Below are 1,032,625 nucleotides of genomic sequence, written 5' to 3'. Positions count from 1 at the left end.
GATGTTTACAAAAAGGCAAATTTTGGTTCAAGGGAAAAAAAGCCTTTCTAACAATTAAAGTTGTCCAAATATAGAGTGAGCCATGCGCTGACTGGCAAGGCATAGGTGCATGTCACTGGAGGTCTTCAAACAGAGGCTATAAATCCAATTGTTGGGGATGTCATAGATGGGGTTCATGAATAGGGTAGAATTTGGACTCTGACCTCTCAGCTCCATTTTGGTGTGGTCTGTGTTTCTAAATGGGTTTCAAAAAGGAGCTATCAGAGAATAATTGAGGAATTTTATCTAATCAATTTTATTTTGATAGATTATTTTTATTCTAAACAAAGACACTAAAACAAACATTTCCATAGAGATTGTAGAATAGGAGAGTATAGTACATATATTCCATTTATATGCAAGCAAAAAGCCTTTAAAGAGCTTACATCCTAATGGGGGAAAGACAGTACAGGAAAAGGAGGTAAAAGGGGGACTAAGAGAGACTCTACGTATCTGGGGGAATGGGGATGGACAAGTCCTAGAGTGAAAAACACAGCCAGAAGGAGAATGAAGCATGGCCAGCCTGTGCCTGTTCCAAAATGGAAGCAACAAAAGTAAAGTTCTTTACAAGTCATGTATGTGTGTGTGTGTGTGTGTGTGTGTGTGTGTATTACATAAAACATAGAAACACATAAATACATTCTTGTATGTGTATATTCACATATATACATGTAAATGTTAATGATCTAAAGCTTGCTTTATATTATATATAAATTAAACATACAATTTTAAAAGCTCTCCTTTCAGAAAATAATTTAAAACTTTTTAGCCTTGTATTACTTTTAGAAGCATTTTTTTAAATTTTTTTAGGATTTTGCAAGGCAAATGGGGTTAAGTGGCTTGCCCAAGGCCACACAGCTAGGTAATTATTAAGTGTCTGAAGCTGGATTTGAACTCAGGTACTCCTGACTCCAGGGCTGGTGCTCTATCCACTACACCACCTAGCTACCCCTATTACTTTTAAAAGTAGAAGAAAGAATTATAAATCTTTAGGATCTGGAGAGGTTCTGGTCTGAATGAGAGAGGGGAAGAGTGAGGAAAGGGAGGTGGGGTAAGCTGTTAAAGAAGAAATGAGTCAGTCTAGTTTTTAAATTCAGATTTTAGCAGCATTAAAATATCTGAGAGGTGAGTTGTGAGGGTGGATTGGGGTTAACTTATTGGGGTTAACTTGGAAAGTGCTCTTTCCAAGGAGGAACACATTGACAATAATGTTGACACAACATTGTCAGAGCTAGCTCAGTATTTGGGATATTCCAAAAGGAAGTGTGGGAGAGAAGGAGTTAATACTCCTACCAAACTGAAGATCTACAGAGCCACTATGCTGAACTCATTGCTATATGCCTGTGAAACTTGACAGTCTACCAGCACCATGTGAGGAAGCTGAATTTCTTTCATTTAAATTATCTTAGGAAGATTCTGAAGATTACCTAGCAGGAGAAGATAGCAGACACTGAGGTCCTTTCTCAAGCCAAGTTTCCTAGCATTACAACAATCCTACAGAGAGTGCAATTATGATGGGTTGGACATTTTGTTAGAATGCCAAAAGATTATTTTTTGGAAGAACTCACAAGGGGGTCAGAAGAAGCAATACCAAGACATCTGAAGGTCTCATTGAAGACCTTTAGAGTTGATTGAGCAGCATGGGAGACACTGGCACAGGACCGCCCAGCATGGTATGCCCTCTTCAGAGAGGGTGCTGCACTCTGTGAGGAAGATAGAATTGAAGCAGCTCAAAAGAAATGTGACATCTATAAGTTTAGAGTACCCCTCCCAGATGTTCACATGGATTATTTGTGCCCAATCTGTAGTAGAGCATTCTGAGCTCTCACTGATCTGATCAGCCACAGTAGGATACATTGTATTTTGTCTCAAACATAGTGATGTCATTTCATAATGAAGGACAAGAACAAGGATATGTTGGGAAATGAGTGGTCTAAAATTTTTTTTGTTTGTTAATAGTATTTTATTTTTTCCCAATTAAATGTAAAGACAATTTTTTGTAATCATTTTTACAAGATTATGAGTGGCAAATTTTTCTTTTTCTTCCTCTCCTTTCTCTTCCCAAAATGATAAACAAATCGATATAAGCTAAATATCTGCAATCATAAAAACAAATATTATTTAAAAGCTCTTAAAACAAGGAAAATGAGTGTCTTTCCTATATTTCTTCTTATCAAAGCACTGAGTGCTATTCTCTCCTTAGTATTTTTGTGATATCAACTAAATTCTGCAGATGGGAACAACATTAATTTACACCCTTTTAGCTTCACCTTTCCTTTATTTTTCTCCCTAATCATCTTTTTTCCTACTTCTTTATTGGCAGGATTTTTCTTTGATTTTCCTTTGAAAGCCTGTTAGGTTTCTGACACATAGCTCTGGGCTGAGATCCAGTGAGACCCCAAAAGGTCAGAAGACAAAATACTCTGCCAATGCATTCACCTCGAGGAGAATGACCCATCTCCCTACTCCCTCTTTACCCCAAGCATCCCAATCTCTGTTCCCTGGACTGCCTTCCTTTTCTTGTTTAGATTCTAAAATTCACTTGGCAGGGACTGTCTCCCTAGATGAGCATCTGTAGCATCACCAAAGGCACTGCTGGTGTTTCAATAGATGTTTATTGTTTTTATTATTGCTATTATTAGTAGGATTATTGTTATTATTATTATTACTACAGCAGTGTTGTTACAACATTACAACCCTGAACTCTTCCTCTTTTGCCTGAGGGCAGCTGCACTGTGCTTGTATAAATTCTCCCTTCATTTGCTATTTGAGTTCTTCTCCCCTGACTGGGTTGTAGTCTCCTTTCTTCCTTGAGAATGGCTGAATGGACTTCCTAGCATGCTGCTTCTGCCCATAGTCCAGGGCATTTTTATGAAGGAAGGGATGTCTCAGGACCGAAGATGTGAGCACTATGAGAATTATAGAGTTGATTTTCTTCTTTTTCATCTTGAAAAAGCTAGATTTCTCAGTGATTAATTTGTTAAGGATTTCAATAAGGCACCAGGAAATGAACAGAAATTGTAGAAAAGAAGACTGTAAGATACAACAGGAGCTCAGTGAGTGATATAAAAGATGTTTCCTGATTGTACTTCTGTATTGATCTGCAAGGGACTTTTATGAAAATATCTTAAAAATACAGAATATTAGAACTGGAAGAGCCTTTAAATCTTAACCCAAAGATAATCTTAACCCAAATTAAATTACTTATTCAGTGCCATACCAATCAAACTACCAAAAACCTATTTTACAGAACTAAAAATGTCAGTAACAAAATTCATCTGGAAAAACAAAAGGTCAAGAATATCAAGGGAATTGATGAAAATTGCAAAGGAAGTTGGCCTAACTGTACCAGATAGAAAACTATATTATAACATGGCAGTCTTCAAAATTGCCTTGTATTAGTTAAAAAATAGAGTGATGGACCAGTGTATTAGAGTTAGCACAAAAGAAACAGTAGTAAATGAATAGTAATCTATTCTTTGACAAACCCAAAGACATTAGTTTCTCTGATAAGAACTCACTACTTAACCAAAACTGCAGGGAAAACTGGAAAATAGTATGGTTAAAAATTAGGCATAGACCTGCATCTCATACCCTATACCAAGAATAGGTCAAAATAAGTACAAGATTTAGACCTAAAGGATGACACCATACGCAAAAATACCCCATCTGTCAGATCTATGGAGAGGGGAGGAATTTATAATGAAACAAGAGGGAGCAGAGGATAGAGTACTGGACCTGGATCAGGAGGGCCTGAGTTTAAATCAGGCCTCAGATGCTTAATAATTGCTTGGCTGTGTGACCTTGGGCAAGTCACTTAACCCAATTGCCCTAAATAAAACAAAATTATAATGAAAAAAGAAATAGAAAATGTTACAAATTGCAAAATGAATGATTTTGACTATCCTTTAAAAAGTTTTTGCATGAATAAAATCAATGCAGCCAAGATTAGAAGGAATGTAGAAAGCTGAGCAATTTTCACAGTTAATATTTTTGATATTTATCTAATTATCTAAATATGACTGTGAATGTTTCTAAAATATATATTGAGAACTGAACCAAATTTATAAAACTAGAAGACATTCTCCAATTGACAAATGGTCAAAGGATATGGACAGGCAATTTTCAGATGAAAAAATTAAAACTGGGGTAGCTAGATGGTGCAGTGGATAGAGCCCTGGAATCAGGATGAATTTTGAAAAATTACTTTTGCATGTAATTGGAAAAATAAAATAAAATTTCAATTGAAAAAAGATCATCTTAGTACAGGGGTTCTTAATCTTTTCTTGTAATATGAACTCTTTCAGTAGTCTAGAAAGGGTCTACAGACCTCTTTTCCAAATAGTAATTTTAAATACATACAATAAAACATACACAATTACAAAGGAAAGAATTTATCTGGAAATATATTTATTAACACATATTTTTGAAAAATTTTCAATCCCTAGATTAAGATCCCTTATCTAATATAGCCCTCTCATTTTTATAAAGGAAAGAAGTTAGCATTTATTAAGTGCTCTGCATGTGCTAATCAATTTGAAAGTATTATTTCATTTGATTCTCTCAACAGTCTTTTTTTTTTGAGGTTTTTTTTTTTTTGTAAGGCAAATGGGGTTAAGTGGCTTGCCCAAGGCCACACAGCTAGGTAATTATTAAGTGTCTAAAACCAGATTTGAACCCAGGTACTCCTGACTCCAAGGCCAGTGCTTTATCCACTATGCCACCTAGCCGCCCCTCAACAGTCTTTTAAAGGTAGCTACTATTATTAGCCCATTTTACAAATGAGGCAGACAGAAGTTAAGTACCTTCCTCAAGGTCATACAACTAATAAGGATCTGAGGTGGGATTTGAACTCAGGTCTTTGTGACTTCAGTGCTCTAGCCACTAAAATCATATATAGTAAGTAACTGCCTAGGTGGGACTCCAACCTAGATCTTTTAGTTAAATCTTTCTAGTTAAATCTTCTAAGTTTCAGTAAGTTAAGTCAACAATTATTTATTAAGTTCATACTGTGTTCCATACACAATACTTCCAGAAGAGTTTAAATACACTGTCATTACGACTCTAAGTCCAATATCCCATATGTAGGGAAGGCTTAACTTATAGCCTTATCCTATCCTATGAACAAAGAATCACAGAATTTGGGAGTTGTAAGAAACCTCAGCAGCCATCTACTCTTTAACAAATATCCAAAAGGAATGACCATTATAAGCATCCACAGCAAGTGGTCATCTTGTTTCTGTTTATTGATCTCCAAGGAAATAGGTAGAATTAATTCATATCTCAATGTATCTTTCCCTAACTTCAAGCATAAATCACCTTCTTTGTAACTTCTGTCCAATGTTCCTGGTTTCTGTCTACTAATACTAAACAGAATAAGCCCAATCTCTCATCCACGTGAAAATACTTCAGTGACTTAAAGATGACTTTCAAATCCCACCTGAGTCTTTTCTTCTCCAGACTAAATAAAGAGTACAGTAATATGGACCACCTCCTTAATTTTAGAAGTTAGGACTTTAAAAAAAAAGTATTAATTCATATTGTTTGTTTCTTATATTATTATAGTTATCCCATGTAATCTTGCCACTTCCCAGAAAGTCATTCCATATTAAAAAAAAAAAGTAGAGCTTTTTGTTTCTAGAGGTAGCTAGGTGGCACAGCAGATAGAGCACTGGATTTAGAACTCCAGAAGATGAGTTCAAATTCAGCTCAGCCATTTACTTGCTGTGTATCCCTGAGTAAGTCACTTAACTCTACTTCTGTTTCTCATCTCTAACATGATTTGGAGAAGGAAATGCAAAGCACTCTAGTCTCTTTGCCAAGAGAAGTTAGTTTCATAGACTTCTAAACTGCATCTAACTTAAATCTGGAAACTAATAACTCTATTAAAAGAATGTTGCTCAAAGTGTGTAGTTCGAGACAAAAGAATAGCATTAGCTAATGTTACAGAGGAAAGAGAAATTTAAGTTATATTCTCTCCAAATAGATAAAGTTGTGAATAGAGTGTTGGTCTTGGAGTCAAGAAGATATGAGTTAAAGTTCTTCTACCTTAGACATTAGTTAGCTATATCTAAGTCTGGACAAGTCACTTCTTTCTAAGCCTCAGCATCTGTAAAATGAGGATAATAAGATCCCTACCTCACAGAGTTCTGATGAGGATCAAATAAATTAAGGAATGCAAAATGCTGTGAAAATCTTAAAGGATTCTTTTAATATAATTTATTAATGTTGTTATATGAATATTAGCAAAGCTTATTTTCCAAATAAAGGCTTTTTACTCTATCAATAATGTTGAGCATGAAAGTATCTGTGGGTCTGGCTTCCTGGTATGAAATTCAACAACTCACTAAGTTCTCACTAAGGACCTATGCAGAATCTCTAACAATATTTGGATTGCTAATTTTTTTTTAGTTTTTGCAAGGCAAATGGGGCTAAGTGGCTTGCCCAAGACCACACAGCTAGGTAATTATTAAGTGTCTGAGGTCACATTTGAACTCAGGTACTCCTGACTCCAGGGCTGGTGCTCTATCCACTGTGCCACCTAGCTGCCCCTGAGTTGCTAATTTTTAAAGAAATATAAGCTAAAATTCAATTAGTTTACTAATTTTTTTCCTTCCTGCAATGTTTTATATTACCAGTATAGATCCATAACACTAAATGTCAGGGTAAGGAGTTTGGACATTTTTTTTGGTAGATAATAGGGATTGTTGAAACTTTTTGAGTAGGATATTAAGAGGTGGAAAAACCTGAGATATGCTAGGTAGTCTAGAATGACTGAAGTGGATATAAGCTGCAACATAATTGTTCTATACAGTATTGAATCAATGAATAAATTAGTATTTGTTGGTATTTATATATATATACATACATACATATATGTACATATATACTACAGGTCAATCCTGTAGAAAATGATAAAATGGGAATGAAGAAGTCCCTTGTTGATAGGTGGCAGTCAAAAGCAAAACAGTGAGTATTTACTCAACTCCTACTAGGTCTAGTCTAAGAAGAAAATGGAAATAACATAGTGTTTTAGGTTTGAAGAGGGCTTAATATCTAATATCTCCTTTGATATCTATAGGAAATAGTCCCCGACTGTCATTCCAATAGGAACAAGTGTGCCTGTAACTATAGGTAGACTATAAAAGGTGATTGAGAGGTATAAACTGAGGGCTATGAGAATTCAGATTAAAGAGAAATGACTATTGACAATGGGAACCAATAAAGATAAGGCACATGTTTAGGGAATAGAGAGTAGTTTGGAGTAATTAATTGGTCTACTTTCTTTCAATGTAGACATATAGTTTCTAGACTTAAGTTGGGCACTTAGAAAGGTAGGATATATGACAGAGTGCATTGAGCCAGTTGGAGAGATCATTGAATGCCAACCTCAGGAGTTTCGAATTTATCACACATGGTGAGTAGTCTTAGAAAGAGTTTGTATAGGTGTGATACAATCAGAATTATACCTTATGAAGACGATTATAGATAATCTGCGGAATGAATAAAAGAACATGAGACACATTCATGAAATAATTAGCAGAGAGTGCCAGTGAATACATAATTAAAAGCTAAATTGCTGTACTACCAACACAACTTTAGACTTAGGTCCCAATGCCACCTACTTTGCCAACAAGTAGGACTAAATAGGATTGACTTTTCTTCTAAGGCTAAAAACCATGGTGTAAATATTGACCATGAGTTATAATCAAGGGGAATATCTATCAAAGAGGAATTGGCCCTGGTCCTACAACTTACTGAATAGAGAACACCAAACTGCTTTTAGATAGGCATGACTTTGTTTGAATCCAAGATGAATGGATGTAGAAATTTTAAAAAATTAACATTATTAACAATTTGTCAGCCATCCAGCTAGATTGATCTGGTGTATCCCAGATGGATGAAAAGAAAGGTCCCTGTGCAATAAGTTGACTTTGAACATAGAGGCTCTGCTCATTCTGGCTATGGGATATCCTGAAGCTAGCTCAGCCCCATCTGGTCCTGCATGAAAATCCCTACCTCTCTCCTCCCCCTTCACATGTTAGACTGAGAAACTGCTAAAGCTGGGGCTGCCTAGACTCCAGCTGTTTGATATTGTGCTGCTGAAGGCAGTAAGGAGGGCAGGGGGGCGAGAGATTCCAGATGAAAGCAAAAACTCAAAGAAAACTGAACCTCAGAGCTTTGATAAGAAACTCAATGGGTAACAAGCTCAGTTAAATTTGCTCAGTCAGCCATTTAAGAAAGAAGTTTCTCACACATCCTGTAAAGTGTCTGTGTATGTATGTGAGTGTGTATGTTTGTGTGTGAGTATATTTTAAGCAATGGGATGCTTTCATGGAGAGGCATAAGCAAGTTGAAGAGTGGGCAGGAGAATTAAAATGCCCAAGCAGTCTTTCAACATTTGGAGATAGTTTGCTTATTTGCTTTGCCCTGGAGTTTATTTTGTTATAAAAATGAAAGGCCTTGTTTTGGAGGGTAGGAGAAATCATCATATTATTCAAACCTCCAGGGACAGATTATATTATAGTAGCAAAATCAAAATTACTTCATCTGATCCTACCTTACCTCTTTATGTTCTTAGGAGAAGTTGTACTTAGAAAGTCTAACAGCAAAGAATAATTAGGTAACTAAGTGAATAGAGTACCGACCTGGAGATAGAAATGTGACCTCAGGTGCATTACTAAATGTGTGAACCTGGGCAAGTTACTCAACCCTTTTTGCCTCGCTTTCCTCATCTGTAAAAATGAGCTAAAGAAGCAAATGGCAAATCACTCCAAGATCTCTGCTATAAAAATCCCCAATGGGGTCACAAAGAGTTGGACACTTGAAATGACTGAACAACAGAAGACAACAAAAACAAAGAAGCAAAAGTTACCCTAACCCTGAGTTCAAAAGAGAGACTTGTCAACCTTCACATAGGCTAGAAAGTTATTGTGGATGTCAATAGAGGGGGCAAAGAGAAGAGACCACTTTCACTAGACCAGAGAAATGTGTGAAGACAGTTAAGTTAGTTAATACCACTAAGTGGTGGGTAGTGTAGTAAGTAGATGGAGCATCCAAAGTCAGGAGAACTAGTTCAAATTTGGTCTCAGATACTTGACCTTGTATGTGTGACCTTGAGCAAGTCATCCAGGACTATCTCCAATCATCCTGATTCTTATCTGGCCACAGGTCCCAGACTCTGAGGAGAAAGTGAGTATGATGACTAAGTACAGCATCCCCCTCACTCAAATCTAATTCACATGTAGGCCATGGCATCATCTCCCTGAAGACATGGCCTTCTTCAAGAATGAAGAACCAATAGCAACAACATCCAAACACCAGGAACTGACTGGCAGTTAAGTCACACAGTGGAGTGAGTTTTAGACCTGGAATGAAGAAGGCACCCTCATACTCTAGGTATATGACCCTGGAGAAGTCTCTCAAGGTGCATCTGCTTCAATTTTGTCATTTGTAAAATGGGAATAATAACAGCACCTACCTCCCAGAATAGTTATGAGATAAAATGAGATGATATTTGTAAAGTGCTTAGCAGGCCTTTGAACTCTAGAATAACTCTATTATGATGATTTGGGGAGTCCTCACTACTTGAAATATACTCTGGGGGAGAGGAGGCTCCATGTTCTAATCACTACGACCATTCTCAAATAGTGAAGACAGACTAAGATCCTGAATTCAAGAGCCTGGAGTGTCCCCCTGGTTCATTATTACTTCCACCTGGTCCACTAATCATCAGGGAGAGGCATAAGCAAGTTGAAGAGTGGGCAGGAGAATTAGAATGCCCAAGCAGTCTATCAAGAATTGGAGATAGTTGGTTGACTTATTTGCTTTGCCTTATATTGTTATAAAAATGAAAGAGCAATCTCTGGAGAAGAGTCCACCAACTTCAGCACCAAGAAACACCAACTGCCACCGATGTCAAGTAAATCCAAGAGCATCTTCCAGATGATCCTTGGTGCTACTCTTGCAGCCATCATCCTGGGAAGCAACCTCTATGGAGATATAACTTGACAACAGCTTCTGTGGGTGCTGTGGCCATACACAGCTATTGAAGACCCAGAAAAGAAAGTTCATGCCACCAATATCTTTGGAATTATCAACTGGTTCAACATCAGACACTGTATTTTATCAGTGGAAATGACTTTAAAGAAAATACATTACTCTTTTCTTTGCAACTGTGCCCTAAGGACCGTGAGACTTTTCCATCTGACTTACAGTTGAAACTTTCTTTTTCCCACATCCATTTATTTTTATTTTGTGATAAAACAAGCATTGCTAAACATATAATAATAAAATATGATTATATGTGAAACTGTAAATCTATGTGAACTTGTATTCCTTTTAAATAAATTCTAAAGTTACCATGTAAATCTCTTTTTTTTCTTTCCCTTCCCTTCTAGAAAAGATTACAGTTTGACATACTTATCAATTCTTTCTTTCTGTGCAGATAACATCTTTCTTCATATTTCCTTTATAGTTAATTTGGATATTTATGATAGTCAAAATGACTTAATTTGCTCAATGTCATTCTTAAAACAATATTGCTACTACTGTATACAATGTTCTTTTGGTTCTGCTCATTTTACTTTTCATTATTTTGTGCAACTCTATCCAAGTTTTTCTAAAACCATTGAGCACATCATTTCTCATGTAAAATTCTATCACAATCAAATATCACAATTTGTTCAGTCATCATTCAATTGATATCAGGGCATCCCTGCAATGTCTAGTTTTCCATCTGACTTGCAGTTGAAACCTTCTAAATATGTTGTTTCTCTCATTACAATTACTTTCATATTTAATATTTGTATCCCTAACACAGTACTGTTCTTTGCCTAAGTTGGGAAGGACTTTATCTTCCAAACAGATATTTTAGGGGCAATTAAGACCCACTGGAACTTATATGATGCCCAGTATGTAGTTCAGTCAAGCTTATTAGACTTGAAGTACTAGAAAATCACTTAATACCTCTTGCTCTATGTTTCCTTTTCAGCAAAATGAAGACTTTAGACTAGATGAATGGATAGATAAATAAGTGAATGAATGAGTAGATAAATGAGTGAAGGAATGGAAAAGGATTCAAGAACTAAGCACATATATAAACAAGCAGGTCAGATCTTGACCTCATGGTTGTTGGTGAGTTGTTCAGTCACATTTGACTTTTTGTGACCCACTTTGGCAAAGATACTGGAATGACTGATTTGTTATTTCCTTCTCCAGCGTGTTTTATAGATGAGGAAACTGAAGCAAACAAGGTTAAGTGACTTGTCCAGGTTCACACAGCTAGTAAGTAGCTGTGGTCATATTTGAACTCAGGAAGATGATTCTCCATGAATCTAGGTCCAGTGTTCCATATGTGCACTGCTCCACCAAACTGCTCTGGTAGTTTCTAACCATTCCAAGAATCTTTCATTATAGCCTAAAGGACACAAACTGGTAAGGTGGACAGTATAATAGACTTGTAGTCAAAGGAGATGGATTCATATCTTGACTGAACTACATACTGGGCATCAATTGACTAAAATGACAAAAAAGGAAAATAATCAATGGTTAGAGGGGATGTAGGGGAAAATGGGACACTGTTGGTGGAGTTGTGAACTGATTCAATTATTCTGGAGAGAAATTTGGAGCTATACCCAAAGGACAGTAAAACTCTGCATGCCCTTTGATCCCATAATAACAAAGAGACCATAAAAAAGGGGAAAATACATGTACAAAATATATATAACAGAAATATTTATAGCAGCAAAGAGTTAGCATTTGAGGGGATGCCCATCAATTGGTAAAGGCTGAACAAATTGTGGTATATGAATATGATGGAGTATTATTATTGTTGGGTGAGAAATCAAGAGTGGGTAGAGTTCAGAAAAGCCTGGAAAGACTTTTATGAACTGATCCTAAGTAAGTAAGTAGATCCAAGAGAACACATAGAGAAACATTCTGTGATGATCCACTATGATCAACTTAGCTTTTCTCAGCAGTTCAGTGATCAAGGACAATTCTAATGATTTGTGGTGAAAAATGTCATCCCTATCCAGAGGAAAAAACTATGGAATCTGAATGCAGAACAAAGCAAACTATGTTCACTTTTTAAAACTTACTTTATGAGTTTTTTTGGTTAGTTTTCCCATTTTTTCCCCTTTTCCTTCTGATTCTTCTTTCATAGTATAGCTAATATAGAAATATGTTAAACATGACTGTACACATATATCAGCTTACTCTGTCATAGGAAGTGGGGAAGGGAGGGAGAAGGTAGAAAAATGTGGAACTCAAAACCTTACAAAAAAAGAAAGTTGAAAATTTTCTTTACATGTAATTGGAAAAAATAAAATAAAATAATGATTTAATAAAATGTCTTTAGGTATCTAGTGGCCACAAATCCCTCTTCTATAAAATGAGTGCATTGGCAAAATGATCTCCAAGTTCCATTTCAGTTCTAAATTTATGATCCTATGAATTTATATTTTATCATTCACCAAAGTATACACATCCATTTGAAAAAAGATATATAAGAGAAATATTATTTATTCAGAAGAGAGAGACAATTTCCCCTTTCTTGCTCCAAATTTATCTATCTTTCTATCTATCTATCTATCTATCTATCTATCTATCTATCTATCTATCTATCTATCTATATACACAATGATGAAATCACATGTTAGGACAAACATGTGCATATATATATATATGTTTGTGTGTGTGTGTGTGTGTATGTATAGATATAGTGTGACTTTGGACAAAATACTTAACCTCTCTGGGCCTTGGTTCTTCAATTCACACTTTTAGAGCTGGAAGAAACTTTAGAGGTGTAGCTCAACCCCTTCCCTTTACAAAAGAGGAATAAACACGCACACACATATATATGTATAGTTAGTAAATAATAGAAATATACACATACCTTTGATTTCAGATATACATATCATGCATGTGCTATTTATATATATAGTATATAATTTAAGTATATATGTTTTGTATGTATATTTGGATATGTATCTATATGTGTGTATGTTTCTGTGATATATATACATATATGAATGTGGATGCATATTTATAAATATCTATATATGGGGAGAGAGAGAGAGAGAGAGAGAGAGAGAGAGAGAGAGAGAGAGAGAGAGAGAGAGAGATTAGGGACCACAAATTGAGAATCATTCCATTAAATTTTTATAAGTTACCTCCTTAGGGACCTAGCACTCTGCGGGGGGGGGGGGGGGGGGGATCTGAAGAAAGAGACAATAACACCAGGAAGGAAAGGAGAGGGACTTGAATGGCATCACAATTTTACTTGCCTCACACTGACCCTGTGATGTGATTTGTACTTGTATTGTATACATTGTTTGAGATCTACCAAGGCCAAATTTGGTGACATTTCTTCCTCTCCACATTCACAGCTTGAAAGCCCAGGAGATCTAATTGCTGGGTTCTTAAAATGACTGAAAACAGATGATTTGACTCAATTTGACTAAGTGGCTATAATGTGGACTCAGTCTGTCTCATAGAGACCTTCCATGTGTAACTGGAAGATGATAACACCAATGTAACTCTAGAGGCAACTGGATGGAATGTTAAATGCATAACACTTTGAAAAAATTTCAAAGAGAAAGTAGTGCACAGCAAAGATAATTCAACTTTTATGGACATATCAAGTTAGCTTTAAAACATTCAGTTGTTTTTCAGTGGTATCTGACTCCTTGTGATCCATTTGGGGTTTTCTTGGCAAAGAGCTCTAGCTCATTTTACAGATGAGGAAATTGAGGCAAACAGTATTGTGACTTGTTCAGGGTCACACAGCTAGTAAGTATCAGAGATCACATTTGAACTCAGGAAGGTGAGTCTTTCAGATGACACTCTATCTACAGAGTCACTTAGCTGCCCTTAAACATATCTATCTTTATTTCAAATCTTTAATACTTTCCCCAAAGCATTAGAAACCCAAGATTGTGTGCTACTAGTGTGTTGGTTCTCAGATTTGAACATATGAAGAGTGTCATTCATATGTACTTTAGACTACAAGGTGATCTTCAAGATCACATAGTCTAATGCCCTTATTTTATAGAAGAGGCAACACAGTACAGTGGGAAAGAGCACTAAACTGGTAGTCAGAAGATCTGGGTTCAAATTCTGCATCTATCTCTTACTATCATGGGCAAGATACTCTCTTTCTCTCTCTGGATCTCTGTAAAATAAAGGGGTTGAACTATATGATATCTAACGTCCTTTGCAGCTACAAATCTAAAAACTCATGAACTAAGACCTAGAGAGGTTAAGGAACTTACCCATGGTTATACAGGTAGCAAGTAGCAGAGCAAGTATTGGAATGTCTTCCAGCAATGGTCATTTCTGATCCCTATCTCCACCCCTATTACATGCAAGCACAAATATATATATATATATATATATATATATATATATATATATATATATATTCATATGTGTAAATAGATATAGCTGCATCCATATATAGCAATATAGATAGCTGCATCCATAAGTCATTCATTATTCTTCTTCCACTAATTTCCCCCCCAGTCAAAAATTGGCAAATGGATATGTGAAAAAGTAAAGATCGAGACACAGTAAATGTCTAGACCTCTAATTGTGAAAGAACCAACTAGTTCTTAAGATTTCAAAACTGATCAACTTGGTTCTACTGTCCAAACATAATGAAATACATGATGGTTTTAAAGAAAGAAATATTTTTCAACTTCACAAAGACCGCAACTATTCAAAAACAAACCAGTTTCAAAAGTCGATCATATTCCAGTATTCCATTAGCAATTGGAAAAGAAAATACCTTTTGAAGAAATACATTTTTGCTATTTTGCTGGCCAGGATCATTTTCAATTAGTCATTTTTTTCAATGCAACTTAAAATGTGAGGTAAATGATATTTTTCTATAGTCTTGTGAAGACTCTGACCCCATTAGGGCTGCCAAAACTGTGAAAATAAAAAGTTGTTTATCATTGATTTGTGTCGAATCTAGTACTTGGGCATCTCACTTGGAACTTGCTCTACCTTTTTTATGTCTTTTTAAAGTGGCACTTAGAACTAAAAAAGACTATTGTATGTGTGTGAATGAGAGCACCAAAATACCAGACCAGGAATGGGGTGTAGACACCCTCTTATGTGGGCAACTGCCTTTTGCCTAATTAATCCTTTCCTTGCAAGCCTGAACTCAGCCTATGAATTTCACATACCCTTGAGGAGATCTCTAGCAACACTAAGAAACTCAAGAGTCTAATGGAAAGTTGTTAATAGCCTTTAACGCAGTGATATTTAATGGACTAGAAGGAAAGAGGAAAAGGCTCTGATTTTTTTTTCTTCATAAGAACAGTTGATTCAGCAAAATTATTCCATTAGGACATCTTCTGCAGGGAATGTCCAACTCTTAAAGTCTCTTGCAGGGATCAGATAAAAGCTTACACAAATAGGCTTTGGAGATTGTAAAATCTTTATGTATCCTATTTTATTTGATCCATATGATAATCCTCTGAGGTGGGTGCTATTTTGTTGTTGTTGAGTCATTTTAGTCAAGACTGACCCCTTGTGACCTCATTTGGGTTTTTCTTGGCAAAGGTACTAGGAGGATTTGCCATTTTTCTCTCTAGTTCATTTGACAGATGAGGAAACTGAGATAAATGGAGTTAAGTGACTTGCCCAGGGTCACACAGCTGACAAATATCTGAGGTTGAATTTGAATTCAAGCCTTCCTGTCCCAGGTCCCAGATTCTATCTACTTCTCCACCTAGGTGCCCCACAGGTGTTTAAAGACAAGATAATGGGAGGCCAGCTGGATTGTGGAGAAAGCATGATGGAAGCAGTATAATATGGGATTGGAAAGGTAGATCAAAACCATATTGTGGAGAATTTTTGATTTCAGGCTGTATTTTGTCACAGAAACTACAGAAAAGTACTAAAGATTTTTGAGAAGGAGGGTGCCATATTCAGATCTGAGTTTTAGGAATATCAGTTGAGTAACTGTGGCAAATGAACCTGAGGATCAAGACTTGACTCTCTTAGATCCTTCCAGTTCCATGCTATGATGCCCCAAAGAAATGATACCCTAGAAGATGCTGAGACCAAAAGGGTTATCTTGGGACCAGAGCTGGTGGGACCAGCCCAGGTCCCTAATGTTGCCACCTTCTCTCTCTTACATCAGTTTCCTTTAAAGTAAGTAGGAGAAGGGGGGCTTCTCTGGTTTAAAAAAACAAAAACAAAAACAAACACCAAAGAGATGATGATAGAGCAGGGGTTAGTGGGCAAACCTGCTCTGGCTTGTAGGGGGCCTCCAGGGAGGAAAAGGAGATAGAGAAGGAAGTGATGATGATTGGGGGCCAAACTACTGGGGAAATCTATGCAAGAATTTCTCTCAGCACATATACAGCAATAGCTGAACTTACCCTCAAGAATAAGAAAATGATATAGGCAGCCCACCTAAGGCAAAGCATATTTAAGCCCATCCTGTCTAGCAGGGGCCACATTTTAAGTGGGTCACGCTAAACCATGGGAACCTAATTTAATCAGCTTCTCATCCCTGTGGGCAGGATATTAGATATCTAGATACTTAATCCTTTGACTGGATGTTTCTAAGACCATGCTTCTGCCTCATGTCAGAAATAGAGGGCGGAGGAGAATGCTCAGGAATGAGGCTTGAAGGCAAAGTTGGGGGCTGATTTGCTACTTTTTCTTTAACTTCTGCTGCTAGACTCTGGCAAGTCACTCAAGGTCTGTGTACCTTCTTTTCTTTATTAAAGGGAGTAGGGGCAATAATCATTTATTCCACTCAGTCCATTTCTAAGTTCAAAATGGGCACATCAGTGGGAAGGCTTGGCATCCCATGGGTAGACTATCAGACTCAAATAGGAATACCTGAATTCAAATCCTAAATCAGATGGTAACTGTGTGACTTGGGCAAAATCTTTTAACTTCCCTCAGCCTCAATGACCTCATCTCTAAAATTCGGATACTGGTCGTCATTGAAAATGAAGGATGAACAACAACAGCAACAACCTCATAGAGTTGTGAGGGTCAAGTCAGTTAATATTTATAAAGCATTTTGAAGACTTTAAGTTACTATATAAATTCCAACTCTTATTGTTCTTATTGTATTATTATTTTTATTTTTATTACCAGAATATCTCTAACTATTTAACCTAGGGATGGCAGCAGCATGATGGAAGTCAATTTATTCCTATCAGAAATACCTTTCATTGAGTGATGTCAGAATGTTGTACTACTAACAATGTCTGCATTTGGTCATCAATTTTACAGGCAGTGAAGTTGAGACACTGATTGATTGGGGTGACTTTCTCCAGATCTCACATCAGTTTAATGACTGCTCCTAGAACACAACCTAGCCTTTCGGATGCTCAGCTCAGGTCACTACTGATGAGCCACCCTTCACTGAAGCTCCTTCCACACTTTTCCCTTTTGTCTCTAGGTCTAAGTTCACTCATTTTTTCCTACTTTGTTCTTCCCAAATTCCAGATTCTGACTGCCTTGTAACTGAACCTGGGCTCTTCTAGTTATACTTTTTCCTCTTTTACAAATGAATTTGTTTCTTGCTGTCTGTCTCAAATTCTGGATTTTTTTGTTTTGTTTTTGGGTTTCTTTTGCTTCCTCCCCCCACCTCCCTCCCTGTCCATTGCCCACATCCTGAGCTTGAATGCAGACTGGATTAATCCAGCCCAGAACACATTGTCTGTGAGCCATGAAAGACTCACTAAAGCGTGCAGTGGTGATAAAAGGCAGCCCTGATGGGCTCTGTCAGGAATCCCTCAGAAACACAGAGGGGAAAAAATGTGCTAACCCCTATCCTGGCTCCAGGCCCCTGGGCCCCACAAAAGGGACATACCTAGAAAAGCTAAAAGGAAAAAAGTGGTGAAACTTGTAAGTCTCCTTCTTCCTGTCCCCAGAGAGATGTCACCCCCACCTCTTCTCCCCCACCCCACCCCAGAAGCCAATTTTCTCTACCTGACAGGTCTTGGGTTAAAGGCTTGGGGCAGCTATAAACTTTGGTTTAAGCCTCTGTCTGCCAAAGGAATCTGGGCATCTGGGAAAAGGAGATTATTTTACATATTTCTGGCTTGCAGATAAAGAGAAAGATCAGAGATGGAAAAAATTCCTCTGGTACCACATCTAATCTTACTGCCCAGTCAGTGAAGAATTGTTCCTAGCATTTGTTGTTGTTGTCAGAGCCAGCTGAAAAGGAATCCAAATGCTATTTTGTGTTCACGTACCTGCTTTGGGAGGCTGAATTTAGATAGGACAAAGAGAAGTATAATTTTGATAATTATCTGGTACATCTGGCTCTCATCTACTACCACAAGAGAAAGCCCAGGAGGGTTCTTATGCCCCAGATTGACTCTCCATGCTGATCAAATTAATGCCAATTCATTATTTCCTTTTGTTCCATGTAGATACAGCTGTAGGTGGAGTAAAGATGTGCATGTAAATGAAATTATTCCCAAGGTGCATTCATTCTCAATTTTTAATTTGGTTCCATTACATTTATTCATATCCTTTGGTACAATCCCAAATCCCCTGGATGCCTATAGGTTGGAGAGGCCTTTTTGATTGTTATCTTTCTTCAAATTTCTTTCTCTTTATTCAGCTCTTAGTGCTACATCGTTAATTCTTTTCAACTTTCTGCATTAGTTACTCATTTTCTTATTTGTCTGATTAGGCTGGCCAAGGCTACCAGCTCAGCTGCTAATTGGGTCTTATTTAGATAACAAAGGTCTGGCCTGTTTAAAAAGGTCTTAAGGTACCTGGAAGCTTGTTCTCAAGCTCTCTACCATTATTAGCACATTAGCACAGATTCATTTATCAGGTTCAAGGGTTGATACCTGAAGGGATAAGTTGAAAGCCTAGAGAGTTCTGATAAGGGAAGCAAAGCTTAGATTTGGGGGGGTATTAGGGCATTATGACTGATGTGGGTCAAAAAAGGCACAACTAAGAGGAGGGTACTTGGGTTGGGAGTAGGGAGAAAGCACCATAGATCAGAGAGGGTAGTCTACTTTTGTCCAAGACATATTTTCTCCTTTCTGTTTTTAAAAATCTCAAATGGAGGAAGGAGTCTTTTTTGTTGTTCAATTGTATTTGAATTTGTGTGACCTCCTTTGAGGTTTTCTTGGCAAAGACTCTGGAGTGGTTTGCCATTTCCTTCTCCAGCTCATTTTATAGATGAAGAAGCTGAGGGAGACAGGGTTAAGTGACTTGCCCAGATTTATTCAGCTAGTAATTATCTGGGGTCAGATTTGAACTTGGGTCTTCCTGACTCCAGGTCCCATGCTTTAAGGACTGTTCCACCTAGTTGCTCCCAAGGGCTCCTACTAGCTCTAATTTTGGGGTTCTAAGGTTACTAGAGTGGATTTGCTAAACGGGCTTACTGGTTAATCTCTTAAGTGAGAAAATTCACTTTTTCCATGTACCCCAACAAGATAGAAAAACACAACAAAAAAATATGGCTATTAGGCCACTGGTATACTTCATGAGGAAAGGTGCAATGGGTGAAAGTCTTAATATACTGTATGAATAATATTAATAATAGTATCAATAAAATAATCATATTATTGTTAATATAATATCACTTAGCACTCACGTAGCAAGCTGATGTTTGCAAAGCACTTTACAAACATTATCTCATTTAATCTTCCCAATAACCCTAGGAAATAGGTGCTATTATGACAAAACTTCTCTCTCCTCCCTAATTTTACAGTTGGAGAAAGTGAGGCATACACATTAAATGACTTGCCCAGAGTAATACAACTAGTCAATGTCTGAAACCAAATTTGAACTCAGCATTCCATTCAGTTAACTTCTAAGGATTTAATATAAGGCAGAACTTTTAAAAAAACAAAACCAAAATATAGAATTGTATGAAAATGGAAGAGACTACCTTGTTTATTCTTGAACCTCCTATCACTGGAGGTCTTGGTGCAGAAGCAGGAAGATTACATCACTCATATGGGGGCATTGTAGAGTATTTTTGTATTGAGAAGGGAAATGAACTTTGAGATTCCTTTTTATTTGGAGATTCTTTTATTTTGTGTAAAAGACAGAGGGGAAAAACAGAAAAATAGAAAGTTTTTTCCTCTTACTCTTTTCAGAAGATATTACAAAATAATATAATAGGTCTTTTTTAGTATTATTGTTTATTATTTTGTAATGTTCTCATGCCTTTGAGGCTATCATCTCTTGGTACTTGAGCCATGGATACCATTGTCACCTAGTAGAAAGTGAAAAAATTCAGACTTCCTGACCAGGAACGACCAATCTGCCCATATTTTTTTTTTTAGAGTCAGTTGCACTGACTGTTTGGAAGTCCTGTGTAGCTTGAGGGAAATAAGGTTGGAGATGGAAGAGGGATAAGAAGAAGTAGCCCCTCTTTGTCACCCCATCCTAAGATGTTCTTAAAAAACCCACTTTGGGGAGGGTGCCATAGAAGCATAGATTTTTTAGGGCATTAAGAGATCCCATTCAACTTCCTCATTTTATTGAGGAAAAACTGATGTTCAGAGAAGTTGCCCAAAGACATGCAGAGAGTAAATGACAGAGTTTAGATGTGAACTCTGGTCCCTTGGCCCCAGTATTTGCTGTACTGTGCCAGACCTGTCTTTTGGAATGGAAGAATAGAATCAGGATAATTCCTTTCAGGCACTGAGTGTAAATTAGAGCCTGGGCATCTGTGGACACACTCTAAAATCAAATAGAAATGGGATCCACTCATCTATACATAGGAACTCCTCTTCACTGTAAATGATTTAGTTTTAAAATGTAATGTAGTTCATGTTTTACTATATTTAAATTTTTTTGTTAAATATTTCCCACTTATATTTTAATCTGATTTGGGTCTACTGTTGGTTTGATATCTCTGCTCTAGAATAGGAATTCTTAGCCTGGGATCTGTGAATTTAGCTTTTAAAAAATCATTTTTGATTACTTCATTTCAACATAATTGGTTTTCTTTGGAATCCTATTTTGATGCCTGCTCTTAAAAACATTATTCCGAGAAAGGATTCATGGACATCACAAGACAAAGGTATCCATGAGACAACCAAGGGTAATAAGTCCTGCTTTAGAGATGGGAAATGGTGATGCAGAAAGTCGATGATGGGTCAATGGATATTATGAGGAAGTGATACAAAGGCAGGGCTGTGAGAGGGGCAGGGATGAAGATATGGGGAATAGACTTCATTCTACTCTTTTTTGCTGAACAGCCTAAACAGTGTCCTCCTCTTCTCCTCCTCCTCCCCTCCCCCCCCCATAGTTTCCAAGGATCTCAAGGGTCCAGACTGTTATCATACTCTGCTTTAGTCATTGTTTAGCTATATTATACATATTTAGTTCTTTTAATCTCTTCTCATAAATCACTCCCTTTGGCCCCTTTAAAAAATTCTTTCCTAACTTGAATATGCCCTGGAAAAGGACAGTCCATGGAAAAGTCTAAGAGGCCTGGATCTATGGCCCTGGGGAGGGTGGGGCATCCAGAGGAGACTGTTGACCCATAGGCACAAGCCCCAAGTCTCTGGCTTCCTGTGGGCAGCAGAGCTAGTGTGCCGACTCCCCGACCAAGCCCGGAGAACATGGCAGCAGCCCCTGTTTATTTGAGGCTTGAAGATGACTGTTTGCAAGCCAAGTATAATCTTGCCTGATAAACATGTCAATTTTCTGTCTCAAATTCAGTGCAGACCGTTTGTCCACAGAACGAGAGTCAGTCTTTATGAATTTATGGTCCAAATTTTCCAGGGAACTCTAATAATATTTTGTGTTTCTACGGCGCCTTCCTCTGGGGGAGTTTGGACATTGTGGAGTTGTGGAACGGAGGCCAGCAAAGTCAAATGGGAAAAAACCAAGTGAACACTGTTGTGAAAACAAAAACTGAATTCTTTGGCTTCTGGGCAGTGACTATGCCACTGACTTTCCTAAACATTCATAAAGAACTTGGCATCTGCAAAGTGATTTATGACAACTTGATCCTGAACTTGTGGAAAGTATTTTACTCAACTCCAATCCCACCCCCGTTTTACTAGTAGACCCAAAGTCACAGAGAGGCTAAGTGGCTTACATATCTATCTGAAGGCTCAAAAGGACTTGGCAACAGATAGGTTTTAATATTTATCCATTCTCTCTCCACATTGTCCAGTGTATCTGCTTATGTTGGGTGATGTTATTTGCAACAACTGACAGAATGAGCCAATTATCCATTCTTTGTGACATCTTCATCAATAGGTAGGATGCCTCTTTGAGCTTCATTTGTTGTTATTCAGTCATTTTTCAGTCTGACTCTTTGTGAGTTGGGTCTGACACTTTTTGACCCCATTTGTGGCTTTCTTGACAAAGACACTGGAGCATTTTGTCATTTTCTTCTCCAAATCATTTTACAGGGAAGGAAACTGAGGCATAAGGGTTAAGTGACTTGCCTAGAGTCACAAGAACTCATGTCCTCCTTACTCCAGGTCTTGTATACTATCCACCTAGCTTTTAGCCTTACTTTTTTTTTCTTCTATAAAATGAGGATGATGGTAATTGCCCTACCTACTTTCCAGTGTTATTGTGAAGAGAGCACTTTGTATACCTTGAGTTAACTCTGTAACTCTATGAGCCTGTCAAAAGTTGAGAGCTTGGAAATATCTTTAGAGTCCATCATGTCCAAACACTTCAATTTACAAATGAGGAAACTGAGACTATCAAAACTAAGATTTAAACTCAGGTTCTCTGACTCTTAATCTGTATTCTTTTTGGTGTACAACATTATCTCCCCAATAAGTGTGAGTTGTTATTAGATCATAAACATCATTATCTATGGATAAAAATTGTGTTATGATTTTTGTTGTTCAGTCATGTCCAACATTTCATGACCGCATTTTGGGTTTTCTTGGCAAAGATGCTAGAATGATTTTCCATTTCCTTAGTTCATTTTATAAGTGCAGAAACTGAGGCAAACTATGTTAAATGATTTGCCTGGGGTCTGTGGTCAGATTTGAACTCAGCAAGATGAGTCTTTCAAATATGCAATCCACTGTGCCATCTCTTTGTCCTGTTATTATGATTAGCATAATTCTATTGATAAGGCTTAAGGCAGCTCAGACCTTAGGAACTGCTTAGTACAGGGCCTAGCAGAGAATAGGTACATAATAAAAACTTATTGGCAGGCTGATGTGAATTGATGGAAAACTCATTGAACTCAGACTCAGAAAATCTGATTCAAGTCCTAGAACTACTTATATTGGCTGTGTGATACTTGATACATCATTTAATCTCAGTTATGCCTCAGTTTTTCTCATCTGAAAAGTATCCCTAATTAAATCTGCTATCTCATCAAATCCAGACTCATTGATCTTGTGCTCACCATTTGCATTTTCATGACCACTGACTAATTCCATTGTAAGGAAATCAGAACACCTACAATATCCCAGAGCTGTAGTTAGAAGCAATCCAATAATCCAACAGATAATTATTAAGGTTCTATTATGTACTAAATCCTGGGGATACAATTTAGAACCCTAGCCCTCAAGGAGGTTACAATATAATGGAAGGAGACAATTAAAAAAAGGAGTCAGGAAAGAGGACAAGTTGTTCTGTGGAGTTGAAACCAGATAAGGCAACAGATGCAGAGCAGAATGAGGTCAAAAGTTTAATTTCTTCCCTCTAAAAAGGAAGGCATCGGAAGGAGTTGGTACTCAACCTCCTCAGCCTCCAAGAAGAGAGGAGAGAAGACTGAGGGAGATGATGTCAGTCAAAACTTGAGTTAGCAGCATGATGGCAAGATCAGAGGTGATAAGTTTAAGCTGGGAAGGACATTTTCCTCTTTGGAAATGAAACTGGACAGATCAGCAAGATTTAAAACTAAAATTTAGAAATCATTCAATCTAAATACCAATCTTTTAACCAATAAGAAAACTGAGGTCCCAAAAGATCTTCAATCATTTGTCCAAGGTCACACTGGTAGTAGAGAGGTAGAATTGTGTAGCTGGCCCAGAAGTAGTCTTGGGATCAAGTGCAGTCTCTGACACATATTGGCTCCATGACTCCAGGGAAATTAGTTCACTTCTCAGAGATACAATAATGATCTAAGACTAGAGAATTTCCCATATGTCTTGTAGAGAGCTTTCACTCATCTGTAATTCCTTACACCATCAATTTGACCAATGCCCTCTAGACTTTAAATATTTGGCTCTTTCCAGTATATGATAGTTGACTCACCATGGATAAAGCATTTAGTCTGAAGTCAGAAATACCTGAGTTCAAATCCATCTTTACTATATAACCTTGGGTATTTCATTGAATCTTTGCCTGCCTCAATTTCTTTATCCATAAAATGGGGATGATAATCATAGCACCTACCTTTCAAGGTTGTGAGGATCGAATGAGATAATATTTGTAAGAAATTATTATGATTGATATTATATTTGTATTTACAAAGTGTTCTGCTGCAGCAATATATCATATACAGTTATATCTTCCACATCTCTGCTTTCCCCATCATGGTTTTCATATTTTGTAGGTCAGCATAAGAAAATAAATGGAATATTTGCAGGAGTTTTGTGGAAACTACAGACAATATATAAAGACCAGCAGATGACACAGAAAAAGTTTAGAAACAGAAATATATAAAATATATGAGCTATTATATCTAATATTACATATGCAGTATATATGTATATATAATATATACTATTTAATAACATAAATGAATAGCTACACAATTTTTTCTTAGAAATAAATTTATAATAAAAGAACTGTGGTTCTATATACTGGTTTGAGAATGCTATGCAGGTTTATTACAATCTCTCACTTGACATCTTGCAGTGATCTTTTTCTCTCAAACTTCTCAACTCTTGTATCCTTTAAATTATAAAGAGAGGACCAAGATATTTTATGCTGATTTTCCAGACTGCAAGCCGGACCCCTAACTTCTGCAGTGTAGAAAGGATGACCATCATTTTAAATTATTGTTATTATTAAATCTTATCTTGAAAGACTCATCTCATATTGACATCCCAGCGATATAGCTGGATGTAGCTGGGGGAACATTCTTTACAGGGACCTGCAACCAAGTGAAAGGATTAACAAGGGGTCCACCTCTCTATTTCTGTTCATCTACATTGATTTCAGCCAGTGATTCAGCAACTAAAGAGTGACTTTTGTGGAAAATCAGAACCATATGTTGTTCCTCATATTTGGCACTAAGAATGGCTCAGAATAAAACAATTCAGTCACCTCTATGGCACTTTCAAGGGGTAATCAAATCTATCTTGGGTTCAGATTATAAGCAACATGTCTTTCACTTGCCAGAATTCTTAAGACCCCAAATCTGCTAAAGCATTCTAGTGAAATTCTCTGTCCATTACTCTTTTCTTTGATACCTACCTCCTGGCCCTCAAGTTCATTCAAATGCCAATACCTCATAGTGTTTGAGTATTTTCTGTGTAGTTATGTCTATCCAAACTCCTGCTAACCCTTCAAGTTGAATCATTCAGGTCAGACCCTGGCCCTTCCAATAAGACAAATGGACTCTTGGTCCTGGAGGTGAGATCACTGAAAATGTGAAAAACTCAAAGCTTCAAAATTGGCTGAGATGTCCCAAAGGGTTTGAAGGAGGGAATTATGCAACTACAGCTTCAAAGCTATGTGGTTAAAATGTGCCAAGATGGTAAGGGTACTACCTTCCATCCCTCTGCAAGGGTCTCCAGCATTCTACTTTTGAATTTCTTTGGTTGAATGTGGGAGAGAGAGAGAGAGAGAGAGAGAGAGAGAGAGAGAGAGAGAGAGAGAGAGAGAGATTGAATGTGGGTGTGAGGGTTTCCATTACATTCTTTTCCCTATAATCTCTCCCCCTTTTCTCCCTTACTACCTTAGGAATTTTTTTATTTTTTTATTTTTTTAATTTTTTTAGATTTTTCAAGGCAATGGGGTTAAGTGGCTTGCCCAAGGCCACACGGCTAGGTAATTATTGTCTGAGGTACCCAGGTACTCCTGACTCCAAAGCTGGTGCTCTATTCACTGCACCACCTAGCTGCCCCCACCTTAGGAATTATAGATGGCAGGTTACAAGGGGAAGTAGGTCCTTTAGTGGTATTTTCCATAGGTATTGATTCTTTACCTTTAAGAATGTTCTTCTTCCCCTTTTATTCATTTATCATACTTTCTCTAAGAATCTTTTTCTAGTTCCCCCCTTCCTACATCTGCTAGTGTTTACTTCTCTGAGATTCCCTTCCATCTATTCTCCAGTTCTTTTCATGTCATTCTCTCCCATTGGGTAGAGGGCTCCTAAGTTATAGGGACTATTTCTTCCTTTCTTTGTATCCTCATATCTTACTCTCTGGAACAACCCAAGAGTTTAATAAATGCTTCACCTTATTTCTCCTTCCCCCAAAATTGTTGAGTGTCTTTCCTGGTCTACTGTATGAAGAGATCCCCAAGCATTGCTGAAATTAAAACCTTATTCCTGGACCTGTCTTCTCTCCAGCCACCTTACTATGATCACCATTGCTCTTAGAAAGGTTATGTAAATCTACAACTTTATCACCCAATTCATCATTCCTGGAACTTTCCATTTCAAGGTACCCTTTCCAGGTCACCTCTCCTTATATGTTGTCTTCTCTTATTAGAGTGTCAGCTCCTTCAGCTCCTTCTTTCACATGTGTATTTGGTTTCCCAGAACTTAGCACAGTTCTTGATAGAGAATAAATGCTCAGAAAATGCTCTTTCATTCATTCATTTGTGTATTTAAGGGTTTTGTAACTACATATTTCTATTTAAAAGACTCCACAGGTTAGAATGTCAGAGTGGATTTAATAAGATGAAATTTAAAGATATAATTTCAAAGTCCTATATGCAGATTCAAAATAGTCAACTTCATAAGCACTATATACAAAGAGGAATGGCTAGATAGCAGTTTATCTGAAAAAAAAATTCTGGAGGTTTTAGTGGACTTTAAGCTCAGTATGAGTCAGTGGTGTGATATGATAGTAATCCTCTGCTCCCTTTCTCCAGCACCCTCCTCACAAAGTCCAGTAACAATAAATTAATGAAATCTTAGGCTGTTAATAGATATCTAATAATCAGGTATCAATAATTTGTACTTTTTTTCTGATTGTTACATATTATAGGATCATAGGTTTAGAACTGAGATCAAAAAGAGGAAGATTTGCCCAGGTTCGCATAGCCACTTAGTGTCAGAGATGAAACTTAAACTCAGATCTTCATGACTCCAAGTCTAGCATTCCACTCACCATACTCATTTTCTTTTCTAAGTTCTAAGTTCTGAAGTTAACTTTAATTTACTCTGGAAATCCCATAATTTCCAAACTCATAAAAATAATAAAATAAATTAAAGGTCTGTTTCCAGTCCCAAAGTATTCACAGACTCCTCTTGACCTGGATCAGTCTTAAATCAGTAAAATCATCTAGTTCATTCCTTTTATTTTATTGGTAAGGTCATAAAAAGTCCAGAGAGGCTAAATAACTGTGTGAACTCATCCTAGCAGCCTGGTTTCCAGAACAAAAGAGGTGATAGTACTGCTATACTCTGTCAAGCAACACTGTGAGAATCATATTGATTGCAGCATTTAGAAGATGTTTAGGATGGTGAAAGTCTTTCAGTTCATATCATATGAGAAACTGGGTCAGTTAGCCTCTCCAAAAGACTAGACCTGATACCTGCCTGTAAGTATTTAAAGGGTTGATACCAGGCAGGGAGATTAGACTGGTTCTACCTGTCTATAGAGAATAAAAGTAGGAGTGATGGTAAAGATGCAGGGAGGTAGATTTCATTCTGAGATAAGGAAAATCTGACAATGAGAGAAATCCTAAAGTGAAACAGGCACTCTGGAAGATCATGCTAACCTATGTCAGGTTGGTTATGAAGGAATGAATGGATTTTTTAAAAAAAACCATTTATTAAGTTCTTATTATGGGCCAAGTGGGTCAAGTGCTAGGGAGACAGTGAGAAAAATGGAAACATTTCCTACTCTCCAAAAACTCAGAGCCTCACTGGAGAAGATTATATATGAAAGACAGTATAGCTTCAGGACAGAAAGAGAGGTCAAGAAGTCCAAAAGTTGTAGCAGTGGAATAGAAGGCAAGGTTGGATAAGCTGGTCAGATGACTTTGGGAGAAGATTGCAGGTAGTAGAGGCAAAGAAGATGGCAAAACCTGGTGTTCTCCACCTCATTGGAAGGAATAGAGTTGGTGACTTTCATCACATCCAGGCTCTATGAGCAGTTAAGTAGCCTGAGCTTAATGGGAAACTAAAGGGGATAGGCATCTCTAGTAATGGCAAGTCTTCTTACCACTTAAAGAGCTGGACAGGTTCAGGGTCACTAGAAATAGGATTGAGTGGAGAAAGAAAATGGTAGGGCACTCCAGTAGGGAAAGATCCTTATTCAGGTAAAATTTGGAATTATGGTTGTGTGAGGCTCCTCTTGATGCACTTTTGATTCTATGAAATATGAAGTATTATTTTGATTGTTTTCTTGTTATAGAAGATTAGTGTTGAAGTTAAATAGAGCTGTGCTTGAATCTTACAGCAGATGCTTGCTGTGTTACTCTAGGCAAGTCACTTAACCTTTCTCACCTTAGTTTTCCTGATCAATAAAGCAAGGGAGTTAGATTTGAAGACTTCTAAGGTCCCTTCTAGCTTTGAATCTATGATCCAACAATCCATGACCTGCCCTTCTGCCAGGTGGCCAACCTACTACAAGAATAAGGAACTAACTCTTAAACTGTCTTTACTCACTCAAATTCTATTCACAAGCAAGTCTTCATGAACAAAGAATGAACAACGATATTAACAGTGAAGTTCAATGAATGTTATTTTAGTATGGATACTAGAAAAAGTAGATGCATATTATTTTATAATTCTTTTGTCTCATAGACCCAAGATTAAATGGGATAAATTCATTACTCTTGCTTCTTTGGGAGGTGGGGGTGAGTGATGGGGATTAGATTTATCCAACAGCCATAGTCATGCATCTAATAACGGTGTGTTCCCAAATTTGAGCCCACCATCCCAGTCTACCTTGCATGTGGAGGATTTTCAGAAGAGTCTGCTTTATACGTCCAATTCCTGATGGACTCAGCCTCTTGAAATCCCCTCTCCCACCCCACCCATCTTCCCATGTGGGATAGGTAGGGGGTCTCCCTTGTGGAGAGTTAATTGGAAATGTTACACTTGAAAAGGAAAAACAAAAGTAATAGAAAAGGCATCTGTGTGTGATGGAGGCCTTAACTGGAAACAGGTCCTAGCCTGGGAAAGAAGGGAAGATAGGCTGTCAAGGAGAAGGGATGGACATATACTCATCTGGATATGGAGTGATAGTTAAAGACTATGTATGTATGTTGTTGTTTGTCCTTCTTTCTCAAAGAAGACCATGACATCAGGGAAATGATGCCATAACATTCAATTGAATTGGATTTAAGTGAGGAAAGACCGCAAAGTTCTCAATTAAAATTTTTTTTTAGGTTTTTGCAAGGCAAATGGGGTTAAGTGGCTTGCCCAAGGCTACACAGCTAGGTAATTATTAAGTGTCTGAGGCTGTATTTGAACCCATGTGTTCCTGACTCCAGGGCCGGTGCTTTATCCACTGTATCACCAAGCCGCCCCTCAATTAAAAATTTTTAAAAAGTTTATCATGCATTCATTTTTTTCTCTTTACCTCTACTCTCCAGTCACTAGAAAAAAAAGACAAGCAAAACTCTTTTTAACAATAAGCCTTGGTCACATCCAAATTTGTGCATCTCATTCTACATATTAGTGCATTATCTTCCTTTATGGAGTTGGGGATCATGTTTAATCATTGGTCCTCTGGAGTCATGATTGACCATTGTTCATGGCTGACAATCAGAGTTTTCAAGTCCCTCAATTTTTGCAAATTTATATGTTGTTTTTCTGGTTCTACTCATTCTGTCAGTTCATATAAGTCTCCACAAATTCCTTTGAAATCATTTCTTCATTTATTATAGCACATCGATCTTGCATTATACTCCTATACTATAAATGTCTATTCCTCAATTGATAACATCCCTTTAATTTCCAATTTCTTGCCACCTTAGAAGAACTGCTATAAATATTTTTAACATATATATCCATTTTCTCTTTCTTTGATTTTCTTGAGGGAATAAGCTGAATAGTGGTAAGGTCTAAAGATTTGCACAATTTACCAATTTTGGGGGCAGAGTTCAAAATTCCCTTTCTAGCAAAGCCAGTCATTTTTAGTTCATTTTTTAGTTCAAGTGGAGAAATTCTTTCTTTTTTGATACCATCCCTGAAGATTCCTTTGTCTTGATTCTTGTGTAGATGACCCAGAGACATTTTGTTGGGAGGGTAGATAAATAGGTCAGTAGTTACTGATGGATGGTCACTTTGTCACCTTTTATTCACTATTTTTCACTATTCCATGAAATAATTTTTCACTATTAAGACCTTTTTCCGTGTCATTATTATCTTCTCATCTTGCAAATATCTTATATTTTGGCTCCTCAATGCCCTGAGAGCTTTTGTTAAATCTTTGTTTTCTTTAGTACCATATATAACTTCTTTATAAGCATCTCAGAGACTGGAATTTTAGGATTCTAGTGTTGATAGTTTCATTATCTTAATAAAGAAAAGTTTGTGAAAATGATTTTAGCAGTTTTTTCATTTTTCTTCTATCTGTGGTTGACCTTTATTCTGTTTTCATCATTAATGCTCATGCAGTGGTTTTGTTTTATCAGATATCATGCCAAATTTTTTTAAACTGTTTTTACCCTCCTCTCCTTCTCTTTGATTTTTGAGATAATACTGCTCATAATTGACTACCATTCTTTAAATTTGTATGCTAACTTAATTGCCTTTGGCAGGTACCTCACTTGGTTTGGAAAGTGTCAGATGTTTACTGATTAAAATACTTTTGATCTCCCTGTGGCCATTCTGTATAACATTATTAGAGTTGGTGTTCATGTCCTTTTTGTTTTCTATTTCTTGTTTTAAATTTTAAAAATTAACTTGTTTAAAGTATAAAATAATTTTCACTTTATACCTTATATTTTTAGACATGATTTTCTTTTTTCTTTTTCCAAATTCTAATCATAGTTTTAGCAAGTTGATGATACTACTATACAGATAACTGACCTGATAACTCCCACATCAGTAAAAAAAATTCCTTTATAACATAACATAACGTATTTCATTCTGTATGGTATCATTTGCTGCTTACCATATTTAGCATCCACCAATTCTTTTTTTTTTTGAAGAAATTATTCATGATAAGGAGACTTTGATATATGTAATTTATAATTCTATGGCCACTCTTCTTTTTTTCCCCTGAACTATGCTTTACCATATATTTTTCCTCATCCTCACCTTTGCATGAACTCAGCAACTATCAAAGTATATATACTTATATGCTTTGAGCATATACATATGCTAAGAGAGAAATAGGATAAAGGGAGAGAGGAGAGAGGGAGAGAAGGGAGAGAGAGAGACAGACAGAATGACAGAAAGAGAGAGAGGAGGGAAAGGGAGAGAGGAGAGATAGAGAAGAGATAGAGGAGAGAGAGAATTTATCTACCATTTTGTTTGTCCTCAACAGCTGATTTGGTGAATAAGTAGTATTTTCATGGTGATTTTTTTTGAAAACATCATAAATACTGTCAATACACAATGACCAAATATTCCATGAAATAATAAAAAGTAATTTCTGGGTGTGGAATAAAATTTATTCCTCCAACTTCTTTCTTAGACTCTCCAAAGATTGCCTATGAGTTTATACTTCCATTTAGGTGAAATTTTTTCTTAGATGAGTAGGTAGGTAGTTAGGTAGATAGATAGATAGATAGATAGATAGATAGATAGATAGATAGATAGATAGATAGATGATAGAATGAACATTTAAGCACTTACTTGGATGAGGCACTGTATTTATTACTAGAGATGCAAATACAACACCTACTTCCCTCTAAAAAACCCATCAACAAAACTTAGATAATCTCTACTCTAAAGACACAATCAAGTAGAGTAAGACAGTATAAAGAAAAGTTGGAAAGGAAGTGGAGGCTGGATATATTTTCTAATCTTTCCCCCAAGATCTACTGAGGATGTGGACCAGTTTGGAGAATGACTTGAACTGGGAATGAAATGAGTATGCCAGAAATATTGAGTCAGTCAAAGGACTCACCAAATAGAAAAGCAGGCTTTCTTTTTTTCTTTCTTCTGGTTCCATTTGCAGCAAGAATGACAGGATTGATATGATTCAGCTCTTCCAGAAATATGTCCACTGTGTGGTTATTGGACAGGAGCTCACACATAGCATGCCAACCATCAAACTAAAATTGCTGACAGTCTAAAGTGGTGTGATTCCTAGTCCCCTCAGCCTTCTTTTCTGCCACCACAAGTGCAAGGGACTGAAAGTGATTATTTTTGTTTTTTTTAATGGGTTGCTGTGGCCAGTCACTGCTAGAAGGTCAGCCATACTGGTCCTATGCCTTTCTGCAGTTACCTAAGTCAAGCCTTGGAAAACAGACTCAAGCTATTGCTGGGAACAAGCTAAAAGCTTTTTCAGCATGGTAGAACTTGCCACAATTTCCATTCTGCTGGTAGAGCCTTTGAGAAACCAAGAGTCACCTCCCCACTATAATGAGACTTTAGGGTAGATCACACTGGTGAAATAAGCAGATTTTTTAAAGGGATTCTCAATAATCAGGGCCTCCAGTGTACTAGGCACTATAATAAGAACAAGAGGCTGGAATATGAGGAATCCCTACTTACAAGAAGTTTACATCATCTAATGGGGAAGAAAACAAATATCTTTGAAAGTATATAAAATGGACAATGTAGCACATCTTTACTATATTATAATTAACTGAAAAATGTAGAGAATATAAGATTCCAGTGTGTTTATTATTTGTGGATTGTAAAAACAGGATTTGATTTAGCAGGACAAAATGTCATTCCTTCACAACATGGTATCTCCTATCCAGACATCAAAATCATTTAAGATTCCTGGGAAGATGTAACAACAGAAATAATGTAATTCAAGGACTCTCATAAACATTGAGTGAGGCATAGAACAAGAAGTATTCATCACTTAGAGATAAAGCTTAGAGATAAAGGAGATATCTACAGCATATTTAAATACAGCTTGATTCTCTGTGGATGATAAGGTCTTGCTCATAGCTAAACAAGTTCTGAGTAAATGATGCTTTGCTGAAAAAAAAAGGTGATCAATATAATGAATATAGAGAATTGGGAAAAGACTTATATGAATAAATTCAAGGTAAAATGAGCAGAGCCAGAAAAAAATAAAATATGTGAGTACAACCAAATAAATGTAAAGAACAAAGACAGGAACCAAATGTCATATAATTATGATAGGTAAGCTTGACCTCAAGGAAGAGTTGGAGAAAATCAGCTTTTGCAGAGATTGGGGAGTATGGATATAGAGCACTACAGAGAATGTCAGATGTTTTTGATACATTGACTAATTTTGATGAATTTTCTTCCTTTTTTTCTTCTTCCTGTAAAGGATGGTTCTGGAAGCAGATAAATAGAAGGATGTAAAATGATGTTGATAATATTTTACTTTAAAATGTCATCTGATCCAACCCCCTCATTTTATAGTGGAGAAACTGAGGCCCAGAGAAGTAAAAATTACTTCCTTAGTGCCATATAGTGAGTTACTGGCAGAACTGAACCTCAAATCTGCCTCACCTTATTCATCTGTAAAATGGAAGGATGAATTGGGTCATTTGTTGAATTCTACCAACCCATGATTCCTCCCCTATATTGATAAACTAAACCAATGAATCCTCTTTCCCTGGAAGTCCTTACCTCTGCAAAGTTACACCCAGTAGTTTGACATCATTAGAATTTGCCCATCGTACTAGAAAGCTTACCAGGTCAGAATCTTTAGAGGCTACAACTTTCCTATCCTTCTTATCCATCTACAGCACAATGGCCTACAATATCATTGTCAGATTCTCTCTTGCTTGTCATCCTTGCCATGCTAATCTTCTCTTTTCATTCCAATTTTAGTATATGTGCTGTCAAAGAGAGCACTAGAAGTGACTTTAAACAAGATCACCACCAGCAGGAAAAGAAGAGGAAAAACCAGTATCAAATGTCAACAGTTGGTACTGGATTATGGGTTAACAAATTACTGGCCACATTTTCTTTTTTTTCTTTTTTGAGCAGGGTTGGAGATGGTTCTGTCAAGGAGGAGTCTGAAAGGATCAATCTCTACTTAAGTTCTGCAAGAAGAAAGAAAGGCTAAGGGGTTTTCTAAAGCATATCTTAAAAGATCAGGAGTCTGGAGGGAAGGAGTTTTAAAACACAGAATGTGTTTAAGAGTATAAACAATCCCCTTGTTTGCCCTGAAAAATCATCTTCCTTATAAGGAGACAGCAGTTCCTGTTTAGATTTGCTTAGAATTTTTCTTCTCATCACAAACCCTTTTGGCACACATACAACACATGCACACACAAAATACACACACAAAATACACAACACACACTACACAAGCACTCTTCAGAAGCCTACAGTTTTTCCTGGTTCCTGCTTCTCATGCATCCTTCTTAGCAGCTTGGATCTCTGCCTAGTTTGGGCCCTATATGTGAAGGAGTAGAAGCTGTTACTCTGCAAATGAAGTAGATTAGAGAAGTTAAGGTAGGAGGGACCTCTGATTTTAAACATAAGGAGACTCAGATGAAGTGACAGAACCCAGTTTCACACTCAGGTCTTTTGATCCCAATACTTCACTTGTGTCCTCCTTCTAGCAACCTGTGGGTCTTGTTTAAGTCCCTAGTGGAATATTGTGGAAAATGTGAAATGTGAAAAATCCTCCCAGGACTGTTGTTGGTGAGTCATTTTTCAATCCTGTCGAACTCTTTATGACTTCCTTTGTGATTTTCTTGGCAAAAAAGTGCTTGCCATTTCCTTTTAGTTTATTTTACAGATGAGGAAACCGAGGCAAACAGGGCTTAGTGACTTGCCCAGGATCACACAGCTAGTAAGTGTCTGACTGGCTTTCCACACAAATCTTCCTGACTCCAGGCCCCACATTCTAATCACTGAGCCAGCCAGGATATAATATATAAGCAGATAAAGTATAAATAATGATTTAATAGCATAATGAAGAAGAGAGAAAGAGAGAGAGAGAGCACTAACAGAACAGGGGATCAGGAAAAGTTTACAGTAGATCAGGAGTCCTTTAACTACTTTAGGCTTTGACTTCCACAAAGATGAAGTAGAAGTTGATGCTGGACATGGTGGTGAATCCCTGTGATCTGAGTTTTGGGGGGAGATTAAGCCCAGTAGATCATTTGAGTTAGAAAGGTACAAGCTGCATAGGTTAAAGCTGATTGGGTGGCCACACAATATGGGTGAACCCTCGAGATCAGGCTGCCTCAGGAAGAGGGCAACCTAGCCCAGGTTGAAACAGAGAAGGCCAAAGTTCCACTGGTTTATAAGTGGCCACTGTGTTTCTGTCCTGGACAAGATGGTGAGGTGCAGTCTCTGAAAAGAAAAAACAAAACAAAACAACTAGAGATTTCCTAATATTTGATCCCTTGAAACATAAAGCATGAGTTTTAGTTCCAATTTTGCTACAAAGTAGCTCTGTAACCCTAAGCAAGTCATTTCACCTGGGCCTCAGTTTTTTGAGACTAGATGTTCTTTTAGGGACTTATTTGCTTTAAAATTATGGTTTTTTTTCAATTACATGCATCCTTTTACAAGCTTTTATGTTTTGTATTTTTCTCCTTCCCCCCTCCCCAAAGCAGTGAATAATCCAATATAGGTAGTACAAGTACAGATTCAATATGGTCTTCATATTTTGTCTGTCACATAAGTAGAGATCCAGTGAACTTGGACTAATTGACTGTCATTAACATTAGCATTTGTACAGATGCCAGGAGCCTGAATAAGGGCATAATTTTACATATGAAATAGACACATTCCTCCTGATGAGGGGAAATCATGTAAATCAAATCATGTTCCTCAGTTTTGTGTTACATGAGGGGGGATTTTGTTTTAAAACAGAAAAGTAGACAATGCTGTATAACAACAGTTGTTATACTCACAGAAAGAAGTCAGTGTTCTAAATTAGGAAAGAAAAACTTTCCTTCTTTAGGAATCTTCATAAAGCCTGGCTTTTAAAAAAATTAAGCCCATTAAAAGAATTATGAAAATCATATTTGTGTGTGTTTGTTGTTGTTAAGTCATTTCAGTTGTGTCTGACTCTTTGTAGCCCCATTTAGGGTTTTCTGGGCAAACATGCTAGAGTTATTTGCCACTTCCTTCTCCAGTTTATTTTACAGATGAGGAAAACTGAGGCAAACAGGGTTAAGTGGCTTATCCTTTCAGGTAGGTTCTGTTATGATCCCTAGGAAATTGAGCCTATGAGAGGTGAGGACCAAGTGAGATAGCACATGTAAAATGTTTTGCCAATCTTAAAGCACTATATAAACACAACTATTATCATTACCATTATTTCATTCTTGAGGAGAAACAACGTGAATACACATGCATAAACAAAATATATTCAAGATAATTTCAGAGTGTAGGAGGGGGGGGATAGGAGCAGTTAGGTGGGGGGAGGGAATTTCAGGAAAGACCTAATATGGGAGGAGGTGTCTTGGCTGGACTCTGGAAGCTGAGGAGCCCAGGCAGGCTAGATACAGAGATTAAGGATACGATGGACAGTAGCAACACCTTCTCAGTTCAGATCAGAGACACATTCTGAAAGACTTCTGAAAAGCAAAAATATGTTACAAAATCCATGCTCAGTGGTTCCTGCATTTTATTTATAGGAGTAACCTTCTTAGTCCTACTTAAAGTTTATTTATACTTGTATTTAGTATGCAACCTTGCTTTCTAAGTCCAAAGCAGGTTAAGGGGGAGAAGGGCTGCTCTAGGCAGATGGAATCACTGGAGGGATATGTGACAAATGGATAGTCTAATAATGGAGATGATGAGTAAAATATAAAAAAGCAAGCAAAAGAATTAAAATGAATAGCATACACACACATACATACACACAGACACAGACAGAAACACACACACACACACACACACACACATACACACACACACACACACACATCAGCCCTGAGTCATTTTCTACAGGTGCAAAACATGTTCTATATCTCAACAGGACCTGAAGGCAGGATTGTATTTATTATAGCTAGGTATTCCCCACCTAGTACCTGCTGATAGAGCAAAGGCATTATGTACCCCCCAAAATTATATTTTCCCTTAAATCTGATACTTGTTCTAAATTCTTTTTTTTTGTTTTTGAGGCAACATAACACTTTTGTCCCATCTTCCCAAGTTCCAAACCTCAATGTTATCTTTGACTTTTTCCTGTCCCTTATTCCTCATATCAATATGTCACAAAATATATAAAAAGTTGTTTCTGTAGAATTCTAATATGAAATTTGTTCATTATAAAATGGAGGTCCAGAGGGCCCAAACGATGGATTGGGTAGAATGGGAAAGGGACACAATTTGAAATGACATGAAAGCATATGAGGGAATAGGGAGTGGGTGACTAGAATTTCAGCAGTTTTAGGCAGCCCAGAATTCATAATCTAAGGGATCCAGGGATATGGAATCTAATTATGAGTGGAACTATAAGACAGTAAATAATCACTCTTCACAGTAGCATTAGTAATGTTACTTTAAGTAAGGAAGACCTGAATTCAAATACGACAACGGACATATAACTCTCTGCATGACCCTGGACTAGACTCTTAACTCTGATTGCCTCCAAAAAATATAGCAAGGTTGCTTTGAATCCCTGAACAGTAGGAGGAAGGGTGTGGATGATAAATCTTTGTTTCTGATGGATAACCAAGGAAAGATTGCTGAAGAGCTGGGCCCTGGAGTCCAAGGCTGAGCCAGGTCAACTCCAACCTAGGGGGTCTCTCTCCATGGTGGTGATGGTGGGCAAGTCAGTTCTTTGTTCTTACATTGGTGACAGGTGTGAAGGCAGAGGGATGTAAAGGCACATAATGAGGTGCTATCTAATGAAAAAGGCAGGGGGGATGCCTTTATCACTCATGGAAGCTTTTTTGTGCCTCTCAAGTACATTTATCGGTCTACCTTCATAGCACATTAGAATGCTTGGAATCAAAAAGGCCTAAATTCACAATCTGGCCTTAGACACAAGCTGTGTGATCCTGGGTAAATCACTTAACCCTGTTTGCCTCAGTTTCTTTATTTGTGAAATGAGCTAGAAAACTCAAAACCTTACAAAAAAAGATTGTTGAAAACTATCATAACATGTAGTTGGAAAAACAAATAAATTAATTAAAAAGAAAGGAAAAAATGAGCTGGAAAAGGAAATGGCAAACCATTCCAGTATCTTTGCCAAGAAAACCCCAAATGGGATTATGAGGAATCAGACACAACTGAAATGACTCAACAATAAGAAATGTATTTATTATGTTATATTGTATATTATTTTAATTTTTTTAAAAAAGCCACACCTGTGATTTCATAAGGAACTCCTGGTGAGGAAACTTCCTTTACCAATGCAAGTTATACCGCTCCTGCTGTACAGCTTAGACACATAGAGTTCTGGGACAGAGAGTTCAGCAGCTAGTATGTTTCAGAGTCAGGACTCGAACCCAGGTCTTTTGGACTCTGAAGCTGACTTTCTATCTACTATAAGAGGATTAGAAATCTACATACATGTATTCTACTTCAAGATCTAAGACAGCAGGAACTCTTTTCCAAACTTTGTGTCTCTTCTCCAAAGCCTACATAATGTTGCATACAGCAGGTGTTTGATACAAGCTTGCTGAATTGAATTAAAAGCATAATGCAATCATTTATGTACATTATGATGACTGTCATTGAAAATAAATCCAGTTCTGGATCAATAACCTTTACTGTAAGAAGGCTGAGAAGTGCCTAACATATTTTAGTGGAATTTCCATTCCAAAGGATTAAAATAAAATGCAAACTTTTGGTCCTTAAAGGATAACCTTCAACTCTCCAGAAGACCTCATATCCCCTTACCTCTCTTTTTGGATGAAAATAGGGTTTATGGTGTCAATACTGTTTAGCACTAAATAAGAAGGATGACTTTTTAAAGCAGATAAGAAATTGGCCTTCTGCCCAGGGGGTTTCAGGTTTAATTGTGGTTGTTGAGTGAGGGATGGAGAGGTTTTTCCTACCACTACCTAAGGGATGAAAACCAGTCTATTTCCCTTTTTTCTCCAGAATACTAACCTCAGCTGTACAATATTTCACAGTGTAGGTTGAACCTTTATTAATGGCTTGGCCCAGCCTTCAAATTCCTCTGTGTTTACTATGTGGCATTTAGCTTTAGTGCTGTCCATTTAAGTAGTTTTGCAATCATTTTCTCCATGGACAAATGTCTTTCCCTGAAATGCCTGGCATGCTAGGGAGGGCCAAGATTCATTTTTTCTCTTCATTTAGGCTTTTAGATTTTCAGGGTGACCATCCAGGGCAGAGTAACATTCTTGTTCTGATAGAAATACTTGTGAGAGTTTTAACATGCCGATACTTCTGATTTGTCTTAATTGTCAGAATCAAGGAATGGCAGAGCTGGAATGGAAAAGGGAGTTCATTGAGCAAAACATTGTCATTTTGCTGATAAGGAAACTGAGGCTCAGAGAGATAAAGAATTTTCTCAGGATCTTTTCTACTACTCTATGCCCCACTAAAAGTTTATTCCAAATACTATGTAAAACCATATACAAGTTCTTTGATTTTTCTTTAAAAATTTTTTTTTGCTGCATTTTAAGTTTCAAATTGTCTCCCTCTCTTCCTTCCCTAACCCACATTAAAGAGGACCACCATTTGATGAAGATTTACAAATATATGTAAAATCATACTATGCTTACTTCTATTTATCGGTTCTTTCTCTGGAGATGAATAGCATCTTCTTTCATAGGTCTTCTAGTATTTATGTTAGAATTGTATTCAGTGTTCATAATTATTCTTAGAATAATTGGTGGATTGGTTCTTGTCTTTCATTATCGAAGAAGACTAAAATGATATCACTATGTTAGAGACAAATTACAGTGTGTCTTACTGTGGCTGATAAGACCAACACGAGCTCAGAATGTTCTACCACAGTAGGGCACAAATAGTTGATATAATCACCTGGGGTGATTATATAAGTATCCTACATTTCCTTTGCGCTGTTTCAATTCTACCTTGCTCGTAGATCTTTTGAATAATATTATTGTTACTGTATACAGTATTCTCTTGGTTCTTCTCATTTCACACAAATTTTTATTTCTATAAGAGACTTCCATATCAGAAAACATTGTCTTGTATCTCTTCCCCTGAGCTGCTCTCAGACTGCCTAATGTAGTGGATAGAGTACAGACCTGGTTTCAAATCATGCCTCAGATGCTGGATTAGCTGTGGGAGTCTAGACAAGTCTGATGGTCTCTGAGCCTCAATTTCCTTATCTGTAAATTGAGGGTAATAATAGTGTCTACTTCATAGGGTTGATTTGAAGATCAAATAAAATGAACTTTATAGATCTTTAAAGTGTTATATTAATATATTGCTATTAGGGAGGTGACAGTTTCTGTGAAATGTTAGGGTTGGATGAGCTATCATTATCATCATCACCATCATCATCATCATAATTATAGAATGAGGGGTCACTTTTAATATGACTTTTTATAAATGAACACATATTAAATGCCAGAAAATTCTAGCTTGCAGGCAAACATGACAGAATATATTGTGTCAAGTACTAGCCTTGGAATCAGCAAGAACTAGGCTCAAATTCAAATAAACAGTTACTGGCTGTATAAACCCAGTCAAACTATTTATTTACTTTGAACCTCAGTTTCCTCAATTTCCCTATCTATAAAATGGAGATTTAAAAAACACCTACCTCACAAAATTATTGAATGCATTGACAAATGAAAAATTACCTGTGTTTACTGTGTCAGTTGGTCTGTCAATCGATAAGCATTTATTAAGCATTTACTATGTATCAGGCACATCATCCATCTACACATCCATTCATCCATCCATCCATCTATTCATCTATCCATCCATTCACCTATCCATCTATCCACTTATTTATCCATCCATCCATCCATCCATCCATCCATCCATCCATCCATCCATCCATTCATCTATCCATCCGCCCAACTATCTATCTATCTATCTATCTATCTATCTATCTATCTATCTATCTATCTATCTATCTATATCTGTATCTGTATCTGTATCTGTATCTGTATCTGTATCTGTATCTGTATCTGTATCTGTATCTGTATCTGTATCTGTATCTGTATCTGTATCTATCTTGTCTGTCTAAATTGCATTGTAGGATCTGAATTTTTGGTCCCTAGAGGCCAAATATTCTGGTCCTCAGGTCTCTAGAGTTAGCTCTGTTTTTCCAGTAATTTATGATTTATAAACTCCCATTTGTATGTCCCCCCAATACCTATACGTTGAATAGCAATAGATCCATCATATTTAATTAACTCTTTGAAAGAGGAATTGACTAAAGGTGTTTTAGTATGAATTGTTATTACAGTTGTTTGTAACTGTTGTTACAAAGTTGTTTCCCAAAGTCCATAACACACTATCTCATCAGGAAAAGTAGCTTCAAGCTTAGAGAGCCTATGTGGCAAAGGATAACATAGCTCCCAGTTGCTGGAATTCCTTTTCCCTCATCCCACCTCCCACTTTGTTGAGTGTTAAATAAGTTGCCCTTAGGTATGATATAGCTTTTTCCACTGGGATCATTTTAAAGACACCCATCTGTTCTTGGCTTCAGTTGCAGGCACTCCTACCAGCTTCTTCTTTCCTGGGGGATGATGCTGGAAAGCAGATGGGAATGTGGAAAATCCCAAATTCCCCATACAATCTGAAGCTTTCAAGGACCTCCTATGAACAAGGAAAGGGGAGAAAGGAGACCTAGACTGAGGCCAAAAGGAAAGTTTTTTTTTTCCTTTTTCCCTTCCCCCTGCTCCCAATAGTTCTTCTTTAGGGACTTACTGGAATGCTGTCTCTTGGCTCATACTTGATCCAATCTCTAAATCCAAAACTGATTTAATATTCGATAGACCACCCCTAGAGCTTTCTAATTTTTTTTCCTGGACTTTAATATCTCAGTGTTCCAAAAGAAGCCCTGATCTTTTCATCAGAAATGCTTGAGAGTCCTCGATTATATCAAAGATTCATTTTCACTCCTGTAAGAGTATACTCAGCTTTTTACTCAGAGTAAATTATTCTTGGTTATAAGCCTAACTCTTATGCCTTTTGAAATATATTCCAGGACCTTCTCTCATTTAACATAGAAGCTGCCAAGTCTTGTGTAATCATAACTGTGGTTTCTTGGTAATTGAACTGCATCTTTTTGGATACGTGCAACATTTTCCTTTTTATATAGTAGCTTTGGATTTTGGCTATGACATTTCGTTTCTTTTGGGGGCTTTTTTCAGTAGGTGATTGGTTCATTATTTATTTCTGCCTTACTTTGCCTTCTGTTTCTAATAGATCTATTCAGTTTTTATTTATGATTTCTTGAAATATAATGTCCAGATCTTTTTTAGGAAGAAGGGGGGGGGTGTATTGTGGGTTTCTAGGAGTCCAAAAATTCTTTTTATTTTTTTTAAGAGTCATTGGATTTGAATTGTCTGTCCTTGACTTGTTTTCTAGGTCAGTTCTTTGTGATATCAGATTATCTTAAATTTCCTTCTATTTTTTCAGTCTTTTGATTGAATATTATAATATTTTTTGTCTCATGAACTCATTGAAGAGTAAAATGGAGGAAACAATCAATTATTAAGTGCCTTCTATATGTCTGATACTGTGCTAAGCACTTCACATATATTAATCTCATTTCAACCTCACAATAGCTCCTGGAGGAAGGTACAATTATGCTCATTTTATAGCTGAGTAAACCGAGGCAAATGAAAATTAAATAACATGCCTAGCATCACAAAAATAGTGTTTGAGACCAGATTTTATCAGAGGTCTTCCTGATTCTGTTTAGAACTCAATCATTATGCTATTTAGTCTAGTTCTCAGGGAGTCCTTTTTTGAGTAAGGTTTGCTACTTTCTCTTCTAAGTTACATATTCTTCTAGTGCTTTCCTCCAGAGATTTTATTTCATTTTTTAAAAAAAAATCTCATTTCATTTCTTCTAAATATTCATATAGTCCTTGTGGAAAATTCATTTTTCCCTTTGAGATTCTTGTTGCAGTTCTTATGACATCCCTCATTCCTTCTTTTGAGAGATGTCTAGATTTGTAATGATTTTTTAAAAATTTACTTATCTCTCCAACTTTAGTTCCTGAATTTAGACTTTGTGCCAGGGGTAGTCCAGGGTTGAACTTTTGAATGGGGTGGTGGACCCTGCTTGGTCTTACTGTGCATCCCCTAGGCTTTTGTGCTGACCTACACTTCCTAGGGACTCAGCCTCCCCTGGATCTTTGAATTTCAGAATCACTTAATCTTTCAGTACCCTCAGGCAAGTCTAATGCTATAAATTATGATGTTGGCACAGATCTGTATTGGTAAAGAAATTTTCCTCATTGGGAATTCTTTGTACCAATGAAATAAGAGGTCTAGTTAAAAGAAAAAAAGTCATGTTATACATGTCACACTGAAGGTGTGAAGAGCCTCTAATCCAATAATCATAAAAGGTGCAACTTTTATTTTATTTTTTGCAAGGTAATGGGGTTAAGTGGCTTGCCCAAGGCCACACAGCTAGGTACTTATTAAGTGTCTGAGGTCGCATTTGAACTCAGGTACTCCTGACTCCAGGGCAGGTGCTCTATCCACTGCGCCACCTAGCTGCCCTGAGGTACAACTTTTGAACTGTGTATATATAACACAAAAATACTTTGCCTCAGATCTGTTTCGGGGTACAGATAAGCTAATTGTACATTGTAATTGTATCCCTTGCCAGTCAGCCTGGTGTTACATACCTACTATGCTGGGCTGACTACTTTATAAATATTATCTCATTTGATTTTCACAACTCTGAGAGGTAGATGCTATCATTAGTATCCTATTTTATAGATGAGGAAACTGAAGCAAATAGAGGTTAAGTGACTTACTCAGTGTCAAACAACTACTAAGTGTTTGGGACTGGTTCTGAACTCAGGTTTGCCTCACTCCAACTGAGGAAACAGAGGCAGACAGAGGATAAATGACTATATCCCTCCTAAAGTCTGCTCTTCAGGTCTGTGGCTCAGCAGTAATCATTTCCAGTTTTCTTGTCACACATTCTCAAAGCAGTGTATTTCTGTTGAAAGGGCTTCTATGAAATAATGTCCATGACATCTCACACTTACCCACTTTCTTATGTCAATTGTGATGATTTTTGAAAATGCATGTTTTTAAATATTTCCTCAAAACTCATTTAGCTGTTAGCTTGTGCTCTTTTCTCTTATGAACAAAGTAAAATATGACTAAATGGAGATTGTTTTTAGGCCACACAAGGTCATAACCTCCACTGGCTGTTTGCATGAAAAATTTCCCCTAGTGTGTATCCTTTCAAGATCAAGCACCTCTCAATAAGTTTTGCTGAGTCCAACTTGGAAAATCATATCTTTGAAATGCATTCTTGTGAATTGTGTTTGCCAGGTACTTCCTCTAAAACTTCAAAGGGGTTTTCTAACCCAAGGGGGATTTCTGTTTTATCTACTTAAGACAATAATCAGGCCACAGAAAGCCATTTTCCAAGAATACACATTGAACATGAATCTTGGATATTTATTGCAAAATATCTTTGGAGTCTCCAGGAAGATCAGCCTTTTGTTATGGTCAGATATGGAAGATTCATGGTTCCAAAAGCACTTGAGATAGCAAAGAACCATTAAAGCTACAACTTCCATCTATGGCTGCCTGGTGGAAATAAGGAGGAACTTGGTGTGGGTAGTGCCAGGTCCACGCCCCTTCTCTAAATCCATGAGATTAGGAGTTTTGAAAGGATCTCAAACCTTTTGGTGTGTTCAAGTCAGATTATTCTTGGAAGTACAAAACTTCCTGTTTTTTTTCCAGAAATAAAGTTTTTCTTTTCTTCCCCCATCTTTGAAACAGCATTCACAAGGCTTCTTGGACATCAAACAGGTCTTGCAAAACAATATTTTGATGATTTAAGTGTAAGTGAATCAGAAGCATATGGATTAAATTTCCCTTAAAATACACATGTGTTTTCAGATTAAGGGGAAAAAGTGCTTGAAAAAAATGCATGTTGTGTTTTAACCAGACCCAAGTGTTTAAAAAATAGTTTGGGACACTTGAAACTTAATTAAATTCCACAACCATTTGTTGAGTACCTACTGTGTTCCATTCACTGTGCAAGAGGTCAAATCTTCAACAAAACTAGGTTCTGTTGTCAGAAAACTAGGAACCTGGGTTTCTCTGTTCTAAGGGAAACCTAGGGAATTTTTTGGAAAATAAAATATCCCAAACATAAAATAATATCAGTCATAGTCTTAATTTTCATTTGAGCAAAAAAAAATGAGGTTAAGTTTCCAGCATCATAGTCAACATAATGGAAAGAGCCAGAAGGTCTGGGCTCAAGTCCAAGTTATGAGAATTCTAAGCTGCTTGACACTGGACAAGTCTATTCATTTCTTTTACCTCAGTTTCCTCCTTTTTCTTGGGGATAATAATTCTTCTACTCTTTCTGTAACAGGACTGTGGTGAGCACAGTGCTTTGCAAACCTTAGAATGAGTTATTCAGAAGAAGGTTTGAAGGGAAATAATGGACAAACAGGATATGTCTGGCATGAAAGTAATGAATTTATGATATACGTTTAAAAATATGCAATGGAGATATGTGGGACTATGCACAATTCTTTTTCTCTGTTTTTGCTTTGTATATAGGAAAGTCATATTTGTTGGTGTCTATCAAGTTCAGAATAACAACAACAAAAATTTTTTAATGTATTTAATAAAAAGTATGGTGAGTTACGACAATGCTGCTACTGCAACTACCACTGGTTCTACAATTATCACTGCTACTTTTACAGCTATAATTTAATAATGATAACAATAGCTAGCCTTTATATAGTGCTTAAAGGTTTGCAAAGTACTTTACTTATGTTATCTGATTTGGTTCTCATAACAACCCTTAAGGGTAAGTGATATTATTACCCTCATTTTACAGATAAGGAAATTTGAGGCTGAGAGATAATAAGTTCTCTCAGGGGGTCATAGAGCTAAATGCCTGAGGCAGGATTTGAATGCAGGTCTTTCTGACTGCAAATCCAACACTGTTCACTTGAAGTGTCTACTCTGTGTCTTTTAAAGAATGGAATAATCTTTATTAATGACTATTCTGGAGGCAGCTAGGTAGCCCAGTGGATAGAACACTGGGCCTAGAGTCAGGAAGACCTGAATTCAAATCCAGCCTCTGACACTTAACATATGATCCTGGGCAAGGCAATTAATCCTGTTTTGCCTCAGTTTTTCATCTTAAAATGAGTAGAAGAAGGAAATGGCAAATCAATATAGTATATCTTTTCTGAGAAAACCCCATATAGGATCATGAAGAATTAGACATGTCTAAAGGACTAAACAACAAAACTGTTATATCTAGCAGTAAAATGCAAGCTATAGGCAACTAGTTGGTGTGGTGAATAGAGTACCAGGCCTGGAATCAGAAATACCTGAGTTCAAATCCAACTTAGTTGTGCTACCTTGGGCAAGTCACTTAACCTCTATTTACCTTAAAATACTAGAGAAGGAAATGGCAAGCCACTCTAGTAACTTTGCTAAGAAAACCCCAAGGACAATACGATATATGGGGTCACAAAGAGTCAGACATGACTCAACAATAATTACAATAATTATTCTACTACTAATGGATAACCTAATTTGCAATCAATGTGAGAACATAATTTTAGACATTAGGACTCCTATGTTTTTTATTTTTATTATTCCATAAACATGTTTGTATTGATTTGCTTTTTGGTTTATTTTGCCTAACAAGATATTTAATATATTTGTATTTGCCCAAGACAGATTTCAGTCTTTTACTTTCTCTGCTCTGGTTCTTCTCTTGTTGAATTCCCTTTATGGCCCACTCAAATGCCATCTTCCATGAAGTCTAGTCTGAAACAACCTTCATACTTTTTCTTTGTATTTTCTTATAAACTTGTGTGTGTGTATGAGAGAGAGAGAGAGAGAGAAACAAAGAGAGAGAGAGAGAGAGAGAGAGAGAGAGAGAGAGAGAGAGAGAATGAAAGACAATGAGAGTCTCCTTATAGACTGTAAGTTACACCAACTTTGTGTTTCTCCCACCACCTAGCAGAGTGCAAAGTCACAGAAGAAACTGGGGTCAGGATCAGGCACTGGACCTGTGAATTCATTAGTATAGAGAACTCTCTGAATGAGGGAATTCCTTCTTCCAATGCTGGTGAGTGTGTTCTTGTGAACTGCCTAAAATCTCTGGGAGTTTGAATGACTTATCCAGGATCAATATGCATCAGAGGTACAAATTTGAACCCAGATCTTCCTCGTTCTTAGACCAGCTCTCTAGCCGCTATACAATAGTGCCTCTGCAAAGAGAAACATTAGACAAATATGCCTTTTGAACTGAATCACATTGAATTGAGGCTGTAAAGACATTTGCAGACCTTGATCTGCGTAACAGGAGACAAAGGTTCTGTGTTTTCTGGCTGGTATTTGCACACCTAAGCCACACTTTGGAGGCAGCCCAGGGCAAGCTAATAGGCCTCCTTAACTTTGCATCCTAAGGGGCATTATTCTATTTCTATTTGTGTCCCCATTATCTTCAGTAATGTCTGCTGGTTTGGGCTCCTTTAATACTTCAGAACCAGGAGATTTCTTCTGTTTGGCATGGCTGTGAAGCCCTCTGGTTTCTCCCTTCTCCTCCCAGCTCTGGTTAATGCCTTCCAGATGAGGTGCGAGCAGCTGCTAATTGCTCCCGGATCAGTCCTGATTCGTGCTTCAGTCAACGAGGCACCTCACTAATGGATCTGAAACTTGGCAGGAGGCCTGGGACCCGTGTCAAAAGAAACAGATCAGAAAGGCGCAAAGAGAAAGGGAAAGAGGCAGAGGCCCAACGAAGGACTTCCAATGAAGAAAGGAGATTCTAGAAAGGAGGGAGAAAAAGAAAGCAGTGTGGGGGAAAGAAGGGGGAAGCAGGCACAAGCTGGGGTCGGGAGGAAGCCTAGAAATTCAGAAAAGAAAGAAGAAAAAGAAAAAGAAAAAGGAAGGAGCCATTGTGTGTGTGTGGGGGGGGTGGGGGAGCGAGCGAGCGAGAGAGAGAGAGAGAGAGAGAGAGAGAGAGAGAGAGAGATGGAAGAAGGGGAGAGAAAAAGAGGCAAAGAGAAGAAGAGAGAGAAGGCAAATAGAGAAAGAGAAATGGGAGAGAGAGAAAAGAAAGAGGACAGAGACAGAGAGAGTCACAAGCAAGAAAAATGGCAACGGATCAGACTGAATTTGTGGGTGAGATTTCGAGCCCTGATAAACCTGTGGATCCCCACAGTGAAACTGTCCATGTGCCATGTCAGCTGGTGTCTCAAGGCAGAATGTGACCTGGGCTCTGACTGGCCCTTGACAGGACTTTGTGATTTCTTGGCAGGGAGCACAGTTCTTTGCTGGTTACTGAGGGAGGTTCATGTTCTAGGACTGACAGAGATGGGGGGCTCCTGCACACCTGGGCTTTATGAGCTCAGGCCCTAGGCAGGGCCTCTCCTGGCTTGAGCTCCAGAGACGGTTTTCCTGCAGCTTAGCTGGAAGGGGCCTTGTAAGGGGAAAGCTAAGGACTGGGGTCTGAGACCTTTCTTTCTCAATTGGATGCATTCATTGTGCTTATTTTAAAAAAATACTGCCTAAGAGGGAGGAAATTCAGTTGCCAATATGAATTCCAAACTGTTTGAGTTGCTAGAGAAAGAGAAATGTATGATTACACAGACCCAGGGAGTAAAAGAAATAGGAATGAGAAGAAAATGGGAAAAAGAAAAATAACAGCACTGGGAAAGGAGAAAGGAGAGGGAAATGTGTGCAGGAGTAGACAGGAAAGGCTTATCAAGTGAAAGACAGGAAAAGAAAGTCACTTCTTACTCTCGGCCTCAGTTTCTTCATCTGTAAAATAACAGCAAGTATAGACTACATCAAGGGCTCCTAATCTGAGGTCCATGATTTTGCTGTTGCTGTTTTTTAATTATCTTGATAACTATTTCACTATTACTTGCTTCTTCTGTATTCCTATGTTTTTCATCTTAAGCATTTAAAAATATTCTGGGAAGGGATCTATCAATAGGCTTCATAAAACTGTTAAGGGAGTCTATGACACAAAATTAGATTAAGAACCCCTGATTTCTAAGCTATCTTCCAGCTCTGTGATTCTATTCATTTTATCTTCCTCTTCTTTCCCTTTTATTTCTTGGTAGGAGGAGGCTTTAAAACCCTTAATGTGACCAGCACAAGTTGGTTAATTAGCATTGGCATTGGGGTTTGGGAACCATAGAAAACTCAGCCCTTGATAAGCAGTGGATAGAGTGAGGGGAAGGAGACAGGCCACAGGAGGTCCTCTGAGCTATGTCCCAAGTTGTTGAAATCTGTAGACTCCTTCCACATGAAAGGCTCATAGGATTAGAACTGGAAGGGACTTGAGACATCATCTGTTCTAACTCCCTCCTTTTGCAAATGGGGGGTGGGGGAAAAAGTGAAATCCAAAGATGAGGAGAGGGGCTGTTTTTTTTTTGAAGGGCACTATTTCCTCTAGCTTCTTAAAATGACACCTAACTTAGAAAAAACAAGTCCTTTGAGAGACTCAGCAGATAGATTTCAATTCTCTGGGTAAGCCTAAATCTAAAGGAAGTTATCAAGACCAAAAGTGTGACCTTTCAGAAGCTCTGAGGACATAAGGACATTAGGACTCCAGGAGAAATGGAAGTTCTTGTATGAAGAAGAGACCCCAAGAGGGCCACCAGATGGCATTTTACAGTTGGAGGCAAATGGACATAGCAGGTGCCCTCACAAACTTCTTAGTGGGGAGTCTGGAGTATTGGAGAAACTTTAGAGGGAGGTAATTAAGGGATCTAGAATCAGCCCTTACCTACTGTGAACTCCTCTTGTGAGCACAGCAACCATTTACAAGAGCATCTGTGATGAAAACTAGACTCAAACTCACCCAGAAACAGAAGGCTTCCTGGACAGTTTTCCCTTATAGCTTGGGCAAAATCCAGGGCAAAGGTAGAACTGGAGAGATTCTTTACCCAAAAGAATCAGAATGCATAGCCTTTCCCTTTTTATTTTATTATTTTTTTCATTAGTGGATAGAACTCTAGGTCTAGAGTCATGAAGACTCATGTTCAATTCCAGTTTCAGATTCTTACCAGCTGTGTGACCCTGGGCAAGCCACTTAACCTTATTTGCCTCAGTTTCCTCTACTATAAAATGAGCTAGAAAGGGAGATGGCAAACCACTGTAGTATTTTTTTCCAAGGAAACCTCAAATGGCATTGTGAAGAGTTGGACACAATTGACAGAAGCAACAAATCCTCCTCCAACATTGTCCATGACTATAAAGCATCATCAGTGGTTTACAGGGCACCCACTATTTTGCCACAGACCAAAGGAATACATACTTTTTTAAGAATGGGCTAATCACAGGACCACAGTCTTGTATTCTTAGTTCTCTGGTCCCAGAATTAGAGGGACCTTTAAGAGTTCAGAGATGATAATTTTCTCCATTTACAAATGGGGAAACTGAGACTCTTTTTTTCACATTAATGACAGGTTTTTATTTGTCTTTCCAGATCAAATAAGAATTGGTACCTATTTGTTAATGTAGACACAAGAAATTCATACACTATATACATAGGTAATCTAGAGATGCTGGTCTTATTTGCATATGGCATTACATATCAAATCACATAAAATTACATTTTTTAAACATTCATGAAGTACAATTATTCCCCAGAGCAGCAAAGATAGAAGCAGGTTATCCTAATGTTCTGGTATATTTAAAAACCAGCACCCAACCCCCTGGAAGTTCACCAGAACTCCCATGAAAGCTCCAGCTTCAAGCTAGTAAGATGCAAGGACCACATATATGCAAATTTCACTTTGTTTTACCCCTCTGGAGTATGATTCAGGGTGGGAGGTGCTAGAAGCTGGTAAAAACTACAGGTTGGCAAGGAAAACCTTAGGCACATGAAGAAATTAATACAAGAGGAGAGCAAAAATGAAAACAAAGGCAGATGTTTGGGCTTGCCTATTTGTCTTTATAGCTTGCCCACTTGTGTACACTAACTTTGAGACATTACTCTAGGTTGCCTATATGACTCCTTCCCTTGTACCTTTTTGACTCCCCACTCCTGAAACTCCATAGCTATTCAACAATAAAGACATCATATATGAAGGAAAGCAGTGGCTCTTGTCTGGTTTTTCAACTTCAATTGAATGGTCAAGTTCTCTATTCACTGCATACAAATGTTCTTCCTCATTTTTTCCTTTTCTTGGATTATTTTGATACAATGATAATTAGTCATGCTAGATTGTACAGTTTGACTAATTATAGATATTCTGACAAGTTTAACTGAAGAGGTTGAGTGACCTTCATGTAAGCTTATGATATAACAGTTGGCTCAGATGTCTTCTACTTCATGCAAATCACCAGCTTTAAACCAAGCATTTGATCGCTCTCAGCTCTACCCTATCATTAGGTCCCAGTTGGCAGGTATGTCTTACAGAAGTGGTATCAAAATCAAATAGAAATGGGATCACTAAACTATAATAAAGATCTCCGAGGGCTGTATGGTGACTTAGAAAAACCAAATATTAACACTATCTATGTTCTATTGTATCTTTTTATTCTTTTGTAATGCTTCCCAATTATGTTTTACTTTGGTTCAGGGTTGTGAAACTGAGACTTTTGAAGGAGTAAAGTAATATGTCCACATTTGCACAGTATAGAGTTGAATCAAGGTCTTCAAAGTCCATTTTTGTCATGAAATTCCTTCTGAGTTTTAGCTATTTAACTTCCAGGTCGGTCCATATAGAGTCCCTTTAGGTCACTCTTCTTTCTTATGAAATGACCTTTACCTGTACAAATTTATATCCAGGACCAGAGATATATTTCTGTCAGTTTCCCAAGTAGCTAAGGAAGCTGAATGATTTTGGTTGGGTCTCCTTATAAAGTATTTTGTAAACATTAAATGCTATATAAAGGCTGTAATTGTTATTGTTGCTATTCCCTCAGAAATTCTTCTGGATTCCCTTTCCCCAACTGGAAACAAAATGGGAGCCTATTGATCAGAGAATGGCTAAATAGACTGTGTTTTATTAATGCAATGGAATATTCTTGCCCTTGTTCCCAAATTTTCTTGTCTTCTCCTGATTCTAAGAAAGACCACCCCTATTTATTAAGCATTACTATGTTAGTTATGGGGTGGAGCTTTCCCAATGTTTAGCTTAGTACAGTGTCTGGAACATAGTAGGCACTTAATAAAATGCTTGTTGGCTTGTTAACTTGATTCATGGAGTTCACAGTCCAATAACAGGATATAACAGGGTCAGAAAGGACTAATGCACAACATTAACAAAGAAATATTTTGCAAACCTAGGCAAAATAAACTTGAAGAAATCAAAGGTCAAGGCTATCAAGGGATATAATGAAAAAAATAAAGGAAGGCACTGGATGCTACCAAATCAAATTGTATTTCAAGTTAGTCATTATCAAAACTACCTGAGATTGGGTGAAAAAATAGAAAAGTGGGTCAGTGGGTTGGACTAGATAAACATGACTTAGAAACAAATTTACAATTTTTTTGAGGGGGCAGACCAGTCATGTCAAAATATAAGAACTTGCAGTGAAGAAATTCTATTTACCAAGGCTGGGCATTGCCAGTCAGTCAATAAATAAATGTTAAGTATCTACCATGTTCCAAGATTGAAAAATTAAGTGGTCTTCCTGACTTTGATTCTTTTTCCACTGTGCCATGCCATCGTTTGAGTTCCTCAAAATCAAATATACAAATTTCGGGAAAATGAACCCTTTATTTCACAAGAAATTTCTGGGAAAACTGGAAAGCAATTTGGCAAAATGAGTTTGGATCAGCAACCTATATCTTATGCCATAAAAATATTCTAAAAGGGTAAATTCTAAATGTAAAGTATTACTCCATATAAAAGTAAAGGAGAATGGAAAATTATGTCTATCACAGCTTTATAGAGGAGAAAAATTTATGACCAGACAAAAGATAGAAAAGATCATAAATCAAAATAGACAATCCTATGATGTAAAATTTGAAAGCTGTCACAAAAATAAAAATTAATGTAGTATTAGAAGAAAAATATAGACTGGAAAGAAATCTTTGCATTAACTATCTCTTTCATTAACTATGAGATCCAAAATTCATAGAGAATTAACACTAATTTATAAAACTGGGTTCAAAGATATTAATGGCTTCCCCTGAAAAACTCTTGGAAATATTGAAGTGCAAATTAAAATAACCCTGAGGTATTCTCTCCCTTCAAAAAGTTGGGAAAACTCATTGTTAAAAAAATTTGTGAAGACAGGCACAATAATTCACTGATGGCAGAACTGTGAACTAGTTCAACTGCTCTGGAAAATAGCTTGGAATTATGCAAAATAAAGTTCTTAAATCAACCATACACTTTTATTAAGAAATCCCACAACTGGAACTATATTCCAAGAACTATTTCTTGACAGAAAGAAAAGATTCACATGAACAAAAATGTTTCTACCAATATGACCCTGCATTAACAAAGAAGCTGAAACAAAAATATACAAAGCGATTACAGAATAAACAAATTATTTGTATATATGAATATAATAGAATTTTCCTGTTCTTTAAAGAATGCTACTATAAAGAATCCAGAGAAAAATAGGAAGATTTGAATTAACTGATGCAGAGTGAGAACAGAACCCCAAATACACACAATATTGCAATAAAAAATACAAACAATAACCAGAGGGACAACAAGGAGTTCGTGATGGTCAGTGCCATTGATGAACTGCCTAAATTAAAGGATTCCAATTAATAATCAATAATCAAACTTTTTTTTTAGTTTTTTTGCAAGGCAAATGGGGTTAAGTGGCTTGCCCAAGGCCACACAGCTAGGTAATTATTAAGTGTCTTAGACTGGATTTGAACCCAGGTACTCCTGACTCCAGGGCCGGTGCTTTATCCACTGCGCCACCTAGCCATCCCAATAATCAAACATTTCTTAGGGAATGTACCTTACGAAGTATTTGCAAGAGCAATTATCTCAGAAGTACATGTGATATTAAAATTATAAATAAATCAATTTTTAAAAAAATAGTACAAAATAATAGTACAAAAATAGTACAAAAAAATAAAGTATTGTATAAAGTTGTATAAAGTTGAATTGGGGTGGGGGAACCATTATTGACTAGGATCAGAGCAGATAAGTAGAATTTAAAAGGTTGAAGGGGTGGGGAAGAGAAAAAAGACATTCTGTTCAGAAGATATGCCTGAAAACATGGAACCATAAAAGTCTAAGGTATGTATGGGAGATCTCAAGTAGTTCACTTTGGCTAAAATATAGCAAATATGGAGAGGAGTAAGTTTTAAGATGAGATTCCAAAAGATCTTGATAAACTATATCACATAGCTAAATCTTGCAAGAACACATTTTGTGTGAATAAATAAGGATTAAATAAATAAAACTGAGTTGAAAAAATCAAACTCAAGATTAAGAATAGAGGTATTAATGCAGTTAGGTGGCACAGAGAATGGAGCACCAACTCTGGAGTCAGAAAGATTCATCTTATTGAATTCAAATCTGGCCTCAGACACTTATTATCTGACTGACCTTAGGCAAGTCACTTAACCCTAATTGCCTCCAAAAAAACCCCCTCAAAATGAGAGGCAAACAATAATTTGTCTGAAAAAGATTTGGGGACTTTAATAGGTTATAAATACAAGATGAGTCTGAAGGGACCACCTTCCCCTCTGACCATTTCCTCTGACCTCTCTTCTGTCCCCATATTCAGGCATTTCTATCTTTCCCACTTTTGAATATATTCAAATATATTCAACACATACATTTCACCAGTTGGAGCTTCTTGACAAAGTTATTTTTTTTCTTTTTTTCCTTATCTCCTTTGAGAAGCAGATATACCATGAAGGGTTCATAGCATGATAGATTTAAAGCTGGAAGGGATCTAAGATTAGAGATTAACAAATCTAGCCACATCATTTTATAAATAAGAAAAATGAGGCAGAGAAAGGTTGGATGATTTGCCCAGATCCCACAGCTATTAGGTGTGAGAGGTAAAATTTCCAGGTCTTCTTGACTCTAAGGCCAGTGCTATTGATTATTCATATCAATTGTTTAACAAAACCCTGATTGGTTATCTCAAAACGGAAAAGAGTTCTGGAGTTAAATCAGAAACAAATGGATCTAGGTAGGTTGGAGGTTGCCAATTACCCACAGAGGGTCATGGTATGAGGCCATGACCAAGACATAGGTTTCACAGCAGTGGAGGGAGAACAAGGAAAGGCACTTATTGGGGAAGAACTTCCCTTACTTTTCAATTTCCCCAGGAATCTGGAGAGCCACTGAAATGCTGCTTAGGTAGAGACTGCCAATTCCATAGAAGGCCTATCAGGGTGTGCTTTTAAATCTTCTTCTTCTTCTTCTTCTTCTTCTTCTTCTTCTTTCTTCCTTCTCTTCCTACCCCTCTTCTTCCTCCTCCTCTTTTTTCTTGCTTTCCTCCTTCCTTTCTCTTTCTCTTTCTTTCTTGGTTTCTTGGTTTTTCTTTTTTTCTTTCTTTCCCTCTCTCTATTTCTCTCTTTCCTGTCTATCCAGTATAGTGTCATGACAAAGTAGTTATTGGCTATCTGAAGCAAAGGATATAATGATTAGTTCCCCAAAGATTTCTCCCACCAAAGATGATACAAGAGAGCATTCAGAGAACCTTAGTTCCTTAGTTCAAAAGGAATAAATTATCCTCATCCTGACCACTGTTCAGGATTTTCTAATTTAACACTTGTGGATAGTTTTTTTTAAAAACCCCAATAGGAAACCAAAGAAGAGTCTATTGATCAGAAAACCATCAATACAAAGACAAAGGAACAAGGAAAGACTTGTATGAACTGATACAGAAGAGAAGAAAGCAGAACCAAGTATATTCAATGACCTTAATAATATAGAAAAAAATGAATACAAGTGGAGAACAGGCACAGAATAGTGGAGTTAAATATAAATAACCTATTTGTCAGTACAATAGCTAGTGCAGAACAGTGGGTATAGTGAGTGCTGAGCCCAGAGTCAGGAGAAACTTACTTTCTTGAGTTTAAATCCAGCCTTAGCTACTTACTAGTTGTGTATCCCTAGGCAAGTCACTTAGCACTGTTTACCTCAGGTTCCTCATCTGTAAAGTGAGTCAGAGAAGGAAATGGCAAATCATTCCAGAATTTTTCTTTTTAGGTTTTTGCAAAGCAATGGGGTTAAGTGACTTGGCCAAGGTCACACAGCCAGGTATTTATTAAGTGTCTGAGGCTGGATTTGAACTCGGGTCCTCCTGACTCCAGGGCTGGTGCTCTATCCACTGCAACCCCAGAATTTTTTACCAAGAAAACCCCAAATGGAGTCACAAAGAGTCAAATAGGACTGAAAAATGACAAAAACAATATTTGCCAGTATAAATAGGTTGCTTGTATGTAACTATTTGTTAAAAGTTTTCCTCTATGGGAGGAAGGATATGTTGGGAAGTTACATTGCTATAAAAAACAAAAAGCATCAATAAACCCTTTCAAAAATTGATTTAGACACTTACCAGGGTATGATGGAGATGAATCCTGTAATTTTACCAAATGCATATGGAGAAAGCCTGTTGCAAACCATTCTTATTAAAATCAGATTGGAATCCATCAGAAACTATTGGAAAGATTTTTCATTATTAAACATGTGGGCTTGTTTAATACATGGTGCAATATGTTTTGTGCCTGTTTGAAAAAGAGGCTATAAATAAAAAAGCATAGAATTTTAAAAGTACACATGAAACCACCCAGAGCTCAGAACTGCTAATTCTTGCTAGCCAGTTCTTGCTAGGTAGGCATAGCTAAAAGGGAATTGGTTTCTAGCAAGGACCCAGTAATTGAATTCTCCCACTAACTACCCTGACTGACTTGGGGGAGAAAGTTTTGAATGCCAGAGCTTAGTCTTCCTTCTGTTGGACAACAGAACAATGACCTTCATAGGATTCCACTGTCCAGCTAAATGGCCTTCTTGCAATTCCTTGCACATGATATTCTTCTATCTTTCCACTTTGATGACTATTCCTCAGGCCTGAAAGATCCTTTTTCTTCTCTTTTGGCTCTTGGAATTCTTAGTTACCTCCAGACTTCAGTTCATATGCTACCCTCTTCATGAGACTTTTGGGCAGCTAGGTTTGCAATCCATTGCATAGAGCACTAGGCCCTGAGTTCAAATGTGGCTTCGGATATTTACTAGCTGTGTGTCACTTAATCCTGTTTGCCTCAGTTTCCTCATCTGTAAAACAGCAGGAGAAGGAAACAGCAAACTATTCCAGTACTTTTTCCAAGAAAACCCTAAATGGAATCACAAAGAGTCAGACACAAATAAACAACAATTCTGACTTCCAGTCTAACAGGTCTAACACCATATTGCTTCTCCTTAAGGAAAACTAATATTTTACATCTGTATCGAATATTAAGGTTACAAAGCAGTTTTGAAGTACTTACATTGACTTGGTTCACCTAGATCTGCAAACCCTTTTAACTTTTCAGTTTTCCTTGTTTTTCATCATTGATGGCAAGCTCCTAAAAGATGGGGATATCATGTCTCTTCAACTGGTTTTGTGGGTGGAGAATATCACAGTAAATGGCCTTTAAAATCATTTGTAAGCTTTCTCTAATTCAAGTGAAGTTGAGGGAGGAGATGGAATTTTTATTGAAAGAAAATTTACTACTTCAAAAGCATGGACCTTTTTATTTGGCCATAGTTATGTATAATAAATGGATATTTATGTAGCACTTTAAGGTTTGCAAAGCACTTTATTATATGGGGTGCTCAAAAAGTCAGTGCAATTTTAATCTTATTTGAACTTTTAATAAGCTGAAAGAAACTTGAATTGCACTGACTTTTGGAACATCCTGTATTATCTCATTTATTCCTTAAAACCTTTATGAGGTAGCCATTAATAATAATGATGCTAGCTAGCATTTATATGTGTTTTAAAATTTGAAAATGCTTTACAGATATTTTCTCATTTTATCCTTACAACAACATCAGAAACTAGGTACAATTATTAATTTTATAGATGAAGAGGTTAGCTGATAGTTCCTAAGTGACTGAGGCATATTTTGAATTCAGATCTTTCTAACCCAAAATTCATTGTTCTAGTCACTGTACCACAATACTGCCCATTAAGTAATTTTCCCATCTTCATATATTTGAACCTGGATTTTCCAGGCTAGCTTTTTTTTTTTCATTTTTCAGCTTTATCTTCTAAGGTCATATAATCACTTTTTCTTCAGAAAGTCTACCCAAGCAATTTGAGTAAAATGGTCTAATAAATGATGAGATTAAGAATTTTCAATTTTTTAATTCCAAGAGAATTCCTGAATGCATCATGCCAATTTCTAGTATAGTTCTCTCCCCCACTTTTCCTTATGATAAAAGTACTATTTAAAACTTGATCTATTTACAAATAGTGTCATCTCACCATCTTAACTTCAGTATTATATGCCATTGTATTGTTGATTTAAAAGCACTGCTATAACTTAGTATATAGAATCCAACTTGAAGCACTAATTTAGACCTTGAGAAGACATGACTTTAAATATTACCTTGTGAAAGTCCAACAAAATTCTCTCTGAACAAAGACCAGGACCTGGAAGGGTTAGATCTCATGTATTAAAAAGGCATTAAAGTGGGATAAAGGAAAATGTGTTTCTGTATATTCGTTGAATATACAGGGAAGGCTTTCTCCAAAGATTTCTAAGAACAGGTTAGACAAAGGGCTATCTGTCTGGAGACAGAAACGAGGTTGATAGCCTTTTTGATAACTTTTCCATTCCTAGGATTCTATGATTTCAGTTTTCAATATATGATTTCCTTAATAAAAACTATAATCTTGACAGGTCCTAGAAGAACAAACAATGTTGATTTCCAAGGACTGACTTTATGTTGGTTGTTCTGTCCTTCATTTCAAAGTTGACCAGTGACATTACAGGGTGATATTTTGACTTGCTTGTGAATTGGGTTTAAGTGGAAAGTCATCAACCTCACTCTTTCCTCCAGAGTCATCAAGTTGAGTGGTAAGGCAAAAGTCAGCACTATTTGCACAGATCAGGATGCAGTGGATGATTGATCAAGCTCTATGTATTCCACAGCATCTACTTCGGCCACTTTCATGGTTGTTGGGACAAATTATTCTCATCTGCCCATTCCATTAGGGAATGTCTTCTCATGCTTGGGATTGACATCCACCTAACTCAGTGATGGGATTTGAGATCTGTCTTACCCTCACCTAGCTGTAGCCCTTCTGTGGAGATGGCTTTTGCTGGATGTGGCCACTGTGCATGTCCTAGCTTCTTGAGTCATAGGAGAGGACCAAAGGTGGATAAGCAGCCCCCCAAAAGGGCTCAGCAGCCCTCACATCAGAGACGTTGTCCTGCCTGAACACCCCACACAGGCCTAGATATTAATAGAGCCATAGGTAGTAAAGGAAAGACCAAAAGGACTAAATGAAATCCTGACTCTGCTATTCATTGTCTGTCTATCTTTGGTCAGGTTCTACCTACATTTTAATTTCCCTTATCTATAAAAATAAGAGGAGATGACCTCTTCTGATAAATCCATGATTCTATAACCTGTAGATTAAATGAGACTTTTTTTTAGGTTTTTGCAAGGCAAATGGGATTAAGTGGCTTGCCACACAGCTAGGTAATTATTAAGTGTCTGAGGCTGGATTTGAACCCACGTACTCCTGACTCCAGGGCCAGTGCTTTATCCAACCTAGCTGCCCCAAATGAGACTATTTTTGAGCTCTGATGAGTCAATTGGAGAAGGGTAATTGCAGTGGAATGAACATTAATATCATCTGGATCTTTTCCAAATAAAGATTCTTTACTCATCTTTTTGGGGTCTTTGCTTTAATTTTTTTGCACTTAATAATGTTCCTTTCACTGGAGAAGATTTGCTTTTTTTATAGTTTTATACTTGAATTTTAAGCACAAAACTATTAATACAAAAGGGTTGTTGAACTAATAAAAAAGGATTCTACATTTTGATTGAGAAGACAGAAGGGATAAGATGAATATAATGCAGGACTGCATTACTTAGATAATGCTACTTGTGAACCATACAATAATCCAGAGCCAATAGAAATAAACTATGTCATTAATGAAAAGAGGGTCCACTTATTTAAGTCAGATGGGTTGGAATAAGTTGGAATAAGTTTCATCAAAATCAGAAAGGAACATATAGTTGTCAAGAGAGAATTCATATCCTCCAGGACTTCCTCTTATGAGTTTAACTGGATTTATGGGAGTGGAGGGTTATAGGAGGGTTAAGGTAGGATGCCTCTCCACCCTTTTCAGCTTTTAAATCTCTTGTGAACTTTCTAGATACACCCAGTAACCAGAACATGACAGCGATGAATCCCTCTCATCCAATCACTGAATCATTCATCTATCTACACTGAAATTCCCAGAAAAGGCAGAAAGGAAGGGCTAGATTTGGAATCAAAAGACTTAGATTTGAATCCTAAGTATTTGCTATCTGAGTGGCCATGTTACAGTCCAGGTCTCAGTTTTCTTATCCATAAAAAAGGGAATTGTTTTAGAGGATTTCTAAGGTCCCTTTCAATTTAAACTCAGTGTTCCTTGGAGTCTCTCTTTTATTTTCTGACTCACACTAGCCCTAGAGGTTCAGTTGTTATCTGGTGTTATCCAAAATGAAAGGAACAACTTCAAATTCAGTTATCCAATTTCCATACATAGTTATTGCTCCTATTTTTATTATTATTTTAGTTTTTTATAACAGTCCTTTCCCAGTATACCACCATACTACCTCCCGCTATCACTAAACAGAATATAACAGGAAAAAAAAAAACCAATCAAGTAGAACCAACCAACACAATGACTCAAACTGACAAGAATATTCAACATTTCTACCTCCATGCTACCTAGAAGAAGAAAATGAGTTTTTCTTCCTTTCCTCTCTAGGACCAAGAATGGTCATTACAATTAAGCTGAATTTAGATTCCTTTCAACATTATTTTCTTTTACATTATTATTTCCCTGGTCCCACTTATTCCACTCAGCATCAATTCAGACAAGTCTCATCTTTCTCTCAATTCTCATAATCAGTGTTTCCTACAGTGTAAGCGGTAAGGTGGCACAGGGGAAAGAATGCAGGCCCTGGAGTAAGAAGGACTCCTTTTCCTGAGTTCAAATCTGGCCTTAGACATTCATTTATCTTTGTGACCCTGGGCAAGTCACTTTGTTGGCTTCACTGTTCTCAAATGTAAAATGAGCTAGAAAAGGAAATGGTAAACCAGTCAAGTATCTTTGCCAAGAAATCCCAAATGGGGTCATGAAGAATCAGACAAGACTGAACAACAATGACAACATAATATTCCATTATGTCCACATACCACAATCTGTTCAGTCATTCTGTAATCAATGGACAACCCACTTTGTTTTCCAATTTCCAGTTTTTTGCCACCACAAAAAGTCACATTCCTACTTTAAAGGCTATTTTCATAAGTGATGCTAATGGTAGAAGATCTCAGAAAGCAAGAAAACACTGGTTTGGGAGGAGAGTAACTAAACTAAACTAAACACTAAACATACAGTTGAAGACCTCTGAATTAGAGGGAGGAGGGAAGAAACCAAACTCCCACAATGTCCTTCCTTTCTTTCATCTCTTTGACTGTTGCACTTTCTAAGTGGCACATTCATCTCTAATGTGCCCCTCATCATCTGTCTGTTCATTCATTCCATCTCCTCACAATTTTACTCAATTTGCTCATTCTTTCTGATTACCCTGCTCTCTCACATTTATGTTCGCTCCTGCATCCACTTTCCCTTTGTCAAAGCCCCCACTAACGGCCCCTTTCCAAGAGCAGCAGGTTTGAATCAGCTCCAGTTAAAAATGAAGGCAGGGGGTGGGGGTGGAGAGGGGCCAAGGGGAATATCATATCTCCTATTCCTAATGCATATTGAACACATCCCCTCCTCCAATCACCTCAGCAATCTGCACACACTCTTTCTGATCTGACATCCCCCCCTCCATAGGTAGATAGAAAGAGAAACCCTAAAAAATCTCCCAGCAGGCAAGAGTCTTTCACTTCTCCCCTCTCTGGCCCTGGCAGCTGGTTTCCATTAGATGTGCTTATTCTCTTTCTCAATTATCTCTATTATTATTTTCCCTTTCCCTTTCCCATTTTCTCCCTCTTTTTGATTCCCATGGGGAAGGGGCCCAAATTGTAGAAAGAGAGGTATGCCAAGTTTCTCACTAACCGTCTTGCTTCCCATCCTAAGAATCACACTCCTAGCTAGAGAGGGCCAAGAGATTCCTGATTTATTTGTTAAGTTTGCTGTTCCAGGGAGGTTGCACTTTTCCCAGGAGATCCATAGGGTGGAGCTCAAATTCATGGCAGTAGAATAGAGTCAGGGGTCATCTCATCTGGGTCTTCCAGCCTGCACCAAATTATTCTATTACAGTACAGAAGAGAAGTCAAGCAGGACCTTGGTCTTTTATGGTTTCTCTTGGTCTCTTATGTCAATGGTGTTTTCTATTATAACCACTTCTACCTCCAAACAAACAAAATGGATCCCTAACTTGTCCAGAAACCAATTAAACACTCTATAGTATATTCAAACAATATGCTTCTCATTCAATTTTTTTGCAAGTCACTGAGATCTAATGAATAGGGCACTAGACTTGGAATCAGGGGGATCTGGGTTCAGATATTGTCTCATTTGGTCATTTACCAGCTGTCCGACCCTAGGCAAGTCACTTAGCCTTTCTGTGCCTCAGTTTCCTCATCTATAAAATGAGAAAATTAGACCTGTTGGCCTCTAAGGTCATTCGCAGGGCTAAATTTGTGATCCTTTCCTTGGACTACAGACTCTGACTTTTTTTTTTACTGCTTATTGGTCCTCCATGTGAAGAAAAAAAGAGAGGTAATGAAAAGATTTTGATTTCTAAAACTGCCTATTGCTCTCATTTGGTAACTTATGATATATCTGGTAGTATAATCGCTCATATTTATATAGCACTTTTAGATTTACAAAGTTTTTGTGCAATCTCAATTGATCTTCAAAAAAACCCTGTAAAGTGGGGGGGGACTATTAAAATCCCTGTTTACAGGTGAGAAAGTTGAGTCTCAGAAAGTTTAATTGACTTGCTAAGGATTGCACAGTTAGTGTCTGATACAGAATTTGAACCTAGTTATTTCCGCTTCAAGTTCAGCCTTCTATCCACTGCATGCCCATGCTTCTCATATAATTCATGTAAAGCAGGCAAAAAAGAAATAGGACTGTGATGAGTCAGTGACCCAGAGGCAAGAGTACTTGAAAAAAATAATATGCTCTGTCTGTCTTTCACTTATAAAGATCTAGCATCAATTGACCACTTTGCATATTTTCTTTAGTGGTGGGTGTGAGTTTAAGTGAATTGAGCAATACATATACTCTTGACTCAGTCTCTCACTCAACAGTGCCAGTTTCTATACTTTTCTTCAAAAGAAGGATCCTATTTTATAGTGCTTTAATAATTTTCATTATTCTTTTTTTGGATTTTACCTAAATTATTCCTTACTCAACTTGTGAAGCCCAAACTTAGACAAGATGACCCAATAATGGTCTGACTTGTCTTGGTATAAGGAAGGTCATAATTCCTTCATGTTAATACATCCCAAGATAATTTTATTTGATTCACTTTTTAGCTTGTGGCTCACTAGGACCTCCATGTCTTTTTTCTTCCTCAGTTATACTTAACTTCTTAGTTGATTCTTGATATTGGAGTTGTCTGTTTTTCTCTCTATTGCTCTGAAACTACTTCACTAACCCATTTACTGTTTTTTCACTTTGATCCAACCTCATCATCTTTGAAAATTTCAGTTTCTATTACCATAACATGAAAGGATTAATCAAAAAGCATTTCTTAAGTGCCTACTATATGTCTGGTACTAGAGTACTAGAGATTGGTGATACAAAAACAAAGAGTAAAAAAAAAATCACTATTCATAAGAATTTTACCTTCTAGTAAAGACTGACAAATTGCTTTCTGTGGGGAGTGGGGTGAGGGGAAGGAAGTAAGATTGGGGGGAAAAAGTAAAAACTCAAAATAAATAAAATCTTTAATTTTAAAAAAGAATTTTACCTTCTAAAGGAAGAGAATCAACAAATACTTACATAAGTGTATACATGATAAATAGAGCAGCAAGGTGGTGTAATAGATAGAATGTCAACCCTGAAGTCAGGAAGACCTAAATTCAAATATGGCCTTACTAGCTCTGTAATCTTGGATAAATCACCTAACCCTGATTGCCTCACATCCAGGGGCCATCTCCAGTTGTTTGGGTTCATAACTGACCACTGGATCCAGATAGCTCTGGAGGAGAAAGTGAGGCTGGTGATTTAGCATAGCACCCCCTCACTCAAATCCAATTCACTTGCTTGTCATGATATCACCTCTCTGATGTCATGGTCTTCTTTGAAAATGAAGGACAATTCAATTGGGGATGGCTTAACAAACTGTGGTACATGTATGTCATGGAACACTATTGTTCTATTAGAAACCAGGAGGGATGGGAATTCAGGGAAGCCTGGAGGGATTTGCATGAACTGATGCTGAGTGAGATGAGCAGAACCAGAAAAACACTGTATACCCTAACAACAACATGGGGGTGATGATCAACCTTGATGAGCTTACTCATTCAATCAGTGCAACAATCAGGATCAATTTGGGGCTGCCTGTGACAGGCCTGTATCCAGAGAAAGAATTGTGGAGTTTAAACAAAGACCAAAGACTATTACCTTTAACTTAGAAAAAAACTTATCTTTTTATGTAATTTTGCTGTCTCTTATACTTTATTTTTCTTCCTTGAGGATATGATTCCTCTACCATCACATTCAACTTAGATCAGTGTTTACTATGGAAACAATGTAAAGACTAACAAGACTGCCTTCTGTGGAGATGGGGGGAGGGAAGTGAGGTTAGGGGGGGAAATTGTAAAATTCAAAGTAAATAAAATCTTTCTTGAATGACAAAAAAAGAAAAAGAAAATGAAGGACAAACAGTAACATGATAAATATAAAACTAATAAATATGAGATAGCTTGGGAAGGAAGGCACTAGTAAATGGGTCAGGGAGATTAATGTTTAAATTGCTTCTTGAAAGATGAGAGGAGGGGGGGCATTTCTGGTGTGGGGCACAGCCAATGCAAAAAAGCATGGAGACAGGAGATGAAGCATAGAGAAAACCACTTTGCTCAATGAGTCTGCAAGATAGTTTGAGGGCAGTTGTGAAGGGCTTTATGTTTTAATCCTGGAGGCAATGGGAAATCACTGGAGTTTAGTGAGTAGGGGAGTGATGTGGTCACAATAGCCAAATTGATGATTAGAGTTGTCATATCTCCAAAAGGCCAAGCAAAAACTACAAGAATAAGTATACTGTTTAGCCATCCCAAGATGGAAAGGGACTATATCAAATGGGGAACTGGATATATATATATATATATATATACAGAGAACTAGAGAACTACTTCAAATTGAAACCAAGATGGTGGATGAGTCCAAAAAAAAGGCGTCTGCTAAATGGGAGAAGATTGGGCGCCAAAGACTTAGCTCACCCATAGTGAGGCGATGGCGGGAGAAGAAAGAGTCAGTGAGCCAAGAAGACAATGAAAGAAATCGTTAGGGGGTGATGAGGGGGACAATCTTTTAAGAAAAGGTACATTTTCTGGCCCTCTGAACTTTCACGACTCTATTCAGTTCCCCCATGGTGACAGTGTAGCTAATATAAGTCTGAGTTCCACTATACTCCTGCTGGGGCAGGACAGGAAATCGCCACTCAGAAAATAAATGACCTGTCCCAGAGTCTTTTGTTAATGAGACCAGAGCATAATAAATCAAGGTGACCCAGTCTCAAGAAACACAAGACTGCTTTAAAAGAAAGAAAGAAAGAAAATGAAACCCCTAAGCCCCAGAGGTGAAGAGGAGGAGAAGGGAGAGAGAGGGGGACCTCAGGGAGTATTTATAAATCACATGCAACCAAAACCAGTGCAGATGTTTTCCAGTTCCAGACCCACTTAAGAAAAAGAGCCTGAGAGGATGAAGGCCATAAATGGAAGTAGCTGTCTCTTTGTGAGAGCAGAAAGGAGACTTCAAGCTCACAATTCTATCCTCAAGACACACCTCCTCTTCTCCTACTCATCCAAATCCCCAGTAGACTTTTAAGGGCGAAAACCTGTGAGCTTCACCACAAGGGCCTCATGTTGAATCTTCAGCATCATTTTATTTTTTTTTTAACAGAAAGTATCTTTTCCCACCTTTGAACAATGGTTGATTCCCTGCTTAAGATGGAAGTAGTATGGGACAATGGATTTGAAGGCAGAGTTTGAATCCAAACTTTTCAAACTCTGTCTTTTGTTACCTATATGATCTTAGCAAGTCATAGTTTCTCCTGACCTGTTAGACTAATTGCACTGCTAAGACTCCTTCCAACTTTAAATCTATTATGATCTATGATGAAGGCAGGGTCATGGAGCAAGCTGGATGACGAAAACAAATTTGTTTAAAAAAAAAGTCTGAATTCAAAACTCAGATACTCCCTAGAGGTAATGACCTTGGGTGAGTCATTTAACCTTTGCTTGCCTTGTTTTTTTTCCATTGAAGATAGGGATAATAAAGCAGCACCCCCCAGAATTAGTGTGAGGATCAAATGAAATAATATTTATAAAGTGCTTAGAACATAAAGGCTCTCTAGAAATGCTTCTTCCCTTCACTTGCCTTGCCTTTCTTTATTCCTTTCCCTCTTCCCTTCCTTTCCCTACCCTTTCCCAGGCAGGGTTTACTCTTTACATATTAGATTGGACTATCCTATATCATGATGACTGTGTTGTGATGGAAAGAAATCTGGATTTGAAGTCCTGGATTCAAGTACTAACTTTTTGTCTTTGGCAAATTACTTACTTCAGTTTCCTCATTAGAAAAATGGAGATAAGGGGCGGCTAGGTGGCACAGTGAATAGAGCACTGGCCTTGGAGTCAGGAGTACCTGGGTTCAAATCCCATCTCAGACACTTAATAATTACCTAGCCATGTGGCCTTGGGCAAGCCACTTAACCTCATTGCCTTGCAAAAAAAAAAAACCTAAAAAAAAAGAAAAATGGAGATAATAAGATCTGACCCATCTAATTTCTATAGGGTTATCAGGAAGATAGAATTAAGTAGTTTATATTATGTACTTTGTGAAACATAAAGCAATATATAAGTAAAAGGTATAGATATATGTATAATACATATGTGTGTTTTATTATATAAACACATATTATTTATTATTTAACATATTTGTATATAGTTATAATATAATCACATAATATTATTTATGATGATAATACATATTTAAATAATATAATTATTCTACAGTATATCATATAACATTCTTTTATTATATAATATGCAATTTTGTTGTATAATATAATATGCTTTTATTATATACTATATTACTATACTTTTATTATACTATTCCATTGTATAATATATTATTTTATTATATATCATTTATCGCATATTATTTTATTATATAACTTATCTATATGTGTATAAATTTAAAATATTTTAAGTGTTGCCTTTCTTCTTCTGGAAAGAACCAATTACAATCATGGTTTGGGATTGTTGAGTCTAGGTGTTTGTCTATACAGCTGTAAAGGAGAGAGATGGAGATGTTGCAGTGGATTGCCAAAAATAGACCAAAATAAACTCTTTAAATGAACCAAGATCCAGGTCAGTTGGATCACTGGACAGCAGACACACCCATGAAAATTAGAAGTGTCCCATGTATTTTCAGTGGAGCAGTAGCTCTTACCAAAAATGAGGCTACTTAGAGGTTTTCTTGTCTCACTCTTTCAGCCCTGAGGTATCCAAGTCTCTTCTTATTGCTGTCATACATCAGAAAAGTGAAAAAAGCTACCTGTCTTAGGATTCCCCAATATTGAATCCTTTACTCTTTGGTTCTGACACAGCTATCTTCTAAAATTATTAGTTGCCTGCGTGTCCAGAATTGAAAACATCACTTTGGAATGGGAAGGTGCTTGGACTTCTCAGCACCTAGCACATAGTAAGAAGAGCCTAAGGGAGCTGAGGCATCAGTGAGGGAACTGAAAGAAAGTCCAATTCCCTTGTGGTCTCTTTCTTGACTATGTGAACTGCTCCAATTCCAGACAAGGACTTGTTTTCTCTTAGTATTTTGATGAACAAGGGAGAAGTAGTTTTTTCCCCTAACAGTTTGATAGAGTTTATTATAGGTTCAATGAGTTCTGAAAATTGCTTCTTGGCTTTTTTGGATCCCTGTTATTGACAACATGTAGGAAGAGTCAATCGATTCATCATGACTTATTATTTTTCAAATTCCACCATCATGTCAGTCAACAACAGTCAGTCTAAACTTGATGTGAAGAATGTTAGCTAATCAATTTTATAGAGGGGATCGATAAGGGCAATATTCTTTTTTTGAAAGGAATGGTCCAAATTTGAATTCAGATCTTCCTGACTCCAGATCCAGCACTGTGTTTATTAAATGATCACTGATAGTTTGTACTATGGGAAATTTTCTTACTTAGTAGATATATAGATAACACTGCAAGTTATCTGTATCTTGCAGCCTGGGGCACCAAGAGGATACCTGACTTGCCCAGGGCCACCTACCTGATATGTAGCAGAGTGGTCACTTCTACTCATTGTTTTATTACTCAACTGGGGCTGCGGGTGAGCCGAAGACAAACTCCAAGAGGCACTCTGGAGTCTGGCAATAAGTCTAGGCAAAATGTCCATTGTAACAGGAAAAAAGTTCACAGTAATTTTTAATTATAATAATATAACATTAATGACTAGCATTTATGTAATGCTTTCAGGCAGATGTAGGTGATATCATTATTCCCATTTTACAGATCAGGATTTGAGGCAGAAAGAGGTTAAATGACTTGTCCAGTATTATATAGCTAGTAGGAGACTGAGGACAGATTTATATTCTCTCTATAGAGAGTTATATATGCATATAAATGTAATATGTATATATACAAATATATATATATATATGCATACAATATAACCTGTATTTAGAGAAGAAGCCAGGGCAGCTAGGTGGTACAATGGATAGCATACTGCACCTGGAGTTAGGAAGACTCATCTTCATAAATTCAAATCTAACCTCAGAAACTATCTGTCCTTGGGCAAGTCACTTAGCACTGTTTGATTCAGTTTCCTCATCTGTAAAATGAGGTGGAGAAGGAAATGGATTTAATCCCATATCTTTTCCAAGAAAATTCTCAAATAGAGTTACAAAGAGTCAGGCAGGACTGAAATGACTGAACAGCAGCAACAGAGAAGGAACAATGCCATGGTTGGTTGGTTAGTTGTTGTCCTTCATTCTCCAAGAAGACCAAGATGATATCACTATGAAACAAATTACAGCATGTCTGATTGTGGCTGATCAGATCAATATGAACTCAGAATGCTCTACACAGTTTGGGCACAAATAGTCCATATAAACACCTGGGGTGGGTTCTCTAAACTTATGGATGTCATGTTTCCTTTGAGCTGCTTCCATTCTGTCTTTCTCATAGAGTGCAGCACCCTCACTGATGGGGGCTCACCATGCTGGGCGGTCCTGTGCCATTCATTGAGCTATAAAGTTCTTCAGAGAGATCCTTAGGGTGTCTTGGTATTGCATGTTGTGACCTCCCCTTGTGAGCTCTTGCTCTGAGTTCTCCATAAAATAGGCTTTTTTTTTTGGCAAGCATACATTTGGCTTTCTAACAATGTGTCTAGACCATCATAGTTGCACTTTCTGAAGTAACGTTTGAATGCTTGGCAGTTTAGTTCAAGAAAGGACCTCAGTGTCTGGTATCTTCTCCTACTAGGTGATCTTCAAAATCTTCCTGCAATAATTCAAATGGAAGCAATTTAGTTTCTTGACATGGGACTGTTAGACTGTCCAGATTTCACAGACATATAGCAATGAGATCAGCACAATGGCTCCGTAGACCTTCAGATTAGTAGTCAGTTTAATATCTCTTCTCTCCCAAACTTGAGCTAGCTCTGACAATGCGTATGTGTCAGCTTCATTGTCAATATGTTCCTCCTTGGAAAGGACACTGTCAAGGTAAGTGAACTTGTCCACAGTACTCAAAACTTCTCCATTTGCTGTAATCAATGGTTCCACACAAGGATGGTGTGGTGATGGCTGATGGAGCACTTGTATTTTCTTGGTGTTAATTGTTAGATCAAAATTAATACAAACAGTAGGGAATTGATCCATACTTTGTTGCTTCTCTGTGCTTTGAGTCCACAATCATTTGCAAACAGAAGGTCATGCACTAACACTCCCTCTACTTTAGTCTTTTCAAATTGAAGAATTTGCCTTCAGTAGGTAGTTAACCTTGATGCCGTGTTCCTCCTCAGTGAAGGTATTTGATAACCTGACTGAAAAAAACATGCTAAAAAGTATGGGAACAAGAAACATCCTTGTTTCACTCCATTGGTGACTGGGAAATCTCGAGAGCATCATCCACTATCCAGAACCTGGGCATGCACACTGTCATGAAATCGATAAACAATACTGATGAACTTCTCTGAGCTACCAAATTTTGACCTAATTTTCCATAAGTCCTTTGACTGGCGGTATCAAAGGCCTTGGTCAGATCTACAAGCACTGTATACAGATTTCTGTTCTATCCTGGCATTTCTCTTGAAGTTATTGGGCAGAAATATCATATTAAACAGCCTTTTCTGAAGTCACATTGACTTTCAAGTAAATGATCATCTTCCAGGTAAAAAATCAGGCTATAAAGAAAGACTTTGGGAAGAATCTTGCCAGCAGTGACTAAGAGATTATTGTACTTGTCACAGGACAATCTATTCCCTTTATCTTTATAGAGATGGACAATGGAGAAGTCCTTGAAACTCTGGGGAATAACCTTCTCATGTCATATAACTAGGAAAATTTCAGTCAACTTTTGTATGAGCAATGGACCCCAAACACATACCTTGTAAATAATTGGAATAGAATCAGTATCAGGTGCTTTTCCACACAAAAGGAGCCTAATGACACTCAAAACCTCTTCTTCAGTTGGAACTTCAGCTAGGGCCCTCCCTATTGTCTCTAACCTGAGACAAACTGACAATGACCTCAGCATTGACTGATGAATCAATGGTATGACTGAAGTATATTGAGCATACTATGGAAGTGTCCAGTCCAGTTCTCTAGGATCATGTCACTATCACTAATCAAAGAGGCTCCATCAGTACTGAGTAGTTGAGACGCACCACAAGTCTTTGACCCATAATAAGCCTTCAAGGCACCATAAAAGTACTTTGGATTGCTACTATCAGCATAAATCTGAATTTTACCTCATTGTGGTAGAACAGAAATGAAGTCACCAGGGTCTGAAGAATGGATTTAGTTCTTATGTGTGCTTATTTTTGCCCACAAAAATCAAAATAATAGCAGGAGAGAATTCCACATTCTCACACAAATGTAATCAAAGGAATTATGGTACAATTGACACTGCTGGTGATAGGACATACATTTAAATGAAGACAAATCCTGATTGCTTAGAAAGGCCTACTTCAGTCTTCTCCAACAGAGATAAGCTAGGAGTTGGACTCTATGCCTGATTACTGGGAAATGTGCTGTAGCTTTAGAATGATGCTTGAAGCCATTAGCTAAGAGTTTTATAAGAGCAAAATGTTACCAATGTAGAATGTAAGCCCCTGAGAGACAACCTATGCTTGCTATTTTCAAGGTTTTAGAACCAGATAAGACTTTAGAAGTTCCCTAGACCAACTCCTTAATTCACAGATGGGGAAAATTGCTGAAAGGCACTAATAAGAAATCTAGGCTTTGACCCAGATGCTCTAATATCACAACCTTCATTCTTTCCAATGCTTAGCTTAAATTAGACAATGTATGTACAAGAACTTTATAGATTGTAAAGCGCTGGTTCGAATTTAAGGTCTTGGGGCAGCTAGGTGACTCAGTGGATAGAGCACTGGCCCTGGAGTCAGGAATACCTGAGTTCAAATCTGGCCTCAGACTCTTAATAATTACCTAGCTATATGACCTTGGGAAAGCCACTTAACCCTACTGCCTTGCAAAAAACCTAAAAAAACAAAAACAAATTTAAGGTCTTAGGGATTATCAGTAGTATTTTTCACAATGATCCAAGATGATTCCAAAGGATTCATGATGAAAAATACTGAAATGGAATTTGCATGTAATTCTGTCTATCTAGAGAGTGCCAAAGCCAGGATGGAACTGTGAAAAGAGCCCAAGGAGTCTGGGGATCATAGCCCAACTAGGTGTTTATTTTATTTATGCATATGAATGTCTTAGTGTGACAGGAACCTGGCCTTGCAAAGAGTAGAAGGAAAATAAAGAATCACTTCTGATCCACCTCCAGAGAAAAATATGTTGTCTGAATATAAACTAAAGTATTCTATTTTTTTGTTTTCTTCCTCCCATCCTTCCTTCCTTCCTTTCTTCCTTCCTTCCCTCCCTTCCTCCCTCCTTCCCTCCCTCCTCTCTCCCCTCCTCCCCCTTTCCTTCTTTCTTTCTTTCTTTCTTTCTTTCTTTCTGTATGTATGTATGTATGTATGTATGTATATCTGTCTGTCTTCCTTCCTTTCCTTTCTTCTTGCTCAAGATGACTTATATGAAAATCTTTTACATGATTACACACATATAGTCTATATCTAATTGTTTACCATCTTGGAGAGAGAAGAAAGAGGGATAGAATTTGGGACTCAAAACTTAAAAAAACTAAACCAACAAATGTTAAAAGTTGTTTTTACAAATAATTAGAGAAAATAAAATATTATTAAAAATTAATTAAATGGGAATGATAATGGCATCTTAAAAGAAGGAGAGAAAGAACATGGACTTCCTTGAAGTACTATGGAATTCCAAAAAAGGGCCTGATTATGATCTCTTTTCTCTCCAAATGTCTCTGGATCTTTGAGTAAGTTAGATGGGCTTCAAAATTTTGTTAAATTGTGATCCTACAAACAAAATAGTCCCAACAACTTAGGTCCAAACAGTAAAGCACTTGATATGGCCAACAGTGGGCAGATGCTTTCTCTCTTCATTCCTCATAGAAGCTGTATCCTGTAGCCTCAGAGTTTTTGAAAAGAGCTTCTCTCCTCCACCTTCTGCCTCAGGCTCTTGGATTCCTCCTGGGATGGGTTTATGCCAGCTGGGGGAGTCAAGTAAACAAATCTATTACTCTGGAAAGAGAACAGGCTACGTCTTATATTTCTAATATTTTGGCTTCCCTTGAGGAGTCAAACAAAAAAAGGTCTATTTTCTCCACCCATTGACTGTGCAATAACAACCTTCTCTAAGAGCATTCTTCCCCCAAACTGGGAAGTTAGTTCATTTGACAATCCACTAAGAATCCTGGGGTCTGGAGGACCATGGCTAGGCAGGGAAAGGGGACTGTTGCCAAATGTTTGTAATAAAAGCATTGATGGGGAAAATCTTGGGATATTGACTGAAGAGAATGATTCCATCTCTGTTGGGCAGAAAGGATATACTGAAAAGCAAAATGAAATGGAATTTGCATGTAATTCTGTCTGTTTAGAGAGTGCCAAAGCCAGGATGGAACTGTGAAAAGAGCTCAAGGAGTCTAGGGATCATAGTCCAGCTAGGTGTTTATTTTATTTATGCATATGAATGTCTTAGAGTGTGACAGGAACCTGGCCTTGCAAAGAGTAGAAGGAAAATAAAGACTCACCTCTGATGTTCTCCAACCCTCACCATGCTCTCTTGCTACACAACAAAAGCAGATGATAGATATACCATGCAATTAAAGAGAGATAGAGACAGAGACTTGGTGTTGGGAGAGAGACCTAAAGAGGTAGAGGGAAAAGTGAGGCAAGGAGGGGAGATGGAGAAAAATAACAGAGAAAGAGAATATCTTCTGGAGAGTTCAGCTTTGGAAGAATATTGTGTGCCTGTTAAAAGTCTATTCAGGGCAACTAGCTGAGCAGTGGTTAGAGTACCAGCCCTGGAGTCAGGAGGACCTGAGTTCAAATCCGACCTCAGACATTTAACAATTACCTAGCTGTGTGACCTTGAGCAAGTCACTTAACCCCACTGCCTTGCAAAAAGCAAAAAGAAAAGAAAAAAGAAAAAAGTTTATTCAGTGACACCAATCACAGAGGGTACTATTGGAGCAGCAGTAATATAGGATGGCACTACTTTGATATTATGTTGTCTATGGAACCTTTTGCATTACATTATAATTCTACCTTATTTATCTATATATCTACATAGAGCATATTGAAGAATACAGAAAGGATCTGTGATTTCCAAAATGTGGGAATGAATACTCTGTCTATGCTCCTAGTTAAGGAGTGTCTCAAGATACATGGAGATAAAGTAACTGACAGAAAATTTAGATACAGGCTTTAAACCCAGATTTTACAGACTCTTAAGCTTAGCATATTATCTACTATGACCACACTTGCACTGTCACTAGACAGATATTTTTAATGAAGAGGTGGTGTGACGTATCGGGAAAGAGTCTGAGACTTGGAGTCAAAAGATTTAGATTAAAATTTGACCTCATCCCTCAATGTATTACCCTGGGCAAGTCACCAAACCTCATTTCTTCCCCATTTGGAAAGCACCCAGGGATAATACATAGAGAGCTGACCTCAGAGTCCCTAACTATGTGAACCTGGGCAAATCACTAACCTTTCAGGGCCCTCAGATAATTCCCTTAAGACTAGAGTTCAGAGCAGGTGCCTTTCTGAATTGCTAGAAATATCCTCTCTGAGAGTTCCTTACATCAATAAAATTATAGATCTCATTCAAAATATTTACACCACTATGAAATAGGGGAAATCACAATGGAATCAATCAATAGACATTTTAGTGCCTACTATATAGAGGCATTGTGTGTGCTGAGCATACAAAGAGGCGAAAACATGGTTCCTGCCCTCAAGGAGCTTACAGTCTAATGGGCTTTTATCATTAATTTCTTTTTTTTTTGGAGAAAATATCTTTTGGACTCACTTTGTGATTTCATTATGTAGGCAACTCTTTGGGAAGGAAATCAGAAAGCGAATTGTCACCTGCAGTCTGAGAGAATTATCTGGACATGACTTTGCCTGGATCACACATTTAGCATTCCGTTGGGTGGTCCTGACTCTGAAGTCACTTCTCCATCCACTGACTCATGATGCCTCTATTATTAATATAATCCTTGTGAATTCTCAACCCACACAATAACCACAATTCAGACAAATCATGAATATTTGTCAGCTGATATAGATCTTCATTAATAGACACAGATTTACACCTAGCTGCCTTGATATTTTTGTTTGATATTTTTCAACTTCCATCATCTCAGAACTCTGATTATTAAATGATAGAATATAATCAGTAGGAAGAGAATCTGAAATCTGGACCTCGGTTTTTTTGCTTTCTAAAATGAGAGGATAGGCTAATCTCTAAAGACCCCTTGCAGGCCTGGCATTCAATAATCTTCTGATTTGTCACTAACCCCAGTCACTAATAAGGGAATCTCCCTCTGTGATTAGGGGTTGGTATTGGCTCTGTCATTAAAAGAACCTCAGTCTCCCTAGCTGTGGAATGGAAATAAGCCTTACTTGTAAAGTGCTTGTCCATTAGGCTAATTATATCTATTTAATTTGCCATCATACTTGGAGTTGCTGTAGCTAGCAATAGTAGATACTGTGCTGGAACACCAGGTGCTGTCCTAGCTACATAAAGCATTGTTATTGTTTATTTTGAAAGGGGGAAAAAGACTTTGGCACGAGAGGTGTTGCGAAATTCAGTATTGTTAAATAAACAGTAACATATGATGGGGACTGTTGGTCAGCCAACACACACACCCCTTGGGTGAATTGGGATCTGAGGATGAGCCAAATGTGCACATGTGTGTAAGCTTGCAGCTATCCCAAGCAAAAGTGAGGACTTATGATGAAAGATTTAGAGCAGGAAGAGTCCTTGTTTACCAGCTCCTATTTACTTCTCTCATTTTCCTCAGATGAGGAAACTGAGACAAGCAAAGTTAAATGACTTCTCTAAGACCACATAAGCAGTAAGTGATAAAGCTAATATTTGAATCGAGGTCTTCCGACCACATCAGTAACTGAATGATGCAGTGCATAGATCACTGGGCCTGGAATCAGAAAGACCTGAATTCAAATTTGATCCAAAGAAACTTATTAGCTTGTGACCCTGGATAAATCATTTAACCCTGTTTCCTCATATGTAAAAATGAAGTAAAGAAGAAAATGGCAAACCTCTCTAGAATATTTGCCCAGAAAACCCCAAATGGGGTCACAAAGAGTCAGAAAGGACTAAAACTACTGACCAACAGCATCTGACAACATCCAGCTTCTTTTCTGCTGATTGTCAGATTGTACTACTTTGACAGAAGACCTCTTATCAGTCTGAACCTTCTCCCTTAAATTTCACTAGGTCGTGATGGCATCTTCCTTGGTCCACCTCCCAATCTCTGGACCCTCCCAGTATTTCCTATCTAATTCTGTACCATTAGAGGAGCTTGCCTTGACATTCTAGTCAAATGCTGACTTGAATAACTATATTCTATTCTGATTGGCCTTTCCCCTTAAATTTCACTTGCTAGTGAAGTTTATCCCTTTGAGAACTGATTCCTCTTAGCTCAAGGACCACTCCTAGCTTCACCATTCTAAATATGATGAAACTACCCAGTACCCATAGTTTCTATAGAGTCTAAGGTCCAAAGGATGTCAATAGTAGTGGCCTCAATAAAATATCATCTTACATTATTATAGTGCTTTCTAATGTTGAAAAACAGTACAAAAGCTCCTTGGGTGGATACAACAGGTATTGTCACCCCCACTTCAGAGGAAGCTGGGCAAATGTTAGATTAGTGGGAGAGGTTCTAGGGGACCCCTGCTACTCTCACCATCTGACATTGTAAGTTACTTATGGGTAAGAGATGGTTCCATTTTGGCTTTGCATACCCAATGCCTAGACCAATAACCAAGCATGTAACAGATGCTTAATAAATACTTGTCAAGTTGAAATGAAAAATATCTAAGTTAGATCATAGACTTCTGAAGGAAATGTTCTGGAGCACCAGTAGTTCCTGTATAATTCTGTTCCTTTAGAAGAGTTTGGTTTGACATTCTAGTCAAATTCTGACTTGGATAACTCTATTCTATTTAAACTGGCTTCCCCTTAAATTTCACTTGGTTGTGATGCCATCTTCCTTTCCTCTCCCCAATCCATCATCCATATAGCAGTCAAGGTGATTTTTCATTTGATAATTTCAGGAATCTATTCAATAACTTTCAGAGGTAACATATATCTCAGGAATAAATTCCAAATCCTTCTGTTTGATTTTTAAAGAATTTCAAAAATGGATTCCAATTTATTTTAGCCTAAATAAAGTATTTCTTTTTTTCTTCAATGCAATGGGGTTAAGTGGCTTGCCCAAGGCTAGGAAATTATTAAATGTCTGAGGCTGGATTTGAACTCAGGTCCTCCTGACTCTAGGGTTGGTGCTCTATTCACTGCGCCACTTAGCTGTCCCTAATAAAGTAGTTCTTAATCTCTTACTATATGCCACACACAGGGGATACAAATTGACTATTAGCAAGACTATGCCCACCCTCAAAGAGCTTCCATTTTAATGGGGAAAACAATACATAGGGAGGATCTAGAAAGGGGTGAGAAGAATATGGGGTGAGTACACATGCCTTCGATGACTGGAGATGTCCAGTAAATGCTGTGTTAAATGTAAGACAAGGAGAGAACTAGCTTATCAAAACTCAGGATGTCCCAGAGGTGTTGTTCATCCTTTATTTCAGAGGATCAATGACCTCATGGGTGACATCCATGGGAATACATGAAATGCAGAGTTGCACATATTTATCAACCTCATTCTCTCTTCCTGAGTTATTGTAGTTCAACAAGATAAAAGCCAGGATGACTGGGAATGGGCTAGGATGCAGAGAATGGCTTTGGTGTCTTCCATGCCTTACCAAGGTCTAAGTATTCCTTAGCACTTACTTCTTCAGTCACCTTTGCAGCTTTTGGAACAAATTGTTGTCACCTGCCCATTTCACTGAAGAAGTCTTCACAAACTTAGGATAGATATACTTTTAACTCACCAACATGTTTGAAGTCTTGTAGTTACCCATAACCTGGTTTAACTTTGCTGTGGGGATAGCTTTATTGGGGTGTGACTGCTGTACCTTCTTGGAGTCACAGGTGATACCTTCCCTCCTTAGTTGGATATGTCCATTCCCTACCTGATTTCATATAAGTACTTTCTTTGGGTTTTTTATATTCTATAGGGAATTATGGTTATATATATATATATATATACATATATATATATATATATATATTAGTATTTTTCTCAATTACATGCAAAGACAATTTTCAACATTCATCTTTTAGAAGATTTTGAATTATAAACTTGTTTCCCTTCCTCAACCCTCCCTCCCTAAGATGTCAAACAATCTCATATAGGTCATACATGTGCAATCATGTAAAACAATTGGGAATTAGAGTTAATTGAGTGAGGGCTGAATGAATGTAATAGAATATTATTACTGCACTATGAGAAATAATGAATAGGAAGGATTTGGAGAAGAATGAAAAGGGAAGGGTCAGCTTAGGAAGAGTGAATAAAACAAAATTAAGAAAACAATATGTACAGGGACCATAAAACACAAAAGTGTTGTTAAGAATATTTTTGTGTATGTGAAATCTTTACTCCTTTCTTTGACTTACTTCCTTGTCATCCAGTATGTTTGCTATTCTTCTCATTTTTGTGTCTGCCACTCACAAATTTGATATGCATGCTATCTATTCAAGTCTCTGATAAATTTTTTTAGGGTTTTGCTAGGCAATGGGGTTAAGTGGCTTGCCCAAGGCCACACAGCTAGGTAATTATTAAGTGTCTGAGACCAGATTTGAACCCAGGTACTCCTGACTCCAGGGCTGGTGCTTTATCCACTGTGCCACCTAGCCACTCTGGTAAAAGTTTTAAACAATAGGTGGTCAAGAGTGGAGTCCAGGGGTATACCACTGGATACCAGTTTCCAGAGTGACTTTTGTTATTTCTGAAACGGGCAAGGGATTCCTGATTCCAACCTTAGAGTCACAGCAGTGATTAAAACACTGAGGCAGTTTGAGGCAGAATGAGAATGGAAGCATGGCAGAAGAGGTGGCATTGACCTTGACCCTCATTTCCCTCATGCCTAAAATGAGAAGGCTGAACTAGCTGGCAGTATGACTTTGGGCAAGTCACTTAATTTTTCTGAGCCATTGTTTCATCATCTATAAAATGAGAACCAAAAAATAAAAGTAAAAAGGATATGAATTGGACTTATAATTTCATTGGTATAGAGAACTTTCAGGTGGAGAAATACCATCTACCAAAGCAGGTTGACATTTCTGCCAACTTGGAGAAGTGCCAAGTGTGTACCCAGAGCTTAGTGCCCATGAAACTTCCAAGTGTGGCCTGAATCATATTAAAATGTAATTAGAAAATATTTAACAAAATAAATGAAAATACAATAAAACATAGATGATATTGATAAGTAGTTTTTTTCTAACTCAATACTATCCTCACAGGTTTCTTAATTACAGTTTACTGACCCTAAAGTACTGAGAGGTCAAAGGTCTTGCTCATGATCTTATAGCCTACACACTTTTGAGATGGGACTTGAACTGAGATTTATCTTGACTTTTAGAACAGTTCTCTATCCACTATATCATTATAATTTTTGTCCATTTAAGGAAAAAAGCTAAGGAGAAGAATGGAGACAGTGGGAAGTGAAGTAAGAAAGACAGAGACCAATAAGAGAAGAGAAAAGAGGGGTTGTAATTGAGGAAGAAAAGGAGTGAGGAAGAGGAGAGAAGGGGAAAGAAGGGTACATGGAAAGCTGAAGAACAAGTGAAGGAGATGGAAATGGTTGAGGCAGGAGAGGGTTTGCTATATTCTTGAAAAAATGTTAGTATTTAAATAAACTATTATTTTTTTATATATAGAATTTTCGTTTATTTTGTTAAACATTCCAGAATATGTTTTAATCTGGTTCAGTTCAAGCAACTTATGGTCATAAAAGTTTGATTAGATAAACTATTCTTGCCACACATTACTACATTACTATTTTCTTGGAACAGAACTATGGATTTTGGAGTAAGTGAACTCCTTTAACTATTGCTCTTTGAAATTCTACTTGTCTATCCCTGCCATTTAGAACATTCCTTTCTGCATTAAAAACAACTTACCTTGACCCTGTGTTTACTTTCCAACTTGAGAACTTATTTTTGAAATAAAGTTTTATTTACTCTAAAATTCTAAAGATTTTACATATGTATAAAATCCTAAATCCTAGAATGTTAGATCTTAGAGACCATCCAAGTCCAACTTCCTCTTTGTACAGGTGGAAAAACCAAAGTTTTTGAGATAGAAAATAAATTGAACAATGTAGTGAGTTAGGGTTAGAGATGGGACCAGAATCCAGGTGAATCTGACAGCTAGTCCAGTGCTTTCCTCTGTAAGACTTTAGATATTTATTTGATAACCTTACCTGGGTGGTCAATTTGCTAAGTTGAGTCAAAGTTCCTTTGGCACCAATTACCTAATTTTTGTTTTTCTTAAGAGTAGACTGGCCTCTTTTCAAAATTTGAATTAGCATTTATTTCAATGATTCTACCCTTCCCTCCATCCTTGATCAACTCTATAGGGGGAGAGGACTGACCAGGGTAATAAGGGATGATGGGACATAGATGGTTTAACCACATTCCCAGTTAACTACTTTTATTAGCATTTCAGAGTTTCTCTTTTTGTGGTGGGAAAAAAATAACTTTAAGGTATGTCCATTATGGTATAAATTGAGATGGGTTGCTTTTGTAATTATAAGTAATGATGAAGGGGATAGTTTCAGAAAAAAAACCTGGGAAAACTTTTATGAACTGATGCAAAGTGAGTGAGCAGAAACAGGAGAACATGTACATACTAACAGCAATATTACAATAACAATCAACTGTGAAAGATTTAGATATTCTGATCAATACAATGACCCACAACAATTCTAAAGAAATAATGATGAAAAATTCCATCTACATTCAAAGAGAGAACTGAGGCATTCTGAGTGCAGATTGGAGCAGATTTTTTCCACTTTATTTTTCTTTCCTTTTTTTGGTAATGTGGCTAATATGAAACTGTATTTTGCATAACCTCACAAGTATAATGAATATCATATTTCTTGCCTGCTCAAATGATAGGGGAGTGGTTGAAGGAAGGGAAAAAATTTGGAACTCAAACTTTAAAAAAAATGGAAGTTAAAAAAATAAGGAGGAGGAGAGAGAAGAAGGAGAAGAAGAGAAGAAGAAGAAGAAGAGGAAGAAGAAGAAGAAGAAGAAGAAGAAGAAGAAGAAGAAGAAGAAGAAGAAGAAGAAGAAGAAGAAGAAGAAGAAGAAGAAGAAAAAGAAGAAGGAGGAGGAGGAGGAGGAGAAGAAGAAGGAGAAGAAGAAGAAGAAGAAGGAAAAGAAGGGAGGAGAAGGAGAAGAAGGAGAAGAAGGAGAAAAGAAGGAAGGAGAAGAAGAAGGAGAGGCGGAGAGAGAGAGAGAGAGAGAGAGAGAGAGAGAGAGAGAGAGAGAGAGAGAGAGAGAGAGAGAGAGAGAAACTTAGAGGAAGATAATAGTAGAAGTAAGTAGTAGTAAGAAGAAAAAAGAAGTTCAGAGTTTTCATTAGGATTGGAAGCATAGTAATAGAAGAAAAATTATCCTCTGGATTGCAGTGCTGTGGTCAAAGGAAAAATCATTTCTTAAGATACTTGTTAAAGAAGAGATGGTGTTTGTCCTTAATTTTCTATGACAACCAATTACATTATGAGTGATGTCTTGATTCAAGCATGAATTGGATTTAGATGATTCAGAGTTGCACAAAATCCTTACTTTCCCTTCCAGTCATCAAAGTCCAGTGGCAAGACAAAGTCAAGATAATTGGTAATATAGTGGATAACCTTGCCATCTTTGATATATGACCAAGTTCTTTGTGCTCCACAATGTCTACTTCAGCTGCCAGAACAAATTGTTCTCACCTGCCCATTCCACAAGGGGAAGTCTTCACATGCTTGGGGCAGACATTCCCCCTACCTTATTGACAGATATTAAGCCAGGAACCCTAAATAGCATTGGAACTTCCCTGGATTCAGCTCTTGTTCCTGATAATTATTAGCTCTTTAATCATTTTGCTAGGCTTCAGTTTCTTATCTATAAAATGAAAATTAGTCTTGACGTTCAAAGTCCCTTATAAGTCTAAATCTATAATTTTATGATTATAGGGTTGCTCTGGACTATTCATTTCTGTAAACACTATTACCTCTGTTGCCACCTGCTGGTAAACCCATGTCCTTTCTAATTTAAGGGACTGTTCTGCTTTTGATAGTGAGTGGGAGCTGTGGAAATTGAAGATAGCTATATAGCAAAAGTCTAATTTTGACAGTCATCAGTTCACACAGACAGTGGCTGGTTTGGCTTTGTCCATGAGTCTCATAGACTTTCATAATGGTGTACCATAAAACATGGATTTTTTTAAAAAAAATAGTGGTTCTCAAGTTTCATTCATGATAGAGGATCTTTCTCTTCTGTGACAAAATAGGGAAGAATCAATAAACTTGAACAGACATAAGAGTATGTTCCTGGGGGCAGCTAGGTGGCACAGTAAATAGAGCACCAGCCCTGGAATCAGGAGGATCTGAGGTGAAATCCAGCCTCAGACACTTAGCTGTGTGACCTTGGGCAAGTCACTTAACCCCATTGCCTTGCAAAAGAAAAAACTAAAAAAAAGTATGTTCCATACAATTTCCAGCATATCTAGCTTCTGCAACAGAACATCTTTTGAGAGGGAGTGGAGGGAATTGGTATTTGTGCAGCACTTGCTTCCAGGCATTGTACTAAGTACTTTTTACAAATATTATCTTATTTGACCTTTATAACTACCTTGAGAAGTAGGTATTATTATTATCATTATCCCCATTTTGTAGATGAAGAAACTGAGGCACGCAGACTTACATGACTTGCCTGAGTTCACAAAGCTGCTGTCTTAAGTAGGACTTGAATTAATATCATCCTGACTCTTAGGTCTTTAATCTATATTATCATTACAGAGGCAAAATGCCATAGTGGTTAGTGTACTGGAAAGTCTAGATTTGGGTTGTGCCTTTGACATTTAAAGTCTGGGTACTAACTGGGTACTGTACCTTAACTATCCTGAATCTCAGTTTCCTCATCTGTAATATGGGAATAATAATTCACAATCCTATCTCATAGTGTTGTTATAAGACTCAAAGGTGATTATATATGGAAAATGCTTTGCAAACTTAGCACATGCCAATTGTTCATATCCTTGATTTGAATTTAATTTGCTTTCTTTGGATAGTCTAAATAAAGCTTTTCAGACCTTCTTCTGAATGAAATAGAGATTTCAACTTCTGATTCTAAGTGTGTTTTTGTTATTTTTTTTGCCTAATCACAAATTTTTTTTCATGTCTTTCAAGTTAAAAAAAAAAATCCTCCATCCTGTATGCAAAGCCAGTATTTGAGAGAACAGAGGCCCTTTCATTTATCTTTGCATACAAATTTTCTCTTGCCCCCTGTCATACATGTATTTAAATCTTTTGCTCCTCCATAAACCATGATTTGTTCTTTCTCTATCTGTTTTCCCTTCCCTTCCTTCTCCCTTTTCCCCTCCATTCTCCCCCCTTACACACACACACACACACACACACACACACACACACACACACACACACTCCACACTCTTAAACTCCCGTACAGGTAACAGTGCATAATCAAATACACATTCTTTAAGTCCTGATGCCCAGTGTTTCATGGAATTCATCTTAAAGAGTTAATGAGCATTACCCTGAATCCAAACTGAAGAATTTTTCCAAAATGTCATACCAAAGTGATGAATGAGCATGATAATGATCCTAAGGTATCATAAGATTCTTTTTAATTTAAAATTTTTGTTCAGTTTCTTTTTCTTTTATTTTTAATTAGTGGAATAAATCAAGCATTTCCATAATATAGTACAATATAAAGATGATTGCATATGAAACCTGTAAATCAACTATGTACAACTTTATATTCCTTTCAAATATACAACAAAATTAACACACATTTTTTCCTTTTTCTTTCCTCCTCCCTACCCTAAAGATGACTACCATTCGATATAATTGGGTGAATATATATATATATATATATACACATATATGTATATGAATAAATTATCCTATACATACTTCAATTTATCAGTTCTTTCTCTGAATGCAGATAGTCTTTCTTCATGTCCTTTATAGTTAATTTGAGTATTTATAATAGACAAAATAACTTATTTGCCCAAAGTCATTTTTTTTTTTGGCAAGGCAATGGGGTTAAGTGGCTTGGCCAAGGCCACACAGCTAGGTAATTATTAAGTGTCTGAGGCTGGATTTGAATTTAGGTACTCCTGACTCCAGGGCCGGTGCTCTATCTACTGCGCCACCTAGCTGCCCCCCCAAAGCCATTTTTAAAACAATATTGCTGTTACTGTATATAATGTTCTCTTGACTCTGCTCATTTCACTCTTTATTATTTCATACAAGTTTTTCCATGTTTTTATAAATTCAGAGTTCATCATTTCTAGCACAATAATATTCCATCACAGTCTTATACCACAACTTGTTCAGCCATTCTTTCATTAATGGGCATCCCTGCAATCTCCAGTTCTTTGCCACCACAAAGAGAGCTGCCTTAAATATCCCAAGGTCTCTTTTTCTTAATAATCAAAGATTAAAATATTTTTGATATAGTTTTAGCATTCAGTGTATTTTCTACCTGTTGAAAATAAATGTTAACTAGACTATCCAATTAATTAGAATAGCCCATTACTCAACCAGTCTGGATGTCCAAACTCCTTAGTTAAACCTTCCTACTTCTCTACACTAATTCTCCAAGACCCTCTTTCCTTGTCTACTTATCACTTCCCAAACATTTCTTGGACTCCCTTTCTTCTCCACCTTTATAGGAACTGTTTTGGGGTGCGTATAGCCCTTTCCCCTTCTTAGTCTATTCTACCCCCTCCATTAAGAACCAGTTCAAATGGTCTCTTTTGTTAAACCAAATTTCACTCAGCATTTCCAGTAAGCTTTCCCAGACCATCCAATCAGAAGCTTACCTGTTCCAGAGACACTTATCTGGGTTTTCCTTGGTCATTTGCTAAAAGTTATTTCCCACTTTTTTTCTTGGAATAGTTGGAGCCATGGGATAGAGTACAATGCAAAGATTAAGTTTTTTGTTTTCCCTTTTTTTTAAGGTGGAGAACCTGTGTTCAAATCTTAGTTCTATCACTAAATTCTTTTGTGGCCTTTGGCAAACCATTTTGTTTCTCTGGGCCTCAGTTTCCACATCTGAAAAATAAGAACTAGATGATGGTTAAAGTCTCTATTAGTACTAAATTCTAAGATTCTGTGAATGTCTCATTGCTGTATCTGGGTCAAAGATGTCAGGTCCTAAGACATCAGTTTATATTGATAAACCTTTCCTCTATTAGACTGTGAATTCCAAAGTCTGTGTTTTGCCTTTCTAGGTGGCACAGTGGATAGAGCACACACTTGGAATCAGGAAGATTCATCTTTTTGAGTTCAAATCTGACATCAGACACTTATTATCTATGTGACCTTGGACAAGTCATTTAATCCTGTTTGCCTCCGTTTCTTCATCTGTAAAATGAACTGAAAAAGAAAATGGCAAGCCACTTTAGAACCTTTGCCAAAAAAAGTCCCAAAATAGAATCACAAAGGGTCAGGTAGAGCTGAATAACAGTTATGTAAATGCAAAAATCAGCACAGTGTCTACATGTTTAAATAGATGTTTAATAAATGTTTGTTGACCTTGACTCAAAACTTGGTTATTGTTCTCTCTCACTCAAGATCAATGAAGATTGTGAAAGGTTCTGGTCAGTCTTTGTTATTGTATGTAGGATTTAAATAAGGCTTACATATTACTAGTCTAGATAGGGTATTTTGTGGGCAAGAAGGGAAGGGAAGAAGCTATGATTCAGATAGTATCCTAAGTGCTTTTAGAAATATTTCATTTGATTCTCAAAAAACTCTGCAAAGCAGTTATGATTATTCCCATGTTATAGTTAAGGAACCTAAGGCAAATAGCGGTCTAGTGATCTGACCTAGATTCAGATTTGAACTTAGGTCTCCCTGATTCCAGGCCCATTGCTCTATCCAGTGTGCTACCAGTTCCCTCTGGATATATTAGCTCATGTGAGTTCTTCATAATTTCTGATAAGAAGAACAATAATTAGCATTTTTAAATCTGTATAAACTTTTCCATTTTTCCTCTCTTAGATTCTCTTAGACCAGCTACAGGAGTTCCTAAATCCCTCTCTCCCTGTTTCCCTCCACTAGATCACTGTTCCAAAATTGTATCAAGAAGAGCTAACAGGGAAACTGATACAAAAACAAACAAACCTAAAACTGCATCTTCCAATAGTGTTTTACTGTCTCTATTTCATTTGATATTCAAATCAACTTTGCAGGTAAGGAAGGGGCTATTATTACCACCATTTTTACATCTGAGGAAAATGAGGTTCAGACAGATTGACTGTATAAGTTGCTTATACGGAGTTAAGGAGCTAATAAGTGTCTGAGGCAGGATTTGAATCCCAACTTTCTTGGCTTCTAGTCCAATATTCAATTCATGTTCTACTTAGCTTCTGCATTTTCTGGTTTCCTTAAATAGTGATAAATTTCTAGAAGACAGGGGCAGTAGAGAATTTTCAGATCTCTCAAGAAACACAGTATAATACCTTACAAATAATATGTGTTCAGTAATTATTTGCTGAATTAATGAATGAATGGATGAACACATAGGAGCTGACTGTGTTTCTAAACAATCCCACATAAGGTCATACTTTTAGCCATACTTGAACAACTCTTGGTGCTTCACAGAGAAACACTAACAGACTTCAATGCCTTTCCTACCCAACCACCCTAAATGCTTTCCCAAATGATTGATTTCCTGCTTACAATTCTTCTTCAGATTTGCAGGTTAAACATATCTGTAAATAGACATGGTAGAAAGACAATCTTGAGAAGGGGTTCCATAATTAATTAACTAGACTTTTCTTTTGACAAACCATAGATCTTATCCTTAAAAAAATAAAGGAGCTATCAAATTTCCACCCTTGGCCTTGACTATCCCTCCTCCCTCTGCTTTCTCCTAGCTCCTATCTCATGGAGCCATAAAAACCAGGTGGTTGTATTTAGATTTACTTTTGTCAGGGAGCCACTATGGCATAGGACCCAGTGATCTCTAAAAGAAAAGATTTCCCCCCCTACCTTCCCCTCTTAGATTTCCTTTCTCTTCAGCAAGAGCTCCTGGTTCCGATCCAGGACTAGCTGGCCACCCACCATTCCAACACTGAGTCAGGAAAGTCGGACAGAATAATTGAGAAATCAAGCCTGAAGTCTAGAATCTCAAAGCCAAAGGTGCTTTTGTAGAGCCAGAGAAAATGATCAGCTGGAAAACTACCCAGGTCTCCTCCGGGAAGTTGTGTGTTTCCTGCTTTATCCCCCAAGGTCCTTTGAGCCTGAATCAAAGAGGTTTGATACTTCCCCCCATGTAAATCAATCTAAAGTCCAATGGGTCTGAATTCCCAAAGTAGTCTATTATCCTTGGGATATCTGGAGCTCTGTGTTGATTGAGATTTGATGATGACTCAAGGGAGTCAGCTTCAGCAACTTCAAAGATCTTTCTGAATATTCAGAATCCTTTGACAGTTTCTGCTTTTTTCAAGGGAGAGAATCAAAACCAATGACTATTGATTGGTTGAGTATCACGAGAATTTGCCAGGGCTGCTTTTCTTAGTATGATCCCACTCTAGGAGAATTCAAGAAAATGGCATGGAGGCACAGTCTTTGAAGAGTCCAGAGGACTTGAAAGGTGAATACTCCTGAAGATTGGCTACTACTAGTCCTTTGGTCTCAAAGAGGATCACTTTAATCATACAAGTGATTGTTCGAATAAGTTGCACAATCATTTTTATTATAGTGAAGGGTATGATGTGGAAGATTTCCTTCTCATTTGTCTTCACATGCCTCCTATGGTCTGATTGGTAGAAAACAGAACTATTGGAAATGGTCTGGCTGCTGGAGGACTCTTCTGGTCTTAAATTGGTTTTGATTCCTTCCAGATCAGCAAAACACCAAGGCATACATCAAGACCAGGGAAGAACCAGTATGTGATATCTGGTGACAGTAGGCAACCATTTGATAAATCCTAAATTGTCTTTTGATGGACTAATCGTCAGTACAGTCTTTCAGGCTTTCCATCTTTGAGCTACTACTCATCAGGATACCCATATCAGCAAGGCTCCTCTATCAATGCCAGTCAAGCAACAGAATGTGATATCTGGCAAAAGAATGCAACAACTTGATAAATCTTAATCTCTCTCTCTCTCTCTCTCTCTCTCTCTCTTTGGTTTTTGCAAGTTAAATGGGGTTAAGTGGCTTGCCCAAGGCCACACAGCTAGGTGATTATTAAGTGTCTGAGACCAGATTTGAACCCAGGTACTCCTGACTCCAGGGCTGGTGCTTTATCCACTGTGCCACCTAGCCACCCCCTTAACTTGTCTCTTGATGGACTAATTGTCAGATTGGACTTTCCTCTCAGACTTATATAGACACAAGCCTACACATATGATAGTTTATGGGTCTGTATTCGATCTGGTTTTCAATTTCTGCTCCCAGTTATACCATCATTCTGTCTCTAAGGGATGGAGGTAGATGTTTTCCCTTGTAATATCAGTTTTAGATAGTAATTTAGGGGGATCATAGTTTTAGAACAAGAAAGGATTTTGGAGGTCTTTGAGTCTAACCTCCTCATTTTACAGATGGGGAAACTGAGGCAAGTAGCTTGAACTGGTCTTCCTGATGTCAAATCCAAAACCGTCTCCATGATGTCACACATTAAAGTATCAACTACTCAGAGAACAGTATGCTAGGTGTTGCATTTAAATTAGTTCTCTGCCCTCAGGGAAAGGCAAAACTGAATAGGACATTGTTCTTCACCTTCTCCTAGCCAAACTACATGACTACATGACTAGCCATCTTCCCAGTTGGTCATGTAGTCTCTTGCCACTCTTCATTCCTTCAGAATGTACTCTCTCTTTTTCTCTCTACCTGGTGAAATCCTTTTCCTTCAAGGCTCAGTTGAGATGCCACCCCCTTCATGAAGCTTTCCTTCATCTGCCCCCCCCCAGCTGAAAGGATTTTCTCTCTCTCACTTCAAATACCCTAAGCTCTCTGTCTGTAGCTCTCCTTTGTTCATACTCTAACTTGGATTATCTATTTTTTTTGTGCATGTGTATAAGGTTATAGGATGAAAGATATAAAGCTGGAACCACTTCATTTTACAGATGAGGAAACTGAGGCTTATGGAGGTGAAGTGACTTACCTAAGTTTTAGAAGTGGGATTTGAACCTGTGACTTCTGACTCAAGAGCCAGTGCTCTTTTTGATTTTATATCCCTATTAAATTGCTTTTGTATCCCCCATGTTCTATACATTGCTTTATATAGTAACTTGCAAGAGGTACTTAATGATTATTTGATTTGTTGAGTGAATGCTGGGGAAATTCAAAAAGTAAAATAAATAACACCAAATTTTCCAAACTAGGAGACTGAGTGAATGGAGGTATTATTGACAGAGATAAGGAAATCAGAAAGAAGTCTAGACTGGACTGAGGGGAGGAAGCTGGTAGAGAAAGCAGAAGGATCCTCCTGTATGAAAATTGTATGGGGAAGAGTAGGAGTGTCAGAGAAAACAAATTTTCTCTCACTAAAAAATTAGCCTAGGATCAGTTCTGCTTTGTACTCCAATGAAGGGAGAAGTAAAGGAGAAAGAAGTAACCTTGTTTATATAAAATAAAAGGGGGGAGAAAAGAGGGGAATCCTTAATCCCAGAAAGGACTAAATATCTCATGAATTTTAAAAAGTTAAAGGTTTAGAGGACAAAAAAAAATAGAGAGAAAAAATGAACAGGATAGCTTTCTGAATTTCATTTAACTGAGTTTGGGACTTTCAAACAGTTAAAAAAAACCACAGTTCCAGTTCACTTGGTGTGTGTGGTTGATTTGCTCAAATGACTGCATTGTTTTAATCAAGAACAATGGAAAATTTTTATAATTGCTTGTACACACACACACACACACAAATATATATATATATAAAGAAGGAGGTGGGGGGGGTGTGAGAGAGGGAGAAAGAGAGATTGAGGATAGCCTGCAGGATCTGAAGTCAGGAAGACTTGAATTTGAATCCTGCCTCACGCACTTACTAACTCTATTACCATGAACAAATCAATTAACCTGTCTGGGTCTCATCTTCCTCATTTATAAAAATGGGAATAATAATAGCTCATGGGGTTCTGAAGATCAAATGAATCCGCATGTAAAGTGCTTTACAAACCTTAAACAGTGATTATCATTATTGTTGTTGCTATTGCTATTGTCATATTTGAGTTTCCTTATTACTCTGTGAAGTATTTGCTATTACTATTACTATCTCCTTTCTACAGAAGAAGAAATCAAAGCCCAGTGAAACTTGCTTGTCTGGGGTCATACACCCATTAAATATCTGAGGCAAGATTCAAACCCAGGTCTTTCTGACACTATGTCAATCAATCTGTGAGCTAGATACACTATGCTACCTTTCATTTAAAGATTTTCTTCTGAGAATGTCCTGGGGAAGAGCACAAACACCCATTGGACAAAGTAACAAGAAAATTAGTTTTCATCCTAACTGACATTAACTGAGTTTCTATATGGACTTGGCAAAATGATTTCACGGCTCTGGACTCAAGTCTCCCCTGTAAACTGAGGCCATTGCACTAGCTGATCTCTAAGGACACTTCTTGACTTGAACATTCTAAGATTCCCTCCTCCCACCACCCCTCCAGCATCTCCACCCTATTCCCAATATTCCTTCATTTTAACCTCCCATCCCACTTTTGTTTAAAGAGCAGGATTAATCCATCAGGCCATTTTGGGGTGGAGGCTGGAGGTGAGGGTGGGCTGTGTTGAGGGAGGAGGAGCAATGATCCCCACTCCAGTGAGCACTGGAGAGGTTCCATTCATGGGTCAACAAAACTAGGGAGGACCCTCTGACTTAATCAGCCAAGAAGGCTCCTGCCTTGGAGACAATTAACATCAAAGCCTCCCAGGCAGGGAAAATTTTAAAAGGGAACTTAAATATCCAGACAAATCCTCCACCTCCATCCTCTCTCTGACCTCCAAAAAAAAAGTCAGGGAGGTTAACTTGAGATTATAACTTTTCAGAAAGATGAAAAAGGAGGCAGGAAGGGGAGTAAGAAAGGAAGGACTGGAACACTTGAGGAATGCAGGCTCTGCTGATGCTATCTTCTGGGTCCATGCCCTACTGAAAATATTGAGACTATTGTAATAGCGATGATGATGTTCCATTTACAAACTCTTTCGTTAGAGTTTGGGAAGCACAAGTCCTGGTCTCAGGAGGAACTGCCCAGAAATGGTGTTTAAGGGCAGAGATGTATGTGCAGGGAGATAAAATATAAACTCCCCAGACTGCCATAATACAGTTCCCATCTACCTTTCAAATATTAGTTTGTAATACTCTACTTCACATACCTTGTTCCAGTCAAACTGGACTTCCCATTGAACATGCTACATTCTACTTCCTTCCCATTGCCTGGGCTGTATCCCATGCCTAGATTTTTTTTCTCACTTTTTAGTCTCTTAGAATCCCTACCTTCCTTCCAAAGGAGTAACTCATTCCTTATTTGCACAAAATCTTCTCTGCTCTTCCTTAGGTTGTTAGTACTTAAAATTAGTGGCATTCCAAAGGTCAGTAAAACTGTGCATATATCCCAGGGAGATCATAAAAAAGGGGAAAAAACCCACATGTACAAAATAATTCATAGCAGCTCTTTTTGTAGTGGAAAAGAATTGGAAATTGAGGGGATATCCATAAATTAGAGAATGGCTGAACATTTAAAAATTGTAGTATATGAGTGTAGTAGAGTACTATTGTTTTGAAAGAACAGTGGATAAGTACTGGTCCTGGAGTCAGGAGAAACTGAGTTCAAATCTGGCCTCAGACACTTAATTACCTAGCTGTGTGACTTTGAGCAAGTCACTTAACCCCATTTCTTTGCAAAAACCAAAAAAAAAAGATTTTAGAAAAGCCTGGAAAGACATGCATGAACTGAAGCTGAGTGTAGTGAACAGAACCAGAACATTGTGCATATCAATGTCAATATTGTGAGATGCATCAAGTATGATAGATGCAGCTCCTCTCAACAGTTCAGTGATCAAAGATAATTCTGAAAGATCTGTCATGGACAATGATATCCACATTTAGAAAACAAAAACAAAAACAAAACTAAACAAAACTGAATGCAAAACAAAAAATACAATATTCACTTTTTTAAAACTTTTTTTTTTCTTTCTCATGGTTTCCCCCCCCTTAGTTCTAATTTCTTTTTTACAATATGACTAATATGGAAACATATTAAATATAATTGTACATGTGCAACTTATATCAAATTGCTAGCTGCCATAGGGAAGAGGGCAGAAGGGAGGATGACAGAGAAATGACAGGATGATAGAACTCATAAACTGGCAAATGGATGAATGTTGAAAAACTACCTTTGCATGTAATTGAAAAAATATTTTTAAAAATCGGTGGCATAGTAGCCAGGCCTATGAGTCAGGAAATCCTAAGTTCAAATCCAGTCTTATATACTTCCTAAGCTATGTGACCTGGGCAAGTCACTTAACCCTGTTTGCCTTAGTTTCCTCTTCTATAAAATGAGCTGGAGAAGGAAATGGCAAACCACTCCAATATCTCTGTCCAGAAAACCCCAAATGGGGGGCGGCTAGGTGGTGTACTGGGGCGGCTAGATGGCGTAGTGGATAAAGCACCAGTCTTGGAGTCAGGAGTACCTGGGTTCAAATCTGGTCTCAGACACTTAATAATTACCTAGCTGTGTGGCCTTGGGCAAGCCACTTTAACCTCATTTGCCTTGCAAAAAAAAACCCTAAAAAAGAAAGAAAGAAAGAAAGAAAGAAAGAAAGAAAGAAAGAAAGAAAGAAAACCCCAAATGGGATGGTGAAGACTCAAGCATGATTGGAAACAACTAAACAACAAATATTACATATTGTGTCTTTACTGCAGGAAACTCAGACATTTTCTTCACTTATCATCAGAACTTCTTTGTTGTGATGCTGATAAGTAAGAGGTGTTTGCACCCCTATTTTACAAATGAGAAAAATGAGTTTATGTCTTTATGAAACTGCTGATCAGAATTATAGGGTAAGATATTTTAACAATTTCTATTATCTTCATAATTGATAGTGATTTTTTGATTGAATTGATTCTGTAGGGAATCCTCATTAGAATTGTTCTTGTTTCATTCTCAAAGATGACCAATGACATACTTAGGGTGAGATCTTGACTTGAGAATGAATTGGATTTAACTTAGGTGAGGCAGAGTTGGCACAAATTTGTCAGCATTTTTCTCTCCTCTAGAATTATTGTAGTCCAGGGCAAGATGAAGACTACTAGTGAAGACTCAGGATACAGTGGGTAGCCTTAGCCTGTCTACATTCAGGTCTTTACCAGGTCTCAGTTTGTCTGAGACTGACACTCCATGGAACATAGATTCTAGTAGCACCATCATATATATTATTTCTGTTCAGTTATGTTCTCCTGGGCCTTATTTGGGGTTTTCTGGGCAAAGATACTAGAATGGTTTGCTATTTCCTTCTCCAACTCATTTTACAGATGAGAAACTGAGGGAAGCAATGTGTTAAGGGATTTGCCCAGGATTCATACAAGTATCTGAGACTGGATTTGAACTCCAGTCCTCCTGATTCCAGGCCCAGAATTTTATCCACTGTGTCACCTACTGACCTGTCTTCTGTTCCTCAAATACTAGGTTCTGTTACCCAACTAGGGACACACTGTATTCATATTTTTCTGATGGGAACTACAATGTATAAATAGTCAGATATATACAAGCTTTATGCAATGTAAATAGAAGACAATTTCAGAATGAAGCTATTGTGGGGAATTGGGGATTAGGAAAGACCTTTTAAAGAAGGTGAGTTTTGAGCTGGAAAGAAGTCAGGAGACAAAGATGAAGAGGGATGTATTCCAGTCATGGGAGAAAGCTGATGCAGATTGTTAGACATTCTCAAAGCTCATGATAAACAAGTTAAAAATTACTAAAATACTTTTGGCATAGGCAAATATCTTTTCACTGAGCCATAATAGAGACTGACAATAGGGACACATGATTAGATTTGTTGAATGCAACTGAAAGTGGTTTTCCTTCAGATGGAACCTATGGAATGACTAAGATATAAAAATGAAATCAAAAGCTATGACATGGACAACATTCACATGTATTCAACCCACAATGTCAACATATAAACACTGAACAGAAGGCAGAGTGAGAGGTTTTTGTAGATTTTGAATTGGATGGGTTCATAGTGATCAAGGTTTTTGATAGACATCATACTAAATATTCATAAACTTCAAGTTTTGTGGAATGAAAAGCTTTTAAACTATAGAGAGCTAGCAGGAGAAATAAAAATCTTTGAGGAAGAAGATAAGATACATATCTCCCTCATCATCCTGTCTGCTGCTAGAGTTGTCCCATACATGATTTCAGGAATCTTCAGTAGAATATGAGGGTAGCTAGGCAGCATAGTAGATAAACCACCTGGTCTGGAATCAGGAATGGGCAAGTGTGACTCTGGGCAAATCACTGTTAGTCTTAGTTTCCTCTTTTGTCATATGAACTAGAAAATGAATGGCAAACCACTCCATTATCTTTGCAAAGAAAACCCCAAATGAAGTCATAGAGAGTTGGACAAGACTAAGATGATTGAACAACAACATATTCTGAACTTATATCCAATATAATTACAGGAAAAAGCAGTTATTTCATCCACTTAAGCAATTCCACAAAACAATTAATATGAAAAAATATTAACAGAATAGTGACTTATCATAGAACCATCTCTATCAAAACCTTTGAAAAAAGATGAGAATTTGATGAATAATAATTTATTAAAAATAGTAAAAATAACAAAACAATAGTTGATGTTGAGAGAGAACTTTTAAAGTTTTCAAAGTTCTTTACTTACATTGTCTCATTTGATTCCACAACAAGCCTATGAGATAGTTACTATTATTATCTCTATTTTACAGATGAATAAACTGAGGCCAAGAGATGTAAGTGACTTTCCCCAAATGACAAAACTAGTAAATATATAAGAAAAAATTTGAACCCAAAGCTTTCCCAACTCCAGATTCCTTGACCTGTATTGGGTTTCTATGCTCATCTACAAGTTATGACATTTTATAGACCAAAGGAATCAATGAAGCAAAGAGGAGGGGGTATAAAGCCAGTAGGACTTAGCATTAGTGAGCTTAGATTTGAACCCTGGCTCTGCTACTTACTACATGTGTGACCTGGAGCAAATCACTCTGGACCTCAATTTTCTTATCTGTAAAAATGGAGGGTTGTCCTAGGTGACCTCTAAGGTACTTTCCAGTTTTGCCTCTTTCATTCTAAGATACTGAGAAAGCAATAAATGAAAAATAGTTTTACTACATCCTTTGGGGAGGGGGGAAGCTGTTATTTTCTCCTCTCCCCATCACCTTTCACTGTTGCTTTTTGAGATGGTTTCTGCTCATTTGGAACACTGAAGGTACACCAGGCTATGAACGAGCTGTTCTTGGAATAATTTATAGACTTATGATTGGCAAGAAGAGGGAATGAGCTCTTGGTCACACCTGGAGAGGCATTCAGCCCTGCAATCTGGCGTCTAAGCAGAGGCTGTTTTTCTGAGCTGGGCCTCCTCCTCCTCCTCTTCCTCCTCCTCCTCCTTCCTCCTGGCATGTGAAGTCTGGCTGTTCACCCTGTCTGATAGCTGTGGCGGCTGCTGTCTGGGGTGAGTCACCTCCACCCACCCACACATGGACGGCACCCAGCCTAGAACCGATACGGTTCTTCAGTTTAGGCTCGATTTGGGTCAAAGTATTTTTTTAAAGGCAGTCAAGGATGAAGATCCAAATTTTACATGGATATTACTGCTTTTAAATTTCACTTTTAAAAACTGAAGTTCTTAAATTAATAACAAAACAAAACTATATCCCTTTTCCTGTTGTACTTGAAACCGAGGGTCAGAAATCTTGGCCTAGTGAGTGGGAGGGGAAAAAGTACAAAATGAAACTAAGGAGTTGAAAAATGAACCAGGAAAAAAAAAGGTAGCCTGGTTTTAAGCTCAAGTGAACTGCAAGATCTAATAAACATTATAAAAGACAGATCTTCTTCTGACTTTGAATTATAGAAAAATACATGAAAATGCTCTGTTGTTTCCTCTCAGTAAATAAGCATCTTACCTACCCTAATGTTGTACAATAAAAATATTTCTAAATACAAGGAATTGTGAATGTTGAACATATCCATGAGCATATGTGTATGTAGAAAGGATGTTAGCAAGTTACAACAACTGGCCTCTAGTCACACCATATTGGGCATGCTGCAAATTGTTTAATTGTGATGACTGTCACAAGGCAGGCTGGGAAACTTTCCAAGATGCCAAAGCACTGAGGCATTTCAATATTATTCATTTCATAGGATTATAAGATTTTAGAGATGGAAGGGACCTTAGTGCTATCAATCAAGTAATCAATCAACAAGCATTTTATTAAGCACTTAATTGTACTATTCTAAAAGCTGCCCTTGAGAAGATTGAATTCTACAGAAGGTGATAACATATACAGAAGATGTATAAATAAAATATATACACATATATATTATATATTGCAAAATATATAAAATACAATCGGAGCAAATATGGGATGTTAGAAGGGGAAGTCACTGGTAGCTGAGAGGAGTAAAGACTTGCTTCAAGAAGTAGCAGGTGAACTGAGTCCTTCAGGCACCCCCGGAATTCTAAGTGATGCAGGTAAGGAAGGAGAACATTCCAGGAGCAGGGGTCACAGAACACAAAGACACATGGAAGATAAAAAAAAAGAAAAATGCAAGATTGGGTATTAGGAATGAATAGGCTGATTTGGCTGGATTGTAGAGATGGAAGAGAGGAATACAAAGATTGGAAAGACAGGGAGGGGATAGATGAGAGATCATCTAGTCCAATCTCTATTTTATGGATGAGATATTTGAGGTCCCAAGTCACTTGTCATGTAGCCTAGATTTAAATTCAGGTTTCCTGAATCCAAATCCAGTATTCTTCTTCTTCTTCTTCTTCTTCTTCTTCTTCTTCTTCTTCTTCTTCTTCTTCTCTCTTCTTCTTCTTCTCTTCTCTCTCTCTCTCTCTCTCTCTCTCTCTCTCTCTCTCTCTCTCTCTCTCTCTCTCTCTCTCTCTCTCTCTCCCTCCCTCTCCCTCATCTTTCTTTGTTCTCTGATTGACTCAGAGTGAATGTAAATAGTAATTATTCCTTTTTTGGGTCAGAAACCCTGAAGGTTTGCCCTTCCCCAGATTGATTTTTTTAAAGTCATTCTCTGCCTAGATCTAGCTAGCCTAGATCACCGAATGGATGTTGCCTGAATCAAAACTGAGACCTTTTAAGGACCCTACACTAAAAAAGGTCAAGGACTCCCCCACATGATGGTATGGATAGAGAGTTCAAATTCACATTAGCTATGTGACCCTGGGCAAGTCGCTTAACTCTGTTTTGCCTTAGTTTCTTCATCTGTAAAATGAACTAGAGAATAAAATGGCAAACCACTCTAGTATCTTTCCCAAGAAAACCCTAAATAGGGTCATGAAGAGTCAGACAGGACTGAAATGCCAAGCTAAGAACTGGGCATACAAAGAAAGGCAAAAACAGTCTGTCCTCAAGGAGCAAAAAATTCTTATGGTGGTGACAGCATGCAAAAAAAAATTATACCTATGAGATAATACATGGAAAGTAACAAGTATGGAAAGAAGTGTAAATGAAAGTAACAGAAATATACTTATTATATGAGCTAACAAAATTTTCTCCTCATATTTTAGCTTCTTAGCAGGTCATAAACTTCTTGTGGAAGGCAGGCACTATGCTTTTATCCCTGTTGTGTCATTCAGTACTATGAGCTGTACCAATCAGGTTCTTAATATTCATCCTTTGTTCTTGAAAAGGATCATGACATCGGGGAGGCAGATGATGCCATGACATACAAGTGAATTAGATTGGGGTGGGTGGGGCGGGAGGGCTGTTCAAAGCCACCAGTCTCACTTTCTCCTCCAGAGCTATCTTGGTCCAGTGATCAAGTTCAGTCCTGTATTCACTAAAGTAGAGTCTTCAAGGAGTAGAGGCACAAAGCTGGACAGGTGAATTCGAGGCAGATTTTGGATGCCCTTTATTGCCAGGTTAATGGCTTTGTCTTTTATCCTTTAAGCAAAAGGGAATCTTTGAACATGAAAATGATGTCATTATTGTGAAACTACTTTGGTCTGAGCACTCTCAAGTAGAGTATGACTATTCTATAAACATTCTATTGTAACCATAGCCTTGTCTTACATTTAAAAAATGTTTTATGGATGCTTTTTGTCTCCCAGTCATTTCTGGAAAATGACCCATCCTCTTTCCCTTCTTTTATAACAAAGAAATACAATGAACCTAGCACATAATACACCAAATTTAACAAGGTCCTTTTACTACTTTATCACAACTTTCCTGAACAAACAAAACAATACTGAAGGAGATCAGTGTAAATAATCTGATACTTAACTAGAGGAATTCTGCATCAGAAAGTTATTACTTCGGAAATCCCAACCTTGGAGCCTCAGTCTCTTGATCTGTAAAGGATAAAAACAGCCCCATCTCATAAGGTTGCTGTGGAAGATCAACTGAGATAACATAGAAAGTACTTTGTAAATCTCCAGGTTATAAATGCCATCTATTCTATTATTATTATTTGTTACCACTCCTCTTCATCTCTACCACCCCCTATATTATAGAGACTTAATTGATTATATATATATATATTATATATATAATATATATATATATATATATATATAATAAGGACTTAGTAAATTTTTGATGAATCCAGGGAAAAGTAAATGTAAATACACCTATATACTTAATGTTAGAAAGGTTTTCAGCATCAAGAATTGAAATAAGCAAACATACCTTTCTGGTAAATTCAGTAAATTAGAAAAATCACTAGCATATCCTCATTCTCTCAACATTCTGGTTGGTCAAAGTTCTGAAAAACCTAAACGGCTTGTCAAAAGAAGGACCTCTGAGCCCTTTCTAAGTGAATAATTTCACAGTCAAACTGGGTATTACTTAGTGCAGTGAATAGAATATGGGTTGTGGATTTGGGAAGACTAGATCAAAGTTTCAGATCTGGTCTCAGGTATTTACTGGGCAAGTCACTTCAGTTCTGTCTCCAATTTTCTCATCAGTAAAATAGTACCTATCTCAGAGTGTAAATGTAAGAATTAATTTGCTTTGCAATCTTAAATTGCTCCTTTCAGTGTGGGAATGGGGTAGGGTGAGGAGTCCTCCCTACCTTTGCCCAAAGGTTGCTTTATATTTTCCACTACCACCCTCTCCCATTAATTAAAAATCACTTGCCTTTGAAGAACAGGTCAGAGTTAAAGAAAATAATAATTCCTTTCTCTACCCCCATCTTTGTCCCTTTCTTTCTTTCTTCCTTCCTTCCTTCCTTCCTTCCTTCCTTCCTTCCTTCCTTCCTTCCTTCCTTCCTTCCTTCCTTCCTTTCTTTCTTTCTTTCTTTCTTTCTTTCTTTCTTTCTTTCTTTCTTTCTTTCTTTCTTTCTTTCTTTCTTTCTTTTGTCCTGAGATGGAAGAGTGGAGTGGAAGGAATGGGAGAGAGAGGTGAAAGTGTCTAATTAATGAAGGAATCGTGCTGTTATTTTTTTCCCCTCCAGCTTTTTTTCTTAACTCTTTTTCAAGCTCAGAATGCCACACAAAGCTTTCACCCCCTCTGCCCATTCCCTTCTCTCAACTCCCAACTCCATCTTCTCAGTTGCCAAATAACAAGTTTAATGTTACTGCAGCACTGTGCCGTCCTGGAAGCCCTCAAAGAACGCAGGGACAGCCTAATTAGGGAAACGCTGAGAGCCATCAGTAATGAGTGCTCCTGACTCCGAGCTTCAAAAATTGTGCTAATAAAAGCATTGGCTCCCTCTGCTCAGCCTTCTCTCTTCTTCTTTCCAATTCTTTTCTCCTCTTTCCTCACCTACCGCAGTTTGGATTCAAATTCTTGGCTTTTCCTCTTTTAAAAAAATGATCATCTGCTCATAGGAAAGTAATTTGATCTTCCTGGCTCTTCATCTATTTATTTTATTTTAATGTGCTTATGTGTACGTGTGGTTATACATATATGTGCTATAAAGCTGAGCTCTATTTTCTGGGCATGTTCCTGGGATGCTGTTGAATCTGTGCCCACAGCCATGTGGGGGTCTATGTGTTGCTAAACTGCACGTGCAAAGCTGTTGAGTTGATGCACGCAATTATGTATCTGTGCCTGGCTACATTTGTAAGAGCTAAGTGGGAGCCAACTCGAGCTGCCTCCCACAAACAGCATATGCTTTTTAATTTCAAGTTTCTGGGATGGTGTATTCCATTCATTCACCCACCCAGCAGGCATTCCTTAAGCCTTCCTACAAGAGCAGTTATTGTGCTAGGGACTATGGAGAGGGACAAAAATGAAGCCATCCCTGCCCTCAGGGAACTTACATTCTACTCTGCTAGGTGACAAGGAAGTAGGGAGAGAAGGACCAAATGTTCACAGATAAAGAAATATGTATGCATGCATACATATGCTTACATAGACATAGAAATGATTAAAAACAACACTAGTAGCTGGGGTGAGATGGCAGAGTGGAGGGAGAACTCAAATCAATATAGGAAGTGATGGTGAGTTAGGACTTGAAGGGAACCTTGACATGTTATTATTTTCTCTCATACCAAAAAAAGGAAAAGAAAAAAGAAAGTACAAAAAAAAAAAAGAAAAGAAAAGAAAAAAGAAAGTATATAACTAAGTTAGGAAAAAATAAGATTCAGGGAGTAACTAAAATTTTGTTGCTGTTCAGTCGTGTCTGACTTTTTGAGACCCCATTTGAGATTTTTCCAGCTCATTTGATATAGGTGAAGAACTGAGGGAAACAGTGTGAAGTGACTTGCCCAGGGTTACACAACTAGTATATGTCTGAGGCTAAATTTGAACTCAGGTCTTCCTGATTCTAAGACCTGGTACACTATTCACTATACCACCAAGCTGCCCAACTAAAATTAGATTTGAAACTGATTGCATAAGGAAAATGTAATATGGTGAATGGGGGTGGGGGTGATGGAAATGTTGTACAAGGCACCCCCAAAACAGAAGGCTTCCTGAACTTCTATGATTATTAGCCCATTAGCCCATCAAAAATTGTGCTAATAAAAGCATTGGCTCCCTCTGCTCAGCCTTCTCTCTTCTTCTTTCCAATTCTTTTCTCCTCTTTCTCCCAGTCCCTCATTCTGGCTTTCCAAGGTGTATCTTCAGCATTATGACAAGCTTGGTCAACTGGTTGAAATACAAAATCATTTTACTATAGAGTATATAGATTATATTCAAATAAGTAAATTATGGGCCCAGTTTTACGATTTAATCTAACTTTATGAAGTAACCTGGTTCTTGAGAGTTACAACCTGGATTTTCCACACAGGCTTGTACACCAGGGACATGTCATGGACACCTTTGCATCTTTGTTAGTCTAAGAACTCTTTAGAATGATATCTTTAAATGAATGAAACATACAGGATTATAAAAGAAATGGCACTGAAATGATTGTCAAAAATTTTTTTAAAAGTTCTTGTCCCAGGGCTAAGCAGTCCAGTTTTTTAGTAGAGATCCAAGGATCTACTAAGTCTCTTCTTGGTGTTGTGCCTTAGATTCAACTCCAAATACCAGATAGAATCTTCTTTCTCTTCAACCATTTGAATTCCAAATTGGTGGTTCTCTGATCTCTGCCCAGTCTCTCTCTCTCACTCTCTCTCTCTCTCTCTCTCTCTCTCTCTCTCTCTCTCTCTCTCTCTCTCTTTCCCTTTCTCTTTCTTTGACTCTTCCTCTGTCTCTTCTTTGTCTGTCTCCCTCCTTTCTATGTGCATTTCAAATCTTTTGTCCTTCCAAATCTTTTCTAACTTATTTGTTCCTGTTAAGCTAATGGTCACAGGATCACAGGGTGGAAACCATTTTAAGTAGGTCATTTTAGATAAATGCTTAAAGTTCATCTAAGGATGATGCCTGCTGGCATGCATCTTCCTGATGGCAAAGGGGAAAAAACCTAAAACAAAACTGAGATTTTCCCAAAATATATGAGTACTCAGAAGTTCTGGGAGGAACTGTTTCTGGTGATATAGGCTTATCAGCAGGGTTGAGTATCACTCAATAGATTAACAAGTAGTTGTTGCCTAAAATGTTAAATGTTTCAAGGCCTTTGCTAGAGACTGGGGATTCAAGGATTTGAATACTTTGCATATATATATATATATATATATATATATATATATATATATATATATATGCACATATGTGTACAATATGTTTTATTTACATATTTGTTTTATGTTTATATTTTAAATGACTCCCTTTGCTCAGCCTTCTCTCTTCATTGAAACCAGTCAAGATTTCATTCTTTGTGCTTATATCACAGATGCCTAGAAAGTACCTAACACATCAATTAATAAATACTTGTTGCAGGGGTGGCTAGGTGGTGCAGTGGATAAACCATTGCCCTTAAGAAACATATTCTACTGGAGTAAACATGAAAAACAAGAGTATAGGGATGGCTAGGTGGCATAGTGGATAAAGCACAGGCCTTGGAGTCAGGAGTACCTGGGTTCAAATCCGGTCTCAGACACTTAATAATTACCTGTGTGGTCTTGGGCAAGTCACTTAACCCCATTTGCCTTGCAAAAAAAAAAACCTAAAAAAATACTTGTTGGTTGACTGATTGATTGAATATAAATCCAAGCAGTCAAGCTATTTTTCATTTCATATTCTATAATGTTATAAGGAGGTATATAATTCAGACAGAGCCTTTCTACATGAATAGAGTTCCAAGACCTGTTAAATAAAATGTCTAAGGCTATTGAGTTATGAAACATTTATGTTGCTGTGATTGTTTCTGCCTTTCCTGTGGTTGCTGGTAGCTGCAAGGTCTTCTAGGAGAACCATGGAGCAAGCCAGGGAAGTAGAACTAATGGAAAGAATTTGTTTCATTCTCAGCCTTTATTCTGGATCATTGAATCATATCTTGTAGCCCCTCCCATAATCTTCCAGGGATTAGTGAAATAACAACCTGAGGGTAATAAACTTGAGTTCTTGACTGTGTGGGCTTTGGGATGAGAAAGGGTCTGTGGCGCCTCCCCTCAGGGAACTATCTCATTAGTCCTGGGAGCACTTGGGAAGGGCTATATCTGAAAAAGCATGAACTGCTTTTAGATATTTGAATAGTTAAGATAGTTATAGGTTTATGTGTTGCTGTGTCCATTTCAGTCATATCTGATTCTTCATGACCCCATTTGGGGATTTCTTGGCAAGGATACTGAAATGGTTTGCCGTTTTCTTCTCCAGCTCATTTTACAAATGAGTAAACTGAGACAAATAGGGTTAAGGGACTTGCCCAGGTCACATAGCTAGTAAGTATCTGAGGCCACTTTTGAATTCAGGTCCTTCTGATTCCAGGGCTAGTACTCTAACCACCCAACCACCTAGCAGCTCTGGAGATATAGAGTCATAAAGGACAAGAGTTAAATTTCCCAACCTTTCTATTTTCCCCTAGGTTAGTATAGCTCTGAGAACTAGAAGAGAGAGACTCTTTGATAAAAACTGTGGGGAAAATTGGAAGTTAGTATGGAAGAAACTTAGATTAGACTAACATCTCACACCCTTATACCAAGATAAGATCAAAATGGCTACAGGATTTAGACATAAAAAACAATATTATAAGCAAACTAGAAGATCAAGGAGTAGTTTACCTGGCAGATCTATGGAAAGCAAAGCAGCTTATGACCAAGGAAGAGATGAAAAACATCATTAAAAACAAACTAGAGGGGCGGCTAGGTGGCGCAGTGGATAAAGCACCGTCCCTGGAGTCAGGAGTACCTGAGTTCAAATCTGATCTCAGACACTTAATAATTACCTAGCTGTGTGGCCTTGGGCAAGCCACTTAACCCCATTTGCCTTGCAAAAACCTAAAAAAAAAACCTAGATAATTTTGATTACATTAAATTAAAAACCTTTTGCACAGACAAAACCACTGTAACCAAGATCAAAAGAAATGTAGTAAATTGGGAAACAATTTTTGCAACTAGTATTTCTGACAAAGGACTCATTTCTAAAATATACAGAGAACTGAGTCAAATTTTCAAAAAAACAAGCCATTCCCCAATTGACAAATGGTCAAAAGATATGCAAAGGCAATTTACAGATGAAGAAATCAAAGCAATCCATAGTCATATGAAAAATTGCTCCAAATCATTACTTATTAGAGAAATGCAAATTAAAGCACTCTGAGGTACCACCTTATACCTCTCAGACTGGCTAATTGACCAGAAAGGACAATGATCAATGTTGGAAGGGATGTGGGAAATCTGGGACACTAATACATTGTTGGTGGAGCTGTGAACTCATCCAACCTTTCTGGAGAGCAATTTGGAACTATGCCCAAAGGGCAACAAAAATGTGCATACCTTTTGACCCAGCAATACCTCTATTGGGTCTATACCCTGAAGAGATCATGCCAAAGGGTAAAAACATCACTTATGCAAAAAAGTATTCATGACATCTCTGTTTGTGGTAGCAAAGAATTGGAAATCAAGTGAATGCCCATCAGTTGGGGAATTGCTGAGCAAATTGTGGTTTATGTATGTTATGAAACATACATACATACATTTCTATTAGAAACGAAGAGAGATGGGATTTCAGAGGAGCCTGGAAAGACTTGCATGAACTGATGTTGAGCGAGATGAGCAAAACCAGAAGAACATTGTAAGGCAGCAACATGGGGGTGATGATCAGCCTAAAGGGACCTACTCATTCCATCAATGCAATAATCAGGGACAATTTTAGAGCACCTGTGCTGGAGAATACCATCTGTATCCAGAGGAAGAATTGTGGACTTTGAACAAAGACCAAAGACTATTACCTTCAATTTTTTTGGGAAAAATTATCTTATTATGTAATTTTACTATCTCATACTTTATTTTTCTTCCTTAAGGATGTGATTTCTCTCTCATCACATTCAACTGAGATCACAATGTAAAGACTAACAGCATACCTTCTGTGGGGGGTGAGGGGAGGGAAGCAAGAATGGGGGGAAAATTGTAAAACTCAAAATAAATAAAATCTTTCTAAAAAAGCTAGAAGAAAGAGAAATATCTAAGGGCATGATGGATCAGGAGCTAGATTTAGATTCAACAAAATGTGAGATGAAAATCTTATTTCTGGTAATTAACTCAGTGACTGTGGGCATGAATTTATCTTTCTGAGCTTTTATGGCTTCATCTGTCAATTGGAGATAATATCTGCCATACTTTCCTCATAAGATTGTTATAAGGCAAGGGGTGGCTAGGTGGTGCAATGGATAGAGCACCGGCCCTGGAATCAGGAGTACCTGAGTTCAAATCTGACCTCAGACACTTAATTATTACCTAGCTGTGTGGCCCTGGGCAAGCCACTTAACCCCATTTGCCTTGCAAAAACCTTAAAAAAAAAGATTGTTATAAGGCTCAAATTAGATGGTGTATCAAAGTGTATTGCATTATATGCATCAGCTCTTATTTTTTGTAAAGTAAGATCAAGGAGTCTGAGAGACTTCCCTTTGAAATTTTCTTCTAAAACTAATTTCATCTATTTCTTTCTGTGAAGATATGATTTAAATGAATTTTAGATTGTAGCATCACCCTTTTCTTTTTTATCACTAACAATTCTATCCAGGAACCTAGCCTGAGAGTTGGAAATATAATGAGAATCTGAAATGAGAAAAGGTCTATAGGTCTTATACATCAAGCCCTTTGTTTTTGAATGTGGAGGTTGCCTGTGGAAACAGATACCAAATTGTCATCCCTAAGGCCTAAAGGGGAGTTTTTGTGAGCCAGAAGAATCTGAAAAACTTATCTAATGGAAAGGAGTGGAGTGGAGAGGGAGCATTGCAGCCATAAAAGCTCTTCACTTACTCCCTAGCTTCATATATCAATCCTCCAATCTCAGCCAAAAGGAGGATTAGGCAGTTGGCTTCTCCCAGTGTGGATGATGTCATTTCCGAGTTTGGATTTTGCCTTAGGGAAATGATGTGATCCATCCCTCAACAGAACAGAAAAACACTGGGTAGTCTGGAATGGAGCCTAATATAGCATACCCCTGGGCTTCCCAAAAAGCACACTGAGTGGATTGTCTTTCATTTTCTGGAAGTTTCCTTGGTAACATAGGGGCTCCTACTTCAAGGAGTGGACCTAGCCATGGGCGTTTTGTTAATCTTGTTAGTTTCTTGTATCACTTAAAGTGAACAATACTGAGAAAAAGAAAAAAAAGGATTCAGTCATCCTCATTGTTTTCATGACCAATGAGTTTCTTTAGTTATCAGAGTTAGCTCCATGTGGAGATAGAGACTAGAGTGATGAAATGTCAGATTAAGTGTCATAGAATATGACGATATACTTTGTTTTCCTAGAAAACAATAGCATATAAACTCTTGGAGGGCCAGGGTTGTTTACTTTTTGTCTTTGAATCCCTACTACCCAGGACAATGCCTTACATATAGCATATACCATAAATATTTGATGAGTTGAATTAAATATTTGAAGATAGGATATAGAATTGAAAGTAGAATCACTGAATCTTATTTATATTAAAGCCCTCTAGATACTTGAGGATTGCTATCATGGCTCTCTTTCAATAAAGCCTTCTGTTTTCCAGAATAAACATCACAAGTTCAATTGACTTTCTTATGCCAGGAATTCATGACCCTTTATTATTCTATATTCCTTTATCTGGTTGTTTTTGGCCTTATCAATGTCCTTCCTAAATGTATACTCAGAACTCAGAGTGATAATTCAGATGTGTTCTGATCAGGCCAGAAGTTAGCGGTACTATTACCTCCCCAGGCTTGAACACTCTGAAACTCTTAATTTAGCCTGAGTGAATTTTCTTTTCATTATTTATATTGAGCTTTCCATCCATTGCAAACTAGCAGATCTTTTTAAAATTGTATTTTATTTTTTTTCAATTAAACAAAAATTTTCTGACCTGGAGAGCAATTTGGAACTATGCTCAAAGGGCAACAAAAATGTGCATATGAAAGTTTTTCAACATTTATCTGCATCCATATGTATTTATAACTTCCTTCCCCTCCACTTCCCATCTCCATCCCCTCAGCAAATAGTCTGATGAATATTGTACATAAACATTTGTGTTTAATGTTTAAAGATTAGTCATTTTTCTGTATGAGGAATTAGGATTAAGGGAAAATAAAGAAAATACGAGATAGGAACAAAAAAAATAAGAGATTTTTTAAAAAAGGAAATTAAATGTTCATCCAGGTACTGTAGGTTTCTTTTTGTTTTGTTGCTCTTCCTCTAGATAAGGGATAGCATTATCCATAGCCTATCTAACTAGGGTTGTCCTAGCTCTCTGAACTGCTGAAAGGAGCTGCATCCATCAAGGTTGATCAACTCACAATGTTGTTATTAATGTGTACAATGTTCTCTTAGTTCTGCTCCCTTTGCTCAGTAGTAGTTCCTGTAATCCGTTCCATGCTTCTTTAGAATCTGACCATTCACAATTTCTTATAGAACAATAATATTCCATAATATTCATATACGACAATTTGTTCAGTCATTCCTCAATTGATGGGCATCCCCCCCAATTTCTAATTCTTTACCACTACAAAAAGAGCTGCTATAAATTATTTGGAAAATGTGGAACTTTTCCCATTTTTTATGATTTCTTCTGGATACAGGCCTAGTTCTAGCATTGCTGGGTCAAAGGGTATGATTAGTTTTATTCTCTTTGGGCATAGTTCCATATTGCTCTCCAGGATGGTTGGATCAGTTCACAACTCCATCAACAATGCATTAATATCCCAATTCTATAGCTCTCCAACACTGATCATTTTCCTTTTTTGTCATCTTAGTCAATCTGATAGATGTAAGGTGGAACCTCATAGTTGTTTTAATTTGCATTTATCTAATCAGAAATGATTTGGAACATTTTTTCCTTATGATTATATATATATAACTTTAGTTTCTTTATTTGAAAACAGTCTGTTCATATCCTTTGACCATTTATCAATTGAGGAATGACTTGTAACCTTATACATTTTATGCAATTTTCTATACATTTTAAAATGAGACCTTTATCCAAACCCTCAGCTGTGAAAATTGTTTCCCAGCTTTCTGTCTTCCTTCTAATTTTGGCAGCATTGGTAATTAGTGCAAAACCTTTCCAATTTTAATATAGTTAAAATGATCCAATTTGCAATTTATAATGTATTCTATTTCTTTTTTGGTCATAAATTTCTCCTCTTTCCATAAATCTGACACATAGAGTATTTCTTGATCTTTTAATTGGTCTATGGTATTATCCTCTATGACATTTTTTTATAAAATTTTGAGTTTCAAATTTTTTGCTTCCCTCCTGTCCCCTTCCTAAGACAGTAAGCAATTTAATGTAGATTATATGTGCAATAATGTAAAATATATGTCCACATTAGTCATATTGTGAAAGAAGAAACAGAAAAAACCATGGGAAAAAAAGTGAAAATAGAATACTTCAATCTGCATTCAGACTCCATCAGTTCTTTTCTTGTATATGGATAGAATTTTTCATTATGAATTTTGGAATTGTCTTGGACCATTGTATTGCTGAGAAAAACAAAGTCTGTCATAGTTGATCATTGTACAATGTTGCTTTTACTGTGTACAATGTTCTCTTGGTTCTTCTCATTTCACTTGGCATCAGTTGATATGTCTTTCCAGATTTTTCAGAAATCTGCCTGCTCATCTTTTCTTATAGCACAATAGCAGCAGTTGTTTATTTTTTTTCAGAAAAACTTCTGTCTAACCAGTCTGATCCCATCTTGTGCTTGTTGATTTTTTTTGAATCTGAAGGTAAGAATTTAATTTTCAAAGACTAGAGGATTACTCATCAGATGAATGGATAAAGGGAATTTTTGTTTAATCCTAGGTCGGATTAGATGGCCCTTGATATCCTTGACATATATTGGAAGTATTTGCTCAAGTTTTCCCCTTAAAGGATGTATGATTACAAATGTTTAGAGACCACAGCTCTATATAATATATCCAGATGCCTTATCATAATGCAGAAGATAGCTATCATTTGCTTATTTACTATTTTGTATCAAGTAGCCTCAAAGAATTATGGGACCATGTCCACCTGCTTAATCATTAACAGTCAAGAAATTTTAGAGGACGATGATAAGATCTATACAAATGGGAATAATGATAATGATGAAATGAATGTTCAATGAATAGACAATTAAATTTGTTGTTGTTTGGTCATTTTTAAGTCATACCTGACTCTTGGAAGAGGGGTTTGCAATTTCTTTCTCCATTTTATAGATGAGAAAACTGAGATAAAGAGAATTAGGTGACCTAATAAGGGTAATAGCTAGTAAGCATCTGAAACTAGATTTAAACTTAGGAAGAGGAGTCTAAGCCAACACTAAATTTTTCAGTTAGTATTTACTAAGCACTCATTACAAGGAAAGCAGCATATCAGTTACTTCAGTGGGATTAAAGATAAATAAATAAGAACTCCAGAGCACATAAATAAATGTAATATTGAATTTTAAAATATATTTTTTATGAACATTGGAGGACTGTTAACATTTTGGACACTTGTCTTTTTAGTCATGTAGAATAAGATAAGCATGATGATAAGAATCACAACTGGAGAAAGTAGAGTAGGAAAGGTGGAAAAATTACAGGAAAATAAGATGCAGTGAAAAGGAAGCTGAACTTGTAGTCACAGAACCTCCCTATGGTCAATGACTTGTGTTCAGGATCCAAGCTCTACTGTAATATAGCCAATCCTTAACATGCTGTGTTTAACTTTCAGGCATTCCTGGGATTTTATTAGTAATCTCATTTTCACTTTCACATTAGTTATTGTGAGCAAATTATGGCTATGTGAAGTAGAGAAAAAAAAGCAGAGAGATGCAATATATACAAGATAGTGGAACCTGTGATATTCTACCAGGTTCTTCACTGGTTTATTCACCCAACAGTGGTAAAGATAGCTTCTTGGAGCCACAGGTGAGAGTTGGGTGACAGCTGGACACCAAAGGTGAGTGGTCTGCCCTAAAAATGGTCTTGGCAAGCCCACTTACTAGGCTCACTATTCCACCCTGAACCCCCCATATATCCTATGGATCTAAGAAGTACACATGAACAGAGAGCATGCCCTGGTAACTGTCTAAGAAGACAGGTTCACCACGTTGAGGGTAACTTACAGGTTTCAAATCTGTTGGTGAGTTAGGGGGCTGCCTACCCCAAACATGTGAAAGTTTCTCCCAATGGATTAGGCAGATGAGAACAATTTGCTCCAATGGATATAAAGGTGACTGAAGCAAGAGCTGTGGAACTTTTAGAGCTTGGCAAGACTTCAAAGATGCCAGGATCTTCCAGTGTACTCCAGGCTGTGCCAGTCACCCTGACTTTTTGTTTTGCCACTGAACTTTGATGACTCTGGAAGAGAGAGTGAGACAGATGACTTTGCACAACTCTGCCTTAAATCCAATTCACCCCCAAGTCAAGACATTACTTATCATGATGTCATTGATCTTCTTTGAAAACAAAGGGTAAAGAACTTTCGGGTATTAGTTGCATATTTCATTGTATGACTTTAAAAATCAAGTTTTATATTCCAATTGTACTTCCAAGGTACAGCGCAAGTCCTTTGGGCTCTAAACTCATGTGTGCAAAGTCAGTGATACCATTTTATGAGAAAATAAAGGTGTTAGAGAACCTTCAAGATGGAGTGGATGATGCCAGATTCCCTTAAAGATCTCGAACAGTTCAAATGTCACTGAAGTATTATTTTAAATTGGTACATCCTTTACAATCTCTAATTCCATCCACCAGCTGTGAAGGACAGAATGTCAGAGCTGATATTGAGACCTTACCAAGCCTAGATATCTTCGGAAAGCTTAAGTTAAAGTCCCAACAACCTCTACCTTGTTTTTTGGAGGGAGGTCAAGTTAGAAAGAAAGCAGTATAATATATTACAGTGTATGTATGTATATATATATATATATATATATATATATATATATATATATAGTATGGGGTGTGATGAGATAAAATATTGTATAATGTTCCTACACTGCCATCTGACAATGGAAGGTAAAAGTCAGGTTAAAAATGTTTTGGTTGTAAGAATAGTATTTATAGTACTGCAGATTTCATGTGTTATGAAAAGTGAATATTTCTGAAATCAATGGGTTTTTAAAATTGAGATGTTAGCATAAAAGGTCCCAGAATTCTAGGAAATTATCATTAAGAAAAAAATGTTCTACATGTTATCAATTTTATTTGTGTGCTGGGTGGCTAGGTGACGTAGTGGATAAAGCACTGGCCTTGGAGTCAGGAGTGCCTGGGTTCAAATCCAGTCTCAGACACTTAATAATTACCTAGCTGTGTGGCCTTGGGCAAGCCACTTAACCCCATTTGCCTTGCAAAAACCTAAAAAAAATTATTTGTGTGTTGCATTTTATTTTTATTTATTTTTTTACTTTTAAAATTCTTAGTCATATTTTTTCAATTACATGTAAAGACAATTTTAAACATTCATTCAAAAAATTTTCAGTTTCAATTTTTTCTGCCTCTTCCTTCTCCCCCTAAAATAGTAAGTAATTTGATAAAGTTATATGTGTGCAATCAAGTAAAGCATATTTTCATGTAAGTCATGCTGTGAATGAAGAAAGAGGGCAAAAAGAAAAAATACAAAGAAAATAAAGTGTAAATAATGTGCTTCAATCTGCATTCAGACTCCATAGTTCTTTCTCTGGATATGGATACCATTTTCTTTCATAAGTCCTTTGAAGTTACTGCAGTTTATGAGTTATTTCATGGTAACTGTGTTAATAAAAGTGTATATTATCAGAATTAATGTTTTGTTTTAAACAATTGTATTCCTGAAAGTGTATTTTCAGTAATCTCTAGTGAAAGATTAGAGTGTTTGGCTGCAGGAACCAAACCCTCTACTTTCCACAGGTTCAATGTATCAACATTGGTGTTTTTAACTTTCCTGCTATTTTCTAGGAACTTTAGACCCTTGAAAGCTGTATGATTTTGGACACATCACTTAATGTTCACTGGGTCTCAGATTCTTCTTACACGAAATGACAATTCTAAATGCTCTTAGGGTCTTTTAAAATTCAGTTTCATATCTATAATCTTATGCTTTTCAGATTTCTGCAGTTCTTCTTTAGGGTATTAGGGAGGAATTTTGTCTGTGCATAATTCCTGGATCCAAAGAGCCAGTGTGGATACTTGTAGCTTTATCACTTGATAACTGTCAAAGGGACCAATGCTGGTTAAAGAGGAGAGAGGTTGAAAGTTTGCCATAGGGAGAAGTGGAAGGAAGAGTGGTTGATAATGACTGAAGGGTAAATGGGGTAATGCTCAAGATGAACAAAGATGGTGAGATGTTGCCAGCTTTTCCACCCTCAAGTTTGTTGTTCATACATCCTTTGGAGTTCCCCAGGGGCTCCCTCTCCTATGAGGGGGACCACTAATATAAAGCATACTTCTGGGTTTAGTCACTTGTCTCCAGCCAATACTAAAGAGGTCCAAGACAAGCTCACATGAGGGGGTGAATTTCTGTCATAAATAAGGCAGGACCCTCTTGTTATGGTCCCCAGTGAATCAAATGGACTCAATTTAAATTTTCACCAATGGGGCAGGATGCCTTTGTCTTAGAACATCCTTTTTTGCTAACAGAGCTTAAAATTCAGATTATATGATTTGGAATTTAAATTGAATCCACTAAGGAGCAGCCTTAGATTCTGGCAAGGAGGACCATGATTAGGAGAATGAGACCCAACTTGGATAGCAGAGGTAGAAGGGAAGCTTCAAGACCCAGGGCTTCTGGAGTCTTTCTCTTTCCCTTTACTTTCTTGCCTTCTGACAACTCTCTCCTCTGGCAGTGAGGTGGTACAATGGAAAGAATGCTGCGCTTGGAATCAGAAAGACCTGAGTTCAAATTTGAACTCAGACCCTTGCTAGGTATATGACCTTGGGCAAGTCACTTAGCCTTTATCTGCTTCAGTTTCGTCTTCAGTAAAATGAGGTTAATAATAGTACCTACCTCATAGGGTTGTCATGAGGATCAAATGAGATAATGTTTGTAAAATGTTTACTTAGTACAGTATCTCACATCTCCTCTGGAGGTTTAAACAATAAAGAACAACTTGTCCTCAACTTCTGCTTTCCTTTTTGTTAGAATATTTCATTAGCCTCTTAGTGACTCTGCCTGCCTCAAGTTTTTCCACACTTCAATCATCAATCAATCAGCCCCTAAAGTGATTTTCCTAAAGCCCAAGTTTCACCATGTTATTTCCCCCATCCCCCTCCAAGTCCATACTCAATAATTTTCAGGAACCCCCTAACACCTCTAGGATCAAATATAAAAGGCTCTAGTGTTCAAAGTCCTTCATAACTCCCCTCCCACTGCCTTTCCAGGGTTCTTTCACCTTACTTTCCACCCCATACTCTTTGATCTAGTAAGTGAATGACTTCTCACTTGTTTCTAGAACAAAACATTTGACTCAAGTCATTTTCTTTGACTGCCCCATGTCTGGAATGCTCTACTAGTATCTCCACCTACTGGTTTCCTTTAAGTAAAATGCCATCCTTTACCAGAAGCTTTCCTCAACTATTCCTCATTCTAGTACCTTTCTTCTTTTAATATTTCCTATTTATCCTGTCACTTAAATACAATTCCCTTGCAAGTCAGGGTATCATGATAACATAGTCCTCTTTGAGAATGAAGGACAAACAACAATAAAAACCAACAGAACCAGTTATCCTGTACATAGTTTGTATATTTTGCTTTGCTTATTGTCTCCTACATTATTAATGGCTTGTGAGCGTCTTGAGGGTAGGGATTATCTTTTGCTTCATTTTGTATCCTCAATTCTTAACATAGTGGTGGGCACAAATAAATATATAAAAATGTTCATTGATTGACTTTTTAAAATTCTCTTTCCCAAGCAATTGCCCTTTGGATTTAATATAGCCATCAACTATTAACCCATTGCACTCATCTTCCCAGAAACAAAGGCTTATTTTATAACTTCAGGCTATATTTCATCATATGTTAATTGAATATATATTTTTTCATTCATTCATTTATATATGTGCTTGTTAAAGAAGACTATTGTTAGGGGAAAGAAAATAGAGTTGAATGTGGCATAAAAATAAAAAGCATCAATACAAATTTTGAAAGGCTTGTATGTTCTTTACAGACTTAATAATTTCTTCTATGGTCCATGATCTTCATGATGCCCGATGCCCAGAATTATACCTGGTTCACTACTAGATACTGTCATGGCTAGTGCCTAGAATATTCTAGGAAGGTTGGCCCTTCAACAGGATTATGGTACAAATAGATTGCATAACAAAACTGTATGGGCAAAAGCACAAAGCCAGGAAAGTTTGGCATGTATTTGCATAATAGGGTGTAGATGCATTTGGATAGAGTCTATGCATTTTGAAATGACATTTTCCCTGAAAAAGTTGTTTGAAGCCAGATTGGGGCAAATACTGAATGGTGACACAAAGGAAGCTAGGGTCATTGAGCTGGGAGGATAAGAAGCAATAATTCTAGAGAATTGCTCTGAGCATGACAATATTTCTTTCCCTTGTCTACTCTGCCCCACAAGCCCCTCTCCAACCCCAATTTCAAGTTCTGAAATCTTAACTAACTATCATTGCTCTTGGAAAGAAGCTGTCAAATTGCTCCTCTACAGTTCTAGTCATATCCCTGTAACTTTCCCAACAAAATATCCTGCCTTGACCAAAATCATTGTCTCTCTCTCTCTCTCTCTATTAAAATGTAAAGTTCTTGAGGTTAGAAACTCTTTGCATTTTTCATTTATTTTCCAAACACAGCACATATATTTGGAAAAAGGGAAGTTCTTAATGATGCATTTACCTTCATTTATTTGTACCCTGAAGTGGCTTGTAGATAGTATATAAAAGACAAAGAACGCTGGTATTTTAGGTTAACCCATTATATTGCAGACCTATTTGTCCATGAAGTGATAGAATTTAAAACAGAGATTATCAACCTGGGCTTTTAAAAAAAAACAAACTGCATAGATTTAAAAAACAAAATTGATTTCCTTTGTAACCAGACTGCCAGTACAGTCTATGGAATAAAAAAAATGTTAAGAGCTCCTAGTTCAAAGGGAGAGCAAATCATTCACCTGGGCAACTAGTTTGCACAGTGGAGAAAATGTTGGACCTAGAGTTTAAAAGACCTGAGTTCAGATTTCAGCTTTCAGGTACTTAATAGCTGTGTGACCCTGGGCAAACCATTTAATCTTGTCTGCCTCAGTTTCTTCATCTCTAAAGTGAGCTGGAGAAGGAAATGGCAAATCACTCCAGTATCTTTGCCAAGAAAACTCCAAATAAGTTCACAAAGAAGGGGATGCAATGAAAATGACTGAACAGCAGCAATCATTCTCCTAAGACTAGGGAGGTGGAGACACAAGTTATAATTATTCCCCAAGCTATTAAGAAAGGCTTAAAGACAGCAGGTGTGTGAAATGCAAAGGTGTTTAGAAGAAGAGAGAGAACTGAGTAGGTTAAAAAAAAAGAGGATGGTGTGAATTATAGAGAGAGAATAAATAGTTCAGCAAATGTGGGAAAGTAAGTAGCATAAGCCAGGAAGTGCCCCAGGAAACTTTCTAGTGTTCCTTCACATTACTCTTCTCCACATACTCATCGTATGGTCCAGCTACTTGAGTCAGCTTACACATGTTTCCAACACATGTTACTCTACCTTCTCTCTCCAAGACTTTTCACTGGTTACCCCAAGCATGGAATGCTCTCCTTCCTCAGCTCCATTGACTGACTTACCTGGCTTCCTTTAACTCTCAACTAAAATACTTTCTTTTATAAGAAGTTTTTCCTTACCCTTCTTAAGTCAAGGTCTTCCCCTGTGTTTAATTATTTCCTATTAAACTTGTATTAGCTTGCTTTGCATATATTTGTTTGCATGTTCTCTTCTCCATTTGACTGTAAACTTCTTTGCCAATGATTGTCTTTTTAAAATTTTTTTTATTAATTTAAAGAAATGGGGTTAAGTGACTTGCCCAAGGTCACAATGCTAGGTAATTGTTAAGTATCTGAGGTTGGATTTGAATTCAGGTCCTCCTGACTCCAAGGCAGTGCTCTATCCACTGCACCACCTAGCTGCTCCTAAGGATTGTCTTTTATCTCTTTTTGTATCCCCAATGGTCAGCATAGTAGCTGGCACCTAGTTGACAATTAATAAATGTTTGCTGATATTGATATTGAACTAGAGCATATTATGAAAGCTGTGCATGCTGCCTCTACATGAAGCCCTAAAGTCAGTAGACACCACTGTTTACCTCATGCAGTCATAGCAATGTGGATTCAAGATAAGATTCTGTGTATCTGAGCACCCTGTACTTTGTGCTAGGGAAAAAGTTAGGGCAAGCAGATACAGTGAAATCATTGACAATAGTGTGATACACAAGAGAGAAGAGAGATAGTCATTGGAGATCTTGTCACAGTAGAGCTAGACAATCACAGGGTTAAACTGTTTTTGGATGGTTTTCCCTGGGTGGGTGAATCTCTGGGAAAATCATTGCCATGAACTTCCTCAGATTTGGGGCATGGAGAAATCCAAAGACTTGAGTGTTGCCAGGTTAACAATAATTTCCGCCTTATCTTCTCAGCTTCATCTTTGAGTTTAAGGACTTATTAATCAAAAGTCATGAGGTCATAAATTTAGAGCTAGAAGAGCCTTTAAAAATTTTAATGTTTTTTATTATGAAATTGACAAACTTGAGGATTGTATCTGAAACTGTGGACTTATACTATATATATATATATATATATATATATATATATATATATATATGTATGTATTAGATGTTTATTAAATTTACCACTTTAATTACTAAATTGTCATGCTTATCTGTATCCCTTTTGAATTTTCTTCTGCTTTCTTCTGTGTATTTTAAAATATTCCTTGAATGTTCTTTCTGTTCTTTTCTTCTCCCCTTTCCCCATATCACTATGATATCATAGAACTCAACACCTTCATTTTATGGATGAGGAAATTGAGTTCCTGAGAATTTAAATGACTTGTTGGAGGTAAAACAAGAGCTAAGTGTCTAAACCTCATTTCAAATCTATGTTCTCTGACTTACAAATTCATAGATCATATAGGCATTTTGTAGGTCATTGAGATCAATTTTGTTGTTGTTCAGTTGTTTTAGTTGTGCCCAACTCTTCATGATCCAACTGCGGTTTCCTTGGCAAAGATACTGAAGTGATTTGTCATTTCTTTCTCCAATTCATTTTACAGATAAGGAAACTGAGGTAAACAGAGTAGTTACTTAAGTATCTGGGGTCAGATTTGAACTCATGAAGATGACCTTCCTGACTCCAGGTTTAGCTCTCTATTCACTATGCCCCCTGGCTTCCCACTGAGTCCAGTAACTATATCTCCACTTTCACTTTGTTTTTAATAGATGAGGAAACAATTACAGTTTATTGGTTCACCCAGGTCCACACAACTAATAAAGTGTCTAAGACTGGATTTGAATGGAGGTCTTCCTGACTCCCATATCTAACAGTTCATTTTCCCATCCTTCATACCAGAACTCTAGCACTGCATTATGTTTCCTCTGATTACCAAACTCCTAAGCAAGCTAAAGATTTGATTTTGTAGAAAATTGCTTTATTTTTAGAAATAATTTTTATTATAAATTTAAAACATCAAACATTCAAGAAAAGATTAAACATCAAAGAAACAAGCATTCAAATAAAGTAAAATCATACATAATACCATCAACTCCCAACTATTTAGTTTAAGTTTTAAAAGAATGCAATTATATAAACTTTTAAAATATAACAATAACAGACATATTTGCTTTAGAGTTCCCTTCAGATCTCTTTCTTATGTGTATCAAATTTTTTCCTGGTTATTATTTTTTTACATAAGACAAAGACAATATATGTATTTTTGTTCTAAATCTTTCTTTGCTCTACATCAGTTTATATGACTTCTCATTTTTGGTTCTTCATATTTGTCATTCTTTATGGTTCAGTAATATTCTGTTATGCTGTTACACTTCGAATACAGAAGGATATATAATAATTCTGTCCCAGAGGGCCCTCTTCATGGATGCAGATGACAAAAATTTCTCTGTAACTTAAGAAGGAGGGTCTTCAAGACAAAAAATTTCAACCTTGTGCTGTTGGGACTGTTCAAATGTGACCATGTTCATTCATGTCATAGTGTTTGACTTGTGGTTTCTATGACCCTCCCCCCCCCTTGTGAAATGTATAAGGATATGATTTTGCTTCTTAGAATTTTGAATTGATAAATCCTGTTTTTTCTCATCCAGGTCATGCATGTTTATTTCATCATGATCTGATGAACATGAATTTAAGTGTTCTTTATCTTTATCAGTCTGACAGTTATAAGATTGTATCTCAGGATTGTTTTAATTTTTAGTTTTTTATTATTACCAACTTGCATTGAAAAGTTTGCTTTTTAAGAGTTTTTGATGGTTCAGATTTATTTTGGAGAAGAGGTGATATGTAAACATAATGAATAAATAAATCCTTGACTTAAATCCTTTGTGGTATAGTGGAAGAGTGTGGGACCTGGAGTCAAGAAGATCTGGCTTTAAATTTTACCTCATGATATATGTGATCATGGCAAGTAACAACCTATCTCAGCCTCAGTTACCATGTCTGTAAAATGGGGATAATAAATCTTTTTGTCCTTAACACCCAGGGTTATTGTGAGAACATAAAGTATACAAAACTTTGCAAATTTCCAAGAACTCTATAAATGTTAACTATTATTACTGCCTCATAAGCACCTCCAAAGTGTCTGATACATAGGAAGTTTTTAATAAATTTTAGTTGACTGACTAATTGTATGGTAGAGGTTTCTCAAAAGCTATGCCAGTGGGACCTGAGTCTTAAAGGTCTTTACCAAGCTGGAAAAAAGAAAACTGCAAAGGTCTAGTGACAGACTTTTATGTGAGGACAAGCTTAGTTCAGTTCAGTTATGTGGGCAAGTAGTTGATCATGGGAGGATGAAGGAAGGGGCTACAGCTTGGTGGCGCAGTGGATAGAGCGCCAGGTCTAGACTCAGAAAGACATCTTCACGAGTTCAAATGTGATCTCAGACACTTACTAGATCTATAACACTTGGCAAGTTACTTAACCTGAACACTTAAACCCATTTTCCTCATCTGTCAGATGAGCTGGAGAAGGAAATGGCTCAAATGGAGTTAAGAAAAGTTAGACATGACTAAAAATGACTGAGCAACAAACAACAACAGTAGACGGAAGGGGAGAACCCATTAATTCATGAAACAAGATGTTTCATAATAGGTGTAGAGGGGTTCTGACCTGTATCAGTAGATTTGGAGTACTACCTAAGAAATCAAAAATCTTTTGAATTATTGAAAGGCAAGAACAGATAATCATTTACTGGCACAGAGTACTATGGGGGACATTTGGAGAAGGGATAACTTTGCTGAGAGAAGACAAACGAATTTCTGAATTAATAATGGAGTCCATTTTTAACCAAGTTTCTGAACATCACATGCATTAAGGAAAGGGAGTAGTGCTATATAGTGCTTTTAAGGGATGAATCTAAGATGAATTAGTTGAAATGAAAGTACACAAATTAAATCTATCAAAAAGAGCTTGTCATCAGATGCCAAGGGAAAATGAATTCTTTATTATTCCCCCAATGAACTGGGGAAAGTACCCAGGAGTCTATTTTTAGTGAGAGACCTGAAAAATTAGTTTTGGTGACTAGACTCCAGAAGACTATTTTTAGGGGAAAATAAATAAGCAAACAAGTTAGATAATGTAAGATTTTTTTTTTACATTTTTCATTTTTGGTTTTTGTAAGGCAATGGGGTTAAGTGATTTGCCCAAGGTCATACAGCTGGGTAATTATTAAGTGTCTTAGGTCAAATTTGCACTCAGGTCCTCCAGACTCCAGGGCTGGTACTCTATCCATTGCACCACCTAGCTGCTCTGATAATGTAAGAATTTTTATAATGTTGCCAAGGTAGCCTTATCTATTCTCTGATGACCAACTGAATCAAGTTCAGAAGGTCTCACTACCATTTTGGCTATATGATGATAAATTTTTCATCAGTTTTTTCACTGGCTCCTCTTATCTCAAAGAGAAAATATACAAGCTTCTGGTTGATATTCAAAACCTTCCATATTTTAGCTCCTTCTTGCTTCCCAGTATTCTTGTGCCTTACCCCTTGTTTAGTCTGTCATTTTTCAATCATATCCCATCCTTTGTTACTCCATTTGGGGCTTTCTTGGCAAAGATAAAGGAGTGGTTTGCCATTTCCTTTTCCATCTCATTTGGCTGATGAGGAAACTGAGGTAAACAGGGTTACATGGATTGCCCAGGGTCACATAGCTATTAACAGTCTGAGGTAAGCTTTGAACTCAGGAATATAAAATCATCTGGATTTCAGGTACAGCACTCTGTGATTAATGACATGGATATCATTCCTGTTCCTCACACAAGATTCTCCATCTCTTAACTCTGGGCATTTTCACTGTTCCTCATGGAATGCTCTCATCTCATTTCTTTTGGAGACAACATTGGGTATTCATTTCATAAATTTTTTTCTATGTTATTATGACCATTCATAGTTGACACATGCAGACTTTTTATTAAATCATAGAGGGGTTGTTATCTGCTTCAGTGAAAGAGGAAATCATACCTACTAAATTTGAGAACCTTGGAGTAGCTTTGAAGTATGACAAGTGAGTCATAATTCAAGTTTTTTGTCATCAGAGACATGGTTAATATGAGACTGATAGCAATGGCAAGCAGTTGACTTTTGTGAGTTTAATTTATTATTAATTTATTGTTGTTGTTGTTGTTAGCAGAATCAACTCTGAATTATTTGTACCAACAGAAATGTTGCAATAGGTAGGTAGGATGGGATGTTAATCATTCTTGTCCAGTATTCCAAAGTATCATGATCTAAGGTGTATGTGTATATGTGTTTGTGTGACAGACAGACAGACAGAAACAAAGAAACAGAGAGAGAGACAGAATGAGACCGAGACAGAGAGAAAGAGACATAGAGAGATAGAGAGCATGGGGAGGTGGGGGCTGTAATCCTAAAAGTCAACCCTTAGTATCATACTTTCAATTAAAAATTTAGAGTTGGAAAGAAGTCATCTAGTCAAATCATCATTTTACAGATCTGAGGCCCAGAAAGTTTGTGACTTGCCCAGAAAGTTTGTGATTTGCCCAAAGTCACTAAGGTCCTTAGACTCCAAATTTAGCAAACTTTCCCAGTTGCCACTTTTGCTTTCCCCCCTCTGGGGTAAATGCAAGTAAAAGGGAGAACTCTGAAAGTTATAGGTCATCTGGAAATTTTTCTTTTCTTTCTCCCTCTCTTGAAATGTCTTAAAAATGCTAGCTCTACTACCTTTTTTTCTATTTCCTGTAGAAGGGCAGGGATTCCCGCTAATGAGTTGGGAGAAGGCAATTACTGTTTTCCTAGTGTGCTTGAAGAGTAACTATGGAGGCATCTCACTGCAAACTTTTCAAATAATCAGATGCTTAGGCTTGTATGGGGACCTTAGACCTTTCATAATCTGGTCAACTCAGGTCTGCTCCATGTTTGCTTTCCACTGACTATAGAGCGGCATAGAGTAATGGGTTTCTCATCCAGGGATCTCCACTCTCTTGAGAATATATGGACAAGACACTGTCAGTCCTGGACTCAGATATAAATGGGTCAGTTCTGATGCAGACTAATATACATGGAACTCTGCTTTTCAGCCCAGTCTGGAACATTTTTGTATGAGACTTTCTTAATTGGGAAAGAGAATGATGATGCAACACTGCATACCTATGTGAGGGATAGAGATGGCACAAGAACTTTGGAGAGGACATACTTTTTTTTTAATTTTTAATTTTATTTTTCCAAATATATGAAAGAATTTTCAATCATAATTTCTTTTACAAGCTTTAGGGTTCCATATCCCCCCCCCCAACATGCCAGCAAACAATCCGATATAGGTTGCACATGTACAATGTGTTTAACATATTTTCATATTTGTCATGTTGTGAAAAAAAAAGAATTAGAACTAAGGAGAAAAAACCACAAGAAAGAAAGAAAATACATAAATTTTAAAAATCAAATATAGTATGCTTTGTTTTGCCTTCAGGCTCTATGGCTTTTTTTCCTCTGCATGTGGATGGCATTTTCCATAACAGATTTCTCGGTATTGTCCTTGATTACTGAATTGCTGAGAAGAGCTACATCCATTATAGTTGATCATCTCACAATGTTTCTGTCCATGTGTGCAATGTTCTCATGGTTCTGCTCACTTTACTCAACATCAGTTCATGCAAATCTTTCCTGGCTTTTCTTTTTTTTTTTAAGGTTTTATTTTTGCAAGGCATAGGGGTTAAAGTGACTTGCCCAAGGCCACACAGCTAGGTAATTATGAAGTGTCTGAGGCTGGAATTGAACTCAGGTACTCCTGACTCCAGGGCTGGTGCTCTATTCACTGTGCCACCTAGCCACCCCTTTCCTGGTTTTTCTAAAGGATTCCTTCCTTAAAAGAATTCATGTGGTTTCAGACACTATTCAAGACTGACTCCCTGGAGGAAAAAGAAAAAGAACAGACATGTAAACAAAAGTCAACTCCTCAACATACCCTCATTCCCATCTTCCTGATCTAGATACAAAGGAAATTCCCCCTTGGATGAAATTGGGGCCTCTCTTGGTTGAGCAAGAAATCATCTCATTCCCATTTACAGAGTTAATTCACTTTTTTGTACTTTCTGATTTATTCTAATCCGGGAAAAATTTCTAATTTCAGTCTGTTATCAACCTGGATTAAAAGGGTTTATTCTCTATTCATTATTTGTGCCAGTCTTTGTGTATTCAATGTTTGATTAGAAGAGTGGAACCTATAGGTATAAGTTTAAGGGACCTTCCCCACCAAGAGATAGCAGCCAGGAAAGCAGATTTTTTTTTTTATTCTGAACCAAACATGCCCCAGGTAAGAAATATTTAGGGGAGTAGATAGATAAAACTATCATTCTGTATTCCTCTCTAAGAGACACTAGACATGATCATGGTCACTTCTCTTCCTCTCTAGGCAGGAATTGATAATTCCTTGGAGAGGAACAGGCAGGATTCCAGAGATATCTATCAATACCTCCCCGCAAGTAGCCTGTCTATGCATTTAGACATTCTATTTGAACATAAACAACTTACATGAGAGGCATGTTCTTTACATAGGAATTGGACAACAGAGCACAGTATTCCAACATTGAAAACAAAAAGTTCACTTGGTCCTGTCACTGTTCCAATGGGAAAAAACTGTTAGTTTTTCCACGGCAATAACCTTCCTTTCCTAAGCTGAGGCAAGCGGCCAGAATCCACATGCCTACAACTGGTTTTATATGATAACTGAGGGACCAGAGAGGGAGGGTGTGGTGGGTCAGATGGTGAGAATCTGTCCTCAGGTCTAAGCCTATGAACTTGTCCTTTCTTTGTCTCATTATGTTTGATCTCTATCTCTAAGGAGTGTTGGGGGGTGCGGAGTGAGTGAGAGTGGGAGGGAGGAGGTAAAAGGCACTTCTGCTGAGCCCATGTGGCTTTGAAAAAGGTGATATATTATTTCTTCTCTTACAACATGACTAAGATGGAAATATATTTACATGATTGCACATATATAACCTATGTAAATTTCTGTTTTGAGGGGAAGGAAGACAGAAAACTTGGAGCTCAAAACAAAATATATGTGTGTGTGTGTGTGTGTGTGTTAAAATTGTCTTTAGTGTAATTGAAGAAAAATAAAATACTACCGAAAAAGGAAAAGTGTGATATAATTGGATAATTCTTTATACCTCTTAACTCATCCCTAAGTCATATCAAACTGGTAGGAGCATCTTGAAAAATCTGCTGAACTCATTGCCTGCAAGTCAAATTAATCAGGACTTCTAGTTATTTTTTTAGATTCCAGGTGAAATTAGTAACTTTTTAAGTTTCAATTTTTGAAAGTCTTCCATTTTTGCCCAAAATAAAAAGTTAAAGAGGGATCTTGAGATCTAAACTAAGTTCCTCTTTCTAACTCTCTGCCTTACACCCAGGCATAGACTTTAAATCTTTGAATACCTGTGAGAACACCAGGTTGACAACTTTGTGCAACTCTACCTTACTTCAAACTGATTTAAGTCAAGACATCACCCTGTGATGTCATTGGTCCGCTTCAAAAATGAAGACAAACAACAAAAATAACAACTTGTGAGCATGTGGAAATCAGACTTTTCCCTACACTGTGTTATCTGTATAGAATAGGATTAAAAGATTTAGAGCTGGAAGGGACATTCTTTATAGGTCAGTAAATCTATCCTTCTCATTTTACAAGAGGAATCTGGGCCTCTCAGATGGGATTTGAACCTAGATCTTTCTGCTTCCAAGTTTAACTCTTATCTATTACCCAGTGCTACCCTTCTCCTAGGACCAAGTCTTGGTTTGGTCTCTAAGACTCATTCCTATATTAAAGGAATCATTAAAACCACAGAGGACTCATTTATGATCATCATTAGAAAGCTGACTTGTAGTGAGCAGGGCTTCATCTCAGGATGCCAATGTCTGATGGGGTTGGGAGGTTGGGGTGGGCACATTTCCTCCCTGAGGCAGCTGCCTCTTGCTTGGTGATTTCTGGATGGCCTGTACTCCTGTTAAATGCTGCTACTATCCTAGAGGTCTCATTACTCACGTCCCTGTCATATCATTCTCCCCAGATATCTTTGTCCCAGGTGAAGAAATGTCTAGCTACAAATTTACACCATTTATTTTTTCAATATTGAAGTAAATGATTGTGCTAGGCTTCCACAGACATACAATGGTGAATTTTCCTAGTAGGTACATTCACTGGGTAAGAATTTTTACAGAAGAAAAGATTTTTCTTCAACTTTGACCTCTCATCTTGAATATAAAATATTATTTTTAATTTCTGTTTATTCCTGTTCACTTGGTTTTGGGGGGGGCCTCTGAAACAGGGGACTGAATACAGAAGACCTGGGGTTATTTTTAGTCTCAGTTTTTTTGTAAACTTTCTGTGTGATCTTTGACAAATCCTTCCTGTCTCCAGGCATCAGTTTCCTTTCTTGCAGATCAAGGAAATCATAATAAATAATTTCCTGGGTTTCTTTTAACTTTAAACATTCTGTGATTCCAAAGTTACATAAAATCTAGGTTAAAAGTAACCCTACTGCCTGCTTCCTAGAGGCCCATTTGATGATGGTGAAGATGAAAAGAAAATCAAGTAAGAAGTCTCAATAAAAACAAGAACTCTGTGTGGAGGAGTGATCAATCATGGAAAATTTCTATGGCCATTGGAAAGCAATTTGAAATGAGACATTTGTGGTAGTCTTGTTACTCTTCTCAGTTCCAACTTTTCCCTGGTCCCCAATTCTTGTTCTAGAATTATTACAAACACCAGAAAAACTTTGAAAGTACCCTTTACAAATGATACTTTTGTGTGTTATAGGAGTTAGAGAAGAGCTAGAACAACTACAACTATTGCTTTACCAAAGGGTTGTTTTTTTGGTTTGTTTATTGATTATGTCCCAGAATCTGTCAGGGAACTTGGAAGAGAGCATAATCCTCATGACAGAGGTGCTCTGTAGCTTGAAGGTCTCAGATCTCTTTTGAAATCAATCAGCTATGTAGCAAACACTGTGCCAGAGTCTGGGGATCACATTTCTAGAGTTACAATATTTTCTATGATATCAGATGAATATAGTGTTGGGGGTATAGGATATTTGGCAGTAATCAAGGACATAGTGTGAGTCTGGGCAGGCATCTGGAAGCTAGGTGGCACAGTGAATAGAGAGTCAGGCCAGAAGTGAGGAAAATTTAACATCCTGAGTTCATAGCTGGCCTCAGACACTTACTAGCTGTGTGACCCTGGGTAACTCACTTAACTCTGTTGTCTCAGTTTCCTCATCTGTAAAATGAGCTGGAGAGGAAATGGCAATCACTCCAATGTCTTTCTTAAACCCCTAATAATGGGATCACGAAGAATTGGACACAATGAAAGACGACTGAACAATAGCAAAAGTGGTTTTGAGGGAAAAAGCAAGGTGGAAGAAATGGTACTTTCAGATTCTACACTTTGAAGCAATTACAGTCACCATCCCTAAGTTTGTCTTCTAGCATGAAGGAACCATTAGCTTCTCAAAATAGTGTTTGCCAGCAAATCAACCCCTACAGATTTCCAGACTCCTAGGCCCCTTGGACATGTTTTCTGTTCTACAGATCTCCAGTTGCAAAGCCTCCCTAGGACTCTGAGAGTTTCCATATTCATTCTCTCCCAGCCTGATTCTTATCAGCTGCCTTTTCTAACAATTCTCCTTAGATTCTGTATTTTCTCACTGTTCTCTCTCCACCACTGAGTCCTAGTCTTTTTCCCTTCCTTTATTTTTTTTCAACTCAAACAACTATTTTTCTTCTTGTTGTTTTATTTGTTCTCACATTCTGAGTTAACAATAATAATTTTTTTTTAAACTGAACCTGTAATTTTGCTTGGACTTACAGTCTTGTAAACTTCCTCTAAATTGGCAGGTCAGCACCTGCTCTGAAAATGATAGTTTTAGAGAATTACTTCAGGCACTAAGAAATTTGTTGACTCGTCTAGGGTCCCCCAGCCAGAATGTATTAGAGATGGGACTTAAACCTCTCTAGACCTCAGTTTCCTTATCTGTAAAATTAGTGGTTTGGACTATGTAGCCTCTTTGGTCCGGACTCTTTCTAAATCTATGATTCTATGATCTTCCTTGACTCTGAAGATGATTCTTTATTGACTGTCATACAGCTTCTCATTAAATAAGCAAGAATAATAGCTGACAATCATATAAGACTTATAGATTTACTTAGATACTTGCACATATATTCATATTTCGGCCATTTTCTGTCGTGTCTGATTCTTTGTGATCCCATTTAAGGTTTTCTTGGCAAAAATACTAGAGTCTAGGTTTTCCATTTCCTTCTCCAGTTCATTTTACAGCTGAGGAGACTGAGGCATACAGGGTGATATGACTGGTCCAAGGTCACTCAGCTACTAAATGTCTGAGATTAGATTTGAACTCAGGAAGATGAGTTTTCTAACTCCAAATCTGGCACTCCTTAGCAGGCATAGATAGAGACACTAATATATTACCTAATTTGATCCGCACAATAACCCTATGAATTAGGTAGCACAGGGTATCTCAAGTCTTTGCATAGTTTTAAGCTTTACTAATTTAAAGTTGTACTAAGACTTGTAGGACATCTTGTACTACATTTTACAGGGAAGGAAACTGAGGCAAACTAAGGTTATGTAACTTATTCAGGGTCACACACCTAGTAAGTATTTAAGATAGGATTTGAATTTGTCTTTCTGACTCCAAATCCAGTACTCTTAGATATAGCTATGTGGAATAGCAGATAGCAATTCAGATCTGAATTCAGGTTTTCCTGAATTCAAATCTGGCTTCAGATATGGCTGGGTGTCCTAAATAAATCATGTAAGTGCTATCTGCCTCAGTTTCCTCATCTGTAAAATGTGGACAATAAAAAGCACCTGCCTCTCAGGATGGTTATGTTTATAAAATGTGGATGATATTTGTAAAACACTGCAAAATGTTAAAGTGCCACATAAATGCAAGTTAGCTAAATATCTAACACCATTATCTTTGCTAGTAAGGGTCAGTAAATTCCCAAGATTCCAGGTTATTGGATAAAGTTTCCAGGACCTTTAGATGGGGGAGCTTTTAGAGAGGGGTTCCCTGGGATTGTTGGCTCACAGAAGACTAGAGTGGTGAAATGAAAACCATATCCTACCCAATTCCCACCTGTGGAAATGTAGTGGCCATTTCCTCTGGTCATTTGTGGGATACTCTTTGGAGTAGATAAAATCCCTCCCTTTCTTATCCTTCTGCTAGATTTTCTTTCTATCTTTCTACTTTTTTCTTCAACCTTTTCCCTCCAACTTGCTGACTGCCTCCACTCTTCCTGAAGTAAACTCCTTCCAGCGGGATTGGCCATTTTCCAGCTACTAGGGAGCTTCAGGCTCCTGGGTATAATCAGTCGGTTTTGAGTTCCATTGGGTATTGTAAGTGCTGGTACTAAGGCTATAAAACCTTAACGGTCTCCAGAAAGGACTGCTGTAAATTCTTCTGAAGTCCCACTTGGAGTGTAAAGGTTCACGCCTCTCTACCTCCCTCCCCCCCCAACCTCATCCCCCTAGGTCTCCACCAAGCTCCCTCTGGTTTTATGAAAGGGGCCATGCATTAAAAACAAGAGACTCACAAATCCCAGCAGCCCCCAACTGCTGCCAGGGTTGTGTTTTGTTTAAAGAACTTAAAAAAAACCCAACCAACTTTAGAGTCAGACTTTGTTACAGAGACATGGATATCTAGCATGTACTTTCAGGGAGAATATGAAAGACTTCAGTAAGAATAGTTTTCAGAGAAAGAATGATGGGGAAGAGAAGGAACAATGGGGGGAATGCAGAAAAAGCAATCTTTAAATTGTAATGATGCCTAAAAAGTGATTTTTCTGAAAATGTCACCCAGGGGTCCTGTGTTTTTTCCTTCTCAATTGCTTCCATATTGCTACCTGGGATCTGAAAAGCCAGCTGTGTTCTCTCTAAAAAATACATTTGGCCATTTGGAACTGAACCAGGGAACAAACCTTCATAGGGGGATGGGCAGGAGCCTGAGAAAGAGTCAAAAATCATTTCTCCCCAAAAGACTCCAGACAGGTCTTTCAAGCACCTGGAGAGCTGATGCTTGGAGCAAGAAAGGGGCCCCTTTTAGAGAGAGAAACTTCTGCTTTGCATTTAAGAATTGATTATTCTGCTGGGAAATTGATTATTGAACCTGGCATCCTGGGAATCATGGGATATAATTCCTAGGCTGCACTCTACAACAACGCTTCTTTGACTTTTTCCCATTAAGGAGGAGAGAATACCTTGAAGATAGGGAAGGGGGTGGTGAGGAGTGGGAGCTCTTGGCAGGGAATGTATGTGTAAAGGGTGGGTTTGTGAAATATGTCAAATTATTTTTCAAATGCTTCAGGTCTGATAATATCCAAAAACGTGTTCTCTCTCCACCCCTGCCCCTCTTTTAGTTTTTAAAGACTCTGACATTTCATGGGAAATTAAATCTGTGTGTTTCAGATTCCTTTACACTTAACTCACCAGAAGAGGCTGTGTTTGGAGTTAGACAGAGGTACCATAAATGTTCTTTACTGTGTATCTTTATTAGTCATCCAGGGCCTCTCTGATTGGGATGGAGGTGCCGTTTCTGGACAGCTGCATTCAGTTCCACACTGGACAGACTGGGGAGGAGGGCTTCGGAGAAGCAGATTTTGAAGTCTTGAGGTGGGGTGGGAGAGTTAATATATGTTACACCTGCTTGCATTATATTTTCTTCTTTTTTGGTTAGTGAAAACCAAAAACCAAACCTCAAATTAGCTCCACGTGTTTAAATAGAATAGTGGTAGCTGAGTCGCTTCCCCCTCCTTCTACCGGAACCACAGTATTCTTACTTGAGGATTTGTGAGATATCCTTCTTTTGTTGTCCCAACAAACCAGGAGGAGGTGGCTTGGGAGTGAGTGGCTATAGAGGAGTTAACAGCTTGAAGAACCAGGAGGTAAGGCTTTTGTAGTCTTCGCCCTGGTCACTAGGACCTCTACTCCAAAGCCAAAATCTTCACTAGGCTTGTGTCCTTGGTCTAGTCTCATCCTTTCTTTGGAACTCAGTCTCATTATCTGGAAAATGAAGTGGTTGGACCGAATGATCTCAGAAGCATTGTTGTTGTTGTTGTTGTTACTCTAAATCTTATGAATCCGATTGAATCCAACTCCCTAAATCTGCTAGGTAGCACAGTGGATAGAATGCATGGTCTGGAGTCAGGAAGACCTGAGTTCAAATTCAACCTTAGATACTCAATAACTATGTAACCCTGGGCAAATCACTTAACCTGTTTGCCTCATTTTCCTCATCTGTAAAATGAACTGGAGAAGGAAATGGACCCAAAGGGGGTCATGGCACAACTGAACAATAGCCTTTCTCCATAGATTGCTTAAATGATAGTCTCCAGGGCTTATTAAAAGTTTAAATAATTTAGTAAAATTCTTAGTAAAATTTCATTTTCTAATCCAAACCAGTTAGAGCAGATCCCTGATCCAAATGATTTCAAAAGATTTTTGAAAGGCTCTCCTGATAACAGTGACCAGTCTTTAAAAGGAGAGTACTCTCTTTCCTTGAACAATTTATACCAGGAAAAGATAGTTGAGAGGAAGGATAGTCTTGTTGGCCATGATACCCTGAGACTGAGTGAGGAAGTGGGAAGGCTCTCTTCATTAGCAAAATAAATGAATTATGGATATTAGAAAACATAAATCTAGTTTTGGTACTTTCTAAAACAAATTCTACCACAATTGGCTAACAAAATATAAGAGAAGGGCAGCTAGGTGGTGCCATAGATAGAGCACTGGTCCTGGAATCAGGAGGACCTGAGTTCAAATCCAGCCTCAGACACTTAATAATCTAGCTGTGGGCAAGTCACTTAACCCCATTGCCTTAAATAAATAAATAAAATTTTGACAAAAAGAAATATAAGAGGAACACTATGGGGCTTGTTCAATAAGGAGAGAAGGTTCATTTTCATTAAAATCAATTAACATATCAAATAGTGCTTTCAAACAGTGTCTTATGGGTGCTAGTTGTCCCTTCCACATTCAGAGACTTTCCCCACTGAGGTTTTGTTGTAGCAAGGGATTGGCATAAGAAATTAAATGGGAATTTAATTAAAATGGAAATTAATGGAATGACCAAATACTTCACCCATATTTTACAATAAGGTGTTGTAAACACTCCTATAAAAGAAAAAGAAAACATTTAGATTTCGGTTCTGGTATGAAGGGAGGACCAAAAAATTTTATGTGGATTTTCCAGATAGATGGATGTGGAAGGGATAAACTGTACCTGTAATAAATGTATAGAATATTAGAGTTAGAAGGAACCCAAGTCCAGTTCTCTCATTTCTGGAGAGGGGAAGTGACATTATATCACAGTATAAGATGATCATAGTTTTAGAGCTGAAAAAAGGATTGAGACCATATAGCTGGTTCTATAATGATTTTGATAGTATCTGTAGGTGTTTTACTTTAAGTGACTTCTAGAAAACTATACCTTTAGGGGTTTCCTCATCTGAAGAAATTATTTCTCATTTTCTTGTTGAGTAGTTCTTTCTTTTTCTGTATTATAGATTCCTTAGAACAATACTTTTAAATGCATAAAATAAAATACATACGATTATAAAGGAAACCAATTAAGAATGCAATGCAGTTATTAAAATCTATTTTTTTAAAGCTCACAGATTCCAGTTTAAGAACCTTTCCCTGTTCCAGAAGCCTAGGTTTTAATCTACCTAGAACACTATCCAGAAATGAAGATTTGAAACTGTGTGAATTTATGACTATTAAATTTTAGGCTAAAAAGTGTTACATAGGTCAGGCTGAGATTTTATCTTTTTAGGATCTGTTGGATTTGGAGTTAAAAGAGGCTTTCCACCCCTTTCTTTTATGGAGAAAGAAAATGAGGTTGAGAAGTTTTAAGTGACTTTCAAGGGTCATAGAATTCCTCAGGGCTGATTTGAACCTACCTCCTGAATAGCTAAAAATCAATGTTCTCATTCCGGGACATTGGCTTCCCTTAAGTTATGGCATCTCTCAACACCTTGGTTCGTTATTCTGTCTAAGTGTGCCTGGGTTGGGGGTGGGAGTGGGGGGGGTGGGGGGAGGTGGAGAGTGAAGAGGAGAGTCAGAAAAACGTGGAGGTGCTGATGAGTTCTTACAGATGCTGGTCACCCTGTCTAAATATTCTAATTTGTTCACTTAGCCAGCAATTGAAAGGAAGAAGTAAGAGTTCAAGATGTTTAACTTTTGCTGAGTGTGTCTTGGGGAGCTTACAAAGGGCTTTGAAAGGAGAATTAACAGCTGCTGGGGGAAGGTAGCAAATGAGACCCGAACTCTTAGCTCACCCACAATACCAAGTCCACCCAAGGGGTGCTAGCTTTAGCCTCTTTGACACCCTCTTCCGGGCCTATTCTCCAGGTCTTACCTGGCTGACTGGGGTGGCAGGAGACTGGAGTGGGGGAGGATAGGAGGATGTAGGGGAGAGGGGAGAAACCTAGAGCAGGGGGTTCTTGGACTGGGATCTCTCAGTGAACACATTTCAGGAGGTCCATGAAACTTAGTTGGGGGAAAATACATCTTTTTTACCACTTAACCTTTAACTGAAATTTAGCGTTTTCTCTGATAATTTAAAAAATGTTATTTTGATTAGGCAGACTTTGGCAGCCTGCCGAAGAGGTCCAGCACACCCCAGTAATTTAGGACTCACTATACTGGATTATCCCTAAGGGGCAGCAGTGGAACCTGAATGAAGCACTCACTCCCTGAACCTCCAAATAGCTTTTAGGCTGTTGGCTCCCTGTCTGGGTCTGGGCAGAAATTGCTTTATTTCAGGGCACCCACAGCCTGGCATCCCAGTAACACAAGCTTCTGCAGCCAAAACCGGCTTTAAAGGACTTTAGTTTCCTTAGCCTTAGCTTTGGCCACCATTTGTGTTCTTCTTTCTTTTATTTAAGAAGCCCTGGGAGCCAAGCATTTCTAATCACCTAGAGGTGTCTCTGCAGGACCCAGGCCAGAAGAGGGGTTTGTTTGGGGTTTTAATCTTGCTGCAGATCATCCTTGGTATCTTCAAATGGCCTTTCCAACTCATACGCACCCAATTCCTTACCCCCACCCTACTCTACCTCCATCTTCCATAGGGAGGGGGGAAAAGGGGAGGAGGAGGAGAAAGAGGAGGAGACTAGGGGTGGTGGGGGGGAAGGGAAGAAGCCTGTCCGCCCCCATGCTGGGTCCACGGAGACTTTGTGAGAAAGCGCCTCTCCATCTGCAGTCCAGCCCGGTGGGAGTCAATTAATTCTGAATAACCTAAACCGACAGAGGTATTTGCATTCACAACCTGACTGATGACCGTATAAAATTGATTTATGAATTAAAGTGCTTCCCCTCCCTTTATCCTGATTCAAGCCATAATTGATTATACGTGCTGCAGCGAAATTAAATAAAAGAAAATTAAAAAGAAAAGAAAAAGGAAAAAGAAAAAAAGGGGAGGCCCTGGCGCTGCTGCCCAGCATTCTCAGGGCTTCCCGGGATTAGCCATTCTATTCATCACTTATCATTTTTTATTTAAAAAGTTACTTCCCTCTCTATCCTCCTCCCCACCCACCTCCATGGTCAACCTTCTTCCCTCCAATCAACCTTCTCTGCTCTGTCTTTTCCTATGTTTAACCAGGGTGATGCCCCCCAGCTCTTCTTAGACAGAAAAATGGATGGGATAATGCAATAGAGATCCCAAGAAGGGATGGGCCTTCTAGAAATGGTACGCCTTAAACACAGTCTGCTTTCTGGGAGTTGGCCTGGCTTTTCTGTGCCTTCCCCCAAGCTCTTCCACCCTCTCCCCCTCCTCAAGTGCCTAGGGGCCTCATTCAAACTCAAAGACCCTTTCTACCCTTCCCTTATCTAAACTCTCTTTCAGCAAAGGATAGAATATACTTATTCCCATTCAGCTATGAATGAAAGACATTTATTAAAGAATTACCTTTCTCAAGATGTTTTCTTCTTGTAGAATAAAGCTTTAAAGGAAGATTTTGTTTGGAGGCATTTCAGAGTGCCTGGATGATGATATACAATAAAAAGTCTTAAAATTGATATACAATAAAAAGTCAAATTAAATTTAAATGAGAAGGAGCATGATGTGGTGGATAGAAAGCTGATCTCCAATCAAGAAACCCTGCATTCAAGTACCCATACAGTCTATGTCACCATCAAGTCACTTAGAGGCAGCTGGTAGTGCAGGAAGATGGAAGTTCAAATTTAGCCTAAGACACTTACTAGCTGTGTGACCCTGGAAAGGTCACTTACCCTCTTTTTGCCTCAGTTTTCTCAACTTTAAAATGCAGATAATAAATACACCTACCTTGCAAGGTTGCTGTGAGGATTAAGTGAGATAGTATTGAGAAAGAGAGCTCAGCACAATGCTTGTATATAGTGGGTACAATATAAATGTTTATTCTCTTCTTTCTCTCTCTTCCCAGATCCTTCTTTCCCCATCCTCTGCCATTGCTCTAAACACCTCTGTAAGACTATAAATTGCAGAGGAAGTGCTGACCTAAATTGGTTGGGAGAATGCCTTCACATGGCAAATCTGTATAATAATGGGGGAAAAAGTCCAAAAAGAGAGATCATAAATTCTTGATTCTTACAGCAACCAACTATTTGAAGGATATAAATAATGTAGCTTTTATCATTTCCTGATGGCATATTGAATTTAAATGACGTTGTTCAGTTTCAAACAACTAAGTGTCAGAGGAAAGATTTGAACACAGGGGTTTTTCCCCTCCAAATTCAAAGTTCTTTCCACCACACTATGCTGTCTAGTTCTATAAGCCTCCAGTTGTCCTGATCATATCTGGCCATTGGACCCAGATGGCTCTGGAGGAGAAAATGAGGCTGGTGATTTAATACCACTCCTCACTCAAATCCAGTTCATGGACTTGTCATAGCATCACCTCTCTGATGTCATGGTCCTCTGTGAGAACAAAGGACATACCACAACAACAACTTTAGATACGATATATTCTCAATTGATTTCATATTAATTGTTCTTTTTCAAGTTATAATTTAAGATCTCTTTGAGAACACAGACTCTACTTTATATCCTTCCTTCCTACTTCCTTGAGAAACCACATATTTGGTTTATATACCATTTCATTCCCTTGGTTGTATTCTCTAATTGTGTCATGAATTTATGTCTTCCTTTTCTCCAACTAGATAGTTTTTGTCCTTCATTTAACTCCTCCAGAAGAGACCAATTGGCCTATTGTTTTGCATGCTCCATAGAACTAGGTACTTTGATAAACGGGTCCATTGCAAGCACATGGGACATGTTTCTGAATAAATGAATTTGCCAACATATTGGTGACTGAAAATTCATTACATTTTCATTTTTAATTGTATGGAAAAGTCCACACTAAGAAGGATTGTGGAAATAGTTTGGTGACCAATTAGACCAAGTAGAACTTTCTTTCTTTCTTTCTTTCTTTCTTTCTTTCTTTCTTTCTTTCTTTCTTTCTTTCTTTCTTTCTTTCTTTCTCTTTCTTTCTTTCTTTCTTTCTTTCTTTCTTTCTTTCTTTCTTTCTTTCTTTCTTTCTTTCTTTCTTTCTTTCTTTCTTTCTTTCTTTCTTTCTTGCAAGACAGTGGTGCTAAATAGCTTCCCAAGGCCACACAGCTAGGTAGTTATTAAGTGACTGAGGTCGGATTTGAACTCAGGTTTTCTATCCATTGTGCCATCTAGCCGCCCCAAGATACAACTTTCTTATAGAATTATTTCATGGAATATTTAAGGGCCTATGGAACTAGACCTTCAAATAACTATAAAATTTTTACGGATAAGGAAACAGAGATCATACAAAGTTCCATGACTTGTTCAATGTCACAAAAGTAGAAATCAGCTGAGTTGGGACTCAAATGCAAGCCTTACAATTTCAACTTCAATGCTTCTTCCTCTCCACTGATCCATATTGTTTCTTAAGACTACTGGACTTCTTTCTGGGAACAGAATACCAGGATTTGAGTTCCCAGGTAATATTCTTGAACCTTAGTTCTTCCTCCTTCCCCTTCTCCCACCCCCCCATAAAATAAGAGTACCAACAATTTTAGGTGATGATCAGAAAATCAAAGAATTGACTCCAGGTGGACTGCCTATACAGAATTCATCATTTCATAGACTGAGCCCAGAGGGAGGGCTGCCTTTTTATTCAGTGATGTCTTACTGGTTTTCCATTCCTTTCCCGGAGAGTTGAAATTTGGGAGCAGAATTATCACCAGTAGTTTGGTGCCTGTGGAATCCTAATTTTTCTTATCCTGGATGACTCTTGTTCATATATCAGGCTAGACCCAATATACTGAAGATCTTTCTCTATATTTCTGAACATTTTATAAATCCTAGTGAGAAGTGGGCTACCTTTGTATTGCCTTACTCTCCCAATGGGTCTGTTCTACCTACTTTTCTTATTATATGTCTCTTTGAAGATAGCCTTCATACTGCTTCTTTTGGTGTATTTATGACAGTCAATTCAGAACCACCATGCACCTTTCTATTGCCCCTTGGGAACTTTCTGTTTTTGCTGTGTTAGGATGGGAAGACCAGAGTAACTCTAAAGAATGTATGGAGAGGAGCTAGATTTCTCATTAGAAATTATAAATAAGGCAGTAGGTAGAGAGGTCTGCTGTTTCTGTTTCTATTCTTCAAGGGGCTAATCATTTTGATATTTATAATAATAATTGACATTTAAATAACACTTTAAAGTTTGCAAAGTACTTTATGACATCTCATTCAATTCTCACAAAAAGCCCTTGAAGTAGGTGCATATTTACCCTCCTTTTACAGAGAAGGAAACTGAGGTTTTGAGAGGTTAGGTGACTTGCCCAGGGTCACTCTGAATAAATGTTTGAAGTAGAATTTGAAATAAAATTTTCCTTGCCAACTCTAACATATACCTATCTACTCCACCATGATACTATTATCTCAAATCCTGTATTTAATATTAAGGTCAACATAGTGTTTACTCCAATGTGACCTACCTGAGAGCAGGGTCTGTTTTCACCATTCTTTGCCTAATGCTTAGTACAGAACCTGAAATTAGTAGTCACTTAATAAAGGCCTGTTGGTGATTGTGGGGGACACAAAGATAGATAAAAAATAATTGCAATATTGGATCTAAAAGACTAAGTAACTTAAGCAGTCCTAGACTGAGGCATAGCACTTCAGCCTACATATGGCATTTTCCCCTTTGGAACTGCTATATATATGTGTGTGTATATATATATATATATATATATATATATATATATTCTAGTTTAGAACCAAATATCCTTGTGCCTTTGACAGGATTATATTCCTTCAGCAAACCTCTTATTTCTGGACCTAGCCAGCCTCCTCTATCAACTGGAGACACTCAGTTCTGTTGGGTGCATTCTTTACACACACTAGCTAATCAGAAGAAAGATGGAGTGTGACTATTCCTTCCAATTTGCATATATATATATATATATGTATATATATATATATAAATTTATTTTGTTAACTGGCTCCTAGTTACATGTAAAATTTTTTTGACAATTATTTTTTAACATCTTGGATTCCAAATTCTCTCCTTCCCTCCTTGAGAGGACAAGCTATTTAATTTCATTTAAACATGTGAGATCATGCCAATCATTTTCCCTATTAGTTATGTTGTAAAAGAAAATACAAAATAAAACAATAAAAATAAAGCTTTCAAAAAGTATGCTTCAAAATGTGTTCAGAGTTCATCAGTTCTTTCTTGGGAAATTTTTAATCATGAGTACTTCGTGATTTTCTTGGATCACTATCTTGTTCAGAGTAGCTGAGTCTTTGACCTTATAATATTGTGTTTACAATATTCTCCTGGTGTTGCTTATTTCAGTATGCATCAGTTTATATAAATCTTTATAATTTTTCTGAAATCATCCTACTCATCATTTCTTATAGCGCAATAGTTTGATGAAATGCCTTTAAAAAATAATAGTCATGCTATGATAATGAAAGTCTCATGAGGTATATTTATTATCAATGTCAGCTCAGTATGTAAAGATATTATAGCTTTATTAGAGCTAATCCTTTTTAAAAGTTACATAATTTAATACTCTTTTTTCCTAGTTCCTCTTTAAAAGTTATATAGTTAAGTATCTTTTTAAAGGTCATATAATTTAATGTGATAATTACAATAACATTTTTAAAAAGTTACATTAGTATAATTACAATAAATATTTAATATTAATTTAATGTAATTATATATAATAGATTAAGTTACTCCTTCCCACAACAATTTGGTTTTCAGGGCTATCGATATAAAGAAGACATCCCCTTCTAATGGATTAACATTAATAATCTCAATCACTTTGCTCCTTTTCACACAGGAAGGATCTATGATTGCCTAATTTTAGGGTTCTCTCTAGGTGTAAGTTTTTTTATATCATTCATACAGTTTCCAACTCATTTTGATGACCTAAGAGCTTAGATTATAAGTCTTAGAGAATTTCATGATACACAGAGAAGATCCTGAATGATTTGGCCAGAGCCAAATAGTTTATGAGTGTCAGTGGTAGGATTTGAACCCAATTTTCTGATTCCATGCCTGGATAGAGTTATCTAAAAATCTTTATAGAATGGTAAATGATTTTGAACTTTTCCCATTCTTAGGTTCCCCATTCTCTTTTCATCACATTTTGGTTAAGCTTTACTTTAAGTGACATGTTTTAGTTAAAACTACAATCAGAAATCCAAGCAATGGTAAAGTTGAGTTTAAAACAAAACTGTTCTCAGAAATCTTGAAAGGACTGCCTGACGATGAAGGAAGAGGGATGGGAAATCAGTTCCACTATGTGCATTCCAACTGAATAACCTTGGAAACATCATAGATTTTTTTCTTTAAACACTTCACCTGCTTCAACCCCCTCTGTGTTTGGTTCCTAAGTTTGTCTTCCATTTCCAAATGGTTTCTTTTCAAACTGAACTCATATTCTCTGCAAAAAGCCCCAGAGATACTGCTTTTCCCACCCAAAGGAAATCCAGTCTTTTTAAATTTTATTTTAATACTTTCTAAAGCTCTATCTAGCCCATCTCCCTCCCACAGTCATATAGTAATAGAAGGGACTAGTTGCTCCCTTTTGCTACTGATAAGATATGTTTTTGCAAGGCAAATGGGTTAAGTGGCTTCCTCAAGGCCATACAGCTAGGTAATTATTAAGTGTCTGAGGCTGGATTTGAACTCAGGGACTCCTGACTCCAGGGCTGGTGCTCTATCCACTGTGCCACCTAGCCACCCCTCTACTGATAAGATATGCTGGGCAGCATTTCTACCTAGTCTTTCTCTCCCCCTCCCCCACCTGCCATAGGTGTCACAGGTCCACAGCCTAGTCTTCCCCGACCCAACTGAGTCTACTAACATAATAATAGTTAGATTTAGAGTATAAAGAAACCTTAGAGATGATTTAGTCCAAGCCCCTCATTTTAGAACTGAGGCTCAGAAGGGGTAAATAGATTTTCCAAGAGGTAAATGACAGAAACAAGATATGAATTCAGGTTCTTTCACCCTAAATCCAGTCTTCTTTCTGCTGTTTTCCTAACTACCAATTCCTAGACTAGTACTCTTACCTTTTCCATTGCTAAAGTCACCATTTTGCTGCTTTTCCAGAATCACTTTGATCTAGTGGTTCTGGTTAACTTGGAAGCCTTCTACCTACAGGAAGATCACACCTCAGGTGTGAAAGGGTCATGGTTCAACATTCACCTGAATTCTAATCCAAGGCAAAAGTATCTCTTAAGCACCTACTATACACTGTCCTAGGTGCTAGGGCTACAAAGATAAAATAGAAATCCCTTCCTGCCCTGAAAGAATTTACATTCAACTAAGGGGATACACAATGTGCATAGATAGCTAGAGACATGATAATTTGAGCAGGAATGGGGATTTATGAACAAGTAAGGGGGGGGGTCAGCTAGGTGAGGCAGCAAGGTGATGCAGTGGATAGAGCCATGGAATGAGCACTGAGGAGAACCTTAATTTTACCCCCATCTAGTTATTTTACCCCAATTACCTCCAAAAAAAGAAAAACAAAACAAAACTCACCCATACAAACAAGGGGATCAGGAAAGACTTGTCAGAGAAGGCACACGAGCTGATCCTCAAGGAAAACTAGGGATTCTAGGAGGTGGAAGGGTTTAGAAAAACTTAGCTCCAGAGCCAATTAGATGGCACAATGGACAGATAGGTCCCTGAACCTGGAGTTAGGAAGACTTGAGTTCAAATCCAACCTCAGAGACTTCTTAGCTATAGGATCATAGGCAAATCACTCCCTTACAACCTTTTATAAGGATTAAATGAGATAAAATTTAGAAAGCACTTTAGCAAGTTGCCCAGCAAATGGTAGGCTCTTAATAGATGTTAATTTCCTTTTTTTTTTTTTTAGCAATAAAAGCATTTACTGGATGCCTATGTTCAAAGAACATAGAATATCAGCATATGAGGACTACAAAGTAAGGAGCTTACAATCCAAAATGCATAAAAATGAAGTATATTGAAGATAATTCTGAGGAAAAGCTATGCTGGTATGGTATAGACTGTATGATTTGAGAGGCAGAGCTCAATCACTTGAGGGGATGACTACTTAGGGAAAATTTGAAATGAGCTGTGAGCTGTGCTATGGTCCCATTCTATGATCTATATAAAACTCTAGACCTAATTGTTCACCATTCCCTCCACTCTCTCCATCTGTCAAAGGAATAAAGAATAATGTTTGTAAAGTGCTCTGAATTTTTTCTTTAATTTATGTTATTTTATTTTTCCAAATACCTGTTAGGAAAATTTTTCAACATTCATCCACAAGCATATATGCATAGGTTTAAGTTACCTAATTTCTTTCCATCCTTCCTTCCCTCCTCCCTCCCCTCAGAGGCAATCAGGTGAATATTGTACAAAAACATTTGCCATATTTACAGATTAGTCATTTTTTGGTATGAGGAATTAGGATTAAGGGAAAAGAAAGAAAACCATTAGATAGGACAGAAATACATAAGAGAAATTTTTAAAAAGTGAATGTAGTGTTCATTCAGATTCTGTTAGGTTTTTTGTTTTGTTTTTATTCCTCTTAATGAAATTATCCATAGCCAGTCTTCCTAGGGTTGTCCTAGCTCTCTGAACTGCTGAGAGGAGTTGCTTCCATGAGGGTTGATGAACTCAGAATGTTGTTATTGTGTACAATTTTCTCTTGGTTCTGCTCCCTTTGCTCTGAGCTTCTTTTAGCAAAAACTCTATGATACAAATAGAAAATACTATGAAACCATCATGGAAGAAATGTTAAGATACAACAAAAAAATTTTTAAAAATTACAAAATGTTCCCCATATGTACAAATTTACTTTCCTTGAAAGTCTTTAATGATCACCCTGTCAACTTTCCTAGGTAATGTCATGGAGCCTACTGTTTCCCTACCTTCTCCTTTTATGATGTTCTCCTTTTATAGGTCAGGAGAGAATAGGTAGTAATCACAGAAGGAAGTCTGGATTTCAAGGAGCCCAAGTAGAGCAGAAGAAGCTGCAAAAAAAACCATTTCAGAGAAATATAAAGCTCAGGGGGATGCTGAGAAGTGACAATGAGGATGAAGGAAAAGGAAAAGACACAATAACAGTGCTTCATTCTCTCTCATGTGGAATGACACTTAACTGTGAAAGTGAGCACACTATTTGGGAACATGATGTCCTAGTGTGTGTTACTGAAGTTAGAAAAACAAATGTGTCCTTTGTATTTTTAAGTAACCGCAAATTTACTACTTCCAAAATAAATTATTTTGAAGATAGAGAAGGCACTGGCTACTTGGACACATGTCTGTGTCTGAAAGTTCAACAAAGAGCCATGTTTATTTAACCATGTGAGGAAGCAATGTCTGAGAAACTTTCTTGAGCAGCTAAAAATGACTCTTTCTTTGTTCCTTATGTTGGGTGATGTCAAAAGCAAATGAATGGATCTTTAAGGATGTTTTGAAAGTATCCTTTTCTAAGTGAGGAATGATCAAAGGAAAATGTCAACCTCATGTGTGAGAAAAGCATAATTACAGAATAAACAGAAAGAAGACTTTGGAATGGACAAGTCGTTTCTGTGCCATTAGAGGAACTGATTAAACTTTTGAACTGAGAGTCCAGAAAACTGAAGGAAAAATTAGCTGACTGGTTAAGTGCCATTCATTATCTTAATTTTCCTGATGTTTCTGCTACCTCTTTCTATTCTGCTTCTACTACTCACAGAGACAGTAAGCTCCTTGAACGCTCTCATTGGCTCCAGGGCTGGTAATATTCAATATAGGGTAGAATTGAGTGTCCATCTGAAGAGCCACACTGTTGGGTCTTATCCCAAGGAAGAAATAATATATTTGTAAGTCCTTGAGCTCTGTGTTTTTATGCTCTTCTTATTGACTGGGCTTCAAATAACTCAAGCTTGTTTCTATCTTAATACTTTAATGTATCTATGATTTTATTGATTTCCTCCTATAAAGCCTCCATAAAACATTTAACCAATGCCCTGAAGGACCTCCATTAGTCCTTGATCACTTCAAGGGTACAAAATAAGTACTTGGAGTTATCCATTGGTTGTTCCTTGCTTTTACATCATGATCAAACCTCCTCCTTTTCTGAACATGAAGTTCTTTGAAGATTTTTTTATGCTATTTTTTTTTATAATTTGGGAGAGTTGTGCATATGGAGTTAAGTGACTTGCCCAAGGTCACACTGCCAGGAAATATCTGGGTCAAAATTGAACTCAGATCTTCCTGACTCCAAGGCTGGGGTTCTATCCATTGTGCCACTTAGCTACTCCTTTTTAATGCTACTTTTTGTGCACTAGTCATCATCGATTCCTCATCTTTTAACATCATTATCTTCTCACCAATTCTATATATCTATATGACATGATCTTGGCAAAATCAAGATGGCAGATGACCTAGAGAAAAATAGAGATTTGCTTGGTCATTATAAGGAGGCTAAGGCAAACCCTAACCAAGTTCTTTAGAACATGACAAAAATGATCTTTATTCTTCACCACAAAGATGATTTTAAAGTATTTCTTCAGAGTGAAAGTTTGGTAGAAAGTGATCTTCAAAAATCACTTTCTAAGTAGGATGAGTCCTTTTCTTATGTTTCTCATCATTTATTCCCATTTTACTAATCTCCCTTCATCTTCCTCCATCCTCCAATCCTCCTAGAGGCAATTTTGGATTGAGAGGCAGCAGGTATACTGGAAGGACAATGCAGTAGGAAACAAGAGACCTTCTAGCCTCTTCAGCTGTAATTAGCTGTGTGCCTTTTGAGGAAGTCACAGGGTCATAGGGTTTACATCTGGTAGAGAGCTTAGAGATCACTTAGTCCAATCTCTTCATTTTATAGCTGAGGACATTTAGGCTCAGAAAGTTTAAGTGACTAAAGCCACATAGCTAATGACTAATAACAAAGATTCAAAGCCAACTTCCTGACTCCCCCAATGCAGGACACATGCTATTATTCCAGGCTACCTCCCTTCAGATGATCATAGTATTAGGTCCTTACTTGTTCAAAGGCTAAGTCAATTGAGCTAAGATCTTTTCAGGTCCCTTTCAGCACTCAGATCTATGAATCTAAGGATTTCCTGGTTTACTCAGATCTATTCATCTGAATCCCTGCATTTCTCCACAATTTTAGGAGGGAGATTCTATTTATTGTATATTTTCTTGTTCTCCGTTAGCCATGACTACATTTTCAGGGTTAGAATTCTATATCTGTAAGTACATAAAGATAGGGACTTTGCCTTAAACACTTTCTTAGAAACTCCAAGTACAAAATCATGATAAAATTATCCTATTGGATGTGTACTGTAATTTTATTTACAAGCAAAATCTACAACCCAGCCTGGGTGTTGATAGGTGTTATCTTTCAAAGGATGCTGAAGAATTTGAGCTGAAAGTTAGCTCAAGAAGAAAATAGTAGATTTTAAGGAAAAAAACTGACAAAATTTAATTCAAATGACAAACCAAAAATGTGATTTCTTTAGGTTCCTTAAAGGTGAGGATAGAAAAATATCGGACTTTAAATGTTGAATGCTGTATTAAGAACTAATGTCAAAGGGTCAAACTAAAAAGGTCCTAAAAGTTAAACCATGGACCACTTGAAAATTCTGCCAAGAGTAAAAAAAAAAAAATAAAAATAAACTCTTTTTAAGGTTTAGTAATCTCAAATGAGATTTGTAGCATGGGGAATCCTTTAAATAAATTGTGAGCCTAATTTTAAATGTCTTTATCATCAAAGACTGTGCAATGAAAATATCATGGCATAGTGAATATGCAAAGGACCATAAAACTTTTGAAAGAGGATTTCTGTGTATCTGTAGTAATTGTCCTTTAGCATATAATAATAATAGTTAGCTCATGCTAAGTTTGGAAAACCACTCTAGAGAGTAGAACCTATCATGAATGGGAAGATGAAGCAAATATGTTTATTTAAAAATAAAACAAAGCTTCTTAGTAACTTAAACTTTTGTAAGAAAATACATCCCCGATTTTCCTCCTTTGCCATTGAGAATGACTTTGTAAGGGCTGAGCCAAGTTTGAACCTGAAGTGGGCTTTTGTGGCTGATTCCTGGACCCCTGGAATAAAGAGGATTGATTTGCAGTGGAATCTCCAGAGTCTGCAGTCATATATTACAATATGTTGTAAATCCAGAGGGTACAATATAGTGAGACGGGATCTAGATTTCACAGGGGGCTGGGGGGTTAATTGAAATTCCATCTGTTTCTTCCCTGTGACAAGCATACTATCCTGGGACATAAGCACAAGACAAGATATGAGTTTCATTTTCAACTTTTAAAAATTTCATATTAAAGTAAGATTTTCCCCAAATCTCTTGTTCCCTCTTGCTCACCTCCTAACTCTGGGACCAAAAAAGAGGGGGTGAGTGGGGATACAACAACCAAAAAAAAAAACACAACAAAAACTTTAAAAGACATTCTTTATTTTCCCCACAGCTGCCCTGAGGCCCCCCCCCTCTTTTTTCCAGGGCACGCTGGGTAATGCCATGTATTCTTAGACTCCCAATGGCCCCCATTACTGTCAATTAGTTACGGAATGCTACAGGGATTCATGCCTGACAGCTCGGGTAAAGGCAGGAGAAATGGGCTCGGTAGGGAGCGAGGGGCCTGCTTCTTTTTTGTCCACAAGAAATACCTTTCTCAGCAAGGCTTTTTAACGGCTGGCCATTCCCTCTTTCTTTCCCTCTGCCTAAGCACTCCCCACCATTCCTATGCACACACACACATACAGAATCACATGTGTGTGAATATTGTATTGGCTTCTGAGAATTCTCAGGACAGGAGCCTCCAAAATTTAATGGTCTGGAGCCCTGAACATTCTAATCTCTATTTTTGCTATGATCAGCAGGGACCTTCCTCTCCTAAATTGGGGTTCTGGTCACTAATTGACTCCCCTTCATCTCTCCTAGGGCACTTAGGTTATCTTCATTGATCTTTTCTGTCATGCCCCTCTTTTCATCTACAATGCTATGAAGGTGAGGCTGGCATATGCTTCTACTTAGCTGCAGATCCAGGGGTAGGGAGGCAGCCTAGATGGCGTGAGTATCAGTAGAGCGTCATGGAGGAACAGGGTGTCAGTCCTAGGCTCTGCCACTTAGTTCCTGATATTGGATCAATGACTTCTTTTTCTTTATCTATAAATTGAAGAGGATGGTCTAAATGATCTCACTCAACACTAACATTATATTTGTCTATGCAAACTAATGCAACTGGCTGAATTCACCAGCCCCAATTATATGTACCTCTTTTCTTTTATTCTATCTCTTCTCCCTCTTTAATCTCAATTTGCTCCTTTTCACTCTTCTATTCACTTTTTAAAATTATTTTTCCTTTTCTCTTTCCTCTCTCCTCTGAATGTCTTTAGACTTTTTGGAGATAATAATGAGTAGTTGCCTTTTTGGCTTCATTAACAAGAAGTTTGCTAGTTTTTTTAAATTAAATTCTACTTAGTTCAATTAAAGATTGCTATCTATAGCCTGATACTACAAAGCACTGTGGTAAAACTAAACATACAACACAAAAAAAAGTCCCTGTCCTCAAGGAGCTTACAGTTTACTGGAAGAGAGACAGATAAAATATATAGGCAGAAAAGTAAGTACAAATAAATTTCAGGAAAGGGAGAATACTGAGAATAGAAGTGAGGAAGGCATATGGGAGAGGGGCTGGGGAGTCTATGCAAAAGCACAGAGGTAGGAGATGGCATTTCAAATTCATAGAACAGTGAAACATCTGAGAAAAGCAAGTTTGAAACATAACAGTATGTGAGGAAGAACTATGTGAAATGTGGAGCCAGATTAACAGAACTTTAAACTCCAAAAAAAAGAGGAATTTATATTTTATTTTAAAAGGCACCAAATATTTGGGGTCAGGGGACTGATATGGTCAGACTTCTGCTTTAGGATGATTATTTTTGTCAGCTATATAGAAGATGGACTGGAAAAAAGGAAACTAGAAGCAGGGAGACCAATCAGGAAGCTTTTGTAATACTCCAGAGAAGCAGAGATAAGATCCTGACCTGGGAGGGGTTTGGGAGTCATGGTTGGGTAAATGGAAAGGAGAGGATGGACCCAGGAGAAGTAGGAGTAGAAGGTCACCCAAGGAGAAAGATGGGGAGTTGGGAGGGGGGGTTACCTTAGACAAGTCACTTAATCTCTTTAAGACTAAATTTCTTCATGTGTAAAAAGAGTTTGTTCAAACTCTCATTCTATGATCTTATGATTTATACAGTGTCTTAAAGCTATAAAATACTTTACATACATTAAATCATTTAATCATTCCTGTTTTTGAAGAATTGAAGGTAAGAACACATTTATTTCTATCAGCGGAAGAAGATAGAAAGGGTGCCCTAGGAGAGATGAAGGGGAGTCAATTAGTGACCAGAACCCCAATTTAGGAGAGGAAGGTCCCTGCTGATCATAGCAAAAATAGAGATTAGAATGTTCAGGGCTCCAGACCATTAAAGACTTTTAAGGTATAGTTCCAAATTCATAAGGCTGTCCTTGAGGGGTGTGTGAGCGTGTGTGAGCATGTGTGTGTGTGTTTGTGTGTGTGTGTGTGTGTGTGTGTGTGTTTGTGTGTGTGTGTGTGTGTGTGTGTGTGTGTAACCAAAATTACCAGGTTGAATTAAGTTACTTTGCAACAAACCACAGTAGAAGTTGACAGAATAGAATAGAATAATTGTAGACTTTTAGAATGCTTAGGCAGTGAAGTTGCACAGGTGGCACAGTAGATAAAGCACCGGCCCTGGAGTCAGGAGTACCTGGGTTCAAATCCGGCCTCAGACACTTAATAATTACCTAGCTGTGTGGCCTTGGGCAAGCTACTTAACTCCATTTGCCTTGCAAAAATCTAAACAAAAGCAAAACAAGAAGTAGGAGTAGACTGGCGAGACTTGACAGTCAATGGATATTGAGGGGGCAATGAGACAGATTCCTTTTCTATGAATCTATGAAATTGTGAATCTGGATGCTAAAGGTAATGATCCCATCCTTGTTCCTTAAAGGTCAAATGGTTGTTTCCTATCCTTCAAAAACAAAAGCAAATTGAGGTTGTAATAAAGTTAGAAATATATAAATGATGTTCAGAAAATTGACAGGATGGAGCCCACAGGACAGTGCTTATGAGACATTTACAGTAGGAACAATATCAGAGTTGCCTGCCACACAGACTAGTCTAGGTTTCTCACCCCCTGCCAAAATACAGGGAAAGCTTGAAGCAGTGATGCTGCTTCTTGGTCACCTAAAATCAGTGAGTCCATAAATATTTATTAAGCTCTACTGGGTGCCATTACTGTGCTAAGGGTACAAAGAAAGGCAAAAGAGAGTCCTTGACCTCAAGGAGATTACAGAATATTGGAATAAAAAGTAAGGGCATGGAGATCCAGTGTCCTTCAGATTTGGCCAATCTCCCCTGCCCATGCACTCTACCATGTTGACCAGATAATGCTCTATGTGGAGACAAAGTGGGGAGTGGAGGAAGAGTTCAGTTTACTTGTTAAATATTCTTTCTCTGCTATGGCTAAGTAAACCTCTTGACAGTCTCTCAGACAATCAAGAGCCACATTCACTCAGTATCCATAGCACATAACATCAAGTGGGGATGTTTTTTTCCCTTTCTCACTTAAAAAAAATGAGCAAATATTTTTCTTTCTTCTACTCTGCCCCAACAGTAAAAAGTAAAAAAAAAAGTCACTTAATAAAGTGAAGGAAATTCTCTCATTGGTAATGTCTAAAAACTTATATTTCATTCTGCATTTTAAAAGCTAATTCTCTGGTGAGTAGAATGGTTCATCTTTAGTCCTCTAGAAAGTTCATTATTACATTGCTCAGAGTTCTTAAGTTGTTTGAAACTTTTTTTTGGTAATGTCATTACATAAATCATTTTCTTGGTTCTGCTCACTTCACTCTCCATTAGTTCAGAAAGGTCTCCCTAGTTTCCTCTGAAATTATTCATTTTGTAATTTTTTTTGGCATAGTAATATTCCATCATTTAACCATTTCCCCAGTTGGCAGGCCCTCTGTAAGTTTCCAGTTTTTTTCCTACCAAAATAATTGAACTTCTGTAAATATTTTGTACATATGACTCTTTGACATCTTTTGGTTCTATGCTTAGTCAGGTGAAAGAATATTCACAGTTTAGTGACTTTTAAGGTATAGTTCCAAATTCATAAGGCTGTCCTTGAGGGGTGTGTGAGCATGTGTGAACGTGTGTGTGTGTGTGTGTGTGTGTGTGTGTTTGTGTGTGTGTGTGTATGTATGTGTGTAACCAAAATTACCAGGTTGAATTAAGTTACTTTGCAACAAACCACAGTAGAAGTTGACAGAATAGAATAGAATAATTGTAGACTTTTAGAATGCTTAGGCATTGAAGTTGCACAGTGGTTGGAGCACTGGGTGTGGAATCATGAGGACTCATCTTCATATGTAAATCTGACTTCAGATATTTATTAGCTATGTGACCCTTGGCAAATCACTTGACTTTGTTTTCTCAGTTTCCTTATAAACTGGAGAAGGGATTGGAAAGCTATTCCAGTATCTTTGCCCAACAATGGGATCACGGAATTTTCAGTTTATGACTGAAGAACAACACAATAACTTAAAATGCTAGAACTGGGTGTGGGAGTCAGATGGACTATTCTGATACCCTCATTTTAAATGACAAGCCATCTGTCTAGCTTGTCATATAAAATATGCCAACCAGATAATCCAGATATTATTTAACCAGGGAGGAGGAGTCCACTTGACCTATCATTACTTTTGCTTTACTATCCCTTTCTCTGTAATTAATTTCTCTCTCACTTCTCTCTTCATTTTTAATTCTTCTCTTTCTATTGGCTAATTCCAATTTTTCTACAAATATTCTCAGGTCTTCCAAGAACAAACTCACAAACAAACAGCTCTTAGTCTTTCTATCCTATTTTCTTCCCAGATTCTCCAAACTTTTTGAAAAGTAGTTTACACATGTGCACCACACAGATTGTCTTTTCCTTTCCAGATGAATTATGATTTCCTTCTGCTTCTACAGTTATGATGGCAGAAGAGTAGAAAAATCAGAGAATTTAACAGTTCTTAAATCACATAAGAATAATATTAATTATTAGTACTATAAATGAGCTCCTAGGCCAACAAACTATGTGTCAGCATTCTAATAGCAGAATATAGGCAGATGAATCTTGACATGTTTCTCTATAAATTAAACTAGAAGACCAAACAAAGACAAGACTATGTGGAAGGATCACCAACAGACTCTCCTTGGAGAGGCAAGTAAAGAAACTGGCAAAGGTGGGTCCATTGTATGTCCAAAGGTAATAAGAAATATCAATTGATATCAATTGATCATTTCAATTTATAGTATTCATAAAGAGCACTAGTTAAAAGACCACCATGGGGATATCATGGAGTGAAACTTATACACTAACATATGCTATAGAAGAGGACAAGGTAAAGAAATTATTTGGAGAACTCAATGAAGTTCTCTAAACTAAGTCAAAAAGTAACTTAACAGAACAGTGATTTCATTGTAATAATGGACATTTGACCAAAACTATATTGGAAAATATAGTTCAGGATTAAGAAATTTAAAAAAGTCAAAGACTTGTTGATTATATTAAACACACATATATCAATGTCTATGTATAAATGTATATACATAATGCATGTTTCCTTCAATAATAATAATAATAATTAGCATTCCAATAATAAAAAAAGCATTTATATAGTGTATCTCAAAAATTTTAGTAGCTTAAAACTTCACAAAGACTCTTGGACACCTTGCACAGTGCTTTAAGGTTTGTAGAAAACTTTACATATATCATTTCATTTGATTCTAGCAAGAATTCTAGAAGGTGGGTGTTATTATCATCCTCATTTGACAAGCATGTGGGAGAGGGGTGAGGGAACCCATACAAAAGCATAGAAAATGGAGATGGAAATTGAGACTGAGACAGATTAAGTAATTTTTGACAGGACCCCAATTAATAAATATATGAGGCAGGATTTGACCACAGTACTTTCTGAGGTGTTCTATCTACACTTCCTGGAGGAGACTTGGATGACTCTGGCAATGGTATCTAGCTAGAACAGAATCTCAAATGAAATTCACTATAGTCAAATATGTAAGAAAAGAATCATATCTGTAAGTGCTCAGATCATCAAATTATAATTTTAACAATAAAATTCAAAACCAAATTAGAAGACAGGCTGCTGCTATATGCAATTATAACAGCTCCAACCTAATCTTTTCAAACAAGTCAATAACAATAAAATTGAGAACTGGAATAACAAAAAGACATTGGAACATGCTATCACCATTTTCTATGGAAAATTAACATATATATAAAATAATTCACATAATAAGGAAGCCAATAGACTAAGGAAATCACCTCAGCCAGCAGCCTTAGTGATGGCAGTTGAAAGCATCAAGTTAAAATAGAAACTAATTTCCAAGACCCTGAATGAAGGGATTTTGCCTCACAAAGTTTTAAAAAGTGGTGGAAGAGGAAAAAGAGTTAATAGAATGGTTGGCAGGACACTCAATTAAGCCAAATCATAGCAAGATAGTCTGATATAGTGAGTAGATCATCAAATTTAGAGTTAGGAGACCTAGATTCAAATATACTGCCTTAGACACTTACAAAGTTGTGAGCATTAAGATTGTAAGCTCTTTGAGAGAGGGACTGTCTTTAGCCTCTTGTATTCTTGTTGTATATACTTGGCACATAGTGAGCACTTGATAAATTATTGGTTATTTAAGTTAGCCTGGGCAAGTCACTTAGCCCCTTTGAGCTTGTTTTCTTACTTACAAAATGGGAATAATAATAATAATAATAATAATAATAATAATAATAATATCTACCTCCCTGGGTCAAGTGAATGACACATGGTAGATCAATGTGAGCTAGTATTATTATTCCAAGAACATTTGAAGATGAAACAGGAAAGAGGACAGCTAGCATACGGAATAGTCAGTTCTTCTACAATGAGCTGCCATCTTCATTAGTGACAATAGAGTTCCCATATTTGGATTCAAACATCTCAGTCCTGGATTAACTAAATAAGGAGGTGAAAATAGCAGTACATAAGCAAATTCAGGAATTACAGCTGGACCAGATCATTATATAACCATATATAAAAGAAAGATGAGCAGGAAATATCACAATATTGAAGAAATTAAGGGACTTGTTTCAAGGGATTATATGCATATATAATCGTATTATCTATTCTCAAAGGAGATTAGGGAAAAATCACAAAAGGTATTATTAGTACTCAGAAAAGATGATCAAGAAGAAATCATGAACAACTGGTTTATAATCCTATTCTTTCCTCTCTATAAAAATTTTGTGAGCATGATCCATACATGAACAAAGAATATCCCTGAGAAAAACCTGATGAGGAACAGTTAGATATTTGCAAATGACTTTCTAAAGAAGACCATGTCTTTACAGTCACACAATTAACTGAAAAACATAAAAATATTTAGAAACAAAATCCCATGTAGTTATTATTTGTTGATTGACATTAAAAGAAGAAAAACACATTTGAATTATAAAAGCTAAATGCAGCTATAAAGACTTTCTTCCAATGAAGCTTCTCCCATACAAATGTTAAGATCATATGGGTCTTCAACAGATATAACAATAGGTATAAATCTGCATAATGATTCTCTGATTATCAATATCAAGTGAGACATAAAACATGTGGAGGTGTTAGGTTTGCCTAGCATAGAGTCCAAATGGAAGAAGGATTTGCTATGCATGCATACCTCAGAGATATTTCAGGTTCGGTTTAAGATCACTGCAATAAAGAAAATATTGCAATAAAATGAGTCACAATTAAAAATACTTTTTGCTTAAAATTGCTTTCAGTGAGTTGTAATTCTTTTGCAGGTGAAGGGTCTTACCCAATGTTGATGGCTATTGATTGATCCAGAAGGTAGTTGATGAAGGGGAGGGATTTGTGATAATTTCTTAAAATAAGACAACAGTGAAGTTTGTTTGAAGACTGATTCTTTTACTTGAACACTTAGAAGCTATAGTAGGGTTGTTAAATGAACTAATCTCAATATCATTCATGTCTGGGGAATAGAGAGAATGAGGTGGGAGGGAGAGAGAGGCATAAGGGTTGGTAGGTGGAGCAATCAGAACACACACAACATTTGTTGATTAAGTTCATCATCTTCTAATGGGCATGGTTCATGACATCCCAAAACTATTAAAATAGTAAAATCAAAGAGTGCTTATCACAAATCACCATAGAGATATAGTTAAAAAAAAAGTTTGAAATTTGTGAGGCTATATGACATAGAGAAACAATATGAGCATATGCTGTTGGAAAAATAATACCAACAGACTTGTTCAATATAGAATTGCCACAAACTTTCTTGTTTTTGTTTTTGTTTTTTTAGCTTTTTGCAAGGCTATGGGGTTAATTGGCTTGTCCAAGGCCGCACAGCTAGGTAATTATTAAGTGTTTGAGGCTGGATTTGAACTCAATTATAAGGGACCACGTTGGGCAGAAATGCTGGATCTGATTTTTCAGAAAGGTTAATGATTCACAGTCATATAGTAGGAGAATGGTATTTGTTTTAGAAAGATGTATTTTTTGCTTCAAAGAGCAGCTCTTAATCATTGTGATTGCTATGCCATTTCCCCTGACTCCAGGGCCAGTGCTCTATCCACTGTGCCACTTAGTTGTCACCAGAAACTTTCAATCTGTAAAAAAAAAATGCAATATCTGTGAAGTGCAATAAAACAAAGTGCAATAAAATGAGATATGTCTGTAGATGGTAAGATACCCTGAATAATCCTGTTTCTGGATAAAAATACATTAAACCCCTAATAGCTTTAAAGCCCTCTCAATGAAATCCACAATTATTCAAACCTCAAAGGAAAAACCAAGTCAATGAAGAATAACTATTGGCCAAGCTATCTATATTACTAAATAGATATGTCTATAAATCAATATATGGCTATATCTATATTCACGTGTATATATGTATTTTGAGTACATATTGAACTAAATGCATTTACATATTTTATATCAATCTCTACTTATCTACTTGGATGGACATCCCACTAACTTGGTCAGTCATATATCTTGGACTAACTGTAAATGAACAGTGATCTGGGAGTAGAAAAGAACTGACTAATTGCTTGGGGAAATGGCATAGCAATCACAATGATTAAGAGCTGCTCTTTGAAGCAAAAAAATGCATCTTTCTAAAACAAATATTCTCCTACTATATGACTGTGAATCATTAACCTTTCTGAAAAATCAGATCCAGCATTTCTGCCCAACGTGGTCCCTTATAATTGAGTGATCACCCTGGAATTGCCATCTAGTGATGTCCCCTAGTAGCAACAAGAATTCGGTCACTCAGTAAGCACTAATGAAGTACCACTTAATTCCCAGGCTCTCTGCTTAGAGGTGGGTATACAGAGATAGGCAGACAATAATCTCAGCTCTTAAGGAATCACATTGCTAATGGGAATTCAAGTGAACAAGCTTTTAATAAATACCTACTATCTACCATCTAATACTGTGATGAGTGCTGGGACTACAAAGGCAAAAATAGACCCTATTCTCAAGGAGCTCAAATTCTAATGGAGGAGATAATATGCTAATAAGATATGCAAGGGATAAATTAGAGATAATTAATAGAGAGGAGGCATTAGAATTGAGAGGAACTATGAAATGCTTCTTAAAGAAGGTCCTTCTTTCTCAGAGATTTGTTTGAGACTGGAAGAAAGCAGGAAAGCAGATGAGGAGGGAAAGAATTTCAAGTATGGGAGATGACCTTGAAAATGCATGGGGTCAAGTAAGCCAAGATTAGGAGGAAAGCAAAAAGTTGAGAAACAGTCTTTGTAGGCAGGTTTCTGATAAAAATCCTTGTTTCTAAAATATATAGAGAACTGAGTCAAATTTGTCATTCCCAAATTGAAAAATGGTCAAACATATGAACAGGTAGTTTTCAAATGAAGAAATTACAGCTGTAAATAGTCACGAAAATTTCTTTAAGTCATTATTAATTAGAGAAATGCAAATTAAAAGGACTCTGAGGTACCACCCCACACCTATCAGATTGGCTAATGACAGAAGAGTGAAATGATAAATGTTGGAGGGAGTGTGTGAAGATAGTAATGCATCATTGGTGGAGTTGTGAACTGACCCAACCATTCTGGAAAGGAATTTGGAACTATACCTAAAGAGCAATAAAATTGTGCATACCCTTTGATCCAGCAATACCTATACTAGGTCTATGTCCCAAAGAGATCATGAAAAAGCAGAAAAGACCCATATGCACAAGAATATTCATAGCAGCTCTTTTTGTGGAGGTTAAAGAATTGGAAATTGAGGGGATGCCCATCAAATGGGGAATGGCAGAACAAGTTGTGGTATATGAATGTGATAGACTTTTATGCTTCTATAAAAAATCATGAGCAGTGGAATTCAGAAAAACCTGGAAAAACTTACACGAACTGACGCTAAGTGAATTGAGCAGAACCAGGAAAATATTGTACACTTTAAACAGCAACATTGTACCATGATAGATTTAATTTTTCCCAGGAATAAAGCCATCCAAGACAATTCTTTTTTTTTTTTTTTTTTTTAGGATTTTGCAGTGCAAATGGGGTTAAGTGGCTTGCCCAAGGCCACACAGCTAGGTAATTATTAAGTGTCTGAGGCCAGATTTGAAATCAGGTACTCCTGACTCCAGGGCCTGTGCTCTATCCCATCAAAGACAATTCTAAAAGACCTACAATGGAAAAACATCATCAACATCCAGAGAGCTGAGAATTCTGAATGCAGATCAAAGTATATTGTTTTCATCTTCTTAATAAAATTTTTCCTTCTCATGCTTTTTCCCTTTTGTTCTAATTCTTCTTTCAATAGTGTGACTAATGATTCTACATGTATAACTGATATCAGATTACTTGCTATCTTAGGATGGGGGATGGAAGGATGGGACAGAGAAAACTTTACAAAACTGAAGGTTGAAAATTATCTTTACATATAATTGGGAAAATGAAGAAATAAATAAAAGAAAATGCATGGGATCCTTTTCTCCTCATTGTTGCTATCTGGGGTTTCCTACCCCCCTTCTCCCATCTCTTGAAAAATCATCATTATGATAATTATATAAGTATATATATATATATATATATAAATATGTATAAATAAATTTATATTTGCAATAACCCAAGATAATTCCAAAGGACTAATAATTAAGCATTCTATCCATCTCTAGATTAAAAAAACTCCATATTGTTTGAAAACAGACTGAAGAATACCATTTTTCACTTTCATTTTTTTTATTTGCGCTTTCTGTTCAGAATGACTAATATGGAGATGTTTTACATGATTACCCAAGTCTAACCTATATCTCATTGCTTACTGTCTCAGGGAGGTGGGAGGGTGGCAGGGAGGGATAGAATTTCAAACTCAAAACTTAAAAAAAACAACCAAATATTAAAAAAATTACTTTAACATGTGAATGGGGAAAAATAAAATAATATATGTTAATATATAATTATATATGTATTTATATACACATTCCTGCAATAATACTGGTGAATACATATAAAGTGCTTACTAAGTACCAGACATTATGCTAAGCACTTTACAATTACTATCTCATTTTATATTCATAACCATCCTGGGAGATATTATTATCCCCATTTTATTGATAAGGAAACTGAAGCAATCAGAAATCATGAGTCTTTCCCAGGGTCAACATAGCTAGTAAGTGACTGAGGCCATGGAGATTTGAACTCAGGTTTTCCTGAATCCAGGCCTAGTGAGCCATTACTGAGCCTTATATGTGTGTGAGTATATGTATAGAGGGAGAGAGAGACAGAAATAAATTATTTTTATTACATTAAAAAACCAATTATTAAATTAGGTTTAAGGTCTTTTCCCCCTCTTTAACTCCTTCAAGAACTAGCCCCTGTGGGTCATCCAGTCAGTCTCTGAAGAACAAGGATGATAGTTGAGATTGCCTAATCCTCTCAGTAAATGCTCCAAATTGGGAGGACCCCACCCAATTAGGAGCCCTTACTTTTGTTTAAAGGGTAAACAGACTCCTGGTTCCCAGGTACCCAAGCTCATGTCAGAGAAAACCAATCAGAGAGGTTTGAGAAGAGATGGATTACTTTGTCAAGATTATTGGAGGCATTTAGTCTCATGATTAAATCATGTTCTCAGGAGGAGATGCTGAAGATTCATAATAATTTGCTATTGCTATTTTTATTATTAATTAGAAATTTTAAATAATTAAAAACAGATAGAAATAAAACTTAGCTTATAAAAATGACAAAACATACAGATGGAATGCCAGAAGGCAAAATGGGTAGCCTTAAAAATTAAATGTTGAATTTATTATATACTTAAAATGAGTAGAAAATAATTTGTAATAGAAACTTAGATTTCATGTGCCTACATTCTCATTAATATGCCTATTCCTTCATTAATTGTTAACCGATCAGGATTGATTATTCTCATCAGTGCACTCCCTTTTAAAAAAAATAGTCAAGGCATTCAGTATCTATTAGGGGGTCTTTGGTTACCAAGAGAAATCATTGACTATCAATTTATTGATTATCAGCTAGACTAATTAATTAATTGAGTATTAATTTCCCAGAAACTCCCCCCCCCCCCAAAGAAGGAGCTGTCAGTCTAAAGTGGGAGACGACCAGGCAAAAGAGATGTGGCCTGGAGAGAATGTTGGGAGGGAAGGTGACTTCAGGGAGGAAAGGCTTCTCCAGGTATACAGGCTCTAACTCCCAAGGTCCTATCAGTGTGTTTGCCCTAGTGAATGCTGGGTGACATTAATTAGACAACTAGGCTTAATTAGGTTTGAGAAATAGGGAAGAGAGTAAACATGTTTTTCATTTCTCTCTCTGTCTCTCTCTCTCAGACTCTGTCTCTGTGTCTCTCTTTGTCTGTCTCTGTTTCTACCTTTCTGTCTCTTTTTGTTTCTGACTCTGTCTCTGTCTCTCTCTCTCTCTCTCTGTCTCTCTCTCTCTCTCTCTCTCTCTTTCTGTCTGTCTCTCTCTGTCTCTCTCCCTACCTCCAAACCTGATTGCACAATACACATTCTAGTTATTATTATCTTTGTACTTTAGCAATGGCTATTGGTCCAGCTTGAAATTCTCTCTCCTTCATCTTAGACTCTTTAGTTTCCTTCAAGACTCAGTTTAAGTGACAGCTTCTTCATGCACTCCTACCAGATTCTCCCATCCCCAACCTCTGGGTTAATGCCTTCTGAAAGAATGTTAATTCATGGAGAGCAGGGATTATTTAACTGTTGGTTTTGCCAGGCATAGTAGTTGTTTAATAAATAATCATTGTTGAGCAATTATCTTTGAGACCCCAGTATTTAACACTCTGGGCTTCAGATTTCCTATCTGTAAAATGAAAGTGTTGGACTAGATAGTTTCTCTCTTCTAGGTCTCAGTGACTTTCCTCAAAGATGTTTGGAGTAAAATAATATAGAAAAGTTTTCTGAAATAAAGAAGAGTATTGAAGTTTTTTTCCAAATTCACAAAGGAATAAATTCTTTGTTAGATGGGATGGTTCTCTGGAAAAGAGAGGGAACAGCAGAAACATGGGGAAATTTAAATAATTTAAAAATAAGATAGAAATAAAATTTAGTTTATAAAAAAAGTGATAAAACACACAGAAGGAATGCCAGAAGGGAAACTGAACAGCCTTTCAAGTTATATGTTGAATTTATTAAAAATGAACAGAAAGTGGTTTGTAGTAGAAATAATTTCATATGCAAGCTTCTCTTTCTGTTCTATTTTGTTGGATCTAGCTATTTTATTCAGTGCTTTTTATGTTCAGGATAAAAAATAAAACTGAACAGAGAAAATCCACAATTGAGCTCAGACTCTCCCTTGTTTATTTATTTTTATAACCAAAGTGCAAAATGTAGCCTTTTTATAGAACCTCAATTTGACACCCATTCTGTAGCAGAGTTTTGTTTTGAATTTAGAAGAGTACAATGAACTCTATAAAATCATGCAACAACCATTTAAACTCAATCTGAGTGTAAACTCTGTACTCCCTTGTGAGGGGAATCTTCTAAAATTTGCTCCTTTCTAGATTTTTGAAAGGAAGAAAAGACATGGAGTGAGGTTTCTGTAGTGACTGAAATGTCCTTAATTTGGGTGAAAGAAATAAGGAATTCACTAGTACTTACTTGTTCTCTTTTTAATGTATATAATTCCCTTTTTTATGTATGTAATCCTTTCTTCTCTCTCTTTGGCAGACATTGGCAGAGAAAAAACTTACAGATGTTCTGATAATAAGCCTAAAAAGGCTGATGTCATTGTTGGGCTTCTTCAGGCTATGGATCACATCCCTTTACAAAGTGACAGTATTTTGGAGGGTCTTTCTAGTTATTTCAGCTGTGTAGGGAAAGAAACTACAAACTGAAATTATTTAGACATATATGGAATAAGAGCATTGGAACCCCCTGACTTGTACCTTGCACTCTGAATTGTGGGTCTCCATAATTCTCTTCAGTTACATCCGGGGTGTGCTTGTTAGAACATTTAACAACTGGCTCATAGGAGGAAAATAATGAATATACAACATAGCTCTTTAATTTATATTAATACTTTCTTTATTACTTTCTTAAACCTAGACAATCACCAAGCACACCTTTACAAAAATCAAGCCCCGGTTGTAGAGTTTGCTGATTTCTTAGATAGGAATACTCACTTTGAAAATTTCACAATCAGCTCTCAGGTGCTGGTTCAAGGAGACTCCTGCACACCTCTGGTTAGAGTAGATTTATTTGAAAGTACATTAAAGTTACATCAAAATATGAAGAAGTGTATGGCATTGAGAGCCAGTCAAGAGAGGAGTTTTTTCTCCCAGGAATTTCCTGTCAGTACAGTAAAATGTACTAATAGACCTGCAACATAATTTAGTTATGAGTACTATAGGAGAAGTTTCATAGGTCTGAGTTGAGAAACCAGGATTTACACTTGCATACAATTTATCCTGCAGAAAATATTTGTTGTTCCTTTGAAGGTACAGATTTAGGACTCAATAGATAGGGTTGAATCTACATTTATAAAAGTCACAGCTTAAGCAACAGATGTTTCCTTTGCACCTACTAATTAATCAATCAAGCCTTTATTAAATATCCTGCTATAGGTCAGACCCTGGGGGAGACAAAGAAAATAAAAAAATACAGTCTTTGTTCTCAAGGAGATCATAGACTAATGGGGGAGAAAGGATTTAAACTAAATCTCCAAAATGGGTAAAATAAAAATGAGGAGAGGGAGGGAGAGAGAAGATGAAAAGAGAAGAGAGGTGGGGAGGGGGAAGGGAGAGGAGGGAAAGAAGAAGAGAGAAGGGAAGTCTAGGTAGATGTAAGATCCAGACTACAGAAGTAGGGAAGTTTGAGGTGTGTTTGCTGGGGTCAGTGGGTGGCATTGCTTTAGGAAATGTTTTAGGAAGACTTGTAGTGGTGTTGTGCAGGCTGGAGCATAAGTTCAATTAGGTGGTTTTTGCAATAGTTTGGGTCAGAGGTGTCAAACACAAAGCTACTGGCTGAATGAGGCCCACAACATTATTGGATAATTATTTAGCAAAAAAATAAAAAGGCAATAAACATAGTTAATTTAATTTGTGATTTTTCTAAGTAAATGTGTAGCCTGAAGGGATCCTTAAGTATGGTGTCTATGAGACTTTTGATATTACTTACTGATCCAAGTGATAAGGCCTGAACTAGAACTGTAATTATGAAAATGGAAAGGAAGGGGAGGAGAGGAAAGGAGGTACAATGGAAGATGCTCATGTTAAGGGTATTCTGTAAGAAGAATTTTCAGGTTTTTGATTCTTTTTTGTTCTATTTTGAGTCTTTCGAGCACCTGTGTGTGTGTGTGTGTGTGTGTGTGTGTGTGTGTGTGTGTGTGTAAACTCACAAGCATTTTAGTACCCCTACTAGTTCCTTCCTTGAGGTCCTGTGTGTCATATACCCATGGCATACTTTTAGGTTAATCTGCATTATTAGCATTTATTCCATCATTTTCTTTGATCTAGACAATTAACAAAGCAATAAGACAATCTATATATCTGCATCTAATTATCTATCTCTATTGAGGAAATTCTGTCTTTTTATAGATATAGGTTCTAATATATAGTGTATCTATACCTATGTAGGTTTTGCTTATAGATATGAGTAGATATAGGTATCAATATTAGTATAGGTATAGATATTATAGATTTAGGTATAGAAATAGATACAAATCTAGATCTGGGTATAGATATAAATAGATATATAGTTACAGGCAGATAGAATGGCAAGAACCAAATCTGTTTTATTATTTTGATAATCTAGACTTAAAATATTAGAGAAAATATTAATAATGCAGATTATTATTATACATATAGACAAATATATAAATATCTGTATCTAAATCGTGAGGTATAACAAATGCATACATACATATATAAATACATACAAACATAAGAAAAGTTTTAAACTTTAAAACTGCATTAAGACTTCTGGAATATTCTGTATATCTTAGGTATTTATTAAATCTTGGTTGTGTATTATTACTGATGGATACAGACATAAAAGACAGGGAGAATCTGAAGTTAGCATCCCAAGAATCTTGGAAAACAGTAATAGTATTATAAATAGGGAAATAGGGAATTTTTTTTGGGGGGTGAGAAATTCGGACATTTAATTTGATGTGATTTATTTCATTAGGCAATTAAAGATGTGAGACAGAGCTCAGAGAGAGATAAGTTCAGAAGATAGAGATTAGGGAGGCTGCAGGAGGGAGTTAATGGCTGAAGCTTTGGAAAGTGCCAGAGGAGAACAGAGAGACTGAGTCCTGAATCTTGAGGGTATATCCATTATTTAAGGGTAAGAGAAAAAAGAGGAGCTAACAGAAGAGAAAGGAGTTGACAGACTGATGATAGACCTTGTAATAAGAAACAGTCTAAGAGTCAAAAGTAAGAAAAAAGTCTCAAGAAAAAAGTGAAGGTCAGTAGTCTCATGTAAAGATTTATCATCAGTTAAATACCAATATGAAAATCCTGAAAATCAAAGGCAGACCATAAGACAATAAAAATTACATTCAATAGAGGGCTATGAAAATACAGATTAAAAATGAATTGGACATTAAATTATCTAAATCTAAAGAATGAGTGGGTAAAATAACAAATCACAGAAATAATCAATTTCATTACAGAGAATGATAACAATGAAACAGCAAGCCAAGATTGATGAGATGCATCCTAGGCAGTATTTAGGGGAAAATTTATATCTTCAAACTTTTACATAGAAAAATAGAGAAAGAGCCAATTAATGAATCAGGCATGCAATTAAAAAATAGAAAAAGAAAATATTATACCAAGTAGCAAGGAGGGAGAAAAAAGGGGAAAGGGAGCAAATAGAGGCTGCATAGAATAAGAAAAAGAGGTCTGAGTTTGGCATTAGGAAACAATCAGCTCCCTTCACTTTTTTTCTCCCCAGCTTAGCTGCACAGTGCTCTGCAAATAGATCCTTAATGACCACTTCTTGTACTGTTATCCCAAAGCCCAGTTGGCTCTGCTACTTATAACTTTTACAACCTTGAGTGATCAATCAGCAAATATTTAATAAGTGCCTCTTCTATGCCAGACAGCATGCTATGGCTAGGGATAAAAGTACAAAGTTTGGGGTTTGGGGTTTTGCCAAGAAAACTCCAAGTGGGGTCACAAAGTCAGACACAATTGAAAATGACTGAACAAAAAGGTACAAAGAATGAAAGCATCTCTGCTAGGAAGGCACTTGCAGGACACTTAAACCCTCAGTTTCCTCATCTGCAAAATAAGATTGGAATAGATGATCTCAGAATACTCTCTCGCCCACAGCTATAAATCTTATGCTCATATAAAATTCAAATAGCAATATGGTAGAAAGGTGAGTTCCTGGAGGCAGTCATTTATATTCAAGTGAAATGTGTAAGTTTAGAACTATCTGCATAGTTTCTACATAATTAAAACAAATTATCCATTAACTGGAACCCAATTAGTCAGAACCTTGATGTTATAATTTTGTTTAAGCATATAGAGAAGATATTCAACTGTGAGAAAAAAAGATCAGATGATAAAAAAGGAAGGAAAAATTCCTAGTAGTGATTTAGTCTAAAAAGTGACTGAAAATTGGTACTGAAAACACTATAGGGACAATATGATTTTTGATATTTTTTTCTATAGGTCTACACAATGCTCAGGTCCTTAAACTCAAAGATAAAATACATTCTGACGTAGGAAAACACATTGAAATACCAATTTGAGAAATATTTCTAGCAGTAGGGGATTTTCAGATCAACCCTATGAAAATCTGGTTCAACAGAGAAAATCATTTCCTTGGGCATTCTCTTGAACCTTCTCAAGCTTAAGATTCTACAATAGGCTCTTAGAGTTCAAGAAAGCTTCATAGACATGAACATGTGATACCCACTTCACCTCTTGACTTCTGGAAGACCTAGTAGTCTCACAGTAGCTGTGATTTGCAGTTCTGTGACTTTATAGAAGATAATTGTTGAAAAGTCAGGTTCAAGTCATGCCTAAGACACTCATTAGTTATGTTACTTGGAGCAAACCATTTAATTTCCCTGTGCTTCATCTTCTTCAGCCATAAAATGGGATTGGGGGGACACTTGATATGCCTCAAAATTCATCTCTAAATCTGTGATCTTAAGAGCTAGAACTTGCTTCAATTTGTTTCTATAACTTATAAGATTTCTAGGAGGGAGATTTCTAAAGTACCTCTGGGAATTGTATAGATGATCTTAAATCTGGCTCATCAGAATGAAGCTACATGTAAAGGAAAAAACTTCTTAACCAGGAGAGCCACCCCAAATTAGACTAGGACGCCTTGGGATGAAACATTTCCCAAGAAGCAACATGGGTTAATGAAATGAGCATAGGATTCTAAAATCAAAATCATTATGTTGAATTCCTATATCTGATTTTTATCTGTGTCACCTCAGAAAGGTCACTTGATCTCTCTGAATCTCAGTTTCCCCATCTGTAAAAATGAGAGGGGTTAGATTAGATAACCTCCGAGTTCCCTTCCAGAACAAAATCTATGATGCTATGTTCCCATCCACTAAAAGTCTTCAGACAAATCTGGAAAATCCTTTGTCAGGGATGCTCCAGAAGGGATTATTTTTGTATGTTGTATTTAGGAAAGGAAATAGTAGGGTGAGACAGATTGAAGATGTTAGAGAGAATGGGAGGATGCTCCAGAAGGGATTTTTTTTGTTCAGGCACAAGTTGAGTTAATTGACTTTTGTGAATGATAAGAAATAAAGATTATCATTGGCAGACTATTCATTGCAATAACATGGGAGGGAAAGGAAAGAGAGAAATGGGGAAGTGGCTTTTGGACATAGGTAGAGAAGTGATTTGACTTTTGCTCTTTAAATAGTTGTATTTAGGGGAGGAAATAGTAGTGTGAGACAGATTGAAGATGTTAGAGAGAATGGGAGGGCATGGCAGAAGAAGTAAGTTCTTGGAAGAGGGAGAAAGAAAGAAAGAAAGACCACCTTTTCTTCTGATGAGAGACTAATAAATAATAATAATAAAAATAAAAATAGGATAGACAGAGAAGGAGAGAGGAGAACTATTTTTAATTAAAAATTTCTGAACTTCAAAAACATCAATAGAAAAAGAGAATTATATAAAAAACTGAAAATCTGTTATGTATATATAACTTAATTTTCTTTTTAAGAATATAATAAATTCAGGGGTGGCTAGGTGGCACAGTGGATAGAGTACCAGCCCTGGAGTCAGGAGTACCTGGGTTCAAATCCAGCCTCAGACACTTAATAATTACCTAGCTGTGTGGCCTTGGGCAAGCCACTTAACCTCATTGCCTTGCAAAAACCTAAAAAAACCCAAACAAGAATTTAATAAATTCAGCATGTAATTTTCAAAGTTGTCCTACTTGTCTATGATTCCTGCTTTCTTTTTTCTTTTCATTTTTTGGGGGTATGGAGGGGTAAAGGGAGAGTCTCCTATTCCTATTCCTATACTTTCTCTCTCTGACTTTTCCCTTCAGAAAAAAAAAAGAAAAGAAAAACAAAAGTAAGGAATTCATTTGGAATAAATTTAAAGAGAGAAGAGTGGTGGGATAAGGGGTTAGGTAAGATGAAAGTGACAAGAGAGTAGAAAATGTTTGAAAGGTGTGTGGCACTTTGAAAAACCAAGGGATTGAAAAAAAAAGAAATGAAAGGATTGTTTAACAGTGACTGAGGGCCTAATTGAATGAGTGGGGGGGGGGTATGTAAGACATAGGACCAAGGAAGAGACTCAGCTATATAGACAAACAAATAACACAATAATGGATGAACTGGTGAATTTAGCCTACTTCTCTAATTTTCTCTAGCAACATGATAGCCTGGGGACAGCAATAGGGAAAACCACAGAATAGGAATGATCCTAACACCAGGATTTTGGGGAGGGTATTATTACCATGACTGACCAAGGGCTGATGTGAAGAAAAATAGGAGCCTGAGTAAAATGAGGAAGGTTCAGTGCCTGAATAAGAAAAGATAGTCTAGAATTTGTTGTTGTTATGACCTCATTTGGGATTTCTTGACAAGCATACTGCAGTGGTTTGTCATATCCTTCTCCAGCACATTTTTAGATGAGAAAACTGAGGCAAACAGGGTTAAGTGAGTTGCCCAGGGTCAAAGAGTTAGTTGGAATTGAACTGAGATCCTCCTGACTCTGCCTGCTCTCTATCCACTACTCCACCTAGCTGCCTATTTAGAATACCTCTTAAAAAAATAAAATTTCCCAAATAGTTGAACTCTGTCTAGTTGTATATGTTTTTGTGTATTACATCTTTTGAGTTTTTATGAAATCTATAGAACCCATCTTGGAATAATGTCTTTTTTAAAAAATTCCTAATTGAAAGAAATGTTAAATTTCTTAGAGATTAGTGAAAATAAAGATGTTAAAGGATGGTTTTTCCTATCTAAGTTCAAAGACCCCCAGAACTTCTGATCTAGAGAATACCAGTGCAGGAGAAAATATTAGTACCACAGCAAGAAACATTTGTGAGAGAAAAGCAGCTGAGAGACTATTTTAAATAAAAGCATCCTAATTTAATTCAATAATGTTCATCAAGAACCTACTTTATGAAGTAGCATGTTAGATGCTTTGGAAAAGACAAAATAACATAAAAAGTGGTTCCTGTTCTTAAGGTGTAGGCATATTTGTGCCTTGTAAACACATTATTAATAATGCATCTAACATTGTACTATTACTATCAAAAGACTAAGTTGCTTAATTGCAGCTAGGAATGGATAGAGTGCAAGATAAATTTGAGTTAAAAATCAATCACTCACTTGCTGTGTTATCCTGGACAAATCATTTAACTACTATCTGCCTCAGTTTCCTCAACTGTAAAATGGGGATGATAAAAGCAGAGGTCTTGTTTTTTATTTTATAAATATTTTATTTTTTCCAATTACATGTAAAAACAATTTTTAACTTTCGTTTTTTTATCAAAAATTTGAGTTCCAAATTCTCTCTCTTCCCTTCCCCTCTTTGTGAAAGCAAACAATTTGTTATAGGTTTTACATGTGAAGCCGTGCAAACGTACTTCCAAATTAGTAATACTGTGAAAGAAAACACAGACAAGAGACACAAAAATAAAGAAAGTGAAAAATAGTATGCTTCAATCTGCATTCAGACTCCATCAACTTTTTCTCTGGGGGTAGATAGCATTTTTCATCATGATTCCTTTAAAATTTTCTTGTATCATTGTATTGCTGAAAATAGCTAGATCATTCACAGTCATTCATCATACAATATTGCTGTTACTATATACAGTGTTCTCCTGATTCTCTTTGCTTCACTATGTATCAATTCATATAAATCTTTACAGATTTTTCTTAAAGCATCCAATAGCAGGGTTCTTGTGATGGTAAAATGAAATATTTGCAAAGTATCTTGCAAACCTTAAAGTACTATATAAAAATCTAGCTATTATTGTTTTTTAAAGAATTACAGAACATTTGGAAGACTGAAGTGAGAGAAGAAAGAGGAAAAGTAAAAGGCAAATGGAAAGGATGGGGAAAGAGGACTGAAGAAAAAGAAAGAGAAAAGACATTCAAAGAGGATAACAGGATACAGAAGTAGTTCTGAGAATGGCTATTCCTACAGAAGTAACATTTGATTCTAGGGTAAAATTGTTTATGCACTGAAGAAAGTGATTATAAAAAGGAAATAGTTATGGTCATGGTTGGAGGGGACCCCAGTGATCTTGAAGTCATCATATAATGTGAAAAATGTTTTTATTTAAAGGCTCAAAAAGACTAATATATATATAAAATATATAAATATATAATATTTGTTGCCATTTTATAGGTTTGATATTTGCTATACTTATCATCTCCTGGGTCCTTTGCCAGCAGACTTAAGTGGAAAAGATTCCAGGAATGTTTTCTTTCCTCTGGCCAGTATCATTTCCCTCAGCAATCCTTTTTATCAGGGGAAATCTCTTTTAGCTGATCTATTTTGAGCTGATATAAATCCAAATTTACATCACATATTAAGATAGCAATTCATGTGGAAGGTTCTTGGAGCTAATATCCCAATCTAGAGCAGAGCTTAATTAAAAAAAATCATATATAAATATTCTTAAAAATCATATATAAATATTCTTGCTTGAGATACTCGCTCCCTAAGTATCCTAATTCACATTTGTTAATTGTAACTCAAGGAGACAGTCAAAGTTAAGGTATTAACAATGCTTTGAGAATCTACCAGATGCAATTCATTGGTTTGGATCTATTGTTTTGTATTCTTCTAACCTTTCTGAAGAGTTTTTTCTTTTCCGGTTCACCTTTTTTAGGTGTTTTCAAACACTTTCCAAGAAGGTACTGTTACATGGTCAATTAATAAAAAATTATTTATTGAGTAATTGTTTTGAGTTCAGTTTGGTACAATGAAAAGAATACTGAGTCTAGAGTCATGAGATCCTGAACTCAGGGTTAGACCATTAAACATTTACAATCAGTTTTCTGGAAAAAAAAAAGTACAGGACATACTTTTAAGTTCAATCTACATTATTAATATTTTTACTATCATTTTCCTTAAGACTAGACAACAAATAAAACAATAAATCAAGTCCTGATTTTGGGATTTGACAATTTCCAAGATGTAAAAATATTCAAATTGAAATTTTAACAATCAGCTGTTTTAGTATGAGCTGACTCTAACACAATTCTGGACTTGACCCTGACATGAGTTGTGTGACTTTAGGAAAGTCTCTTATCCTCTCTGAGTTTGTTTTCTACTCTATAATGTGAGGATTATAGCACTTAAGCTATCTTCCTCACAAAATTGTTATGGAAGAAGTGCTCTACAAAAACTTAAAAAAACCCCTAGGTAATATGAGTCATTATTGCATGTTCAGAACTATACTGAGTTCTATGAAGTATATACATGAAGCATATGACATTATCTTTGATTTATACAAATCATGGAGGCAAAACCCAACACATTTAACAAATTAAAGAAAAACATAACATGATATATAGTTAGGAATTAAAATAATCGAGTACAGATCTATTTTCAAAACTTCTGAAAAAAGTTAGTCAGATTAGATTGGATATAGAGGAAGTTATTCCCCTTCTTTCTTCCCCACATCTCCTGTTCTCACAAAATAATTAGTTGAGGCTACAAGTGTTTGAAAATGTGATAGAGCAGAAGATTCATCATGGTCTAATAAATAATACAAAGAGAAATTTTAAGAATGTCAATTTACTTTCCTGCTTCTGAGAATATTATTGCTATCTTAGCAATTTTATGAGGATCAAATAAGATGTGTATAAAGTGCCTTGGAAACCATAAAGTATCATATAAATAGTTATTATTATTATTATTATTATTATTATTATTTCTTGTTTTAATCTGGCATGAAATTCTCTGTTGAAATGATGGAGGCAAATTGGGAAGAGAAATATAAAAGGAGTAAAATGGAGATAGGGAAGAAGTAGAAAAGGAAGAATCAGTTTGCCAGAATACAATTTATATTAAGCATAAAGTAGAATTACAAAGGGCAAGTATATAATAAAAATGGAAGCAGGTGAATTATGGTCAAAGAATTCTTCTCTAGACCATTATCCCTTCATCACACACCAAGATTTTCTAAACTGTTCTTAATTTTCAAATTCAGAATGCAAAGGAGAATTTGAACTAGTTAAAAGAAAAACATAACATGATATGTAGTTAAGAATTAAAATAGTAGAGTACAGATCAATTTTCATACCTTCTGAAGAAAAGTTAGTAAGATTAGATTGGATATAGAGGAAGTTATTCCCCTTCTTTCTTCCTTCCTCAACATCTCCTACAAACAGAGAGAATTAAGATGCTATTATGCAGAATTATCCATTCCCCAACCTCAATGATTTGAGAATTGAAGAGATTTCTCATATCTGGTTTAAGATGAGTAGTCAATCAATAAGCATACACACAAATATACATATATATATATATACATATACATACACATATTCACAAACACACATATATGTTTTCCCAATTACATGTTAACAATTTTTAACATTTGATTTTTTAAAAAGTTTTGTGTTCTAAATTCTATCCCTCCTTATCCTTTATTTTCCTGCTTTTAAAATATTATATAACTATCTTGGTGTTTCTATGAGGACCAAATAAGATAATGTATATAAAGTGTCTCTAACTTCTTTGAGACAATACACAATCAGATATAGGCTATTTTTACATGTGTAACCATGTAAAACATTTCCACATGTCATTTTATACAAGAATACTCAAAAGAAAAAAGAATGAAAGTGAAAAATAGCATGTTCCAGTCCAAATTCAAACAATTATCAGTTCTTTCTCTGGAGGTGGATAGTATGTATCATTAGTCTTTTGGAATTGTCTTGGGTCCTTGTATTTCTGAGAATAACTAAGTCATTCACAGATGACCATTGTGTTTACTTCACTTTGTATCAGTTCATATAAATCTTTCCAGGTTTTTCTGAAACCATCCTATTGTCATTATTTATAGCACAGTAATATTCCATCACAACCATATACCATAGCTTGTTTAGCCATTCCTGAAATGACAGACATCCTTTTGATTTCCAACAAATATTTATTAAACACTTAGTAAATATGAGGCACTTTTCTAACTTCTGGGAATATAAAGAAAGGCAAAACCAAAAAATAGTCCTTACCTGCAAGGTCACATAAGGAAAATAACATGTAAATACCTAAAACTAGATGGAAAGTGATCCTAAGAGGAAAAGGCACTAGAAGCTATGTGAACTGGGAAAGATGTCATGCATGAGGCAGAATCTGAGCTGAGTTTTGAAGGAATCCAGAGAAATTAAGTGACAGAGGTGAAAAGGGAGAGCTCATTCCCAGCATAGGGGATTGTCAGTGTAAAAGTAAAAAAAAGAGAACTAGTGTTGTATATGCAAGAAAGACCCTTGTAGCTAAATTATAGAGAGAGTGGAGGGAAAAAAAAAGTATAGGATTAGCAAGATGGGAAAACATCAAGTTATTAAAAGCTTTAAATATCAAAAAGAAAACAATGTTTATTCTGGATGTAATAAGAAGGATAAATGAATGAACAAATGAATAACAATTATTAAGCAATTACAATATGTAAAGCAATATTTTTGCTTTTGCTTTGTCTGAGATCATAGGCTCTGCTCCAGTTCTTCATTTCAACTCTGTGTGTATCTTTCTGTTCCATATGTGACTCTTGCACACAACATAGTGTTGGATTGTGGTTTCTAATACATTCCACTATCTGCTTCTCTTCTGAGGGCTAGCTCATATGATTCACATTCACAGCACTAACTGCATACTCCTCTGTCTCATTTTTCTCTGTTTTTCTTTTTCTCTTTTTATCCTGTCCCTCTTCAAAGTCTGTCTTGCTTCATTCCCCCCCCATCCCACTTCACCCTCCCCCATAGAAGTTTCAACCCCATATTTCTTATCACCTTCACCTCCTGCCTCTCTGTTGGGTAAGATGGATTTCTATACTCAACTGAGCACGTACACACACACACACACACACACACACACACACACACACACAGACACACATTCTTCACTCTTTTAATCAATTCCATGATGGTAAGGTTCAACTATTGTCCACTAGCCTTGCCCCATTTCTCCCTTCACTACATATCCTTTATATAAGAAAATGTGTCCTATTCTACTTCTTGCTCCCCCCTTCTCCCAGTGAATCCCTCTTTCTGATCTTTACCATCCTTTTTTGGGAATCATCCCAACAGAATCTATTAATATCCATGCCTTCTGTCTATGCAGACTCCTTCTAATTGCTCTAATAATGATTAAGATATGAGAGTAATATGCCTCATCTTCCTATATGGAATGTAAAAAATTTAATTCCATGAATCTCTTAGGATTTCTCTTTCATGTTTACCATTTTTATGTTTCTCTTGAGTCTTCTGTTTGAATGTCAAATTTTCTTTTGAGCTCTGATCTTTTCATCAGGAATGTTTGAAATACTCTCATTAAATATCCATTATTATTCTGAAAGATTATACTCAGTTTTGTAGCGTAGATTATTCTTGGTCATATTCCTAGCTTCTTTGCCTTCAGATAACCAAATTCTAAGTTCTCTGCTTCTTTAATCTGGAAGCAGCTAAATCTTGTGTAATCATGGATGTGATTCTACAATATTTGAATTGTTTCTTTCTGGCTACTTGCAGTATTTCCTCTTTGACCTGGTAACATTTTTCTTTGTTTTTTCAATTTTTTTCTTTGTTTTTTTTTCTTATAGTTATTTTCACTTAATTGTCTTCATGTTTTAGTCTTTCTTGACACAATAAGAGCCTTTTTGGTCAAGTTCATTTTGTTGTTGTTTGATCACTTCCCAGCCTATTTCTTCACTTTGGGCTCTGCTCATCTGGAGTGGGAAATGTACTCTACAGGCTTAAGGCTTTTTCTGAACAATGCATAATTTTGCATATACAGTATAGTTATTGATAGTAGGAGGATTTATCCAAATCTCTGCTTCTGTTAGCCAACCAACTACATTTGCTGAGTATTTAAAGGCAGAATTTTGTGCTTTACATACTTTTAGTTGAGATTTCTCATTTTCAACAATTTTGTGCTTTACATACTTTTAGTTGAGATTTCTCATTTTCAACAATAGCTTATAAGAAAAAAGCAAGATGGTGTTCTCTTACAGAAAACTGGGGGGGGGGGAAGCATGAATACTAAATGTTATTTGCTGAGTTATCACAAGGTTGGTCTTTTGATAATCAGTTTAGGCTTAGTCACATGTGTTAATTTGACACTAGGTTTTCCTTTGGCCTGCACTTTGCCCATATTATAGGAAAGGAAAGAGAATTATATTAATAACTCTACAATGGAGAATACTACTCTTCTCCTATCTCTGATAAAATTTTACATCTGTAAAGTTCATTTCTTCCCAGAGTTTAATAATTTAAAGGTACAGAGGTAAAGCAACTCAGTCATGAATAAGTAGCAGCTCCAGATGCATGGATTGCCATTACTTCTTCCAGTCAATACTTTAGCCATTGGCTCATTCACCCTCTCCATCACAGCTGGAGACGATGGAGAGGACAACAGTAAACTTCTCATTAGTAACACCAGACAAAATTTCAAAATGGCATCTGAAAATGCCTGTGCTGCTAATTTAAACCACTGGACTAAGTGACCTTGGTAGACCCCTTCCAGTTTTAGGTACTTTATTCTTTCTGGACAAAAAGGTTCAATATGACCCTCTGACATAGTCTTCAGAGTGCCATGTCAAAACATCAGGGTTTTGTTATTCTGTAATAAATATTATTATGCAACTAATTAGAAGGTGGTTTAGTCCTTCCATGTGCTCATTTCTCAGCAATGGGGAAAGATCTTTTCCTTTTGTCTAAAAATGCTTTAATTTATCTTTTAACCTACCCCTGGCATGTAGTGGATACTTAATAAATGCTTATTGATTGACATATTTATTACATAGATTCAGAGCCCTAGTGCTGATGAAATCTTTTCTAGCCACAAAGTCCTTCCTTCCCTTTTATTTAACAACATTCATTAAGGTCATTGTGTTTTCTCCTCTGTCTCAGCACAATATGTCTGGTTTAATTAAATAATCAATATACAAATACTCATTAAGGTTCCTCTCTGTTTATATCCCTATCCTGGGTACTTTTTCTTGATTACTGATACCCGTTATTCCACTGAGGAAAGAATATCCTAGTCAAACTAGGATGGTTTCAAGAGTTAAAGATCAATAGTGAAAGAAAATAGTCACTTAGTTTCTTTGGGCCCCAGTTCCTCATTGGTAGAAGGAAGAATTTAGGTTAGATGGCCTCTGAAGTCCCTTTCCTCTCTATCTCTATAGACCTATGATTGGATCATCTGATTTGTGAATTAGAATGTAGAGAAGACCTGTATTACAATTTTTATTTCTTCAACATCTTCCTTCCTTTGCTCATACTTTAACTTATGTCAAATGGGATAATATTAACAAGTTGCCTGGCAATTTGACTGTGAAGAAGATACTTGATACATGCTTGTTCTCTTCCCCTATATCAAACTAATTTTTGTTCAGTCATTTATTCAGTAGTGTCCTACTCGACATGATCCCTGTTTGGAATTTTCTTGGCAAAGATACTGGAGTGTTTGTCATTTCCCTCTCCAGTTCATTTTACAGATGAGGAAACTGAGGCAAACAGGGTTAAATGACTTGCCCAGGGTCACTCAGTAACTTTCTCACATAAGATTTGTACTAATGAAGATGAATCTTTGTGACTCCAGGACCAACCCTTCATCCACTGCATCACCTACCTGCCCTATATCAAACTCAAGGCCAACGACTTATGTTGTCTTTTCCCACACTGTGGTTTTGCTCTTCCTGCTGAAAACCACTTCATTTTAGCAATCTTTAACAAGATCAATGACCTCTCCTTTAACCACAGAAGAGGTTGCAAGCAGCAAGTGTGACTAACATCTTTCTAAATCCAGTCAAGTGCCCCCTTGCCTCTGCAACCTCTCATGACCGTAGGAGGTATCCACTGAAGAATGGTGTTGGGGGAAGGGGGCATGATAGAGGAAGGAGGGATTAGGAGACAAGTGTTCATAGCTTTGGGGAGGGGAGGCAGGAGAAATGAGTGTTGATATGTGATATGAAGTGGACGACCCTTCCCAGAGTTAAAGGTAAGTAAATTTTAGGTTTACTTAAATACTGACTAAGGCAATAGCACCTCCTAAGATTTTTTTTAAGGTGTGTGTGTGTGTGTGTGTGTGTGTGTGTGTGTGTGTGTGTGTGTGTGGTGGGGGCAAGGGTGGGAGGGGGAGTTTGGTTGTATACTTAGAGTTGAAAATAAAAAAGCTCCCTCTATTGACTCCTGAATGGCTGAGATAAAGAGAACCACATGGGAATCATTGTTAGAATTGAGAGCTCCACAGCCTGGCCTCTTTTTTCCCATTATTGTGCTATTCTCCTCCTTTCCCCTACCCCTCCGTCAATCGTTGCAATGCCTCCCTAACCATCCCCCCCTTCCCTCTCCTAGCCCCAAAGATTCCTTTTTCTAGCTCGCACTCCCTCAGCCCCTTCACTGGGCTCAAGACCTCCATTCAGAATCACTGGTTTGGGTAAAATCCCTTATTCACCCCCCCTCCACCCTCCCTCATCAGCTGAGCTTCAGTTCAGCCCTCACAAAACAAAACAAAACCAGCCCCTATAATTGATGGTTGCTGCAGTGGGACCCCCCTACTCCACCCCCATAGTGGCTCCTGCTGTTGCCACATCTATTCGGAACTCCTTCCCTATCCCTACCCCCCACTCAGGGCTTTATTTTTGTAGTTAACAAGTGTACACTGTTATTATTATGCCCCCTATCACATCTATCCTCTTTCAGATACGAGCTGCACCTTTTTGAGAGGAGGCCAAGGTATCTTTTGACATTTTGGCCCCTCTGATGAGAGGTGAGGATGGTGAAGCAATGGTGGGGTTGCAGCGGTAGCAGCAGCAGTAATAGTCTGTGCTGAGATGGAGAGAAAAGCTTATAAAAAAAGACAAGGAAAACCTCCAAACCAATGGGAAACAAAATGAAGAGAGGAAAAGACATTGCAGTTATAATGGTGACCTAATAGCCAAAGGTCAAAGAGGAAAAAACAAAGGGCTTGATAAACCACAGTTCAATTTAAATTATTTTATTTCTATCTAAAGTTATGAGGTAGTGATCATGTCAAAATCATTTAACCTAAATTCTACATCCTGGAATTATAATAATATCACTACCGACTGGCAAAAATATTTGTTTTATTCCTTTAAGTGAAGAGAGTGGAAAGAAGAAAGGAAGGAAGGGAGGATAGAAAAAAAGGAAGGGAGGAATAGGAAAGCAAGAAAAGAAGGAAGAGAGGAAAGGGGAAGGAAGGAAAGGGGAGAGAGGAAATGAAGGAAGGATGAAAACTGTCTTATTCATAATATTTCATAATTGAATGTTATTAGTAGATTTGATAAAAATTTTCAGTTAAAACTTAGAAATTGCAACCAATCCAAACATGTCTTTTAGTGTTTCCATAATTTTTCAGATTTTTTGGTATAATTTTACATTAAGAATTCAGTATTTGTAACATGGTAGTATTTAAAAGTGTTTAATTTTAAAATAATGACAATTTTAAAAACTATAATTTCTAGTACCACGTGTTAAGAATACTGACAAGTTTGAATGTATTCTTCATGGGGCAACTGGGATGGTGAAGGGTTGGTTACCATGTCATATGGAGATAGGGTTATTTAACCTGAAGAAGAAAAGACTGGTGGGAGTGGATAGGATAGGGAAGTCATCATAGTTGTCTTCAAGTATTTGAAGAGCTTTCATAATAAGGAAGAGGGATTAGATTTTATTTTGCTTGTCTCAGAGTAGAATTAGGGGGCATATGGTGAAAGAAAAAATGTCCTAACTCTAAGTATTATCTGATAGACCTGGGAAGTGGTGGTCTCCTCTTCACTGAGTGTCTTCAAGTGGCAACTGTGGTACCACTTATTAGATAGGTCACACTTCCTTACAGGAGTAAGTTTCACTATATGGCCTCTAAGGACCCTTCCAATTAATTCTGAGATTCTGTTATGTCTTTGAATGCAGAGAATTATGAAAAACAAAAGGTTCATGACCTTAGTAAACACAGATAATTTCCACTTGACTTTTCAGAGATCATTATTGTCTTTATTTTACAGAAGGGAGGGGGGAAGATAAAGAAAAGTAAATTGATCTGTTCTGAGTCTGGGATAAAACAGTGAGATCAGAAACCAAGAACTTCTGACTGCCAAGCTTAAAGTTAACTCCTTAAACCACAGCTCTCAATTTTTCTTATCATATTTCTCACAGAGTTCATTTCCAGTGCTATGGGGCTTTGAGGTCTTCTTGCAAGGAGAGATGTATTCTAGAAAAAGGCAAGATTCCAAATGTTTCTATAGGGGCAGAAAGTGTGTCTAGATAAAATGAAATGAAGGGTAAGTTTCCTTCATTAAGGAAATTAGCCTGCAGGACATTTCATCTTGTTAATGAATTTTTCTTCCCTTGTAAGACAAAATGTAATGGGGAAAAAAATCTCATTAAAAGGTTACTCAAAATAACTTTCTGAGAGGCTTCTCTGATCATGTTCTTTCTTTTGTCTAAATAACACCTTGCATTTTCAAAAACCCCTTCTTTCCAAGTTGCTTAGAGCATTTCACAAACATTAATTAAGCCCCACAATATCTGTGGGAGGTAGGTAGGTGGCAAGTATTATGATTCCCATTTTACGGATGAGAAAAGAGGTATAGAGAGGTTAAATATCTATCTAAAGTCATTCAGCAGCTTGGTAGTGGAATCAAAGTTATTTTTTTTTTTGAGACTAGGTCTCTAGATCAGACTGGAAATGCTGCTGGTCACTTACCAGTCAATGCCATTCCTGATTGGCAAGGATGCTTTGATTTCCACCATTTCTGGCCCAGGCTTGTTTGTTCTTCCTTAGGCAATTCTCCCTTTACCCATACTGATGTCAGGTTTAGTGTACACATTTGTTCAATTTTATTCCTATTACTGCTCAGAACTCCCAAACTGAAGGGATTTACTACTCTCAGTTTCCTCAGTAGCAGAGATTACAAATTACCTTAGTCATCGCCTTATTCTTTTTTAATCTATCTATCATCTATCTATCTATCTATCTATCTATCTATCTATCTATCTATCTATCTATCTATCTATCATCTATCTATCGAATCTATCGTTTCTTCCTCCCCCCTGTACCCCTTGAGAATGAAAGAAAAACACTGTTAAAAACATGTACAGTAAAGTAAAACAAATTATTGCATTGTCCCTGTTCAAAAACATTTCTATCTGGAAGTAGCTTGCATGTTCCATCATTAATCCTCTGAAATTGAGGTTAGTCATTATGCTGACTAGATATCTTAATTCTTTCAAAGTTGTTTGTTTCGACCATTGTCATTGTATAACTTGTTCTCTGTTCACCTCATTCACTATCAGTTCATACAAGTCTTCCCGGGTTTCTTTGAAACTATTCCTTTTATTTTTTCTTTATAGTATAATAGTATTGTACCATATTTATATATAAATTTATAGAAACCCTCTTATTATGTGCCCTTGTACTTAAAGTTTGTTCTGCTTAGATGTTTTCCTTAATCTGCGGTTCTTCAAATTCCTTTTCTCCCTTCTCCCCTTTCCATCCTAGTTTCCTGATGAGTGAAATATATTCTGTACTCATCTATGTAGGATAGTTGTGGATAGAGTGCCAGGCCTGGAGTCAGGAGGATGAGTCTTCCTAAGTTCAAATTCAGGCTCAGATACTTACTGTATGACCCTGGGTGAGTCACTGAATCCTGTTTGCCTCAGTTTCTTCATCTGTAAAATGAGCTGGAGGGAGCAGTTAGGTGGTACAATGGATAGAGAGCACTGGTCTTGGGATCAAATCCAATCTCAGATTTACCTAGCTGAATGACCTTGGGCAAGTCATTTAACCCCATTGCTTTGCAAAAAACCAAAAACAAACGAATGAGCTGGAGAAGAAAATGAAAAACCACTCCAGTATCTTTGCCAAGAAAACCCCCAAAAAGGTCACAAAGAATTGGACAACTGAAAAGACAGAGAACAACATTAACTCAACTGTATTTGTATATTCTTCCTTTTTTTGATCAGTCCAAATGCAAGTGAGATTCAAATATCAGCTGTTCTTTCCAATCCCCTCCTTTTTTGCATAGATATGTCCTGATCATTAGAAATTTTTTCCCTAATTTTCTATTCACTCCCCTGACCCTAAGTGTATTCCGTGTATTCCTCTTCTCTCTTTCAATTCTTCTCATAAATAAATGACAGAATGACTTATAAGTCTTGTCTAATTAGATTCTCTCCATGAACTCTGAAGATGATAGTCTCCAGAGGTAACATCTTTCTCTCTCTCTCTCTCTCTCTCTCTCTATATATATCTATATATATATATATATATATATATATATATATCATCTCCCATATTTGAATGTAAGCATTTTAGAAGCTTAGTCCTTTAAAACAGTTCATTTAATTTTGCTTTTTTATTTTTCTCTTAACTCCTGTATTTAAATGCAGTTTTTATATAACTCTGTTCTTTTTTATCAGGAATTCTTGGGAATTCTCTATTTTCTAAGTTTCCTTGTAGAATTATATTCAATTTTGTTGGGTAAATTATTCTTGGTTGTAAACCTATATATCCTTTGCCTTCTGGAATATTGTATTCTAAGCCCTCTGCTCCTTTGTGATGGTGACTGGCTAATCATGTATAATACTGACTCTGTCTCCTAAATGCTTGAATTCTTTCTTTCTGGTTACTTGCAGTATTTTTTTCTTTGACCTAAAAGCTCTGGACTTTGGTTCTTGTGAGTTTTCATTTGGGGGTTTCATTCAGGAGATGACTGGTGAGTTCTATTTCTACTTTGCTTTCTGGTTCTAAGAGATAAGGAAAGTTTATTTTTTTTAAGATTTCTTGGAGTGTAATGTCTGGGTTCTTTTTTTTTGGTCATGGCATTTAGGTAATCAAATGATTCTTAATATTTTTTCTTCTCAATTTGTTTTCAAAGTCAGGTGACTTTTGCTATAAGGTAACATAGATTTTTTTAAAAATCTTATGACTTTATTTTAAAAAATGTTTCATAAAATCATTAGTTTCTATATGGTCCACTCTAAGGAGGTTTGTTGCTTGGGCCAGGTTTTATATCTCTTAAGTTGTCTTTCTTCCATAACTTTATTTTCTTTTCTAGTTTTTCCTCCAACATTCTCACTTCATTGATTAATTTTTTTTAACTCTTTGTTAGTCTTGTTTCATCTAGGAATTCCAGTTGAATTTGTGTTCTGCCTTTTTTAGTTGTGTTCAACTCTTTGTGACCTTTTTGGGGGGTTTTCTTGGCAAAGATACTGGGGTAGTTTGTCATTTTCTCCTCCAGGTCATTTGTTTGTTTTTGTTTTTTGCAAGGAAATGGGGTTAAGTGGGCATCCCTGTCACCTTACTAACTTTTTTTTGGTGAGATGGATGATCTTTTGTTTTTGGTTTTTGTTCATTCTTTCATACTACTGCTTAATTTCAGATCCCTGAGGTATCCTCTTGCCCAGTGCACAATTTTTTCTTGGGTATTGAGGCTTTCTGTGATGGTATGCTTTTCCTCAGCATTCATAGACTTCTTTGTCAGTTCCCTAATGTTGACCTAGTCTGGAGAAATGATTCACTATGACTTTTTTCCTTAATTTCTCCCTCAGGATTTGGTCTTGTGCATTTTCTAGATCTATTTGAAGTGTTTTAGGGCAAGCTAAGCTTCTCTGCTTCTTGCTACTTGGTCGTTTTGGCTCTACCTTGTCTTAATCTTAATATAATTGCAAGATCAGTGGTTCTTCATATTTTATTTTTTCCAGCAAATTACTTGCTGTGAAATTTAATTAAATTTCACTATTATAATTTTATTATCCATGAAATCTAATTAAATTTTATAATATTTTCCTTATTTTTCCTGAGCCTCAGTTTTCCCTTGCCTCACTTTCTATTCTTAGGATGTTAGTTTTTAAATATTGATAAATGACCAGACTGAGAGTCAGACTGTCATTATGGGGAAAACTCTGGTTTTGGATTCAGGATGGCATAGTTCCAAGTCCTGCCTCTGAAAAATACTAATTTTGTGACCCTGGGAAATCATCCGATGTCTCACTTCCCTAGGCAATTCTTCATGACCATAAATTATCAACAAGTCATTGATCTGGATACTGAAGGAAGGTTCCCACATAGCTGAAATCATAGTTTTAAACCAAAAACAGTGGGAAGGGAGGGACAGACTCACAGGTAGATTGGTTGGATAGTTGGTTGTTGTTCTTCGGACTTGAAGAGGACCAAAATGATATTACTATGTCAGGGTCAAGGTATGATGTGTCTAATTGTGGTGGATCAGAACAATATAAATTCAGGAGGTTCTTCTACAGGTCAGGCACAAACAGTCCATCAGAATATTTGGAGTGGAAATGTCTCTAAATCCATGCATCTCACATCCTTTAGAGCTACTGCAATTTTTCTTTGATCACAGAGGACAGCACCTTCTTTGCTGTAGACACACTATGCTGGGCAGTCCTGTGGCAGTGTCTCCCAGTTCCAAAGATGTTTCTACACATAGAAAATGAAAGCTAGTAGATGGAATTTGATATATTGAAAAAATCCCCAGTTCCATCTCCTCATATTCTTGAAAGGCAACAGGGTATGATGGAAAGAGAAGTATACTTGGAATTCAAGGACCTAGGTACAAATCCTGGGTCTTCCATTCACTAGTCATGTGATCTAAAGCTTGTTGCTTTACCTCTCTGGACTTCCTCATTTCCAAATAAAAGAGTTAGGTTACATGACCTCAAAATCCCTTTCAACCCTATGATTCCTCATTTTTTCATCTTCCCTTTGAGTACCTGTACACTTTCACCACTTTTCATCCAGTTTTAGGACATGCCCATGAAGTTACATTTCCAGGAAACACTAAAAGTACAATTCAAACCAGAATCTCTCCCTTCAGCCCCATCCCTAATTCCAAACTTGATGCTCATCTCACTTTGTCATATTGCTTCAGGATGACACTATAAATTAGATAAATCAAACAGTCCAAAGAAACACTTTCATCAGTGAAATGGCTTGTTTTTGTTTGTTTTTTGTTTTTTGCAAGGCAAAGGGATTGTGACTTGCCCAAGGTCATAAAGGAAATAGGCTAATTTTTGTGGAAAGTGAAGGTGTTGGGCGGTTAGGTGGCACAGTGGATAGAGCACCAACCCTGGAGTCAGGAGTACCTAGGTTCAAATCTGGTCTCAGACACTTAATAATTACCTAGCTGTGTGGCCTTGGGCAAGCCACTTAACCCCATTTGCCTCACAAAACAAAAAAACCTAAAAAATCCCCCCAAAAGTAAAGATGTCACAATATTTCCTTTTCATTTACCAAAACCGTGATGCCTTAATTTTACTCTGTAATACAATGTAAAACTATCCTGTGCCTCATATCCATTAGAAATTCATTTTAGAAGATTTGAAAGAAAATGACACCTTAATAGATGTGGGTTACCAAGGACTTTTCATCAGCTTCTACTAAGTTGCTCAGGATCATTCAAAATCACAGGGTGATCCTCTTCACCTCTTCATTTGAGAATGAAGGATAAAGAACAAACAATAAACAGCAATATGCTTTCCACCAGTTTAACAACTCTCTGTTCAAAACCTTCTTGCCAAAACCTACAAGAATAAGTCCAAACTCTTTAGGACCCTTGCCTATTTCTTCAACTTAGTTTTCCATTGCTCTCCTACAAAAATTTCCTGCTTTCCCTTAGCTTTACTCCCTAAAAAACTGCAAATGAACATTTATATATTATTCTTACATCATTTCCTTGGCCTGGAATTCCCTCCTTTTTCCAAATCATATTCCTTACTCAAGGTAAAGAAGTTTATTCATCTTCTACGCACTTTTTTCAGAAGCCTCCCTTTACTGCCAGCCCTCAGTGAAGTATTTCTTTCTTTTTTTCTGAACTCTTGAAACATTTATTGCCACTCATTTGAAGCTTAGCATATGCTTCCTGTTATTGCTGTTTCTTCTTTTTTTAAAAAAATTCATTTCTTGTCCCCACCCACCCAATCAATCAACACATATTAAGAAGTGCCATGATGCCATGTGCTGTGGTAGGTGGTAGGTGCTGTGGACAGAAGTTCGAAGAAAGAAATAATCTCCACATTATTTCAGTTCAACTAAATTATAGGTCCCTGCAAGGTTTACTTATACATATTTGTATCATATTGCCTAATACATAGTAAGTATTCAAAAAATAATTTGTTTTTGATGACCTTCCCTAAGCTAGGCTTAAGTTAAATACATCCCTATGTACAGATAAAGCTATTTTTTTTCCATTTTGAATTCTTAGAAAACATCACCAAGAGAGATCCACTCAGAAATGTGTGTTCATAACATTTTCTTTGGAAGACATGGACAACATTTCTCAATTAAGGAAGGGTTAACATTTGGGTAAGTTTAATAATATATTAGCCAATGGGTGGCGATCTTGTCCCATTCAAGACATAATAATTTGACAAGGACTTTCTTTTGATTATGGCTACTTAAAATCAATAAACCAATTCATTTCTTTTTTTTTTGATCTTTTAAGAATTTCTCTCTGATATTTTCTACTGTCTTCTTAACCTCTACTTTGTCATGGGTTTGATCTGACTTTCTTATTGCAGATCTTTTCCCTATCCTTTTATCTTCATTCTTTCTTTTTTTACAAAGAGCTTTTCTAAAATACTGCTCTTCAGAATCTTCAGTCTCCCTCTGAAGACTTCCAAATACTTGATAGCTACAAGGCCATGTCACTTAATCTCTACCTGACTCAGTTTCCTCAGATGTAAATTGTACATGAAAAAGTGCCTACCTCCCAGGGTTGTTTTAAAGATAAAACAAGATAATATTTGGAAAGTAACTTGCAAACCTTAAAGCCCTATGTATTATTATTTTACATTATTACTTTTATTTCAGTATTGATCCTCTCTTGGCATTCTTCTTTCCTTAATTCATTATTCTTTTTGGCCCTTTTTATCCTCCTGAAGTTTATTTGGCAACCTATTAGATGGGTATTCTGGATAGGCGCAACAAGTGACCCCATTCTAGTGAAACCTAGAACTGAAGAGAAGGGGGATCATGGGCATAATGAGAAAACTGGCTTCAGACCTGGGTTCCAGTCTCACCTTTGATATATATGGGTTGTGTGACCCCAGACAAATTTAAACTCTCTACTTTCTAAGTCATGAGGCAAGAATTTGAGACTAAAGATAGCCAGCTTAAAAGGCACATCGGTACCACCTGAAATACTAAAAATTCCAGATCTTTTATGAAGGAATTATTATGGGGGAAAAAATCATCAACTAAAAACACAGACAACAATTGCTCAGAATAAGAGGGCAAAAAGATACTATAATATACATCAAACCAAAGAAACCTTTTGGGCAACAAAAACCTTTCACTGAAGTCAGACAAGCATAAAACATGACTAACCAGTACAGTTATCTCTTCTGCATCACAGGAGTTAGGGGTGCAGTGCCCTGCAATCTGGAAAATCCATTTTTTTGCAAGGCAAATGGGGTTAAATGGCTTGCCCAAGGCCACACAGCTAGGTAATTATTAAGTGTCTGAGGTCAGATTTGAACTCAGGTCCTCCTGACTCCAGGGCCAATGCTCTACCCACTGTACCACCTAGCTGCCCCTGGAAAATCCTTACAAAAATTTTTAGCCCTCCCTTTGTACAAGAGAAGAAGTCTGATTGTTTTTCTTTTTGTTTTAATGGGTCATTTTACAGTATCTTATGGTAAAAATTGGGTGAAGTATTTGGTCATAGGGTAGATGTATGGAGATGTTAAGCATAGATACTGTATGAAAAAGAAATAAAAAAACTACAAAATAAATATGAAAATTAAGAGCGCTGGAGGAGGAGGCAGTGAACATTCAGAGTTGCAACCCTGGTAATAGGAGGTTGAGGTGGTAGAAGAGCTGTGTCCACCTGGTTGGTGGTAATTACTCATGCCTACATCTGTATATTGAAATCACAATGGGGAAAATAGCAATATGTAAGTGATAACTGTACAGTGAAATCACATCTTATGTTGGATTTAACTTCTTGTTGTTTTGTCCTTCATTCTCAAAGAAGACCCAATCAGGGAGGTGATGCCATGACAAGCACATGAATTGGATTTGCATGAGGAGATGCTGTGTTAAGCCTTATTTTCTCCTCCAGAACTATGTGGGTCCAGTGGTCAGATATAAATCAGAATGACTGGAGATGGCCCTGGATGCGAGGCAGTCAGGGTGAAGTGACTAACCCAAGGTCACACAGCTAGTGAGTATCAAGTTCTGAGGCTGGATTCAAGCTCCCATCCACCAGACTCCAAGGCTAGTGTTTCATCCACTGCACCATCTAACTGCCCTGGATAAATGTGGGATTTAGCTTCTAAAGTCAGTGTCAAAGTAAAAAAATCCAGACTAGTCAAAATTACTCTGGAAATTCCCTTAAATTGTCCCATTAAGTACAGTTCAATTTCTTTAATCAAGGGTTCTTAAACCAAGGTCTATGGACTTCCAAGTAATCTCAGTATATAGATTTCAAGGGTTCTGAGAAGTTGGACAGCAAAACCTACCCAAAAGAAAAACTAATCTTTAACTGGAATTTAGGGTTTTTTCTAAATATGATGTTTTAAAAATTATTTTGAGAAGGGGGAAAATGTATTTATATAGGACTTACTCATGCCAGACATTGCTAAGTACTTTACAATTATTATTTCACTTGAACGTCATATTATTATTATCTATATTTTATGGTTAAGGAGATTGAGGCAGGCAGAATTAAAAGACTTGCCCAGAGTCATGTAACTAGTAAATAGGCTATCTGAATTTAAATTCAGATATACCTTATTCCAGGCCCAGTGTTCTAACCACCTTACCACCAGCTGCTCAGTATAGAGACACACTGCCAAAGGAGTCCGTTACATAAAAGAAAATTAAGAACTCCTGCTTTAAATAATTATAGTTGGAAAAAAAGGTTAGGGAGTTTTTTTAAAAGAAGGTAAGTTTGCATCAGAGGGCAAATGATTCTGAGATGATTGCTATAGAAACAGATAAAAATTTCATTTTTTATACCTCCCTTCTTCCAACTAAATCATTTATGAAGAGATAGGGTGACAGAGGACTTCTACTCACATAGAAGGAAATAAAAACATAATAAATATATGGTAAGGAAATTTGTGATTCATAAAAAATGCTTACAAAAATTTCACACTTCTTCAAAAAACCATATTGGAGCAGCAGTTTTCAAAATGTATTCTGGGGATTCCCTAGGACTTCCTGAAATCCTTTCCAGGTCCACAAGGTAAAAACAATTTTCATAAAAATTCGATGTTTTAATCTCTAATACAATAAATTTCAATAGATATAACCCACATGCCGAAAGTCCTTTGAGGGGGATCATCAATATTTTTAAAGAATGTAAAGGAGGCCTAAGACCCAAGAAGTTTGAAAATCTCTATATTAGAGGGTAATTGTTCCCGCTTCACCATAAGGCAAGAGAGGACATTAATTTTTTTCATTGTTATTCTTTCCTTTTAGCCATCTCTGACTTTTCATGACCCATTTGGAATTTTCTTGGCAAATATACTGGAGTGGCTTGCCATTTCCTTCTCTGACTCATTTTACAGCTGAGAAAACTGAGGTAAGAAAGGGTGAGTGACTTGCCCAGGGTCACACAACTAGTAAGTGTCCAAAGACAAATTTGAACTCAGGAAGATGAATCTGCCAGGCTCCAGGCTTCACTCTTTATCCATTGTACCACCTAGCTACCCCAGAAGAAGGGATAAGGAAGTCAAAGGAAGCACTGCAAGGGGTTTTGAGTTGATCAGGAATTCTGGACAGGTTAACTAAAGGTGCCCCTATCATTCATTCTACACGTTGAAGTACAATGAATAAACTTTGGCTATAATGAAGAGGAGATTCTAGAATTACATTCAGCATGGTGAAATCACCTTGTGAAAGACACATGAGAACTGAGATGGTGGGAACAGCAGGTTCACCTACTCCCTTGTTTTTATCCACCTTCTGTCTTCCTCAGTTCCCTTGACTTTAAAATGGGAATTATAATAGCATTTCTCGCTCACAGTTGTATCAAAATATATTTTCACATATTGGTGTAAATAAACATTAGTATACAGTAGGTGCTCAATAAATAATGTTTCCTTCCTTTTTCTCCAATAAGAATGCTGCATCAGGAAAATCTCTTTTTTCTTTAGAAGGTCTTATCTTTGCCCCTGAACTCTCAAACTTTGAGGTCCTTGAATTTCAGAATTTCTGATTTGTGCAGATTCCTCTCTCCAAGTAATTACTGGTGATTTTTGGCAGAACCACATGGATATAGGTTCCCATATGAATTCAGATCCTTGTTGTTGTGTTGTCTCCTTTGTATTCTGAAGGTAGAAAGGAAGAGAAGAGAGCAACAGACCATAGAGAGGGGAAATGAATTCATCCTTAGTCAATGGATCATTAGTAGATTACTCTAGTTTCTGAAAACTAATCAATATGGCAGTAGTAGTAACTAGGCTCATACTCTATAGGAAGGTACCTCTAAACTATTCCACATAATATTATCAAGTTGGTCTAAATCAGTCAAATTGAATCATCCATATTTTAGTTGTGATGCAGAACTTTTGGGTGCCTGATTAGGAATAGTGTGAAAAAACGAGAGATGATTGCTAAATAACAATTTGGCATATCTTAGAAATTCATATTACCATTACCAGGGGGATAGGATGACTTGATTTCAGATAGCTAGCAAAAATGTTTTTTAAATGCATTTAATATTTTGTTTTTATATTTCCTTCATTTTTGAAAATGTGTTTTCTCTTCCCTACCCAATAAGCCATCCTTTGTTATAAAGAGGTTTTAAAAATACATGTCAACTAAGTCTTACAGTATGTGCAATATTCCATACCCCAAAGAATGAAAGAGGTTCCTTTTCTTGACCCTTCTTCAGATTCAAACTTCTTTGTTATTATTGTTCAGCCAGTCTCCAAGTGATGGGCATTCATTTTGTTTCCAGTTCTTTGCTAACACACACAAACACACACACACACACACACACACACACACACACACACACACACACACACATAAACACAGTGCTGGTATGAATATTATAGTACCTACAAGACTTTTCTTTCTCTCTCTTTAACATTCTTAGTGTTTATACCTAGGTAGCAGTTCTTTCAATATAAATATCCCCAGAATAGAGAAGAGAAACTTATTAAATTGCTGTGGCTTGACAGAAATATCCCTTAAGAACATGTAACTCATTTTTTCTCTAATTTTATGCTCACCAAGACACATTCTGAACTGAAATTTTGTCTCATGCCCACTAGTTGGGGGTGCCTACGCAAAGTTCTCAGGTCAAACATATCACTTATTCTAAACTGTTTAACATTTGAATTTTAAAGATAGATACCAATATGTTATTAGTATTAAATTGATTCTCTGGAACCTGACTTCTCCTAGGTGAATTGGTAAAGATAAGTTCCTGAATTTACAAACTTAAGATCAAATCCTAGATCTGGTATAACTTCACCCATCAAAATGCAGACATCTGAAGTCAAAGAATTTGGAAATGGAAAGTACTTTAGACAGTATCTAGCCTGATAGTCTCATTTTTTCTCTTTTTTTGGGGGGGGGAAGGTCTTATTGATGCTTTTTTTTTAAAGTAGCTATTATTTTTCAATTCTTTTCGGTCTCTGAATCTCTACCTCTTATACACACAGACACAGACACACAGACACACAGACACACAGACACACACACACACACACACACACACACACACACAGAAATCTTATCTTTTCACAAAGAAGTAAAGTTAAGCAAAACAAATTGACACAAATACATCATACTGATGACTAGGTTACATCCATAGTTAAAAAGTAGAAAAGTACACACTCTCTGGAGCTAGAGAATTCAGGTTCAAATCCTTCTTTTAATTTGTACTGCCTTTATGACCTTGTGTAAGTCACAAACCAGTTTGGGCCTCAATTTCCTTGTCAGTAAAATAAAGGGTTTGAAAGAGGGCCTTTTTAGCTCTCGACTTCAGATTCTGAGTCTGTGACTTCTCTGCTCAGAGAAAGGAGATAGTTCTTAGTCATTAGTCATAAGTCAAGATAATTCCTTGATTTTTGAGATGAGGAAACTTGGCTCTAGAAATCTGAAATAACTTGTCCAAGGGCACAATGGTAGTTATTAGGAGAGTCCAATCTGAGAAAGCTAGAAAACTCTTTTACTGACTCACCTATGCTTTTTAACCCTTTGCTCTCTTTGAAGGTCTTGTGCTACTGAATTTCATCTCTCATGTTCTATTTCAGAAGTAAAAAAAAAAAAATTAGTGTATGTCCTTGTGCCTTTTTTGCTAATAATTATAGCTTGTCTGTCTGCCATCCATCTCTGCTTTTAACTTCTTTACTGGGGAGGTATCAGTCAGTGCATTAGAAAGCATCTATTTTCATTTCCTCATTAGATTCCTTTACTCCTCCTGGGATTCTCTACTCAATGCTTCTTTGTTTTCTGTTTAACCCTTGGGATTTGGATCCTTTCTTGTGTGACTCTTGGAATGGCTCCCATTTTTCATGTGCTTCCCCTTTCCTCCTTCAAATCCCTCCATAAAACTCACTTCTTTCATTTTGCTTCCCAGCATTGACCTTCTCCCCAGTCACATCAACTCAACTCAATGTCTTACTGTTATTCAGTGTTTTGTTTATGTCTAACTCAGACAGTAAACGCCTTGGGGCTGGGTTTTCATTCTCAAAGTTCCCTGCTTTGCAAAATGCCATATGTACTTACCACACTCTATAAATAATAAATAATCAGACAGAGGAATTGGTAAACTGATGCCAGATCACTGATTAGCATAAGTACTCAACTCAGAAAGACTTGTGGCTGCTGCTGACACAAAACCTTTCTTTCCAAGAAAAATAGGGGAGTGAAATGGAGACTGGAAAAGATATCAGAGCTCCACAGTTGCATTTCAATTCAGGTTATGTAGCAGGCTTGCTGCTAACATAGGAGAAGACTCTCGGATTTCTTTTACACTATGTCTTGAAGAAACTTTCCTGTCAAGGAACAGAATAGCACTTGGGTTTACCATCTATAGTTATTTGACTATAATCAAATCATTCTTTTTTTCATTTCTGGATGCTCTGGAGGTAGTGGGCTATAGAGAAACTGATTGCTCCAGAGGAAGTTCCAAATTTTTCATTATCCACCCTTATCAGCTTTTTGGCTCCTATAAAAAAAAGTCATTTTGATTTAAATGTCCTGTATATAGGAATGTGAGGGTGGGGGAGGAGATGGGAGACATTACAGCTGAACATTTTAATATTGCTATATTTCCTGATATAGTGACCCTACAGGTCTATTTATTGAAAAATATTTAATGATTAAATGATGAAAATGAATCACTTTAACTAGAATTTATCTCTAGATAGTCTCATCTATCTAGAACAATGGGGGTCTCAAAGTTAGAGCTCTGGGCAACTGGAGGACCATGCTGTGTCTTGGAGATTTAATGAATCATTGGGTAAGAATAAAAATCTCATCCTACCCTTTCTTCCACAGCATGGAGTGGGACTTGACTCTAATACAACCATTCCTGTGTTCTACCAAACTCTTTACTCATAAGTGCCCAATTTTGCTTCTGAGCTGGATGACTCTATGGAAGTTAACCTTTAATCCACAGCAGCAGTTCTGTAAGTGTCACTGAGGAAATTCTCTCCCACCAAGCATACCCAGTCCTGGTAAATAAGATCGCTTCCTACTCCCCTACACACTATTTTTATTTTAGGTGGGTCAGAGTGGTACAAGATGAAGGAGCTATGCAATGTACTAAATCCTGGCAATACAAATATAAGCAAAAAAGAGAGAGACAGTCCTTGCTTTCAAGGAAAACAACACATACAAATGGGAATTGGGGGTGGGGTGGGGGTGGGGGAAGAAGAAGATACCAGGCATGGGACATGATAGAGAAGTCCAGAAGATCTAGCCTGTGAAGAGACAACTGGCCTGGTACTCTCCTTAAAAGGAGATTTTTTCCCTTAAATTCACCTTCCAACCAGAGCAATGGTTACCAGAAGCAGAGCATGCTTTTGAGATATAAGTCCCAGTGCTGAGATGATCTCCCAGGATAAAGAGATTTCTGGAACATGATGTACAAGTCAAGAAGAGTGCAACCTGATGGAAATGAAGAGATGGCTATTTATCACATTCCCATTACCTCTTACCCCTCTTCCAAAATTACTTAGTATTACTTACAAGAGAACTCCCATCTTACTACTCATCTAGGATCTTCATATTCAATATCCAACTCAGTGTTAAATCTTGTCATTTCTACCTCCACAAGGATTTTCATACCTATTCCTTTTCCTTTCACTCCAGTGATACTGTTATCACAGGTGCTCATCTCTTTTCACATGGACCATTACAAAAGTTTCTTCATTGGTCCCCCTATATCAGATATCTCCCCTCTCCAATCCAAATCTCACCTCTACACTGCTGCAAAAGTGATTCTTCTAAAGCATAGTTCTAACTATATCATTCTACTAGTCAAAAAAACTTTAAGAGTTCCCTAATTAACTACAGGATTAAATATTATTTAATGTTTTAACCTTTAACATTTTATTAGCATTTTATTTTTATAATGTAGATAATTAGGAATATATATACTCAAATTTATTTGTTGATTTTTTTTTTACTGAAAGGTATTCATGATCAAAAAAACTTGGAGAACCATTGATCTTAAATATGGCTGAAAAATTAGTAAATAAATAGGACTATTCAGTGACCAGAATAAACATCACAAACTTCACAAACTAAATTTAGTTCAACTACTTTTTTTACTTGAGCCCCTAAGGCCCCAACTAAGTATCTTTAGTTTTAAGAAATTTATATATTTGGTTTCTTTGCTCTTAGTACAGCAGAAGTTGCCAACTGAAGTAGGAAAAGGTCTTATAACAGGCAGACCTAATGATGTCAGTAAATCATGTGGAGTGGGAAGGACATCAGATTTGGAGTCAGAAAGTTTGGGTTTGAATCAGACTGCTATTTAGACCCTTTATAACCAGTGGTGTTTTTTTAGTCCTCAGTTTCTTCAGATTTAAAATGAAAAGAAAAGAGGGAGATTGGATTAGATGATTTCTACGGTCCTTTCCCACTCTAATAGATGACCACTGACAACCTGACAGGAAGGGAAATTAAACATATAAAGCAGATAAAAGAACTCAAAAAGCACAGCAATTTAGGAACAAGAGTCCCACTGGAGTTTGAGAAGATAGTTATGGACATATTTCCTACATCTATTCTATTCTCCCTTCAAAATAATTCCTAGATATATATATATATATATATATATATATATATATATATATATATATATATATATATAGTTAAGCTTATCCTGTGTTAGAAGGCAAAGCAATTAATTATTCTCTAAGAGTCCATATCCATGAATAGATATGTGGTAGGATGAGAGTCCAGGTTTGAATCTTGATTAAATTGTAGTCTGGGTGCTAGCTTATGACCTACTTCCAGGTATTTCCCTGGGATATCCCTATCCACCAAGGGATCATCTTTAATTGAGAAGACCTCTGGTCCTTCATTAAGCTATGGTCTTATTCAAAAATGGTAATTTCCCTCTGTCTATTTGTGGCTCATGGAAACCTGCCTCTTCCTTGAACATAGTTCCTGCTTTTCTGTGCCAAAGAGGAACCCTTTAAAATGGGTAGCATCTAAGTAACAATATTGTATCATTCCTATCTGGGTCTATTCCTAGCCATCTCTTCATTTCCCATCAAGTTGCTTGTCCATCATCATGTTCCAGAAATATCTTTATCCTGGAAGATCATCTCAGCACTGGGCTCATATCTCAGAAGTGTCCTCTGCTCCTGGGATCCTTTTCTCTTATTAGATGGTGAATTTAAGGGAAAAAAACCCTTTGAAGGAGCATATCAGGTCAACTGTCTCTTCATTTCCCATCAGGTTGGATCTTTTGGGCTTCCTGGTACCTTTTTTCTCCATTTTCCTCCTCCATTTCCATTTCTATAAATTGTTTTCCTTGAGAGCAAGGCTTGTATTTGTATTACTAGGGCTTAGCACAATGATTGTTAACTGACTAGCAATTTATTTTTTTATTTCCCTATAGACTGGTAGTGACATTGATCATGCTTTAGTCTCCACTTATAGCTAGTCATACTTCGATCAGTGATGACTTTGCACAGTACCCCTTCACTCAAATCCAATTCACCTCCATATCTTGGCATCTCCTTCCTTATACCATGATTCTCTTCAAGAATGAAGGAAAAACAACAACAACAACAAACCTAGATATGGGCACAGTGTCCAAGAGTCTGTAAGATCCCTAAAGGCTAAGACTATTTTTCTTTTATTTTTGTAAATATTTGTTTTCTTCTTTTTAACTTCCCTCACATGCTAGAAAGAAGGTAAAAAAGAGAAGGGAAAGGAAGGGGAAGGAAAAAGAGAGAGAGAGAAAAAGGTAGGAAAGGGAGAGAAAAGGAAAGAAAGAAGAAAGGAAAGATGGAAGGAAGGAATCCTGTATCAAATAAGCACAATCAAGCAAAAGAAAAATTCCCACATTAACCATGTCCAAAAATGCATTTCTAATTCTCCATATTTGTCCATCATCTCTCTGTCATGAGATAGGTAGTATTCTTCATCATGGTTAATCATCTAATTGATTGAAGTTCTTCAGTGTTGACTGATACAAATGTAATAGAATACTCTTGCACTGTATGAAATGATAGCTATAAGGAATTGAGAGCATAGACTCATAGATTGAGAGTGGAAATGATCTTAGAGACATATAGTCCAACCTCCTCATTTTATAGCTGAGGAAATTGAGACTCAGGAAGATTAAGTGACTTGAAAACAGTCACCTGGGTAACAGAAGGGCAGGATTTTGACTAAATCCTCTAACTCTTGAGCTGGTGTCTTCTCCATTTTGCCATGTGCTGCTGCCATGTCCTTAAATCTGCTCTGATGCTAAATCAAGAAACATATGTACTGACATAAAATGAAGTTAATGAAACCCAGAGAATATGATGCACAATAATTACAATAATATAAAGAAAAAATACTAAAGACAGATTAATCATGATAACTAGTCTTTGTCCCAGAGGACAAATAATGAAACATATTTAACTCCTCTCAATAAAGAAGTGGCTATGGGGACAATGGGGAAGGGGAAGGAAGAGTAGAATAATGTATATGCTGTTGGATATAAAAAAAAAACTAGAAGATAACCTTGAAGTCACTGGAAGATGGCAGAGCAGTTAGTGGCTGGAAGACCAAGAAAGATCTTCTGCCAAAGATGGTGGTGTATAAGTTGATCCTTGAAGGAAACTTATGTTTCTAAGAAGTTAAGAGGGGGGATAGTAAATGCAAAATCATGGAGTCAGGGGATGGAATGTCATATAGAAATTCATAAACTATAATTTGTTTTACAATTGCCCAATTAATGGATACCATATTTATTAGTTTTCTTGCTGCTAAAAATTACTGTAACTATCTGGAGTATATATAGAACTTTTCTGTGTGTGTGTGTGTGTGTGTGTGTGTGTGTGTGTGTGTGTCCTTTTTAATCTTCTAGTATATATCTAATAGCAGGATCACTGTGTTAGAAGGATATGAAGACTCTAGTGATTGTTCTTTCATGATTTTTCATTGTTATACAGAACAGTTGGATCAATATACTGCTCCATCAACAGTATATTAGTGTCTTATCTTCTTACAGTCTTTCCTACATTGACTATCTTTGATTATTTTTGCCAAATTGCCATGTATGAGGCAAGACCTCAGAGTTGTTTCAAAGTACATTTCTTCTACTATTTCATAAAATTTTATATTGCTTGGTTGATTACCCTTAGCATGAATGAGAAAAATTTAAAGATAACTGGAAACTTTAACCAATAGTTTTACTAATTTAACCAATAAGACTTTCGGGGATAGGAAGTACATGGAATCTTTCTTTCTTTATGCTAGCCTCCAAAGTCTCTTTAAAACATATCTTTGGTTTTCTTACATCTCTGATTTTAGGATGTAGGGGGGAAAAAAAGAGACAATGTTTTCCAAATTGCTCTTATTGGAATGTCAGCCAATATCAAGATGGAGAAGAATATCTTGGTGTAGCTTGGAAAGAGTACTTGGCATTAGAGAATGAGGATTTGAATCCCAGATGTGTTCCTTATGTAACCTTGGCCAGGTCGTTTTCCTTCTCCTCACCTCAATCATACATATATAAAATGAGAGGATTTGGACTGTACCAGGAGTTCTTAACTTGGCATTCTAAACTGCCTTCCCCCCCAAAAAAAAAAGGTTCATGGAAAAATTTCAGGGAACGTGGGTTGGAAAAAAATTACTTCTTTATTTTCACTAACCTCCAATTAAAATAGTTTTTTTCCTTCAATTATGAATTTAAAAAAAACAAGAAAAACAACAACAAATTATTCTTAGAAGGGGATCCATGGCATTGACCAACCTGTCCAAGGATTCCATGATACAAAGGTTAAGAACACCTGAACTAAATGATCTCTAACAACTCTTTCTGCCCTAAATCTATAATTCTCTCAAGGAGTTCATACACCTCCATAGGAAAAAATACAGACTTCTCTCACAAAGGCTTAACTCAATCTGGTTTATTAATAACCTCTTCCATTTAAATATGATGTGATTTTTAAACTGATGATAGGTGTTAGATGGAAATCTGGAACCAAAATACAATTTATTCACTGGAAAGGTATAGTTAAGATAGTTATGGCATAAACCTTTCTCATTGAAACTCAAAACACTCAGGCCTGGCACATGAGGAGTAGTTTCAAAGATGTCTGTTGGCCTTAACAACTCATTCCCATTTTGGCACTTCTATGTAACCTGCCCCCATGCCAACATAAATTCAGTTCTCATGATGAGATCAATATTTTTCCACTTGAAAATAAGTAAAATCATTCTAAATGGTCTCCTAAATGAAGAAAGAAAGATTGCTATTAAGAGACAGTGTGGTATAGAAGGAAAAATGATGTCTCTATTTTCCATGTCTAAAAACTATGCCAATTACATTAACTTTGACTCCTGGAAAATCTCTAGACCAAGTTATAGAAGGGAAATTTAATGGCTATTTAGAAAAAGAATAGATGGTCACAGAGAGCTAGGATAGTATGACTTCTTCAAGAACAAGTCATGCTAGACTAATCTCATTTTCATTTTTGAGGGGATGGTGAATCAGGATAATATAATAAATATAGTTTATATATATAATCTGTAAAGTCAGATGGAAGTTCAGATGGAATGATTAGAACCAAAGCATAGTTATTCATGGCTGAATATTAGCTTGGAAGGAAATTTATCATAAAGTATGCCCAAGGGATCTGTGATTTTTAACATTTTTTTTGTCAATAACTTGTATAAAGGGATAGATGACATCAACTGTGTGTTATATAAACCTATGAAGGATATAATACTAACATGTTGAATGATAGAATCAGGATCCAAAGAGATCTTGCCAAGATAGAATGTTGGGCTAAGATCAAATCATATGAAATTTATTAGGAATATAAATGTAAAATTTTATATCCAGGTTAAAATTAAAATCAACCTTACAAATAAAAGACAGAGGTAAAATGGCTAGACAGTTTGGAAAACAGATTAAATTAAAATCAACTTAACAAATATAAGATGGGGAGATATGATTAGACAGATATTTCACTGGAAAGTCTTTTTTTCTTCTTTTTTCCTCTTTCTCTTCTTTCTTTTTTCCTCCTTAAGCTCAACACAGATAACAATGTGATATGAAAATTAAAAAAAAAGTGAATGTGAACTCAGGCTGTATTAAGAGAGTATCCAAGTCTAGGGAAAGAACAGTTTCCTGGTGAGATAACATCTAGAATATTTTATCTAGTTCTAGGTAGAACATTATAGAAGCAGTATTGGTAATTAGAGGGCATGTAAAGGAGTGAACTAAGATCCTATATACCATTTGTGGATCAACCAGTTAATGGAACTGGAGATATCACCCTTGAGAAGATAAGATCTGGTTGTCATTTTGAAGTATTTGAAGAACTATCCCATCTAAGAGGGATTTAATTATTCTTCTGGCCTCAGAGGGCAGAACTGGGAGCAAAAACTAGGTGACTGCCTGTTGGGTATGTTGTAAAAGAAATTCTTATTCAGATTTTTTCAGTTCTCTATTTCTGTGATTCTTTGTTTTTGGGATAAAATCTTTGACTTTGGAGTCAGCAAAGTCTCAGATTTAACTCTTGTCTCTAATAACAGCTGTGTGACAGTAGCTATGTCATTTAATCTCCCTGATGTTCAATTTCTAACCTGTAGTATAATAATCCTTATGGTACCTATCTCTCAGGAATAATGTGAGAATGAAAGGAAATTATATATAATATTCAGGTTGTCCCAAAAGTCACAATGCAGATTTAAGCTTGAATAGTTTTAAAACTGTATTGAGACTTTTAGGACATCTGATATATCATATTTTTCATACATCAAAATATCATCATAAAATAATCTTGATTTAAAACACTGGTTTAGAGAAGATGGTTATTTATATATACCAGTTACACTACAATTCCTGGTCAGCATCTTCCATCACCTACCATTCACCCTTATTCTAATCGTGGCCCTCAAAAATCAATCAACCCAACAAAGCATTTATTCAGTGTTTGTTTTGTCCTGTGACAGGCACTGAGGATACAAAACTAGATATGAAACAATAACTACCCTCATGAAGCTTACGTTCTGTTGGGAAAAACAGCATGTACATGAATAATATGTACAAAGGCAAGATAATTTTAATGGAGGAGTGGCTGAAGGATTACGGTCTCCTGGAGGAATATATTTGCAAGGCAATGGGGTTAAGTGACTTGCCCAAGTCACACAGATAGATAATTATGTGTCTGAGACCAGATTTGAACTCTGGTCCTCCTGACTCCAGGGCCAGTGTTTGATCTACTGAGCCACCTAGCTGGCCCAAGGAATTGATATTTGTGCTTGAGCTTTAAGGAAAGCTAGGGATTCTAAGTTATGGAGTTCCTGGCATGTGGGAAAGCCCATGGAAAGACACAGACATTGGAAATCTTCCTGTCCTATGTGTCAAACAGCAAGTTGGTCACTTTGGCTAGATCTGGAAGTGTCTGAGCAGAAAATATATAGAAGAAGCCTAGAAAGGTAAGTTATACACTTACAATTATCCAGTGATTTCATCTGTGTGGTTACTTTTTGCATCATTGCTGATCACAACCCTTGTTGTGTTGTTATTTGAGTTGTGTGGAGATTTAAAAATAAAAATCATCAGTTTGCCCAAACTTCAGGCCACGAGTCTGCAATTAGCATAATCTGATCCTCAAATGACAAAGATAGTCTGTTGCTGGTCCTTAAACTAAATCTTTCCAATTTAGAGGCATCTTTCAGAACCTGAGCTCTGTGGTTATAGTTTTTAATTGATTTCACTAGCTATGTCTAATAATTTAAATTCTTCTCACATCAATATTCAATCAGTGTTTGAGGATAGAGAAGTAAATCATATTTTGGCTTTTCCTTTGGCTGTTTCTTCACTTCAGTGTGCCAGAAAGCTCTTTTAACCAGCCTTATTTCCATCTTCTTCCCAGGCTCACTACTCCTCTTCTTCATCTGCCTTTGCCTCTCCCCACAATGACAGGGTTGGATAGGTTGGTGATGGTGGTGGTGGTGAGGTTTTATGGAGAAAGTCATTCCTGTTTGTTTTTTCTCTATCTTGAGCCCTATAATTCAACATGTACACATATATTCATGATACTGCCTAACATTATTATACTCATCAAGAAACTGGTTTTGTTGGTATTAGACTGATTTCTACCATTAAATCTCTGTCATTCTTGCCCTCTATTTCTCTACATCCTAGTCCTTGTATTCTAAAACAGTACAGCAATATTAGTAATCACCATCATTGTCATCATATTTATATTTGACTTCTTTAAAGTTAAAGTAAAAATATTAAAGTATTTTTAATGTTTGCAAAGTACTTTCCAATCCAATTCAATAAACATTTATTAATTGCCTATTATATACTAGGGACTGTGCTAAACTCTGGGGATACAATTAATAAAAAGAAAGTCTCCACCTTCAAAGAGTTTTTACTCTAAAGGGAGAATCATCATACAGAAGGAGATAGGGAAGCAGGGGAAGGAGAAAGGGATGGGAATAGGCCACCAGGGGCATCTTGCTCTATGGAGATGGAACCAGGCAGGGCAGCAGATGCAAAGTAGAATGATCTGAAAGTCCAGTTTCTGGCCTTTATAAAAGAAGGCATTGGGACTCTCCACACACATTATCTTGTTTGATCTTGTTATTGTTGTTATTGTTACCATTGTACAAATGAGGAAACAGGTTTAAAGGAGTTACATGATTTACTTGGGGTCACGTAACTAGTAGAACTTGGATTTGAATCCCAGCTCTGTTTTTGCTTGTGTGGCCTTGAGGAATGCCCTTAGCCTCTCTAAAGCCTCAGTTTTTCCATCTGTAAAATGGGAGAATTGGACAATATGGCCTTAAAGTGCTTTTCTAGCTTTAAATCAAGTATGATCTGGAGATGATCATGTATAATGATAAAAATAAGTGTCAGAAGCAAGGTTCAAATTCATTTCTCACCTGATTCCAGGGCTACAATTCCATAACACTAAACTGGCTCTTATAATAGATACTTTACTATTGCTATCTTGGACTCCTTGCCCCAGGGAGCTCATTCCTTTCTGGATATCATATTGGACAAAAGCTAGTCCAAGAGTCTGAAAAGACCTGGGGGTTAGGATCCCACTTGTACTAGTCATATGACTTTGGCAAGTTTATAAACTTCTCTGAATCTCTTCCTTCATTTCTGAAACCACAATAACCTTATAAGCTTGCTTGCCTGGAATCCCTGTCCCCTACTTCTACTGTTACTCCATAGTACTTACGGAATGTTTTGTACATGGAGGGAATTCAATAAAAACTCTTAATCAAAAAAGACTCTCTCCTACTTGATTCAGCTATCTTTACTCCAGCACCTAGCTTATGGGAGTGAAACATTACTTTTCTAGCATAGTCTCATCTCTGTTACTAATTAATTCTTTTTCTGGAGGCACACTGTACTTGCTATAAATTGAGATGCCAGACAGGTTTTCACCTATGTGCTTTCCCTTCCCGGTCCTTTGATTAAAAAAATTAAACACACACACACACACACACATACACACACACACACGCGCACGCGCGCATGCTTCAGCAACTAAAACCTTTTTTTGTATAAAGCTTGGAAGTGGAGACAGGGCACTTAGGGCTCAATCTTAAGTGCCATGAACTCTGATTCAAATTAAAGTTCTCTTATGGTCCCTGTCAGACTGTGATTCACTGTATCATTCCTGTCAAGAAGTGCCATACAGGGAAACCTCTAGGGAGGTAGAGTAGGATTTAGAGGCAAACCAGTGATTACAAGCAAATCAGATGCAGATTTTTTTTCCCTGTTGCTTTTATAAGTTTAATAAGCATCCATCTGCTGGACTGTTTTGCCTTGTAGTTCTTCTCTTGTTCAAGTTCTAGGCCTGAATTCTATGGTTTAAGATTGCTTTTTCAAAGACTTTGCCCAGTTGTGGCTCTGGGACAAAGTGTTCTTTTTCCAGGCATGGTCTTTTTTTAATCCTGAGCCAGCCATGACATTCCCTTTTTTTCTTTTTTGGCCATAATGTAAGCATGAATCTGAAAATGATCTGTATAAATAGGGTTTTATGGCTTTTTTCGCCCTCCAACATCTTAGGAGGCCAGAAAAAAGAGAACAGAATTTCATCCTCCACCCTTTTTTCTTATTAACTTAATTTTAATTTCTTTTCCCAACAAAAATATTGAACAAATTCCCTCATTTTCTGTTTTTCAGATGTGCCTAGAGCTAAAGGGGAAAAAGTAAAACAAAACATGGCAGGCATATTTGGCTCAGGTAGGCAATACTTGTCTATGGAAGTTTGGTGTGGGATTTTCGTTTCCTACCAACCCATATGGCAATGACTGAAAAAAGGCATTGATGTCACTGTGGGAGGGCTCTGGGTTGGAACAGCCAAGAAAATGGCAGGTCAAGGTTGAGATACACTGGCAGAGACTTGCTTAAAGCAAAGTCATGTAGCTACTGGCGGGACTTAAGTAATTCTAACCAAATGTATTAGTCAATCCATTCCCAAGCACAAAAGTTGAAATTTCAAGTTGAAAAAAAAATTAAAAAGAAAGATTTTAGGGGTGGCTAGGTGGCGTAGTGGATAAAGCACCGGCCTTGGAGTCAGGAGTACCTGGGTTCAAATCTGGTCTCAGACACTTAATAATTATCTAGCTGTGTGGCCTTGGGCAAGCCACTTAACCCCATTTGCCTTGCAAAAACTAAAAAAAAAAAAGATTCTAGAAATAGAATAAAGCACCTTACAGCAAAATTCAAAGTAACTCTTGGTTATTCCTTGACTTCCATTTGGATGTCAGGAAAATAGGGAGCCAAAGCAAAAAAGGAATAAATAGCTTATTAATATATGGGGCAGCTAGGTGGTGCAGTGGATAGAGCATGGGCCCTGGAGTCAGGAGAATTTGAGTCAAATGTGACCTCAGACACTTAATAATTATCTAGCTGTGTGACCTTGGACAAGTCACTTAATCCCATTGCCTTGCAACCCCCCCCAATATATATATATATATATATATATATATATATATATATATATATGTATGTATGTATGTATGTATGTTTATATCTGAAAAGTTGAAAGATCAGGGGTTGGCAGTCCATGGCACAAATGCCAAATTTGGCACAGACAAGAATTTAAAATGTCATACTAGGACTGACTGTAGGATAAATTGTGAAGTAGATATAACTAAGAATAGTAGAAAGAGAATTGTAAGTAGAGACAGAAGGCATAGATTTGGGTCCTAACTCTGCCATTTACTTCAACTGTAGACATATCCCTTCATGTATCTGAGACTTCGAAGTAAAATGGAGATAATGATGCCTATAGTGCCTGTGTCACAGGGCCATTGTGCAAATCAAATGGGATGATGTTTAAATAACATCTTGTCACATAATGTGCTACTTTGGGCCTGGAGTAAGGAAGCCTTGAGTTCAAATTTGGCTTCAGATACTTACTAGTTCTATGGCCCTAGCCAAGTTGTTTGCCTCATCTATAAAATGAGGGTAACTACAATCCCTTTTTCCTAAGATTGTTATAAGGCCCAAATGAGAAAATAATTGTAAAGTGCTTAGCACAATGCAAAAGATTATTGACTATTATTATTGCTATATAAAAAGGAGTTATTAGCAGGGGACAGCTAGGTGGCACGGTGGATAGAGAACAGACTTTGGAGTCAGGAAGATCTGAGTTCAGATGTGACCTCAGACACTTAATAATTATCTAGCTGTGTGACCTTGGACAAGTCACTTTACCCCATTGCCATACAAAAATAAATAATTTTTTAAATGAGTTCTTAGCAGGCAAAATTTAACTTTGGGACTTTCCTGTTTCTCTATATATTATAATTCTTTAATGCTATAATAATATTTTACAATTCAATTATCTGAGTTTATCTTTTCTAGTAGACTGTAAGCTTCCATGAGGGCAGAGACCATGATTTATCTAAACTTTGTATTTTTCCAATATGCCTAATTCATCCTCTATACTCATCCTGTGTATTATAATACTGAGTGAATAAATGAATGCTCCTCTTTCCTTTCCAAAAGTCTATTCTGTGGTCAAGTTTTGCTTTCTCATGGTGGTCAGTGAGCTCGGTTAAGTTATTGCTTTCAGATGATTGAGCTGAGATCTACATTTTGGGGCCCAGGGACTAATCCTGTAAAGAGAACCTCAATACATGGAGTAGGAATGAGAGAAAAAAGAGAAGTTCACATCATTGTTCTTTTATTCCTTCTAGTCCTTGCCAAGAACCTGAGGTTTTAGTAAGTTATCCTTCACCCACCCCATTCCTCTATCCTTCCCCCTCTTCCATGTTGTTCTGGGCCAGGCCTCGGAGAGTTCAGCCAAACTGAGTTACAGACAATTGACATTTGAGAGGAGGGGGATGGGGGAATGACCTGAGGCCATTCTCCATCCCCAAGATGTAACTAAGTGAAGTCTTGGATGCTACCTCTGAAAAATTGCAATTCCTGATCCAGACCACAGACTACCAGACATTTGGTTTAGGTGGGAGTTGGTAGGGGGTTCTCCCAGAAGGGTTCAGTCAGATGTTTGCCCAGCTTGACAATTCTTCCCAAAGAAGATGGTCTCTTCAGAGATAAAGGTCTGAGAGTGAAGAACACAAGGGACAAAGTAAGTGGGGATTCTGCTCCTGATGCTTTGAAAGAGACAATATCAGTGAGAGGAAACTGAGTGATAGTAGAACTGAGTTCTATTGCTGACTGCCTTTAACTAGTATGGGCACAATTTCTTCATCTGGGGACAGCTAGGTAGCACAGTAAATGGAGCACCAGCCCTGAAGTCAGGAGGATCTGAGTCCAAAAGTATACTCAGACATTTAATAATTACCTAGCTGTGTGACCTTGTCCAGGTCACTTAACCCCATTGCCTTGCAAAAAAAAAACCAACAAAAAAGCACAAAAAAAAATTCTTCACCTGTAAAATAAAGGAGTTGGATTACATCAGGGACTGTTAATATGAGGGCAAGGAACTTGTTTTTAAAAAAGATTTTGATAACTTTGTTAACAAAATTGGTTTCCAAACAAATGTAATATATTCATTCATTCCTCTAATTAGTTTTGTTTTTTAATAGGTTTTGTTTGTAGTTGATTTTCTTTCTTTCTTTTTTTTGAAGACCATTAGAATCAAGTGACTTGACCAGGGTCATTGTAGTAAGTGCTGAAGGTGAGTTTGAGCTCAAGTCCCCCTGATTCTAGGGCTGCTTGCTTGCTCCATCTACTTTACAATCTAAGTTAAACCTAATTAGGAGTCTTAGGAAAATAAAGAGCCAAAGCAACTAAGTGATGAATAACTTACTAATATAAAACTAAAAGGTTCATTATAATGTGAACCAAAGGTTGAAAATCTTTCTCATACATGACAAGTGATGTTTTGGAATAGTAATGATAAACTAAGAAATAGGACCTCTGAACTATATTAGGGATTCCTGCAGGACACACATTGGCTTAATTTTAAAATGAAACATCTGTTTTATTATATTTTTATTGATTTTGATAAATATTTCTCAATTACAATTTAATCTGGTTTAGGCTGCCCTCAGGAGTGTTGTAAGCCTCATGAGGCTTGCAGGTTGTGTGTTTGACATCTCTGATTTAGAATCTGATGTATCAAGCCTTGGATCTAAATCACAGATAAGTCTCTGCCAGCATATCTTGACCCAGACCTGGTGTTTCCTTGGCTATTCCAATTCAGAGCCCTCCCATGATGACATCAATGCCTTTTTCAGCATTGCCATATGGGTTAGTAGAAAACACAAAACTCCTTGAGTAAGAGACTCCCATAAAACAGCACTGCTGAGAGCTGTCTAGTACCATCCACCTGAGCCAAATGTGCCTTCCATATATTCTCCCCCACCCCCACCCCAAGCACATCTGAAGAATAGAAAATGAGTGAAATTGTTAATATATTTGCTGGGAAAAGAAATTATAATCGAGTTAAAACAGAAACATTCCTAGGTCTACCTTAGGTAAATTTCTGAAAGAAGTAACTTTATAATCCTATGCATTTTATTTTATGTGCTTAAAAACATTCTAAAAAGCAAACTAGAGAAATTGTTGGAATCCCAATTGGAACCCTGTGACACAACAATAGATTTAGAACCACTGGATTAGTCTCTAATGTCCCTCTTACCTTTAGGATTCAGTGGGTTCTTTGATCCAGGTACAATGTCTTGGGTCACATACTTAAACTGTAGTTTTTGAAGCAATGTATCCTCATATTGTGCAATTTTTTCTCATCCCTGAAATGCAACATATTTAAGAACCAGATGAAACTTAATATAAAGAGATAATAGGTTCAGTGTCTTCCTTATAGGATATGAAACTGTTGTGAAAACAGGAAAAGAGTAAGGAGAAAGTTCTCCCAGGCTAAGAAAAAAAAATTTGAAGAAACTTCACTGCTCATAGGAAGCACATTTCATTTCAATTCCTTATTGGAATCAAACAATTGACCCCTTGCATCATCATCACTCTCATCATCTCATAGTTAGAATTATTCTAGTATTGTAAAGTATATAAAACATAATTATTATTTCAATTTATCCTCATAACCTTTGGGGGGAAGTTTTTCCTATTTTATAGATGAGAAAATTGAGGAGGACAGAGATTAAGTGACTTGCCTAGGGACAGACAACTATCAAGGGCTTGAAGTCAAATCTTCCTGACTCCAAAGTTCTATCCTCTCTGCCATATTTTTTTGGTCTAGACCAGTGATTCTATTGGGGAGTTATTGGTATGGGAAACTTTCAAGTAGCATATCTGTCACTTAGGGTATTGGAGAGTTACCTTGAGCTGGTTGGTTCTTATCCTTTGTTATTGAAGAAGACCAAAATGATATCACTATGTTAGAGACAAGTTACAGTGGGTTGGACTGGCTGATCATACCAATAAGAGCTCAAAACCAGGGGTGATTACTCTAAACTTACACATTTCACATTTCCTTTAAGCTGCTTCAGTTAAAAACCTTGCTCATGGAGCATAGCACCCTCTCTGATGAGGGCATACCATGTTGCATGGTCCTGTACAGTGTCTCCCATGCTGAACAATCAATTCGAGAGTTCTTAAGAGAGACCTTCAGAGAATTAGAATAGGGAAGGAGGAGACAAAACTCTCACTCTTTGCAGATGACATGATGGTATACCTAGAGAATCCCAAAAAGTAATCTAAAAAAACTACTAGAAATAATTAGCAACTTTAACAAAGTAGCAGGATATAAAATAAACCCTCATAAATCCTCAATATTTCTATATATGACTAGCAAGATACAGCAGAAAGAGATAGAAAGAGAAATCTCATTCAAAGTAACCTCAGACAAAATAAAAGACCTGGGAGTCTACCTGCCAAGGCAGACTAAAAAACTTTTTGAAAACAATTACAAAACTCTTGTCAAGCAAATAAAATCAGATTTAAATACCTGGGCAAATATCAACTGTTCATGGATAGGTCAAGCTACCATAATAAAAATGACAATTCTACCAAAACTAAACTATTTGTTTAGCACCCTACCTATCAAAATTCCAAAAAAAATACTTTAATGAGTTAGAAAAAGTTGTAAGTAAATTTATATGGAGAAATAAAAAGTCAAGAATTTCCAGAGATTCAATGAAAAAAGTGCAAAAGAAGGCGGCTTAGCCTTACCAGATCTAAAATTATATTATAAACCATCAGTCATCAAAACTTACTGGTATTGGCTAAGAAATAGAATGGTGGACCAGTGGAATAGACTAGGTGCAATAGCAGGAAATGATTATAGTAATCTGCTGTTTGATAAACCCAAAGAGTCCAGATATTGGGATAAAAACTCTCTCTGATAAAAACTGTTGGAAAAATTGGAAGTTAGTATGGAAGAAACTTAGATTAGACCAACATCTCACACCCTATACCAAGATAAGATACAAGTGGATGCAGGATTTAGACATAAAAAACAATATTATAAGCAAACTAGAAGATCAAGGAGTAGTCTACCTGTCAGATCTATGAAAAGGGGAAACAGTTTATGACCAAGGAAGAGATAGAGAACATCATTCAAAACAAACTAGATAATTTTGACTACATTAAATTAAAAAGCTTTTGCACAGACAAAACCAATGTGACAAGATCAACAGAAATGTAAATTGGGAAACAATTTTTGCAACTAATATTTCTGACAAAGGACTCATTTCTAAAATATACAGAGAAATGAGACAGATTTTAAAAAAAAAGCCATTCCCCAATTGACAAATGGTCAAAGGATACGCAAAGGCAATTTACAGCTGAGGAAATCAAAGCAATCCATAGTCATATGAAAAATTTCTCCAAATCATTATTAATTAGAGAAATGCAAATTAAATCATCTCTGAGATACCACCTCACACCTCTCAGACTGGCCAATATGACCAGAAAGGACAATGATCAATGTTGGAAAGGATGTGGGAAATCTGGGACACTAATACATTGTTGGTGGAGCTGTGAACTCATCCAACCTTTCTGGAGAGCAATTTGGGATTATGCCCAAAGGACAACAAAAATGTGCATACTCTTTGATCCAGCAATACCACTACTGTGTCTATACCTGAAGAAATGATGAAAAAGGGTAAAAATATCACTTGTACAAAAATATTTATAGCAGTCCTGTTTGTGGTGGCAAAAAGTTAGAAATTAAGTGAATGCTCTTCAATTGAGGAATGGCTAAACTTTGGTATATGTATGTCATGGAACACTGCTGTGAAGGTATGGGAATTCAGGGAAGCCTGGAGGGATTTGCATGAACTGATGCTGAGCAAGATAAGCAGAACCAGAAAAACATTGTACATCCTAACAGCAACATGGGGGTGATGATTAACCATGATGGACTTGCTTACCCCTTCAGTGCAACAACCAGGGACAATTCTGGTCTATCTGCAATGGAGACTACCATCTGTATTCAGAGAGAGAATTATGGACTTTGAGCAAAGACCAAAGACTATTACTGTCAAATTAGAAAAAAAGTTATATTATTATGTAATTTTACTATCTCACACTTTATTTTTCTTCCTTAAGGATATGATTTCTCTGTCATCACATTCACAGAGATCAATGTATAACATGGAACCAATGTAAAGACTAACACCCTGTGGGGGGTGGGGGGAGGGAAACAAGTATGAGGGAAAAATTGTAAAACTCAAAATAAATAAAATCTTTCATAAAAAAAGAGGAGCAGTTAGGTGGCACAGTGGAGGAGTACCTGAGTTCAAATCCAGTCTCAGGTAATAATTACCTAGCTGTGTGGCCTTGGGAAAGCCACTTAACCCCTGTTTGCCTTGCAAAAACCTAAAGAGAGAGAGAGAGAGAGAGAGAGAGAGAGAGAGAGAGAGAGAGAGAGAGACCTTCAAGGTGTCCCTGTATTGCTTCTTCTAACTCCACTGTAAATGTTTGCCCTGTGTGAGTTCTTCATAAAATAGTCTTTTTGGCAGGTGTACACCTGGCATTGGAACAACACGCTCAGTCCATTATGGTTATATTCTCTATTTGCATGCTTGGCAATTTAGCCAAAGGACCTCAATATTTGGTATCTTCTCCTGCCAGGTGATCTTCAGAATCTTCCAAGACAATTTAAATGGAAGAGATTCAGTTTCCTGGTTTGGCACTGGTAGATTGTCCAAGTTTCAGTCATACAGCAATGATGATCAGCCCAACAGTTCTGTAGACCTTTAGATTGGTAGTCAGTCTAATACCTCTTTTCTCCCACAATGCATATGTCAACTTTATTACCCATATGTACCTCCCTGGAAAGGACACTGCCAAGGTAAATTAACTTGTTCACAGTATTCTAAACTTCATTTGCTGTAATCAATGATCCCACATATGGATAGTGTGGTGCTGGCTGATGGAGCACCTGTGGTTTTTGGTGTTATTTGTTAGGCAAAAATTAACACAAGTAGCAGAGAATCAATCCATACTTTAATGCACCTCAGCTTCAGAGGCTGCTTTGAGTGTACAATCATCTGTAAACAGAAGATCATGCACCAACACTCCCTCCACTTTGGTCTTGGTTTGTAGCCTTTTCAAGTTGAAGAACATACATTTCCTTGCTTATAGAGTGCAGTACCCTTTCTGATAAGGTAGCTGACTTTGATATTGTGTTCAGCCTCAGTGAGGGTTTTTGATAACATGACTAAAAACATCATGCTCAAAAGCATGGGATCAAGGACATAGTCTTGTATCATTCCATTGGTGACTGAGAAATCACCAGATATCGTCCATTATCTAGAAACCAGGAAAGCATGTTATCTTGAAACTGAGGTACAAAACTGATAAATTTCTCCAGGCCATCAAATTTTGATATAATTTTCCATAAGCCCTCATGACTAAATATAAAGGCCTTGATCAGACCTATGAATGTTCTATACAGTCCTTTGATTTGCTCTTGGCATTTTTCTTGGAGTTGTTGGGCAGCAAATACTGTTCATTGACCTTTTCTGAGGTCACATCTTAGGTAGATGACCATCTTCCAGTCTATTGAAGAGAATTCTGGCAAGACTCTTGCCAGCAATGACTAAAAGAGAAATCTCCTATGATTGTCACAGGATAATCTATTTCCTTTACCTTTATAGAGATGGACAATGCAGGCATCCTTGAAATCTTGGGGGATAATTTCTTCATGCTATATAACCTACAAAATTTCAGTCGGTTTTTGCATATGCATTGGACCCCCCATCTTGTAGATCTCAGCTGGAATAGAATTAGCCACAGGAAAGGAGACTAATGATATTCAGAACCTCTTCTTCAGTTGGAGTTTCAGCTAGGGACAGATCGACTTCAATTTGAGGCAAACGATCAATGACTTCTGTTTTGATTGGTGATGTTCTGTTAAGAACATTACAGAATGGGGGCAGCTAGGTGGTACAGTGGCTAGAGCACTGATCCTGGAGTTAGGGGGAACTGATTTCAAATCCAGTCTCAATTACTTAATACTTACATTGTTGTGTGACCCTGGGCAAGTCACTTAACCTCATTGCCTTACCAAAAAAAGAAAAAGAAAATTACAAAAGTGTTCAGCCCATTTCTCTAGGATTTTGTCTCTTATACTAATCAGAGTGGCTCCATTAGCATTGAATAGTTGAGATGGATGAAATGTCTTTGGCCCATAAATATCCTTCAGGGCATCATAAAAACACTTTGGATTGTTACTATCTGCTTAATAAAACTGAATGTCATCTGTCTTCTTATTGAGTCAAGAATCCTGCATCTTGGGGCGGCTAGGTGGTGCAGTGGATAAAGCACCGGCCCTGGAGTCAGGAATACTTGGGTTCAAATCTGGTCTCAGACACTTAATAATTACCTAGCTGTGTGGCCTTGGGCAAGCCACTTAACCCCATTTGCCTTGCAAAAAAACCTAAAAATAAAAAAGAATTCTGCATCTCTCTAAGCTTCACTTATATGTTACTTTTTTCTGGCATTAAAGGCTGCCTTTTTAGAAATGAATTATCCTACTGGCAAATCCTATGGAGTTCTCTTTTTTTTTATTTAGCAGCTTCTGTATTTTTCCATCATTTTCATCAAACCAGTTTTGATATTTGCGAGTGTTTTGACCTAGATGAGCAAATGCAGTGCTGTACCAAATCTTTGAAAGTTGCCTGCTCCTTTTCTTCTCCGCTGTTGCCAACTGTGTGTTGCTTCAACTTTCCTTCCAAGTTAGCAACAAACTATTCCAGCTCAGAGAGACACTCTAATCTCTTTACATTCTTGTAGTAATTACTTTGCTTTGGGTTGCTGCTTTGATAGAATGTGAATATTCAGCTTGGAGAGGATGAGTCTGTGATCAATCCAGCACTATGTGCCACACATCTTATCTGCTCTCTTCTTCTTACAATTACATAATCTATTAGATACCAATGTTTCCTGTGAGGGTATATCTAGGAAGTTTTCTTGTGTTTAGGTAAATGGAAGACAAGTATTTGTGATGAGAAGGTCATGAGATGTGTAAGTCTTCAGTAGTAGGTGACCATTGTTATTTCCAACTCAGTTCCACCCAAGGACTCCCTGCCATGTCTAGTAGTCTGAGTCTGTTCTAGCACTAAAGTCATCCATAATTATTAGCTTGTCCTCTTTTGGTACATTGATAATAAAAGTGTCCAGGTCTTCATAAAGTTTTTCTTTGACTTCATCAGGGTTTGTCATAGTGAAAACATTAACATTGATGATGGTGGCATGACATTTTCCTAGAAGTGGCAATCTTATTATCATAAAGTTGTTGTTCACTCCTTTTGGTAGGCATACAAGCTTATTGACTAGATTAGTTTTGATTACAAAACCTACTCCAGCTTTATGGTATTCTCCTCTGCGGCCACTCAAGAAAAATATGTATCCATCTCCAATTTCAATAAACTGGCCTTCTTTGGCCAGCCTTGCTTCACTCAGGGTTGCTATTTGGAAATAATACCTGCTGCATTTTCTTGCAAGAAGAGCTGCTAGTCTTTCAGGTCTATTGGGTCTTGTATTGTCTGTGAGCGTATGTAAATTCCATGCACCGATGGTGAATGGAATCTTCTTTGAAGCAGTTTTTGTACCCACAGGGTGGGATCCTTACCTGTCATGGTAATTAGTCCAGTATTGGGTAAGCAGACAATTTTGGGGAGCATCTTTTCTAGACCCTTCCTTACACCAGGAAGTAAGCAGTGTGATCCTTAAAAGGCTACTCAGACACCAAGGGGACTGCTGAATGCCACTGCTTTTTCTAGGGAGGAAATGATCCTATGACTTGGGCTGCCTGTGTGCAAGATGGTGACTTACAGCTCCCACTATATACACACCTGCTGCTTTATCATTTGCCTATCTTTGAGATAAGCATGGTAGAATGGTATGAGTAATATCTTTGATTCATGTATAAACTGGATTTAAGTGAAAGAGATGCATGAAGTTGTCAGCCTCGTTCTCTCTTCCAAAGTCATCATTGTCCAGTGGCGAGGCAGAATCAAAACAACTGGTGATGGTTCTAGATGCAGTAGATGATCTTGGAATCTTCAATGTCTAACCAAGCTCTAAGCACTCCACAGCACCTGTTTCAGCAGTTTTCATGAGCCTTGAAACTAATTGTTCTCATCCACCCATTCCACCAGTGGAAGATTTCACATGCTTGGGGTAGACACCCTCTCTGCCCTCAAATCACCGATGGGTTTGAGACCCCTCAGTTACCCTTAGCTTGGTTTAGCCTATCTGCTGAAAAGGTTTACTGGGATGTGACTGCTGTGTATGTCACAGTTTCTTGAAACCACTGGTGAGAGTTAGGTGACTCAGATAAACATCAAAGGTGGAAAACAGCCCTAAAAAATACCAGTGCCTTGGGCACTGAAATGTTAAATATCTTGCCCTGGTTCTCACACTTGAACTCAGGTCTCCTTAACTTTGAGGTCAAATTTCTATGTACTCTGCACACTGCTTCTCTCATTAAGTTAAGCTGTTGTAAATGCCCCTATTGATTAATACATTAGATGGATCTCCCCTTCATGAATAGAAGCCTATGTGTAAAATTAATCTTCCCCAATATCTAGTTTTGTGCTGTTGACCCTCTTTCAGTGACTCAAGGTTGAGTTTAATTCATGGCATTGTATGATCTATTAATGATTTTTGGTAGCATTAAGTGTTTTGGAAACCACATGTGATATGATAATTACTTTCATCTTACCCCCCCATTACAGACTCAAACTATTAGAGTAGGATCCTTAATTAGATCTTATTATTAGATATTAGAGTCCCATTTTTATAAAGAATGTGATGGTATGGTGGGCTTCCATTTCTTCTTTTTGACAAAGGTATGTAGCTGCCACTTCAGATAACATAGAGAATACAGCAATGCCCAGAAATCCAGAAAATACTTAAACTTATCAGGTTTTCTTAGTCTTCTATAAGCTACATATTAACATTAATTGATGCATCTTCTTTCTTAGGCTGCTCTGGTCATATAGAATCCTAAAAACAATAAAATTGTTTCCAGCAAGCCCATGTGACTCTAGTTTAATGCTTTCTGAGCTCAGCAGTAACAGTCATATTCTGGTGTGTTTGAGGGCAAACAAACATTCTCTAAGTATCTGGGGAAACTCTTCTGTTAGAAATCAGAGAATTATTTCCTCATTACTGTAGATGCTAAGTATGTGAAAACAAAAGAAACTATTCCTCATCTCACAAATTCTATATTATTTATTCTGCTCTGACAACCCTTAATGTAACTTAAAAAAATCCAGAGGCTTTGCTAAGTTTAATGTTTTATAAATTTGGGAGAGGTTGAATATTGAATACTTCTGAGCTTCAGAAGGAGTTTGACAGCTTTATAAAATTAAATGCTCCCCTTCTCTTTGGGTCAGTTTTGGTATGAGGCCTAATCTCAGGCCTGACCTTACCCTGGCTGCTCTGTCAATGACCTCAGCCTGACTTTGTTTAAAACAAGTAAGAAATGTATGTTGGGGAGGCATGGGGTGGAGGAAGAAGGGAGCAGACAGTTGAGGAGCTTGGTAAGAATCAACTCAAGGTTGTTTTACCACAGCGGAGACATTGTGGTCGTACTTGAATCACATTCAGCTTTACATGCATTTTGGTTTTCTGATAAATGCTCTGCTATTTGCCTGGGGGGGTGAAATAAGTCTGCCTGGATCAGCCACAAACAGGGATCTGGCTGGAGATAAGTTTCCTGAGAAGAAAGTTTTAGTTTGCCCCTTCTCTAACTTTATAGGGTAGCCTCCTCACCCCTTTCTCTAGACTTCTCTGATTGCTCTGGGGTTGGGTTACATAACCTCTTAGTCAAATGAAACTGAGTCCAGGTTCAAATTGGACATTTTCTGGATTTATTTTTTTTTTTGCTGGGGAGGCAGATACTTTCAAAATAGACATTCATATAAATTATATTATAGGAAATCCATTTGCAATGCCTTAGGTCTATTAATTTATGACTTTAGTCTTGGTAATGACATTAGCCTCATGTTATTATCATATCTGATTGCTTTCTTTTGATTTTTCTTCACACATAGTTATAACCTTTCCCATGTTATAAGAGAAGATGACCACCTTCTTTTACCCTTAGTTCATATACTGTAGACATCATCATTCTCATAACTAACATTTACCCAGGACCTACTTTGTCAAATACCATACCAAATCCTTTAAAATTTTTTCTCATTAAGTCCTCATAATAAAACCCAATGTAATAAATGCTATTATTATTCCAAGAGTTGAGAAAACTGAGGCAAACAGAGGTTAATTGACTTGCTCAAGGCTAAATAAGTTGTGTCTCCTTGATGGGTAGCTAAGTGACAGTGGATACAGTACCAGCCCTGGAGTACCTGAGTTCAAATGCAGCCCCAGATACTTAATAATTACTTAGCTGTGACCTTAATCAAGTCATCTAACCCTATTGCCTTGAAAAGAAAAAAGACTCCCTTAATCCAGGTCCTTTTCTTTATCCACTGTGCCACTAAGAATATGAGTGAGATTATTCAGTAATTGTTAATCTTTGTCTCTATTACTCATAAATAATTTGAAAAATAGTTAGGAATTTCTAAGAGTAGTCAAAAAATGCTACTCAGTCAACAAGAAAACCTGACACAAAGAATAGCTTTACATGTTGGTCCTTTAAAATCAAACCTTCCAAAGTTGACATTAGAGGGATTCCCAAAATGCTATTTTGGGTAGAAATAGTGATAATAAATTCCTTAGGCAAACTTGCAAGGAAATTCTTAGATGAGTTTTCACAAGTCAAGGGTTTGGAAAGGGAAAAATGCAAAGTCTGGTTTTCTCATGGGCAATCACATAAATGTGGAAGGACAAAAACACAGCTTGGAAACTAATCAATTCTCTTTCTCATGGCTCCCTTCTCATGGCAGCATCTGCTATGGGGCTCTGGTCAGAGGGGCCCAGCTGGCAGATGATAGTTTTTGATGAAAGAAGAATTGGGTTTGTAAATAACCAGTCTCTGCAAGTAGTGGTTATGGTCAACAGTGCAAAAACCTTTTATTGCCTATTTGCTAAGAACTTGATTTTACAGTTAAGCTTATGGGGAAGTGGTATACTATAAGAATCTCTGTGAACAGTAGCTCCCCAATTCACGTAAGTGAAACTTCATTTATTTAGATGATATTAAAACAGAATTTGGCCATTCAGACATCTCACATACACAAATAATTCTTGGGCAGGGTCCAGATGTAGTTTATCTCTGTGGGGAACTCCTGTATGCAAACTCCCTCCACGTAATTTGTAGAGTTGCCCTGGGCAACTAAAAGGTTAATCTACTTACTGATGGTCACACAGCTAATTTGTGTCAAAGCCAGGACTTGAATAGGAGTCTTCCTGCTCCAAGGACAAGTCTCCATTCTCTGTACCTGTTATCTCATTAAGGTCAAAATAATGTATTGACCTCAAAGAAACCACATCACCATTTCAATCATAGTCCTTCTTCAGATTCAGATGGAGATACTCTAGGATCCTGGACCCTAGAACCTTGGCAAAGGCCATTTCCACTGCCTGGTGGTCCAATCCCAAGGCCTATGGGCCACATGCAGCTCTCAAAGTCCATTCCTGTAATATAGTTACCTTTTATTATTATTCTCACTGGTAATATGGTTTACATTGTAGTCATAAGTAAATTTTAAGTTCTAAATGCTACTCTTGACAAGTTTTTTGTTGGATGAAGAAGAGTTAAAATGTTGGATACCCTTCCTACTTCCAGATCTGCCTTTGAAGTTATGGGCATAAGATGGGCAAAGTGGAGAGAAGCAATTTCTGTGGAGGAGGACCCAGAGATCCACAAATAACTGCTGACCAACTGCTACCTTTGTGACATGTAAGCCAATTCAACTAAAGAACAACAGGTGCTCTCTCCAGACTATTAGTATTGCTTCTAGCTCAGGTCCTACAGCTATCACTGAGGGAAGAAATGCTGTCCTTCTTTTCTTACACCCACCAATATCAAATGCTGACCAGCTGCCACTGTTGGAATAAGTCCAAGAGCTCTGGAGTTTGTAGGATTTCCTGCATCACTGACTCTGCTTCTAGCCCAGGTCCTCTTAGCCATCATCTTGGGAAACAGTCCCTATGGAGATATGGCTTCATCATTGTTTCTGCAATTGTTGGAGCCATAGCTACTGAAGGCCCAGAAAAAAGAATTTCTTGTCTTTCATTCTGTCAAATGATTCAACATCAGAAACTAATATAATTTGATCAAAAGAAATTATATTAGGGGCAGCTAGGTGGCGCAATGAATAGAACACCACCCTGGAGTCAGGAAGACCTGAGTTCAAATCCAACCTCAGACACTTAATAATGGCCTAGTTGTGTGACCTTGGGCAAGTCTCAACCCCCATTGCCTTGCAACAAAAATTAAAAAAAAAAGAAAGAAAAAAGAAACTATATTAAAGAAAAAATATAACCATCTGCTTTGCCTCTATACCCTAAGGACTAAGGGAGCTTTCTACCTTTCTTATGGCTGAAACATCCTTCCCCCGTTTGAATATGAGTTCCTTGAAAGCAGGGACTCCCTTCCTTTTTTCTATTTGTATCTTTAATGTTCACCACAGTATTTTGCCCACAGTTGGGGCACATTCATTCATTCACTCACTCACTCAGGAGTTTCTGACTCCAGGCCTTGCCCTCTATACACTGCACTACACTACACTTACCTAGCTGCCTTAACTAGATTGTTAAAACACATGAGAGCAGGGAAGGCTTTTCTCATCTTGTGTCTTGAATATACAAAAATAGAAAATGAAAAAAATGAACCAGTTATTTCTATTACTTTCACTTTCTTTATCATCTTCAACTTTTCCTTTATTTTTAGTGTCTTTTCTTTTTCCAACTTGAATAAATTTTTGAGAGGATCTCAATCGATTGTGAAGCTTCTTTTAATTTTAAAGTTATATATAACTCTATGATCTTCCACAGTATACATGCATTCTGAAATTTAAATTTCCTTAGGACCATAGGATTTTATTAAAGATTTTATTTTGGGTTTTACAATTTTTCCCCTAATCTTACTTCCCTCCCCCCACCCCCCACAGAAAGCAATTTGTCAGTCTTTACATTGTTTCCATGTTGTACATTGATCTAAATTGAGTGTGAAGGACCATAGGATTTTAGAGATAGAAGAGGACCTTAGAGGTCAACTAGTCCTACCCCTCAATTGTAAAGATGAAGCAACTGATGCCTCAAAAGAACTGACTTATCCAGGATCACACAGATGATACCTGGCAGAGCCAGGATATAAACCTAGGTCCTCTGACAATAAATGTGGCACTCTTTACACTGGGCCACATTGATTTGAATTAGTTACTTACAACTTTTTGATTCAATAAAACTCACATCATCTTAAAAGTCAGGATGCAGTTGGCAGATGTTGAATTTTCATCATGAGCATTTACACTGGCAAATGTTGGCAAATGTTACAATTTAGGGCTTGATATATTGTTTTGTTGTTTGTCAAGATTTAATAAAGTGAGAGAAAAAAAGAGGGCCTGGTATACTTTTTTTTTTTTTGCAAAGCCAGTTAAATATTTACCAAGACATTCTTACTTAAAAGACCCATGGTATAGTAGGAAAAAAATCAAAAAACAACTGAATAGCAAATCAGAACATTTGGATTCTAAGTTAGGCCCTGTCACTAACCAACTAGTTGTGTGACCTTGGATAGATGGCTCAAACTTGTTTGGACTTGTTTCCTTATTTACTCATGCAAACATTCTGAATTCATTCCTTGGGAGGATGAGCTTCCAAAGAAAGGGATTCAGCTTTTTCTCTACCTCATAATCTTTGTGCCCCATCCTCAGAACACAAAGTTTAGATCTGACTCCTGGCTAAGGTCTCTCCAAAAAGAAGAGGTAGAAAAGTAATATACAATGGAAAAGGAGTATAAGACAACTGTTCGTTTCCTCCACACAAAAGAAACATAAGCCTACAACTGACAAATAATACTTACTAAGCAGCAGTTACTTAGAACTATTATTATACTGATACTTAGTACAGCATGAAACAGTATGCAGGACTACTAAAAAAGATATTTCACCTTTGTCTAAGTTTTGCACCATCTAAATTATTACTTCTAGACCCATATCTTGTGGTAAGCCAAGCTAGGACTTGAGCTCGTCCTCCTGTTGGAGGTCATATTCTCTAATGTGGAAACTCTTCCTCTTGCTAATCCTCTCCACGTGAGGGATCCACAAGCTCGATCCTCTTAAATTCACAGAATTGCCTCCTGGGTTAGAAATACCCATTTTAGGATCATGTTCAGTCACCTATGGTCAGGGAAGAAACAGAAATCAGAAAAGGCAGCCAAGGACCTAAGATCCATGGTTAGCTTCAGTTGCTATTTTCTTATAAGTACCTTACTGCTGTTCCTTTCTCAGCCTTCCAAGATGAAGCTTGATGAGTTCTGACACTCAACATTGTTGTCTTTGTTTTTCATTGTTTTCAAAAAGGACCAATGACATCATGGTGTTGGGGTCTGAGAACAGTATATTTAATCGCTAGTACAGTCTTTCCTCTCAGACTTGCAACCATAATCTCCCTGGGAACCCAAAGACTTTGGTTTCCTGGAGGTTGCCTGGCAGATCATGGGAATAGCATCACCCGATTACTAGCCAGCATTGTTAATGGCTAGAACTATGACAGTATCTGGTCATCTTCAAAGCTCTGACATGGTTGAAATATTGGGGTGTCTCTCAATTGCCAGATATCATATTCTAGTGCTTTGGCCAGAGGTCCTGTTTTCTATCAAATCAAATCATGGGGTGAAACAGTTCTGGAAAAAGCAAATGAGAAGGCTGTCTTCAGTGTCTTCTTTGCATTAAAGGACAACTAGTATTACAGAATATTAAAATAGGAAAACAATGAATGATGGGTAATGTCTTTTGAGTGAATTGGATTTAAGTGAGGCAGATTTATGCAAAGGTGTCAGTCTCACTCTTTTTTTTTTTTAGTTTTTTTTTTTGCAAGGCAATGGGGTTAAGTGGCTTGCCCAAGGCCACATGGCTCGGTACTTAGTAAGTGTCTGAGGTCGGATTTGAACCCAGGTACTCCTGACTCCAAGGCCGGTGCTCTATCCACTGCGCCACCTAGCCACCTAGCCGCCCCCAGTCTCACTCTTTCTTATGAGAAAGAAAAAAGAACAAGGACTAGTGTTATTCTCCTTTAAGGTCTATTGAGTAGATCATTTCTTCTGGCTTAGTAGACAGTTCTTACTGCCATCATGAGACAAATAGACCAAGAAGAAAATTACTTCATCATCTCAGAGTGCCCAAGTCCTTCATTGATGAACCACACATGTGTTTGGCCAGGAGGAAGGAGTCAAGACAGCTCAGTGTACACTCCCATAAGATAGGCCTGGCAAGTTTATTTTTATGCATGTCCTATAGAAAGTTTTCATAATAAGCAGATGTTTTTACAAGATGATTTCTAAGATTCCTTTTATCTCTAAAATTCTAAGAAAACTCCAATAATAAAGTAATATTTTTCATTAGGTTTTTTAAAATTTTCTATGTAATACGAAAAGCTTATTAAGAAAGGAAAAATGATGTAGTAGGGAGAAATCCAGTCTCAAACTCAAGAAGTTCTGGATTCAAGTTCTGCCTCTGACATACTGACTGTGATCCTGGCTTTTAGTGTCCCCATGCAACTCTCTGAGGCTGTAAGTCAGAGAACATGATGAGGAAGAAGGATGAACTCATCAGGAGTTTCTTCATATTAATGAAATTTCAGGGACAGCTAGATGGCACAATGGATAGAGCACCAGTCCTGGAGCCAGAAAGACCTGAGTTCAAATTTGACCCCAGACACTTAATTACTTGTGTGACCCTGGGCAAGTCACTTTAACTCCATTGCCTTGCAAAAAAAAGATCAATGAAATTCCAAGTCTAGTCCCCTCCTAATCAAAAGTTGTCTTGATTTTGTGAATGCATACTACTGTATACTTTAGAATTCATATCAACTTTTTAAAAATGTTCACTCATGTTTCATCTTCATACAATCTGTCATTTCATAAGCCTCTTATAAAATTTGCAGAGCCTCATATAACTGTCAAAAATCACAGCAGAGAGTCTTACTACATAGCCTATCTTCCTTTGTCCCCTTTAATTATGGAGTCACTTTTAGACAATGCTTTTATTTTTAGTTAAATTCCAACAAAGTATGATAACATATCTATGATCTCATTGCAGATGTATAGTAAAAAGAACATTGGCTTGAGACCTGGGTTCACATACCACCTCTGTTACTATCTGTGTGATCTTAGACAATTCACTTAACTCTGTGGGTCTGAATATCTTCATCTGTAAAGTGATTGGTTGGATTAGATATCAGGGGTATAAAACCCAGGCAACTATGGGCTGCAACAATCTCAGTGAATCAAATTAAAATGTAATTGGGAAATATTTAATAAAATAAGTAAAAATACAATAGAATATAGGTGATATTAATATTTGGTTTTCTAAGTCAATGTTCACCCTTCAGAAATCCTTATGAAAGGTTTAGAGGCCCTGTTTTCTATTTGATTTTGATATCATTTGAACATTGATACCATACTAGATAACCTCAGAGATCCCTTCTAGCATCAGATCTTTAATCCTATGTTCCATTCATGTATCCATCCATCCATCCATCCATCCAAACAACTCTCATCTACCCAATATGCTGAGGGTTTTGTGTTCTCTTGACACTGCTAGGATACCAGTGGAGCATATGGCCTGTCCTCTGATTATCAGTCACCATTGCTAAATAACTAGTCCACCTTTTTTGGTCATGCTTCCTTTTTTGGTTACAGTCTTTATACTACCACTCAATGGTTCCTTATTTATAATATGTCATGCTTTTCAATTTTACTGTATGTCATTCTCTATCATATTCCTTAGGGAAAATAATCATTTTTTTCAAGAAAATATAGTAAGTGATATAACTTGAGACTTTATCTTTAATATTCATTGCTATATAATGTAGGATCATTGAGAAATGGAATCTTTTGGTTGACTCCTTTTACTAATAATTCTCATATATATCATATTTCATAATTTATATTGTTATTCAGGCATTTCAGTTATGCACAATTCTTTGTGACCCTATTTGAGATTTTTTTGTGATTTGGTTTGCAATTTTCTCCTCCAGCTCATTTTACAGATGAAGAAACTGAGACAAATAGGGTAAAATGACTTGCCCAGGGTCACACAGCTAGTAAGTGCCTAAGGTTTGATTTGAACATAGGGAGATGAGTCTTTTTGACTTCAAGCCGGGCACTCTATCCCTATACTATCTAGTAGCCTCATTTTTTAAAACGAATCCATATTTTTGACTCCTTTTTAAATTTAGGTTTTACTTTAATTAGAAAATTCTTAACTTTCCTTCCCTGGTTATTTTGACTAAATCTGTTTGTCCTACCAGTGCTTCAAAAGCCATGTATTTAAATTTTCACATCAACTCACATGCATATTAACAGAACATCTGGACTAAGCGTGTGTTGTCCAGGTCTCTGGGTGACTCATCATCAACTCAATAATAGAAGTGGGAGTTGTTTCTCATGCAAAGCTGCCTCTGGTCCACACTGGTCCAAAAGAGATAGCTGTCAGCAGCAACTTGGTGGTTCTATTTTCCCAGTGAAGGAAAAGTTGAATTCATGCCACTAGCTGAACATCTTTGAGTCAAGGAGCAAAAACTCATTGACACAGGCATTTTTAGCACTCAAGCAAGGTTTATTGATTTGCTTTAATTTAATTCAGGGAATACAGGGATAGATTATTCTATTTCCACATATCTGCTATACTTTTCCAAAGTATAGGGGGTGAGTTAATTGGTATACCAGACCTTGCCCTTTGTCCAGAAAAAGACAAATACAAGAAATAGAGATTACTGAAGCCTGGAACACCTGGAATGCATTGTGGTAAATACAGATATGTGTCTATATTTATAAATACACTCATATCCACACAATATATGTATATATATACAGCTATATGATATAATAATACACAAATATTATTAAAATAGAGTGGTATAAGTGTAGGTATATAAAAAGAAAAAGGAGAACCTTTAGAATAATTCTCAAAGCTAAGTGTTTTGAATTGTGTACATGTATGTGTGCATATCTGTATGTGTTAGGAATGTGTATTAGTGTACTGGGGCAATGTGTATTTAGTGTATTAGGGTACTCTGGGAATGTGGGTATATTTGGGTTATTTCTTTTCTCCACAAATATAAACTCTCTTTTTTTGACACAAAACTTTCAAAATTTTAGTTCCTAATGCACACATTTAAATCTAGGTTCATCAATATATGTGGTAAAGTGTGAAATATATTGATTAAATCCATAAAGTTGGTCAGAGATGGGAGATAGGGGTAGGTAAAAGGATATGGAATAACCTAGGAATAAATAAATGCTGGGGAAATAATGGACCCAAATGACTTGAAATTAAGCTCATTTTCATACCAAAATCATTGCTATATGTAATAAATATTTCATATGCTTATGTATCTATGTGTAATTTTATGTTTGAGGGGCAGAAAATATTGCAAATAGTTATTTCCCAATTCCCATCATGTGGTATTTTGAAAACAGTTTGAAAAATGGTTTAATGATAACCCTTAAGGGTTTTAAGGGATAAGGGATTTAAGAAATAACTTCTTTGGCAGGGAAGAGGAACACCATTCTGCATTGAGATTACACAACAGATACTCAATTAAGGTCAGCCTCTGACCCTTGGTTTAACACATAGCTACCGTGTTCCATTCAAGTCTTTGATGACAGAAAGAAGAATATCTTTTTTCTGAAGCTTTTGCCATCTCAGGCACAGACTTGTTGGCTGCTGCAATAGGAGGATCTTGTTGATCCATGCCCAATTCTCAGGAAGTAACTTGTAAGATAGAAGTTAGTAAAAAAAGGTTATTCAGTTTTTGAAATATAAGTTTAAGCATGGAAATCTTGCCTCAGGATTATGAGAGTCAAATTGTGTTTTCTCTAAGGAAGGCCAGAAGTTGGAGTTTACTTTCCAACTCCCAGCAAATTGACACAATTATCTGATTCTAATTTCCTTTGAATTAAACACTCTCATTGTAGCCCTCTAAACCTCTTCCCTCCCACCCCTCAATAGTCAGGTGATTCTGCTTATTCTAAACTAGACCCATATAACATTGCTCATGATCAGAAAACAACTCTCCAAATCATGTGATTCTACTGTGTCTGGGAGATGTTTCTTTGATTATCAGCGTGTCTTTTCCCCAGGATAAGTCTATATGTCTCCATTCTGTCTGGGGTTGAAGAAAGTGGAATTACTTTGGTGGGATGGAATGCAGAAGATTAGTTTCCTTTGCTTGGTTCTAGTCTAAAGCCAAAAATGACTCTTGGAATTGAATTCATTTATAGCCTCTTGCTGTCCCCTAGTGGAATAACTATGGAATATAAAAATTATATATAAAACACTAAAGCAGTTTGGATTGAGTGCAAGTGTAGTATTAAGATAACTTGATATAATTGAGGGGGTAACCCCTGAGCACTGATTTACTGAAAAATTTGGTTTTATGTTTCAAAAATATTTCAAAACTATGTTGGGGACAGCTAGGTGGCACAGTAGATAGACCCTGGAGGCAGGAGGACCTGAATTCAAATTCAGCCTCAGACACTTAATAATTGCTTAGCTATGTGATCTTGAGCAAGTCACTCTTAACCCCATCATCATAAATAAAATTTAAAAAAAACTATGCTGGTAGTGATAATTAACACTCTTCTTTTAACTCTGTTTAATAGCCTTCCATAATAGCAGGGTGGACAACAGAATCAGAACTATCCAAAAGTGGAAGGCAATGACATCTTTGTCATTAGAAATCCAGTGACTGCCAAAGGTAGAACTAGCTTTCCCATTCTCTAGGATCCCTTAGTTGTAGCAGCCCTTTACTGTTATTCCCGCTTTCTCCCTCTGCTTCCCTCTCCTTTCCCTCCACCATCTATGAGGTTCTGGTACAGGGGAGGGAGTAGATATGCCTAGTGACTTTGTGGCTTTACAGCCTGAGGTTTTTCTGTGAACCTTTTATAGATACTCTGAAGTTCTGCTTCATTTGCTCTGGGGATGCATCCGTGTGGCAGAGCCCATTTCCTGTATGAAACAGGCATTCTGCTACCTGACCCTAGAAGGATGATCTCAGGCCAGGGGACTTCATCTAGTTAAATTAAACCAGGAAAAAAAAATCAAATGACCTTTTTTTTTTTTTTCCCTTTTGAAAACTTTGATTACATTCTTTGGTTTCCATAGTTCAGTTATATAATACACGGCCCTGGGGCTCTTGTTGATTTGGGTAAGAAAGACAAAAAATTAGCACATGTGTCAGCAATCTGTAAACTGTATTGCTGGCTCTTTACTTCTTTATATCCAGTTGGAATGATGATTCTTTAGTCAAGGTTGTTCTGTATTTTAGGGGAAGAGAAATGGTTTTTTTAAAAAGGATCACTTTGGAAAATTTGTATGTTTTAAGTAAACTTTTTAAAAAATTGTTTGGTTAAGTTTTAGTTTCTTTAGTTTGTTTCATAAGCCAAAAAATATCTTTTCTGGTTGAGTATTCAAAATGTGTTTGCCTTTAAAAAATAGTGCAAAATTTCCCATCCATTTATTCTAATGAAATGTACCACCCATCTATTTAATCGTGGATCTAGAAAGAAACTCAGAAGCCATTAAGTCCATTCCCTTTATTTGAAAGATGAGGAAACTGTGTCTTAGGGAGGATAACTTGATCACAGAGGTAGGATCCGAACTTCTTTTGTCTAGTGTTCTTTCCCCTGTATCACACAGAGGACCTTCCTGGATGCTAATTTTATGTCTCTTTAGGCTCTGAAAGTCAGAACACTGAAATTTGGGCTCCATTTTAAAACATTCCAACTCAGTCTCAAAAAAAACCCTGTCCTTCCTCATAGAGTCAGATCATGACACATGTATTTCCTAAGACAGATGAAAAAAGAAGAGACAAAGACAAAGGGGAGATCTTTGGAATCAATCAGGGCCATCCTTGTCAAGAAGCAGGTATTCCCTCAAACTTCCACATGGTTAGCTACACTCAAGGAAAGGCATTTGAACAAGAGTCGTAAAGGGGAGAGTCACTCACTTCACTATAATCCTATAAACACTTCTCCTGACTTCCAGGATGGATTTCTTTTAATCATTTTGCTGAACTTTGTTCTACCTTAGGGCACTGGGGGAGAGGGGCAGTTAAATAGTACAGTGTATAGAGTACTGAGCCTGGAGTTAGGAAAACTTGGATTTGAATTCAGCCTCAGACATTTAATAGCTCTGTGACCCTGGGACAGTCATTTATCCCTCTTTACCTGTTTCCTCAACTGTAAAATGAGCTGGATAAAGAAATGGCAAACCACTCTAGTATCCTTGTCAAGAAAAGCTCAGATGGGTTCATAAAGAGATAGACACAAATGTAATGACTGAAGAACAAGAAGAACAAGGGGCATAGTAGCACTAGTTCTTTCAAAAGAATGGTCCCTCAGTACCAACAGCTAAGCAAGGAGGAAAATAGCTCAGATTTTTCAAGAACACTCTGGTTCCAAATTCACCTCTCCCAATTCTCACATCCCAGCCCTAGGGAAAGTTTAAATATTCTGAGATAGTAAAGGTGTGTGTGTGTGTGTGGGGGGGGGTGGTCTAAGGGGAGGCAGAGGCATTCGTAGCAAAATATGACTCCTTCCCCTGATAAACTTCAGGAAATAATTTGGTATCTCTGAAGTATACATTGCCCTTTCCTCCACCACATATCCCTGTGTTCTTGAGCTCCTAAATTGGATTGTTCTGTTAATGGATTTGAGAAACCTGAGAAACAAATTGGTGACATACTAAATTATTTGGAACTGAATGTGTTGGAGAATTCTGGGAGAAAGAAAGAAGATAGTTCTTGCTCCATCTTATGCTGCAGAACTAAGAAAGGTCAAAGAAAATGCTAAGGACTAAGTGATGGAAAGAGAATTACAAGCAAATTTGTGAAGACATTTCCCCATCTCTGTCACCTTTCCAGTCAAGGGAGCAACTAACTGCTACTCATGTCAAACTCATGGAAGTTTTATCTCTCCTCTATTCCTGTGATAGGGAACACTTAGGAACTGATTCTGATCTGCAATTGGTTGCATGAGTAATGAGTTCATTACTACCATTTTATTCCCTTTTATATAAAAGAAAATTCACCACTAAATCCTTGTCTATTATGGCTAATGTGGTAATGAATAGAGATTAAGGGAAAGGTTTGCATCTCTATAGAGGGACCAGAGACACATCCCAGTTACAACAAGAAGGGAGGGTAGCTATGATTCCATTGGGAAGTTGAAATACAATGGATGCATACTCACTTATGAGCAAATGCAAGAAGAGAACCAATGATGGAACAACAAGGTGACAAGACAATTATGTCTAAGGTTGAACAAGTAAATGTTCAGCAACTGATCTAATATAGGAAAAATGTGCTCAGGATTCACTTTTACATATAATCTGCATTATTAACATTTTTCTCTATCACTTTCTTAAGTAAAGACAATTTGTATGCTCATTTCTTATTTTGGGGGGGTGTTTGATTAAGGAGTTTTGGTTTAGATTTGCTCCTACAAAATGACATGTTCACACCAACAAAACTAAAAAGTATATTTAATAAAGTGATTATAAACCAGGTAGAAATAAATCAGTTTTACAGCAAAAGTAATCAATAAGTCCTAATATAATGAAAAGAAGAGCAAAGTCTACAAAAACATAAATATTAAGAGAAAACATCACTGATTTAGGGGAGCTTCAATATCTGAATCAACAGTGGCTGGGGAGTCCTGGGGTACAGTCTCCAGAGTCCCAATCAGGAAGGTCCCAGGCAGAGCTTCCTCTCCATGGATGAGATCAATTAGGCTAAGGTCTAACTAGATTTTATATAGCTTGAGAACAAAGAAAGCTTCTTGCCAATTTTTTGTGGAGTAAAATCAAATTTTCCAGATTGTCTGAGGAGGGAGCCACTCCTCCCTGAACCCTAAGAATTATGGTGTTTACTTTCAGGAATGGCTAGTTCCTGAAGAGCTAGGCAATGTTAATCAAGTACAGCCTTGAGAGTGGCTAGGACCAGTCAAGGACATTCAGTGGTCTTTTAAACACTCAAGCTGTTTTAAATATGTGCATAAGATCAATCCTGCTCATCTCCCCTCCCCATACATTGGGGTAAATTGAGTGCCAGTAATTCTAATTATAAGGCCTTACCATGGAAAATCTTATATCTTATACATTAACCATACAGGAGAATTTGTGGGGCAATGGAGTTAAGTGACTTGTCCAAGGTCTGAGGCTGAATTTGAACTCAGGTCCTCCTGACTCCAGGAGCCAGTGCTCTATCTAAATGGAGATTCAGGAGAACTAAAGTGACTTGCCTGAAATTGAATAAGCAATAGATTCTAGATTTGAAACTAGATCTTACAAGTTAAAATTCAGTGCTCTTCCTATTATACTACATTGCTTCATCGTTTACCATCTCATTTGGAAAGATCATTTCTATACTATTGTACCTAAAAAGGTTTTTGTGTTCTTTTTTTTTGTCCCAATAGAATTTATAGAACATATCTTGGTATGATTGTCCTTTCTTTTATTGACTCTTTTTTTCTTTTCATTTAAGGAAAGAAAATGTTGCTTAGCTCAAGAAGCAAATTAGCCTTAGGAAATCAACTCATTCATCAGACATTAAGCTTTTTATTAAGTATTAATAAATATCAGGCATTGGGTATTTGGGATATACAAATATAAACAAAAAGAAAAACAGTCCTGGTCCTCAAAGAGCCTACATTCTAATGGGTAAGGTAACACATAAAAGGAAATTGAAGAGGGACAGATATTTAATGAGGACTGCAGCCTGGTAGGAATAAATAAATCCCTTTCTTAAATGGAGGTTTTGGGAAGAGCCCTTTACCTTCTGCACTTGGAGGTATGCTCTATACTTCCAGCTGGGACTTCCAGGGCTGATGGAATCTATGAGGATGAAGATGTTTGTGGGGTATGATGAACCTGGAAGGAAATAAATTCATGGCTCAAATCTGGTGCTGTCTGCCTTCTGCAATCTTGTCCTTTCCATTCTTATCTGGGGAGGTGCTTCTCATTCAGAGTGTTCTAGAGTCAGCTCTAACCTATTGATGGAGAAGGCATTGTTAAATTTTCAGGTGAGCATTTACACCTCAGAAATGAGTGTACAAATCAGGGCTTGATTTATTGTTTTATGGATTGTTGTTAGACTTGAAGTGTTAAATAAGGCAACTTAAGTATAATTGAGAAAAAAATAAAATTTAGATTATAAAGCAAAAAACAAAACAAAAAACAAAAGCTGAGTGCAGATTGATGGGAATGATATGTCTAAGATGTCAGCCTTCTTCCTCTCCTTAAATGGAGGAATTTATAACTCCAGCTTCCAATGAGAGGGTACTGATAAGACTTGAGTAATAAGGTTGATTGGATCTTTCAAGGAGATGAGATTTCCCAGTAATGACTTTACTGAGGACAGGGTAGAGAAGACAATGATCAAAATGAAGATTTGTTTGAGTTATTACTAGTTAAGGATTCTTCTCCCACCCCCAATACAAATGGGGCTAGGTGACTTGCTCAGGGTTACACAGTAAGTATAGGAAACTGGATTTGAACTCAGGACCTCCGGACTCCAGACTAGTGATTTATCCACTGCACCACCTAGCTACCCCCCTCGTTTTGGATTCTTAATTATTTTTTGTCATTGGATTCCGTTGGCATTTCTTTGAAGCCAATGGACCCCTTTTTAGAATGCTTTGAAATAACTGAAGGAAATGATAACTTTCAGTTTGAAGCTAATAAAAATAAAGATGTAATTTTTTTTCTCATCCAAACGCATAGGCTGAAATCTATCCATGGAGTCCTAGGGGGTTGATGGACCCCAATTTATGAACCTTGCTCTATATTCATGCTTTAGTTGGAAGTCTAGCTCAAGGTTCCTTTCAACTCAGAGATTCTATGATATTATCATACAATAGAATTAGATCTTAAAAGGGAGTTAACTATGATGAAAATGGATCATTTACAGTTTCTCTATGGGACTTCCCCTTTTTTGGTACTCTAGGCTAGGTGGCTCAGTGGATAGAGTAGATAGACCTGGTTCAGGAAGATCTGAGTTCAAAACCAATTCCAGACACTTATAAGTAGTGTGACCCTGGTCAAGTCTCTTAACTTTTGTCTGCCCTACTTTCTTCATCTGTAAAATAGAGATAAGTAAAGCACCAATTTCTCAGGGGGTTGGGGATCAAATGATATAATATCCATAAAATGCTTTGCAAACTTTAATATACCATATATATGAAAACTATCAGTAGATAGTAAACATGTGCATGAATGGGAGAAAACAATTCATAGAGTTTGTATTGCATCTGTTAGATACTTTGAAGAACTAATGAAATTGAAGCTGCAAGAAAAATTTAAAAATCACATAGTACACCCCCCCCCTTTTATTTTTTACAGACAAAGAAATTGAGATCCAGTAAGAGTTCACAAAGGAAGTCAATGGGAGAAACTGAGATTTTAAAACTAGTTCTCTTGCCCCCAAACTTGCATTTTTTCTCATTACCCTCCTCCATTTTTTTCTTCTGGAAACTGAAGACATAACACTTTCTTTAAATACATTGTTACTGTCATTTCTGTACTGTTAGAAATGCACCTTTGTACAAATGTTTTTCCATTCTTCCTGAGATGATTACAAGATAGACTTTTTTCAAACATTTCTCAAAAAATCAAGGTAGGGAATAATTCACAAATGACTGCATTTCTTCTGTGCTTGCAAATGGAAAGAGACACATAAATACAGATTAATCAAAATGAGAAACAATTCTTACTCCAAGCTTTCAAAACTGAGTCCTTTTTTTCTGAGTCCTTCAAAGTAGGTGAGTGGCTGTCCCCTTACCTTAGTAATTTTCACAAGTTACCAAAGGTCATGCTAAAGTATGCTAGGTTGGTTCTCTGATTCCATTGAAGTAGGTCCTCCATGGAGTGAGACCACAACTTGTCCAGTTTCATCTTATTTCATTCCATTTTTGTCTGTCTTTCCATCAAGTTTTAGCCAGACGTGATAAAAGTTTTAGTCATGGTCAACAATGAAATAAAGTGAAATTAACTTAAAAACATACATACATACACACATTCTAGACAGAAGTATACATTCTTATTAAGACCTGATGCTAGGATAATTTTTAGAAGCAAGAAGGATTTTAAGATGCCAAAGAGTGTTATGAGAAATTAACATATTAGCTCTCTCCCTGGTTATAACCAATGACAGCCTTTCCAAGCTTGTCTTTTGTGTTAACAGAGAGATATATTATTTATTATTTTTTTAAAAATTAGAAAAGTCAGTTTTGAAATAAGTTTATACATTTAGGTTTTTATATTGAGTCAGAAAAAATTCATCTTTGCCTTCCTCTTCTAAAGGTCCCCTCCAAAGAAGGGAAGATTCCAGGTTGTTCAATTATTATTGCTCATCCTCTCTATTTTTTCCTACTCCTCCCATTTCATAATAAGGAATTTCCTTGAAAAGCAAATTGTTCTTTTTAAGTTTATTATGATAATTGTATGGTGTTTTCTCTCAGAAAATCCCTGGTCCCATTGCCAGAAATAGAATACTGTGTTAGATATATATATATAAACCACTAGTCTGGTCTCATATGGTATTTTTACTTATCCATAGACTTAAAGCTAGATATCATAAACATTCCCAAAGTATTTTTTACTTTATATAATTCAGTTGAATATTTCAAGAGTCTCTGATTTCAAACGTGTGAACATTATTCTGATAGTACTGATTGGAACCCTTCCATGATTGAACTGAAGGTCTTCATGAGTTACAATGATCAAAAATGTTTATCACATGGTAGCCAGAATTCTGGTTCAAGTCTCTCTAAACTTGGATATGGTGCTTGATGTTTTTCAAAATTGGTAGATCCAGTCCACTAGCATAGCTTTCAAGAACCTGGTAGGGAACCTCTGGGTCATTATTAAATATCAAGAGAAGACTTCAGCTGAAACATTCAAATTTTGGAATTAGATTTGATATTGTGGCATTTTTTTTCAAAGTCTCATGAACATAGATTCAGGAAGACCTAGTTCCAAATCATACCTCTGACACTTGACACTATATGACTGTAGGCAAGTCACATACATTTACGCTTGTTTCCTTGACTGTATGAAGGGTATAATTCACCACAAAGGGCTGTTGTAAACATCAACAAAAAGTTATTTTTAAAATTTAAAGTGTCAGGTTATCATCATTCTTGCTGTATTAGAGAAGATCTAAATTCTCAGTACTGATGAAAATAATAATTTGAATATCAATTCAACAAACATGTGTTAAGTAACTACTACATATAATTCTTTTTGAAACTGCTAGATTATAGGAAGATTTGAGGGAAAAAGTTGGTCTAGACCTGTGATTTCACTGATGTGGAGAGCTCTTACTATGGGAGCTGCCTGAAATATATGGGTACTTTCCATAATTTATAATCTTAGAAAGTTGTCCATAACACTGAGTTGAAGTGACTTTTCCTATGTAGTATGTATGTATCAGTGGCAAACCTTGACCCCAGACCTTCTTGACTCCACCGTTGATCCTCTACCACAGGGCTGTTCAAACCATGCAGCCCGCCTGTGAGTTTTAATTTTCACGAGGGAAAAAATAAAACAATAATTTGTATGGAATGTGAATTGTATTTTTAAATTACATCACAAATAAATAGTCTTGTGAAGGTTTTCTTTTAAGCAGTATTATGAAGGGAATTTTCACTGATTTGTGGGGTAGGATGAATTCTGTCTATAGGATGCAGACTAGTCAGTACTACCTGTCTTTATACTGTTGTGTTGTCTCTGTTTTGTGTTTGTTTTCACACTTTGCGCCCTCCCACGCTCTCCCACTTTTTAAGAAGTTAGGAGGCAACTTTTTATATCTAAGAACCTTAGCCCTGGACTCTTTTATTCCAGGTGTGGCCCTCGAATAATTATTTATTTTAATATGGCCCTAGGATAACCTAAGGTTGGACAGCCTAGCTCTATCACAAGCAAAAAGCTGAAATAATATACGTAGTTCCTGCTTTTGTGAAATTTTATCTAGAACAAAAGCAATGGATCTGAAAAAACAAATTTGAATGGATAATAGGATTCATTCCAAGGAATTACTGGAAGAACTTCTTTCCCAAGCAAAAGAGCACTCTCACCAAAGAAACAGACTGCTCTTATAGAAAGAGCCCTCCCGGGTGGAGGAGGAGTCAAGATTTGGATTTTTGTTCTGGCTGTCTCTTGTTAGATAGATTGGGCATTGTCATCTTCAGTTGGCTTCCCTTTCCTGTAAGTTGAAGGGCATGGGGCCAAGGATAGCTAATGTCCTTTCTGGCCCTAGCATTAAGATATTGAGCAGCACTTATCATAGGTATCAACATCTCCAGGTCATTTCATCAGGTCTTCTCAGAGAAGAAACTCTTTTAGTCAGATGATATATTCCCAGCCTGTGCCTAAGGATGCTGTAGACAGTCAACAACAAATTAGTGAGCTAGTTTGTTATCTTGTACCATGAGCCTTACGCCTCCTCTGAGGGTGTATTTCCTTCTTTTTAAAAAAAAGAACCTGTCATTTGAGAGAGATTGTTAGAATCATCCCATGACTACCATCATTTATGCAAAATGATGTGGCAAGATGTATTTCTGAGTTAGATATTTATTTTTATGTGGGAAAATGAAATTAAAGATCCAATTTCACTCAATTAACCAAGGGAAAAAGTCCCAAGTTTTACTTAAAGATTGTTGCATCTATAGTTGGGCAGCTAGGTGGAACATGGACAGTGTGCTAGGCCTGGAGTCAGGAAGATTCATCTTCCTGAGTGCAAATGTGACTCAGACACTTATAAGCTGTGGGACCATAGGCAAGTCACTTAACCCTGTTTGTTTGAATTTCCTCATCTGTCAAAGGAACTGGAGAAGGGAACAGCAAACCATTCTAGGCTTTACTAGGAAAACCCTATATGAGGTTACAAAATCTGAAATGAATGAACAAATATATATATAATTGTCAAGTCTTACTGTTTCTACATCCATAACACTTCTTGTATCCATCTTACTCCCTCCATCTCCACTTACATGGTCAGCATCTTAGTTCAGGCCTTCATTACCTCCTGCCCCTGGACTACTGTCATAGCCTTGGGAATTGATCTCAAATTCAGCTTCGCTCACCGAGCTGCCAAAATCTTCTTGTAGGATATCTATTTTTTTGACTTTCTTGCTTAAAAGTCTTTTATTTTTCTATTGCCTTTAGGAGAGAATATAAATTTCTCAATCTGTTAAAAAAAAGTCCTTCTACAATCTAGTTCCATGCTCTTTCCAGTTTTAACTCATTTTACTTCCTTTTACATATTCCAGGCAAACTGTAATATAGGCCATTCCTTATATTTGAAATTTCTTTCTTCCTGTGAAGGAAGAATTGATCAGAACTTAAGAGAAGAGACATCTCTCTTCTGGTTTCAAGAAAGACACATTTAGTTCCAGGTTCTCTTTAGGGATAAACCACTAGAGAAAACTGGGAAGGAAAGGAAAAAGAATAAGATCTTATTAGTACTCTGGGAAGGTGGAAATATTTATGTAGTACTTTCTCTGTGACCAGATACTATGCTTATAACTTGAAATTTTTACAAATACTCATTTGATCTTCTCAAAAACTCTGTGAGGTTGGTGCTATTACCCTCATTTTACAGTTAAGGGAAATTAAAGGAAACAAGAAAAATGGCTCACTTAGCTTCTAGGCAAGATTTGAACTCAGGTCTATTCTGACTCTGGATCCTATGCTCTATCACTATATCATTGACTGCCTCTAAATTAAGACTGGAAGAAGAGATTTGGAAGTGCAAGTGCCTTAGACAAGTTCCTAAGCCCAATTTACCATTTTAGAGACTTTAGGGAATTTCCCTTGGTTTGGATGGGGTCTCTCCTAAAGGCAGTCAAAAACCTCCTTCTTTGATGAAGCTCTCACTAATTCCACCCCTCAGGCAGACAAAGATCACCAAGCAAACATTCTTCACCAAAGAGGAGTCTTATGCAAAAGACTAAGCCCCAGTTTATATTTCTATATAATTTTTTTAAAATTTTTATATTTTTTAGATTTTTCAAGGCAATGGGGTTAAGTGACTTGCCCAAGGCCACACGGCTAGGTAATTATTAAGTGTCTGAGGTTGGATTTCAACCCAGGTACTCCTGACTCCAAGGCCTGTGCTCTATTCATTGTGCCGCCTAGCTGTCTCTTCCATATAATTTAAAAAAAATTATTCTGAAAAAAGATTCCTATGCTTTTCTAGACTGATGGTCTATGGCACATATAAGGTGAAGAACTCCTGTCTACCTTCCAGACCTCTGAATATGGGACCAAGTTTGTCCTTGGTCCTGTGCTCCTTTCTTCACACTCTTTCCCATCTCCCCCAAGCTCCAGTCCCAACCTTTGAAGAGCCCAGTTCCTCTACCAGCCAACATCTGGCGTGGCCAGAACTCTTCCTGCCTTCCCCCATGACCCAGTTCAGGCTTTCCTTCTCCCTTTCCTTGTTGATTCTCTCTTTCTCTCATTCAGCTTCAAAATCACATTCCATGACTTACTCCTCTTTCCTTATCCATTCATCTGTTGACTCCTCCTGAATCAAATCTATCTTGATCTTTCCTTTCCCATGGATCTTCACCTCTGCCTTAACTATTTTAAAACTACTTTTATTAAACATTTATGAAATATCCAGAACCTGATGTTTAATGCTGAAGAAGATAGACAGTTGACCTGAGATATGGCCTCTGATCTTAAGAAGCTTCCCTCCAGCAAGGGAATAATAACTGTTTGCAGAAAAGGGTTATGTCTCAAAACTATTAAGAGAGGGACTTCATGTGGGTGATTTAAGAGGAAACGTCTTCTAGGTTTAGGGGAAGACCAAAACAAAGTCAGGAAGATGGAGAGAATAGCACGTAGCATTTCTATTGTGCTTTAAAGTGCAATAAAACACCTTGTTGTTTTGTCCTATGTATCTTATATAAATCTTTTGAGGTTTCACTGGTCAAAATTTACATTCCTTTTGGGGAAGGGCAGGGTAGGAAAATAAAGACAGAAGCTGTGTTGTCCAACTGGCCAGTGTCAGTTGGATCCCTAGTGGGGCAGCTCCTCCTCCTACTATCCACAGAGGGCCATGAGACTGATGTCATGACAAGCAAGTTCGTTGGATTTAAGTGTGTGTGGTGGGAAGGGAGTGTTGGGCAAAGTCACCAGCCTCACTTTCTGCTCCAGAGCCATCTGAGTCTAGCAGTAAGACAAGAGTTCAGGAGAACTGCAGATGATCTGGGTGCAGTGGGACACCTTGACCTTTTAAAATTAAGATCTTTAACAGATTTCACTTTGACTAAGGCAAGGTAAAGCTTGGGCAAGAAATGAGGCAGAGAATGGTTTCCTTTGCCTAGTTTTAAAAAAATTATCTATCCTGGAGGGTTGAAGACCCTCGGTGAAAACAAATGAATGTTTATACCCAAACAATGGGCTGGGACCTATTGTTGGCCAATCAAGGAGAGCCGGAGTGATTTGGGATTTAAGAAAGGTGTCCAGCCAGCGAATCCCAAGATTTAGGCCAACTCTTCTGGATCCTGACAACCCCTGAGGAAGGTAAGAACTATAGTTGCTGCCCTGTCCTAGTCTTTGTGGCCTCAGTAGGGGTTCTCTTGCCAGAGATATTGGAGCGGTGTGCTCTTTCCTGCTCCAGGTCATTCGACTAATGAAGAAACTGAGGCAGACAGGCCTAAGTGACTCACACAGCTAGCAAGTCAGGTGGACTTGAACTTGGGTCTTCCCTCCACTGCACAACCCAGCCTCCTTGGGAGGGGCTTTCATTGCCCCCATTTCACAGAGGACCAAGTTAAGGCCTGAGACTGGCTTGCTGGGGTCACCCAGTACAACTGCCAGGCTCACTGCCACCAGTGGAGTCTGCTGCCAGGGCTGGCACCCTCCTTGGGACTCTTGCCTGAGCTAGCTTAGCACAATCCAACACAACACCACAAACCCGCTCCATGCACAACAACAGGTCATCATGAAGGAGACTGGAACTCAGATCTTCTCATTTAAGGTCTATGGCTCTTCCCACTGTTTGATGGGAACAAGCTGCACTCTGCTTTAAGTTAAATACGTGAGTTTATGTTTTTAGGATAGAGATCACTGAAGATGGGTGAGTTGGGGATCCACGTGGTCTAATCAGACCTTAAGAAAAACGGATTCCCATTCTTCTGACCCCCCCCATTCTCGAATTTGGTCTCTCCTGGTCCCCCTCCCTGGCTTGAGTTGGTCTCGTCCTAGCGTTGCCCCTCCCCCTCCGTCTTTCTCTCTTCCAAGATGGCTTCGGCGGCCCCGTGCCTGGAGCGGGAGCCCTGGAACCGGCTGCAGATCCCGAGCCCGGGAAGCTTGAGCACCGTGGTCGTACGGGACAAAGATGGAGTCATAGGTAAGTGACGGACGCCAGACAAGAAGGATTAACACGGATCTCGCTGCGGCTGGGGGCGCTTGGGGCCCGGGAACAGGAAGGAGGTCGCGTGTTCCGAGGAGTTACACGCCTTTTCCTCACTTCCGGGATTCCTACCGGGGAGGCGGAGCCTATCCCTGGAAGGACCAATCCTCTCCTCGGAAGGGGTGAGGAGGCGGGGCTGCTCGCCCGTCTCCCCGCCTCTCCCTCCTCTGCATTTGCGTCCCGTGAGGATGACGCGTCGTCACCCTTGACCCCTGGAGAACCGAGATTCCTCTCTGAACAAAGACACCTTGCCCTGGGGTCACAGTGCAGGGGTCATAGTCCAGGGGTCAAATCCTGACTGATGTGCACAAGGGTTTGGATTAGATGACTCCTGGGGGACCTTTGTGGACCCAAACCGACTCCCCAGATGAATGATCATAATTATTAATGCACAAAAGAATAATAATAATAATAACTTTAGTGCATTGAGTTAAGTTTTAAAAGCAGTTTGTAAATATTATTTTATTTGATCCCACATCTGCCCTGGGAGGTAGGTGAAGTGATCACCTCCACTTTCAGATTAGGAGACCAAGAAAAAGTAGTCAGGTTAAGTGACATGGGCAGAGCCACACAGTATTAAGTCTGTGAATATTTGTGACTCCAAGTCCAGCACTGTCCAATGGCCTTCTAGTTGCCTTTTTTTAGAATTTCCGGTGACTCCGTGAACTGTCAAAATGAAAGTATAGAAGCATATATGATATATAACATTAATGTGCATGCAATATATAATTGCATTATATATATATATATATATATATATATATACATATATATGTATACCCACACATCCATACACATATATGAATCTGGGTGCATGCTGAACCTCTTCCTGAGTTCAAATTCGGTCTCAGACATTAGCTGTGTGATCCTGGGCATTTCACTTAACCGTTTTAGTCTGTTTCCTCATCTGTCCAATGAGCTGGAGTAGATGGCAAACTGCTCCTATATCTTTGCCAGTCAGATAGGACTGAAAATAATTGACTGTTATATGTTTATTCATTTTATTTATTATATATTTATTATTATATTTTATATATTATTTATTATGTAAAATTAAGTTTCAACGTATTGGTAACAATAACTTTAATATAATTAGTATCATAAGACATTAATAAGAGGAAGAGGATAAGTAGTGGGTCAGCTTTAAGGTTTACAAAGTACTTTCTCCACAATAACTTTGATTAAAGCAGTGTAACTAGAATCCATGCCTCAGTGAAGAAACTGAAATAAAGTGACTTGCTCAATCAACATCACAGGTATTAGAGCTGTGAAATTATCTGATTTCATGACCACTACTGCTACCCCTCTATCACACTATTAGGAAATAGAGTCTCAGCTGACTTTGCTAATTGGGCATTCTTATCCCACCTGCTCAGTGGGTCCTTTTTCTATTCTGCCTCTGTCATCTCTGTTACCTAGTCATCTCCCATGGCCTTTGTGATCCTGGCAAGTCACTTAGCACTTTCCCTCAGCCCCTTGTCTGTAAAATGAGCTGGGGAAGAAAGAGGCAAACTGCTCCAGTATCTTTGCCAAGAAAACTCCAAATGAAATCCTGAAGTCAGTCACACCTGAAACAACTGAACAGCAGCAAAAAATATACATATTAACTTTATGTTGTTTATGTTTACATATGTACTTGTCTCCATTATTAGAATGTAAGCTTATTGGGTGTAGATGTCTTTACATTCTTTGGTACTTACATCCTTTATATGTGGCACTTAGTAGATGTTTGATTGATTGACTTTCCCTGTGAGATATAAACTCTTTGAAGGCTTTTAATGTTAAATTTTTTGTTTTTGTATTCCCAGTACTTGGCATTTTATAAATGTTTGTTGATTGATATGAAAGTACCCTCAGTGAACTTATAATCTAAACATGGAGCAAGTATTCTGTTATTGTAATTCTACCTTTGATTCAAGCCCATAAATTTTACAAATATATGATATGCATCCATTCAGTATACCCAATCTAGTTTTAAAGCTCCCTGAAGGCACTTTCATATCAATCAACAATATGTGATAGATGAATGAAAAGGAGGCCTTTGAGCATAGATGAAAGCACAGGGTGACTGTATACCTTCTTGTAAAATAAGGCTTGGTTTCTCTCTTTTCAGGTACATACATTAAAGCTGTGATTAAGGAATGCCATAGCGTCAGAATGTCATTGATGAGAAAAGCTTTGGATACAGAAACGACTGTCTTACATGCTGTCCTATACAGTAATCACAACAGAATGCATACCCACAAGCCGTATTTGGCTCTCAAACAGGTCAGAAGGGAACAAGTGTCTTTTTGAGGTTCTCGCAAATTTACTTATCAGAGATATCCAGCATCTTTCTGTTTGCTTTCTTTAAATATGTTATCTCTTTGTTATATTTTTAGCAACTGTTGACCCATAGACCTATGTTCTCTTCTGAATAAAATCTATATAATAATTGGCAATGAAGGCATCTAGGGTATCATTGATAGAAACAGAATAAGAGGAAGGGTAGACTTTATGGTCAGTCACAGGACTGAAAAGTAGGGAACATAACTGATCCCTCCATTGTTTATTGATTTTTTTTTCCTTAAAAAGGATTTGATGTGATAGCCTCAAGGGCCATTTCTTTTGACATTTAATTTTTATTTTTTCTCAATTATTTGTAAAAAATGTTTTTTAAAAAAAAATTTTGAGCTCCAAATTCTCTTCCTTCCTGGATCCCTCTCTGAGAAGATAAGCATAAATTATACATGTGCAATCATATAAAACATCTCCACATTGTCCATGTTGCAAAAGAAAATGCACATCAATAAAGTAAAAAAAATATGCCTTAATTTGTATTCAAACTCCATTAGAGGAGGTAGATAGCGTTTTTTCATCTATCTTAATTGTTTTGGATCATTGTATTGTTTGCAAATAACTAAGTTATTTACTATCATCATCCAGTATTGCTGTTACTGTGTACAGTGTACTCCTAGGTCTGCTCATGTCATGCTGTATCAATTCAATTCTTCCCAGGTTTTTCTGAAAGAATCCTGGTTCATCATTTCTTAACAACATAATAGTATTCCATCATTATCACATATACTACAACTTGTTCATCCATCTCCCAACTGATGGACATCCTCTCAATTTCCAATTCTTTGACACTACAAAAATTTGCTATAAATATTTTTGTACTTTTCCTTTTTTCTTTTTTTCTTAAATCTATTTGGGATATAGTGGTATTGCTGGATCAAAGGATATGCAGTTTTATAACCGCCTTTTCTGAGGGAGAGAGCATTAGAATAAACAGCTAAGGATCAAAGATTAGACTTGGGGACTCTTCTGAAGCTATGAAATAAGTCAAAGAGAAAAATAGGAATTGATTTGATTTGGCTCTTTTGGGAGTTAGCTTATTGCCTAAGCATTTGTGTTTTTTTAAATGAAATTGCTAGATGTAAAACCTTCAATTCTTCCCTGTCCATCTTGGCCCAATTTGTGTCCCATCTCTTTTGTGGCAGTATCTCTGAGTATCCCTATCACATTTTATGCCATTTGTGAGGCATTGCATTAGTGTCTACTCACTGTTTCACAAATTTAGAGTGCTTTAATGTGAAAAATTGCATTTCCTAGATTGAAAAATTTAAAAAAGAATTAATAGATGAACTAATCTCTCCTTTCACCTGCTGTCATACTTAATTGCTTCTTACTGAATAATATAGCACTTGATTATATGCTGTCCTGTTCTTTAATCTGTAGTTTTTTTTTTTTTTTTTTAGATTTTTGCAAGGCAATGGTGGCTTGCCCAGGGCCACACAGCTAGGTAATTATTGAGTGTCTGAGGTCAAATTTGAACTCAGGGACTCCTGACTCCAGGGCTGGTGCTATATTCACTGCGCCGCCTAGCTGACCCAATTTGTATCATTTCTAGAAAAAGCCAGAATGCAAATTTGAGGGCAGTCTCACATAACTTCCATGATCTTCATAGCAACTGTTTATATAATGTCATTCTTACAGAAGCTACAGAGGAAATAATTGATAAATGTTTGGTTGGAGAAATTGCCAGATTGTTCCTTCAAACACTTTTGTTTTGCTAACATAATTTATTCTTTGCCTTTGATTTCTATATTTCAACAAATACAATACATTCTCCCTTCAGTTTGCTGTGTGTCTTTATCTGCAGGCATTTGCCAACTTTGCCTTGTTTGAGGTTAGCAATCTTACTTACCTATTGTAAATGCTAATCTTCATTGTTTCAGGTAGAGCAGTGTCTCAAGAGAATGAATTGTGTGAATTTGGAAGGATCCATTCAAGATCTTTCTGAGCTGTGCCCCAAGTAAGTATCCCAGGGTGGTTATTTCAAGATTTTACAGACTAGAGATTTAAAGTTTTGTGCTTTAGTTCAGCTCTGACATTCTATGGTTTTGCTGTATTAAGAATGAGAAAAAAAAAGGAAGTTAAGTTAACTAATAGTTAAGTTACTTAGCCTTAATGAATGAATTCTGAAGACTTAATGAATGTTTAGACTTAATGAATTCTTTGTATAGCAAAGCATTCTATTGGGATTAGATGAAATGAATTCTAAACTTAGCCTTGGTACTAACTAGCTTTGTGGCCTTGGATAATTATTTAATTGTTCAGAAGTTTTGTTTTCTCATCCATAAACAAGTTAATTAGATCACAGAATTCAGTATCTCCTTGTACACATTCTGTCACTTGCATTGTTTATTGTAGTAAATCCTTTCATTGGTGCTCAGTAGTTGATTAAGGTCAAGACTGCACTGGTATTATAATGAAATTTGTAACTATATTGAGAGACCACTATGATGATTATGAGATGCAGGATTCTTTTTTTTTTTATTTTTAGGGGGTTTTTTTTGCAAGGCAAATGGGGTTAAGTGGCTTGCCCAAGGCCACACAGCTAGGTAATTATTAAGTGTCTGAGACTGGATTTGAACCCAGGTACTCCTGACTCCAGGGCCTGTGCTCTATCCACTGCGCCACCTAGCCACCTGGAGTATAGTTGTTTTAAAATGATCTTAAAACAGTTCTCCACTTGAAAAGTGTTAGGTGGCAATACTCTGGAAGTATGTGACTAATAAATACACTTACATACATAGCTCCTTCTAATAATTCAGTCTTTATATTTCTGACAACTAGAAAAGATAAATTTGAAAATACAAAAAAGTACACCATTCCCAGCCAGCCAGTGGTGGAGTTTGTGTTAATGAAGATTTTGGGAACCAGCAAATTAATACTACGCTTATTAGACTGTTGCTGTAAGACATTTTGGTATCCTTCTACTGGTTTTAATATTTCCTTTTTAGCAGGAGATTGTTTCAGAGTGTTTATTATATTTTTTTACATAGTATAAAATTTAAGAGACAATTTTTTTTGCCTCTTTCTTGGGAACTATTTGATATTTTATTGCCAAATAAATTTTTATTCTTTACTTATAGTCTGCCAGTATTTGTGGGATACAGGTATTATAATAGAATTAGCATGAATATTAAATGCAATATTAACTTTTAGCACTTTTAAAATGAAATGAATTTAAACAATAATGTGAGGCAAATTTCCTTAGCTAGCAATATTATTCTCTTACATATATAAAGCAGAAATGAATCCCTTCCAGTACTTATTGACTTAGAAAACCACAAATTAATATTATCTTTGTTGTATTGTATTTTTTAATTTCAATAAACATTTCCTAATTGCATTTTCATCTGATTCTGGTGAACCTGGGGAGTTTTGAGGATCAAGATGGGAGTTTGACACCTCTGATGCAAATTATAAACAATCATTTTTATCTGGCTTTTGACCTTAATTCAATTTAACATCTAGCCTGTCTGTGAAACATCTTTGTTTGGAAGAATTCATCATTTTAAACACTGTTATTACAGGATTGGTGAGCAGGCTATGGTATGTACATTCTTTTGAAATATCTGAATATCTAATTTCATTGTTTGAATTTCATTTCCCATTCCCTCGGACAGATTACTTGCAGATTTTATTATTGAGAAATAGGATAGCCCATGAGTTGATTTTCTTTTTTATCAGAAAATGATAATACAGGGCAAGGCTTGTGTTTCTTTTTTTTTATTTGATTTTTCTTTTGGCCATAGTTGAATGATAATGAGCTGATTATCAATGTATAGCTCAAAAGAAAATCTTTGAATTTGAGGCACAGAAGTCAACCATAGAAAAGTTACCTGATTACTTCAAACAACATGGCCTCTAATAGGGTCTTGGCTTGTAGAGGACTATTATGGAAGTTATCCCATTCTCTACATTATTTCTTGTATATTTACGTTTTCCTCCAGTAGCTTCCATATTTTTGAATAGGTAATGAATGTTTAGCACATCCTTTTAACTCTTAGATGCTTGAGAGTGTTTCTGCTCACCCCAAATCCCTTTAGAAGCCATTTTTTTCCTAGTTATTTTGAAGCTATAGAGTATATTAGAGAAGAAAAGGAATTTCTTTTTATATCTTACTCAAAGTGGCAATAATAATTTTTAGAGGATGATATTTTGCACACTGAAGATTATATAGAAATTGCCATGGAAACACACATATATATCTATATATAATAGTTTAATGATATAGTCTTGCATTATTTTAATAAGTTTACAGTATTCTGATAGTTCATGAATTTCTTTCTTTTTTCCCCCCAGGGTCCTGTATAAAGATGCTTTAAGAAAACTTGTCTCTTTATATAAACCTTTATTTAGATTGCTGCAGGAGTTATCCAGGATTCAACCAATGCCTTACTTCAAAAATTTTACTTTTCCTGCTGATCTTAAAGAATTTTTAGGAGAAAACTATCTTGATGTCATTAAGAAAAAGATGGTAGCTAAGGGAGTAACAAAATTGCTTAACAAAATATTTCTTACAAAAGAGACATCAAATAAGCCTATTGAAGAAATGACCTTAGAAGTTCCTCCAAAAGCTAAACAAATGAAGCTGAAATTAAATGATGTGGATTTGGGGAAGGCAGTGAAAAAGAGGAAAACATACAGAGGTAACTCATTTTTATTTGCTTTTACTTCTGTCTTTGTCTGACCTGGGTTATAAATTTGCATTGCCTGGGATAGATTTTAGTGTACATTCTTCTTAAAGATGGAGTTAGTGTTGTTACTTTTAGTATACGACAGGTATCCCTAATGAGGCACAGTTATCTTTTTGTCTGTTTAGGGTAACAGGTAAATTTCTGAACTTGGACATTTAGACATTTTAGTTCACTTAATTAATAGTCTAATGATTCCTATCATAGTCACCTCTAATAGTTTGGCAAGAAAGAGATTTTTGAGAATGAATTAGATTTGTGAGGTTAGTATCTATTTGAAAAGGTCTGTGCTATCCTAAATCATCCTGTGTGATTTTTCTTTTTTCACAGAAACTTCATCAGGATTTGACCTGAAGGCCTTTTGCAAACGACAGAAGCATAAAACTACCTTGGTCTGTGTGTTTTTAAAATTATATATTAATAATATTGCTTAAATATAAATTTTAAATTATGAAAAAAATTCGAATTTTCTTTAAATATTTTGAGAAATATATATTTTAATCAGTTAATTCAGTTGAAAGGAACACTTTAAATCAAATTGGTATATAAATAAAATGTTATATATAATATAGAAATGTTTTATATAGCTTCACATGTACAATTAATGTTATATTGCTTGCCTTCTCAAGGGGTGGGCAAAGAAAGGGAAGAGGGAGATATTTTGAAACTCAGTTTTAAAAATGAATATTAAAAATTAAAACAGATATAGAGATAAATACTGTGGTTTTTCTTTTTTTTTAATTTATTTTTAGCACTTTTTAAATTTTGTGTTCCAGATTCTCTCCTTCCCAACCCTTCCACACCCACTGAGAACACATACAATATGATATAAATTATATATGTGAAATTATGCAAAACATTTTATGTTAGCCATATTGCAAAAAAAAAAAAATGAAGAAAGCTAGATTTACTTCAATTTCCATTCTGTTTTTTTAAGGAGTTCTTCAGTAAATTTTTATGGACCCCCTTTTCCATTAGGCCAATTCTGCTTTTAGGTGTCATTTTTTTCATTCTTTTTTTTTGTGCGCCATTTGTGTCTTAATTCTCTTTTCGTTATTTTCTTGCATCACTCTCTTTTTCTCCCCCCCCCCCCCATTTTTTCTTCTGCCACTCATCTCTTTCTTTAAAACTCTTCCAGAAATTCTTGCTGGCTTTAAGTTCAATTATCAGTTTTCTCTGAGATTTTACTTGTGGCTGTTTTCACATTGTTATCTTTTTCTAAGTTTCAGATTCCTTTTTATTGTTGTTGCTCATTTTCCCAGCCCATTTCTTCATTTTGAATCTTTTGTTTAAGTTGAGTTCTGCTCACCTGGGGGTGAGGAGACTCTATTCCAAACTTCGGGCTTTTTCTTGCTGCTATTTTTAGATCTAATTCTGGGAGTCTTCAAGTGTTCAGTGTTTCCAGGTTGGTGTGATCTGGGGAAAAGTGTGATCACTGTTCCCTGTCTGCCCTCTGGTGCTTTCTGCTCCCTCTGGTACTCCTCTTGGCCCTGGCCCTGTGACCTGATCCCGTTCTCCTATGGCAGCAAGTAGTAATGTTCCTCTTGGCCTTGTGACTGTGACCAGGTTCCCTATTCCTTTGTAACTGACCCCCAAGCATTCCTTTTTATTCCGGACTGTGACCTAGAATATCCCTGGACGAAGAGCTCTGGAAGCTGCTGCTACTGCTCTCACCCACAGTCACCTTTGTGATTCAGTTGCTGCTGCCCCTACTATGTTCTGGGCTCTCCTGGACCTCCAGAATTGTCTTAGGCTGGGAAAGTGTCTCACTCTGACCTTTTGTTGGCTTTGCTGCTCCAAAATTTGATTTGAGGCATAATTTTAAAGTGGTTTGGAGGGGAATGTTGGGAGAGTTCTGCTAGCTCCTGGCCTGTATGATACAGTGTTAAAGCTTTTAGGCTGTTTTTCTTATGGGCAGCTCCATATCTATTATGTCATGCTAGCTCTGAGTCAAAACTTAGTGAAATACAAATATGTTGTATTAGTTTTTTTTTAAAATACATTATATATTGTTATAATGTCTAAATTGTTTTCCCTTGCCTTGGGGCTTGTCACCCACTTTCTTAGTATTCTTGCTTTTCCACACTTAAAGGACCCCAACTTCAAATCTGTATGTTCTGAGAGGAGAGCACAAAAGCTCACTGGCTCGGCCCAGCCTCTGGTAGGATCCTCTCATACCAGAAACCTTGTATTGAGGATCCGAGAGGCTCGATCTTTTGCACAACTTTCAGAAGAAATCCAGATGGCTATTTTCTGGTGTAGAAGAAAAAAACTGAAGCGTAAAGTTACTTTTCTGGGTAACAAACTTCTAAAAAGTAACAGACTTAAACATGTGGAAGCCCAAGGTTGCAGGTAAGTCTCATTACTATACTTTTGGGTACAAGCTGTGAATGTTTTTTGCTTTTTTTGTGTTTTGCTACTTCTTGCATTCACTAATATTTAATAAAGAAACATACTCATTTTATCACTATTATTTTCAATGAATTATTGTTGATAACTTATGTGTTTCCTTTGCTTAAATTTCCCCTAAATCCCTTCTGGTCTGGCACAGTGAAGAGAGGTGCTAGACTCGGAATCAGAAAAACCTGTCAAAAATCTCTTCTCAGACATTTCCTAGCTGTGTGACTGGGGGGAGTCATTTAACTCCTGCTTAGCAGTTTCCTTCTCTGTAAAATGGGGATAACAGCAGCTGGTTCTCAGAGTTTTTGTGGGATCCAAAGAGATAATTATGAAATGCTTAGCATAGTGCTTGGCCCATAGTAAGCTCTATATAAATGTTTTTGCTGCTGTTTTTATTAGTCATGTAAATCACCACTCATCATAATCACTTTGATAAGTTTGGGAGGTTCTCATGTGTCATGGATAGCTTGCAGACAGCAGAACTCTGATGCTACATCAATTAACAGGCAGCTGCCTTAGTATGTTCAGAGGAGCTGGGAGTCATCACCTTTTATACTGAATTCTTCCTCTGACCCTTATTTGGTATTATCTCACCTGAAAGCTTCTGTAGCTCTGGTTTTGAAGAATAAGAAACATCTTCTTCCTCAGAGAATCCTCCTCCCTTTTCAGGGGGAGCTTGTTTTTAAACTGTCCAGTTATATTTGTGTTTGTATGACACTTTCAGAGGCAGTCTTTTTTTTTTAATTTAAATTTTCTTTTTAAATTGTGAAGGAAAGACAACTTTTATATAATTTATGAAGAATATGGGAGACCTTTTTTCTAGCTCCTATCCAAGAGCTGATATTTATAAAAAAAAACACATTTCTTTTTTTTTTTGCATTGCAAATCAGGGTTAAGTGACTTGGCCAGGGTCACACAGTTATTGTCAAGTGTTTGAGATTGAATTTGACCTCAGATTCTCCTGACTTGAGGGCTCATGCTCCTGTGCCACCTAGCTGCCCCTAATACACTGTATTTCAAAATATAAAAACCATTCTTAGTTCACCATAGTTTGAGAGTTGCCCTGTTTGAGACTATTGGCATTTTAAGAAGCCTTTATTAAACTTGGCAAGGTAATAATAACAAATTTATTTGTGTCCCCTTCCATGTTTCTGTTGGTGGATTTGTGAACTAGTTCAATTATATAAGACAACAATTTGGAACTACACCCTAAAACTCCCAAATTGTACATACCTTTTGACTTAAACAGTGCTGTTATTTAGGCATATATCTGAAGAAGATCCAAAACAGAGGCAAAGACCTACATGTTTCATAATATTTATAGTAGTACCTCTTATGCTAGAAAGAATTAGAAGTCAAAAAGGTGTCCATAAATCTGAGGATTAGCTAAATAAAATCATGGTATATGAATGTTAATGGAAAGAATACTACATCCTAAAAAGAAAGGAGTATGGTATGGAAGTAAGAGTTTGGAAACAGACATCTAGAGATCATATTGTAACATTTATTCAGGTCAGTAAAACAAAATGTTTTAATTGGGGTAGCTTAGCTAGCACCATGGATAGAGTGCTAGCCCTGGAGTCAGGAGGACCAGACTTCAAATTCTGCCTCAGACACTTAATATGTATGTGACCCTGGGCAATTCCTTAACCCCAATTGCTTCAAAAAAAAACCCCACCACTAAATAAAAATGTGTCTGTGTTGTCCTAAGTCCTAAACATATTAAGATAAAAAAAAAATTATAGTCCTTATGCTCAAGAAGCTTATGTTCTTCTGAACTATGTTGTTTCTTTTTGTTTTTATATTTTATTTCCTTCCCATCTTCCTTGCCTACCTAGAACCATCCATTGTAATGAAGAAAAAAGAGAGGGAAAAAAACAGTTCAGCAAAACAGGATAATACATCAGACCTGAACTCTCATTTTTGTCTTCATTTTATCTTGTACAGAGCCTGTCTAAATGCTTTGCACAGACTATGCACTCAGTGTTTGTTAAACTGAATTGTGTATTTTTATATTTTGTGGACAGAGATGGAAAGAAGGGAGAAAAGAGGTTTTTTTCTCTAGTTAATAGGTTTAAAAATGTTTCCTTTCTCTTTTAAAAGCTTGCCTAAGAAATTGAACTGCATAAAAACATCCATCTGTAATTTTCTTCTCCACGACTTGAGTAACATGTCTTCAAAGACCCACCTGAGAAGAATCAGTTCACAGAATAAATCTATAAAGCAGCAGAGGAAACCACAGAGAAAGTTGCAGCCCATTGTTCTAAAGGAAATTCAGCAGTTTCTTCATCAGAGTGAGAAGGCTGTCACAGAGGGTGATGCTAAAAGAACATTCTCAGACCTTACAATTCATAGACCCAAACTGACATCTAAAAAGAACCAACTGTTGCATGACAGAAACGCAAAACTTAGTGAAAATTGTAGTGGTGCAATGAAGTCACCAGCACTGGCTCAAGAAAAGGAGAATAACACTGTATCACAAACTGTCAGAAGCATGGATGACATTGATGATATTTTTTCTTCTTTGGGAGTTTAGATGTATGTGTATATATACATATATATATATGTATATATATATACATACAGCTCATAATTGTGGCTGCTAAAAGGATCTTCACATTGTGCCTCTGAGAGATCGGAGTTTTGCATTGTTCTCAGAAGCAATGGAGGTATCTGTCTTCTTGCAGAATTACTCCCCAAGTCCTGAAATGGACTTTGAGCCATCTCTGAGCCCCTCAAAGCTTGGACTGGTTTGATTTGTTTACCAAGGATTGGTTTACCAAAGAAAGATTGGCTTTGAATAAATGTGTGTTTTGAAATAAATTAGGTACCTAAAAAATTTATTTTTGTCAAGAGCCAATCCTAGGCTGGCTCCATTGGATTCAGAATGTGTGCTGTGAAACTGGAGGTTGGGGGTATCCAAAAGGTCACTGATTTATTGACAATTACAGTATAGTGATATTGTCATTTCATTTTTGTCCATGGGATATCAAGATTTCTAGTTTTGTATGACTGTATTGTCCAGCTTTTAAATGACATAAATAGAATTGATCACAAAGGAAAGATAGTAATAAGACACTGGTCTTATCACTGGGCCAAATTAAATTAGTTTCCATTTTCCCATTTACTCAAAGGGTAAGTGCTTTGAATGCTTAATCACTCCAGTACATGAGAGTTAGAAATGCTTTATTAATATTTCTATTTTTGAAATAGAAAAATAGAGTTTTTTTGGGGGGGAGCAGGGGGAAATGGAACATTTTATTCCTCTAAAGATGGCAGAAAATGTCAGGCTTCTATTCCATATAAAAATGTTTTGGATTTTTTTTTTTGAAATTTGGCTTTTTGGAATTAGAAGAGCTCCAATTCTTTTAGTAGTTTGCATCCCAGCCCAGTTTGGCTATGACTTTTGTCACTGGACTATGATAATTCTGAAAGAGAGTGAGGCAGACTTTTGTGAAGCTCTGCCTTGCTCAAGTCTAATTCACATGCAATTCAGGACATCACCTGTGACTAATGATAATCAGTCTTTGAAAACAAAGGACAAACAAAAAAAAACCCAGAATGAAGGGATCCCATTTGGTCACTGAGTCTGTCAGATGTCCCAGTAGACTTGAATTTGAATCCTGACTCACATCTCTAACTTGCCTTGTGAACCTGAGCAAGTAAATTGGTCTGATTTGGTTTCCTTCCTAATCTTTTAGAATGGGGATAATAACCACACCTACTTTGCAGAGTAGTTGAGGATCAAATGAAACAAAGTGAAAGATACCTTCAAAATTTGTCTGTTTCTGCCTTTTTACCCACTTTTGCTATTTCTCACTGTGTCCTAGGGTCCTGAATCTTCTTTGTGACATGACCACATTAGAACCCTTCCTTCTCAGAGGAATGTTTTTAAATGCACAAAGGATTATAAAGGCAACCAGTTATGTTGAAATATAGTTTTCCACAAATAATAAGATTTACAGATTCTCAGGTTAAAAACTACTGATATCCCTTTCACCTCCCTTTTCTGTCTCCTTTTCCATTTGCCTGGACCCTGTCTTCAATCTTTGTGAAAACATCAAAGCTTTGTCTATTAATTCTATGGGAAAAAAAAGTATTAACACCTTCCTTGTCTGGCATTTAATTACTATGGATTAATCCTCTATTAGGCAAGTCTAGTTGTTTACATTTGAGCTCTAAACTAAAGCTAGATGGTGAAGTGGAAAGAGCACCATCCCTGGAGTCAGGAGGACCTGAGTTCAAATTTGGTCTCAGACACTTGATGCTTATTTAGCTATGTGACCTTGGGCAAGTCACTTAATCCCACTGCCTTGCCATGCAAAAAAAAAAAATAAAAAAAAAACAGGTAAAGACCTTGAAATCTAATAAAAAAAAAGTTACTAATTGAGCATTACAGGGACTTATTTTAAATTATAATATTAAAAAATGCTACTTCTAAGTTACCAAGTCAGGAACTCAGGAAGCTAAACCTGTAGCAGTTGAAATTCAGGAATAATTTCTACTGTCATTACTTTATTTCTTCCCCCAGCCCCCGACCTCCCAATGTTTCAGACTTCACTTATTCGCATACTGGAAGTTAACAGCACATACCACAGGAACCACTGCCTGATTTGTATGTAGAGCATCAGGAGGGGGAGGGAGGCAGACTTCTTGCAGCTGCAGACACCAAGGCGGTGCCCCCATTCTCAACAGGGAGACCAGTCTTAACCACATCAAGGAATAAGCTGTTTTGCATAAGGGACTTTTCTAGATAAGTGAAGTGTTGGTCTTTTTTTCCATTTTCACTCTTTAATGAGTCTAAAATACACATATGCTTCCCTTCCTTAGTAAAAGCACCTGAAATATGACTTAACTTTCTCTTAGTGATTTGTAACCTTCCTTAGTCAGTTACTTAGGAATATTTGCTAAGGGAGATGATATAGCTGAGTACTTATAACCATGAGTTGCATCAGAAACTTTCGTTTTTGAAAACCCAATCAACCTACTTTTGCTAATTTTTTGTCTCATGATAAAGGCTATTTGGCTATGACCTATAGCAGTGTAATGTGGTTGCCTTCATGAAAAATTACTGGCTTAGATTAGAAGCAACCCATTTGCAAGCAGTTTCTTGATATATGGAAGAGACCTTGATGGCTTTGGCAGTAGCATCTCATCACCAAAATATTTCTCAGAGCTGTATTTTCACCTTCATTTTCCTTTACTGTCACAGGAATGGTGGAGTTTTTGGAGGATGCCCTTTACCCCTTGAATTTGTGGGAAGGTCCACCATTCCAAATCCAAATCTTCATTACTGGTGAATAACATATCAAGTTTCTTCACCGTTTAGACTTCAGAATTTTCTCATCTGGAAAATGAAGGCATTAAAAGCTAAATGACTTCAGTCCCTTCCAGCTCTAAGCCTGTGAAGCTATATCGATGAAAGGGACCTGATCATTTCAATTTAAGCTCTCATCTTGCAGATGAGGAAATTGAGACCCAGACAATTAGAGGTAGATTGCACAGTAGATAAAGCCCTGGGTCTGGGGTCAGGAAGAATGAAGTTGAGATCCATTCTCATATCCTTCCTGGCTTCATGATCTTGGGCAAGTTACTGATACATCTGCCTCAGTTTCCTCAACTGCAAAATGGAAATAATAGGGTTGTGAGGATCAAATGACATATATATGAAATGTTTATCACAATGTCATGCTTTAGCACATAATTCATAAAAATACACATTTGTTCCTTCAAAATATTGACACTGAATTACCAGTTACAGAGCTAGGACCAGTCTCATTAATTTTATGTTGAATAAGGTCCTGGCTCATGAACTTATTTAGTGGTAATATTGGCAGACAGAAGTATGGCAACTGTATTGAGACAGTGACCCAAACCTTTCTGAATATATACAGATAATTTTTATCAAATGAACTTTTATCTTGAAGGCAATCAACATTTCTTTTGAGAGGGAACAGAAAAAAGAAGCACTAAAGGAAACAATGATCTATGGCTTCAAAGAACAGGTAAAAGTGAAATTTGGAAGCTGCTGCTCCAGTCATGATTTAATTTGTAGTAATCTGCACTATTACTGTGTGTGTTATACACACACATGCGGATAATTCACTTTTTTAATCAGTTTTTTTCTAATGAAAAAAATCAGTTTGCTCTTGAAAAACCTTGTAAAAACCATGCATAGTTGAGCAAAACAAAATCCCTGTGTTTCTCCTATGTTCAAAAACATCTGTAACTTGCATCATCCATTTACCCTGTTAGAGATAAGCAGCAGGTTTCATTGTTTTATCAAATCATTGCTGGCAATTGTATTGTCAGAGTTTTAGGGGAATAGCTTTCAAATTTGTCAAGTTATTTTTGCTGTTTAAAACTGGTAGTATTTGACTCACCAACACCTCTAAAGTTGTCATTAATCAAGATTCATTAAAGTGGGCCCATTTCATTGATATAAGACATACTCTGCCTCCTTCTGGGGACTATTAAATGAGAAATGAATTCTGAAAAAGTTCTGTAACTTGTTTTATTTTCATCAATTACATCTAGTCTTTTAAGCTTTTTCACTTCGAAATGCTAAATATGATTCAGCCAACTGTATTTGATTATTTAAGAACAACAATAACTTATCTTTCTGGTAAGAGGTTTACTCTGAGCTTTTCAATGAGAACCAATTATACAAAACCCTGGGTGCCATAAAGATGTTTGTAGAATAGTGTCATCATACAACTTTTTGAGTGCTTGGACTGTGCATTACATTGATTCTCAACTCCAAACTTTCCTGTCACTGAGCAGAGAAATACAGGAATGTTGTTCTAATTCAGAAATCTATATTTGCTTTTGTCAAGCATATCAGATTTATCTTTTCCTTTTTAAAGTTAATGAGACTTTCTTAGCTTGTCTTTTTGCCTTTCACTAGAAAGTGGGCACTATAACATTAGTTTCTCTGATACCTTTCATTATGTTGTGTAATGGCTTACCTTGCTAGATTGTACTTCAATAAATACTTCCCAACAGTTTGTTGGAAGAACCCACATTTTATTGAAAATCTTATTGTATTAAAATATATTTAGCACAGATATGATAAAGTATAGTATATCAGTATACACACTTCCATGTATGCTGCTTACAAAGCAAACCCTATTAAATAACTGCTTTGAAGTATTTCTAAGTCTAGGCTATAATGGAATTGTTTTAAGTAGATAAGACTAATGAATCAATTGTGTTCCCAAAGGATGTGCCACAAAACTACACACTTTGAGACTTCCACATTCTCTAGTATCTTATCCACACCTTCAGTGGCAGGTTGAGTGCCTGTTCCTCTAGGTTTGGGATTGGGGTAGCAAAGCTGCTTTCTCTGTTCTAAGTTCTGGGGAAGTAAATGGGGGAAGTGATGAGAGGGGTGAAGGAATCAATGTCTAGCAGGAGACCCTACTATCTGGAAGCCCTTTGTTGTAAGCTTAATGTTCTATGATTTCTCATGACAAAGAATCCTAAACCATTAGCGTATGTAACAAGTTTAAGTTTCAGCTTGTTAAAAAAAAATAACTTTTCCAAATAATTATTCTGAATTGAACAACATGATTAGATCCATTATATCCATTTCTTAGGCATTAAAACTAAGGCAGAGATTACTTTGAGAAGATGCAAATGGTTCTCTTGCCATGTTCAAGATAGACAACATCTAAAACAATGTTGATGTTCCGGATGACACAGCCAGTCTTTGAGAGTTTAGCCAAGCTTTGAGCTATTCATATGAAGGTTTCCTGTTATATGAGATATAAAACACCTCAACAGATGGATTCCAGAATATGTCACAGAACTGTGAAAAGAAAAAAAAAGAACAAGGAGATTTTTTTTCTGAGTAATATCAATCTGAATTTAAACTTTTGAAATTACTTTTCTGGCCTGTATCACCTTTTTGGGAGTTCCATTTGTGAAATAGTGAATATTTTTAATAAATATCTCTCTAAAAATTTAAAGCATGCCCCTTAGTTGTACAATTCTGGGATTTGCTGAACAATCACCCAGTAAGTATTTATTACTACTAGGTACCTAGAACTGTGAATCAATGAGGATACAAATACAAGAAATGAAACCTCCCTACTGGAAAGCATCTTAAATTCTAATAGTGGAAACAAACAAATATCTATAAAAATGCAGGCAGGGGCAGCTAGGTGTTGCAATGGATAAAGCACTGGTCCTGGAGTCAGGAGTACCTGAGTTCAAATCTGACCTCAGATACTTAATAATTACCTAGCTGTGTGGCCTTGGGCAAGCCACTTAACCCCACTGCCTTGCAAAAAACAAAACAAAACAAAATCCAAAAGAAAAAAAATTCAGGCAGCATAAACTTAAAAGTGAATAAATATAAACACAAGGTAGTTTGGGAGAGAGAGTACTGGCAATTGGGAGTGGGGGGGATAGGACCATGAAAAGGCTTTGTGCCAAACATAGGACTTGAATGACTTATCTTAGCAGCATTTGGAAACACTTCATACCAGATTTTAAAATATTTTTAAGGCAGTTTTTCCATTCTGAACATCAAAATCTATCCTTGCTGATCATGAATTTATTCCTTCCCAACTTTCCTTTTTTCTACGCACTTCAACCTTTTATTTATTTTAGTCACCCAACAAGAATGGTACAATATTTCAAGAATATACTCCATGAATTTTTACAAAGCTATAAGGTGTTGATATCTTAAATCAGCCCATATTTGGAGTAATCACAATGATTTCCAGGTCATAACTAAGCTTGAATCCCATGATCTTATAACTACAAGCTTGGATTATTACATTTTTCCTTCTTCAATAGCATAACTTAACTTTGGCCATACTACTTTGCTGCTGACTCACAAGTTTCTGAGATCTTCCTGTCAACCTTTATTAATTTATCTTAACATCAGTAGTAAATATGGAATTCTAGGAGAACACTTAGACATAAAAATGTATATCTGACTTAGACTAATGTTGCTGAAGATGATATGTATGGAATTGTTTCTAAATTGATATCTTGCTGAATCTATTACCAATGAATCATTCTGAAAAGGTCATGTCTTTTTAGGGCTTAAAGGCTAATAAGATTATTCTTCTAAAAAAAAATCTCAATGACTAATAGTGTTCAGGGTAGGATGAAGAAGTATCAGAAAAGGGAAAACTGCCACCCCAGGGAAAGACAAGGGTATGGTGCCACCTCGAGACCTTAACACTTCCTCAGCCCCTCGGCTGTCTTTCCCTCTAATTGGAGGGCAAGAAGGCAGAGCAATGAACTCCATCCAAAGTCTTTGTTTATAGAGGACTCAAGATAAATTCTTTATTTTCCATCAGCAGTTTTGTTTGGTTTCAAATCTACATCATGCCTCTGATCTGGGGACTCTCTGGGTGGCCCCCCTCCAATCCCCCTTTTCTACTTCCTTTTTGATATCCTCTTCTCCCCATTAGACTGAAGTTCTTTGAAAGCCGAGACTGTCTTTTTCTTAGTCCCATCCCTGGCACTCAGCATAGTGCCTGAGACATAAGAGAACCCAAGTGGAGGGTGGCCCAGTGCCATCCTTGCAGGAGTGGCAGGTGAAATGAAGGTTTCTTTATTTAAGCTGATAAGGTAGGGAAGGAAGAATGAGTTCAAGGCCCATGTCTCTGCAAACATATCATTGAAGATGGTCCTGCATTGTCTCTAGACTCCATCCCCCTTCATTTAAACTCCATTAACAATCTGGTGTCAAGTGCTTATTTCCAGGTTGATGTTAACCCTCTCAGTTCTGCTTCTGACTCAGTTCACCTTCACACTTTTTTGGCTCCCTTTTCTAGGCAATCTTTCCCTGTTAGAATATAAGCTTCCAGTGGGAAGGGACTATTTCTCTTTTTTGCTTGTTTTGAAAACCCTAGACTTTAGCATAGCATTTAGCCATAGAATATATTTAATAAAAACTGATTATTGCTTGGTCTGCATTCCTCCCTCACTCTATGCTCCAGTTAAACTGGCCTGTACTTGCTGTTTTCCAAAGAGGACATTCCCCCTCTGGCTTTCCTCAGATCCTGTCCTATAAAGTCTTCCCTCCTCATCTCTAGCCTCAGGTCAAATGCCACTTCTTTGAGGATTTCCAGATTTGTTGCCTCCCTTCTTTGTTGTCCCCCCTTAAGATCACTTTGTACTTTGTATGTAGTCACCTATTGGAAACATGTTCTATTCCCCTCAGCTTAAAATGCAAGTTCTCTGAGGACAGGGAGTGTTCTTACTTTGTTTTTTGTAACTCTAGTACAGAGGTAGGATTGCCAGGGCAATTGCAAGTGATACTCAAAATTCAATAAATCTAGTAGCTTTTGGGGGTGAATTAATTAAATGTTTGACCAGCTGTACCCTCCAATGATGTTAAAAATATCCAATTAGACCTTGGCAGAAAAAAGGTTCCCTGCCCCTACTCTAATACCTAAATTAGTGTCTGCCACACACAGTAGTTCTTCAATAAATGCTCTATCAATAGAAATTATCAATCTGAGAAATAATAATCCTCTCTATCACAGGTCTCATTGGAATAACTAGTGGTTAAATTTTAGAAATTATCTTAGAATCTTAGAAATAAATAATACTTAAGTTTTTATTGCACCAAAAAAGTAGAACAGTATTTCCCTGCTGTTCAAAAAATACTTACTACATTAATCTTCTATTCCTTTCAGAAAATATGAGGTCTAACCTTAAAAGCTGACCTTTTGTTAGAAATGCCTAGAAAGGTGAGCTGGAAGGAACTGGGTTGGAATAAAGTGACAGTGAAGGACTCTTGTAACAAGCAGATAAAGAGAAAAGCGAAGGAAAAGTAAGAAGTAGGTAAGAAGAGGATGCTTAAGGTGTTCAAAATTATAAGCCTCTTCCAACTCACATGGATAATCCCTGTGTCTGCTAATATTTTCTTTTTTAATTTATTTTTAAAATATAACTTTTTAAGAAAAATTATTTATTTATTTTGAATTTCACAATTTTTCCCCTAATCTTGTTTCCCTCCCCCAACCCCCCACAGAAGGCAGTCTATTAGTCTTTACATTGTTTAACATTCAACTTAAAAAAAATTTTGAGTTCCAAATTCCTCTTCCTCTTTCCTGCCCTTTCTACCCACTGAGATGTCAAGTAATATTATATTAATGATACATACCATCAGAATTTCTTTAAAAAAAAAGGCAGTTAAGCTCACCTAACAGGAAACAGCTGAGGAAAGCATCCCTGGGTTTGGGTGTCAATAAATTCTTGGATCTGCAGAACTTGTTTTGCAAGATAACCTTTGGAAGCTTTGTCAATTTTTGTTAACACCATCTATAAAATTTATTTTAAAAAGGAGAGTGAATGGGGACTGGAAAAAATTTAAATGAATCAACGAGTGATTGAAAACAATACAGCCCTACTAATAACTCATGCTTACAGAGAACTTTACAAAAACCTCAAGGTAGATAGTGCAAATATTAGTTAATCATATTTTACAAACAAGAAAATCACTGCAAAAAGATCAATTGCCTAAGGTCCCATAGCTAATAAATGTCAGATTTTGAATATCATTATATCTATCTTTATTGAGAATTATTATGTGCATTAGATTGAGTCTCCTTTCCAAGTTTTTATGTCACAGGGCTAAACTAATACTGATTTGAATCCGAAATCTGTATTTGCTTTTTTGAAGCATGTCAGATATATCTTTTCTTTTTTTAAAGTTAACAAAAATTACTTAGCTTGTCTTTTTGCCTTTCCATGAATATTTTGTCCCCCAAAGAATATTATTACTGGCTTTCTCTCTCTCCTTCCCTGAGGGCTTATTCTTAAGGGGTGGGGGGGAAGGTTATACTGGAGTTCAAAATGAGATGCTATATAGAAGAACTCTTCAAATTCCATTCCCAGAGTAAAATGTTAGACCATCAATTGAAAATGAGGAAGAACCATGATTTATCTGTGCTTTTCCACACTAAGGATTTTAAATATTTTATAAAAGTCAAGTGCTTATCACATATGATTATTTTTTAAAAATTAAAGGATTATTCATTGACTGCTATGTGAGGCAAAAAATATTGAAACTATCTTACAAGGCTTTTTACATTCAGCAAAGTGGCATGTTTCGTTAAAAAAAAAAGGAAGGGGCTGGAATTCATATTTTTGGTGGCCAAAAATTAGAAACCAAAGAGATGCCCATTAGCTGAGGAGTGGGTGAACAAATACAAATATGATGGAATGCTATTGTGTTATAGATAATGATGAAAAGAATGGTTTCAGAAAAAGCTGGGAAAATTTATGAACTGATGAAGACTGAAGTGGGCAGAACCAGTAGAACATTGTACACAGTAATAGCAATATTATAAAGATAAATGTGCAAAAAGATTTATCTCCATATCCCCATTATTGCCCAGTAGGGACTACGCTGCCTCTCTTTACCTGAGGGAGGTTATTCTTTTAAAAAAAAACTTTGAAAAACAAGACAATCCTTTTAAAGTTGGTAACATTCGAGAAGGATTTTAATTTGTACAGGAATTCAATGTACATACTCAACAATTTGTTATACTATGTTTCAAGAATGTGATTCAGACAATCTGAATGTAGGCTGTGCAACCATAGATCTTTTGTTTTGCATGAAAAGGGTCAATCTTTTTTTTTAGACACATTCATTGTATATGTGTATGTGCTTATCAAAAGGAGATAAATAAGGGCTTCATCTTAATTGGGGTATGGTTTTTAATATCAGAAGATTCATAGGAGAAGGAGGGAAAAAGCACAAGTATATATTTTTAAAAGATTCAACGGAAATTTTACTTCCACTTCCAAAACTGAAAATCTGTACATTTAGCTAGAGACATAAACCTATCTGCCTCGAGACATCTTAACATTTGCGAATGCAAGCAGGATGCTTGGTTATCACTTACCACATAAGGTAATGCGAATTCTTCACACATTTCTACAGCAATAGTATCTGCTTTCTGAATTCCAACAACACCATCTACCAACAAAAATGTTCTGGTCAAACTGTAAGAATTAGAAATGAACAAAGATTACTGCAGTAACACTTTCAGTAGATTTATCTCTCATGTTCTCTTCACAATCTCCCACTTCTCAACTCAACAAGTACATTTCTTTCCTTGGGACATTCTATTTTTTTTAATTGGTTTTTGTAAGGCAGTGGGGTTAAGTGACTTGCCCAAAGCCACACAGCTAGGCAATTATTAAGTGTCTGAGGCTGGATTTGAACTCAGGTACTCCTGACTCCAGGGCCGGTTCTCTATCCACTGCGCCACCTAGCTGCCTCACTTAAGTCATAGTCATTTGAGAATTCTCAAAACCAAAAATACCATTTCACCAGGAAATCCAGTCTATGGCCTCAAAGGTGCCATTGCTTAGCACATGCATACTTTGGAATAATAACTCCAAATAAATAGAAAGCCATTGCATTGTAACACTGAGGATTAAAGACATTAACCTACCAAATCCTTACAGAAATATTGTTATATAGCTTACCATTTCAAGTAAACATGTGGTAACAGGAGCCACTAAATATATGAAATATGACCAATAACATTTTATAGTCTTATTTAACTCTGAAACATGGGTCTTACACATTACAATAGCTAACATTTCTATGGTATTTATCCATTTAACATTTCTACAGGTTCACATAGAGAGTTCTCCACATATTATTTGTTCTTCTCAGCCCTATGAGATAGATGCTGTTATTGTTTCCTTTTTACAGATGAGAAAATTGAGGCTAAAAGATTAAATTTATCATTTCATTATGACATATAAAATATATCTAAAGAAGAAAACTTAGCCAAAGAATTTCTAGATTCAAGAAAGTACATAAAAGGATTAATTATCCTCATCTACAAACTGAAATCAATAATGAAATATTTTGGTTCCAAATAGTATTTTAGAAAATTACAAAGCAGGGGAAAAAATTTTACAAAAATTAAGTTGGTGATATAACTCTCAGGGACTGACATGACAAATTTAAACTGTTACTGTATTACTAAAGAACTACGTATATTGTTAGGAAGTTTTTCCTTACTTTGGCCGTTCTTTCAGATAAGCTTCTACCATGTCAACAAAATCCTTGGGTGCTTTAAAACCATAGCCTGGCATGTCCACCAATGTAAAATATTTTCCAACTTGGAAAAAGTTCATTTTCTTTGTATGTCCCTATTGAAGTAAATGGGGAAAAAAGATGAATTAAAAAAAATTTTCAAATCAAAATAACTACCTGATCTAAATATTAAAAATGATATCATGTCAAGGATAATAGAAATAGAATACAACTCCAAAGCCCTTGATATCCACTTCAGTCATGTCTCCATTACAAAAAGGTGACTTTCACATATACTCTCTTTTATCCATTTCAATAACCAACACTGGGGCTAAGAGAGCTATGCCACAGACAAGGAAGGAACCAGGATCCCATACAATTTCCTACTTTCTGTATAGCTCTATAGGTGAACATAGGTAGGAGAAAGGAAGAAAGGTAGAAGGGTTCTTTGGGAGTAGTTGGGTAAGATTTTCTCTCTTACCATTCCTAGTAATGGTCACTGGAATGAGGTGCAAAGAAAATGGGTGTGGGGCTCAATTTTCATAGGAATAAGAGAAAAGTATTGTTGAAGGCAGGGTTATGGGCTTTGGTGAAGGGGAAAGAAACTTTCAGAAGTATCAGGAAGGTAAAGTTCATGTGTTTATTACTTCATTTGGTATTGTTAAATCATTTTAGTTGTGTCAGACTTTTCATGACTCCATTTGGAGTCTTCCTGGCAAAGACAGTGGGGAGGTTTGCCATTTCCTTCTCCACTGGATTGAAGCAAAAGGAAGTTAAATGACTTGTCCAGGGTCATGCATAGAACGTATACAAGGCTGGAATGGTCTCGGACGGTCTTCTTGAGCCCAGGTTCAGAACACTATCCACTGTATCATTTAGCTGCCATGTTAACATGAAAGTGGCCATTAACACTAGAGAGGTACATAATAGGATTGGGAATTTATATGTATATGCAAAGAAAAATTGGTAAGGTACAATTGAAGTTAAGAAGTGAAAAAAAATATATGACATTAGAGGCCCTGAAATAGGTGTGGAACCATAAGTGGGCTTTTTTTAGTTTTGTTTTTTTTTTGCAAGGCAAATGGGGTTAAGTGGCTTGCCCAAGGCCACACAGCTAGGTAATTATTAAGTGTCTGGGACCAGCTTTGAACCCAGGTACTCTTGACTCCAAGGCTGGTGCTTTATACACTACGCCACCTAGCCGCCCTGGACTTTTCTTAAAAAAGAAAATAAATTTTGTCCATGAGAGAAAAAAGTGAAAAAAAGGAAGAAAAATCACAGTTTTGAAAAGGCATTAAACTCTTAATAAACATACTAAAAAATAATCCTACTTTTCTTTCCAAGGTACACAAGTAATTAATTAAAGTGATTAAAGAATGAAGATGCCATTCTTTCCTTGCCTAACCTTGAGTGAGATAGCCCATGTCACAAATGGTGTCTATTATCAAAGACATAGCCCTTAGAAACTTAAGAGGAAAAAAAGGCTTTTTGCATCTTCCCACTCATCATCACTTAATTTATAAAATACATATATGTTCCATTCAGCTTCAAATATTTCAACATACCGGCTTTTTTGAAACTCTGACTTCAACCTCAGGGACCAGGGAAAATAAAGCCTTTATTAGGGATGATTTTCCAACATTGCTTCTTCCTATAAAGCAGACCTTATAGAAAAGAGAATCAATAAAATAACAATATGAGACCTTAGTATTTTTTTTCTCAATTATAAACCTCTGTAAAGATTATTATCTTTAAAGGTCTCCCAGACCCAGGATCTGAGAAACTTAAATTTTGCTGAAGCTATTGAAAAAGAAAAAAAATTACTAATACCCAAGAATATGAGTTCTGTACTACAGATAAAAGAAAAAAGTGGAAGTTAACTTTATGGCAATTCTGATGCATTTCAAGTGTTTTCCTTAATATACAAAATATAATATTTCACTTAAAACTATTTACTGAGCATTCCCTAGGTGTCAACTGCTGAAGATTTCAAGAAAAGTATCTTTTAAAAAAAGGAAACAACATCCTTTAAGCTCTATTTTTCTCACTTATTCCTTTGGTTGCCTTAGTGTTTAATAACCACTGCATATAAATTAGCATCTGAAACTCTTCAAAAAACCATTTCCTGCAGGGCACTATCATAGTTCTAAAACTAAAAAGCTATTCATTTTACAGACAAAAATACTCAGGGTCTTGGAGATTCAGGGAATTCCTCAAGGTCCTGAAGATAGTGTGGCTGTGATGCCTTCCCCATTGATGTTAAACCAGAAAGGCTTTGTCAGCTGAATCAGTTCAGGCATCATCAAATTAATCACTAAGTACAGTGTATACTGGTTTTTCTAGGCTTGGCATATCTGCTTAGTCTACCAACAAATCCTCAATCAAAAAGTGAAGCATTCGTGTAATTTTTTCAAAGAGCAAAATGTTTCATCATCGTTGACTTTTGATCAGAGAAGGGGCCAATTAATAGCTTTCAGTGGAGTTCTTTCAGTGTTCAAATTTAAAGGTAGGCCTGACTGATTTAATAAATGTATATAACCCAGAGCCCAGGGACCAAGGCATATTGTCTGCTTCTGTGCCTCCAACCCAGTTGTCTGGTTACAGTCAAGCTGGGCCCTATGTGGCAGGAGGTTGATCTGCTTCCCTCCCTACTCCTGCTGCAGGTAATGCAGAGCTCTCCCCTGGGTACACCAATCTTGTCCCGCCCCCCCAAAAAAAACAAACTGGTCAATGACATGGCCTTCTCTAGCTCCATGAAGTCCAATCAGATTCATGGTCTTCTGGGAAATGCTCTCCCATCTGCCACCACCTCCAAGGACTCTTCAGACTCCTCATCTGCCTGGGCCTCTGCGGTGTAAAGCCCTGCAGCTGAATCCCCTAATATGTATATGTGTCCCACCCCACCCCCCTCCTTAGACTGTGAGTTCCCTGAGAGCCAGTACTCTCTTTTCTAATTGTAGCACAGTGATAAACACATTGAAAGCATTTAATAAATGAATTCTTCCGTGAAAGAATTGTCTCCTGATTATCATCATTAATGTAGAAGTAGTGAATTAATTACTGGAGAATTATTAACAAATCCTAATGTAAGAACAATTTTTTTTTATTTAAAGAGTAAAATTACTTTATACAATATGATAAATTCAGATAAATTGTTAGGACATGTGTCCCAAAAATGATTTTTTTTTTCTAAGAGGGAAAGAGTGCTAGAGCTGGAATCAGAAGACCTGTGTTCAAATCCAGCCTTAGACATGTACAACCTATGACACTTTGACTGAGTCACGTAACATTTCTCTGCCTCAGTTTTCTTACCTGTAAAATGGGGATAGCAACTGCCCCTACCTCTGAGGCTTGTTGTGAGATCAAATGAGTTATTTGTACAACATTCAGCAGTGTCTGGCACCTTAAGGTGGTATATCAATACAATTTTATTTTAGTAGTAGTAGTAGTAGCAATTTAGTAGTCATCTGCTTAATTGAGCATAGTTAACCAGTTCCTGCTCTCCACATTAGTAGGTATTTTGAATGAAGAACATTGACTTAAACAATAAGGACTGGATCAAAAAGGAGAGTCAGAGTGTCAAATTGAGACAGGGGTTGAAGGCTTACTATTTATTAATTCCACTACTGGGCTTTTCTATCGACTGTTGATGTGACCTTTGGCAAGTTACTTCTCTAGGGTTTAGTTTCCTGAAGAGTGTCCAAGGTTTCTTCCAGTTTTCAATCTATGATCTCATGAAAAAATTGAAAACCAATACATAATTATATTAAAGGAAACAATGAAACAACAGATGAAAGTTTGTGAGACACAGTTCTCAGAGGAAGATTTCTATCTCTGAACCCTTAAATGAACAAAAGAGAGGAGAATCCTAATGAGTTGTGCATGAAGCTAAAAAAACAAATAGGAAAACAAGTTTAAAATCCCAAACAAGCACAAAAGTAGAATTTTGAGAATCAAAGAATAAATAAAATTGAAAACAGAAACTACTGAGCTGATACATGAAATATTTTCTGAACAGACTAATAAAACTGATTTAAAAAAATGAGATGAGGGGAGTGGAAGAAGCTTTGCTGTAGCTATGCTTTTTTTTTAAATTTTTTTTTTCTTTTTTTAGTTTTTGCAAGGCAATGGGGTTAAGCAGCTTGCTCAAGGTCACACAACTAAGTAAGTATTAAGTGTCTGAGGTCGGATTTGAACTCTGGTCATCCTGACTCCAGGGCTGGTGCTCTATCCACTGTACCACCTAGTTGCCAAAAAAGAATAATAGTGAATCATTTAAAAATATACAGAAGCTAGCAAAAAAAGACAAGTATGGTAGGTATTAGAATTCCCATGTAAATTTCAAAATACACAATAAAAAGGTACAAATAATAGAAATCCATAGTGTTCTATGAAGGCCTTTTTTGTCCTTTGTATGAGATGCTGGTATTTCTTGTTTTTTGTCAAATAATAATAAAAGGGAAAATTAAAACAAAACAAAAAAAATCAAAATGAAAATTCACCATGAAAAGGAAGTAAAAAAATAAAAAAAAACTACTAGAATCATCCGCCCCAACCTCCTGGCCAACAAATTTAAGAGATTCATATTTATGAAAGTTGCTACTTTTTCCTTTAGAGGTGCGGGAAGTGGCACCTAAGGAAATGGCAAATCCAACTTCAGACACTTAATAATGCCCTAGCTGCGTGGCCTTGGGCATAACCCCATTGCCTTGCCAAGAAATCTAAGACATAAATAAATAGTCCCGGGGGCTTCGTGGAGGGCCGCGGGCACCACGTCAGTGTGAGCCACGGGTGCCCCTTCTCTGTCAAGGGGGGTGTGCCGGCTGGCTGGGGGCGCGCTGCGGACCCGCGGGGCACTGGGGGGCACCATGTGCTCGCCGCCCCCTCCCATGCTGTCTGACCCGGGCCTCCCACCACCCATGGAGGGGCCGCCCGAGGGTGAGTTTGAGGGGCTCTGCCTCAGTCTCCGCACCCGTGGAAAGGGGCTGGTACGTTTAAATGCGTTGGCATCTATAGCTTTGGGGTTTTTTAAGTTTGTTTTGCTTTTTGCACGCCAGCTGCGTCACCAGGCGTGGGCGGTCACCCGCCGCGCCACCCGGCGGCCCCCTCCTGTAACTGCACCCCCCCCCCCCCCCCCTCATGCGTCCTCTCTGCGCAGTCTCCGCGCGAGGCGGCCCCTCCCCTCACCTCGGGCCGGGCGGGGGCGGGGGCGTGGTCGAGGCGCTCGGCGCTGCTGACGTAGTCAATCCGGTGGCGGGGCGCGGAGCGGAAGGCGGTCTCGGCTCTCGCGATGTCCTCCAGGCTGGGGTCGAAGGTCCTCACGTGGAGCTTGGCGCCGGCCCCCGGGGCCATGCGGCCCTCCAGCTCCTGCAGAGGGAACACCAGCCTCTTCCGCCGGCTCTCGGGCAGGCGCAGCACCTGCGCCACGGCCGCCGGCCCGACTTGCGCTCGCGCCCCCAGCGCCCGGCGCGGGGCCGACCCCGCCAGGGCCGCGGGCAACCCCGGCAGCCTCATCTGTCGCTTGGGCGGCTGGACTCCGGAGCGCCTGCGCGGCTTTCTCGCACTGCCTGCTGGGAGTTGTAGTCTTTCTACGCGGCCCTCTCCTTCAGCCCCACCTACACTCTCTAGTATCTGCCCACTTGCTCCTTCTGAGAGCTGAGCCAGCCTTACCCAACCTCCCATACCCAATCAGAAGCCAAATCCCGGGCTTTCTGCCTTTTGGGCACCTGCGGCGTATGCTCCCTTCTCTCTGAACAATGACTTTAACATCACCCTGCTGCAAGTCCCCCCCTCCCCTTGTGACAGGACTATTTATTTATGTTTTAGATTTCTTTGCAAGGCAATGGGGTTAAGTGGCTTGCCCAAGGCCACACAGCTAGGTCATTATTAAGTGTCTGAAGTTGGATTTGAACTCAGGCCCTCCTGACTCCAAGGCCTGTGCTCTCTCCACTGTGCCACCTAGCTGCCCGACAGGACTATTTCCTGCACTAGCCTGGTGGTAGTCCTGCCTCAGGTGTCTTCCTCCTTCCAATCCATGCTCCACACATTTGTCAAGTTGTTCTGCCTATAGTGTAGATCTGAGGAGGTCATCCCTTTATTCAGTAAACTCCAGTGATGCCCTCCTTCTTCCTCCTCTTCTTCCCCTCCACCTCACAACTACTAATGTGCAGTGGTGTCTAACTCTGATCCCATTTGGGATTTTTTTTGGCAAAGATATTGGAGTTGGATTGCCATTTCCTTCTCCAATTCGTTTTCCAGATGAGGAACCAAAGCAAACAAAATTAAGTAAGTGACATGCTCAGGGTGGCTGGGTCTGAGGCATGATTTGAACCCAGGAAAATTAATCCTCCTGACTCTAGGTCTGGCATTCTATCGACAGCACCTCCTAGCTTCTTCAGTAATAATGATAACAATTACATAACACTGTTCGCCAGGTACTATGCTAAGCATTTTACAATTAATTTATTTAGTCCTTGAAACATCCCTGGGAGGTAGGGGCTATCATTATCCCCATATTATGGTTTTTTTTTTAGGTTTTTGCAAAGTGGCTTGCCCAAGGCCACACAGCTACATAATTATTAAGTGTCTGAGACAGGATTTGAACCCAGGTACTCCTGACTCCAGGGCTGGTGCTCTATCCACTGTACCACCTAGCCACCCCCATATCCCCTATTATGGATGAAGAAACTGAGACAGACAGGTGAAGTGACTTGTCCAGGACCAGACAGCTAGTAAGTACTTGAACTGGGATTTCAACTTACTATCAGGATACAACATAAAATACTGTTAGGCATTCAAAGCTCTTCAGAACAGGATCTCTTTCTACCATCCTTTTTCTAGTTTCATCTGCTGTGCCTGGGATAAGATATAGTTCATCACCCAACTCCAGTCTTCTTCACTGCCTATTTCCCATGCCTAGAATTCTCTCCCTCTTCATCTTCAATTACTGGAATCTTTCAAATCTCAGCTAAAATCTCCACCCTCCACAAGCAGCTTTTCCTAGTCTTTAATTTTAGTGTTTTCCCTCTGAGATAATCTTTAAAGTGTCCTATGAATTGTTTGTATATGATTATTTGCATGCTGTCTCTTCCATTGGTAGTGAGCTCTTTAAAGGCTGCATCCCCCAGCACCTTAGCAAAGTGACTGACAGAGGATAAGTTTTGTTTTTTTTTTGACAAAGCAGTGGTTTAAGTGACAGGTTCAAGATCACACATCTAGGTAATTAAGTATCTGAGGTTGGATTTGAACTGAGCTCCTCCTGACTCCAGGACCAGGGCTCTATCCATTGCACGACCTAGCTGCCCACATTAAGTTCTTAAAAAAAAAATTAAAGACCTCTTCACTTGAGTCACAGTGAAGAGTGTAGTGAAAAGGTTCAATTCCCACGTTGCAAATCTACATGCTTTGTGAACTTGGGCAGAGCATTTAAGAGGCCTGACTCTCCTTTTTAAAATGAAGGGATCAACCAAATGATCTCAGAAGTTTTGCTCAGTTCTAAATTTTTTGATGCTGTGGATTGCGATCATTATCTACATCCCTGACCTTGTGAGAGGTAGGTTCCTAGCTACTTTTTTTTTTTAAAGGTTTTTGCAAGGCAATAGGGTTAAGTGGCTTGCCCAAGGCTACACAGCTAGGTAATTGTTAAGTGCCTGAGGTTGGATTTGAACTCAGGTACTCCTGACTCCAGGGCTGGTGCTCTATCCACTTTGCCACCTAGCTGTCTCTTGTTCTAGCTACTTTTGTGGCTTTTAGAAAACTGCTGAGTTCTGAAGGTATTCTCACAGGAAGATTTGCTCAAGAAATTAAGCTATTAGCTCAAGGCCTGCCTTCTGCTCACTATAGATAGGTTAATGGTTAACTTCCTAGCTATAAATATGCACTGGATGGAGGGAGCAAGACAACCTTGGGAAAAGAGCTAGATGAAATTGTCTAAATTTCTGTTAAGACTCCTCCCTGGCCTTCTGTAAAGAATTTAGAGATGGGGGCAGCTAGGTAGCTCAGTGGATAGAGCACCAGCCCTGGAGTCAGGAGGACATAAATTTAAATCCAGCCTCAGACACTTAATAAATACCTAGCTGTGTGACCTTGGGTAAGTCATTCAACCCCATTGCCTTGCAAAAACCAAAAGAAAAATTAGAGATGGCACAGGATGGCAAATTCAGGCTGTACTCAAGATCAAATCAAAAAACTGACTTGCCCAGATATTTGAGTATTTCATGACATCATAGGAGAACATTTTACTTTAAGAAGCAATGTTCTTACTGGTTAACTGACTGGTGCTCTAATTAGTCTATAGTACAATATGGAAATGGATATCTTTGAAATTTCCTTGTGTTAGGAAAAAGTCTAGTGTGCCAAATGCCAAACTTTGCCTACTTTTAAGGAAAATGAACCAGCACCTGGGTGCTGGGATTGGGGTCAAGAAGATCTGAATTCAAATGTGCCCTCAGCTACTTACTGGTTGCATGACCCCAATAAATCACCTAATCCTGTTTTCCTCAATTTCCTCATCTGTAAAATGAGCTAGGGAAGGAAATGTCAAACCACTCTAGTATCTTTTTTGTCAAGAAAATCCCAAATAGGGACAAGACTGAAAAACAACTAACCACAAAGAAAATGAGATTATAAACTTTTGCTAGGCTATCTTCTCAGTAATGAATAACTCATGATATCAGAGATGTATGCCTATGAGATTACAAAAACAACTTTGTGTTAACCAACCAAGTTATATACAATATAAATAAGAAATAATTAACAAAGGAAGGGGTTTGGAAAACCTTCCTAAAGATGATGGGATTTTAGCTGAAGGAAGCCAAAAAGTGGAGATGAGGAGAGAAGAGCATTCCCAGAATGGGGTACAGCCACACAAAATCCCTGGTGCCAAGAGATCAGGTGTTTGTTTTTGGAACAGTCAAGAGGCCATTTTCATTGGATCAGAGTATGTGACCCTTTAAAGAAGATTGGAAGGGAGATGGATCTTGATTAAGCAAGGGTGTAGGCACCAAATAGATGATTTTGTATTTGATCTTTGAGGATCAACTCTAGTGGGGAGCCACTAGAGTTTATTGAGAAAGGGGGTAATATGGTACTTTAGGACAATCATTTCAGTTGCTAAATAGAGGATTGATTGGAGTGGGGAGAGATTTGGCAGTGACAGATCTATCAGGCTAGAACATCAGGCTAAAATGTAGGACTTGAAGTCAGGAAAATCTGAGATCATATCCTATCTGCAGATAGTTGTGTGACCTTGGACGAGTTATTTGACCTCTGATTGCCTCAGTTTTCCTTCTTCATATAATGAGGCTATTAATAGCAGCTATTTCCCAGGATTGTTGTGAGGATAAAATGAGAAAATATTTGTAATGTATTTAAAAGTGCTATGTAATTGTTAGCTGTCATCATTGTTCTCCCAAGTTACAATACAAACTTCTTGAATGCAAGTACTACTTTTATTTTAGTTTTATATTAGTTTGCTTTTATTCCTATGTATTCCTTATACTTAAATTATAATATATGCTTAGTAAATATTGAATTGCTTTGATTTTTAAAAAATCCTTATATTTTCTGATTATCTTAATTCAGAATTTAATAATATTATAAATAAATAAGAAAGACTTGATTGCTTACTACTGCCAATTCGATATTTGAGAACAATATTTTAATGCACTAACTCAGCTGGTAAGCTACTTCACAATAATTTTTATCTTATATAAACCTGAATTTGGAGTAATCACTTAAACTAATGATATTTTTACTTAATATCAGGAGTTTTATTTTGAAGTTGGCTCATATATTAACTCCAGTGAATCAATATATCCAAAGTATTTTAGTGCCATACAAATACAAACTATTATTATAATACCTTTGAATTTTTTGTGATACTGAAAACATATATTTTTATTTTTAATTTGGGAGGATTTATTTCTAAGGATCAATATTATTAAACCTTTCTCTGGTGGAAATTTGGCAACTTTCTTATTCTTTAGATTTTCAGATTTGTTCAAATTATATACAGTAGATATATTTTTTTCTAAAATTTGTCTAGTGAAAATAATTGAGAATAAAGTTAGTTATAGAAGTGCTTCATCTGACCAGCTATGGACACTATGTCTTGAATTGATTCTTTTTCATAAAGTTTTGACTGAGCCAAAAAGAGCTAAAGGCTAGAGCAGAAATGATGATGGTGACAGAAATTCTTGAGAGAAAAAGGAATAGTGGCTGGAGAAGTCTCTCTGTTCTTAACCCAACCTTTCCTTCACTCCACTTTCTTCTAGTAATGAACAGGCAGTCTGGGTTGACTGTATTTATGTAAGCCCTCCTCAATGAGCCAACCATACTGAAAGCATATAGAGGATCAAAGGTTTCTATCAGTAACGGAAAAGTAAGTAGAAAAACAGTAACATTGGAAGTTAATTCTGGCTTCCCAGAACATGAACAGCTTCCAAAAGAAAATTTCCAACCTATTGATAATTGCTATCAAAATTTCTCTACCTTACAAATAAAAGAAATATAAATTAAAAGAACTCAGGCTTACTCTCATATTGATCAAAGAGGCAAAGATGAAAAAGATCAGTTCACTCAATATCAGAAAGACTACATGAGGACAGGTACACTGTGATGTGAAGGGCCAACCATTTTGGAAAAGTTTAAAGTAAGAAAATCTCTGACTTATACTCTTTGACCCAGTGAGTTGATTACTATTCCTTCCACATTATGGGGTTAGGGCACTACACTCCATTGATCTGGAAAATCCATTTAAATTTTTTTTGGCCCTCTGTATTAGAGAAGTCTGAATTTTTTTCTTTTTCTTTTATGAGATGTTTATAGTACTTTATTGTAAAATTTGGGGTAATTATTTGTTCATAGGTTCTGTGTCATCTGCTGGCCTTTGCATTTCATCTGAGACTTCCAAAAAACTCTCCTAAAATTCCCATTTAACTTCTTATGCCAATATATTAAATATATCAATATATTAAAACTGTGATGATGAAAATCGTGATGAGGAAAGGATAACTGTAATTCAGAGAAATCAAGGACAGGGTAGGGAGTGTATGAGGTTTGATGCTGGCCAAAATTTGAAAATCAGGGGTTTGTTGGCAGGTGTACAAAAAAAGGTAGAAATGTGAATTTACCTTTATTTCCTGTATGAAAAAAATGAATGCCTTTCCTTTTCATTCACCCTTTGTTTTTGCCCAACTTCACTAATCAGAGTATCTTAGGAATGAAATGATTTTGATTGTTCTAACTTGTATCTGGTTTTTCTGCTTTTTTTATCTTGATAGTTTTTCATTTGTTTACTTTTTCCCCCTGGAGTGGGGAGGGGTAGGTTGGGAGGGGGATGACCAGAAAAGTATCAACTAGAGATGTATAGGGCTTAAAAGGAATTTCTTAATCTTCAATTAGATATTTTTCTGAGACCTCGAACAAAACCCGGGTCTTTAAAGAAAAGACGTAATTTTTCCTTGGAGATTTTCCATGTGTTTAGCTAGCTATTCACAATTTATAGATGGTGCAGATCATAGCTCAGTGATGTTATCAAATAACCAGTGGAGAGCAGAGCTACTTAGGCAGAAGAGATTGGTGAGGGGATGCCTTTCGAAAGCAGCATGATCACATCGCTGTAGGATATCAGCACTTCTAAAGGTGTGAGTTCCCTCAGCTACCAGTGCATCCCAATCATTTTATCTGTTTCCTATGTGTGACTCATATGTGATATACTTCGATCACTATTGCCTTGCTTTGCTTCTATGGTACTTATACCTATATCCTCTATAATATTCTGTATACTTTTCCCATTGATAATGTGGGACTGAATACCTCATGTATCCATAAGGGAATATTTTCCTATCATTTTATTTGCTATGATGTTTAATTATATCTTTTGTTTTGAACAAATGGATTCTCTGGTTGACTGATAAAAATAAATACATTGTTGGTGATTTATCTATGATTTTGGTTGTAGCAGACCCAGCTGGAGAATCTTTGAGAGTGGAGTAGCTTTCTCACGGAACTGTGAGTGAGTGGTTGCCCCAAGTGTTACAATAATCATTCAATGGTCAAGAAGTATTTATTTAACTCCTATTTTGTGTCAGAAACATACTAAGTGGTAGTGTTCCAAAGAAAGGTAAAAGACAAGAGAAGCTTTATATGCTACAAAATATTTGAAGCTCACTTTTTATAGTAGCAAAATCAAACTACAAAAACAAACAAAAGAACCCAGACTAAAAATGTGGAAACACATAGATGCCCACCAGGAGAAGAATGCCCATTAATAGATGCCCTTTTATAGAAGATGTAGATACCCGTAGATTGAAGAGTGATTGACCAAATGAACAAAAATGGCATACAGATGTAATGGAATAATAGGATCACAGGATAACAGCTTTTCTGTACCTGAAAGGGTCTTAGAGATCTTCCAATTCACTTGCTCCCACATTCCCCCTATTTTATAGTCAAGGAAACCAAAGTCCAGAAAGACTAAACAACTTTCTCAAGATTATAAATAGTAATCATTTGAGCAAGGACTTTTATGTACAGTGATCTTCCCCACTATGCTACCCTGCAATTCAGAATAAATGATAAATATGAAGAATCCAGAAAACCTTGGTAAGGCATATAAATAGATACAATAACATGTAAAACAACCAAGAGAACAAGCAGCACAATGACCGCAAAAATGTAACACTAAATGACAACCAATCTGTGGATAATTGTTAATGATACAATATTCTTCACATTAGAGTGGGGGAATTATCCGATGTGAAATCTGATGTGAGCTGTAAGATACAATAACTGTATTTGTGCTTTGTGTATTTTGCAAGGGTGGGACCAGTTGTGTGTAGTGGTGGGATGAGGTGGAGACGGTGGTTTAAGGGGTGGTCTGTGTAGTAAAAACAAAAGGCAATGATGAGTTGCCAGCAATTTGAACTGATTTACTCAGTCTTGTATTTGAGACACTCTACTTGTATAGTGTTCAAGAAAAAATTGGTGGATTTGTTATCAGAAGGACCTCTGTTTGAATCTTGGCTCTGTCCTTTCCGCAACTTGGGGGACTTTGGGCAAATCACTTAATTTTTTTTAAACAAATATTTCTTTCTTAAAAATTAGTATTTTATTTTTCCCTGGTTGCATATTAGAACAATTTTAAATGTTTGTTTTAAAAACTTTGAGTTCCAAATTCTCTTCTTTCTTCCCTCCCCATCCTTATCCCCATTGGTAAGGCAAATAATTCCATATAGATTAATCATGTGTAGTCATATAAAAATCTCCACAAGACTCATGTTGTGAAAAAGCAAACTTTACTCCAAAAAAACCCCCCAAACCTCAAGAAAAATAAAATTTAAAAATGTTTGCTTCAATATGTATTCAGTCACCATCAGTTCTTTCTCTATGAATAATGGCATTTTTCATCATAAGTCCTTCAGAGCTGTGTTGGTTCATTATATTACTGAGAATAGCTGTCATTCACAGTTGACCATCCTACCCTATTGCTGTTATTTTGGGTCATTGGCATCTCATTTAAATCTTTCCAGGTTTTTCTGAGAGCATCCTGCTCATCAATTCTTCCAGAATAGCATTACATCATAATCATACAGAATTTGTTCAGTCATTGCCTAATTGATGGACAATCCCCTCAATTTCCAATTCTTTGCCACCAGAAAAGGGCTGCTATAAATATTTTTTGTACATAGAGATCATTTTTTCCTTTTTATTTTTTAGATCTCTTATGGGATACAGAACTAATAACAAATCACTTAAGCTTTCTGGGCCTCATTTTTTTCTCATCTAAAGAATGAGAGGATTGAACTAGATCTTTCAGTTCTGGGTCCTATGATCTAAGTTTCTCCCTTTCTTACTACCCTCCAACATACTCACTATGTTCCAGGAAAGCAGGCTATTTCCTGGATATTTTTTAGTAACTCCTGTCTGTAAACCTTTGCTCTTTCTATTTTTCCCACTTGGAATTCTCTCCCTTCCTCTACACCAGTTTTCATCTGTTGTTTCATTATTATCAGAATAAAAACTCACTGCCCACAGGAGGTAGGCATTTTGCTCTGATCTCATCTGTGCTTTAATTGTGCTTGTTCATATATTGCCTTGAATTTTTCTTCAATTATTTTCTGTCTCCATGGAGATTATAAACTCCTTAGGGAATAAACAACTTCCTCCTCCTCCTTCCTCTCTCTCTCTCTCTCCCCCCTTTCTTTCTTCTTCATATTCTTTTTTTTTTTTAGGTTTTTACAAGGCAATGGGGTTAAGTGGCTTGCCCAAGGCCACACAGCTAGGTAATTATTAAGTGTCTGGGGTGGGATTTGAACTCAGGTACTCCTGACTCCAGGGCCGGTGCTCTATCCACTGCACCACCTAGCTGCCCCTTCATATTCCTTTACATTAAAATGTAGCTTTAGCATAGGTACTGCTAAGATCTTAGAAAAATGTCTAGTATAAGTGAAGACAAAATATGTATCAAACAAATGGATGAAAAAAGTAAACATATAATTTTAAAAAATATTCTTCATAAAAAACTACACTCAGCTATCAAAAACAGTTGCAGTTTATACTAGGTGGGAATAAGTTAAAAATTTTATATATATATATAAAAACACATTGTCAGTTCGAGAGTTTCAGCTGAGTGGGAGTTTCCAGGAATAAACAACTTCTGACTAACCACAAACCTGAAGCTTTCTAAAATAGCTCCCTTTTGATTGCTCAATAAATTTTACTCTTGAGGCATCTTAACAGGATTCTTTGATCATTAATTCATTCATTTCTTTACTCCTTGTTTATACTTTATTCTTGAGGAAGACCATGATATCAGGGAGGTGATGCCATGAGTTGCAAGTAAATTAGATGGACTATGCAAAGTCACCAGCTTCCTTCTCTCTCTCTCTCTTCAGGAGTCATCTGGTTCCAGTGGCAAGATATAGATCAGGACAACTGGAAATGACCTGGTTGCAGTGAAAGACCTTGATCTTTTTAAATTAAGATCTTTAACAGGTCTCAGTTTGACTGAGGCAATATTCATTCAGTGATTAAGTTTAGATAAGAAAAGAGACAAAGAATGAACTCTTATATCTAGTCAAAAAAAGAAACAAGCAAAAGTCAGTCTGGGAGGGAGAGACCCTCAAGATTTCTGTCTAAAACAAACAATTGCTATTGAGTCATCATAGTCCAAACTATTACCAAGTAAGTCTTGGACCTATTGTTGGCCAATCAAGGAGAGAGAGCAAGAATGATTTGGATTTAAGACATGGTCCTTAAAAAAGAAATCTAAGAGACTTCCAGTACCCAAGATATCAGAATGAGGAAGGAGCCCTCTGAAACTCTCCCAAATTTTTTTTCAAACAACTAGAAAACCACTTCAGAATGGAAGCAGCTTACCAGCTTGGCAAGAAAGCTCTGTCTCACTGGGATGGGAGGGGAATGAGGTATAAGAGAAGCAGCAACAACAGCAGCTGCCAGTCTTACAGCACAGGAGCTGCACTAAGGCTCCAAGCTTGGAGCAATCCATCAGTGAGGTCTCTTGTTCCTGTAAGCCAACAGCCCCCTAGGTCAGTGAGCACAGCACTCTGTAGTATAGCAAGGCCCCAACCCAATGATTTCACAAGCCTTTAGTGAATCCTTGACTTCACTGCTGACCAGTAGTGAAGCCCTGCCCTGGGGTCAACCATGAGACCTCACCCCTGGGGCTTACCAGCAGAGACCCTGTTTCCACAGCAATCCAGCAGCAGGGTCACACCCCCAAGACAGACTAGCAACAAGATTCTTCCTCCAGGGCTAGCCATCAGAAAGACTTTATTACCATAGCAACTCAGTCCCTAAATCTCCAGGGGGGGGGATGCAACAGGGAGGCCCCATAACCTTAGTACCAGTCAGAAGGGAAGCCTACCCACCAGAGAAAGCAACAAAAGCTTCGAAGTCTAGTGAAAGCCAGCAGTAAGATCTAGAACCCCATCACAAAAAGTCTGAGACAATGCTGTATTAGAGCTCAGCTCTTACATAAAAACACTATGTTACAAAAAACTAAAACAAAAACCCAGAAAATGAGAAAGAAAAGAAAGCTTGACTATAGAAAATTGCTATAGCAAAGGGAGGGTCAAAGCATGAGCTTAGAAGAGGACAATGGTGTCAAAATAACTGCATGTGAAACCTCAAAGAAAAATGTAATTTTAACTGAGATCGCAAAAGAATTCTTAGAAGATCTTTAAAAGAATTTTACAAAGCAAATTAAGAAAGTAGAAGAAAAAATTGGGAAAAGAAATGAGAGTAATGTAAGAGGATTATGAAAAAAGTCAATAGCATGGGAATATATATATATATATATATCTATATATATATACACAAAAATTTATGGAAGAAAATAATTCCATAAAAAATAGAATTGGCTAAATGGAAAATGAAGTATAAAAACTCAATGAAGAAAATAATTTCTTAAAAGTTACAATTGATAAGCAAAAATAATCACTCTATGAAACATTAAGATATGATAAAATGAAATCGAAGAAGTTTTTTAAAAATAGGAAAACGTGAAAATTTCCACTGGAATTGACTTAGAAATAGATCCAGGACTGACAATATAAGAATTATTGAATGACTTGAAAATCACGATCAAAAAACAAAACAAAACAAAACAAAAATCCTGGACAATATCTTTCTTTTTCTTTTTGGTTAGGCATTCAGGGTTAAGTGACTTATCTAGGGTCACTTGTCTAGTAAATATCAAATGTCTGAGACCAGATTTGAATTCAGGTCCTCCTGACTCCAGGATGATACTCTATCCACTGTGTCACCTAGGTGACCCTGGACAATATATTTTTCTTTTTAGTTTTTTTTTTATTGCAAGGCAATGGGATTAAGTGACTTGCCCAAGGCCACACAGCTAGGTAATTATTAAGTGTCTGAGTGAGGTAGGATTGGAACTCAGGTTCTCCTGACCAGGGCCAGTGTTCTATCCACTGTGCCACCTAGCTGTCCTGGACAATATATATATATATATATATATATATATATATATATATATATATATATATATACACATATATATGTATATATACGTATATATACGTATATATACGTATATATATGTATATTAGGTTTTTGCAAGGCAAATGGGGTTAAGTGACTTGCCCAAGGCCACACAGCTAGGTAATTATTAAGTGTCTGAGACCGGATTTGAACCCAGGTACCCCTGACTCCAAGGCTGGTGCTTTATCCACTGCGCCACCTAGCCGCCCCTAATATATTTTTAAAAATTATCAAGGAAAACTGGTATATTAGAACCAGATGGCACAATAGAAATTGGAAGAATCCACAAATCTTTGCCTAAAATGAAAATTCCCACAAAATTCATAGCCAAATTCCAGGGCTCAAAGATCAAAGTATTGCAAGCAGCCAAAAAGAGATAAGGATAGTATCATAGAGCTATAGTCAGGATTACACAGGGGTTTGGTGGCTTCCACATTAAAGAACTGGAGGTTTTAAATTATGATATACTGGAAGACAAAGGAGTAAGGATTACAATGAAAAATCACTTGCCAAGAAAAATTGAATGCAATCTTTTAGGGAAAAAATGGATACTTAATGAAATAGAGGACTTTCAAGCATTTCTAATTAAAAGACCAAAGTTGAAAAAAAAATTTTTTACCTCTAAACACAATACTCAAGGGAAACATAAAAAGATAAGAAAGAAACATATTTCTATATAGCAAGATAATATTTGTAACTCAACATCTTTATTACCTTAAGAGCAATTAGAAGGAGGATGTGCCTACAAGATAACTTTGATGGGATGATATCCCAACAAGTAAAATAAGGGAAATTATACTAGAAGAAGATGGAAAAAGGAAGTTAAATGAAGTAAATTATTCCATATAAAAGGGCACAAAAGGGGCAGCTAGGTGGCTGGAGTCAGGAGGACCTGAGTTCAAATCTGGCCTCAGACACTTAATAATTACCTAGCTGTGTGATCTCGGGCAAATCATTGAACCCCATTGCCTTGCAAAAACTAAAAAAAACAAGGCATGAAAGAGCTATTATATGGAGGGAAGATAGTGCTGAGGTGGTGGGCAAAGCTTAAAGCTCATAAATATAGATGTGAATGGAATAAATTTACCCACAGAATGGAATCAAATAACAGAATGGATTAAAAATTAGAATTCTACAATATGTTGTTCACAGAAAACACATTCTATTTACTTATTTATTTTGTATCACTTTATTTTCACATTCCTACAATAGTCTTATTGTAAAAGTAAACATAATTCTCTGGCCCCCCCCAAAGATAGAGAAATCTCAAAGTAAAGTGAGAGAAAAAAAATGTACTTCAGTCTGTGTTCAGTTACCATCAGCTCTGTCTCTGGGATGGATCACATTCTTTATCATAAATCCATCAGAGAAGTTGCTTCAATATTTTTTCCCCCACAGTTGCTATTGCTTGCTATAGTTTCCTCCATCCTATTCCTCCCCACCCCATATTTATTCTACTCTTTCTCTTTTCACCCTGTCTCTCCTAAAAAATGTGCAGTATCTGACTATGCTCTCCCATGATCTTACCTCTCTTCTGTCCTTTCCCTTCCCCCTGTCCCCTTTCTCCTATCCCTTTCCTCTCCTTTTTCCTCTAGGGTAAGATAGAGTTCTATATCCTCTTGAGTATGTATGTTATTTCCTCTGATTCACTTCCAATGAGAATGAAGGCTCACTCCTTCCATGCCATTGCAAAAGCTTTTTCTTGCCTCTTTTACATGAATTATCTTAGCTCATTCCTTCCTTTTTCTTTGACTCCCTTTCCCTTTGGCCATTGACTCCATCTTTATAATATAATATAATATAATAAATATAACATAACATAACATAACATAATATAATATAATATAATATAATATAATATAATATAATATAATATAATATAATATAATATAATATAATACAATATAATATAATATAACCTTCATATTCCACTCCCTCCTGTGCCTTGTCTATATATGCTCCTTCTAACTGCTCTAACAAATGAGAAGATTTATATGAGTTATCAGTGTCATCTTCCCATGCAGGGATACAAGCAGTTCAGCATCATTAAATCCCTCATAATTTACTATTCCATTCACCCTCTCTATGCTTCATCTGAGTTTTGTTTTTGAAGATCAAACTTTCTGTTTAACTCTGATTGTTTCAACAGGAAAGTTTGAAAGTTCCCTATTTCATTGAATGTCCCATCTTTCTAACTGATGCCTCTCAGAACTTGATAGAAGAATTTATGATCAAATGAGATAGAGAGCATTATGAAATGTAAAATAGATAATTTAGATTATATTAGATTAAAAAGCTTTTGCACAAACAAAACCAATGCAACCAAGATTAGAAGGAAAGCAGAAAGCTGAGAAACAGTTTTTACAAGGATCTCTGATAATGGTTTCATTTCATAAACATATAAAGAACTGAATTAGACTTGTAAGAATATAAGCCATTCCCCAAGTGGTCAATTAAATGGTCAATGGATATGAATAGGCAGTTTGCAGATGAAGAAATAAAAACTATCCTTAGTCATAAGAAGAAATGCTCTAAATCACTTTTAGTTAGAGAAATGTAAATTAAAACAATTCTGAGGTACTCACATCTATCAGATTGGCTAATATATGCCCCCCCCAAAGAGGAAAATGATAAATATTGACAAGGATGTTGGAAAACTGGGACACTAATTCCCTGTTGGTGGAGCAGTGAATTGATCCAACCATTTTGGAGAGGAATTTGGAACTATGCTCAAAGGGCAACCAAACTGTATATGCCCTTTGATTCAGCAACATCACTACTAGATTTGTATCCCAAAGAGATCATAAAAAAGGGGAAAGGACCTACATGTGCAAAAATATTTACAGCAACCCTTTCATGATAGCAAATTACTGGAGACCGAGGAAATGCCCATAAATTGGGAAATGGCTGAATAAGTGGTGGTAAATTAATGTGATTGAACACTATTGTGTAATAAGAAATGGTGGACAGGCAGATTTCAGAAAGAACTAGAATGACTTGAATGAACTGATGCTATAAATAATTTCCTCCTACCCATTTCACTTACTATTTTTAATAGCAAAAACTACTCTATGTAAATGATCATATGATAATTCCTTCCCTAAAAATGAAAAGAGGAGAAAATTCACAGTAAAGATTTACTTATAGGGTTCATTAAAACTGGTTACCAAGGGGAAAGCAATGGTGGGCCCTCCAAATCTTTGTCTATATGGGGAGGAGGTGGGGTATGGCAGCTCTCAAGATAGCTTTTTCAGCTTTCCCCATTTGTAGAGGAAAAGTATCATTTTTTTTTTTTTAGGTTTTTGCAAGGCAATGGAGTTAAGTGGCTTGCCCAAGGCCACACAGCTAGGAAATTATTAAGTGTCTGAGACCGGATTTGAAGAACCCAGGTACTCCTGACTCCAGGGCCGGTGCTTTATCTACTGTGCCACCTAGCCAACCCCCAAAAATATCATTTTTGATGTATATTGGAGCTTGCTTCCTCACTTTTGAGAAATGGAATGGTAGAAGGTGGCTCCAGGGAATCAAAGAGTTATTTGTTTGTTCTGCTTCCAGATCTAGGTTTTGGGATTTTTGAGCATTTACTTAATGGAAGGGTAGCTAGGTAGCAGATTAGATTTGATGCAGGACCTGGAATTAAGAAGATTCATCTTCCTAAGTTCAAATTTGGCCTAAGATACTAGCTGTGTAATAGCTAACACCCAACAGACTGTTTGACTCAGTCTCTTCATCTGTAAAATGAACTAGAGAAGGAAATTGCAAACCTCTCCAGTGTCTTTGTCAAGAAAACCTCAAATGGAGTCATGAAGAATCAGATACAATTGGAAAATGACTGAAAAACATTAGTTTTTCAATATTAGTTGAAAGAATGAAAAAGGGAGAAAGGGAAGTGAGGAGAGAATTTGACTCAATATTATGCTTCAGCTGAAGTTATTTGAGTTTATTTTCAAAGAGTTAGAAATCTGTTCTTCATAGTCTTGACTGGACTTCTGAGAAACTTTTCTCTGAGGTGATTACGAACTCATACAAAGAAAACAATCATTAAAATTTGTTCATGGTGTGAATTTCTGATTTAACACTTAATTCTCCTGACTCTAGACTCTAGAGAAGAGTTCATTACTTGGGGATACATGTATAGATTTCAAGAGATATTTGAATTTGAATTGAAAAAATAATTTATATCTCTATTTTCACCAATCTCTGACATTAACTCTTAGTTGATATTTCCTTTTATTATAAATGTAGGCAACAAACATCATTCTGAGAAGAGGTACATAGTTTTTACCAAACTACTGAAAGGGTCTATGATACAAACAACAGAATAAGAACACTTATTCTAGAACATTCTAGAGCTTATTCTGAAGCATAAGTACAAAGAATGAACTACCATTTACTTAGGACCTTTTGTTGATCACTTCATATATTGGAATGTCTTGCATCTATAAGACAGGCCAACAGACACTTGCTCAGGGTGAAAAAGGCCCTAATAAACATTTACTCCTCCTCAGAGTTCTTTTACCTTGGTATCATTTTTCATTCAAGCTGCATCACTCTATTATACTTTTCTGGTCTTCATACTTCTCTCCTTAACATCCTCTCTTTTACATTCAGATTGTAACATTATTGTCTTTCCTTTATTAATGGTATTTTCTATGCTTGTAATATACTTCCTCATTTCTGTTGAACTATAATTATATTATTCTATGAAATTCTTCCCTTCTTTCAAGACTCAGTTCAAATACTATATGTTCATGAAAGTTATCTTCTGTCCTGACCTCCTAGATGAAAGTTATTTTTCTCATCTTCAAAATTTTCATAACTCATTGTCTGAATCTTTCTTTTGTTTATACATCACCTTCCCTTGTATATTCATCACTCTCTGTTCATAGATTGTGAGTAAGGTGTGCTGGCTTGCATTCTAGGGAATTTTTCCTTTTAAATTTTCCCAAGTGTTTATTGTTAATATTTAGACATACTTATGTATATCTATGCAAAAGTAATTTGTGTATTGTTTCCCTATATTAAATACATGTTCTTACATGTTCTAATTTTCAATTTTGTTCTATTTTTTGTTTCTAATTTTAAAAATTTTGTTCTAATGATTTTTGTTATCTCATTGAATCACCACATTCTTTTTGCTCTATTCTGTTTTTCAGAGTGTCTATCACTTGAGTAAGATATTCCACTTTATATTCCAGGATATTTATATTCATTCCATTTTTATTCCCCCTCAAAAGTTATAAATTAAATTCTAATTCCATTTTTAATCAATTGCTTCATTTCTTTCAGCCACTCTTGGAATCCTTGTGGCTGAACGATTCTTTCCTCTGAGGCTGTGCTTGCTATAGAACAAATAGGCTTTCCTGAGATTGCCTTTTGGTAATCTCATAACCCATAATATTTCTTTATTATTTCTTCTGACTGCTCCTATCTCAACCTTAGGTTCTGATTTGAGACTTTGTGCAACAGTGAATCTCTGACCCTTTGTACATTTTTGTTTAAGATGAGCATATCCTCTTTGGTCCTGAGTCCTTTGGTCCTTTTGGTCCTGGCTGTTGCTGCTGATGAGGTGATTAGAACCATGTCCTACCCCACTACTGCAATCCTTGCCTTCTGATACCTTTCCTGGTGATCCTATCAGGGTGTTGGCCATCTCTGCCTCCTTTACATTGCCTTATCTCAACTAGGAGTTAGTGCCATCCTCTCCTATGGCTCTGAAATACCCCAACTTGACTGGATATTAGGAGGTCTTGTCCTCCTGAATTAGAATCTGGCTTCTGATACTTAACTATCTGTATGATCCTGGGTAAATCATTTTTCTCATCTGTATTATAAGCTGGAGGAAGAAATGACAAAGCATTTAATATCTTGCTAAGAAAGCCTCAAATGGGATTACAAGACATGTGATGTGACTAAACAACAAAAATAATATTGCTGAATTCAAACTTCCTAAAAGGATTCCTATAAGTATACCCAGTTATTGATCAGTCCTTGTCTCTTAGTTTAGCTTTGATACTGCCTTGCCCTGTTTTCTTCCTTTCCTCTCACCCTTCACTGCTATGTTTTCAGTCTAAGATCTTGGTCCTATGAACTTTAGGACCCAGTTTTTAGAGCTCACTCTAGCTTCTAAGTATGTGCTTGCTCAGAGCTCTCCCATGTTGCAGGTCCTTTGAGATCAGGTCAGGTTCAGTTCCCCATACAAAAGAGGTTCCAAGCATTCCATTTGCAGTTCATGCTGGTTTCCAACCATCACTGTTGTACCTTTCTCTTATGTCCCTGGGTTTCTGATAATTTTTTTCCCAGGACTATACAGGAATAGCTTGCTGAAGCTTCTCTTTGGTTTTCTTGATCATTGCTTCATTATTTAGTACTTGATTAGATCTTTACTGCTGTCTGTGTGAGGAAAGCTAGATTCCTTGATAACTTTCCGCATTGTCATCTTAAGCAGCAGTTCCACAGAGCAGTGTGGGCACTATATATATATATATATATATATATATATTTGTATAACATATTTCTCGTGGCTAGTACACTGTCTTAATAAGAAATTGGTTAAAAAAGTTTAATTGAGTTCAGAAGGCAATATCTGTTTGACTTATTCACCTACAGATATGCTAAATTTACTTGTGTAGATATAAAACATTCTAGCTACCCTATCATCAAATGTCAAAACGGGCACCTTTGAAATCAATAATTTAATTGTAGGAATTGATAAAATATCAGGAACTATGTCACTTTCTAATGAGAGAGTTTATAGTCTTAGGTACTACTAAATACTCCAAAACTGACATGAGTAGGATTATAGAATCATAAATTAAAAGCTAGAAGGAACCCTAGATGCAATTCCATCGATTTATAGACAAGGAAACTTGAGAATAGAGTAGCTAAGTGAGTTTTTCAAACATGTAGCAAGTGGAAGAGCCTAGAGAATCCTTTCAATTAGAATATGTTGCCTGACTTGGTCATAGATGAGACTATTGAAGTCTAGAATATTGCTGAGCCAGTAAGAAAGATAGAACTTCTGACTACTGCTTCACCATGCAAAGAGGAAAAACCATAAGCCAGAAATGCTAGCTAGAGGTGTCTGTATTTAACCAAAGTTAAATATTTATTTTATTTTCACATGAATACAGTGATGTGTGAATCATCTGGAACAACCAATAATTTTGATTTGGGCTTATTTTGTGACAGGAAGGTCAGTGCTGTTGCACTGCAGATAGAGTGCTGGACCTGGAGTCAGGAACTCATTTTCCTGAATTTAAATCTGCCCTTAGATAACTGCTGTGTGACCCTGGGCAAGTCACTTAACTAACTCTATTTGCTTCAATTTTCTCATCTGTAAAATGAGCTGGAGAAGGAAATGGCAATTCACTATAAGAAAAGCCAAATAGAATCATGTAGAGTCAGGCACAACTGAATAACAACATTTTACAACAGCAAGGGTTTGGGATGTATTTTTGTCTGTGTGTGTGTGTGTGTGTGTGTGTGTGTGTGTGGTATGTGTGGCAAGTTTGTGCTTATATTAATATTTGGTTAATTTAGAACATCTAAATTTGAATAGATGCAACTAGACTGAAAATTGTTTCCCTACCCTAAGACAGATAAGATTGGCTTATTTTTTTTTGTCATGCACTTACATTTTCTTGCTTTTGTTATGTTTTTTAAATTCTATGTTTTTTTAAAGATTATTTATTTCTCCAATTAAACATGAAAAATTTGTGGCTCCTTAAGAGTATATTTTAATGACTCTTAGTTTACAGAATTCAAACTTTTCAAATATAATTACAGTTCACGATGAACTAGGAACAGTCAAACCAAGGGGTTGATGAAAATGAAAAACAATGCCAAGAATTGCCAGATGATTGCTGCCTAATGAGTCTTCAGATTAAATCTCAAACGAAGATCTTTAGAGGAAATCTGTATTACAGTAATTGTTATTGCTTTCCTTATGGCAGAGCATAGCTTTCTTGGAGTTAAAAACCAGAAGACCAGTAAAGAAATAGCTTCTAGCTATTGCTATGAAGGAGGGGGGGAGTTGCCATGGGCAAGCTAACAAAAGAATGGAATACTAAAGAAGAGAAAAATATAGTCTTTACTAATGAAATTCATTTTTTAAAAAAGTTATACTAGAATTGTTGTCAGAACAAGTTCTGGTGAGATCTAAGAATTTTCAACAGATTGTAAAATATGAAAACTAAAATATTTTTTAGGTTTAGAAGTCATATCATCATTAAGAGAATTATGAACTCAAACAGACAGATATACTTAGAAGCAAAATTGTCATTCAGTTATAGACCTCCTTAAGCAAAAAGAGATTAGTGCAACACAGTCTTTCACCAAGCCATATATCATGAAAGATTAAGAAATGTTCTCAGAGATAGAGATCAAAATGCTTTAATGGTCTAAGGACTTATCTTATTTAAACCCCCTAGAAATCTCTGATTATATAGAGGGCTAACTGGAAAATGGTCTTCTTCCTAAAGATGAACTTAATATCTATTGTGATGTGGTTTTATTTTTATATTTCTTTTGAAAGATTTTATTTCTTTTGAATTTTACAGTTTTTCCCCTAATCTTACTTCCCTCCCCCACCTTGCACAGAAGGCAGTTTGTTAGTCTTTACATTGTTTCCATGGTATGCATTGATCTGATTTGAATGTGATGAGAGAGAAATCATATCCTTAAGGAAGAAACATAAAGTATGAAATATAGCAGAATTACATAATAAGATAGCATTTTTTTTAAATTAAAGGTAATAGGCTTTGGTCAATGTTCAAACTCCACAATTCTTTCTCAGGATACAGATGGCCTTCTCTGTCACAGATATCCCAAAACTGTGCCTGATTGTTGTGCTGTTGGTATGAGTAAGTCCTTTAAGGTTGATCATCACTCCCATGTTGTTGTTAGGATGTACAATTTTTCTTCTGGTTCTGCTTATCTTGCTCAGCATTGGTACATGTAAATCCTTCCAGGCTTCCCTGAATTCTCATCTTTCCTGATTTCTAATTGAACAATAGTGTTCTGTGTGATGTGAATGAAGAAATAAAGAAGATATAACAAAATCCTGTGAGCTTAATACCAAATTATGTAAAATAAGTTATTGAATGCAGAAAGGACATATTAGCTGTTAAAAGTTATGTAAAGATGAAAAAAATTGCAAGATTTATTATATTTCAGTAAGTTTAATTAATTTACTTTGTCCTAGTTAAATTACATACTATTTTTAGAACTATTTTAAAAATCACTCATTTGTACAATTAAGTCTTAAAATTAAATTGCTGACAACGGAAATGAGTCATTTTCCAAAGAAACATCATGTGTAACAATGCAGTGAGATGATTTAGAGTTCTGAAATCTTCATGCCTTTTGCAGGTTTAGAGTCATCACAGAGAAATCTTTCTGGAGGTTCCTTTGAGAAAAAAAGCTAAGGACAGGGGAGAAGATGAGTCATCGTCATGATAACCAGGAAGTAGAGACAAAGGCATGAAACAAGTGTCATCTCCCTGTGTCATCTTTCCAGTGAATACTACGTCCAGTGGGGTTCAAATCAGATGACTTTTGTTTGTATATATGTATTTCTGTTAGGCTCATTTAGTTTCACTGGGGTACTCAAGTTCCTTAACAATGGAAAACATAGACTTGCTCCAGGAGAATGCAAAGACGTGGTAGGGGATAGCATATTACTAAATGGAACTTTGAATTTCCTGTTATTCTCTGCATTAGTACTTGTTATTCTGCTGAAAGGATAAAAAGAGTGTCTCACGAGGGTTTAGATAAAAACAGGATGATTTTGACTAAAAAGGACCAGAATCAGACAGGAGAGTGAATTAGCATATGACATAAGCTGACTGGGCCAGAAATCAAGGCTAAAGATATCAAGCACATCATGAAAGAGAAAGCAGGTCCAGGTCTGCAAAGGATGATTCAGTTTAAAAATGTTTAAGTCTGGATTAGAAATGCTACTAAAGACATGCTACCAATTCATTGAAATATCAAGTCTAGAACAACCAGATGAATCAAAGAAGAAAAGGTGGCTACTTTGAGTGTGGGTAGGGAAGATTCAGACTTTGGGGGAGCAGGATGACTTTGGAACTTAGGTGAACAGATTTAGAATCTGGGACATTGTCTCACCATTTCTGTTCATGTCTCCTCATCTTCCCCTAAAAGTATTGCAGTAACCTTCTAATTGTTCCCATCTTCTCACTACACTCTACCTTATTCAAGGCTGTGGAAACGATTTTTCTTAAACACAAGTCAGACAATGTTATTCCCTACTCAGTAAAGAATTTCTTTTCTTTTTCTTTTCGCAAAGTGATTGAGTGATTTGTCCAAGGTCACACAGCTAAGTGAGTATTTAAGTGTCTGAATCTGGATTTGAACTTAGGTCTTCCTGACTCCAGGGCTGGTACTATCCACTGCACCACCTGGCTGTCCCTCAGTAAAGAATTTCAATGGAACATCATTGCTGTTTGCATACAATATACATTTCTCTGTTTGCCATTGAAAGTCTTTTACAATCTAGGAGTCTTTCAGAAGAACCTGGAAAGACTTGCATGAGGTGATTCAAAATGAAGTGAACAGAATTAGGAAAATATTGTACACAGTAAGAACAATATTGTATGGTGAAGTATTGTGAATGATCTGGCTACTCTCAGCAGTACAATGATCCTAGACAATCCCAAAGGATTCATGAAGAAATATGCTGCCTTCCTCTGGAGAAAGAACTAACACTGTCTGAATAAGAGTGAAGCATGCCATTTTTCGCTTTCTTTCATTCTTTTTTTCCTTGAGTCTTCTTGTACAAAATGACTAATATAGAAATGTTGTGCATGGATTACACACTATACTGGATTGTTTATCATCTCATGGAGGAGAGGGGGGGAAGATATAATTTGGAATTCAAAACTTTAAAAAATGTTAAAAATTGTTTTAGCATGTAATTGAGGGAAAAATAAAATATTAGATATTAAAAAAGTCATTCACAAATTCACCCTATTCTGCATTTCTAAGTCTCTATTACATATTATTTTTGATCTAGCCTTCTTTTGCAAATTTTGCTGTAGTTTACATTCATTTCATTTCTCATATTCAACACTTTGCATTTGTTGTCCCTCATACCTCTAGTACATTGTCTTTTTTTCTACCTCTTAAACTCTCTTACTTCCCTCAAGATTCAACTGTATTTCCTTCTACATGAAGCCTTTGAGAATCCCTTCAGTTATTTACTTGTGAGCTCTCTTCTTAAACTACCTTGTATTTATTTTGTATTTGTTTTTCTGAATATGCTAATGTATGTGCCCATTGTCTATTTTTCATCTTTGTCTTTATTACCCCATATTGCCTGGAACTTTGTAGACACTTAGAAAATGCTTGTCAATTGACTGGGCAATAAGAGTTCAGAATCTAGGCAGAGGGTCTTGGCAATAGGCACCAAGATCCAGCACCAATCAAGACTGAAAGAATGAATCAAAGACTTTGTGACTCAGAGGTAACTTCTCTACTTCTGCATTAAATTCAGAATGTGAATTAGCTTGAGGGTACACCTGGTAGGCCTGGTAGGAGTGGAGGAGTAAAGAGGCATTAGGTGTCTGAATGATTATGATTGTCTTCCAAATGGCAGAATTCTAATGAAATAGATACTTGGCAAGGAGTGAGATCTTCCTAATAGATATCTTAGCTATTCCTTTTCTCCTTCTGCTTCTCTTCATTAGTATGGATAATAAAATAATTTCACATGAATAAATTTCAATCTGAGGCATAACTTGAAATGTTGGTTATTGCGGCAGTCTTTACAAAGCATACCTGAGGCAAGCAGAATAAAACACAATATCATATTACTTTATTTTGGGAGAATTCACTTAGGGCAAGCACTGATATATTGGTCAAAAAAAGGTCAAAAGGACACCCTCAAGGTCTCTCTTAAGAGCTTTGGAATTGACTATTATGTGACATGGGAGACACTGGCACAGCACTGGTCAGTATGACATGCCCTTATCAGAGAAGATGCTGTGGTCTATGAGCAAAGCAGAATTATAGTTGCACAAAAGAAATGTAAGATGGGGGTGTCTAGGTGGCACAGTGGATAAAGCACCGGCCCTGGAGTCAGGAGTACCTGGGTTCAAATCTGGTCTCAGACACTTAATAATTACCTAGCTATGTGGCCTTGGGCAAGCCACTTAACCCCATTGCCTTGCAAAAAACCTAAAAAACAAAGCAAAAAACAAAAAAAGAAGAAATGTAAGATGAACAAATTTAAAGAATGCATCCCAGATGTTTACAAATGGATAGTTTGTGCCCAACCTGTGGTAGAGCATTTTGAACTCATATGATCAGTCACAGTTGGAGATGCTAAAAAAGGACTGATGCCAGGAATGAAAGACAACAAGCATTTTACCCTAGGGATCTAAATTTCTAATTTTACCCTAGGGATTGACAATTTCTTGCAATATGATGTTTAGCCTCTTTTTTTGATTATGACTTTCAAGTAGTCCAAGAATTCTTAAATTATCCCTCCTCAATCTATTTTCCAGGGTAGTTGTTTTCCCCCATGAGATAGTTCACACTTTCTATTTCTTTGTTCTTTTGACTTTGTTTTATTGTTTTTTGATGTCCAATGTAGTTATTAGCTTCTACTTGCCCAATTCTAATTTTTAAGGAATTGTTTTCTTCAATGAACCATTGTACCTCTTTTTTTCCCATTTTTCCAATTTTGCGTTTCTTCAGTGTATTTCTGTACCTCCCTTTCCATTTGGCCTATTCTGCTTATTTATTTATTTATTTATTTATTTATTTATTTATTTATTTATTTATTTAGATTTTGCAAGGCAATGGGGTTAAGTGGCTTGCCCAAGGCCACACGGCTAGGTAATTATTAAATGTCTGAGGTCAGATTTGAACCCAGGTACTCCTGACTCCAAGGCCACTCTATCCACTACGCCACCTAGCTGCCCCCTATTCTGCTTATTAAGAAGTTTTTTTTAATCCAGGGAATTTTTGTGCCTCTTTTACCATCAGGCCAATTTTGTTTTTTAAGGTATTATTTTCAGAACTTTTTGCTCCTCTTTTCACCTTGTTGTTTAATTCTCTTTTTATAATTTTCTTACATCATTCTCATCTCTTTTCCTAATTTTTCCTCTCCTACTCTAATCTCTTTCTTTAATTCTTCCAGGAATTGTTGTTGGGCATGTGTCCAATGAGCATGTTTCTTTTGAGACTTTACTTATAGCTGTTTTATGTTGTTGTCTTTTTCTGAGTTCATATTATGGTTTGTTTCCTGCCCCCATAGTAGCCTTTTATGATCAAGTATTTTGTTGTTATTTGCTCATTTCTCTAGCTTATTTATCATCTTTGAACTTTATGTTAAAGGTGGACTCTGCTCATCTCAGGGTGGGGAGACCTTGTCTTAAACTTCAGGCTTTTTCATGTTACTGTTTTCAGAATGAGTTCTGGGAATGTTGAAGTTTTGGTGCTTCCAAGGTGTGATCTGGGAAGAGGTTTGCACACTGCTTTCCTGGTCAGGATGGATCTTCTGATTTTTATGCAAGAAATGCCCTGCTCCCCTGCAGCTACAAGTGCTAGTGCTGTTATTGGCCCTAGAATTATGAACAGGCCGTCTGCTCTCCCACAGCTAAGTGTCTAGTGATTCTTTCTGCCTTAGAATTGTGACCAGGTCCCTCCTCTATTGTGATGATACATGAGCTCATTTACACTTTGAAATTGCAACTTTGTTTGGGCAACAGAGTTGTCAATTAATGCCAACTGTACCCCGTGCCACCAAAGGGTCTCTTGAAATCTCTTTATGACCAGTTATCTGACCCTCTTACCATTTCTGGGATAAGAACTGCTGAAGAAGTTGCCCAGCCAAGGCCACCTTCAGCACCCACCCCTGGAGTTGCTGCCCTGTGTGCTCTGGGCTAGTGTTCACCCTAATATCAGAGCTCTCCTGCTGACCTAAATTGTCTTATGTTGAAAGAATATTTTACTCTGACCTAAATTTGATTTGAGGAGTTATTTTAAAGTTGTTTGGAAGGGAATGCTGAAAGAATTCAACCGGGTTGCTGGTTTTAATTTGTCAACCTTGTCTCTGTTACCACGTCCTTCTATTATCAAATTGATGAACACTGATAGACTTTTTAAATTTATAATCACCATGAAAAAGTATCAAGAAATCCTTTTGAGGATATGCAGAGGCAATTTACAGCTGAGGAAATCAAAGCAATCCATAGTCATATGAAATATTGCTCTAAATCTTTACTGATTAGAGAAATGCAAATTAAAGCATCTCTGAGGTACCACCTCACACCTCGCAGACTGTCCAATATGACTAGAAAGGACAATGATGAATGTTGGAAGGGATGTGGGAAATCTGGGACACTAATACCATTGGTAGAGCTGTGAACTCATCCAATCTTTCTGGAGAGCAATTTGGAATTATACCCAAAGGGCAATAAAAATACGCATACCCTTTGGATCCAGCAATAACACTACTGGGTTTATACCCTGAAGAGATCATGAAAGGGGTAAAAACATCATTTGTACAAAAATATTCATAGCAGCTCTGTTGGTGGCAAAGAAATGTAAATTGAGTGAAAGTCCATCAATTGGGGAATGGCTGAACAAATTGTGGTATATGTACAGTATGGAGCACTATTGTTCTATTAGAAACCAGGAGGGATGGGAATTCAGAGAAGCCTTGGAAGGATTTGCATGAACTGGTGATGAGTGAGATGAGCAGAACCAGAAGAACATTCTACACCATAAAAGCAACATGGGGGTGATGATCAATCTTAATAGACTTGCTCATTTCATCAGTGCAACAATCAAGGACAATTTTAGGGTATCTGCAATGGAGAATACTATCTGTATCCAAAGAAAGAATTGTGGAGTTTAAACAAAGTCCAAAGATTATTACCTTTAATTTAAAAAAGGTTATCTTATTATATAATTTTGCTATCTCTAATATTTTATTTTTTCCTTAAGGATATGATTTCTCTCTCAACACATTGAATTTTGATCAATGCATAGCATGGAAACTGTAAAGACTATCAGACTGCCTTCTGTGGGGGGGTGGGGGGAGGGAAGTGAGATTAGGGGAAAACTGTAAAATTCAAAAAATAAATAAAAAAGCAAAACAACAACAACAACAAAAGAAATCCTCTTAACCTAGAGAACTGCAAAAATTCATCCACCCAACTTTTTCTGGTCTATAGAGACAAATTTAACCATGTCTTTACTCATCAAGAATCTATGATATCCAGTCAGTTTAATCCAAGAGCAAATCAATTAAAAAGCCTATAGTTCCCTCTCATCCCAGAGACAGTAGCAGATAGTAATTGAAAAGCTTAATTTTTCTCTTGTAGAATAATTTTCTCTTGTAGATAATTTTTAATGAGAAGTAAATATTTTCTTGGTCAATCAGGAACTATCACCTGAAAATTTCTAGTCAGATAATTCTCTTCCTTCTACCATGTTCTTCATATAACCACTTTAACATGGTTTTCTCCACTCTGATTTCTCCAGACTTCTTGACCACTCCACTTAGATCCTTCACCACTTTCAATGATTCAAATCATTTTATCTTTGTACTCGTTTTACATTTTTCCTGAAATTAAAAAAAATCATGAACTCCTATACTCTGTTACTTCTAAAACCAACATACTTAAAATAATAAATATTTTATCTGGATTCCAATTATATACAATTGTAGTTTCTACGTATCAATTTTTTGGTAAGGCTTTGAATTTTATAAATCCTCCCTTCCCTCCCCCTTTCCCCCACAGAAGCCAATCTGATAATCTTTACATTGTTTCCGTGCTATGCATTGATGGAAATTGAATGTGTTGAGAGGAAAAAAAAAACATATTCTTGAGGAAGAAATAAAATAACAGAGACAGGAAAATTATGTAATACATAAGACAACTTTTTTTTTTTTAAATTGAAGGTCTTTGGTCTTTGTTTAAACTCCACAATTCTTTCTCTGGATACAGATGGTATTCTCTGTCACAGATACCCTAAATTGTCCCTGATTATTGCACTGATGGAATGAGCAAGTCCATCAAGTTTGATCATCACCGCCATGTTGCTGTTAGGGTATACAGTGTCCTGGTTCTGCTTATCTCTGCTCATCTTGTGTCATGCAAATTCTTCCAGGCTTCCCTGAATTCCCATCCCTCTTGATTTCTAATAGAACAATAGTGTTCCATAATATACATATTCCATAATTTGTTTAGCCATTCCCCAATTGATGGACATCCCCTCAGTTTCCAATTGTTTGCCACCACAAAAAGAGCTTCTAAGAATATTTTTGTACAAGTAATAAAACTAACATACTTTTAAAAAAAACCATACCATGGTCTTCAAATGATTATATAAAAGTCAATTTCCTCTTCCTTTTAGCAACAAAACAGCTCCTATTATGTCTGAAAACTTTATGTGTAAGTTTTTTAAATTGTCCTTTATTTTTTAATATAAAATTTATTTAGCATTTTATTTTTCCTCAATTACATAGAAAAACAAGTTTTAACATTCATTTTTAAAACATTGAATTCCAAATTCTTTCCTTTCTTTCCATCTCCCCCACCCCCTTCATTGAGAAAGCAATTTGATAGAGGTTAAATATATGTGATAATGAAAAACGTATCCATAATAGTCATGTTGTGAAAGAAAACAAAGACCACCTCCCCCAAAAAGAATCCTCAAGAAAAATTTTTTAAAAGTATTCAAACAGATTTTTTTTAAAAAACAATTTTTATTAAACATATTTTCTTGTACATTTCAGTCACTAAATTGTTCTTCTTTGAAAAGGTCACTATTTTATCATTTTCTAGGTTAATTTATTTCCACTTCTTATTGCAAAAATATGTTTTTTCTTCCTCTTTCAACAGCTGAATTACTCAAATCTTTAAGGGGAAGGAAGTACCTTACAGTAAGAAGGAAGAGCTTTAAATGTCAAACAGAAGACTTTCTTTATATTTGATCCTTATGGGTAATAGGGAACCAGCAGTTTACTGAATTGGGGGGAGGGACAGGGTGGTGAAATGATCAGACTTACACTTTTACAAAGTCATTTTAGTTGAATGAAAAGTATAGTAGAATAGGGCAAAACTTGGGGCAGGTTGACCAATTAGAAATAATAGGCTTGTTGATTGACTTTGAATGCTCATTGGAGTGGATTTATGGGTCCCATATCTTACTCTAGTCAAGGAGCATGCATACATTCTTGAACACTAAATTTTCTTACCATACAAGTAGAAAGCAGTTAAAAATGGAATTTTTTATTTTATGTCTGACTCATACTTATTTACAATGTAGGAAAATCACTGACAAATGTATTCAACATAGTTCTGAAATAGCAATTTTTGGTTACTTGTCAAAGATATCTACTTTTAAAATAGTAGTTCTGAAATTGAATACTATGCAGTGAGCCTATCATGCAAAAAGAATTGACAACTTTTTTTCTGTTTTCAGAGGTTAGCTTTGTTTTCTGTATTTCAATATTTTCAAAGCTCAGTGATTTCTTCTATGTGGGTTCTTCTCCCCTGATAAAAATTACAGCTCTCACAATCTTGAGGAGATGAGTTGATGACCCCTTTCCCACCCTCACCCCCCTTACTCCCAAATCATCTCCCTCTACTGATGGACCTCTTCAAATTTAATTTAATTGGTACTTGGTCAATAGACATTCAACCTGTCAATGAACTGATAATCAGATTAGGTTTGATAAGAAGAAAAAGAAATTTTAGTATAAGAGAAAAATATTTAAGTTGGTGATCATAAGAATAAGTGGATAGTCATTTCAGTAGTGACTGAATATAAAGGGCTCAACTTAGTTCATAAATTGCTTTTGTAAACTGCTCTCCCAACCTTGTTCACACCATTTCCCTTCTTTTCTATATCTTTTCCCTTTCTTTAAAGCTCATCCTTAAACTCCTGTTGAGAAGTCTTCCTAGTTTTCTGGAATCCACAGTCATTTCTTCCCTGAATCTAGATCTTTAGAATTTTAAAGGAAGTATAGTGATTATTTAGACCAACCCTGCCTAATTTTCCATATAGGACTACTGGAACTGAGAAGTTTTGTTTTACCTAGGTCCTACAGCTAGTTTTTCATAGAATTGGAACTAGCATTGAATTTTCTTGACTTCTAGTTCCCAAGTTTTTCCACAGCACTTGTCTATGCCATTTTTTTCTGAACATTATCATTTAACTTTAATGTATATACTTCTAAATTCTCTATTTAGATTAAATGCTTTTATAATTAGATTGTAAGAAAGTAAGGAACACATCCAATATTTTTTTTCAGCAACTCCAGCACATGCTTTGCTCATGGTACACAGTCTTGCTTTTTTGATTTTTCAAGGAACTTTTAAGGCTGAAGTGGAGAAGGTTCTATGGGAACAGCAGTTGAATATGGGTCAGTTGGTCCTGAGATAGGTGAGCACCCTTCTGAAGGAACAGGTGATGGAAGTTCAGATCCCTGAATCCAGTGTGCTAACATGGCTAATCCCAGAGAAGCCAGCCGGTACCCTGGGAAAGTTGTTTTCATTGTGAAGGGCAGGGTGACACTGGAAGGGGTTCGCCTTGAGAGAGGGGTGTGCACCTTGGAATGACTGGAGATTGCTTCTGATGAGATGGAACTCTAGGAAGTGTGCTAACAGTACAGTTGTACAGCTCCTTGAATGGCAAGCCGATATTGTCCTACTGTTAAAACTATTGCCAATTGTATCACACTGAGGAGCAGTTCACAGTACAAAGATGAAGGTCGAGAGGAAAGACTCTACTGATGATTAGCCCACTGAAAGCCAGGTGAGGATCCTATTACCATATAGTGCAGCTTGGTTAGTGGAAATACAGATGAACGCTTATCTCTATATGATAGAAATTGGGGTATTAGATTTTTTTTTAGATTTTTTTTTCAAGGCTATGGGGTTAAGTGGCTTGGCCAAGGCCACACGGCTAGGTAATTATTAAGTGTCTGAGGTTGGATTTGAACCCAGGTACTCCTGATTCCAAGGCCAGTGCTCTATTCACTGCGCCACCTAGCTGCCCCAGATTTTTCTATTAACATTTCTTGCCTACTAAAATTGGCATTTCAGATATTTGGCATTATACATACATTGGAGAGAGGTCATGTTCTTTTTTTGCCTTTTAAAAAATTATTTATCCGTAAAATGTCTTGTTAAATATTAATTTGGACCTATCAGTTATTGGCCTCAAAAAGTTCACTTTTTCCATTTATTACATTAATGTAATACATTATGTAATCATTTACATAATAATTATGTAATAAATCAATGTGCTTAAGGAAAGTATGCTAAGGGGATGAAGAGGAAGATTGAAAAAATTTGGAAAATGGAATTACACAACTGTAATCTCAAAGGCAAAAAATGCAAGATTATTTTTATCTTTCTTGGGAAAATTTCTTTGCCCTACTAGAGTTCTGTATAGGAGTTAAAGATTCCTAGCATATAAAGGTTCATGATTTCCCATATATGATCTGTCCTTTTAATGGGCAGAATTTAAATGGACTGCTTCTATTGAATTTATCAGAAGGATAGTACCGGGACAAGTTGAGATGCTTATGAAGAATTAAAATGAGATTTCTCATTTTATGTGTCATTTAATTTGTCATTTTCATTTTTTAATTTAAAATTAATGATTGACAAAGCTACAGGAGAATGACAATGATGTCCTTAGTCAAATGTGAAAATTCCCATAAAGGAATTTATTCATTTCTCATTCATTCATCTCTTATTCTCATTTCTAATTTATTCATTTGTCATAGGAAAAAGATGAAATTACTAGGTAAGAAAACCATTGTTTAAACTTTGTCATTAAGATCATGGGGTTTTTCAACTTTAAAAAGTTTCTGATAGTTATCCTGCTGGTAGTAATTCAATGATATCTATTGAGCATCAATAAATATCCTGCCTTACTGTCTAACCTAAGTCAGAGAAATCCGGTTTGGCTTCCTCTGCAAACACTTCTGAAAAATTAATCTGTTCACACCAGAGCCTAGTGGAGAACCAATGAGCATGCAGATAACCCTGTCAATCAGCTTCCTTGATTTGTCTTCTCAGCATTTCTTATAGGAAATCTGTTGCTGTGTCAAGTCATAGAGAACAACGCGACCCAAGTTACTAATCAGTCAGAAACACATATTGCTGAAGGAAGAGGAAAGGGTGCAGGAGGACTAATGGGCTGGGAACCACCATCAAGGAAAAGAGACATTCATATTAGAGAAGGACTCACCATGTCCATAGTTCTATCCCTAGCTAACAGGCCAGAAAGTACAGAGTGAAGGGCAAAAAAATTATGGGAATGAACTCCATTTGGAAGTCTTTTGAATTGTTGCTGCTGACTCTTCTCATTAGCTCCCTACTAGCCGGTAAGTCTGAATTCTCTTTGAAAGGATATTTAGGAAATGATCAGCAAATTTTGATCTTAAGGACTACTGAACTTTGCATTTGTCTGAGTACTGTGCCAGTTTTTTTTAATGTAGACATACTTATGTATAAAAACATATGCTTAGGTATGCTTTCTTTAAACTTTTTCATTTTTTCTAAAATAGTCCAATCATCTTTTGCTCTCGTTTTTTAATAAGTTGAAAACAAATTACTGTTTTCTGTTACATGTGCAATCTACATGGTCATTTCATTTAATTGAACAGCTATGGTTTCTTATCTGTGATAGAGATGTGTATTCATCATTGAAAACTGTGGGTTGGAAGAGATACTCTTCAACCTGTGGGTTTCTGTGGGAGTTCTGAGGGGGGTAAGAAGTTGTTCTTTGGGAGTCCTGGTTTCACTGTCAAGAGTTGGTAGGTGTTGCTGTAGGAGGTGATTTTGAAGTTTCACTTTGAGTAGAAAGAAGTGGGTACAAGGGAAATATATGTGTTTGTATCATTTAACAATCAAATGTGATTAAATTATAGTTATCCAAATGTCTAACTTGAAATCTTGTCCAGTCTCTAGAGGCACACTTTTATATTGTTTTTCTAATGGAGTAATTTTGTAGCCTGAAGTAGAAACCCAAAATAGTCAATGTGAATAAAATGCCTCCTATACCTGTACCTTAGTTCGCATTTTAATGGGGGGGGGGGGGGTTTCCTCTTATTTATACTCTGACTTTTATGTATTTTTTTTAAACAAAGAGTAGTACTATTCATTGTACCACTGTAACAGCAATCCCTAAGGTTGAGATAATGCAGCAGTTTAAACTTATATTGCATACTTTTAAAGTTATTACTCTATGATTTGATTCCTCCAATAGAGAATATTTTGTAAAGTTTTATTAACACTTGTTCAATGAAAAAACAAGTTTTAGGGGGAAATGATGATGGATTAGTGGGTATTGATAGAGATGCAAAGAAAGAAAGGAAAAAGCATCAATAAAAATATGTAGAAGAAAACAAGAAATTAAAAAGGAGGTGCAAACAGAATAGTTTTGTTACTACCCTGATAAATATAATATGGACTTTCAAAATTCAACCTGCCTATAATAGAAGCCCATGGTTTCATGTACAATACTCTTTTTATTGAAATAGTTTTGATAACTTCATAATTAAAATCATTTCAAAAATCATGTTCTTAAAAACTGTTGCCATAGCACTTTCAGGTTTACAAAATGCTTTTGTTACAATATTCCTGTGAAGAATTGTATTATTATTGTATTATTATTCCTATTTTATAGATGAGGAAACTGAGACTCAGATAAAATGATTTGCCCAATGTCCCCAGAAACACTGAGCAAGGAAAGGAAACTATTATAAGTAAGAGATTGTCCCATAAATTTTCTCCCCATAAGTTTTGGATCAAGGGAAAAAACCCAGCATGGCTTAGAAAAATTCAAGATGAATCTTTCATCTATAATTCAAGTGTATCTGTAATATAATCAATAAAATATTTTCTAGATTCTAATTATTAGATATTCTAAATAATCTAAACAAATACTATAGATACTAAAGAACAAAAGTCAATAAAAGCTACCTTTTGTCTTCTTACACCTCCTTTCTACTGTATTTTCTGAAATCCAATGACAGTGGCCTTGCCTTTGCACTTTATTTTTCTTTTCTTTTCTTTTTGGTTGTCTTCCATGTCTGAAATGCTTTCCCTTCCCATCTCTATCTTCTGACTTCTGAGCTTCTTTCAAGTTTCAGTTAAAATCTTATCTATATGAGGAAACTTTAAGAGTTTCCCTAATTCTAGTGTCTTCCCTCTGTTCATTATTTTCTAATTTGTCTTCTCTATAGCTTGTCTGTGCATAGTTGTTTGTATATTGTCTTTCCCTTTAGAGTTCCTTGAGATCAGTTATTGTCTTTTGCCTTTTTTTTGTAACCACAGTACTTTTTACAGTGCTTAACACTGTAATACAAGAGATGTTTAATAAACTCTTGCATTGCTGACTTGACTCATTATATTAGAGCTATTAAAGAAAGTTTAGGGGTGGCTAGGTGTTACAGTGGATAGAGTACCTGCCCTGGAGTCAGGAGTACCCTGAGTTCAAATTCGTCCTCAGACACTTAATAATTACCTAGCTGTGTGACCTTGGGCAAGCCACTTAATCCCATTGACTTGCAAAGTCAAAAAGAAGAAGAAGAAGAAGAAGAAGAAGAAGAAGAAGAAGAAGAAGTAGAAGAAGAAGAAGAAGAAGAAAGGAATTAGTTCTGTGCTTCCATTGATACAGGGAACTCCCGTATGAGGAAACTCCCTCTACCAATGTAGTCAGTACCTTCTCTGCAACTTAATAGTTTAGAGAGTTGTCTAGAGCACTGAGAGGAAAAATGACTTGCCCATGGTTACAAAACCAATATGTGTCAAAGATAGGACTCAAACTCAGGTCTTCTCTAATTATTATTAGTAAGAAATAAAAAATAGGCAGCTACTTAATTCAATAGCTTCTAGGATATGTTGTAAGATAATAGATTTTCAAGACTTGTCCAGAATAGACTGGAGGATAGTTTGGTACTGTTTAATGCTTAGAGTAACTCTGGGATATTTATTGGGATGAGTCTGTTTTTTAAGTCCCTGAGATTAATATTCTTGGTGAGGAATATATGGTAATTTAGTAGAATTTTATAAAAATAAGTATATGAAATGAGAAATAAATTATTGTAGAATTAGATTTTTTCAAGAATTGCATCACAATACTGAGCTATCATTGCCTATGAGCCAATACCTTTGATACAGATCATATTAGTTACTTATGACCAGGACTGAGGGAGAAATCTTATTACTGCAAGCAATAGAATTGGGTTTTCAACAGAGTGTCTTGAAAGAAAATATAGTCAAGCAGTTTTTTTTATTTCTGTCACATTTTTAAGATTTTAATTTAGTTTTAAACATCTAAGTTTGTGGTCTGACCATGAAGGAATTTTCACAAATTGTTTTAGATAAATTCTTTCTAGTATTAAGTATCCATTTTTCAATTAAATTTGCTATTGCCATCTATGAATCAGTAATTTTGAGGATGTTTGGGTAATCCTAGAAGATGCTTTTTTCCCTTTTCTTGTTGTTTTAGGTTAATTTTCATCTTCCACTAGAGGTCAGGCAAGTAGCAAGAAAGGGGATGAAATATAAATAAATACCACTGAAGTCCTCCCAAGTCTCTCCGTTAGTGAGGGCATTTTGAAAACTATGCTACAGGGCAAGCTTGGCATGTAGGAAGCAGGTGGGCTTGGGAGGATGAATCTGATAGTGTTATCCTTTGTTTGGGGCTCAGATTGAGGATCAATTTGTATTGATGCATCCCATCATTAGTTGTAAATTAAGGAACAGTTGGATTATGGTAACTCTTGAAAACTATTTATTTAGTTTTAGAGTAGAAGTTCTTAGTCTGGGATCCTCAGAGTCTGTGAAATTGAATATGAAAAAAATTGCATACTTATTTCAATGTAATTGGTTGCCTTTGTAGTGTTATGAATTTTACTTTTTTTATTTAAAAATTTTGCAATTAAAAATTTAAAAAATATTCTAAGAGTTCGAAAAGGTTAAAGCGTTAAAAGTCAATGACATAAGATATAAAGGACCTCTATTTTAAATGGATTGCTTGAAAGGAAATGGAAATGAGAATGGGATGAAATGGGGAATCATGTCTAAGGAAATAACAGGCTCTTAAAATATTGGAATAAAAAAGAAATTATCAGAAAGGTTGAAAGTCAAAAAATGTTGAAGCTGATTTTTGAAAATGAGGTGTTAATGTTATTCCAATCTTTGTTTCTATGGATAATTGAAATTAGTTGTATTGTAATTCCTCTCCATAATGCTACCCATTTTTGGTCCTCTTGTCCTTGTTTTTATTAGTACTATGTTTATTTCTATAATTCACAAATCAATCAATAATCATTTATTAGTCATCCATATGTAAAACATGGTGCTTAAGACTGAGGATTCAAAGAAAATTCCTGACCTCAAAGAGCTCCCAGTCTCATGAGGAAAATGGCACAATCATGCACAAATAAGCTATATATACAGGATAAATACAAGAAAAATGAGAGATAATCCCAGAGTGAGGATTAATTAAGGGGATTAGGAAAGGATCAAGTTAGATAATATATATAAATATATATATAAAATATATATAAAATGCATAAAAACCCCAAAGTCTTTTGTAAATTATTGTCATTATTATTATTATTTGAATATTCTAAAAAAGAAAATTCCCCATGGTCTTATATGATAGTAATCGCACTATTATCTCTCTGCTTAATGATGGAGAAAATACATAACAGCAAAAAAAGAATTTAAATGAATTGTTCAGTGACTTTTAGTTTTGTTCTCTTCTTTATGCATTCCCCTTTGGGGGATCATGGCAAGGATATTGGATACCTTTCCTTTTCCAGCTCATTTTACAAAGGAGGCAAACAGGGTTAAGGGATTTGGTTACAAAACTATTAAGTATCTGGGACTGGATTTGACTTTATGAAATTGAATCTTCCTAATTCCAATCCCATTTTTCTATCCACTGTATCATCTAAATGTCCTGTAGTTAAGTGCAATTAGTTGGATATCTACAATAGTATGAATTGTTATTTAAATAATGTCTGTACTAATATAGAGGGCAAACAAAATCTTTCTGTGATATTTCCTCCTTGGGATTTTAACTTCTTAAAACTGAATGGGGCAGGTCTTTGCTCTGACATTAATCATAGCATCAAAAATCTAGAGTTGGAAGGAATCTGAAAGGTCATTTTGTCTAATACCCTCTTACATGTGGTAAAATGGAAGATCCAGGATTCAAATTCAAATTATGTGACAAGTGCCATGTTCTTTTCACTCATCCCACTGATACTGCCTTATCAATGTGAGACCTGAGTACTCCTTGTCAATTGATAACACAGTAAGGATGAGTGAAGTTAAGGTTAGTCACAAGCTATGTTCTTGGGTTTAGCTTTTAAAAGGAGAGCTAGGAAAAAAATGAAGTTTGATTCTGTATCCAAACACCACCATCAACTTTGGTAGAGCCAGCATTTCAGTTGTTATTTTAAATATAGTAACATAAATTGAAAGTAAGAGAAATAAAATATTTGTCTTAACTATTCAGAGAAGGGGCATTCTTATTAACCAATTAAGTAGAAAAAATTGTTGGAAACCAAACTTAGGGGTTTGATTATTTAAAAGTACAAAAGAATTTGATAGACAGGCATAATGGATAGCACATTCCAAAGTCAGGATGGGTATGAGGCATATTGGTTTTGTGACTAGAGCAAGTTATTGACTTCTGTATTCTCTCAGAGTTGCAGAAATAATGTTTGTTTGTTTATTTTTGCAAGGTAATGGGGTTAAGTGGCTTGCCCAAGGCCACACAGCTAGGTAATTATTAAGTGTCTGAGGTCAAATTTGAACTCAGGTCCTCTTGATTCCAGGGCTGGTGCTCTATTCACTGTACCATCTAGCTGCCCCAGAAATAATGTTTTTAATGGATATCTGGGAAAAACTGAACATTCTAATGCATCCTTAGTGCAACTATAGTTTGGCATAGAAAGCAACAAGAGTCACAAAACAAATTATATCTTTTGCCCCAGTAATTCCATTTCTAGGATTTTCTTCTAAAATTATTTTTAAAAAGAGGAAAAGACTAATATTACCAAAAAAATTTCATAGCTGCTTTTGTTGCAGTAGCAAAAATTTAGAAATAACTTATAGTCAACTTACATGAAAAATTGATATGCCATTTGTGTTATATTAGTAGAATAAATGGCTCCATAAAATGATAACATAATAATAAATGTATACTCATGAAAACATATATTATATATTTGTTATGATTATAATGTATAATAACATATATGATGGCATATAATAATAAATACACAAGGAAATATGGAGAGATCTATATGAGGTCATGCATAGTAAAATCACCAGAATTAGTACTGTGTTCACATTCACTACCACTATATTAAAAAAAAAGAAAATAAGGAAAATAAGAGCAAAATTAAATTAATCACAAATAAATCTGGAAAGGGATATGGAACCAAATTCTTTTAGTTTTGTCTTGTTTAAGACTAGGGAGATTTGTCACTTACTTGGTTGAGAGTTAATAAAGTTACAATAATAAATAACTTGTCTATACACATATGAAAGGTAAAATAAAATGGAGAGAGCAAGGAATGAATTAGGCTGAAAAAAGCAGGTCTGACCTACATAGGTCTTGATTCTTTAGCACAGTCACTGTGCTACAAGGTGTAAAGACTTCAGTAAGGGAGACCAATGAAGGATTATTGCTGTTCCAGTGATGTAGTCATGATTGGGATAAAGCATTTAGAATTGCTGGATAGCATTGGGCATGGAGAAGAGAGGTGGAATTTTGGAAGAACAAAAATATTTGTTTAAAGATTGACTATAGATGAAAAAACTAGGTCAAAGATGATTCTAAAGTTCTAGGATAGTGGAACAAATGATAGCACTAAGTAAATCAGTTATTTGGAAAAGAGAGACTATGTGATGGGCAAAACAAAGAGCTTCATTTGGAAAATAGTAGAGATGTAATGGTAGAATACTCAAGTGGATTTGTCCTATCAATAATAGTGAATTCAAGCCCATAGGACACTTAAGAACACAGGTTAGGGACAGAATTATAGATTTGTGAATAAACCCCAAAGAAGCATGTAATAACTGGAATTAAAAGAGTAGTTAGAACAAATATGTCTAGGGGAAGAAAAGATATGGACACCATATGGGAATTACAGAAGAAGAAGATTCAAGAATCAATGCTGAAAAAATCCAAAAGAAAAGCAGATAGTATAACCAAAATTATATACAGGGGCAGCTAGATGGTGCAGTAGATAGAGTGCCCAGCCTGGGATCATGAAAATCCATCTTCCTGAGTTCAAATCTAGCTTCAGACACTAGCTATGTGACTCTGGGAAAGTCACTTAAACTTGTTTGCCTCAGTTTCCTTATCTGTAAAATGATTTGGAGGAGGAAATGGCAAACCACTATAATATCTTTGCCTAGAAAGCTCCAATTGCGATCACTGAAATGAGTGAACAAAAACAATTTTATCAGGAGAGAGAGAAAAGATTATTTTATTCATTAAGGTAATTGTTGGGGAGCAATAAGCAGTTTTAATAGAATAGTCTGGATAGGAGTAATGTAAAAAAAAAAGATTATCCCAGTCCCTAACACAAAGTAAATACTTAATAAAAATGCTTTTTCATTCAGTGAAAGGGTAATAGTTATTTGGAAAGTGAGGAAATAGGTAGATATCAGGGTTTACTACTTTAGCAATGAAAAAGGAGAGAAGGAGAGATTGCAGGTACTGGAGAGAGACAAGAAAATGGTAAAGGCATAGAAGGGGAAAAGATTGAGCCAGAGTATAAACAGAGTTTTAACTTGAGAGTAGAAGAGAAACGTCCCCCTCCCACCATATACAGGGGAAGAATAACAGAGTAGATCTTGGGGCAACGATGTATATGCAGTGAAATGCTAGAAGACAGTGTGGCTTAGACTTGAGGTCACACTTGGGTGTGAATCCCAAATCCACCATGTATAGGTTGTTGACCTTTTAACTTTTCAGAGTTTTGTCACATCCTTAAACAAAAGGAATAATATTTACATTTAGCTTACAGGGAAACACTTGGAAAACTTTAGAGGGCTATATAAATTTGAAGTATGGAGGTAAAAATCAGGAAATTCACAATTTGTTGATTTGGGGGAAAAACTTTATCTCCCCTGTATGCCTTAAGGGCTATCTGCTTAAATTAATTTTGGCAACTAAACTAAAAAAATCATCTTTCCACTTTCTGATTTCACTATAAAATCAACTGGAGTGTTGATGAGTTATATTAAGTCTAATCATTCCCCCCAGTGACCAATTAACACACATTTACAGTTTGTCTGACCCTAGTAAGGGTTAGAGTTGATAGTAATGAAACTGAGAATTTTGTCTTTGGGGTGCCACTAGCTATGCCAGAAAGGATTCAGATTCATAACTAACTGGGGTTTTACTGGTCCCAGGTAGCAATTAACTGAGCTACATTTTTACTCTTGGATCAAATACAATTTGTTTATGCTACAATTTATACTAACAGCCTGAATTTCACAACCCCCCCCAAAAGCAACAAAAGTTGCTTTTTTTCAATATAGATTAAGAAATGGATACATGCAAATAACATATTGTTATTTCTTTCAACCTCATTTTTTTTCAAACTTTTTATTTTCTAAAACCTAGTCACCAGAGTCCTCATTTGCTGATATCACTAATGCTGTAGGTTCACACATTGCTCAAGCAAGGAATCCTTTGAAACATTCTATTCCATACATTTTGCCAAGATCTGGGCCCAGATTTAAGTGCAGGTCCTAGTTTTATTTTCTTTTTTTGAAGGATCTGTCATTTATTTGGGGGCATATACCTTCACTCATGTATAATACAATCACTCCATACCTCTGGTATAGTTGATATCCATCTTTGTCTTTTGTTTTCTACTCTTTGATTATTATTTTTTTAAAGTCATGTTTCCTTAATGGTTAGTCCATTTATCCAACATACAAAAAGACTAGCTTGGGTCTACTATATATCTTGAGATTTTAAGAGTTTCAGGGGAAAAAATTTTAAAAGTTTTAAATTGATAGGTTTTATCAAATGATATTGTTATACCTACCTTCCATTAAAACACAATATTTGAATAACTAGTGACACATTTCTGAGTTTTTGATCCAATCATCCTTGTGGCCTATCAGAAAGAAACAAACATATATAATTGTGTCTGAGAACAGTCTAGTTCTAATGGCTTATTTAATTTTCCTCCATTGCAGCTGTCACCTGATCAAATGATACTTTAATAAACCTGAATTAATGGGATAAAAAAAGAATAGAAATAAAAATAATTTACCAAATTCTCACACTTAACAGCCCCTAGGTGAGATGAATTGTTTTTATATATCTTTTGAATTACTTTGTAAATCCTTAACCTTTTCTAACACTTTCTCTTTTCCCTAGGCATAATTCTTTCTGCTACCTTTGACAAATTCTATTTAGAAATAATTGTTGTGTGACTTAAAATAGGAAACTGTATACTTTGTAGTTAAGCTTCCTTCCTTTTTAGAAATAAGCACTTAGAACTAAAACATTCAGTAAATGAAGACTTGGCCACAAGATGTGCTGATGAAAATGGTTAGTTTTCAAGTTTCCTTCATTTGAGAAACTTCTCTGTATCCTGTCTCTAAAAGTATAAGCATTTATTTATATTATTTTTCTCCTGTAATAATTTAAAAGTTATTTTTAACTGCTGCACAAAGGTCATCTATGATGGAGCAAAATAAATAAATAAATTTTAAAATCCTTGGGGTGGGGCTTAAATAGTAGAGATAGTGGTTGGATTTTTTTGAACTGATTTAAATAACACTATTCATTGGCTCAATGGTTTGAATTACCTTTTTATCTTCATTATCTGACCATTTATTTTCTTAAAATCACAGGCTTAAAGTAGGATTTTATGTTCAAATTCTCAACTGGGAATTCCCTTCTAAAATAACATTCTACTTTATAATATTCTAAGATTTTTGTCCATCCTTTGTACACCTTAAAAATTGAGAAGTTAAAATCTTGTTTACCTTTTTTTAAATTTTAAAAATTTTTTAGGTTTTTGTAAGGCAAACAGGGTTAAGTGGCTTGCCCAAGGCCATACAGCTAGGTAATTATTAAGTATCTGAGACCGGATTTCAACCCAGGGCTAGTGCTTTATCCACTACACCACCTAGCTGCCCCAACTCTTTTTTTTTTAATCAAGTGACTAAGTGACTTGTTCAAGCCTATTAGAAAACAAGTTAAAGAAAACCTTGAATGTGAAGTTTAGTAGCAAAGCTGGGACTAAAATTTAGACCTTCTGTTTTTTTTTATCCACAGCTCTTTCTGCCCTAATTCATTGCCTTTTTGCAAAAATTAATTATAGACCGCAAGCATTGGAGAAAATTTCTTTCAGTGGTTATCAAACTTTTACAATCTGTGTATTACTTCAGCAAGGAAAAAGACCACCATGAACCATTCATCCACCCCAAACATTTGTTTACTAGTGGTATCTCAGCAGACTTATTGAGAATGGATTTATTTTTAATGAAGGACAACAATCCTCCTCATCTTCCTGCACTCTCAAGCAATTCAGTAACATTGGTTTCTTTGTTGTTTCTTTTTTTTTAGGTTGGTTTTTTTTTTTTTGCAAGGCAATGGGGTTAAGTGGCTTGCCCAAGGTCACACAGCTAGGTAATTATTAAGTGTCTGAGATCAGATTTGAACTCAGGTACTCCAGACTCCAGGGCCAGTGCTCTATCCACTGTACCACCTAGCCTCCCCTCTTTGTTGTTTCTTGAACAAAATGCCACATCTCCTGTTTCCTGGTCATTTTTATTGGCTGTCCCCCATGTCTGGAATTCTCTCTCTCTCTCTCTCTCTCTCTCTCTCTCTCCTCTTCCTCCTTTTTTCTTTAGGTTCCTTCAAGCTAAAATCTTACTTTCTACAGGAAGCCTTTCCCACTCTAATTTTATTCTAGTTCCTTCCCTCTGTTGATTACTTTCAACTTATCCTATATATAGCTTGTCTATCTGTAGTTATTTTCAGGTTCTTTCCCCATTACATTGTGAGTTCCTTGCAGGCAGGGACTGTATTTTGACTTTTTTTGTATCCCCTGCTCATAGCAGTATGTGGTATATAATAGGCAAAGTTAGTTAATTATGTGGTGCATTTGTGTGTTTGTGTGTGTGTGTGTGTGTGTGTGTGTGATTATCTTTTCTCTAGGATCACTGTTGTTTTTAATTATTCAGAATTCAGCTCCCTTTAGTTATCTTTTCATTTACTTTGTTGTAGTCATTGGGTACTCAATTCTTCTGGTTCTATTTACTTTTTACTGAATTAGTTCATACAAATCCTACCACGAATCTTTGAATTTATAATATTTATCATTTTCTATTTTATGATATTTGATTACATTCAATTTTATATGACATGTAAGTGTATTAACACTTGTTTGATTCATATTCCATAGATATTTAGGAATTTTCCAATTGATAGACACTCATCTTTTTTCTTTTTCTTTTCTTTTGTTATCACAAGGTATACTGCTATGAGTATTTTGGTATATAGGAGAAGTTTGTTTCTGACTTTGATCTCCAATGAAGGCACACAAAGAAATCTGAGCCTAAAATGCTGGATCACTTTTCTTGAGTGATTTCAAATTATTATCTTGATAAATAGATTAATTTACACTTACCAACAGTGTATTAGTTTGTCTTGCTTTTCATAGCACCTTTAAACAGTAATGGTTTCCATTTTTTGAGTCATTTTTTGCAACATTGCGGAGAGTGAGGTAAAACCTCAATAGTATTGAAATTTGCATTTCTTTTTATTAGTGATTTGCATCATGTATATCAAATAACTGTAGATAGCCTCTACTCTTCTGGAAAATGGTTTGTTCACATTTTTCAATAGGCCTTCGGGGCAATTTTAAGGCTGATATTTCAAATACTCAAATGCCAGGAAGTTTAGAGTACAGTTTCCCTAGCCACTGCCTTGAGTCAGAGTACATATTTGCACTGAAAAATTGTAAGAATGTCCAGAAAATATGTCACTGGTACATTGTACCAAAAGTAAGTTTGCTTTAGCATAGAATTTGAATTTCCTGTATTTTTTGAGGCCTATTAACATGTCAACCAAAATGTACTGGTAATTTGAGATAACATCTCAAAGCTTAGAGATCTCAGAAAAAAGTACTATACCGATCTGTGGCATCATTAGGCTTTGTGTAATGATTTGAAAGTTTCATATAATACCATTCATAACAATTGCATCCATGTATGTTGGTAGGCATTATTTTTCACTTAAAAATGAAGACACTATAATACATAGACTTATTTCATGTATGATGAACAGAATTAAGGTCTTTCCCTTCTTTTTCTACATGCATTAATCCTTTATCACTACATTTCAAATTCTTCTAAATATTAAACATCACTAAATGTGAAATTTTTGTTTAAAAGAATCTGTTTTTGTAGAACGGTTATCTATTTGGGAAAAATAAAGAGAAATTCAGTTAGGTCATATAGCAGATAGAGTGCTAAGCCCAAAGTTAGGATGGCTTCTTCATGAGTTCAGTTCTGACTTCAGATACTTACTGGTTGTATGAACTTGGAAAAGTTACTTATCTTTATTTGCCTAAGTTTGTTCATCTGTAAAATGAGCTGAAGAAGGAACTGGCAAACCACTCCAATATTTTTGTCAATAAAACACCAAATGGGATCTTGAAGAGTCAAACATGACTGAAACAGCTGAACAATTACAAAAGGAGGAGTAATAATTGGAAAAACCGATGAAAAAACCGAACAGTAATCAATAATCTATGACCCTGACTCATGAATTTGAAAATGTCTTGATGAAGATTGAAAAATTGTATTCACCCATTCATATATTTATTTTTAATGAAGACAAAAATAAATAAATCAATAAACACATATTAAGTACCTACCATGTGTCACACATTGGCTAAATGCTGTGGACATAAAAAGAAGAAAAAGATAGTCCCTAGCCCCAAGGTGATCACAATCTAGAAATTGTCAAAATTTATCTGAATGATTTAGAATCCATTTAATGTTTTTGTACCTGTTTTTCTGGGTCAAAAATAAATATTTAAAATAAAGAGGAGGGAATCATGCCTAATTCAATATTCTATGGTAACCAGAACATGGGAAAGTGATGCTTAGCTATTCCAGTAGATGCTTGACTCCCCATTAATATGGATGCCCATGTTCTGCTATTATGAGTAGGTGAATGCTGCCTTTAATTCTTAAATGTTAGTGTGGTAAACTCTCAGAAAGCAGGTGAAGTGTCTTGATCCAGTAAGTAAACTTAAAGACATAGTTCCTTGAATAATACGACATGCAAAAGAAAAGAGCATACAAAGGAAGCTGACCTCTGAATAAATAAAAAAAACCATTAATAGTACCAGAGAACAGAAATCCATGTATTTTACATCTATGGATGTAACTACAATCTATACAATAATCCTATGAAAGGAGAAGTCTCTTCAGGGTCAATGTCAGGGTATTTCTGGGAATTATTCACTGAAATTGCTTCACCTGGGGACCCAGAAATTAAGCTTATGCTATTTATATAAATCTAATGAATTATTTTTAACCCCAGACAATAAACAATAATAAATAATTAAAAGGGATAGGAATATGTAACATTTATTTCCTGATCAAATCCCTAACAGAATTATAAAGTTCTTGATACCTCTAAAAATCACTGGATTCAGTCCTCTGCCTTTCAAAAGATAAAATATTGTTATCTCCATTTTATGAATGAGGCAATTGAAACCCAAAGAAGTTAAGCAGTTTTTCCAAATCCACATAGTTGGCAGCATCAATTCTTATGCATCATACTTGGCATCAAATTACAAAGAAGTATTTATAACAATATCTTGCAAATTAGCAAATTAAAATTAAAATGCTAATCATGATTATTATCTTTTCTTGTCTAGAAAGAATAAAAAGAATGGATAGCCAAATAATTTTTACTAAATTTTTACAGAGAATAAAAAGATGGCAGATGTAATGAAACTTAATTCAATATTTAAAAGCATTTTAAATTGTAAACATAAAGATTAAAGACCTTGCTTCAAGTTTTCTTTTCTCCCAAGTGAAAAAAGAAATTTAATAAAACATTTTGAATACTTAATACTATTATGTTATTCTGGTTTTTTAAAATTCAATTCAATTGGAAACAAAATAGTTGTCCAACACTTAAGAAATATCTGGAAAAACTGTGGTCTAAAAGAATATTATTGAAACATAAGAAATGACAAATATGGGGAATTTAGAGATGGTAGAATTTATCTGAGGTGTAGTAGATTAAATTAAACAGAACCCAAAGTTCCTATAATGACTGCAATAATGTAAAGGAAAAGTTCTGAAAAGGAAATGATCTCTAAAAGGAAATGATCTCTGAGTAACTTAAAAAAAAGTCACTAGTCATCCCAGAGAATAGAAAATGTCTATCTCCCTTCTTTTATCAAGGAGGAAGGGGACTCCCAGAATTGAATGTTGTATAATATAACCTCAGATGTGGTCACTGTGTTGAGTATTTTCTTTTCTTTTGTTTTGTTTTTCTTAATTCTTTTTCTATGTTTTAAGAAAGAATTCAGTCTTGTGTAGGGAAGTCATACACACACACACACACACACACACACATATATATCTGTCCTGTTACAATAAAAAGTTTTTTAAAAAAGGCAATTCAGAATTTATAGAAAGGGAAAACAATAGGTTGACAAGTTTAAAGACAGAGGAGACATTAGAGGTTATTTAGTTCAATCAGCTTATTTTACAAATGAAGAAACTGAAAACTGAAAGCCAGAAGGGATGTGACTTATCCACTATAACAGAGGTAGCTAGTAAACTTTAGCCTAGAACCCAGGTCCTTTAATCAAAGGTTTTTCTACTAAATCACAAATTCTGAAGTATGAGACCACTGAACCAAGGAGCACTAAGAATAGATGTTCAAGCTTAGACCTTACTAGAAATGTAATTTATACTAAAATATACTAAGGTTATTTGAGGATGGACTTTGGGAGATCACAAGCAGGAGAAAAATAGAGACTCAATATTAGAAAAAAACAGCAACCTGATATTAGTAATACAGCATACAAAATTATGTGACACAGTGACTAGAGAGCCCAACCTGAGTTTAAATTCAGTTTTAGACTCTTACTATTTATGTGATCCTGTGAAAGTCACTTAATCCTGTTTGCCTCAGTTTCTTCATCTGTAAAATGAATTGGAAGAAAAAAAGTCAATCATTTTATATCTTTGCCAAGAAAACACCAAATTTGATCAACAAAGAATTGGACATGACTAAAATGACTGAACAGTAACAATACACAAAATTGGTGCTTATGAAGTTTGTTTCTTTTGAAATTTGTATATTTCATAGATTATAAGCAGAAAGTGATGATAATTTGAATTATTTTATAAAAATGGATGAACTCATATAAAAAGTAAGTCTAATTGCTCTCCTGCAACAATTTAATGAGATACCTATTATGCATCTCTGGTAGCAAGTAACTATTGTACATGACAGAGCATTTAAGATGCTTTTTTAAAATGTCACTCTAGGACTCAGCCTGAGGTTTTAACTTCCTTTAAGTGATGTAGATGTCAGGAAAGCAATAATAGTAACCATCATGGTAATTGAACCAAAAGAGGAGGCATCTTGAGATTATACCATAGCAATGCAATTTTATTGCTGGCAATTGGCAAATAATTGGATATAATGAACCTTATCAGAATACCACAATAAAGTGTAGAACAACTCAGTTTGATTAGAAAAGATGTGGCACTTTGACCATTGATGGAGGATAAGAAGGAGGGTAATGGTGAGATTTGGGTAGTGATAGTGATACCAATAAAAAGAACATCATTGAAACATCTGATTATCTTTTATCCTGTTTTATTGAAGAAGACATGGTGATGCCATGACAAACATGAGAATTGGATTTTAGTGGAGAGGGGCTGTGCTAAGTCAGCAGGCTCACTTTCTCCTCCAGAGTCATCTGGATCTAGTGGCCAGATAAGGATCAGAATGACTGGAGAAGGCCAGGGATGTGAGACAATAAGGGTTAAGTAACTTGCCTAAGGTCACACAGTAGTTATTGTTAATTGACTAAGATTGGATTCAAACTCCCAACCTCCTAAGTCCAGAGTCAGTGCTCTATCCACTGCAACTGCTGCCCTAGGTGAAACCTCTAAAAATACAGAAGACAGCAGAAGGAATGGTCTCAGACAAGTAGGATAGAGTTGGAAGTTTGTCCTAAATTTAAGTTTATATTTAAAAATGTCAAGTTATACATAGTAGAGATTAATGATCACATGTGATCTTTTCATTATGTATGGAAATGTTCATATTCTGATAATCAGCAAGTTCATCATCATCCATTTTAAAAAGACAATCATGTCCAAGTGTACTTGGGCAAAATGAAACCTAAGAAAGTTTCATAACCTATGGGTACCAGAAAGAATCTGTATTAGAGGAGAGTTTTCAAAGGAAGAATTGTAATTTCTCATATACTATGCTACTTTCTTCAGATAAAAACATTTTAGGAAAGAGTCAAAACCATTATTAAATTATTAAAATTAAAAGAAAAAGAAAGCATATTAGAAACTTATATTTGGATAATTTCCTATTATAAGTCAAGTAATCATAGACCTAAAAGAGGATTTAGAGAATATGTATGTAGCATCTGGCACACTTCCACTTTATACAATTCCCTTAGGATAGATGTTGTGGTTCAGTTTTTTTTAGTAGTACCTGACTCTCCTGGACCCCCTTTGGAGTTTTCTTGGCAAGGACACTAGAGTAGTTTTCCATTTCCTTCTCCAGCTCATTTTACAGATGAGGAAATGGAGGTAAACAAGGTTAAGTCACATGCTCAGGCAATACACTGGTAAGTGTCTGAGGCTAAATTTGAACTCAGGAAGATGAGTTTTCCTGACATTAGACTCAACACTTTATCCACCCTCACCACCCCAGTATATACCTGAGACTTAAGGTACACTGTGCATCTGCATCCCCTCAAAACTATAGATCAAAAGTCTCCACTGATGTGGTTTATTTTTTCCTCTAGTAGGCTAAAGGACACAAATAGTTCCAAGTAAAGCCATTTAATGAAATAGTATACTAAGAAAAGTCATAATAGAATGTTCTCCCACAATCTAAGGCCCCCTCTTCCATAAATACAGAGACCTTGGCTCCCCAGGACCACATATCCTGCCATTGTCCAGGTATACTTGTAGAATCTCTTCCTAAAACACAGTTTGGCAGCTCCTTATTCAACCATCTCACGCAACTAATCAAAACCAGGCAGATTAAATTTCCAGACTAGGCTTAAATCTTTGCTTTTCTTGTCCAAAATTTGGGGACAAGGAGAGGGATTCTGGGCAGTCAAAATTCTCATCTTAATTCATAATAGCCTAGGTGATCTCCCTTTTAGTACTCCCTATAAAACTCTCTCCATAAGCATCTTGGAATGAATCAGAAACAGTAAGGGTGATTATCATAAGTAGAAACCTCAGGAAATAGCTTGGTCTAGCTCCTACCTACTCTTTCCAGAAAAGAGAAAAAAATAGTAAGTAATAAAGCACTAGTCACATAATGTTAACCCAGAATAATCCATTATGTAATTTTAATTAGCACCAGTTACTGGACTGGGGACTGGTATTGAGAAAATGTTGAAAGTGTGGTTTTTCTGGAGCTTTCTGGTTGGTAATGATAAGTAAGATAACACAGCTTTTATTGTATTTAGCAGGATTAACCAGTGACTCAAGGAAGTGATGTGCTATTTCTGATAACGTTTTTTCCATGATGTGAAGCACCCCAATTGTGGAAGTCTCTGCAACAACAGGTTTTGCAGAGTCATGCCTGTTCAAGGTCTATATTGTGGGCAGCATGCTTTCATCTAGGCAAACAATAATGAAAATTTTGGAAAGGAAAATTTTAGTGCTTAAAGTGAGTAACAGGTTTCAATAGTACTAAAATAAGAAAGTGATTATACCTCTTATTATGACTTTGTCCTAGATAAAGAAACTATATATGTTTTTGAAATGTAGTTTTCAGTGTTGTGGTTTTGTTTTTTAAAATCCTATTTGTGAGGGTCTAATATTTCTGATATGGACTTTTAAATGCATGGGTTTTTATGTAATTTTCAAAGCATTGATTAGGAGAAAATTCTAGAGAATTAATGACATTATTAATATACCAATTAATAACATATAGACAAAAATATTGATGTATAAAATATAATAAAACATATAATATATTGATGGCAAATTGTTAGAAAAAATGGATCATACAATTAGACCTTGAAAGGATCCAAGTCCATCTTATTCAATCTCCTCATTTATTTATCTATTTATTTATTAGTTTTTCCAAGGCAATGGGGCTAAATGATTTACCCAATGTCATACAACTAGTTAGTAGTAAGTGTCTGCACTTGAATCCAACACCTCCTGACTCCAGGACCAATACTCTAGCCACTAAATCCTCTTAATTTCTTCAATTTACAGGAATTAAAGTCTAGAGAATTAAGTGATTTGCCCAAAGTCTCACTGTGAGTAATAGAACTAAAAATCAAACATCATTCTCTGACTCCAAGTTCAGTGTTTTTCCACTGTGCCACAACAGCTTCCATGATTATATGGCTAAAAGAATGGTTAAGTTTAAGCTAAAAAGGAATTCACAAGTTAGAGTGGAAAGAAAACTAGACTAGGAGTTCAGACTTATTTTTTTGTTCTAGGTCTGAACTTAAAGCTATGTAACTTGGGACAAGTCATTTAATGTCTCTGGGATACTTTTGCATCTGCAGAGAGTTAGATTATATTATTTAAAGATTTCTTTCAGCTCCAGAATTCTTTGATTCTTTTTTTTGGTTTTTGTTTTTGCAAGGCAATGGGGTTAAGTGACTTGCCCACATTCTTTGATTCTAAGTAAAGCACAAAGAAAACAATGTTATACAATATTTAAAGGAGCAAAGAAAGATGTTGACCAATAGAGAAATAGAATTTCTTCACAATTTTGGAAATTAATAATTCTAGCTCTTCCTAATATTTTCCTATAGATTTAGGAGGATTAACCCACAGGGTTAACCCCAGAATCAATGGTAGCAGCCTCCCTTCGGGGTACTCATCTAACACAAATTTAGAGGTTAGTAGTATAGGGTACATATGTATGAACATTTGACAAATACAATTCCTAACTCCAGAAAGTCCTTCCCCCCCGCTTTCCTTATCCAGTCCCTTCTGGGACTCAGCTCTTGATTGCCAGGATCAATCTTCCCTTGAGTCCTTAGCTGACTTTCTTCATTATCCCCCCTAGAAGCAATAGAGTATCTGAAGTCATAGCCTTATCTCTGTACCTTCTGGATGTGGTGTCTCCTATTGGTCAGGAACTTCCAAAGTAACATGGTTGATGGTGAGGGAGTGAAATTCTCTCCTCACTCTCAGTTTGTGGGTTCTTCCACTACCTGTTCCTGTTTTGGAATTCCTTCCAATTTTGAAGGGCTTAGCTGATTAAATTAAACCTTTAGGAGCATGGCTAGTTTGTTTTCACAACCATTTGTGTTTTTCCTTTTTCCTCAGAGGGGCATTTTCAGTACATGAAAGTTCACTGGTGTTGCTGCCTTTTTACCAGTGTAACATCTCATTAACCCCTCGTGATGAAATTTTAACCTGGGGGTAGGAAGTGTTACATATTATTACTGGTATTATTCTGAAGAACACTATTTTAAAATCATGCTTTTTAATAAGTATTTGATATTTCTATTTTAGATATACAAAGTCATAGATTCAGAGAGATAATCTTGTTTAGCATTCCAATATAACAGATGAAAAAATTGAGATACATATAATTTTGGTGATTTGCCTGAGGTCATAACAGCTACCTTAATACTTTCAATTTTCCTCAGCTAGTCTGTAACTTTCTTTCTTTTTTTTTCTTTTTCTTATTTTTAGTTTTTGCAAGGCAATGGCTTAAGTGGCTTGCCCAAGGCCACACAGCTAGGTAATTATTAAGTGTCTGAGGCTGGATTTGAACTCAGGTATTTCTGACTCCAGGGCTGGTGCTCTGTCCATTGTGTCACCTAGCTGCCCCAAGTCTGTAACTTTCTTAATTGATCTTTTCCCCTTTTATTATAATGGCCATAGTGCAATAATGGGGTCTGAGGGTTTAAGAAGATTATTTTGAATGTGTTGCCATATTACTTTCTAGAAAGATTCTCTCAATGTGCAATTTTATCAGTTCGCTAGAGTGTATCTTTTCCCTAGTTAGTTAGTCAGTCAACAAACATTTATTAAGCATTTACTAAATATTGGTGACTGTGAGGGGATACAAAGAAAGGCAAAAGCAGTTTCTGCTCTCAAAGGGCTTTCTAATGGGTGAGATTACACATAAAATATATGAGGGAATATACAAGATACACAGGATAGATGAGAGGTTATCTTAGGGAGGATGACCTTTGCATGGAGGGCATGGGGAGGAACTTCAAATAAAAAGTAGAATATGAATGGAATCTTAAAGGAAATCAGGAAAACTAAGAGGAAAAGATGAGGGAAAAGAGAATTTAGGCATGAGGGACAGCCAGTGAAAAGGCACAGTCCTTTATTTTAGAAAGATCACTTTGGCAGATTAATGGAGGATGGATTAGAATAGGGAGAGCCTTGAGGGAGAGAGAAGCTTATTGCAGGGGCAGATAGGTAGCACAGTGATACAGCACTATCCTGAAGTCAGGACTCCAGATGCTTGATACTGTGTGAACCTTGGGCAAGTCACTTAACACAGTTGTCAGAAAAAATAGGCTATTGCAATAGTCAGGTAGGATGTGGTGAGGTCCTAAACTAGGATGGTGGATATGTGAGCAGAAGAGACTCATACTAGACATGTTGAAGATCGAAAAATGCCAAGATTCTTAATGGATTAGATGGGAGAGAAGAGTGATATTGGTGTAGCCTTTGTGGTTGGGAGGATGATGGTAGACTTGACAGTAAGAGGAAAGTTTGGAAGAAGGGAAAGTTTTTTTGGAAGAGATAAGTTCATGCAGTTTGAGATGCCTGAATGTTATTGCTGATTTGAGATTGTGGCTCAGGAAATACTAAGGATAGATATCTGCATTTAGATAATACAGAAACCATGGGAACTGATAAGTAATAGAACTAATCCAAGCTAAGTAACAGAGAGTGAAAAGAGAGGAGGGCCAGGATATACTCAGAATTAGTTGGTATGAGTGAATAAAGAACCAGCAAAGAAAACTAAGGGGGGAAGTCAGACAGATAGGAGACCCAGAAAAAGGTCATGACACATAAATCTAAAGAGGAAAGAGTATCTACAAGAAGAAGGTGATCCACAGGAAAGATGAGGATTGGGAATAAGCTATTAGATTTGTTAATAGGTAATTATTGGTAACTTTGGAAAGAGTAGATTCAGTTAAATAATGAGGTAAGAAACAAGACTTTAGAAAAGAACAAATAGAGACATACACTGTGTGTGTATCTCAAGGAGTTTTGCTACTAAAGAATGGAGAGATAAAGGTCAACAGCTAACAGGGATGGTAGAATCAAGGGAAGGTTTTTGTTTTTTAAATAAACATATCAGAGTGTTTGTAAATAGAATGGAAGAGCAAATGCACAGGGAGAGGTTGAAAATAAGATGGAGATTGGGAATGACCACAATCTGTTGAAAGAAGACTGGAGGGATGGGAACAAGGGCACATGTCTAGGGTTTGCTTTGGCAAGGAGAAGGGTCACCTTTACATCTGAGAGCAGAATGAAGGAAAAAATAGTGGGAGAGGATATTTGAATGTGAGCTTGAAGAGTAGCAGAGGAAAGGGAGCATTGATGATAGCCTCAGTTTTTGGGGAAGTATGGATCAAAGTACTTTACTGAGGCTATGGGAGAGAGCTTTCGTATTCTTTCATCAGTACATTCATTTAATAAGTCAGATGGAGTATCCAGCAACATTTGTAGAAAAAAAAGAAAATGAAACAGTTGAGTCAGCATTTTTTTGTAGGCAATCTATTCTCATCAAAGATTAAAATGGAATCATCACTTTTATAGTCTTTTATATAAAGAATATCATTTGAGAATTTGTTGAGGAAAAATAGAAAATTTACTTACCCAAATAACTTTGTGCTGAAGGTAACAGTTTTAGACGTATTTATGGATTAATTTCTTAGATTCTTAAATTACAAAAGAATGAAATATTATATATGATATTGCAATAAAAATTATTGAGAAGAAATCACCTTTTGTTGATTGATACCTGGAATTATGCCTCCTCAACTTTACTGTTTTTGGAACTTCAAATGTAACTTTCTTTTAAAGGTCTCTGTCAATAATCAATGCATTTATTTTTGTTGTATATCTTTATATCTATTATTTACAGAGGGCAGCTAGATGGCAAGTTGGATAGAATATTGGGTGAGTCAAAAAGATTGATCTTCCTGAGTTCAAATCTGGTCTTGGGTACTTACTAGCTGTATGACCCTAGGCAAATAATTTAACTGACTCAATTTCCTCATTTGTAGGATGAGCTGCAGAAAGGAATGGCAAACTACTTCAGTATCTTTGTGAAGAAAATCCTCAGTGGGTTCATAAAGAGTCAGACAACTGAAGGATCAAACAATAACAAAAATCTTCCATATTTTTATCTTTCCTGTTTTCATCTGTGAATGTATTTTTATGAAGTAAAATATGAGTTTCCTGAGGCAAGGAATCTTGTTTTTATATCTATATCCTTAGCACCAAGCGCAGAACTTGTAGAAGCTTTATTGGTTGATTCATATGCCTACTTTCATAAAGTTTTCAGGAAACTGGTCTGTATAAAATCCAGGGCATATCTGTAGAAGGAACAGACAGATTGTTTACAGATTGTTTGCTGCAAAAGATACCATCTTCATATAGTCACCTGAGAGGAATAGGCAATGTAAGATCCATTGGTATCTTTTTGTTGATTATTTTAAAAAACAAAAACAAAATACCCAACCAAAAATAAAGATTTGACTTGGTAGAGCAAAATGCATCTTTTTCTATTTCAATTCTATTTCCATTTGGGTCAATTAATTTTATTTCAGATGAAGGATCATTTAAAAATATTTTCAGTTCTCAGTTCTCTCTTTCTTTCTACTCCTACTCCCTTTCACTGAGTAGGCAAGAAATATAATACCCAATATACATATGAAGTCATGAAGAAATATATTTCCACATTAATCATGCTGTAAAGGAAAAGACCAAGGAAAATAAAGTGAAATAAAATATTTCAATTTGCATTTAGAGTTAATCAATTCTCTCTCTGGAGGTAGATAGAATTTTTCATCAGTAGTTCTTTGAAATTGTTGTAAATTATTGTATCGTTCTGAGAGCTAAGTTTTTTTCACAGTTGATTATTGTTACAATATTGTTGTACAGTAGCAATCCATGCATTCATATACCAGAATTTCATCAAACACTCTACAACAGAGGACCACCCACTTCCTAGTTTTTTACACTGACAATGGCCAAATGCAATTTAATCTAGTCCATATTCTTCCTTCAATTTTGGGTTCATTTGCACAGTATGTCAAAGTTTTGGACAATAGGTACCTTTCAATTTGATTTTTCCATGTGAAATGTTAAGCTATGTGTATTTATGAATCTAATTTCATCATACAACTTTCATTTGGAAATGTAACCACTGAGATAACTTTATTCAATAACTTTCTGATTATACATCATTGCACTATTGGTAGCATTGCAAATTGATTCCATCTCTTTTGGAAAGCAATATGGCATTATCCAAAAAGGAACAAACTACAAAAATGTTCATAACTTTTATTCTAGTGATCCCACGACTAGGACTATATCCTTATATTCCAGACTTATGGACAAGAAATAAAGAGATCTATTTTTTATAAAAAAATATTAGCAGCAAAACAATAACAGACATAATCCATGTGTTTAATGATAAGGGAATATTTGAACAAATTGTGAGAAATACAAATATGGAAAATCAAAACGATATGAAGTTTATATTAAATAGTGTAGATTGCATAATAGTAACTGACATTTGTCATCCAGTTTCTCCATGTGTACAATGATGTGATTGACCTATGTGGCCTGTGAGATTCCTTCCATCTCTAGATATAGGATTCTAAAACTTTCACATTTTCAGTATTTTTTCTTACAGGTTCTTGGATGCTATGCTTGTTCTTTATTTTCCAGTCATAAAAAATGTAATCATCTTGATAATATACTTTAAATTTAAAGACTAGCTATTGAATATATATGGAAAATATTCATTAATATTAAATTTTTCTCCTACCAGGACCGCAGGGCAGCTAGGTGGTTCAGTGAATAGAGCACTGACCCTGCAGTCAGGAAGTCCAGAGTTTAAAACTGGTCTCAGGCACTTTCTAGTTGTGTGACCCTGGGCAAGTCACATAATCCTATTGGCCTTAGTTTCCTCATTTGTAAAATGAGCTAGGGAAGGAAGTGATAACTAGTATCTTTATCAAGGAAATCCCAAGGGGGTCACAAAGAGTTTGCCATAACTGAAATAATTGAACAAATATCAGAACATTGAGTCCCCTAGGTAAAAAAGTGGTATTTATTCATTCAAAATATATTTCACAAATATAATAAAATATTATTCAATAATTTAATATTCACCTACTCTATGTAAGTCACTATTCTAGAAATTAGGGATAGAAAGACAAAATGATAAATTTTTTCTGACTTGAAGGAACTGAATTCTGCTAAAATAATAGAAAGGCTTCTGTAAGAGAAACATAAATAAGTCAACAAATTAAACAAAATTAGTTGATTTCTGAGGGTCTTTCTGGGTCCAACATTATACAGTAGCATTTTATAGTTTTATGAAATTAATATTAGCTATTTTTGGGGAGAGGTCTTCTATACTCAGAGAAACTATTATAAAACATTGACACTTGTCATTAAGAGTCATTTGTCTCAGGTCTACTAAACTTTTTTTACGACTTTAGTAATTATTTGATTAATTACAAAGTCTCCCAAAAAAGAGAAATTCTGGGTTTTAGCATTATCAATTGGGATAGCTAAGTGGCACCATGGATCGAGCACCACATCTGGATTTAGGAAGACTTATCTTTTTGAGTTCAAATCTTGCCTCAGTCACTTACTAGCTGTATAACCCTGGGCAAGTCATTGAATCCTATTTACTCCAGTAAAATGAACTGGAGAAGGAAATGGCAAACCATTTTAATATCTTTTGCCAAGAAAACCCCAAATGGGATTACAAAGAATCAAACACAACTGAACAATATTAACACCATCACCACTGTTTATATACCCATTCACTAAGGTGGAAGAAATAACCTAGTTGTATTCATCAAGCTAGATTAATGGTTAGCAAGTTCATGTCACAAAAGCAGCTAGATACACAGCAGTGGACTTGGAGCCTGAAAGATTACAAAAAAATTCAAATTCCTCCTGAGACACTTATTTGGTCACTACAGTTTTTTTTTTTTAGTTTTTTTTGCAAGGCAAATGGGGTTAAGTGGCTTGCCCAAGGCCAAACAGCTAGGTAATTATTAAGTGTCTGAGAACGGATTTGAACCCAGGTATTCCTGACTCCAAGGCCAGTGCTTTATCCACTATAGTTTTTTAAAAAAATTTTTTTCAAGGCCATGGGGTTAAATGACATCTATCCACTGCACCACCTAGCTGCCCCCATCACTGAAATTTTGAATAAATTTGTTGAAATGTAATGAATTCAAAAGCAAAAAAGAGCAGTTGAGGGAACATTTTATGGACTCGAGATGTTTGTTAGACCTGTATCTCATGTTTCTGTTACCTCACTGGCAACTATGTTCCAAAATTAGTCTGAAGATGATGAAAATAAAAAATTTTTGTTTCATTCAAAGAAGACATATTAATGTGTATTTCCCCACTTTAGGATATAAAAGCACACGAACAGCAACTCAAGTTCCATCACATAACACATCAACTGGATCCCAATGCAGCATCAGTGGTAATATTCTTTCCTCACTAGTTATGGTTATGAGGTACACACAAGGGGGGTGCAGGTGTCCACCACTTCAAGGCAATTGTCCCTTCTTTTCTCAAGGAGTCCACTTGCTGCTGCTCTCTTAGGTACAGTGTTTCTGCTAGAGAATGGGTCACTCAGGTTGTCTTCCTATATCTATTCCCCTTCATACCTCAACTCTCAGCTAGCCAGGCTACTTTTCCTTGAGGCTGCTTCCTGCCTCTCTCTTTTTCATGACTGCATCTACTGGATATGGTGTCCCCTACTGGGCAGTTAGACCTGATGCAAGATTCCATGGTTTGGAAGATTGGTTTGGGAGGGGAATGTCCCACTCCTTCAGTTCCTTCTTCTTCCCTTTCCTCCTCTCTCACTGTCCTGGCATGGCTAATCTTCATCTAAGTCAGGCTGCCTGCCTATGATTTTTAATTTTCATGAATGAAAAAAATAAAATAATCATTTGCATGGAATACCTGTGAGATTTTTAAATTCCATCACTAATAAATAATCTTGTTGATGTTCATTTTCTTTGGTGTTTTTAATTAGTATTGCTATTGGAATTTATTGCACAGAATTATCAATTGATCTGTGGGAGTGCTTTGTGTGTTTGATGCAGACTAGTCAGTAAACTTTTATACTCTTGTGTTGTTGCTTTCTTGTTTTGTGTTTTCTTTCACACTTCATGCCTTCATCTCTCATATTGATGACAAGTGTTCCCCTACTTTTTAAGAAGTTAAAAGTACCATGACTTTTTGTTGCACTTGCTAAACCTAACAAAGGTAAGACTAAAATTAACTATTAGTGTACTATATTTTTTATTTTTTTTTAGGTTTTTTTGCAAGGCAAATGGTGTTAAGTGGCTTGCTCAAGGCCACACAGCTTGGTAATTATTAAGTGTCTGAGTCCAGATTTGAACCCAGGTACTCCTGACTCCAAGGCCTGTGCTTTATCCACTATGGCACCTAGCCGCCCCTACTAAATTTTTTATTCTAGGTGTCGCCCTCTAATAATTATTTTATTTTAATGTGGCCCTAGGATACCTAAGGTTGGACAACCCTAAACTGGCTAATGACCAGCTGACTTTCTTACTCTGTTAGGGAGCACTCCTTTAGAAGGAAGGTTAGCAGTACCTGGAAATATCTTTGTATTTCCTTGGATATCTTAAGACTTCATTTCAATGTGTATAAAAGGCTAGGAAGAAAAAATCAATTGGTAGAGTCCCAAGAGTCCTTCCTCTTCCCAAACTCACTTTGGAAATTTTTTTTGAATGTTCATTCCATGAATGTGTAAGTTCACAGAGCTGGATGTTAAGTAGGTTCAGCCTCAGTTGGGATGCTGTGGGAGGCGCTGCTCCAGAAAAGTCTTTATGATTCTCTTGTTTTTATGTCCAGTTACCAACTCATCGTCTGTACTTGTGAATACCAAGACTGTCTTACGCTGTTATGATCACTTAATAAAGAATATTGTAATGATATCATGGGAAATATCCCTCAGAGCCAAAACTCCCTGTATCCTAGCTTACAGAGCAGACACGCATGAAATCAATGGAAGAAACTGCTCTGTTGAAGGAAAAACCTGGGAATATAGACTTGATTACAACCACAATCTTCAAATAGACCCAGTGACCATTGATCACGATGGACATTACTGCTGTGTTTATGTAACGCCTGTTGGGAATTTCCAATCTTTCTATCACCTCAATGTGTTAGGTAAGGAACAGCTTCTGTTGAGCTACCAGATCCAGGATTGGGAAAAAGGTGACTTGCTCAAAAATACAACACATCTTTTTAACTCTCTATCTTCATCTCCTATAGTGCCTCCTCTAGTCATCCTGTCTGAGATGGGGAATGGGACTGTCATGTGCAAGGCTATTGCTGGGAAGCCGGCTGCCCAGATCTCCTGGGACCCAGAGGGAGACTGTGTCACTGAGAATGAATCTCATGTTAACAGGACAGTGACTGTGAAAAGCACGTGTACCTGGAATGCTTTCAATAAGTCTAGTGTCACCTGCATTGTTTCCCATTTGACTGGGAATAAGAGCCTGTCCATAGACCATAGTAAGTAGCATTTCTCTCTTATACTGTGTTTGATTCACTATTCACTCTTCCAGAGAAGTAATATCATAAAAGAAAACTGGTGTTTTAAGAGGTATAATGATTTTTTTTACATTTAAAACTCTCTCAAAATGACTAAATAGAAAACGATGCATATATATATATATATATATTTAAGAATGAATCTTTTCTTCTTTTTTCATTCCTCTGCAAATGATGATTAGTTTTATCTCCTGTCCATCCTCCTTTTGTAACTTAAAAGGAATTCATTTAATCAATGTGAGAGAAAAATATTTGCTTGGTTTGACTACGGAAATATTAAATTGAAAATTGAAGGGGACATGTAGAACTGTCTTCTTAAAACTACTAGACCAGATACCATAGAGAACAGCAGGAATAACCCAAGGAGAATCATGAAGGGTATACTGAATAATGCACAAGAGATGAAAACCAGGAGAATGAATTAAAACAGCATTTATATCTTCATGTCAATGTCTTGGATAATATAATCAATAGACACCTCAGTAAAGTGGGTAACAATGAACTTATTTTATCACTAAGATGTCATGACCTGTAACTCATGAAAGATTTAGACCAATAGAAGGTTCTATATATTTAAATTATGTATATATATATAATATATAATATAGTCTATATATTTTAAAATTTTCTTTTAAAAATAAATATGTATCAAACATGAAATAAACATGTATTAAATGTCTACTATATACCAGACAGTATACTAGGAACTTGAGACATAAGAACAAGTTAGTCATCCTCAAAGAGTTTATATTTTAATAGAAGAATCAACATGTACATATATCAGTATATTAAAAAAACTGTGTACAAAAAATATTAGAGAATTCCTGTGCAAAGGCATCAAAAGGGGAGATGAAGCCTCATGGATGAGGAGCAACAGCAAATAGCTAAGTATAGTTGGACTATGAGTGTAGGGAGGGGGTGTGTATATATATGAAAGTTAGATAAAATGGGGCTAAATTGTGAAAACTTTTAAAGGAGCTTACAAATGTAAAGAATTGTTAGATTTTATTGGAAAAGTTAATGTGGCCAGATCTTTGCTTTTGGAAAATTATTTTGTCAGTTATGTGGAGGATCAATTGAAGTAGGTAGAGACTTGAGTGAGATGACTTGGGAGGACTATTTTGATAGTCCAGATAAGAGATTAAGATGGTCTGAACCAGGGTGTGAGTGGAAATAAGGACAAGAAATGTTGTAGATAAAATCAAGAAATATTGTAAATAGAATCAAATTTTAGCAAGAGATTGGCTATGTGGAGTGAATGAAAGTAAGGAGCTGAGGATAAGAGATCAGATGGAAGGCACAGAAAAATTGCATTCTCAAATGAGAAAATGTAAATCTGTATGGGAATTTGCAGACATAATTAGAAAAAGCATAGTGAAAAGCATTTGGTGAAGATCAACAAGGAGGAATAAGCAAAATCAGTATCATGGAAGGAGTATACTACAGACCATTTAGCCAGATACAGGAAATGGATGATCAATTTCTTTTTTAGATCAACATCAGAGACAATATAATATAGGAATGGGAGTCTTCCATCTCTGTAGACCTCTTCTGGAAGGTTTTTCCCCTGTAAAAGCAAATGAGCCACTATATACTTAAATTGTTCTGCTGACAAGTTTATCATTTAAAAGATAGAGAAAGTAACAAAGAAAGTAATTACCTGGTTCAACTCAATGTGGTAAAAGTATTTGATACTGTAGAAATGACAAAAACCATTTGGAGGGGGATTAAAGTCATTTTATAATGTGGGATATATTACATTTGAATTTGTAAGAGATAAAGAAATACATAATTTGAGGCATAGTATGGTGTGCTAGAAAGCAACTAAACTAAATGCCTAGAGATCCAGGTTTTAATCTTCTCTAAGACACTCACTAATTGCAAGTAATTTAGCCTTTAGAAGTTCAAATTTCCTCAAATTTGGATAGTAATACTTTCCTGGCCTGTCTCTTAGTATTGTTTTAAGGAACATCTTACAAGTCTTTACAATGCTATATAAATGTTAACCATTGTTATTATTTGTTTTCTATGAAAAAATATTTCAAAAATTTTAGAGAAAATGTAGTATCATGACCTCAGTCCCAGAAAGAAAATTAGCTCAAAAATAAGCTCAAATTATAGTGATATTGAAGAAAAGGTACCCAAGGAAAACAACATCTTGGAATGGATTGCTGATGGATAAATTTAGTGAAAAAAGCAGCATTTGTTAAAAAGATGGAAGAATCAGGCAAATGAAAATGAATATAAGAATGACCTTATGAGTGACTTATGACTTGTGAAAAATGACAATATGAATGGCTTTTTATAAAGCCAAGGAAGAGGCATTAAAGAACCAACAAGGAGAATATTATATTAGTTAATATTAACTCTTTTGCTTCTATTATATCTACCCAAGAAAATAATCTTCAAATAGAATAGGATATGAAAAACCTGGTGTATGAGGGGATTGAAACTCAAGAGAATTTGTGAGATCAGAAGAATCAGAATTTTCACCTAAATCTTAATGAGTTCCATTATTTGTTCTAGATGAATGATATGCTAGGATAGAGAGAGAACACAGACATCACAATCAATGATTTCTTGGAGGGATAGTGGAGGACTCAGTTGATGATACAGAACTGGAAGTGGGTAATGTTTGCTTTCCTTGTCATTTTCAAAAAAAAGTAGAAAGTGACTTCTTCAAACTGTAGGTTGTTGAGTTAAGCTTTGATTCCTGGAAAAAATTCTAGAAAGCATCATTAAAGGATAGTTTATGAGGAAATAGAAAGGGAAGTAGCTATTATTATAACTCAGCTTGGGCTCATTAAGAAATGAGAGCAGATAGACTTCATTTTCTTTAAAAAAAAAGTTTTTTTGGTGAGCCCTCACAGACTTTTATTGAGTGTCTTCCACCAGGAAGAATAATGAGAAATAATTCTCACTCATACCTAAAGTGTAAGGAGATGAGGAAAGAGAGGAAACTAGGTGGATGAAATCTCAGTTATTGGATGATACTGAAAAAGAACTAGGCTCCAGAACTAGTTATGTAAAAAAAAATGTTGGCAGGTGATGTTTTGCTGTTGTTCAATGTTCAGTCATGTCAGACTTTTTGTGACCCCATAAACCTTAGCATGCCATAATCACCATGGTGTTTTCTTGGCAATACTGGAGTGTTTTGCTATTTTACCTTTTCCAGTGGATCATCTTTTGTTAGAACTCTCTACTACAACCTATCTGTCTTGGTTAACTCTATATGGCATAACCCTTAGCTTCATTATACAAGCCGCTCTATCATGATAAGGCAGTGGTTCAGGACCAGAATCCCTTAGTTTCATTATACAAGCCCCTCTACCACAATAAGGCAGTGATCCAGGACCAGAATCCAGCATATTCTTTAGGGCAGGATAACCAGTAAAGAACACTTCCCCTCATCCCACCTCTGGTTTTTGAACATGGGATGCAAAATTATTTCAAAGAAGAGCAAGGACTAAACTCACACTCAGAAGGATAAGGGATGGTACATTTCCCTCTAAAGGATTTTTCCTAATCTCAAGATCAGGAGGGCATGATTAGAAGACATGAAGCCTTGGATAAGAAGAGATCAATGACTAGCAATATGGAGTCCTGTGATGTGTAACTTTGGATGGGGGGTGGGGATTGAGTTCAGAGAGGGCAATCCTACTGCTATTGCTCCTTCAGACTTCCAGGCCAGCCAGCATGGCCAGCTCAAACATTTCTCAGATTCCCATCTTGATTCTGGAAGATCATTCAAAGTAGTCATAGGCAGAGATCCTGTTGGCCATGTCCTGGTCCTCCTGTAACCTCATGGTTTTTTTTTTAGATTTTTTTTATAGTTTTTGCAAGGCAATAGGGTTAAGTGGCTTGCCCAAGGCCACACAGCTAGGTAATTATTAATTGTCTGAGGCTGGATTTGAACTCAGGTACTCCTGACTCCAGGACCAGTGCTCTATCCACTGTGCTACCTAGCTGCCCCTAACCTCATGGGTTTTGAAATCATCTCGGTCAACTCTCCCTGAGAATGCTCATCCTGTCTATCTTTTTTTATTCCTCATGAAGATGATGGACATATTGGGACAGAAGGACTTTGCTTCCACTTTTGAGGGAGGTTCTCAAGGTTGTTTGGGGTATCAATGGAGAAGCATATCAGGGTAAGAAAGTATGCTGTCTTCTGGACCAATCATGTCCCATAGGTCCTAGTTCACCTGCTTTATTCCCACTTCAGTGTCAGCAATGCAGTTTTCAAAGGGACTGAGACCTCAGAGAACTGGTTCTTACTGAAGACAATGAGGATTCAAGATTTTCCACAGGCACCATCCTTTACAGTTGCCAGCTTCTTCCAAATTGTAACCATGACTAGTTCTCAGACTACACTGTGCTGCAAAGTCACCATACTAGTGAGACTTGGAGCAAGACAGGCCTGAGTTAGAATCTGATCTCTGATACTTACTAGCTGAGTGACCAAAGCAAGTGACTTAATCCTGTTTGCCTCAGTTCTTCATTTATAAAATAAGCTAGAGAAGAAAATGGCGAACCATTCCAATATCTTTGTTAAGGAAACACCAGATGGAGTCATGAAGAGTCAAAACCCACTGAGCAACAACACTGAGATTATTATATTGTAGGTCAGAGGACTACTGTAAGCCTAATGTAAGTGGATTTTAGAAAATCATATTTTTTGTATATGATGGGAAGACAGGGATTGAATCATAGCACAGTTAAATAAAACCAATGAATTGTTTCAAAGTATGGTAATTAATAGAATGAGAACAAGGCAAGAGGTCTGCAGTAGAGTGATGAAAGATTCTGTCCTTGTTCTTATTCTGTTCAGTATTTATGACTTGGATGGAGACATATTTATTAGTTGCATAAATGTCACAAAACTAGTGGACATAATGAATACATTGAATGTTTAAACTGGGATCTAAAAAAGTTGGAATGGACACACACAGGCACATGTAGAAACAAAAGCAAATTATAAAAGTACAGGGGAGATGTATATAGACAGCAGTTCTTGTGAAAACACTTATAAGATTTAGCAGAATGAAAGTTCATTATTAGTCCAGACAGAGTTTCAAAGTTCACCATCATTCTTCCTAATTGAACTCCTTTTCCCAAGCACTACTAAACAAACCCATTAATTAGCATAAGACCAAAACTACAACTCTGAAGCAAGCCACTAGATGGCCTCCTTGGGGCTAAAAAAAGGTCAATCTCTTTTCTATATCTCTAGATGTAGGGTGACATAGGATATTAATCAATAGAATCACAGAATCTCAAAGAGAAAGAACATAAGCCCTCTAATAGAATCTCAACCCAGAGAAGAATCTCTCTCTACCATATCTGACAAGTGGAAGACCAGGTAGGGGTGTTGGGGGTGGACCTTATAGTAAGACCCTGTTAGCTTAGGTTAGATTTGGTAATAAAATCAGAATAGTCATAAGTCATCAAACAGTTAACAAAAGGTGGCTTCCTTTGCCCTAATATGGAAAGAATATGCCACAAGGATATAGAGGTATGTAGTTTCAATTCATGTGGCCCCTCTTTTGTCCTCATATGGCAACATATCCAGTTAGCAAAATTATGATATTATAAAAAGAGAGGTCCATTGCAGTATAATATAACATACCTGGATTTAAGAAGGGCCCTTGACAATAGGGCAGGGTAGAGTGACTTTCATGGTACTCACTGAGCAGGATGGGCTACCTCTTTGTGAGTGGAACTTTCTATGCTCTTAGTTGATGAGGGAGTGTGGAGGAGGTTTTGGAAGCCAGAAGGCTTTGCATCCTTTGAAATATGCTTCAGAATTCTAGGATACATGTTTGATCATTACCACATGTCCTTCCTTGTGACAAGACATGAAAAGCATTTACCTGATGAGTTGCTACCTGCTTTAGGCATTCTTTTTTTTTTCCATGCAGAGATCACCAGGAAACAGAACTATGCTATTCTTGTCTGCCAGGCTTTTACTATCATAGTTCCCAAGTACCAGAAGTGCTTCACGTAGAGGAATTATTCTCTTCAGTATTAATGATTTGGATGGAGACATATTTATTAGTTGCATAAATATCACAAAACTAGTGGATATAATGAATACATTGAATGTTTAAACTGGGATCCAAAAAAGTTGGAATGGACACACACAGGCACATGTAGAAACAAAAGGAACCTCAATTTTACTTGCTAGATGTGAACTAGATGCACCTTTCTCCTAGCACTGCCTTAATTACAATAATCTCATATTCTCTAATAGAAATTTACTCAAGGGAACACCCCAAGACCTCTGTAGATCTGAACCTGAAGCTCTCCAATGAAACCACCAATTTTCCAAGGATACCTACCTAAAAACATATCATGAATTTCACATACTGATATAAATTCCTTCAGTTTCTGTATGAAATACTAATTCTCTCTCCTCACACACCACTACTTGATGAGATATTAACTTTCTGCCCTCCACATATTTAAAATGTGCTCTATACTACATTAGGAACACCTAGGGGGAAAAAACTTTCTACTCCACCAATTACTAGTAGAAGGAAAGAATCCTGACACTCCTTTACAAATCAGGGGATTATTCACAACTATAGGCTACCTCTTCACAGTCTATCTCTAAAGCCTCTTTCCTGTCATGGACTCCTTTGAAGACTATGAATGCCTTCTTAGAATATTGTTTTTAAAAGCTTAAATTTAAATTGCATAGGAAACTAATTATTTTGAGATATATTTATTATAATTAGGACCACAATTAATTAATTATTATTAAATTTCACAGTATTGTTTTGAAAAAGTTGATGGATCTCAAGTCAAGGACCCCTAACTTGGGCTATTATGAACTCCTAATATCATATGATCATTTTCTTATTTTGTTCTTATTGCTTTTGCTATCCATAAAATGGGTATGGTATTGGTATTTATACCACTACTTTACATGGTTATTGGACAAAAACACTTTGTTAACCACAAAGTATTATAACTGTGAGATGATGGTACTGACCTGAATTTGTAGAGTACTTTATGGTATTTCAAAACCATGATCAGGTCCAGCTTCCTATACCATACTCCCTTCTCTAATATTCCTGAAAGGTTGCTGAGACTCTCTGAATATTTTCAGGGATACAAAATTTTACACAGAATAAAGTAGTTCATTTTATTTTGTTCACCTCTAATTGTTAGGTAGGTTCCTCCCCTTCTCTCCACTTTTTTTGAGCTTCATATTGTTTCTAATATGAGGCAGTATAGTCTCACAGAAGTGCACTAGACTTGGAGTCAAAATGTTCTGGGATCCAATTCTATTGTTGATACTAGCTATGTGATCCTAGGCAAGTTATTTACTTTGTGTTTTAGTGACCTCTGTGGGTATTACATAGTAAATTATGTAAGTTCCACACTGAGAGTTCCCATGCTAGATGATGATCACAGATTTTTTTCCCAATTTTCCAGCAGACCCCTTTTATTTATGAATTGTTATTTTTGAACCAGGTAAATGGCACTTGGCTAATTTTGGGTAAGTTGTTAGTGCTATTAGTTGGCAGTGTTCCTGAAAACTCTCTAGTTGTTTCAGTCTTAGCATCAGTAATTCACCATTCATTCAATCCATCTGGGAAGTGCTGAGTGGCTCTGCATGAGCAGAGGTTCCAAATGCTGCCATTAGAAAATGGTAAGTCTAGAATCAATTAATCAACATGCATTTGTGAAACGTCTATTCTGTTTCAGGCTCTGTTCAAGGTTCTGGGGATACAGAAACAAAGAATGAAGCAATCTTTACTCATTAGGAATTTGCACTCTAATGGGGAAGACAAGAGTTCTAAAATAAAGAGAATAAATACAAATAAGTACAAAGTTATTAATTTAAAAGTAGCTGGAGAAGTGCTTAGTGTAGTATCTGACCCATAGCAGGTATTAATAAATGTTTACTGACGATAGAAGAAATGTGTTAGCCACGGAGGGGGTCAGGAAATGCTTCAAATAGAAGATGGGGCTTAAGCAACATCTTTTCTTTAAACATTAAGTATTTATTAGGTATCTTTTCTGTATAATGACCTGAGCTGGGACCCAGAGGTACAAATACAAATACATAACTTCTATTCTATCAGGGGAGTTCCAGTTCATATTCAGATATTTATAGAATAAGGTGGTTAGGGAGGGAAGATCTTAGAAGTTGGGGGAAGCAAAAAGATATTTATATAGAAAGTATTGCTTGGACTGAAACTGAAGGAAGTATGCAGTATTAAGAAATAAAATAAGGATGGTGAGCATTCCTGCCATGGAGGATGGCCATTTCAAAGGTCTAGAGATGAGAGATGGAGTGCCATTGAGGGAGTAAGTAAAAAGACAAACTTGATTTAGTCTACCACAAAACTTATAACCCATGAGTTAAAAATTTAAAACCCAAAATGAGACTGGTAAAAATAGCTATGTGACAGGGCGACTGGGTGGTGCAATGGATAGAGCACTGACCCTGGAGTCAGGAGTACCTGAGTTCAAATCCGGCCTCAGACACTTAATAATTACCTAGCTGTGTGGTCTTGGGGCAAGTCACTTAACCCCATTGCCTTGCAAAAACTAAAACAAAACAAAAAAATAGAATATGGCCACATTTTGAAGGACTTTAAATGTCAAATAGAGATTATATTTAATCTGTGAGGCAAGAGGGATTAACTGGAGTTTTGTTGAGTAGGGAAGTGACAGGGTCAGACCTGCCCTTAAGAAAAATCACTTTATCATCCTTCTTGAAATCTGCTCTCCATCAATCTATGGTACAAGTTTGATTCTTGGTGACTTTTATCTCCTTCCTTTGCTCTGATCATTCTCAATGCCTCTGATATTCTTCTTCCTTACCTTCAATTGCAATGACTGCATAGTCACTTCTCTTAGATTCCCATCATTTATAAGCTACATCTTGAAGATCTGATGTTGTAAAGGTAAAGAGAGACAATGCATTTTAGGCACTGAAAATGACTAGTTCAAAGGCATGGATATGGGAGATGAAGCATCATGTATAAGGGACATAGCTGTAAGGCTATTCTGGATTGAAAAATCTAAATGAGAATAAAAACACCAGGGTAATTATTGGTAAGTCAATTTCCTAATGAGATTCCTTAGAAATTTTAGACTGTAAAGATGTCACACACAAAAAATTTGACATTCTTAAAACATTATCTATGTCTTTATTTAAAGGTTCCAGAAATTCTAAAATGGCGCTTATAATTGTGACTGTTTCCTTGAGCATTCTGGTCATCGTGGTATTTGTTTTGTTAAAGATATCCAATGGCTGCAGGTATTGATTAATATTCTTAAATATGTTTTTAAAATTTTATTAGGGAAAAGACAGGAAAGTAGGGTTTAGGGAGGGCAGTCTATCTTGTTCCATCTAGTCATGAAAGGTTTTTTGGAAAAAAAAGTGAATTTGGAGGGGTAAATGTCAAGTGAAGGAAGGAATTTCATTAGCTGATGCAGAAATCAGAGGATTTTCCATGGATAGAGAATGCTATGGGAAGTGGGGCTAAAGCATGGTAAATTCAGCCATATAGTATTTTGGGGGGGCCTAGAAGAAAGGTATCTACCAATAATCTGTGCTGAGAAATTAATTTTAGCAATTGCCTTACAAGGTCCAGGAAAACATGCCTTCATGTACAGACTCCATTTAGTTCAAATAGCTGTTGCTTCCCTTTTTTCCTCTTTTGAAATAAAGTTTATGAAAATAAAGCTCATATGCCATTTTTACCTTTCCATATTCTAAGTGTGAGTATTCTGACTTTCCTGGTAGCTGAGGAAGAGGAATTAATTTCTTATTCATTATCATTTTTGTCTACTTATTACTATAAAGCAAGCAAAGGAAAATAGAACAAGATGATCAGTAATTCAGTGCTTCTTTTAATCCTGAAATCTAAGTAGAGATTTACTATAGTCATTCCTACTTAATTTTGGTTTTGTTTTTATTTTTTTAGGACTTGTAAATCCACAAAGCCAGAAGCTACTCCAGAGGCTAGACAGGTAAGATAAAGAGAGAAATTTCTGTGAATCTTTTTTTTTGTTCGTTTTGTTTTTGTTTTTTAATTTATTTTTTATTCTCATTTTGTACAAATGTTTTTCTTTACATTAATAAAATATACTTGTTTACAAGTAAACAAAATACCCCTCCCCCCATGAATATAGATAGAGTTGCTTGGGCAAAAAAGTAAAGGGGGGAGAAAAAAAATTAAAATAAAAAAAAGTTAATAGTAATAATTGTAGCTATGGCCAGGTGGTGCAATGGACGAAGCACCAGCCCTGGAGCCACGAGCACCCGAGTCCATATCCAGCCTCGTAAACCCAATAATCACCCAGCCATGTGACATGCAAGCCACCTGATCCCCACTGCCCTGCAAAAACCAAAAAGAAGAAAAAAAAAAGACCCACAATAAAATAAAATAAAATAGTAATAATAGTAGGGGTGGCTGGGTGGCAGACAGAGCATTGGCCCTTGAGCCAGGAGCACCTGGGTCCGAATCCGGCCCCAGACACCCAATGATAACCCTGCTATGTGGCCCCAGGCAGGCCACCCAGCCCCACTTGCCCTGCACCCTCCCCCAAGTAATAATAACAAAAAATGTGTTTCAGTCTTTGTTCCAACACCATCAACTCTGTCATGAGTGGATCACATTCTTTATGATAAGTCCATCACAAAAGTTACTTCCATATTTTTCCAACGTTGCCATTGCTGATCGCAACTCCCTCCTTTCTTATTTCTCCACTACTGTGTACTATATTTTCTCTCTCCTTTCACTCTGACTCTGCTGTAGGGTTGCTGAGTGGCGCAGCAGACAGATCCCTGGCCCTGGGGCCAAGAAGCCCTGAGACCCCATACCACCCCTTAGGCCCAGAATCCGCCTGGCCCTATGGTCCTGGGCAGGCCATCCAATCCCAGCCCCTTGCAAGAAGTAAAAAAAAAGAAAATGTGTCATATCTGACCACTCTCCCCCCATGGTCCATCCCCTCCTCCTTTTTTCACATCCCCACCCCTTCCCCCTGCTCCCCCCTCCTTCTTACTCCAGTTGTCTATACCCCATTGAGTATATTTGCTGTTTCCTCTCCTAGCCATCTCTGATGAGAGCAAAGGTTCCCTCATTCCCCCTGGCCTCTCCCCTTCCATATCATTGCAATAGCTCATTGTATTAATAAAAACATCTTATTATATGAAATATCTTGGCCTATTCCCCCTCTCCTTTTTCTTTCTCCCATTACATTTCCCTTTTTTCCATATTGACTCCATTTTTACACCATATTTTATCTTCGAATTCAGCTTTCTCCTGTGCTTCAACTATAAAAGCTCCCTCTACCTGCTCTATTAACTGAGATGGTTCATATGAATATTATCAGTATCATTTTTCTATACATGCAGTTCATCCTCATTAAGTCCCTCATAATTCCCCCCCTCTCCTCCAATCTCCATGCTTCACCTGAGTCCTGTATCTGATGATCAAACCTTCTCAGATCTGGCCATTCCAAAAGGAACCTTTGAAATTCTCCTGGTTCATTGAAAGTCCATCTTTTTCCCTGGAAGAGGACATTCAGCTTTGCTGGGTAGTTCGTTCTTGGCTGCATTCTAAGCTCTTTTGCCTTCCGGTATATTATATTCCAAGCCCTACGAGCTTCCAATGTAGCTGCTGCTAAGTCCTGTGTGATCCTGACTGCAGCTCCATATTTGAACTGTGTCCTTCTGGCTGCTTGTAATATTTTCTCTTTGACTTGGGAGTTCTGGAACTTGGCTATAATATTCCTGGGGGTTGGTTTTTTGGGATCTCTTTCTCAGGGGGATCGGTGGATTCTCTCCATTTCTATTTTGCCCTCTGCTTCTAGAATATCAGGGCAATTTTCCTGTAGTAATTCTTTGAAAATGATGTCAAGGCTCTTTTCCTGATCATGGCTTTCAGGTATTCCAATAATTTTTAAATTATCTTTCCTAAGTCTGTTTTCCATATCAGTTGTTTTTTCAATGAGATATTTCACATTTTCTTCTAATTTTTCATTTTTTTGGTTTTGAAGTATTGATTCCTGATTTCTGGTAAATTCATCAATCTCCCTGAATTCTATTCTTTGTCTGAAGGATTTATTCTCCTCAGAGAGTTTTCTTATCTCTTTTTCCATCTGGCCAATTTTGCTTTTTAAAGCATTCTTCTCCTCAATAACTTTTTGAACTGTTTTATCCATTTGACCTAAGCTGTTTTTTAGCATGCTATTTTCTTCAGCATTGTTTTGGATTTCCTTGATTAAGCTGCTGACTTCATTTTCATGTTTTTCCTGCATCTCTCTCCTTTCTTTTCCCAGTTTTTCTTCCAACTCCCTCATTTGATTTTCAAAGTCTTTTTTGAGCTCTATCATAGCCTGAGCCCAATTTCTGTTTTTCTTGGAGTCTTTAGATGCAGGAGCTTGTGCTTCCTCATCTTCAGACTGAGTATTTTGATCCTTCTTGGGCTCATTTGCAAAATATTTCTCAATGGTCTTCCCCTTGTTTCTTTGTTCATTTTCCCAGCCTAAGCCTGTTTTTTGGGGGGTGCTTCCTTAGCTTTTGGGACACTCCCACAAGGGTCTCAGTGTGTGAGGTTCTGTCCTCCCTCCTGGTCTGTGAATGACCATAAGCGCCCCCCCTCTGCCACGGGGCTGAGGTGGGGGGGGGCTGCTGTTCTATGGGGGGGCCTAGACTGTGATCAGGATCTGAATGTGGTCAGAACTCCAGAGTCCTGTTCCAGGGGCAGAGGACAGAGCTCTGCAGTCTTTCTTCACTCCCCTCCCTCAGCTCAATGGACTCATGCCCTGGGGGCTCCTGCTTACAGGTTCTGCCTGCTTCTGTTTCCCGGTCTGGGCTGTGGAAAGACCAGGCTGCTGGCTGTGTGACCTGAGGGCTGGGCTCCACGTGCTTGCTCTGGCAGAGGTCCCCCGCTGTTCCCCCACTGAAGTTCTTTGGCTCTGGTGGGCCACCCTTCTGGTGGGCCACCCCTGCAGCCCCGGGGAGCAGAGCCCTTCTGCTCTCTTCCAGGTTACCTTGAGTAGGAGAACCGCCTCCCTGGGTCCCTTTGTGGGTTCTGTTTCTCAAAAGTTTAGTTAGAGTCCTTAATTTATGAGTTTTTATCAGAGAGCTCCTAAGACTCCATCCCTTCATGTTGCCATCTTGGCTCCGCCCCCTGTGAATCTTTTTTTAAAAAACTTTCAGTCTGACTGTTTTGGCAAGATTAGTATTTTGTAAACAGCTTTTGTTTTTATCACTTGGATTGGTCCAATTTGTTTGAGGTCAGCTTTTAGGCCGACCTTTCCAAATCCAAATTGAACTGAAATTCATATTGCTCCATATCTAAGCATATAAGAGTTGAGAATTTTCCAAATTTTCAAAATTATTGGGAAAGGTGAGCTCATCCTTTGTTTTCCTCAAACCCATTCCCACTTCTAGTTTCCATTTTAGTTAATTAATAAGTTTTCTAATAGTCACTGAGACCTAAAACCTGAGAATTATTCCTTGTTTATAGACATCAAATTTCTATTGTTAGTATTCTTTTAAAATGTCACTTATTCAAAGCTTCATCTTCATTCACACTTTATCCATTCAAGCATAAGATTTCATTGCCTCAACTTGCAATATTAGAACAACTTTCTTTAAACATAATTTCCAATGATCATAGTTCTCTGTCTGTAACAGATAGCTAGATGCTCAGTAATTTCATACTGATTCATTGATTTATCTTCTTATATTCATTCAATCTCTTCATGTTCTGATCTGCTCTATACCTTTTTTACACTTTAATTTGCCTAACTACTCATTTCATCATGCCCCTACATGTCATTAATCTCCACATTGCCTACAGGATAAACTCCAAATTCCTCACTTGGCTTTCAAGATTCCCTACATTTTGACCCTGTCCATACTTATCCAGTTTTTTTGTTGCACTAACTCCAAATGCATCTTTACTGTAGCCAGGCTGTTTTCATTAGAACATCTTTCTCTGGGGCAGCTAGGTGACGCAGTGGATGGAGACCAGGCCTGGAGTCAGGAGAACCTGAGTTCAAATTCGGCCTCAGATACTTAATAATTATCTAGCTGTGTGGCCTTGGGCAAACCACTTGACCCCATTGCCTTGCAAAAACCTAAAAACAAAAGGAACATCTCTCTCTTAAAAACCTTTGATGAAGATCAAATAAACAGAGCACTATGTTTGCCTTTCCCTTTTTCCCCTAACTATTCAAATTTTAACTCTCTTTCAAGATCAAATTCTAGTCTGAGGCCTTTTCCACACAGATAGTGTTTTTAGAGATTGTAGATATTCAAGAACTCTTTGTCCAAATATCTCTTTGATTTATAACTACTGCTTATTTACCCATGAGATTGATGATTTGCAATGTATATGGACTTGAAGATAGTGAATATCTATAAGAAGTCTGGTGATTATAGAGCAATGGAATAAGTTTCTGCAAAAATTTTTTGGTTTCTATATTTAGGGTTTTAACTTGGGTTTCTTTATGAAATTAGGATGAATTGGAGCCATATGCCAGCTACACAGAGAAGAGCAATCCACTCTATGATAGGACTAATATGAAGATTTCTACAGCTTCACAAAGTAAAGGCTTTGGGTCGGAGTTCCAGGCTGGACTCACTAGTTAGCACAGGTTAATCCAGGTGCAATAGCAACACTGCTGCTTCTCAGCTCCTGAGTTTCTGGGGGAATGAAAGACATCTTCTGAAGCCTCGCAATGTCAAAAACTGAAAATAAGAGACACTTTCTAATAGTCAACAGAAGTGAGATTTTGGAAAACAGCAGCTACCAGCAGGAGCTTTTATGAATTGATGAATTATAGAGACATTTCAGAATTTGTTATTTCCTAATCCTGCTTTACTTGATTAACTGAATTCATATTCTTAGCTAATATAATAAACTATTGAATCATTTATTTAATAATTGTTTATTTAGCTATTAATTTAGTCATTCCTGGATTTTTACCTTTTGAGTAGTTATAAAGTATATGTGTACACATATCTATAAATACATATGTATATATATATTATGCAAGTATATATGTATATGTATGAGTATGGTTTTGATCTTCCATGGGACTGAAGTAATTCTCTATGGGCAGATTCTTCTTTTTCTGTTGTTTACTCATTTCCTCGGCCCAAGATCAATTTATAGCACTTCCAAGGCTTTGGAGTTGTTTTATTTTGGGGGGGGGGGCACCCCACTGGGACCTTTATTTCTCCAAGGTTTTATGCTCTGTTGCCTGTGCTTTGATATGTAGATGACCACAGCACTACCCTCTGCCCTGGGGCTATAAGGAGAGATCCAGCTTGGTTATTAGTGTGGAAGCCCAAACTGTAATACTTGAGTGTAGGCAAACAGCAGAGTCCTACCCCAGGGAGAGCAGAGAAATCTCTGCAGATTTCCCTTACCGTCTCTGGGGGTGCAGGCTGCTTTCTCCCTATTCTTGCTGCAGATTCTGCAGCTGTGATCCTCACTTCATACCCACCCAGGTGCAGCAGAGTTCTCTCACCTCCCCTTCAAGCTGTTGCTGGTGATCTCTGGGCTGCGCTGAGGTGGTGGCTTTTTTCCCATCACCCAGTCCTGGTGAAACACACCTTTCCTGTGGAATTTCTAAGTTATCTTGGACTGGGAAAATGTATTATTCATTCTTTCTGTGGGCTCTGCCCCTCCAAATTTTGGCTAGAGCCATCCTTTGTTTTTGGGGGGTTTGGGGGGGTTGGAGTTCCTGGGAAATGCTGCCTTCATGCTGTCCCAGAGATGGGTTTCTCTTTGCAAAAGAGAGGGCACCTCTACTGATAAGGGACACCAAGCCTGGATGTGCCACCCCAACCATGGGAAAGAAGGAACCAACATATATCTGATGACTGCAGAAGTAGTGGTATGGGATTAACACTGGCTGTGAACACTTACAGGAGAACTGAATTCACGGTCTTGGGTTCCAGGCCAGAAGGAAGAACTGTTTTTAACCTTTGGAGAGTTCTCAGAGAGTAAGATCATGTCCAGCACAATGTGTAGAAAGGCCCCAGTTTGAGAGGGAAAATGAGTGCAGAGGCTGGGCCCAGGACAAAATTCTTGAGGTCAGAGGCATCATCCTCACTCCCCAAGGACTAAAGGTGAATATTATAGTAAGTTGCTAAAAATTTATTTTTTAAAATGAGCAGGCAAAGAAGAAAGGACTCAACCATAGAAAGTTACTATGGGAATAGAGAAGAGCAGAATCTTCAAAGGAAGATATTTGGGGCGGCTAGGTGGCACAATGGATGGAGCACTGGCCTTGGAGTCAGGAGTACCTGGGTTCAAATCCAACCTGAGACACTTAATAATAAGTGGCCTTGGGTAAGCCACTTAACCCCATTGCTTTGAAAAATTCAAAGGAAGATATTGAAGTATAAAAAATCTTTTTCTATACATAGTAATGTCAAGTGACTATTTGCTTAAAAAGAATTCATAGAAGAACTTAAAAAAGACTTTATAAATCAAATAAGAGAGATTGAGGAAAAAACTAAAAAAGAAAATAAGAGCAATTTAAGAAAAACAAGAAGATTATGCAAAGAAAATACACCAACTAAAAAAAAGAAATTCAGAATCTTAAGGAATAAAACGACTCTTTGGAAATTAGAATTGGGCAAAATAAAAAGACTGGAAAAATAGAAAAGACTATAAAACAACTCATAAGAAAAAGAGCTGATCTAGAGATCAGATCAAGAAGAAAAAAGCAAAAATAATCATACTATTTGAAAGCTATGATCAAAAAAAGAATCTTGATACAATAATACAAGAAGCAATTAAAGAAAATTGACCTGAAATGTTAGATCAAGAGGGGAAAGTAGAAATAGAAAAAATGCACTGATTATTACTTGAAAGGGATCCTAGGAGGAAAATGGACAGGAATGTCACAACCAAATTCCAAAACCTCTAGGTTAAAGAGAAAATATTAACAACAACAAGGAAAAAACAATTCAAATACAGCAGAATTGCAATAAGAATTACAAATGATCTAGCAGCAGCTAAAGTACATGATGTATTGAAGAGCAAAAGAACTGGAGTTGCAGTGAACCAACAAAGTTAAGTATGATCCTGGATTTTAAAAAACAGACATTCAGTGAATTGCCATATTTGCTTTCAGGATTTTGTTGCAAAATGACCTGAACTTAATAGAAAATTTGATAGACAAAAATTAGGAGAAATATAAGTAAACATCAAAGACTAAAACAAAGGGCTCAATAAGGACAAATTGTTTATATGTGGAAATATAAATTGTATGTCTAAGACTGTTATTAATTGGATAATTTAAAGGAAAGACTAGAATAGAACTAAGTAGGATGAGATTCTTAAAAGTAAAATGTGCAGGAAATGATTAAAAAGTTATCTTATATAAATGAGAGATGATAGGAAGAATTGATATAGAGGAATTAGATGGGGAAGAAGAGCTGGCCGTTCTGGAAACATTCTCTCATTGAGAATGATTGAAACCATATATACAAACAGACACACACATATCTGTATGTACAAATATATGTCTCTCTCTCTCTCCATATATATATATATATATATATATATGTCTTCTAAATTCAGAAAGAATACAGAGGAGAGAATAGGGATGGTACCAAAAAAGAGGGTAAGGGAATAGGATAAGAACATATAAAGGGTGTGTAGAACAGTGGGAAGGGCGGTACAGGAGGGTGAGGAAAAAGTAGAAGTAAAGTAGTGGAGTGAAGAGAAGTTGTTGCTTTCAGGAAATGTTATAAAAATGAGAGATATAGTCATATCTATGATATACATGTATATGTGTATATTTATCTATTATTTATATGTATGTGTGTATGTGGGCATGTATCTTTTAAATACCCTAAATGTTTATATATATATATACATATATATATATATAATCAGCATTTATTTATATATGTGTATGTAGGTATGTATATGTGCATAAACATGTATATATAATATATATGCAAATATCCATGCTTAATTGTAGCCATCCTGAGGAGGGGGGGTGGAGGGTGGGAGGAAAAAAATTAAAAGTAAACAACAGAGAACAGAAGAAAATCTATAAGGAAGGAAAAGAGAAGATGGACAATTTTGAGCACAATATGCAAGATTTATTATATAGTTTTCTTGAAATGGAAATTTTTTTTTTATTTTGAATCCTCTCATGTTTTGCTGCACACATGATGGTGTTTTTCTTTTCATTTTGTATTTAAGTTTAAAATAAAAAAAATACACCCCCCCGAAAATAGAGATGAACAGAATTTAGAACAGTGAAGGGAAGAAAGGGAGACTGTTCCAAACAAGGGGAAACAACATAAAGGAATGAACAAGGACAAGAATGAGCATGACATGTTTTTGAAGTACTGAGAAACTAACTCAAAGTAGAAGTTATGTTTGGAGGAGTAATGAGGAAAGAGTTTAAACAATGATTATGCAGACCCTTTTTTATTTCCCCCTATTCCTGCCAGCAGGGCACCTTAGACCCTATCCATCCTGGTGGTCCCCAGATAGAACTGGTACCTAGAATGATCCAATTTCCTTCTCCTCTTACTCTGGAGCTGAATCATTTTCTATTTTTCTGCCAAAGTCACTTCTCCTTTTCCTCTCCTGACTAGACAATGGGTACCCTCTCTAAAATGTCTTCACATTGCATCATCCCTACCCCTGCCAAGATCTTCCCTTAATTCTGACCCATAGTTCCAATTCTCCATTCTCAATGGTGGCATTCCTCTCTTACATAAACACATTTATGAGTTGCAAGGACCCCTGAGGTTGCCACTTTCCCTTTCTAGGGTGTGCTCAAGCCAGTTCCAATGGATTTCAGACTGCCTATTGTTAAATATTCAATGCAAAGATTTACATCTTGGAAATTCACAAACACTACAAATCAGGACTTGGTTTATTGCTTATATGATTTGTTAAGAAAGTGATGGATAAAACATTAATAATGCAAAATAAAATTTAAAAATGTGACTTGGAAGATGGTGAAGCCAAAATGGGGGAGAAAAAACAACGACTCAGCTGAGTCCCCCCCTAAAAATTCTCTTTAAGTTATGTCATTAAACAATTTCTGAAGCAACAGAACTCACGATCACAAATGGACAGGGTGAAATACTTTTCTAGTCACACAACTTTGAAGGTTGACAGGAAAATTCTAAGATGGCTGGATAAGAATGCAGCAGAATCCAATATAGGACATGTCAGTATAGACTGGGCTCCAGGTTATAAGAGTCATTGAATGAGAAGCAGCAGTGGCTGCTTCCAGAGCTCTGGGTCCATACATGGCAAAGAGGTTGAACAACTGATCAGAAGGACATTACAGGGGACTCTTTGTTGGCATTGGGTGTAGGATTCTGTTGCTTTGCTAATATTTGGATCTGTGTTGCAGTCCTGGTTGGCAGTCTCAGGGTGAGGAGGAGTACTGGTATACTGGAGCTTACAGTCACAGGGGAACAGGGGCCCTTGTCACAGTTACAGGGCAAAAAAGAGTGCATGTGGTAACTCACACCAGACCACAGCCCTGGAGAGTAGTAAACACCTCTCCTTAAATCATACAACCTTGGAAGAACTGAAAACTTATAGTCTCCTAGAAGTATTTCTAAAAACAGTTGGACAAAATGCCTGAAGCTTGGGACAGTGCACCCTTTATCCTGGAAGCAGAGTCTCACTTTATTTTAATTTTTTCATTAATAAATTTATTGATTTATTTTTTCAACTACATGCAAAGATAGTTTTCAAAATTCATTTTTTGTAAGGTTTTGAGTTCCACATTTTTTCTCCTCTCTCCTTTCCCTTCCTTCTCCCTTGACAGTTAGTAATCTATGTTTAAGCATATTTCCATATTAATCTTGTTTTGAAAGAAGAATCAGAACAAAAGGGAAAAATCCATGAGAGGGGGAAAATCATAAAAAATTAAACAAATTTAAAAATTGAAAATAATATGCTTTGGTCAGAATTCAAACTTTATAGTTCCTTTTCTGGATGTGAATGGTATTTTCCATCATAAGTCTTTTAGAATTGTCTTTGCTCATTGTACTGTTGAGAAGAGCAAGTCCATCATAGTTGATCATCATACAATGTGTATAATGTTCTTATGATGCTGCTTTTTTCACACAGTATCTACTCATGCAAATCTTTCCAGGATTTAGTCCAGCTGCTTCTGATTTCTATTTCTTTTTTGCTCTTGATTTCTTACAGAATAATAGTACTCCATCACATTCATATGTAACAATTTGTTTAGACAATCCCCAATTGAAGGTCATCTCCTCAAATTCTGTAAATATTTTTTGCACATATGGATGGATTTTTCAGAGACCCATTTTAATAGAGAATTAAAAGTCAAGAAATAGACTGAACAATGAGCAAACAATAGAAATATTCTGACCACAGAAAATTATTATGGCAACACAAAATACCAAAGCACATTCAGAAGATAACAAAGTCAAAGATCCTATATCCAAAGCCTTAAGAAAAATATGCATTGGTCTCAGAATTTTGAAAATCAAGTAAGAAAAGTAGAAGACAAATTGGGAAAAGAAATGAGAGTGATGCAAGAAAATTTCAATATAAGGGTCAGTCATTTGGTAAAGGAGACACAAAAATACAGAAGAAAATAATATCTTATAAAACAAAATAGGTAAAATGGCAAAAAAGTAAAAAAGTTGCTGAGGAGAAGAATGCCTTGGAAAAGCAGAACTGGTCAAATGGAAAATGAGGTACAAAAACTTACTGAAGAGAATAATTTCTTAAAAATTAGAATTGAACAAATGGAGGTTATTGATGTTATGAGATATTAAGAAACAAACAAAACAAAAAGAATGAAAAAATAGAAGACAATGCAAAATATCTCACTGGAAAAATAATTGACCTGGAAAATAGATCCAAAAGAGATCATTTAAAAATTATTGTACTACCTGAAAGCCAAGATCAAAAAAAGAACCCAGATGTCATCTTTCCAGAAATTATCAAGGAAAACTGTCCTGCTATTCTAGAACCAGAGGGGAAAATAGAAATTGAAAGAATTCACTGATTACTTCCTGAAAGATCTCACAATGAAAACTCTAAGGAATATTATGGTCAAATTCCAGAGCTTCCAGGTCAACGAGTGAATATTATAAGTAGTCAGAAAGAAACAATTCAAGTACTGTGTAGCCACAATCAGGATAGCACAAGATTTAGCACTTTCTAATTTAAAGGATCAGAAAGTATGAATATGATATTCTGGAGGGTAAAGGAATTAGGATTACAAGAAAAAAAATCACCTACCTAGCAAAACTGTCTATAATTTTTCAGGAGAATAAAATGGATATTCAGTGAAATATAGAACTTTCAAATATTTTGAATGAATAGACCAGAACTGAATAGAAAATTTGACTTTCAAATACAAGACTCAGAAGAAATCATAAGGGATTTAATAAAGTCAAACTGTTTATAATCCTTCATAGGAAAAGGATAGTTATCACTTTTAGAGACTTTCTCATGATTGGGGCTGTTAGGAATCTATCTATATCTATATCTATATCTATGTCTATGTCTATGTCTATGTCTATGTCTATGTCTATGTCTATGTCTATGTCTATGTCTATGTCTATATCATTTCTATCTCTCTCTCTCTCTATATCTATCTATCTATCTCTATCTCTATCTATCTCTATCTCTTGCTATCTCTATCTCTATCTCTATGTATACACACACACACACACACACACACACACACACACACACTCATATATAGAATCAGGAGGACCTCAATTCAAATCCAGCCTCAAACATTTAATAATTACCTAGCTGTGTGACCTTGGGCAAGTCACTTAACTGCATTGTCTTGTAAAATAAAGGAACATGTGTGTGTGTGTGTGTGTGTGTGTGTGTGTGTGTGTGTGTGTGTGTGTGTGTGTAGGCAGAGGGTACAGATATGAGTTGAATATGAAGAGACAAATCAAAAATAATAAAGTGGTAGAGGAATGTACTGGGAGAAAGGAAGGGATAGAATGATGGTAAATTATCTCATGTAAAAAAAGCAAGAGAAAGTTTTTAAAGTGAAGGGAAAGATGGGGGAGCTTGGGGAGTGAGCTAACTTGACTTTCAGCAGAATTGGCTGAAAGAGGGAATAAACATACACACTCAGTTGAGTATAAAAATGAATCTGACCATACAGGAAAGTAGAAGGGGAAGGAAGTAAAAGAAGGTATGGGTGAGAGAAGGGAGGGCAGAGTGGGGGAGGGGATAGTCAGAAGTAAAACACTTTTGAGAAGGGACAGAATGAAAGGTAAGAGGGAATAGAATAAACAGGGAAGAATAGGGTGGAGGGAAATACTTTTAGTAACTATAACTGTGAAAAAATATTTGAAGCAAGTTTTTCTGATAAAGGTCTCATTTTTTAAGTATATGTAGAGAACTGAAGCAAATTTATAAAAATTGGAGCCATTTCCTAATTGATCAAGAGATATAAAGTTTTCAGATGAAGTAATTAAAGTCATTTATAGCCATATGAAAAGATGCGCTAAATTGCTATGGATTAGAGGAATGTAAATTGAAATAATTCTGAGGGTTAGTATTACTTCATAACCATTGGACTGGCAATTAGGACAGAAAAGGAAAATGACAAATGTTGAAGGGGATGTAGGAAAAGTGAGACATTAATGCTTTATTAGAGAAATTGTGAACTCATTCAACTATTTTTTTTATGTTTTTGCAAGGCAAATGGGGTTAAGTGACTTGCCCAAGGCCACACAGCTAGGTAATTATTAAGTGTCTGAGGCAGCATTTTGAACTCCGGTACTCCTGACTCCGGGGCCGGTGCTCTATCCACTGCGCCACCTAGCTGCCCCTGGTTCAACTATTTTTAAAAAATGCTTTTTATTTTGTTTTTTCGTTTATATACAAAGATAGTTTCCAACATTTATCTTTTTTATAAGCTTTTGAGTTCCACATTTTCTGCTTTCCTCCCTTCTCTACCCCATCCCCATGACAAAAAAGTAATCTGATATAGGTTATACATAAACAATCCTTTGACCATTCTTCAGAACAATTGGAATTATGCCCAAAGGACTGTCAAACCATACATATTCTTTGACTTAGCAGTGCCACTACTAGGTATATATCTAAAAAAAAGTTAAAAAGCAAAATGAAAGAGGACCTATATGTATGGAAATATTTTATAGCATCTCTTTTCTGAAGGTTAAGAGTTAGAAATTGGAAGGATTCTCAACAATTAGGGAATGGTTGAACAAATTATGTTTTGTGATTGTATTAGGATACCATGTATTATATAAGAAATGATGAGCAGGATACTGTCATAAAAACCTGGAAAACCTATCATGAACTGATGCAAAATGAAATGTACTATGTAAAAAGTTACATCAATATTTTAAGATAATCAACTGTGAATGCTTTAGCTATTCTCAGCAAAAAAAAAATAATTCAAGACTCCTCTGAAGGGCTTATGATGTAAAATACTATCTATTCCTAAACAGAGAACCTTCTCCAGTACATTTTACAGATAGAAAACTGAGGCAGTACAACTGGAGGTGTCTGAGGTCTGTTTTGAACTTGGGAAGATGAGTCTTTCTGACTCTAGGCCTAATGATCTATCCACTGGACCACCAAGCCACCTTATAATGCTACTAGCACAAATAGTGTTACAACCTTTTCTCTTTTTATCCTTGCTATGGTTCCTAAAGACAGCAGAGAGTTACCATGGAGAATAGAGACTGCAGGTCATTTTTATATTTGAACTGGATCAGTTTGTTATTTTCTTTCCCTAGGATGCTATAGGACATGTGAAATTGTTTACATAACCCCACCAGACCCAGTTCAATTCAGCAACTACTCAATAGATCTAATAAGAAATGCAACTGCTAAAACTTTGGGAGCCTGGTGACACCATCACGAAAGGTCAGTGGCTTCAAATCTTATAATGGATTCTATTTTAAGTGAAGGAGTTCTTTTCACTTTATATCCAAGCATTGGAATGCCCCAAGTAATCATATAAATCAGAAATATTGCTGCAGAAAATGAGAAACTATCTTAAGAAACAGCTCAGGCTATCTCTAACACTTCCAGTGCTTTCTCCTTTCTCCAAATAGGAGTTAATGCTTCAGCAGAAATATGCAAACCTTTTTATTATTGAATATTCTCACTGCTGCTCATGAGGGAGTCTCTTTCTTATTAAACAAACCTGTTGATCTTATATTAATAGATCATTTATCTATTTGTTACAAATATTCTCAAGCTTTTATGAATCATGAATGAAACCCCCAAAAAACTACATAGTTCAGTCACCTCCTGATTGGAATCTTTTTCTGGTTCTCTCTCAGGTTTTGCTGGCTAGCAGGAGAAGACATATTAGCTCTTCTGGTTATATAGATGCTCTTTATACTTTAAACCTTGTCATTGTTTCTGGCTAGATATACACTATTGTATTAATTGCTATACCACTTGCAATACCAAGATTGTCTTAATTATTGATCTTGAGAATTATTAAGTTTAGCAGAATGTAATCTCTTTGAGGAAAGAAACTAATCAGTCCTTCACATGGAACCTTGATACAGAATATTAAGTTTATTGAAATGAACACTTCAGTGATAACCTTAAAAATAAAAGAAAGAAAACTGTTAACATAAAAAAAAACTCAACCACATGAACAGAGCAGTTCACTTGCTTACAATATAAAAAAAAACTTTTGAAAATTCTGAAACATTTTTGTGACTAAAATAACTCAAAAGCCCATGCTGGGATAGGTACATAACCTTGTTTTGATATTGTTCTGAGTTAAATATTTTATATTTTCAAGTCTGAAATGGAAAATAAGTGAATGAATAGAAAGTACTAACCAGGAAATATCCTTTGTCAAGCATCAACCCAGGCAAATTACACACAGGATATGTTTCATTTAAGGCTTACCTATAAGCAAAAAACACAATAGAGAGAAGAGAAGAGGAACAAAAGAATTCATTAGTAATGATGGTCAAACTAGAGAAAATAGGGTCGAACAGGATAGACTCCATCTAATTTGGCACAGTTTGATCTCTAGTAGGCTAAAAAAGACAGTAGAGAGAAAAAGGGAGAGAGAAAAAAGCGATGGAAATGGGATCTCTTGGGAGGATAACTTCTGCATTGGGGCTGTGGATCATCATAACACTTCTACTTTTCGGTAAGTCTGACTTAAAAAAATATAAGCCATTACCATGGAAGATAAGAGAGCAGTAAGTCAGAATGTTCTTCCATGGGTTTTTTGGTTTGCATTATTCAGTGTTGTCTATTTCAGGCTCATAAATCTATTTTGTCTTTCTTTTTTGCTTTGTTCTTAGTATTTCACAGTTTAGTATCAGTAGCAGATGTTATTAATGTGACTTCTTTATTTCATAAAGATGAGTAAAAGCAATGTTAACTTTTCCCTCATCATGCTTTTCAAACCAGTCCTTAAATCATCATAGCAATTTTCTAACCTCATCATTTTCAATCAATATTACAAGTAAGGAGATACTTTTATTACTTGAAACTCCCTAACTAGGTCTTAAAAGACAACTATGCACATTCAAAGGGAAGTGAAGAATTAGAATAATCATACACATTTCCATTTTTTATATGCTTCTGGATCAAGAACTTTTTTGGCTTATATATTAATATTTTCAATTATCCACTTCATATGGCCCCTGTAATCGAAGCCTAAATATAATTAAAGGAACAGAAAAGTATTAATGAAGAGTTGTCGGTAATTTGGGGAAGAAATGCATTTGTATTCTTATAGGGAAAAAATATAAAGGTTGATTAGCAGATTAAAGTGAATAATACCTTTACTAGTGACCTTCCTTTTCTATTTAACAGATCTAGACTATATAAAATTAAATTCCAGACATTAACCAGTATTTTTGATGAAATGAATTAATTCTTTTAAAGCACTTTGGAAGTTTCAATAAACACTAAAAAAAATCTAGAAACATTGCACTTTTCTATCATTTCTTTCTTGCTTCTTAAACAGGAATATCTATTAGGTATCAATATTCTAGCTATGCTTTGTTATTACTCACTAATTTGTGCAGTGACTAAATAAGATTTCTAAAATTTAATTAAGTTAGATAAATTTAATTCTTCAAAAATATATAATAATTCTAATTTCTTACTATCAAAATGGTCTTTGAGTTATTTTGAATTATCAAAACTATATTGCATTTTAAAAATGCTTTAGAATAATTTTTACTAGTCTTTGTACCTGATTCTTCACATACATAGAGTTGGTTGGTTTGTGTATGTATGTGGTGAATTTTGTTTTCTTTCTTTGTTTACTTGTTTTTAGCATAAGCAATAGGATTGTTCTGGAAAGATTGAGGAAGTTGGAAATATGATTTCCAACTGTCCCCTACTGACAGATTGGATGAGTCATTTTTTAAAAACAGATTTATATATTTTGAGTTTTACAGTATTCCCCTCATTTTTGCTTCCCTCTCCCACCCCCCACAGAAGGCATTCTGTTAGTGTTTATATTGGTTCCATGTTATACATTGATCTCAGTTGAATGTGATGACAGAGAAATCATATTTTTTATTTTAATTTTTTAAATTTTAGTTGTTTTAGGTTTTTGCAAGGCAATGGGGTTAAGTGGCTTGCCTAAGGCCACACAGCTAGGTAATTATTAAGTGTCTGAGGTCGGATTTGAACCCAGGTACTCCTGACTCCAGGGCTGGTGCTCTATTCACTGCACCACCTAGCCACCCCAAGAAATCATGTTCTTAAGGAAGAAAAATTAAGTATGAAATAGTAAAATTACATAATAATATAATACTTTTTTTCTAATTTGACAGTAATAGTCTTTGGTCTTTGTTCAAAGTCCATAATTCTTTCTCTAGATACAAATGGTATTCTTCATTGCAGATAGCCCAAAATTATCCCTAGTTGTTGCAGTAAAGGGATGAGCAAGTCCATCAGGGTTGATCATCACCCCCATGTTGCTGTTAGGGTGTACAATGTTTTTCTGATTCTGCTCATCTCGCTCAGCATCAGTTCATGCAAATCTTTTCAGACTGCCCTGAATTCTCATCCCTCCTGGTTTCTAATACAATAATAGAGTTCCATGACATACATATACCACAGTTTGTTAAGCCATTCTCCAATTGAAGGACATTTACTTGATTTCCAATTCTTTGCCACCACAAACAGGGCTGCTATGAATATTTTTGTACAAGTGATGTTTTTACCCTTTTTCATCATCTCTTCAGGGTATAGACCCAGTAGTGGTATTGCTGGGTCAAAGGGTATGCATATTTTTGTTGCCCTTTGGGCATAAGATGACTCTTTTTCTATGTCAGTTTCCTTTGCCATAAAATGGGTCTATGGCTTGATTGATCTTTTGGGGATACTCTTAATCTTTTGTCTGTCCTGAATGATATCTGACCTACTATAGGTAGCTTTAGGGAAAAATGAGTAGTCAGGGTACATTTATATCACCACCATTTCATCATTTTTCCTTTAATTATTTTTCCACTTGGACCTTGGAACCTCATACAAGTCCCGGGTATTCTAGGGAGCCTCTTGTAAACTCTGGCTTGTGTTATCAGCAAGGAAAATCTTGGATTCCTCAATATCTAGCTTTGACTCTACCCAGATGGCATTTGGAAAGATCAGCAAACACACCTTCAAAAAATACCAAAGTTGTCATGGGGAAGGCTATATGATGTGACCAGTGCTAGGTCCTATTCAGGTGAGATCCTCAACATTTGATAGTGTGCTCCTGTCATCAATCTAGCATTAGGAGGGAGCTCTAGTGAAGGGGGAGGGGAATTTTCAAGCTCCCAGGACCTTTTTGAAGTACCCATTGAAGTTGCTTGCCTCTGTCATGCCTGCCTTGGCTATATCCCTTTATCTTTGTTTTCTCAGCTGTTTCAGGGAATGGACTGGTGTTTCCATCTATCTGATCAATGACGACCCTCATAGGAAAACACTCCTTTTTTTCCCTATACATACCATTTTTTTTTCATTCAAAGTCATTTACCAGAGACTGAGAATCAAAGTGCAAAAATGAAACAATCCTTGTTTCAAGGAGCCTACATTATATGAAATTGACCCCTCTTTCTTTCTTTGACTCTAATTGGTGTTTCATGACATGGTGAATCACAAATGTCTCTCTGGGGTACATGTCACAGCAGGCGTACACTTTGTCTTAGAGCAAGATTCCTAGGGGTTCTTAATATGGAATCCATAAAGCTAAAAAAATTTATAATATATTTTAATATGTAATATGTGTGTGTGTGTTGTATTACTCAAATAGATTATATGTGGTCATGTGGTCCTGCCTGTAAGTGGCTCACTGGGAAGCATGAACAGAGAACTCTAGAGTTTTCCCTGTACATTTTTCTTCAAGGGAGACTTTGATTTCTACCATGAGAAGAAGCAGGAACTCTTTTGAACCTAGAAGACACAGAATCACAATTGGTGAGGACCTCTAATGGCATCTAATAAAACACACACTTGAATAAGATTACTCTCTAGAACAGTGGTATCAAACTCAAATAGAAAAGAGGTCCCTACAAACTACATAAAAATTCCTGCCGCACCAAGCTAATGTAAAATACCACAGTTAACAAAATCTATGTTCTATTGTACTTTCATTTATTTCGTTAAATATTTTTAAATTACATTTTAAAGTTGTTTCTGCCCTACCAAAGCAATGGATGAGTTTGACATCTGTTCTAAAACATACTCAATAAATAATCATACAACTTTTACTTCAGTGAGAGAACCTATTACCTCTAAATGGTGTTTATTTTTTGTGTTTTGTTTTAATGGTTACTGAAGGTAGTGTGTAGAAAAAAAAAATCTTTATCAGACTGTGGTTTGGCCAAAGTAGCTTCCATTCTGTGATAGACTGAATAACAAAATATGACTCAACTACCTCCATCCTGCTGAGGTTAGATTTGCAATGATTCTTTACCTTCCCAAAACACATACACACACACCCATACAGAGACACCCACACGGAGACAAAAACACAGAGACTTACTTGAACTGGCTTTAACCCACAAATGTTGAACCCAATATTCATCATGTAATATTTCAAACCAACTTTCCTATATGGACAGAATATATCTCATTGGTTTATTCAAGTACTACAGAACGCTGCTATTAATTATATAATCTATATAGAAGTTGCGCCCTAGGAAGCTGAAGCTGCTATCAGCTTATAAAGACTTCTCTTTTCAACTTGACCCTCAAGTTATCTGATAACCAGTCACAGGATTCAGCTTGTGGGTGACATTTTCCCTGGGCTCTCCAAGAACCAGGCAGAGAAAAGTCCCACATAAGTAGCTTTTCCTTCTGGCCTGTATCAATCCAGTTTGCAAATAAATATGTGATGTATATTAGTTTGCACATTACTATTGTTTGCATGTTTTCTCCCTCAATATACTGAGTTACTTGAAATCAAGGACTTTTTCTTTTGAGGAGGAGGATTTTCTTTGTATCCTTGGCGTAGGTAAATGTCTAGCATCCATTAGACACTTCATAAATTCTCGTTAACTGACTCTGAACTAAAAAGGTTTATTAATAGCATAAAAAGCTACCAGTAGATACTTGTATAAAAAGAATGCAAGGGAACCTCAACTTCTCATCTACCTTTGGGTCTCAATGTTGGTCTGATTACAGGAAATGAGGCCTCATACAGACACAGGAAATTGCCAACCCATGCTATAAACTATTCAACCTGGACCTAAACTGTTAAAGTGCTGTATAGTTGGGTTTTTTAATTATATCAATAATAGTTTTTAAAATAATATCTTATTTTTCCCCAATTTCATGTAAAAACAATTTAAAATATTTGTTTCTTAAAATTTTGAGTCCCAAATTCTCTTCTTCTTTCCTTCTCTTTGCCCCTCCTTGAGATGATAAGCAATCTGATATAGGTATACATGTGCAATCATGTAAAACATTTCCATAATAGTCATTTTGTGTAAGAAAATTCAAACAAAAAAGAGAGGAAAAAAAGTATTTTTTGACCTTTATTAAGCAGCATCAGTTTTTTCTCTGGAGGTGTATAGCATTTTTCATCATGAGTCCTTGGGATTGCTGGGAATAACTAAGTCAATCACAATGGTTCATCATATAATATTGCTGTTACTGTGAATTTGATTACTTCACTTTGCATCAGTTTAATTTGTTCTTTCGAAATTTTTTTGGAATCATCTTGTTTGTAATTTCTCATAGAACAATAGTATTCATTCACCATTATATACTACAACTTGTTTGGTCATTCTTCAGTGGGCATCCCCTCAATTTCTCCTCCTCCTCCTTCTCCTCTTTACTCTCCTTCTCTTTCTTTTCCTTCCTTTTCTTCTTTTTAAGTTGAGGAAAACCCAGGTTAAATGATTTAGCCAATCACACAGCTAGTAGGTGATTGAGGTTGAATTTGAACTCAGATCCTCTTGCCACCAGGGCTGATACTCTATCCACTGTGTCACCTAATTGTCACTAACATCCCTTCAATTTCCAATTCTTTTCCACCATAAAAAGAGCTACTAAAATGTTTTTCTACAAATAGATCCTTTTAGTAAAAAATTTTAGAGCCTTTTAGCAAGATTGCCTGGTACCTAGAAGATGTTTAATAAATACTGATTGAATCAGAAAAGGAGACAAGTATTTATGATCACACTACCCTTGGATAAGCTATGTAAGGATAAACATCAGTAGATGGTAGAGTTCCTTTTTGTCAGGGAGTTTTTGTCAATAATTTTAGCTTAATCAGCTAGTGTCCTCTTCCTCCAACTAGGGCAAGAATTATTAAGGTGTGTGTGTGTGTGTGTGTGTGTGTGTGTGTGTGTGTGTGTGTGTGTGTTTAAGCTACCCTTTGGCAGTCTAGTGGAGCCTTTGGACCCATTCTCAGAAGATTATTTATGAATGGAAGGAAATGTTAAATTTCAGTTAGAGTTTAGTGAAAAATAAATTGAATTATAGGTTAGGAATACCTGCTTCAGGGGAAGGGATCTAATTTCACCAGACTATAGTTGCATTTTTATAATTTTTCCTCATTTTCCCTTCTTCTTCTCTTTGGGACCAACTAGAAACATAATTCTTCTTTCATATGAAAACCTTTCAAATACTGAAGACAGATATTAGGGTCCCTCTAAGTTTTCTCTTCTTTAAGCTAAATGTCTTTAGCTCTTGCAAGAAACCAAGATCATGGGAAGTCTAGGATTTAGAACTGGAAGGGACCAGAGAATATCTAGTGTAACCTCCAATTTTTTTTTTGATAAGGAAACAGACATAGTTAGATTAAATGATTACTCAAAGTTGCATAGCTAAACTAGGTTTCAGACCAACATTTTCCTACTTAAAATCCAGTGTTCCTATCATTGCACTATGAGTTTAATGAACTAACAGGTTTTTGAGAACTATATTATTTTCATAAAACTAGGTTAGAATCTTTAGCTTCTAAATTGAACTGTGTGATGAAAGGTAAAGGGGCAAGCACTAAAAGCTGTGATTTCCAAGTCTGATCACTAATTTCCTTATCTACTTTTCTTCCTTCAGTTAAATTTTCCTTTATGGGTTTTGATGTTTTTAGCTTGAACTTGTATTTCCCACAGGTGGAAGTATATTCATGGTAGATGACTTTCCTAAAACAACCATCTTTTTCTGTCTTTTGGTGGAAGCAACTGTTTCTTTGTGCACTGGTGTCAAACTTTTCTTCTCTCCCCTTTACCTCTAGGAAACACTGTTGAATCTTCTGCCCATGGACCTACCCGTTCAGCTCAGGCAGAAGAGCAGACTTATCTGCACTCCACTGGCTTAAAGATTGCTATAACTGGTAATGTAGTAGAGATTACTGAAGGATGGGAGCATAAGGTCATTGGAACAAAAAAAATGGCCAAACTCAATAAGAGAGACAGGTGATCTAATGACACAGTATTGGGTGCACGTGTAATAGATAGAAATATCAAAACATTTCTTTGCATGATGTTTTGTCTTGGATAGGCTCCATTCCTGAGGCACACACATACTGCTTTATGAGACAGGATGAAATTCAGGGCAGTAATGGTTCTTTGTTCTTGCATTTGTATCTTAAAGGGAGGACTAAGGCCATTAGTCTGTTTAGAAGATCAGGTCATGTAGGGCCAACACCTTCTTGCTGTAAAGCAGGTGTTTTTAACCATTTTTGTCTAAAGAGTCTGTCCATAGAACCTCTACCCCATTGTAATTAGTCCTTCTCTCATAATTATTGCTTTAATCTTCAAATCCCAGAGAGAAGATAGCAAGGAAAAGCCACAGGTAGATCAGAAAATTCAGTAATTGTCATTAACCCTTTTGGCAGTCAGGGGAGACCTATGGAGCCCTTCAAAAATATTTTTAAATGTATCAAATAAGATATATAGAATTACAAAGGAAATAATTTATTCTGATCAGTTATGGAATTAAAAAAATTCTCAAACCTCCCAGTTAAGCATTCCATTTGAGTCTAAAAAGAAGGATGCCACGAGTTAAACATATTTTCCAATGGAAATTCTCTTCTTAAAAGTAAAGATATTTTACTCTCTTTTTAACTAAGGATAAAGGGAAGGCTAAAGTCACCCTCTTAGTCTCTGCTACCAAGGGCCCCAATTTAGATTCCACATGCCACACTTCTTGGAAACCAATGTTAACACCTCACTCTAGAGATAGTAGATACTTGGGCCAATTTCTGAAGTTGGGTCTAAAGATTTTAGAATGATACATACTTTATACAAGATTTATTTCCACAAGAGGGAGAGGAACAGAGACCTGTGATTTCATTAGTATAAGCAAGTTCCAGGTGAGTGACTTCATAGTAGCGTGAGTAGTTTATAATCTAAGATTGCTGCTCAGAGTTCTGGGCAGAACTTGAACTGGAGCCTTCCTGACTTTGAGGTTGGTTCTTACCATGCCAAAGCACTGAGGTGGAATAGCTACTTCTTGTATTCAGTCTTAAGTTTCTCTATCTCAGAGTGTTAATATTTCTTGTTATAAATGGGAAATATTGAATATTGAAAATCATGAGTGTTAATTATTAGAGTCACCTTAAAATGAGGAAACTATGGATAAAATTGGTATGAGTGTATTTTAAAATGCTCTTATTATTTTTATATCTACTGGACTCCTCAGCATCTATACAGGTACATAGCAAGACTGTTTTCTCCTGCTATACTTACTCAATGAAGAAACTTATAATGGCATTTTGGGAAATATTTCCCAGAGACAGAATTCCCTGTATCATGGCCTACAGATCAGATAAGAATGAAACCTGGGGAAAAAACTGCTTTGATGAGAGGATAACATGGGAATCTAGACCTGATCAGAATCTTGCTCTTCAGATTGATCCAGTGAACATTGAACATGATGGGTATTACAATTGCACTATTGTAACCCCTGATGGGAATTTTCAATCTGTTCATCTTCTCAATGTGTTAGGTAAGGAACAATTTCTGTTACTCTGAAATAGATTCAATTTAAAAAAGACAAGTAGCCATTTCAATTGTATCACCTCTCTTTTATGCTAAGACAAAAAAATTCTATCTCATCTTCTGCAGTGCCTCCTGAAATAACCTTGTCTACAGGTGGGAATGGGACCACTATGTGTGAAGCTTCTGCTGGGAAGCCAGCTGCCCAGCTCTCCTGGGTCCCAGAGGGATATTGCTTCAGTATGAATGAAACTCATGGCAACAGGACGGTGACTGTGAAAAGTATTTGTCACTGGAATGGACTCAATGAAACTAAGGTGACTTGCTCCATTTTTCATTTGACTGGGAACAAGAGTCTGTCCATAGAACTTCTACCCCACTGTAAGTAGTTTTACTCTATTAAAGTTATCACTTTGATACTCAACAGTTTATCCTAGAGGGAAGACAAAAAGGAAAAGTATTAGACAGATTAGAATCATTCCATGATTATCCTAAAACCTATATAGAAAACCTAGTGCAGCACTGAGTAAATGTCTTATTTTCACATTTTTTCCTTCATGGAGATATTTATGATTGTGCTTTAAGAATAATTGCACCATAAGAACTTAAAAATTATGAATATCATTTATATAGCACTTACCACATGCCAGAAACTATGCTGAACACTTTATAAATATCATCTCATTTGACCCTCACCAACAACCCTGGAAGGGAGATACTATTATCTCTTCATATACTTCTTAGAGCTCTTATATGAATATGATCTAAAAAATAAGCAATATCCTCTATATTAGAATTATGAATGTCTTCTTTCTTGTGTTTATGTTTTAAGATCCCAAGCAATCCACAGCATTGTACCTCTACTTCTGCCTCTGTGTTCTCTTGCCCATCGGAGTCATTCTCATTTGGAAAGTTTGCCTCAGGTTGGTTGTTTAATATGGATTATGGGCCCCCAGATGATCTATTACTTTGAAAGGTGAATAGTTGCTAATTGTCATCTAGAGGAGGTTAGGATTTCCCAAGACCTGATGGAAACCACCAATCTGCTTTTCCAGATTGACCATTTTGTTCCTTTTCATAGTGAATCATAAATTGATTGGAATGCAAACAACTGAGTTTCTCAATTCTCTCCTCATTTTGAGATTCCATTGACTCTCCTTTCTTTTAGTTAAGAAAAGGAAAAGGACCCTTGGAGTTTTACATTAATTTTTGGTGTTGAGTTGTTCAGTTTTGTCTGACTTGGCAAAATTACTAGACTGGTTTGCCATTTTGCTCTCTAGTGTATTCCCATTTTACAGATAAGGAACTGAAGCAAATAGGGGTTAAATGGCTTGCCTTGGGCCATAGCCAATATATGTCTCAGGCATATTTTAATTCAGACTTTCCTAACTCAAAGCCCCATGCTCTCTCATTGTGAAGCCCTGCTGCCCTTTACAATAATATAACCTAACAATATGTAGAATTTAATGTCATGTGAACTTGTCTTGAAACTTGCCCAAAAGAATTTAAGGACAATAGTGATCAGAAAGATCTTTTTTTTAGGGACCATAGCTTTTTATTTACGATTAGGGATTGTAATCTTTCAGACAATTCTGAAGTAAAGTGGGAAGACACCTTCCTGGAAAAGGTCTTTTAATGAAGCACTATCCTATATTGTATCAAATTTTATTTTTAATGAAAAAAATAGTGTTCCTATATCCCAATAGTTAATTGTCAAGAACATTGCTTGCTCAAGAGATTTATTCTTAATTTTCTCTCACTGATGTCCTTATTTCTTGTATAGATGGTTTTTTGTGTGTAGTTAACTGGCTACACACCTACAGTGTGCACCTACAGTGCATCTCCTTCCAGTTCAATCTGTCTTTTCCCCCTTGTTGAGGTTTATAAGCACAACTGGGACTGATGTTCAGTCAGTATGGTGATTTTTTTCATTGTCCTAGGTCAGAGTTAAAATTTATTTTGCCTTTTTTCTACTTGGCCTTCCATTTCACATACATTCAAAAATGCTTGTAAAGCATTTAACAATATCTAGACTACGAGTCAGTACACTTTTATGACTGGTTCCTTCCTAAAGCACTTAGTAGGAATCCTGGAAAGTTCTTGTATTAAGAAAATTTCTACTAAGCTTTGAAAATAAGGGGGAGAAGTGTGTAAAAAGTATATAGAAATGCTTAGAAATGCAAGATGGCATGTTCTGTGAGAACATGGTGAATCTGACTGGATCATAGTAGGGAGTTTTAAGGCTAAAATGGAGTTTCAAATCTAGAGTAGTTTTTATTTGACCCTAGAGTTAAAAGGGAGCACAAAAGGAATGACATATTAAAATGCATCAGATCTCTTGGGTAGGTTGAGGGAAAAAGTGCCTAAAAGTAACTTCCAAGTTAGATCCATGATCCAATAATCCTACTGCAGAAGTGCAGCAAATATATAGTGATATAACTTGATAACTGTTGGTGATGAAGGATAGATAATTCTTAGGGAAATGTAGGCATTTTATCAACCCACAAATTCAATACAAACTAATTATATGAAAGCAGCAGAAAAAAAAAGCTACAAGTAGTAGCTAACATTAACAGTACCGGGCACTATGTCAAAGCATTTTACAAAAATCATCTCATTTGAAACTCATAGCAACCCTGGGAGGTTAGATACTGTTGTTATCCCCATTTTATAGATGAAGAAACAGGCAAAGTTAAATTGACTTTTCTAAAGTCTCACAGCTATAAAGTCGGAGATGAGATTTAAACTGGGGTTTTCTTGAATTCAGACCTTATGCTACATCAATAAGTATAGAATTTTAAGAGGGGTGGTAAAGTCTTGGATGTTCTTTGTCCTTGTTGCTGCTCAATCATGTCCAATTCTGACTCCATTTGGGATTTTCTTGGCAAAGATTGGTATTTCCTTTTTTTTTTTTTTTTTGCTATTTCCTTCTCCAGTTCATTTAACAGTCAAGGAAATTGAGGTAAACAGGGTTGGTAAGTGACTTCCCAGTCATACAACTGATAATGATCTGGGGTCAAATTTGAACTCAGATCTTCCTGGTTCCAGGCACCTAATTGCTTTCTCCAAATCACACCAAATCAAGTATGTAATGTTCAGTTTCTGGTATTCCATTCTATAAGGACCAAGAGGACAAAGTATTTCATGCTATATGACAAGACAACAATATATGTTAAGACTCAGGAGTCAGGATGACCAGAGTTAAAATCTACTTTGGATTTTTTAGGGCCCAAAGTGAACAATTTTAACTTCTCTCATCTCAATTTCCTCTCCAATATTAGACAGCAACATCTTACAAGATTGTTGTAAGGATCAAATAAGATAAATTGAAAAGTTCTTTGCAAACATTAAAATACCACATAAAATATTAACTATTTTATATTGAATGGTTGAAGCAAATGTTTAATTTGGAGGGGTCAGAGGGGAGGACCCAATAGAGATCTTTAAATACTTGAAGGGCTTTGATTCAATATGACTTGCTTAAGATTGTTTTATTTAAGAGTTGGGAGATAAAAGAGATGTGGAACTAATAAACAAATTTTCCAACTTTCCCCCCACCCATTCCCCCTCAAAAATCTGTTTGTGAATCTCTGAAATATTGATCTCATTCTTCCCTGTTCCTAAATACTCCCAGGATTTAGAGAACTTAATTGACCAACTTCCAGACCTCATAATATTTTTTGGGTTCCTCATCTCTATTCTCTCACCTCTGTCCAAGCATGGACTAGCCATTCAGCTTGAATGCATGTTAGAGCCCAAAGGGGTAACAGGGAGAGGGGAAAATGCATCCCCCTCTGTGAAAGGAACTGGGGAATAAAGAGTAGTGAAATGAGGGGCCCCGTAGCTGGGATGACTGAAAGGAGGGCCTGGAGGTAGGGGAAAAGCCATAGGTCCCCCAGGGAAGGAGCCAGTTCTCTCAAAATCCTCTCGGGGTGAATCGCCGTTGCTTGGCTTGCTCTTCTGGCACCGGTTACAAAACCAAACCCGGACAACACCTTTTCAAGGCCCAGCTGCTCAGCAATATTGCTAATCTGCTGAAGTGTGGGTTTGGGACACTGGAGAAACATGTTCTCCAAGCTTCCCCGAACTCCATTCTCAATGCTTGTGCGTTTCCTCTTTCTGGCTTGTTGAAGGACTGTCTCAGCCTTGCACATCTCCTGAAGGTGGTCAGTGTCATCAGCTGCTTCTAGCCACTTCTGTAGCAGAGGTCGGAGCTGACACATGTTCTTGAAGCTAAGCTGTAGGGCCTCAAAGCGACAGATGGTGGTCTGGCTAAAAACCTTCCCAAAGAGTGCCCCCAAGGGGATGCCCACATCAGCCTGGGTATAACCCAGAGTGATCCTCTTTCGCGTTAGCTCCTTGGCAAACTGCTCCAGTGGCTCTGGGGAAGGGTCTCCTGTGGCTGCTCGTCTCCACTCTCCGCCGGCTCCGTCTTGGAGACTCGGGCAGCGGCGGGGGGCTCTGGGGGGCTGCCCTCGGAAGGGCTCTCAACCCCGGCTCCGGCGTCGCCGTCGGCGGCAGCGATCTCCTGCGCAGGTGGACCCATCGCTCCCACGTTGGGCTGAGGCTCACAGTAGACACCCCCTCCCCACATATCGTACAAATGGCACGGGGCCATTCCCCACCCGTCGGGCCCCGCTCCGGTTCCAGTCCCTCCGGGTGGGCCTTGGAAGCCCGGCCAATTCCACGTAGGCTCTGACCCTCCGGCCCCGCCACCACCTGGGGGTGGAAAGAAATATTCAGGAGCTAGGTGTCGGGCCATGCAGAAGCGGGGTCCCCCGACCCGGGGATTTAAGGACTAGAAAGATCTTTTCTTAACATAATCTCATTGACAACATACTTCCATCCCATTGGAAAATGACATGAAAATTTTTTTTCCAGCTTGGTACTAGTATAGTTATGGGAAATCTCACCAAAAAGTACTAGAGAATAGAGTAAATAAAATAAGTATTTTCAAGGAAGGCATCAAATATCATTTTTATAGAGCAGAATATGATACCTTCAGAGATGGAAACAAGCAATAAAATTCAATTCTGAAGAAAAGCTAACTTCTTAAATGCTAATTTTTCTTTTCAGAGTGTACAATTTCTCTGAATGTATCAAATTACTATTATTTAAAGTAGAAGATGGTTTAGTGGATAGAGTTCATTTTGGAGTTAGTAAAACCTGAGTTCAAATTCTGATTCAAGTTTTTATTAGCTGTGGGACCCTGGGCAAATTATATAACCTCTCTCCATCTCAGTTTTCCCATTCATTAAGTCAGCACCTTCCTTATAGGCATTTTTGTGAAGATCAAATGAGATAATATATGTAAAGTGCTTTGCAAATACTTAAAGTACTGAATAATAATGATAATAGTGTTTATATGGTACTTAAAGGTTTGCTTGTTTTTTTGCAAGGCAATTTGGGCAAGGGTTAAGTGATGTGCTCAAGGTCAGACAGCTAGGTAATTATTAAGTGACTGAGGCTGAACTCAGGTCTGCCTGACTCCAGGATCAGTGCTCTATCTACTGTACCACCTAGCTGCCCCTTACTTTAAGGTTTGCAAATTTCTTTTATATTCTATCTCATTTGATCCTTATAACATTCCTAGAAGCTAGTTATTACTTTATGGATGAGAAAGCTGAGGCAGACAGAGGTTAAGCAACTTCTCCAGGGTCCCATAACTAGCAAGAGTCTGACCCAAGATTTGGGCTCCTGACTCTAGGTCCAGTACTTCCTACACTGCATTGCTTAACTGCCTACTAAAATCTAATTGTTTTTATTTACAGAAAGGCAATGTAGCTATTTGTATACCATCATTATTCATGGATACTGAAATTTTGAAGAGACATGAGTGCCTTGTTTCAGTGGCATAATCACTTTTTCTGCAGAGGGAGTATTTTTTTTTTCTTTTTCTTTTTTTTTAAGGTTTTTGCAAGGCAAACAGGGTTAAGTGGCTTGCCCAAGGCCACACAGCTAGGTAATTATTAAGTGTCTGAGGCTGAATATGAACTCAGGTCCCCCTGACTCCAGGGCTGGTGCTCTATCCACTGTGCCACCTAGCTGCACCCCCCCCCCCCAACCGGGAACATTTTAAAAAGATTTCTCCTGCAAAGACAATATACAATGACAATGAAAGGAAAGAGTAATCACATCTTGGGAGAGACATTTTTTAGAGGCCACCTAGATCAAACTTCCACAAGTCACAATCTTCTCGATAGCATCCCTGACAGATAATTATCTAGCCTTTTCTTGAACATTTCCAGTTATATGGAGCTCATTATTTTTGAAATTTAGCATGTTTGGGCCCTCCCCCTTAGAATGGCTACCCCAATTTCAACATATTCTGTGCATATTCAATTTGCTCAAAATGACAGCTTGTGAGCCTCTACTGATTTTTTTTTACTTTTTCTCTTTAATCAGAGGACACAATATTTTGAATCAAATGCAATTAATAAAACAGCATAGTAAGAAGATTTACAATACAGCCTTCTCTTCATAAGTCTTAGATACACTTTCCCCAAAATATATAGACCATCAGTGGGGAGAATGAGCATGCATAAGGATCATGTGGGAGAAATGAATTTCACTCTCTTATTATTTAATAGCTATTTTTGGTATTAGGACCAAGATCCCCGCCCCCCTTTTCTACTTCCTTATCCAGAAACCAACTAGTATGGGAAATCTCTCTCAGAGATTTACCCAGTCTAAGATCTAGTCAGATAGTAGAAGATACTCATGATTTTAGGCCAAAGGAGGTACCCCACCATTGGGTTTGCTTAGATATGTCTGGGAAAATGTTCTCTGGAGCCATTATCAAGATAGGTAATATGGAAATTGATGTCTCTTTGACAAAGATTTGTGTGACCTAAGACATGTACCCCAAGACTTTCATTTTAATAAAGTCCACATCTGTCTTGATGTAAACCAATTTAAGTTGTTTGCTACCCTTCAGGAACACTTCCTATTCTAAGGGCATATAAACCCTCTGCCATTAGGGGTCTTTGGTTTGAGAAAGATGGTCAAATTACTATCCTTTTTATTAATAACCTGCTGGACTTATTAATAAAATGACTAAATTGACCGAAAACTATGTCTCGCTATCATGAGGAATCTTCATGGAGGAACAACTCATATCCCTAATATGCTATAGGGCTATAGGACTCCTGAGTAATATCATCATTTTGCTTTTACTGAGCCTGCTCCCTGATATGGTCATTATCTCCACTGAGTATGTGGTTCTAGGATCATTGGCTTACTCTCACTGGACTTGGCATTTCTGCTCAGTTCATTGGCCCAGGGTAGTCTTGCTGTGTAGTCCTTCCTGGGCTCATGGCCATAATTTTGTACAGTATCTTTGCTGGTTGTAATGGTCTTCTGAAGGTCTTGGTTGTCTTATCTCTCTCTTTTTTGTCCTTGCCTCTACTTCTCATTTTTTTCAGGATCAGTCAAATCATCTTAGTTTCATTTTTCCTAGATCTTAATGTCTAGTATCCTGACATAAAAGCCAAAAGGCCCACCCTGTACAAGCTAGATTAGTTTTTTCTTAATTTAAAGGGGATTAATGCTGAAACCATGAATATAGCTTCTTGGTAGTTTAAGAACAAAAGCCAATACACAAGGAAGTCAGGAGCAACAACCCCAGGCTTTTGATCAGTAGGTTAGTATGGCAGATAGATTAAGGGAAGCTATGCTCAAGTGAATTAATGCTGTATCCATGTTGAATATCCATTCCCTTTTTAAAAAAAAATATATTTAATTTTATTTATTTAAGGCAATGGGGTTAAGTGATTTGCCCAAGGTCACACAACTAGGCAATTAAGTGTCTGAGGCTGGATTTAAACTCAGGTCCTCCTGACTCCAGGACCAGGGGCGCCACCTAGCTGCCCCCACCCTATTCTCTTCTTTAGTAAGGGAAAACTCCTTTTGCTAACTTTTATCATTTAGTTGATCTCAGGACTGCACCTGAAAGCTTCCAGTTGACCAGATTCAGGCTTAACCTACAATAGGTAGACTGACAGCTCTTCAGTGATGGACACCATGCCCACCTAACAAAAATTGGGCAGCATTTTGCCAGGTTAAACTATATCTTTTCACTTTTTAATCTCTGGGATCTTCAAACTCTCTGTTACATATAACTATATAGCCATATACTTAAAAATAACTATAGATAGTGACTAAAATGCTCAGATGTTCCCAAGGTCATCTCTGGTTTAGCATCTGAAGAAATTTTATTCAGAACAAAAAGTAAGCTACTAAATCCATATAGTCTATATAATCTATATTTCTATATTTATTAGGCATATCTGCCACTAGCAAAGCCCTATTACTTTAATGCTATTATTTTTGGTCAAAATAGTAGGAAACCTCAGGTTGCTCATTCCATATTTGAATGATAAAAAATTCTTACATTTATTTAACTGTCTTCCTGACTGTAAAGTATTACTCTCTATTATGATCATTATTTGTAATACTAGTGGAGAAAGAATTTTGTATCTCCCTTCTTTAATTTACTTTTCATTGTCTTTCTTTTTTTTTTATAACAGGAACTCTGGGTCAAGATTTATTCCAGATGTTAAAATGGTAAGATGAAGAGAGGGATGATTGTAGTCAAAATTGGACAGTATGCCTGCTAGTTCTGCAAATTTGTACTGTGATTTAATTTTTGTGTAATGGTATTTTCTGACTGGCATTGCCTAAAGGTCTCTAGAGGGTTCTCTAATACCCTCTTAAGGGGCACCTAGTCTTTCTGTTATTGGTTCTAGCAGCTTGTGTTCCTTCAATTTTAGGGGATTCCGTGCTTCCCAGTTTCATTTTTCTTGGCAGTTAGTGGAACAATGAATAGACCTGGACCTAGAGTCAGAAAGATCTGAGTTTATATGCAGCCTTAAGCACATAATAGCTATGTGACAACTGGGCAAATGTTTAAACCCATTTGCATCAATTTCCTCAATTGTTAAATAAGGATAATAAATAGGTGCTATATAAAAAAGCATGGTATTATTTAATCTCTTAATGTAAGCCAGACTGATGTTTACAATAGAATATTTACTTCGACAGTATAATGAGAACAAATATACAAACACCCCTCCAATACATGGGAGATATAATTCCCTCCCTATACTACCTCAATTTCTGGAGAGGGATGGGGGATTAGGTTCATAGCATAACTTGGTTCCAATGAAGCATTGTTTCACCAAATTCCAATTGGGTTTGATTCCTAGGATCTTTGGTTTCTTAGGACTGACTAGGCTAATAGCATTATCCAACCTGAAATTCTGTTTTCAATGTTGAGATGACTTGGATCTGGGATCTCTATGTCCTAGAACTGAACCCTAAAGATATTTTTCAGGGCTATATGGATTAAAAGGTTGGGGAAAAGGTAGGAAAAGGTGTATGTTTCTCACTCAGCTCAATTCATAGTGGTTATGTGATGAGGATTTTTCACCTCATCTTGGACACTGTCAGAAAGAGAGAGAGAGTGTGTCATAGTTTGGCAGTTTTAAAGATACAACTTATTCCAACTTTGTAATTAATAGAAAGAGGCTGCTCACACCCACATGGTACAAGAACGAATAAAGTCACCTTGTCAAAGTACATTCATAGTTTCTCCCAAGTGAGGACCTCAATATTAGGCAGAGGGTTGTGCAATCTGAATGAGGCACAACCCAAGTTTCTTATTTCTTATGGGATTCCATTGCATAAAGCTATTGTTTCGCCAGATGATAATGAGCCTGAGTCCCCTATTTAAGACTGAAGCTTTGGATCCATTATGTCCATAAGCAGGCAGCAAAATTGGTAGAACACTTCTCTCAGATAGAAATACATTTGCCTGAGATATAAGGCTCTCTTTGTACAAAATCACATCAACATAACTTTTGATTGACCTACCTTGCATTTCTCTAAGTAACAACTATTTGGAGAAAGGAAGACTTGATAGAGAGAGGTCACTGGAGAACTGATTAGAAAGAGGGTCGTTCAATATTGGATATTATATGATTTCTTGTTTGTAATGATCATACATTCTTTCTTTGATTTACCTGGATAGAAGGAAGAGGAATATTATGTAAATTACATGAAGAATGCAAACCATAAAAATGAAAGTAAAAATCGACTTTGAAGATTCCACATGAAGATACACATCCTTATCACTCTTCAGTCCTGTCAGTTAACTGAACAAGGATTTGGGGGAAGGGGGAAGAATGGAATTGGAATAAGTTTTCTAATCTGTTCAGAATTCTTCTTCTTCTCTCTTTTTTTCCCACCTTCCTAAACAGAGAAAGAAAATGATTTTAGATTCATTATATTATTTGTATATGGCCTCCTGAGTGAGTGTTAGAGAACTTGTAATAATTAGTTGGCATCTTCCTTGGTTATCTAAAGTGTACTCCTAAAACTTGCAGTATTGATTAGTGTTTGTTGTGAATTTATTCATTTCACATTCTGCTTGTGCTCTGGTTAACCAATTTGTACAATGATTAAATTTTGATAACTCTGGTCTTGGGGTTTGGGAGAATACTTTCTTTTTTCTTTCCTACTTACCTTTTCTTTCTATTTCTAATTGTATGTATTGGCAACCTCTGAAAGTTTGACCTTAAAGATATTAATTAAGTTAAACACGTGCTAGCTTTCAGAGTTGTCCTAACTTCCAGAGTTTGGACTCAAGAAAGAGTAAAATAGAATTAAGTTAACATACTTGTTTATTAATATTTCCCTAAGCTTGTGGACACTAAGGCATGCAAAGGGACCCACCTAGAAAACTAAACCCCACAAAGTGAAGTTTTGGAGAGGGATTTTTATACCCTGTAACTATCATAGGGCAGGATCTGAAAAAACTACTTTCTGACTTTTTCCATCAAGGGAGTGGTCCTCAACTCAGGATGGGGCAGAGGAGTGAATGACAGTACCTCTCAGTGAATATCGATAAAATGGAATTTAATATTAGAGGTTCACAATATATTGTTCAGTCTTTCTAGGGTTTTTATCTGCTATTCTGAGGAGTTTTTTCCCCCGAAAATGTTCTTCTTAAGGATTCTCTCAGATTTGATTACAATATTATCTCATTTGGGGATACCTTGTTACATACCTTTGTATTTTGAACTCTGGGCCATAATGAAGCTAGGGCAGCTGGAGTTTTTCCCAAGGACACCAAATTTTAGAGGGTGCCTGTTTTTCTCTCTGTTAGAGTGGAACTGGACTCAGCAGGCAACAACACCCCCTGTATGGCCCATTAGGGCCACTCTGCAGATCCTCACCTCTTGCAATTCATGGGGACCTTGAATTCCAAAAATTCCCCAATTCCCTCTGTGACCTGAACAATTTGTGTTAGAAGCAAAGCAAATGGGAACAATATCCCATGTCCAGCTGTTTTTTTGAACTAAGGCAGCTTCCTCTCTGCTCTGTTTCTAAAATTCTTCTCCTCCATCAACTTCACCCTCCCGAAATAATCTAAATGCTAGAATAATATCAGACCTCTCCTGCCATCTCTACCCCACTGGTTGGACAACTTCTGATTTCCCAGTATCTGGATTGTACCTTTGCTCTGACACACTCTTTGCTGAACTGCACCAGTCCTCAAAACCCTGGAATTATCTCCTAAAGAACTGGGCAAAATTTGCAGGACAGGTTTTGAGGAAGAAATGTATATATTTTATATTATATTATATGTATATGTATTATACCTCCTGGCCCCAATTCAATTTAGAAAACCAGGAGAAATGAATCTTGAACAAGTCAATAAATCAAAAATGTCATGGCGGATGGGAGAATCATTCATCCTTGACCAAAGTGACTTGGCACCAGCAGGTAGGATTTAGCTGGAAATTGCCACCTTTAAAGGGGGTAGTCTATCCTTCCATTCCCTGCTCTAGTTTGAACTCCTATTGTGGAAATTTTCTACATTTTATCCTTCCTAGTGGTTTTTTCCCAGAGAAAAATTGTTAGCAAATATAGTTCAACTCCAGTATAATTTAAGACTCACTCCATTCTGGGACTTATGACACCAAAAATCTCTCAAAAATAAACAATGCAGTCTCAGATTAACAATATACAGTCGACATATGGCTTTACTACATAGCTATATATATGTGAGGTTTTAAAGTAAAATTTTTAAGTTATTATAAGGACAAATTCTTTCATAAATCAGATCATTGGAAAATTTAGATTGTATTATTGAAAACAAGATGACTTGAAATTCATAAGATTGCTAATTGAGTTAAAAAGAGACTTTTAGATATATCTAGTCATAGATCAACAAAAGTCTTCAGTTTGGAGCTCTAATTTGGCTTTCTTCCTAGTAATAAAGGTAAAAGCAAATAGATTTGAAATTTGTTAATTTGGTAACTGTTATTATTTAAAGAACTAAAAGAAAAAATTAGTGAAGAAATGTTTTTAAATCAGCAATGCTATTTATCAGTCTTTGTTTAATAACTGTCTTGACTTTTGCTACCTTTGCATAAAGTTAGAAGTTATATCTATAATTATTTTTAGTTACTTTGAAAAAGTAAATTGTTTGAATTCATAAAGTTGAAACCTAAATGTCAAAGAGTATAACCCACTACAGGATAGATGGGTGGGCAGGCAGGGACCATTCTCTGAGGTTCCTGTTGATTCAGTGTGGGCAACTAGCCCTGGGAAATAACTTCAGTCATGTAGTTGCCAAACAGTAAATCTGACTAGTTGCGGACCTGCAAGTTTCTCTCTAATACAGAAATTATTTCTAATGATTTTTGTCTTTATACTAAGACAAATTTAAACTCAAGAAGAAAATAAAAACAAGTGATGAATTTTAAGTGAAATTTCTTATAGCAACTCATGTTTTCTCATGACTGTATCTAGTCTTAAGCTGTAACTGATGGAGCTTGCTATTTGGGATAAAAGACTTTGGGGCTATGATAAATTTATTCTAAGTTTTGTCTTTAGGTATTGTTACCTGATGGACCATTAAATCAGACTTTAGGTATTGTTGTCTGATGGATCACTAAGTCACAAGCTACTCAGAGGAAATATGATCCAAAGGCTCTTTAGGTCCTTCCTCACATGATATTATCACAAAATGATGTCTCACATCAAAATTCTAACTGCAGTTCCATATCCTATTTCCCTAGATCAAACTGTCACCCCCTTCCACTCCTGACCATCCTGTATACCGTACATCACCCCTCTTTAGCAGAAGCAGGCACAGAAGATTGAGCCATTGACTTGATTCCCATGAAGCATCCTTCCATCCTTTAAGCCCTCCCTCTCCTATCCCTTTTGTAACTAGAAACTCGTCCCCACCATGGTGTGTTGTTAGAAATAGTTGGTAGAAACCCTTTAAGCATGATGTGTGGTTAGCAGTACTTTGTCCCCTCAATGTCCAGAGATGACATTCTAAACAATCTCTCATAGTCTTTGCAGTCAAGGGACTTTCCCTTGACCAGAGCAAGCACAGTTGTTCGTCCATGTAACTGATAGATACCTTTGTGATCTTTCACACTTCATTGCAGAAGAACACCTCTGCAATTGTGACCCCCCCCTTTCATAAAAATTAAAGCAAAAAGGCTGGAATATTGAATTCAGACCTGAGTTTCTCTCTTGCCTGATTGTACATTGTTTCCCGAGAAAATCAATATCCTTGATCTTTTCCATTAGAGTTTAGGGCAACCCAGTTCATGAAGGAGAAATTCATTGAGGTTAGATCTCCATGGAAACTCCAAAGAACTCTCAACCTCCACAAAGATCCTAAATAATCCACAACCTCCATGGAGACCCTAAACTACATGGAAACTACAATACTCTGATTTCCTATAGCTTTCACTCTAAAAAATGACTTACTCTCCCAACTACCTGATGCTGGAATTCTGTTCTGACCCAGCCCACTGTTCCTTTCTTCAATATAGTTTTACACCTTCCTTCATTCCTCTCTTGTTTCTGAGCTATCCTCCTTTATATTGTGGGCTTTCCAACTTTACATTTGACCTTTCACTCAATTTCTTTTTAGAGTATAAATAAAACTCAGTCTGGGGGAACTTTTGCTTGGGGGAGGAAGTCCCATTAGAATTTAGTTCAAGAAGGAGAAAACCCTCCAGATGGAAAGGGCTTCTCCCCATCTAGATGCCTTGAGGTTCCTGAGTTTCATCATCAAGTCATGTTCTTAGCAGAAGGAGCTGAAGACTTTTAATTCACTTTGTTCATTAAATGTTCACCAATCAGGGTTGAGTTTCACTTATCAGTTCACTAATCAGAGTTCTCTGTCATAAGATACAGAAGTGGTTGAGGGGTGATTTAGAACCTCCTTTTGAACTTCTGGTGACTGAGAGAAGCCACTGACCATAAATTTATGGATTATTAATTAGTCTAATTAATAAATTATTAATTACCCAGAAACTGTCTCTTGGGGGATTTATTTGTCAAAATGATATACTGTTACTTCCTTCTTAGCCTGGATTTATACTATATTCTCCATCAGTAGCATCTTAGAATCATGATATCTCTGAAATATCTCCCATGCAATCTATGTCCAAGATCTCTCCTCTGATAGAATGTTAACTTGCTGAATGAAAGTGTGGGGATTATAATTGCCCAATCTATAAGAAAAACCACTGAGGTAGAGCTCTGAGTCAATGGTACTTTAGTAATAAGTTCATGATTCTCTCTAATAAAGTGAACCCCAGACTGTGTTCATAATCTGAGATACCTCTGATCCTCAGGACCCTGTTTTTTTAAGTATTTATTGCTCTCTTAATTTTATTTTTAATTCTCATTTTGTACAAATTTTTTTACATTAATAAAATATTCTTGTTTAAGAGTAAACAAAATACCCCTCCCCCCATGAATATAGACTTCCGTGGGCGATAAAGTAAAGGGGAGAGAAAAAAATTAAAATTAAAAAAAGAATAATAGTAATAATTGTAGGTATGGCCAGATGGCGCAACAGACGAAGCACCAGCCCTGGAGCCACGAGCACCCGAGTCCATATCCAGCCCCGTAGACCCAACAATCATCCAGCCGTGTGACGTGCAAGCCACCCGATCCCCACTGCCCTGCAAAAACCTAAAAGAAGAAAAAAAAGACCCAAAATAAAATAAAATAGTAATAATAGTAGGGGTGGCTGGGTGGCAGACAGAGCATTGGCCCTTGAGTTAGGAGCACCCAGGTCCAAATCCAGCCTCAGATACCCAAAGATCACCCTGCTATGTGGCCCCAGGCAGGCCACCCAGCCCCATTTGCCCTGCACCCTCCCCCAAATAATAATAATAAAAAATGTGCTTCAGTCTTCATTCCAACACCAACAACTCTGTCATGGGTGGATTGCATTCTTTATGGTAAGTCTATCGTAAAAGTTACTTCCATATTTTTCCAACGTTGCCATTGCTGATCGCAACTGCCTCCTTTCTTATTTCTCCACTGCCATGTACTATATTTTCTCTCTCCTTTCACTCTGACTCTGCTGTAGGGTCGCTGAGTGGCACAGCAGACAGATCCCTGGTCCTGGGAACAAGAGGCCCAGAACCCCCCCTACCACCCCTTAGGCCCAGTATGCACCTGGTCCTATGGTCCCGGACAGGCCATCCAATCCCAGCCCCTTGCAAGAAGTAAAAAAGAAAATGTGTTATATCTGACCACTCTCCCCCCATGGTCCATCCTCTCCTCCTTTATTCACATTCCCACCCCTTCCCCCTGCTCCCCCCTTCTTACTCCAGATATCTATACCCCATTGAGTATATATGCTATTTCCTCTCCTAGCCACCTCTGATGAGAGCAAAGTTTCCCTCATTCCCCCTGGCCTCCCCACTTCCATATCATTGCAATAGCTCATAGAAAAAAAAATCTTATTATATGAAATATCTTGACCTATTCCCCCTCTCCTTTTTCTTTCTCCCATTACATTTCCTTTTTTTTTTCTATTGACTCCATTTTTACTCCATATTTTATCTTCGAATTCAGCTTTCTCCTGTGCTTCAACTATAAAAGCTCCCTCTACCTGCTCTATTAACTGAGGAGGTTCATATGAGTATTATCAGTGTCATTTTTCTATGCAGGAATACATGCAGTTCATCATCATTAAGTCCCTCATATTTTCCCCTTCTCCTCCAATCTCCATGCTTCACCTGAGTTCTGTATCTGAAGATCAAACCTTCTGTTCAGCTCTGGCCATTCCAACAGGAATATTTGAAATTCCCCTGGTTCATTGAAAGTCCATCTTTTTCCCTTTCATTCAGCCTTGCTGGGTAGTTCATTCTTGGTTGCATTCTAAGCTCTTTTGCCTTCTGGTATATTATATTCCAAGCCCTATGAGCTTCCAATGTAGTTGCTGCTAAGTCCTGTGTGATCCTGACTGCAGCTCCATGATATTTGAATTGTGTCCTTCTGGCTGCTTGTAATATTTTCTCTTTGACTTGGGAGTTCTGGAACTTGGCTATAATATTCCTAGGGGTTGGTTTTTTTGGGATCTCTTTCTCAGGGGGATCAGTGGATTCTCTCCATTTCTATTTTGCCCTCTGCTTCTAGAATATCAGGGCAATTTTCCTGTAGTAATTCTTTGAAAATGATGTCAAGGCTCTTTTCCTGATCATGGCTTTCAGGTATTCCAATAATTTTTAAATTATCTTTCCTAAGTCTGTTTTCCATATCAGTTGTTTTTTTCAATGAGATATTTCACATTTTCTTCTAATTTTTCATTTTTTTGGTTTTGAAATATTGATTCCTCATTTCTGGTAAATTCCTCAATCTCCCTGAATTCTATTCTTTGTCTGAAGGATTTGTGATCTAGCTAATTTTGCTTTTTAAGGCATTCTTCTCCTCAATAACTTTTTTGAACTGTTTTATCCATTTGACCTAAGCTGGTTTTTAGCATGCTATTTTCTTCATCATTTTTTTGGATTTCCTTGACTAAGCTGCTGACTTCATTTTCATGTTTTTCCTGCATCTCTCTCCTTTCTTTTTCCAGTTTTTCTTCCAACTCCTTCATTTGATTTTCAAAGTCTTTTTTGAGCTCTGTCATAGCCTGAACCCAATTTCTGTTTTGCTTGGAGTCTTTAGATGCAGGAGCTTGTACCTCCTCATCTTCAGACTGAGTATTTTGATCCTTCTTGGGCTCATGAGCAAAATATTTCTCAATGGTCTTCCTCTTATTTCTCTGCTTGCTCATTTTCCCAGCCTGAGCCTGGTTTTGGGGTGCTTCCTGAGCTTTTGGGACACTCCCACAAGGGTCTCAGTGTGTGAGGCTCTGTCCTCCCTCCTGGTCTGTGAATGACCATATTCTACCCCTCTGCCACAGGACTGAGGTTGGGGGAGGGGCCCTGCTGTTCTATGGGGGGGCCTAGACTGCAATCAGGATCTGAATGTGTTCAGAGCCCCAGAGTCCTGTTCCAGAGGCAGAGGACAGAGCTCTGCAGTCTCTCTTCACTCCCCTCCCTCAGCTCAAAGGGCTCATGCCCTGGAGGCTCCTGCTTACTGGCTCTGCCTGCTTCTGTTTCCTGCATCAGGGCTGGGGAAAGACCACACTGCTGGCTGTGTGCCCTGAGGGCTGGGTTCCAAGTGCTCACTCTCGCAGAGGTCCCCTGCTGTTCCCCCACTTTGTGCCTGGTGCTCCCTGGGGTGCAGCTCAGGATACTCCCCTGCTGCTGTGAGCCTCGGCTCCCAGCACCCTGGGGCTGCCTCCAGGAGGCTGAAGTTCTTTCGCTCTGGCGGGCCACCCCTCTGGCAGGCCGCTCCTCCTACCCCTGGGAGCAGAGCCTTTCTGCTCTTTTCCAGGTTACCTTGAGTAGGAGAACTGCCTCAATTGGTCCCTTTGTGGGTTCTGTCTCTCGAAAGTTTAGTTAGAGTCCTTAGTTTCACATTTTATCAGAGAGCACCTAAGACTTGATCCCTTCTTGTCTCCATCTTCGACTCTACCCGGACTCTGTTTTTATAAGGCTTGATACTAGATTTAATACTTGAACATTCTGGAGGAGCTATACAAAATACAGACTCCCATTGGTTGTTAGACCTTGCTTTGTGGACCAAAAATGATGTATCAACTAGAAATGACATGTCAATAGGGGAATCTTAGGTTGGATAAAGTAAAGAGCATCTTCACATGATACAAAAATAAGTTGGGTAACTTTCCACGTAATTGAGTCATCTTTAGTCACTATTTAAAAAAAAGGAAAAACCAGGGTGGAGGGCCTCTAGTTAGCTACCTTTTGTGATAAATGAATATTTCTTTCTTATATTTAATAAATAGTATATTAGGACCAAGGTTTTTCTCTTTTTCTGCTTTCTCATTTAGAACCCAAGCAATGTGGGAAATCTGTCTCAGAGATTTTCTCAGGCCAAGACCTTATCAGACAGTAGAAGAAATTCTAAGTTTAAGATAATGGGTATATTCCTATTCATTATATTAGCTTAGACAGGTCTTGGGAAAAGTTGATTCTCCCTATTATCAAGATAGTTGATAGAGAAATTGATATCTTTTTGACCAAGAGATGAGTGACCTAAGTCACAATTTTAATATAGTACACATCAGGGTAGCAATATATATATATCTGGCAACCTATATAGACCCCTGGGAAAAATAAAGTTCACCTGAGAAGGAGAGAGAATTATCTTGACTGTTTATGAATTTGGGCATTTTTAGAAATTCTCTGTGGGTGATATATGCTCTTATTTTTTTGGTATACCATTAACTTGAATGCTTTCATATAATAAAGTAAAAAGAACTCTTAATTTGAAGTCAGAAGAACTGGATTTAAGTACTGCTTGGATATTTATTACCTAATTCAGCCTAGGCTAAATCACTTAACTTTGTGGTTCTCAGTTTCCTTGCTCATAAAATGATGGTCCCTTCTGGTCCAAACCCATGATGGCCCTATGAGCTAGAGATTCCTTTTACATTTTCTACAGAGTCTAGACAGGAACCATATTCAGATGTTCTCAGAGAGACTGTTAGGGGTAGGCCTACCACTAGTAATTCAGGCAAAATGAGACACTCACATGTCTTAGAACAGATTTTTTTCTAAAAGGAGTTTTTTCTTTGCTTTAGCTCAGCAAGAATATACAAGTATACAGTGAAGCATTAAAACTTTTCTAGATGATACTCTAATCTTCCACAAAAATCTCTAGTCAGTCTGAGAGAGTATGGTGATTCTTGTGGTCTTCAGACAGTCACCCAATTTTCCAATTCCATGTGAATGATCTTAGGTGGCCAAGAAACTGGTTTACCAGTGGAGTGGCCAATGAAGTCATAGGGACATCTTTTCTACTTTTTAAGGAAAACTAATTCCTCTTTCAGGGAAATCCTACCACTTATCACCCTAATGATTGCAAGGTCTTTAGGATCTTCTAGAGGATCCTCCATCATTTAAATAGTTTTAAGATGTTTCCTGAATGTCCTCCCGGCATAGGTAGTTCTAAGGGGAAAAGGAAAAAATTACAGATTTATGCTCTTTTTCTCCCCCAAGAATCACTATAAAGAAAAAGAAAGAAGAAAGATATGAGGAGGAGGACAAAAGCTAGAAATCCTAGGCCCTCTGATTCATAAAAACTGAATCTCAGATCTCATTGATCTGGTCCATATGATGAGTAATACCACATCTTTGTAGTTCTTATGATTGTTAAAAAAATTTTGCAAGGCAATGGTGTTAAGTGACTTGCCCAAGGTCATATCATCAGGTAATTATTAAGTTTCTGAGGCTGGATTTGAACTCAGGTCCTCCTGACTCCAGGGTCAATGTTCTATCCACTGCACCATCTAAAAGCCCCCTCATGGTCTCTTAATACAAGTTTCTTTATGGAAGTCAGTGGCAATTTTCAGGAGCAGAATTAGCAATATTTGGGCCATAGCAGATGATGGCATTTCTGGTACAGTCAACAATTCTTTCTCATTCATTGGGGTCATCTGAATGGGGACAGCAGTTAAAACAACATAAGCCTTTTGCATCAATCTGTCCTTGGGACTAAATTGATACTGCTACCTACTTGGTATTCCCTAGCCTGATGACCAAAATCTTTCCCTCTCTCAGAAATACACCAGGGGAATGATATGAACACCCCCCCCCCCCCGCCCCGAGAGACTTCTGTGGAAAGATTGCCATTTCTTTCATAGGACTCTAGACCATGTCCCCATTCAGGGCCATAAATAGCCAACAAGTAAGCTTAGGAAATCCCACTTCTTCCAAATAAATGCTGTGACCTGGGCAAGACCTAGGCCAAATATTCAGGGCCATCTCTAATTGTCCTAATCCATATCTGGCTACTGGACCCAGATGACTCCAGAGGAAAATAAGTTCCTTTTCCAGGAGAATGTATACCTCTAAAGGGGTATGATGTCAAAATTCAAACCTTGATGTCAAGGCCCTCATAAAGGCCCAAAGAGAGAGACTGTTGGATAGTCTGCTTTATATCTTCCAGGATTGTAGTCCATTTTTGGCCTCATTTTAAAAGGGACAGACAAATGTGTAACTTAGTAAATTGAGTATATCTGGATCCCCTAATAGGGAATGTGGATTCTCCAAAACTTGCAGCTCTATTTGATCTCAACTCCACAGAGCAAGATATCTCTCTCTCAGCATAAGCTTATCTCCAAAACTCAGAAACTTCTTGCCTCCATCAGCCTTCTCTCCTCTGTGATTGGGGGGAGGGGGAGCACTCAACCTCATCCAAAGCCTTCCTTTATAGATGGCAGAACCTGGACTTGGCAACCCACTTCATTTTCCATCGTAGCTTAACTCAATTGGTCTCAAATTCTCGGAATGAGATGCCCTCATGTTGGGCATTCCTTTGTGTCCCTTTCTCTTCCTCTCCAGTTTCCTCTGGCTTGTTGTCTTTTCCCAATAGAATGTAAACTCTTTGAGGGTAGGGATTGTCTTTCTTTTTTATATTGCATCCTAACATTTGTCACAGTATCTGGCACATGATAGGCATTTGATAAACATTAATTGTGTTGTGTTGTATTCTCTTGGGTTTCTTCTCAGATTATGAGGAATTAACTTGGACTATGCCTGGAATCCTCTAGTTCCAAATTTGACTGAGTGAGCAGTACATTGGATCTTCTTTGAATTAATTTCCAATCCCTTATCTTTCATATAGGCCTTCTTGTAGATTTTGAGAAAAATGATCACTTCTCTCTCATATTAATAATCAATTATTGTATTACGATCAAAATTTTTTCAAAATCTAGTAGGTTGTTTAGTTTCTGAATGACAATGTTGATTATGTCATTGGATTAATTTTCTTAACAATTTCCTTCAGATTCCACCGAGATGATAAAGTCCATTGTGCTCTACCTCAGGTCTGGATGAAGGCAAATTTTTTGATTAAATTGTCCAAAACTAAGGGTTATTTGGAAATAAGTAATTAGCCCCCTAACTTCTCATTAGAATAGGTCCATTTCTTAATATATTCATTCTTTGTCATTACTTGTTAACCACTCAGAATTGATTGCTACCCTAAGGAGCACCCTATTCCAAGTGCATGTAAGCATTGATTGGATTCCATGACAGGTCTTTGGTATTTGACAGTGCCACTGAATCTTATATTAGTGATATGCTATCATTATTAATAAAGAAATGATGTCTCCAACTTTTAAAATTTAAAAATTTTAGTACTTTGTCCTCATCTGACACAGTCAATATTATTTCATCAAAGTAGTGTCAGGAAGGAAGGCCTCTTCCCATGTTTGATGTGCAAAGCACTAAGAACTAGCTCTGAGTGTCACACTGTGATGTGGCAGTATGAGGAAGAGTTAAGGTTGGCCTTGGGTAAGGACAGTAAAGGTGAAAGTCCTTGAAGTTAGGGATCATCCCCTTCCCAGGTGAAAGAAAGCTGCTTTTGACTAGTCTTATCTAATACACTTATCTAATACATTATCTTATCTAATACATTAAACTGAGTGTTTTGCCCAGGTGTAGATATTTAATGTCAGAAACAAGATTCAAACTCAGGTATTTCCTGAATCAAGGATGGGAACTTTTGGTATCAAATTCAAATAGAAGGATCCTTGTGGGCTGCATATTAACTTAGAAAATCACAAATAAACCATATCTATGTTGTATTTTTACTTATTTAAAGTATTTTCCAATTACATTTAAATCTGGTTACAGTTGGATATGTTACAGGAATTCTGCTCACTTGAATAGTGGTCCAGATGATGAAGTAGGCAGTGACTTATCTGAGATCTCCTAAATTTCCCTTTAAATGATTTTGAAATAATACTTACAAATTCTGGAGTGCCAGGATTGCCAAAAGGACAAGGTGAAATAATGTCCTAATAAACTGGCAGTTTGGAGAAAACTGAATTGGCTCCTGTGGCTTCTAAAGTTTTCAACCCAAAGATGACAAAGGGGGTAGACAGCTGGCCAGAAGGAGATTCTGCTGGCACAGAGTGCAGGAATCTATTGCATTGCCCAGACATGGTTTTAGGTTGTATTTTCAGGGTGAAGAGGAGCACTACCAGGAGTAGGGATCTTGGTCACAGTTCCAGAGTAGAAAAGAGTGTTTGTGCTTTCTCCCAGACCAGTGTACAGGCTAGAAGAGCAGTGATCACACCCTTTATTAGATCATACTGCCTTGGAAAAACTAAAACTTACAGGTCCCGAGAACTAGCTCCAAATACAGTAGTATGGAAAACCTGACACTTGGTACAGAGTCCATCTTTAATATGAAATTAAAAATCAAGGTATTGGCTGGGGAAGAAAGCAAACAAAGAAACAAACAAAAAAAAAGAACTGACCATGGAAAGTTACTATGGTGACAGGGAAGATCAAATACAAACTTAGAACAGGACAATGAAATCAAAGCAGCCACATGCAAAGCCTCAAATAGATCTCAGGTTTCAACATGAATTCCTGGAAGAGCTCAAAAAGGATTATAAAAAGCAATTAAGAGATGTAAAGGAAAAACTGGGAGTGATACAAGAAAATCATGGGGAAAAAAGATAACTCTGCTCTACATAATTCTTCCTTTTAGTGCACATTTATTTACTTAACTTTTGAGGCAATATAAGAAAGATAAAGAGGATTGTCTTATGTTATTGTTGGTACTTCATTCTCGAAGAAGACCATGACATCAGGGAGGTGATGTCATGACATTCACATGACATGGATTTGAATGAGGGAATGCTGTGCAAATTCTCCAGTCTCATTTTCTCCTCCCGAGTCACCTGGGTCCAGTGACCAAATATGAATCAGGGTGACTGGGGATGGCTCTGGATGTGAGGCAATCAAGAAATAGCTAGTAAGTGTCAATTGTCTGAGGCTGGATTCGAATTCCCATCCTTCTGACTCCCACCTAGCTGCCCAGCAAAGATAATATGCGCCTTCTAGTTTCCCTTCCCATTTGGATGAATGCACCCTTTCTATACATTGTGAGATAAAGATACTAGGAGTCAGTTTAGTTCAATTAGAGAAAATAACTCATAAACTATATTTGATTATGTCAAAGAAAAGTGTGTGAAATAAAAAAATTTCAAGTTATGAATAATTAAATTTTCTAAGTTAATGATATATTCATTTCATTAAATACTTATCAACTTAAATTAAACTAAAACATATTAAATTAAATTAAATAAATACTTATTCAATTCATTAAATAGTTAACAACTACTAAAGGTAAGGTACCAGACAAAGATATAAAAACAAAAATAAAACCCTTCTTGCTGACAAGGAATTTATTTTCTTTTGATTGGACATAACATATAAACTGAAAAATAAATACAAAGTAATTTTAGGAAAGAGTACATGAAAAATGCTATTTTGAAGTTGCTTTTGTAAACTTTTATTATTTTAAAAATAATCAGTCCAGATATTTTTTCACAATTTAACTGATCACAGAAGAACAGACAGGAAATCAACAGGAAATCAACAGGAAGCCTACACCAATCCCCTTCTTCTGTCTTCACCACAGGATTTACTCCGGTATACTTATTATATTATTGAGTCACCAAATGAAATCTCTATCCCAAGTTGTTAGTCAACCAGAAAACAAAGAAAAGCAAAAGAAGAGGCTGTATTGATCCAGAGAAAAGGTCTAAAGAAATTCAGAAGTCAAGATTGGTCTTCTTTGAAAATGAAAGATGAAATAACAATCTAGGAAGAAGAGGTAACTGAGGAACTCACCTTTTATCTGTAACTAAATGAACTTAGAATGAAATATAGGTGTGGCTGGTTTGAATGGGAAATACAATCCAAATGGCCTCTTTTGGGAAGGCTTCTTTTGGGCTACTGACCATCATTGTAATCATAGCATCTGGTAAGTTCAATGTAAGGGAGTCAGTCCTAATATTCATCACAAAATCAGTTGTGATTTGTATATGAAATTGATGCTGCTTAATCATGTCAAATATATATACTTGGAATTATAATTCTAATAGTAGTGATGGACCTGAGTCAATGTTTTCATATCTCTCCAGGTCTCCCTTTTGACAAATGGTACTCCTTTATAACAAAACTTGCAGAATTAATGGCATGGTCTCTGGAACAGAGCAAAACTATGTAGCACTCTATTATTCTGTTTATTAGGATACAAACAAATAAATTAATGCTAAAGTAGCAAAAGAGATAAAAATGCTCTTCCTGCCCTGAAATTTCTTGGTTTTTTTCCAGCATTATTTTATACTTGGATGCATTTGAAGTGTTTTTGAAAAATGAATAAGATTTTCAAGAACATTCTGGTCATTAGGAATGTGGTGAGAAAAAGAAAGAAATGAAAAAAACTGAGGAAGAAAGGGAAAGAATAGTTTGTCTTATGAATAGTGCATTTGTAGAGTAGATTTATGATTAAAGAATGGAAAGGAAAAGAGATACCAGGTTGTAAAGAGGGAGTTTATTGTGAAAGCAAGAGATATTCTTAAAGGGGTTTTGAGCAGTGAAGTACCCTGACCAGTTGCAATTTTGTCTTTGTAGCACCAACAAAGTTAACATATTATCTTATGCACGGTAGGTGTTGAATAACTTTGTTCAAATGAACTGATTTGATAGAGTCCTAAGATTTGTCAGGATCATGTTCAGGAAAATCTCGGAAGGTCATATTTTGGTATATCTTTCTGTTTATCCCAACAGTCATTGCATTTCTGCCAAGTGCAATGATATCTCCTGTTTCCTTCATGCCCATGCAATTCAGGTGTGTTGGCTTTTTCCAATTGATTCTCTTGTTTCAGACTTTTTGTCATTCTACAATTCCCTAGGAAGTAACCTGGTCTTGTTTAGTTTATACTTGCTCTTCTCTCAACTTAGACCCCCCCCCTCTTTCTATGAACCTGGGGGATTAACTGATAATGTGCTGGTTCTGTATCAGTTGAGATGCAACAGTGCAGAAAAGTAAAGAGGATTTTGGGGGATATGAGGTACAATAGGAAGGAGATGGTGGCTTTTCCTTCTCCCTCAATCTTTTTCTTTCTTTGCTTTCATTATCTTCTCCCCTCATTTACTACAACTATTTGAATGTAAGGGGCATACATCAATAAATAAAGTGTTTATCACTCATAAAGAGCTTTTACATGAAGAGCCTAATCTCTTTGCTTAGTTCTAGTTCCACATTTTCAATTACCTAGTTGTACCACCATTAACTTCAAACTCAACATGTCAAGAAATGGACTTATCATTTTCCATCCCAAACTCACTTCAATTCTTTACTTCTCTTTTTGCAAATAATTCTTATTCTTATTAATCACTCAGGTTCAATATTTTTATTAATTTCTCTGACCCTCTATATCCAGTCTGTTAGTACAGTTAACTTTTTAAAATAAAATTTTAAAAATGCATTTTTATAGGGGCAGTTAGGTGGTGCAGTGGATAGAGCACCAGCCCTAGAGTCAGGAGGACCTGAGTTCAAATTCGAGCTCAGACATTTAATAATTACCTAGCTGTATGACCTTGAGGAAGTCACTTAACACCATTGCCTTGCCAAAAAAACAAAAGAATCCAAGAGAAGTAAGTTTTTATTGATGTCTTCTATATTTTACATCATAATAGTTATGCCTAAAATCCTCACCCTCCCCACTCAGAAAGTCATTCCATGTAACAAATATTGGGTTATGTTTTTTTAGTTTTTTTTTGCAAGGCAAATGGGGTTAAGTGGCTTGCCCAAGGCCACACAGCTAGGTAATTATTAAATATCTGAGACCGGATTTGAACCCAGGTACTCCTGACTTCAGGGCCGGTGCTTTATCCACTGCGCCACCTAGCTGCCCACAAATACTGTTTTTAAGAAAGAAAAAATCAACACACGTAATTGAGACATTGAAAAAATCCAAAAACTTGTGCAATATGTAAAAACCTTCTATCTTCAAGAAGGAATGGATGGGGTTGTCCTTTTATATCTCATCATACAATCTTCTTGATTATAATAATTTTGTTATACTTACTTTTAATTTTTGATGTATGTGTTCTTTTCATTTATATTAGTAATTATTGTATAATTAGTCTTTATAGATCTTTCCACATTTCTCTGAATTTATTAAATAATTTTTTATAGCATAGAATTGTTCCATTATGTTCATATGCCACAATTTGTTTAACCATTGCTCATCTAATGGGTGTCTATTTTGTTTCTAATTTTTAACTGTCACAAAAAAGTGCTGACATAAATATTCTGGAGTATATAGGAGTTTTTTTCCTTATGAATAATTTTCTTGAGTTATAAACCCAGTAAATGAGTCTCTGGTTCAAAGGGTATGGACATTTTAGCCACTTTATTTATATAATTCCAAATTATTCTCCAAAATGGTTGTACCATTTCACAGTACTATTAAAAATGTACTAGTGTGCTTAACATTCTACAATTCTTCCAATATTAACCACTTTTTTTTTGTCTAGGATGTCAGGCAAAACCTCAGGGTTATTTTGTTTTTCATTTCTCTTATTTGTAATTTAGAGCATTCTTTCATGTAGTTTTTGAATACTTTGCAACTCAAATTCTTTGACTGCTTTTCTATTGAAGAATATCTAATGGTTATTGGTAGATATGCATATATGTATTTATACATATAAGAAAATGTTTAGGTATCATAGATATATAACCTTTATCAGAGAAATGTGAAACAAATTTTTTTTTCATTTGATTTCTTCCTTTCTGATTCCAGGATCATTTATTTTGTTTATGCAGAAACTTTTAGTTTAATTTAATCAAAGTTCTCTTTTATTTTTTTAAAATTATTTCTGTTGTTGTTTTTTTTTTTTTGGTTAAGACTCCATCTCCTAACCATTCCATAAGAATTATATAATCTGGTGGGTACAGAATAGTCTTATGTTGGTTTTTGTTTGTGTGTTTAAAAGTCTTTTTAAAAACTTAAAAATTTTTTTTTGGTTTTTGTAGGGCAATGGGGTTAAGTTTCTTGGCCAAGGTCACATAACTAGTAAGTATCAAGTGTCTAAGGCCAGATATGAACTCAGATTTTCCTGACTCCAGAGTTGGTGCTCTATTGACTCCACCACCTAGCTGTCCACATTTAATAGTCATTTTTTACAAAATATTTACTTTGTTTTTAATTTATGGAATAAAACAAGCATCTCCATTACATAATAGAATAAAAATGATTGCATATAAAACTCCAAATCCATTAATATGCAACTTCCTAATCCCTTTGAAAATGTAATAAAGTTAACATGTAAAGTTCTCTTTTTTTTTTGGTTCCTTTCTTCTTCTCCCCTTGGGAGTGGGGTGGGATGGACCACCATTAGACACAAATGTATGTGTTTATACATATATCCATATATATATATATATATATATATATATAAAATTATATTATGTATACTTCTATTTATCAGTTCTTTCTTTGGTGTCAGATAGTATCTTCCTTCATAAGTCCTTTGTAGTTAATTTGGGTATTCATGATAGTAAAAAGACTTATTCACTCAAAGTTGTTTTTAAAACAATATTGCTGTTATTGTATACAATGTTCTCTTATTCTGCTCATTTTGCTCTTTATTATTTTATGTAAGTCTATACATGTTTTTCTAAAATCATTGAGCCTTGTCATTTCTTATTGTAGTATTCCATCACAATTATATACACCACTTGTTCAACCATCCCTCAATTGAAGGGCATTCCCACAATTTATAATTCTTTGTCACCACAAAGAAAGCTGCAATAAATATTTTAAAACGTATAGGTTCATTTACTTTTTCCTTAATCATCCTTGATAAATTGAACATTACTGGGTCAAAGGATATGGATAGTTTAAGAACTTTTTGACCATAATTCCAGATTGCACTCCATAATTGTTAGATGAGTTTACATTTCCACCAACAATGAATTACTGTCCTATTTTTTCACATCTCTTCCAACATTTGTTGTTTTCTGATTCAATCATTTTAATTAATATGATTGGAATAAATTGATAGCTCAAGTTTGATTTAGTTTGCATTACTCTAATCAATAATGATTTAGAGCATTTTTCATATGAATCCAAATTACTTTGATTTCTTCACTGGGAAACTGCCAGTTCATATATCCTTTGACCATTTATCAACTGGGTACTGACTCATATTCTTAGAGATTTTACAGTATTCTTTATATAATTGATATATTAGGTCTTTATCTATAAATCTATAAATTAGGTCTTTATCTATAAATATTTCCCCCAATTTTCTGCTTTCCTTCTGATCTTGGCTTCACTTGTATAAACCTTTTTTGATTTTATGTAATAGAAATTATCCATTTTATATCTCATTCTGCTATCTCTTGGTTTAATAGCATAAAATTCTCCTTGTGTGCTGTATTTATATGGGATAATTTCCCCCATTTCCCCCATTTTTCCTCTCTCTTTCTCCTTCCAATTCATCTGTATTTCTCTTGCTTCCATTCTTCTTTAGAAATTAGTCCAATACAATAGACTCACATTCATGCCCTATAAGTAGATTCCCTCTACAATCCTAGTGATGGTATAATTCTAAGGGATTACATGAATCATCTTCCCACATAGGAATGTAAGTAGTTTAACCTTGTTAAATCACTCATCATTTGTCATTCATATTTATCTCTTGATGCTTCTCTTGAGTCTTGTATTTGAATAGTCAATTTCTTTTCACCTACTTTTAAAAATAGTAATGCTTGAGGGTTCTCTATTTCACTAAATGTCCTTCCTCTCCTGACCCCCCCCCCTTCCATGGGATTAAACTCATTTTTGCTGAGTAGTTTATTCTTTGTTGTAATCCTAATTCCTTTGCCTTCTGAATTATCACATTTCACTCCTTTAACATGGTTACTACTAAATCTTGGGTCATACTGCTATTGTTCCATGATATTTGAATTTTCCCCATTGTGATAGTTCTCAATTTTGAATGTAATATTCCTAATTTTTCATTTTGGGACTTCTTTCAGGAAATTACTGGCAGATTCTTTCAATTTACCCTTTGCCCTCTAATTTTTAAGATAGCTGGAAAGTTTTCTGTTTTAGTTTATCTAAATATGGTGTCAAGTCTCTCTCTTTTTCTCCCTAACTTCCAGGACCTTTTAAATTATTTCTCCTTCAATTTCCATGTTAGTTATTTTTCCTTTGAGACAGTTTACCTTTTGTTCTATTTCTGTCAGTCTTTTGACTTTGTTTTATCCTTGATATATCATAGAGTCATAAACTTACTTAGCCAATTCTAATTTTTAATGATATATTGTCTTGAATTTATTTTCTTCTCATTTTCCATTTGATCCCTTCTATCAGGAATACCTCTTTCACAGGAGATTAAAAGGAATAGACATGTCTTTGTCTTTTGATAGTGCCTCAACATATAATTATCTAACATTTCTGTTACAGGAAAATAATTTGTTAGGGCATAAACTTTTCCTCTTCCATGGTTTATTTTGAATCATTTATTCATTTATTTTTGAGATTTAATAGACATAATTTTATGAATATTTAAGTTTATAGGGCTGGGAGGTAGATAGAAGCAAAGTCTTGTCTTGGCACAGCCTCAACCAGGAGAAGCAGGTTTGGACTGCCTTGTTTTTCTTTCACTATAGTTTTTCCCCATTTCCCTTAAATTACTTAAAGGAATTGGATTTTAAAGAAAGGAGAAGTCTGAGGGCACATTTTCTTATCTTTGGTATGTTTCCTAAGGTCTTTTCTCATGTTTTCATGACATAATTGGCAGCTATATTTAAAAAATAGTTTAAAAATTATGAAAATTGTTTTTATTCAAGGGTTATGCATCAATATGTATTTTTGAATCTTTTTTAATCACTTTAGTTTTTTGATTCATTTTTGGAAATGAAATGAATTTAAAAGCAAAAGGGTTAATTGAGGAAGTATTTTATGGACTTTATGGAGATTTTTCTTAGGACTGTTATATTACAAAAACAGTCTGAAGTTTATGAAAATAAAAGTTTTTTTTAATTGAAGATGTATCAATGTGTATTTTCCCCCTTTCAGACACACAGGCAGTGACTCAAGTTTCATTACACAACATGTCAACTGGACACTGGTGTCAGTTCAATGGTAATGTTCTTTCCTCACTAGTTATGCCTGTGAGGTGCATACATAGGGGATGCAGGTCTCTACTACTGCAAAGAGGTTTCTCTTCTCTTTCAAGGAGTCCACATGCTGCTTTTTACCCCCATACAGTGTCTCTGTTGGAGAATGAGGGCACTCTGTCTGTCTTTCTGAATCTATTCCTCTTTACAACTCAATGACCATCCAGGCTATTTTTTCTTGAAGAAGTTGCTTCCTTCTCCTCTCCTTTCCATGTCTCTATCTATTGGATATGGTGTTTCATATTGGTTAATTAGCTTTGATAAAAGACTTCATGGCTTGCAAGGTTGGGTTGGGAGAGAGCTATTTCTCTTTCCTCCTTCCTTCCCTCTCTTCCTTGGCATGGCTAACCTTCATCTAGCCATGGCCAGTTGCCTTTCTCACTCTGTCAGGGAGCACTTCTTCAGAGGGAGGTTAACATGGACATGTCTTTGTACTTTCTTTAATGCCTTCATACTTCATTATCTGATTTATCAACTGTTCTGGGGAGAAAAATCATTTGATAGAGTCCCAACTACTTCCTCTCCCACAACTCACTTTGGAGTTTTCTTAAGTGTTCTTAAGTGAAGCCAAGATGGCAACATGAGAACAGCCTTTCCTAGAAGCTCTCTCCAAAATATTTCAAAATCCTTAAAATTATGATTCTAACTAAATTTTTGAGAGACAGAAGCCACAGAAAGATACAGTGAGGCAATTCTCCAGCCCAGGGTAACCTGGAAAATCATGGAAAGGTTTTGTTCCATGGGGTTGGAGTGGACAACAGCACAGCCAGGATCACTGTGTGGGAGCAAAGCAGCTCCAGTCTTCTAGGAACAGCCCTGGCTCCTGGCAGCAGAAGCAGTTTCCTGACTTGTCACCCCAGGGAGCACCAAGCACACTTTGGAAGATGAGCAGGGAGACCTCTGCCAGAGTGAGTGTGAAGCCCAGGCCAGCATGGCCCTCCTCAAGAAATGGAAACAGGCCCATGAGCCATCAAGTAGGTTGCTGCCTGGCAGCTGTGACCAGAGTGCTCAACTCACGGAAGGTAAGGGAGTGAGGGGAAACTATAAAGATCTCTCCTATGTCCCTGGGAAAGGACTCTTGGGCCTTGTCCATATTCAGACCCTGGTCGAAGTCAGACCCCCCATTGTCAAAGAGCATGGACCCTCCTCATAGCTCAAGGGCAGAGGGCTGTGCTTGTGATCATCCACAGACCAGAACACAAGCCAGGAGAGCAGTCAGAACCTCCCATAAGACATTGAAGAAACTGAGGTCCTTTTGGGGGTGTTCGAATAATACTCAAAAACTCATGAAGCACCCCAAAACCAAGCACATGCTGGGGAAATGAGTAAAGAGAAAAAAGGAATCTACCATAGACAATTACTTTGGTACCATGGAGGACCAAAACACTCAGAAAATGACAAAGTCCAAGCTTCTGTATCCAAAGTCTCTAAGAAAAATAGGAGTTGGGCTATGGAAGAGCTTAAAAATGAGTTTGAAAATCAAGTAAGGGAGGTAGAGGAAAAATTGGGAAGAGAAATGAGGGAAATGTAGGAAAATCATGAAAACCAAATCATCAGCTTAGTCAAGGAGATTCAAAAAAATGCTGAAGAAAACAACATGTTAAAAACCAGTTCGGGTAAAAAACATTCCAAAAAGTTAATGAGGAAAAGAATATCTTAAAAAGCAGAATTGGCCAGATGGAAAAGTAGATAAGAAAGGTCTCTGCAGAAAACAACTCTTTCAAATATAGAATGGAGCTAAAAGAAGCTGATGGCTTTGTGAGGAATCAAGACATAATAATTCAACACTAAAAGAATGGAAAACTAGAAGAAAACATGAAATATCTCATTAAAAAAAAACAACTGACCTGGAAAACAGATTCAAAGAGACAATTTAAAAATTATTGGGCTACCTGAAAGTCATGATCAGGAAAAGAGCTTTGAATTCATTTTTAAAAATTTTTAAATTTTATGTTGTGACAATAATCTTGTTAAATGAATAAACATAAACCCTCCTCCCCCTTCAAGAAGATGAGAAATCTCAAGAATAGTGAGTGAAGGGGCAGTTAGGTGGTGCAGTGGATAGAGCACTGGTCCTGCAGTCAGGAGTACCTGAGTTCAAAACCCACCTCAGACACTTAAGAAATAATTACCTATCTGTGTGGCCTTGGGCAAGCCACTTAGCCTATTTTGCCTTGCAAAATCCTAAAAAAAAAAAGATTAGTGAGAGAGAGGAAAAAAAAACGTACTTCAGTCTGTGTTCAGATTCCAATGGCTCTGTCTCTGGGATGAGTTGCCTTCTTTATCATAAGTCCACAAGAGAAGTTGCTTCAATATTTCTCCCACAGTTGCTATTACTAGCTGTATTCCCCACCACTCTATTTCTCCCCACTCTCATTTATTCTATTCTCTCTCTCTCTCCTTTCATCCTGGCCCTGTCCAAAAGTGTGTTGTATTTGAGTACCCTCTCCCATGATCTTCCCTCTCTTCTATCACCTGTTCCACTCCTCTCCCCCCCCCCCCATTCCCCCCTTATCCCATCCCTTTCTTCTCATTTTTCTCTAGGGTAAGATAGATCTCTATACCCTATTAAGTGTGAATATTATTTCCTCTTTGAGCTATTTCTGATGAGAATGAAGGTTCACTCATTCCCCCTCACCTTCCCCCATTCCAATCCATTGAAAAAAAAGCTTTTTCTTGACTCTTATGTGAAATATCTTAGCCCCCTTCTTCCTTTTCTTTCTCTTCTTCTCAGTATTTTCCTTTATCACCCATTGACTCCATCTTTTTACTATATTATACCATTTATATTATGCTCCTTCCTGTGCCCTATCTATATATGCTCCTTCTAACAACTCTTATAAATGAGAAAGTTCATATGAGTTATTAATATCTTCTTTCCATGCAGGAATACAAACAGTTCAGTATCATTAAGTTCTTCATAGTTAGTCCTTCTCATCCACCCCCTCTATGATTTTCCCAAGTCCTGTACTTGGAGATCAAAATTTCTGTTCAGCTCTGTTGTTTCAAAAGGAAAGTTTGAAAGTCTCCTGTTTCATTGAAAATCCATCTTTTCCCCTGAAAGGATGTTCAGTTTTGCTGGGTAGTTGATTCTCGTTTGTAAACCAAGATCTTTTGCCTTTCAGAATATCGTATTCCAAACCCTATGAGCCCTTAATGTAGATGCTGCCAGATCCTGTGTAATCCTGATTATAGAGCTTTGGTAGTTGAAATGTTTCTTTCTGGAAGGTTTTAGAATTTTCTCTTTGATTTGGGAGTTTGGGAATTTGGCTATAATATTCCTGGAAGTTTTTCTTTTGGGATCTCTTTCAGGAAGTGATTGGTGGACTCCCTCAATTGATATTTTACCCTCTGCTTTTAGGATCTCAGGGCAATTTTGCTTTATTATTTCTTGAAAAATGAAATCTAGGCTCTTTTCCTGGTCATGGCTTTCAGGTAGTGCAATAATTTTTAAATTATCTCTACTGGATCTGTTTTCAAGGTTGTTTGTCCAATGTGATAGTTCACATTTTCTTCTAACTTTTGGATTTTTTGGAAGAGTTTTATTTCTTCCTGATTTCTCACACATCATCGGCTTCCTTTTTCTGCATTTGAAGGAGTTATTTTCTTCCAAGAGCTTTTTTAATCTCCTTTTACAGCTGACCAGTTCTGCTTTTTTAAGGAATTCTTCTACTCACTTGCCTTTTGTTTTGCTTTTTTCCATTTGGCCTAAACTGGTTTTTTAACATTATTTTCTTCAGTATTTTTTTGTATTTCTTTCACCAAACTGCTGATTTGGTTTTCATGATTTATCTGCATCACTCTCATTTCTCCTCCCAATTTTTTCTCCATCTCCCTTAATTTCTTTTCAAAGTCTTTTTTTAACTCATCCATAGCATGAGCCCACTTTCTATTTCTCTTAGAGGCTTTGGATACATCTTCCATGGGACCAAAGTAATTTTCTATGGTTATATGCATCTTCTTCTTTTGTTTGCTTATTTCCTCAGTCTAAGACTAATTTTCTGCACTTCCAAGGCTTTGGGGTTTTGTTTGGGGTCACCCCACTGAGACCTTTAGTCCTTCAAGGTCTTATGCTCTCTAGCTTGTGCTTTGATATGTAGATGACCCCAGGTACTCCCCTCTGCCCTGGAGCTGTGAGGAGGATCCCTGCTCAGCCACCTTAGTATAGAAGCCCAAACTTCAGCCTGGATCTGAGTATGGGCAAACAGCAGAGTTCTGCCCCAGGGAGAGCAGAGAGATTTTTGCAATCTCCCCTGACCCCCTTACCATCTGTGGGCTGCAGGCTGGCTTCTCCAACTTCCACTGCAGGTTTTAAGCAGGGACTCTTCTGAGGCCAATTCTCCTGCACTCTGGTACAGCAGAGTTCGCTCACTACCTCTTCAAGCTGTTCCTGGTAATGCCTGGGCTGTGCTGCACTGTAGCCATGGCTTTTTACCCAGCTCTAGTGTTGGTGAAACATACCTTTCCTGTGGAACTTCTAAGGTGTCTTGGACTAGGAAATTGTAATCCTCAGTCTTTCTGTGCATTTGTTCCCTCTAAATTTTAGCTAGAGTCATAATTTGATGGCTTTTGGGGGTTTTGGGGGAATGAGTTTCAGGGAAATCCTGCCCTCACACCAAGGTCCTTGATTTCATTTTTTTTAGGTTTTCTTTTTGCAAGGCAAATGGAGTTAAGTGGCTTGCTCAAGGCCACACAGCTATGTAATTATTAAGTGTCTGAGACTGGATTTGAACCCAGGTCCTCCTGACTCCAAGGCCAATACTTCATCCACTATGCCACCTAGCCACCCCTAGATGCCCCCTTGACTTTATTTTTAAAGAATTTCTACAGGATGATTGTCTTGAGATCCTAGAAGCAGAGGGTAAAATAGAAATTGAGAGAATCTACCCATCTCCTCCTGAAAGAGATACAAAAAATAACCCCCAGGAATATTATAGTCAAGTTCCAGAACTTCCAAAGAATCAAAGAGAAAATACTACAAGTAGCCAGAAGGGAACAATTCAAATATTGTGGAGCTACAGTTCATATACAAGACTTAGAAGCATCTACATTAAAGGCTCGTGGGGCTTAGAATATAATATTCTGGAAGGTAAAAAGGCTTGGAATACAAGAATCAACCACCCAGCAAAATTGAACATCTTCTTCCAGGGGAAAAGATGGACTTTCAATGAAACAGGGGAATTTCCAATGTTCCTGTTAAAATGACCAGAGCTGAACATAAAGTTTGATCTTCAAGTATAGGATTCAGGTGAAGTATAGAGAGGGTGGACAAGAAGGGTAAATTATGAGTGACTTAATGATGATGAACTGCACGTATGCCTTCCTGGGAAGATGACACTTATAATACTCATATGAACCTTCTCATTTATATATAGAAGCAGCTTATATATATTCAAGGCACAGGAGAAAGATGAGTTTGAAGGTATAATATGTTATAAAAATGGAGTCAATGGGTGAAAAAGGAAATATGTTGAGAGTAAGAGAAAGGAGAGGTAGAATAGACTAAGATATTTCATGTAAAAGAGTCAAGAAATAGCTTTTGCAATGGTATGGAAGGGAGAAAGTGAGGGGGAATGAGGGAGTCTTCATTCTCATTGGAAAAGGCTCAGACAGGAAATAACATACACATTCAATAGGGTATTGACATCTAGAAGAAAAAGAAGGGGAAGAGGATGGGAGAACAAGAATGGGGGAAGTGGAGGGGGGGAGGTAGGGGATAGAGGAGAGGGTAGATCATAGGAGAGGATAGTCAGATATAGCACATTTTCTTTTTACCTTTTTCAAGGTGGTGCAACTGGATGGACTGTCTGGGACCACGGGGCCAGTTGGTTGCTGGGTCTCTGGGGTGGGATGTAGGCTTGGGGCCTCTTGTCCCCAGGGCTGGTGTTCTGTATACTATACTGCCTGGCTGCATCAAAACACATTTTTGAAGAGGGAGAGAGTGAAAGGAGAGAGAAAATATAATAGATGGTGGTAGGGAGGAATGGATGGAGGGAATTACAATCAGCAACAGCAACTGTGGAAAAATAGTGAAGCGGGTTCTCTGATAGATTTATGATAAAGAATGAGATCCACCCAAGAGACAGAGCTGATGATACCAGGACACAGACTGAAGCATGATTTTTTTTCTCTTTTTTATTTTATTTCTCATGAGATTTTTTTATTTTTGTGGGTGAGGGGTGATTTTGTCCACTCTTACAACAAGACTATTTAAGTAATGTGTGTGAATAAATAAAAAATGTAAATTAAATGTTTATCCCATGAATGGGTAAGTTCACAGAGCTGGGAGGTAGGGAGGTACTGCCTCAACTGGGATACTATGGGAAGAACTGCTCCAGAAAAGTCTTTATGATTCTCTTGTTTTTATGTTCAGTTACCAACTCAACGTCTGCACTGGTGAATAACAAGAGTATTATTCAAATATAAGAAATGACAAATATGGGATATTTAGAGATGGTAGAATTTATCTGAGGTGTTGTAGATTAAATTAAACAGACCTCAAAGTTCCCTAGGTGATCTCCCTTTTAATACTTCCCTATAAAACTCTCTCCATAAGCATCTTGGAATGAATCAGAAGCAGTAAGGGTGATTATCATAAGTAGAAACCTCATGAAATAGCTTGGTCTAGCTCCTACCTACTCTTTCCAGAAAAGAAAAAAAATAATAAGTAATAAAGCACTAATCACATAATGTTAACCCAGAATAATCCATTATGTAATTTCAATTAGCACCAGTTACTGGACTGGGGACTGGTATTGAGAAAATATTGAAAGTGTGGTTTTCTGGAGCTTTCTGGTTGGCAATGATAAGTAAGATAACACAGCTTTTATTGTATTTAGCAGGATTAACCAGTGACTCAAGGAAGTGATGTGCTATTTCTGATAATGTTTTTTCCATGATGTGAAGCACCCCAATTGTGGAAGTCTCTGCAACAACAGGTTTTGCAGAGTCATGCCTGTTCAAGGTCTATATTGTGGGCAGCATGCTTTCATCTAGGCAAACAATAATGAAAATTTTGGAAAGGAAAATTTTAATACTTAAAGCGAGTAACAGGTTTTAATAGTACTAAAATAAGAAAGAGATTATACCTTTTATTATGACTTTGTCCTAGATAAAGAAACTATATATGCTTTTGAAATGTAGTTTTCAGTGTTGTGCTTTTGTTTTCAACATGTTATTTGTGAGGGTCTAATATTTTTGATATGGACTTTTAACTGGAAGGATTTTTATGTAATTTTCAAAGCATTGATTAGGAGAAAATTCTAGAGAATTAATAACATTAACATCAATTAATAACATATAGACAAATATTGATGTATAAAATATAATATAACATATAATATATTATTGACAAATTGTTAGAAAAAATGGATCATACAATTAGACCTTGAAAAGATCCATCTTATTCAATCCCCTCATTTATTTATCTATTTATTTATTAGATTTTCCAAGTCAATGGGGCTAAATGATTTACCTAAGGTCATGCAACTAGTTAATAGCGAGTGTCTGCACTTGAATCCAACACCTCCTAACTCCAGGACCAATACTCTAGCCACTAAATCTCCTTAATTTCTTCAATTTACAGGAATTAAAGTCTAGAGAATTAAGTGATTTGCCCAAAGTCTCACTGTAAGTAATAGAACTAAAAATCAAACATCATTCTCTGACTCCAAGTTCAGTGTTTTTCCACTGTGCCACAACAGCTTCCATGATTATATAGCTAAAAGAATGGTTAAGTTTAAACTAAAAAGGAATTCACAATTTAGAGTGGAAAGAAAACTAGACTAGGAGTTCAGACTTATTTTTTTGTTCTAGTCCTGAACTTAAAGCTATGTAAAATAGGTATTGCAATAGTCAGGTAGGACTTGGTGAGGTCCTTAACTAGAATGGTGGATATGTGAGCAGAAGAGACTCATACTAGACATGTTGAAGATCAAAAAATGCCAAGATATTTAATGGATCAGATAGGAGATAAGAGTGATACTGGTGTAGCCTTTGTAGTTGGGAGGATGATGGTGGACTTGACAGTAAGAGGAAAGTTTTTTTGGGAAGGTTTTTTTGAAGAGATAAGTTCAACTTTGAACATGTTGAGATTCCCATGAGAAATGCAGTTTGAGATGTCTGCATGCTGTTGCTGATTTGAGATTGTGGTTCAGGAGATACGAAGGATAGATATCTGCATTTAGATAATACTGAAACCATGGGAACTGATAATTAATAAAGCTAAGCCAAGCTAAGTAACAGAGAGTGAAAAGAGAGGAGGGCCAGGATATACTCAGAATTAGTTGGTGTGAATGAACCAGCAAAGGAAACTAAGGGGGGGAGTCAGACAGATAGGAGACCCAGAAAAAGGTCATGACACATAAATCTAAAGAGGAAAGAGTGTCCACAAGAAGAAGGTGATCCACAGGAAAGATGAGGATTGGGAATAAGCTATTAGATTTGTTAATAGGAAATTAATGGTAACTTTGGAAAGAGTAGATTCAGTTAAATAATGAGGTAAGAAACAAGACTTTAGAAAAGAACAAGTAGAGACATCAACTGTGTGTGTATCTCAAGGAGTTTTGCTACTAAAGAATGGAGAGATAAAGGTCAACAGCTAACAGGGACGATAGAATTAAGGGAAGGTTTTTGTTTTTTAAATAAACATATCAGAGTGTTTGTAAATAGAATGGAAGAGCAAATGCACAGGGAGAGATTGAAAAAAAGATGGAGATTGGGAATGATAACAATCTGTTGAAGAAGACTGGAGGGATGGGAACAAGGGCACACGTCTAGGGTTTGCTTTGACAAGGAGAAGGGTCACCTTTTCATCTGAGAGCAGAATGAAGGAAAAAGTAGTGGGAGAAGATATATGAGTGTGAGGTTGAAGAGGAGCAGAGGAGAGGGAGCATGATGATAGCCTCAGTTTTGGGGGAAGTATGAATCAAAGTATTTTACTGAGGCTATGGGAGAGAGCTTTTGTATTCATTCATCAATACATTTATTTAATAAGTCAGATGGAGTATCCAGCAAACATCTGTAGAAAAAAATAGGAAATGAAACAGCTGAGTCAGTATTTTTGTAGGCAATCTATTCTCATCAAAGATTAAAATGGAATCATCACTTTTATAGTCTTTTATATAAATAAAGAATATCATTTGAGAATTTGTTGAGAAAAATAGAAAATTTATTTGCCCAAATAACTTTGTCCTGAAGGTAACAGGTTTTAGATGATTAATTTCTTAGATTCTTAAATTCCAAATAATAAAATATTGTATATGCTATTGCAATAAAAATTATTGAGAAGAAATCACCTTTTGTTGATTGATACCTGGAATTATGCCTCCTCAGTTTTACTGTTTTGGGAACTTCAAATATAACTTTCTTTTAAAGGTCTCTGTCAATAATCAATGCATTTGTTTTTGTTGTTTATCTTTATATCTATTATTTACAGAAGGCAGCGAGATGGCAAATTGGACAGAGTATTGGGTGAGTCAAAAAGACCCAATATTCCTGAGTTCAAATCTGGTCCCGGGCACTTACTAGCTGTATGACCATAGGCAAATAATTTAACTGCCTCAATTTCCTCATCTGTACAATGAGCTGCAGAAAGAAATGGCAAACTACTTTAGCATCTTTGTGAAGAAAATCCTCAATGGGGTCATAAAGAGTCAGACACAACTGAAGGATCAAACAATAACAAAAATCTTCAATATTTACATCTTTCCTGTTTTCATCTGTGAATGTGTTTTTATGAATTAGAATATGAGTTTCCTGAGGGCAAGAAATCTTGTTTTTATATCCATATCCTTAGCACCAAGCACAGAACTAGTAGAAGCTTTATTGGTTGATTAATATGCCTACTTTCATAAAATTTTCAGGAAACTGGTCTGTATAAAATTCAGGGCATCCTTGTAGAAGGAACAGACAGATTGTTTACAGATTGTTTGCTGCAAAAGATACCATCTTCATATAGTCACCTGAGAGGAATAGGCAATGTAAGATCCATTGGTATCTTTTGTTGATTATTTACAAAAAACAAAATACCCAACCAAAAACAAAGATTTGACTTGGTAGAGCAAAATGCATCCTTTTCTATTTCAATTCAATTTCCATTTGGGTCAATTAATTTTGTTTCAGATGAAGGATCATTTAAAAATATTTTCAGTTCTTAGTTTTCTCCCTCTTTCTACTCCTACTCCCATTCACTGAGTAGGCAAGACATATGATACCCAAAATACATATGAAGTCATGAAGAAATATATTTCCACATTAATCTTGCTGTAAAGGAAAAGACCAAGGAAAATGAAATGAAATAAAATATTTCAATTTGCATTTAGAGTTAATCAATTCTCTCTCTGGAGGTGGATAGAATTTTTCATCAGTAGTTCTTTGAAATTGTTGTAAATCATTGTATCATTCTGAGAGCTAAGTTTTTTTCACAGTTGATTATTGTTACAATATTGTTGTACAATAGCAATCCATGCATTCACGTACCAGAATTTCATCAAACATTCTACAATAGAGGACGACCCACTTTCTATTTTTTTACATTCACAATGGCCAAATGCAATTTAATCTAGTCCCTGCTCTTCCTTCAATTTTGGGTTCATCTGCACAGTGGTTGTTCATCTAATGTATGTCAAAGTTTTGGACAATAGGTACCTTTCAATTTGATTTTTCCCCATGTGAAATGTTAAGCTATGTGTATTTATGAATCTAATTTCATCATACAGCATTCATTTGGAAATGTAACCACTGAGTAACTTTATTCAATAACTTTTTGATTACACATCATTGCACTATTGGTAGCATTGCAAATTGATTCCATCTCTTTTGGAAAGGAATATGGCATTATCCAAAAAGGAAGAAACTACAAAACTGTTCATAACTTTTATTCTAGTGATCCTACGACAAGTCCTTATATCCTGACTTATGGACAGATAATAAAGAGATCTATTTTTTATAAAAAAAATGTTAGCATCAAAACAATAATAGAAACAATCCATGTGTTTAATGATAAGGGAATATTTGAACAAATGTGAGAAATACAAATATAGAAAATCAAAATGATATGAAGTTTATATTAAATAGTGCAGATTGCATAATAGTAACTGAAATTTGTCATCCAGTTTCTCCATGTGTACAATGATGTGATTGACCTATGTGGCCTGTGAGGTTCCTTCCATCTCTAGATACAAGATTCTAAAACTTTCACATTTTCAGAATTTTTTCTTATAGGTTCCTGGCTGCTATGCTTGTTCTTTATTTTCCAGTAATAAAAATATAATCATCTTGATAATATACTTTAAATCTAAAGAATAGCTATTGAATATATATATGGAAAATATTCATTAAAATTAAATTTTTCTCCCACCAGGACCACAGGGCAGCTAGGCGACTCAGTGAATAGACCACTGACCCTGGAGTCAGGAAGTCCAGAGTTTAAACCTGGTCTCAGGCACTTTCTAGTTGTGTGACCTTGGGCAAGTCACATAATCCTATTGGCTTCAGTTTCCTCATCTGTAAAATGAGCTAGGGAAGGACATGACAACTAATATCTTTATCAAGGAAATCCCAAAGTGGTCACAAAGAGTTGGCCATAACTGAAATAACTGAACAAATATGAGAACATTGAGTCCCCTAGGTAAAAAGTAGTATTTGTTCAATCAAAATTTATTTCACAAGTGTGATAAAATATTCTTCGAGAATTTAATATTGACCTACTCTATGTAAGTCACTATTCTAGAAATTAGGGATAGAAAGACAAAATGAGAAGTTGTTTCTGATTTGAAGGAGTTAAATTCTGCTAAAATAATAGAAAGGCTTCTATAAGAGAAACATAAATAAGTCAACAAATTAAACAAAATTAGTTGATTTCTGAGGGTCTTTCTGGGTCCAACATTATACAGTAGCATTGTATAGTTTTATGAAATTAATATTAGCTATTTTTGGGGAGAGGTCTTCTATACTCAGAGAAACTATTATAAAACATTGACACTTGTCATTAACAGTCATTTGTCTCAGGTCTACTAAACTTTTTTTTAAGACTTTAGTAATTATTTGATTAATTACAAAGTCCCCCAAAAAGAGAAATTCTGGGTTTTAACATTATCAATTTGGATAGCTAAGTGGCACCATGGATTGAGCACCACATCTGGATTTAGGAAGACTTATCTTGAGTTCAAATCTTGCCTCAGTCACTTACTAGCTGTATGACCCTGGGCAAGTCACTGAATCTTATTTACTCCAGTAAAATGAGCTGGAGAAGGAAATGGCAAATGCTTTTAATATCTTTTGCCAAGAAAACTCCAAATGGGATTACAAAGAATCAAACATAACTGAACAATATTAACACCATCACCACTGTTTATATACCCATCCACTAAGGTGGGAGGAAGAAATATCCTAGTTGTATTCATCAAGCTAGATTAATGGTTAGCAAGTTCATGTCACAAAAGCAGCTAGATACACAGCAGTGGACTTGGAGCCTGAAAGATTACAAAAAAATTCAAATTCCTCCTGAGACACTTATTTGGTCACTATAGTTTTTTTAAAAAAATTTTTTTTCAAGGCAATGGGGTTAAGTGACTTCTATCCACTGCACCACCTAGCTGCCCCCCCCATCACTGTAGTTTTGAATAAATTTGTTGAAATGTAATGAATTCAAAAGCAAAAAAGGGCAGTTGAGGGAACATTTTATGGACTTGAGATGCTTGTTAGACCTGTATCTCATGTTTCTATTGCCTCACTGGCAACTATGTTCCAAAAAGAGTCTGAACATGATGAAAATAAAAAAAAATTTTTTAAACAAAGAAGACATATTAATGTGTATTTCCCCGGTTTAGGATATAAAAGCACACGAACAACAACTCAAGTTCCATCACATAACACATCAACTGGATCCCAATGCAGCATCAATGGTAATGTTCTTTCCTCACTAGTTATGGTTGCGAAGTACACACAAGGAGGGTGCAGGAGTCCAGCACTGCAAGGCCATTGTCCCTTCTCTTCCCAAGGAGTCCACTTGCTGCTGCTCTCTTAGGTACAGTGTTTCTGCTAGAGAATGAGTCACTCAGGTTGTCTTCCTATATCTATTCCCCTTCATATCTCAACTCTCAGCTAGCCAGGCTACTTTTTCTTGAGGGTTCTTCCTGCCCCTCTCTTTTTCATGACTGCATCTACTGGATATAGTGTCCTCTATTGGGCAGTTAGACCTGATGCAAGATTCCATGGTTTGGAAGATTGGTTTGGGAGGGGAATGTCCCACTCCTTCAGTTCCTTCTTCTTCCCTTTCCTCCTCTCTCACTGTCCTGGCATGGCTAATCTTCATCTAGGTCAGGCTACCTGCCTATGATTTTTAATTTCCATGAATGAAAAAGTAAAATAATCATTTGCATAGCATACCTATTAGATTTTTAAATTCCATCACTATTAAATAATCTTCTTGATGTTCATTTTCTTTGGTGTTTTTAATTAGTATTAGTATTACTATTGGAACTTATTGCACAGAATTATCAATTGCTCTATGGGAGTGCTCTGTGTGTTTGATGCAGACTAGTCAGTATACCTTTATACTCTTGTGTTGTTGCTTTCTTGTTTTGTGTTTGCTTTCACACTTCATGCCTTCATCTCTCATATTGATGACAAGTGTTCCCCCACTTTTTAAGAAGTTAAAAGTACCATGACTTTTTGTCGCACTTGCTAAACCTAACAAAGGTAAGACTAAAATTAACTATTAGTGTACTATATTGTTTATTCTAGGTGTGGCCCTATTTATTTTATTTTAATGTGGCCCTAGGACAACCTAAGGTTGGACAACCCTAAACTGGCTAATGACCAGCTGACTTTCTCACTGTTAGGGAGCACTCCTTGAAGGAAGGTTAGCAGTACCTGGAAATATCTTTGTATTTCCTTGGATATCTTAAGACTTCATTTCAATGTGTATAAAAGGCTAGGAAGAAAAAATCAATTGGTAGAGTCCCAAGAGTCCTTCATCTTCTTCAACTCACTTTGGAAATTCTTTAAAATGTTCATTCCATGAATGTGTAAGCTCATAGAGCTGGATGTTAAGTAGGTACAGCCTCAATTGGGATACTGTGGGAGGAGCTGCTCCAGAAAAGTCTTTATGGTTCTCTTGTTTTTATGTCCAGTTACCAACTCATCATCTGTACTAGTGAATACCAAGACTGTCTATGCTGTTGTGATCACTTAATAAAGAATATTGTAATGATATCATGGCAAATATCCCTTAGAGCCAAAACTCCCTGTATCCTAACTTACAGAGCAGACAAGAATGAAATCAATGGAGGAAACTGCTCTGATGAAGGAAAAACCTGGGAATATAGACCTGATTGCAAACACAATCTTCAAATAGACCCAGTGACCATTGATCAGGATGGAGATTACTGCTGTGTTTATGTAACGCCTGTTGGGAATTTCCAATCTTTCTATCACCTCAATGTGTTAGGTAAGGAACAGCTTCTGTTGAGCTATTATGGATCATCAGATCCAGGATTGGAAAAAAGGTAACTTGCTTAAAAATACAACACATCTCTTTAACTCTCTCTCTCTCTCTCTCTCTCTCTCTCTCTCTCTCTCTCTCTCTCTCTCTCTCTCCATCTCCTATAGTGCCTCCTCTAGTAATCGTGTCTGAGATGGGGAATGGGACTGTTGTGTGCAAGGCTGTTGCTTGGAAGCTGGCTGCCCAGATCTCCTGGGATGCAGAGGGAGACTGTGTCACTGAGAATGAATCTCATGTTAATAGGACAGTGATTGTGAAAAGCACGTATCCCTGGAATGCCTTCAATAAGTCTAGTGTCACTTGCATTGTTTCCCATTTGACAGGGAATAAGAGTCTGTCCATAGACCATAGTAAGTAGCATTTCTCTCTTACACTGTGTTTGCTCCAATATTTATTCTTTTAGGAAATATTATAATCCTTCAGTATTATAAAAGAAAAGTGGTGTTCCTAGTGGCATAAAGGATTTTACATTTAAAGCTGTCTCAAAACCAAATGAGAAATGATTAAACAGTAAAAAAAATATTCTTATACATGTTTTAGAATGAATTTTTTCTTTTTAAAAATAATTACATAAATATTTTACATAAATTATTGACAAACAAAATATTGTTTGCCAGTTACATACTATGGTTTGGAATGAATCTTTTCTTCTTTTGTTTCTCTACCAATAATAATTGGTTTTATTTATTCCAAATTCATCCTGTGACAGTAATTTTAAAGAAACTCATTTAACCAGTGTGAGGAAAAAATTCTATTTGCTTGATTTGGCTAAGTTAGTACAACCTGAAAAATTGAAGGTGACATGCAGAACTGCTCACTTAAAACTTCTAGGGTAGATATCATGAACAACAACAGGTGGGGGGGTGGCTAGGTGGCGCAGTGGATAGAGCACTGGCCTTGGAGTCAGGAGTACCTGGGTTCAAATCCTACCTCAGACACTTAATAATTACTTAGCTGTGTGGCCTTAGGCAAGTCACTTAACCCCATTTGCCTTGCAAAAAACCTAAAAAAAACCCCCAAAACAAAAAAACAAAATAAAAACAACAACAACAGTTATGACATAAGGATATAGCAAAATGATGTCCAATAATTCATAATACACTACTCATGAATATGGTCAAAAACAATGAAGTAACCAAACCATATTTGTGACCTCATGTCAATGTCCTGCATATATGTAATCAGTAAACTAGAGACTTTGAATACAATAGGTAAATATGACTTCATAATATCACTTAAATACTATGGATTATGACTCATGAATGAAATAGGTCCATTCAAGAATATTCATTTTTTAAGAGAAATAGTCAAATAATAATTTATCATGTGTCTACTATATTTTTGACACTAGGAACTTGAGATATAAAGACTAAAGAAAACCTGTCCCTGCCCTCAAAGAGTTTTTACATTTTATTAGGAGATGACATGTATTTATGTATACAGATTAATGTGTGTATTTTCAAAACCTATATAAAGCAAAAGTCAGATATCATTGGAGGGGAAGATATTAGCAAGTGGGGAGGAGAAGGCAACTACAGGAAAGGACTCTTGAAGAAGGTCTAAATTGAGTAGAGTCTGGAATGAAATCATGGATTTCAAGAGGAGTAGAAGAGGTGAATATAGACTTGGGGGATAACCAGTGTAAAGGCAAGGGGAAATGAAGTCTTATAGCTGAGGAACAACAATATATAGCTAGGTATGGCTGAACTATGGGGGTATGGAGGATTACAATGTATAAGAAATTTGGATAAATAGAATGGAAGTAAGTTATGAAAACTTTGAATGTTAAACAAAGGAGTTTACATTTGATCCTAGAGATAATAAGGAATCTTATTAGAGGGACTAACATAATCAGATCTTCATTTTAGAAAGATAATTTTGGTAGCTGTATAGAGGTTGAATAGGAGGAAGGAAAGGCTTGAGTCAGTGAGACCGATTAGAAACTGTTTCAATAATTGAAATAAGAGGTTATGAAGGTCTGAATTAGATTGGTGGCTATGTGAGTGGAAAAAAGGATACAAAAGAGACTGTGTAGATAAGAACAAGATTTAGTAATAGATTTACTTTGTGGAGTGAAAGAAGATGAGTGAAAATGAAAGATTTGATGGAAGGCACAGAAGTATTACATTCTCAATTAAGAATATACATCTCTGTGGAAAACAGTATTTGGTAAAATCAATAGAGAGGAATAAACAAAATCATTATCAAGGAAAGAGACTACTATAGACCATCTAATCAGATATAGAAAATAACTGATCAGTTGCTTTTATAGGTGACTGTCAGAGAGGCAGTATAGAGTCAATGTCTTTAATCTATGTAGAGACCTTAAGGAGATCCTTTCCTGCTAAAAACAAAGTATCCAATAGGTGCTTAAATTGTTCTACCAAAAAATTCATCTTCCAAAAGATATAGAGAAAAGGAAAAATTAAATAGTTCAGACTAATGTGGAAGAACTGTTTGATATAGTAGAAATGCCAGAAACCAAGGGTCATTCAGTCTTCTTGAGTCTAATCCTCTCCACAGCTCCAATTCTAATTAGGTCATATTTTCCTGAAAGTGCTTCCCATCTCTCCCATTTCCAACTCTGTGTCTGCTGGGTATGGTATCACCTAATGGTAATTAGCTCTCTTACAAAACTATATAATTTGTAATGAAGGATAAAAGAAGAAATTTCTTTTTCCTCATCTTCTTCCTTCCATTCCTTCCTTTTCTCTCCCTCTCCTAGCATGGCAAATTTTGATCTAGCAAATAATTGTCACTTGCCCTTCTAATGATGTTAGGGAGAACTCCTTTATAGGAAGGTTAGTACATTGACAAGTCTCTGCACTTCCTTTAAAGTCTTACCACCTCAATGATTTATCAATTGTTGTGGAGAAAAATCATTAGTAGGGTTCCAACTCCTCCCTCTCCCATTGACATATTTTGGCATTTAAAACAAAAAAAAACCTGAATGTGGCAGTTTACAAAATTGGGAATAAGATCAAGAGCAGAATGCTGTGGCAGAAGTTCCTCCAGAAAAGTCTTTATGTGTTTTTTTTTAAATTTTTATGTCAGGGTCTGTTTAAATGGATACCAAGATTGTCCTCTTCTGCTTCACTCATCCAAAACAGTCTCTTGTTATCGTAACATGAAACATACTCCTCAGAGACAAAGATCTCAATATCTTCTCCCAGAAAGCAAGTATTGATGAAAGTCAAAAGTAAAACAAGCAATATAGAAATCATAATTTGAAGATATTCTAAAGCAATTTAATTGAGAATGAGAAATGGGAATAAAAATGCCAATATTTTATAATGTCTTCCGAATCCATTCACAGTGCCTGGATAATTATTTCATGGTATGATAATTTTTTTTTTAGTTTTTGCAAGGCAGTGAGGTTAAGTGACTTGCCCAAGGTCACACAGCTAGGTAATTATTTTGTCTGAGATTGGATTTGAATTCAAGTCCTCCTGACCCCAGGTAGAGTCCACTAGGGTGCTCTATCCACAGCACCACCTAGCTGCCCCTGATAATTTTTTTTAATCACACTGAAGGAGTGAGTAAAGCTATGATAGTGGAGTAGCTGCGGCAACCCAGGTTATATTTCTCAATATTCTCCCCAAACAACTTTAAAATAATATCTAAAATCCAATTCTAGAGCAGCATAGTCAACAAAATGTCAGAATGAGATATTTTCCCAGCTTAAGACAATTTAGGAATTTTGATGGAGAGGTCTATAATACCTGGATAGGGGTTGACCTGGGGCACAAACAGCAGCAATGCCAATGGAAGTCCTTGAAGGTGACTGTGACAGATGCTGCAGAAACTCTCAAGTCACACATAGTAAGGGGTTTAAACAACTGGTCAGAATGAGAGGAGACATATTCCAAGCCCTCTGCATCTTTAATGTGGAAGTCATTAAATCTTTATCCAGGATGGTTCCCTGCTCTCCTACAGCCACAACCACTCCTCTCTGCTCTGGAAACACAACCCAGAGCTGTATGGTCAATAGCATCACCAGATGATGCCTGGTCCTGCTCTCGGTGCCAGTTTTGGGAAGATCTCAAAAAAATAGAGGAATTTTAGAGGCAGCTAGGTTGCAGCTAGGAGCACTGACCTCGGAGTCAGGGGGATCTGAGTACAAATTCAACCTCAGATACTTAATAATTACCTAGCTGTGAAACACTGGGCAAATCACTTTACCCTATTACCTTACAAAAAAAAAAACCAACTTAAAAATAGTGATTTGAAGAGAAATGCACTCAAAGAAGGGAGGGAGAGGAAGAGTAGGGGAAAATTACTTTAATAAAAGAGTTGCAAAAGGAACAGCTTTTACAATGGTGGGGAAAATAGCAGTTGGCAAAGTTTGAACCTCATTTTTATTTGAACTGGTTCAAGCACACACACATGTACAAACACACACTCAGTTGGGTATTAAAATAATCTACCTTTCCCAACAGGGAAAGAATAAGAATAAGAGGGGAAGTGATATGATGGAAGGTGGAGGGACAAGGTTGTACCCATTGTACATAGTAACAGCAATATTAAATGATAATCAACTTTAAAGAACTTAGCTACTGTGATTAATGCAATGATCCAAGACAATTCTGAGGGATTAATAATGCAAAATACTATCTACCTCCAGAGAGAAAACTGATGAACTCTGATTGCAGATTGAAATAAGATTTGTTCATTTTCCTTAATTTTTTGCCCTTTTTTTGCAACATGGCTAATATAGGAATAAGTTTTACATGATATACATGATTACTTGTCTACTCTGGAGTAGGGAGAAACTTGAGGGACAGAGAGAATTTGGAACTCAATGATTTAAAAAGAGGAATGATACAATAATTTTTAAAAAAAGAAAAATTATATTTTTAGAACTGGATGGTATCTTATAGCTTTATCTCTACTAGATTGACAATCATTTTTTAAAAGATAATTTATTTTGAACTTGAAAAATGCCCCCAAAATGGAAATTTTCTTTTGCATAGAACAAAGAACACATGACTCTATAGCTCTATATTGTATAAAACAATTTGCTTTTAAAGAATATGATAATTTCAGCCTATAGTTTTCAAAACTTTCCTGTTTATGATTCTTTGGGTCTTCCTTATGTTCTTTTCTATGCATTAAAAAATGTTGTCTCTGATCTATTTTTTTGAATTGTTCCTTCTACTTTATCCCTATATTAATTTGCTCTCCTACCCAGCCCCATGGGGGGGAAAATAAAAGGAAAAAATTTATAACACATAAACAGAATAAATCCTTAAACTTTCTGAAAATGTATATTTTATTCTATATCTTTAGTTCAACAACATTCAGGGAGTTATTCAACATGCTTTAATATCAGTCCTCTAGATCACTGAATTAATCAGAGTTCTCTGGTCTTTCAGATTTGTTTTTCATTTAACATTGTTATTGTATAAACTATCCTACTAATTCTGTTCACTTTACTGTGCAGCAGTTCAAACAGGTCTTCCCACAGTTCTCTGAAATCATCTATTTTCTTGTTTTTTTATGCAGCAATAATATCTCATTATATCAATATGCAATAATTTGGTCAGCCATTCCCCGAGAAATGGGTGTCCCCTTAGTTTCTAGTTCTTCACTATTACAAAAACAACAAAGAAATTTTTGAATATACAAATTCTTTTCCTCTTTTTGGTGTACAGTCCTAGAGTAGTAACAAATATAAAATCATTTGTCATTCAAATTCCTTCATAACCTCCCACCAATACCTTTCTAGTTTTTATAAACCTTATATTGCCATCCCTTTCCCATCATTTACTCTGTAATCTGGTCCCTCTGTCCTTCTTGTTGTTCCTTGTATAAAACATTTACTATCTGGTCTCTGGGAAGTTTTTACTTTGTCCCCATGCCTGGAATTCTCTCCCTCCTCAACTTTCCTCCTGGTTTCCCTGGTTTCCTTCAAGCTCCAGATGTAGCTTTACCTTCCTTTGCAAATCCCTTTTTATTCTAGTGCCTTCCCTCCAGGCATTTCTCCAATGTATTCTGTTCATGAATTGTTTGTATAGCTTTTTTGCCTACTGCCTTTCCTATTAGATTGTAAGTGCTTTGAGGGCAAGGACTGTCTTTTACCTTTCTTTGTATTCCCAGTCTTTAGCACAGTGACTGACCCATAATAGGCACTTAATAATTGTTCAATAACTGACTTTCTAACCTCCAGTTGTGCTTGTTGAAATATATTTATCTTTGCCTAAATATGCAAATACATGTACAAAGACTTATTTTTGCTCAAATTCAGTTCAGATACCAGTTTTCCCATAAACTTTCCAGCCTTCCTGACTAGGAGGTAATACCTTTTCTCCCTACTCTTTGATTTGATCATTCCTATGCATTTAATATGGACAATTAGCTGACAGTGGAGAGAGTATTGATCTTTCAGGAAGACTCATCTTTCTGAGTTCAAATCTGACATCAGATGCTTATTGGCTGTGTGACCCTGGGCAAGTCCCTTAACTCTGTTTGCCTTAGTTTTCTTTTCTCTAAAATGAGTTGGAAAAAGAAATGGCAAATCACTTCTTTATCTTTGCCAGGAAAACTCTAAATGGGATCACAAAGAACTGATATGACCCAAATGATAGAACAATACCAATGTATTTAATTATTTCTCATTATGTGTTACACCTCTTTAAAAATTTCCTGTGGTTATCTCAACTTACCTTTTAGATTGTAAACTTCTTGAGATCAAGAAGAACAACTATCTCAATGGATTACATTTGTTAGATGCTTAATAGATGTTTGTTTTGTTGAATTGAAATCAGGAAAGTCATAGGATAATGGAATCACGGATAATAGATTTGTAGCTAGAAGAGACCTTAAAGGTTGATGAATTCAACCTCCTATTTTACAGAAAAGGAAACTGAGGCAGAGAAAAGTTCAGTGATTTGCCTAGGGTTTCAGGGCTTATAAATCTAAGGTGGGATGTGAACCAGGGCCTTCATGACTCCAAGTCTACTACACTACCTCTCTAGACCTTCTTAGCTTCATCTTATTATTATGTCACAGGAATCCCTTTAACTCTTTCTACATTTAAAACAATACTGGAGGTGTGCTATGACTTCATTTACACTGATCTAGAAACCAAGACATACAGAAATCAAACAATGTGCCCAAGGTACTGATAGAACTGAACTGTTTCCTCTTCAGGAAATATCAGGAGATGGTATTCTTTTTTTTCTTTTAAGATTTTATTTATTTTGAGTTTTACAATTCTGTTAGTCTTCACAATGTTTCCATGGTATACATTGATCTAAGTTGAATATGATGAGAGAGAAATCATATCCTTAAGGAATAAAAATAAAGTATAAGAGATAGCAGAATTACATAATAAGATAATGGATTTTTTCCCCTAAATTAAAGATAATAGTTTTTGGTCTTTGTTCAAACTCCATGATTTTTTCTCTGGGTACAGATGGTATTCTCCATCTCAGATACCCCAAAATTGTCCCTGATTGTTGCGGAATGAGTAAGTCCATCAAGGTTGGTCATCATTCCCATGTTGCTGTTAGGGTGTACAAAATCTTTCTGGTTCTGCTCATCTCACTCAGCATCAATTCATGCAAATCCTTCCAGGCTTCCCTGAATTCCCATCCCCCTTGGATTCTAATAGAACAATAGTGCTTCATGACGGACGTCTACCACAGTTTGTTGATCCATTCCCCAATAGAAGGACATTTACTTGATTTCTAATTCTTTTGCTGCCATAAACAGGGCTGCTATGAAAATTTTTGTACAAGTGGTGTTTTTACCCTTTTTCATAATCTCTTCAAGGTATATACCCAGTAGTGGTATTGCTGGATCAAAGGGTATGCACATTTTTGTTGCCCTTTGGGCATAGTTCCAGATTGCTCTCCAGAAAGGTTAGATGAGTTCACAGCTCCACCAACGATGTATTAGTGTCCCAGATTTCCCACATCATTTCCAACATTGCTCATTGTCTTTTCTGGTCATATATAGGCCAGTCTGAGAAGTGTGAGGTGGTATCTCAGAGATGCTTTAATTTGCATTTCACTGATAAGTAATGATTTAGAGCAATTTTTCATGACTATGAATTGTTTTTGGTTTCCTCATCTGTAAATTGCCTTTGCATATCCTTTGACCATTTGTCAATTGGGAAATGGCTTTTATTTTGAAAATTTGACTCAGTTTTCTGTATATTTTAGAAATGAGTCCTTTGTCAGAAATACTAGTCACAAAAATTGTTTCCCAATTTACTACATTTCTTTTGATCTTGGTTACAGTGGTTTTTGTCTGTGCAAAAGCTTTTTAATTTAATGGAATCAAAATTATCTAGTTTGTTTTTAGTGATGTTCTCCATCTCTTCCTTGGTCATAAACTGCTCCCCTTTCCATAGATCTGACAGGTATAGTACTCCTTGATATTCTAGTTTGCTTATAATATTGTTTTTTATGTCTAAATTCTATATCCATTTTGATCTTATCTTGGTTTAAGGTGTGAGGTGTTGGTCTAACCTAAGTTTCTTCCATACTAACTTCCAATTTTCCCAACAATTTTTATCAAAGAGAGTTTTTATCCTGATAGCTGGACTCTTTGGGTTTATCAAATAGCAGATTACTATAATCATTTCCTGCTTTTGCACCTAATCCATTCTACTGATCCAACACTCTATTTCTTAGCCAATACCAGACAGCTTTGATGACTGAAGCTTTATAATACAATCTGGTAAGGCTAACCCACTTTCTTTTTTGCATTTTTTTTTCATTGAATCCCTGGAAATTCTTGATCTTTTATTTCCAGGAGATGGTATTCTTTATATTAAGGGTAATAAATGTTCCACAACAACTTTTTTTTGTATGTGAATAGGAGGTTTGGAGACTTCCCTATCCTGACAGAAAAATGGTGGCAGCCCTAATGAGACAGGTCATTTGGATTTTTAGCGATCCTTTTATAAATAGATGAAAATTAGCAAAAAATTAGAGTTGAAATTTTTTGAACTTGGTGATGATATTTTCAGAATACTCTTTTCTGTTTTCAAAGATTTTTGAGCATCATTAAATTTCCTATTGTTCTTTTGGAGGATGGAATTTTTCATTTTGGGGGGCATGCTGAGCATTGGAAGTTGTCTTTTCTTTTGGAAGACCAACAGAGTCAGGTAATAATTCTCAGTTTAAGATTTATGAGGAGCTCATAATGCTCAAGGAATTTTTCCAACACATGGAAAATCCTCTTAAGGTATTGAAAGCGATTGCATACTATAAGAGGTTGCCAAAATATTTTTCTTCAGCTTTTAAAAAACTTTATTGATAACAAAACCATCGTGAGATGAATAACCTTGATGGAAGCAGCTCCTCTCAGCAGTTCAGAGAGAGCTGGGGCAACTGTATTAGACCAGCTATGAACAATGTGATCCCCATCCAGAGAAAGAAAAACAAAACAAAACAAAACAAAACAAAACAAAACACACACACATACACACACACACAAAACCAACCCTTCAGAATCTGATGAACACATTATAAAAATTATCTCTTATCTATCTCTTTCTTTTAATCCTAATTCCTCATACCAAAAAAGATTGATCTGTAAACATGTTTATCAAAAATTATATATTTATCCAAGGCTATTTGCCTCTGAGGGGAGGAGGGTGGGGAAGGGAGGGTAGAAGGAAATTTTGTATCTTAAAAATATACATGTGCATATGGATGAAAATAAATTTCAAAAAGGAAAAAACTTTATTGAAAACCAAAGGAGAGACACTGAGGTAGGCAGGGGATAGGTGATAGATCTCATTCATAGTCTGTTTCCCAAAGCAGTTAAGTTAAAAATAGAATTTTGAATAAAGTAATAAAGATAGGGAATCATATATGAATTGAAATGTTTTATTGTTATTATTATTAATAGTTAACATTTAGATAATGCTTATTCTATTCCAGACACTATGTTAAACACTTTATAATTATTATCTCATTTTATCCTCACCCTGGGAGGTAATTGTGAGAATTGTACATATTTTGCAGATCAGAAAACTGAGGCAAACAGAGGTTATAGTGACTTGCCTAGAGTCACATCAGAGGCTGTATTGGAGTTTAGGGCTTCCTGGCCCTGGGGTAGCTAGGTACTAGACCTGGAGTTAGGAAGACTCACTTTCAAGATGTCAAATTTAGCTTCAGTCCCTTCTTATCTGTGTACTCTGGGCAAGTCACTTAACACTCTTTGTCTTAGTTCCTCATCTGTAAAATGAGCCGGAGAAGGAAATGGCAACCCACTACAGTATCTCTGCCAAGAAAACCTCAAATGGGATCATGAAGACCTGGAACTTTTTGAAATAATTTCTTGACTCCAGGCCCAGAGCTCTATCTACTGCACTATCTAACTACTTATATTATATTAAGGCATAAAGAATGGTCTGAGAAAATATAAAATTGGGACCAAGAGAATAGAATAAAGGGACTTGAGAAGTGCTCTTGTAGGCAATGAAAGATAAAAAATCAAAGTGAGAACTGAATGAGTACAGGAAGTTACGATAGATACTTCCCTCTTTTATTCAGTAAAGGCTACTTAACTTACTTCAAAATGTATCTGAAGAAACATTGTATCAGAAACATATTCCAGTCAAGCCCAAGTGTATCTTAAGAAAAAGTTCTTGATATGCTGAATTTAATCCAGAGCAGAACTACAGTGACACATTTGGAGGTGCTGACCCATATGGGAATGACCAGACCCTAAGCCTTCTTTCGCTTACTTATGAGGTAGAGACAGAAATTCCAAACTCCATCCTGAGGAAAGTAGACTATCAACCATTACACTAACATTTCTGTAGTAGTAGTACACACTTTCAACTTTCAGACTTCTGCAAGATGCCTCTGAATATCAAATGTACAAAGGAAATAAGTAAATGATGCATCCAGTCTGGAGAAGACTTCCTAGCTAGTCAAGTACAACGACCATTCTAAACTTACCATTGTTTGTCTTGATGCTGAAAGATGGCTCAAACTTCTAACATCACCAGTAAAAAAGAAAAACAAGTATCAAGCAGTATCTTCAGCCTGTAGCAAGGTGTCTTGGGGTTAAGATTCTTAATTCTGTCTTACCAAACAAAGCATTTAATCTAAGCCTTATTTTTTCCCATCTGTAAAAATGTCAAAAATAAACCTGTAGTTACATTTTCTTTTTGCAATAACACAAATCTGGAAGCCAAATGACGTACTCATGGAGCATGATGAAGGAGTTGGCTGAAATTCACAGGCTTTCCAGATGACAAGACTCCTATACTGTGTAGGTCTTGGGCAAATGTGGCTTTTACATTATGGTTTACAGAATGGCCTTCTCTGTTCATATTTGGATCAGGGGAAAACAAACTTTAACCAGACTAATAGGACTTTGACTGAGTCCCACACTGACATTTAACCACACTCAGGTCTGAAGCCCATGTTCTATAGTATGTGGTCTACTACTAATTATATTCTGTGTGGGAGTAAAGATGATGCTTATTCAAAGGCAGGAACTGCTGATTGAATTCTTTTCATCCCTCCAGAGTTTTATGATTTTCTACCACATTTTCTAGCACAAAGTCACAGGCACAGACCTTTAGAATATACACAAATATCTTTAATTTTATTTTTTGTCCTTACAAGTCTATTTGTACAACTAGGGCCTGACCAGTTTTTGTCTGTTTGGAGAGCCCAGGTCTGGAGACTTGATGCTCAGCCTCTTGGTTTCCTAAGAGAAGGGTAAAAGCAGGAGAAGACTCAGTCTCTGGGAAGGGTCTGTTGACAGAGGGAGAGGGAAAGGAGTTTCTGAAGTCTACTTTTGCTGCAACAATTGCCTCCATCACAAACTACAGGATGATGATGGTGGACACAGGTCCTGGGGGTCATCTACAGCTATTGTCACTGATTCTGGCAAAATTCTCCCAGCTCTGTTGAGGGGAGTAAGCTAAACCATTAGAACCTCCCCTGGACCAATGGAGACTGGAGCTTTCTGTACTTGCTGACAATCAGGGTGGTGGTATTTCTCCTTTCATCTCTCTTCTCTATTCCCTCAGGGAGAGGATGAATTCATTTCAAAGTTTATTTTTATTTCAATTTTTTAATCATAGTTTAATTGAGTCTCTTAAAGCCAGTATCAAGATAAAGTTGAGGGGCGGCTAGGTGGCGTAGTGGATAAAGCACCAGCCTTAGAGTCAGGAGTACCTGGGTTCAAATCTGGTCTCAGACACTTAAAAATTGCCTAGCTGTGTGGCCTTGGGCAAGCCACTTAACCCCATTTTCCTTGCAAAAACCTAAAAAAAAGATAAAATTGAGGTTAAAATGAAAACATTTTAGTTTGCATATATTTCATTTACTCAATGGCAACTGAGACAGAAGTTATATTTACTTGAGGGGAGGAAAGGGAGAAACAGAAAGAGAAAAAGAGAATTAACACACACACAGAGACAGAGAGAGAGACAGAGACAGAGACAGAGAGACAGAAAGAGACAAACAGAAAAAGAGAGAGAGAAAATCAGAGAGAGAGACAGAGACAGATAGAAAGGGAGAAAGGGAGAGAGACAGAAAGATAGAGAAAGGCAGAGAGAGGCAGAGAGAGAGAGAGAGAGAGAGAGAGAGAGAGAGAGAAGAGACAGAGAAAGAGAGACACAGAGAAACAAAGAGAGACAGACAGACACAGAGAAAGACAGAGAGACAGAGAAATGAGCAAGAGAGATAGAGAGACAGAGACAGAGACAGAAAGAGTCAGAGACAGAATCAGAGAGAGACAGACAGAGATAGAGACAGAGAGAATCAGAGACAGAGGGAGACAGAGATGAGAGAGAGACAGAGAAAGAGAGACAGAGACAGAGACACACACTCAACAGACACAGAGAATGACAGAGACAGAATCAGAGCGAGAGCAAGAGCGAGAGAGAGCAAGAGAGAGAGAGAGAGAGAGAGAGAGAGAGAGAGAGAGAGAGAGAGAGAGAGAGAGAGAGATGTATAGGGTGTATAGGGAAAAAGAGAAAATAAAGAGACATACACTTACACAAACAGATACCCAGACAAACTACTAAATTCTCCTTCCTGTTTGCTAGGATGTCTGACTGGGGGCTTGAACAAACCAAATAGATCTTTATTGAAAGCACCTTTATAAAAATCTCTAAAGGTAGAATGCCTAAAAATTAATCAGAATAGTTTATAGACCCTCCAGTGTATGAGCTAGTGGTGGTATTGGGGGAAAGAGACTTGGTAAGAAGGGAGCTGTAGCTTTTTCCTTAGAGGAAATTGTTTCATGACCTTAGGTATTTCTCCATTCTCTTGTCCCATTTCCAGAGGCAGATTTAAGAAATTATCCTGCTTTGGGGGTGGCTAGGTGGTACAGTGGATAAATCACTGGCCTTGGAGTCAGGAGTACCTGGGTTCAAATTCAGTCTCAGACACTTAATAATTACCTAGTTGTGTGGCCTTGGGCAAACCACTTAACTCCATTTGCCTTGCAAAAACCTAAAAACAAATTATCCTGCTTTGGATGGAGGATAGAGTACCAAAGAGAGAATGGAGGGATTATCAGTGTGAGGAGTGAAAGAGGAAGAGAAAGGGGAGAGAGACAGATAGACAGACAGACAGTGAAAAACACACACAGAGAAATGGGGGGCAGAGAGAGAAAGAGACAGAGACAGAAGCAGAGAGAGAAACAGAGAAAGAGGAATTCAGAGACAGACAGAGAAGTAAGGAAAGACAGCAGAGAGAGAGAGACAGAGAAAGAGCGAGAGAAACAAAGGGGGAGCAGAGAGAAAGGACAGATAAATAGACAGAAGCAAAGAGAGACAGAGAGAAGCAGGGAAAGAGACAGACAAGAGAAAGAGACAGAGAGAGACAGAGGAACACACACACAGAGACAGACAGACTGACAGAGTGAGAGAAGCAGGGAAAGACAGACAGAGAGAAACAAAGACAGACAGAGACAGAGAAAGAGAGGATTCTGATTTCTGCCAAGAAAACATACATATGCATTTTCTCCTTTTTCATTTGGAGCCTGTGTTGATTAATATATGTGGGAGAGAGGAAAGGAATAAGCATTTACATGGTTCCTACTTTGTCTCAGGGCCCAGATAGGTAGTAATAGAGCAGATAGAGCACTAGCCCCAGTCAGGAGGGCCTGAGTTCAAATCTCATCTCAGACATTTGATGCTACCTAGCTGTGTGACCTTGGGCAAGTCACTTAAACTGTATTGCCTCATATCCAGGGCTATCTCTAATTGTCCTGATCCTTATATGACCACTAGACCCAGATGACTCCAAAGGAGAAAGTGAGTCTGGTGACTTAGCATTCCCTTCATTCAAATCCAGTTTACATGCATGCCATGGCATCACCTCTCTAATGTCATGGTCTTCAGAAATGAAGGACAAACATCAAGACTTTGTCTCAGGTACTGTGCCCAGCACTTTTAGAAATAGCATTTCATCTGATTCACAACAATATGTAATGAAGATGCATTTTATAGTTTAGAAAACTGAGGAAACAGAGATTAAATGATTTACCCAGGGTCAAACATTAATTATCTGAGACAACATTTGAATTCAGATCTTTTAAATTCATTCTTTATTAATTGAGTCTCTTAAATGCCTCTATTATGTGGACATTCTAGAATAAAATATGTAGTTATTCTAGAATATTTTTAAATGTATAGGTTTTTCTTATTCCCAATTAGACTCTATATTTCACAAGGTCAAGGACAGTGTATTTTATTTATGTATCCTCTAAAAAATTTAGAATTGGAGAATGTATCTTGTAGTTTGACCAAAACTGAGTATAATCCACAGAAAATTTTCAGTAAAAAGGTAGGTGGTACAGAGACTCTTCTTTACTTGGAGTAAAGAAGACCTGAGGTCAAATCCTGCTTCATATTCATATTAACTGTATGAACCTGGGCAAGTCATTTAACATCTCTCATGTTTTAACATAATCTCAGTTTTCTCAACTATAAAATGGGTGTAATAATAATTCCTACCTCATGGAGTTGTTGTGAGAGTCAAATGAAAGAAAATATGAAAAATATTTATAAATTTTAAAGTACTGTGTATATGTCAGCTTTCATTGTAGTTATTATTGTTAATTTTCATTGTAATGACATCATTAACCTCCTTTCAACATGGAGGAAACTGCAACTCAGAGTCTTGCTTTTAATTACTTTTGGAAAATATCAAAACCAGAAAGATTTGGTCCCTGTCTCTTTGATTCCAGGTCTAGTTCTCTTTCCATATGTAACTAATCTTCCCCCCACATATAACACAAGGGTGTCTTATGTCTCAAAGAGCAAACTAGACAGCTCTAGTCTCTTTTCTACCAGTCCCTTCTTCAAGGGACACTTTAAGTCTTGTAAGGAGGTTGCGGTCAGATGATTGGTTACTCTGCTCTTGGCAGAGAGATGATGTACTTACTGGACTAGAATTCACTCTATCTGCTCCCTTAAATACCATTTCCCCCCATGTATAAGATGCATCGTTTTTCAAAAAATTTGGGGTCTAAATTCTGAGAGTGTCTTATAAAGTGATGGTAGATTTTTTAAACTTGCATTTCCTGCTTTTTCATACTTATTGTATTTGCCTTCATTGTTTTGCATTTGTTACCAATATATTAGATTACATTTTGCCACATTCTGACCAGAAATGGCTCAGGAAAGATTTTCATCCAGTATTGACTTCAAGTTCAAAGTGATCCAGTTTGCATGAGTGAATGGAAATCATGCTACTGAATGTCAGTGTGGCCCTCCTCCAACTGAGAACGCAATCCAAGACTGGATACAGAAGAAGAAAACCTACTGAAAATGCCCCTGCAGAAGAAAACCATGAGAAGCAAGACAGCCAAATGGCCGACCTCAGAGAGGGAATTGAAGAGATGAATGAAAGCAAAAGGCAAGTGGAATTCATGTGTCCACAAAGATGAGGCCAGAAGAATTGTTGATGAACAAGAAGTGACTGATTTCAGAGGAAGATGCAACTGATGCTTCAGGTTCACAAAGCAGAATGGACTAAGTATGTGTCCATGCACCAGACTTGCCCAAAAGATCCCTGAAAGCTATGAGTAGAAGGTCCTTGAATTTCATGATGACTAAAATGAGTTCAATAACTTTATGGAATATACTTTTTCTCAAATTATGGACCCAGAATTAAGGGGCGTCTTATACATGGGGAAATAAGATACTATTAATCTTGGGACTGTGGCTTTCAGATTCAAGCTAAACTTCTGATGCCTACGTCATTGATAGGGGACATAGCTCTATCTATCTATCTATCTATCTATCTATCTATCTATCTATCTGTCTATCTAGATACACATCCAAGACTTGACTTCCTTTCCATCAAACAGTAGTTCCACAATGAACTCACAAAGCAAATATTAAAGAAATCCATTCATCTAAGTCCACAGCAAGTCACAAATCAGAGAAAGTATACATGGCAGAATATATGCTGTATAATAAAGATGGATGGAGCTCTCCTCTAATCTTTTTTGCCTTAGTTTTATTTGTGCAAAACCTTTTAAATTGAATGTATTAGAAATTATATATTTTGAAATTGATAATTTTGTCTAGCTCTGGTTTCATCATAAACTCCTCTCTTCTCCACAGATCTGATAAGTAAACTATTCCTTGTTCTTTAATTGATTTATATCACTCTCTATGTCTAAATCTTGTATTTCTTATAGTGGTAAAGGATGTGAGATGTAGGTCTATGCCTAGTGTTTGCCATACTATTTTCCAGTTTTTCCAGTAGTATTTTGTCATATATTGAGTTCTTATCACAGAAGCTAATGCCTTTGGATTTATCAAATAGTAGATTACTATAATCATTTACTACTGTTTCTTTGGTACCTGATGTATTCCTCTGATCCATGTCTCTATTTCTTAGCCAGTACCAGACAGTTTTGATGACTGTTACTTTATAATATAGTTTTAGATCTGGTACAGCCAGGATACTTTCCTTTACATTTTTTTTTCATTAATTCCCTTGATATTTTTGACTTTTTGTTCCTCCAAATGAATATTGTTACTATTTTCCCTATTTCTGTAAAATAATATTTTGGTAGTTTGGTTGGTATAGCATTGAATAAGTAATTTAATTTAGGTAGAATTGTCCTTTTTATCATTTTAACTTGGCCTACCCTGGAGATATTGACATTTTTTACTGTTGTTTAGATCCGAGTTTATTGTATTAAAACTGTTGTGTAATTGTGTTCATATATTTCTGAGTTTGTCTTGGGGTAGATTACTAAGTACTTTATGTGTTCAACACGTAATTTAAATGAAATTTCTTTTTTTATCACTTTCTGTTGGGCTTTGTGGGTAATATAAAGAAATGCTGATGATTTATATGGGTTTATTTTATATCCTGCTACTTTGTTAAACTTGATCATTGTTTCAAATACTTTTTAAAATTGATTTTCTAAGATTCTCTAAGTTTGCATCAGATATGTTCCCTTATTGCCTATTCTAATTTCTTCAATTTCTTTTTCTTACTGTTAAAGTTAAGATTTCTAATACTAATTTGAAAAAATACTTATGATAATGGGCACCCTTATTTCATCCCTAATCTTGCTGGGAATGCTTCTAATTTATCCCCATTACATATGATACTGTTGAAGGTTTTAGATAGATACTACTTATCATTTTAAGGAAAACTCCATTTATTCCTATGCTCTCTATTGTTTTTAATATACTGAATGCTATATTTTGTAATATTTTTCAGCATCTGTTGAGATAATCATATTATTTCTGTTAATTTTGATATGGTCAGTTATGCTGACATTTTCCTAATATTGATCCTGTATACCTGATATAAATCCTACCTGATCATGGGTCTAGGATTTATTCAAGAAAGACTAGGACTTCAGTTATGAGGGCTGCTGAGCCCTTGACAGGGCTGCTTTCCTCCTTTGATGTCCATCTAAGTCACCTAACTCTCACCTATGATTCTAAGAAATTGTAGCATGCATAGAGGTGACACCCCAGGAAACTATTTTGGAGGTAGGTTAAACCAGGTTGAGGATAACTGAGGGAGTCATGAATTTCAGTGCTGTTAGGAACTTAAATGGGCATCTAGTCCAGTGTTATCTTGTAAAAGACTTATCTAAGGTCATACTGAGAGAAAGATGCAATGTTAGGATTTGAACTTGGGTCTTTATGATTTTGAATCCAGAGTGCTTTCTACTACACCATGTTACCTCCTAGTGGGTGAGGCTGGTGATTTTGCCCTGTCTCACTTAAATCTAATTTGCTTCATGTCAAGACATCACCCTCCTGATGTCATCAGTCCTCTTTGAGAGTGAAGGAAAAATAACTACAGCTGTTTCCTTACTCTTGGGACTTCCTGGATGATCCTAAACCCTTCTTATTGCCTCCCCTGAAGCTCTGACTGGTACAGCTAATGTGGCACAGTGGCTAGAGCACTGGGTCTGGCATCAGGAAGACTCATCTTCCTTAGTTTAAATCTGACATCAGACACTTCTTAACCATGTGACCCTAGGCAAATTACTTAACCCTGTTTGCCTTTGATTCCTCATTTGTAAAATGAACCAGAGAAGGAAATGGCAACCCCCTCCTGTATCTTTGTCAAGAAAAACACCAAATGGGATCATGAAGAGTGAGACACAACTGAACAACAACAGTGAATGCCTATCACTTCTGTAGAAGGGGAAAAAAAAGAAACAAGAACATTGCAGCTTCTTTTCAGTCCACCAATTTTATCTCCTCAGGTACCCAACAAACCCTCTTTGTCTAGGACTAAGGATGATGGGACCAGAAATTCAATTTGACCTTGTTATATTCTTTGCAATAGGTATTTAGTGAATACCTTACATGTAGACACTGTACTAAGCACAGATGATACAGAAAAGATGAGTAAGATAATATCTTTGAAAATTCATTGTACTTAAGTTATTTACAGTCTGGCAAGAGAGGTAAGCCATGTGTACAAATACTATAGACCAAGAGAGATCTTTAAAAGAATATTGGAGAGGATAAAGAAAAACCTACCTCGATGCTCTAAGGTTTCAGAGAAGGAGAGAGAGAGAGAGAGAGAGAGAGAGAGAGAGAGAGAGAGAGAGAGAGAGAGAGAGAGAGAGAGAGAGAGCATCTTAGTTGGGAAGTGGTAGAGTAAGATCAGAGAAAGCTTCAATGAAAAATGTTATATTTTGTTCTTTCACAGCTCTGGCATCATACTATCAAAAATGAACTCTTTTCAAATGGAAAACAAAGTTCATTGGTTTTGGGTTGTATTAAGCTTTATTCCTACACAGTTTAAGTTAAACAGTTATGGGCACAAGCTTCAATCTTTTGGATACAGGCTAGCAGTGCTATATCTGGGCCAAAGAACATGCACTGCTTGGTAATTTTCTGTATCCAATTTTAATACTTTCCACAAAGGTCTTCTCATTCACTAATCTATGAATAGTGAATTGACATGCCTATTTTCTTGCTGCCTCTCCAACATTTGTTGTTTTTGTCTTTTGTCATCTTTATCAATCTAATGGAATAAGGTAGATTCTCAAAATTACTTTACATTCCTTTGGGTACAAAAATGTGTATAAGTATAAATATTTACTACATATTTATAATCAAATAATCAATTGATAACAATGCATAATAAAATAAATAATAAAGATAAATATTTGCAATAAAGTAACAATTATTTTATTATATAAATTTATTTAATAAAATACTGATATGTAAATAGTAATAATATAATAATAAATAGAAATATTTTCTATATAATAAATACCAGCACTACCTACTTTGCAATGTTGTGAGGCTTATATATATGTATATATAAACCTTAATGTTATATGTTTATAAAGTATATAAGCCTTAAAGTATAAGAATAAATTTGTTAGATACTGGGCAACTTGATGTTTTTGGGAATTTGGTGATGAGGTAAGTATTCTAGCTCAAATGAGATAATTGGTATCTTGAAAAAGAAATTATTATCAGCATTTTTAAATATAGGAACTCTGCTAGGGAATAGAAATATAAACATTAAAACATATAGTCCCTCTCCTCAATAAGAATACATTATATATGACAATAAATAATGTACTAGATATAATATAAACAATGTATTCTCATTGACTATGAGAATATGTATACATTTAGATTATGCATTCTCTATATGAGTAGCTTCTGCCTTCAATGAGGATACATTATATATAATGAGTGTATATGTTTGTATACGATGTATTTTTCATGTTCTTGGATAGTTTTTTTTTAGTCTCATGTGTCTTCCATATCACCATGAGGAAGAAGGAATAGACAGATAGATAACATTCTCATTGAGGGCAGATGGTATTCAATATTATCACCATATATCTCTCTATATAATTATATATATATATATATATAAGCATACATATAAACACACATATAAATCTACATAAATATATTTTAGTATTCAACAGGGAATAAAAAGAAAACAAAGCACACCACCACAGATAAAGTTTCTGTCTCTAAGAAACTGGCATTGTACTTATCAGACAACCTTGCAAAGAAGTATTGGTAGTAATATTCCTGTTTTTGTATTTAAAAAAAACTGAGGCCTCAGAGGGGCTGCCCAAGGTTATAGTCAAGTATCAGAGTAATAACTGGAATTTAGATCTTGTGTCTATAAGTCCAATGCTCTTTCAATCACGCTATACTGAACATCTCCCAAGTAATATGGTGTTTATGGAAGATTTTGTATCTAGTCATATAACCAAAGGGTTAGCGGTAGGGATCATTCAGAAATATTTTAGATCAAATGGCCTTTTCATGATCCCCAAGTCATGTAACATAGGCAAAAATAAGTAGAGGACTGTTGAAAAAATTAATACAGGGATAGAAATTAGTAACATTTTCATTTGTTTGGGATTTATAATCCAAGAGACTCAGATCACCAGGTGAGTATCCCTGTTGCTTGTGCCTAAGACTACCTATGAAACTGCCTATGAAGGCTGCCTCTGAAGCAGGCATCTGTGTACCTCTTTTTTTTTGTTTTTCTCACACAGTCTTGCATATTTATCCTATGGTGTCTTCCAGAGACAGAGAACAAGAGATTAAGAGATGGTAAGAAACTGAAACATTGCAAGGATGGTTTTGTGGACTCAGTAAATTCTGATGAATTTATGAACTTATCTAAACAGAACATCTAAGTCTCATGAGTGATTCATTCATCATTCAATTCCAATTCCAATAGAGTTGAAATGAAGAACATTAGTGACAAATAACTGATCAGGTGCCAGAGGCAGTTTATTCTAGAGAGGTAATTGTGATAGCCGATAAGGAACTAGTTAACCATCTCCCAAGGCAGGTAAGTGCTTTGGACAGCACTTATATTTAGGGATGTTTTTCTTCTTTAATACATTAAAATCTGCTTTTCAACAATTCCTAATTGCTCCTAGTTCTGCTCTCTAGGGTCAAGCAGACCCTTTGACATGTTGGTAGATTATTCATTTATTTATTTAAAATCAGGTTCTATAACATCTATTTTTCTTTAATATTTTAATTTCCCGATTATTTGTAAAACCAATTTTGGCATTCTTTTTTTCTTTTAAAATCTGAGTTCCACATTCTCATCCTCCCTCTCTCTCTCCTTCTCCCCTCATTGAGAAGCCAAGCAATTTGACATAGGTTATACAGATGTAGTTATGCAAAACACATTTCATGTATGTCATTCTATGAAAGAACATAAACAAGAAAACAAGAAAAAAATAAGAAAGTAAAGAAAAAGTTTCTTTGATCTACATTTAGGTTCTGCCATTCTTCCTCTGGTGATAGATAGCACCTTTCATCATATATTTTATAGAATTGTCTTGTATCATTGCATTGATGAGAACACCTAAATTGTTCATAGTAGATCATCATATAATATTGCTCTTACTGTGTATAATGTTCTCCTATTTCTGCTAATTTCATTTTGCATCAATTCATGAGTATTTCTTCTTTTTTTAGAGCATGCTGCTCCTCATTTCTTAAAGCACAATAGTAACAGATAACAATTATTTACAACTTGTTCAGCTAATCCCCAATTGGTGGATATTCCCTCAATTTCCAATTCTTTGCCACCACTAAAAAAGCAAGTACAAATATTTTTTGTACACGTAGGTCCTTTTCCTTTTTATTTTTTAGACACAGACTTAGTAGTGGATTTGTTCAAAGGGTATACATGGTTTTTTATAGTCCTTTGGGCATATTCTAAATTGCTCACCAGTAATATATTGGTATTTTAATTTTCAAATCCCCTCCAATATTTGTCATTTTTCTTTTCTTTCATATTAGTCAATCTGACAACATGAGTAGTAGCTCAGTTGTTTTATTTTGCATTTTTCTCATTAATAGTTAAGTAGGTCAAATTGTTATGTGAGTATTCTGTATATTCCCTTTGATTATTTTCTCTGGAAACAGCCTATTCATATCCTTTGACCATGTATCAATTGAGGGATGGCTCTTATTTCTTTAAATTTGACTCAGTTTTCTATGTGTTTGAGAAATGGAATCTTTATCAGAGAAACTCACTGTAAAACCTTTTTCACAGTAATGATTACCAATAGTGGATTTCCCAACCCCCTTTGTATCCTTTTCTTTCTTTTTCTTTTTACTCTGATCATTCTCAAAAGTTATTTGCTTCTGACTCCCCCAAATACTCTCCCTTCTGTTAGCTCCTCCCCCTTCTCTTATCTCCTTCCCTTCCTACTTTCCTATATGGTAAGATACCTTACCTATGGTAAGATACCCTACCAAGTATGTATATTATTCCCTCTTTAAGCCAATTCTGATGAGCCTAGGTTCATGTGCTCCCCTCCCCACTTCTCTTATTTTTTTCTTTCACTATAAAATATAAAACTCTTACATAAAATATAAGATCACTATAAAATCTCTTTCAAGTCTCTTTTATGTTAGATAATTTATCTTATTCTACCTCTCCCTTATTCTTTCTCCCAGTGCATTCTTCTTTCACATCCCTTAATTTTATTTTTTTAGATAATCATACCATCACATTAAACTCAAATCTCAGTTTTCTGTCTATGTATATTCCTTTAACTGCCCTAATAATGAGAAAATTTTTGAAGTTCTAAATGTAAGAATGTAAGCAGTTTACCTTTATCAAATCCTTTATGTTTTATCTTTCCTGTTTATCTTTTTATGCTTCTTTTGTATACTGTATTTGAAAGTCAAATTTTCTATCCATCTCTGCTCTTTTCATCAGGAATGCTTGAAAGTCCTTCTCTTTCATTGAATGTCTATTTTTCTCCCTAAAGGATTGTAGTCAATTTCTCTGGGTAGGTGATTCTTGGTTTTAAATCTAGTTCTTTTGCCATATATAATATTATATTCCTAGCCCTTGATCCTTAAATATAGATACTACTAAATCTTGTGTGATTCTGAATATGGCTCCACGGTATTTGAATTGTTTCTTTTGGCTGCTTATAGTATTTTCTTCTTGATCTAGGAGGTCTGGAATTTGACTACATTCTTGGAGTTTTCATTTTGGAATCTCTTACAGGAGGTTATTGGTAGATTCTTTCAACTTCTATTTTACTTTTGAGTTCTAGATTTTCAGAGCAATTTTCCTTGAAAATTTCTGTTTTTCTTTTTTTTTGATTGATATTTTATTTTGTTTTTTCCAAATACATGTTATAAAAGTTTTTCAATATACATACACTTGTATATTTATGTTACTACCTTCCCTTTCCACCCCATCACCTCGGTGGTGAAAAATCTAGTGAATGTTGTACATGTACATTTGTGTTTAGCATATTTACATATGAGAAATTAGGACTAAGGGAAAAGAAAGAATACCATGGAACAGGAAGGAAAAACATAAGAGAAATTTTTAAAAAGTGAACATAGAGTTCATTTAGGCTCTATGACTTTTTTTTTCTTCATGTGAATGTGAATGGTATTGTCCACAACAGATCTCTGTGGTACTCTGAACTACTGATGGGAACTGCATCTATCATAGTTGATCAAGTCACAATGTTGCTGTTAACTGGTTCTGCTCCCTTTGCTCAGCATCAGTTCATGTAATTTTTTCCATGTTTCTCTAGAGTCTGCCCATTCATGGTTTCTTATAGAACAATAATACTCCATTACATTCATATGCTATAATATGTCCAGCCATTCCTCAATTGATAGACATCCCCTCAATTTCTAATTCTAAGCCATTACAAAAAGAACTGCTATGAATATTTTGGAACACATGGGACTTTACCTGTTTTTTTTATGATTTCTTCTGGATTTATGCCTAGTATTGGTATTTCTGGGTCAAAGGGTATGATCAGTTTTATTGCTTTTTTGGACATAGTTCCAGATTGCACTCCAGAATGGTTGAATCACTTCAAAACTACACCAACAGGGCATTAATGTCCACAACCTCTCCAACATTGATCATTTTCCTTTTTGTCATTGAATTGATAATTCCTAATTCCTAATTAATAATTACCAAATTATTAGTGTAAGGCCTCTTCAATATTTATGAAGGCCATAATTGAGGCAATGACCAGTATATGAACTCACCATTTGGAATATGCCTTTTGTGATTTGGCTGTATTTCTGACATCCCAGGAGCTAGCCATCCCTGGAAAAGACAAACAGGATTGGGAGGAACTGGCTATTCTCCCAATACTAATATTTAATAAAAATAAACCTTACAGCCCCATAATGGCATTTCCTTAAAAAATAACATATTGATTCAGTCTATACCTGAAGCCAAAAAGGAATTGGATCCCATTCAACTTAGATGGCTCTGAGCCTTCTTTGTCCTCAAAGGTATAAAAGTTGTAAGCCCCTTCTCCTCATTGGAATCTCACCCATGGAGATGTCCTGCCTGGGGTACGGTCTCCTAATTCGGACCTCGAGGGTCGATGAAAACTGGAATTCCCTGACCTGACATCTCAAGAGTTGGTGCTCCCCGAATTGGTGATGTTTTCTTTATCTTTCTCTTCTATTTTGATTATAGTATTAATAATACTTTGTCTTTTATGTATTATCTGCTGTATTGGATGCTACTATAAGCAATCTATTCCTTGTATTGTATAATTAAAATACTTTCATTTTTAACTGAGTGAGAGCGTCATTTGCAGGAACGAATCCGAACCTCATTAAAATCACAAAACAGTCATCTTAGCCAATCTGATATGTATGAGGTGGTGCCCCAAAGTTGTTTTCATTTGCATTTTTCTAATCAATAACAATTTGGAGCTTTATTCATTTGATTATATATGGCTTCAATATCTTCATTTGAAAACTGCCTGTTTCTATCCTTTGACCATTTATCAATTTGACTCAATTCTCTATATATTTTAGAAATGAGACCTTTATCAGAAATTTTAGCCATGAAAATTGTTCCCCAGCTTTCTCTTTTCCTCCTAATCTTGACTGCATTTATCAGTGCAAAACCTTTTAAATTTAATATGGTCAAAATAATTTTGCAATTTATAATGTACTCTGTTTCTTGTTTGGTCATAAATTTCTTCCCCTTTTCAGAGATCCAACAACAGATAGAGTATTTTTTGCTCTGTTAATTGGTCTAAGATGTCACCCTTTATGTCTAAATCCTCTACCCATTTTGACCTTATTTTGGAATAGGACATGAGATGTAGGTTTATGCCTAGTTTTTGCCAGACTATTTTCCAGTTTTCCCAACAGTTTTTGTCAAATAGTGACTTCTTATCCCAGAAGCTAATGTCTTTGAGTTTGCAAACAATAGATAACTATAGTCATTTCCTAATGTTTCTTTTGTACCTATTCTAATCCACTGGTTTTTATTTTTATTTTATTTTTTTAGTTTTGCAAGGCAATGGGATTAAATGATTTGCCCAAGGCCACACAGTTAGGTAATTATTAAGTGTCTGAGGTCAGATGCAACTCAGGTCTTTCTGACTCCAGGGTCAGTGCTCTATCCACTATGCCACCTAACTGCCCTATTACTCTATTTCTTAACAAAACCAAATAGTTTTGAAGGCTGCCATTTTATAGTATAGTTTTAGATCTGGTACACCTAGTCTACCTTCGTTTACATTTTTTTCTTTAGTTCCTTTGATGTTCCTGTCCTTTTCTTGCACCAGATGAATTTTGGTACTATTTTTCCTAATGCCATAAAATAGTTATTTAGTAGTTTGATTGGTATGGCATTGAATAAGTAATTTAATTTAGGTATATTTGTCATTTTTCTGATATTAGGTAGCCTAATCATAAAAAAATTGTACTTTTTTTCCAATTGTTTAAATCTGACTTTATTTGTGTGAAAAATGTTTTGTAATTGTGTTCATGCAGTTTCTGGGTTTGTCTTGGGTGGTAGATTCCTCAAGAATTTCATATTGTCTACAGTTACTTTAAGTGGAATTTTTCTTTCTATCTCTTGCCTTTAGGCTTTGTTGTTCATATATAGACATATTAATGATTTAATATGAGTTCATTTTATATCCTGCTACTTTGCTGAAGTTATTGAGTGTTTCAACTTGTTTTTTAATATTATTTTCTAAGATTTTCTAATTATATCATTATATCATCTGTAAAGAATGAAAGTTTTGCTTCCTCACTGCCAATTCTAATTCCTTCAATTTCTTTTTTCTCTTATTGCTAAAACTAACATTTGTAATACTATATTGAATAGTAGTAATGGTGCAATATTGTTTCACCTCTAATCTTATTGGAAATGCTCCTAGTTTATTCCCATTACATATATTTTTGATGGTTTTGACAGATACTGCTTATTATTTTATGGAAAACTTCATTTATTCCTATATTCTCTAGTGTTTTTAATAGGAATGAATGTTGTATCTTGTCAAAGCCTTTTTCAGCAGTTATTGAAATAATCATATGATTTCTGTTGGTTTTGTTATTCATATCTTCAATTATGTTGAGGGTTTTCCTAATGTTGAATTATCCCTGCCTACCTGGTATAAATCCTACTTAATCATGGTGAATGATCCTAGTAATAATGTGTTGTAATCTCTTTGCTAAAATTTTATTTAAGATTTTTGCATCAGTGTCCATTAGGGAGATTAGTATATAATTTTATTTGTCTGTTTTGGCTGTTTAGATATCAGCACCATATTGGTATCATAAAAGAAATTTGGCAGAACTCCTTTATTATGATGCCAGTACCAGCAGGGGATCCATTCAGCTCAGGAAAGAAAAGAAAACACATATACACCTGGGTGGGGAATACCAGCAGGACAACTGGCAGAGCCGGTTTATTGAAAACATCAAACAGTTTTTAATGGAAGAAAAACACAAAATTAGCATACAGGATAAAAACAATGATGTAATGTTGTTATGGGCAGAAATTAACCAAGCAGGATATGACCTAGGTCAAGAAGTTTGGAAATAGGGCTTATCAAATAGTGAGGCCAAGAATGATGCAGTTGCATTATCAAATCAGAGTTCAGTGGAAGCTTTCATCTCAAGAGTCATCAGAATTCAGGTTATTTTGGCCAAAATTGGTCTCTTGACCCCAAACTCTGCATTCCTTCTTTTGAGTGGCCTCTACACGCCTTCTTTTCGTATCTTTTAAAAATAGTTCATGTAGAATTGAAATTAGTTGTTCCCTATATGTTTGGTAGAATTTACTTGCAAATCCATCTGGAAACTATTTTCTTGGGGAGTTTATTGATGGTTTCTTCATTTTTTTAGGAAATAGGGTTATTCAAGTATTTTATTTCTTCTCCTGTTAATCTAAGTAGTTTCTATTTTTATAAATATTCATGCATTTCACTCAGGTTATCCCAAATTTATTGACATACAGTTGGGCAAAATAGCTCTGAATTTTCTCTTTAATTTCCTCTTTATTGGTCATGAGTTTACCCTTTTCATTTCTGATACTAGTAATTTTGTGTTCTTTCTTTTTAAATCAGATTAACCAAAGGTTTTTCTATTTTTTTCATAAAACTAACTTTTCATTTTATTTATTTATTAGATCAATGATTTTCTTGCTTTCAATTTTATTGATCTCTTCATTGATTATCAGAATTTCTAATCTGGTATTTAATTGGGAATCTTTTATTTGTTTTTTTTTCCTAGCTTTTTAGCTGCATATTCAATTTATTGGACATTTCTTTCTTCATTTTATTCAAATAAGTATTTAGAAATATAAATTTTCCCCCAAAACTGGTTTGCCTGCATCCCATAAATTTTGGTATGATTTTCTTGGATGAAATGAGTGATTATTTCTATGATTTGTTGTCTGATCCACTCATTCTTTAAAAATCAAGTTAGTTTCCAATTAATTTTTGTTTTATCTTTCCATGACTGTTTATTACATGAAATTTTTACAGCATCATAATCTGAAAAGCATGCATTTGTTATTTCTGCCCTTCTCCATTTGATTGTAAGGTTTTTTTATGCCCTAGTACATGGTCATTTTGTGCCCTAGTACATGGTGCCAATTACTGCAGAGAAAAAAGTAGATTCTTTTCTATCCCCATTCAGTTTTCTCGATAGGGTTATCATATCTAAGTTTTATTAGATTTTATTCACCTTCTTAACTTCTTTCTTATTAATTTTGTGATTAGATTTATCTAATTCTGAGAAAGCAAGACTGAGGTCCCCTATTTTTAAAATTTTACATCTGTGTCTTGTTATAATTCATTCAGCTTCTCTTCTAAGAATCTGGATGTTATTCCACTTGGTGCATATATATTTAATAAGGATATACCTTCATAACCTATGATGCCTTTTAAAAAGATGTAGTTTCCTTCCTTACCCCTTTTAATGAGATTGATTTTTTTTTACTTTTGCTTTATCTGAGATCAAGATTACTACCCCTGATTTTTTTTACTTCCACTGAAGCAAAATCTATTTTGCTCTAGTCTTTTACTCTTACCTTGTGTGTATCTCTTTGTTCCATGTATTTCTTGTAAACAACATACTGTAGGATTCTGGTTTTTAATACATTCTGCTATCTGATTCCATTTTATGAGAAAATGCATCCTATTCACATTTTTAAAAAAATTTATTTATTTGAGGCAATGGGCTTAAGTGACTTGCCCAAGGTCACACAACTAGGCAATTATTAAGTGTCTGATTCTGCATTTGAACTCAGGTCCTCCTGATTCCAGGGCTAGTGTTCTATCCATGTGCTACCCAGCTGCCCCCATCCCCTTCAAATATACAGTTAATATTACTAATTCTGTATTTTCCTCAATGCTTTATTTCCTCATTTATACTTTTCTCTTTCCTTTCCACTCATTCCTCCTCACCTTACTCCCTTTCCCCTTTAACTTCTCTTTTCAATTTTAACTTTAACTTTACTTTTACCTCCACCTCCCCTTTCATCAGTTCTGTCTTCCCCTTTCTCCGCCCCCCAATTCCCTGTAGGGTAGGGTAGATTTTTTTAAACTCATTTGGGAATGTATGTTATTCCCTCCTGAGACCAAATCTATTAAGTAGCATTTTCTCAGGTTCATACTCTCCTTCTTTCCTTCTAGTATAATAGGTTTTTTTTGCTTCTTCTCCTGATGTTATTTGTCCAATAATACCTAGACTTCTTCTATTATAGTCCTTCTTTTTATGGGTTTTTTCTTTTTATGTTTTTAATGTTTTAATCTTGTATTATACTTACATCCCCTTTGTCAAAATATATTCCTTTTATCTGTCCTTATAGAAATACTATTTTCGAAGGTTGACTAATTGATTGCTTGATTGATTGAAAAGGAGCATTGCCTCATAGCTACTAAGTACCCTCCCCTCTTCTGTCTCATTAGAACTACACTTCTCAAGAATCATAAATTACATCATATTATAATCACTTTACTCTTTACCCCCCTTTCAAATACCTCTATGGACACACAATCCTCATGGACCAAAGTATCATACAAAGCCAAATAAATTCATGAACTATTTATACCCTCCCCTCCATCAAGTATAATTGTAGCCAAAGTGTTAAGCAAAGAAAACTCTCTTCATGATGTTTTCTTGTCCAGTCCCTCTAAGTACACTTGCTGCCTCTTTTGCTATACTTCTCCAACCAAACTATAGGATATACTCTCTCCCTCTCTTCAGTTAACAACCCAGTCATGGTACTAAAACCTTTTTAAATAAAATATGAATTAAGGCAAGATCACTTCCTAATCTCTTTATGTCCAACCCTTCTAAGTGCAGTCCCCTCCTCTGCTCCATAGTTCTACAACCCTTTTTAACTAAGGTATGTAATAAAGTAAAGTCACTTCTGATTTAATTGTGAATACAGCCTCTAAGTTCTCTAAGTACTAGGACACTCTGATAGTCTCTCTTAAGAACTTTAGAATTAATTTTAAGACATGGGAAACATTGGCACAGGACTTCCCAGCATAGGGTGAACTTGTCAGGGAAAGTGCTGATCTTTACGAGTAAGGTAGAATTAAAGTAGCTCAAAGGAAATGTCAGATGCATAACTTTTAGAGTAAACATCCCAGGTATTCACCTGGTCTATTTGTGCCTGACCTGTGGTAGAACACTGAGCTTGTATTGGTCTGATCAGTCATAGTCAGACACACTATAAATTATCTCAAACATAGTGATGTCATTTTGGTCTTCTTTTGAGAATGAAGGACAAGAACCAACCATACTCATATCCTGTAATTACAATCCCTTCAACTGTATTCAACCTTTAACTATTCTAAGAGAAATACAATTCTTAAGAGTTATAAGTTTTATCTTCCATTGTAGGAATGTATAAATTTTAATGTTTTTGATTAGTATTTGCTTCCCCCCTTCCCATTTACCTTTTTATGCATTTATTGAGTCTTGTATTTGAAGACTGAATTTTCTGCTTGGTTCTGGTCTTTTCATCAGAAAATTTTGAAAATCCTCTATTTTATTGAAAATCTCCCCTGCCCCGACAAAATATGCTGGATTTTGCAGGGGAATAAATTCTTGGTTGTAATTTCAAGTGCCTTTTGAAATATCATATTCCAGGCCCTCCAATCCTTTAATGTTGAAGCTTCTAAGTACTGATTGTATTTCCTTTGTATTTAAATTGCTTCTTTTTGACTGCTTGCAGTATTTTCTCCTTTATTTGAAAATTCTGGAATATGGTTATGATAGTCCTTGGAGTTTTTATCCTGAGATCTCTCTTTCTGGAGATGCTCTGTGGATTCTTTTGAGGACTATTTTTGTCTTCTTGATCCAATATTTAGGATAGTTTTCCATGATAATTTCCAGAAAGAGAACACATCTCTATAAATCTCTCTCTTTATCTTCTGTAGTGCCTCCTCTAGTAATCCTGTCTGAGGATGGGAATGGGACTGTTGAGTGCAAGGCTGTTGCTGGGAAGCCAGCTGCCCAGATCTCCTGGGACCCAGAGGGAGACTGTGCCACCTCATGTTAATAGAACAGTGACTGTGAAAAGCACATGTACCTGGAATGCCTTCAATAAGTCTAGTGTCACCTGCATTGTTTCCGATTTGACTGGGAATAAGAACTTGTCCATAGTCTATAGTAAGTAGTATTTCTCTCTTGTACTGTGTTTGACTCACTATTTACTCTTCCAAAGAAGTAATATTATAAAAGAAAAGTGGTGTTGGCTCTAGAGTGAATGAGGGTATTTGAAGATGACACATTCAATGAAAGGCACAAAAGTATTTCATTCTTAATTAACAAGATCTTTATCTCAATAGAAACAGTATTTTAGTAAAAATGAACAAGGAGGAATAAAGAAAATCAGTGTCTTGGTAGGTATATATGACAGATCACCTAGCAAAATACAAAAAAATGGCTAATCACTTTCTTTCATAGGTTATTGTCACAGAATTGTTTAGAGCCAATCTTTAATATATGCAGACATCTTATGAAGTTCTTTTCCTGCTAAAAACAAAACAACCAATAGATGCTTAAATTGTTTTGCTGATAATTTCAACTTTCAAAAGGTTGAAAAATCAACAAAAACAAAAATGATCTAATTCAGATCAATGTGGAAGAAATGACAGAAGCTGAGGGTCATTTAGTTTGTCTTCCTGTCTGCTCTTGTTTATAACTTAATTCTCAGTTGGGTCACATTTTCTTGACAGTTCTTTCTGTCTCCCCTTTCCAAGTCTGTGTCTGCTGGGTATGGTATCACATATGAGATGAGAGGAAGAATCTCTTTTTCCTCCAATTCCTTCTTCCTTCTTCTACCACTTCTTCCTGTCTTCCTTTCCTGTCATGACTAAATTTCATCTAGCAAATCTACCTGCCTTTCTAATACTATCAGGGAGAACTCCTTTAGAAGAAAGTTAATAGTACATGGACATGTCTTTGCACTTCCTTTAATACCTTAATACCCTATTAACTTATTTATAAACTGTCCCAGGGAGAAAAAGAATTTGTTAGGGCACAAACTCCTCCCTCTCCCATGGAGATTTTTTTTTTTAATGAATGTGCAAGTTCACAAAGCTGGCAGTTAAATCAGGTATAAACCTAAACAGGATGTTGTAGTAGAGTTGATCCAAAAAAAGTCTATTTCTCTTTTGTTTTTATGTCTAATTGCTAACTCAGTGTTCCTACAGGAGCAAGACTGTCTTCTCCTGCCTTGGAACATACTCCTTAAGGAAAATTGTCAATTTCTTCTCTCAGGAAGTAAATATTGATGAAAACCAAAACAGTAAAATAAGCATTGAAGAAATTGTAATTTGAAGGTATACTTAAACAATTTAATTAAAGTCGAGAAATAGAAACAGAAATGACAATATTTTGTAGCTATTCTCCAATCAGTTCCTATACCTATATAATTATATTTTTTATCTTATGATTTTTTAAAAAAAATTTCAATGAATGAGAAAGTAAAGATGACAGAGTAAAGGCAGCAACCCAGCTGAAATCTTCCAATATCCTCCCCCTCAAAACAACTTTAAAATAATATATCAAATCCAATTCTAGAGTAGCATAGTCAATAAAATGTCATGGTGAGATATTTTTTCAACTCAACAACATGGGAGGTCTGAAGGAGAGTATGACACCTGAGCAGGATCTCTCCTGGAGCACAAACAACAGCAACACTTAGTGTGAATCCTTTAAGATGGTTTTGACAGACACTTCAGGAATTCTTAGTTCACAGATAGTAAGGGGTTTGCGCAACTTGTCTGAAAGAAATTGTAAAGGACCCTAAGCTGGCACTAACAGCAGGACCAGGCACTTTTTGGTGACTGGTGACAGTTCTGGGATGCATTTCTAGGCCAGAGAAGAATGGTTTTGGCTGCAGAGGAGCAGGGGCCCTTATTGGATAACAACCAGAACTCAGATCAGAGAAGTACTAAATCAGTACCTTGGAAGCACTGAAAACTTAACAAATTCCTAATACTAGCTCTGAAAACAACAGGAAAAACCTGAAGCTTGAAATACTGCCTCCCCACATTCAATGGAGAAGAACCTAATTTTAATATGAAATTCAAAGTCAGGAAATAGACTCAAAAAATGAACAAGAAAAGAAAGAATCTGATCATAAAAAACTAATATGTGACAAGAAAAAGATACAAACTCATAAGAAGACAACAATATGAAAATAATGCAAAGCAAAGACTCAAAGAGAAATCCAGGTTGGACAAGAATTCTTAGAAGAACGAAAATAATAGATCAGTAGTAGAGGAAAAACTGGGCAAAGAAATAAGATTGATTCAAGAAAATTATGAAAAGACAATTAACAGTGAATTATTCAATTATTTAATTGAATAAAATAACATCTTAAATAACAGAATTGGCCTAGTGGTAAGAGACACAATTCACTGAAAAAAAAATTTCTTAAAAAGCAGAATTGTTTAAATGGAAAAAAGATGTACAAAAACACACTGAAAAGACAAATTCTTAAAAAAAATAGAATTGGGCATGCAGAAGCTAATGATTTCATAAGATATTTAGAAACAATAAAGCATTCTAAAGAATTTTTTAAAAATAGAAGAAAATGTGAAATATTTCATTATTTCATGCAAAAATCCTCTAAAATAAGTTATGACTCCATTTGCACCAAAACATACAGAAATCAAATAATATGCCCAAGATACTGACAACTGGATTCTTTCCTCTTCAGAAAATATCAGGAGATGGTATTTTTTAATTGAGGTAATAAATATCTCTCAACAACCCGATTTGTGATAGAAGAAATTGTTCACTTCTGGCAGCAACACTAGTGGCAGCAACACTAGTGAGACAGAAGAATCATTTAGATTTTTAACAATCTTTTTGTAAATAGATGAAAATGATAAAAAAATTACTGTCTGAAGATTGTTAAACATAAATGCCCTTTTCTGTGTTCAAAGGTTCTAGAATGTCAAGAACTTCCACAGTGATTCTTAGGTTTGGGATATTTTCTGTATTGGGAGGCATGCTTGGAGCCTGTCTTTTCTTTTGGAAGAACAATGGTGTCAGATAATAATTCATTGATTAAAAATATATGCTCTTGCTGCCTGAAGCACTTTTACAGCACACAAAAAAACATCATCTTCACTACTGAAGCTTATTACATACTAGAAGAGATTATCATAATGATTTTCTTCATCTTTTTAAAAAAAACTATTGGAAACTAAAGGAGAGACAATGAAATGGGCAGGGTGTAGATGGAATTTCTTAGTTAGAATCTGTTTCCTGAAGCAGATGAGTTGTAAATAGAATTCTGAATAAAGGAATAAATATGGGAAAGCCAGTATACAATAGTGTTTTATCATTAGTATTTATAATATATTATTAATAGTTAACATTTATATAATATTCCAGGTACTATGCCTAAGCATTTTACAATTATTATCTCATTTTATCCTCATGACTTGCCTAGTTAAGTGTCAGTGGCTGTATTTGAACTTTTCCCTTCCCCTTCCTCTCCCCTCCCCTCCTCTCCCCTTCCCTCCCCTCCCCTCCCCTCCCCTCCCCTTCCCTTTGAAGAAGATCACAGCATCAGGGAGGTGATACCATGACAAGCACATTTGAGTGAAGAATGTTGTGCTAAGTCTCCTGCCTCACTTTCTCCTCAAGAGCTATCTGGGTCCAATGGCCAGATATGAATCAGGATGACTGGTGATGGCTCTGGATGTGAGGCAATCAGGGTTAAGTGACACAGCTAATAAGTGGCAAGTGTCTGGATTCATACTCTCCTGTCTCCAAGGCCACTGTTCGATCTGCTGCATCATCTATTTACAATGTCTATTAACAAATGACATGGAATTCAATAAAAAAACCCAAATTTTCAAAAGACAAAATTTAAAGTGTCAGGGTTTTTTATAGCAGATTTTGAGAAATACCAGCCTGGGTTAACTGGTTTACAGACACAGAGAAAATAAAATGGAATTGGGATTTATATTCTTATCAAGTAGTCTTAGAATTTTCATTGCTTTTGATTTACATTTTCTTTTTTCACAGACTTTGTGATACTACACAACTGGAAGCCAAATGAGGTGCTGATAGAGTATGATGAAGAAGTTGGTTGAAATTCAGATGATTTCAAGATGGCAAGACTCCTATAGCAGGTAGTTCTTGGACAAATGCATCTTTTACATTAAAGCATAGACATGGTTTTTTCTGTTCATATCTGGTTTTAGGGGGGGGAAAAAAAACTTTAGCCAGAGCAGTCTGAACTTGGCTGAGTATCATGGTGACATTTAACCACATTCAGGCCCTAAGCCTCATATTCTGCAGCATGTGGGTTGCTGTTAATCACATTCTATCACGGAAGTGGAGAAGCTGATCATTTAAAGGCAGTAACTATAGATTGAATCCTTTTTATCCCTTCAAACAGTTTTATGATTTTTAACCTACATATTTTCTACCACAAAGTCTCAGGCATAGACTTTTTAGTATATTCAAATATATCTTTAACTCTGTTTTGGGTTTTTTTTTCTCCCTGGAAGTCTATTTGTACATCTAGGGGCTGAACAGCTTTTGTCTGTTTGGAGAACCCAAGTCTGGAGACTTGATGCTCAGTCTCTTGGCTTCCTAAGAGGGTAAGAGCAGGAGAAGGCTGTCTCTGGAAAGGGTCTGTTGACAGAGGGAGAGGGAAAGAAGTTTCTGAAGTCTACTATTGCTGCAACAATTGTCTCCATCACAAATTCTGTGGCCAACCTTTTCAACTACAGGTTGATGATGGTGGGCAGAGGTCCTGGGGCCACCAACAGCTACTGTCACTGCTGCTGGTAAAATTCTCATAGCCCTGTGGGGGGCAAGCTAAACCATCCAGAACCTCCCCTGCATAGATGGAGACTGGAACCATCTGTGCTTGTTGACAATCAGGGTGTGCTAGTTCTCCTTTCCTTCCCTTTCATCCCTCTTCTCTATTCCTTAAGGGAGAGGATAAATTCATTGCAAAGTTATTTTTATTTAAATTTTTTTATTCCAATTTAATCTTGCCTCTAAAAGTCAGTATTAAGATGAACCTGGTTAAAATGGAAACATTTGGTTCTATGTATTTCATTTGTTCAAAGGCACCTGAAAAAGAAGTTTTGCTTGAACAGAGAGAGAGAGAGCAAAACACAGACAAACACAGATGGACACACACACACACACACACACACACACACACACACACACACACAGACACATAGAGCCAGAGAGAAATATGCTTAAAGAAAATGAGAAAAGACACATATACACACAGAAACAAATTCTCTTTCCAGTTTACAATGATGTCTGGCTTGGGGCTTGATCAAACAAAATGTTCTGCTGAAAGCATCTTTATAAAACTCTAAAGGTAGAATCTCTAAAAGAGAATCATAACTGTTTATAGATTCTCCAGGGCAAAATATGAACTAATGGTGGTATTGGGGGAAAGAGACTTGGTAAGAAGGGACCTGGAGGTTTTCCCTTAGAGGAAATTTGCTTAATGATCTTAAGTATTTCTCCTTCCTCATGTCCCATTTCCAGAGGCAGGTTCAAAAAAATCAGTCCTACTATGAATGGAAACTAGAGTATAGATGGGAAGAGGGAGGGAGTATCAGTGTGAGGAGTGAAGGAGAAGGGAGTGGGGAGAGACAGAGAGAGACATACACACACACACACACACACACACACACACACACACAGAAGACAGATGGACAGATAGTCAGATAATGGGGGGGAGAGAGAGACAGAGACAGAGACAGAGACAGAGACAGAGACAAAGAAACAGAGAGAAAGGATTTGACTTCTGCCAAGAAAATATATGGACATATTTTCTCCTTTTATATTTGGGCCCAGAGTTGATCATTACATGTGGGAGGGAGAAAAGGAGTAAGCATTTATAAGGCTATTACTTTATCTCAGGCATTGTGCTCAGCAATTTTATGAATAGCATCTTATCTGATTCACAAAAATGTGTAAAATAAGTGCATTTAACAGTTTAGGAAATTGAGGCAAACAGATTAAATGGCTCCTCTATTGTATGGTTAATCTAGAATAAAATATGTGGTTATTCTAGAATATTTTTGTCAGGCTAGGTTTTTCTTATCCTCAATTATCCTCTAAATTTTTTAAGGTCAAGGCCTGTGTATTCTATTTATGTATCCCCTAAAGCTTTTAGTATCTGAGAATCCATCATTTGTCAAACTCTGGAGTATAACCCACAGAAAATTTTTAGTTAAAAAGGTAGGCATACAGAAGCACTAGTGATATACTTGGAGTTAAGAAGATATGAGTTCAAATGCTGACTTATATTTGTACTCACTATTATGAAAATCATTAAATATCTCTCAACCTCAGTTTTTTCATCTATAAAATGGGAGTAATAACAACCCCTACCACGTAAGATTGTTGTGGGAGTCAAATGATATAAAATATGCAAAATATATTGTAAATATTAAAGTACTGTATACATGTTATCTTTTATTGTAATTATTATTGTTAATTTTCATTAAGGACAGCATTAGACTCCTTTTGACTTGAAGGAACCTGAGGTTCAGAATCTTGCTTTTAATAACTTCTAGGAAAAATTAAAACCAGGAAGACTTGGACACTGTATCTATGACTCCAGGTTTAGTTCACTTTCCATAATTAGCAAATCTGTATCCACATAGCATATGAGAATGTTGAATGATTCAAAAGATGGGAGATTAGACAACTCTACCTTCCTCTCCCCACCCCCACCCCACAGTCTCCTCCAAGGGACTCTTTAAATTCCTGTCAGGAGGAAAGCAGGAGGTTCGGGACAGATGACTGACAACTCTGCTCTCCTTAGAGAGATGGGATAGTGGGCTAGTATTCTAGCCCATTAAATTAAATTATTAAATACAATTAATATAGAGAGTATGGTTTTTAGATATAGGCTAAAGTTCTGGTAGCTGTTCCATTAATGGAGGAAATAGGACCTCAACCTTTATATCTAAGACTCCACTCCCTTATCAAACTGTAGTTCCACAATGATAACACAGAGATTACATAGCAAAGAAACATGTTTATCTAAGTCCACAGAAATCACAGATCAGAGAAAGTATACATGAAAGAATAAATGCCAGACAATAAAGGAGGAAGGAGTTCCACTGAGAGTGAGTAAAGCAACTCAACCAAGAGGGAGTCCTGATCTCACAAGAGGGTTTTATGTCAAGCTGGGGATAGGGATGTGATTGGGATTGTTAGCTCTTCTCATGTCAGCCTTTCCCCAGAGTTTTATTCTCTTTTTAGTAGCCTCAAATGGGTTTTGAAACACCCTTCTTACCTCTAGAGACTGGAAGCCAGAAGCACTGCAAATGACTTCAGAGTCCAAAGAGAATGAAAAGGTTTGAAAAATCTGAAGACACTACAAGAGCCTAGAATTCTCTTCTCTCCTGTCACCATCTCCACCTTGCCCCTCATGCAGGTGCAGGGCACTGCTCTACACTAGTGCGGAGACAGTTTCATACATACAGATTCAGGCAAAATTTCTGTCCTGTTCAAAATTCTTTGCAATCCCTTGCAAAAATCAACTGGGCTATGTCTAAAACCTGTAACTATACAATATAATATAAACATAAGCAACAATGCTTTGAATTTCTTCATAGTGAAGTAAGGGAAAAATGTTTTATAAATAGTTTCCTCAGCTCTATATATGTTACATTTAACATTGCTGAAGGCAACATATACCCCTATGCCCTTATCATTGTTCATTATCATTAGATAATGTCAATGAACTTTTAGTAAAGTACCTTGCCCCTCCCTGGCAAGGACAAGTTCTTATCAATAAAACAATGGATTCCTTCCCTAGTCTAAAAGGTTTAAGTCTTTGAGATACTGCCTCTTGTATCCCTCATTATCTCTTCTCTTGGAGCTACTTCCTGCCCCTTACCTATGTCTACATTTCCCTACTTTTCCCAGTATTTCTGTATGTATCCTTTAAAAGCTCACCCTCTACTCCATTGAGTTGTTTGTCTTCCAGTGAAGCAAGACCACTCTTGTCAAGCATAACTTCCCAGGTAAACTTTCATGTTCCTATACCTTTCCTACCTGTTCATCTTCTCATGGCAGCTTATGTCACTGTCAATGTGTCTGCTGCTGCTGCTGCTAATCCCCTTAGTGTATTGCAGACTGCCTCAACTGCCTGTATTCTTTCTTTACCTTAGTTTCTGCTAACCCCACCATTATGTAAATAAACCTTTTTTGTCCCTAAAATTTCTTCTGAGACAGAGTTGGTTTTTCACATTAATTCTTTCATGTTCCTCTTGTACCTTTAACTGGGTACATCCCCACCCCCACCCCAGGATCTAGAGGTACTTAATTAGCTAGCAAAACATGAACCAGTGGATCAAGAGTCTAACCTTCTGATATTCTGGATAAAAATTATTTGTATATTTGTCTGACGCTTTATCCCATTTGGAGTTTTCTTGGTAGAGATATTGAAGTGATTTGCTATTTCCTCCTCCAGCTCATTTTACAGATGAGGAAACTGAAGTAAACAGGTTTAAGTGACTCTCAGGATCACTAGACAATGTTGAAAGCCATTTAACTGGTCATGTGAACATCAAGATGTTGAACTAGACATTTTCTCTGATCCACATGGCCTCATAAACTTCTCCAAAACAGAAATTGTCAAAGATAAAACAAATTCAGCTATCTTCATGGACTAGGACACCCAGAATACAAAATAAGGTTAAAAAAAAATTAACTCCCACTTACTGATTCTGAGCTCCCCTAGCACTCCTCCTTTATCTCCCACTATTGGCAGAGAGGTTGCGCTAGCAAACTCATAGACATGATACAGGATTATAAAACCCACCTCGGATACCCTTGTTCCCGACCTTCAAGCTTCTCCTTCCCCCAGGACATCTCAAGTTCTGTGGAGACTCCAAACTTTTTACTTGGGTCTTGACAATCAGCTTGATAGCCTTTCAATAGCTATAGTCTATTGAGGTGCTGCTGTCTGGAAGCACTAGCACTACAAACCTTGAATTGCTGTGATCAGGTCAGAGAACTGAGTAGAGAGACTAGGAAAAGTCACAGGGACAGGAAAACTGGAACTGAAGGAAACAGAGCCAAGAAAATAACATACACAGGGATTATAACAATGTAAAAGGAAAAATTGATACACTGAAAGATCAAAATTATAAAAAAAATTATAAAGATCAAACAGGACTTGAATGAAGGGATATGAGAAGGTACCACCAAACTCAACTCTTGGTAGAGTTGGAAGGTTTACAAAGGTTACACAATGCACATGTTTTCTGATTTTTCAATATATCAGGCCAGTTTACTTACTTTTCCCTCCCCTCTCTAAAAATATGATGACTTTCTGGGAGAGGAAAGAGAAGGGATACCTGGGATGCTATGTTAATGTAAGATACAGAAAATATCTATAAAAATTTGACTTTCAGAGAGTTAGTCATTTCTTGAAACCAATCTTTGGGATTGTTATTTTCCTTCCTATTATATTAGTATTGAGACAAAGCCCATCTAAATAATACCCTGTAGTTCTTTTTTTAAAATTTCCATCACTCAGCAAGCATTTCTTAAGGGTAAACCTCACTAACCACATCTTTTACAAGGTTATTGATAGGCATACATATTAGTATGCATGTATATCTTTAATGGCTAACATAAAAGTAGTTGCTACTGATGACCACAGTTATCACTTTATGTTGGTTGGGATAAATGTGGTCATGTTTCTTAGTACTGATACCCTGATAAGGCAAGGTCCATAATGTTAGTTTATTAACTAATCCTCTCTTCCCCTGACTGTAGGGTCCTGCTCTGCAGGACCTCCTCAGTCCTGGTCCTATCAGCCCTAATTCTGATCCAAATGCAGGGCAGGAGATTCTTTGACTAGGCAAGATTTAAATTAGTATTCAGGGTTTATCACTAAGCTGTGCATTTATTTATCAAATAAAGAACTTCTTCAGTATTACTATTAAGATCAATATTTTAAAATGACTAATGAACCACTTCAATATTGTTATTAATAAAATATTCATACAGTCCTTCCATATTTGAGCTTTTGATCACAGACTCATATTTTCCACCATTGAACCCCCTAGCCTCCACTAAAAACTTGGCTACTTCTGATTATTAAAATATTTTGTTTAAAGTATACTCTTGATAAAATCTTGCTGATTGATTGAATAAATACCTCCAGGGCTATGCAGAACAGAAAGTACTTTCTTTGTCTTCTCATGCTCATCTGGGGAGGTGTTACTAGTTTGATGTCAAACCTGGGTAACCAGAGAAGCTGAGGATTTTTATCTTCCAATACTGCCTATCTTCTGAAATGACTGTCCTAATGTGATTGGACTTGAGTCATCAATCAATTGGCAAGCTTTGATTAAGTGCCTTCCACTTTTCAGGCACTCTGCTAGGAACTGGGAATACAAAGACCAGAAGCTAATATTCTTTTTTTTAAATTAAATTAAATTTAATTTTGGCTCCTATTCTTCATAAAGCTCTATGGCTTGCAAAGGATTTTCAGTTTCAGTAGAAAGAGAGTAGTTCTCAAATCCAAGAACTGGATTCAAGACTTGACTCTGAAACACAAATGAATGTATGACCTTAGGAAAGTCACTGAACACTCCTGAGTATAGCCAAACCACATTAAAGTATAATTGGGAAAAGTTTTACAAAACAATGAATGTACAATAAAACTTAGATAATTCTATTTGTGGTTTTCTATCTCAAAATACTGCCTTTAAGGATCCATTTGAACTGAGTTTTATACTACTGATCTAGGCAGCTCTACCAGTTGTAGAAAAGCTGTTTCTCTGCAATGGTTGAGGTAGGTTCCTCATCTGAGAGGTATCGATGTAATTGCAAGTTTATTTCCCATCACCATATTTCCCCTATAAGAGCAGCTGGATGGCTCAATGTAGAGAGTTGGTCATAAAGTCAGGAGGACCTGAGTTCAGATTTGGCCTTAGACACTTACCAACTCTGTGATCTTGGGCAAGTCACTTAACTCTGATTGCTTTGCATACAGGGTGATCTCCAATCATCCTAATCCATATTTGGCCATTGGAGTCAGATGAATCTGGAGGAGAAACTGAGGCAGGTGATTTAGCACAGCACCCCCCTCTCTCAGATCCAATTCATATGCTTGTCTTGGCATTTCCTCCTCTGATGTCTTATTTTCTTTGAGAATGGAGGATAAACATCATCATCATTTCCTCTATGTAGATCTTTGGAGCCTATGTAGTAGTACTATTAACCTTTTTTAAGTTTAGGAACATGGAGGTTCAATAAGTGAGTTGCCTAAAGTCTCTGCTATCAGAAACTTTCTAGAACCCTACTGCTGATTTTACATCAAGTGCTCTTTCCACTATCACACATTGCCTTTGCTTATGGATCCTAGGAACTAGATTCCATCCATCTCACAAGGAAAAATCTGTGTTCTAAGCCATTATTTCTTTGGGATTGTTATTTTCCTTCCTATTATATGAATGTAATGCAGTGTACAGAACACTGGATTTAGTTTGAGAGGATTTAAGTTTTAGAGTTGATCATGCTGCTTAAAATCTGTGTGACCATGGACACTTATTTAAGTTCTCTTAGACTCAATTTCCCATATTGACTCAGGGGCAGAGATTGCATAGGAGTCTTGGAGAGATCTTGACACTAGGAAAGTTATTGAAGAGATTAAATTATTGCTCCTGATATTTGAAAGTGAAGCAAAAATTGAAGATAAAGAGATGAATTGAAACATTTTGAATGAATCTGTTTTCCTTTGCTTCTTCTCTCTGAAAATGGGTTCATATACTTGGAAGTGATTCCTCTACTTTGTACCCACTCCATCCCCTTTCTGGTTCAATGATCAGATGTTATCATAGGATTGCCAAAATTATCCCTCATTGAGGAGAAAAGGTTCATTTTCTTTCTCTAAAAAAAAATTATTAAAGCTCCAAATTTTTGTGGAAAATGATTATGACTTTAAGAAAAATTGAAATCCACTAGATGGTGCTTCATTCTCAAACTTGTCTATTACATGATACCAAGTTGCAAAAACTGGGAAGAAAAGAAACAACATTATTTTTTATTTTTTTATATTCTACATTCTTTTGTATATCCCCAAATTCAAGGCAGTTTGTATAACTTTGGGGGGGTCATTCTCAAAAGAAATGGACACATTCCAATTAAGGCTAAAACATCATCTTCTTATTCCAAGATTGACTTGTGTATTAACTTTCAGCTAGATCTTATTAAGTCTTTTTTTCTTACAGTATTTCTGAGAAATGACTAGCTCAAGGAAAGTATTATCCTCCTATATTGTGAAACAGGGAAATTTCAAGATGTCCCAGCTAGTCATCTGAGCTCAGAATCTGCAGAAGGCTACAATCCAGTGCTTTCAATGGTTTTACACTTTGGGCTTAAGACATTCTGGGTAGCTGTGGGAACTAGGAGGGTGTCACTGAGTTTCAGTCTCATTAAAAATGATCTTTTCTACATTTTTGGCCCTCCCCCCCCCCAGCTTTCTTTTGTTGTTTTAGATCTTAGAAGTTGAGACCAAAGAAAGGAAGCTGCTTGGTGTTGATAAGGCAAACTGAGAAAAAATTAGGGTTGATCAGGGGACTTTTTTGGGTGGAAAATTTGGGTGGGGAAAAAAGAGGTTTGAGGAAGGAGAAGAAACCTCTGAGAAGGCCAAAATTGAGAAAGGGGGAATTGAGCAACTTTAAGTTTGGCTATTCATTTTTAAGAGCAGTAGAATGATCAATTCATTCCAGAAGGAGAGGGAAAAATTATGAGATGTAATAAATTTCAATACTATTAGTGACTAGATGTTAGGGACATCTGGTCCAACCCTATCTTGTAAAAGATTTACTTTAAGTCATACAGAGAGAGAAAGTAGCAGTGTCAGGATTTAAACTCAGGTCTTTATGATTCTACATCCAGAGTGCTTTCCATTATATCATGCTACCTCCTAGAGGGTAAGGTTGGTGATTTTTCCTGTCCCATTTAATTCATTTGCAATTCAAGACATCCCTCCTGATGCCATTGGTCCTCTTTGTGAATGAAGGACAAACAACTTCGCTGTCTCCTAACTCTAAGCTACCTTTAAAAATTCATTTCCCTTAAATTATTTACAGTCTAGCAAGAGAGGTAAGCCATGTGCACAGAGAACTAAAACAAGAGAGACCTTAATAAGAGCATTGGAGAGAATAAAGAGAAAAGAAACTCCAAACTTTATGCTCTGAGTTTTTCAGAGGAGAGAGAGAGAGAGAGAGAGAGAGAGAGAGAGAGAGAGAGAGAGAGAGAGAGAGAGAGAACTTCAGTTGGGGGGGTGGTAGAGCAGGGTAAGAGAAAACTTCAAGGAAAAATGAAATGCTTTATTCTCTACTAACTCTGGCATCATATGACCAAAAATGGTTCCTCTCTGACAGGCAAACAAGAATCATTGGTTATGGAATTGCATTAAGTTTTAGATTCATGCTGTTTAAGTCAAACTGAGTCCAATCTCATTAATACCAGGTTTTAACCTTTTGGATATAAGCCTAGCAGGGTACCGTTATCCAGAATTCTGCTATCTACTGTCCAGAAAGATTTTGCAAGTCTACCAACAACAAATTGATTTTCCTGTATTGCCACTGCACTACCAACATTTTTGTCATCTTTGCCAATCTAATGGGAATAGGGTATAATCTCAACATTATTTTAAAGGCCTATACCTTACTTAGGTACAAAAATATTTATAACAAATATTAATATTTGTTATACATTAATATCCAATAATCAATCTATAATAATACATACTATATAATCAATACCAAATTATAAAAAATATAATTAATAAATAAACACAAATGTTTGCAAAAAAATAAAAATGTAATTATTTATGATAATGCATAATATATGATCAATAACAAACTATACTAAAATTAAAAAAATATGATATATATAAGAATATTTACTATATAATAGACAATAGTACTCTTTACTTTGCAAAGCTATAAGGCTCAAATTATAAATATGTATATATAATGTGCACATGTATATAAACATTAATGTTATATGTACACATAGTACATAAACCTTATAGTATAAGAGTAAATTTTTTAAATATTAGGCAACATGGTGCCTTGGAAAGAACAATGAATTTAGTGGCAAAGCATTCTAGCTCAAATGAGATAATGGATATCCTAAAAAGTAAGTTGCTAGGTAAATGTAAGACATACCAATCTATCAACAAGAATTTACATTATTAAGTATAGGCACTATGAAGGAATATAAATACAAAGATTAAAAAAATAGCCTCTGTTTCAACAAGCACATATTATATAATACATGTAAATGAATAATACATTATACAGAATATAAACCATTCTCATTGACTATGAAAATATATATTATATATATATAAATTTAGAAATGTATTCCCTACATTAAAACATAATATGTAAACATTTAGAATGTGAATTTTCCACAAAAATGCACCAAATGTAGTGTGTATCTGTGTATATGATACTATCATGTATTTTATCATGCGTTTTTCCTTCTCTCATTTGTTTTCCATACTACTGCGAGGAAGAGAGATAGATAAAAAGATATAGATAGATAGATAGATAGATAGACAGACAGACAGACAGACAGACAGACAGACAGAAAGAAAGAAAGAAAGAAAGAAAGAAAGAAAAAGAAAGATAGCATTCTGATTAAGGGCAGACTATATTCATTATTCTCATTTTATATATGTGTGTGTGTGTGTGTGTGTGTGTGTGGGCACATTTTAATATTTTAACATTCATTCAATAATTCAACAGGCATTTATGTAAGGCAGGGGATACAAAGAAAAAAAATTAACCTATTAACATAAAAAGTCTCTGTCCCCAAGGAACTAACATTCTACTTATCAGACCCTCCTTTTCCTTTCTCTTCTTAGAACTCTTTCTGCTCATTTCAGTGAATGCAGTAGATGTAGGATCATAGGATCATAGATTTAGAATTGGAAGGGTACTTATAGGCTATCTAAATTAATTCTATAATTTTATATATATACATGTATATACATATATATATACATACACACACACAGACACACACACACACACACACACACATATATATATATATATATGATGAGAAAACTGAAACCCAGAGAGGATAAGTGATTTGTCCATAGATTTGTCAGGTAGAAAGGGACAGAAGCATCTTTGAACTAGAATCCTTTGCATCCAAATTATTTGTTCTTTCTAAGGAACCATGTTGCATAATGTCTAACAAATTTACTCTCATACTTTTGTTTCTATACATTGTATACAATCCATATAATAATAAAGTTTATATGCATGTATACTTGTATATATACAACTGTCCAATGTAAGAAGGATTGGTATTAATATCCTTGTTTTGTATTTTTTTTAAATACTGAGACCTTGTTGGGACTGTCCAAGGTCACAGTCAAGTATCAGAGCCAAGGCTGGAACTTAGATATTTTGTTTATAAATCCAATTCACTTTCAATCACACTGTAATACATCTGGTAATATATAAAGCTCTCCAAAATAGCATATGTTCATAGTAGTTTTTGTATCTAGTCATATACCCAAAGGATTAAGGGTAGGAATCATTCAGAAATATTTTAGGTAAAGTGGTCTTTTAATGATCCCCAAATCATACAAAGAAAGTAAAGACAAATAGAGGTTTGTTTAAAAAAATTAATACAGGTATATTATTATTTATTATCATATTATTTAAGACTTTTAATCTAATAGATTCAGAACCCCAAGTGAGTACCCATGTTCCTTATGCTTAAGGCTACCTATGACCTTCACCTATGAAGCAGTTCTTGTCATCCATGTACCTCTTTTTTTCTTTTCTCACACAGGTCTTACACAAATTACTTCCAGTGTCTTCCAGAGATAGAGGACAGAGATGGAGAGGTGACAAACTATGAAGCATTGCAAGGGTGGTTTTGTAGACCCAGTAAATTCTGATGAATTTATGAACTTATCTGAACAGAACATCCAAGTCTTCTGAGTGATTCACTCATCATTCATTTATAATTCCAATAAAGAGCTGAAGAAGCCAAGAACATTGGTAACAAATAGCTGATCAGGTGCCAGAGACAGTTTATTCTAGAGAGGTAATGTGAGCTAATCCATAGAGGATCCAAAGAGGAGCTAGTGAACTTGGCTTCTCCCAAAGTTCAGCTCAAGGGTGACCAATGACCTTTTACACAAGACTCTTCCTGATTCTTTTCCTATCTCTCCACTACAATCCAGTTATTAGAATGCTCCCTCACTTCCTAAATTATTTTGTATTTATTTTAAATTTATGTATCTACGTTCCCCAAGGAAGGTCTAAGTTCTTTGAGGGGTATTTGTTTACATCTGCAGCACAGTGTCTCATGCTTGTTATTCAGTCATGCCATGACCCCATCTGGGATTTTCTTGGAAAAGATACTAAAGTGGTTTGCCATTTCCTTCCAACTTATTTTATAGATGAGGAAACTGAGGCTAAGTGACTTGCCTAGGATCACATAACTCAATACGTATCTGAGATTGGATTTAAATTCAGGAAGATGAATTTTCCTGGCATAAGGTTGGGCACTCTATCCACTGCACCACCTGGCTACCTATCTATGATATGTATTAGACATAGTAGCTCCCTGTTGCTGCTCATGTCTTTTATGTAGGAAAAAAAATTTCAATTTCCCTTCTGGTTTGTTAAATGGTGTTAATCAAGTCATATCACCTCCCCCTTCCCTCCAAGTTCTTGGATAGAAAATAAAGATTATAAATTCTGGTATTTATTCATAAGAAAGGGATGTTTTCAGGATGAATTTAGATAACATTTCTGGATTGAGTGATGGGCTTAGAGTCAGGAAGACCTGAGGTCAAATTCAGCCTCAGACACTTACTAGCTAGGTGAAACTAGACAAGTCACTTAACCTCTATTTATCTCAATTTCCTGAACTATTACATGGGAATAATGATAACAAGGTTGTTGTGATGACCAAATGGGATAGTAATTATAAAATGCTATGTGACCATACAAAGTACCCCCTCATTCAAATCCAATCCATGTGCTTGTCATGGCATCATCTCCCTGATGTTGTGCTCTTCTTTGAGAATGAAAGACAAACTATTGTTATGTGACCATACTAATGAAATATAAAGGACTTTTAGTGGGACCTTTCAGTTCATTTCTTTCCTTTCTAACTGAAAATGAAGTTCTGTTCTTTATCACATATATTTATCCCTCCTGCTTATTTTGAGGCTCTTGTCACTGTGGTGGGGTCAAGAAGTTAGGATAGATGAGATATAGATATTTGGAATAGGAAAGGATTTAATACAATCTAAACACAATTCTCTCTACAGGAGTAATTCTCAAGATGTGGCCTGGAAATTCTTATATATCCCAAGACTCTTTCAGGGGGTCCACAAGGTCACAATGGTTTGCAAAATAATACCAAGATGCCTTAATGTCTAATAAAATAAATAACCTTAATTCATTTAAATAAAAGTTCTTTAGTGGAGGATCCTCAATAATTTTAAGAGTGTAATGGGATATTGAGATCAAAACATAAGAATGTCTGCTCTCGTACATTCTTGTCAAGCAAGTTTCCATTTCAAGATCTTTGATTATGTAGAACCATCTTCCAAGGTATTTAATTTAATCTTTGTATTTTTCTATTGTAATAAAATCCACTTTCCAAAGCTCCCTCTCATTGCTCCTAGTTCTCCTCTCTAGAGCCAAGCAGACCATTCCCTTTGACATGAGGGTAGAAAAGTTGAAATATTTAAAGAGAGTTTCCATGATCATCTAATTTTTCTTAATATTTTACATTTGCCCAGTTACATGTAAAAAATAATTTTGACATTTTTTTTCAAATTTTGAGCTCCAAATTTTCATCTTCACTCATTGAGGAGGCAAGTAATTTGATCTAGGCTATCCATATGTAGTGATGCAAACACATTTCCATGTAAATCATTCTGTGAAAGAAAATAGACAAAAAATCCTCAAGAAAAATAAAGTAAAGGAAGAGTATCTTTTATCTACATTCATGCTCTACCAGTTCATTCTCTGGAGATAGCACCATTCATCATAAGTCTTGCAGAATTGTCTTGGATCATTGAATTGTTGAAAATAGCTAAGCTATTCATAGTAGATGATCATACAATATTGCTTTTACTGTGTACAATATTCTGGTTTTGCTCAATTCACTTTCCATCAGTTCATGTAAGTCTTTCCATGTTTTTCTGAGAACAACCTGCTCGTCATTTCTTAAAGCACAATAGTAGTCCATCACAATCATATATAACCCCTAAATTTCCAATTCTTAGAACCANNNNCTATTCTTAGTAAATACACTTCTCCTCCTATAACTAAATAAATCTTTTTGTTAACTGCTGAATGACCTAAAATGGTTCCAATATTGAACCTAAACTCCCAGGGGATTGGCCCTGTTCTGACCTTATACAGAAAAATAGGCTATTCTTACCCTTTTTGGCAATAGCTAACTGTAAGGAAGAAAAGATTATATAAGACTATGTTTCAGAGGCAGTGTGTGACAGTCAACTCTTATCTGCTGATAAGTGTTAAATTTTCATTGGGAGTATTTCCAGCTTGAAAATTACCAAATACCACAAATCAAGGTTTTTATTGTTTTGTTGATAATATATATTTAAGGTGATAGAGAATGCTACTATTAACAAATTGAATTTTCAGTTCATTGAATTCCCAAATCCTTTTTTGTACAAACTGTTGTTTAGTTTTCTAGGTAACTCTCAACACTTCATGTAGTCTCTCCAAAAATGAAGGATTAACAACAAAAACAACACCTTAAGGCATCTTTGGGAGGAAATAAGTGAAGACCAATGTTTCCATTCCAAATTTGGTGATACTGAGGCTAGTCCCAAAAGTTTATCCAGTGAATAATAGAAAGAGAATGAGATTTTGAACCTCAACCTTCCAAATCTGGTATATTAGCATCTGAGAACCCAGTCCCCTCTCCAGAACTGTATACTTTGCTCTGGGTTAACAGCCTTGTTATACTTACCAAGCAGATCAGCACTGATCTGTGTATTTTTATATATTGCTGGAAGCTATTCAATCATATTAGCAAAATAAATCAGTTCAATATAATGTCATGTGTGAACCAACAGTACACCTATTCTTTCTACTTTTCCTAAGGGAGTCCACAAGGCCCCTCCATTCTGAATGAATGACAGGTTCCCCCTTGTACTGTTATAGAGTAATTTGTTTTAATAATGTCTGAACACACAATGAGGTAATAGTCACCTGATCGCAAGTTGAGTTTTTGAGGAAGTAAAAAGCAAGTAGAGGGCATGTTGGTTCTTTCTTTTCTGTGGAAAATTGTGAAAAACCAGAAGTTGGGGAATTTCACTTGGTGACTTTGACCCCTACCGAAAAGGCTTTTTGAACAAGACAGGTCTTCAGTTTTTTCATCTTTTTGTGGCATAAAAATTCACTTTAAAAATATAGAGACTCCGCTAAGCAAAAAAAAAATGCTTTGGTTTTTCTGAAGAAAAGTCTCACTCCAAATCTCACAAAGGTAGTAAAGATCAAGGAGCTGCCCTGAATTGACAGCCAAGCAAGATTATAAGGCCTAACTTGATGCCCTCCTCCCTATCATCCCTCTCTGTCAACTCATTGGTTAGTCTTCAGAGTTACATTCTACTTGTGAAAATCTACCCCAGAAACAAAGAAAAGAATGTGAGGTTTTCACAATTCAGATGGTGAGAATAACCTTCAGGATTATAATTCTCTTACTGAAGTAATGTAACTTGTCTTGGAACGCAGGGTCTAGGAATAGTCCACTATCCTCCCATTCAGTACTTATCATCAAACAAGAGGAGGCTTATGAGCTTCTTTGGAATACAAGGTTTTTCTCATGGGAAAAATTCTACTATCCTTCTAGGAGTCAGTAAAAGTCTTATCAAAAGTTAGGAGAGTGAGTCACCTGTTTGGAATACATGGGGCTTTCTCCTAGAAAATAGTTTAAGAATAATAGTTTGTTCTTTTTTTTTTATATTTAACTCCAAGAGGACTTCACTAGGAATATTAACCCTGAAATAGCTTTATTGGGAATATTCCACTTATTTTTTTTAAAAAAGGGGCATTGGAAAAAGTTTCCTTCCATGTCTAATTCTGATGATCCTAAGCCACTATACCAAGCAGGTATGAGGAGGAAGGGAGTGAGGGATAGAGATAGGGTAGAAGTAGAAATAGGAAGAGAAAGACAAAGAGAGAGAGGAGGGGAAGAAGAAGAAATAGAAGGGGAAAGAGAGATAAAAAGAGAGAAAAGAGATGTGGAAGATAGTGATAAGAGAGATAAAATCAGAGATAAAAGGAGAGGTGGGAGAGAGTGGGGAAGGAGAGATAGAGAGGAAGGGAAAAAGGAGAAATAGAAAAGCTAGAAGGGAGGAAGAAAGGGAAGGGAATCAATGTCACATGACAAAGAGGTAGTTTAAAAATCATCTGAATGACAGTGCTATCTATCCTTAGCATGGAATGAATTGGATTCCAAGGAGTCATAGAAGTTAAGGTGGGTAAGGAGACAGACTTTTGGTGATTTTCTATTCCTCCTGAGTGAAATCTTCAGAGTATAATTCCATTTCTGGTTTGAGGTATCTGATTTAATAGGAAACAATCTTCTGGTGATGGTCTGGATACAGAGGGAGACCTTGACTTTTTGAATGAATTCATTCCCATGATATTTAGCCACCACCCATAACATTGGGCAGAGAATTGATATGGTAACCCTTTACATACTCAGCCCAAGAACATTTTCTTCCCCTTGCAAACATTTAGATTGTATATTCTGTGACTCTCTTCATGATACCTAGAGATGAAAGACCCTTTTCTTGAAATAGGAAATTGGAAAATAGAAAAGTACTGGTCATACTTAGGAAAGAAAGAGATTCATCTGTCAAGGTTGAAGAGTAGAGTTGAAGGTAGCTCTTTGAGAAGTGTTGTTTTTCTTTTGCTCCTCTGATACTCAGAAAAACCTATATTGTACTAATAAACCATCAGCAATCTTATATTCAAAAATTCACTTCAAGGTCACTTTCACAGTCCTAGGACCAGCCTCACACTGTGGAATGATATCATTGCCTCAGATCCTTAGACCTTCTCTTGGTCTTCTTATAGTAGGAGATTTTCTGGTAGAGTGGGAAGAACCCAGGACTGATTTCTGATTTGGGTTGAAATCTGAGGCTCAAGATTCATTGTGGGTGCAGTAACCTCCCATATATACATTGTATGTATTTTTCCTGTGCAGAGTCATTTCCATGTTGTCATCCCCAGTAGACTGAAAGCTCCTTTGCCTTTCTTTGCCTCCCCATTACTCAACCCAGTGTTTGTCACAAAGCAAGTATTTGCATAATTCGATGCTTGTTGATTAATTGATTCTGTAACTAACTCTGAGACTAGCTCTGATATTTCACATTTCTAGACCTCAGTTTCTTTAATTTGTCAAATAAGAAACTTGAAATGAATGATTTCTAAGGTGTATCTGGCTCTAAAATTCTATGGTTTTATTATGTTATTATTCTCAAAGACCCTAAGGAACTGTGTTTTTTTCCTCCCTAAAGCAACTTGATTACTAAAGTACCTGTGGAAAAAACTTTGATCTTAGATTAAGAGTTGTAAATGATATCTAGGTGGGGAGGGGAAGAGGGGCTGATCCATAACCTCCAATGATCTTGGAAACATAAATATAGATTATAAATATTTATTTCTTTCCCCTTCCCTAAGCTATGTTAGGTAGGGCACCAAGAGAACCTGGGGTCGGGGGTGGGGGATAGAGGAAGCTTACTAAGATTTACTTGACAGAGAATTACCCAAGTTACCACTGGCAGCACATTCTGTTTGACCACAATGTTTTTCAAGCCTACACAACACTGTCAACTTTTATATAACATGTCTATCCTTTGATTCAGCTCTACTCTGCATAAAAGCATGTTTATTTACCACATGAGCATCTCCAATGTGTGAACAGAATGATTAACTGGGTTATGTATGTGGATTTGTGTTATATTTATCACATACACAAACATACTCAAAGTACCCATTTTGGGTTAATATACTGAAAACAAAAAATATAGTCATTAAATTTGAGTATGGACTTCTATTGTCAACTTGTTTTTCTTCCATTTATTGAAGCTTTTAGTCTTTTTTGGAAAAAAGTAGATATGCTTAAATTTCTCAAATATATGTGAACTACTCATTTTGTATTTTCCAAAGAGAACTAGCCAATAATTTAACATTTTTGTATTATGTAACTTTTTATTAAGGATCTTTCTTAAACTCTCAAATGATTTGAGAAAAACTTAAAATTAGACCTCCTTCATTTACATATATGCCCTGTTTCCTCATATGAGTCCCAGTTTAATCTTTAGTGTGAAGAAAAAATGGCTCATTAGATTATCGAAAAAGTATATTTGGTATGGATATTACATATTTTCAATAACATTCAGAGAGGAGAGAATGTTAGATCTTGAATGAAGAACTGTATTCCAATCTTGCCTCTTACACTTAAAACCCAGACTATTTCTGGACGTCAATTGACTCTTTAAATAACAGATAGAATATGTTCTGCATTCCATTGAGGGAGTTTATATACTAACTAATTGTAGACATTTAGGACTTTTTTACATAATAAAACTATAGTTCCTTGATGCATTACATAATCACTTTTCAGTAATAATAAAACATTCATGCAACATTTCAGAGTTGCAATGCATTACATATGGTCATGGTTAGCTGAAAGGGGCCTTCAGAAATCATCTAATCCAGTTACCTCATTTTACAAATGTGTGAGTGACCCTATGGTAGATATTCTATTATGTATTGTTTGTTCCTTTTAATGATTCTTTGCAATAAGAGTAAAACATTTATAAAGAACCCAGTCATACCTGCCTCTTAATGTTGGCAATTGGATCCACTATGCCAAAGTCACATAACTCTAGCTCAATGAACTCTAGCAAATTCAAAGAAGAGGAAGAAGTTTCCATTATATGGAGGAAGGCAGATTTCAGAAAATTTGGACAAACTTATATGAACTGATACAAAATGAAGTGGAAAAGCATTAGGAGACCATTATACAGAGTAATATAAATATTATAAAGTGAAAAATTTTGTGAATAATTTAGCTATTCTCAGCATTACAATGATTCAAGACAATTCCAAAGGACTTATGATAAATGCTATTCACCTCCCAAGAAAGACCCAGTGGAATCTGAGTGTAGATTGAACTACAAGATTTTTTACTCTCTTTTTCTTGGAATTTTTCTTACTTACACAAAATAACTAATATGGATACATTTTTGCATGACTGCATATGCATAACCTATATCAATTTGGTACTTTCTCAGGGAGAAGGGAAAGGAGAGAGAGAGAGAGAAAGAGAGAGAGAGAGAGAGAGAGAGAGAGAGAGCAAGTGAGAGAGAGAGAATTAATTTAGACCTCAAACTTTAAAAAAAATGTTAAAAATTGTTTTTACATATAATTGGAAAAATTACATATATATGCATGTATTTACATATCATTAGAAAATTTTAAATAAAACAAAATACAGTAGTACATAGGTTATGTAAATTTATGATTTTCTAAGTCAATATGAGGTGCTCAGGAATCTTTATGTATATTAGAGTTTGATACCAAGAGAATTATATATCCTTCAGATTCTAATTATATTTTAAATTGGTTCTATCCTTGGGATAGTTGTGGGCTACATGAGGCTATATAGCTCTGTACTACACTACTGAAATTATAGATAGTTCCCAATCCCTACATTTTAACATATAACTCAAAAATTTGTCTTTTGCTATCCAATTGACACTTTTCTTTGTTTTTGTATAGATATATTTATGTCATGGAACATATTGATCTACAAGAAATCATGAGGGACAGGATTTCGGAAAAACCTGGAAAGACTTGCATGAATTGATAATGAATGAGATGAGCTGAACCAGAAGAAAATTATACCCCTAACAACAACATGGGGTGATGATAAATCATGATGGACTTATTCATTCCATCAATGTAATAATCAGGAATAATCTTAGGGAATTTGAGTTGGAGAATACCATCTGCATACAGAGAAGGAACTATAGAGTTTAAATGAAAACCAAAGCTTATTATCTTCAATTTTTAAAAGTTGTTTTAAGTATTATGTAATTTTGATTTATCTAATGTTTTATTTCTTCCTTTTGGATCTGATTCTTCTCTCACAACATGTTCAATTTCTATCTATGCTTATCATGGATGCAAATGTAAAACCTCTATCAGATTGCCTTCTATTGGGGGGAGAGGGAGGGAAGGGAGGTAGGGAGAAATATTGTAAAACTCAAAACCTTGCAAAAAATGATTGGTAGAACCCACTACTGTTTGTAATTGGGAAAACAAATTTTTATATAATTTTTAAAAAGACTAAAACTTTAGCTATGAGTTGCTTTATCAGAGAGCTATATTTGCTATATTGAAATATCCAAACTTTGGTTCTCTAAAAGTCATTTCTCCATATCTCTAAGTTGGGACATAACAGAGGAAAGTTTTAATTTCACTCAAGTCTTTCTCCTTTCTCTTTTTTTCCAGCCCCAGCTTCCATCCCACTCACCACTCCCAGATTCAGGAAAAATAGGTATGAATAAATATAGGAACCAGAGCAAAAGAATTGATGTCTGACTCTATGGGTTTTTCCCCCCAAATCCCTTTGGACAGTTGGGCAGTGCCAGAGAGATTTCCTGACCTCATTTGCCCAAGTTGAGCCCTCCTATAAACAAGTTAGGTGAGGGAAGATCAAGTTCCACTATAAAAATGACTGAATGGACTGGCTCCTGCCATACCACTTCCTCCCCTATGAGAAAGCTGTTTTATTTGTTCTCAAAGGCAGTCTCATCTGGTAGGAGCTGGGTAAGAGAGTCAGGGATGGGTTTGGCTAACTCATCACCTGGCAGTATTCTGGAGGGCAGCATTCTGACCAAGCAAAAAGTCTTTCTAAATATTTACGTCTCATAGACAAATCAAGACTGTACTCTAGCAAATATTTCTAGTCAGCCATGGAAAAAGACAGGATAAGTAAACAGGAGTTGATGGTTGTGGGGCAATCCAGTCTTCAAAAAAAAAAGCCAAGAAAAAAGGCACTCACATTCAGTTGCCTTGAAGATTAAAGTTTCAAGAGTAAACATTAGATTACTTTAATAATTCCAACCCTTCATTTCCTGAGTTGGAGGGAATTAGAATCATAAAGGAACTTTGGAAATAAAGTATGCCCCTATATCCCCATTTTACAGGTGAAGAAACAGAGGCACAGAGAGATTAAGCAATTTGGCTAAAGCCACACAGCTAGTTACTGGTAGTGTGGAGAAGGAAATGATCTCCTGATACTTAGTTTCTCTTTGTCAAAAATGAGGTATTTAAAACTGAAGCATTTCCATCTAGGGTTGTATAGCTGCAATCAAGCAAGAAAAAGATGGATGGAGCTTATACGTGGTTACCATGAAAGGATTATGTCCCAGGATGATTTAAAGATCCTCTAGTTCTTCTTGAGAGAGATAGACTGTCAGTTGCTGACATTTCATACTATGTCCCCTAAAGTGTTTTATTAATCTTGTTCCATGTTCACCTAATCAACTAACAAGTATTTTAAAGGACTATACATCATATACTCATATATAATGGGCTGCAATTGCAAAAGAGAAAAAAAAAGAATCCATCTTGCCTTTAAAGAATTTACATTCTATTAAGATGGACATGTACATAGTACATATACAAATTTATATATAAACACACACAAATGTATGCATATCAACACACACATATCTATTATGTTGTTGTACAATGATTTCAGTTGTGGTTGACTCTTTGAGACTCCATTTGAGTATTTTTGGGGGGGGGCAAAGAATCTATAGTGGTTTTCCATTTCCTTCTTCATCTCATTATACAGTTGAGGAAACTGAGGCAAACAGGGTTAAGTGATTTTTCCAAGGTCATACAGCTAGCAAGTATCTGAGGTCAGATTTGAATTTGGGAAGAGGGATCTTCCTGACTATAGGCTTGACACTCTATTCACTATACCACCTATTTGCCCCCCACATGCATATATATATATATATATATATATATATGTGTGTGTGTGTGTGTGTGTGTGTGTGTGCATATATATATATATATATATATATACACAGATATGCATATATACATGAACTGCACACCAATAGAATCAAACTCAAATAGAAATAAGGGACCACTAACTTTTAATGTGTATACCTGTAGACTAAATAGTGAATTAAAAATCACATATAAATATTATCCATATTTTTCAATATTCTTCTTTATTTTGTTAATATTTCCCAGTTATTTTTTTAGGTTTTTATTTTTTTTTGCAAGGTAAATCGAGTTAAGTGGCTTGCCCAAGGCCACATAGCTAGGTAATTATTAAGTGTCTGAGGCCGGATTTGAACTCAGGTACTCCTGACTCCAGGGCTGGTGCTCTATCCACTGTGCCACCTAGCCACCCCCTCCCAATTATATTTTAATGCAGTTTAGGTTACACCAAGGAGTGTTGCTACCCATGGATCACTACTTTGATACCTGTGATACACACACACACATACACACACACACACATCCATATGCATACATTTGTTAACATATATGTATATATATGATATATATATATATATATACTTGCCATGTGACTAGCCCATCTTTTCTTTCTGTCATATTTCCTTGTTTACTCCTGTTCTTTTTTCTATTTTTAAGTTCCTCATTGGTTATATATTGCAGTCTGCTCATACCCACAGTGTATCGCCACATTAACCTATATGTGCTACCTATCTTGGTTTTTCTGTGGTTTGTATACTTCTCACTGCCATATAGAAACCAACATCAGTAAAATCTTTATTCTCATAAGATGGGCTTTTGTTTTCCAGAGAAGCTTAGGGTCAATTAAAAAAAAATTTCTGAAATTTACAGAAAGCAGTACAGTCTACTGTTCTTCTTATTAAATCTGGGCCCAATTCATTGACCATCTTCATTGTCTGTCCCTAATATACATGCTATTGATAAGCTCTAGAGGGCACCTCCCTAAAGGATTGTTGAAATCTGAGCTATATTGTTATTCACTTGATGTTTCCTGTGTGGATAGAAAAGTCAAACTCCTTTGAGTAATTACTGATCTCTTATAAAGGGGCTTAATAAAATTAGTACAATGCTGTATGAAAACATGAACATCTAGAAAATCTTACCATCCAAAGAGATCTTTATTCAACTTCTCTGTACTCTATGCTAGGGTTTCTCCATCATAGTGCAGAATACCTTTGGTGAGCTTACATTTCCCTGTTGGATGTTTATATCAAAGGATCATAGAATAGGGTTATTTCTGTTGTTTTGTCTTCCAAGGAATCTTGAAGAATCTTGATGTGTGAACAGGAACTATCTTGCTATAAAAGAACCTATCAGAAGATTTGTGTTCCAGAAATGAATGTTTTTTTTTCATAACCACTAACAAGCAAGTGCAAAGCAATTGTATAGTCTCTATACTTTTCATTTGAATGTGAGATGATAAAGATGTGGTAGTGAATGACAATTATGAAATCTTGACTTTTCTTTAATAAAAATCTTATCACAAATATCCTTGTATGGGTGACTACAAAAAAGATTGTATATGGATGAGAAAGTAGACATATAGCTTGGGAGTTATTGACATTCTGTCACCTTTTTCAGCATTAATAACTTCTGAGATATTTTCTATTTATAATATGATTGGTCTAGCTCACTCTTCTATATTCAGTTTGCTTCATCTATTTATCAGAGTTTGAGGTACCCTGAGGGATTCTCTTTTCTCCAATGTTATTGGCACAATCATCCAGCAGCTGTTACCCTTGTTATTAGAGTCCAATGACTAATGCCTCATTTCCATTTAACTACTTCACTTCTTTTAGCTTTAATAAAGCACTATATACTTTGAAGAAATAGCAAGAATAAAATTAAAACTTTCCTCCCAATACCATTAAGCATATTATTTCCTACTCCACCTCCACCTTTGTGGGGAGTAGGCTGAAAATGAAGCTCAGTTTCTACATAATATTGGTCCCATCAAGCTCTGTCCTCATGTGATGCAACTACAGTTGAGTTCTCATATCAGCTTCTGCTGATTTTGATCCAAAAAGTCATTCTCAAAGTTCACTTGTTGTTCCTTGGGTTGAAAAAACTGCCTTAGTCTCTAACTCCAAGATTCCTGTGGTTTTTGATTCCTCAACTTTTGAAACTTAAGATTGAACACTTCACTCCCTTCCCCTTAGAAGGAAAAGAATAAGCACTGAGGTCAAGAACCAAGGCCTGTTTCTCAGGGTCACTAAACTTAATGAAAAGTCTCCAAGTCTTTTTTCCTTATAGAATAGTCTTTCACCAGAAACTGTGAACCAAGAAGCCATAGCACTGGAGAGCAGTGGAAGACAATGAACTAAACAGAGATAAGAGAAGGTATTTATGACTTTTTTGGTTACTTCTTTCAAAGAACCTCCTCTTTACCACAGAGTTAGCTGATCAGATCTAGTTACAGCATATGAATGCATGGTCCACAGTCTCTCCAAGGTATTTAGAAGAATACACCCCAGGTCATCATAGTTCTCCCCATAGCATGTGGAACCTCCTCCACATGGAAAAATGCCATCTGAGTCACTCTGAGCATGCACCAGACATCCATTATGCAGACCTTACATATCTTCTTCTCCTTAAGATATCTTGTCCATGGTTCCTTAATGCTCTCAAAATGTATTATCTCCAGCATAAATATATATGTATATGTACATAGAGATATATATGTATATATGCATATATCTCCTTGGTCCAATATGGATGTTTTCCTCATATTTGTTCTCTTTGTTGCTATTTTTATCTTCTTTATAAGCACTGAAAGACTGAGATATTAGGGTCCAGGTATAGTAGTTGTGCTATTTTTTAATTCAATTTAATTTTTTCCCATTACAGATAAAGGTAATTTTCAACATTCACCCATTTGCAAGTCTATCATTTCATCATTTTTCAACCCTCCTTTTCCCCCTTCCTATGTCAGTGATCAATCTAGTATAAATTGCACATGCACAATGATGTTTGACATATTTCCATATTACTCATGTTATGAAAGAGGAATTAGACTAAGGAATCCTGTTATTCTTGATGGAGAAAATAATTTGCAGGGCAGCTAAGTGGTACAGAGGATAGAGTACCAGTCTTAGAGTCAGGAGGACTGATTTCAAATTTGGATTTACTAGCTGTGTGACTTTGGGCAAGTCTCAACTCCATTCCCCTTGCAAAATAAATAAGTGAAGAAAGAAAGAAAATAATTTGCAACTCTTTTCCTTGTTTCTTCTTTGTCTAGTTCTCCCACCATTTTCAACCTTCAAAAACCTTGGGATGATTTTGCTAATTAAGTATCTTGCTGTGCTCTTTTAAACTGACTTTACTAAACATTCTCAAATGAGAAATTATCAAAGGATCTAACATATAGAAAACATATATATATATATTTATACATATATATTCATGCAGGTATGTATGTATATGCATTTGGGGGTGGTGAGGCAAGCTTCTTTTTCATTTGGAAATGCTTAAAAAAAAAAAGCAAAGGCTATTTGAGGTGAATCCCTAACTTTTTATGTTTGATGTCATCCATAATTCCTCCCTTGGATTATCCTGTCAGGGGCAGGCAACATGCTGAACTGTGTGACTGATCAATAGAAAATTTTATGTAGGAGCACTCCATCAAATTCTACCACTTTGATACAATGTAGGGTTCTCTGCATGGGACAGAGACAAGTGAACCTCTTTTCTTTCCAATCTCTCCAAGTCCCAGGGGATTCCTTTCACCCAAACAAAATTCAACAAACACAACAAAACAACTATCTGCTTGTAAAATAATTCTGATTGGTCACTCGAAATTTTTTGTCTATGCTGATTTAGCAGAGCTTTAGCGTGCCAATCTGTAGGACATATTGCAAGCAAAACTCTTAAAATGTATTTCCCTTGCTGAGCTAATAGCTTAGAATTAGAATATTTGGGGAGTGGCAGGTGCTGCTTTCCTGCTCCATTTTAACAAAAGCTTTGTGATCACTTGTTATGGATGTTGAGGAGAATAGAATTTTTTATGAATCATCAATAAACAAATAATATATATATATATAAATCAGTAAAATATAAACAAATTAATAAATCTTAGGATTACTGTCAGAAATAAGAAAACTGAGAAACATAATGTTAGAATCTTAAGGTTTTAAAAGGAATCATAAATTCCCATATGGAAAAGACCTTAGGGTTATCTAGTTCTCTGCCCCTTGAGGTTACAAGTGAGCAAATTAAGATTCAGAGAGAGGGAGACTTGAAATAGGTTATACAAATATTTTGGGTCAGATCCAAGTGTAGAATCCAGATCTCTTGATTCCTTTTTTAGTTCTTTTAGGATTTGTTCTTTTTGGATTTGGACACAGAAGGTCAGGGTCAGGAAGACCCAAGTTCAAATCCAGTCTCAGACATTTATTAACTGTGTGGCACTGACAAATCAATTAACCTTTTTTTGCCTTACTCTCTTCATCTATGAAAATGAACTGAAGAAGGAAATGACTAACCACTCCAGTATTTTTGTCAAGAAAACTCCAAATGGGGTCACAGAGTTAGATATGAAATGACTGAACAATGACAACAAAATATGAATAGTTTCGGAGAATAAAATCAGTCCTCACAGCATGAGATTGTTCAGAAAATCAACAGAGACAATTCATCTTAAGCATTATAATACTGTGATATAAATGTGAACAATAATTATCATTATGGACATCACAATTGTGAACTAAACACTCAGGTTCACAAACACGGTTTTACCCTAGTTCCTTATTTGTAGATCCAAATGCATTCCATGACTTGTTATTTCTACTTTCCCTACAATAGTCCTATGCATCCTTTGCTTTCCATTCACATATATGCTACCCAGGTTCAGGATCCTAGGATCTGTCACCTGAACTACTGAAATTTCTTTCTGGGAGGCCTCTTTGTCTCAGATATCTCCAATCTATCCTAAACTGCTGAGGTGACCACCCTAAAGCAAAAATCTAAGCACATTACTTGTGTTCTCAACAAATACTAGGCTCACCATTCTCTCCAGGGTCAAATAGAAAATCCTCTGTTTAGCTTTTAAAGTCCTTCATCACCTGCCCCTTTTTACCTTTCTGATCTTCTCACACTTTACAGACCCTAAAATTCAACACCACTGACCTTTTTGCTATCCCTCAAAAATGGTACTCCATCTCCTGTCTCAATTCCATTCAACTGGCTGCCCCACTGTCCATTCTTCCCTATACTTGGATTGTTTTCCCTCCTCATTTTTGCTTCCTGCTTTCCTTCAAGACTGAACTCAAAAGCTACTTTCTGCATAAAGTATCCTAATTCCTTAGCACTGTTAGTGCCTTTCTTCTGGGCTTACCTTCCATTTTTACTGTATGTATCTTTTCATGTGATCTACATATTTTCCCCCCATTAAAATATGAGCACCTTGAGGGAAGGGGCCATATTTTCCCAAAGACTTACCATAGTGCCTGGAATAAAATGTTAATTTCTTATTGATTGAGTATTATTTTAATACTATATTTAGAGGTCAACCTGACTTACAGAAAATTCACTGATACTCCTTTGTGGTTGTTGTTCATTCATGTCTGACTTTTTTGTGTCTCCATTTGGGACTTTTGACAAAGATACTGGAGTGGTTTGCCATTTCCTTTTCCAGTTCATTTTTCAGATGAAGAATCTGGGGCAAACAGGATTTAAGTGACTTGCCTAGTGTCACATACCTACTAAGTATCAGAGGCTGAATTTGAACTCAGGATGAAGAGTCATCCTGACTTCAAGCACTTCATTTTATCCTATGCATCGCCTATTTGCTTATGTTCCATTCTAGGAGTTCCTAATACATCTGCTTCCAGTGGCAGACTAAGTAGGGGATAGAAAAAGTCATTTTAGGGTAGTTTTATGTCAGCTGCAGCCCAAGATCCAAGCATGATGCCTTTATGGTCTTTGGGTCAGTGAATTACAATGCATTATGGAGTAGTGTTTATTTTATTCCAGACAAGTGACTTTTCCTTGTTCATTGAGGTTTACACAGTTCTTCTCTTAGTCCCATCATAATCCAAGTTACCCTCCAGTGCAACATAATGAAGTTCTTACCAAAGACTGTGGCTGAAATTCCTGAGCCTGTGAGGAGGAGGATGTGGGATGGCCTGGAGTTGGATAGAAGATTTCCTGAAAAGCAACAGTTTATAACTCACTGCTAAGCGGACTGGAACCAAACTTGTTAGACTTAAAAGCTCAGGATTTTTATTCCACTATGTGGGCATTCTTATGAAAAAGAAAAAAAGTATGATGCAATGGATCAAGCCCTGGGCTTGCAGTCAAAAAGACTGCAAATCCCACCCTAGACTCTTAAAACTGTGTAATTCTGAGCAAGTCACTTCACTTCTGTATATTTCACTTACCTCAACTGTAAAATGGGCATAATAATAGCCCCCTTTCCCAAGATTATTGTCTTTGTAAAATGTTATCTTACTATGCATGACTCACAATAGATGATTAATAAATACTTAATTCATTAATAAATGCTTAATTCATTGCATTCCAATCCATGGTGGAATGAACACTGGCTTTGAAGTTAAAGATAAATTCTTCCTTTGAAGTTTACGACCTAGGTGAGTTTGGGTAAATTTTTTTTTTTTTTACTTTTCTGAGTGCCAGTTAATTATTTGTAAATTGAGTGGATTGGTCTAGATGGGCTTTAAAATTCCTTCTAATCCTAGATCTGTATAGTATATAGCTCAGATCTTCTCTCCTTCCCTTTCCTCTCCCTTCCCCATTCTTCTTCTTCCTTCTCCTCCCCTCTCCTCCCCCTCCCTTCCCCCCTTTCCTTCCCTGCCCTCCCCCTTCCCTTTTCTCTCTTCTTCTCTCCTTTCCCCTTCCCTACTACCCTCTCTTCCTCTCCTTTCTGCATATAATCCTGTGAATCTGAGTTCAAGTTACATAGTGACAGCATGACAATGGACAAATTATTTAACCTTCTAGTACTCCAAGAAACTACAGAGAAAGGACCATTTCATATTGGTTAGCTACAAGTTCTGACCAGAAGCTTCCTAATTGAATTTACAAAGTCTTGTTAAAAGGGTGAAAAGGAAATCATGATATTCTATTGAACTGAGATGTTATTGGGAAGTAGACTTGAAAGATACTTTTGATGTACAAAAGCTAGGCAGAAAGCAACTGGTTTAAATATTATGCCTTTCTATATTAGACTACATCATGAGCTATGCTGATTTGTAATATTCCTTGCTACTGTCTCTGAGAAACAGTCCTGAAAAAAATTCTCCCTTATATCATACCTTGATTTGATAACAGCCATCTATGTACTGGGTCTCTCAGTCACTGGAGGAAGGATTCCACAACACAAGGACTGGAAAACAGAATCAGGAACCTAAGTTTATAACAAAGTGTTAACTCTTTGCTTCCCAAAATGAGCTTTTATTTTACTTGAATTCTCTGACATAATCCTCTTCTCTAGGCCTGCTTGGACCCCTACACCTTTCCCAGCACTGAGGCCATCTCCTTTACCCTAATATAAATTCCAGCTTTTATGGATGGTGCTAGCTATTTATCCATTTGGGAAAAAAATCCACATACAGTCTACCCCTTGGAAAATAATGTGAAATAAAATTTATCTGTCCCTTATTACCCTGAATCATGAGTTGTGAAATTATTTTTTTGAACACTAGCTCATCACGAGAGGGGAATACTCTAACCCTTCTCTTCCTTCTGAAGTCACTCTGTGACAAACCATATAAAGTACAATAAACTAGTTTATTTGTTGTTATTCAGTCAGTTTCAGTCATGTCCAGGTCTTTGCCACCTCATTTGGGGTTTTCTTAGCAAAGATACTGGAGTGATTTGCAATTTCCTTCTCCAGCTGAAACTGAGGCAAGCAGGGTTAAAAGACTTGCCCAGGGTTATATAACCTAGACTGAGGTCATATTTAAATTCATGAAGATGAGTCTTCCTCACTCCAGTTCAGGCTTTCTATGCATTTTCATGTTTCCAGTGGGAGGAAGGACTGAGGACTTTCCTTTGGCTATTTTCAGCCAGTCTCATCTAAACTACTGATCAATGAACAGTGTCTCTCTTCTCCTGACTGGGAATCATTCAATATAAAGTATCAATATGACTTCATTAGAAAGTGCTAAACTTGAAGTCATGAAGACCTAGATTCAAATCCCAGGTCTGACACTTAACTAGCTATGTGACCCTTTCTTATTTTAATAAATGTAACCTTATTATGCCACAGTTTCTTATCCACAAAATGGCAATAATAATAATAATACCTGAAGTATCTCACAGGGTGGTAGGAAATTCCGAAGAGATGATGTACACTTACACATGTTAAAATGTTTTATGAATGTCAATTATCAATAATGAAAATAAAGAAGCTTTGGACTTCATTTGGGATTTTCTTGACCTATGTATTAAAATTGTTTCTTATTCTGGAACCCAATCATCTTCTTTATAGTAAATAAGTTTATATGTAGCTTAGAAAGTAAGGAAGTAAGATTGTAAAGGGAAAACCAGAAGTAAATTGCAGACTGTAAGGAACAGTTATTTGCAAGTTGTCTCATAAATTAACTCATGCTGGGACTATGTGCTATCAAGGAAATCATGTAAGGACTGTGAGGACCCTCACCAGTAAGACCAGAGACCAAGTGTTGTTGATAACTGAGAGTATGTGGATATGTTAATTAACCCTAAGATAGCACAGAGAAAAATCAGTCGAACCTCTTCAAAACCCTATAAAAATGATACTCCAAATTTTGCCCCTTGAGCACTCTTTCATCTCCTCAGGATTCCTACTGCTCATATGCTCCCAGCTTTAAGGTTACATAAGTGACACTCTGCTATCCCTCCCTCTCCATTCTCTTCCTTGTGATGTCTGCTTCCCTCCACTATTGCATCCCCATTCCCTTCCCAATGTTGTCTATTTCTGAACCCTCTTTCCCCCCCATCCTATTTGTCTCTATATTTTCTGTGCCTTATGAAAGTGTCATCGAATTATTAATACCCACTGCCATTATAGTCTTTTCTGGGAATCAAAAAACCTGTCTCTGTCCCCAGAGGGACCACTTTGTAGTCTCATTCTCTTATTCAAACAATAATTCCATAAATTAATTAGCAATTCAGGAAGAGCATAGGGTTTGAAGTCAGAAGACATGGAATAAAATCTCAGGTCTAACATATATTACTTCTGCAACTTTGAACAAGTTCCAACATCTCTGAGACTCAGTTTCCTCTTACCTATAAAATTATATAATTATAAATAACAAGAAATAAGAGAAACTAATGGAAGGTTTTCACTTATAACTTTGAGGGGGAGGATTTCCTTTCATGTATTAAAAAGGTAAATTAAGGAAGTAATAGGAAAGTAACCCAAGGGTACACATAATAAAGGATCCCATAAAAACCTCTTCTGTCTCTCTGTTTCAAACAAAATGTCTCATTTTCTAGTCTAGGATAAATTTCTTTGATTCTTGAATCCTAATTTCTCTCTACTCATTATTTCTCTTGTTTATCCACTTAAACTGGCTAAGGCAAACTGTAGTAGATTAACTCTTCCAAGTTTTTGAGCTTTAACTCTAGGGAGAAGACAATCATTAATATGAAACTTTCTGTGCCTCCTGCCAGGTGCTGGATATGTGTTCTACTTTAACCTAGAATTGCCCATATTCTCAATGTCTATTCTCATGACTGCCATCAAACACAAGATAAAAGTTAGTGGCTATTAATTTCTTATATAGAGAATAGGAAATACAATAGCAAGAGAGGTGGAGTTTGAAAGTGTTGCTGGAGATTGGTGTTGTCAATTTAAGATTAAGATGAAAGATGAAAAGATGAAAGAACTTGCAAACAACCTTGGGGTTTTAAAACTGCTCAAGATTTATTATAAAAACCTGCAAAGTATACAGATTAAAATATTTTCTTCTCTTGGAGAAGCAGCAAGCTGTTGGTAAGCTACTTGAGGGCAGGAGAATAACAAAGGCTAGTGGAGATTTTAGTAAGAGACAGAAAAAAGTGAAAAGGAGAATAGCCAGGAGACCTAGCTAAGAGGAAAAGTGTAGACAGCAGTAAGGACTGAATTAGTCTGGCCCATGGTTCTCCAGTGGGCCTAGGCCAGGAACATGTAGCCTAATTTCACAAGAAAGAGAGAGAGATAGCCATCCTTGCAAAGGGAAGGTAGGGTGGAAAAGAAGCGAAAAAAGAAGGGTGCTTTCTTCCAGACACTGAAATGCACTTCTGAAGTGAATTGGACAAGGGTGGAGCTTGGGGAGTGGTATAGCACCTGGTTCCAGGTATTCTTCAATAGCAAGCTACATATTGGTTTTTCCTGGCCCAGGATGCTTGACCTTTAAGTCCAACATGTCATTTCCTGCCATGCTAGCAAAAGCTTGATCTATCAATGGCCAAGGTCAGGTAGACTAGAAACTGGAAGTTGGAGGAAGGGGACCAAGTCAAGGTCATGCCTGTCTTAATGAATTCACATTCAACAATGGAGTCACCTTAAACAATAGAGTTCCCTAGATAGGCATAGACTATATTTTTTCCCTCCACAAAATTTGTTTCTTATCAACATCTCCTATGTCCAAAACTCCTTGCATCAAAAGGACTGATCTGTTCAATTTGTTGCAAAGTAAATGCTTCTGGTTTCAGCAGCAGGACAGCCTTTCCTGCTGCTTGGAAGGAAAACTTGACTTGGAATTAGGAAAATTCAGCTTCTTGAGTTCAAATCAGGCCTCAGATACTTAGTACCTGGGTGACTCTGAGCAATTCATTTAACTCTATAAAATGAACTTGAAAAAGAAAGGGCAAGCCATTTCAGTATCTTTGCCAAGAAAATTCAGATAAGCCTGAAAAACATTTTTCTCAATTCTGAGTAAGAAGAAAGGTTAAAGGACATCCCATTTATTACCATTGTGTACAACAGGATCACAGCAAGGCAAAGACATGACCTTATCAGCCCAGGGAAGCCTTTGACCAGTAGCCGTCTGAGTCTTTATGATGGGTACAAAACCCTGACTGTGCAAAGTGTGCATGATATCCTAACTTTCCACCTCTTTTCCTCTTAATTCCTTGAGAAAACCTTGGTTTCTTTTTTTAAGTATTTATTTATTTACACATTACTAAAATAGTCTTGTAAAAGTAAAAATAATTCCCTCTCCCTCCACAAAGATAGAGAAGCCTCATGAAAAAGTAAAGTGAGAGAAAAAAGAAAAAAATTGTACTTCAATTTGTGTTCAGATCCCACCAGTTCTGTCTCTGAGATGGATCAAATTCTTTATCATAAGTCCATCAGAGAAGTTGCTTCAATATTTTTTCCCATAGTTGCTATTGCTAACTGTATTTCCCTCCATCTATTCCTCCCTACTCCTATTTATTCCATTCTCTCTCTCCTTTCACTTTGTCCCTCATCAAAAGTGTATTGTGGTGGTGGGGGGGCAGAACCAAGATGGTAGCAAGAGCAGATCATGTCGTAGGCACTCTCTCACAAATCTTCGAAACAAAAGACTTTAAATTTTTGAGAGACAGAACCCACAGAGGGACTCAGTGAGGCAGTTCCCCTACTCAGGGTAACCTGGAAAAGAGCAGAAAGGCTCTGCTCCCCGGGGTTGGAGAGGTGGCCCGCCAGAGGGGTGGCCCGCCAGAGCGAAAGAACTTCAGCCTCCCGGAGGCAGCTCCAGGGCACTGGGAGCTGCAGTTCACAGCAGCAGGGGAATTTCCTGAGCTACACCCCGGGGAGCACCAGGCATAAATTGGGGGAACAGCTGGGGGACCTCTGCCAGAGCGAGCTCGTGAAGTCCAGCCCTCAGGGCACACAGCAAGCAGCTTGGCCAAGGCAGTCCAGATCCAGGAAACAGAAACAGGTAGAACCAGTAAGCAGGAGCCCCCAGGACATAAGCCCATTGAACCTAGGGAGGGGAGTGAAGAGAGAGAGAGAGAGAGAGAGAGAGAGAGAGAGAGAGAGAGAGAGACTGCTGAGCTCTGTCCTCTGACCCTGGAACAGGACTCTGGGGCTCTGAACACATTCAGATCCTGATCGCAGTCTAGGCCCCCCCAATAGAACAGCAGCACCCCCCCACCTCAGCCCTGTAGCAGAGGGGGGCCCTTATGGTTATTCACAGACCAGGAGAGAGGACAGAGCCTCACACACTGAGACCCTTGTGGGAGTGTCCCAAAAGCTCAGGAAGCACCCCAAAAACAGGCTTAGGCTGGGAAAATGAGCAAGCAGAGAAAAAAGAGGAACACCATTGAGAACTACATTATCTATGACCCCAAGAAGGATCAATATACTCAGTCTGAAGATGAAGAAACACAAGTTCCTGCATCTAAAGACTCCAAGAAAAACAGAAATTGGGATAAGGCTATGACAGAGCTCAAAAAAGACTTTGAAAAACAAATGAGGGAATTAGAAGAAAAACTGGGGAAAGAAATGAGAGAGATGCAGGAAAAACATGAAAATGAAGTCAGCAGCCTAGTCAAGGAAATCCAAAAAAATGCTGAAGAAACTAGGAAGCTAAAAACCAGCTTAGGTCAAATGGATAAAATAGTTCAAAAAGTAATTGAGGAGAAGAATGTTTTAAAAAGCAAAATTGGCCAGATGGAAAAAGAGGTAAGAAAACTCTCTGAGGAAAAAAAAAATCCTCCAGACAAAGAATAGAACTCAGGGAGATTGATGAATTTATGAGAAATCAGGACTCATTACTTCAAAATCAAAAAAAAATGAAAAATTAGAATAAAATGTGAAAAATCTCATTGAAAAAAACAAGTGATATGGAAAACAGATTTAGGAAAGATAATTTAAAAATTACTGGAATACCTGAAAGTCATGACCAGGAAAAAAGCCTTGACATCATTTTCAAAGAATTAATTAATATAGGAAAATTGCCCTGATATCCTAGAAGCAGAAGGCAAAATAGAAATAGAGAGAATCCACCTATCCCCCCAAGAAAGAGATCCCAAAAAACCAACCTCTAGAAATATTATAGCCAAGTTCCAGAATTGCCAAGTCAAAGAGAAAATATTACAAGCAGCCAGAAGAACACAATTCAAGTATCATGGAGCTACAGTCAGGATCACACAGGACTTAGCAGCAACTATATTGGAAGCTCGTAGGGCTTGGAATATAATATACTGGAAAGCAAAAGAGCTTAGAATGCAACCAAGAATCAACTACCCAGCAAAAATGAATGTCCTCTTCCAGGGAAAAAGATGAACTTTCAATGAACCAGGGGAGTTTCAAATGTTCCTTTTGGAATGGCCAGAGCTGAATAGAAGGTATGATCTTCAGATACAGGACTCAGGTGAAGCATAGAGATTGGAGGAGAAGGGGAAAATATGAGGGACTTAACGATGATGAACTGCATGTATTCCTGCATAGAAAAATAACACTGATAATACTTATATGAACTTGCTCAAATAACAGAGCAGGTAGAAGGAGCTTTTATAGCTGAAACACAGAAGAAAGCTGAATTTGAAGATAAAAATAATGTAAAAATGGAGTCAATAGAAAAAAGGGAAATGTAATGGGAGAAAGAAAAAGGAGAGGGGGAATAGGCCAAGATATTTCATATAATAAGATTTTTCTTTATTACAATGAACTATTGCAATTATATGGAGGGGGGGAAGACAAAGGGGAATGAGGGAATCTTTGCTCTCATCAGAGGTGGCTAGGAGAAGAAACAGCATATATACTCAATGAGGTATAGGCATCTGGAGTAAGAAGGAGGGGGGAACAGGGGGAAGGGGGGGTGATGTGAGTGATGGAGGAGAGGATGGACCACGGGGGGAGAGTGGTCAGATAGAACACATTTTCTTTTTTACTTCTTGCAAGGGGCTGGGATTGGATGGCCTGGCTGGGACCATAGGACCAGGTGGAGACTGGGCCTAAGGGGTGGTAGGGGGGCTCTGGGCCTCTTGTTCTCAGGACCAGGGATCTGTCTGCTGTGCTACTCAGCTACCCTACAGCAGAGTCAGAGTGAAAGGAAAGAGAAAATATAATACATGGTAGTAGAGAAATACAAAAGGAGGGAGTTGCGATCAGCAATGGCAACGGCAGAAAAATATGGAAGTAACTTTTGCGATGGACTTAACATAAAGAATGTGATCCACCCATGACAGAGTTGTTGGTGTTGGAACAAAGACTGAAACACATTTATTATTATTATTATTTGGGGGGGTGCAGGGCAAATGGGGCTGGGTGGCCTTCCTGGGGCTGCATAGCAGGGTGATCATTGGGTGTCTGAGGCTGGATTTGGACCCGGGTGCTCCTGGCTCAAGGGCCAATGCTCTGTCTGCCATCCAGTCACCCCTACTATTATTGCTATTTTATTTTATTTTGGGTCTTTTTTATTTTTTGGTTTTTGCAGGGCAGTGGGGTTGGGGTGGCTTGCATGTCACATGGCTGGGTGATTGTTGGGTGTATGGGGCTGGATATGGGCTTGGGTGCTCCTGGCTCCAGGGCTGGTGCTCCGTTCATTGTGCCACCTGGCCATACCTACAATTATTACTATTATTTTTTAATTTTAATTTTTTTATTTTATCGCTCAAGTGAGTCTATATTTTGGGGGGAGGGGGTATTTTGTTTACTCTTAAACAAGAATATTTTATTAATGTATAAAAACCATTATTTTTACAAAATGAGAATAAATAAATATTAAATATTTAAAAAAGTATATTGTGGGACAGCTAAGCAATGCAGTCCATGGAACACTGGCCCTAGAACCAGGAGAACCTGAACCCAAATCTAGCCTCAGACACCTAACAACTACCCAGCTGTGTGACCCCCACAAGTCATCCAACCCCAACTGTCTTGCAAAAAAAAAAGTGTGTTGTATCTGATTACTCTCTCCTATGATCTTACCTCTCCTCTATCATCTACACCACCCCCTCCCCTTCCTCTGTCCCCCTTTTCCCATCCACTTCCTCTCCTCTTTCCTCTCAGGTAAGAAAGAATCCTATACCCCGTTGAGTGTGAATGTTGTTTCCTCTCTGAGCCATTTCCAATGAGAATGAAGGCTCAATCATTCCCCCTTATCTTCCCCCCTTTCCACTCCATTGGGAAAGCTTTCTCTTGACTCTTTTACATGAAATATCTTAGCCCATTCTACCTTTCCTTTCCATTTCTCCCAGTACATTCCTTTTTCAGCCTTTGACTCCATCTTTATGATATATTATAATTTCATATTTCACTCTCTCTTTTGCCTTGTCTATATATGCTCCTTCTAACTTCTTTAATAAATGAGAAGGTTCAAATGAGTTATCAGTATCATCTTCCCATGTGGGAATGCAAATACTTCAACATCATTAATTCCCTCATAATTTGCCCTTCCCATTAACCCTTTCTATACTTCACCTGAGTGACCACTTGGAGATCCAACTTTCTGTTCAGTTCTGGTCACTTCAACGGTAGAGTTTGAAATTCCCATATTTAATTGAAAACCCATCTTTTCCCCTGAAAGAGGGTGTTCAGCTTTGCTGTATAGCTGATTCTCAATTGTAATCCAAGCTCTTTTTTCTTCCAGAATATCATATTCTAAATCCTACAAGCTGTTAATGTAGACACTGCTAAGATCTGTATACTCCTGACTGTATTGCCATGATATTTGAATTGTTGCTTTCTGACTGCTTGTAATATTTTCTCCTTGACTTGGGAGTTCTGGAATTTGATTATAATATTCCTGGGAGGTTTTTTTTTGGGGGGGGGAGATCTCTTTCAGGAGGTGATTGGTAGATTCCCTCAATTTCTATCTTACTCTCTGCTTTTAGGATATCAGATTAATTTTGTTTGATTATTTCTTGAAAATGAAGTCTAGGCTCTTTTCTTGGTTGTGACTTTCAGGTAGCCCAATAATTTTTAAATTATTTCTCCTGGATTTGTTTTCTAGGTTAGTTGATTTTCCAGAGAGATATTTAACATTTTCTTCTATTTCATTCTTTTGGTTTTGTTTTAATGTTTATTGATTTCTCACAAAATCATTAGCTTTCTGTAGCTCCATTTTGCATTTGAAGGAGTTGCTTTCTTCAGACACTTTCTTATCTCCTTTTCCATCTGATCAGTTCTGCTTTTTAAGGCATTCTTCTGCTCATTGACCTTTTATAAACATGTTTTCTTTGATATTTTTTGTTATCTCCTTCATCAAGCTGCTGACTTGGTATTCATGATTCTCCTGCATCATTCTCATTTCTCTTCCCAATTTTTCCTCTCCCTCCCTTACTTGAGCTGTTCCACAGTCTAAGATCAATTCCTTTTTTCCTTGGAGGCTTTGGATACAGAAACTTTGACTTTGTCATCTTCTGAGTGTGTAGTTTGATCCTTCATGGGACCAAAGTAATTATCTATGGTCAGATTCTTTTTTATCTGTTTACTCATTTCCTCAAGTTATGACCTGCTTTAACATGCATCTCAAACTTTTGAGTATTTTTGAGACAGCCCTCCCCCCCAAGGACCTCAATTCTTTCAAGGTCTTCTGAGAGACTCTGACTGTTTTCCTGGCCTGTGCTCTGGTCTGCACATGACCACAAGCACTCCCCTATGCCCTGGAGCTGTGAGGGGGGTCCCTTTTCCTCTATGGAAGTAAGTGGCCCCAGACTGTGATCAAGGTCTGAATATGGACAAAGCAACAGAATCCTGTCCCAGTGATAGCAGAGAGACTTCGACAGTCTCCTTCCACCCCATTACCATCCATGGGCTGAGCATTCTGAAAGCAGCCGCTGGGTGGCTCTCTGCTGGGTGGATCCACAGGCCTGTTTCTATTTCCTGGGGCTGGGTCTGTGTTGAGACACTGGGCTCTGGGCTCACTCTGGCAGAGTCTTCCCACTGATCTTCCAAGTTGTCCTGGTGATCCCTGGGTTGGGAGATCTGGAAACCATCCTCACTGCCCTGAATCCAGATGCCCCCAGGGACCCAGGCACCCCACAGGCTGTTCCTCAAAAGTTGGAGCTCATTCCTTCCAGTATCACAGACCTGGCTGCATTGCAGACCCTTATGACCCTGGTGGAACAGAGTTTTCCCATGGATCTTCTAAGTTATCTTGGGCTGAAAATTGCTTCACTTGTTTTTTTTTTTTTTTTTGTGGGTTCTACCACTCTAGAATTTGATTAGAATGATAATTTTAAGGTATTTAGAGAGTTCTGGAAAAGAGCTCCTGGGAATTCCTGCCTCCACACCTCTGTTAGAATTCAGAGAGAGTATTTTTATCTCTGGGGTTACTCCTATTCAAGACTGGTTTCCACTGAAAGGCTATAGTGGGTATAACCAAATTGGAAAGAGTTATTTGAATATGAGCTACTGTTATTACTAAATGATTTCCTCAAATGCCCTGGAGATTTAGAATCATATCTGGACTCCTGACTTAGAGAGGTCATCAGTACATGGTGATGAGATGTTTAGGATTTTTTTCTCTATGAATAAACTTCTTTTTAAAAAAATCAAATTTACTTTTCTTTTCAGTACCAAAATTCCTTTACCTCCATCTCCCATTCCCTCACTTATTGAGAAGACAAGAAAAACAAATCCCGTTACAAATATGGATAATTATGGTAAACCATGATAACAAAATTCTAAAACACATTGATCAGTCTGCTTGTATTTGTTTATAACTTAGTAATTCAGATCTATTGGAAGGTGTCTTTGAGCCTAATACAGTGGGAAAAACAGGATAATGTATCTGGCAACAATTAATTAGCAAGTATGCAAAAATAAATTCCAGGTAGATCTGCAGTCTTTTGTGTTGTTTTAACCATGATTCAGTTTTTGACTTTGGAAAAATTCATAAACAACTTTCATGTAGAGAATGAGATGGAAGTTATTAGTCATAGCAATTTGTCTTCTCAAAGACACCCCCAGTGAAAAATACTTGGGCCTTTGCTTAATGCGTGAATACAATAGATTCTTTTTTTTTAACAATAGATTCTTAACATGAAATTGGATGTGGGTCTTATTCTGAAGGGTTTGAAGCTCTTGTTCTAATTCTACTCCATTGAGGACTATGTTCCTAACCATTAGTGGTCCATAGAAGCAATCAGAAGTAGGAAACAACCTAAATGACTGGATCATTAATTCAGTATTTGCCTTCCAAATCTGTAGCCAGTGATTAGGAGATTCATCCATATTTTGAGTTTTGTCTCTAGAGACATCACATTTCAATTTTATCTATTTCTTTTCAGTCCATTCCCTTGAAGTACTGGTAGAAAAGAAACAAATTAAAAATTTCATGGAGAACAACTGATCCGTTATCTCACAGTACCTTTTCAGGATTTTGGAGGGAACATCACAAATACTAACAATAGTATACCTGACCTGTACCTGGGAAATAAAGCATAGACTTTTTGGGGACAGGGAGAACCTTTGACCATAATACTGAGTCTATTTAGCCTATCTAGCTATCTGTCTGTTATCTGTCTATAATCTGTCATCTTTCTCTCTCCATCTAATAGTGAATTATATATATATATATATATATATATATATATATATATATATATGCACTTATGTAAATATATAATGTGCATGTAGATCTGCAAATTTACATGCATGTATGTATATGTTGTGTGTTTTATGCTCTATTAGAATATTTATCTTTGAGGATTGGGAATGGTTCCCTTGTGGCTTGGTGCCCCCAACTAGGTGTCTGGCACTTAGTGAACCATGAATAAATGTTAGTTTACTGATTGATATGAAGTGAGATCTTCCTGACTTTTCATATTCCCAAGTTGGGATAACTATGTTTTACCAGCTCTTGGCCCCATCTCATGCCATTAAGACTACATTTTCTTCTAATAACTCATTAGAGATCACCAATCATGAATCTAGAGAAGGAAGAGTCCTTCAGAGTTATGTAATTCAACATCTTTACCTTCCAGTGGAAGAAACTGAGAAATGGAGAGAGGTTAAATCACTTCTTTAAGGTCACATGGGTGGAAAATAGCAGAGTCATGATTTGAACTCACACCATGAAGGCATGTAGTCTTAGAGACAGAATTATGGGAAGGGATATTGGTATCTTGAATAAGTTGCATGAAGTATACCTCAAATTAAAAAAAAGAAGTTATTAAGAAAAAAATCAATTTATCCTTGAGAAGGACAGGGAAGTAGTTACTATAGTATCTCAGCTTTGGCACAAAACAGGACTTCTGGATGAGTATTGAAGGGACAGCACTCATAGTAGCTCTGGTTAAACCTTTCTAATTGCAAAAAGTACAATAAATCCATCACCTTTCTCTAATAATGACATTAAAAATATTCAATTCAAGTCTTCTTAGAGAGAAAAGTCTATAGGGCAAGTAATTATAAAAAGAATTGGCAATTTTAAAATTTACATAATGCTTTACAATTTTTCCTTACTTGAACCAGACAACAACCTTATGAAACAGACACTGCAGGAAATGTTATTCCTAATTTACAAATGAGGAAACTGAGGTTTAGAAAGGTTATATGATTTGTTTCTTAATAGACAGTTGAGGAATGTTACAGACAGGATTTGAAATTAAATTTTCCTGATTTCATGTTTCATGTGCTAACCATGGAGTTTATAAATAATATGGTCAACCTGATATGTTGCCATTTTAATAAATCATTCTTGCTTTCTAGTTATTAAGTTCAGAGATCTAGTGGAGTGATGGAAGTGTTACCCACTGAATTTCAGTAGGCTTTCCTAATTCCAGTTATGGATCTAGTTTGAGGGAGATCATTCTAGACTTCAGAGATAATTTTCTAGACTCCTTAACTTTTCATTTTCACCTCCAAATGAAATCTGCTTTATTTAGACAGAGGACCCTTCCCAGACTGGGAATTGTACTGGGAGAAGCAATGAAAATTTGAATCAAAGTTTATCTACTTCCTTCTTGAATCTGATCAAGTGGAATCAATATACCTGGAAATAGAGAGGCACCTTAACTTAGTCCATAGTTGCTGCCCTATAAGTAGTGTGGAAATTTCAGGCTTCTGGGGAAGTTTAATCCTTTACCAATCTCTGTTCTCATGAGAAGTTCTGGCTATTAGGAGTCAGCCAAGGATTCCATTGGGTTATTAAATGAGGTTCATTCAACCCATTTCTCTAAAAACCATTGTACCTGGGGGTTCTCCAAAATCCATTACTTTCTCCCACAATCTATGCTTGCCTGCCTATCTCTTCCCAGACTGCCTTCCTACTCCAATTCCTGTGTTTCCACTGATGTCTCTCCAAATTCTTGTTTTTCCTAAGTAAAACAAACATGGAGGTGGAACAACTAATCCCACACTCTCTGATGAGTGAATTAACTACTATGTTCACAAAGGCCCTGGACAGTGGACCTGTTCCAAAGCCTGATCAAGAAAAACATTGTTTGAGAATCTTTGGTCTTGGCTACAGTGGAGGGAAAATGATTAAAAATCTTATTTTTTCCATTTAGAATCTAGGCAGCAGAATGAAAAAAAGGGACGTAGAGACTCTGTAAATAGTACCACAAACACACACTATTTTGTCACTATTTATCTGCTAACTAACCCTGATTTCTAGAGTGGTAAACAAATAGTTTTGAAGTGAAATCCCCTAAATGTTTTCCCATGTCCAAAGGATGTTCATTAAACTTTACATCCCAGTAATGTGCAGTTTTTGAATGGTGGGAAATCTTTGAACACATCAGAGGCAATGTGTGCTTTATTATTTAAGCACTGAACTCTTGGGAGCTTCTCAATGTTTATTATTTTCATATCCATAAACCCACATGTAAGAAAGTATATCCTAAGACAGAATGCTGAAAGGTTAATCCAAACAGAATTCCAGATGCACATTCACTCTGAAGTCTGAACAACTTTTACAAAGTAGTTAAATGTGATACCAGCCAGAGTATGAAGAGTGGCATTCAGAGAAGCTCTTGTCTCTCCTCTGTACAAACAGATATTACATCAAATTCATCATTTTCCATCTCCAATATCAGTGATACTAAAAAAATCAGTTTAACTCTTACTAGAGATAAAAGAAGAATTTTATTACTAAAGTAATAAAGCAGGCAATAAGATTTTAAAATGACATTTATTTAGTATTCTCAAGTTCACATAAAGCTTCACAAAAATTATCTTATTTGAACCTTGAAATAATTCGTGAAGTAATACCATAGGAATTTTTACCTCATTTTACAGATAAGCAAAGTATGGCTCAGGAAGGGTAAGTAGTTTATCCCTTGTAAAATGGCTAAATGAGTCTTAGAGACTGGAGTTGAAACCAAGACTTCCTGAAACCAGGTTTAGCACTCTATCATTATAACATACTGTTAATTTTTTGGGGGGAGAGGGAAGGAGGGCAAAGAAAGGGGTGATTTTTATATCATCTCCCCTTCTCTCACTTTAGACTCCAGTAAAGAAGTGACTTTTCTTATCACTAAGGCTGACTGGGGAATATGGACACCCTTGATCCTTTCCCTTCCCAAATTCTTCTCTCTCTTTGTCTATTGCTGCTTACAAAAATGTTTACCCTATCCTTAAAAGAACACTCATTTGACACTACTGTCCCTGCTGTTGTCCTATATCCCTCTTTCATAGCCAAATTTTTAGAAAAAAAAAAGTAGTCAATGTGTTTTTTTTCCATTTTCTCTTTTCTCACACTTCTGTCCTTTGTGATCTGACTCAATTGAAACTTTCCTCTTCAAAATTATAAATGACCTCCTAAATGGCAAATTTGACAGCCTTTTCTCAATCTTCATCCTTCCACCTCTCTGAAACATTTGACACTGTTTGGTCACCCTTTCTTTATACATGCTCTCTTCTCTCTTAGGTTTTCATGACATCATTACTCTCTCTTTGTTTTCCTTATCCTTGTGGTAACCCTAGTTATATCCCGAAGGTCTTTACTGGGTCCAATTCTCTTTCTTTTCTACAAACCTTTGTGGTTCCTTAATTTCCCATGGATTTAATTATCACCTCTATGAAAATTATTGCTCTTTCGATATATGCAACCCTAGTCAGCTTCCTGTTGTGTCAGACTACCAATTACTCTTTGGATAGTTTGAACTGAATAGATATCACAAACTCAGCATGGGTCAAATAGAAGTCATTATCTTATCCCTTCAAACCACCTCCTTCCAAATTTGTCCTAAAGAAAACCCCAACTTTCTAGTCCCTCAGATTTCAAACCTTGGAGTCGTCTTCAGTCCCCAACTCACTCTTTTTTTTATTTGCCATATATTTAGTGAATTTGCCATATATTTAGTGAATTGCAAAGTCTTATCAACCCTTCCACAGTTTCTCTCATTCCTATCTTCTCTGCTCTCCTATATTACCCTAATTAAGGCTCATAACTTCTCACCTGAACTATTGCAGTAGCCTTCTAATTAATCTCCCTGCCTCATTTCTCTTTATTCCAATCTACCCACAACTGTTAAGTGGAAGTCTGATCATATTTACCCATTTACCTAAACATGAAACTATTCTGTTTGGTATTTAAAATGACTCCAGGCTACTTCTCCAGACTTAATTTTATGATTTAATCAAAGTGGCCTACATGCTGGCCTCAGTACTGCACTTCTACACATGTTACACCTAGATATGTTTATAAGCAGAAGTGAAGGAATTCATAAATAAGAAGAGACAAAAGATTGAAGAGAGATATAGAAAGTATAGAAAGAAAAAAGTATGGGAAGGGATAGGATTGAATGCTCTTATTGACTGCTCCTCTGTGCCAGAAATTCACTTCTTTTATACTTTTGCCTCTGGGAATGCCTAATTTTCGTCAAAGTTCAAATTTTTTGGTATCTTTCTTAGAGCTAATGTCTCACCTCTGTTTCTTTAATCACTCTTATTTGAAGGCATATAGATGACACGAAGGTGCTGGGCTTGGAATTAGAAAGACTTATCTTTGTGAGTTCAAATCTGGCCTTAGATTCTTAAAAGCTGTGTGACCTTGGACAAGTCACTTAATTAGATTTTCTCATCTGTATTATGAACTGAAGAAAGAATGGCAACCCACTACAATATTTTTGCCAAAAACTTTCAACTAGGGTCACAAAATGTTGCACAGGATTGAAAAATGACTGAAAAACTCAGAAGTACACATAAAAATCTAATACATAGAAGGTATTTAATTAAGAATTTGCTGCTTTACCACATATATATACCTAATATAAAATTACCTAATTATTAGCATATTGCCTCCCTTATGAGAATATAAACTCCTTGAGGATGGGAGCTTTTTTCTTTTTTCTTTTTTGCCCTAGAGCTTAGCAAGGTACAGATCATACAGTAAGCATGTAATATGCTTTTGTTGTTCATTTATTTCAGTTGTGTCTGACTTTTTTTTGGCAAAGATATTGAAGTAGCTTGCAATTCCTTCTTCAGCTCATTTTACAGATGAGGAAACAGAGGCAAACAGAATTAAGTGACTTGCCTAGGGTCACACACCTTGTAAGTGTATGAGAACAGATTTGAATTTAGGAGTATCAGTGTTCCTGACTTCAGAATGAATGAATAAAAATGCATTTATCAACTGCTATTTACTTTGGCCAAGAGATTTCAGTGGTGTTGTCTGCTGTGCTGGCCCACAGGTCTGATTTGGGTGGGACAGTTCACATAAGGTATGTTTCAGTTTAAGGGGTGGTAAAATTAAGGAATGGGTTATTAGAAGAAAAAGGGTCAGATACCTGAACACTGGCACATTCAGTTCTAGCCCATGGAAGGTTCAGTCCTTGTCTCTACCTTAGGACTGAAATAGAAAATAATTAATCTAAAATTGCAATGAATCACTTTTCAATCTAGTTTTTGAATAATCTCAGGGCAAAGGAGGAAAGAACATTCAAGTCACTATGATTTGTTTATTAGATTAAAAAAGCCTTCTCCCGGAACTTCTGAAGAGCATAGGCATCAAAAGCTCCATTTTATTCCAGCCAAGATCTCTAATTTTAAATCTTTCATTGCCAACTCATTTCTCCTTACTTTTTATTTATAATTTTTATTTCAACTTTTCATCTTTCTTTTCACAGGAAAACCAGCCTTCCTTGCATAAAGAATCTAAATTTTCTGTATTCCACATATCTTTGCCTCAACCATAATAATGTACATTTATTAAGCCCCTAGCAGCTAGGTGGCACAGTGAATAAAGCACTGGCCTTGGAATCAGGAGAACAGGAGTTCTAATCCATCCTCAGACACTTGACACTAGCTGTATAACCTCAGATAAATCACTGAACCTGATTGCCTTGCATCTCGCATCATCTCCAGTTGTTCTGATTTATATGTTCTGACCACTGGACCCAGATGGCTCTGGAGCAACAAGTGAGGCTGGTGACTTAGCACAGTTCTGCTCCCCTCAACTCAAATCCAGTTCATGTACTTGTCATGATCTTACCTCCCCTAATGTCATGGCCTTCTTTGAGAACAAAGGAAAAGCATCATCATCATCATCATCATCATCCACCAGATACCATGCTAAGCATCAGGCATACAAAGATAAAAACAAATCAATTCTTGTCCTCAAGAAGTTTATATTTCATTATGGAATTAAAATGTTTTACATATATATATATATGTATATATATATATATATATACATATATATATATATATATATATATACATACATGTATAGGGGGCCCCTATTGATGAAAGCCACGAATATTGTGGAACCAATTCTTAGCTGTTAAAGCCATGAAAACCAATATCAATGTAAGTCAAAAGAAAGTACAGTGATTGAAACATGACTATTATGTTCAAAACATAGCCTTGCCTGTACAGGATTCTAGCCCAAATAGCACTAATAAGGCACCCTGGTGTCTGGGATCTGAACCCAATGGTAAGCAGAGTAAATTCCAAAATATCAGTCAATCCGTACTAACATCCATTATAACTTCTCCTCCCTTTATCTGAGTTCTATAATTATCTCTGGGGTTTTGAGGGGTCTGTAGCAGAGGATCAAGTAACTTATCTGGCTTTCTACCTCAGGCTGCCTCAAATGGAAGGAACCCACTTTGATTATGAAACAACATATTATCAAACCGGGGTTCCCCAGTCCCTTCCTTTTATATCATGTTGGACCTCTTGTTTTGGGGAACCTTGAATATCCTACTGCAGGAGATTGGGGGGCAAGACAAAATATCTGAATTATAGCACAAATACATATCCCATTCTTCATAAAATTGTGAAGTAGAAAAGTGTCATTCCTATTTTTCTGATAAGAAAACAAATTGAGAGGTTAAATTATCTTCCTTTGGTTACATAGCTAATAATAAACACATTTATATAGTACTTATATAGTTATCTTGTTTGAATCTCATAACAGCTCTATGGGATAACTATCATTGATATTATCATTTATAAATAACATGTTTTTATGTCTTTTATTTTTCAGATCATTATAATTTTCCACATTATCTACCCCTTCTTTCTGCCCCAACCATTGATTTACAAATTCCATGATTTTCTCTTGTACACATAGATTAAAGGCAAGATTTGAAACCAAGGATGCATGATGAGGTTCAAAGCCTCTAGCCACTATGTTCCATTCTCTCTTGTTCTGGCATAATAAGTTCACATTTTCTACAGGCAAAAGGTGAGGAGTTGATGTCCCTGAATCTGAATCTTTCCAAGTTGATAATTACTTTCTTATTAAGGGAAATTTCACTTTCTCTCTCTCTGACCCACTTACCTTGTTTAATTCCCTACACTTTGAACTCATCATGTGTAAAAGTAATTTTGTTGAAGATTGCTTAAAGTTTGCATATAAACCATGTTAGAAAATTTCTAGAAAATTAGGGGATGACTTTTGCCAGAGAGTTTTAAAATAGGCCAGATGAAGTTTAGCTCCTTCCTGAACATTTAAAAGAACGTGAAGATAACTAATTTTGAACGTAGTTCAAATGTGGTATCTTGATATCCCCTAAGAACATCCACTATCCTTTGCTCTAATTCTCTGCTTTCCAAAGAATCTTCTTATCAAAATTGATCTTGTAAGTAGACTGACCTGCCAGGAAGATGATACGTCATTCAGACAATTGATATGGTTTCAAGTCTGGGTATACATTCCATTATAAGTTAATATATTGCACACATGTTGTTGTTTAGTTGTTTCAATTGTGTCTGATTCTACAGAATCCCATTCGGGATTTTATGGCAAAGATACTGGGTGGTTTGCCATTTTCTTCCCTAGCTCATTTTACAGATGAAGCAATTGAAGCCAACAGGGTTAAGTGACTTGAACAGGGTCTTCCATGTCTGAAATATATTTTTTTGCTTTTCTCTGATAGAATTTCTAATTTCTATTTTAAAATTGAGGCAAGTAGATGTTGAACAACTTGTCTAGGTTCACACAGATTTAAGGCCAGATTTGATGTCAGATCTTCCTGAGTCTAAGTTGGGTTCTCCATCTTCTTTGCCACCATAACTGCCTAACTAGCTTAAAATGACATTCTGACTCTTAAGTCAGTTTTTTTTTTGAGATTGCTTTGAGTGAGTCAATATTGTCTAATTTCTTCTTAGTGAATTCATAAAGTTGAGGTTCTGAACTTGAAAATTGTAGAACCAGGCCCTGGATCATATTTTTTTGAGCCAGGGGCATGTGCCTGGCCTTCCATATTTTTTTGTTCCAATCACTCTGGCAATTGCAAAGGACTGCTACTGGAATTTTGCCAAGATTCCAGACTCTGTAGCTGATGATGAGACAGAGGAAGGGGAAGGGTCTTTGAGGACATAGATGGAAACCAGACCAGAATAGCAGACACCTGGGAACCACCTGCCCAGTGTATTCCTCTGCAGGTCATCTTTTGCAACAAGATGCTGCAGCTGCCTGCAGTTTCCAAGAATATGACTTCACTGAATCCAAGGATATGAGAAATATGTGTTAGGTATTTCCATTTAAAGAGCATTTTAACAGCTCTCTCTAGACTGAGTGAATACTCCCCCATCCTCTATAAGAACCTAGCTTGGGTTTCTTGCTGGAAATGTAACAGAAAAGAATTTTAGCTTGGTATCACTTACCCATTTAGTAGATTTATTGCCATTCTACTGACATTTCTACAGCTAGTCATAAAGAAATAATGTGGGAACTTTGGGGTATGAAAAAAGTTAAAACAAAACAAAATAAAAGCTCATAGTAGAAACAGCAGTGACTATTTCTTAAGGATCTTTAACAACAGATCTCTCTCTTCTTTTTCAAGGAAAAATAATCTTATTACTAGATAATTCAATTCATTAAGCATTAACCTGATATGAATCCCTTTCTGAAGTGACTAAACCAACTCGATTAAGATGACTATCAGTATTTTCCCAGTGGATAATCAAGACAGGTCATAATGTTTTGGAATGTGAATTGTAGAAGTCTGTGTCTTTTTTGGAAACATTTTCTGTCAAGAGTCAGAATAAAGGTCTAAAGAGTCTTTCCTATCATCTAGAAGAAACTTGTAATTTCAATGATGTGGGGATACCATGCAATGTTATAAATCACAATTCATCTAGATCTTCTCCTCTAATGTGTCTTTTCTTCACAACCTTTCCTCTCTTCCCCCTCAATCTTTAAACAAAGATGTCCATGCTGGCAAAATTCCCTAGTGCAGCCCTAACTAGTTTATAATGTAATTGGGAGGGACAGCTAGGTGGCACAGTAGATAGAGGACCAATCCTGGAGTCAGGAGGATCTGAGTTCAAGTCCAGCCTGACACTTAATATTACCTAGCTGTGTGACCTTGGGCAAGTCACTTATCTCCATTACCTTGCAAATACCCAAAAAAACTGTAATTGGGAAATGCTTAACAAATAAAGATTCAATACAATTTTTGTTTTTCTTCAGTCGTGCCTGACTGTGGTTCCATGGATTTGTCCATGATGTTTTCTTCAGGAAAAATACTGGATTGGTTTGTCATTTTCTTTTCCTGTTTGTTCTTATTTTACAGATGAGGAACTGAGCTAAATAAGAGGCTAAGTGACTTGCTCGTAGCCAGTGCATGTCAGAAACATCACAGTTTTTCCTGACTCAAAGATTCAGTTCAGTAATTCCAATGTCATCTAGTTTCTCTTGTTCATGTTTAAGTAGATTTTGATACAACATATAATTTCTTTGGTAAAGGAAATTCCTAATAAGGAAACTCTCCCTACCAAAGTTGCCTGTTTTAAAGAGAACATCAGAATGAACAATGTTCTGGACCTGAAGTCAGAAAGATTCATCTTCATAAATTCAAATCCAACCTCAAACATTTACTAGCTGTGCGACCCTAGGTAAGTCACTTTACCCTTTTCCCCTCAATTTTCTCATCGGTGAAATAAACTAGAGAAGAAAATGGTAAACCACACCAGTACCTTTGCCAAGAAAACACCAAAAAGGGCCACAAATTGTTGAATGTGATTGAAATGACTGAACAACAACAACTGATAATTGAAGACAGTGTGAGCAAAGGAAAAATGCAGAACTTGGAGTGATGAATGAATTTGGAGTGACTGGATCTGAATTCAAATTCTAGCTCTGCCTTTTTAAGGCAGGTAAACTTCCTGTGTCTCAGTTTCCCCTTCTTCCATAAAAAGAGCAAATTGGAGTAGATGGCCTCTGGTGGGCCCTTCCAAATTATAGCTGTGATACTCTGTCCATAATATAATTCCTGTCTGCTTGAGAACACAGTTTCAGATTTTTTTTATTTTGGATGCAATTGGACTTAAGTGACTTGCCCAGGGTCACACTCCTACCAATTGTCTGAGGATGGATTTGAGCTCAGGACTGGTGCTCTATCTTTTGTACCACCTAATTACCACCTAATTATATAGGTATATGGATAACTATAGATAGATAGAGGTAGATACATACATGTATATTATATATATATTTATAAACACATATATATGTACATATATATATGTACATATAGTGGTGGGTTTTTTTTTAATAGAACGTCTCTATTTCATGTCCTTCACCTCTAGTTTTTATCCTATCATGCCTAGAAAACTCTTCATCTTGGGTAGCTCACTCTAATCCTGGATTTCTCATGTTGGAAATTCTTTTTCAGAGTCTCCATTTAAGAAAATAGCCCAGGTCAGTCATTTCTGCATTCTTCTCCAGGCTCCACTCTGGATTTTTCTCTGAACGCCATGCCCTCACATAGACTACCCTCCCCCTTTAGTTCCATTTCATGTGTTTCTTTTTGCATTAGAATATAAACTTCTCTTTCTCTGTGTAATTGTATTTAGTAAGTATTCAATATATGCTTGTTGACTTGATTAATGACTGGTAGAGAAATTCAGTTTCTAGATATCAGACAAGGTCAGATTTCTAGGTTAAATACTCTCAGGTTTGAGACAAAATATGTCTTCTTTCCTGAAGTCAGAACATAAATACCAAAACCTTCTTGTCCTTACCACTAGACATTCTAGTCCTAAAAACACTCTGACCACATGTTATTTGGTTTGCCTTTTTTTACTTCTAAATAAGCTGGAATTTGAGTTAAAATTAGGAAGACTTTTCACCCCATCACTAAAGGCAGTTAGGTACATGATGGATAGAGCACTGGGCCTGTGGTAAGAAAGACCTGAATTTAAATCTTAGTCCCAGAAACTTAGAGGTTTTGTGACCTGGACAAATCACACAAATACTGCCTACCTTAGTTTCCTCCTGTGTAAAATCAGCATGATAATAGCCCCTGATCCACAGGCTTGTTTTGAGGATAACATGAGGTCATATTTGCAAAATATTTTACAAACCATAAAGTGCTATATAATTATTATCCTCATCATCACCAGGGCTACTTTTTACAGAGTTTGGTTGAGATAGAAGTCAACAATTTTCTGATGATCTGTCAGATCTTCAACCTTCCCTGAGACTGCCTTCTAAGTTTCTCCAGGCCCTCTAGCAATGTCATCAGACCTCTAGATATAGAGTCAATGGGTGTTACCTGACTTGCCCAGGGTCAGGAAGTTGGTATGTGCCTGAGGTTAGATGCTCTAGCCACTATATCATCTAGCTGCCTTAAAAATGTTTTAAAAAATTCATTAACATCATTACTAGCGATCTTATGATTAATGATCATGGTGAAGGTGATAGAATTTTATATAGGTATTAATAAAGGTATCTTAAAATAGACCCAGTCAACCACATGTGAATACTGGGGCAAATTGCAGATGGAGTGAATTTAACCCATTTTAGCAGCATTGGAGTAAGGGTGAAATTACTCCTTTTCTAAAGACTTTACCATAAAACACTCTCTCTCTCTCTCTCTCTCTCTCACACACACACACACACACACACACACACACACACACACACACACACACACACACACACACACACACACACACCAGACCTTCCAACCACCTTTAAAGACACTATTTAAATTTCTAAAAAATTTTTATTTGAGGCAATCGGATTAAGTGACTTGCTCAAGGTCATACAGTTAGGCAATTTTTTTTAAAGTGTCTGAGGTCAGATTTGAACCCAGGTTCTCCTGACTCCAGGGTGGTGTTCTATTCACTGCACCACCTAGCTGCATCAACACTATTTTTTAGATGGAAAAACTGTAGCTCATTGAAGTTAAGTGAATCATCTATGGCTGTGCAACTAGCAAGAGGCAGAACTAAGATTTAGTCATGAGTCTTTTGACTTTAAAATTCAGTAGAATAGATTCTGGCCATGATTTTCTGAGACTTTCTACTTCCTGGGGTCCTGATGACCTGAGAATGGAACAAGACACAAGTCTTTGGGCAAACAATTCAGGAATTCCTTCAGGAGTCAATAGGTGTTTCTTTTTACAGCACAAATTGTAAAATTTAGGTGAGTCATGACAGATTATCATCAACAGATCTTTAGCCCATTAAATCATCATATCCATGGGGTGGTAAAAAAAGAATTTTTGAGGAAGTTAACATATATCTATCTATCTATCTATCTATCTATCTATCTATAGATAGATAGATAGATAGATAGATATGTATCAGTAGAAAGTCTGGTTATAGAACAATAAGGGAAATTTTGACTTAGCTTTGGTCTCCCCTGAAGTTCAGTGAAGTTATGGAATATGGACTATTTCCAACAGAGTTTATTTATTCTTATCTCACCGGGGCCTCCCTGAAGCTAGAACTGGATCTAATATTCACTATGGAATATTCTGACACTAAACATACATTGTTGGGAATCCCTGACTGAGAACAGCTGTTATCATTTTAATGGTTTCTTCATATGCATTTATACTAATTCTCCTCTTAATTTTCTCTTTTGCAGACTGAAATTTTTCCATTAAAATCTGTTTTAAAAAATCAGAATTTTCTAGATTTACTGTTTCTTTCATTAACTAAAGGCATGAAATACAGACTGAACCTTACTTATGCTGAATGGGATGAATATGCTTGAGGCCAAGAAAAGAATCCTACATGGGGCCTTGATGCCATCTTAGTTAGGTATCACTGGACTATGTACAGCTGGTGCAAAGAATCACAAAGAAAAAGAATCACAAAGACAGAGAGTTCTATCTGGATGACATTTCATAGCTCATTTAGTCTAATTGTTTCATGAACTGGAATCCCTTCTGCATTTTCCCCTACAAAGCTGTCTTCTTGTCTCCATCTGAAGATAATCAGTGATACAGATCTCTCAACTTCTAAGAAGGGCCTGCTTTTCGACACCTCTAACTGCCAGGAAATTTTCTTATGTCAGTCAAAAATCTTCCTTTCTGAAACTTCTGCTCATTGCCCCTAGTTCTGTTCTCTGAGACCAAGTGAAACAAGTTGCATTACTCTTTCACATTATGGCCCTTGAAAAAAACTGGAGTCATCAATTAATATTCCACTAAATCTTTTCTCTGTTGAATATCCATAGTTCTTTCAATTAATCGTGGTATAGAGTGGTTGCCAGTCCCATTACCATCCTGGTTTTACCTGTTGAAATCATTCCCAGTTTGTCAATGTCTTTCTTTTATAAATATTGTAGAGAAGTCTATGAAAATTTATTTTTCTTCTACTTGATATCCTATCTTTATCAAATCAGTCTAACCTAGCTTTAGAAATTTTTGTATACTATATTGTACTATTGATATATTATCTTTTCAGTCCACTAAAGTCTCCAGGTATTTTTTACCTAAAATATTTTCTAGCCATGAATTTCTCATCATGTAATTGCATAACTGATTTTTTAACCCTAATATAAGGATTTACATTCACTTTCACCTTACTGGACTTGGTCTGCCATTCTTGCCAGCTGAGATATTTTTTGAAATCAGGTTATAACATCCAAAATGGTAGATATCATGGTGAGTTTTGAGTCATTTACAACTTTGATTAGCATGTTATTTATACCTTTACTCTAGTCAATGACAAAAAAAAATTGAATTGTTGTTGTTTATCCTTCATTCTCAAAGGGGTCCAAAGATATCGGGGGGATGGCACCTTGACTTGCAAGTGAATTGGATTTAAGTGAGCAGAGTTGTACAAAGTCATCAATCTCATTCTCAATTCTAGAGTCATTGGAGTCCAGTGGAAAGACATAGATCAAGATGACTGGCAATGGCCCTGGATGCAGTATATAAGATAAAGAGAGGGATCCAGGCATAACGGAAAACACATCCTAGATTTGGGGAGTAAGATTTTCAAAATATTTAGTAAGGAACTTCCATTAAAGCAGTTTGGGATCTTCTCTGTAATCTATGGTCTCAGTAGAGTCTTCTGGAACAGAGAGAGGGTTAGAGATCTGACAATAAAAGAGTCACACAGACAATAGATCAGAGGCATGATAGCAACCTAAGTCTTCTTGACCTTTAGATCACTACGCCATTGTATTTAACATTAGAAACCATCTTCTATCTCTATTTACCTCCCATTGTGAAGCTGTCTATTTGAGAATGTTATTCTGATCTGATTTTCTGATATATGCCACCCTGAATGATATTCTAATTTAGGTAGAGATGGGATGCTTCATCTTTTCATTCTACAATGAACCCTTTCCCCACCACAAAAGTAATCTAAATTAATATCAAGGTTTAAATGCTCTTCTGTACCTAACAGTATATTAAAATGTCTGATTCAATAATGAAAAGCTTAGAACTTATTTCATAACTTGGCCCTTCCTTACTCCTATTGCTCACTCTGTCTCTGTGTTAAAGTTTCTGAAGTGGCATGTAAAATCATTTTATTGGTCTTGCCCTGACAGTTCTAGGCAAGGAGCTCTGAGGAACTGATTGACTCAAGTTAGGGCCAAAAGCCAAACTTCATTCCATCACCCCATAGTTATTTCACTAAATACAAGGCACTTTCACTAGAACTTGGTTCAGGTTTAATTTACTTTCTTTGGTTTTTCCCTTGGGAACTGTGAGTGTCTATTAGAGCAGGTGTTAATTGTGCCTCCTGGGTGCTTTGGACCAATGGGGTAACCCATGATGTAGTTTTGTTGTTCTTTGCTTTTGATTTAAAAAAAAATCACAGTGGCAAAACCCAGCTCATCTGGTGAGGCAATTGGATGACTTAACTTATTTTGCACTGTTCCATTTTAATGTGCTCAGAGACAGACTTGGAGGGAATAATGTTAGAATAAATCACTCCTTATAAAAAGGATAAGAAGCAGTGTCGGACAGACATACAGTGAGGCATAGTGGGTAGAAATCTGTCTTCAAATCCAACAAAACCTGGGTTCAAGTTCTAACTGGAAGACATAATGATTGAGCTACCCTAAGGAATTCACTTAACTTCTCAGTGCTCTAGGTTTAAGACATTTTCAAGAAGATGTCAACTTGCATTGGCAGAGAATTTTCTCATCTCTTCATCAATGATTCCCTTTACTAATGAGATTACAGACCTCCTCTCTGACCTTAGAAAAGGGAACTTCTGAATAGTTTTTGATTCCACAAGGAGATAATGATTTTTTTCTAGAATGATTTAATTTAGAGTCTTGAATTCTTTTTTTATTTTTATTTTTTTAGTTTAAGGCAATGGAGTTAAGTGACTTTGTCCAAGGCCACATGACTAGGTAATTATTAAGTGTGTGAGGCCTGATTTGAACTCAGGTACTCCTGACTCCAGGGCCAGTGCTCTATCCAATACACCACTTAGCTGCCCATAGATTCTTGAATTCCTTATGATGATTGGTCAACCTAGGGACAGTGTCCAGGAAATGGTGAATTAATGTTGTAGCATCCTCTCCCCTTTCTGACTTTTCAGTATTTTTGATCACAGTGCTTCTTCCCCCGCTTGACTTGCTCATCTCTCAGATTTTTCCATTTTTTTCTTCATCCTTTTCACCCTATCCAACTAAAAACTTATCTATTTCTTTCCCTTAAGGTCTTGTTTTCTGCTTAGTAACTATAAATATTCCCCAGTTTTATCACACTAACATAAATTTGCAATTGGAAGGAACTTTCCACAGGTCTTTGAGTCGAATTCCCTCATTTTGCAGATGATGAACATGAGATGAGGGAAATTTCCTCTTACTCCCCTGCCTGGTTAGAGATCCTTTGTAGATTAGATTTGTACTAGAACAACAGAGGTAAGAGAAAGGGAGGTGAACTCACATTATAAATAGCCCCTGTGCTGAATGAATGAATGAATGAATGAATGAATGAAAAGTATTTATTTTCTTTCTATGTACCATAGTTGACAGTTAAAAATAGTCCTTTCACTAACTGTGCAATTTCTTTCTAGAGCCACTGACTACTCATTCTGGTAGGGAACCTCTCCTTGATATTGGGACAACATTAGAGAAATCACTTGTTTTCTTGACTTCCTTGAACATAGTCTCAGTGACCCAGATTGTGGTGATCTAGGTGATCTATCAGCTTTGATCTAGCACTGAAAACAACAGAATATTTTCTTAAAACCCTTTGCTGAGGAACTCAAAATACTAAATATTTATTGTACAACTAAGTCATACCAGTTTTACAAAAAAAAGTATTTTTCTCCCAGGGTGATAGCAATATAGTATTTTTGTGATGATTGCTAAATTTTCTTCAATTCATTGATGCTCTATTAAGCATTTTCCTCTTTTTACCCTGAACCTATTTATTTTTATATTATCTATTTCAGGAACTGCTAGTGGAAAGAAACTATTTAGATGAATGTCTCACTCATCATGTCACTTTTTCTGTTCCCTCTTTTCTTTCACTATTCCTCTTAAGAATTATTCTCTCTTTCCATTAAAGTTTTTAGTGTCATAATGATTTCTCTTTGACAACTTTTGTTCTTATATTTATTTCAAAAATGTATATATATATATATATATATATATATATATATATATATAGTGCTCTAGTTCTCAAAGAATTACTTGGCAAGTTACAAAATGGCATATAATTGAAAATTATATTATTATAGTGCTTCTAGCTCCATCCTTATCTTTTTTCAACAATTATTCTTTTTTTAAACTTTTAAAGTTCCACATTTTGTACCTCCCTCCCTCCCTTCTCTCTCCTTTCCCATGATAGAGAGTAATTTGATATACGTTATACCTATAATCATGTTTAACATATTCCATATTAGTCAAGCTATGAAAGAAGAATCAAAACTAAAAGGGAAAAGCAATGAGAAAAACAACCATAAAAACAAGTTTAAAAAAAAGTGAAAATAATATGCTTTGGTTTGCATTCAGATTCCATAGTCTTTTCTCTGATCCCTTCTCCTCACCTTGAGAGAGAACTGCAAAATTCTGTCCTAGGAGCTAGGAGCTAATTCTGTTTTATTTCACTTGGTGATCTCTTTAGCTTTCATGGATTTAACTATCATTTCTATGCAGATGATTCTTAGATTTATTTGTCCAATCCTAACTTCTCTCCTGATATCCATTGTCACATCTCTAGCTGTCTATCTGACATCTTAAACAGGAAGACTTAGATATTTTAAACTCAATTTGTCCAAAACTGAACTCATTCTCTTTCCCCCAAACCACTTCACTCTTCCTAATTTTCCTGTGAAGAAAAGAAAACCATGAGATAGGAAAGAAATACATAAGAAATTTTTTTAAAACTGAATGTAGTGTTCATTTAGACTCCAAGTTTTTTGTTGGTTTGTTTATTTTGTTGTTCTTCCTCTGGGTGGGGATAGCATTGTAGCCAGCCCCCTAGGGTTGCTGTAGCTCTATGAACTGCTAAAGATGAGCTACATTCATCATGGTTGATCAACTCACAATGTTGTTGCTAATTTATACAATGTTCTCTTGGTTCTGCTCCTCAGTTCCTGTAATTTATTTCACACTTCTCTAGAGTCTGATCATTCATGGTTTCTTTTAGAAGAATAGTACTCAGTGAAATTAATATAAGATAACTTGTTTAGCCATTCCCCAATTGACGTGCATACCCTTAGTTTTCATTTTTTTGCCATTTACAGAAAGAACTGCTAAGAATATTTTGGAACATATGATACATTTCCCCAGTTTTTTATGATTTCTTCTGGATATAGGCCTAGTATTGATATTCCTAGGTCAAAGGGTATGATCAGTTTTATTGTACTTTGGACTTCGTTCCATATTGCTCTCCAGAATGGTTGAATCAGTTCCCAACTCCACCAACAGTGCATTAATGTCCCAGTCCTCCCACAAACTCTTCAACATTGATCATTTATCTTTTTTTGCCATTTTAGCTGATCTGATAGGTAAGAAGTGATACATCATAGTTGTTTTAATTTGCATTTCTCTAATCAGTTATGATCTGAAGCATTTTTTCCATAAGATTATATAAAACTTTAATTTCTTCATTTGAAAACTGTCTGTTCATATCCTTTGACCATTTATCAATTAGGGAATGACTTGTAACCTTATAAATTTGATGCAATTCTCTATATATTTTAGTAATGAGACCTTTATCAGAACCCCTAGCTGTGAAAATTATTTCCCAGCTTTCTGCTTTCCTTCTAATTTTGGCAGTATTGGTTATATTAGTGCCAAAACTTTTCAATATAATAGTAATAGTCAGCTAGGTAATACAGTAGATAGAGCAGAGGCCCTAGAGTCAGGAGGACCTGAGTTCAAATCAAGCCTCAGGCATTTACTAATTGTCTAGCTGTGTGACCTTGGGCGAGTCACTTAACCCTATTGCCTTAAATAAAAATAAAAATTAAAAAAAATTAAAACAGTTAAAATCATTCATTTTGCAATTTATGATATACTCTATATCTTGCCTGGTCATAAATTTGTCCACTTTTCATAGATATGATAGAGCATTTCTTGGTCTATTAATTTGTCTATGGTGTAACCCTTTATGTCTAAACCTGTACCCATTTTGACTTTATTTTAATATAGGGTATGAGATGTGAGGCCATACCTAGTTTTTTTCTCAACAAATTTTGTCAAATGGTGAGCTTGACAGGTAAAAGGTAATATCTTTGGGTTTGTTGGACAGTAGTTTATTGTACTCATTTACTACTGCTTCTTTAGAAAATGTGGATTCACTGAACCATTACTCTATTTCTTAACCAGTAACAGGCAGTTTTGATGTGTGCTACTTTATAGGATGGTTTTAGATCTGGTAGATTTAGGCCATCTTCCTTTACAGTTTTTTCATCAGTTCCCTTGATATTCTTGACCTTTTGTGACTACAGATGAATTTTGTTACTATTTTTTCTAGTTTGGTGAAAGTTAATTGGTAGTTTGATTGGTATGGCACCAAATACATAATTTAATTTGGGTAGAATTATCATTTTTATTATATTAGCTCAACCTACCCATGAGCAATTAACATTTCCCCAATTGTTTAGATCGGACTTTATTTGGATGAGAATTGCTTTGTAATTCATACAGTTTCTGGGTTTGCCTTGGAAGAAAGATTCTCAAGTATTTAATGTTGTCTACAGTTACTTTAAATGGGATTTCTCTTTCTATCTCTTGCTCTTGGGCTTTGTTGTTTATATATAGAGAAATGCTGATGATTTATATGGGTTTATTTTATATCCTGCTACTTTGCTGAATTTGTTAATTGTTTCAAGTAGCTTTTTAGATTATTTTCTTGGATTCTCTAAGTATATCATCATATTATCTGTAAAGAGTGAAAGCTTTGTTTCCTTGCTGCCAATTCTGATTCCTTTAATTTCTTTTTCTTCTCTTATTGCTAAAGCTAACATTTCTAATACTATATTAAATAGTAATGGTGATAATGGGCATCCTTATTTAAACCTTGATCTTACTGGAAATGTTACTAGTTTATCCTCATTATATATAATATTTGTTGAGGGTTTTAGATAGATACTACTTATATTAGGGGAAATTCCATTTATTCCTATACTTTCTAGTATTTTCAAATAGGAATGTATGTTGTATTTTGTCAAAGATTTTTTTCAGCATCTATTGAGATAATCATACAATTTCTCTTGATTTTGTTATTGATATGTTCAATTATGCTAATTTTCTTCCTTATATTGAACCCTCCCTGCCTATAACCCGATCATGGTATATTAACCTAGCAATAACTTGCTGCAATTTCTTTGCTAAAATTTTATTTAAGATTTTTGCATCAATTTTCATTAGGGAGATTGTTCTTTGATTTTCTCTGCCTGTTTTGGTTCTTCCTGGTTTAGGCATCAACACCACATTGGTGCCATAAAAAGAATTTGGCAGAACTTCTATTTTTTAAAATAGTTTATGTAGAATAGGAATTAACTGTTTCTTAAATGTTTGGTAGAATTCACTTGTAAATCTATTTGGACCTAGCCACTTTTTCTTAGGGAATTGATTGATGGTTTTTTTCAATTTCTTTTTCTGAATAGATTTATTTAAGTATTATATTTCCTCTTCTGATAACCTGGGCAGTTTGTATTTTTTGGTAAATATTCATCTATTTCACACAAGTTATCAAATTTATTGGCATGCAGGTGGGAAAAATAGTTCTGAATTATCTCTTTAATTTCCTCCTCATTGGTGGTTAGTTCACCCTTTTCATTTTTGATACTAGTGATTTGATTATCTTCTTTTTAAAAAAATCCAATTAACCAAAGGTTTATCAATGTTATTGATTTTTTCCATAAACCTAACTCTTACTTTTATTTTATTAATCTCTCCCTTGGTTTTCAGAATTTCTAATTTGGTATTTAATTGGGGAGCACTAATTTGTTCTTTTCTAGCTTGTTTAGTTGCATCCCAATTCAATGATTTCCCCTTTTTCTATTTTATTCATATAAGCCTTTAGAGATATAAAATTTCTCCTAAAAATTGCCTTGGTTGCATTCCATAAATTTTAGTATGATGTCTCATTGTTATTTTTTGGATGAAATTATAGTTTATTTCTATGATTTGCTGCTTGATCCACTCATTCTTTAAAATTAAGTTATTTAATTTCCAATTTATTTTTGGTTTATCTTTCCATGACCCTTTATTACATATAGTTTTTATCACATCTTGATCTAAAAGAATGCATTTATTATTTCTGCCTTTTTGCATTTGATTGTAAGGTTTTTATGACCTTGTACAAGGTCAGTTTTTAGTATATATATGCTATGTACTGCAGAGAAAAAGTATATTCTTTTCTATTCCCATTTTTCTTCAGAGGTCTATCATATCTAAGTTTTCTAAGATTTTAGTCACCTTAACTTTCTTCTTTAGTTTATGATTAGATTTATCTAGTTCTGCAAGCGAGAGGTTGAGGTCACCCATTATTAAAGTTTGCTGTCTCTGTCTCCTTTTAATTCACTCAGTTTTTCCTCTAAGAATTTGTATGCTATACCATTAGGTGCGTACATGTTGAACAATGCTAATAGCTTCATTGCCTATGGTGCCTTTTAAGAAGATGTGTTTTCCTTCCTTATCCATTTAACGAGGTCATTTTTTGTTTTGTTTTGTCTGAGATCAGAATCACTGCACCTGATCTTTTTTTACTTCAGTTGAAGTAAAATATATTTTGCTTTAGTCTTTTACCTTTTACCCTGTGTGTTTCTCTCTGCTTCAGATGTGTTTCTTGTAAACAGCACATTATAGGATTTTGTTTTTTAATCCATTTTACTGTCCACTTCTGTTTTATGGGAGAGTTCATCCCATTCACATTTATGGTTAAGATTACTAATTCTGTATTTCCTTCCATACTGTCTTTCCCCGTTTATATTTTTCTCTTTCCTTTTCTCTTATTCCCTCTCAGCAAAGTTTTACTCCCTTTCCCCTTCAACTTTTCTTTTAAATTTTAACTTTTGGTCTATTTTAACTTATACCTTATCCTTCCCTTTTATCAGTGCCTTCTTACCTTTTCTTCCCCCCCCCACTTCCTGTAGAGTAGGACAGATTTTTGAAACCCAAGTAGGAATGCATTTTATTCCTTCTCTGGGTCAAATCTTTTGAATAGGATTTACTCAGTGTTCACACCCTCCATTCTTTCCTCTGCTATAATAGATTTTTGCTTCTCTTCACTTAGTGTTTTTATCATATGGTACTTATAGAAGTACTATCAATCAATGTACCATCAATTAAAGGTTGATTAATTGATTGCTTTATTGTTTGATAGGTTCAGCATATTATTAATCAAAGTAAAACCACAAGTTGATTGATTGCTTGCTTGATTGATTAATAAACAGCATTGCCTCATAGTCACTAAGTATCCTCCCCCTTCTGTCTCATTAGAAATACACTTCTCAAGAGTCATAAATTACATCATATTATAATCACTTTATATTTTACCCCCTTTTCAAACACCCTCCATGGACATACAATCGTCATGAGCCAAAGCATCATGCAAAGTCAAATCATTTCATGAACCATATGTACTCCCCCCAAGCATACTCTGTGCCCCACTCTCCCCCTTTAGTTACCCAAACATGGTACTTAAACCCTTATTAACTGACATATGGATTAAGATAAAATCATTTCCTAATCTCTTTATGTCTAACACTTCTAAGTAGGTTCCCACCCTCTGCCCCTAAAGTTACTTCTTCTTTTACTTTATTATGTAAATATTTTATTTGTTTTCCAATTACATACAATGGCAGTTTCTACCAATCATTTTTGTTGGTGAGGTTTTGAGTTTCACAATTTTTCTACCCCCCCCCCCACTTTCCCCAACAGAAGGCTATCTAATATAGGCTTTACATTTGTATCCATGGTAAGCATAGATTGAAACTGAACTTGCTGTGGGAGAAGAATCAGATGCCAAAGGAAAAAAGGAAGCATTAGAGATAGCAAAATTACATATTAAATAAGACAACTTTTTAAAAATTGGAGATAATAAAAATAAAAAAATAAAAAGCTTGGTCTTTATTTTAAACTCCAGAATTCCTTCTCTATTTTCCATCAAAAATCCCCTAAAATTGTCCTGATTATTGCATTGATGGAATGAGCAAGTTCTTCATGGTTGATCATCACCCCATGTTGTTAGTGTGTATCATGTTCTTCTGGTTCTGCTCATCAATTCATACAAATCTTTCCAGGCTTTTCTGAAATCCTCTCCCTCAACATGATTTCTTATGGAACAATAGTGTTCTATCACATAAATATTGCTATCAAAATATATATACATATATGTGTGTGTGTATACATATATATACATATACATACATATATGTATATATGTATATATACATATATATATATATAATATATATATATACCATAATTTGTTCAACCATTCCCAATTGATGGGCATTCCCTCAATTTCCAATTTTTTGCCACTTCCAAAAGAGTTGCTATGAATATTTTTGTACATGTGGAACTTTTACCTTTTTTTCAGGATCTCTTCAGGACAGAGACCCAGTATTGCTGGATCAAAAGATATGCACATTTTTATTGCTCTTTGGGCATGATTCCAAATTAATCTCCAAAAAAGTTGGATGAATTCACAACTCCATCAACAATGCATTAATGTCCCAGATTTCTCACATCCCCTCCAACTTTGATCAATATTCTTTCTGATCATATTGGTCAATATGAGAGGTGTGAGGTGGTACCTCAGAGATGCTTTAATTTGCATTTCTTTAATCAATAATGATTTAGAGAAAATTTTTCATATGACTATAGATGGAATTGATTTCTTTGGCCAAAAATTGCCTTTGGTTTTCTTTTCACATTTGTAAATTGGGGAATGACTTGTTTTCTTTTTAAATTTAGCTCAGTTCTCTATTTATTTTAGAAATGAATCCTTTATCAGTAACACTTGTGATAAAAATTATTTCCCAATTTACTACATTTCTTTTGACCTTGGTTAGGTGGTTTTGTTTGTGCAAAGCCTTTTTAATTTGATGTAATCAAGATTATCCTGTTTATTTTTTATAATATTCTCTATCTCTCTTCTTTGGTCATAAATGGCTCCCCTTTCCATAGATCTGACAGGTTCCTTGTTCTCCTAATTTGTTTCTAATATTGTCTTTTATGTCTAAATCCTGAACTCATTTTGATCTTTTCTTGGTATAGGGTGTGAGGTGTTGGTCTAATCCTAGTTTCAACCACACTATCTTCCCATTTTCCCAGTAGTTTTACTGAAGAGTGAATTTTTTAAAATTTAATTTAAGTTTTTAATATTTTGACTTCAATTATATGCAGTAGTAGTTTCTACCTATCATTTTTTGTAAGGTTTTAAATTTTACAAGTTTTCCTCCACCCTCCCTTCCCTCCCCTCCAAGAAGGCAGTCTGATAATCTTTACATTGTTTCCATGCTATACATTGATCAAAATTGAAGTATTGAGAGAAAAATCATATCCTTGAGGAAAAAATAAAATACTAGAGATAGCAAAATTATGTAGTACATAATACAATTTAAAAAAAAAGCAAATTGAAGGCAGTAGTCTTTGGTCTTTGTTTTAACTCCATAGATCTTTCTCTGGATGAAGAGTGAATTCTTAACACAGAAGCTGGACTCTTTGGATTTAGCCAACAGTAGATTACTATAGTTATTTGCTGTTGTCTCTTTTGCACTTAATCTATTCCACTGGTCAAACTTTCTATTTCTTAGCCAGTACCAGACAGTTTTGATAACTAATGCTTTACAATCTTTGATCTGGTATGGCTAAGCCATCTTCTTTTGCATTTTTTCCATTAATTCCCTTGATATTCTTGACTTTTTGTCCCTTCATATGAATTTAGTTACTATTTCTTCTAGCTCACTAAAGTACTTTTATTGAAGTTTGATTGGTTGGCACAAAATAGGTAGTTTAATTTAGGTAGAATTGTCATTTTTATTACATTAACTCAGGCTACCCATGAGCAATTGCTATTTGGCCAGTTATTTAGATTTGATTGTATTTATGTGAAAAGTATTTTATAGCTGATTTCATAGTTTCTTAGTCTGCCTTAGCAGGTAAACTCCCAAGTGTTTTATATTGTCTGAAGTTATTATAATGGGATTTCTCTTTCTATCTCTTGTTGTTGTGTTTTGTTAGTTACATATAGAAAGGCTGAAGATTTATGTGGATTTATTTTATATCTGTGACTTTGTTAAAGATGCTAATTGTATCCAGTAGTTTTTTAGATGCTTTTCTAGAATTCTCTAGGAATACCATCATATCATCTGCAAAGAGTGAGAGTTTTGTTTCTTCATTCCAAAATTCTAATTCCTTTAACTTCTTTGTCTTCTCTTATTGCTAAAGCAAACATTCCTAATATTGAATAATAGTGGTGATGACAGGCATCCTTGTTTCACCCCTGATCTTATTGTAAATGCTTCTAGTTTATCCCCATTGCATATAATGCTTGTTGATAGCTTCAGATAGTTACTGTTTATTCATTTATTCCTATGCTCTCTAGTGTTTATAGTAGGAATGGGTACTGTATTTTGTCAATAGCTTTTTCAGCATCTATTGATATCATCACATGATTTCTGCTAGGTTTGTTATTGAAACAGTGATGCTGACAATTTTCCCAATATTGAACCAACCCTGCATACTTGGTATAAATCATGCTTGGTCATATTGCATTATCCTTGTGATATCTTGCTGTATTCACTTTACTAATATTTTATTTAAAATACTTGTATCTATATTCATTAGTGAAATTGGTCTCTAATATTCTTTCTCTGCTTTGACTCTTCCTGGTTTAGGTATCCACACCATATTGGTGTCATAGAAGGAATTAGGCAGAGTTCCATATTCATCTATTTTTTCAGATAGTTTATCTAGAATTAGAACCAATTGTTCCTTGAATGCTTAATAGAAGTCACTTGTGAATCCATCCCTGGAGATTTTTTTCTTGGGGAGTTACATTGATAGCTGTTGAATCTTTTTTTTCTGAGATAGGATTATTTAAGTATTTAATTTTTTCAACTGTTAATCTGGACAATTTATATTTTTATAAATATTCATCTTTTTTCATTTAGATTATCATATTTATTGCCATACAGTTGGGTAAAATAGTTCCAACTTATTACTTTAAGTTCCTCCTCATTGGTGGTGAGTACACCTTTTTCATTTTTGATACTAGTAATTTGGTTTTCTTCTTTCTTTTTTTAAATCAAATTAATCAAAGATTCATTTTATTAGTTTTTTTGTAAAACTAACTCTTGATTTTATTTATTAGTTCAATAGTTTTCTTGCTTTCAATTTTATTAATTTTACCTTTAATTTTCAGAATTTCTAATTTGTTATTTAATTTTGGATTTTTCATTTTTCTCTAATATTTTTAGTTGCAAGCTCAGTTCATTGAATTCTTCTTGATTTTATGATATATCCCCAAATAACTACTTTGACTATATCCTATAAGTTTAGGTATGTTGTCTCATTATGGTCATTGTCTTGGAAGAAATCATTAATTCCTTCTATGATTTGTTGTTTGATCCACTTATTCTTTAAAATTAGGTTATTTAGTTTCCAATTAGTTTTAGGTTTATCTCTCTATGGCCTAATATTGCATGTGATTTTTTATTGCATCATGAACTGAAAAGGATGCAATCAATATTTCTGCCTTTTTGCATTTGATTATGAGGTTTTTCTGTCCTAATACATGGTCTATTTTTGTGTAGGTGCCATGCACTGCAGAAAAAAAAGTAGATGCTTTTCTGTCTCTATTAAGTTTTCTCCAAAGATCTATCACATCTAGGTTTTCTAACATTCTGTTTATCTCCTTAGCTTCCTTCTTGATTATTTTATGGTTAGATTTATCCAATTCTGAGAGAGGGAGGTTGAGGTCACCCAGTAGTAGAGTTTTGCTGTCTATGTCTTCCTGTAACTCATTCAGCTTCTCCTTTAAGAATTTGGAATCTATACTACTTGGTGTATACATATTTATTATTGCAATTACTTCATTGTTTTTTAGGAGGGTATAGTTTCCATCCTCATTTTTTTAATGAGATCTATTTTTGCAACTGCTTTGTCTGAGATAAGGATTGCTACTCCTGTTTTTTTTTTTTCACTTTGACTGAGGCATAATATATTCTGCTCCAGCCTTTTACCTTTACTCTGTATGTATCTTTCTACTTCAAATGCATTTCTTGTAAGCAGCATACTGTAGGATTCTGGTTTTTAATCTACTCTACTTTTCACTTCCATTTTATGAGAGAGTTCATCCCATTCATATTCAAGGTTATAATTACTAATTCTTTATTGCCTTCTATGCTATCTTCCTTCTCTTTATATTTTCCCCCTTTCCCCCCTTATCCCTACTCCCCAGAATTTTACTTCTGAATACCACCTCCTTCAGTGTTTCCCTTCAATCCAACCCCTTCCCTTTTCTTTCCCATTTCCCGTTTCCTCTTCTTCCTTCCCTTCCTTCTATCAGTTCCTTCTCCCCTCTTTCCCCTCTTATTACTTGAAAGGTAAGATAAATTTCTAAACTAATCTGAATGTGTGTTAATCCCTCTTTGAACCAAAATCTGATGAGAATAAGAATCAGGTGGTTCTCACTTCCTTCCTTCTTCCCCTCTGTTCCAATAGGTCCTTTGCACCTCTTCATGTGATATAATTTACCCCCTTCAATCTCCCCCTTCCTCCTGTGTCTTTACTGTCTCCCTTTTTAAAATTTAATTTTTATTATTTTAATTTTAATTTAATTAAAAAATCATTCCATCAAGGTCATTGACATATCTTGAATGTATATTCCCTCTAATTACAATTCTCAAGAGTTATGAGAATCTTCCTCCCATGTGAGGATGTAACCAGTTTAATCTAATTGGATAACAGTTTTTCTTTTTTCCCTATTTAATCACTTCTGATTTAATTAATTATGGAGTATCTAAGTACTCTAAGTATTGGAACATTCTGAAAGTCTCTCCTAAGAACTTTATAATTGATTGTAAGATAGGGGAGACACTGGTTCAGAACCACCAAGCATAAGATTCCCTCATCAGATAAAGTGCTTAACTCTATGAGCAAGACAGAATTAGAGCAGGTCAAAGGAAACTGAGACACACAAGTTTAAAGTTAACACCCCAGATTTTCATCTGGGCTGTCTCAAACATAGTGATGTCATCTTGGTCTTCTTCAATGGAAAGACAAGAACAACTATACCCATATCCTTTAAACTCAATCTCTTCAACCATATTCACTCAATCTTTTTGTGGATTCTATCACTCTAAAATTTGTTTAGATCTATTATTTAAAGGTATTTGGAAAGGTCTGGGGAGAACTCAGGTAAGTCTCTGTCATTACTTCAACATCTTGGCTTTACCTATGAAGAGTAAAGATGGTGATGTAAGGCTAGCATGCTCCTGGAGCTTTCCCCTACACAACACTGAATTAAGGCTCTGTGCAGATATTAAGGCTACAGATCCCACCAAATAAGACAAGATCAAAAGAAGTTTTGATAGAGAATCTAAGAGGATTTTCAGTGAAGGTCTATCTCTTTGGGGAAAAAAGGGAAGTAAAGCCAACCTAGGCAGGAGTGCGGGAAAGCCAGTGGGAGGCTTTCAGTCATAGTGCATCCCAGGTCCTGACAGCTTGACAATAGCATATGTTGTGACAGCTATAGCAAGGAATATCCCAACCACAAACAAAATCTGAATCCTGAGAACACTGGGGCAAAAGACAGGACTGGGCTGGGAACAAACCACTGCATAGACAGAACCTGGGCATAAAGGAGGAAACAAACCTCTGCAAAGACAAGGCCTGGACTGCATAGGCAACACCTTGGCCAATAACACATCAGGGATAAGTCATCAATAAAAAGCTTGAATCTATATTACTTATACTACAGGAGAAGAGCTCAAACAATCAAATTGAAGCAAAAAAGTGAAAAGAGTACTCAACAGAGAGCTAATATGAAGATTAAAATGATAACAATGCCACCTCAGAAAAAGAGAGCAGTGGGGAAAAGAAAGAAGGCAATGTGAAATATCTCACTGATATTTCACCTAACCTGGAAAATAGATCCAGAAAAGATAATTTAAAATTATTGGATTACCTCAAAAACATGATCAATATGTCATTTTTTTCAAGAAATTATTAAGAAACTGCCCTCATATTCCAGAAGCAGAGGATAAAATAGAAATTGAAAGAATCCACCAATCACCTCCTGAAAGGGTTCCCAAAATTAAAACTGCAAGGAATATTATAGCCAAATTTCAAAATTCTCAAGTTACAAGCAACATGGAAGAAACAATTTAAATATCATGAAGCCAAAGTCAGAATAACATAAGATTTAGAAGCTTTTACATTAAGGTATCACAGGGGTTAGACGATGATATTCTGGAAGGCAAAGGAGTTTGGATTACAACCAAGAAATTCAATGAAATAGATGACTTTGAAACTTTTCTGATGAAATGACCAGAACTGAACCAAACATTTGATCTTCAAATATGAGATGCAGGTGGGTTGTAGGGTATGTTCAAGGAAAGTTAGTACCTCTGGTGTGAGGGCTGCTGAGCCCTTTGCAGGGTTTTTTTCCATCTTTGATGTTCATCTGAGTCATCTAACTCTCACCTGTGACTACAAGGAAATTAGCATGCACAAGGGCCACATGCCAGTAAACCATTTCATCAGAAGGTCTAAACCAGGTTGAGGGTAACTGAGCAAATCTCAAACTCATTAGTGAATTATCAAGAGTATCTACCTTAAGCATGTAGTCTTCCACTGAAGGAATGGGCAGATGAGAACACTTCATTCCAATGTTCATGAAGGCAACTGAAGCAGGTATTGTAGAGTGCTTAGATCTTACTTAGATGGTGACCTACTACTGAAAATTTGTATATCTCATGGTGTTTTCATCACAAGCACTGTCTTCCATTTACCTAAATGCAATAAAACTTCCTGAATGTTCCCTTGTAACAAACATTGGCATCTAAGACACTACATGATTATAACGAGAAGAGACAGACAGGATGTGAGAGTCATAAAGGCAATGTGTGGTGCAGAGTGCTGGACTGATCACAGACATATCCTCTCCAACCTAAATGTTCATATTCAGCAGAAGCATTGACCCCAAAGCAAAATGACCAGTAGAAGAATTTATTTCAAGAGAGAAGAATATCTCTCAGAGCAGCAACGGTTTGTGCTTGGAGGGAAAACTGAGGCAACACACAGTCACAGTTGATAATAGTGTAGCAGAAAAAGAGAGGGCAATTTTCAGAGATCTGGTATACATCACTGCATTTGTTCATCTGGGTCAGAACACTGGCAAACATCAAGACTGGTTTGATGAAAATGATGGGGGAAATACAAAATTTGTTAAATGAAAAATGAGAACCCCTTAGGGTTTAACAGCAGTATAGTCCATCCATTTCTAAGAAAGCAATATTTAATTCCATCAAAAGTAAAGTACAAGTGAAGCTTAGAGATATGCATGACTCTTGGCTCAGTAAGAAGGCAGATGAAATTTAGTTTTATGCAGATATTAGCAAACCAAACTTCTTTTATGATACCCTGAAAGCTATTTATGGGCCAAAGATACGGTACATATCAATAAGTCAGTGTTGATAGAGTCTCATTGATTAATGATAGGGACATGATCCTGGAGAGATGGTTTGAATACTTCTGTAGTGTTCTTAACAGACTGTCATCAATCAATGCAGAAGCCAATGATTGTTTATTACAAGTTGAAGTCAATAAGTCCCTAACTGAAGTTTCAACTGAAGAAGTTTTGAATGCCATTAGGTTCCTTTAAAGGGATAAAGTATCTGGTGCTGATTCTATTCCAGCTTTGAACTATATGGTGGTGGTGGTGGGGTCCATCACTCATCCAAAAACTGACTGAAATTTTCCAGGCTATAAGGCATGAAGAAATTATCACCCAAGAATTCAAGGATGCCTCCATCGTCCATCTGTATAAATGGAGGGAATAGATTGTTCTGTGACAATAAAAGGGTTATTTCTCTTTTAGTCATTGCTGAAATATTTCTGCCACATTCCTTTTCAATAGGCTGATCCTTCTGTGAGAAGATGGTCTCCTCCCTAAGAGTCAGTGTGGCTTCAGAAACAGTTGAGGAACAGTCAATATGGTATATTCTGCCCAACAACTCCAGGAAAAATGCCAAGAACAGAACAGAAGTGTGATTACAATATTTGTAGTATCTGACCAAGGCCTTTAATACTGTCAGAAAATTATGTCAAAAAATTATGTCAAACTTTGGTTGCCTGAAGAAGTTCATCAGTATTGCACATCAGCTTCATGATGGCTTGCTTGCATGGGTTCTGGATAATAGATGACACTCTTGAGATTTCCCATTTACCAATAGAATAAAACAATGCTTCCCATGCTTTTTAGCATGGTATTTTCATTCATGTTATCAAATGCCTTCACTGAGGATGAACACAGCATTAAGGTCAGCTACTGCAATGATAGTAGATTCTTCAACTTGAAAAGGCTACAACTGGGGGTGGGGGAGTGTTGGTGTATGATTTGTTTACAGATGACTATACTCAATGCAACTTCTGAAGCTGAGATGCAACAAAGTATAGATTGATTCTCTACTATTTGTGCTAATTTTGATCCAACAATTAACAGCAAGAAAACACAAGTGCTCCACCAACCAGTACCACATATCCACATGTGGAACTATTGATTATAGCAAATGGAAAAGTTTTGGGTACTGTGGACAATTTCACTTCCCTTGGAAGTCCCTCTTTTCCAGGGAGGTACATTCTGATAATGAGATTGACTCACTCATTGCTATAGCTAGCTCATTATTTGGGAGCCTCCAAAAGAAATTGTGGGAGAGGGCAGCTAGGTGGTGCAGTAGATAAAGCACTGGCCCTGGAGTCAGGAGTACCTGGGTTCAAATCTGGTCTCAGACATTTAATAATTACCTACCTGTGTGGCCTTGGGCAAGCCACTTAACTCCACTGCCTTGCAAAAACTAAAAAATTTGTGGGATAGAAGAGGTATTAGACTAACTACCAAATTTATGGTCTACAGAGCCATTGTGCTAGCCTCATTACTATACGCCTGGAAACTGGGACAATCTACAAGTGCCATTTCAGGAAATTGAATTTCTTTTATTAAAAATGTCTTAGGAAGGTTCTGAAGATCACCTGGCAGGAGAAGATACCAGACACAGTTCCCTTTCTCAAGATAAACTGCCAAGCATTTAAAGATTGCTACAGAGAGTGCAACTATAATGGCTGGACATTTTGTTAGAATGTCAAAATTATGCTTGCTAAAAGAACTATTCTATGGAGAACTCACACAGGGCAAGTACTCATAAGGGGATCAGAAGAAATGATACCAGGACACCCTGAAAATCTCTCTGAAGAACTTTAGAATCAATTTTTTAGAATCAAAGGGAGTCACTGGCACAGGACCATTCAGTGCTCATCAATGAAGGTGCTGCACTCTATGAGTTTGAAAGAAATGCTTTCTTTTTACTTATTTTTCTTGAAGTTTTTCCTCTTTTTTGGGGGGTGGTTATATTTACTTTTAGAACATGAGTAATGTGGTTATATTTTTCATGATTACACATTTTAACCTATGTCAAAAGGAAACATGACATACATAAGTTTAAAGTAAGCACCCCAGGTGTTCACATGGACTATTTGTGCCCAACATGTGGTAGAATTCCAAGCTCATGTAGGTGTGATCAGCCACAGTCAGACACATTGTAATTTGTCTCAAACAGAGTGATGTCATTTTTGTCTTTTTCAATAATGAAAGACAAGGACTAACCAACAAGACTCAAGTGAAACATTAAAGATAAACAGAAAAAGCAAATCATAAAAGACAATGATGTTGAACTGTTTATATTCCTGTATGGGAAGATGATACTGATATTCATATGAACTTTCTTATTAATTATGGTGGTTAGAAGGAGCATATACAGACAAACACAGGTGGGAGTTGAATTTGAAGGGATAATATACTAAAAAGATGGAATCAGTGTATGAGAGAAGAATGTACTGGGAGAAAGGGGAAGGGAGAGGTAGAATGAAGTAAATCATTTTACATTATAGAGGCAAGAAAAATCTTTTGTGGTGAAATGGAAGTGCATGGAGGTGAGGGGGTTAACCTTACTCTCATCAGAATTAGCTCAGAGAGGAAATAACACACACACACACACACACACACACACACACACACACACACACACACACACACACACACACATATATTTGGGGTAAAGAAATCTATCTTACCCTAGTTGCAGTGGATAGAGCCCTGGCCTTCAAGTCAGGAGGAGGGGAAGCCAGCCTCAGATACATGATGGTTGCCAGCTGTGCAACCTTGGACAAGTCATTTAACCCTGTTTGCCTCCCATTCAGGACCATCTCCAGTCATCCTGATTCATATCTGGTCACTGGACCCAGATGATTCTGGAGGAAAAAGTTAGACTGGTGACTTAGCACAGTACCCTCTCATTCCAATCCAATTCATGTGCTTTCCATGTCATCACCTCCCTGATGAATGAAGGAAAAATAGCTGCCTCAAGGAAAGTAGGAGAGGAAAGGGACAGGAGAAAGGGGTAGATGATAGAAGAGGGAAAAGATTATGGGAAGGAGTAGTTGTATGCAAACTTTTGATAAGGGACAGGGTGAAAGGAGAGAGAGAGAATAGAATAAATGGGGGGTAATAGGTTGGAGGGGAAAACATTTAGCAATAGTTACTGTGAGAAAAAATATGGAAACAGTTTCTCTGATAAAGATCTCATTTCTCAAACAGAGAACTGAGTCAAATTTATAAAAAAATAGGTGCCATTCTAGAATTGATAGATCCAGGACATAAACTGTTTTCAGATGACGTTATCAATGTTATCTATTTAAATCATTTTAAAATAGTGTCCTAGAATACCATCTGTATCCAGGGAAAGAATTGTAGAGTTTGAACAAAGATCAAAGACTATTACCTTTAATTTTATTTTTGTTTTTAGGTTTTTGCAAGGCAAATGGGGTTAAGTGGCTTGCACAGCTAGGTAATTATTAAGTGTCTGAGGCTGGATTTGAACTCAGGTACTCCTGACTCCAGGGCTGGTGCTCTATCCACTTCACCACCTAGCTGCCCCTACCTTTAATTTTTTTAAAAAAAGTTATTTTATTACATAATTTTGTTGTCACTTTATTTTTCTTCTTTAAGGATATGATTTCTCTTTCATCATATACCATGGAAACAATGTAAAGACTAACAGACTGCCTTCTGTGGGGGGTTGGGTGGAGGGAAGCAAGATTAGGGGGAGAATTGTAAAATTCAAAATTAATTAATTAATTAATTGAAAAAATAAAATAGTGACCTAACTCACTATTGATAAGAGAAATGTGGTTTGGAACAATTCTGAGGTATACCTATGGGACTGGTCAATAGAATAGAAAGAGAAAATGACAAATGCTGGAAGGAATGTAGGGGAAAATGAGAAATTAATGCATTGTTGGAAGATTTGTGGTGGTTTAACAATTCTGTAGAGCATGATGAAACTAGCAATGCCACTACTAGGTCTGTATTACAGAACAAATGAAGAACAGGAAGGAAAAGCACATTATATAGATGCACGTATATACATCTATCTATCTATCTATCTATCTATTTATTTATCTATCTATCTATCATCTATCTATCTATATGTAAGGATATTTATAGAAGTTCTTTTCTGGTGATGGGGGGCTGGAGATTGAGGGGATGCCCATTAGTTAGGGAATGACTGAACAAGTAGGGATTTGTGATTAAGATGGAATTCTGTTCTTTTATAAGGAATGATGAACAGGATGCCCTCAAAAAACTTTAAATGAGCAGATGCAATGTAAAATGTTCTATATGCAAAGTAACAGCAATGTTGTAGGGTGATTGATTATGAAATAAATAAACCTTTCTCATCAATTCTGTGACCCAAGAGAACTCTGAAGGATTCTGTCCAAGCCAAAGACAGAGCTGATAGTGTCCGATTACAGACTGAGATGTATTTTTTTTCCTCTTTTTACTTTATTTTTCTTGAAGTTTTTCTCTTTTTTTGGGGGGGGGGGATTATGGTTTACTTTTACAGCATGACTATTGTGGTTATGTTTTTTTTTTTTCTTTTTGCAAGGCAATGGGGTTAAGTGACTTGCCCAAGGTTGCACAGTTAGGTAATTAATAAGTATTTGAGGTTGGATTTGAACTCAAGTCCTTCAGGGTTGCTGCTCTATTCATGGCTCTATCTAACTGCCCCTGTGATTATGTTTTTCATGACTACACATTTTTAACCTATGTCAAATGACTTACTTTCTCAATGAGGGGGAATGAGGTGGGAGAAAAGGAGAGAATTTAGAACTCAAGGTTTTAAAAGTGAATGTTGAAATTTGTTTTTGCATGTAACTGAGGGAAAAATTAAATTAAATTAAATTAAATTAAGAATAACCTAACTTCTTTTTACTTTTTCTTATAATACTGTATACCCCATTTGGACTCAGTATATCCTTGAATTTCTTCACATAAGGCATTCCATCTCCCAATTCTGAGCATTTTCACTGACTGGTACCCATGCCTGAAACTCTCTTCTTCCTCAACTCTGTCTCCTCTTACCTTTCCTGTTTTCCTTCAAGTCCTAGCTAAAAATCTTGCAGTGGATAGAGCACCAACCTGGGAAGTCTCATCTTGAACTTAGATACTTCCTAATTGTGTTCCCTTGGGCAAATCACTGAGCCCTTTTTGCCTCAGTTTCCTCATCTATAAAGATTAGCTGGAGAAGGAAATGAATGGCAAACCACTCCAATATCTGTCAATAAAATCCTAAATGGGTTCATAAAGAATTAGACATGACTGAAATGACTAACCAACTTAATTCCCTCTGCTGACGATCATGTATGTTTCTTATGTGTACTTAGTTGCCTGTACTTTGTCTCCTGTCTTAGACCGTGAGCTCCATGAGAACATGGACTATCTTGTTCTTTTCTTTGTTCCCCTAGCACTTAGCACACTGCCTAACACACAATAGAGTTTAGTAAATACTTGTTGACAGACTAATTGATCGAAGAAGAAAAGTAGTTCAAAAAATTAGCTGATACATAAAAAAATCTTACATCCTTGCCACTGTCCCATATCCACATCCCTGCATAGAAGCTGAGGGAGGTATCTACTCATATCCATCCCTGCCTGTTCACCAGACCCCTTAATCAGTCATTTCAAATTCCTTCCAACAATTTTGTGTCTTGCAACATAATGGTCACCTAATCCATAATCAGGTCCTTCCTCAAGCATGTTCTACTCTTGCACATCTGAGATTTGAAAATCTTTTAACATCGTCTGTGATGGAATTACTGATAAAATTCATAGAATATCAGACCAGGAAAGAATCTGGATCATCGAGTTCAGATTCCTTATTTTATAGATGAAGAATGTATCACATCCACAGTCCTGTGGCAAGTTAATACTAGCTTAAAGTCATAGTGTATAGAGTATTTGACCTGGAGTCAGAAAAATCTGAATTCAAATCTAATCTCAGACATTTATTAGTTGTCTGATCCCAAGGGAAGTCACTTAATTTCTACCTGCTTCAATTTCCTCATCAATAAAATGAGGATAAAAATAGCATATGAATCCTAAGGTTCTTGAGAGCATAAGAGGAAGTAATAATTATAAAGCACTAATTAAATACTAGCTATCAGTATTCATCTCTCTACTATTTCACATTGCTTCCCTGTTTTTTTGCAATTCTTAAAGTTGTATATTCATATTTAAAAAATTTAAAAGCACTATTATCTTTTTGGTGTGTGCATCTCTTTTTTTTCTCTTTCTACTAGACTAAGTCAAACTTTTCTATGATATTCTTTCCTGTGGTAGTCTTAACCTAAATCATCCATGGAGAATTTTCCTAAGACCAATCCCCTCTCCCTCCAGCCCAAGTTATTCCCAGTAGAATTTTTTTTTTTGGCATGATTTCTTAGGCTACATAAGAATCACCCAGAATTTTTATTATTCAGAGTCGGTTGTATTATAGAATTTGCATTCAAATAGAGTCACCAGGAGAAATATTAGAATTATAAATATGTGGGAGCAGGGGAGGGAAAGCTTGAAATTATTGAAAACACTATACAACTTATGAACTCATTCAAGTCTCATCTGTTTGGGATTTTTTTGCAAGGCAATGGGGCAAAGTGGCTTGCCCAAGGTCACACAGCTAGGTAATTAATAATTAATTGTTTGAGGTTGGATTTGAACTCAGGTACTCCTGACTCCACCGCACCACTTACCCACCCCTCAAGTCTTATCTTTGACAAAGGTTGACCCTGATGCTGGGCAAGTCCATGTCACTTCTCAGGGTCTTGGGCAACTCTGTGGCTATTAGTTACTGAAATGAAATCACTGGTCTAGACAAAAAGGAAGGAAGAAAAGAAGAAAAGAAGGAAGGAAGGAGGGAAGGAGGGAAGACAAAGGGAGAGAGGGAGAAAAGAAGGAAGAAGAAGAAAGGAGGGAGTTGAGGGGGAGAGGAGGGAGTTGAGGGAAGAAGGAAGGAAGTGAGAAAGGATGGAAGAAAGGAAGGGAGGGAGGGTGGGTGAAGGAAAAAGGGGAAGGGAAGAAGGGAGGAAAGGAAAAAAGGAAAGGAAGGAGGAAGGGAAGGAAGAATGGAGAAAGGAAGAAAAGGAAGAGAGAAGAAAATGTGGAAACTCAAAAAGGAAGGAGAAAAGAGGGAGAGAGCAAAGAAAGAAGGAAGGGAGAGAAGAAAGAATCATTTCTGAGACTCCAGAAGATTTTTTAATCCCTTGTTTTCAGACTTAACATGGCATCACAGAACCATAGACTAGAACTAGAATAGGCTTTAGAAGCCATATCATCATAAAATTATAGATCTAGACCTGGATGACACCTCAGAAGTCTTCTAATCCAAACTTTTCATGTACAAAAAAGAAACTGGGGGTCTAAAAAACCTAAGTGACCCATAACCAGGGTCATACAGGTACCAAATCTTGGAAGCAGGATTTAAAACCAATTCCTCTGACTTTAGAACTAGAGTTTTTAATCACTGTAACTGTCTTTGTGTAGGCTTTATTTTTTTTTAAAAGTGAGTATTGCATGATGAGATGTGTATTCAGACTACTCCTACTCACTGTCTGGTGGACCTGTTCTGGGTGGAGCATGTCTCCCAGAATTTTTTGATAGACACAAACTTTATTTCCAGACTCTTGGCATAGGAATGAACCAAAGTGTTTGTTAGTCTGAGACTTGTTCACTCTGAGTGTTTAAACATGATTGAAATATGCACTGGAGATTGTGAGTTCACATTGTTTCCTCTGGAATGAGGCTTAAAATCCTAGTTAATTTTACATGCCAATAGGCTGTAAGTGAATGATCTATATGACATTTTTTTGTCTAGTGACTGCCCAATGGTTCTAAAATACATTAATTACTTTCTATGTTATAAGAAGGTGTTTGGGGTGAGAACTCATTCGGGGGTTTTTAATTGAAATTATTATTTCAATGAATGTAGGGAACACCTGATATGGAAATTTCCTTCTCTGATGCAGATCAACAATTCATATGAAACATTTTTTTTTACTCTTTTTAAAAATTTCATTTATTTAAGGCAATGGGGTTAAATGACATTGTTATGAGGTGGGGAAGGGTAGGAAAACAAGAACAACAAAAAAAATAACAAGAAAAACAAGGAAACAAAAATGGATATTTTGAGGGCGGCATTCAAATCCTTTATCTGACCCTTAATGACTATGTGTGTGGGGGGGGGGAGGAAGGAGAATGTTTAATATTTTATTTTTTATTTTATTTTATTTTTCCAATTATATGTAAAAAATAATTTTTAACATTTGTTTTTAAAACTTTGGGTTCCAAATTCTCTCCCTTATTCTCTCTGTACCCTTTACCCCCACCCTCATTGCAAAGATTAGTAATTTGATATAGGTTATACATATGTAGATAAACAAAAAAATTTCTTAGTGGTCATGTTGGGAAAAAACAGATTAAAAAAGGAAAACCTCAAGAAGAATAAAGTAAAAATCAGTATGCTTCAATCTGTATTCAAGTACCATCAGTTCTTTCTCTGGGGTTAAATAGCAATTTTATCAAAAGTCCTTATGAGTTGTCTCGAATCATTGAATTTCTGGGAATAGCTAAGTAATTCACAGCTGATTACCTCATAGTATTGTTACTTTGTACATAGTCAAATTTCATAGTACATAATACATATTTCATTTTGCATGAGCTTTTGTAAGCCTTTCCAGACTTTTCTGAGAGCATCTTGCTCATCATTTCCCATAGCAGGAAAGTATTCTATCAAAATAACATATGACAATTTGTTCAACCATTCCTCAATTAATTCCTTCAATTTCCAAATCCATTACCACCAGAAGAAAAAATTTCTTTGAACTTAGAAGTTCTTTTCCTTTTGGGGTTTTTTAATCTCATTTGGGTTACAGACCTAGTAGTAGCATTGCTTGGTCAAAGGGTGTGCACTATTTCACAGGCCTTTAGGTATAGTTCCAAATTTCTATAGATTGGATGAATCAGTTCATAAATTCATAGTGTGTTAATATCTGATTTTTCTCACATCCCCTTCAACATTTGTCTTTTTTCCTTTTTCTGTCTTATTAGCCAATCTAATAGGTATGAGATAACATCTCAGAATTGTTTTAATTTGCATTTTTCCAATCAACATTCTTTTCATTATGAATATAGATAACTGTAATTACCTCAACTGAAAACTGTTCAAGTCTTTTGATAATTTATCAATTGGGGAATGAGTCTTCTTTACCAAGCTCTTAACTGTTTTTTTTTTTTAAGAAATTATTTTCTTCAGTGAGCTTTTGTAACTCCTTTTCCACTTGGCCAATTTTGCTTTTTAAGGTCTTTTTCCCATTCACTTTTTTGTGACTCTTTTATTACTTCTGCAAGATGCATAATCTTTTGTGCAAGATAATTCACCTCATTCTAGCTCCCCCTTTCCCTTTTTTCTCAGAACATTCCTCTCATCTCTTAATTTTATTTTTTAGATATTTAACACATTCCTGTTCTCCCTCTCTTTTTCTATATATATATATATATATATATATATATATACATATATATATGTATATATATATATATATATATAAATACTCCTTCTAACTGCCTAATAATGAGAAAGTTCTTACTAGTTACAAATATCTTCCAAAGTAAGAATTTAACCAGTTTAAGCATATTTTCCATTTCCTATTTACCTTCTCTTGAATCATAAAAGCTTCTCTTGAAAGTCAAATGTTCTGCTTAGATATGGTCTTTTCATCATAACTGTTTGAAAGTTCCATATTTCAGTGAATGTCTATCTTTCCCCCTGAAAGGATATGCTCAATTTTGTTGAGTAGTTGATTCTTAATTATAATTCAAGTTTTTTAGTCTTCTGAGATATCATATTCTAAGCTTTGATCCTTCAGTGTAGAAGCAACTAAATCTTGTTTTATCCTGACTCTGACTTCTTTCTGGCTGCTTGCAATATTTTCTCATGATCAGGGAACTCTGGAATTTGGCTATAATATCCCTGGGAAATTTTCATTTGAAGGTCAATTTCAGGAACTAATTGGTAAATTCTTTCAAATTCTGCTTCTAGAATAAAGTAAGCTTTCCTTAGCAATTTCTTGAAAGATTAAGTCTAGACTCTTTTTTGGATCAAGGTTTTCCTGTATCTATTTTCCATGTTAGTTGTTTTTCTAATGAGATATTTTGCATTGTCTTTTTTTATTCTTGTTTTAATGTTTCTTGATTTCTCATAACATCATTATTTTCCATTTGCCCAATTCTAATTTTTAAGAAATTATTTTCTTTAGTGAGCTTTTGTAACTCCTTTTGCATTTGGCCAATTTTGCTTTTTAAGGTCTTCTTCCCATTGACTTTTTGTGCCTCTTTTACTATTTGGTCTAGTCTGGGGTTTTTTGTTGTTGTTTATTTGTTTTTTAAATTTTTAGGTGGTGCAATGGATAGAGCACTGGCCCTGGAGTCAGGAGTACCTGAGTTCAAATCCGACCTCAGACACTTAATAATTACCTAACTGTGTGGCCTTGGGCAGGCCACTTAACCCCACTGCCTTGCAAAAATTAAAAAAAAAAAAGAATGAAGGACAGGGGCAGCTAGGTGGTACATGAATAGAGCACTGGCCCTGAAGTCAGGAAGACTTGAATTTAAATCCAGATCTCAGAAACTTAATACTTGCTTAGCTGAGTGACTTTGGGCAAGTCACTTAATCTCACTGCCTTGCATAAACAAAGAAACAAACAAAAAGAATATAGGACAAGCATTAATTGATTGATTGTACCCTGAAAAATCTAGTAGCCGCATGATCTGACCAACCCATCTGAGCCAGCTATATCTCAGTAACTAAACTGATTTTAGTTTGGTTTTAATGCATGTCCCACTCTGGTTGAACCTATGAATTGTGCATAGTCAAATGATCTTTTTGGTCTGCCCAGAAGCAATTGAACCTAATGGAGAGATAGTATATTAAATGACCAAATTGTGTGACTCATCCCACTGCATCTAGACACAGCATCCTGCCCTAGGAGGAGAAAGTTTATATGGACTGCAGTGACTTGTCCATCACAAGCTTCTTTAGGACATCATAAAAAATCTCTAGGCAAGGGACACCAAGGTCTTGTTTTTGCAGATTTTTTTATTTATCTTCATCATTTGTGTTTCCAGCTTGTGTGCCTCATTACTATTGTACTTTAAATTAATGCTTTCTTTTCTTCCTGTGGACTGTGCGACATGTGAGTGTGAGTGTGACCCTGGTCTTGAGGAAGAATGCTTTGCAATTACTCTTCTTGTTATTTGAGAAATTAGTTTACTCATTGATTCTTTTTTTTTAGGTTTTTGCAAGGCAAACGGGGTTAAGTGGCCTGCCCAAGGCCACACAGCTAGGTAATTACTAGGTGTCTGAGGCTGGATTTGAACCCAGGTACTCCTGACTCCAGGGCCAGTGCTTTATCCACTATGCCACCTAGCCGCCCCTTACTCATTGATTCTTTAGGAATGGCTCACTGATGGGGACTTATGGGTTGTAGTATGGAAGAATAGTCACCCACTGAGTTTCTCCTAGCATCCTGAGAATAGGAGCACTCACCAAACTTGGTACCAAGCCTGCCACTGCTAATATGAGTTGGGGCAATGGGTCCAGGTTTGAAGACCTCCAAAGTTAGGGAAATGACTACCTCCTGAAATATATATTCTGCTTTTAGATAACTGTAATCATAAGGAAGATTTTCTTTGCATCAAGTCCAAATCTACCTTTCCTTTAGATTTGTAGGACCACAGATTGAAAGCTACAAGAGACCTTAAGGTCCTGGTTGCCAAAATCACCTAATAAAATCCAAGAGTATGATTTTGTATTGTTGTTCATTCATTTTTATGATTCTTTGAGACTCCATTTGTGATTTTTCTTAACAAAGACACTGGAGTGGTTTGCCATTTCCTTCTCCAGCTCATTTTATAGATGAAGAACTGAGGAAAACAGAATCAACTTTGTTTTTGTTGCTGTTTTTAACTGTTTTGTGACTTGCTGGGCTCACACAGCTAGTAAGGGTATGGGACCAGATTTGATTTCAGGAACATGAATCTTCCTAACTATTCACTGTACCATCTAGCTGCCTTGAGATTATTCAATATTAGCAATGCTGTTTTAAGAAAGATTGATTAAATAAGTCATTTTGACAATTATAAATACCCAAATTAACTATAAAGGACATATGAAGAAAGACACTATTTGCATACAGAGAAACAACTGATAAACAGAAAAATGTATAGAATAATTTTACATATTTTTACCTATTTGTATTTCATGATAGCTATGTCTATGACTGAGGAGGAAAGAAAAAAGAAAACAGAAAGGAAATTTGTTATATATATTTAAAAGGGGTAGCAAATTGTACATAAAGATTTGCAGTTTCGTGTGCAATCATCTCTTTATTATGCTATGTTTTGAAATACTTGTTTTGTTCCATAAATTAAAAATAAAATAAATTAAAAGTAAGTAAAATAAAAAGAGATTAAGTTTACATATCATCTAATCAAGTTTTACTTTTACCAATATGAAAATTAAGATCCAGAGAGCAGAAGTAGATTACTAAAGGTTACATAGGTATTGAGTGAGAGAGGAAGGTGTTTCAAATCTTTCAGAATTGTCTTTACAGTATCTTAGCACCTTGAATAACTTGATGTCTATAATCTCATATGAATTAAAGATGAAGTTGAAAGGGAGATAGCAAACAGACAAATAATTTTGCCTTTTGACCATCAAAGGCAGTGAAAACACCACTACTGAACTCACTATCCCAGATGTGTAGCCATTAAATGGTGGAACTAGAAGCAGAACAGCTAGAGGCAGAACAATTGGGAAGATATGAAGGATCAGTCTTCAAGATATAAGACACATCTGAAGATATCATAGAAATATAAAAATATCTCACAATGATAAAAATGTATTTCAGAGAGCATTAGCACCTACCAATCTAATGTCTTTCCCCCTCTATTTTATGTTATTTATAAGAATGATCTACATATTCATTTATGACATTTTTAAGATGGTAGACAAAGGAAAGAGGAATATTTTATAAACAATATTTTATACTAGACAATTAACCTGAAAATTCATTGACTGTAATTAAGCAAAGTAAAATGTAACTTTAAATAAAACATTTATATATTGTTCATTATGTGCCAGCCACTGTACTGGGCATTTTACAAACATTATCTCATTTGATCCCCCAAAAACTTTGTGAGGTCTTGATTTTCAGTTTTATCCAGTTAATTATCACATGGACCATAAAAAGTATGGTAAAGATAGTGCGGTGATCTGCCATTTCCTTCTCCAGTGAATTAGGACAAAGTAACTTGCCTAGAGTTTCAGAGCTAATAAACACCTGAAGCCACATTTGAATTCAGGACTTAATGATGCCTACCCTGTGAGGTTGGAAGCATTATTATCCCCAAATATGGACATAGAAATACAGAAGTTAAATGACTTGTCCAGGGTCACAGAGTTAGAAAGTATCTCAGGTCAAATGTGAACTTAGTTCTGCCTTAACTTTAAATCCAACTCTATTATGTCACCTAGCTGCCTCAGCAACTTTGGAGATTCTCCTCTTAACAATGTGCCATCCATACAGTCATCAAAATGATACAAGATTCCTTACAAGGCAAAATGAGCTGACCTTATACCAAGTTAGAATAATAAAAATGGTAATCTATGTAATCATAATACCTCCAAGCTGTCTTATTAAACAAATAATTGATATAGAAAATTGGGAAATAAATGAAAAAATGGACACCAGTGCAAATTATCACTATTTACTATAGAACTCTAACCAATGTGAAACAATTGTCATCAAAAGCAGAGCATAAGTTCCTGAAAAACATACCAACAGCAAAGACTGTACTTGCCAAGCAGTGAATATCAAAATAGTTGATAATAAAAATTCATTTACAAAAGCTTATGGAAAGACACTTCTGCTTGGTAACCAAGATGGTGAAGTAAAGGCAGGGACTTTCTTGAGCTCTAGCCCCAAATTCCCCCAATATCTTTAAATAATGACTCTAAACAAATTCTAGAGCGACAGAACTTCAAAAAGAAAAAGTGAAACAATTGTCTAGTCCAAGATAACTTGGAAGATTATTGGGAAAGGTCTGTTGCACTGGGGTAAGAGAGGAGCACTGTCCAGTGAAGGCCTCAGTAGAGTAGATCTGGCCCCAGTGAACCAGGAGCAGTCCTTAAGAGGGGCAGTGGCAGCAGCTATTTCCAGAACTCTTGGCACACAGATGGTAAAGGGATCAGAAGGGGTCTCTTTATCACTGAGGTAGGACTCTGTTGCTTTGCCCAAACTCAGATTTGGTTTTCAGTCCTGGATCCCAGGAAGAGGAGGAAAAGTAACAAAACAGAGTTTGCTGCTGCAGGTATGTGGGGACCCATAGACCAGTGCACAGGCCAGGAGAGTAGTAAAATTTTCTCTTTAGATCACTCATATCAACTTGGAAGAACTGAAAACTAGTAGGTCCCTAGAAGTATCTCTGGAAGCAGCTGCACAAAACCTTTGAAGCTTGGGTCAATGCACCCTGCACCCTAGAAGCTGAGACCTACTTTAGCAAAGAGTTAACGTCAAGTCATATGTTAGGGAAATGAGCAAACAGAAGAAAAAAATCTGATCATAAAAAGTTACTGTGGTGACAGAAAGATCAATGCGCACACTCAGAAGAAGATAGAAAAGTCTTACATTCAGAATTTTCAAGAAAAATATGTATTGGTCTCAGACCATGGAAAGGATTTTTAAAATCAGGAAAAACTGGGAAGAGAAATGAAAGTGATACAGGAAAATCATAATAAATGAATCAGTAGCTTGGTGAAGGAGACACAAAACATATTAAAGAAAATAGCATTTAAAAAACCAGATTGGGTCAAATGGAAAAAGTTATTGATGAGAGGAATGGCTTAAAAAGAATTGGCCAAATAGAAAAGCCAAGGATAAAAGTACACTGAAGAAAATAATTCTTTAAAATATAGAATTGATCAAAAGCTTATTATGATATATGGCGTTAGAAGATTATGAGCATTAAACACATGAAGCAGCTACTAGAGATCTAGGAGGAAAATGATGTTATAAAAAGTTTAGGGGCAGCTAGGTGATGCAGTGGATAGAGCACCAGCCCTGGAGTCAGGAGTACCTGAGTTCAAATCCAGCCTCAGACACTTAATAATTACCTAGCTGTGTGGCCTTGGGCAAGCCACTTAACCCCATTTGCCTTACAAAATCCTAAAAAAAAAAGTTGAGTATGAGATACATTCATTTAGAATATATATATATATATATTATATATTCATAGTTAATATATTATTTTCTCCATTTACAATTTATAACTTTTTAAAAAAAATTTTGAGTTCCAGCAATTCCACCACTGGTTCTGTATTCCAAAGAGATCAAAGGGAAAGGGGAAGGACCTATATGTATCATGAAGCTTGTAGTATCTCTTTATGGTAGCAAAAATTTGGAAATTGAGGGATGCTTCATCTATTGGGAAGTGATTGAACAAGTTGTGTCATGTGGTTATGTGGAATATTGTTGTGCTTTGGGAAGTGACAGTGATTTCAGAGGATCATGGCAGAGCCAAGAGAGATAATAATGCACAGTGATAGCAGTGTTGTAGTTATGATCAGCTGTGAAGGATTTGGCTACTCTGATCTCATCCAGACATCTCTGGGAGACTCATGATTGAAGGATGCTAACATATCAGAGACAAAACTGGAAAACTCTATAAGTGTAAATTTCTTGCTTTAAAGAAAATCATACTAATACAGAAATATGTTTTGCTTGATTTTACTCATATAGTTGATAGCCTTCTTAGTGAGTGGGGGGAAATTTGGAACTCAAGGTTTGAAAAAATTGTTGAAAAATAAATAATATTTTTGTTTTTAAAAATTTTTTTCAAGATTTTATTTATTTTGAGTTTTACAATTTTTCCCCTGATCTTACTCCCCCCCCCCCCACAGAAGGCAATTTGTCAGTCTTTATATTGTTTCCATGGTATATATTGATCCAAATTGAATGTGATGAGAGAGCAATCATATCCTTAAGGAAGGAACATAAAGTATAAGAGATAGCAAGATCAGACAATAAGATATCAGTTTTTTTTTCCTAAATTAAAAGTAATAGTCCTTGGTCTTTGTTCGAACTCCACAGTTCTTTCTCTGGATACAGATGGTATTCTCCATTGCAGACAGCTCGAAATTGTCCCTGATTGTTGCACTGATGGAATGAGTGAGTCCATCAAGGTTGATCAACCCCCATGTTGCTGTTAGGGTGAACAGTGTTTTTTTGTTTCTGCTCATCTCACTCAGCATCAGTTCATGCAAATCCCTCCAGGCTTCCCTGAATTCCCATCCTTCCTGGTTTCTAATAGAACAATAGTGTTCCATGACATACATATACCACAGTTTGTTAAGCCATTCCCCAATTGAAGGACATTCACTTGATTTCCAGTTCTTTGCCACCACAAACAGGGCTGCTATGAATATTTTTACACAAGTGATATTTTTACCCTTTTTCATCATCTCTTCAGAGTATAGACCCAGTAGTGGTATTGCTGTATCGAAGGGTATGCACATTTTTGTTGCCCTTTGGGTGCAGTTCCAAATTTCTCTCCAGAAAGGTTGGATGAGTTCACAGCTCCACCAACAATGTAAGTGTCCTAGATTTCCCACAACCCTTCCAACAATGATCATTATCCTTTCTGGTCATATTTGTCAGTCTGAGAGGGTCATCCCTCTCATGGTGGTACCTCAGAGAAGCTTTAATTTGCATTTCTTTAATAAGTAATGATTTAGAGCAATTTTTCATATGACTATGGATTGCTTTGATCTCCTCTTCTGTAAATTGCCTTTGCATATCCTTTGACCATTTGTCAATTGGGGGATTTTTCTTTAATTTTGACTCAGTTCTCTATATATTTTAGAAAGGAGTCCTTTGTCAGAAACATTAGTTGTAAAAATTGTTTCCCAGTTTACTGAATTTCTTTTGATCTTGGTTACAATGGTTTTGTCTGTGCAAAAGCTTTTTAATTTAATGTAATCAAAATCATCTAGTTTGTTTTCAGTGATGTTCTCCATATCTTCCTTAGTCATAAACTGCTTCCCTTTCCATAGATCTGACAGGTAAACTAGTCCTTGATCTTCTAGTTTGCTTATAGTATTTTTTTATGTCTAAACCCTGTATCCATTTGGATCTTATCTTGGCATAGGGTGTGAGGTGATGGTCTAATCTAAGTTTCTTCCATACTAACTTCCAATTTTCCTAGCAGGTTTTATCAAAGAGAGTAAATAATATTTTTAAAAAGAAAAAAAAAGTTGAGTTTCTCTCTCTCCTCTCACTCATTGAGAAGGCTATTTTATATAGGTTATACATGTGCAATCATACAAAGCATATTTACATATTAGTTTTGTTGTGTAATTCATAGTCTCTTGAAAGTTTATTGAAACAAGAACAAACATGCAAAAATTGAAAATAGATGAATCAACATTTCTATTTAAAAAAAAATATTTTCTCTCTGAATAACAGAAAGACTACCATATTTGAACTCTACTGTTCAATCCTTAATGCATATGTTAAGGTCATAAAGCATTTCTTATAAGACTCTGTGAAAGAGATAATGTTTAACTGGTCTCCTATGTTCAATTTCCAGGGAAGTATAAAACATATGTTTGCAAAAGGTGTTTACAGCATAGAGCCCATTTGGAAGGGGTTTTGTCTCTGGCTGGAGAGGGATGTAACAGCAGGGATGTCTGAATAAGTGGCTTTCCATATAACTCCATTATCCCACAATCTCAAAACAATGAGTCAAATCACATATTTAGTAATTATAATTTCAGATTTTAGTGGCCATGACCCAAGCTTTGAACACCACCTTGATTTTAGGTTTGGAAACTCCAGAGATTAGAATTCTGCTTTGAGTACCCTTGCTGGAAAGGGAGCTAGTAGAAGGTTGGATGTTTCCATAACTGAAAATAGAACACAGTATAGCAGCAGATATCTTCATAATTGAAAATGCCTATTATATACAGAGAGAAGATGAGAACTGAAAGACCTACTCATGAACGACTCATGCATTCCATCAATTACAACACCATGTCCCCAATCCCTGATAGAAGATATGGATGCAGGATGAACAGTAATAAATGAATTATTTTTCACTTGTTTCAGTCATGTCTGACTCTGTAATCTCATTTGGATTTTTTGGTAGAGATACTGGGATGACTTACTATTTCTTTGTCCTGCTCATTTTTCAAATAATAAACTGAGGCAAACAGGGTTAAGTGTTGAATCTTTCTGCCTGCATACCAACACTATCCAATGTACCATCTAGATTCCCACTAGATGAGTAGTGATCTATAATATTTGATGGAATATCATGATGGTAATATTACACACACACACACACACACACACACACACACACACACACACACACACACACTATCAAAGATCCTATAGAGGATTGAAGCATTCTTTGTACATTGTGGAGAGGCCAGTCTAAAGGAATGGATTTAATAGAGGTTTATACAAATTCACATTTTAGAGTTGAATTTTCTTCCAGGGAAAGAAATGGGAAAAAACTCTGAAGGAATTGAGCAAGAAAAGACCTACTGTTGATGTTGCTAATAGCAGAGGTTGCAGGTCTATCCATGTAACAGCTTACCAAAATTTTGTACAAATTCTATTGAAATTAATGCATGCCAATAGATCAAAAAATACCTTATTAAAAGAGCCTTGGCACAAGTCTTGGAATTACGTCTTGGAACAAGTAGAAGAGATGATGATAATGAAAATTCTTTTCCAGTCTGGGGCAGATAATAAAGCAACTACTTGAGAAAAAATTCCTCCACTACTTTTAGTTGTTGAAATGGACATGTAGATATAGGAAAGTTATTGTCTCAACATAGAGCAAATGTTAAGAGATTCCATTCCAGTTCACTCTCATCAGACTATGATTGATAAACTACTTCTAAGCCTTCCTCTCTTCCCAGATTAGAGGACACAATCCACTGAATATAATATTATTTTATATCTTTGCCCAATCACAGAAGAGAGAAATACATTTTCAATTATTACTCCGAGGAAGTTTCACGTGTGGAAGTCTGTTTTCACCCTGTATTCAATGACTTTTCAGATCTATACAGAGATAATTTTTTAAGGAATATGATTACATAACTCTGAGGACCTTTTATATCAATAAAATTCATGTAAATAAGTTTAGAAAAGTAGTTGATTGGGGGGCAAGTATCAAATATTTCTTATAAGGATCTGATAAATCAATTATATAGGCAACTAACAAATATATAAGATCATTCCTAAGTAGATAAGTGGTCAAAAGATATGAAGAAAATCTGATCTCATATGAACTGTGAACTACCAACATTTATATAAAAAATGCTCAACATCATTAACAGAAATAAAAATCAAAACAACTCTAAGAGTTAATCTCACATCTAACAAATTGGTAAAGTTGATAAAAGAGGAATTATGCAGGGGTTGTGGAAAAATAGATCTACTAATGGATTGTTGATGAAATTGTGAATTGGTATAGTCAAAGTCATTTGGAATTGGTTGAAAAAAGTGACTAAGTTGTTTGACCAAGAGATTGCACCGCAATGCATATGTTCTAGAGATCCAAATGTCAAAAAGATATCCTATATACAATCAAATATTTGTAACAAAGCTTTTTCAAGTTTTAGAGAATTAAAAGCAAAGTATATATTCACCTGTTGGGGAATGCCTATTCAAAGTGTAGAACATGATTGTTTTAGAATAGTAATATTGCTGTATCATAAGAAACAATAAATACAAAGAGTACAGAAAAACATAAGAAGATTTTATTGAACTGATTCAAAGTAAGCAGAGCCAGGAAAAAATATTCCATTAAGATATTATTTACAATATACAATGAATACAGCAGTGTAAATGAAAAGAACAACTATATGAAAACAATCAAATCTGAATCCTCAAAATTTATAATAAGTAGATTTAATCCAAAGAAGACATATAAAAAAGGCCTCATTCTTCTTTGCAAGGGAAGAAAACTTATGTGTAGAACACCATACTTTATCAATATATTGTTTAATTTTGTTGAACTGGGCTATTATTTTGCTTTTTTTATTTTTAATTCATTGTTATAGAAGATAATTGGGGGGGCAAAGTAATTAGAGTGGAAAATGTAGATAATATAAATAGGATTATTTTTATTAATAAATATAGTGATAAATTTAAAAAGTAATATTTATTTACTAATATTAATTTATTACTTTTAAATGAGGCAAATGATGAATGCCAGGATGATTTGGGCCCCAAGTTTTTGCCTAGTTTAGCAAGCTAGGAAGTTTGAACATTTTTATTTCATTTGGTGAAAATATTGGTTGATATGCCTTAAAACAAAATTATAAGTGCATCAATTGCTTTGACCAAGAGCCTTGCAAATTTGTATGGAGCTTTCTGTTCTTTTATGATCCAACTCAAAATTATATTTTAACAAGGACAAATGATAGCTACCTACCTATTCCTGCAATTGCTTAAATCGTCCATCTTAGAATCATGAGCTTGTATGTACCAATTATAATGTGAGACATTGCACCAAAAAAAGTAATTCCCCAAGCACTTTGAAATGGTTGGAGGTCAAAAAAGAATTCTTAGAACCATTATTTGACAGTAGCTACAGTCCTGCTGTTCATCTTTGACAATTCTCCCAGAAAGGATTTTTGGAGTGGTGGATATTCTTCTGAAAGAAAGGTCAATTCCTAAACATTTATTCACTATCCTTCTCTGTGCCAAACACTGTATTATATGTTGAAGAAAGGAAAAACAATGATAAAACAGTCTCTGCCCTCAAAGAACTTGCATTCTATTGAGAAAGAAGCAATATGTGCATAAATAAGTTTATTAAGATATATAAATGAAATACAATATACTTTACAGGTAGGAAAACACTGGCAGTTGGAGAATTTTTCTTTTTAGGTTTTTACTAGGCAATAGGGTTAAGTGGCTTGCCCAAGGCCACACAGCTAGGTAATTATTAACTGTCTGAGATCAGATTTGAACCCAGGTACTCCTGACTCCAGGGCCAGTGCTTTATCCACTGAGCCACCTAACTGCCCCATGCAGAATTTTTAAAATGGCTCAATTTAGAAAGAAGCTTTTGTACTGAGAGCTCTTAAAAAAACTGAATATTCTTAATGGTAAAAATGAGGAGAATGTACATATTATGTGCAAAAACAGAAAGAAGGAGAAGAAATTTTATGTATGAGGAACAAAAAGGCCAGGATGGATGAACCAGAGAGTCCACGAAAGGAAGTTCTATATAATAAATCTGAAATGGTATTTTGGAGCCAGGTTGGGAAGGGCATTAAGTCCTAAACAGAGCAGTATGTGGTTGATCTTGAAGGGAATAAGGAGTCAGTGGGATTTATTAAATCAATCAATAAGCATATATGAAGCCTCTATTTATGTGACAGGCACTAGGCACAGAAAATATTAGGCAAAAGGAAAAAAATTCTTGCTCATAAAGAATTGTGGCTTGAGGACAGGAGGACAGGTGGCAAACAGTACACATATAAACAAATACAGCTTAACTATGAAATGAATGAATGCAAATCTGTATGAAGAAATTACATACAAGTAATTTGAGATGGAGAGCTCTATCATGTCTACATCAAGTCTAGATGTAGAAAATGGCACAAGCTTGAACTATATCTTTAAAACAGAAAAGAACTATATTAAGTGGGAGATTCTGGGCAGGAAGAACTAGTAGAGTGATAGAGTGTCATATGAGAAGAAGAGAAAAGTTAATTTGCTTGGGTTGCAGAATGCAGGAGAAGGGGGAGTAATGTTCACTGAGACTTGAAAGATAGTTTGGGGTCAGGTTGTGTCAAGTTTTAAAAGCTAAATGAGTTCATATTTTATCCTAGAGGCAATAGGACAACTCTAGAGTTGATTGAATTGGGGAGTGACACACAGGATCTGTACTTAAAGAAAATTAATTTTTCAGTAGTGTATAGGATAGGATAGATTGAAATAGTTAAAGACTTAAGGCAGGGAGATCAATTAGGAGGTTGCTTTTGAAATAATGTAGGCAAGAGGTGATAAGGGGCTTAACTATAGTGGTAGCTCTGTGAGTAAAGACTAGGGGTCATATGGATATGAGAGGTTGTGAAAGTAGAAATGATGGGAAAGTAATATGGTTAGATATGTGTTTTAGAGGCCCTGAACTAGGTGGAAGCCATGTAGCTATACAGAAGGAGACAGGTAAAGAGACATGGAGACTGGAAATATTTGACAGCTGATTGTATTTGAGATGGGAGAGAAAATGAAGAGTGGAGGATAACTTCAAAATTATGAACTTGGATGCCTAGAAAAATGTTAATATTGATAGAAATAGGGAAGTTAGGAATGTTTTTTGGGGAAATAACATGTTCTTGGGGTTGATGATCAACCTTAATGGACTTGTTCAGTTCATCAGTTTAGGGTATCTGCAATGGAGAATACCATCTGTATCCAATGAGAGAATTATGGAGTTTATCAAAGACCAAAGAATATTACCTTTAATTTAAAAAAAGTTATCTTATGTATTGTGTAAGTTTACCATCTCTCATATTTTATTTCTTCCTTAAGGATTTATTTTTCTCGCATGCATTCAATTTTGATCAATGTATAGCATAGAAACAATGTAAAGACTATCAGACTGCAAATCCTTTATTCTAGTAAAGATTCATTAAAAAGAAAAAAGAAGAAAATAACATGTTCTGTTCTGGACCAGGGTGAATTCAACATGTCCCAGGATATTCAGTTCTAAATGTCCAGTATGGAGTTGGCTATACATATCTGGAGCTCATACTGCCTGGAATTTGAGAAGTATTCAGTACGGTAGTATAGTTTGTCTGCTTACTTAACCTGGCCTGATTACCATAGCAGGTGGGAATGCCACAGTGTTGTAGAGACAAAAAAAAATTTACAAAAACTTCTTAAAAGAAGATTCCATTCACTATTGGTGTCTTTCAGAGCCCTTGTGTTGTCCTCATTGCTATATCCCTGTGAAACCTGGACAATCTACCAGCACCATGTCAGGAAGCTGAATTGCTTCCATTTAAATTGTCTTAGGAAGATTCTGAATATCACCTGGCCAGAGAGGATACTGGATACTGAGGTCCTTTCCAGAGCTAAACTGCCTAGCATTCCAACATGTTAGAATGGTAGAAGTATTCTTGAAAAAAACAACTATATTGTGAAGATCTCATACAGGACAAGCACTCATAAGGACATCAGAAGAAGTGATAGCAGAACAGCCTGAAGGTCTCTTTTAAGAACTTAGAATTGAATGAACAGAATGGAAGACACTGACACTGGACAGTCCAGCATGGTGAGTCCTCATCAGTGAGGGGGCTGTGCTCTATAAGGAAGGCAGAATTGAAGCAGATCAAAGGAAACATGACATATGTAAGTTTAGAGTACTCACCCCAGGTGTTCACATGGACTATTTGTGCCCAACCTGTGGTAGAGCATTCTGAGCTTGTGACTGTAATTTGTCTCAAACATAGTGATGTCATTTTGGTCTTCTTCAATAATGAAGGACAAGACAAGAACCAACCAACAACTTGAAGAAAAGCAACCTGACATTAATGCATTATGTGTGAAACTATGAATTGACCCAATCATTTTGGAAAGCAACTTAGAACTTTGTACCCCAAAATCATTAAAGTGCGTGCATTCTTTGATCCAGTGATACCATTACCTAAGCCTATATGCTAAAGAGATTTTAAAAAGAGGAAAAGGTATATATATATATATATATATAGCTATATATACATACATATACATATACATGTATATACATACATATACATATATATACATACATATATACACATACACATCTAGAGCAGCTAGATGGTGCAGTGCTGGCAGTAAGAAATCATCTTCAAGGGTTCAAATCTGAATTCTTCATGCACTTATTAGCTGTGTGACTCTGGGCAAATCACTTGACCCTATTTGCCTCAGTTTCCTCATATGTAAAATGAGCAGGAGAAGGAAATGGCAAGTCATCCTACTATCTTTGTCAAGAAAACTCCAATTGAAGTCATAAGATTCAGTACAAATGAAATGATTGAATTAGCAACAATAATATACATACATTCAAAAATTTATAGCAAGTACTTTTGCTGTACTAAAAAACTGGAAACTAAGGAAATGCTCATGAATTAAAGTTGAACAAATTAGAGCATTAGAATATAGTGCAATTCTATTGGGCTTTAAGAAATGTATAAAGAGGGGCGGCTAGGTGATGCACTGGATAGAGCACCGGCCCTGGAGTCAGGAGTACCTGAGTTCAAATCCGGCCTCAGACACTTAATAATTAATTACCTAACTGTGTGGCCTTGGGCAAGCCATTTAACTCCATTACCTTGCAAAAACTAAATAAAAAAATGTATAAAGAGAATAAAGTACCAGAAAACCTTGAGATTTTTATGAACTTATGCATAATGAAGTGAATAGGATCAAGAAAATTATTTACATAATAACAACTAGGCTGCAAAGACAAATACTTCAAAGGGCTTAAGAATTATGATCAGTGCAATCACAATTTCAGAAGACTAATAAGCAACCATACCATCAACCTCCTGAGAAAGAGGAGATTGACTCAGAATGCAAAATAAGACATCATTTGGGGGCATGACCAATGAAGGAGGCTTTTATTGTTTAACTGTGTATATTTGTTATAAGGGTTTTATTTTTGTTTTCTTTATTTTTCCAATGGGGTGAACCTAGGAGGAAGATATTTATTCTTTGAAAACAATAAAATTCAATTGCAAAAAAGAAAAGAAAAACAGCACCTTGGAACCCTAAAGTTTTTTGTTTGCATTGATAAAGCATGAAATTGCAATACAATCCATGTGCAATGAAAGACTATGATACCTCCTATTAGAATTTGACTCATAGAATCTCCTCTGTAGTTATTGAATTACTAAGTCGATGATGACACTTTTAATCTCAACTTCAGATGTTTATCAGTTGTGTGGCTTTGGAAAAGTAATAACTTCTATCTATTTCAGTTTCCTTAACTGTAAAATGAGGATAATGATATTTACTGATATGAGTTATTAGAGGATAGAGTTGTTATGAGAATAAAATGATCTGATATTTGTAAGCGCTTATCACAGTGCCTGGCTTTTCACAGGTACTTAACAAACATTTGCTTCTTTTCTTTCTTCTTTTATCTATGATCCTTTCTGCCAGGAGATAGGAAGTATATTATATCTTCTTTACAAAGAACAGATAAGGAAATGAAAGAAAGCAAATCAAATATGTTCAATCTAGAACTGAAGTTATTTGATAGAGCTCTTTGTATTTCTTGTTCCCCCCCACCCCCAAACCCCCCCAGCCCTAGATCCATCACTCATTGTCATAATTTCTTCCTTTACTTTTTAATCCCCATTAAATAGCATTTTTATGTCAGCTTTAAAGTTTTGTAAAGTTTTTACAAAAAGTTCTTGTTTTTTCTTCACAGTAAGCCTGGAAGGTAGGTCCTATTATTATTCCCATTTTACTGCTGAAGAAACTGAGACAGAGATTAAGTGACTTACACAAAGTCATACCACTCGGAAGTATCTGAGATTGGATTTGAACTCAGGTCTTCCTAACTACATGCCCACTTCTTTATCCAATGCATGGTCTATTTACCTCCATCACTTATCACCTATCACAGCACCTTGCACAGAAAGAGTAGATGGTTTGATGCTTATTTGTTGACATATATTAAATTGAATCATACTTCATTTCCATGCTATTTTGAACTTCTTTCTTTTTTTACTTCACATATTTAAGCAATGTCCATCAATCTCAAGCCCACAAATCTGTCAATCTCAAGACCACAAATTTTTCAGTCTCAAACCCACAAACACCTTTCTGCATCTAGCACTCTTCTCATTGGGGCAGTGAAATAGAGCACTGGCCTTGGAGTCTGGAGGATGGAAATTTGAATTCAGTCTCAGACACTTATTAGCTGTGCAATCTTGGACAAATCACTAAACCCTGATGGCCTCACATCCAGGTCCATCTCCAGTCATCCTGATTCATATCTGGTCACTAGACCCAGATGGTTCTGAAGAAAATGAGACTGGGGCAGCTAGGTGGTACAGTGGATAGAGCACTGGCCCTGGAGTTAGGAGTACCTGAGTTCAAATCCAGCTTCAGACAATTAATAATTACCTAGCTGTGTGGTCTTGAGCAAGTCACTTAACCCCGTTTGCCTTGCAAAAAAAAGAAAAAAGAAAATGAGGCTGGTGACTTAGCACAGCATCCTCTCATTCAAAATCCAATTCACATGCTTTTTCATGGCATCACATCCTTGATGTTGTGATCTTCTTTGAAAATGAAGGACAAGCATTATTACTCATTACCAGAATTTCTGTTGCAGTTCCTATCATTGATGCTGTTGAGACCTTTTTTCCATTTCAGTGACCTAGGGGCAAAATATGTAGCCTAGTAGAGAGCACTTAATAATGTTTATCCTTCCTTTTCAAAGATGACCATAACATCAGTGAGATGATGCCATGATAAGCATATGAACTGCATTTGAGTGAGGGAGATGCTGTGCTCAGTCACCAGTCTTGCTTTCTCCTCCAGAATCATCTGAGTCCAGATATGAATCAGGACAACTGGAGATGACCCTGGATTCAAGAGAATCAGGGTTAAGTAACTTGTCCAGGATTACACAGTTAATAAGAATTAAGTGTCTTGAGGCCAGATTTGAACTCCTATCCTTCTGACTCCAAGACCAGTGCTCTATCTACTGCACCACCCAGGCTGCCCTTAGAGATTATTTAATAAGATCCAAGAAAAAGAACTCTTTAGAGGAAAGAAGTGTGACTGCTGTCACTTAAGAATGGAGCAAAACATAAAATCAAGTTGATTCAATCCAGAATTTGGGAGGTGATGTAGGGTGGGGTGGGGTAGAGCAGTCAATTGTTAATAGTCAATAAACATATAGCAAGCAATTTATTATATGCTAAGTCAGTTTCTGCTCTCAAGGAGCTTTCACTCTAATAGGGTAAGAAAACATAAAAAAAGAACCTGAAAAAATACTGGGGAAAGAGGTGGAAACGTAGATAAATACCTGAAACTGAATGAGAAATTAGAGTACTCTTTGAATGGAAGATCTGGGAGGAGCTCTCCAAGGTCCACCCTCCACTTTTCCAGTCAGAAAGAGAAAAAGGAACCTCAGGGTCCAGGGCCACTTGAGGAGGTATGAGTTTCAGAGTTGATGCAATCTTACAGGAAGATGAGTTAGTAGAGATATTGATGAAGTCTGTAGATCAATCAAGTGGGAAATGATGAAATTTGCATAATTTGCCCTCTCCTCAAATGCAAGATCTGGAAGGAGCACTCCAACAGTGGTGAGGGTTGGTTATAACCCATAGAAAAGTGAGGCAGAAGGCAGGGAAAAAAATAATTTGCCACAACTGTCTATACCAGGGATAGAAAAATAAAATTTGTGGCAAAGACAGGGAAAGTCAGTAGAGAATCCAATGTAAGTCTTAAAATTAAGAGTCTTTTCATGATATGATCTCGATTTCTGGGTAAGTATTATGGGAGAATGGATATGACAATACTGAACAAATGGAGGATGTGGCTTTCATACCAACTTGGTAAAGTAGTTTTCAGAAGGTGATGGCTTGTCTCATGCAGATTTTCTGGCCAAAATAGAATTCTTTTATGACAGTGTCAGGTTAGCCACATCCTTTATTTGCTTCATTAGCTTAGCACTGATGTGGGAAGGACAGTCAGCTCTTATGCCCAATGCATAAACAATTCCTGGGTTGCAATTGTGGCAAACCTTCCCTTGCTTTGTCATTTTGATTGCAAAGAGGGTGTATTTCAAGTTATCGTGGGAGACATTTTACTTGATCATGTAATCTTTAACCACAGAGGCTAAGGTACATGGAGTGAGTACAAGGAAACACAGATGAAGACTGTAATTCATGTAAAAGATATTTTGAGGGGGTGAGTGCTACAGCAAAGATCTCCAGTAGGCAGAGGGCATTGAAGAAAACCAACACATCTTAAGGATAGATTGAATATCTGAGATGTTGCATAAGTATCCATGTTGTGCTACAGTTTACCCATTGGGTTGGGAATAGTAAAGTTTAGAAAGGTGGATCTTTTTTAGCCTGAAGAACTATGAAAAATGAAGTTCAGAAATGCAACAAGGGAGAAACTGGCATAGAACTACCCATCATGGCATGCCCTCATCAGAGAAGGTGCTGTGGTCTATGAGTAAGGCAGATTTTAAGTAGCTCAAGAGTAACAGGAGATACATAAGTTTGGAGAAGTCATCTCAGATGTTCACATGGACTGTGCCTAACCTATAGTAGAGCACTCTGAGTTTATATTGGTTTAATCAGTCAAAGTCAGGCACACTGCATCTTGACTATAATATAATGATGTTCTTTTGGTCTTCTACAAGAATTAAGGACAACAACCAACCAAACAAAACTAAACCAATACCAATTAGAAAGGTGGATTTTTCTTTAACCTTAAGAGCTATGAAAAATGAAGTTCAGAAATGGCAGATAAAATAAAGAACTGGATCAGAAATGATGATGATACCAACATTACTACTCTAAATAATAATTTGCAATTCTATTCACTCTTAAGACTTCTAAAATGATATCTTCATAATTCTCTGAGGTGGGTGGTACAAGTATTATTATTTCAATTTTACAAATGAGGAAACTGAAGCTCAGAATTGTCCATTATAACATGACTAGGAAATATCAGAATCTGGATTTGAACCCAGATCTCAAGGCATTTCTTTACTAGCAAGTCACTCTTTTCTTGAAGAAAAAGAAGAAAGATGATGTAGCTGCAAGTAACACACTATAGAGGAGAACAAGTAGGTTAGAATGATTATCCTGTGGTCAAAAGTGAGAAATCTTGTGGACAAGGCAAACTTCCCTTAAGGCATAATGCATTGCATGATATATAGTTGTCACTTAGTAAATGCTTCTTGATTTGAACTGGATTGAACTGGTTGGAATGACCAAAGCTAAAGACATAAGGCCTACTAAAAGTGTCCTTGCAATAGTAAGACATTTAAAAACAGTCACTGTACCATTTTCTAAAGGAAATGAATTTCATCTGACTTGAAGAGGAACAATCTGTGTATCGGAGCAGATGGAAAATTGCCAACGAGATGCCTGTCATTATAAGGAAAGAAGCAGTTTCTAAGAGGGGCTCACTTAATTCTCAGCAACTATATGGGGGCTCCCTTATCAAACATCTTTCTTCTAGGTCTGAAAGACCAAGTAAAGGAAGAAAACTAATGAAATCTGCAGATGACAACCAAGGAGTTTCTTGTAGGATACGAAGAGGTGAAAGTAAAGCTTATGAGAAATCAGGAAATAGCAAAAGTGGAATCATTTTAGGGGAATGCAATCCATTCTTGAAGGTGGAGCAAAATCCAGACCACAGAGAAGGTTTCTCAGCCAATGTAACTCTATACTGGGGCTCCCAGAGAGACTTACACTGAAAGGGTACAATAAGTCTGAGAATATGAAATGAATCAAGTCATTGGATATTGATATGAATAGGGAGGTCCCTGTACATGAATGGCATCAACTATGAGAAAATAACCAGTATGCTCTCATTCACCTGCATCTGGAAAGAACTATAATAAGCTACCATCCTGCCCATGACCTACATGGGTGCAGATAAATCCTACCTCTTTTCTAAAACAACTGACTGACTGACTGACTGACTGGAAGCCATTAGTCTAATTCAGGGGGGTTCTTTTCCATTCAGAAGGCTGAAGTCAACTAAATGCTTCAAGTCCCAAATCTTTGCAGTAAGAAACACTAACTGTTGCTCTAAAATGGTTTCTTTAATCCTCTCCTCCCCACTACACACACACACACACACACACACACACACACACACACACACACACACAAATACACAAGCAGAGCTGAAATGGAAGATACTATCCTGTCAAAGTTTCTCTTCATTTGCTTTGGTCTCTAAGGATTATGGAAGGAAGAAAACAGACTTAAAAGCTAGAAATTGCATAGTATTTTAAGGTTTGTAAAACATTTCTAAGTATTATCTCATCTTCACAACAACTGAGAGGTAGTTGCTTTTATCATTCTTATTTTGTATTTTAGTTATCCTTATTTTTATCCTTATTTTCCTTCATATGAGGAAATTGAAGGGGTGGGTTAAGTAAGTAAATTGTCCAGGGACACGGAGCTAGTAAGTGACCAGGCTGGAAACAGGGCTAAAGAGAAACTTCAGTAAACAGTAGGAAGGAAATAAAATTCAACTGTATGTAGAAGGGTGATTTTATTTACTGATTCATTTCAAGATCTCAATATACAACACCATTATCAGAGGTAAATTCTGTTGAGTTTGGGATTTTTACCTAATAAATGAGTGCTATTGTTAAGTCTCATCTGTTTGGCATTTTCTATTTGCAAAGCACTTTTTAAAAATTTCCATTTAACATCCACAAATTGTCTACCTGCCTTGTCTTTAGTAGGAACAAAATTAATGAATTTAATTGAATTGAAGTAGTGAGGCTACGAACTTTTTGCTTCTATATTGAGTACCATGCTTTGCAGAATAATATGTGCTTAACATTTACTTATTAGACAGGCTAAGCAAAATGAGGCTTAGAGAGAGTAATTTGGGTTTTTAAAATTTTATTTATACTTTTTTGTTTTTATAACATACTCATTTTCTGATATACTGTTCCCACCCATTTTGACTCTATGTAACATCCCTTGTAACAAAGAAAAATGACAAAGGAAAAAATTGATACTGTGATCATACCAAACAATGTATAAATATTCCACATCCCCAATCTTTCACATTTCCAACTCAAGGTAGGTATTGAATTAAAACACTTTTTCAATATTACATTACTAGTAAGTGGTAGTGGCAGAGCCAGAGTCAACCACTGGTTTCTTTGATTCTAGATTCTTTCCACTAGGAAAAACAAAACAAAACAAAACAAAACAATGTCTCATAACTGTACCTACCTCCTGGGGCTTTTGTAGGGATTTACATATTTGGAAATTGCTTTGCAAACCTTAGAAAGCTATATAAGAGGGGCAGCTAGGTGGCATAGTGGATAAAGCACCGGCCCTGGAGTTAGGAGTACCTGGGTTCAAATCTGGTCTCAGACACTTAATGATTACCTAGCTGTGTGGCCTTGGGCAAGCCACTTAACCCCATTTGCCTTGAAAAAAACCTTAAAAAAAAGCTATATAAGTATTAGCTATAGTTGATAAAATACTAAACTTAGAGTCAGAAATGAGTCACAACCCTGCTTTTGATATTGATTAATGGCAGCTAAATAGTGCAGTGGATAGAGTGATGGTCCCAGACTCCATGAGTTCAAATACAACCTCAAATCCTAACTAGCTGTGTGAACATGGGCAAGTCACTTAACTCTGTTTACCTCTGTTTCCTCAACTGTAAAATGACCCAGAGAAGGAAATGACCAGCCACTTCATTATTTTTGTCAAGAAAATCTCAAAACAGGGTCATGAAGAGTGAAATACAACAACAAAGCTGTGTAACCATGAACAAGTTAACTAATCCCTCAGAGTCTTAGTTTTCTCATTGGTAAAAAGTGAAAATAAGATTTGATCTACATATGAAATTTTTAGATCTCAGAAATGAAAGGATCATCTAGACTGACCTCCTCATTTTACAAATGAAGAGATAGAGGTTCAGAGAGGTAAAATAGCTTGTCCAACATAACAAAGATAGTGTCAGAACCAGAATTCAAACTCAGGTTCATGCCAGAGCTCCAAGTTTAGCAGCCTTCTCATTGTACCCCATTGCCTCCTTCATGGGCTTGTTGTTAGGGAAATGATTTGAAAATTTTAAAGTCCTATAGAAAAATGAGGTAACTAGGTGGTATAGTGGATAAAGTACAAACCCTGGAGTCAGGAAGACACATCTTTATGAATTCAAATCTGGTCCTAGATACTTCCTTGCTGTGTAACCTGGGAAAGTGACTTAATCTTGTTTGTCTCAATTTCCCCAACTACAAAATGAGCTGAAGAAAGAAATGGCAAGCTACTCCAGTATCTTTGCCAAGAAAACCCAAATGGAGTCAAGAAGAATTGGACACTATTGAAAAGAATGAAAACAATAATATAGAAAAGTGAGTTATTGTTAATTTCCCACACTGTCTTTCTAATGATAATTATGAATTCTTTACCAAGACTATAGTCATAAATTCAATGAGGCATGAAACTGGAATCTGAGAAAGAATATCAAAAACAAGTGACTCCACAGTCCAGAAATACAAACAAACATATACCAGAAGTTCAGTCTAAGAAGGAAGTAGGAGTATCAAAGTCTCTCTCTCTCTTTCTCTCTCTCTCTCTCGATAAGGGATCAGTCAAATAATTAAAGAATTAGTTGTTCATTGGCTCAGGTCTGATAAGAGTCTGTTCTTCTATGAATATCCAACAACAAGAAACTTTGTTTTTGGTTTTATATTATAAGGCAATATATTGATTGACTAGGTGGTATAATGGATAAATCATTGGTCCTGGTGCCAGAAAGAACTGAGGAAGGAAGGAAGGAAAGAAGGAAGGAAGGAAGGAAGGAAGGAAGGAAGGAAGGAAGGAAGGAAGGAAGGAAGGAAGGAAGGAAGGAAGGAAGGAAGGGAGGGAGGGAGGGAGGGAGGAAGGGAGGGAGGAAGGGAGGAAGGAAGAAAAAATAGAGACAAAGAAAGACAAAGAAAGAAAAGAAAAGAAAAGAAAAGAAAAGGGAAAAGAAAAGAAAAGAAAAGAAAAGAAAGAAAAGAAAAGAAAAAAAGAAAAGAAAAGAAAAGAAAAGAAAAGAAAAGAAAAGAAAAGAAAAGAAAAGAAAAGAAAAGAAAAGAAAAGAAAAGAGAAATAGCAGTAGTAGTTAACTTACCACTGGGCTTATGTTGCTGGTGGGTATGTGGTTCTTGCATAATTTATATCCTAATTCTTGTAAATGAATGGAAGGGGGCTTACTCATAACTCATTTTTCCAGACAGCACCAGACTGAAGCATACATAACACTAAATTTAGGTGAGGAATTAACACTCTTCAGCTGAGACTACAGAAGGTCTACAGCTGAGTCAGTATCTGGATTGACTTGAGAGTCAAGCATATCATAAGAGGGTGGGAGGAAAGAAACACTCACTGGAGGCATGTGATTTCAGAGAGGGTTGAATTTAGCTTCTTGCTTTTTTGTGGGTGCTGTCTCTTCTAAACCCCCTCAGTAATTTCCCACAGCCTAGATAGAATCTCACAGCCTAGATAGAACCAATGTATGCAGACATGCAAACCATCTCCTTGGTCCATTTCTGCCCATGAACTTTTTGAGCTTATCCACCAGTGAGATCACACAATGGGGACATGGAACCTTGTGTTTCTCTGTACCTTTGGAGCTCCCAGGATAAAATAACCTTTCTTCTATTTTTAATAGGAACCTGCCCTCAAGGAGGGGGAAAACAACATGCATACATATATCATGTAAATATTATAAGTAAATATGAATCAATTTGCTTTGCATATTATGATGTAAATGCAAATTTAGAGCCTATGTAGGGGTTTAGCAATGATAACCTCTAGGAAGTGGCATTTTAGTAAGTTGGAAGTGAGATGGGACTATGTTTCTTGACATGGAGACAAATATGCAGTACATAGGGAGCAATTACACTGGAATATAGAAAGTAGGTAGGAAGGGAAGGAGAGGTCATGTGAAATAAATCTATAAATATGTGAATTGCCAAAAAAAGTATTTATCCTAGAGGTAACATGGGACTGGGCAGCTGCCCTATGGTCAGGAAGACCTGAGTTCATCAAATCCTACCTCACACACTCCAAAGATTCTAACTGGGTGACCCTAGGCAAGTCACTTATAAGTCACTTTATAAAAATAAAAATGACAAAATTTGGCATGTGATTAGATGTGTGGGACAAATGACACCAAGGTTTCAAACCTAGGTGATAAGTAGAGTGGAGGTATCACTGACAGATACAGGAAAGTTCAGAAGAGGACTAGGAAATGTGATGGACCTTGTTTGGATGGTACTGAATCCAGTGCAGAAATGAGGAGAAAGGTGTGAATTAGCATCTTCCTCTTTTAACTAATTAGTTTTCAAATTGGGTATTTAAGTTCAGTTTTTTATACTGCTAAAGCCCTGAAAGTCCTGTCACTGATTCTATACATGTGTCCCCACTTTGACCAGGGTGGCTTGTTTAATGTCAGACAGAAGATAAAGGCAGGGCTGACATTTCAATATAAAATTTGCAACTTCATGGCTAACTCCTGTAATAAGAGCTAAAGTCATCTAAAAAAAAAGAGAGGCATCTAAGCAAAATTGGAATATTTACAATGGTTCTCTGTGTCTACTTACATTTGTATGTATGCCTATATGCATATATGGACACAACAGGTCACTTTTGTTTACACATGATCATGCATATCACACCTATACAGAAATGATCTGCTATCCGTGCATTGTGTAATGCAACTACATATATTAGCACATGATATATGCATGTCATATTCATGTATCAAATGCTAAAACAAAATGTGTGCATATAAAGCTGGACTGTGCAATTTCATGCCACATATATGTCATACATGAGGTATACCTTTGTCATATATAAGAACATACAACTACATGCATATAATTGTACATATGTTACAACTACGTATGACAAAATGAATACTCTTTATATATAATTTCAGATATACACAAACACATTCATATTTTCACACATATGGACAGTTAATTGCATATGACAAAATAAATATAATTAATACAAGTTAAAATTTGTCATGTAGTCATGCATATTTACATACACTTGTGTACATTACAATATCCAGAGAGGTGTGTTTGTGCACATTGTGCACATGACAAATGATATATTATATACACCATATCTATTTATATAGATTTCACATATTGTGAAGTACATGTGATTTTGTATGTATACATTTATATACATGACAAATTGCATGCTATATTTATTTTGCTTTATGCATATTAGCATGTGGATATGTATGTCTTTCTATAAAACTATATAAAATACAAAATGTATATGTTGGTTAATTTTCAGTAATGTCTACATCTTTTTGACTCCATTTGGGGTTTTATTTGCAAAGATACTAGAGTGTTTGTCATTTCCTTCTCCAGCTCATTTTTACAGAAGAGGCAACTGAGACAAACAAGGTTAAGTAATTTCCCCAATGACTCTGTCTCTGGGATGAGTTGCTTTCTTTATCATAAGTCCACCAGAGAAGTTGCTTCAATATTTTTCCCACAGTTGCTACTACTAGTTGTATTTCCTTCTACTCTATTCCTCCCCACTCTCATTTATTCTATTCTCCTATTCTCTCTCTCTCTCTCTCTCTCTCTCTCTCTCTCTCTCTCTCTCTCTCTCTCTCTCTCTCTCTCTCTCTCTCTCTCCTTTCATCTGGGTCCTGTCCAAAAGTGTGTTGTATCTGAGTACCCCCTCCCTCAATCTTCCCTCTCTTCTCTCACCTATTCCCCATTTCCCTCCCCCCATTCCCCCTTATCCTGTCCCATTCTTCTCACTTTTCTCTAGGTTAGGATAGAATTCTATACCCTATTAAGTGTGTATGTTATTTCCTCTCTGAGCCATTTCTTATGAGAATGAAGGTTCACTCATTTCCCCTTGCCTTCCCCTTTTCCACTCCATTGAAAAAGCTTTTTCTTGACTCTTATATGAGATTTCTTAGCTTCTTCTTCATCTCCTTTTCCTTCCTCCCAGTACTTTCCTTTATCACCCATTGAATCCATCTTTTTACTATATTCCTTTATATTCTGTTCCTTCCTGTGCCCTGTCTATATATATATATATATATACACTCCTAACAACTCTTATAAATGAGAAAGTTTATATGAGTTATTAATATCTTCTTCCCATGCAGGAATACAAACAGTTCAATATCATTAAGTTCCTCATAGTTAGTCCTTCTCATCCACCCCCTCTATAGTTCACTAGAGTCCTGTACTTGGAGATCAAACTTTCTGTTCAGCTCTGGTTATTTCAATAGGAAAGTTTGAAAGTCCCCTGTTTCATTGAAAGTCCATCTTTTCCCCCTGAAAGAGGATGTTCAGTTTTACTGGGCAGTTAATTCTTTTGCCTTTCAGAATATCATATTCCAATCCCTATGAGCCCTTAATGTAGATGCTGCCAGATACTGTGTAATCCTGATTATGGAGCTTGGGAAGTGGAATTGTTTGTTTCTGGAAGGTTTTAGAATTTTTCTCTTTGATTTGGGAGTTTTGGAATTTGGCTATAATAATCCTGGAAGTTTTTCTTTTGGAATCTCTTTCAGGAAGTGATTGGTGAATTCCCTCAATTGCTATTTTACCCTCTGCTTCTAGGATCTCAGGGCGATTTTGCTGTACTATTTCTTGAAAAATGAAGTCTAGGCTCTTTTCCTGGTCATGGCTTTCAGGTAGCCCAATAATTTTTAAATTATCTCTACTGGATCTGTTTTCGAGGACAGTTGTTTTTCCAATGAGATATTTCACATTTTCTTATAATTTTTGGCTTTTTTGGCAGAGTTTTATTTCTTCCTGCTTTCTTGCAAAGTCATTAGCTTCCTTTAGTTCCATTCTGCATCTGAAGGAGTTATTTTCTTCAGAGAGCTTTTTTTATCTCCTTTCCCAGCTGGCCAATTCTGCTTTTTAAGACTTTCTTCTTCTCATTTGCCTTTTTTGTTTTGCTTTGTCCGTTAGGCCTAAATTGGTTTTTAACATATTATTTTCTTCAGTATTTTTTTTTGTATTTCTTTCACCAAGCTGTTGATTTGGTTTTCATGATTATTCTGCATTGTTCTCATTTCTCCTCCCAATTATTCCTCTACCTCCCTTAATTGCTTTTCAAAGTCTTTTTTGAGCTCATCCATAGCCTGAGCCCATTTTCTATTTCTCTTAGAGGTTTTGGATATAGAAGCTTTGATTTTGTCTTCATCTGAGTATGTGTTTTAATCTTGCATGGGACTAAAATAATTCTCTATGGTCAGATTCTTCTTTTTCTGTTGTTTACTCATTTCCTCAGCCCAAGACTAATTTACAGCACTTCCAAGGCTTTGGGTTTTCTTGGGGGGGGCACCTCACTGGGACCTTTATTCCTCCAAGGTCTTATGCTCTCTTGCCTGTGTTTTGATATCTAGATGATCACAGCACTTCCCTCTGCCTTGGAGCTGTAAGGAGGAGTCCTGCTTGGCTATCTTAGTATGGAAGCCCAAACTGCAACCTTGATCTCAGTGTGGGCAAACAGCAGAGTCCTACCCCAAGGGAGAGCAGAGAACTTTCAGCAGTCTTCCCTGACCCCGTTACTATCTGTGGGCTATGCTCTGGCGGTGCAGGCTGCTTTCTCCAGATTCTCACTGCAGGTTCTGCATCTGGTGCTCCCTCACTCCACACTCATTCTGGATTTTGGTGTGGCAGAATTCTCTCCCTGCCCCTTCAATCTTAGAGAGAGAGAGAGAGAGAGAGAGAGAGAGAGAGAGGACTGGGAGTTGGAAAGATAGATGATAGATTGATTGATAGATAGAGATAGAAAATAACAAAAGGCTGATTAACCAATATGTGAAGTTTTCCTCCATGTCCCTTCTATACTCCTTATGTTGCCTATTCCTCAATGAGAGCTGTGTCCACCCACAGATTATTTACCACTTCCCCAAAATGCTTTAGCACACATGACCCCATGAGGATGCTCCTGAATTCTCTCTTTAACTAACTCTCCAATACCTCCTTTTCAAAACAAAATGTTCTGTGCCCCATTGTTTCAGAACTTCATTTTGCAGGAATGGGACATGGAACTGGAAACTAGACTGGTTTCATTGGTCCAGGAAATATAACTCCAAGATGACTTGATTCCTGCTCCTAGTTCAAGTCAGTGATGTCTGTGTGTGTCCAAGTCACAGGCCACATGCAACCCTCAAAGTATATACTTTATTACATAATTACATCTTATTATACTCACTAATAATATGGGTTATATAACAGTCATAAAGAAATATTAAATTCTATAACAAGTTTTTGTTGAGTGATATGGGTCTGAGTTAGCTAAAAGGTCTGAGGCTTTGAGAGTTGCCTGTAATAGATGCACCACATCCAAAAAGAAAAGGGAGACATTAAGTCATACTGAAGGATCCCCGAAGCCCACATTTTATCTTAGAAAACCATTTTTGTTGAAATGCTCTTATTGTATTTGTATTTATTTTGTTCAGTGCTTCCTAATCACATTTATTCCAGTTCAGCTTCAGTAACACTTTAGATCTAGAGACCTGAAAGGGCTATAACTTTCACAGGGTCACATGTATCAGAAGCTAACCCTGAACACAAGTTATTCTTTCCTCAAGGCCAACTCTCTGTTTCTTATACCATGCTTATACCTAATTTAGCTGAAGAACTAATGATTGATAATAGCTTAATACCTCACTTCTTTTAGATTAGTAGAATATGCATGATAGGAGTAACTTGGTTGCTTCCAGAGAAGATATTTTGTCCTGGTTGGGGCTTTCCTACTCCTCCTCCAGAGAAGAGCAACCCCAGATATTAAGACTCATCACTTCACTGATTACTTCTCCTTTTTATGTTTTTAGTAAGGTTCAATTTTCTATGTTTTAGGATCTTGTTTTAAGGTGTGGATTTAATCTTTAAAAAATAAATTCCAGTAAAAATTCAAATTTAGTTTTTTAGACATCATTTCTTCTTTCAAAATTCTGTTCTTACAAGGTATAAATATATAATTTTGGGTCAAGATATTCTTGGCATTTTTTTAGGTTTTTGTAAGGCAAATGGGGTTAAGTGGTTTGCCCAAGGCCCCACAGCTAGGTAATTATTAAGTGTCTGAGGCCGGATTTGAACTCAGGTACTCCTGACTTCAGGGCCAGTGCTGTATCCACTGTGCCACCTAGCCACCCTATATTCTTGGCTTTTAAAGTACCACAGAATGGATGTGCCATATTACAGAGAGGGCTAACCATGGCAGTTTCAAATACACTTTGGAATTTTTTTTCTTTTCTGCAACTTTCTTCCTTTTTGATATCCTTGTCATTGAAAAACTATGATTTTTTTTTTACTTTTGTGGGGGAGATCATTTTATTGAGAAATTGGTATAACTATATATATGTTTATATATACATGTATGAGTCTATACATATATGTGTTTGTATATATGTATGTGTGTGTACAACTGTATAATATGTGTATGTACATATAAATAAATGTATATATTAAATTAGATATATAACTGAGATAAGCAACTTGGAAAGTAACTTAGCCTCTCAGTGCTTTAGGCCATTGTTTTAGATTCTAGATTACAGAGAAGATGTGGTTTTTCTGCCTGAGTAGAAGCTATTCCTTGCCAGGGATTCTTTAAGCTAAGGGAAAATAATGAGTTGGGACTCTATCATATATTCATACATTTATAGCTAATGTTTATGTTGGAGAATATCTATCTAATTTTTAATATTAAGAAAATGTTATTTGTCCCTGAATGATGTTTTCTGAGGGTTACCTCAGCACCATAGGCTGATATAAATTCTCTTCTATTGTTCAATATAACTTCAGTGTTACATGGAAATTTGCCAAGAAAAGAGCAACCTCAGCCAATCTTTCTACTCCTCCTGCTTCCTGCCTCTTAGTCTCCCAAAGTGGGTACCTGACCCAATTCATATACAGGGGATAGGATCCCATTTTTATTCACTTTTATCTGACTCTTCCCGGCATCAGAAATGGGAAAGTGTATAAAAGTTCCCCTCCATGTCAGATCCTCTCAAATCTGTACCCAGCCATTTTTTTATGGCTGCTTTTTTATCTTTCCTTCCCTCTCACCTAGACCTTTGTTTTTCAGTCTGTCCTCAAGTAATTTGTTGTCTCTCCTGGAAAAAGTTTAATCTATGAACTTTGAAGGCTTGTGAAATAAAAATCCTGAGCTTTCCCCTCCTCCAGGGCTAGTCATGAGTTTTTCACTTCCAAGAACCATGATTTTTGTGGTGGCACCACCCATTTTCCCGTAATCATCTATATGGACCTTACTACATGACAGACTAAGCACTTTACAATTATTCTAATTTGATCTATATGATAACCCTATATGACAACACTATTATAATCTCCATTTTACAGAGAAGGAAACTGAGGCTGAGAGGGATCAAGTGACTTGCCCAAGGTCACACAGCTAGTCAGTGTCTGAAGTCATATTTGACTTTGGGTCTTCCTGACTAGGTTACCAGCATGCTATCCACTGATATTTTGATTCCCCATCCCAAAACCCTTCTTAATTCTAAGTGGATTAGAGATGTCAAACTCAAGTGGAAACAGATCCCTGAGGGAAGCATTGTGGGAAGTCATTGATTTAGACAAACACAAATTGACAATATTTACATTGTATTGTCATTTTTTCTTTATTTTGCTAAAAATTTTCCATTTATATATTAATCTTTGAGTAACATTTGGAAGTTTTATTGACCAGTAAGAAAGGAGTTTGATACTTTTAGATATTTACCCTCTTCCATCATTCCCCTCTCTACCTCCTCCAACTTCAAACTTTCCTTATACTTTCTCCAATCCCTCTTAATTCTAGACACACACATATGTTTATATGTATAATACATATATATATATATGTGCATTTATATATGTGTATCTACATGTGTGTTATTCCTATATATGTATATATATATATATATATTTTCCTCATGAACCCTTCGATTTTTATTGCATGATTTTGAATATGCAGACTCTAGCAATAAAAACCAGAGTGTTCATGAGGAGAATTGTGCTAAAGCTAAATTTTTTATTAAAGTTAAAACTGTGAAAATATAGGGTTAAAATAAAATGTCAGAAAATATAAGTTAGACACTTTTAAGTTTTATTCTCTAAGATCTTACCTCTAAACCCTAGGGTGGAGCAATAATGAAAAATGACCACATTTGAAATGGAAAAGAGTTTGAGTTTTATAAAAAAAAAACCCAACAGAATAGGGAAAATCATTAACATCCTTTGTGGCCTAATCATGAAAGTTGCATTATGCCTCTGCCCAAAATTTCTCCTCAAAGACTATCATTCTTGTATAATAATATCTAATTTCTTGTTGTCTTCCTAGCAGGACAAACCTCCAACTTTCCTGATCATTGTCCTTCTGAGTTTGTAATTAGGGTACGATACTTATGAGTCTTAATTTCTTATTGACTGATATATGAAGACCAAGTGCTCTCTAAAGAAATCAATCCTTTTACCAGGATTGTAGTTTTGAGAATATTACACATTAACATTTGAAATTATGGAAGAAAATTTCCATGAGATTTTACACTAGCTATTTAAAGAGTTTTTCTAAGGAGTCACATAACAATGCCATCCAAATATGCCCATTTATTAAAGTTCTGTTTCCCCCTTTGACTTGAAAGCCATACTCATTTCTATTCAAAAGTGGTGACAAAAAACTTAGCACTAGGCAGAATCATTAAACTTTTTTTTCTTTAGTAATGCCACATTATGAATCAATTGTTCTTGACATTTTTATGCTGGTGGCATGTTTTAAACAGAATACAATTTTCCTCTTGGATATCAAACACTTTAAAGATTCTCATTATGTTTAAATCCATTTTATATATTTGTTTTGTATGATATTGTTGTTTTTATGGGTGAGGTTTGTATGATTTGTTAACATCTCAAAGCAAATGTAAAAGTGTCACAAAGGATATAGAAATCTTGGCTGAGTTAGGAAGATATGGGTTTAAATACCTCCTCTGACACTGGCATTTTGATCACAGATAAGTCACTTAACCTCTCAGTGGTCCAAGACAACTCCCAAAGGTTATGAGTTGCCTCAAAGGGGTAACCTTCCTTGGGAACTGGTGATTCTTCACCTGAGAGTTCCATAGACAGTGAAATCACTGTCTAGTTCCTAACCCCAAATAAGTCCTAAAATGTGCAATCTACATTCGTCTCAAAGGGATTTCTAGCCAGTTCACAAATACTCATATTACCCTGTTGTTTAGTCATCCTTCAGATAGTCAGATTCTTCCTGAGCCCATTTGGAATTTTCTTGGCAATGGTTTGCCATTTCTTTCTCCAACTCACTTTATAGATGGGGAAACTGAGGCAAATGGGACAAATGACTTGCCCAGGATCACAAACCTCTTAAATATCTAAGATGAATTTGAACTTAGGAAGATGACTCTTTCAGATTTCAGACCTGGTACTCTATCCACTGTGCCATCTAGCTCTTCCTATTATCTGATGCTGTCTGTTTTATTATATGTTGAATCTGTAGAACTCCTTCATCATGTGATGAAGACCTAGGTGATCTCTCTGCTTTGTGAGTCTCCTGGTTGCTCTTTTCTCATTGTGTGATAATGCTAAGTTGGGACTGGTGATGGAATTGAGTTTGTGTCAGTGTTTCCATTCTAAACTGCTATTGTTATTAGTCATCCTGGTTTCAGTCATGAAGCCACCCTTGCAGAGTTAGCTGAGGAGTCCAACCAATGAGGGGTTACAATCTTGAGCAACTTGATAAAAAAATGAATAAAAATCAAAAGATTTATTTTTTATTAGAAACTACAGTATGCAAAATGAGAGAGTCATAGAAATGTGTGAGTGGGGAAAAAAAGTTTGCTTTGTCACTGGTTGACTCACTGATTAGATAAAAGAGAACTGGATGAAAAGTTTGGAGGTCTAGATGTGAGCCCCATTTCTCTATCATGTAGCTGTTTTTACCTTGGTTTAAGCATCTTAATGGCTCTCAGTTTCATTTTAACTTCAACTATAAAAATAAGTAGATTGTGCTAGATAAATTTTTATGTTCCTTGCAGTCTTGAAATTCTATTTAAAAATGAATAAAATGTTGTTGTTGCTCAATTATGGCCAACTCTTCATGACCCCATTTGGAGTCATTTTAAAAACCATATATAGCTTTTTTTGGCTTCCTCTTCCTCCCCCCCCCCAACCATCTTTTTTATTTTAACTATTTTTTGAGAAATGACTCTTTGGAAACAAGCAAGCAAGAGGGACATAGAGGAAAATTTAGGTGATATAAAAAGATATCATTAAAATGACTTTTTTAAAAAAGTAATTTACTTCTCTTGGTCTTTGTTTCTGATCTTTAAAAAGGAGTTCTATCTTGAACAAAAAAAGGTAAATATTATTCTCCTAATGTATAGATGAGGAAATTGGGACTTATAAAAGTTAAAAACTTACTCAAGGTCACATAACTAACAGATATTAAGAATAGAACCTAGGTCTTCTAACATTTAGTACAATACTCTCTTAGTTATGCAAAAGTAATAAATCTCAACTAGCTGAATAAAAACACTGAGACTTAGGCAAAATGTCTTCCTGTGTATTTATTGCACAATGTTCATCACCCAGGAAGGGTTTTATGTTCATCACACAAGTGCTCTGTGCAAAGGAAAAGCAGGAGGGAAGAAAAAGACATTAAATAACTTTGGGTAGAAAAGCAGCAAGAGCTTTAAGGAGAAAGAGGGCAAGGTTGAGTTGGTTGGATGAGGGAGGCAGACTTGCAACCATAAAGATGCATCCCAGCCTTATAAAGGAAAAAAGGAAAAATCTGTACTCCATATGCAGGCCAAACCAGGGAAATGAATCCACCCACAGACAAAGGAATGTCATTACATTTGCAGCAGTGGGCAAAGAAAATAACTTTGCACACACACAGAAATCTGTTTCTAAATGAAACAGCCAGGTTATTTTTATCCATTCAAGACCAGGCCCATTATAATGGATAAGCTTCTGTGGTCCTAAATGAAATTGTTAAGAAGGGAGGGAGGGAATTAAATTAAAAGACATTAAAAAAAATTTAAAACCCCAAATCTCTCTGAATTCAAAATTGTCCTGCAAATCGCTGACCATACACACCCTCAGGAAGATAGAAGCTGTTATTGACTAGTTGAACTATGGAACCAGAGAATGCTCCTTGAGATTATTGTCATGCTCATTTGAGATCATGAAAGTAAAAGTAAAAGCTTCAAAAGACAGTTCAAAAAATAGTAAAAGGATTCCCATAGGATTCTTTTGGCAATCTCATCTGATCTACTGGTCTCTCTTTCCCTTTCATTGTATGATGATCCTCAATAGAATCTTAGTAGCAGAAGGAACCTTAGAAATCATAATCCAACTTCATTTTACAGATGAGAAAACTAAGGGACCCTACAAATTATTGACAGCATCAAGGTTTGTACCCAGAACTATTGATACCTAGTCTACTGCTGTTTCTACTCTATAGTCTTTGGGTTAATATTCTTAGAGAATACTTGTTCATATCAAGACATACCTTTTTAATGAGTACCCACAGGATTATACCACTGTAGAGAGAGCTGGGGTACCTTTTAAAGAACAAGAAGAATCCTAGCTCCTGAGAGGCTCATTTCTTTTTTCTTTTTTTTAGTATTTTTGCTAGTCAATGGGATTAAGTGACTTGCCCAAAGTCACACAACTAGGTAATTATTAAGTATCGGAGTCCAAATTTGAACTCAGGTCCCCGTGACTCCAGGGCCACTGCTCTATCCACTGTGCCACCTAGCTGCCCCTGAGAGGCTCATTTCTTAAATGGGGGGATACAAGACAGACAGGTAGATAGACATGAAAAGCTTACTGACAATAGGTTAGAAGAGATAAAAAGTGTATAGGACAATATAATGTCAAAGTCAGAAGAGAGTTTGGAGCTCATTCATCTAGTCTCAATTCATTTTATAAAGGAGAAAAATCAGCCACTACAGTGATTTTTCTAAAGCACAGATCTGATCATGTCACAATTTTGCCCTTCCCCTTCCCTAATTAAACTCCTGTAGTTCTCCTGTAGTTGAGGCAATTGTGTCACATTTAGCTTTGTAATCCCAAATGCTTGGCACACCACACAAAGTAGGTGCTTGATTAGTATTTGGGGAATTATTAATTGGAGAGGTTAAGTGATTTAAATCTGGGGTAAGTAATGATAAATAGTAAAGGTACAGAATTAATATATATTAATATATATTAATAGCCCAGTTCAACAAAATAAACAATACATTGATAATGTATGGTGTTCCACACATAAGGCTATTATTAGAACCCAGGTCTTATAGAGGAATGGTGATGATGTCCAATGGAATCATTCTCCCAGAATACTACTTATTGGTTCAGAAACAAAGAGGTTACTGAATCTAGACCAAGTCATCTTCCTGTTCGTCTTGAATCCTCATGACCCCTTTCTGGGATTTTCTTGACAAAGAAACTAGAGTGGTTTGCCTACTCTTCACCAGCTCATTTTACAGCTGAGACAACTGAGACAAAAAGAGTTAAGTGACTTGCCCAGGGTCACTCAGCTAATAAATATCTTGAGGCCAGATTTGAGCTCCATCTTCTTGATTCCAGTCCTGGAATTCTGTTCACTGCACTACCTAACCCACCTTTTTGGTTCATCAGTCAACAGAATATTCCCTTACAGTGTTGGCACATTGGAGCTTGATCTAAGCAGACTTCTTAGAAGAAAGGAGAGAGGACCCCAAGTAGGCTAGCACTTTGAAAAATTTGTCATGTTTGTGGATTGGATCACTTTGAACAAATCACTTAATCTCCCCCAGCCTCAGTTTCTTTATCAGTAAATTGAACATGATAATAGCACTTGCCTCCCAAAGTTATTGTGGAGATAAAATTTTAAAAAAATTAAGGTGTTATTGTTATTATAATTAATAGTAATAATTAACTCTGGTCTGATCATAGACATATTAGCTCTGAGGATGGATGAAGTTAAAGAGTTACACAGAAAAAGAAAATGCCCTAAACTCCAGATGTTAGGAGACTAGCTTTCTATTCCCACCTGTTTCACATTGGCCTAAAAATCTTTATGTTTCAATTTGCCACTTGACAAGTGGGAATAATTTTGGGATGGAATGGCTCTGCACCTGAGATTCCATTGATGTAGGAAGTTCCACTTTGCACAGTGCCAATTCTTCTTACTTTATCATCTGAGAGAGTCATCTGGGGCATGGAGAGTTTAAGGGACTTATTCAAAGTCACATAGTAGATGTATTAGAAATAATGGAAACCTGGGTTATCCCGACTTGAAGGTTAGCCTTTCAGTCAATAGGCCAACCTGATTTTCTAAGGATAATTAGCCCCATTCTATGCAGATCATTGGGAAGCTAGGTGACCCAGTGGATAAAGTGCCAGGCTTGGAGTCAGAAGACCTGAATTCAAATCCAGCCTTAGATATTTATAAACTGTATGACCCTGAGCAAATCTCTTAACCTGTTTACCTCAGCTTCCTCACCTGTCAAATGTGCTGGAGAAGGAAATGGCAATCTACTCCAGTATCTTTGTGAAGAAAACCCCAACTGGAATCATGAAGAGTCTGACATGATTAAACAACAACAATGTTGATCACTCCTTTACTCAATAGCTTTCCCATTCTTCTCTAATTATTCTGTGCAGACTCTGTTTGTGTTTCTTAACCTGGCATTTTGCAGTTGTCATGCCCGTGATCTGTGTAAGAGTTCACCTCTGAGGCCTATTACCAACTCTAAAATTCTGTGATTCTACAGTAACTATTTTCATATGACTTCTGTCCAGGTCAGTATCTTTTAGTATGTTTTTGATATTATCAATCTGTTTTCAGAAACTGAAGCAATTCTATGTATGTGTGTGTATATATATATATATATATATATATATATATATATATATAATTTTCCATGAGATGTACAATCAAGTGCTAGTCTTTTTCTTCCTTCTCCAGAAAGCAGAACTAAGAATAACAGAGGAAGTTACACAGAGATAAGTTTAGGTCCCATGTAAGCAAAAAAAACATTCCTGACAAGTAGAATGATTATTATGCAATCTGCTAGAAGCGGAAGAACCTATAACTTCCACCAGCTTTTCTGGCCACTACACCTCCAGTTCTGTGAAAGGTCAGTCAGTCATGTGTTAGCACTTGCTCCAGATGTCTTGTGGTACTAATTATTAAATTTTCAGTGTAAATTTATCAGTAATCCTACATACTAGGGCATGACTTATTGTTTTGTTGATTGTCTAGGCTTCGGAGAATGGTATTAATGCATATTAGATTTAAAAGTGTGCTTTTTTTCTAGAGTCTTTTTGTTAAACAGTTACCAGTACACTCCTAAGACTAAGGTTGCTGGGGATCTTTTTTAGGTCTTAGTTATAGTGTAACTACAAAACTAAACTCCACAAAATAATTATACAATTTTTCTCTAGTGGCAATCCTATTAGTGGAAAAATATCAGGTATACATAATGTAGAGAAAATTATGAAATAAGTAATAAGTATGTATGCATGTAAGTATGTACCTTTATAACTTGTTTCTGCTTAGTGAATAATAGACATTTAACAATAATCCAAATATATAATATAAAGAATTATCCAGTACCTAGACTATCAATGGAGGATAATTAATACTTTTCCTAAATTCTACCAATCTGAGCAAAGGGAGCAAAACCAAGAGAATATTGTACAGATTAACTGTGAATTGATCAGCCATGATGGATGCAACTCCTTTCAGCAATTCAGAGAACTAGGACAACCCTGGGAGACCTGCTATGGACAAGAGCATCCATATCCAGAGTAAAAAACCAAACCAAACCAGATCACAGAATCTGAATGAACTCTATGCTCACTTTTAAAAAAAAATTCTTTTATGTTTTTCCTTCCTATCCCATGGTTTCTTTCTTTTCCCTTATTCCTAATTCCTCATATACAAAATGACTAATATGTAAGCATACTGAACAAAAATGTACATGTACAAAATTTCCTAGTCTATTCACTGCTGAGGGTTGGGTGGGTGGGAAAGAAGGGAGGAAGAAAATTCTGTAACATAAATATGCAAGTGGATGAATGTTGGAAAAACTTCCACAACATGTAATTGGAAAAATAAAATATCAATAAAAAGAAATAGAGGCAAAAAAACAAGGTCCCTGACCTCAAGAAACTAACATTATAATAAGGAAGACTACAAGTAAACAACTAAGTACATTTGAGATAGATATGTGAATAGAAAGTATATATCAAAGGAAAGGAACAGTGGCAGTGCATAAGGGAAAGTGAAGGTGATAGAGGATTGGTAAAAAATTATTGTAGAAAGTACAGTTTAAGCTGATTCTCTAGGAGATCAATGAGGCCAGGAAGCAGAGATAAATAGAGAGAACATTCCAGGTCTGGAATTATAATCTATGACAATACATAGAGTCAGGAGATCAAGTGTAATGTATAAGGAAGAATAAAAAGGTCCACATATATGAAAAAGGATAAAATGGGAGAAAACTGGAAAAATAGCAGGGGACGGGGAGGGAGCCTGATTGTAAAGACTTTAAGAAATCAGAGACTGTTACATTTGATCCTAGAAATAATAGAGAGCCTCTGAAGTCTAATGGGTAGGAGAGTGATACGATCAGACTTGAGCTTTAGAAAAATTACTTTGGCAGATAAATTGAAGAGAGTTTGGAGTAGGGAGAGACTTGAGGCCAGAAAATCAACCAGAAAGCTATTGAAATAGTTCAGATGTGAGATGAGGAGGCCTACACCAAGCTGGTAGTTCTGCCAGAAGAGAGAAAAGAGAATATATCAGAGATGTTGGAAAGGTAGAAATAACAGATTTTAGCAACAGATTGCATATTTTAAGTGAGTGTAGTGAAAAGTTTGGCTACCTCAGTGACTAAATAACCATTAGCAGTACTAGGAAGTTAGTTTGGGGAGAAAGTTCATGAGTTAGTTCAGTCTTGGGCATGTTGAATTTAAGATGTCTGTGAGATATACAGTTCAAAATGTCCAAATATGCAATTAGAAATGGGAAGCTCTAGGTCAGCAGAGCAGTTAAGGATGAATAAAATACATATGAGAATTATTTTCAAAAATAACTGTATATAGGAGCTGCTGAAATCATGAAGAAAATTAATATAGAGGAAGAAGAGAAGGCGGCACAGGACAAAGGCTTGGGATATATCTATAGTTAGTAAGTAAAATCTGGATGAAGATTTAGAAAAGAATCATGAGAGGGTGCAGTCAGGCAGGTAGGGAAAGAACCAGTAGAGAGAAAAGTCAGGAAAATTTGGATAGAAGAGAATATCAAGGAGAGAGTGAGTACAAGTGTCAAAGATATAGAGTGGTCAAGAAGGATGAGAATTGAGAAAAGGTCATTGGATTTGGCAATGTAAAGATCATTGGTAACTTTGGTGGGGACAGGTTCAGTTGAATGACAAATTTAGAAGACAAACTACAAAGAGAAAGAATAAGGAAGAAGAGAATAGGAGGTGGAGGCAATAAATTGTGCATTGCCTTCTCAAGTAGTTTAGTCATAAAAAGGATATAGGGCAATAGCTATCAAGGCTGGTCAGATCAAATGAGGGAATTTTTTGTTTGTTTCTTTGTTTTTAGGATAGGGGAATATCAGATTGTTTGAGGGCAGCAAGGAAGCAGCCAGTAGACAGGAAGACATTGAAGATTAGTGAAAGATTGGATATAATAAAGAGGAAAAAAATCTTCTGGAGACAAAATGAAATTAGTTTATTTGGCATGGAAAGGGGTTTGCCTTGGCAAGTAAAAGGGCCTCATCTTCAGGTGAGACAGAGACAAAGGAGAAGATAGTAGGGGAAGACGATGAGTAGAAATTGAGAAGAAGGAACTATTGGACAATGGTCTCAACTGTTATTAGTGAATTATGAGGCAAGATTCTCAGCTAAAAGGGTGGGAATGGAGAAGAGGATATCCTATGCGAGATTTGAGATGAAAAGAAAAGGTTTGCAAAAGTTAGGGGGATGATCAATTGATAGAGAGGTATAAAAAGGATTATCTTTCCACAGTGAAGACCAAGCTGAGATTATGGAACATATATTAATTAGCACTGGACTCATACAACATGGTTTTGGGATTGCCTTCAGTTCCATTCAGCAGCACATGAGTAGGAGAGAAGGCAGTGGGTGTTAGGAAAAAGTCAAGATTAGCACTTGTCAAGACATAGGATAAGGAGAAAAGGGTCTCTAATGTGGAAGAATGTGTAAAATTGAAATAGTTAAAAAAGGATCAAGATAAAAGAGGGAGAAGAGAATAGCTAGTACAGGCTGATGACCCAGGAAAGACCTGAAAGGTATAGGAATTAGATATCACCATGAAAGCAAGGAATAGGGTAAGGATTGTAAGACAGAAGGAAAGATAGAATTATAAAATAATTTTATTACAAAAAAGAATTTAAGAATTCATGGAAATGGAACACTTGTGGGTGATGGTTGCAAAAGTATAACCACTTCTCTAATGTGTCCACACAAAGATGAGCAACCTGTGGGTCAGAGTGTTTGAGAGAGTATCAATATGTGTGCAGAAGTCTCCTAATTTGAGGAAAGCAGTTAAGGAGAGATAAAGGCCATAAACTAGTAACTGTGCTCATTGAAGAAGGAAGGAACATGACTAGGTGTGAGAGAAGTCAGTTAATAAGAACTTCCAGAATCTTGATTAGGTGATGAATATAGATTGAATGAATCTCAAGGAGGAGAATTTTGTGATGGTGATAGAGGAAGAATGTGGAAATGGCAACGAGTAAGGAGTAGTCCAACTCTGTGACCAACGTGCTAGGTGGGACAAGGGAATGTGAAGCAATACTAGAAAGAGAAACCAAGTATTCTGGCTTATGAAGAGAGAGTCAGATGTCAGTGAATACCTAAAAATAGAAGGAAAGAAAAAGGAAAATGTTTAAGATGAAAAGAAAATTGCTAACTATGAAGTGGATATTCCAGAAAACACAGTAGAATAAGTGGGAAGATCTGAAATCAGAGAGCAGGGAGGGGATGTATGCTTGAGAGGAATGACCATAAGGAGGCAGTGGATGGTGGGAAACTGTATCATGATACCTGAGAATCAGGAATCAGTGGAAAGAAGAAAGTATTATAGGAAAGGACTCTAGTGCAGATCATTGAGGATTAAGTTCAGGCAGATAATCAGTCATTAGACCCAGATGTATTGGAGTGCTGGGCATAGAGTCAGAAAGACTCATCTTCCTGAGTTCAAATTTGACCTCAGACATTTTTTAGCTTTATGATTTTGGGTAGGTCACCTAACCCTGTTTGCTTCAGTTTCCTAATCTGTAAAATGAATTGGAGAAGAAAATGGCAAACCATTTCTTTGCCAAGAAAACTCCCAAAGGGGTCATGAAGAGTCAGACACAACTTGAAAACAACTGAACAACAAAAAAGAGAGAAGTCCAATGAAGCAAACAGGTGATTAAATTGTTTAGGGCCATCTCTTTAATGTCCAGCCTGGTGATGATGTTGATGACCTTGGTATTTGTGAGGCCCAGGAAACCTGACTTCTATTAGGAGAAGCAGACAAGAGTACAACCAAAAGGAATGTGTACAGAAGCCAAGAGATGACCCTGAGGTAGGAGCAATTTCCAGAAAACTTGAGAAGGACCTGGGATATACACAGAAAAAAGAGGTTTGAGGTCTAGATTCAGCCCAGGGGAGAAAATAAACAGCAGGCAAATGGGCTATATCTGAGAAGATGTGAAAGGGCAAAGGATACTTAAACTTAAGTAACATTTCTTTCACTTTTCATTTGCTACTTTTTAAAGTTTTTAATTTCTCTTTTTTTGAAAATTAAGCCAGACTTCCGGCCAAGATGGTGGAGAGAAGATAGACACTGTGATAGTGCTCGCTCTGTCCCTCCCTTAAGAAATAACATGAGAGAAACCTCTTAATAGAAATTCGATCAACAAAACCCAGAAAAGAGAAACTAGGAGAATATCTCCTACCAAGAAGGTCTGTCTCAGGGAACCATGGGTTACCTGGGAGAAGAGAGCAGATTAGTGCTGGTGTCAGCAGCTGGGGGAGGCCAGAGGGTCAGCCTCAGCCCAGGAGAATTTGGTGAGTGGTGGGTGCAAGATCCAGCTTTAGCTGTGGAGTCTTTGGCCAGAGGGAGAAGAGCTACAGAAGGGTGAGTTCTGGCACAGAGTCTTAGAACAGGCTTGGAGAACAACCAGCTGGGCCAGGGACCTGAGCTCCATACTTTCAGCTGAGCCCTTTGCCCAGAACAAACAATAAACAACCCTCCCACCCCCACCCCCTCAGGGCTGCAGAGTTCACTCAACAGAAAGAGGTCAACTCTCTCCCTCAGGACCCAGCCCAGTGTTCAAGGTCAACTCAGACCCTGCTGCTGAGGACCTCACACCAGAGAAAGCAACCAGCAACCCCTATTGGCTGGCCCTTGGAATTACTAAGCCAAGTGAACAAAGCCTCTAGGATCCTCAAAAGAAAACCTCTGAGAGCCAGCCCCCCCCCCCCCCCCCATACAAGATGAAAAAAAGGTCAGAGAAAAGGGAAACCCATGGAGAAATACTTAGAAGAGACAGATCCTAACCCAGAGAGATCTAGCACTGTTGAGGAGAATATGAATTGGTCTCCAGCCCAGAAAGACTTCCTTGAAGAAATCAGAAAGGAGTTTAAAAAACAATTGTAAAAATTGGGAAAAGACACTCAAGAGAAAATTAACATCTCACAACAAGGAAAACAAATCCTTGGAAAATACAATTGGACAAATACAAAATGAGAATAACCCTCTCAGATCTTCAATTGGGCAAATGCAAAAAGAAAATGATTCTCTCAAATTCTCAACTGGGCAAATGCAAAAAGGAAATGATTCTCTCAAAACTACATTTGGGCAAATAGAAAAGTCCTTCAAAAATAGAATGGACCAACTGGAAAAGGAGGTGAAAAAAAATAAAGGAAGAAAAATCTTCTCCCCTAAGAAAAAGAATGGAATTGTTGGAAACTAATGACTTCATGAGACAACATGATTGTGTTAAAACCAAAAGATCGAAAAAATAGAAAAAAAATGTAAAATACCTCATCAGCAAAACTACTGACCTTGAGAATTGATTGAGAAGGGAGAATCTGAGAATTATTGGTCTTCCTGAGAATACTGAAGAGGAAAAAAAGCCTGGATTCAATATTACAGGATTTAGTGATGGAATATTGCCCTGATTTCATGGAACCAGGGGGCAAAATAGTTATTGAAATAATACCTCGATCCCCTCCAGAAAGAGATCCTAAAATGAAAACACCAAGGAATGTTGTGGTTAAATTCCAGGACTATCAGATAAAAGAAAAAAAACCTACAAGCAGCCAGAAAGAAAAAAATTAAATACAAAGGAGTCATAGTCAGGATTACTCAGGACCTGGCCATAGCAACATTATGGGATCAAAGGGCCTAGAATGAGATATTCCAAAGAGCAAGGAAGCTTGGAATGCAGCCAAGAATCCACTACCCAGCAAAGCTGAGCCTTCTCTTCTAGGGAAAAAGATGGACATTTAATGAAATGGGAGACTTCCAAGATTTCATAATGAAAAGATCAGATCTAAGTAGAAAATTTTGACATCAAACAGGAGGCTCAAGAGACATATGAAAAGGTAAAAAAAAATGCTTTACAATAAGATGAAACTAGCTATATACCACTTGGGAGAAAGAGTCTCATAACTCTTGAGAATTATAACTCTATTGGAGAGAATATACATAGCCAGAAATGATGGACACTCATACCTTTTCTGTGACTCAGATAGAATGATTTAAAAAAAATACCTCCTTAAAAAGGGGGGCAGTAAGGAGAAGGGAGGTTGGAGGGAGACTGTATGGGGTAAATCTCATTACATCAAGTACAAAAGACCAATTGTAATTGAAGGAAGGAAGGGAGGAGATGAGAACCACCTGAATCTTCATCTCATCAGACTTGGCTTAAAATTAACTTAGACACACTTAATCAAGTTAAGAAATTTATCTTACCTGTCAAGCATTAAAAGGGGAAAAGGAGGGATGGGAAGGGGAGAAAAAGGGGAACTAACAGAAGGAAGTGAAGGAGGGAAAAGGGAAAGGGGAAAAAAGAGGAAGTGGTTGATTTAAGAGGGCAAACACACTGAAGGTGGCGGTATTCAGAAACAAAACACTGGGGAATACGGATACAAAGAAAAAAGGGGAAAATACAAACAGAAGGAAGATAGCATGGAGGGTAATAAAGAGTTAGTAATTATAACTTTGAATGTGAATGGGATGAACTGTCCCTTAAAACATAATGGGATAGCAGGGTGGATTATAAACCAGAATCCTACAATATGCTGCTTACAAGAAACTCATTTGAAGCAGGGAGATACATATACAGTAAAGGTAAAAGGCTGGAGCAAAATATATTTTGCTTCAACTGAAGTGCAAAAAACAGGGGTTGCAATCCTTATCTCAGACAAAGCAGCTGCAAAAACAGATAGCATTAAAAGAGATAAGGAATGAAACTATATCCTCCTAAAAGGTACCACAGATAATAAAGTAATTTCAATACTAAATATGTACACACCTAATGGAACAGCATCCAAATTCTTAGAGGAGAAGTTGAAAGAGCTACAGAAAGACATAGACAGCAAAACTCTACTAGTGGGAGACCTCAACCTCCCACTATCAGATTTAGATAAATTGAATCATAAAATAAACAAGAAGGAAGTTAAGGAGGTAAATAGATTGTTAGAAAACCAAGATATGATAGGCCTATGGAGGAAACTGAATGGAGATAGAAAGGAATATGCTTTTTTTTTCTGCAGTACATGGCACTTACACAAAAATTATGTACTAGGACATAAAAACCTAATAATCAATTGCAGAAAGACAGAAATAGTGAATATATCTTTCTCAGATCATAATGCAATAAAAATCATATGCAATACTGAGCCAGGGAGATATAGATGCAGAACGAATTGGAAACTAAACAACCTCATTTTAAAGAATGAGTGGATAAAGCAACAAATTATGGAAAAAATTAATTATTTCATCCTAGATAATGACAATAATGATACAATATACCAAAACCTATGGAATACACTCAAGGTAGCAGTCAGGGGATATAGTATATCTTTAAATGCTTATATGAATAAATTAGAGAAAGAAGAAATCAATGAACTAAATATGCAACTAAAAAAATTAGAGAGAGACCAAATTAAAAACCTCCAATCAAATACCAAATTAGAAATTCTAAAAATTAAAGAAGAAATTCATAAAATTGAAATCAAGAAAACTATTGAACTAATAAATAAAATTAAGAGCTGGTTTTATGAAAAAAACAATAAAATAGATAGACTTCTGGTGAATCTGATTAAAAAAAAGAAGAAAACCAAATTACTAGTATCATAAATGAAAAAGGTGAACTCACCACTAATGAGGAAGAAATTAAAATAATAATTCAGAATTATTTTTCCCAACTCTATGCCAATAAATTTGACAATCTAAGTGAAATGGATAAACTGCCTAGATTAAATGAAGAGGAAATTAAAAACTTAAATAACCCTATCTCAGAAAAAGAAATTCAACAAGCCATTATTGAACTCCCTAAGAAAAAATCTCCAGGGCCAGATGGATTCACAAATGAATTCTATCAAACCTTTAAGGAGCAATTATTTCTAATTCTATATAAACTCTTTGGAAAAATAGGTGAAGACGGAACTCTGCCTAACTCTTTCTATGACATCAATATGGTCTTGATACCTAAGCCAAGAAAAGTTAAAACAGAGAAAGAAAATTATAGACCTGTCTCCCTGATGAATATAGATGCAAAAATCTTAGATAAACTCTTAGCAAAATGATTGCAACAAGTTATCAGTAGGATAATACATTACGATCAAGTAGGATTTATCCCAGGAATGCAGGGCTGGTTCAATATTAGGAAAACTGTTAGTATAATTAATTATATCAATAACATACCTATCAGAAATGATGTGATCATATCAATAGATGCTGAAAAAGCTTTTGATAAAATGCAGCACCCATTCCTATTAAAAACACTAGAGAGTGTAAGAATAAATGGCTTGTTCATTAGAATACTAAGCAGTTCCTATATGAAACCATCAACAAGTATTATATGGAATGGACATAGGCTAAAAGCTTTCCCAATAAGATCAGGAGTGAAACAAGGGTGCCCAGTATCACCACTACTATTCAATATCGTGTTAGAAATGTTAGCTTCAGCAATAAGAGAAGAAAAAGAAATTGAAGGAATTAGAATATGGAAGAAGACAAAACTCTCACTCTTTGCAGATGACATAATGGTATACCCAGAGAATCGCAAAAAGTCATCTAAAAAACTACTAGAAATAATTAACAAATTTAGCAAAGTAGCAGGATATAAAATAAAACCTCATAAATCTTCAACATTTCTATGTATGACTAGCAAGATATAGCAGAAAGAACTAGAAAGAGAAATCCCATTCAAAGTAACCTAAAACAAAATAAAATACCTTGGAGTCTACCTGCCAAGGTAGACTCAAGAACTTTTTGAAAAAAATTACAAAACTCTTCTCATGCAAATAAAATCAGATTTAAATACCTGGGCAAACATCAACTGTGCATGGACAGGTCAAGCTAATATAATAAAAATGACAATTCTACCAAAACTAAACTACCTGTTTAGTGCCCTACCAATCAAAATTCCAAAGAATTACTTTAATGAGTTAGAAAAAGTTATAAGTCAATTTATATGGAGAAATAAAAAGTCAAGAATTTCCAGGGATTCAATGAAAAAAAGTACAAAAGAAGGTGGCTTAGCCTTACCAGATCTAAAATTATATTAAAAAGCATCAGTCCTCAAAACTCTGGTATTGGCTAAGAAATAGAGTCATGGATCAGTGGAACAGACTAGGTGCAAAAGCAGGAAATGATTATAGTGATCTGTTGTTTGATAAACCCAAAGAGTTCAGTTATTGGGATAAAAACTCTCTATTCAAAAAAAAACTGTTGGAAAACTTGGAGGTTAGTATGAAAGAAACTTAGATTAGACCAACACCTCACACCCTGTACCAAGATGAGATCCAAATGGATACAGAATTTAGACATAAAAAACAATATTATAACTAGAAGATCAAGGAGTAGTTTACCTGTCAGATCTATGGAAAGGGAAGCAGTTTATGACCAAGGAAGAGATAGAGAACATCATTCAAAACAAACTAGATAATTTTGACTACATTAAATTAAAAAGCTTTTGCACAGACAAAACTACTGTAACCAAGATCAACAGAAATGTGGTAAATCTGGAAACAATCTTTGTAACTAGTATTTCTGACAAAGAACTCATTTCTAAAATATACAGAGAACTGAGGCAAATTTTCAAAAAAACAAGCCATTCCCCAATTGACAAATGGTTAAAGGCTATGCAAAGGCAATTTACAGATGAGGAAATCAAAGCAATCCATAGTCATATGAAAAATTGCTCCAAATCATTACTTATTAAAGAAATGCAAATTAAAGCATCTCTGAGATACCACCTCACACCTCTCAGACTGGCCAATATGGCCAGAAAGGACAATGATCAATGTTGGAAATGATGTGGGAAATCTGGGACACTAATACATCATTGGTGGAGCTGTGAACTCATCTAACCTTTCTGGAGAGCAATTTGGGATTATGCCCAAAGGGCAACAAAAATGTGCATACCCTTTGACCCAGCAATACCACTACTGGGTTTATACCCAGAAGAGATGATAAAAATGGTAAAAACATCACTGGTGGGGAGGCTAGGTGGCACAGTTGATAGAGTACCAGCCCTGGAGTCAGGAGTACCTGAGTTCAAATCCAGTCTCAGACATTTAATGGGAATTCAGGGAAGCCTGGAGAGATTTGAATGAACTAATGCAGAGTGAGATGAGCAGAACCAGGAAAACACTGTATACCCTAACAGCAACATGGGGGTGATGATCAACCTTTATGGACTTGCTCATCTCTTCAGTGCAACAACCAGGGACAATTTTGAGCTTTCTGCAATGGAGAATACTATTTGTTTCCAGAAAAAGAATTATGGACTTTGAACAAAGACCAAAGACTATTACCATCAAATTAGAAAAAAAAGCATTATATTATAATGTAATTTTGCTATCTCATACTTCATATTTCTTCCTTAAGGATATGATTTCTTTGTCATCACATTCACCTGAGATCAATGTATAAAATGGAACCAATATAAACACTAACAGAATGCTTTCTGTGGGGGGTGGGGGGAGGGAAGCAAGAATGGGGGGGGGGAATTGTAAAACTCAAAATAAATAAAATCTTTCTTTAAAACAATAGAAAAAAGAAAATTAAGTTTTGTTCGAAGCCACTCAGAAGTCACATGACTGTCTTACCTAATTATATTTAGAAATATGTCTAAAAGGGATAAGACAACAGAGAATTATAATGCACAATTCTACTGATAAAAATATAAAAACAAATTGTCACAGGAAGTACAACTAGAATCTTTTGTAACTATTGCCTGAGGCTTGGATCTTTTGTATGCTTTTTTGTATTATCCACAACCAATGGGCCAGAGCAGGGTGGCACAGTGTAGTTCATGAACACACAATCAGTCAATATTTTTCTGAATTTATTTATTGTAACAGCATCAATTAAGATCACTAAACACAATAGATCCTTGCTAGTTATCTTACTAAATAATCTGAAATTATGCACATGTTGTTTTTCCATTGAAGAGACATAAAAATGAAAAAACTGTGTATTTCCCCTATGAAGAAGATACTTCTTTCTGAGTTCCCTATTGAGGGTTGCAGTTTATATAATTTTTCTAGCACTTGTATAAGATTTATGCTTCGCTTTGCATGTTCTCTTTTATTGTAATATTTAGTTCCCTTTGTAACAAAGTACACACACTACAGAAACATCTGGTTGGGATTATGGGTGCAGTCTGAAACACAGCTGGCTGAGGTAGAGAACATAGTCTGTGGCCGTAGAACAGAGTGAAGCTAACTGGCCCACTGGGGATCAAGTCTTTGACTTTGGCCTCATTAGCAGGGCATGCCAACAGTTGAACTAACTAGCCAGAGATGATGCAGTAGGAATACTTTCAGAATATCCTGACAAAAAGTACTTGGAGAATTCCAAGGGGGAAAATATATTAGCAGCACTCTTCTGTGAAAAGACTGCTGATGATAATATTTGTCTTATGGATTGAAAACTATCAGAGTTGATATTAACTGGTCCATATGACACATCTGTGTTATTATGACTGCACGTCCTGGATGGGAAACCACACTCTTCAAGTTCAAAATATACCATAAAATCATAGGTTTCTAGTTATAAACCAAAATTCAGTGTTCAAGTTCATTTACTTTTGGCAAAATAAAATTTCCTGGTTTTAGAAGAAATATTCTTTCTGACATTCCTGACAGTAAGTAGTTATTTTCGCCTAAAATATACTGTAGCATTGATTTGAAAGAAATGGAAACTTGTGGAGGACTTCTTTAATGGAGGCTCATAGAAGTTGTTATATGCCCTTCCTTCTCAAAAAAAAAAAGATCATAACATCAGGGAAGGGATGGCATGGATGTAAATGAATTGGATTTAAGTGAGAGTGCTGTGCAAATTTCACTTTCTCCTGAGGAGTCATCTGGGTCCAGGGGCCAGATATGGATCAGGATGACTTAAGATGGCCCTGCACTGGGAGACTTTGGCCTTGTAAAGTTAAGGTCTTTCCCAGGCCACATTTTGACTAAGGAAATGCCTATTCAGTGATTAAGGCTAAGTAAGAGAGAAAGAGATGAGGCAAAGAGGCTAAGAATGGTCATTTTTGTGTAGCTCAAAAGAAAAAAAAAATTAGACTGGGAGGCAAGACACCCCCAGGGTTTCTCAGCAAGTAAGAATAAAGCAAAGAATAAAATGGAAGTATGGCCTCAAAATTTATAAAGGAGGAGCTGCTAGGTGGCGCAGTGAATAAAGCACTGGCCCTGGAGTCAGGAGTACCTGGGTTCAAATCAGGTCTCAGACACTTAATAATTACGTAGCTGTATGGCCTTGGGCAAGCCACTTAACCCCATTTACCTTTCAAAAAACCTAAAAAAAATGTATAAAGGAAAATATTTTCCTTGTTAGTTTGAGGTTAATTATTTTGAAATCCAATCATGTTGAAATAATTGGTTGAGTGACATTTGTTTAGCCCATAAACAAGTCTGGGATCATTCCCCTGATTTTCAAACTTACAAAATAAATGGGCTAAATTCACCAGGAGAATTATTCTTTTTATTTAAAGAAGCTCTGTAGAAAGCAGAAAACAGCTTAATCTAATGCAAAGGACTTAAATATTTATTCTTTTTTTTCAGCCCAAATGAAAAAATGAATGAAAAAACTATTTGTACCAAGAGCTTTGCTAATTATTAGCATATACAAAAAGAAAAGTGAGACTGTTCCATTCTCATAGAGAAATAAGAATTCTGAAAGAAATTCATATTTCATACAGGATTACAAAATGTACAAATGTCTAAAGAAGCAGCTGGTGTAGATATTGAAGCAGCAAGGACGTTCTCAGCATTCCCTTATTGTTGCAGAAAATCTTTAACTATAGATGAAACTGGCCTATTTTCTCAAAGAATACCATCTAGCAACTACATGTTGGTGAAGGAAAAAATTCTGTGAGGGCATTAAGTTTCCAAAAAGAGAGTTACTCTTCTACTTGGAGGGAATGTATCGGTGACTTGTTCATCACTCCTAAAATTCCAGAGCAGTGAAAGGAATCAGCAAGGTAATACAACCTGTGCATTACTCCTCTAATCTTGGGCATAGATAACTCTAATCATTTTTGAATAACTTTTTATGCCCAAAGTGGAAAAATTTTGTAATGATAATGGCATTCCTTTCAAGATTCTACTTATTTTGAATAATGCCCCAAATGACTTATCACATCTGGATGATTTTAATTAAAATGTAAAAGTGATCTACCTTTTAACACTAAAAAATTTATTATTACCTATAGATCTGGGAATAATTCTAAATTTCAAGGTATATTATGTAAGCACAACATTTGCCCAGGCAATTAAATGCAGCTTTGGAGGCAAATAAGGACTTGACATTCAGAGATTTCTGGAAGTTCTATAATTTTTACCATGCAATCTACAATTATTGCTAAGCTATGGGAAGATATAAAATAGAAACATGTATGAAGGAAGTTTAGAAAAAAGAAAAATGTGCCCACATTTTGTTTTTGATTTTCTTGTATTTGGCAAAGATGAAACTTTGGAAAAAATGAGTAACAGAATTATAAAATTAATATAAGAATTAGAGCTAAAAGTGGATAAGAATGATGTGAAGTTGATTGAGACTTATGGAAAAGAATTGTTGAGTGAGGATCTAATTGAACTGCTAGCTGCAAAGATTGCAGAAGAAAGGAAAAGTTGAACCAAAAAGTTTCATAATGAAACAGTTGGTAGAAGCATTTCAGCATTTGAGCTAAAAAATTTTTAATACATCAAACTAAATAAGGAAACAATTAGGGATAAGTTAGAGGTAGTTAAAACAAAAGATAATACCAGGGAAGAAACAGGGATTAAAAGGAAAAGGGGAAAGAAAAGAAAAGAATAAACTCTTATGTGATACCCTAGATGACCTCTTAAAGAACTGAGGAACTGATGAACAAATTTGGGTATGTACTATTTCTATGTCATAAAAATGAAGAAATGAGAACAGGGAACTTTGAATAGCATGACAATGTAAAGTGAGTAGAACCAGCAGAACAATTTATATAAGAATAATAATATTGTAAACAAAAAGTTTTGGAGGCAGAGCCAAGATGGAGGAGTAAAGGCAGGAATTCCCACAAGCTTTCCCCCCCAGACCCACTCCAAATCCCTTTAAATAAGGACTCTAAATTCTAAATTCTAGTGTAGTGAAACCCACAGAAAGACTGAGTGCATCAATTTTCCTGCCCAAGACAACTTGGAAGATCTGCAGGAAAGGTCTGTTATACCAGGGTTGGAAAGGGCCACAGTGCAACCTGGGCTGTACCAGAGAGAGAAAAGGCTCTAGTCATCCAGGAATAGCTCACAGGGTGTCTGAGTCTCTGAGAGCACCTGGGTCTATGGTAGTAAGCAGTTTCCAGGCCTCTCAGTCCAGCTATTGCCAAAGACAACTTGGAAGGTCATCAGGAAAACTCTGCCACCCTAGAGAGAGCTCAGAGCCCAGTGCAGCACAGGCCTCAGTGCAGTCCCAGCCCCTGGGGACCAGGAACAGGTCTGGGGAGCTACCTGACAGGGGGTCATCTGGAAGCTGCTTCCAGAGCATTCAGTCCACTGATGATAATAGGGTCAGGGGAGATCACAGAGGTCTCTTTGCTATCCCTGAGGGAGGACTCTTTTTCTTTGCCCATATTCAGATCCAGATAGCAGTCTGAGTGTCAGTCTCAGGGAAAGGAACTTTACTGCCTACAGCGGAGCAGGGACCCACTTCATAATTCCAGGGCAAGGAGTACACAGACCAGCACACAGGCCAGGAGAGCACTCAAAGCTTCTCATAGGACCTTGAAGGAATTAAGGTCCTTGGAGAAGTGTCCCTGAAAATAGCTGCAAAAACCCTCAAAAGCTTGGGAAATTGCATCCTCCATCCTGGAAGAAGAACCTCTCTTGACAAAGAGTTAAAAATCAAGTCATAGGCTGGGGAAATGAATAAACAATAGAAGAAAAAATATACACTTAGAAGATAACTAGCTCAAGGCTTCTGTATCCAAAGACTTCAAGAAACATATGAATTGGTCCTAGGCTAAAGTAGAGCTCAAAAAAGATTTTGAAAATCAAGTAAGGGAGATAGAGGAAAAATTGGGAAGTAAAATAAGAGCAATGTAGGAAAATCATGAAAACTAAGTCAGCAGCTTGGTGAAGGAGATACAAAAAAATACTGAAGAAAATAACATCTTAAAAATCAGTTTAGAGGGGTGGCTAGGTGGCACAATGGATAGAGCACTGGTCTTGGAGTCAAGATTACCTGAGTTCAAATCCAGTCTTAGACACTTAATAATGACCTAACTGTGTGGCCTTGGGCAAGCCACTTAACCCCATTTGCCTTGCAAAAAAAAAAACAAACCTAAAATAAAAATCAGTTTAGGTCAAATGGCCAATGAGGAGAAAAATGCCTTAAAAAATAGAATTGGCTGGATGGAAAAGGATATTCAAAAGCTCTCTGAAGAAAATAATTCCTTCAAATGTAGAATGGAGCTAAGGGAAGTTGATCATTTTGTGAGAAATCAAGAAGCAATAAAACAAAACCAACAGAATGAAAAACTACAAGAAAATGTGAAATATATCATCGGATAAACAACTGACCTGGAAAACAGATTCAGGAGAGATAATTTGATACTTATTGAGCTATCTGAAGTCATGACCAGGAAAAGAACTGGATTTAATTTTTCAAGAAAAAATCCAAGGCAACTAAGTGGCACAGTAGATAGAGCACTGGCCCTGGAGTTAGGAAGACCTGAATTCAATTCTGCCAGCAGAAACTTAATAATTATCTAGCTGTTTGACCTTGGGCAAGTCACTTAACCCCATTGCCTTGCCAAAAACAAACAAACAAACAAACAACAACAAAGGAAATAATTCAAGAAAATTGCCTGGATATCCTAGAATCAGAGGGTAAAATAAAAAATGAGGGAATCTGCTTATCCCCTCCTAAAAGAGATCCCAAAATAAAAACTCCCAAGAATATTAGTCAAATTCCAGAACACTCAGGTCAACAAGAAAATATAGGAAGCAGCCAGAAGGGAAACAATTGAAATATTGTGGAGCTACAGTCAGGATTACCCAGGATTTAGCAGTGTCAACATAAAAGACTCATAGGGCTTAGAATATGATATTCCAGAAGGTAAAAGAGCTTGGATTACAATTACAACCAATTCAATAATTAACTACCCAGAAAAACTGAACATACTCTTTCAGGGCAAAAAAAGGATATTCAATGAAATAGGGACTTTCAAACTACTGTTGAAATGGCCAGAGTTGACCAGAGAAAGTCTGATCTTCTAGTACAGGTCTCAGGTGAAGGGAAAATTAAGAGGTATTTAATGATGTTGAACTGATTCCCTGCATAGGAAGATGATATTAATAACTTATATGAACTTTTTTCATCTATTAGGGCAGTAGGAAGGAGCATATATATAGAGAAGGACAAGAGGGAACTGAATATGAAGGTATAATATACTATAAAGATGGAGTTAATGGGTGAGAAAGGAATGTACTAGGAGAAAGGGAAAGGAGAGATAGAATGGACTAAGTTATTTCATTTAAAAGAGGCAAGAAAAAGTTTTGCAATTGAGTGGAAGAGGAGTGAGTGAGCCTTCACTCTCATTGAAAGTGGCTCAGAGAGGAAATAATAAGCATACTCATTTCATTATAGAAATTTATCTTACCCTAGATGAATACAGGAGAGGAAAGAAATGGGAGAAAGGGGATGGGGGAGAGAAGGGGGAGAGTGGGCAATAGAAGAGAGGGAATATCATGGGAGAGGGTAGTCAGATACAACACACTTTTGAGGAGGGACAGGGTGAAAGAAGAGAGAGAGAGAGAGAGAGAGAGAGAATAGAATAAATGGGGGTGGGGAGGAATAGGATGGAGGAAAATACAGGTAGCAATAGCAACTGAAAATACAGGTAGCAATAGCAACTGAAGGGAAAAAATATTGAAGCAATTTCTCTGACAGACATGATAAGGAATGCTATCCATTCCAAAGACAGCTGATAGTATCTGATTATAGACTGAAGCACACTTTTTCCCCCTCTCCTTTATTTTTCTTGAAATTTCTCTTTCATTCTGGGGGAGGGGGGTTATGTTTACTTTTACAACATGACTATTGTAGTATTGTGAATAAAGAAAGAAAGAAAAGAAAAAAGAAAAATATATTACTGACAAGACAGAAAAAAGTAAAACAGCTTTGAAAGACTTAAAAATTGGGATTTTCAGGGCATGTGAGCAACAGGATGGAAGACTGGACATTCCCTCATGACCTTTAAAATCTCTTGAAAACTTATGTGCCAAAGATAAATCAATCCCATTGTCTCTGTGGTCTAGTATACTCAGAATCTAAAGGAAGTTAAAAAAATACCTATGAATGTTCATTGACCCTAAGCTCACTCAACATCTCTTTTCTACTTCCCATGTTACGGGCAGTAAAGCTGCACCAGTAGATCCAAAGACACATGGAGCTGCCACAAAACTCACCACCACACTCTCATCCTTCCTCCCTCTTTACAATGCTCTAAAGAGCCTTATTCCCAGCTGTGGAAGTTTATTCTAGGAGGGACAGATGGCCAGCACAACTATAAATGTTTTTAAAAAATCTTTTATTTATTTAAAGCAGTGGGGTTAAGTGCTCAATCAAGGTCACACAGGTAGACAATTATTAAGTGACTGGGGTCAAATTTGAACTCAGGTCCTCCTGACTCCACTGTGCCAGCTAACTGCCTCAGAACTATAACTTTTGAGGATTGAAAATCTGTCTGGGGGCTATAATCCCATAATTCCAAAGTTCTGAACCACCAATGATGAGCTAGAAAGTTCTAAAACATATGCAACACAGCTCTCTAAACTGCTAGAGCCAGGCCAGAGAACTGAAGAACAGAATGAGAAGGATAGGAAGCTGTTTATGTATATTGAGGGATAGAGAAGGAGGGAGGTTTGGCAGCACCCCACTAAGTCTAAGGAAACAAGAACAACATCAAACTAAAACCAGTTTGATAGGAATAGAGACCTAGGCTAAGAAAGTGTCACTTGTTCAGTGTGGGAAAAGACTAAGATGCTTTGCGATATAGCACTGAATTATTAAGTACCATTGTTTCTGATTCTCTCTTGTTTAGTCTATTCCACTGATCTATCCATCTAATGAGTGCTACTTTATAATATAGTTTGAGACATGGAAATACTGATTTCTCTTCAATCCTCTGTCTTTTCATTATTTCCTTCTATTTTCTATATTTTTATTTTTCCTAATTAATTTTGTTACTCCTATCAAGTTCTATAAAGTATTTCCTTGTTTAGATTGGTAAAGCATTGAAAGTTTAAATGAAATTTAAAAGTATTGTCATTTTTATTATATTGGCAAGGTAACTAGTAGAAAAAATGGCCAGGGGGAAGTAAAGCCTTTCAAGAATGTGGGTCTGGATAGAGTGCTTAATTGGAACAACTAGAAATCAAGATGAGAGTGGGGAAAGAGACAGGAATGTGAGAGAGCAGGAGTTTCAGGGATGAATTGGATAAGTACTTCAGGAGTGGATTTCTGGTTCAGGGAGGAGGTGATGAGATGACCCAGAGTGAAGATCATCTCTCCTGCTCTTGGGCCATTGAGGAAGCATTTCCTAAGGTTTTTCTACCAACAATTATCATAATACAGCTAACAAGAAGTATCAATTCAAAGAGTTCCCTTCAGAGCTATTTATGTAAGGTAATAAGATTACACCTTTCATAAAACACAGTTGTTACAAAGTGGTTGCTCTTCAGTGAGAAACCCACAGTTTAGGAAACCATAGAGAGTCACAAGATACATTGAAATTTTTCTAGTTGAAAGCTTTTATATTTTCAAATCATAGAGAGGATACATACAATATGTTGAATTGTTTTGCTTGATTCTACTCATTTATTACAAAAGTAGATCTTATTAGGATGGGGAATGGACGTTAGTGGGGAATGAAGGAGATGCAAGAAAAAGGGGAAAAGCCCCACTGATAAAACATTTAAAGAGAAGAAAAAGAAGGGAACATAAACAACAATTTTATTACTACTTAAGTTTAATAAACACTTTTTTAAATAAACTGCAAGAAAAGTTCATGGTTTCATATACATATCTTTTTCTTTGCTTTGTTTTGAAATATTTGTTAAGGTTCTAATGAAAAAGAAATATAGAAATATAGAAATACAAATCCAAGTATATGCCACATAACTTTATGTTTCTAATTATAGAAATATTTTATTTTTTTCCAACTATATGCAATAGTAGTTTCTACCCAATCATCTTTTCCCAAGGTTTTAAGTTTTGCGATTTTTCTCCCTCCCTCCCTTCCCTCACCCTCAACAGAGGGCAATTTGATGGAAGTTTTACATTTGCAACCATGATAAACATAGATTGAAATTGAACATGTTGTGAGAGACAAAGGGAGGAAAGAAAACATTATAGATAACAAAATTACATAAAACATAAAATTGAAAATAATAAGCTTTGGTCTTCATTTAAACTCCACAGTTCTTTCTCCGGACACATTTAGAATTCTCTAAAACAAGTCCCCTAAAATTGTCTTAGCTATTGCACTGATGTAATGAACAAGTGCATCATGGTTGATCATCACCCCATGTTGTTATTAATATGTATGATGTTCTTCTGGTTCTGCTCCTTTCACTCAGTATCAGTTCATGCAAGTCTTTCCAGGTTTTTCTGAAATCCCATCCCTCATGATTTCTAACAGAATAATAGTGTTCCATCGCATACATAAGCCACAATTTGTTCAACCATTCCCTAATTGATGGGCATCCCTCAATTTCCAATTCTTTGCCACTACAAACAGAGCTGCTATGAATATTTTTGTCATGTGGGACTTTTACCCTTTCTCATGATCTCTTCAAGATACAGACCAGTAGTGATTTTGTTGGATTAAAGGGAATGCACATTTTTATTGCCCTTTAGACATAATTTCAAATTGCTCTTCAGAAAGGTTGGATCAATTCACAACTCTATTAGCAGTGCATTAATGTTCCAGATTTCCCACATCCCTTCCAATATTGATCATTGTCCTTTATAGTCATATTGACCAATCCAAGAGGTGTGAGGTGGTCCCTCAGAGAAGCTTTAATTTGCATTTCTCTAATCAATAGTGGTTTAAGCAATTTTTCTATGACTATAGATAGCTTTGATTTCTTTTTTCCAGAATTGTCCTTGCATATCCTTTGACTATTTATCAATTCCCAATCATCTATAAAGCACCAAGTCCTCCTCTTGAAAAGGAAAAAAAAATGAGAACCAGATGCTGGAATAGACAAGTCAAATAATCACAAAATTTTGGAATTATATAGTACTATTTAGAACTTTTTATTCACACAAATCACATCATGATGATCAGATCAAAATGGGAAGCTTTATTCAGTCTTGCAGATGGGATCTCTAGAGAAGAGAGAAATACTTAAACAGGCAGGGGATCCCATTAGTCTTTTGGTAGAGCAATTAATTTATTAGCTAATGGATTAATTGAATGTCCTATCAACTTCTAAACTCAATATGAATAAAATAAAATGTATCATTTTGTTAACCAAAATCAGCTCATTATACTACTGTCAGTGACTAACCTTCAAAACTTCCCTCTTGGGCAGCTAGGTGGTGCAGTGAATAGAGCACCGTCCTTGGAGTCAGGAGTACCTGGGTTCAAATCCGACTCAGCCATTTAATAATTACCTAACCGTGTGGCCTTGGGCAAGCCACTTAACCCCATTGCCTTGAAAAATCTAAAAAAACAAACAAACAAACAAAAAAACTTCCCTCTTCCTGACTTCTTGCAGCTAGTCACCAACTTCTAGGAATTCCTCCATGGTAAAGCCCATCCATCAACCAAAACAACTTTTCCATTTCTATTGTTGTTAATTTGATTCATATTTTTATCATATTATGCCTGGATTATAGCAAGAACTTCCTGAAGGTGTATCCTTGCCCCCATTTTCAGTCTTTCCAATCCATCTTCTACAATGATAATAAGTTTGTCTTCCCCAAATATCACTTTGATCTTGCAGTTTGTGGGATCAAAAATAATTGAATGCTTCCAATATAGCTTGTTTGAATTCCTTAGTTTATCATTTAGGACACCCTCTTTCTGGTCCCCAAAGAGCAGCTTTATTTCCAACTTAATACCTTTTTGAACCGATGCTCTTCCTGAGAACTCAACTTAAATTCCTTTTCTTCCAATAGCAAAGAAGGATTGAGAGTTGGAGGGAGCTTTGAGATCTTATTTTGTATATCTGTAACATAGAAGTAAATGGGGAGAGTAGGCAAATGGGAGATGTATGTATAAAACACGGTTTGTTGGTCTTGGAGTTAGCAATACTTGGGTTCAAATCCTTCTTCTCCAAACTAGATAATGATCATGGGTAATTCTCAACTTAAAATTTCCTTTCTTGTAAAATTAAGATTAATAATATCATTAGTAAGCATGTTGGACCTGACTTAGACCACAGGGAGCAAACTACGTAAAAACCCCCAGGAATCAGGTGTATTCATTTCGAAGAAGACCATGATATCAGGGAGGTGATGCCATTACAAACACGTGAATTGAATTTGAGTGAATTTCTCCTCTAGAATCACCTGCATCCAGTGGACAGATATGATTCAGGATGATTGGAGATGGCCCTGTGGCCCCAGGTGTGGGACAATCAGGGTTCAGTGACTATCCAAGTTCACACAGCTAGTAAGTTGCAATTCAAACTCCCATCCTCCTGAATCCAAGGCCAGTTCTCTATCCACTGTGCCACCTAGCTGGCTCTCTATATTTCGGAGAAAATTATGATAATACACATTAAACTTAATAGTGTGCCATGAGTACTTCTCTCTTCCCTAGAGTCTATTGTTAAATATTTACCAGTATACACTTACTTTTAGAACTTATCTCAGGGGATTATTGTAAGGTTCAAAGATAACGTATGTCAATTTCAGACTAAGCAATGTGGAAATTAGAATAAGGAGAATATTGAGAAACAATGTATATTTTTTAAAGAATGGCTCACATCATATTTGTAACTTTGTGCCTTCTTTCTCCATTTTAGATTCTGTAATAAGATACCAATGATTCTTTCCCATTTTATCATTTTATTTCATCATTACCAAGAACTGTAAAATATAGTGATATTAACATAGAGAACAATAGGGTTGTAATTACTAATGATTTGTACATCACATTGCAGACATTCTGTACTCAAATATTAAGGAGAAGCTAGTCAGGTAGAAAACAAGACTTGGAATGAGGAAGTTACATACCAGTTCTACCCTAGACTTTGTGACTCTGAACCAGACATTTCACTTTTCTGTGCCTCAATATTCTTATCAATAAAATGGTAATTCAATAGCACTTACCTCCAAGAATTGCTTGGATCAAATGACTTAAGCTATATAATGCACTCTGCAAATCCAAAAGCACTACAGAAATTCTACCTTCTTTTTTGGGGAGGCAATTAGGGTGAAATGACTTGCTCAGGGTCACAAAATTAGCAAGTGTCTGTGATCACATTTGAACTCAGGTCCTCCTGGTTATAGGGATGGTGCTCTATCGTCTGTGCCAACTAGGTACCCCTGAAATAATTTCTTAAAGAATATATATCAATCCTCAGAGACCTGTTATAGAAAATGACATCTATATCCAGGAAAAAAACTAAACCAAACCATGGAGTCTGAATGCAGAGCAATGCATACTATACTCACTTTAAAATTTTTCTTTTATGTTATTTCTTTCTCAAGATTGTTTTCCTCCCTTAGTTCTAATTCCTCTAGCACAACATGACTAATTTGGAAATATGTTAAACATGGTACTTTGTTCACTGTCATGGGGAAGGGGAAGGGAAGGGAGGATGGTAGAAAAATGTGGAACTCAAAAGTTGTAAATGGATAAGTGTTGAAAACTATATTTGCATGTAATTGAAAAAATAAAATAAAATACAAATTTTAAAATAATATATATTTTCACTGAGTTAAGAAGTAGAAGGTGAAGGAAGTTAATAACAAAGACAGTTGGCTGTTCCAAAGTTTAGATAACAATTGATTTAATATTCCCATCTAGATTTCCCATTTGCTTCCAGAAAGTCATTAAATAGGATTTAATATGTAGTACTAGGGGTGGTAGGCATTAGCACAACATTGGCACAGTCACCATATCCTTTAGTTTCAAATTGTAGTGGGGTAAAAGTTTTTGTTCATTAGGTTACAACTCAGGGAAGATCTTGATTTTCAGCATCATCATTGTTGGGGGTAAAAGTATCAGGTCCCAAAGGCCTTATAACAGAGTTTCGTTTTTGCAATGGCTCTGAAGTCTGTTAGTGTAGGGTAAAATTCAACTCAGTCAAATATATATATATTTATATGTGTGTATACATACATAATATGATATAATATTATATATACACTTAAATATGCATTTATATACTAAAGCAATAACATATTCACATTGATAACTTTTACAGATTTAAATAAAATAAAAAATTAACAAAAGAAAAAAGACCCATTGGGTATTTGTCTTTCATTGACTTGTCAGATCTTCTAATATTAACTCCCTGACCAATAAGGCTGTTAAAAATAATATACTGTTATATTAATGGAAATTTTAGTTTTACCAAACATTTTTGGAGTAGCAACAATGCCAGTTCTCCTCCTTTGCTCACAAATGTTATGCCACATCAAGAAGCAAGTTAATGATCACTTTAGGCAAAAAATGACTGGGTCTTTTAAAAGAGCAAGGTCTTGGGGTGGCTAGGTGGCACAGTGGATAGAGTGCTGGCCCTGGAGTCAGGATTACCTGAGTTCCAATCCAGCCTCAGACACTTAATAATTACCTAGCTGTGTGGCCTTGGGCAAGCCACTTAACCCCATTTGCCTTGCAAAAACCTTTAAAAAAAGAAAAAAAAAGAGCAAGGTCTTCTAGACTGGTTAATATCAGATGAGGAAGGGAAGAGTAAAGGAAGAAAATAAGCATTTATTAAGGTTTACTATATGCCAAGAACTTTACAAACATTATCTCATTTGATTAATTGAATTAATTGATATATATATATGTATATATATATATATATATATATATATATATATATATATATATATATGAATGAAATGGGCCTAGTATAATTCCAGGCAATTGTTTGTAGGCTTTTCTTATGATGTTTGTAATAGAACCTAGTAAAACCCCAGGAAATTGCCTGTGGGCATTTCTCATGGATGTGCTACATTACAGTATGTAGAGTATTAAGCTAGCCCTGTGTGGATGCAAACCTGTAGATTCTACCTATAGCAAATGTTTTAGGCAGGCAATTTGCTTAGGAGCATGAAAAATAATTTACTAATTAATAGAAATAATCAGATTGTGAACAAATTTTATTGAATGATAAAATAATAATAATATTTTCCTTCTGAGGATGGGGGAGGGGAAGGGGAGTGAGACATCAAAAATATACAGTCATGGCTATGGGGTCAGTCTTGGATTTTTCTTCTTGGATCTCAATGCCATTTCCACAATGGCTTTGGATTGTACAGGGTTCATGCATCCTGTTATAATCAAGGTGTCAAGATTTGTTCATGCCCCTAATTTTTTGTTTTCATTGATTTAATATTTTATATACTCCTGAATCAGTCTTCCACTTCTAATGCTTGCTACAGATACAGTACACAGACTTATATCCACACAGGCTTTTCCAAGTACTGGAATATCCCATATCCACAAGAAGAGTCTCCAGAAAATTTCCTAGAGTTTTACTAGGTTCATTACAAACATCAATTGTTGTAAGCTTAACAATCTTAGAAATAAAATGAGTTATTTTGGTTTAGATATTGAAGAATCCCATCTAATTATGTCTATTTACAATTTTAACTACATTGCAAATATTTCTAATACTTATGAATGTTGCTGTTTTCCAACTATGCTTTTCTGATGTTTTCAATTTTCCAATGTTTACTGTATTATTTAAGAAACTAAATGAACTGTAAACATTACAGAAATATATACATTTGAATACATAATTACTAACCAGAGAAAAAGATCTATTGCTCCCAGACAAATTCGTCTACTACTGCTAGATTTAACTTCTGGATCAATCATAGCATTTGTATACATGATGGATCAAATCTTCTAACATCACAGATTCATCGCACTCTACCTACCATTCTAAATATTAATAGAGTTTCTGTATAATATTTTCACAGTCTAGCTTTAATCTCAAAATATTCACAGTACTTTGCTTCTGTTTTACATAATTACAGTCCACAAACTAATAAACATAACACCAATATAAAATCATCTTATGAAATAAAAAGATAAACATAAAACAAAATGTATTGACATCAATTAGTACAATTAAATGCATCTTTAAATCATCTTTACCAAAAGCCACTCATTCACTTATTTCCAAATTTTGGCATCTATACTTGTTGGATTTGGAACCTTGTATAAAGCAACTTAACACTTTTAATCTCAAAGCTGCAGATATATGACACAATTATCATACAGAGAACAGATCCACTATACCATTAATAATAATGGTGGCAGCTAAATGGTGCATTGGAGAGAGCTCTGGGTCAGCAATCAGGAAGACCTGATATTACTTGCTATGAATTTAAGCAAGTTACTGAGTTTCTCTGCCTCAATTCTCTCAATAGTTATATGGGAATAATAATAATAATACCTGCTTCCTAGGGATATTGGGAGGATCATTAAAATTATATTTGTAAAAAACTTTACATTTCAAAAATGTGTATTCCCATTTCACTTCCCAATTAATTTATCAAAAGTCAAGTCTAGTCAACAAGTGTTGTTAACCAATGTAAATTCAAATTTTAAACTGTTCAATTCTAAAGATCGTTTTGTTATTTCAATGACTTTTTTCTAAATCTGTAAGATTGTAAATCTAAAGATTTCAAGTTTATCTCTTTGGGATGGAAAAAAAAATTTCTCCAAGTATTTCTCAAAGGTCAAGAGGCATGCCAATCTTCATCTATCTCACTCTTCTCTTTTCTCCATGAGGTCCAAAAAATCTGCCTAAATTTGTGCTGCCATTTTCCTGCCTTTTCATTGGTTCATTGGTATTATGAACAACTTTGCAATTTTTCTAATTTCAAGCACATCTCCATAATTTTCTTATTGTATTTTAATTGGACTTAGTCTGCAATGTACAGATTAAAGTTACTTACTTTCACTTTCTTTTCTAATTACTGACTGATTCTTATTGAATCTCATAAATCACAGAACTGCATTTTCCTTTGTGTCAATTTAGTTTTTCACTTTCTCATATTGTTAATTTCTTAACCCTATATTTCTCTGCTTCTGAATCATGTTTCACATGTTCCCACTGTGTTGTTAAAGTTAGTTTCCTTTTGATTTTCATTGAATCTGTATCTTTTACAAATAAGCACAATTTTCTTAAGTGTCTCAAATCCATACCTTAAATTTGCTCCTGAATGTTATCCAGTTTTATTGACAGCTTCTCTGTCTCTCTCCTCATCTTCCTCCTCTTTCTTGTTCTTCTTCTTCTCTCTCTCTCTCTCTTTCTCTATTTGCTTTAAAAAAAACTATTACGTTTCTTGTTGTTAAGTTGAATCTGACTTTTTGTGACCCCATAGACCAGAGTATATCAATACTAACCATGGGCTTTTTTAAAAAAGGTTTTGCAAGGTAATAGGATTAAGTGATTTGCCCAAGATCACACAGTTAGGTAATTAAGTTTCTGAACTAACTTCTGCATCCATTGAGGCTCCACATTAGATTGACAGCTTTTTTTATACAGATGATTCTACATTCATACAAGGCTTAATATCTTTAAACACAAAACAAAAGTATATATACTAAACAATTCATCAATAGTGGGGCAGGGAGTACAACATTGTTCCAATTGGTATACCTTGAACAGAGAACCTTAAGGCTCATGGCATTCCCAAAAAGACTAGGAAAAAGTTCAGCTTCTGCTCACTGACATGGACACTAGTCTCCCACCTGATAAAGCTATGAGGAAAGTAAGGAAAACATCCCTGTTATCATATTATAGGGTTGGGCTGCTCTCTCTTGCCTTCAGAACAAGATGATTCCATTCCTTTTCAGAAACCTTTCCTGGTCCAGGAAAGCTAAAATTATCTTAATCCCAGACTGAGTAGGAAAAATTTAGGACTGACTTTATGTAACACACAATGTAGTTCTGAAGGTGGCCAAATTTATTGTGTCTAGCAGATTTGGCCTTATTTTCCAATTGTCAGATTCCATCAGTCTTAATATGACTCCTAGCTGCTCTAACTGGGGTTGGGTTTACCTTTCTCATTGGTATTGACTTGGTCATGAAAGTCTTTCAAATAGGAAATGATACTGATTTCTACTGGGCATTGGAATCTGAATCCACATATCATATTACATTTAACCATAGAAGAAGAATACTGGACTTCATACTTTGGACTTTGCCAGAAATAATCAATTATTAATTAAGTTATTATAATTCTAAACTTCTTAGAAAGATAAAACAAAGGTACAAAAATCATATTGTCTTTTAAAATATTTAACACAATCCATTTTGGAGCCATAATTTATAATATTTCTAAACAAAGGGAAAATTCCACAACAAAACATTAACTCATTAATATAAGTTCAGGTGAAAAGTTTAATGAACACTATTGATTCATCAAACAGAAAAATAGCTATTTAAAACATTTGTGCATTCTGGAGAATCATTTTCTTAAAATCATTGAATCCCTCTTTAAGTACTCTTCCTAAGGATTTTCTTTTCTGCAAGGTCAAAGATGAACTCAGGAGATATTTCTATTTTTCATATTGATCAAAAGCTCCTTCCTTCTCTTTGTCTGATCCTTATCCTAATCACTTCAAGGAGGAGTCTTTAGTGGATTGATCAGGTCTCTCTATAAACTAGTTAGATCTTCGATAAGAATGATATAAAAAGTTTTCAATTATGAATACTTTTGGAATTGATCATTACAAGCAAATAAGGGTTTCTCATTTCAGATTAGACCATTTCAGATTCAGAATAAACTGCTGCCTGATTATTCTCTACTTAAAGCATTCCTTATATTGAATTATTTATGTCCTCTACTGTTACTTAATATTTCATATTTTTGCCTTCCATTTAATTTGACAAATATTTATTATAGTACCTGCTATGGAACACTTTTGTTGCTAAGTCATTTTTTTTCCATTTCTTCATATCCCATATGGGTTGATAGCTAAAGAAACTGAGGCTAAGTTAAGTGACTTGCCCGGGATCATGCAGTTAGTAAGGGTCTGTGACTGGATTGGGACTCAAATCTTCTTGACCCAAGGTTCAGTGTTCACAGTACCATCTAGCTACCCCAAAGCATTGTTCATATAGCTCTTTCCAAGCTTCTTGGGAAGAGCTTTATGAACAATATACATAATGAGTGCAACATTGTAAATGAAAAGAATCCTCACACAAAAAAAAAATTTTAAAAAAGAACAATTCAAGATCACAAGCAAAATGTAAACCTATTCCTCACCTTTGAAGAGGTAGGAGGTCCATAGGTGTGGATCAATTTATATATTTTCAGACTTTTTTGGATGTATTGATTGCTGATTTTTTTCTTTCATTCTTCCCTTTTTTCTTTAAAAGATATTGTTATATGGGATGGTTCTCTGGGAGGAGGAGGAAGATATATACAAGCAGAAATTCTGATGATACAAGAAATAAAAGACATCAGACACAGAATTGCTATTGAAAGAGTTGGAGCCCTTCATTGGACCACCTCTTAGACTGGTTGTTAGCCTTCATTCTAGTCTCAGAATAGTGACCAAATACCTTACTTCTATATGCTAGATTGACCTGCCTTCCCTTTTGGTTCCCAGCAGTGGTCAATCTGACTTCAACCTACCTTCCTAGCTTTGCTCAGTCTGTGTTCCACCTCAGTCAGCTTGAACTACTTCTTGTTTCACTCATGCTTCACATCTCAATAGTTGGATTTTAGGCTTAGAACCTGTCCTCTTCAATGTCATTATTTCCAGTCCTCTCGTTTCATAGATGAGAAAACAGGAGAGACACTCTCCAGATTTGTCTCTAAAGAATCTGTTTCCTAAACCTTTTTTTCCCCTTCTTCCTTATGTTGTTTTTTGTCAACCTCTGTATAAATGACAGACTATTTGTCCTGCCTGGAATGAATTTTACCCACCCCCCCATCTACTAAAATCTTTGATATTTAAGACTCAATTGTTGTATCATTTCATCCATGACACATTCCCTGATTTCACACTATAAGTGATCATCCTCTCCTTAAAACTTTCAGACTATTGTGTTGATAGCTAATAATTTTCTAATATGTAATAGCTTTGTTTATTTTTATCTATATGTCTTTTCTGTCTACAAATTATATGTGCCCAGTGGGACTTTTTTCTTTCATCTGAGCATTCCTATCATCTAGAAGATCTTGTTATAAGTTGCTTACTAGCCTTTGCCATGTAGCAAATTGTTTATTTTCTGAATACCCTAGCTAATCATATTTAAAGGTGCAGTTTGGTGATTCTTTCCAGTTCAGCTCAAGTCAATGTACCTGATATTTATTGAGTCATTATCCCAATTGAAGTCCTATGTTAAATACTATAATTACAAAGTCAAAAACAAAATTTTCCTTGCCCTCAAGGAGTTTATATTCTCCTGGAGATAGAAGAATATAAGATGTATGCAAATGCAAGATAATTTGAAGAGGGAGAAAGCTGGACAACTGTTTCTATGTGAGGAAACCCTACTCCAGTTTTCCCTAAAGCTGTCAGTTTAAGAATCCACATCTACCTTTCTAGCATATTCATTGTTTGGGGATCTATTGGAAAAGATTACTTACATTCTGATTCTTTGGCTATTTTGTGTTTTCTTGTCCAGGTTTGAGCTAGAGAAAAGCTAGCCTTGCATGGGCAGAACACAAACCAACCTTTGAAACCACAATCCTCAACAGGAAGTTCTGAAATTTTCTTCAAGCATATGAATAAACATCATTAGGTTAAACAACACAACATCCTGGAGGGGCTTAAAATGAACATCTTTTTCCTTTTGCTCCTGGCTTTCATTCTTGGGAAGCTATACTAGACTGGTTCATCTCATTTCTAAATGTTTCCTAGCCTGTTTCCATCTTTATTGATCCAAGATATTTCCACCAATCCCAACCATGTTTATCATGACAATATTCATTCCAAGTGTCAAGATGCAAGGTGGTGGGTACTTCAGGACACACAAGATTAACCTAGGCTGAAAGTGTGAGGTGGTTGTAACCTAAGGTTTCTCTGGAGTTAGCAGAAGCTAGAGAGGAGAAGAACATATACCAAAAGCATCAGTCAAAATACTAGGTAATTTAAAAATGCAAAAAGAGATTTAGGGAATTGGAGCTCCAGGCTCACAGCTACTTCAAATCATTCAAAGTGTATGTAGCCAAGAAACATCCAGGAATTTGTGGACCTGGAAAAGTAGGTCATGTACAGAAACAAGTGGAATTGAAAGTCAGAGTAGGGTTGGTATCAGAGTTAAAACAAAAGTGGAATCCATAAATAGGTATCCAGATTGTTGTTTGCAACAATGTTGCCAGATGCCTTCAACAAGGACAAACATCAAGTCAAGGTCAGCTACCTCACTGATGAGAAATTATTTAACTTGAAAAGGTTATAAGCCAAGACTAAAATGGAGGGATAGTTGGAGCAAGATTTTTTGTTCAAAGTTACTTGTACACTTAATTCAGTCTTTGAAGCTGAAATCTTAAGTTCTTTAATTACAAAGCGAAAAATGAAACTATCTATGCCCTCAAGGAGTTCATATTCATATGTATACAAATGCAAGATAATTTGAAGGGGGAGAAAGTTGGCATATGGCTTGATTCTCTGCTCCTTCTGCTATTTTTGACCAAACAATATTTAAAAAACCCAAAGATTCTCTCCCTGCCAGTACCACACCAGTCATCAGTCATATGTGGAACCATCAGTTACAGCAAATGGAGAAGTCTTGATACTGTGGATAAGTTCACTCACCTTACTTTTCATATATATATATATATATATATATATATATATATATATATATATATATATATATATATATGTATGTATATATATATATATACATATAGATAGATAGATAGATAGATAGATAGATAGATAGATAATGAGGTTGACACATACATTGTCAGAGCTAACTTCATGTTTGGAAAGTACTGAAGAAAATATGGGAAAGAAGAGATTAGTTTGCCCATAGAATACAAAGTCTACAGTTCTGACCTCACTGGTGTATGCCTGTAAAACATGGATATTACACCAGTGCCATGAAATTGAATGCATTTGAATTGTTTTAGGAAGATTCTGAAGATCATCTGGCAAGATGAGATATTGGACAATAAGGTATTTTCTCCAACTAAACTGCCAAGCATTCAAACTGTACTGAGGAGAGCACAACTCCAATGGTCTGGCCACATTGTCCGACTGTCAAGTTTATGCTTGCCTAAAAGATTCAGAATGCCACAGATTAGGAAAAAATTGAATGGGAATATTTGAGGTAGACTCTCTAAATTTGCACAGCTCAAGTTTCTTTTGAGCTACTTCAATTCTTTGCCTATAGGGTATCTTCTTTGATGTGGGTTTACCCATCACACTAGGTGGTTCTTTGCCAGCATCCCCCATGACACACAATCCATTACAAAGTTTTTCAGAGAAACCTTGACAGTGTCCTTGTAATAAATAAACTTTAATCAGAGGGCTGTCTTTTGTCTTCACAATGAAGGATGTATCCAAATACTGCAAGGGACTGTACAGTTCAAAGAGAACTACATTTGAAGTCAGAGGATCTGAATTCAAATCCTACCTCTTATGCTTATTAGCTAAGAGATTTGACAAATCATTTAACCTCCATGGACCTCAGTTTCTTTATCTATAAAATGAGAAGAGTTTAATTAGATTGCCTCTGAATTGGCTGCAAACATTCTCTTTAACTCTTTTTGTCTGTCCAGTGCTTAGCTCAGGCAGATAGCAGATGCCTCATAAATATTTATTGAATGGATTTGAATTGAATAGAGCTATATGAAACTATACAAAAAAAAATCATAGCTGTAAACTACATCAAGTTGATCAGAGTTCCTTTGAACAACGCCTAACCTATAGTTACTCTTGGAGAAGTAGTGTCATCTAGTGGGAAAAATACTGAACAAAAACCTCATTATTGTAGTTTACATCTTGTCAGCTTAGCTGTGTCAACTTGGTCAAAATATTTCACTTCCTTAAGATAAAAGGGAAATGTCTATCTTATGATATGATAATGATATATTGTGAAAAGTGGCAGAATCAGAGAAGAATCAGGGTTTGAATCCCAAGCTCTGCTTCTTATTACCCAGGTAAACTTAGAAATGTTTACTAACTTCTCTGGGCCTCAGCTATCTTATCTGCAGAATAAGGAGGTTAGACTAAATGAACTCTAAGGTGTCTTCCAGCTCTAAATCTGACTTTTTAAGCTATGTTGATCATTTATACTGATTTTTACCCTCTTTATATTTTTTATTGATATTTTATTTTTCCAGACACATTATGAAAGTTTTTCAACATTCATATGCATATGCATATTTTTAAGTTACATAATTTCCTTCTACCCTCCCTTCAGTGGCAAACAGCCAAGTGAATTTTATACATACATATTTCTGTTAAACATGCTTACAGATTAGTCATTTTTGGTATGAGGAATTAGGAATAAGGGAAAGAAACAAATTTAAAAAAATTCTAAGTGAATGTAGTGTTCAGATTCTGGAGGGTTTTTTTGGGTTTTGTTTTGTCTTTATTCTCCTGGTGAGGATAGCATTGTCCATAGCCAGTCTCCAAGGGTTGTCCTAGCTCTCTGGAATTCTGAGAGGAGTTGCAGCCATCAAGGTTGATCAACTCACAATGCTGTTGTTAATGTGTAGAATGTTCTCTTGGTTCTGCTGTCTTCATTCAATATCAGATCCTGTAAGTCCTTCCGAGCTCCTCTAGAGTCTGACCATTTATGGTTTCATATAGAACAATAATATTTCAAAACATTCCTATACCATAAGTTGTTCAACCATTTCTTGACTGATGGACATTCCCTCAATTTCCAATTCTTTGCCACTACAAAAAAAAAGCTGCTATGAATATTTTGGAACATGTGGAATTTTTCCCATTTTTTTATGGTTTCTTCTGGATATAGGCCTAGTATTAGAATTGTTGAGTCAAAGGGTATGATCATTTTTATTACTCTTTGGGCATTGTTCCAGATTGCTTTCCAGAATGATTGGATCAGTTCACAACTCCACCAGCAAAACATTAATGTCCCAATCCCCCCACAACCTTTCCAACTTTGATCATTTTCCATTTTTGTCATCATAACCAATCTGATAGGAGTGAAGTTGTTTTAATTTGCCTTTCCTCTAAGCAATAATGATTTGGAGCATTATATGGCTTTAATTTCTTCATTTGAAAACTGTCTTTCATATCCTTTGACCATTTATGAATTAGGGAATTACTTGTAACCTTATAAATTCGATGCAACTCTCTACATATTTTAGAAATATATAGAATTATCAATAGATGGAAAATATTTTAGAAATTATCAGAACACTAAGCTGTGAAACTTGTTTCCCAACTTTGTTTTCCTTCTAATTTTGGCAGTATTGATTTCATTAGTGCACAAACTTTTAAATTCAATATTGTCAAAATCATGCATTTTACAATTTATAATGTACTCTATTTCTTGCTTGTTTATAAATTTCTCCCCTTTCCTTAGATCTGACAGAGTATTACTTGGTCTATTAATTTATCTATGGTAACACACTTTATGTCTAAATCCTATACCCATTTTGATCTTATTTTGGTGTCAGATGTGAGCAAATACTGGGGGAACATTATGATGATTTTTAAAAAATGAAACAAATCAATAAAAATATATCTTAAAATATTCATTTAACTTCTTAAAATTATTTTTCACATTGAAACTGATTAGAAAAGCATGTTAGGCTAAACAAATTGTGGTATATATATGGAACACTATTGTTCTATCAGAAATCAGGAGGGATGGGATTTCAGAGAAGATCGGGAAAAAATTGCATGAATTGATGCCAAGTGAAATGAGCAGAACCAGAAGAACATTGAACACCCTAAAAGAAACATGGGGGTGATGATCAACCTTAATAGACTTGCTCACTCCTCAGTGCAATAATCAGTGTCAATTTTAGGGTATACCATCTATATTCAGAGAAAGAATTGTGGAGTTTAAATAAAGATCAAAGATTATTATCTTCAATTTTTAAAAAAGTTGTATTATGTATTACATAATTTTGCTATCTCTAATATTTTATTTCTTCCTCAAGGATATATTTTTCTCTCAACACATTCAATTTTGATCAGTGCAAAACATGGAAACAATGTAAAGATTATCAGATTGCCTTCTTTTGGGGGGGAGGAGGGAGGGAGGGAGAAAAATTTTAAAATTCAAAACCTAACAAAAAATGATTGGCAGAAAACACCATTGTATATAATTGGAAAACAAATAAAATTTATATAATAAATTTATATATTAAATATTAAATATATTAAATAAATTTATATAATAAAAAAAAGAAAAGCCTGTTAGTTTCCTTCCTACTCTCAGATCAAAAACTAGTATCTGGATAATGTGATCATGGTATGGATAGTATTTGAAAATCAAATATTTGTTCATCTTGTGCAAGTTTAACTTTTAGCTGTAAGTAAAAATGGCCCTGAGTTGCTTGGAGGTCCAGACATATAGGTGCTGGGGCATGGTTTTGATTTATTATATACTAGACTTCCAGACCTAAAGGTAGGAGTCATCAGTTATTTAAATTTTCTGATCTGAATTAATAGAGGGAGTTTCTTCTATGGGAGTCCTTAAACTAATGCCATCACTAGGACAGATCCTTCTCATTCTCCTGACTACAATTAGTGTTCAATAAAAATTCCTTGAATCACATTGAATTGTAATTTCCCAGTGCAGAGAATTGTTACACCTTTCTACTTGACTGGCAGGGAGAATACAATTTGAAGAGAAATTCTATATCCCTAGGTGACCAATGTTCTACTTTGTGTAAAGGTAAAAGAAGAAAACCCTTTAGTGGATTTATATTTGAAAGTTTTTTGTGAATAAGAGATTAAATGATTAATATCTTATGCCTAAGGATTTTTTAATATAGTAGTAGTTCTATATTTGGCTGAGATATTGTAGTACTTTTATAAATCTGAGTGCTCCATTCTACATTTTAAAATTCCTTTCCCCCTGCCATCCCAGTCCTGGAATACTTCATACTTCTCACTCATTATTTTTTAATTTTTAATTATTTTAGTCTGGGCATTTATAATAGCTATTAGAGTTAGGATTCAGCATCGAATTTTGGCAGTAGGTGTCACTGTCTAATATAGGTTGTTGTTTAGTTGTATCTGACTCCTTGTGACCACATTTGAAATTTTCTTGACAAAGATACTGGAGTGGTTTGCTATTTCCTTCTCCAGCTTACTTTATAGATGAGAAAATGGGATTTAAGTGACTGGTCCACAGTCACACAGCTAGAAAGTGTTTGAGGTTGGATTTGAACTCAGGTCTTCCTGACTCCCATATTATTCACTCTATTGTACCATCTTAGCTGCCTATCCAATATATATCACACTCCAACCTGAAATCAAGACTTCAGATTACATGAAACAAATCAAATCCTTACTTGATCATGTTTGAATATTCCTAGTTTACTTAAACTGAGTGAATACAGCTGATATATAGTGCTTTAAGGTTTCCAAGGGCTTTATAAATATTGTCTCTTTTGCTGCTGACAACAATCCTGTGAGATAAGTTTTATAGAGAGTATTAATCCTTTTTTTCCTTTTCTTTTTTACTAATAAGAGAGAGGTGTTGTGATATTAATGGACATAGAGCTAGTAAGGGTCAGAAGCAGATTTAAAACCCAGGCCCTTCCTGATTCAGTCAAACAGCTACATACTTATTCACTTATGGTAACCCTTGTCAATACAACAGATAGATGTAGTGAGTAGTTTGGGGAAAACACATTTCTTGAGCTATCTAGAATGAAGTGTTTAAAAGAGAATGACACAAAATTGTGTGGGATGCCATCTTGATATAATCTCTCACAATGTCTTTTTCTCTTTTTTTTTAAAGCAAAAGATGGTTCCCAGAGACCACATCCTGACTTTCAAATTGAGATGTTAGTTTTTGACAAACAATGGCAGTTAGTACAGTAATTATAATAGTATTTTTATTTGTCATCTTTATTTTCCTTATTTCTCCAGATGGGGAAACTGAGGCAAGCAGTGACCAGATTACATAGCTAGTAAGTGTCTAAGGACAGATTTGAACTCAGGAAGATAATCTTCCTGAATTCAGGTCCAGTACTCTATTTACTTTGTCACCTAGCTTGCTTTGTTTCTGATTATGATCCCATTTTTCTTAGTTATAGAATTTTTAGAACTTGGGGGATCATAAATCTATGGAGCTCAAAAATATGGTACTATGAGATCATTAATTTAAGTCTGGCAGGAAGCTCTAGTCCAAGTCTCATTTTACAGATCAGGAAACTGAGGCCCAGGGTAGTTGAGCGGTCTATATAGCATTTTAAGTTTTTTCATGTGTTTTTGCAAGGCAATGGGGTTAAGTGACTTACCCAAGGTCACAGAGCTAGGTAATTATTAAGTGTCTGAGGACAGATTTGAACTCAGGTCCTCCTGACTCCAGGACCAGTGCTCTATCCACTTCGCCACCTAGCCACCCCCAGAATTTTAAGTTTTGCATCTTGTTTTATATCCTTAATCTCATTTTACCTCCACATTATCTTCATGGTTATATCAAATAAATCTTTTGAGCAAAACTGTGTTTTTATTTTGTGGAATTCTCATAGCCAATGCCTAGAAATCACTAAGAGCTCTAACCCTGTGAAGTCAATGCTATGATTATCCTCATTTTTGCAAGTGAGGAAATTGCACCTGAGAGAAATTAGATGACTTGACCAGAATCACAATGCTAGTGAATTGTCTGAGACAGAATATGAATGCTGGTCTTCCAGACTCCAAATCTTGGGTTTTTCATATGATGCTATCTAGCTGCCTGGAAGAGACTTGGTTGATCTGAAAGAAATCACAGAAATTATCTACATTAACCCGTCCAAAGGAATCATTTTATCTTGTGGAAAAACTCAGGTCTTAAAAGGTAAACTGACTTATACAAAGACATAGGTAATAAGTGGATGAACCTATCCTAGGATCCAGACCAAAGATCTTTTCTCTATAATGTTACCTTTGCAGGTCAGGGAGAATTCTGTCACCTGTTTTTTTTATTAATATGCTACTAGTAAAATGATATAGAACACTAACATTGGTTATAAATTGGTATTATTTGAAACTCTAATGAAAATTTTAAGATAATTAGTGGTACAGTGGTTAGAACTCCTGGTCTGGAGTCTGGAAATCTGAGTTCAAATCTAGTACTTACTAACTGTGTGACCCTGGGCTAACCATTTAATCTGGTTTGCCTCAGTTTCCTCATCTATAATATGAGTTAAAAGTAAATGGTACACTATTCCAGTATCTTTGCCAAGAAATGGAGTTACAAAGAACCTGATATAACTGAAAATAATTTGAACAACAAAAAAAATTTGAACAACAAAATGAAAAAATTTAGCAATGCTTTCTAAAATTGAGTCAGTCTAATTGAAGAACCTACCAGCCTTTGGGATCCATGTTCTACTAGACAGTCACCATGAGCATCCCACATAAAAGAATATAATTGCATTTGAAATGTATATTATGTAGATCATGAAGTACATGAACCAGAAGAAAATTTGTAGCTCAAAACCCAACCCATAATTTCACCAAAAAAATAATTCCTATATAATGAAAATGGAATTATTGATAATAATACTAAAAATATAAAATGAGCAAATATTTATGAAAATATGATGATGAATTAACAATAAAAATCTGCTTTAGGATCAATATAGTCTAGGTCACCTGAGAAAGAGTCAATGGGAGCTCTTAGATCCACTTTCTAAGAAGGATATAACTTGGTTAGTTGCTATCTATGTCAATACTAAGGATTTCTAGGTCTGCAGCCTTGTAAACCTTGAAGAAGGATATATGGGGACTTCTAGTGTGAGGGCTTGCCATATTCTTTTTAGGGCTACTCATCTACCTTTGGTGTTCATCTTTCACCCAACCTGTGACTTCAAGGAGCTGCAACATGTGAAGCTGTCACATCCTAATAAAACTATCTTGGGAAACAGGCTAAATCAAGTCGAGGATAACTAACAGGTGTAAAATCTTACTGGTGACTTAGGGGAATGCCTAACTCAATCATGTGAAGATTTTCCTTCACTGAAATGAATGGATGAAAACAATTTGTTCCAATGGCCATGAAAGTTGCAAAAATAGGTGTTGAAGAGTGCTTAGAGATTGAACAACTATCAAGACATCAAGGTCATCTACTATATCCTAGATCATCCCTAGTTGGCATGGTTTTTATTATGTTATTGGACTTTGATGTCTAGAAGAATGAGGTTGATGGTGTTATGTAACTCGTCCTGACTTAAATTCAATTTACATTCAAGATAAGTCCCATGATGTTGCTGGGGTTTTTTTTTCAAAAATGAAGGATGAGCAGTAATACTTAGGAGGAGAAAAGTCCTGTATTCTACTTCTTTTGCTGTTTATATCATGAAGAAACAACTTAAATAACAAAAGATGAAACATGTCCTTTTTAAAATTTCCTTCTAGGTCCCCAGCTTTTTTGCAAAATGAATGTAATTGATAAAAAAATAAATTATTAAGTGATCTGGTTCTGCCAATTCAGGTAGCTGCTTCCTTTGCTTCATTCCCCTATCAATGGACAGATTTGACTGATTTCTATATTTCTCTCAGCAGTGAAAGAAGATCTATAATTTTTCTTTGGGGAAGGAGCAAGGGTGAGGATTAAAGATGATTGAGGTGGGCCTGTCTCAATGTATGGGCTTTTGAGGTTTGAACTGGTTCCATTTGGTGAAAATCAGAGTATTATTAGTTCATTTAAATAGGATCAAACAGCTGCCTACCAGGCAGCTAAGGAATCACTTCCCTCAAACCATGCAATAAACTTTATGCTTCACCCTCATGAAATATGCTGACTTTGTTTGACACTTATGAAACAGACCATCAGGGGAGGCTAGGTGGCGTAGTGGATAAAGCACCGGCCCTGGAGTCAGGAGTACCTGGGTTCAAATCCAGTCTCAGACACTTAATAATTATCTAGCTGTGTGGCCTTGGGCAAGCCACTTAACCCCATTTGCCTTGCAAAAAAAAAAAAAACCTAAAAAAAAAAAGACCATCCAGTAGCCCAATAGTTCAGTCACTCCTCATCTTAATTTGAAACTAGGATTGAATTTAGACCATGTTTAAGATGTACTATGCTAATTGGAATCTTCCCTTCCTTCCTCCCTTCCTCCCTGAACATGCTGGTGCCACAACTCTGGACTTTACTTCTCTGTTATGGCTCCTAGCCTAGATTCTCAGATGTGATGCCAAATCAGATCTGAAATGCTTTATGAAAGCAGTCCAAAAGTATCTCCATAGGGAAAGAAACGTTTTCTGTCCCCTAAAACCTCACCCATAGATTTAAATTGAAATTTTTATAGACAAAGAAACTGAAGATTAAGTGTCTGATTTAAGAACACACAAATACTTGCAGACAGAGTCAAAATTTGAACCTAGTTTCTCTTATCCCACAGTCCAGAGCTTTCCCCCCAGCCCTCTGGGAACATATCTTCTCAAATAATAGACACCTTTGTTTTACCTTGCAGGATTCCAAACTTCTGATGCAGAGTAAACTAAGGGAAGTTAGCTGAAGGTTTTGCTTGTTTTATTTGAATTTGGATTATAGGTGTTTTGTTTAAGTACTGGAAACATTGGCATCAACATCAACTGACCATGTTTTAAGGCTATCCACAGAAAATAGATTATTTTCTTTTCTGTACTGTATGAGTAAATATAAAAATCAAATCTTTGTGTAATAGCCTAATTCAGAAAGAAAACTGTGATTACATTACCCAAGACCTTGAATCTACTTTGCAATACCTTCTGTTCACTAAGTTCAAGTCTATTAACCAATGAATAATACCCCCTTTCATTTTGCTTTCATCTACTGATATACCCATTATAGGAGCATATCATAATTTTATCATAATTATTCCACTTCTTCAATCCCATTTCTCTCCAACATCTTTTCTCTCTCTTCCCATTCAATCACTCCCTCCTACCAAGTTATAGTCTTTGTGCAAGTTAATTTTTTTTAGAAAATTACCTGGGCCATGTGACCCCAGAAAGCAATTTGAGAAAAATTCCCATTGCCTAATGTCCAGGGTTCTTTTGTTTCCAACCTAAAAGCATTTCAAGAATAAGTTGGGCCACAGGAAAAAGATGATTACTCTTAGGCATCATTTGACCCCAAAGGGCCAAAGACCTTTATGACTAGGTATAAGTTAAAGATATATTTGTTTTTAGTGACTTTCCATTCTTCTTCATTATATTCCCTTAGCAGAAGTACAGAATAAATACTTCATAAAAGTTTTTTTGATTAGTTAATTGATCAATCAATTCTCCTACCTTCTTCCTTATCCTGCCTTGACACTTGTCTCTCAGTACTTTCATGATGTCTAACTCAGTATGTTTCCCAGGTAAAAAGAGTATGGACTAGTCTAATTTTTCTATCCCCATCCACTCATTATCCAATAATACTTAGCTAGCTTTTTTTTTCCTTCTCCTACAATCTGATAAACTGATTCATCCTAAAGTTTAAGTGGTTGTTATCATACTGTAAATACCCCTGTGGACTATAAATCCCTATAGAAAGTCAGTAGCTCACATCTTAAGTACAGATTTGAGGTTCTTCATGATAAAAAAATTAAGTTGTGCTTCTGGATTGACTCATTTTGAACTATAAATCAATATAACTATAAATCAATAGCCTAGAAGAGAATCAGTGCTCAGGTCTAGAATTCTCACACTTCCTATCTCTTAATCTCCAGCTACCCCAAACACCAAATTACCTTTAGTGTGTGTCATTTCTATCATTTCCTTATCACCTCCCATGACTTACTCTTGTCATGATTTCCCCCATCCTCTTTTGTAGTTCATTCAATCATGTCTGACTCCTTGGGACCTGGAGCACTCTACTATCTGTAGAATTTTCTTGGAAAGAATACTGGAATAACTACCCATTTCCTTCTTTAGTGGATTAAGGCAAACACGATAGCAACTGACTTGCTCAAGGTCACAAAGTTAGTAAAAGTATGAGGTCAGATTTGAAATAAAGTCTTCCTGATTCTTGACTGAGTTCTAGCCACTGAACCATCTAACTGCTCCATCTTCTTCCTGCTTCATTAATATTTTTTTAAAAAGTCCTTGAGAGAAACTACTTAAATGAATGAAAGAATAAAACATTTATGTGCAAAGAACTAGATTAAATGTTGTCAATATAAATAGAAAAATAAGACAGTACCTTCTTTCAAAAGAAGCTCATGATTTACAGAGGAAGACAAAACCCAGAAAAAGATTCAGATGGAAAAATCCCATGGTCCACAGGGTATAGTTGGCAAATCATATGTTAATACCTCTTCTTTAATGTCAGTCTCATTAATTAAACAATTAGTTCTCCCCCAAGAGTTGAAACTCATGTTTCATTTAGTGTGGAATTACCCTAGAATCTTGAAGGTAATGTCAACAAAGAATACTGGATATTCACCCAAGCAAGACTTCAGTTCAGCTATTTCAAATGTGTTTTCTAACATGTTTCAGATAATCTTAAAACTGTGTGGAACCAGGGTGGCTAGGTGGCAGGAATACCTGGGTTCAAATCTGGTCTCAGACACTTAATAATTACCTAGCTGTGTGGCCTTGGACAAGCCACTTAACCCCATTTGCCTTGCAAAAAATCTAAAAAAACTGTATGGAACCTCAGAGAAACAAAAATGCCTTCAATTCATATAAAGATGGCGCCTAAAGATTTTGGACAGATGGTTAAGTGGGTATATAGATCATAGTTGTTGAAGTTATCTGGATCATTTGTTGTTGTTAAGGTCCAAGTTTTTTTGATGCCTTTTATTATCTTCTTTTCCTTATTGTTTATCCCTCAGATGTCTTTGTCTTTCTAATCTGTGTTGCTTTTGGCCTAGATCTTCTCACATACATATAGTCCAACTGAAATGCTTCTGAAGCAGAAGAACTATGGATATCAAGAAACATTGTAATAATTTAGATTGGAAACAATTTTTTGTAATCTTTTCTATATTATTAAAGTATTTCTTTCTTGGTTTTTCTGTCAGGCAAAAAAACATCCCCTATGCCCGTGTGAATTCTGAGCCACTCTGGATACCTAGTTATTTAGGTAGTATATGATGAACAGACTTTGCCACACATTCATGGGGGGGTGGGGATGGGGGAGAAAGGGGGGGGGTATATAGCTTAGTTTCTCATGCTGATAGACCAGATAGTAGCTCTTCCTATGCCTAGTTTTTTTTAGATTTGATTTATTTTGAGTTTTACAATTTTTCCCCTAATCTTACTTCCCTCCCCCCACCCATATAGAAGTCAATTTGTCAATCTTTACATTGTTTCCATGGTATACACTGATCCAAATTGAATGTGATGAGAGAGAAATCATATCCTAAAGGAAGAAAAATAAAGTATAAGAGATAGCAAGATCAGATAATGAGGTATCAGGTTTTTTTCTAAATTAATGGTAATAGTCCTTGGTCTTTGTTCAAACTCCACAATTCTTTCTCTGGATACAGATGGCACTCTCCATTGCAGACAGCCCCAAATTGTCCCTGATTGTTGCACTTATGGAATGAGCGAGTCCATCAAGGTTGAACATCACCCCCATGTTGCTGTTAGGGTGTACAGTGTTTTTCTGGTTCTACTCATCTCTCTCAGCATCAGTTCATGCAAATCCCTCCAGGCTTCCCTGAATTCCCATCCCTCCTGGTTTCTAATAGAACAATAGTGTTTCATGACATACATATACCACAGTTTGTTAAGCCATTCCCCCAACTGAAGGACATTTACTTGATTTCTAATTCTTTGCCACCACAAACAGGGCTGCTATGAATATTTTTGTACAAGTGACGTTTTTACTCTTTTTCATCATCTCCTCAAGGTATAGACCCACTAGTGGTACTGCTGTATCAAAGGGTATGCACATTTTTGTTGCCCTTTGGGAGCAGTTCCAAATTTCTCTCCAGAAAGGTTGGATGAGTTCACAGCTTCAACAACAATGTAATAATGTCCCAGATTTCCCACAACCCTTCCAACAATGATCATTATCCTTTCTGGTCGCTAGTCTGAGAGGTGTGGGGTGAAAAGTCAGAGAAGCTTCAATCTGCATTTCTCTAATAAGTAATTATTTAGAGCAATTTTTCATATGACTATGGATTGCTTTGATCTTATCTGACCATTTGTCAATTGGGGAATGGCTTTTTTTTTTTAAATTTGACTCAGTTCTCTGTATATTTTAGAAATGAGTCCTTTGTCAGAAACGTTAGTTGTAAGGATTGTTTCCCAGTTTACTACATTTCTTTTGATCTTGGATACAGTGGTTTTGTCTGTGCAAAAGCTTTTTAAATTAATGTAATCAAAATCATCTAGTTTGCTTTTAGTGATGTTCTCCATCTCTTCCTTAGTCATAAACTGCTTCCCTCTTGTTATAAATGAATGAAAAGAAAAACCTGCTAGAGAGAAAATTGTACATTTTATTCACAAACCTTGCAATAAATACCTTACAAGATATGGGTACCTCACTCCTAGGCGTGGGGCACACTTTAGTCTCAGGAGTCAGATAATTTATTGTCCTCAAAAACTCTTTCCCCTCCCTCTTGGATGTTCCTAGGCTCTCGGAGTTTGAGTTACAATCTAAAAGGTCCGCCCATTCCATGATAAGCCCGTAATATGATCCCCCCCACATATCATCCAACACATGATATGCTAAAGAACCCCAATTGTCACAGGGGGTGTGGGGGTTAATATTCAATTACCTAATTGTGATGGGGTGGCTAGGTGGTGCAGTGGATAAAGCACCAGCCCTGGAGTCAGAAGTACCTAGGTTCAAATCCAGCCTCAGACATTTAATAATTACCTAGCTGTGTGGCCTTGAGCAAGCCAATTAACCCCATTTGCCTTGCAAAAACCTAAAAAAAATCACCTATTTGTGAAAACTCAGTAGCATTAGGTCAAGATCTCTAGGTCACTCTTGACCATTGGTGTTTGGTATCCCTGGAATGGGATTAGGAAGACTCTTCCAGTCTTGTGATTAGCTGGGCCATTCCACCTTTGTAATGGATTCCCTAAGGGCTCCCCTCCACACCCTGTGAAGACCAACACCCTACATTTCTCACAACTCCCCCCTTTTGTTTTTAATAACAACTTGGTCTTCACACTTCACCGGCAATATCTTCCTCAAATTCATAATCCTCATCCCTGAAAGGACTGACTTTCCCTATCAATATCTTTACCTCTTCCTTATTAGAACTGTACACCTGTACTAATTTGCTAATAGAATCTTATACTATGAGTTATTAACTGGATCATACATGGGAGACACACACATGGCTAATAGGATTATCCTTAGGGCCAATAGTAAGATACCCAGTAACTGTTTCCACCATGAACCAGTAAATCAATTCATCCAAGAGGTACTAAATGGATTTGTCCAGGTTTGGAATGCAATATGTGCCAACTTTCTAATATCCCTAGTAATCTTCTTTACCACCTGCCCATTGTCATCTATCTTTAGGCAGCAGCCTGACAAGTTCATTTTATCACAGACTACTCCTTCCTTGGCCAACAGGTAGTTTAGTACCAATCTATGTTGAATACTCATCTCTCCTGTTTGTGTGACTTGGGTAGCCAGCAAGTCCAAGACCCTAGCTGTTTGACTGGTAATTATTTCAACTGTAGCGTAGAGTCTTATTAGCCTATTCAGGATATAAATTGGGGTTCCATAGCCCCAATTCCCATCCTGTGCCCAGGTAGTAGGCCCTTAAGTCTAAATAACTCCCTGACCAGCTCTTTGGACAACTGGATCTAGGCAGTAGTCGTATAATGTCCCTCTAGTGCTAGTTGGTCTTCCAGGAATAGTTTCCAACAAATGGATAATACTGCTCCTCCTCTTTACTTCCAAGGACCCTCTCAAATAGGCCATATAATCATCATGATAATACATACATTTCCAAAGATGCTGTACTTCCTTCCACTGCAGGTTTTTATACCAATGTCTTTAGAAAGGTCTTCCTGGACTTCCAGCCAAGATGGTGGAGAGAAGACAGGCACCTTAGAAAGTACAATTGGACAAATACAAAAGGAGAATAAATCTCTGAGATCATCAATTGGACAAATACAAAATGAGAATAATTCTCTCAGATCCTCAAATGGGCAAATGCAAAAAGAAAATAATTCTCTCAAAACCTCAATTGGTCAAATGGAAAGCTGTTTCAAAAGTAGAATTGACCAATTGGAAAAGGAGTTGCAAAAGGTTAATGAAGAAAACTCCTCCCCACAAAAAACAATGGAGTCTACAGAAACTAATGACTCCATGAGATAGCAAAAGTCAGTTAAACAAAATAAAAAAATAGAAGAAATAGAAGAAAATGTAAAATACCTCATCAACAAAACCACTGACTTTGAGAATAGATCAAGGAGGGGAAACCTGAAAATTATAGGACTTCTGAAAACACTGAAGAGAAAAAAAGCCTGGACTTAATATTACAGGATCTAGTGATGGAAAATTGCTCTGATATCATGGAATTGGAGGGCAAAGTAGTTATTGAAAGAGTGCATCGATGGGGTGGCTAGATGGCGCAGTGGAGCCCTGGAGTCAGGAATACCTGAATTCAAATCCAGTCTCAGACACTTAATAATTACCTAGCTGTGTGGCCTTGGGCAAGCCACTTAACTCCATTTGCCTTGCAAAAACCTAAAAAAAATTTTTTTTCACTTTAAAAAAAAGAGTACATCAATCCCCATCAGAAAAAGATACTAAAATGAAAACATTAAGGAATATTGTGGCCAAATTCCAGAACAATCAAATAAAAGAGAAAATCCTGCAAGCAGCCAGAGAGAAACAATTTAAATTTCAAGGATCCACAGTAAGGATCACTCAGGATCTGGCTGCATCAACATTAAGGGATCGAAGGGCCTGGAATGAGATATTTTGAAGAGCAAGGGAGCTTGGAATGGAGCCAAGAATCTACTTTCCCACAAAGCTGAGCCTCCTCTTCCAGGGAAAAAGATGGACATTTAACAAAAGGGAAGAATTCCAAAAATTTCTGATGAAAAGACCAGAGCTAAACAGAAAATTTGGACATCAAACAGGAGGTTCAAGAGATACATGAAAAGGTTAAAAAGGGGGGGGAGCAGTAAAAGGGGAAAAAAATGCTATCCAGTAAGTTGAAACTGGCTATATCCCAGCATGGGGGGAAAAGATTCTCATAAATCTTAAGAATTGTAATCCTAACAGAGAGAATATACCTAGCCAGAAATGATGGATATTCATGACCTATCCATGAGACTGCTATCTAAAGAGATGTAACTGGCTTTAACCCCACTTGGGAGAAAGACTCTAATAACTCTCAGGAATTTTGACTCTATTTGATAAAATATACTGAACTAGAAGGGACAGATACTCAGAATTTTCTATGACTTAGATAGAATGATCTAAAAAACACTACCTCCTTCAAAAGAGGGATAGGAAAGAGACTGGAGGAGGGAGGGGATTGAATGGGGTAAATCTCATTACACTAAGAGGTACAAAAAACCTATGGTAATAGAGAGGAAGAAGGGAGCAGATGAGAAACACCTGAATCTTCTTCTCATCAGACTTGGCTTAAAGTCAACCTACACATACTCAGTTAACTTATAGAACAGCTAACCTTGCAAGAAAGGTCTTCCTAGCTCCAAAATCCAGACTAAATTCCTGATTTTGTGCCATTGGATCAACCCTAAGAATAGCTAATATACCTAGTGATGTTCCTTAAACTTTCTTTCTTGCAAATGGCCATTTCAGCACTTTCCTTACAAGTCCATACTAACTCATAATCAGTTTCCCTTAACAAATGCCCTAGTTTGAACATCTTTGCAAGGGATCCAGGTACCATCATTAATCTCACATGAGTCTAAGGCCACCTATCTTGTTATTGAGTCCTGAATATATGTGTCCTGCTTCTGGACATGGTCAGACATTTGCTACTCCCCAGGCAACTATCCTGGCCAGTCACTTATAAACAATAGTCACCCTGAACTGACTCAGTCACATGCCACTGGTATCTCTCTCCTCTAGATCAGAATCCTGTGCCACCGTGCACCTCTGACCAAGGACTGAGAATCTAGGCCAGACCCAGGGGTACCCAAGGCCAATTCTCAAACTACTGTGAACTGTGGCAAGTTCAATAGCCACACCAAAAGACTGGGCATTGACTTCTGCCAGCTAGACTCTCCTCTCACCTTTACTAACACCCTGTTGTCTAAATCAGAGATAGGACTCATTCCCTATACAAACTCACATAACTATAATAATGCCACCCACCCAATAATCTCCCTTTTTCATTCTCAATGGAGAACATTTTTACCCTGCCTCCCCTCTTCCTTTCCTGTAAGGAGAAGGGCATAAGTAGGGGTATCACACTTACAGAATCAAGGGGAAGTTACAGATAAACAATGTACACATAGGTGAGAGATGGTGGAGATAACTGGTCCAGTGTCTCTTCTCTCCTCTCTTCTCTTCTCTTCTCCCTTGGAGGCATCCAATGTCCTTCAGCAGTTTCTGAATCTGTTCCAAAAAAGTCCTCTCCAGCTCTGACTCCTTGAGACCTTGTCTTCTTGTAGAGAAACTGCTTGACATCTTATTCAGATCAAACATATGTTTCCATCACAAAACAATGAGATTCTGGAACTTATTACAATCTACATTTTGCCTTGTTTCCATATTGACACACATAGTTCACTTTTAACACAAACTTCCATTGGTATTTTACTACATGAGCAAACTCACAAATTTGAGTCAATGTGATCATTCTCATTGGGAATTTGCTCCATACACATACATTCAACAGTCGTCTTTGTTCTAAAAGTACCCAGCATCTGACTTAAAGTAAAACAATTTTAACCTTTGCTCTCATTACAATAATGATTCCTTACTGGCATCCTTAAGCAAAATGAATTTTTTCCAAATATTCCCATATTTTCCTTTTCCTGGTATACTTATCTAACTCACACTCCTTTCCTTAAACTAGAACTTGAAACTGTAATTATCCTAAGAATTTCCGATTCTTCTTACCTAAATATCCCCTCTAATACAAAAACTAAGGAAACAATTCCTATCTTAGCATGTAGCTGATAGTAGGTGTCAGAGCCAGATACCTAACCCATCTCTGGCTAATTAGATCTAATTTACCTAAAACTTTCCAGGACATTAAAGGAAATTTCCTTTATGAGTATTGACTGTCAGTGTTCAGGCAGAGATCATATAGGTAAGTCAAATGTCTTAGGCCATATTTATTCTTCAAGGTGAGACATTATCCACATGTTAATTTTAGGGAAATCATGTCAAAGGGGTCCAACCTCAGCCGTACTGAGAAGCCGCCCTTTCGGCTGCCCATCCCTGTCACCTGACATCCTTGACCCATTGGCTTCCTTGGCTCCAAGAACATGACATTCACCCAGTTACATTTTTTTTTTGTTAACCATCCTGGTATCTGATATAATAGAAAATTAAAAGTCCTGTGATCTAAAATAGTTGTTTTACCTAGTTAGAACTTCCAGTGAATACAATTCACTAAATTCCAATTATAATCTTAATGGAGGGGGTGCGGCTAGGTGGTGCAGAATGAATATCCCATGTTCTTTACAGTTTTGTCTCTTAACCCAAATTCTCAGAATCCAATCTCATACATATGGCACATTTAAAACCCCAATGTAATTACAACTCAACTAACTTTCCAATAGTTATGTTTGATAAAAACTTTAGAATACTTTATACAGAGAATCCAGCACTCACATTCCAAATGCTCTATCCAAAATAAAAATACAATTGTTAGCATTATTCAACTTAACATTAAAACCAATTAGTTTTTCCCCAAAAGACATCAGTAAACATCCCTGATAACCTAGATAGTTCTCTTCTTAGTAACTCAAGACTACTTTTCTTTAACCCAAAGGTGTTACAATAGAGTTTAAAATCCCAAACCACATAACTCCTTGTGAAAGTTACAATAGTGTTAAAATAGTTTAGTCCCAAATTAATTTAACAATCTAGGTTATTTAATTCCTCCCATTCTGTACAAACTTTGTCAGAATGTTACAGCACTAATATCCCTCTTTTAAAACCCTCAGCATGCTTTCTAAAAATCTAAAAACTTTAAAAACAATGCAAATTATCACTCAGGCCACATGGCTAGTAGATATTCATTAAATGTGATTTCCTTTCAATAAAGGAGTCTCTTAACCCCTGGATCTTAGATACTTTTTCCCCCTTTCCCATCACACATCCCACCTGTGGAGGGATCTTTCCATTTAAGTCTTAAGCAATTGAGCTCTCCTGTCTCCCCCCCCCCCTCCACGGGTGGGTGGGGCACTTAGGTAGACTCAGTCTAGGGTTCAAGTCTTAACAAGATGTCGATGGGATCAAGACCACCACGTGTCCAACCCAGGGAGAAAGCATAAGGATAGGAAATCTTCCCTCCTCTAACTTCTCACTCTTTCCCTTAAAGGTTCTTTCTTCTCTTGAACTTCTTCTAAACTCTTTCCCCAAAGCACAGCTTGCCTTTTTTTTCTTTAAGACTCCCCCTCCCCTTTCTGTAACTCTGCTCAGCTAGCACAGTACCCCAGTACCACCGGGTGAGGGAGGGGGCTGATTTCCATGTGGGGGCTGCTGCACAACCACTTCCTTCTCCTTTTAGAATGATTTGTAAGCCACTTTACAAAGTTCCCAAAATTCAGGGAAAGCATGGAATCCTTCCCAGGCACTCGTAAGGATAAAAAAACTTCCCTCTTAGAACTTCTCAATCCTTCACTTCTCTTAAACTTGTCTATACTCTCCCCAAACCACAGCTTTTTCTCTTTACCAATCTCCCTACCTTCCCTTAACTCTACACACCTTCCACAGCTATCACTGGCTCAGTGATGGAGGGGCTGATTTCCACGTGGGGGCCGCTGCACACTACTTCCTTCTCCCCCACTTTCTGTAACTCCTGGCTCCAACTCCCGGCCATCTCTCTTTTAAAACTTGAGTTGTATCCTCAGACCCTAAAAGAGACATGTACACAAGACATAGAACAAATATACACACTCCAGGGAACATTCAAACTCATTTATGCAGCATTGGATCCAATCAGCTTCCTTAATTTAAAAAACATTTCTTTTTCTCCTCTCTCCAGATTTTCCTTTCCTCCTGGGCCCTGCTGTTAGCCTCCTTTCTAGGAGTGGCCAAAGGATTCCACCTTTTTTTTATCTTTTTCTAACTTGCTTAGACATAATTTAGCATTCCCAATTATCCAGCATGCTGCACATTCCATCTCTTTATTTAAAGGTACCTTATGGTTCACTGTTCATCAGACCCAAACCTTGGCCACCAAACAGACTATTTTTAGATGGGGATTTATGGCCATTCAGAATAGCAGTATCTGATGAACTTACTTTTCTCTTTACCCTGGACAGTATCCTCGATGTCCCAGCTAGCTCATTTCCTACCCAAAGGCCTCTCTTTGGGTATTGGATGGGGGGGGGGGTCTCTTACTCCCCTCCCTGAGGTGCCTTTTCCACCCCTGGCCTCCCATCTAGGACTTCCTTTCCTGGAATTATCTAGAATCATCCTGGAAAGATAAAAACCAAAGTTTCCCTACCTTTCTGAGTTGTTTCCATAATTTTCCATCACTTTCCCTGTCAATGGCAGGGTTTCAGGTCCATTCACCCAAGGGAACCCCAGAAAAGAAACGAGGATCTGGCTTGAAATCAAGCTATGAGGCCACCTTCCCCTGGTCTCTTCTGGGGCTTCCTTGAGGTGTTCTGAAGATCCCTAATGAGCCCCCAAATTGCTATAAATGAATGAACAGAAAAACCTTCTAGAGTGAGAGAAAATTGTACATTTTATTCACAAACCTTGCAATACACACCTTACAAGATACAGGTACCTCACTCCTAGGCATGAGGCACACCTTAGTCTCAGCAGTCGGGTAATTTATTATCCTCAGAAACTCTTTCCCCTCCCTCTTGGATGTTCATAGGCTCTCAGAGTTTGAGTTACAATCTAAAAGGTCTGCCCATTCCATGATATGCCCCTAATATGATATCCCCCAAACATCATCTAACACATGATATGCTAAAGAACCCCAATTGGCACAGGGGGTGTGTGGGTTAATATTCAAATACCTAATTACCCAAACAGTAGCATTAGGTCAAGATCTCTAGGTCACTCTTGACCATTGGGATTTGGTATCCCTGGAATGGGATTAGGAAGACTCAGTTTTGTGATTAGCTAGGCCATTTCCCCCTTTGTAATGGATTCCCTAAGGTTCCCCTCCACACCCTGTGAAGACCAACACCCTACATTTCTCACATCTTTCCATAGATCTGACAGGTAACTAGTCCTTGATCTTCTAATTTGCTTATAGTATTGTTTTTTATGTCTAAATTCTGTATCCATTTGGATCTTATCTTGGTAGATGATGTGAGGTGTTGGTCTAATCTAAGTTTCTTCCATACTAACTTCCAATTTTCCCAGTAGTTTTTATTGAAGAGAGAGTTTTTTCCTCAATAACTGGACCCTTTGGGTTTATCAAACAGCAGATGATTATAATTATTTCCTGCTATTGCACCTAGTCTGTTCCACTGATCCACCACTCTATTTCTTAGCCAATACCAGACAGTTTTGATGACTGATGTTTTATAATATAATTTTAGATCAGGTAGGGCTAAGCCACCTTCTTCTGCACTTTTTTCACTAAGTCCCTGTAAATTCTTGACTTTTTATTTCTCCATAAGAATTTACTTACAACTTTTTCTAACTCATTAAAGTAATTTTTGGAATTTTGGTTGGTAGGGCACTAAACAGGTAGTTTAGTTTTGGTAGAATTGTCATTTTTATTATATTAGCCCTACCCATCCATGAGCAGTTGATATTTGCCCAGTTATTTAAATCTGATTTAATTTGTGTGAGAAGTGTTTTATAATTGTTTTCAAAAAGTTTCTGAGTCTGTCTTGGCAAATAGACTGCCAGGTATTTTATATTGTCTGTGGTTACTTTGAATTGGATTTCTCTTTCTAGCTCTTCCTGCTTTATATCTTGCTAGACATATATAGAAAAGTTGAGGATTTATGAGGGTTTATTTTATATCCTGCAACTTTGCTAAAATTGCTAATTGTTTCCAGTAGTTTTTTTGGATGATTTCTTGGGATTCTCTAGGTATACCATCATGTCATCTGACCTATACCTAGTTTTGACCACTCCCAAAAAGCTTCCCCTTCCACCAATCTAGAGAGGCATTTAAGGAGAACCTGGAGAGTGTCTCTCTCTCATACCTTTCCTACAAGACATGATCCAGTAGCAGGTTGCCTAGTTTAACTGCTGCACATTTTTTTCTCCACATGACTCTGTTCTTTTAAAGAATTCTTAACCCTCTATAAGGTACTTAACTGACTAGCTTTCTCTATCATTTATTTATTATTTGTTTGCTGTAATTTTTCTAACAAAATTTTTTTTCTACACTTGCAGTCCAGGGTCAGATAGTTTGTGAGTTCTTCACCAATTCAAACCCAGAAAACCTGACATCATCTTCTACCACCTTTTTCTTTCTGTAGTGCCATCTCTCTCTTAAGTATATTTGGAACTGTGCTATTTTGAATCCAAGTGTGGTAATTCCACTACCCTTAATGGGGTGGGGGAGATTACATATCTTTTTCTTTATTCTTTTGTTTGTTCCATTTTTATCCTTGAATGCACTTTGAAAGATTTGAAAAATCATTTTCTTTTTTTTTTTATTTAAGGCAATGGGGTTAAGAGTGATTTGCCCAAGGTCATACAGCTAGACAATTATTATTAAGTATCTGAGGTTAGATTTGAACTCAGGTCCTCCTGATTCCAGGGTAGGTACTCTATCCACTGTGCCACCTAGCAGCCTCCTGAAAAATCATTTTCAATGAAAAATTTTTACAATGATTTGAAAAATAGAATATTTTGCTTAAAGTTTCTTTAAAATGATTTTATCCTCTACTACTTCTTTCTGCTCAATGGAATGATGCAACTCAAAAATCATATATCAACCTTCTTTGTATGATTTTACAGAAAAGTTTATATTACAATATGGTGTTACTTTTAGCAACCACCTCAATTCATTTAGGAAGAAAGTCAGATATTTGCTGCCCAAAGCACTTTGTGGGCGCTTTCATTATCAATTAATCTGCATTGATTAAATTTTAGGAAAAAATGAGTATATTCAATATCAGTGTTTAATTGCTATTATCCAGATCCTTTTAAAAGATTTTCAATTACTTGATTAAATAGTTAGGACTTTAATTGGAGTTACTTTAATTGCACACCATGTTCTCTTTTTTTCATCCTTCTTGTTCCTTCCTTCCTTCCTTGTTTCTTCCTTTCTTCCTTTCTTTCTTTCTTTCTTTCTTTCTTTCTTTCTTTCTTTCTTTCTTTCTTTCTTTCTTTCTAATTCAGTTCTTAACTCTGATAAAGCAAAGATTTGAATGCACACAGACAGATAACACAGGATTAATTCCCACATCAATAGCAAGTCTTTTCCTGTCAAGATATAATCTAATGTTTTATAATCTGGTATTTACCTTGTTCATAATACTTTATTTATTTTACTAATGAGTCTGCATAATATAACAGGAAGTTCAAATAACAATCACTTGAATATTCTAGTGGATTGGGGATCTTCTAGATGCTTATACTTCTTTTTGTTTTGGTTTTTTTTGTGTGGTTTTTTAGGTTTTTGCAAGGCAATGGGGTTAAATGTCTTGCCCAAGGCCACACAGCTAGGTAATTATTAAGTGTCTGAGGCTGGATTTGAACTTAGGTACTCCTGACTCCAGACTGTGCCACCTAGCTGCTCCTAGATGCATATACTTCTAACAGTGAAGTTTGCAATTCATCCATAATTTGCTTTTGGATGTGATCTTGTTTCTGTATTTCTTTAAATCTCCATTTTCCTTATATTGCCAGTGCATCTTTCCATTGCTGTTTGAATGATCTCTGTAGGGATATTGTGTTCCATAATTTAAAGCTCTGTAACATCAGTATAATTTGCAAATGAATCTATGATCTCATCAGTGTGCATGTTCCCTTCCACGTAATGTAGAACAAGCATGTCCAACATGCAGCTTGTGAGTCACATGAATCCTGCAACTTTCCCAAATTCAATTCAAGCCAAATGAAAATATAATTTGGAAATATTTAACAAAGTAAATATTCAATAAAACATAGATAATGTTAATATGCTATTTTCTGACTCAACATGCAGCCCACAGGGGTTCTTATGTAGGTTAGAGGCACCCATTTCTGAGTTTGACAGTACTGATGTAGAATACTATCTATCCAGGATGTGCCATTCTTGTTTAACATTCTCCCCTAAATTCTTCACCTTATTTTGGGGAAACTGCTTTGCTTTTGTAGCATAATAGAAGTTTTCCTGCATTTGTCCAGATCATCCAACATGAAGGTACCCTCCCAGGAGAAGACTTCCTATGTTCCCCTACCACATGGATGGCAGTAGTTTCTTTTGATTGACTATATAACTAGAACACCTTTAAAAACTACCTACATTGATCATTCTCTTTCCCAGCCTCTAAAGAGGGTAATTATCATGGAGGCATGAATGGAGTGAAAGAAAAGAAGTTGCATTCCCATTCTCCTTCCTTTTATCCTGTGATCCTGAGAAACAAACTTGGGATTTGGGTTCAGTTTGCTTTGTTTTCTTTCATTTGTCCTTCTCAGTTGCACGTGGCTGAATCCTCACTGGACCTGGAATCTCAAGTCATGGCAGGATTTCAGATTAGATGATTAGATGTGCAGTCAGTCAGCCCAGCAGGAAGCCCTGAGAGGCCCTGGTGGGCATTGACATTCAAGGTGGAGCGTGTTGGAGGGGGGGACTTGCTGGAATTGTGTTTCTGTTATTCTTCCTTTTTACATTGTTAGCATAGTGGTAGAACTCATAGCCTACTTAGTGATTATTTTTCTTTCTAGCCATCAGAGGAATCCATCTTCTTTGTTAAACTTATATTTCCTTGATTCTTCTTTCTTGTTCTTTATAGTTGCTTATTCAGTCTATACTATGGCCTGTTAAGACCTACCTTACACCAACACAATGCTCCTTGAGTGATTTTTAGTTTTAATTCTTCAAAGACTAGTGTTTCTGAAACTTATGGAAGAATATCAACACCATTAGCATAGTGCTATCAAAATGACAGAAACTTGTTTCAGGGTCATTCAAGGAACTCTGCATTTCTTAACAGACAATTCCTACTCTCTTCTCCTTGGGAAGACTTTGATTAGCCTGGTCTTTTACCAAATTTCCTCTAAACTTGTTATAAGCTACATTAATTTTCTATGTTTATGAAATGATACTGTTCCTCTTCCATTGTCATTTTCCATGAGATTTTATATATCTATTTATTTTTTAAATTGGTGTTGACCCTGACTGGCATATCTCTCCATTTGGCAAGTAAGTTTAACATTTGCTTTTGGGAGCTTGTGGACACTTTCACACCTTAATGAGCCACTGGATTAAAGTTTTGTGCCATCTAGAAGATTCCACAAAGTATTAAAAAGAAGGACTTTTAGGCAGTGCCATGTGGAATTACTGAAAACACTGTTATTTCACATTTATTTCACATCTAGTCTCATCTCCTGACCTTAAGTTAGTAAGTCATTTAACCTCCCTCATTTTCAGTCTTCTCATTTGTTGGATTTGATGATCTCTGAGGTCTTTTCTGGTTCTATCTTTATGATGTTCTGATTGTCCATATTCAGCACTTTTCTAAGATATACATTACTGGTGGGATTATAGTCAAGGAATTTTATATAAAATTTTTCTTCTGTTGCACAATTCCTTAACAGGTATAAATTGTTAATACTATTGAGATAAAATGAGATTTTATATATATATGTATATATATATGTATGTATATCTATAATATTTATGATCTCTCTCACTATATATATATATATATATATATATATATATTAATACCAATAAATTCATAGTTATTTGGTTGATTAATTGTATCTTCATGACTCTTATTGTAGTTTTCTTGGAATGAATTGCCATTTCCTTCTCTAGTTCATTTAGAGATAAGGAAACAGAGGCAAACAGGGTCAAGTGATTTGTCCAGAGTCACACAGCTAATAAGTGCCTGAGGCTGCATTTGAACTCAAGTCTAACAGTCTGCTATTGTGCCACCTAGCTGCTTGCCCCTTCCATTTTGTGTGTGTGTGTGCATGTGTGTGTGCATGTGAGTACACAGATATGTGTGTGTGTGTATCTTCTTGACTTAATGGTAGTGGTTTCAGTCTAGTGATAAAATTCTGGAAAAGATATATTTTATTTTGCAAGCATTTCCCTATCCTTCAGGGTCAACCCATGCAGCAAAGTTCTTGGCCATGCCTGTGGCATGCCATTTTCTTTTTTGGCATGCCATTTTCAATCAAACTTCAACCTCCTCCTGAAACTGAAAATCCTATCCCCAAGACACTGGATTCTACTTGGTGAACTTTCACCTTATTTTACCCAGCTCCAACTTATCATTCAATTTCCTGGCCATGGCAATGGCCTGGGGGCCATGCCAACACAGATAAAGCAACTTCCCTTCTCCCCATCTTTTCCCACTCTAGCTTCAAGAACAGAAATCATCAATAACTATCCTTCCTGGGAAAGATATGCCAACCAATTACCCTATGAGCTTAATCACCATTTTTTCTTATTTAAAATTCCTCTCTGTCTATAACTCTGCTACAATTTCTACCATTAGAATTTAGCTTCTTCAAGGTGAATTTTGCCTTGTGTTAGTATTCCTAGCACTTTGTACAGTGGTTGACATGTAGTAATTAATAAGTACTTATTCATTCATTCATTCATTCATTTGCATGTGTGAAGGATAGGACCTTTCACCAAATTAATAAAATAAGAATTTTCTTCCCTCATTCAGTCTCTATTATGAAGGTTACCAAGTCTTTTGGGCTGTCCATGCCACCATTGGTTCTACCCCATTCCTAACAATGCAAGTCCATGGGAGTCAAATGATAAGTTTGACCAAGGCTTGACTATCACCTTCCTTATTTTGACTCATTAACTTCAACTAAATTGCATCTAAAATTGCATTAATGTTTTGGGTTGCTAAGTCACGTTATTGATTCTCAGTCACAAGCACTCAAATCTAACATGGAATAGAACTCCAGAACCCCAGAACCTCATCAAATAGGACTGAGTACTTTTGCTTATGGATAAGGAGAAGAGAATTAGCCTTGAAGGAAAAGGAGTTATAAAATCCAGACATGAAGAAATGGGGGATGACATGAAAAAACAATAAAACAAAAACAACCAATCCAGGTCACATCAAAAGAATTCCTTGGCTTCTAATCCAGGGTAGAATGCTCAACATCCAAGAGGCTATCACAAAAGTCAGACATAAGTGAGTTCAAATACATAAAAATTTTTCTCAGTCTGTTGACATCAAGTCATATAAAGAATCACAAAATCTTAGCATTGGAAGTAAAACACTGTCTAAATATCCTCAACCACTGGCCATACAATTTTTGCTTGAAGATATTCAGTCATGAAGTTTTTATTATTTTATTTATTTATTATACTATTAGTTATTATTTTATATTAATTATACTATTATTATACTATTAGTTATATTATTATATTATACTATTATATTATACTATTAGTTATATTATACTATTAGTTGTTAGAAAATTCTTTTTAATATTCATGTCCTGAAAGAAATGATGAATATAAAAATATATGGGAAGACTTGATAAGAGCTAAGGAAATAAGCAGAATCAGAAAATCAATATGTATCACAGCTATAACAATAATGCAGAAAGAACAACAATGAAATGATTAAAACTGAATTTAATACAATTAAATGACCTACCTGGATCTAGAGAAATATATGTATATATTTCTCTGCATCAATTAATACACACACACACACACACACACACACACACACACACACAGAGAGAGAGAGAGAGAGAGAGAGAGAGAGAGAGAGAGAGAGAGAGAGATACTACCTCTCTGAGCACATACTATGAATGTGGAACATTGTATATAGTGTTGTACTTGTTACATACAATGTGAAACATTTTTAAAATGTTGGTTGATTTTTCTCCAGACCCAGTCCCCCCTTTTCTTTGTTATAGAAAATGACTCTTTGAGAGTTTCTTTGTTATAGAAAATAACTCTTTGAGAGAGGGGAGGGGAAAATAATAACATCAACAACAACAATAATAGCTTTTATGTTGTGCTTCATGGCTTGCAAAGCACTTTGCAAACAAATCTTCATAACAACCCTGAGGGGTGTCACTCCCTTCAGCTTTCACCCAGCCAATTACTTAGCCAAAAAAGCATTTACTAAGTTTACTATAGCTAGGTTATGCTAAGTGCTGGGGGGAAAAATGCAAAAAATCAGCTCCATGTCTTCAAGAGCAACCATTCAGATGGGAAAGATACAATATGGAATTAACTAGGTAAATAATAAGATAGGTGTAGACTAAGAATAGATATAAATAATATGAAATGGGAGGCATTAGTACTTGGGAGTGGAGAGGAAGTAGTAAGGCCAGAAAAGACTTCCTGCAAAAGATCGGTTTTGTGGGGTAGCTAGGTGGGGCAGTGGATAGAGCACTGGTCCTGGAGTCAGGTAGAACCTGAGCTCAAATGTGACCTCAGACACTTAATAATTACTTAGCTGTGTGACCTTGGGCAAGCCACTTAACTACATTGCTTTAAAAATAAATTTTAAAAAACTAAAAAAAATCAAATATGACCTCAGACTTGCAAAAACCAAAAAAAAAAAGATGAGTTTTGAGCAAAGTCTTGAAGCAAGCTGGGAAAATTAAGAGGTGAAGTTGAGGGAGCAAAGCATTCTAGACATAGAGAACATCTTGAAAATTGAGAAAATCAAATTGATACTGCTCTATAATTGCTTTCATTTTGCATCACTACCAAAATTTTCTGTAACTACCTAAGTCATGTTTCATCTCTAGGTCAAGAAGTTCCATTTTCCTTCTATTCCCCATTCTATTTTTGTGACAAGGAAATCTCTGATACTATTTTTAATCCTATGGGATTAAGTGATTTGTCCAAGGTCACTAAGTAATAAATAAATGTCTGAGGCCAGATTTGAACTTAGGTCCTCCTGTTCGAGGGCCGGAGCACTATCTACTGTACCATTACTGCCCCAAAATCTGTTATACCTGAAGAAAGTAAGTGGATAACAGAGAATCTGGTTGGTATCTCTGCAATCCTGAAAGTCCTTCAAGAAATTCTGGTCTATTATTGCTATGACATTAACCGGCCAGGCAGGTGAACATCACTAATAAGCTTTCTATAATGACAAGATGTAAGGAGGGATTGTTGCTAGTCCTGTATTCCCAATTACCATTCAGTCATATTGTCCTCCAGGCCTGTGATGTTTCAGACATTGACCCAATCATATTATTTTTTCCCATCTATGATGCTGTCTTCTGCACCAGCCTTACTTACTATCACAACATTTTTGTAAAGCAGACAGGGCCTTTTGGGTCTGAAAGCAACTGAGAACAAATCCTTCCCTCTTTCGCACTCTTTGCCTTGCCAATGCCTACAAGGGGTTTCAGATTCTTCTCTTATAAAAGAAAAAGAACCTATTTCCGGTCAGCCTTGCAAGATTCAACCATCACCTGCAAGATTAAAAATACACTTCTTTTTTTAATTTTCTTTTTTGCAAGGCAATGGGGTTAAGTGACTTACTCAAGGTCACACAGTTAACTAATTATTAAGTGTCTGAAGTCGAATTTGAACTCAGGTCCTCCTGACTGCAGGGCTGATGCTCTATCTACTGTGCCACCTAGCTGCCCCTGTTCTTCATTTTCAGAGAAGACTGTGACATCAGGATGATGATGCCATGATAAGCACATGAATTGGGTTTGAGTGAAAGGGATACTGGGCTAAGTCACCAGTCTCACTTTCTTCTGGAGTCATCTGAGTCCAGTGGCCAGAGATGGATCAGGATGACTGGAAGTGGCCCAAGATGGAAATGACTTGACCAGGATCACACAGCTATTAAGTAGCAAGTATCTGAGGTCAAATTTGGTTTTGGATGCTCATTCTTTTGTCTATAAAAATGACTTGTGTTCATTTGGATCTTTTGGATCTGTCTGATCTCATTTAGATCTTTTCACTTGCTGAGGAACTAAATATCTCCTTTTATTGATAACTGGTAGTCTTTCCAAAACAATTGAATGTGCTTAGAACTTTCATGCCTTGGTTTACCTTAATTTTAATTGCAGAATACTAATATAAAGATATGGAGAAGGGAGGTGGAATGCTGAGTTCTTGTACCTGCAATTAGATCACTGTAGCTGAATCAGGAATACAAGATGTGAAATAAGAGGTAAGAAGACTAGAAATGTAGCAAGAGGGCAGAATACTAAGGGTCCTTGACTCAGAGGCTTGTATTTTAAGAGTCTTTCTTAAGCCAAAGGATTTATTCTAATAGAGGGAATTACAGGCATTAGTATAGGATGACAGAAATGATGCATGTAGGATTTTTTATGCTCATCTTAAGGTAGCTGACTTGTCTGCCCTATGTTTTATAGGGTCAGTGTTCATTTTGAGAGAGGGAGAGAGAGAGAGAGAGAGAGACAGAGAGAGAGAGAGACAGAGACAGAGACAGAGATAGAGAGACAGAGAGAGAAAGAAGACCAGGATAAGATTTTAAAAGGAGAAAAAGTGAAGGAAAGTAGAAACAAAGCAGAGAATAGGAAAGAGATAGTTTATAAATTGCTTACCAAAAGGGTCAAAGTATGAATGTATGAAAAAAATCAAAAATCACATAAAAGAGACAGAAAAGCCACCAATTCAGTGTAAACAACAAAAGATTTATGCATAAGATATGAAAACAGCCAAGAAGGTCCTCTCTCCCCCCCCCACCAGCCTTAGTGAAATTGTGTGAGACTAATGCTAACTCCACAATTATAGGTCTTAAAAATTGCCCTGAATGAGGGGTCATATACTGAAAGAACCTTTTATAACATCAGGGGAACTGCTGTCAAGACAGAAAGGAAACTGCCTTCTGTGGGTAAGAACCCGCCTGACCCATGTTCATATCACAACATTTTTGCAAAGCAAATGGGGCCTTTTGGGTCTGAAAGCAACTGAGAACAAATCCTTCCCTCTTTTGCACTCTTTGCCTTGCCAATGCCAACAAGGGGTTTCAGATTCTTCTCCTATAAAAGAAAAAGAATCTATTTCAGGTCAGCCCTGCAAGATTCAACCATCACCTGCAAGATTAAAAACACACTTGCATATGATACTTCCTCCTCCAGATGGTGGAGAACTGATGACTTTGAAACCTAAGGCCAGGAATGTTCACTTTCATACCTAAAAATGGGCCTGGTGGTGAGACAAGGTCAAGGCACAGTCATCCTGAGTGGTTTTCTAGAGGAGCAAACTTCTGAGTCTATGATTAAGTAATGCTGGTCTGACCTGCCTGAACTTTCTAAATCTTTCTTCTTATTTGTTGTTTCCTTTCTCTAAGTTATTCATCTAAAGCTTAGATCCAGTATGTTTAATCTGTAATAAATTTTCACATATTCTGAGAAAAAGAAAGTATTTATTTTCACAAAAACTGGGTAACTTTAGCTGGTCTCACAAATATAGAGCTACTGGAGAAAAGATTGTCTTAACTAAGATTCTTGTCTTGATCTAGAATGGAAGAAAAACCTGTAAATCTTAAGTAAAAGACAAAGCTCTTTAGAGGGGTAGGAGGGAAGAAAGGGTGGATAGGGAGTGATTTATCAATCAATTAATGTCTGGCTAATGAATGTCTCTGCTAAGATTCATGTGCCAGTCACTGGGTGAACAGAATTCTATTAGATTCTGGAGGTACTCGTGTTTGCAGTTCCTAATCTGAGACTGATTAAGTAAACATCATTCAGACTGATGGAATAAAGATTAACACCATGCCCAGCCCTGTGCTCACCTTCTTTAGCTCAATCTCCTTTCCATTTTTCTGGCTTCTTTTGAGTCTCCCCAGTCTTATCCCAAGTTCTGGCTTCCTCAGCCCAGTCTAGTTTCTAATATTGCCTTGGCTTTCAGTATTGGTTCTGCTTTGGGAACTTCTTCCTGCTCACTTCACCTATGCCCCTTACTTACGTCACCACCCTGGGGAACTTTAAGTAGTCAGCTCCACTTTAGGCTCATCTGTGATTGAAGTCAAGGACCAGAGATTTAGAGCTGGAAGTGAACTTTGAGGACATCAGGTCCAAGTCTAGGGTAGAGAAAGTCCAGTGATCTGTTCAGGGTCTACGGCAGAATTTGAACTTGAGCTTTCCTGACTAATCCCAGGTAAAGGAGCACAGATTTATAGCTGGAAGGTACTTTAGGTCATCCTGACCAAGCTACTCATTTTGCAGATGAGTAAAGTGAAACTCAGAGAAATTAAATGAATTGCACACAAGGTCACACAGCTAGTGTAGGAGAAAGATGACTGAATACTGCTTGTCCTTCATTTTCAAAGAAGAACATGACATCAGGGAGGTGATGCAATGACAAGCACATGAACTGGATTTGAGTGAGGGGAGCTGTGCTAAATCACCAGACTCACTCTCCTCCAGAGCCATCTGGGTCCAGTGGCCAGATATGAATTAGGATGACTGGAGATGGTCCTGGATGTAAGGCAATCAGGGTTGCCCAAGGACTTCCGGCCAAGATGGCGGAGAGAAGACAGGTACAGTTCTAAAGTCTCCTGATCTCTTCACCATCTATGACATGAAACAAACCTCTTAAAAGAATTCCGAACCAGGAAACCCAGAAAGAAAAGCCAGGAGAGGAAAATCTACCTCAGGATTTGTCTCCCGCAGCAGCCTTGGCTGAATACCGGCAGGTGAGTCTGGGCTCCCAGGGAAGATCAGCCCAGGATCAGCCAGATTGGCAGCTGAATTGGAACCAGGAGTCTGAGGGCCCGAGAGCCAGACCTGCTGGAGCAACAGTGGGGCTGGACAAAGGGGGCTTGGGTCCATGGGGAAGCAGAGGCGCTGGTGTTGGTGCTGTCCCCCTGGAGCTTGGGGAAGGGGCTGCGGGGAGAGGTCTGGTGCAGGAGAGCTGCGGACACCATCCCTGGGCTCCTGGGTCTGAGAAACTCTGAGTCCACGCCTCCATTGCACAGAGGCCTCCTCCCAAACAAATGCAAACTAATTCTGCCTCAGGCCCAGGTGTGTGAGCAGAAGAACCAGCCCAGCTGAGGAATGACCTCAGGCCAGGGTAAAGCCCACCATTGATTGAAGGCAAAAGAATTCAATAGCTCCAACTCCTCCCTTTGGGCAAAGGGAGAAGGCCTTTCAACCAAGGTCACAGACACTCCAGAGAGGGCAACCAGCACCTTCTACTGGCCAGCCAGAGAAACTGCACTCAGTAAAGCCTTTAGCGAACCCAAGCCCAGGTGAACCAGCCCACCCCCCCAACTCAAGGTGTTAGCATAATGAAGAAGGGTCAGTGGAAAGGTGGATCCATAGAAAAATTCCTGGAAGGGAAAGAGCCCAACTCAGAGAGACCTGGAACCTCTGAGGAGAATACAATCTGGTCTCCAGAACAGAAAGACTTCCTTGAAGAAATAAGGAAGGAGCTTAAAAATTTGGGAGAGACAATAATACCTTGAAACAAGGAAAAAAACCTTAGAAAGTACAATTGGACAAGCACAAAAGGAGAATAAATCTCTCAGATCCTCAAATGAGCAAATGCAAAAAGAAACTAATTCTCTCAAAACCTCAATTGGTCAAATGGAAAGCTCTTTCAAAAGCAGAATTGACTAAATGGAAAAGGAGTTGCAAGAGGTTAATGAAGAAAACTCCTCCCCCCCCAAAAAAAAAACAGAGTCTACAGAAACTAATGACTCCATGAGACAGCAAGAGTCAGTTAAACAAAATCAAAAAATAGAAAAAATAGAAGCAAATGTGAAATACCTCATCAACAAAACTACTGACCTCGAGAATAGATCGAGGAGGGGCAACCTGAAAATTATAGGACTTCCTGAAAACATTGAAGAGAAAAAAAGCATGGACTTAATATTACAGGATCTAGTGATGGAAAACTGCCCTGATATCATCGAATCAGAGGGCAAAGTAGTTATTGAAAGAGTACATCAATCCCCACCAGAAAAAGATCCTAAAATGAAAACACCAAGGAATGTTGTGGCCAAACTGCAGAACTATCAGATAAAAGAGAAAATCCTGCAAGCAGCCAGAAAGAAGCAATTTAAATATCAAGGAGCCACAGTAAGGATCACGCAGGACCTGGCTGCACCAACTTTAAGGGATAGAAGGGCCTGGAATGAGATATTTCGAAGAGCACGGGAGCTTGGAATGCAGCCAAGAATCTACTTTCCTGCAAAGCTGAACCTTCTCTTATAGGGAAAAAGATGGACATTTAATGAAATGGAAGAGGTCCAAAAATTTCTGATGAAAAGATCAGAGCTAAAAACAAAATTTGGATATCAAACAGGAGGTTCAAGAGACACAGGAAAAGGTAAAAAAAAAAAAGGGTGTGGTAAAAGGAAAAAAATGCAATCCAGTAAGTTGAAACTGGCTATATTCCAGCATGGGGGGTGGGGGGAAGAGACTCTCATAAATCCGGAGAAATGTAACTCTAACAGAGAGAATACACCTAGCCAGAAATGATGGACATCCATGACCTATCTATGAGACGGCTATCTAATGGGATGTAACTGGCTTTAACCCCACTTGGGAGAAAGACTCTAATAACTCTCAGAAATTTTGACTATCCAATAGAATATACTGAACTAGAAGGGACAGACACTCAGAATTTTCTATGACCTAGATAGAATGATCTAAAAAAATACACTACCTCCCTAAAAAGGGGGACAGGAAAGAGACGGGAGGAGAGAGGGGATTGAATGGGACAAATCTTATTACACTGAGGTGCAAAAAACCTATGGTAATAGAGGGGAAGAAGGGAGCAGAGGAGAAACACCTGAATCTTCTTCTCATAAGACTTGGCTTAAAGTCAACCTACACATACTCAGTTAACTTACAAAACATCTAACCTTTCAAGTATTAAAAGGGGGAAAGGGGAGGGGGGATGGAGAAAGGGAAGGGGAGTGGGGGAAAGAAGGGGAAATAACAAAAGGAAGGGAAGGGAAAAGGGAAAAAGGGAAAGGGGAAAGAAAGGGGAGGGTGTGATATAGGACAAACATACTGAAGGGGGTGGTATTCAAAAACAAAATACTGGGGAATATGGATAAAAGGGGGGAAAGGGGGAAAAATACAAACAGAGGGAAGATAGCACAGAGGGCAATAAAGAATTAGTAATCATAACCTTGAATGTGAATGGGATGAACTCTCCCATAAAACGTAAGCAAATAGCAGAGTGGATTAAAAACCAGAATCCTACAATATGCTGCTTACAAGAAACTCATTTGAAGCAGAGAGATACATATAGAGTTAAGGTAAAAGGTTGGAGCAAAATATGTTTTGCTTCAGCTGAAGTAAAAAAAGCAGGGGTAGCAATCCTTATCTCAGACAAAGCAGCAGCAAAAATAGATAGCGTTAAAAGAGATAAGGAAGGAAACTTTATCCTCCTAAAAGGTACCATAGACAATAAAGTCATTTCAATATTGAATATATATGCACCCAGTGGGACAGCACCCAAATTCTTAGAGGAGAAACTGAAAGAACTACAGGAAGACATAGGCAGCAAGACTCTACTAGTGGGAGAACTCAACCTCCCGCTATCAGATCTAGATAAATTGAATCATAAAATAAACAAGAAAGAAGTTAAGGAGGTAAATAGATTGTTAGAAAAATTAGATATAGTAGACTTATGGAGGAAACTGAATGGGGATAGAAAGGAATATACCTTTTTCTCTGCAGTACATAGAACTTATATAAAAATTGACCATGTATTAGGACATAAAAACCTAATGATCAACTGCAGAAACGCAGAAATAGTGAATACATCTTTCTTAGATCACAATGCAATAAAAGTCATATGCAATACTGGGCCAAGGAGATATAGACCCAGAACAAATTGGAAACTGAATAACCTCATTTTAAAAAATGAGTGGACTAAAAAACAAATTATAGAAAGAATTAACCATTTTATCCTAGATAATGATAATAATGAAACAATATACCACAACCTATGGGATTCATTCAAAGCGACTCTCAGGGGATATATTATAGCTCTAAATGTTTACATGAATAAATTGGAGAAAGTGGAAATCAATGAACTATACATGAAACTAAAAAAAATTAGAGAAAGAACAAATCAAAAATCCCCAATTAAATACCAAATTAGAAATTCTAAAAATTAAAGAAATTAATAAAATCAAAAGCAAAAAAAACTACTGAATTAATGAATAAAACCAAAAGTTGGTATTATGAAAAAACCCAATAAAATTGATAAAGCTCTGGTCAATTTGATTAAAAAAAAGAAAAAAGAAAACCAAATTTCTAGTATCATAAATGAAAAAGGTGAACTCACTACCAATGAGGAGGGAATTAAAGTAATAATTTGAAATTATTTTGCCCAACTCTATGCCAATAAATTTGATAATCTAAGTGAAATGGATGAATATTTACAAAAATATAAGTTGCCCAGGTTAAATGAAGAAGAGATTAAATACCTAAACAACCCTATCTCAGAAAAAGAAATTCAACAAGCCATTATTGAACTCCCTAAAAAAAAATCTCCAGGGCCTGATGGATTCACAAGTGAATTCTACCAAACATTTAAGGAACAATTGGTTCCAATCCTATATAAACTCTTTGGAAAAATAGGGAAAGATGGAACTCTGCCTAACTCTTTCTATGAAACCAATATGGTACTGTTACCTAAACCAGGAATAGTTAAAACAGAGAAAGAAAATTATAGACCTATTTCCCTGATGAATATAGATGCAAAAATCCTAAATAAAGTCCTAGCAAAATGACTACAACAAGTCATCACTAGGATAATACATTATGATCAAGTAGGATTTATTCCAGGAATACAGGGTTAGTTCAATATTAGGAAAACTGCTAGTATACTCAATTATATCAATAACAAACCTATCAGAAATCATATGCTCATATCCATAGATGCTGAAAAAGCTTTTGACAAAATACAGCATCCATTCCTATTAAAAACACTAGAGAGTGTAAGAATAAATGGACTGTTCCTTAAAATAATGAGCAGTATCTATCTGAAACCATCAACAAGCATTGTATTCAATGGGGAGAAGCTAGAGGCATTCCCAATAAGATCAGGGGTCAAACAAGGGTGCCCATTATCACCACTACTATTCAATATTGTATTAGAAATGTTAGCATCAGCAATTAGAGAAGAAAAAGAAATTGAAGGAATTAGAATTGGGAAGGAAGAGACAAAACTCTCACTCTTCGCAGATGACATGATGGTCTACCTAGAGAATCCCAAGAAATCATCTAAAAAACTATTGGAAACAATTAGCAATTTTAGCAAAGTTGCAGGTTATAAAATAAACCCCCATAAATCCTCAAATTTTCTATATATGTCTAGCAAGAAGCAGCAGGAAGAGCTAGAAAGAGAAATCCCATTCAAAGTAACCTCAGACATTGTAAAATACTTGGGAGTCTATTTGCCAGAATCTTTTTGAAAACAATTATAAAACACTTCTCACACAAATTAAATCAGATTTAAATAACTGGGCAAATATCAACTGCTCATGGATAGGGAGAGCTAATATAATAAAAATGACAATTCTACCAAAACTAAACTATCTGTTTAGTGCCCTACCAATCAAAATTCCAAAAAATTACTTTAATGAGCTAGAAAAAATTGTAAGTAAATTCATATGGAGAAATAAAAAGTCAAGAATTGCCAGGACCTTAATGAAAAAAAAAATGCAAACGAAGGTGGCTTAGCACTACCCGATCTAAAATTATATTATAAAGCAGCAGTCATCAAAACTGTTTGGTATTGGCTAAGAAATAGAGTGGTGGACCAGTGGAATAGACTAGGTATAAAAGCAAGAGATGACTATAGTAATCTGCTGTTTGATAAACCCAAAGAGTCAGGCCACCAGGATAAAAACTCCCTCTTTGATAAAAACTGCTGGGATAATTGGAAGTTAGTATGGAAGAAACTTAGATTAGACCAATACCTCACACCCTTTACCAAGATAAGATCCCAATGGTTACAGGACTTAGACATAAAAAACAATACTATAAGCAAATTAGAAGATCAAGGACTAGTCTACCTGTCAGATCTATGGAAAGGGAAACAGTTTATGACTAAGGAAGAGTTGGAGAACATCACTAAAAACCAATTAGATGATTTCGATTACATTAAATTAAAAGGCTTTTGCACAGATGAAACCAATGTAATCAAGATCAAAAGAAAAGTAGTACATTGGGAAACAATCTTTACAATTAATGATTCTGACAAAGGACTCATTTCTAAAACATACAGAGAACTGAGTCATATTTTTAAAACAAAAAGCCATTCCCCAATTGACAAATGGTCAAAGGATATGCAAAGGCAATTTATAGATGTGGAGATCAAAGTAATCCATAGCCATATGAAAAAAAATGCTCTAAATCATTAATTATTAGAGAAATGCAAATTAAAGCTTTGTTGAGGTACCACCTCACACCTCTCAGATTGGCCAGTATGACCAGGAAGGATAATGATCATTGTTGGAAGGGATGTGGGAAATCTGGGACACTATTACACTGTTGGTGGAGCTGTGAACTCATCCAACCCTTCTGGAGAGCTATTTGGAACTATGCCCAAAGGGCAACAAAAATGTGCATACCCTTTGACCCAGCAATACCACTACTGGGTCTATACCCTGAAGAGATGAGGAAAAGGGGTAAAAACATTACTTGTACAAAAATATTTATAGCAGCCCTGTTTGTGGTGGCAAAGAATTGGAAATCCAGTAAATGTCCTTCAATTGGGGAATGGCTTAGCAAACTGTGCTATATGTATATCATGGAACACTATTGTTCTATTAGAAACCAGGAGGGATGGGAATTCAGGGAAACCTGGAGGGATTTGCATGAACTGATGCTGAGTGAGATGAGCAGAACCAGAAAAACACTGTACACCCTAACAGCAACATGGGAGTGATGTTCAACCTTGAAGGACTTGCTCATTCCATCAGTGCAACAATTGGGAACAAGTTTGGGCTGTCTGCAAAGGAGAGTGCCAGCTGTATCCAGATAAGGAGCTGTGGAGTTTGAACAAAGTACAAGGACTATTCCCTTTAATTTGGAAAAAAAAACAGATATCTTATTGTCTGATCTGGTTACCTCAGAATTCTGTTCTCTTTAAGGATATGATTTCTCTCTCATCACACCCAATTTGGAGCAAGGTACAACATGGAAACAAAGTAAAGACTGACAGAGTGCAATCTGTGGGGTGGGGTCAGGGGAGGGAAGCAAGATTGGGAGAAAATTGTAAAACTCAAATAATACTTTTAATAAAAAAAAATGATCTTAGTCATACTTTAACACAAAAAGTAAATCCTTAGTGACTCTAGTTCAGATCTTAGTATACAATACTTAACCACTTCTAAATTAAGCTGAATTGAGGTTCTAATCCTTCTTATTTTCACAAGAAAATATTGTTCATATCTGAGTTCAGTTTTTCAGAAAGAAGAAAATGCAAACCACCTGTGTATAATAAATAAATCTGTGTACATTAGCAAGAAGGAGTTTTGAATATGAATAAACATGGAAAAAGGAGAAGCTGCACCAACAGAATAAAGTTAGCTTAGTGTCCTGTGGTTCCCCCCCCAAAAAAAAGAGACTTGCCCAAGGTCACACAGTCAGTAAGAGTTAGGTGCCTGAGGTCAGATTTGAAATCCTGTCCTCTTGACTCCAAGGCCAGTACTTTATCCACTGTGCCACCTAGCTGTCCTTGACTGAATAAGGAGTTTGGAGTTTGAATCCCAGCTTGAACAATTATTAACTGTAATCCTGGGTGAGTATGTTTCCATAGCCTCAGCTTCCCCATCTTTCAAATGGGAAAGACCTATTCCACAGGCTGTTATAGCAAACACAATCCTGAAAGTCTTAAAGCACTATAGAAATGTGAACTATTGTCATAAAGATAGGTAAGAGGAAGAGATAATGAAACTGTCCTATGTTGCTACACATGCAGCTTTATACATCAGTGGTTTTCAATGATTATTTAATCAAATTATTTGTATGGAATCCTCAAATTAAGATGAGACAACTGTGAAGTCTTTGCAGTCCATTTATACACCTTCCCCATCCTTGTAGCTACTATCTAGTTCATTCATCATCATCATCATCATCATCATCATCATCATCATCACAATAGTAATAGCTAACATTTAAATAACACTTACTATCTCTAGGCACTTTGCAAATATTATCCCAATTGTACCTCACAACAACCTTGGGAGATAGGTGCTATTATTATTTCCATTTCACAGATAGCATAACTGGGGTAAAAAAAAGTTTAATTGACTTTTTCAATCACTTCAATACCTGACTTCTTTCTTTCTACCCCATGTTCAATTATTATTTTCATGGATGTCCCTTTAATAATTTGAACTCAGGATTTCTCAACATTTTCATTTTTTTGCAACCACAATCTCAACCACTCATACCACATACTACTTTACAGAGCTGCCTTACACCTCACTATTTCTCAGAATTGTACCATTTTCAGATGACAGTTTCCTATTATTCAACTCTTCCACCCATCTCATAATGATCTCTAGTTCCTTGATACGTTCCTGTTCTCCTAGTTCCTCCACTCCAAGCTCCATCCTTAGATCTATGGTTTGCTATTTTAATGCAAAAAGAACAGTTCTAGCCTTTAAAAAGTTCACATCCTAGGGCAGCTAGGTGGCACAGTGGATAGAGCCTGGGTTCTAGAGTCAGGAGGACCTGAGTTCAAAACTGATCTCAGACACTTAAGAATTGCCTAGCTGTGTGATCTTGGGCAAGTCACTTAACCCCATTGCCTTGCCAAAAAAAAGTTCACATCCTAAAAGAGGAGACATCATATAAAAATTGTACATAGAAATATATATATATATATGTATATATACATATATATATATATATGTATATATATATATATATATATATATATATATGGAAGATATTCTCAGAGGGAAGGCATGGAGAGAATGGAGACTAAGAAGGGAAAGACAAAAGACAAGGGATCCAAACAGAAGGTGATTTTGATCCCATTTCCTCCCATGTTCTCCTAGACCTTGTTCCATCAGTTCATATGTAGCCTTCTGAGTGCCTGGGGTCTGTGTTTGGTGCTAGTCAGGAGTAGCCCCATGTTTCTACATGTTTCTAGCCCCAAGATATACATCTTGAAGATACAAGGCCAGCTGTAATAGAGATCAAAGCCAAGCAACTTCAGTATTCTCAGATTAAAGTGGCTAATGTAATCCTCGACCATCATACCATAGAAACATTCCTTTGTAATGTAGAGTGTATTTGGAATCTATAAGTTCTAAAAGGTTTTCAGAGTCTCAGACTGATTCTCTCTCACTTGGCTGTAATTTCTACAATCAGCTGAGGAGGGAAAAATAATCTCCAGTTTGAAGAGTTTGGACTCTCCTCCCCCAGCTCTATCTTGGTCTCTAATCCTTGCATTCAGACCCAAAGCACAAGCAAATAAACATGGTTTATTTTCAGCATAATTAACAGACACACTAATATTTAAAACAGGTAACTTCATGTTGTGTTAATATTTTGATAATCATATATATTTTATTTTATGAATTTAAAAATACATTTCTGAAAAAGAGCAAATATTATTCTGACCAGAATGCCTATAGGTTCAACAAAAAAGAGTCAAAAACCTCTGATTTAAGAGGGAAAAAACTGAAGCATACGATCCATTGCCAAAGAAAGAATTGACAACATGCTGTCAAAGACTGAAGCATGCTATTTTTCACTTTCTTTCATTCTTTTCCTTTTACTCAAGTTTTCTTCTACAAATTGACTAATGTGTAAATGTTTTACATGATTGCATATGTATAACCTATATCTTATTACTTACCTTCTTGGGAAGGGGGAGGGGAGAGAGGCAAGGATAGAAATTGAAACTCAAAACTTAAAAACCATAAGTTGAAAAAATTTCATTTTAACATGTAATTGGGGGAAGTTTTTTAAAAGTATTTTTTAAAAAGAAAACATCTCCCAACTGATGCTTCTAAGGTAACTGCAATTGGAGGTATGATGTGGAAAATGGGTAAGCATGTATTAGGAGCACAAGGAAAGGATGACATCACAAAATTGTATAACAGGAAGATAGAGGGACTGGTCACATGACAAGAACAAAGGATGACTGGTAGATATCTTGATTTCTTCCCTGGCACCCTCATGCTGTTGTTAAGAAAGAGGAAGGCTTCTTGCATATTAACTATCCCCATGAAGTGAACTTTTAAAAAGACATTTACAAAAGTTGCATGGATGAGTTTTAATCTATATCACTGGCAGAAAAGTCCAAAGTGATGAGATAGGATATGTCAAATCTCCTCACTATATCATAAAATACCATGACTTAATCTTTTTATCCATTCCAAAGCTTAACAGAGTGCCCTATATTCTATAGGTATGTACTTAATGACTGCTTATCAGATAAATGAATGAAAAATGTAGGACCTGATAAGATAGGACTCAGTGAGTTGCAAGTTACAGTTTCAACAAATTATATGATCCAATCAATAGAAGAGGGTGGTGTTTAGATCAATCACAAAATGAAATGGTCATTAAGAACTGCAATGATCAAAAGCTGATTAATTAAGGTGTTATCATTTTATTATGAATATTCAATAGAGACACATTTTGCACAGATACAACACAGATTTGCAAAATAAATTAGCTCAGGTTTGGGGGCATCATTTGGCCTTAGATGCTTAGATCTATAAACATAGCATTCTTGTTTTCCTCATCTAGGTTGGATCTCTAATGTTAATACTCAGTCCTGTATTTCCTGGCAGCTGTGTATACCTAGTTAAAACATAATTTGTGTGCACAAATAATCTCCATACAAACCCTTAAACATTTATAAGATCCCAATTAAGTCTGGTTTTAATTGTCCTGGGTAATTACTGACCAAGATAAGCTTATTACAGTTAGAGAAAAGAATTACAACTATATTATTAGTTCATTATTACTGCACTGTAATAGTTTTCTATTACAGTTATTGGTGCATAAATAACTAAACTCTTATTCCATGATGGGAAATTGTGCAGGAATGTTCTTATAACTAGAAAGTTACTTATATGGTGTGATTTACGTTGGAAAAGTGCAGGGAATGGGACTCCAGTCAACATAGTCTCTTCCATTCAAATTCAGATCTTGAAATTCTACTCATCCTTGGGATTAAATATTGCCCTCTCCCTGCTTCAAATGTGAATGTGTCTCTAAGGTCAAGTTTGGATAAGGCATTGGTTCAGCATCAACAGTAGCTCACATTTTTTGTATGCTTATAAAGTCTACAATGAACTTTCTTCACAACCCTATGCAAAAGAGAAGTATTATAAGCATTATGTACTCCAGATTACAAGTAGAAAACTGAGGTATAGAGAGATGAAGATTAAGAGACCTGCCCATAGTCACACAGTTCAGTGTCTGAGGTAGGATTAAAATCCCAGCTTTTTTACTTCAAAACCAGTACTTTGTCAATTATAACACACTGCCTAAGAAAAATTATAACCTTAGGGAATTATGTTGCAGAGCAACCTTTGAGTTGTCACTGTAATACGTTCAGTTTGATTTGTTATAAGATAAATATCTTCAGTTAGATTTTCCAAGTACTTTTCCAAGTACTTAGCACTGAGTTAAATGTTGAGGAAGCAAAGAAAGTAAAAACACAATTGTAGTCTTCAAGTTGCTTATATTTTAATGGGAGAGACAAAATGCAAGTAAGTATATCCAAACAAGTTATATACAGGGTAAACTGAAAGCAGTCTCAGAGAGAAGCCCGAATAGGGCTTCTTAAGGGGGTAAAAGAAGGTAGTATTTTTGCTGAATGTTGAAGGAAGTCAGGGAAACCAGGAGGTAGAGATATTGAGGGAGATTATTCTAGGTTTAGGATATAGCCCACAAAAAGAAAATGGAGTTGGGAGATGTCTTGGTGAGAGAAACAGCCTTGGAGAATGAAATTTTTGTGGAATTTTTAATAGGTGAGTTTAAAAAAAATAATCTGGGCTTTCCAAAGGCCATGACAGGAAAAGGTAAAGTCTGTCTCATAGTTTTTTTTAGCTTTTACCAAGCTTGGAAAAGCTTCAAATCCAGGCTTGAGAATACAGTGGAAACAACCTTCCTAAATTAAGGGGTCTCATAGGAACATAGATATAGAATTAGAAGGCACTCTGGAAGTTAATTAACTTAACAGGGATGTTATATGACTTACCCTACACATGTAAGAAAAGGCAAAACAGCATTTCATCTGACTCCAAATCTAGCTGTCTTTATACTAAATATTTCAACTGCCTCTGATATGGTCTCAGAATTATGCATATTTCAGCTCCATAATTCCTTCAAGATAGTTTACTAAGTTGTGATTGGGATTTATGTATGAAATAGCCATACCAATTAATTTAGGGTTTTTGAAATATCAAAAATATATTTCAAAGATGATCCTCATTCATCCTTTTTAGTTCTATGATAGTCAGTCGCTCACTTTGTCTTCTCTGCCTTTAGGAAAAAAGTGTTATAATTTTTTGTCTTTTTATTCAATTTTATTATGCCATTCCTCTTGAAAAAATTTGGCTAACTGTAGCCTATTTCTTGTAAACATTAATTTCACCTGGCTAAAACTTTACTCATGTAATGATAGTGTTAAGGGAAGACTTGATTGGCCCAAGAAAAGAGACAAAAAAAGGGAATACAGCATCTGTAAGATCTCCAAAAGATTTGTGGAAATATTTCCTTGATGCCAAATCTTTGAATTTCTTTGTGACATGTAAATTCCCCCATTGTGACTTCTTTAAAATGTAGCCTTGTGGTTTTGTAAGCAAAAAATTTTGCAAAATCAGTGTTTTGATCTGTAATAGTCTATATACTAATTTGTTCTAATTAATCTGTTCACTTTTAATTGAAGGAAGCATGAGATAATGGATCTGTTTGACTAAGTCTGTGTGACTTTTATGACCTAGAAGCCAGAGTGATCACTACATTATATTTTTTATTAATTTGGTTAAATATTTATCAATTGCATGTAAAAAATTAACATTTACTTTTAAAAAGTTTTTGTTTCAAATTCTCCCCACCCCTTGTTATCATTTATATCATGTAAAGTCATTTCCATATTAGCCATATTGCAAAAGAAAACAAGCAAAAAAAGAAAAAAGAAAGTTAAAAAAGTATGCTTCAATCTTCCTTCAGAGTTCATCAGTTTTCTCTCTGAGGGTGAACAGCATTTTTTTATCATGAACCTTTTAGAATTGTCTTGAGACACTGACTTGATCAGAGTAGCTAAGTCTTTCATAGTTGATCATGCTCTTCCTATGTACAATATTCTGATTCTGCTCACTTCATTTTGAATAAGTACATATAATTCTGCCCAGGTTTTTCTGAAATCATTCTGCTTGTCATTTCTTTTAGCACAATACTGTTCCATCACAATCATATACCTCAATGAGTTCAGTAATTCCCCAAAATTTATGGGCACCCTTCAACTTTCAGTTCTTTGACATCACAAAAATATTTACTGTATATATATATATGTGTGTGTATGTGTGTGTGTGTGTGTGTGTATTATAAATGGATCCTTTCCCCTTTTCTTTGCTCTCTTTGAGGTACAGATTAATTTTCAGGTACAGCATCTGCAATTCAGAAATCAGCAAATGCTAAAATTTAGGACTTGAGTTGCTTAGACTTATGAAAATGATGGAGAAAATGTTATTAATGCAGATTAAACTTAAAAGAGTTCTGTGTTCACTTTTTTCTTCTGAAATTCACTCATTAAACATTTAACAGTACATTATTTATTCTGATTATTACTTAGCTTTTGGTTTCTGAGAATCTTTTCTAATCAAAACTGTAAGAGAAACTCTTTCCTCTAATAGAAGTTAGCAACCAAAAGCTAATTACCTACATGATTAATATAATTTATAAAAAAACATGCTTGGAACCCTTTGATCCAGCAATACTGGATCTGTATCCTGAAGAGAGATCATGAAAAGGGCAGCTTTGTTTGTAGAGGTAAGGAATTGGAAACTGAGGGGATGCCCGTAAATTGGGGAATGCCCGAACAAATTGTGTTTATATATGTATGATGGAACACTATTGTTCTATAAGAAATCATAAGGGAAAGGATTTCACAGAAGCTTGGAAAGACTTGCATGAATTGATCTGAGTGAGATGAGTAGAACCAGAAGAATATTATACACACTAAACATGGGATGATGATCAATCATGATAGACTTATTCTATCAGTGCAATAATCAGGGACAATTTTAGGGGATCTGTATTGTATTCAGAGAAGGAACTGTGGAGCTTAAATGAAGATCAAAGTTTATCATCTTCAATTTTTAAAAGTTGTCTTTTGTAATATGTAATTTTGCTCTCTCTAAATTTTTCTTTCTTCCTTTTGGATCTGATTTCCCTCACAACAAGTTCAATTTTGATTTATTCTTATCATGGATGAAAATGTAAAACTTACATCACATTGCCTTTTGTTGGAGGGGAGAGGCGAGGGAAGGGAGGGAGGGGGAAAAATTGTAAAACTCAAAACCTCAGGAAAAAAATGATTGGTAGAAACTACCATTGTATGGAATTGGAAAAAAAATAAAATAGATAATTAAAAATAACGTGTTTGAAAGCTTTCCTTACTAGTATGTCACTAGCCAGATTTGGCACTCTGGGAATTAAATGCAAGGAAAGTTGTAATTAATAAATTACTCCATATTAGATGGTAAGAGAAGTCCCTTACCTTACCAATTACAAGGTAAACTTTCTCACTACTGACAAAGGAAGAAAAACAGATTTCATAAAAGCTATTGAGTTTTTCCTGCTAGACTGGTGCCCTTGCAGAATGAATTTATTCAGTTTAGTCTGAAGACCAAAGTTTTAAACAAAGTGCTATCTGATTTGAAGCTCAGGAATAAAGAAGATTTCTCACCCTGAGAAGAAAGACTACTATAATTTTTAAGCCCATATTGTTTGTTTGGCAGACTCTTTGAGACTTATCCCAATAACCTGAATCACTGCATTACCCTAAGAAAAGAATGTCATCAAAATATGGCTGTCTCATTTCCATCTGAGGCATCTGTATGCAGGAGTGCACTAGTGAATATTTAACTTCTCCCCCCTAAAATGATATAGTGAACATATTTTTAAGCTTAATTCACATTAATTTTTTTTATCACTTTCTTAAGACCAATCAAAATAGATTAATAAATCAAGTCCTGATTTGTATCATTTGCTAATTTTTGAGGAATAAACAGTTACATTGAACATTTAATAATAGGCTTACAGAAGGGGATTCAATCTGGCATCAACACACCTTTGCCTCCTGCTCTGTTAAGGGGAGAAGGGCATGTCAGTAATATTAAAGATTTATTTTGAATCTGGGAATTGTCTGCTTCCCTTTCACTCTAAAAGAGTCTGGTCTAGACTTGGAGTCAGACTACATGCAGGTGGCAAAATGATTTCCCCCCCCCAAAAAAAATCTGGCAAGTTTCTTTCCAAGGCAATCTTCTTAAATCCAAGAGATTTTCCTCTTTTGTAGGGTTGCCCTAGAAATACACATGGTTCTGCTCAGTGTGCTAGTCTTCTCTACCTCTTGCTTCTGGCTGATGATTGCTTAACCTTAAACCACCCACATCATTTTCAATGAAAATGGAGGAATGAGTACATTAAGAAAGCATGACTAGTTCCACCAGTTTTGATTTTTTCCCTTTCAGTCTAGACTCCTATTCTAGCTAGCTATTTCTTTGACTAAGGGCTGGAATGCTACTGTCTAGAACTAGTATAAAAATAGTTCTGGACTCCATATATATATATTATATATATATATATATATATATATATAATATATATATATGCAGTTCACATGTAAACTGGTGCTTCTAAAGTGTTTAAAATTGTTAACTAAGTTTAAATACTCAGCCCACCATTTTGTTTATGGTATACAGTTTTCCTTTCCACATTGCAGGGGTTAGAAACATCTACTACTCTTCACCCACCAATCTGGAAGTTTCACATAAAATATTTTTGGCCCTCCTGTTTATAATAGAAAAGAAATCTGAATTTTTTCCTTTTTTCTTTCACAAGATGTTTACAGTGACTTGTGGTAAAATTTTGAGTTGATATTATATAATAATATACATATGTGTATGTATTTCTAAGTTTCTAAATATTTTCTGTGTTGTGTGCTGGCCTTCATATGTTGTCTGCGATTTCCACAAATCTCCACTTAATTTCTTATGCCACTGGAGAATCATCATGTGGGAGAGAGATCCTATATATTTGCTTATCAAAACTTTTCTTCTTGTGGAATTAAAAGAAAACTTCAGCCTAGATTATCTGCTTAATTTATTACAAATTCTGAATAAAGAGGTTCTTGATTCTTTGAGAATTTATTAGTCACAAGACACAAAAAAAGGATGAACAGATGGATAATTGAATGAATGGAATAACATGAATCCATGTGAGATAAAACACACACTCAACTTAGAGCTATCCTTGGAAAAAAAAAGAATATAGAATGGTGCAATTTATCAATTTGCCAGGCACAGCTCCAGCAACAGCTTTGAGTGGTCACAGCACTGTCACATGAGTAAAATAGACTATCAATATATAGATACCAAATTATTTATTGTAGAGGAGAAGCATCCACTATGTACTAGGCACTGTGCTAAGTATTTTACAAATATCATCTCATTCAATCCTCACAACAAACCCTATTATGCTAATATGGTGCTATTATAATCCTTATTTTACAGTTGAGGAAACTAAGGAGGCAGGTCAAGTGACTTGCCAAAGGTACACAGTTAGTGTCTGAGGTCAGATTTTTTAACTTTCTGATTCCAGACCCCTGAGCCATCTAAGCTGACTGATTTAAAAACATATATGTGTGTGTGTGTTTATGTATATAAGTTATATATACACATATATGTATGTATATAAATATAATGTAGAAATAATATTTATATAATATATAACATATACATATATGTTTATGTAATATATAAATAAATATTATATATATATATATATATATAAAACTTGTGACTAAGGGCCCCACTAAACATTCTTGAAGTCACATGAACCAGGTCTGATTTTGGAAGTTGATTCATTGCAATTATTTTCTCACTTAGACTTATTGTTCCTACCCAAAGTGCTCTAAGAAGATTTCTATATATACAGCACTTTGCTTGGCTTGAAATTCCCACTATTAGAGAGGCTGAGGCTGGTGGATCTCTTAAACTTTGGAGGTCTGAGCTAAAGCCAATTGGATGCCAATAGGATGAGACTCTAGGAGCTAAGGACAACCAGGCTGGTTGAGGAGTGAGTCAGCACAGAATAGGAAAATTGAGCAAGTTAAAGCTTCTATGCTGATTGGTGGAGTCCAAATATCATGAATGGTTGCTCTATTTCCAGCCTGTGCAAAATAGATCATTCCCAGTGTCAATTGCATATTGCAAATAATTGCATAAATTAATGAAAGAATATGAGTATACCTTAGTCTAGGTTTTCTCCCAAATATATTATAGGGTACTTAATTTCTGCATTATAGGCACCAAGGTATAGGGCAGTCTTTATTTCACCTGAAAGAAAATGCATGAAATATAAAGGACTCACAAGAGTCTGAGAACAGATATAGAAACAACTTAAAGCATTCACCTCTTTAGGCTCTCCTTTGTAAAGTGAATCTGACTGAATAAAAGAAACAAAAATATTTATTGAACTCTTACTGCCTGCCAAGTCCTGTGGTAAGTACTGGGGATATAAACACAAAAAAGCAAAGATAATCTTTGCCATCAAAAAGATGATAGAAAAGGGAGAATAGTAGCCAGGAAGGAGCATTGATCTGAAATGTTATACAAATGGTAAGTGGTATTATATGGGATAATATTGACACAACCTCTCCAGGGACAATGGCAAAGTTATTTTGATCATGATATAGTGTTTTAGAGCTGGAGAGGGTGGTAAGAAAGGGGCAGGGTGGGAAAGCAGCTGATGAAGAGAAGGTCAAAGATGGATGATTGGATGTGAAGAAAAGCACAACTGGGGCTTTTCCTGAAATAGGAGTGCACCAGTCAGGTGAGAAGACCCCAGGGCAGAAGTTTCTCCAAGGCAAAAATGCAGTGGATTGAGAAGAGGGAAAAAAAAAACTAGACCATCTGGAGTAAAATATACTTTGTGGGCTGACAAATAAATAATCCTCTATCAACTATCTGAACAATTCAGCAATAGTGGGGACCTAGTGGAAAAGTCCTAATCCCCTGACTTCAGTCTCCAAGTTTCTAGATTCAAGGTTTGTGTTTCTTAGAGAAGTCAACAATCCCCCCCTATTTCCAAATAGGATTTGGAACAGAAACACAATGAACTATCCTCGTGGACCAAAGTGAACTTCCATTTTTGTTTGTGCCATGTGATTCTGCTGTAAATAACCACTAACTAGCCCTGGGGCTGAGGAGAGGGAGAAGAGGAAAATCCCATTTCTCCCACCAAAACTCAGGATGAGTAGTCAAAAAGAAAGAAATCGAGCACTTGTCAGCTCAAGTTATATAGACCATATAGGAAGGAGATTCTTTTAACAAGAATCTGTCCCTTAACTTTGGACTACCACCAGTTATTGAAAACCAGTCAAAGGAGGTTCCTTGTCTTCTCAGCAAAGAGTTGGTGATATAAATTTCTTCCATGAGAAGATGCCCCTCCAATGCTTCCAAACAAATTTCATTTTGATGGGTGAATGAGTGGAATTGAATGAATGAATTTGAATATAATCAGATTTAATAAAAAAACCTCCCTTATTAACCATACCCCTTACACATATATTCTGTAAAATGTATAAAGCACTTTATTATCATAACCTGGGTATGCTCTTATCTCTCTACACTTTCTTGAAAAAGCATGAAATTCTGTATCCAACATCATCTCTGAAGAGCTTTAAACTCAATAAGTTATTGGCTTGATGTGCAATCTATTTTTTAATTAAAAAATTTTAAATTAATAAGGTATTTTAAAAATTCTCAGGAGAAAACAGAAAATGCAAAAGGGGATTCAAATAGAGAAGTTTTGTTACTACCTTATTAAATTTTATATTTATATACTTCTTATAAAACTATATCTAACATGTTCATAGTTTGCTGTAGAAAATTATTTGGGGGGGGCAGCTAGATAGTGCAGTGGATAGAGCACCGGCCCTGGAGTCAGGAGTACCTGAGTTCAAATCTGACTTCAGACATTTAATAATAATTACCTAGCTGTGTGGCCTTGGGCAAGCCACTTAACCCCATTTACCTTGCAAAAACCTAAAAAAAAATATTTTTTTTGTTCTTTGAATACTGAAATGTGTTTGTTGCTGATTAGAATAACAATAAAAATGAACATTTTTTTTAAATTATGTAGCAAAATCTTAATGCTGTACCAGTTCAAATGATGGAATGAATTTTGGTGAAAGATTAAAGAAAGCATTTCCCTATTTTATAAAAATAGGGAATTTTTATAAAGGTAATTTACATGAATTCTAGTTGGATCATGCTAAAAGTTGCATAATTATTGTTTCTATGTGAATAATAACAGAAATCTAGGAATCTATTTTCACCTTCTTTTCTCATCTCCAGATGTCTGTTTTTACCTATCAACAGGATATCTCAACTTGGATATCATGCTGACATCTGAAATAGAACATGCCCAAAATAGAATTAATCATCTTTTTCCCCCAATCTAACATTTTTGCCTGAGTTGTCTACCTATGCCGAAGTCACCACCATTTTCCAAGTCACCCTAGTTGAATCCTATGTGAACTTTACTCCTCTCTTTTACATACCTGCACATTTGAACCATTGCCAGTACCTGCATATTCTAAACCAAAATCCTTTGGCATATCTATCTCTTTTCTATTCCCACTACCACCACCCTATATAAGGTCTTTTATATCTGAGACTGTATAAATACTTCTTAATTTGATTCTGCACCTTCCCTCCCAATTCTTACCCCTCCTATACACAGTGGCACCAAAATAATCTTCAAAAAGCACAATTCCTACTTATTTCCTTATCCTGTTCAAAAATCTTAATGATTTTTAGTGAGCTATCGGGTAGAGGCTAAGGTACACAATCCTCAAGGCCCTTGGTGATATTTCTGTTTCCACCTTATCTGCTCAAAAACCACCTGAACTGATTGTCAGTCCCATAATATGTCCTGCTTCCATTTGTTTGCATGCCTTTGCTGATACCTTTTTTTCTTTACTACTTCTGCCAATAACAATACTACCTGTCCTTCAAGACACAGCTCAGACATCATGTTCTCCATGAAGTTTTCCCTGATTCTCCTCAGGTGGAAAATTTATTTCTTGCATCCTACCCTGTGAATCCCTGATTGTTGCAAAGAAAGCATGCTATAAACTGTGCAGTCTTGCTAGCAGAATTGCTAGTATTCCTTCAAATGACAAGTATTGAACACTTACTTAATATGAGGTACCATGTTATATACAATAGGGAATACAAAAAATAAATTAGTCAAGTAAAAATCCCAGTCCTCACAGACCTTATTATCTAGCTGGAGAGATAACACTTGAATCCTAATATAAGTGTAAATTTTGAATCATGATAAATGCTTGTCAAATGTTTGATATAAGAAATTTTCATTTCACAAAACACTGCCTGATTTTTGCCCAGTCTGTTAGACATAACCCTCACTCAATAAATCTTACAATATTCTAGGACCCACTTTCTGCTTGCAAGCACAGCTCACAGTGTTATAGAAAAGAATTTCATTAAAATAAACAGATAATATGTGGATTACTGTGTTATTCCTCCCCACCTTTTTTTTTCTCTTTTTCCCTGTATAGTCTCCTCCAATTCCTAGACTTCAGTAAATGTGCTCTCTTAGAGACAGTTTGCATTTTCTCACTCTTACTGGTACAGAGAGGAGAGGGAAAGATCTCAGTACCTGCCACATGTGGGTGAAAAGCTAATATCAATAACTTGTATTTATGATTTCATGGCAGAAATAGTAAGAAAATAGTGCTGCTGAACAATCAAGTGAGGCAAAAGGTTAGAAGTCTGAAATAGTAAGGGCTAGGCTGTAAAGGTCTTTAAATGGCAAAGAAAGTATTTGATATTTGTCCTTGAGGTAATTGGGAGCCATCAGTTTATTGAGGAATGAAGGGAGTGACATGGTCAGACCTGTACTTAAAGTATAATCATGTTTCAAATCATTCCTGCAGGATATTATATGTTTTTTATTAATAAAGCAGGTTATTAAAGAGAGTAAGTCAATGCTTTCTGATAATGAGACTTTAATCACTTCATTTCCATGGAGAACAATGACATGAATATTCAAAGGAGCACATATATCCTGGCATTAAAGGCAGCATGCTAGGTAGCTTTCCAGTACTCAGAATGTGGGTGCCAAATCTCTCTTTATAAGTGAGTTTTATGGAATACCAGATGTTCTCCAGTGTCTGACTAAGCTTAAGTATGTAACCAGTCATGGACCCATGGGCAGCCCACCAATTATTCTTCATGGGAAAGTTTTCCATCTTCGAGATCACCTGCTGGGCTAGCTAATGACTGTTGATCATTTTAGCTAGTTTGGAAAATGAAAGCAAGGAAGGGGTAATGGAAAGAAATGGTGAGCTGAGTTCACAAGGAGTTGTAAAAGATGAAATCTCTTCTGGTGGCCGTTAATCTTTCCCTTTCATGTTTCCAAAGGGCTTTTGAAATTTTGGAAACTCTGTGTTGTTTTTTTTTTTTTCACTTGAAACCACCAGGTGATTCAATCTTGTAAAATTTCTGACACTTTGTTTTTTAACATTAGCTATTTTTTTAATATTATTCACTTTTATATTTCAAGTAGTTTGTAAGAGTGTGTGTGTGTGTGTGTGTGTGTGTGTGTGTGAGCGTGCATATGTGTTATGATTATGCTCTGTTTTTTTCCAACAAAGATTGACCAGAGACAGTGTCAGGAAAAGCGGTGTTGGTCACCCATAAATGAGATCAAGAGTCAAATAGACTTGGAACCACAGCCTGCCACTCTTCCCTTCTCTGGAGGATTGCCATTAAGTGATGCTGCCTCCTCACCACTCTAATCCCATCATACAGATGAGAGTCAGAGAGTTCTTGGGGATTGTGTATTATTTATGGATAGATGTCTGCCATAAGAAGTTCCTTCATCCTTCCCACCCTCATTCTTACTCAGGAAAATGGCAGGAACCAAAAATCACCTAACATTTTCAGACCCCATTGGGATACTCAGATCTGCTTTCCAAGATTGTCTACTTTGGCCATATTTGTTGTTTGCTGTTTGTTGTTACAAGTCCTAAAAAGGAGACCAGAAGAAAGAAAGAATCCATCTTTTTTTTTAGTTATTTTTTCCAACTAACAAACTCCCTTCCTCATCTATCCTAATTGAACAATTTTTTTAGAGAAGAAAAACAAATATATGATCAAGTTAAGTGAATTCCCGTATTCCTTACTAACTAAAATGTATGCCTCGTTCAGTGTCTATTATGAGAGTTCATCTGTCCATTAGTAGAGAATTTAATCAATTAGGCAAATATCCAATTTGGATGACTCAGTGGTAAACCACAACTTAAATTTCTTTTTCTTTTTCCTAAAAGCAATGTTTGTAATCCAAATGCTAAAGACTCGTCATGAGTTTCCATTTCATTTCTCCATAACACAAGGAAGGGAGGGGAGATGAGGAGAAGGAAGGAGAGAAGAAAAGACAGAGGTTTTTGAGTTCATTTCACAAATGAGGAAACTGAACCCCAGAGAAACAGAGATTTCTAAACTAACTGCTTCTAAGGTGTGACCTCTCAGATGTCAAGGGTGTGTATGTCCCATGGCTATGTATGTTTAATCTGAAATTACAAAGTTTCTTCTGTCATTTCTCCACAACCTCCCCCATCCCACTCCAAAACCTGGACAGGTTAAACAACACTGCCTCCCTCCAAATCCTCCCCCCCCCCAAAGAAAACTCAAACCTTTTTATCCATGGCCAAGTAATTCTAAAGAGCATTACTGGGTTTTCATAACACTTTAGAAAATAACCTTGCACTCCCAGGCTCATAGACAACATCAAAAGCAATTTGAGAATATTAAGTGCATCTGGAGAGAATGGTTGTAAATAAATCTCTCAGTCTTCCACTTTATCAGTGTCACCAGAGCACTGAATAAAATTTAAGGAAATGTGCACAGTAACATTGATTTGAGATAGGACATAATAAATTTCAGTTGGCTGAGACATATTTCCTTCTTGATATAGATCATTCATTATATATATATATATGTGCATATGTATGCATATATATATATATATATATATATATATATACATGTTACAATAAATTTCCAAGCAAAGTTGTGAAATCATCCAGGTTTTCTTTTGCTATTCTTACTTCCCATCTTCCTTTGCTATGTTTTTTTCTCATATTCCAAAATCACTATCATCACCAGGTGTCCCTTGTCCTCATGCTATTGATATGATGCTGAAAACCCTGCACTGAAGGATTCAATCCATACCCTCTTTCATGAATTAATGCTCCAAACTAGAAACTTTTTTTACTCAATTTAATTTAATAAACATTAATTATACATCTATCATGTACAAGGAATTCTAAGTAATTGAAACATCAAAAAAAGGAAAGTGCCTATCCACAAGAAGCTTTCATTCTATTGTAAGGAGAAATGCTTTGTACACACATACACAAAAATACCATATTTGGGTTGAGCTTTTGTTTTTAGGAAGAGGATAATTTAAATACTGGGAGGATTAGGAAAAGTCTTGTAAATTGGAGCTTAGAGAGAACTAGGGATTCCAAGAAGCAAAGGGAAAGAGGGGAAACCATTTCATGCATGGAGGACAGTTGTTGAAAATACCCTGAGTCAAGAGATGGGATGGCAGAGGTGATTGGAAGCCTTTAGAGTTTGTTGAGTGAAGAGGTGACATGGTCATACCTGTTTTTTATATCAGTTTGACAACTAAGTGAAGAAAGTTTGGCACAGAGAAAGACTTGTGGCAGGCAGACCAATCAGCAAGTTTGCAAGAGTCCAGACTTAAAATGAAGAGGACCTACACTAGGGTAGTAACCATGTCAGAAAAGAAAAGGAGTCTATGTCAGAGATGTTACCAAGGTTTTTTTGGACATTTTTTGATAGACAGTTGGAGATGCTACACTAGAGGTCAGGAGAGAGAGGAAAGAAGGCACGAAAGAAAGGAAAGAGTTGAGAATGGAAGGAAGGAAGGAGATGAGAAAGAAAAAAGGAAATAAGGAAGATGGGAAGAAAGGAGGGAAAGAAAGAAGAGGGAAGAAAGAAAGGGGGGAAGGAAGGAGAGAAGAAAAGATGAGAGGAAGGGAAGAAGGTGAAAAGAAAGAAGAAAAGAGGGGAAATGGGGAAGAGAAGGAGGAAGAAGGAAAGAAGAAATGAAGGCAGAGATGAAATAGGAAGAGGAAGGAAGGGAAGAGGAAATGAAGAAAGAAAAGAGGAAGGACAGAGAAAGGAAGGGGAGAAGGAAGGCAGGCAGGAAGAATGAGTAAAAGGAGGGGGGGGAAGGGCTTTAATACAAGAAAAAAATCACTGACTTTGGGATCAGAGGACCTGGGTTTGAATTCTACTTCTGAAGCTTTTTATCTGTCTGATATTGGACCATTTATTTAATCTCCCTGAGCCTCTGTTTCCTCATTTGTTAAATGGATGGGGGGGGGGGGAGGTGTCAAGACTAGAAGTCTTATGATGTCCAACCCAGCTCTATGTTCTATAAAAACTCCAGTGAAGAAGATATGTATGAGAAGGCAGGGCAATGATGGTGAACTAGGAATAAGACTATTCCATCCCTGGTGGCTTTCCCTGTGTTGTCTCTGTGTTCTCCTATACTAGCTTCATCTCTGCTCAAGTCTTATGTGCTCTGCCACACTTCAAGATTCCAGAGGTAACAGAGAATACTGAAAGTCTGGGGTGACCATGACTTTATGTTAGCAAGATAAAATGTCAGTGAAAACTCTGCTTTCAGTCAACTGTTCTGAGTCCTTTCCAGTTTTTTAGGAAAATGTGTCTGAGTTCACAGAACCCAACTTTTCTCATTCTTAAAATTCTTCCATTCCTTTCTGAACTAGGTGATTTCTAATATCCTTTCTATATCTAAATCTATAAACCTATGAATGTGATAACCAGAAGTTATGGGACTCAAAGTGATTGCCTATTCTGCATTGGATAAACATGTCCTATTCATTGGTTCTTTTATCCTGGGAGACAAAAAGATGAAAAGGATGCAAATAGGCAATGAGTAATGTACTGCTACTTTAATGTATATGGAATGAGGAAATAGAAATTAGGGTTAGTTCTCTGAACAAAGTTAGAGTCAGCAAGATTGACCTCAGAAAGTAATGCAGAACATTGTCCTAGGAATATTTACAGAAATATTTACAAGGAGACACACTCTCAAGTGATTTTGTTATTATGTGTCCTGTGTTTTTGAAGAAGACCAGTGACATTGAAGGGTGATGTCTTGACTCACATCTGAATTGTATTTAAGTGGGACAGAGTGGCACAAAGTTCTCAGTTTCATTCTCTTCTTTAGAGTCATTGAGGTTCAGGGGCAAGATAAAAATCAAGATGACCAGTGATGACCCAGAATGAAGTGGATGATTTTGGCAGTGAATGCCTGACCAAACTCTAAGAGCTCCATAGTATCTGCTTCAGTCATCTTCATGGCTCTTGGAACAAATTATTCTCATCCATCCATTCTACTAGGTAATCACTCTCAAAAGACAGAGTAGAGGTGGTGGATTTTTCCAGTGATATATGTGTGTGTGTGTGTGTGTGTGTGTGTATAATATCATGTTCTCATCTGTGCCTCATTTGAGTTGTCAGAAGGCAACAATGGTATGAACTCATTCAAAACATCTGATTAAAAATTATTTCTAATTAGATTTAGAATTCATTATTTTATCTTTAACAGTAGATTTATTTTCCTAATTACTATTATTATTATTATTATTATTATTATTATTATTATTATTTGAGGGACTATGTCTCTCTTATCTCATCCAGCCTGGAAGGGCAGGGCCATTCACTTCCCTGTGCCCATTGCTGATAGACACAGAAATTCTGTGTGGTCATGGGCAAGTCACTTAATCTTGTTTACTTCATTTGTAAAATGAGTAGGAGAAAGAAATGGTAAACTAATCCATTATGTTTGCCAAGAAAATCTTATTGAACATCAACAGTTATCAATGCAGAAAGATCCTATGTATTGAAGGAAATCAATTTATAATTTTGTTTAAAACCTGTTCTGACTTGTTCCAAAGGGGAAAGAACTTTAAGAAAGAAGGTAAGGTCTCTGGCAACTTGAGAACCTTTGTAGATAGTGATTGTCACAGAATATTCTTCAAAGCAAGCAAAGAAGCAATGATAAATAAGGATCTTGAGTGAATTGGACTGACTAATTTTTTCCTGAAAATAAAGGCAGTTATGAGAGTAATTAGGAATCCCACAGGCTTAGAAGTGGAGATCAACTAATCCAACCCCTTCATTCCTCAGATAAGAAAACTGAGAGAAATTAAGGAATTCACTTTAGGTCACATGGCTAGTTAGTGGTCAGCCTAGGACTGGAACCTAGATGTTCTAAATCTCAGATTGGTGTTCTGCCCAAAGTGGCACAGAAGAGAAAGGAAATAGATGGAAAGTTGCCACACTAAACAATGCCATGGAGTTTAATTAAGAACATTAAAGAGGTAAATTGAAACTCTCAGATAAAGCTAAGCAGCTAATTAAAGGCTTGCTTGCAGGAGACCTTGAACTCAAAACTAAACTAAGTCCTAAAGCACAGCCAGTTTTCTGGTATTAACTGGCAATGTGAAGAGTTGGGGTGAGTTTTGCTACTTAGGCCTAAGAGTTGAGAAATGGAATTCAGTTAAACAATGATATTAACAATTAAAAGCAGTGATAAAACCCATTCCCCAGTGTCTGATTTTTTTTAAGTGTTGCTCTCAATTGGATATCACATTCTTTTGATCACAGCGTCATAGATTTAGAAATAGAAGGCACCATGTTGTTGTTGTTTAGTTGTTTTCAGTCAAGTGTGGATCTTCCTGACATTAATTACTATTGTCTTAGCAAAGATTTGCCACTGTCTTCTCTAGGCAAACAGGGTTAAGTGACTCCAACTCCTCCATTTTGAAGATAAGAACACAAAGGCCAAGGTAGATAACATGACTTGGTAAAGGTAACAAGTAGTAAGAAGCGCAATTAGAATTTGAACCCAAGTACTTTGATTACAAATATGGCACTCATAGGATCACAGGTTTATCTAAAGCAGAAAAGACTTCAGTAACCATCTAATCCAGCCTCCTTATTTTACATTTGAGGAAATTGAGACCCAGAGAAAGGTTAAGTGACTTGTCAAAAGAGACAGAGTAATGTCAAAGTTAGAATTTGAACCTAGGTCTCCTGATGCTAAAGTTAATGTTTTATTTACTGCAGTAAACTTTATCTTTAAAAAATCTTTTTTCACCTACATGCAACAGTTTTTACCAATCATTTTTTTTGCAAGGTTTTGAGGTTTACATTTTTCTTCCTCTCTCCCTTCCCTCCCCACCCTCCTGACAGAAAGCACATTTATAACCATGCTAAACATAGATCCATATTGGTCATGATGTGTGTGTGAGAGAGAAGAATCAGATCCAAATGGAAGAAAGGGAGAGGGGAAAAAATGATATAATACATAGGACAACTTTTAAAAATTGAAGATAATAAGCTTTGGTGTTCTGTAGTCAGTTTTATTAACTGCTTACTATGTGTCATATTTCATGCTAAAAAGAGAATACTTCTGTTTTAAAATAATTACTGGATCATATATTTTATACAATCCCACAGTACAGATATAAGACTTTTCTGAGGAAAGCTTATTTTTTAATCCAACATAATAATCCTTCAAGACACCTCATTCACCCAATGGGAACTAACCCCATTTTATCTACATTATCCAAAAGAAAACCCCATCCCATTCATTACATCAGCCCAAGCATCCTATTATAACATGCAGCTTTATTAGTAATGTTATTTTTATTTTTGTAAAAGTAGAAACTAAAATGCTACAAAGATTTGATGATGATATGCCATAAGCCAAAGGCAGAATTTAAAATGTGCATTTTCTTCACATGCTCTGCTCACCTCTTCCTAAAACAGCTTGAGAGAGAAATCTGACAATCTTTGATGAGAATGAAATGAGTATTTCTCTCTCTCATATTAATAATTAGCTATTGAGTTAGAATGAGGATTTTTTCAAAGTCTGTAGATTATTGAGACCATGAAGGACATTCATGTAAATGAGATTGAATTAAGTTTCTCTTCAGTCTTGTTCAGGCTCACCAACCTAACAAAGAATTTAATCTAAATTGGGAAAGGTCATTGAGCTCTACACAGATTTGGATAGGGATAAATTCTTTGATTAGATTGCCTAAAGTTTGGTAATTTAGAAGCAAATGACATAATCAAAGTCACATTCCCCAGTCCTTCATTAGAAGAGGTCCATGTCTCATTGTAATTATTCATTCTCTCTCAATAATTGTTAACCAGTTCAGAGTTGATTCTCACCCTCAAAATACCCACTCTTCCAAGGAAAAATAAAAGCCCACATTCATGATGGGTTTTTTGACATTCAAGAGTGTCTCTGACCCTTTGTTAATAAATGCTATCATCATTAATAAAATAATTCATTACCCAGAAATTATATACCTCAAACTTTTTAAAAGTCATAGATGCATTCCAGATCAACTAAGCCCTGTGAAAGAAAAAGGGTGACTAGGGGCGGCTAGGTGGCTTAGTGAATAAAGCACCTGGCCTTGGAGTCAGGAGTACCTGGGTGCAAATCCGGGTTCTCAGACACTTAATAATTACCTAGCTGTGTGGCCTTGGGCAAGCCACTAAACCCCATTTGCCTTGCAAAAAACCTTAAAAAAAAAAGAAAGTAAAAAAAAGAAAAAGGGTGACCATTAGTACTGTGGTTTGGGGGAAAACACTTCCCCAGATGAACCTACAAGACTAAAGAAACTGAACTTTGCAATTATGTCACTCAGGATCCTCAGGGGTTTCTTTGTTTCCTTCCTTACTGGCAATATCAAGATGACTCAAAATGATTCTATCTAGAAAGAGGCCTCCACTTTTTTAGGGTTGACTAATTACAGAGAAATGCATTTTCCCAGAGGAAGATACCTTCCTAGTCTTTATCAGTTCTTTTGATTCTGAGGTTTTCATATTGTAATCCTGTTTCCTTTCTGCCAGTAAACTAATTTGTACTCTAAGTAAAGTTGGAGCTGCTATAAAACAAAACAGTCTTCTTTAGGATGCTCTATAAATAATTTTCAATCTGTCCATCCATTTTTGGCCCCCCAGTATTGCAGACCTCAGGGTGAGTGGGATTCTTCTTGAACTCTCTGGGAACCCAGACTGGGAATTCCACTATACCCCAAAACAAATGAGATATTAGCCTACGCTGCTTGTAAATGTCTGAAGTGCATTAAAAAATGAAGCTCAGGACCTAAGGTCTGTAGACAGTCAAGAAAAGCACTCTTAGAAAGCCTAAAGAGTTTGCAAAAGCCAGGAAATCTGACACTGCTATGACTGGGAACTTCATTGAGCCTTCAAAAGTGAGGGAATGTTTTACAGGCCTAATGGTAAATACAGACAGTGATGGGGATGTTGGTGGAAATCCAGGAGAAGTCCCCAAAACCCACAAAAAAAAACAAAAAGCAAACCACCCAACCCCCAAATCCCCAAAACAACAACCCAATAATGAAGGGGGTGGGGGAAGGTTCCTTCAAAAGCCTCACAAATCCATTCTGTTCCTTAGTATTGTATAAATTTATTCTCCAAAGCAATCCAACAAAAGTCATTGTTTTACCACATGTAGAACTGGCTGAAAATAGAAACGTATCTGCCCATATTAGTTATATAGCTCACTGGAGCTAGAGTTTCTCTTAATTGAAAAGGAAATATACATTTATGTAATACCTACTGTGGACCAAACACATTGTTAAGTGCTTTATAAACATTATCTCATTTGCTCGGCACAACAACCCTGCAAAGTAGATGCTTACTATCCCCATTTTATAGTTCAGGAAACTGAAGAAGAGTGACTTGCTCAGAATCACACAGCTAGTATCTGAGGCTGAATTCAAACTGTGGTCTTCCTCATTTCAGACCCTTTGCTTTATCCAATGAGTTACCTAGCTTCCTCCAGCTGTTACTCTGAGATTAAATCTTGCCTATGATCCCCCTCAATTTTAAATTTACCTCTGCATAGCAATTTAGGAGGAATTCAGAGAATGGAAGCTGAGGCAGACTTCCCATGATTCCCATTCTACCCGTAGTACAAAGTTATGATGTAATGGAAAGTTCATTGGAGTTTTCTTGACAAAGACACTGGTATGGTTTGCCATTTCCTTCTCCACTTCATTTTATAGATGAGAAAAATGAGGTAAACAGGTTTAAGTGATTTGACTACTAACCAGATATTTTTGTTCACTCCTGTTCCTATGGAATTAAACCCATGAAGGCTCAGGTCTAGTGAACCAGCTAATTCTCTGAGTCTAATGCTCAGTTTACCAGATTCATAAAAGGCAAGGAAGAGATGGAGAACATCATTAAAAACAAATTAGATAATTTAGATAATTAGATAATTTTTGATTACATTAATTAAAAAGCTTTTGCACAAAAAAAATCCACTGTAACCAAGATCAAAAGATATGTAGTAGATTGGAAAAAAATTTTACAATTAGTGTTTCTGACAAAGGACTCATTTCTAAAATATATAGAGAACTGAGTCAAATTAATAAAAAAAAACAAGCCATCCCCCTAGTGACAAATGGTCAAAGCATATGCAAAGACAATTTGCAGATGAGGAAATCAAAGCCATCTGTAGTCATATGAAAAACTGCTCTCTGATTAAAGAAATGCAAATTAAAGCATCTCTGAGGTACCACCTCACACTTCTCAGATTAACCAATATGACCAGAAAGGACAATGATCAATGTTGGAAGGGATGTGGGAAATTTGGGACACTAATACATTGTTGGTGGTTCAACCTTTCTGGAGAGCAATTTGGAATTATGCCCAAAGGGTAATAAAAATATGCATACCCTTTGATCCAGCAATACCTCTATTGGGTCTATACCCTGAAGAGATCATGCCAATGGGTAAAAATATCACTTGTACAAAAATATGCATAGCAACTTTGTGGTGACAAAATAATTGGAAATTGGGGCAATGTCCTTCAATTGGGGAATGGCTGAATAAATTGTGGTGTATGTACATTATGGAACACTATGATTCTTTTACAAACCAAGAGGGATGGGATTTCAGAGAAGCCTGGAAAGATTCGCAAGAATGGATGCTGAGTGAGATGAGAAGAATCAGTAGAACATTATATACCCTAACAGCAATATGGGGCTAATGATTAATGGACTTACTCATTCCATCAGTGCAATGGTCAGAGACAATTTTGGGGTATCTGTGATGGAGAATACCATCTGTATCCAGAGAAAGAACTATGGAATTTAAACAAAGACTATAGATTATCACCTTCAATTTTTTAAGAAAAAGGTTGTCTTATGTGTTACATAATTTTGTTATCTCTGATATATATTTTTTCCTCAAAGATATGTTTTTTCTCTCAACACATTCAATTTTCTTTTTTAGATTTTTCAAAGGCAATGGGGTTAAGTGGCTTGCCCAAGGCCACACGGCTAGGTAATTATGAAGTGTCTGAAGTCAGATTTGAACCCAGGTACTCCTGACTCCAAGGCCAGTGCTCTATCCACTGAGCCACCTAGCTGCCCCCAACACATTCAATTTTGATCAATGCATAGCATGGAAACAATGTAAAGATTATCAGATTTCCTTCTGTGGGGGTGAGGGGAAAGAGGAAGGAGGGTGGGGGGAAATGCAAAATTCAAAATCTTACCTAAAAATGATAGTTAGAAACTATTATTGTATATAATTGGAAAACAAATAAAATATTTGTATAATTACAAAAAGAAAAAGAAGAATTTTCTCAAAATATCAAGAATTATGATATCAAGGTGTAATGTATGAAGTCATAGAAACAATTTCTGTATAGTTAGTAATCAATTTTATTAATTATGACATCAAATAATGAGGTCATTGGATCTCTCCAGATCTGAAAACAACTTAGAGGTCTCTGAGAGTTTAAATACCTTGGAAAAATGGATATTTCCAACAGGCGGGAATCAATTATGATTGAATAACAATCATTGAGGAGATGGACAGTCTTCAGTTCCTTTAGTTGTGAATGTGACTTCATCATGAATCTCTAGCACTCTGGACAAAAATAATCCATCTCTACACAAACCACTCTGGCTAGTTTTACCCTTCAAAAACTAGTTCACCCTAAATTCTAATGGAAGGTTCCAAGGTTTAAGAACAAGATCTCCCTTAGACTGGAGACTGTCTGTAAGACTTTTTAGTTGAATGGGTCCCAACTAAGACAAAACAATCATGGATTTGGGCAATCTCATGACTGGCAAAACAACCTATAAAGGCTGATTTTTTAAATGAGGGAATAGGAACTAAATTTAATAATTGTTTATTAATATAAGAGAAATAATCTTAATTTAATAATTCATTACTAGTATGACAAATAATTTCTCAGTGATATATAGTGTCAACTATCATTCCCCACAGCTAAGCAAGCCATCTCATCTTCTTCCAAAGATCAGGGCTCTTCTTTACCATCTTCCCTGTCTCTTTGTCCCACCCAGTCCTATACTGATCTCTCCTCACTCCATCTGTCAACCCCTCTCAAGTTATAGAATAAACATCATCTTGAGTTTCAGAGGTTTATTTAAAACAAAATAAAAAAAAACCCAAAAACTTGTGTGTCCCCCACAGAGAAGTGGGAGATCATCTCAGGTATGCACAAAGGGGTAACAAAATTTGGGGTGTGTTCTGGAGTTTTGGTAATTTTTCTGATTACTGCTAAGCAAATATAACTTTTAGACCAGACTTCTCATGTTCTTCCTCCACAATCCCCACATCTCCAGATCTTCTCAACATATATCTATCTCAAGACTTCCCATGTCAGAGGGCAGGTAGATTCCAGGACAGTGACGAGATAAAACACTTGGTGTTTGCAACCCAAAGCTGAAGCAGGCATGATACCATTTTGCCTTTAACTTGCCTCTTATTGTCCTTTACTGCATTCCTCCTTAACTTTTACCTTGTTTCTGCACACCTTCTTCTGCCTAACAGGTAATCAGATTGTACAGATATTGAAGCCATGGTCATAAAAACATGCCCCTTACAATCCAGATGAATTTTCAGGTCTAGTGAGATCGTCCTAGGTTACAGACAAAAATCACTGAATATAGTTAAGGATAAGTTTTAGTGCCTTAAAAAAATTCTTGTTCAATTGTGTCTTACTCTTCATGACAGACAAAAATAACCACATTCCCCCAATAATCTATAAAGCAGAAAAGCAACTTGTGCATTTAAGGAAACCACTTAATAGTAATTATTCCTTAAATCATTCAAGAAACTGGTATGTCATTGGGAAAAGAGGAATTTTTAATGACTTTCTCCTTGAAGGGAATCTGAGCTGAGAGAACCTCCCAAAGCTAGAGAGAATAAGATTAGTCAATACTGGAAAACCCTGAAGAAAAGAGCAATACAATTATGAGATGTAGTAAGCCAGAGAATGAGCTATTTCAGTTGGTTTTGTTATAAGACTTGGGTCAGGAATGTGATTGAGTCTATGTAGATTTTTTCCCTGGGTCAACTGAGGCAGACAATAAGATAATTCTAAAAGGTCTGATTTGCCATAATAAACCAATAGAATCCAGGAGTCACCACTCTTAGCCTGTAACATGAACTCCTACATTGCCTTTCTTTGATGGACTTTCTAACAAGACATTATTCCTGGGATTCTCTAGGATTAGGAATAACAAGAAAACAATGCATTTCATATTATGATTATATTTATACTTGCATGTTCAGACCAAATCAGAAAGACTGAAAAACCACAGGAAAATATAAGACTAAAAGAAGTTGAACTGATTTTGTTTTGAGGGTCAGGTCAGGGCTGACATTTCTCTGAAAACCATTTCCTTTGAATCATCTTTAATTATAATATACAGTACACATCTTCCTAGGCAAAATTGCAAATTCAGCAAAGTACACTACTTTTTTCGATTCATATTGGTCAATACTTAGTACCCTGCATAAAATTTGGGGCTATCAAGTCTTTCACTCAAGAAGCTGGTGGGGGGGGAGAGAGAGAGAGAGAGAGAGAGAGAGAGAGAGAGAGAGAGAGAGAGAGAGAGAGAGAGAGAGAGAGAGCGCAAATATACCAGCAGTAAAACAAGGGTTAGTTTAATAGGTGTGTAAAGGAAAGGTCTGAGTAAAATGCTATGGAAGGAAAAGGGCACATTGAAGGAAAAGGTTTCATGAAGGTGTCATGAGAGCTGTACTTGGAAGGATGGAAGAGATAAGTGTGTTGATTGAACAGAGATAGTTCATAGACCTAGATCTAGAAAGGAATTTGTTGCTGTTTGGTTGTTTTCAGTTATGTCCTGACCATGTCATTCTTGTCAGAGAGACTAGAGTGTTTTGCCATTTCCTTTTCCAAATCATTTTGCAGATGAGGAAGCAGATAAACAGGATTAAGTGACTTTTTCAAGGTCACACAGCTAGTGTCTGAGGCTGGATCTCAACTTGGAAAGAAGTCTTCCTGACTTCAGGGCTAGTGTCCTATCCACTGCATTACCTAGCTGTCCCAACTCCAATGTCAATGCCCTATCTGTGGTGCCACATAGCTTCCCTAGGAACAGGAATGCTCCACAAAGCCCTTCTTCCACCTTAATCTACAGTGGCAATCATGGTTGGCAAATGTCATAGCATAATGTATCCCTTCAACTTTGTGTAAAGCTTTGCCCTTCCTATAAAATGTCTCTCCCACTCTCTTCCTGTTGCCATTTCCTGTCAGAGAAAAGAATTCAAATCAACACCACATTCTGCTGTTGACACTACTTGTTTGACCTTGGGCAAATCATTTTACTTAGACCTTAGCTTCCTCATTTATAAAATGGGAAGCCTGAACCAGATGGCTTGTGGAGTCCCTTCCAGATCCAGAATTGTGATCCTGTTGGTTTTTTTTAATATTACTCTAAGCCCTATCAGATCCCAAAATCAGTAAAAACAGTGTCCTTTTCTAAAGAAGGATAAGGTTTTAAGATTCTATTTCTTGTTCTTGAACAGAAAGCTAACTCCTTAGACTAGTCAACCTGACTCAAATTTGGACTCTCTTTGCTGAGACCACTAGTCTCACTGAATATAGTTAAGAATAAGTTTTAGTGCCTTAAAAAAGTTCTTATTCAATTATATCTGACTCTTCATGACCCCATTTGGGATTTTTCTTGGCAAAGAAACTGGAATGGTTTGCTATTTCCTTCTCCAGCTCATTTTACAAGGCTAAATGTCTTACCAGATTCACACAGCTAGTAAGTATCTGAGGCTGGATTTGAATTCAAGCCTCCTGACTCCAGGACCAGTGCTCCATCTACTGTGCCACTTATTCTTGCCTTAAGAACAAATTTTTGTCAATTTAATATAATTAATATTTTAGTGAGAATAAATTTATTACCTTCATATGATAGGTTGTCAACTTAGCATAACTGATTCCATTTTGTTTTGAGTCTCCATCTTGTGAACCAGTTGTTATGGCTAATCAAGTTTGATTTTGTGCATTGAGAAGAGTCAGTCTAAATTCTGAGTCACACTCGTTAGCATAAAAATTAGTAAACTAACTAATAGTAAATACAGTGACATATGAGTTTATATAGAGCATACTGCATTGAAATCAATCTGGAGAATGACAAGTTCCGTATGGCTCAACTATCTTTGGGTGGTCAGTTGATCACTCCAGAGAGTTAAGTAGGTAAGCTCCTAATGGGGCCTTAAAACAATATACAATTTTCCTTAATTTTCAAGATGATATGAAATAAATTATTTTCAAAATATTCTAAACTGTCAGCCAGTTATTACTGAAGTCATTTCAGTCATAGCTGACTCTTTGTGATCCAATAAGGCAGTTGATACACATTTTGTTGTCTGTGCAATGGCAAGAATGACAACAACAATATCAATGACACTTAACAAAGCACCTACTATGTGCCAGGTGCTTTACAAATATCATCTCATTTTATTTTTGTAATAACTTTGTGAATGTGTGTTATTATTATTGACATTTTATAGTTGAGGGGACTAATTTTTTTTATATTTTTGTTGTTGGATAATCAGGGTTAAGTGACTTGCCCAGGATCACATAGCTAAGTTCCAAGTCTCTGAGGCTAGATTTGAACTCCTTCTAACTCCAAGGTCAGTGTCTATCCATTGTCTCACCTAGCTGCTCTCATTTTACAATTGAGGAAACTGTAGTAGACAGAGATTAAATGATTTACCCAAGGTCACTAAGAGATGACTGAGCCCAAATTTTAAATCACAATTTGGAGACTATAACTCATTTTCATGGGGAACAGTCCAATTGGAATGTTTACTCATCAAGCATTCTAAATATAACTAAAACTCCTTGAGACATATGAGGAATTATGAAGGCAATGAATTAGCTTGTACAGTGTATTTGCCAGAATTAAAAAGAGTCTCAGAAATATTATGAGCCAGCCTCAAATTTGCAGAAAAGGAAATGAGGATCAGAGGTAAAGAGACATTCTCAAAGACTCATCTAGTTCATCTGGTTCCCAATTCATGCTTCCCACTTTGGCAGAAGTGCAATGCTAATTGAAAGTCTCTCAATTTTCTGGGAAACAGTGGCTCTCTCCTGAAGCTCAATTTTCCCTAAACAAAGTTGTTACTTCCTATGTCATCTGCCACCTAGTCAGATGCCCAAGCTCCCTTTTGATGTGTTGTTTCTATATTTTTCTCTGGGATGCCCCAGACATCTTTTGCTTTCCCATTCCCATTCATTAATTCTTCAAAATTAACCTTAATGGTTAATGTCTAAATACCAACTTCAGTCAATCTGTGTATCAGTCAATAAACATTTATTAGGGGGTGGCTAGGTGGCACAGTGGATAAAGCACCGGCCCTGGAGTCAGGAGTACCTGGGTTCAAATCCGGTCTCAGACACTTAATAATTACCTAGCTGTGTGGCTTTGGGCAAGCCACTTAACCCTATTTGCCTTGCAAAAACCTAAAAAAATATATAAAATAAAAAAACCCATTAAGTGTCTATTTCAACTAAGTATAAAAATTAAGGACAAGTTCTCCACATTCTCTCCCTTTGGAATTTTGGGGAGATGAAGATATTAGAAATTCTCTCTACTGCAATAAAGGTCATAGAATACTAGGGCTTAGAATGGAAAATATTTGCTTGTTCAGAGGATCTTAATTTTCTGGTATGTCTTGGATTCCCTTCTTTGGAAGTCTGGTGAAGTCAATGAATGAAACTTTAATTCTCGTTAAGGATCACTGGGTGTGCTGACATTCTGGAGGGAGAAGATTCACATTTGTGGAAGTCTTAGAATAATGATAAGGCACAAAGATCATGGATTTAGGAGAAATCCTTCCTGGCATGTCCTTATGGACATACTTACCAGTCCTATCCTAAGTTGAGGACTATTTCCATCCTTGATGGAGAAATAGCTTTTCAGATCCCACTTTCTAATAGTGAAGTTGTATTTTAAAAAAACTCTTTCAAAGATTTATTTTTTGGAAGGGTTTGATTCTCTAGTCAGATTCCCTACACATGCCTGTGTAATCAACAAATTTAGAGAAGTATTAATAAATAATTCTATTTTGCTCTTTCTTGAGACCAAATCCCAGAGTTAACATTTGCTCTTTATTAGGGTGAACTGAAGGTTAACCCACGTTTAATTTGATTATTATTTTTAAGGTCAAATTCATGGAGGATCTCAACCCTTCTCAGAATAGTGTTTTTAAGTGCATAAAATAACTATACACATTTATTTGTTTATTTCAAAATCTGTGGAATCCACAGTTAAGAACCCTAATTTTGCAGGTGATGAAAATCAGACCGAGAAAGATGTAACAGCTTGCTCAATGTCAAACAGAATTGTGCAAGTATAGGTGTCAGTGAGTGTAAGTGACATTAAGAATATTTATTCCAGATTCCCTAATTTCAGATCCTATCTAAATTTTCCCTATAAGCCTTTCTTAGATCCTCCTATATAATTAATAAACAGCTTATTTCTTGAATCTGCATTTCAAATGATAAGGGTCTCAGGTTGTTGCTATTAAAATGACCCCAGGTCCCTGGAAAAAGGAACAAAACATATGTTTGGGTAGTAGAAGGTACAGGAATACTGCAAGAAACTCCTGGGTTGGGTTTTTTTTTAATTTGTTTGTTTTTGTGGGGCAATGGAGTTAAATGACTTGCCCAAGGTTTCATAGTGAGTAAGTATCTATTTGAGATGAGATTTGAATTCAGTTCCACCTTGACTCCAAGGGTCTGTCTCTATTCACAGCACCACCAGCTGCCCCTGCAAGTGACTTTTTGGAAACTACACTGCCTATATTTATACTGGTGACATTTTCCCCATTAAATATAATTATATTAAATAAATGCATTTTTAGTATGTAAAAGTCAATCTTAGCTCAAAACAGGTGAAAAAGTTTTGATCCTAGACTCTAGTGTGGGTCCTCAGGCTATTGTTTTCTGACCCCTTCTGAGAAGGATCATAAAATCATAGATTTAGAGATATAAGAAAGTTTACAGTTTTTCTAATCCTATCCCCTTGCCCCAATAACTGGATGAGAAAAGTGAGGCCCAAAGTTAGGCTATGTCACTTGCCCAAATTCATACAATTCCCTGATTACAGAAGTGGGATTCAAATGGGAATTCTTTGACTACAAATACAATCTACTTTCCACTAGACCATTTCACTTCTTAAATACCATTAACATTTGGTGCCTTCTCTTTCTGGGTGCTATCTCTACAGTTAGCCGTAATCCCATTTAGGGCTACACAAACCAGAAGGATACAGAGTGGTACCACACTAGAGCCTGGGACAGGGGCATGCTTTTCTTTCTTCCTCACCCGCCCCCCCAGAAGAAAATTCTACACCTCTGCCTGTGGCTTATGAGGTTTAAGACACTGGAAATCAAGTTCACCCAAATGTATTCAGAAATATTAAACATGTTTTGAAAATGGAGAAGGTGAACCATGATTAAAAAGTTTCCAAAGTATAAAAAGCCTGGAGAGTAATAGGGAAGAGGCAGGAGGAAGCAAAAATCCTAACCATTTGGATCAGTCTTAATCGACTTGCTCATTTCATCAGTGCAGCAATCAAGGACAATATTAGGGTATCTGCGATGGAGAATACAATCTCTATCCAAAGAAAGAACTGTACAGTTTAAACAAAGACCAAAGCCTATGACTTTTAATTTTTTAAAAAAAGTTATCTTATTATGTAATTTTGCTATCTCTTATATTTTATGTTTTCCTTAAAGATATGATTTACCTCTCAGCACATTCAATTTTGATCAATATATAACATGGAAACAATATAAAGACTATAAGACTGCCTTCTATGGGGGGAGAGGGAAGCAAGATTGGGGAAAAAATTGTAAAATTCAAAAACCAAAAAAATTTTTTTAAATCCCTAACCATCTGTAGGAATTTGTCTGATGCAGCCTAAATTATTAACACAAGGGAAGAGTTACTTTATTGGCTTTTCAATTTAGAACTGACCTGTGAGAGATGGTTCTTGTTATAATCTTTCCTTTTTTAGTAAGTTTGTCAAAAGGAGACCTCATACTAGTCTCTCATGATTAGTTCCTTCCAGTGAAATGATTATTGTGCTAATGTGGTTTGGGCTGGAAGAAAGTTATGTGAAATTCATCCTAGAATAGACACAGTGTCAATTTAACTGAAGCTCTTAATTTGGATTTGAAAGGTTTCAGTCAACCTGAAATACAAACATATCCTACAGTTTTTCTTTTCTTTCTTTTTTTTTAATCCCATTCAAGAGCAGCACTGTTCTGATCTTTGCCTAGCAAAGAGAGATGAGGTAGTTCTGTGTTTCCAGGCAATGTAGTCTTTCCAAAATTAGGATCTGAGAATATCTAAGGACACGGACCAAGACAGTTAAAAGTCAATGGAGGAAAATGAAAGGATTACAAGGTATTAAATTAGGAGGTAAAATAAAAGATCAGAGGTTGATCAATTCATTTATAATTGTGTTGGATTAAATCAGTATATTTTTAAACTGTAAAACCTCTGGGAGAGGGGACCAAAAAGATTGATGATCACCTGGGTCCTTAAAAAAATGTTTGGTAAATAGGCTGATCCTGTGGCAGCACTGCCACCCACTGTCACTCATGTAGATCCTCTTTAATCCAGTCTCAGTAAATGTGTCTGACCTCAGATGGTCCCTATCCATGAACTGTATCTAGAAAAAAGAATTATATAAGGAGATAACTAATGGAATTTTTTAAAATATATAATTTTGTTGCTTTCCCTCCCAAATGGTCACACAAATTATTTGTCCTGACCCATGGTAGAGCCTTCCAATATCTTATTAGTATGCTCAGACACAACCACACATATTGTACATTAACTAAGATATTGTGATGTCATTTTGGTCCTGTTTGAGCATGAAGAACAAACAATTACATTGATTTACACACATTTATTTTGAGATATTGAAAATTCCATTGAATATCTAAATTATATAAATCTCATAATTAAAAGGAATGATTAGTATTTAAATTAAATACTTTCTCAAAAAAATGCAATACTTCCTTTCTGCCCTTAAATGTCCATTTGTGTTTTTTTTAACTCATTTTGAAATATGACAAATTTATCAATTTGGAATCAAATCATTTCCTTTTTCTTAGAAGGGAAGGACTTTCCACCAGTCAATCTCATTTGAGGGATCTGGGTTCCCTTTGGGTATTTTACCCCTTTCCAGATTTTTTTAAAATAATTTACCATGTAATTAGTCAAAGGACCATTCTTTCTCTCACTCTCTCACTTTACATAAATTCTCAGCTAAATTCAAACTAGGGTCCTTATTGTATTATGGTAATACAGTGAGAGGTCTTGACTTATAATCAGAAAGATCTGGATTTGGCTTTCACTTCAGATACTTGCTGGTCATGTCACCTTGGACAAATGTTTTAAACTGTTAGTCTCTTAAAAGGTTTGACACCAGAAGCCTGGCATGGGGAAAGCTCCCTAATTCCAACTCTGCCCCTTTAAGCATCAGAAGCTGCTGGCACTCTGACTGGGATTAAAAAGGATTCCCACTGAAGAAAGACTGTGTAGGTTCTTGGATCCCTTTGAGTTCTTCTCCCTAAATATATGTCTGACTTTTCCAGACTTGGCTCTCTTTGACTTTTTTGTGTTTATCTCGGCCTGTATTCTAGGTTGCTTGGTCTGACTCAGTCTGGACTGCCTAATGTTCACTGCTATTTATTGACCTCCTTTGACCTGATGACTAAAGGACCCTCTGATTTTCCTTATTTGACCCAAGCTTAGTGCTTCTGATCATTCTTTCCTAGCTCCTGCCTCTAAACTTCACAGTTCCTCCCCACCCTCCTTCTCACCCTACCCCAAGGTTCCTACAGGAGCCAAGCCTAAATTTTGCCTAGGATCCCTAAAATTTCATATTTATATAGCACTTTAAGGTTTGAGGCCCTTTCTTTGCAGCAGCTGGATTATGTTAAAGGATAATTCCAATTTTACACTTGAGGAAATTGAGTCTCAGCAGAATTATATGATTTGTCCAAGATCAAATACCTAATAAGTGTCTGTGCTGGGATGTGAACCTAGATTTCCTGATATGGAAAAAAAAAGACAGAACCCTCAATTTGAAGTCATAGTGTCCAAGTTTGAATGCCACCTCTGCCAATTAACTCTCTGTACAACTTTTGGGGGTCTCATTTTCCTTATCTATAAAATTACAGGGTCAGGCTAAGAGATTTTGAATATTCCTCCTTGAACTAAACCCCACGATTCCAAAAGTGAAGGGTTCAGTTTACAATATCATGCTTTTGTCAAATGGCACAATGGGTCCCACACTGATCTGGACTCAAGAAAACCTAAGTTCAAATATCTCCTCAATTTACTGACTGTGATCCTAATCAAATTATTTCATCCCTCTTAATTTCCTCATCACTAAATAATAATAATCATTAAATAAATTCATTTAAATCAATTAAATTGAAAAATAAATTATTATTAAAATAACAAAATAAAAGTACTTACCTTACAAGTAAGGAGGATCAAATATTTGTAAAAATATTTAATAATATATTTATACAAATAATATATGAAACTGCTTTGCAAGCCTTGAAGAGCTATATAAGTGATTATCATTATAAGTTTAGCATTGTATACATATACTGATGGAATGTGACAGTAGAGAGAATATGCAAGTTCTCATTCTATCTATCCTATCTCCACCCATCTTTTCACCCACCCCTTCCTCTATTCTGTTCTACCTAAAAATAATTTCCACAATGGTTTTTACTATTCCGGGTCATCAGGCCCAGAAAGATAGTTTCTTTTTGGGTTATTTGTACATTGATGTTAATATTGTAGTCAAAGGGTTTTCCACTCTTTTTTTCAGACTTTTTTCCTGGTATGGAAAGGATGCTAACATCTTTATGCAAATACAATCAATTACTTTAGAAATTTTCGGACCATGGTTTTCAGTTTTTTGAAAGGAAAAAGTTTGATTGGTCAAAGTCTCACACACCTATGCAAAACCTTTCCAGTACTGTTATTTGACATTTGTTCCAGACTAGGACTAGTAAAGCTAAATCTTAGTTTAGATTTGAGAATGGAATGAATTAAGACTCTGATTAGTACAATTCAGTTAAACAAAAACGTTTGATTTAATCATAGGGAAGGAAATGTGTTTCATAAGGATATTTAAAGAGAGGCAACCCACAGTTCCTCTGCCTCTGAGGAACTGCCTGAGGTAATCCCCTGGTCAAACAAGAGGAATGGGCTGCAACTCTAAAAGGCTTATTAGAATTGGGTGATCAGGAAGAAACTTCAGTGGCTTGATTCTCTCATTTCCTGAGCCAATTAAGTCTCAAAAACTGATTTCAACATCTTTTAAGGGAAAGAATTAGCCTAGACCACATGTTAGACAATTCTGAGAAATATTCTTCCTTCTTTAATTTTCTTTCTCCTCTATCAGTTACCCTGTGAGAAAACTGACTCATAATTACCAACTCCTGCAAACAGGAGTTTGCAAGCCTTGAAGAGCTATAGAAGTGATTATCATTATAAGTTTAGCATTGTATACATATATTGTATATATACTCACTACATTGTCTCACTGGTGCTGTTATTTCTCAACCTATACACCTCTTTAGGGGCATGATGGTAAATCCTCTCACACAGATTAAGAAAGGAACAAATAGTAAGAAAAAATGCTATGGTATATTTAACAAACAAGCAAAAGCATTACCATGTAAATGCATAAATATGTGTATCCATATACTTTCTAATACAAACAGCTCATTCTTATTTGAAATCTACAGGACTTGAAATCCACAGAACTTTCACTTTTTTTTTCTGCCTTCCCCCTTTGTCTCTTTCTCTCTTTGTCTCTCTTTTTCTCTTATTTTCTGTCTCTCCTCTCTCACTCTCCTCTCTCTTCCTGTCTCTGTTTCTTTATCTCCCCCTCTCAATCTTGCCTCCTTTCTTCTTTCTCTCATACACTCAAATACAATTTATTTATTTGTGTGTTTATTTAGGATTAGAATTCACTGACTTAATCTGATTTAACAGTCATTCATCTGAACAATGATTTACCCTGGCCCTCAATATAAAAACCCATCTTTTTTTTACTTCCTACTCAACAAGTAAATGTTACATCTTTTCACTGCCACATCTCCTTGGCTCTCCAATTAGTTGTTAGGCCTTTTGTTTCTTCTAACATGATGAGGCTCTCTGTATTGTTCTCTAAATGATGGCAGACAGGAGGAAGTCATGTAGAAAAGAATTCCTTTTTGGCCATTACTCTAGTAAATATGTTCCTTCTTTGGACAGCAGATTGCCAAGAACTTGCCATGAAAAAGAAATAACTGTCTTGCTTTGTCGCTAAAACTCAAATACTGAAAACCAGATTTTTTTATATTCTTTCTATTAAAACAGAAAGAAAATCGGGATACTGTGCTAAGCACTTTCCAAATATCTTATCTGATCTTTACAACAACCCTGGGAGCTAGGTCCTATTATTATTCCCATTTTACAGTAGATGAACCAAAGGCATATAAGGGTTAAATGACTTGCCTAGGGTCACACAGCTGGTAAAGTGCCTTAGACCCCCAAAAGAAGAAATGACTGAGATTCACACCTCAAAATGACCTCTTCTACTTTAGCCTTCAGGTGAGGTACACATTTGAGGAAACCACAAGAATTGTTAAATATATAAAACACAGTCAGCTTGCATGGGGAAAGAGAAGCTGAAAGCTGCTCCTGTCCATCCTACAGCATCTTATTTTACAGAGAAATATGAGCCAATAGTGGAAGATAATCCCAGACCAGTTGCAGTTCATTAATAGTATGTTCCTTTGACCACATTTTCTCTGGAGAACCATTCCTTCAAGCTCCAGTCCACAAGTACTAATGAATACCAGTCCTGCCCCCCCCCCCATGCTCTTGGGTCCATTGCATTGCTAATCCTCTACTCCCACTTCTCTCTAGAAACACATCCATGGAGCAAGTAATTTCACTGCCTGCCTTTTTTTCTCTTGCAAATCTATTTCATGTTCCTTGAAAATAGAAAAAAGTTCGTCAGCTACGTGAGGAGGAAGTTCCCTGCTCAATACAATCTAAGACTGCTTGTTCCAGTTCTGTAATGGGTCTTTGAATGATTCTACTCTGAAATCCCAGTTCGTAGTGCATTAGTTTCTATACTTCAGTTCACAACCACAAATCTAGATTTAAAAAAAAAAAGCAAATCTAATCAAATTCGGAATTTAGAATCATGTAAGGTTAGAGGAAGAAAGTATATATTATGCGTATACTTGTGTATATATGTGTGTGTGTGTGTGTGTATATATATATATGTGTGTGCGTGTGTGTGTGTGTGTGTGTGTGTGTGTGTGTGTGTGTGTGTGTATGTGGCGTGGTGGATAGAGCACTGGTCTTGGAGTCAGGAGGATGGGAGTTGGAATTCAGGCTCAGACACTTGACTCCTACTAGCTGAATGTCTACTCTGAATGTCTTGCATCCAGGTCCTTTCTGGTTGGGTTGTCCTGATCCATATCTGGCCACTGGATCTAGATGGCTCTGGAGAAGAAAGTAAGGCTTGTGACTTAACACAGGAACCCCTCACTCAAATTCGATTCATGTGTTTGTCATAGCATCACCTCCCTGATGTCATGGTCTTCATTCAAGTGAAAGACAATTATTTATTATTATTATTATTATTATTATTATTATTATTGTTATTATTATGTACATATGCATAAGAACATCATTTTAGTCTATATACCTTTCATTGCTAAAGACTGAGATCCAGAGAAATTGTCACCTGTCTATGCTCACATAACTAGTCATTTGTAGAGCAAGGACTACAAGTCAAAGATCTCAATACCCAAGTCCAACATTCTTTATACTCTAACATACTGTCTCTGAGTCATGGTTTTCAACTTTTCACAGTTCCATTTTTGTTCCTCCATTGAGTTCTATTATATTCCATTTCGATGAAAAGGATACTGATAAACCAGAAAGTATTTGGAGAATGGCAAGTACAGTTTTGAGGAATGTCAAATTTATGTTGCATGTGAATTGAAGGAAATGGGAAGGTTTTAGATTAGAAAAAATATTTAATAAATATTTAAACATGTTCACTATCTTCAAATATTTGATGGACTGTTATATGGAAGAATAAAAGGACTTATTCTCAAAGGGTCAATGGGTGAAATTTCAAGCGATAAAAAATCATGTAGAAAAAACTTATTAAGTACCTATTGCTAGACACTAGAAATACAAAGATAACAGTAAAATAGTTCTTGATCCCACAAATTTACAGTTTACCTGGGAGAGATAATTTGTGCATAGACAAGTATACATAAAGTAGTACAAGCTCATTTTGAGGGGAAGTCACATTTAGACTTGAGCTAGGGGAAAAAACCTCTTAATAATTAAAAATGTTCAAAAGTAGAGTGGGTTGTGGTTTACTCGGCACCTCAGATCTTTAGGCAAAAGATGGATGACCATTTGTTGGATAACTCTTAGAGAAGATTCTTGTTTAGGTATGGATTGGATTGGATGAACTTTGAGGTCCTTTTCAAACTTTGAGATTCTGGAATTATGATTCAAAATATGAATCTAATTTATTAATTGTTTAGGCCTATCACTAGTGATTTGGATTGGACATGATTCAGGTCAGTCATTGGCAAATTTATGTTTGATTTTTGGAATGAAAAGAGATATTCTTGAATGGGTCATTCAAAGGTTAATGATTTACTTAACTCCCATCCGAGATAGATATTCAGTGAGAAGATGAGAATCCTTACTTGATTCAGTTGAGAGAAACTCCCTTACTTTTGAGTTGCCCTTTGTAGTATACCAACCAAACAGTAGAAGTCACTTGGAATTCCTTGTACTCAGGCCACAAAGAATTAATACCAAGAGCCTGTACTTTTAATCCTCTGCATCAATTTTTGAGAATAGTTTCCATACCTTTTAAGGAAAACCTAGATTAACTTTCATGATATCAGGATTCATACAGCACTCCCTATCTTCTCCCTTCAACCTACTGTTTATCCTGGATCATCCAGTGCTCTCTAGCTTTACCAAAGAATCTTGGAAGGGCACAAGGGCAAGGTTTACAGACTTCTGAGTCTGCCTCCCTTTGTTTCAGTGAGAAGATGAAAACTGGGTTGGCCATATGCATGAGATAAAGCAGTCATGAATGGGACATGATTTGAGGGAGACATTTGGGTTTTAAAATGTCTTTTTCATTGGCTTCCTGTCAGGAAACAGCATGCTAAAGTGGAAGGAACACTGAATTTGTAGTGAGATCATATGGAATCAAAGCTAATGCCTGCTCCTCTTATTCAACCTTGGGCAATTCTTTAACATCTGTGGGCCACAGCTTTCTTAGTTGAAAAATTATGCCACTGGACCAGAGGATCTCACATTCCTTCTGGATTTAAGTCCCATGGCTTATGAATTCTTTTCTACTGAAAAAAAAGAAGCTTGAGAGAGCAGAAAGCTCCTTGAATTTATAGAGAGAAAACTTGGGTTTGAATCCAGGCACTGGTACTTCCTAGCTCTGTGGCCTTGGACAAATAAACTGGACTTGTCTGAAGACCCTCAGTTTCCTTATCTGTCAATTAGAGATGGGTGACCCTTCTAAGCCTACCTTTATTACACAGCTTCACATCTTTATTCAGGTGCCCTTGGTGCTATGCTCCCCATATATATGAATGTCCATATGATTCTCATGAAGGTTCACTCTTCCCACTTCTTGTGTGAGTGTCTTTGGGAATATTCTATTATGTCCTACTAATACTGCTTATTATTTAATAAACATGCCTTTCTTATAAACTGTGTGTGTCATTTGGTTAACTATTGGTTTTTTATTTCTTAGTGTTTTCCTTGGTTTCTGACTTTTTTTCCATTCATGATAAAACATCATTGGATAAATTTAAAATAAAATATTTTTGTTAAAAAATAAAACTAATTTGTGGGGATTTACAAATACTCTAGTGTCTATTTTGGGGCCTGGAGAGAAATTTATAGGTTAAAAATCAGTATTTTTCCACTGCAGAAGTATTCACAAGAGCTGAGCTTCAGAAAGTGTTATAAAAAGTTCCATATCATGTCAGCCTGAAGTGTCTGGAAAGCAATGACTCCTTTCCCAAACCCCCCATGAGATTTCAAAGGTTTCTTTATATCTACAACAGAATGATTGGAATGTGTTTTGGAGACCAGAGACAACTCATGGGTGTGGTGCTCCAGAACAAAATCTCTGACCTTGAGGTCACTGGTTTCAATCCTACACATATTACCCCTGACTAATAGCAGCTACTGGCAACATAGATATATTTGGTGGGCAGAAATCTTTTATGGCTGAAGGGATAGTAGTTAGTGAAGTGATGAATAAGAGTCAGTAACAGAATCTTTTTGTGAAAATTGACCCCATAGTACAATTAAAGATTGCACAAAGATTCCACAGCAAGTCATTTCATGTTGTGTCAATGAATCAGTTTCCCGAACAGTTTATGAAAGCAAATAAAATTCTACATCTGCCAGAAAATTTCAAATCATTAGTTAATTAGATATAATTTTATATTTCCCACTATTTTTGAAATTTATTTTTCCAATTATATGTAAAGATTATTTTCAACATTCATTTTTGAAGTTTCCTCCCTCTCATCTTTCCCTTCTCCCACCCTAAGGTAGCTAAATAATAGCTAATAGTCTGATTTCATTTATATATCTCAAATGTATAGCCAATGAAAGAGACATTTTAAAACCCAAATGTCTCCCTCAAATCATGTCCCATTCATGACTGCTTTATCTCATGCATATGGCCAACCCAGTTTTCATCTTCTCACTGAAACAAAGGGAGGCAGACTCAGAAGTCTGTAAACCTTGCCCTTGTGCCTTTCCAAGATTCTTTGGTAAAATGCTAGAGAGCACTGGATCCCCCCATCATTCTTAAAAAGCCTTCTTAGGATCTTACCATCCCCTCAAGTTATAATCCTATACCTCTCCTTATTTTCTTAGACAAACTCCTAGAAATAGTTATCTATATACTCATTGTCTCTTCTCTTCTCATTCCTCCACATCTGCAATTTGACTTCAAACCTTATCTTTCAACTGAAATTGCACTTTTCAAAGTTAACAGCATGGGAAAAACCTGAATTCAAATTTCATCTCAAACACTTGCTATGTGTTTGGCTATGTGACCTTGTTCATGTCATTTAACTTCTCTGTGGCTTAGTTTCTCCTCTGTAAAATGAGAAGGTTGGACTTAATAATCTCTAAGGTCCCTTCCAGTGCTAAATCTATGCTCCTAGGATGTCTTAATAGCCAAATGTAATTGTCTTTTCTCTATCTTCATCCTCAACCTACATTTGACACAGTGAATCTTTCTTTTTCTCTGGATTTTTGAGACATTATTTTCTCTTGAATCTTATTCTATGTGGCTGATCCCTTGCTGACTATCAGCAATAGCATAGTCCCTAACTGGACAGCTAGGTGACAGACACAGTGGGTAAAGTGCTGGACCAAAATAAAAAGACTCATCCTTGTATATTCCAATCTGGCCTTGGATACTTACTTGCTGTGTGACCCTAGGCAAGTTGCTTAACCCTATGTACCTCAGTTTCCTTAACTGCAAAATGAGCTGGAGAAGAAAATGGCAAACCACTTCAGTATATTTGTTAAAAAAAAAAACCCTAATGAGGTAACAAAGAGTCTGAAATGACTGAAAAAACAATTGTCAAAAACAATCTAGTCAAAATGGCTTTCTGTCTCTTCCTCAATATACCATTCCATCTCCAGGATGCTTAGCCTGAAGAAGGGAATATTACTGGTGAACTCAAGCTTTGGAAGGGCTGCCATTTAGGATAATCATTATATTTGCTCTGCTTGACCCCAGAGGGCAAAACCATAACTAATGGATGGGAACTGCAAAGAGGCAAATTTGTGCTTGATTAAAAGAAACATTTTCTATCAATTGTAGCTGTCCCAAAGTGGGATTAGGGCAACTTCTGTAGGTAGTCGGTTCCCACTATCAACTAACAGGAAAAAGCATAACCCAGACTGGCTGGGGTTGTTAAAAAAAAGAGGATTTTTTTCAATTGTGGGCTGTCTGGATGGCTTTTATGGTACCTTCTATCTCTAAGATGCTATGATTATATTGAAGAAAACAGTAATCAAGATGAATTTGAAATTGCTAAACAATCTCCTGGCTAACTGAACAAATCTAGAAGGGAGGATCAATCATTTTTCCTTCAAAGTAAAATGAATTTTCTATGAGCTTAACAAAATGTCTCATGAATTCTTGGAAAAGAACAGATAATTGGATTTAAAATCTTACCTGTGGGAGCTGTTTCTTCTAGCAGATACAAATATTTCAATGGTTTTGCTATAGTCGTAATCATTTCTTCATGACCCATTAGGGTCATGACCCTGATGATTAAAACAAAGTGATTTGCAAAACTCTTTCTTTTTCCATAGAGTACTAATGATCAAGAAAAGGGATTGGCCCATCAAGTTGGCCCATCAAGACCTCTTCTTTTCCCTGAGCCTCAATGGCATCCTTCTCTGAAGTAGAGTCTATGAAGATGTTGCAGTTAAGTGGTGCAGTGGATAGAGCACCAGCCCTAGTGTCAGGAGGACCTGACTTTCAGTAGGAAGTTTCAGGGTACATATTAAACTTTAAATCTTTTCAACTTTCTTGAATCTTTTGATTTTCAAGTACTCATAGTCCAAATCATTTGAGGGTTCAGATTTCCAGGAAGTTAAGCTGGGACAATCTTATATTTGGTAATGAAAAAAATGATGATAAAAGGCAGCTTATTATAAATGTACAAACATCTAATGGTGCTGTATCTTCATGCACTTTGCTCTTCATTCTCAAAATAAGACCATGACAACAGGGAGGTGATACCATGACAAGCACATGAATCAGATATAAGTGGGAAGGTGCTGTGCTAAGTTATAAGCCTCACTTTCTCCTCAGAATCATCTGGGTCTAGTGGCCAGATATGATTCAGGATGACTGGAGATGACTCTGGATGTAAGGCAGTGTTAAGTGATTTGGTCAAGATCTGCACCATCTTCATAGACCCTACTTCATAGAAGGACGGAGATGAGGCCCAGGGAAAAGAGGTCTTCCATGATGCTACAACTGGAAGCCCTGACACAGGAGTGACAAACATAAATGCTTGTTGATTGACTGGTTTTTGATTGATTGATTCACCCTCTTTGCTCTCTCCACCTGTTTTATGTATTCTGACTTTAGAACTTGAGACTTCAAAAATTTATACAAACCTATACTGATTGCTTACCATCTCAGAAAGGAGGGTGGGGAGGAAGAGAGAAATGGATAGAATTTATAATTTAAATCTTTAGAAAAATGTTAAAAATTGTTTTGACATAATTGGAGAAAAGAAGAGGCAATAAGTATAGATAGCTATTTCTAGGAGTTTGTCTGAGAAAATAAGGAGAGGTATAGTATTATAGCTTGAGGGGATGGTAATCCTAAAAAGGTTTTTTTTAAGAACGATGGGGGGGGATTACATATGTTATACAAATTGCCTGATGCAACACTTTTGTTCTCTGATTGGCAGTAGGACTGAAGAAAGGGAAGAAATGTGCAGGGAAAATGGGAAGAAGGCATTTGGATCACATAGACTGAAAAAGGTGACTTCCATCTACCTTCCCTTGTTCCCTAGGCAAGGGTTGGAGGCTGAAGGCCAAGTCTATTAAGACTACAGAGCAATTGTAGAGGAGGCCATACCTCCTGGGCCAGCTGGGAACCCATCTGCTATAGAGAGGACTTCTGAATCTTCTGAAAGAAAGATGGGATGAGATGTTCTTTTATACAAACAAATAAAACAACAATAGGAAAGCAAACATAAATCTCATTTTAACATTTATGACTATGGAGATTTGGATGAGACACTAAATAAAGAGAATGCCAAAAGTAAATTCTCTATGAGTTCCTATAGAGTGCCCTGGATAACCAAAATAACAAGTAGAGTCTGGGTTTCTCTCTCTCATCATCATGCTGAGCTTCAGAATATGAGACACCATCTTGGTATGTCACAGAGTGATATTAATATTGCTTACACTTGAAGTTGGCTAGTTCTAAAAGAAAAACTTGGGACTAGCTCTCCTACTCCCAATGAGGAGAACTAGTTAAGTAGGAACAAGATGAGTAGATGAAGATTTTGTCCTATTACCTCATATGAAATCCATCATATTAAATAAACACATCTGGCATACATTTACCAAAACAGAGAAAAATGACACTAAGACATCCAAATAAGTTTTTAAAAATTAAAAGCCAAGGAATTGAAATTCTGCTCACCAAGCAAGCAACCAGGCTCTAGGACTGGCTAACCATCCAGGACACAGAAATTATATAACAGGGTGATAGGGGCAGCCAGAGGTCAATTCCTTTCCTCTCCCATTTGTTAGGAAATATAATAGGAAGCCACATGAGGAGACAGAAAACATGAGATACAATCCTCAGAAAATTTTCCCTTGTCCCTAGGAACCATTTTAGCTCTGGTCAGGCCTTTGAGGATATAAATCTAGACAGGGAGCAAGCATAGATCCAGAAAGGAATCTGGTGGAATTGATTTGATACTGGAGCTGACTATGAAATTATTGTTTACCTAAATGGTTTAGCTTCAGGTGAAGCCACCTTTCCAACTTTACATCTATGTATAACTGAACTTTCAATTCACTTGGAATTGCTTTGATTCAACATTAGGAGAAGGAGTCTTCTGGAATAGGATGACTGGGGACCAAGAAAGACCTGTACTCTTCCTAGGAAGATTACTATATTCCTGGGTAGGTGGAAGCATTTATAGAGTAAGAATAAATGCTATTACATCAACCAATTAAAGTTTGCAAGCCTTAATATAAGACTGTATTTTTTTCTAAGATCCTACATCTGAAATTCATTTATCTATCTGCCTTAAGATGAATGGCAGTAACTAGGCTGTGGTTATGTGGTGCAAACAACTATTCTTTGATTAATTGAGAGTATATATTAGGATATCATTTCAGTCAACTATACCTTTTGACTGAAAGACAAATAAAGATAAATTCAGAAAAACATTAACTAATTGTGGTATGGCTTAGTGAAAAGAGCATTAGATTTGAAGTTAGGGGGCAGCTAGGTGGTGCAGTGGATAGAGCACCGGCCTTGGAGTCAGGAGTACCTGAGTTCAAATCCAGCCTCAGACACTTAATAATTACCTAGCTGGGGCCTTGGGCAAGCCACTTAACCCCATTGCTTTGCAAAAAAAAAAAAAAAAAAAAAAAGATTTGAAGTTAGGAGGCTGAGAATTAAATTCTAGTTTTGACATAAATTATATAATAAGGGCCAAGCCACTTAACCTCTGTAAAACTTAGTTTCCTCATCTGTAAAATAGGGAAATAATACTTATTCTACCTACATTACAGGATTATTATGGGTGTGAAAGAGAAAGAAAAGTTGCAATATAAACCTTAAAGTACTATATAAATGTGATTTACTAAAGCAAATCTTAAACCACCATCTAAATTTGATCTTATGGGATTATAGAATTAGAGCTATAAGGAGACTTAAGGGTCCTCAGCAAGTTTCTTAATATGAGACACAGCATGCCATCAAAAGTCTCACTCTTAAATGTGAATGACAGGGGTATTTAATATGTATGGAATCCACTAAGAGGATGTAAATCCAATTGTATGTTGGCCTCATTTAGCATAACTGGAATCTTTCCATTACATGTCATATGCCACCCTTATACGAAGAATTAAACCATAAATTCCTGACAAAGTATGGAAAAGAATCTGCTAAATAATGCAATGTCCTTCATATTTTGAAGTTAGATAGGTACTTATTATATAAGATCACATTTGAAGTTCCATACACATTGTGAGATGATTGCAACAGGTGGTATTATTCTCACTTATAGATGAGGAAAAAACCAAAATTAGAGAAATTAAACAGCATTTGAAGGCAGATCTTAAAAATCCAAACCATACTCCTCATTGAAAGGCAACATCCCTTTTAGTATTTGGAACATGGGTATTTTTTCCTATTAAAAGTAACTTTCTAGTTTAATAAATATTGAGAATGTTAGAATGGTGATCAGGAAGACAAGTTCAAATCTGGCCTCAGACTCTTATTATCAGTGTCAAACTGACCTCCTTGCTGTTTCCAAGACACTTCATCTACCACAGCTAAGCATCATCACTGACTGTCTCATTTTCCTACAAAGCTCTCTCACCTCACCTCTGCCTCCCAGCTTTCTTGGCTTTCTTCAAGAGTCAACTATAGCTTCTATAAGGTGTTTTATATATAGATATTACACTGTATAGTCATTCTAATATATTAGTTCTTTTCCCAAGCCTATCCCTATTTTATCCTGCATGTAGCTTTTTTTTTTTTGGTACATAATTGCTTGCATGTCATCATTCCATTAGACTGAAAGGATCCTTGAGGGCAGAAGCTAGTTTTTGTCTTACTTGTGTCCCTAGTACTTAACACAGTTACTAGCACATAGTAGGCATTTTAGCAGATACTAGTGGACTACTATGGATAATGTGGATAAAAATAGCAAACTGCTTCCAGAGTTGTGTAATCATTGTTCAGTGTTTTGTAAACCTCAGAGTACTATTTAAATGCTAGTTATTATTATTATAAATTCATAAATAATAGTAAAGAAAAACAGAAGAAGCAAATGGTCTATGGCCTCTTCCTCTCCCCCACAAAGTGTTTTGCCCTTTAAAACATCACATATATATATATATATATATAGTTCATTTTTCAATTTCAGAGAACCATTTTCATTGATTCCCCTCTTAAACAGAGAGTTAAGACAAATGAACAGACTGTCATTATTTGGATAATGTACAAATTGCTTTTTCCTAGAACTTCTTCCAAAGGACTCTTCAACTACTTGATTCTAATATTTGGGGGTATTGTAATGGGGTGGGATGGGATATTATTTTTCCTTCTGTGTGTGTGTGTGTGATTTTGTAAGTTGTCTGGTTCTTTGAATTCTGAAATGAAAAGGTAGCTCTGGTAATACTCTGAGGGGGCAGTTATTACAGATAATGAGGGAAATATTGAGAACTAGTTGGCCAGTGATCAAAGGAGGGATGAAAAGGCAAATTTACAAATCAAGATTCTTATATGAAGGAGATTCTACTGCAAATGTTTGGTGAGACTGAGTCATGGAAGTTTCCCAGGTGTTTCACCACTTGTATTTTTTGCTGCCATTGATTTAAGATTGAGGCAAACTCCAAGGTGGCTTCTTCTTGGTTCCATGTTTCCCATCATTTTTTGTTGCTTCTCCTGGTTAGAATCTCTTCAGTGCATCTCTTTTCTTCATTCATATAGTTGCCATTCTGCCATGGATTCTCATCTCCTGACACCTGGATGATTATAGTAACCTTCTCATCATACTCTGCCAGAAATTTCTCATTCCAATCAAGCCACATCAATTTCTCCCCCCCCCCCCAACTCCTATCCTACAACCCACACTCCTACTTTATACACCTCAGGGGCCATCTCTTACCTTTAGCAACTATATAAAACATTCTGTTTGACAATTAGACTATTTCACACACCTATGTAAAAGGTACCTTCCTAGCTTTCCATTCTTCCTACACTATAATCTACACCATGTACTTTATGATTCAACTATGGTGGTCTACATTTTATTCCTCACATATACCACTCCATTTCCTGACTCCTGCCCTCAATCCTATAATGAATCTCCTTCTCTTCTAGTTTCTAGCTACCTTGTCCCCTTCAAGACTCAGATCAAATTTCATATATTGCAAGAATCCTTCCTCTAGCCTTCTATCTGATAGAAAGTTCTCTTTACACTTTATATATCTTGTATGGAAATTGTGATTTACATGTTATTCTCCCTATTAGAATTTGAGCTTCTTGGGAAAAGAAAGTCTAAGTGTGTGGCTCTCCTTCTATGCCCATTGCTTTCTATTCCCAGTTTTTTGGTATTTGATTGATAAATGCTTGTTAAAAAAAACCTCAGGGTATAAAAATGACTTTCCATGGTATTTTAAAGTCAAAGGGCACAAAAAGGAGAAAGAGAATCTGAGTTGGAATATCAGTTCTTCTAGATTATCTGAATAAGTTTGGATATGAGAGGCAGTATGGTGTAGTAGACAAAGTTTAGGTTTTGAAATCATAAAAACCCATATTCAAATTCTACTTCTAATTGAGTAGCCACATCATTGAATTCCTTCTGACCTTAGGCAATTCCAAGTTATAAATTATAAAAGGAATTGTACTTTACCTTAATGAAGGAAGTTCTCAAACTATCATTAATTAGAATCACAGGTTTTGATGTCACTGAATTTCTGAGTCACAGAGATGTAAAATGTAAATATAAAATGTACAATCTTATGACTTTATGTAGAGAGGCAATTTCAGTATTGTCTTATTACTTATTTTGACTTGGTCTATTACTAATGTGCTGGACCCTGCATGTGCAGGCTCATGAGAGATGACTGTTGAATTCAGAACTTGATTTACAGTTTTGGTGATTTCCAGACATAAGAAAGAGATGGAGAAAAAATTAATAATGCAGATTAAGCTTTAAAAGGGTTTTGTATCCCTTTTCTTTGAGAGATGGTTGTTAAACACTTACCAGTACATCATTGCTGATCCATAGTAATCTAGTTAAAATGGGCCATTAGTTTATAAAATTCATCCCTGTGTTGGCAGGCCTTTTCCTATAGCACCATCTGTCTCTAGTCTGTGTTTTATCCTAATCCTCTTCAGTTTGTGTATTCCTTCCAACTTTAATGAAATAATCTCAATTTCTTCTAACTTCTTGACTTCTTTTCCAGGTCACAAGGTTATAGGATGCCATCTGTAAATTCCTCATTAAACTGGCATTCCCAAAACCAACCTTTGCCTTTCTTTGAAGGAAGAGGGATAAGACTTGTCCTGCTTGATACTGAGGGGGTTAGGGCAGAACTAGGAGTAATGTGCTGGGAGGGGCAAAGAGACAAATTTAGGTTTGAAGAAAGAAAAAGCTTTTGGCCAAATGGAATTCTCCAAAAGTAGAATGGATTACCTTAAGTCAAGAGATAGCCTGGTCTTTCTCCCTAAAAATTCGTAAACAGAACTAGATGACTACTTGTTGGGACTGTTTTAGAGGGGTTTCTCACTCCGGTATGGTTTGGATTAAATGACCTCTTGCATTTCTTCCAATTGAGTGGCACAGTGGATAAAGCACCAGGTCTAGAATCAGGAAGACCTGAGTTCAAATCCTACCTCAGATACTCACTAGCTCTGTGAGCCTGGATAAGTCACTTAACCTCTGTCTGCTTCAGTTTACTCATCTGTAAATTGGGGATAATAGTATCTTGAAAGGTTGTTGACCAAATGAGATAATAATTGTGAAGTGTACAGAAGAAGTAAGGATTATAAAACAGTGACTGGTGAAAATGAAGGAAGAGGGCATTCCTTTACAAATGCACCATAAAAAATGTCCTTGGGGCTTAAATTGAGGACTTCCCATTTACCAGGGAGGCTCTAGCTGTCTCCCTGGCATGACTCCCTTTCAGTTTAAACATTCTTTGCTTGTAATGAGAAAGACCACTAGTCTCTCCTGAGGTGAAATATTACTGAGTGACAACATATTGGGAAAGTATGAAAATGAAGTTCTGAATGATTCAGTCACTGTCTATTTGAAAACTTCATGCACCCTTACCATCTTTGCCTACTTGAGGCTATTTGCCACACTTTGGTATATGTAACTAGGTTGCCATCTAGTGATTAGGGCTCATAGATGGGGATGAAGTCTGAGATCTTCTTAATTCAGTGTCCCTTAAGTCTCCATTGCTCTTCCTTTGGGTCTCCCAGCACTGAAGTTTTCCCAGAACACAGAAGCTGTTCTTAGACATTTCAGAAATATGTGTACAGTCCACAGGATCAAACTTGATAAACCTAGTGCTTTTAGTTGAGAAATAGGGATTTCTCCAAGGTGGGGAGAGGGGAGCTATGATGAGGAAGAAAATTCATCTTAGGACAAGTGAATGGATCCAGAGAGAAAGTGAGCTAGTCAGAAGAGTCACACAGAATCACCCATTAAATTCTTTGGGAAAGCACAAATATACGTTGTGGTTTAACAACCCTAACTTTTTTGGTTTTTGGTTTTGCAAGGCAATGGGGTTGAGTGACTTGCCCAGGGTCACACAGCTAGGTAATTATTAACTGAGACCACATTTGAATTCAGGTCATCCAGGACTGGTACTCTATCCACTGTGCCACCTAGCTAGCTGCCCCAATAATTCTCACTTTCAATGAACCAGTGGAGGAAAGAAGAGGAAGGAGAGGATGAATGAGGTACAGAAAGAAAAATAAAGAGCAGAAAAAATAGGAAAGAGGAAGAAAGAGTAGAAGGCGGGGAAAAAAAGAAGGTATCAGGATTCAGTACAATAAAGAAAAAATATGTAGGCAAAGAACAGCATATATAATCAAAAGTTAAAACAAATCAAAATCCATTTCTTCCCAACCTAACATAAGACATGTGGTCAATTAATTTCTCATTAATTCTCCTGTTTTGAAAGATCATCTTTATATCCCCAAAACCTAGAAAGTACTTTCTGCATAGTAGATATTTAAATGTTACTGAATGAACAAATGTAATTAGAGGATAGCTGTCTGATTCTCCATGACCCTTCACTGAGTGACACTTGAATTAATTCCTTCATCAGTACAGGAACTCATGCTTTCTCTTTTACACAAGTTTTCAGTTTCATGACATGACTCTCAGCAGGCCTTAACCTTCCTAGAAACCCGTTGTTTTTAACTGTCCCTTGGGAAACTCATACTCTCATTTCCACAGGACTGATCCACAGCAATAACTTGGAGTAGTAGCAGAAAGAGCATTGCATTTGGACCCAGGAACATTGTGCTAAAAATCTTGATTCTGTTAGTACCTTTGTGATCTTGGACAAGTCAGTTAACTTATGTATTTATCATCTAAAAAAAATCAGGGAAGCGGGTGAATAATTTCCAAGGTACCTTTCAGTTTAAAAATTGGGATTTTTGAACATCAGGGTCCATTATGGGGGGGGGGGCAAAAATGAACAAGAGCGTGGAGGGATGTTGATACAACCAATGACAATAACCATGTAAATGACCTACAAAGAGATAGTCAACAGTGTCAAGTAACATTTATTGAGCATGCAGCCAGACTGCTTGGCAAAATTCAGCCTTAATTACCTGAAACACTAAATCTCTATCCCTAAATCCCAACAGAAGCTCTAAGAAGACAAGTAAAGATGACGAGGGACTTCCCCTTTGGGAACTGTCAGCTCTAGTCTGAAGCCATTTAAACCATTCTTCCTCTACCCAGATCCCTCCCAAGCCCTGGAGAGCAAAATTCAGTGTCCACCCCACCCCCCTGCCCCACCACATGTTGAATGGAAGTTAATTCTGTCTCTTCCCTGGGCTCTGACGTAAAGCAGTACTTACCAAAGGCTCAAGGGACTGGCCTCCATTGTCTGCATCTCTCACCCTTTACCGGCTTCCTTTTCATGCCAAGGAGAAACAGGGAACCAAAATGTGGTAACATGATCCCCAATTAGCATAAAATAAAAACACTTCAGTCAAGTTTTCCGTGGTCCTTTCCAATCTTAAGTGAAAAGTGAGAAATGGGACACAAAGATAAAAATATACTCATAGAACTAAAAATAAGGATATAGCACATACATATACATGCATTTATCACAACCTCAGAATTTTCTCCAAAAAAAAAAAAGTCAGCTGAAGGGAGGAATTCAAGCTATCCTTTCCCCCACCAAGAACACAAGCAGAAGAGACTACCTCGTTCATCTGTGGTGCTGAAAGGGTTAAGTCCTCAGCCATCCTTCTCCAAAGTGATTTATGATGATAAGTAGCGTTTCAAAATTCTCTCCCACTCCCAAAGAAGTCCCCCCCCCCCCCCCCCCCCCGCTTCCCTTTGGAGTCCTCCCTTAACGTGTTGAAGTGGGAAGGAGGCGGTGTTTTGCTGATCTGTTAAATTCTTAGTCAAGTTTCTGAGATTTCCAGTGGCTGCTGTTGTTTGACTTTGGTTTGGAGCAGAGCTGAGGTTATCCTGACATTTCTGGGACTGGATCCAGCCAAAGGGAAGAAGGGGAAAAGGGAAAAGGAGAAGGAGAAGAGGAAAGAAAGGTGGGGAGGAATAGCCGGAGACATGAGGAACTGAAGGAGTAGGAGAAGGAGAAGAAAATCCACCTTCTTTTCCCTATCACGTTGCTGTGTTTTCCCTCAGTCTGGAAAACGTATTGATCCTCGTACTTTGGCTCGCGGGAAACAAAGGGACGTAGCCAGACTGGGGGGGAAGCAAGATAAGAAGGAACCAGGAACTTTGAAGAGAGACGCGAAGACATTCCCCAAACATCTGGGACTTCGCTCTTGTGGGATGTGATGTGGGCTGGAGTTTGTTTGTGTGTGACCAAGCCAGAACTTCAGGTAAATGGAGATGCAAGGATTTAAAAGGATGGTTCCCTTCACTTAATTCGACTTGTCAAGACGGTGAGAGAGAGGGAGAGAGAGAGAGAGGGAGAGAGAGAGAGAGAGAGAGAGAGAGAGAGAGAGAGAGAGAGAGAGAGAGAGAGAGAGAGAGAGAGAGAGAGAGACTTGCTCATCCGCTGAAAGGGAAAAAGAGCTGAGAGGAGACTGATTTCTTCTAGGGAACTGTCCTTCGGTTAAGCTTCAGGGCTCCCCCCCCTCCCCGCCAAACCCTCTGCATTCCATCTCTATGAGCTAGAATGTAAGTGTGTAGTCTTTTTCACCCCTTAAAAATGTCTTTGTTGCTTCTTCGGATAAATGAAACGTGCTTGTTGGCACACTTCATGTGCTCAGCTAGCCCTCCAGAGAGCCAGCTGAAAAGTCGGTGCAAACATGACTTAGGAGTTGAATTAGATTTTTGGTTTGTTTGTTTGTTTGTGGGTTTTTTTTTTGCTTACTGTAAATGTTTCTGGAAGGTTCCTTGTCCTTCCCAAGTTACTGAACTAAAAAGATTTAAAAACAAAAAATGCCCCATTACCTTATCCCTTCCCCTCTTACTGCTCCCCACCCCCACTTAAAGGATAAAATGTATAGATCTGCCTGCAATTAAATCACTTTCTTGTTTCTTTTCTTTTTCTGTTTTATGTTCCCACCATTCCCACTCCCCGTGGCTTCTCAGAGTGGATGACACAATGAACTGGATGATGGAATGGGGTTTCACCATGCTGCTGGCAATGGGGCTAGTGTGCCCATCAGAACCCCACCCTCAAACAGTGGACAGAGGGAGCCACAGAGCTGGGAAAGTGCTTCCAGCTTCCCAGATTAATGGCAGAGCACTTCGATTCCTGAGGCACACAGGGAGGACCCAGGGAAGTGTGAGAGCCATACCGGCTAATCCTGCTCATCCTATCCTAGATAGAAGGAGAGCGGTGCCAGTGTTGAGACTAACCCGGCCAACTCCCCTCCCCAAGCAGACAAGAGTGGGCGGCAGCCAAATGAAGCAGGAACAGAGACCAGTAGCCAAGAGCTTCCCAAGGGAGATGGTCAAAGATGAGGGATCCTCTGCTCGGGCAAAAATGTTGCGGTTCCCATCAGGGTCCAGCTCTCCCAACATCTTGGCCAGCTTTGCAGGGAAAAACAGGGTATGGGTCATCTCTGCCCCTCATGCCTCTGAGGGCTACTACCGACTCATGATGAGTCTCCTAAAGGATGATGTATACTGTGAGCTAGCAGAAAGACACATCCAACAGATTGTGCTATTCCATGAGGCCGGGGAAGAAGGTGGCAAGGTGAGAAGAATCACCAATGAGGGCCAAATCATGGAGCAGTCCCTTGACCCCACTCTCATCCCCAAACTGATGAGTTTCTTGAAACTGGAGAAGGGAAAGTTTGGCATGGTGCTACTGAAGAAAACACTGCAGGTGGAGGAACGCTACCCATATCCTGTTAGGCTAGAAGCCATGTATGAGATCATTGATCAGGGCCCCATTCGAAAGATAGAGAAGATCCGGCAGAAGGGCTTTGTTCAGAAGTGCAAGGCAGCTGGTGTGGAGGGACAGGTGGTTGAGGAAGGCAATAATGGTGGTGGTGGAGGGAGCAGACCAAAGGTGGGCAATGAAAAGAAGAAAGAAGACACAAGGAGGGTACAAATCCAACCAACAAGGGAGAGTCGAGTAAAAACAATAAAGAAACTGGTCACCACAACAGTAGCTCCTCCTACAATCACAAGGGTCACCATGCTTCCTCCATCTCTTTCAAGGACAGCAGCCTGGACTACTCCTCGTGTGGTGACAGTGGCAAACCGGCCCACTACCACCACTACTACCTATCCAACCACTCAGAGAACATGGACTACCAGAGCTCACACCACTTCATCTTCCCACAGGCAGCCTTTGGCAACTGAGGTGACAACTCCCAGAGGTGCCTGGGAATCAGAAGATACCTACTCCACCTCAAGGAAGGAACAGCACAAGGAAAGGCAACAGACTACTAGGAGACCAAGCAAGACCACTGGCTATGAGAGTCACACAACAGCAACTACCGCTACCCCAGACCACTATACAAGGGCCAACATAAACCGTTTCCGTGACAATCGTACAGATAGGAAGGAGTATGGCCCTCGGGATCCAAATGTTATGCCAGGCCAGCAAAAACCTGGGAAGACAAAGCCACCTAAAAAAAAGGCACAGGAAAAGATTCTAAGCAATGAGTATGAGGACAAATATGACCCTAGCAGGCCTACTGCTCCTCAGCTAGAAGAGGAGCTGGAAGTAGGGAACACTCCCCCTAAGAAAGGGAAGGAGACAAAGAAGCATGACCGACCTGACAAGTCTGAAAAGAAGAAGAAGGTGAAGAATGAGAAACCAGATAAGCTATTGAAGAATGAGAAGCAGACCAAAAAAGAAAAGCTTGAAAAAAAGAATAAACAGGAGAAAGAACGAAATAAAAAGAAGAAGGGAAGCAAAACAGAGAATGATGGGTATTTGAAGCCCACTTCCAAGCTTTTCACACAGAGTTCCAAGAAATCAATGACTGATCTACTGGGATTTTTTGAAGGGAAAAGGCGGCTCATTGTAAGTAAAATAAACCTACTATTTTGGAGTGGGGGGGCATATTTTGATTTGCTGCTTTTCTGAAACAGAAATGGGAGGTAATGGATAGATGGAAGGGTAGTTGAAAGGGTGAATGGATGGGTGGAAGGGTGACTGAATGAAATAAAGGAGGGAAAAAATGAAGGAGGGAATGAAGAAAGAAATGAAAAAGCATTCATTAAGCACTAAGCTTGTGTCAAACACTATGTATTTAAACATAAAGAAAAGACAGTCCCTGCCCTCAAGGAGTTTACTTTCTATTAAGGGGGAAACTACACTCTAGGGAAACATATTTTGAATTAGGAAGTTATAGAGGGAGTGGAGCCATGAAGAGGTTACTTATTTTGTTAAGACTTATAGTAGGAAGTTTTGAGAGTGTAGTAAATTATAGCAAGAAAATCTAAGTATTCAAAATATTTTGGGGTTTTTTTGTTTTTGCCAAAACATAGTTGCTCCTACAGCCCTATATGAGCCCAGAAGAAGAGTCCAAAAATCCAAAGTCTTCTCTTTGTCAGTAGCCTGAAAATTCTCCCTTCTGTCCTTGATAACCTTTTATTAAAAACTTATTTTTTTCCTGAGGCCATGGGGGTAAGTGACTTGCTCAGGGTCACAAAGATAGTAAGTGTACAAGATTGGATTTGAACTCAGGTCCTCTGACTTCAAGAATCTCTATCTACTGTGCCACTTCAATGCCCCCAGCTTTGTTTTTTTCATATGTATACCTCCCTCTTTATCACACTGAAGGAGCAGGAGAAGAGGAAATAGGGCATTATAAAGTGAGGGGAGAATAAATCCCAAGTAAGCTGTGCTGATCAATAAATCAGCTGTTGCAGGAAAACCAGTTTCTTTATGATTAAGCAAGTGTAGTTAGAGCTGTCCTTGTGGGAATGATAGGAATAAGAAAGAGGAAAATTTTTTAAGAATCCGTTTAAAATTAATATAAAGACCAGTTTTGAAGGGGGAAAGGAATTATAAAAGAGAAGGGCATTTTTTGGTGGATTAAGTGATGAAACTGAATGAATGAGCCTTAGTCCTTTTTTAGCATCAGATGGCAAAACTACCATCTATTCTTCCCCATGACTAGTGACCTGATTCATTGGCCAGCTATGGAAGGAGGGCAATGGAGGCTAAGAACAGTGTGAGATGCAAGATTTATAATGGGATTATGAGGAATTACTGAGTTTAAGGATTTTGATTAATTATGGGTTTTACTATTGAGACTAAAAAAGAGGTTTAGTGTCTATGGATTCTGATCTCTTGAGTCCATTTTCACCTATAAAGTCTATCACTGCTCCAAAAATAGTATCTGTGTTGGTAAAGAGAAAGTGGTGTTGGTGGTAGGGTGAAGATACAGACTTAGAGAAATATTCACTAAGAACCTTAGTTCCTCTTCCAAATCCCTGGGTGACTTTGAGCATTTCATTTTCCTGGACTGTAAGCATTCTTTAGGCCCACATGGGATCATTCTTTCACAACAACAAAAGAATATGGTAAAAACTAGTTAGAACTGAAATGTGTTTTGGAGAATTCCTAGCTCCATACAAAACATGTGGTTAATTCTTAAAAAATAATGTGAAAATGGTACTTCCTCATTGTTCCTTCTTCCCCTTTTCATTGCCTCCTTATCTCCACGTCAAGGTTCAGTCTCACAAAAATCTAGGTCCTTTCTATTTAGAAAAATAAGTAATGCAAATAAATACATAACTTAATCAAGTCACTTCTCTAGGCCTCACTTCAGTTGTCTATAAAATGACTAGATAACTAGGGTTAGATTCTATTATTATGTCTAAGTTCCCTTGTAGCTCTAGTATTCTAGCATATTAAGGTCATAGGATTTGGAGATGGAAACAACCTTAGAGAACATTCAATCCAATCTCATAACTTTACAAATGAGGAAATCAAGGTTCAGGGTAGTTAAATTACTGTCTCAAGGCACCTAGTTTGTAAGTGCATAGTTACCCTTTAAATTCAGGTCCCTGAATCCAAATGCAATTTTGCTTCACAATAACCTTGTCTGTTCGCTACACAATACTGACAATATATTGCCCTTCAATAATAACAAATATTCTCCCAAATTTGAATTCTCTTCTCAGGAACAGTTGAGTTTTATAGACTTTTAGACTTGGAGGGAAGGAATCCTGAATGGGCTTATTCAGGCCCAAAAAGAAGTCAAGTCATGAAACTAGGTCAATCTTCATGAATTTCTCTAATTATGGGAATTTCATGTGCTCTCTACATTTCCCTAAAATGACACTACTCTTCTTTACCCATGACTGTTCCTACCTAAGGAGTAATTAGGATACTGATTGACACCTCTTTCTCACAAGTTCATTTCTCTAGTCCCTTGGTAGTCATTATGCAAACTCTCTAGATCTCTCACTCTGAGTTGGATTAGTACCAATGACCTGAAGTTAGAGGTTCTGTCTCCCATTAGTCTTTGGCTGTTTTACTAAGTTCAAATAGTGATTTGGAGCTTTAAACAAAGCAGATATCATGGGGGTATTCATCTTAGGTGGGACAGTTCCCAGAATTTTCTTCCATATTTCAGCTGTTTCCCAGGGCTCATGTCAGAATCTTGGAACCTAACCCAGCACTTTGGAAAGTTTAGGTGGAATATGTCTCTTTTTTTTTGTCTTAAAATGAGTTCAGTTGTGAATATATATATATATATATATATATATATATATATATGTATATATATTATTTATATATGTGCAACACATATATGTATTATATATACATATTTTATATATATAACATGAAATAAATATGTACATGCAATGTTTGTTGGTTCATTTTAGTTTTGAGTAACAAGGAATTAATTATAGACTAAGGAACAACCATCACTAGAAGACAGGAAATCAGTGCCACTAAACCAACTTTTAGGAATTATAGGGTACATTTTCCATAATGAAGATTATTTGGGGGAAGATTAATCTGGAAATCTTCCACCTTTGGTCCCCCAAATCTGACTCACTTTTTGTATTGACTTACCCCAAAAGGTAACTGAACATTTATTTGGGGATCTCTGAGACAACTCTTTTAGGAAGTGGGCATAGAGAAGCAGCAATCGCCTTCTCTCCCACTCCTGGGAACTAACCTTGTGGCATCATGAGGGTTTGTTTGTTTGACCCTGCTTTGTGGAAGTCATCCAATCCTGGCTGGTTTAGCTTCACCTTTTGGCCAGGTTATAGTGAGAGAATGTGTCAGGGCTGTAATTGTGTACCCTCCTGGCAGATGCCCTTGCAAATGCTAGTGAGTTAAAATACAAAGGAGGTTTTAACCGCCCTCCCCTAGACATCACTCTTTTCTTCTCTCCCTCCCTCCTTTTCTTCCTAACTCAGGGATCTGAAAGTTTGGACCATGCCCTTTCTGCTTTTAATATCATCACCAGCAATAAATCTTTAGCTATTGAAACTCAGTTGACAGTTTTTGTTGATGTCACATGGGGCAAAGCAGAATCCAACTTGGCTTGCTGGTGGCTGAATGAGCTCACCAGGATTAGCAAGGGTATAAAGTTTGTTATTAGAAATAAAATAGGAACAAGATATATTACATTTTTCCCACTAGTGCACCCTTTCGGATCATGATTTCACTTAAAATTTATTTTTTGTAAAACTAGTGGGACAGTTAGTTGGCTCAGTGGTAGAATCCTGTCTGGCCTCAGGAAAACCTGAATTCAAATCTAGCCTCAAATACTTAATAGCTTTACAACCCTGAGCAAATCATTTAACCTTGTTTGCCTCAGTTTCCTCATTTATAACAGAATTTACCCTCCAGGGTTGTTGTGAGGATCAAATGAGATAGTAAACACTATAGAAAATATTGGTTATTATTATTATTATTATTATTATTATGGACAGAAGTAAAAATGAGGTGAGAAAAGATGACTATCATTTTGCCTTGAACAGTGTTTGTTGTTCAGTTATGTCTGACTCTTCATGATTCATTTTGGGGTTTTCCCAGCTAAGATACTGGAGTGAATCACCATTTTCTTCTTCAAATCATTTTACAGATGAGGAAACTGAAGCAATAGGATTAAATGACTTGCCTAGAGTCACACAGTTAGGAAGTGTCTGAGGTTGAATTTGAACTTAGGTCTTCATGACTCCACAGCTGGCATTCTTTCCATTGTGCCACCAAGCTGTTCCTTAATATCATAGAGGCACTTTTGAATGTTGATTGAATTAAAAAAAAGTGGAGGCATAATAAAGATCAAAAATTGGTAGGAACTAAAGGAAATAACCTTACAGGTACAGAGGAGAATAGAGATTTGATTATGGGTAAATGATTTCAGGCATGCTGTTTAGCTTCTCTGGGTCATACAGAGTTAGGTTTCTTTTCAAACTTAGATAATATTTATTTTATAACCTCCCAAGGAATATAATGATTTAGTTACTATTCACAAAGGTATAGCAAGAAAATAATGAAGAAATTCAAGTGTGGTAGCTTAAATTTTCTTCCTAGTGGCCTTAACTAATTTAAACTGAAATCTTAGAAATGAAATAAAGTCTATGGTCCAAAGCAAGTGTACAGTATTTGCAGCTGAGTAGATCTAATACCAAATCTGGTATGCCTCTCATAATTTGAGTACTTTACATTCATGTATTTTCATTCTTTTGAGGAACAAAACAATTTCATAATCATAAGCCCTGAATTTGGAGCAGGAGGTTTCAACTGCAATTCAAATCCAGGATCCACTTTTAACCACCTATGTGACCAGGTCACTACTACTTTGTGTGCCTCAGTTGTCTCTTCTATGGAATGAGTGAGGTGAGGATAATGAACTAGTTGAGTTCTGATGGCCTTCCCAGTTCAAAATCTATAATTCTGTGAATAGTTCATTAAAACTTTATAAGAAATGTAGCAGCTATTGTTTTCAGTATGCAGATGAGCAAACTAAGGCATAGAAGCTTTACAAGACAAGTCATTCAAGAGCCTGAGATATTCTGATTCTCAAACCAATGTTCAAACTTGCATACAACAAGTCAATATAGAATATCATTTTTTGCATGGTAGAGTCTTGAGGACTCTCATGGGGGGACTCTAGCAGAATCAAATTGAACATGTTCATGACAGCTGATTGTTAAATTTTCAGTGTGAGAATTTACACCTCAGAAATTATATATGTGTGTGTGTGTATTTATGTGTGTATATAAATTAGGGTTTGATTTATTGTTTTGTTACTTGTTTAGACTTAAGAAAGTAGTGGAGAAAAATGTCAATGATGCAAATTAAAATTAAAAGTCTCACATAGAGTTTGCCTTTCCCCAAGAACTGGTTGTTAAATATTTACTTAGCAAAACCCCGACTGTATTTCTTAATTTTTTTACTTGTCTCTGTTACATGAATCATAGAGTAATAATAAATAAAAGATCTTAAAGATTGATCAGTACAACAATAAACATTTATTTAGTACTTTCTGTGTGTAGAAGATGATGTGAAGCAATGGGCAAATATTCATTTCTTTTTTTACCTGCTTTATTTACTGAGAAACCCTCCAGGTCTTGCCCTCCCAGTTTAAATATTTTTAAATTTTTGATCTAAAATGATCATTCTTGGCCTCTTTACTCTCTCTCTCTCTCTCTCTCTCTCTCTCTCTCTCTCTCTCTCTCTCTCTCAGCTATAATCACTGAATGAATTGTTACCTCAATCAGATTGTGAACTGGGAAAGATCTTAGCTTTGAAAGGCCAAGTTCTCCCTCTGCAGACTCATTTCCAGTTGTCCTGATCCATTTCTGATCACTGGACCTGACTCTGAAGGAGAGAGTGAGACTGGTGACCTGGCACAACTCTCTAGCTCAGTTCACTTGCATATCATGGCATTACCTTCCCTATGTCATGGTCTACTTCAAGAATGAAGGACAAGCAACAATAGACAAAAAAAAAATGCAATAGTACTTGCTCTTAAGGAGAGTAACATGTTAACATAATCCAATTGTTATTATATAAATAAAGAATAGGAGGAGCAAAGAAATCAAAAGAATTTTCCAGGGTCCTACAAACAGTGGAGAAACAAGCATTAGTTAGGACTTAGAGCCCTGGATTCTCAGTCTAATTCAGAAAAGAAAATGGAACAAAATGAATTTACCTGCTTCTTGAGGTTGTAGTCAGTACTATCCCCAAACTGAAATATAGACAAGGTGGGGAACCCCACTACATCTAAAAATCGGGGAATTTGAGTTCAAATCCAACCATTGATATTTGCTCTCTGTTTCTTAGTCACTATCTTCCTGGATCTCAGTTTCCTCAGAGATTGAACAAGATGGCCTCTGAGTTTTCTTCTAAAGTTATCTGATCCAAACTAAAAATTTAAAAATTTAAATAAACTTTGCAGGCCCTGAATTATACAAATAAATTACTCAAAATATGACAAAATCTTTACTTCCAATCATGATCTTAAAGCATGGCTTTTGCCTGAACTTCCCAGATGTTTATCTCCAAATCTCAATTTAGCTCTGTCTATAGAGACATGAACAGGTCTATTTGACTTCCCAGATCAACAGTTTATTTGCCAAGCAATTGTTGAATCAATTCAATACTAACTGACAGAATTAGACAGACAACCTATTAAATTGATTGGTGTTTGATCGTGGTGATAACAAACTAACCCTCAAACCTTTTTGAAATCATAATGTTACATGGATATATCCACAGTCCACATAGAATCATCTAGATTTTTCAAACAAGGTAAAGTTTTGTACTAAACTCATTCTCTTTTACCCAAAGATCAACCCATTGGCCAGTTTCCTGGTGTTGGTTTTCAGGGATCCAATTACAAAGTAAAGTTATGCAAATTGTTTCTATTCAATCAATCCTTTGGAGTCATATAAATAACATAAATGTAATTGAGATACAAGGGCCAATAATGTCAATTTGACCTCAATGATCAGAGCACTTGTGCAGTAATCTGATTATCTGCTCCCTTTGGGAAATCAGTTTAGTGTAGAAGTAGTTTAAAAGCTTTGACCTAATAGATTACTTCTCCATTAAAAAAAAAATTACACTGTGATAATCCAGAATGATTTCAAGACTGAATATAGTATAAAAGAACCTGTAATTTAGATAGAATCTTCATGTTTAGATATAGCCTGACTCTTCCCTTTCTAATCTATTTGCTTTCCTTATGCAAATAAACTTCATAATCCAGTAAGCCTGGACTGAATCAATGTTCCATCTGGAAAGGAAACATGGAAAAAGAACAGCTATACTCTATTAAAGCTACAATACAAGTCCCACTTTACACCCACCAAGTTGGATATGTGCCCAGGGTAATTGCTAGACAACTGTGTTTACTGAGACTAGCACCCCTCCTTCCTTAGAGACCACTGGGATGTTCTTCTAAAGAAAGAGGGAACTGGAAACCTTTGCTGAATACGTTTCAAAAACTGTTTCAGTTGTTGCCAGATAGAAAATGAATGTAATGTAGATGTTGATACACAGAAAAAAGAAGTCGCCAAAAATTTGAAATGGATACATTGTCTTCTTTACCCATTGAATCAAACATAAGGAACACAGTTCATAGACTAATGGTAGAGATTTAGATTTGTAATCTAGGGCTCCCCTACTCACTTCCTTATAGCAAAGTCTACCCATCTAGGCTTAGTCAGTTATGATTGTCAGAGGCATGAACTTTCATAATGGGTAAGAGGAAAAGGTGCCTTTTAACTTTTTTTCCTGGATACCTTAAGATTAGGATAGAGAACTGTCATTAAATCATAACATAAATTTAGAACTGGGAGTAGCTAGGTGGCACAGTGGATAGAGCCCCAGCCCTGGAGTCAGGAGTTCAAATCTGACCTCAGACACTTAATAATTGCCTAGCTATGTGACCTTGGGCAAGTCACTTAACCCCATTGCTTTAAATAAATAAAATTTTTAAAAATAAATAAATTTGGAACTGGAAGGTGACCTTAAAGTTCATTTAATTCAACCCCTAATTTTAATTTTTTTTTAGGTTTTTTGCAAGGCAATGGGATTAAGTGGCTTGCCCAAGGCCACACAGCTAGGTAATAAGTGTCTGAGGTCAGGTTTGAACTCAGGTCCTCCCGACTACAGGGCTGGTGCTCTATCCACTGAAGCACCTAGCCGCCCCCAACCCCTAATTTTAGAGATAAGGGAACTGAGATCCAGAGAGCTTCAATGACTTTCCTGAGGTCCATCTAGGAGAGTCCCTAATATGGGATAAGTCCCTGTCTTTTGGGGATTGGTTCCTATCCAATAAAAGAGACTGCAGTCTCTTTGGGCTAAGCTCCTATATAACATAGATAGATACAGAGTCTGCCTATGATAGACTCCTGACTAGACTAGTCATTCTCTGCCTAGGATTTGACCTTTGTAATTTTAGAATTAGGTATCATGCAGTATACCTAGGAGAACATATATGACAGACTCATGCTTTTATGTGATTGTTCTAAAGCTCTATTTCTGCTTATCACACACCTCTTCATTTCCCCAGAATTTACCTTAGTGTTTTGCACAAAAAGATGTCCAATAAATATTTATTGTTGCACATATTTTTGATGATGATGATTTTGTGCTTTAGTCATTTTTCAATTGTGTCTGACTCTGTCAGCCCGTGGTGTTTTCTTAGCGAAGATACTGGAATAGTTTGCCATTTCCTGCTCTATCTCATTTCTTAATGATAATCATCATATATATATATATATATATATATATATATATATATATATAATACATGTATATAATTATATGAGGAAACTGGGGCATGTTAAGGGAGTTGCCCAGGGTCATATGGCTAGTGTTTGAAGCCAAATTTGAACTCTGATTCTCCTGACTCCATGACTGGCACTCTATCCACTGTGCCACCTAACTTCCCTGTGTGATAATGATGCTATAACATGACTAAATTGCTTATTTCTTCCCCTTGGACTCAAAATTTTTTAACCATGTAATCTTTAAGACTTGGATGGGACTGTTGAAGTATTTTGATTCCTTCCTAGCCCACACCCTGGTAAGTCACCCTTCAGGTTTACAAGGGGACAAGGAAGAACCTTATGCTTAAATGAGAGAAAGATAAGAAACTTTCTTCTTGTCCTTATAGAGCTTCAGCTCTACCCCCTTGGCAGAAAAAAAGAATTAAATTCAGTATGAACAGGATAAAAAAATAATAATTATGAAAGTGAACAGGATATTATCCTTATAAATCAATTTATATGTGTTTATTGAGCATTTACAATGTTCTGAGAATAGTCCCAGGTGGTATAATGAGTATAATAAAAGAGTGTAATGCTGACCTTGAGGTTTTGTTTTCTTAAAAAATGAATGCATTCTAACAGCCATGCACAATAGCACATGTTCACATACCTCAGAACTAAAGAATATGGTATGCTTTCCTCTTGAGGAACTTATAGTATAACTGAGGAAACAGGAAATGCACATAAAAAACCCAATAATTCAAGGTAATATGTACCAGTTGACAAATTCATGGATCAGATGGGAAATCAAAATTGTGAGAGAATGATTTGAGTTAGAGTGAACAGGGAAGGCTTCATGGAAGACAAGAGGACTTGACCTGGACCTCTGTGGTGGATGAGTTGGATTTAGATAGGTGGGATAGGGAGGACAGTTATTCTAGAAGTCTGAGAAGGAAGAACATATGAGTAAAAGTTGAGGTAAAAATGCCCTTTGTATGTTTCTTCTGGTTAGATTCCTGTGACTGAAGCACAGTGCTTATAGAAGGGAATAAAATAAAGACATTAGAGATTAGGATTACATTGTGGGAGATCTTGACTTCAGGGTAAATGAAATAGCTCCTGAGAGGAGGTGGCATCACATCAGCTCCTATAGATTTAATTAATTATATCTCTACACTGCCCTTCAAATATCTCAAAATGAATGTCTACTAGATATCTTAAACCAATTGTGTCCAAAACAGAATTCATTTTCTTTCCTGCTAAACCTTTCCCTTTAACTCCTCCCCACCAAAATCATCTTTATAACTATATAAAACCAACCTTCCAGTCTTTGAGTTTTACAACATAAGATTTTTCAGGATTCTCCCTGGATCTAACCTGTTACCAGTACCTGTCAATTTTATCTCTACATCTACTCTGGAATATACCCTCTTCTCTCCTCAGTCACTGCCTGACACTACGTGATGAAGACTCTCATCACTTCAGACTGGATAATAGCTTGCTGATGGATTTGCCTGACCCAATTCTCCTCTCCCCAACTTCTACCCTTAATACCACCTCTCCAGTCACTAAAATGAATTTCCAAAAATGTAGGACCAAGCATGTCACCCCTGTATTCAGTAAATTATAATAGTTCCCTATTACCTCCAGGATCAAATACAAAATGCCTTATTTGACAGTCAATACCTAGCCTTCATAATTCAATGCTTTTATAACCTAACTCCCAGCAACTTTTCCAGTCTTCTTGCACCTTGCATTCCACAATGTACTTTTGGATCCCAGTGACACTGTCCTTCTGGTTGTTCCACAAACAAGACACTTCATCTCTTGACCTTGGACATTTTCTCTGGATGTCCCTCATCAATGCAATCCTCTACTTCCTCAAATCTACCTACTGACTTCCCTGACTTCCTTTAAGTCTTAAGTAAAATCCCATCTTTTACAGGAAGCCCCCCTCCAATTTCTAGTGCCCTCCCTCTCTTAATTATTTTCTATTTATCCTGTAAAAAAAAAACTTGCTTTTTATGTATATATTGTTTTTCCCATTATATGAGTTTTTTAAGGAAAAGAATTGTCTTTTACCTTTTTGTATCACTAACATTTAGCACAGTGTAAACTCTTAATAAAATAAATTGATTAATTGAGATAAACCAGTGAGTGCAGGGGTTGTGCTATTGGTACCTAAAATTCAAAGACCTGAAGCTCATTGTTAAATTTTCAGGAAGAACATTTGTATCTTGGAAATCAGTCAAAAAAATTAGCTACAATTCAGGGCTTGATTTTTTGTCTTGTTGATTGTCTAGTTTAAGAAAGTGCTAACAAAAATGTTAATAATGATGATAGCTAACATTGACATTGTGCTTACTGTTACAGGCACTATGTTAGGCATTTTACAATTATTGTTTCATTTGACCTAATAATATTGCAGATTAACTTAATATATATACTTTGCATATAGTTTTCTCTTCCCACTTTCTTCTTTGCCTTCATCTTCCTACTGTGTGTGTGATTCCTATCTCAAACTTGTTCATAATAGTATTGAAAGCTAGAAGAAATCTCAGAAATAATTTAATACAGCCTTTCCATTTTACAGATGAAGAAATTGAGATCAGGAAAATTATTGCTTTCCCAAGGTTCATTTCATGAATCTGTATGAATCCATAGAAAAGTGACAGGTGTAAGTAATGTAAGGAGAAGTTATCCAAAGTTGATCGATGAGTTCAGTTATGATCCGAAAAGTATCATTGTTTTCTACCTCAGGAATGCTAATTCCTTGAGGGCAGGGACAACTTTTGCCTTTTTTGTGTATTTCCAGTACACTTATTAACAGATGCTCATGGATTGATTAACTGCCTTATTAGACCCTGAAGAATCTGGTCCAATGTGCTTTGGTCAGAAAAGGAAACTTGCTGCATACCACCCAAAAAAAAGTTTAAAGGGGAAAAAAAAAAAGAAGCTATTTTATTAACAAAACCCAGACATATCTATACCAAATTTGTTCACCCAAGGACTTCAACATATCAAATTGAAACACCTCATTACAGATTAAAGGGTTTGTAGAAGTTCAGAGAAGAGCACTTAAATGTGAGTAGGAAGAAGCATTTACATCTGATATTCATGCAAGTTGATTTCTAGAGGTTCCCTAGAGGAAAGCAATTCCTTCAAGGTCCTATAACTAAGAAGGGGAGAAAGGAGGTGATAAGAGGAAGAATGGTCATGAGACTAAGAGACTGACTTATTCTTTCTCCTACTGTAAGGCAAACACATCATTACTCTTCTTCCTTTTTTTTTCCCTTCTTCCCCTCCTCCTGGCAGAAGGGTTGGTGGGGTCTTGGGTGGGAGCCCAGTCTGGAAGAGATATAAGTGAACTTTAAGAGGGGATTCTAGTATTCAGAGTCAGAATACTTGGCTGAATAGACTTGGGCATAAGTTTGCATGACTTTTTTTTTAATGTTTGCACAAGAGAAAATGTGTGGGCTACAAATTTTCTTTAAAACTGTTTGTAGTGCTGCTTTATAAAAACTATGAATAGAGTCAATGGAAATTTACTTCTGTGTAAGGCCCAAAGTATTTGTTCAGTAAAACTATCTGATCAGGCAAAATGAAGCATTATTAATGTCATCTGGTAAATTTTTGACCAGTTTAATGGTCAATGGGAAATACAAAAATTAGAATGACCTTATATAGATCTGAATTATTCTGTTTCAGTAACGGGACAGCTTTGGTTTACACTCACCCAGTGGTATGCTGTTAAATGTTTAACAACTAGCTCTCCAGTAAAAATAAAATTATACTTAAAGTATTTTTAAGTCTAATCTGCACTATTAACATTTTCTACATAACTTTCTCAACAATAAACAATTTTTTAACAATAAAACAAACCCAGGTTTGTAGTGTTTGCCAGTTTCCAAGGTATAATTACCTGCATTGGAAAATTTAACAATCATGTCTCAGGAGCCAGTTTGAAATGTCTCTGGCATGCATCTGTACCTCCCCCTTGCTTCAGATTTCCTCAGCAATGTCTGCCTTAATACTATAACTAGATTAACACTTCTTTTTCTATACACCTCTAGCTCATCACTACTCCTAAGGCTGAGAACAACATGTATGTGCAGCAGCGAGATGAATACCTGGAAAGTTTCTGCAAAATGGCAACCAGAAAGATCACTGTGATCACTATCTTTGGCCCTGCCAACAACAGCACTATGAAAATTGACCACTTCCAGCTAGGTAACTTAAAAAATTATATTATATTTTTTTCATATTCTAAAAGATGTTTTGGCCAAACCTAAGGGAAAGAGAATAGGAGAAATAGGAGAAATGTAACATCACTATTGCTTCTTCGGTGTGATACTATGACTTTATTTCTTTTTCTCTCCCTCTCCCTTTGCCATGACATTTTCCATGTTTAGGCCATAAAATTAAATTTATGGCATTTTTTTAATGCTAGTTCAGAATTCAGGGAAATGATGAGAATAAGAAAAGGAACTCAAAGTCTAGAGAGGAGGCAGGGATGGAATGAAGGGAATAGAAGAAGAAAAGTATTTCCAGAATTCTAATCCTTTCATGTGGGTCCAGTTCCTCCTAGAACTAAGCCATTTGATGGGTGTGTGCACGACATAGATATGTTTTGTAGACTGAACATAGCAGGTGGTTTACTCACTCACTCATAGACTCAGGGACCTGCCAGATTACTTGGATCTCCTCAGTTTCTGGCAAGACTGGGTAGGGAATTAACTAGAGTTGAGAGAAAGTTGTTTGGGCTAAAGGAAAAAGCAACTGAAAAGTGAAAGAGGACTGAGCCTGATGCTATTGAAAAAGAGAAAGCCTTGAGTGAATTTGGTTCTTTGAAGTTTTTTTTTATATTAATAATACATGTGAGATCGACAAATAGTAATGTTTAGTATTGTTTTGGAAGTAGACTCATGGCCTTATGATATTTTTCAGATATGGTCCCAACATTATACTCAAAGTATTTTTAAAACTATAGGTCTAGGGGTGGCGAGGTGGTACAGTGGATAGAGCACTGGCCCTGGAGTCAGGAGTAACTGAGTTCAAATCCAACCTCAGATGCTTAATAATTACCTAGCTGTATGGCCTTGGGCAAGCCACTTAACCCCATTGCCTTGCAAAAACTAAACACACACACACACACACACACACACACACACACACACAAAATTATAGGTCAAAAGCACTTAAAGAAAAACTGTTGACAAAATACCTTCATTTTTATCATTTACCTCCTATTACTATAATATGAATTTCTTCTCCTCCTCCATACTCCCCCAGACTTGTGGTACTGAGAAATAGGCACCTTGCCCACAGTCACATAAGCAGAATACATCAAAGTCTGAACTTGAACCCAGATCTTTATATGGTCTGTGCCATAATACTCCTTGGACAAAAGAATAATACTTTACAAATCAACATTTTTTTTTATATTATTGGCCTAATCAAAAACATTGCTAATGCTAGATATACAGAAACATAGATTGTCCAAGAAGATGGGACATTTATCTTTGAGGTAATCTGTATATTCCTCTTCCCCTTTTTGGGAGGTAGAAAAACATAACAGGAACTAGCCACCCCTGGGATCTGACTGACCTCTTTGACCTTTTCTGTGGATATGGTTCAACCTTGGTCAGGAATTACATGCTCTGGGGTTGAATTAAATTATAGCTTTGAAAGTACTTGGAAATCTTTTTTAAAAAGTATATTTGAAATGGGGGCTATTTTTAATTTTCAAAGTTCTTTGTTACTGGTGAGATTTATTACCTCAGCTTTTAGAAAATTAGGTATTGTCCAAATTAAGATAAAGAGGAAATATTAAAAAAAATGAAAACAAAACCTCTTGCTTCCTAAATTTTAGGCTGATGTTTAGATAGTGAGTTACATTAAAATCTGATTAGATAAGAAGTATGCTCTAGTGTAAAGAATTATGCCAAGTGATGATATAAGTTGTCTAAGCCCAGGGAATTCAGTGTCAAATTAAGTCATTCACAATCACATTTATAAAGTATTTTTTAAGTCTATCACCCAAAGATAGCTTTTAGAGAGTCATTCTCTCTTCTCATCTCAATATCTATCTATTCCCAAATATTATAAATATCTTGAGCTGCCTGGGAAACATAATTTTATTTTATTTTTTGACATCTGGATCTAATGTGAATTGTATAGATGCCTGTGTTTTATTTCTAATACAAAGGGAGCAAGGCAACATAATTTGACTGTTTGCTTCCCTTGGATGACAGAAGAAGCCTGCTTTTTGGAGGACCTTTTTCCTTTTCCTTTTTGAAGTCCTAGATGCCTTTCTTTCTCCTTGTCTCATCAGATTTGAAAGGAAAACCTACCACGTACTCACTACTAAGCCAGAGCTGACAGAACAGCCATGGGAAAATAAGAAACAGCTTGCACCATCATCCAAAATCTCAGACAAAACTTTGGCCCTGACCAAAACTCAGTTGGAAATTGATCAGATGGCTTTAATTTTCTATTTAAAATTTTTTCAGTCACTTTTGGTCCTTCCAAATTTTAAGTGGACCCAGAAGTAAAGGTCCTTAAACAATCTCAGTGCCATCTGTGCTCATGAGGAGCCACCCCCTAGTAAATGTATTCAAGAAACTGCTGAAAGCTAGGTAATATGTGGCTAAGGAATTAGACTCTGGAGTATGTATCTTACTTAAAGTATATGGGAACAGACTCACAGAAACATCCATACACACATACATAGAGACAGAGAGAAAAGAGATAGACAGAGATGGAGAGACAGGGAGAGACCTAAAGGGACACACATAGGGTCAGAGACAGAGAGGAGAGAGAGATGGGAAAGAGATTGAGAGATAGAAAGATGGAAACAGAGAGAAAAAGAAAGGAAAAGCCAGACAGAGACAGACAAACACAAAGAGTATATATAGAGGAGAGAGAGAGAGAGAGAGAGAGAGAGAGAGAGAGAGAGAGAGAGAGAGAGTTATTTTGCTTGAGCAAGTTCCAACCCATCAGATGCATATCAGCTAGGGTGGTACAACAGGGAAGCCTGGAAACTATTCCTTTGAGGCATGAGGCCCTGGGGTTAAAAGAGTCCAATCTTAGAAAGAATTTCTCCACTGCCAATGGTATTTAAAAGATGCTAATCTTGGAGGAGAATGTGTGAGTATGTGTGTTAGGACAATAGAATTAAAGGGAAAATCTCCTCAAGGGGAAGGTGGCTGGCTGCAAATTCTGTTTGTTCAGGAGAAGGAAAAGATAGCCCTGTTCCTTTATGGCAATATAAAGGCAATTTTTCCTTGAGTTTAGGAATGAAAAGTGTGTGATAATAACATTTGACAGGTCAGTTTCTGACAAAAGAAATAATGGACCTTTTAAGGAAAGGAGGCCTTTGGCAGATCATAAGAGGGAGATAGGGAGGGTTTCTGTAGAAGGTAGAAAGGGGTAGAGGATGTGATTTAGGTATAGGACTAAATGACTGTGTGAAGAGGAATGGTAAAGTTACCTAAACCAGGTGTGGGTAAAAAAAAATGCCACAGGAAATGCTTTTTCTTATAAATAGCAAAGGGAAGGATGATACTCTCTTTTTTGTTCATTTTTTGCAAGGCAATGGTGTTAAGTGATTTGTCCAAGGTCACACAAGTAATTATTAAGTGTCTGAGCTCGAATTAAGTGTCTGAGTCAGGTCCTCCTGACTCCAGAGCAGGTTCTCTGTCCACTGTGCCACCTAGCCCCCCCCCCCCCCCACTGCATTACTTTTACAGGTAACCTGGGGAACTACCCTCTTCTTTGCCTCAGTATTTTCTGTCCTGGAGGACTTCTTGTCAAAGTTCTATAAAGTTGAATCTATTAAGAGACCTGAGATAGATAAGAATATATAGATCCTACATACTAATTATTCCTTATTATTGTTGAATCATTTTTAGTTCTGATTCTTCTTTTTTCTTTTCATTTTTAAATTTTATTTAAGTTAATGGGATTAAGTGAGTTGCCCAAGGTCACACTGCTAGGCAATTATTAAGTGCCTGAGGCCGGATTTGAACTCTATTCACTGCACCACCCAGCTACTCCCTGTCTGATTCTTTCTGATCCCATTTGAGTTGGGTTTTTTAAAAAACATAGATGCTGGAGTGGTTTGCATTTCAGGGTCAAGTGACTTGTCCAGAATCACACAACTAGTGTCTCAGAAAAGATTTGAACTCATGAAGAAGAGTCTTCCTGATTCCAAGGTTAGTGCACTATCTGCTGCATCACTTAGCTGCCCTTCTTAGTTGGCAGTGAATTGTAGGGGTTGCTTCTTGTCCCTGCCATTTCAAAGTGGCTCACATCAAGAGAATTTACTAGCCAGATGCTGTTTTCTGGAGTTTAACCATTGTGCTCCTCTCTATTATTCAGTTTCTGATTTTAATAATTTTCATTCTGAGAGATTAGAAGACCATAGATTTAGAGCAGGAAGGGATGTTTGCAACAATTATTATTTTTTTAATAAAATTTTATACTACTTGTAGATAGTATCATTGTGAGAGCTGTCTCTGTGTCAATAGGCAGTGCAATTTTTAGTAGTTAGGTGGTATAATGGATGGTATACTGGCCCTGGAGTCAGGAGAACCTGAGTTCAAATTTGACCTCAATTATGTAACTAGCTTTGTGACCCAGTATAAGTCACTTAGCCATAATAAAATGAATTGGAGAAGGAATAGACAAATCACTCCAGTATCCTTGCCAAGAAAACTCAAATGGGGTCCCAAAGAGTTGGACATGACTAATTGATTAAATGACAAAAACAATTTGTACAGATGCCCCTTACTTCTTTGTCTATATTGTTCCCAATGACCATCAACCCCTTCTTTTGTCCTCTGTTCCATGTATTGACACAGCCATAATACTCTAATATAGTAAGAAAATTGTTCTTTTATAAAGAAAACAGATGAAAACTAAGTTACCCAGGTGGGAACAGAACCAGTTAGCTGATGATAACAGTATAAATCAATTTCATTTCATTCAGTAAACATTCATTCACATGATGTGTGTTGTGCTCTCCTACATGCAAAGATAAAGAAAGGAGAGGGGGTGTAGTCTCTGCCTTCAAAGAATTTAGAACCTAGTAAATATTTTTCTGTTAAAATTCTTCAAGGGAAGTCAATCAAGGAAAGATGGAAATTTCTCAGGAACAAGAGCTTTCTAAAAGTGACATATACAACAAACATTTTATATATCAATTTATACATTATAATGCATATATATAGAATATATGCATGTGCATTTGCATACATGCATAAACATATGCATATAAATATATATGTGTATATATATATATATATATATATATATATAAACACACCTTTGAGTGATAATGGGTGCTTCCTCACAAGGGTTTTCAAGCAACTTGGATAACCATTTGTTTCTTATTCACTTAACCCCTTTATCCATGCTTCCCTTAGAAAGTGGTAGTTCTACCTCCGCCCCCAATCCATCCTCACCACTAAGGAGGGATTGTGAACAGATTTCAGCAGGCCCATGTACTTAGATGAGAAAATTCAATCTTTATTTCATTATTTTTGTTGTAATATTTTTGTGTTTTAATTTAGAACACTGTAAGAAGGGATCCATAGTCTTCAACAGATTTCTAAAGGGGAACAATGACAAGAAAAAAGTTCAAAATGATTGCCTTCCAGGATGGGACCTGTGGCAAAAAAACATAATTTTCACTCCTATGTCCAAGCTTTCTCAGAATATAAATGAATTTTCTCCATCTCAGACTCTGGAATAGACCACAGAAAGTCTAAAACACCACAAAATAGGCTAATATTATGGTCAATGTCAGGAAAGGAAACTGGAAAAAAATGTATATATATATATATATATATATATATATATATATATATATATATATATATATACATATATATATATATGTATGTATTACATTTCCAAACTTATAGATGTGTTTTTTGATAAAGCAGATCTCTCACCTGGCATTTTTAAAATAAAATCAGAAAAGAGTGGTTAGGTGGTGCAGTGGATAGAGCACCAGCCCTGGAGTCAGGAGGACCTGAGTTCAAATCTGACCTCAGACACTTAATTATTACCCAGCTATGTGACCTTGGGCAACTCACTTAACTCTGGGCAAGTCACTTAGCCCCATTGCCTTGCAAAAACCTACAAATAAAAAAAAAACAAAAAAAAATAAAATAAAATCAGACAGGACCAACTTCTTTGGCAGGAGCTGGTAGCTGGAGGCAAGAGCTGTCCAATGATAGACACAAGAATAATCAAACACTGAACATGGTTGAGTTCTTGGCTTATCTAATACATTTGTAGTGCTATCCAGTAATCCAGCTTTAGTCTGGTATTGATCAATATTTCCATTGTTTTTCTTTGGCAGTTTTTGCTCCTTGATCATGAATTTTCATTTTGGCACATGACTCTCTCCAAAATCTGGGAGAGAAGAATTTTCCATATCTTTGCCAAGTTTTTGACTGGATGGAAAGACCAGATCATGAAACTGAGCTTCTTGTCTCTCATGTAATTGTCCCGATTTACAATGATATAGGTAAACAGGTAGGGCTTTAAAAAGTTGATTCTGGGACATCATTAAACTTGGAAGGAGTGGTGTTATATGGTGCCAGTTCCTAACTCTGGCTTTTATACAAAATTTGACTATCCAATTGGCCAAGATGTCATGAACTTGGGAACTTAGAATAGCCTTCTCACTAAGCAGAACTCAAAGGAAGATTTGTTAAATTTTACCATCAACATACAATATAACTGCAAAACATTTTTATTTAGTGCTTTACAGTTGATAGTTTTTCATTTATTCCTCAGAACACTAAAAGGTAGGCAATGTTGTACCATTTCTCCCCAATTTTTTAAAAATTTTAGTTACAGTTTTGAGTTCCAAATTCTATACCCATTCCCTGAGATACTGAGCAGTTATATATATAGGTTATACATGAGCAATTATGTAAAATATTTCCATATAAGTCATTTTGGGTGCCCAAGGTCACACAGCTAGTAAGTGTATAAGACTGGATTTGAACTCAAGTCCTCCTGACTACAGATCATATAGACTATCCTCTATATCACCTAGCTGCCTCCCATGGTAAGGCAAAACAAGGTCAGAACCCTCCTGCCTTCAACTCTACTATACTGTGTACTATTCCATACTGTTAAGCATAAGATTGCAATTATTATTTTCTGACCTACATTCTTTATAATTGATTTGTATTATGGGATAATAAATAATAGTAGTGGATATGATGGTAAATGTTTAAGAACAGAAAAATGTACACATGAAATATTAAAATTTTCCACTATTACTTCTTTAAGCTTAGATAATAAAAAAATAAATAAATCAAGCCCTGATACATAGCATTTGCTGATTTCTAAGGTGTAAATGCTTGAAAATTTGAAAAAAAATTGAAAAATGCATTAAAAATTTCACAATTGGCTTTTATGAACTGGTATTGGCTGGTTTCAGCACATCCCTACTTAGATCACAACTCTTACTCTTTGTGCAGGATCTCATAAGATGCATACAATAACATAGGGAGGGCAGATACTTTTCTAACTCATTTTCTAGTTGAGGAAAATTGCTCAGGTTCACATAGCTAGTAAATGTCTGAAGTCAAATTTGAACTCAGGTCTTTGTGACTCCAGGAGCAATTCTCTTTCTACTGGATCATCTGTCTGTCTCTGGACAACAAATACTTTTATAAATGTAAGATATTAACTGTTGTTTTACTCTGTTTTGTGAAATGAAGTGTGAGTTTACAATGGACATGTTTGCTTGTTTGTTTGTTTTTAATGTTATTTTATTTTATTTTTTCCAATTACAAGCAAAGATAGTTATCAGTATTCATCTTTTTTGTAAACTTTTAAGTTCCACATTTTTCAGCCACCCTCCCTTTCCTCCCCCCCACCCCATGAGATTGAGTAATCTAATATAGGTTGTACATGTATAATCATGCTTAACATATTTTCATATTAGTTATGTTAAGGATATGTTTATTATGTGTTAAATTTCCATGATAGTGTTTGTGAGTGTCCTTTTTTCTTTTTCTTCCTGTTAACAACAAAATAACATTAATAATAAAACCCCAATTCATTTATTGACATGTGATTTACAAAATGTTTTCCTCACAGCAGTCTAGTAAGATAAAGAGGTATAAATATTATCAAAGTAAATAAATACTAATATTTTGTCAAATAGACATAACTCATCAGGAGACCACAGCAATAATTCTGCCTTTCCCATCTCATTTATTATTGTCTCCATGATCCTTTATGGAGATTTCTTAGAAAAGATACTGGGGTGGTTAGTAGATTGAGGTAAACAGAGGTTAAGTGACTTGTCTAAGGTCACATGATTAGTAGTGACTTGAATTCAGTTCTTGATTCCAGGCCCAGCTCTCTATCTCTCTGAACCACCTAAGTGCTTCTATCCCATACTCATTCATATTTTATTTCCTTTAAGATAATGAGAAACCCATGAAGGTGCTAGATGATGAAGATTTAGTAGATCAACATCTCATCAGTGAACTGAGGAAGGAGTATGGAATGACCTACAATGATTTCTTCATGGTGCTGACTGATGTTGACATGAGAGTCAAGGTAGGGACTTAATGATTCAGGGTGACATTCCCTAGTATAATGATTCTGGTTTTTTCCCCTACAAATGTTTTTCCTTTGACTGAAATGTATATATATACATATATATATATGTATGTATATATATATGTATATATATATATATATATAAAATTCTCCACTATATGTCATATAGCTGCTGTTTCTATTTTAATCTTTACCTGATCTGATTCTTCCTACTGTTTTGACTTTCAGAAGTCAAAAAATTCTGGCCACTCTCATTTGTATCAGAGGTATGGGGGACTAGATTACCTTTTTAGATAACCAATGGTTGAAAATACAAACTTGCTTATGAAACATTGTGGAAGAGAAAAAGAAGGAAGATGAGGAAGAAAAATAATTATGAGGAGCATCACTTGATAAAATCTTGAAACAGTGATTTGATTTCATTTGATACATTTCTCTGTTACTAGCCATATGATCCTAGGCAAGTCATTTAACTCTGTTCACCTCAGTTTCCTCATCTGTAAAATGAGCTCAAGAAATGTATCATCAACACCATGGAAACTGGAGTCACTAATGGAGTCAATTCTTTGCTCTAGATAGGGTGGCACGCTCTACAGCTGGTGCCTTATTGGTATGCACAGGCAGTAAGGGCTGAAAAAAGTAAAGGAGACAGCAGGAAAGTTATAAGCTTCCAGAAGATAATTAGGCTGTCTAACTTTGGACCAACTTCAGGCAGTTTGGGTTGTTCATAGATCAAGAATCAGACTCAGGTAGATTAGTGAGAATGCCAGAAAGTTCCAGGCTTTATTTAGTTTATTTTATTTATTGAAGAAAAATTTCCTTGATGTTGGCAAGAATTAATTCTTCCCCATTTAAACTGCCTGCCATTCTCCACATTTAGTAGTTCTGCATTAGTCATAAGTCAAGGCATTGTTGGGACAAGATGACATAGGTTACTATCATAATAATAGTTGCTTCTTCTCATTAGCTTTTAAGATTCTGACCTTGGAAGAACTAGTTCATTCATTTTTATTTGTATATGACTGCACACATTCAGTAAAGATCTATTAGTCTTAGATCCCTTCTAACTCCAATATCTTTTGATTCTATAAATTGCTAAAAGCCACTGTATGTGCACAGCACCATACTATCTTTTGATCACTTTCTAGATCAGTATTTCTCAACCCCAAACTTCTCTATATTTCAACTAGGTGAAATACTTGAATTCACTCACGTGGCTCTTAGTGACTTAGTAAATAGGGACTAGGAACCCAAGAAGATTAGATATTCAGGAGGAAATGAATGACGTCCCATCTGAATCCCCAGACAATATTGTGGCACATTTCTTCCTATTAAATACATGCATAGACAATTCTCAGAAATATTTTGTAGGGATGAGGGAATAAGCATATAGTTTGATAGTTGTTCATGTTTTTTCAGTTGCATTTTGAGATAAAAGTGCTATGGTGATATTTTCCAATGGGGGGAAAACTTCATTTGAGATATTTTTAATGTTATTTTTGCCTCTGACAGTTTCTTCTGTTAAGTACTTGGTCAGGATCATTATCTCTCCTGGATTCAATTTTCTAAAATGTTGCTGCTCTTAGATAAGCATAGCATATCAAGTATTAAGGTACAGAGTCCAAGTGGCATGATTTCATTATTATTATTAACAAAATAAATCACTCTCCAAATACCAGAATATTAGCTCCATGTCATGTCTATTTGTTGCCTTCTCGATTAGCTGGGTTTTACACCAGGCTCTTGGTAGGCTCCTTTTCTCAACTGTTTTTCATCATTTCATAATCTTCTGTCCTCCTCTTCCATAGTATTTTATAAATGAGTTTTCACTCTAATTGCTGTTGTTCAGTCATTTTCAGTTGTGTACTACTCTTTGATTTTTTGGGTTGGGGTGGGGGCAAAGATACTGGAATGATGTGCCAATTCCTTCTTGAGCTCATTTTACAGATGAGGAAACTGAGGTGAACAGTGTTAAATGACTTGCCTAGGATCGTACAGCTAGTAAGAGACTGAGGTCAGATTTAACTCAAGAGAGATGCGTTTTCCTCACGGCAGGCCTGGAATTCTATCCACTGTGCCACTTGGATGCCCATTTCACTCTAGAGTCAGTGTCATATTTTGGTTAAAATTTATTTTTGTTCATTTAACAAAGAATTTAAATATTTGCTGGATACTGCTTCCTGGGCTATTTTGGTAAAAGTTAATAAAGTTTGATAAAAGTTCTTTAGGAAATGGTGATAGTATTATCATTTTTTATCCATTTTCTCTTTTTTCAATCGGTTTATTCATAAAAAAATCAATAAGGAACTCCTTAAGCATACATAATACCCTTTTTTCACTTTTATTTTTTTCCAATCTGGTGTTTATTTTGATCTCTGCCATGACCAACTGATGACCTGAGAATCCACAGACAGATGATTCCAGTTTGTCAGTTAGGTCTATAATTGATTTGTCCATGACTGCTAAATATATCTGGTTTCATGTTTCCTTACATTATTAGCTTTCTGTCATGCCTATTCTTCTGACTTTCTTCTTGAAGAATGTATTCTGAATCATACCTAATCTTTAAGTCTTTGGCCTATTTCTTTCATTGATCCTGAGTCATATTTTCCAGCAGATTTAACTTTTCCTGAGTTACAAGAACAGTTTCTTTGTCCCTCTTCTTCCAGGTCCTATTTCTTTCCCTTCCTCATTGGCCTTCCACTAGGCTACCCTAGGTAGACTCAATTGAGTAATTTCATTCACTTTCTTGCCTCAAATATGACTTTCCTCACTTCTTTTTCTTTGTAAAGAGCATGAGAACCAGCCCAGCATCAAAGGCAAGGGAAGTGAAACTGGGGATATATTCATAGTGAAGCACTTTTGAGGGTAGATGAGTGACTTCACAGTCCTTGAAAATCTAAGTCATGGTGTTTCATATATTCAGGACCTCAAAAAGGGAGAAAGCACTACTGTGTGGGGGAAATAAAACCGATGAGGTCCAATATTTAACTTTCCAAGATTGTGCTCAGAGTTGTACCACCTGGGCAGAACAGGGATTGTGGCTCCACTCTCCTATTGGAGAAAAGCTGCCCTAATAAATAGTTGTATGTTTGGGTCTCTAATTGTCATTTTGTTTTTCTTTCTTAAACAGCAATACTATGAGGTTCCCATAGCAATGAAATCTGTTTTTGATTTGATTGACACTTTCCAGTCTCGAATCAAAGATATGGAAAGACAGAAGAAGGAGGGCATTGTCTGCAAGGAGGACAAGAAGCAGTCACTGGAGAACTTCCTATCTAGGTACATGTCCTTTTGGTCCTCAGGAGTGACTAAGTTTGATTTGACTTTAAATCACCTTATATGGTTACACTAAAGTATTGAAATTAAAACAACAAACAGATGATTATTATTTTGCAAGGTCTTTATCCTTTCCAAGAGAGCAATGTTATTTCTCAGAGTTATGTAGCAAAACTACGACAATGTTGCTAATTGGAAAAGGCAGTGTTAATAAGGATTATTGAATTGAATTTGTAGCTATGCTGCTGACTTTGTGATCTTGACTCAGTGATTTTAGTCCTTCCTGTTGCTTCTTGGCACAGAGCACATATGACTTGAACATGAGCTCAGAATAGTTGAGCTGGAAGGTAATTCAGATATCATCTAGTCTAACCTCCACATTTAAAGAAAACTGAGGCTTAAAGATGAAAAGTAACTTGTCTAAGGATATACCACTAGTAAAGGATAGAACTGGATCTTAAATCCTGGTCTTCCAAATCTCAGTTCAACATATTTTCTACTATATCATGCCATGTCTACTTGGATACCCAAGTCAAGAAAATATAAATTTGGGAAAATGTGAGATGTTTGCAAAATATATAGGGTATCTCAAATATCTGGATGTAGTTTTAAACTTATTCTATTATTTTCTGCATCCTACTTTCCTGAAGTTTTACTTTCAGAGGTTTTTATGTGCATGCATAAAAACATGCATCCCATTTATTCATTCCTTTTAGCTAGAGTCCTTGGTTTGATGATGTCTTTGTGCTTTGTTCTTGAAGAGGACATGCATGTGAATTGGATATGAATCAGGGTGTGCTGTGCTACGCCACCAGCCTCACTTTCTCTTTCCGAGCCATCTGAATTCAGTGGCCAAATATGGATCATTACGACTGGAGATATGACCCTGGATGTCAGACAATCAGGGTTAAGTGACTTGCCCAAGGTCAAAACATCAATAAGTCTGCAGTATTTGAACTCCGATCCTGCTGACTTCAACATAACTGTGTCATCTAACTGCTTCAGTCTAGCAGGAGAGAAACTCCTTGATAGCATTGAAAATAGTGGGAAGGATATAATGAAGTTGAATATTGAACTTCTTTCTTTCCTTTCTGGTAAATAGAAAATCAGTACAGTCACAGTTATTTCCTCATTTCTTCAGGCTGCTGAGAGACCAAGATTCATTTTCTTTTTTCTTTTTAATCTTGTCTTATTTTTCAAGACATCAAATAGAAAAAGTAACATTTTTCTCTTTCTCTGGTCACCAGTGAGACCTTAAGGTAAATGGCAACTTGGAAGTCATACCAGTTTTCAGTCTAATGCCATCTTCTTCATGGGAATGCATGTATCTTTAGAGTCATTCAGTTTTCTTTTTGCTTTTGTTTTTTTTTTGCAAGGCAATGGGGCTAAGTGGCTTGCCCAAGGCCACACAGCTAGGTAATTATTAAGTGTCTGAGGCCCAGATTTGAACTCAGGTACTCCTGACTCCAGAGCCAGTGCTCTAATCCACTGTACCACCTAGCTGCCCTGAGTCATTCAGTTTTAAAAGTATATTCTCAATTTACAAAAATCTATTGGATAGATTTATATGTTAACATTGAACAAGATATTTCTTGAAGCAGTTAGATGACACAGTGGTGTTGAAGTCAGGAGGATCGGAGTTCAAATACTGCAGATTTACTGATGTTTTGACCTTGGGCAAGTCACTTAACCCTGATTGTCTGACATCCAGGGTCATATCTCCAGTCGTAATGATCCATATTTGGCCACTGGATTCAGATGACTCGGAAAGAGAAAGTGAGGCTGGTGGTGTAGCACAGCACACCCTGACTCATATCCAATTCACATGCATGTCTTCTTCAAGAACAAAGAACAAAAAACATCATCAAACCAAGGACTCTAGCTAAAAGGAATGAATAAATGGGATTCATGTTTTCATGCATGCACATAAAAACCTCTGAAAGTAAAACTTCAGGAAAGTAGGATGCAGAAAATAATAGAATAAATCTGGTTTCTTCCTCAAATGGAACTTATCCCCCAAATTTGCTGAGATATTGGTGAGATTATATATTCTTTGAGATTAGCAGACACTGGAGCTAGTTTAGTCTAGTTCCTATATATTTTGTGCCCATAATTATCTCTCCTTGAGAATGAAACCACAAAGAATGGTATCAAACATCTACCGATTTGGAAATGCCAATAAGATATGTAAATACAGGTACAAATTGGAGCTTTTCATTTACAGAGCAGCCACACTGAGAGGGAAACCACTCAATCCAAAATAAGACAGTGGAGTGAGATTCACAATCCGGAGCACCAGCCCCATGGAGGGAACTAGGCAGCTCTTGGTGTACCCACTGTGGAGAAAGAAGTATTGCTTAACAAAGAAATAACCTGCTGTTCATTATGTCTGAGACAGTGGGTCTTGAATTACATACCACAGAAGTTCAAACTTCATTCAATGGCATAGTTAGGAAAATATACAAAAATATATATCACCCAAAATAACTCCATGAGGGCAAGACTTCACAGTTCTGTGTGAGGTCTGGGAGCCTGGATGGGTCTGGGTCTGGGTTAGATGGGTCAGTGCCAGCCTGGCATAACTCCTAGAATAGCAGAAGAATGTAGAGAATGGAGGGGTGTGGCCCTGACAATAGTCACCAGGAATCCCTGACAGTCCTGGTATTCCACCCTCTTACCCTGCTCTCCCTCCACCTGATCATACACTTTCCTGCCCCCCCCATTCTAAACTTGTTTTTTTGTTTTCTTTTCCTCTTAAGAATAACAAGAAAGACAAATCACTCTAATTTAATGGCCATGGTTCTCATTAGAGGCTTACTAGGGGGTCTTCCATTTTAATTAATATTTCATCCAGCTATTGTGTTTTTTGCAGTTATTCAAACCTTTGCAACACTTCTCCTCACACCCTTATCCCCACCAACCCTTGAGGCCATTTTTTTCTGGGTTGCATATTCTTCCTTTTGGTCTCAAGACAGTGGAACTTAATGACAGAGAAGGAAATAAGTATGAAAGCTACTGTCCTTTAAAAAAAACACTTAGATCAAACTTTCCCCATTATAGTTTTTCCATTCCATTAGTTACAAGGCAAAGCATATTTTTCCCAATAAATATATCCCAAGCATCCTCAAAATGTACCTTGATTTTACTTCTCCTTTGAATACATTATTATCATTTAAAGTCTAAATAAATGTCCTTTTGACTTGGGAGACTGTAATGGGCAGAGTACAAACTGTATTCAGTGGATATGATCCCAGCTTCCAAGTCAGCATCTATCATCTTCTGGTTTATGGAAACTCACTCATCTGTGATGGCAGTAAGAAACAATGAAGAGATGGGGGCAGCTAGGTGTTAGTGAACTGGTCCTGGAGTCAGGAGGATTTGAGTTCCAATAAGGCCTCAGGCACTTCTTAGCTCTGTGATCCTGGGCGGATTACCTTGATTACCTGGAAGAAAGAAAGAAAAGAAAGAAGGAAGAAAGAAGTGAAGAGATGAATGCAAGACAAATTGTAAAGGATGTGGAGAAGAGCATTTAGTAATTGATTGGAAATCAATGGTAAATAAGAGGGAAGAGTCAAAGATAATAAACATTTTTTTCTTTTCTTAATAATTGGAAGATGGGATGCCACAGAAAGAAAGCAAGATTAGGAAGAAAAGACACAATGCAGCTTTGGACATGTTGGATTGAAGGTAATAATAGTATGACATGGTAGAGATACCATGGAAGCAGTGAGAGGCACAAGCATGGAACTTAGAAGAGATGAAGAGATATCAATTTGGCAGTCTATATATAAGTGGTGATTGAGCCCAGGAAAGTAAATGAGACCCTCAAGGGAGAGAAAGTAGGCAGTGAAGAAAAAGTCAAGGAGAGACCCTTGGTGGAAAACTACATTAAGAGTTTGGAGAAAATGTAAGGAAATAGCAAGAGAGAGAAAAAGAGCATTTGGAGATAGAAGTCAATGAGGAGAATATGGTGACCAGGAAGAAAGTATCGAATAGGAGTAGACAACAGTGTCAAAAGTTGAAGACAAATCAAGAAATATGAGAAGTGAATCAAAATCATTGTTGGTTGGGAGGTCCATGGTGATCTTTAAGAAACTAGTGTTGTTGGTAAAGTTTGGGCTGGAGCAGTATGGAGGCATTAGATATAAAAAACTTTTTCAAGAAGTTTATCAATGAAGGAAAAGAGATAGAAGAATAATTGGATGGGTTAGAACAGTTCAGGAAAAACTTATTATTGAGTGAGAAAATCTGGGCATATTTTAACAGATGAAAAGCAAGTTAATGGTGAAGGAGAGACTGAAGATGCATTAAAGAAAGTGGATGACTGCAGAAGCATTTTCCTGGAGAAGACAGGAAACAATGAGATAAAAGATGCAGGTAGATTTATTAGCCTTAGCGAAGAGATAATCAACATGCATTTATTAAGCACCTCTCAACCATTCAATAAAAACTTATTAAACATCTACTGTGGGCCAGGTACTGTGTTAAGCACTGAAGAAACAATGAGACAAATAGTCCATGCTTTCAAGGAGCTCACAATTTTGTGGGGAAAACAACAAACTTCATATAAACAAGAGATATGCAGAATAAATTAAAGATAATGAACTGAAGGGACATTAAGGAGGATTGGGAAAGAATTCTCATACAGATATTTCTTCCTTTACTCAGGGGAAACAGGAGAGCATTTGATGTTGCTGGAAGTTTGGGGGAACAGAACAGATAGTTTTCTCAGTGAAGCAGGAGTAAATGTAGAAAAAAAGAGTAGAGTTGGGAGTGAGAGGAGAAAAGAAAAGGTTTGGAACACTCATTATGGAAAATTTCAAGATGATGATAAAAGTTATCAGACAACTCAGAACATAGATTTAGAGCTGGAACATCATTGAATTAAATTTCCTTATTTTATAGAAGAGAGCTCTGAGTCCAAGAGAAGATAAAGGTCTTGTTCATATATCTAGTAAATAGTCTGAGGGAGGATTTGGACAAAGGTCATCTTGACTCAAAGTCTTGTTACTCTAATGACATCACATAACCCAGCACTATGGTCTAGTTGAGTTTATGTCTGATAAAATCATAATGGAATAAATAAACTCAATTTTGTCACTTTCTTTAGTAAAGCATGAGTCCTGAATCAATTTTAAAGGAATCAGATGGAGGGGGTTTCCAGGTATGAAAATACACAAGTTTACAATGGTGATTGATTGAGATGTAGGGAATTCTAGGCTTGTAAGTTACTGAAGTACTAAAATATTAATGCATACAGAGGCAAATGAAGTTCAGGTGGAATAGATGATCAACCTAACACAACTGGGATGGGCAAAGAAACCAGAGGATAAAGAGTAGGCTTGATATGAGCAAAAGACTGGGAGAAGGATGAAAGGTTATGGTTATCATCTAGTCAAATATTAAGTGGAAGTGGTAATATGTGGTTGAAACTACTTTAACAAGATCAACAGAGAGGAGGAATTGTATGGTCTTGTTGTTAAACAGGCTGTTGATATAAATATTGAAATTCCTACAAGTTAGGCTTTCTTAACCTTTAGTGTATCACACTCCCTTAGTTCTATAGTTCAGCTCTTAGAATCTTCTCAGAATAATGTTTTTAAATGCACAAAGTAAAATACATAGATTTATCAAAGACATCAATTATATTGAAATTCAATTTTCAATTTTTAAAAGATGTCCATGGATACCAGTTTAAGAACCTTTGCATATAGATATTGACAAATGAAGACAGTGAAGAGGGGATTAAAAATTGTTGAGAAAGCAAACAGAAGAGCAAATTGAACTTTAGTAGATAATGGAAGCAAGGTTGAGGTAAAGAGAGGTATAAAATAAGTGGACAGACTTCAAAAAGGAAAAGATTCTGAGAGATGGCAGTAGAAGAAGCCAATAGGAACAATATGTTGTCTTATCCTTCTAGTCCTGTGAATCATAGGAACAATAGGAGTGGTTTCCTTTGGAGAAAATTTTCAGAGATATGCATGTCCTTGAGTGAGAGCTGAGTTTCAGTTAAAATGGAGATGTTAATAAAATATTGCTTGAAAAGTTCAAGAATGGAATGAGTTTGTTGAGAAGAGTACTGGTAGTTTCAAAAAGGTACATTGAATCTAGGCTAGGAAGTGGGATTGAGAAGTCTAGGAAGAAGTAATGAATCTTTGTGAAAAGGTAGAATGGATATGGCACTTATAATGTAAAGAATGAAACTGGATGACTAGGTCTGGGGAGCCTATCAGAAAGGACATTGATAAGGCACCCTCTTTTGTCAAAGTTTAAATAGAATTTATCTAGCCTAGAATTTGAAATAGGATTGGAAAAAAATCATTGTTTCAGATTCTATGAAATCTCAGTTCCAAATGGTTTTCTGTGCAATAGTGATAGGTATCTTTTTTTAGTTTGTTTGTTTTTTTTTTTTTGGCAAGGCAATGGGGTTAAGTGGCTTGCTCAAGGCCACACAGCTAGGTAATTATTAAATGTCTGAAGTCAGATTTGAAATCAGGTACCCCTGACTCCAGGGCTGATGCTCTATCCACTGAACCACCTAGGGGCCCTTGAGAGGTATCTTTTGAAGGGGGAAGGCAGCCAGTTCTGGCTGCTGCAAAATGTAATACTTATTTGCTTACTTTTCAGATTCCGTTGGAGGCGGCGTTTACTTGTGATTTCTGCTCCTAATGATGAAGACTGGGCATATTCACAGCAGCTCTCTGCTCTCAGTGGACAAGCTTGCAATTTTGGTAAGAAGTCGGACCATTGCTACTACTGCAGACTCTTCTCCTAAAACAATAAAAATAGAATGCTTTAAAGCTTACAAAATCCTTTTTTAACATATTGTCTCATTTGAACCTAACTGAAACCTTGAGGAGTAGGTGCTGTGCAATATAATATTATACATATACATATACATACACACACATATACATATGTGAATATTTCTTTATCACAGCTGAAGAAACTGAAGCTCAGAGAGGTTTATTTACTTGCCCATAGTTGGTCCAACTTTTAAGTGTCAGAGATATAATTTGAACCCATCTTCCTGATCCTAAGTCCAACATCCACCATGCCAAGTGAAGGCATAGACAATCCCCTTGATCCAAATAATAAATTCCCGAGAACTATTTAATTTTTAGCTGTGACATACACACAAATGTTTATCTTATGGATTAAAATCATTTCCATAAGGAAAATGAGAAGGAGGAGGAGGAGGAGGAGGAGGAGGAGGAGGAGGAGAATAAGAAGAACAAGAAAAACAAGAACAAGAACAAGAAGAAGAAAAGGAGGAGGAGGAGAAGGGGAAGGAGGAGAAGAAGAAAGAAGAAGAGGAAGAAGAAGAAGAAAAGAGAGAGAGAGAGAAAGAAAGAAAGAAAGAAAGAAAGAAAGAAAGAAAGAAAGAAAGAAAGAAAGAAAGAGAAAGAGAAAGGAAGGAAGGAAGGAAGGAAGGAAGGAAGGAAGTAAGGAAGGAAGGAGGGAGATGATGAAAGGCTAACCTGGCTTATATTTATTTTATTGATTTCACAGACCTGTATATGAAAATGTGATTCACAAGATAAATATGTCTGGCATTTGGGTGGGAAGTAACCTTGCCTACCAAAAGGACCCCTCCCCATCATCCCCCAAGCTACAGAACTGACATATTATTAGTTAACTCCAAATTATTACCTGACTTGAGACTTTGTCAAAATCTTCATGACATCTCAGTACTGATCCAGGACAAGCCCTTGTCCTTTCTGTTTTCTATCTATCATACTTTTTCATCATCTTTATCTTTAAAGGGATCCCAACAAGTTTACTAAGGCATGACCCCCACTTTACTGAAATTCAGTTGGATATATGAAATTAAGCTATGCTTTTCCCAAGGCTTTCACTTTGGAATTCTTAAAACAATTTCCTAAACCCCAAGGTCATACTTGTGATGCTGGTTTTTTGGTGGATTCTTAGAATGGGCTTTCTATCAAAGGAAACAAGTTAGGTCTCTGACCTCCCAGTCCTTCCTCTGGAAGTTATTGAGGAAAAGCTACCAAGGGAAGCCATTGCAACTTCTGGCTCAACTTCCTTCCAAGTACCCATAAGCCCCAAGAATCTCTGACATTTTAATGAACTGCTTCGTGTCTTGTTTCATCATTCCAGAGAATGCAAAGCATGGTTTAAGACCAAGTTTTTCTATTTCAATCCACAAAAAATAGTTTAACCTTCCTCAAACACTGATATAAATTCAAAGAGCCACAAGATATGGCTTTTAGTATTTTTCCCATTTTAGCATTTAAAAAATCCTGAAGCCTGATGTATAAATTAATTGTTCACCTCATTTTCTTTTTAATTATATGTGTTAGCTCCAGAAAGATATCTTAAATGCTTAGTTGCAATGTAGATGGTTCCTATTTGAAGTAGATTGTTATAAATTAACTATGACTTTCATTTTTCTTCCAGGTCTGCGTCACATAACCATTTTGAAATTGTTAGGCCTTGGTGAAGACATTGGTGGAGTTTTGGAATTATTCCCAATCAATGGTAATATATTTTTAAGTAACTGACTATTAATAAAATTAGTGTGACTATGTATTCATATACACATAAAGTATATTTTTGAGACTAAAACAGTGCTGGAAAATTAATATCATCCATTCAAAATACCACTAGGAAAATTAGTTAACAGTATCTATTTCCTCCATTAATTAATTTGGTTTCACTAGGTCTAATGTTGAGTATTCTTTGCTCTCACACTCACATTTGCTGATGAAAAATGTCTCTTGGCTATAAAGGCATCAGTTGAAAGAATGACTCTGATTGCCAAGAAATGAGTTGCTACTCTGATGGGAAACAAGTTCAGGAACATGGACAATATAGTCTTTGTTAATGACCAGATTAAAAGAAATGAATTTGACTGGAGTTAAAATTAATAGTTTGATTCTACCTTTTCTAAGATTCCTATGAAAGAGACATAATGTGTACCAAAGTTCATTACTAATGGTATTATAAAACAGTATGCAAGATAAACTACTAGAAGCAAGAAGCAAATTTCTCTTAAGAACTTGGGCCAAGATGATAACTACACTAAAGCATTTGGGGGCATTGTTTTCTTTGAGGACACATAATCCCAGTTGTAACTCATGCCTTCCTCTCTCCCTGCCATTTTGTTACATTTTTATATGATCTATAACTAATTCTGATGTGTCTTATGGCAAAATTCCTACCTTACAACCTTGGCTTATGCCAAAAGGAAGGAGAATTGGGTCCCCTACTTGATCCTGCCATATTGTTTTTTCCTGAACTACAAAAACCACAATTCATTGATGATTTCTATTTCAATCCAATTCTAGGAAGCTCTGTGGTTGAACGAGAAGATTTGCCTGCCCATTTGGTGAAAGATATACGGAACTATTTTCAAGTTAGTCCTGAGTACTTCTCCATGCTTCTAGTTGGTAAAGATGGAAATGTCAAGTCCTGGTATCCTTCTCCAATGTGGTCCATGGTGATCGTATATGACTTAATTGATTCTATGCAACTCAGGAGACAAGAAATGGCCATTCAGCAGTCACTGGGCATGAGGTGCCCTGAAGATGAGTATGCTGGCTATGGTTATCATAGCTATCACCAAGGATACCAGGATGGCTACCAGGATGATTATCGTCATCATGAGGGTTACCACCATGGATACCCTTACTGAGAAGAGCTATGTAACCTTTGCCTCCCTTCATTTCCCAAGCAATAACCCCTGCAGCTGTTAAAGCCACATATAGCCAGCTATGTAAAGAAATTACTTCAAACAGCTTAAACTACTCTGCGTTTTTCTTACAGTGTTCATCCAAGACTAAATAAATAGCAGACTTTTGCCTTCCCCAAAGTACATAAGTCTTTAAAAGTGAAATAGTTCTGAAATAGTAACTCCAGAGCTTTAAAGTAACAAAGACTTCTTTTTTTGTCTTTTTTTTTAAGCTGGAGAGCATCTGTTACTCAGTAATTGTACTAAAATCCAAGATGATTTGCTTTTATTTCCTTCAAAGATGGACATTTTGTGGTAGAGAGAAGACTGTAAAATAAGCATTCTGATGCTTTTTTATTTTTTCAAAAGTATTTATTGGAAAATGAGAATTCTGTATAATGTTGGAGAAGATGAGTAAAAGATCATAGCTCAGATTTTTTTAAGAAAGGTGAATGAATGGGATTGCAGTTTGATTCCAAACACATTTTTAAATGTCTGTTAAAAAAGAAACTTTGCTTAAATTAGTCAAGCTTCATATTTTGAGATTGATTCATAAAATATGACAATGAAAGAGGGATTATAGCAATTTGATAAAAAATCTTTAATCAAAGAGAATGGTGATGCTTTGTGAGCTTGGCCACAAAATGGCTCTGGTGGACACTGACTCCCTTGTGAGGTTGGGCTTATTTCCTTGGAGTCTCCATTCCATGGTTCAGTACTCATGACCACTGTTTCTTAGGCCTCCCTGTTTCCTGTTGTCCATTCAGAGGTGTATCAGAGGGCTTTGGGATGCACAAAACTTGGACAGGGAAGAGAAAGGAGACAAAGAATTCCAAAATTTGTCTCCCAAACTTAATAAAGGGCATACTGCCATTTATCTAGCCAAGGTGGAACAGCTTTAGCTATGGGAAGACTAGACCCTTCATGTCATAGTCAACATCCATATTTATTTACTTCATTGGACACACTATTAATATAGTATGCTATTTTAGAAGAATAGAGACACATAATCTCCACGATTGCCTTCATTTCTCTTGTGTGGCAAATGTGAACTATTTATATCATGGTGAAATAAAAATGTGGGAGGAAAGTGAAATCATTTCTCAGAAGGTAGGTTTTCTTTTTTTTCTCTCATCCACTTTACAATGGAATGAAATATGCATTCATCATTCATTCATTCATTTATTCATTCATTCAACAGATGTCCATTGAATATCCACTGTGGACCTCATTAGGCTATTTGAACAAACTTACCCAGTTCTATTGACTATTCAGGTCTGCTCCTATAATTGCTAACAACCAATACCAGAAGAGTTATTATTAGCTAATAATAGTGAATAGATTAAAAACAAATTGTGCATTTGTTGTTAGCACTCTCATGACTGCTGTGTGGAGGACCTCAAGCAAATCCATCAACTCTCTGTATTACTGCAAACAAAAGTTCAAATGGAGACCCTAGATCTAAAAAAAAAAAAGAGAACTTGAAAAATTATCAACTTTGGATCTCTTCCTGAGTACTGTCACCCTCTCTTTCAAAAGAAGCAACTAAGACCTTAAAATATTTCATTCTACTCAACAAATATATATTGAGCACTTCTTCTATATAAATATACTAGTTCTGAATATAGAAAGAATATAGGAAAGTTTAAAAGTATTATAGAATAAAGATATAGAAAAAATGAAATAGTCCCTATACCTCACAAAATTTAGGAAGTTTAATATAATATTTACATGGTTAAATGCAATTCAAAAGTCCAGAACAAAAGAGGCAAGTGCCAGATAAGATAAACTATTCTTTTAAAAATTTGAGGAGGAAGAGGGATTAAGAACTGAGAGAACTGGGGAAGGATTCATGAAGGAAGTGGCATCTGAGTTTATAAGCAATCTAAAAGGGAGAGGAGAAAGGAATACATTCTAAAATGATGGAACAATTAGTGTGGATGCACAGATGTTAGAAATGGAACATAAAACTTAGGAAATAGCAATATAGTTTGGTTATAAACAGAGGGAGTAAAGAAGAATTTACAAAATTACATTGGGAAGGAAGGTCAGATATATATATATGTAATAAGTCGATGTTTTTGAGAAGGGGTTGATGTGCAGTAGGAAGATTATTTTGACAGCTGTGGGAAGATTAGAGAGGGTAGAAACACAAGAAAGGAAAATGAATATCACAGCATTTGAGTTGTAAGGGACCCTTGGAATGATTTAATTCAATTCTTATATAAATTGTCTCTCAAAATAGAATCAACATCTGGTTATCCAAGCGAATAGAAGGATTTTACAATACTCCAGGTGAGAGGCAACGAAATTCCGAAGGAAAGTAGTGGGAATATGACTGACAAAGTGAAAATGTCAGAGAAATGGAATCAACAAAAATTGTCAACTCATTATTTGTGAGATGTGGGGGAGGAGAAGAACCTGGTGGGGTGGGTTGTGATTGACCAGAAGGAAGAGAACCAGAGAGCAATATATTACAGAAGCCAAGGATGAAGAGCTTCTGAGACAAAGGGGGCATTAGTCAACAGGATTTTAAGCCAAAGAAGATCAGAGTATAGAGGGTGAGGGTTGAACCATTTGAGGATCACAGCTAATCTCTGAGCAAGTAGTTTCACTAGAATAGTGGTATTGAAAGCCAGATTGCAAAGAGTTGAGTAATGGGTGGGTAATAAGATAGTGCAGCCAGTGAATGATTTAAGAAATTCTTTTTAAGAATTTTGACAATAAAAAGGAGGAGAGGTCTTGGACAACATCTTGGGGAGCTGGTAGTATCAAGTAAAGTATCTTTTTTTTTTTTAGCTAGTGTAGCTATGAGGTAAGAAATCATTGGAAGGAAGTAACTACATATTAGAGAAGGGAGTGGAAAATGATAGAGGAGATGGGATAAATACTACTAGCACAACACAACATTTTTCTGAGACTGGACAAAGGAAAGAATGAGTGAAGCTATAGAAAGGTTTGGAGTAGGGAGCTCTAAATGAATGGTCTCAATTTTCTCAGGAAAGCAAGATTATTGCTGAACAATACTGTTTGCAGTATTATTGAAGGTACTCTGGGAAGGGATGAAAAATAAGGAGAGAAATGGAGGGTAGGAGTTCTCTGAAGGCTGGAATAAAATGATATTTGTAGAATACAAAACAAAAGGAAATAGTAGATATCACTTAAATTTGAGGATGGGCATTGACATGAATAGTTGGAATTAATTAACAAACTGCTCTCCAATAACAAAAGTATGCAAGATACACTTTAATCATATAAGTTTAATCTGCATTTTAACACTTTGTCTATCATTATCAAGTCAAGACAACATGCAAAACAATAAATCAAGCTCCAATTTGTAGTGTTTGCTCATTTCTGAGATATAAATGCTCACACTGAAAATTTGACAATCTCTGAACTGGTATGAGTTAGCTACAGCACACTTTTGGTTGTAGTATAGGGAGGGGTTGAAGTAGTGACCAGATCAAAAGGTCAATGACAGAATCAGAACCAAAAGGATAATGTAGTTGTAGTAAAGGCTATGGATAAGGATAATAAGGTATAGAAAAGTTGGAGGTAATAGAAACCATAAAGAATAGGTTTAGGAAGGGGAAAACCATTTATTAAGTATTTACTAGGTGCCAGCCACTTGCTAAACAATTTTTGTTCAACATAAGGATATTTTTTTTGAGTTTTAATGATTTATTTTCACATACTAGAGCAATTGTTATGAAAGTAAAGATAAACCCCCCCCCCTCCCCTCAAAATGATAGAGAAACCTCAAGAGAAATGAAGTGAGAGAAGAAAAAGTATACTTCAGTCTATGTTCAGATACCATCGGCCCTTTCTCTGGGATGGGTTGCATTCTTTATTATAAGTCCATCAGAGAAGCTGCTTCAATATTTTTTTCCCACAGTTGCTATTAACTGCATTTCCCTCCATTCTATTCCTCCACACTCCCATTTATTCTATTCTCTCTCCCCCTCCTTTCACCTTGTTCTTCCTCATAAGTATATTTGACTTGTATCTGAGTACCTTCTCCCACAATTTTCCCTCTCTTCTATCACCTACACCCCCCTTCCCCCAACCCCCTTCTCCTATCCCTTTCCTCTCCTTTTTCCTCTAGGGTAAGATTTATTTCTATAACCTAATGTGTATATTATTTCTCTCTGGGCCATTTCTGCTGAGAATGAAGGCTCACTCATTCCTTACCTTCTCTTATACTCCATTGCAAATGCTTTTTTTTGATTCTTTTACATGAAATGTCTTAGCCCATTCTGCCTCTGCTTTTCCTTTCTCCAAGTACATTCCTTTTCACCCAATGACTTCATCTTTATACTACATTATACCATTATATTCAGTTCCCTTCTGCGCCTTGTCTATATATGCTCCTCTTGTAAATGAGGTTCATATGAGTTATCAGCATCTTCTTCCCATGCAGTAATAAATACATAGTTCAACATCATTAAATCCCTCATAATTTGCCCTTCCTGTCCACCCTCTCTATGCTTCACGCAAGTCCTATACTTTCTAACCTATACTTTCTAAACCAGGAAAGTTTGAAATTCCCCTATTTCATTGAATGTCCATCTTTTCCCCTGGAAGAGGATGTTCACTTTTGTTGGGTCGTTGAGTTTTGGTTGTATTCTAAACACTTTTGCCTTCTGGAATATTATATTTTAAGCCCCATGAGCCCTTAATGTAGCTTAATACTGAATTTTGTATCATCCAGACTTTAGTACCACAGTAGTTGAATTGTTTCTTTCTGACTGCTTGTAGTATTTTCTCTTTGACTTGGGAGGTATTTTGTGGGGGGGGGGGGGGGAGTGGGGATCTCTTTCAGGAGGTGACTGGTGGATTTCTTCAATTTCTATTTTACCCTCTGCTTCTAGGATCTCAGGGCAATATTTTGAATTACTTATTGAAAAAATGAAGTCTAGGCTCTTTTCCCAGACTTTCAGGCAACCCAATAAGTTACAAATAATCTCTTCTGGATCTGTTTGACAGGTCAGTTGTTTTTCCAATGAGATATTTCCCTTTTTCTTCTAGTTTTTCATGCTTTTGGTTTGGTTTTGTTGTTTCTTGATTTCTCACAAAATCATCAGCTTCTTTTAACTCCATTCTACATTTGAAGGAGTTATTTTCTTCAGAGAGCTTTTGTATCTACTTTTCAAACTGTCCAATTCTGTTTTTTAAGTCATTCTCCTCATTGGCCTTTTGGAATGGTTTTTTTCCCTTTTGACTTAAACTGGTTTTTCATATGTTATTTTCTTCAGCATTTTTTGTATTTCCTTGACCAAGCTGCTGATTGGTTTTCATGATTTTCCTGCATTTCTCTCATATTTCTCTTCCAATTTTTCCTCTACCTCCCTTACTTGCTTTTCAAAGTCTTTTTTGAATTCTTCCGTGAACTGAAATTTATTCCTATTTTTCGTGGAGGCTTTGGACTATGTCATCTTCTGAGTGTATATTTTGATTCTCCATGGGACCAAAGTAATTTTCTATGATCAGATTCTTTTTTTTCTGTTGTTTGCTCATTTCCTCAGCCTATAATCTGTTTTACCATACTTCCAAGTTTGGGGGGGGGGGTTGGCACACTCCCCCAAGACTTTGCTTCCTCCAAGATGAGAGGCTTTGACTGCTCTCCTGACCTGCACTCTGATCTGTGGATGACCACAGGCCCTCTCCTCTGCCCTGGAACTGTGAAGAGGATCATTGCTCTGCTCTGGTAGTATGGGGTGTCCAGATAGCCACCTGGATCTAAGTATGGGCACAATAAGAGAGACCTTCCCAGGGATAAAAAGAAAGAACTCTTACCATCTGTGGACTGAGCACTCTGGAACCAGCTACTGGATGATTCTGCAAGTTCCTGGGCTGGGGCTGCCCTGAGGCTAGCACTGGCCTGGGCTTGGAGTTCACTCTGTGGCAGCAGAGTTCTCCCACCTACCCTCCAAGCTGTGTCCGAAATCCCTGAAGCCAAGAGGTCTGGAAATCACTCTGTTGCCATGGACCCAGATGTTCCTAGGGACCCAGGGACCCAGGAACCCAGCTGGCTACTCTTGGAAGGTTGGAGCTGGTATGCTCTGGCCAGTGCAGTTGTGACCCAGGCTAAGCTGTGGCTCTTTCCAACCCTGGTCTCAGTGGAATAGATCTTTCCTGTGCATCTACCAAGTTTTCTTGGGCTAGAAAATTGTTTCACTGTCTTTCTGAATTTGGTTAGAGTCATAATTTTATGGCATTTGGAATTTTGGGGGAAGAGTTTCTGGGAAATCCTGCCTCCACTCCAGCACCTTGGCTCCACCCCTGTGCTAAGCAATTTTTTAAAAAAAATGAATATTCTATTTGTTTATTTTACCAACTGAATGCAATGGTACTTTTGAGCAATTCTTTTTTTTTGGCAAGTTTTTGAGTTTTACATTTTTCTCCCTCCCTCTATCCTCTTTCCCCCTTTCCCCTGATAGAAAGAAATATCTAAGCACTTTTTAATATTATTTCATTTGATCCTCATAACAACTCTATGAGGTAGATGCTGCTAATTTTCCCACTTTATAGTTGGGGAAACTGAGGTTATGTGACTTGCCAAGATCACACAACTACTCAGTATCTGAGGCTGGATTTAAACTCAGGTCTTCCTGAAGTCAAGAGTCCAACATTTTATTCATTACACCACCTAGCAGGCACCCAGATTTGGGAGGTGTGAGGTTAAGAAATTAAAGGACATGAGATTGTTTTTAGAGAGGAGAACTTCAGGGTCCCAGATCATGGAGCTAGCAAAATTATGGGTATAAGACTGAAGAAGAGTATAAGTCATATGTCAAGTATATAAGGCTGGAAGATTTGTTGAAATGGAAATAAAGGTGATTCCTATAGAGAATGATTTCTCTAGCTCTGAGCATTTATGGGGTTATTTCATTCTACCAACTCTTCCTAGCACTCTCCCCAGGCAGAGGTGAAGGTGAGTGATCTATATGGAGCTGGGTCCACTTCTTGATATTATTTTATTGGAAAGATACATATTTCTCTTTGGTAGAAGATTTGAGACCCCTCAAATTTAATGGAGATTTTGTAACCAATTCACCATTCTCCATGTTTCTCCACTTTTGGACATCTCAGAAATGAAAATATAGTATCTTGGAAAAGTATGAGCCTGAATGTTGTTTTAAGAAACAATAAACAAGAAATTTAGCAAACTTGTGGGAAGTCTGGGAAAATCCTAGCTTTCCTGACCCTAGCAAAATACTTTTCTTCATCCTTTTACCTCACTCTAACCCCATCTACCAATCACTTTGCCCTATATGTCGGAATGTTGGGCTCTGGAGGTTTCAGGTGGCCATTTGAATTTGATCTGTGTTGCCAGTTCCCATGTGGAACTGTCTGATGTCACCTGAGAACCCAAGTCTCATGCAGACCCCAGAACCTTTAGGTACATTCGGATCCAAACATTCAACAAAACTCATCGCTAAGTTGGTGTCGTCTGTTCTTTATCACTTTTGTCTAAATCAGAGAAAGAGATTTGATAGGAATAATGGATTCAGACTGACACAGAGGAGTGGGAAAACTCTTGGAGGCTAATTTAAGTAAGGCTGTACCCTTCCATCTCTGAAAGCCCCCAGAAGATTCTTACTAGATAGAGTAAAGTTACTATGGGAAGTGCAGGTGGGTAAGGAAACCAGGAGGGTTGGAAGTGATTTGGGCTTCTCGGAATATTTTTTCAAATGTCTTTCTAGGATTGTCCATGTGAGATAATTCTGTGATATCCGAGATGATCAGAGCTTTGCAAAACTAAGCAAAAAGAAAAGATTTATAGCCTTAGTTCCTTCCTCAAGGGTGGCTGATGAATGGTTCCTCATCCTCTAAGATGGGGCATAATCATTTATAGTGGGGATTCTTAACCAATTTTTGCATCAAAGATAATGTTTTTAAGTGCATAGAACATACTGGGTGAAAGGAAACCAATTATGTTAAAAATATAATGCTCAAAATATTAAAAACAAACAAATTCATGGACTCCAGGTTAAAGACCCCAGAAGTCTATAGCATACTAGCCAAAAGTAATATGGAGGATTTTGAAGGACTTAGGGTGGCTCTAGGAATATGATGACATAGTGTTATACTGTGGGACAGGATACTTGGTTTCAAACCCTGATTTTGTAGTTAACTGGCTATATATTATTTAATTACCAAACTTCTTTCATTTACCTTACCTCACTTGTACAATAAGAGATTTTTGAAGTAGGTTTCCTTCTAGTTCTTAAGATCTGTGGTTCTAGTCAAGCAAGTTAAGCTTGTCTTTGGCTTCCCAGTACCCTCTCCCCCCTCCCAGAGTCCCTATCATTTACCTAGGGTCCCATTTACCTTGACAGTACACTATTGTGGAAAGGGAAGATATAGCTTCCCATTCTGTCTCTCATACTTATCCATAAGGTGACCTCAGGAAATTAATTAATTGAAGTTCCTAGTATCTCATCTATAGAGATAGTAACAATTATATTATTTCATAAAACTGTGTATATTACATACAATAATCTATGTAAAATGTTTTATGAACTTTAGAAAACATATAAAAACAAGTAGCTTTCATTGTCATTTTGGAAAGGGTTAATAAGTAAATCAAATTTCCATAAAGTCTTCTCATTATTAAATTTTATTTTCATGTTTTTCATTCTTTCTAAGCCTTCTTTTACTTGAATGTAGTAGAAATTTATTAGATAAATGCTCTATGAAAAGGATGATACAAAACTCAATAAGACATGGTCTGTTTACTCTTAAGGAGTTTACAAATGTAACAAAGGAAATTAGGTACATGTAGCCATCAACAAAACAGACAGTGGTCAGGACCCACCTGCATCTAAGAGCTTTCTAGGGATTGATTGGGATAACTTTATGGAGGAAGTGAGATACTAGCTAGTGGAGCAATGGGTAGGATTTCAGTAGAAATAGGGACATTATCAAGGATGGCATATAGAAGCAGAGAAGCACACAAGTAAGATTGGAATAAACACTGCCAACTTTATTGTCTCCTTGGGTGAAAACTGGAGTGGTATCAAAGTTGAGCTGGGAGGATGATATGTGGGAAAGAATGGCAATAAGCCCAACTGTGGGGAAGCAGGAATGATCAGAAGGCCCAGGGAAGTAGTAGTGGTAGAATTAACTAATAGTTATATGGTGCTTTAAGGCTTGCAATGTACCCTACAAATATCTCATTTGATCCTTTCAACAGCCCTGTGAGGTAGGTGTCCTTTTTATCACCATTTTACAGAGGAGGAAGGCAAACAGAAATTAAGGAACTTGACCAGAATCACACCTCCAAAGATGTGTCTAAATCAGGATTTTAATCCAGGTCTTTCCAGCTCCAGATACTGCTCTCTGTACTAGCTGTTCAGGTGGCAGAGAACTTAGAGCAATTGTGTGAGTTATCCAGGGAATCTATCCAGTTGTTAAGAAAAAGTCCTCAGGGCACAAGGTAACCCAAAGGATGATTTAGGATTGACTCTCAAGCATTTCAGGACATGGTGCTCTCTTAGTCTTATCTGATGCAAAAACCGTCACATAGATCCTATTTTTCACCTATTCTCCTTCAGTATGGGAGCCAGCTCATTTGTTACATGGCATCATAGAAGAGCACTGGCCTTGGTCAGAAGACCTGGGTTCAAATCTCATGCTCTGTTTTTAGTAATATGAGTAGCTACGGAGGGACAAATTTATTAATATCCCTAGGTCTCAATTACACCTTCAATGCCTGTCATTGTGAACACCAAATGAAGTTCCGAGGACCCTTTCTGGTGTCTTCTTTGTCTGGTTCTTATTTTTTCCTCAATAGTTTCCTGGCTGACCGATATGGCTTCAACCTCCAATGACATAGGAGTTCTATTTCTGTCTGAAGAAAGGAATGGAGGAAGACAGAAGAGAAAGAAGAGAATGTGGTCAGTGATTGAGTCAACTGACACAAAGCTTGTTCTGAAAAGGAGAAAAGTTGCTGACTACCGTCCTGAAGACTTAGAGGCATTCTTCAGGCTCTTGGGTAAGAGACACAATATCAGGAACTCCTAGTTCATATTTGTCCAATTACATTTCCAGTGTTCAAAGTCAAATCTGCTAAAATGAGCATAATATCCAACAATACCCAAAAACCTAAACCTCAGGAAAGTCAAATTCAATTTAATCCAGCATTGAGCAATAATCACTTAATCAATTTGGAGTTGAAGAGAGGAGGGGCTCCATTTTCTACCTAGAACTCTTGACTGGTTGCAACATTCTAATCAATTTCTTAAAGTTAAAGGAGATTTCCAGAAAAGGGGGGCTCTCCAGAAGGTAGAATTAGGATTGATGACCTAAAGACATAGGCAGATTTCAACTCTAAAACAAAACTTTTACCAATTAGAAGTGTCTCCAAATGGAAAGTGTTGCCCCATCAGTCCCTGGTGGTCTTCAGGTAGAGTCTGGAGATTCATTTGTTCATTCACATATTAGGGATTCATTTATCAGGTAGGATTTGGGTTAAATGACTCTGAGATTGTTTTTCATCTCTTGAGTTTATGATTCTGGGATTCTAGTTATTGAGTGAGGGTCATGGCATGCTAAATATCACATCCTCAAGAGAGGTCTATGGGGACAACAGATTAGTCTGTAAATCCTGCTTCTATAGGAAAAGTCTAGCTTCCAGGTTTCCTGGCATTTGTATCTGTACTCAGGGCTTTCCTCTGGGTTGGAGTGTTCATGATTTTCTTGCCTTTCTCCTCTACAGAAGATCCAGTTATTAAGAAATTCTTGGAGTCTGATATCCATTATAAAGTGGCTGATAAGGTATCTGCAGCACCCCTGGATACCTCTTTGAAGGATGATTTATTTTCACTCTGTGAGTCTGGACCTTGACTTGCAAGTCTGCCCCAACACTGTAAAGGAGATGAGTTCTAAATGCTGAGTGTTTGCAGGGGAAAATTGAGACATTGTGTTTTTAAGCCCAAGAAGGGTCTTAAGCTTTGGCTGATAGTTCTATCACCTCTAGGCCTGTGCATTCAGGGGCCTTTTGGAGGTATGGTCAGTAGGTTCCTCAGGAACAGTGGTCCCTGTCCTGTGGTTCTCTTATATCTCAGTGACACGCCTAAAATCAAAGAGACTCTTTCTCTATTCCTTCAAGGCTCAGTTTCTGGAATGAATTAGCAGAAGGGTCCCATCAATTTTGCAAGGATTTAGCCTTTATGTTAGTAAAAATAAGATAATGTAATCCTCAAAGCACTATAGAAATACAATGCATTAATGATATTGATGATAAAGTAGCTTTGCCCAAGTCATAGTTGAGCTCCTTTCCATTAAAATAATGACATTAGGATCAGGGCTAGCCATAGAGAAAATTTCAAGCAAAGATGATCACAGCTTTTCTATATACATACATACATACATACATACATATATATATATATATATATATATATTTATATATATGATATAAAAATAGCATTTAAATAAAGCTTATAAATGTTTTATTTATATAAAGAAAATGCTATATAAATAATATTTTATGGTTTGCAAATTCTTTGCAAATATCTCATTTTTTTCATAATAACTCTAGGAAGAGGATGCTATATTACCTTCATTTTATAATTAATGGAGGCAGGTAGAGGTTAAATGACTTGCCCAAGGTCATATAGTTAGTGTCTGAGGCCAGATATTTCTCATTCAAACCCATTACTAGTGCCATCTTGCTCCCTCATGCCCTCTACCCATCTAAATAAGCATTGAAAGTGACCTGGTGACTTATTGCCTTATAAAGTGTGGTGGGGGCCTATTCCACCCCTTCCCTTCCAACAATTATAGCAAACTCCTCTTCAGTGTTCACCCTAGGCTCTTTCACCTCGTTCCCTTAGGCCTCCTCTCTCTCTCCCCACCACTCTTCCAGTTCTAATTCTTTTCTCCATGCCAAGTTGCCCTAGAATTTGCTGTTTTTAACCTTCTCAATGTCTTAGCAATTGGGCTGAGCTTTAAAAGGTGGGTATGGTTTCTAGTATCAAAGATAAAAAGGGCATTCTGGGAGTAAGGAACACCTTTGCCAAAAGCACAGAGATAGGAAAATGTTGGATGTTGTTTAGGGAATAGCTAGTGGACAAGCTTGGCTGTCTTTTAAAGTTATATATGAAAGAGAGTAATATGAGGTAAGACTGGAAAGTGTAATAGCCAGGCTATGGGGGCCTTTTCAAGGACCCTCTGGAGACAATGGCTTTTTTTGTCTAACCAATTAAGGACTCCTGAGGAGGGTAGATTATGCTGGGGTGGGGTGGGGAAGCCTTTTTTGGCATGGAGAGATCCTCAAATCACATAGACAACTGTTTAACCTCTTGCCAACATAAATACTAGTTTGTCTTGAGAAAATCACAATCTTTCTGCACCTTAGTTTCCTTCTCTATAGTATGAGGAGTTACAGTTATTCTGAGGGGCTTCTAAAGTCATTTTCAGTTCTATGATTCTATATTTTCCTGAGTTTGCCTCATTGACCATGCCCTTCTCTTTTGTCAGTACCTCCTCTCCATAGTTGTGGAATACTTTGGCCGAGTAAGACTTCCTGCACACACCTATAACCGGATCCATTTTTTTGTGGCACTGTGAGTATTTCTCAAGGGTCAGAATCCTCATCCCATCCACCTATCTAAATAAACAGAGGAAGTCATAGGGTCTACCAGCCAGTTGGATCACTACTTTAAGTGTGATGGGGGTCAAATACTATGCCTACCGTTGCAACAATTCCCTGAGATGACCTTGGCAATAGAGATTGATTTATCTGCATTATGGATATATAGAAGTGGAATAGAAAGCATCAAAAACTGAGTCCAGCCTTGGAGTCCTAGTTTAGAGCATATAGCTGGAGGAAGAAAAATTAGGATTCCAGGGCTTTTGTGCATATCATCAGAAATCTTGAATGGGTTGCTCATGCCTCACCTTTCCTACTTTGGAGAACACTGGTCCTTAAGTATGAGTGTTACTACATTATTCAAATTTGACTATACCTGATGACTCACAGGTATAGCCAAATTTGAATTCTAGACCATAGTTTCTTGACCTTTGTATGTCATGGACCCCTTTGTCAATGAAGCAAAGACTATAGCTCTCATCTCCAAACAATGTTTTTAAATGCATAAAATAAAATACATAGTTTTGGGAAGGAAACCAATTATATGGAAATACAATCATTAAAATATTATAAAGTTCAAGTTCATGAATCTCCTGAAATCTCTGTGGAGTCCAATTTAAGAATCCCTGTTCTAGACTCTTTCTCTTGCTTCTTCTAACAGAATTTCTAAGGCTGCTGATTTGAAATAGAATGAAATCAGATTAGTCTGATGAGATTTGTTTGGAGTAAAGTATTAGTTTATAATCTAAGTAAATTACTAGTTTCTAACCCTTGTATTACTTGGGTTATTTTGGGTGTTTGCTTCCCAGTTCTCCAGAGCCACATTTTACTGGTTCTGAGAGGTCTGTCATTACTGGGCATCTGCTTAATGTTTCCTCTTCCCTTGTGGCAGATTCATTGCCAATCAAATTGAGGAGGATGACATGAAATCAAAATTCAGTATGATGCCTGCCCTTTTTGGAAAGAAACTGTGGCGTATTCTCTACTCTGATTTCCGGCGGGTACAGAGAAAATTCATTGTTGCAATGAACTGGAGAGTTCTCGTCAGTCGCCAGATCTGTGATGAAGTGAGTACTGGTGGTGGGTGGGCTTTATTGGGGGCTCTAACATTGATACAGGGGATGATTGGAACTCAAAAAGAGAGACTGCTCATATTCTAGTCCTCATCTTCTAAAAGTTTCATTAAAACAGTCAAACTTAAAATAAGTAAGACCTACCATGTACTGCAAAAAGAAGACAAAAACAAGAGAAGAAACATTTGATCAGAGATGAAGAGCCAGAAAGGACCTCAGAATTCATAGAGTTCAACTCCCTTATTTTACAGAGATACAGTGACTTATCCAAAGTCACATAGATTGTGAGTGGCAAGCACAGGACTTGAACCCAGGCACTCTAATTCCAAATCTAGTGCTCTTCTCTTAAGCCATGTAGTAATTTACATTTTGTGGCACTTCACAATTCTGAAGCTAGGACTTTACTCACCCTGTTATATGTGCGTATGCATATGTATGTGCCTATGCATATAGGCATATATACATATATGTATAGATAATATATACATTTATATATATATATATAATTTATATATAAATATTTAATAAATATATATCTGTGTATCTACTCACCCTTACACATAGATTTTTATAATAACCAAGTAGTTGGTCTTCCAGACACAAGTCTCTTGAATGGTCATCTTCTGTTCAACTGTCAAGGTAATCTTTCTAAAGCACTGGTCTGACTATGACATTCCATCTTCCCATCCCCCGATTAACTCCGGTGGCTGCCTATCATTTTCAGGATCAGATATGAAGTTCTCTGGCATTCAGAGTCCTTTATAACCTAAGCCCTTCCTTCATTTCCAGCCTTCCTGTACATTATCCCTAAATATATTTTTCCATCCAGTGACATTGGTCTCTTTGCCATTCCTCACATAAGGCACACAGTTTCAGGTATTTTTTTTGGCCTCCTTCTTCATCTCTGCCTGTGAGCTTCTCTGGCTCCCTTCGAGTCCCAGATAAAACCCAACCTTCTACAGACAGCCTTTCCTGCTCCCTCTTCATTCCATTGAGGGTAGTTAGGTGGTGTAGTAAATAGAGAGCACTGGTTTTGGATTCAGGAGGACAGAAGTTTGAATCTGACTTCAGACACTTGACTATTATTAGCAGTGTGACCTTGGCCAAATCACTTAACCCTGATTGCCTCACATCCAGGACCACCTCCAGTTGTCCTGATTCCTATCTGGGCACTGGACCCAGGTGACTGGAGGAGAAAGTGAGACTGGTGACTTAGCACAGCAACCCCTCACTCAAATCCACTTCATGTACTTGTCATGGCATCACCTCCCTATGTTGTGGTCTTAGAAAATGAAGGATAAAAATAAAAACATTATCAATTCTACTGCCGTTCCTCTACTATTGTCAAATTATCCCATATGTAGCATATTTGTACATAGATGTTTATAGGTTGTCTTTCCTGAGCTCCTCAAGAGCAGTGATGGATTTTTACTTTTCTTTGACTTCCCAATACTTCCAACAGTGCTTGGTTGACAAACCCCTTAAGGACTAAGTTGGTCACGCTATTTTTTTTTTAGGTTTTTTGCAAGGCAATGGGGTTAAGTGGCTTGCCCAAGGCCACACAGCTAGGTAAGTATTAAGTGTTTGAGGCCAGATTTGAACTCAGGTACTCCTGACTCCAGGGCTGATGTCTACTGATGATCTACTGCTACCTAGCCACCCCCACACTATTCTTTTCTTAAAGATGAGAAGACTGCAATTGGGAGAGGACAAGTGGTTTGTTCAAAGTGGTAGAACCGGTACCTAAACTGAGATCTTCTGACTCAGAATCTCATGAGAACCTTTCTAAATGCATGTACAGTTTCTGTGTGGCATTTAGCTTTAATATGAAAGACTGCTCTACCCTTTCAAGTTTTTTTGTCTGATGACTCATCATACAATTAAGCTGCTTGCTAAAGTACATGGAGATATATTGAGATCTGTTTAATAGAGGGATTACACACAATGGTGAAAATATGAATCTTTTAAGTGGTGGACTAGTAGAATGGAAAAAGTCAGGATTTGGATTCTACTGTTTACTATCTTCTGTCTCTACTACTTCTGTAACCTTAGCAATTGCTTATCTTTTCAGGGTTTGCTCCTTTGGAAATAAAAGTGACCATTATTTTTGAAAATCCCTTCCCCTTTTAAAATCCTAAGAAGATTCTATGTTTGGGATTCTTCTTTAAGGGTAAACACAGACTTCTAGGTGAAGAATAAAGGTCAGAATCAGGGAGACAGCATCAATGTAGAACATGGAGTCAGGAGAAGTCTTGATCTAACTCTTATCTCTAACACTAGCATTGAAAAGTCACTTCTGTTTTGCTTATCTGTAAAATGGGAATAATCACATCTGTCATCATTATTTCTCAAGGTTCTAAGGGTCCAATGCAATAATGCATGTAAAAACATTTCGTAAACCCTGGAGGGATGTATAATATTATTTGTGCCCAAAAAGTGAGTGACAGAACTTTTCTTTTCATTTGACCAGGAAAGTGGAAGAGAGATTTAAAGGAGATATTTCAGGAGGGTTAATAAATATTTATATGGCATTTTAAGGTTGATAGAGAATTTTTCTGTCAATAACCTTTCAGAAAGTTCTCCATTTCACAGACCTAAATATGAAGCATAGAAAGGTAGGAGTTGTGGAGCTAAAAAATATTAATGCCAAGGTTGAACTTAAGTCTTTTCACTTCAAGACTTGTGCTCTCTTCCAGCATACCTGGGGAGTAGATGGAGGCTTGAGTGCAGATATGAGTGTATGAAGAAAGAATGGATAACAGATAAGTATTGGGGAGGTTCAAGGGCTGAAAAAGATTGGATCAATTGATTGAAACAACTTGAAAATTAGGGTAAAGAAAGGGTCTTGATTTATTCTCAAAGAATAGGGTGATTAGGAACAAATATGGATAAAAAAATTTGAGGGATCATAGATGTAAAGCTGACACTTAAGATGTCCTTGAGTTCAGTCCCTTAATTTTACAAATGAAGAAAAACAAGGCCCAAAGAAATTGAATAACTTACCTAGGATCACTTTGAGAAAATTTGAGATGGGGATTTGAAATCAGATCTTCCTAACTCTCTAGTAATGTAATAATGACATTGAAGATTTACAGAAAGTAATGTATAGAATACAACATGACCAAGATCTAATCAAAGAATTTTTTAATATGGTTAATGACAAACATTGGATTTAATGAATGTTGTAAAGGAAACACACAAGATTAAAGGGGAAATGTTAACAAAACTTTTTACCATTTTATCTAAATTGCTTTTAGATCCAAGCCCAGGTCCCTACACACTGGGTCTGGGACAGGGACCGAGATTTCCTCACGTGAACTCCTAAAGGAGGTTGGGATGGAGAGAATAGAATAAGAACATTCTAACAAAGCCAAGGTGAGTACCCTTTCCTAATAGCCACTCCCTTTCTCAGGTACACCAAAGTCAGAGTAACTTTATAATCTTCATTTGCCTGCCTCCTGCAATATTTCAATTTTAGTACATTGTCCTATTTCATATGGATATAGGGGTTCTGAGGTATATTTTTTTCTAGATTTATCCATTAGAGAAATGACCTTACCAGTGATGATGACATGGCTCAGGAAATGTGCCCACTTGGGATCCAAGTGGGTGCCATTTGTCTAATAGTCACAAGCAATTTATGTATATGCTACAGATAGCCAGTTAGGAATACATTGAAGATCAATTGTGCTAACACTACCAAAAGCAACTTCTTCATGATTTCTCAGTAAGCTATGCTCTGAGTTGTATATTTAATTGGATACCAAGACTGAATAAGGTATGTGGCACCCTCCTTTTGGAAAGAATTGGATTATGATTTTTTTCAGAATCATGAGAATGGATCAAAATTGCAAGGGGAAATTATGTGACTAAACTATCTAGGTGGAACAACCTAAAGAGAAATCTGGAATTTAGTGTAAGGGCTTAGCACTCTTAAAAAGAATCATAATCATTCAAGAGGAACATTTTCTGGTCCAATCCATAGTACTTAAAAATGGGAAGTTATATGAAAATGGGTTGTTCATAGGGAAGTGGCTAACACTTCTGAATAAGAAGATAAGGACTTGGTTCATCAGCAGAGGGCTGTTGTAGATGACTTTCCTAGAAGGGAGATTGCAGCTTCACATTGACTTTGGGATAAAATGCAAAAACCTCATTTTGACTTTTAAAGTCTTCTATGATTTAGGTCCAATCTACTTTTCTAGACATTTCAAATTATTCCCCTTCACATACCTTTATATTTTAGACAAAATGGGTTATTACCTGAACTTGACATTATAATTTCAGTTTCTATGCTTTCATACAAGTTGCTCTCTAAGTATAGAATGCAGTCTGCCTTCACTTCTCACAATGATCTTTTGTCAATGTTCAGCTAGGTCATCATCTTAGTAAAGCCTTCCAGATCCTTCAATCGTTAGCTTAGGCAAGGATGGCCAAAAAAAAAAAAAGACAGCAAACTTTTCATTTCATTTGGATATTTATAATACCATTTGTGGGCCATACAAAATTATCAACTTAAAAAGTAGCCTACTTTAGCCAAATATTTAATTAATTAACCCCTCAAAATTTCCTAGTTTTATTGAATTTCAAGTCCCACCTGCAATTGTCTTGGTTGTGCCAGACCAAATGATTTTGTGGGCCTTATACTAGGATCAGGAGTGGTCTGGGCTACCTGTGATTGTGTTTTTCCCAATTCTCAATGTATAGGAGAACATGTACCTATGTGTATAGGGAGAGGTGTGTGTGTGTGTGTGTGTGTGTGTGTCCCTTGTCCCTGAGTATTATGTTAAATGATTTTGCTTTACTATTTTAAAATTTTAGCCAGATAAAAGAAGACACAAAATGGGGACTTGTGAGTTTGGATATTGACCCAAAGTAGTTTTAATGGAAGGCAAGAAAAAATGGCAGATTCTTCAAAGTCAGGACTGAATCCCACAAGAAGACTCTTGCCTGAGTCAAAGTTATAAGGACATGAAAGTTTATTACATATTATTATAGTTTAAAAGTAATAAGTACCTGAGTTCAAATCTGGCCTCAGACACTGGGCAATCCACTTAACCTTATTTGCCTTGCAAAAAAAACTCAAAAAAACCCCCAAAAGTAATAAGTAAAGAAGTTAAGAAATTAAGTAATAATAATAATGGCTAGATCTCTTAAGAATAACTAGCAAAGGGGCGGTTAGGTGGCACAGTGGATAAAGCACCGGCCCTGGAGTCAGGAGGACCTAGGTTCAGATCTGGACTCTGACACTTAATAATTACCTAGCTGTGTAGCCTTGGACAAGCCACTTAACCCCATTGCCTTGCAAAAACCTATAAAAAAAAAAGAACTAGCAAAAAGAGAGAGAACAGAGAGAGAGAGGGGAGGGAGGGAGGGAGAGAGGGAGAGGGAGAGGGAGAGGGAGAGGGAGAGGGAGAGGGAGAGGGAGAGGGAGAGGGAGAGGGAGAGGGAGAGGGAGAGGGAGAGGGAGAGGGAGAGGGAGAGGGGAGAGGGAGAGGAGAGGGAGGGAGACAGAGAGAGAGAGAAAAGAGAAAGAAAGAGAGAGAAAGATAGAGAAAGGGAGAGAGAGAGAGAGAGAGAGAGAGAGAGAGAGAGGATGAATTAGGGAGAGTAAATAGTTTGTAACTGAAAGTAGCAAGTTAATTGAGAGTTAGGATAGATGCAAAGGCATTACAACTAGGTTGATAACAACAGTACCCAAGCGGGATAAAGCCAGGGCTAAAATAAAGGGGAAGGGCAAGGGAGGAGGTGGGACTATGCTTGGGAGGAATTAAGTAGGCAACACATGGGCCTACAAGTCCTGAGAGGTCAGCTCAGGGTTTTCAAGTGGTATCAGTAAAGTAGACTATAGTATGTGAGTCTGGGTAGTTTTTAAGTAATTTTGACAGTCCTTAACAATGGATGGGAGTATGGGCATAGGTGGATTTTGATGCTTGGACAATGGGATGGAGATCAGTGTTAACTTATAGCCAACTCAGAATAAGATAAAGTAGTTGGAGATGAGGGGTGTAGTTCAAAGTAAATAGGAGATAATTTAGGATGTGTAGATGGTAGTGGGGAGGGGCAGTAACTCAAAAGATTTAATCTTTTCAGGCTAGGGCAGGGATTTTGTTTTGTTGCTAGGGGGCTTGTCTTGTGCCCAAGGTCAGAGACCTAAGGAGTCCCTGCCATGGTGTAAGGTACTTCACTAAGGTTCAGTGACCTCATCAGTTTGAATCTGGGTGTAGTTTTCAGGGGACCAAGTTTGTGGGAGGAGGGAACTTCCTCAAAACCTTATATTTGTTTATCTGCATGCAAGTTGTTTCTCTAACACAATGTAACTCTCCAAAGGTTAGAGCCTATATTGTTGTAGTCCAAGTGCCTTACACATTTTAGCAATGAAAATCAATGTTGAATATGTACTGAATTAAGTTTAGTAATCTTGGGGCAAATAGAGCTATGTGTGCAGGTTTGTTTTTTTTTTTTAGTTTTTGCAAGGCAAATGGGGTTAAGTGGCTTGCCCAAGGCCACACAGCTAGGTAATTAATAAGTATCTGAGGCTGAATTTGAACTCAAGTACTCCTGACTCCGGTGCTCTATCCACTGCGCCACCTAGCCGCCTCTGCGGATGATCTTGGTGGAGAAATCATCAAATATATCAAATATTCAACACCATGCTAGGCACTCGGGGAGATAGACTTAAACAAGGCATAGCTTCTTTTCCTAGGGAATTATAATAGGAGAAATAAAATACAACATATATGGAAATACAACTTTCTAAGATTCTAAATTGCAGAACAGTTGTTGATCTGCATTGTGGAAGGGAGTTCCCTCTCTGAGAATTTTCTTTAAAGAAATCACAGGTCCATTCTTTCAAAAAAAAATACAGTAAAGGCAAGAACACTAAGAAATGTAAATTATTATATGAGGTCAGAGGGGCAAGGTTACTAAGGTTGCACCTAGGAGTTTGTGTTATATTCTCCTGTGTAGAGTGTTTAAGGTTTTTTGACTTTTGATTAACACACTTTTTTTTCTTTCTGGAATGAGGAACTGGAACCTGGCAAGGAAAACCTATTTCAAGAGAAGAGAAAGTTTGTGGATTCCTGACCTGAGCATGGTGGGGAAAAACCAAAATAACAAAAAACATGGTCCAATAGTAGAAAAGAGAGAGAAAACTGGTAAGTGATGAATACTATGAGACCTGAAAGCAGGACTTGGGGGAGGAAAGAAAACTAGTTTCATAGTTTTCCAAGATTTGTCCTGATCTTAATTTAGGATGAGGAAACATGAACATGGAAGTCCTGAACATTCTTGATCTTGTATTTATCTGCATAGATATATTACCTACTAGAAAGTAAGCTCTTTGCAGGCACTACATTACATACATAGTAGGTATATGTGTTTTTTAAACTGACTTGAAGTCTATCTACACACATATATATATATATATTTTATATAATACAAATATATATATTATAGATAACACACACACACACACACACACACACACACACACACACACACACAATCAGATGGTTTCTAGGGAAAAGAAATTGGTAACTTTGGCAGAGAGGCCAGACTTCCCCTGGCTACATGATCTGGGTCAGTGCCAAGGATATCTGAACCAAGGATTTTTATTTTTGAGTAGTTTGTCATATCTAATTCTCTGTGATCCCTCAGCAAAGATATTGGAGTGGTTTGCCATTTCTTTTTTCAGCTCATTTTACAGATGAGCAAACTAAGACAGAGTGAAGTGATTTGTTCAGGGTCACAGACTAGTAAGTGACTGAGGTCAAATTTGAACTCAGGTCCTCCTGACTCCAGGCTGGCACTCTATCCTATGCCACCTAGCTGTCCAAACTAGGGATACTCTGGTGAAACCAGACTGACAGTCTAGTAGGATCATTAGTGATGGCTATATCCCTGACTTAGCTCAAGGTGTTAAACACGTTCTGGAAAGAGAAACTACCGGGTCAGAAACTCAGCTTGAATCAATAGAATCTTTACTATTATACCTGACATATCCTGGGGTCTGAATCTGGTTCCTTCAAAGTTTGTTTTTTTTTTATAGTGTCTGAGGTCGGATTTGAATTCAGGTACTACTGACTCCAGGGCTGGTGCTCTATCCACTGTGCCACCTAGCTGCTCCTTAGATGAACTTTAATACAATAACTTCATAGTGACACTTCATGTCCTCCTTCTTGAACCATGATGCAATTATACTAGAAATAGCCTGATTTATACTTGAATTCTAGCACTAGCTCTATCTTCCTATTTTATGAGATTGGGCAAATTACCTTTTTTTAATCTGTAAAATAGAAAAAATTCTACCTACCTTATCTATTGTATAGTACTAGTATTTAATTATTATTTAAATAATAATAATAAAGTAACCATTACTATTGAAATAAGTAAATCACTATATATGAAAACAATCCTAAAAAGTATGAAAGAACTGCAAAATATTATAAAATGTTTTATTAAGTCTTCCATGTTAAAATAATTAGTCCATATCTGTATGACACCAATATTTGTTTTCAAAGTGCTCTACTTGAGGAACTCCCATCCAGGCATCAGAGCTGCATTCACACTGTTCTAACTTTGAATCAATCTTCAACACTCAGGAAAATTATGATATAGGATGCAGAAACACCCACCATTCACAAACTTTGTTTAATAAGCCACAAAATATCAATAAAAATATTATTCATTGGAATCTAATTGTATTAAAAAATAATGAACTTAAGATTTTTTTTTTTAATGCAGAGAAAAGCTCCAGCTTCTTCCAATGAATAAACAAACTATTGGGTACAAGTGGTAACTATGGTCATTTGGAAATTCCTCTTTTATTTAAATTGCTGTTCACTTAAAAAGTTTACAAAACAATCACTAAAAACTTATTGCTCATGAATCCTGTAGGATTCAAATTTGGACATTTGGTTTTAGAAAAAAGAAATTAATTCTTTGGCAAAAGAAAAAACATACAAATCCCAGTCTGCTGAAATTTGGATCCTTTAAAGCAAAAAATTGATTAAGGGTCCTAATGTCCCTTAAGAGAAAAATAAGGATATCATTGACCCTCCAAATGTAAAGGAATTACTTAGTTAATATTGTATCAATATAGAGAGAAAAATAAAGATCTGTTTTTCCTCAGGGGCAGGAGAGTTATGAGGTTCATTTTTTTGTCAAGGCATCTACACACTGTGAATCCTAGCTTCTCTGAATCTTAGGAAATTCTGAAACTATAAACTAGTTATAGTTTATAGTTATGATTTATATTTGTGGAAGGAGTTGCCACACTGATGAAATTACAGGGCCTTGATGGACCAACATGGTTTTTCCTATAACTTTAGAGAACTAGCAGAAGAGCACACTACATATTTTTGGCACTTTGAGTATACCCTGTAAATATTTGACACTGAATTATAAAGCAAGAGGCTAGTGCTACTATGTCCCAATAACATAGTTATTCTTTGAGCCTCTGGTCTTGGAGTGGTATTCTGTACCAAAGAAAAAGCAAAAAAGTTCAAAGAAAAAAGAAAAACATTCGAAATTAACAGTTGATTCTTGAGAACTGCCATTGGTTTTGGGCCCAACTAGAAGGCATCATCTTCTGATTCATTGTCATTGTCATTGCTTGTTTTTGTCAGAAGTTGCAATTCTTCTCCATCCTAAAGGAAATACACAGAAATCAATAATACATTAAAATAATGAATTATAATTAAAGTTATTGTAAGTATTATATAGTATTGTAAAGTATAGTATTGTATAGTATTGTAAAGTATAATTAAAGCTATTGAAGAGGAAGGGAATGATAGGTTTTTGTTTTGCTAGGTTCTTACTGTCAGATCAAAAAAGCATAATTGAAGCTTACAAAACCAACTACCAAATATCTTATAAAACTCATTTTATTATAGAGATATTTTAGTAAAATGTACTACATATTTACAGCAATAATAAAACCATATTGATGTTTTAGTGTGGTCATAGAAAAAATGTAAACAGTACCCTCTGCTGGTCATTACCAGTAATGGTTATAGATAAAAACAAGAACAACAAAAAACCAACGGAATTCTTCCCTCCTATCCTTCTCCTCTCCCTCTGCCCCCCCAGCCTGCTCCCCCATAGGAGTTCTCGTTCTCAAAGTTCCTGAAAAAGTGTTGGTCATATCTTTTAGATAAGAACAACAATAAATACTTGCTTTTCAAATAAAAGGTAGAAAAAAAGATTAGCTTATTTTACTAGGAGAGAAAATTGATTATAAAAATAGTACTTCCAAACTTTTCCTGCTAAGCATTAGCTACAGAAGCACAATACTGAAGGAATTACTCTACACATGGAGCTTCCAGAGCTATGAAAATATTTTCCAAAGGAAGAGTAAAGTGCTAATTATTTGAAACATTTTAAAATATGCATGTATAGATGAGGAAATAGTTCATTTGTGACTAAAGAAAGGAAGGAATATATTTTATTCATTCAACAAACATTTATTATACAACTACTGTGTTTAATGTACTGGGGGGAGAGCTAGGTCAAATACAAGTATAAAGAGTTGTTGCCCCCCCCAAGCATTTATGCATCTTTGTTTAAATAACAATTAACTCTCACTTTTACCCCATTAAGATGAACAAAAGACTCCTGTCTATCACAATTAACTGTTATTCAAAGTAAACATTCTATTTTGTCTAGAAAAGCTTAGCCTCCTTGCAGAAACACTAATAAAAACAATCTTAAATTGTTATATGATGTATGACAGAATTGTAATGCCATATTACAGACATGTGAAATCTGGTCTCAGACACTTAACTAGCTATGTAACCCTGGGCAAATCACTTAATCTGTTTGCCTTGGTTTCATCATCTTCAAAATGATGATAAAAGGATCTACCTTGCAAGGTTGCTGTGAAAATCAAATGAGATAATAGTTGCAACTTAGCACATGGCTGGTACATAGTAAGCATTATATTAGCTATTACTATTCATGAATCAAGGAGATCAATTTAGTTTATGTATTTTCATGCTTAAATTTTCCTTGACTAGACCATAAAGCTAGGCTTTTGGGTCACATTTTTTGTATATCCTATTTAGCATCTGGAATTTTACCCAGAGTAAATATGCAACAAATATCTGCTTATTTAGAAGATATTTTCAGAGATTCAAGAAATGAACTGTCTAATTTTTTCATTTTAACAACCACTCCTAGAATTCTATGGAGGGGACAGAAAGTAGTATTTTGAGAACTCACCCCACTTGACCGTTCCCAGAGATTTCCACTTAGATCTTTGGTCCTCTCTTGTATAGGAGCATATTCTAAACTTCTAGATTTATTGGAGTTATAAATAAATATAGAAAGAAGGACTGTTGGAGCTTCCAAAAAGAACTCCAAAGATGGTTTGAAATCAAAGACCAGGACAGATATTGTTGTGATTATCACTGTTGTGACTTGAGACATTAGAACATGGAACATATTATCCAGGAATTTCAAAATAAAGGCTACTGAGAGACCCTGGAAAGCAGTGACAAAAATAAGTGCTACTGAAAATGCATTGTGGCCATAAAAAATCCCACAATTCTCCATCTGGCCATGGTTACTGGTCTGAAGGCTTAGGGTCAGTCCATTGAAAAATACTCCAAAGGCATAGAGTTTGCTATTTTGTATGAAGATATTTTCAGTTGCTTGGTCGCCTTCCTTCAATATTTTTTCATTATAGATATTGGCCATTGAAGAAATAAAACACTGAACGATCACAAGCACATGACCCAGGCCCAGGCGGATATGACTAAAAGTCCTGGTTGTAGTATTCCACTTGGCTTCAGGAAGTACCCACTGCCTTGTGCAATTGTCTTTTCCATGGCACTCATTAAGCTGCCTTGTGAGGAGGAAGCAAGAGTTGGACGAACTGAGAAATGAATCGTGATGAAATCCATGTTTTGCCAAGTGTGTATTTTCAGTCCCTGTAGTCAAGGCTACAATTGACAGAAAGAGAATGAGCAGAGAAGCCCACTGTATCCAGGTGAGATGTCGCCTATTTACACAGAAAAAATAAGACCACATTTATTCGTTGAATTTTACCCTGTAGCTTTCATGCTTATTATTAAAACCAATTCTTTAGTATTTGATTAATATATCCCAAACTATTCTCAAATAATCCCCTACTGCCCAAGTTCAAAGGAAATTGATTGTTGTTTCTGGGTCTTAAAGTTAGGTTTTTAGTTAACATTTATAGGACATTCTTCCTTTCAGGTCACTGAGTCACCTCACACTGAAACTCATTTTGGAACCCCTTCTTCTAACTTCCATGTCTAATTATCATGTTTTAAAGATTCAGACTGGCTTATAGTCTAATGTTTTGCTGGTCATATTCTTGATACACAATGATAGGGTTTCTATAAGCTGTACATACAGATAATAGCATCATAATATTAGGAAAGCATCAGATTCATAACAGATTAATGAGAGAATAAATGTATCTTCAAGAATCAAGGACTGTTGAAAAAGAAATATCATGGCATGGATAGATTTATACAACTAAATGTCATATTAAATTCCTTACCATAGGTATTTTAACACATGGTGCTAGGAAAGGAATATGTTGGGGATTATTGATTATACTAATGACCAAAAGGCCACCAGGCAAAAGATAGGACATATTTCTCTCAAGTGGACTGACCCAAAATGAAAAAAGAAGTTTTGAGTATCCTACCTGTATTTCTATGTCTAAAGTATTATCATAAAATGGCTTTTACTTGTCAAATTGCGATGTAAAACATTCATTTCATTAAGTGTGGTTTTCAATATGGCTTAGGGGACTTCATTTCCCTTTGCTACATACTAGAGAAAAACACATCCAATTTTATAATGGAAAATGATAAGAAAATACTACTGAGACCACAAATATTTGCTTGACAAAGTTATTTTAAAGAATATATTTATTCATAAAACTGGGTGTAATTGGCAAATATTTCATAATATATTACTGAAAAGCTCCATAAACTATCTGGTAGTTAAGAATTTCAGTTTCAAAATTCATAAATAAATAAATACATATAAAGACTCAGAAATTACTTAAAAAGCCAGCACTGTGATAATTTAGATGAGATGAACTTCAATGCAGATTCCTCCCACACCTTCCCCCCTTAAGGATCATTAAAGAAAATTTCTTATGGGCAAAGGATAAATCTTCAAGAATTCCTTGGATTTGGAGAGTTGCTGAAGCTATCATATTGTTTATCATTCCTTGAATAAATAAAAGCCAGGGAATTTTATATCAAAACTGATTATTCAGAGTCTCATACAGATGTGACTGAAATGGAAAAAAAAAACCATGTTAAAAATAAAAAGGACTAGCACTTAATATATTGTCATTTGATTAACATGTCAATAAATTCAAATGAGAATTAAGTAGGATTAAAGACCAGAAGAACAATAAACTCCAAAAGGAGGCTGTGTGATATGTTAGGAAAAAAAGACTAGATTGGGACTCAAAAGCCATCAAAAAGTCTCATCTCTTCAATTTGCTAGTTCTCTGAGTTTGGGCAAGCCATTTAACTCTCCATAAAAGTGAAAAATAATACCTCTTCCTTATAAGTTTGTTGTAATCCTCAAAAGAGATAATGAATATGAAACATTTGACAAAGTAAAAACAATAGATAAATTTGTTGTTCATTATCTTAATTTAGGATACTTTAGTTATTGTTCTTTGAAACAGTGCCAGTTAAGAAAGTTTATGATAATGATGCTTGTCCTTCATTCTCAAAGAAGAGCATGATATCAGGGAGGTGATGCTATAATAAACAAATGAATTGGATTTGAGTGAGGGGGTGCTGTGCTAAGTGTCCAGTCTCACTTTCTCCTCCAGAGCCATCTGGGTCCAATGGCCAGATATAAATCAAGACAACTCAAGATAACTCTTGGATTTTGAGGCAATCAGGTCACACAACTATTAAGTGTCTGAGGCTGGAATTGAACTACGGTCTTCCTGACTTCAAGGCCAATACTCTGTTCACTATGCCATCTAGAAGTTTATAATACCTAATGACATTAATATTATTATTATTATTATTATTATTTTTGCTTTTTGCAAGGCAATGGGGTTAAGTGACTTGCCCAAGGTCACATAGCCAGGTAATTATTATGTGTCTGAGGTCACATTTGAACTCAGGTCCTCCTGACTCCAGGATTGGTGCTCTATCCACTGTGCCATATAGCTGCCCAAATCCTATTATTATTATTATTATTAAAAATGATATATAGATAGGTAATTTCTGTTTGCTAATTTTCTAACTAGCATAGAATGAGATAATTTATTCCACAGGGATCGGAAAGATAGAGCCACTGTGTAAAGTTTAGGCCTATGATTATGATTATGATTATGATTATTATTACTCTATAGACTCTATAGACTATTTGTAACATATCAAATTTCCTGTCTCTAAAGATATTTTTAAAATAAGAAAAGCTAGTTTTCAAAAGAAATTACTATATCACATAAGCATTTTGTAGTCCCCTATCTCTCCCAAATTAAAAACATATCAGGAAACTCATGGCTTTCCATGTTTGCACAGCAAGCTTTAGAAAGATAAATGAAAAGGCAATTATTAAGCTTCTATGTGTTAAGTTCTGTGCTAATAAAGGTGTAGGGATACAAATAGAGAACTCAAGACAATAACCTTAAGGAGCTCACATTCAAATTGGGGGAATGGGAGGATGAGGAAGAAAAATGGATGGAGCTGAGAAGCCTTAAGGATACAAGGATTTGCAGAAAGCCAGACCCTCAAAAATAAAATACTAACAATCCTTGGCACATTTATCTTTCTTTAGAAGGGCTCAAACTACTTAATGCACCTTATCAAGGGAATTTGGTCAAATTTTCACTAGTGCTGTGATTTGAGTTTCCTTGCATTTCAGATGGATTAAATAACTTGCCCGAAACAACAAAGACAACTAGGAATAAAATCCAAATTGGACTTTGAGATTATGATGTTCGAGGTATATCATCTGAAACAGGGTGAGGCAGTTTTAGAGTATGATATATACTTCACAGAAAGTTACTTACTTTAGCACTATCCTGAATAGAAGAGCTGTTGTTATAATGCTAAAATTTGAGAAGAGTACAGCCATGGCCTAGAAAAAAAGCAGAAGATAGGGTTACAATGGAAACAAAGGAATGACCTCAGAAATCTCTCAACTTGGTGTTCACTTGACAAAAAAAGCTTTCTGGTCAAAATATTGAGGTTATTAGGGCAGCTCTTTCACTAGAGAATTAAGTTACGTTGTTATTGCTGGGTAAATTTATGTAGATATAATCAAATATTAGGCAGACCTTGAAAATTCAAGCTCAACTGTAGGGACTGCTCATGTAAACAATCTGCATGTGCAGATTCAGAGATAGACATTAATTCTAATGGTTTAGTTTTGGAAGCTAGGTAAAATAGCAATTTCCATTAAATTTCATATTGACAATGCATATCTCAAATTCTCTGAATGTTTGCAATTTCTCAGTGATTTCTATAGGCATAGGACAGTTATTATTTTGCCCCCAAACAGGTAAGGAACAAATTATTTCCTTCTAGAACAGTCAGAGGCAGATGGCTATAACACTAAATGAGTATTGGGCCTGAAGTCAGGAAGTCTCATTCAAATGAGTTCAAATCCAGTATCAGACACTTCCTAGCTGTGTGACCCTGGGCAGGTCACTTCACCCTGCTTGCCTCAGTTCATCTGTAAAATGAGCTGGGGAAGGAATTGGCAAACCATTCCAGTGCCTTTGCCAAGAAAACCCCAAATGAAGTAAGAAGAGTCAGACATGACTGAAAAAACTGAACAACAACCAGGCTAGTTAAAAAGTTAATAAACTGAAAGGAATTGAACTAAATTTTCAGACTTTAATTCATTATGTTCTCAGTGCTTCTTCAAAATTGAGAGCTGATTTATTGATTTTTGAGGAAATATGGTACAATGAAAGACCATTTGCTCTCTGAAGTTGGAGGACCTGGGGTCAAATCCTTTATCTGCCTCCATTTTTTTGATCTTGGGCAAGTCACTGTCTTAGTTTGCCCATCTATTGGACTAGTCCTTCTGAAGTTCCTTTCAATTTGAAATCAAAGAACTTATGATAAATTATTTCAATCATTTAGAAACAGTTATGTTTTCAATTTTTAAAGATCTTGGTTTTTAAAATCAGTAATATATTACAAAAGTATGAATAACAGACATTACTAACTTAATATTTCCTCCAAACTCTTATGAAAACCTCTTCCAAAAAAGAGAACAATTCTAACTGGCTAGTGTGCAACTTAAATTATAAATTTATTTTCCTCACCAAACATCTATTACTGTGTTAAACTACTGAATAACTGTTCTAGATACAGTTCAAGTATAAAGTCCTAGGAGTCTTAAGGAACTTTAAACACACTAAGACCTTCGGGACTCCCTGCATAAGGTTTTGGTTAGATGAAATAACAGTTAAGTGTGAATAGCAATAACTAATATTGAAATAGCACTTTAGGGGGCAGCTAGGTAGCGCAGTGGATAGAGCACCGGCCCTGGATTCAAGAGTTCCTGAGTTCAAATCTGGCCTCAGACACTTAACAATTACCTAGCTGTGTGGCCTTGGGCAAGCCACTTAACCCCATTTGCCTTGCAAAAAAACCTAAAAAAAAACCCTAAAAAAAAAGAAAGAAATGGCACTTTAAGGTTTTGCAAAGGGTTTACCATGTTATCTCATCTGATTCTTATAACCCCGAGGGGTAAATGCATTATTATCCCCATTTTACCAATGAGGAAACTGAGGCTGAGACTTGTGCAAGGTCACAACATAAGTCTTCCCCACTAACCTCTTGGACTGGACCTATCTACTATGAAGAAGTCTCCTATGTTTTATAAAGAGAAGTCTGAAAATCACAGATAGAATGTGACCTATTAACAACATATGTTTGTAGAAGTGCAGGTGCTATTGGTACAGTGAAATGGTAGAGGAGCCAAGGCATGTGTCAAGTTCCTAACAGAAGCCTTTCTCAGAGAGTTGAATTTTTAAGTTAACATTGAAGTTTGGGAAAGCATACAACAGTCTAGGGAAAGGACAATCTGGTTAAAGAAACTGTTTGACTTTCCTGTAGATCAAGTTAACACATCCTCCAATGTGAGTAGAACAACCAGAATGGCAAGTCTTTGAGCATATAGATTATCTGGGTCTCAGACCCAGTGCCAAGGAGTGTCAAAGAAAGGAAAACTTTGAATATATTTCAAAAAGCAAACAGGTAAAGGTTTAAGAGCAAGAATAACTTATCTGGCAAAACTGATTATCACCTTATGAGGAGGAAAATGGGGCTTTTTAATGAAATAAAGGACTTCTAAGTATTCCTGATGAAGAGACCTAAGCTGAGTAGGAATTTTGAAATACAAACACTGGAATCAAGAGAAGCACAGAAAGGTAAACACATAGAACAACTGGAAGGAATTTTACAATATTGAAGTGTAAATCCTAAAAGTGTCTCTTCAGAAGTCACAGAGAGCTATAAGTCAGAGGGCAGAAGAATAGCTTGATTTTGATAATCTCCTGAGAATAAAAGGACAAGAGAAGAAAAAAATACATTAGGGAAGAAAAAAGGAGGAAGGGGGCAACAACTTATCACATAATGGAGTGTACAAAAAAAAGATGACAAAATATAAAAGGAGGGGGAAAGAAGCTGCACAAAAAGCACATTTTCATCTGTATTGACAAAGGAGGATTAAATATAAACATGGTCTGATGAAGAAATATATTAAATGTAACATGAGGATTAGTGAGGGAAAGGGAGAAGGGAGGAAGGAAATTGCAGGGGATTAGATCTAAGCAACATAAATTATCTTTGAAGGGTAGGGTATTAACAGGATAGGAAGAAAGGGAATACAAGTAACAATTCTAACTATGAATGTGATTAAGATGAATTCATTTGTAAAATGGAGGGAGGAAGGTATCAGAAAGCAGAGGCCAACATTTGAAACTGAAAGGGTCAAAAAGAAGTAAATACCAGAGTAAAATTTATTATGCATTTTCCAAATACAAAAAAGCAGGGATAACAATCATGATTTCAGATGAGGCAACAAGTAAAAATGGACTGATTAAAAGAGGTAAATAGAGAAATTTCATTAAGTTTAAAAGTACTATATTCAATGCAGCTAGATAATGCAGTGTATAGAGCACTGACCTGGGAGTCAGAAGAACTGGAGTTTGAATCTGTCTCAGACACTTGACACTTACTACCTGTGGGACCTTGATCAAGTAACTTAACCCTAATTGCCTCACATCCAGGGCCAACTCCATTCATCCTGATTTATATCTGGCCACTGAACTCAAATGGCTCTGGAGGAAAAAGTGAGGTTGGTGTCTTAGCACAGCACCCCCTCACTCAAATCTAATTCACATGCTTGTCATGGCATCACCTCCCTGATGTCATGGTCTTCTTGAAGAATTAAAGACAAACATCATCACCAATATTCAAGATACATACATATATATATATATATATATATATATATATATATATATATATATGTAGCAAATATTTGTTGTTGTTGTTGGTGTTGGTTCAGTTATTTCAGTTGTGTCTGACTCTTTGTAACCCCATTTGGGGTTTTCATGGCAAAGATACTGGAGTGGTTTGCCATTCCTTCTCCAGCTCATTTTACAGGTGAGAAACTGAGACAAACAGGGTTAAGTGACTTGGCCAGGATCATAAGGCTAGTGAGTGTTTGAGGCCAGATTTGAACTCAGGAAGATGAGTCTTATTGACTCCAGGCCCAATGCTCTATCCACTGTGCCACATGATGGCCCTAATAGCCCATCTAAATACTTAAAGAAAGTTAATTGACTCATAGGAAGAGATAGTATAAAACTGTAAGAGTCAGGAATCTCAATATTTTCAAGAGTATCCAAGTCACTCTCAGAACTAGGAACATTTAATCAAAAGATAACTAATAAAGAGGTCAAAAGATCTGAAGAGAATTTTAGGAAAGTTAGATATGCTTTATTTCTGGTAACTACTTAATAGAAATATGAAGAAGTATACTTTTTTTTAGTCATACACACGGTACAAAATTAGGGCATAAAAATAACAGACAAAAGTAGAAAATGAAAAAAAGATTAAATATATCCATTATGAACCAGAAGGAAATAACAATTAGAGGAAAACTTAGTGGCAGCTGGGTAGAATAGGTCACATGCTCTTTCCTAGCAGACAGAGCATGGGATCCACTGGACCTAGGGTCAGGAAGACATGAGTTCAAATCCAGCCTCAAACAACTGTAGCTCTGTGATCCTGGAAAGTTATTTAATCTCTGCCTCAGTATCCTCAATTGTATAAAAGGGGATAATAGCTTCTATTTCATCAGGTGGTTTTGAGAACCAAATGAGGCAATATCTGCAATGTGCTTAGCACTCAGAGCCTGGCATGTCTCATATATGCTAGCTATTACTACCACTTCTTGGTTTTATAACACAAGACTTAACACAATAAGTCATATGTACTGAGTTCTTAAGAAATTCTTGTTGGTAACTACTTTGCATTTTTTTTCTTTTCTTGCACCTTAATTACCTTAATTGATCCCAAATGCAGGTTCCTAGTGGCTTAAGAACGTAGGCAGCACATGAGGAACCAGAAGCTCTTCACTTAGGCTACTGACCTGCACTAGCAGGTAAACTGTATATAAGTCTATCAGTGAATACAGCCTTATCTAGCCTTTCCACGTTTGTATAGCTTAGTAAACTTCCTTTTGTTAACTTTTTAAAAAAGAAACAATAAATGAATAAAATGATTGCTATGAGGGCTCTGATAAAGTTAGACAATATGGATTTGTCATGAGTCCAATCTGGATGATTTTGTGACTTACTCCAGCAGTATTGTGTAACCAGGAGAAGGACTAAAAATGACAAAATAGTGCAATGCCAACACTGATGTTGCCCTTGGAACCAGGGGGCCACATTCTCTGTGTGAACCTGGATGAGAGACGATTTTCTTTTGGACCTCAGTCTAAAGATGGAAGGGCTGGAATAGGCAGCTAAGAGTCTCCTGTTTACAAATCTAAAATTCAATGCTCCTAAAGTAAATGTTCTTAAAATGAAGGTTAGCAGAATTTAAAAATTTAAGGGCAAAGGGAAAGGAATATAAAGACTGTGCTTTGCTGCTTTTTTTAAAACAGATTAAATCTGTAGGAAAGAATGAGAAAATTACCAGGAAATATAGATTTGAGAGGGATTTTTTTTTTTAGTTCGGCATCAGTCTGAGATGATAATAGGCTTTAAGGATACTGTCCCTGTCAGTGGCTAAGATATAATGGAGAGAAAAAAACAGAACTGAGGAGGTTGATAAGCTTTATGAAGCCTGGGGTGTTTATGGGGTCATCAATACAAAGACATAAATCCCCAAAATAAGGGCAAGGTTTGGAGTGGAGATTACTGTAAATTAGGTACTAAGGATTTACTGAGAAGAAAATAAAAGTAATATAAATCTGAATATTATATAGACCTAAATAAAGTGATAAAATTAGTCAACATAAAAATATTACCTAAATTAATTTACTTATTCAGGCCATATCAAGCTACCAAAGTATTACTTTATGGAATTGGAAAAATAGTGATGAATTCATATTATGAATAAAATATGAAGGCAAAAAAGTCAAAATTTCAAGGGGAAATAATGAAGAATTGGAATGAAGGAGCCCTAGAGGCTTTAGTAGTACCCGAACTCAAACTAGTTCTCAAGACAATTTTGCTCTGGTTAAAAGAGAGGTTAATCAGTGGAACAGGTACACAACATAAAGAGGCAAAGGAATCTAATAGTTTTGTGTTCAATAAACAAAGAGACCCCAGTCACTGAAGTAAGGACTTATTTGGTAGAAACTGCTAGAAAAACTAGACAGTATTATATGGAATAAATTAGATTTAGACCAACACCCCATATTCAATACCAAGATAAGCTCCAAATGTCCATGCGACCTAGAGATAAAGGGACACATTATAAACAAAGAAATAGGAGGAAAAAATACTTATCAGATTGAAGGTAGGGCACAGAGAAATGATATAATCTTTTGCCATGCTGGACTTGAAGGTCGTGCCCTTTGGGTCAGGAAAGATTAGTACGTAGAACTAATGTTGATCTACGCTTTTCTTTTTTCTCTCCACTGCATTCTGCTGGTTCCTTCTCCCTTCTTTCCTCTAGGTTTCTTCCTTGGACCTAGGTTGACCAAAGCTTTTTTTCTTTCTTTCTTTCTCTCTTTCAACAAGACTACTTCTTTCCTGGTCCATAACTAACAATGGCAACTCCAGGTTTAAGTCCAGTTATTTCTTATGCCTGTTTTCCTAATCCTTTCCTCTTTTCCTCAGGCATTCTTGCCTGGCCCTTTATTATTCAGTGTGTACCTAAGTAGCTCTCCTTCCAGATGAGTTTAATCTCTGAACTGTTTGTGGTCTGTAATATAAGTGAATTTGGCAGGTCTCTGAATAAAAGTCTGAGCTTTTACACCCCTAGGGTCAATCATGAGTTTTTAATTTAAATGAACCCTGATGGCATTGGGATGGCATCCTCAATTTCTCTGTCATTAAGATCTATGAGAAAAAGAAACATTCATGATCAAAGGATAGGAAAGATCACAGAAAATAAAACAGTATTGATTACATAAAATTTAAAAAATTTTGCACAAACAAATCTATTGACTAAGAGGTGATAAATTCAGAGCACAGAATCAGACATTTTTAAACAGTCAATCAGAGAATTTGTTTTGCTATGTATATCTTTTGCAAGGAATCCCCCCCCCCACCCATGAGGTAGGGGTAGGATGAGGAGAAAAAATTTGTTAATTAAAAAAAATAATTTTAATGATGCTCTATATACGAAGCAAATATCAAAGCAAGAGAGAATGGTGAAGATGAACTGGAAGTATTTCAGGAGTATTTGTATGCTGACTATTCCAGTTGGCTTCTATGTGCACCCCCAAAGGAAAGAATGGCAAGGGAAAAGATATCTTCAAAAGAGAGATTCCTATAAGTCCCAGAAGTTGTAAGAAACATGAGAAAGAAATTGAGATTGATGGGACAAAGTATTAACAAAAGCATTGGATTTCCTCAGGGCTGAGTACAGGATTTCCTCTGTTGAGACAGAAAAGGATAGGGACCAGGAAGCATTCAAGTTGAGCTGAATAGAATTAAGAATACAAGAGGAGGCAGGAAGGAAAAAGACATTTTTCTCAATGGTTAATTCTTAATCACAAGGAATACATGAACAGTAGGCAGAAATTTGCTAGCTACAGAACAGGTGTATCAGGTATAAAGAAGTTTATAAGTTAAAGCAAGCCAAGATTGTACCTAGAACAGTACTACTGCTGATGTCTCCAAGGGAGTGTCTTCTTTTTTAACCTTCTTTATTAACCTCACCTCCACTCAGCCACAGTAATTGGCAGAACACATTTCAAGTGCCCAGGTTTTCACAGAAAATAGGTGCTTAAAAATGGCTGAATTCAATCAATGAATCAACAAGCATTTAATTAAGTGCTAACTATATATGTGGTGACATTTTTTTAAACATTGAAAATAAAATAAAAAGAAAAAAATAATCCTTTCCCTCAAAAATCTGCATCCTGATAGGGAAGTAAACATATCAACAGGTACACATACAGAGTAGATGGAAAATAACCTTAAATGAGAAGGTTCTAAATCTGGGGAGATCAGTAAAGGCCCACTGTAGAAGGAGACATCTGAGTCAAGGAAGTTGAGCTGAAGGAAGTCAGGGATTACAAAAGACAAAAAGGAGGAGGGAGAACATTCCAGGCAAAGGCAAAGACACAAGAGATAGGATTTTGTGTGAGGAAACCAAAGAGTTGGTGGAGGAGAGTAATACTTAAGGAGACTTGAAAGATAGGATGGGGTCAGGTTGTAAGGGGTGAGGGTACTGAGGAATCACTGGAGTTTACTCATTAAGTTTACTCATTAAGTAAGTGGGGGTGGGGAGGAATTGGTCAGACTTGGGCTTTAAGAAATCATTTTGACACTTGTATAGATTAAAGAAAGGGAAATTAATTACTCATTGGATTACCAAGACTGGTCTACAATCAGAGGATTTCCCTCCTCTAACACAGGAACTGTGCCAATCCAGGTCTGTCCCTCACAATTTGTCAACATTATAGACTGCCCTAAATAGGTTTGCTACAAAACTTCTGGTCTAGAACTTTAAAAAACAGCTGACACAAGGATGTCAGTGACAGGGGAAAAGGAGCACCAATACCAATTTCAATATAAGACCACCAAAGCTAACAAATATAATAATAAAAGAATAGTACAGAGATTATCTTTCCTGAGTTGCTTCAATAATGACTTTTTTTTCTTTTTTGTCAAGTTTACTTACAGGCTGAAGATAGGACAGGACATAGAAGACAATCAGGTTATCCAAAAAGTAAAGGAAGGCAGGAATGGACCACTTCATATAATGGCAGAATTCTCTCCAAGAAGCATATCCAAAATCTTTACACTGACAGCCCTCTACAGGAAAAGATAAAATGGATATGGAACTGATATTGTTGAAAATGACCAAACTTTAGGTTAAAAGGCTAAACTAGATTTTACTTATATAAATACTTACTTAGAAAAAAAATTTATAAATTTGTCTAGATATGTTGATAGAATGTTGAATAGTATGTCAAATTACAGTTATTAATGTATGTCTTCTTTCCCCTTGGGGAAAACTGTGAAAGTGATGAGCATAATTTCTATTTATTTGAGATCTAGGCAAAGATAAAATGGATATGGAACTGATATTGGTGAAAATGATCAAACTTTAAGATTTTGCTTCTAAAAATATTTACTTTGAAAAAGATTTATAAATTTGTCTAGATATGTTGATAGAATGTTGAAAGTGAAGTTTAATAATAAATACGGCCAAAATTAATGTTATACATCACACTTATTAATGTATTTCTTTTCTCCTCTTGGGGAACACTGTGAAAGTGATGAGCATAATTTCTATTTATTTGAGATCTAGGAAAAGATAAACATGGATATGGAACTGATATTACTGAAAATGATCAAACTTTAGGTTAAAAGACTAAACTAGATTTTGCTTCTATAAATACTTAGAAAAAGATTTATAAATTTGTCTAGATATGGTAATATAATGTTAAACTGTTGAATAAGAAAATAAAATTTATTAATAAAATATAGCCCCAAATTAATGTTATATATCACACTTATTATATGTCTTCTCTCCCCTTGGGGAAACACAGTAAAAGTGATGAGCATAGTTTCTATTTATTTGAAATCCTAGAAGTAACAACTGAGGAGATCCAGGATTCTGTACATGATTTTGCTTTATATCTAATGGCATGAGACTAAAATGGAAGAATAAGGTTGTGAGTTGGAAGGAAAAAGTTAGATGTTTTGAATAAAAACATATTTTCTCATTGTGGTCTCAAAAAGATGCATTAGACTTCAAATTTGTACTCACCTCTGTGACACTAAGTAAAACTAATCTTAATTTTCAATTGAGTAATCTATATTATTGTTTCCTACCCTAGTTTTCAAAAATCTCAGGGAAGCCATACCATTGAAGAAGGGGAAAGAGAGAAGACCAAAAATGACACAAAGTTCAAACAAAGCATAAAAATGCCCATGCATTTTTCCATGTTTTCCATCCAGAGTATTGGATTAAGAAACTTTAATTTATATGGTTTCCCAACCCCACCTTACTTTTAATTTCTCTTTCACAACATGACTACTACAGAAATATTCTAAACAGGATTATACAGGTACAACCTATGCCAGATTGTCCACTGCCATGGTGGGTAGAGGAGGAGGTAGAAAGAGAGGGTGGTAGAAAAAAAAGTGGAAATCATAAATTTGCAAATGGATGTATGTTGAAAACTCCTTTTGCTTGTAATTGAAAAAAATCAAATTTAAACAATAGCTTAGTCTTTTCTTGGGCTACTTCTTAGAAATTATTTGTTTATATTAAGCCTAGATGTAGGATGAGAGATTAGATATATGATTTTTTAATGCTCCATGAATTCATCAGAATAGAAAGTTCGCCCCTCCTCAACAAAGATTTCCTAGGAAATTTTTGAGGGACAAAGTTACATGAGCAGTCTATAGAGTCCCACAGTAATAATTATCAGAACTAGAATTTGAATCTCAATTTTGAGATTGGCACTCTCAAAATGCTTTTTCAGAGAAAATACTACAGAAAATATATAGTATATGTAATCTAATATGCATCTACAACATAAATAGCTCATAATTAAGTAATAGTATTCAATAAATAGGATTATGCCCACTTATTTTTTAATTATCAGATAAACTATAGGGCATTTATTGAACAGCAAACAATTCCAAGATATAAAGAAAATGTCTTGTGGTTTAGTTAGTTCAAACTAACATCAGGTAAAGAAACCGTAATATGATCTTATTAGGAAGAATATTGATTTTGTTACATTAAAAAGATTATGAAAGATAAAAAATATTTCAGATTTTTCAATCAGGATGCCTTTTGTAAAAAATATTATGGCTGTTTCATTCTCTCTAAAAAAATTCAAAATATGGTTTATTGTATGAATTAACAGAACACAAGTTTAAAATACATGTTTCATGCCTAAAAAAGTTCACCTGGGAATTTATGATGGACAGTTTTCCTAAAAGAAACTACATGTTTGATTGTAGATCAAGAGATGTTGGGGAAGCACAAAATCAATCAGTCCTTAAAAGGAACTCAATTAAGAAGAGACAACAAGCAATTCCTCAAATTAACTCGGGATTTTATACAAATAACTTTTAAAAGTTTATTATTGAATCAGTGGTCACCAATTGAGTAATAGCTCTATAAACCATGGTACTCAAATGTGATGGAATAAAACTGGGTTATAAGAAACAAAGAATATGAAGTATGGGAAGGCTTAAGTGGTGCAGAGTGAAGGAAGAATCAGGAAAACAATATAAATAAGGGCTATAATAATAACATTTTTATAATTCTGCAAGATTAGAAAATACTTTATACACATTATTTCAATTGATCCTTATAACTATCCTCTAAGGTAGTTGCTATTAATCTCTCCACCTAACAAATGAGGAAATGGGGACTGACAAAGGTTAAGTGGCTAGCCATGAATGCACAATTACTCTCTTTGATGATTTTTATTTGAAACCAGGTCTTCCTTACTCTACATCTTGACTACAACAATGTAAATGGAAAGAACAACAAAAGAAATTGAATGTGATGTAAGTTTCGACCTGAGGAAAAAATGCACCTTCCTGATTCTTGACAGAGGCCTTATATTTATATTGTATATATATATTTTTTCATTTTTTGCCTCTGTGTGTAAAGTGGGTGCTTCAAAAATACTAGGGGAATTGAATAGAACATGTGGCCAGCTTCCTGGGACTAAGTTTCCCCATTTGTAAAACAAGGTTGGATAAGATGATCCCTTCAAAATCTAGACTGCTGATATTGTTCAGTCCCTTTAGTCATTCCTCATTTGGGGTTTTCCTGGCAAAGATGCTGGAGTAGTTTGCCACTTTCTTTTGTAGTTCATTTTACAGGTAAATAGGACTAAGTGACTTATCCAGGGTCACAGAGCTAGTAGATGTGGGAGGCACAATTTGAACTCTGGAAACTGAGCCTTCCTGACATTAGTCCTGGTACTCTCTCTAGTGTGCCATCTATAAATCTAACTTAATGAAGAGACTTTAAGGGATGAGCTTCCCTTACCTTTCTTCACAACCCAGACTGCCACAGTCATACAGAAGATCAACTTCACAAGTTCAGAACACAAGTTGACAGTTGTAGGAAGATAATCATATTTATTGTCTAGAAGGGAATAGAGAGGAATTTACTTTATTTAGCAATAATATAGTCATTAATTTGACAAATGTTTTATGAAGTATTTATTATAAATGTATTTCTAACAAAACATTCCCCCTCTTTCAAACTTCCCTATTAAATAAGATAGTCTCTATTATCAAGGAGCTTATACTCTAATAGAGAGAGACAATCTATAAAAGGGAGCTGGTTAGCAGGGGGCGTGGGGTTAAGGTGCTGAGCAGGAAAAGCTAGTATGTCTGGGGCTATTCTGAAAAATAGCAATTCTGCCAGGGACACAGCAAATAGGACAGAAGGACTCAGGCTTATTCAACAGAAAATTTGTAAAACTGGAATATATCTGGCCATTCATGTAGCATTTCCTTATGAAAACTAAATGAAGTAGAGAGTATAAATATCCCCATTTATAGGTGAAGAAACAATCAAAAACAAGCATTTATTAAGATCCTATTATATGTGAGGCACTGTGCTAAACATTGGGTAGACAATAAAAGGTAAAAACATCTTTGCTCTCAAAGCATTCCTATGCCAAAAAATATACATATGAGATAAATACAGATTAAAGCAGAAGGTGGTCTCTTGGGGTGGGGAGAAGGGAGAAGAGGATCAGGAAACATCTCCATCAAAAGTGGTTTTAAGGGTCAGCTAGGTGGCACAGTGGATAGAGCACTGGCCCTGGAGTCAGGAGTGCCTGAGTTCAAATCCAGCCTCAGACACTTATTACCTAGCTGTGTGGCCTTGGGCAAGCCACTTAAACCCATTGCCTTGCAAGGAAAAAAAAATCTAAAAAAAAAAAGTGGTTTTAAGCCAAGCCTTGGGGGGAAGAAGCCAGGGAAGCGAGGAGAGGAGCAGTTCAGACATGAGTGGCTAGCCAGTGAAAAGATACTAGCAGGAAATGAGGTATTTCTTCTACAGAACAGTAGTGTTCATGAAGAAGAGTATAGTGTAAGAACACTGGAAAGGTCAGAAGGGTTGTAAAAGGTCAAAGAGAGCATGTGAAGTAATAGGGAACTAGAGTAGGGTGTTGAGAAGGAGAGAACATGGTCAGACCCATACTTTAGGAAAATCTCTTTGATAGTGGAGGAAGCTTTGATAAAGGATGACTGGCAGATGATGATATAAAGTTGGGTGAACAGATCTAGAAAATCTTCGCATGGAAATGACAAACACGTGGAACTGATGAGATCAACAGATGACAAAGGATAAAACAGGAAGATGGGCTAGGACATGACCTTGTCATCCTAACTGGAAGATCTGAAGAGGTTCCCCCTTCCAATCTCCCCCCCAATTCAATAAGTTCTAGTGTTCCTTTCTATCTCTAGCATCAGATATAAAATACTGTTTGTCATTAAAACCCTCCATGGTCTATGACTCAGCCATCTCTCCGCCCTGTGGTTCCAATCTTATCCCTTCTCCAATTCCTTCCCCTATCATGTACTCTTTTTTCTTTTTAAGGTATTTTGCAAGGCAAATGGGGTTAAGTGGCTTGCCCAAGGCCACACAGCTAGGTAATTATTAAGTGTCTGAGACTGGATTTGAACCCAGGTACTCCTGACTCCAAGGCTGGTGCTTTATCCACTACGCCACCTAGCTGCCCCCCTATCATGTACTCTTGAGACATAGTGAAGCTGGACCCTTTCTGACTTCTTCCATACCAGGGCTAATTAGCCTATTGGCTTCCTATTGATACTACAAGTAGATTGTTTTACATAGTGGTTTGTGTGTTATCTCATCTATTAAATTATCAACTCTTTGAAGTGGGGACTTTTTATCATCAATGCTTAGTAGAGTTGATAGGAAATAATGATCTCTTAATAAATGTTTATTCACTGACTAGCATCCATGTTTACAGGGAAGACCTTAATGAAGACACAAAAAAAAATAGAATGAGATGGAAAGATGGGTTAGAAACTAGATAATTTCACTAAAACCTAAGAAAGGAGGGTTTCCAGGAGCAGAAGGTGACTGACCATGTTAAAGGCTGCAGAGAGGTCAAGAAGGATGAAGACTGAGAAAAGATCATTGAATTTGACAATTAAGAGATGATTGAGACTGATTAACTTTAGAGAGATCAGTTTCAGATGAATAAGGTTGGAAGTCAGAATTATAGGGGATTTAGAAATGAGTGAGAGAAGTAGTGCAGGCATTTCCCAATTCAGTTAGAATCCATGAAGGAAAGAGAAGATATAAAATGATAGGTAGCAGAGACAGTGATATCAAATGATTTATCTGTGGAAGGATGTGCTAGTGCCAGGTGTAATTGCAAGTCAACTTTTTAATTTTTCACTGTGAACATTTATACCTCAGAAACCTATAATTGTTACAAATCAGTGCTTGACTTCTTATTATGTTGATTGTCTAGACTTAAGAAAATGTTATTAATGCTAAAGAAACTTGAAAATTTGAATGTACACTTTTTTTTTTGCTCTGCCAGAGACCCTGTTGTCTCCACATCCCTATCCTCTCAATAAACACTGCTTGAGCTCAACAGTAGAAGGATCAGGGAATAAAATCATTAACACAGTGAAAGTCTAGAGACTTTCACTTATTATTGCTACTACTAATAATTATAACAGCTGGCATTTATATAGCACTTAAGATCTTCAAAGTGTTTTAAATACATTATCTTATTTGAGTTCACAATATCCTGGCATCCATGTCACAAAGAGAGTTAAAAACCAGAGTTGGGAATCAAATCCAGGGCCATTTTCCCATTTGGACTTAATATTATAAGAGCTAGGTGTTAGTCCCAGATCCATTACTTATTCAGGGAAGCAAAATGGTACAGTGGAAAAAATGCAGGAATTGAAGTAAAAAATGACAGGACTCTCTACTTTTGGGTAATGACACTTATTTGAGACTCAGTTGCCTCCCTCCCATAAATTGAGAATAACACTTATTGTTCTTACCTCCTAGTATTATTGTGAGAAATTTTTAATATTAATAAAAATTATATGTATACCTACACATATGTGACATCATCATCATTATTAATACTGTTACTATTACTACTGCACCACTATACTGCTATATTCTAACCAAAAGTTCAGAGACACAAGGACAGGGTTCCATATAGGTGCACATTTTAAAGAATTTTGTAATCTTTAATTCATTACTTCCACTCTATTTTTTATTAATCTTTTGAAAATTGGTCTTGATTAGCAGAGATTATGCCTTACTGTATATACATATGTTTATATATGTATATTTGTTTATACATATATACTTAACAGATACAGATATACATATCATGTGTGTATTCATTTCAGCATGGTGGTTTACACAAAAATCTAATAAATCACAGAATGCTACATTTGGAAAAGAACTCATAAGTCATCTCTATCCTATAGCATCCCACAATGTTAAAAATGCCTTCTACAACATCTTTGATAAATGAACATCTGACCTCTTTTTAACCTGCTCTCCATTTTTGTTTATTTCTGTTTTTATTTTTTTTTTGTAGGGAGTTCACTACTTTCAAAAGGATTCAATTGGATTGCTTGATAAATCTAATTCTTAGAAACATCATCTAAGGGAATGTCTCTTAAGGTAAAATATTTCTCTTTATGGAGGCAACTAGCACTCTTTGTACACTGATTAAGATGTTCTTTCTGCTACAAGAAACTTTAAATCTACTTAAATGTGAAATTCATCCATGTTTGGCTATCACTTCTCCCTAAGTCTTTTCTTCTCCAGTCTAAATACCTCTAGTTTTCTCATCTGGTTTTCACTGAACAGGATTTCTAGACCTTTCACTCCCCTCTTGATATTCTCCATTTTGCCAAAAGCTACCTTGACAAAAATTTGGAACTAATTAGTTTCAGTAAAATGATCAATTCAAAATTCAATTAAATGAGCAATTTGACAAGATAAAGAGTACAATTGGATTATTAATGGCTGCCCTTGATTTAGATATTTCTCTTAATACATTAAATTTGTTTGTTTTTATGGTTACCAAATCACATTTTTGTCACATAAAAAGTTTGTAATTACTTAAAATAAGGTAGATTTCATCCTTCAGTTTTGCAACTGATTTTTAAGAATTTAAATACAAGACAATTTGCTATTTATTCACTATAGTATTATTATCATCATCATTGACCAAGTAAAATTTCAGCTTGTTAGTTTTGGTCTTTTGATTCAACCTAACAATATCTTTTTTGTTTTGTTTTTTTGTTTTTTGTTTTTTTAGGTTTTTTGCAAGGCAAATGGGGTTAAGTGGCTTGCCCAAGGCCACACAGCTAGGTAATTATTAAGTGTCTGAGACTGGATTTGAACCCAGGTACTCCTGACTCCAGGGCCAGTGCTTTATCCACTATGCCACCTAGCCACCCCCTAATAATATCTTGTAAATCCCTTATTCTATCATCCAAAGTAATAGCCATCTCCAGCTTTCTGTTATTTGTTTAGCAAACTTTCTATGTATTTATTCAAATCACAAAAAAAGATGACCAAGTATAGACTTGTCTTGTGACCTCTCTAAAGGATTAAATTAATACACTGGTCAATATTTGACCATGAGTTACAAATTCATTTAATCATAGCATAATCTAATTCGACATGACTTTATTGTCAATATCCACTACACTTAAAGTAGCATAATATTACAGTGTGAAAATGTAATAATGGCAGCATAGTTAACTCTCAATGTGGTACTTCTTCTATCAATGAAGATCTAAATCATAATTTCAAAGATATCCTAGGGACCGTGAAGCACAGAGAAGAAATGATTTCTCTGGATTTATACAGCTGGTCAGTTTCAGAACTGGAATTTCAAATTTGGTTTTCTTGACTCCAAGCGGAGCACTCACTATCCATTATGCCAAATTGTCTCTAGCCTAGCAAACTGATCAAAAACAGAAAAGAGGGCTAATTTTCTTCCTTAATAGGTCCATGATATATCCAAGGTATTACCTTAGGCTAAGTGATTACAAATTCTTTATTCAAATAATAATCTATTTTAAAATAACAAGTATAATGTATTTTAAAATAGCATAAATAATAAAATAATAAAAAATCAAATAATAACCCATTTAAAAATTCTGCTTAGGATTGATGTATTTGTCTACAGAGTCTGGAATCTCTTCATTTTATTAAATAACTAGAATAACATTTGCTTTGTCTTCAGCCTATTGGCAAATATTCCATTCTTCATTATAACATGAAAAATTTTGTTAATAATTTCTTAATCATATCTATAAGCTAATTAGTATCCTGGAAAATAATTTAGTTGATGAATCTAGAGAGCCTTATTCATTCTCTCCTATTTTTTCCCTACACTTTCCAGTTTAGTGGCTTTTCTTTGCTGGGAAAGTGGAAGCATTAGAATAAAATAGTTCTGTTTTCTCTTTCTCTGTCCAATGTTCTTTTTCTTTCTTTTTTTCTTTTCTTTCTTTCTTTCTTTCTTTCTTTCTTCTTCTTTTTTTTTTTTTTTTTTTTTGGTTTTTGTAGGCAGTGAGGTTAAGTGATTTGCCCAATGTCATACAACTAGTGTCTGAGACTGGATTTAAACTCAGGTCCTTCTGACTCCAGGGCTGGTGCTCTATCCACTGTACCACCCAGCTGCCCTGTCTCTGTCCAATGTTAAAAAAACTATCTTCCCCAAACAATGATCCAATCCTCTTCTTGTTTCTCATGCTATAAATAGATGGCAAATAGAAATTTTAGGGAAATCAATATCTGTGAAATAAAAATCTTTTGTCAAAGATAGGAAATTTCTTCCATACATATGCCCATCAATTTCCCGGGTTTATGCAGGCTAGATAGGCATTTTAGGAATATGAATGATATGGTAAGCATCAAGTACTAAGGGCAGAGACAGATATAGCTTAGTATGAAATAATCTCCAGTTTATCTGGGAGGGCTATGATTGAAAAAAATAGACTTGTGGCTGAGATGGCTCTAAGACAGATAGAATGGCTTAACAAATTCTGGGTATATTAACATAATAGAATAATATTATATTGTAAGCAATGAAAAGAGATGATTTTAAAGAATCCTGAGTAGTATGAACTCATACAGAATTAAGAGAATAGACTCAGAAGAACATTTTTTTACAACGACAGTAATACTGTAAAGAAAAACAACCGAAAGGCTTAAAAACACTAATCAATTCCATATCCAAGCACATCTCCCTAAAATCTATGATGAAACATGTTACCCATCTCCTGACATAAGAGGCAATGGACATAGGGTCCTGTAAGAGGTACATTTTTTGGACAGTTGTCACTTTGTGGAATTTGCTTAACTATGCTTTATTACAAGGATATTTCCCCCTTTTTTCCTTTCAGTTTTTAATTAGGAGGGTATTGGAGGAAAGAGGATTGACAATAGTGATACCCTCATCCCCCCCAAAAAAGCAAAGTACCTTTTTTTTTAAATGCAAAGAAGGAAACAGAAGATAGTTTAGAAGGAAGAACAAAGAATAGTTTTGAAAATAAGGTGTAGAATTTATTATATTTATATATACATATATATTTAAAAAGGCAAATGGTATCTATGAAATGGAGATTCATGGTTTCATAAAGAATACTCTATTTGCATTAAAAAAATTTTTTTGGCATTTAAACTCAAAATAATTTCTTAAAAAAAATTCAGATGTTAGCAACATGCACTACACAAATTGGTTATTGTTCCATATTTGACTATTAACTCAAACCACCAGGGATTTTACAACAGGAATAAAACATGTTACTTCATAGGGCAAAAAAAAATTAATATGAATATACTACATCATCAATATTAAGCAATTTCACTTTATAGGAGAAGATGCTTGCCTTATATTTCATATAAGGAAACTAAAATTAGAGGTGTTTCATGCTGAAATTCAGCCACAGGACACACTAGGAATGAACAGAATATAAGTTTCTATAATTAGTTTAGATATTAACATACCTTCATTGGCTGAGAATTTCATCAACAGAATACGACTTGAACTTAAAGCCACAAACATGGCTCCCAGAAGACTTGTGGAAGCCACTGATATCATCCGTGGTCCAGGCTGACTGCAGCACTTGCCTTCCATTCCAGCGTCTGGGCTGTCTGGCTGTTGGTAGCCTTTAACAAAACAAAATCTTCATAAGTAAAAATTCAGTGTTAGAAAATGGGCAAGCAAGTAGTTTGGCAGAACAGAGGGCACTTTGCTAAGGCTTATTTTATATATATATATTATATATATATATTTCTTTATATTATATATGTACAGTATATAATAAGCTTCAATACATAACACCCTCAATTTGACATTGCTTATATAGGACATGACATCTCCTAGTTTTGGTCCTTTGCACAGGTTACATCCCATGACAGGAATGCTCTCCCTCTTCACCTCAACTTCTAGAATCCTAGGTTGATTTCAAGCTTACCTTAAGTACCACCCCTCTATAGGTCTTTCTGGACCCCCTCAGTTATTATTTATTTGTGCCTTTCCCTCCCCTTCTCTTCTCTTCCCTCTTTCCCTTCCTCTGTCCACATAGGATATCATGCCCTTACCTGCTGGTGCTCTGTCCAAAGGAATGTAAATTTTGATTGCAGAAACCTCAAAAAGAAAGATACTGTATTTAAGTTTACTGACTAGATTTCTTTTTTAAGGACCACGTTTTAAACACAAATCACTCTCATTGATTGACCAACAATAGGTCCCATTCCAAGCCCAACTTGGTCTGGTTTAGGCTTGGGTAGCTCAGAATAAATGTAAATAGAAATTATGTCCAGAAACCCAGAGAGTCCCCCCTTCCCAGAATGATTTGTTTGTATGTTTGTTTTAACTAGATGACAGAGACCATTCTTTGTCTCATTTCTTACCTTATATCACTGAATGACCATTGCCCCAATCAAACTAAGACCTAGGAAAGACCTTAGCTTAAAAAAAGCCAAGGTTTCCCACTGCATCTGGAGCCATCTTCACTCCTTATTTATATCTGGCCATTGGACTCTGATGGCTCTGGAGGAGAAAGTGAGGCTGGTGACATTGCACAGCCCTCCCTCAATTAAGTCCAATTTATTTGCAAACCATGGCATCACCTTCCTGATGACATGACCCTCTTTGAGAACCAGCAACAATTACTATGCTAAAAGTAATCCAATATAGTTAAGCATTATATGGAGGTACTTAGAGGATAATCTAAGTTCTAATTCATTTCCATGGTTGCATAAAGCAGAAAATTTAATAAATATCAAGTATGTCACATACATAGTAGCAATAAGCTCAATTGAAATAGTATTTCTAAATTAGATGAGCATCTTGATGGCAGGTAGTAGTAGTAGTATCACAGTTACAGTTTTCCTAAAGCTTTAACTAGTTTTGAATTAATGGGTCTTTGCAGTCATGGCAGCTGTGCAAAGGCATAGGGTACTTCTTCCCTGTGGTGTTCCCTGTCTCAGTGCTTTTCAGTTCTTCACCAGTTTATTTCATCATCTTCAGGATCCCATTGGCATGATGCTCCTATTAGTTCTTTCCCTGGCTGGTCTTCTTACCAAATTGCTTGAGATGAAGAGACTTCTCTCTTTCTCAGAACAACTCCATATGAGATCTTTTAAAATTCACCCCTCCCTCTTTGCATCAGGTTAAAAAAAATTCTAATTACTGCTCAGGTTATGACAGACAGAGTAGCTGAATAGTCTGGCAGTATTCACTGCAGTGTAACAAACAGCTAATTCATAATAGAACAGACATAGTAGAAGGCACAAGAAGTCAACAATGACTAATAGTTTAGAAATCTGTTTTGACTTGAAGTTTACTAAAGTTAAAAGTCCAGGGGCACATCTATTACAACTCAAATGAGAACTGAAAAGGCAAAGGATTTTTATGAGCAAATGAAGAGCTCTATGTATTTTTCTATGAGTGACTTTGTCATTTCAAAGTAAAATCTTACATTAGAATAATAAATATGATTAGTAAAAAAAGCATCAAGTAGGGGCAGCTAGGTGGCGCAATGGATAGAGCCATGGTCCTAAAGTCAGGAGGACCTGAGTTCAATTAGGCTTCAAGATACTTAATAATTACCTAGCTGTGTGAACTTGGGCAAGTCATTCAACTCCACTGCCTTGCAAAAACAAACATACAAACAAAAAAGCATCAAGTAAAACTGATTTCAATTATGTAGTTTTTAAAAAATTTTATTTTGCCACTTTTCTCAGAAATTGATTTTTGATTATAGTCTATTTTCTAAGTAGTTTTACAATCAATAAATGTTAATTAGATTAATCTAATTAATCTAATCTAAATGTAGTTGTACTACATTAATCAACTTCTTCCTAATCAGGTTTCTCCAATGCTTCTATTGAATAATTTTTCTATGAAGAATATGCTTTATGTAGCTGACTTTTTGAGTCTCATAGCAAACCTGAGAAACAAAATTGAGTCAGTTGAGCTTGGTCACATAGCTAATAAAAGCTTGAGACAACAGAAGGGATTTGAATTCAGATAGTTCTGAACTCAAAGCACTCTATTCATTGTACCCCACTGCTCTAGTATATAATTTAATTCTGTCACATTTGTCAATGCTATAAACTCTTCTAAAATAAAAACTTCAGTGATTTGAAAATTAAAAAATTTTAGAACTATTAATGGAGGCATATATTTACTTACTGTTTCCAGACAACTGTTTCAGTTTCAGGACAAAGTTTACCTCAGGTTAATCTATTTTCCAGCGGTTAAAGTTCAGCTTTGGAACAGAGTTTAGTGCTTTGTAGTATTCTTTTTATCAATGTTCTTATTGACAACGTTACCACATTGATTCAAACAGGGATAAAGGTTTTATTTAGAATATGAAATGTTATTATAGAAAAGATATCGTGAGAAAGATGACTCATTATAGAAGTAATATAAATGATTTTTAAAATATTACATTAAAAATTATTTTAAATTCTATTAAAAGTCAAAGATGAAGGAATGTTAGATCACCCATGATAAGACAGCATTGCTGGACTCTACTACAGACAATGGGAGCCCATAGTAGCAAAATCACATGCCACACTGTACCCCACTCTTACCCCAGAGGGGGCTCAGAGATTGTGGATCTATAGCCACAAATTGGCAAAGACCATGAAGGGCTTGGTTTTACTGAGGATCCTGGTACTACTCTCTGAAACAAAGTTTCTTATTCAGAGAGTAACCAGAGTTAGTTGTTCAGATCTTGATTTCACCTGAGCTCCCTCAGACACTTTCCTAAGGCTCCCAGCTCAGGGCAAGTTGGTTTTGGGACTTCCTTTGGGAACTCCACATGACTCAGGACTGGTTGGTTCTCAGGAGTTACTGATTTCTACCTTACATATTATGGGTGTTCAGGAGATCAAGAGGGCTTCTAACAGTTCCTGTAGAGCCAATATTCTTAAAAGGGACATTATCTGACTTCAACAGGAATTAGAGACCATAGATTATATTGGCTGGACTGTAAGTAAGGACAATGAGGCCTGTGGCTATTCCCACCAAATCCCCTCATATCTAGATGATAAGGATGTTTGATTTTATTGTGGATTTGTCTTTATGATAACTAGTATTAGGTAGTTTGGCCAAGTTACATTATTTCCTAGACTGTTTTCTAGCCTCCTGTCATCTTTGGAGATACTTGCTTCATTTTAGGAAAATTCCTGAATTTTCCAATGTTCTGATTTTTCTCTCATGTATTACCTCTAATCAAAGTTCCCAGTTTATCTTACATGTTAGGACCTAATTTTTTAAAAATTATCTTGCAAGTAAAGATTCACCCTTCCACAACATGTTACTCCTTGTCCAGTAGGCAAGTATATCATGAAATATGAGCTCTGGAAGAAAATATTCAATTCTTTGGGAATGAAGGACAATCAATAATTTATGGGAAGTAAAAGCTGCCTCACTGGGGACTGAACTGGCAAGCTCCAGTTGGGCAATGAAGCTCTTCTTCTCTTCTCCTCTGCTCTCTTCTCTCTTCTCTCTTCTCCTCTCTCTTCTCCTCTCCTCTCTTCTCTTCTCTTCCTTTCCTTTCCCCTTCATCATCCCCTCTTGGATTGATTTTTTTAAACTACCATTTAAAGACCATTATTTGCCTCCTTTCTTACCTACCCTTAATCACTGAATGGCCATTGCCTCAGCCCAAGAGACCTGGGAAAGACCTTAGCTTATAAAGACCAAGTCTCCCACTGCATCTGGGGATATCTCCAGTTGTCCTGATCCATATCTTGCCAATGGAACCAGATGGCTCTGGAAGAGAAATTGAGGAGCCCTCCTCACTTAAATCCAATTCAGTTGCAAGTCATGGAATCACTTGACTGATGTCATGGTCCTCTCCAAGAACGAAGGACAAACAACAAACTCCATTAGCTTCATGCTTCATCTCAAATAAAATAAAACATTTTGTTTGGCATTAAAATCCCTTTATGACTTGGACCCAACCTATCTCTTTAGCTTTATTGTACAGCCCCTCCTCAAATCTGTGGTGTGACCACAATACTTTTTTTTTGTCTTTCACATACAACATTTCATCTCCCATGCCTGGAACCAATTAGCATTTGTTATTTACCAGACATTGCACCAGGAGCTAAGGAAACAGAGAAACAGCGAACCCAATCCAGTTCCTGACTTCAAGAAGCTTGCATTCTAATGTATATAACTAAGATGCAAGATAAATTGGAAATAGATGGCAGGTAACCTTACAAAGCATGGCACAAGTAGCTGGGAGGACTAGGAAAAGCCTCCTGGAGGAAGTGGCATTTGAGCTGAATCATAAAGGAAGCCAAGAAATGTAAGTCAAAGAATGGGAGGAAGAACATTCAAGGTATCAAATCGAAAGGACTATCATGGGCAAGGGACAAAAAGTAGGCCATCATGATTGCACTGTATTATTCACAGAAAGCAGCAGAATGTAAGAAGGTTGAAAAAAGTAGGAAAAGGAAAAGCTGTGAAGAGATTTAAATGTCAAACAAAAATCTCTATATTTGATCCTATAATAGGAAGTCAATGGAGTTTATTAAATAAGAAAAAGCATAAGGGGATGAAATTGAGTAGGGAAATATTTAAGGCATGGAAAGCAAGTAGGAAACCAATGAAGTCATCCAGACCTGAGGTGATAAAGGTAAGAGAAATAATTCATTTGGACACCCCTCCCCCCATTCTCTTCCAATTGGTATCAATCAATCTGATATGATTCCATAGGTGGAACGATTACAAGTTCTGTATACTGGGACCCAGAGCTATGAACTGCAATTGCTAAGATCACTTTCTTAAACATAGGAAGTGAGTTAGAGGCTCTACACCCTTATTTTTCCTTGTCTTGATGACCCAATCCAGTGTGACAGAGGTGACACAAATACATGGAAAGTCCCCATTTATTTCTGCACCTCCAGACCATCTCCATCTCATCTTGCCTAATCAAGAAGTAGCCCATCCATCTTATGATCACTGAGTCATCAAGGACCTTTCCTGCCTTACCCAATCCATGACCCTGCTATCATATTTTATTTTTTCTAATCTATGTGTTAAATGTCAACCATTGGAATTATTCTGTATTCAAAATAGACTTTCATGAATGTTTAAATACCAGTAACTATAAAAGTAGGGCCTGGAAGGAGAAGGCATCTCAGATCATGAGGAAGACATGAGGTATTTTTCATTAGAGGGGACAATTGGGCCAGTTTAATAAAGTACCATTAGCTCAGAGTTCTGACTCAATTCTTTTTTATTGAAGGTGGGACAATTTTTATCACCACAAAAACCCAAACTTGGAAGGTGACTGTATATGGGGAAAGTTTATTAAAAAGATTATGGAGGGAGAAATTACAAAATTTGGCAAATGATTAGATAAGTAGAATAACTGAGGGGAGGATTGAGGCTGCAAATCTGTGTGACTGGGATGATGGTCATTCTCCAAGCAATATTAGGGAAGTTTTGAAAAGGGAGAATTTTGGGATAAAAATAATGGATTCAGTTTGGACCTGTTGAGTTTCAGAAATCTACAGGTTATCAAGTTTCAAATATCCAATAGGCATTTGGTGCTGTTAGGCTGGTGCTGAGGAGGGAGATTAAGGCTGGATTAATAGGAATCATTTGTAGAGAAAGTAATTGATCTTTTGGAGATGATGAGAATCACAGATTGAGAATGAAAAGAGAAAAGTGACTATGGGCAAATCTCTCAACTTTTCTGTTTCTCACTTTCTATTTTCTGCACTTTGCTCTCCTCCTCACTTCTATACCCCTTAAAATGCTTTGATTCCTTCAAAACTCAGTTGAGTTGCTGCTTCTACATAAGGCCTTTCCAGATTTCCCCAGTTACTTATATCTTTCCATTGAAAAAATACTTTTGTACTATATTATGTACATTTATATGTGTTTCATGTTTTCTACCCTGACAGAATGTAAGTTCTCTGAGGGTAGCAACTGCTTCATTTTTATCTTTGTATTCCCACAGGGCCTGGCATCTTGTTGGTGCTTAATAAATTGACTGGCAATATGTGTCAACCCCAAATTTTACCTTTTTGAGCCTTGCCCATCACTGCTAACTGAGAAGGGTACATTGTTCAGCATATCCTTGAGAAGGAGAAGGTAGAGGCAGTCAATAGTACCTGGTAGATCAATGAACTCTTTAATACCTGGTGTGCATTTCTTATAAAAGGACTATTAAACCAACATGTACTGACATTAAAAAGGTGAAGAATTTCTCGAAAGTCATACAATTAGTAGCAGAGTGAGGACTAGAATCCAGATATCCTGACTCACTCTTGTAATCTTGTATTATATCATATTTATATTTCAGTTATGGAACCAAAAACATCAGTATTATAATAAAAGACTTCAACAATATTGAATATATAGAGAGGATTTTCTAGTTTCCCTTCTTAAATTTCTTTTTTTTTTTTTTTTAGTTTTTTGCAAGGCAAACGGGGTTAAGTGGCTTGCCCAAGGCCACACAGCTAGATAATTATTAAGTGTCTGAGACCGGATTTGAACCCAGGTACTCCTGACTCCAAGGCCGGTGCTTTATTCACTATGCCACCTAGCCGCCCCCCTTCTTAAATTTCTGCAGTGACCTGAAGCAAATCCTATTACTGAAGCCAAGAGAACTTGAAAATTTGCTCAAGCTTTCATTTTTTGCCATTATCAGCATCTCATTTATAATGTGCTGGCTGGTTTGTTCTGTAAGTTGGTTTACTCCCCTATTTTCACAATCTAGAAGATGCTTTCAGTTTTGTCTCTTGAAGGAGAAGGTATAGGCCAGTGTGAATATTCCAAGAAGAGTACCTACATCTTATCTCAATTTCTTCTACAGCATTTTAATCAATTACTAATATTTAATAATGATGCTGTTTAATAAGTTAAGCGATACATTACACTATATTACAAGCGGCTTTATCTCTTGAGAGAATGGTTGCCTGTTCCAGAGAGACTGAGGGCTATTGATGAACTTCTATTATTCCATTTGCTATTTAAGAAAACCTTTTAACATAGCTCAGATATATCTGTTTATATTCATTAAGCACCTGATTTAAAATTTTAATAATAATTTATATTTAACTTTTCTTTATAAGCACATTAATTCTTGAGAATTCTGAACAAAGTGCTGTTGCAGAAATCTAGCTTTATTTTTATCTGTAAAGTTTTACTTCTCACTTTTAGTTAGCAATTAAAGATGAACCTGCTTGTTGAATGACATTAATCAGTTTCAATTATTAATTTAATTTCTTCTTGCCTTTTGTTCTTTAATAGAAATAGTAGCTTTTTCATTGTTTTACTTATTTTCTAGTCCTTACAGGAAATATTGCTTTTACATTCTAAGATCATAAAAAAAACATGGAAATATACACTAAAGTCTGAGTCTCTCAGACCTATAAAAGATTATAATGACTAAATTAGTCAAGGCTTCAAGGATTTGTAATTTCATTGATAGGAGAATTACCTCTAATAATGTATTGCAACAGAATTCCTAATACCTTCCCTTCAACTTTTCCTCCCACCCAGATAATGCCTAAATGATATATTTACTCCTATGTCTTAGGACCTGGAATTACAGCTAAAAATAACTTTTAAGGTAATTTAGTCAACTCCATAATTTTACAGATGAGAAAACTGAAGACCTGAGGGGAAGGTGGATAGAATATGGCAGAAAATTTTAACTCGGGTCCTCTGACTCCTAGTTAAATACTCTTCATTGAAGCACATTCAAAAGCTGATATGATTTGTAGCCTACAGCATAAAAGAAGATAGAACTGGCTCTTTCTAGAGGCTGAGCCCAAAGTAAGGGCTAATGTCCACAGAGGAGAAGGGTCAAATCCCATCATCTCTGTGATAGCCAATCATAACATTCCTTGCTCCCCACCAGTACAACCACTCCTGCCCTCATTACCCAACATTCCCTGTCTAAATCACTCCCTTCCCCACTTCCACATTCTAGGCTGGACTTCAGCCCTTCCTGGCAGTTGTAATTAAATAGCCAAGTGCCATTTGAAAACTCAGCCTCTCTTGCCTACTGTCAGCTCATCTCATGACTGTGATAGACATCCCTCCAACAGTAGGCTCTGCATTTGGGACTGAGACCTCCTCCCTTTTTATTCTGGATGGGAAAGTTGCACAGGATGAACAAGCATGAATAAGTATTAATATAAAGCTCTCCACATAATCCATTGCCAAGGATCGCTTTTTTTTCTTCCACATCTACTTCATCTGTCCCCTTCTGTCTACCCAAATAGCCACTATATTAGGTCAGGGTCTCATCTCTCACCTGTAGCATCTATATCCTTCTAATTGGACTTCCAATCTCTCCCCCCGCCTCTATTCTATTCCCAATCAATCAATATTTTTATTGACTTTATCCAGTACCTAAATTTTTTTTATCAAGTGCCTAAAACTTTATTTTTCAAATGTATTTTTCCCAGGTACATGCAGATAGTTTTCAACATTCATCTTTTTGTAAGCTTTTGAGTCCACATTTTACTATTCCCTCCCTTCACTCCCCCAACCAATGCAGAAAGTGATGAAATAAATGGTTATACATGTACAATCATATTTAACATATTTAATAAAAATTGATTTATTAAGCATTGGACAAAATGATTTTCCTAGAGTTCAGCTGACTACATCACTCTCCTACTCAAGTTTCAGTGACTCCCTACTGACTCTAGGATCAAATATTATTTTTTAATTTTTTAAGTTTTATGACATATAAAATATAGCTAAGCTCACACCTGAACATAATTTATAAAGAGGCATGTACATATTGATCATATTTGCTTTAAAAAAAATCTTTTATTTCAACTGATCTCAGTGCTCTAGACACTGCTGCTCTATAGGACAGGTGCCAGTATAGCCTCTAAGAACCTAGGGACTTATAAAAGCTATGATTCAATTCAATTCAAAAACCCTTTCAAACATTTATAAAGTCGAGGTGGCTAGTTAGTGCAGTGGATAGACCGCAGGCCCTGGAGTCAGGAGGACCAGAGTTCAAATCCAGCCTCAGACACTTAATAATTTACCTTAGCTGTGTGACCCCAGGCAAGACACTTAACCCCATTGCCTTGAAAAATCTAAAAGAAAAAAAATTTATAAAGCACCTACTCTGGAGGAGGGGGTGGGAGCTGAGGAGATATCAGAGAGCAGACCCTTTAGTGAAAGAATAACTTCAGGGCTGTGGTCTGGACACCCGTCCGGACCCTCCATAAAAGGGTGGTCTTAGCAAAAAAAAAAAGTATTCTAACAGCAACTTGAGTCCCGCCCCCCAAATTTTAATAATAGCTCCAAGAAAGGAAATTAATTTTGTTCCTTGTCATTAAAGAGAACAAGGACCCAAGTAGGAGAAATCCCGTTTCCCCGAGTTTGTCCGTCTGTCCGTCCGTCCTTCCTTCCTTCCTCCCTCCTCCCTTCCTTTCCTTTCCTTCCTTCTTTCCTTCCTTCCTCCCTTCCTTCCTTTTCTCCCTTCCCTTCCTTCCTTCCTTTTCTCCCTTCCCTTCCTTCCTTCCTTCCTTCCTTCCTTCCTTCCTTCCTTCCTTCCTTCTTCCTTCCTCCCTTCCTTCCTTCCTCCCTCCCTCCCTTCCTCCCTCAGTCACCAACAAGGGCGCTGGCATCTTTATAAAAGCTACAGAGGCTGGTGCGGTGGGGAGGCTGATGCCAGGGAAGGAGGGGGCACTCAAGGGTCGCATTCTTGTTGGCAAAGCCCCTTCAGCCAGAGGCCAGAACCAAGGGGAGAGAAACGCGAGTAACGCGACGTTCTCCCCAAAAACAAATCAAGAAAGACGGGGAAAAAAAGGAACCGTTTTTTCTTGTCAGGGCGCGCCCCACGGCCGGGGGCAGCGCCCCAACGTGCAAGTCACGTGACCGGGATCCCCCTCGGGGTCACCGCCAGCCCCACCGACCTCTTCTCACACATGCGCAGTGGGCTCCTAGAGGTTCTCTTTCCCCAGGCGCGCCTGTCTGCCTACGCATGCGCGGCCTTCAATGAACGGGCGCTGTTACCTATCCCTGGTGCTAGATGCACCTGCGTAGAAGGAAGCCCATCCTAGGCTGGGGCTGTGCGCCAGGCTGGGGAGTGACGGGAAGATGGAGCAGCCGAAGATTTGGAGAACTGTGGAGGAGGAGAAAGGAGCGGGGAGGAAGGCACGGAAGAGGTCCTTTCTCTTCCCCGAGACTCGGCTTCTCGAACTGCTAGCAGAACTGGTACCAGAAGGTACCAGTCAGGAAATGAGCGGAGGAGGGAATCCATCGCGCAGGCGCACTGGGTGAGGGTGGCGGGGGGGGCGCTGGGAGGAGAGAGCCGCGTCCCCGCCCCTTCCTTCCCTCCTCGCGTCACGTGCCGGGGGCGGCCGCGGTCATGTGAGCGCTCCGATGGCTGCGAGGCTCTGAGCTGCGGCGACCGAGGCAAGGCAGGCCGGCAGGAAGGGAGGGTGCGCCGCGCGCCGCCGCTCTGCCCCGCCGCTCTGCCCCGCGCCAGCTCCCGCCGGCCGGCGCGGGCGGACCCGGAGCTCCCGCTCCCGCCCGGAGCCCCGTGCGCGGCCCGCGCCCCGCGCCCCGCGCCCCGCGCCGCCAGCCCGGCCCCGGGATGCAGAACGTGATTACCACGGTGAAAGGGAAGGTGCTGGAGGTGGCCGAGTACCTGACCCCGGTGCTTAAGGTAACTCCGGAGAGGGCCCGCGGCGCCCCGGGAACACAGGCGGCGGCCGAACGGCAGACTCGAGGGGGGCCTCCAACCCCGGCACGCAGCCGTGCCTCCTGGCCGCCTGCCCACTCGGAAAACCACGAAATTAGCATTTTAAAAATTGCTTAAACATTCCCAATTTCACCGATTTTGATACCCGCCTTAAAGTCATGAGAATCTGCCGTGCAGTTGACTCAGAAGCGACCGCATCTGGAACAGTTTAGAATAATGTCTCTTTTTGTTTGTTTTGTTTTGTTTTGTTTTGCCCTGGACGCGGTTGGCTTTTCCAACCCTCCCAGCCCAGGCTCCCCAACTGCTGAGCGGAGCTGCACCCGTCTTGGCTGATCGATCAGCTCACAAGCTGCTAATTTGTACTTTTGTTCTGCTCCATCGGCTCAGCTTCAGTGCGTGTAATTATTAGAATAAAGTTTCGTGATTGAACTTGAAACACTGGTTAAGCCCATAAGTTACTGACTGATGTGGATGTTGTTTGGTATCTAAGGGCGTGGACTGCTCCGATGTCAGTTTAGGAGCAAAGTAAAGGAATTAAACCTGTTTTCACTATGAGAAACGTATGCAATCCACCCTTGATTTTATTGGTATAAATTCCCTCCGCCTATACATATTGGCCTTTCCTCCGAAACTTAGTTTTGTTTTTGTTTGTTTTTTGCGAGGCTGTGGGGTTAAGTGACTTGCCTGAGGTCACACAGCTTGAAACTTAGTTTTAGAGAATTAAGAAGGAAGAGAGGTAAGGAGGGAGATTGAGAAGAAAAAGAACTAGCCCGAGTTTATACCCCCAGTATTGTTAGAAGCACTTTCTTTATCCACCCTGCCACTGCTGCTACTTACTGAACAATTGTTTGTAATCAATTCATCCAGTGCACAACATTTTAATCTGGGTTGGGCTGCACTTAGAAGTTTTGCTTCTTCATTATCAACTCAATAATGAGGAAAACTTTTCTCTGCAATACATCCCTTTGCCATTTCATCATTCACCATCCAGGGGTTTTCAAGAAGCCACCAGTAATTCAGATTACAAGTTTGGGAAACTGCTTTAAGTTGTCTTCAAATATCAAATGGCAGTTTGTTCTCTAAAAGTTTTTTAAATATCATTTAAGTTTTACTAAAGTTATGACTAAATGTAAAATAACTAGAATTCTTAAAATTTTAATTTGTAACCGACTAAATCTCCTTTGCTTCCTCTTAAGTTGCTTTTTTCCCTTTTCCTCAGCTAGATATTGCTAGCTAATATTAAAATTAGCACCAGATGTAATCTTGGGGACCTTAGTAGAAACAGATATAAAATTAACCCTCTTAAATTAATGATAATTTTTCTCATGAAAAATATCAAGTGTATAATAGTAATAGTAAAAATCACAAAAATTCTTCTATTTTCTTACCTCTTTCAAAAGACATATTTTTAGATAATAAAGCTACTTCTTGCTTTTATAACTTATGTTATAAACCCCCTGGAATTATATAATGGCTTTTTTGTACATCACAACTAAAGAACAAATTGGGAAATATGCTAAAATTCTAAATGAGTATTTAAACATCTTTGAAAGTATCTAAGATCTGATTTATTTAAGACAATAGAAAGCAATACCTGACCAGGTGGAAACAATTGTGAATAATAGTTATAACTTAGAACTTTCAGGAATTAAGGTAGCTTGGAAGGGTAAATGCAATTTGGGTTGAATTTTCATACTCATACAGTTGTCTCTCAAGATTATCCTTAAACATGTTTAAAAATCCAGGACTTCAAATTTAAATTCTTACTCATATTAGAATTTTCTGTATGAAAAAGGAAAATAATACTTTGCATTTTTGTCAAAGTAAATACTGCTTTTGCACATAATTTTAAGTATTTAAAATACAAATGTGTGGATTCAAACATTTAGTTTGCCTTGAAAGTGGAAACATGAGAAAACTTAGTTGAGTCAAATGAGATTTGCTATTATGTGTGACATTCTATTAGAAATGAAATAAAGAAAGAACACAGACCTGTAGAAATCAGTTGAGTGACTTTGGATTTTTTTTTTTTTTGGAAAGAAATTCTTCACTCTTTAAAATAAACAGTGAGAGTATTTAAAATATATCTTATTTAGAAAAGCAAGTAGATTAAGATATAGAACATCTATTTGACTTCTTGGACCCAATTCTGTATAATTAACTAAACTTATCTAACTTGGCTGAGTCAACTTAATTCTTCTGGGTCTGATTTTTTCAAGGCACTCTAAACTTCCAACTGAATAAAATGAATAATAATTTTTTTAATTAAGCAAAAAAGACCCTTCCTTTAATTGGGAAACTCAAGTAAAACTTTTATAGAATTAACTTTCTGAGACTTTTAATACTAAATTAAAGTTCTTTAATTTAAGCTAAACAGAATTGATCACAAAGTGATAGTAAATTAATACAATCCTTGCATCAGCAGCAGCAGCAGCAAAGCTTTCTGAACAAATTGATGGTTATCAAGGAAGGCTGAAAATAGTATAAAGTTTCCAAATTCCATTTCCAAGATTTTTCCAGAATCAAACTGAGGAGAAATTAAATAAGCTTTGTAGTGTTTTTAAAGATTTTTATAAGTTTTTGAAACCATTTCAATTGCTTGTACAATAAAGAGAATGCATCTGTAAGACTCATTGTGAATAAAGAACTCTAGCTTTATGCTCTTCACAGTGAATTCTTCTTTTGGTTAATTTCAGGAATCAAAATTTAAGGAAACAGGTGTGATCACCCCAGAAGAGGTAAGTTTAATTTCTTGTAAATTTATTTGTAGAAGATTTGTAGTGTTTGACTCTAATTTTGATAGTTTGATAAATTCTACTCTTTTCCATTGGAGGGAATGTCCACATCCATGATACCATAGATCCATTTGAATCATAAGCCTTAATTGTACTAAATTAATGGTTGTATTCCGTTCTCATATTAAAAATATTCCGAATATTTTTCAGTATCCTTACTTTGGAGTAAAATTAATCCCTCTCTTCCATGATAACTGGTTTTTACAAAAAAATGGACAAAGTAAAACTATTTTCTGGAGGAGTTAATTCTTCCTCCTTTTTCTACTTTACTAAATTTCTATATAGTTCCTTTTGGCAAAGAAATAGAAATGACCTAAGTCATCTAAGCTCTTTTCAGATTTATATTACACTGATACTTGATTTTTAGCTTTATCTTTGGTTTAGCTTTACAACTGTGCAAAAGCAGTGGATTTTCACATCCCCTTTTTAGAGACTGTTCTGGGTGGTTTTCATTTTCACAAGCTTTTCTAAAATGTTCCTTTCTATTCAGCAAGTATAAAGCTTCTGCTGTGTTCAAGCTACAATGTTAGGCATTGCTTAAATGCTTCAATTGGATATTTCTATTTGTACTGAATAGTTGCACCCTTCCTTTCAGTATTCACTCTTAACAAATAAAAGTGGAACCCCTTTAATGATGGACTAAGGGAATAGAAGGTAATACAGATGTTACAGACTATTTAGTGTTAATAATATTGATTTTTTTATTATGAAGCTCTATTACAAGGAATTCTAAAGGTCTTTGTAAAAGTGGGTTTCTGTTAAATTCTAGATAGTTTGCTTTTATTTATCTCTTACTGTAGGCATATATTCTGGTTAAGCTGACACAGTGATGTTTAGGAACCTAAAGATTTGACCAAGAAGTCATAAAAGCCATGACAGAAGGTGACAGCTCATTTTATATTAGCCCTCCTGTGCCCTGTCTCACCTACTTAAAATCATTGCTTTGGAGTTCTTTTAGTTTATTGGGGAAGGAAACAATGGGTGGAATAAGTCTTGGTCCATTTTTAATCTAAATTTACTGACACAAGTATGTGATTTAATTTGATAAGCACATTTTAGTTTTATTTTTTGATTTGTTTAGATACCAAAGCCACATATATCTGATTTTATGAAAAAAAAGTTATATCCAGTACATTTTAAAAAATATTCTTAATGAACTGGTACTGATCTTGAGGTCTTTTGTTAGTCAAGCTTCTCTCAATTGGTCTTTCTCTCCAAAATAGAAAAAAAAACATAAGTAAATTGATTGACAGTATAACTTTTTTACTTTGAAGAAAAAAAGCATTTTTTCATGTTTTAAAATGATTTGTGTTGGATAATCTTATCATAATTACTTTTTTCATTTACTTTCTTGTAACTGTTGTGTATATTATTTTTCCAGTTATGCTTGCTTCACTTTACATTAGTTCATGCAATTTTTCACTATGCTTCTTATTCCTATAGCATAGTAATTGTCCATTGTATTCATTTATCACAATTTTTCCTTTCACCAATTAATTGGCAGAGATGTTTTTCTAATATGGGTGGTCTCCCAGACAAAGTTTGACTATCTAAAATAATATGATAGAGTTAAATGATTGCTTCTCCTTCTCCTCCATCATTACGAAATGATTATAGCTCAGATGAACTATACTAACCCAGGGCACAGTTTTGTCTCCGGTCTTTCTTAGGATTCTGGGTGTTTGCTCTGTTATAAGACGGTTGTGACTTAAGGATGTGGACTATGGCCATTGAACAGTTTGAATAAGATCTCACATTTATATACTGTTTAAGGTTTATGAAGTACTTTCCTAAGTTTTATCAGTATGATCTCCATCTTATAGTTAAGGAAACTGAGGTTGAGAGAAGTATCCGGTGAGATTTGAGCCCAGATAACCTTGCTGTTTGACATGAGGAGCTGAAATCATGGTCTTGGTACCATTCTCTCAAACACCTATTGAAAGCTCATTTCCTAAAGTATTCTTTTTTTTTTTTTTAACAAAAGACAATATCAAGTCAACTTGTAACAGTTATCAAGGGTTAAATAATTTTTGAATGAGGAGCATACAATTCAAGGAGTGAAATTAGGCCTGAAACTGGAAAAGAGGAAGGAAATAAAATCTCCGAAACCTCCTTGCTTACAAAGGGGATGCCATGAGCAAATGTTTTCTTATTCTGTGATTTTTCAATATGGTCATGTGAAAGAAACCTGGAACAACAGGATTGTGATTTGATGGAATTGTCTGTTTTATCTTGCTTTCCCTCTGCCTAAAATATCTCAGTAACTCTTTCTATCTAATTGCATATTATGCATTACTTACCTGACAGTAAAGAAAATACTTTACATTGATAAGAGAATTATAGCTTATAAGTATTTTGAACAAATTTTCTAAAGTAAAACATGTTTAAATATGAATTTTGTCTATCATTGGGTAAGGTGGTTATTAATTCTGTTGAGTTATGTGAACTGATAGGATATCATGTAAAGGTCACCATCAAATAAAAGCTAAAGTTTTAGCAGTAGTATTGATGCATTCAGATCAGTAACTCTAATTTAATGTCTGTGAAGTATGAAACCAGTCATGGTTAGAAGTGAGACAGAGCAAAGGTTTGCCTTTTGAGAAATATCAGCTCTTTTTTTATGGTATAAACTTTTCTTAGAACTTGTAGACTAATATTGACTATATATTTTACATAGCTTATATTAGAATTCTGTGTTAAGAAGGCAATTATATTCTAGTCTCAATTCTACTGCTAATTTGCTTCCTTTTTCTGAATTTCAGTTTCTTTACCTGTAAATAAATGGTATTGAACTAAGTGACCTCTGAGATCTCTTCCTGCTTTAATGAGAGTATAAAATTATCTTATTATTATCCTTTTCTTATTAATATTATTTTCAAACTGTTTGATATTATATTAATCCATTGGAAAGCTGTCATTCTTGATATAAAACAAATTCTTTTATATAAATTTTGAAAGCGTATGGAAGATATCTCTTTTTTCAGTGCAATATGCTCTTTTAGCCACAAATGATGAGGCAACAGTAGTAGTTAGGAAAATGTGTATGACCCTTGCTTAAGTTCTCATTACACAATGTATTTATCAGGATATGAAACTTCTGAAGAATGTTTTCTATGCTACATGAAATTGAGCTCATCTCCTGACTAGATTAAAAATAAAGTAATAGATATAACTCTTAAAAAGAATTCCATTATTTTGGTTCAGAAATACATATTTGCCTTTGCATATTATGCATTTGTGTAGTTGGGAGATTCTGATTCATAAAAATGTCTAGAAGTTCTTCAAACTTCTAAAAGTAAGTCTTAAACCTTATTACTCCATTTATCTCTTTTTTTATATGTATATTATTCAGACACTGGAATGTACTCTTAAAACTGAGCATGTCAGAAAGGAAAAACATACTGCAATGTATGTAAACTTAATTCTTCTGTAGATAGTATCAATGTTTATTCATATTTTCCTTATAGTTTTTTAAATATATATATATATATATATAATATAAATAACACTAGAGTACATGTAACAGGTTAGATATGATCCTTCTTGGGAGCAGTGGAATAAATGAAAAGATTCTTTCAGGTCTATTTAGTGAATGTAAAATAAAAATGTCTAGGTAGAGGTTAGGTGAGCACTGTCAAATATAGAAAAGATTTCTGAACCTGGTAGGAGGGTGAATTAAATGAATTCTGATGTCTCAATACACAATATGTCTCAATAAATATCTGTGAATTGTCTTTGATTTTGTTTGTTCTATATAAAATTTATATACATGGGGACTTATGATTTCGTCAATGTAAGAAATTCCCAACGTGAATCCCCACTGATTCACATTAACAACTCTTGTAACTTGTAGTCTTAAGAGTCACCTAGAGACGGTAGAGGTTAGTAATAGTTGCCCAGGAAATAATCTGTTATTGAACCAAGATGTTTTGATTCAAAGGCTAGCACTATCCATTATGCCATATTGCTTCTTGTAGTTATTCATTCCTAAGTGTTTTAAGTTATGGCTTTATTTGCTCTACAGTGAACCTCACAGATAGTGATCTTATAATCCAGTGATAGTTATCAAACTCAAATATTTTATTTCACTTCTAATTTAGTTTAAACCTTTTTTAATGTTTAAATACTTGACATTTAATAATCATCAGAGATAGGTCTAAAGACTGGTAGAACAGGTTTCATGCCTTGATGCATTTTAAATTTATATGTGCTGCTGAGGTTACCAAGGGTAATCAGATTGGTATTTTGCCACATGATATCCAATGATATTCAACCTTTTTTCCCCTTTCCTATTCTTTCTTCTATCTTTCCTCCAAACTCTGAATAGTTTGTTGCAGCTGGAGACCATTTAGTCCATCACTGTCCAACATGGCAATGGTAAGTAAACTTCAGTGATGATTAATGTTCAGACATAAGCTATGGTTTGAAAATTATAAGAAGCTGAATTTGACACATTTGCCAAATATATATTTACCAGGGAGCTTTGGATACTGAGAATGCTTCAGTGTTTCTCAAAGTGTGGTTTATAGAGAAAGAAGTGAAAAATTAGTTTTTGTTTTGCTCTGAAAATAGAAATGGTATGAATATTTAGATTAAAAAACCTTTTCTTTCCCCAGATTGAACTTCTTTGTTAATAATTTGTATACCTCAGCTTTTGGTTATTTTGTTTAAAAGCTCAAATACCATTGAAATATGGCTACTCTTTTCAAAATAAATTAAAAATATTTAACAAGGAACAAGACTGTGGATAGTGCCTGTAATTCCCAAAATAATGACCTGCTTTGGAAAAGAAGGTTTTTGAGTTATATGTTTTTCTCAGTCTATTTAAGACTCACAATAGGGACATATTTGGTTCAGGGATTTCAAAGGTACAACTTCCTCTTCAGGAATTGGTATTTTGAAACCTCCGCAATAGTGATTGAAATATGTCTTGGCTACTTTGGTCTGCAGATGTTGAAAACTGGTGATTGTGAATTGGAGTCTATTAACTTCGAGGCTTTTGAAAGAAAGTACTAGAAAAATCTCACTTAATTGAAGTAAAAAAACTTCAAGAAAGACAAATATAAATTAAAAAATTTAAGGAAAATAGTCTTATTTTAAGTGTATTTACAGTAACACACTCTAATGGCTAAAACAGTTTTTTCCAAGGACCACTTTCATGAATAAGGCTGATTTGTGATTAATATTTTATATGAATATCCTCCCAAAGGTAGCAATATCAGTACTTCTTACAATCTGAATTTATCTAGCAAAAGTTTTTTCCGTTGATTGTACAGGGGTAAATTCCTGACTCCTAGTCATGAATTTGGGATCCTGATTTATGTTTTGCTATAAACTATTCTCAAAGCTTAATTAACTAAATAGATTAAAATGAAGATTTTTAGATGAGTTTCTCTCAACTGTAATCCCTTCCATTTGAAGATGGGCAATTTCTGCATTTACCTAAACTAGAACTTTTGATAACTTAAGTATTTTTTAATCAAATTTACCAATTTCTTGGGCATTTTCCCTCCCTGAGGCAGGGATACATTGCTAATCATTTTGATGACAGTTTTTCTTCAGTCTTTATATTTGTTTTAAATTTATGTTTGACTTCATATTGTTTTGTTTCTGCTTTGATTTCAGTCAATCTGAAGTTTGACTTGACATCCCCAAATAGGCCTGGCTTTGTGTTTGAACATTGCTGCTCCAAGCTCATTTCATCTCACTACAGTATGATTGGCATTGTACCTGATGCACTAATAGAACTGATTCTTTTTTTTTTTAAGTTTTTGCAAGGCAATGGGGTTAAGTGGCTTGCTCAAGGCCACACAGCTAGGTAATTATTAAGTGTCTGAGACCATATTTGAACTCAGGGACTCCTGACTCCAGGGCTGATGCTCTATCCACTGTGCCACCTAGCTGCCCCAGAACTGATTCTTAAATGTAGTGCGATGGGACAGGGTAAAAGGTGAAGGTGCTGTGGAAGATAAATCTGAATTATCTAAATCTCCTGCTGCAGTCCATCGCCAACTCAGGGAGTGAGCAGCCTCTAATCTTTCCAAGGGGTTCTTAATAATGTTGATGAAATAACTCTGCTAATTAGAGGCTCTTTAGCCTGGTATATAGAATTGAACCCTATCTGGGACTCAGCTGGGACTCTGGTCACAGATTTGATGGCAACAGACAGAGGTATCAATATATTTCAAATCTAGGGTTATGACCCTTCAAATTATACTTGACATGAGACGTTCTTTTGTGATGACTTTTTCTCAAAAGTTAACAAATATGATTAAGAATCTAAATGGGATTAGAGAGCAAAAGTAGTTACTAAGTAGTTCCATATTATTCTATCCTATTCTATCTCAAAGAAGCTCCCTTCTCTTAAATATTTGTCTTATGGTTTTAATGCATATCTAGTCATTATATAATAATCTTGTAGGTCTTAGTATAAGTATTGCTTTTTTCTTGAATATTGAAGCAAATCACATGTTCTGTATTTTTCAAATTCCTCTCTTCTACACATTCTGAAAAGTACTATTAGTACAGAAGACACTGAACTAGGAAACTTTAAGGATTCTCTGTTTCATTTTCAAACCTGTAAATATGATATCTACTTACTTTTATAATGATTTTTAAAATTTGCTACTTTTTACTATTTTAAGGGCTTCAGGGGAAGAATTGAAAGTCAAGGCATATCTACCAACTGGCAAACAGTTTTTGGTAACTAAAAATGGTGAGCTATTTTTTATATTAATGAAATATAAATCTTCTGGAATTAGCAGATAAATATAATTGCACGAAAACATAGAAATTATAAAAAGTTTGTGCTCATTACTCAGGCAAATTCTACATACTTCGGTGAATACAGTCACACTTTTCTTAACTCTGAGAAAAGTTATGAAAGCTAATGAAATGATAAGCTCTAAAAATAATTTTGGATTACTGGAAGACTTAGAGAGTCTTCTGAATTCCTTCTTTTTTTTTTAAATACCCAAGTTTTCATTTAATTTATTCCATGAAAAATCAGAATACGTGTCGCATCTTACCTATAGCCAGTTTGATTTTGGCATAACACTGAAAAGATAATTTAATGCTCATGTATTCAAAATAAATTGCTCTTTACTCAGAATTTAGATCCTGTAGGGAAGGGAAGATTAAGAGTTGTTAACTGTCATTTAAAAAGAGTCAGATGGCAGAACACCTGAATTCATGAGATAGTACACGTTGGAAGTTTTAAGTGTGCTTTTATCTTTGGTTTATTAGCCGTTAAGCAAATGAACGTAAAAAGATAAAAAAAATTGGTTTGAGATTCTGTAAAGCTACTTTGCAAGTTGAAAGTCACCTCTACCACCCTGTTGACTGGCAGATGGTATCTTTCTCTTTTTTCATGTCTACCTTCTCTTTTCTCTGCAACAAGAGCGATCACTGTACAATGTCAGCCAAGTGCCTCAATGTCACCTCTTTTTTCAGCCCACTGCCTTCCATGGGCAAGGAGGATAGTGGTGTCATCAGTAACCAACATTCTGTTCCTAAAAATTTTAAAAAAAATTTTTTGAATTTTTGCAAGGCAATGGGGTTGAGTGACTTGCCCAGGGTCACACAGCTAGGTAATTATTAAGTGTCCAAGGTCACATTTGAACTCGGGTCCTCCTGACTCCAGGGTCAGTGCTCTATCCACTGTGCCACCTAGCTGTCCCCAGTATGTTGCCTATTGAAAGTTTTTGTGTTCTTCTTTTGTGGACTAAAGATTTACCAGGAAGAAACACTCCTTTTTGGCTAATACCTGCATTTGTGAATTTTCTTTAGTGCCTTGCTACAAGAGGTGCAAACAAATGGAATATTCAGATGAATTGGAAGCCATAATTGAAGAAGATGATGGTGATGGTGGATGGGTAGATACGTATCACAACTCAGGTAAGTAAAAAAATTAGTATTTAGTAAATGAGAACAGTGATTTTATATATATATATATATAATTTGAACAGGCTTCATAATCTTTTATAACATTCTTTAAGCAAGAAAATTTTCAAGAGAATTAGTTTTACCTGCAAAAAATTTTTTATGTTTAATCAAATAGGAATAAAAGTTTTGAACATTTTACTCTAAAGAATTTTAGATACCAGGGCAGATAGGTCATGTGGTGGATAGAGCACTGACCCTGGAGTCTGGGGGACCTGAGTTCATATCCAACTTTAGGCACTTGATACTTAGCTGTGTGACCTTGGTCAAGTTATTTAATCCCATTACCTTGGGGAAAAAACACAAAAAAGCAAACAAAACAGAAAATGTTAGATTCCTAAAGTACTCAAAAGAGTTCCAGCTGTTCTTTAGCATTTGTTCTTATTTTTTCTTTTCTTATTTTGTAAAAAAAAAAAAAAAAAAAAAATAGCCAAGTTACCTATTCAGGGACAACTGTTCTGCAATTTATTAATATTATTTGTGTCCTTTTTTTTTTACCTCTCCCTCAACTGCCTTCTTAGAATGTAAGCTACTTGAGGTCAGGGATCATGTCTTATTTATCTTAAATGTCATCCCTAGTGTCTTGCAAATAGTAGGCATTTGATGGGTGTTTGAATGATCTTAAAAGGATTCCCACCTGATTGTCCTACTTTGACCTATATCTCTATACTTTATAAGCAGTTCGTTTTCAAACAATTTAAAATAATAATATCTTACATTTACTAAGCACTTTTTTGTTACAAACCTTGTTACATATATTGTCTCATTTGGTCACACAACCAGTAAGTGGTAGAGCTAGGACTTAGACCCAGGTCTTCTGACTACAAATCCAGTGCTCTTTTCCCAATCTGTAAGTTGTTTATTTGGAACTCTAAAACCATTTCCCATAGAAAAAATGGGTATGCTTGTTTTATCCATAATATTACAAATATATGGTGCTAATAGTATTATTTTAATTATGTCACAGTATCATTAAAATAATACATTGTTTCTGTGGGAAAATATATTTTGCGTCCCAGCTTGTGATATATCTTCCTACTCAGTAACTTGTTAGCTTTCTACACCTCTGCATAAAGCAGCACTTTACATCACCAAGTCGACATAAGAGAAAAAGGATCTTTCTTCGATTCTACATCTGCATAAGAGAAAGTACCTCTCTAGGTTCGTTCTCTCTCTCTCTCTCTCTCTCTCTCTCCATATACATACATACATACATACATACATACATATATATATATATATATATATATATGTATATATATTTTTTTAAACTTTACTAAGAGCTGTGAGCTTTCTTAGTTGGATTGCACCTCTCATCCCAAAGCTCACAGCTCTTAGTAAAGTTTAAAATATCTTAATGCTTTCTCACACTGAATAGTATTAGATATTTGGAGCTTTTTTCCCCTAACCTTTCCCAGAAGTTTTGAGCTACTGTGTTTTGTATTATTAAAATTTTACTGTGCTTAGAGGAAATAGCAGGGAGAAGGTATTATAAGGTGTCTGGTTTCTGACTGTTTCTTTTGCTGAGATTTCAGTTCATTCACTATGTAAGTCACTTTAGTTTTAGTTTATTCTATTACCCCGAGGTAGAATCCAAATTCCAGTCCAGCTATCTTGCAAATGCATTTCATTGGTTGCAAAAAAGGAGTGAAATCAACACACTCATCATCACCACTGAAAGACAGCTCAGTACATGACCTAACTATTTAGGAAGTATTATTTCCCCCATTCTATAATGTCTTTGGGTAGGAATTGGGATAGATGATTATCTACGTTTTTTCAGTTCTGAGATTCTGTGGATATAACCCAAAAGTATCACTTTTATATGTGAAAGTCTATACAGTTTTTTATTTGATAATGTATTTTGTGTGTATGGGTAACGCTAATTCTTATAGAAAATATCTATGACCTTAAGTTTTAAAATTGATTTTTAATGCTATGTGGTTTTTCCAACAGCCCTTGAGAATATGACCTTATATATGTGAGAGTAATTTCAGTCCATTCTTTCCTGCCGTTGTTGGTGGTAGCTCCGTTTTTAAGAATTTTTACTGAATTGGGATTATTGTTTAGATTGAACCACTTTTTTTAAGAGAATAAAAGTATATTTAGCTGTTACATAATTTCAGAGAAACATGATAATGTTGTCATGTGTATTTTATAATGAATTTAAGTGACCATTATTTCTCCACTGCTAACAAACTGTACAACCAATAAAATCTTTATTTATACAGTAGTATGGTTGTGCCCATACACTGGTGCAGGATTTGGGGAATTGCTATATCTAAGTATTATTGAAGTTTACTTTGAATTGCTTTAGGAATTCTGATTCCCTAATATGTATTTTCTTTCCGTTCCTGTCAAAGAATCTAGTAAAAAATGTTGGCAGATGTTTCTAACTTGAAAGCAATACCAATTAGCTTCTTGCTGCAAGCTATTTGGCTCAAAAATAAGTATATTTTTAGAATATTCTTCTTAAGCTATCTAGTTTCTGAAGATTGTAGAGTATTTATTTACACATACCAAGGATTGCTTATATTCTTCTGAAGCAATATCTCAATTTTTGCGGGGGAAAATCTTTTGGAAATGAATTTAAGGCAGAAAAGAATATTTTTTTAGACTTTTAATCTGTTAACAATATCCATGATAGAATTAAGTTATTTTAGCACATAAACCTGATTGAGAGATTATATAGCATAAAATAAAGGATTATGAGTGAATGGACATAATTTTATTTATTGTAAGATGAAATTTCATTGGATTTCCAATGTCTCTATTTGTTCAATCAGGTTATCTCCTTAAATTTTAAGAAAGTTGTGAGGATTTCTTCTGCACTTTTAAAGTAATTTGACCCTCTAAGACAAAAGCATTTATAGTCATGGCAGGTAATGGAGAATTTTTAATCTAAATTTAGTAAATCTGATCTTTTGAATTTTATAGGTATCACAGGAGTTACAGAAGTAGTTAAGGAGATTACCCTGGAAAGCAAGGTACTGGTTTCATTTCTTATTTATTCTAAAGATAATGTTAATTTTAAGAAAAATTCTCACAATAATTTATCTAATTCAAATGTTAGATTAATCTACCATGAATATTCAACTTTTTAAATAATTTTTTTCTTCATATATAAAACTTTTATTTTTCCCTTCTAAGCTCTTCCCCTTGTTTTCCTAAATCTATCTTGCTTAGAAGGTTTTTGATATTTTAGATGCGGGGATACCTCAATAGTTTGTATAAATTGGCAAGTTTTATCTGAATTGCAGACTATTTTAAGATAAATGTAGTTTCACATTAAAGTTTATACAGCAGCTAATGTGGCCACCAATAGAAGTTCTTGATGGATTTTCCTTCTTTAAAAATAAGATTAGGGGTGGCTAGATGGTGCAGTGGATAGAGCACTGGCCTTAGAGTCAGGAGTACCTAAGTTCAAATCCGGCCTCAGACACTTAATAATTAGGTAGTTGTGTGGCCTTGGACAAGCCACTTAACCCCATTGCCTTGAAATTCTAAAAAATAATAATAGATAAGATTGCATGTTTTAAGCAAGTGATCAGCTGATGTAAATAGATGCTTGTGACTTTTGAAAATTGTACCTATCGATATTTTTCAAGATAGTTTAAACATTTTCCTGGCAATCTTTTATGCACTATTAATTTTAGCAAGTATTTTCTTCCTAGAGCCTAGAGTAATTGTTTAGAATTATCACAAATTATGAAGTTAACTTCAAATTAGTGAAGTTTTACTTTATAGTAAATAATATTTACTTCTATTAAATTTTTAGGTGGAAAGTATATTCAGATTATGAAGATAATTGCCCTATGCTGAGGACTTTGCTTAATAAATGGACATGCTGTACCAACTAGCCAACTCTAAATTAGATGTGGTTATTCCTTTTTTTAATCCATGTAAAAACCATACTTAAAAAATACAGCCCCTACTGTACATGTATGTATGTGTGTGTGTATATATACACACACACACACATAATTGTGCATTTATTCTGAATGAGTAGAGATACTTGACAAAAAGAACATCTGAATCTGGGTTTAATAGAAAATTTGTTAATTTTTTTTTAATTTCCACATGATAGAAATTTAATTTTTATCTTGCCTGATAAGTAACTCTTGGTGGTTACCATTGATAAATCTCTTTTTAAAGAGGTGATGAAATTAGTTAATTTTTCATCTTTAGAAGCAATTTCTGTTCACTCTGATAATCTTTCCTTTTATCTCTTATTTTGCATTTGGCAAACGACTCTTGTCATTCATCATCTGGTCATTAACAAGCAAATACAATTTTCTAGGCATGACTAGACCACTGCTATGAATATTGTCACTTGCTATTGCTGTTTCTCTTTCATCCAGATTTATACATTGTTCCTAGAACATGGGATGAAGTCTGCCCTGTAGTAACAATTTGCCAGAAGTTTCCTAATTTGCAGTTGATATATTTTGTTTGAGATACATAGGCATTAAAAGATGGCTTAATGGCACTTCTTTAGTGGCAAGGAGAATAGGTAAAATGATAAAGTAGATGAATTTGGATTTAGAATTTATCACATTTATTATACTCAAGATTTGTGGAATATCAGTCTTGTAAAAATGATTGTTCTTTGTGGAACATACAGCATTTCAACCATACATGGTAAACAGTATTGCTGTATCTTAGAATTAATTAAGCCAATAGCTTTAAGTCCCTAATGTGTTGCAATTAAGCATAATTTTTGCTTTAGTTAGAAATATGATATTGTTGGGATTTAGCAGGTAAGTACATTTTGCTGTACTTAAAGCAAGACATTTATTTCACCCTGTGATAGGCATGTCAATGATTTAATTTAACTTAACTTTTTTCTCACTAGGGGCAAGATTAACTGAAAATAGTTTCTATTTTATTGACTATCTTCTTGTTTTTAGATTTTTTTTTTACATTTGTACTATAATTGGCTTTAAATGTGATTTTCAAAGGATAGTATAAAACAAGACTGCTCAGCTTTATGTGATGAGGAAGAAGAGGAAGATGAGGGAGAAGCAGCAGATATGGAAGGTATTTTTCCTTTAGATTTGATTGAATCATTTTATGGTGTTAATTTTAGAATGATAAATATGATAGATGAAACCTAGACAACAAAATAATATTCTTAAAATATAATATAGAAGGCTATGTAATGTGAATTTGCCTGCAGACTGGGGAAGGAAAAGAAGGAGGCAGGAAAGACTCTCTGCATCTGTGGTGGGAGGTAGCTGTTAGACAATTCAAGGACAAGTAGGGGCCAAGGACAGAAGAAAGAGAGGAGAGGAACACTGAGGACTGGGGCAGATGTATACCAGTGTGAACTAAAGGAAGACATGTGGAGGAGGAGACATTTAGGCAATTGGATGGAGAGCAGGCAAAGGTTTCCTCTCTTGACTCTGATTTCCTCCTTATCTAGCCCTTTGCATCTCTCCATGCCTTTTGTTCTTCTGCTTTCACTTGGAAGGTTTTTTGTTCTTTTTTGATGGAGAGGAATGGGATATCACAGAGCACTAAACAAAAGTGGAGAGAGAGATCACAGTACTGTACAATCAAGTGGCCTAAGGTTTTATGGAATGTGTGTATTTCTTTCAGAATTCTTTGTAAAGTTGAATTTGTGTACTGTGAATTTATGTTAAATGAAAACTCCCTGTTTGTCTTTCTCTGTCTCTATTTTTCTATCTCTGTCTCTCTGTCTGTCTGTCTCTCATATTGTACATATATATATATACATACATATATAATATATTTATATGTATTATATATATATATCCATACACACACATATGCACATGCTACTCAGGGAATAAATTAATTGCTGCTATCAATAAAGAAGTAGTAATAAGTTATACTTTATTGCCTTAAGAGGGCGATTGCTTATTTGCAGAATCACATGATTAAAACCTGTGTTCTTTAGTTAGAAACCTTGCATAATCTTGGTGTTCCCTAGTTTACAAAGAAGACTAAAAATGTCTTCTTGTTTTGTTATTCTGGAACTTACACATTATATCTTAGTGTAATGACCAATGGGGAAAATTATTCTTAGCTTTGTCATACCAGTTGTTTTTAATGAGCTATGATCTCTATCAGGTCAAAAGGTTACAAATGTTTTGTCTTTTACCAGATGAATGAAATTTATGTAAGAGGTTCATGGTATCAAGCCATCTTTTATCTGTTTATTTACATCAGTGTTTCCAAGATCTATTGTACTGGAATGGTACCTCTTCCACCAATGCAGATTGCAGCAGTCTTATGTTTTAGTAGTTTTCAACTTGCTGGATTCTAAAAAATTTCAGTACTTCTGGGTGAATGAGTCTCTCCAACTGAGTTAGTCATCCTTAAAAAACAAAACATTCTGCTCAGATATTATCTGCTTGAGCTTTTCCAGGCTGGTTGAAGGAATGTCAGCTTGTGCTCTACTGATGACCTTGTAAGGGTCCAGGTTAACCTCACATTACAGTGAGCCATCAGAGTGGAACATCAGGAGAGGATTTTTCTTACTATCTTTTAAAACTTTTTTTTTGGACACACTGAAATGATGTATATTTTTTTAAACTTGGTAAATTTTTAATTCTTATTTTAATTATATTTTACTCTTTCTAACACAGAATATGAAGAGAGTGGACTCTTGGAAACAGATGAGGTTTGTAAATGGGCTTCTTGGTATTTTTTAAGTAAACCAGTTTATCTTCCAAGGAATCTTTCATAAATTCACATTCTTATAATCTTTAAAATTTCTAATGAGAAATTTCAGTTTTGACTTCAATCATTTCCCTTTGAGAAAACAAGGTAAATCTAAAAGATACAGGGAAGGAGAAAAAATTTCTAATATTTGTCATAAATAATGGCTAACATTTGTTTTAAGGTTTTCAGAGCATACTTTCTCATTTGTTAATGCCATTTTTCTTTTTTCTTTCTTTTATGTACTTCAGGCTACTCTGGACACAAGGAAAATAGTAGAAGCCAACAAAGTTAAAAATGATGCTGGAAGTGAAGATGCTATTTTACAAACCAGAACTTATGATCTTTATATCACATATGATAAATATTATCAGACTCCAAGACTCTGGTTATTTGGTTATGATGAGGTAAAACCTATAAGGAAATATTTTTTAATGAAAATAATTTGCATTGAAGATAAGATTTGATTTTTTTTGCTTAATTTTTATGACTTTATGACTATGAATCTGATTTGGTTTTATACTTAATACTTTTGAACTTGGTTTTACATTTTGGAGGAACAATAATTTCAATAATATAGGACCATATTAATAATACTTTAAACATATGTAGGTCATTGTTTTATTACCGTTGGGCATGTTGGTTTTACCTAAAGTTATCTGTTTGAACTTTTATCTCCAAAATTTGAGAGAATCAAAGTTAGATTCCCCCCCCCAAATATGGTGTTAAAAATAAGAGAGAAATCTATTAAGAATATATAACTTTAAGGGTAACTACGTGGTACAGTAGATAGAGTACTGGCCCTGAAGTCAGGAGTACCTGAGTTCAAATCCAGCTTCAGACACTTAATAATTACCTAGCTGTGTGGCCTTGGGCAAGCCACTTAACCCCAAATGCCTTGCAAAAAACAAATCAAAAACAAAAAAAAACCCCAATATATAATTTTATAGCACTTTATAATTTTGAAAGTACTTTCCTATCTGTGTAAGGTAGGACAAGTCTCATTACTCCCGTATTTACAGATGAGGATACTGCAGTTCAGTATCTGAGGGATCTTGCCTACATTCACATCCCTGTACATAGTAGAGCCAGGACTCATAACTGGGTCTTTCTGCTGTACTATAGTATCTTTCTATAAGATCATATGGTTTTGGTTTTTTTTTGCTCAAGTCTTCTTAAATATTTGTCTTATTGAAATAAAAGATAATAGACCATACCTTCAAAGGAATAATGAGAAAGTGGTGGGTCAAAATAAATTAGAGGTAAGTAATTATTATGTTTTTGAAAGTGTTTCTCTTGTATCTTTGGGGTGTTAAATTCCGCAGAAATAGACTTTGTGTCTACCTCCCTTAGCTCTGAAGGCATTTTCTTCATCCATAGGTGAATAAAATTTTTCAAAAGTAGAACCTGGAGATTAGAGGAGGGGAAATGAAAATTATAGATTAGAGAAAATTTTAAGCCTATCATAGAAAGCAGTCCTTAAACTAAAAGATACTAAGCAATTTCAAAACATACTCTGGGCCTTCAGCAACGGCAACCTTTAACAGTAGAGCATATGTATGAAGACATCAGTCAAGATCATGTGAAGAAAACAGTGACCATCGAAAATCATCCTCATCTTCCACCACCTCCCATGTGTTCAGTTCACCCATGCAGGTATGTTTGATTTCTTTTGCAGGTCTTATAATGCATTGATGAGTGTCCTGGGAACCTTTATGTTCCATAGATGCAAAAATTTAGTGTTTGTTAATCATGTTTGCTGCCTCAGTTTTCTCATCTGTAAAATGAACCAGAGAAGGAATTGGCAGATAACTCCAATTTGCCAAGAAACCCTCAAATGTGTTTACAAGAAGTTGAACAAAACTGAAAGGAATGATCATTTGCACATTTATATTCAGCTTTCTATTTAGTTTGTGCATGTATCCTAGCTCACAAGCATGTACCTAGGCTCTTGACTTCTGGGCCTCATAGCTACTACCATTGTTGTGACTTTAAAGAATCCAAAAGAACTTCTAGATTTTAATGCCTATTTTTAGCAGATTGTTTTAGAATAGTCTTATAGATTATTTTTGTCTAGGTATGTAAAAGGAAATTTGTAAAGTTTTAATGTTTTTTATTACTTTTAAATTGCCATTCATGAAGAAAATAGACTGGTTTGAGAATTGTTATCAGACCTCTTTCTCTATCTTTAGGTTCCCAGCCAGTCTATTAGTTAATAATCCCCTAAGGCTGTTTTATCACTATTTGTAACATTGAGGATCTGGGGACACTGATGTAGGTGTAAAGTTAAATCATGAACATAAGTGAAAAATTTACCATTTATATATTGTGCATATAGCTGAATTCTCTCATTCCCCCAAAATAAATTAGAGTTATAGAAGTCTAAATCAGGAACTAATGATTTTACCTTAATTCAGGTATGACTAAGTAGTGGAAAATTTTAATTGAAATAATCTATAATGAACAAATACTGATTTCTTCTTCAAAACTGAAGGCTGTACAAGTAAGAATAAGGCATGAACTAGGCAAACAAATATTAAGTATGACTTATGCATAATTACTGCCAAATTCATGATATTGAGTATGCTTCATAAACCTCAACTTTTACTTTCATGACTTGTCTTAACATCACCCACAGACTTTCTTAGGACACATTCTGAGTCCTGGCCTCCGAGCTCTCTGTACCAGACTGTGCTATCAGTGAAGTTAATCAGTTGTGTTTACTATCTTCCTGTACTCAAACTACTCTTAATCTGAGCATTCACAAGTTTAATTAGGTATTACCATCTTGAGGTTTGAGTGCCATCTAGTCTTTCTTTTGACTGCCAGCTATGTGATAGAATCTTCTTGCATCTCTTCTTCTTTACTAACTTCAGTTTGCTCACTGTTTTATTTTTTAAAGAAATTATGCCCTTCCCTAAACATAACCTGAAAAATGCTGAATCTTAAAAAAAAAACTAGAATTTTGTATATGTGTGGGTAAATGCCTATGTACCTAAGTACTACTTAAGTCTATATGTACCTAACTGCTTATTCATCTATAATTTTTTTGCATTTAAATATCTTTTATTTAGTTTTAAAATTTGGAATTTGAAATCTGTATAAAATGACTTGGTTTCTCTGAGCTTTAACTCCAGGATAGTTTCTCTTCATTTAATGGTAACTTAATAACATTAAAAAAGTGTAACCTGGGGGCAGCTAGGTGGCACAGTGAATAGAGCACCGGCCTTGGAGTCAGGAGTACCTGAGTTCAAATCCGGCCTCAGACACTTAATAATTACCTAGCTGTGTGGCCTTGGGCAAGCCACTTAACCCCATTTGCCTTGCAAAAACCTAAAAAAAAAGTGTAATGTCTTCATATGACTGTTCTAGCCAAGGTATTCGTCAAAAAACAAAATAACCAGAAAAGCATGTTTCTGATTTTTTATCTAATCACTTCTAATAGAGACTTGTCATTAACTTTTTTCAGTGATTCCTACAAGTCTTCTCTTTAAAAAAAAATGTACTCACATGCAAATTCAGAGGTTTATTCAAGTAAATGGTGCATAGTTGTAATAGAATAAAGCTCTTTAATTTCTTCAAAAGTTTTTATGGCAAATTTTCCCATCACTTCTTATTTACCATTACTTTTGTATTCCCCAAAAAAACCAGTCACTTACTGTTGCTAGATCATTATGAACAATAGGAGAGGGATAAAAATCAGTAATTCTTTAATGTTAGTTGCTTAAAACTCTCATTGGGCCTGAACAGGTAAAAGTAAATTTTCTAAGAGATTTCTTCTTGATTTGAGACTTTTGGGCACATTTTTTAATCCATCAATCAGTAAACATTTATGAAGGACCTCCTGTAGAATTTGCCTCTGATTACTGTCACCAATTGACATTGATTTTACTGTTTGGGTAGAGCAGGCATAAATCTTTACCACAAAAATAAGTTAATTTTAAATAAGAATTGTGCAGTATTATATAGAACAAAGTACCAAAAAACTCAAACCCTAAACACATTTGTTTTTGGTCCATCTCCTTTGGCCCACTTGATCTCAAATTCTTATTGAAATTAGTTAAAATTTATTTTTTTTCAATATGAGACCATCTTTGCTTTTAAGAGCCACAGGGCCCCAATGGTTTGCTTGAACTCAACAGTTCTGATTTTGATTAATAGGCTCTTTTCTTCTGAAATATACTTTCTTTTGGAGTTCTCTGGTTGCTCTCTGCCTTTTTATAATGGAAGTATATGACATCAGTATCTGTCCATAGCTGTTTTTGGCAACTTTTCCCTCCCCCAAAAAACTAAATGAATAACTTGTAGTAATTCTGAATCATTATACTAAACAAAAAGCCATAACATGACTTTAAACCTAATAGATTTCTTCCTTGTGCCATTGAGAAAATGCCATTTTTCACTTTGGCATGATTGGCCTCTTTGTTTTTGCTTTTTCAGACATGCTGAAGTGATGAAAAAAATCATTGAGACAGTTGCAGAAGGTGGAGGAGAACTTGGTGTTCATATGTATCCTTGACTCAATGGAGTATTTAGTTTTTGGCAAATTATAGTTTTTATGGGATTTTCCTTTTTTGTATATGACATTATAGCTTTAAAGTTACAAAGTTTCTGTTCTTTAATAAATTTCCTCTATATTTTGGACCTAGCGAAAGGTCCTGGAATTCATTCGGGACATTTAAGTGAGTTAAATTTCGCATTGTTTCATGGCCATGATCTGATCCTCTAACCTTAGATATATTTTACATATATATAGATATATATAGATATATAGATATAGATATATGTTTTTGTTCAAGAGGAATGAGTAATGTATGTATCTTGTCATACTTGTCATTCATGCTGGGAAAAAAGAGGTCAAAGGGTGATTAATAATATTATCTACATTTTAAAAATATAACCCATAAAGTACTTTTTCTTCTTTTCCATCAACTGTACCTACAATTTAGCACACTTGTTTAATCACATTTTGTTAGGCCTGTTATTCTCTGAAGGAGTCTCTAGAAAACTCATATTGAATTGATGTTTACCACATATTGAATTGATGTTTACCTCATAGTGAACTGATGTTTACCTGGTGTTTTAGAAAGAACCAGTCCTACCATAAGGAGTCAGAAAGTTTTTTGTGGTCAGAGTCTGCATGTTGCTGCTAGATTTCATTGAAGCCATTCAATTTAGGAATCTTCTATTTAAATATTTTTAATTATTTTTCACATTGATTCAGTACTTTTTATATCCCTCCGTATCTCTTATTTTCTAATTCTTGTTTTCCTTTTCTGTGATCTGGAAAAAAACTTTAGTTTTCTGAAAAGTTAGGTGATCAAAGGAGAGGTTTATAGAAACTATGAAACTTATTAGTTCCTGTCAAAATTTAAAAGTACTGAATGGGATCAAGTTGTCATAGATGTTAAAAGTAACAGTGCTGGGGTGACTAGGTGGCATAATGGATAGAGCACTGGCCCTGCATTCAGGAAGATTTGAGTTCAGATCTGATCTCAGACACATAATAATTACCTAGCTGTGTGACCTTGGGCAAGTCACATAACCCCACTGACTTATAAAAAACAAAAAGATAAAACAAAAAAAACCCAAAAGTAATAGAGCTTTGGATTGGGATAGATATGGAAATAATAGATGAATGTATTGCAATTTGTTGCTTGTCAAAATATTTTTAAATATCAACTATTTTACTAATGATATGGTACTATTTATTAAATGTCCTGATATTGTTACCTTATAACTTGTTTACAAATTTTATTTTCCTTAGCTAAATTCCTCTAGGTATCTTCTCATTTTCCTGAAATTTGTACAAGCTGTCATTCCAACAATAGAATATGATTACACAAGACACTTCACAATGTAATAAAGAGATAATAAATTCTATGCTAATTATTGATTCTAATTTTAAAAGATTTAATCCATAGATGTGACCATACTCACCAATGAATACAATTTCTGTAATAAAGGGACTTATGTTTATTCATTAAACAAAAAAAGATGTTCCATTACCAGCCTTGTTTAATAAAACCTGTGTGCAAAGAAACTAACTTAGCTTGCTTATTTTATAAAATATTTCACTTTATGCCAGATTTCTTATGATACGGTATTATAACTTTCATACTCAGTTCTGTATTATTTTCTAGATCATAAACCCTTATGATTCACTTAAGAAATTTTATATAATATTTTTAATGCAAGTAAGTCATCTCTTTTTTAAAGATAAACTTTTCTGACTACTAGAATAAATTTAGGGAACTTCTTTCTAGTTTGTGATATCTAAGTAGTAAAATATATTTTTTATTGATAATTTTATATGGATTATATCGAAGTAAGAGTCAGGATGGTTTAATGTATAGAAACCTTCCAAGATAAAATTCTGGGTTCCAGTTCTGCCTCTAACACATACTGGTTTTGTTGTGGTGAGCAAGTCACTTAAATTATCAGTACTTTCCTTCCCCTCCTGGCAAAGTTCTGTGTAATGATGATAACTAGTAATTATATTGTCCTTTAAGGTTTGAAAAGTGCTTTTTAAGTAGCTCTCATTTGATCTTATGAGATAAATGCTGTAATCATCCCTGTGAAGTAGATATTATCCTTTTTTTATAGATGGGGAAACTGAGGCTGAGAGAAGTTAGGGGATTTGCCCAGAGTCTTATAGTAAGATTTTGAGGAATGAGTCAGTTTCAGTTAAACATACTATCCATGATGGACCTTGAGCTCAATATAATAAGTTGCAGAACAGATGCCCATCTATACTGGTCAGGAAAGTTACCTTACTAGAGTTCTCCATACCAACAGAAGCGCAGGTTCAGACCCAGTAAGGTATTTATAAATACATAAATGTATCTGTAAGCAAAATAATAACAAGGACTTGAAAATGCATGGAGGTAGACGGGTATTTTGAAGATGTGAATCAGGTTGTTAAAAGGGCTTATGTTATATGTTTCTATGAAACTGTTCCTTAGAGCTTTCTCCTCTGCCCCCATCTGCTGAGCCAGGTAAGATGGTTCTGCAGTGATTATTTCAGAAAAAAAGGCACAAGTCTATCTGAAGCAGGGGTATGAAATTGGTCTCATTTGCCTAGCATGTACAGAGGTGATCATGGAAGAGAACCACTGTAACCCTCAAATTCTCATGCTTCTCTTTTTCAACCCATATATGTCTTTTTCCTCTTCTGTTCCTAATCTGTCTGAATCTTTTGCTTTCTGGTCTTTACAAGAAAACCATTAAAGTATTATGTAATGTGGTTGTTTCCCTGCACTGTGGAGATGGTTTGTTAGAGAAATCTTGATATGGAGCCTTTCCACTTAGTCCTAATCCAGAGTCACTTCTACATTTTGAGGAGCCTGCTTTAGGCAATTCTCAGGTGATAAAACTTCTCTGCAACTTGGAGTCTTAAAGATTGTTTTAGAAAGCTGTTAGTGTTTTAGAAAACAGTTCAATGACTTTTTCACACAATATCTCAAAGGCAGGATGTGAACCCCGATCTTTCTAACTTTCAAGTTACTCTATCCTTTATGCTTCACTTTTAAAGTAGATTCAAAATGATGCTAATGTCATCATTTTCATGATAATAGCTAGAATTTATATAGCACCTCTATTTGCCAGGAACTATATTAAGCACTTTATAAATATTTTCTTATTTGATCCGCACAACTCTGGGAGATTGGGGCTATTATTCCCATTTTGCAGTTGGGGTTAAACAGAAGTTAAGTGACTTGCCCAGGATTATGCAGTATGTCTGAGGCTAGATTTAAACTTAAATCTTCCTGACTCTAGGTTCAGTGCAACACCTGGTTGTTTGTTTCTTTTTTCCACTTTAGTTGCTTCTAAACACCCAATAAGTCTGTGAGTATAAGAATTAGTTTTTTTTTATACAGAAATCATTCTTATCTCATGAATTCAACTTGTATTTGACTCTTAGGATTTACAGATTAAATAAAAATTTGATTATCAAACATGTAGTTCCTACCTTTAGTCCCCACTAGATGACACAAATCAACTAGTAATCATAAATTGAAAGCATTGCAATGCACACAAAGATAATATCCATCCCAACTAAATCTACATTCCAGAAAAGTTAATTATGAAACCATTGTGTTTCACACAAAGATAATTTAATCCATATAATCCCATCAAAGTTAATTGTGAGAGTTTTGAGAGAAGTCAATAAAAAAGTGAATCTTTAAGAAATTGATCCACAAAAAAAGTTAGCTCTTATTTAAGAAAAGCACCATAGTCTAAAGCTTGTAGTCTGATTCATATGAAACCCTTCCTTTATTGACCAGCATGCAGTTGGACCAGTAAGCCCTACTTAAAATGTTAGGGAAGAAAAAAAAAAGAAATAAAGCTGTCAAATGACTTGTTAACTTCTGCCCAAGTAGAGGAAGAGAAACTATAATATTCTCACTTCCCTAAAACTGTTCCTGTTTTTCACTTGCCCTAAAGTCAGACTGTTTCAAACTGACCTTATGTTCTCATCACAGACCCTGGGACCTGAAAAGGCATTTAGTTTATCCCATTATAGATGAGAGGTAATTGAAGTCTTGGGAAGTTGTAACCTATTCAAATTCATAAAATAATCAGAGGAGACATTTGAATCCAGGTCTTCTACTCCTACAACCAAATACATTTTCCACTTAAAATTCCTTCCACTGCCATAGAGAGCATAGACTTTCCTATATAACTGGAAAGGCTATGAATGCAGCTAAGTGTTTCTGAACAATGGATATGGAATATTATATAGGTTGAAAAGCCTGACTATCTTTGTCCACAGAAGTTTTGGCCATCAGGTGACAAGTCTTTTGGCCAGCACTGCTCTTAATCAACAGTCACCTAAACTATAGAAGTGCTTCAGTCTTCACAGCAACATAATTACCTGATCCTTTAAATATATCAGAGGAATATGTGAATAATTGAAGAGCTGCCAAGAAATACAGGGGAATGGTAGGGACTACTTTTGCTAAAGACTTTACCTAAGGAAGCCTTGATTCTGTCACTTTGTTTACTTAACAATTTAAGTGTAAAAGCCTTTGCTTATCTTATCCAACCAATGCCTTCCATAGATATCCCCACCATTCATTTTTTTCCTGGACCATCCTCCATGCTGTTGCATATTTTTGTTGTTTCTTTTTTGGTTATTATTTTGTTGGTTTTTCCCTTCTTTCAGCCCCTCTCCTACCTTCAGAGAAGGCAGACAATATTATATCATTTATATGTGTGAAATCATGCAAAACATTTCCATGTTAGCCTTGTCACAAAAAAGAAAAAAAATGAGAAAAATTATATTTCTATTTGCAGTCAAGAGTTTATCTGTTTTCTTTCTGAAGGTGGATGGCATTTTTCATGTGGCCCTTAAGAATGATCTTTGATCATTGTATTAATCAACTGACCCCAGCTGATCTTCATTACAGTAGTGCTGTTAATATATAATTATTGGTTTTGCTCCTTTCACTTTGCCTCAGTTCTAAGTGGTCTGAAACTATCCCTCATCATTTCTTATAGCACAATAGTATTCCATCATAATCAGACCATAACCTTTTCTGCTGTTCCCCAATTGATGGGCAGCCTCTGAATTTCCAGTTCTTTAGTGTTCTAGAAGAGCTGTTATTTAATATTTTTGTGCATATAGGTCCTTTTCCCTTTTAAAAAAAAAAAAAACTTTGGAATATAGAACTGATAGTGTTATTGTTGGATCAAAGAGGTATGCAAAATTTTATACTCTTTTTGGGTATAGTTCCAAATCATTTTCCAGAACAATTTACAATTCCACCATAAGTTTTTTAGTATACTTTCCCCCCATCATTTTCTCCAGCATTTGTCATTTCTCATAGATAACGGGGGTGCATCTTAAGGTTGTTTTAATTTGCCTTTCTCTAATCAATAGTAATTTAGGACAGTTTTTGATATTACTATAAGTAGCTTTTGATTTTTTTTCCGGATACTGCCTGTTTATATGTTTTAACTATCAGTTGGGGAGTAGTTCTTATTTTTGTAAATTTAGCTTCATTTCCTATGTATTTGAGAAATAAGACCTTTATCAGAGAAACTTGCTTGTAGAAGTTTTTGATATCACTTCATTGTATATGGTACTTTTATCAAAGTGTAGTTTCCTTGTTTATTTTTTAAACTAGGGTTATTTTTCTTTTGCTTTCCCCTAAGATCAGGCTTACTACTGCCTTTTTTTTACTTTAACTGGAGTATATTAAAATTCTGCTTCAGATCGTTATTTTAATTTTGTGTATGTTTTCTTTCTAAGACCTTAGTTGTAGGCTGAGAAACCAAAGAACATATCTTGGGACTTTAGGGAAATTTTATTTTTTGCTAGGCAATGGGGTTAAGTGATTTGCTCAAGGTCACTTAGCTAGGTATTTATTAAGTTGTATGGGGTCAATGAAGAGTTGGACACCATTGAAATGACTGAACAATAGATTTGCCTCTAGCCAATTTTCTTTTGTTTATCTTTTCTTTTGTTTCTGACCCCTACCTTCCTTAATTCACTGTTCCTTTTAATCACCCCACTCCCCTTTTCTTATCCCCTTTTTCTTCCATTGTTGGATAAGTAAAATTTCTATACCCTTCTGTATGTATGTATGTGTGTGTGTTTTATGGTTTGTGTGTGTATTAAGTATACATATCTTTTTTTCTTTTTGAACCAATTTAGAATGTGGTTCAAGCATTGCTCATCTACCCTCATTTCCCACTCTTAATATAAATGCTTTTTTTGCACACTTCTCTTATGTGAGATAATTTTCCCTATTCTACTTGTCCCTTCTCCTAGTGCATCCTTTTTTACTTCATTTTTGGGGGATCATACCAACATAATCACCTAATACCTATGTCCTTTATGTAGACTCCTTAACTGACTTAATAATGATAAAGTTCTTAGGAGTAACATTTGTTAAATTTTAAAAAGTATTTTTATCCAAAAAAATTTTTTTAACATTTTGAATCCTTCCAACTTTCCCTCCCCCCTTCCCTGATAAGCAATCTGATAAGAGGTTATACAAGTGTCATCATATAAAACATTTCCATATTAGTCATTTTTTGGGGAAAAAACAAAAAGAAACATGCTTTCATTTGCATTCAGACTTCATCAGTTTCTTCTCTGGAGGCAGATAGAATTTTTCATTGAGAGTCCTTTGGGATTGTTTTGGATCATATTGAAAATAGCTAAGTCATTTTTAGTTCATCATACTTTTAAGAATTCATAAAAAAGATAAAAAAGGATGAAGAAAGCATTCAATATGGTTAAATTGTTTATATTTCTACATGGAAAGATATTTATAGCTCTAAAGAACGTTTTTGCTATTAGGGCAATTAGAAGGTGTATATATATGGAAAGAGAGAGAGAGGATAAGGGTTTATATGTCAATAAATCTGATAAGTGAAATGGATGAATATTTACAGAAATGGAAATTGCCTAGATTAATAGAAGAGAAAATGCATAAATAGCTCCACTTAGAAAAAGAAATTGAATGATCCTCAATGACCTCCCTAAGAAAAATTTCTAAGGGTCAGATGAATTGATAAGCAAATTCTACCAGGCATTTAAAGAAGAATTTATCCAAATACTATATAAACTTTTGGAATAATAGACAAAGAAATCTTCCTAAATTTTTTATGACATTTATTAAGCTAATGCCTAAAAGCAGGAAGAGCAAAAAACAGAAAACTAGACAAATTTTCCTAGTGAATATTAATACAAATTTTTAAATAAAATATTAGTAAGGTAATTACAGTAGTATATCACAAAGGTTATACATGATCAGATGGGATCTAGGAATACAAGGCTGGTTCAGTATTAGGAAACCTATCAGTATAATTGACCATATCAAAAATAAAAGCAAAAGAAATCAGATTATCTCAATTGATGCAGAAAAAAAGCTTTTCATTACAAAATCCATTCCTATTAAAAATACTAGTGAGCATAGGAATGGATTTATTTCCTTAAAATAAGTAATATCTATCTAAAACCACCAATAAGCATTATCTATATGAGGATAAGTTAGAAGTCTTCCCACAAAAAGATCAGGGTGAAGCAAGTGTCCATTATTACTATTATTATTCAATATTCAGTAGCTAGAAATGCTAACTATACTAATAAGAAAAAAATGAGGGAATTGAAATAGACTATGAGGAGGAAAAGAAATCATTCTTTTGCAAATAATATGATGGTGTACTTAGAGAATCCTGGAGAATCAACTAAAAAACTCATTGAAATAATTAACAACTTTGGCAAAGTTGGAGGATAAAATAAACCCATATAATTCACTGGTATTTGGGGTATATTACTCCCAAAGTCCAGCCGCAAGAGATAGAGAAATTCCTTTAAAAATAAGATAATACAAAATACTTGGGAGTCTACTTGGCAAGACAAATCCAAGAATTACATGAACACAATTATAAAATACTTGACACACAAAGTCAAATCTAAACATTTGGAAAAATACTAATTACTAATGATTAAGCAAAGTCAATATAATTTAAAAGACCATTCTACCTAAATTGATTCAGTATTGTACAATCAAACTATCAAAAACATTTCTATAAAACTAAAATTCATCTGGAAGAACAAAGGTTAAGAATATCAAGAGAATGTTATTCTTGATATCTCATGGAGCTATTAGTTTTCACTTAATCATTTCTAATTTTAAAGGAATTATTTTCTTCAATAAATTTTTGTACTACTTCCATTTGACCGATTCTACTTTTTAAGGAGTTATTTTCTTCTGGTTTTTGAGAAGTTTTTTTTCCAATAATTTTGTTGTGCCTCTTCAATCATTAGGAATATTTTCCCTCTATTCTCTTAGCTTTTTTTTAAACTTCCAGAAATTCTTGCTGGGCTATTTAGTTAGCACTTTTCTTTGAGGCTCTGCTTATAACAATTTTCACATTGTTCACTTGTTACGCATTTTTATGTCTTGGTTTTTCCTACCATATTAGCTTTTTAGGGTCAATTCCTTCCCTCTCCTTCCTTCTTCCCTTCCTCCCTCTCCTCTCTTTCCTCTCCACCCCCTTTCATTCCTTTCCTTCCTTTTGTTATTTGCTCATTTCCCCAGCCTATTTATTGACTTTGAACTTTATGTAAAAATTGGGCTCTATTCACCTTCAGTCTTGTTTGGGACTGCTGTTTTCAGAGCTAGCTCAAAAAGATTTAAGGTTTGTTGCTTCCATGTTGGTGTGATCTGGGGAGAGAAGTGGTCACTGCTTTGCTGATCTGTTCCTATTCTTATTTTTCTGTAGTCACAAGTACCCCTGGAATTGCAGGCAAAGCTGTAAATTTGGCAATGCAGGGTCCTGTGTCTAGGACTAACTCAGGGTGCCCTGTGATCTCTTTGTGACTAGTTGTCTGATCCTTTTGCAGTTGCCTCAAGGCCCACCACTTTTGCTTGTGCTTCAGGCTGGCTTTCCAATTATCAGACCTCTCCCACAGACCTATTACATTGGGCTGGAAAGTGTCTCACCCTGACCTTTTGCTGATTCTGATGCTACATAATTCAATTTGAAGCATTATTTTAAGGTTGTTAGGAAGAGGGGAATCTTTTGGGAGTTAAGGGTTACATTTTGCAGTTGTTGAATTTAAGATGTCTTTGGGACATCCAGTTCAATATATCCAATAGACACTTAGAGATATGAGCCTGAAATCAGGAGAGAAGTTCAGGTTAGTAAATCTGAAAAATCTGCATAAAAATAATCCATGGGAATTGAAATAACCAAGAGTAGAAGCAGGTGGAAGAAGTCTTAGGGGTCACTCACAGTTAATGAGTGTGACTTGAATGAAGGGCTAGGAAAACAAACTGAGAACACATGGTCAGAAAGATTGAAGGAGAACCAGGAGAGAGGAGTCAGGAAAACCTAGAGGGAAGAGAGCATTAAGAAAAGGGGATTGGGGGTGGCTAGGTGGCGGGGATAAAGCACTGGCCCTGGAGTCAGGAGTAGCTGGGTTCAAATCTGGTCTCAGACACTTAATAATTACCTAGCCTTGGGCAAGCCACTTAACCCCATTGCCTTGCAAAAAAACCTTAAAAAAAGGGATTGAGGGCAGCTAGGTGGTACAATGGATAGAGCACCACTCTGGAGTCAGGAGGACCTGAGTTCAAATTTGACCTCAGACCCTGATTACCTAGCTGTATGGCCTTGGACAAGCCAGGTAACCCCATTGCCTTGGGGGGAAAAAAAGAGATTGACAGTGCAAAGGGAGCAGGTCAAGAACAATGAGGATTGGGGGGAAAAAAGCATTAAATTTGGCAAATAAGAATCAGTAATGAAGAGTGGTTTTAGTTGAATGAAACTATTCTCTAAAGTCTTCAGTGATCTTATCCTATTTTTTTTCCCCAATTCAACAAACATTTAGCAGCTACTTGTGATAAATGCTGGGGGATACAAAAAAGCTACTTGTGATAAATTCTGGGGGATACAAAAAAGAGATAGTCCTTGTCCTCAGGAAGCTTGCAATCTAACAGGAGAGAAAACTTGCAAACAAATATATAAAAGCAAGCTATAAATAGGAAATAATTAACAGAAGTAAGGGACTAAAATTAAGAAAGGATAGGGAAGACTGCTACCTTTAACTCTTTTGACTGCCCTCTTTCCCTGAATAGTCTGTTCTCTTGGATTTCAAAACACTGTTCTTTCCATCTCATAATTTTTGCAGTGAACCTGTTTAGGATAGCCTATATTCTTGGCAAATTATAGGGGTTCCCATTGAATTGAAAGTTCCTGGGGTGGCTAGGTGGCATAGTGGATAAAGCACCAGCCTTGGAGTCAGGAGTACCTGGGTTCAAATCCGGGTTCTCAGACACTTAATAATTACCTAGCTGTGTGGCCTTGGGCAAGCCACTTAACACCGTTTGCCTTGCAAAAACCTAAAAAAAAAAGTTCTTGCATCAGAGAATTGTTATTTGTCCTTCATTCTCAAAGAGACCCAATGATGACAAAAAGGTTGACTTTCAAGTGAATTGGATTTAAGTGAGATAGGGCTGTACAAAGGCATCAACCTCATTCTTTCCTCCTGTCATCAGTCCAGTGGCAAGTTATAGGTCAGAGTAACTGCTAATGACTCCAGATGCAGGTGAAGACTTTGGCCTTTGTAAGCCAAGCATCTTCCCAGGTCTCAGTTTATCTGGGGCAATACCCATTCGATGATGAAAGGCTTGGTAAGAAATGTGGCAAAAGATGACCTAGTTTGACTTCACAAAAGAATTAGTGTTAGAGGAGAAGACTCAGTTTCTGGACAGAACAGAAACAATTGCTATTTGTACTCTCAGCCATCAAAACTCTAACAATGAGCAGATGAGACTTAACTGGGACCTAGTATTGTGAGAGCCTGAGTGATTTGGGTTTAAAGGCACAATTAAGTAGCCCCTATTTGAATCTTGATGACCTTTATCAAAACCTGGTTTACTAGACCCATATTTCAAGAAATCATCAATGAAAATTTCATGAGATAAGTTAATTATCCCAATTTTTTGAAAACTGAGCAAATGATAGAATTAATAAATAAGGAATGAAAATATCTCTCAAACCCCAAATATAAAATGATAAAAAATTTATTCCTTTGGGCAGAACACCCACCTGTAAGCGTGTGGCTCCCACATGGACAGAGGGAGAAGAGTAGGAAGAGAAGGGGAGGGAAGAGGAGAGAGAAAATAGTAGCATTGTCCAACTGGAACGTATCCATTGTCCAACTGGTCAGTTGGGTTCTTCGGGGGGGGGGGGGCAGCTGCTATTACCCCGAGACTATTGTACAAATTCATTCTCAAAGAGAGCCAATGACATCAGGAAGATTATGATTTGTCTTACAAGTGAATTAGATTTAAGTGAGGCAAAGCTGCACAAAGTCATCAGCCTTGCTCTCTTAGGAGGAGGAAAATCCTTTAGTGGAAGCCAATCAGTGTTTTGAAGCTAAATTCCTAGTACTCTGGGAGTGCTTCCAGAGGAGAATTTTATTCTCCTCTGTATGGTATGGTATACAAATTGGAAAATATGATTCTGAGCATATCTTCGGATCACTCTCCCCCATCTACTGGTTGCCAATAGACATGCCCATCTACTCTGATGCCAATAGACATGCCCATGTTTCCTTCATCCTTGCTCTTTCACTAGACTCTCTTATGTCCTCTAGCTACAGTTTATCTAAAGATAAGCATAGGTATAGCTACCTATAGCTGCCTCTTTTAAACAAAGATCCTGGAGATAGATAATGAAATATACTTCCCTACAGTTGAGAAGTGAAGGATAATATTGTATATACTGTCAGAAAAAGGTTTGTTTAATTATTTTCTTTGTAAGATTCAATCTGGAGGGGATGGAGAATGAGAAATGACTAATATAAAGACAAGTTCATATATGTGTGTATATATATATGGGAAATGACTACTATAAAGACAAAATGCTATAAAGACAAATGCTAAACAGTACCAATTCCTTCTACTGATTCTCGTATGATGCAGTTTCACATATGAATGAACACTATAGTCTTCTATTTAACCAGTGCAAGAGATAACAGGACTCTTAATCTCCTTACTTTGGATGCTCTATTTCTGGTAATGCAAACTAAGATGGTGTGACCTTTTTTGGCTGCCATATCACTTGATTGATTGATTGATATTAAGCTTGATTCTACGAAGCACTTCCTCAGTTTTTTTATATGCCTCTTGTGACCTGAATTTGTAAAGATCTTTTTTTTTTTGAACACAAGAATACAACTTTGCACATATTCCTATTTCTTATTAGTTGAGGCCCATCCTTCTACACTTTTGAAATATTTTTAGATCTTGATACTGTTACCAAGCATATGAACTATATCCTCTAGTCTGATGTCATCTGCAACCATCTATGCCTTTTTTACAATTGACAGAAATATATTGATCAGCAAAAGGCCAGGAACAGGTTCTTGTGATACTCTTGTTAGACACCATACCTCAGAATTACACATTACACACACTATTACACATCACTTTTTGAATTTTAGTCATTCAACCAGTTTTTAACCAATTCTCTACAATCATAGCACCCACATCTTTTTAGCTCTGTTGAAAAAGAAAATTAAAGTGGCATGACTTTAGTTTTATTAAATTACTATTTTTGACATTTTGTTTTTATATTAACTGTATTTTAGAATATAACTCTCACCTATTCCTACCCAACTCCCATCCAGCCATATGTTCCTTGTAACATTTTTTTAAAAAAGAGAGGAACAAAATTGGCACAGCAAAACTAATCATTACATCAACCTAGTCCAACATTGTATATATTACTGAGGGGAATATATTTTCTCATTTCTCTTGCAGGGCTAAGTTTTATCATTATATTTGTACAACGTTTAAAATATTTCTGTTTTGTTTTAATTTTTTCTATTATTGTTCTTTCCATTTTTATCATGTATATTGTTTTTCAGCTTGTTTACTCAACATCAGTTCATTTGTCTTTCCATACTTTTCTGAACTCTTTATATGCCTCATTTTTTATGTTGTAATAAATATTTGTGATACAAAATTTATTTAGCTCCTTCCCTGTTGATGGGCAACAAATCTGTTCCCCAGGTCTTTGCTATCCTGTATTTGGTGTATCTGTAATTCTTTTCTACATTTTTGCCTTCTGATGAGTATTTGTTTTATGTGTTTAAATTTATATATTAAAGTAGGATCTAAAATTAGGGACATTTTGGTCATTTTTTAAAGCATTACTGCAAATTTGCTCTCCAGGATTGCTGGAACAATTCAGCTTGTTTTTCTTTCATAATCCTTGTAACATTGATTGCTTATCTTTGTAGGATTGTTATTTTTTTATTTAACTAATTCAAAATTTAGAGTGATCTATGATTTCATATGGTTGATTATAGTTTTCTTCATTTAAGAACTATGTTCATGACCTTTGGCTCTTATTCATATTTTTGGCTAGTTTCCTATATACCTTGGGTGTCATCTTTATCAGATATAATTTATATGAAGATTTTTCCCAATTGAAAGTTTCCCTTCTTAGCCTATATGGATTGGTTTTGTTTGTGCAAAAACTTTTCAATATCATATAATCAAAATTATATCTTTTAAAGTTTTAATCCATCTGTTTTCTATGTTTGCTTAAGAATACAAATCCTGGGGGGTGGAGCCAAGATGGCAACATGAAGGGATCGAGTCTTAGGAGCTCTCTGATAAAAACTCATGAACTAAGGACTCTAACTAAACTTTCGAGAGACAGAATCCACAAAGGGACCCAGTGAGGCAGTTCTCCTACTCAAGGTAACCTGGAAAAGAGCAGAAAGGCTCTGCTCCCCCAGGGCCGGAGGGGTGGTCTGCCAGAGGGGTGGCCTGCCAGAGCCAAAGAACTTCAGCCTCCCGGAGGTAGCTCCAGGGCGCTGGGAGCCTCAGCTCACAGCAGCGGGGGAGTCTCCTGAGCTGCACCCCGGGGAGCACATGCACAAAGTGGGGGATCAGTGGGGGACCTCTGCCAGAGTGAGCACATGGAGCCCAGCCCTCAGGGCACACAGCCAGCAGCCTGGTCTTTTGGCAGCCTAGACCTGGAAACAGAAACAGGCAGAGCCGGTAAACAGGAGCCCCCAGGGCATGAGCCCATTGAGCTGAGGGAGGGGAGTGAAGAGAGACTGCATAGCTCTGTCCCCTGCCCCTGGAACAGGACTCTGGGGCTCTGACCACATTCAGATCCTGATCGCAGTCTAGGCCCCCCCCATAGAACAGCAGGGCCCCCCCCACCTCAGCCCCGTGGCAGAGGGGTGTGCTTATGGTCATTCACAGACCAGGAGGGAGGACAGAACCTCACACACTGAGACCCTTGTGGGAGTGTCCCAAAAGCTCAGGAAGCACCCCCCAAAATAGGCTTAGGCTGGGAAAATGAACAAATAAACAAGAGGAAGACCATTGAGAAATATTTTGAAAATGAGCCCAAGAAGGATCAAAATATTCAGTCTGAAGATGAGGAAGCACAAGCTCTTGCATCTAAAGACTCCAAGAAAAACAGAAATTGGGCTCAGGCTATGATAGAGCTCAAAAAAGACTTTGAAAATCAAATGAGGGAGTTAGAAGAAAAACTGGGAAAAGAAAGGAGAGAGAGATGCAGGAAAAACATGAAAATCAAGTCAGCAGCTTAGTCAAGGAAATCCAAAAAAATGCTGAAGAAAACCGCATGCTAAAAAACCAGCTTAGGTCAAATGGATAAAACAGTTCAAAGAGTTATTGAGGAGAAGAATGCTTTAAAAAGCAAAATTGGCCAGATGGAAAAAGAGATAAGAAAACTCTGAGGAGAATAAATCCTTCAGACAAAGAATAGAATTCAGGGAGATTGATGAATTTACCAGAAATCAGGAATCAATACTTCAAAACCAAAAAAATGAAAAATTAGAAGAAAATGTGAAATATCTCATTGAAAAAACAACTGATATGGAAAACAGAATTAGGAAAGATAATTTGAAAATTATTGGAATACCTGAAAGTCATGATCAGGAAAAGAGCCTTGACATCATTTTCAAAGAATTACTACAGGAAAATTGCCCTGATATTCTAGAAGCAGAGGGCAAAATAGAAATGGAGAGAATCCACCGATCCCCCCGAGAAAGAGATCCCAAAAAACCAACCCCCAGGAATATTATAGCCAAGTTCCAGAACTCCCAAGTCAAAGAGAAAATATTACAAGCAGCCAGAAGGACACAGTTCAAATATCGTGGAGCTGCAGTCAGGATCACACAGGACTTAGCAGCAACTACATTGGAAGCTCGTAGGGCTTGGAATATAGTATACTGGAAGGCAAAAGAGCTTAGAATGCAGCCAAGAATGAACTACCCAGCAAGGCTGAATGTCCTCTTCCAGGGAAAAAGATGGACTTTCATTGAACCAGGGGAATTTCAAATGTTCCTTTTGGAATGGCCAGAGCTGAACAGAAGGTTTGATCTTCTGATACAGGACTCAGGTGAAGCATGGAGATTGGAGGAGAGGGGGGGAAATATAAGGGACTTAATGAGGATGAACTGCATATATAGAAAAATGATACTGATAATATTCATATGAACCATCTCAGTTAATAGAGCAGGTTGAGGGAGCTTTTATAGTTGAATCACAGGAGAAAGCTGAATTCGAAGATAAAATATGGTTTAAAAATGGAGTCAATAAGAAAAAAAGGGAAATGGAATGGGAGAAAGAAAAAGGAGAGGGGGAATAGTCCAAGCTATTTCACATAATAAGATTTTTTTTTTATTACAACGAGCTATTGCAATGATATGGAAGGAGGGAGGCAAGGGGGAATGAGGGAACCTTTGCTCTCATCAGAGATGGCTAGGAGAGGAAACAGCAAATATCTTCAATGGGGTATAGACAACTGGAGTATGAAGGAGGGGGGAACAGGGGGAAGGGGTGGGGATGTGAATAAAGGAGGAGAGGATGGACCATGGGGGGACAGTGGTCAGATATAACACATTTTCTTTTTTTACTTCTTGCAAGGGGCTGGGATTGGATGGCCTGCCCAGGACCATAGGGCCAGATGGATTCTGGGCCTAAGGGGGTGGTATGGGGGCTCAGGGCTTCTTGGCCCCAGGACCAGGGATCTGTCTGCTGCACAACTCAGCTACCCTACAGCAGAGTCAGAGTGAAAGGAGAGAGAAAATATAGTACACAGTAGTGGAGAAAAAAGAAAGGGAGTTGCGATCAACAATGGCAACGTTGGAAAAATATGGAAGTAACTTTTGTGATGGACTTATCTTAAAGAATGTGATCCACTCATGACAGAGTTGATGGTGTTGGAACAAATACTGAAACACATTTTTTGTTATTATTATTTGGGGGAGGGTGCAGGGCAAGTGGGGCTGGGTGACCTGCCTGGGGCCACATAGCAGGGTGATCATTGGCTGTCTGGGGCGGGATTCGGACCCAGGTGCTCCTGGCTCAAGGACCAATGCTCTGTCTGCCACCCAGCCACCCCTACTATTATTACTATTTTATTTTATTTGGGGTCTTTTTTTCTTCTTTTTGGTTTTTGCAGTGCAGTGGGGATCGGGTGGCTTGCATGTCACATGGCTGGGTGATTATTGGGTTTATGAGGCTGGATATGGACTCGGGTGCTCGTGGCTCCAGGGCTGGAGCTTCGACCATTGCACCACCTGGCCATAGCTACAATTATTACTATTATTTTTTTTAATTTTAATTTTTTTTCTCCCCCCCTTTACTTTTTTGCCCAAGCAAGTCTATCTATATTCATGGGGGGAGGGGTATTTTGTTCACTTGTAAACAAGTATATTTTATTAATGTAAAGAAAAACATTTGTACAAAATGAGAATAAAAAATAAATTAAAAAAAAGAATACAAATCCTGACTTTGTTGAAATTACTGGATGAAGAAAGGACAAAAAAAAAGAACATTGGAGATGAGGAAAATGTTGGGGGCGGGGAGAGAAGTAGTTTAAATGACCTGATTTAACTTTTTACATTTAGTGTTTTCTTTTTCCCCAGTTACATGTTAAAAAAATTTTTTAAAGTTTTTAAAACTCTGATTCCCAAATTTTCTCCCCCCCTCCCCCACCCTCCTTATTGAAAAGGCAAGCAATTTGATATAGTTTATACATGTGTAATCATGGAAAACGTTTCCTTAATAGTTATGGTGTGAAAGAAAACAGATAAAAAAACCTTGAGAAAAATAAAGTAAAAAGTAAACTATGTTTTGACCTGTATTCAGACACTCTCAATTCTTTTTCTGGGGATTGATAGCATTTTTTATCCTAAGTCCTTCATTGTTGAGAATAACTAAGTCATTCACAGCTCATCATTTTATAACATTGCCATTGCTTTGTACACAGTCCATTTCACTTTGCTCATGTAAGTTTTCCATTTTTTTTCTGAGATCATCCTGCTTATCATTTCTTTTTCTTTTTTTTTAAACTATTTGTTTTTCCAACCACATGCAATGGTAGTTCTTACCAATTTTTTTTAACAAGGTTTTGAGTTTTACATTTTTCCCCTCCTTTCCTTCCCTCTCCCTTCCCCCTGACAGAAAACAATCTTATATAAACTCTTTAACCATACTAAACATAGATCAATATTGAACATATTATGAGAGAATAATCAAATCCAAATGGCAGCAAAAAAATGAGGCAAAAAAAGATAATACACAAGACAACTTTTAAAAATTGAAGAAAATAAACTTTGATCTTCATTCAAACTCCACAAGTCCTTCTCTGGATGTGGATAGTATTTTCCATTACATATTTTTTTACAGTCATCTTTGATTATTATGTTATTGAAATGAACAAGTCCATCATGGTTGATCATCATTCCCTCTCATTTCATGCCTACTCTTCATTTCTTACACCACAGTAATATTTCATTGTATTCATATGCCAGTTTGTCCAGCCATCCCCCAGTTGATGGCCATCCCTTTGTTTTCATTTTTTTTGCCACAGAAAAATATCTGCTATAAATATTTTTGTATATTTATAAGTCCTTTTCCTTTTGTAAAAAAATTGTTGTGGGATAGAGAACTAATAGTGGTATTGCTAGGTCAAAGGGTATGTATGGTTTTATCTTTGAAGTTACCAAACTCTTCATTTGTGAAGATAATAATTACTTCCCTTTGTCAACTGTCTTTTATTGGCAGAAAAAACTATTTTAGCTGGCCAACTTGATTGTTGGATATTGCAAGTTGCATAGAACCAGTTCTGGTATATTGGAGAGAGCCCTTTATTTTATTTAAGAAGGCCCATGTTTGAATTCTAATTATCAGCCTCTCTGAATCCCAATTTCTTTTTCATTTTATAAATTTGATTTACAAAACACTTTATAAACATCTGATTTGAACTCCACCAACAAGCCTGTGAGTTGCAAGGTAGGTAAATATTAATTTCTTTCATTGGATAAGAGAGATTGATTTGCCCAAAGTGACACACAACTTACAACTGTAATTTGAACCTATATCTCCTCAGTTCTAGACTTAATGTTTCATCTACTGTATTATTATGCCTTTCAATGAATCTTGTTGGATCCCACCCTTCAGGACTGGATTATGATGGATCATTGACAAACATCATTACAGGTTGAATGAAAAAATAAGTTGACAGACTTAGTAGGAATGTGACCATGGAAATGGTAGTCTCCTGAAACTCAGTTTCCTCATTTATAAAATTGGGATATAATTGGGATAATGGTCACACTCATTGGGTTGTTTTGAGGAAATTGCTTTAAAGTACCTTAGAATTGAGTTATTATTCCAGGTAGTCTAGGGTAATTTTCAAACAGATGCAAGTACCTTTTTGTATTGTGATTTTAAATGAGGTTCAGATTCGTTCATGCAAATGACACTCTCACTGACACTCGTAAAAAATGAAAGTATTTTAATTACACAACACAAGGAGTAGATTGATTACAATAACATCCAATACAGCAACTAATACGTTAAAGACAATGGGTTAGTAATACTATAATCAAAGTAGAAGAAAAAGATAAAGATAACATCACCAATTCGGGGGAGCACCAACTCTGAACAGTCCGTGGCTGGGGGGATCCCAAAGTCTCGTCCAGCCTTTCTGTTAAGTCCCGGTTTGGGAAAGAAAGGAAGAAAGAAGGAGAGAGAGAGAGAGAGAGAGAGAGAGAGAGAGAGAGAGAGAGAGAGAGAGAGAGAGAGAGAGAGAGAAAGAAAGAAAAGTCCCAGGCAGAATCAATTCTCCATGGGTGAGATTCCTGTCAATGCTTGGATCCTCAGAGTATTTATCAGTGGAGAACAGGGAAGGCTAGATGCTAATTTAGTTGGGAGGGAGTTCCTTTAACAGTAATATGGGAAAAGCCTACAAGTCTAGCAGTTTTGAAGACTTCAAGGAAATGCCATAGGGGGCTGGAAGATTTTACTTTGAATAAGGTCAATACTGTGAGAATAGCCAGTTCTCCCCAGTACTACCTGTGTATTCCAAGGAGTGGGTGGCTCCTGGAGTCTTTGGAATGCATCCAAATCAACTATGGAATGTCCGGGGGTGGGGGGGGGAAGGTAAATTCGTGAGGAAGGCACATCCTCATACAGGCTCGAGAGAACTTACTTATAAGAAAACTTCATTTTCTTATTCACTTTTCAATGTCACAAATGAAATTTTTCTGTTGGCCTTTCAATATGGATTCTACAACCTTCCTAACAATGTTTCTTTATTGCTGCACTTACATTTTAAAACTCTTAACCATTCCTTGCTCTTTCTAATTATGGGACAAACCCTTACATTTTTGTTGTTTTCTATAATGCTCTTTGTATTCATGTATCCTTTTGAAGGAGACTCAAATCAAAAACTATATAAGAATGGTTTTTAACTCCTTATAAATATGCATTTGCAATGTATGTAGGTTGTTTAAAGCTTTTTTAAAAAAATCTAAGTAGAGAGCAATTGAGTCAGATTATGAATCAATGATTTCATCTTTGAATGGTGATGACGCCAAATTTGTGGATTTTCTTGCAAAATAATTATATCAAATTGTTGGAGGAATAATGTTTCTTCCCCTCAACATGCCCTTCTTCTCCCAACCTCCTTGTAGACAATACTCATATAGAAGGATCCATGTGTTTTCAGGGTTATCCTCCTATATGTGGATGACGTGGGGTAGGTAGGTGTTGCATATCTTAAAGGGAGACAGCCTAAACGGCTCTAATCTCTATCTCCCCACTCTTCTCCAAGGAAAACTTTCTTTCCTTCTGAAGAGAATGCAGGAAGTTGGGTCTGGAGGCCACCAATGTTCTCTTCAGAGAGAGAATCCTATGCTAGAAGCATATATCTATCTCCTCCCTTAAATATTATTAGTCTAAGGGATATGATCATGTTCAAACTTAATTCTGATAGCTATTTAATTATTGAGGAGAAGCAGGACCCCAGTTCTATATTCAAAATCTGACCCTTTTACCTCAGAAGACCAATTTCACAGTAAGCACTCACATAGCACTTAGTCAAGAAAACTCATTTGTCCAAATCAGTAGCAAAAAGAAATCAAGCAGGTATATGTAGAAGAACATATACCAGATAATACAAAGTGAAAGAGCTATCTGGAATGAGGTAACTCAATCAAGAGAGAGAATCTCAGATATCACCCAAGGGGGAGTTTCTCAGATTCTCTAGAATAGCAAGTTGGGGAAAGGGACATGATGGAAACTGCCCATTCCTCTCATGTCTTCCTAGAGTTTTTCCATCAGCAAGCCGTAGTGGGATTTTCCTCTTCCATCTTCCCTCTTGAAGCTGAACTGCCCAAGTGACTAACAAAGACTAAAGTACCTTGAAACTTTTGTTTTTGCAAGGCATTGTGGTTAAGTGAAAAAAAAAAGTACTTTGAAACTTGAAGAGAATTCAAGACTTTCAAGCTCAAACTTGATGAAAACTGAGAAGCTATCCTCTCCTGCTCTCACCAACTCCACTCCTCACTTAGGGAAAGGCATTCATAAGGCGAGTCTAATTTCAAAAGGACTAGGGTTATACTCCTAACCAATCCATATACTGTAGACAATACACATGTGACAGAGTCCATGCATTGCCAGAACTGTGCCCCTGCATGTAGTGTGATTTGGGGGGGGGGACAATTATATGTCTTGAAGGGAACCAGAATTGACATCTCTCATCTCCTCTATCCCCTATCCTTCTCTAAGTGAAATGTGTCATTCTGATACTCTTCTCAGAGAGAGAGAGAGAAAGTTATTTGTACAAGTTGTTACAAAAGAGTTTGGATTAACCCAAACTGTCCTCATGCCTGGAAAAACAACTCAAAACATTTCTCTGTCCTGGGTAGGCCATTATATACAAGGGAAAGGCTATAAAGCTAATTTTACTTTTTTATAGCCATTGCATAAAAAGTATGTGATGCTATTTGCCCTTATCACTGTATCTGACAAATTGAAGAATATGATTTCTGTAATATGTTGTGGGCAACTGAAAGTATTTTGAAAATTTGTGTAAATTAGAGAGAAATATTGATCCATAAAGATATTCATACTTTAGAGAAAAATGTAACTTCTCATGCCACCAGAAATTACTCTATAAATAGCTCTGCAAATCTAATGGGGACATGAACCCCTGGAAGATGTAGGACTTCATCTTCCCTAGAATAGCTATCAGTTTAAGTAGGAAAAACTCTATTTAATGAAATCTCCTGAAAAGAAGTTGAAAGCAGTCTGACAAAAATTAGGCTTAGACTAACACCTTATACCATATTCCATAATGATGATGATGATGATGCATGTCCTTCATTCTCGAAGACCATGACATCAGGGAGATGATGATGCCATGATAGACACATGAATTGGATTTGAGTGAGGGGGTGCTATGCCAAGTCACCAGCCTCACTTTCTCCTCCAGAGCCATCTGGGTCCAGTGGCTAGATATGAATCAAGCAACAGGAGATGGCTCTGGGTGTGAGGCAATCAGGGTTAAGTGATTTGCCCAAGGACTCATAGCTAGTAAGTAGTAAGTGCCCAAGGTCACATTTGAACTCCCATCTTTCTGACTCTGAAGCTACTGATCTATCCACTGCTCCCCCTAGCTGCCCATATTCCATAATACATTTTGAAAGTATAAATGAATTTAATATTAAAGTGTTTTCTATAAAAATTAGAAAAGAAACAGATCACATATTTTTTATAGTTAGGGGTATGGGGATATATTCTTAACCAGACAAGAGATTGAAGCAATTACAAAAGATAAAATAACATTTTGTAAAAAAAAAAAAAATTGAACACTGAATTCTTTCCCTCCTTCCCACCCCTTCTTCTTACTTTGGAAGTCAAAAAATATATAACAATTAGATCTCAGCTTCTAGAAGCTGTAGAGAAACTAGGAAATCTCAAGAAAACTGGGAGAACAGGTGATAATATGATACTAACTAGATGACAAAGTGAATAAGAGTGCCAGGCCCAAAGTCAGTAAGACTCATCTTTGTGAGTTCAAATCTGGCCTATCTGTGTGACCCTAAGCATGTCACTTAACTCTATTTGCCTCATTTTCCTCATTTATAAAGTGACAAATCACTACAGTATCTTTGCCAAGAAAACACCAGATGGGGTTGGGAAAAGTTGGACAAGACTTAAGCAACTGGAGAACAATAGCAATGGATGACAGGTTCACAGAGTGAGCCAACAAATGAATAACTTTACTTAAAGGGTAGAGGGTAATAACAGAGGAAGTTTGGAAGAGGACTTTTCCCCCTATGATCAAGGCATCTCAGGGTAGGTCACTAGACATCTATGTCCAGATTGGGAGAAAGGAATAAGAAAAATGTCTGGTCATACAGATACAGCCCACATGATGAGGCACCTCTCTCCCCCTTTTTGCTCTTTGCTCATCTCCATTTCCTCTATTCATGTGTTCACTGATCCTCTATAACCTCCTTGCTTTATTTTTGCACTTAACATAGATCACATTTTTGACCAACCTTTTACCTCTGACATTATTGTCTATATTTTGCATTGAATCATGTGAAATACAGTCTCTTTTTAAATTGTTATTTTATTTTTATTTTTGCAAGGCAAAGGATTTGTGACTTTCCCAAAGTCACACAGCTAGTTAATTATTAAGAGTCTGAGGCTGGATTTGAATTCAGATCCTCCTGACTCCAAGGTTGGTGCTCTATCCACTGTACCACCTAGCTGCCCCCAAATACAGTCTCTTTAATCTAAATCTTATTAACCTTGTAGTAGCTTATAATAGAGGAATATACAGATTCCATCCTAAAAATAAACAAGTTTAATCTTTTCCCATGATGATTTTTCCCCCCTGTGGAGGCTTCTTTATTTTGTGGTAAATGCCACTGGTGAACATACACAACAAGGAAAAATTCACTTTCACACACAATCTGGAAGCATTTAGGTCTGGAAAACAAATTCAACATAACCGAAACAGGCCTGCAAATTTTCAAGTATTTATAAATAAAGTTTATCTCTAAGAAGAGTATAATTGTTCTATGTCTTCTATTTTCATGGGTGAACATATTTTCTTTTATGACTTTGCTGAGATGCATAACAAAATGAGGATAGGTTAGAAAAGCTGTAGAGGCTTGACTATCTACAGTAATAATTTTCCCTTCTTCATGTAAAATCACATTGATAGTAAATTATCTTAAACTATCAGAGAGATCCTCAAAACAACTAATGTTTTAGTAAAAAGGTATGTATACCATGAGCAACATTAAAAACTTAAAACATTCATTTCTTTTCCTCAGATGATGAACATTTTGATTGACTCTCTCCCTAGGGTCTTTTCATTCCAGTGTACGTACCTGCTACAAATTGTTGTACAGTTAGAGATTACTCATTAATTTGTACATAGTATAAAGCTATTTCACCTCACCAACATAAGATCCTGCATTATAAAATTAAGTTAATAAAAACTTCAATAAAATCAGAAACTTACCATGATGATCTTTAATAAGAAACCTTGTAACACTTTTGCCAAACATTCTTCCAAGCAACATTAGTGGATTTCACATCTTTGCCCCATCTGTGGTTAAAATATTCTGAGCTCTTCTTATTGGTCTGATCAGTCACAGTTGAACACACTGTAACTTGTCTCTAACATTGTGATGTCATTTTGGTATTTTTGATAATGACAGGCAAGAACCAACCAATCAGTGGATTTCTCACTAAACATTATGTGAGATATTATTGGCAGGCAACTCTAATGAGGTTAGACCAAAGGATGAGAAATTCATAGTGATCTGGATGGTTAATTTTCTGTAAAGGAGCTCAAAGGTGTAGTAGCCCCCAAGAGGCATGGCATGCATATTAGGGAAATAGTAGCAGTAGTAGAATAGTAAAAAGACAAAGAGGAGGAGGAGCAGGAGGACTTCTTGCTCTTAGAGAGTATTCATGAGGGTCCACATTTAAATGGGTTGCTATATTTATCCATTGACTATGACTAATTTTCAACAAACTTGAAAAATTATTCTTGCTTCTTGTCTCACTACAAAAGGAAGTAGGAAGAAATTCAACTTTCAGTTGTATGCTGAGAAGGTTCCTCCCAGATCTTAGAGGTGTATTTTCTTCCTTCTGGTAGCTAAAACTTCTATATATGAAATACCTGCCAATATGTGCCGCTCCTCCCCAAGGAAATCTCTCCCAAGTTTGAAGCACTGTCTGGATCAACACCTAGTCAAAACCACATATATAGAGTCATGTAAAAAGAATGTACATGATCAAAGAGTGCATATGCATTCTTTTCTGTGTGGCTTCTGTGTACTTCTACTATTACAGAGTTGCACATCTGCTCTATTGATTTCACACATTTATGCTAATTTTTGTAATTCTTTGCTGGGCAAGTCATCCATTCTAGCCATATTCTATCTGGTGCTAGCCTTCATCACATCATCTGCTCTGGTAGCATGATAAACAACTTGCTCTCTGCTGCCATATGCTAGGATTTATCTTTCTAGGCTAAAAGATCCAGAAAAAGAAAATCTGAGTTTTAATCTGAGTTTGCTGAAGACCAAGTATCCAGCTGAGCAGTCACCAGCAATGAAGCATCCCATAAAGTAGCATCCAGTCAAAGCTATAGGAAAGGTTCACTGTAAACTATGATGCTTATCTTTGAGGGATAGGCCTGCAGATACACTGGGAGACATCACCAGGCCTTCATCAACGGAGCTACAAATTGCCTCTTCACACATGAGCCACAAATTACTTATCTATGACACTAGTATTACAGTTACATTTGGAACAATTCCAATTCAAGTGAAAACTGGTAAAGTAGCAAAGGAGAGCAATATTTGTTTTGTATTTTATAGGATATCATTGAAGATTTAAAATTTTTTAAAAAGATGAGGGCTAGACCTGTGGTGAGAATGATGAATAATAGAGGAAGAGTTATAGTGCAGAAAAACTATAGGAAGGCTCCTAGCATATTGAATAGATTCCCTCTGGAATATTTATAGGAAGACATTGAGGAGAGTAATCTAAGAGGAGATAGTATGAAAAGTAGTCTTTAAAAGGCAAGGCAGTACAGTAGAAAGAGTACTAAATAAAGGAATTGAGGGACCTGGGTTCACATCCTAGTTCTGTTACTTATCACCTATAACATCTTGGACAAATACTTAATTCCCTTGGATCTTTGTTTCCTCACCCATACTTGGAGTCAGGAAGACTTGGGTTAAAATCTTACCTCAGAGACTTACTGGTTTTGTGACCCTGAATATGTCAACAAAAAGTTGAGCAAAAAGTTTTTTTTCTTCTTAACACTGCGATAAATGTTGGAATAGAATATACACAGAAATACAGTTCTTGCTAAAGAAGCTTATATTCTATTGGAAGAGTGGTGTAGGGACAGACAGAGGGAAATTTCTTCAGGGGGTATGGTGGGGAAAGTTTTTAAAGTCAGTTCAATTGAAAGACCCAATCAATCAGAGGAAGAGGTTGGAAGAATGACAAGTATTGCCAGTGTGAGAAAGCTAGGGACAGAAGAGACTTTAGGGCAGAGTAAAGTTCCAGAATGAGCTTGCTACAGTGCTGTGACTTGTTAAAGTCCTGAAATTCAGGAGCTTAGCCCAAAGAGGAATAAAATATAAGGCAAAGTCAGTTAAACTCTCTAGAACTCCTTATCTGTAAAGAAGTGGGAGCTGGCATTGGCACCCTCTAAGATCCCATCCAGTTTTCATTCTATAACCTTATACGTCAGTGGCAGGAGAACTTATATATCTCCTTCAAAGTAGAAAATAGATATAGAATGGGACCCTCATTTTTGATTGACTGATATGAGCACAATAATGATAAAAATAAAAACAGACAATCTTTAAACTTCCTGAAATCACTTCCTAAAAATGAGCTTCCCAACAATTTAAAATTTATGCAGCAGAGGGCAGCAGTGTAATATCTATGCTCTTCAATCCAATGTGTAATGTTCAGATAATAAATGTGTTTTTTTTTAAATAAAAATAGCATACTTTACCATTTAGCTCTTCTCCACTGGAGAACTGACCTTAGAATCAAATACCCTGAAGCATATAAGTTGTGTGACCCTGAAGAAGTCACTTAACTTTAGTGCCCCCCCAAACTCTATGACTATACACTGCACTATGCAGCAGGTGTTGAGCTGTGTGAGTAGAGGGTGATCTTTTTTTAAAACTGAGAATTCCTTATATTGATGAAATTGCAGGTCCAGTTAAAAAAAAACCCAAAACCTTTATCCTGCTACTCTACATATATGATCTTCAATTCTCTAAATTCTTACCTCTTATTTATCAACATCAACAGCAGCAGCAGTGAACAACAACAAAAGAAATGATTCCTTGAAAGTTGCAGGAATTCTCATGAAGATGAATGAAAATTCTCTCCATCACAATGAAAGAAAGTAACAGCTGCCCACCCTGAATAGAACAGAATCCCTATCACTCTGTGTTATTATGGGCTGATAGAACTTAAGGGCCCTACTTCCTACTCTTTAATCCTATAATTCAGAGTCACTTTCTCAGGGGCAAAGATGCTTCTCCAGTCCTCTGCTTCATCTTCTATCAGAAGTGTCATCTGTGTGCAATTCCTGGCACAAAGCCCATTGGTCTGGTAGCCATGACCTTTCCTGGTGGAAATTAATGTCTCATCGACAACTAGGTGGTACAAGGGATAGAGAGCATTGACCCTGGAGTCAGGAGGACCTGAGTTCAAATTTGGCCTCAGACATTTAATACTTACTGGCTGTGTGACCCTGGGCAAGTCAATTAAACCCATTGCCTTGCAAAAAAAAAAAACAATGCATGGGGGGAGGAATTAATTTCTCTGTTAGAACAGAGGCTTCTCTTCAAGCCACATTGGACATCTTCCTTGCTACATAAGACCTCACTACACATATGGAAACCACCACTACAATTATGTATTTCATCCATGTGCTTATTTTGTTTCTATTCTTCTCTGCTCTCCTCTTTTATTACATCCTTGTATTCCCTTTATCCTGGACTTTTATCTTTAGACACTTGTACAATTTCTATCTTCTGAAACTCGTGGAAACTATGATTTTTTTTCCAAAGAATTCAGTACCTGACTGTGAGGGGCAAAAATGCTGACTTTTCAGAAACATAGTGCTAAATTAGTCTAAGCTATAGGCCTGAGGTTCTATTTCTCAAGAATCAGGTGAGTGTGAGAGCCCAGATCTCCAGCTATAAAAATTATGTCACATAACCATATAAGGTGTAAACAAAGACAGGCACCCCCCCCCCTTGGACCATCAAGTTTGATCAATTGTTGTACAGGTCAGCAGAAAAGAGGAGGGGAAGGGGGTTGTGTTTTTTTTTTAATCCTGTACAGCTTCTGTAATTTGGCTTTTACTGCTCTGTCTCTCCTAGAGAGTTAGGAACTGCCTCACTTCTTGCAAGAACTGAATTAAATTTTAACTCTTTACCGCCACTTTGAGAGGACTCCGAGTAGTCATTTTGGGTTAGGGTCTCAATACCCCACACACTGACTCTCCATCTTCCTTTCCAACTCAACCAATTCTTGCATCCTCCTTTAACATTTTTATGTCCCTTCAAATATCTTCATCTTTTCCTCCTCATTCCCATGATGCCATTTGCATGACTGACATGTTTCAGGTTATATGGCATGAAGAAGTTATCCCCCAAGAATTCAAGGATGATTCCATTGCCCATCTCTATAAAAGTAAAAGGAATAGGTAGGGTTTTTTTTTTTTGGCATGGCAGTAGAGTTAAGTGACTTGCCCAAGGTCACATAGCTAAGTAATTATTAAGTATCTGAGGCTGGATTTGAGCTCAAGTCCTCCTGACACCAGGGCTGGTGCTCTAGCCACTGCGCCACCTAGCTGACCCTGGGGTATTACTCTTTTATTCATTGCTGGCAAGATTCTTGCCAGAGTACTTCTCAATAGGCTGATCCTTCACTTGGAAGGTGGACATCTCCTTGAGAGTTAGTGTGGTTTCAGAAGATTGAGGAACAGTTGATATGGTCTTTGCTGCCCTACAACTCCAGGAAAAATGCCAGGAGCAGAACAGAGGTCTGCATACAACATTTATAAGTTTGACCAAGGCCTTTGATACCACCAGTTATGAGGGTTTATGGAAAATTATGTCAAAATTTGGGTGCCAGGACAAGTTTATCAGTATTGTACATCAGTTTCATGGCAATGTGCATTCCCAGGTTCTGGATGGTGGACAATGCTCTTGAGATTTCCCAGTCACTAATGGAGTAAAGCAAAGATGTGTCTTATGTTTTCAGCCATATTATCAAATGCCTTCCTAAGGATGAACTTGGCATCAAGATCAGCTGATGGAAAATTCTTCAACTTGAAAAGACTACAAGTCAAGACCAAAGTGGTGGGGTGTTGGTGCATGACCTTCTGTTTGCAAATGATTGTGCTCAATGCAGCAGCTTCTGAAGATGAAATGCAGCAAAGTATGGATCAATTCTCTGCTGCTTGTATTAATTTTGGTCTAACAACACTAAGAAAAGACAGGTGCTCCATCATCTAGCACCACACCATCCATATGTGGAACTATAGTTTATAGTAAATAGAGAAGTTCTGAGTACTGTGGACAAGTTCACTTACCCTGCCAGTGTCCTTTCCAAGGAGGTACACATTGACAGTGAGGTTGACACTCACATTGCTAGAGCTCAGAATTTAGGAGGTTCAGCAAGGGTGGTGTTAGAAGAGGTGTTAGACTGACTACCAAACTGAAGGTATGCAGAACCATTGTACTGACCTCATTGCTATATGCCTGTGAAACCTGGACAGTCTACAAGCATCATGTCAGGAAACTGAACTGCTTCCATTTAAATTGTCTTAGGAAGATTCTGAAGATCACCTGGCAGGAGAAGATACCAGACACTGAGGTCCTTTCTCAAGCTAAATTGCCAAGCAATCCAATATTACCGCAGAGAGTGCAATTATGATGGGCTAGACACATTGCTAGAATGACAGAAGTACGCTTGCCAAAAAAGACTTTTATGGAGGAGTTACACAGGGAAATTGCTTACCAGGGGATCAGAAGAAGCAAAACCGGGATGTCCTGAATATCTGTCTTAAGAACTTTAGAACTGATTGTACAGCATGGGAGATACTAGCATAGGACCACCCAGCATGGAGTGTCCTCATCAGAGGGTGCTGCGCTCTATGAGGAAAGAAGGAGTGAGGTGGCTCAAAGGAAATGCGACATATATAAGTTTAGAGCACCCACCCCAGGTGTTCACATGGACTATTTGTACCCAACCTGTGGTAGAACATTCTGAGTTAGTGTTAGTCTGATCAGCCACAGTCAACACAGTCATTTGTCTCAATGATAATGATGTCATTTTGGTCTTCTTTGATAATGAAGGACAAGAATCACCTTAACTACTTACCAGTGGTAGCTACACCTGAGAGATCACACCATCATCCAAACTTTCACTCCTCATTGATCTCAAATGACTTTTAAAATATTTTATTTATTCATTCATTCATTCATTCATTCATTCATTTATTTGTTTGTTTGTTTATCTATTTCTTTATTTCTTTCTTTATTTTTTCCAGATATACACAACAGTAATTTTCAATACTTTTTTCTGCAAGGTTTTGAGTTTTACATTTTCTCCCTCCCTCCTCCCCCTGACAGAAAGCAATCCAGTATAGGCTCTATGTGTATTGATCACAAATTCTAAAATTCTCTCTGATAACAATTTCAACTACTTCCTTAATTTGTGCTTTATCCTCATTGGGTTCTCAATTTGCTCCATTTCTTCTTATTTTCCTGGTGCATTCCTCTTTACTTTCTGCACTTCCCAAATTCCAATTCAAAGTTACTCAATCCAATCAAATTCCATTTAACATTTATTGCTTCCCTTGTATGTTCCTGGTCTGGGGATCAAAAAAGAAAAAAAACCAAGTAGAACATACACTCAAGAGCTTTGCCTTCTATATACAAAGATAAATAATCACAAAATTTACATACAATAGAATTGGACACAGGCAGAATTGTATTATTTTTGTCTTGTAGTTTGTATTGTAATGTATTGTACTGCTGATTTAAATTTGGATAATGAAGAATAGGGAACCAGCCTAAGAAAGAGAGAAAGACTTGGATTTCAGTCCTGCTGACCATTCACCATCCCCAGAAACTTTTTAAGACGCCAAGTTGTTGATAGAGGTAGTTTCTTTATTACACGTTCCTCACATGGTCAAATCAATTATTGTACTTCACCTTATCATGCTTTGCAGACATTGTAGTAGGAAGAAAGTACAGGTGTACTTGAGGAGAGAAGAGGCTTGGAATAAATGCTATGTGGAGAGTCTCTTAGAAAGTCAATCAAAGAATAAAGAAAAATGTTAACCTACAGCAGTGGACTCATTCAGCATGACTGTGTCACTTCCTCTATCACTGTCTTTTTAAAAATATTTCTAGTCCTTTAAGTTTGTTTTTATATAATATGTATAAATATTATTTTATTTTTGAAGTGACAAAAATTTTAAAAATAAATCCATCCCTCTCATTAACTCTTTTTCCACTGAACAAATTGAAAAAACCCACTCACATTTCTATAAAGTCTGGTAAAATAATTTCTCAATGAACCAATCCAAAAATGTATGGCTTCACATTTTAAGTTCATAACATCTCAGGCAGGAGGTGAGTCATATTTCATCTTTATTCTTTTGGACTAATGGTACTGCATTGCTTAGAGTTCCAGTCTTCCTAGATTTTCTCTATTAAATTGTCTTATATAAACTCTTCTCATTCCATGCTCCTCATTTCTTATAGCACAGTAGTATTCCATTAAGTTAAAAACCACAACTTGTATAGCCATTATCTCTTCATTATAAGAAATTTATATGAGAAATACAGAGAAACATGGGAAGACATGAACTGGTGCAAAGTAAAGTAGGCTGACCTAGAAAACAAAATATCTATGACCTAATCAATGGGAAATTCAAACTAAATAGTGTATAATTGATAGGCATCCCCTCAGTTTTCAATGCTTTGCTATCATAAAAAGAACTGCTATAAAAATTTTTGAAAAAATAGATCCTTTTCCTTTTTAAAATAACCTCTTTGTAATTCAATAATTCTTTAAAGCAGCTAGGATTTATGCTTAGAAAGTAACTAAAATATCACATCCTTTGATCTGGATATTTCACTGATATATAATATATTTTATATATATATATATGCATATACATATATATATATATCCTAGTAAAGTCAAAATTATTGAATATGCTCTGCATGTGCCAAAATATTTGAAGTAATACCTTTTGTAGTAGCAAAGAACTAAAACAAAATATACACCCATCAATTGGAGAACTGGAAATAGCTAAAAATATTATGTTACACAGGAATATAGGATCATTGAACAGGACCGTAGAAGCCATCTTGCCCAACCCTTTCCTTTTACAGATAAGGAAACTGAGGCTAAGAAAAGTTAAATGATTTATCAAGGTCATATACACAGTAAATAACAGATGTAAGAAGTGAGCCCATTTCACTATAACATACAAATATGACAAATACAGAGAAACAAGGGAAAACATGAATTAATACAAAGTGGACAGAATTAGGAAAAAACTATACAAGATGACTATGATCTTATAAATGGGAAAAATTCAACTAAATGTTGTATAATATTAATGATCAAGCTTGATCTTGTAGAAGAAATGAGAAAACATAACTGTTCTTTGCAGTGGTGGTAGTTCATGAATGTAGAAGTTTGCATATCCTTTTGTTTCAGTATTGGTCAATTTAGCTGTACTGATTTCTTTTCCTCTTTCATTCTTTGTTACCAGCATGGTTTTCTGAGTTGGTTGGGTGGGGGCGGGGGAGAGAAGAGATATCCTTGGAAATTAAGGAGGTAAAATAATCAATATATTTTTAAAAAAATTAAATGCTAAGCCAAAAGTTTATTTACAAAAAGTGTAACAGGGGCAGCTAGGTGGCATAGTGAATAAAAGCACTGGCCCTGGATTCAGGAGTGCCTGGGTTTGGGTCTGGTCTCAGACACTTAGTGATTGCCTAGCTGTGTGGCCTTGGGCAAGTCACTTAGCCCCATAGCCTTTCAAAATCCTAAAACAAAAAGTGTAATGTCTGTTATTTTAGGTATCTATAGGGTTCACAGATTTAAAGCTAGAAAGGTTCTTACAGATAATCTAATCCAACATTCATTTGCAAATGAAGAAAATGGAACTAAAGGACATGAAAAGCCTGCCCCAAAGTTGCTGTATGATATAGCTGGAAGTTAAAGTCATATTCTCTGTGTCTCACTTCATGGAAATGTATGCTAATATTTCATTAATATTTACCTACAGAAATCAAAGCTTAGCTAGGTGGTACAGTAGACAGAATGCTGGACCTGGAGTCAAGAAGATTTGAGTTCAGATCCAGCTCTGACACTTAATTGCTGAGTGATAGTGGGTAATTCGGCCTTTCTCAGTCTCAATTTCCTAATCATCTAAGAAGATATTAATAAATGCTTATTGAATGCCATGTATAAAATGAGTCTAATGATAGCACCTACCTACCAGGGTTACTGGGAAGGAAAAAAACGGGATAACTGTTTTAGAGTGCTTTACAAACTCTACTGAGCTATATAAAAATCCGTATTTTTAATATTAGTAGTGAGCAACTAGAACGCTGTGAGAACCAAGAAAAAACTGAATTCAAATCCAGTCTTAGACACTCATTAGCTATGTTACCCTGGGCAAGTCACTTTGCTCTCTTTGTCTTAGTTTCCCCATCTACAAAAAGGAGGAAATGTCAAATTACTTCAGTTTCTCTTCCAAGAAAACTCCAATAGAATCACGAAGTCAGTCAAAATTTAAACGAATCAACAAGATTGTTGTTGCTATTATGTTTATGTTTATTGTATTTATTTCATTTCCAACCATTTATTCTACCATTATTTATATGCCATTTAATTGCTCACTTCTTCCCCTGGCAGTGAGATTATTATTTATCATCTCTCAAGTATGTATTAGGGAACTGACATTTGGGGAGAAAAACTCAAAGCAAAGCAAAGGAAAACCCAAAGAAATTTTCAAATGGAAGTTGCTTCAGAAGCACAGATTGCAGTAGTGAAAATGGAGGGGGGGGGTTCTTTACTCTGGATTTTCTGATCTTTCTTAGATTAAAATTTTCAACCTAAAAGTTGCAATGATATAGATTTCTTTAAAGTTTTATTATTCTATTTGTCTAACAAAACTTTGGAAAACTTCAAAGCATGATGAAAAGTAGCTGAGGGGGAAAAACGTTAATTATGTGCTGAATCTACTTTGCAGATTAGAGCTTTTGAAAATGAGCATTAGTTTTGGGAAGTAGCTAAAATCATAGGAGAAATTGCCATGATATTTTTGCTTGAGTATGCCTCTTGAGCTCTTCTGACTTCCCCTTTTGCTGCCTCTTTTCTCACTTATGTTTACTCTGAGCATCAGATGAGGTAAATGCAATCAACATAGCCAGTAACTTCAGAGCATGTGATAACTCCTCTGCACCCTCCTGATATGCCCCTGATGTGAAGACATCTTTAATCATGTATGAAAATGAAGCATTTTTCCATTTTGTCTTCATGGTCTCTGTTCTGAATATCTTGCCTATACAAGGTAAGGCATTTAAATCTGCTATTTCTGTTTTTGTTTCTGCTTCCAGGTAAGTGTTGTAGATGTGTTTGAGAAGTTGTTAATTTTGGACAGATGTCTGATGATAATGTTGAAGACCAAGAAGTCAGGGAATGATGGTAAAAAATGTAGCAGGCAGAGTTATCTTCACAAATATGATGGAAGAAGGGAACACAATTAGGTGATGATTTTGCCTTGCTTCTTCTATATGACCAGATAAATTACATTTTAGAGATGAGTAATCAGTAACAAGGACAGGAGGGAAGAGAGCATTCATTCATGGCAACATCTCCACCATAACAAAACAAGCAAACCAAAATATTTTTCAACTGTATTGTGCCCTCCTGATATTTTATAGTAGAAGAGATAAAATCCAGTGAGTTGTTGTTGAAACTAACTTTCTATAATCCACATGCTTGATTGTTAGATCATGGGTGCTCTCTTATCTTTTTTTCTTGACTAAAATTGGTTTTTTTTGGCTTGGTTGATATCAGAGTCTTGACAACCAATCAAATCAATCAATCAGTCACTGAACAATATTTGTTAAATGTCCCAGGTACTATGCTAAGTAGTCCCTATCTTTGCCCTTCTACTGGGGGAACCAACATACATATATACATACATATATTTTATATATGAATATATATGTCATATATATGTACCAATCAGTAGTTGCAAGGTAAACATGGAATACATTGTAAATATACCTGGAGGGGATTAGCAGCTGGAGGCAGAGAGAGAAGGAATCAGCCAAGACCTTCTGCAGGATGGAATCCTTGAGCTAGAATTTTGAAGGAAATCAGAAATTCATTCCAGCCATGGTGGAAAACTGTCACATGTATATGCAATGACTACAGTAATGAAAAGATCACTAAAATGAGCTACTGAACACCTGTGATGATCTAGGAGCACAGATAATAAATGACTCTCCAGAGGTGAGCTGGATAAAGCTGATTATTAAACTTTTGATTTAAGTGTTTACTCTATCAGAAATAGGCAAATAATATGAATTAAGGCTTGATTTATCATATTGTTGTCTAGGTATGTGAAAATGATATAGAAAATGTTAACCTTGCTCATTAAAGCTGCATCTCCCTTACTTCCTCTTCATGTCAGAGAGGCAAGACACCACCAAGGTAGAATATTGTATACATCGGCTAATATATGGCAGATCTCTTGTTTACTTGTTTTTCTGTGCAATAAAGAAGGGTTCAATCTAAAGTAATGACAGGGAAGGATGTTATAACCTGAAATGAAAGCAATGAAAAAAGCAAAATGTTAATAAAACATTTTAAAAAGAAAAAATATTATTTTAGAAAAGATTTGTTTCATTCAGAGCCATGAAAGTTACAAGATACAGAGGAAAAGAGGAATAAGATGATAAAAGTTAAAATTCATCCCAGAGACACTATTCACTGCCTGAGAATAATCCTTTTTCTTGTACTACTTGCATACTGTAAAACACAGGTTTTGGAATTTTTATCTTTTCATAGAATCTCTGCAATGCCCCTTTATCACCAGACAAACATATAGATCTTTAAACAGGCAATTTATTCTTAAATTTTGCACATTTGGTACTTTATATTTAAAATTGGTGGAAATTTCGTACTTTATATTTAAAACTGGTGGAACATAGTATGACAATGGGGGTAGAGAGTAGAAAAGAGATTATTCAGATAAATCTCTGAATTGGAGGGGCTCCAGAATTTGTCTAGTCCAACCTTCAAATGAAGCAAGAATTCTATCTATAACATGACAGCTAGAATGTCTGATTTTGAAAAAGAGTCTTATTTTAGGATCATACAATCAGAGATTTATAGGTGAAAGCATCTTAAGAGGTCCTCTAACTATGTCTGTCCTTTTACAAATGAGGACTCTAAAGGCCAGTCCTCCAAGGTGACAGAAAGGTGACAGTATTGATCTCCATGGGCCCATCATCATCATCATCATCACAGTTTTTGACATGTGTCTGCTACCTTACAGAATTTAGCATTTGTGGCATTTGGAGCTCTCAAAAAGTTTCATATCGATTTTCCAACCACTCATACCACACTGGAAAAATAGTTCTATATCTGTCTCCACTGTTGGAGATACGTTTCCTGATGCTTTTTAAATCCTGGAAATGAAATTGAATCCAATAAAATTATGTCCTGCAAAAAAAAAGTACCATTTCTTAAATACTACCACCATCATCATTATTATCACTGTTGTCAACAACAGAAGCACAGCAAATGACATCAGCAACCCTTCTGCCAAGTACTAGCTCAGTGGATAAAGCACTGGACCTGGAGACAGTTCTGCCTCAAATGTATACTAGTTGTGTCATTCCAGGTCCAGATTAACAATCCTATGAGGGAAGTCCAACAACATTCTTTCCCCTTTATTATAGATGAAGAAAATGAAACTAAAGAAGTTAATAGCCATGAACTAATAAATATTTGTGGTAGACTTTGAATCTAGAGGTTTTCTTGACTTCCTCTAGCCCTCCACTTTAGCCACATGATGCTATGATTCTGCTCATGAGGAGGTTACCTTCCAATTCTGCACTGGGTTTTTGTGTACACAGATGACTTCCCTATTCTGTTTACCTTTAATCATGAAGATTTACTCAAATCAGGAATTTGCTGCATAAATTCTGAATGAGTTTCTTGTTGCCAGTCCCAATGAGGTCTCAAAACCATATCATCTAAATAATGTTCATAATGAAGTCATTCTGAGTATCAATCAATAAGGAATACTGTTCTGGGTTGTTTGGGCTAAACCTTAACATCAATACCATCCAATAACAAGAATGCTAGCCTGATTATCTGGATAATTTTCTAATTTTTTATTTTTTACCTGTGGTGTTATTTTTTAAATGTCACAAAGTATTACATCAGTTCAATGGGAAATCAAAGGTACCAGTGACATCAAGTAGGAAAGAGAACAAAAGAGAACCTGTATTCTTAAGATCGGGACTGATGAACTTGGAACCAAAAGACCTGGTTCTGATCCTGGTGCTACCCTTTACTACCCATGTACCCTTGGGTAAATAGTTGCCCAACCTGTGAGACCCTGGGCAAATTGCTGAACATCTTGAGGCTTTAGTCTCCCTATCTGTGAAAAAAGAGGGGTTGAACTAGTTGATCTCTATGGCTCATACAAGGTCTGATTCTATGCTCCTAGGATAATTCAAGTAGAAAGGCATCATTTGCAGATAGATGTGAAAAATCAAGAATATAGTTGAAGATAGAAAATCAGAGGAGAAGGCACAAGCCATGTCTCCTAATTCTCTTTCCATATGTGCAGAAGGTAGGGTCATGCCTAAGTTCCATGAGCAGAACTGAAAGAATCAAACCAACATCCCTCACTTAAGATAATTATTCTTTGTAATGAGATTAGATATGGCACTCATGGCATTGAAAAGGGCAAGAAGAGATAGGGGGGCAAAAATAGCTAATTCTTAAAGTTTTGCAAATATTTTTGCACTTATTATCTCAGCTGAAGTTTACAATAATCCTGCAGTTATCATCATCTTCATTTTACACATGAAGAAACTGAGCCTGGGAGTTAAGTGACAACTATGGTCAAACAGTTATTAAGTCCCAGATTTGAAGGCGGATTTGAATCTGAATTTTCCTGATTCTAAGCATTCTATCAATTATACTTCTGCTTCTGTTATTGCAGTTGGACATTACCTAATCCTTACCCCTCACTCCCTTGTTCTGTTCATTGTGCCTTATCTGTCCCTTCAATTCTATTCAACAAGCATTTATTAAATACTTGCTATATTCAATATATTATACTAATTACTGGAGTTAGAAAAAATGAAAGTTTTTTTTCCTTCAAGTATGGACTAATATACAAAAACTAATATCAAGAGAGGAAAATGGTTTTTCTTTTTCTTTTTTTTTCTTTTAGGTTTTTGCCAGGCAAACGGGGTTAAGTGACTTGCCCAAGGCCACACAGCTAGGTAATTATTAAGTGTCTGAGACTGGATTTGAACCCAGGTACTCCTGACTCCAGGGCCAGTGCTTTATCCACTGCGCCACCTAGCTGCCCCAAAATAGTTTTTCTAAGAGAGAAAAAGGGCATTGGGAAAAGTTCATTCACAAAAATGCATAACTCTTCCAAAGCATAGTATTACGGTGAGAATTTTTGTGGTCCTTGCTAGCCACTGCACAACTAAACCAGCATAGCTTACAGAGAGTTGGTACCCAATAGTTTATTTATCCACTTCAAGAGTGAGACATAGATTTGGGTAATATCAGGTAAGCATTGGTATATTTTTAGCAAAAAAGAAAAAAGATGCATAACTGTTGCAAAAATCTTTTGCATGCTACTTTATACCAGGCCATGAAAATCTTATCTTCTTTATCAGTCGATTAATTAATATTTTATTATTAATTAATTAAAGTTTTGCTAAGTGTCTTATTTACTACAATAAGGAGAAGTGAATGAGTTTCTGTAACTATTCAAAGTCCTATAAGATTTCTCCTATAATTTAAAGTGATTGGGAAAAGGGAGGCATTGATGGAAACATTCATCACATTTCAGACATATATTAGGATCCATAAAAATATCTATATATGTGACTTGGGACAAGTTGTTTAGTCTCCCTGGATTTCAATTTCCTATCCTGTAAAATGAGAGGTTTGGATCAGATGATATCTAATACCTTGTGTAGCTCATATCTAAAATCCTATGATCTAAAACTTTAGAATACTGGGCCAATAAAAATAATATTAAATATAAAAGGGATAAAATCTTGGATATTGAGCTGGGATCAGAGTTGATAAAGAGATGAGTGAGTTGGGTTGGTTTTGATAAATTGAAAACTTCTCTTACTGGCTTCAAGTATCTCATGAAAATGGACTTATCTTTTTGGTACTAATATTTTGCCTATTCAATTGATAAGTACTGAATAAATGCCTACTCTTTTCCAGGCACTATGCATATACAAAAAAGAAAATAATTCTCACTTTCAAAGAGGCAAAATATATACATATATTTATAGAGAGAATAAATAAAGATAATAGAATACAAAATAATGGGGGAAGGCACTAACTATTGTTTGGAATATGTAGAAGGTTCTGTTAGAGTTGCATCTTGAAAGAAGAGGGATTCTCTAAGTTGAAGATAGGAAGAAAGATCATTCCATACATGAATGATGACCAAAGCAAAAGTGGTATATGAATACAAAGAGTGGGATGGTTTGGCTTGATTACAGCATGCAGGAGGAGAAGGAATGTTCAATAATACTGGAAAGATGAATGGGACAAAGTTTTTGTAGGGTTTTTTAAAAGTTTATTTAGCATTTTATTTTTTTCCCCAGTTACATGTAAAATTTGTAGGGGTTTTGAAAACTAAATTTAACAGTTTATTTTTTATCTTCAAAGTATTTTTTTTAATGAGCAAACACACCCTATTTTTATTTGTGGCAAAGCTTGTTTATTAGGCTGGGGAGGGGGGAGGGTATCTTCAAAGTATTAAGGAACAAAAGTGGATTGTTTTTATTTTTTCTCATAGTTTTTTCCCTTTTGTTCTGATTTCTTTTTCCAAAACCTGACTAATATAGCAATATGTTAAATATATGGAGAAGGGTGGGAGAGATAAAAATGTGCAATTCAAAATCTTACAGAAAATGAATGTTGAAAACTATCTTTACATATAATAGAAAAAAATTTGGCATGATCAGATCTGGAAAATCATTTTCTCAACACTAGTATGGGCTGAATGGTGAGAACCTGAGCCAGGAAGTCCCCTGGGGATGTTGTTGCAAGAATCTAGGTGAGAGGGGCAGCTAGGTGGCACAGTGGATAAAGCACCGGTCCTGGAGTCAGGAGTACCTGGGTTCAAATCTGGTCTCAGACACTTAATAATTACCTAGCTCTGTGGCCTTGGACAAGCCACTTAACCCCATTGCCTTGCAAGAACCTAAACAAAAAAAAAGGAAAAAATTATCTAGGTGAGAGGTATGAGGATCTAAACTTAAAGGGAAACTGTGGATTGGGGATCAGATGCAAGAGATATTTTAGAGGTAAAAATTGAACGATCTGACAATTTACTGGATATGGAGAGTGAGTAGTTGAGGACAGACTCTGAAGAACTAAGTCAATATTTATTCTCACACAATAACACATACTATATAATCCAGAAATGGAATAGCACATGGATATGAGCAAGTTGCAACACACAGTCAGCAAAGAACTTTGAAGAATAACCAGAGTAAAGAATGAAATCAAGAAATTCCATGAGAGAAGGAAAAGCTGGACTAGTAATGTTACAAAAACAAGGGATGACAAGGGAATGGCAGAACCCTCACCACACTGGAATAAAGGACAGCATTCAGTTTCTTGGGGAACTCCCTGTTGGGAGCTTTGGGGAGAATATTATCAAGTTAGAGGATAGGCAGGCATGGATTGTTTAAGAATTATCTTGTTTCGGGAAATTCCCAATCAATGAAACCACTGATTCATTTGAGTTTGTCACTAAATCTAAGTGAATGATCTACTAATTCTTTAAAGGAAGAACCTCACAAAGAAAGAGTGATTTCACTATTTAGCTACTCAGAACCATGTCTTCTGCAGATTTCTCCTGAGGTTCAGCTTTAGACTGTAGCATTAGGTGAGTTCTTGGAGAGGTTATCTAGATCAATTATAAAAATGTCAGATCTCATTTTTCTAGCAGAGGTAATAGAGAAGTCTCTGACAAGGCTTTTTTGGTGCATTTATTTTGGTGCATTATCTTCCCCCTAAAACAGTTCTATTCCTGTCTATATGCACTTAGGCTATTGTTCATAAATATTATATGAAATGTGGTATTAGTAGAATCTTATTGAAACCTGCAGTCACATGTTCTCAATAATCCATTCCAAGTGAATATATTATCTACCCTCTTGCTTTCTCACTTCTGCTTGTTTAGCTCCCCCTGCCTTTCTCCACCTTTGGAAATCTTTTTTTTTAATTTTAATTTTGTTTTTTCCAACTTTTTTTGTAGGTTTCCAACATTCATTTTTTGTAAGATTTTGAGTTCCATATTTTTGCCTCTCCCACTCTTCATGACAGCAAGCAATCTGATATAGGTTAAACATGTAAAATATATTTTCATATTAGTCATGTTGTGAAAGAAGAATCTGAACAAAAGGAAAAAAAATGAGAAAAAACATATAACAAATTTTAAAAAAGTGAAAATAGAATGCTTTGGTCTTTATTCTCCATGGTTCTTTTTCTGGATGTGGATGGCATTTTCTATCACAAATCTTTTAGATTTATCATTGATCACTATCTTGCTGAGAAGAGCTGCATAGCATAGTTGATCATCATATAATATTGCTGTTAAGGTGTACAATGATTTCCTGGTTTTATTGACTTCATTTAGCATCAGATCATTTAAGCTTTCCAAATTTTTATGAAATCCACCTTCTTATAATTTTTTACAGAACAATAGTATTCCATCACATTCATATATCATAATTTGTCCAAACATTTCCCAATTGATGGGCATTCCCTCAATTTCCAAATCTTTGCCATTACAAAAAGAGCTGCTATAAACATTTTCCCTTTTTATGATATCTTTGGGACACAGGTCTAGTAGTGGTACTGTTGGATCTAAGTACTTTGGGCATAGCTCCAAATTACTTTCCAGAATGGTTGGATCAGTTCACAACTTCACCAATAGTGCACAACTTTTTCATGAACTTCTCCCTGTTAACCCCCAGTGAAAAATTACAGGATTATAGATCTTAAGCTGGACAGCATTTAGCCCAGTCCTTTTGTTTTAAAAATGAGGAATAAGGTCCAAAGAGGTCAATTGACATGTCTAAAGTCACACAGTTAATAAGTGGCAGAGTTTGGGATCATTTCAGGAGTGTTCTGGCAAATATTTAACAACTGTAACTCTAGAAAAAATGTATGACATGCTTTTAAATTTAATTTGCCATGAACATTTTTCATCACTTTCTCAAATCTAGACAATCAACAAAACAATAAATCAAGCCCTGATTTGTAGTGTTTGCCTATTTTACAGGTTAACACAGAAAATTTCACAATTGACTATTGTCAGCCTGTTTGATCTGGCTTTAGCAAACCAGGGTTCAAATGCATCCTCTTTACTGTGCCATGCTGCCTCTCCATGACCCAGGTATTAATTGGTAATGCATTGTCTTGGGATTCTTGCTAAAAGAACCCTTCCCTCTAACTCTCTTACCAAATTCATAAACTCCTTGAAGTTAGAGGCTGAGTCTTATTGAACTTTTCTTACTCACACAAGACCGGCAGTTACTTGCTTTCTTTAAGGTTGACCCTGGTGAGGATTCTTGATTTATAACAAGCTGACAAACCATTTCCTGTAAATGTTGTGTTTCCTGATTAGATAACAGTTATTGCCTCTGCAGAAACTGTATGAGACTTCTAAGGCATATTTTTTGCATCCTTTATCTTTGGTCCTCTAGAATCGTGCCTAGTCACTACATTGATCAGAATTAAAAATAAACAACTCTGAAGCCTCTAAGGACAGAGAAGGATTTGCACCTCAGTTGTCTAACTCCAAATCTAGTACTCTTTCCAAAGTACAATGGCACAAATATTAGACTTGTTCTGCTTGATGCCAGGGGTAAAATTGGGAGAGGATTTTGTTTTTAATATTTTATTTTTTCCACTTATATGTAAAAACAATTTTTAACTTTAGATTAAAAATTTTGAATTAAAATTCTTTCCCTTCTCCCCTCCCCCTCACTGAGAAGTCAAGCAATTTGATATAGTTTATACATGTGCAGTCAAGCAAAACATATTTACATGTTAGTCATTTTGTGAAAGAAAACATAGACAAAAAAAGAAAAAGAAAGAAAGTTTAAAAAATATGCTTTCCTTTTCAGGAAAAGGAAGTCTCAAGATTAGGACTAGACTCAGAATTAGCAACATCTTTCAATAAAATGTTGTATGAGGATAGAACACCAAGCTTGGAGACAAGAAGGACAGAGTTCTACACCACCCTCACATTCCTACTAGTGGGAACTTGGACAAGACATTTATCATCTTTTTGCTTCAGTAGAATGGGGATAATAAGAACACTTACCTTCAAGGATTATTGTAGGAATCAAATGAAACAGTAATTTGTAAGGCTTGTACTACAATGGTAGTACTACATGGTAAACATTATGCGAAAGTCTTAGTTATTTTTATTATCTTGCAGAGTTATTTGAGGATAAAATGAGACAATAATTTTAAAGCACAGTGCAGTGCTTGCCATATAATAGGTTTTATATAAATATAAGATATATTTAGTGTTTATTTTTCCCTGCTACATTTGCTGATAATTATGTACGCAGTATTAAATACCATTTCATACTTTCCATAATTGCATGTATTTGAAGGTACATGTAAAAATTGACAGTAAATATAGATTAAGAGGTTTGGCAAAAGTAGAAGACAAGTGGAAATGTCTCTAAGGAAATAGCTTTGTCCAGAAGTCTTCTGTCATATAAGCCTGGCTTGGTCAATTTTTAAATTGCTACAGACAAAGAATTCAAAAAAACATCTTCTCTCAATTATATAAACACACTGTGAACTGTGGAAAATGATAAGATCACTGTTATAATCAAAACCACTTTTGAAATATCCCATCCTCCCCCCAAAATTCCCCCCCAAACAAACCTCCAAATCCTGGAGGAGCAGTTTAAATTGGAAAAATGTAATTTGTTTCACCTCATAAAACAAGATCAAAGCCATTTTATTGAATTTTCCTCTAAAGTCAAATCATCTTTTCTGTGAGCTAAAAACCTGAGGACTTGATCTCTAATAGAAAATGCTTGACTTCTCTAACCCTATAATCAAATTAAACTAGATGCTAGGATAAGACATGGGTTCTCACTCGAAACTTTCACAATGATGATACAAGGAGGGTTTTTTGGAAGGGAATTTCTAGAGGAAACAATTGTACTAGAAGAAACTGTGAAGTTAATCTTAATTCTCTTAAATGTTGCATCAACATGAATCTGTTTTGGAAGGGTTTTTTTTTAGGAAAAAACATGTAAGTTTATTCCTTCATTCCTGCAGTATTCTTACATCTTCAAGCAGAGTCAGTGTAGGAATTTACTTTGCTTGATTTGACATGCTTTTCATTTTTCTTTTCTGTACCAGTTAGGGGTGGGAGAGTGAGGAAGAGAGAAGGGAAGAGTGATAAGACTGCTTAGAAAGAAAGAAAGAAAGAAAGAAAGAAAGAAAGAAAGAAAGAAAGAAAGAAAGAAAGAAAGAGAGAGAGAGAGAGAAAGAAAGAAAGTTATTGAAGCATTTTTAAATATGCAAAGAAGAAAACGAAGATAAATAGATAGAAGGAAACCCAGAAAGAAACATGGGAAAGGAGTACAGCTTGGAAGTTACAGATAATGAAAAGTTACACTCAGAAGAAACTCAGACCAAAGGTGAGCCTGGGATTATTTTACCCCAAACTTGCAAAATGTTCTTAGTGACTAACAAGAACTGCAACTAACTGTACTTTACTAGTGCTTCAATCAGAGAAATTCTTGAATTGTGTCAAGCAGAAGCAAACTGAGGTCCAGAGCACAGAAAATTTGGCCTAAGTAGACAGCAATAAGACTTTACATTTGATCAAATCACTTTGAGCACGTTGAAAACTTGCAGTTTCTCAGTTTGAGCTATGGAGTTCTGAACGTCCAAAACACAAATCCAGACAAAGAGAATAATTCTACAATATCTATAATCAAAGCCTCAAGAAAAATCTACTTGCCTACAAGATAAGCCAGAATTCCTAGACTATTGAAGAAATAGTCTAAAAGTCATATTATAAATTAAATGAAATCTCTTCAGAAAAGAATTGACAATTAATTGAAAGCACTAGTTGAAAAAATTGGAAGGAGAATTAACAGCTTAGTACAAAAGATTAAAAACAACAACTACAACAAAACTTACCAATAAACAGTATCTTTGAAAATTAGAATTAACCAGAATCAACCAGAAATTAATAACTTTGAGACAACAGAAATATGAAAAAATAGAAAAAATAGAAAAAATACAAAAATCTCATTAAAAATTTGACCTAGAAAACAGGCAATGAAGAAAAAAATAAACAACTCATAATTATTGGACTACTTGACAGCCATAACCAGAAAAAGATTCTGGATTCCATATTTCAAGAAAATATTAATGAAAATTGCCTAGGTTTTTCAGAACCAGAATACAAAGTTAAAATAGAAAGAACTCACTGGCAATCTCTTAAAGAAATCCCAAAAGGAAAGTTCTTAGGAATCTCTCTTAGTCAAAATCCAGATCAAAATGAAAATACTACAAGAATCCAGAAAGAGTTTAAGTACTAAGTAGTCACAATCAGGTTCATATAAGATTTGTCATCCACAATATAAAGGACAGGACAGCTTATATTATGATATTCCACAAGACAAAATAGATGTTTGCAAATGAAAAATTTACTCAGATAATAAAAATAATCTTGTAGAAGAAAAACAGAGCTTTAAGAAATAAGATGACTTTTAATCATCCTTGTTGAAAACTCACAGATGAGTGGAAATTTCAAAATTCAAACTTAAAAGTGAAGAGAAACATAAAAAGTTATAAATATTTGAGCAATTGGATAGGACTATGCAAAGTCCATTAGAATATTTATTCTAATAATGAGGAAAAGAGAGTAAATAGTCTATCAGAAATCTAATTTCATCAAAAATCATAAAGGAAATTAAATAAAACAAAAAGCCAAGGAATGACTCATATTTTATATAATTAAAAGATTAAAGGAAAGAAAAATAAAAATCAAAACTCCAGAAATAAAAAGGTAAGGAAGAGGGAAACATGCTCTCACAGAATGTAGGTAGCAAGTAGAATAACACAGAAACTGAGCCTCATTTTCAAATGAATCAATCAAAAGAGGGTAGAATGAACATGCATAAAAAACTTAGTATAAAAAATATATTCAACTGAAAAGGGAAATGGGAGAGAACTAGGAGAAGCAAGAAAAGGGAACAGGAAAGAACTTAGACTCAGTGGGATAAGTCATTAAGCAAAGCAAATTCCATCTTCATAGAGTAGATTTTTGAATGGGGTTTAAAATGATGAAATATTCTTTACAGAAATGATGACCTGGGGCAGCTAGGTGGCACAGTGAATAAAGCACCAGCCCTAGAGTCAGGAGGACCTGAGTTCAAATCTACACACAGACTCTCAATAATTACCTAGTCGTGGACAAGTCACTTAAACCTTGCAAAAACAAAAAAACATTATTTGGAGAATAATTATTTGGAGAAATATAAATTACCCATGGGTAGGCCAAGCCAATATAATAAAAATGACAACATTAACTTATTCATTCAATGCTATATCAATTAAGCTCCCAAATGATTATTTTCTAGATAAGAAAAATGGCAATGAAATTCATTTGGAGAAACAAAAGATAAAAAAATATCAATAGAAAAATATATATATATATATATATATATATATATATATATATATATATATATATATATATATGAAAAGTGGGAAGGAAAGGGACCTAACAGTACTAGATGTGAAACTATACTAAAAATAGAAATCATTAAAATGATTTGGTACTTATTAAGAAATAGAGAGGTCATTCAGTGGAATAGATTAAGAACCTAACAATATAGAAGGGAGAAAAACCTAGTATCCTAGAGTTTGGTAAACTCAAAATCCCTACTTGATAAGGTACAGAATCACTGCTGGGAAAAACTCAAAAACAATCTGGTAGAAATTAGATACAAAACAACATCTCAAAGACTATTCCAAGAAAGGCTCCAAATGGATATCTGACAGATCTAAAAAGTCACAACCTAAGTAACTTATAGGAGAAAGGAAGACAATTCCTTAGAAATCTATAGATATAGAGTTTATTATCAAACAAAGAATAGAGAAGATTATCAAAGATAAAGTGGATGATTTTGCTTAAATGCAATTTACAAAAAGTTTCAACTCAAACAAAACTAAATGCAACTAAAATGAGAAAGAAAAGTCAACTGGGAAAAAAATCTTTATAGCAAATTTCCCTGATAATATTTTCATTTAGATGCAACCCCACTCCCAGAGTCCACTAATAGGGGACTCTTTTCTCACTGGTGGAGATGCATACAGGAAAGAGTTGGTGACAGTAAGAGGTTCAATATCTTCAGTTTTTCTTTGAATTCTCTTCCAATTTTGAGCTGTTCTGGGTCCTGCAGTCACTGGGTGCTTTTGACTTCCATCTTTAAGAGGGAAGTTGTTAAAGAAACTGATTAAAATCCATAAGAATAAGATCCCTTCCTCAACTAATCAATGATCAATGGATATTAATATGCAATTTTCAAAGAATGAAGTCCAAACTATCAACAACCATATTAAAAATACTCCAAATGATTAATATTTAGAGAAATTAAAATCAAAATAACTATGAGGTTTCACTGAACATCCATCATATTGGCAGAGAGGATAGAAAATGAATATAACAAATATTGGTGGGGTTACTGGAAAAATGCCCTATTAACGCATTATTGGTAGAGCTATGAATTAGTAAAAACATTCTAAAGATATAAATTCACTCCCATGCTCCTAAAATGACAAAATGAAGCATATTGTTTGACCCAGAAATGCTATTGATCCATATCTTATGTAGTTCAAAGAAAGAAGAAAAAGACAACTTCTTATAAAAATATTCATATCATCTATTTTTGTATCTGTGAAGAAATGGAGAATAACTGAACAAATGATGATATATATATAAATATAATGGGATGTTATTTCACCTTAAGTGATGAAAGGAATGGTTTTAGGGAAACTTAAGAATACTAGTATGAGGGGCGGCTAGGTGGTGCAGTGGATAAAGCACTGGCCCTGGAGTCAGGAGTACCTGGGTTCAAATCCAGTCTCAGACTCTTAATAATTACCTAGCTGTGTGGCCTTGGGCAAGCCGCTTAACCCCATTGCCTTGCAAAAAAAAAAATAATTAATTAAAAATAAATTTAAAAAAAAGAATACTAGTATGAAATGAAATACAATAACAAATACATTCTAAAGACAACATTGAAAGACTTTAGAACTCTTATCAATACAGTAACCAATCAGGTTTTAGAGACTAATAACAAAGCATACCACCCACTTCCTGATATTTTTAAAGATGCACAATGCAAGAATTTGTTTTCTTCATTATATGTCGTTGTTACAAGGTCTTTATTTTTGACTAGAGATTGAGGAAATTGAAAAATTGAGTTAATTGAACAAAAGGCATAATTATATCTTAAAGTTATTATATATTAAAGGGAAAAAGTTGTATAAAAAGGGATCTTCAGTTTTATGTGCTTATGAAACTCATTTTCTCTTCTGCTTTGAACATCTAAATGTTCATTTTATTTGATGTTTGCCAAGTTCAGAACAAAAAGAAAAATTGAAAACTCCCTACAATGTTTATAGTTAATGCTTTATCAGTTTTAGCAGCTTATAAATAAAAGTCTTAAGTTTAATCTCTCCACAAACTAATATTTCCTCAGATCACAAGCTTGATCTTTACATGAAAGAGAAAAAATGTTTAATTGATGATATGACCATATGTTTGCTGTAAAAAAGAATAATCAACAAATTCATTAATTAGATTATCTACAAGAATGAGTTGTTTATTTGTTGATTGTGATGGAAAGGTCTGTAAATTTTTCCACAACAGGGAAGTAAGTTCAATGTTCTCAGTAGTTTTTGTAACAGGAGCAGATACTCTCAATAACAAAATTATAATGACTCAAAAACATGATTCAGATAAGAAAGAAAGAGAGACTATATCTACAGGTATTAGAGAAAATGCCCAGGAAACTCGATAAACAAATTAGATACATAGAAAACGGGAACTCATTGAACACTTGAGATGTTCAGAAAATGAAAACAAAGACATAACTGACATAACTGAAGATAAATAAAGAATGTTAATGTTTTGTAAGAATAAGGTCAGAAGTTCATAATCTCTCAGGACTGTGGGAAGGTAAAAAGTCCTTTCCCCTTTTCTTCCTTGCTGCCCCACCTTGTGCTATATTGAGGATAAGTGGATAATTAAGGAAATTTCTGGTCATAAGACTGGAGGAACAATAATTTAAGGAAATGAAAACATTTGAGGATTTGAATGATAAGGGGCTAAGGAAGATTATTTTAAGGTTATCTTTAAAATCATATTTATTTTATTTTTTTAAGTTTTATTAATGTTTTTTGTTTCTGACACCATGGTACCTTTCCAATATGTCCACCTTTTCCCCTGCTACCCTTCCTAATAACATTAGCAACAACCAAATAGTAAGCAAAAAAACTGTGATATATTTTGTTTCTAGAAGACAAATTATGAAACTAATCTCCTTCTCAAAGAAATTAGAGTTTGGGAAAGAGAAGATAATTATAGATCTTGAAAATTATTCAACAGATACATTTATTTTCTCACTTGGTTTTGCTTAACTACTTTATTCCTTTTTTACTTATTAGTTTTGTGACCTTAGACTTGTCACTTAACCACTCTGGATCTCAGTTGACTCATTTATAAAATAAAGAAGTTGGACTAGAAAGGTGCTAAAGCATAGTCTATGATCCTATGGACTATTATCAAAAATTGTGATTTGTATAAATGGTATGATGGAAGGATTGCTTGATTAGGTAGGTAGACCCAGGTTGTAGTTTTAGTTTTTCTGGTCATATGCCTTTGGACAAGTTACCTGACTTCTCTAAACCTTAATTTCAATTTTATATGAGAAGAACAATAGAACAGTGGAGAATACAGAAATAGGTGCAAGGGGAGATGAGAAGTTTAGATAACACACTGTCCCTGACTTAAAGTATAGTACCAGAGTAGGAGAATATGCTATGCAACATAAACTATAATTTGCGACATTACATTTTAAGATCTCACTAGAGTTTTCTCGGCAAAGATATTGAAGTGATTTGCCATTTCCTTCTCCAGCTCATTTTACAAATAAGCAGAGTAAGGTGACTTGCCAAGGATGACAAAACTAGTAAGTATCTGATGTCAAATTTTAACTCACTAAGATGGGTTTTTCTGACTTTAGGTTTGGCACTCTTTCTACTGTGTCATTTAATTACCCAAAGTACTGTGCTAGGGTTGATGAAGTTGTTTATCATATAGGAAATGAGAAATCAGGAAAGCATTCTTGGAGTTAAGCTTTAAAGGATAAGTAGTAATTAGAGGAAAAGGGAAGAGCCAAAGCAAAATAATAGTGATATAAAAGGACTGCAGACCTTTGGAGAATACTCATGTAGAGAGGTCAGAGACAGGAAGAAGATTGAGCAAAGGAGACAGAAAAAGACTACTCAGGAAGGTAAAATAAAGGAGGATGAAGCAAAAAGTGGTGTATTTGAAACCAAGAAAGGAGAATGTAACCAGTAGGAAATGATAATCAATCATGTCAAAAGGCTAGAAAAATCAAGAAAGATAAAGTCTAAAAAAAAGGGGGTCATTGAATTTGTTAACTGGGAAGTTAGTAGTCACCTTTGGGAGAATACTTTCAATGATTGAGGTGGAAAAAAAGTTGTTGAGAAATTGAGAGAAGTGGAAGATGGCCTCTGAGGGAGTTCACACTGGGTGACTTCATCTCCTCAGAAAATCATAAGGCCAAATAATCTTATTTATGGGTGGGGGGGAGGATTTGGCTTCTGACTAAGAAATGAAAAAAATGTTTTGAACTATCATTATGGGAGATGAGATGATGCTAGAGAATTAGATAGTTGGTCAGAAGTGAAAGCTTTAATGAGGTTATGCAATTTGTTTCTTCTTAAAATAGTACTTGATTGTGAAGTTATTTTGAAGATCAATTTAATAAATTTGGTATAAAGTACTTTCTTTGTGCAAAGGATTATATCAGATATAGGGCATAAAAAGACAAAAAATAAACAACTGTACCCTCATGAAGTTTCCATTCTACTTAGATAATACAGCATATACATGAATGCACAAATATAAGTTATTTGGAATAGGGACAACTAGAAGGAATCAGAAAATTGGAGAAGATGATATTGAGGAGGTAGTGTTATGCAATAGACCTTGAACAAGTCACATACTTTGGCTTAAATAGGAACAGAGAAGTATATTGTTGGTATGAAGGAACTGTGTGCTCAGGTTGTCAGAGGGATTGTCAACATAAATATTGATATTCCAGAGGGTAATGGGAGACAATGAGATAGTGAGAGAGAGAGATAGGGAGTCAGATATTTAAGTCACTGAAAAAATTAAAATGATTTTGAAGTTAGGAGATGACAGCAATAAGGCTGGAAGGAGGGTAATAAGAGCATTAGTCCTAAACTTTGAAATGGAAAAGGTCATTAAGAGTTGGTAGTAGAATAGCCTGGAGTTAACAGAGGAGAAGATGGAGTGCATCCAATTTTCCTCCTGATTCTTCAAGTCAGGGAAAGTGGACACTTCAAGGATTTGATGCCCTCATGGTTGAAAGTCAGTTTCTTGTAAAACTGTAAAAGTAGAAAGAATTTTGGTTGAAAAGTTATAGATAAAGTTTAAGTTGTTTAAAAAAATTCAGAAATTTCAAAAATGAAGGGCTCAATGAGAGGTCAATCAAATTAGAATTGTGTTGGGGAAGAGTAGAAGCATTGAAGATGGGATGAAGGACTTTGAAAAGTATACCAAATACCAGTTACACCCTATACTTTGAATGGCACAAGACCAGATAATCAAGAATTGGGAACCATTACAGAGATAGCTGAATCTGATTTGTTATGTTCCTTTAATGGAGAGCTCACTGAATTAACAAGGTATATTGGTATATTCTCCATGAAATAATAATCTCCCCAAATATCCTCTATTCCTTGATTGAGAGAGCTGACACCTGTCTCACAAAATTGCTGTGAGAATCAAAAGAAATATGTACATAGAGTTTTAAGGGATATATACAATTATTTCATAGATATTATAAACTTCAAAATGGAAACTACTAGCAAATCAGTTCTTCAATTCTTTTGGGATTAAAGAATTGTTTGGCAGTATTGAGAGGTTGTGATTTACCCACTGGTCACTTACCCAGATCATGTCAGAAGTAGAATCCAGGTCTTCCTGACTTGAATAACATTATTCCTTGCTTTCTGACCTGTGATTTCATTGGTATAAGGAACTCCTGATGAGAAAATTCTTTTGACCATGACCACTAATTCTCTCTCTGTGATCTTCTATTCCTCAAACTAAGATCAGTCATGGTCATTTACCTTGAGGTACTACCAAATGTTTCTGTTTCCTACTGTCCCTAAATGACTCTAGAACTATAACTCCTCTCCCCAATTGGTCTCCTCATCAAAGACCCAAGATTGCTAGAATCCAGACTGGGGAAATAATTGATATCTTCTGGTTTCTAAGTCACTACCCTCTAGACTAGATAAAAATCCCTTCTTGTTTAATTGGATATGTGTTAGCCAATACTAGTCGCATCAATAATGACTTTCATCAAAATGGACAAACTCAAGGGGAAAAAAATTGAGATTATCTGTGGAATTTCCCTTGGATTGTCAATGTTTTAGAAGGGAGATTGGATGGTAATCTGGAAAATTTTTGTCTTTTTACTATAGGTCAGTGTTTTTTTAGCCTATTTAGATGACAAGTTACCTAAGGTGAAGCACCACTATTTAAGAACTTTGAACTTATATTTAGCAGATGAATTATAGTCAAACTCACCTATTATGAAGGAGCTATTTTCTTCTTCTAACAAACATTAGAAATCTAGGACTGGGTTTATGATTATCTTTAGTCTCAAATCCACAAAATTCATAAATTTTTTCTATTATATGCCTATCCCTTTCACCAGTGTAGATCTCTGTCCCTCCATATCAAATAGACATTTTTTCATGAATTGTTATGACTTTCCCCTATCTACTCACCCTTTCAATACTACATGTTACCTAGACTTTTGGCATTAAACTTTCCAAATTTAAGTAAATAGGTACTCAGATAAAAAGTATATAAAGTTTATCACCTAGTAAATAAAGTGTTAGGTTTGAAATTTTGGCTCAGATCTTACTCTTATTAACTGTGTAGTCCTTGGTAAGTCACTTTACCTCTCTGTGCCTCAATTTTCTTAATAGTAAAATGAGTGGATTGGACTAGGTGGTCTCTAAGTTCTCTTCCAACACCAGTTCTATGATCATATCAGTCTTTGGATATCTCCATTTTACAGATGGTGAGTAAGGTATCTTCTGAATAGGCATATACTGTTGTGGGTACAAGAAGAATCAATATATAAATGCTGATCAGAGCAGCACTCCTCAAATACTCATTATGGGGACATAAGAAGAAAAAGGAAGGCAAATGTGTTTGTAATTGCCATTACTGTGCTTTCCAGACTCCCCACCTCCCCTTTTCAGAGCACACTTTTATAACATACAGCTTGCCATGACCACTGACTCTAGGGTCTAACACTCCTCAAACTAAGGTCAGTCATGGTTATTCACCTTGCAATAACACCAGATGTTTCTCTATTTCCTGGTGCCACTAAATGTAGATCTACAACTAATCACTCCCCTCCCCAGTTGGTCCCCTTATAGAAGAACCAACCTTGCCAGTATCCAGACATAAAAAATTAAGTTTCTAAGAAATATGACACTTTACTTATTCAAGAAAATTAAAAAGAATACACTGGGGAAAGAATTCAGACCTTCTGGTTTCTAGGTCACCTCTTGTTTGACTATTTTTCCCAATGCTAACAGCATCAGTATGAAGGACATTCATTAAAGTGGAGAAACTCAAGGGGAAAGAATTGGGGATATTTGTGGGGATTTTCTTTAGATTGTCAATGTCTTAGAAGGGAGACTGAGTAGTTTTGGAGGGATTTTTGTTCCTTTAATATATCAGTATTTTTACTTTTTTATTTTAATAACCTATTCAGATGGCAAATTATCTAAGGTGTAGCATCACCATTTAAAAAACTATAACATATCTCTCTCTCTCTCTCGTAAGCCACATATTGTGTGATTCTGGTTTTTAATCTACTCTGCTATTCACTTACATTTTAAGGGATAGTTCATCCCATTCACATTCAAAGATATAATCACTAACTCTTTATTGACCTCCATGCTATCTTCCCTCTGTTTCAATTTCCCCTCCTTCCCCCTTTATCCATATTCCCCAGTATTTTGTTTCCGAATACCATCACCTTCAGTGTGTTTTCCCTCCTATATCAACCCTCCTCCCCTTTCTTTCCCCTTTTACTTTTCCCCTTCCTCCTTCCCTTCCTTCTGTTAGTTTCCCCTTTTCCCTCCCCCTCCCCTTCTCCCCCTCCCCTTCTCCCCCTTTAATACTTGAAAGGTAAGACAAGTTTCTTAACTGAGTGTGTGTAAGTTAACTTTAAGCGAAGTCTGATGAGAAGAAGATTCAGGTGGTTCTAAACTCCTCCTTTCTTCCTCTCTATTGCAATAAGTTTTTTGTACATCTTAATGTAATGTGATTTACCCCATTTAGTCTTCTCCATCCTCCCTTCTCCTTACTGTCCCCCTTTTTAAGGAAGTATTGTTTTTAAATTATTCTGAGTCACAGAAAAGTCTTGAGTGTCCATCACTTCTGGCTAAGTACATTCTCTCTAATAGAGTTACAATTCTTGAGAGTTGTTAGAGTCTTTCCTCCCATCTAAGGATATAGCCAGTTTCATCTTATTGGATAGTAGGATTTTTTTCCCCCTTTCCCATTTTTCTTAACCTTTTCATGTGTTTCTTGATCCTCCTGTTTGATGTCCAGATTTTCTTTTTAGCTCTGGTCTTTTTATCAGGAAATGTTGGAATTCTCCCATTTTGTTAAATGTCCATCTTTTCCCCTGGAAGAGAAGGCTCAGCTTTGCCAAATAGTGGATTTTTGGCTGCATTCCTAGCTCCCTTGCTCTTTGGAATATCTCATTCCAGGCCTTTGATCCCTTAATGTTGTTGCCATCAGGTCCTGAATAATCCTTACTGTGGCTCCTTGGTATTTAAATTGTTTCTTTCTGGCTGCTTGCAGGATTTTCTCTTTTATCTGATAATTCTGGAATTTGGCCATAATATTTCTTGGTGTTTTCATTGATCTCTTTCTGGAGGGGATCCATGCATTCTTGCCCTCTGGTTCCATGACATCAGGACAGTTTTTTGTCACTAAATCCTGTAATATTAAGTCCATGTTTCCAGGAAGTTTTCAGGAAGTCTAATAATCCTTAGGTTGCCCTTCTTGATTGGCTCTTGAGGTTAGGGGTTTTGCTGATAAAGTATTTTACATTTTCCTCTATTTTTTTGATCTTTTGATTTTGTTTAACAGAATCTTGTTGCCTCATGAAGTCATTAGTTTCCACAGACTCCATTCTTTTTTTTAGAGAAGAATTTTCTTCATTTACCTTTTGCAACTTCTTTTCCAATTGGTCAATTCGATTTTTGAAGGTGTTTTCCCTTTGCCCTAGTTTTGAGAGAATTATTTTCTTTTCATATTTGTCCAAATGTATTTTCCAAGGATTTGTTTTCTTGTTGCAAGATGTTAATTTTCTCTTGCAATGTGTTAATTTTCTCTTGAGTTTCTTTTTCCAGTTTTTCCAATTGATATTTAAACTCCTTTCTATTTTCTTCAAGGAAGTCTTTCTGGGCTGGAGACCAATTCATATTCTCCTCAGAAGAACTAGATCTCTCTGGGTTAGAATCTGGCTCTTCTAAGTATTTCTCCATGGGTCCCCCTTTCGGGGGGATTTCATCATTTTTCTAGGATCTTGTGTTGGAGGGAGTGGCTGGCTCTCAGAGGTTACTTTCTTCACTTGACTTAGTAATTCCACCGAACGGCCAGGAGGGAGTGCTGGTTGCTTTCTCTGGAGTGATGGAAGCTTTCTCCCAATCTTGGAGGGAGTGAGGAGGGGGTGAGGAGGGGGTGAGGAGGGGGTGAAGAGGGTCAGCAGGGTTTGAGTTGACCTTGAACAATGGGCTGGTCCTGGGGGGGGGATGAGTCTTTGTAGTCCACACGTAAGCCTGAGGGGGGGGGGGCTACAATTTATTCCTGGAAGAATGCTTCCCTAAAAGTATAGAGCTTAAGTCTCACACCCAGCTGGATGATTTCCAGGTGTGAAGACCCCCCACCCCCACCCCAGGCTAAAGACTCTGTGGCTAAAGTTGGTTAAGCCTCTGCAGCTGAGTCTAGTCCTCTGGCTTCCCCCAGCTGCCATCCATGCACCTGCCCTCTGGTCTCTGCTCCCAGTTTACCCACCATCCACTGAGACAGACCTTGTTGGTAGTTGTTCTTCTCCTAGCTTCTTTTTCTGGGTTTTGTTGATCAAGTTTCTGTTAAGAGGTTTCTTTCATGTTATTTTTGAGAGGATACCAGGGGCACTGTCTTCTCTATGCCATCTTGACCAGAAGTCCCCATCATCATCCATTTTTACACTAGTTCTTTTTAGTTGATTCTTTCTAAGAACATAGAGATTCTCTAAGCACTGCATCTTAGTTGAAAATATCATGGGAAATTAAGATGAAAAGGAAACAGAGAGATCTTAGACCAATTACTTCATTTTATACATAAGGAAACTGAAGTTCACAAGTTTGAAATGACCTGCTCAGGGATATATGGTCAGCAACAAACTAAGGCTACAATCCAAGTCTGTCAACTCTCCAACACATTATTTAGTATAAAAAGCAGCCTCCCAGAAATTTCTGAATAACTGGTTAAAGATCTTGAAGTATCTAACCATAACTAGAGTGGGGCCATTGAGGCTTTGCCTGAAATTTATTAGGTATAAAAATTCAAAGTAATTATATTAAAGGATTATGCAATTTTAAAATTTGTTACATTTTCATATTTATAGTATTTCATTTCCTCAACAGGGTAGAAACAATTGACTTCAGCATTCATTTAGTTGAGATAACAGAATAATTATCTATGGTTATCTGTACATTGTTAACTCTACCCTTCTGCGAACAATTCTAGTAATTAATTCTATTTCCTGCTTAACCAATATAGATTATTTGTATTATTTTCATATCTTGAAATAGAAAATTGATCCTGCATGATCCTGGTATATTGTTTGCCAAAATTTCTAGATAGAATAGGGCTCACGAAAGAGATTGAAGTAGCTTTTTTCCAACATCATTCAATGAAAAATAAGGCCATGCATGTGATCCAGAATTACAGACTATAAATGCTATACATAAACATTTCACAAGACTTATGTGAAAAATTAGAATTATTACAAGAAAAATGAACATTCATGTGGAACCCTAAGCTCACAATCCAAAAAGAAGTTTGCATATTTGTGAAATTGTATCAAAGAGAGGAGAAACAGAATTTTCCACTTAAATAGATATGTCAGGGGAGGAAAATCATTAGGGTAGTAAAAGCAGCATTCTTTCCCCTTGGGAATTGCTAGACTATGAAGATATTATGGGCCATTCATCTACAAGGGTCCCAATTACACAAGCAGTCTCCCAGTCTTGTGCAGATTGATTAGCAGCTGTCTCTGGGATGCACAGAGAATCTTTATTGGGGTGCATACAGCAAATTATATCAGCTGGGGGATTGCTTCATCCTTGACATATACAGGCATACTCTAGACCCAGTGCTTCTGGAAAATATGAAAACTCAAAAGGACAAGTCCCTGAGTATGTCTATTATGATCACAGTATTTCCATTTTCATTGAAAATAAAATATAAAAAAAAATAGGACTGGAAAAATGTCACATGAAGGTTTTTGTTTCTTTGGGTCTGTACCTTTGATTTCAATTGTGTGCGGAACTTAAAGTGTGGAAATTTTCTCTGACAATGCAGAGTAACCAATGTTTTAGTCAAAAACCTTGGAGAGTTACCTAGATAATCATGAGGTTAAGTTAATTTTCCATGATCACATTCAAAGTCAGGACTTGAATATGAATCTTTCCTGACTCCAAGGCTATTCTTCTACTCTATGTGGCTTAGATAAGAGCAAAAGTTTCTTGATAGTAATTGTTTTTTAAACAATGGAATGAACAAACAAAAAAAGAGAGAGAGGATCTTTTTCCTTTGAAGAATATTGAAAAGGTCTCTTGGCATTGTTAATGGCATAGGTCTAGGAGAATTAATCTGATGACCTCTATGTCTTGTGATTTTATAATTCATTTTCCCCTCTTTCAGGGAATTCTATTTGTTTCAGCCCTTCGGTTGAGAGAGGCACCATTTTGAACATTTCACAAGGGAAATCACTAACACTTACCTGTCCAGTGAATACATGTAGCAATATTCTGAATGTTTCTTGGAGCAAGGTCAATGGACTAACAGAAAACTTCAATCTTTGGCTTGGACTTTCCAAGACTTCACAATGGAATAAAGAGAAGATTTTGGATCTGAATTTTGACCATGCACTTGTTGATGATAGTAGCTCCTTATTGATGTACTGTTAGCTCTTTAAATGATAATGCTATATTCCCCAGTCATCTCATAGTTACCAATGTAACAAGTGAGTATCAACAACAAAGTTCAGGCATCTATGTAACAAGTGAGTATCAGCAGTAAGGTCCATTTTTCTAATGGACATTATTATCATCTTATTTTATGGAAGCTTGCTTAATTTTCTGTACTCTTTTAGGGGGTGGGAGAGTTTCACTCCTGTTCATTTCATTGGTAAAGTGAAATCCCCCATGGGGAAAATGTTCTCAAAGTTACTGTTCTGCAACTCAAAAGTCTTAGAGAGATTTTTGAAGCATTACTTTTGAAAAGAGATGAGGTACTTGTTTTAATGGCTACTAGTCAATGAAAAAAATTATCACTCCTGAGAGTACTGTAGCAGTTCATGCTAGGTAGTTTTTCTTTTTTATATTCATTCATTTATTCATTTGTTCAATTAATATTTATTGTGTTCCTCTTATATTCAAAGCAATTTGCCAGGCACAATAGTGAATACTTGGACTACTGGCTAGCACAGTGGGAAAAAAAAGCACTGGTCTTGGAATCAGGAAGCAGGAACTCTTCTTCATGAGTTCTAATCTGTCTCAGATTCTAGCTAATCAAGTCACTTAACCCTTTTTGCCTCATTTTCCTCATCTGTAAAATGAGCTGAAAAGGCAATGACAAACTATTTCAGTGTTTCTTCCAGGAAAACTACAAAGTGTGTGTGTGTGTGTGGGGGGGTTGACAAAGAGTTGAACATGACTAATTCACAAAACAAGAAGAAATCTAGACTTCAGTTTCAATCTTTTCCCTTACTTCATGCTACATTCTATTGTAGTTAAATTATTAGACATTTTTATTTGGATGTACTATTCACATCTCAACTTTAACAGATGTAAAATTGAACATCCTTTATCACTACTATGTACTTATCACTACATCACTACTGCTCCTTCCCAAATTTCTTTTTGGCAAGGCAATGGAGTTAAGAATCTTGTCCAAGATCACACAGCAGGGCAATTGTTAAATGTCTGATGTCAGATTTGAACTCAGGTCTTCCTGACTCCAGGACAGGTGCTCTATTCACTGCACCATCTAGCTGCTCCCTTCCCAGCTTTTTTTTTAATTCATGCTGATGATAAATTGAAATATCTAATTTATAAAGGCCAAGGACACTCACTACACATTAGGCCACTGCCAGGTGGCTTGACTTTTGTCTTGCCATTGGACTTCAGTGACTCTAGAGGAGAGATTGAGGCTGATAACTTTGCACAGCCCCATCTCACTTAAATCTACTTCCTACACAAGTCAAGATAAGATCCTCATAATTGATCCCCTTCAAGAATGAAGAAGAACAATAACAACAAACATTTCAACTATTGACCAAAAGAGGTTGGGTGGTCCAGTGGAAAGAGAGCTAGATTTATTTTTAGGCTTCAAATACTGTCTCTATTCATATGTTATTATATGAGTAACCTTGACAAATTACTTAAATTTTCTGGGTCTCAGTTTCCTTATCCATAAAATGTAGAGGCTGGAATTGCTTTCCTTTGAGGTGATTTCTATTTCAAAATTTTTGATTCTTTATCCTTTGTTTTCCTTATTTATTCTCTTTCGAGACCTGGAACCCTCAAGGACTCTTAATTTTTTTATTTACTGCCTCCATCCAGATTGGAGAAGTTTTATCTATATCCAAAAAAGTGCTTATGAGGACTTATGTGCTTACAAGTGTTTATTATTCTTTTTCTTTCTTCTTGTTTTTGTTCTTTGTTCATCTTGTACTTGTTCTTGTTTTTCTTCTCCTTTTTGTTTTTCTTCTTCTGCATCTTCTGTTGTGGTCAAGTTTTTCTGAGTTGTGCCTGACTCAAGGTGATCTCATTTGGAATTTTCTTGACAAAGATATTGCAGTGATTTGCCATGTTCTTCTCCATCTCATTTTAGTAATGAGGAAACTGAGATAAACAGGGTTACATGACTTGCTCAGGGTCAAACCGCTAATAATGACTGACACCAGAATTGGACTCACAAAGATGAGTCTGCTTCTAGGTCTGGTGCTCTAGCTGCCCTGAGCTAACTGATATCCCCCCCCCCAAAAAAAAAAAACAAAGAGTTTATGAGTTTAAGTTTACCTTTCTTCTGTTGTACTTTGAGTCAATTGGATCAATATATGAGAAGAAGAAAAGGATCCTTAATTTATCACACTTTATATGTCAGACACTAAGCTAAGGAGCTTTACAAATACTGTCTTATTTGATTCTCACAACAACCCAGGAAGGTAGGTGCTATAATTATCAGACTTGCCCAGTGTTACACAGCTAATAAAAAACCGGAAAAATTTAAACAATCTTCCAGTGCTCTATTCATTGAGCTAACTAGTTGTTCCATTTGAGTAGTTTTTGTCTAAAAGGACTATATTATTCGTGTGAGTAATCTAAAGAGGAAGTAAAAACAGAGGGAGAGCATCAGAAATGATCTTTTTTTTCCCTTCAAGCAGTAAATATTACCCAGAAATGTTACCAAAGGACTTTGCTAATTGTGACTCCTGTTAGTTTCTATACTTAGAGGAAATACCATATGATAGACTGATTCCTTTTATAGTTCCACAGAACTATATAGAAAGAGATTAAAAACATGCAAAATTATTGTTTCAAGAACCAAGTCTTCAGGCCTAAGAATTGGCTTTAAACACATATTTTTGGAGTGATAGCTAACTGCTTTACCATAAATCAAGTTTCAGAGAAACTTCCATTCACTTAATTGTCTGGATTCAAGTTCATCTGCTACAATTTTCATGCACATTTCCTTTTAATGATCTCTTGCTAGTGGATACTGGTTTAGCAACAGATCCGAGGGTCTATCAGTTTTGCTAAAGTCAGTTTCTTTTCCATATTTTGCTTCTTCTCTTTAAGAAAAATATTTTAAATATTAAACATTTTGAAATATATGTCATTTTAAAGCTTTTGGTATACTTTACATATATTACCACAAAGAAACATACCAACTCTGTGAGGTAGATATGACAGCCATTTATTTAATAGATGGAGAAACTGAGACTCATTTTCAGTTCTTTTATCTGTAAAATAGAGGTTAAACTCCATGGCTTCTCTCTATGATCCCTTTCTGCTCTAACTCTATGATTTTATTATTCAGAAAAGTAAACTCACACATGGTCACTTGCTACTGAGGGTCAGAGGCAAAGTTTTAACTGGGATCTTCCTTACTCCAAGTGAATCACTCTCAGCACAATCATACAGTCATGCTGGTACAATGAACCCACTAAGTTAATTTATTCAACTAAGATAAGAAAAATATGATTTATTTAGTAGTTAGCAAATGTAGAACTGAGGAAAAGTAAGATCTCATTTATGTTTATGATTGTATAATATAGTAAAAATAATAATACACAATGATTCTTTTAAAATCTCTTCTCCCCTTCCCTTCCATCATTTTTAGAGCAGAGGAAGCTCATTATCCTGGGAGGCAACATAGTATATATAGCACATTGTGATTGGAATCAGGAATTCTTGGGTTCATTTCTCAGTTCTGACATTCACTAGCTGGTTTTTATTTTATTTGTTTGGTTTGGTTTTTGTGAGACAATCGGGGCAAGGAAAAGTAAGTGTCAAGTGTCTGAGGCCAGATTTGAACTCAAGTTTTCCTCACTCTATTCCACTGCACCTAGCTGCCTCTCTCACTAGCTGTTAAAATCCCTGGGCCTCAATTACTTCATCAAGAAAATGAGGAGAATAATTCTTGCATTGTCTCCCTCACATGTTTCTATGAGACTCAAATGAGTTCAGAAGACCTACAAGTTTAAGATTTAAATCTTTATATAAATGTTAACTTTTATTATTATCTTTACTGAATGACTTGGTTGCCATCATATTTGATTCTCAGAGAAGATTTCATTAAGGATGGGAGGCATCTACCTTGTCTTTGGCTCATTCTAGAAAAGGTTTCCCTCTGGGATTATGATAATAATTCATCTTCCATTTGAAAACAAATTAACAAAGGTGGATTTTCTAGCTTACAAAACTTTCTTAATGCTATTTGAATATTGACTGAATTTTCAGATTCAACTGAAGATCTATTGGAAAACCTGGGAAAGAAACTAGATCTTAGCTCCTTTTACTTGTTTATTTCAATGGGGCTGTTATGTATAGTTATTCCTATTTGTCTTGGTCTGTTCTTATGCCAGAAGAAAAAGAGAGGTGAGTTCTATTTTATAACCATACTATTCAGCAGACATATTCAGACTTTTCCTCATAGTTTTTATCTTATTTCTGATATCTCTACTCTTTTCATTTCTTGCTAAATGATGATAAATTGAAGAAATTGGGGGGGTTATTCTGGAGAAAGAGAGCAAGGTGGGCTGCCATGGGGGAACATTCATTCTCTTCAGGTATTTGAAAGGTGATTATTGGTCAGGAAGGATTAGGGTCATTCTGCTTGACACCCAAAGGAATCAAACTAGGAGCATTTGCAAAGGGGCAAATTTTGGTTTGATAAAAAGAAAAACTTCCCAACAATCAGAGACATTCCAAAATAGAATGGATTGACTTGGAAGCTGAAGAGTTCTCTCTCATTGGATTCTTTAGAATGAGACTTCCCCTTCCCCCATGCCTGTGGTATGTCCCCTTGATATATTTTGTGAATAGATCCTTTCTCTGCTTTAACACTTGTATCACAACTAGCAACAATCTCCTATGTGAACATCTGATTTAGTCCATCTGCTTCTTCCATATGTTTTTCTTAGTGCTCTTTCCATTTCCTCTATAAGGACTTTCTTGGACTAAGATTATTAGCTGTGTATTGACTAAGTTTTGTGGCTTTACTGTCCTTGATGGTAGAAACAGTTTGTGTATTTGTGTGTGTATGTGTATGTGTTTACACGTGTTTTTTATATACTTTCCATTTTTCTTCTGTATATGTTGCTTATATTTTCATCTTTAAATTCTATTGGGATATTTTTGCTTAACTTTGTCTCTTTTCAAGTTTTTTTTTAAATCATGATATTTAGCTTTTACTTCAGCTAAGTGGTTTTTCTGGGTTTAATTGATTGTCTCATTTTTTCTTTTTTTTAAAAATTTCTTCCAGTAAAACAAAAGAAGCATCCTGATATGTTAGGAAGGGGAGTTAACCAGGTATGTTTTATCTCTCCTTTGAAATAGTAAATTGCATGTGATTTGATCAAATATAAAGTCCTCTATTTGGTACTTAAACTCTTTATAACCTTTCCCCTTCTTGCACTTCTGATATTCTCAAATCTTATTCCCTTCTCTGTACTCTACAATTCAACTGTACTTCCCTGCCTATAATTCCTTGAAAATGAAATTCCTCTTTCCTTCCTTTGTTTTCATGTTGGCTGTGCCCCCAAATTGGGATGCTCTGACTCCTCATTTCTGCAAACCCATTCCTAATGTAAATCCATTTTATTGATATCTTTTATTTCTTTTATCACCAGAATTTATCCCTGTCTTCATTTCCCTTCCCCTCTTAGAGAACCATTCCATATATTAAATAATTTTTTAAAAGAAAAAAAGGAATAAGATCAAACAAATCCCTCAACAAAACCTATTAATACATCAAAAAAATCTAAAAATGTATACAATGGGGTCACACCTGCAAACCTACTACCTTTTCAGAAGGGTAGAGTAGGGTTATTTTCTCATATCCTTTCTTTGGGGTCATATGAGTTCTTTGTAATTTTATAACATCCCTTTTTATTTGCATGTATGTGTATGTGGTTGTCCTTTCTATTTGCATTGTTGCACTCAGGGTGTACATTGTTTTATTGGCTTTACTTCACTCTGTTTCAATTAATGTAGACCTTTTCAAGTTTCTTTGCATTCATCAGATTTATTATTTCTTGAAGATGACAATATTCCATTTCATGCTTGTGCTATAATTTACCTAGCCATTCTCCAGTCAATGGTCATCTATCCATCTATTGATCAATAAAGATTTATTAAGTCAGGCATTTTGCTAAGTGCTGGGGATACAAAAAGAGGTAAAAGGCAATCCTTGCCCTCATGGATCTCACTGTCAGAGACATGTTAATAATAAGCAAGCTATATTTAGGATAAATAGGAAATAATTAAGAGAAAAGCACTAGAATTAAGAGGAGTTGGGGAAGGTTTTCTATGGAAGATGAGCTTTTAATTGGGACTTAAAGGAAACCAGGGAGGTCAGCAGACAGAAAACAGAAGTGAGAGCATTTCATTCACCAGAGACAGTTAGTGAAAATGCCTGGAAAATGCCTGGAATTAAGAAATGGAGTGTCTTTTTTATGGAACAGCCAGAGACCAAAGTTATTGGATTAATGATATGGCAGACATCATATTTTTGTACTATAGTGATATCATGCATTTAGAACTGAAAAGATGAGGAAACTGAGGTAGAAAACTGTTATGTGACTTAACCAAGATCATACAAATAGCATAGAGAGAAGATTTGAACACAGGTTATCACACTGTCAAATACAACAAATTCAATATTATATTTAGGTAGCAATATAACTAATCAATGCAAGTTGAGTTTTTATTTTTTGCCAAACTCTGTATTGACTAAATTAGATTATTGGGCCTTTGGGACTAGGAAACTCTGTTTCCTTTTTTTCCAAATATGTACTAAAAAATCCTGGCTTTTGTTGCTACTTAAGATTTAGATTGAAAATCCAGTTGAAATAATGAACTTTCAAAGTTTATGAATGTGGGAAAAGGATTTTTGGTTTATAAACTGAATAAATTCTACATAAGCTGCTGTGTAGATTTACAACAATCAATTCAATTCAATTTATGGAGCACCCATTAGGATTTTTTAAAAAGTTGAACCTGTGATTTCATTAGGGTAGGAAGCTCCTCTTGAAGCACTTCTCCAAATAATGAGGCAGCTAAATGGCACAGGGGATAAAGTGTATAACTTGGGGTGAAGTAGACCTGAATTCTAATATACTCCCTTAGAAGCTTACTATGTAACCCTTTAACTGTTTAACTTCTCTTTTCCTGTTTCCTCATCTATAAAAATGATGTTTACAATAACATCTACATTCCAGGGTTATTAAAAAGATCACATGAGTTAAACATTAGTAAATTATTTTGTAAATCTAAATACGCTTTATAAATATCTATTGTTCTTTAGTCAAGGCTGATGGATTGTTAACTTTGCATATTTCCATTTCCAGAGATGTGAGTTGTATATTTGTACTGGAAAGAAGGTAGAAACCAGTTAGCTCAATTAAAAGATGAAAAGTGAACCAAACCCTAGTTAGGAACCTAGATTATGCCTTCTAAATTCATTGTAACTTCTGTTTCTTTTACTTAAAAAAAGAAATGTTTTTCAATGAACAAAAATTTTAAAATAAATATGTTGTAAATCCACAAACAAGTTCCCTTATTGGCAATTAAAAAAAATGTATTGCTCAAGCTATACCTGTAGTCTATCAGTTCTCAGTCAGAAGCTGGGTAACATTTTTCACAATAAGTCCTCTGGAATTGTGGTTGGTCATTGTGCTCATTACAATTCCAAAGACTTTCAAAGTTGTTTGTCTTTAAAATAATTGTTTTGTATAAGTTGTTTTTCTGATATTACTCACTTCACTCTGCATAAACTGATTAAAGTCTTCCCAGATTTCTCTGAAACTATTCCTTTCAGTATTTCTCAACTCATATTAAAATTCCATCATATTTATATATCCCTTCTAACGTACATCCTTCTCTTCCTTTACAACTTTGTTTTTTATATGTCATTTTCCCTCATTAGAATGTAAACTCTTTGAGGACAGCCACTGCCTTTAATTTTGCTTGTATTTGTAACCCCAGAAATAATATAGAGGTCAGCATAATGCTGAACACAAAATAAGCATTTTTAAAATGCTTATTATCTATTTACCTACTGCCAGACCCAAGGTGTTGGAAATAACTGCATTTGACCATTGATTGGTTTGATATAATATCCAACAGACTTGGTCAACTGCATTTAGGTTTAGGAGTTCAGGATTAGTAAACTTCACTAATTACAGTGTCTTTTATGTTGATGAAGACAATTGGAAATACAAATACAGACTACTTGATGATTGGTGGTCCTTAGGATTTTCCTGCTACTCAGTTCAAATGAATATTCCCAGCTACAATAATCAGATATAAGGGCAGAGACCCAGGATATCTGGGTTCTTGATGGGAGTACAAGCTTGAAATTACTGTGCTCATTGTATGTCAAAGGGTCTGTTGGGCAAGGGGGTCACATATAAATTTACATTCCTTTGAGTAATAAACTGCTGTGACTTATGAGCATGTCTGTTCCTTTTCTGTTTGTCCTCATTCATTATTCCTTCAAATCTACCTAAAATAACTTGTTTATCCATTTCTTAATTATAAGCACTCTTTAACCACTGCAAAAAGAACTACTTTATATAATTTTGTATGTGGGTTCTTTTCCTTTTCCTTTAATCTCTTTGGAGGTGTAGACTTAGTAGTATCCCTGCATTAAAGGATATGACAGTTTAATACATTTTTGAGTACTGTTAAAAATTGCTTTCAAGAATGGTTGGACCTCTTTACAGGCCTACCAATAACACATTAATATACTTCTTATTCCATAGCATTTGTCATTTTCCTTAATGCTTATTTTCAAGTCATACATCATCTTTTCCTGCTTGAATATATCCCATACTGGTATCAATTTATCTTCTACTGGGGACAAGGACAGTTTCCAGTTTTAGTTTGAAAGTTGAAAACAAATAAGGCAGTTACCAACTCTTAAATCATACAACCTTTTCACTTTTTTTCCAGGGTAATTTTAGATCCAGATTCTCAGTCTGTGATCAGATTTTTATTTGACATAGTCCAATGGATCAGGCCTATCATGATGCAAAATGCATATCTATTAGGGGGCCCAGCTCCGAAAATTAACTCAAGAAACATCTATAGAAAATTAACCAAAGGCTTAAAAGCAAATTAAGTCAGATCTAAAGAAAATTTTATATTGAAAAAAGTAAGGATTTTTTTTATAAAAGGGAAAAAAGGAAACCATAGCATCTCTGCTATACTTCATTAACATTGCTATTAGATGGCACCTTCCACATTCTCACATTCTCTTTCCCTAAATTCACATCTACCATGCAATCACAACTTGGTAGCTGTTGTCAAGCTATGGAACATTTATCCTCTTGCCTCAATGAGTCCGGTACCTGCCTCACAATCTTCCTGTCTTCAATTCCTACCCTTCTACTAGAGAACTTCAGTATACATATAGATACTCTTACAATATCTTAATTTCTCAGTTCCTCAGTTTACTCTTGTATCTGACCTCAACCTCACACAAAGACTATCAAACCCTTGATCTTACATTCATCCATAAATGCAACATTTCCATGTTCATAAATTCTGAAATTCCCTTATCTGGATACAGTCTATTGTCTTCGTCCCTTCTTCTGCCTTCCAACTCTAAGTCATGTATTTTCCAGTATAAAGTTTTTTTTTTTGCTTCCAAAACTGGTGATTTCTTGAAGTATCACTCATCAAATATGTATAAACTTATCTTTTGGAGATAAACTTATTTTTTTTCTTTGCAAAAATGACTCACCACTGGCAGGACACACAGGGCCACAAATATACATGTAGCATAGCAACAATTTCTAGGAGGACTGGTTGATTACATTAGGACCAGTTCTTTCCTTCATATCCTGTTCTGGTGCCAAGAAATAACAACCTTCTAGTTTGAAGGTCAGTATTTCCTGTTCTTAATTTTGACTTGATGTCAGGTGATTTCTTTGAATATGTAATATAACATGTCTATATTGATTGTTAATCTTTATTTCTTACAGGAGAATTTTACTACTTGTCCTAATTTTCCAACCTATTTTTTCTCAGAATTTGTGATTCAAAAAACCCATAAATTTCCTGAGACAAGCTAGGAAGAAAGTCCCATGTGGAAACATTAAGACAAGTACATAAATAACTATATCATGGAGGGGGAGGGAACAATCCTTTAGGGTTTGAAAAGCGGGAGTAATGTATGCAGAGAATAAAGAATATAGAACCTGCCATTCTAGAATCTGGATTTGGATCTTAATTCTGCCATCTTCTAAATTATGTGACCTTGGAAAAGTCATTATTTAAGGCCTCAGATTCCACAATGGCAAATGGATGGGTTTGTTCATTTCATCTAGAAATCAATAATTTTAGAAATTAGAATACAAGGAAATCATTACAGAGGGCATCATATTTGAGGTTGATATTGAAGAATGAGCAGGATACTGACAGGTAGAGTTGTAGAAAGGCCCATTCTAAGTAGAAGGGAATAGCAGGTGTATTGAACTGGAGTTGCATCCAGAGGTGAGAAAACATGAGATATGTTCAGAGAATAATGAATAAAGAGTGCATAAGGCTAGGGAAGAGGACTAAAAGGGAATAAAGAGAATGAGATGAGACTATATTTATGGATAGCCTTGAATTCCATACTGAAGAGTTTAAATTTAATTCTTTAGGTAATATGGAACCGTTAAAGAATTTTTTGTTTTAATTTTTTAAAAGAGAGGGGATAAGAAATATGGCTTTTACAGTCAAATGGGATGTTCCTAATATGCCATTGTTGCCAAAGTCATTCTGAAGAGAGACTATTTGACTTACATCCAGGGAATGTGAGAAAGAACATATTACAGTGGGAAAAAACCCAGGAAACTGAGGGTTTACTCCCCAAATGCAACACTGACTGATCTGCCATGAACAATTTACTGCAAATCTTTGGACCTTGGCTTTCTCATCTGTAAAATGAGGAAGTGGAGGGCAAGATGACCTCACATTCCTTCTACCTCTAAGGTTCAGAGTCTAGATCAGAGCAACACATTAGGAAAATTGTTTGTGCTATACAATCTGGATTGTGGGGAAGAGATGGTAAGAATAGAGACCAGTTAAGAGAGTGTTTAATGTTTTGGTAGGAGAGAATGTGGATCTCTTCTAAGATGGTGATAGCACAAACAGAGGGGAAGAGACAGAGTGAGTACAATGATAGAGTTAATAAAACTCAAAAATTGATTGAATGTGGGTCTTGAGGAATAGGGAAATATCAAAGATAAGCCAAGAGCCTAACATTTTCAATATGAATGCCTGGGAAGAGAAAGATTCCATTAAAGGATTCCAGTTGACACTAGGGGAAAGTGATGAGTCAAGAGTTAGAAAAGAAGGTCTTTTTGGCATATACTAGTTTTGAGATATCTGCAGTACATACACAAGAATATCCAGTAGGCATTCAGAAATTCTGGACAAGAGATTGAGAATTCAGACTGAAGATTTGAGATTAGATCTGAGATTATTGAATGCATTGTGTGGTAAGTCATTATGATGAATTTTAAAGCTCTTAAAGATACACTTGTGGCAGCTAGGTGGCACAGTGTATAGAGCACCAGCCCTGGAGTCAGGAGGACCAGAGTTCAAATGTGACCTCAGACACTTAATAATTACCTAGCTGTGTGACCTTGGTCAAGTCACTTAACCCCATTGCCTTAAATGATTAAAAAAAAGATACACTCCCAGCAGTGAGATACAGAATGAGTTTCATATACTGAAGTCATGAAAAATGTTTCAGGAGTGACCTGAAGGTCAGTAGAAAAGGATGGCAATGTACTGTGTGGACTTCAAGAAAGGAAGAGTTGTTAAATGAAGAAGAGAGATAAATGGAATAGATGAAGAAGTAGGGAACAAAAGGTATACTTACCCTTCCTACAGGTCCTGTGAATCAAGGGTGTGCTCACAGAAAATTCAGGTTTCCCTTAGAGGAATGTAGTACAAGGCATATTAACTGATTAGATAAGAAATGAGAAAAGAACATTGGATTCAAGAATTAGGTGATCTTTGAGTCAATGTATGCTAAATGCAGATTGAATAAAACCAGATTGAAAATATTCATGAGTGAGTGGGTGGAGAGGAAGTGGAAGCAATAAGACTAGCCCACTCCTTCAATAAGTTTTGTTGTATAGAAAAGGAGAGAAAGGCTGGCAGTGTAAATAATTAGCAGAACTGAGTGAAGGAGTTTTGTTATTTGAATTATGGTAATGAAGATTTGACAGTGTTTATAGTCAGAAGGAGAGGAACCAGTGGAAAATGTGAAACTGAATCTATGAGAGGGAAAATAACTGATGGAGGATAATTCTCTATGAGACAGAATTCAATGGGATCAAGGTACAAGTAGGAAAATTAAATTGCTTAGCAGCCCTTACCTTGAAAGAGTGGAGAAGAGATTGACACAAAAGAGAGGAAGAAAGGTATAGAATGAAAGATTTGAATACAGAGGAAGTTTACATAGAGGAACTTACATTAGGAACCTTAATTTCTTCAATAAATTACAAGAAAATATCATCCTCTAATAAACAAGTCCACAAACATTCATGTGCTGGTGATACAAAACAAGAAGAAAACAGTCAAGGGAAGAGTATCTAAAAGAAGAAAGTGATTGACAGTGTCAAAAAAGTACTTAATAAAGAAAGATAAGGACCAAGAAAAGAGCATTAGATTTGACAATTAAAGAACACTGATATCTTTGGAGAAAGCAGTTTCATTTGAATGCTGAAGTCAAAAGGCAGGCTACAGAGAATTAAGAAGAGAGCAAGGGAAAAGGAAGTGACAGCACTGATTTTAGATAAAAATGGTTTAGTCACAAAAGGGAGGAGAGGTATAGGATGATAATTGTAGAGATAGATGGATCAAATGAAGTTTTTAGGGTTTTTATTTTTATTTTTTTGAGGATGGCTTGAGACATGAATGAGTTTATAGGTCAGGAAGTAGCTAGTAAATAGAGATAGACTGAAGATGAGTGAGATAATGGGAATGGAAGAATATGTAATCTTCTGAAGAAGGGTCACCTAATTACATGAGGGGGGATAAGGGAGAGATAGTGGTAGAATGCATCTGAGTGATATGAGATGAAGAGGGACTAAAATGGTAAATGGCCTCAATTTTTTTCAGTTATCTATGAGGCAAGATTCTTAGTTGAGATTGTGTGGGAGGGGGAAGAGTGGGTCATATGAGGTTTGAGAAGGGATGAAAAAGCTTGGAAAAGCTGGTGTCATGAGTGGGATAGTGAGTCAATTAAGATAGTATTAGTTGAGATATATGAGATATATGATTTTTGAAATTTTCTCTGGTTTCAGGAGAAGTGAAGATAATGGAATAATCCAAGGTTGAGAGAGAGATTGGCAATAGAATAAAGGGACAAGAGACCAGAGATTAGATGATATGGATTTGGACTGGCTCATCAAGATGTCAAAATGTGGAAGGAAGGAGAATTTAGCCCCTGCATTATTGATAGCTTGAGAAAGAACTGAGAGGTAGAGAGACTGGAGGTCATAATGGAGATATGAGACCTAGGGCAGTGGGAGAGTTGAAATGAAAACAGATTATGATCAGATAAAAGGATTTCAGAGTTTAGGAACATGAAAGTAGAATATCCAACTCACTTATTTAACAGATAAAGAAATTAGTGCACAGGGAAATTAAGTGACATCATACTGCCAGCCCCCAAAATGCCCAATGATCACTCTACTAATAATTTTCTTTTCTACAGACATTTTTCTTACTCCTCTTTATCCTTTACCTATCTGAATTTCTGTAGCACTGGAGTTATTATTAGAGTATATTATTTCACATCTTCTCCCAAACCTCATTTCTGTAATAGCCACATTCTATCATTCATAAATTCAGTGCTTCAATAAATAGCTATCACATTCTCACATAAAGCTAAAAGTCATGCTTTTGTCTTGCAGATTACTCCACAGCAACCCTTTGGGTTCAACCGAGCTGAAAAGGGGGCAATGCAGAACTCCACTCCTCCTAGGCCTCTACCTTTGTCATCTGAAACCATAATCTATAATAATGATGCTTGGCTTAAGGTCCAGGTGGGACCAAAAGTTATTTATTCTAACCAAGACTCAGAAGAAAATCAATCTGGTCTTGTTTATGCTTCTTTGAACCATTCTGTCAATGAAGTAAACTTTTTAAGGAGAGGAGAACATGTGTATGACAAAGCAACCTACAGAGCATGCATCCATATGTGTAAAGAGTTAAATTTGCCTCTGGTTATTCTTTCTTTCCCATGGGAGAGGGTGCCTATCCTCTCATTAACCAACTTTTTATCTAGGGGGTATCATTGTTGACCCTTAAACATTCCAATGAAATTGATATTCATTTTTGTTGGGTCTCAAGAGTCCACATGGCAATTGTGAACACCTCTGGAGATTCACTGGAAGTTTCAGTCTCAGAACAACCAAACTTGTTTACCTGAAAAGGTCATCTTGACAATCTTCATATTTGGATAAGAAAAACAGAGTACCTTGACATGGTATTACTTTGCTAAATATCACCCAACAGATGTGACTGATGAATTATGTTCTTTGGAGATTTTTATTCAAGAAATTAAGGGAAGAAAATGAACTCTTGTTTTCACTTCAGATCACTATACCCTACTTAAACAGGAGAAATAAATACTTCAACTACTATCTCAGAAACATAATAATGATGGTACTTTTTGTTCCAGTAAACCTATAATGAGAGGTTACTTGGTGGCAACCTCTCAAACCTTTCCAAAATAGCAATTATGGGCAAGAGATAAAGCAATTTCAGATGTCCCCATTGTCTAGACAGTGGTCATCAAACTATAGCCTTCTGGTCAAATTCAATCAACTGGGTTTTTTTTTCAATTTTTTTTGTGCAACTTCAGAGCTAAGAATGATGTGGGTTTTTTACATTAAAATAAGCTGTACTTTTTAAAATGGAAAAGCTATTCTTTGCTTCTTGACCTATACAAAAACAGGCTGTGGCCAGAGTTTGCTACATTCTGGTCTAGGGCACCAAGAATCCTAAGGAGGTATAAACTAGATGAACAGAGAAGGCTAATCTCTAGCCCCTAATCAATTCACTCAGTACTCCCTCCCTAACCTCCACCTCTCCTTAAACCTAGCTCTAATGAAGTTGCATAAGGCCCCCCTCAAAGGTTTGCAACATAATGCAACCCTACCCACTCCTCCTTCCCAAACTGAGAAAAACCAAAAAAGAAGCTTGTTCTGACTGGGTCAGCAGTGCTATGTGCTGCAACAGTACTCAGCTAGAGAACTGGCAACAGAAAGAAGTAAAGCAAAATGTGAGAGTGCTCCTTTTTCTATTAGGCCTGCCTGAAGCAAAGCCCCAGTCCCCAGCCCCCAGAAGTCCCTTGGGGTGGTTTACTTAGGCCAGGGAACATGAGAGAAGACTGATACATCTTTGGGGTCTAAATTCCAGGGAAACTGCAATCAAAGGAGAAATCAGAAAGTAAGCAATAAGGGAATATAAAGGGGAAAAGATTGAAATTACCACAGAAGTCAGGAGGAGGAAAATTCAGTTAATGACCTCAAGCATAAGCAGATAAATGAACAGGAAAGATATTATTTTTTTTAGATTCACTTATTTCTTTTTTGCAAGGCAATGGGGTTAAGTGGCTTGCCCAAGGCCACACAGCTAAGTAATTATTAAGTGTATGAGTCCGAATTTGAACTCAGGTACTCCTGACTCCAGGGCTGGTGCTCTATACTGCACCACCTAGCCACCCCAGGGTCAATGTTTTTAGAATTATCCAAGGGAAGAGCTGCTCCCCTAAGGAATTATACTTCTTCCTTCTCCCCCTTGACATTATAACCTTGGATCACTGTCCGAGATACTTCATACTTTTATGGCTGTTTTATCCAAAAAAAAAAAAAACCCAATGCATCTAATTTTCATGGTGCTTCAAGGTTTGCAAAATGTTACCCCATTTGATGCTCATGAGGTAGGTGCTCTCATTTTACAGATGATGAAACTGAGGCTAAAAGAGTTTATATGACCTTCCCAAGACCAGGCAACTAATAAATGTTGAGGCAGGATTCAAACACAAATCTTTCTGACTCTAAATCCAAAACTCTATCCAGTGTACCACCTAGATGTCCTTTATATGAGTTAATTAATACATAATTATATGAGTTAATTAATACATAAAACCATCCATAAAACCATTCTCTTTTCACTGCCCATGAAATAGTTATGCTATAATAAAGTAATCAACTTGAGGGAAGGGATAGGAGGTAGGCAGAAGAGGGGAGAAGTCAAGGAGTAGGAACTGAATAGAAAGAATTAGTTCCTCAAATCTTTTCCCAGGTCCCACCTTGAGGGAAGGGATAGGAGGTAGGTATTAAAGGGAAGTCAAGGAGTAGGAACTGAAAGCAGGTGTGAGAACAGAAAGAGCTAGTTCCTCAAACTTTTTCCCAGGTCTCTGTTGGGAGCTGGATAGTTGTGACAACTGGAGAAGAGAATTGCTGCAGCCCTGTCTGTGGAGTCAACAAGGACCCCACTTTTCTCCCTTTAACAAAAGCTGTCAGGCTGAACCCCATAGTGTGTGTGTTTGTGCATTTGTGTGGTGTATGTGTATGTGTATGCTTGTGTGTGTGCTCAGCTGTCAAATTGATTTCCCTAAGGTCTAAGTCTGACCATGTTAGGTCCATATTCAATAAACTCCTATGGCTCTCTATCACCTCTAGGATCAAGTAGAAAATCCTCACTTGGAGGTTCAAAAGCCTTTCTTAACCTGCCTCTCACCACCTAATCGTTTCTGTTTTTTACATCTTAACACCTTTTCTACCTGGGCACTCTTTAATCCAGTGACACTTGCTGCTCCTTCCCAAAGAAATGCAGTGAGGGGTGACAGGTGAGGCAAAGCTAAGGCTCACCTTAAGAAGGGTTGAGTTTATGTATGTATATACAATCAAAAGTGAGATTCAACTCTGCCTCATCTGCCACCTCTTCACTGTAGGTTCCCATTTCCAGACTCAGGACGTTTTGCCATTTTCATTGGTTGTCCACTATTTCAGGAATGCTGACCTTCTTCACCTCTACCCCTTAGCTTTCCTGACTTTCTTCAAGCACCTGCTTAACTCTTACCTTCCACAGGAAGCCTTTTCTGATGACTCTTAATTTTAGTGTTTTCCTTCTGTTGGTTATCTCCAATTTATCCTATGTGTACATATTTTTAAATTTTCATAGTTTTTTGAACATTGTTTCCTGCATTAGATTGTGAGCTCCCAAGAGCAGAAACAGTCTTTTACCTTTCTTTGTATCTCCAGGGCTTAGCACACTCCCTCCACACATAGTTGGTACTTTGTTAATGTTTATTTCTGGAAAACAAAATGGTAAAACATCCCAGGGTCTTTACAAGAAAACTCAAAATGGGGTTATGAAGAGTTGGATATGACTGAACAACAAGTTTTTAATAACTGATTAAATGACTCACAGGAGGGTATAGAGGGACACTAGAGGAAGGTACAGGGTTCTCCCATATTCCCTTGCTCTAAATCATCAAGTCAAGAATATATCTTCTGTGGAATGTACCATTTTATTTGCTTATTTTTCCATCTTGAATTCACTTCCATTTCCAATATGATTCTGATATTGGGGTCAAAGTTGCTGTGAATATTTGATGATGTGCTTAAGTTTTGTAAACTTGAAGTTTAAGTTTAGTAAACTTGAAGCAATATTTCACGTTGTGTTCTGTGGCTAGTATAAATAAAAAGAAAAGAAAAAGAAAAGAAAAAAGGCTAACTTACATCAAGGCTTCTAAGCTCCAGGCTTAGATCTGGGTTTCTTAACCATTATTTGCTATGAACCCCTTTGGCAGTCTGATGAAGCCTATGGACTCCTCAGGATAATGGTTTGAAATGCAAAAAATAAATTACATAAAAAATAGAAATACAATTACAATTTTACCATTATATGAAGCACAATTTAAAAAATATATTTCTTAAAAGTTCATAAATTGGGGTGGCTAGGTGGCATAACGGATAAAGCACCGGCCTTGGAGTCAGGAGTACCTGGATTCAAATCCGGTCTCAGACATTAATAATTACCTAGCTGTGTGGCCTTGGCCAAGCCACTTAACCCCATTTGCCTTGCAAAAACCTAAAAAAAAAGTTCATAAATCCCAAGTCAAAAATCCATGCAATAGGATAGCCTCCTGATCATACAACTTACATTGAGAATTATTTCCAGAATTCAACCTGGTTCAGTGGAAAGAACATTAATTGTACCTGGAGTCAATTGATCTTAGCTTAGATACCTGCTCTTCTGTGGCTTTGTTCTATTTATTTTACCTCTCTGAGTCTCTATTACCTATCTGAAAAAAAAGAGAGAAGGGAGATACAATATTTGCATTTCTTATCCTTATATCTTAGTTATGAGGATCAGAATAAAATCACTTATATAAAGTATATTGAAACTATAGCTGCCATAAGTTACTTTTTAATTTTACTTTAAGTATGGTCACAAAGGAACCTGTGTCTTCACAAATTGTATCTCTTTACATATCAGACCCATTGTATCTAAATCTGCATATATGACCTGAGTTCTAAATTGCTGAAGAGCAACTCCATAGTACTGAGATTACTGACATATTACCCCATGAGAAATATTTTAAGACTGTAAGTTGGGCTACATGGCCTCTGAGATACATTTTATTTCTGTGGGTCAATGATGCAATGAATTTTTGCTCTATTGGTATTGTTCCTTAGACCAAGAGAGTTGAGTTTTTCCATTTCTTGTGTCCTATCATTAACAGATTGTTCTTCAAGTTTTATCTTTCCCCAGGCAGTTGCGTGGCACATAGATAGAGCACTGGACCTGGAGTCTGGAGGACCCAAGTTCAAATCTGATCTCAGATGTTTAATAATTACCTAGCTATGTGACCTTGGACAAGTCATTTAATCCCATTTCCTTGGGAAAAAAAGTTTTAACTTCCCTCCTTCTTGTTCACCTTGAATCCACCAGCTTCTTGTAAGAAGTTCTCTCTCAAGAGAGTTAGGAGGTCTGATTCAATTGAACTTTTCAGAAAACATACAGTGCAACATGTCTAGGGGAAACAGGTCAAATACAAATACAGATAAATCAAATACAAAACAGAATGTGCCAAGTACCAAAAAAAAAAAAAGAGGTGCAAACCAGGTCATGCTGACATCTAAGGAAGGAAAGAGGATTAAAAGAATGTGGGTGGGATGTGGGTGAAATAGTTCTCTTCTCCCAGGGTTTTGCAGAATCTATGTTCATTTGCTATTTTTATGACAGAGCTAACTAAACATTAGCTCTTCTGTTGGTCCTAGAAGAGAATGTGATCCCAAACAATGATTATTCATTTTCCTAAAATTCTATTCCACAGCAAAATAATGTCCTGTGGAGTTTATTATAAAGTTATCTTTATCAGAAGCTAAAACAAACAGAATCTGAATTGCAAAGGGATCTCAGCTGTTATTGACCTATTCCTCCATTGAAATCACCTCTATAGTATCTCCCCATAGGGGAAGTCCAGTTTCTGTTGAATTCTTCCTAAGGGAAAACATTCCACCTTTTAACTCCAATTGTTATAAATGTCTTCTATCAAACCAAAATCTTCCACTATACTGCCTTCCACACATTGTTCTACATTTTTTTCCTCTGTGGACAACCAGAATAAATGTGATCCCTCTTTCAAGTAAATTGCTCACTGAGTGATTAAGAATCATTATGATGGCTTCACTAACTTGAAATTTAACTAATTCCTTCTGCAGAACTTTGGATGTCCTTCTGGATGCCATTTTGAGAGGTTGGACTTAATATAGTTTTGGAGTCAATGTAGAGGCTGATTTGTAGATTTTTTTTAATTGGTGACCATTACTAGAAACATGCGCCACCATATGTAATGCTGTCATTTCTGCCTCAGACCCAATAATTGTAACTGGCATCTGTGAACATCACAGGATGTGTAGGCACAAGACAGATATCTAGGACCATAGAAATCCTCATTCCCTAAATACAGCCTAGGAACAGCCAAGAGAGCAAATTGAAATCAAAAGAGGCCAGGAATTAAAATGGAGGAGTAGATAGTCAAGCATGGGAGTGTGAATGCTGCCTCAAATTCCAGCCATGTGACATAAGAAACTTAACCTCTCAGCTTCAGTTTCTCATCTATAAAATAGAACTATTAGAATTATTTACCTCACAGGATCATTATAAGGATCCAATGAGATGAATTTATGGAAAATGCTTTGCAAATCTCCAAGCATTATATTTATTTATTTGACATGTAAAGTCTCTCTTGACACCAAGATTCTGTGTCAGAGTAATTATTGTAATGGGTTTGTTAGCTATCATTGTCTTTGTCGTCATCATCATCATCATCATCATCATCATCATCATCATCATCATCCTTCCAAGCAAGTCTATAGTTAGGAACTCAGGTTCATGACACAGCAAAGTGATAGGAAATAGTCCCCTAAATAGGGAGGAAACATGTTTGTGTTCTTTTATAGACATACACATATGCATTCATACATACATTTGCACATGTATAGGTCAGTGGTGGCAGCATGTAGCACACATACCTGCATACACAAATTTGTATATAAATAAACACAAAGTATATTAAATTAGCATATACCCATACATATATGTGTGTGTATAAAAGCATGCATGCATACACATGTATGTGAATTTAAGGTATATCATGTAAGACTGCATGCATATATACATTCACAAATACATATGCAAACATGCATGTATGCATATACATGAATATACAGTATATGATTAGAATACATGCATATACACAAGTGCATATATCTTATAAATAAATATTATAGAATGGGAAGGTGAGGTAGAGGATAGTAGTCAAAGGCAAAGGGCATAAAGGATATGGGCAATTCTGTATTCTCTACTTAAGAGTTACCAATCTATTAGGAAAACTTAGGACAAAAGAGGGATTTAGACCTTATCTTGACCCCTTAGCTCTACTAAGGAAAAAAAAAAGACAAAGCCACAGGAAAGAGTAACATCTGGTCTTGAAGCTTCTAGGCTAAAGTTACAGATAGGCATAACTGCCAGTCAGCCAGATCCAGATACTACCAAAGTTTTCTGTGTTCATTGCTTTCAGCCTACATCTCACATTACCCAATTTTATTTTATTTCTTAACAACTATCAACTGCAGATCTTTTTTTTTTTTTGCAGATCTTGTGGTATGAGGTTTAACAAGAAGTAAACTACCACTTCATATATTTCTCACCCATCCCTTCTTTTAGAACCTACTGTCCTATTTTGTATAATGAGTTTCTTCAACAGATTACAGAGCCAAAGGCACGTCAAAAAAGGGGTTGGAAAAATATGAGGTTGGATGTGATCCTTCGGATCACTTTCCCTTGCTTGCTGTCCTGACATATTTGAAGGGGAAGATTTAAAAAAAATAGCAACAGGCTAAGCATTTGGCTTGTAATATCTCTATATGCAGAAGTTTCAGGAAAGCAGAGTGTGAACTGTTGCCCAGAAAGGCTTTCTAACAATAAGAACTGACCAAAAATGGAGTGGGATGGCTATGAAGATAGAAAGTTGTCCCTCAATATAAATCTTTAGTAGAGGCTAAATGTTGACTTGGCAGGAATGCCAGAGATGGGATTCCTGTTCAGTTATGTATTTTTATCTCCAGTATATAAGCAGCAAATACCCCTGTTAATAGGCAATTAATAAAGACTTGTTTACTTTGACATTCAACATTTCTCTTAACACTGAAATTCTATGATTCTAATACCAGTATAATTATTGTAATCTTCCTGTTTGTCTTCTAGGTAGGTTATATATACAGAATCATCTAGGATACTTGAGTATAATTTTGATTCTGATGAACTCAATGCAAATATGTCAGCTTGCCATGCTGACCTTTGTCCTTTGGATTGCTGCCACCCATGAAATTACTCAACTCTGTGAGTTACTATGTCAACTCAATAAGAAACCAATTAATCCTCCTAATACCTTGTTTGGCATAGGCAAGCTGATACAAATAATTAGTCTACATGGGACCTTCCTATTGGCATCATTAGAAGACAATTAACCTCCAAAATGCATAGAAACAAGAGATGAGAGAACAAATAGAATTCAACCCCGCCATACTCTCTGAACGTGACTATGAACATTACAAAGTTCTGCTACATACTCATTTGAATAAATAAAAATGAATAAAAAAGAAATTTATTAAATACTATAAACCAAATACTGAGCCAAGCATTGGGTATACAAACACTAAGTGATTTGGTTTCTGTTCTCAAGAAACTTCCATGCAAATCTGGAGAAAGAAGTACAGAAAGGGAAGTTCTGTTGCAGAACAAGTGAAAAAACTAAAATGCTCAACTCAATCAGCAGGGCTAATGATTGGAATCAGAGATCCCTAGGATGGGTCAGTAGATCTATTGATAATGCCCTGGGATCTAGAGGGCACAGAAATAGGACAGAAGGTGTTAGGTCTAGAGGACCTTAGTTTAAAAATTAATTTAATTTTTATTAGTTAAAAGTAAATGGGTCTGTCTGGCCAAGCCAGTTTGAATCATTTGAGTATGAACATATTTCATAATTGAAAATGAATTCTTTCTGGTAGACTCATGGCCACTAATATAGCAAATGGTCACCCTAAGAGGAAAGGCAATCCTATGAGAATATTCCTAATTTTCCTTCTATCAGTAGATTGACACAAACAGATAGGATCCAATTCCTGGCCTAAACTAGAATGTGGTCAATGACTATCATTCTTGGACCATTAGCTGAGCCTGAAAGTAGGCAGTATGCCACAGATTTCAGATGAGGTAATAATCATATCCTGTGGTATGTCATAGTTGGGAGATAAGTCATAGATAGAATATGATGGAATCATCTTGTAATTATCTCCATTAAGAACATCATTCAATTTCATATAAATCCTTACTTTCCCATGAAAAAGAGATATCTGAATCCAAAGATAAGCCAGATATAATATTAGGAAGAGGAGACAACTGGGTTGGTAATATAGAGTAAGAGGAAATAGCCCATGTGACTAAATGAATGCTCTCTGCCTAACAAATATCTAATCAGTTACTAAGCTAAAGTCTTGAGTTATTTATCCAACCAGCTTTCATTTTAGGTATTCCTTAAGTATGATGTTATCTTGTGACTTCTCAGTAACAATGTCACATTTATATAGCATTTATAGCATATATAGATTTATAAAAACCATGAAATAACCTGGTAAATAGATCATATATATATATATATGTATATATGTATATATGTATATATATATATTATATATATATATATATATATATATATATATATATATATATAATACCCATTTTGCAGACACAGAGCTACTCTAGGACATTTTGGGGTCCATTAATTTTTTAAAATAAATTTGATAACTATATTTCAACATGATTATTTTCCTTTGTAATCACATTATTTTATGTTATATTTTAAAATATTATTGTGAGAATGGATCTGTGATCCAGGAAGGGTTAAGAACTTTTGCTCTAGTACATGTCTGCTGGATGATCCCATTATATAATACATTATTCTTTATATTACATCTTTTTTCATATAATTAAATCCTTCAGGAAACTTGTCAGAATTGTCCCGAAATAGGTGGGCCTGCTTAGTCAGATCTGTTAGTTTAGGTTGAGTGTTGCACCAAAATGAGATTGAGACCATTAAATAGTTAACAAAAGAAACTTTAATTAACCCAATGGTTCTTAATCATTTCCAGTAATAAAACTGATTGTAATCTAGTGATTGCTTAACAGAAAAATATTTTAATGCATCAATTAGAGAGGAAACTAATTCTATTGAAATACAAATATCAAGATATTTTTTAAATTCATGGAACACTTCTGGTCATGTGACCACTGAAACAGAAAATTAAGCATATTCTCAGATTCTCACAATTTCTCAAAGCTGTCATATAAGAGAGAAAGCAAATTTGAGCAACTATAAAGTAAAACCTGATGAGCCAATAGTAGGAAACGCATCAGTAATCCCTGACCTCTATCAGACTCCTTCATTGGGAGACCCTCTGTCCCACTGTCCACTATGTTCTGGCAACAGGGCAGCATAAGCCAACTTATAAATGTGATACAGACTTCAACTCTAAACTCCCCTAAATCCCTCTCGAGTGCTGATGAAATTTCAATGACAGAAGCTTACTTGAACTGGTAAAGCAGTGTACTAATATACCCTACTACTAGTGTTTGGCCAGAGAGATGGAGAATGAGAGGAATTGGAGTGGCACAAGTGTATGAGGCTGTGTGATGTTACAGTCAGCCTGAAGCAATACCACACAAATGGCACCAATTTTGACATTTCAAAAGTCACATGAGACTTTTTTGCCCATCTTAGGAGGAGCAAGCTTTGATTATCTAGCTCCTAGGAAAACCATCATCAAAGGGAAGGAGTTAGAAATTAAGCAACAAGAACAAATAATGAAAAATTAGACTAAAATTATCCAAGGTCTTAGGAGGACAAAGACTAAGTTAGTCCTTGACTATAAGCAGATAAAATAACAAAAGCAAAAGTAGGAATTAAAGGGGAAGAAACAATTTGGAAATTCCTGTTTTCAGTGGTGAAATAGGCCCCCACTAATGAATTCTTTAATATGAGAAGAGAGATCATATAGAGGAAAAGGATCTTAACAAGTACCTTTTATCTGCTTAATGTGGCCAGTTCTGTGTTGGAGAAAAAAGGGAATCAGAGTTCCCAGAGGAAATCAATACCCATAAGAGTAGGAGGACATGGACGTAGCAAAGAAATATAAAAGAAAAAGAAGAAAAATGACCATGAAGAGGGCAAAGTTCAACAATGAATCACAAAATCAGAAACACTGGAAATTCTTAACATTTCTATTATTAACCCAAGTTGCTATTTCTTTTTTTTTTGGTTTTTGCAAGGCAGTGGGGTTAAGTGACTTGCCCAAGGTCACACAGCTAGGTAATTATTAAGTCTCTAAGGTCAAATTTGAACTCAGATCCTCCTGACTCCAGGGCTGCTGCTTTATTCACTTCCTTTAAGTCTTAGCTTTATCTTTTTATTAACTCTTGGGTTATCTGTAACTTTGATTATTTAAAAGTCACAGTAAAATTTAGCAATATAGAATTACTAGGAAACCATTAGAGATGGAAGATGATGACATGGAATAGTTTGGGACCATTGAATGACAAAGGGAGCACCAAGATTGATATTTAAACCTGCACTATAGCTCCATTTCATTGTTTTCATATTTCATTTAATTAATTTCATTTCTTAATGTTGACTGTATTCTTTTCTAATATTTTCATTGTAATTTTTCAGCATTTCCATTATGTACCATATATGATTAAATAGTTGTGTAGGTTTTTGCAAGAAAGCAGAAGAGCCTATTTGCAAAGTTCTATTAATTTTTTGTTCCTGTTGTCCATTAAACCAAAGCAAATATAATCACTTAATTTCAACTTTTATCCTCTTAGTGGGTAGCATTGCCTGTCAAAACTCCAGGGTCTATAACAGTATCAATTTTATTACCTTCTGAGAGACCTGAATAAACTCCAAAGGTTTAACCCTACCTACTACAAGAACCACAAAATTTGCTTGTCAGATTTCTCCTTTGGAGGGCTACACTTCTGAGCTTCCAATGGATTTCTGTAGCTTGTCTGTAGAATTTGGCATTTTAAAAAGATTTAATTAAAATACTGAAATGCTGAAAGAGAGTGAACTTTGTTTTGCTTGGGTTCTGTTTGATCAAAGTCACTTTTATTTATTTGTTTGTTTGTTTGTTTACAGGCAATATTCAAGAATTGTTCTGAGGCTGGCATTTTTCAGAATTCTGAGTTCAAGAAGATAAAATAGCTTGCCCAAGTCAAGTTGCTCTAGGATTTCCTTTGGGGTAAACACCTACATAAGGGAATTTTACAGAATAGGACATAATAAGCATCTCTTGGGCAATTTATGGAATAATAAAAGATTTTCCATAACAGTAAAATAAATAAAGATGATTATACATGAAACTGCCCCCAGTCTATATTGATTATATTATATTATATTAATTATATAATATTAATTATATTATATTATTAATTTATTTGTTTGTTCATTTGTTTATTTATTTATTATTTGTTTGTTTCAGTCCAAACCTATAGGTAGAGGTTAAATACTCAACAATAACCAGAATTGGCAACTTCAAGTAGACAACTGTAGCTTTATAATAGCAGGAATATTGTATTATTGAGACTCAACCTCTCCCAGCTCCTGAACACTCAAACACTCAAATGGATCTGTGGTCTCAATGACTTGTATGTTCCATCCAAAAATGCAGATCACAAACCATGAATATAGCCCATGAAATTATGTTCCTTGTTGCCTTTGATATAACATAAATGCTCAGACTCTGACTTTTTATGACCTGGTCTTACCTGATATTACTTGACCCCCTCATTATGACCCTAACCCCCCACTGTTTTGATGCAAACATGGGTTGTATTATTCATGAGATCAAACCCCTGCAACCTAAAATAGTTTTAGAAAGAAGTTTTTTAGGTTGTTTGGTAGAGGCAGATTAGCCAGAAAGAAGGGATGGCTCCTTTTCCTAATCTCTCTAGAAGATTTACATTCCATAAAATTTTGTCAAAAATTTCCCACATACAAATCACACATTAATTATCTGACAAAGATATCACATACAAGTCGCATGCTAATCAGATGAAGGGAACCTAAAACACAAGTTTGAGTGGTCCCCAAACAAGACCTAGATGTGGGGACCTAAAGCAATAGATTCAGGGCCTGGGGGAACCCAAAATTCCTAGGACCTATCTCCAGCATTTCCAGAGACTTATTGGGGTCAGACCAACATGAGGGTAGAAACAGTTTTGCGTTAGATTTAAATAGTATAATAAGGAGTTTTCCAAACAATATAATAAAAAATTTCTCCCCCAGAAGTAGAAGTTTCAAAATCATAAATTTACATTTGAAGCAACCCATTTGATATATGGAAACTGCCTCTGTTCTGCCCACTCTGTCCTTGGCTACACTCTCTAATTTTAATGATTGTCACAGACATTTCCGCTTACCTAGGGTCAAACTGCACACCCCATTCTCATTCCATGAACACTTCAGACCTACTTCCTCTCTTACTTGTCATCTGCTCGACCCTAAATTACTTTCCTCAAAACACAATAACATTAAGACAATATCTTAAAGAGGTCATGTTTTTTTTTTTTTATTTTAACTCTTTGTCCTTCAAGGTCAATTGAACAAAGTCTGCTAAATTTAACCAATAAAAAATTCACACTAAGTTAGCCTTTGATGAACATCATACAATGTATTAAAACCCAATGCCACATTTTAGGAAGGACATTGACAAACAGGAAATGGTCCACAAAAGGGAGACTGGGAAGATGAAAGACCTTATGAGCATACTGTATGAGATCAGTTGAAAGAACTGGGAATGTTGTTTGGAAAAGGGAAATCTTAGGGGAAATATGGCTGTCAAAATATTTAAATAGTTATGATCTCCTTAGGCATAGAGGCTTTAACCTAGAACGGCGGCAGGAAGTAGAAGAGGTAACTTTCAGTTTCATAATTTGTGCTAATAAGTACAGCTGATCAAAAGTAGAATGGGCTTCCCTGATTCCTGCTGCAGCTTCTCACCGCAGGGCTTCGCTGAGGCCAGCGTTTACTCTGCAGAGTTCTCTCACCACCCCTTTAAGCTGTTTTGGGTGATCCCGGGGCCAGGTGGTCTGGAAACCGCCCCCTCTGCCATGGACTCAGGCATCCCTGGGGATCTAGGCATCAAGCCCTGCTGTGCTGTGGCTTTTTCTGACCCCTGGTTCCAGTGAAACAGACCTTTCCTGTGGAGCTTCTGAGTTGTCTTAGACTGGGAAATTGTATCACTCAATCTTTCTGTGGGTTCTGCCTCTCTAAATTTTTGGCCAGAGTCAGAATTTGATGGCTTTTGGAATTGGGGGGGGGGGGAATGAGTTTCTGGGAATTCCTGCCTTCATGCTGCCATCTTGGCTCTTCCCTTTTATTTGGTACTCTTAAGAAAAGATCAGTTGACTTAACTAGAGACACTGAAGGAAGCACAGAGGAGGAAGCTGACACAACAAGCAAGAGCATTGGAGTCATGCCCACTTCAAGCTGGAACAGTAACTGAGGCAGTCTATTAACCTCCTGGACTAAATTGACACCTCCAGACTAGAATCATCTACTAACATCCCCCAGTGGGTGAACATATGATCATGGAAGGTCTGGAAAACGGTATAAACAGAGATAGTTCCTGGGAATAATGTCTTTAGGTCAAGGTAGATGACGACAACCTTAAGGTAGATTTGTAGTTACAGAATATAAGAAGATAAGCCAGCCAAAGGAGAATGAGCCAGAGTGGAGAGAGATAGAAGGAAAACTAAGAAAGAAAAGCCTGGAGAAGAAAGAGAATCCAGGGGAAGAGGGTAGGAAAGAAATATTGTGGAGAGGTCAAGAAGGATGAGGATTGAAAAAAGGTCACTCACTTTGGTAATTAAAATATTACATGCAAATCTGAAGAGTAGTTTCAGATGAATAATGAAATTGGAAAGTAGACTGCAGAAGGAAAAAAAGAAAATCTTTAAAGTTTCTAAATATAAAACTTTGCAGATAAGTGAAATAGAATTGGGAGGGAGGAATCCAGACCTGAAATAGGGGGTGGTGGGAGAAGAGAGTGTGGTTAGGACATAAAGTTTGTTGTATAGAAAGGCAATGACAATCCTTATGGGCCTGGATTATGAGGATGGTCACTATAAGGAAAGTCACTTGATTGTTAACCCTTACTGCAGTCAGTAACCTTCTCTAGCTAGACCTTTCTTGCAGCTGCTCAGCTCTCCCTCCCTTATCCTCTGCAGTGCATTTGCAGAAAAAAAAAACAACAAATTTCAGTTTAATTAACAATGTCTAATCTCAGGAGAGCAGGGCCACCCACTGGAGCAGGAATTAATGGAAATGGACTAGATACTTCCCTCCCTCCCTGCCCTTCCTCCCCTTAGTCATTTCCTTTTTCTTCCTGCTTGGCTGACAAAAATTTAAACAATGAAGGAAAAAATATAACAAGATGTAAAAATCCAAATCTGCAAATATATGTCCTTGAGTCATTGATCTACAAATGGAAATGGTCTTAAAGCAGGGTTTTTTTCTTAACATTTTATTTCTTTTCCAATTATATACAATAGTAATATGTACCCATCATTTTTTTCAAGGCTCTGAATTCTACAATTCCCCCCCCTCCGCTGTCTGTCTGACAGTCTCTACAGTGTTTCCATGACATACATTGATGCAAATTGAATGTTACAAGAGTAAACATAAGAATAGACATAAACCCCCTCACCCCCAAGAAGATGGGAAACCTCAAGAATAGAGAGAGAGAGAGAGAAAAAAATGTACTTCAGTCTGTGTTCATATTTCAGTGATTCTGTCTCTAGGGTAAGTTGCTTTCTTTATCATAAATCTACCAGAGAAGTTGCTTCAATATTTTTCCCTCAGTTGCTATTACTAGCTGTACCTCCACTCTATTTCTCCCCACTGTCATTTATTCTATTCTCTCTCTCCTTTCATCCTGGCCCTGTCCAAAAGTGTATTGCATCTGAGTACCCTCTCCCTCGATCTTCCCTCTCTTCTATCACCTGTTTCCCCCTTCCCTCCCCTCATTTCCCTCTCATCCCATCCCTTTCCTCCCATCCTTCTCCAGGGCAAGACAGATTTCCTCACCCTATTAAGTGTGTGTCATTTCCTCCCTGAGCCATTTCTGATGAGAATGGAGGCTCACTCATCCCCCCTTGCCTTCCCCCCTTCCCCTCAATTGAAAAAGCTTTTGTTTGACTCTTATGTGAAATCTCTCAGCTTCTTCTTCATCTCCTTTTCCTTCCTCCCAGTACTTTCCCCATTGCTCATTGACTCCATCCCTTTACCACATCATATCATTATATTCCACTCCTTTCTATGTCCTGTCGATATATGCTCCTTCTAACAGCTCTTATAAATGAGAAAGTTCATATGAATTGTCAATATCTTCTTCTCATGCAGGAATACAAACAGTTCAACATCATCAAGTTCCTCATAGTTAGTCGTTCTCTTCCACTTCCTCTATGGTTCACCAGAGTCCTGTACTTGGAGATCAAACTTTCTGTTTAGCTCTAGTCATCTCAGTAGGAAAGTTTGAAAGTCCCCTGTTTCATTGAAAATCCATCTTTTCCCCTGAAAGAGGATGTCAGTTTTGCTGGGTAGTTGGTTCTCGGTTGTAAACCAAAATCTTTTGCCTTCTGGAATATCTCATTCCAATCCCTATGAGCCCTTAATGTAGATGCTGCCAGATCCTGTGTAATCCTAAATATGGAGCCTCAGTAGTTGAATTGTCTGTTTCTGGTAGCTTTTAGAATTTTCTCTTTGATTTGGAAGTTTTGGAATTTGGCTATAATATTCCTGGAAGTTTTCATTTTGGGACCCCTTTCAGGGGGTGACTGGTGAATTCTCTCGATTTTTATTTTACCCTCAGCTTCTAGGATCTCAGGGCAATTTTGCTGTATTATTTCTTGAAAAATGAAGTCTAGGCTCTTCTCCTGGTTGTGGCTTTCAGATAGTTTAATAATTTTCAGATTATTTCTTCTGGATCTGTTTTCAAGGTCAGTTGTTTTTCCAATGAGATATTTCACATTTTCTTCTAATTTTTGGCTTTTTTGGAATAGTTTTATTTCTTCTGCTTTCTTGCAAAGTCATCAGCTTCCTTTAGTTCCATTTTGCATTTGAAGGAATTATTTTCTTCAGAGAGCTTATCTCCTTTTCCAGCTGGCCAGTTCTGCTTTTTAAGTCATTCTTCTCCTCATTTGCCTTTTGTTTTGCTTTTTCCATTAGGCCTAAACTGGTTTTTAACATATTATTTTCTTCAGTATTTTTTTTTTGTATTTCTTTCACCAAGCTTTGATTTGGTTTTCATGATTTTTCTGTATTGCTCTCATTTCTCCTCCCAATTTTTCCTCCACCTCCCTTAATTGCTTTTCTTTTTTTTATTTCTTTTTTTTTAGAACCTTAATTGCTTTTCAAAGTCTCTTTTGAGCTCATCCACAGTCTGAACCCATTTTCTATTTCTCTTGGAGGTTTTGGATGCGGAAGCTTCAATTTTGTCATCATCTGAGTATGTGTTTTGATCTTCCATAGGACTGAAGTAATTCTCTATGGTCAAATCCTTCTTTTTCTGTTGTTTACTCATGTACTCAATTCAATTTATTTGAATTTATAGCACTTCCAAGGCTTTGGGGTTGTTTTTTTTGGGGGGGGCACTCCACTAGGACCTTTATTCCTCCAAGGTCTTATGCTCTCTTGCCTGTGCTTTAATAAGTAGATGACCATAGCACTGCCCTCTGCCCTGAGGCTATAAGGCAGTATTCAGCTATCTTAGTATGGAAGGCCAAACTGCAACCTCGGTCTGAGTGCAGGCAAACAGCAGAGTCCTACTACAGGGTGAACAGAGAAATCTCTGCAGACTTCCCTTACCCTCTCTGGGGGTGCAGGCTGCTTCCTCCAGATTCTCGCTGCAGGCTCTGTGGCTCGCCCATGCTCCTCACTCCATGCTCACCACCCCTTCAGGCTGTTGACAGTGATCTCTGGGCTGGGCTGTGCCAGGCCTTTTTTACCAAGCCCTGGTCCTGGTGAAGCACACCTTTCCTGAGGAACTTCTAAGTTATCTTAGACTGGGAAAATGCATCACTCAGTCTTTCTGTGGGTTCTGCCATGCTAAATTTTGGGGGGTTTGGGGGGTCAGAGGTGTCAGGGAATGCTGCCTTCACACTGCCATCTTGGCTCTGCCCCTCCAATTTTTTTTTTAATAAGCAAATTTTTTTCCCCTGATTCTTCTCATGGGAAACATTTTAAGCATATTTTTAAAAATTGCATTTCTTCCTACTAAAAGAAACCTCACAAATATGTCTACATACATACATATATATACATATATATATATATTTCTATATTTGTACCTTAAAATTATTGTTTCTTTTACTGTTATATTATTACCTTCATTTATGAATTCAGTGTGTCCCTTCTTTCATTGTCCACCAACACCCCAATCTGGAGAGGTCTTTCTTGGATTCTAAAACTAAGAACAAAGAAATATCAGATAAACATGTTAAGAAATTCATGTATGGGGTGGCTAGGTGTCACAGTGGATAGAGCACCTGCCCTGGAGTCAGGAGTACCTGAGTTCAAATCCAGCCCCAGACACTGAATAATTACCTAACCGTGTGACCTTGGGCAAGCCACTTAACATTTGCTTTGCAAAAACCTCAAAAAAAAAAAAAAGAAAGAAAGAAAAGAAAAAAAGAAATGCAAGTATAGCTTAAGATATGATAAGAAGGTGGACAAAAAAGTGGATGAACATCCCTGAAAGTGGCTCTTACAAGACCTTAAAACCATCTCTCTTTTTTTCTCACTGGACTTGAATGCTACCAGTGTTATCTTTGTGTGAAACTCACCTCTGCTGCTTATGGTTTGTAGGATCTTGTAGGAGCAAATCATTTTACCTGCCTGAGCCTCAGTTTTTCCCCTTGTTAAGTAAAATGGTTGATTACATGATCTCCAAAGTTTGTTCCTGTTCTCAATCCTGTGATTCTCAAATCTTGCCTTGCCCTCTCCAGTTTCTTTACCTTTACTCATAACCAATCTCCTTCCTTCAATGTCTAATTCCAATGCCATTGATGACACTTTTCCTATCCTCTTCTCCCCTTCATTTTTTTCATGATATCTAGTCTGTATTTATTCTTTGTACTTTTATCAACTGTCTGTAGAGTCAGAATATCATTAACTTTTATGCATGTCTTCACTTCATATATATATATATATATATATATGTATATATATATATATATATATATATATATATATATATATATGTATGTATTTGGTTTTTGCAAGGCAATGGGGTTAAGTAACTTGCCCAAGGTCACACAACTAGGTAATTATTAAGTTTCTGAGTCTGGATTTGAACTCAGGCTCTCCTGACTCCGGGGCCAGTGCTCTATCTACTGTGCTACTTAGCTGCCCCCTTTACTCCTTTTGAAGAGTAAAGCATTTGAGATCAAAATCTCAGTCTTAACAGTTTTTATCTTTTTAATCCTGATGCCTTGCACACAGAAAAATACCTAATGATATTTTCTAAATTTAAAAAAAGTAGTAGAAATATTTCTGCTTGGGGTGGATATGGGTATTTCATGGTTATGAGTGCATTAAAATACAGAGCTCTGTATGGTCTCTTTAATGAGATTCACAGGACTAAGATAATATTCACTTAGTAATCCATATAGGAAAAAACAAAAACAAAGACAATTAAATGGATAATGCATAATGTTCAGACTATGATAGGCACTAGACTGGAGAATCTACTGAATTAATCTGTCATCACATATGTCTGGCACCAAAAGTACTATTAAACTGAGTCCAGAATAGAATAGATGAACAGGAACTTGAAATGAACATGGAAAAAGTGTATGTTACTAAAGGCAATTAGTGTTGTCTGTCACCAAAAGCTACTTTTTAAAACAACTCCGATATTCACCTAGTGATGCTATCAATATCAGTAAAATATTAAAGAATGAAAATTACAGGGACTTTAAAGTATCGTGGGTATTGTGCTGTGCATAATGTTACCACATATTGTAATGATGACTCAAGCAAAAATTAGCCTAACAGGCAACATCTAGGACCCATATGAGTAGAAAAAATAGGTGGGTCAATCATGTAGGGTAGAGCAAAGGAAATCAGAAAGACTGTCCTAATGCTATATTGGTATTCACAAAATTGTAAGACCATGAAGATGATTTCTAGAATATGTAGTATTGCCAGTATCTTCCATTGAGGATTTATAGATCATGGACAAAATTTGCACAAGATAAGAAGGTATAGATTGATTATGATTCTTTCTGATATACCAATATCAATATGGTTAAAAATCCATGAAATATAAGGTAGAGAAGATTCCAAACAATGGAAATTAGGGAGAAATTCATTAACTGGATGAATTCTTCTTTGGGTACTCTTTACCTTCCTATGGATGGTATAGACTACCTATTGGCCATTCATTAATCTCCTATGTAGACTACCCATTGGTCACTCATTGAAGGTTTATGAATATCCTTACAGGTCTGGAAGATTTATTGGAGTTGAATTGGTTCTCTGGACTACTATAGGTCAAATTCATTTTTTTATACTGGCCATCTAAAAATAACATAGCCAATTCTTCTCTCCCCCTTCCTTTTAAAAACTGTCAGAATACAGTGGAGCTGGGGGAAACTTCTAATGGATACCTTTGGAAAGGAGCATGGTACAGTCTTATGTATTCTTACTTGTATTACCAATAACCTTAGTTGTGATCTTGACTGGGTTGACTAGCTCCCAGATATAGCTTTTTGGCATCTTTTTGCCCTCTTAGAGTTATCTCTGAGTAATCTCAGATCATAGTTAAAATTTCATCTAAGTTTCCAGAGATATACATAAAAGGATTGATAATACATCTAAAAATTCTCAAGACAACATTGTATAACAGGAAAAAGATATTCATTATTTCACCCCATAAAAATCATACAATCATAAATGATTCACAGTAGTCCATAAAGTATTAATATAATTTTACTTGTAAGTTGGGAACACTGTAAGTTATTATCACCTGATGCCTTTGAACATCAGAACCTTGTTTGGCTAAATAACATGGGAGTGGGAGTGGATTAGAGACTGGAAAGGCCTTTAAGCACTTTTATTCTGGTAAATAAATGGAGCACTTGGAGATCTTGGTGGAGTACTTGGCTCCTTTGTAATCCTTGTCTCCGGCCCCTCCAATGCTCACCTGGGGAAGATTGAGAGAGTCCAGGAAGTGGGACTCTACACTTGCCCTTCAGTGAGTTCTGCTCTTTGTCAAGGGCTTTACATTGTCTTTCAGAATTATAGTACCACCCAGTGGTTTGGACTCCCATTGAACAACCTGGGCTTTTATTCTCCCTTATTGAGGTACAATGCCTTGCTGCTATTCCAATGCTAAGGCCATCTCTAGAGGAATGCCCCATTATCTTTCTAGAAATCTAGATTTTGGCATATTCTTCTACGTAAGTGACTAGTGCTGTCCCCCCTCTTTAGAAGAGTGGGTCTTTGAATTCCTAGTAGCTCAATATTATTCAGGAAATTTCCTCTTCCTCTTTCCAGAAGTCTACATTGAATTCACATCTGGTATCACACTTACTTGCTTTGTGATCCTAGGTAAGTAATCAAAATAAACTGGAGAAGGAAATTGCAATCCTCACCAGTATCTTTGCCAAGAAAACCCGAAATAAAGTCATGAAGAATAAGAAATGACTGAATAACAAGTACACCAGTATGCCAAAAAAAAAAAAAAAAAACCCTCTCAGATATGCAGGTACAAAGTAGGAAATAAATGGCTATACAATAGACTTTTTGTTTTTGGTTTTTGGTTTTGGTTTTTGCAGAGAGGGCAAATACTTGGGGGTTGATTGTTTTCTTTCCTCCCCCTGAACAGAAAAGACAGAAGAGGTAGGGTTCCTTAAATTCTTCTCAAAGTAAAAAAGATAAGCCCTTTGTGAAAATCAAACAATTACCTGAAGATTGTTCTATTTTTATATTATCTAGGTCCATGTGGTTTCCCCCCTTTTTCCTTGTCCACTCTTAAGCTATTTCATCTCAAACTAGAAAAAAATGGGTTTATTTATCTGAAATCTTGAGCAAAGGCTTTAAATTTTACCTTCTTTGCCCAAGCCTGATGTATCAGAGAAATCTTTCTCAGCATTCCAGAATCACAGGACTGTTAGGTACCTTCAAAGATTATTTTCTAAGACATATATTTGTCTTCCAGCAAATCTATAAGTATGTCATCTTAATTGGATATATTCTTTTGAAGAAGAAATTATCCAGTAGAGATTTTTAAATTTAAACTTAAATTTATATCTCTTACTACAGCTAGATAGTAAATGAAGGCTCCTTTTCCTATGGAAAGCCAAGAAAGTCTTGAAATCCTGGTTTGTCTGGCTTATACAAACAAAGATTGGGTTTCTATTTTCCCTTCACTCAAGTTCTAATAATAGACTCAATTCTGCACCAAAAATTATTAACAAAAGAATACTGAAGAGTTAGAGAAAGAGAGAAAGTCAAAGAAATGCCTGTTCAAAGAAAAAAAATGAAAGATTAAATTAAATTACGTTGGAGTTCAAATATGCAGAAAAAGAGCCAGAGATTTTCTGGGGCTTTTACATAACCACAATTATAGTTTCCTTTGGAGTTTTAGTTAACTATTCATATTTTATGGAAGAAAAATGCACCAAAATGTTTGAGCTCAATTTCATGTTAAAAGATATTCATTATTACATTTTTTGTGGGGGATGGTTTTTATACTTTGAAAGACTGAATTCATGATGGTGACTCACTGAATACCATTACCCAAATAGTAATTTTTTTAAAAAAATAGATGAATCTTTTTTGTTAGGCTTATCCTAATGAAGATCAACAAGGAACTTTTAATTTGCTTCTTTTTTCCAAGTTGGGTTGGTTCTCTCCTCCTTGGGTAGTCTGATTGATCGTTTATTCCTATATTGGTTCTTGACTTGATGACTAATTTGCTTTAATCCTACTGCTACTAAGAATTTCTGACCTCAAAAGATTCAAAAAAAGTCAGTCAACCTCATAGCAGAGACTTCAGAAATGTATTACTCTGCCTGGCTAATTATTTTTAAAATACATTTTGATTGATCTCTTTGGTTTCTTATACAACTTACTTTTCTTAATATATCCCTCTTCTTCTTTTTTTTTTTTTAAGATTTTTCAAGGCAATGGGGTTGAGTGGTTTGCCCAAGGCCATTTTAAGTGTCTGAGGTCGAATTTGAACCCAGGTACTCCTGACTCCAAGGCCGGCGCTCTATTCACTGTGCCACCTAGCTGCCCCCTGTATCCCTCTTCTTAATGGATCCCCAAAACCACCCCTTATTATGAAGAATAAAATAAATGATGAAAAAAGCCAAAAAACCAAAAACAACCCCAAACCCTAACCACTAGGTGGCAAAGTAGGTAGAGCACCAGACCTGGAATCAGGAAAACTCAACTTCTAGAATTCAAATCTGGCCTCACATACTTACCAGCTGTTTGATCCTGGATTAGTCATTTAACTGTTTGTTTTGCTTTCGTTCCTGATCTGTAAAATGTACTAGAGAAGGAAATGTCATATCACTCTAGTAACTATCTTAAATAGGGTCCCAAAGGGTTAAGCATGCCTGAAAATAACTAAACAAGTATATATATGGAGAGAGAGAGAGAGAGAGAGAGAGAGAGAGAGAGAGTGTGTGTGTGTGTGTGTGTAAAGATTGATTCTTTTCCTATTTCTTTGATCTTTTTGGAATTTAGGCACAATAGTGATACTTGTGGGTTAAATGTATATTTGTGGGTTGCGTTTAGGAGAAAGAAACATAAATAGTCTCACTAGGTTAAGACAGATAGTTCTTGGGGCAGCTAGGTGGCGCAGTGGATAAAGCGCCAGCCCTGGAGCCAGGAGTACCTAGGTTCAAATCGGGTCTCAGACACTTAATATTGACCTTGGAAAAAGCCTAAAAAAAAAATATGAAGTTGTAGGGGTGGCTAGGTGGTGTAGTGGATAAAGCACCGGCCCTGGAGTCAGGAGTACCTGAGTTCAAATCTGGTCTCAGACACTTAATGATTACCTAGCTGTGTGGCCTTGGGCAAGCCAATTAGCCCCATCTGCCTTACAAAAACCTAAAAAAAGAAAAACAGACAGATAGTTCTTGGCATTGGCTAACTCTGTTTTGGTTTCACATTTCTTGAATGTTTCAACCCACTTGTTCCTCAAGCAGTTTCAGTAAAACATACAAATAGCTTAAAAACAGAGTTTTTGAAAGGACCTCTGTCAGTGTATGTTCTGTTGCTTGTCCATTACTAGATGTCTCTTGTAAATAATAAAACTTGAACTGATCTAGCTTTGTTTACCTCTTTCCTAAAAATTCCTAACCTAAGTAGATGTAATGGGTTACTTTGGCATCCTGCTCTACATAATATTCATGGCTCAAAGATTATGCACAGTTTAGTGACATTTGGGGTTTAGTTCTAAAACGCTTTTTCTTTTTAGTAGTATCAATTCATGCTGGCAACAGTACATTAACAATCTTTTTTTAAACTGCTCCAATATTTATTTTTTATTTTTGTGACCTTTGGCAATATGATAGGTATGAGGTAGAGTCTCAGGATTGTTTTAATTTGCATTTCTCTAATTAGTGATTCATAGCACTTTTTCACATGGCTATTGATATCTTGAATTTCTTCCATAGAAAACTACCTGTTCATATCCCTTTTCTTAGATCTTGTAAATTTGAATCAGTTCCTTAGTTATCTTGGAAATGAAACTTTTATGAGGGAAATTTGATGTAGATTTTTTTTTTTCCTTTCTAAATTTAACTGCATCAGTTTTATTGGTGCTGCTAACAGTTTTTGCTGAGCCAGTCTCTAATCTGGATGTGACAGAGCAGACCAGACACAGAGTGACAGTAATCAAATAGCATTTTAACTACTTTCAGTGCAAAGAATCAATTTACAGGGGCAGCTAGGTGAAGTAGGGGATAGAGCACCGGCCCTGGAGTCAGGAGTACCTGGGTTCAAATCCAGTCTCAGACACTTAATAATTACCTAGCTGTGTGGCCTTGGGCAAGCCACTTAACCCCATTTGCCTTGCAAAAACTAAAAAAAAAAAATTAAAATAAAAGATTTCTCTGGTTCTTTTGTTTTTACTGATTTCCAACCAGAGTCTGCCTGTGAATAGAATCTCTCTAGATATTAAATTATTCTTATTAAATTCATTGCACATATCATATTGATTAGTGGCAAAACTTTTAAAATTCATGTTATCAATATAGTCCTCTCTCAATCAATTTTTTTTAGGTTTTTGCCAGACAAACGGGTTAAGTGGCTTGCCCACGGCCACACAGCTAGGTAATTATTAAGTGTCTGAGATCGGATTTGAACCCAGGTATTCCTGACTCCAGGGCTGGTGCTTTATCCACTACACCACCTAGCCGTCCCTCTCAATCAGTTTTTAGCTGGTTCTCCCAACTTGTCCTTGCTGCTTTGTGCATTGCCACAGACACCAGCCCAGTTCCAGTGCTAGAAAGCTCTATCCAGACATTTCTGTCTTGATCCTCTCTGCTGCAAGTCTCTGACCTATGCTGATCTGAGTTCAGAAAATGACCCACTGTAGTTTCTCCTTGGATTTCCCAATTTCAACTCACTCTAGTGTCTCAGCATTTGTTGGCATACTTCAGGGAGAAAGTTGGATTGTACTGCTTTCTCTTAGTCAGCAAACTTTGCCAGTTTTATCCATAAGTTTTATTTTAACATATATTTAACCACCAAAAATGTGTTATTTGTCTTTCTATTTTATAATATTTATAAAATCTATATCCATTAACCAAATGGGTAGCTAGATGGCAATTCATCTTCCTGAGTTCAAATCTGACCTCATATACTACTGTGCAGCCTGGTCAAGTCATTTAAGTATATTTGTCTCAATTTCCTCATCTATAATATTAACTAGAGAGCAAACCACTCCAGTATCTTTGTCAAGAAAACCCCATACGAGATGAAAAGTCAGACAGTACTGAGAAATAACTGAACAGCAGTAAAATTAGCCAAACAAAAAAGATAATTTTTTTTAGCAAATGGGAGAAGTGGTGATCTTTTGATATGCAGAATCAGTTTATATCTTATTCATGGCATATATCATAAAGTGTTTCTATGACTTTGGTTTCAGTGATTTTTACATGACTCCTCTACATCATTTGTTAATGAATTGTCAGAATTGGAGCAATTAACAAAGCCTTGTAGTTGTTTTACTTGCATTGCAAAATTTGGGAACTATGCATTTGTGAAAATGTCTAAAATATTTTTTCTCCTTTTGCTATGTTAGGATTATTGATATTTCTTACACATAAAAAGCCACTTTACAAGGCTACTGAAGTGTTTTTCTGAACAAAATAGTTCAAGTTTAAAAGTCTCTCCCTCAGGATCTCATGGCCATACAATGAACACTGGAAAATAAAGAGTATTGCTTCATCTACTTCAGCCTTCATCCAAAAATTGGTTTAGTTCATAAATGATGGGTTTCCCCCATAATCCACTGGGACAGCTTGCCCATATCATCTATACCAGAATTCATCATCTATGTCTCATTTCTGGTTCTTCTTGAATCACTCATGAGTTCCTGTCTTTGTTCATTCTCCTTCCACATACTTTCATTTAATTCCACTTATTCTTATCTTTAGGTCTTAGGAAATATATGGACTCATTGCTGTTGGCCAAACACACTTCTGCTAGGAAGCAAAAAAAATGTTTCAGATCAAATTCATACTTGTTTCTGGTAGCTCAAATCTATTGCTCTGTCTCTTGGCCCCTTTTTGAACTCTCCACGCCTAGGTGTTTTTAAGACCAGGTCATAAAGACTTGATTCATATAAAGGAAATACCCTGGACTCCAGGAATCCAGCCAAACTTTAGGATTATTACCCGTTTAACCAGAAAAGGAGTCAAATATAGGAAATTTAAGTGAAGTAGCAAGGTAATGAAAATTTAGGTAGCAGGCTCTGGACTCCAGGAAGTCAAAGAAGCATAAACTACCAATGATGATCCAAGAGATTGCATGCCTTTTAAAAACCTTCTATCTCTTTAAGTACATAGCACAATGCTAAGCATACAGTAGATGCTAAATAAATTCTAATGTCTATGAAGGTCTGTTTGTTTCTAATTTCATTATAAATGGTCATTTAAAAATATTTTAATTAAGTTTTGAGTTCCAAATTTTATCTCCCACCATTTGTGATGGTAAGCAATTATGTACAATTATATATAATATTCACATATAAATCATTTTGACTAAGATTTGAATAAAAGGAAAGATGAAAGAAAATGAAAAATAGTATGCTTCAGTTTGTATTCAAACAATGTCAATTCTTTCTCTGAATGTGAATAATATACTTCCTTAATCCTCTAGGGCTGCCTTGTATCATTGTATTACTGAGAATAGCTAAATCATTCATAATTCTTCATTGAGTAATGTTTCTGTTACAGTGTACAACATTCTCCTGTTACTGTTCACTTCACTATGAATTAGGTTTGGCAAGTCTTTCCAGGTTTTTCTGAAATCATCCTTCTTGTCAATTTTATGGCACAATTATATTTCATTATAATTATATTCTACAGCTTGTTTAGCCATTCCCCTATCGATGGGCATTCTTCTATTTCTAATTATCAGTCAACACAAAAACAGCTGCTAAAAATATTTGTAATACAAATAGATCTTTTCCTCTTTTATTTGGATGACTTTGGGATATAGATCTAGTAGTAGTATTTCTGAAACCAAGGAATGCCAGTTTTATAGGCATTTGAGCATTCCATATTGCTCTGGAGAATTGTTGGATCAGTTCACAACTCCACCAACAGTGCATTAGTGTTTTCCTACATCCCCTTCAGCATACAACATTTTCTTTTTTTATTGAATTAGCCAAGCTGATAGGTGTAAGGTGGTATGTCAGAGATGTTTTAATTTGCATTTCTCTAATCAATAGTGATTTAGCATTTTTTCTATGATTAAAGAATAAATGTAGTCTTTTCAGTGAAATGATCCAGGGTCAGTCAGTACAGACACAAGGAAGAATCTTTCATATCTTGCATGGACTCCTCTCTCAATGGATCTCTACATGGGATCTTTGAACAGTACTTTTCATTCATTGTAAGTGTATAAGAAAACTTGTTCATTTATTTAGTCATACTTCATGGTAGGGCTTCCATCCAAAATTTTTGAATATTTTTAATTTGATGAGTTTTTTCTCTCATTATTAATCCACCTTATTAATCCATAGAATTATACATGTGAAATGCCAAATAATGTTGTTTCTGATTAATGTATTAAAGGATATGTTTGATAAGATATTTGTCGGTATATAGTATTGATTTATTGGATATTTTCCTATTCATATGTTAATTTTTGGCATGTGGTTACAGTCATGATGGTAGCTTCCACATTATTCTCTACATTTCATTTTGAATATCATCAATCTTCATGTTTTTCTATTATATTTATAAATGTTAATTATAGGGAATTATTATTTCTTTTATGCATTATTTTATGATGCTACATTTTGATGCTTAGTTTAGTGCCATTGGTTTGACAAAATATAATTTCAAATTATGACTACATGAGAAAATATGGATTGATATGTTTGAAATGTATTATTGAGTAATAGAGATAGGCATACATTGCTGTTTCCTGATATTAAGAACAGACCTTCAGTGAACAAATAAGGAAATTCTAGGATTATTGAAAATCTATGCAAAAGACTTGGAGAATTGTAAAGGAATTTATAAAAAGACAATATCAAAAAGAAACACTTCTGGAGGTTTAGTCAATGACAAGACTCATTAGATCATTCCAAAATTCCTGATCTAGTGACAATAGGGGATGTAGCTTCATTTACGGTCTCAGTTTATGAGCTTGTGAAGCAGGTCCTGACCCTGGAGTCTTCTTCCCTTTTAGAGAGCCCTCACCAGCTTAACTTCAGAGAGTAGTGTCCTTGCTCATCTGGGCCAGTACATTCCAGAATGCAATGTCTATGCTAACAGGTTATCTTCTACTTCACAACCTAACACCTTCCCACCATTCAAGTATTCTTATGCTTATTCTCTCTCCCAGGTTCTATGATCCAGTTACACAAGTCTTTTCTTTGTTCCTTACACACAAGACTCAATCCTGGCAGCTATATAATGACATGAACTAGAAGTCAGAAAGACATGAAATCCCCCCTTCAGACACTCATTAACTGGGTGACTCTGGAAAATTCCCTTGACCTCAGTTATCTCGTCTATAAAATTATTATAATAGCAATACTAATCTCCCAGCCTTGTTGTGAAGCTCAAATTAGATAATACTTGTGAAGTGTTTGGTATGTAGGAGATTTCATATATATATATATATATATATATATATATATATATATATATATATTATATATATATATATATATAATATATATATATATATTATTTGTTATTAGCTATTATGATAAATACTTCCTAGGTCATGCCTTTTCATAGGCTTTTACTATGCTAGAAAGAGCTCTCTCCTCAACTCTACCTCATGGCTCTCATCTAGACTCAACTCAAATCCCACTTTTTTTTACATTAAAAAATTTTTAAGTTTATTTATTTTTAAATATTTAATATAATATTAATAGAATCAATTAATAACATTAATATAATATAATTAATTAATATTATATTAATACTTTAATATTTTTAATATTTAATATTTATTCTCATTTTGTACAAATGTTTTTATACATTAATAAAATATACCCCCTCCCCCCAAAATATAGACTCCCTAGAGCGATAAAGGGGAGAGAAAAAAATTAAAATTAAAAAAAATAATAGTAATAATTATAGGTATGGCCAGGTGGCACAGTGGACGGAGCACCAGCCCTGGAGTCATGAGCACCCAAGTCCATATCCAGCCCCGTACACCCAAAAATCACCCAGCTGTGTGACATGCAAGCTACCCAAACCCCACTGCCCTGCAAAAAGAAAAAAAAAAGAAAAAAACCAAAATAAAATAAAATAGTAATAATAGTGGGGGTGGCTGGGTGGCAGACAGAGCACTGGCCCTTGAGCCAGGAGCACCTGGGTCCAAATCTGGCCTCAGACACCCAACAATCACTCTGCTATGCAGCCCCAGGTGAGCTACCCAGCCCCAATTGCCCTGCACCCTCCCCAAAATAATAATAATAAAAAATGTGCTTGAGTCTTTGTTCCAACACCAAGAACTCTGTCGGGGGTGGATCACATTCTTTATGGTAAGTCCATCACAAAAGTTACTTCCATATTTTTCCAACGTTGCCATTGCTGATCACAACTCCCTCCTTTCTTATTTCACCACTACCATTTTCTCTCTCCTTTCACTCTTACTCTGCTGTAGGGTAGCTGAGTGGCACAGCAGACAGATCCCTGGCCCTGGGGCCAAGAGGCCCTGAGCCCCCATATCACCCCTTAGGCCCAGCATCCATCTGACCCTATGGTCCCGGACAGGCCATCCAATCCCAGCCCCTTGCAAGAAGTAAAAAAGAAAATGTGTTATATCTGAGCACTCTCCCCACGTGGTCCATCCTCTCCTCCATCACTCACATCCCCCTCTTCCCCCGTCCCCCTTCTCTCCTTCTTACTCCAGATGTCTATACCCCATTGACTATATATGCTGTTTCCTCTCCTAGCTACCTCTGATGAGAGCAAAGATTCCCTCATTCCCCCTTGCCTTCCCCCCTTCCATATCACTGCAGTAGCTCATTGTAATAAAGAAAAATCTTATTATATGAAATATCTTGGCCTATTCCCCCTCTCTTTTTTCTTTCTCCCATTATATTTTCCTTTTTTCTATTGACTCCATATTTACTCCATATTTTATCTTCGAATTCAGCTTTCTCCTGTGCTTCAACTATAAAAGCTCCCTCTACCTGCTCTATTAACTGAGAAGGTTCATATGAGTATTATCAGTGTCATTTTTCTATGCAGGAATACATGCAGTTCATCATCATTAAGTCCCTCATATTTTCCCCCTTTCCTCCAATCTCTATGCTTCATGTGAGTCCTGTATCTGAAGATCAAACCTTCTGTTCAGCTCTGGCCATTCCAAAAGGAACATTTGAATTTCCCCTAGTTCTTTGAAAGTCCATCTTTTTTCCCTGGTAGAAGACATTCAGTTTTGCTGGGTAGTTGATTCTTGGCTGTATTCTAAGCTCTTTTGCCTTCTGGTATATTATATTCCAAGCCCTACGAGCTTCCAATGTAGTTGCTGCTAAGTCCTGTGTGATCCTGACTGCAGCTTCACGATATTTGAACTGTGTCCTTCTGGCTGCTTGTAATATTTTCTCTTTGACTTGGGAGTTTTGGAAGTTGGCTATAATATTCCTAGGAGTTGGTTTTTTGGGATCTCTTTCTCGGGGGGAATCAGTGGATTCTCTCCATTTCTATTTTGCCCTCTGCTTCTAGAATATCAGATCAATTTTCCTGTAGTAATTCTTTGAAAATGATGTCAAGTCTCTTTTCCTGATCATGACTTTCAGGTATTCCAATAATTTTTAAATTATATTTCTTAAGTCTGTTTTCCATATCAGTTGTTTTTTTCAATGAGATATTTCACATTTTCTTCTAATTTTTCATTGTTTTTGGTTTTGAAGTATTGATTCCTGATTTCTGGCAAATTCATCAATCTCCCTGAATTCTATTCTTTGTCTGAAGGATTTGTTCTCCTCAGAGAGTTTTCTTAGCTCTTTTTCCATCTGGCCAGTTTTGCTTTTTAAAACATTCTTCTCCTCAATAACTTTTTGAACTGTTTTATTCATTTGACCTCAGCTGATTTTTAGCATGCTATTTTCTTCAGCATTTTTTTGGATTTCCTTGACTAGGCTGCTGACTTCATTTTCTTGTTTTTCCTGCATCTCTCTCCTTTCTTTTCCCAGTTTTTCTTCCAACTCCCTCATTTGATTTTCAAAGTCTTTTTTGAGCTCTGTCATAGCCTGAGCCCAATTTCTATTTTTCTTGGAGTCTTTAGATGCAGGAGCTTGTGTTTCCTCATCTTCAGACTGAGTATATTGATCCTTCTTGGGTTCATAGATAATGTATTTCTCAATAGTGTTTCTCTTGTTTCTCTGCTTGCTCATTTTCCCAGTCTAAGCCTGTTTTGGGGGTGCTTCCTGAGCTTTTGAGACACTCCCACAAGGGTCTCAGTGTGTGAGGCTTTGTCTTCCCTCCTGGTCTGTAAATGACCACAAGCTCCCTACCTCTGCCACAGGGCTCATTGGGGGGTGGCCCTGTTGTTCTATGGAGGGCCTGGACTGCAATCAGGGTCTGAATGTGGTCAGAGCCCCAGAGGCCTGTTCCAGGGACAGAGGACAGAGCTCCGAAGTCTCTCTCTCTTCACTCCCCTCCCTAGGTTCAATGGGCTCATGCCCTGGGGGTTCCTGCTTACCCTGCTCCACCTGCTTCTATTTCCTGGATCTGGAATGCAGTGGCCAAGCAGCTCACTGTGTGCCCTGAGGGCTGGGCTTCACATGCTCACTCTGGCAGAGGTCCCCTGGCTGTTCCCCCAATTTGTTCCTGGTGCTCCCCAGGGGCGCAGGTCAGGAAACTCCCATGCTGCTGTGAGTTGTGGCTCCCAGCGCCCTGGGACTGCCTCCTGGAGGCTGAATTTCTTTCGCTCTGGTGGGCCACCCCTCTGGTGGGCCACCCCTCAACCCCGGGGAGCAGAGCCTTTCTCCTCTTTTCAGGTTACCTTGAGTAGGAAAACTGCCTCATTGGGCCCCTCTGTGGGTTCTGTCTCTCAAAAATTTAGTTAGAGTCCTTAGTTTCAAGGATTTATGAGAGAGCGCCTAAGACACGATCCACTCTTGTTGCCATCTTGGCTCCGCCCCCCCAAATCCCACTTTTTATAGGAATTGCCCTATCCCCACCTGACCTTCTCCCTGAGAATGCTTCAGTTATCACTGTAAGTAGCTTGTAAGATTATGCATTTGGACAATTACCATATCATGCTGATACTGCCTGCTTAAGTTCATTCTAGGCTATGACATAGCACAGAAATCTGGTTTCTTATGGTAGGAATATTCCCAAGACTATATACCTCCCCAATATCTTTTGAACAATAGGAAGTCTCAAAAAGGATAGAATGGTAGATTGATTATTATATGTATTGGGAAGAGGCAAATAAAATGAGGAATGATCCATTAATCTCGTAAAAAGATAGTATTTGGATCAAGCCTGGAGCAGTTGGAAATCTGAAACCTAGGATTAGTCATCAGGTCATAACTGTTGTTATGGAGCTTTTCCAATGGTGAATTCTGATAAAACATGAGGAGGGGGGCAGCTAGGTGGTGCAGTGGATAGGGCACTGGCCCTGGAGTCAGGAGGACCTGAGTTCAAATCTTCCCTCAGATGCTTAATAATACCTAGCTGTGGGGCCTTTGCAAGCCACTTAACCCCATTGCCTTCCAAAAACCTAAAAACCAAAAGAAAACAAAAAAAAAGTGAGGATTCCAAGAGCAATCCAGTCAGATAGTCACTACTAGAGAAGTCAAAAGATTAAAAAGTAAGAGAGTGTACTGCCAGTCAGATGAGCCTGGAATTGAGGAAATTTGGTGGCAAGCAATAGGGGAGAAGTTCAGGCAGGTACAGAGAATTAGGCAGTTGTGACAGCAAGTCTGAGGAGTGATTCTAATCCTTGAGAGCACGAAGTAGGGTTCCAGTTTTTGAGAAACCAGAGCATAAATTGCAGGGGATTTGAACCAATTTTCCTTTGGTTATTGAGAAAATCAAACAAGATAATGCAGGCAACGTACACTGTAGTATGAAAATGTGAAACTATGTTCATGTTAGAGATTAAAATAGCAACAATGACAACAACAAGAATAGTGTTTATGCAATACTTCAAGGTTTGATGTTAGGTCCTTTCTCTCTTCAAAGCCTTGAATTTGCTTATATGCTTTTATATTATATGTAAGAGACCATTGAGGGTCACAGAGAGCTCATTGCATGACTGGGAATAGCCCTAGTGTTCCTCTTGCTCAGGAACACCCTTGGTTGAATTTTCTGGTTGGCTCTCTGGATCTTCTTATCTATTCCTCCTGTTTGGCAGCTCCTGGAACATTGTGTGAGAGCACTAAGCCTGAGAATGTACACTTTCTGAGTTTTGGAAGCCTTGTTTGATTGCCTGTTTGGAGAATGTCATGTGTATGGGAGGAAGCCAGGAACTTGCTGCTAAATAAACAGAGAACATGCTACTTTTGACTCCCACCTCATTCAACATTCCTCTGAGAACTTGACTCCAGCTAGACTGAGTCAAGCAATAGGTTACAATAGTTTCGAGTAATAAATTAGCCGGCAGGCATACAACAATTATATCCTTTAATAAGACTTTAAGCTCTAGAGACTCAGTTAAGAGAGACTATTAGGTTCTCTGTCTAGTCAACACTCTGAATGGTGACTTGCACCCATTGGGTCATGTAATGTTGACTGATTTGAGTTAAACTTGACCCCTTTGTATGGACAAATTTTTATAAAATTAAATTTAAAATGTAAAGGATAGAATTGTAATGTGACTATAATAAAAAATTCTTTGAGTCCAGAACCTATATCCAGGGTAATTTTAGCTAAAAGCTGTAGGGGTTTCTGTGGCCTTGAGGAGCTGCTGTTTAATTTCTTGGAGGACACAGAAAGAACTTTATTAAGAAATCATTCACAGGAGATTTAGGCAGAAAGCCTGTGGACTCATTCTTGGTAACAAATTTCTAAAAGGTGTAAAACTAAGTAGAAGAGCAAGTTGCAACTTACAAAGTCTGAGCTGCATAGCTCTCTTTAAAAACATATAAACCTCTCCAAAAATAGCAATAATATTTAATTACACAATATTCTACCCATATACCTTGAGGACATTTCATCAACAATACTCTGTGCCTATGACAGAGAATAATACCAAAAGAACTACAGTAAAAATCTCCAATAGTGGGAAATGTAGGAATAAAACTCTCAAAATCCCTTGCCTTCAGAAAGCAGGTGGCAACATAAAGAGACTGTTTCTTTTTTTAATCAACTCAGAGATTCTTACTTCAGGACTGGATCTCCTCTGAGAGAAATTTGACTTTGATTTAACAATAATTAAATGATACACTATTAGTTCTTTGCCTTCCAAGCATAACCAGGCAATGTATATTCGTCAATAACTACAAAACAGTTCTGGGGTTCAGAATTCTCCAGTTATTAATAATTTCCCCCCTTAGATCACATATAAATGAATAGCTGGGGAAAAAATACAAAGCAGTCTTTATCTTGATAAGTACATTGTCTCTAGGAGCTGCTGTTTTCTCAGTGTTTTGGTAATGTCATTTTTTATTTTAGGATTTTGAAAGGCAAATGGGGTTAAGTGGCTTGCCCAAGGCCATACAGCTAGGTAATTATTAAGTGTCTGAGGCTGGATTTGAACTCAGGTCTTCCTGACTTCAGGGCAGGTGCTCTATCCACTGCACCACCTAGCTGTCCCTTCTCTGTTTTTTATGAGTTATTGTTGACATTTTTCTTTGTCTTCTCCCAGTTTTTTAAATTTAATCTGCAATAGTGATGTTTTTCTTCATTCATCTCTTAAATCTAAATAAGGAAGAAAGCAATAAATAAAGTTTTGATTTATAGTGTTTGGCTGTTTCTGAATTATAAATGACTCTCAGGAGTTGTCTGAGCTTTTTCCATTATGTCCCTGGATTTTTAAAAATAGTTTTTAATTTCTTTTTAGCATTAAAAAATTGACATTCAAAATTCTCTTCCTTCCTTTTGTCCCTCCCCCCTCACTGAGAAGGCAAGTGTTATGTCAATCATATATGTGCAGAACATTTCCATATTAGCCATATCACTATCAAAAAACAATAAAAATAAAGAAAATTAAACATTATACTTCAATTTATTCTCAGACTTTACAAGTACTTTCTCTGGGGTAAGATATCATTTTTCATTAGGAATCCTTTGAAATTTTGTTGGGTCATGATATTGGCCTCAGACACTTATGAGCTGTGAGATCTTGGGCAAGTCACTTAATTTTTATAAACTTTAATTCACTGGAGAAGGAAATAGCAAATCACTCCAATACCCTTACCAAGGAAATCCCATGTATAATGTCCATGGGATCATTAAGAAGTCTTTCATCTATTTATCTATCTATCTATCTATCTATCTATCTATCTATCTATCTATCTATCTATCTATCTATCTATCTATCTATCTATCATCTTCTACTCCTCCAGTTTCTGGTTCAGCTGAAATCTTATTTTTGCTAAGAGAAATGAATATTAATAACTAATGATATGGGAAGATTCAGAATCCCTGCTCTGCTCCCTTTTCTAAAGATTTTATATCAAAACTCAGTCTCTGAAGGTTGAATAAATTTTATCCACAATTGAGGTTAGACCTCGTTTAACCTAACTAGGAATTTAATCTAAAGTGTGCTCTACACAGATTTGGGTAGGGACAAATCTTTAAATAGATTGCACAATTCTGGGCACTTTAAAAGTAAGTGACATATTTAAAGCTCATTAGAATAGATCCAACCCTTCTCTGTAATATTTATTCTCTCTCATTACTAATTAACCAATCAGATTTTACTGCCACCCTCAGGAGTACCAAATCTTCCTAGAATAAATAAAATGTGAGAGAAAATAAGATTCCTATCTTAGGACCATTAGGAAGGCTACCCAGGTAGTCTCCTTAGAGTCTCATATTGAACTAATTTCCTTCTAATCACCCCATACCAGATTAATTCCTACTTTCCTTGCCCTTTCCTATTTTAAGAATCTTTCTAAAGCTCTCCTCACTCAAGGGAAATCCATAATCTCTGCCAATCTTCAACCTATTTTCTGACTCTTTCATGGGCAAATTAACCAATCAAAGATTGAAAACACTGATTTCCTTAATTGGATTGAGGCTCAATTTTTCAGATAAGGAAACTGAGACTTAGATCAAATGACTTTTTTATCATTAGAAACAATTTTTTAATATGCATAAGGCAAGATTTGAACCTGGTCCTTCAGACTCCAAGTCCAGTGCTTTAAGGGATTTGAATTTAGAAACTGAAATTTGGAAGGTCTTCACAGTTAGAATTATTGAAGGCTATGCTTCCATTCTCCAAGTGTCTATGATTTCATTTGCATGACTACTCTTACAAAAGCAAATAGTTATATATGAATTCATGTGGTCAAAAGAAATCGCCACAAGCAAGCAGGTTTTCTTCTTTTTGCTTTACTCTCTGATTCCATTTTCCTTCTCCTATACTCCCCATCTAGTCAGGAAACCTTATCCAAAGCTCACAATCAACCTTACAATGCCCTCCCCGCCCAGAAAATTTAATAGCCTTCTTTTAATTTATTCATTAAATATTTACAATAATCACAGTGATAATGAACCTGTGGGTTCATTAGATATCTTTTAAACATCCACATAAAAGAAAAATATGTTCAGGTAATTATTTACTCCTTGAGTCAACTTTAAGGAATTTTGGGGGCCCCCCAAGAAGTTTGTAAACTACTAAATGTTAACTATTCTCTCAAAAGAAGGTCATTCTGCGGAAGAGGAAATTAGTCAGAAACCCAAGAGAAAACATTTCTGATAACATGTCCCTGCAAAAACAAAAGCTCAAGTAAAGGGGAAAAAATAGCAGGAAAAGATAAATCTGAAGCTACAGAAGTTCAAACAAAAGGGAGAAAAAAGAGGAAGTGATTCAAAGTGACTTGCCTATTTAAAATTTCTTTTCAATGAGCAAATCTCAGTATCTAATTCAAGTATGAATACCATTTCTCAATGGTGATTTCTAATAGAACTACTATATGAATATTCAGAGGAATATTTTTATCAACTATATTGTAAATGTAAGGATTTTTTGTTATTTTTTTTCCTTAGTGGCAACTTGATTTAGTGAACAGAGAATTGGCTGCAGGAAGACTTTGATTCTAGTCCTGTTTCTGAGATACATGATGTAACCCATGGCAACTCATCCCCCATGGTATCTCCAGCTTTCTGGACTTCAAGGTCAAGAAAAGTTAAAGAACTATAGTTATAGAAGGGCTTTCATCATTTAGGACTTCTTATAGGAGTGAAATCATACATCCAGTATCTATCACTAAATTTTTGTGTGATATACCTTATTCCACTTTTAAAATATTTGAATAAATATAAATGTTTTTATTTTATTTTTTACTTTTCTAACATGGAAAGGACCATGATTGAATCCCCAAGAAGCAGGATACTATTCCTAGTCCCTGGTCTATACCTAAGGCTGATGTTTGATCTAAACTTAGTGCTGGGGATGCTGACTTTTAAAGAGAGTGGGATAAAAAATATAAAGATTATTAAGTTCATTAAAGCCCAGTTCTGACACCCAGGAGAAACTTGTTGCTTTTGTTCTGGCTCATAGCCAGGATTTCCTCAACAACAGCAAAAGGACTCAATGTGCAATATAAATCACATAGGGGGGAAGTAATTGTTTTCTCTCTCACACATGCACTAATAAATATAAAAGACATTAATAGAATGACCTAGAAGAAGATTCAGTTACTTAATTTATAACTACATCTAATCAACTAGAAAACTGATAATGAAAAGTATTAGAATGTAAATCCATAAAACAATTTTCTAGACTGCTAATTGGAAACCTTATATTTCACATTGACTCTGCACTGTCCAAATAACTCACAGTATATAGGGTTTTTTCCCTAGTAAAATGACCAGTCATATCAATCTTCTAATTGGGATCCATTTTTATTGATTTATCTATATATTTTTATTTTTCATCCATATGCACATGTATATTTTTAAGTTACAAAATTTCCTTCTACCCTCCCTTCCTACCCACCCCTACCCCTCAGTGGTGAACAGTCAGGTTAAAAATATACATACATATTTTGGATAGACATATTTATATGTTAGTCATTTTTGATATGAGGAATTAGGATTAAGGGAAAGAAATACATAAGAGCTAATTTTTATAAAGTGTTCATCAGATTCTGAAGGATTTTGTTTTGTTTTGCTTTGGTTGTCTTCATCTGAATGGGGTTAATATTGTCCATAAATGGTCTAATATGGTTGTCCTAGATCTCTGAACTCCTAAGAGGAGCTGCTTCCATCAAAGTTGTTCATCTCACAATGTTGCTGTTAATGTGTACATTGTTCTCTTGGTTCTACTACCTTCACTCAGCATCAGATCCTGTATCTCACTCCATGTTTCTCTAGAGCCCAACCATTTATGGTTTCTTATAAAGCAATAATATTCCATAGTATTCATGTATAACTTGTTTTTTGGGGTTTTTTAAGGCTTTTTCAAGGCAAATGGGGTTAAGTGGCTTGCCCAAGGCCACACAAGTAGGTAATTATTAAGTGTCTGAGGTCAGATTTGAACTCAGGTACTCCTGACTCCAGGGCTGGTGCTCTATCCACTGTGCCACCTAGCTGTTCCAATTTACTCTAAATCTTGTTTGGTCATAAATTTAACTCCCTTCCATAGATCTGATAGATAGAGAGCATTTCTTGATCTTACCTCTGGCAAGATTAATTTGCCTCTGGTGTTGCCCCTTTACATCTAAATCCTGTACTCATTTTAACCTTATTTTGGTATAGGGTGTGAGATGCCAATCTGTGCCTAGTTTTTGCCATATTGCTTTCCAGTTTCCCCTAGAATTTTTGTCAAATAGTGAGTTCTTATCCCAAAAGCTGATATCTTTGGATTTGTCAAAGAGTAGATTACTGTAGTCATTTACAGTGGTTTCTTTTGAACCTATCCTAATCCACTGACCTATTATTCTATTTCTTAACCAGTACCAGGCAACTTTGATGACTGCCACCGTATAGTATAGTTTTAGATCTGGTAGACCTAGGCCACTTTCCTTTACATTTTTTTTAATCAGTTCCCTTGCTATTCTTGACATTTTGTTGCTCCAGATGAATTTTGTTATTATTTTTTCTAGTTCAGTAAAGTAGTTATTTGGTAGTTTGATTGGTATGGCACTGAATAAGTAATTTAATTTGAGTAGAATTGTCATTTTTATTATATTATCTCTACCTAACCATGAGCAATTGACATTTTCCCAATTATTTAGATCTTATTTTATTTGGGTGAGAAGTAAGTGCTTTATAATTGTATTCAAACAGTTTCTGGGTTTGTCTTGGAAGGTAGATTCCCAAGTATTTAATATTGTCTAAAGTTAATTTAAATGGAATTTCTCTTTCTGTCTCTTGCTCTTGGGCTTTATTGTTCATATATAGAAATGATGATGTATGTGGGTTTATTTTATATCCTGCTACTTTGTTGAATTTGTTAATTGTTTCAAGGAGTTTTTTAGATTATTTTCTTGGGTTCTCTAAGTATACCATCATGTCACTTGCAAAAAGTGAAAGCTTTGCTTCTTCATTGACAATTCTAATTCCTTCAATTTCTTTTTCTTCTCATATTGCTACAGCTCACATTTCTAATACTATATGAAATAGTAATGATGATAATGGGCATCCTTGTTTCACCCCCATTTTATTGGAAATGCTTCAAATTTATTCCCATTACATATAATATTTATTAATGGCTTTAGATAGATACTATTTATTATTTTAAGGAAAACTCCATATACTCCTAAACTTTTTAGCAGTTTTTAGTAGGAATGGATATTGTATTTTATTTAAGTCTTTTTCAGTATCTATTAAGATAATCATTATTTCTGTTGATTATGTTGAGTGTTTTCCTAATATTGAACCATATTTCCCTACCTGGTATAAATCCTACCTGATAATTGTGTATTATCCTAGTATTAACTTGCAGTAATCTCATTACTAAAATTTTATTTAAAATTTTTGCAAGAATATTCATTAGGGAGATAGGTCTAAAATTTTTTTTTTTGCCTCTTTTAGTTCTTCCTGGTTTAGGTATCAGCACCACATTTCTGTCATAAAAGGAGATTGGCAGAACTCCTTCCTCTCCTATTTTTTAAAATAGTATATGTAGAATAGGAATTAATTGTTCCTTAAATATTTGGTAAAATTGACTTGTAGGGGCAGCTAGGTGGCCTAGTGGATAAAGCACCAGACTTGGAGTAGGAGTACCTGGGTTCAAATCGGGTCTCAGACACTTAATAATTACCTAGCTGTGTGGCCTTGGGCAAGCCACTTTAACCCCATTTGCCTTGCAAAAAACCTAAAAAAAATTGACTTGTAAATCCATCTGGACCTGGAGACTTTTTCTTAGGAAGTTTATTGAGGGTTCTTCAATTTTTTTTCCTGAAATAGTGTTATTTAAGTAATTTATTTCCTCTTCTGTTAATCTGGGCAATTTGTATTTTTGTAAATATGTATTTTTGTAAATATCTTCATTCAGGTTACCCAATTTATTAGCAATTTGGCAAAATAGCTCTGAATTATCTCTTTAATTTCCTCCTCATTGGTGGTTAGTTCATCCTTTTCATTTTTGAGATGGTAATTTAGCAATTTTCTTTTTTTCTTTTAATTTAAGATTAACCAAAGATTTGTCTGCTTTACTGGCTTTTTCATAAAACCAACTCTTAGTTTTTAATTTAATTTATTTATTTGAGGCAATGGGGTTAAGTAACTTGCCCAAGCCCACACAGATAGGCAATTATTAAGTGTCTGAGGCTGGATTTGAACTCAGGTCTTCCTGACTGCAGGGCTGGTACTCTATCCACTCTACCAGTTGTCCCCAGCTCTTAGTAATTATTAAGTGTCTGAGACCAGATTTGAACCCAGGTACTCCTGACTCCAAGGCCGGTGCTTTATCCACTACACCACCTAGCTGCCTAATCTAGTTTGTTTTTAAATAATGTTCTCCATCTCTTTTCCTTGGTCATAAACTGCTTCCCTTTCCATATATCTAACAGGTATACTACTCCTTGATCTTCTACTTTGCTTATAATATTATTTTATATATCTAAATCTGATATTCATTTTGATCTTATCTTGGTATATGGTGTGAGGTGTGGGTCTAATCCAAGTTTCTTTCATACTAACTTTCAATTTTCACAAATGTGTTTATCTAAGAGAGAGTTTTTATCCCAATAGCTGGACTCATTGAGTTTATCAAACAGCAGATAATAATCATTTCCTGCTATTGCACCTAGTCTATTCCATTGATCCACCACTCTATTTCTTAGCCAATACCAGACAGTTTTGACGATTGAAGCTTTATAATATAATTTTAGATCTGGTAAGGCTAAGCCACCTTATTTTATGCTTTTTTTCCATTAAATCCCTGGAGATTCTCAATTTTTTTAATTTCTCTATATGAATTTACTTAAAATTTTTTCTAACTCATTAAAGTAATTTTTTGGAATTTTGATTTGTAGGGCACTAAACAAGTAGTTTAATTTTCATAGAATTGTCATTTTATTATATTTCCTTAGCCTATCCATGAACAGTTGATATTTGCCCAGTCATTTAAGTCTGATTTTATTTGTGTGAGAACACATTTATTTGTTTTCGTAATTATTTTCAAAAGTACTGAGTCTGCCTTGACAGGTAGACTCCCAGGTATTTTATATTGTCTTTGAATGGGACTTCTCTTTCTAGCTCTTTCTGCTGTATCTTGCTAGTCATATATAGGAAGATTGAGGATTTATGAGAGTTTATTTTATATCCTGTGACTCTGCTAAAGTTGCTAATTATTTCTAGTAGTCTTTTAGATGCTTTTTGGTATTCTGTAGGTATACCATCATGTCATCTGCAAAGAGTGAGAGTTTAGTCTCTTCCTTCACTATTCTAATTCCTTTGATTCATTTTTCTTCTCTTATTGCTGAAGCTAATATTTCTAATACAATATTTAATAGTAGTGGTGATAATGGTCATCCTTATTTCACCCCTGATCTTATTGGTAATGCCTCTAGCCTATCCCCATTGCATATAATGCTTGTTGATGGTTTCGTATAAATACTGCTTATTATTCTGAGGAACAATCCATTTATTTCTAAACTCTCTAGTATTTTGGTAGGAATGGGTGCTGTATTTTATCAAAGGCTTTTTCAGCATCTGTTGATATGATCATATGATTTCTGATAGGTTTTTTTAATTGATATAATTATTTATACTGACAGTTTTACTAATATTGAACCAACCCTACATTCCTGGGCTAAATGCTACTTGATCATAATGTATTATCCCAGTGATAACTTGTTGTACTTTTTTTGCTAAGATTTTATTTAAGATTTTTGCAACTATTTTCATCAGGGAGATAGGTCAATAATTTTCTTTCTGTTTTAACTCTTCCTGGTTTAGGTATCAGCACCATATTGGTATCTTAGAAAGAGTTAGGCAGAGTTCTGTCTTCACTGATTTTTGCACGGAGTTTATATAGACTTGGAACTAATTGTTCCTTAAATGTTTGATAGAATCATTTGGGAATCCATCTGGCCCTGAAGATTTTTTTCTTAGGGATTTCAATAATGGCTTAATGAATTTCTCGTTCTGAGATAGTGTTATTTAGGTTTTTAATATCCTCTTCATTTAATCTGGACAATTTATATTTTTGTAAATAAATGCCCATTTCACTTAGGTTCTCAAATTTATTGTCATAGAGTTGGAAAAAATAATTCTGAATAATTACTTTAATTTCCTTCTCATTGGTGATGAGTTCACCTTTTTCGTTTATGATACTAGCAAGCTGGCTTTCTTCTTTCATTTTTTTGATCATATTGACCAGAGGTTTATCAACTTTATTGGTTTTTGTTCATAAAACCAGCTCTTGGTTTTATTCATTAGTTTTCTTGCTTTTGATTTTTATTAATTTCTCCTTTAATTTTACAGTTTCTAATTTGGTATTTAATTGAGAGTTTTTAATTTCTTCTTTCTCTAATTTTTTAGCTGCATATTTAGTTAATTGATACTTCTTTCTTTAATTTATTCATGTAAGCATTTAAATATATAATATATCCCCTGACAGCCATCTTGAGTGTATCCCATAGCTTTTGGTATGTTGCTTCATTATTGTCATTATCTAGGATGAAATGTTTAATACTTTCTAAAATTTGATGCTTGATCCACTCATTCTTTCAAATGAGATTACTCAGTTTCCAAGTAGTTCTGGGTCTATATCTCCCTGGCCCAATACTGCATATGATTTTTATTGCATTGTGATCTGAGAAAGATGTATTCACTATTTCTGCCTTTCTGCAATTGATCATTAGGTTTTTATACCCTAGTACATGGTCAATTTTTCTGTAAGTACCATGTACTGCAGAAAAGAAAGTATATTTCTTTCTAACCCCATTCAGTTTCCTCCATAGGTCTACGTTTTCTATCAATCTATTTACCTCCTAAACTTCCTTCTTGTTTATTTTATGATTAGATTTATCTAAATCTGAGAGTGGGAGGTTGAGGCCTCCCACTAGTAGAGTTTTCTGTCTATGTCTTCCTGTAGCTCTTTCAACTTCTCCTCTAAGAATTTGGATGCTATACCACTGGGTGCATACCTATTTAGTATTGAAATTACTTTATTATCTATGGTACCTTTTAGGAGGTTATAGTTTCCTTCCTTATCTCTTTTAATGCTATCTATTTTTACAGGTGCTTTGTCTGAGATAAGGATTGCAACCCCTGCTTTTTTCACTTCAGCTGAAGCAAAATTTATTTTGCTCCAACTTTTTACCTTTACTCTATATGTATCTCTCTGCTTCAAATGAGTTTCTTGTAAGCAGTATATTGTAGGATTCTGGTTTTTAATTCACTCTTACATTTTAAGGGAGAGTTCATCCCATTCATTTTCAAAGTTATAATTACTATTTATTGCCTTCCCTGTTATCTTCCCTCTGTTTGCAGTTTCCCCCCTTTATCCCCTTTATCCATATTACACACTGTTTTGTTTCTGAATACCACCACCTTTAGTGTGTTTTCCCTCCTATATCCAACCCCTCCCCTTTTTTCCCCTTTTCCCTTTGCCCCTTCTTCCTTTCCTTTCTTCTGTTAATTCCCCCTTTCCCCCCCTCCCCTTTTCCCATTTTAACACTTTAAAAGTAAGATAAATTTCTTAACTGAGAGTATGCATGTTAACTTTAAGCCAATTTGATGAGAGTATGATTCAGGCAGTTCTCATCTCCTCCTTTCTTTCCCCTCCATTGCAATAAGTCCTTTGTACCTCTTAATGTAATGAGATTTACCCCATATAGTCTCCTCCATCTTCCCTTATATTTACTGTCCTTTTTAAGGAGGTATTGTTTTTAAATCATTCTATCTAAGTCACAGCAAGGTCATGAGTGTTCATCACTTCTGGACATTCTCTCTACTAGAATTACAGTTATTGAAAGTTATTTGGGTTTTTCTCCCAGGTAAGGATAGTGCCTGTTTCATCTTACTGGATAACAGTTTTTCAAATAAGTCATGCATATCCATTTCTTCTGGCTAATTAAGTTCTCTCTAATAGAGTTGCAATTCTCAAGGGTTGTTAAAGTCTTTCTTCCTGGTAGAAATATTTCTGGTTTCATCTTATTTGATAAGTTTTTTCCCTTCCCCCCCTTTTTATATTACCTTTTCATGTGTCTTTTGAGCCACCTGTTTGAAGTCCAAATTTTCTATTAATCTCTGTTCTTTTCATCAGGAAAATTTGGAAGTCTCCTATTTCATTAAATGTCCATCTTTTGCCCTGGAAGAGAAGGTTCAGCTTTGCTGGATAATGGATTCTTTGCTCCATTCCAAGTTCCGTTGCTTTTCAGAATATTACATTCCTGGCCCTTCAATCCCTTAACATTGATGCAGCCAGGTCCTGTGTAATCCTTACTGTGGCTCCTTGGAATTTAAATTGTTTCTTTGGGGCTGCTTGCAGGATTTTCTCTTTTATCTGATAGTTCTGGAATTTGGCTACAATATTCCTTGGTGTTATCTTTTTGGGATCCCTTTCCAGAGGGATCGATGTATTTTTTCAATTACTATTTTGCCCTCTGGTTCCATGATACCAGAGCAATTTTCCATCACCAAATCCTGTAATATTGAGTCCAGGCTTTTTTTTTCTCATCAATGATTTCAGGGAGACCAAAAATTACAAGTTATCTTTCTTCGATCTATTCTCAAGGTCAGTGGTTTTGATGATGAGGTATTTAACATTTTCTTCTATTATTTTCAATTTTTTTCATTTTGTTTAACAAATTCCTGTTGTCTCATGATGTCATTGGTTTCCATAAACTCCATTCTCTTTTTTTAGGGAAGAATTTTCATGACTTACCTTTTGAAACTGCTTTTCCAATTGGTCAATTCTATTTTTGTAAGAGTTTTCCCTTTGATCATTTGAGGTTTTGAGAGACTTATTTTCATTTTTTGCATTTGTCCAATTGTATTTTCCATGGATTTGTTTTCTTGTTGCAAGGTGTTAATTTTCTTTTAGGTTTCCTTTCCCAAATTTTCCAATTGATTTTTAAACTCCTTCCTGATATTTCAAGGAAATTTTTCTGTGCTGGAGACCAAATCATATCCTCCTCCTCAGAGGTTCTATGTCTCCCTGAATTATGGTCTTTTGCTTATAGGGATTTTTCTATGCCCCGCCCCTTACACTGGCCTTTCTTCATTTTCCTAAGATCTTGTGTGGGGGAGGGGCTGGTTCACAGAGTTTTAGTATTGAAATTCCCTAGGGCTTTTATCATTGAGTGTCTATCTCCTTACGGCCAGTAGGGGGTTCTAGAGGCTGCAACCTACCCTCCAGCCCTTCCTATAGGTCCCAGACTGTCAGTCCCACAGCCACACCTCTACTCTCTGGTTTTTTTCTTAGAGCAAAGTGGTTCCCAGAGATAAGTGGTTCCCACAGCAAAAGCCCCTGGGGCTGATCTTAGATTAATCAGGCTCTCGCCCCTCCCCTACTGGCTGCCTCTGAACTCACCCCCCCCCCAATCCCCAAAGACAAACCTTGAGGTACTTGTTTTTCTAGCTTCTCTTTCTGGGTTTTGTCGATGGGACTTCCATTAAGAGGTTTATTTCATATTGTTTATGAGGGAAGATCAGCAGACTTTAGCACAGGACCTGGCTTCTCTCCACCATCTTGGTTAGAAGTCTCAGCCCATGTTATTGTTAAGGTGTACAATGTTCTTCTGGTTCTCATTTCACTCTGCACCAATTCCTGCAACTTTTCCCACATTTCTCTGACATCCCATCCTTCCTGATTTCTAACAAAACATAGTGTTCTAACACATACATATACCACGATTTTTTATCCATTCCCCAATTGATGGACATCCACTAGATTTCCAGTTCTTTGCTACTACTATCAGAGCTGCTATAAATATTTTTGTACATGTGGGATTTTTATTCTTTTTCATAATCTCTTCAGGGTATATAACCAGTAGTAGTATTCTTGGATCAAAGGATATGTATGTATGTTTTTATTGCCCTTTGGACATAATTTCAAATTACTCTCCAGAAAGATTAGATCAGTTTATAGTAGCTCCACCAACAATGTTTGATAGAATTCAGTTTTGAATCCATATGGCTCTAGATATATTTTTTCTTAGGGACTTCATTGACAGCTCGTTAAATTTCTTTTTCTGAGAAAGGGTTATTTAGGTATTTAAATCTTCTACATTTAACCTGAACAATTTTTATTTCTATAAATATTCATCCATTTTACTTAGATTATCAAATTTATTGGCATACAATCAGGCAAAATAGTTCCAAATTATTACTTTGATTTCCTCATTACTGATGGTAAGCTCATCTTTTTTCATTTTTTCATACTAGTAATTTGGTTTTCTTCTTTCTTTTCTTTAATCAAATTAACCAAAATTTTAATCTATTTTAATCTATTTCATCATAAAAGCAACTCTTAGTTTTATTTATTAGTTCAACAGTTTTCTTGCTTTTGATTTTATTAACTTCTCCTTTAATATTTAGAATTTCTAATTTGGTATTGAATTGGAGGTTTTTAATTTGTTCTTTCCCTAACTTTTTTAGTTGGATGATCAGTTTATTTATTTCCTCTTTATTTTGTTTATGCAAACATTTAGAAATATAATATATCCCTTAATGACTGCTTTGTCTGTATCCCATAAGTTTTAGTATGTTATCTCATTATTGTCATTGTCTTGGATGAAATTACTAATTCTGTGACTTGTTGTTTGACCCACTTATTCTTTAAAATGAGGTTATTTAATTTCCAATTAGTTTTAGGTCTTTCTCTCCATGGCCCATTATTGCATGTGATTTTTATTGCATTATAGTCTGAAAATGATGTTTTCTATATTTCAATATGAGGTTTTTTATGCCACAGTATATGGTCAATTTCTGTGTAGGTATCACATACTGCAGAAAAAAAGGTATATTCATTTCTATCCCCATTTATTTTTCTCCAAAGGTCTGTCATGTCTAAGTTTTCTAACATTCTATTTCCCTCTTTAACTTCCTTCTTGTTTATTTTTATGGTTAGATTCATTTAATTCTGGGAGAGGAAGGTAGAGGTCTCCCACTGTAGAGTTTTATTGTCTGTCTTCCTGTAATTCATTCAACTTCTTCTCTAAGAATTTGACTGCTATACCACTTAGTGCATACATATTTAGTATTGAAATTGTTTCATTGACTGTGGTACCATTTAGGAGGATCCAGTTTCCTTCCTTATCTCTTTTAGAGAGATTTATTTTTGCAGCTGCTTTGTCTGAGAAAAAGGACTGTTAACCCTGCCCTTTTCACTTCAGCTGAAATATAATATATTCTGCTTCAACTTTTTACCTTTACGCTATATGTATCTCTGCTTCAAGTGAGTTTCTTGTAAGCAGCATATTATAGGATTCTGGTTTTTAATCTACTCTGTTATATTTGCTTACATTTTATGGGAGAATTTATCCCATTCACATTCAGTGCTATAATTACTAACTCTTTATTGCCCTCCCTGCTATCTTCCCTCCATTTGTATTTCCCCCTTTTTTTCACCGGATCCATAATTCCCAGTATATCCAACCCCTCCCCCTTTCTTTCTTTCCCCTTTCCCTTTGCCCTTTCTTCCTTCCCTTTCTTCTGTCAGTTTCTCTTTTTCTTCCCCTTCACCCTTTCCCCCTTTTTTCAGTTCCTTGGAACATATACTTTTATTTCATTGATCCTTTTGAAATTTTATTTAAGAACATTTTTTTCTAACCAGATTTTACAATTTTCTTAAGAGCATAACCCTATCATGTTCATTCTTTTTTTAATTAAAGATTTTATTTTGAGTTTTACAATTTTCACCCAATCTTACTTCTCTCCCCCCCCCCACAGAAAGCAATTTGTCAGTATTTACATTGTTTCCATGTTGTACATTTGTCCAAATTGAGTGTGATGAGAGAGAAATCATATCCTTAAGGAAGAAACATAAAGTATAAGAGATAGCAAGATCAGACAATAAGATTTCAGTTTTTTCCTCTAAATTTAAGGGAATAGTTCTTGAACTTTGTTCAAAGTCCATGGTTCTTATCTGTATACAGATGGTATTCTCCATTGTAGACAACCCCAAATTGTATCTGATTGTTGCACTAATGGAATGAGGCAGTCCATCAAGGTTGATCATCACCCCCATGTTGCTGTTTGGGTGTGCAGTGTTTTTCTGGTTCTGCTCATCTCACTCAGCATCAGTTCATGCAAATCCCTCCAGGCTTCCCTGAATTCCCATCGCTCCTGGTTTCTAATAGAACAATAGTGTCCTATGCCATACATATACCAGTTTGCTAAGCCATTCCCCAATTGAAGGACATTTACTTGATGTCCAATTCTTTGCCACCACAAACAGGGCTGCTATGAATATTTTTGTACAAGTGATGTTTTTACCCTTTTTCATCATCTCTTTATGGTATAGACCCAGTAGTGATATTGTTGGATCAAAGGGTATACACGATTTTGTTGCCCTTTGGGTGTACTTCCAAATTTCTCTCCAGAAAGGTTGGATAAGTTCACAGCTCCACCAACAATGTAGTTCACAGCTCCACCAACAATGTAATAGTGTCCCAGATTTCCCACAACCCTTCCAACAATGATTGTTTTCCTTTCTGGTCATATTGGCCAGTCTGAGAGGTGTGAGGCCATACCTCAGAGAAGTTTTAATTTGCATTTCTCTAAGAAGTAATGATTTAGAGCAATTTTTCATATGACTATAGATTGCTTTGATCTCCTCATCTGTAAATTGCCTTTGTATATCCTTTGGCCATTTGTCAACTGGGGAAATGTCTTTTTTAAAAAATATATGATTCAGTTCTCTGTATATTTGGAAAATGAGTCTTCTGTCAGAAACATTAGTTGTAAAGATTGTTTCCCAGTTTACTACATTTCTTTTGATCTTGGTTACAGTGGTTTTGTCTGTGCAAAAGCTTTTTAATTTAATGTAATCAAAACCATCTAGTTTGTTTTTAGTGATGTTCTTTTTCTCTTCCTTAGTCATAAACTGCTTCCTTTCCATAGATCTGAGAGGTAAACTAGTCCTTGATCTTTTAATTTGCTTATAGTATTGTTTTGTATGTCTAAATCCTGTATCCATTTGGATCTTATCTTGGTATAGGGTGTGAGGTGTTGGTCTAATCTAAGTTTTTCCCCATACTAAACTCCAATTTTTCCCAGCAGTTTTTATCAAATAGAGAGTTTTTACTTCAAAAGCTGGACTTTCGGGGTTTATCAAACAGCAGATTACTATAATCATTTTCTGCTACTGCACCTAGTCTATTCCATTGGTACCCCTTCCCCTTTTAATACTTGAAAGGTAAGATAAGTTTCTACATCAATTTTGTGTGTGTGAGTGTGTTTTAAATCCCTTTTTGAAGCAAATCTGATGGGGCTAAGCCTCAGGAGGTTCTCACCTCCTCCCTTCTTCCCCTCATTTGCAATAGGTCCTTTGTACCTCTTCATGTGATGCAATTTACCCCATTCAATCTCCTCCTTCCTTCTGTCTTTTTACTGCTCTTCCTTTTTAAGGAGTTATTATTTTTAAATCATTCTATCAGTCATGGACAAGTCACCAGAATAATCAATTGGTCCATTACTTCTGTCTAAGTATATTCCCTCTAAAAGAGTTACAGTTCTCAAGAGTTATGATAATCTTTTCCCCAGGTGGGGATATAGTCAGTTTCATCTTATTGGATAACAGTTTTATTTTCTTTTTCCCTTTTAACCTTTTCATATATCTCTTGAGTCTCCTGTTTGAAGACCAACTTTTCTGTTTAGCTCTGGTCTTTTCATCAGGAAAAGTTTAAAGGCTCCTACTTCATTAAATGTTCATCTTTTCCCCTGGAAGAAAAGGCTCAGTTTTGCTTAGTAGTGAATTCTTAGCTGCCTTCCAAGCTCCCTTGCTCTGCGGAATATCAGATTTCAGGCCCTTTAATCCTTTAATTTTGATGCAGCCAGGTTTTATGTAATCCTGATTGTGACTCCTTGATATTTGAATTGTTTCTTTCTGGCCATTTACAGGATTTTTCTCCTTGATCTGATAGTTCTGGAGTTTGGCCACAATATTTCTTTTTTTTTTTTTTTCATTTTAGGTCCCTTTTCAGGAGGGGAAGAGAGATGTATTCTTTCAATGACTATTTTGCCCTCTGGTTCCAGGATATCAGAGTAATATTCCTTCACTATATCCCATAGGACGGAGGCCAACTTTTTTTCCTCTTCAAGGTTTTCAGTAAGTCCTATGATTCTTAAATTGTCTCTCCTGGATTTATTTTCTAGGTCTATTGTTTTACTGAAGTATTTTACATTTTCTTCTTATTTATTTGTTTTTTGATTTTGTTTAACAGATTCTTGGTGTCTCATGAAGTCCTTAGTTTCCACAGATTCCAATCTTTTTTTTAGAGAAGTTTTCTTCATTTACCTTTTGCATCTCCTTTTCCAGTTGCTCAATCCTATTTTTTTCAGGAGTTGTTGTATTTTTCCATTTGCTCAGTTGTGTTTTTGAGAAAATTATTTTCTTTTTGCACTTGTCCAATTGTATTGTCAAAGGATTTTTATTCTTGTAAGATGTTAATTTTCTCTTGCATTTCTTTTCTCATTTTTTTCTAATTTGATTTTAAAACTCCTTTCTGATCTCTTCTAAGAAGTCTTTCTGAGCTGGAGATCAATTCATATTACCTTCTGAAGTTCTAGTCCTGTCTGAGTTAGAATCCTTTTCTACAAGGTAACATTCAATGGATCTCCCCTTAATTCTAGTCTTTCTTTATTTTGTGCCCTTTCCCTAAGGTCTTCTTTTGGGGGAGGGGCTTGTTCACAGATTTCCAGTATTGAGATTCCTAAAGACCTTGCCCACTTCAGGGGCTTACTCAGTGGGTTTGCCTGTAGGGGATACCAGAAGCTTTCTCTGGATTGTCTAAGATGTTGATTAATGGCCCATTCCATAGGCCTGGGGGGTGGGGGAGACAGAAGGATCTGGGTTGTACTTGAACAATGTGGGCTGAGCCCTACACAGTTAATCTATTTAATCTGCAATCAGTGCTGGGGGAGATCTGCAACCCACACCTAAACCTTGGGACAAGATGCAAACACCAGGGGAAGGTTGTTTGTTTTGGAGAAAGTCACCACATTCTCCCACAGGAACTGGAGGGAGAGGACTCAGTTGGAAGCAGGGGACTTGTGGCCCCAGTCTTTCAGACCATCCAAGATGACAGGATAGATGTCTGGCCACTTCACTGGAGCTCTACTGCCTGCCATGTACACAGCAAACACTTCTGCCACTGTTCTCAGGTTAGTTCCTATGCTTCACCCCCTGCCCCTGAACTCTCTCTCCCTCCCCTGAGACAAACCTTGTTGGTAGAGGTTCTTCTCTGGGTTCTGTGGATTCAAAATCTGTTAAGAGGCTTAGTTCATGTTAGTTCTGAGGGAAAGCCAGAAGAGATTAAAACAGTGCCTGGCTTCTCTCTACCATTTTGGATGGAAGTCGGTTTTAAAACTTTTTGAGCCCTTTTATGAGTTCTTTCTAGACTTGAGATCATTTACTGATTTCCTTTGGGGTTGTGTTACAGATTTTTTGTATTGTTGTCCTCTACTGAGTTTGTTTTTTGATCTTCTCTGTCACCATAATAACTTTCTTTTTAAAAAAATCTAAATTATTTATTTTTCCAACTACATGAAAAATAGTTTTCAACATTCATTTTTGTAAGATTTTGAGGTCCATATTTTTCTCTTTTCCTCTCCTCCTTACCCTTTGACCATCTAATATAAGTTAAACATGCATAACCACACTAACATATTTCTATATTAGTCATATTATAAAAAAAAGAATCAGAACAACAGGGGAAAAATCACAAGGGAAAAACATAAAGCATAAAACAAATTTTAGGGGTGGCTAGGTGGTGTAGTGGATAAAGCACTGGCCTTGGAGTCAGGAGTACCTGGGTTCAAATCCAGTCTCAGACACTTAATAATTACCTAGCTGTGTGGCCTTGGGCAAGCCATTTAACCCCATTTGCCTTGCAAAAACCTAAAAAAAAAAACAAACCAAAAAAATAACAAAAAAAAACAAATTTTAAAAATGGGAAATAGCATGCTTTGGTCTGCATTCAGGTTCCATAGTTCTCTCATTGTGGATATATTTTCCAACACAAATCCATTAGAATTATATGTGATCATTGTATTGCTGAGGAGAACTAAGTCTATCATTGTTGATCATCAAACAATATTGTTATGTGTACAATGTTCTCCTGGTTTTTCTCTAGAATTTTCAAAGATTTCTTTAGTAAGCACTCTGATGAAAGTGAAGCAGAGGTAAGACTATCATTAACTTTACATAATTTTCCCATAGGCTATTTCATACTATGGCACACTGAACTCTTCCCTAGTCACTGTCTAAGCCCTTTCTTATTCCCTTCAGCCCTTTTCTTTCTTTTTTTTTCTTCAGCCCTTTTCTTCCACACTAGGCTCTCAGCTACAAGTCTCCACATGGGTCACCCAAGATACCCAGATCTCAGTCCTCCCCACCTGCATCTCATTCTGTATTAGCTCCTCTGAAGTAAAATCCAAAATGGAGCTCAGATGAGTATACCTCTTTTGCAGGTCAAGCCCATAAAATTTGCAGCAATTAAATCTTTCCAAGGTAAAGAGAAATTCAAGGATTCTGCATTCTGCAGTTTGTTAAAATTTCATTGATCATTTACCTCATTTGCTTCTGGTAAGTCTTGGAAAAATCTATTTTATTAGTCACCTTGCTAATAAATTGTGAAAGATTAGAAGGCATATTTTTTTGTGTTGTTGCTCAGTTGGCACAATCACACCCAACTTTTTGTGACCCCATTTGAGATTGTCTTGGCAAAGATACTGAACTGGTTTACTATTTCCTTTACCAGCTCATTTTACATTTTACAGAGGAAACTGAGGTAAATAGGGTTAAGCAACTTACCTAGGGTTACCCAACTAGTTATGTGTCTGAGGCCAGATTTGAACTCAGGAAACTGTGTCTTTCTAACTCCTGTCTGAGCACTCTTCACTGGGCTAAGTTGTCCTATGGTATGTATATCCAATGGATTCTTTGAAATACAGAGTTAGTGGGACTTTCTTTGTAAAATATCTAATAAATAAAATTTCAAGAATTTGGTATTTGGTGTCCTCTTTCTAAAGAATGTTGTTTTCAAATTTTAACTTGGAAAGTCACCAGAATGATTATTTAGGAAAGGATTACAACTACTGTCCACTATTTTAAAATACTAGGTCATGAGGACAATGAATTCTCCTGAAATGGTCATATGTATTCAAATTCGCACTATTTGATTTTATAACTATGTAAAATATAGTTATTTATTATAGACCAATAGAAATATGCAATGAATTTAAACCATACAACAACTTTAGTCTATTCATTATTAGCACTAATTAGGACCTACCTATATTTATAGAATCTATAAAATTCTATATTTCTTTACTGAAGAATATAATCTGTCTCACTAAATGGAGTGAGTATCATCCTCAGCATCCACACACGGTGAATACTGTTCTCTTCAGGGAAAAAAATTGGATTTTTAAAGTCCTCCAATAACCTAGGATTCTTGATGTTCTCTTAGTGTATGTGGAAATGTTTTTCTATTCTGTAATTTGAGGAAGAACCAGGTAAGGTAAAGGTCACCAAGCAGTTTTGAAATTTTCATGTTAAGATTAGTATTCAAATGGTCTCCCTGATTCAAATACTCCACTGTAATCTATTTTCCATTCAACTGCTCAAGTAATTTTCCTAAAATGACAGACTGCACTAGGTAAACTTCAGAAGTTCCTATTACCTCTAGGATCAAATATGAAACCTTCTGACATTTTTCTATTGCCTCCTTTTCTCCCCTCCCCTCTCCCTGTCCTGTCCCCTTCTATAGCCTCCTTCTCCTCCTCCTCTTCTTCTTTCTTCTCTCTCTCTCTCTCTCTCTCTCTCTCTCTCTCTCTCTCTCTCTCTCCCCCTTCCAAATATATAGTTTTACATACACACACACACAAATATGTGTATGTATAATAGTTGCCACTCCCTGCACAATTTTTTTCTCCTCCATTAAAATGTAAGAGAAGATTCCATATTTGTTGTTGTTGTCATTTTTCCTTTCTTTGAATTCCAAATGCTGATCACAGTGCCTGGAACAGGTAGTAAGCTCTTAATAAATGCTTGTTGATGGACTGACACATAGTCTCAGGGTGGGCAGATTGGAGATGGAGGAAAGAAATGGGGTGTCTTGGGAATACTCAAGTTTCTGTAGTTATAAAGTAGAACAGGTGCTTAAATAATTGAGGAGTATATGAAAGATCCTTAAGACCTGGGTTGTGGACAGCAGACACATCTATGTATAATCTGGGGTCCAGTGCCTTCATCTCTCTGAACTTTTACAGATCACTTTCAATCTTGGGAAATATAACCTCAAATATCAATTTATTTGAACTTGTTTTACTCTACCCAAAACTAAATCTAATTGCCAGAGACAAAAGACAAACCCCAACAAGAACAAAAGAGATTTTTGAATTTCAAACCACTGCACCTATTGTGAGTCTAGACTATCTTCTCTGTATAGCACATTGTATCTGGAATCAGGATAATCATGATTAGACACTGATCTTCATCATCTCATGAACCCAAACTTCAGCTGGGGAATCTATGGGTAGAGGAAATGAGATGTCAACTCAACTATCCTACCTTGGAGAGGTTAGACCTGGAACATGAAGTTTTGCATTCTGTAACACATACACCTTTTGCTTTGTGCTTTTTTACACAATAACTAAACAATATAGAAATTGATATTGCTATATTCCTTTCTTCAATCCAAAGATACGTCCAACACATGTTGGATATAGTGGTGGATGTGGGGACAAGAATATTTTAAATCACACCTAGCCTTGATACTGACTAATTGTATGAATTAATTTTAGTCACTTCATTTCTAAAAGTTTTAGTTTTCTTATCTGTGAAATGGGGTCAAATACTTGTAGTATTCAGTCCACAGCATTTGTACCTACCAGGTATGCAGCAGATAGCAAAAGGAAATGGCAAGCTTCTCCAGTATCTTTTCTTTGTTTTTTGCAGGGCAATGGGGTTAAGTGACTTGCCCAAGGTCACTCAACTAGGAAATTATTAAGTGTCTGAGGTCAGATTTTTACTCAGGTCCTCCTGACTCCAGGGCCAGTAATCTATACACTGCACCACCTAGTTGCCTCCTCTTCAATATCTTTGCCAAGAAACTTCATAATGTCAGAATAGTTAGACACTAACTAAAGCAACTGAACAATAACAGAGTGTCAGGTACTGTACCAAGTTCTGAGGATACAAAAGAAAGCCAGAGACTATACCTGTCCTCAAAAAGCTTACAGTGTAATAGAGGAGACAGACATACATTATGACGGCACTTTAAAATTTTGGACATTGAAAGTTTTGAGGAAGAACTACTTACTTCAAAAGGGACCTTTGAGATAATGAAAATATACTGAAAGAGATATTGAAAAAATTCAAGCACATACAAGAACATGTGGAATGCTATAAATGGTATGTAAATGAATAAATATTAAAGATTGGTTATAGATATTGGATAAATAAAATTAGATTTCAGTGTTTAAATAAAATTAGGTCTTGATCTTGGAACTAATTGCAAAAGTCTGTTACCTACTTATAACTCAAAGCTCCAAATGAATTGACTATATTACAACATTAATTATCATAACAAATTTCAAACAGATGAATTTTATTCATATTATGTAAATAGATATTTTAAAAACTCTGAATGATTTAAATCTCCCACTGATTAATATAAATTAATAAAAAGTAAACTGCTTGAGAGCAGAGGCTTCTTAACTTCCATTTATATGAATTATTCATATAAATGAATCATCTACTTTTTTCTGTCCCGCTCTCTTATATCTTTTTTCCTCTCATGATATGTACACAGCCAAATCATGAAACATTGTATAGGAGTAAAGAGGAATGGAAAATTACATTAAAAAAAGAAAATTACATTAAAGAATACAGAAAAATGCCCATTCTTGAAATTGATTTTCAGTTGTATCCAATTTTTTGTGACCCAATTGGGGTTTTCTTGGCAAAGATATTTGAGCAGTTTGTCATTTCCTTTGCCAGTTCATTTTACATGAGGAACTGAGACCAACAGGGTCAAATGACTTGCCCAGTGTCATACAGTTAGTGTCTGAGGCCAGATTTGAATTTAGGAAGATGAACCTTATTGACTTCTCTATCACCTAGTTGTCCAAGGAAAATATTAAGAAAACTAATTAATGATTTCAAATGTTGTTTTTGTAGTCATGGTATGATCTGTTTGATTCTCTAATACTAAATGATTCCTTCCATCAAAAATTTGAATGAAAGCAACTGCTGCTTTTCTGCAAAATGTTGAACCAGAAGCAAACAGCTTCCTTCATCCACCTGTCAAACAACTATCACCTGCAAGACAGGAAAGCCAGTCTAGATGAAACTATAAAAGACCAGAGACAGGATGTGTGGCCAGGCAGGTTGAACAATCACTCTCGCTACCACATTCCATCAGATTCCAAAGGAAATAGCTGAGGACTTGAGCCCAAGAGCTGTAAATAGCAATGACCCCTAGAATACTGACTTTGTTCTCTTCTTGGACCTGAAGCTACCAAGCTTTGTTTTATGTTGCCACAAAAAAAAAAAACAAAAAAAAAACAAAAAAACACTGTCTACTTCCCTTTCCCTAAGATAATTTTCCTAGACATTTTAGTGAGCAAATAACACTAGAAGAGCTTTTACCTTATTTTTTTTTATTGAAGACAAAGACCTAGAACAGCAGATAATCAAATTACTCTTGTTTCTTTTTCTCTTTTTTCCTTAATCTCTGTGGGCTTCCTTATATAGGAAAGCAGGGCTTGTGATTCTTCTGAAGACCATCTTTTCCAATGGAGGAATGGGTTGCAAGAGATGCTATATTGTTTATGAATGATATGTGAGTTCATCAGCCTACTCATTTGGGATTATCATCTTTAATAATAGGCTCCTTAGTTTTGTTTTGTTTTGTTGGAAGTAGATTGTATCCTGCCTTTCCCTGATTTGACTCCAGGAAGTACAGGGATAGTCCCCAATGGATCACAGATTTCCTTTGTTAATGAGTTAGGATCCTCTCAATTCAAAACTAACATTTTCACTTGCTAGCAGAGATAATCTCTCACCTTTGGGAGGGAACTAAAGATCAGTTCTTTAGACAAGAAGGAATATGATTAGGATCAGTGATCTCACTTGGCCATTAGTAATAAGGATATCATTCTTTTAAAGTTTTCCCTCAAAACTTTCTTCTTGGGGCAGCTAGGTGAAGCAGTGGATAGTCAGGAGTTCAGGAGTTCAAATCCTCAGACACTTAATAATTACCTAGCTGAGTGGCCTTGGACAAGTCACTTAACCCCATTGCCTTGCAAAAAAAAAAAACAACTTTCTTCTTTGTTCCTTTTGATTGACCAAATCTCTGGTTACCTGGTTTGGTTTTGATCTCTTCCCCCCACCCCCCCAAGTTGAATAGAGTAATGAAGACTTGAAGTTTCCCTCATGCTTTCTCCCTTGGTCTTCTCTCTTCTTTCTTTATTAGCTGAGAGATGAAATATCTCTGACTGACTGTCTGCCTGTCTCTGTGTCTTGGTGTCTGTTCTGGCTCAAATTCTACAGGGCAGAGTCAGTTAGAGTTACTCTTCTGGAAGATAGAGGAATAATTAGCAGATTTTTTTAACCCTCTTTTTATCTTATGATTGGAATACCTAAATGACCCTATTAAAAAAACAGACTCCATTAGACCTAAGGCATGTATTTATTCTTCAACTTCTCCAATAGATTGCAAACGACTCATGAATAGGTATTTCTTTCTTAATTTTGTATCCCCATGCACTTTAATAATTACTTGCTATTAATACATTACTACCTTCTTTCCCGGAATAATAATAATATTTTCAGGATTATTACCATTTACCATTTTCATCATCACATAAAAATCACTTTGATCAAATTTATATATTTACTATTAACCTCATAATTCCCTCTACAGTTTGTGTACTCCATAGGCCCTGAGCTAGCGAGTTGGAGCAGTGGATAAAACACTTAGTCTGGAGTCACAATATCCTGGATTCAAAGCTGGCCTCAGATATTTACTATGTGACCATGGACACATCTATTAACTTCAACTTTGCTCGAGTTCTCAATTACAAAATGAGATCGGTAATTACACCTTGCTCTCAAGGTTGTTGTGAGGATCCAATAAAATATTTGTAAAGTGTTAAGTGTCAATTCTTGATGCACAGTATGTTGCTTAAACATCTATTTTCTTCCCTTTCTCAAGTGTAATCTTGTTTACATTTTCTAAAGTTCTCTTAGGGACAGTGTCCAAAAGACCCAGAAAGTGCTGCTCTTCAATGTATTTGGGATATAAATAGACTTGATAATATGGTATTCTTTCAGTATCCTGTTAATGGTTAGCTCCCCTCCCCTGGAACTAATCAGTGTCTCTTACGAAGCTATTTAAATCTTTTCCAACACAACTGGGGGCAACTAAGTAGTACAGTGAATATATCACTGGGCCTAGAGCCAAGAAGATCTGATTTTCAAATTAGACTTCAGACATTAGCTGTATGACTCTGAGCAAGTCATTTAATTCTGTTTGCATCAGTTTTCTCATTTGTAAAATGAATTTGGAGCAGGAATTGACAAACCAGTCCAGTATCTTTGGCAAGAAACACCCAAATGGGTTCATGGAGAGTTGGTCATGACTGAAACAACTGATCAAAAAACAGAAACAGAAGAAAGATTCATTATAGTTTCACTGCCAAAGACCAAGTCATAGGATTTTAGGGTTGAAAGGAAACTTAGATGTAATTTTCTCTATCCCCTTCAGGTTACAAATGAAAAAAACAGAAACTCATAGAGATGAAGTCACTTGACACCAAGTCACAGGGAGAAAATGAAATAGCCAGGAAGTAAATTCAGAAATTTTGATGCCAGATCCAGTATCCCTTATCACTAGATCATATTGTTCCCTTACTTTTGCAAAAGGAATGGGACCGAATAAATGGAATGCAAATATATTTTCCAGTTCTTAATTCATTCAAACAATTTGATTCCTGTATGTCCTAACCCATTGACCATTCATCATTTTACATTTCTCCTGGAAGGCAAAAGAAGAAATAAAGGAAAACAACTAAATTGATTGTAACCCCCTATCATCAGTGGCTTATACTGGCATACAAAGGACAAGAGAGCATTGTGCTAGAGAACATTGATTCAGTCTTCAACTCAGCTGAATAATAAAAACATTATACTGAATTTTCTTTGTCTCTTATCCTATGTGGATATCCAAGGACATTTCAGAGGAAAGAACTCTGGATCAGAAAACAGTTGAATTAATTTGAAGAATTTCCTTCTGAAGAAAGGCACTGACCTTGATTTTCACTAAGTGTACAGGATGTTGAGACCCTAACCCAAAATGACTCCTTGGAGTCCTCTCAAAGTGGCAGAAAAGAGTTAAAATTTAATTCGGTTCTTGCAAGAAGCGGGGCAGTTCCTAACTCCCTATGAGAGAGAGAGCAGGAAAAGCTGAATTACAGAAGCTGAAGCAGGATTAAAAAAACCACAAAAACCACAGCCCATTCCCCCTCTTCTTTGCTGCTGACCCTTACAACAACTGGTCAAACTTGATGGTCCAAAGAGAAGGAGGGTCTGTCTTTGTTTATACCCTATATGGTTAGGGTGACATAATTTTTCTAGCCAGAGATCTGGGTCCTCACGCTCACCTGATTCTTGAGAAATATAAACTGAGGCCTATGGCTTAGACTAATTTATGTCTCTGAAAAGTCAGCACTTTGCCCCTCACAATCCCTCCTCTTATTTATTATAGTCTGCTGACTTTTCACCCATTCTATCCCCTGTTCTGCTTGAATTTTTGTAATAACTCCTCACAATGCTGTTCAATTTCTTCATCTCCACTATCTTGGCTTACAGGACTCCAACCTTCTCTGCTTAACATCAGCATTTGGGCTTGCTCTTCAGCCAAAAGTATCTGAGGAAGGATTTTATGAACTGTCCTAGTACCCAAGTGTATCATGCATGGTATACAGGCAGGGAGGATTATCAAGACTCCTAATACTAGAAGTCCCTACCATACTAATTGATGCCACCAGCTCCCTCTGAACCAAGCCCACCATGAAGTATTAAAGGGAGAGTTTCAAGTCTGGACAGGCACATGGGCTATTTTTCTAATTTCTGTGGTGATCTCCTCCAATTTTTTATTGTCATCAATTTTCATACAACAAGTAGACAAATTCAATTTTCCACAAACACCCCCTTCCTCAGACAACAGATAATCTAGTACTAATCTATGTTGTAATACAGTTTCCCTAGTTTGGGTGATCCTATCTGTCAATAAGTCCAGTGCCTTTGCCATTTGGTTAGTTACAATTTCCACTACAGCCTAAAGTCTAATGATTCTATTTAACATATAGATTGGTGTCCTCTATCCCCAACTCCCACCTTGTGCCCACATAGCAGGGCCACACTCCTTAATTATCCTTTGTGGGGGGCAGGCATTCCCCCAACCATTAGCATCTCCAGTTAGCGTTAAAGAAGTATCTATATTCCATTTCTGGTTTTCTTTGTCATCATATAATTGAACACCTAAAGAACTTCCTATTTGATCTGGGAGGAAAAAGAACTTAGGTCTAATTAATCCTATATAGAAGATCCCTGTCCAATTTAGTGGGAGGTGTGTATAGGCTGTTTGCCCACATACCCAATAATGCCCTTTTAGAATCGGATTCTTTTTCTGGAAAATCCTGGTCTGATTATATTTGTGAGTATGACATCTATCCCAGGTACCATCATTACACTGTATACGGGTCTTATCCCAACGACCCTGATACTTCCCGCAATTTGGCACTAATTGTATATTGTCAACCTTAGCAGAAAAAGTCCACCTGCAACTACTTTGTCCTAAGTCAAGTCCCTTCCCAGTTTGGTTAAGGCAATATCTCCCTGTCACGGATTCTGCAGTGGCCATTGGTGTTCTTCCTTCTCATCCTAAGTTCCAGTTCCACTATGTACTAAGGACTTCTTACTCAATAACCAAACAGGTTCAAGTGGAACTGGCACTCATGGGCACATGCTCATTCCTTGAGGCCCCCTCACAAATCCATCAGTTAGTTACATTGAAAGTACTAGCAATGGTTTGAATTAAGTTTTGAAAAGTGTTTTCCTCTTCAAGGAAGGTATCTAAAACTGAGGCCTGATATAATAATAGGTTCAAATTTAAGAGGGACACTCTCAGAACATGATATCTAAGGCATATTTCTGCAGGATTATAGTCTTAACCAGAGCCTAGAAAGCAAAGGGGGCCAACCCCAGGGAGTAACACTATAATTGCACCCAGAAATGGGTCCCACATGGAAATCCCTTATGTTATATACTATACCAGCTAGGAAGCAAAGGAGTGATAATAAAATTATAACAAAGGGGAGAATACCAAGAATCCTCTACCTCCTGGGTGAGGTGTTGGAAAGTCCATTAGTCCTATACTCACTTAAAATGCAGTTTCAATTCATTCATGGGTTCAGAGTCCACAGTCCATCCTTTTGGTGGATTCACAAATCTTTTTACTCTGGTATAGTGGGTCAAATCTTGCTCCTGAGTCCACACAGCAGTGTCTGAGGTCACAAAAATCTGGAACTGTCCTTCCCAATTTGGAGTCAACTTCTCCTCCTTCCACATCTGGATCTGTGAACTGCAAATCCTAAAGGAGGAGTCTGTGCAATAAGTCCTTTTAGTTGAATGTCTTTCAAATGTTGGGCCAGTACCATTATATATTCTCTGAAAAATATCCTTATTATCTAAAGTAGGATCCCATTGTTCAATTGGGCCAAGAAATGGATGGCCATACAACATCTCATAAGGAGTTAACCCATTGTCCCGTCTAGGCTTTGTCCTGATCCTTAACAATGCAAGGGGCAGGCATTTGGTCCAAGGTCTCAAGAGACAACTCTGTTAACTTTATCTTAATTTCCTGATTTATTCTTTCCACCTTGCCAGAGGAGGGTGGATGCCAGGGAATATGTAGTTCCCAGGAAATTTCCAAGGCTTGAGCCAGGGACTGGAGAACCTTGGAGGTAAAGTGTGTCCCTTGATCTGAATCAATCCTGTCCACCATACCATACTGGGGAATTACTTGTTCTAGCAGAATTTTGCTGACCATGGGGGCAGTTGCCCTTGAAAGAGGGAAGGCCTCTACCCAGGAGGTCAAATGGTCTACTATGACCAACAAGTATTTGAGGTGGCCAATAGGAGGCAGCTCAGTAAACTCCATCTTTATGCTCTGAAAGGGTCAAATTCCCAGAGGCCGCCCCCTGCCCGTGTTTGGCACTGGGCAGCCCTATTTGTCCTTCGACAAATGAGACACCCATCTACCAATTGCCTGGCTATTGTATGGAGGCCAGGAGGTACATACTTGGCTAAGGCTGCATCACACAGATTCTGGACTCCCTAATGACTGTCTTGCTGTAAAGTCTGCAAGACTAGCCTCATACCTGCTTTGTTCAGCACTTCCCTTCCTTTGGGCAAATTCCAATGCCCCTCATTGGACTCCTTAGCCCCCAGGTACAACATTTTCTGCTTTTTCTTATCAGTAAAGGATGATGGAGAGGTTCATAAAGGAATCTTTGGTATTAGTAATAACATACCTTTCAGTCTTCCAAGCTTTCTGTCCCCAGCTCTCTGAGCCGTCTGGTCAGCAAGGTGGTTACCCCTAGCTTCTGACTGTTGTCCTTTGATATGCACTACTACAATAACAGGGGGTTTAAGTAAATTATTTAAAACTTTTCTTATTAGTACATCATGGACCAAATCTTTCCCTTTACTATTTATCATTCCTCTCTCCTCCCATATTTTCCCAAATATGTGTACCACTCCCCAAGCATAATTGGAATCAGTATAGATAGTCCCTCCTTTGTTTTCCAATCCTTTTAATGCCTGGTTCAGTGCATAAAGTTCACAATTCTGAGCAGATCATCCTTTTGGAATGTTCCAGCTTGAACAACTGTATTTTTGTTCCCATCTATTATAGCATATCCATTCATCCTTTTTCCTTCCACCACCCTTGAGGATCCATCTACAAACCAATCTTCCCCACCTAGAATAGGTGATTCCTGTAAGTCCTCTCTCACTTTAGTCTGAAAATTTGCAACATCCAAACAACTGTGTTCTAATTGCTGAGAATCCTTGGGGGAAGCAGACAGAAACTCAGCTGGATTCTGGTTATGATCCTGAGTTAGCATCAAATCATCCCTTTCTAAGAGAATTGTTTCGTATTTTAATATGCAAGAGTCCATTTCTGTTGTTCATCCTTCCTTCTAATAAAAACTTTAGTAGCTTCCTTCAAGAGGGTTCCAAGGGGCTCTTCATTCCATAAATCTATCTTCTGTAACTTCCTAACTATGTCTAACCAGGCATTGGTTATAAAATAAATTTTGAGCCTATTTTCCCCTTCTGAACTATAGGGATGTATCCCTGAATATTTCTGGATCCCTGCCTTTAGTCTCTTTAAAAATGCTGATAGGGACTCATCTTTAGTTTGCCCTAATCTCAAAGGCTTTCTTTAAATTTTGGGTCTTTGGGAAAACATTCTTAATTCCAATTATTATTAATTCCCTTAAATCCCGCATATGGGCTTGAAGCACTGGGTTCTTGTTGTCCCAGTGGGGATCCCAGATAGGAAACTTGTCTTCCCCAAGGGGCACCCCTCCCACCCCTAATCCTTGGAGGTGGTGAGGGCCCCATTCTAGAATAACATATTCATAATATGCATGAGCTCTCCCCAGGTATTCAACCTCAGAACACATCCAGTCCTTGGTGGAATCATATTTGGGCCAAATTACTCCACCACCCAAATTTTTATTCCCCATATAAAACAATACTTAATCATCTTTTTCTTATCCTTGCCTCAATATTTTGGTAATTGATCCCAATCTTGCAGCCAGCTGTCTTTGGGTATTTCCTGATCTTTTGTTGCAACTTTTACTTTAGTGTTCCTTCCCCATAATTTAGCGCGAGGTCCATCACCAGCCACCTTCGAGTCTGTGACTCAACAAATTATCCTAGTCTCTCTACTAGGCTCACAGTGTGGGTCACCTGCCCACCAGTCACCCTAGAGTATTCGGTGTTCTGATGAGTCAGCTTCCCCTTTGGCTCATCAGATTGCTTACCTCTGGGTTATATGCATATAAGTTGCCTGACTGCAACTCGACCAGTCAGGTTTCCTTCAGGGAAATTTTTTGGATTTGTTCCTGGGCTTTTCTTCCACTAAGTTACTCCACTTCAGGTTGTTTGTCGCAGGGAGAGGGAGACTCCACAAACAGCATCAAGGACTGTTAGAGTAAAACTCTCCAACAGGAGCCTGTCCTTGAGTTGAGTCAGGGTTCTTCTCTCCCCAAGACCACTATCCCAAATGAGCACCCAAAAACTGTAGGGGTATTGAGACCCTAACCCAAAATGACTACTCGGAGTGGCAACAAAGAGTTAAAATTTGGGAGGGTGGGAGGGGTGCCTCTTGGGGAAGACAAGTTTCCTATCTGGGATCCCCCCTGGGACAACAAGAACCCAGTGCATCAAATTAAAATTCTTGCAAGAAACGGGGCAGTTCCTAACTATGAGAGAGGAAACAGGAAATGCCAAATTACAGAAGCTGAAGCAGGCTTAAAAAGCCATAAAACCCACAACCCATTCCCCCTCCTCTTTTCTGCTGACCCTTACAATAATTGGTCAAACTTGATAGCTTTCCCAGGAAGGTCTGTCTTTGTTTGCATCTTATATGGTTTGGGTGACATAATTTTTCTAGCAGGAGATCCGGGTTCTCACGCTCACCTTATTCTTGAGAAATAGAAACTGAGGCCTATGGCTTAGACTAATTTAGCACATGTTTCTGAAAAGTCAGCACTTTGCCTGTCACACTAAGTAATTCTTAGACAAAAGGAAGTTTGGCATAGTGCATAGGGAGCTGACCTTGGAGTGAAGATCTAGGTTTAAGACTAGCCTTTGAGACATACAGGTGGTGTGATCTCCAGCAAGTTAGTCTTTCAGGGGTCCTGGCAATTCTCTAAAACTCAATAGCAATATGCGTACTAATCTCTATTGCTAGAGGGAGCTTCCTCACAGAAAATTCCCTAAGGGAAATAATAAATCTTGTCCCCCCCCCTTAAAAAAACCCAAACTTAGTTTGGAGGTTAAAGTTTTCTGGGAGAAAAGGAGCTCTTAATAAAGTAGGTTTTTCAAAATAGTCGGTTCTTGTCCTTCATTATTGAAGAAGGTCAAAATGACATCACAATGTTTGAGATAAATTACAGTGCGTCTGACAGCTTGGGCACAAATAGTACATGTGAACACTTGGGGTGTTTAAACTTACACAGCTCATGTTTCCTTTGAGTCACTTCAATTTTGCCTTCCTCATAGAGTGCAGCCCCCTCACTGATGAGGGCATGCCATGCTGGGTGGTCTTGTGTCAGTGTGTCCCATGTTGTAATATCAATTCTAAAGTTCTGAAAAGAACCCTTTGGGGTGTCCCTGTAACACTTCTAATGACCTTGTGAGCACTTGCCCTGTGTGAGTTTTCCATAAGATAGTTTTTTTGATAAGCATATGTACATCTGACATTCTAACAACATGTCCTGCCTATCGTAGTTGCACTCTCTGTAGTAATGCTAGAATGCTTGGCAGTTTAGCTCAAGAAAGGACCTCAATGTCTGGTATCTTCTCTTACCAGGTGATCTTCAGAATCTTCCTAGACTGCCCAGATTTCACAGATATATAGCAAAGAGGTCAGCACAACAGCTCTGTAGACCTTCAGTTTGGTAGTCAGTCTAATTAATACATCTTCTCTCCCACATTTTCTTTTGGAGTCTCCCAAATACTGAGCTAACTCTGGCAATGCAAGTGTCAACTGTATTGTCAATGTGTATCTCTCTGAAAAGGACACTGCCAAGGTAAGTGAACTTGTCCACAGTATTGAAAACTTCTCCATTTCCTTTAATTGATGGTTCTACATATGGATGGTGTAATGCTGTCTGATGGAGCATATGTGTTTTCTTGGTGTTAATTATTAAACTAAAATGAGAACAAACAGCAGAGAATCATCTATACCTTGCTACATCTTAGCTTCAGAGGCTGCATTGAATGCATAGTGATCTGTAAATAGAAGATCATGCACCAACACTCCTTCTACTTTGGTCTAGACTTGTAGCCTTTGCATCTTTAAAAATAACTAGATACCCAGAATGTTCTAAAGACCATTCTTTCTTTTTGTAGGCAAACCTATGCAAGGAGAGACAGATCCTGCCTCCATGGTTGTGGGGCTTTGGCCACAATGGTATGAAAAATAATTGGGCATAAGCTTGCCCCACATATCATTTTCTAGACACCAGTGGCTCCCTACCCTTCCACACAAACCACAGATGGTTTAAATAATGTCTAAATTCAGAAAATATTTTGTATTTTTCCCTATTACAATTCCTGTCCTTAATCTGTCCTAATCCTTAATCCTTAATCTTAATATGAGAGAAGACATAATAGAAAAAGATAAATAAAAATCTTGAGTTTTGGCAACAACCCCCTGACTGTTAAAAGTTACCAAACATATTTCCCTGTAAGATCTTTATTTTTCTACTAAAGATAGCTTTCCAAACATTATTCCAACATATTAAAGAGAATTTAGTTGTCAAGAATTGAAGTGTGTAGAAAGAAATAAGAATCACAGGCCTCTATTTGGCAGTGTTCTTAGCTCTCTGTTTGATCTCTATGATAAGCTTCCAAACCTTGCCTCTCTCTTTTTTTTGACTGTTCCTTATCGTTCCTGGTAAAAATTATGTTTTTGAAGTTTCAACCAAAATTTACACAGTTCTGACTTTTTCAAGATTTCAAGAAGTATTAAAGAAAGTCACTTAACTCCTCCATGTCTCAGGCAACTTCTTGGATCTTCTCTACTAAATCACAGGCTGTTTGCAATCCATATCAGTGGAAGGAATTTCTGTACTAGGAATTCTCTATCCTGATGAAACTATATTATTCACTTTAATTTACATTTCAGATACATCATATTTTAATATGATTTCAAAAAAGAAATGGTAGAGTAAAACTAAAAAATAAGAAAAGATAATGAGTAGCTTTGGATTCAGAAGTTGTTTAGCTGTTTCAATTATGTCTGCAGAATGAATTATACATACAGCCAATGCAGGAATTTGTTTTGCTTCATGCTGTACATCTGTTCTAAGGGTTTTCTTTTTAAAAAATAGTATTTTATTTTTTCCCAATTGCATGTCTAGATGATGAAAAACCTAGTCTAGTAGTAGTCTAGTAGTAACCATCTCTAGGTCAGGGTGGGGAAGGAAGGAAAAAAAAGGTGGGAGAAAGAAAGTTACATGATAACTTTATTATATATTTAAAAGGAATAGGGGAAGCTAGGTAGCATGGTGGACAGAGCACAGAACCTGTAGTCAGGAGGACCTGAGTTCAAATCTGCCTCAGACACTTAATAGTTACTGACTGTGTGACTTTGGACAAGTCACTTAACCCCATTGCTCCACCCCTCAAAAAATATACAAAAAACCCAAAAAGGAATAGCAAGTAGTAAATAATAAATTTGTGGTGTCATATGCAATCACTTCTTTCTATCCTATTTTATAGAAATGCTTGTTTTATTTCTTAAGTTCAGAATAAAATTTTTAAAAAATTTTCAAAGTGAAAAAAGAGAAACAACACAAAAATATAGACAAATGTATATTCAAAATGTATACAAAACTTGAAAAGAAATCACTTTAAGGGAAGGAATTGCTAATAACTAGAGATGACATCTGAGCAAAACCTTTAAGGGAAGTAGGAATTATAAGAGGCAAAGGTGGATAGGAAGAAGCTGGCTTGAAGAAAATCTTATACACTGTCACTGAGGCAGGAGATGAATTATGTGCAAAGAATAGCAACTATGAAATATGACTAGAATATAGCATGTATGATGAAGATGTAGGAGGAGTGAAGGATAACTGATGAACATTCATGTGCTAATCATTTGATCTCAGATCAGAAGGATGGTACCCAATATGTTTAGTAAATTCACTCTGTAAAAAAAAATATAAATAAATAAATTCATGCTGTGGTGAATTTATGGGAAGCCATGGATGGATTGCAGAGGATGGGAAGGTATGAATAAATTGTAATCTGTATTGGTGGTAAGAAATGTCCATATGGATGAAATCAAAGATCCATATGACTACTTTGCTGGAACCTACACTGTTTTTTACTAAGATGTGGAGGCAATTCTATCAACAGTAAGACAGTGAAAGCCTGGTAGGTCCCACCAAGCTCCAAAGGCATCTGATATGGGCTCAGCAGGGACAGATTGTGTGCCTGTTAAAGCAACCTCATAGCTTGTCAACCAGAAAATATATCATGAGAAGGTGAATCATTGCGATCACAATAGCTCATGTATTTATGGATGAAGGTATGGAAGAGTTATGGTCTGTATCAGTGAAAGGAGCATTCACATGGATAAAATCATGATTTTTTAAAAAAGATATTATCTTTCATTTTATGGGAACATATGATTTAGAATTGAAAAGAACTTTAGAGATCATAGAGACCACTCCTTTAATTTTACAGATGAGGAAACTGAGGACCAGAGAGGCAAAATGATTTGTCCATGATTATGTAGATACTAAGTAGCAGAGCTTTGATTTGCACACAGATACTCTGACTTCATATCTGATGACTGTATAGGATGGAAGATCCCAATGATGAAAAAAGACAATGGATTGATCTGAAGTTTTAAGCAAAGCAGTCTGAGATGAGGCTGGACTCATCTGTTTGATGGTACCTCTCTGATATTGTGATTAGGAACTCTTCCATTGGTCATGAAGACAGGTCTCTCCATCATTCATCCTGTTAAACAACTTCCTCAGTCCTTTCTCTTTGGATCATTATGATCCAAATTTATTTTGCCAAGGACATTGATCCACTTTGTAAGGAAACCATGAGCTCTCCCCAAACATCTTCCTGTGAGCTATTGTCTTTTGTGAAAGAGCTGTGTAGCTTTTAGTAATGAATCAAGGAGAAAAAACTTGTACAACTTTGGTTTGATAAAATCACTGGTCTTCTAACTTTTTTCAAACCACATCTACCCTGTTTCTAGGCTCTAGGCTCACTCTTTCAAAAGTAGCTTTGACAACAAAAATATAAACAGGGTTTCCTTGGAAATTCAATGCCATGTGATGCAGTTGTTTTTAAAAATCATTTCTTAGTTTTTGCTCCTTTAGGAATTTTCCTCCAGTTGAGTAGAGACCCAAATTCTCCCATAGTCTGTTACCTGTTGCCTCCCTCATCTCTTGTTCCTGGGCTAAGGTATCATTACTTAAGTAAAGACTCAGATGCAGTATCTTTTACCTCTAATACTGCTAAAATTCTCACATTACATTTTTCTCACCCCTAAATCCATCTCCAAACACACTTACAGGTATACATTTCTCACTGGAATGATCCTAACATCATCATTAAGGAAACATACTGTGGTCCAGTTAGCTATCTTGACCACTGGGGAAAACCATCCTTGCATTAACATATGTGGAGGTACAATAGGTACAATAGAGGGGAAAGGGAAAAGGGAAAAAGGAAGAGGATAAGCATTTATATAATATCTACTGTGTATCAGACACTTTGTTATTAACTTTTACAAATTATCTTATTTGATCCTCACAAAAACCCTACTAGGTAGATTCTGTCATTCTTGTTTTATGGTTGAGGAAAACTGAGACAAATAGAGAATAAGTAATTTGCCTCAGTTATTCCTGACTCCAGGTACAATACTCTACTCATGCTATCTCCTAGATGCTTCTAGAAAGAACATCAAACTTTTGTTCAAGGGAACTTTTAACTGAACCTGGCTTTAGACTTTGAATAAGTTACCTGTGTAGTCCTCAATTTCATCATCTGTAAAATGAGAGAATTAAGAAAAGGTGATCTCTAAGATGCCTCGTCACTCTGAGATACAATGACTTAAAGAGACATCTGCAGAGCAAAATAAAAGGACACACATAAAGAAATAACCTTAGAGATTCACAAAGAAAGAAGGTCACCTTAGAAACAGTCATTGGTCACCTTAGATCTCACTAGAACAACCCATAAAGATTGTCTATTATAGTAAAAAGGAGATGAAATCTGCTTTGGTGGAGGGAGTAGTCACACTGAAAAAAATCACAGATTGTAACTTCCCATTCACAAAGGAAATGGATCACTGAATTACTGCTAAAATATTTGTTGTATAAATTCCAAACTTTGTCATCTGAATGTCAGTTGAAGACCCTAGGAAGGGTTATTGTTTATGAAGAGAACTAATGATATCATATGATGATGTCTTGATTTATGGTTAATTGTATTTGAGTCAATTACACAAAGTTATCAGTCACACTCTCTCTTTCAGAGTCTTCAAAGTCCAATGGCAAGATAAAAATCAAGAAGACTGGTGCCTTTGATCACCTTCATGGTCGATGGAACAAATAATTCTCATCCTCCCATCCCCTGGAGCAGACTTACTGGCTCTTACTCACCCATAGTTTTAAGAATTGTTGGTTTCCATTAACTTGGTTTAACTGGTCTACCAAGATGGTTTTACTGAGGTATGACCAGTGTGCCTGCTACAGTTTTCTGGAGCCATAGGTGAAAATGGACACCAAAGATGAATGAGCAGCCCTGAAACGGGTTCAGCAAGCCCTCACACCAGGGTTACTAGTTCTTTATATTCCACAGACTTCAATGTGTATGCTGTCTTCACATATTTTATACTATAGAAGAGGTAATAGATTTTTTCTAATTGTCTGGGGAAGGGAGTCAGAGTTAGAAGTTATAGGACTCCATATTTCAACTCAATATGAAAGAATTTTATAACAATTAGAACCTTATAAATTGTAATGAAATGATTTGGGAGTGGTGAGATTTCTCAGCAATGGGATTACTCAAGCTTATATATAGATAACTACCCAGGTATGTTGAAAATTTATGCTTCAGGTAGATTTATAACTTTAAGGGTGGATTAAATCACCCCCTTTCAACTAGAAAAGTTTATTTTTATAAGATTCTAAGAGTGGATATTGTGTGGAAGAGAGGCAATGAGAGAAAGAGAGGGGAAAAATGAGTGAAAGAGAATGAGAAAGACAAAGAGAGAGACACAGACAGACAGAGGAGAAGAGGCGGGGGGGAGTCAGAGAAAGACAGAGACAAAGAAAGAAACAAAGATAGATAGACATGAGTTACCTGGTAATGTTATCTTGAGTTGAAAGGAAAAGATTGCTTCTGTAAAAGGCAACTTGCTGCTAATCCCTCGCTTAACACTAAACAAACACCAAATGAGAAATTGTGAGATGGGAAGGAGAAGAGTTTTAGGAAGGATAGAAAAGTACCCAGCCTACCCAAGAACAGATTGACAATAATCCTGGGATAATAGAAGCTATGTCATCATACCAGGAGAAGGTGGAGAGTGAGAGAGCAAGAGCAAATGAGAGTGACAGAGGCAGACAGAGACAGAGCAAAACAGAGAGAAAGAGAAGAAGAGAAAGCAAGAGGGAAAACTGAGTGAAAGAGCGTGAGAGCAAGAGGGTGAGAAAGACAAAGAGAGACAGACAAAGGGGAAGAGACAGAGAGAGAAGGCAACTAGGTGGTACAATGTATAGAGCAACAGGTTTGGTATCAAGAATTCAGTTCAAATATAGACCTCAGACATTTACTAGCTATGTGACCTTGGACAAGTCACTTAACCTTATTTGCCTCAGTTTCCTCATCAACAAAATGAGCTAGAGAAGAAAATTATAAACTACTGCAATATCTTGGCTGAGAAAATCCCAAATGGAGGCATGAAGAATAGAACATGACTGAAACTACAGAACAACCACCCTGGATCACAAAGTCAAATGTAAAGTTTATTTTTTTTAATTTAATTAATTATTTCTTTTTCCAGATACATGGAATGGTAGTTTTCAACAAATTTTTTTGGCAGATTTTTGAGCTTTACATTTTTCTATCCCTTCCCTCCCCTGGATAGAAAGCAAGCTAATATATATGCTCTACAAGTATAACCATGCTAAACATAGATCCACATTAATCATGTTGTAAAAGATGAATCAAATGCAAATGGAGAAAAGAGAATATTAGAGAGAAAAAATGACATAGAGAGAACTTTTAAAAAATTAAAGATAGTAAACGTTGGTTTGCCTTTAAACTCCACAGTTCCTTCTGTGAATATGGATGGTACTTTCCTTCCCCAATCTTTTAGAATTGTCTTATTATTATATTGCTGAAATGTACAAATTCATTAGAGTTGATCATCACCCTTCTAGTTCTGCTCCAAATGTGAAGTTTCAAACGAAATTTTTGATGTGAATTCCACATAAGGGTTTATTTAGTCTAGAGGCAAATTTAGACTAACAAATAGGGACAGACTCATATTGTGAATTGAAGGGGCCTGAAACAAATTATTTATACATTTTTATCTTACTGCAATAATATTGACTATAAGAAATGGATTCCTGAAAAGTGGTAGGGGAGGGGGGAACAGTGGAAGAATATAATGGGAAATGTAAGTGATTAAAAAAAACTATCAATAAACATTATATATATATATGCATGAATATATGTGTGTATATATTACATATACATATATACCTTCTTGATGCAATTCCAAAATGCTGAGGCTGAATTTGTAATGGCTATAATAAGCACTGTGAATAGGAGGTCCATTTTTTAAAGAAACAGACTTTTCTAGCTATGAGCAGAGGAATTGAGTAGATGTGGTATTGTGTTTTGAAGTAGATTTAATTATGGACTGGCATTTTAGTAGATGTAGGGACCTCCTGGTGAGGAAACTCCCTCTGCTAATTCAGATGAACATCTCTTCTGCTCTACCTTTGAGACTGAATTGACTTGGAAAGGTAAGGTGAAAAGTAATATTTTCAGTTAGTATGAGGGAGCTAAATGAATTAGATATTCTGTTAAAGCCTTTCTATGTACAAAACACATAGTTGGCAAGAGCACAAGATATAAAAAGATTTGTAATGTTATGAAGGTAAATAAACATCATAAATTTAGAGCTTAAAGGCACCTTGCAGACCAACAAATCTAATTCCTTCAATTTAGAGATGAAACTGAGATTGATAGAAATTTAGTGACCTGCCCCAGAGTCACAGAGCTACTGTCTGAACTCAGCCTCAAGTTTTCCCAATCCTAGCTTCAGAACTCCATCTGCTCCACCACCTGACTGCCTCAACTAATTCAAAAGCAAACAGTCATGAAGACCTGAGTTGAATTCTGGTTTCAGACACTTACAAATTGTGTGACCTTGGGCAAGTCACTTAACCCTTATTGCCTCACTTTCTTATCCAAATAAAATCACCTGGAGAAGGAAATAGTAAAGCATTCTAGTATGTCTGCCAAGTCATGGAAAGTCAGCCAGACTGAAAAGACTGAACAACAACCACAAAGCATATCTTCTTTGGTCCTTGACACTCTCCTATCCCTTTTTCTCTCTTTTGTTTTAATGAATTTTTTTGGAGGTGGAAAGACACTTTAATTCTTCCAGTTCAGGGGAAGCTAGGCTGTAGAGCACCACCCCTGGAGTTGGAAGGATCCAAGTTCAAATCAGGTCTCAGATATTTGACTCTTACTAGCTGTGGGACAATGGGCAAGGCACTTAACTCTGGATTGCTTCACAAAAACAAAAATTTATTCAATTCAACTGGAGGATTTTACAAAAATTTTATAGGAAGGAAAATTGAGATCCAGCTCTTAATTGTCCCCAATCACACAGCATGGTAGTGTTAGAACTGGGAACAAGAAGCCAGAACTGTATGAACACAAGGAGACTATTCCATCATGATCTTTATTCCTCCAAAACACAAGTTTTTCCATAACTTAGAGAGGAGAGGGGCATTCTTGCAAAAATCATAAATTCACAATAGAATCAGTTGTTAGCAGGAATTCCTAGTTGTCCTTCAGATTCTTGTTCCATTTCTTTCCTTCTTTTAGGTTCTTTGTGGTCCCAGACTCTTCTTTTGCTTTTGAGTCACGTATGTTAGAGAATGACTTGGGAGGTTGGCTATAACAAAGGACAAAGTATCAAAGGACAGAATAGAGAAATGGCCAAAAGAAATGAACAGGCAATTTCCCAAGGAAGAAATCAAAACAATTTATAATCATATAAAAATGGTCTAAATCATTATTGATTAGAGAAATACAAATTAAAACAACCTTGAAGTATCATTTTATGTGGTTAAAATTATGAAAGGAAAAGCAACAAATGTTGGAGGGATGTGGAAAAATTAGGAAACCAGATCCAAATATTTTCATGAGAATTCTTGTCTAGAGTTATTAAACTACCTAGACCATTTGACTCAGCAATACCAATAATAGGACTATTTCCAAACATGATTAGAGAAAATGGGAAAGAACCTATATGTTCTAACATGATTATAGCAACAAGTGGCAAAGAGCTAGAAATTGTTGATATGTCCATTAATTGGAGAATGTATGAATAAATTGTAGTATATGATTGTGATGGAATGATATAAGAAATGATGAGCTCAGGCACCTAGGTGACACAGTGGATAAGAGCACCAGTACTGGAGTCAGGTGACCTGAGTTCAAATTCTACCTTGTCTATTTAATATTAAGCTATGTGACCAAGTCACTTTAACCTCTTTGCCATGCAAAAATAACCAGACAAAAAATAATGATCTTGATGATCTTAGAAAAACATGGAAAGACTTGCATGAAATAATGAAGAGAAAATGAGCAGAACCAAGAGAATATTGTATACAGCAACAGCAATATTGTTTTAAGAATGACTTTGAGCAAATAAGTTATTTTGTCTATTATAAGTAACCACCTTAACTATAAAAACATATAATGACAGACATTATATCCAGAGAAAGAATTGGTAAATAGAAATGTGTAAATAATTTTACATATATACATATATATATATATATATATATATATATATACATATATATATATATGTCTATTTTTGTCTAATATAGCCATCTCTAGGGAAAAGGGCACAGGGAAAAAAAAAGAAATGTACATGACTACTTGGCTGTATATTTAAAAGGAATAGCAAATCATACACAGTATATTTGCAATTTCATATGCAATCTATTTTTTATTGCACTATGTTATGAAATGCTTATTTTATTCCATGATTCAATTTTTTTGAAAATAACAGAAGTCTGCAGTACCAGCGGCGGAGCTGGAGCCGCAGCAGCTGCAGTCGCAGTCATGGACCCAGCTCCCAGAGAACCCCACAACTGCAGCAGCCCCGTGAAGCCCCCCATCCCCGGCTGCCCTCCACCCCTGAGGGCATCGCCCTAGCCTACAGCAGCCTCCTGCTCATGGTGCTGCTGCCCATCTTCTTCCATGCACTGTGCCTTCAGCAAGAATGTCTCAGATATGCCAGATATGCCAGTCCAGATGCTGCCTGGTTTCCCATAATTGCTAGCTGCATACCCTTGGGCCTACCTCTTCTTTAAAATCTTCTCTCAAGAGTACATCAATCTCTTGCTCTCCATGTATTTATTTCTTCGTGCTGGGAACCTTGGCTCTCTCTCACACCATCGGCCCCATTATGAACAAGTTCTTCCCAGCCAACTTCCCCAACAAGCAATATCAGCTACTCTTCACCCAAAGCTCAGGGGAGAATAAGGAAGAAATTGTCAATTATGAGTTTGACAGCAAGGATCTCGTGCGCCTGACCCTGAGTAGTATCATTGCATCTGGTACCTACTAAGGAAGCACTGGATTGCCAACAACCTCTTTGGCCTGGCCTTCTCCCTCAATGGAGTGGAGCTCCTGCACCTCAATAATGTCAGCACTGGATGCATCCTGCTCAGAGGCCTCTTTGTCTATGACATCTTCTGGGTTTTTGGCACCAATGTGATGGTAACTGTGGCCAAGTCCTTTGAGGCACCAATAAAATTGGGTTTGCCCCAAGACCTGTTGGAAAAGGGGCTAGAGGCTGACAACTTTTGCCATGCTGGGGCTGGGAGATATTGTCATTCCAGGTATCTTCATTGCTCTGCTTCTGTGTTTTGACATCAGCCTGAAGAACACACACACACACACCTACTTCTACACCAGCTTTGTGGCATACATCTTTGGCCTGGGCCTTACTATCTTCATTATGCATGTCTTCAAACATGCTCAGTTGGCCTTGCTCTATCTAGTCCCTGCCTGCATTGGTATCCCCCTATTGGTGGCACTGGCAAAGGGAGAAGTAGTCTCGGAGATGTTCAGTTATGAGGAGACAAATGAGAAGAAGGAGTCAGCCAGTGAGTGCAAAGAGGGAGCACCATTGTCATCGTCATTGTCATACCCTTCTGAGACAGAAAAGAAGGAGCAGTAATGGTGGGCTTGGAGCCAGGATGGTGAGGGGCACTCTTTACTACCAGTGCAGGAGCTGGGGGAGAGACAAAGACACTGCAGAGCCAGGTGTTGATGTTCTGAGCCTTAGGCTGCCCTGCTCAGACCAGGCCTCTCCCTTCTCCCTTCTCCCTTCTCCCTTCTCCCTTCTCTTCTCCCTTCTCCCTCCTAAGCTCAGACTTGGATATTTCTTTTTGTTTCTGGTCATGTATCTCCTGCGCTTTCCCTCTGCAGCACTGGGCAAAGAAAACCCAACTACCTTTTGTGGGGAGGGTGATGGGGGTGGGGCAGGGTGAGAGGGCCTGGTTTTTAAATTTTTTTGTATTACTGTGAAAAAAAAGAAGAAAATAACAGAACAAATCACAAAGTTCAAGGTCTTGCATTTTCTAGCATATGTAAAATGAAAGATTCAAGCAAACACAAGTATAGCTCCCTGGCAAGGGATTCAGAGAGGACCATATTTGGCCAGATCTGTTATAGAGGAAGACTGTGAATTTTGTCAAATGTTGATATATGTAGCTTAGAACCCATCACAATTTCTGCTCATTCCAACAGTTTTTAACACTTTAATAATTTGTTGCCAAAAACGAAATAAAAATATTCTCATGATTGATCTAAGAAAAATGAGCATATTCCTGTGCCCAAGATGGGGAGAGGAAAGAGGGAAGAGGGGTCCCCTCAAGTTTCAGGAGAATAGCAACAAAAACAATTTGTTAAACAACTTTAATGAACAATAGTACTATCAGACTCACATAGAAAGGGATTCCTGTGGGCCACATATTAACCTAGAAAACCTCAAATTGACATTCTGTGTATTTTTGGTTAAGTATTCTCTAATTATGTTTTAATCTGCTTCAGGTAAGCACTCAAGAGTTTTGTTTCCACTTAAAAAAAAACTTGCCTCCTGGGGACATTATTTTGATATCTTTGATAAACTGTGCAAAGTACTGGAAGATGTACAAAATTTAAGTAATCAATCCCCTGCACCACTTAACAAATTACTATGAGGATAAGAAATCAAGACAGATAGTTAGAATACATAATATTACAGGACACAGGGGAAAATACTGCCTCTGAATTCAGAAGACCAAGACTGTAATCTTACCCTGTGATGCTTCCTACCTGTGTGACCTTGTAAATAAGTCACAACCTTAAGAAGTCTCATTTGTAAAATGTGGGAGTTCGACCAGATAATTTCTGGTCCCTTCTAGCTCTAACTCTATGATCCTATGATCCTAAGTACAGAAAGGACTACTCTCTGGAAAGTAAATCTTGGTCTATTGTGGTTAATGACATCAGAAGGAGAAGGAGGAGGAGGAGGAGGGGAATGGGAAGGGAGAGGGGAAGGGGAGAGGGGGAGGAGGAGGAGGAGGAGGAGGAGGAAGAAGAAGAAGAAGAAGAAGAAGAAGAAGAAGAAGAAGAAGAAAGAAGAATGATAATAATAATGTGCATTTAGGTAAGGCTTTAAGGTTTACAAAGTACTTTATACATACTAGCTCATTTGCTCCTCACAGAAACCCTGAGAAGCAGGTGCTATTGAGTCACCCTCTATTTTTACAGATGAGGGAATTAAGGTAAGGAAAGGTTAATTCATTTGTCTAGGGTTAAATAGCTAGCGAGTTTCTGAAGCCAAACTTCAATGCAAGTCTTCCTGACTCCAGGAAAAATTTAGTTGAATTTTTGACCTAAGTATTCATTATCATAATCATACTAGCTAACATTCATAGAATACTTTAAGGTTTGCTTCCAGCAGCTGGTTGTAGAACACTAAATCTGTCCTTATAGTAAGGTGCTTAAATTTCTTTTTATGTCTAATAATGAAAATTATAATAAATGGTGATAGTTATAGAGCTTTATCTCTTTCAAATATCTTATTATTATCTTTTTGTTTTTACATTGTCTAAATTTTTCCCAGTATCCCACTGCCTCCTACCTCCCTAAAATTTCATATGTCATAAAAATATTTTTAGGAAAGAAAAACCAATCAATACCTTGAAAAGTATGAAAATATGTGATGCTTTATCCACAGTGCCACCTGAATTATCATTGTTATTAAAAGAGAGAAAATGAAGATAATTTGTCTTTTTTTTTTTGCAAGGCAGTGGGGTTTTAGTGAATTACTCAAGGTCACACAGCTAGGTAATTATTAAATGTCTGAGGTTGAATTTGAACTCGGATCCTCCTTATGCCAGGGCTCATGCTCTATCCACTGTGTCATCTAGCTAACTGAACAACTTTTCTAAATTTCTGAAAATTAGTGGCCCTCTGTAGTAGTCAATTTCTAGAATCAAATATTAAAACATCATAGACATTAAAACTGAATCTTTGTAGAATAAACTGGGTTTGAAGTTTTTTAAATATAAAAACAAAAGCTCTAAGAGAAAATGTGTCTGAATTAGCAAAGTGAAGTAGAACAGTGAAGGGCATAATAACTTCTTTATTTTTTTAATATAGTATTTTATTTTTCCCAATTACATGTAGAAAGTTTTCAACATTCATTTTTGTAAAATTTTTCTCCTTCCTTTCCTTCCTTCTCCTCTCCCCAAACAGCATGCTATTTGATAAAGGTTGAACAATCATGCTATATATATTCCCAATTAGTCATGCTGTGAAAGAAGAATCAAAACAAGGGGGAAAACCATGAAGAAAAAAAGAATATAGAATGGAGGGAAATATGTGAATGAGATGAACTCTGGAATCAAATAGAAGCAGATAGCAGAGTGGATTAAAAATCAAAACCCTACAATTTGTTGTTTACAAGAAACACATTCAAAACAAAGATACACACAGAGTAAAAGGTAAAAGATTAGAACAAATTATATTATGTTTCAGGTAAAAAAAAACAGAGTTAACAATCCTGATTTCAGACAAAGCAAAAGGAAAAATAGATCTAATTTAAAAAGTTAAGGAAGGAAATTATATCTTGCTGAAGAGTATCAAAGACAATGAATTTTAGTATTATCATTCTATATTTCTCTATTTGTACTTTTCTATCTCCTTTCACTCTATTCCTCCTCACCACTATTTTACTTTTGACCACCATTTCCCTCAATCTGTCTTCCCTTCTACTTCCACGTAAAGTAAAATAAATTTCTAAGCCCAACTGAGAGTTTATGTTATTCCCTCTTTGAGCCAAGTCTGTTGAGAGTAAGATTCAATCAACACTCATTCCTCCCTTCTTTCCCTTTGCTTTAATAGGTTCCTTGTCCCTCTTTATATGTAATTTACCCTATTCTGTCTCACCTTCGTTCTCCAAGTATAAATTTACATGCCTCATTTTTTTTTAATATCATCACATCAAAATCAAGATACCCTCAGGCTAAGTATGCTTTTTCTTTTTTTTTTTTAATTTATTTTTTTATTCTCATTTTGTACAAATGTTTTTTTTTACATTAATAAAATATTCTTGTTTACAAGTAAACAAAATACCCCTCCTCCCCCATGAATACAGATAGACTTGCTTGGGTGAAAAAAGTAAAGGGGAGAGGAAAAAAATTAAAATTAAAAAAAATAATAGTAATAATTGTAGGTATGGCCAGGTGGTGCAATGGAAGAAGCACCAGCCCTGGAGCCACGAGCACCCGAGTCCATATCCAGCATCGTAAACCCAACAATCACCCAGCCGTGTGACATGCAAGCCACCCGATCCCCACTGCCCTGCAAAAACCAAAAAAAAAAAAAAAAAAGAAAGGAAAAAAGACCCAAAATAAAATACAATAGTAATAATAGTAGGGGTGGCTGGGTGGCAGACAGAGCATTGGCCCTTGAGCCAGGAGCACCTGGGTCCAAATCCGGCCCCAGACACCCAAAGATCACCCCGCTATGTGGCCCCAGGCAGGCCATCCAGCCCCACTTGCCCTGCACCCTCCCCCAAATAATAATAATAACAAAAAATGTGCTTGAGTCTTTGTTCCAACACCAACAACTCTGTCATGGGTGGATCTCATTCTTTATGATAAGTCCATCACAAAAGTTATTTCCATATTTTTACACCATTGCCATTGCTGATTGCATCTCCCTCGTTTCTTATTTCTCTACTACCATGTACTCTATTTTCTCTCTCCTTTCACTCTGACTCTGCTGTAGGGTAGCTGAGTGGCACAGCGGGCAGATCCCTGGTCCTGGGGCCAAGATGAGGCCCATACCATCCCTTAGGCCCAGAATCCACCTGGCCCTATGGTCCTGAGCAGGCCTTCCAATCCCAGCCCCTTGTAAGAAGTAAGAAAGAAAATGTGTTATATCTGGCCACTCTCCCACCATGGTCCATCTTCTCCTCCATCACTTACATCATCCCCCTTCCCCCTGCTCCCCACTCCTTCTTACTCCAGATGTCTATACCCCATTGAGTATATATGCTGTTTCCTCTCCTAGCCATCTCTGATGAGAGCAAAGGTTCCCTCATTCCCCCTTGCCTCCCCACTTCCATATTATTGCAATAGCTCATTGTAATAAAAAAAAAATCTTATTATATGAAATATCTTGGACTAGTCCCCCTCTCCTTTTTCTTTCTCCCATTACATTTCCCTTTTTTCTATTGACTCCATTTTTACACCATATTTTATCTTTGAATTCACCTTTCTCCTGTGCTTCAACTATAAAAGCTCTCTCTACCTGCTCTATTAACTGAGAAGGTTCATATGAGTATTATCAGTGTCATTTTTCTATGCAGGAATACATGCAGTTCATCCTCATTAAGTCCCTCATATTTCCCCCCTCTCCTCCAATCTCCATGCTTCACCTGAGTCCTGTATCTGAAGATCAAACCTTCTGTTCAGCTCTGGCCATTCCAAAAGGAACATTTGAAATTCCCCTGGTTCATTGAAAGTCCATCTTTTTCCCTGGAAGAGGACATTCAGCCTTGCTGGGTAGTTCATTCTTGGCTGCATTCTAAGCTCTTTTGCCTTCTGGTATACTGTTATTCCAAGCCCTACGAGCTTCCAATGTAGCTGCTGCTAAGTCCTGTGTGATCCTGACTGCAGCTCCATGATATTTGAACTGTGTCCTTTTGGCTGCTTGTAATATTTTCTCTTTGACTTGGGAGTTCTGGAACTTGGCTATAATATTCCTAGGGGTTGGTTTTTTTGGGATCTCTTTCTCTGGGGGATTGCTGGATTCTCTCCATTTCTATTTTGCCCTCTGCTTCTAGAATATCAGAGCAATTTTCCTGTAGTAATTCTTTGAAAATGATGTCAAGGCTCTTTTCCTGATCGTGACTTTCAGGTATTCCAACAATTTTTAAATTATCTTTCCTAATTCTGTTTTCCATATCAGTTGTTTTTTCAATGAGATATTTCACATTGTCTTCTAATTTTTCATTTTTTTTTGTTTTGAAGTATTGATTCCTGATTTCTGTTAAATTCATCAATCTCCCTGAATTCTATTCTTTGTCTGAAGGATTTGTTCTCCTCAGATAGTTTTCTTATCTCTTTTTTCCATCTGGCCAATTTTGCTTTTTAAAGCATTCTTCTCCTCAATAACTTTTTGAACTGTTTTATCCACTTGACCTAAGCTGGTTTTTAGCATGCTATTTTCTTCAGCATTTTTTGGATTTCCTTGACTAAGCTGCTGACTTCATTTTCATGTTTTTCTGCATCTCTCTCCTTTCTTTTCCCAGTTTTTCTTCCAACTCCCTCATTTGATTTTCAAAGTCTTTTTTGAGCTCTGTCATAGGCTGAGCCCAATTTCTGTTTTTCTTGGAGTCTTTAGATGCAGGAGCTTGTGCTTCCTCATCTTCAGACTGAGTATTTTGGTCCTTCTTGGGCTCATTTGCAAAATATTTCTCAATAGTCTTCCTTTTGTTTCTTTGCTTGCTCATTTTCCCAGCCTGGGCCTGGTTTGGGGGTGCTTCCTGAGCTTTTGGGACACTCCCACAAGGGTCTCAGTGTGTGAGGCTCTGTCCTCCCTCCTGGTCTGTGAATGACCATAAGCACCCTCCCTCTGCCACGGGGCTGAGGTGGGGGGGGGGGTCCTGCTGTTCTATGGGGGGGGCCTAGACTGCGATCAGCATCTGAATGTGGTCAGAGCCCCAGAGTCCTGTTCCAGGGGCAGAGGACTGAGCTCACAATCTCTCTTCACTCCCCTCCCTCAGCTCAATGGGCTCATGCCCTAGGGGCTCCTGCTCTGCCTGCTTCTGTTTCCTGGATCAGGGCTGGGGAAAGACCATGCAGCTTGCTGTGTGCCCTGAGGGCTGGGCTCCAGGTGCTCGCTCTGGCAGAAGTCCCCCCTTGTTCCCCCACTTTGTGCCCGGTGCTCCTTGGGGTGCAGCTCAGGAGACTCCCCTGCTGCTGTGAGCTGAGACTCCCAGCACCCTGGGGCTGCCTCTGGAAGGCTGAAGTTCTTTGGCTCTGGCGGCCACCCCTCTGGCAAGCTGCCTCTCTGATCCTGGGGAGCAGAGCCTTTCTGCTCTTTTCCAGGTTACCTTGAGTAGGAGAACTGCCTCACTGGGTCCTTTTGTGGGTTCTGTCTCTCGGAAGTTTAGTTAGAGTCCTTAGCTGATGAATTTTATCAAAGAGCTCCTAAGACTGGATTCCTTCTTGTCGCCATCTTGGCTCCACCCTGAGTATGCTTTTTCTAACTGTCTTAATAGACATACATTTCTCAAAATATAGAAGCATCATCATCCCATGTAGGAATGTAAACAGTTTAATCTTACAGAATTTTTTTTTCTATTTACTTCTTTATGCATCTCTTGAGTCTTGTATTTGAAGATCGAATTTTTCTGTTCAGGTCTGGTCTTTTCATTGGGAAAATTTGAAAATCCTCTATTTCACTCAATTTCCATCTGAAAAATTATGCTCAGCTTTGCTGGGAGTTGATTCTTAATTGTAGTCCAAGCTCTTTTGCTTTCCTGAATAGCGTATTCCAGAGTCTCTGATCCTGTAATGTTGAAACATTGTAATCCTAAATGTGACTCATAGGTAATTGTTTTTTGTTTCTAGTTGCTGCAGTATTTTCTTCTTGACCTGATAATTCTGGAATTTGGCTACAAAATTCCTCTGAGTTTTCATTTTGGGATGTCTTTCAATAAGTGATCAGTAGAGTCTTTCGGTGACTATTTTGTCCTTTCATTGGATATTAGGGAAGTTTTCCTTGATAATTTCTCAAAAGATATTGTCCAGGCTCTTTTTAAAAAATAATGACTTTTATTTAGTTCAATAATTCTTAAATTATCTCCTATATCTATTTTCCAGGTCAGTTATTTTTCCAGGGAGGTACTTTGCATTTTCTCCTACTTTTTTCATTCATTTGATTTTGTTTGATGGATTCTTAATGTCTTAGAGAGTCGTTAGCTTCCACTTGTCCAATTCTAATTTTTAAAGAATTATTTTCTTCACTTAGTTTTGTATCTTCTTTTCCACTAGGTCAATCTTACTTTTGCCCCATTTGGTCAGTTTTATCTTTTTTTTTTAAGGAATTGTTTTTTTTCAGTCAATTTTTATTCCTCCTTTTCCAAGATGTTGACTTTTTTCATAATTCTTCTGCATAGCTCATTTTTTCCTAATTTTTCTTCTGTCTTTCTTACTTGATTTTTAAAATTCTTTTTGAGCTTGAGGGCTTTTTGAAGAACTTGAGACTAATTCGTATTTTCTTTCGAGGCTTTATATGTAAGCATTTTGCAATTTCCTTCTGAATTCGAGTTTTGATCTTCTCTGTTGCCATAATAGCTTTTGGTTTTTTGCTCATTTTAAAAAAAAAATGAGCTCTTGTTCCTGGGGCATAGGAAATATAGTCCCAAGCTTCTTGTTCTGCTGATTATTGACTTTTCACACTGGGGTCTCAGGTACTGGTGGCTTGCTCCCTGTGATGGAGTGGTCCTGTCCAGTTCTACCTGTTGCACAGGGGGCTCTGGGGACCTCCCGGTGTTTTCTGAGATGGGGCTGGAGTCCTCAGAGCTGGCCTGCTGTCCCACTGGTCTGCTAGGCTTGGGTGCCTATCTGTTCCCAGTCTTGTCTCTGGTCTGTTTGCATGCCACCTATGCTTTGTTATGCTCCCCCTCCACTCAAGTGAGATGGACTTTTCCAGATGTCCTTCTAAGATATCTTGTTCTGGAAACCTGGTTTACTCCATCTTTTTTGTTTGTTTGTTTCTCTTGGTTAGCATTATTTCTGAGGGTCTCTGAGAAGAGCACCACAACTTCTTGCCTTCTCTCCTCAATCTTAGCTCCAATACTCCCCACCCCTTTACTCCTCACAGAAAGCCTGAAGCACATATCCAAATAATTCCAGTTGTTTTCTTTAGTTTGACCAAACTTAGGGACATAATGGTGGCTAAAAGCGTCTGGCCTGCTATGGTCCATGGGGTCATAAACAGTTGGAAATGACTGAACAACACCAATCACAACTTTTGCAAGTCACTTCCTCTCTTTCTCTCAACCTAAGTTTCTTCATCTTTAAAAAAAGAAATTGACTTATTTTCATCTCCTTTACCTCTGTCTAGAATCCAACTCTCCTTTAGATTAGCACACTTAGGCTATATGTAGTCCTCACAGCTCCCAAGTGAAGCCTGAACCAAATTAAAATGTAACTGGGAAATAGTTAATAGAATAAAAAATACAATGAAATGGATAAAACAAGTCAATATATGACCCACAGAGATCCTTATGTACAGATTATGTCTCCATTCTTATACTCCTAATAATTAATCATGGCTAAATGTTAGTCATTAAGTATTTTTAAAAACCTATGTATTACAGATGATGCCAAATCCTAGGGACACACAAAAAACCAAAAGACAGTCCTTGCAGTCAAAGAGTTCACAATCCAAGGAGGGAGGCAACATGCAAACAACTATGTAGAACAAGAGATATGCAAGATATAATGGAGAATCCCCAGAAGCAAGGCAGAATGAAGGGGAAACAGGAAAGGAATACAGTAGAAAATATGATTTTACCTAGACCTTAAAAAAACAAGGAAGTCCAGCATCAAGAGAGGGAGTTGATTGAGGAATAGCAAAGAGATCAGTGTCATTGGATTGCAACATATATCAGGAACTATAAGCTTTATGACTTCAAATAAAACATTCTTTCCACCATACTACCTCTCTCTCAATGATCTAATGAACATAATGTAATGAATAGAGTTCTAGATTTGGAGACAAGAAGATTGAAAAGGCAAGGATGAAAGAATAGATTATCAACTACAAAGAGAGGATTTTACAATTGATTTTACAATTTTTCCTGGAGATGATAGTGAAATAATGTTTGTCTGATTGAGATAGTGAGATACCAGAGTTTATTAAATATTAATTTATCACAACCCAAAAGTTAGGAAGATAATTCAAATATCATTATCCTCATCTTCCAGATGAGGACACCAGGTAATTATTGGAACTAGGACTCCAAATATGAGTTTTCTGACTTCCTAACAGTCTGGATCCTATCATTATATCAGGTATCTCCCATATTGAGGTTATTTGAATAATTTAGACAAAAAAGAAAAAAATACTTTGTTGTTGGCTCAGTTGTTGTTTAGACTTTTCATGATCCCATTTGGGGTTTTCCTGACAAAGATACTGAAATGGTTTCTCATTTCCTCTTCCAGCTCATTTTACAAATGAGAAAACTGAGGCAAAGAGGGTTAATTGATTTGTCCAGGGTCACCCAGTTAGTAAGTGTCTGAAACCAGATTTGAATTCAGGCAGATCAGTCTTCCTGAACTGAGGTCCAGTATTTTATCTACTGTGTAACCTAACTGGTCAGGAAGCCCTTTAAGCTTTATTCAAATATTTTGGATGTAAGCCCTTTCCTGCTTCTTTACTGTCTGACATGTAGATCCAATAACTCCCACTTCTGATTGCATTTTCTAGTTTATTTCTTCAAAATATGTCTCAAAAAGTCAAACATTATTTCAATTTAGAATTTTTTTTTTGGTTTGGTTTTCCTTCAAAAGCTCTGGTTAAGATATTACATAGACAAGCTCCCTACTCTTCCTGAAAAGGGAATGGAATCTTTACCTTGACAATGTAAGGGCTGAGGGGATGAAATATCCTGAGGTAAAGTTGGCACAGCAAAGAATAAAATGATATAATAAACTGCAGGTATCTCTTCTGAAGCCAGTCAGTCTGTAGCCTACAATATAATTAGTATTGTTTTTTTAATTATAGTACATTTCAATACAACCTGTTAGATGCTAACCAGCAACAAAAATCCTGTTTTACCTTTTTTTTTGCAAGGCAATGGGGTTAAGTGGCTTGCCCAAGGCCACACAGCTAGATAATTATTAAATGTGGTATTCCTTAGGCCCAGTACTCTATCCACTGTGCAACCTAGCTGCCCTTGTCTTTTTTTAAAAAAAGAAACTTAAAATATTTTGAATACAAGATTTATTTTCTGTTGAAAACAGAAAATACAAATTTCAGTAATTTCTGGCATCATGAAATCAGTTTAACATACAAGAAAAGACTGTTCATATAGCCATTTTAGGCAGAGTTTTGGCAGGGTCAAAACTGCAATGAAGCACTGCCTCATTGGGAGATATCTAGAAATCTAGATGTCTTTCCCTCCTTCACCCAAATTCTTATACTTTTGTATGTCCCTTAACTAATGGGATCAGAGACATAAAGGCAAAATTTGATCAAAGGGCCAGTAATCTTGGCCTTTCAGAGCCCCATATTCACATTTTTTTCCCCTCCAAGCATAGGACTTGGCTGGTTTAAATGTATCCTATTCCTTAAAGATCAATAACTAGATTCTGAGGTAAATGCATTTTGGGGAAGAGTTGGGTAGAAAGCACTCTGATGGGCAGGCATAGTCACAGTGGGAGGGAGATTCAAAAGGGAATGAGTCTTAGCAACCTGGAAAAGAGATGTGGAGAAAAGCAGACTCAGGGACACTCAGCAAAGGGGTAACTTGAAGGCCCTTGAAGAAGTACAAGGACATCAAGTATTCCCACAGTACTATTAACTTAAATTGTCTTAACCACAGATGTTTCTTTCATGCGTACCTCTCTAATTTTGTGTTCTAAGTAGGTGGCCATTCTTCCCATTGATGAAATGCAGGCACCACCTATATTTGTTTAAGTAAGTATGTTCCCAGGGTTTATGTGTAGGAATATTTTGTTATTACTGTTTTGGTATGTCATCATTAGTAATGTAGTAATAAACTACACTTTGCATTGAGCTCATTGCATTATTTAAGTCTAGTAAAGGTAAACATAGGGGAGGGAGAGGATTACTCATAAGTTGGGATTTTTGGAGTGTGGTGCCAAAGAGAACCTTTGGGGTTCTAATTATGTTCTATTCCTGGGAACTAAATTTGCAACTGATTTGTAGCAGGATGATTTTGGTTTTAAGTGGGTTTATTATAGTATAGTGGAAAGATTCCAACAGGATGCAGATTCCACCTTCCTGGCCTTTAGTTTCCTAAATAGTTAAAGGAGGGATTTAGACTAGTTGGTCTTGGGGTCCCATCTCACTTTAGATTTATGATTTTATGGTCTATTCTTATCAATTTGGAAAGATTTTAGTTATACAGAGTGAAAGACAATGCCTGATGTCTCAGGACCAGCTTAATTAAATTCAGTAAGATTTATTATCAGTTAGTCTCAAAGATTATTTATGGAATAATAAGATCTCAGATCTAGAGCAGGAAGGGATCTCTAATTCAATTATCTCATTTTACAGAGAAGGAAGCTAAGTGACTTGTCAAAGTTCATGTGAGTAGTAAGCACCAACTTTATGATTTGAACCCAGAGCCCATGTCCTTTGTATTGGGCCACTAGTCAAAGGAGTTTGACTTACGTGGATGGAGGAATCTTACTGAGCTTTTGAAGCATTAAAGTGTATGTACACACACACATAGACACACACACACATACACACACACACACACACACACACACACACACACACACACACCAAATGAACAGGATGTTTGGTTTAATCTGGTTATCTGAAAGTGGGAATTTCTTTAAGAATTCATGAGAATTACCTGAGAAATATGTAGTTGAATGAGAAAGCTTCTCCAGAGGGTTTGTCCAAATGAACAAATCATGTGTCAGAATTTTTATTTGGATCTTAGCAAATTATTCAGCTTTTCCACATTTTTTCAATGGAACCATCAAGTGTTATTATTCATTTTTGTTTAATAAACAAGAAATATGTGTATGTAGGGTAAAGGTCTAAATAACTGGTTGTGTAACTTTGGAGAGATAATTTCCTATCTCCCTCCCTCAGATTCCTTAATTGTAAAGTGGATAAAAACCAGCTCTTTCCTTAACCACTGAAGAACTGAAGTTAATTCAAAAGAATTTTTTTCTAGTTTTTTGCAGAAGGGACTATTCTCCAGAGAGAAAATCTTGGTACTATTGGTACTATTGTGGTTAATAATGTTGATGATGATGATGATGATGATGATGATGATGATGATGATGATGATGATAACAACAACAACAACATCAACTAGCATTTATGTAATGCTTTAAGGTTTAAAAATTGCTTGATACATACTATCTTGTTTGAGTTTCACAGTAATCCTTGGAGGGAAGTGCTATTAATCACCTACCATTTTTACAGATGAGGAAAATGAAGCAAACAGAGATTAATCCACTTGTTTGGGGTCAAACAACTATTAAGTAAAACCAAATTTGAATGCAAATCTTCTTGACTCCAGGAAAAAGTCTATGGCTCTATTTACTTGTATTATTTATTATTGCAAATAAAAATAAATAATGAAGACAAATTTTCTAAATTTCTGAAAATTAATGCCTCCCTCCCTATGGTAGCTGTATTAAGATTACAAAGGATTTTATTTCAACAGTTTCCAGAATCATATATTAAAACATTATAGACATTAAAACCGAATCTTTGTGCAGCAAGCACAATACAAACACAAACACAAAGACTCTAACAGAGAAGGTTTCTGCATTAGCAAAATGAAGTACAAAACTGATGCAGACACCTAAATAATTCATGTTGGGCTTTTTTCCCCCTAAAGGGCTTACAAACAAAATATCTGAATGAAGCTAAAGTGCTTCCTGGACAGCCAGGTGACTCAGTGGATAGAATGCTAGGCCTAGATTCAGCAAAACTCATCTTCCTGAGTTTAAATCTGGTCTCAGAAACTAAGGTACTTAATCCTGTTTGCCTCATTTTCCTCATCTATAAAAATGCTAAAGAAAGAAATGATGGAACACTCCAGTATATTTGTCGAGAAAAACCTATATTGGGTCATGAAGACACTGGCATGATTGAACAATAACAAAGTGTTTTTTTTCTTTTTTTGCCTTACAGCCTCAATTTGGGAATGTCTCTTATAATAAGAAGAGCTGAACTATCAGGAAATCATAAAACCTGGAGCTGTGGTTCTAATACTTGATACACATCTTCACCTGTAAGGTGAGGATAATGATGCTTAAATTATCCACCTGGTGATTGCGATGAAATAGCTTTGTGAAATAAGTCCATATATAAACATAAATATAGTTGTGTATGTGTGTGTGAATGTGTGTGTGTGTGTGTGTGTGTGTGTGTGTGTGTGTGTGTGTAAAATCTCTTGCATAGTTTCCCCCATCCCCTTCTCTAACATTGATATCCCCAGTCTAATTTTGAATTTGACCATCTGATGATGTTCATATACTAATTCCATTTGGAGACTATGTCAACTTTTTTGTGTGTTATTTCTAGATGTCATGTGTCTATAAAATTGAACACTTTCGGATTCTTTGGGATCAGTGGTTAGACAAAAGACTTGTTTTACTGTGATGTTGAAATGATTCTGACATTTTTGAGATTCCATCCCTAGTCACTGTTTTACCTGTCCATCTTGAATAACCTTGTATGGCAGAGTTCAAAGTTTCATTGACCTACACAGACCCCACCAACATGACAAGGCAGTGGTGTTTAACTATGTAACGCAGCAAGATAAAATGGATATTGTACTACACTCGTTGTCAGGAACACTCAGACTCCAAGCCTACCTTACATACTTAAAGCTATGTGATCCTAGGTACTGTTCAATCTCTTTGACCTCAGTTTCCTCATATATAAAATGAGAGGAGTTGGATTAGAAGGCCCTTAAGTTGCTATCAGCTTTAAATATTCAGTCTTTTCTTAATATGTTTTACTTTGCTTTGTATTTTAAATTGACTAATGATTTTTGTCTTTCATTTTCTTTTTTTGTTTTTTAAATGATTCATTTATTTTCACATTTCTACAATAATCTTATTGTGAAAATAGACATAAACTTCTCTACCTCTCAAAAGACGAGAGATCTTTATTTCTCCCTGCTCCTGTTATTTTATTCTCTCTCCCTTTTCATCCTGTCCCTCCTTAGAAGTGTATTGTATCTGACTACCCTCTCCCATGATGATCCCTCTTTTCTATCACCTATACTCTTCCCCCTCATCTAGTCTCCCTCCCATCCCTTTTCTCTCCTTTATCCTCTATAGTAAGATTGAATTCTACATTCTATTGTGTATATTATTTCCTCTCTGAGCCATTTATGATGAGAATGAAAGCTCACTCATTCTCCCTTGGATTTCATTGCAAAAGGTTTTTTTTTTACTCTTTTACGAAAAATATTTTAGAGGTCTCTCTCCTATCCTTTTCTTCTAGTGTATTCCTTTTTCACCCATTGACTCCATCTTTATATGATATTATACCATCATATTCATCTCCCTCCTGTGCCTTGTCTATATATATACACTCCTTCTAACTGTTCTTATAAATAAGAAGGTTTATATGAGGCATCAGTATCTTCTTTCTATTCAAGAATTCATGCAGTTCAGCATCATTAAATCCCTCATGACTTGCCTTTCCTGTTCTCCCTCTCTATGCTTCACCTGAGTTCTGTAATTAATTGTTTCTTTTTGGCTGCTTATAAGGAGTTCTGGAATCTGGCTACAATATTCCTGGAAGATGTTTTGGGGGGATATCTTTCAGGAGGTGATAGGTGAATTCACCCATTTCTATTTTACCCTCTGCTTCTAGGATCTCAGGGCAGTTTTGCTGGATTATTTCTTGAAAAATGAAGTCTAGGCTCTTTTCCTGGTCATGAATTTCAGACAGTTCAATAATTTTTAAATTCTCTCTCCTAAATCTATTTTCCAGATCAGTTGTTTTTCCAATGAGATATTTCACATTTTCTTCTGGTTTTTCATTCTTTTAGTTTTGTTTTGTTGTTTCTTGATTTCTTGCAAAGTCATCAGCTTCCTTTAGTTCCATTCTACATTTGAATGAGTTATTTTCTTCAGAGAGCTTTTTAAATTTTCTTTTCCAAGGTCAATTCTGCTTTTTAAAACATTCTTCTCCTCATTTGCTTTTTTTTTTTTAGGTTTTTTGCAAGGCAATGGGGTTAAATGGCTTGCCCAAGGCCACACAGCTAGGTAATTATTAAGTGTCTGAGGCTGGATTTGAACTCAGGTACTCCTGATTCCAGGGCTGGTACTCTATCAACTATGCCACCTAGCCACCCCCCCATTTGCTTTTGAACTGCTTTTTCTATTTGGCTTAAATTGGTTTTTAGCATGTTATTTTACTTGGTGTTTTCTCTGTATTTCCTTCACCAAGTTGTTGACTTGGTTTTCATGATTTTCCTGCATCTCTCACATTTCTCTTCCCAGTTTTTCTTCTTCCCCCCTTACTTGATTTTCAAAGCCTTTTATGAGCTCTTCCATAGCCTGAGACCATTTCCTATTTTTCTTGGAGGTTTGGAGTCTAGAAGCTTTGACCTTGTTGTCTTCTGAGTATATATTTTTGATCTTCCATGGGACCAAAGTAATTTTCTAAAGTCAGAGTCTTCCTTTTCTTTTGTTTTCTTCTGTTATTTTCCTTCCTTAAATCTTTGAAGGTCTTATAAAGAGGCTCAGACTGCTCCTCTGGGTCGTACTCTGGTCTGTGGATGACTACAAGCACATCCCTCTTCCCTGGAGCTGTGAGAAGGGTCCTTGCTCCTCTGTGGTGGTAGGGCCCCCAACTGGGTCCTGGAGTATGGATAAAGCAGCAGTGTCCCGCTATCTGTAAGCTGAGCTCTGGAAAGAGCTGCTGGTTGGCTTCCTAAGTTCCTGGGATGGGGCTTCCCTTAAGCCAGCACTGCCCTAGACTTCTTTCTCATTCTGGTGCAATATAGTTCTCCTGATAACCTCCCCAGCCATCCTGGTGATCCCCGGGTCAAGAGGTCAGGAAACTGCCCTGGCTTCCGTGGCTCCAGGCCCCTCCCCCCTAGGGACTGAGATGCCCAGAAGGCTGGTCCTGGAAGACTGGGACTGGGTTGCTCCAGCAGGTGCTGCTATGGTCCTGTCTGTGCTGTGGTTTTTCCAACTCTAGTCCTGCTGGGTCAGAATTTTCCCATCTTGAGCTGGAATATTGCTTCATTTAGTCTTTCAGTGGGTTCTGTCCCTCTAGGTTTTGGTTAGAGTCTTAATTTTATGGCTTTAGGAAATCTGGTTGGGGCAGAGCTGAGAATTCCTGCCTTCATGCTGCCATTTTGGCTCCTGAAATGAGATATATGTCCTTCATTTTCAAAGAAGACCACGACATGGAGGGGGTGCCATGACAAGCATATGAATTGGATTTGAGTGAGGGGGTGATGTGCTAAATCACCAGCCTCACTCTCTGCTCCAGAGCCATCTGGGTTCAGTGGCCAAATATGAATCAAACTAACTGGAGATGGCCTTGGATGTGAGGTGATTAGGATTAAGTGACTTGCCCAAAATCACACTGCTAGCAAATGTCTGAGGCTCAATTTGAACTCAAGTCCTCCTGCCTTCAGGGCTGTGTCAGCTAGCTGCCCATTAAAGTAACTAATATTATGAGAATGGATAAAAAAAAAGTATTTGTGAAGATTGTTTGAAGATCATAAAATGGTCCATAAAAATATAACTATGACCTTTGGGCTTAAAGATGCCACTGTCAAAATGATGTAACTGTCAAAATATGGTAAGTCTTACTGTGGCAAATGATACCGATACAAACTAGAAAGCCTCTACCGCACGTTGAGAAAAAACAGTTCACTCACATTTAAAGTAGAGATATCTTTAAATTTGCTCATCTCACATTTCATTTGTTATGGCAATTCTATTTTGTTCACAGAGCACAGTACCTTCTTTGATGTGAATGCATCACGCTGGATGGTCCTTTGCCAGTATCTCCCATGTCTCACAATCAATTCCAAAGTTCTTCAGGGAGACTTTGAGATAGTCATTCTATTGCTTCTTCTAACCACTGTGAAGTTGTTCTCTCTGCAGTATATTTTAAATGTTTGACTGTGCAACTCAAGACAGGATCTCAATGTTTGGCTCCTTATCTTGTCGGATGATCTTTAGAACATTACTAAGACAATTCAAAGGAAGTGATTGAATTTCCTGGCATTGTACTGGTATGCTGTCCAGGTTTTACAGGCATACAGCAACAAAGTCAGCACAATGGCTTTGTAGACCTTTAGTTTGGTAGTTCTGGCAATACATGCATCAGCTTTCATCATCATTGTGCATATCCCTGGAAAGAATATACCAAGAAAAATGAATTTATCCACAGCATTAAGAATTTGTCCATCTGCTGTATGGTTCCACATATGGATGATATGATGCTGGTTCATGGAAAAACCTGTTTTCTTGTTACTAATTATCTAGTCAAAATTAGCACAAGTGAAAGAGACCCATTCCATACTCTGCTGTATCTCAGCCTCAGAGACTATGTTGAGTATCCAAATCTGTCAACAAAAAGTAGCATATCTACTCTCCCTCCATTTTAGTCTTGTCTTGTAGCCTTTTCAAGCTAAATGATTTACTGTCTGTAGTGGACCTCCTTGTAGTAGCTGACCTTCATGTCATTTTCATCCTTGTTCAAGTCATCTGACAACATCCCTGAAAACATCATGCTAAAAAACATGGGAACAAGCCCATAGCCCTGATCACTCCATTGATGACTGAGAAAGCACCTACAGATGAATGGTGTAGGAAAGAACTGTAGAGTTGCAAGGTACACAAATGAAAATAAGGGAGAAGAACAGATGGGAATGGATGATGTACACTTACCAAGTCCACAGGGAAGGAACAAAGACTCAGTAGTGTCTTGGAAAGAAAAGGAAGTGCAGAAGAATGAGAAAGGAAGAAAAAGTATATTTAATTTAGTGGGTTCTAAAATAATCTAAAAGAAGCTCTAAAAAGAGCTTCTTGGTATAAAACGAAGAAAGGCAGGTTTTTGTTGGAGCCAACCTGAACTGGCTCAAGAACTAATTAAGTTTTCAAAGTGCATATCCGGGATGGAGCCAAGATGGCAGCAGAAAGCTAACAAGCTCCCAGAGCTTTCCCCTACAAAGATACATGAAGCTTCTACTCTGACATTCATGCTACAGATCTTACCAAGAAAAAGAGAAGATTCAAAGAAGTTTTAAACTATAGACATCATGGAGGAGCTTCAGTGAAAGTCTGTCTCTTGGAGGGAAAAGGGGAAGTAAAGTCCAGGATATGGGAGAATGGGAAAGCCAGCTGGAGGCTTTTAGCCACAGTACAATCCAGGTCCCTCCAGCTTAACAACAGCAGAGGTCCTGGCAGCTAGATAGCAAGGCAGCCAGGAGGACTCCAACCTCAACCAAAGTCTGAATCCTTTTACATTGGGGTAAAAGACAGGACTGGGCTGGGAACAAACCACTGTTAAGTCAGAACCTGGACATAATGGAGGGAAAAAAACCTCTTCAAAGGCTGGATTGCATAGGCAACATCTTGGCCAATAAAAAGCCAGGAATCAGGCCCCATCCCCAGGAAAAACAAAACAAAAACAAAAAAAACTTGGATCTATATTCCCTATACCTCAGGAGCAGAACTAAAACAGCAAAGATGAACTCCCTATAGAAAATTACAGACAAAGATGACAGCAATGCCATGTCTGAAGAAAAAAGTAAAAATAACCAACTGGAAAAGGAAACACAGAAGTTAATTGAAGAAAATAAAACCTTAAAAATTAGAACTGAACAAATAAAAACAAATGAATCTATATGACTACAAGATTCCATGAAACAAAATAAAAAGACTGAAAAAATTGAAGAAAATGTAAAGTACCTTTTAGGGAAAATGAATGACCTGGAAAATAGATTCAGGAAAAACAAGCTATGATTCACTGGACTACCAGAAAGCGTGGATCAAGGAAAAAACCTGGAAAGTATCGTGCAGGAAATTATGAGGGAAAACTTTCCAAATCTACTAGAACAAGATAATACTATAATCACTAAAAGAATCCCCTGGACCCCTCCAGAAAGAGACCCCCAGGATAAAAACTCCAAGTGCTTTAATGCTTTTAATAGCCAAATTCCAGAACTCTTAAATAAAGGAAAGACTATTGCAAGCAGCATAAAGAAAGCAATTCAAATATAAAGGAAACACAATCAGACTCACACAGAATCTATCACCCTTAATATTGAAGGATTGGAAGACCTGGAATAGCATATTTTGGAAAGTAAGGGACCTGGGATTGCAACCCAAAATGTACTACCCTGCAAAATTCAGCATATACAGGCAGGGGAAAGGATGTATGTTCAATGAAACAGAGGACTTCCAGAATTTCCTGACACAAAGACCAGAATGGAACAGAGAATTCAATCACCAAATACACAATTTGAGAGTTCCATTAAAAAAAAGATAAATGAAAAGGGAGAGGAAAAAACAAAAGAAAAACAAAACAATGTTGGTAAAGAACATCAAATTCTATATAACCCTAAAAGGGAAGATATAAGACTTCTAGTTTTTTTGAACCTTACTTCTCTTAGGATAATTAAAGGATAGAATATAATTGTAGAGAATGAACCTAAAGGATATGGGTATAATTGAATCTTATCTCTCCATTGAAAAGTTCCAAGATTACATCACTATGTTTGAGACAAAGGGCCCTGAAGAAAAGCAGAGGGTGTTAACTTAAGTGTATCATTATCCTTTGACCCCCTTTAATCACACCGTGACCTGAGTCAATGTAACCATAATTTACAATCATTTGTAAAGTTCTCAGGTGAGACCTCCAGAGCCTCTCAGTACTTAGAGATCTTCAAGATTCTTGCAGTTAATTAGATCAGGGTTTGACTTAACCAATGTTTCACTTAACAGGTAATTAAGTACCCTGGGTGGGGAGGACAGGTGTGGTGGTGGTGGGTGTAAAGTGGGAGAGAGAACAGCCCTTGCTTCACTTAAAAGGTGTTAAGTACCCTTGGGGGGGGAGGTAAAGACCTGGGGGAGGGGCACAAGTAGTTCAAGAAATGATATGGCTTTGACTGATATTTTGACTCATGAGGATTGTGTATACTTGAAAGATACTTGAAAAGGGGGTAAGGTAAAATTATAATTATATATGATTATAATAATTTGATGCAATTTGGGTCAATGCTGCTTATCAAGCAATCAAGTAAACAATCTGTAATGATATCTTGACAATGATATGAGCTCATCAAGCTATCAGATAATCAAACTATGTTTGATAATACCTGATTAATAATATTAGAGCAATAAATAACAAGGGAAGAGGCACAAAGATTTATAATTTTAGAGGAAAAGAAGGGAGAATGTGAATGCTGAGTAAATTCTATTCAAAAGATTTAGCTCAGTGAGGGAATGAGATACATTCCCACTTGGTTTTAAAAATCTAACAATCTACAGGAAGGTGGGGCTGGGAAAGGGAAAGATAAGGGAAGAAGGGATTAATAAAAGGGAAGGGGAGGTATAAGTGAAAATAAACTGAAAATTACATTAAAAATCAAAGGGGAAAGGTAGTAAAATTCTGATGAGAAAGAATAAGAGAAAAGGAAAGAGAAAAATATAAATGGAGAAAGAGAGCATGGAGGGAAATACAGAATTAGTAATCTTAACTGTAAATGTGAATGGGATGAACTTTCCCATAAAATGGAAATGGGTAGCAGAATGGATTAAAAACCAGAATCCTACAATATGTTGTTTATAAGAAATACATTTGAAGCAGAGAGATACATACAGGGTAAAGGTAAAAGGTTGGAGCAAAATATATTAAGTTTCTGCAGAAGGAAAAAGAAATCTGGGGTAGTGATTCTATTCTCAAATAAAGTAAATGCAAAAAGCAATCTCATTAAAAGGGTAAAGGAAGGAAACTACATTTTCTTAAAAGGTACCACTGGTAATGAAGCTATATCATTACTAAACATGTATGCACCTATTGGTAAGGCATCCAAATGCCTAAAGGAAAAGCTGAGTGAATCACAAGGAGACATAGACAGTAAAACTTTGAGAAGGGGTGACTGCAATCTCCCTCTCTCAGAACTAGATAAATCCAAGAATAAAATAAATGAGAAAGAAGTTAAGAAGGTGAATGAAATCTTAACAAACTTAGACATGATAGAACTCTGCAGAAAACTTAATGGGAATAGAAAAGTATATACCTTTTTCTCAGTACTACATGGCCCCTACACCAAAACTGACCATGTACTAGGTAGGGCACAAAAAGCATAATCAAATGCAGAAAGGTAAAAATAATTAATATACACTTCTCAGACCATGATCCAATAAAAATTACATATAATAAAGGGTCAGGGAAAGGTAAACCAAGAAATAATTGGAAATTAAATAACTTTATCTAAAATAATGGGTGGATCAAACAGTAAATAATAGAAATAATCAATAATTATATTCAAGAAACTCATGATGAGACATTATGCCAAAATTTATGGGATGCAGGCAAGGCAGTTTTGAGATGGAACTTTATATCTCTAAATGCCTGTATGAATGAAATAGAGAAAGAGGAGATTAATGAATTGGGTATGCAACTTAAAAAGCTAGAAAAAGAGCAAATTAAAGATCCCCAATTACACAACAAATTAGAAATTCTGAAGACAAAGGAGAGATTAATAAAACTTAAAGCAAGAAAACCATTGATCTCATAAATAAAACTAAGAGATGATTTTATGAAAAAGTCAATAAAAGAGACAAACCTTTGGTTAATCTGATTTTTTTAAAAAAGAAAGAAGATAAACAAATTACCAGTATCCAAAATGAAAAGGGTGAACTAAGCACCAACAAGGAGGATACTGAAGAAATAATTCAAAGCTTCTTTGCCAAATTGTGTGCCAATAAATTAGATAACTTGAGTGAAATGGGTGAATATTTACAAAAATACAAACTGCCCAGATTAACAGAAGGGGAAATAAATTACTTAAATAACCCCATTTCAGAAAAAGAAATTGAAGAAACTATCAATAAACTCCCTAAGAAAAAGTCTCCAGGTCCAGATTGATTTACAGGTGAATTATACCAAGCATTTAAGGAACAATTAATTCCTATTCTACCAAACTCCTTTTAAGATATCAACATTATGCTGATACCTAAACCAGGAAAAACCAAAACTGACAAATAAAATTATAGACCAATCTCCCTAATGAATATTGATGCAAGTTATTACCAGGATAATACACTATGATAAGGTCCGATTTATACCAGGCAGCCAGGGATAGTTCAATAATGGGAAAATACTCAACATAATTAACCATATCAATAGGAAAAACCAACAAAAATCTTATGATTCTCTCAATATATGCTGGAAAAAACCTTTGATAAAATACAACATCCTTTTCTATTAGAAATACTAGAAAGGATCAGGGGTGAAACAAGGGTGCCCATTATCACCACTACTATTCAATACAGTATTAGCAATGTTAACATCAGCAATTAGAGAAGAAAAAGAAATTAAAGGAATTAGAATTGGGAAGGAAGAGATAAAACTCTCACTATTCGCAGATGACATGATGGTCTACCTAGAGAATCCCAAGAAATCATCTAAAAAACTACTGGAAACAATTAACAATTTTAGCAAAGTTCCAGGTTATAAAATAAATCCCCATAAATTCTCAACTTTCCTATATATGACTAGCAAGAAACAGCAGGAAGAGCTAGAAAGAGAAATCCCATTCAAAGTAACCTCAAACAGTGTAAAATACTTGGGAGTCTAGTTGCCAAGACAGACTTAGAATCTTTTTGAAAACAATTATAAAACACTTCTCACATAAATTAAATTAGATTTAAATAACTAGGCAAATATCAATTGCTCATGGAAAGGGAGAGTTAATATAATAAAAATGACAATTCAACCAAAACTAAACTATCTGTTTAGTGCCCTAACAATCAAAATTCCAAAAAATTACTTTAATGAGTTAGAAAAAATTGTAAGTAAAATCATATGGAGAAATAAAAAGTCAAGAATTGACAGGAGCTTAAGGAGAAAAAATGCAAACGAAGGTGGCTTAGTGCTACCCAATCTAAAATTATATTATAAAGCATCAGTCATCAAAACTGTTTGGTACTGGCTAAGAAATAGAGTGGTAGACCAGTGTAATAGGCTAGGTGTAAAAAGCAGGAGAGGATTATAGTAATCTGCTGTTTGATAAACCCAGAGTCAGGCCACCAGGATAAAAACTCCCTCTTTGATAAAAACTGCTGGGATAATTGAAAGTTAGGATGGAAGAAACCTCAATTAGACCAACACCTCACAGCCTTTACCAAGATAAGATCCAAATGGTTACAGGACATAGACATAAAAAACAATTCTATAAGCAAATTGGGAGATCAAGGACTAGTCTACCTGTCAGATCTATGGAAAGGGGAACGGTTTATGACTAAGGATGAGTTGGAGAACATCACTAAAAACCAATTAGATGATTTAGATTACATTAAATTAAAAAGGTTTTGCACAGATAAAACCAATGTAATCAAGATCAAAAGAAAAGTAGTAAATTGGGCAACAATCTTTACAACTAATGATTCTGACAAAGGACTCATTTCTAAAATATACAGAGAACTGAGTCATATTTTTAAAACAAAAAGCCATTCCCCAATTGACAAATGGTCAAAGGATATGCAGAGGCAATTTACAGATGAGGAGATCAAAGCAATCCATAGCCATATGAAAAAATGCACTAAATCATTAATTATTAGAGAAATGCAAATTAAAGGTACACTGAGGTACCACCTCACCTCTCAGATTGGCCAGTATGACCAGGAAGGATAATGATCATTATTGGAAGGGATGTGGGAAATCTGGGACACTATTACACTGTTGGTGGAGCTGTGAACTCATCCAACCCTTCTGGAGAGCTATTTGGAACTATGCCCAAAGGGCAACAAACATGAGCATACCCTTTGACCCAGCAATACCACTACTGGGTCTATACCCTGAAGAGATGAGGAAAAAGGGTAAACACATTACTTGTACAAAAATATTTATAGCAGCCCTGTTTGTGGTGGCAAAGAATTGGAAATCCAGTAAATGTCCTTCAATTGGGGAAAGGTTTAGCAAACTGTGGTATATGTATGTCATGGAACACTATTGTTCTATTAGAAACCAGGAGGGACGGGATTTCAGGGAAACCTGGAGGGAATTGCTTGAACTGATGCTGAGTGAGATGAGCAGAACCAGGAAAAATCTGTACACACTAACAGCAACATGGGAGTGATGTTCAACCTTGAAGGACTTGCTCATTCCATCAGCGCAACAATTGTGAACAATTTTTGGCTGTTTGCAAAGGAGAGTACCATCTGTATCCAGATAAGGAGCTGTGGAGTTTGAACTAAGTACAAGGACTATTCCCTTTAATTTGGGGGGGAAAAAAAACAAAACCCAGATGTGTTATTGTTTGATCTGGTTACCTCTGAGAATTCTGTTCTCTTTAAGGATATGATTTCTCTCTCATCACACTCAATTTGGATCAAGGCCCAACATGGAAAGTAAAGACTGACAGAGTGCTATCTGTGGGGTGGGGGTGGGGGGAGGGAAGCAAGATTGGGGGAAAATTGTAAAACTCAAATAATATCTTTAATAAAAATTTAAAAAAAAAGAAATACTAGAAAGTTTAGGAATAAATGTTTTCCTTGAAATAATAAATAGTATCTATCTAAAACCAAAAACAAATCTTATATGTAATGGGGAATAAACTGGGAATATTTCCAATAAATTCAGGGGTAAAACATGGATGCCCATTATCACCATAACTATACAATATAGTATTAGAAATGCTAGCAATAGCAATAAAAGAAAAAAATAAATTGAAGGAATCAAAATTCACAATGAGGAAGCAAAACTTTCATTCTGTGCAAATGATATGATGGTATACCTAGAGAACCCAGGAAAATCATCTAAAAAAACTCCTTGAAGCAATTAACAAATTCAGCAAAATAGCAGGATGTAAAATAAACCCATACAAACATCAACATTTCTATATATGTGAACAACAAAGTCCTAGAGCAAGAGATAGAAAGAGAAATTCCAATTAAAATAACTAAGCAATATTAAATACTTGGGAATCTACCTCCCAAGACAAACTGAGAAACTGTATAAGCACAATTATAAAGCACTCCTCACCCAAATAGAGTCAGATCCAAACAATTGGAAAAAATATCAACTATTCATGGTTAGGTAGAGCTAATATAATAAAAACAACAATTCTACCCAAATTAAATCACTTATTCAGTGCCATAACAATCATACTGCTAAATAGTTACTTTACCAAGGTAGGAAAAACAATAAAATTCATCTGGAGCAAGAAAAGGGCAAGAATAGCAAGGGAAATGATGAAAAAAAATGTATAGAAAGGTGATCTAACTCTACCAGATCTAAAACTATACTATAAAGCAGCAGTCATTGAAACTGCCTGGTACTGGTTAAGAAATGGAATAATAGATCAGTGGATTAGGATGGGTTCAAAAGAAACTGCAGTAAATGGCAGCAGCAATCTACTATTTGACAAACCCAAAGATGTTAGCCTCTGGGATAAGAACTCACTATTTGACAAAACTTGTTTGGAACCTGGAAATAGTAGGGCAAAAACTAGGCATAGATACACATCTCACACCCTATAACAAAATAAGGTCAAAATGGGTACAGGATTTAGACATAAAGACTGATACCATAGATAAATTAACAGAGCAAGAAATACTCTATTTATCTAAACTATGGAAAGGGGATAAATTTATGACTAACCAAGAACTAGAGCACATTATGAACTTCAAAATGTATGACTTTGATTATATTAAATTAAAAAGGTTGTGCACTAATAAAATCAAATGTGGCCAAAATTAGAAAGAAAGCAGAAAGTTAGGAAACAATCTTCACAACTAGGAATTCTGATAAAGGTCTCATTTCTAAAATATATAGAGAATTGCCACAAATTTATAAGGTCACAAGTCATTTCCCAATTGATAAATGGTCAAAAGATATGAGTAGTTTTCAAATAGAGAAATTAAAGCTATATTTAATCATATGAACAATACTCCAATCATTATTCATTAGAGAAATGCAAATTAAAATAGCTATGAGGTATCACTTTACACCTATCAGATTGGACAAGATGGAAAAAAAAGGGAAAATGATCAATGTTGGAGAGGTTGTGGGAGGATTGATTGTGACATTGATGCATTACTGATCTAATCTTTTTGGAGAGCAATATGGAACTATGCCCAAAGAGCAATAAAAATGTCCGTACCCTTTGATCTAGTAATTGCAATTCTAGGTCTATATCCAGAAGAAATTATAAAAATTTTTAAAAAGTCTTACATGTTCCAAAATATTCATAGCAGCTCTTTTTGTAATGGCAAAGTATTGGAAATTGAGGAGATGCCCATCAATTGGGGAATGGCTAAACAAGTTATGGCACATGAACACTATGGAATACTGTTGTTCCATAAGAAACCATAAATGGTCAGACTCTAGAGAAGCATGGAATGACTTATAGGATGCTGAGCGAAGGGAGGAGAACCAAGAGAACAATGTACATATCTACAACAATATTGTGAGATCAACTATCTTGATGGAAGCAACTCTTCTCAGCAATCCAGAGAGCTAGTACAATTGTATTTGACTGGCTATGGACAATGCTATCCCTTTCCAGAGGAAGAAAAACAAAACACACAACAACAATAACAACAACAACAACAACTCTCCCGAATCAGATAAACGCTTTATAAAAATTATTTCTCATGTGTTTCTTTGCCTTAATCCTAATTCCTCCTGCCAGAAATTACTAATTTGTAAAATGTTTATCAAACATGTATGTAAAATGCTAAATTGACTGTTCCCTGCTGAGGGGAGGGGGGATGAGAAGGGAGGTTGAAGGGAAATTTTGTGACATGAAAATATACAGGTACATATGGATGAAAAGAAATAAATCAGCCCCCCCAAATTTTAAAAGATGAAGGCCTTTTCACTTCAAAATAACCTGTCTCTATTCACTTGCCATAGGACCCATCACTTCCTCATTAAAAAAAAATCATTACTTGAAAAAAAAGTTTTCAGTGTGATGAGTTGAAGTTTGGAAATTGGCAAAAACTACAAATCATGGTTTTATTTATTGTTTTGTTTATTGCATTGACTTAAAAAAGTGAAAAAGAAAATGTTAATACAAGTTAAACTTAAAAGTATACAAAGGACATACAAACTACCACCCCCTCCCCCAGAGCTAGTTGTTAAATATTTTCCAATACACTTCTGGGAAAGGATCTCACTAAAAAGGATTCCCTTGAGAAAAGATGTAGAGAGCCTGTGAGAGGAGACTTCATGATATGATAAATCTGTGGAAAGTTGGAATACTGGGAAACAGTCTTTGTCAAAGTATTTTGCCTTTTAAGTTAACATTCTGGAACTGTTGAGATCCAGAAAGCAATGAACTAAGCATGAGCTCTGAGAGGATAGCAGCCAATGTGGCGAGTGATAATGGGGAGGACAGTGTGTGATTAGATTGTACAGTTTGAGATATGATCATTTCCATCATTAGGTGTTAATTCTATCCAGCATAACTTTCCTAAAAGTGGATATATCCAAGTGTAAGGCACAAAATTTATACAGGTGATAACCTTGAAAATGGTCTGAAAAGGGAGTTCAAATCCAGAACTTCAGAAATTTAAATTCCAAGAGGTTCACAGAGAAATTAAAGATGGGATAAATTAGGATATAACAAGAATCAATGCTCATTTCCTTCATTCTACTATGCTTATGAAAATGTACTTGAAACAAATTTTATTTGCTATTTGGTACATTCAGAGAAAAACAATTTTTTTTTGAACCACTGGATAGTTCAGTTTGAGAGGAACATAAACTGTGAAAGTGAAATATGCTTGGGACTCAATTCATAATATTGATTCTCTTGAGTAAGAAAACTCCCTCTTTGGCACAATTCTAATGCAGGCTTTTTATCATCTGTTACTTGGTTGATTTCAGTAGCATTCTAATCGGTCTTCCTGCCTCAAATTTCATTGCATGTCAAACTAAGGTATCTAAGTGATATTCCTTTTTTCTTTTCTTTTTTTAAAGGTAATGGGGTTAAGTGACTTGCCCAAGGTCACACAATTATTATCAAATGTCTGAGACCACATTTGAACTCAGGTCTTCCTTAATCCAGGACTGGTCCTCTATTCACTGTGCCATCTAACTGCCCCTAAGTGATACTCCAAGAGCACTCCACTGCTCATTTAACTCCAGTGACACACTACCGCATTCCCCAAAGTGTAAGATGCACCTTAAATTCGGGGCCTGAAATTTGAAAAAAATGTATTACATAATTTATTCATCATAAACTCCTTATTTGTGTTTGATGACAAATCACCATCTCAGGAGCAGCTCTGCATGCTCTCCTGCCTGTGGTTTAGCCTGCAGTTGAACACAACTCTCCCTTAGCAAGTCTGGTGATGGATGCCTGCTTAGATCACTGTGTTTCATGAACCAGAAGCACCAGTAATGTCCTTTGAAATCAGTCACTTCAGCAAAATGATTACAACAAGTGATCACTAGGATAATACAATCTGATCAAGTAGGATTTATTCCAGGAAGGCAGGGATGGTTCAATATTAGGAAAACTGTTAGTACACTCAATTATATCAACAACAAACCCATCAGAAATCATATGATCATATCAATAGATGCTGAAAAAGCTTTTGACAAAATACAGCATCCATTCCTATTAAAAACACTAGAGAGTGTAGGAATAAATGGACTGTTCCTTAAAATAATTAGCAGTATCTATCTGAAACCATTAACAAGCATTATATTCAATGGGGAGAGGCTAGAGGCATTCCCAATAAGATCAGGAGTGAAACAAGGGTGCCCATTATCACCACTACTATTCAATATTGTATTAGAAATGTTAGCATCAGCAATTAGAGAAGAAAAAGAAATTGAAAGAATTAGAATTGGGAAGGAAGAGACAAAACTCTCACTCTTTGCAGATGCCATGATGAAAAACCTAGAGAATCCCAAGAAATCATCCAAAAAACTACTGGAAACAACTAGCAATTTTAGCAAAGTTTCAGGTTACAAAATAATCCCTCATAAATCCTCAACTTTTCTTTATATGTCTAACAAGATACAGCAGGAAGAGCTAGAAAGAGAAATCCCATTCAAAGTAACCTCAGATAGTGTAAAATACTTGGGAGTCTAGTTGCCAAGACAGACTTAGAATCTTTTTGAAAACAATTATAAAACACTTCTCACACAAATTAAATCAGATTTAAAAAACTGGGCAAATATCAACCGCTCATGGATAGATAGAGCTAATATACTAAAAATGACAATTCTACCAAAGCTAAACTGTTTAATGCCCTACCAATCAAAATTTCAAAAAATTACTTTAATGAGTTAGAAAAAATTGTAAGTAAATTCATATGGAGAAATAAAAGGTCAAGAATTGACAGGAGCTTAATGAAAAAAAGTGTAAAAGAAGGTGGCTTAGCCCTACCTGATCTAAAATTATATTATAAAGCATCAGTCATCAAAACTGTTCGGTATTGGCTAAGAAATAGAGTGGTGGACCAGTGGAATAGACTAGTTGTAAAAGCAGGAGAGGATTATCATAATCTGCTATTTGATAAACCCAGAGAGTCCAGCCATTGGGATAAAAACTCCCTCTTTGATAAAAACTGCTGGGATAATTGGAAGTTAGTATGGAAGAAACTTAGATTAGACCAACACCTCACACCCTTTACCAAGATAAGATCCAAATGATTACAGGACATAGACATAAAAAACAATACTATAAGCAAATTAGAAGATCAAGGACCATTTTACCTGTCAGGTCTATGGAAAGGGGAACGGTTTACGACTAAGAAAGAGTTGGAGAACATCACCAAAAACCAATTAGATGATTTAGATTACATTAAATTAAAAGGCTTTTGCACAGATAAAACCAATGTAACCAAGATCAAAAGAAATGTATTAAACTGGGAAAAAATCTTTACAACTAATGATTCTGACAAAGGACTCATTTCTAAAGTATGCAGAGAGCTGAGTAATATTTTTAAAACAAAAATCCATTCCCCAATTGACAAATGGTCAAAGGATATGCAAAGGCAATTTACAGATGAGGAGATCAAAGCAATCCATAGCCATATGAAAAAATGCTCTAAAGCATTAATTATTAGAGAAATGCAAATTAAAGCTTCTCTGAGGTACCACATCACACCGCTCAGATTGGGCAATATGACCAGAAAGGATAATGATCATTGTTGGAAAGGTTGTGGGAAATCTGGGACACTATTACACTGTTGTTGGAGCTGTGAACTCATCCAACCCTTCTGGAGAGCTATTTGGAACTATGCCCAAAGGGCAACAAAAATGTGCATACTCTTTGACCCAGCAATACCACTACTGGGTCTATACCCTGAAGAGATGATGAGAAAGGGTAAAAACATTACTTGTACAAAAATATTTATAGCAGCCCTGTTTGTGGTGGCAAAGAATTGGAAATCAAGTAAATGTTCTTCAATTGGGGAATGGCTTAGCAAACTGTGGTATATGTATGTCATAGAACACTATTGTTCTATTAGAAACCAGGAGAGATGGGAATTCAGGGAAGCCTGGAGGGATTTGCATGAACTGATGCTGAGTGAGATGAGCAGAACCAGAATACTCTGTATACCCTAACAGCAACATGGGAGTGATGTTCAACCTTGAAGGACTGGGTCATTCCATCAGTGCAAAAATCAGGAACAAGATTGGGCTGTCTGCAAAGGAGAGTTCCAGCTGTATCCAGATCAGGAGCTGTGGAGTTTGAACAAAGTTCAAGGACTATTCCCTTTAATTTAGAAAAAAACAGATATCTTATTGTCTGATCTTGTCATCTCTTAGACTTCTGTTCTTTAAGGATATGATTTCTCTCTCATCACACCCATTTTGGATCAAGGTACAACATGGAAACAAAGTAAAGACTGACAGAGTACTTTCTGTAGGGGGGGGTGGGGGGAGGGAAGCAAGATAGGGGGGGAAAATTGTAAAACTCAAATAATATCTTTAATAAAAATTAATTAAAAAAAAGAAATCAGTCACTTCTTGTTCTTCAGCAATTCTTGTGGCCTCCTGCTGAACCGTTTTTGTGGACACAGGAATTCTACTGGTCCTTTACTCTTCAGTCCATCTCTTCAACTTCCTTTCTAACTCAGGGCATTTGGCTGACTTGCTTCTCATGGCCTTCTTCTGCCGGGGTGTTTGCAAGAGAGTTTCTTCTTCCCATATCCAGATTTGGATTGTTTTTTCAATTGGAGAATGGCCAAACTGACATTCAGTGACACTATTTCCATTCACGTTTGCATACTGGATCACTGTAAACTCGAATTCAGCACTGTACAAAAATCTTTTCTGAGTCATTTCTGGGCATTTAATTTTCTTCACAACATGCATGAGAATACTTATACTACTTAAGTGATTAAGTTATTTGTTGCTTTGTTAAATTTGCTTACCATTTAAATAAAAGAATAAAATGGAATTTTCATACATATAGAACTGAAAAAGAAGACTACACGTGAAATTGGGAAACTCTATTAGTAGAGATTATTTTTCTTTTTACATATATAATAAATTCAACATGTAACTGTCAAAATATTTTTCTTTGGGATTCTTTCTAGTCTATCTGTCCTTTTCTGTATATTTTAAGTGCTTGATTAGCCTTTCATGTTTTCATTTCTTTTGTTTTCATTTTAACAGAAGAGAAAAACTGAAGAGAACAAAGCAAAACACTAGGAAAAAGCTAAAGAAAAATTAACAAACATAAGAAATCAAAGTGAAGAAAGACAAGGAGATTTTGAAATATTCACTTAACTGAAAAGGAAAATAAGAGGGAAAATGAAAAGAAAGAACAGGAGGGATAAAGTTAAAATGTTGAACAAATGAATCCAAAAAACCAAAAATTCCAGTTATGTTGTAAGATAAGCAAATTAAAAGTTCACAATTACTTTGCATTATGCTTAAATAAGCCATTGTAATGAATCAGTAATGATATTACATATGTATCATTAAATGACAGCAACTCTATTAATAAAGAGAAATTCACTTGAATTAAAAAAAGACATAGATAACAACATAGACTTTACTTTTATTCCCTCAAAACTAGACAAATCTAACAGAAAAAGAAAAAAGAAAAATAGAGATCTGAATGAATTATTAGAGCCAAAAGATGTATATCTTTTGACCAGGAACAAAAATACATGTAAATATGCATATACTAATATATATATATATATATATATATATGCATGGTGAATGAAGTAAAATGACTTTAGTGAACATTATATACAGACCCTTCTATTTTGTAATTTCACTCCCTAACTTTACCAGATACAAATATCTCTAGTACAGATTCTTCAATACCATATAACACATTACAAATATATACCATATATTAATTCATAGAAAAGTTGCAACTAAATGTAAGAAAGCTTAAGTATTAACAAGTTTTACAGAGCAAAATGAAATGAAAATAGTAATCAGTATAGAGTACATAAGGAAAGATGTATGCCAACATAGAAATTTAATAATGACAATCTAAATAATGAGTTAAAAACATAAAAATTAATAGCTATATGAAATGCAATAATAATCATAAAGCAACATACCTTAATTTCTGGGTATATCGAAAACAGTCCTCAATGGAAAAATCATATCCCTAGAAATAAGCATAAAAGAGGAAATCTGGAGGAGAAATAATTAAATCAAAAACTAAAAATACTACAGGACTAATAGAATTAAATGCTGATTCTTAGAGTCTAAAATTTTTATAGTTTTTAGCCAATCTGACTAATAAGAAGGAGAATCAAAATTAAAAATGAAACATAGGCAAAGCAGAAGAATCAACAGAATTATCAGAAGCTATTAAACGTAGTTGTAGGCCTACAAATTTGAGAATTCAAATGAAAGAGAGGCTGAGCTACAAAAACATAAATTATATTTATTGACCATATTACTATCAGAATGGCCACCTTAATAAAGCATGAATAGAGATATTGTTTTTAGGTTTTTGTAAGGCAAATGGGGTGAAGTGGCTTGTCCAAGGCCACACAGCTAGGTAATTATTAAGTGTCTGAGGTTGGATTTGAACTCAGGTACTCCTTACTCCAGGACCGGTGCTCTATCCACTGTACCACCTAGCTGCCCCCCATGAATAGAGATCTTAATATAATCTTATGAGAGGAAACTGAACTCCTGTAAAGAAACTACCAAAAATAGAGATTGGTCTTAAAAAATTTACAGGATATTCTATCAAATTCATATATATATATATATATATATATGTATATATATATATATACACACACATATATATGTATATATATATATATATATATATATGTATATATATATATATACACACACATATATATGTATATATGTATATATATATGTATGTATATAGAGATATAGATATATAGATATTGCAAATTATCTTCAAAAATTGAAGAAGAAAGGACTCTACATCAAGTTTGTTTTATATAAAGAAACTGAGGCCTAGAAAGGCCCAGAAACATGACTTTGACGGACAAGGGCAATAAGTAAAAGAGCCAGTATTTGGACTCTAGTTTTGTGACTCCAAGATCAATACATACAAAATGTAAACCAAATAAATGAATAAATGAAAAGGAGCCATCAATCAGGGAAGAAAAAAACACATCATCTGACTTTCCCATGTGAAGCTCCTCTTTATTCTTTCCCAGAAGCACATGACCTAGTAGGATTTCTGCGGAGGACATTTTTTCAGTGGTGTGTAGTCTTAGTGAGGTTAAGTAACTAAAATTGATCATTTTAAATAAAATGTTACAATATAGTACTATAAAAATCCCTAGGGAAATTCTGCCTCAGTTATATTGTCTAACAGCAAAAATATCAAAAATGTTTCTGAAAAAATGTGGCAAACTTTTGTTTTTCTCATAGAAGATTTTAATGAGATAAGCAGGGAAAATAACAAGCTGCCCCTTAGCAAAGTGAGTTAGAATTTTACAATTTTAAAAAGTCTGTGGACAAACCAAAATCTTTAAAATTCTTTACAATTCAAAAAGTACATTTGACTCATTAGATTATATCAGTGTCTTCTGCTTTCCTAATATTGAATAGTTAAAAATTAACCTTTATGCACATTAATCTATAATAGAATGTAACAGATGTAGAACCAGAAGAAACCTTGGAGCTTATCTACTCTAACCCCTCATTTCATAAATGAGGAAGCAAATCTAGAGGAGTGATGTAATGAAAATTATACAAAAAGCTCTTTCTAATGTGTAAGCTCACTCCCTAATTCTATCAGATGCTTTTTTGAAAAAATTAACTATTTTGATAAAAAAATTTTTTCTTTGTAATCTTATGCATATTATTTTATGCATTTAAAACATGATACTTAGGAGGGGTCCATAGCCTTTGACAAGATGTCAAAAGGGTCTGTGACACAAAAATGTTTAAGGACCTCAGCTCTGGTCCCCTCATTTTCAAGTGTGCATTAAATGTTTTAATTGTGATTAACTCAATGTATTTTTTTTAGGTTTTTGCAAGGCAAATGGGATTAAGTGACTTGCCCAAGGCCACACAACTAGGTAATTATTAAGTGTCTGAGGATGAATTTGAACTCAAGTACTCCTGACTCTAGGGCCAGTGCTCTTTCCACTGTTCCACTTAGCTGCCCCAACTCAGTATTTTAAACAAAAGTCATCCTTTCCACTCCCTGCCCAGGCAAATCAATTTCCATTTCCTGACTCCCTCATTTCTTTTAATTAACTACTAATTTTCCAGTCACACAGGCTAAAAATCCTAGGATCTCCTTGACTCTCTTTTCCTTTTCTTAGTCACAGTTAGAGCCTGGCTCACTTACAGTTGAAAGAGACACAAGACCATCAAAATCAACTCCTCATCTGACAGAAGTGGACACTGAGGCATGCGGTGGTTAAAGGGTTAGCCCAAGAACTCACAGGTAGTAAGAGTCAGGTCTGAGCAAGATTGAGGGCAAAATTGTAAAACTCAAATAATATCTTTAATAAAAATAAATTAAAATAAAAAGAGTCAGGTCCATTATGGAAGTTGTAGAGAAATCAAAATCTTTACAATAAGGAAGCACAAGAAAAAACATAACATTCTTCACATCTCTTCACTATTTTTCCCTTTATAGTGTACCCTGAAGCCATTTATTTGTAGAAGCACAGATTTTTAGAGTTGGAATGGATCTCAGAGGCTCAGTTTTGCATTCCATCTTAAAACTGTCCATGGTCACATAGTAACAAGAGTCAGAATTTGAACTTAGATCCTCTGAACACACAGCCATCAAGTCCTATCTTTCCCCCCTATTTTTTCATTCATTCACAGACATTTCTTTGTAAAATCAATGATTTTTAGATTGAGAAGGAATCTTAAGGCTCAACTAATCTGAACCCTTCATTTTACAGATAAGAAAAGTTAAGGGCAAAAGGGGTTAAATCATTTGTCCAAGGTCCTGCAGGTGGTGAAGAGAAGAACCAGGATTCAAACCCAGGGATACCCTGTGACTTCCAGTCCTCTGCCCTCTTTCCTGCTCTACAACACCTTTTACTTTATCTCCTCCACCCTCCACTAGAAGTAGGATATTTTACCTCTGGGGCAAGTGCCAGGGCAAGGGACAAGGAAAGACAATAGGGAAGAGATGTGCAGATCTCCTAAGAATGCTGGGAGACTAAGAGACTGGTTCTGGTTGGCTATCTTCCCTCCAGTCCCAAGAACTTGGACATTTGGTATCTTAAAATTTGAAAGGATTCAAATCGGGCCTCAGATAAATATCTATGACCTTGGGCAAATCACTTAACCCTATTTGCCTCATCTTCCCCTACTATTATTACTATTTTATTTTATTTTGGGTCTTTTTTTTTCTTTTTTCTTTTGGTTTTTGCAGGGCAGTGGGGTGGGGGTGGCTTGTATGTCACATAGCTGGGTGATTGTTGGGTGTATGGAGCTGGATATGGGCTCAGGTGCTCCTGGCTCCAGGGCTGGTGCTCTGTCCATTGCACCACCTGGCCATACCTACAATTATTACTATTATTTTTTTAATTGCAATTTTAATTTTTTCTCTCCCCCTTTACTTTATCACTCAAGCAAGTCTATATTTTTTTGGGAGAGGGGGTATTTTGTTTACTCTTAAACAAGAATATTTTATTAATGTATAAAAAAGAATTTTATCAGCAGGATTCCTAAAGGGAACCTTATTAGAGAATCTAGGAAAAGTTTGTATATTCTGAGGATATTAAAAGAAAAAAGGGAAGGGAAGAGGAATGCACCAAGTATGGTAGAAGTGAGTAAAGATGAAAATTATCCCATTTCGGGTGCACAATTAGAAATATACAAAAAAGGAAAGGATTGGTAAGGAGCAGATGACATTTGAACTTCGTTCTCGACTGAACTGGTCAAAGGATGAAAGAAGACAAATGGATATAGAAAATAGTTTCACACAACAAGGAAACATGAGGGAAAGTGGAGAAGGAAAATAGTGAAATAAGATAGAGGGCAGATTAATGTATTAGTTATAGGGAGATTGAGAGAAAGGAAAAATAAGTTTGGAGGGAGATACCAATTATAAATGTGAATTTAGATGAGATGAACTCATAAAATGGAAGAGGATAGTTGACTGGATTCTCCAACAATATGTTGTTTATGGGACACAAAAAATCATGTTTTCATAGAACAATATCTTTTATGTTTTCAGGAAGTAGAAAAAAGCAATTGTAACAATCACGATTTCAGACAAAACCAAAGCAGAAATACACCTAATTTTTTAAAAAAGGAAACTATATTTTGCTGAAATTGCCAGAGACAATAAAGTAACAAATACTAAAAAAAAAAAAAGCTGGAGAAGGAAATGACACATATCTGCAGTATTTTTGTCAAGAAAACTCCAAATGGGGATCACAAAGTGTCAGATACAACTACAATAACTGGCCAACATCTGCTCTTCTATCTCAAAAGCCTGATTAGAGAAAAAGGAACAGGTGGAGAGAGAATAATTTTTTTTTGTTCAGTTCCAAGTCTGCCCTCTCTTTTTTCTCCTCCCCCCCATTTATTGAGAAGACAAGAAAAATAAAACCCATTTCAAATACGTATAGACAAACAAAACAAATGTCCACATTAGTCTTATTCCAGGAAAAAAAAACACTTTATTTTGAAGAGGAGGAAAATAGGATTCTCCAAAGAAGGAAAGTCATTTGCCCAAGATCACAAAAACAATTATATTGACTCTCCTGTTCAATGCCTTTCCACAATATTATGGTACAGTCTCCGGTTTCTCTGTTTAAACATCAATTCCCCTAAAAAAAATCAGAACTTGCATGACAGACTCTACATAAAGCATCTAATTCCCTTTGAAGTTCTTCATTTTTAATGGAAATCACAATACTAGAAAAAAGACACTTTAAAACAATTCCATTTCAGGGATGGTGCAGGCTCTTGAATGCACCATTTAAAAGTTAATGTCAATAGCAGCCTCCATGGAAATGGTAAAATAAGGCAAGGCTGCAGATAGCAGAACATTTGCCAAGCAGTCTTGGTCTGAGAAATTGAGTAAAAAGGACTTCTAGGTCATCAAGGTCAAGTGCATATGTGTTTGCCTGGTGTTTAGTGGGAGGAGAAAGTCAGGTTTAGAGTTCAACAGAGGATTTAAAGTTTAACACCATTTAATCCTTCTTCCTATTTTATAGTTGAGGAAACTGAGATCCACTAGTAAGTTATAACTTAAGATCACAGGATATTAGATTTTAGAGCAAAGAGAGACCACAGTGGGTCATTTAAATCATTATCATCATTTTACTGAGGCCCAGAGAGGTTAAGAAACTTGTTCACAGTCACACAGGTTAGAAATACAAAGGCATAATTCAATCCCAGGTCTCCTGACTCCCCATGCAGGGCTTTCTCTATTAAATTATGTTGTCTCCCACTGTAGGCACATAGATAATAATGTATAGATACACATTGTCTGATGTTGGTGCCAGCACTCTTTCCTCATTTGCTGACAGGTGCATAATCTATTTACTTAAGGTAACCTTATTCCCACAGCTTCTGTTCCCTTCACCTTCAAGCCTCATATTCTCCCATTTGAAACTCTTCATAGTTTTGCAATTTTGATTGCTGCATTAGTTCTTTCCTTTCCTTTTATCTAGCTATCTAATTCTTCCCCTTTTTTTGTCTTTTAGGTAGTTAATTAAAATCTTATTTCTGCTCCTTTTAAATATTTTGTTAGTTTTTTTCATTTTCAGCATTTTCCCTAAAAATTATTTCCCATCATCTCTGCACTTTCTCATGCTTTTCATTTGCTGTCTATTCTAAAATCTATTCTTTGATTTAGGTAGACAGTCAACTTTTATGCTTCAGTAAACGAAAGGAAGTATTGAGTTATGCTGATTGTTTCTACAGAATGGGGACTAGACTAGGATGAGGATGACTGCAGGGAAAAGGCATGATGATAGAAACTGTGTCAGTAGCAAGGTGACTGATTACTGAATGGATCCCAGAAGGCAAGCCTATGACTCTGGTTGTGTCACCATGCCAGAGCATGGGGATGGTGGGAGGAAAGACAGTGCTAGAGGTTAGCTTGCTCTGCTGTTAGCTTATCACATTTCTTCTTATATAATTTCTTATTGTCTTGGCCTGTGGAGACCCTTAATTTTGCTTCCCATGAATATATTTCTTATTTGGGGCAATTTTGAAAGGTTGTGAGGACTGGAGCAAATGTCTAATCTTCTATCTGGTTGGTCATATAATCCAGAAGTCTCACTAATACACACTGAATTGAATAGATAAAATATAACTTTGTCATCTATTGAATATCTAATAGTATGTTCCTTTAATAACTTTAGAAAACAACTCAGGGGCAGCTAGGTGACACAGTGGATAGAGCACTGGCCCCGGAGTCAGGAGTACCTGAGTTCAAATCCAGCCTCAGACACTTAATAATTACCTAGCTGTGTGGCCTTGGGCAAGCCACTTAACCCCATTTGCCTTGCAAAAACTAAAAACAAAAAACAAAAAAACTCGGTTCTACTTTTTTTTCACTCTTCCCTTTTCTGCATCCCCCCCCCCCCAACTCACCTCTACCTCGGCGCCGATATTTCCAGTAGAGTAAGATAAAAATCAAGGTCAGCAGGATCACCACAGGCACAAGAACACCCACAAATGTGGGCACTGAAAAATTATAGCCTGTAGAGGATGAGGGAGGGTAGTAGGGAGAAAAAAATAAACAAGAGTCGGGTGTTCAAATAAAACATGGAGAAAGGTACGCATGATATGTTTTAATTTTACTGATAACATTTTCTTACCATGTACTTTGTCCTCTAACTCAAAATTGGTTTCCACTTAAACGTATATACATTTTGATGTCTAATTCTATTTCAAATTTAAATTTCTTGAGTACAAAATATAACTCTAGAACTCTGGTGTGTGAAGATGTTTTTTCATGATCTTACATGATGCACTATCTGACTGGGGTGACTGAAGTGCTTACTCTACACTGCTCAGTTCAATGTTCTGTTTTGCCCTTGAATGAATTATGACAAAATTTCCCCTACTTGGCCATTTCCAAGTAAATGACTCTCAGAGACTCCACTCCATTCCAGCATGTCAAGGTCACTCACAAATGGCTTGCATCATGCCTCTGTTACTTGCTATGTGACCTTGGACAAATCACTTATCCACTCTAAGCCTGTTTCCTTGTCTGTAAAATGGAGCTGGAAGGACAATCCTCCCTAGTCCCATGAACACCTATAAATGAATGGAGGCTCCACATTTGAAACAAATCAGGGAGCTCTGAGCTGATGATCTTGGGGTTCAGTTCTGAAAGCTAAAAATTCTACATTTTAGTCCTAGAGACTTCCCAGGAACCAAGAAAGAGCAGAAGTCACTGTAGGGGAAATAGTTTAAAGGGTCATTCTGAAACTTGGCTTTTGGTTAATTCTCCCTCCCCTTTGAGCAATTCTAGGCAGTGTTTGGTTTTGGAAGAGAACCTGGAGTCAAGATTCTATGCTATTTTCTCTGGAGGGAGGTCAACGTCTCCCTTCAAGGTATGTCATTAATGATGTGCCCCCAATACATGGTCTGTTTGGCCCAGCCATTCACTCACAGGGGAGTAAAACAGGTCAAAATAAAGGTCCACCTTGAAAACTCCTAGCATCAGCTCAGAAGAAAAGTATATGGGAAGGCTACAATCGGGAGACTGGGTCAGAGAAAAATCTTCCTTCCCTCATAGAATCCCAAATTTTCTTCAGTGTTCAGTTCAAATACTATTGTGTTTTCATGATCAACCAGCTGCTAGTGACTCCCCTTTCAAATTACTTTGCATTTATTTTACATATAATTTGTATATACTTGTAAATGCCCATCATACCTCCCCTCAAGAGAATGTTACAAAAAATTGTGTGTCTTTTTTAGGCTGCTAGAAGATTCTGAGATCAGAGTGTTGGGTCTGAAATCAGAAAGATCTGAGTTCAAATTCAGACTCATACACTTATTTCCTATATGTTTCTGGGCAAGTCATCCCAGCCCATTTGCAGTTGCATCTAAATAATGAACTAGAAAAGAAATAGGGAACTACTCCAGTATCTTTACCAAGAAGATTCCAAATGAAGTCACAAAGAGTGAGACATGACTGAAATGACTGAACAATGAGATCAACTGGCTGCTGGTAGTATCAGACCTAAGACTTCTATAAGACTAAAGTATCTGCAAAGTATCCTCCCAAGTTCCCTTATCTTGTTACCTATCTCTGGGATCCATTTTCTATTTTTCTAGAAGGGAGAAAGAGACAAATGATACTAACTCGTTATGTGTCACACAAACACCAGTATGAATATCTTTACCTGTGCCATCTTTGATTGGGATGACGCTGTATGTCTCTTCAGACTCCATGTGCTTCACGGTACAGAATATCTCTTTCCCCCATTGGTTCTTAGCATCTTTGAAGATGAGGATGCTAGTGACTGTTGTGGTACCATTTGGATGACTGGTGCTCTTGGTGCTATTTTGCACCTCTGGCCCAACTCTCCATGAGATCACAGGGGATGGCCGTGCAGTGGCAGCGCAGGTGACATTCAGGTGACCTTCAGAGATTTGATAGTCCAGAAATACTGCAGGCTTTACTGAGACAAAAACCAATAATACGCTTTCATCAAAATGAATTCAGCATCTGTGAAAAGAGTACTTTAAGTGGTTAAAAAATAAGTATAAGAAATAACTCCTGGAATATATGAGTAAATAGGAAACAAATAATAATAGTACTTTGTATTTCTCAAAGTATATAAATGCTTTTTGGTTGTTTTTTATTTTATTTAATTTTTCCTCTAATTACAGGCAAAAAAGTTTAAACATTCACTTCCAAAACCTTGAATTCCAAATTCTCTCCCTTCTTTCCACTCCACTCACCCTCACTGAGAAAGTAAGCTACTTGATTTAGGTTAAAAATATATATAGTCATGAAAAACATTACCACAATAGTCATGTTGTAAAAGTAAATATAACCATCCCCTCAAGAAAAATGAAGTAAAAAAAAATAAGTATGTTTCAATCTGTATTCAGACACCATCAGCTCTGTACTTTGGGTTGGATAGCTTTCTTTATCATAAGACTTTCAGAATTCTCTTGGGTCACAGGATTGCTGACAAAAGGTAGGTCATTCACAGCTGACCAACTGGCAATATTGCTATTTATATATAATTCATTTCCCACTGAATCTGCTCATGTAAGTTTGTTGTTTGTTTGTTTTTTACTGCAAATATCCTGTTCATCATTTCCCATAATAGAACAATATTTCAACTCAATCAAAAACCACAATTTATTCAGTCATTCCCCAACCACTGGGTATTCCCTCAATCTCTAGCTCCCTGCCACCAGAAGAGGGTTGCTGTAAATAAAATTATACACATAGGTTCTTTTCTTCCTATATTTCATCTTTTATGGAATATATACCTAATAATAGCACTGCTAGACCAAAGGTAGGCCTCATTTTATAGCCCTGTGGGCATAGCTTCAGATTGTTTTACAGAATTGTTCAATCATTTCATAACTCCTCCAATAGTAAATCAATGTCTTGATTGGTAACTGATGGAATCTTTCAATTTCTATTTTACCCTCTACTTTTGGAATATCAGGGAAATTTTCCTAGATAATTTCTTGGAAAAAATGATGTTTAAGCTCTTTTGTTGGTCATGGCTTTCAGATAGTCTAATAATTTTTAAATTATCACTTCTGGATATGTTCTCCAGGTCACTTGTTTTTCCAGTGAGATATTTCACCTTTTCTTCTAGTTTTTTTATTCTTTTTGCTTTGTTTTATTGTTTCTTGATTTGTCACAAAGTCATCAACTTCCCTTTGCTCCATTCTATACTTTAAGGAATTATTTACTTCATTAAAAGTATGATTTTGTATGTTCTTTTCCATTTGGCCAATTCTAACTTTTAAGGCATACTTCTCCTTATTGGCCTTTTTGACCAATTTTTCCATTTGGCCAAGTCTGATTTTTAAGATATAATTTTCTCCAGTATTTTTTTTGTATCTCTTTCACCCATCTACTAATTTTGTTTTCATATTTTTCCCCACATAGTTCTCATTTCTCTTCCCATTTTTTCCTCTACATCCTTTACTTGATTTTGAAAAACCTTTCTTGAGTTCTTCCTTGGCCTGGGACAAATTCATATTTTCCTTGGCAGCTTTGGATTCAGAATCTTTGACTTATCTTCTGTGTATTTTGATCTTCTATATGCCCAAAGTAAAACTGTCTATGATTGGATTTCTTTTACTTCTGCTCTGTACTCATTTTCCCAGTCTATGACTCTTTATTAAGATGGAACTCTGCTTCTGGGGTGGAGGACTCACTGTTCAAAGTTTTTGAAGGTTTTGGAAGTTACTTTTAGAGCTATCCCCAGGGACCTGCAAGTTCTCAATCTCCTGGCCTGTGCTCTTCTCTGTGGGTTACTGAAAATACTCCTTTCTGCCTTGGAACTGTGAGGAGAGTCCCAGTTCCACTATGGCAATAAGCTCTGTTGGGCTTCTGTTCCTGTTCCTGGGACTGGGGCCCCAGATTGGAAACTGGATCTAAGTATGGGCAAAGCCATAGAGTCTCGCCTCAGGGATAGGAAAGATACCCCTGCAATCTCTGCTGATCCCTCCTATTTTTCATGGACTGAGAACTCCAGAAGTATCTTCCACTACTGATTAGGTCCTAAGGCTTGCTTCTGGTCTACTGGGGTTGGGTCTGTGCTGCTGAGGTCTTCGCTGACCTGTGTTCCAGTCTCACTTTGGTGCAGTACTTTTCCCACTGATCATTCAAGTTGTCCTAGGCAATCCCTGGGCTTAGAGATCTGGAAACCACTTCCACTGCCACTGACCCAGTTGCCCCACCGTATGTCCTAAATGGCTGGAGCCAGTTTGTTGAGGTGTGGCCTGGGCTACACTGTGGGTCCTTTCTAACCTTGATGCAACAGACCTTCCTGTAGACCTTCCAAGTTGTCTTGGCCTGGAAAATTGTATCACTCAGTCTTTTTGTAGGTTCTGTCACTCTAGAATTTCATTAGAGTCTTTATTTAAAGGTATTTGGAGGGGTTTGGGGGAGAGCTTGGGTGAGTCCCTGCCTTTACACTGCCCTCTTGGTTCCATTCCCATACTTTTTATTTATTATCTCATTTTATCCTCAAAACCTCATGAGGTAGATATTATAGGTTTATATCTGGAAGGCTCTAATCCAATCCCATTCTCCCATTTCCCCAATGAGGAAATCAAGGTTCATATATGTTGACACCAGTTTACCTATGTCCAATATACTTGAACTCATATCCTCTGCCTCCTGATCAACCATTCCTTCCACTATCCCATGCTACTACATTAAGGAGTTAAGCTTAATTGGGGAAAACTAAACTTGCGTATAATAATTAGAGAACAATTATAGTGTTAAAGAGTCTGTACAATGAGATTCAGACACAAGATATATTATTGTGGGCAAGAGGAGCTGGTGAACATCTCATGGTGGATATGGGACTCTATATGACTAAGGCTAACATTTATATTGCTATTTCTATGATCTTCAAGGTTTCATTCAGTCAAAAGTCATTTATTATTTATTTCCTTCATACCAGGCTCTATGCTAATTGCTGGGGATAAAAAAAGGTAAAAATCCCTGTCCACAAAGAATTTGCAGTTTAATGGGGAGAAACTATCTAGATAACTAGATAGAGACAGAGAAAATGGAAGGCATCAGGGAGGAAATACTGTAGGCTATATTGAGAACAGCAGAGGCCTCTTGCAAAAAAGTAAGATTTAAAAAGAATCTTGAAAGAAACCAGAGAAGATTAAGAGGTTGAGGCAAAGAGGGAAGCATCTTAGGCATGGAAGACAAGGATATTCACTCTTGCATGAAGAATGGCAAGAAAGGCCAGGGCAGATAGATCATGGGAGTCCATGGAAGGGAGTAAAGTGTAAGAAGACTGGAAAAGTAAGAAATGCCAGGATACAAAATGCTTTAAATGACAGTTACCATTGATCTTATTTGAATGTCAAAACAGCCTGAAATAAGGCTAAGATCTAGATGCGTATATCAAGGTATTCTAGAGAAGGGGTTCAAGAGGTAGGATTGAGGAAGATGGAATGCTGAATTTGTATTTTGGAAGTTAACAATGATAAAAACAGGAATAATCAGAACAGAAGGTATATACCAGTGAAGAGTGGGAAATTATATTGAATGTAAAGAATAAAGCTAAATTATGGATAGCTTGAAAATGAAACTGATATCTGATACATTAGAGAACAATTGTATAATCTTGTGTAATAGGATGCTGAATGCATTTTAGTATGGAGATCTGCCAAGAAGATAAAAGCTAAATGCATTGCAGGGAATCATTTACAGGAACTGGATGGAAATAAGATTGAGTTATTTATCAAGGATGTAGACTGAGAATGTAATAGCAAAAGGGGTCTGGAAAATATTATAGTCTTAAATAAGTAATGTCAGATAATGCTGGGTGGAACAAACCAGTTTTAGACAGATAGACAGGCAGAGCCCAAGAGATAAAGTATAAAAAGTGACATGATGAGGAAGGAAGGACAATATCTCAAGCATGGCAGACAAGGAGATGGAGTGATATAATATAAAGAACAGCATGCCTTTCCTCATGCTAGAGTAAAGGTGCTCTACCTTCATTTTATCCTGCTTTGCTGAGTATTGGTGACCCTGGGCTCAACGTTATTGACTATGGTCAGGTCAAACATCTGCCAATGAATTTTGTCTTTTACTGAGACAAATTAGAGAATCTAGAATGAATCCACAATGAAGTGAGAGCCTAGATGATAGCATTCAAACATGGGGACCCAGCACTGTCTTCCTATCCCCTACTCCCCACTTTTCATGTTAACAATCAATAGCCTTATCAGTTCTCCAGTTCATAAACCTATAAGATGCTGACATCATCTTAACAGACTCCATTCAATAAAAGGTCTTTCATGAGATATCCAAGTGACAAAGTAGATAGTGTTGGACTGGGAATCAAGAGGACTCGAGTTTGAATGTTGACTTAGGTGCTTGCTAGTTCTGTGATAGTTCTGTGATCTAGAGCTAGCCATTTACTCTCTCTTCTTCAATTTCCCTATCTGTAAAATGGGGATAGTGGGTATTCAATCATGGGGACCCAGGAAGGAAATGATGAGGATCTAGTTTGAGATTAAATTATAATAACTGATATTGATAAAGTGCTTTAATGTTTTTAAAGCCTTACATAGAGAATCTCATTTGACTTTTAATACAGTTTTGTGAGGTGGGTGATATTATAATCCAGAAGACCCAAGCTCAAATCTGGTTTCATAAACACTTATTGACTGTGTCTCCCAATCTGACTCAATTTCCTCATTTATAAAGTGGGGAGAATAAAAGCATCAGTCTTTCAGGTTGTGCTGAGGACAAAATGAGATAATATTCATAAATTGTTTAGCAGAGGTGGCCTATAGTAGGCACTACATAAAGGTCATCATTCTTACTATTTTCATTTTGTGGTTGAGAAAAGTGAATCAGAGATTAAAGAGACTTGCCCAAGGTCTAGCTTTTCACTGTCTGAGCCAGAATTTTAACTCTAAACTTCATGGCCTGAAGTTCAGCTTCAATATGTCCCTTGCCATCTAGCTTTCTAGATGGTGCTAGTGGTAGGACAAATGGGTCAAATAGAAGAGTCAAATCCAAGCAAGTAACATTTTGGCAAAACAGCTCAGTGCCAGAGATGGGGCACAAGAAAGGAAAGAAAGAACATCACATAGAAAGGTCAGAGTAGACTGAAGCAATGACTGTACCATCCTCCTTCACCAGTACTAATCAGCCAAATGGATGCAATTGGCTGACCTAGAGAGATTAATGATTAATTTGGCATTCAGTGGAAATCTTAAACTGCAAGGACAGATCAGAGACAGATGCTATTCAAACTTGGAATGACTGTTGCATTCATATATCATGAGTTTCCTAGAAACTATCTTTCTTTTATGAATAAGAACCTTGGGAGGCTTAGAAATAAATGATCTGTTCCCAACAAACCACCTGTTGTTTGTTCAGAAGCTGTGTTAGAGCAAATATTTAAACCAGGCTTTGGACTGCTTTGCAACCACTGTTGCCCTGCAACAAGGATGATTATCGGTTAGTTGGAGGATACACTCCTCTCTGAACTGAGTTTTTTTAATGTGAAAGAATGGTTAAATAGTCTTTTGTGGGGGGTACAAAACAGCACTGGAAAATCCCTGTGTGGAAATTACCTGAAGTCCCAGAAATACATAAATAAGAGATTTGAAACTCTTATTTTATCTTAACTTAGTTTTATTTCATATTTTCAATTTCTTATATTAGCAAAGTATCCCATGTATCCCTCCCTTTTTCCTTCCCAGAAGGCCATGCCATGCAATAAATAGTATTTTTAGAAAGGGAAATAAAAGCAAGTATGACTAATTTGATATATTGAAAAAGTATGAAAACTATGCAATGTGTAACATTTGTGGATTTATCATCTTCATGAAGGGGAGGATTGGGGCTATCTTCTCACATGGAGTACTACTGGTCTTGGAATCAAGAGGATGGGAGTTCAAATCCCACCTCAGACATTTGACTATTACTAGCTGTGTGACCTTTGGCAAGTCACTTAACCCTGACTGCCTCACATTCAGAGCCATCTCCAGTTGTCTTGATTCATATCTGGCCACTGAACCTGGATGACTCTGGAGGAGAAAGTGATGCTGATAACTTAGCACATCATTTCCTCACTTAAATCCAATCCACGTGCTTGTCATGATTTCACTTCCCTGATGTCATGGTCTTCTTCAAAAACAAAGGACAAGGGGTGGCTAGGTGATGCAGTGGATAGAGCACCAGCCCAGGAGTCAGGAGGACCTGAGTTCAAATCCAGCCTCAAACACTTAATTACCTAGCTGTGTGGCCTTGGGCAAGCCACTTAACCCTGTTGTCTTGCAAAAATTAAAAAAAAAAAAGAATAAAGGACAAAAATCATCATCACTTGATATTTTGGTCATTCTCTTTGCATACCACCAAACTGATTTCCAAAATGTTTGCACCATTTCACAGATCTATGAACGATATACCTAGTGATCCTCTCTTTTCCCAACCTGTTAATAAAGATTGTTGTTACTTTTTTCAATTTGCAGGATGTGAGATGAAACCTAGGCTTGTTTTGATATTCATTTCTCTAATTATTAGTGATTTTGAGCATTTTTATGTGGCTATGAATGCTCTGCAGTTTTGAAGACTGTTTTTTCACATATTTTAACCATTTATCTGTTAGGGTTATACCTTATTATATTAAGAAAGGCACTAATAGGTGATATAGACTCTGGTTTTCATATCAAATTCACTCTATTCTCCCAAATCCCCTAAGTTCTCTTTTGAAAAGTTTCTAACTAAAGGACTTCAATTCTTTTTATGAATTTATTGTTCATTTTGGATGAACAGATGAAAGTGCTCCCCATTTTACAGATGGGGAAAATGAAGAAGAAATAGTAAATAGCTAGATCTAGATCACGGAACTAGTAAGCACCTAAATCAACATTCAAACTTGAGTCCTCTTGATTCCGAGTCCAACACTATCCACTGTGTTACTTGGATCTCATGAAAGACCTTTCATTGAATGAGGTCTGTTAAAATGAAGCCAATAATAACGGAATTTTCATTAGCCACTACAGGTTTATGAATTGGAGATTGCTAACATGAAAGGTGGTGAGAGGGGGATAGGAAGACAGTGCTAAAATCTGAACCAGGGTAATATCTAAATGCTTAGAGAGCAATTGTGAAGATTAAAAATGACTAATGACTAGATATGTGAAATGTGTGAGTGAGAAGTTGACAAAGAGGTTATGAACATGGGTGAATGATAAACCACCATAGAGTAATAATAAGGGTAAGTAGAATTAGTTATGTTTTGGAAATGTTAAGTTTGAGAAATCTGCAGAGACACTTGAATTCAAGATGTTTAAAAAGCATTTGATGATATGAGTCAGTATTTCAGAAGTGAGAGAGATTTAACTTTGAGGTCCAGCCCCGGGTACTAATTTGCCAATCCCACCTGCTAATAGATGGGCATCACCTTTGTTTCTAGTTCTCAGCTATCAAAGAAGAGTCAGAAAATAAGAAATAAGAGAATACAAGTGGGATAGAAGATAAATGACTAAAGGTCACAGATAGAAGAAAATTCAGTTCAAAACTCTGAGCAGAAAAAGATAATTTATCAGGGAAGGCATTAAAACAGAAGCAAAGATAACTTCCAGAATATGAAACCAAACATCTCTGAATAACAGTTTCAAGACAAAGAAATGAATATCTGATGATGAATAAAAGCATCTGACTTTCCCAACAACACAAACCACAGCAGTATTGTATTAAATGGTTTAGGAGGGAAATCAAAACTTTGGAAGCAGATTTCATGACCTGTACAGAAAAAAAAGACAATACAAAACCTACTTTGAACTCACAGGAATGAGACTTTCCAAAGAAAACAATGGATTGGGAATATAAATATACAGCAAAAATCCTTTTTTAAAAATGTATCTGGTCTCTACAAAGCAAAATATTATGTCTTTAAAAAGTATGAAGGAAACCTAATGATCACATGTTTTCCAGAAAAACATGACAACTCAAAAAACCTAATCACCCTAATGTAAGAAATAATTCAAGAAAACTACCCAAACCTCTGCATACAGAAAACAAAGTGTCAGTCCAAAGAATTCACTCCAGAAGTTCAACTCCAAAAAACAAATACACACACACACACACACACACACATGCATGCATGCATGCATGCATACCTCTGTTGCTAATTTCAAGATGCTTAGTGTTTAAACCTATTAATTTCAATGCCAAATAATAAATTCTATAAGCATTCAAAATATATCTATAGAAAAATGCAAATATTAGAAGACATATATATGTAAATATATATCTATATCTAGCTAGCTAGCTAGCTATATATTGAATGATGTCCTCTGTGGAGTAAAGGAGCTCAAGATGTCATACCCTACTAACCTGGGTCAAAACATTAATGAAAAATGCATAGATATTTGTGAGGCATTTGAAACATTTAGGGGGGGGAAAGGACAAACATAATAAGATAATTTCTTTTACAAATACTACAGACAATGGAAATGCAGAAAAGGAAAATAAATACAGCTACCATAAAACCCACAAAACTTAGAATAAATTATTCCAGAAAAAATGTATGTATGTGTATGTGTTTGTGTGCAGGAAACAAAGTTGGGGGGGGGGGAACATCTATGGGGTTAAAGCAATAAAAAGAACACAATAACAGCAGATGGATTATTAAGGATTTTCTTTATAGAGGCACTTGAGATAAAGATGAAAGTAGAATGGAACTAGAAGAAATGATGGTGAAAGTAAAGACCTAAAATAGCATGGACTAAAAATTCAAAAATTCCTTACATATGGATGAATTCAATTAACAGAAAACCAAAGAGAATGCTTAAATAACTCAGACTCAGAGAAGTAAAGTGAAATGAAAAAAGAACTTCTTGTTTTTGCCAGATTTGAAGAAGACTTCTTTCAAATCTTTAAGGAATGAATAATATCAACATTACAAAAATTATTCTTAAAACTTGAAAAACAAAGGAGGTCACTGCTAAAAGAAAAGCCCCTATACCAAAATATTATACCAAATTATACCAAAATAATCACTGCAGCACTAATACACTGCAGACAAAGTAGATGCCCATCAATTAGTGAATAATTGAACACATTTTGACACTCAAATATAGTGGAATATTAATATGCTGTAAGAAATGACAAACACAATGAATAAAGTGAAACAAGGAAAAGTCCATATGAACTGACAAAGAGTAAAATCAACATAACCCCCCAAAAATATTCAAGATGACTATAACAATATAAATGGAAGGAGTAATCACAACATATTAAAAAGTTAAGGCAACAAAATTATAAAAAAAAAACCATTATCCCAAAGAAGAGATATGAGAAAATACCCTCAATATACTCCTTTGCAGGGTAATGGGTTCATGGGACTGAAACCCTGAATTCCCCCCTTTTTCAATATATTGGTCAATATATTGGTCAATATATTGGTCAATCCAGCTTATTCCCCCCCCTTCTTCTTTTGCTCTTTTAAAAAATATCATTTGTTATGACATCTGAGGGATAAAAGAGGAAGGCATACAGGGAGAAATTTTACAACAACATAAAAAGAAATGTTTACTTAAAAAGAACATCAAACAAACAAAAAGAAATAAGAATTCTCCCAGATTACTGAAGGCATGCGTGAATATGCACAAAATCTCACCATTAAGTTTGAGGCAGGGTTTTCCTGAGACCCTTCCAGCACCAAAGATGTTAAAGATGCACAGATAGCAGCCCTCATCCTCAACTTCAGTTCTCATGAAGATGATGGTCGTTTCTCTGAGCTCTGTCTGCATCATTTCTATTTTATTTTTATAAGCTGGTTGGATTACTACCCCATAGCTTTCGCTAAAAGTTGCCATGTTTTCTGGTCCTTTATTAGTGAGTTTCTGCCATGTGACTATCAGGATATCTTGAAGATTCTTCAAGGAACATTTTAAGGAAGCAGGTCTCCCAAGAATCACTGGCTCAGCCTCAATCACCACATTTCCTGTGAGAGGAGGAGAGTTTGTTTTCCTTTTGATGTGAGACCAATATCAACTTAATTCACAGTTACCTGTGTGGGGCAGCTAGGTGGAGCAGTGGATACAGCATCAGCCCTGAAGTCAGGAGGACCTGAGTTCAAATCCAGCCTCAGGCACTTAATAATTGCCTAGCTGTGTGACCTTGGGCAAGTCACTTAACCCTATTTCCTTAAATAAATAAAATTTTAAAAATATATTCGTATAGCCCTTTTATGTACAAAACTACTTCCAATGAACAGATTTACTTTTCTTAACTGAAAGAAAATAAGAAAAAGAGAAAAACCAAGCCTCTTTCTCCCATACACCCCCAAATTCTGAACATGTGATTTCAGTAACAAATTGCATCATAGCACTTAATGAAACAGCAAATAAAGCAGAATGGAAACCATAAGTACATGCTCACAGTTCATATGATCTACTATATAATTTGAGAATTATGACCCTAAATCTCCACCTCTAGCTACTGACAACTAAATCATTTTATCAAGTTTTATTCACAAAGGAGATAATATTCACAGCTCCACTTTAGGGTTTACAATGCACTCTCCATAGATTAGTTCATTCGATCCTTTCAACACCTTTGTAAGGTAAACACTATTATTGTCCCCATTTGATAGACAAAGAAAATGAAGTTCAGGGAGACAACTTTCTTAGAAACATGAAACTAGAAAATATCCAAGGGAGGATTTGAACCTAGGACTTCCTGACTTGAGGTGCAGCATTCTATCCACTAGATGATTCTGCTTCTTGAGTAAATAACTCATGATCATCATTTGGACTGTTAAGCCTCAGGTCCTTGAAAATCACATGCTGCCCTTCAATCTCCTTTTCTCCAGGAATAAGAAAACAATTCATTTCCTGTTTCCCCTTTGACACTGTTTTCTGTCTGTTCCAGAGCGATCCTTTTCCAATATTCAAGCAAACAGGGGAATCCTAAAGCTAGCCTCAAATATCTGACGGCATGGTTCCCAGAAAAGAGTTTAGCTCTTGAGGGGAGCTACAGGAAGGAGCAATCCCCAGAAGTAGACATAGCAGATCAAAGTTTTGTTTGATCAATTTAATGACAAGTTTTCCAACAATTCAGGATCCCTAAAGTGTAATGAATTACTGATAGCATCTTCAAAAAAGAAGATGTACAACAAACAAAACAAAAAAACTGTGAGAAAGTTAAATGAGCTGGTCTCTCAATTCCTTTCAGGTTCTGATTCCATTCCTAGGAGTAAGGAAGTTAATAAACATTTAATTAAGCCTCTTCTCTGCACTTTTATAGAGAAGAGCATCACAAAAACTGTCTCATTTCATCTTCACAACAATTATGGAAAGCATTCTTATGATCCCCAATTTATATCTGAGGAAGCGGAGGCAGACAGAGGTTAACTGGTTCTCACAGGGTCATCTAGCTATTAAGTGTCTGAGGCTGGATCTGAACTCAGGTCTCCTGGGCTCTCAGCACAGGTGGCACAGGGGCTTGAGGGCCAGGTGTGGAGTCAGGAAGACCTAGCTCAAATATGACCTCAGACACATATTAGTGAGACCCTGTTTTCCTCAATTTCCTCATATGTTAAAAGGAGTTGGAGAAGGAAATGACAAAGCACTCTAATATCTTCACCATCTAAACCCCAACACAAAGAGTCAGACATGACTGAAATGAATGTCCAACTGCAGGTGCTGTGTTCTCTCTTCTTGCTACATAGCAGCCTGAATAAATACTTGAGGGATTGAATTGAATGAATTCTAAAAGTTTAAATGTTTTATTTATATCACTGATGAAAACATTAAATTGTTCCAGATTTATGAATAATAAAGTATTGTGACTCTAACTAGCTGAATGATCTTGGCCAAGGCATCTAATTTCACTGAGCCTTTTTAGCTATCAAATGAGAGGGACTGGTCTCTTTGATTTCTAAGCTTCCCTGCAGTTCTAGCACTTGGCATCTAGGACTGACTGAAGAGCTGTTACCAGTCAGTCTGACCTATATCTTGCCACTGAATTCCTATGATTCTGGAGGAGAATGTGGGACTGATGACTTTACACTGAACTGCCTCACTTAAATCTAATTTACTTACAATTCAAGACATCAACCTCATGAAATTATTGGCCCTTTTCAGGAAGGAAGAATTAAGAACAAGGGCTAACCTAATAGGAATTATAATGTTCAAGTTTCATTTCCTTCCCAGTAAAAATCTGAACTATTAGGAATTCTTAAATATTTCTTCCTCTTAGCTATGTAACAACTGAAAAAACCTGTGCCAATTTTTCAATTCATTTTCTCCTGCTTTGTCTTTAAAAAAAACTGGACAAAGATTTGAAGACTTTCTTTACACTGACTTCAAATTCAACTTATTCTATTTCCTTTCCTTTTTTTCCACTCTCCTGTCAATCTTCCAGAAATTCTCCATATTTCTCATAAAACTTGAAGTATCTTCTCTGAAACAAGGTCAGGTCAAGGTCTGCACATTAATTTAACCACCAACAGAACATGTATCAAACAGCAGAATGCATCACTGAGTTGGTTCTATTCACTTGCTTTAGTTATCAATCAAATCACACTATTTGTGACCCAGGACTGGGGCTCACCTGAATGATGTATTTGGACTTCCCATTTGACAATCCAATCTATTGCTCAGTTCTCAGTGACTAGGATGATCAAAAACAAAAATTCTCCTCAAAAACATTCAAACTGGTGAATCACTAGCACACAGTCTACAATATATAACACAAAATAATATCTAGGAACCTAGTGGTCCTATCTCAATTTGCTAAGAATATGAAGGAAAAATACGTCTTTACCTTGAGCCCAACCTGGCATCACAAGAGTCATTCCAAAAATCAGACAGCATGGGAAACTATGAGAGAAGAACTTCTTCAGCCCCTGAAGATAAAAAGTAAAATTCAGATGAACCTTTGGGTTTCAGTAAAATCACGATATCCATTTTATTCCGGGGCACTGACTAGTTTGACACAGAATGCTGTTTGTTTTTTGTGCCCAATGTATTTTGTTTTGTTTTGTTTTAGGTTTTTGCAAGGCAAATGGGGTTAAGTGGCTTGCCCAAGGCCACACAGCTAAGTAATTAAGTGTCTGAGACCAGATTTGAACCCAGGTACTCCTGACTCCAAGGCCGGTGCTTTATCCACTACGCCACCTAGCCGCCCCAACACCACCTAGCCGCCCCTTTTGTGCCCAATGTACAAGAGAACATGAGTTTGCAGCCAAACACCCTCACTGTGGTTTCAAAACAGCCAGCTTTGATGTAAGGAAAGCCAAGGCAAAAGAGCCAACTAAGCAGAGAATAGCCAGGGACTATTTGTCAATGGCACAATAGAGTCCCAGAAAGGTTCACACGATTTACAAACATCATTTTTTTTTTCTTTATACCAGAAGTCTGAGTGGTTCCTGTTCCTTGGAAAGGGATTTAGAAGCAACCCCAGCCCCCACCCCAGAGACCAGAGAATCCCAGAAGACAATGAAGGACTTGCATAAAAGCTGTAATATCAGTAATGTGTGACTGCTTTCCCAATCTCCTGTCCCTAAATTAGGACATATTATCAGAGACACTAAAAGTGGAAAGGGACTCTGAAAGGTATTGCGTCTGATTCTCTCATTTTACAAATCATGAAACTGAGAAGTTAAGTGACCTTACACAGTGAGAAAACTAGATCATAGCATTATCTCAGAAGAAACCTAAAAGAAACAGAATCCAATGAAATCCCACAGGACTTAATAGATTACAGGTCCATTTGACTTTAAATAGTAATCACTTCAACTTGAACATGTCTCAAATTAAGAACATTTTTTGTTCAGAATCAGTTTCTTCTATACTTTTTATTTGCATCATTCTTCTAATTCCCTATATTTTAAAATTTACTGTCATCTTGGATTCCTCCCCCTATATCTGACATTTAATCACTAAGTCCGGAACAGCTGGGTGGTACAGTGGATAGAGCACTGGGCCTGGATTCAAAAAAGCATCATCTTCCTGAAAAATCTGGCCTTAGATACTTACTAGCTGTATAGCCCTGGACTGTTTGCCCCAGTTTCCTCATCTCTAAAATGTAGTGTGAAAGGAAATGGCAAAGCCTTCCAGCTTCTCTGCAAAATGATGCTATAAGGAATTGGCTACAGTGGAAATGATGGGGAAAAACAACACCCACGCCAATTATTTCCTTCCATTTCTATTGCCACTATCAGGTCAAGACTTTATTACTTCTATCTTAGACAATAAAGTAATTGCAATACTAAATATGTATGCGCCAAGCAGCAGAGCATCCAAATTCCTAGAGGAGAAGAATGAGTTATAGGAAGATATAGACAGTAAAATTCTACAGGTGAGAGATCTCAACCTCCCTCTCTCAGAGGTAGATTTACATAAAATAAACAAGAATGAACTTAAGAACATGAATAGAATCTTAGAAAACTTAGACATGATAAACCTTTGGAGAAAATTGAACAGGGATATAAAGGAATATACTTTTTTTTTCTTATTTGAATAAAATAATCAATGAATTGAGCATGCAAATAAAAAAGTTAGAGAAAGAACAAGTTAAAAATCTCCAATGAAATATAAAATTAGAAATGCTGAAAAAAGAGAAAAATTAATAAAATCATAAGCAAGAAAACTATCAAACTAATAATTAAAACCAAGAGTTGGTTTTATGAAAAAAGCAATAAAACAGACAAAGCTTTGGTCAATTTGATTAAAAAAGGGAAAGAAGAAAACCAAATTAACAGTATCAAGATGATAAAGGTGTATTTACCACCAATGAGAAGGAAATTAAAATAATAATTTGCAACCATTTTGTCCAACTGTATATCAATAAATTTGATAATCTAAGTGAAATGGATGAATATTCATAAAAAATATAAATTGCCCAGGTTAAAAGAAAAGGAAATTAAATACCTAAATAACCCTTTTTCAGAAAAAGAAATTCAATAATCCATCAATGAAATCCCTAAGAAAAAATCTCCAGTGCCAGATGGATTCATAAGTGAATTCTGTCAAACATTCAAGGAAACAAATCTATGTAAACTATTTGGAAAAATAAGTGAAGACAGAAGTCTGCCCAGTCCCTTCTATGATACTAATATGGTGCTGATACTTACTTAAACCAGGATGAGTCAAAACAGAGAAGGAAAATTATAGACCAATTTCCCTAATGAATATGGATGCAAAAATCTTAATAAAGTATTAGCAAAGCAATTACAGCAAGTTATCACTAAGATAAGATACTATGACCAAGCAGGACTTATTACAGGAGTGCAGGGTTGATTCAATATTGGGAAAAATGTCAGCTTAACTGACTATATCAATAACAAACCTAACAGAAATTAAATGATTATCATAATTGATGCTGAAAAATCCTTTGACTAAAAAGCTAAAAACTAAAAACATGTGACTAAAACACATGAGAGAGAAGTAATAAATGGATTGTTCCTTAAAATGATAAGCAATATCTATCTAAAAGCATTATGCACAATGGGGAGAAGCTAAAAGCATTTCCAAAAAGATCAGAGGAAAAACAAGGATGTCCCTTATTAACACAACTATTAAATATTATATTAGAAATGTTAGCTTTAGCAATAAGAGAAGGAAAAAGAAATTGAAGGAATTAGAATCAGTAATGAAGAAACAAAACTCTCAGCCTTTGCAGATGATATGATGGTATACCTAGAGAACACTAAAAAATCATCTAAAATATGACTGGAAACAATTAGCAACTTTAGCAAAGTTGTAGGATATAAAATAAACCCACATAAATCCCCAACATTTCTATATATTACTAACAAGATACAGCAGCAAGTATTAGAAAGAGAAATTCCATTTAAAATAACTTCAGACAATATAAAATATTTTGGAGTCCCCTTGTCAAAGCAGACTCAGAAAGTCTAGGAAAACAACTATAAAACACTTTTCACACAAATAAAATCAGATCTAAACAACTGGGCAAATATCAACTGCTCGTGGATAGGCCAAGATAATATAATAAAAATGACAATTCTACCTAAATTAAACCACTTATTTAGTGCCATACCAGTTACTTTATTGAGCTAGAAAAAACTAGTAACTAATTCATATGAGAAACAATAAATCAAGAATATCAAGGGATTTAATGGAAAATTATATTATAAAGCATCAATTATCAAAACTGTCTGGTACTGGCTAAGAAATAGAGTTGTAGATCAGTGGAATAGCCTAGCTGCAAAAGAGACAGAAGGAAATGATTATAGCAATCTGTTGATAAACCCAAAGAATCCAGCTTCCGGGTTAAGAGCTCATTCTTCAGTGAAATCTGCTGGGAAAATTGGAAGACAATCTGGCAGAAACTAGCATTAGACCAACATCTCACACCCTATACCAAGGCAAGGTTGAAATGGGTGCAAGATTTAGACATAAAAGATAATATAAACAAATTAGGAGAACAAGGAATAGTTTACCTTTTAGATCAATGAAAAGGGGGTCAGTTTATGACCAAGGAAGAGATAGAGAACACTATAAAAAACAAACTGGATAATTTTGATGATATTAAATTTAAAAGCTTGTGCACAAACAAAATCACTGTAACCAGGATCAAAAGAAATGTAAATTGGGAAACAATTTTTACAACTAGTGTTTCTGATAAAGAACCCATTTTTAAACTATACAAAGAACTGAGGCAAATTTATAAAATAAAAATTTATTCCCCAATTGACAGTCAAAGGATATGCAAAGGCAATTTTTGGATGAGGAAATCAAAGCTACCTATAGTCATATGGAAAAAACTGCTCTAAATTATTACTGATTAGAGAAGTCCAAATTAAAGCCAATTTCTGATTGGCCAATATAACCAGAAAGAATAATGATCAATGTTGGAAGGGATGTGGGAAATCTGGGACACTGATGCATTATTGGTGAAGTTGTGAACTGATCCAACCTTTCTGGAGAGCAATTTGGTATTAAGCCCAAAGGGCAATAATAACGGGATTTCAGAAAAACCTGGAAAAATTTGCATGAATTGATGCTGAGTGAAATGAGCAGAACTAGAAGAACATTGTACACACCAACAACTACATAGGGTGATGATCAACCTTGATGGACTTGCTAACTTCATCAATGAAATGACCAGGGACAATTTTAGGGGATCCATGATGGAGAATACCATGTGTATCCAAAGAAGTAACTGTGGTATTTAAACAAAGACCAAAGATTATATCTTCAATTTTTTAAAAGTTACCTTATGTATTTGTTTTCTGCCTAGCATTTCCATGGCAACAGAGAGGCATCAACATCACCTCAACACTGTCCTTCATGTTAATGGATAGTGATAGAGATTATGAAAAACATACAGTTTGAAATGATGCCTTAGCATCATCTACTTCATGTGCTTATTGAGATTCTTAAGGATTTTCAATCCACATCTGATTTGGGATGGTGGTATGGCAGCTTTAAAAAGTGCTGCCCAACTCTTCCTTTTTTAAAATAGGAAAAGTCTCATATGTGTTAAAGGTATACCTTCTCACATTGGGGGGCGGGGATATAAGTGTGGTTTAAGCTAATGAGTAATGGTGAACAATGTGTTATCTGGGATCTCTGCTTTGGAACTTTTGAGCTCAGTCATTGGTTGAAAGCGATGGCAAAGTATCAATGTTCAATGTTCTATGATTGACCAAATTTAGCTAACAGGGTTGTAGAGAGAGGCTAATACATATGACTGCTACGAATCCATCCCAAACTGGATAGACATTTTATCTTTTGGGTTTCTCACTGGGAAATTACTTATAAGAAAAGAGCCAAGAGATATGACTGTAAATCTCAACTGGCAGTTCTGTCTCTTAAATTATTTGACAATTGCCAGAAAATAGCTTGGGTTATTTCCTCAAGGAAGTATCAAGTCTCATAGGGGATTTTTTACCTTGGGATTCTACAGTGAACATATTAACTCACAGTCTTCAGAATGGAATGAATAATCTTCTAATCTAGAAAAATTCCATCAGGGCAATGGGAATAAAGACCTTATTAATGAATATTACTAAGGCATTATTTCAAACTATATGTTTTTCATAATCTCCAGCACCATGCATCATCCATGAAGGACAGTGTTGGGGTGATACTGACATCTCACTGTTGCCATGAAAATGCTAGGCAGAAAGCAAATAGTTAAATTCTGTGCCCTTCTCTAGTAGACTATATCATGACCTGTATCCTAAGAAAATATATTCTTGCTTCGCCCTCTGAGAAGCTGTCTCTGAGAATAAACCTCTCCATGGTAGACCTTGTATTGATGACAACTGCCTGGGGTTCCCTGTTTCTGCCAAATAGATAAAGATCCACTGCTAGATGAATCTATAAAGACAGGAAAAGCGAGGTAGAAATCCAACAGAATTACAAACCAATAGCTCTTTGTTATCCAAAATGAGCCTTTGTTGCCCTTGAATACCCAGATATAATCTTTTGCACTATTCTCAAGATGACCTATACAACTTTCCCAGCACATAAGCCATCTCTGAACCCCTATAAAAACCCAAGTATTTCCCCTTTCCTAGGAGCCCTTTAATCCCCTGGGAACAGAGCCCACAGGCAATCTCTTAGTGCCTATGAAATAAAACTTATCAGTCCCTTAACACCCTTAGGAAATTTATGAAATTCTTACAGCACAGCTCATTAACTATCTCAGTGTCTTCCCACAGCAGAGCTTAAAGTCCTTTGATTTTGGAGGGTAGCCAAAGTTCAAACGTTTACAGGACTATAGTGTTCAGCTTAAAAAATATTTTAGTTTTAAAAATTATTTGCTGTATAGTTCTTACAATACTATAGATTTCATTTAATATGAAAAGTAAATATTGTCTGAAATCAGTGTATAGTTTTATTTTTTCTTTAGTTGTTAGCACAAAGGTCACAGAATTCTAGGAAATTATTAGTGAGAAAAATGTTTTGCATGTTACCTATTGTATTTTGTGTATTGTATTTTATGGGTTATTTCATGATTCCTATAGAAAAAAGTACAGAATTAATGTTTTTATAAAAATTGTATGAAGAAAAATTTATTTTAAGCAATTTTTAGTGAAAGATTACAATTTTTGGTGGCCACAGAAACTTAACCCCTTATTTCTCATAGATCAATATTCATGTTTTTAACTTTTTTTCCATTTTCTAAGAATGTTACCCCCATGAAAGTTGAGGATTGATTATATGTTCAAGATATTCACACTGTAAATAGGAAGGCATCTTGGAGAAAATCAGGAAGAAATAAAAGTGGTCTGGGATATACTTCTTAAAAAAGTTGGAACTGGTGCACAGGTTCTTGATTTCATTAGTATTCTTACTTCTCTTCCCATATATCATGTGCAATCACATTCTTTGGCAATTTATCTCTCCTCTACCTCCTCCCCCACTCAGTTAGGTTCAGAACCACCTGCTTCTTTGTTTTTGTCTCCTCTCTGCTGCTTTGCTCTGATTTTCTGTAAACTTCATCTGAAGTCCTAATACACTTAATTTCTGGCAACTTCCATGGTTCCTCTCACCATTTCCAGTGACTTATTCTTCCCTTTGAACTCAGTCTTTTTTGTATATAACATTTGACTATATATTGATATATTACATATGGCTATATAGCCTAGCTCCCGCCAAAAATGTAAGCTTTAAGAAACAAAGGGTTGGAAAGGAAAGAAACATATAGCTGGCCTGGGCCCTTCCTCAAAAATGGAAGTTCCTGGAAAAACTTGCTCCAGGAAAAATAAGGGGGCCAGTGTTTTCAAGAGTAAATGTATTTTAAGCAATCTTTAGTGTAAGGTCTCTTGAAGGGAAGGAGAGAAACTCCAAGGTAAGAAAGTCTGAGCTTGGGGGTGACAGTCTAAAAAGTCAGAAACAAATCAAGGAGAGGAAAGAAAAGTGTTCTTTTTGAATCTACCAGATACCCACTCAAAGTCCATTTTGTTCTCAAAAGGAGATTTGTTTTTAGAATAAAAAATATATTTACTTTTTAAACATGAAAGCAAATTGAATTGGACCTGAGGTGGGGACTTGGGGGAGAAAGCTCCCTTGTGTTTCAAATTTATTTTTAAAAAACCCTCAAAAAAGCACACAACATATTTTGTATTTCTATTAAGAACAATGTAAATAAGCCACATAGTCATGAGAAAAATAAAATTCTTGACTATTGTTTCAAATCTACAGTTTGGAAGTTTGTTAAATTCTTGAGAGGCAAAGATTCTTCAGGCCAACATTGTATCATCTGTTTGTTTAGGGATATATGTGCTTGTCTGTGTGTGTTTGTGTTTACATACATACATACATATATATGCAATTTCTCTTCCTCAGAAAAAATGTACAAATAGTGCTCTTCAAAACAATAATCAACAAGAAGTTATTAAGCAATTATCTATTAAGTTAGACATGGAGAAATCTCTGGGAAAGGGGCGGGATCTTCCAGCTGAACAGCATAACACAGGGGTTGCAAGAGCTGGGGAGAAACCTCAATCTATCCAGTTTGACCTTTGTTTATGACCTCAGGAAAACATGAATATACTTGCATGAAATGATGCTTGAAATGAGCAGAACCAAGAGAACATTGTAATAGGATATTAATGATACTGTTTTAAGAACAACTTAACAGTCTTTTGGGGACTTTATGTCATTTTAATTATTATAAATTCCCAAAGTAACTACAAAGAACATATGGAGAAAGATATTATTTTACATTCAGAGAAGGAATTCATAAATAGAATTATGTTTAGAATGTTTTACCCACAAACACAAATACATATATGACATATTTGTGTCTAATGTTAGCCAACTGGGTGGAAGGAGGAAAATAGGAAATTTCCATGATAACTTTATAATATATTGTCAAGGAATAGCAAGTTGCACATAATAGATACCCGTTTCATGTCCAACCAACTTTCCCCCGTTCTGTTGCTATGGATATGCTTGTTTTAATCTCTGAAGTTCAGAATAAAAGGGTTTTTTAAAAAAAGAAAGAAAGAAAAGAAAAGAAATCGACATATTTCAGTGCTTTTTAAATCTACCAGTTACCTATTCAAAATCCATTTTGTTATAACCATGGCTTGTCATTGAAAGCTTGCAAATCAATCATTTTTAAACTATAATAACGGGTTAGGATGCTGGTCATGAAGTCGGAGTAAATTTTTCGTTCTCAAGTACACCTTTCCATTTTAGAAGTTTACTGAAACTTTAATAAAATACTGTTTTATAAAAAAAAATAGATTGCATCCTCTCTATCCAAGTCTCGAGCTTCCACTGAATGTAAGAGAGACCCTGAAGGTGAGACGCCTGGACCCTCCAGCCTCCGCTTTCTCCTCTGAAAACTGGGGCGGTCGCCCGGATCCAGCACCCCTTCTTTTGTGCTGCTCCGGGGGGCGCTCCTCAGGCCCCTCCCCGAGCTGCCCCCTCGGCTCCCCTCCCCTTCCCTTCCAGTCTAACTCTCGCGCAGCACAACTGCCAGGGGCCGTTGTCTCGGGGCTCTGCTTTGGGAGCGTCTGTCTGCGGGTCGCAGCCCCCCGCAGCCCCCCGCAGCTCCCCACCCCGGGCCTCGCGCAGGCTCGGCTTCATCCCGGTGTCTTACCTGCCGCCCCATCAGCCAGAGGAGGGAAGCCTCCTACCCTGCGGGTCGCGAGGCTTCAGGGAGCTCCAGGCTTCGGAGTTGCCCCAAAACACTTTCCCTCAGGTTTACAGAAAGCATTGAATAAAGCTCCTCCCGCTAAGGGGCGGGCTTGTCTTCCCTTCATTTGTTAAAGGGAATTTAGAAATAAATGGAGATATTAAAATAATGCTTTGTATTTAAAGCCAAGAGTAAATCCCTAATGGGCACAAACTAAACTTTCCCAATAAAGTTAGCGATGAAGCAAGGCTGACCTTTGTCCCATTATGATTCTACACTAGTCCCAGCACTAAGGCAAGAGAAAGAACTTGAAGGAATAAGCAAAGGCAAAAATCTCTATCATTTTTGCAGATGATGTGATGGTTTAGCACAGATCCCTGAAGAATTAAATTAAATTAAAAAGTAGTCAAAACATTTGGCAATTTTTGTAAGGATGTAGGATATAAAAACAGAACAGTTACCATCACTATACTTGGAGACTGATATTTTTTTAAAAAATCTTTTTTTCTTTATTTTACTTTTCCTCCAGTTACGTGCAAAAGCAAGTTTCAACATTCATTTCCAAAACCTTGATTACAAATTTCTCTCCTTCCTCCCACCCTACAGCCCCCATTGAGATAGCAAGTTACTTGGTATAGGTTAAAAATGTGTAATCATGAAAAACATTACCACAATAGTCACATTGCAAAAGTAAACATAAGCTCCCTCTAAAAAAAAATTCAAAACAAAGAAAGTGGAAAAAAAAGTACACTTCAATGTGTATTCACAGACTATCAGCTCTGTCCTTGGGATGGATAGGATTCTTTATCATAAGACCTTCAGAGATCTCTTGAGTCACAGCATTCCTGAGAAAAGATAAATCATTCACATGATTTACCTCCTGCAATATTACTATTATTTTGTTTACAGTACATTTTACACTACATCTCCTTATGTAAATTTTTTACTAAGAGGATTCTGTTCATCATTTCCCAAAGCAGAACATCATTTCATCTCAATCACAGACCACAATTTGTTCAGTCATTCCCCAAGCACTGGGTATCCCCTCAGTCTCCAGTTCCCTCCCACCAGAAAAGATCTGCTATAAATATTTCTATAATATAGGGGTTTTTTTCTTCCTGAATCTAATATCTTCTAGTAGTGGCATGGTTTTATCAGTATCTCAATTTCCCTACATCCCTTCCACTGTCATTTTCTCCTGCTCTCCTATTAACCAAACCATTAAATCTAAGATAATACTTCAAAATTGTTCCAATCCACATTTCTCCTATCCATGGTGAGTTAGGACATTTAAAAAAAAATGAATGAAATAGATTGCATTGATAATTTCATCTGAAAACTATTCATATCTCTTGATTATTTATCAATTAGAGCATGACACTTTTTTTATAAATTTGACTCAGTTCTCTATGTTTGAGAAATGAGGCCATTATTAGAGAACTTGCTTCAATATTTTTCCCCACAGCTGCTATTGTTAAGTATATTTCCCTCCATCCTATTTCCCCATCCCCATTTATTTTATTCTTTCTCCTTTATCCTATCTCCCTCAAGAGTTCTTACTACCTCCCTCCCACAATCTTCTCTCCCTTCTATCACCTATCCTCCCAACCCCTTTCTCCCACCCTTTTTCTCTCCTACATTCTTCTAAAGTAAAATAGATTTCCATTCCAATTAAGTGTGAATGTTATTCCCTCTTTGACAATTCCTATGAGAGTCAGGCTCACTCATTCTCCTTCATCTTCCCCTCTTCCACACAACTGCAAAAGATTTTTCTTGCCTCTTTTATGTAAAATACTTACCTGATTCTACCTCTCCTCTCCTTTCCTTTTCTCCTACCATATTCCTCTCTTCCCCATTAACTCCATTCTTTTTAATATAGTATACCTCAAATTCAACTCCCACTTGTATCCCTTCAAACTACCCTAACAAATGAGAAAATTCATGACTTATCAATATCATCTTTCTATGCAATTCAACACCATTAAGTCCCTTATGATTTGCCTTTCCTGTTAATCTTTTTTGTGCTTCACTTGAGGCTTGTATTTGAAGATCAAACTTTCTGGTTAACTCTGGTCTTTTCATCAGCAGAGTTCAGAAATCCCCTTCTTCAATGAATGTCCATCCTTTCCCCTGAAAGAGTATGTTTAGTTTTGCTGACTAGTTGATTCTTGATTGTAATCCAAGCTCTTTTGCCTTCCTGAATGTCATATTCTAATGATCTCTTAATATAGAATGCTAAATCCTTTTTTATTGATATTTTATTTTTCCAATTACATGTTATGAAAGTTTTTTCCACATTCATCCAATTGTATAAGTTACACATTTTTTTCTGCCATCCTCCCTTCCTACCTCTATCCCCTCAGTAGCAAACAATCTGGTAAAAGTTGCATATGTACATTTACGTTTAAGATGTTTGCATATTAGTCATTCATTTTATATATGAGGAATTAGGACTAAGGGATCTTGGAATGCAGTCAAATATCCACTGTCTGGCAAAACTGAGCCTTCTCTTCCAGGGGAAAAGATGGACATTTAACAAAATGGGAGACTTCCAACATTTCCTGATGAAAAAACTAGATCTAAATAGAAAATTAGGAAATCAAACAAGAGACCCAAGAGACACATGAAAGGGTTAAAAAAAAAGGGTAAAGAAAAAAACTGCTAGAGGGAGCCAAGATGGTGACAAGAAAGGATCGAGTCTTAGGTGCTGATAAAAACTTTCAAACTAAGGACTCTAACTTATCTTTCAAGAGACAGAACCCACAAAGGGACCCAGAAAGGCAGTTCTCCTACTCAAGGTAACCTGGAAAAGAGCAGAAAGGCTCTGCTCCCTGGGATCAGAGGGGTGGCCCACCAGAGGGGTGGCCCACCAGAGCGAAAGAACCTCAGCCTCCCAGAGGCAGCCCCAGGGCACTGGGAGCCCCAGCTCACAGCAGCAGGGGAGTCTCCTGAGCTACACCCCGGGGAACACCGGCACAAAGTGGGGGAACAGCAGGGGACCTCTGCCAGAGAGAGCACGTGGAGCCCAGCACTCAGGGCACAAAGTGAGCAGCCTGGTCTTTCCAGAGCCCAGATCAGGAAACAGAAGCAGGCGGAGCCGGTAAGCAGGAGCCTCCAGGGCATGAGCCCATTGAACTGAGGGAGCAGAGTGAAGAGAGACTGAAGAGCTCTGCCCCTGCCCCTGGAACAGGACTCTAGGGCTCTGACCACATTCAGATCCTGATTGCAGTCTAGGCCTCCCCCCAAAAGAACAGCATGCTCCCCCACCTCATCCCCTTGACAGAGGGGGCCACTTATGGTCCTTCACAGGTCAGGAGGGAGGACAGAGCCTCACACACTGAGACCCCTGTGGGAGTGTCCCAAAAGCTCAGGAAGCACCCCAAAACCAGCAGAGAAATAAGAACACCATTGAGAAATATTTTGCAAATGAGCCCAAGAAAGATCAAAATACTCAGTCTGAAGATGAGGAAGCACAAGCTCCTGCATCTAAAGACCCCAAGAAAAATAGAAATTGGGCTCAGCCTATGACAGAGCTCAAAAAAGACTTTGAAAATCAAATGAGAGAGTTAGAAGAAAAACTGGGAAAAGAAAGGAGAGAGATGCAGGAAAAACATGAAAATGAAGTCAGCAGCTTAGTCAAGGAAATCCAAAAAAATGCTGAAGAAAATAGCATGCTAAAAACCAGCTTAGGTCAAGTGGATAAAACAGTTCAAAAAGTTATTGAAGAGAAGAATGCTTTAAAAAGCAAAATTGGCCAGATGGAAAAAGAGATAAGAAAACTCTCTGAGGAGAACAAATCCTTCAGACAAAGAATAGAATTCAGGGAGATTGATGAATTTACCAGACATCAGGAATCAATACTTCCAAACAAAAACAATGAAAAATTAGAAGAAAATGTGAAATATCTCATTGAAAAAACAACTGATATGGAAAACAGACTTAGGAAAGTTAAGTTAAAAATTACTGGAATACCTGAAAGTCATGATCAGGAAAAGATCCTTGACATCATTTTCAAAGAATTACTACAGGAAAATTGACCTGATATTCTAGAAGCAGAGGGCAAAATAGAAATTGAGAGAATCCACCAATCCCCCCGAGAATGAGATCCCAACAACAACCCCTAGGAATATTATAGCCAAGTTCCAGAACTCCCAAGTCAAAGAGAAAATATTACAAGCAGCCAGAAGGACACAGTTCAAATACTGTGGAGCTGTGGTCAGGATCACACAGGACCTAGCAGCAAGCTCATAGGGCTTGGAATATAATATACCGGAAGGCAAAAGAGCTTAGAATGCAGCCAAGAATGAACTACCCAGCAAGGCTGAATGTCCTCTTCCAGGGAAAAAGAAGGACTTTCAATGAACCAGGGGAATTTCAAATATTCCTTTTGGAATGGCCAGAGCTGAACAGAAGGTTTGATCTTCAGATACAGAACTCAGGTGAAGCATAGAGATTGAAGGAGAGGGGGAAAATATGAGGGACTTGATGATGATGAACTGCATATATTCCTGCATAGAAAAATTGCACTGATAATACTCATATGAACCTTCTCAGTTAATAGAGCAGGTAGAGGGAGCTTTTATAGTCGAAGCACAGGAGAAAGCTGAATTCGAAGATAAAATATGGTGTAAAAATGGAGTCAATAAGAAAAAAAGGGAAATGGAATGGGAGAAAGAAAAAGGAGAGGGGGAATAGTCCAAGCTATTTCACATAATAAGATTTTTTTTTTTATTACAATGAGCTATTGCAATGATATAGAAGGGGAGAGGCAAGGGGGAATGAGGGAACCTTTGCTCTCATCAGAGGTGGCTAGGAGAGGAAACAGCATATATACTTAATGGGGTATAGACATCTGGAGTAAGAAGGAGGGGGGAGCAGGGGGAAGGGGTGGGGATGTGAATAAAGGAGGAGAGGATGGACCATGGTGGGACAGTGGTCAGATATAACACATTTTCTTTTTTACTTCTTGCAAGGGGCTGGGATTGGAAGGCCTGACCAGGACCATAGGGCCAGGTGGATTCTGGGCCTAAGGGGTGGTATGGGGGCTCAGGGCCTCTTGGCCCCAGGACCAGGGAACTGTCTGCTGTGCCACTCAGCGACCCTACAGCAGAGTCAGAGTGAAAGGAGAGAAAATATAGTACGTGGTAGTGGAGAAATAAGAAAGGAGGGAGTTGCCATCAGCAATGGCAATGTTGGAAAAATATGGAAGTAACTTTTGCGATGGACTTACCATAAAGGATGTGATCCACCCATGACAGATTTGTTGGTGTTGGAACAAAGATTGAAGCACATTTTTTATTATTATTATTTGGGGAAGGGTGCAAGGGCAAATGGGGCTGGGTGACCTGCCTGGGGCCACATAGCAGGGTGATCTTTGGGTGTCTGAGGCCAGATTTGGACCCAGGTGCTCCTGGCTCAAGGGCCAATGCTCTGTCTGCCACCCAGCCACCCCTACTATTATTACTATTTTATTTTATTTTGGGTCTTTTTTCCCTTCTTTTTGGTTTTTGCAGGGCAGTGGGGATCAGGTGGCTTGCATGTCACACGGCTGGGTGATTGTTGGGTCTATGGGGCTGGATGTGGACTTGGGTGCTCGTGGCTCCAGGGCTGGTGCTTCATCCATTGCCCCACCTGACCATACCTACAATTATTACTATATTTTATTTTAATTTTTTTCTCTCCCCTTTACTTTATCGCTCAAGCAAGTCTATATTCATGGGGGGAAGGGGGTATTTCATTTACTCTTAAACAAGAATATTTTATTAATGTAAAAAAAATTTTTACAAAATGAGAATAAAAAATAAAATAAAAGAAAGAAAGAAAAAAAGAAAAAACTGCTATCCAATAAGATGAAGCAGGTTATATCCCTACCTGGGAGAAAGATTTTCATAACTGTTGAGAACTGTAACTCTTTTAGGGAGAATAACTTAGCTAGAAGTAATGGACACTCATGACTTATCTGTGAAATTGCTATCCAATGAGATGAAAATGGCTATATCTCTACCTGGGAGAAAGATTCTAATAACTCTTGAGAATTGTAATTCTATTAGAGATAATATACTTGGCCAGAAGTGATGGACACTCATGACTTTTCTGTGACTCAGAATGATTTTAAAAAATACTTCTTAAAAAGGGGGACAGTAAGGAGATAGGAGGTTGGAGGAGACTGAATGGGGTAAATCTTATTAAGTTAAGAGGTACAAAGGATCTATTGCAATAGAGGGGAAGAAGGGAGAAGGTGAGAACTGCCTGAATTGTAGTCTCATCAGATTTGGCTTTAAGTTAACAAACATACACTCAGTTAAGATTCTTATCTTACCTTTCAAATATTAAAAGGGGAAATGGGGAGGGGGGAGGAAAGGGGGAACTACAGAAGGAAGAAGGGACATCCATCCACAGACCAGAACACAGGCCAGAAGAGGAGTCAGCTTTGGCCTTGAAGGAATTGAGGTCCCTGGGCGGGGCGGGGGGGGTGGGATGTCCCTACAAAAGACCTTAAGAGCTTAGGAAAGTGATTTCTCCACCCTGGAAGCAGTCTCAAAGACTTAAAATCAAGTCAAAGGGTAGGGAAATGAGCAAACATTAGAAGAAAAAATCTGATCATAGACAATTATATCAACACTAAGGAAGATCAAAATATACACTCATTAGATAACAAAGTCAAAACTTCTCTATCTAAAGCCTCTAAGAAAATATGAATTGGTCTCAGGATATGGAAGAGCTCAAAAAATATTTTGAAAATCAAGTAAGGGAAGTAGAGGAAAATGGGGAAGAGAAATGAGAACTGTGGGCAATCATGAAAACAAATGAACACATATTGAAGGAGAAATACAAAAAATCCTGAAGAAAATAACATCTTAAAAATCTGACTTGGCCAAATGGAAAAAGCAGCCAAAAGGTTGATGAGAATAAAAGATTAATAAAGCAGAATAGACCAGATGGAAAAGGAGATACAAAAGGTCTCTTAAGAAAATGATCCCTTCAAATGTAGAAGGAAAATGATTCCTTCCAATATCTCACTGAAAGAGTAACTGACCTGGAAAACAAATCCAGGAGAGATCATTTAACAATTATTGAACTACCTGAAAGTCTTGACCAGGAAAATAGCCTTGATTTCATTTGTCAAGAAATAATCCAGCAAAATTGCCCTAATATCTTAGAAGCAGAGGGTAAAAATAGAAATTAAGGGAATTCACCAATCACTCCTGCAAGATATACAAACATAAAAATAGGAATATTATTGTCAAATTCCAGAACTCCCAAGTCAAAGAGAAAATATTACAAGCAGTCAGAAGGCAACAATTCAAATATTAAGGGCCTACAGTCAAGATTACACAAGTTTTAGCAACTTCTACTACTAGGGCTTAGAATAAATTATTCTGGAAGGCATAAGGTCTTGGATTACAACTGAGAATCAACTACCCAGCAAAACTAAACATACCCTTTCAGGGGAAAAGATGGACATTCAATGAAATAGGGGACTTCCAAACTTTACTGTTGCACTAACCAGAGTTGAACAGAAAGTTTGATCTTCAAACGTAGGACTCAGGTGAAGCATAGAAAGGGTGGACAAGAAGGGCAATTGTGAGGGGTTTAATGATGTTGAATTGCTTGTATTCCCTGCATAGGAAGATACTGATAACTCCTATGAAGCTTCTCTATTTATTAGGACAGTTTGAAGTAGAATAAATAGACAAAGCACAAGAGGGAGCTGAATTTGAAGGTATATTATAAAGATGCAGTTAATGGGCAAAAAGAAATGTATAGGAAAAGGGAAAAGAGAGGTAGAATGGGATAAGCTTTTTCACAAAAAAGAGGTAAGTAAAACTTTTTGCAAGGGAGTAGAAGTGGGGAAGGTGAGGGGTAAGTGGTTCAGAGAGGAAATAACATAAACACTCAATTGGGAATGGAAATATATATCTTACCCTAGAGAAAAATAGGTGAGGAAAGGGATAAGAGAAATGGAAAGGGGGAGGGGAGGCAGGAGTGTAGAGGATAGAAGAGAGGGAAGATTGTGAGTTAGGGTAGTCAGATACAACACATTTTTGATGAGGGACAGGCTGAAAGGAGAGAGAGAGAAAAGAATAAATGGGAGTGGGGAAGAATAGGATGGAGCAAAATATAACTAGCAGTAGCAGCTGTGGGTAAAAAATATGTAATCATTCTCTAAGGATATGATTTCTCTCTCATCACACCCAATTTGGATCAAGGTACAACATGGAAACAAAGTAAAGACTGACAGAGTGCTTTCCGTGGGGGGGGGAGGGAAGCAAGATTGGGGGAAAAATTGTAAAACTCCAATATCTTTAATAAAAATAAATTTTAAAAATACATAAGCAATTTCTTTAATAGAGTTATGATAAAGAATGCTATCCATCCTAATGACAGAATTCATTATATCTGAATATAAACTGAAGGACCAAAAAAAAAAAAAGACTTGAAGGAGACTAGGGAAGCCAGGAGCTTTGCACCTTTGTCTTTGTATTACCCAGTGTACAGAACCTGGGAACATAAATTCTAAATCAATACTTGCTGATGGAGAAAAAAGACCATTAACTTTAGAAAAGTATTATTCTGATGGGGATGACAAAAGAAAATGTACATCTTAGAAGAGGAAAACAGTGACAAATTGCCTACATGAGAAGTTTATGAATTGGCCACAAATCCAGAACCTAACCTCTTGGAAGAGCTCAAAAAGGATTTGATAAATCAAAGAGGAAATAAAATACTAAAATGTGATGTAATAGTAAATGAAGAATAAAAATAAATGAGAGCCCAGGAGGAGAATTATGAAAACTTGACTGAAGAAATCAACTCCTTTAAAAGAAAAAATTATCAACTGGAAAAAAGAATGTAAATCATCGAAAAAATGAAATCAATTAATTGTAAAAGGAATACAGCTCATCAAAAAGTAAAATTAACTAACTGGGAAAAGGAAACACAAAATCTACTTGAAGAAAGTAAAATTCTGAAAATTAGAATTGGACAAATGAAAACTAATGACTCTGTGAGACACTAAGTTTCCATCAAACAGAAGCAATAGGCTGAAAAATAGAAGGAAAATGTAAAGTACCTTTTGGGAAAAACAAGCAACCTGGAATTATCTCCAGAGAAATAATTTATAAATTATTGGTCCACCTGAAAGCCTTGATGAAAAAAAAGATCCTGGAAGCTATCTTTCAGGAAATTATCGTAGAAAACTGCCCTAATATTCTAGAATAAGAAGATAAAATGGTCTGAAAAAAATCCATCAATTACCTCCAGAAAGAGATCCCAGAATAAAAACTCTAAGAAGTATTATAGTCAAATTTCAAAATTCTCAACTAAAGGAGAAAATACTGCAAGCAGTGAAAAAGAAGCAATTTAAATACAAAGGAACCACAATCAGAATTGCTTCAGACTTATCAACTCCACCTTTAAAGGACTGGATGGCCAGGAATATGATATCCTAGAGGGCAAAGAACCTTGAATTACAACCAAGATTCAACTATCCTTCAAAATTCAGTACATTCTTTTGGGGGAAAAGATGGACTTTCCCCCAAATACAGGATTTCCAAAATCTTTTGATAAAAGGACCAGAACTGAACAGAAAATTAGATTTTCGAATATAAGACTCAAGAGATGCATAAGAAAGTAAAAAGAATGAGGAAAAATGCTAATCAATAACATTAAACTAGATACATCCCTACAAGGAAAGATAATACTTATAATTATTGAGAATCGTATTTCTCTTAGTATAGTTAAAATAGATCTCATTAAAAGGGATAAGGAAAGAAACTATATTTTCTTAAAAGGCACCTTAGGCAGTGAAGTAATACCATTATTAAACATATATGCATCAAGTGGTATAGCATCCAAGTTCTTAGAAGAGGAACTAAACAAGTTACAAGGAGATGCAGACAGTAAAACCACAACAGTGAGAGACCTCAACCTCCCTTTCTCAGAATTAGAAAACTCAAACCACAAAAGAAACAAAAAGAAGTTAAAAAGGTGAATAGAATTTTAGAAAACTTGGATAACATAGACTTCTGGAGAAATATGAACAAGGAGATAAAAGAATATACCTTTTACTCTCCAGTATATCTCACCTATACCAAAACTGACCATGTGCTAGGGCATTAAAAAACCTTAGAATAAAATGCAGAAAGTCAAAAATATTAAATGTATCCTTTTCAGATCATGATGCAAAAAAATTATATATATATATGTATATGCATATACATATATATATATATAATAAAGGGCCATGGAAAGAAAAATTAAAAATTAATTGGAAACTAAATAACTTAATTTTAAAAAATGGGTAAATCAAACAAGAAATCAAATCATAGAAATAATCAACAATTTAATCCAAGAAAATGATAACAATGAGACATCATAAAAATTGATGGATGCAGTCAAAGTATTTTTGGGAAAAATCTTATATCACTAAATGCTTATCTGAATAAAACAGAGAAAGAGAAGGAAGAAAGCCAAATTGCAGTATCAAAAACTGAAGATGATGAACTCACCACCATTAAGGAAGAGATTAATATAATAATTCATAATTATTTTTTCCAACTGTATGCCAATGAATTTTTCAATCTAAGTGAAATAGATGAATATTACAAAAATATAAACCACCCAGATTAACAGAAGAGGAAATAAAATACTTAACCTCATTTCAGAAAAAGAAATTGAAGAAACCATCAATAAACTCCCTAAGAAAAAATCTCTAGGACCAGAAGGATTTACAAGTGAATTCTTCCAAATATTCAAGTAATAATTAATTCCAATTCTATATAAACTAAAACTATTTAAATAAACAGGAGAAGAAAGAATTCTGATAAATTCCTTTTCTGATACAAATATGATGCTGATACCTAAACCAGGAAGATTCAAAATAGACAAAAATATTATGGACCAATCTCTCTATTGAACATGGATGCAAAAATTTTAAATAAAATTTTAACAAAGATATTGCACCAAGTTATTACTAGGATATTGATTAGATAGGATTTATCACAGGTAGGCAGGGATGGTTCAATATTAGGAAAATAATCAACAAAATTGATCATATCTATAACAAAAGTAATGAAAATGATATGAATATCTCAATATATGCTGAAAAAGCCTTTGACAAAATACACCACCTAGAGAATACAGGAATAAAAGTTTTCCTTAAAATAATAACCAGTATCTATCTAAAAGTTATCAACAGGCATTATATGTAATGGGGATAAACTAGAAGACTTTCCAGTAAGATCAGAGATGAAACAAGAATGCCCATTATCATTCTGGGAGTAGATAGGTGGCACAGTGCATAGAGCACTGGCCCTGGAGTCAGGAGGACCTGAATTCAAATCTGACCTCAGACACTTAGTTACCTAGCTGTGTGATCTTGGACAAATCACTTTAACCCCATTGCCTTTCAAAAGTCAAAAAATAAAAATAATAAAAAAAAGTTTGTCCTTTATTTTTCAAAGAAGACCCTGACAATGGTGAGATGATGCTATGACAAACATATGAATTGAATTTGAGTAAGGGGGTGATGTATTAAGTCACCAGCCTCATTTTCTCCTCCAGAGCCATCAGTGATCAGATAGAAATCAGGATGATTGGAGAAGACCCTGGATAAGAGGCAATCAGGATTAAGTTGCTGAAGGTCACACAGCTAGTAAGTGTCATGTCTGAGACTAGATTCAAACTCCAGTCCTTCTGACTCCAAGGTCAGTGCTCTATCTGCAGTGCCACCTTAGCTGCCCCACCTATTTATCAATACTACTACTCAATATAATATTAGAAATGTCAACTTTTAGCAGTGAGAGAAGAAAAGGAAATTAAAGGAATTAGAACTGGCAATGAGGAAGCATAACTTTCCCTCTTTGTAGACAATATTATGCATGCTTAGAGAACCCTGGAAAAATAACAACTAAAAACTGCTTGAAACAATTAACAACTTCAAGGAAGTAGTAGGATATGATCATCTGCATTTCTTTATGAACAATAAACCTCAAGGGAAAGAGATAGAAAGAGAAATTTACATTTACAATAACTGCAAACAATAAAAATACTTGGGAATATACCTCTCTAGACAAACTCAGAAACTATATGAACATAATTACAAAATACTTTTCACACAAATAGTCATATCTAAACAACAGGAAAAACATAAATTGCTCATGGTTAGACTGAATGAACTAATATAAAAAAATGACAGTTCTACCCAAATTAAATTACTTATTCAGTGTCATCCAATCAAACTACCAAAAAACCAGTTAAGTGAGTTAGAAAAAATATTAACAAAATTCATCTGGAGCAACAAAAGTTCAAGACCTAGCTGTACCAGATCTAAAACCATATTATAAAGCAGCAATCATCAAAATTACCTCATACTGGTTAAGAAATAGGTTAATGGATGAGGGAATTAGAGAAAGTATTCAAGAAACAGCAGTAAATGACTATAGTGATCTAGCATTTAACAAGCACAAAGACACTAACTTCTGGAATAAGAACTCTCACTATTCAATAAAAACTGTTGGGGAAAACTAGAAAATAGTATGGCAAAAACTAGGCATAGACCCACATCTCACACCCTTTACCAAAAAAGGTCAAAATGGGTATAGGGTTTAGACATAAAGAGTATTACCATAGAACAATGTAGAGGACAAGAATACTCTGTTAGATCTTTGGAGAAGAGAGAAATTTATGACCAAGCAAGAAATAAAGAACATTTTAAATTAAAAAATGAATGAGTTAGACTATATTAAATTAAAATGCTTTTGCACTAATAAAACCAGTATAACTAAGATTAGAAGGGTTGCAGAAAGCTGGGGAAAATTTTCACAATTAGTGTTTCTGATAATGGACTCATTTCTAAAATAGATAGAGAATTGAATCAAATTTATAAGATTATAAGTAATTCCCTTACTGAGAAATGGTCAAAGGATAGGAACAGGCAGTTTTTCAGATGAAGAAATCAAAGCTATTTATAGACATATGCAAAAATGTTCCAAATATTATTGATAGATAAATGTAAAAGAAATCATCTATGAGATACCTATCAAAAAAAAAGGAAAATGATAAATATTGAAGAGGATGTGGGAAAATTGGGACATTAATGGATTCTTTTTTTTTGCAAGACAATAGAGTTAAGTGACTTGCCCAAGTGTCTGAGGTCATATTGGAACTTAGGTCCTCCTGACTCCAGGGCCGATGTTCTATCCACTGCACCACCTAGCTGCTCCACATTGATGGATTCTTGATGGGGTTATGAAATAATTCAACCATTCTGGAGAGCAATATGGAACAATACCCAAAGATCAATAAAACTGATCATACCCTTTGATCCAGTAATGCCAATAATAGACCTATATCCAAAAGAAATCATAAAATGAGGAAAGTCCCACATGTTCAAAAATATTTATAGCAACTCTTTTAGTAGTAACAAAGAAATAGAAATTCAGGGATACCTAACAATTGAAGAATGGCTGAACAAGTTATGGTATATGCTTGTTATGGAGTTGTTCTGTAAGAAATACTGATCTTCCAGCTTTTCTTTTTTTTTTTTGTTTTTGGAATGTAATTTGTTTTGAGGAGGTCATAAGGATTGGAGAAAATTCCTCAACCCTCATAATATTTTCATCTGAGCAGAAGTTGTCTATCCAGTCATAGCAATCTGAGTTATTTTTCAATATTTTATATGAAAAACTATCTTACCTCACAGGGAAGTGGGGGAGGGGGAAGGGAAAGAAAGGAGAAGAAGGGACTGATAAAAGAGAAGATGAAGGTAGAAGTGAAAGTTAAAATTTAAAAGAAAAGTTAAAGGGAAAAGGGAGCTAAACATTAGTGAGGAGGAATAAAAGGAAAGAATATATAAAAAAGGGAAGGACAGCATGGAGCAAAATACAGAATTAGTAATTGAAACTGTAAATGTGAATGGGATGAACACTCCCATAAAATAAAAACAGATAGCAGAGCAGATTAAAAAACCAGAATCCTACAAAATGTAGTTTACAAGAAACACATTCGAAGCAAAGAGATAGATACAGGGAAAATATAAAAGGCTGGAGCAAAATATATTATGCTTCAGCAGAATTTTAAAAAAATCAGGCATAGGAATCTTGATTTCAGATGAAGTAAAAACAAAACCAGATCTCCTTAAAAGGGATAAGGAAAGAAACTACCCCATTTCAGAAAAAGAAATTGAAGAAATCATCAAAAAACTCCCTCAGAAAAAGTCCTCAAGTTCAGATGGATTTACAAGTGAATTCTACTGAATATTTAAGGTACAATTAATTCCAAATCTACATAAATTATTTTTAAAAATAGAAGAAGTTTTTTGCCAAATTCATTTTATGAGATCAATGTGGTTCTGATACCTAAACCAAGAAGAATCAAAAGAGACAAAGCATATTATAGACCAATTTCCCTAATGAATATGGGTACAACAATCTTAAAATCTTAGCAAAAAGATTAAAGGAAGTTATTGCAGGGGTAGCTAAGTGGCACAGTGCATAGAACACTGGCCCTGGAGTCAAGAAGACCTGAGCTTGGATTCAGCCTCAGACACTTAATAATTACCTAACTATGTGACTTTGAGCAAGTCAGTTAACCTCATAGCCTTACTAAAAATAAAAAAAAAGGTTATTACAAGGATAATACAGCATGATCAGGTAAGATTTATAACAGGGAGGCAGAGATAGTTCAACATTAGGAAATCACTCAATATAATTGAACAAATCAATAACAAAACCAACAGAAATCATGTGATTATTTCAATAGATGCTGAAAAAACCTTTGTCAAAAAGCAAAATCCATGCCTATTAAAAAACACCAGCAAGTATAGGAATTAATGAAATTAAAAATTTTAAATAATAACACATTATCTATCTAAAACATCAACAAATATTATTTGTAATTAGGATAAACTAGGAGCATTTTCAAAGAGATAGGGGTGAAACAAGGATTCCCATTATCACATTACTATTCAATATAGTATTAAAAATGCTAGCTTTAGGAATAAGAGAAGAAAAAGAAATTGAAAGAATTAGAATCGCAACGAAGAAGCAAAACATGCACTCTTTGCAGATATTGAGGGCATACTTCGAGAACCTTGGGAAATCATCTAAAAATTATTTGAAACAATTAACAACTGCAGCATAATAAGAGAATATAAAATAAACCCACATAAATAATCAGCATTTCTACATATTAATAACAAAGCCCAAGCGCAAGAGATAGAAAGAACAATTCCAGTTAACATTTAGCAGACAACATAAAATACTTGATGGTCTGCTTCCCCAGACAAATCAGGAAACTGTATGAACACAATTACAAAACGCTTTTGATAGAGATAAAGTCAGATCCAAGCAATTGGAAAATCATCAATTACTCATGATTAGGTCAAGCTAATATAATAAAAATGACAATTTGACCCAAATTAAATTACTTATTCAGTGCCACACCAATCAAACCACCAAATTACTATTTTGGAAAGTTAGAAGAAAATAGTAACCAAATCCATCCAGAGCAACAAAAGGTCAAGAATATCAAGGGAACTGATGAAAAAGATATGTAAAGGAAGGTGGCCAGCTGTACCAGATCTAAAACTATACTATAAAGTGACAGTCATCAAACTGTTGGTTCTGGTTAAAAATAAAATAATAGACCAATGGATTGGGATAGATACAAAAGAAATAATAGTAAATGACTCTAGTAATCTATTGTTTGACAAACCCAAAGATTTTAACCACTAGGATAAGAACTCACTTGACAAAAGTGTTGGGAAAACTTTATAGTACAGTTTTAGATCTGGTACAGCTGGCCACCTTCCTTTACATATTTTTTTCATCAGTTCCCTTCATATTCTTGACCTTTTGTTGCTCTGGATGGATTTGGTTACTAATTTTTTCTAACTTTCTAAAAACTAGACATAGGATGATATCTCATACCTTATATCAAAATAAATTCAAAATGGGTACAGGATTTAGATATAAAGGGTAATACCATAGACCATTAACAGATCAAGAAATTTACTATCTATCAGATCTATGGAAAGGAGAGAAATTTAATGTCAAACGAGAAATAGAATACAATATAAAAATTGCAAAATGGATGATTTCAAGTATATTAAATTAAAAAGTTTTGCACCAAAAAAATGCTACCAAGATTAGAAGGAAAACAGAAAGTTGAGAAACAATCTTCACAAATTGGTATACTAATACTAATATACTAATTGGGTCTCATTTCTAAAATATATAGAGGGGCGGCTAGGTGGTACAGCAGCTAGAGCACTGGCCCTAGAGTCAGGAGTACCTGAGTTCAAATCCGACCTCAAACACTTAATAATTACCCAGCTGTGTGACCTTGGGCAAGCCACTTAACCCCAATGCCTTGCAAAAAGAAAGTCCTAAAAAAAAATCCTAAAATATATAGAGAATTGAATCAAATTTATAAAGTTACACATCATTCCCCAATTGATAAATGGTCAAAGGATATGACCAGGTAGTTTTCAAATGAAAAAATTAAACCTATATAAAATTATATGAAAAAATGCTCCAAATCATTATTGATTAGAGAATGCAAAGGAAACAAAACCAAAGTATTGGGACATTGATGCATTGCTGGTGGAGCTGTGAACTAATCCAAACCTTCTAGAGAGCAATATGGAATTATGCCCAAAAAGCAATAAAACTGTTCATACCTTTTGACCCAGCAATACCAATACTAGGCCTATATCTAGCAGAAATAATAAAAAATAAGAAAAGTCCCACATGCTCTAATATATGTGTAGCAGCTTTTTTGTAGTGGCAAAGAACTGGAAAATGGGAGGATGCCCATCAATTGGGGAGTGGCTGAACAAGTTATGGTATATGAATGTTATGGAGTACTATTGTTCTATAAGAAATCATAAATGGTCAGACTCTAGAGAAGCATGGAAAGAATTGCAGGAACTAATGCTGAGGGAAGGGAGCAGAACCAAGAGAACATTGTAAACATTAACAACAACATTGTGAACTGATTAACTAAGATGGATGCAAATCCTCGCAGCAGTTCAGAGAGCTAGCACAACCCTGAGAGATTTGTCATAGATAATACCTTCCACATCCAGATGAGGGAGGAAAAAGCCACAGAATCTGAAAAAACACTGTATTCACTTTTTAAAAACTTTTCTCTTACATTTTTCCTTTCTATCCCATGATTTTCTATTATCCCCTTTAATTCCAGTTTCTCATACGCAACATAACTAATATGTAAACATGCAAACACAAATGTACATATACAGGATTCGCTAGATTGTTCACTGCTGAGAGGTGTGGGTTGGGAAGGGAGAGTGGAAGAAAATTGTGTCACTTTTAAGTATACAAGTGGATGAATGTTGAAAAACTTTCAAAATATGTAATTGGAAAAATAAAAATAAACTTTCAATCAGCTTTTTTAAAAAGTGACTAGAGATCCTCAGGTATAGGAAAGAGCTCTGGAGCAAATATTTGTTTATAGATATGAATATCAAAATTGTATACATGTCTTCCCTCCCTACCCCCATTAAACTTGGACACCCTATTATCTAGTCACTAAATAGTAAAAAAAAATGTATGTGAATGGGGTATTTTTTAGGCTTGAAGTACTCTATCATTATATTTTTCTGTCCCCTACTTGGATTGTTGAATTGTCAAATTTTGCAGACTTTGCAGGATCAAAAGAAGACTTAATTTATTGCTGCCATCTAGTGGACAGACACACACACACACACACACACACACACCCCCCCCAATTCTCCATTTCTCACCAGGTTGCCCACTGGACTTTGCCATCAGGCCCCAGAAACGTCCCCTGGAGGCTCACTCCAGCCCTGGAATCCTTACCTCAGAAGTGATCTCCTTCCCTGTGATTCCCTCCCTTTGATTAGATATCATCTTCTATATTGTCCATTGCAGGAAGGCATTCAGTCCAGCAACCTCTTAATTTTTTCATCAGACTGCTCTGAAGATGACCTTTTCAGTTTTCTTTTATACATTTTCTTCTCCCATTAGAATGTAATATCACTAAGAGAAGGGTCTTTCCCTTTTTTCTTGTATAATATTCTCATGATTCAGCACAGTAGCTGATAGAGGAAGCACTTAGATCAGAGTTTGTGGATTAACTAATATAATTGTAAAGAGAAAGTAGGTTGCAAGAAATCTGCCAATAATTTAATGTCTTGTAATATTATAAAGAGTAGAATTATATTGTTTGGGGGAGTCTATTATAATGATAATCCCTTCTTACTATTTTATTTTTTGATGATACTGTCTAGGAACCTCCTATTTTCTCTCTATATAATCTCTTGTTCATCTCCTCAGCTTTCATGGGTTTAAGTACCATTTTATTCAGATGTTGCTTAGATGTGTATATCATCTATTAGACATTTCAAACTGTTATCTCATATGCATCTTAAACTCATCATGTCCAAAACTCAATCCATTATCTTATCCCCTAAACTTTCTCTCCATTCTTCTAAGCTTCCTTGTTGTTGAACATCTTCAACCTCCTACTCCCCTGGGTTTGGAACCCTAACCATCTGAGGTTATTACCCTGAAACAGTATAGCGTATTGGGAGGGGGGCAAGAGGAAATCACTGCTACTATTAAAGAATATGTTGAAGCAGGAGTTTCAATTCCCACTACCACAGAATGGAATAACCCAGTGTGGCCAGTGAGGAATGACAGTGGATTATAGACAATTAAATAAAGTCACCCCACCTTTATCTGATGTTGTCCCAGGCACTATTACTCTAATAGAAAAGATACAGACCTATGTGGGTCAGCGGTATGCTAATGCATTCTTTATCATCCTCATGAACCCCTCACAATGGGATTGGCTTGCATTCACGTGGCAGGAGCAGCCATATACTTGAACCAGGCTGCCTCAAGGATATTTGCATAGTCCCACGATCTTTCACTGAATAGTGACAGAACATTTGGGTGAATTGAAGTTTACAAATATTCTATTATCACATTATATTGATGATATTATGATGCAGGGAGCAGAACAAAAGGATATAGAATAAGCACTACAGAAATTGCTAGAACATATGAGAATGAAAGGTTGGGAAATAAATTCTAATAAGATACAAGGGCCTTCACAATCTGTAAAATTCTAGGTATCCTTTGGAACAAAGTTCACAGAGAGATTTTACCTAAAAGCAAAGCAAAAGATTTTGGATTTTGTCACATCTTCCAGCAAAAAAGGAAGCCCAACAATTCATTTGATTGTTCGGAACTGGAGGGTTCATATTCCACATTTAGCTCAAATTTTAAGAATCCTTATACAAAGGCATAGGAAAATGTGTGAATTCTCCTGGGGAGAAGAAGAGAATAAAGCTTTTGTGGAGGTTAAGGCTGCCATCTAAACTGTTTTTGATTTATGGCTAATGCAGGACAGGCCTGTGGAAGTACAAGTATCTGCTCAGGATGGTTGTGCTAGCTGGAGGCTATGGTAAAAACCACAGGGAAAAAATGTGTCATTACGATTCTGGTCTAAAAAGTTCCCATCATCAGGGGAGAACTACACTCCTTTGGAACAACAATTGCTGGCTGCATATTAGGCATTAGTAAAAACTGAACAGCTCACTTTAAATCATAAACTTCTGTTAAGACCCCAAATACCTGTTATGAGTTGGATAATAGGGACTCCTGCCTCTCATAAGATAGGACATGTACAGGAATCCAGTATTATTAAATGGAAATGATACATACAGAACAGAGCTAAACCAGGAAAATCTGATGATTCTACCCTGTATATAAAAGTATATGCATTTAAAAACCTCAGTGCAGTCTCCACTGACCACTCCCCTCAGAATACAGTTTCACCAATCCAGTGGAATCAAAGATTTAATGCCTTGAGTCCTGAACTAAAGAAACATGCTTGGGTCATGGATGACTCTGCTAAATATTTAGCAGGCATTTGTTCTAAATATTTAGGACAAAGTATACATTGGAAAGCCATAATACACTGACTAAGGTTTCTTGAGAAAGTACAGTCAATGGAGGCAGCAGTCAATGAGCGGAAGTGATGATTGCATACCAAGCACTGAGACAGGAGAAGGGGGTCAGTGTCATTCCTTTACAGATTCCTGGGCCATAGCCAATGGCCTCACTACTTGGCTGTATCAGCAGGCTATGATTTATATATATATATGTATATGTATATGTATATATATATTAGAAGATCTGTGGATCAACACCCAATATATTAAAATTTGTAATAGTAGATTAGGAAAAAAGATCCCCCTGGACATTATGGACACACACATTCTACCTCACTCTAGCTTAGCAGGCTGGGGAATATATGTATTGGGAGGAATAATTTACTGATTATGTTGTTGAAATTAAAGTGATTCTACAGAATCTGAGTTTTGAACCCTCTCATACAACTGAGGGAAAATGAATTGACCAACTAGTCATTATTCCCTGTCTAAATTCAGAGTGGGTCAAAGTAAATAAACCAGAATCCTCTAGTACCAGAGAAGGAGGATTTGGTTCTACCAATTTGAAAATGGGATCTAAAGTATGGGTTAAAAATAGACCTGTAGATAAACTTGAGGTTACAAAAATTGTGTCTAAGGGAAAAAAATAGCACAGACCTTGTACGCTAATCAGGAGATAATACTTTGTATATGTTACCCCTCTAACCCATGTTTTTCTACATGAATAAAGTATTTTCCAGGATTACTGATCCCAAGTGTGACTCCCCAACATGCATTCAACTGAACTCCTGAGTTAGCATTGCTGCCATACTTGCTACCATTCATGGAATTATCCCACTAACAACCAACAACACTACACTTTGGATGGGGGAACAGCACTAAAGACAAAAAACAAGATAATCATATCTGCTCTGCTAACATTGCTTGCATCACTACCAATATTACTATAAACAGTGTAAATTTAAAACTGTGGAAAGAGTGGGATTCAATATATGGACATTGCTTGGTGCCTGGAACTGATTTTAATTGGGTTATGTTATCTGATGTTTTTCTTATCTGTTGTAATATAACTTCTTTCCCCCCCTCATCCCTATCCTAGAAAATAAATTGAATGCATTATAGAACAATGTACCCAATCCTGTGACCTGCTCTTTTATGGAACCTCTAATAATTTTACCAGTCAAGACCCTATAGTATGATATATTAATTTCACCCCCATAATCAATCATTCATGCTGGGCTGATTATGTATGAGTACCAGAGATTCTCCAAAACAACATGAACCTGGTATAATCAGAATACCTAAATACATCCAAAATACATAAAAGTATGTGATGCATTTTAGCATTAGTTTCCCTCAGTTGACCCAGTATGGTCAAAGAAAAAGAGCTTGGTATGACACTCTTTAGGGGTATACTTAATTCAGTAACTCTTGAGACCTTGGCTAGCAGACTGCACAGTGTTGGCTAAGATGTTGCCCAGACTTTGACTTTAAATTCTCAGTGGTTACCCATGACAATCCTACCTCACCAATGAACCTTAGACTACCAAAGGCAATTACTTAAATTGTTTAATGTTTCAACTTTCATCAGGTTACATATAAATAATAATATTTCTACACTATTTAATTGGACCCAGTGCTCATTGCAAAATATCCATAGCTTTATACAAAAGGAAAATCTGCAAAGAATATGTTTATAGGGAAGTGTACAATTGTGTCAAACTACCTTCTCAGCATACATACCAAAGGATCATTGGATCTTGGTACATACAGAAAATCCTATATGTACTATGAATTCATGTACTGGCACATTAATTCATTTTAAAGTAAAATCTGGTACATTAATGTATCATTTCCATGTTATACCATTTGTTTTGTATTTTTATTTTGCTCTATCCCATATTATAGGGCATATATAGACTCTAATAATTTTGCTCATGTTCTGGATGATTTTAAGACTTGTAATAATGGACTTGTATGTTGAATGGCTACAAGGCAATTGGAGCACTGTTTATTGAACCATTCTTCTAATCTGTGTGACTTAACTTTGTATCCTATATCTAATTTCTCTATATTATATGAAGTATCTGTTTAGCATATTTTTATAGAGTCAAGTTATCAAACTGATTTAAAGTCTATGGGGCAAGTTGCTCCTTTTGCTGGTTATTTGAGTAATGTGTTTTTTACACTAACAGGGTGATGATTTTTACTTTTTCCCTGATATCGTGGAAAAATGTTAGTTTAATCTGGGTACCCAAACTTCTAGCTATACCTAATGTGTATCTATCCTTGAAACCCTTAATTACTATTCTTAAATCATCTGATAAATATAGGTACTATTAGAAAATATCCAGAGAGCTCTCAATGAACATCAAATCCAAATACACATAGTACTAGTAAATTATTAGATGCATCTCACTTAGTGACATCTAAAACTAATCATCATTGGTATGATTTTCTATTTAGCTCCCTTTCTGGTCAAAACTATTTTTCATCATTAGTTAATCCTTTGTTAATCTTTGCCATTATTTTAATTCTGTTATGTGTATGTGTTATATGTTTTGCAAAAATGTAAAAGATATATAATGAATTCATCCCTAGAGTGTTCATGGCCTAAAGGTCGAATGAATGATTAATCAATAAGTTCTTCCATGTCCCTAATATAACCTGAACAAAAATATTAAAAACAAGTCAGGGGTATGGTGACCTTGTAGTAAAACACTGAAATAATTGGGAACCTAGCCAGTCCCCAGTAAGAAGGGGAGCATTTACTGGGAACTTGGCCATTCCAACAAATACACCCCTCTTTTCCAATTATCTGAAGCTGAAACATCCCTCTTGAAACCTGGCCAATTTCAAGATGGATCTTCTGAGTCCAGAGTCATGGAGCTACTTGGCACTATATTTGACCTTTTTTAAGAATCCTATAATTACACAAGCCTTGTTAGAACCCCTTTGGAATCTTACCCATGGAGAGGACCTCTACCTGGGACCCGTCTAATCCTGACTGTGAAAGCAACTGATTGAAAAAAAAAAAGCAGGGTTTCCCAACCTGGTGGTTCATAGTTGGAACTTCCTGGATCCTGTTTGTTTCTCTGATTGGTAACTTGATTATCTTTCAAAAAATTTGCTATCTCTTTGATTTTCTTTGATAATGTTTCCTATTTCTTTCATTATCTTAATCACATTTCTTATAATATTATTATAATATATAATATACTATTTATTAGGAATCAATAGTGTTGTTGTTTCAAGCTTCCTTTGATTTTACCTTTGTTGTAATAATAATTAAAAAAAACCAATTCCCCCTCCCATTCATTCAGCTTTGATGACTTCCTATTGCCACAAATAAAAGATAGATTACCTTGTTAACCTTCTACTGCCTCATACAACCTAATTCCAAATTATTTTTCTAATCTTATTGATAATAATGCCCCCTCCACTGTCTGAAATATAGTTAAATTGGTTTTCTCTGTCCTTTTAAACAGTAATATTTCATGTGCTGACATGACTTTTTCCTGATTATTTCCATGTTTGGAATGCATTCCTTCCTTGTTACTACTTCATGTTTCTTCTTCCCATAGGATACAATTTAAACATCTTATTCTGCATAATACCTTACTTGATCCCCAGAATCTGGCTGACTGCCTTGCATATAGTAGGAGTTAAAAAATATCTTTTTTTACTGACTTATTCTCATCCTGTTTTGATTTTGGTATCATACATTGGATGGAGTGCATATTTTAGTAGGATAACAATTAGAAAACAAAATTAATATAAGTAATCATTGCTGGTGATGAATGAGTAAACTACTGATAAAGGGAGTTTTTCAACAATACTTTTCTGGAGTGATCAGGTTCTGAGGGGTACATCCAGCTATAAATTCAGACCAGATAGAGATATAGGAATGATATTAAAGATTAAGGAAGTAAGTCCTCACAAAGATTGTGGCAATACTTCCCTGAAATTCCATTCTTCATATTTTTTCCCTCGCTTGAAAGGTAAAATATCCACCTGGTTGGTTGACCAAGGCTTGCTTATTATACATCTGAAATTGTGTGAAGAAATATTACACTGATAATAATTTATTTGTGATCAAAACAGTATTAAAGAAATCAGGTTCAAAAACAAAAAAGAAAGGAAGAAACAAACAAACAAACAAACAAAGAAAAAGAAAGAAAGAA

General features: G+C 36.3%; 10 protein-coding genes, 2 long non-coding RNA genes and 3 pseudogenes across 37 annotated transcripts; 9 read left to right on the top strand and 6 right to left on the bottom strand.

Moving 5' to 3' along the window:
• Positions 1-33,982: 33,982 nt before the first annotated feature.
• Positions 33,983-34,078, bottom strand: LOC141510621 (U6 spliceosomal RNA; annotated as a pseudogene).
• Positions 34,079-235,175: 201,097 nt separating this feature from the next.
• Positions 235,176-251,843, top strand: RMP64 (ribonuclease MRP subunit p64). 2 transcript variants are annotated; one of them, XM_074214518.1, is made up of 9 exons: positions 235,176-235,314; positions 237,491-237,645; positions 239,598-239,674; positions 240,499-240,630; positions 241,183-241,260; positions 242,014-242,360; positions 242,736-242,797; positions 244,498-244,757; positions 246,909-251,841. In XM_074214518.1, exons 1-9 carry the CDS (start codon positions 235,206-235,208, stop codon positions 247,339-247,341), a joined length of 1,653 nt encoding a protein of 550 aa, XP_074070619.1. In that variant the 5' UTR covers positions 235,176-235,205; the 3' UTR covers positions 247,342-251,841. The 2 variants fall into 2 exon arrangements, with proteins under 2 accessions (XP_074070619.1, XP_074070620.1); XM_074214519.1 differs by lacking the exon at positions 237,491-237,645 and having other exon boundaries at positions 235,229-235,314; positions 246,909-251,843.
• On the bottom strand, positions 250,790-264,351 carry GTPBP8 (GTP binding protein 8). Its single transcript, XM_074214520.1, has 6 exons — positions 264,025-264,351; positions 260,403-260,501; positions 258,823-258,953; positions 257,687-257,786; positions 255,979-256,097; positions 250,790-252,615 (listed from the first exon to the last, which is right to left on the bottom strand). The coding sequence occupies exons 1-6, from the start codon at positions 264,349-264,351 to the stop codon at positions 252,525-252,527; spliced, it is 867 nt and encodes a 288-aa protein (XP_074070621.1). The 3' UTR covers positions 250,790-252,524.
• A 31,533-nt stretch (positions 264,352-295,884) lies between these two features.
• On the top strand, positions 295,885-338,929 carry CD200R1 (CD200 receptor 1). Of its 3 annotated transcripts, none has more exons than XM_074214517.1 (7): positions 295,886-296,245; positions 321,796-321,870; positions 323,400-323,591; positions 323,697-323,939; positions 333,156-333,255; positions 333,926-333,971; positions 338,476-338,928. In XM_074214517.1, exons 1-7 carry the CDS (start codon positions 296,173-296,175, stop codon positions 338,605-338,607), a joined length of 861 nt encoding a protein of 286 aa, XP_074070618.1. In that variant the 5' UTR covers positions 295,886-296,172; the 3' UTR covers positions 338,608-338,928. The 3 variants fall into 3 exon arrangements, with proteins under 3 accessions (XP_074070616.1, XP_074070618.1, XP_074070615.1); XM_074214514.1 differs by having other exon boundaries at positions 323,274-323,591; positions 338,476-338,927; XM_074214515.1 differs by lacking the exon at positions 321,796-321,870 and having other exon boundaries at positions 295,885-296,245; positions 323,274-323,591; positions 338,476-338,929.
• A 9,838-nt stretch (positions 338,930-348,767) lies between these two features.
• LOC141507121 (cell surface glycoprotein CD200 receptor 2-like) lies at positions 348,768-367,762 on the top strand. Of its 2 annotated transcripts, none has more exons than XM_074214513.1 (7): positions 348,768-349,130; positions 355,674-355,772; positions 357,083-357,388; positions 357,508-357,695; positions 358,211-358,301; positions 365,907-365,943; positions 367,409-367,495. In XM_074214513.1, coding segments are annotated over exons 1-7 (795 nt in total). In that variant the 5' UTR covers positions 348,768-349,057; the 3' UTR covers positions 367,410-367,495. The 2 variants fall into 2 exon arrangements, with proteins under 2 accessions (XP_074070614.1, XP_074070613.1); XM_074214512.1 differs by having other exon boundaries at positions 348,769-349,130; positions 357,508-357,759; positions 367,409-367,762.
• On the bottom strand, positions 361,111-362,140 carry LOC141521427 (POU domain, class 5, transcription factor 1 pseudogene; annotated as a pseudogene).
• A 13,510-nt stretch (positions 367,763-381,272) lies between the features above and the next one.
• On the top strand, positions 381,273-463,589 carry LOC141507119 (uncharacterized). Of its 4 annotated transcripts, XR_012474082.1 has the most exons (4): positions 426,981-427,178; positions 437,562-437,668; positions 449,379-449,636; positions 457,382-463,589. It is a non-coding gene; the product is annotated as an uncharacterized LOC141507119 (long non-coding RNA). The 4 variants fall into 4 exon arrangements; XR_012474080.1 differs by lacking the exons at positions 426,981-427,178; positions 457,382-463,589 and adding an exon at positions 381,273-381,420 and having other exon boundaries at positions 449,379-451,815; XR_012474079.1 differs by lacking the exon at positions 457,382-463,589 and having other exon boundaries at positions 426,984-427,178; positions 449,379-451,815.
• Positions 463,590-465,086: 1,497 nt separating this feature from the next.
• LOC141507118 (uncharacterized) lies at positions 465,087-677,860 on the bottom strand. The gene is made up of 3 exons (XR_012474078.1): positions 677,501-677,860; positions 466,939-467,009; positions 465,087-465,811 (listed from the first exon to the last, which is right to left on the bottom strand). It is a non-coding gene; the product is annotated as an uncharacterized LOC141507118 (long non-coding RNA).
• A 141-nt stretch (positions 677,861-678,001) lies between these two features.
• Positions 678,002-718,713, top strand: CCDC80 (coiled-coil domain containing 80). 2 transcript variants are annotated; one of them, XM_074214509.1, is made up of 8 exons: positions 678,002-678,499; positions 679,218-681,111; positions 693,860-694,016; positions 702,250-702,386; positions 705,523-705,671; positions 712,296-712,399; positions 714,090-714,170; positions 714,980-718,713. In XM_074214509.1, exons 2-8 carry the CDS (start codon positions 679,231-679,233, stop codon positions 715,324-715,326), a joined length of 2,856 nt encoding a protein of 951 aa, XP_074070610.1. In that variant the 5' UTR covers positions 678,002-678,499; positions 679,218-679,230; the 3' UTR covers positions 715,327-718,713. The 2 variants fall into 2 exon arrangements, with proteins under 2 accessions (XP_074070610.1, XP_074070611.1); XM_074214510.1 differs by lacking the exon at positions 678,002-678,499 and adding an exon at positions 678,673-678,800.
• Positions 718,714-722,739: 4,026 nt separating this feature from the next.
• On the top strand, positions 722,740-736,233 carry LOC141507117 (putative speedy protein-like protein 3). Its single transcript, XM_074214511.1, has 7 exons — positions 722,740-722,918; positions 725,162-725,362; positions 726,086-726,144; positions 727,852-727,937; positions 728,856-729,030; positions 732,294-732,411; positions 736,063-736,233. The coding sequence occupies exons 2-6, from the start codon at positions 725,179-725,181 to the stop codon at positions 732,351-732,353; spliced, it is 564 nt and encodes a 187-aa protein (XP_074070612.1). The 5' UTR covers positions 722,740-722,918; positions 725,162-725,178; the 3' UTR covers positions 732,354-732,411; positions 736,063-736,233.
• Positions 736,234-737,473: 1,240 nt separating this feature from the next.
• On the bottom strand, positions 737,474-792,679 carry SLC35A5 (solute carrier family 35 member A5). Of its 11 annotated transcripts, none has more exons than XM_074214491.1 (9): positions 773,266-773,622; positions 769,295-769,350; positions 763,341-767,161; positions 762,744-762,905; positions 755,739-755,837; positions 752,391-752,524; positions 744,071-744,138; positions 740,260-741,040; positions 737,474-738,686 (listed from the first exon to the last, which is right to left on the bottom strand). In XM_074214491.1, the coding sequence occupies exons 4-9, from the start codon at positions 762,871-762,873 to the stop codon at positions 738,612-738,614; spliced, it is 1,287 nt and encodes a 428-aa protein (XP_074070592.1). In that variant the 5' UTR covers positions 762,874-762,905; positions 763,341-767,161; positions 769,295-769,350; positions 773,266-773,622; the 3' UTR covers positions 737,474-738,611. The 11 variants fall into 11 exon arrangements, with proteins under 11 accessions (XP_074070592.1, XP_074070599.1, XP_074070595.1 ...); XM_074214498.1 differs by having other exon boundaries at positions 763,341-763,386; XM_074214494.1 differs by having other exon boundaries at positions 773,288-773,622.
• Positions 773,814-811,256, top strand: ATG3 (autophagy related 3). Its single transcript, XM_074214501.1, has 12 exons — positions 773,814-773,920; positions 776,653-776,694; positions 781,079-781,128; positions 783,396-783,466; positions 784,540-784,647; positions 787,630-787,679; positions 789,654-789,732; positions 791,307-791,341; positions 791,631-791,786; positions 792,908-793,035; positions 795,820-795,888; positions 797,161-811,256. The coding sequence occupies exons 1-12, from the start codon at positions 773,849-773,851 to the stop codon at positions 797,240-797,242; spliced, it is 942 nt and encodes a 313-aa protein (XP_074070602.1). The 5' UTR covers positions 773,814-773,848; the 3' UTR covers positions 797,243-811,256.
• Positions 811,257-840,225: 28,969 nt separating this feature from the next.
• Positions 840,226-868,750, top strand: BTLA (B and T lymphocyte associated). The gene is given in 5 exon segments (XM_074211269.1): positions 840,226-840,295; positions 858,294-858,431; positions 859,318-859,364; positions 867,977-868,231; positions 868,233-868,750. Coding segments are annotated over 5 exon segments (555 nt in total). The 3' UTR covers positions 868,278-868,750.
• A 64,875-nt stretch (positions 868,751-933,625) lies between these two features.
• On the bottom strand, positions 933,626-1,008,610 carry LOC141507115 (OX-2 membrane glycoprotein-like). Of its 8 annotated transcripts, XR_012474077.1 has the most exons (8): positions 1,008,458-1,008,591; positions 999,692-999,773; positions 996,540-996,866; positions 986,568-986,846; positions 984,805-984,912; positions 978,336-978,385; positions 962,567-962,961; positions 933,626-943,210 (listed from the first exon to the last, which is right to left on the bottom strand). XR_012474077.1 is itself a non-coding variant. In XM_074214502.1 (7 exons), the coding sequence occupies exons 1-6, from the start codon at positions 1,008,467-1,008,469 to the stop codon at positions 978,378-978,380; spliced, it is 816 nt and encodes a 271-aa protein (XP_074070603.1). In that variant the 5' UTR covers positions 1,008,470-1,008,591; the 3' UTR covers positions 933,626-943,210; positions 978,336-978,377. The 8 variants fall into 8 exon arrangements, 7 of the variants coding, with proteins under 7 accessions (XP_074070603.1, XP_074070607.1, XP_074070609.1 ...); XM_074214502.1 differs by lacking the exon at positions 962,567-962,961; XM_074214503.1 differs by lacking the exon at positions 933,626-943,210 and having other exon boundaries at positions 946,896-962,961.
• Positions 944,392-945,558, top strand: LOC141507112 (minor histocompatibility antigen H13 pseudogene; annotated as a pseudogene).
• Positions 1,008,611-1,032,625: the final 24,015 nt, after the last annotated feature.

The sequence above is a fragment of the Macrotis lagotis genome, chromosome 1 (assembly GCF_037893015.1).
Source record: "Macrotis lagotis isolate mMagLag1 chromosome 1, bilby.v1.9.chrom.fasta, whole genome shotgun sequence".
NCBI lineage: Eukaryota > Metazoa > Chordata > Mammalia > Peramelemorphia > Peramelidae > Macrotis > Macrotis lagotis.
This window is presented reverse-complemented; position numbering and strand designations above follow the sequence as displayed.

What these genes read in the sequence shown, in the direction of transcription:
- ATG3 (XM_074214501.1), top strand. Translation starts at nt 773,849, where the DNA reads ATGCAGAACGTGATTACCACGGTGAAAGGGAAGGTGCTGGAGGTGGCC. An exon ending in AGAAGCAGCAGATATGGAAG is followed by an intron (nt 789,733 to 791,306) that starts GTATTTTTCCTT and finishes TTTCTAACACAG; the next exon opens with AATATGAAGAGAGTGGACTC. An exon ending in GGAGAACTTGGTGTTCATAT is followed by an intron (nt 795,889 to 797,160) that starts GTATCCTTGACT and finishes AAATTCCTCTAG; the next exon opens with GTATCTTCTCATTTTCCTGA.
- LOC141507115 (XM_074214502.1), bottom strand. An exon ending in GATGCCAGGTTGGGCTCAAG is followed by an intron (nt 996,867 to 999,691) that starts GTAAAGACGTAT and finishes CTCCTCTCACAG; the next exon opens with GAAATGTGGTGATTGAGGCT. An exon ending in CCCAATCAAAGATGGCACAG is followed by an intron (nt 984,913 to 986,567) that starts GTAAAGATATTC and finishes CATCCTCTACAG; the next exon opens with GCTATAATTTTTCAGTGCCC.
- GTPBP8 (XM_074214520.1), bottom strand. Translation starts at nt 264,351, where the DNA reads ATGAGGCTGCCGGGGTTGCCCGCGGCCCTGGCGGGGTCGGCCCCGCGC. An exon ending in CCGCCCCCGCCCGGCCCGAG is followed by an intron (nt 260,502 to 264,024) that starts GTGAGGGGAGGG and finishes CTTTTCTATAAG; the next exon opens with GTCTGCTTTATAGGAAGAAG. An exon ending in CCTCAGCTGTTTCCTGTTAG is followed by an intron (nt 252,616 to 255,978) that starts GTGAGCTTAACT and finishes TTCTTTTCACAG; the next exon opens with TTCTGTGACATATTCTGGAA.
- CD200R1 (XM_074214514.1), top strand. Translation starts at nt 296,173, where the DNA reads ATGGGAATGAACTCCATTTGGAAGTCTTTTGAATTGTTGCTGCTGACT. An exon ending in CATTAGCTCCCTACTAGCCG is followed by an intron (nt 296,246 to 321,795) that starts GTAAGTCTGAAT and finishes TCCCCACTTTAG; the next exon opens with GATATAAAAGCACACGAACA. An exon ending in CTACTCCAGAGGCTAGACAG is followed by an intron (nt 333,972 to 338,475) that starts GTAAGATAAAGA and finishes TTATGAAATTAG; the next exon opens with GATGAATTGGAGCCATATGC.
- LOC141507121 (XM_074214512.1), top strand. Translation starts at nt 349,058, where the DNA reads ATGGAAATGGGATCTCTTGGGAGGATAACTTCTGCATTGGGGCTGTGG. An exon ending in CTTAAAGATTGCTATAACTG is followed by an intron (nt 355,773 to 357,082) that starts GTAATGTAGTAG and finishes TGGACTCCTCAG; the next exon opens with CATCTATACAGGTACATAGC. An exon ending in CATAGAACTTCTACCCCACT is followed by an intron (nt 357,760 to 358,210) that starts GTAAGTAGTTTT and finishes TTATGTTTTAAG; the next exon opens with ATCCCAAGCAATCCACAGCA.
- SLC35A5 (XM_074214490.1), bottom strand. Translation starts at nt 762,873, where the DNA reads ATGGAAGGCAAGTGCTGCAGTCAGCCTGGACCACGGATGATATCAGTG. An exon ending in CTATTCAGGATAGTGCTAAA is followed by an intron (nt 741,041 to 744,070) that starts GTAAGTAACTTT and finishes CTGTGTAAATAG; the next exon opens with GCGACATCTCACCTGGATAC. An exon ending in TCTGGGAACGGTCAAGTGGG is followed by an intron (nt 738,687 to 740,259) that starts GTGAGTTCTCAA and finishes TATTTCCTTTAG; the next exon opens with GATGGAGAAGAATTGCAACT.
- CCDC80 (XM_074214509.1), top strand. Translation starts at nt 679,231, where the DNA reads ATGAACTGGATGATGGAATGGGGTTTCACCATGCTGCTGGCAATGGGG. An exon ending in AAGGGAAAAGGCGGCTCATT is followed by an intron (nt 681,112 to 693,859) that starts GTAAGTAAAATA and finishes ATACACCTCTAG; the next exon opens with CTCATCACTACTCCTAAGGC. An exon ending in TGGACAAGCTTGCAATTTTG is followed by an intron (nt 712,400 to 714,089) that starts GTAAGAAGTCGG and finishes TTTTTCTTCCAG; the next exon opens with GTCTGCGTCACATAACCATT.
- LOC141507117 (XM_074214511.1), top strand. Translation starts at nt 725,179, where the DNA reads ATGGCTTCAACCTCCAATGACATAGGAGTTCTATTTCTGTCTGAAGAA. An exon ending in GGCATTCTTCAGGCTCTTGG is followed by an intron (nt 725,363 to 726,085) that starts GTAAGAGACACA and finishes TCTCCTCTACAG; the next exon opens with AAGATCCAGTTATTAAGAAA. An exon ending in ATTATAAAGTGGCTGATAAG is followed by an intron (nt 726,145 to 727,851) that starts GTATCTGCAGCA and finishes CTCTTTTGTCAG; the next exon opens with TACCTCCTCTCCATAGTTGT.
- RMP64 (XM_074214518.1), top strand. Translation starts at nt 235,206, where the DNA reads ATGGCTTCGGCGGCCCCGTGCCTGGAGCGGGAGCCCTGGAACCGGCTG. An exon ending in CTTTCTGAGCTGTGCCCCAA is followed by an intron (nt 239,675 to 240,498) that starts GTAAGTATCCCA and finishes TCTGACAACTAG; the next exon opens with AAAAGATAAATTTGAAAATA. An exon ending in AAAGAGGAAAACATACAGAG is followed by an intron (nt 242,361 to 242,735) that starts GTAACTCATTTT and finishes CTTTTTTCACAG; the next exon opens with AAACTTCATCAGGATTTGAC.